Genomic DNA, 1,012,952 nt, shown 5'->3' on the forward strand with positions numbered 1-1,012,952 from the left:
AATGCTAATGTTCCTGAGTACTAATGCACACATAGAGATCTCTGTCTTTTATTTAAATTATATTTTACATGAGGTTCCACACTAACCATTCTTTATGAGACAGGAAGTTTGTAATTTTGGTGTATACCACATATCAACAGAACATTGTTCTTTAAACATGAGAAGCATTTTACTCCTAATCTCTGAATATCCCAAAGTGACCTATTATCAAAAAATTAAAAAAAACAAGTTATTCAAACATATAAGGATTTAAATAAGGATTTCAGGGAGAAGAACACCACCAGCACAGAAGAACAACAACAAGACGTGGAAGATGGTGACAAATGCTGTAGCGACAGCTCCGCCTTGACTCATTGAAAAGAAAAGTGTTTCTTCCTGAACCCAGTGTATTTTTTCGATTTTTTGCAATGGGAGCAGCCTCGTCTGCTGGCATTAAATATATATATATATATATATATATATATATATATATATAGCATTTATTTTGTGGTGAGTGCTGGACTTCAGGTCCTTCTTTCTGGTTGAGACTGATGTTTAGCTTTGGGTAAGGCCTTGTCCACATGGACATAGGTATTTTAGTAAATGGCATTTTCCCTCCCCAGTTCTCAAAACAATCCCCGGCCATACACACTGTAATAAAATATAATCTCTGCCCAAAGAAAACACAAAAGTATAATTGAACTGCTGTCAACAGCATGCCAAACCAAAAGGGGCAACATAATCCTAAATCATAAACCATGCTTAGAAGAAAAATAAGAAGATTCTGGCCATCAGAGGCCTAAAAATAACTTTTACAAGATGACTACCTGGAGCAGTGATCTTAATAGGGCATTCTGGCACCTCAATGAACATATAAAAGGTCCTAGTCAATACATAATGTGTTCAGAAAAAGGAACGAAAAAAATCCGACTTCTGTGGCAGCTGCAGGCCTGTAAAAACTCTGACCAATCCCTGTCATTTGGTGCAAATGGAAAGAACCAATCAGATGCCTTCATGTCTCGTCCTGCCCGAGTCCCCCTCTGTCCCTCCCTCCCTCCTCCCTGCATGCACTCATCACGTGTCACCGTTGCCGGAAATATTCAACACACTCCTCAGCAGAAATACCGAGTTAGCAGGAGTTTGCCGAACAATGGCAGAGAAAATGCAGCCAAAAGTAGGCTACCACTTCCAGCATTACTTGTAACGGCTCACCCCGCTAAACAGGCTGAGAAAAGAAAGTCGGAGGCAGAAAAGACTGTGACGAAAAAGGCTTTGGATAAAGCGAGAGGACAAACCATAGTCAACATCAGTGCAGCTTTTGAACGGTGGAGACAACTGAGCTAGCTGAAGGGCCTGAAAAGTGATGCAGAGGTTGCTGTCTTTCTGTTGGACAGGTAATTATTTGTTTGCTCTGGGGGGATTTGTTATTTTACTCGGCTCTCCTCTGCCCTGCTGACTTCTACTGCAGGATGCGCGTTCAAGTTTGTGGAGCCGTGGCTTTGGACAGAGCACTGACGGGAGGGGGAGGAGGGGGTGGAGCTTAGAGGAGGTGCCGCTTTCATATCTTGCTAGCTCTCCAACATTACCAACTATAGCTTTAAGTGACAAACGCTAGCTATATGTCGTTAATGTCATTTAACCATTACACTTGATACAGGGTTCATACAGGTGCTTAAAATCTTTGAAAATGCTGTAATTTTAATGCTGTATTTTCAGGGTCTGAAAAGTGCTTGAATTTTAGTTTAAATATTTGAAAGGGCTTTTGAAGTGCTTGAATTGGACCTAGTAAAATGTGTACAAACCCTGCAAATAGCCCTGACTTTATTTCAATATGAAAATGTTTTGTCATTAAACATCAAAACCATATTGAGAAGCCAAAGTGGATAGATGGACAGATATAGCATTATTTATCCAAGCTATAGCATTAACTAGAATTGTCTTATTAACTAAAATTAAATAGCTATTGTTGCTTTGATCATTTACTGCCATTACAGGAAATGCTGCCTCGTTTGTGACACCTCACAAAGGAGATAATTGCGCACACCCTGACATTACAAGCCCAAATGTCAGTTTTCCCTGTTTCCACGTCAAAGGGGGTTTCTGAAAATCTGCATCCTGAAGAAAGTTTTACAAGAGGTCCATTTTAGTGACCTAAAACACAGTTTGAGTGTGGAGTAAAGTGTGATCTGTGTGGACAAGACCAAAGAATCTCCAGGCACCTCATGATTTGATTACGATTCAGAGGGTAACAATTCAATAATAAAATGATTATCGATGCGTCACAATGCAATTGTTTGATTTCAATGCATGATTTATTTTTCTATTTATTTGTAAATATAGCATACAGTATTTTGGGTGATCCATAATTAAATAAACAGATTATTTTACTTGCATACAGTGTGGCTCTTGTCCAAGTCCCATTCCCTTGCACCCTACCTCCATACCTTCACTTTTGAACCAGAAGGTGCCAGTCGGATTGTACCCATCTGCAGATGCTCATGCTGGTCCATTGTGGGGATATACACATACACCGATCAGCCAAGACATGGTAGGGAAAGTGAATAACATTGATCATCTTGTTACAGTGCAATGTTCTGCTGGAAAACCTTGGTTCCTGGCATTCGTGCGGATGCTACTTGATGTGTTCCACCCAACTGAACACCATTGCAGACAAAAATAAACTCCCTCATGGCAATGGCACTTATCGATGGCAGTGGCCCTCCATCAAGACAATGCACCATGCCACATCACAAAAACTGCTTAGGCATGACCCAAGGAACAGGACAAAGAGCTCAAGGCATTGACCTGACCTCCAAATACCCCAGATCCCAACCTGATTGAACATTTGAGGGACGTGCTTGTACCCCAGAGGTACCCCCAATCCATGGTGGATGCTCCTTGGACCGGACTTGGCTCTGACCTGTTAAGGCATGGGCACAGGACCTATTGAGGGTGTCCCTTGGTGTCTGGCTTTTGAGTCCTGTGAGTTGCGAGGTGGGGTACCAGCATGTCCCACAGATGTTTGATCAGATTGGGATCTGAGGAAGGCCAGGTTGATGCCTTGAGCTCTTTGTCACATTCCTGAGGCCGCTTTTGTGGTATGGCATGGCGCATTGTCCATATTATGAACAAACATTTACATAATCAATTATTGACATTTGTGAATTGATGCCGAATAGTCCACGTCCGCATCACGATGCATCCGAGAATTCTTTCCCCTACCCCTACCAAAGACACTGCACTTGTCATTGTCACTTTTTACCCAGCTGTCCAATCACAGTGAAAGAGGGGCGGGACAAATAGCCTGCCACAAAGACCAACCATCACATCCTACATGTACAAGTGCTGAACAACAACAGTGGAGGAGAAATGTGTTAAAATACTGTACTGTATATATTAGTATATGTACATTCACTTACGGTCACTTCCTTGGCAGCTCACAAGAAGCAGATGGGATTAAACTGTTTAAATTAATAGTAATAATAATAGTTCATGCTGGAATCACAGTTCTTCTATCACACCATCCTGAGGTTGGTATATTTGGCTTTCACACCATCGAACAGCAACAGAGTCCACTTGACAGTTTTCACACCAGCCTACCCCGCAGTAAATAACCCAGCAAACACACCAAAGTAAGTCTGAACCATGTGTGAGAGCACCCTTTGTCTCCTGCATCAGGTCCGCTCGGTGCATGCATTGTTTCCTGTAAATCCTCTGCAGGTGGATCAGCAATTTGAATCCTATTTGACAAGAATTTTTGCTTGCAGCCAGATCTCAGGGATAGAGTTTGCTCAGTTGTCATGGAGATGGTTTAGTTGTCACTTGACCTAAGTGATCATTTCTGGATATATACATATTTTTTTGTTAAACTATCATTTACAAGTTCAAGAATGAACCATTAGTGCAATTTAAACAGCCCAATTGCCAGAAAAAATGTTGGCATTATATCTCTCTGAAAACCACGGACACGCAACATTTGTACATTATTTTGTAGTGGATAAGTTGAAACCTTAAGCTTCTTAACTTTTTAACAATGCTGTGGTTAACGTGTGTTTAATTTAGGCCCAAAAAACACTTTGTTATGGTTGGAAAAATATCATATTTTTACTTGAAATAGCTGCTTTTTTTGTACTATCCCAGCAGGAAACACAGCAATGTCTTGGTAAAAAAACAACTGCTTTTTTTGCACAATCTCAGCAGGAAATGTAGTGATGTGTCAGTTAAAAACAACACTTTTGTTGCACTATCCCGGCAGGAAACGCAGTGAAGTCTTGGTAAAAAACAACCCCTTTGTGGCCATCTTGCCTAGATGTCCCTCCGTCTCCACATGACAAAGTCAGCTCATGATCAGAACTACATCACTTTAGAAAAGTTGATATCACACATATAAATCATACAAATGCAACATATTTGTGGTCTGCAAAAACACACAATGCCAGCATTTTCTTCTGGCGACTGGGCTGAATTTAAAGTCTGTGCAGGGAGGTTGAAATCTCCTCCCCAGTTCTCAAAACAATCCCCGGCCACACACACTGTAATAAAATATAATCTCTGACGGGAGGGGGAGGAGGGGGTGGAGCTTAGAGGAGGTGCTGCTTGAAATCCTCTAGTAATAATGAAACTGCTACTGAATATAAAGAAGCATTTACAGAACGCAGATACACTGAATGGCTTTTGCTGAAAAAATGCAGGCCATAAAAAAGATCAAATCGGGGTTGATACAAAGAACATCTTAATGATTTTAACTTCAAACATGCAGTGATAAAATTTAAATTCCTAGCAATCCATTGCGTTCCTCTCTGTGGGGCTGCAAAGTGCAGTATCTGTATGCTCAGTACAGTATGTTGCCTAGAAGTTATCAAAAGTCTGGAACTGTGATTGATGAAGTGCAACAAAATTAAATAATTACCAAAAACCTGCTGAGCGCTACCCTACAACAAGCAGACATCTCATCATAGAGTATAAAGTACATATATTATGGTGGTGCCTTGTAGAGAAGACAAAAAGGAATCCCTCAGGGGTTGTTACTGACACAAAGGAAGCCTATTCCCTCATTTACATACAGTAGTCTCTGTCAAAGCTGCCTCACTGCCCCTATGTATCCGATGGTGTGTCAGTTTTTCTCATCTAATTATGTGCTTTTTGGTTGAATCCTATGAATTAACCATCTAATTAAATACAAATGACTGACTGGTAACAGGAATCAGAAGCTTTTAATATTTTTTATTTATTAGGCTGGTAAAAAGACGAGCAAAGAGAGAGGAAATCATGTTAGGAGCTTTGGCAAAATGAACTCGCCACAGGGTGCTCCGTTTTCCAAAACTGGTTGTTGACCTCCATCTTTCCAGGAGCGAGTGAGTAACAAGCTCCCAGGAGAAGAGCACCTGAAAGTATTTTTGTTTAATGTTAGTCTTTTATCTTCAGAGCAAAGAAGAGGGGTGGATTCTGTATCTTTTGTTTTGGTTCTTCATTAATTTGCAACAGTGTGTGCTTTAAAAGAGAAATCAGTTGCTCTTTGAACTGTCTGATACATCCAAAATATTTTCATTTTTGCTAATGTTTTGTGTTCCCCTGTGTCCACCGAGGCACTACTTACGTTCTCTCTGTGTATGAAGACTGCACTGTGCTCATTTAGAGTCCACGACTCTTTAAAAAGCTACTTGTAGTTGCAGGCATACACATTCAAACATCCTGGGGTGCACATGAATGCCTCGTTTTCAAGTGCAAAAGTCTTGACGTGACACAGTTTAAAAACCTGATATCTCCACAAATTGCTGAGTTTTCAGTAAATTAACAATTGTCATTTGTAACTGTGGTTACAAGGTTTGTTTTGGTCTTGTTTTAACTGTTTCCACCAAACACTTTTGGTATGGTATACCTTTGGAACCAAAAGTAACCCTTCAAACATGGTACTAGACCCTAGGTCTGTTTAGTGTTTCCATCACAAACAGTACTCTTTCATGTGGGCTGGGTTGTTGTCACCCACTGCTACGTCCAGCTATCACTGTGTTTCTTTCAGAACAAAATAAAACAGGCTGCAGTGAGAGTCTCTCTTAATGGGATATTTCAAAAATAGTGGGTCTGAGCAGGCAAGCTCAGGGGATTAGTGTTGCAGGAGCCCACAGGAACAGCACTCCACAATACTTTTTTTCCCTCAGAGTGAGGATTGAGTGAGGAAGTTATGTCATCCAAGAGAGACAACAAAAACTAAAGTTGTTCTATTGAAATTTAAGGTGTGTTGATGGATTCATGTTGTCAACTCATGCATTCACTAACAATACAAGTAAATGTTCCACCTTAAAAGTTGCCAGCAGGCGACCCAGTGAATTAATTTATGTTTTTTCAAACTATAGCTGCTGCAAGAGGCAGCAAAACATCCTTTTATTTCATAGTTATTGCTTACTAATGTAAAACTTGTTATGGTATGAACAGTGGTGACAAAACCAGCCACAACTCAGCCCTGAGCAGAGTGACCATCTAATATTGACCAATCAACAGACTGCAATGTTCACAGCTCCACCTTTTAATACCATATCTGTGTGTTAGGTACCCCAACAGAGGGGTGACCAAAAATGGGGAAAGTATGGAATGGTTCCATTGGTACCATCCACAACTTTTCACAGTGGAAACATAAAGCGTACCAAACTGAAGTGAACTGTCTGTACTGCTTGGTGGAGATAGGGTCAAACTGTTTTCCTGGAAGAGTTTTCTAAATTCCTCAAGGTGCAGCTTGTGTGGCATAAACTGCTATGACTATTGAACGCACTGAGCAATTACAGACAAAAGATCCTGCAAAATTTAACGGCGCTAAGCAACATGATACATTTAAATGGCCTTATCTCAGAGGTGTTGTTAGCATTCTTTACCATAAGTCACTTTTATTGTACAGAGTGGTCCACATTAGATTTGGTTTACAGTGCTGATAGCATCCTTATTGTTTTATTACTCTACTGTTCATGCTGCTATTTAGTGTTTGACTATGGCCATTATATGTTTACTATATGTTTATATTAGTCTTTATAACAGGGTCATGCATTCATACAAATAAACTCCCACATGACAAACAACGCTCCCACGTAATTATATATTGTTATAAGACTAAGAATGGCAATGCATTAGAAATAACTGATTCAATAATGTCCTAAGATCTTGTAATGATGTCAAATGGACTATATTAATTGCATAGAACAGAAAAGAGGATGAACCACAAGGCGAAGAAGAAAAACAGTCAGCTATCCCTTTAATGAGGGATGCTAATTCCCTCATGAACTGTTAAAGAGGCTAGGCTTCCCATTAGGAAACGTACTTTGAACTCTGGATGTCAGATTGCGTCAGATAATACATGATAAACAATTAAGGATAGTCAAGGCGCACAGAGCACGGCCAAAGAAAAGATCATTAAGTAAAAAGTTTGTCCATAACAAGAATACTCAGTGAATATTAAGATAACTGCCTGATATTGTCATCATTAGGGCATACATGTTTTAACCACTGCTGTCTCAGTGTGGTTGAAATGGCAATTAAGTATTACATTTTTAACCTTGAGTTGCATGTAATTGTGCACAAACCATCCTTGTACAAAGCCCAAATACTGCTGGGCAGGATTTTGGGATTCTTTAAAAGCCATGACCATGATAAGCCAACCAAACTTTATAAACATGTCTATAAAAAGATAAAAATAAATAGGAATTCAGAGGATTATGCACTCTTGGCACATCTCTACAATCTTCCTATTCTATGTTAAGAACTCATGTACAACAACAAACAGAGGCTGAAACATAGGGCTAAAAAATTAAGCCAATGAGCGAACTGACCAATCAGAGCAGACTTGGGCTGATGGGGAGGCAGGACATATGCCCAAACACAGTTTCAGACAGAGGTGCTGCAGCAATGAGCAGTACAAGGCGTGTAGCCTTGCCTACTGGATGCGTTTCTGGAGCGCCGCGCTGTGTAGCGGAGCTGCAAGCTCACAGGTGGAAACTGCGAAATCACGCGATAAAAAGTACCATTCACTCCCAAAACTCCTGCATTTTCACACCAGGTCTTCTCCTTTCAGTTTGTATCCTTGTAGAAAGGATGTGTGGTGTCATACAAAATACTATGGTTTTCCACTTCAACTATGAGTTTCTCCTTGTCCATCTTTCCTTGGACCCTCACAACTAACAACTTGTGCGACAGGATGTGATGTGATTTTTTAAAAACTGAGAGTTTACAATCCGTAGTCTGCACATTGTGTTGTAATTTGAAATTTACCGGATGCTGTGTGCGTTCCATTTCCGGTTTGGTGCGATCTGAGCTTCATGGCGTGACGTGCAATGGATGCGCATTCGCTGAAAAATAGACCTGGTACGTATCTCCAACGAAGCAGAGTGCCGTGGCACTTCTGGGACGCTCCAGGGATGCTGTGTGGCGCTCGCTGTGGAAATGAATGGGAGCGTATCTGCTACGCATTGCGCTGCGCTGCGCTGCGCAGATGGAGTATGTGGAAATTGGGGGTAAGAGCAAGCATGGAATAAAATGGCAGTATTATAGTTTTTTAAGATTTGTAACATAAGAAATGTTGACTTTTACATAAAATGCTTCACTGATTTTCACAAAAATAAATGTAAGAATGGATAAATTAGATAAGATAAAATGTTTGTAGTTGTTAAGACTTCACAAATTCAAACTTAAGACTACTAGTCCATACCCACTGAGTACAGCATACCATACCATGACTTAGTCATACCAAAAATTAGGAAAAAAAAAACCCAACAACATTGGTCCACAGGGGGAGCCACAGCGATCGGTCGCTTTTTAGCCATTTTTAAGCATTTTTCTGTTGTTATAGCGCCACCCAGTTGCCAATTAGAGTTACATTTCTCCAGTCACCTTGAGGCGTCCTGTTCTACATATCTACCAAGTTTAGTAAAAATCCATATGGCGGTTAGGCCTAGATAAGAAATTAGTTCTCTAGCGCCCCCATTTTGTTTGATGGGGTCAATAATGGAGGGGTCCCCTCAGATTATGTGTGGTCATATGCCTACAAAGTTGCGTGGTGATGGGTGAAACCCTTGAGATGTTATACACCTTTATGTGATGAGCCACGCCCTCCGCAATATTCATTGCCTTATAGAAGCTCAGTTTTAGTAAGTTTTCCAACTTTTGCCAAGGGGGAACTTTAGATATTGGTCCCTAGATTATGTTCACCCAGTTTCATGCAGATCGCTCAAACTTCCTAGAAAGAGATCGATTTGAAGTGTTTTTCAAAAAATTCAAAATGGCGGAAAATCTGTTTTACCATGGTTCTGAGGCAAATTTGTTCCTCGTGAGGAGAGGCATCTCTGTGCAAAGTTTCATGTCTCTACAACATATGGGGCATGATATATGCCCATTCAAAGTTTGCAATATATAGCCCCTCCCTTTGGCCAATTGATGTAATATTGCTTCATTGGCATCCTCCCATGACCCTCTACCACTGTGCCAAATTTCACATGGATTGATCAAGTCAGTGAGGAGAAAAATGTGGAACATACACACCCACAGACAGAGTTTTCGTCATTATATAGTAAGATAAGAATTAAGGATTTTTAAGGCCTTATTGTTGACATTTTAAGACTTTCAAGGACCTGTAGAAACCCTGAATAAGGTAGTTTGCTTTCACAGCTGCTGATCTCTGGGCTACAACTGGAAGAGACTGCTGTTTCCTCCTGCCAATAATTAATTTATCTTCTTTGCTCTCAGTTGCAAGTTCTTGTATTTTTTCACATTGACAAGTCTAATAGTGGTGTCAAATATAATATTCCTTGAGCATAGAAAGGTGCTATGAATACACCAAGCACACTAGCAAAGGAAGTGGACTAGTTCCAGGGTAACCCTTGGTGGAGGAATAAGAATAGCTGTGCTGTATTTTAATTTAAAAAATGTATCAATTTCTTCTCTGCAATGTTTGCAAAGTCATCCAGTGGGCCAGACTGAACCCTTACATGGGCCAGTTTTAGCCTGTGAGACACATCTTTGACACACTGGCTCTAAGGAGTCAGATGTTCAGTTTTTCCAATAAATACATTTGTTTTTAAGCCTGTTTTTTGTCAGCGAAAATTAGCATTAGCATTATCACAGTTTACCAAAGACTGTAAATGTACTGTGCTAACCAAGCTAGCAGCCAATGTTGGGGTCAAAATATGATCAGTTCTGGCCCTAAAAATCCAAGGTGGCAACGGCCAAAATGCCAAACCTAAGGCGTCAAAACTGGACTCCACAAATCACTGGATGACTATGTCCGTTATTTTATGCAGTCTATGGGGTGAACACTATACTGCTGGTAGTTTCTAGTCTTTGTCTCTTTGACTTATAAAAACATGCTTCCTAAACCACTGATGATTTTGTTTGCCTTTGGAGGACAGTCTACAATCCAACACTTCTTGGTTTGCAGTTGAGGTGGGGTAAGTATTTATCCTACTGAAGAGCTTTTTGGCATGTCACTAAATCTCTAACAGCTCCTGGAGTGGTGCTGTAGCATTTACTTTCCTCTAATGTCTCAAATATCCCCTCACATAATTCTTAGTGAGGGCATCCAAAATAGTACAGAAATATAAAACACACCATTTATGACACCGTGAACATTTATTCCAGGACCCAATTAAATGATCTGATAGTCTGATAAATGCATTAGTGATTAGCGTTCACTGTAATTACAGGGGGTGATTCAGATGAATAACTCACCACATGATTCAGGCTATTTAAGCTGAATCTATCTATAGGTTAATGACATATTTTAAACCTCATACTGTACAGTAGACTGCTTCCAACATGGAGCGTGAACTAAGTGGGCAGCTCAACGAAAAGGAACTGGAGGAAGGTGACCTCCTGGAGCTGAGGTTAAAGTGTATGTTGGAGCACTTTTACAGATCATAGTAACTTAGACAACCTCACTTTCTCTTCTACTACTGAGTGGATTTGTTGCATCAGTTTAAGGCAGTTTTGTGTCTCTTTCAAGTCATATTGTGTCTTTTTTGGCCATTTTGTGTCCCATTATGGCTGTATTGTGTCTTGTAGTTTTTTTGTTTCAGTTTGAGGCAATTTTGTGTTTCTGGGGAAATGTCTTTTTGTGTCTCTCTCAAGTAATTTTGTGGCTCTGGGTTAATTTTGTGTCTTTTTGTGTTTGTTTGAAGTCTCCCTGTAGCTGTTTTGTGTCTCTTTGTAGTCATTTTGCAACTTTTTAAAGGTCATTTTATGTCTTTTTGCAGTTTCTTTACATCTCTTTATGGTCTTTTTGTATCTCTTTGTGGTCCATCTCTGTCTCTTCCTGGTCAGTACATATAAGACCAGGTGGGCCACTGACACTTTCGGCCCCTGGGCCTGGGCTAAACAGGCCTGTTAAGTTATTTATCCATGCTTCTACCACACACAGCATAACCCTTTAATGTTAATCTCAATTAATAGATGTGAGAAAAACTGTCTTGGAGGGAGAAATATAGCTGGAATCCTGAAAAAAAAGAACCAGTTCTGACCAGATTTTTAACCCACGCATGTGATACTGAGATAAACCACAGCAAGAGTAGATAGCACTGATGGCTGGGCTGCTCATCGATGCATATGTACAGCCATGCTTGTTTATGTGTGGCAGCTCCGAGATAAGTTGCACTGCCTTATCTCCCGTTGCGCTATCAAAGAATTCAAGCACAATTCAACACAGATTTAGAGAAGCATCTGGCTCCCTGTTACACCCGGGCCCTCAGGAAAACCCTCCTTCAGACAGCTTTTAAAGAAGAAAAAATAGCATAAAATAAAAAGACATCTGTTCTTTCATCCAAATCACTGCTGTCCAAGGAGGAATAAACAGACATTATATCTCATTTGATTTGTGGTTTCAAATTTGACATGAATAAAGCTCAAAGGATGCGAACTTTTTCATCTGGAGCTGATGAAGCTACCATGTAATGTGTCCTCTATGCGCACATACGAGTTGTCTCACTTCTTAGACATGTCATCATCGTCGTCCTCGTTGACACCCCTATTTTCTTAACTGACTCTAAATGTGCTTTTGTGTTTAATTATTTCACAGTATTCAAACATCTGCGTTTGTAAAAGCTCATTAATGCAAAACTGCAATTTCCTGCCGCATGCCATTAAAATAAAATATTGGTACAAGTGGCTGATAAACACGTATTATGCATATCATGGGCTTTTAAAGCTTGCACACACCCCAGGCGGTTGATATCTAATACCGTTGCTAACTATCCCCAACCTAATTTAAATGAACTATACCTGGAGTACCATTTAATTTGAAGCAGGAAGTACGAAGCTGCAGAGTAACAGCTGAATCCATGCAGATGCACACTCAAGACACCGCAAGTTCACTGACTACACCGCAGTCGACATTTCCATCCCCAAGCATGAGCAAAAGTCTCAGAGGCACGCTGGCATTTCCATATGAAATACATCTGGTTTGTGGAGACTCCTGAGCAACTTGGAGCTCAACATCCTCCTCCTCCTCCTCCTCCTCCTCCTCGGGGCTGTTTGTTGCAAAAGCATTTGAAACAGAAACGTTAGATTAAACCCGAGGGACACAAACACCATCGCAACAGGAGCAAATTGGGAACTGAGTGAAAGAAAAATCAATTATGCCAAAACCCCTTATTAACAATTAGTGCTGGTGAGGGGGCTTTCTCTTGCTTTTGTTGTGGCTGATTGTTTTGAGAGTGGCGTCCTAGGCAGCTGGGGTTGTTTGTCTGACTATTGTCTTCGATACTGATTGTCACCGCCTAAAGGGGAACCTTGATAAATATAATTTCTGGGTCTGGAAGTTTTACAGGAGACACTGTGAGGTCTCAAGGTTGAGACATTACCAGCAAAGCAAGGATGCACTTGGCTTTTAAATATTGTTTTGTTCACATGACTCATCAGTTTACTTAGACTTTTGGTTCACTTCTGTACAGTGCAGAGACCTTCAAGTCTGTATCGTCTGTAACAGACACTAATTACAGTAAATGTCACGGCACTTGTATTTAAACATGAAATCTTAAGTATAACATTTCAGATATTTTGGCATGTCAGGAAGCATTTTAAAGTAGAAGATAAAGATAACAATGTATTTTATAGTCTCTCACTGTGATGTTTGAAACAATTAAACACATACTGAGATTAAAAAAACTCAACTGGTTAAGAGCTCGTGAGAATCAACAGTTGTAAATGCATATAGATCTTAAGGCTAACAATGTGTATTGTTTTGTTTACCCCCAAAATGCACCCGACCGCACCACAGTTAACTTAAAGCTGGCTTTTAATTGCACACCAATCAGAGTCAATTTACCACTAAGGAATTTAGCCTATTAGAGTTAAATTAGAGATTAAATAGGGTAATATATTAGGACTTTAAATCGACCACAAACTCTTCAACCCTAACACCCGTCAACTCCAAATGTTAAAGAAGCTGTATGCCACATAAAAGCTTATGTATGATTCTGAGTCTTGGGTGGGATAATCTGCATATGGTCCTCACAACAAGTCCCCTAACCCATACGTCCACAAAATAGCACATCCAGTGATTGAAAGAATAGCTTGTATGACGGTTAAGGCTATAAAATGGTCAGAGTTGCACCAAAACTACGTGGTTACATCAGGTCTAGAAAAAAAACATGTTTTAGCCTAAAGTAAGAACATTCGTTGCTAAGGTAATGTAACGTATCTTACGTGACATACGTCGACGTACTACGTTTCATTGTTAAGATATTGCTATGTTGATTTTTGGTTTCACACAGGAGATGTACCTCAGTCTACTGAATGAAAGTCTGTTGCTTGTTTGACCCATCAATGTACTCTCCCGCCGACCATTAGCATCCTTTCTTGCTCTTTATACTACGTCTTCTAACTTCTGCCTGTGGTCCCGTGGTATTTACTACAGCCACTAGAGGTCGCCGCCTCAGGAAAACATAAATATTTGTCATAACATCTGCTCATAGAAACATCCAATGTGGTCATTCTCAACATGGAGGTGGCTGAGCTGGCGGCTAGAAGCTAAAGGTGTGGACACAATAGACAGTGCTTACAATAGCAACAGTGCCAACAGAGATAATTGTGTTAACCCTTAGGGAAACCCTGGGGTGGGTGCTACGCCTCTGTGTGGTAATCGCTGCATAAGCACAATGCAGAGCGGTGGTGATTAGCCAACCTGTGGGATACACTCAACGTGACTCACATGCATTTGCCTCCAGAACCACTAACACAACATTGGACAGAGAAGCTTGGATTAGAACAACACAAAGAAGTAGCGTAACTTCATTCTCAGCTCAGGACGCCATTAGCCCACCATATATTTACATAGCAAATAGTTGTTTGCTGCTTTATCAATACTCCTGATGTCACATACAGCTGCTGAAACCAAATCAAAATGTATCCTCATGCAACATTTCATATGATATTTTATGAATTAGCAAACACCGCTTTCCTGGTGAAAGTCAGTGTTTCCACCACTCCTCTTGCCCACCCTACTCAGACTTTTGCTGCCTTAACTTCCGTCCTTTTCCCGCTGCGTTTCCCTCTGATGCTGCCAGTCACCATTAAACTGTAAAGGCGACCTGCCACATATGCTGATGTTAAAAGATGACATTTTTCATTGGTGTCTGACGCCACAAGTCACCGCCAAAGTGCCTGATTTCAGTGACTTGGACCTTTAATTCTACATGGACTTTTCCCTCTTTATACCCATCACCTGACTTCCTCCTTTGCTACCATCATATGACAAACAACAGCCTGCAGCCAGAACTTGTACTTACAGCTTTCTGGGTCACGGTTATGTGGGTTATCTACGAATTATAGTGCATTACTTTCTATAGGTATAAGTACGAACAGTGAATGAGAACAGCCTGACTATATGGTGTCTTGTATCGTCAAAATATGTAACAGAAAAGATGAAGCACTGTACGTCTGACTGCATAAACTCATTTTAAGGTGAACAGGTTAAAAAATTGAAATAAAACACCCAGCCACACCAGACATCTGCTTTGAAAGCTCATTTGTTCCGCTGTACATTTCAGATTTTATCCATTCATTTTCATGCTGTTTTTCTGCTGCTCGCAGAGAGCTGACCTTTCCTTTTAGTCTCCACTTCTTATCACATCTTGTCTCTCCTCTGATCTACTTTCATGTGCAGTAGACAGATCACACGGATAAAGTTTTTTCTTTACCTAATAAAATCAACTTCTGATCAGCCGTTTTCAGTACAGCTTCAAAGTCAGGAACACAGTTCAGCTCGCTTATCTGTGTAGAGGACATGTCTGAGCTGGCTGCGCCGCCCCGGGGCCCCTGTGGGCCAAGCTGGGTGACCCCTTACATCCAATCACAGCTGGTGAGAGGCTGGTTGGGCAATGATGAGCAGCTGGCTTTGTCACATTAGCTGTGACCATGTGTGACCCCAGGGTGGCTTGGCAGGCTTCTGGCTTACCAAGAGGCCTGAGAGGGAGCTTGGTGTGGGGCTCAGGGAGGGAAATGAACCGGGGAGGGCGTCGTCCACGACAGGATGCTGGTGGACTACAAGAAAAGCGTGCATTTGCCTCAGCTCAAACTGGCCGGCAGCCAACTGAAGCAGATGTTATATGCTGATTTGGTGGCTTGGACGCTGCAGGGGGGTTACTTATAAAAAGGTCTCATGGTCAAATGTGATTTTAGCAATGTGGTAGGCAGGTAGAAGAAGTGTTTGTTTACAGAGGTTGCTTTTGCTTTCCTTGCGGCAGTGTTGGGGTTGATAGAGGTTGTGTGATTTACAGCTTCCGCATGGCACACTGTGATGTAAAATCAGGAGAAAGACTTAATCCAAAATGGACCTTTTTAGAAGTGGAAGTCATTGCTATGCTTTCCTAAGGCTCATATTACACAACCAGGAATGTTTTTCCAAGTTGAAGGGGAAAGCTAACAAGCAGGGCATTAGAATTCATTTTAATGGGAGTCCTGCGAGCCCACCATTCAGACAAAGCCATAATGTCACAGCGGTAATGCCCAAATGTCAACTAAAGACATAACCTGCTGCAAAAAGAATCAGCTAGAAGGCGATATAATTAAACTTTTATAAGGTATAAAAGCTGTTTCCGACCCTTTCGCTCCAACAGCTACATATCCAGTTTTGCCAGATTTATCCCTTCACTTGGCCCACAGGCCACAAATACAGGTCAATTATTCTAAAGCATGCTGAAATCTATTCGTTCACAGACAAGATAGTTATTACTGTTAAAAAAAAGAAGAGCAGGAGCAGTACTCGGTCAAGTAAGCCCACACACGATGAGCAGAGAACATGTCAGCGAAACTGGTTTGGAATATTTATAGGACGAGGAGCTGAAGCTTGAAAAATGTGCTTGTGATGAAAGCGGAGATCAAATCTAAGTAAAAGCCGCGGGCGGGAGTCCCTGCTGAGAGGAAGGAGGGAAAGGCGAAGGATGAGAAAGGACAGGAAGTGGACAGAAAGGAGAGTTGGTGAGACGGAGGGAGTTACAACAGTGAGAGAGTTATGTGAAAGAAAGACAAAGACAAAGATATAGGTAAAAGGAGCAGCGGACATGATAGCATTTCTCAATTATTTCCTCGTCTCCTTGGTCCATTTCACTTTAAGGTTCACAACTGATATTACAAGAACAGAACATCCACTATTAAGCATGAAAATCCAAAAAAATGACATGAGCAGGTATTTGGAGTTGAGCTCATTTACCTGCAGAGTGAATATAGCCTCACATTGCCAAGCAGCATGACTTTAAGATGACTTATCTAGATTCAGTAAGAAGGATGAGGAGCCTAAACTGTAAAGTTAACAAAGTGGATTTAATCATCTACATTATAAAAAGAGCTACCGTGTCTCCAATATTCCTCCTTGGTTTTAAAGTATGCTATCAGTCTGTGACTCATCGGCCATGATTTCTGCAATGCAGGACCATCTAGGGTGCCTCTTTAGTGTAGGAAGTGCAATGCAAGGCCCTCTAGGGTGCCATTCTTGTGGAGAAAGCGAGATGAAGTAACTTCTGGGGTGCCCTTCCAGTGGAGAAAACATGATGCAGGACCCTTTAGAGTGCCCCTCTACAAGAAAAAACATGATAAAGTGCCCTCTAGGGTGTCCCCCTAGTGGAGAAAGCAAGATGAGCTGCTCTCTAGGATGCCATTTTAGTGGAGAAAGCATGATGAAGGGCCCTTTAGGGTGCTCTTACAGTGGAGAAAACACTTGGCCGGACCCTGTTGGATGCACTTATATTACTGAAATAAGATAAAATGCCCTCTTGGGTACCCTTATAGTGGACAAAACATGATAAAGTGCCCTCTGGGGTAACCTTTTAATGGAGAAAACATAATGCAGGACCCTCTAAGGTGCTCCTCTAATGGGGAAAATGTGATGCATCGCCCTTAAGGGTGCTCATTTTGTAAAGAAAACATAATAAAGTGCCCTCTAGGGTGCACCTCAAGTTTAAAAAAACACAATGCAGGATTCTCTAGGGTGCTCTTCTAGTGGAGAAAGCGTGATGAAGGGCCCTCTAGGGTGCCGTTCAAGTTTAACAAACTTGATGCAGGAGTCTCTAGGGTGCTTTTCTAGTGGATAAAGTGTGATGAGGGGACCTTGACAGTGCTCTTCAAGTGGAGAACACATGATGCAGGACCCTCTAAGGTGCACAGTAAAGTGCCCTCCGGGGTTCCCTTCTAGTGGAGAAAATGTGATATAGGGCCCTCGAGGCTAGGATACCCTTCAAGTGTAAAAACATGATAAAGGGCCCTCTAGAGTGCCCTTTTTGTGGAGAAAACACAATGCAGGGCCTTCAAGGGTGCTCTTCTATTGTTGAAAGTGAGATGAAGGACCCTCCAGAGTACCCTTCTAATGGAAAAAACACAATAAATTGCCCTCCTGGGTAACTTCCAGTGAAGAACACATGATGCAGGAGCAGTGTTGGGTAAGGGTTACTTTAGAAGTAATCAAAGTACGTTACTGCGTTACTTTTTAAAAAAGTAACCAGTTACTTTACTGCATTACTCCCTGAGTAAAGTAACTCAGTTACTTTAAAAGTACTTCCAATGTTACTCCCTGAGAAAAGTAACTCAAGCACTTTTAAAGTACTTTTGAGTATTCTACATTTCCTATTGGGCAATGGACCACAGGGCACTAAGCCTACATTTTTTTGTCTCCAAAGTTAAAGTTATGGACCACTTGCCCTTCACTGAGATCCAATTCTCCCATCTCAGCCGTCACTTTGACCAGTAGAAACACGGAACGATCTGCTGCCGTAGACAACTGTATGACAACAACACCCCAGCGTTTTTAATATTTCCTCTGGGGATGTTACCACACAGAGTAAAAGGGGGAAATGATGGTGTGAAACAGCAGAGGCACTTTGTCAACCCGCTGAGTTAACGTTACTGTCATTAGCATCAAGCTAGCAAACAATGGTACATCCTCACGGTCGGACATAAAGCAATAACATTAACAAATAGCGGCAGGGCTTTTACTCACCACAACTGCAGAGGCTCCCAGCTTCATTTGAAACAAACTACATTATAGACTGTCCGTTATTTATTAATCCCTCTGTGTGTTTATATATTTACTTTTTATCTGCTCTGTTGTCTTTGTAAAGTTAACATATCGCACCGTCATTTGAAAACTCAACACTTGCTTCAAATTAAAAGCCCCTTATAACCTCGGCTAGAGAATCCCTCCATTTTCTAAATAGGCTTTTATTCTGAAACATTTGTCAGAACTTCCTGTGGAAGATACAGTAGCTTGATAGTTTACTTATGGTGCTTCAAATGTAGCTCCTGCCATCTGATGCTTTTAGGTGACTACAACAACATGTCGGCTGGCACATGAACAGACACAGTGACTCAAATAATAGTGAAAGTAATAAAAACAGGACAAGAATAGCCCGATGACATCACACACGCCATGAAAGACGACCGGGGATAATTGGTGAGTACCAGCGTGTAACGTTAGCGTGTACCAGGCATAATGCAAGTCCTGAGTCTGAAATATGTCTGTCAGCGAGTCCTACTCCACCTATTTAGACTCCACCGGTAGACAACAGCGGCATTTCTCCGACCACGTAGAGAGCCACAAGCTCCGTGGCTTCTTTCAGACTGATAGGTTTAACGTTATGTCCGTTATTAGAACCAAACGACAGCCGTTGCTGTTTCGGAGCTGAAGGACCAGCGTTCTAAAAGTAACGGAAGTAACTGATCACTTGTTTGAAAATGTAGCCTACTTAAGTATTTGATTACTCAAACAGCAAACTAACGCGTTAGGTTACACGTTACTGCAAAAAGTAATCAAAGTACTCTAACGCGTTACTTTGTAACACCTTATACCCAACTCTGTGCAGGACCCTCCAAGGTGCTCTTCTAATGGGGAAAATGTAATGAAAGCATCGTGAAGGGCCCAGGTGGAGAACACATGATGCAGGACCCTCTAAGGTGCACTTCTACTACTGAAAACAGTAAAGCGTCCTCCGGGGTTCCCTTCTAGTGGAGAAAACATGATAAAGTGCCCTCTAGGATGCCCTTCTAATGGAGAAAACATGATATAGGGCCCTCTTGGCTAGGGTGCCCTCTAGTTAGAAAATGCCATCCAGGGTAACGCTCTAGGGCAGAAAGCAAGATGCAGGAGCCTCTAGGGACCCCCCTCTAGTGGGGAAAATGCAATGTAGGGCCCTTGAGGGTGCTCTCTTTTTGGGGAAAGCATGATGAAGGGCCATCCAGGGTGCCCTTCTAGTGGGGAAAACATTATACAGGGCCTTCTAGGGTGTCGTTCTAGTGGAGAAAGAGCTATGAAAGAGAAAATCAAATCAAAATAAAAGCCCCAGTCAAACTCCTCACTAAGAGGAAGGAGGTAGAAGCGGAGGATGCGAAAGGACAGGAAGTGGACAGAGAGGAGAGTTAGTGAGACTGAGGGAGTAACAAACAGTCAGAGTGAGTGATGTGAAAGAAAGAGACAAAGATTGGGGTGGAAAGAGCAGCGGACATAATGGCGTTTCTCAATTATTTCCTCGTCTCCTTGTTCCTTCTCACTTGGAGGTTCATAGCGGATATCAGAAGTAGAGTATGCCCTCTAATAGGCATGAATATCAAAAAAAAAAAGCAGGAATTTGGAGCTGAGCTCATCCACCTGCAGAGTGAATAAAGTCTCACATTTCCACGCAGCACGACTTAAAGATGACTTATATAGATTCAGTGAGGAGGATGAGGAGTCTAAACTGCAAAGTTAACAAGGTGGATTTATTAATCTACATTATAAAAGGAGCTACTGCTGTCTCCAATATCCCTTCTTGGTTTTAAAGTACGTTATCAGCCTGTGACTCATCGGCCATTATTTCCACTGAATTCTCTGCCGCACAGTATATGGTGTTAGAAATGTATTAGAAATACCATCAGCGTAATTACCTCGAGAGAAGTTAAGTGGCGGAAGGTGCAACAGATGTTCCAGAAACATTACTGCTTACATACAGCAGCTCTGGAAAGCACACAGCTCTAATCCTGTCATATTTCTCACCATGTGTGAGTTTGCTGCAAAAGTTCTGGAGACATTTTGTTGTTCAAAACAATTATAATAATTGACCTGATAGGAGCAGTATAATTAAAACACGCAAACTAAAACCACATGAAACTTTATAACAAAAAGACATTTGCTTGACAGTAATACTACACTGAGTCCCATCTTGCTATTTTGTGACCATAGCCTAATCACCAGCATCAAATTATAGCCAAAACTGATTGCAATTATAATTTTTTTTTGCAATTCCAATGCAATTTGCAACCTTTAAATGTTATTTTGCAATCATTTTTCAAACAATTGTTTAAAGAACTCACCAATAATCATAATGCACTATGTAATTATTGTTAGTAAAACTAAAAAGTTCCGGTGCAGAAACTATTTTGCTTTTTAATTTCTCATGTGGTTGTTGATTTGTTTGTGCATATTTAAACAGCAGAGATAAATAAATTTAAAATCCTGTGAAATATAAAGTGAGACTGGCACCATGAGTTAGCTGCACCTGAATGATTCATGTGTATTTAGAGACAAAGAGCCATTTTCTGTTTATGTAGTGCATCAGCGATCATTCTCAAATAGCACCTGTCACCTCTTCAGAGGGTGGACATCTCATTTTGAAGCAGGATCCATAAAACATATTAAGTAATGGATGTGTGTGTGTGCATGTGCCTTTGTGCGTCGCATGGTCTCTAAAATTAAAGTAAGTTAATTTAGCGGTCTATTGAGTAGTCCATTCTATTTCCCATCACATCCCAAGGTGACAGCATGATACTCTATAATACACTTCCATGTTGTTTTGAAGAGGGAGCAGGAAGGGAGAGTGTAAAAAGGAAGGGGGGGGGCAAAGAGATGGCTGCTGTGTTTGCTCTGTCCTCTCTTTATAGTGCTTTCTCCCACACAACCTGCTATTACAGCCCCTCTAATCAGATTTGCAGAGCGAGGCCAAATGCAGGGCTCCTAGCTTGACTACCTTAATGCAGCAAAAGGGGGTGAGCCATCGGAACCCCTCTTTGGACAGGCAGCTGAAATAACAGTGATCACTCCTGACAGCAGCGCATGAGTGGAGACTGCACTCACATTTGGCATGGCGCTCAAATGTCATTTCACCTTCGGCGCACACTAAAAGGTGACAGGCTTCATCCTTCTTGCCAGGCGGACGGGTTGGCTGTAGGTGTAGACTGCGGGGGATGTACACAGAAACCAATATGTATTGCAAAATGACACGACTCCGTGCCCTGATTGACAGACCCCAAAAGGGACAGGTATGTTAATGAAACATAATAAATGTCATCTAAGCAAGCTTGATACTCAGATGTGCACTGTATAATGGGATCATATTTGAGGGCAAATTGTAGAGTTGATGGGATAATGTGGCTGAATCAATAGCAATAACACGTCCAGTAACAGGTCATCTGCCTCTAGTTAGTTTCCTATTTGTGAATGTTAGCATGGTATCAAAGGGATCCAAGTAAAATGTGCATTTCAAAATGAGAAGGTGGATGCATGGGCAGTTTTAATTTCTGCTTGGGAGTGTTAAACTGCAAGGTTTAGCACTACATGAAAAGAGATTTTTACGCTAAAGCAACCAAACCTGAATTACAAAGCTGGCACTGGTGCCTCCATCATTGAAAAAAATGCTGTTATAGTGCATTCTTGGATGCCCTTATGACTGATAAAATGTAATAAAGTGCCCTCTGGCATGCCTTTACTGTGGAGAATAGGCAACGCAGGGCCCTTAAGGGTGCTCATTTAGTGAAGAAAATGTGATGAAGTGCCCTGTAGAGTGCCCTTCCAGTGGAGAAAACATGATATAGGACTCTCGAGGCTAGGGTGCCCTTCCAGTGGGGAAAACACAATGCAGATCCCTTCAGGTTGCCCTTCCAGTGGAAAAAAATGTCCTTTAGGGTGCCCTATTAGTGTAGAAAACACTATGTAATTAGTGTGTACTAAGTATCTCCTGTGGTGCTCATCTTGTAGAGAAAATGCAAGCAAGGCCCTTGAGGGTGCCCTTCTAGTGGAGAAAATGTGATGAAATGCCCTCTAGGGTTTCCCTCTAGTGGAGAAAACACAATGAGGTAGCCTCTAGAATGTTTCTGTAGTGCAGAAAATGCAGTAAAGTGACCCCTAGAGTTTCTTTCTAATGGAGGGAATACAATGGAGTGCCCTCTAAGGTGCCCAAATTGTGGAGAAAGTATAACGAATTGACTTCTAAAGCACCCTTTCAGTGGGGAAAACATGATGCAGGGCCCTCAAGGGTGGCCTTCTACTGGGGAAAAGGCACTACAGGGCCCTCAAGGGTCCCCTCCAGTTGAGAAAAAAACAATGAAGTGCCCTTTAGGGTACCCTATTAGTGTAGAAAATGTAATGAAGTACCCCCCGGGGTGCTCTTATAGTGGAGAAAATGCAAGCAGGGCCCTCTAGGATTTCCTTCTAGTGAAGAAAACACAACAAGGGACCCTTTAAGGTGCCCTACTAGTGCAGAAAATGCTATGAAGCCCCTGACCCGCCATTTGGCAACCACTGTTCTAGAGTGCCCTTCTAATGGAGTGAACACAATGGAGTTCCCTCTAGCGTGCCTTTCCAGTGGAATACATGTAATAAAGTGACTTCTACTGTGCCTTTCATTGGGGAAAACATGATGCACAGTCCTCAGGGATTCCCTTCCAGTGGAGAAAGCGCTATAACATGCCCACTATTTGTGCAGAAAATGCAATAGAGTGCTCCTAGTATGCCCTTCTAGTGGAGAAAATGCGATGCAGGGCTATAAAGGATATAAGAAAGCTTTTCGTGCGGCAGTGCCCCACCGCCTGCAGTTGGTAAAATTCAAACCATCACTTAAATTCAAAGAAATTCAGTTACTTTTTTATTTTTACCAAAATCATATGCTCATAGTTTTGATCTTCATTCCTCCTACTCCTATGCCACTACACAAAGCGACATTGCCAACTGAACTCTGTTGACCAGTAAGCAGCGAGAGCAGTCAGACAACCACACACACACACAGACTTCCGATTTATACTTATTAACTAAACCACAGAAATTAAACTGAAAGTAGGTGCATTCAAAATGTCCATTTAAAATCATCTATTTCAGAGCCAAGGGCAAATTAACCTTTCCTGCTTTCCATTCATCCCAGCTCCTTTGACTGTAATAAAAACACATCTCAATCATGAAATTGTTCAACATTCACATTTTAAAGGGACTTCTCTGATGTCAGGACTCTTCTCTTCCTGCCTTGTGTATTTAAAATGTTCCAAGAACATTGATTGGGTAATTAAAGTAAACAGGGGACCAGCTTTGATCATGTCTTTCAATATATTTGTTCCATTGCATACTTGTACCATATCAAACCTGTAGAATTGCAATGTACTCCCAGCTATGGTCTTTATAAAAACAAGACAGGGCAGTGCTCAAGCCTCATGCATCTATGACCAATTTGTTACAGTAGCACACATAACCTGGTGGAAGAGTCATTTCGCTCTTTCGTTCTACATCTGGACACTTGCAGAAACAGAAAGAAATGAGGTTTCACGAATAGCAGGATAAAGTGAAAAGCCGTCCACAGCCTCCCTGATCCTCACATCAAAATATCACTGAACCTTCACAGGATGTTGCGGGGCACATGGTGTAGAGCAGATTTCCAATTCCTTCATCTCTCAAAGAACTGGAAGCCCTCTCCCTTTGAGGAAATGATCCAATCTCCCACTCCACATGGCTGAGGAGGTCTGATGCTGATTTAAAAGGCAGACCCTATTCTTTCACAAGTAGTATTCATAGATAGGTATTATATTACTACTGTCCTGTACATTCTGAGACAATTTCTAGAAACTCTGAGGACACTTTGAGCGCATTTGTGGGTCGCCATGGTTTATTTGTGAATCTGCACTATGATTTATTCCTGCAGACTTGCCTAGGATGTTTTATTGTGGAATAAATATTGCTAGTTGAGCCACCGTGAAGTTAAATCACATGGAAATTGCAGTGGTAAGAAATATGTTTTTTGGTTTTGGACACTTTGATGCATATTCCTCTGTTTAACCTCTATCCGACTCAAAGAGCAATGAACATCTTTTCATATTATTTCTTGTAAGTGATTGATACAGCAGAGGAGGGAGACAATGAGATAAGGGGAGCAGTATCAATCATCATTTGCAGAAGGTCATTGGTGTGGACACTGAAACCGTTCTGTCCCTTCGCTTCAATTTTAAATTTAACGTCCAGTCGGCTTTAAGAGTCCGGACATTACGGTAAGAGATTCCACGATGATGAAGCAGGGACATTAATTAACTTGACCTTCACGATGATGATTTTTCCTTTTACAGGGATCTTGTACGGATGTGGTGCATGTTCCTTAACACAGTCATATTGTATAATCCTATTGATTATGACTACTTAATTAGTTTGACCTACTGGGGTATCACATTAATGTTCAGGCAGGGAATTCAATTAAGACCAATGCTAGATGAAGTGTCTGACAAGCACTGAGAACAACAGTAGCCCCTTGCTCCTAACTAATACTTTTATGCTCTTATCTACCATCTGCTGCACTGACAAGGTGTTGCCTCTTTGTGATAGTTAATTATGGGCTGTAGTCTGGCAGAAATGCATTAGCGGATGTGCTGTTCTCTAGTTCAGGCAATGAACTCAACCTTTTATGTCGTTAAACTGATTAAACCTTTGCTCAAAAGTTAGTGAAAGTTGTGCTCTGTTTTTCTGCCATTAAGAAGCTCGAACTACATCCAACATTACACGAGTTGACTCTATTGTTGCCTAGCAGCAGGAAGGGAGTCTGATCATAACAAAGATCTATTCTTTCCCAAGGTGACAACAGGGAAATGTCTTAAAGGTATAATATGTAGTTTTTCCACATAAAAATTTCTAAAAACGACTAAACCAATATTATATATTTTGTTTAGTTGTGCACTTTGATTATCAGAAATGTTTCCAACAATTTTTCAAACCCAGATAAATATGAAATATTAATAACAGTTACGGACCGTGTCATTAGGTCGCAATGGCGGCGTAACTCCAGTTACCATAGACATTAAATGAAGGAGAAGAAGAAGAAGCAGCAGACCAGATGAGACGTCAGAGAATGAACGTTACTGTTGCTAGGCTAAGCTAATTCGTCATGGATCATGATTATGCACTGACGGTTGCTGCACCTTCTGACACCGAAGCTGTCACGGTAAACAAGCCGGTAAAACGGAAACGTACGGGTCAATCAAGTGATCCCAGAAGAATTTGGGATAAGAAGAGAGCTAAATCCAGGATAAATATTGGTGTGGCCTTTCCGAGATGGAGAGAGCTTCGTGAAAATCTAGGACTACAATTCGACACCGACCTCGCGTGTGTTCTACTAGACAGGTAAGCAAACATCTGGCTGATGTTATTGAAATATTAATCATTTCCACCAGTGTATTGCAAGCACTGCTGCCCGCCGGGACACCAGCGCTCCGGCCAGCGGCTTCCACTGCGGAGCGGTGTGGAGCGGAGGCTGGCTAACCACAACATCTAACGATAGGTTTCTATAATGCTGAGCTGATGCCGGTAAATGAACTGCATTTATAAAAGAGGCAGAGGAATAGTTAAACATAAGATGCACTGAGGCAGAGAGAGCAGCAGAGAGGGAGAAGCCATCGCTAACTGTAAAGCCAAGTAGCTAGCAGTTTGATCAAATAACTAGCAGATTGCTAACCGCTCAGCTAAAGTAAGTAGCATTTCTGAATAGAGTGTAAATACCTGAGGTTAGCAAGACAGTCGCTAAAAAAGAGAACCATGACTTTAATGCACGGAAAACCGGACATTATAATCAGTTTATAAAAAAACCCCGGACACCCCGGGCGGGACGTGAAAAGTGGACATATCCGGGCAAAAGAGGACGTTTGGTCAGCCTAAGAAACGTTAATACTGATAGTTAGATCAGAGTTTGACGATCCGGTGCAGGTACCAGATCAGCTCGGGCTGCTACACCGGCCGACGGACCCCATTTGGATAAAGTGAAACATAAAGTGAATATAACTTCAGTAATATACCTCGTCCATGAGCATTTCTCTGCTGCTGAAGCTCGCTCTGCCAAAAAAACTGCCACGGTCGGTTTCAGTTACACGGAGTGAGGAACGTTAGATCTGTATCTGTTATATAACTACAACTCCCATGATCCCACGCTACTTCATGATGTCATCCAACTCTGTCTTCTGTTATTGTTTTGGTTTGAGACCCCTAGCGGCAGAAAATTACATATTGCACATTTAAAATGTAATTCCTGTCATTGGTTCCAACACATTTGCTAGAAAAAATGCTGGCATTGTACATCTTTGCAAACCATGGATATGTCACAATTGAACGTTTTATATGTTGAAAATAATATATTGAGACTTAAATTTCTTTACGTTTCGTTTATCTTTTTTATGATATGACAACACAATGCTTTCTTATCCCAACTTGTCAAATATTGCTGTCTGGTCAGTGGACTTTTATGTCAAAATCTGCATATGTTGTTGACATTCCACGACAGTGTCAATTTACACCTGTTACATTTTTACAGGGAATGTGCAGTTTCTGCTTGTTAGATGTCTTTTTACTTACAATGTAGGTAAAACCAACCCGGTCTCACTTTGAAGTAATCAGAACCAACGCTTGGTCAGTGACCTCTGGCGTCAGACACCATGAAGTGCACCATGAAGTGCCTGCCTGACCACCATGAAGTGCCTGCCTGACCCCTTCCTGACAATGCCCAGCATTGTCAGGAAGGGGTGGTGGATAGGTCCAACAACCACCAACTTTAATGCAGTAGGCCAGTGTTTGCTTCCCATAAGATTGTTAACCTAAACCCTGTTTTTTTGTTTTTTTTGTTTTTTTTCTGAAACCCAACTACGTGCTTTTATTGCCTAAACCCAACAATTAGTGATGGCCAAATGAAGCCTCATGAAGCATTTTCTTTATTTTCTGAGCCCACTAGATGGCGCTCATGGCTTAAAGAGAGAGGCTCAAAGAATGGCAATTCAGTGTGCTTTCAACCTTTTGATGAACAAAAAGCACCATCTAGTGGGCTCAGAAAATAAAGAAAATGCTTCATGAGGCTTCATTTGGCCATCACTACCAACGATGTGTGTGTTGGCAGATTGTAACCACGTGTTTGTTGTTGAAGGGAAAAAAAAATCTATTTGCATCGCAGTGTGTTTATTTTTAAAAGAAACTGTATGCAAACTGTACATTTCATATGAAAATCAATCAATCAATCAATCAATCAATTTTATTTATAAAGCCCAATATCACAAATCACAATTTGCCTCACAGGGCTTTACAGCATACGACATCCCTCTGTCCTTATGACCCTCGAAAATGGAAGTCTATTTGGAAAACAGACAATGCATGTAACATGCTGAACTTGAACATCAATAAACAACACACCCAGGGTACCTCACACGTCATATATCAACATGGAAAGTCAATGACCAAACGTCAATATGTGACAAGGTCAGAGTGAGAATGTGTTGGTAAAACACTTTGCATTTAGGTTTATTTTTTGTGCAACAAAAGCACGTGGTTAGGTTTAGAAAAAAAACCCTAACGGTTTGGCTCTACATTCACACTGGAAACGAACAGCGTGCTCCCGTGTGAAAGTCCAGGGTTTGTTGGGCCCATCCACCACTCCTTCCACTTGCCTTATAGCACTGTTCTGGCTCCTTATATTACCTTGATACAGGAAGTGTTCTGAGTGATGCCATCCTGTGGCTTATCATCCCGTGACAGGTGCCATCTGGCTGACCGGCAGCATAACACTGCAAAAGGGTCCATCCATCCATCTTACCAACTGACGCCATCTGGCGGTGTATCATACCACTGCAAAAGGTGACATTTTGTTTCAGTGTCTGATGTCAAACTCACAGATAAAGTGGTGTTATTTGATGACTTCAGAATAAGAACAGGCTGAAATGACTTAAATGATTAATAGCTGCTGCTTCATATTCTGTCAATGTATTATCGACTAATAGTTCCAGCAACACATTCTCACTCTGACCTCGTTTCATATTGCTGCTTGGTCATGGAGTTTCCACATCCAGATATGACATGCAAGGTACCTTTGGTGCATAAGTGGTTGACGTTCTGGAACACAGTGTCAACTTCAGCCCATTGCATGCATTATCTGTTTTCAAAATACATACACACACTATATCGGTACAATGCTGAAAATTGACATTTTTCCCTCCAACAACAAACGCATTGTTTAGCCGACACACGGACATGGTTAGGTTTAGAAAAAATTCCATTATTTGGCTTTACAGTCATACGGGAAGCAAACACCGGCGTCCAAGGTGAATGTTGCCAGTTGTTGGACCCATCCACCAACTCCCGCCCACCCTACTCGGACATCTGCTGTCTTAACTTCTGTTGTTGTCCAGCCACGTTTCCCCCTGATGCTGTTAGATGTCCCACGAATCATATCGATGTGGAAGAATGGCTTTTTTTTGTCTGTGTCTGACAAGGAAGTCAATGCCCAAGCACCAATATTTGATGACTTCGTAATGAGACCTGGTTGGCTGTATATTTTCATATGTTTTGTGTGCAAAAACCTAAATTTGTAAAGTAACTAAAGCTGTTCTATTTAATATGGTGAAGTAAAAAGTACAATATGTCCCTCTAAAATGTGGTGGAATAGAAGTAGAAAGTGGGACAGGAAGAAAAAACTTACAGTAAATACCATGGATTTGTACTTAAGTAAATGTATTTAGTTTCATTCCACCACTGAATAAATCCACACATCAATGCAATAATCATCTAAATCCAGTATTGCCCAATAAGCAGTCTAAGCAGCATTGCTCACAATGGACTTATACAGTCAAGAGATATTAAACCGATAGAAACAATATACTGACTACCAAGTCATGACAACAATCATTAAAATATCTCACAACAGAGAACATAATTGCACGAGCCCTTTAAAGCTGCAACACTCCTCTGATCCATAGTTTTTCTCACCTTGAGCATCATTTAATGCGCAATCTGAAAACTGCTCCACTACACACACACACACACACACACACACACACACAAAACAGCTACTGCAGCTAGAATATTCACAACCTAAGACTCATCTCTGCTGCCGTCCTAATAGAATATCAACATTCCTGAAGTATTTCTCCAACCCCAAAGTCAGAGCTGTGGAAGTTAGAGCGCTCTCCTGCTTGAAGGCAGCGACGTCATCTCATCACATGGCAAGTTGTGAAAAATCACTCCAAACATCACACACTCTGAAATCATGATGTGCTGCTGATTCAGACGACGCGGCAGTAACCCCATCATGGATCTGAATATAGATATTTCATCTTGGCTGGATGCTTTCGCCTTTGATAGTCTTATGCATATTCATTAGCCGTGATATCCACCAGAAGGTTATTATCCATAAATGTCACTCTGTAATTAATTAATCCTGTCTGCTGGTTGCTCTCCCTGCCTCATTAATGAGCCAAGTCTAGCTGATTGTATTCATATTCATGTGTCCAAATATACAGCTCTATTTTGGATTCATATGCCAGAATATTTCACTTCATTAGCAGCAGGAATCGCCGGAGGGCCATTTGACAGGCAGGATCTGCGTTCTGATTTTCCTGTCAGCGGAGTGCACAGGATCCCGTTTGTCTGTCGGGGTTGTTACAGTAATGAGGAAACACATGGCTGCCGAGTCAAAAGTGAGGGAACGTCTTGGTCGATGAGGCAGAGTTTACTCACATTCGAATGAGAATCACCTTCGATGGCTAATGCGGTCCAAGGAGACAATTATGGGGGTAATTTTGTGCTGTTTAGCGAATTGATTTTTAAAGCTACCCCAGAGGCACGACTATTACTGTTGGTTTGAGTTTTAATAAAAATCCAATATGAATTTGCACAAAGCCGAGATGAGTAACTCCGGCACATTAGGCTAATAGAGAAGAATACCACAGCTCACGAATGGCTTGCAAATAGTTTGACATTTACCCTGCCATGCACTCAATTATTGGTAAGAATTTCATCCTTAGGCTCTGCTCACTTATGCATGGTGCTTTCTGCAAATGTAATAATCTATATAGGCTTTAAGGGACACTGCAGCACATGCTCTGCTGATATGTGGCCAGAATGTGTGCTTAGCAGGATGGCTTAGCGCTAAGAGAGATAGCATCATAATTGGAAGCTCACATGTCAAATCCCCCAACATCGTCCGGGTGTGAAGTGTTCTTGAGCAAAACACTAAACCCCCATCCTCGCACGCTGTCACTTCTGATAGGAACATCAGCAAAATGTATGAAATGTGAATGTAAAATGAACAACTTGAGTCGAGGACTTCTTTTGTGTGCCCAAGGCTTCTGATTTAAATCACTGGCAGCTGGGTTTGCTACATTAGATGACATTCCTCCAGCAGTGTGACACAGCCATCCAGTTAACTGGTATGCTAGCCGGGTGATGTTTGAGTGTAATGGGAAAGCTTGGCTTCTGATATCAGACACAGCACAAGAAATAAAGACTGCTGAATATAGCCTATTTCTTAAAAAAAAACTTACAGTGATTACTATGTATGTATGGATTGAAAAATTATCTTCATACATATATCACTGCATAAAAAGAGTACTTATTGGTATGAAGCAAAGCCTACAGGTAGGTAGAACTTTTAGTGGTTGGCACTAGAGGGCATGTCCCCTTTATGTGCATTTGCACCCCAATAAAAATCACAAAAGTAGCACTTTCATTTTAAAGACACTGACACCAAACATTGATGCATGAAAAACACAAAAATTGTGCATAAAAATTCATCAAAACAAGATAAAAGTAAAGGCTACGACATGCTTTCTGAATTGGGCATTCATTGAAATCACATGGGCATGCACACGATTCTATTTAGAGTACAAGTGAGGGGCAGTGTCAGCCCCCAGCAGTAAATAGGAAGGCTGGGAAGCAAGCTCGTTGACCTCCTACTGCCAACATCTTGTGAGACTGAAACTAAACTTAAGGTAAAACTAACTTCACTGCGGCGCTGCGCCTGCGGCTGGCTAGCCTGCAGTGTTTTGGAGTGGAGTTTTGAACACAGGATTAGAGTGCACCCAGTCAGTGTATTTGCTACTTAACTCAATTTTTTTCTGTAAAGCACATTTAAAAACAACTCACGTTGACCAAGGTGCTATACAAAAGGAGTAAAATGCTAAAAACCCATACACGAGAGACAACATAACTGTCAGGTACACAGTTCAGACGTTTAGAGACACAACAGGCACGCATCAGAGAAAGCCACAGCAGGGGGACTCAGATGCTAATGCACAGAGTAGGTTTTGCTCCTGGACTAAAGAGTCAATGGAGGGGGTGGATCTGATTGGAAGGGGGATGCTATTCAACAGTTTGGGGGCAGACACAACAAAGGCACAATCACCCCTGAGCTTAAATCTGGAGTGTCGGAGAGCCAGGAGCCCCAGGTCAGCTGACCTGAGGGACCAGGGGGTAGAATAAGGGGTTAGGAGGTCTGCGATGTAGGATGGGGACAGACCATTAAGGGCTCTATTAACAAACAGAAGAGCCTGTGCTATACGTACAGTCCACATGGTTACAAAAAAGGGCTGCACAAGGATGTCTGCATAGTGGTGCGTGTGGATCCTCATGGACATGGGTGGATGGCGATGTTTACATCACTTGGCCCAAAGTGGACCCTCCTGGACTCGTGGAAACAATAAATTGGCCCTGAGTGTCTGATGCTCACATTTTTCTGGCAGAGAACCCATAAACCAACCCCCCCCCCCCCAAATTCACTTGTCCCCCAAACGTTGGAACAAAACCTACGCCTATGGCATCACATGATGGACCTGGAAGTTGTAATTCCACAGTTTGACCACTATGTTTAATTTGCATCAAGGCCGGTGCTATTCCTGGGGGTTTAAGAAGAATGTCACAAAAACCAAAATACTGGACAAATTAAAAAGATGACATGGTAATGATGCTGATGCAAAGTTACTGGATCACTAAAGTAATCACAAGACATCATAAAGTAAAACATGTCTTTGCAATCCATTCAATCAATAGATGTTGAAACATTTCAAGTCGGGAGGTCACCTAAATGGTATCATGGATATCTGTAGCAATTGTGTGGCAATACATCCAATAGTTGCTGAGATATTTTAACCTAGACCGACCACCCATCCCTTGAGACACAGCATTAGCATATCTAAAAACAAAGCTGACAGCAGAAAGTATTAAATGAACTTAATTATATAAATAGAGGGCAACTGCTCTATTAGTTTTAATTGCCTTGTATTTTCCCAGGATTATTAAGGTTAAAATGGACTAATTAACAGTGAAATATCTGGTGAGAACATCATCAACCCCCTCTACCACTCCCACATGAGATACCGGTTTCTACATGCTGTACATCACACTGTAGTACAGAGCGTGGTGAGTCATACCTTTGGGTCCCTGGGTGCAACATGTTGTGGTTTAAAGGGATGAGAGTCTCAGCTCAGCTGTCAGGGTTGAATCTTGTTTGGCTCAGGCTCTGGCTCGGCTTCTCCTGGAAGAAATCTGTCACATATTAATAATGTCTTTCCTTTTATATCAAATTTGAGCACATAGGATTATCTTGAAAAACACTGTCACTAAGCTTAATCGTCAATTATCAAGGCTGCTTTTTTAGTCCCAGATAAAATGACATTTTAGATACACACGGTTTTTACTGGAGAGCAATGTGCTCATTAATCCTAAAAGCACTGAATTAGCATGATTAGCTGATATTAGCTGTCTTTAATCAAGCTTTGTGGCTAATTCACTTTCAAACAACTCTGAAAGGACTTTAGGAATTCAAAGTTGCACAGACCTTACTGACTTTCAAATTTAGGACGACTCAGTGTCCAACACAGCTCCTGTTTTTAAGTGAACTGACTGCAGCACTGCTTTTACATAACTGTTTTTTATAAATGAATTTAATTTAAATTACAAACTGTTTTTTTAAGTCACACTGGAGCTGCATGTCAGAAGAAGCTTGTTTCCTGGAGTTGAAGTACAGGGTCAGGCACATCAAGGTAGTTCTGGTGCTACATACTAAACTGCTCACCCTATGTTGCAGTTATTTTCCTTTTGGAACAAAATAGACACAATACATTACACAGTGAATCAATATAATGCTCCTACACAGTTTCCCGTTGTCATTAAGTGTGTTAAAAGATCAAATTCACCCTAAGGGCTCATTTATGCTCCCTTTATGTACGAAAATGTATACATCCGTTTCAAACTATGTTACCGTCACTGCCCACATACTTCCATGCGCCCTTTACGTTGGCATGGATGTTAACCAATCCACCAGTAGGCAGCCCAGCATCAAAGGTTTATGACAACAACAAACTCAAAAACAAACATGGCGACTGTGGAGATATTGATAATGTGCCTCTTGTATAAAAGACAAAAACAGAGGCAGCGTTGTAGGAGGCGGTGGTTGGTGAGGCCGTTAAATACATCGCGACTGGAGGACGGAGAATTCTTTTCTCTAGAACTGCCGATGAGAGAAATTGAATTGTTATTTCTTCTTCGTGTCTCAGTAGAGCTACGTATCGGGTAGTGACAGCAACACTGCCCCCACGGTTCCTGGTGGTACTGCTCCGTTTGGCCCGTATCCGTAAGCTTTATGGAAATGTGCAGAAATACGGACGAAGTGAACGCGGAGCACGGACAGAAGGCTCCGTCCGTATCCGGATCCGTATTTAACGTTGAGCATAAATGAGCCCTAACACAATTCGACAGTCTCAGTCTCAACATTCACAAGTTGAGTATTCCCATTTTAATATCTTTGCACTGGCTTCCCATCAGGTTTAAGGCTCATTTCAAGACACTCGTTCTCACGTACAGAGCCCTCAACAGTCAGGCACCTGAATATATCAGTGATCTCCGCCATCTCTATATCGTCAGGAGGTCTATTAGGTCTTCAGAACAGGACCTGCTGGCTGTCCCACTCTCCAGACTCACAGCAAAAGGTAATTGTGGCTTTGAAGTAGTGGCTCCAACACTATGGAACGCTCTTCTAGTAGGTTTAAAAACAACTAAAGACCCATTTTTTCGAAATGGCCTTTGTAAATGGTAAATGGACCTGCATTTGTATAGTGCTTTTCTAGTCATCCAACCACTCAAAGCGCTTTTTACACGCAAGTCACATTCACCCATTCACACACACGTGGCCGAGACTACCATACAAGGTACCACCTGCTACTCAGTTTTTTCACTCACTCACACACCGATGGAACAGCCATCGGGAGCAATTTGGGGTCCAGTATCTTGCTCAAGGATACTTCGGCATGCAGACGGGGATCGAACCACTGATCTTCCGATTGGTGGACGATTTGGGTCAGTAGCCTGTATTTGCTCTGTGTTTTATGATCTTTCCTTTTACTTTCTTTTTGCTACTTTGTTTTAATTGTTATATTACCTTTATTTATTGTTATTGTTTGATTGTTTCATTGTATTTTGTGAAGCACTTTGTGAATTTTATTTCTGTGGAAGGTGCTATATCAAATAAATCTATTATTATTTATTATTATTTACTGATGCATTTTAGGTCATAGAACAAAACACGTCAGCCACAGACTGTATCCCAGGCATCTAACCAAAAACCCATTCAAATAACCATTGATTTCAAGATGAGGAAACCTGGAGTGCTAAAATGCTAACTCATGTCTGGGTTTTAAGACTTATTCCTGGGGCAATTTATAAAGCTCCAAATTGAGACTAAATTTTGGCAATCAATCAACTGGCATGGCCATTTTCAAAGGGGTCCCTTGAATTTTCACTTCAAGATATCCGAACGAAAATGGGTGTTCGATAGATACATGGATCTTTTAATGTCATTGTGTTTTATACAGTGAAACTTTGTTCAAGCAATCCAGTTAGCAGCATTCTGTGGTGGTGGTCTGTAGTGAAGAGGGTCTGTGTGAGACAAAAGGTTTGGTAGGGGGGAGTCGATGATCCTCTCAGCTGTCAGAGCTCCAGGTTGCTGCGTCCATGCGCCGCCATCTTAGTTTAACTTGAGAAGGCTTGTTCTCTGTAAATGTCTTGTTCCTTACAATCAGTGTACTTCAATTAGAGCTGAATATTTGTCTTTTTAAAGAAAAGGCCAAGGCCCAGTAGCCCAGTGGGTAAACGGGCGCCCCATGTACAAAAGTGATGTCCTTGCCACAGCGGCTGCAGGCTCAATTCTATACTACAACCCCCTGCTGCATGCTGTCCTCCTTAACAGCTGAAACTGTCCTGTCATTAACGGCAAAAAGCCCCCAAAATAATCTTAAAGGGACATCGTGTAACATTTTCAATCGTTTATTGGCAAAAATCATCATTGGTGTACTATTACCTCCACCAATAATCTGATTTATTCTCGTAAAAGGAGAATTTCAGATTTGTTTGTACATCGTGTGGGCAAGTTGTCTGGGGGGTTCCATAATGTTTTGCCATCTTAAGAATACATCCGCCAGCAAGGGACATACAGAATGAATGTCCACGAAGTATCGGATGACATAGTTTCATCAATGTTATCGTAGCTTTTTGGTACACAGCGGCTACCGTTGTTGCAATACGCATTTGAAACAGTGAGGCTCTAGAGTGCGCTATCCGTTTGAATGCAATATATGATTTCAGCGTTAGATGGGAGATATTCCAACACACTGTGGCTTTAAAGGAAAAACAATTTGAGTATTTCAGGAGCAATGAACCACGATTGACATAGTTTCCAACTAGCCTTAATTGAATTCCTGAAATTCAGCTATGTCTTCTTGTTTTAATGTGTCACCCCAAGATTTCAGTGGCCACCCCTGTGTTAAATTTCTGGGGGCACCACTGTTGGTACAAGGATCAGTTTAAATGCTTGGTTCTGTGTTCAAATGTAGATAAAAGTCATATCACTAAATTTTCAGCACGGCTGTTTATGCAAAAGCAAAGTAATTAACATTTGATTGTGAAATAATGCACAAAGCATCACTAATTGATGATGTCTAATTGTGTATGATTATCCGAGGGTGAATTTTTACTCTAAACTCTGCCAGCGGCAGCCCTTTTTTCTGCAATACACTGGGACTGGTATTAATGTTGGTATATATTTTCTCTTTTTCTGCAGTGAAATTTAAACATACATGACAGGCTGCATTCAAATGCAAAAATAATAGCACAGCATTAACCCATTTGGGCACATAACTGCTTATTATTCAATTGCTGGCATAAAATCCATTTATTGTGACTTGACTCCACCGAGCAAAGAAATTCAACTGGTGCACTGAAACTTCTCCATTGCACGAGGAAGTGTCCTTTCATCCAGCACAAAAAGGTATTTCACAGCTCAGCTGTATATGCACAGACTCAATTACGTCTCCTGTAGCTCCAAGCTTTATAATGAAAGGGCCCTGAATCACAGCTCAGAGAGATAAAGTGACCAGCGTACGTGACTTCTTCAAGATTTCCAGCCCTAATGTATTTATCTGTGTCTGGGCTGAATATCAAAAGGCCTTTCTCACATGAGCCTAACACACCTCATGTGTTTCTCTTTTGAGGCACTGCATCACTTTGAAAGAGTTACAACCTGAAGTAATTTAGGCCTATTCCCTTGGAAAATCCTCCCGGTGTGCCCTTGAACGCTGAGCCTGCAGTGCGAACAGCCATAAAGCTCTCATTTGTCATCTGGATTGTGTCTCGGTTCCCCCCAGAGCTCGCTTGTTGGGACAAAGAAAGGGACAGCATGAGGACTGTTTTATCGCTTGATGTTTAGTTGCTTTTAATAAGAAAAATAGAGGTGGTGCGGCTTTTCTTTTTATCCCTTAGCTATTTATGTTTCCAATTCTGCTCCCTGTTGTTAGAGCGCAATGTTTCCTGTATGAGCTCCTCCGAAAGCCAATTTAAGAAGCTTCAGCGGGCGACATGACCTCATCTTGAATTTATAAAACATAAGTCAGCAAGTTCTTTAAGATATTAAGAATTCTCTGCCCAGACGCTCCTCTTTGCGCCAGTTAATAGGGTTATATTGAGTTTGACAGATGTGAATGCAGGAGAAGTCGTGTTATGGCATATTCAGCTGTAGCTCCAAATGAATGAGGACATGAGCATGTAATGGCTTTCATAGAAATGCTAAGTGATGCTTCTTTGCTGAACTTACTGATAGAAATGCTTAGGATAGAAGTACTGGAGGAGGGAAATGTCCCTCAATCCCGGCTACAAGAATCTGCTGAAAAGTCAAATCTATGCACCAGAACGAGGCACGCTTCCAAATGTGTTCACCTTTTCAACTCTTCTCACAAATCTTGATGGAGCTGTTCTGCTCCCAGCATCTACAGTACTTTAAATATTTGCATCCGTGCTTCATCGTGCAGCAGCGTTCCCCGCAATGTGGCTTGTCAAAACAATATCCATCTTCAAGCTGCAGTATTTATGACTAAATGTTATTTGCTGCTCCCTGCCACCACAAGCTTCGCTCAGGTGCAGAAAGTTTTGGTACTCTTCTGATTTCATCAGGAATTTGTCTGCGAATTGAAATTCACTAAACTCCCTCAAGCAGTAGAATATCATGTCCTTGGTTTAGTTTCTCCATTTGAAAGATGACATGATTTTAAGAGTGTAATTAAGGTCAGACTGACTTGTTAAAGTGAATATTTGTGGAAGGATTGAAGCAGAACAGTGAATAAAATCTCATGATCCTCCATCATAAGAAGAGGAAGATATACTTTGAATTTTTTCACTATGTTGTCATTCACACACAGGCCCAAAATACACATACGCACAAACAGGACTCAGGTGGTGGTTTGGTGCCTTCAGGGGCACCTCGGCAGTCCCCAGGAGGCAAACTGGCACCTCTCCAACTACCAGTCCACAATCCATATTTAGTCTGGACAGGGACTTCGAACCTGTGACCCTCTGGATCCAAACCCAGGTCCCTATGGAATGAACTACTGCCACCCAACAGTTTACTCTGTGAGCTGCTGTGTCTGTCTCTCTCCAGTATAATGGAACTAGATGGCACTCGGCATGTGGTGCTCAAAGCGCCATAGAAATACAACAGCAATGTCTCTTTCCAGAAATCATGACCCGGCTACTCAAGCTAACCCACAGACATTGTTATGGGTGTAGTGGTGGCAGTGTAGCAAATTCCAAGCGAGATGTGACCACAGGAGACAATGAAGAAATGTAAATCATGGCAGAACGGAAAAAATCTGCATTATAGTGAAAGGAATTGTCCGCCCACATGCCGGTATGTACTGTATATAAAGGCCGCACAGACCACCACCATCTACAATGCTTCCTCTGTTTAAAAGTAAAATAATACAACCTCCTCAACCGTCACCTTGTTAGTTATTGTGTGAAACTTTTGACTCTGCCCTCTGATGCCATCTATTGCCGATAAATACAACCCAGTCTCACCCCAAAGTCATCGAAATCTGGCGCTTGGGTGATGACTCATTATGTCGTTTGAGTTGCTGCAGCAATTTTTGGCTTGATAATATTTGTTTTACAGATTTGATGCTCCATTTAAGACCTTGAGGAAAACCACAGAAAAATCCTTGCTGTAATTTGGCATCAGAAACTTTTGACATTTGGAGATTTCTGTAAGAATTTTTTTTTTTCTGGCAATTGTATAGCGAACAGTTCTGTTCTGGAAACTGCTGAGAAACCTCCTTATTGTCAATATACAATGAGTTTCAAGTGACATGAGGCTGTGCTTATCCTAGAGGTCACTTTGGCTCATTTTATGCAGTGATGTCTGTTCCAACAACCTGGTCTCACTCCGAAGTCGTCAAAATCAAGCACGATACGCTGCCAGTTGCTGTTATAGTTTGATAGCGCCTAGTGGTGTCAGGGGGAAATGCAGCGGGACAAGAGCAAAAGTAAATGGGGCGAAAGTCTGAGTAGGGCAGGTGGGAGCGGTGGTGGACGGGTCCGACAACCACCGACTTTCACCTTGGAGGCTGGTGTTGACTTCCCATAAGACTGAAGGCAAACCCTGTTCTTTTTTCCTAAACCCAACCACACGTGTTGACTAAATGTTACCACGTCATTGTTGTTGAAGGAAAAAAGACGTCAATTTGCGGTGGGCAGAACTTGACCAGGGTACCCAGGATACCTATTACTGTACGCTGTGTCTGGATGTAGAATGTCCATGACCAAATGTCGATATGTGATGAGGTTGGGGTGAGAATGTGTTGTTACATATTCCATCATTTAGAGCGCGTGAAAGTATGAGGGCAGTGACATTTACAACATTTGAAATAGACGTATCTATTTTTATATGTAAAGGAACTATGATTGAACCTTAAGCAGTGATACAGTTGGTGGGTGTAGATCAGTAGAAAGTTCCTACATGAAACTGCTCACAACAGGGTCTGTGGATTTTCTTGAGTAACTGGGTCATGATTTCTGAAAAGAGACATTGCTGTTGAGTTTTTAAAATGTACTTTTTTTCTGTGATTTAAGCACCACAAGTGCCATCTAGTTCTATTATACTGGAGAGAAGGCAGACATCTCTGCAGCTGATATCTCCAACACTCTACAACTCACACTGAAACAATCTAGACTGATGAACAGCACTACAGGTAAGAGGAAAAGTATATATTTTTGAATTTGAGGTCAACTGTCCATAGAAGTTTAGGTTTTGTTAGAGACCTCAGTTAATTTTACAAAAACAAACAAACAATAAAAAAAACTCCACACTCTAAGAAAACCTGCTTTGGCTGCACACTCTGTGAGTGATGTAATGTTAGTGAAACATTACATCACTGCTGGGCGTGGTCAGAGGTTCATCAGAGGTGAGACAATACTTTTCTGCCATGACAGATTTATTGTATCATAATTCTTGAATGAGAATTAGTCAGTATACACACACACACACACACACACACACACACACACACATACCTCCCATCCTCTCCTGTCAAATCAGAGGAGTGTCGTCCCTGTCGTACCTGCCAAAAAGCTCTCTGCTGGATTTGCCCACGAGGCTAAGAGTTTGGGGACGCTCCACTTCCCTCGCATGTGGGCAAAGTTTTCAAATAGAGTTTGTGTGTGTGCATCTCACAGTGGAATTCTGCGTCCAAGCATCTGAGAGGAGGCATTTAAGTGCATGCGAGCGTATGAGAGAGAAAACTTCAACAATGGCAGGGAGATTTCTCCCCACACTTCCTGAACTTCTCTTCTAGTTGGGATTAAGGTGCTGTCAGCGTACAGTATCATGGGAGTCTCTGCAAACGGAAAGATTAGGGGAGAAATATTACCTGAAGGCTTAGTGCGCTATCTTTCCATGTGGTGTGTGACTTCCCAGCAGAGCTCAATACACTAAAACAGTGTTTGCTTATGTGTGTGTTTGTGTGCAGTCCAACACTTCTGTCTAACTTCCTATGTGGGGGGAGAATAATCACCTGTCAGGTGTGCACGTGACAAAGTGAAGGAGAGGATGATTTGGCGTCTTCTCCTTTTGCTCGTCTCGTCCCCACCCAGTGCCCCCACCTTCTTACCCCCCAGAGCGGCCAATATCGCTCCTCTCCGCATCTCTTCATCCAAATGAGACTCAGTGTTTGATGTGCAGACTTCCTTTGAGCCCCTGTGGGAAACGAAGTTGAAGTTTGTTCCCCTCGTTAACAGAGGCCCTTGCAGCCAGGATCCAACAGGCAGCCTGCTGCTTCCCTCTCTCCTTCTCGTGGGAGGGAGACGTCTGAGAAGCGTTATCTGCTGACTTCAAATGAATGCCGAAGAGGGGGCAGCTTTGTTAAGGAACACAGTGGCTCCTCCATGCTATTCAGAATTGTTTTAATTCCTCCTTTGAGCAGGGCTTCTCAGTCTCTCTGTTTTTTATCATTAAAGCGCTTGTTTCAAGGAAGGGAAGCCAGATTTAAGATGCAATGCAGTTACCATTTAAAATGGGACTAATGGAGGTTTAGGAATGACCTTGATGAATGTAGCACTCTGTCCCCTGGAAAAAAATGATCTCTGCCGACTTCAGCGGCGAAAAAATTAAAAGCTATTAAAGTTGTGTCTTTGTGGAGAAGTCTGCTTTTATCACCAGGCTACAGCACGGCCCGTTACAAGACACAGGATTATAATGAAATGTTCACCCAGTATCAGTATCTATGACTGTATCTTTTCCCCCTCTTGTTACATTTCCTCACAGTGAATTTCATTTCACATTTAGTTTAATGCTCCTACTACACATTTTTTATTTATTTAACATTGATGAAATGGGCTCTGGGCATATTAGTAGACATGTTGGTTGCCTAAAAACGTATATATAAATTAGTTTAAGTTATTTAAAACCAAAAATTTCCAAAATTCAAGACTGAATTGAGCTTTAAAGGCAATACCAGTGTTTTACATGGTTAGTAAATTCTTATCTTAAAGATTTCTGATTGTTTGTGCAAGCAGATAAATAGTAATAATAAAGGCAGTTACAAGCTATATTATCCCCCAAAGATTGACCACAATCTAGCCAGGCTAGCTGTTTCCCCCAGTTTCCAATCTTTTTGCTAAGCTTATTGGCTGCTGGATTTAGCATTATGTTTACTATACAAACATGAGAGTGGTATCAATCTTTTTGTTTAACTCTGAGGCAGAAAGTAAATATTTCCCAAAATCTGTTTGTTTTTTTTTAAATCTACCAATCCAATTGCCCCCAAAAATGTTGGCATTGAACATATCAACAAATAGTGGATACATTACAATTTTAGATCATTATTTAGCAGCGATGTCTCCTTAAAAATATCAATTTTTGTGGCACAATCCCTGCAGGAAATGCAGTGATGCTTCCGTAAAAACCAACCAATTTTCATGGAATTATCCTGGCAGAAAAAGCAGCGTCCTCTCTGTAGAAAACAACGACACCGCTGTGACAGGAAATGTAGCAGTTTGTCTGTAGAAAACAACTGCTTTTTGTGGCATCAACCCAGCAGGAAACGCTGTGATTTCTGCGTATAAAAACAACCACCTTTTGTGGCACCATCCAAGCAGGAAGGGCAGCAGTTTCTCCACAGAAAACAACCGCTTTTCATGGCACCACTCTGGCAGGAAAAGCAGCAATTTCTCCATAGCAAACAACCACTTTTTGTGGCACTATCCTGGCAGGAAAAGCAGCACTTTCTCCATGGTAAACAAGCGCTATTCATGGCACCATTGCGTCAGGAAACGCAGCAGTTTTTCCATAGAAAACAATCACTTTTCATGGCACCACACCAGCAGGAAACACAGCAGTTTCTCTGTAAAAACAACCGCTTTTTGTGCCAATCTCCCCAGCTGAAAACTCCCAGTTTTGGTGGCTAAAAAGCTGCTGGAAATACAGCAATAACTCGCGAAAAAACAACTGGTTTGGTTTTTTGGTTTGCAGTTTGGCCAGCGACTTGCCTTGGTGCCATGCCATCCACTTCCAAAAGAGAAAGTCAGCTCATACACTAGGTCACTTTAGAAGTGTTAAAACATATGAAACACACAAATGTAACGTGTTCGTGGTTTGCAGAAATGCATAATGCCGAGATATTCTTCTGGAGACTTTGCTGCTACTGCATAATCTATTTGGTGAACCTCATCTTGAAGTAGTTTTTAATAAAAAAAGATATTGTGTAAAATTATTACTTTTGCTCAAAGCTACAGCTTAGAAACACTTGTATGATTCCTTTGCACACAAACATAGAAGCTGGGGAGCCGGTGAAGACTCAAAAATGAAGCAATGAATGGCAACGTCTCACTCTCTTCTACCAGGACATGTTTATTTACAGCGGCAAATGACAGGAGTCACAAGTGTTCCACAGGTACGTACAGAGAGACATCAATAGTTCCCACCTCCTGCACAAAGCACACTCAGCAGGGACAGTCCATGGGACACGGGGGGAGCATGGGGACAAAGAGGACACATACTGTACACTGAGCTCAAACACACCTGTTTAACCCCCTACAGAAAAAAGGACCGAGGCATGGTGGAAGGAGACAGAGAGGAAGGGAAGATTGGGGAGAGGTTGAGGATAAGAAGGGGAAGAGGGGGTGGTTGGGTATTTAGACTCATATTCAAATACAAAAGAACATGTACAAATCGTATAGCCTCCAGGCACTGTGCTCCCATATTTACAGTCATCGTAACAGGCAGCAGAACCACTCCATGGCAGGGCCATCCATTTAAGATATGCAGGTACAAGGGCTCGCCGGGAGAAAACAAAGCCAGCGCTATGAGGTCTGAGATAAAAACCAATGGAGTCTGAGAGGGAATAGTGGTGAGGGGGTGGTGGCGGCAGCGGCAGAGGGGGGGTAGCTCGCAGACACATGCATGGAGTGCTGCAGCCTGGGGTATTAATCACTGTCGAGAACTACATAATCAGGTTTTACCTATCAGAGCGCACTCTGAAACTCAGCGTGAGAGCTCTCTCGCCAACTCAAAGAGGAACACACTCGTAGCGCTCGGACATTTGTACTTGGCACGTGGTCATCAAAACGACTTGCAGAGCTGCACGATGCATCACGGAGCTGAAAAAGTGTACTTCATAATACACTTGAGTCTAATATAAATAGATAATAAACCTAACAAATAAATTATAAACAAAATAATAGCAAGTTTAACTCTTTAATTTAGGAGATTAGCTGAAATTGGGAGACTCTTATTGTGAAAAATCTAAATGGGCACACACTCAAAAACAGATTTAACTTACAGTACGTGCAGATACATTCAACAGACATACATGCAACCTGATTCATGTAGACAAGTGTACTCATTCGCTCATGCATGTATGCACACACACATATTCTTGTACTTCTGTCTTTGTGAGGACCCTCATTGACATTAACGTTCCCTAGCTCCTTAGCCTAACCTAAACCCTAAACTGAGCCTAACTGTAACCCTAACCTTAAACCATGTTTAATCTCTCAAAGAAACCTTTGAAGGAGACATTGGGCCAAAATGTCCTCACTTTCCAAACATGTCCTCACTCTGTTGTTTAATTACAAGGTCCTTACTATCTATCTTGCACAAGTTCTCACACACACACACACACACACACACACACACACACACACATTAAAACCCCACTTCTGCAGCTCATTACTTTGAAGAACTACCTGATACACATACATACACACAATCACTTGTACTTCTCTCTTTGTGAGGACCCTCTTGGACATAATGCATTCTCCTAACATTAACTATCACAACATAATCCTTAACTCCAACCCTTACCCTAATCTCAACCTAATAGTAATTAACCTGAACCTTAAAACCAAGGCTTAACCCTCAAACAGGCCTTTGAATAAGTGACAACAGTCCAAGGTGTCCTCATTTTCCAAAAATGTCCTCACTCTGTTGGTTAAAAATGTGGTCCTCACTATGTACATTGTACAAGTTCACACACACGACATTACAACCACATTTCTGCAGCCCATTACTTTGAGGATCAACCTGACATTTAGTTGCACTAGGTAGTTATACATGTCTGTTTCAGTCCAGTGTCGTTGACTACAATCCACAATCCTAAGATTACATCTCCCAGAAGTCACAGCACCGCAAGAAAACTCAATGTTCTGACACATTCTGAGGTGGAAAAGGCAGCACGATCAAAAATTCATTTGAAGGTCTACAGTGCTGCGGCGGCATTGGGCCACAAGGGGGGTAGGAGGAAAAAGAAAAGAGAGAAGGCACACTAATGCCGTAATTACTGTCTCCATTGAAATACCGTGAAATAGCCTCAGGGCATGGATTTTCTTTAGGGAAAGCAAATGAGTAGAAAAAGCAATATTACACCATCACTGAACTTTGGACCAAAACACAACAGAAGAAAAAAAACAAAAGAAAACAAAACAACAAAAAAAAGCTTTTCATCTGAGGAGCGTTCACAAAAAAAGCCAAGCCTGTTGCATTTTGAAAAAAGACACATCCTTTAGGGTATATTTACATAAAAGCTCTGTAAAATATTGTTTTTTTTTCACCTATGTACAACACATGACAACATCAGAGAGAATAGCGATCAGACTGGGAAACAAAAAAATATATGAGGCAGATCTGAGACAGGAATGAGTAAAGAAATCATTAAAAACAAACCTGACACACATTTGATTTATCGTTAGCACACCTTTACTCGTTTGTTCCCATGCCTTGAGTCCTACCATTCGCATCGCAACAATTACATGACACAATTCAGGGCATTTGTGGCCTTTTTTTTTCATTACTCAAGCTCACATCAGCTCTAAGTGCAGTTAACCTCTTGCACTAGTGTACTTACTGTTTGAACACACATGAATAAAACATACATTGTTAGAGAATGAGACAGTTAAAGAGATATTGAGTGTCAATATAAAAGGCATCGATGCACATGTGTGGTTTATGCTGTATACTTCATAGACTGCAACATTCTTTCTTTTTGTCTTTTTTTTAATGTTATGAAACTATGATCCACAATAGCCCTTCATAAAGTGTAAGTCATCAAATATCAAGACAAAATTCCTCTTAATAGTTAATAACCAGGTCCTGGTTGGTACAATTTTTCACCCAGGAACAAACGTCATATTTTCCTGAAGCAATAAAATCTCATTATTTTGTTGCTGGAGCTGGGAGCACAATAGCCTCAGCGTTTGCCTCACATTAGCCAGACGCCTAGCTCGGCTATTAAAGGCGTACAAAAGGTTGCTATAGTGTAACACTCAGGCATGGTAACAGGCGATTAAATAATTGTGATCCTGCAGTGTGGGTTGGCCCATGCATTCACTCTGACAAAAAAAGGAAAGCATTAAGCGATGTGAGCTTGGGGGTGAAATAGCACACTAGCTTTGCCTGCCTTTGTGTAAGAATAGTGGGGACTGATTTTTCACCCTTTAACTGCATGAGAATCTGTAAAGCAAAAAAACAAAACAAAAAAAATGGTCATGAACAGAAAAAAAGGAAAATACAATCATTGATCAACAAGAGCCTTCCACTGACGCCATGTTTTTAAGAACATGATACATTTATCACTCAGGGTGTCTAAAAGGTTGACCCTTTCTCTCTATTTTATCCCTATTATTTGTATTTACACATGCCTGTCACTGGGGCATTGTTATAAACAGATATGGTATTTTACTCCACTATTTTCCAGTGTTGTAGTTTCTCTGGGTTTTGGTCTCGTGATCCGAATGTTCTTTTGGTGCCGAGGGGACCGACCCTTTTACGCTTTGCTGTCGTCGGGCTTTGTGTGAATGCTGTTGTCACTGTGCACTTTGATTTCAATCGTATCCGGCTTGAGAGACTCTTTTCCATTTTCTTCCTTCAGCGGTAGCTTCCTGTGAATGAGAGAAGAAAAAAAGAACAGAAAAGAAAGAAAGAGCACAGGCATTGATTTGAGATTTGTACAGTTGGCTGCTGGGTAATTACAGGACCTTAAAGAACACGTACAATTAATGTGAACAGGATCAGACTCAAGAGTGACCAACTACAGGATGTTACTGTATGAAGCAGGCACATACTGCAAATGCTAGCTAAATCAGAAGTGAATTAATGCCACAATAGTGTGTGGGTTTAGGTTTTCTCCACAATATGTGTACTTCCTACTTTAGAGCCCACTAGTAATCACCTTTTAGACCTTTTGGTGCCTGAATGAGTCGCCCCCTTTGGGATTAATAAAGCTGCATTTAATTGAAGTGAAAAGGCAGCAGGGATATTAAATATAAAAGCCTCCACAGGGCTGTACACAGACCTAAAGAAACACATTATTCATATTCGTGCTTCACTTTGACCTGTATGGTTGGACACCTGACCTAAAATAATGATCACTTGGTGTGCTTGTGTTGTGTTTATTTCCAAAGCACAGATATTTCCAGGCTGAGGATGGAGCTGTGTATGAACAGTCACGACCAAACATGAATTGGCAGGCATTTAAACAAATTAATTTAAACAAATTATGAATCTTTTTCAAACCTTAAAGAGGACCTGTGTATATGTCATTTTCAGGTTGTTAGTAGAACATTTACATGCTTTCATGGCCAAAAAATACTTTAATTTCCTCATTTTGTCTTTCCTTTAACTCCTGTATTCACCCTCTGAGGTACTGTTTCTTTAAGCCTTTCTCCTAAAAAAGCCCAGTTGGCACGGATTGGTCAGTTTGTCCTAGTCGTATATCTTTGTCATTGCAGCCATGGGACGACTGTAACGTAGTATAGCGGCACATTTTACCATGAAAAAATCACCAATAAACACAACTTGACATGTTCCAGCAGGAATATGATCTGAAGTGAGGGAGAAATTAACAACATTGGCATCCAAGAGTACATATTTCCTTACTGTTAGCATGTAGCTACATGTAGCAGTGTACCTGGAGCCGGGGATTGACATTAACAGAGTATAGCGGCACTTTCTCCTGTTAAAAATCACCAATCAAAGCCTCTAAAAAAGGATAAAGTTACCAAGCAACAGGCAGCTGGTACTGGCAAAATTAAATACTGTTTGATATAAAGAGGCCAATATGCAGTATGGATATCTTACTTCAGAAATGTAATTACAAATGGACAGAAAAGTGATTGAAAATAGGGTATTTCATTAACTTGTTGGCATTTTTATGAAGTAATTTCCTGTATATAAGTAATTTACTTTAAAAAAAATCACAAAAAACAACAATTACTTAAAAAAAATAATGAAATCAACTAAAAAATAATAATTAAATTAAATTAAATACTCTGTGTGCATTTTCTCAAACTGTAGGGGTTTGTGTAACAAAAACTAAAAATCTAGTGCTTGGTTCTTCACATCTCTGCCCATTGGCGTCCACATAGTTACAAAATGTCAGCTATGCTCAGACAGGTAAAAACACGGGGCTCCCACAAAGGGGGGCCATCACTTTGGCCATGTGGACTGTTGCCACCCTCATAGATGTGCTAAGCATTAGAATCTAACATTCTGTCTATGAATTTTAAACACCAGATTTTTAGCTATTCGTGTGATTATTACCAGAAAAGCATTTTACCAACATGTCACACTCAGAGCATCATCAGTGTCTTAACTTTGTTCTGTCAGTCCTACTCGCTGCCTGTTCTCTCAGCTTGTCTGGTTGTTGTTGCCCTTTCAGTGCTGCACTCTCATTTGTCAGCATGTGTCAACCTGAATAACATCACCTCAGAGCTGGCACATCTCCCATTAGCTCCCAAATTGATTCATTTCCAAGAAAAAATAAATAAATAAATAAATAAAATATACATCGGTGTGTTACTAAGCATGAGCCGTTTGATTGACTGACTCCCTCTTTTCAGGCCCCTTTCATCCTCCATGAGTCTACTTCTGAGGAATGCAGCAGAAGGACATCACAGCTTTATCTTTATGATAATGTGGCCACAAGATGAAAATCTAACCAGGATTTGTTTCCAGTGATATGATGTATGAGAGCTTTTATATCGATGGGCACATAAATGACTTTATCTGAATGTAGTTAATACAAAGACTGTAAAAGTCTGATGAGAATAATACACTGACTAATGTAACTTAAATAGTGGCAATTTCTAATATGTATTGGTATGACGTGTGTGCTGTGTTTTAAAGATCCACGATTATGCTGTAATTTTACTTACACTCATACTGTATGTGGACTTTTAAAATGGACTATACTCATGTAGGACAGGGGCGTCATACATACGACCCCGGGGCCAGAATCAGCCCGCCAAGGAGTCCAATCCAGCCTACCTGATATTAATACACCTGACATCAACCAGCAGCATCAGTACAAAAGAATCTGTATTAGACTTAGCAGGAGTGAATCACATGAAAAGTCAATGTGAAGATGCGATTAGATGTATATTCCTACCGAGCAATACAATGGATGCGACCGATGCAAATGCCGCAAACTATGCAAATTAACCCTAGGGGCCCTAGGCGTTTTTGGGGTATTTTTACTGCCTTTACTTTTAAGCTCATATCACAGTCATTATAAAGGCTACATACACATGATATATCTTGTTTTTTTTTAGGACAATCTGGGCTAATCAGATTTGCCATCATTTCATGTCCTACTATGTGCCTGTATTTTATATTAGTTTTTACATCAATGAAAAAAACAAATCCGTGTGACTAAATTCTTACATTTTTACATGTATCATAGCACACATAGCAAGTTGAAAGAAGACATATTCTGCCATATATGAAGAGGGGAGACTCTCTGGAATCTGGCAATATAAGAACCATGATGGTGGGACACTCGGTCACTTCACAGTTGTCCAAACATGTGGTTTGTGCCAGGCGGACATGATTGCCATTATTTTTTCATTATTGCAAGAAATTCCATTGACTCATTCACAAGTAAAAATGTGTTTTATCTGAAAGAAACATGCAATATTTACATCTAAGATCATAGAAATATAGTCAACCAAGTGCAGTGATGTCCTCCAAGATAATATTTGTCACTTCGTTTGCAGTAAACAAAGTTTGTTGCTGTTTTTCAGTTTCAGTTATATACTGGGGAGCATTTTGGGCATTGGGGTGGGGGGAAACATGTCCCCCTCAATGTATATGGTGACTACGGCCCTGTCAGCATGCATAATTAGGCTACAGTTGTCTGGGTGCACAAAGGTGAAGTGGCTGGTCTTGTCATACAAAGTTTGATGGAGTGTCAACTGGACAATATGGAGATATTTGCATCTTGAAAGCCGGACTACAAATGTGGATAGACAGGGAGAAACACATGCAAGCCTAAGACATGGTAAGATACGATATTCCTCACTATATGAAGTGACTGATAACAAGATCTGTATAATGGATTGTAAAGAAATTCATCAGGTTTTTATTTTGTAGACACTTGATCTGGATTTATAGCGTGATGGGATGACAGCATAATGATGTGTGTGGTATCCCTGGAAAGCTCTACTCCTGCACTTTCATGTGATATGCGTGGCATTTCTGTGCGAGCCTGCATTCGCGAGTAATCCATCCAAGAGTAATGTGTGTGCAGAGCTGTATGAAAGCTCTGTTATACATAATTTTAGTGTAACTTTATCATTTTTTTCACTGTGAAAACATTGGACTACCGACAAGTGATTGGTCTTGTTGGAAAGCTATGATTCCGCTGTTTCACGTGATATGCATGGTCGCGGAGAAAATCCACAGAGAAGAACAGGTGTGAATTTGGACGCACTATGCGTCGTTTGGGCCCATAGGGTTAAGCGGGTAGCGCGATTTCGCGTTGAAAATTTTAACTAAAAATTAAATCTAAAGCGACAGATTTTTGTCGCAATAGCCAATCAGCATTGAGATCCTCCTGGCACGCATGACACCAAGGATGTACCAGCGGAAGTTTATTCATCAAGTCAGTGATATCATGCACGTATGAAGCAAGTCAACACAAAATATTCTGGCATTAAAACTCATGCGAGTAATGTGACGTGAAAATTTGCATCGCATTTGGTGTGAACACATTATGATGTCATATATACAGCCAATAGATGGCACCAGAGGATGGAGTCAAAAGTTTCACACAACAGCAAACGAAGCAACAGTGGAAGAGGCAGTGTTGTAGGTGGCAGGGGTCTGTGAGGTCATCCAATATATCCCCACATGTGGACAGAGAATTCTTTTCACTGCATTATCAATTTGTGCTGTTCCACCATTTTTTCAAGATTTCATTGTTGTCTCCTACTGTCGTATTTCACTTGATCTATGCTACACTGCCTCCACCATCTGTGGTTCTGCTCCGTTTCGTTTGTCTCTGTAAGCTTTCAGAAAATGTGCACAAATATGGACGAAATGAATGCAGAGAACAGACAGAAGGTTTCGTCCGTGTCTGCCTCTAACGTGAAGCACAAATGAGCTCTACACTGTACCTCTGCAATGACATAGAGCCTATGCCTTACCCTAAGCCGTAGCCTGACGTGCATCTTCCCAGAAATGTAACTACACGTCGTGGCAACGCAGACCTCCTGTCTATTTTTTAAGCTGACAACTCTAACCCTAACCCTTTCCCTCAGTGGAAACAGAGCTTTCATTTACTTTTATTTCAGCAATAAGACACAACAAATTGTGAAGACAATAAAGCCTCCATATGACTGGCTTCATATGGGTCCATGTCATTGGTTCGACAGCCCATTGGTTCGACATCCCATTAGTCCGACTGTCCGCGGTGCTGAACGGCTCATGGCAGGCGTATGGTGCGCCGCGACCGGCTTGAGGCAGAGCAGGCTCACGGCTTATGTGTTTGCCACTTTCTTTTTCATTTTAACCCACACCATGATCTTTTCCTGACTCTAACCAAGTGGTTTTTGTGCCTAAACCTAACCAGACCTTAACCACAGGGCGTCATGATGATTTCAGAACGGACTTCGGAACAATGAGTTTAATATGGTCGGAACAATGGGATGTCGAACCAATGGGCTGTCGAACCAATGGGCAGTTCCCCTTCATATGAGCAGAGGAAATCGCTGCTCGTTGCTAGGCTAATTTATACAATGTAAAATGCCATAGGCTTGTGCTAATAATGTTAGCATGTTACAATTGTTTGGAAAACATGTTTCGTATAAGACAGTTGTTTTGTCGATGAACTTTCTGAGTTGTAATAGAGCCAAATTTTGTAACGTTACCTTTGTTGAATGTTGCTGTTGTCCCTGGCTTCACATTGAGTAGAGAAAAAAGTCCGCTAGCCCCTAGGCTAATTTCTACCATGTAAAATGCAATAGGCTTGTGCTAAAAACATTTGCATGTTGTATTTGTAGGGGGAATGTGTGGAACAAAAGACAAGTGCTTTGGCTGTGAATGCTGCGAGTTATAGTGAAGCTGATTTGTGTACTTGTGTCTGAAATGGTCTCTATTAAGCCGTGTTTAATGTGTGTTTAATGTGTGTTTTGAATCAACTAAACTTAACAGCACTTCAGAAAACCCCCGCTGCCAACTAGTGTTTTGGAGGTGTAACTGCAGAGTGACACAGACACACCACCACACAAATATAAATGCTCACAATGGTGTAGGTCATGTGCATAGGCTACAGTGTAGGGTCTTCCGCACAAGTATAAATCCCCCTTTAGGCCCACCTCTGGTCTTTACAGTTACTAAGTGAGTCAACACAAAATATTCTTGTGTTCAAACTCACTAAAATCGAAAGTTTGCGTTGTGTTTGGTGTGAACACAACATCACATTGACATAACTTTAGATTGTAAATGGTTTGTGAGGCAGCAGTTGACTTCACCTGCTTCTTCAACTGGGAAATAACTGTAGTGAAAGTGATTAGTCGACTGACTGAATGTGGAAAAACTGAGACATACTGTTGAACTTGCACATGTTTTTCTGAGGATATTCTCTTGATGTTGGAGATATCTGAAAGTGGTCCTTCTTTGCTACAGCCATTGTTTTTTGCATGCTAAATCCACACAGTCGGATGCATTTGTACATCTGTAGGAAACAAATTTAAAATAATTTATCAGCATAGAGTCAATTTTATTTGCTGTAGCCACTGCAATACCAAAGCCTAACCAAAAACCACTCATTGACAAACCAACAGGGACACATTCATTGTGAAAATATGAGCCGTGCACGGACCCCGCATGGAATGAACAGTTGTCTATCTTTTGTTGTTTTATTTTGGAAAGCCCTGTGCTGAATTTTCAGCAAGGGATGTCTCAAGGCAATTTGTCCCCAGCTTGCTCCCACGCCTTAACAACAAAAGACAGTGACAACAATAAACACTGAAAGAGCAAAATACGAGGAAAATATTGAGTTGCAGCCCTTTTTGCACATCAAAGCTTCAAAATCCTTTCTTGTACGGTGCATCTTTTGGGATTGGAATAGATTTAATAAGGGAAATCAATAACAGAGTGGGGCTTTTACCTGGATTCACAGCCACTGTCCCTCATATTTTGTTCATTCAGTTTGTATTTTTGTAATTCTATCGAGAGATTTGGAACACGGGGTTGGGTCACGAAGCAGAGAAAGCAGATGTAGATTGAAGATGATCTGCATCAGGCTACCAGCAGGCACAGTTTATCTGTTCACAGGGTTGTCCTGCTTCTTATTTTCTAGTATTTCCAACTCCTGTTAATCATTCAAGACTTGTTCGTCACCTTGTGCGAGAGGCATAAAACATCCATCCATCGATGCATTTTCGACTCGAGGTTCAGCTCTGTTCCCTCTCTTAGCCATAAAACAGAAAATAATTTGCATTTTCAAGGTTTCGTGTGCTCTCACTGAGAACAAACTCCAAATATATAACTAGGTAACAGAATATGTGAGAGCAAATGCCTATGGATGATTTATTTATTTTTCCATGAGTAGAATTTGTGTTAAAACTTTTCTCATTTTGGGTTTAACTCTAACAATGTAGAATCTAACTTCAATTTTACTGACCTTTAATGAAATATTAGATATGAATCAGCTAGTTATGCACATAACATAGCTATATATTATCTATTTTATCTATTTCAGTGCCTAGGGTCTGTCATGTCATCAGGGACGTTTCCATCCACCTCCAGAGACAGGGCACCAAATTCTGGGCCCTAAACATAAGTGGTTTCTGTGGGCCCCCTGAACCTTCCTCTCATGCAACTTTTCATTTTTTTTAAATAGCATTTTAATTTTTTCCAAAGTCAGTTTGCTTTATTTGCCTTTCCCTTTCTTCATTCTTGTCATTTTTCAGAACTTTGGTGTCACTCACTCTGCTCTGGCTGCTGACTAAACCATTTTGTGCTTTTAAGGGGTGAGAGGTGCCTAAGAGAACTTCTGCAATTTTTTTTTTCAAAGTTCAGTCTTTTAAACATTTTATTCTATCATTTTTAATTTCCTTATGGCACTAATTATTTAGAAATTAAAAATTGAAAAAAAGTCCCACTTTTTCCCCAACTATGACACTCCTGTCCAACTCTTTTTATGTGCAATTTCAATTTGTGCATTAGGGAAAAAAAAAAAGAAAAAACCTGAGTGGCAATGCCCAAAAAGTGAAGTTGAAATATAGCAAAAAAATGTTATGCTTGGAGAAGGAGGAAAAGTTGATGTATAGATAAAATGTAAATGTAATCCACCAAGATCCACTAAGGCATAGGAACATCTGGCTTTTGAAGGGAAATGGGAGATGACACTGTGCGTTTCTCAAGTCAACGATCCTTCCTTGGGAGGACCCCTCCTCCCAAAGAAGGATCCTGCAGAGGTGAAGCAAGAGCATTCAGTGAACACACATTGGAACAGGCTAACAAGTGTCCCCAGATGTGTTTCATTAACCCTCAGCAGACTAAAGGGGTTTCAGGGCACTGTGATCATTTTGGCACTCTCTAATGTTGTTGCACAATTATAAACAAATCTATCAGTATTGTCAGAATCACGTGACTTTTAAGGAGAATATATTTCTGGATCATATTTAAGAGTAAGTAATGAAAAGTAATGAAGTAAAGACAGCAGCTGAAAAAAAGTTTTAAATTATCACTAACAGTATATACACAGACTCACACACAGAATCACTCTGTCATTTCAAAGTGATCCATATTGTATGTGTGTGTCACCACACACTCTGCTACAACAATATAAATAGTGGATCTGATCTGATGAGCTGCGCTGCTCTGAAACAGCTGACCGCGCCGATTTCACATTATACCGCCGGGTAATCCACTGAAATAAGTTGCTTGATGCTTTGACCTGCAGGATATTCTTATATGTCTATTCTGGCCGCTCTCACTGCAACCAAGCAGGTATCATGTCGTTATCATGTGAATAGTGGGGGAAGGAGGGGAGGGGGACCCTTAACGCTCCATCCATGCTGTGAATGATTCATTTAAAAACTTTTTGAATTTCTCTGAAAGAAGGACTTAGTCCTTTGTGAAACTAGGAAGGATCCTTGACATTGGAACAGTCCTTCGGCGGGGGTCTATGATGTAGCATCCTTCAAATTTGGCCACTTGAGGATCCTTCCTTGACTTTGAGAAACACACTCTGTTTGGTTAAGTTCATGTCATGCCCAAAACACCTATGAATAATTAAGGGACTAAATACAACTGCTTTGTCCCTTGCACCTTGAATTGTGCCCAGATTATGCACCATTTAACCAGCAAACATGGACTTGGGCAAACCTTAAATGCACTTGCAAGTGCACTTTAGACAGCGCACTTTAGATTGTTTAAACAGGGCCCCCAATGTTGCCACAGTGGAAAGTTTTAGTGTCCAATGATGGTCTGAATGTTTCTCACGATATTGGATATTTTACGAAATAAACATTGTATCATCCATTTCAAAAGACACATCATCACAAAATCACCCCAAATAGTCATGTTAACCAACTCCAGGGGAGCTCTTCAGTGAGATCATGAATGTAAAACAGTAGCCCTGCGTGATGCTGTACCTAATAAGCCCAAATATTGCAATTGGCCAGAGGGGGTTCCCCCTTGGTTGATTGGTGGAGTTTCTGCACAGTGGAGCCAATTTCATGTCTCATTAGCTTCATGCAAACCCAGATTGGACTTATGTTCAGATGGGGAGGTTTTCTCAACATATGGACGGTCCTGCCCGCTCACTGTTTCCACTTTCTTGAGTGTGGAAGCCAAATCGAGGGAACCACCAATGCATTTACTGAGGCAGTATATCAATACATTTTGTCATTAAAAAGTTGATACACTGGGGAAGGAACTGTTCAAGCGTCAATAACCTGAATGCAACACTCTTTACTTTCCTGTCTGCTGTGTGACACATTACTTATCCATTTCACTAAACAGATATAATTCCATTTAATCCAATGTAATGCCGACTTGAGGAGGTATATGATGTACATCACTCGACGACCTCCTGCATTTTTACACTCCAAGCGTCCTCTGGTGTGTTAAAGGAATCGGAATCGCCACGGGCAGCTGCTCAAATCACACAAATCTTCCACATCTTGTTAACTTATTGACTGCAGTGTTTCACTTTGGGCATATAGAGCTATGAAGAATAAAGGAAATAAAATAATTGAATCATAGTTGATGCTCAAGATTTTTCTTGCTGTAGCTAATTGCCCAGGGGCCTAGCTATTTTAATTAGTCACTGGAACTTAATTTAACGTGGCAATGGACAGGTTTTTTGCAACAACATTTCATTTTGAAGTAAGCGTTGATTGCACATTGTAATGGCTATGGGATAATGACATCATTGGCATTTATATTGGTTCCTTATAAGTGTCGCTTTCATGATGTAATTCTGTCTGCCACCATAAACAATCTTCCAAGGATATGAAGGCTCAATTTATGGCACAAAGGAAGTGCGTCAACCATTGCTTAACCCCTAAAGACCAAGAACAATTTTGGGGTCGCCTAACTCAGCAGTCAGCAGTCAATGCTTCTTCAGCTGTGCTCTGACATTTTGCCATCTTGGTCTTGCTTTATGCTGTGCTCTTACATGCAAATCTGTTATTTTTGTGTATTTTGTCATGCAAGCAAACACACCTACTTCGTCTCAATTTCCAAAAAGACAATACCGAATCAAATGTTGACTGGTGGAGAGGATGATGTCTTGGACCAACACTGCCAAATTTCAAACCAATCGGAACACGGGGGTGGGGCGTTGGACTTAACAATTACAACTGTTGCTGTTTGGCTTAGAGGACTGAACTACATGAGTTTCCTTGGCAAATATTAATGATGCAGAATATAATGATGTAATCACGTTTGCTACAGAGCCTCTAGATGGCCAAACAAGACATATGTAATACCACTGAAAAAGCTGAGATTCTCCACTTTACAAGAACCTTTTAAAAGCAGTCTTTGGGGAGTTAACCAAAACAGTTTTTCTTGATAGCTATCCTTAGCTATTCTCAGTTACCAGTGAGTATCAATGTAAGTTCTTTGCAGTTACTGTCTCTAGTGGAGAAAAAGGCAGATGGTGAAAACTGTATGTGTCAAAAAAATAAAAAAAAGAACCCAGTAGCTCAGAGGAAAATGGAACGTGATCAGGTTGTCTTTGCGACCGCGATGCTCGGGGGATGTCAGTGTTGAAAATGTTTCCGCTTTAAAGCAAACACAGGAATATGTCCAGCTTTTCAAAATGTTATGTCAATGTAAAGTATTTCTTGACATCCTTTTGTTTTAAGACAAATTTTAAAGACACCATTAAAATTACGGCAAACTCTCTGTTCATAATTGACGAGAAAAGACAAGCCAAAATAGTTGGCTCTGTTTGAGCGGAAAACCTAAGTTAAATCCGAATAGTCAACTCAAAGCTTTGGTTGTTTTCCCTTTAAAAAAATCATTCATCTGCAAGTACAAGTACAAATTCTCACCGTCTCTGTGCATCTTTCTCATTGGACGATTGTTTTTCCTGCTTGGGGCATCAGCTTGCCTTGCCCTGTTAACATATTGTTATGTTGAACATAGCAGAGATAGTATCTAGTATCTATCTAAAAGATGATTTATGATTTCTTCAAAAAATGAAGCCTCATGGAAGTCATACGCTGACACGGAAGTCATACGCCCCAGCAGTAATCAGCTGACAGACAGCTGATTGGATTGTTTCTATAAGTCACACACCAATCACAGCCCATTCCCACATACGGCGGCCCATATACATCTGTCCTAACATGGCTCTAAGGTCAAAATGGTATTTAATGTCTTGCTTGGGCCCACTCTTGTATACCCGGGGGGTTAAATGCATTGTGCTCCATGGTTTGGCATGGCATGCTGCTTGTCTACTCCGGGGAGCACATCAAGAGTGGAGCCTTCAGCGCCAAACATAACTATAATTCCATTTATTGCAATTAATGATTAAATCTATGATGAGAATGTTCCTGACTGAACAGACACTAACACATTTGGCAAACATCTGACATAATTCTGAATAAATTTTAGCTCCGTGTAAAGTGAATAAACATGATGTTTCCCAGGTAATGCTCGTCTGCCTTGTTTACGACTGCATTGTTTATGAATTCTATTGAGTGAAACATGAAGCTGGTTTTAGCAACAGACTTCAGTAATATATAAAAAAGGGAAATGTAGACAGAGGCCATAAAGGATTGTTGTACATACTGTATATGCAGCTGAAAATAAATCCCACCTATGAGGGACATAATGAATTACATTCTTTCTTTAAATAAACTTCAGGAATTCATTTTATATGATATGAAAGAGGCACGGTGAGTCAGTGTCACATTCTCAGCCTAGAGAACTAAACACATAGTTCAAGGTATGCTTACTTTTCACTGGATTTTTTAGAGAAATATCCTTTAGCAAAATCCAGAATGAAACTGAGAAAATTCTGACTAAGACATTGACTAAAATTAGACCAAAATTTAAACTGCATTATGGGGAAAATGTGTCCAGCAAAAGACAAGTGCTTTGTCTGTGAATGCTGCCAGTTATAGTGAAGCTGATTTGTGTACTTGTGTTTGAAATGGTCTTGATTAAGCCATGTTTAATGTATGTTTTGAATCAACTAAACTTTACAGCACTTCACAGAAACCCTGCCGCCAACTAGTGTTTCAGAGGTGTAACTGCAGACACACAATCACACAAGTATAAATGCTCATAATGGTGTAGGCCACATGCATATGCTACGGTGTAGGGTCTGCATAGAGCTGACTCACGAGTGTGAATCCCCCTCAAGACTAAAACTACATCTCAAATCCTTGTTACAATTAAAGCTGGCAATATGACAGGATTTGGACAGAATGCAAAGAGAAAGCTGGTGACACAGAAATCAGCAGCCAACTTTGGAAATTTCTCAGAACTGCCTGAAAAAGTCAGAATAACAAGAAAATCACATCCTGACAAACACAACAGAGACCACAAGAAGTGGCATCAAAAGTTACATCTTTAACGAGGGAGGTTTGGTTGGGGAGTTTTATTGGGGAGATACTTTTGTCCAAGCTGGGCACTGAGTCCTCTGGCTGCTAGCCAGCTAACATCACTGGCAGCACTGCCAAGAGTGAGGAGCACCAAAGGAGCTACTGTAGCAAGTCACAGGTGATCTCTCCCCCCCCGTCCTAACTCTTTCTCTCAGCTTTAAGTGTCTGAATGCACTGACAGTACTCATTTTCACTGCTTTCTCTTGACGAGGCAGTTTGATGATTAGATAATGCATTTTTATCATGCTGTTGCAATTGAGGCCACTGTTGGACCAAGTGGAGAATGAACAAACCGCCGAATAAGGCAGATCAGAGAGGATTTTATAAGTCAAACATCAGGAAATCAGTATGAAGAAAAACAATGCTTTTTGTTCCTGTATGCTTCTCATAAAGCCAACATGATTTTCTGTCCAGTAAATATCTGATGTTCCTCAGGCAGTTTGTCACCCCTGCTGCTGACAACACAGCTGGTTGTGAGGACATAGACACCATGATGCAGGTTGCAGTGTGTACAGACAGACACTTCAGTAAGGCTCATGTCTCACACCTGACGTGAATTCCCAGTTGAAACAAAGGATAGCAAACAACAAAAGAGGCAAATCAGTCCTTGAAAAATAACTTACAGAGTCAGACTTTGGTCTTTGTTTGTGTAGATATAACATTATTATAAATCTGCAATATGGGTCAAAGTCAAAGGTAATCAGGATGTGGATTTTCCCTCAAATGTTGAGGGAAATACTGTCATCAGCCCAGTCACCAGAAGAAGTCTTTGTATCTTGCTGCAAACCATGATTACATTTGCATGCCTCACATGTTTCATATCAACGTTTCTAACAATACATTCCTTGTCACATATTGTTTGGTCATGGACATTCCACGTTGAGATACGTTGTGCAAGGTACCCTGGGTGCATTGGTTGTTGATGTTCTGGGACGCTGAGTCAACTTCTGCAGGTTACATGCATTGTCCTTTTTTAATAAACATTTCCATTTTCACAGGAAATGTACAGTTTGCATACAGTCTATTTCATATTAAATGCACTACTTTGATGCAAAACCGAGAATTGACTTTTATTTCCCTTCAAAACACACGTGGTTACATTTTGCCAGCACTCACACATGATTGGGTTCAAGCAACAAAAGCATGTGGTTGGGTTTAGGAAAAACTAACAGAGTTTGGCTTTACAATTTTACAGGAAGCGAACACTGGCTTCTCAGGTGATGGTGGTTGTCGGACCCATCCACCAACCTTCCTGCCCGCCCTACTCGGACCTCTGCTGCCTTAACTTTCGTTGTTCTTCTGCCGTATTTCCTCCTGATGCCGCCGGGCACCATTAAATAATAACGGCACTGGCCGGGTATCATGCTAAGGTGAAAGGACGGCCTTTTTTGTTGGTGTCTGAAGCCGGAAGTCACTGACCAAGCGGCGGTTTTCAACAACTTCACATTAAAACAGTGTTGTTCCTAAAGTGACATAATAAATGAGCTGACTTTGTCATCTGTGGTAGTGGGGAGGGTGGATGGTGTGCACTTAGACCCCACGTGGTATTTCCCATCAGCATTTGAGGCACCAAACCTGGGTGTCAAAAACATCAGAGCGTTTCCCAATAGTTTTCTCCAAAAGCGTTTGTCAGCGGCATTTTCCAGCACCAATTCCCAGTGCTGTTTAAGCCACCAAACCCTAATGTTTTGCACCAACTCGTCCCTGCTTTTCCAGCAGCTTTTGTGCCACCAAAAGCAGGCATTTTAAGGCAAAACATGATCTTTTCCTAAACATAACCAAGTGGTTTTTGTGCCTAAACCTAACCACATCTTTACCACAGTGCTGTTGAGAAAAACAAAGTTTCAATGTATCTGTATTTTTATGTATTTGTACAAAATAATGTACATTCATTCATTCTTTTTCTGTTACTGCTTATCCTGTTGGGGCTCGCGGGTGGGCTGGAGCCTATCCCAGCTGACACTGGGTGAGAGGCTGGGTACAACCTGGACAGGATGCCTGACTACTGCGGGGCTGACACATAGAGACAGACAACCATTCCCGCTCACATTCACACCTACGGCCAATGTAGGTGTGAATCACCCGTTAACCTACATGTTTTTGGACTGTGGGAGGAAGCCGGAGTACCCGGAGAAAACCCACGCTGACACGGGGAGAACATGCAAACCCCCCATTATGGGTTTGAACCAGGAATCCTCTTACTGTGAGGCGAAAATGCTAAGCACTGGACCACTGTGCCGTGAAGGTACAAACATAAGGTATCCATGGTTTGCTGAAACGTACAATGCAAACATTTTTTCTGCCGATAGGGCTGCTGTAATAGACCCTAATTCTTCTGCAAGAGTTGCTCTGTGCACACACATGCTCCCTCAGAAGTTCCATTTAAAATATTGTTTGGGACACAAAGCAAACAGAAATGCTACTGGGTCTTGACAAGCCCCTTTGATAATGTTGCAAGAGCCAGCAGCTGTGTGCACCTCATGTTGGGCTGGGGAGATATCAGAGTGTGAATGCAGATGTGTGTTTGTAATCTGTAAGCTTCTAAGTGACACCAAAGCACAGCGGGGGCGACTTGTTCTTCTCTCTGCTGATGTTAATTAAACACAAGGCCATCTACGGCAGGCCATAAAGGCTGACTACAAACCCTGCTTTTCACAGAGATAAATTACACTAAGTAGCAGAGGTGTTTGTTTACACTAAATCTTTACATTTACGTTCATTTATTTCAGCGGGCATCTTTTGTCATAGCTGGCATCCAGGTTCTTACAATGAGCATAGGAGGAAAAGTCTTACACAAGGGCACTTTGACAAAGCTGCTGATGGACGCTTTGAAAAGATGTATGTCTTTTTTTTCCACTTACAGTCAGGTGTGCGCCGACAAAAGCCTTTTAGCTTCTCCAGACTTTTTGTTTGCTCTGTGTTAAGATGGGGTACATGTCAATAACACAAACTGTCTTGTCTCCTAAAAAGTTTGCACAATCAAGAGTCTCTGTACTGCTATAATGAAGTGTATTTTTTACTAGCATGACAAAGAGGGGAAAAATGCTCTTGCTTGCATAATAAAATGCTTTGCGGCACAAAGCAGTAATTACATTCAGGCATCTAATCATGGATGACTGGCCAAAGTAGTTACAATCCATCAGTTTTAATTAATGCACTGTATTTTTACCTTATTTTTCTATAACACAACATCCGAAAACTAAATGTTTAATGTATGTATGTGAGAATTATCCTCATCTTGTGACAGGAACATGTTTCTACTCATATTACAGTAATATACCATGAAAAGGGAACTAAACATCATCCAGTGGAATCATCACACATCAATAGATAATTATCAAAAGAACAGCTATATAATACACTGGGTTGCTAAGAGACAGACTGTTTCACTAGAGCACGTCATAGCCCTGTATAACTTAATAACTTACAAACATTATTACCCCCCTTCTCCCTTTCAATGTAATAGGGATTCAAGACATCTGTCCCTTTTCTATATTCAACATTTGGTCCAACACGTCATGCTGTTTGTAGTTTGTATTATGTGGTATTCACACCGGATGCGAATAAAATAATTTGTGTGAGTGAATTACATATAAAGACGCGTTTAGATGCAAATTCCTGTCGGGTGGTGCGATACACGCAACGGACGCAAAGCCAATGGGGAACTGCCCATTGGTTCGACAGCCCATTGGTTCGACATCCCATTGTTCCGACCATATTAAACTCATTGTTCCAAAGTCCGTTCCGAAATCATCATGACGCCCTGTGGTTAAGGTCTGGTTAGGTTTAGGCACAAAAACCACTTGGTTAGAGTCAGGAAAAGATCATGGTGTGGGTTAAAATGAAAAAGAAAGTGGCAAACACATAAGCCGTGAGCCTGCTCCGCCTCAAGCCGGTCGCGTCGCACCATACGTCCGCCGTGAGCCGTTCAGCACCGCGGACAGTCGGACTAATGGGATGTCGAACCAATGGGCTGTCGAACCAATGACATGGACCCAAGCCAATGACGTGAAGTACATGAATGACATGAGTCGGCGATATTGCGTCATACGCTTAATCGCGAGAGTTGAAAAATCTGAACTTCAGCAACCAATTTCCACAGTGAAAGCCAATCGGCACTGAGGTCCTCCATGGCCCTATCGCACCGAGAACGTACCGGTGGAAGTTCATTCATCAAATTAGCGGTTTCACATGTGTATGACGCAAGTTATTTGCATGTATGAAGCGAGTCAACACAAAATATTCTTGCATTCAAACTGCTGTGAGTAATGCAGTGCGAAAATAGAGTTATGATTGGGCTCTAAATATCAGGCCTGACATGAATCCCATAGTTTCTCTCTGAGCCCAACCCTAACTCAAACCACGGCAGCAGTTTTGGGCCCCAGCCTGATAAAAAAACTTGAACTTCTGGGAAACTGGAACAAACCCAACCTGATTGAAGCCTGGGAGAATTTTTAGAAATTACAGCCAGTCAGGTTCAATCATCTTCGGTCAGAGAATCAAAGCTATATTTTGAATTCCACTTGAAGAGTGGAAGCTAGCAAGTCAGACAAAGCTAGTTAGCCTACCTTGCTAACGTTAACACTGATTCATACTTTTTTTTTTTTAAAGATATTTTTTTGGGCATTTTTAGCCTTTATTTGGTAGGACAGACAAGCGTGAAAGGGGGAGAGAGAGAGAGGGAGTGACATGCAGCAAAGGGCCACAGGCTGGAGTCGAGCCCGGGCCGCTGCAGCAACAGCCTTGTACATGGGGCGCCTGCTCTACCACTAAGCCACCGACACCCCAACACTGATTCATACTTGATATTTATTTTAATTCATGTTACTTTGGCACTTTCAGAGTCATCGACAACTCCTGCCCTCTTGGTCACGGTTTGACAAAGGAGGGGGCTAGCTAGCATTAGCTCTTATCCTATAACCTCTCTGAACAGATTCTGAGTATGTATGCAGAATCTGAAAGTGGTGGGACAATATTTTGATATTGGAACAGGTCTGGTTTCTGTGTGTAGTCAAGTAGTATTAACAATCATGTTTAAATGGTAGGTTAACAGTCAGTGGGGGGAAGCGGAATGCATTGTCTGAGATGCAGTCTCAGAACCCATCAGCTCCTGTCTGACAATGAATTAATGATGACTGTTAGATGACAGCCGATGATGATAGCCAATAAACACTATTTTTATTTTTTTTAATTAATGTGCATTTATGTGCAGATAGCTGTTAATAGCAACCCGGTCTCACTCCGAAGTCGTCGAAATCTGGCACTTGCGCAGTGACTTGCAGTGACACTGACAAAAAAAGCCATGCTGTTATAATTTCACAGCATTTGGTGGTGTCAGGGTGAAACGCAGTGAGACAAGAAAGAAAGTTAAGGTAGCAACGGTCTGAGTGGGGCGCGTGGAAGGGGTGGTAAATGGATTCAACAAACACTGACCTCTACCCAGGACACTGGTGTAAAGCCAAACCCTGTTCTTTTTTCCTAAACCCAACCATGTGTGTTTGTTGTTGAAGGAAAAAAAATGTCAATTTGCAGTGTCGTACCAACATAGTGCATTTATTTTTAAATAGACCGTATGGAAACAGTACATTTCCTGAAAAATTTAAGTGTATTTTAAAAGAAGACAATGCATGTAACAGGCAGAACTTGACATGGTGTCCCAGAATGTCAACAACCAACACACACAGGGTACCTTGCACGTTGTATGAGGACGTAGACAGTCCATGACCAAATGTCAATATGTGACGAGGTCGGAGTGAGAATGGATTGTTAATAGAGATTAGCCAAAATGTCCGGTGCACAAACAAGTCTTGGCCTGCATATCCGCTGGCTACACCGGATCAGCTTGAAATATTGGCCCCAGCACCCAAGAGGCTTTATTGTTGTCAGATGATAGCTAATGGTTCGAATCGTGAAAAAAAAAAGTAGTAAAACTGAAGTCTGAACTACAACTTTGACCAAATAAATGCACAAGTCAAAACCAACACCACGGACATGGATCCTGACTCTTTGCAAAGAGTTTACCAAAGTTCAAGATTCCAGGCTGTGACATTAATGGGGGTGAAGTGTGCTGAGACAGTAAACAGATGAATCCTGGAGGCTGCAGCTTTTTTCATCTCTAAGACCTGAGGCAGTTGTGGATGAGTGAATAGCTGTTTCTTTCATTTTTTCATACCACACATTGTTAGTGGACAGAAAACAATCCAGCACTGTACACTGACAAATGTCAAAATAAAATAATCAAATTGCAACTCAAAGTATGTATTTTTGTTCATTGTTTGGCACTGTCATAGAGATGTTTTTTATCTTTCAATCGCTGCAGGAAATAGGAGCCTTGACTAACTAACTATCTAACGTTGTGTTTTGTATTTCCTGCCGTGAGTCATCAGAGTATAGACACTCAAAAGTCTGTCATTGAGCCTCACTTCTTAACAATGAAGTCTGAGTAAACAGCAAACTGTTCCCTGACGTCAGCACAAACCCCCCATGCCTCACCTGAACATGCAAACTGTCACTGTGCCAAAACACAGTATCACATTGTGTCAAATTATGAACAGACTCTATTTGTTTTAGGTGTTTACACTAGAAACTGTATTTAAAAATGCAACTTGCAGCAGAAAGGGAAGTGACACTTTGTTCGACATGAACTTTTTGTCACCTGATAGTTGAATATCAGCACAAAACTGTTCCAGTAATAGCAAATTTTGTTCTGTGTTTAAGTCGAGACTTCTGTATGACGCTGTCCCTGAGGTGCTTGCTGTGAGGTGACTGAAGGGCCAGACTGCCGCACAAATCTATTCCTGGATCACTGATTGACAGGATGGGACTGGATTTACCACTGTGACTAGTACCACTGTGATCAGTAAATCTAAAGAAAAATGCCAAGAGACTTTGCTGAAGAAAGTGGGTGCAGAGCCAAAATTGTAGAATATAAGCTATTAAGGCTTGTTAAAAGAATAATCAGCTTGAACCTTCAAACATGACTGGAAATGTCCTGACCTCTTGTTTAAAAATACCTGCTTTTGTTGCGACAAATATGGCTGGAAATGTCCTATTCTCGTTAAAAAATAACCGCTTTTGTCACAACAAAATAGCTGCAGATGTCTTGACCCACATTCAAAAAATACCTGCTTTTGTTGCTATAAGCCTGGCTGAAAATGTCCTGACGTTTCATAAAAAAGTAACCACTTTTGTCACTCCAAAATGGTTGGAAAAACCCTGACATCTCGTTAAAAAATGCCAATTTTTGTTGCTACAAACATGTCTGGCAATATCCCAAACTTTTGTAAAAAAAAAAAAAAAAGAAAAGAAAAAGAAAAAAAAGAAGACATTTTTGATGCTGTAAAAACAGATGTATATGTCCAATACTGAAAAAATACCCTACCCCTTTGACTCTGGAACGGCCCCAAACTCTCCTTAATAAAATACCTGTTTTTAATGATACAAACACAGCTGGAAATGTCCCAAACTCTTGTTGAAAAAATGCATGATTTTAATGCTACAAATATACCTGGAAATGTCCTGACCTCTTTTTTAAAAAGACCCACTTTTGTTGTGACAAACATGGCTAGAAACGTCCTGACCTCTTGCTAAAATATCCACTTTTGTCGCTACAAAATAGCTGGGAATGTCCTGACCCACATTAAAAAGTACCCGTTTTGTGGCTACGAACAGAGCCGGAAATGTCCTGAAAGCTTGTCAAAAAAAATACTTGCTATTGACCCTACAAACACGGCTGGAGATGTCCCAAACTCTTGTTAAAATATACCTGTTTTGGACGCTGCAAATATGTCTGGAAATGTCCTGACCTCTTGTTTATAAACACTTGCTTTTGTTGCGACAAACATGGCTGGAAATGTCCTGACCTCTGTAAAAAAAAAAAAAACTAAAAAATTACCCACTTTTGTCACTATAAGCCCGTCTGGAAATGTCACAACCTCTAATTAAAAAGTAATCACTTTTGCAGCTCCAATATGGCTAGAAATGCCCTGACATCTCATTAAAAAAAGCAATTTTTGTCACTACAAACACAGCTGTAAATGTCCCAAAATCTTGTTAAAATAATACCTGTTTTTGACGCTAGGTAACATGACTGAAAATATCCTGAAGGCTTGTTAAAAAAAAATAAAAATTCCTATTGTCCCGACCTCTTGTTAAAATAACTGCTTTTGTCACTATAACATAACTGGAAATGTCCTGACAAACTCCAAAAAATACCCGCTTTTGTCACTATAAGCCCGGCGGGAAATGTACCGACCTCTCATTAAAAAATAACCACTTTTGTTCCTCCAAAATGGCCGAAAATGCCCTGACATCTCGGTAGAAAAATACCCATTTTTGTCGATACGAAGGTGGCTAGAAGGTGGTGGGCTTGAGCAATGGTCTGCTGCTGTCTGCTTCTTGGCAGTTGTCTCACCTGGGCATACACCATCCCCTCCTACTCCTGATGAGAAACTCAAGTACATGTAATCTGAACTGTCATATGTTTGAAACAAGTGCAGCATATCCATGGTTTGCAAAAATGTACAATGCCAACATTTTCATCTGGTGACTGTGCTGGAGTTAGATATGACTGTGTACTGCAAAGACCGTAGCTCACCTGTCCAGAATCAAAATGCGCCAGTCTTTTTCATCTGTCCACTGGGGCCACTGACTTCACCGTGCAAAGTCAAGAACTTAAACTTAACACTCAAAAACTGGAAGTGAGGACTTACTTTTGAAGTCAATGGGGCCACTGCGAACACCTTTCAACTTTTCCTGAGGCAATTACAAAGCCCAGCGTGTCCTGACTGATGTTGGCGCAATTCGACAGATTCATAATAGAAAGACACCCTCCATCATCTGTTGGTCCACTGGTCCAGCTCGGCCTCAAAGTTAAAACCGCACTGCTGAGAGGGCATTTGGCTGCTGGCCACTCCCTGCTAAGCTTCAGCACCACATTGAGGTGAGAAAACATGTGGAGAGGACTGTATATGATCCAGCTGACCCAGAAACAAGTGTCTTCAAAATCTGTCAGAACTGCACCACCTGTCTCCTCCAAATTTCCAGCCCACACACAGTCTCGTCAGCTCATATCCCCACAACACACCCAATACAAACAGCCTTTCATCAGTGCTACTCATCACCCTCCTAATTTAAAGTTCACCTCATGCTATTCATCACTGTGTATGCTCTTATCAATATCATTGATATTGCTGCACAAGGTTTGCTGGTCTTTACAACTTATTACCACTCAGCATCTTCAAACTCGCACTATTGACATCTTACAAACTCAGTAGGAGTGTCTGAGCTTTATATTATCTCAAGCGTTATCTCATTACTCTCAGTGGTATAGATGCTGGGCAGCTACCGCATTACTTCATTCTCTTCACACTTGCTCAAAGAAAAACTCAATTTTTATACAATCAGGGTCTTTTTTTTGCAGTCGCGACCATCATTCCTATCAGTTATGAAACCAATTTCTCAGGAGATGCAGAGACACCAGTTGCATCAGCAAGTATTCTGGCTTCTGGGTACATGTCGACAGTGCTGTTGCAATGGATTGAGCCTGAAATGTGCATGTATAGAGTCAGCTATAATCCTTCATTGCACTGTAGAAACTGGGAATGCACACACTACAACACATCAAAGATGATTCAGGAAGTAAGCTACATGTCAGCAATCCCAAAGCTCAACAATTAAAGGGGCATACCACTGATTTTGCCCATTAAACTGGGTAGATAGTACACATGGAGGGGATTCCAGGGAGGCCCATGAACATGAACAAGTCTCAGTTTTCTTGGACACGTTTTTCTCCTCACTGACTTGGTCAATCCATGTGAAATTTGGCACAGTGGTAGAGGGTCATGGGAGGATGTGAATGAAGCAATATTACATCAACTGGTCAAAGGGAGGCGCTATAGCAACCGATTGAAATTGCAAAATTTGCATGGGCATTTCTCATGCCCCGTATGTCTTAGAGACCTGAAACTTTGCACAGAGATGCCTCTCCTCATAAGGAACACATTTGCCTCAAGAACCCATAACTTCTGGTTATATAGATTTTCCGCCATTTTGAATTTTTTGAAAAACACTTCAAATGGATCTCTTCCTAGGAAGTTTGAGCGATCTGCATGAAACTGGGTGAACATAATCTAGGGACCAATATCTAAAGTTCCCCCTTGGCAAAAGTTGGAAAACTTACTAAAACTGAGCTTCTATAAGGCAATGAATATTGCGGAGGGCGTGGCTCATCACATAAAGGTGTATAACATCTCAAGGGTTTCACCCATCACCACGCAACTGTGTAGGCATATGACCACACATAATCTGAGGGGACCCCTCCATTATTGACCAAACAAAATGGGGGCGCTAGAGAGCTCATTACTTATCTAGGCCTAACCACCATATGGATTTTTACTAAACTTGGTAGATATGTAAAACAGGACGCCTCAAGGTGACTGGAGAAATTTAACTCTACTTGGCAACTGGGTGGCGCTACAACAACAGAAAAATGCTTAAAAATGGCTAAAATGCAACCGATCGCTGTGGCTCCCCCTGTGGCCGAATGTTTGTTGTTGTTTTTTCTAATTTCTGGCATGACTAAGTCATGGTATGGTATGCTGTACTCAATGGGTATGGACTAGTATGTCATAATTCCGAAAGGCAGTTTGGTGGAATTTTTGGGTACTAACTAAAGTTATCATACTGACATGTCTGCTAGTTGCCGACTCCTCATCTGAGTCTGGGTCTGAGTGAGGCTCAAACTTACATGGCTACAAACACAGCTGGAAATGTCCCAAACTCTTGCCAAAAAATACCCACTTTTCTCACACAAACAGGGCTCGAATAGTCGCGAACTCTCGTTAGAAATTAAAAGCTTTTGTTGCTACAAACACAGCTGAAAATGTCCCAAACTATCTGTAACAAACAACCTTTTTTGTTGCTACAAATAATGCCAAAATGTCCCTAAATAAAACTCACTACAAATATGGCAGGTAATGTCCTGAATTCTCTTTAAAAATACCTAGTTTTGTCTCTATAAACACCGCTGGAAGTGTGTTGGGGAAAAAAGGAAATAAATAAAAAATGTTTTGACTACAAATACGGCCAAAAAAGACACTTGGCTTTCTCGTTTACTATCTACTAAAAAAACCCATCATGGCAGATATTACTGTATGTTCAAAAACCACTAAAGCGGCATCAGCCACTGCCAATACAAGCTAACAAACAACCTAAATAAAAGATGCTAACTACACGTACCTAATTTATACGTCTGCTAGTTATATTATATAATATTGGTGCACAATCTGAGTCTAGGTCTGACCGAGGCTCCACCATGTATTGCTGAATCCCTCCAATTTTTTCTGCTAATGCTAGTGCTAGCCACCTTAAGGCCAGATCCAGAATTTCTCAATGAGGGAGTAGAGTAGATCTGCTTCCAGCCCCATTTTCATTGTTTTTTTTACTTGGAAAAACCATGTCAAACAAAATATTAGTATTAGTATACTTTCAAACATGTCTTCTGGAGTGTCCCTTTAATCTGGGGAACATAATGATATGACACGATCCTCATCCGCATGCCCCTTGAATTCCATTTTAAACCATGAGTCCCCGTGTACCTGCATCTCAGCAACAAAGCTGCTGGAGAAAAATCATAAACAAAATGAATGATGGGCAAATCTCTGATAATAAGACCCAGATTGTAAAAGAAATATAGAGCGACCACCTTTGCCTGTCACGACCATTCTGCTGCAATTTATATGAAGGTCAGCGCCGCACTGTATGTCTGCAACTCTGCTTTGTATTTGTGATGTGACTGTCCTAAATTGTCAACTCTAATACAGCCATAAAGAAGTTGTAGTGACAACATAGAGCTTCACGCAGCCTGTAAATGCCTGTGTGAGTTGCTGCTACAGTAGCCGCTCTAACATAAAGCCCAGGCACATTCTGCATGCTGTCTAGGCAGGCAGGCAGTCACTCAGCCCTCCAGCACTGTGAGCTTAGTGACTCAGCAAAAGTCAACCCCCCCTACTCCTCCTCTTCCTCATCCTCACTTTCTCAGTGCCCTCTCTCTGCATCCCAGACACTGGGCTGGCACACTGACAATTTTAACACAAAAATGGCACTGCTGAAGCCAATGAATCAGACTCTGTGGGTGCTATCTCGCAGAACCTTGGTTTGCCTAGCACCCTGCATAAAATAACACTGGGACTAAATCCGAAAATCGATTGTACTATGAGTTTCACGGAGGGAGGGCTTTTAAACTGCACACTGTCTGATGAGAGGGGAAAAAAGAAGGTAAAGTATGTGTTTGCTCTTCTTGGACATACATGCAGTGATACGAGTCTCTTGTGGGGCCACTTACAGTGTATTTGCATGCATAAGTTATATAAATCCAGAGCATGAAGAATGGTAGCACACAGAGTTGAGATTTCATACATGCACCTCAGGAATGTTCACACAATGCATGCAAATGAGATACTCCAAAGGTGAAGCCACGACACGTTTATGTATGAGATGCACTGATGGAAATGAATAAGACATAATCAAAGACATACTGTGGTTGAAAGGTAGGTTGGGCGGCTGTTGTAGGTGTACCTACAGTAAATGGTAACAATGAGTCACCTTGTCTCAATCACAGTAAGAGGATTCTAGGCTGCACATGACATGAAGAGTTTCACTGTGCTATTTCAACCCAACTGCCGGAATAAACTCTACATCTCTGCAGACCATGGATACGTCACATTTGTACGATATTATGTAGAAGATACACTGAGACTTGGTAATGGTTAGGAAAAGATCATGCTTTGTCTTTAAATACCGCGTTGTCTTAATAAAAACTTAAACTGCTTTTTGTAGCAGTATCACTGCAGGAAATGCAGCGATGTCTCAACAGGAAAAAAAAATGCTTTTTGTGGCACTATCCCTGCAAGAGACACAATGACATCTCGGTTAGAGACAACTGCTTTTTGTGCCACTATCGTGGCAAGAAATGCACTGATGTCTTAATGAAAATCAGCTGTTTTTTGTGGCACTATCCCTGCTGGAAAGACATTGACAAGCTGCTAAAAGAAATCCTTTTGACGGCTGAAAAGCCGCTGGAAACGCAGCAATGACTACCTCAAAAACAACCAGTTTTGGCATTGCCTCGGTAGAAAAAGAACTTCTCTTTGCGGTGTTATCCCTGCAGGAAACGCAGCAATATCTCAGTAGGCTGGAAAAACAAAAAACAAAACAAAACAAAGTAACACCTTCTTTGGCACTATCCGATAGGAAATTCAACAAGGTGTTGGTTAAATACAAACGCTTTTTGTAGCACTAGCCCCACAGGAAATGCAGTGTTGTCTCAGGGAAAAACAACTGCTTTTTTGCAACACTATGCTTGCAGGAAATACAGTGTTGTGCACTGCTTTTTGTGGCACTATCCCCATTGGAAACACAGTGACGAGTTGCTAAAAGTCACCCACGTTGGATGGCTAAAAAGCCAATGACTACCTCAAAAACAAGCATCTTTGCTGTTGTCTCAGTGAAAAAACAACTGCTCTTCGTGACATTGTCCCTGCAGGAAACACAGTGATGTATCAGTAGGTTGAAAAGAACAAAAAAAAAAAAAAAAAAATCCCCGCAGGAAATGCAGTGTTGCCTTGATAAATACAACTGCTTTTTGTGGCACTATACTGGCAGGAAATGCAGCAATGTCTCCATGAAAAACCTCTTTAATGGCACCATCCCTGTTGGAAACCCATTGACGAGTTGCTAAAAGACACCCATGTTTGAAGCCTCAAAAAGAGATGCAGGAATGACTGTCTCAAAAACACCCAATTTTTTACTGTTTGCTGATCTCGAACAGTCATCTGCAGCTTGGCAGGGATCTTGCCTAGGTCTCATCAACCATCCCCTCCACCTTTCAGTGACAGTCAGCTCATTTACTATATCACTTTAGAAACACTGATATGACAAATGTAAAGTACCCATGGTTTGCAGAAACACCACAATGCCTACATTTCATTTCGGTATCTGGGCTGGTTATTTATATCTACTTGAAAGATGAAGTTTAACCTTGGAAAATTGTGACACTCAAATTCTTGACACATTTCTGATATTTTTTTGTCCATCTAAAATTGGTTTTAGAGCATCTTGGATCAAATGTCTGTGCATGGACTTATATGGATCAATTCAGGTCTGTCGGTTCATAGTTGCACAACATTAAACAACAAAAACAGTAGTTTCCAGAGTGACCAAATATAACCCACAGGTATCAAGATACACCCACAGCAGATGCTCCCTCTGCAAGCATGAATGACCTTGTGACTGACAAGCTGATACAACCCAACTGTTACCAAATAAATCAAAACTTGAAGCAGTTAAAGGTCCAGAAAAAAAATAAACAATATATAAAATAAGAACTCACAGGTAGGCAGCCTTGCCCTCCTCGATTTCTTTGCCCTTGCCGCTGGTGGCTGTTTTCTTGCTGCACAGCGTGCGCGTGATGCACATCAGCAGGCCGCAGTGACGCAGAAAGAAGCAGCTGACGTCCACCAGTACGAGGAGCAGCAGCAGTGCTCCCAGGCCCAGGCCCACCACCGTCCCCAGCCCCAGGCCGCTGAACAGGGATTCTGCTAAGGCAGTGAAACACACACGCAGACACACAACACACACAAGGGGGAAAACACTGTTAGCAATTTTGGTTCATATTCATGGATACAGAAAGAAGTCAGGGTCAGGTTTAGAGTGGTCACACTGGAGCTGATAGGTATTTGTCTCACTGAAGGACGTGTCCTCAGGTTGTATGTCTGCGGAGACAAACCCTGACCTCCAGCTGAAGGTCATCTTCCTCGCTACACTCCTCCTCTACATCCACATAGAGGATGTAACAGTACTGTAAAGCTGTACTAAACAAGAGCGCACTCACCCCCCAAAAACTTTTGCTGTGGTTACTTTGAAAACCTCTCGAAGGTCAATGAATTCCTCCGGAGCCAGTTGGATAGTTTCCAACACGTAGATAAGTCCTAATCCACAATGCCTGGACTCCACGCTATCCTCAGCGGAGGATCTCGATTATTAGCGTGAATCCACCAAATCTCCTCCAAAACAAATCATTTTCAGCCTTACAAACTTTTTTTTTACACACACTTAATGGAATAAAAGTTTCAAAGACTTAAATAAATGAGCAAAAGGGGATCTACAGTGCAGCAAAGCAGGTGGAGAAAGCTTTACTCTGTGATTTGTTTGTAATATCAGAAGCTTTGCAGCTTCCTATCTGGTTAAGAACTTTAATCTTTTGACAGAACCAATCTATAAGTGTTTTCTAGGCCAAAAACTACAGAATTCATTTTTGTTTTCTTCTGTATTGCCCTCCAGCCCTGCATCTGCCTCCTCTAGTGTCAACATCTCTGGTTCCACAGGTACAGAATTTAAGTGTGCATTTTTCAACTATATTGTACCACGCTGCAGTTCAAGGCAGCAAGCATCAGCATTACCATACTGATGCTTCAGCCCTGTGTCCACTGGGCACCTCTTATTCCATAGCTTGCAGTACTAAACAGATTCACGTGGGAAGCAGAAAGCGAGTATTTTCAGCTATACGTTGAAATAGTTTCTCTCTGAGCTCCGAAACACATCGAGCTCTCCACTCAGTTGGGAACAAGAAGCGGGGTCCACTTTCAATTGAAAGTAATGAGAAAATGAAGGCAGTGCAGCAAAGAGAGGCTCCCAGTGGGCACAGTTGAATAGAGTTGTGCCCTTAAGTGATCCTGGGGTTGAGCAAACTGAACATCCACTGTAGGATCAGTGCTGACAGCTGGAGGTCAGACCTTGCCAGGAGTAATCAGTGATGGAGGAGTAAGAGTGAATGAACTTTCCTACTTAAGAAGGCTCTCATATGGGTGTTCAGTAGCCTCTGAGTTAAAAAGAAGGATCAGATATTAATATGAAGGTGTGAGCATTCAGAGACAGCCGGCTGGTGAAGTCTAGCACCTCAAAGTTAAAAAAAGCTCCAAGTGTCTTGCAAAACAGGGAGCCGAATGCAGTCTGGAGTGAGTTTTTTCCAGATTCTTACATAGATGTTTGAAAAAAGGGTGAATATTTTTTGATTCTTCATGCATTATCAATGTTGTAGGCTGAAAAAAGAAAAAGTTTGTTTGACCCCTTGACATTCAGGGAGGGGGTTTGAAATCTTATTTTGGGTGGTATCCAATTGAATACTCACTAAAGTCTCAGGATTCCATCAGTGTAGACTTTTCTCCCATTTTCCCTTTTTTCCCATGTCGTTGTGTCTAAGTGACTAATACGAGCAGTCATTTTTCAGATTGGTCGAGTATTGAGCGAGGTTGCGGCAGCCCACTCTGGGCATGTTCGCACCGTTGATGTTTGTCCACTAAAAGTGTTTGTTTTTGCCATTGACAGGGTCAGGTTATTATCCTAAGTGTTTGACAACAGTATGGAAAGGATCCCTACAGAGACAGACCTTTTTGTTAAAGAGAAGAGTCATTTTGTTGAAAAATCACTGTCGCCAAACCAAAAAGACTCCATGTAAAGGTCTAGTGTGTAGGATTTAGAAAGACTTATTGGCACAAATGGAATATAATATAATAGGTATGTTTTCTTAAGTGTATAATCACCTGAAGACACTAATTGATCAGTTAATGAGACTGTGTGTGTGAGCAGCAGCAGCAGCGACCCACCGTCTGATACCGGCATACGTGAGGACAGAAACAGAGGGCTCGGAGCACCTGCTACAGCAAGCAAACACACCATCTGTGGTCATTTTGACTTGACCAGTGGACTTCACTACAAGCTGACTGACTGTAGAAACAGGTGACGTGCTTTAAAACCAGCCACTGGCGATCTGACCAGCGGAGTTGCAAGTGACACCATCAGCCAGCTTGAGTCAAGCTCAGACCGCCCAGTTCACACTGCTGCAACTTTTCTCTGCAATGTTATAAAACGGTTTCGTCTCATCACAAATCTCTGGACTGAACTTGGCTTTAGAATGTGCCGTCTGCCATGTTGCACCACCATGTTCCTACAGTAGCCCAGAAGGGACAAACCAAACACTGGCTCTGGGTAGGGCCATTCGTGTCTTCGCATTGGCCATCCTAGTTAAAAGCCCATCTGCTATGAGCAGCGTCAAAAAATAAAAATAAAAACACTGATTTGTAATGTGAGCACTGAAGGACTGTGCAGGAGAAGTTTCGGATGGTAACAAACTGCAGTCTTCACTGCAAGACGCTACTAAATCCCTCCAAATCTTATACTCTTAACCTTTAAAGAAACAGTTATCAAATTATCATAAAGCACACATCATTTAATGTTGACAGACAAAAAATAAAAATCACAAAATCAAGCTTGGTTTGTCTTCCCACTGTTCCAACAATCACCAACTCTGGTTTGGTTGAAATAAACCCTTAATTCATCCAGTTAGATGGGAAAATAGGCTGGCTCAATACACATTAAAATATACTGTGGAGTCTGGTGGGATAGGCGACGGCAGTTTTGGGACTGTACCTGGTAAACCAAAAGGGATCTTATAATTTTAATAGTAAAGTCTATCTCTCTAGGGATCCTTTCTGTAATATTGTTAGACACTTACAATAACAATTTGAGCCTGTCAGTGGTGAATTCAAACACTTTTATTGAACGTAAATGAAGGGTGCGTGAATGACCCGAGTGGTTACACTGCAGCCTGTTTCACAGTTGCCAGCTACAGAACTCTCACTCAAGCCAAAACTGTTGTTCCCATCAGTCACTTCCACTACCATGAAGAGGAGTTGCAAGAGACAGACTAAAACAAACAAGATAAAATCTTTGCAGCAGGAGCTGAGATATCCAGATTCTAAGTCCAAAAAAATGCATGATACTACATTTCCCATAATGCAGCTCTTTCATTAGACAGTCTGTGCCTTTGAAATGTCTTTTAAGCTCCAAAACCCACGTGTTTTTCAGGCTGACCTTCATGTGTAAAATTGGTGGAGTGCTCCTTTAAGATAGTCTCCTAACCAGTCCATCAGCATTTGGACAGTGATGCAAGTATTTCGGTTGTTTAATCCAGGACACTGGACTTGAAATGAAACAACGACAATGATACAGTAAGGCTGCTTTTCCTGCACTGTTTTCTAGCACGGCTGAAAAAAAACCCTTAAATTAAAGCTCACAGTCACAGTTTCATTTCACATCCAGTGTGCCGGAGTGCCGAGCCAAAACAACAAATTTCCAAAAGACTCGCGCTCCACATTGGAAGTTGTCACCGCGTGTCACAACCCAAATGACTCTCATGTCGGTGACTTTGTTCTTGACTTAGAGCTGAGACTGCAGACAACAGAGACTGGCAGCGAGTCAAAGCACAGAGAGACAAACAGAAAGCCAGAGAGAAAGAGAACCTTGTGGCAAAAGAAGCTCTAATTAAAACACTTTGCGTTTTCGAGAATCTGGGGATATGGGATTTGAAACATGTAGGCTGGATCAATATTTTCTACCGCCACAGGCTACTGTTCTGTATCTCACCTTCTGAAAGTTTATCTGAGTTAATTTGGCTGCTGAAGCAACAGATTCAGAGGCAGTAAACAACACCTCTCCAGCTCCCCCGAAGCATTCACATATTCCACAAGACAAAGAGAATACTAATCCAATCTTTAAACCGCACTCCCCTCGCTTATATCATAAGACTGCAGTGCCCTTAAGCTTTTATATCGGTGTTTACATTTTTACATCACATAAAGCCCTTGTCTTTGTACACATTCACTGCAAATAACGGTGCACTTATAATATTTTCCAGCAGAATTCTTGCATTACATAAAGAACTAGTCAAACATGCCAATATTATACAAATTAAAAAGTTAAAATGCACTCTTAAATTGAATACTGATAGAAATCTATTTGAAGGATGTCCAAAGTATTTTGGAGTGCCCGGGTAAAGATTTTTATTAAAGTGTCATTTTTCTTTTTGGGATGCCAGCAAAAACTCTTCAGCCTGAAAGACTGAAATCCATAAACATCGGACTTTCATCCGATAAGGAGTATTACTCTAAAGTGCTTAGCAGCAGCTTGACAGTTTGAGGTTGGATTGATACGTTACGTTACACGCTTGTTTACTCGTAGCCATTTTATCACACTTACTCCAGAGTTTGGAAATTGTTTAAAGAGAACAGAGTGACACTGAAACACATTAAAATACAAAGGGTGCATCACCGGATGAAGGAGGACTTCAAAACTCCTGTAGGGCTGTGGGTCTATGGTCCATTAAGAACCTTTTTCATCTGAAGAACCCTTTTTGAAGGGTCCTTCAAGGGTTCTTTGCAAGACTATTTGCATACTACACACTATATACCTTTCTACTGTCTAACTGTCTTTCAACATACTTTTGTGTACATAAACAGTAGTATGTATCTTTCGGATCAACACGTTCTCACTCTGACCTCATCACATATTGACGTTTGGTCATGGACTTTCCACCTCAAAATATGACATGCAAGGTACCCTGGGTGAATTGGTTGTTGACGTTCTGGGACGCAATGCCTGCTACGTGCATTGTCAACCCATTCTAACTCCGAAGTCATCGAATCAGGTGCTTGGGCAGTGACTTGCAGCATCACACACAGACGGAAAAAGCTGTCCTTTTAAGTTGACAAAAAGTCCAAATAGGGCGGGAGTGGTGGTGGATAGTTCCAACAACCACCGACCTTCACCCAGGGAAGAGGTGTTCGCGTCCAACAAAATTCTAAAGCCAAACCTTGTTCTTTTTTCCTAAACCCAACCACATGTGTTAGTTGTTGAAGGAAAAAAAAAAGTCAATTTGTCAACTGTACATTTCTTGAGAAAAAGGAAGTTGTTGGGATTCACAGGACCACAGATGATTTATCATTTGGTAAAATCATCACTGGGCATTTAAAGGCTTTTTCCTCTGCATGCTCTTTGTCTTCAAACAAAGAGAGCTAGGTGACACCCATCTCCACAGGAGGTCTCACCTCACACCTCAGTGAGACTCCCAGTCCCAAAACTTGATTGGACAAGACCTTTACAATGACATGTGACTCTGATGTCACAGACATCTGTAGATCTGTGCTCCCTTCCACAGATCTCTCTCTCTTGCTCTGGAGCTTCAACAGCTCACACCTCTTTCCGGCTGGTCCTGGAACAGCAGAGGCCCAGACCCTTGCTCCTTGCCCCAAACCACTAAAGGGAGGGCAATTGATCATAGACTCTCATGCAAACACAAGGTTTGCAACTAGCTTTCCAGCAACAAGGAACTAAGTGAGTTAGCACCCAGCGTCTAACTCTGCTAAACCCTGAGCGACCAGCTTCCTCGGAGTTTCCCCTTTGGAACAAAGGACACAACAAAGACTGCATCTAGATTCACCTTCTCAGCCTTCTTCTGCTAGCTAACAAAGCAGCACACCACCAAGTGACTCTTTCTCCCATCCACTCATGGATCGGTAATGTAACAACTGGGCATAGCTTATCACAGCTTTACAGGCTAAGCAAGACTGTTTGACTTCTTGCATGTGATTTGATGCTGTTTACTGAGTTATTGTTGTGATAGATTGCAGTTAGGTCATTGATTAGTTGGCTTAGCCAAAGCTAAGTGTTTAGTTTGCTAATACTGTTCACAAACAGATTCTTGCACCCAACTAAACAATCTCTGTACTAATCCAGACCGTTTGCAACACATATCACATTGACATAGACTCATTAACAAATAGGCTTTCAACAGAGCTACACCCAAACAGGCATCTCAAAGTTCCCGCTTCTTTTCCTTTGTCTTTGTCCTGACCACACGGTCAGAAGAACACCTCCCCTGGCCTGAAGCCAGCCTTGATTCGGCCATTTTGGTAGTTCTCTGTTGTCAGCCATTTTGTTTTGTAGGCCAAACGGCTCCTTGATCACCACACCCGCCTTTGCCTTTCTCTTCTTTCTCTCTCTCACACAACACACATATACACACCAAGCTTGTATATAGTTAGTTAGAATTTGTGTGTTTTGCTTTGCTTTGCTAGTTTGTGAATAAATATAATTCTTTGGAATCATACCTGCTGTCTGTTTAATGTTGCACAAGAGTGAATGAATACTCAACCTCTGCTGCATCAAGAACTCCAAAATCCATCAGGCGTTACTGTTAATTTTGGTTGTTGTCATTAATTTAATTATTAATCAAACTCCAAATTAATAGTTTAGCCTATTTTATGAGACTGATATCTTTAACTGGATATCATTTTTCCCTTTACGGGAATGGTGCACCACAAGGTGATTTAATGTTAATTAAGTCACATTATTTAACATAATTATTAATTATTAATAATAATTATTAATTATTTCCGATAGCCAATTAAATCCCAACATATTTGGTGCCGCCGTGTGAAGCCTGAATTTATGTTCCCAACATTTTTGGTGCCTCCGTGTGAAGCCTAATGTGTTGACCCCAACAAAGTGTATTTTGAAAACAGACAATGCATTCAACAGGCAGAACTTGACACGGTGTCCCAGAACATCAACAATCAACGAACCCAGGGTACTTTGCATTTTCTAAGAACAAAAGCTTGAAGGTAATCAAGGCTGATCAGCCATCTTGCTACTACTGCTAACTTCTGCTGTGTGTTGTGCAATGCCCTATTTTGATGACACTTCCTTGATCATCATGATTCTACACAAAACAGCTGGAAACGTGGGCTGGTTCGCCAGATAGCACCAATATTCCAAGAATCCTGAATGAACTAGTTTAAAAACCAGGGACTGGTTGCAAAAAACCCTTAAGTTTTCTCCCTAAGTATGACACTTAAGGCTTAAATTCTCCTTAGCTGAGGGACTTACGCAGTTGCAAAGAATTCCGTAAAAGACTTCCTTAGTTATGGGAAAAACATAAACTAATTGCGTTGAAAATCTCTTTCAACGCAATTAGTTTCCATGGAGATTGTTTATTTGTTTGAACTCATGCTTCTAATGCCTGTTATCGTTTCACAAAGTTCGCTTGTAGTTAGATAGTGAAAAAATATTAAGTATAGTAAAGAAATTGCAACAAAAAATAATACAGTCAAATCTAAAGTGTAAAATCAAAAGTGTGTCCATTAGGTTCTCCTAGTTGCACAACACACTTTTCCCGGGGGGTGTTGGTTTTGTTCATTTATTACCATAAACTCGGTCATGTTGCAGTTAAGACAGAGTCAGAGTTTTTTTGTTTGTTTGTTTGTTTGTTTTTTTTACCTTGCTTTGGTTGCTAAGGTCTTTTGTGCTGTGGTCTAGGTATTTCTTGCTAAGTATAAGATCAAGACAAGGAGAAAACAATAAAAACTTAAGGAAACGTTTTAAGGAAACCGTAAGGAGAAGACTTAAGGGTGTTTCGTGCAACTGATTTTATTTTGAGGAAACCTTAACTAGGACTTTAAGGAAAATCTTAACTTGAAGTGTTTTGTGCAACCAGCCCCTAAACCAATTTGGTGGACAAGGGGTAATGGGGGTTCTGGGTGGAACCTTTCACAGATGGCTCTAAGTATGACACTTTATGTAGGGTTCTAGGTAGAACCCTCTGAAAAGGGTTCTACCAGGAATCTACAGTCAGGTCCATAATTATTTGGACAATGATACAGTTGTCATCATTTTGGCTCTGTACACCACCACAATGGGTTTTAAATGAAACAATGAATACCTGCTTAAAGTGCAGACTCTCAGCTTTCATTTAAGGCTTTTTTCAAAAATGTAGTATGAACCGTGTAGGAATTACAACCATTTCTTCACACAGTCCCCCGACTTTAAGGGCTCATAAGTATTTGGACAAACTAACATAATCATCAATTAAACAGTCAGTTTTAATACTTGGTTGCAAATCCTTTACAGTCAATGACTGCCTGAAGTGTTGGACACATAGGCATCATCAGATGCAGGGTTTCTTCCCTGGTGATGCTCTGCCAGCCCTTTACTGCAGCCGTCTGCACTTCCTGCTTGTGTTTTGGGTGTTTTGCCCTCAGTTTTGGCTTCAGCAAGAGAAATGCATGCTCACTTGGATTCAGGTCAGATGATATGACTTGGCCATTGCAGAACATTCCACTTCTTTGCCTTAAAAATGTCTTTGGTTGCTTTTGCAATATGCTTCAGGTCAATGTCCATCTGCACTGTGAAGCATCGTCCAATGAGTTTTGAAGCATTTAATTGAATCTGAGCAGATAATGGTGTGAAATAGAGTATGGTGAATGTGACAGGAAAGCTAGTATCAGCATTGCTTCTGCCTGGAGCTCGCATGTATGGAGCCTGGGTTTGGTTGAAGATGGCAGTGCCGTTTGGGCTGAGAAAGCCATGTGTAAGTAAGAAGGAAATCCAGGAAGAGGAAGGTTATTTAAGTGTGGGAGTGGCCTATTTGAATCCATTTTGTTTGAGACCATGCTGCAAAGTGAGTGTGTTTGCTGATCCTGTGAGTTCATTTATCTCCTTTAACTTTAGCTTACATTGTAGCTATGCTATGTAGCGTGTGAAATAGAGTATGGTGAATGTGCTAGTAAAGGTAGTATCAGCATTGCTTCTGCCTGGAGCTCGCATAAACGGAGCCTGGGCTTGGTTGAAGTTGGCAGTGCTGTTTGGGCTGAGATCACTGTCCAGCCTCCTGGAGGTGTCATTGTTGTGAGGGCTCGTCCTGGGGAGGTAGACTGTACAGCCTAACCCGGCGGGGGAGTGTGATAGCCTAACAAGGCTTCCTTCCCTGGGTCTACCTCCTCTGTGGTAGTATAGGTAAGGTAAAGGAGGTTGTTCGGTTAGTGTGGGGAGCAGTGAGACCTGGCATTAGGGGAGTGTCTCTGGGACGCCAGAGATCACTGTCTAGCCTCCTGGAGGTGTCGTGGGACTAACTAGACGAAACACCGGTGAAAGGAGGTTCCCACCCGATGACCCCAAAGACATGTTAGTTATCACTGCTCAGGGGTCTGTATAGTTAAGCCTTGCCATAATAGCTTATCGTAGGGCTTAGGAGGATTATTCACTGAGCGCTGATCCCTTTTTTTTTTTTTTTTATTAGAGCACAAACTTCTTGTGTTTATTTGAATTGAATCTGAGCAGATAATGGTGCCCCAAACACTTCAGCTTTCATCCTGCTGCTCTTGTAAGCAAGACAAGACTTCACTAGAATAAATACAGAGGGTTTATCACAAGATGCAAACCATTGGTTAGCCTTAAAAATGGAAGGCCAGATTAGAGTTTGTCAAAAACCATCTAAAAAGCCTGTACAGTTGTGGAACAGCATACTATGGACAGATAAAACAAAGATCAACTACCAGAATGATGGGAAGACAAGAGAAGGAAGAAGGGAAGGAACTGCTCATGATCCAAAGCACACCACCTCATCAGTGAAGCATGGTGGAGGTACTGTTATGTCATGGCCATGTATGGCTGCCAGTGGAACTGGTTCTCTTGTATTTATTGATGATGTGACTGCTGACAAGAGCAGCAGGATGAAAGCTGAAGTGTTTGGGGCACCATTATCTGCTCAGATTCAACCAAATGCTTCAAAACTCATTGGACGATGCTTCACAGTGCAGTTGGACAATGACCTGAAGCATACTGCAAAAGCAACCAAAGACATTTTTAAGGCAAAGAAGTGGAATGTTCTGCAATGGCCAAGTCATATCATCTGACCTGAATCCAACTGAGCATGCGTTTCTCTTGCTGAAGCCAAAACTGAGGGCAAAACACCCAAAACACAAGCAGGAAGTGCAGACGACTACAGTAAAGGGCTGGCAGAGCATCACCAGGGAAGAAACCCAGCATCTGATGATGCCTATGTGTCCAACACTTCAGGCAGTCATTGACTGTAAAGGATTTGCAACCAAGTATTAAAACTGACTGTTTAATTGATGATTATGTTAGTTTGTCCAAATACTTATGAGCCCTTAAAGTCGGGGGACTGTGTGAAGAAATGGTTGTAATTCCTACATGGTTCATGAACCATGTAGGAATTACAACCATTTCAAAACAAAACAAAACCCATTGTGGTGGTGTACAGAGCCAAAATGACGACAACTGTATCATTGTCCAAATAATTATGGACCTGACTGTAAAAGGGTTCATCTGTGGGGACAAGCCAAAGAACCCTATATGGTTCTAGTTAGCACCTTGATTTCTGAGAATGTAGGATTGACAGTGACAATTCATTATAGACATGGACCATGGACTCAACTCTTTTGGTGTAGGTCTAGGGCTGATGGGAAACAGTGTTCATTAAAGAAAATGTAATATATCTGCAATAAAAGTATTTCTTTACATAAAAATGTGCTTTTGTGTCTGAAGTAAAAGAATCCAAGGTTGCCTTTCGGGGCCTCCGCTGCCTTTGTGACTGGATGTCGAGATTGTAAAAGGAAAGGAATTTAAAGTGAATACTCCAATATTGTCTTCACTGCCTTCGGTATTGCAGCTTGAGATATTTTTTTTTTTTAGTTATTTTATTCTATGAGCCAGAATAAAACCTCCCTTCATGAAGCAGCTCAGATCTCTGCATAAGGAATTAAGGCATGACAAGCGGCTTAACTTTAAATTTAATAAACAGGGATGAAACACAGCCAAACAAGTGTGTGGCCACGAGTCAAACTGTTTTCAAGTTAGCAGCCAAGGTGCCTTCCAACATCTGGCAGCGTTGGGGAAAAAACATTAAAATGAGAGGAAAACAAGAGAGAGGGAAGAATATGTATGTGCATATCAACGTAAAAGGTAAAATACAATAAATGTGTTTCATACTATGCATTTTCTTCTGGATAATTTTCAGTATTTCCTGATATGCCGCAAATATGCATGTGGTCACCTATGGCTGCAGGTGCTACAGTTGATTTATACTGTAAGTAAAGAGAAGTAATGAGGTCATTTTTGAGTGAGGGCAAAGCTGCTCTCATCTCGTCCTGAATGATCACCTGCACTGTGACACAGGAGGTAACAGTGGCTGTGAAAACCATCCTCCTGTAATAACTTACAGGTCAGAGTGATAAACTACCTGCAGGGGTTTGAGGGCTAAAGCTGCACATTGGATGTAAATATCATCATCCGTGTCAAGAGAGGAAATTTCCATCTTTTTCAAGAGTAAAACAACATTATCTATTTATCCAAAGGCAGGTTTCATTCTCAATTCAAATCTGCAAGCGAGTCAAAAATGGTCCATATATTCTATGTGCATAAAATATGAAGTATATTTTTGAGTTTTCTATATTTTACAGGCACAAATTAGCTCAGGCTATAAAATGCTGTAGTATGTGGCATTGACACATGCTGTATACTTGGTACTGATTCAGCCTAGTTAACATTATAGTAATTATAATAAGATTAAAACAAATCTAAAGAGTTTAATCTAATAAAATAAAAGTTAAAATCACCATAATATATTGAGTAGGTAGCAAACAATGGTAATACAGTAGGAGTATAAAGTTTAATTGCTTTCATTGCAGCCTTCAAGTGTGCATACAATATGCTCAATGCAATTATTTCTGCATGCAGCCTTAATTACTGTTTTCCTTTTTATTATGTCATTATTAGTCCAATTGTTAATATTTAATTGGGATTTGCAGCAGCATAACTATGGTTATTGTGTCTGTGTTCCTTTTGCCTGAGGGTATTACTTGATGCTACCTGCTGTTGTTTTAAAGGGAACAATTGTACGCAAGAGAGCTGAGTGTCTGAACCTGGTGAGAGAAGAAGTTGGGTGTACTAACTGTGTTGCTGTGTAGGCACTGAAAAGAAAGTGGAGCCCACCCAACCAAGATTAAATGGAGAATGTTACCCATCAAGAATTTAGCTTTACAGGTTGAAATTAGCACCCATCACCCAGGGTTCAAAACTAACTTTTTCACTTACCAGCCAGGCTGGCTGGTAAGTGAAATTTTCTACCAGCCAGGCAGATATTTTACCAGCCAACCAAATAAAAATTGCTTTTAAGTGTTGTAATTTGCTATCAGTATTATTTAGCAAGTCATTTGGGTCTTGTATGCGATTCTCAATCAATATTTTAATAGTGTGCACTAATATTAGTAATAATGTATGCTAAAATATGAATAACTGTTTCAACAGTTAAGTGTAATATTTGGGTTAATAAATTCTGTAGTATTCTTACTACAGTGCAAAAAGAATCTTTCATTAAGGAATTTTACATGAATCACTGACTTCAGTCCCCTTTGGACAGTTGAGACATAAGATTTAAGCTTGACCAGACTGCAACAGCAGGGCCTGCCCTATATAAACATGAATGTCTGACCAGTGGTGGACAAAGTATTCAACGACATGACTTGAGTGAAAGTAAAGATACTCTTGGTCAAATATTACTCCAATACAAGTGAAAGTTGTTCAGTCATTTTTTTTACTTAAGTGAAACTGCACCAACTGATTAACATACAAGTAAAGAACAGTCCCTAAAGTGGGTGAGGTTTGTGGATGGTTACCTGCCACAAAGACAGAAATGTGAACGGCTCGGTTCTTCTCTGACACAACACACACACCTGTGTGCTCGGCTGTTCAGGTATGTTTGGGCAGCGATCGCAGCGCACCGAAATTCTCGCGCAAGCCTGTTCACATCAGACGCGCATTTCTCCACGCCGGTCGACAAGCGGTTCTGCTCCCAGCTGTTGTCTCCGTCACATTTGGGGCTGTTTTTCCATCATGGGTAACTGCCCGGCTTGACACATTCGCTCGCGGCTTGCGCAGAAAATAGACCAGACGCCGAAACGATCACTGCAGGGCAGCTCCGCGGCCGGTGTGGATGACACAATCGGTTAACATGGGCGCCAAAAGGAAACTGGCTTTGCTTCTTGCCGCTTCGAGGCAAGAAACCAGGAAACCACTCGCTACCAGCACTGTTCTACAGTAACAAAAAATGCATTTTTTGCTAGTAAAAAAATAACTCGCCAGAGTGGCGAGTGGTCTTAAAAATTTACCAGCCAAAGACAAAATCTACCCGTAATTGGCAAGTGGCGAGTGTTAGTTTTGGACCCTGCCATCACCCACCGAATGCAGGTTAATTGTTGGCAGTGGTGTGTAAATTCTTCAGACCGTCCACCACTTTTGCGTACAGAGAAAATCAAAACAGAAAGACATGTCATAACCTCAACATATAAGGTAATCTATTAGCCATAGTTATTCGTTTCGACGGACAGCTGGGGTTCACTGAATTCTAACTGAAGACCATCAATAAAAAGGTGTGTATGCACATACTATACACACCTACTTATTACTGTATCAACTTTACTACCTTATGTGCCAATTTCATCTGAAGAAAAAGCTGGACCACGCATGACATATTTTATTAAACTTGATATTTATCAAGGGACAACCTTCAGGGCTGAAAAATGAACCCAACAAGGCCGTGCCAAAAACTGCAGTTCTCTAGATGCAAGTAGATCCCACAGACCCCCATGTTAAAATGCCCAACTTGACAGCAGAAACATTTTACTGCCTGGTACAAAAAACGATTTGGTCTCTATAGCTAATTCTACAGATAATTTCCTCATTTATAACAACTGTACAGGGGTTGAATTTGTATATAACTTAGCCATTTAAATTTTATTAAGGCTTAAAGTTATGCATAATTAAAGGGAAATTTCAGTTTATTTCAACCCGTCTCCTATCGTCCTAAATTTGTTTCAAGTGACTAGTGACACAGAAATAATAGTTAGCATGTTAGCTGTTAGCCTAGATACAGCCGTAGCGTCAGACCTGTTAAAACGTAAGTGAACGGGCATCCCTTCAAGTGCAAAGTTAGTCCGCTATTTTCTCCAAATTTTACCAAACCTCAAGAGAGGTGGCTCCCTAGCTAGGCTAGCTATGGATTCCAAATCCGGAGAAGTAAAGTTTTGGACAAGAATAGAGAATTTGACAGTGTGTGGACAGCTTCATTTGCTTGTACCGCCAGCTCGGTAAAGTTAAAGTTCCAAATAATTATTAATTGTCCACTGCAGAGTGGCCACATTGTGGTGAAACATATTAATGCATGTTCATTTAGACCTAATAGTAATGTTGATTGGCTAATTTAGGTTTAGATATCTATGTTACCTTCACTGTAAGGCTAAAATATGTGTTGTGGCTCTAGACAGATTTTGTTTTTTATAGTTTTGGTCAGAAATGTCTCTGTTGATAGTAAAGGTTGCTGACCCCTTGCCTAGCCCTAACAGTGCCAGCCTCTCGTGCAAACACGGTCTCTTCTGGCTTCAAAAGACCAAGATTGCAACAGCCAAAATGCCAATCTCAAGGCTTCAAAATGGAAGTCCGCAAAACAATTGGTGATGTCATGGTAGCTATGTCTGTTATTTTTACAGGCTATGGTATTTATGTGTTATATTTATTTAAAGTTTATATTAAAGCTATATTAAATTCACAATTGAGCAGAGTTGAATACATATATATATATATATATATATATATATATATATATTTATATATATATATACATATATTTTATATAATAAAAATAATGAATGATCAATCATTTAACCCTAACCCTACATTAAATGACATCTAAATAATCTAAATGGTATTCTGTCATTTAGTGCATAGATTTTAAAAGTGGCAGACAAAAAAAAAAAAAAAAATATCAGATCCTAGTTACAGCACAACATTGCACTCAATTCATCCAGTATCTTGTATCCACGGCTGTAGAAGATGCTACTAGACAAGTCTTTCTAATAAACTCTAACAACTCACTGAGAAGAAGTGACTTACTTTTGTTAAAACAAGTTTGTGTTTACCTATTCTTTATATCGTAACCACCTTGGATGACAAAATAGATTATTCTCGCTTATCACCAAAGTGTTTTCCTCAGTTGGAAATAACAGATTTTTTCTGTTTGACTCGACTTCTCACAAACGCTCCAACTCTGTGGCCATTAATTCTTATTTCCCTGCTCTATTAACCCTTTTACTGACTTCTTCTGATTACTTGTTGATATATAGGCCCATTAGCAGTTTTACTCAATTGTTAGAGATCCGACTGCTTGTGTGGCACCTGAAGCCATTCATACACATCTCACTTTGAAAATACAAACTCATTTGCTCTGAGCAGTGATCGACTGTCGACCATTGGATCTGAGGAGACACCACTCAATTATTGACGACCCAATGGGCGTTCATTAATTGGGAAGGTGGCGGGCGCTAATCTGTAGGGGGATAAACATAATCATTTGTGGAAGTGAGTGAGGATTCCTCCTAAGTGCTGAAGTGTTGAAGGGAAAGTTTGTTTGAGGAGGCCCTTGGAGAGTTAAAAATAATCATTAAAGCCTGCCTGGTTTGAAGGAGAGGGACGAGTCCTTCCGTGTGTCCATTTCCAAAGAGGAAGCCTTGATGTGACTCAAGTGCACTCAAGAGCCGGCAAAGAGGAAATGAAAAACCATAGGAAATTACTCTTAACTTAGAAGAATATGCACATCCTTAACAATCAACCCCCAAAAAGACTTCAAAGAAATTTGGTCCACTTTCCTGTAATTGCTGCTGTCTGAACTTTTTGAGTAATTCAAGTGTATCTACCTTGATCTTTGTCGCTGAAATTCAAGTTTAAAGCCACAGATTTAAATGCATGAACTGCACTTAAACAAAAAATTCATTGCAGTCCAGCAACACCCTTTTTTTTAACTGTTAAAACACACTGACGCTGTTAAAAGCCTCCCAAATTGACTCGAGCCAACACTGAATATTAGAAAGAACTTTCTGTTCTCTAACTTGGCTCATAATGTAGTGAAGAGAAAAGCCTGCAGCAGGGAGAAGACATTTAAAAAGTTATTTTTATTAATTTATTTTGTGTTGTTTTAATTTATTTTTCATTGTTTCTCCTCACTTCACTTTGTCCTCCAGGCAGTGCTTTCGGTGGCATGATATTTAAACAGCGCAGTGTTGATTCTTAACGATGCCCTGACAAAGAATACATGTTCAACAACGTGTCACCAACAAGTTTAACACTGCTCAGTCTGCACAGACTCTTGACAAATTCTTCTCAGTGTCGAGTCAGTCTGCATACTAAAGAGTCTTTTTCTAAACTTCTTTCTGCGCAGTTAAAACTCACTGACACATCACAGTCACTTAGAAGCTGCTCTATGATATTAACCTGGCAAACAGGATGGACCACTGACAATACAGGCCAATGAAGAGTCAGATTTAAAACAACGTTTTACAAAATGGTTTGTTTTTGGCCGTGTTTGAACAATAGGCTATTGAAAACCAAAAAGTTTGGTAATAATAATAAAATAAAATGAATAAAATAAAAATAAGTTTTTTAACAAGTCAGCTATCACCAAAAAATAAATAAATAAAAAAAACCTGGCTTTACAGGTTGCCTATCCAAGCAGCTTACTACATCCTACATTTATGTTTATTGTTAGGTCCCATTACAGGTGTTATTGGCACGTCTTACTGGTAGGAGGCCCTGGGGCAGACCCAGAACACGCTGAAGAGATTACATATCTCATCTAGCCTAGGAACACCTTGGGGTCCCCCAGGAGGAGTTGGAAGGTGTTGCTGGGGACAGTGAAGTCTAGGGTACTTTGCCTGGCCTGCTGCCCCAGTGGATGGATGGATGGATGGATGGATGGTTGAATGTATTGATGGATGGATGGATGGATGGATGGATGTTAGGCTATGATCTCTAGTGGCTGTAGTAATAATGATGTGGCCAAAGGGGGAAGTCAGGTGATGTAGTATAAAGAGCTACAAAAGGCGTTTTCAGACCAAACAGTTCTGGGGACTCCCTGAGAGTAATTTCCCAATTGGTAGTTCCTCCACAGAACTATAAACCCTCAAGAGCTTCCTCTGTGTGCATTTGCACCACCAATAGGAATGCTAACGTGACATACTGTTGGTGGAACAATGTCACTTTTACATTGACGAGTCAAAATTGCATGTATCTCCACCATTGCATCTATGCTCAGTTAAGCCTGGACTTCACTGTAAGTCCATTTGTTCGTGTTTTCTTTTCACTTTTTTGTCATGAGCTGCTTGTGTTTTGTGTTGTTACACACCAAACAGGTTTTTAAAAATGATAGTTGCTGGTACTGCATTGGCTGTGTTCGACCTGTCAATGTACACTTATATAACTCATGGTTCTTCTTGTACTGGGAGAGTACCTACTCTGAAACAGAAGCTAAAAAGTCCCTCAAAAAATGTCCTAAGAACAACAATCGTTCCTAGTTTTTGTGGTGTGGACATAATGAAAAGAGGGGTTCTTCAAACTAGGTTCCTACAACTATGAAAAAGTTACTCTGGTGCGAAAAAAGTCTGTGGACAAAGGAGATCAGGGCGGATTAGCCAAATAAATACAGGACTCTGACCCATGAAACCACTGTTTGTGTCCCATGTAAAACCAAGAAAGTTAAGTTCAGTGCCTACCATTAAGTAACATCACATATTAAATGTAAGGCAACTTATGTACGTCACTTACATTATGTACCAATAGCTATGACTTATTTCAACCCAAACCATGATCCTTTTTGTATACCTACATATATACTAGGGATGGGCAGCACAAGCAAAAACACTATTTGAAAATCATGGCAACTATTCGACGATTTTTCGAATAATCGAATAATAATTTCGAAAATTAAAAACACATTGTGCTCATTTAGCACACTATTTCATGTAGTTTTTATCTGCTGGAGGGTCGCATAGGGGAGCGTAGCGCGACAAAAATAGAAGAGCCGCGTAAAATAGAGAGTTGTCGCGCGACAGATGGGGGTTGTCGCACCGCTCCCGTTGCCGGTGGAGCCGCTGTAATTGATTAACAGGGGGGCGAGCTGCTACAGGACTCGCGCTGCAGACGTGTCGCACCGCTGAGCCCGGCCGGTACGGTCCCTCGCCGCCTCCTGCGTGCCTCGCTCTCAAATGACTGTGCATACTTGTTGTAGACTTGTGATACGCAAGCTTTGCCTCACAGAGTTTGCACTGCACCTCATTTTCGTTTATTTTGTCAAAGTTGTTCCACACGGAACTTTTTGATGACTGTAGTAGCCTCTGCATGTTTCTCCTGTCTGTAGAAGAGCATCAAACTAGCTGGTAGCCCATCTCACACCGCTGTAGCAATCCTATACTGCCCTCGTGCGGTTAGGAGCTGAATTGCATGTCAAATAAAGGGGGGAAATAAGACGGCAAATAGTAATAGTCGCATTAAAAAATAGATTTTTCAAAATAAAACGACTATTCGAAAATTCGAAAATCGTGACCCATCCCTAATATATACTACAAAGTTTTGTTGCAAAACTGTGACAATTTTACATTAACCTCATCATTTGGGGAGTCATGGCAAACAAAAGGTCTAAACTCATTGGAAAATTTATCTTCCCTTCCCTTTGCCATGATAAATGAAAAAAAATTGCAACAAAAGCTTGCGAACGAGATGAAAGTACATCATAAAGTGATTAAAGTATGACATTTAACTTGATGTAACTACGTAAAGGATGCAATTATGTTAAGAGAAGTCAATATTGACTCTTTGTTTCTTAAGGGACACAAACTGCTGTCACCTGGTTGAAAGTCTTGTGTTTGTTTGACCACCTCCTCCCTGTGCAATCTGCTTTCACTTCAGAGTTGTCAAAATCTGGGATCCATGTCATTGGTCCGACAGCCCATTGGTCCGACATCCCATTAGTGCGATGGTCCGCGGTGCTGAACGGCTCCCGGTGGGTGTATTTCTACCTTGATGGTGCGCCGCGACCGGCTCTGGGTCAGCTGGGAAAGGCTTGAGGTGAAGTAGGCTCATGGCTTATGTGTTTGTCACTTTCTTTTTCATTTTAACCAACACCATGATCTTTTCCTAACCCTAAACTGTACATTTCCTGTAAAAATGGAAGTGTATTTTGAAAGAGGACAATACATGTATAGGCAGAACATGACATGGCATCCCAGAACGTCAGCAACCAATGCACCTAGGGTACCTTGAAAGTCATATCTTGAGGTGGAAAGTCCATGACCAAATGTGATATGTAATGAGGTCAGAGTAAGAATATGTTGCCCTAGGCGGACTTTCTGGCTCTTTATGTTACCTATGGTGTCACAACATTAACCACCCATTGCGCTCTGTTGTTGAACCTGGGAATACGTGTGTCCACCATGACAAAAGATCCTAAATAACTTTCCACTGGCATTGTTACTGCGGTGCTGGTGGTAATTTTAACACATTACCTGCCACTATCACGCAATGGGATATTATTAGTATTATCTTCAAATGTGGTCCTGCACCTTGAGTGAATTGTTTGCATTCTTAGGATTCAAATATTAAAACTTGATTAAATCTGCCGTTATGTCTGTGGTCTACCATGTTTTTAAAATCTGTTCTAGTGTGCACCAGGCATATGTTTACTGTTTCATAAGTATGCCATCGTTCCTGCTCTCTTTCCAGCTCAACAGGAAGTCTGCTGCCTGCTTGTCTTGCTTATGATAAAATATTTACATAGTTGACGATGATACTGCCTGGTGTTAAATATGTTCCCTCGGAAACACAATCCTTTGTTCAATGAATAAATGAGTGAGCAAACATGTAAACATCGCCACTGATCTTGTATCACATTGTTACGCACTGAAGCTTTGTACTTATGTGATCACTATAGCGTGCTTACATAAGTCGAACAAATGTAGGTGTTGGATTAAATGATGTTATGTCATCTTCAGTCCATATTTTCAGCTTTAATCTGAGAATAGTTTCTGTTACGCTCGAGCTGCAGATGCCTTTTTGTTTCTGCTGTGCTAGTTTCAGAGCACCACTGGTAATTCAGCTGATTAAACTCAACAAAGCAGGGCTTTTTCATGTGGAATAAAACTGATTCTTAAAGAGCAAAGACTTCAAAGACTGTTTACTGGACTCAGTAAACATAATTTCACTGATGCTTCGTTGTATTTTTAACCTCAAATATATTTTTTGTTGCCTGATCTGAAACTGTGAAAATGAGATACTTTATCTAAATGCACCTGACTGCTAAGGTTGCAGGTAATTTATTCAGTAGTAGCTAGTGGAAAATCCATGGAATGTATTCAGCATCATCATAATAAAATCAAAAGGTTTAACCTCAGATAGCCTGGATAGCGGATGAGTAGCGTCTTTATCCAGCAAATGATTGAACAACAGATGTGATTGTCATGCATCTTCTTCATTACACTGCTTAAAAAATAATGACTTTCATTCTTAAAATTTATGGGAAGAAATTGATTAATGTAATGGACAGCCATAAAAGTACTCGTTTCCCATTTTGATTTGCTGGCAATGCTTCCAGGAAAAGTTTCGCTTGAGCTCGCAGGAGAGGAGAGAGGCCCTTTCAGATTATTTCTTCAAGTGCTTTGATGGGATTATTGAAACAAAATCTATGACGCCTGTTTAAATCAAGGCTCTTTACAGCGCTTGACTGGGAGGAGAGGAGAGAGCCAAGAAAAATACAGCAACCACAACAAAGCTAAACGAGCAAAACCATACTGTAACGGGTCTTATTTGACTTTTCTCTAACTGAGAATGTTGTCAGTGGTTGAAGAAGTACTGAGGTCTTTTACTTACAGGCTCAGTGTGTAGGATTGAGATGCACCTGTTGAAAATGAATGTAATCATAAGTATGTTTTCAGAAGTTTATAATCACCTGAAACTAAGAATTATTGTGTTGTCATTACCTTATAATGAGCTATGTACAGTACAGGCCAAAAGTTTGGACACACCTTCTCATTCAATGCGTTTTCTTTATTTTCATGACTATTTACATTGTAGATTCTCACTGAAGGCATCAAAACTATGAATGAACACATGTGGAGTTATGTACTTAACAAAAAAAGGTGAAATAACTGAAAACATGTTTTATATTCTAGTTTCTTCAAAATAGCCACCCTTTGCTCTGATTACTGCTTTGCACACTCTTGGCATTCTCTCCATGAGCTTCAAGAGGTAGTCACCTGAAATGGTTTCCACTTCACAGGTGTGCCTTATCAGGGTTAATTAGTGGAATTTCTTGCTTTATCAATGGGGTTGGGACCATCAGTTGTGTTGTGCAGAAGTCAGGTTAATACACAGCCGACAGCCCTATTGGACAACTGTTAAAATTCATATTATGGCAAGAACCAATCAGCTAACTAAAGAAAAACGAGTGGCCATCATTACTTTAAGAAATGAAGGTCAGTCAGTCCAGAAAATTGCAAAAACTTTAAATGTGTCCCCAAGTGGAGTCGCAAAAACCATCAAGCGCTACAACGAAACTGGCACACATGAGGACCGACCCAGGAAAGGAAGACCAAGAGTCACCTCTGCTTCTGAGGATAAGTTCATCCGAGTCACCAGCCTCAGAAATCGCAAGTTAACAGCAGCTCAGATCAGAGACCAAATGAATGCCACACAGAGTTCTAGCAGCAGACCCATCTCTAGAACAACTGTTAAGAGGAGACTGCGCCAATCAGGCCTTCATGGTCAAATAGCTGCTAGGAAACCACTGCTAAGGAGAGGCAACAAGCAGAAGAGATTTGTTTGGGCCAAGAAACACAAGGAATGGACATTAGACCAGTGGAAATCTGTGCTTTGGTCTGATGAGGCCAAATTTGAGATCTTTAGTTCCAACCGCCGTGTCTTTGTGAGACGCAGAAAAGGTGAACGGATGGATTCCACATGCCTGGTTCCCACTGTGAAGCATGGAGGAGGAGGTGTGATGGTGTGGGGGTGTTTTGCTGGTGACACTGTTGGGGATTTATTCAAAATTGAAGGCACACTGAACCAGCATGGCTACCACAGCATCCTGCAGCGACATGCCATCCCATCCGGTTTGCGTTTAGTTGGACGATCATTTATTTTTCAACAGGACAATGACCCCAAACACACCTCCAGGCTGTGTAAGGGCTATTTGACCAAGAAGGAGAGTGATGGAGTGCTGCGGCAGATGACCTGGCCTCCACAGTCACCGGACCTGAACCCAATCGAGATGGTTTGGGGTGAGCTGGACCGCAGAGTGAAGGCAAAGGGGCCAGCAAGTGCTAAACACCTCTGGGAACTCCTTCAAGACTGTTGGAAAACCATTTCAGGTGACTACCTCTTGAAGCTCATGGAGAGAATGCCAAGAGTGTGCAAAGCAGTAATCAGAGCAAAGGGTGGCTATTTTGAAGAAACTAGAATATAAAACATGTTTTCAGTTATTTCACCTTTTTTTGTTAAGTACATAACTCCACATGTGTTCATTCATAGTTTTGATGCCTTCAGTGAGAATCTACAATGTAAATAGTCATGAAAATAAAGAAAATGCATTGAATGAGAAGGTGTGTCCAAACCTTTGGCCTGTACTGTATATCTACATATGGAGTGGGTGCTCTTCCACGGAGTCTGCCATGCTAATTCTACAGTAGCCCAGAATAGACAAATCAAATATTGGCTCTTCATGGGGCCTTATATGTTTTTACATTGGTCACCATAGTTCTTCTACACTCTTGGCAAACAGGAAAAGTTCCAGTTGGGTGAAATCTGCAACTTCACCTCTAGATGCCATGAAATTCTACACACTAGACCAGGGGTGTCCACTCTTTTTGGAATGGGGGCTAGCTGCTTCTCACATTGAAAAAAAGAAAAAAAAATCACATACAAATTAGACAAATGCAAAGAGTTCATCTTTCTCTAAAAAGTATTCAACTTTCCACTGCTTCTGAAGAAGGTGACCCTTGCTGTTAATTTATGCTTCTTTATTGTGGCCATGTCTACCTAGCAGGAAATTTCTGCCGCTAGGTAACATAACGTTTGCTTGTGTACCGTCCCGTTCCCAGGAAGTCTAGAAGTCCATCGGGCTGTCCAAATCCATAACTCATCCAGTCCACAAGCGGCCTAAAGTGGACTTTCTGCAGACTTCCAGAAAGTCCACTTGGGATGCAGACTTAACTGATGCCCACAATTCATTGCAATATGGACATGACGTTTCAGGTTGATTTCTTTTCAATAGCTGACTCAAAAACTTGTATGTGATATGTATATGTAAAACAGTTACTGTAGCCTAATAAAACTACTTGAATTGTGTAGGCCAGTCATAATATTCAACAACATCATGATACAGAAATAGATAGAAATAAAGGCTAGAGGATCATCAAAATGCAATGTATTATTGCAGCCTACCCTGTAGTTGGCACAGTGTAATGCCAAATATATAGGCTAGAAAATTGTCTGAAAAACAACAAAAGAAGATCTTCTAATGTAACTAAAAGTCCTAACCAAGCTATTTAGTCATAGCCCATTCCTTATTTACACCCATCTCTGTATATGAAGGTCTGAAGTCTATACGTTATACAGAGATATATTTTGTTCACTCACAAAACAACCCTATGCATGGGATTTATATCTTATTATCTGCAGGGACAGATGAGCAGACAAAATATGACAGCAGTGATTACCATGTAACAGATTGTAATCGTCACTTGAATGTGTCTATGGCAACGAGCAAAACAGACTTGAGGCCTGTCTACAAGCAGCTTGTGGTCTCTGCCCTTGCAGACTTTACGTGATGACAGTGACCTTGTCACAGTTCCTACGACTGAAGTCCATGAGGCCTCAGTTTGCATGTCCAGGGGTGGATATTTAGATGCAGCCTATGTCTGCTCTACACCTTTAAGTAAAACTGTTACTGGACTATAAAAAAATGCACTGTAAAAATTTGATTTTAGCAAAAGTTATAGACTTAATAAGTGAATCCAAAGCGATGGTACTTTATTTATCACTTTATTTATGAGCTCATAAACATTTTCCTAATGACTTTATGGTCTCAAGCACTATTTTCAAGTCTTTTCAATACAGCATGATGCTCATTTTGTAAATTATGGTCCAATTTAGGGTAAAAAGACATAAGTCCTTAGGATGTGGCTACCTTGTGATTGACAGGTCGCCACTACAGTAACCTGTCAATCAGGATAGAGGCACATCGATGTGTATCTTTGCTATATCCACTGTGGGGGATGGCAGTAGCTCAGTCCATAGGGACTTGGGAACCAGAGGGTTCGCTGTCTGGACCAAATATGTCTACTTCTGGCTCCAAAAAATATTATTGCAATGGCCAAAATGGCAAACTCAAGGTTTCAAAATAGGAGCCCACACACCAATGGGTGACATCAGGGTGGCTACATTCATTAGGCAGTCTATGGTAAAAGTTTAGGAGCACAGTGGGGGGTTCGGGTTGTCAGCAAACTTTCTGTTTTGTGTGTATTCAGAGGTTTTTCTTAAACCTCTAGTCTTAATACCTATTAGTGCAGTTGCCAACCTTGCTCAATGGAGAAGTGTGCTCCTGTCAGGCCCTACTGAAGCCATGGCAACAATGCTGAAAGGGCATAACAAGACAAAAAGTCTCTTCATCAACCAATCAGCGTGGTCTCTCAAAAAACCTGGTGTTCGAGACACAATGTTGTAATTGGGGAGGACAGAGGGACAGTGCAGTGATTTAGAGGGTGAAAGGAAAACTTTGATTTCGAAAAAAAAAAAAAAAGACTCGGAGGAAGAAGAGTAAATTGAAAAGGAACCAAGGGCAGTGTTGCAATCAATGGCATTTTTCTTAAAGGATCCTCTGTGAGCAGGAGGGGAGGAAGGTTATGCAGCCTGTTACAAACTAAAATAGGATGGAGAAAAGAGGAGGGGAAAAGAAAAAGAAAAGTGCCAATTCAATACTCTGCAAATGCATAATACATCGAGAGAGAATTGAAAAGAGAAATTGGTTGGTGAGAGATAGAAAGCACCTATATAGTGTGAACATATTTTCAGTGTCGGGGGGAGAAAAAAAAAACCCAAGGAGATGTTTCTTTTATCTAGTGTGCATGTGAGCGTGTTTGTGTAAGGGAGTAAAAGTAAAGCCAGGCGATGAATTGGAAAGACCGATTGGGATTGGCAGATATTTCACATCTAATGTTGTTGATTGAGCTGACCAGACTTCCTCAACATCCAATTTGATTCAGTGGAGCAGAAAATGTGAGTCATTTTTTCAGTTTAACCTGCACAAGATTATATAAATAAATGGGCATGGTTTTGGCTGAGAAATATTAAGATTGAGGCTTTCGCTTAATGAAAATGTGGTAAACATAAACTGCTATTATTCAAGTGTAAATTGATGTGGGACTGGTATCAGCTGATGGGATGGAAAAGGAGTGATTGCAGTGCCGTGTGAGAAAAGTTGCAAGACAAAGTTCGAGCGCATGATTCTAAAACCCCTGCTCCAACAGATTCCCACTCTCTCTGCGCTCCTTTATTGCCTTCGTAGCCGAAAAGCTCAATGGTGTTACTCTTCTTCAAACAAACACATTAAGAGAAAAGCGTTTTCTCTCCCCCCTTTCTCTCTCTTTCCCACAATGCACCGCTGTTCACTAACAAGAGAGGACAGCCAATCGAAGTGACCCGCCTTAAGCTTGCCGGTTCCCCTGCTCTTGTTTTCTATTTGAAAAGCAGCACACACTCTCGCAGGCCGTTTAGCCAGTGCAGTAATGACAGAGGCAAACACTTGCCGGATCCAAAACGGGACAAATGGATATGGTAACAGGCGTCAGAAGAGGATAGCAAAACAGCACTGAAACAGCCTTCCTTTGTTTTGGTTTTTCACATGTGAGAGTGGAGGGCTGCAGGGGTAATGCACTCACATTTTTACTGCAACAGAACATATATGTCACTGCATACTTCAAAGCCTCTGCTTGTATGTTAGCCCAAACGGCCTGGAGTACTCTGAAATGAGAAGATTCCTGCACAGCCAGGCTTTTTTTTCTGGAACATTAAGCAAAGAAAAGCTCCACAAAGAAAAGGGCACCACAAGCAGCACAGGACTCAACAAACATGCACAATCTTCTCGTGGGGCAGAACCGTAACCTCAACATAAGGACGACACAGGCAGAGCTGAGAGAGACGTCCGTGTTTGTGTACAGGCTTATGTGATCATCTGGCCGTGCATGAGCATTCTGTCTGTGCTGCATTCTGGTGCAGAATTGCAAAGCAGCACTACGACACAAATAGAAAGAAGAAAGAAGAATGATATTTTAAAGAAGAAAACTACAGCCTGAGGGTGTTTTCTCTTGTGATCTGTTGGGTTTCTTTGAAGGGAACCCTGGTGTGATTTGTGATGCTTATTTGAACCGGTTTGAATGAATCCCGAGTCAACAATAAGAAAGCCTGACAGGAGAGGCTTGGTCCACTTCAAAGCCAAGTCTTTGCGATGAAAACGTGGACCGACCAAAAATGATGCCGGACTTACACCAAACAACTAGTGCTAGAGTTTTGCTAGACTTCAGTCAAGATCACTTTAGTAAAAGAAAACTTTGTTTCCATTTGCAGTATTATATTTGGTGGTATGGCTCTATTCTGGGGCCTCTCTACCTTTCCTTGGGCCTACACAGAAAGCCTCTTACACACACCTATGTGGAAAGCTTAAGACAGAGAGAGCACACCTCTCCCCACTTCCACGCGCCTGCGTGGAAAGCCTTAAAGCAGAGAGAGCACACCTGTCTGACCTTCCACATGCAAATGAGGAAAGCCAGAGGCAGACAGAGCACACCTTCCTGCCCTTCTATGTGCCTACATGGAAGGCCTAAGGCAGGGAGAGCAGCAGCAAAGACCCCCCAGGAACAGAACAGAGCAGTATCAATGAGAAACAGAAATGACATTGATAAATCAGATACAACATGAAAAGGAGGTATTGGGGTGGAGCAGCTTGTAGAGGAGGCAGCAACAGTAGGCAGCTTAAATAGGGTGCCTTGAATGAGATACGCAGATTGGTTGCATAGAAAGGAATCATGTGATCTACCGGCTCTCCCTTCCATCAAGCAGCTGCTCCATCAGTTGATTGGGCCGTTTGAGATCAGCTGATGTAGCTGGGATGTGAGCTGAGTTTGACTTCATGTCATGAGTTTCTTGTTCTGTCTGACCAGCAGATATTCAATTTACAATTATATAAAGAAGAAGAAAAAAAATGACCCTTTGCTTAACAAATGAGGCAGTGTTAAGCAAAGGGTCATTTTTTTCTTCTTCTGCCAAAGAGCTGTCCATAAAAAGAATAAAAGCTCTGTGCTGAAAATTCACTGCACTTAAAAATAAAGTTTGTTTTTTCAAAGTCACTTCCATTTAGAATGGACCTGTGACCCACTTTTGGACCGCGACCCACTAGTTGGGAACCAAAGCAATCCACAGGTGCAAACATGTCTTAAAGCTATTCTAAAGGGGTATTCCACTAATTTTACACATGTAGTTCAGTTTACTTGTCACAAGCAGTGCTACTCAGCCTGTAAAAAAAAAAAATTGTAATGCAACTATATACTATTTCCTGTATTGCTTCATTATGGGAAATGACAGAGGCCATATTCTGGGTTGCTCGATCTTATTCTTATTGTGGTGCTTTCAGATGGCGAGCAGGCTAATTTTGTCACTCTGTTCACGTTTTCTGAATCCTGCAGATAACTGGCCAAATGTTATGGTGCAATGTCAAACAGATGTTTTTAGTGCAGCCACAACAATGTTTTACACTTGAGAAGTGTGCAGCTCTTCAATGCAACACTAGAAAACAACTTCTGAGCAAAGCATTTCTCATTCAACAATCATACAGGGAAAAAAATCCATTGCAGCAGAGGCACAGCACCGACAGCAGTTTCATTTGTCCAGAAAGCAACCGCAGCGACGAGGCCTGCTGCACTCGGAGGCTCGCCTTTATCTCGACTGGCACATCTTGCTCTCTGCTTTTGTTATCGCCAATGCTATCGCTCTTTCCAGTGGCACGAATAGCACACCGCTTAACACAACAAGTTCAGAATATGCTCTCTGGGGGCTTTGAAAAGGCATTCAATACCAGCTCCAGGTAAAGGGAAAGTGGAAGTATTAGAAAGGCAAATTGTGACACAAAAGTTTTCTTTTATCGTGCTTTTACCTGTAATGTCGGGTTTCTGTGGCATGAAGAACTGATAGAAGGTGGGCTCCGACAGACCCTTGACGTTGCGCGCTGTGATTTCCACTTCATATCTTGTGTTCCACTGCAGCGGCTGCAGCATCGCAAAATCATTCGCTCCCGGGACGAGCTTGGTCATCCATTGTTCCTCTTTATCCTGAGAGGACAGAAAAGAGGAGGAAAATGTAAACAAAATACCCTTGAATTATTTTTATCAATGCTCTACTTTTCATTTTTGTCTGCAAGCATCAAAGAGGAGCTGAGGAAGTATTGTTTTTATGTGATAAACAACATTTTACCCTTTGTGTTTTTAATCTGGGGATTCGGAGAGATACTGCAATCACAAATTGAGTTGCAGTTGTGAAACGCCCACACAGATACACTTGCAGAGGTTAAAAGAAAAAGTAATCCTCTGTTTTTCTTCAGGTTCACACAAGTTCTGTGATACCTTTTGTCTTTTCCCCCTGCTTACATCACTCTTCGTTTCCCTCCTTTCTCTTTCTTCGTCTTGACACCGATTGCAAACAAAGGATTGAAAAACTGGCCAAGAGCTGTGCATGTGCCAAATGTACTGTGTGCTTACCATTCTTGCCTTCTTGGCACCTTTTCCTCCCAATATTAGAGGACAAAGAACAGTGCAAAACAGGCATCAAGGGCCAAGGCGTCAGTGTTAGTTTAATAAAAACTATGACTAAACGTTTGTCAACAACCTTTTTTTCTTGACTAAGATGAGACTATGACAAGATGGCATTCATGTTATTAAATACTAACTCTGACCTTCTTAACAAGGAATATTGTTGCTGAGAAAAGGACGAGACTAAAATGTAGTATTGCTTAAATCTCTCTTCATTTTTGTTGACAAAAAGAAGAGATAAAATATTATAGATATTTTTTTTTGTAATGAAGCAGTTCCATTTCCTGTGCTGCATACCGAGACTACAATAGCAGCACACACTACGTCTCATTCATGAAATGTAATCAAATCTGTGAGTACATTTGCACATAAAAAACCTTGGTACTAAAAACCTACTCTGGATTCATGAATGCTGTGGAAAACTCTGATTTGATTGTAGGCACGTATGTATGTTCATGAATGCCAATCAATCGTAAAGTGACAGTGAGCTCCCATGAGTCAGCAATTAGCATACATCCCTGCCCATGGACAGCCAGTGACCAAAAAATATTAACATGTACATGGAACAAACAAAGAAAGAAAAGACGGAAAAAGAAAAACTGAGATTGAAGTTATTTTAGGTGAAGCGGGGGTTGAAAAATACATTTTATTTTCTTCTGTTATTAGTAATGTGACAGGGGCAGGTAAATCAAAGGCCTAGAAAAAATGTAACAGATGCTGTTAAAGGCGCTGTATGTAAGAATGTGGCCAAAACGGTTACTGCACTCAAATTCAAAATACTGCCGCAAGTCGTGTCCGCCCCCCCCTCCCCTACAGATTCGAGATTGCTGGACAGCGGCACGCTGAAGACTGATTTGTTTGCCCACAGGCGGCTGCTGTGGCAGGGCCGCGTCGCCCCGTCCTTGATCTTCAGTTTTTCAGCGGACCGTTCGAGCAAGTCCGGCTTCTCTGCTGCTAACGCTGCTGCCGGGATACAGCTGAGGAGAAGCCGGCTGCTAATGCTATGTACCGGGACACTGCTAACGCTGCTGCCGGGATACAGCTGAGGAGGAGCCGGCTGCTAATGCTATGTACCGGGACACTGCTAACGCTGCTGCCGGGATACAGCTGAGGAGGAGCCGGCTGCTAATGCTATGTACCGGGACACTGCTAATGCTGCTTGCCGTGCTGCTGTAGCTCAGTCGTAACTGTAAGTGATGCTGAGACTCTACTGACTGCGTGACTGGTAGACGGCGGTGGGTGGCACAACAGGCCAAAACACAAATTCAAAACATAAACAGATTTGCAGGCTGTAAAAATGTTTTTTAAATGCGAACATTCTGGCTGTACTATTGTTGTCGGTGAGATCAGTATGTTATATGAACATTATTCCTTAGTCTCTGTGACATATTAGGAGGATTTTACAACTATTTGCTTTAGATTTCTTACATATAGCTCCTTTAACTCCGTGTCCTCAAAAATGGTTTGACATGAAACTTGAACAAATGCACAAGTACAGTACAGGCCAAAAGTTTGGACACACCTTCTCATTCAATGCGTTTTCTTTATTTTCATGACTATTTACATTGTAGATTCTCACTGAAGGCATCAAAACTATGAATGAACACATGTGGAGTTATGTACTTAACAAAAAAAGGTGAAATAACTGAAAACATGTTTTATATTCTAGTTTCTTCAAAATAGCCACCCTTTGCTCTGATTACTGCTTTGCACACTCTTGGCATTCTCTCCATGAGCTTCAAGAGGTAGTCACCTGAAATGGTTTCCACTTCACAGGTGTGCCTTATCAGGGTTAATTAGTGGAATTTCTTGCTTTATCAATGGGGTTGGGACCATCAGTTGTGTTGTGCAGAAGTTAGGTTAATACACAGCCGACAGCCCTATTGGACAACTGTTAAAATTCATATTATGGCAAGAACCAATCAGCTAACTAAAGAAAAACCAGTGGCCATCATTACTTTAAGAAATGAAGGTCAGTCAGTCCGGAAAATTGCAAAAACTTTAAATGTGTCCCCAAGTGGAGTCGCAAAAACCATCAAGCGCTACAACGAAACTGGCACACATGAGGACCGACCCAGGAAAGGAAGACCAAGAGTCACCTCTGCTTCTGAGGATGAGTTCATCCGAGTCACCAGCCTCAGAAATGGCAAGTTAACAGCAGCTCAGATCAGAGACCAGATGAATGCCACACAGAGTTCTAGCAGCAGACCCATCTCTAGAACAACTGTTAAGAGGAGACTGCGCCAATCAGGCCTTCATGGTCAAATAGCTGCTAGGAAACCACTGCTAAGGAGAGGCAACAAGCAGAAGAGATTTGTTTGGGCCAAGAAACACAAGGAATGGACATTAGACCAGTGGAAATCTGTGCTTTGGTCTGATGAGTCCAAATTTGAGATCTTTGGTTCCAACCGCCGTGTCTTTGTGAGACACAGAAAAGGTGAACGGATTGATTCCACATGCCTGGTTCCCACTGTGAAGCATGGAGGAGGAGGTGTGATGGTGTGGGGGTGTTTTGCTGGTGACACTGTTGGGGATTTATTCAAAATTGAAGGCACACTGAACCAGCATGGCTACCACAGCATCCTGCAGCGACATGCCATCCCATCCGGTTTGCGTTTAGTTGGATGATCATTTATTTTTCAACAGGACAATGACCCCAAACACACCTCCAGGCTGTGTAAGGGCTATTTGACCAAGAAGGAGAGTGATGGAGTGCTGCGGCAGATGACCTGGCCTCCACAGTCACCGGACCTGAACCCAATCGAGATGGTTTGGAGTGAGCTGGACCGCAGAGTGAAGGCAAAGGGGCCAACAAGTGCTAAACACCTCTGGGAACTCCTTCAAGACTGTTGGAAAACCATTTCAGGTGACTACCTCTTGAAGCTCATGGAGAGAATGCCAAGAGTGTGCAAAGCAGTAATCAGAGCAAAGGGTGGCTATTTTGAAGAAACTAGAATATAAAACATGTTTTCAGTTATTTCACCTTTTTTTGTTAAGTACATAACTCCACATGTGTTCATTCATAGTTTTGATGCCTTCAGTGAGAATCTACAATGTAAATAGTCATGAAAATAAAGAAAACGCATTGAATGAGAAGGTGTGTCCAAACTTTTGGCCTGTACTGTACACACACACAAAAAAAAAGAGTCACAGCTCTCTGCTGCAGACAGGCGCATTACTTGCATCATTGTCAGTTTGGCAAGTCTCAGCATTCTTTGTCTCTGTTGTAAAATTAAACCACAATTAAAACATCTTAATACAGGCAGTCAATAACACTTTACAATAAGGTACACAAAATTAGAGTAGTTACTGAGGACCTAATGAGGAACGAATGAGGAACTAATGAGGAACTAACTATTAGTTAATGGTCAGTTCTTCATTAACTCATGATCAAATTTCATAGAGGGGTTAATCACGACTTAATAATTAGTGAACTAGTTACTTCATCAGTGCAGAATCATTACTCAATAACCCGTCCATTAGTTAACCTTTTTATGTCCTAAAGTAAAGTGACACATAATGAGTAGTCTTTCATTACGTTATCATCATCTTTACAATTAGCTCCTTAACAAAAATAATCAGACAGCAGGATTCTTGAGAAGAGTTTTATTAATTATTTTCAGACCACATACACATTAATATGATCTTCCATGTTATTCTGTACGATGATGCCTTAGAAATAAATATGATAGTGTGTCACACTACACTATATAATATTAGGTAGGCTAAGCTTGTATAACTGTATACTGATCACACCGTTGTTCACAGTACAGTTGTTTGAGGTGCACAAAATTTAAAGTAGTTACTATGAAACAAATTTGGAATGAATGAGGAACTAACTATTAGTTAATGGTCAGTTCTTCAGTAACTCCTGATCAAATTTCAGTAGTTACTGAGGAACTAATGAGGAACTAACTATTACTTACTCATTACCTACCCTTTTTGTGTACCCTAAAGTAAAGTGAGACATCAAAATGAGTAGGTAATGATTCAGTACTCATTACCTACTCATAATAGGCCTGTTTCCACCGCAGGAACTTTGGGGTAATTTTACGGGGCCGGGGCCGTTGGTGCGTGTCTCCACCGCAGGAACCACCCCTGAAGGACAGAGTTCCGGAACTTTTACAGGGGCTAAACAAGTCTCACTTTACTTTAGGGTAGGCTACACAAAAAGAGTAACTAATGAGTAGGTAATGATTCAGTACTCATTACCTATTCATTTTGATGTCTCACTTTACTTTAGGGTACACAAAAAAGGTAGGTAATGATTAAGTAACAGTTAGTTCCTCATTAGTTCCTCAGTAACTACTCCTCTGAAATTTGATCAGATCAGGTCAGAAGAACTGACCATTAACTAATAGTTAGTTCATCATTCATTCCAAATTTTCGGCTGATTGAGCATGTTGAGTCGGCAGCGGAGCTTGTCGGTGAGAGAGATCCCTCTGACTGGCTGTTCAGGTGTTATATCCTCTTCCCTGTAGCGAGTGAATCTGCCTGTAGTGAAACCGGGGCTAACCGGTGCTTCCTCCTCAGGCTCCACTTCACTCAGCTGCCCGACAGATCCGCTGCTTCTTCCCACTTTAACCTCAATAACATACCGGAGCTAGCTGGGAGTGGCTAGTGGAGCGTTAGCCGCAGCATGACCGGAGGGAAGCAGCCAGTTAGCCTCCGCTAGCTTCCCAGCTAACGTTAGCCCCGGCTCTCTGTTTGGATCCAACCGGAGTACCGAGCCCTGGTTTGTTATTCAGGTTAAAGTGGGAAGAAGCAGCGGGTTTGTCGGGCAGCTGAGTGAAGTTGAGTGAAGTGGAGCCTGCGGAGGAAACACCGGGAGCGTCTGGATGTAATAGTCCGTGGAGTTGCTGCGGTGCTCGGCTGCACAGATAGGAAACCCCTCGGCTGACAGGATGTATCACTCTGTCACTACGCACTACTTTGTTGATCTCATGCATTCAACGGACTTCCGGTTTCCATTTTTGCGTTATTTCCTTTCACGCAGGTGCAGAACGTACGTGCTACTTGGCCGTCGAATGTAGTCTTCTTTTTTTCCCCGACAACTTTATTTAAGACAGGAAGTTTACAGAATGCAGATCTTCAACATTACACATATATGTCATATATCACATATGCCAGGGGGATAAGAGTTTACAAGAAAATATTAAAATGATCACAAATATTAATGGTTTTGATTGCCTTTTGATGCCGCTAGTTCTTTGATGTCAGTTTGGTATGTCAGCACCTTGTACAGAATAACATGGATGATCATATTAATGTGTATGTGGTCTGAAAATAATTAATAAAACTCTTCTCAAGAATCCTGCTGTCTGATTATTTTTGTTAAGGAGCTAATTGTAAAGATGATGATGAAGTAATGAAAGACTACTCATTATGTGTCACTTTACTTTAGGACATAAAAAGGTTAACTAATGGACAGTTTATTGAGTAATGATTCTGTACTGATGAAGTAACTAGTTCACTAATTATTAAGTCGTGATTAACCCCTCTATGAAATTTGATCATGAGTTAATGAAGAACTGACCATTAACTAATAGTTAGTTCATCATTAGTTCCACAGTAACTACTCCTCTGAAATTTGATCATGAGTTACTGAAGAACTGACCAATAACTAATAGTTAGTTCATCATTAGTTCCTCATTAGTCCCTCAGTAACTACTCTAATTTTATGTACCTTAGTTCCTCAGTAACTACTCATTAGTTCATCATTCGTTCAGATTCGGGTTCACCAGCTGCCCGGTGTAAGCGGACAGACGCCGAATTGCTTTCCCACATCCACAAGTCTTATTAAACCAAAACTCAATTTAAAATAATGTTTATGTCTCGTATCTGATAATCAGATTATACAAAAATGACATGCAGTTTGGGGCTGCAGTGCATAAAGAGCAAGAACCCTAATCTGAAGCTTAAGTCTGCGCAATGCCAACTAATATAACTAAATGTGTTACATTTCTAATCTTGTCATACTTGTTTCAAAGGCATCTGCATATTTTGAACATAACAGAGTATAATATGAAATAAAGCTGTAATTTCTATCAATGACAAGCAACATTTATTTGCAATGTCTTATTTACACAAGCTCTACAAGCAGTCAGAAGCAGCTGTAGATTTTGTTAGCACCTACAAAAAGATCGGACCTACTAACATATTGATGAAGTCGTAATACACGTAAATTTCCTTCTGCATTCAGTTTACACACAAATTCTTACTGCTCATGGTTGAGACCTACTGAGCAGTCATTACCAACTTTGACCTAAGTAAGTTATACTTAGGTCAAAGTTGGTAATGACAACATCAGGGCTTGAGAGAAAGAAACAAGGTGATAATTGAGCTCATATTGGGTGAATTCCTTAACTGACAACATCAGATCACTGGAATAAACCGTTTTTGTCAGGAATCAGTTCAGAAAAGGACCCAAACGGAGAGCAGTAGGCAACAAAAGGCGAGCTTTAATGCTGCTGATAAAAACATCCAAAAACAGGCAGGTAACTGAAAGCCCCAAAGATGGAAGAACCAAAACTAAATTGAAAACCAGCCGGGATAACATGATGAACTCAGGGAGGAAATCCAAAATGGAACACAAGAGACCAGGCAGGAAACAGAGCAGGAAACAAAACCATGAACACAGATGAACTGACAAGGAACAAAGGCAAGCACACAGGTATACATACACAGACAACTAATCACAAGAATGAGACACAGCTGGAGTCAGAGGACACAGGCAATAGGAGGGGAATGGAGATTGGCTCACAACAAGGGTGTGGTGGGGAACACAACACGATGGTGGAGCAAACAAGACTATACAAAACAGGAGTGATGGGAAGACTATGGGAACAGGGAAGGACTAACGAGACTGCTGAAGACAGGTGTGTGCGGGAAAAACACACAAAGACAGGAAGTAAAACCAGACATGACACATGAGGAGAGGATCTACAACATAAAACAGGAAACAGATTCAACATTATGAATAACATGAAACAAGGAATAAAATAAACATAAACATAAAACCCCAAAACAAAGTCCACAAGACAAGAGAATTTAAACAAAAACCAGGACCATGAAACTTTCTTCAAAGCTGCATTCTTACTTATTTAGCCTGTTTTTCATCAGATAATGATAAGATATAATCTTAGTGAAATAAGTTTGACTAAAATTACAGTAAAGGAAAACAAAAAAAAAAAAAAAAAAAAAAGAGGACATCCAAGATTAGAGTCACCATTTCAGTATCTGAAAGTCTCCCCTTCTGTTCCTGAGATATGTTTTTGGAGAACATTATGATGTTACAGTAAAGTTAATCCTTGAGCCTTTGGATATATCATGCTATCACATTATTATATCCTATAAAACATTAAATCATTTGAATGCCAATCAATTGTAAAGTGACAGCGCACAGTTTATACTTGAGTCCAAGTGGACATTTGTGCCAAATATAAAGAAACTCACTCAAGGTATTCTTGAGATATTGTGTTCACACAAAAGAGACAGACAAAGGTCTCAGTGACCTTTGACCTTTGACCAAAAAATTCTAATCAGTTCATTCCTGAGTGCAAGAGGATATTTGTGGCAAATTTTAGGAAATTCCCTCAAGGCATTGTTAAGATATTGTGTTAACAAGAATGTGATTGATGCAATCTCACAGTGACCTTGACCTTCAACCATCAAACTCTAATCAGTTCATCACTGAGCATGTTTGTGCCAAATTTGAGAAAAATTTTTCCTCAAGGTGCTCTTGAGAGATTGCGTTCAGAAGAATTAGACAAGTGCAAAGGCACAGTGACCGTGACCTTTGTCCACAAAAATCAAATGAGTTAATTGTTGAGTCCAAGTGGACAAAATTTGTTGATGCAGGGGCACAGTGGCTTTGACCACTTAAATCTAATCAGTTTATCGTTGAGTCTAAGTGAACGTTTGCGCCAAATTTAAAGAAATCACCTCAAGGCATTCTTGAGATATGTTCACGAGAATGTGATGGATGCAAGGTCACAGTGAACTTGATCTTCGGCCACCAAAACGTAATCAGTTCATTGCTGAGTCCAATTGGATATTTGTGCTTAATTTGAGGTAATACTCCCTAGGCGCTCTAGAGATATCAGGTTCACGAGAATTAGACAGATGCAAGGATACACTGACCTTGACTACCAAACTCTCAACAGTTTATCATTGAGTCCAACTGCATATTTGTGCCAAATTTGAAAAAATAAAAAAATCCCTTGAGGTGCTCAAGATATCACTTTCATGAGAATAAGAAAAATACAAAGACACAGTGACCTTGACCTTTGACTACCGAAATAGATTCAGTTCATGTTTGGGCCAAATTTGAAAAAGGATTCCCTCAAGTTACTCTTGAGATATGATGTTCACAAGAATTAGACAGATGCAAGGGAACAGTGACCTTAACCTTTGAACACCAAAATCTCATCAGTTTATCATTGAGTCCAATTGCACTTTTATGCCAAATTAAAAAAAAAATCCCCAAAGGTGGTCTTGAGATATCGCATTCATGAGAATTAGACGGATGCAGGGGCAAAGTGACCTTGACCTTTTACCCCCAAAATCAAATGAGTTCATTGCCCAAGTGCACGTTTGTGCCAAATTTGAAAAAAAAATCCCTCAAGGTGGTCTTGAGATATCGCATTCATGAGAGTTAGACAGATGCAGGGGCATAGTGACCTTGACCTTTTACCCCCAAAATCAAATGAGTTCATTGTCCAAGTGCACGTTTGTGCCAAATTTGAAAAAGAAAAATCCCTCAAGTTGTTCTTCAGCTATCACATTCACAAGAATAAGAAGGATGCAGAGGCACCATGACCTTGACCTTTGCCAACCAAAATCGAATCAGTTTATCGTCCAAGTGGACGTTTGTGCCAAATTTGAAGAAATTATCTCAAGGCATTCTTGAAATTTCATGGTAATGAGGATAAGACGGATGCAAGGGCACAACAACCTTGACCTTTGACCACCGAAATCTAATCAGTTCATTGCTGAGTCCAAATTCATGTTTGGGCGAAATTAAAAAATAAATAAGAAATCCTTCAATGTGGTCTTGAGATGCCTTGTTCATGAGATTGGAATGGACAGACTGACACCCAGAAAACATAACACTGCTGGCCATGGCAGGAAAACAGGATAAGGTTAACTAAATATGCTAAAAACTAACAAGGGCATTTTGCGCAGGACTAAGCCTTAAGAAAAGTTGACAGAAATGTGAATGTGTTCAACAATTGTCTGGATTGTCAAGTGACCATGATAGGCCTGTGTGTGTGTATGTATAATCTGTTTCCATCCTTTATGCATGGCCCTCCATGATGAAGCAGTTCATGATGCCACACAAGGCTGTGTGATTACCGGGGTGTGAAGCATCCTAGCTTCCTGCTCGGCCTTCAAAAGCCTCACTGAGACTTCCTGATCCTCTTTTTTTTTCCACAGCCTGTTTTCATCTGCAGCAGTAGTATCTTAAATTGCTGTCACTCTCTCAATGAGACACAGAAATGCCTGCTTGGACACATTAGCACTGGGGAGATAGGAGATTTGGACAAGCTCAAATCCACTTAGTCCTGTGGAGAGTTTTTGTACGAGTGCCATCTATTCTGCTTCCTGGCCTCATCTCAGTCTCTCGCCTTATCTTGTGAGTTTAAGCTGCTATTTTACACACACAAAAAATGAATTACTTAAATGGATGAGTGAATTCTGAGAGCTTGTGTGTACTCTTTAAGCAACACAAGGATGGAGAAATACAGATTGTCAAGCAGAACGTTATTCATTTTGCCACCAACGCACCCGCTCAACTCGGTTGTCGGGAAGCTATCAGGCTAGTGAGTCATGCGCACTCCTCTGAGAGGAAAATGCATTCCCAGTGTCACATCCTGTGTCGCTATTATGTCAAACACAAAGAAAAAGCTATAATTTGGAGCTGTTTTGGTGTCTTTTATGTGTGGAAAAAATTACACACTTCAAAATGAAAGAAAACGCCTCCTCAAAGTTGGATGGTTCTCATTTTTGTTAATTTAGTAAGTGGCTGCCTTGATATATTCAGTACAGGGGAAATTCTGAAACTTAGTTCCCAGAATAAATGTTAGTATTGTACACTTCTGCAAACCACAGATATGTAAACTCTGTATGTTTCGTAAGTAGTGGATATGTGTGGTTATGTTTAGGCACAAATACCACATGACTAAGGTTAGGACAAGATTATGTTTTGGCTTAAATTACCTGGTTTTGTTGCCATTGCCACCGCTGGAAGTGCCGCAGATGTCAAGTGTTGTGCTTGAATGCACTCAAAGAGCGCGTCCATTAAATCTGCTCATATTTTTGGTGAAGTGTAAACAGAATACACCAGTTTGCAACTTATGCTATGGTTGTGAGCATCGTTCATTGTCGCTACCCCTCATGACAGTGTTGTGTTGATATATGTTTCCAACCAAACCTTTTCCTTTACCTAAGTATCGAGTAGGTGCTACCAAACCCCAAGACACCAACTGAAGCCAATGTTACACAGTGGCCAAACGTGGAATTACAACTTCTGGGTCTGTCACGTGATGCCATGGAGCCCAAAAAGAGTTTTTCCCATTGATATACATTGTGAAAGAGACGTCTGGAGATCATTATACTTTTGTTTGAATAAGACAACCCCCATGAAATGGTTCATTTAATTATTAGAATTTGATCTATTTGGGCTGGTAACAATTCAAAAGTCTAGAAGAGCTGCATGATTCAATCATTTTATCCACATATTCAGTTTAGCTGAGGGCTAAGGCAGAAGTTAGCTGCTTGGCCAGTGAAAGTCTCTAATGCACTTGCTTTATGGGTGCATTGATGTAGAAAATCTTTGTTATTTTATACTCAGGAAGTCAACGTTTTTTGGCTTCATGCGCTATGAGCAACTTTCATAGTAATGAATAAGGCCTTTAATTGAACCCAGTCCAGCTCTGAAGTTGTTGAAATCCGGCGCTTGGTCAGTGACCTCCGGTTCTGCTGTCCTTTCACATCAGCATGATACACAACCAGTCGTCATTATTGTTTAATGGCACCCGATGGCATTGGGAGGAAATGTCTAACACATCTGTGGTTTGCAGAAATGCACAATGTCAGCCTTTTATTGTAGTGACAGACCTGATCATAATTTAGCTATAAAACACTCTTAATTACTCACAGTCTTGTACTTGACTATATACTCCACGATGGGCATCCCTCCGTCGTCCTGCTTGACCAACCCCAGCCTGTAGGTGTGGCCCATTCCTCTCTGCCCGTGGACTGCCGGCGGACTTGGCTCTCCTGAGGGAGACACGAGGAGGAGGCTTCAGTGGAGATGCGAAACAATATGTCTTTGTGTGTTTTTTCTCTGTGTGTGTGCACTCCCAAGGAGGGGAGCAGGTGGCAATGTGAGATATGAGATAAGGATGCAGTACAAGGAGAGAGAAGGTTTAAAGCTGAATTAAATTCATATTACGAGGCAACTCCCACTGCCTGGCTATAACTAATGTTGACTGGGGGTTCTTATTATTCACTGTATTTTGCTAATTGGGTCTTCTTTCTTACATTTATTCTCAGTAGCTGCACTGCTGTATAATATTAACGGTGGAAATACTTTTCCCACAGCCTCGCCCAGATTTACTGCAATCCTGCTGTGCCAGATTGCCAGAATAAATAAAATGCTTATCATAAAACCCCTGCAGTATATAATTTTTAATGTTTTACATCAAGGCACAAATTTGACAGGATCTATTCCAGACTCCAATAATCTGGATTTATATCACTGAAATATGAGGAGGTTGTAACTATTTCACATATAAGCACACCAGAGTTTCATAAGATGGCAAATAGGACTCATTTCACTCAGGTGCTGAAGCTTTGAATATATTTTGCAGCATGTTTGCATTCCTATCACATATATATTTATTTCTGCCTATGCAATCGGGACGATGTTTCTCATATTAATCCAAATAAATTTTGTTAGCTGTTTTATCTGAGTTTGTGGACCCTCTTGTAGAATATTTCCACACTCTGGGGTTTGCACTTGATCATCTCCTGCACATTAACATCTCTGAAATGTTGGGATGTGCCAATAATTAGCAAGTCTAATTGCTGTAAAGCCATTGTAGTGATGAATAAAAGTGATTATGAGTGGATACATATGGAAATGGCTGTTAGAATAGTCCTGAAGATCCCTTTTGGGTCCAATGTTAATGAGATGAGAAGCTCTTATTTTGAAGAATGTGCCAGGAAACGAGCAGCGGGTTGGGGAGAACAGAGGAAATGGACTCACGGATGGGTAAAGTCTGGAAGGTCTCCGTGTGGCTGAACTCTCCCTGACCCTTCCCGTTGACAGCTGCCACTCGGACCTCGTACGTCGTGTTGGGCTCCAGCCCTGTCAGCACCACTGTTGCTAGAGAGAGACAAGAGCAGAGTTCATGTCACTGGGAAATATGAGGTGACCATCAATCATGAAGATAGCAGAGTGGATCATTAGTTTTTCATGGGTTCAAGAGACAGCAACAATATTGCAGGGAGAAAAAGAACAAACAGCCACAATGTGCTGGTTGGATGAGGAGAAAAAGAAATGGTTTTCCCAGCTGGCCTGACCTCAACCTCATCCACACCTTTGGGATTGGAAAGTAAAAAACAATACTACAACAATACTAATAGAATGCTGAAATTACTTCCTTAAAATGTGTATTTTATACTTTTTTTTATGAATGTGTTGGCTAGCGTGAGCAAATCTTGCCCTTCTTGTCTTGGCCTATCCACATCATGGATGTATAAAGAGGACTGGATACAGTGTCGGAGGCGGGGCCCTGTTCATTCCCATGAAAGCTGATCAGTGGGACATGAAGCCAAGAAAGTCTGGGTATAAAATTAGCCGGATCTTCCGAATAGTTGAGCCCAGAGAGCAAGGGCACAAGAATTCCGTCGTCCAAATGGCTAACTTTGGTTGAATGGGGACAAAAACACTGAACAGAATGGCTGTTATAGACTTTCAAAATGTTATCGGATCAAATGGCTAAAATCCCGATAGTAATATGAGCCATTTCACAGGAGTTGTGATGGACCCAGAAATTGTAATTCCGCCAAAATTTCGCCAAAAAATTGGCTTCAAAGTCTGGTGCTATTCATAACGGGTTGATCTGCATTCATCATGTCTGATGAACAATAAAGTTTCCTGAATCACAATCTCATGCACAATGTGCTGACATTTAACTCTAACCCAGGGGTCTGCAACCTTTACTATCAAAAGACCATTTTTGGCCAAAAGAAAAGAAAAAGAAAATTCCTGGGGCCACAAGAACATATTTGAGCCTAACACTGTCATGGCTAAATTAGCCATTAGTCTATATGAGCATTCATTAATATGTTTCACTCTGATGCGGGCTTTTTATGACTATTTGCATTGCATTTGTGGTGAAAGCACATGAACCTGTCCCACTACGAAATATAATTATACAGGATTACACAGGATGATCATAGAGTTCTATTCGGTATACTGACACTTTAATTCTCATGGTTTTGGAATCAGTGGTTCAACAATCACAAAATAATGTAATGTTTGAGAGTCCACATACTTTTGACTATGTTCTGGATCTCAAAGTCATGCTAAATGTATATCTAACCCATAGATTGTGTAAAAGAAGTGGACATAGCCTCCAGGTCTGAAAAGTGAAGTCGAATCGGAAGTGTCCTAGGGTCAGTGTCAAGCTTGTCCCAAAGCTTGCCGCTGTGTTTATCCCCCACCCCTTGATGAAGGGTGATTTATTCAGCTGTGAAGGTGACTACAAACAATTACGCTCCATGATGGTGTGGGAGTGTGTAGGGTCCGGTTTTGGAAGGCCCTGTGAGAACCTGACTTCCCACTTGATTAAAATTATTCAAAACAGTAGTCCACAAACCAATGGGGAACATCACGGTGGCTGCATCCACTGCTCTTATACAGTCTATGATCTAATTAGTACTCCTGCCTTTTAATTATTTGTTTTAGACTTGTTGATAATGAAAGATCTGTGCTCATTTGTTGCCAGTCTCACAGTATAGAAGCTTTAGCTACATTACTATAAGATAATTTAAATTAAAGAGCAGCCCCGCTCCACCATAAAGCTAATAAAAAATAGTAGGCCTATGAGAATATTATTATCAAGGTAGTGCAAGGTAGTATTTACAGTGCAAACATATTTATAATCTAATGTAATTGGCAGCAAATGAGAAAAATGTTTACCTATGGTAATACTAAACTTTATGAATCCCATGAGATCACTGTACATTATCATAAAGAATATTACTATGGCGACAGTAAACCATTAATCTGTTACATTCATGTTGTAATTTACATCGACCATTTAAGGAAACACAAAATCTCATCATCAGACCACATTACAGATTCCTATTTAAATTCTACAGTCACTAGAGTCTATTTACATAACCTTCACTATTCAGAAAAGGCAGCAGTGAGTCGGCAGCGTAATGAGCTTGAGTGAAAGTTGTTGTTTTTGTCAGTCTGCACAAATTAAATACTTGAATGGTAATAGGTGCTTTTGGAGTTCTTTAGTCCTGGAACTCAAAACAAATTCTGCAATTTGCAGCGGTGCTAGGTTACTTTCCAGGCTGTAAGCAGACATTTCAATTTGGGCAGAAGCATTCAAATGAAACAAGTCCAGGCATCTCATTATATTGGAGAGTTTATTGTGGAAGGATCTTCTGCTGATAATATCTGAAGTGCTTCTATGATTATATGATGCCACTTACTGGTTTGTAACTAGTCCACTTTGTAATTTTAATATTTTATTCATAATTTGAGTAAAGAGCTAAATTTAACTAACTGGGCAGGAAATTTACAACTTTATTTATCCAATTCTGCTCCTGGTGTTTCCGACCTGTGGTTTAGTATTTGCCTCACCGCATCTACATATTGTAATTAACTCTGAAATGAAGGATATTAGCTGTAAGCCCTTCAGGTTTGTCAGACCTGCTTATCACCCGACCGTTAGTCCTCTGGCTTCCATTTCTCAGCCATCCATCCATCCTTCACCTCATGGTGTACTCTCCACCAACAGGCTCAGAAATCAATTTGAAGTCGTAAAGCATAGGAAGAAAAGGCGTGTGCTCTTTCAGCTCAGTTGGGTTCTGGCACTCTCCCCACGAGGTGTTTGAGGTCCGTCAAGATGCAACAACATCTCAGGGCTGAGGCTTTGAAGGATCGCATGGCAGATGATGTGATACGGCTTCTGCTTGTGTGTGGCGTACGATGTGTGGTGGTTGGGACGGTCTAGTAAGCAGACGGTTTGAACTGTGTGAAAAATTCTTTTTAAGTATTTCAGTTTATGACAGGGTCTGATCACTGAGGGGTCTTTAGACTCATTTATTATGTGAATGGGAGAGATTTAATTCAAAAATTAATTAGGACACTTGAAATTTGTTTGAGTGGTTTGATCCATCACAGTAAACATCAAGTTCCTGAGTAACAATTTCATATTGATTTTTTCTTCAGAAGAAAGTAGTTCCAATGAAAACTATTTACAGTTTGTAGATTAATTAAAGTTCCATTATTGTTAAATGACACTATAAATTAACATGCATATTGCTTTGGAAAGTTTTGACTTTGTTACCTGTAAATAATGTTGTAAAAGTTCAGGTGAAGAACCCCGACTCATTCTGGATCTCTGAGTGTGATATTGAGTTGGTTCTTCAAGGTGGAGATTTATGTCTCAGCTAGATTCATTGAAAAAGCATGAATATTAAGACACTAAAACACTGTATCCTATGTAATACTACAATCTTCTATTATTGATATGTAAATTTTGGAAAAGCTTATATACTTATCTGTTTGTATATTTTGAAATTCTCTTGGCACGAGTCTGTGGATATATATTCATGAAAAGACTTTGTGGCCATCTTTGAATTTTTGTACTGATATCGTTAAGTGTCTTGTAAGCCCATGTGGACCGGGCACAATTATGTGCATGGCACTTAAATAAACAAATCAATCTATCAATCAATCAATGTAACTTTGACTTTTTTATTAGTTCATTTTATTAGTTCATGCTGACAGAAAGATAAACAAATATAGTGTTGGAAAGTGCCATTATACTCCTTCATTGTCATTCTAGGGCTGCAAGTACACTGCTACATGTAGCTACATGCTAACATCAACATGTATTCTTGGTTCCCTATGTTATTAAAATTTTCCCTGCCCCCGAGTGTTATTTTTAAGTTCCCAGTCACCGCCAGCATTTTTGATCATATTCACTATACTATTAAGACCCACAGAATAACACAATGTCATGTTCAGTATCAACACTGTTGTCTCCCATTCCATTGTGGTCGTCTTGTCCGTGTGTCACGGTCACCGTCATGGAGATCCCATTTTGTCCCACCAAACTTGTTTGCTTCTTCGTCCAAATTGGATTCAGAATGTTGATCAAAACAGGAATTGTCGGGGTCTGAGTACAGCAACATCTCCACGGCTTGAGCGACTGTAAAATTATTCCATCAACGCCAGCATTTTCATGCAGTTTACAAGTTGCTACATTTCCTCTGTAAAAAAGATCTTCTTCCAGTTTCCAGAGCATCTTCCTCTCTGTTTCTTTTTGCACACAACAGCGCTGTTTAATTCCACAAGATGTGTAACAGCTCCCCTTATTTTATAACAGCGAAAACACAGATTGCCGGAATATCTCTTCGATGGCGGGGAAGTGTTCTGTCATAAATGATGGAAAATCTCCGCAATGGTGGGGATAGTGTTAATTTCTCCCTGATTTCAGATCATATTCCTGTTCGAACATGTCCTGTTGTGAAGATTTTGGTTTGAAAGCTTTTATTGGTGATTTTTCACAGTAGAAAGTGCCGCTAAAAAGGAGCGTCTCACAGCAAGGGTGAACACAGGTGTTCCAGCACAGACAGTATGAGGAAAATAATGTGTTTTTTGAACACTGAAGCATGTAAATGTGTTCTAGTAGACAAACAAAATCCACCTAAAACCCGGAAAATGAGCATGATAGGTCCCTTTTAACAAATCTAATGGAAATCGTCTGTCTTTGAAACAAGCTGAGCATATGAAGGTTTCCTTATTGATCTGACACATTCATCTTGCCTCAGTCAGGAAATGGAGATGGAAATAGACATGTGTTTAAGAGGGCTTTTAGCTGTCTTCACAATACGAACGTGTTGTGCATAATGAGGCCCACCTCGACAGCACACTGATATTCCGTATGTTTCACACTACAAGCGTATTATAATAAAGCAATTATCTGTAAAGGAAAATGGTGTGAAAACCTTTTTCTTTCACTGTTAAGGTCATTAGAGGAATATAATGCCCACTCACTCTGGATGCTGTGCGACTTGACGTCCCTCCAGTCCTGTGAGCCAACCTCCTTGTACTGGACCAGGTAGTAGCTAATGGGGACACCGCCATGCGAGTCAGGCTTCATGAAGGTGACAGTAGCCAAGCGCTGGGAAACGGCTGAGAGACGCACCGAGTATGGGTTTGATGGTACATCTGTAAAGAGACATGACAGCATTTGAATTATTTCAAAGCTGCAGTATACATATTTCAAAATACATACATAATACTAAGGCAGATGCAATTAGCACCCAGTTGTCCCTAGCCAATAATGCTATTTACACCCAGATGTAAATAGCGAATGGCAGTACATTTGTGAGTTTTTTCTCATAAATTCACCACTTAAATGTCAGAGAATATCCATGATTGACTAGCCCTAACCATGACTTCTTTCCCCTCGTCCTAACTACTTCCAACCTTAAAGCATCAACATGACAGGAGCTTGCCAGTTACAGCACGCTGTGGGATCCATAATTAAAGGAGCTATATGTAAGAAATCTAAAGCAAATAGTCGTAAAATCCTCCTAATATGTCACAGAGACTAAGGAATAATGTTAATATAACATACTGATCTCACCGACAACAATAGTACAACCAGAATATTCGCATTTAAAAAACATTTTTACAGTCCACAAATCTGTTTATGTTTCGAATTTGTGTTTTGGCCTGTTGCGCCATCCACCGCCGTCTACCAGTCACGCAGTCAGTAGAGTCTCAGCATCAGTTACAGTTACGACTGAGCTACAGCAGCACGGCAAGTAGCATTAGCAGTGTCCCAGTACATAGCATTAGCAGCCGACTTCTCCTCAGCTGTATCCCGGCAGCAGCGTTAGCAGTGTCCCAGTACATAGCATTAGCAGCCGGCTCCTCCTCAGCTGTATCCCAGCAGCAGCATTAGCAGTGTCCTGGTACATAGCATTAGCAGCCGGCTCCTCCTCAGCTGTATCCCGGCAGCAGCGTTAGCAGCAGAGAAGCCGGACTTGCTCGAACAGTCCGCTGGAAAACCGAAGATCAAGAACGCGGCGACGCTTTACCTACGGCATAGGCTCTACATCAACATAGAGCCTACACCGTACCCCACACCGTATCCTGACATGCACCTCCCCAGATATGTAACTACACGTTGTGGCAACGCAGACCTCCTGTCTATTTTTGTAAGCTGAAACCATTTCCCTCAGTGGAAACAAAGCTTTTATTTAATTTCACAGATACGGAACAATAAATTGTGAAGACAATAAAGCCTCCACAGAAACAGCATTTTAAGTCTTTTGTGTGATTTATCCTGGCTTCATATGATGATTCACTCATACTTGCTAGGCTAACTTACACAATGTAAGGTGCCATAGGCTTGTGCTAATAATGTTAGCATGTTGTATTTCTTTGGAAAATGTGTTTAGTATAAGACAGTTGTTTTGTCAGTGAACCTTGTGAGTTGTAATGGAGCTGAATTTTGTAATGTTAGCTTTGTTAAATGTTGTTGCTGTTGCCCTTGGCTTCATGTGAGTAGAGGAAAAGTCCACTAGCTGCTAGGCTAATTCATACAATGTAAAATGCCATAGGCTTGTGCTAAAAACATTAGCATGTTGTATTTGTGGGGAAAATGTGTCCAGCAAAAGACAAGTGTTTGTCTGTGAATGCTGTGAGTTACATGCGTAGGCTACGACGTAGGCTCTGCATAGAGCTGACACACAAGTCTAAATCCCATGCTAGGGGGATAAATTGGCAGAAATGGAATATAATAAAATAAGTATGCTTTCTTTAGTGTATAATCACCTGAAAACATGAATTGTTGTATTGTCATTACCTCAGAATGAGCCATTTATATCTACATAGGTAGCGAGTCTCTGTCTATGCAGAACACCATGTTGCACCGCAATGGATTTTTTTTTCATATCAGTGTATTGTGCTCATACTGCCACTAGATGGCACAAAAAAGTGTCCATGAACAAGGTCAACAGATCTAAGTTGGGTAGAATGAAGTATAAGATCAAGGTACAAACCTCCTGAACAATGAACACTGAAGGAATTCTAACCTGGAGAAATTTCAGCTGGTTGCAAAGGGATTTAGTGGCACCACTAAATGCCACTAAATCCCCTTAAATCTTACACACTGTTCCTTTAAAATATTTTTTAACTTTTTTAACTTTTTCACTCAGCTGCACCTTTCATTCGTCCTTGGACTTGTTTTAGTTGCAAACACATGTGCTCCTTTTTTCAGTTCACTTTGAAAGCATCAGTGCAATAATTGTGTAAAGAAATTTCTAGTGGTTTAACTTTGAAGAGAGTGTGCAAAGAAGTGACGAGTCCTTCCACTGGAGATCATCTCTCCTCTGAGTCTCCACTGCTGACTCAAACTTTTACAACTACATGAGTGTGTGTTTCCTACTCTGTGTGTATTTCTGCAGAATTGTAAATGTCAGAACAACTTCCAAAACACATTGTTTCCTGCAAGACTACATATTAGGTCAGCTTTTTGCTCACTACTTTTCTCCTTAGCCAGAGCAATTCAATCTGCACTAAAGATAATTGGACTGCACTATTGTGTATTAGCCTGGGCTACCGTAAATTAGGGGGTACTTCAGTAAATAGCGAGGGGTATGGTAAATCAGCTAGCACTATTTGAGATTAGGCGAGGCTGAATAGGGGTTGGGAGTTGTAGTGGAATTTATCATCCTGAGAATTGCAAATAAAGCTATTACCATTAGTAGAGAGGTAGAGGGTTACAAAGCAGTTGAAGAGTTGGAGTTACTGTGAGAGCAGTGATTCGAAAGGTGTGGGATCCCTGACTCCACACATTCGGGACTTTAAATGAAGTCACCAATCTCATTAGAGCGGGTAAAGGGGCCACGCAGTAGTGGCAATCCTGCACACTCACCTGCCTGGGCCAGGATGAACTCCTGGTATCGAACTCCAATGTTGTTCCTGGCTGTGCAGTTGTAGCGGCCAAAGTCCCTGTCAGACATAGGAGTCACCTAGAACCAGAGAGAAATATATATTTTTACAGATTTCTCTTGATACTGTCTGTTGCTATGCAAATAGTTTTGAAATTATTTTAAATCTGCTTTCATCTTTGTGAAGCTAAACGAAGTGAAAAATTACATTTATGCTGCACTAATCAAAATTTCATAACAGCAACCGGCTAAATGACTGGTGTTGATTGTCGTGACACACCCACATGGATTATCATCTGACTCTGACATTTTAGCATCCTAAAGCTTATTGTTTCAGTTTACGACCACAAATTGAGCATATCATTAGTTTGGGCAGGACACAATGTCAAGCTCAGCTCACAACCCAGCTACATCAGCTGATATCGAACAGCCCCATCAACTGATGGGTCAGCTGCTTGATGGAAGGGAGTCAGCTGATAGATCACAAGATTTCTTTCTATGCAACCAATTGGCAAATCTCCTTCAGGGCGCTCTATTTAAACAGCTCTGGCCTGCCTACTGTTCAACTTCAACTTCACTTCAGCTCCTCCTTTTCATGTTGTGTCCGACTTATCAATGTCATTTCTGATTGTCAGTGATGCTGCTCTATTCCCGCGGGGTCTTTGCTGTTGCTCTCCCTGCCTTAGGCTTTCCTTGTAGGAGCATGGAAGGGCAGATAAGTTTGCTCTCTGCGCTTAGGCTTTCCTCATTTGCACGTGGAAGGGCAGAGAGGTGTGCTCTCTCTGCCTCAAGGCTTTCCACGTAGGTGCGTGGAGGAGGCTTTCTGCGTAGGCCAGAGGAAAGGCAGAGAGGCCCCAGGACAGAACCATATCACCAAATATAATACTGCAAATGGAAATAAAGTTTTCCTGACTGAACTTAACTAATTTGGTTCATTCTCATAAAGTTGTTTTAAAGTTTTAATCAAAACAGCTCTAATAAACCCACCATATGCTTCCTGCCCAGTACCAAATGGCAGATAAACAACTAGCAGGTGAATATGGTGGAGCATTTAGCAGCTAAAGAGGCAAATACTTCTCTAACAAAGTTTGGTAGAGACTAGCCTGGGAACCAGATGAATCTGCTGGCTCATGTGTTATTATCTCTGGCAGATGCCTCTGGTCCCCCTCCGGTTCAGACATATTTCCACCCAACCTGGCCCACTTGGGGCAAATCATAACTGTTAATCTAATATTGTGTGAGCTTCATATAATGACTAAAAACTTTTGGAGCCTTCGCACTCAGTGCAACATATGTCATGATGTCATGTAGTGCCATTGAGGCATTTTCAGGAACAACCAAGATGGCTGCAGCTGATGTGGAAGTTAACACTAATGTACGATTTTTAAATTGTGATGGCAAAAATACTTGTTCACAAACATACTGATGCTACATCATTTGAGCGCATTATGTTGTGGAATATAGACACTCCAAACACAGGACTGGACAGTAGAGGGTTTACTTGCAAGAAAGCCTAAGAATTGGTACATCATGACAATTTATAGTATCTAAACAAGCAGTATCAGTTGACACACCTACAAACTTTCCAATACACATTAAAAGGTTTTTCCTGTTATTCTGATAACCAGTTCTGGGAACAATTGCTTCTCCTCACGTAACCAGATTTGGTCAGTGTATGTCAGGCCATCTGGCTTAAGTCACGTCAGGTCATCTACATTGTAAACGCTGCACGCTAAGGGCCGCACACATGCCGTGTTTTTTGTGCCCGCAAATTCTTTTTTTTTTTTTTTTATGTAGATGCACAGCAGGCGCACTCAAATGCCAGAGCCATGCCATCGCATGCTCAGCTCGGAACGCAACATCACGCACCACATGTCATGTGACAAGGAACAACCAATCACAGCCGACAGATATCTTTCCCTTCTTCCCTAAATATCAGTCTGTGATAAATATGGAAAAGTTGATCATTTTATTGCAGGGCTACCCAGAGCTTCACATATGTCACACAGACGATAGGCCTACACACTTATGAACAGCACCTGGAAGAAGGTCAGCTCTGCACTCAAGATTTCAGGTAAATAGTCTATGATACCATGCTTGGTAAGGATACTTAGCAACCTCAGATGCATGCTGCTGCTGCTCTCTTTTAAAGCTGGCTCAAAAAAGGCACAGAAGTAGCACCGAAACTACCAAAGAGGAATAACAGAGCCATTGGATTTTGGCTGGACTGCAGCAAAGTGGGTACAAGCCCTATAAACGTGAAAGATAGCTGGTGATCTCATTATTAGTCTCCTCTTCCCTGCTGTTGGATGTTTTAATATATAGTTTTATTTCACCAGCTGGCACTTACATATTCTGTTCAGCATTTGTGAACGCAACTCTATGCAGTTCGGTAAAGTTAGAAAGATATTCACATATTTGAACTTCCCAGATCAATAACTCATAAGCAAAACGTTGTTAAAACACCAACATGGCCTCTTTCCAACCACAGAGTCAGTTCAGCAACGAGTGTCTACAAAGTGCTCCACTGAAAAGAGATACTACAAAAATATTCTTTCTTATACAGTGTAGTGTTACCAAATTCACTTCACACACATATAATTATAGAACTCCTAAAAAGGTAAAAAAGGTGTTTGCTGTGCACATGACCATGATAGTACCACCTCCGCCTCATTTTGAGCCAGCAAAACCCAAGACTTGGAATGACTGTTGCTCCATATGGTGTGTGTACAGTGTGTGAACTTTCTCATGGTCTGTAATTGCTAGCAAAGTGACTTGTACCCACCTCCAGCACAGACTTGCCGTCTACACTGTGGACCCGCGTGTTGGCAGTTCCCTCTGCAGAGATGGTGAAGCGTTCTCTCCTCCACAGCATGGTGGCAGGAGGGTTGGACATCACATCACAGCTTATGTTCACCGGGTTCCCTTCCCAAGAGTAATAGATGGTGTGGTTGGTCAGGAACTTTGGTATATCTGTCAGAAACATAAAGATATTACCTCTCAAAGATGCCTCATTTATATGATAAATCAGCTAAAACAAGACATAAATTGCTAAAAGAATATTTGATGGTGTGTTTGGAATTTGTGGCAGCCAATTAAACACTCAAATCAAAGGTGAAGCTGTACTTCATGATCAAAGACATAAAATGACTTGCTGAGGCTTAACCCACAAATTCCTCATAGAAAGAAGAATTTCATTAATGCTCCCCAAACGCCCTCTGCAATGTTAAAAAGAAAAACTTAATTGAAGCCACTGTGTTCAGGGGAAGTGGATCTCTGTTGCGATCATCTCCGCAAGAACAAAAATAAAGGATGCGAAGAGAAGCTCATTTGCCCCAGCAAATAAGAAGGGCAGTAATAGAGGATCGTGGCGGCAAGCTGTTGTGCGCATTTCTTTCGGCCCAGTCAGCCCAGCTCAGTCGGAGAGGCATTATGGTTGTTTTATGCTCGCTTGCAGGATTCCATTAAAGAGATTGATGCCTGGCTCTCTGTCACAGCCGAGGACGCGTTATCCCCCTGCAGCCTGCAGTGACTTAGTAAATGAGTTCATTAGTTCGGTGGCAGCGGCTGCCTCAGCCCTGCCACATTCCGACTCACAGCCTGTGTCTTCTCTGCAGAGCGGGACTGGAGTCTGAGAGCAAGTTGTCAGCTGTGGCTCCGGCAAAACAAGTTTACAGTGTAATGACAGCGACTTTGCTTCATGGTTGGAGCGTGCATGCATGTGAGGGGTTTTTTTTCTACATGGGGGCATCATTAAACTTTTTCCAAAATGTCGACTTTTCAATGCAAAATCCATGAACCCAAAAGTCACCTCAGCCAGAGGAGGAGAAAATTGGTTTCCACATGACAACAAAGATGCAGTATTCAATTTTTTACCCTCCCTGTCTCTCTGACTACATTTGTTTGTCTGCCCTCTCTCTTTGTTGTTCCTCCGAGCGCCAAGGTGGAAAAAAAAAAGCAATTTCCATTGGTTCAGGCAACAGAGCCGCTCTCATAATGAACCTAATAATTCCGAGGCCAAAATGGAGATCTTTGCTTTAGAGCTCATTAGGCAGGGGATAGCCCGCCCCAAATAACCCCAAACAACTAGCGCTGAGGAATGGGCGCGCTCATCGGGAAGTAGGGGAGCTGTCGGCAGGGGTAAAGGCGACGCATGATATCCTCTCCCTAATTAACCCTTCTGAAGGCTGTGTGTGCGTGTGTGTGTGTGGTTTTGAGCGGGTGAATTGTTTACAATAATATAATGATCTTCAGAAAGAAAAACAGCCACAGTGTGAAAAGAATTATTAAAACTAAGTGCGGTCGAACTTTTGAACTCAGTACAAGACTGTAGGGGTGCACGTGTTTCTCGCTAGGTTGCCGATTTGACTGCTTAAACGTGTGTTTTATTTTCACATTAAGGATCTGAAAGTGCTAATGGAAACGCAGAGAGTGTGGGAGTTAGTGGGGTTATATCAGATCACCAAGGCCCCTTAAGCAACACTGTTATCTTATTTGCCCACGGACAATGTTACACATTTAGTTGCTTTACATTTGCAACTCTCGAGAAAAATAACAAGCGCTTCCATCTGCTCACTTAACTTCAGAATGTTGTTTCTTGTGCTGACATCAGTGTTGTAGTGTTGCATTTAGCAGAATATCTTGAATACAGTGAGTAATCTCAAAGAAAAATCAGTTTCTTAATTCAGTAAATTTAAAACACAGACATATCTTACTATATATCTTCTTACTATATAATGACGAAAACTGTGTGTCTGTGTGTCCGTTCCACATTTTTCTCCTCACTGACTTGGTCAATCCATGTGAAATTTGGCACAGTGGTAGAGGGTCATGGGAGGATGCAAATGAAGCAATATTACATCAATTAGCCAAAGGGGGGTGCTATAGCAGCCAATTGAAATTGCAAACTTTGAATGGGCATATCTCATGCCCCGTATGTCTTAGAAACATGTAACTTTGCACAGAGAAGCCTCTCCTCATGAGGAACAAATTTGCCTCAAGAACCCATAACTTCCGGTTATATAGATTTTCCGCCATTTTGAATTTTTTTGAAAAACACTTAAAATCGATCTCTTCCTAGGAAGTTGACTGATCTGCATGAAACTCGGTGAACATAATCTAGGGACCAATATCTAAAGTTCCCTCTTGGCAAAAGTTGGAAAACTTAAGACAATGGATATTGCGGAGGGCGTGGCTCATCACATAAAGGTGTATAACATCTTTCACCAATCACCACGCAACTTTGTAGGCATATGACCACACATAATCTGAAGGGACCCCTCCATTATTGACCCCATCAAACAAAATGGGGGCGCTAGAGAGCTAATTTCTTATCTAGGCCTAACCGCCATATCTTCATGTACATGTACTTCATGGAATACATTGCTCTTCTTAATGGGTTCAGGTGACTATTTAATCTGCAATTTCCTATGACGTGTATCCCAAACACACACCATGTCAAACTGTATGTGGGCAACTGTGCACTCAATGGGTATGGACTAGTTATACTCCAATTACTTGATTTGTTCATTACACCTTTGAAGTAAATAGAAATCATTTAAGGGTAAGTATAATATTTTTCAATCTGGAATCTATTTTCCCATGGGTTTGTGTCTTAATGACTAACCATGAATGAAGTAGGCTGCTACATATGATATGAGATGAAATGGTACTGGAAGTGTCTGTGACTGTGAGACAGTAAAATGTTGTAAATGATACTCTGTAATCTTATAATGGAAAATATAGAAACATTGAAAACACTAAAGTTCACCGTTGGCCAAGACTTACAACACATGTAGGTATCACAAGGCTATATGTGACAGTATAGATATTTTTTGCTATTAAGTTAGATGATGATGAAACTACTCTGAATAGTGTCACATAAAACACATTACCATGATGCCAGACTGTTTCTGCTACTGAAATAATGGGTGGAAAAGTTGCTTAGTTAATGACTGATGAGGTCTTTGTGATCGAAATGTTGCATATGTAATAACAGGAGCCAATTAACAGACAGATTTGTCCGTGGATACTTTTTCCTTAAGTGATCTGATTGGTAGTGATGGCCAAATGAAGCCTCATGAAGCATTTTCTTTATTTTCTGAGCCCACTAGTTGCCGCTTTCTGTTCATCAAAAGGTTGAAAGCACACTGAATTGCCATTCTTTGAGCCTCTCTCTTTAAGCCATGAGTGCCATCTAGTGGGCTCAGAAAATAAAAAAAATGCTTCATGAGGCTTCATTTGGCCATCACTACTGATTGGTCGGAGGTCAGGCTGTTGACAGATTACGATCCAATAGCTTTACTGAAAACCCTGAGTTACCCCTTAAGTTACCTCACTAACTCCAAATCCTGCTTCGTAGTACAGGCCACAGGTTGAAAAATATCAAACTTACACTTTAAGTATTGCCCTGTAGAAAAAAAAATCTATTACTGATTTTGTTTGAATCAGGTAAGTCAGTTTTGTGAAATGTGTAGTCTTGTTCACACCTGTAGCACAGCCTCAGAGGTGTTTCCCCTTAACTTCCCTTATTAGACCTCTGCCCTTAAACACCTGATCAGACAATAAACATACTCACACTCAATGTCCAGGAACATGCTCTTCTGATGACCTCCGATCCTGCTCAGCGCTTCACAGTCAAATCGACCCAAGTCTGCAAGCCTCACGCCGCTGATGGTCAGCACCGACTTGCCGTGACGACCACGGACTTCAAAGCGTCCGTCCTGACTCTGAAAAAACAAAACCAACAAACATATACAAATTGTTGTTATTCTCTTCTGTTAAGGTACCAAAAAAAGAAAAGGTCAGAAATTGTAGCTGCAAGGTTTATTTGTGGAGCGTCTTGGGTGATAAAGAATTGGCATTTACATCCCTGTAATTTCCACACACTTAATGCCCTTAATAAGTGGCTTGGTGTGTAAACGTCTGATCAAAATCAACCCGAACACAACATTTGTAGCCTGACAGAGCAGCTAATCAGATAGACCTGCGCTGCTGAAACAGGAGGGAAAGATTATAGTTGTTAAGTTTAATAAGGCAATTTATTTGACATTATATTTAAAGAATTTGCCACATCCGTACTTGCTATTGTGTAAAGCTGGATTGAGATATGAAGACAGGAACACATAGCAAACATCCTGCCACCGCTGTCCCCAAGTAATTTACAGAAAGTTCTTCATCTAACTTGGAGCAACTGAGTGTCAGCCCCCCTTGATCCATCCTAACCCCCGTTACAGGCAACCGTCACTTGTCACACGGAGTCGGGGTTAATGCAATAAACTGTTGATTTATTACAAGGTCATTACATCTGTATGAAGACAGATGGTATCAATTTGAAGCAACGGGTCAATTACAGCAGACGAGGCTATCATTCCAGTAATCGACATGCACTCGTAATGAGAAAAAACACCCCAGGAGCATCTTTGTTGCAGACTCTACGTGGCTGTAGCCTCCAGACTGTTACCTAACAGATAACCTTTAGTTACCCCGAAGAAACTAATTCTCAGAGGTCCTGCCTGTGATGCGTTTAAGATCTGCAGAAAGGCTTTTGTTTTAATTGGAGTCCACAGTCCAAAGGCATACAGGTTAGGTTACATGGTGACTCTAAACTGGCTGGAGGTGTGAATGTAATAGTGAATGGTTGTCTGTCACCTGTGTCAGCCCTGTGATAGTCTGGCCCCGCCTCAAGCCCAATATCAGCTGGGACAGGCTCCAGCCCCCTGTGACCCCTAACAGGATAAGCGGTTACAGAAAATGAATGAATGATTGAAAGGATACAGTGACGCCCCCATAAATTTTTCACAGGGGTGGCCAGATTGGGCCAGTGAAAATCTTGGGGTGGCACACATAACCTAAAGCCATAACTGAATTTCAGGGTTTCGAATATGTTATCGGTTAGTTGAAAATTATGCAAATAGGCCTATGAAAAGTTCAGAAATTGCTGATATACTTTTGTTTCTTATTTCACAGTAAATATTACTAATTATCAAATGTACATAGACTAATGAAGGTAACATAAACATTTTAAGTTCCACAACAATCCTATTTCAATACATTTTGGACCCAAGAAGTGTGGACTCGAGTCACAAATTCAATGGCTTTCAACTGGTCTTGAGAAAAGAAAACAAAAAAAACAACAACTTAATAATCAACTTAGACTTTAACACCAATGACTCGTGACTACACTTGGATTTGAGCCTTTTGACTTGAAAACACTTGGTACCTCCCCCCAAACCCAAAGATTAAAAATCTTTTAAAAGTGTGCCACAACTCAATTTATTTCCTAAATCAACTAACGTTATCACAATTCATTCCCTGCAAGCTGACACTTACTTCCCCGGATTCACTTTATCTGAACCAATGTGATAGTATCCAGTGAAGTTGCAGGGGCGTCAGTTGAAAAAATGACACCAGAGATACAAAAAAGAAACTGCAGTGTAAAAAAACACACAGAAAAGGTACAAAATACAGACAGACATATTGACTCCAACAAAATTGTTTTAACATTAATTAATTAATTCCTTCATTCATTCATTTTCAGTAACCACATATCCTGTTAGGGGTCGCGGCTGACATTGGGCGAGAGGCGGGGTACACCCTGGACAGGTCGCCAGACTATGGCAGGGCTAAGGTATAGAGACAGACAACCATTCACACTCACATTCACAACTGCGGTCAATTTAGAGTCACCAATTAACCTGCATGTCTTTGGACTGAAGCTGGAGTACCCGGAGAAAACCCACGCTGACACAGGGAGAACATGCAAACTCCACACAGAAGGGCTCCCCCACCCTGGGTTTGAACCAGGAACTATCCTGCTGTGCTAACCACTGCCTCACTGTGCAAACAGTTTATTAAAAATAAATAGTAAGTTTTTAAAGCATTTATGATTTTTGAAAATGATTACTCTGTTGTTAAAAACGGTATTACATTAGGTGAAGAGCACATTGAGACTAGTTTAGGACTCGAAACAAAAAGTTCAGCACTTGGGACTTGACTCTGGACTTGAGTGTAAAGCATTGAGACTTACTTTTGTCTCGAAAAAAGTACTTGGTCCCACCTCTGTTAAGTGTCTATACATGTTAGGCGATTGATTGTTCTTCAAATGGGCTGGTTGTCCTATTCCTTAAAAAAACAAACAAATATAGAGCTTTTATTTGAGTACATTGATTGTAAGGAACAAAACCACAACTGGTTTAGGGGAGACTTGTGGGTACTCAGAACCAATTTTCAGTCAGATATCTTGAGGTGAGAGGTCAAGGGACCTCTTTAAAAAAACACCATGCCAGTTGGTCCCACGCAGAAAGAGCACAACTCTCTGACCTTCTGCGTGCCCACATGGAAAGCCTAAGGCGGAGAGAGCAAACCTCCCTGCCCTTCCATGCGCCTACATAGAAAGCCTAAGGCAGGGAAAGCAGCAGAGAGGAATCGTATTATCTATCTATCAGCTGACTCCCTTCCATCAATCAGCTGCTCCATCAGTTGATTGGGTTGTTTGAGCTGAGCTGATGTAGCTGGGATGTGAGCTGAGCTTGACGTCGTGTCCTGCCTGAACTAACACTATGCTCAATTTTTGATTTGGGGCTGAATTGTCCTTTAAACACCATCAGTTTCCTTGTCATAATATCAGCTTTGCTGTTGAAGCATATGGTCAGAAACTGGTAATTACATGACCTTTTGTATGACATGAATACAGCTTTACTCTGATAAAGCTTATCAGGAATTGAAGTTATAGACTTCCTGCAGCACTTTGTTGCATACACTGTCAGATGCTGCAAAAACAAGAATCTCTCTAAATACAGCTGTAGCAACAAAAAAACCAAAAGCATTGTGGGGTATCCCTGTACTTAATGGGCTTACTGGGAGCCTAATTTGACTCTCAGCTTCAACTGTCTTTTGTTTTGTTTTTAGTTCTAATTCCTTTATTAGGAGCAAACTCACAATACTAATTTGAGTGTAATCCTACATTAACTCGCAGGCCTTGAGCTAAATAACTTCTCTTCTATTTTTACTCTATTAAATCTGTTTATCCAAGTTGACTTAATTGACTAATTAGAAGGCAACAATGTGGGGAAAGCAAGTCAGATAGATGTTTTAGTCATCAAAAGTCACGATAAACAATTGTATATTGTTTTAACACCACAAAGCTTCTGCACAGCGTGTGTCTGCCCCTCATATCATTTCCTGATGGTGCTTATAAAACATGTCCATGTCAGCGGTCTCATCATAAAAAGATCTGCTTCTTAGATTATACAAGCCAGTCCATTGCAGCGTTACTTAGCAGTGATAGTGTAATCATGATATGTTGCTGCTAGCACTGATATCCATTTTTTTTTTTTGGTTCACAGAGGCTTCAAGAGCCCAGGATAGATTGCAACCCTAATGTATGCCATGTGCCGTTTGGTGAGTACTTACATTGAAAATACCCCACGGCACTCTCAGACTCTATGAATAATAAGAAGAACTCAACTAAAACTGTGTTTCCTATTCATGGCGGTGCCTCGTCTGTGGAAAGAGAATGTCATAGCAACTTCTTCATTACACATTTATACTGAAGAAGAAACAATGAAGCAAACAAAAGCTTCAGTAGTCCGTGTTCATCATGTTTATCATCTGGTTTACTGAAATAACACGGATACAGGGTGTTTTTGTTGGGTTTTTTTGTTTTTTTTAGAAAGGGTCCTCCATGAATAGGAAAAAAATATAAAAGAATAAAATAAAAAATAAGTACTTCAAGATAAAAGATGAAGATGGCATTGTTTGAATGATTTATCCAGTAAATCTAATCCCTCCTCCCCCAGTGAAAGTAATTTTAGACTATCATTAAATGAGCTTAGCGTTAGTTAAGGCAGGACACAATGTCACATCCCAGCTACATCAGCTGATCTCAAACAGCCCAATCAACTGATGGAGCAGCTGATTGATGGAAGGGAGTCAGCTGATAGATCACATGATTCCATTCTATGCAACCAAACCACTCCTTCAGGACGCCAAATTTAAACAGCTCTGGTCTGCCTACTATTGTGGATTCCTCTCCAAATGGCTTTGCAGCCCGCCTCCACCCCAGCTCCTCCTTTTCATGCTGTGTCTGACTTATTAATGTCATTTCTGTTTGTCATTGAAGCTGCTCTGCTCTGTTCCCGGGGTCTTTGCTGCTGCTCTCTCTGACTTTGGCTTTGCTCATTTGCACGTGGAAAGGCAGAGAGGTTTGCTCTCTCCACCTGAGGCTTTTCACGTTAGTGCATGGAAGGGCAGAGAGGCCCTAGAACAGAGCCATACCACTAAATATAATACTGCAAATGGAAATAAAGTTTTCTTTGACTAAAGTGATCCTGATTGAGATACGTATTTTTCCTGTTACCTGTTGTGCTATTTATCAATGTAGATTGTTTTGAGCTGCAGAGTGTTCAAGATGTCTGCCTTCTCTTCAGTATTATATAAAAATATACTTATTGGATGGGTGTTTGGAGCGGCCAAAAAGCATGAAGAAGGATCAATATTTCAGCAATAAATTCACATATTTGATATACCAATTAAAATTTGAATATATTGTGCAGTATATGAAAAACAATTATCAAAAAATGTCAAGTTATTCTACTTTCAAAGAGGGAGCTAAAATATGATTAAATAATCATCCTTGACCTGTTATAAAAACTTTACTTCATGGGTTCGCTGAAAGGGTAATCCTGACTATGACCATACAAAAGTTCATATGGCTTTATTGTACATTTCTCGAGGAATATAAAGGTAAAGTCACCTTGTATTACAATAAAGCATATTCATAATTTCCTTACATTAGACATTTCATTTAAAAAAAAAAAAAAAATATATATATATATATATATATAGATACATATATATATATGTATTTGTATAAAATTTTGAAAGGATACCTGTCCACGATTACGCTGACTTTGTCCACATCAAATTTCATGTGATTTTACTGCAGCATTTTTAATTAATCAGACTCTAACCAAAATTTAAAGGTAAAGTCAGCTCAAATTACATTATAACATTCAATAGCAGGATCAAAGAGGAAAAATATTAGTTTTGGTTTTGGGTGAACTGTCCCTTTAAAGAAATAGTTTAACATTTTGGGAAATACACTTAGACACTTTCTTCCCCGAGGGTTAGATGAGAAGATCAATGCCACTCTCATGCCTGTACATAATGTATACTTATACAGCAGTTCATATGATATCCCATGAATTAGGGCCCTTCGAACAACGTTACATCCTTAATGTTAAGTTACATAATTAATGTAAAGTTACAAATATTCGGCTTAGGCAATTAAAGTAACAGTAGTTAAGTTTAGGAAAATAAATATGGTTCAGGTGTACCATAAAATGGTACATCACCTCAACCTGCCTCCTAAGTGGACCAGTCAAGACCTTTTCGTTACTCCCATCAGCGCAGTAGTAACGTGTTTGCAGCCTTCCAAAACACGTGGGTTATGCACAAATTACTAGCTAATTATTACGCAGGATACTTTCCTTTTCTTACTTTTACTTTTCATGGGAAAACATACAAACACTGAATGAGAACAGCCTGCTGTATCCTGAAAATATTGCAGCAGACACTTAGCTTAGCTTAGCATAAAGACTGGAAACAGTGGGAAACAGCTAGCCTGGTTCCAATCAGAGGTAACAAAATTCGCCTGCCAGCACCTGTAAAGCTCACTTATTAACACTTTACATCTTCTTTGTTGATTCTTGTTGTCACCATGAGGTTGCCAGGCAACAAACAAAGAAGTCCCTGCTCCCTGCCAAGAACTGAAATGTCTGTTAACGTTATATATAGAGAGATAACACGTAGGCTACAGCCACGTAGTTGCCCTTCTTCTACTTTTTGACCTCTACATCACTGTGTCTGCATGTATGTTTCTTTGTGCCAGTGTCCACTTGTGTATATTTGCATATTTATAAGTAAGTGTGTGGTATCTGTTGATTTGTGTGCACATTCTGCACACCTTCGCCATAGATTTCTCCTGTAAATCAATGCACATCCAGCCCCTTCTAATGCCTCCCTGCCTCTGCTAATACTTATTATGTGTGTAAGCCTCATAAGCCCCGGCCTTGAGGCCCCCTCTTTTGAATCACACTCTCTTTACGTTGTCGCTCTTGGACTGCTCCGGCATTGTCCTGTTTAGAATAGCTTATCTTTGCTCTTATCACTGCAATACTATCAACCAATGGGGTGGAGCGGCTTTTAAAGGCTCTGTTCTGGTGTCTTTGTGCTGCCACTGCACACTTGCTTGTTTGCCTCGCCAGCTGAGGTCAATGGGATCGGGAGAGTGTGCTTTGAATAGGAATGCTAGAGAATGGAGGGGATGAGGGAGGAGGAGAAGGAGAGGAAAGGAGGGAGCTTCTGAGTCAGGAAATTACTCGCTACCCCCCCCTTCCTAACACCCCTTCTCTGCCAACTGACAGGGTCTGTCTCGAGACCAACTCAGCCCCTAAAGCACAGCCTGTTTGATATGCAGCTCAGTCCATCGACAAGGCAAGCGGCCAGTGGCGAGTCACATGCACACCCTTGGACGCACACAGGCACACGCATGTTCCTGCAACTGTGTGTACTCACACATACTGTATACATGTGAGCAGTAGGCAAGGAGATAAAGGGCAAAGAAATGTGGAAGTTGAGGGAATAGAGGAGATGAAAGGACAAGCAGGTGAGCAAAAGGAGGACGGAAATATGAAATGATATGAAATCCAGTCCCTATCTGATCCATAAGATCTCAAAAAGGAGAATAGCTGAGGTTGCAGTGAACATGTGAAGCGGTATCTTGAATGCAGTCTTTCAAATGGGATTCTGGAGACTGTGTTACTTAACTCCAAATGCTGGAGAATTTTCAGATATTAAAAATGTCAGCTATAAATGTCAGCCAGGCTGGAAACACACTGTAGTCTAATTCTGGAGAGCATTGCTTATTCAGTTTGGCGTTGGGGCTGAACACGGGGTGTTCATATTTGCACCACAATGATTACCGTATCACCTCATCCTCATGACAACAACAAAATGACATTTAATAATGGCTTTCTGGTTCAAGGAAATGGAAGCCAACACAGGGCGGCAGCGGCAAATCCTGGGCTAAACATTACTATTATCTATTTTCCCTTGGATTTTGCAGTGCAGTGTGCAGCTTTTGTGACCAGGTGTCAAATAGAGAACAAAACAATAATCTGAAAGGGTGTGGGAGTCGGCTTTTTTCAAGGTATAATTGCCAAATGCCTTTTGATAAGAGCTCCAATCAACACAAATACACCTGCAAGCTTGATGTCTGAATAGCAGAGGGAAAGGTTAAAAAGTTCTTCAAAAGTCTGTTGAGTCACAAACAGTGAGTCAATCTTTGCAACAGCCGTCTGAGCAAAAGTACGGGGACCTGGTCTGAAAGGAACAGCTCACTCCAAAATCAAAATTTCATATTTTTTCTCTTACCTGTAGTGCTATTTATCTGAGGCAGGGGACCATGGTCTGACAATTGCGAGATATAGACAAATATTTGTGGGCCTACGATAAAAAACACAATAAACAGGTTAGCAAAACAAACACAATTGGGTGCGATTAAGTTGCTTCAACGGGTGCAAATTAACACACCGGAGCTGGTAGACACACCTGCCGGTTCCTGGTCTGCCGGTCAGCTACAGCAGCACAGCAGAGTTATGCATAAGAACAGGACTGTGTGCCGGTGTTTCTCTACAGTTGTAGGGGATGTGAATGGAAACATCCAACATATACTAACATCACCCAGATGTGCCGATCACCAGGATGAGTAAAAAGCAGACCAGAGGCCAGCTCCTTATCCCCACTGCTTTCAGGCAGTCTTAGGACACAAAAGCAGAATGGCATACGTTGCAGACGTTGCAGGTGTACTAATGGAAACACACTGAACATAACACACAGTACGGCATCACCCAGATTTGCGGATCACTGGCAGCATCCTTCTTGTAGCGTATAATGAATGACATGACAAGACACAACATCCTTCAGGGGATATTTTTTCTGGTGGCACACTGGCGGCACAGTGGAGCAGTGTCGAAAAATGAAATGAAAAATGATAGCAATATCTCTTTCTAGAAGTTATGACCAAGTTACTCAAGACAATCCACAGACCTTGTTGTGAGCAGTTTCATGTAGGAATGATTTTCTTCCTCCAAAACTACACCCACCAACTGAATCGCTGCACAGAAAGAAGTGTGCATCTACTGCTAGCTCACCTAGCACCACAGAGCTAGCTAATGTTACAGCTCAGCCCTGGAGGATACCATCAATGTTAACATCTCGTGCTGTCGCAAGCTCAAGCCTTTCAGCACAAGTAGATGCACAGTTCCTTCTGTGTGGTGATGTGCCAGGAACAGGTGTTTCACAGGTGTCTTTATTTAATGTCCAGGTTTGATTCTTGGTAAAAACAAAAAAAAAGAACATGCGGATTGGATCACAGTTTGTGATCAGTGTTGTTGTTACAGCCACTGATATCCTGTTTGAAATAGATGTGGCACGGAGGTCGTCGAGTTAAATATCCAGTGCCTGTACAGTGGCTTGCAGGATGCTAGTCCAGCTGGTGCACATTTGTTCTCCATCTTTCCTCAATATTTATTGATGTTTACATTTGAAAACCTCTACCTGGCTGGCTGGCAGTTAGCTAGCTATAAGCTGGAAGAAGTAGAGTTTACAGACTGGTGAGTTGATTTCTTCGGGTCCATGTCATTGGTTCGACAGCCCATTGGTTCGACATCCCATTAGTCTGACTGTCCGCGGTGCTGAACAGCTCACGGCGGGCGTATGGTGCGCCGCGACCGGCTTGAGGCGGAGCAGGCTCACGGCTTATGTGTTTGCCACTTTCTTTTTCATTTTAACCCACACCATGATCTTTTCCTGACCCTAACCAAGTGGTTTTTGTGCCTAAACCTAACCAGACCTTAACCACAGGGCGTCATGATGATTTCGGAACGGACTTCGGAACAATGAGTTTAATATGGTTGGAACAATGGGATGTCGAACCAATGGGCTGTCGGACCAATGGGCAGTTCCCATTTCTTCATCCTGAAGAGTGACTCTCAGCCATGCGTCACCACTGATCAAAGCCAATCACAAAAAGCAGGAGTGCATTATGACTTGTTTGGGACAAGAAACTTGGGACTTGAGTGCAAAGACCTGAGACTAAAGCCCAGGTAGGACCAAAGAATCTTGATGAGATGAGTTGAAACAAGCAACTGCTGGCAATGCGGCAATGCGTTTGCAATGTTCTAAAAACTTGCTGGTTCACATCTCTACAATTTGATGAGACGGTGTATCATCTCTATGCAACAGCCCTCTGTACCTCTGCTCTGATTTGCAGCTAGGTTTATTTTGTGGCTGAATATAATTCATAGCTTCTTAAAATATGAATAAGGATAGTGATAGTGAGATACTGGCTACAGTTGTATTTGTAGTAGTGATGAAACGGCGAAAAACAGAAAACGAGCATCACATGGACTGTACTCATAATAAATACGCCCCAATAATATAAGTAAGCAACACTAATTAGTTAGTCAATGAGAATGTGTGTGTGAGGGGGTCTAAGCACATACAGCGAGCAGCAGCAGCGACCACCGTCTGACACCAGCACACATGAGGACAAAAACAGAGGGCTCAGCTGGGATGGAGCACCTGCCGCAGCAAGCAAGCACGCCATCTGACGTCATTTTGACTTGACCAGCAGACTTCACTACAAACCTGTTGAAACAGGTTAGGTGCCTTATGTTCTAAGACCAGCCGCTGGTGATTTGACCAGTGGAGTTGCAGGTGACACCATCAGCCAGCTTGAGTCTAACTTAGATGGCCAGTTCACACTGCTGTAACTTTTCTCTGTGACGTTCTAAAACGGTTTTGTCTCGCTGTGGATCTTTGGTCCGAGCTGGACTATGCAACCAGCTGAAAAAAGCACTGGGCCAAGGTTCAATAAACTAAGGCAGTGCGGTATGCCTTGCTCTGTCTGATCACCGCTTTAGCAGTTGGGACCAGATGTCTCACGCCAGTAGCTCTTTAGCTTTGGATGTTTTGCCTGACCAGACCAGGATACAGCATGCTTTGCTAAGTGAAACAATACCACAGGAGCGAAACAATACCCTGTACTCAAATCCTACCTCGCTCAATAATTAAATTCCAGGAACTGCATCCCATTATGTTCTCTTACCGAGGGTCAAGGTGTTAGTTGGCAAAGAATGAGAAGAATGGAAGCAACATTATGCAGTGAGTAAAACTAAGCCCTCTGAAGCTTAATGTCTCTCAACAAGAGAGAAGTCTGTGCAGACTGGATATGCAGATTGGAGAGCAAATTGAGAGAGGAACATCCTGCCTTAAACCTAAATGACTGTGGCCATCCATCATGCCTCGTGCTGCTCAAGTCGTGTTTGTCTTTGCGTATGTTTAGGTGTGTTGGTTTGCACTACGCATTTCCATAATTGCATTTGCTGTGGGAAGAGAAGCACTTACTCTCATTTTCGGCTGTGATTTATCAACCCGAGCGATTCGAGCCAATGCACACATTCATTTATCTCAGCGGTGACCTTTTTTGCGAGCAAAAGAACGGCTGCCATCTTTGTTTTTTTTTTTGTTTTTTTTTTTGGTCTGTGAAAGCTTCAGTCCCCTCTTGCCGGGGAAGCTGTGATGGAAGTGCATATGGTTTTGACATTGATGGCAGCTCGTTCGAGAATAATTACTTTCCCGAGAAAATGCGGCTGCAGCTCATTCAATTTCTGATTTGTGAGGCTGTTCTCACGGACAAAGTGAATAATGGATGCAGAGAGAGGGGAAAAAAAAACACACAACACAAGCTTAGTGTCTCCACATTTTCTTTATTTGGATTACATACAAATGTCGCCGAGTCAAAGGGAGGCAGAAACCAAAGTGTAAATTGAAAGTATTAACGTTTGCCCTGAAAACTTCAAGGTTCTTGCCGCTTCTTTGTGCCGAGAGCTAATCAAAATAAACGCGCATGCTGATTTCCCTTGAGATAATAATCTCAGCAAAGTCGAGAGATTTAAACGCTGCTTGTAAAAAACACAGACCAAGGTGAGTGTGCATGTATTGTTTGAGCGCAGCTTTGATTAAAAGAGTCTTTGAGACACTTCATATCAGCTATAGTATGAAAAAGCAAATGCACTGTACAAGTAGGCATTCTGCCTTCTGTATATAACATGAGCTCTCCACTTTAGAGTCAAAAGCAAGGACGAGGCTCAATCATCTACTCAATGTAAACATCACAGCATCTGCCTTTAGACAACCCATGAGCAGCTCTGCTAGCAATAAAGGACTCTAATTGCAACATTTCATGTATGGCAGATGGGAATGATTATGTCTGCTTTTATTTTTATGAGCAGATATACAAGTAATTACCTGTTAATGTCAGCTATTTCTTTTAGTGCGCAACCAGACTAAGCACAAACAGTCCAATTTTCTCCACATAAATAAAAATAGTGACATCTTAATGGTCATCGTGAGGACAAACGCAAAAGAAAAACATTTTTGGGCTTTAATGTCTTGGTCTTCAAGTGTGAGTCAAGGTGGTTTTAGGACATCTTTGTTTTATCTAAACCTTTCAAAACCTCATTAGTGAAGCTCAGTGACAGCAGATGAAAAGAGGGTTGCATTTGAAGTTGACATTTGGCAAATACAAGGTTTTTACGGGAGAGTAATGGCCTATTCAAAGACACATTTCAAACTATGCAAAGACATTGGCATTGTATTATGTAGATGGCATTCAGGATGAATAAAATATAGTTTGCATACTTGCCAATATACAGAGGCTGGACTAAATAACATGAACTGCAATTAACAACTGAGTGAAGGTAAAGTTCATTTATCTGTTACTCCCTAAGCCTGGCATCTTCCACTCATATATTTCCCCTCTATGGCTATCAGCTACCCCTGATCCTTCTAATATACACTGCTCAAAAATTAAGGGGACACTTAAATCACACATCAGATCTTGATGAATTAATTATTCAAGTTGAAAATCTTCACTGATGTGCATTGTATAGTTTGTTGAGAACAAAATGACGTAACGTGCCTGTGGGTATTCTCATTCATCCAGGTCATAGTTATCTCAAGGCAACTGAATCGAACGCAACTGGACTTAGTTTTTTCTTAGAAGACGTTTCACCTCTTATCCAAGAGGCTTCATCAGTTCATGCTTGTCTGACTAGGCTGGAACTAGTCTGACAAACTGGTGTGTAAGGTCTTTTGGGTGTACCAGTCTTTGTCTGAGTGTGTTACTGGGTTTGAAATACACAGGGATGCGGTGTTTGCTGAAAATCCTCCCGAGTTTTTCAGATACCCCAGACACATAGGGGATGACAATGTTATTGCGCTTGCTCTTTTCTTCCTCACCCACCTTGTTCTTTCTGGAACAGGCTGCTGATTTCACAAAGGTCCAACTGCGGTAACCACAAGTTTTTAGAGCCTCCCTCAGATGTTCATGCTCCTTCCCTTGGGCCTGAGTGCTAGTAGGTATAACTGATAACTGGTAGAATCGAACAGTAAGTATTGGTCTGTGTGAGTGGGTTTCCTTCCTCCACATTGGGGTATACAGGAAACCCACTCGCACAGACCAATACTTACTGTTTGATTCTCACCACCCACTGGAACACAAGCTAGGTGTTATCAGGACCCTACAACACAGAGCTGATAACGTACCTACCAGCGCTCAGGCCCAAGGGAAGGAGCATGAACATCTGAAGGAGGCTCTAAAAACTTGTGGTTACCCCACTTGGACCTTTGTGAAATCAGCAGCCTGTTCCAGAAAGAACAAGGTGGGTGAGGAAGAAAAGAGCAAGTGCAATAACATTGTCATCCCCTATGTGTCTGGGGTATCTGAAAAACTCAGGATTTTCAGCAAACACTGCATCCCTGTGTATTTCAAACCCAGTATCACACTCAGACAAAGACTGGTACACCCAAAAAGACCGTACACCACACACTCAGAAGGGCAACCTAGTGTACGCTGTCCAATGCGGTGAGGAATGCCCAGACTTGTACATTGGTGAAACAAAACAACCACTAAACAAACGCATGGCCCAACACAGAAGGGCTAACTCGTCAGGGCAAGACTCAGCTGTCTATCTACACCTCAAGGAGAAAGTACACTCATTTGAATGCAGCAATGTGCACATTTTGGACAGGGAAGACAGATGGTTTGAAAGAGGTGTAAAAGAAGCCATCTATGTGAAATTGGAAAAGCCATCTCTCAATAGAGGAGGAGGTCTGCGACACCACCTATTCCCCACCTATAATGCTGTCCTTTCATCCTTGCCCAGGAGGTTTAACAACTTAACCTCTAAAAACAATGGTCGTTCACAAATGGCCTCATGTGACTCTAACGACTCCAATTGCAGCGTTGCAGTAGGAGTTTCAACAACTGTTGTTGACACACCATTGGAGTACTAACGAACCAGTGACATCATTGGCCTTGTGAAGACCTCCCCAGAGGTTAAATACCTGGGTGCTTCCACACCAGTTTGTCAGACTAGTTCCAGCCTAGTCAGACAAGCCTGAACTGATGAAGCCTCTTGGATAAGAGGTGAAACGTCTTCTAAGACAAAACCAAGTCCAGTTGTGTTCGATTCAATTGCCTTGAGATAAAATGACGTAACAACAGTCAATGGAAACCAAAATCATCAACCCACTGAAGACTGGATTCAAAATTACTCAGAAAATCAAAGTAAAAAAAACAAAACTGAAATCACAGTCTGATCTGACATGAGTTGGCAGATGGTGTCCTGGGGGATCTCCTCCCAGACATGGATCAGGGTATCAGTGAGCTCCTAGACAGCAAGTGATGGTATGTGAGGCATCAGATGCACCAATACATCACGTCCTAAAGGTGCTCAATTAGATTTAGGCCAGGGGAACAAGAGGGCCAGTCAGTGGCATCAATGCCTTCGTCATCCAAGCCACTCTGGCCACATGAGGCCGGGCATTGTTCTGCACCAGGAGGAACCCGGAGCCCACTGCACCAGGGTAAGGTCTGACGATCACTCTGAGGACTTCCTCCCAGTGCCTAACAGCAGTCAGGGTACTGTAAGCTATGACATGGAAGTCTGCGTGACCTTCCCAGGATATGCCTCCCCAGACCATCACTGACCCACCGCCAAACTGGTCATGCTAGATGATGTTACAGGCAGCATAACGTTCACTATAACGTCTCCAGACTCTTTCATGCCTGTCACATGTGTTTAGTTTGAACCTGCTCTCATCTGTGAAGAGAACAGGGCACCAGTGTTGGACCTGCAAATCCTGGTGTTCTCTGGTGAATGCCAATAGAGTTGCACGGTGCTGGGCTGTGAGCACAGGTCCCACTAGAGGATGTCTGGCCCTCATGCGACCCTCATGGGGTCTGTTTCTGACAGTTAAGTCAGAAACATGCACACCAGTAGCCTGCTGGAGGTCATTTTGTAGGGCTCTGGCGGTGCTCCTCCTGCTTCTCCTCACACAAAGGATCAGATACCGGTCCTGCTGCTGGGTTGATGCCCTTCTACAGCCCTGTCCAGCTCTCCTCATGAAATGACCGGTCTCCTGGTGTCTCCTCCATGCTCTTGAGACTGCAACCACACCTATGGATGTGCCATCCCGGAGGAGCTGGACTACCTGTGCAACCTGATTGGGCTGCAGGTACTGCCTCATGCTACCAGTAGTGACAAGGACACTAGCAGATCACAAAACTAGAGAAGAATCAGTCAGGAAAGATAAGGGGAAAGCAACTGGAACAGCATTACCTTTTTGGGTGTTGTCTTGCTTTTGCCTCTTCTTTGCACCTGTTGTCACTTTGATTTGCACCAAAGCAGGTGAAACTGGTTCACAATCACTTGTGCCTCCTAAATGAACAGATTGATATCCCTGTTCAACTGACTTGGTGTTTTACTGTGACCACTAAGTGTTACCTTAACTTTTTGAGCAGTGTAGTTAAAGGCCACCTATTATAATCACAGCTAAATAGAGTAGGCTTGAAACAAAGGAATATGCAATGCAGTATGACAAGATTAATATAGCAGGCTTTGCAAAAATAAGATCATAAACCTTTATTTGCCAAGGCCAGATAATCAAACTTTGAAACTGGTGTTGCTCCGAGACAATTTCTCTTCATTAGTATGTTTACTCTCTGCTGGTGAGGAGGTGCACAACTCTGGAAACTTGAACAACAGTAAAATCAGCTCCTGTATTGTTTCCAACAGTTTGGCAGCAGTAGCAAATGCACAACGACTGAAAGCACCTCAACTCCTTTGCTGTTGACTTCTTAGACTCAACAGAGGCAAAAGCAAGCAGCCACACAAGCTTCCAGCTCTTGATGTCAGCATGTGACTACCAGTATCAAAACTTCACCTCCGGGTAGAGAGGATAGAGAGAAAATAAGTTCTACAACTTATCAACAGTTTCTTGACAGAGCTGAGAAGTTACGAGACGATCAACAGGTTTTGCTTTTCTCCAGTCTTTGTCTCATGTCAAAAACTGGAGACCCTCACTGACATATGCATCCAGTGACGAGGGGCTTCAAGTAGACATGGCTTCATCTTTAAGGAATACTCAGCCCCCCAAAATGCTACATTGATTTCCTGAAGAAAATGTTTTCTTGCACGCCTTCAGTGAACGATGAATCCAAAAACAGAGAAGATTCATGATGAATTGAAGTCACAGAATTCACTATAACAAAACATCTGTTCACAAACTCTCACACAATTCTTTCAGTATAATCCAAGTCTCATTTATCCAGGGCACGCTACTCATGTGCAAAAGTCTTTTACATTGTATGGTTTTCGTGAAAAAATATATTGGTTTGGGAAGTACTGAGCATGCGACTGGATAAATGTGGCTTAAATTATACTGCAAGAGGTGTGTGAGAGTTTGTAAATGGCTGTTTTGATATAGTTTTGCTGTTGGTTATAGCTGTCCCCCTGTGACTTTAATTCATATATAATTTTCAGTATTTTTGGATTTTTCATTCATGGCAGCGGAGGCATATGAGAAAAACAAAGATTTCTTCAAGAATTTATTGAAGAACACTGGGTGAGTTATTGACATACTAATGGTCACAAGCCAAAATGTTAATAAGCATTTATGAAAATAACCTTTTGTCATGTTAAGTGCTATATCGTAGGCAATTGGACTTGCTTGAAGACGTTTCACCTCTCATCCAGTCGGATTTGAGTTCAAATGGACTGGCCATTTGAACTCAAATCCGTTGGAAACTCAAGCAACTAAAGCAAGTCCAATTGCCTACGATATAGCATTTAAGATTACCATGACCTGGATGACTAAGAATCTTCACCAACAACCTGTTGTCATGTTTGCTGAAACTCTCATTACATCCACATAGAAGAACATAAGACAAAATCATGTCCCTTCTTCTTTTGCTACTGTTTCTAATGGCATTTGCTTGATTCTGCCATGGCTGAAGGCAAACAACCAATCGGAGCAGAGGAGTCTTTAATGCAGCTGTCAATTATCCCAGTCACTGCTTGTCAAACTAGGCAGAGCTGATCAAATATAAAGTAAGATTCTGGTACTGCTTTGTGTATTTCTACAGAAGCACAGAACTGCCAGGCCATAAAAAATGACCGGTATCAGGTAATGACGTGAAAAGTTTTTCAAGTTTTTACAAGATATTTTCATTTTATAACAAGAAACGTATCTTTTTATACCAACGAAAGTTTCTTTCTTTTTATTTTTTACAACAAACTTGTTATAACAAGTTAAATTTCTTGTTATAACAAGAAAATATCTTGTAAAACCAATGAAAAAAGAAATATTTTGTAAGTGCAAGAAACTTTTTATGTTATTACCTGATATGTTGACAATAATAACACTAAAAAAAATCAACTTTTTTTTGGTGCTATTTTGTGTTGTTTGCCTGTTTTGTTGTTGATTGCTGAATATGATGTGCTGATAAAAGGGCAGGTGTTATAAGCTGCAGCTTCTTCTCAGCTTCTTTCTCACCCTGCCATTCACTCCTTGCAGGTATGCTCACTCACTACCTCTAGGTGTCGTTGTCTGGGTCTGTCATCAGCTGTTTTCTAGCTGATTTACAATCAACCAATAGCACAGCGACACACCTTCTCTGTCAGCCTATCATCTTACTGCTCCTCATTATAAATATGGTTCTTTCTCTTCTGTAGTTCTTTCTCGCTGCCGTTGTGTGCACCCTCCATCTCCTGATTACCACCTAGTCTTTACGGATTCATCAGCCTCATCTGCCTCAGAGTCAGCAGCCACCACCAACAGTGTCTGGAGTCCATGGGGGGATTTATCTTACTGCCACTCAGATGTCCCTCGATCACAAAATATCTCCCTTTGGTGTCCAAGCCCCAAAGACCTCTGTTAAATCGTAATCGGCATAAATCATCTGTTAATGTGCACACTCATATTCTGTAATAAATATCATCTTTACTTCGTTCTTCTGTCTCTCCTGATTTAACTATAATTCCTCACCTCAAATGTTTTAAGAAATGTTAGTGTACTGTTTGCCTGTGAAACAACAAAGTTTGTGACCTGGCCACCATGTTGTACCAAAGTACCAAGCCCTGCCAACCAGCTGGAGCAAACTTTCTCTTTTACAGCTAAACAGTACACTAAAATATGTTTCAGAAAATACTTCAGATGAGAAAAAGACAAGGCAGTAACAGAATCTTGACTCGTTTTTGATCAGCGCTGCCTTGTTTGACAGTTTCATTGCAGTTCATGAGCAGCGATGACAGCTGTGCTAGAGAGTTCTCTGCTCTGATTGGCTGCTTTCAATCATATGTGGTAATGCTATCAGAAGCAATTTAAGACTGCAGAGGAAGATTTATTTTTTTTGCCACATTATCTAATGTGTTGCTGTGTGATGACACCTTGTCAGTAGGGCTGTGCATCTTCACTGGTCTCCCGATTCGATTCGATTACGATTATCCTGTTAACGATTCGATTCAATTCGATTCCACGATGCATCACGATGCATCACGATGCACTGCATTCTTAATTTCCTATATTACTGAGCATGGTTACTTTTTTAATCAATTAATACAAGCAGTCAGATAAATATGAACTCCCTTCTTTATTAGAAAGTGCTTCAGGATTACCGGTAAGTAACATCGATGTCTTAATAAACCAAAATAAATGAATTAAATTAAATAAAACAAATACTTCTGCAGGCCAGCTGCAACCTTTAGCAACTGTCCTATACTCAAAAAAGGACACTGAATGTCTTGAATGTGGCAAGCATCAGAAATATGACTTGAGTCTGAACAAAGCAAGCAACAGCAGTATTTCTAACAGTAAATACTAAAATAGCATCAATAAAGCACAGTGTACTTCTTCTTCAAAAACATAAATAACATAAACACAAATAACATAAATGTCAATGTATGAACAGCAAATTAGGCTTTAAACCAAAATAAATTGTAGAGGCCTAGTAGCCAACTACCTATAATCTTTGTGTGAAAATGGTCATCCTCCCTAAACCACACATAAATCTGTCTTCTACTGTAAAACAGGGTACTTCCTGAATGTGGCAAACATCACAATGTGTCTGAACACAACAAACCACAGGTAGCAATGAACTACTAGTTTATACAGTGTAGTGTACTGTTTTATGATATCAAAAATGTTAACAGAAGCTCCTAATATTAAATCCAATTGTAAACTGAAATAAAGAGTATAGGCCTAGCCTACCCATTGTGTGGAAATGGTCAATTCTCAAAAACAAAGCATTCTAGTGCTGTAATCTACAAAAAGGTTTTCAAATAGCAGCACTGGACACAGGGCACTTCCTGAATGTGCCAAATATCACAAACATGGCTCACTGATCAGCATTTGGGAATTTGTAGGTTCTTCTGTAAGAACACCAGTTGATCCACATGTTCTGGCTTGAGAGCACTTCTCTTTGCAGTGACAACATCTCCTGCAGTGGAGAAAACTCGCTCTGCAGACACGCTTGTGCCTGGGATACACAAGTACCGCTTTGACAGCTGAGAGAGGAGGGGAAATGTGACCTCCTGGACACGCCACCAGTTTAAAGGATCCTCAGTTAGAGGGAGAGCTGGGGCTTTACAGTATCTCTCCATTTCCTCTTCAGCCCTGGCATAGGGGGTCTTTGGTTCTACTGTACCTTCAGTGTCAGTGAAGGACTGTCCCAGCAAACTCACAAGCAGTGATGATGGGGCCTTTCTTTTGGGAGCAGAGGGGCTGTCCTCTGTGGGTCTCTCTTCTTCCAGAGTCCCCATTCCCCCAGGCGCTTCATCCACTTCTGTCCTCCTGAGTGTCCTCTCATTCTTGGTTTGAACAAAAGAACACAAAAAAGAAAATTGCATTAAACTAACAGTTAGCACTTATTCTGTCAAGCTCACATTTATTAGGATAATTTTTTTCTGTCTTATAAAAACTTTCACTCTTTGTAACTACTATTAATACTATTATGAGCATTTTAAGTTTGTTTTAATAAATTTTACATGAAACCTGGTAAAATTACCTCCAAAGATGCAGCCTCCTCGGTCACTCCTCTGTAGATCTCCAGTCTCTCCTCCTCTGTTAGAAAGGGCAGTCCCTTAAAACGGGGATCCAGGGCAGAGGCTGTATGAAGGATCTTCTTCTCTGCCTCACTGTTGTACCTCTTCAGGAGATCTGTCTTGATGGCATTCTTGATCTCGTGGATCATGGGTGAGTCTCCGATGGTGTCTGTCATGTTCTGGAGAAGCTGTGCATGTATTGGAGCAATGAGAGACACTGTTGGGTTGCTCTCTTCTGACATCAGTGTGGTTGCATCCTTCATTGGCTTTAATGCACTCACAGCGTCCTCTGCATTTGACACATCTGTTTCATTGAGAGTGCAGAGGTCTGACTGTCCTCTCCTCACCTCTGGAGACAGCAAGGTGGCACAGATTGCAGGTTGTTGCTCCAAGAACCTCTCGACCATGTCGTATGCACTGTTCCACCTTGTGGCAACATCAGTTAGCAGCTTATGATTTTTCAGGCCCAGACATTTCTGTTTCACTTTCAAAGTGTGGTTCGCTATAGTGCTGCGGTGGAAGAATGTTGTTATCCGTTGCACTCTGCCCAGAAGCCTGGAGAGCGTGGACACCTGAAGCGCCCTCTGGGACGCGAGATTCAGTGTATGGGCAAAGCATTTCACATGAGGGAATTTTCCGACTTGAGCTGCAACAATCATATTAGACGCGTTGTCTGTCACCAGCACTACATCTTTCTCTGACAGCTGCCATTCTTCCACAACATGAGACAGCAGCTCGGCCAGATGAGCACCTGTGTGAGACTCGTACACGGCTCTCGTTTGCAGCACGTGCGACAAAATCTGCCAGTCCTCGTTAACGTAATGCACCGTTACTGTTAAATAAGACTCAGTCGCAACAGACGTCCAGGAATCACATGTTATGGCTACTCGACTAGCTTGGCTCATTGACGCCATTACCTGGCCTTTAGTTTCATTGTAGAGTGCAGGTATGACTTTGTCTGTGAAGTGGCTACGTGAAGGAAGCTTATACCGTGGCTCCAGCGTCTTCAACAGGTGGCGAAACCCGGAGTTTTCCACAACCGAATAAGGCCGTAGATCCTTAGCTATGAAAGCCGCCACAGACTGGGTGATTCTTTTAGCTTTCTCAGCATTCGGCGGCAAAATTGACAGTTTTTCATCAATTCTTGGCTGAGCTGGATCCGGTCTTTCCTTCACGGTGGCAGGCGTTAGCTTCTCGGAGTGAAAACGGCTAACGTGATTCCTCAAGTTAGTTGTATTTCCAAGATATTTAATTTTTGTGTGACAAACTTTACACACAGCGTGCGTCTTGTCCAGTTCGTGCTTCCCGGTAATTTCATAAAATCCGAAATGTGCCCAGATGTCCGCTTTCAAAATACTAGGTGTGTTTTTTATTACTGGCTCTCGATGAGTTTCGTCTGCCTTCGCCATATTGCACTGATGTTGTTCTCCCACAATTCAATGCGATGTTACTATGACGACGTTATTTTGAAATCGACAACTTTATTAACCAGTCGCGACCGAAAAATCAAGCAGCAACGTGAGGATGCTATAATCGATTATGCTCAGTCAGTGCATCGATGCACAATCGTCCATATCCGCATCGCGATGCATCGTAGAAATGATTAATTTCAACACCCCTACTTGTCAGGGAGGTGGTCTCTCTACTATATGGTATTTTTTGTGTTACTGTTATGTGGGATTGGTTTATGGTGGAACTGACGTTAATTTAGATAAATGCCATCTACACATACATATGCATTTTTGTAAATTCCTGTTCGTTATTAAACATACTTTATATGTATGTTATGCAAAACTGGCAGATTTTTTTCATCTCCATGTCATATATTTTCTTTAAGTTGTATCCTATGTGCCCAAACTTATAGCCCTCGTTCTGTATAATGACACACACACACACACACACACACACTCACACACAGCCAGATGGACTTTCTGGCAGTTTCTACCTTGTCTCCATCCACGAAGGTCTGGCCGTCGCTGGCTCTCCTCCAGGAAATATCGGGCAGAGGCTCGCCCTCAGCCACACAGGAGATCATGGCGGCGCTGCCCTCTACGGCTGTCACGTTTTTCAGCTGGGTGATATGGGGCTGGACTGGAGGCCACAAGAGGACGAGGGGGGAGGAGGAGGTGAATAAGAGAAAGAAATTAGATAAGTGAGTGAAGAAGAAGAATAGATTGAAAGGCAGGGGGAAGGAGGTGTGAGGGAGGAGGGAGGTCTGAGTAAGTAAAAGGGTGAGCGGGAGAGAAACTGTCAAAGATCTAACTCATAAGGGAGGGGAGATGAAGGCTATACCACGGGGGTTTAAACACAGAGCTGATGCATGACTTTGGTGCTGACAGTCTAGGCCAAGATCATTTATACACTGCAGTCGTACTCCACAGTTTGGGCATAGCGGGAAAGCATGCCCTCTGGCCTATTTTGTGCAGATGCCTTGGCCTAGATGACAACACAAAAACTGACTTTGCTGAAGTTTTAAAGCACAAAACATATAAAAGCGCCCCTCCTCCTGTGTGTGTTCCACCTTTTTAGTTTTAAATAAATATAGATTTTTGTCTGGAAAGAGGCCTCTCCAGCACCGTGTGAGTCGCACCATGATAAGTGCTGCAAAGCGTGCCGTTAGGGGCTGCTCCCCGCTCGCCACCTCCTGATAAGATGCTCTAAGCAAGCCCTGGAACACCACGCATGTCAAGGGCACAGTGCATGTCACATGAATCATGGATCCCCTCAACACACACACACACACACACACACACACACACACACACACTGCACTTAAGTCCTTAACAGGGTGCTTGCAAGGTAGCATGGCATAAAATCCAAAAGGAAAAGAGTAGTGAATGGAAAATAGCGACTACTGTAGTGAAGGCTTTTAACACCACCCAGGGGGGATCTAAGGAGTGTTTGGCAATTTCACATGGCTTCAACCTCGGGGTGGAGGAGCCATCTCTGGGGATTCTGGGAGCTTGTCAAAACATGGGGTCACACAAGCATACAAACAGGCACACACACACACACACACACACACACACCTGCAAGGACCTCCAGTGAATAAATCAATGCCCTAAGAATGGAGCCTTACCTAACCACAGGGTTAAAGATACCTTTGAAGCTATGAAGAACTTGGCTTCCTTAAAAATCTCATTTCAGAAATTTAGTACAGGCTCTAAAATATTTTTGGTGGTTTATTTCTGCTTTAAGTGATATTTTCCTGTATATTAAAGTGACAGTTCAGGTTTTTGGACATGAAGTTGTGTGAAACGCTGACCATCTGTAGCTCTGATGTGACGGTGTCACTACTCTCAACAAGCCTCCTGCTCTGAGAAATGGCCCGTAGCTTACCGGAGAAAAAGTAGTTCTGAAGATGTACGGGGGACACGTAACCAAAAGGTTTTAAGCTACAAAAAAGTATGCATATGTTTTGTTAGACTATTTCAATAATTTTAAAACATCCCCGCATTACGTCAGACCTTGCTATCAAGTGGGACTATTTTCTGGCCAGTATCACTCCGCCGTGCAGGCCTGCAAGACAGCACGGCAACAGAAATCAATTAGACAGTTCATCACCACGCCGTGCAGGTGCGCAGGATAGCAACGGCTAACGAAAACTTCATCGGCTGTTTCCAACAGAGAACCAGTAGGCTATTATTAGTGAGGAAAAACATGTACTAGCCTTATATATACCTACTACTACAGCGCAAAAACCGGCCCAGGCTCATGACACACCCTCGTCAGCTGCTGTAGGTAAACAGAGGAATACCAAAATGGTGCCAACAGCTGTGGGAATAAAAACATCGCCGGCTCCCAATTCCATCGGTTTCCTGTTAAAGATGTAACCCTTAGGCAACTTTGGCTTGTGTCAATTGGGATGAACCTTGCTACCAAGCCGGCAAGGGTGAAGCAACTGCGCTTATGTCAGGCTCACTTCAGCTGCCCACAGATCCTGACGGAGAGAGAAAACGCAATTTCCGCACTGCTGTGTCCAAAGAGAGATATATTACCTAATACCAGTCTATATAACGATGTCTGTAACTGATTGTCTGTAAAACAAAATGTTTGATTGAACTAATAGTCTGTTGTGTTGTGGAGAGTACATTATACGCAGCCTCGTTTTACCGTCGGCATTTACTTTATTATATTAGGCTAACTGCTAAATCCGTGACACGAGTAATCAATCACATAGAAATATGAATTCATATGTGATTACGACCAGTCTCTGCTTTGTTCTGATGGTGGGTTAGCCAAAGTTGCCTACGGGTTACATTTGTAACAGGAAACCGATGGAATTGGGAGCCGGCAATGTTTTTATTCCCACAGCTGGGGAAATCACAAGTTCGCACCATTTTGGTATTCCTCTGTTTACCTATAGCAGCTGACGAGGGTGTGTCGTGAGCCTGAGCCGGTGTTTGCGCTGTAGTAGTAGGTATATATAGGGCTAGTACATCTTTTTCCTCACTAATAATAGCCTACTGGTTCTCTGTTGGAAACAGCCGATGAAGTTTTCGTTAGCCGTTGCTATCCTGCGCACCTGCATGGCGTGGTGATGAACTGTCTAATTGATTTCTGTTGCCGTGCTGTCCTGCAGGCCTGCACGGCGGAGTGATACTGGCCAGAAAATAGTCCCAATTGATAGCAAGGTCTGACTTAATGCGGGGATGTTTTAAAATTATTGAAATAGTCTAACAAAACATATGCATACTTTTTTGTAGCTTAAAACCTTTTGGTTACGTGTCCCCCGTACATCTTCAGAACTACTTTTTCTCTGGTAAGCTACGGGCCATTTCTCAGAGCAGGAGGCTCGTTGAGAGTAGTTACACCGTCACATCAGAGCTACAGATGGTCAGTGTTTCACACAACTTCATGTCCAAAAACCTGAACTATCACTTTAAGGTTCCTGAAATAAACAATAGGCTTAAAGTAAAGCACTTGTCATTGTGCATTGAATGTTTTACTTACAAACACAGAGGGAAATGTATCAGACTCTTGTTAAAAAAGGTCCTCTTTTGTTGCAGCAAACAGTGCTAGAAATGTCCCAAACCCTTGTTGAAAAAAAGACCCAGTTTGTTGCATACGCAGCTGGAAATGTCCAAAACTATTGTTAAAAAAGATACAAACAAGGATGGAAATTTCCAGAACTTGTGTTAAGAAAGACCCTGTTTGGTTGCTACAAAAAGGGCTGGACATATCCTTCACTTCTGTTAAAAACAAAACAAAACAAAACAACAGCTGCTTCTATTAATAAACACAGCTGGACATGTCCTAAACTGTTGTTAAAGAAAGAACTGCTTTGCTGCAAACACGGATGGAAATGTCCCAAACTCTTTTTAAAAAAGACCTACTTTTCTTGCTACAAAAACTTGTGAACCAAAGAAAGACTTGGTTCGGTCACTATAAACAGGGCTGGGCAAATACCTAACCCGGTAACACCCACTTCTGTTCACAAACAAGGATGGACATGCCCTGAACTGTTGCTAAAAAATAATGGCTTTTGTCACCAAACATGGCTGTCCTGACGTCTCAAAAAAAAATCCCACTTTTGTTGCTGAAAAACCGTTGAAACTGTCCCAAATGCTTGTTTAAAAAGACACTGTTTGTTTGCTACAAGCATGGCCGGAAATGTCCCAGACCCTTGTTAAAAAGAAAACCCCAAACATGGCTATACATATCCTGAACTCCTGTTGAAAAATATCCACTCTTATCTGTCTTAACCTGTGGTCTGCTGCTGTCTGCTGCCTTGCTGTCTTGACTAGGTCTCATGCCATTCTCCATCCACTTTTCCTGATGAGGAATTCAGCTCATATACATGTAATCAGAGCCACTTCACTTTAGATATGCGGATATGACACGTATGAAACATACAAATGTGACACATCTGTGGTTTGCAGAAACATACAATACAATGAACTTTTTATTCTGGTGACTGGAATGATATTAGATACAAGTTTCCAAACAAAAACAACCACTCTAATGAGTTACTTAGTCTCAAATTGAGTCTTAAAATCTGGTTTTCCAAAAGCAAGTCAAAGAGATTTGCCAGTAAAAATGGGTAATTTCACTTGTTTATAAAACAAATCAGCTTAATTTTAAAAAAAATCTTGATAATAGCGCAGCAATCTGTCTGATTCTGTTTTGTGTGAAGACAAAAGGAAGCTTCAGCAGAAACAACTGAACTTATCTCAACCCAAGTTTTGCTTGTTGTAAGAAAAAAATAAGCTTTAAAGCCTCCTAATGAGACAAAATTGCTTGTTAAGTTGATTTCTGCAGAGAGGAAAAAGATGTGAGGAGCACTTTAAACGATCGTCCACATCTATTAAACCTCACAGTGGCTTTTTGTGTTGGAAATAAACATGCATGTAGAGCCTTTCACTCCATAATGCAACAAAAATGCGCATTCAAAGGTGGCTCACTCCCACACAAAGATAAAACTCTTAATAGTACTGAGACCGGTCTGAACCAGTTCTTCATCACCACCTTATCTGCAGCCGTTTTGCCCCAGATGCCCTTCATCATGCAAATATTAAATGGAAAACGTCTCATTTATCAAGCATGGTGCAAAAACCACTCTGCAGGGAACATTATTAATAACGCATTATCTAAAACATTTCAACTCTAAATGGGAAAGAACTGAGCAGCATTTCTGCGCTAAAAGATAAAAATCCAGAATTAATTTGACCTTCCAGGTTTGGGGTGTTTTTAGTTTGATGCGTAAATTTAAATGAAGTTTCTTTTTAACCCAGTCTTATTAAAAACAAGAGTATTTTACTCTGGCATTTGTTAATAACTATAATTACACTTTATTATATTAATTATAGCAATTGTAATAATTAAACTTGCAAATGTTGCCAGTCCTGACACTCTGTGCATGAAAAGCAGGCTCAGTCTTACCCTCACACTGTGATAAAGCCATTAATGGTGTCAGTGTTTGAGCAGAAAGTGACATAATGACAACCGATAGAGCTTTCTGACACAGTTTTGCTGCGGTATGACTCATTGTTGGCTCATGACAAACTAAAGTGTTAGTGATGCTTACATTAACATTTCACGCTTTGTTTGTGGTCTATTAATGCAAGAAAAGAGTCTAAAATCCCCAAGGTGCTGCTTTCTCCTGCAGCATAACACCATTTTCATCCCTCTATAGCAATATTTGACTTTACATAAAGCTCTTCTCCCACCTGCTGACAGATATCAGAAAACTAAATATGGTGCTGACTGATATCTGATAACGATTATGTGTGCATTTGTTGTTTCAGCTGCTCAGATCCACAAAGCAAATGTCAGCATAGATTCCCTCCTGTCGTTCCTGATGCCTCTTATAATGTTTGACAGAAAAACCCTCTGTCAGACACTCCTCTGTTATACATGTCATCAATCTGTGCTTTGCAGTTTATTGCATGAGGTATGTTGAGATGAAAAGTGATGTAATTTAGTCGCGTGTGCTGTCTTGTTCCATCCTGCTTACTGCTAAGAAATCTCTGTATGTATGTATATGTGTGTCCATTGCATATTTCAAGAACAGAACTGATGTGCAGTTTAAAATTTGGTGCAATAGCCCTTTTCCTGTTAGTGAACAGCATGCTGTTTTTGGTGGGCGGGGCTTAGTTGGAGGCAAAAACAATTCTGGGAATTTTGGGAAACAATGAGTTTGAATAGCAACGGGCAACTGGCCTGTTTGCACTGCACTAGTGTTCCATAAAGAACAGTTAACAGTGTACTTAATGTGTTTCTTGTCATTGGAAAAAAAAATGAAAGACAACAATGCAATGAGGTGTTCAGCCACCTTGTCTGAATTATGAAACAGCCATTAAAAGGATGCTGTATTTCACAGACTACTGACAACAGATCAGAGAGACGCAAGCTACAGAGAGATGTGTATCTCTGCTCCTTCTATGATTCATTTCTTCCAGTATGGCTGCTGAAAAATGGAGTTTAGAAATAAACACCTTGCTCTTTTACTAAAACCTGACGTGTACTGTTGAAGCTTCAGATAGCTGTAAACTTATCTCTGCTACATTGTTGACTGCTGCCTGTGGATATAATGTCAAAGACACCAAAGACCAAACCTGGGCAGATAATGCCACGCAGCTTCTTCTTAACAGTGTAAATGGTGGACGGTTTCTTTTGGCAACAAATGACCCTAAAAAGCCAGGCACAACCCCTGCAGTCTGATAATAGCTGGAACATTTCTGGCGTTCACAGCTCGAGGGCTGCTACAGCGCCTCTACACAGCAGCCACACGGCACACTGTGGTGATACCGAGCCCCCAGATGTTGAAGTGTATAAATGCGAAACAGGAATGAATCGGCTTCAAGCAATTAATTGCCACAGTAACCTGTTTGCCGGCAACACATGGTCATGGGACTACATGTAGAAACCCATCTGTGAGAGTGAATATCCAGCAGCTGGTGCAGCTTTATAAACTGAAAACTCAAGAAATAAATTTCCCCCTTTTCTCCTCCTGAATCACATCTTCTCTTGTCACATCGTTCATCTCATTTCGGGCTGAAAATCTCACTGCCTGAGCTCTTTTTATCACCTGTAATCATGCAATAATACACATTTGAGAAAGGAGACATTTATTGCAGCGACTGTCTGAGCTTGGCTGGCATACTTGTGATCATAGAATTTAAGCCTTAACACTAGCATTTAAATGCCCACAAATGATGGAAGCCGTAAACTGCTATGATTTAAACATTTCATTTCCTCTGTTTCCTGTGATAACAAGTTCATTTTATTTGTTGTCTTATCTTGAAAAAGCAGATGTTGTTTTACAGGGATAATGAGATCAATTTCTCAAGGTTTGAGATTATCATAGTTTGTTTTCTTGAAAATAACAATTACCTTGAGATCATGTGAAAACAGTGTACTTGAGATTTCCACCACACTTGACATGCCATGCTGACGACTGATGGATGACTTGAGCCCTCATGTGGATGGCTAATGTATATATTATCTGTAACATCAAGGCTTAAAGCAAGTTCAGCCCATGTCAGGCCTTGATTGAGGATTAATGTGATTCCAAATGTTGTCATTCAGATTTATTTCATTCCGAATGAGAAGCCATCATGTAACCTCACCCAATCAATACGTGACTTGTGCTTTAATTTTCAGTCATAGGGTGCAGTTACATGATGGCTTCTCATTCAGAATGAAATAAATCTGAATGAAATCATTTGGAATTAAAGTTTTCCAGGTAGTTTACATGGGAAATACTCATTCAGAATGAGGGTTTACACGGGAGATCAGTTTAATCACCTTTATTCGGGTCTGTGCAAGGTTTGGGGCAGGGAAGGTTTCTGATCGGATAGGGGAGGGGCGGATGTTACGTGTTTACGTTTACCGGAAGAAAACACTGTAGTCCTCGCTCCGGATAACAAGATGCTTGAAGACGCCGTTCTTAGTGCCTTTTTCAGGCGTGTTTTGCTTGTATTCTTGAAGCAGCAGTACGACAACAACCTTGTTCTGCTAATGCTTCGTCTGTTGAGGAGGAGAAGGGAGGTAGAAGGTCGAAGAAGGGAGATTGTGCTTTGGCGTATGGAAACCAGTGACTGCAACGAGTCCGACTGCTCTATCTCAGCCCGTTGCTATGCGCGCTATATATGTCATCGTGCCAGCAGGGCAAGGAAACGAGCATGCGCAGAAAGATCGGAATGAACTTTAAGAGGAATGAGCATGTACATGCACACAAAATTCTTTCAATCGGAATGACAAACAGAATAAACCACCCCCTTTAATCGGATTTAATTTTCAATCGGAATGACCGTTTACATGCCCACTTTTAATCGGAATGGCCTTTCATTCCGATTAAAAGTGGAATTAAACTGTCCGTGTAAACGTAGTGATCCCAAAACACTTGAGTTAAATACCTTCCTAGCCTTCTATTAACACCGATATTGTTTTGGTACTACATTACATAATGACTGTTACTGACCTATGATTTTAAGAAAAGGCCATCAGAGTTTCTAGTATGGTGGCTATTAAAATACGTAACAGAGCCCACTGGCCTTCTAAACTGGGTGCACATTGTACTCTGGGTCCTGTCCCAGGATGAAATTAGACAGAAAAAGCTCTGAGACATGTTCATATTGTAGCCAGTAAGGTAACAAAAACAAGCATACCCAACAACCTGTTGCTGGAAAACCAAAAATATCGTTTGTCAGTGGGACTGCGGTCTCCGTTTGAGGAATATAGTTAGCATACAGTTAGCAATGGGATTCACATGAAAATTTTCACAATTTTGATTATTTTTCATAAAGAACCCTTTTGATTCTTTTGATCAGTGGACCTTTACAGAAGAATATAAATAACTGAGGATAGGACACATATCTAGACTTTAGGAGCACTTCAAAGGTATAGAGTCAGCACTTGTCTTTGCCTCTCTTGTTTACCATGCCAGTGAATCTGATTCAATTCTACTTTGGTGCTCACAGTTTCCGTTAGATCAACTGAACGACCAATGCGTTCTCATCCCCCTGAGGCGCACTAGGTCAGTGGTTCCCAACTGGTGGGCCGCGGTCCTAAAGTGGGTTGCAAGTGACTTGCTAAAGTAAGTACTTTGTAAAAACCACACTTTATTTTTAAGTACAGTGAATTTCTGGCACAGATCTTTTATTATGAAGTGCTGTTTCCTGCTGTAGAGGAACTGAATAACAAACAGCTACTTAACTTTATAATACAGCAGTTGCCAGCACTGTTACAAATGGCAGCCAGCTGGTGCATGTCATAACGCCACGAAAGGTGCCTTTGTGTGTTGGTATCTTACATAGTGGTGGTATTTGACAACTTCAGTTGTTGGCTGCTGTGTCAACAACTGCCACCGTCCAGTGCATATTATCACTATATTACTAACACGCAACATATGCTGTTGTTCATCTGACACTACTCCACAGAATGTAATGGTTCCTGTGATGATTTAGGTCAAATACACTCACCGGCCACTTTATTAGGTACACCTGTTTTACTGCTCATTAATGCAAATAGCTAATCAGCTAATCATGTGGCAGCAACTCAATGCATTTAGGCATGTAGACATGGTCAAGACGACCTGCTGGAGTTCAAACTGAGCATCAGAATGGGGAAGAAAGGTGATTTAAGTGACTTTGAACGTGGCATGGTTGTTGGTGCCAGGCTTTCAGAAACTGTTGATCTACTGGGATTTTCACACACACCCATCTCTAGGGTTTACAGAGGATGGTCCGGAAAAGAGAAAATATCCAGTGGGCAGCAGTTCTCTGGGCAAAAATGCCTTGTTGATGCCAGAGGTCAGAGGAGAATGGCCAGACTGGTTCAAGATGATAGAAAGGCAACAGTAACTCAAATAACCACTGGTTACAACCAAGGTCTGCAGAAGACCATCTCTGAACCAACAACATGTCCAACTTTGAAGCAGATGGGCTACAGCAGCAGAAGACCACACCAGGTGCCACTCCTGTCAGCTAAGAACAGGAAACTATGGTTACCGTTCACACAACCTTGCCAAAATTGGACAATAGAAGATTGAAAAAACATTGTCTGCTTCTGATGGCTACTTCCAGCAGGGTAACGCGCCATGGCACAAAGCTCAGATCATCTCAAACTAGTTTCTTGAACATGACAATGAGTTCACTGTACTCCAATGGCCTCCACAGTCACCAGATCTCAATCCAGTAGAGCACCTTTGGGATGTGCTGGAATGGGAGATTCACATCATGGATGTCCAGCTGATGAATCTGCAGCAACTGTGTGACACTATCATGTCAATATGGACCGATGTCTCTGAGGAATGTTTCTAGCACCTTGTTGAATCTGTGCCATGGAGAATTAAGGTAGTTCTGAAGGCAAAAGGGGTCCAACCCGGTACTAGCAAGGTGTACCTAATAAAGTGGCCAGTGAGTGTATAGCCTAGGCTTTGATATCTAGTTATCTCAGGAAAACAAAGCTCGTTATCTTCAGTAAATTATCCCATTCCCTTGATAAAGCAATTACAGGTATTACAGGGAAATGGAGGAAATAAAATGTTTGAAACCATGTCCATTTAGGGCTTCCATACAAAATGTCATGTCTCATCATCTTTGTTGGGTCGTGTGAAATGTGATCTTAACTGCAGTATATCCATCATGGAGGGAAGTTAAGGCTGATATTTCATTTTTAAGTTAACATAAAAACAAAAAAAGCTGGCAGAAACATGTCAGACATTAAATATAAAGTACTGAGTGAGGAACACGTACACACCTGCGCACACACCTTGTCCTAACTTAAATGCCCTGTTCTCCTCCCACCTGTGCTGTCAGGAGTAATAAAACTAACTTACAACTGCATTTCAACTCCTCCCTCCCCCTTAACTTCTTCATTTAAATGTGCATTTTGAAGAACAAGCGCTTCTCACATCTTGAAAGGATGTTGATGACTCGAGCACAAATCTCCATACATTTTCATGAGCCGGATATGCACTATCAGAGTGATCTGTGAGGAAATAGCCAGCAGGTTTATGAAAATATAAATTGAAATTTTTTATTAGGAGTGCAGTAAATGAAATATGAAGCAATAAATGAAATATTTCCTTTCAGCAGAGATATATCATATTGATGCAGTTGTTATTGTCGTGGGCTGAGGGCCATTGGTGACATTTGTGCTTTTAAAAAACAGTTTTTATGAAATGGAATTTGTGGAGGTCCTTACAATAAAGCTTTATGGATCACCATAAAACACTGTTCACTGTCATGGGCAATGCCATTATGCTTAAAAGCTTTGGAAGAGCACAAGATGACAGATAATGTTGAATGAAAACAAACTTTCTAAATGATAGGATTTTAAAGTATTTTGTTGTGGCATTTCAGGTTCCATATTAAAGGGACAGATCAACTAACTCATCTAAGAGGTCCCTATACATGCAGATAGTTTTGGTTTTCTCTGTCTAGATTTTGAGATATCTCTGGGGGTTTTTGTGCTCTAGTACCAGTACAGTGCAGGTGAATGTAATGTGGTACTTTTTTGTATCAAAGAAATAGCTGTATTATACCTGTATTAGTCAACAGTGGTCTTTGGATTTAAACAGTAAGAGGGAACTTATTTTCAGAAAGAGATGCCTTTTTAAAAAATGTATTTCCAAAAATTTTTTCATGGCTAAACACTACCAGAGTAAGTTAAGTCAACTGTCTTAAGGGGAATAGTTTTCCATTCAGGGGTTATGCCATAGCACATAGCCTATGCTTGTAGCTGCTGTAGTACATTGTCCATCCCTGGTCGCACCATTCTATCAGTAGATGAAATCCGACACTGTATTCACTGAAATCTAAACCTACATTGCAGGTATCTACTGTGCAGTCACACCGACTGAATCAATATCCAAACCTTTTGCATTAACCATTAATTCAGCTTAAAATTCAACACACTCCGACCTCGTCACATAGCTACATTTGTTCATGGACTTTCCATGCTACAACGTGCAAGGTACCCTGGACGCATGTAACAAGCTTTGCCTGTTACATGCCTTGTCTACTGTCAAAATACACTTACATGTTCACAGGAAATGCAAGGTTTATATACAGTCTCAAAATAAACGCCTCACATCAGTACAACAAATTGATGTTTTTTTTTTTTCCTTCAACAAATGCACGTGGTTGCGTTTAGCCAACATGCAGGTTGGTTGGGTTGGGTTTAGGAAAAAAGAACGAGGTTTGGCTTTACAATCTTAGAGGAAGCAAACAGATGAAAGGTGAAAGTCGGTGGTTGTAAGACCCATCCACCACTTCTCCTGCTTGCCCAGCTCAGACGTCCACTGCTTTAACTTTCATTCTTGCCCCACTGCATTTCGCTAGCTGGGTGTGTATCATACCAACGTGAAAGACTTTTTTTGGCGGTGTGTGACACTGTAAGTCACTGCCCAAGCAATGGATTTCAGAGTGAGACGGGGTTGCAAAATTGGGAAACTGACAACACTTGACTTAACCAATTTGTTTGTGATATTATACAAAAGTTGCTATCACTCGTATGTTTTCTTTTTCTTATTTTTTTTTGCAGTATAGCCTTCCTCAAATACAACACTGAGGTTAAATCATGAATATGATGTCACAAATGTAAGAATTGTTCTGCTTCTGTGATCAAAAGAAAAAGGTTTAACATCATGTATTCAGATACACACGAAACAAAAACAGAAATGCAACACTTTCATATGTGCGCCCATTTTCCATGAGTTGAAATAAAATATTGAATACATTTATTGTGCACAAAAGACTTATCTCGCTCAAATGTTGTTCATAAATTTGTTTAAATGTGTGTTAATGAGCACTTCGTCAACATAATCCATAATCCAGTGTCATTTCTGAGACTTTGGCAGTTCATCTAACCAGCTTCACAACCACAGTCTATCCAGACCAGCCCAGGACCTCCACATCCAGCTTCTTCACCAGCCTGAGATGGCCTGGGCAAAAATTCTTCAGTTCTGCAAATCAGCTGTTGCATCAGCTGTCTGGGCGGCTGGTCTTGAACTATCTTGCAGGTGAAAACACTGGATGTGGAGGCCCTGAGCTGGTCTGGATACACTTGGTCTGTGGTTGTGAAGCTGGTTGGATGTACTGCCAAAGTCTCGGAAATGATGGTAAAGATGGCTACTGGTTGTGAAATAGACATTCAACAGCTCCGATGGACATTCCTGTAGTCAGCATGCAAATAGCGTGCTCCCTTAAAACATGCAGTATTTTGATATGCCACACCTGTCAGGTGGATGGATTATGGATTATGTTGGAGAAATGCACACTCACAAGAGTTTTAAGAAATTTGTTAACAAAATCTGGGAAATAAGCCTTTTCTGTGCACGGAAAAAGTCTTAAATCTTTTATTTCAACTTGTGTTCAACTCAAGTGCTTATATATTTGTTCAATGTCCTTTATATAGGCTACAGTAGGGGACTCAGTCCGAAAGCTGCCAAGTAAGTCAACACTTACCAAACACTTTCAGGAAGATCTCCCTTTCTTGAGATCCCGCCTTGTTAGAGGCCTTGCAGGTGTAGGTGCCCCCATCACCCTGCCGAATGTTGCGGATGGTTAACATGCTACGCCCGCCTTCCAGCCTATTGAAAATATACTGCTCCAATGGCTCCAGCAGCTGCCCTTTCCTGCACAAACAAAAGGAAGAAGCACACACTGCGGATAAGCAATGGGAGGGAAAATATGGCAACCGGCTCACACCTCACAATGACCTCTGCGAGATTCACACTGCAGCACGTTTGATGTTACAGATGTATAATCTTAGCACTTTGGGTGTCAACTGATCCCATAAAAGAGAGGCTAAATGCAGACAGCTTGACTTTGAAGCTATTTCTATCTATAGCACATAAACAGGTGAAAACATGACAGCACTTTTTATAGAAACCTCTTCATGTGTGATAAAAGCTTTGTTTTGGATATCATAATATAAATGAAATATCTGTAGTTCAGTGAATCATTTGTAGTATGTCATCAAAACTCTTCGCACGCTATGACTTCTTAAACTCTGCCATGCAAAAAAAGAATATCTTCATATTCTCAGTCGATGTTTGAGTCTCGTCGGAGCTCGCTTGTGTTGTTGTGTATGTTCTGTTATGGACTGCAGCACTCACTAAATGACTCCGGTGTGGTGTGGAATACTGTGCTGACTTAATGTCTTTTCTTATTGGACTCTGTTGGGAAATTAGTCAGAAAAAAAGCTACAGCTAAATTGATCCATGTCTATATTTAAGCTTCATAGCAGAAGCATAATGGTGTGAAGCAGGTTTGCAGCCTCCCCCGCTTGTTTATTTACTGCAGCTTAACCAGCCGTGTAATCTATAAGGTTAAAGGGATCGGCAGTTTTGGGGGTATTTGACTTTTTTCCCATTCTTACACAGATTTAGATGAACTCATGGGTGCTTTTTCATGCCATCTGCATGCAGGCTAAAAGTAGGAGATTAGCTTAATGACTGAATGTCTATGGGATCAGCAAAAACAGCCAAAAACAAAGGGAAATACACCTTTTAACTCCAAAAGTGATGTATGTGTGGTCACAAATAAACAAAGTTACTAATTTTATTATGGCCTGCGCATTGTCTGGTGTGAGGCCCCTATTGAAATGCAAGAAATTATTATTATTCTGTCAAATTAATCACATTTTTGAGGGACTAGGGATGCTCCAAAACTAATGACACTTGGCACACATAACAGAGGTGGGAAAATTTACATCTGATATGGGTCTCAGACTTGGGTGTGGAAAAAACAAACAAACAAAAGCCTCTCAAAGATATACTCAAAACTCAACAGGAATTCAGCCATATTACATTCACTTCTTATTTTTTTGCCGTTTACAAGTACTGTACTTTGACAAACTCCTCCTACAGATTTAACCCAATCCAGGTCAGATTTGAGCCAGGCAGTATAAAGACGTTTGTGAAAAAAAGGTGTTAACCAACCGGGATAATACGATGATCTCAGGTAAAAAATCCAAACAGAAAATAAGACACGGGCAAAACGAGGGAAATGGGGATTGGCTGACGACAAGGGTGTGGTGGGGAACACTAGGGTGGAGCAAACAACACTAATACAGAACAGGTGTGAGGGGAAGACTCTGGGAACAGGGAAGGACTAACGAGACTGGTGAAGACAGGTGTGATAGAAAACAGGCAGGAAAACAGACAAAGACAGGAAGTAAAACCAGACATGACACATGAGGAGAGAATCTATAAAATAAAACAGGAAGCAGAATAAACATGAATGAATAACATGAAACAAAGAAGAACACAAATGACCATGTCAAATGTGTTAGGGGTCACTTGTAGATTCACATCAACAGACATTATCACCCAATTCTACAGTTCACCTCAGCTGCCTGTTTGGACATCTTTTAAGAAATTGTTTTGATTTTACACCCTACACTTTAATATCTTTGTTTAGTCTCTCTGCTTTCATCAACAATGTTGGCAGCTCCTTTTTAGCAAAATAGCACCAAATAGCAGAAAGACAATGTCAGCGAGAAGTTGGCAAATATAATGGAGGGCTGAGTTTTCACAGGAGTTGGCCACAACAGAGCTAAAAGAAGAGTGAATATTGAATTCATAACCCAATTGCCAAAATAAGTTGGCATTATATGTTTCTGTAAACCAGCAAAACATTATATATATGGTGACTGTGGTTAGGAAAATATCATGTTCTGACTTGACATACCAGCTTTTGGTGGCACAATCCCAGATGGGAATGCAGCAATATCTCAATTACAAGAACACTTTTTGTGGCGCTATTCTCAATAAAGAACAGCACCAGAACGCTGGCTAAAATGCTGCTGAAAAACAGCTATGGGCCACTAAGACGAAAAAAGTTTTGTTGTTTGTTGAACGAATTCAACAATGAATCATGATGTTGCTGTCCATGAACTCATTCGTAAAAAAGAAAAAAAAAGTACACAAGAAAACAAACTTTCCTTTTAAGCAACCCAATCATCAGAATAAATGATGGCATTGTACATTTCTGCACACCTTGGATACATAACACTTGTACATTATTATGTAGAGGATAAGTTGAGTTGGTCACTTGGGCATGGTTAGGAAAATGCCCAGTTTTGGTGGCACTATCATGGCTGGAAATGCTCCCAGTGTCTCTAAGGGTGCTTTAAGGCCTAGAGTTGTCTTGCTTTGGTCTGAATCAGGGACTGATTTTGCTACAAAGTTACATAATTGCCTAGAGTTGGTTTGTATTCTCACGGCAGCATCTACAAGCGGACCATATCAAATGCCATGCAGGAAAAATCAAGACACTGAAGAACAATACACTTGCAAGATAAATGTGACACTTTCTAATGTCACAATGGAGGGAAAACTATGCAGGTTGATTTTAGTGCTGGTCATCGTGTACTATATTGCTGTCATTGTTCATTTTACGCAAACCATACAGTTTGAAAATGAGGCGCGGCTCCAACTAGAAAACAATGTTTTGATGCATTGGATGCGCTGACTGTGCATATTAAGGCAGCACAGGAGGAGGCGCACATTAATAATCCTCCAGGACTGTAACATGCTCATGTTTAACTCAAACAATGTGTAATGCGACTGCAGTTGGTTCAGATCGAGGTTGAAACACATTCTCACCACAAACAAACCGCACCAGAATTCATTTGTAACCGGACCTAGACCACCTCTTCAAGAAAGTCTTGGTCAGGTCTGAAAGCACCCTAAAACACAACAGGTTTTGCTGTTTCTTTGTCTCGAACAGTTGTCTGCATCCACCATCCCCTCCACCTCCTGACGAGAAACTCAGCTTATATACATGTTGTCAGAAATACATGCTTTTGAAACAATATAATACTGTACATATGAAATGTACAAATGTAGCATATCCGTGGTTTGTAGAAATGTACAATGCCATTGTACATTTTCCTCTGGTGTCTGGGCTGTTTTCAGACAGAATACAGAGGTTAGAAAATAATTCTCAGCTCGATCCGGTGGAAACAGAGGGCTGATAATCTATAGGTCAAAGATGCAGGCTTGTGTTGTGGCTGGGAGATAAGTGTTTTGAACCTGCAGACCAGCTCAGATAGGCAAAATGAATTAGTAATGCTCTCCTCTCTTAACAACTACAATCTGTATGTCCTTCAGCAAGGCACTTAACCACAAGCTGCTTCAATGGCCAGTGGCGGTTGTACCGGCCAGCTCCCAGGTAAGCTTATATGAATGTATAAAAAGGGCTGGATAAGAGTATGCATGAGAGATATTCTTCAAAATAAAATGATTGCGGCTTGGAATAAAAGAAAACCAAGTAAAATGGGGTTACATCTTACAGTGGCATCAGTTGCAATTTATTTTTAATCCACCCAAATGCTATTTTAACCCTGAAGTAAGAAGAATAGGTATGAAAACACATTCTTATTTTTACCTGTTCATCCAATATGGATCATAATGCCCTCAATCTGAAACTGTTTTTTAACCTCATAAGCTGCTGTGTAAATTGAATTCAAAGGCTTAGAAGCACAGAGCTTAGAATAATGCATACCTCTAAATATATCTAGAGACTTCTCCATATGGTCTCAGACTGTATTATGAATGGAAAATAAAAACAATCTTATTATTTCAGGGATTTCAAATGTGCAGATTTCCAGACTCAGACGCAAACACACACAAACGCAGTAATACAGTGTAGCGTATTGAGGCCCGGGCCCCAGCCTCACTGTACTGTAGGAAAAAAGCGAGAGGAGGATAATTGAAAGTCAACGGAGGAAACACCAAAGCCAAGTAATAATAACTCTGGCGAGCCAAAGAGGAAATGAAGAGAGGCCTCATCTTTGGAACGGACAGTGCAGGACGGGCTGCAGCACTGAATGTCATTATACTGACTGACTGCTGACAGGTAGTCCATTACTCCAAGATGCACACAGAGGACGAGGCGCAAAACCTCTCGCTGACAGGAAATGCAGCTGGGAGGCTGGGAGACGCTTGGAGGGGTGACATCAAAAGGAAAACTAAATTGGGTTGTGATTGTTGTTTACGCCTAAGCCGTGTCTTTTGTTGTGATGCACGCATTTTAATTCTGTAGTCTGGGATGGACATGCAAGACTTAGTGACCTGGGAAATGAAGGAGCGAACACTGAAATGTTTGACAGACAGTGGACGCTGGAGTTTAAGATCAGTGATGATGTTCAGCTGAAGTGATGTCATCATTTAAGTCAGAGGCAGCAGTCTGACCTTCAGCAATACTTCACATTTTATTAAAGCAAATCCAAGGAAGTTTCTTTTTGTGTTGATTTTGGCGGCCCTGTGGACAATGCACATGACCGCCTGGAAACATTTTGATCTGATCAACATGTGCATTTGTTTTGGAAGCGAGAAAAAGAAACACAGTTGTTTGCAAGATGCATATAGTGACGAGATAATGCATCTATTTGTGGCCATGTAACATCAAAGGTATACTTTGACTGGTAGTTTTGGTATAATGGCTACAATTCCCCGGTGGAAAAAGGCTGTCTTAAGATAAAGTGATGAAAGTACAATGGCATGCAAAAGTTTGGGCATCCTGGTCAAAATTTCTTTTACTATGAATGTTTAAGTAAGTAGAGGATGAACTGATCTGAAGTTAAATATGAAACATGCTTTTCAACGGTTTTAAAGTCGAAAAAGAAAAGGAGCACCATGCAAGTTTGGGCACCTCGAGACATTTGAGCTCTCAGACAACTTTTACCAGGGTCTCAGACCTTATTAGCTTGTTAGGGCTCTGGCTTGTTCACAGTCATCGTTAGGAAAGGCCAGGTGATGCAAATCTCATAGCTATATAAATAATCTGAAACCTGAAACCTTGTCCCAACAAACAGCAGCCATGGGCTCCTCTAAACAGCTGCCTAGCACTCTGAAAACTGAAATAACTGATGTCCACAAAGCAGGAGAATATAAGAAAATAGCAAAGTGTTCTAAAGAAGCTGTTTCCTCAGTTTGTAATGCAATTGAGAAATGGCAGTTAACAGGAACTGTGGAGGTCAAGTTGAGGTCTGACAGACCAAGAAGACTTTCCCAGAGAGCTGCTTGTAGGATTGTTTGAAAGGCAAATCAAAACCTGCATTTGACTGCAAAAGACCCGCAGGAAGATTTATCAGACTCTGGAGTGGTGGTGCACTGTTCTACTGTGCAGTGACATCTGCACAAATATTACCTTCGTGGAAGAGACATCAGGAGAAAACCTTTCCTGTGTCCTCACCACAAAATTTAGCGTCAGAAGTACATCTGAACAAGCCTGATGCTTTTTTTTTCCTTTCAGTGGCATGGGGAACATTTCACAGGTAGAGGGAAGAATGGATTCAGTTAAATTCCAGCAAATTCTGGAAGCAAATATCACACCATCTGTAAAAAAGCTGAAGATGAAGAGGAATGGCTTCAACGGGAACCCTCCTCAAAGTCCACAATAGACCACCTCAAAGGAGCAAGCTGAAGATTTTACCATAGCCCTCACAGTTCAGACCTAAACATTAAAAAATCTGTAGATAGACCTCAAAAGAGCAGTGCACGCATGACGGCCCAAGAATCTCACAGAGCTAGAAGCTTTTTGCAGGAAGAATGGGTGAAGATCTCCCAAACAAGAATTATAGGCTCTTAGCTGGTTCCAAAAAGTGTTTAGAAGCTGTGATACTTGTCAACGGGGGCGCTATTAAGCACTGCCCATGCAGGGTGCCCAATCTTTGGTTCAGGCCCTTTTCCTTTTTTTTTTATTTTGAAACTGTAAAAGATTGAAATTAAAAAGTAATCTTGCTTAAAATACTGAAGAAGAGTGTCATCTTAAATCTATTGCCTTTTGGAAGTCATGTTTTACTTGCTTGGTTATTCACAGTAAACAAAATTTTGACCAGGGGTGTCCAAACTTTTGCATATCACTGTATAAATTATTGTTATTTTGCTCTCTGGAAACCTGCCTGTGAGGTTTTGGTGACGTGTGCACACTGTCCGCCGGTCAGCCAAACTTCGGCTTACACTGGCTGCACTCCCCCTGCGCTGACAGTAGACCTGGTTTCAGCTGGCAAGCTTTTAGCGCACCTTCGGCGAAGCCTTTTGGCATGAAACTGTCACTGCGCCAAGCTGGATCTGTCAACACCTCCCCCCTGCTGCGCCGCCACACCCATCTCAGCACACCTCGGTCTGCCAAACTACAAAACTGAGTGCGCCTCGGGTTGCGCTGCTCGAAACTAGCTCTGTGCGGGGTTCACCACCCTGCGCCACCCTGCGCTGCGCCGGAAAACTAGAGCCCACTCAGTCACTTAGCAGGACCAATTGACGCCCTGTAGTTAGTATTCATTTTTATTATGACGACAGACAGCAGGTTATCAACTGCCATGGAGTCATCCTAAAATAAGCCTGGAAATAGTCATGATAGAGGGGAAGCTGGTGGTACTTCCTGTGATCCACCCTCTTTTTAGGGTCTTATGTACCCACACAGATCTCTGTTTCCCTGTGCCCAACAAACTATTTGCTGACAGCTTCTCACCCACAGCCACAGCTACAGCAAGTACCCTCTGCCTCAACTTTTTCAGAACTTGCTACGAATTACTGTGAATTAAAAAACTCATATACTGATGATGACATGAAAATCATGTCTCCCAACGTGTTTTATAAATAGACATATTATGTAGTTTCCAGCCTAGGAGGAGTTCATATAAAGACGTAAGTATTACATTGAGACTGTTTCATAACCATTTAAAAAATCCTTATAGCTGCTTTAAGCTTTAGAGAAGAATTTTTGTGGGATGGCATCCCAAACAAAACACCATGCTGCACATTAATACCTCACAAATGACTACAACTATTATTATGACACAAAGAGAGACAGTGAGTGTATTAATTATCTGGGGACAAAGCTGCCACATAGATAGTCTCAATATGAAAGTAAAGCTGAATCAATACATCACCTCTCACCCATTATCACTGTGAAATTTGCTGCATTTTATTATGCATGCTGTTAAATCATTAAAATCACATTTTCCTGGTTTGCTCTGCCGCTGAAAGACAAGGTAACACACACAGAGACACACACACACACACACACACACACACACACACATACACACCCACAGGAGTAAATATCATTTCTGCCATTGGGGCTGAAAACTATAGAGCAAGATGAATGAGACGTACAAAGTCGAGGTCGTCTCCAGCTGTGCGGCGTCTTCAGATTTTGTTTGTACTTTGCAAAGTGATGCATGTGCCTCGTCCTTTCTTTCTGCTGTGATCGACTTCTCTTTCAAAGTGCAACACAAGACACTTCAGAGCTCATTATCGTTTGTATTACTCTCTGAGACACTGTCATATAAAATACAGGATTGATGCATTTACCAGTCGAACTATGCATTTTGCAGTATACTTGCTGTCAGCAGGGTAAATGCTGGAGCACACGGCCTCTCGGTAAAGGAGATGAATATGTAAAGGAGATATCTGCTTGTTTACCTTTTCATGCCCGTATTCAACATCACTTAAGATGTACGCTCTTTTCTTTATTTGCCCAAATAACCTCCTATATATTCAGCACTGACATTATTTTGCATGCTAATACAACCTAAACAAAAGACTTAAATAAATGAACTTTTGCAGTAATTACTGTAGAATCTGGATGTTTAATTATATCTAAAGCAAATAGGAGTGACACATTTTGGTAACTAAGCTGCCTCCTGCCTTGTTTGAATGATCTGTCTGTCACTTTTATCAAAGATCCTGTTGTGAATGTAATTGTGTTTAATTGTAGTAGAATCACAATGCCAGTCAAGAAAAAGCTATATTTTCTTTGCCTCTGGTTTACAGCCCCTGGTCACAAACTTTAATTCTTCAACATCTAAAAATAAGCTACAGGGCAATCAAGCTCTTCTCTGCAATAAAGACAGCAGAACATGGTGGTTAAAGTCCTAATATATAATAACTTGAGATTGCTAAAAACGAAGGCTCCGTGTGGGTGTTTGAAACATCACTTAAACATTGCTGTGTGTCATCATGTTCAATTCAGAACTATATTTAAGGGTTATTTTGACCAGCTGCTATTGTCCTATTGTCACCCCTCTTTTATTATAGGAGCTGACGTTAGACTATAGAAAAGAACAAACTGGTGGATCGCTCTGCAGAATGAAGTAAACAATGTTGGTATTTTAAGGACAATGTTAACATATTTTCATGTTTTAAAGCCTTTGCACACCACTTTTTAGGCTGTTTTATGATGTTCAATAATAAATACGTCCTCACAACACATTCTCACTTCGACCTTGTCACATATTGATGTTTGGTCCAGGACTTTCCACGTCAAGATACGACGTGCAAGGTACCCTGGGTGTGTTGTTTGTTGATGTTCTGGGATGCCATGTGAAGTTCTGCCTGTTACATGCATTGTCTGTTTTCAAAATACAGTGTACAGTTTGCATACAGTCTCTTTCAAAATAAATACACTGCGTTTTCCTTCAACAACAAACAACGGTGGTTACGTTTACTTCTGTCCTGCCGCATTTCACCCTGGCGCTGCCAAGCACCATTAAACTATATTGGCAACCAGCCACGTATCATGCTGACGTTAAAGGACGGCTTTTTTTGTCAGTGTCTAATGCTGCAAGTTTAATGCCTAAGCACCGGATTTCAACGACTTCGGAAGTTAGGCCAGGTTCGGCCTCACGTTCTGTCGGTAGTGTTTATACACTGACTCCAAAACTTAAGTCTGTCATTAATCGTTCCACCTTGTCATAAGTCAGTTGTCCATGGATTTCTTAATATAAAGCAGATATAGGTGCTATATAAATGCTGTGAAAGTAACAAAACACCCAATCCACAGAGAAATTCAGTCTGTATTCAAAGATTGTGCCTTTAAATGAGTCATCAGGACTTCTGTGAAGTTGTGATGTCATTATTATACTACGCAGTTTTGCGCAAGGCTATTCAAGGAGGCTGGGACATGCTCTTTAGCAAAACACACCGACGCTGTCGTGCTAGGTGCTATTGCCGCCCCTAGCACACACTGGATGCGTTGCGCAGCTAGTCAAGAGACGACCACGCAAAATTATCACTACTTTTACTGAAAGTACTGAATGTACTTCCTTCACCTTTGCATCAGATTACAATCATGTATAGAACTCCTAATCAAACTTGACTTCTCACCTGGAGAGCTGGTCTCCAAAGCTATGACTCACAAGGCAACATCTTTTTGGCCATTGTCTTTATAAAGACAGGAAATTTGGTCATATAGCTCAGGATATTTCTTGACCTCGACAACAAGTTTCTCCTCATCCATTCGTTGTCAAACATGTCAAACAGTCCGGCTGCCATAGGAGCAGAGACAAAGAGCTGCTATGGGAGAGAGGGTGAATGAGGGGAAAATGCATTTAATTCTGACAAAAAAAAGATGTATTTTTATGTTAATTTGCAGTATTGTACCAACATAGTGCATTTAATTTTGAAAGGAAATATATGCAAATGTTGCATTTCCTGTAAAAACAGAGGTGTATTTTGAAAACAGACAATGCATGTAACAGGCTGAAGTTGACACGGCGTCCCACTGTCAACAACCAATGCACCCAGGGTACCTTGCACATCACATCTTGACATGGAAAGTACATGACCAAACGTTGATATGTGACGAGGTCAGAGTGAGAATGTGTTGGTATGCAAAGTTTCTGTGTGCAACAATTTGTATCAGACGTATTCAAAAACACATACAAAGAACATGGACTTGGTGTGCAAAGGTCTTTAGCCCCCTCACTGCCAATCAACTTTACCTACAAGCATTTTTCAAAGCAGACTTTTGCATGTGTGTTTTCCTACAGTTCCTTCAGGGCAGCCATTGACTTCCATTCATTACAGGAGAGCATGAAAAAGAAGTCACAGACACCTGCCCGAGGTTGGTGATGTATCATAGTTAAAACAATGGGGGATGTCACATCATTGTTGTGTCATTTTAAAATTATTTCTCCCTTGCATTATCATGTAATGATAATGTAAGTTTGAAAAAAGGGAAAAAACTACAATAGACATGCTCTTCAATGTGATGGATTACTTCAAGAATCTTTCAATACAAGCTGATTTTTACACTGTAGTGAAAGTAATAGCTGCCCAGAAGGTAGGAAGTGCACATTCAAAAATCGAAAACACTACAGTATGCTTTAGGAAAGCAGTCAGTAGCTATGCAAGGTATAATTGATTTGTGCTAAATGGGCTACAACATACAGCAACACTGCTATGGTCCATTAAGATGGATTAACTGGAAGAAAAAAACAAGTGCATAATAGGAAAAAAAACTATGAACTTCACTGGAATGCCAATAAAGTGTTATCAATAGATGCTCAGGTGCAAATAGCTCGTTACCATTGCCTGCTGAGTGGGTGCAAGCTAATTACTGGATGTTGAGCTGGAGAGTGGATAGTGGGGAGTCAAATGCTCTTCAGGTGCAAATTTTCACACTGGCGCTACATGGCATGTGATACTATTGTGTGATTGCTTAGGGCAATGTGTGAGGGCGGACTATAAATTCCTCTGTTAGGACTGTGAAACAATATCTGCTCGATTTGGAACCAAAAATTTAGAACCGTGTATATGGAGGCTGTTTTTCTCAGGGGAATACTGACACATATATGGGTGCAAATAAAGATGAATACATTTGTAATGATTATGGGTAGAAGCACATATGTTCTATTACCTAATGTAGGTTAGGTAAGCTTGAATGAAGTGGTTTACACATGGGATGGGTATGAATACACAAGTACTTAATTTGGATGTCAGTACTCCTTTAACTTAAAGTAAAATCTTATTTCCTTTTCAGACAGAGTCGAACCATTTCATTGTCGGTATGAGTTTGCTGGGACTATTAAACTGCCTGGTTTTGGATGTTAGCCACTGCAGCTGTGTTAGCTTGTGCTAACTGGGCAGAGGTTGATATGACCAGGAAGAGAGCAGCTATGGAGATGGTCCTTCAGTGCTACATCTCACCGAATGTAACAGCAGTAACTGAAAGTTTGCTGATTTTAGGTATGTTTGAATTTATGGTTTAATAGTCTAATTGAATCATGGTTGTTCAATGAATAAATATATATTGCACTTGTTAAACTTTGCTGACCAATAAACATTCCTATCCTTGTGTTAGATTTTTTTAAAATGTATTAATTTACTTATTTTTTGCGTGTACTTGAGTACTCTACAATAATTTAGTATGAGTACTTGAATACGGAAAATACTAGAAATGCCCATCCCTAGTTAATACACTAAATGTTGAAAGTATGTGGTCTTCTAGTTTGTAGCTGTTTTACATGGCTCAGGTTCAGCCCTTCATTCACTGGGATTTATATCAATGCTACTATTATTGCTGACTAATATCTTAGACATTAGTGTTAAGGCCATTGCCTGTTTCAACATGACAGTAGGGGTTTCACAGAATGGTTGACTGATCGACTATCAAAACCATTAGTCAACACTGTGCATCATTATAGACTAATTGCTCATCTGTGGCTTTAGCACTGTGTAGTAATAAAGCACTTGTAATGCATCTAGAAATAGAATAGAAATAGAAAGAACTTTATTAATCCCCGAAGGGAAATTCAGCTGTCCAGCAGCTCACATCTACAGCAAATATGTAGCTGGGGATGGCAAGACATAGTTTAATGTTTGACTTGAAGGGCTTATTGATGCTCAGTGTTTGAGCCTCCTCTACTCTGTGCTCATTTTGTTCATGTTGGTGCACGTTTTCTAAAAGCTAATGAATCAAGACAAAACAGAGCAGAGAATTGTTAATATATAATAAAATATAGAAGTGAAAATAGTAATAAGAATTCATCAGTCTAGAAATACTTTACCAGAGCAGATAAAACAGCCAGCTGTAATTCATACAAGACGACCCTAAAATACAACAACAGTGCTATGGATAACCATTTAAAGCTACACCTGCTTATTGCTAGCACTAGCAGCAGCAACGTTAGCAAGGAGAAGTACCAACAGAGTGAACAAAGTAGGTAGACAAAAACTGAGAATTCTCCAAACATCCGATCACCGACCACAGAAAAAGGAAAATAACAGGTCTGTTGGTAAATTTCATTGGGAAGGATATTTGACTGCTTACTGCAGTGTCTGAAGATGGCTTTAGGGACATCAATCATTTTATCAGACTAGGCTATATCATCCTCTCACATGCTGAGCTGTGGAACACCATTAAGCAACACTATGATTAACTGCAACCACAATTCACATCTAAGCATCTAGCATCTACCTCCCATGATTAATCGACTACTTTTTTGGAGTACTTGATAACTACTAAAATGCAGCAGTCATAGATGCCACTGTGCACAAAGCCAGCTCAGTAAAGCAATGGTTTCCCTCATTTGGATTGACCAACTCTTCTGCGATGAATTGGAACGCCAATGCAAGGCAGAGCTTATCACCCAATATCAGCACCCAACCCCACTAATGCTCTTGTGGCTGAATTGGAGCAAATCCCTGCAGCCATGGTCCAAAATCTTATGGAAAGCCTTCCTAGAGGAGAGGAGGCTGTTACAGCAGCAGATTAATGCTCATGGTTTTGGAATGGGTATAATATTTGCGAATCCACTTGTTTATATCGCCAGTCTACATCTCTGAGAGCCCTCCAGTTTTCAAGGCTTTCCTGTCCAATATCAGTCAGAGATGTATGTCAGAGAGCAATGCTGGGTATTAAGGAAGTACCTGTGCCATGTGACCACAGGGTCAGGAGATCCGGAGGTGATGCAAGTAAAGGTGACTGATTCCTGGTAGTCGGCTGTGGCATTGAAGGATGGCTGGAACACTGACAACACCGGAGGGACTGCAGACACAAACACAGAGCAGAACATAACACAATCAGACAGTCATTAGTCTGTAGACCCTGAGAGTTAATAGGATGAATCACTAAAATCTGACTATATTCTAAAAGAAATATTGCTCCCTATTGAGCCAGATGGTGAAAGCTCACATTTTCAAATGGATTAAATTGGCCTTGCGAGTGGCCTGTAAGCACTCACTGAAAATGCTACTTTTGTTGGTAATCCCATGGGGATTTCAAATAACATTTTGACCCAGCTTTGGTAACAACACAAAGGAGCTGAACACAGTGATGTGAAACCATAATACTATTGTCTGATTCAGAAATGCTCGGCTAAATCCATATAAACAATGGCGAGACAGAAAATGTGTTTCGACATCAAAAACAACTGCACCATCTATGAATAACAGTGCTGTTTCTTTGTGAATAAACTATTCAGTCCCTGTCAAGTGCTCCAGCTCCCGCTATTGTCTGTCATGTCGGGCCAATTTCTGCTGCGTCAAAATTAGAAGTGCTTCATTGCTGGGATTTTAAGGTTAGTGGTTTGAAAGACATGAATATAAACTGAAAAACCTTGTGCTCTCTAAGGTGACTAGAGAGATAAATAATTTGATTGAAAAACTAGTACTTGTTCCAGGACTCCGCTTTCTCCGCATGTTCTTGAGCCATGCTGATAATTACTATACTATTATAATGATGTTTGTGCTTAAATGTGATGGTCTATAACTGTCCATGTTGCACATAAATGCAGACAGCATACATATAAATACAGCGTGTCTTGCTAATCTTCTGCAAACAGCAGTATTGATAAACAGCAGAGGCTTTGATGACTTTATCAAGAGTATATGTTGAGTGTTGTCAGAAACACGCAGCGTGTCCCTGTCATCTTGTCATTCAGTAAAAAGAGAGCAGACCCAGCCTTTTCTCCGTTTGCCTTTGCAGTGACAAGGGAATGACAGCTTTATGGCACGAGCATGTTTATCAGGCGTCGCAGTCCATTTCTCAAGCCTGCACTTACGCCGTACTTCTGCTCCCTCTATAAGTGCTCTGCTGTGGCTCTCTTCAATCTCAGGGCATGATTAAGCATGTTGGGAGCGGCTTATTGGAGCTCTGGAGCGTTTGCTCCCTCAGTTTGTTTCCATCGGGCAGGTGAGAACAATGACACTCAAATAACTGCACCACCTGAACAGATGGAGTGGAAACTCATATTTCAGTGCAACAGAAGAAAAAGTAATGAAAAATTGAGCATAGCATTAGTTCTGCAGGACAGGATGTCAAGCTCAGCTCACATCCCAGCTACATCAGCTGATCTCAAACAGCCCAATCAACTGATGAAGCAGCTGATTGATGGAAGGGAGTCAGCTGATAGATCACATGATTCCTTTCTATGCAATTACTTGGTGAATCTCATTCAGGGCACCCTATTTAAACTGCCTACTGTTGCTGCTTCCTCTGCTGCCTCATGCTGTGTCTGACTTATCAGTGTCATTTCTGTTTTTCATTGGTGCTGGCTCTGTTCTGTTCCCAGGGGTCTTTGCTGCTGCTCTCCCTGCCTTAGGCTTTCCATGTAGGCGCATGGAAGAGCAGGGGAGTTCGCTCTATCTGCCTTAGGCTTTCCTCATTTGCAAGTGGAAGAGCAGAGAGGTGTGCTCTCTCTGCCTTAGGCTTTTAACACCATGTAGGTGCATGGAAGAGCAGGGGAGTTCACTCTATCTGCCTCAGGCTTTCCTCATTTGCACGTGGAAGGGCAGAGAGGTGTGCTCTCTCGGCCTTAGGCTTTTAACACCATGTAGGCGCATGAAAGAGCAGGGGAGTTCACTCTATCTGCCTCTGCTTTCCTCATTCGCACGTGGAAGGGCAGAGAGGTGTGCTCTCTCGGCCTTAGGCTTTTAACATAGGCCCATGCAAGAGGCTTTCTGTGTACGCCTGAGGAAAGGCTGAGAGGCCCCAGAACAGAGCTATACCGCCAAATACAATACTGCAAATGGAAATAAAGTTTTCTCTGACTGAACTGTAGTTTGCTCTGATGATCATATTGAGCTCACATGGAGAAATTTCTCTAAAAAGGTATAAGGAGGACACAAACTGACATTAAATCATAGTGTTGGTGCATATTGTGTATGAAAAATCCATTCCAATGATGTCAGTGGATACATCTAAGTTATCTTAAGTCTATGTAAGTACAGTTAAATGCATATTTCAAGTATAAAATATAATACCTGCATAGTATCTTAGTCTTGTACTCAAAAGTGGAAAACATAAATAGTGATCTAAAAGTATGATGTTAAGTTCACTTAAAGAGAACTTGCAAGTATACTTCTGCTACATGAGAGGCCTTGGCAAGGTCAAGGTCAAGGTCAAGACAAGGGCAGCCTGAACTCCAACCACATCCCACAACAACATTTCAGATAATATGACACATACTGTTTCTCACCTAAATGATATATGGCACCAAGTGAGAAGCAAGGACTCCAAAGCTCCCAAAGGATGGAGTTTGTGGTCCTGGCTGACTGGGAACAGGTGGAAAGCTACAGTATGTTGATAAAATTATTAAAACCTCTGCTATCTGTAATTGTGATAGTCGCATTATTAGTATGTTATGTTATCCCTCGTGCTAAAGCTATGATCGGTTTAGAGACCTGCGCGGGACTGTTTTCTTCATACCACTCCTGCCCGCTCCCGCTGAATTTCTGACCATTACCGCCCGCAACTGCAACGTGTGTGTTACACTCCCGCCCACACCCGCAATGTGTAGGTCCACTCCCGCCCGCTCCTGCAAAACTCTGAGAATTTATGCCCGCACAATAATAGAGATGCATTGATTCTGTGTCTTCTCCTGTCCCGCAGGAGAAAACAGTCATTTTATAAGCTATTAATAAAGAGATTCATGGGGTTGTTTGTTTCGTTTCCCTGGCCTGCATGTCTTTTGACGCACTGGTCAGGAATAGCGCTCCTATTTCATTGTTTTCATTTAGTTTTTAATGAAATAAAGGCTGTTTCATATTCTCTTCTCCTCCTCTGTATTTTATTTATTTTTCTACCTTTATATAATCACGCATCATGCTCAATAACACCGGCATCATCACGCCTCTTTATGTAATTAACAAATAGCAACGAGAGTAGGCTGTGAGTGGCTCAAATAACACTAAAAAATAACATAAAATAAACAAAGTTAACGAATGAAACGAATGAATTTAACAAATGAATCACTTAGCCATAATATTGCTGTAGAGGAAGAGAATGTTGCTGACCAACTGCGGTCCCAATCCCGTGCGTCTCTCTTCCGAGATGCGCCCACAGACACTGAAGGCCCACTCTGAAGGCGCACTGGATGCGGGGATACTGAAGATGAAACGCGCCAGCTTTGAGAGCGCTGGGAAGTAGAGGGCTCAGTGCGCCTTCAGACCTTGTTTGAGCTTCTTTTCCCACATCATTTGTTAACTCCATCCTGTCGCTATAGGCTACATCCCGATCCTGCAGTGGTTTTTTTAGCCGCCTGATCCCGCCCGCAGCAAAGTTCAAACCGCCCGCTCCCGCAAGATTTGGGTTGAGTCCCGCAGGACCCGGCGGGACCCAATCCCAATGCAGCCCTCTAGATTGGTTCTCTGATTAAGTCTACAATTGGGCAATGCGTACAACTATCACAGGTGCCATTGTTTAGTGAGCATGAAATACTCAAGGGGAGATGATTTATGAAAATCATTAACATAATGGAAAGGTAATCAACAATCCAATAGAAATTATGTAATTATGTAAAATCTTTGCAGCATTTAACACTTACATAATGGAAAGGATTTGGTCCCTGTGCCATGTGCCACAAAGCAGAAAGACTTGTGAGGTAATCTTACATTTTATCCCTGGTCACGATATCACAAGCACAAGTGCCTTACATGACATTTACTCTTTGTCAGTGTGTAACAAGCTGTGAGTGCTTTACTTGATGCCCAAGGACATGACTAAATAAGATGGCCCAAACTGCTTTGCCATCCCACTGATGATAGTTAAAGATCCCTGACCTCAGCTGTTGTCAGTGAGTATAAGTATCTGACATCTCCCGTGGGTAGTGCTCACTCTTTGCACTCAGCTCATTCTTGAGTGTTTGTTGCGAGTCTATCTGCAGATGCTAAATGAAACTTTCGGAAAGACAAGTTTCTCTGACTCTATGTGTTTTGTCTCATAGATATTGCCACCACAATACTTTTATGTGTACTGTCTTAAACTAAAACTTGGGCTACAAGTATAGAACTAGTAAACTGACAGTATGTATATGTTTACTTGTTAGTGTGGTTCCCAGTATAGTTATAGTAGATGTAAACTGGTCATGAAGTCAAAGTTTACTACTCTTACACTTAAAAACTGAAAAGTGGGCCAGTTTAGTCCCAATAAGTATATAAGTAGTACACAAGTATACTACTAGTGCAGTACCATTAGCATACTTACTACATAAAGTGTACTTGAGAAATAAACTTGAACTTTACTTGAATATACTACATAAAATGAACTTAAAGTATACTTGTTTTTTGTTAGGGACATCAATGAAATACCTTCAGTAAGATCACAATGATTCAGAAATCATTCAAGAAAACATTTGCAGCATTGTCTACATTTGAGCAACCATCTAGCATCTATCCAATCTACTTTAGATGAAACCACGCTAACTTTCATACGAGAAAAGCCTCAACAGCTGCCCTTCCCCTTCAGTTGTTGCTGTGCCAAAAAGTTAACATTACTAAAGGCCTTTGAGCTGACTGAATTACAATAAGCTAAGAAAAAGGACACTTCCTGTCACTTTCCCAGCTAGCTATACAGGCTAAAGTTATCGTTATCCTGAAGACTTGTCTTACCTGCCAGTTCTAATTTTCTAAATGATAAGCTGATGATACACATATTACAGCCTCTATACTTGACTCAAGCTGTTATATCTGAAGCAGAGTCCTGCATCGGGTTGAGTACCCACGGGTATCCAATGGGTACCCTGGAAAGAAACGTTGTGTAATGGGTGATTAATGGGTACAGGCTAGAGGCCGTCTCTCTCCACCAAAGAGACTGGACGACAAGAGCATTCACTTCCGTCCATCGACTGGCAGCCAGGTGAGTTGGTTCATTAGCATAATGAATGAAGGGAAAGCTCTTGTCATCGAGTGTCTTTGTCTGTGTGGGGGAGGCGGGGCTATGGGCTACACACACACACAGTGCGATCTTCGTGAGGGGGAGACGAGGCGGAGAAGAAACAGAGAGTTGAGCGTAAGAGAAAGACATGGAACTTGTTCCTAAACCAAACGCCACGGCCCCTGTGTGGGAGTGTTTTGGATTTAGACCAAATGACAGAGGGCAGCCCAGTAATTTGGACAAGCCGGTGTGCCGGGTTTGTTCTAAAACCATCTCAACAAAAAGAGCGAATACGACCAACTTAACCGCACACCTGCTACAACAGTAACATGGTGCTCTAACACTGATGCTTCAGTATTAATAATCTAATGATGCCATATATAATAATATTATCAGTCAGAGGAACCAAACACTACTTTTACTGCAATACTAACTAACTACATTTTTCTCTATCAGAACTGGTTCGTATGACCACATCAGAAATCAAATGTGTGAATGTGTGAGTGAATGTTAAAATAATTAGGCAATAAACATCAAAACACAACATCAGATGTCATATTTGGGTTGATATTCAACTAAGGTAGGCATTGTGTGATCCATGTACTATAGATATATATATATATTTTTATTTTTTTTTTACTGTAACTGAAACACAACACGGGAGCGGGATGGGACGGGAGTCATTCTTGTGGGATTGGGACAGGACGGGATTTTTTTTTTTCCTTTTTCATGGGATTGGGACGGGATGGGATTATTTTTGTGGGAGTGGGATGGGATGGGACGTGACTGAAAATCCACTCCCGTGTCACCCTCTAGTACAGGCACAGGTAAAAATGAACTAAATGCAGGGAGGTTGAGTTAGAAATAAAAATATTTGTAAGGTATTTTTAACCTCTAAATCAGGAAATTTTATCAAGCCTAATCAGCTGCTTGCCATCCTGGCATCAAGTGCAGACAGTGAAAAGACTTTATATGATTCAAGAACAGAGAACTCAGCAACAGAGTTGGTGACTGATTCTGCCAAGTCAGCTATGATAGATTATGATTTAAAATTCACTTACATGTTCCAATTGCACAAAAAAGTAGTAAAAATAACTAAGTGAGTGACTGTAGCGTATGTGTTTAATCATCATTTAGGTTGTGGGAGTGTCAGGATTTACATTAACGAGTTAGGGCAGGTCTGGACTTGGGTATAATGGTGGGTAATAAATATGTAGGTTTCACTACTGATCTTTGTGGTCAGAGCTGTTGCAGGTTTACAGGACCTTGTCTCATAGCCCCACAGAAATAACATTTTTCATTACTCAACACCAGACACCCACTGAAACATACAGTTAAAAGACAGCACACTTACTAGCTAATTCTTGTCTCAATGTTTACTGTACTTGTCACGGTTTTCCTGATATGATAAGCATGATTTCACAAAAATTGGAAAAACAACAGATTTGTCCCAGTGGCAAGGACCATGAACCTCAAGATCCCTGGTTCAAGTCTGACCTGGGACCTTTGTTGCATGTCATTTCCTATTGGTCCTCTCATTTCCTGTCTACTGTCAAAGTCTAAATAAAATGCATTAAAAGTGCATGGAAAAATACTCAAAAATGCCATTGGGATGGACTTGGAGATCTCAACCAGGTGCAAATGCAATCCCTATTGTTTGGCCATATGCTTATTAATAAAATATCTGGCCCACATTGGCCCCATAGAAAGGTCATCTAACTCCACTTCTTCCTTTAATCTTAGACAGGACCTACAAAAAGCTACAGGAGACCCCTTCCTTGCTAAGTGGAAATAAGTAAGACCAACAGACCAAGATGCATAAGATCTGATTACCATGTGGGCAGAGCTGAGACAATGAGAATGATTCATTATGCCAGGTGTAAATGCAGAGGCTGGTGATCAGATGTTATTATTCAGATAATGTATACAGATCACACTGCAACACAAAGAGTAAGTAAAAATTACTTCCTTGTGGTCGTATGTCTTTACGAACCACCAAATTGCATATACAGCTTATACCCATGTCTCTGAAAACGTAGATACTTCACACACATCTTCCTCTCAGTCAGCACAGAAGATCCATACAATCAGCACAGTTTCAACAGGGACATCCAAGAGTAGTGTTACCAATTCAGTATCCTAAAATGTCTTGTTGAGTAATGGCCAGAATCAGTTTTTTGTTGAGTCCAAGTGGACATTTGCACCAAATTTGAAGAAATTCTATCAAGGTGTTCTTGAGATATTGCGTTCAAGAGAATGGGATGGACAACCCGAAAACATAATGCCTCTGGCTACGGCTATCACCAGTGTGGAGGCATAAAATTCTCTACAACATAAGTATGAGACATGCACTGTAACTTTTGTTTACAAGCCTTGGTTTGCTTGTAATTAGGCGGCATGAATGTAGACAAACCAAATGCAACACATCAAAATTTTCCATTATTGGTTTCAATTAAAGACTTGTTGGTGCAATCAAACTGTCAAACACGGCTTGTTTGCTGTAAAACAACCAGAAAACAAAATGTACACGTACTAATCCTGGCAGCAACTTCATGCTCTACCAGTTTCATTTACAATTCAGCTAATTAATCTGAGACGAAGATCAACATAAAATCAGCACAGCCCACGCAAAGAGTTGTTAGCATGAAAACAAAAGGGACTCGCTTCTAAAAACATCTTGAATTTTTGTGTCTGAAAAGCTGCCCATCCTCATCCTGCAAATAAAAACCTACTTAACAGATGTTTGCACTTGCGTTAAATATGTGTTATTGTAACTGGCAGCTGCACAGCGATATTATTTCTGCTCGATTTGTTTTCCTCTGATCCAAAAGAAAAAGGGTGTCACTTTGTGGGAAAACAAAGCGGAATTGTTTGATACTCCAAAACTGCAGTTTGGTGTGGGAGTTATCGAAGGTTAATGAACTGAATTTGTTCTCCAAGTGATGTCATCTGGAGGACGCTCATTCCATGTTAAAACAACTTGGTGGAAGATTAAAGAAATTATAATAGGTGGCTTAAAAATCTCATTAAAATGCAGCGCTGATGAAACACAGTTGTGAAGTTGGTGGGAAACAAAAAAAACTTGGGATAATGAATGGGGACTCAACACAAAGCATCATTGCAGATACCTAATGAACCAAACGCCGTGGTGTACTGTAGTCTTTCTTAAAAGATCAATTACACTAACGACACCAGTGTGTATTCCGGGAAAAAACTCTTCATGGTACATCTAAATACCACAGTGTCTGATCTGTCTCATGCTGCCTATTTATCATCTAGTTATTGCCAAAAAACAACTACTTCCATTTTCATTAGTAAAATCCACACACAATAGGAAATGCAGGCCTAAAAGAGCGCACATGTACAGAGACACACATCAAGATGCAGGAAGCTTTTCAGGGATAAAAATGGCCTGAGCAATAATCAAACACTATGAGTCCTTTCCAATAGTCCTGACTCGGCTAGTGAGAGGAGCAAGCATCTGCCTGACATGATAACCATTGATTTCCACGCCAATAGATCTCCATTCTCCAGTGTGTCTCTCCCTCTCTCTCTTCCTGCACTCCCACATCAGTGAGGCTTGTTGAAACAGCCCTGTTAATGAGACACACTGCCAAGCAAAAAGACTTCAAAAGAGCAAATCAGCAACAGGGTTTAAGCATGCAAAAAAAAAAAAAAAAAAATCTGGCAAGCTTTATGAATTCTTCATGTATTAGTCATATTCTTGAAACTTCAGAGGCTCGGTGGAGATAAGTGTGAGGTTTACCGACGTCCCCCACAAGCGTAAGCAAACATATTTTGGGATACAAACTTGCTCGGACCAATTTGAATGAAGGAGATAGAGGACTTGTTTTCCTGTTGAGGGCTTCGATGAACTGAGGATCACCCATGTTTAGAAGTCGGGAAATGTTCTGGGTAAATGTCATAACCGTATTGCACCTACTAGAAATTCAGCAAGTGAATGTTTTGAGACAAGACCTTTGCTTGAGTGCTTATTAGGGATTTGTTTTGCCTTCCAGATTAGCACACAAGCTAGGAAACCAGTGCTGGTTTATAATTGGGAATGGGACATGTGTATGTATATTCTCTTCTTCAGCACCCAGCGGTTATGACTGATGTCACTGCGAAATCATTTTGAGCAATCTTGAAGGACATGGCCAGTGGTTTGGACTGACAGCTGAAAAGGGGGAAATTGAAGCTCTCCTGTGTGAGAGAGTGAACCAGCAATTAAGTGTCTTGGAAGGGTACAGGGGAAATCAGGAAGTCATTTGCATTTTGCATCACCATCAGTTGCCATAGAAACAAACTGGGACTAGTGTGGCTATCAGGTCATCAAAATGGAGAGTGGAGAGATGTTTGATACTGATTGAGGGAAAACATTAGGCTCTATTGAGGGGAGCAAAATAGAGAAGTTGGCAGATGCTAGCCACAGATATGAGCTATAATCTGTTTAATAATCAACCCAAACTGATTTTCATTAAAGTAGTAGTTCCACATTTTGCAGAGTTAGATGAGAGGATCAGTTCCACTCTTATGTCTGTGCGGTGCCACCAGCTGGTTAGCTTAGCTTAGCATAAAGACCAGACACAGAGAAATAGCTTTCCTGCCTCAGTCCAAAGCTCAATGTACATGTTATACCTTGTTTCTCTGATCTGTGCAAAATGGGCTGGACTATTTCTTGGTCCGGACCAGAAACTTCCTGGAGTCTCTGCTGTGGTAATTTGTCCCAGTCAAGAAAGAGTTGGGACTTAACTTCCTGTAAAGGTTAGGTTAAAATAAGTCCTTAATGTGTAAATATGTTACATGAGTGACCTCAGTACGTCATGGATGGATGTTAAGTTACATGACGTTATTTTAAAACAGCTCTGACGTTTGGTGTCACACAGGACAAAAACAGCGGTCTCCTGGCTGAAAGTCCATGTTGTTTGACCCATCCACCTCCCCTCCCTCCCGTCCTACACAGACTTTCTCGCTCTTTATGCTATGTCAGTTGCTCTGAGCATCAGATATTGCTGTTGGTGGGGCTACACTGGAATTAGTTGAAGTCGCCCAGTGCATCTCACAGAGCTATCAAAGGGTGCTTTTGCCATTTGTATCACATGCCAAGGGGCATGACAAAGTGTTGGGTTTTGGTGACCTGGGAATGAGAATGGATTGGTCATGTTAAGCCCAGTTCAGACCAAAGATTGGTGACAAGATGAAACTGAACGTCGCAGAGAAAAGTTGCAGCGGTGTGAACTGACCAGTCTGAGCTTGACTCGATGAGCTCGAACATAAAGCATGTCACCAGCCAACTGGCTTGTAGTGAAGTCCACTGGTCAAGTCAAAATTACCACAGACACTTGCTGCGGCAGGTGCTCCATCTGTCAATGCTGCTGCTCGCTGTATATGCAGGTTTAAACGGCACATTGCAAGTAGCTGCAAGTTTTAATTCCTCTCGTCGCGAGGCTTAGTCTGAGCTGGGCTTTAGATGTCATGAACATGCCAGAAGACAGGGTTAGTAAACAGTACAAAGCACCATGGAGACCAGTGAAAATGTTTGTGGATGGTTTTTTTGATTATTTGTTACTTATTTAGTCTCTCTTTCAAACTCGGTGGTGACTCATTTGGAACAATGTTCAAGCACTGCTTGGAGGGAGATGGACAGAATTTGTGTCAAAGATGACAAAGAGTCGCAGAAGTTACAGATGGAGGCTCCAGAAAGGGAGCACAAATTTGCGTATCCACCCAAGTATCATGTTTCCATCAATTCCAGTTGGAGCTAGAGCCAATAAATACCCATGACAACTGAGCCATTGGTCCCAGGAAGGAATGTTGATTGTAACTTCTCCCACTATAGACAATGACGATATTAGCAGGTGTTTGTGGGTCAGTCAGTCTTAATGCTAAGCTAAACTGTGGCTGACTATATTCTTATAATTTCCAGACATAATAGACAGCGAAATAGACAGATATAAGGGCAGTATAGATCTTTTTTTTGCCAATCTCTCGGCATTAAAGCAAGTACACTTATTTCCAAAAAAAAAACAGTGGAACTATTCCTTTAAGTGAACTAGCAGGGCAGGTTTTTGTTTGCCAGTGTGCCATGTCTAACTCCATCTGATGTAGATGCTACACTGAGAATGACAAATGTATTTGTCTCCCTGTAATATGTCTCATTTCATGGGATTCCCCTCAACATTCAGAGATGAAAAATCACTGCATGTCATGACAGGAAGGACAAATGTGTCCATTATAAACTGCACTAACAGTGAGGGAGAGTAGGGAACTCAGACAGTGTGATTTTAAATGCTTATTGACAGCATACAGAGAGCAAAATTACATAAGTTAATCACATAATATGCCAATTTCACGTAATTATTGGTAATCACTTGCTTTTAAGTGTATTTGTTTACATTGTGTTCACGTACTGTGACTTAGAAAACTCCTCCGTGATAACTTTTGAGGTCACTTCCTGAAATGTTCTGCATCCTTCTAGACACTGAGCTTATTTTGCCCTCAGGTTGATTAGCCATTCAGTGGGTGGCCCTCTTCCTCGATACGCCATCATCCTCATCTACGGTCCGCTTTGATGATACACTGGAGACTGGGAGCTGCAGCGGGTCAGCCGAACTTCATTCGCTGCATGCTTATAGGCAAGAAAAACCACTCTTTTATCAACTGACCCATGAATATTTATGACTTCACAAGGGGGGGAAAAAAGTATACAGTAAGCTATTTCAGCCCTGTATTCAGACAAAATATTGTTCTGCATGAGCGGTTACAGCAGCGTCTGTTAACACACTGCTGAAGTAGTCAGAGCTGACATTTTCCTGACATGCGGTGTCAAAAGAACAGCGTGACATATCGTTGCTACAAGCTGAATATAACTCTGTGTAACGTGCGACTCAAAGATGGTGATGGAGTTCAATGTACTGTACAAAAAGAACCATAGAGGCACTGCAGCATTCAATCAGACGGTCAACAATTCACAAATACAACTTGCAACTTTATGCAGGGATTTGAAAAATATTGATTGACAGCAGTTTGTGGTGATCCAAGAGGCAATCCTTAACTTTAACAGATACATAAAATGCATAAAGAAAAACCTCAAAGCTATTGTCAGACGCAAAACGTTTGATGTTTTCTTTGTAGTCAACCAGAGGCTGAATACTCAATCACTGGAAAGTATGCGAAAAAACTTTCTAAATTGCCTCACTTTTCCTTTACAGCGTCATTCAAAAAGACTCTTCTGCTAATTGAGTCCTTAAAATAAAGTTGGCAGAGTGTTCTAAGGCTGACCTGAGGGCTTCTAAGCTCTTTTCAGACATGGAATACTTAACAGTGCTGGCTTCATCCATCTGTTAAATTAAAGGCATTTTGTCATTCAGACATAGGAGTCTGTTACATAAAAATAACTCCCATTAAAGCCCTATTTGCTTGCATGCTCTGTGTTACATATTTTGCAGGATATTCATATTTTCAACGATGCATTTGGAAAAGAATTTAAATTGACCATTTAGGGAGACAGCTGGTCAGCTGCTTTATTCAAAGGGGTCACAAGATAGATAGTCTGGTGTAACTAGACCTATCTCCTGGGTACTGTGTAACTGCTAGACAAAGGTCTGGAAGCACAGATTATCATTCTGCTATGGGAGGTAATGCGTGGGCTTGTTTGGATATCAGAAACTGCGCCCTTGCAATTGAATATACACACTCCCTGCAATCTGACAACTCAATGGCTAGAAAAAATTCACATTGCTTGTGTCTATAAACCATGGACACACTACATTTGCACATTATTTGTTGCGGATACATTAACACTTAATGTTTCACTTGGTTATGGTTAGGAAAAGATCTTGTTTGGACATAAAGGGATAGTGCACCCAAAAATAAAGAGTAATGTTTAGAGTCCTCACATCACTTGTGGAGATCCCAGGGGAGGGTGGGTAGCAACACAAGTTCACCTAATGGAGGCTTAAGGCGCCCCAGATTCAAACGTCCAAAAACACATAATTGAAACCACAAAATATCTCCATACTGCTCGTCCGTAGTGATCCAAGTGTCCTGAAGCCCCGACGTAAAAAGTTGTTTGGAAAAACGTCATTTGAACTCTGTTTTTAGCCTCATTGTAGCCTGTAGCTCTAACTGCCTCTATGTGTACCACGCTTGTGCGCGAGACCAAGATCGCCAGGATCACTACAGACGAGCAGTATGGAGATATTTTGTGGTTTCAATTATGTGTCTTTGGACGTTTAAATCTGGGGCGCCGTAAGCCTGCATTAGGTGGAGTTGTGTTGCCACCCCCTTGGATCTCTGCAAGTGATGTGACGACTCTAAAACTTCACTTGAGCCTCCCTCGGCATATGGGTGAGTAGATAATGGCTGAATTTTCATTTTTGGGTACACTATCCCTTTAAGACACACATGTTTGGTGGTACAAAAGTGGAGGGATGGTTCAGTGAAAAAACGCCACAAAGGGTCAATAAAAACAGCTGGGATTGTTGGCTGAAATGCAGCTGCCAAACTGACACTAACTTCAGGAAGTGTGTATTTTTGGAGAGATGGGACTTTATAGCAATGAACATTCATTTTTGAGATAATGGGCTGTCAGACAAAGGGACTTTCTGCCCAATGAAACATTTTTTGGACTATTGAGGCTTTAGAATTTTGGGCCGTTGGATGTGGCAAATCAACTATGTATAGCAGTGTCAGACAATGGATCCACACAAAGCATGAGAGTTCTGCAAAATGGAGTCTGGGCTTTTCCGAAGTGCGTTCACAAGTTGTTTTACATGAAAACAATTCACAGGCATAACTTATTGAAAGACCCAGTCTTGGTCAAAACATGCCATTTTCAGTGTGTAGGTTGTTAGCTTGGAGGTGGCTGTTTCCCATAGTGAAGAGGATTTTGAAAAAAGTAACATGGAGATAAGGGAAGGGGGAAGAATGCCAGCCTAAGTAGCCAGCCAATGGCAGGTTTATACCCCCTGTCTACATCCAGCAAGTCAGAGTATAAGCTAAATAAACCTGAGCGACCACATGTAAAACTGGGCTATGGAAGCAGTAAACAGTAAGAAAAAAACCCCAAAACAAACGGCAGCACAAGATGAGTCCAAAAAGCAGTCCAGGAGGATTCATGCAGGAAAGCATCCAGAGTCAGCTCCCTCTCTGTTGGCTGTCAATGGATCTGTGTGGACAAGAATCAATGTCCATCCCGACAAGAAAGAGATTTAAGTGCTCAATGTTGGACCTCACGAGATGAGGTGCAGCTTGAAGATGCCCTGTGGCTGCATCCCTTTCATCCTCAACCTTTATTCTTTCTTCTTCCTCCAGGGGTCTTCATAGTGAGAAAGACTGGCTGTTTTTTATCAGTTTGTTTATCCTACTTCACTGGTTCATCCCCAGGCACCTTAACAGAGAACAGTTCACCATCCACAGCTGATTGATAAAACATGTAGCGCAGTCTGTTGCACTCACTGCTATACCTGGACCTCCTAGCTATCTGCTTGTATTTGAGGCCTCTGTGTTGTTCGACCAGTCCAGGTCATTGTCGATACACTGTATTCTCTGGTAACTCTGCCGGCTTTCTCTTCCTTCGGAAATCCTCTGCTAAGACAGCTCTTCTGGCCCCACCTTGCCCTCACGATTGCAAACCACAGAAGGGGAATAATCCTAGTGAATTCTCCAAGTGACATGCCCCATAAATATAAAGGTGGTGGAAGAGAGAGAACAAGATTTTGCCCTGTTTCCAGACCTGCAAAAATAGTTCTTCAGAGTGAGAAGAAATTTACAGGTTTGGCTTCAGGGCAGGAAGCGGAAATGATACACACGGGGTTGCTTGTGCAAATGGTTGGGGGTATAGGCTTCAGCATAGCTGCAAAAACATATCACAGATCTCTATGCCAGCTTCAAATACTATCACTTGATTAAATGGGTGTCATTAGTGGTAATTAGCCTTATAGATATGGACTAAGGTGGATTTATACTTGTGCGTCAGCTCTACGCTGTTATACTTGTGCGGTGGTTTCACTCTGCAGTTACACCTCCAAAACACTAGTCAGCGATGAGGTTTCTGTGAAGTGCTATAAAGTTGAGTAGATTCAAAACACACCCAAATCACACATTAAACATGGCTTAATAGAGACAATTTCAAACACAAGTACACAAATTGGCTTCACTATAACTGGCAGCATTCACAGACAAACACTTGTCTTTATCAAGACACATTTTCCTCACACATACAACAAGCTAATGTTTTTAGCACAAGCCTATGGCATTTCACACTGTATAAATTAGCTTAGCAGCTAGTGGATATTTCCTCTACTCATATGAAGCCGGGGACAACAGCAACATTTAACAAAGGTACGTTACAAAATTTGGCTCAATTAAAGCTCACAAGCTTCACTGACAAAACAACTGTCTTATTCTAAACACATTTTCCAAACAAATACAACATGCTAACGTTATTAGCACAAACCTATGGTATTTTACATTTTATGAATTAGCCTAATGACTACCTGAAATTTCCTCTGCTCATATGAAGCCGGGATAAATTACACACAAGACTTTAAATGCTATTAATGTGGAGGCTTTATTGTCTACACAAATTTTTGTTTCTTATCTGTGAAATAGAAGTAAATTAAAGTAAATAAAAGCTTTGCGTGTCGTGTAGAGTCCCAACGCCCTCGACTCTAAATCCCATCCCATTCGATTCCCCAACACAGAGCCTCAACATCACTTAAAATTAGTTTGCATTAACTTTGACAGAGACTGAATGACAAACAGATACAAAAAAGAGGTTACCACTGCAACATTTTCATTGGCCTCTGTGCTGCCTACCACTGTTTATTAACCCAATTTTCTAATGTGTTCATAATGTCAATTGTGTAAACTTCGGTATAGTATCATAACACTAGTCATTAAAGTAATTGTTGATACATAATTATATATGTAGAAAAATTATAGCATCTTTAATCAAAATTAAGTTAAATAATATGAATGAAATTTGGATGGACAGCTTTAAGAGCACATTTTGAATGCTCAGCAAAAAAGATAAGTCAGCAGAAGTGCATGAACTGCTGTAACAGATATCGCTCAGCTGTACCTGGTGATATCAAATTAGAAAAACTCATTAGGGTCATAAAGTTTTTTCCAAGGACTTTTAATATTTGATAGGGACCAAATAATGTTTCTTCATATCAGATTTGGTTTGGCTGATGGTGAGAGTCTTTAGGGATCAGCTGAGTGAATCTCCTTGAGGCGAAGTGAAGTTCACTTTAACGTGTCTCCCTCAGAGAGCGTGCTCTTCTCAGGACGCTCAGCAAAGCGCTCTGCACACTGTCCCGTCTCAGCACCACATTGCCAGTGTCGTGTCGCTGCAATAATAGGTCGTGCCTCATTGAGCAGGCTTATTGGATCTTCCTCAGAAGTGAGGTAAGTGGTGTGCTAAATTGAATGCAATTCATAGTTTTTGGGCGCAGGGCCGCTCTGCTATTACATTAGGTGGGAGAGAATTACATAGGCAGAGACAATATTGCAGCTGTTCAAGCGTTACAAGACGCTCGTGGCCTTAGTGAAATCATTTCAATCACCTCAGCAGTCTCAGGTGACTCGCTGTAAATGAAGACAAATGAGAAAATTAAAATGACATCCTTCGATTTTTGGCCCACAGAGCCAAAGGACGGTACTAATTGAAATTTTCAATCAAACCGAAGTAGAAAGAGAATTGGAAAAAAAAAGTCATACCAATAGTGGCAGGAAGAGCAGACCTGCTATAAGTGTGCCAATGATGAACTTATCGAGGCGGTGGAGCTGTCAAAACTGACAACTCTGTTTGGATTCTACAAGGGTCGGTGCATTCAACCTGAATTTCCAGCTCAGTTCCTGCACATCAGTGGGCGCTGCTTCACAATCATCGTCTTGACTCTGCACATGATCAAAACACTGTAAACAAGCTCTGCAACGTGTCAACTTCATGTTGGTGGTCTAGTAACAGGCTTAACAACAAAGTTCTCACCACACAAAGATGTATTTCCACTTGTTGGAGGAAATTATGGATTCTCTCCAAGCTAACAAATTATTACTAATGACCACACCTGACTCTGATTTCTGCTCCTGTATACACTGCCCTTGCTCCGTTATTATACTTATAACCTTGAGTGTCTGCCGATTAGAATGCCTTGTAGGCTTCAGAATAAAAAGAATGAGTGGTGTCCAATTATGAGAACAACAACAGCAGCAACAAGAAAACGTGTGTGTGCAGGGGAAAACCCAGTCCCTAATGCATGCTAATCTGTTGACACTGTGTGTCTGTGTTCTGCAGAGCTTCCTTAAAGCTCTGCTCTGAGGACCTTTACTTCTCAGCTCGGTTTGGAGGTTTTGGTTTGTATTCAATAAGATGTATGCTGATAGTGAGTCAAGAACAAGATTGTTTACTGGGCTATGTCACACTAAGAGGATTATACGCCAAAACAAAAACTATCCTGCAGCTAGTTTACAAGTGTTCTTTGAAAGTTTCAGTAACAATCGAACCTAGTTCTTGTGAATTTTCAGAACCTCCACAAGACATGACTTTCATGTTCCAAGTACAGCTCATAGCTTCAGTTTTAACCTTATTTGTCATATGTAGGATAACACATGGTTAACAGTACAATAAAATATACTGGACAAGTGAAATGGTCATCTTAGCAATAAAAGCACTGGTCACATTAAAGACAAAAGCAGATGTAAGATAAGATGGGATGTTAAAAATAAAATAGAAAATACAGCACTGTATACACAAACCAATTGCAAGAAAAAAACATGTTGGCATTGAAAGTTTCAGATATATACCAGATATTTTGAAACTTAACATTTTAACAACAACGCTGTAGTAAATGTGTGCTTAGGTTTAGGCATAAAAAACACTTGTTTATGGTTTGGAAAAGATCTTTTTTTGGCTTGAAATATCCAGTTTGGGGGACAAAATCCCCCCTGAAAAGGCAACAATTTCTCAATAAAGAATGTGTTTGGTGCCTAAAAATCTACTGGAAACAGCAATGTCTCACTTAAAAACAAATAGTTTTGATGTTTTTGGTCTCGAACAGTGGTCTGCCGCTCAGCAAATGATAATCAAAACTACACTACTTTAGAAACATTGCAATGATACATATGCAATGTGCAAATGAAACATATTCATGGTTTGCAGTAGCTTACAATGCCAACATTTTCCTTTGTCCATTTACCTACAATTCTTGGCGCACAATTTTCCTATATTGAAGGCGGGGCCTCCTAAAACTAGCTAGCTTATTCCTATATATGTTCGATGAATGCTAGGAAGGAGTCTGCCTAGCCTCTGGAACCAATTGACCTATGGCTAAGCCCCACCCCACTCCACTCACTCCGACAAACTATCAACACTCAGTGACTGGGCGCTATGGCAGGTGTCACAGTACACGGCATTTCACTGGAGGCAATTGATGATTTTTGGGGACATAACGATCAGAGGTCATTGAAAAGTAACCAAAAGGCCCTAAACTACGCATTGGAGGGATATATTCATCATTTTATTGTTGAGAAGGTCGATGAAAAGCTTAAATTACAAGCCAAAATTTACAGGTCACAGTGTACGCTTGTGAACCGCATCTCGTTGCTGTCGCCATCAAAGACAGCAAGATAAAGTGCCATGAAGTTAAGGTTTTTGGCTCAGAATATGAGAAAAGGATAACGGCCTTTTTACCATCTTTACCAAGAGTGTCTCTCCGTTAGTTTGGTGTTACAGTATTTACACTGAATCATTCAGCATAACGTTTGCCAACCTTTGTTATCTTACAGATAAATTAATGAAGCTAAGCTCCAGAAGTTAACGTTAGCTTAACTAGTGCCCTTTGGACAACAGCTAACAATGATGGACGATCACCAAAGTACAAAAACTGGAACAAAATAGGCTAATTAACTCCCAGCAAACAAGGTGACATGATGAACAACGCAGCTAGGAGCTAACGTTTGGCTAACTTTAGCTAATGTTAGCTAGAGATGTTAAAGATAACTTTATATTTCTTTCCAGCAAAGTGACAATATGTTGCCTCAAACACAATGTTGACTTACCTTAGAACAGATGTAGACATCATTGTTAATCTTATTCACGTTGAGTTGATGTTGTGGTCTAACGTTACCACACAACTTTATCCAAAGGAGACACTTTTCTCGGTTGAGATGTGGTTTAAAGTGTAAAAAAATACACCTTGTTGCCCAGCCTCTCAGGATACCTTGTGTCAGAGTTGCATGTACCCCATGCACACTGTTTGACTATTTTTAAACTTCAAATCTCCGAAAAAGCTCATAAAACTGAACAAAACTGACTTTCTGTAATGCATTTCAGTGAACATCCAGGCAGAGAATGTCCGAGTGTATGGGAATGGCTATACGTACTGTGATTGGCTCATCATGTTTGAGGGCGGGATTTAGCCATAGGTCAATTGGAAGGACCTGTCTTACCAAGAGAGCATCCTCAACTTTAAGAGGCACTGAAGGACTGAGAGACTACAAATTAATAACAGAAAGCCTCAAAGTCTGACAGGATACAGTATGCCCCTGATCTGCTTTAATTTATCTCCATGAGCATACAATTCTAAATTTAATATCACAACATGGAAACAGCTCATCCCTACAACTCTCAATCTGGGTGAGACTGTGTTTAAAATACATTTTTGGTGTAGCGGCCATATTGGCAATGTGCAAATTAGAGAGCATAAAGTATGATTTATAAATGATAATAAATCTGAGTATTCCAATGTGTTTCTAAGGCTTAGAAAAAGAGTTAAACAAAAAATAAAAATAAAAAAAGTAAAAAAAAAACTTTAAGTGGCCACCATCTTGGAAATATGCAAATTAGGGGTCCAGATGCATCCAAATGATAAAAAATAAGCATTCCAGTGTGTTTCTTATGGTCAAAAACATAAAATAGACACAAAGCTTGTGTTTGTAGCTCATCTGGTTCAAAAGTTACAGCCTAAATGGTTTAAGTGGCGGCCATTTTTTATTTTGCCGCCATGATCATCAGAATGTCAGTCTGCGATTCCCCTATATCCAGATTTCTTCTACATATAAGCTATATTTGTATCAAATTTGGTGCTCTTATCACAAGCTGAATGATTGTCTTGATTTTGTGAGCTACTGTATGCCGCCCCACTGAATAGTTGGAATCCCTCTTTAAAGTATTGGCTGTGCAACTGTTTTCCACAGGTGTTTTTCTCAAATTTAACTCACCATTGACTACCACAGCGATGTCCACAAAATCAATCTCCCCACGGGCCTCTACGCTGGCCTCGCAGCGGTACACACCCTCATCAGCCTTGGTCACCTGATGGATTTGCAGGTTGTTGTTTGCCAGCACCTGGAACCTGCCTTCACAGCACAGGCGAAGAGGAGGGGGAGGAGGAGGAGGAGGAGGAGGAGGAGGAGGACAGGCAGAGAGCCAGGCAGAGAGCCAGGCAGAGACAGAAAAGAGAGAGCGGGAAGAGGAAACGACAAAAGAACAACAGTGTATGATAGAGAGAGAAGCGAGATAAGAAAGTTAGGAAAACAGCAGGAGAAAATTGCCATCTCCACTCTTCAGTAGTTAGACTGTCAATCTTCACTTCAGCACATTTACCTGATAAAGTCCACAAAGATAAACACTTACGCAATTACAGTTCCAAATACCCCCTCCCATTGTGGTTACTCTGAGATTGGCCATGAGTGATGAGGCCTGTATCTCATTTCTCTAAAGCAAAGATATTTATATCCATGCATCGTAATTAGAGTGAAATGATTAAAAAAAATACCCTTCTTCCCCATGTTTCATCATCACCGTGGCACTGAAGATTTGACTTTCAATTAAAAAAACGTGACAGATTCAAGGGGTCACTCTTTCTAATCAGCGTTCAGGCATGCGTTTTGTCTAGATGGAGGATGGGGAAGTGGTGTGGAGAGCCGTAAATCAGGACGGTTGGAGAAGAGGAAATAATGAATCCTAGTCTACTGGTTACTTTCATTGCACCTGCCTTTTATCAGAAAATAAGTTATCCTGTCCTCAAAGTGCTTCTCTACCTATGTCTGTCTCTTTTAGCAAAAGGGTGATCTTAAAAAAATAAAATATAAAAAATAAAATATGTTATAGCAAGCCCATTTAACATTTAATAAATAGCACTAATACCAAAGTGTTAATACCAACAATTGTTTTGTTTTTTTACTAGCCAGAATTCCAACCCAACATATCTGTATTGTATAATATTAACAAGTAATTTCTTACTAAAGGAAAATATACATTGTGGATATCTATAATTAAATTACTATTAGTCAACTTTTACCATTGACTTCTAGTCTAACTGAATTACAGAAGTCATAAATTCAATTCTCACTAGTGGAAAGGTTGATTATTGATATCAACAATACTTTCTCACTAGTGAAAAGGTTCATTGTCGATATCTGTAACTGAATTACAGTTAGTCAACTTTTACCATTTACTTATATTCAAATTAAATTATAGATATCTATAATGCCAGTTAAGTACCAATTTTATTATTTAAACTGTTGGCAATTTTAATCAATGATATCTACAACTAACTTCTCACTTGTGGAAATGTTAATTATTAAGATGGACAATTAATTTCATAAATTCATCCTAGAGATCTGTAACTGAATTACAATTAGTCAGCTCTTACCACTGACTTCTATTCAAACGCAATGAAAATATCAAAAGTTAAATTGTCACTAATGGAAATGTTAATTATTGATATCAACAGTTTCTTTCTTGTGGACATGGTAATTGTTGATATCTGTAACTGAATTACACATAGTCAAGTTTTAAAATTGACTTCTACTGAAACTCAATAACAGATAGCAAAAGTTTAATTCACATTAGTGGAAATGTTAATTGTTGATACAAACAATTAATTTCTTTCTTGTGGACATTGTTATTGTCGATACCTGTGACTGAGATACAATTAGCACTTTTGCTTAAACTCAGTTACAGATATCATAATTTAGTTTTGATGGTAATAATTCCAAGTCTCCATTGTGTAATTTAGACTGGTCGCAATTTCAATTAATGATATCTACAACTCACTTCTCAATTCCAATTCTCATTAATGGAAATATTAATTATTGATATCAACAAAGGATTTCTAATGCAAATGTTCACTGTGGATATCTGTAACTTAATTGTAATACGTCAACTTTTACCATTAACTTCTACTGAAACTCAATTACAGATATCAAAAACTCAATTTTCACTAGTGGAAATGTTAGTTATTGTTATCAACTATTATTTTGTTTACTATTGGACATGGTTGTTATAGATATCTGCAACTTCATTACAATTGGCAAACTTGTCTATTCAAAACTGAATTATAGATCTCTTATGTAATTTAGACTGCATAGGTGTAATTCAAATTCTGCAGCTCTGTAATGTAAATGCCAATTGTTGAAATAAATAATTAAAGTCTTACCGGTGGCAATGTTCATCGTTGACATCTACAATTGTTCTTACATCACCGATATCATAAATAGAATTCTAGATATCTAAAATTAAATTCTGGCAAGTTGAAATTACATTATTGGCTTGGAATTGTAATTAGTAGGAACACAATTTCAGATAACTGTATTCCAGATGGTGGAAAAAAAGTGTAACTTGTAGAAATTATATTTGTACTAGTAAGAATTATACTAAAGATATCTACCATTACTTTTATCACTAGTCAAAAATAATTTTTGATTAAAGAAAAAGGAACTACCACTAATCAGAAATGCCACTGTAGATACCTTTAATGTAATTGTTGGTACGAATATAATTTCAGCCAATTTATAGTTAACTGAAATTTTGTTCTGACCAGTTACAATTCCAAACCAAAAAATGGAATTTTACCAAGCCAGAATTGAATTCTATTATCCAGATTTCCATTTATGACACATACGTACATATCCCAAATGAATGCTGATTTCAACCAATGGCTTTGTGGTACTTTAAGGATATGATGCCCACATATCCAAAATGGTTTGCTGATATGTGTGAAATGTTGTTAATAAATCTATGATGGAAAATTACATTTCAGCTAGTCACGATCCAATTTCAACATTCAATTGTACATATCTGTTACTGTTAAATGAAGAACTAATACACATATTTGTAGCATGTTGGAATTGTTCTAAATCAACTACTCAAAATGACCCTTCTGATTACAAGTAAATGTTAAAAGGGGCTTGCTGTGCCAGCTTTAGATTAAATGGGACTGAATATGATTGACAACATGATTGTAAATTACTGTAGATTGGCTTTAAATACACCCATTTGCGAGAAATAGCTCTGTTCAAAAGATGCAGGGTGTTGGTTTGCATCGCGCCTCATGGGAAGCAGCATCTCCGAATGTCACCATCCAACCTCTCCATAATCCATTCTCTCAGTTGCTTGTTAACATGGTTTCTGTCCAAGTTATACGCCTCCTCCAGGGCTGATGGGATTTCTATTTATAGAATTTGATATCCTTGTCTTATTGTGAAGCCACACAAAGGAAGGAAATAGCATTTCCTAGAGAACAGTATTTTTTGGCACATTAGTGAGTCTTTTCAATGAGAGAAAGAATTGGGCACATTGGATTTTCCCTCTCAATAATCAAGTGTGTTTGGCAGGTTTACATTCAAAATGTAATCCTTTTGAGATTGCTGCTTACTTGCATATTCTATTTCCATCATAATCTACTATTGAATTAATAAAGATCAGTTACACAGTTTGACAATTAAAACTTCACTAATTATATCACACAAAAAAACACTCTTTAAAGCCCCTGACAGTTTCATTTCCAGTCTTAACTTTTTCTTGATAACAGCTAATATTCATGACTAAATAAACAAGATTAACAAAAAAAGGCTGTTATTTGATATCTCAACATTCGAAAACTAAATACAGAAATCACTGATGTGAAATAACCCAAACTTTTTGATTATTTTGCGTTCATTTAAGACCCCATTGCTCAGACTAAGAACTTAACTATAGTAATATGTTTTCTTTGGCTTCATTAAAAGCAACTAATTAGACAATTTAATTCCCCCCAAAACTCCATCTATCGTTTTTCTATACAGTTCTCTCATTCAGGCCTTTTGTTTTAAAAGTACCATGTGGAGTAAACAAACAATATTGTTTGTATCCTTGAGGCCAAATAAACAATTTAAATGCATGTCCTTCCTCATTAAAATATTAAGAAAGCCAGTTTTGAGATGAATTTGAAACATACATTGTTAAAATTCATGCTTGCTTGCTAACAGTCTTCTTCTTCACTGCCTTTGTTGGCAGACCACTACATTTCTTTATGACGGCATAAAGCCATTGGCAGGGCAGTGTATGATGTCACATGCACGCACACGGACGTGTAGCTAATGCACGAGAGTCAAACAACACAGGGACCCTTACAAACATTGTTAAATAAACTCTACAGGGTAACTTTAATTTACTTTGATAGTTGCCCTACTTGGCAAATAGCCACTTCCCTCTTCCAAAAATTAAATAAATTAATAAATAAATAAAAATAAAAAAGCAGCAAATTATAACAGTAATAGAAAAAATATAAATAAATAATACAATTAATAAATAAAACAATACAATAAATAAAAAATAATACAATAATAAATAAAATAAAAATAATGAAAAAGTAGACAAAAATTATGAAAACACCTTGACCACAAAAAAGCAGCAAATTGTAACAGTGATAGAAAAAACAAATAATACAATACATAAATAAAATGATACAATAAATAAATAATAATACAATAAACAGATACAATAAAATCAATGAAAAGGTAGACAGAGATTATGAAAACACCACCACCACAAAAACCATTTAAATTTTAGACCTAATTCTAATTTTCTACCCAGAGAATTAAAATTTAACATTTTGTTACTCCATCAATTTAAATCAAATCTGAATCACAACTGGTTCACCTGGCCTTTAGAACATGTTTTAAAGGGACAGTTCAACTTAAATTCAAAAACACATATTTACCCTATTGCCTGTAGTGCTATTTATCAGTCTAGATAGTTTTGGTGTGAGTTGCTGAGTGTTGGAGGTATAGGCCGTAGAGATGTCTGCCCTCCCTCCAGTATAATGGAACTAGATGGCACTCAGCTTGTGGTGCTCAAAGTGCCAAAAATATTACATTCAAAGAACTTAACATCAATGTCTCTTTCCAGAAATCATGATTTACTCAAGATAATTCACAGACCTTGTTGTGAGCAGTTTCATGTGGGGACTATTTTCTGTCTACCGAACTACGCCCGCCAATTCTATCACTGTGCAATAAGTAGCATTCATCTACTCATGAACGACAGACTCATGCTCATGACAGTCCAAGATGTAAAGGTTAATGGTGTCCTCCTCAGCTTAGCTGTAATGTTAACTAGCTCTGTGGTGCTTGGCAAGCTAGAAGTAGATGTTGTGAATGCTTCATATTTCAGTAGACAGACAATAGTTCCCACATGAATTTGCTCCCACCAGGTCTGAGGATTATCTTGAGTAACTGGGTAACAACTTCTAGAAAGAGACATTGCTGTTAAGTTTCTTAAATGTATTTTTTGGTGCTCTGAACAACACTAGCAAAGTGTCATCTAGTTCCATTACATTGGAGAGAAGGCAGAGATCTCTAGAGCCGATATCTCCCACAGTCGACAATTCACACCAAAACAATCTGGATTAATATAGAGGAAAGTATGTATTTGTGATTTTGGGGTGTACTGTCCCTTTAAGTAACTAAACCAGAGATGACTTTTCATATAAAGCGAAAGAACAGTAGTCAAAGTCAAGCATATAACTTCATAGTGACAAAAGGTAATGAAAACTTACTGTGGTGCTCCTCAGTGATCTCTTTGTCCTGGTAGTACCACACCACCACAGGCACTGGTGAGCTAATGACATCGCAGACCACCTCCGCCGTCTCACCATGGCGGAACTCCTGCGGTGACTGGACATCTCGAAACGTCAGCCTCTCTGGGAGATCAAACAAGATGGAGATGGAACAGCTTTTTTTTTTTTTTTCTTCTGTGAGCATTCAGAGCAATTTATTGCAGGTCTGAACTTCAAAAGGAAAATAAGAAAAAAACTGCTGTGCTTTGACAGTCCTTTTAACTATGATTGTTTTGAGACAGAATGTAGGGTTAGAGGTTTGGAAAAAAGTTGCTTTAAAATACATTTCTTTCCAATTTTCTATCTGGGTTGCATCCCGTAAGTTGAGTGTTTGCCTTTTACAGGTAGTTTGGTAGTTTTATTGATAATACAGGTGTAAGTCTTGGGATGGCCTCTATTTGGACGCCTGCAGCATTCATGGCTGTCCTGAAATGCCCTGGAACAGTATCTGCAAAAGAAAAGAAATCACAGTTCTTCCCCTCAATGAATAAATTATTGGTTTCCTTTAAGGCGTTTGTCTTTGTGCTATATGTCCCCTGGATGTGAAACTTTATTGTGTTACCAGTCTATATTGACTGATGCTAATTCATTCATTCATTCATTCATTCACTAATGTGGTTATTAACACTATGGTGTCCAAGTAATGTGATGTTAACCCTATGGGCCCTAGGACTTTTTTGGGGTATTTTTACTGCCTTTACTTTAAAGCTCATATTACAGTCATTATAAAGGCTACATACACATGCTATATGTTGTTTTTTTCAGGACAATCTGGGCTATCCAGATTTGCCATCATTACATGTCCTCATCAATATCAATGAAAAAAAACAAATCTGTGTTACTAAATTCTTACATTTTTACATGTATCTCAGCATAGCAAGTTGGAAGAAGACATATTCTGCCATATATGAAGAGCCATATATGAAGAGGGGAGACTCTCTGGAATCTGGCAATATAAGAACCATGATGGTGGGACACTCTGTCACTTCACAGTTGTCCAAAACATGTGGTTTGTGCCAGGCGGACATGATTGCCAGTATTTTTTCAATATTTCAAGAAATTCCATTGACTCATTCACAAGTCAAAAATGTGTTTTATCTGAAAGAAACATGCAATATTTACATCTAAGATCATAGAAATATAGTCAACCAAGTGCAATGATGTCCTCCAAGATAATATTTGTCACTTTGTTTGCAGTAACGTGTCCCCCTCAGTGTATATGGTGACTACTGCCCTGTCAGCATGCATAATTAGGCCTCAGTTGTCTGGGTGCACAAAGGTGAAGTGGCTGGTATTGTCATACAAAGTTTGATGGAGTGTCAACCGTACAATATGGAGATATTTGCATCTTGAAAGCTGGACTACAAACGTGGATAGACAGGGAGAAACACACGCAAGCCTAAGATGTGGTAAGATACGATATTCCTCACTATATGAAGTGACTGATAACAAGATCTGTATAATGGATTGTGAAGAAATTCGTCAGGTTTTTATTTTGTAGACACTTGATCTGTACTCATAGCATGATGGGATGACAGCACAATGATGTGTGTGGTATCACTGGAAAGCTCTGGTCCTGCGCTTTCATGTGAAATGCGTGGCATTTCTGTTCAAGCCTGCATTCGCGAGTATTACATCCAAGAGTAATGTTTTGTTTTGGCATTTTTTGCCTTTAATGGACAGGACAGTTAAGTGTGAAGGGGGGAGAGAGAGAGAGAGAGGGGCTGACATGCAGCAAAGGGCCACAGGCTGGACTTGAACCCGGGCCGCTGCGGCAACAGCCTTGCAGCCTTGCACCTTGGGGTGCCTGCTCTACCACTAAGCCACCGACGCCCCCATCCAAGAGTAATGTGTGTGCAAAGCTGTATGAAAGCTTTGTTATACATAATTTTAGTGTAACTTTATCATTTTTTTTCACTGTGAAAACATTGGAATACTGATAAGTGGTCTTGTCGGAAAGCTACGGTTCCGCTGTTTCACGTGATATGCGTGGCTTCTCGCTATGACGCACAGTCACAGAGAAAATCCATAGGAGAAAATCCATAAAATCCATTTCTGCTAAAGTTTATGTATGCAGTGTACATTTAGCAGCTTAATACATCCTAAAACCTGACAACAATAAGTCAACAAAGTCTAAGCATTGTCTCACAAGGGACTCAAGTCCCAGTCTGCTGTGTGAAAGTCCTGTGGTTAACCCATTCATCCACTACATCTTAGGTCCCGATCACACTGAAAGCATTTTGCAGGTTGCAAAACACAAGGCGCACCACGCTGCCTTTTTTTTTTTTAATTGAATGCAACTAGTGAAAACAAAAAACAAACAACAACAAAAAAAATGCTTGCTGCGCCTTTTTTATTGTTGCCAGGCAACCAACCCATCACATCCTTACCCTCACCTTCCTGAGATCTGTGTGGGTACATGAGACCCTAAAAAAGAGGGTGGATCCCCTTAATAATAATAATAATAATAAATCGGTTTTATATAGCACTTTTCTAGATACTCAAAGATGCTTTACAAAAGAATACGCACAGAAACAGGCACTCAAACAAAACACTCAATCAAAGGACACTCAAACAAGACACTCAAACAAAAGGCAAATAAACAACACTATACACTACACTACAAAGGGACCACATATTAAGACAGAGAGCGGGTGGAGGATGAAGGGGGGAGGATTTTCAGATGCTGTAGATCCTGAAGAGATGGGACTTAAGCTGGCTCTTGAATGAGGGGAGTGTGTCAGAGTTCCGAATGGCCAGGGAGTTCCAGAGGGTAGGGGCGGCGATGGCGAATGCGCTGTCCCCCAGGGTGCGGGACTTGGTCTTGGTGATGGGGGTGAGAAGGTTGGCATTGGAGAAGTGGAGGCAGCGAGTGGGAGAATGGCGATGGAGGAGATTGGTCAGGTATAAGGGTGCAAGGTTGTTCAGGGCTTTGTAGGTGGTGAGGAGGATCTTGAAATTGATGCATTGTTTTATGGGAAGCCAGTGAAGTTGACGGAGGATGGGAGTGATGTGTTCTCTGGAGGGGGAGTGAGTGAGCAATCGGGCAGCCGAGTTTTGAACATATTGCAGTTTTTGAAGAACAGTGGTGGGGAGGCCATACAGGATGCTATTGCAATAGTTGAGTCTGGAGGTGATGAAGGCGTTGGTGAATGTTTCGACGGCAGAGGAGGAGAGAGTGGGGCGAAGGCGTGCAATGTTGCGGAGGTGGAAGAAAGATGTTTTGGTGACGTGGTTGATGTGTGACTTGAAGGAGAGTGTGGGGTCCATGATGATGCCGAGGTTTCTGACCAGGGGGGAGGGAGTGACAGAGTGACCATCGATGCAGAGTGAGAAATCCTGGGAGGTGGGGAGGATGGATTTTGGGCCAAAGATGATAATTTCCGTTTTATTGCTGTTGAGTTTTAGGAAGTTTTGGAGGAGGTTTTGATGTCGGTGAGACAGTCGGTGAGGGTAGAGAGAATGGCAGGGGTAATGGCTGTGGTGGTGATGTAGAGCTGGGTATCATTGGCATAACAGTGAAAGTGAAGACCATGGCGGCGGATGATGTGACCTAGTGGGAGCATGTAGAGAATGAAGAGGATCGGGCCAAGCACTGAGCCTTGAGGGACTCCATGTAAGACAGGGATGGTGTGGGATTTGTGGTTGTTGATGGAGATGTAGTGGAATCCCTTGCTTACCACCAGTTGGTCCAGGAGCTTCGCAGCCATGATGGCCATTTCCAGGCATATTCTAGGATGACTTAAAGGCAGTTTGACAACCTGCTGTCTATTGTCAGGCCGTATAGCTCTAGGTATCCAGCAACTGCTACCACCAGTTTCTCCTCCATTGTTTACCAGTTATAACTTTGTTGTCGTAACCACCACTGAAAGCCCACCTCTCAAATCAACCAATTGGACAATGGGGGAAAAAAATGACGTAGGACATTTTTCCACTCTGAGTTGAAGTTTTTTCAACTCAAGGAGTTCAGAGCGCTCTGGCAAACACTCCAGAGGCCTGTACTACAAAGCCAGTTCAACTTGCCCTATATACGTTGTTGTTGTTGTTGTTGTTGTTGTTTATTGTTTGCACTTATAAGAAAAAAAAGGAACATTACACAGAAAAAAAGAAAATATAAGACAAAATGTGCAGGAGAGGTCATAAAAACCCGAGTGGGCTTACAAGCGGCCCCCCCTCCTAAAAAAAACGACAATTACAAAACTATATAAGCTTCGTACATAGGCTTACGTCTGTGCTTAGACACACACACACACTCACATACTCACACACACACACACACACACACACTCACACTCACACTCTCTCACACACACACACACACACACACACACACACACAAATGGAATAAATGATACCTCAGAATACATTTAAATAGCCCAAAGATATATTTGAATGAAATAAAACTGAAGAGAAAAACACAAATGTGTTAAAAATCTATAAACTTTGTTTCAGCCAAGGGGATATGCAAATCATTCCTCCTTCTTGTAGAGTATGAATGATAATCAGAATTAAACTCAAAATAATTATGAAAATGTTTGGGTAAAGATAACGGAAAACATATGACTTTATACATCAAGATTCCTGTTTGATACTTATTCACGTCATAGATTGTTAGTATTTGTAATTTTTTAAACAGAGGTGTGGATGGAGCTAAATATGGAGAGTTAGTAACAATTCTTACAAAGGATTTTTGGAGTCTATGAATTGGTTGTAAGTAAAAAGGATAAGTGCTAGCCCAAATTAAATTGCAATAAGAGATATGGGGATAAATTAAACTGTAGTACAAGGTTAATAAAGTACTTGTTTTTAAATAGGGTTTAATCTTTTTTATGATACCTAAGGATTTTATTTTTTTTTTATACTTTATTGTGCCAATACAGTATACAACATTTCTGCAATACCCATCCTGTTATTTAAATAACTTGACACAGTATTTCGTTTTAGTTATCTTTCACCCACATGGCATGGTCAAAATATAACCTTTCATAACTTAAAATACATATACACAAATACCCCCAAAGTAACCAAAATAAATGAAAAAAATAGGTAAATAACATTACCCAACGACCAAAAAGTAAATAAATAAATAAATAAATTAAAAAAAAAATAATAATAATAATGCACACATAATTGTGAGTAGTTGAGAAAAAGGCTTCATCTCTACTGTATACCAAGGATATCTCTAGTTACTTTAATTTAAACCGAGCCCATCTTTTTTCCAACCACTTTTCTTTCATTTTAATTCTATAAGTTACCCTCTCCATCCTGTAAATATTTTCTACAGTCTCTAGCCATTTATTTACTTTGGGGGCTTCCAACTTTTTCCAGTTTCTTGTTATTTGTTTGAGTGCTGTAATTCTCAGAATCCAAAATAAATATTCTTCTTCCTTTTGAAGGCCATTAATACCTATTCCCAACCATAAAGTATGTTTATTAAATTGGCCCAATTTCCCAAACATCTGTTCTGTTGTGTGTATGACTTCTGACCAATAAATTTCTATTTTTTTACATGTAAAGAAAATATGAGTGTGGTCCGCTTTGTCCTCACCGCATTCCCTCCAGCAGCTAGAATTATTCTGTGTATATTTGCTTAACATCACCGGTGTTCTAAAATACCGTATATTTATCTTCCAAGCGTATTCTTGCCAGAAGGGCGATTTTATGTTTGAGAAATTATCTTTAAGACTCTGTTTCCACTCATCATCTGATATAGATGTTTTCAGTTCTATCTGCCATTTATCCTTAATGTTGTTTATGTCTTCGGTTCTGTAATCCTGCAGTATTTGGTACATTTGTCCAGTTATATTTTTCAAATTCTGGTTTTGATTGGCCTTTATCATATGTCTCAGAAGGGGATGGAGATCTCCAAGAGATGTAATTTGGACTTTTTCCTTCAAATAATTTCTTACTTGCAAATATCTGTAAAAGTGATTCTTATTTAAACCATATCTATTTGCTATATTTTCAAAAGAATCCATTACTTCCTCCTTGTACATTTGATAAAATCTTATGAGGCCCTTACTCTCCCATTTTTTAAAAACCTCATCAATACTGTTTGGCTTAAAATCTGGGTCCCAAGCTATCTCTCTTAGACAAGTGATTTCCTGTTCCTTAACCTTAGTTATTTTACATATTCTTCTCCAGATTTTAAATGTATTATCTACTGAGTAACTTTGTGTTTTAGTCTGTGCTTTTTTAGAATCTGAGAAAATCAAGGTGCTGAGTGATTCAGCTAAATTAAACTCGATGAGTTTCCATTTGGGTCTCATCTCATTATTCATCCATATTAAAATTGGTTTCACCTGTGCTGAGTAATAGTAGTTAATCAAATTTGGTAATACAAGTCCCCCTCTTTCTTTTTTTTGTTGCATAATTTTGAGTTTCACTCTTGGCTTCTTTTCATCCCATAAAAATTTTCTAAGCAGCCCATCCCAAACATTAAAACTTGTAGGTGGTATGTATGTAGGCAAATTCTGAAATAAAAACAAAAAGCATGGCAGAATATTCATTTTAATAATATTTATCTTTTCAAATAAGGTGAGAGGTAAAATTTTCCACCTATTCAGATCCTGCTTTACTAAATTCTCCAGATTCCCGAAGTTACAATGATATATTAGGTCTAAATTATTGGGTTTGATAACGCCTAAATATCTCACTTTGTTCTGGTCCCATTTAAAATCAAACTGTTTTTTAAAGTCTCTCTCCAAATGGGTACCAATTTCCATAGCTTCAGTTTTATTTAAATTTAACTTATAACCAGACAGTATTCCATAATTTCCAACTTCATCTAGTAATGCAGGTAATGAATTATGTATATCTGTGAGGTACACTATAATATCATCCGCGTACATTGCTAATTTCTGTTCATCTTCCTTAATTATGAGACTTTTTATCTTTTCACTTACCCGAATCCTCTCCGCTAATGGTTCTATGTATAAAGCAAATAGTTGTGGGGATAACGGGTCTCCCTGTCTTGTTCCTCTTTTTAAATTAAAAGTTTTAGAAAGGATCCCATTCACTCTAACTCTTGCTTTTGGTTCTTTATACATATTCTTCATCAAATTAATAAAAGTTTGGTGGAAGCCAAACCTCTCACACACTGCAAATAAAAAGGGCCATGACACCCGATCAAAGGCCTTTTCAGCGTCTAACATCAATGTTATCATTTGTTGTTTTGTTTTTATTGTATAGTCAATTACATTAAGAGTACGTCGAACATTGTCACTTAAAAGACGGTCTTTGACAAATCCTGTCTGATCTAAATTAATAATTTTAGGTAGTATATGTGAAAGTCTATTTGCTATAATTGATGTGAAAAGCTTTTGATCTACGTTTAGGAGGGACACGGGTCTATAAGATGAACAGTGTTTTAAATCTTTTCCTTCTTTAGGTATTACAGTAATAATTGCTGAGTTCCACGAGTCTGGCCAGTTTCCTGTTTGTAGAATTTCATTAAAAACTCTGCATAAAATGGGAGAAAGCAAGTACCTTAATTCCTTATAGAATTCACAAGTGAAACCGTCACTCCCGGGACTTTTTCCAATTTTGCTTTTCTGAATTACCGTTAGAATTTCTGTTTCTCCTATTGACTGTACTAAATCATCATTCAATTTATCTGTCACTGTTGGGAGGTTTAAGAGTTCCAAGTACTTTTTCATTTCCTGCTTGTCGACTTCTGCTTCTTCTGGGGTATAGAGGTTCTGATAGTAATCTCTAAAACATGAAGCTATTTCCAACTTGCCCCTCTTACTTATGTAGTTTTTATCTATAATGGTGGTTACTGCAGTTTTCTCTCTCTGTTTCTTTAATTTAGTTGCTAATATCTTCAGTGCTTTTGAGCTATTATCATAGTATGTTTGTCTACAGAGCATGAGTTTCTTTTCAATTTCTTGTATTTCTATTGTTTCCAAAGCTTTTTTTGCTGCAATTAATTGTGTTTGTATATCTTTATTCATCCATTTTTCATGCTCTTCTTGTAATTTCTTTACTTTATTTTCCAACACTCTCTTTTCTTTTTCTCTTTGCCTTTTTTTCCAGCAAGAATATGCTATTATTTCTCCTCTTAATGTTGCTTTAGCGGCTTCCCACAGTATTATAGATGTTACTCCCCCATTGTCATTTATCTCCAAGTAGGACTTCATACTATTTTTTATTTTTTCCTTAAAACGCTCATCCCCAAGTAAGGAGTTATTTAACCTCCATACCGTAGGATTTTGAGACCTTCTTGCACACAAATTCACAATGAATCTTAAAACAAAGTTTCTCATCAATATTGACACCTAAAAACTTTGCTGATGAAACATTAGAAAGTAAATTGTTATTATTTTTTTAAGTATTAAGTTTTTTCTGGATTGTAATTCTTATTCTTGTTCTTAAAGATGATGAAATTAGATTTTTTGACATTAAGTGAAACCATTAAGTGAAGTGAAACCACTGAGCAAATTGAATGAGCCCAGAATTTACCTTATCAATAAGTGAGTCAATGGTACTGTCAGTAGCAAAGAGATTGGTGTCGTCAGCAAATAAGATAGGTGACAAAATACTAGACGCTTTTGGTAAATCATTAATGTATATCAAAAACAACAATGGACCCAAAATGGACCCTTGTGGAACTCTACATTTTAGAACGTCCCGCTGTGACAGTTTATCATTAAAAATTACATATTGCTCTCTGTTGTGCAAATAATTTTCAACCCATTGCAGAACCTTATTTTTAAAACCATAACAAGACATTTTTGATAATAAAATTTGTAATAAAACAGTGTCAAAAGCTTTTGATAAGTCTAAGAAAACTCCTAGAGCGTATATTGATATTGATACATTGATGCTCATACAAAATATTGTTGACATCCAGATGCTTCAAAATTCTGGCATATACCAACTTCTCAAGTATCTTAGAAAAGCAAGGGAGAACTGATATAGGGCGATAATTCGAAAATACGAAAATATGGATCATTGGCTTTAAACAGTGGGATGACCTTGGAACGTTTTAGATCTTGTGGGATAATACCAGATTCAAGTGACAACAAAAAAATAAATGTTAAAGGAACAATAATTGCAGGTGCAACTTTTTTGATCAGATAGGCTGTTTCGTCATGACCAGCAGAGGAGTTTTTAAGATTCTTAATGATATCAAGTATTTCTGAGGGCTTTATTGGTTCAAAATTATTTAAAGAGGGATACACTTCATTTATAAAGTTAGAAGGAGAATCATGAACATTTTCAATATGCTTTGCAAGACGTGGTCCCACATTTATGAGGAAATCATTAAATTTATTAGCAATTTGTGTTGGCTCTGTTATCATTAATGTGCCATCCTGAAATGTAGTCTGGGATGGAGTAGAGGAGTTTTTCTTGTTGAGTAATTCTTTTAAAATATCCCATGTAGAGTTTGAATTATTTGATGATTGGGTAAATTGACCACTATAGTAATTACGTTTAGCATTTCTAATAAAGTGATTGTATTTATTCCTATAATTTTTGTATGTAGCACAATTTAGAGGACTAGGGCTTTGCAAATACCTTTTATATAACTTGTTTTTCTTTAAAGCAGATTTCCTAAGTTCTATAGTGAACCATGGTTTGTTAAAGTGTGCAGAGCTTCCTTTACTTTTAGAAATCAGAGGAAAACATTTGTCAAAAACAGAATGAAATTTTGCATAAAAATTATTATAAGCCACATTCACATCAGAAACTTCATATACTGTTTCCCAGGACATCTTTGCTAATATACTTGAGAAATTGTTAATGTTATTTTTCTAAAACAAGTTCTCTTTGATTTATTTATATGCTGTTTGTTGAGTATGGAAGAGAACTGAAAAACAGGAAGATGATCAGAAATATCTGTATAAAGGATACCAGATTTTATGACATCAGTCAGCGCATTAGTAAAAATATTGTCTATCAGTGTAGAGGATTGGCTAGTTATTCTTGTGGGCTTGCAGATAAGGGGATAAAAATAATTTGAAGACAATATATTTGTAAAGTCATCTATGTGCTGTTTGTTCTTGTTTAAGAGATCAACATTGAAGTCACCTAATAAATAGCACAGTTTACCCTCTTTATCAACAAGTTCCAAGATATCTAGAAGACATTCTTTAACGTTGTTGATATCTGTATTAGGAGGACGATATATACATCCTACAATCACTTTTCTTTTCTCAGATTGCACCTCAAGAAAAACACATTCAGTATTACACCCATGAAACTTCATTTCAAGGTCAGATCTCTGTTTGAATTCATGATCCTTTTGAACATAGACCCTTATCTGGGTCAACTAACCCTAACATTAACCTTTTGGATAACCGGTACTACGAAGCTGGTTATCAACTAGTTAAGTCAGTTCTGGGTTTTCCCATCCAGCCACAAACGCGTTCATGTAAAAGAGGCGGGGTTGTCAATTGCAAGTGTCATCATCAGAACCATGAATGAAGTAGGCTGCTTGATATGAGATGAGATAGAACGGTAGTGACAGTGAATGTTGATGAGACAGTAAAATGTCAGTGGCTCAGAATATAAACGACAAACTGTAATCTGAAAATGGAAGATCTAAAAAAATTCACCATTATCAGAGTCTTAAAATACATGCATTTATCACTGAGCTATGGCTATGGGCCTCTCTGACAAAGACAGAGTATGTTTTGCTGTTTAGTTGGATGATGATGAAACTCCTCTGAATATGTCACATGAACACTTTAAAGTAACACCAGGCTGTTACCGAAGTAAAGAGTAGTTAATGACTGATGACGTCTGACTGAATGAAATGTTACATTTATAATAACAGGAGCTGATTAACAGTGTGTGGATTATTTTACTAATAAAATATGATCTGTTTTATCCTAGTTCTCATCACACAGGTGTCTCATGTTATGTTGAACTGCAGTGATGAATCAGAGTGTAAAAGTAGCAGCACTGTCAGCCATCACTGAGGATTAAACTAAACTTTGCATAATTTCAAATCCTGCTAAAATCATGGGTTTAGTGTGTAAACGACCGCTCAGTTTGTTAATAGCCCTGTTTTAAAACCAGTGGAAATAGAGCCCCTGGAACAATGAAATGATTCTACTGAATATAACAGCATATAGGCTCCTCTTTTTTTACCTGTCACTCCAGGGGTCGGGGTGTTGACAGGCTGTGATCCAATACCCTGAAGTTAACCTGCTCCGGAGCAGGTTGGCTATTCAGCATAAGTTGCCTCGGTGATTTATCCCGTAAAAAGAAAACCGGCTTCGTAGTACTGAAAACCCAGAGTTAACCCCAAAGTTACCTCGCTAACTCCAAATCCTGCTTCGTAGTACAGGCCTCAGGTGCCTAGAGCACAGAAAATGTAAGGTGAATCGCAACGCAAAAACCACGAGTAAAAAGCCTTTTTACAAAAAGCCGTCCTGTGTGATCAGGACCTTATTCTCTATAATTTGCGTCGCTCACCTGACTTTCTGTGAGTTGTTTTCTCGTAAACTGACCACCTTAATCTTTAATCCAATCCGAATTTAACCCTGTGATTGACTAGTACCAGCCCTAACCATGATCTCTTTGCTCTACACCTTACCATCTCTGACCTCTACGCATCGACATGCCAATTACTAGCCAGCCACAGCATGCAGAGGGTTCCATGATGACACATTGTAAGGATGGGTGTAAATAACGGAATAGTTGCAGAGTGACTTTTCTCACCTAGGTGCAAATAGACAGTCTGTTATATTATTTGTTTTTATAATTAATTTTGAAGGTATGTGGTCATTTGGGCTGATAATAGCATTGAATAGAAAGTTAAGGAATCACCAAAGTTACAAACATTCATCCATGCATGGGCATGAATGTCTGCACCAAATCTTATGCCAATCCATCCCATAGTTTTTGAGATATTTCAGTCTGGACCAAAGTGGCTGACCGATCAACCAAACGATGACTCAACCAAGCTTACCATCCACAGAACCATACAGGTTGAGTTGGCAAAAACTACATTTTTAAACCCTGCTGTCATGTGACGTAATGCCTCGAAATTCAGATGCAAAGTATTTGGAAACAGGCACATGAGAAACAATGTGCATCTTTGCAAATGGATGGATGGATTCAGTCACAAAAATCAAATATAACAAAAGCTAAATCCGGCTTTGACTGTTTTCTGGGACACGGATAAGGCGATTCTGATGAAACAGCACACGAGACAGAAGGGTGGCCGTTATACTCGCTGCCAATCACAACCATGACAAAAAAAATCAATGAGCAGAGATATTCTGCAGCCTCTCTGTTTGCAGAATTAGACATGAACACAGACAGCCTTTGATTCAGTGTTTCTTGGTTTCAGGGACGCTTCAATAATAGATTCCACTCTGTGTCAGTTTGAAGCTGTGTCCTCCCTCTTGACAAACATTTGGTGTTTTGACAAATTGCTTTTATGGGGACACTGTTCTTGGACCAGCACTTCTCCACAAACAGCACCTGATCCTCCTTCGAACCCCGCTCTCGTTCGGATATTCGGCTTTGATGTGCGCCGGGGCTGGCACTGCTAGTGCTGCAACCACCTGCTATCATCTGTGTGCTGTATTGTGAAGGTGTGAATAAATCAACGACAGCTCCCCTATCAGTCCCTTCCGTTAGCGAGGCTTCAGCATTAGCATTTTGCTGTGTGATTTATGCCAGGCTGCTCCCTAAAATGAGCTTTCTCTCCCCGACTGCACCCTCTGCCTGCGAACGTGCCTGGCATCTCAGTGTCGTCATTAACTTCAAGGGTGCCTTTGCGTGTTTTTGTCACTCACTCTGTTGGTTTCTTATCAATTTCCCTCTTGTGTTCTTCTTTTTATTTCCAAAATCTGTTGCTCTCTAGCACCCACTGTCTCTTGCTCAGGTTTGAACACTTCTGATGTCACTTGTTCCTTCTGTTTGTATCCATTTCCTTTCTCTTTTGTTGTCACACAGCTCTACAAGAATCAGTAAGGGGAACATCCTCTCCAGAGTAACACTCTACTACACACTTGACACTGGTGAATTGAGAATACACTCAGTACTCCGGAGTTTCTCTTCCGCCGTTTGCCTACACATCACCGCCAGGATGAGTGTCTGATATGTTGACGAGCCAATTTCCCTGGACCTCTCTTAACTGGGAGGCAGGTTTGCTCCTGTCTTTTCTGGCCAATTTTGCTGGTTTAGGAAAATGGGGCTTTGCAGCATTATTGCTCTGTACATTAATAAACTAAGAGGAAAGGAAAAGAGCCGACTGGCTTACTTTATTATAAATTTCCTGTCAGCTTGTACAGCTGCAAAGGCACCAACTGGTGCAGTTATTTTAAAGCAATTTGTAAATTTTGCTATCAATGAACTTTTAGGCAAAACTACTTAAATTTGCATCTTGTATGGTGGCCAACAGGGGCACATTTGCATGAGGAGAGCCATGCTGCAGCTTCAGAAATTATACCAATTCAAAAACACAGATAACGATCGAAAAAATACAACAGAAACATGCTGCAATAATTAAATAAATAAAAGAAATAAAATAAAATAAAATGAAATAAAAAAAATAAATAATAATAATAAAAAAAACTTTTTCTTTTTTTTTTTTTGGTGCAGCCAAAAAACAAAAAAACATTTGCAGCTCGAAATGTATTTTCGAATTGGCATTGTTTCTGAAGCCTCAGGAAATAATTTGTACGACAGAGCTGAGAGTCAAAACACAACAACTGAGAAAATACTACAATATTTCACAGAACACCACATTTTACAAAACACAACATCATTTCAGATTATCCAAAATGTTGTGTTGTGTTTTCTGAAATCTTGTACTGTTTCCTTAAATGTTATATTTTGGGAAATACTGTCGTGTTTTCTGAAATGATGTATTTCCGGAAATGTTGTAACATCACCTGAAATGCTGTAGTGTTTTCTGAAATGTATTTTGGGAAAAGTTGTTATGATATCTGAAACCGACTGTTTTGCGAAATGTTGTAGTGTTTTCTGAAATGTGGTGTTTTCTGAATTGTTGCTGTGATTTGACCCTCAGGGCCACCATAGTTTTTGGCCACTATAGTATATTTGGCTTTATCAGCCACTGTAATCTTCTACATGGGCAAGCAAGAGGTTTTTTTTCTTAGAACAACACTAAGAGTCAACAGACCTAACGTCAAAATACAACAACATTTCAGATTATTGGAAATGTTGTGTTTTCTAAAATGCTGTAGTATTTCGGCAAATGTTGTTGTGTTTTCTGAAATCTTGTTGTGTTTTGACCCTCAGGACTACCATAGTTTGGACCCCTGTAACAAATTTGCCTTTGTCAGCCACCATAATCTTCTACACAGGCAAGCATGAGTTTTAGCTTACAACAACACTAAGAGTCAATAGCCATATTTGCAGCTTGGTGACACTATACTTAGTCACAGTGGAGATTTGCTCTAAATGCTACATGCTCACAGTGCTAATGCTAATGTGCTCATGCTAATGATGATGGTATTAGCATGCCAACATTTGCTCATTATCTCTAAATACAAGTACAGTTGAGGCTGATGTAACTGACATTTTGACCTGATGATGGCGCTAGATGAAAAGTTAAGTGGACACCAAGGAAACTATAATTCAAGGGGAACATGAATGTTGGTGCCAAATTTCGTGCAAACCACCCAAAGGTCAAAGACATTTTAGTCAAAAACCACAAATGTGAACCACATAGAGGCACTACAACAAAAGGGATCACCAAAGCCTTTAGGGTTTATCCTCTGGTGACCGTAAATGAAGGGTTCATTTGCAAAAACAGAAAGGCTATCTCTGCTTTCATTTATTTTCCCAAAACATGTTTTGTTTTTGTGTGTGCAAGCCATAAAATATCAGTTATACTGGTAATGGTTGTTTTGATACCTCAATTTTTTTCACATTTCATAAATCATGTTTTTTGTTGTGCACTCAAAAGAATATCAATCAAACTCTTGGTTTATAGGTTTTAAGAACTGCTCACATTTGCTTTTGCAGATTATCTCCTCAGGTGTCCGTATTAAATTTCATAACAATCCACCCAGTAGTTGGTGAGATATTTCACTAAAAGCCAAAAATGTAAACCTCATGGTGGGACAAGAGGGACAGTCAATGGATTATAAAGTCTGTAGGGTTTATTCTCTGGCCATTCTCCAAGACCAAAGTGATGGACCAACCAACTAACTGTCATTGCTATCCTGATAGTCACTTCTCCACCATTAGTAAAAAGCACCAGCACAGCCAGCACACAGTTTTTAAATGCTGGTATAAAGTTAAACCAAGTCCAGACACCTCTTTTGGATTCAAAACTGATCCAACACTCCATGTAGCATAATTACAACAGACCATCATGGAGATGGCAGCAACTACTGAGAGGACGTCCCTCCCATAGGTCATGAATTTGGTGTACAACATGCGCGCAGGCCTGTGCATCGCCCGAGGAGTCCTAACCTTCTCCAGCCGCGCTCTGGCAGAGCAGCTGGCTGGAGCTTTAGGCAGGTTTTCATCCACATATTGCTCATGCAATCTATACAGAGGGCCTGGGTGAGTGACGCCCAGTTGCCATGGAAACAATGGTTTTAGGGAGCTGGTTATGTGGTGAATGAGGTGAGGGCTGAGTGGTGGCAGGTGTGATTGAGGCTGTGATGTCTCCCCTAATGGTTCGCTGGAAGAGGATGAAAAAGGCAACTGCACAGCAGGTGGTGATTTCAAGAGTGTGTGAGTATACGCATGTGCGTGTCTCCTAAAATCAATTCCCCGTACCTTGATGTTTTCTCAAATTAAACTTGGGGAAAACTCCTGATCAAAGTCCTGGTGTATCTGGGTATTTGGGTTATTCACATCTTAGAGTTCACTTAGTTCTTATGTAATCTTTTGTATGTGTGCGTTTTGCATGCATTACAATGTTAATCCATTTCCTGTCACTGTGCTACCTGTGCACAGAAGATTTTGTAACTTTGGGGAGATGTACTCTTTGTACCTTCTTGCCCGCGCAAGGAATTTTGGCTTTTATAATCCTAAACTTTCATATAGAGTCTGAAATACTTAGATGATTTAGATTTTCCATATTTTATTCATTCAGTTAGCAGTTAAATTTTATGTTCCTATATACATTTTATTACTGAACATGGAGTTATAAATGCTGTTTCAAAATGTTCTCCATGCTTGTCAGATGAAATATTCTGGCGGAGCAACAAAGAATCCTTCAATTTTTCTTGTACTATTTTTGACCTGGAATAAGTCAAATTTAATATCTGGGATACTTAAATTGGCCTTGAAAATACCTAGTTGTTCAGGTTGCTAAAAGCCACACATATCCAGAAATAAAATACATGCAGGATGAAATCTCAGTGTTCCGCATAGCTTCTTTGAAATCACATGACTATTATGACAGGCGAGATTCAGATGGAGGGCATTAGTGATAAGTCCATCACTAAATGAACAGGATATACAAGAACATGGCTACATACAAGCATTGGATGAACCTGCTGACAGCGGGTAACTTCAGAAAACTCTTGCTGGATCTGATCCATACAAAACAAAGAAATGCAAGTTTTCCCACAGCTTGACTGATTTGCCGTTGTGGACACGATCGCTATTACAAACTGGTGGAAATGTATAAAGCCCAGTTCAGACCAAACACTAGCAACGAGACAAGCTGAAACATGCAACTTCTTGCAATGCGCCGTTCTGCAATGTTCCAAAAACCTGCTGGTTCACACCAATGCAACTAGATGAGATAGTGTATCATCTCTATGCAACAACTCTCTGTACTGATTTCCAGCGTTTCAGGTTTATTTTGTGGCTGAATATAAATTCTGGCTTCTTAAAATATGAATAAGGATAGTGATAATGAGATACTGGATACAGTTGCATTTGTAGTAGTGATGAAATGATGATGATGAAAAACAGAAACAAAACGAGCTTCAGATGGACTGTATTCATAATAAATACGCCCTAATAATATAAGTAAACAGTGCCAATTAATCAGTCTGTGAGAATGTGTGTGTGAGGGAGCATAAGCACATACAGCGAGCAGCAGCAGCGACCAACTGTTGGACACCGGCACATGTGAGGGCAGAAACAGACAACTCAGTGGAGATGGAGAACCTTCCATAGCAAGCAAACACGCTGTCTGCAACCATTTTGACTTGGCCAGTGGACTTCACTATAAGCCAACTGGCTATAGAAACAGGCAACATGCTGGTGACACAATCAGCCAGCTTGAGTTGAGCTCAGACCGACCAGTTCACACCGCTGTAGCTTTTCTCTGTACCGTTCTAAAACAGTTTCTTCTTGTTACGAATCTTAGGTCTGAACTGGGCCTAAGAGTTTTGTGGACAATAACTACTTGTGTTAGTTGGATCAAACCCCATGGATGAGTGTCTAGCTTTGAAGCCAATCTTGCATAGTGGTCAAACATATCTGTCATGTAATGCCATGAGGCCCAAAAATACTTTTCCCCATAGACTTACATAGGGAAAGAGACATTTGTAAATCAGTGGATACATTTTCTTGAGTGTCACAACCCCCAAGATATCACTCATTTCAATATAGGATTTGAGCCATTCGGTCTGATAACATTTCGGAAGTCCAGAAGAGAAGAGAACCGCTCATACCGCAGCGGTGCCTGGACAGTGTGACGTGTGTGGTTGTGCTGCTGCCGTGGTCCTGCCAGATGCCTCCTGCTGCTGCTGCCATCATTAGTCATTAGTCATACTTCTACTGTTATTATACACATATGACTATTGTCACACAAGTATACTGTCTGATATTAATACATACTTTCAACATATTGTACCACAGTAGCCAGAACTATAACTATAATATTATTACTTTCATTAATGTTGTTGTAAGCTACTGTCATTACCTGCATCTCTCTCTCTCTCTCTCTCTCTCTCTCTGTCTCATTGTGTCATATGGATTACTGTTAATTTATTATGCTGATCTGTTCTGTACGACATCTATTGCACGTCTGTCCGTCCTGGAAGAGGGATCCCTCCTCAGTTGCTCTTCCTGAGGTTTCTACCGTTTTTTTTTTTTCCCCATTAAAGGGGTTTTTTTTGGGGAGTTTTTCCTTATCCGCTGTGAGGGTCTTAAGGACAGAGGGATGTCGTATGCTGTAAAGCCCTGTGAGGCAAATTGTGATTTGTGATATTGGGCTTTATAAATAAAATTGAAATTGAATTGAAGAGTCACAAGATAAAATCATTTTATCTCTATTCAAGACAGTGGGGCACTAACCGAAAGTTAGCCGCTCGTGTCTAGTGCGCCTTCTTTACGGACCCCATAATGCAGAAGGTCTGGGTCATTTCAAATTGCGGAAATCAAGCTTTTTTGGCCATGTGCTAATTAGCAGCTTTCATAGGAATGAACGCCTCAAATGCAGTATCCTGGTCTCTTAATACCTCCAAGGGTTGGGTCCATGACTGAATCTACTGCCGTCTTGTTTTTGGCCAGATGAGTAAATGTGCTTGCTGTTTCCTTCCTAACGTTACCAGCTAAGGTTAGCTAACTTAAGCTACTATTTTGTCCAAACGTCACCAGCTAAAGTTTACTCACTTCACTACCTGCTAGGTCAGGGGTAGGCAACCTGCGGCTCTGGAGCCAGATATGGCTCTTTATCCGCTCTCTACATTGGCCCCCTATGGATTTGTCAAGAAAGAAAATAAATAGCCATTTTTTTTAACATTTTTATTTTCCATTCATCATTGTCCTAGGCCTTAAGGGCTTTTACATTCTCCGATTGTAAAAATGTGTAGCCAATACATTGATTTCACATGAATTCATTTCTTCAACTAAAATGTGCATCAAATGTCTACGCCCTTTTTCCTCTAAATTTTGCGAAAGCTCAATTGCAGTGGCTCCTCTTGAGTCTCCCTAGCATGACTAACTAAGGATTTCAAATCCAAAAAGGAAAACAGAGTATTTAATAGAGTGCAGAAATATTTGCTTCCTTTTACTGCCCTACACTGCAAAGTAGCAAATAATCATAAATAGCCCACTGCAGGAGCCACCTTGTGGTAAAAGATATTAATAAATGCTCCTTTGGAACCATTAGTAATGTTGATGGGCTAATTTAGATATCTTCATTATAAGGCTTAAATATACTTTGCAGCTCCATATAGATTTTTTTCTCTTTTTTGGAAAAAAAAAATGGCTCGTTTAATTGTAAAGGTTGCCAACCCCTGTAGTCAACTGTTTCCAGAGGTCTGGTGAAACGCCGTTAAGAATCTAGGTTGTGGCCAGTGGAGGTATTCGCAGATATACGGGGTGCACCTTTTTCTCTCCGTTTACAGTTACCTCCCAAGACCCAATGTCCTCGTACGAGGACATAGCATTTTGGATTTACTGGATTTATACTTTTCCATTCAGCTTAAAGGGAAATTTCGGTTTATTTCAACCCGTCTCCTATCGTCCTAAATTTGTTTCAAGTGACTTGTGACATAGAAATAATAGTTAGCATGTTAGCTGTTAGCCTAGATACAGCCGTAGCGTCAGACCTGTTAAAACGTAAGTGAACGGGCATACTTCAAGTGCAAAGTTAGTCCACTAAACAAGCTTTTTTTCCACAAAGACTGCCTCATATCATTAGGATAAATGTCAGAGAACATATAGAAAATGACATGTAAACGTGTTGTCTTACCTTACCGGTATGGTGCCATGTTTGTTTACATTTAGCTCTGCTTTCCAAAGCTCGGCCGAAATATATCTCGCCAGCTCTAGATAAAGCCCAGCTGGATACTAACGTTACTCCAGGTCAGAGTCCTGCACGGGTCCAGTTTTCAAGATCCGCCCCAACCCGACCCGGCGATGTACAAACCCGCACCCGAACCGCAAACCCGCGCATCAGGCCAATTAGTACCGCAGCCCGGTCCGACCCGTTAAAACACGATCCGCAGCCCGACCCGTAACCCGGATTTAAAGTAATCATTTTGGGTCATATTGGCTGAATATTGAACAGCATATCGCCACAGTTAAGGTGCCAGTAAGTAAACAACGACCTGAATGAAGCAGCTCTCACAATAAAAACCTGACTTCAGCTCCATGATCAACCCTCTGTGTTCTTCTCCCATACGAGTGTAAAAGCACTCGTTTTGTTATGTTTAATGCTTTTAAACTTTTAATCTGTGTAAAGGAACTTTACATGTGTAATAATAGACTTACTTTCTGTCCAGAGCGACGTTCAGCAGTTACGAGTCGTCACGTGTTTTTAGAATCCATCGAGGAGAGAAGTAATCCATCAGGGAAACACTTTAGAAACATTATAAAGTGATAGTTGTACGTTTTATCCACTTATTTCTCAAATACCTAAATAATTATTTACTGTTTTGGAAGCGACGCTTGTTAGACGGTGGCAGCCATGTTGATTCTCTCGTCCAGTCACAAATTGTGTTATGAGATGGTGAAACATGTGTAAACAGCTGAACCAGTGACCGTTGCGAAATAGCGGAGGCGATCCTCAGAGAGTAAATAATGACCAAGATAGTTATCTGTAGTTTAACGAACCCGCGATCCGACCCGCATGATATTTTTTCCACCCAGATCCGAACCCGGGAAAAAATGTTTTTTTAAAAACCACCCGCAAATCAGCTGTTTTTGCGGGTACCCGACCCAGTGCAGGACTCTGCTCCAGGTGGAGGTGTCTTGTACTCGGTCACATCCAGACCTTGAAAATAAGGCTGCAACCGGTCCCATTCCTTGCAACAGAGGCATTCCTCTTCTGTGGGCACTGGGGCACAGCATTCACAGGTACACCACCAATCTCCAGAGCTACGCAGCCTTGCAGCAGCCATTCCTCCTCTCTCATCCTCTACCTGTTGCGCCTCTCTCTCTCTCTCTCTCTCTCCCCTCCTCCTCCGTTCTTCAATTTCACGAAGCTCTTCGTCAGTGTATTCTGGCTCAAATAAATAAGGGCGGCCATCAAATTCTGCAAAATCAAATTCCTCCTCCACAAAGTCGAAGTCTGGCAAAAAGTCAGCCATTATTCTATAAATCTTTCATAAAATAAATGAATGAACTTTTCAGGCTACTGTCCGGTTCTGCCTTCCAGCTGTTGCTGCTTGTTCAGGCATGCTATGAGGTCGCTGCTTGTTCTCGCGATATTTCGGCCGCGCTTTGGAAAGCAGAGCTAGAGGGATAAACAAACATGGCAGCACACCGGTAAGGTAAGACAACACGTTTACATGTTGTTTTCTATATGTTCTCTGAAATTTATCCTAACGATATGAGGCGGTCTTTGTGGAAAAAAAGCTTGTTTAGTGGACTAACTTTGCACTTGAAGTATGCCCGTTCACTTACGTTTTAACAGGTCTGACGCTATGGCTGTATCTAGGCTACCGGCTAACATGCTAACTATTATTTCTATGTCACTAGTCACTCGAAACAAATTTAGGACGATAGGAGACGGGTTGAAATAAACTGAAATTTCCCTTTAAAGCTATAGTGCGTAACTTCTACAGGTCCATAAATGTCTGTTTCACCCAAGCCACTACTAGAGGAGATGACACAATGCTGATTAAGCCGATCGGCTCCTCTAACATCTCGCGGTATTTTTCAATATATATCATTTTTAGTTTGATGAGACCGGCGACATTCCCGCGCTGGTGCACAGGAAATGAAGGGCAGGGGGAGGAAGAGCGGAGAGTGTCATAGCAAGAGGTAGAGCGCAGGTAGAAAGAGAAAGCAACATGGCGGAGAAGCAGCCGAGACACGGTTCAGAAGTGGATCCTTCCACAAAGGAAAAGCCTGGACGTTTGGCTGAAGGTCTATTAGCAAAGAAGGAAAGTGACCGATGGAGAAGGCAAACAAGGATTTGTATGGGCGTCCCTTTTCCTCGGTGGAGAGCCCTGAAGGAAGAAATTGGGCTGAGGGCAGACACGGATGTTGCCTTGCTGCTGTTGGATAAGTAAGTGACTTGGTTTATAATTATATTATGAGTAGTATGTGTTGCTGTTACATGAATTGGACCTAGTACTTTATTATTTTCTTGGAAATGGTGCTATGAACGTAATGTAATGTTAGCAGCCTGGTGTTCGCCATGTTGTGTAGCATTGTGTACACGGTGTGTGGTGACTGGCGAGTGTTACTCTGTTTACACGGTGTGTGGCGACTGGCGAGTGTTACTCTGTGTACGGTGTGTGGCGACTGGCGAGTGTTACTCTGTGTACGGTGTGTGGCGACTGAGTGTTACTCTGAGTACACGGTGTGTGGCGACTGGCGAGTGTTACTCTGTGTACACGGTGTGTGGTGAGTGTTACTCTGTGTACATTGAAGTGCTGCCGGCTTATTAGTTGTAATAACGCATTATCCGCTGGGAGGCGACAGAAGTTACGCACTATAGCTTTAACATAGGCCTGTTGTCCTTGTTTGTGGACACTTTTTTGTGCCATCTAGTGGTAGTGAGAGCACAATACACTTATCCATGGAAAAAGAAGATGGCAGCCAAACTTGTTTACTTATATTTAATAACATTTGTAGTTTGATATGCCAACACATTTGACCAATTTTAGAAAAGGTAACAAGCTAAGACGCTGTTAATTAGCAAGTAATCCTTTGAAGACATACAGAATTTATTTAATTTATATTCAGCTCGCTTGAGGACATGGAGACTTGATGATCGTCAAGTTTGAGGACATTGGGACTTTATTATTGTTGAAAATGTTTCGTTTTTTATACCTAAGAGGTCTTACTAATCCCAAATAGCTAGGAGAAATTAAAAACGCAAACCAAGGAGGATAAGCCATTGGAATATATGGAAGAGTATACCCACTTCCTCCTCGGTAAACTAACCATCTACCTAGTAGTACGCCCACCTCATTAACGACCACTACACCACTGGTCGTGGCTTAAAACAGGAAGAAGTTGTCACAGCACATTGCAATTGCACCCAAGTCGGGGCATCTTAAATAGAACACTTTAACGTTCACATCTGACGTTCGTTGACTCCACTACTCCAGAGTGAAGATGGAGGTTTGACCTTTATGTCCTACTATTTTTGAGACTTAAAGGACAACTTCGGTATTTTTCAACCTGGGCTCTATTTCCCCATGTGTATGTGTGTGTATGATTCATGGGTACAACTCGTTCTAAAATTGGTTTAGTATTGAGCCGCAAAACGAGCTAAAATGGTAATGGGGGCAAATGTGTCCCGTATAAAAGTGCTTTTTTTCGCCACTGACCGGTTCAGATCACCAGTGCTATCTCTGTAAATAGCATATGGTAACGGCCCTGGGGCAGTGGTGAGTGTGAATGAGTGGAGTCAGCTGTCATTCAGTGTTGGAGCAGAAAGGCGGAAGTTGTCCCCGCTCGGTATTGTAAATGAGTATATTGAAAAATACCTAAGTTGTCCTTTAAAGTGGCCAATTCATCAGTTGGAACAGTTGAACAGTGGAAATCATAGGCATTTGTGCAGCGTTGGTAGGTTTTGACTCCAGTTGCCTTCCATCTGGACAGTGCACCGATGTGTGACATCATTTACAAAGAAGCTATAGTGGCCACTGTCCTGGTCCTGCATGGCTTTTCTAATTCTTTTCCACAGCAAATCACAGGAAGGTAGAGGATAAGTTGGATGTCTTGCACAAGGACACTGTAACCGGACAAATGGTGGTTAATTCACAGCTCTCCGTGAGGATGCAACCTGTGATGGGACAGACTGTGTAACCACTGAGCCAACCCCGCCTCGTAACATTAAGTTTTTCCCAGGAAATAGTGATGGGTCAGCAAGGCAGGTTAGCCTCAGTGCCACATTCCTCATTATGCCTGGCAGGATCTGAGTCCCATGGCATTACTAGCTGTCATTATACTTTAATCACAAGAATGAGTGTAACACACACCCTCACATGAGCTCACACACAAAGTCAAAGGTACACATGGACCTAAAATGGACATGCACACAGACAGAGCTAACATTTTTAACAGCTTGTGGCTGTGGAGAGGCTGAGAATATGAATAGGCTGGCTACCCCTGTGATCCAACACTAATGTGAGAGGTTTATTCTCTTCTTGTCATCATGTAGAAATCTCCTCAGGAGGCAAACACAGAGCATCTGCAGGTAAATGTGTTTGTGAGCGCACACTATCAGTCAAACTTACGGTAGATCTCCAGCACGACCGAGGCCTCTTCGGTGTGGCCGCTGGCGTCGGTGGCCTGGCAGCGGTAGATACCCGCATCCTCAATGATGGCATTGTAAATGATGAGCCTGGATCGTGACGTCTCCGTGTGGAGCGCCATCCGCTTGGAGGGCACGATGCGCTCGCCCTGGGGGTTGTACCACTCCAGTCTCACCGGCTCGCCAATAGCTGAAAGCAAGGTCAGACACAGAGAGATAAAGTTATGATGATGATTTTACTCTCTTTTAGAAGTCAACAGGATCATATCAACATTTAGCTTTCCTTTTAATGTTCACTTTCACTGCGTAGGGAAGAAACATTCCCATGATTACTCCCACTCACACCTGGGACCTCTTCAGAACATTTAAATGCCTAAAGGGGTTTTTTTTGGGGAGTTTTTCCTTATCCGCTGTGAGGGTCTTAAGGACAGAGGGATGTCGTATGCTGTAAAGCCCTGTGAGGCAAATTGTGATTTGTGATATTGGGCTTTATAAATAAAATTGAATTGAATTGAATTGAATTAAAGACATTTATCATTCTCTTTGCAACACGTTGTCTCTTTTTGGCTTCCAACAGCTTCATGTATTTCCCAAAGTGGTTCAATAAGTTGAACCTGTTACCTTCCAGCCCCAAGATTATTTGTATAAATATTGGATTGCCCATGAGTGACACTAACTTGGCATCTCTTTGCATGAAGTGAGTCAGCCTGAAAGATTCACAGCTTGCAGCAGGTCTAGAAAGACAATACAGTTTGATAACAGCTGATTGGACTTCCTGTGGTTGTCGTTAAATCGGCGATGCTCTTGGCTTCACAATCGCTACGGGTCATAGACTCTTAGCTCGCAAGAAGTCTGGTTTTAAAGGGATAATTAGTTACTCACCCCGTGCTACACTGAATTTGTGAACTGCACTTTGTTTTTCTTGCCTGCCTCCAGTGAACGAAGAATCCAAAAAAATGTTGAAAATTGTTAATGAACTGCAATCATAGGGCTCCATGTTTAACAGCAGCAAAATTATATAAAAACAACCGTTTACAAACTTTCACACACATGCAGTATAATCCAAGTCTCATTCATCCGGTCATATGCTCAGTACTTCCCAAACACATGCATTTTTGCATAGCCTGCATAGACAAGTACTGCATCTTGGCAACTCAACAGAATGCAGAGTTCAAAGGCACCTGCTTTCAAATGTGTGTTTCTCATGCCCTTTTATCAGGTGAGTACTGCATTGTTATTATATCACTTATTAAAAACAGAGTACATGCAATGGCTTGTTTTTGCTTTGTTACATGCACCATATCATCATGGTTTGTTGCTGGCTGTAAGGGAGAAGGTATGGGTTAGTTAGGCAAATCAAAGGCAACATTGCGTCCATTTCCTTGCATCTGACAGCTTTGCAACGTGGTATTTCCATCTGCAGCAGCTGTCTTTATGGCCTGTAGGCATCATGAATCTGAGCACAGAGGAGCTCTGTGACAAATTTCTCAATGGTGAGCTGGTGTGCCCAACAGTAATGTTATAGCAAAAATAGATATGTTTGGGAAGTACAGAGCATACAACTGGGTAATTGAGACTTGGATTATACTGCACAAGTTTTGTGAGATTTTGGAAAACTAATATTTTGATATAGTTACTTTGGATTTGTTGAATCCAAGGTAACATGGTGTGAGAAACTGATACACTGAGGCCATGTTTACACAAAAATGATCCACTGAAAACAGAATCGTTTCTCATTTTCATTTTGAAAAAGTTCCACGTTTAGATGACAACATTTTGATAACAATCTCCATGCACACAGATGTGCAAAAATGACCAAAAACGCTGTAGTATACATGCCAGGCCAGTAGCTGGCGGTGTGACGCTTACGCTTTCTTCTACAGAGCGGTGATGTATAAGCAAACAAAATGGCAACCGCACGAACATTCGTCTGGACGGACAACGAGATGGAGTTGCTACAGTAAATCTACACTATGATGGAGAAGCGTTGATAAATTCAATAGGGTGAGCAGCACAAGCAGAGGTCAAGAGTCCGCCATTGTTGTTGTGATGGTCGACTTTTTCATGCATGCCTAGTGACTGGAAGCGTAATGCGCATGTGCGAAAAGTCTCCGTTTTCAGAGGAACTGCATATTGCAAGTTTACATGACAACAGAGATGCTTCCAAAAAATTGCACTCTGGAACCTGTTTTCAGGCACCCAAAACACCGCTGTCGTGTAAACAATCGGCCAAAACGCAACTAAAGTTTACCGTTTTCAGGTGAAATTTTTGGGCAAAATATTCCTTTAATCAGAGTTTTGTTGGTATTTATGTCCTTATCAACAATGACAATGTAGAAAAAAACCCACATATAAGTCAATGTGTTTTACTTATGTCTTCATAGATTTTTTTTTTCAACATTTTAGTTTTATATTAAGATTTTTTATCTAAAAACTAATACTCCTTTAATTAGTATAGGGTTTTACTGTCATTTGACAGTACGTGTTTGGCAATTTTTTAAAAAAGATTTTTAAAATAAATTTAATTACATTAAATTTAAAGAATTAAAAATAAAACAACAATAACAAAAAAGTTCCCCCTCTTTTCTACACTTGCAACTTTGGCAACTTTATTGTATGGTTACATACAACTGGATAAATGAGAATTGTATTATACTGCCCAAGTTGTGTAAGAGTTTCTAAATGAATATTTTGATATAGTTTTGCTGTTGTTGAAAACGCCTATAACTTCATCATGAATTTTCTCCAAATAATTTGTTATAATCATGAATTCAAGGTCATGTTTGGTGAGTAATTGATACACAAAGGATCATTCTGTGGGTGAAATATTCCTTTAATCTATTTGTTTTTGGCAGTTGTGTCATTATCAACCTGAGGCCTGTACTTCGAAGCAGGATTTGGAGTTAGGGAGGTAACTTCAGGGATCAATACTATGAAGCTGGTTCTCTTTTCACAGCCTGTCAACACCTCAACCACTGACCAGTCAGATCCCTGAGAAAAAGGTATCTATGGACCAAAGTCCACGGTTTCAGGTGAAAAAGAGTAGCCTATACTGTTATAGGTCAGTAGAATCATTTTATTGTTCCAGGGCTCTTTTTCCACTGGTTTTAAAACAGAACTTCTAACAAACACAGAGATCATTCACAATCCATGATTAACAGTATTTTACCTTGTGAAAAGTTTAATTTAGTCCGCTGGGATAGTGTTGTTATTTTACACCCTGATTTCATTACTGTAGCTCACAATAAAATGAGACACCTGCAATAAGAACTTGGAAAAAAAATATTTTATTACAAAAAGAATCCACACACTGTTAATTGGCTCCCCTTAGTATAAATGCAGCATTTCGGTCAGATAGACCTCAGCAGTCATTAACTACTTTTCCACCCTTTACTTCAGTAGCAGAAACAGTCTGGCATCACGTTAAACTGTTTTATGTGACATATTCAGAGTAAATAGCAAAACGTACTCTATACAACTATCACATATAGCCTAGTGATACCTAAGCGTAATTCAAGTCTTGGCTGACGGTGAATTTTTGGATGGATGTTTCTACAGTTTCTGTTTTAATACTATAGTCATTTACATCCCACACCACTGACATTTTACTGTCTCGTAGTTGCAGATATTTTCAGTACCGTTTCATCTCATATCATATGTAGCAGCCTACTTCATTCATGGTTCTGATGATGTCGCTTGTAATTAACACCCCCACCTCTTTCCCATGAACATGCTCGTGGCTGGATAGGAAAACCCAGAGTTGACTAAACAAGTTGATAACCAGCTTTGTAGTACCGGTTATGCAGAAGGTTAATGTTAGGGTTAGTCAAACCAGATAATGAACATATATGATGCACAAACTGGACTGGCTTCACAGTGCAGGCCTGAGATCAAAGTACAGAGAACAAAGGCCGAGAGAGAATGTAGGAAGACACGCATAAATCAAAGTGTTTTATTCATGTCTCCATGGAATTGTTTAACCTTCTGGAGTTGTTTTATATTAAGATTTTTTTTATTATTCTACAACAGTTGGACTGTGTAAATGCAGATGGTATACAGTAAATATCTGTATCAAAAAAATAATAATTCTCAAAAAAAAAGTAAAGGGTTTTACGAACAATTGACAGTACATGTTTGGCAACTTTTTTTTTACAATTGTTAAAATAAATTATTTTACATGAAATTTAAAATTTTACTTTTAGGAACTTTAAATGCAGATGGTATACAGTAAATATCTGTATTTGAAAAATAATTCTCTGTAAAATAATATAAACAATAACAATATCTGTTTTGCAAATTTTTTTTAGGATTTTTAGAATAAATTATTTTACACTAAATTTAAAGTTTTACTTTAAAAAACAAATCAAAACAAAACAAACAAACAAACAAAAAAAAGCCCTACATTTTAGATTCCGCAACAGGACATATTTTTTGTTTTTATTCTAACATAGAATTCAATGTAATTTGACATTCTAGACCATTAAGCAACTGAATAATACTGTTACTGTTCTTATTATATTAATTTACAGATTGTAACTTTATTGTAAGGTTAATATATCTCATAAAAAAAGATTTACACTCATGTCGACAAGACAAAAAAAGTAAAATAATACGGTAAATTCCTGTGGAAAAATTAATGATTAAATTAATTTAATTAATTAGGGAAAATTATTATTATCATTATTATTATTATTATTATTATTATTATTATTATTATCATGTTGTTGTATTATTACTTTTTATTTATGTATTTATTTATACAGTGTAGTTACACTATTCTGACTGATATTTTTTTAATAAGTCTAACTGCTGAGTAGTTATGATTCAATCAGACTTATATTGTGGAAAATTTCGAGAAATTATTAAACTGATTTGATGATAATCAGATTTTGAAATAAGTAATACATGGTATAGATTTGTATTCATACAGTGCTGCTAAGATTTTATATGGATACACTAGCATTCCTTTTTGCTTTGGTCCGCTAAACAACTGAGGACCATCCAACGCCGTTGCTGGAACTTGTCGAGGGAACAGACGGCCTGAAATTACATGATTATGTCATAATCTTGGATTTACATAGCTTATAAATCTGTAAAGGAATAGGGACATATGTAGGCCATAAATTCCACTCTCATTTCCAAGATTATACACGTATACAAACAGACACTAAACACACTAACAAATGGCAGGCTTGATCAAAAAGCTCACTTGAACCCTGATTAAAATGGCGTGCATATGTAGCCTGTGAAACATGAACTCATCTGGCTACTGTAGATGATCCGACCATCTGCAAACAGCAGGTGGCCTTTGCCTGTAAAACCTGCAAATAAAAGTGTCAGTGTGGAGGGCCATTTCTGGGGCCATCAATCATCCAGAGCCTTGGAGAAAAGAGGAGATGGACAGAGGCTTGTCCAGTCCTTTAGAGACAGGTTGCTAGATTTAAATGAGGAAACATGCAGAAAATACAAGTTTGTGACAAACAGATCGTGCATGGGAAATGAGAGAAGCCAGTGGCAAGAGATAACCCCTGAGATAGAGAGCAGGCAGTTTGAATGCTCTCTTTTCCTTTCACTAACTATCGGCAAGATGCCCTTGAGCAAAGCTTGTAACCTCCAGATGCTCAGCAGCCAGCAGCACAGGGTAGCGAGGGTTCATCTCAACAGCAAGCAGGTGTAACTGTGAGAACACGGCTTAATGTAGGGCAGGATTTAGCTGGAAACATATTTGTCCAGCACGCACAGTGATGCAAATTGCTCATAACATCAATAATAATCTCTCAGTTTGATAGTACATAATCGTAAATGATGATAAATTTGCCTCTCGATGCCTGCACTTTGCATCATCGAGAAACACGCGGGCTCCCACTCACACCCCAGCATGCTGACACTGATCATCATCACAATGTTTCCAACAACCATCAGCACCACATCCTTGGCATGTGCGTCTGCCGCTCGTTAGTTTCAAGGCCAACAAATCTGATGAGGCAATCAAACACAAGCATTGCTGAAATCATATTACACTACAAGCCTATTCTCCTGCTTCCCTTCACACGTGGCTTCCCACCGGAGCCTCGTGGTGCATGTGGGTACTTGTGGGGAGCAGATAAGTGTCTAGCATCGCTACAGGCGTCCCTTTTTTATACCTGTTAGCATTACAACGTTATCACCTCTTACCATTTTACAGTCAGCTGACAGCAGAGACAGCTAAATATGTTAAAGTTGATGCAGCTAGCGCGGTGACAGGCCATTTGCTTCACAGATGATCTGAGAAGACAGGAGTGTGTAGCATGCTGCCCTGTTTTTCACGCTCAGCCCTGCCTCCCTGTGTGTGTCCTCACAACTGTATGAATAGCTGGTGGAAATTTCTGTCAAAGCGCTCTTAAAAATCTGCATAAGCTCCGGTGTTATTACTGATTCTTGGCAAGAGAGAATGCTCGATGACTGACTCCTCTGAAGGTAGAGTGGAAAGACAATGATGATTTTTCAAGGTGCTTGCAAAACGTCTACACAGCAGCGCGCCAATTGATCGTCGGCTCCCACTAACTGCTGATGAAAGCGACAGCTCCGCTCTGTTTCGGCTTGATTTTGTACATGGATATAAAACTTTAACAAAAAAAGAGCAGGCAACAAAGCTTTGTATCTGGTAGGTGTTGCAGACAATGTTTATGATCCTCCTTAGCAGTGAGGGAGCAATATAAAGCGACTGAAATATTGAAGCGATCTAAGCCTCCTGCACAAGGCAGATTATTGACTAGACGTGCCCCTTGGCGCCAGAATTAGCCGAGCACATGCCGAAACACTCCCACGTCCCCATGGTGGCTGGCACTGGAGCCATGGTCGTAATTGATTCAGGACTCAGAGGAAGTAGATAGCAGGGAGGAAACAAGAGCTGAGCAGGGAGGAATCACACTGGTCAGCATGTACATGCGTGCAGCTTGACATGATGTCAAAATTATCGGCTTCACGTTTATCTCTGTCTGTAATGTCTGGCCAATGGGTGAGTCATGTGACCTCCCCTGCTTTCGTTAGACATATCTGATGAAAAGCACATGGAAACATAAGAGCTGTTGGATCTGGTCTGACCAGCATTTGTAGCCACCTTTGTTTTATTTCGCAGCCAACACTTGTTTTGGCTCTCTGCCACTTCAGTCAAAGGGGAGGTTAAACACACACCTAAACACTAGTTTATCCACCTCCTTATTTGTCACGCCATGAGCTCAGGTTCATTAAAGCCTGACAGGAGACCTATTCTCTCCGTGGCTGTCGCTTTGTTTGTTTCCCAACAAAAGGTCTAATTGAGCATTTTAAAGCTGAATGCAAAGAAAACAACTTTCATAATGATGTGCTTGTTCTCCATGACTGGTTGCCTTTATGTTTTTCTGACACTTGCTGAGTTCAACGAATATGCACTGAGCAGTATTTCTATAGGTTTAAAAGAAAACCACAATGACATCAATCTACAGTTGCGGCTTTCTATTTAGTGCATGATGTTTCATTCAGTTATATACAGATGATGATTGAAATGTTTCCATACGGTGAGTGGGGGTTCACAGAATGCTTTGATGAGTGTGAAAACAATGTTAACTCCCCAGACAGTCCCTTCAGGATTTTTTTGCCCACTTTTTGGGGTGATTGTTTGATGTTTATCATTTACATGTTTTACTATTACTACTATTGTTTTTTATATCCTCCTTAGACCCTGTGTCCTCCTATGGGGACATCCCAGTTTGGGTTTACTGAACCTTATACTTCATTCTGTTAAACTTAGACCTGTTGTCCTCGTTTGTGGACACGTTTTTGTGCCATCTAGTGGTACTAAGAGCACAATCGTAAGGTTACGTGTGTAACCATGGTACTCTGAGTAGGAGGCTTCCCCTCCACCTCAGAGATATTACATATATCTCTACGGGAAACCTGATCAATCACGGTCAGGTGTGTGGATAATTACTTTAAGACAAACCACCTGTGGAGTGGACATGGCTATCAATCAGACCGGTTATTTAAACCCCTGTCAACCACGCCCACGTTGATATAGATCTTTGGAACGAATCCCTGAGTGGCCTCACGCTGGAGGGGAAGCCTCTACTCAGAGAACCATGGTTACACATGTAACCTTACGTTCTCTATTGTAAGGAGGCTTCCCCTCCGCCTCAGAGATATTACATATATCTCTACAGGAGAGCTTTAAGACACACTGCGAAGGGACAGAGCAGCACCACCCCACACGTATGGCGTGACTTTCGAATGAGACGTCACCGCCACCGAAGTGCTCTACAAAAAAGAAAACCCCCATGCGTCAAACCAACTAATGTACACAATATACACATCCCCCAAGCTAGCCAGCTCCACAAGACACAGGACGCTGGTGCCCCAGCCCTGGTTCAAGACGCAACCAAGGGCCAGATGGCCCGCAAGACGCAAAGGCTCAATCAGAGGGGTGGAGAGGCCACTCAGACCAGCCCCCACGAGGCTGACTGACAGGAAAAATGAAAAGTCACTACCGCCGGGCTACCCCAAGCACCTGCTCACCGAAAGAAGTACCTGCAGCCACACTGAACTGGTCGAAGCGAGCATATGTGGACGGGGCTGACCAGGTAGCTGCCGCACAGATCTCATCAACAGACACATCGCGCCATTACACCCAAGACGTAGCCATGCCCCGAGTCGAGTGCGCCCGCACTCCTGATGGGAAGGGCTCCCCAGTCCCCACATAGGCCTGCTGGATAGCCTCCACAATCCAGTGGGAAAGACGGGCCTTAGACACAGGTCCTGCCTAAAGCACACAAACAACTGGTCAGTCCGCCTATGGACCCGCGTCCGGTGCAGATACACCCTAAGAGCCTTGACAGGGCACACAAGTGAGTGCCCATGCTCCCCCTCTTGCATTGGTGCAGAGTAAAGAGACCGGAGCATGACCTCCTGACCTGGCTGCGATTCAGAGAGGACCTTGGGAAGAATTGCAGGGTTGGGTCGCAGGACCACCCCTGCCCCCTCTGGCAAGAACCTGCACAGATCTTCATGTATGGAGAGAGCATGGAGCTCCCCCATCCTCTTGGCCGTGGCTAGCGCCAACAGGAGGGCAGATCTGACGGACAGCCATTTCAGGTCCACCAACTCTAAGGGCTCAAAAGGAGGACGCTCCAGAGCCTGCAAAACCAGCTCCAAATCCCAGGGCGCCAGAGGTGGTCTACCACGTAAACCAGTACGCCTCCTAGCACCCTTGAGGAACCGGGATACCAATTTGTCCTCACCCTCAGGCAATTGGTATCTCCCAACCCGAGCTGCCTTGATCGCCGCCACCATACCCCTCAGGGTAGAGGGCGCCCTTCCAGCATCCAAGAGTCCTTGTAAGAACCGCAGGACAGCTGGGGCCGAGCACGTAAGTGGGTCCGTCTGGTGTCCCTTGCACCAGGCCACAAAAGCCCTCCATATGTGCGCATAAAGTGCTCTTGTCGACGGTGCACGCCTCCTGCAGCGTACTGACCACCGAAGGTGACAACCCCATGGCTAGCAGCTCGGGCCCTTCAGGGACCACGCCCAGAACCTGAGCCCTTGGGGAAAGGGATTGAACCTGAGTCCCCTGTGCTTGAGACAGCAAGTCCAGATGAACTGGAAGCTCCCACTGAGTCCTGCCCAGTACTGGGGGGATGTCCGAGAACCAGGTCATGTGTGGCCAATGTGGAGCCACCAGGATCAACCTCACTTCCTCCATGTGCACCGTCCTCAGGAGAGGCGGAAGGAAGACAAATGGGGGAAAGGCGTACATCGGAATCTGTGGCCAAGGGTGAGCAAGGGCGTCCGCTCCGAGGGAAGGATCGTCCCACCCCAGGGAGAAGAAAAGTGGGCAGTGAGTGTTCTCCCGTGACGCAATCAGGTCTACCTCGGCCCATCCATAGCGGAGCCAAATCCCTGCTACCACCTGAGGGTGGAGTCGCCATCTGCCTGGGTCCAGTTCCCCCCCGGACAACCAATCCGCTGCATGATTCTGCACCCCCGGCACATGGACTGCCCTCAGTGAGAGAAAGCTCGGATACGCCCAAAGCCATAAGCGACAAGCCAGCTCGCAGAGGCATGGAGAAACCAACCCCCCTTGCCTGTTGACATATGCGGCTGCTGTCACACTGTCTGTCATAACCAGCACGTGCTGGCCCCGAAGGTGTGGCAGAAAATGACGAAGACCAAGATGGACCGCTGTCAGTTCCAACATGTTGATGTGCTGGGTGGCTTGAGGACCACTCCAACGACCTCTGGCACCGTTTCCTCTGAACACTGCGCCCCAGCCTGTCAATGAAGCATCCGTCAGGAGAAAAAAATGATGCGTTACCGGCCCCAGCACACTCCCTTTGGCAAGATTCCCACCGTCTTCCCACCAACGGAGGGCCATTCGCAATCGTCTGGTGACTGGTATCCAGGCGACTCCTGTAGGCACCTTTGTACCAGCTGCATGTGCAGGAGGGCCAGTGGAACGGCCTGTACTGATGACGCCATCAGACCCAAAAGACGGAGACACAGTCTCCATGTGACGCCTGCCCCCAGCCTGAAATGGGAGAGGCAGGCCCTGAGGGACAACTGCCTGTCCTGCGTCAGTGACAGGAGCGCAGCCCGAATCTACCACTAGGCCCAGGAACTGCGTCTGCTGTGAAGGCTCCAGTCTGCTCTTCATCAAATTGAGCCGCAGACCGAGGTGCTCTATGTGCTCCAGGAGGACAGTCAAATGAGCCCGACACTGAGCCTGCGAGTGTGCACAAAGGAGCCAGTCGTCGAGATAATTCAGAATCCGTATTCCCTTCTGTCGCAGAGGTGACAAAACTGCCTCCATGCACCTGGTAAAGGTGAGAGGAGCCTGGGAAATTCTGAACGGCAGAACCTGGAATTCGTACTGCTTGCCGTTGAAAAACGAACCTGAGGAACCGCCAATGCCTGTAGGGAACCACCAGATCGATGGTGACAAACCAGTCCCCTCTGTTGATGGACTGCCGCACCCTCATCCTCAGATCATTAGAGGCCCAGCCCGAACCCTGTGGCCCCACAATCCTGGGGGCTTCCTTCTTCTTACCCCTGAACTGACCAGACCACTTGGGGGTCAGTGCACTGGAAACCTCCTTAGCACAACTACGGGCCTCCTGAGCCTGCCGTAACGTCGCAGTGGCACCAGCACCAAACATGCCACCTAGCACAACTGGCAATTTCAAGAGAGCCCCTTTGTCCACTGGCTGTAACCTGGATCGGGACAAATACAGCTGGCGCCTAGCAACCCAGAGCACTGACATTGGCCAGTATTGGCCAGTTGAGTCTGTATCACCATGGGCCTATGCACTTTAACTAGTGAGGCGTCTAGCATCCTACAGTCCCCCGGCAGAGTAACTGAACCCAGTACTGAGCTGGCCGGAAAAAAAAGAGCCGACACAGACTGGTCTAACTGAGGTGGCGAATCACAGCCTACTTTGTTCTTATCCTTCATGGCAGACAAACGTCTGTTGGTAGCGGAAAAGACCAACTTAGCTGTGGGCTTTTCAAATCCCTTATGCATAAGGTTCACCACCTCTGGGAGGAGAGGCACTGTAAAGGGCTCTGTGTCAAGTGACCCCTCCTCATCCTCATCATTAAAGCGCGAAGGGGGAGGGGCCTGAACCGTCCTCAGTTCCAGCCCCAAAACGCGGGAGGCCCTCTCGATTAGACCCCTGAATTGCTGTCTATCGCTTTCTTTGGCGTGGTCATCCAGAACCTCCTCACCATCATGTGAAACCCCCTCCACATCAATGTCATCCTCATCCTCCTCCTGAGCCCTGGTAATATCAGGCAAAAAACACCTGGGTGGGGGACTGGGGCAGGGATCCACAGAGGAGCTACCCCCAAATTCCCCCGCCATACAGCACTTAGTCTGTTGGAGCTTATCAGGTGGAACAGTCATCCTACGCTTTACCCCAAACACACAAAGCTGAGCCTCTAAGGTTCGTGCTGGCAAAATAGAGCAATCCATACAGGAGGAGGGATTACAGACAGCCTCAGAGGCATGTTCCTTGCCTAGACAACGTACACACACATCATGTCCATCCTCAATGGGCAACTGGACCCCACACGCCACACAAATATGACTCATGACCAAATCTTGCGACAAGTCCCGCCCTCGCGAGATCCCAACCCGGAAAAACAATCCAGCTCTACACACCACAAGACTGTTGCCGGGCGATATGTGTGTAATGAGACGTGTGTGCTTGGTGTAGTGTTGCAACCACAACACAGTGTCAAGATCGACAAAATGACAGACAGACAGATAGTTAACAGCTCAGAAAGTCCGCGGCCCTGCTCTCACCGTCCGCACAGAACCGAAAAACAGGACCTGTGCTGATACGTGACAACCTCCGCACGGAGACAACACGCACAACACTGGATGTTAAGCACTAAGTACAAGAAACTTAGCTCGGCAACAACCACTTGGAACCTGCTCTCATTGCCCAAACGGGGCCGAGAGACAGGACCTGGTGTAAACGGCACGTGAACCCCCGCACAGAAGCAATATGCCAACACTGAGGAAGACACCAACAAACGTTTATAAAGGATCAACATTAACAGCCACAGCAAGAGCAGAACATCTCACTCTCTCATACCATCAGGTAAGTGGCACAGACTGCTAATGTTGTTAAGTTAAGAAGACAGAAAGATACAGAATCGATTTGTCTCAAAGCAGAGCGACACGCATGCTGCTCCAGTGGAAAAGAAAAATAAACGTGGGCGTGGTTGACAGGGGTTTAAATAACCGGTCTGATTGATAGCCACGTCCACTCCACAGGTGGTTTGTCTTAAAGTAATTATCCACACACCTGACCCTGATAGATCAGGCTTCCCGTAGAGATATGTAATATCTCTGAGGTGGAGGGGAAGCCTCCTTACGATAAAGAAACACTAATCCATGTAAAAACAAGATAGCAGCCATCTCTACCAAGTCAGTCTGTAGCCAATCCGGACACAAAAGTGGACAAGGTCCAAAACCTGATCACATTTTATAGTTGAAACTTGTTTATTTATGATTAATAATGTTTGTAGTTTGATATGGCACCACATTTAACCAATTTCATGAACAGTAACAAACTTAAGACACTATCAATTAGGAAGTACTAATTTGAGGACATTGGGACTTTATTATCAACTCATTTGAGGACATTGGGACTTTATTATTGACTCATGAGGACATTGGGATGTAGTCTTGTTTAAGGATATTGGGACTTTATTGTCATCTTGTTTGAGGACATTGGGACTTTATTATCATCTGATTTGAGGACACTGGGACATATTCATCATCTCATTTGAGGACATTGGTACTTTATTATCATCTTGTTTGAGGACATTGGGACTTTACTGTCGTCTTATTTAAGGACATTGTGACATAATTATCGACTCGTTTGAAGACACTGGGGCTTTATTATCATCTCATTTTACTTTATTAATCCCCCTGAGGGGAAATTCAATTTTTTCACTCTTTTTTTTTTTTTTTTTTGTCATTAACACACAGGTCCGAAAGACACAAACATGCACAAACAGGACCTATACATCCACAAAGAGAGGAGAGATGTCAGAGTGAGGGGGCTGCCCTTGGTCAGGCCCCCCGAGCAGTTGGGGGGTTCAGTGCCTTGCTCAAGGGCACCTCAGCAGTGCTCAGGAGGTGAACTGGCACCTCTCCAGCCACCAGTCCACGCTCCATATTTGGTCCGGACGGGGACTTGAATAGGCGACCCTCCGGTTCCCAACCCAAGTCCCTATGGACTGCCGCCCCAACTCATTTGAGGACATTTGGACTTAATTATTGACTGTTTATTTTTCTATACTTATCTGGTTCTACTGATCCCAAATAGCTATAGGAGGAATTAAGAATGCACACCAAACAAAAGATTGGGTCTCAGGAGGATATTACATAAGGCCAGAACAACATCACTATCAAGCTGCTGTCCATTAGTCAATTATTCTGCAGCAGGACATTCATCCATTCATTCATTCATCTTCTAACTGCTTCATCCTCTTGAGGGTCGCGGGGGGGCTGGAGCCTATCCCAGCTGACATCGGGCGAGAGGCAGGGTACACCCTGGACAGGTCGCCAGACTATCGCAGGGCTGACACATAGAGACAAACAACCATTCACGCTCACATTCACACCTACGGACAATTTAGTTATCAATTAACCTAGTCCCCAATCTGCATGTCTTTGGACTGTGGGAGGAAGCCGGAGTGCCCGGAGAGTGCAGCAGGACATGACACTTTAAAATAAAAGCTATGCACCAGAAATTCACTGTACTTCATAAAGTGTGTTTTTTCCAAACATTTTCGCGACTCACTTGCAGTCAAGTCAGAATGGATGCAAGACCCACTTTGGACAGCTACCCACCAGTTGGGAACCTCTGCTTTAGTGGTCACAAACACCCATGCAGTGGTGTAAGGTAGTTGCAACGGGCCCCAGTGCACACTATTTTGATGGCCCCAGTGCACGCTGTTGCGCACGTATCATCTCATCACATTATCAGAGGCCTGACAATGGATAACATCAACAACATATTATCCAACAATCATCACTGCATATCTGTATATGACACAAATAAGATATTAATGATTGAATTTAATTTTAATAGTTTATTATAGTTTATGCTTTTGCCTAATGTACAAAAGAAAAAAAACAAAGATGCGTTATCCTTTTTCAAGGGTATATAGATAGCAAATGGCACTGTTTTCAATCTAAATGAGAGATCTCTGAACACAGGCATATTTCCAAGTTGACAATCACTCATAAGGGCCTATTCTCCATCCAACACATTGTTGGGGGGCCCTATGGGCCCCAGTACAACTGCACTCCCTGCACCCATGGCTTAATAAGATGCAAGGGCCTGTGTTGGTGCAGGCAAATATCAACCAGGAAGTTTGGTTTATGTAATAAATCTTTAGGTTTGAGGGCTTATCTTCAACAACAACAACAAAACAATCTTCCTAAAGGCAGAGCATGTTGCGCATGAGGTGTTAGACAGCAGACTCCACCTTCACTGTCAAAACACCCAGTGAGGAAATTAATCAATAATAATTACTTAAGCTGTTTGGGGGGTTTATAGGGGTCCAACAACATAACACAATGGTGTTTTTAGCATGTGTATGTGGTTGTATGTTTTGGGAATTTTTATTAGTGCTATAAAACCAGATTTGGATTTCTGATACATTCATGCAGCAGAAAACACTGAAACATATCTGCACATACAACAAACAGCCTACTAAGTGCAGCTAAATGCAGCTTCGCAAAATAACAATGCCAGATTGCACAATGTACACCATGTTGATGTTGCGGAGAGGAACAAAGCTACAGAAACTGTTCATACCTCTCGTTGCATGCATTTACCATCGAGCTGTCAGTGACCTTACCCACAACAATGATGGAAACAAACAAACCAAAAACAAATTCACTCGCGGTACAAGGTGACACAAGCCCAAATGCAGTGTTTCTATCTCTCTTGCAGACCACTTAGAGCTGATTATTTTCTAAAGACAATCTCTCCAGCCATCCCTCCCCTCCCTCCTGCTCCGCAGTTCAATTCACCTGTTTTTTTCCCCTCTCTCTGCCTCTCACTCACTGTTTTCCTTTTCTCTTCCTGACCGTCTATACCTTCCGCTTTTTTCTTTCTATCCCACCATGCCGTGGCCTCAATTCAAATCTCCTGAGCAAAACATCTTTTTAGAGTGCTCCGCTGTGAAGGCGTACACAAAAAGAAAAAAAAAGAAAAAGAAAAAAATGATTATATACAGCGAGGTGATGAATAACAGCTAATTCTGCTGAAGGGACGTCACTCACATTTTCTTTTCTAAAAGCAAGAATATATGAATAGATACATCAGTCACTCTGAGGACAGAGGATATAAAAGGAATTTTAAAATGAATAACAGCATTTAGAGGCTATTCAACTGACATATATTAATTCATCATATTTGTACACTCTTCAGTCTTGATGGGAAATTTAGTCTACAACAAAAAGCCTAATGTTAATGTACACTTTCACATTTCAGCAGAATATGGAAAAAATGTGCCGTTTTCTGAGTTTAAAGGGGACCTATTATGCTCATTTTCAGGTTCATACATGTATTTAGGGTTTTTACTAATACATGATCTGAAATTGGGAAGAAAGTAATAAACTACGGCATCCAAGATTACATGTTTCCCTGATGTTACCATGTAGCTACATATGTTAGTGTACTTGCAGCCGGGGAACAACTAACAGTGAATAGCGGCATTTTTGACCACAAAAAAAACAAAAAACAACAACAACAAAAAAAAAAAAAATCAATAAAGGCGTTTAAACACAACCTGACATGTTCCAACAGGAATATGATCCACGATCAGAGAGAAATTAACATCACTCACTAAGATATCATGTTTCCCACATGTTAGCCTGTAGTTACATGTAGCATAGTACATGCAAGCGGGCGGTGACTATAAAAAAATCACAAATAAAAGCTTCTGAACTCAACTGAACATAATCTAAAATTGGGGAGAAATGAACAACTTCAGCCGCTAAGATTACATGTTTCCCTGACGTTAGCATGTAGCTACATGTAGCAGTGTACTTTGCAGCTGGGGAGTGACTGTAACAGGGAATAGCTGCATTTTCAACCACATAAAAATCATCAGTTAAAGCTTCTAAACACAACCCGACATGTTCCAGCAGGAATATGATCTGAAATTGGGGAGAAACTGACAACTTCAGCAATCAAGATTATCTGTTTCCCTGGCTCCATGTCATTGGTTCAACAGCCATTGGTTCGACGTCCCATTAGTCTGACTGTCTGCGGTGCTGAACGGCTTGCGGCGGGCGTATGGTGCGCCGCGACCAGCTTGAGGCGGAGCAGGCTCACAGCTTATGTGTTTGTCACTTTCTTTTTCATTTTAACCCACACCATGATCTTTTCCTGACCCTAACCAAGTGGTTTTTGTGCCTATACCTAACCAGACCTTAACCACAGGGCATCATGATGATTTCGGAACGGACTTCGGAACAATGAGTTTAATATGGTCAGAACAATGGGATGTCGAACCAATGGGCAGTCGAACCAATGGGCAGTTCCCGTTTCCCTGATGTTAGCATGTAGCAGTGTACTTGTGGCTGGGGAATGACTGTAATGGAGAATAGCAACATTTTCAACCACAAAAAAAAAAAAAAAAATTCATCAATGAAAGCTTTGAAACAAACCGGACATGTTCCAATAGGGATCTGACCCAAAATCAGGGAAAAATGAACAACAGTCAGCAAGATTACATGTTTCCTGATATTAGCATGTAGCTACATGTAGCACTGTACTTGCAAGAGGGGAGTGACTGTGTATAGCAGCACTTGCTATGGTAAAAGAAAAATCACCAATAAAAGCTTCGTAACTAAAATCTTGACAAACAGACGTGTTCTAGCAGGAATATGATCTGAAATTTGGGAGAAATTCCCAACGTTGACAACCAAGATGATATGTTTCCCTGAGGCTAACATTAAGCGACATGTAACAATGTACTTGCAGCTGGGAAATGACTGCTATGGAGTATAGTCACAACAGGACATGTTCCAGCAGGAGCATATTCTGAGATCAGGAACAAATTAACAACTTCGGAAACAAAGATCATGTTTCCATGATGTTAGCAAGTAGCTACATGTAGCAGTGTTTGTTATGTAAACACTTGCAGTAGCATGCCTGGAGCAGATGAATATATTCAGAAATCTGCCACAAACTGACGTCAGCTTGGAGCCAAAGTAGAAAAAGTAGAGTATTTTGAACGGTCTAAAGCCTAAGGTTTTTGCTCACAGGGATACTTTTACATACATTATCCTAATTATTTTAAACTTTGGCCATGTTGAATGTGTACATCCAGAATGGCAACATTAAGCATAATAGGTCCCCTTTAATGACCAAAACTTCATTTGACAAAACAAAAAAGCGAACCTGCTCCATCAGGACTATTTCAGTGTGGTTTGATCAGATTGTGTTTTGCTAAAACTTCATTGGCACATGAAGGTAAATGATGTCATCTCTTCCCAATGACACCCAGCTCAATTCATAAAAAAAAACACTGGCAAAAAAATAAAGCACAGGCAGGAATCTCTAATGTAAACTTTGGCAGAAACATTTGTGTTCATGTCAGACCCATCAATCACAGGAATCAATCTTAAGGACCTTTAAACAAACACAAGATGCATCACTACTATTGCAGCAGTGTAAGTATACCATCAATTACACTGTGGTTTGGACTAGAGTTTGAATTTTGTAGTATCAGTAGAGTACTGTGAAGAAGTAATCACAGAGATCTTAACATGAGAACCTGTTTATACCTGGTATTAACAAGTGGACAGATTTATGCAACACATTCTCACTCCGACCTCGTCACATATCAACGTTTGGTCATGGACTTCCAATGTTAAGATATGATGTGCAAGATACCCTGGGTTCATTGGTTGCTTATGTTCTGGGGCGCTGTGTCAACTTAAGCCCATTACATATATTGGTCTGTTTTCAAAATAAACTCAAAAATATACACACTACAGTATGTTGGTACAACACTATGAGTTGACTTTTTTTTTTTTTTTTTGTACAACAAACACACACACATATGGTTGGGTTTAGGCAAAAAAGCACGTGATTGGGATTAGGAAAGAGGAACAGGTTTGGCTTCATGACCTTACAGGAAGTGAATACTTGCTCTCGGGTGAAAGTTGGTGGTTGATGGACCCGTCCACCAACCCTCCCACCAGCCCTGCTTGGACTTGGACTTGGCCTTAACTTTTGCTGTTGTCCCACTGCATTTCCCACCGACGCTGGGTGCTGTCAAACAAGAATGGTAACTGGCTGCATATCGTGCCAACATTAAAGGACGACCCGGTCTCACTCCAAAGTTGTTAAAGACATTGACGTCCTTTAATGTCGGCATGATGGTTGCCGCTTAGGGAAACGGAAAGATGGAAACGTGGTGGGACAAGAACAAAAGTTAAGGTGGTCGAGCAAACACTGACCTTCACTCAGGAAATCTAAACCCTGTTGTTTTTTCCTAAACCCAACCATGTGCCACTTGTTGAAGGAAAAAAAACCTTCAATCTGTGGTGCTGTACCGACGTAGTGTGTTTATTTTGAGAGACACTGTATGTAAACTGTACATTTCCTTTGAAAATAGAAGTGTATTTTGAAACAAGACTTGACACAACATCTCAAAACGTCAACAAGCAACACACCCGGTTTACCTTTCATGTCATATCATGACATGAAAAGTCCATGACCAAACGTTGATATGTGACAAGGTTGGAGTGAGAATGTGTTGGAAAGGACGGCTTTTTGTCTTGGCTTCTGACACCGGAAGTCACTAACCAAGTGCCTATATTCAACGACTTTAGAGTGAAACCAGGTCGCTTTATGTACAGGTGTGACTGCACCAAATGCATCCTCAATGAATCTTGAGATCTGATCACTAAGACCACATCTGGGGGTAGTCTGTACACTAATGTGTCCTGGGCCCTCATTAAAGGGCTGCCTACTCTTAAAGTCCTTGCTTATCTGACTAATTTTATGTTGCTGCCTTTACACAAGTTAGACACAGCACTAAAGGAGCTGATTCCTCCCAGAAAATGGTCAGTTCAATGTCAAGTTTTGTTTATTTCAATCAAGAAATTTCTGTATTTGTGTTTTTGTCTGATCAAATCACATCCACGCAGCAGATTAGCTGAGCTTTTACATGTTAAATTCTTACTTAATAATACCCAAGGATGTTTTTTGTTCTTCCAAACTTTAAATATGACTTTTGCATATTCAATCATGACTATTTAAGAGCACAGATAAAAATGAAGAGAGTTTAATTAAAGCAAAGTGAAAAGGCCTTTTGAGTCAAAATAGTTGGAAGTATAAAGATCTGGGAGCAGAAAAGGATGATACATGGAAAAATAACTTAAATGGAGGATGTGATACAATCCTTCTTCCTCCAGGCTGCTATGTTGACCTACGTTTGACATAATTTTGACCTGAAACAACTGTGTGAACAATCCTTAAGAAAAAAAAAAAGTTGTGCCCTCTTGGAAGAAATGAGGTGTTCAATCATTTTACCCTGCTGCCAATTTCTTTCCGGCAAACTTTTGAAACAAGAAAGATTTGTATCGAACAAGTGAATTGATTTCACCCAGGTTCTTTTTTCTCAAGAGCAACACATTCACCTCTCCGTTCTGCCTTTTCCTCTCCCTGAACCCGTGAATCAACATGCAATATAATTGCCTTTTCTGTGCCTTCTGTTCCTTTCTTTCCTCCGATCCATTTTTATGTGAGCCTGATTCATACAGCGGGCCATGCCGACTTAAAGCCAAGAAGTCACTTTAAAAGACAGTTTTGTTTTTTTTGTTTGCAGCCTCACTTCGGTTTCACTGGGATTTTGCTTTTTGCCTATGACTGTTCTGCCCTTCTTCTCAGCCCACTCCAGTTGGCAGTTCGGCATGTGAATATGGTAAAAAATTGTGACTGCCCGTGGTGAAAAAGGGCAAAAAAAAGTGACACAGACAGTTCCTCCCACGCATTTTTGTGGTGGATGGTGGCTATTTATCTCCCACCTCCAACACTCTTTTGCCTCAAAGCCTTTCCATTCTTCTCAGTTCTGTCGTTCTAGCTCTTTCACAATAAAAGCTTTCAATTCCTGCCAGTTTGGTTCCATTCACTACTATTTTTCCAAGCCCCCCTCCCTTCATTCTGTCCTTCTCAGCACACGCTAGACCTCCAAACCCTCGATGCTCCTCCCAGTGTGTCTCCACTCCCTTGGCTGTTAGCTCCACGCTGAGTGGGTTGGCAGGAGAGAAGAGGCAGTCAGCAGGAGGCGGGCCAGGGCCTGCCAGAGTGTGTTGCCACCCTACCGCGCAGCTGGCACCGGCATCAGGTTCTCTGTTATGGCTGAGTGTTGATATACCGTTCAGAGAGGACAATGAGGATGAGGGACGGGATGAGCGGGTGTGTGGATCCAGTCACCATTGGGTCAAAGAGTCACTCACCATATGGACGGCATGGATTGTGTTGTGCTCGCTGTCATACAAACAACAAACGGACTTCACAAGCGGTGATGTGAGCCCCCCCGCTGCATCCCTGACCCGCCAACAGTCACATACAACATATAGAAACAACAGTGTGTGGCGTTTGTACCTGTGCAGATGAAGAACTTGGACTCTCCGACACTTAACTCCACTTTGTTCAACGATATGGACACCTGCAGTGCGGCTATAATAGAAAGAGGAAAAAACAGAGGGAAATGGATTAGTTAGAATACAAAACAGAGGATTTTCATCATTTTGCAGACTGGAGCGACATAATAACACAAAATTGCTGTCAAAAACTGACAGCTTCTTTAGCACTGAGGCTCATTTCCTTCTTTGTACCAGATTTTTATACTTTCTGAGGACCATTTTCTATCATTTGTCGCCATATTCTGCATTTACAAGAACAGCAGCGAGTGGAGTACAAGCTTCTAAGAAATAACCACAGCTATTGCAAGCATCAGATGCATTGTCCCAACTGAAAAGAACACTTTATATATTTTTATCCAAACTTTAACTGCCTTCAAAGTTACTGTTCAACAGAACAGCGGAGCCATTTCTCCTCACAAAGAGACAGATTTGCTTGATACCTTCTATTAGGTGGTTTGTGATGAGCTTGTCAGTCAGTTTCACAATGAATGGGATCCTTTCAGCCTGAGGTAATGCTATTTGCAGTTATCACTCTTGACAGTGGTATATGCAGTGAACAACGGTGGGATGGGAATTTAAAGGCGGAGATATAGCAGAGATTAGTAAAAAACTGCTTGTATTTTCTTTTACATCCTCGATTTGAAATTGAGAGACAGAAAAAAAGAAACTGGATATGTCACTGGAATACGGCCGGGAGAAAAAATGCACAAATACCTTGCAGCTTGTGCCACAAAATTTGCAGAGTCAAGCTACAATCAAAGGCCATTTTTCTGCGCTGGGCTATTGTAAGCTCCACTGTAACGCCACACAATAGAGGCTCCGGTGCAAGTTTTGTAAGGCTGAAGTGAAAGGTACTTAGCTGAATAAGAGTGTGCCTCGATACGGCTGACGTGAATTTATCAAAAGCAGGAGAGGAGTAGTAGCAGAGAAGAGGATCAGACAAAGAAAGGGGAGTGTTTGACTGGCAGTGCAGCAAGACGGGGCTGAGAATGCGACTAGCTGTCTAATGTGATGAGTAATGATTGGCAACTCAGCGGGGAGAGGGTCATTTTTAGGCCAGAGCCTCTCGACGCGGCGGTAGTCCTGCCATGGCGCTGAGTGAAGCGAGATATTTGATGAGCCTGTCATATCTCTGCTCCTCATTCTCTGCCCTGAGAGCTGCAAGTCTAGTTAGGATCAAACTCCAACCACACACACACACTCATATTCACACACACACACTGTATAATACTCTAATGGATGTTAATTCTATATACAACGCTGGAAACTTAACAGTGGAGCTCAGGGCGCCTGTCAATAATTGAGGAAATGATGAAATGATTATCTGCGGCTTCTCGGGGGAGTGGGGGGGGGGGGGGGTGCAGCCAGCAGCAGCAGCAGCAGCATCACACTAAAGCTGCTCTCCAGCATTATTATCACTAACAGCCATCTGTCATGAACTGAGGCTGCCTATAGGTGGCAGTAGAGGGGCACTGCCGCCTTCATCCGAGGAGGCTACATGATGAGGCTGAGGAACTGCCTTATCAATGTGTTTGATCATTTCTGCTGTGTAACTCGACTGTTATAGCACTGAACAGTCATTAGCAGAGATCAACACACACAGTAAAGAGCCACACACATAAAAAACACAGTACAATACACGTTTGCTCTTAAATCAAATGGCATAGATGTACAGTCCCAAGCACAACAGTAGCTGTACAAATTGTACACTGTGCTATACACACACATTTCCATGGTATACTGTTTCTGCACTTGAAATCAGTGTACCCTTCCATTCTGTCTGTTTTTTCATCACCCCTCTGTTGAGGTATCGAGCACACTGATCTGATACTAAAAGGTGAAGCCAGAAACACTGCAGTTTGTCGATTTGTCTTGCTCCGCACAGACTCAATATGCAAACCTGCTATTTTTAATATCACTGTTCCCATACACTGTTTGTACGTTTTCCTATGAAAAATAATGCACCAAAATAGGTACATATTCCAGTAATTCATGCATAACCCACATAATTTGGGAGGGTGTAATCACATGACCAATGCTCTGACAGGAGTAAAGAATAAAGCAGGAAGTGGTCTCGCAAGGGGGCAGGTCAGGGTGGGGGATGGATCACAAAACACAGGACTTTGCCCCAGGACTTCTCCCAGGAGACCAGTGTTCAGAACCAGACCTTGAGTGAACTCCAGGTACGTTGTCACCATGTTTTTTTCCTAAACCTAACCTCCATAACTTTACGTTAAGTGTATAACTTTATGTTAACTACATAACGTTGTTTGCAGGACATACGATATCCTACGAACCATTCCTAAGTGACACATCGTAGGCTACTGGACTTGCTTGAGTTTCTTGAAGATGGTTCACCTCACCTTCTTCAGTTCAGAGAGGTGAAACATCTTCAAGAAACTCAAGCAAGTCCAGTAGCCTATGATATAGCATTTATGATTACCATGACCTGGATGACGAGAACCTTCACCAACATACGAACGACTGTGCATGCATTTTTGTAGGATATCATGCAAAACGTATGAGGACACGTTGTCTATATATATCATCGACTGCAACAGAGGCAGTGTGTTCTGAAAATTTCAGTGTGCAAGCCTGTTTTTAGGTTGATCAGTGAGGTGCGTATGTTCCTCTGCGTCATCTGTGAGAGGAAATACTAAAAAATGTTATCTTACATTTAAGAGTACTGTCTGGGGTGAAAATGCTAAACAGGGCTACGATTAGGGTACATGTCTGTATGGGTTAGGTTTGGGTTCTAAGGGTACCATAGCAAAAGTGTAACCATGGGTGTATAAAGAGACCTGGATACACCACTGAACACAGGGCCTCATTCATTCATTCAACATTCGAGAGTTGCTCAGTGGCACATGAAGGCACATGGTTCAACTGCTGCGTATGAAATTACCTGGGATATCTGGGAATGACCGTCACTACTTCTGTGCTGTTCAGCCCATAGAGCAAGCGCATTAGAGACGTACAACAGCTGAGCAGCTAACCTTCAGTATAGTGCTCAGCTAACTTGAATGGGGATAAAATTATTGAATTGACTTTGATATGTTATCAAACCGAGTGGATCAATCCAGTGAAACGGGTCATTTAATGGGGGTTGTGACGCTCAAAAACATTATCCACAGATTTACACTTACAGTACAGGCCAAAAGTTTGGACACACCTTCTCATTCAATGCGTTTTCTGTATTTTCATGACTATTTACATTGTAGATTCTCACTGAAGGCATCAAAACTATGAATGAACACATGTGGAGTTATGTACTTAACAAAAAAAGGTGAAATAACTGAAAACATGTTTTATATTCTAGTTTCTTCAAAATAGCCACCCTTTGCTCTGATTACTGCTTTGCACACTCTTGGCATTCTCTCCATGAGCTTCAAGAGGTAGTCACCTGAAATGGTTTCCACTTCACAGGTGTGCCTTATCAGGGTTAATTAGTGGAATTTCTTGCTTTATCAATGGGGTTGGGACCATCAGTTGTGTTGTGCAGAAGTCAGGTTAATACACAGCCGACAGCCCTATTGGACAACTGTTAAAATTCATATTATGGCAAGAACCAATCAGCTAACTAAAGAAAAACCAGTGGCCATCATTACTTTAAGAAATGAAGGTCAGTCAGTCCGGAAAATTGCAAAAACTTTAAATGTGTCCCCAAGTGGAGTCGCAAAAACCATCAAGCGCTACAACGAAACTGGCACACATGAGGACCGACCCAGGAAAGGAAGACCAAGAGTCACCTCTGCTTCTGAGGATAAGTTCATCCGAGTCACCAGCCTCAGAAATGGCAAGTTAACAGCAGCTCAGATCAGAGACCAGATGAATGCCACACAGAGTTCTAGCAGCAGACCCATCTCTAGAACAACTGTTAAGAGGAGACTGCGCCAATCAGGCCTTCATGGTCAAATAGCTGCTAGGAAACCACTGCTAAGGAGAGGCAACAAGCAGAAGAGATTTGTTTGGGCCAAGAAACACAAGGAATGGACATTAGACCAGTGGAAATCTGTGCTTTGGTCTGATGAGGCCAAATTTGAGATCTTTGGTTCCAACCGCCGTGTCTTTGTGAGACGCAGAAAAGGTGAACGGATGGATTCCACATGCCTGGTTCCCACTGTGAAGCATGGAGGAGGAGGTGTGATGGTGTGGGGGTGTTTTGCTGGTGACACTGTTGGGGATTTATTCAAAATTGAAGGCACACTGAACCAGCATGGCTACCACAGCATCCTGCAGCGACATGCCATCCCATCCGGTTTGCGTTTAGTTGGACGATCATTTATTTTTCAACAGGACAATGACCCCAAACACACCTCCAGGCTGTGTAAGGGCTATTTGACCAAGAAGGAGAGTGATGGAGTGCTGCGGCAGATGACCTGGCCTCCACAGTCACCGGACCTGAACCCAATCGAGATGGTTTGGGGTGAGCTGGACCGCAGAGTGAAGGCAAAGGGGCCAACAAGTGCTAAACACCTCTGGGAACTCCTTCAAGACTGTTGGAAAACCATTTCAGGTGACTACCTCTTGAAGCTCATGGAGAGAATGCCAAGAGTGTGCAAAGCAGTAATCAGAGCAAAGGGTGGCTATTTTGAAGAAACTAGAATATAAAACATGTTTTCAGTTATTTCACCTTTTTTTGTTAAGTACATAACTCCACATGTGTTCCTTCATAGTTTTGATGCCTTCAGTGAGAATCTACAATGTAAATAGTCATGAAAATAAAGAAAACGCATTGAATGAGAAGGTGTGTCCAAACTTTTGGCCTGTACTGTATCTCTTTCGCCACATGAGCCAATGGGAAAAGGTATTTCTGGGATGCAGGACATCAGGTGACCCCTACAAATATTGGCTTCAAAGCCTGGCGCACTTCCTGAGGACCTGGTGGAAACGCCGCTCAAGAATTGGGGTTGTCTCCACATAGCTCTCAACACGGAGGTGGATGAGCTGGTTGCTGGCAGCCAATGGTGCTAACAGCAAAAGTGCTGACAATTGATGATGGTGACACGGGGTGGAACTGGAGGGTAGGCATTTGGGCCAGAATACATGGGGTATTGACGTAACGCGACCGACACCTGTGCCACAGCAAGCCCAGAGCAAAGTGCGTCCATTATAATCAACTGAAGCTGCTTCAATGATCAGACCACACACACCTGGGCTGCTTATCTCTGTATTTATGCAGTTGGTATTTTTTTTCCTTTATGGACCCTTCAACCGGTTTCTACATTTCTTATTAAAATAAATCAATTAAATCAATCCATCCTGTAGTTAAAATGAACCAGTTCAGTAATTCAGCACCAGTTAGTTTTGCCTACTCTTCCAAAGCCTGCATAACCAATTGTCGTCCAACCACATGCTACAAAGATGGAGTCTGTGAAGCAGGTAAAAAAACCCTGCCTTACGTGATGCATCGCGTCTGTGCCCCATGTATTTCAGCTGTTACACTTCCGTGACAATGCTGTTTGCCTCTGTGAGTTGGGATGAGGTTATCAGTGGTAAAGTAGGATTTCTGCTACTGCACTGACGCCTTACATAGCCTGACGTGCACAAACCCAGAGATTTAACTACATGTAGTGGCAATGCTTGGAATGGTCTCTATGAAGCCATGTTTAATGTGTGTTTTGGGTCAACTTTGATCAACTAAACTTTACAGCACTTCACAGAAATCCTGCTGCTGACTAGTGTTTTGGAGGTGTAACTGCAGCGTGACACAGACACACCACTGCACAAGTGTTCACAATGGCATAGGCAACATGCATAGGCTACGGTGAAGGCTTTGCATAGAGCATTCATACAAGTATAAATCCCACTTTACTGCCATATGAGCGCAGTGCGGAACAGCAGCAGTTAGCTAGCCACTTGGATACGCACATGGACTAACATGCATTAAAAAGCATACGAGGCGGGACTATCAACCACAACAAAGAACAAAGCAGCTCGGGATTAATACACACAGAAGTAGCTTGACTTCATTCTCTCTCAGGACGTCTTTACTCCACTATATCTTTACATAGCAGACAGTGGTTTGTTGCTATATTAATGCCCCAAATGTTGCATGCAGCTCCTTTAACTTTGCCACTTATCACAACACACTATATACTCTGTATATACAGCTACTGTCTGCATACACACACACATGCAGTGTTTCAGATGAATGCAAACACAACTCTGGGGTTGATTAATCATGTCTATTTAACCTGGTGCCCTTCCACACTGCCTGCCTCTGACTTAAGGCAGATTCCTATCAGTGCTTCAAGTAGTTTAACGGTTTTCAATTATTAATTGATCCCGGTCAGTTCTTGCTGTATGTGATTGATCACGTAATAAGTTCCTCACAAAAACCCAGCAGGCAAAAGAAAAATGGGCTGGAGCCTTTTTCTGTGCTGCCGGAGTCATTGTTGTGAATCATATAATTAAGTTCAGCCTGGAAAATATAACCGTTCAGCTGGCATTTTTAAGCTGAAATGCACAGCAGTCCCCACAGCGAATATACATCGGCATTTTAATGAGAATGCTGACTGGATTGGAAATATGACACGGGAGAATTTGTTTATTCAACACTGTCTCGCCTTGTGGGGACACAAAGAGACATACTAATTATATCCATTTTCAGAAATGGAATGTTTTCAGCTGCTTATTACACCTGCCTATTACAGAGCCAGGGTCAATATGTTATGAGCCTGGTAGCAATTATCAGCCCCAATTATTAGCTCCTCCAAGAAGTGTTGGAGACAAGGAAAATAAGACAACGGACAAAACCATTGATTGCCATTTGTAATGTGTCTGAGACCGTCGATACCATACATGACTCGTCAGCTCGCCTAACATCTCTGCGGTCTGAATAATTCCAGCATTAATTATGAAATTGCAACTAAAAGTTAAACAGGCAGGACTCCCCCCAGAAAGTTGCTGGTTAAAATCTTGTAACTGACTGTTTTGGTTTAAGGTCCACAACATTACTGTTTTAATTCACTCTTACTGCTCTCATTAACAACATTTTCAGCAGCAATAGGCAGCTGTTTCCTGCCAAATGCTCTGCTAAAACTACAGAACGTAGACTACTAGGGTTGGGATAAAAATCGATTCACTTAGAGGACCTGTATGTAACTCTGGAGAAAGATAGTTGATTACTGATTGCTGATCATTGATGCTTTGGGTTGGTAGTCTGAACAAATCAACAACCCACAGAATCTGTATTTGACCACCTGGGAATAAGACTCAACAATCAACTCTTTCTCTTCTGTTACATACAGCACTGTATCACAGTATTTTTTAAATTGTTTTTTTATTGCCTGAATGGATATTGGCATTGGCAAAGGTTAAGTTTATCACACATTCAGTCTGTTTGGTGCTCTGCTGCTCTGTCTCCCAAGAAAGAATGTGGTGCTCTGGATATTCCAACAGCAGTCTGAATTTATGGATGGTCCAGTTTGTGCCAGGGTGCACTTGGAGTGAGTATTCCTAAATGCACCCATAATGCAAATATAGAGGTGGAAAGAAGTTGCCGCTGTTATTGTGATAGTCTACATGACGTCATATCCACAAGAGAACCAAAGCCAAAGCAAGAAAATGACAAACCATCTGAGGACATGGACTTTCAGTTGCTCAAATAGCAATTTAAATCAACCAGCCCAGCTTAAACTCTCCACCAGACCAGCAAACATAGCAACCTGGTCAACACAGCAGAGCCAAACAGAGCTACAAGAATACAGAACTCACGTTCACCAGGTGGCCAGAAACACAGCTCTAATATACTGTAATAATGTCTGATATACCTGATTGGTTGGGGTCTGATGACCCCCAGAGGGCGTAATACATGTAGATGACCTGACATAACTTTAGCTAGATGACCTGACATTTCTCTGACCAAATTGGTTAGGTGCGGAGATTGTTCCCAGAGCTGGTTATTTGAATAACAGGAAACAGTAGCTTAGATGACGGGAATTACCGACAGTTCCTACAGTGCTTGTTTGTCAAACACTATAAATTGTCATGATGCAGAGGCGGACTGGCCATCGGGAGTACCGGGAGTTTTCCCAGTGGGCCGCTGCGTCAGTGGGCCGGTACGGCCGGACTGAGAAAAAAAAAAAAAAAAAAGACTTTCGGCGCAGTTGGGCTGGCCTTTAATATAATAACCAATGTTTACAGTTTCTCTAGTGTCTGGATAATCAACATTGGCCCACATGGGTGTCACACCCCTTTCATTTCGGTCCTGGGGCTGTTGGCCAATCACAGCCGAAGGCCGAGGGCCTCGGTCCCTCCTCCCTCTGCATCTGTCAATCAATCATACACACTGCAAAAATGGAGAAGAAATGAAGAGGAGGAGCAGAGAAGTTGAGAGACAAAAAAGGCAGGCACTACAGGCAGATGCTGCCAAGTGTCAGAAGTTGACACATTTATTTTCTGCTGCTGCATCTCAAGCACGACCTTCAGCATCCGCAGCAGTACCTGCAGCTCTCGCGTCGCCGTCTGCAGGAGGAGGACAACGTGACCGGGAGGGGGATGCTAAGCTAATGTGATAACATTATTTGGCTAGCTTGTTAACTTTTAGCACAACACATGTAGGCTAGTTTGGCTGTCAAAACGTCATTATTGTGTAACGTTACTAGAGCCAGACAGCACTCGGTGGCATTAGTCAACATCAGCATGGCTAAGTAACTAATAAAATAGCTGAACATCTGATCTAACATTATCTCTTGTGTATTTCCCTTAAGCTGGTGAGCTAAATGCTGCTCTGCTGTATATTACTTTGCTAATTCATCAGCATTAAAATGAATATCAGTTTTATTCTTTTTGTGTGGGTATTGTTGGATAATATAGAAATTCAGACAGTCTACATGCACTGTGAAGGGTAAATGTGTATTAATGTGTTGTTCTTAAAGTGTATTATTTGCAGTTTATAAAACTTAAGCTGTACTTACTCAGTATATACTTAAGAACATGTAATTGTGCTTATCTGAGGTACCATAGGTGATATGATATGATATGTTTATTATTATGTTATGATCATTATTAGTGTGACTTACATGTTCACCAGTCTTCACACTATTAAGTGACTATTGCAGAGTAACTATTTTAACTAACATTAAAAATATTACATATTTGTTCTAATCAACGCCTCAGGTTAAATGATGTGTCATTATCCCTTCAATAATATTTACATGTATATTTTTTTGTCTCCCACATACACTACAGGCCAAAAGTTTGGACACACCTTCTCATTCAATGCGTTTTCTTTATTTTCATGACTATTTACATTGTAGATTCTCACTGAAGGCATCAAAACTATGAGTGAACACATGTGGAGTTATGTACTTAACAAAAAAAGGTGAAATAACTGAAAACATGTTTTATATTCTAGTTTCTTCAAAATAGCCACCCTTTGCTCTGATTACTGCTTTGCACACTCTTGGCATTCTCTCTATGAGCTTCAAGAGGTAGTCACCTGAAATGGTTTTCCAACAGTCTTGAAGGAGTTCCCAGAGGTGTTTAGCACTTGTTGGCCCCTTTGCCTTCACTCTGCGGTCCAGCTCACCCCAAACCATCTCGATTGGGTTCAGGTCCGGTGACTGTGGAGGCCAGGTCATCTGCCGCAGCACTCCATCACTCTCCTTCTTGGTCAAATAGCCCTTACACAGCCTGGAGGTGTGTTTGGGGTCATTGTCCTGTTGAAAAATAAATGATCATCCAACTAAACGCAAACCGGATGGGATGGCATGTCGCTGCAGGATGCTGTGGTAGCCATGCTGGTTCAGTGTGCCTTCAATTTTGAATAAATCCCCAACAGTGTCACCAGCAAAACACCCCCACACCATCACACCTCCTCCTTCATGCTTCACAGTGGGAACCAGGCATGTGGAATCCATCCGTTCACCTTTTCTGCGTCTCACAAAGACACGGCGGTTGGAACCAAAGATCTCAAATTTGGACTCATCAGACCAAAGCACAGATTTCCACTGGTCTAATGTCCATTCCTTGTGTTTCTTGGCCCAAACAAATCTCTTCTGCTTGTTGCCTCTCCTTAGCAGTGGTTTCCTAGCAGCTATTTGACCATGAAGGCCTGATTGGCGCAGTCTCCTCTTAACAGTTGTTCTAGAGATGGGTCTGCTGCTAGAACTCTGTGTGGCATTCATCTGGTCTCTGATCTGAGCTGCTGTTAACTTGCCATTTCTGAGGCTGGTGACTCGGATGAACTTATCCTCAGAAGCAGAGGTGACTCTTGGTCTTCCTTTCCTGGGTCGGTCCTCATGTGTGCCAGTTTCGTTGTAGCGCTTGATGGTTTTTGCGACTCCACTTGGGGACACATTTAAAGTTTTTGCAATTTTCCGGACTGACTGACCTTCATTTCTTAAAGTAATGATGGCCACTGGTTTTTCTTTAGTTAGCTGATTGGTTCTTGCCATAATATGAATTTTAACAGTTGTCCAATAGGGCTGTCGGCTGTGTATTAACCTGACTTCTGCACAACACAACTGATGGTCCCAACCCCATTGATAAAGCAAGAAATTCCACTAATTAACCCTGATAAGGCACACCTGTGAAGTGGAAACCATTTCAGGTGACTACCTCTTGAAGCTCATGGAGAGAATGCCAAGAGTGTGCAAAGCAGTAATCAGAGCAAAGGGTGGCTATTTTGAAGAAACTAGAATATAAAACATGTTTTCAGTTATTTCACCTTTTTTGTTAAGTACATAACTCCACATGTGTTCATTCATAGTTTTGATGCCTTCAGTGAGAATCTACAATGTAAATAGTCATGAAAATAAAGAAAACGCATTGAATGAGAAGGTGTGTCCAAACTTTTGGCCTGTACTGTATATGTGAACATATTTGTTCCACCACCAGCATCCACTGCCATCATCCACCACCAGCATCCACCGCCATCATCCACTGCCATCATCCACCGCCATCATCCACTGCCATCATCCACCGCCATCATCCACCACCAGCATCCACCGCCATCATCCACTGCCATCATCCACCGCCATCATCCACTGCCATCATCCACCGCCATCATCCACCGCCATCATCCATCACCATCATCCGCCGCCAGCATTTGCCACCATCACTCACCGCCCCGGCCCCTGATTGGGCCAGTCAGGTACTAAATTCCCGGGCCTCTTTTTTGCCCCAGTCCGCCCTGTCATGATGTGCCAATTCTTTAGCTTTCTTGCCAGTAAAGTCTCAAATGTCAAATCCTGTGTTTTGAGTCTTGTTATTCCACATCACAGACTGTGCAGTCTTGCAAAAAGAAAGGCATACTCTGTGCAATTTCCTGACATTAAGTTACATCACTTTTGGATTTGAAGTTCAAATTTTACAACACTCTAAAAGTTGCCACACGCTGCTTCCATTCTGTAAAAGTCACCAGTTTGAAATGTCTTGTAACAATGCCAGTGACCTCAAATAGAGGTCATTGAGGTCAATAGCAGAGGAGGTGCTGACTGAGCTGGCCCGCTGACATGATTCAGCAACATCTGGCCCTAGCACAATGTCGTGCCAAACTTGTCAGCAGCTAAGTCAGTGTGACTAAATCTGGAGCGGACTAAAGCGAGCTAAACGTACCGTTGCATTTAGCAGCAGGCTAAATCCAGTGTTTGAATGACAGAGGGGAGAGTGTCCAATCAGCTGGCAAGGAGAAAGTGGCGTGATTTTGTAATCCTGTACTCCATAAAAAGTCCCATTAAAGCCATAGCCAAATAAAATGCTGTGCAGAGAATGTGCCTTTGTGTGTTTGTACATGTTTGAGTGTGTGGGGGTGTATGTGTACTGTATTTCTTTCTTGCTGTGGGTGGGTGGGAGGCTGTGTATGTGTGTGTGTGTGTAAACGTATTAAGCACACAGAGCAGATAGGCCCTTAGGCAAAAAATGCTCTGCTTTAATTGTCTGTGATTTTGTGGAGGAGTTGAAGGGAATTCTTCCCTTGAACCACGGAGACAGAGAGAGAGTGAGACAAAGACATGAAGTAAAAGAGTGGGTCGAGTGAGCAAACGAAGGAAGAAGATAAAATACTAATTACTGTGTTTTGTATTCACCCGAACCTGTGTGTCTTATGCATTTCTTCAAAGGTGTTAGCGATGGCAAAAAAAAAGGACTTCCAGTAAGAAATTAGCTTCAAAAACACGAAACAGTCAGCATTCTTTAAAGCTGCAAAGTCTCTCAGGTGAGCAGTGGCACGAGTCACTGAGGGATACTGCATGTCAGGGATTTCTTTGTTAAAGGAAAATACCACTTTATTGAAGGTTTATTTTTGTAGTTGTCATTATTTCTATTGGTTATGATAGTTATGTCAAATGACATCATTTGAATTTATTTAGGCCTCACAATGTGTACAACAGATGTCACATTCTTTCCTTGGAACCTAGAAAAATGTGGATTAAAGAAGATGCGAAGCAGCTCACTTGTGCCACAAAACCTCCTCTGCACATGTTCAGAGCTGAGATCTGGGAATACAGTGACATTGCTACAATAAGGTAAGATGGTGCAAAAAAACAAGCATTCACATTAAGTGATCTCAATCCCAGGTTGCCAAATACTGACGCTTTTTTGTGTCTTCTGCATGTGATGCCAATGCCAATAACACCCTTTGGACACTCCGAAGTTCTCAAAAAATGGCACGTGGTCAGTGACCTCCAACAACCACAGACTTTCACCCTGAAGGCCGGTGATGTTCGCTTCCTGTAAGATTGCACTGCTAAATTCTACAGCAGAAATAATCTTGCTAACAGCTTGGAACAAAAAACAGATCTACTCTTCGCTCTACCACAGCTCCACCCTTTCGTCCAGATTTAGTCATTTCTGGCTCTAGAAAACCAAGATAGATGGTGACAGCCGAAATGCCAAACTCAAGGCTTCAAAACGGGAGTCCACAAACCCATTGGTGACGTCATGCCGGCTACACCCATAATTTTTACAGTCTATGAGTTCTACACACAATGATTCAACTGTATCTAAACCACATTACGGGAAATGCTACCAATCTGACTCTGGAATCTCATATTGTTACAAGATCTGAGTTAGGGTCTAGGGCAGGCCTGTCATTGCCTAAGCAGCCCCACGATGTGTTTTAAGGAGAGGATAGGAAACAGCTGCTGGAGTTGGAATCGGGACAATGCTAGACCTCTAAGGAAATTCATAGCATTCACTCGCAGACACCTTGGTTGCAAAACAGAGGTTATTATGGTCAAATAGCAGGTCATTGTCAGTACTGACAATGACAACCATGCTCAATGAGCTGTAGCACTTTGTGTGTTATGGCAAAAAACATAATAAGAGAACTATGAATATGTAGTTTGTAATTAACTACATAAACTACTGACCATAAGTGGTTGACTACTAAAAAAGCTACTGAGATTTGAATGTAGTTATTTCACCACCCACTACTGTAAATTGTAGTTAAACTAGTAATTGAACTACATATAGTGAACTACATCCCAACACTGTACCAGTGCCACTTGTAATTTTAAATGAATGATTAGATAATGAAATTAATAACTTCTACTAGTTGGTGAATCGTTATTCCAGTTTCAATTTTTATGTAAACAAGCATAAAAAAACCTCGTCCCTCCAAAGTAACAGAAAAACCCTTCAGGGTTATTTTCATTGCTAATTAATCCGTCTATTATTTTCCCAAATAATTGATTAGTATTTCGGTCCACGAAATAACAGAAAATGGTAAAAAATTCAGATTCCCAAAGTCTAAGATAATGTCCCAAAATTCCAAAATGTTCTTACTGCATTGAAAGAGATTTTACAGCTGTAAAAGTTCCCATAAAGATTGTTTGTTTGCTTGGACTCACGCTTGTGATGCCTGTTATTGTCTCACAAAGCTAGCTTCTAGTTAGATAGTGAAAAAATGACAAAAATAAAGAAGACAAGAAAACCATATTGGTCAGAGGAGGAAAGGATTATACTTCTGGGGGAATACAATCATAGGAAGCACAAACTACAAAGTAAATTTGATCCCCAAATACAAGAAAACACACAAGATTGTAAGAAGAAATTGCAACGAAAACAAATTCAGTCAAATTTAAAGTGAATGATCAAAAGCGTATTCATTGAGATCTCCTGGTTGCAGAACGCTTTTCTTGGGGTGTGTTAGTTTTTTTTGTTTTTTTTTTCCATTTATCATCATGAACTTGATCATGTTGCAGTTAAGACAGAGTCAGATGTCCCTTAAGTTTATTATATTTTTTACCTTGCTTTGGTTGCTAAGGTCTTTTGTGCACCGGTCCAGGGATTCCTTAAGTATGAGACCAAGACAAGGAGAAAACCATAAATACTTAAGTGAACATTTTAAGAAAACCTTAAAGAGGAGCCTTAAGGGTGTTTTGTGCAACCTTAATCAGGGGCCGTATTCACACAGCTTCCTAGTACTAAGAGTTGCTCCTAGTGATGAAATTCTGAAAAAATTCTTTGAACTGTGACATTTTCTTAGAATTTCCCCTTAAAGGTAAGACTAGGTCATTGTAAAGATAAAAGAGGGAGTTTCTTAAGGAGAGGAGAAAATGGTGGAAACATAAAAAAGTCAGAGAAATATTCTCCAAATGCTGGATGACAGTGAACAAATGAAATGCTACAAATTAAATTGTACAGGAATAATATGTGTGGTTGATGTCATTAGGGATACGCACAAATTTCCAGCCCAACGCAATAATGCCAGAAATAAAATTATTACAATAGTAAGATATTTAAAAGAACTGGAAAATGCAGCAGTGATGACTTGGGTCTCTCTCAACCTTCCCACAGCAGAGATCACACTAACAATGACAACACTTTCACTTCATTTCCACTGGGTGTCCACGCCTTGCAGGCTCACAAAAGGGCATATCTGTGACATCCAATCACATCTATTAAAAGAATACATCATACCTAGCAACAGGGTCAACCGCACCTCCTCACTAAGGTAAAAGTCTCTGTCTCTTCTTTGCTCAGAGTTGCTCCGAGAACTTCCCTAAATCATTCCTAAGTTTGGACTCCTTACTAAAAAAATGTTTAGGCTAAGTTAGGAGCTCTCTGAGCGTATTCTCAGAATGTTTGTGAATACAGCCCCTGGGCTTTGAGGAAAATCTTACCCTAAGGTGTGTTGTGCAACCGGCCCCTGGAATCAGAGACTATGAGTTTATTTTTCCACAAAAATTACTCAATCCCATTAATCAATGATCAAATTGGCAATTAATTCAATAATTAACAACTAATTGATTAATCGTTGCAGTTCTACCTTTGGGCATTTATGGGGAGTACTGAATGCTGGGAAATTGAGTTTATTCCATCCTGATGTAAACCAGAAAGAGAAAGAGATGCAACGACCCTATGAGGCAAGAAACTAAATAATATTTGGGGAAAGTTAGGAGTGAATTATGTTTCATAGCAACGGACAATATTTCAAAATTCTTTTCACGTTCATTTCCCCCGGTGCAGGCAGAAAGCTGTGAGTACAAGTACAGAGTTGTTGCTTGATATTACAGTATCAGGATGTTTGATTCTGCATAGTCATGAAAGCTCCTGTGGATTAGTTATTGCCAACTTCTCCTATGGTTCGTCGAAGCATACCTGCATGTTTGCCAATCTGGCTCCCTGTGTCCCCAGCCCTATATATCTGTCTGGCAGCATAACAAGCCTGTTTTCAGTCTGGAGAGGAGAGGAGAGGAGGGAAGAGGAGAGGAGAGCGCTGGTTTTACTCAGCCAACCATATCCAATCGTGCCGACATACAGTATCAGGCCACGTGTAGAGTCTCAGGCACAACCCACAGCTACCTATTATCTTCCCTCGCTCCCGCACACCTTCCCTCTATCTCTGCTTTTCGCTCACCAACTGCTTTGCGATTTATGTCTCCTTCCTTAAGCCTCTTATGCCTCAGGCTCCGGTGGCCGCGATGGACCTTTCTCTCTATGTATATTCCAAAACCATAAAACTCCAGTCATGCACGCACACATGCGCAGCAACATGCAAATACCCAGATGTTATTTTGCTGACAGCTGTGAAATATTTTTGCTAATGAAAAAGAAAATGCAACTTGATCTTATCTAGCAGGTGGCTAAATGATAATGTTATGCTATCTTTCTCTTTGCAGATAGAAAAAAAAAAACATTAACAAGGCCAGTGGTGATACAGGGTACTCAATATGCAAACTTTGCAGGATTTGTTATAAATCTGCAGGTTTGATTCGTACTTTTTACATTTTGGCATTTGTGGCTCATCATATCAGCCAATTGGAGAAATTATGCACGCAGCCCTTGGGCCACTCAGTAAATTAATGAAATGAGCCTGAGGGAGAAGTTCATTTCAAAATACGACTGCACCGAAGTTCATCAAAGTCCCCTCAGATGTGTCTGAAATGTGTGTGAAATGGTTAGTTACACTACCTGTTACATGTTGCATGACTCACTGAATCTGTTGTGCTACTTGTTTCTGTGGACCAATACATGTTTAAGACCAAACCTTTCATTACTGGCAACGACAGTCTTTGCAGTCAGAGGTGCCTTCAACTTTCTGTTGTCAGCTTCTGTGATTAAAACCTCTAAATACAGCTCGTCTTTTATCGCCATTGAATTTGAAACAAAAACATTTACGGTTTATATTTATAGTTGAAACACCTTTTAATCTCGATGTACTGCAGAGAGTTAAAGGTACAATGAAGGCACATGTCTAAGTTGTATTTGTATTAAGATTGTCAAAATGATGATATTTTGGTGATATTTTTGATAAATATTACACTAAAAAGAGGTTAAAATGGCTAGATGATGACCTTCGATCAGTGATGGGCAAAAATTGGGGATCCTTGGTCTTTCTGAAATGTAGAAGCAACCAACTAACTCTAACCCTAACCCTAAAGCATTAAGCCTTTCCACTTTGTGTGAATGCCAGCACTCCCAGCTGACATTACTGTCTTTCAGAGTGATGATAATGGTATCATAGGAAAGACCAAAATTACAAACCATGCCATGCTTACTTTTCTGGAAGCAGGGTTTTATTAATGTTCCAAAGTTAAATTTTGGCAAGGGGAAAACTGTCATGGCTATTTTCAAAGGGGTCCCTTGACCTCCCACTTCAAGATATCTGAATGGAAATGGGTTCTAGTGGTACCCACCAGTCCCCCCTTTACAGATATGCTGACTTGATACTAGTCTCCATGCAGTTTGAAGCAAAAAAAAATGCAGTTTTTAGCAAGCAGTATAATTTTGTTTGAATATTTCTGCATACTGGCATCCCTGAACAGTCTTGCAACTGCATAAACTGGGTATGACTGGGAAGCTGAGACTCTTGTGGTTTAATGAGCCCAGTTTTATTCATGTGTGATGATGTTAGCCCCTACAGCAGCTATTTAATCGTAGTGAGACCATTTCTTTGAAACCAACACATTCTCACTCAGACCTCATTACATATCGATGTTTGGTCATGGACTTTCCATGTCAAAATACCAGGTGCAAGGTGCCTTAGGTGGGTTGATTGTTGATGTTCTGGGATGGTGTGTCAAGTTCTGCCTGGTGCATGTATTGACTGTTTTTCAAAATACACTTCTGCTTTCACAGGAAATGTACGGTTTGCATACAGTCTCTATCAAAATAAGTGCACTAAGTTGATACAGTACAACAACATTAATTAATCTTTTTTGATTGGGTTTACGCAACAAAAGCATTTGGTCGGTCTGTGGTAATGGCAACTGGCCATGTCTCATGCTGAGGTGAAAGGACGGCTTTTTTGGTTGGTGTCTGACACCAGAAGTCACCAACCAAGTGCTGGATTTCGACGGCTTTGAAGTGAGACTGGGTTGTTGAAACAAACATCACTATATAAAATTACCTATACTGACCGCTAAGATAATCACAACCTCGTGAAACTTTCCAACCACAAACGAGAGACATTGAGCATTCAGAGGATGGATGGTTTTCATCTCCAAATGTCAACAGTTTCTGATACCAAATCACAACAAGGATTTTTCCGTGATTTTCCCCACTGTCTTTGGGTCTTAATGTGGTATTGTGGAGGGGTTTTTAATAATTTTTATCAATTCTTGGGTGGTAAAAAAGTGTCTCATTTAGCAACAAATCAACCCAAGAATTGTGGCTTCAAAGACATAATTGAGCATGGGAATGGCCAGTGTATACTTCCAACAATATGTTTTAAGCCATTATACACTCTAGACTTTCAAAGTTTGAATCATCACTGAAATAAACACTGTTTATTATAGATTTATGACAAGACACTTGCCACACTATGCTGAACTGCATCTCAGCTGCAATCTTCCCCTATAGATCCCCTATTTCTTCTAAAAAAAAGAGCATTCTCCACTTTCTTACATATGAAGTTGTTCAAGTAAAGGGATCTTGGGGTTCTTTATAGACATGTATTGGAGCTCAAAGGACTCCCAATACAGTAGTTGTTTTTCCAACATGTTTGCAATTTGACGAGCTTGTTAAGAAATCCTTAAGCCCTCTTGCAGTCTTTTATTCAAAGAAAAACATGAGGCAAAGCTTGTTGTGTATTTGGTGGGCCATTCTGACAAATTATATCACTTTTATCATATCATATCATATCATATCATATCATATCATATCTCAGGTAAAATGCAAAGCATGAGAAGGTATTCAGTTGTTTGACAATCAATCGGAGCAGCTGTAGGACAATGAGAGTAATATTCCTAAAGGACCGTTCTGTCAACAAATCGAAGACTAAACCTGTTGAAAGCCAGTCAGACAATTGAGGCTGTGTCAGAGGGCAGATGAGTTGCCAGAAGGGAAAAAGCTGAGCTCCAAGTGGCAATGCAATCATCAGCCATGATAGAAATAAAGGAGGGGGGTTAACGGCCAGGGCTCCAATTCTGCTTTTCAATTGCTACCTTGCAATCAGAGCTTCTAGATGTCAAAGGTGCTGGAAAGTGTTGGGAAGCAATTTGCAAAATGACACCTCAATGCATACAATGAGCTCACACACAGGCACATGCAAGTGTTTAGAGTGTAATATGTAAAAAAAGGAACCATAAAAATATTCATATACATCATACAGTTGCACTCAGACAAACATAGACTCCAGCATGACCTGGGAATTGTCTCATAACCCTCGTCAGCTTTGTCCTCCATCACTGAGATGATTTCTATCCCAGATTGCACACAAACTGGAGCATCACACTGTGATAGAGTAAATCCCATTTGCTCGGGTATTGTGTTCATATTTATGGAAACATAAGAAGAATGGGGCCGGTAAACATAGGTGCAAGATAACGCCCTCATCCCCATTCCTTTTTCCAAAAAAGACTGATGCTCCGATGGAAATAAAACACAAGCTTTGACCATTTCTTTGCTATTTTTCTATTCTTTCTTTTTCTCTCTGCACTTCTGAGTCCTGTGTCTAATCTATTAGTCTTTATTTCCCTCTTATCTCTTTCACCCTACAATTTCTGTGTCTGGATTTCTTTACTTTTATGCCTCCTCTCTCCCTCTGTCCTCGGGCTGCAACCTGTTTCTGCATATGGCAACATCAGCGAGTGTGGTTTTCTGTACATCAGCAAGCAGCTGAGAGAAGGCTACAATAAATCCAGGTATGTCACTCAGACGAGAAGATTTGACTTCAATTATTTCCCACACAGCCTTCTTACAGTAATAAAAGTGATTCTATCAGCTTAAGTCACAGTTATCCCACATTTATCTTCAAATACTACATGTATACCGATGCAGATCTATACTATGCTTAGGCAATCAAAACCAAGGCGTCTATCCATCACCTCAGCAGTCTTTATGTCAGCCTCGAATGCTAATGATGTGTTGATCAGGTGTATGCTTGTACCATGAATAGAATAGAAGAAGCGGAGGAGTGCTGACAGTGTTAATGAGTGGCCTGAGCTGCTCCGTTGCCGAGGATTGTGGCAGTTTCCTTCTACGTATTAATAAGGTCATCCATCAAGACGAAAAGGTTCCCGTCAAATAATTATGGTAATAAAGCCAATTAAAATGAGCGGCCATTTTTCTGAATACAGACAAGCTAATCTAATATATATATATTAATGAGAGGCCGCCCCTGCCACTTTAGTGTCGCTCAGCGATGCTTCACTGTGGACTTTAATTTCAAAACAGTGTCATGGAGGTCGACAGAAAAAGGATGTTTTAAGATGATAGGTCAATGTCATCAATGCATATGTGGCATCAGAGGCTAATCAGACTTCACTATTACTGCAGCATCTTTGACAGACATGTCATTGATGTTAATGTTACTAGCAGCAGCTGGGAGCTGGTTTTAAAGGTCTAGTGTACTGGATTTAGGGGAATGTACTGGCACAAATGGAATATGATATCATCATTGTGTTTTCTTTATTGTATAATCCCCTGAAAGTAAGAATCGGCATCTTTTTGTTACCTTAGATTGAGCCGTTTTATCTACAAAGGAAATGGGTCCCCGTCCACGGAGTCCACCATGTTGCTAACCCAGCCAACATTTGTATGAGGGGCCCATGTGGGTAGTAAATGGGCTGAAAATGGGCCCTATATGGGATTGTTCATGTGTTCCATATTGGTCCCATTCCAATTGTATACATGTGTGGGTATGCTAGGGCTGCCTGGGTACCAAGTGGATATGCACCCAACATGTGCATCTCATCTGGGGCCCACCTGGTACCCAGGCAGCGCTTGCATAACCATGTGGGGCCCACTTGGGTAAAAACCATCAATGTGGGCAACTGGCATGGGGCGCAACATGGAACCCATGTACAATCCAATATAGGGCCCATTTTTCAACCTATTTACTACCCACATGGCCAGCACATACCAATGTTGGCAATCACTGGCTCTAGATAGGGCCAGTGGTGTTTTCTCATTTGCCACTACAGTAAGCAGCCCCTCCGCAACAGGAGCATTGGAAAAATGCTATTTTTTTTTTTTTATGTGAAAGAGTTTGTTTGTTGTGGAGGGAAAGAGACTTCTGCAGATAACCAACCTTTTGCTAAGCCCCGCCCCTTTGTAATGGTCTGACAAACTGTTGAAGGAAGCATGAAGCCCACACTGTAACTAACTGCACTCCCTGAAGAAATATTATCATATCTTTAGAAAAATGAAACAGGAGGTCTACAGTCTGTGTTTGAAGGATATATCCAGGATGTCAAACTGACTCAGCAGCAACAACAGGTTAAAAAGACAAAGATAGTTAGAAGCTAAAGCCGAACTATAGGCTACAGATCACAGTGTAAAAGTGAACCACCACATCACTGCTGATCGCCACACAAGACAATGAATATAAAGGGGAATTTTGCTGATATAGAAACAGCTGTGTGTCATCGCAGTGTGTGCAGATGAACGGTGTTTCTTCGGTGATCTTCATCACCAGACAGGCAGGGATCTCCAGGGGAAATCAAACAACTTTCATCTGCGCACACTGTGATGACACACAGCTGGCTGAATATCAGCAAAGTTTCCCTGCTTCCCTTCACTGGTTCCTGTACAGCAGGGTCAGTCTTTGTTTCACTGTTATAATCATTAAAAAACAAAAGCAGTATGTGTATACATTCAGTAGGCTATATCTTCGGTAGTCTGAGTGGACAGAAGTTCGCTGCATAGATCAGCCTCTCATTGGGCAGAACGAGCCACCCACTGAAGTCCCGCCCTACCACCTCCGGTTGTGTAGCAGTTTTCAATTGTTTTCAACACGTCCTTTACTAAATTTTGCGGTGTTTGATCTTGCGGGGATGTAGCCATTTTTCTGCCATGGTTCGCGTCCTGTAGGCGATATTTTTGTGGGCGTGTTACACCAAAACCTGTTTCCACCCGGCAATATTTTTGCAAGCGCACCATTGCTGTGGCACCACCCAGAACGATTGTGATTGGTTGAAAGAAATACAAGCAGCCGGGGCGTTTTTTTCTGGCCCAGCCAGACCTTTCTTTTCTTGAGAAAGGTCTGGTGAGCCAGACTATATCTTCAGTAGCTAGCTAGCTAACCCTACACTTTTCAGGGCTTGATTTTGGTTTTGGAACAGGGAAAAAATGTATATCTTTTTCCAACCTCTCCAGGTAACGAGTAGTCTATCGTTAATACACGACGTGCCCCAGGCACAACATTTAGTTCCAAATCCACAAAACCACCCTGAAAATGAAAGAAATCAGTTACGTTGTTGTCGGAGCCTGGTCTGAGCCGGCCCGATGTTACTTAGGAAAGGGTCAATTTGGCTCCTGGTAAAAACTTCCTGAATGACAAACATTGAAAGAATTCTAATCAGGAGAACTGCTGGTTGAGATCTGAAATCTCACCACTAGATGCCACTAAATCCCCCTGAATATTACACCTTGCTCCTTTAAAGCTGCCACAGATTCTCAGCAGCAGCTGTGTCTCACAATTTCTCCAAACTGTCTGGAAATGTATCAGTCACACTGAAATCAGTCTAATGGAGTTTTTTCTTTGTCAAGAGAATGGACTCAAGCAGAGGCAGGCAAAAGCTTTGATTATGATGATCCTGGTGAAAATTCAAAATTTCCTGTCATTCAAACAAACATATTGATCTTGTCAATGGGCTGAGCTGAATATTTCACCAGCCCTCTATAAGCACACTGAGATCGGGCCAACCCACAAGTGATGGGAGGCTTTTCTGCTTCTGTGGGAGGAGGTGACTCGATTTAGTTTGGCGAAGAGTGATTCAGTAATAAAACCTAAAGGCCTTGGAGGCAGTTTCTGATTTCCAGGCTACTGCTGAGGGAAGTCTCGTGGGTTGCGGGAGACTGAAGGTCCAGCATTTGTATGAAGCAGACTGATGAGCAATGCAGTGTTTACAGTTTATAAAAAGACAACATGAATAATCATTCTTTCTATATGAAAAGGAGCTTATTGTATCAAATCCTGTATACTCAATGTGTCTTATTTGGCCATTGTTGAGGATAAATGGCAGTTTCAGGCCATACAATCAAAATAAGCAAAATGCAAATAGAGGATGAGTGTCATGACGAGGCACAGCAGCCTCAAACACCAAGAATTATTGTGGGCTACTGTCAGCAGGAAGAGCCTTCCAGTGAAGGTGTGTAGGCGTTTTTCCCCCCTGTCAGATTCACTTAAACATGAAGCCGTTGACGCCACTCTCCCACTATTCTCCTCACTCTCCCCACTCCAAGAAGGAGGCAGGGGCAAATAAAAATAGTAGTAATCCATTTCTTTGTTCAGGCGTTCTCCTCCGCCAGCTGTTTGTATGCATTTTTAGAGCAAACAAACCACAATAATTATGATTCTGATTAACTAGTGTTCGCTTGTCATTGCAGCAGAGCAGTGTGTGGTACAGAAAGGGCACGCATGAGGTGACTGGGTAGAAAACAATACAGAGGTTACTGCAAAACTGTTCATTATCGCATGTCTGAAAATTCACACGGGACATGTTAAGTAGCTTTGTGATTTAGAAATAAGACACGTTAACATATGCATAATGAGTGCATAGCCACAGTGCATTTTCACACATATGTTAAAGAAGGGCAAAGTTACTGCATTTCCTGGCTTTAATGAACTCACTGTTTGTGGCTTAATTAAAGGTTCAGTGTATAGGCTTTAAGAAGATATAATGGCAGAAAATGGATTATGATATAACACCTATGTTTTCTTTGGTGTAAAATGACCTGAAAATAACAATCACTGGGTTTTTGTTAGAATAAGCAATTTTGCATCTACATAGGGAGTGGGTCCTTGTTTATGGAAATCGCCATGTTGTACAGCCATGTTTTTACAGTAGCCCAGGACGGACAAACTTACCCTTCACCAAGAGGTGTGGGTAATCTGCTGAACCCCACTTGTGATGGGGATTGGGGATTGCGATAATATCCCATGAACAAGGAATTCCCAGTATGCACAGGTCATAAGCTCACACTGATTAATTCCCTGCCCTTTGTACACACTGCCTGTCGCTACTACTGACTGGATGGTTTAGTGAGGTCCTCGGATTGGCCAGCGGAGAAGATGATCAAACTTGACTATCTAGAGAAAGTTAAAGTCATAACAAGGTTTCTGTAGGTGAACCTGCGGAAGGATCATTGTTACCTTTCTCTAGATAGGGACATTCACATAGTTAAAAGCCAATCTGTGATGAGCAGCTTTGGAATTTTTTTTATTTCTTAACGCAAAACTGCTAAATTCAGTGTTTTTACCAGTTTAAATCATCCTTGTTTTGAGGAGGGAGAGACCTCTGTGGATAATTCAGCTCCTGGTAAAAATTTTATGAATATCTGGATCTTAATTTAACAGAGAAAAAAGGTGAACGCACATTAGTGGGTGCTAGGCCATTTGCCATCTCCGGCACACCAAACAGCATTGGAGAAACACTGATTTGTAACTGAAACTGCATTTTTCAATGTTTTTATTAGTTTAAATCAGCAGGTTCATTTGTTTTGGAGAGAAGGCGGCCTCTGCCAATAATTCAGCTCACAGTAAAAACCTTCCTAGCATTTGGATCTTAAGTAATCAAAGAAAAAAGGTGAGCACCCATCAGAAAGTGGTGGGCTAGCCACTGGTCTCTGACATGCCAAACAGTGACGGAAAAACATTGATTTGTAATGTGAAACTGCTTTAGTCAGTGTTTTTAGTGGTTATAATCACTTGGTCTTTTTGCTTTAGAGAGAAAGAGAGCTCTGCGGGTAATTCAGCTTCTGGTACAAACCTCCTAAAAGAAGAACATTGAAGAAATTCCAACCAGGAGAGGTTTCAGCTGGTTGAAAATATGCAATCCTCACTACAAGCTTCCCCCAAATCTTACACTCTGCTGCTTTAAAGAACTTGGTTGCACTTTCGTGACAAAGGGGCCTCAGCTTTTGATACAAAGTACAGTTTCCTTTCCTCCCCAAAGAGTTCATCTGCACTGATGACCTAAGGTTCCCACTGAGGAAGAGTGCTGGGTTCAGACTCATTTTAACAGGACAAAGGGTTAGGAGCAGATGACTGGAGCGTGATGTTTCATAAGAGCTCTTGTCACTGCATTTTCCCTCTCGCACTAACATGAAAACTTTTTTTTTGTTTCTGCAGTTCAGACTGAAATGTTCGCACTGCTCAAACAGCAGCTCCTCAACACAAAGTAAAGATTTACAATTCTGCTGTCTCCCAGCACAAGATATACACCATTGTGTTTCATCCCCAGCTGGGAGCGACTCCCTGTTCTTTGAACAGACTGTTATTTGGTCTCAGCTGGCTAGTCACACTCACTTTGACAATATGCAATTCTGCCAGTCAGACCGCCCCCAAAGTACAATTGTACATTCTCAAAAAAACAATTTGCCTGTTGCTACATTCGACTAGGAAAAAAACTTGCAAACGTAAGAAAGCAGTATTTTCAACTACAACTACATACATTACAGATACAATATTTTATATGATATGTGTAAGGGACTGTTTGTTATTCATGAGAAGAGAGGGGTGGTGCAAAACAAGGCACTTCAAATACCTTTTTAGGCACTGGGGAGCAATTAAAGTTTTCTGATTTGGCTATTCAACTTTGAATAGTTGCATTTTAATTTTATTTCAGATACCTTTAGAACCCCAAAACACACAAGTTAATTTGAAAGGCATGTGTTATTTAACTAATGTTGGTCAGTATCTGACCAAATGTCTCCCCCGCTGTTCCTGAGTTATGACACTGAATAATGGCCAGAAAAGAACATTATGGTCACAGTGAAGTTGACTTTTGAGCTTTTGGATATAAAATGTCACCATTTCATCATTTTTTGTGTTGGACATTTGAGTACGTATTATGTCCAAAAACATGTTTTGTGAGGTCACAGTGACTTTGACTTTTGACTATGACAATCAAAATTTAATCGGTTCATCGCTAAGTCTAAGTGGACGTTTGTGCCAAATGTGAGGAAACTCCCCCAAGGCCTTCTTGAGATACCGCATTCACACGAATGAGACTAAATAAGTCACAGTGACCTTGACTTTTGACGTTGACAATTAAAACCTAATCAGTTAATTGCTGAGTTCAAGTAGACGTTCGTGCCAAATTTGAGGAAACTCCCTCAAGGTCTTCTTGAGATACAGCATTCACAAGAATGAGATGAACCAGGTCACAGTGACCTTGACTTTTGACGTTGACAATCAAAACCTAATCAGTTCAATGCTGAGTCCAAGTGGATGTTCATGCCAAATTTGAGGAAACTCCCTCACGGCCTTCTTGAGATGTTGCATTCATGATAATGAGATGAATCAGGTTATAGTGACTTTGACCTTTGACTTTCAACCACCAAAATCTAATCAGCCATCGTTGAGTCAAAGTGAACATTGGTGCCAAGTTTTAAGAAATTACCGTAAGGTGTTATTGAGAAACTGTGTTCACATTAATGGGATGGATGGAAAACCTGACAACATATTGCCTTCACCATTGGCTATCACCGAAACTGAGGCATGAACATTTTCAAATGTACACCTTTTTTTTTTTTTTATAGCCAGAAACTGTATAAAACAAAAGCAAAAATTATTGTCAGGTGTTCAGTTTCCTGACCCTTCTTGAACACATTATGTGCCACAAATGCTTCCATCAAGAGACACAATCTAATCTAAACTTAAAATAAATAAGCTTCATTAAAATCAATTCAAATTTAAAGTGTCAGCAAAAACTAACAGTTTGCAGTGACCTGATCCTGAAAAATAAATAACTAGATGAATAAATAAATAAATAAATAAACACACTCTTTCATGCATGAGAGACTTTTTTAAACTTCAGGATTTTGTCTTAACTTTTAACTTTCAATTATCAAAGCGAAAGTATTAACAGTATAAACAGTAGAAAGCAGCATGTTACATTGGTTATGTTTTTTCATAACTGTTATATTCAGTCTCTCTTTCAAATCTGGTGCCGACTGCTACGGAATGAGGCTGGAACACTACTTTGATAGAGACAGACAGAATTCATGAAGGTGAGTCATTGGCATGCCACCAAAAATGAAAATTTGCACATCCACCCAGGTGACATATTTCCATCGCTGCCAGTCAGAGCCAATCTCCTGCTGAGTCAGCTGTCTCGGAAATGAAAACCAATTGTAACTTTTCCCACTAAAGAAAAAAGCCAGATGTTTATGGGTTTTTTTCCAGTAGAAAAGAAGCCTAACATTTCTCAATCCAGATTCGAGACTCACAAAAACCATCTTGTGTCAAAAACCAGAGTGAAGCATCAAAACTGATCACTGAGGTGTGCCTGTCTGCTACGCCTGTAAACGCTGTAATCTTAATTCTCATTTCATGCATGCTGGCGAATGAGCGAAGAAACATGTTTTTTTCTTTTCTTTCTGTGGCGAAGCGATCATTGCCGCCGGGATTGAAATGGCACGGTGGTGGGCTGATTATTCTCCTGCCACATCCTGCCGGTGGCTGTGACATGGCCATTATCTCAGGCCCGTGGATTAATTCAGTCACAAAGGAGAGGTCACCGACTCCTGCCAGGCCTGAGAGAAGAGACTCTGGGGATTATGCGAGGGGGGAGTGGGGCAAGGCATAGACGTCTTCCTCCGGCCTTTCTCCAATGAAATTCAAAGGTTTAAGGTCAACAGTCTCCCTAATTGCGAGGGTGCGTCCCATGACAATACCGGTGCAGACCGTTAAAGCTGGAATTCCCCGCTAAATAGAATTCTCTGCATTGTAAACTGAATCGCACTCATTTTCTGAATTCTGCTGCTGAATGGGATAACACTCTCAATTTAAGTATGAATTGGATTGGATTGTAAATCCCAATCACATTGAACTGGCAGTGAATGCTGCACCAAGAATGAGGCAGGATTTGATGTGTTTGCACAATGGACCATGCAGCTGTATGCATTTGAATTGAATTACATTTAAATTTCATACAGCTCACTTTCATGGCTGTGAAAGTGCAGCCATGAAATACAATGTATAGCATGACATGTGCAGTAAATTAATATCGAATAATTGCGCCCTACATTCATAAATCCACGAATAATGAGTAAAATGTCTTTAAAGAACACGGCTGATAATGAGGATCTTTTTTTCATTGTAGCCTGGCAGACAAAAAAAGACCTAGTCTGAGCTAATGTCATTCTCTACTCTGATCTACAGATCAGCGCTTCAAAGGCTCAACCTGTATTATTCACTTTTCAGCTTGTCCTATTCCTCCCACTTCAGCACACTTTTGTATTTCTACTTCCCTTTCTAACCATCACCCTTAATTTTACTCAAGTCAGAGGCTTTCATCTTTCCCTTTTCTTGCTTCATTGTGCAATGAATTGCCTGTTCACCTTTACTGATTCCTTTCGGATATCATGTCTGTCTGTTGTTCACTCCCCCTCTCACTCCTGCTCTCTGACAGTTTTGTGGTTGTCCATGCGGTGTGCCTGACAGAAGCTGCCACCAACTGTCACCATGGCCTGGGCCAACCAGGGATTTAGGATGCCAGGAACAGGCACCATTGAGTCAAACCACGCCAGTATAAATATTACTCAAAACTTTCTCTCCCTCTCTTCTTCCTGACCCCTCCAGCGCCGTCACACATGATTTCTACATCTGGATCAGGAGGCAAAATCAGCCAAGGCACTGACATCTTCCTGGAAAGTATTCTGAAATATTTAAACTATTGATCAACATGATAAGCTTTCATGCAACATGTTCTCATCATCACGAACTCATCTATGACTGGTTCCTTTTTTCTTGCTTTTGTTTTAAACTTTAAGACAAAATCAGTACACTAATGATCAGAGGTGCTAACATCAAACGAAACCGCAACCATTCTCATGGCTCTGTGAGGAACTACTGCGTCAGAGTGATGCTGCAAGCTAAATTCTAATACAATGCTTATGTGCATTTTAACATTTGCTAATTAGCACTAATAATGGAGTAAAACGGAGGCTGAAGGGAATGTCTTCGGCCATAATTACCAGGTCTCATCCTGCGCTCAAATGGGATCACGTTTACAGCGTTCACAATAAGAGTCTATATGAACACCCCCCGTTGTGGTATTCACAACCCCGTAAGTGGAAATTTTCCAAGAGAGCCATGTTCACAACTTCATGTGCACATATTCCCACACATGTTCACGAGTTCCATTGGAATATAGCATGAACGAGACAAGTTGAAACAGGAAACTACTTGCATATGTGTCATTCTGCAACGTTCTAGATGAGATGGTGTATCATCTCTATGCAACAACTCTCTGTACTTCTGTTCTGATTTCCAGCTTTTCAGGTTTATTTTTGGGCTGAATATAAATAAGGATAGTGATAGTGAGATACTCGCTACAGTTGCATTTGTAGTAGTAATGAAACGCCACAATAATATAAATAACAAGCACCAATTAATCAGTCAATGCAAATGTGTGTGTGGGGGGCATAAGCACATACAGCGAACAGCAGCAGCAACCCACCGTTTGACACCGGCATACTGTGGGGACGGAAACAGAGGGCTCAGTGGGGACGGGGCACCTGCCGCAGCAAGCGAACACGCCATCTGCGGCCATTTTGACTTGACCAGCGGACTTCACTACAAGCCGATTTGGCTGTTGAAACAGGTGACGTGCTTTACGTTCTAAAACCAGCCACTGAAGATTTGACCAGCTGGGTTGCAGGTGGCACTATCAGCTGACAGTTTTCCAGTTTTGATCTTTAAGAGAATACTTCACCTGCAACATGACCACTTGTGTATCAGTAACTCACTGCATGTTAACTTGAATTTGTAAAGAAAACGCCAATCTTTGGTCTGAGCTGGGCTTAACTTTAGCTTGTTAGCATGGTATAATATGGTAATTAGCACTAAGGACAAATTAAAACTGAGACGAATGGGAATGTCTTAGTGGGTAATATTGACCAGGTCTCAGTTTAGCTTGTTAAGTTGCTTACATTTTCTAATTTGCACTTAAGAGACTTGTGTAATCACACTTTTCACGTTGCCCACTACACGTCTGTTTTCTCAGCTGATCGATCAATCAGAGCAACAACAAAAGTGCCTGAATTAACCATCAGTCAAACGTTAAATGGTGGAAGGAGACTTATTTAGACTTCTACAGACTACTTCTTTTAAGTTTCAGTTTAAGCATTATTTAATATCAGAGTTGGATTTAGTGATTTTGATGGCCTGGTGCCCTAGTCAAACTACCTTGCTTTATTTTCACTCTTTCTCTATTTGGGGATATTGGGGGGCTTTTGGTAGCTTAAGTCAGGCCTGTCCAAAGTCTGGCCCGGGGACCAATTGTGGCCGGCAGACCAATTTTAATCGGACCTCGGCTTGACTTTCAAAATATACCATATGTGGCCCTTTACACAATAATGGTTATTCGAGCAAGATCACTTTGCATTTTTATCCTTCACCTCACAATGATAGGACTATCATACAGTTTGTAGACAGACAGCACGTAGTAATAGTTAATTAAAAGATAAAAATGGTTGCATTTGTCTCACTTTATTTCTTACTTTTTTAAACCCATTTGATGCGAGAATCAGTTGGCCCTGCAGTCAAGAGAGGTAGGCCTATTATCAGCACAATATACTTATATTTACTTAAAGTTTAACATGGAGCTTTTGATTCATACATAATGCTGGATGATTTAATAAATGATAACGCATTAAATTTTAATTGTTATATTTTGTGAGTAAAAATTTGGTAGTTTGCAGTAATGACGAAGTACAATGAGGCTAATGGGAATGTCTTTGCAGGTAATATTTACCAGGTCTCAGTTTAGCCTGTTAGCATGTTGACACTTGCTAATTAGTACTAAAGATCAAGTATAACTGAGGCTAATGGGAACGTCTTTGCCGGTTTTAGTTTAGCTTGCTAGCATGCTAACATGGTAACTGGCACAGATGACAATGAAAAAGTGAGGCTCCGCTAGGGACTGTGGATGTCATCAAATTCCAATTAATCAAATTCCTATTAATCAAAATTAATATTTTTCAGTTAGGTGGTGGACAGAAAGACTGACATTGCTATCATCAGAGGCCTGCCTGGTTAAAGATTTGACAGTGCACACAGCATTTAACACACACACAACAAAGAAAAGCTTCAGTCTCTAGACCTTTATCTGGGACTGATAAAGGGATCCATTATGTTAATGGATAATTTACAGCCACCGTGAAAAATGCCCATGTGACTGTAGTAACTTTGAAGAGCACCGTAAATCAGGTCAGTATGTGCCGACAAAGTGAACATAGGAACACTCTGGGACATTGCAGTACATTTTTAAAAAGCCCATAGTGAGTATCTATTGATTAGTTTTTATTTATTCAAAGGGTTTTCCTACGTATGTTTGATCTTTCTCTACATTGCTCACCAGTACATTCAGACGTAAGAGCCTCCTGACAGAACTTTAATGTACCAGTGTTCGATGGTGAATGTCATAACATATCAGATGTTAGAGGCAAACAAAGCTGCAAAAAGGAATGCATGTTATATTACAGTGAAACAAAGGCCACTTTTATGTAGATCAGGTATTTGTGAGATCATTACAGGCCTTAACTCCGGTTAGAAACTTAAATGGGTTCTCCTGTGGTGTGGCGAAAGGTCAAGTCATTATTCAATCCGATGCCGAGTCTTTGAAAATAAGCAAAGACGGTGAGACTTTGAAAGTTAAATGGGAAATGTTGCAGATGAATGAAACCTATTGATTGGTATTAACTCCGTGTTCATAAATCATGGATGAATGGATGCATGGATAGACACACAGACACGGCAGAAGCTCTTGGGCATTTCAGCTGTCAGATACTGTAAGTAGGTGACAGTTATAATTAATAGGCTGACAGATCGCCGCGTGAAGGTACAGTACATGTGTATTGAATGATTGCTCTGAAGGCGGCTGTGGCACTGAGTATTGCAGTAAGCACATTAAAGAAGAATCTGTCACTGAGCTCATGGGCGAGTACACCGGCTCCCCCCCACCCCCCCACCCTGAGCTGATGGATGATAGCGGGGCGTGTATCTGCATACATAGGCTCAGCTCTGCATGGCTTTCAATTAGAACTGTCAGGAACATGCAGTCAGTGCCCCACTGAGATAAAGGTAGGCAAACAAATCAATATGCATGGAGGGCAGCATTCCTCTAAAACTAACATTCCCCCTGAACATGAGCACTTTATGTCAAAGTCGCATTAAAACACATATGCTATGACAACCATAGGCCCAAGGCATGCAGTGATGCATCACATTTACACACATAAACACACACATGTAGGGGCATGTGTACAGGGTATGACAAACACACTGCAGTCACACATACAGTACACCACTGTGAGTATCCCTGACTTGGATAATTGTCGCCGCTGTAACTCAAAAGACAACATATCCCCCAGCTTTAGAATTAGCATATTCATTATTTAACTGGGGAGCAGCTGGCTAATTGGCAAATGAAATGCTTTCAATAATGTTCACATGAGAAGCAGAATTTGATTAAACTGAATCTGGGGAAAATACTGAAAAGGAAATGAATATAAATGAGCATGTGGGAGAAAAAAAGATAACTTTTTGAGATGAATAAAGTGACAGCCTATGTCATAAGCAATGCCATTGCGCAGATGTACCAACTTTGCCCATGTTTGTGTGCAAATAACGCGGTTCACAGTCAACAGAGATGCATCAAAATGTGGGGACAATTACCGCCGTTTCCCATCCGGCGCTAACTGTAAACTCTCCAAAGGAGAGGGATATCACAGCTCAGCTCCGGCGGCAGGTACTCCAGTTTTAATGGACTGCCAAAGCCAACTGACTCATGTCAGCTTTCTAAATCAGAAAGGAAGGAGGAGGGGGTCGGATGTGCTCGTAAAAATGCCCCCACGATTCTCGTCTCCGCTCATTCAAGTTAATGACACACTCTCAGGCCATATATCAGGGTCTGTTTGATCCTGGTCAAGGATATTAAACTTTGATGGGTTCCCGCATTCACTAGTCCCCTTCTTCCTTTGCAGAGGACAGTGCAGGGTTCACTCAATATGTGCACCCATCTGATAGCCAACAGGAAATGACTCATAAATGCAGGCCAAAGTGTTGGCACCAAGCTGACACAGTTTCATCCCAGAATGCTTCACATCCATTTTGGCAATTTTTGCTACTTGTGATCCACAACAAAAGGTGACATGTGTGTCAGCGGGGCAGCGTCAGAAGAGTGCCAGGAGAGTGGGAACAGAGCAGCGGGGCAGTGGTACAGCAGAGGAGGGGGGTGGGAAGACTGGGCCGATGTACTGTTGGGTCACAGCGGCAGAATCTGGCGGTGGCCGTCACTGCACATCATCTGGCAGCTTGCTAAGTGTTACCTGCTAAGATACATATACTATAGCTGTTGTGTCGAGGATGGGTACGCTGCTAGTAGCAAACTGCTGGTGGCTGCCACTGCGACTGCTGGCTTGCTGTTGGGTCACATTTTTAAAAGATGTTGTGCTGCTCTGACATGTGACTGCCAGCCATCACAGAAAAAGCTTATTGATTTTAGGCATTGTGACCCAGAAATGACCAATTCATGCAAAGCTTTCTGTAAAGCTTTATAAGAAATGATTGTCTTTTTGGCAGCATGGGCCCACTTTGCCCTTACCCTTTTTTGTTTTATGTCTAGGGGTAGGGTGAATCGATTCCTGTTGGGATAGAAGAGTAGGGCGAAGTTTTAGGGCTACATCGTCTACCAAAGGTACACTTCAAACCAAGTGTTATAAGGAATCATCAACAAGAAGTCGCTTGTATGCTGATGTCTTAGTGGCTAACTCGCAGGCTACTTAACATTATATTGCTATTGCTGGTTTGTGTATGGCAATTCCACATGTTGACATATTACCATGTTGCATGCCTCCCCATCTGACACCTAAAATTTCACTAAAGCCCAGCAGCAGATTCACATCTAGGGTTGGGTGGTCTGATTGTTGTTGGGATGGAGAGGTAGGGTAAGGTGTTAGGGCTACATTGCCTTATCGGCAAGATGGCTGTAGGGGCAACAAAAGAAACCCACAAATGTAGTTTCGCCATTAATAAAGATTTAAAAATTATGATGACCACCATGTTATCTTAGTTTAATGTCATTTTAAAGCATTATGGTCCTTTTGTTTCATAACAAGCATGACAAAAGAAATCATGATTATGCCAATAACTCTGTAGTAAACTTGATAGCTAGCTAACATTACAATGTGAGTTCTAATTTGTGCATGGCAGTTCTGGGTTTGGCATATTTCCATGTTGCATTATCCCTGTTTGATGACATATGATGCCAAAAATGTTACTAAAGTTCAGCAAGTCAAGTCAGGATTTATTTCTAGAGCACATTTAAAACCAAAGTGCTGCACATAGGTGTGTACAGAGTTAGAACAACATCAATAATAAAACGATAAGAACAAGAAACGATAAGAAAACAGGGCAAACATTAAAATAGCAATTTAAGAAAAAAGAAAAAGATCATCGTGCTCAGGCTGAATGATACGCCAGGTGGAAGAGAAAGGTTTTTAGGGAGGATTTAAAAGTCTCTAGGGACTGGGAAGATCGAATGTGAAGGGGGAGGCTGTTCCAGAGCCAGGCTCTGTCACCTCGAGACTTTAGACTGGTTTTCGGCACCACCAACAGTAGTTGGTCCGAAGAAGGTTCTGGTTAGGGTGTGGTGCAAAAGGAGCTCAGAGAGGTACAGCGGGGCCAGACCGTTGAGGGCTTTAAAAACAATTAAAAGAAGTTTAAAATCAATACGAAAACTGACCGGGAGCCAGTAGAGGGAGGCTAAACCTAGCGTGATGTGGTCGCGCTTTTTCTTGCCTGTGAGGAGGCGAGCAGCAGCATTCTGGACGAGCTGTAGACGGTTGAGGGAGGACTGATCCAGGCCAACATAAAGGGAGTTACAATAGTCTAATCTGGTGGTTATGAAGGCATGGATCACCCTTTCAAAGTATGCAGCTGAGAAATAGGGCTTGGTTTTGGCTAAAAGACATAGCTGGAAAAAGCTAGTTTTGACAACAGCACTGATCTGTTTGTCAGATTTGAATTGGCTATCAAAAACCACCCCGAGATTCTTTACAGAGGAACGAATGTTGGGGTTCAGGGGGGCCAGGAAATCTGCGGAGCTGCGTGGGGACATGTGGCCTCCAAACAGGATAACCTCTGTTTTGGACTCATTAAGATTTAAGAAATTTGAGCTAAACCAAGATTTGACATCACTCAAACAATCCAGTAGAGGTTGCATTGCATCCTTGCTTAAAGAGCTTAGTGGCTGGTAAATCTGGACGTTGTCAGCAAAACAATGGAATGAAAACTTGTGCTTCTTAAAAACATCATCTAGGGGCAGCATATACAACAAGTAAACAACAGGGCCCAAGCAGCAGAGTTGCTGCTCTTGTTACCGCTCCTCTAATATCAGTGCAGACCATGACTATATAAAAAAAAGATGGATGACAAGACGGCTCCCAAAAGTAGTGATGGCCAAATGAAGCCTCATGAAGCATTTTATTTATTTTCTGAGCCCACTAGATGACACTCATGGCTTAAAGAGAGTGGCTCAAAGAATGGCAATTCAATGTGCTTTCAACCTTTTGATGAACAAAAAGCACCATCTAGTGGGCTCAGAAAATAAAGAAAATGCTTCATGAGGCTTCATTTGGCCATCACTACCCAAAAGTGAAGCCAAAACAGCTCAATTGCCCCTGGTGGCTGGCTGCAGTATAAGTCATAAACCCCGCCCCTCCATGTTAGTGCATGAAGCTTGGGCCAAATTAAAGCATCAAAGCGCAGGTCAAACAAACTTTTTACCAAAGAGGATTTCTGTTATTTTAAGTAGTTCTTATCACACTGATGTGTGTTCAAGTGTTAATTTTTCTGATAAGTTTGGTATTTATTTGATGCTATAGAAAGGGCATTTGAAGCCACGACTGACAGCTATATGTGCCAATCAGTGTGCTTGCAATCAATGGTGCTAATCAGACAAGTATATGGGCGGGAACTTGATATTGCGAAGATCCCTACTGCGCAAGATGGCAGCGGCCATATCCGGGATACTTTAGCTTCATTTTTGTACAGTGGCAGTAAATGGAGATCCGTCGTCCATCTTTATAAACAGTCTGTGGTGCAGATGTTAGCCTGCAGAGCTGGTGGCCTGGTAATGAAGCAGTGTTCTTTTTTATTTGATGACTAGTTTGATCGATTGATAGCTTGAAACTGGCACCTTTCATCGTGACTGTTAACTTAAACGGCAATGACATATCAGGGTCTTTAAGGGTTGTCCCATAGAGGAAGCTTTCAACCATTAACTCTTGTAACTCTGTTTTGAGAGGTAGGGGTAAAAATATTGAGGAACTGGGATTGGGCATTGATATGGGCATGTCAGTGGTCCCAAGTGTAGCAATTGCGTGGAACCAGTCTATTCATAGTGGATTATATTTTCCAGGCACACTTTAATGAAAGCACTTCTTAGAAGACACTCACAACAAAGTGCCCCAGGGTTACTTCTGCTGTTTATTTTCCCATTTCCCACTTTGCATTTAATTGTTTATGGTGACTGGTGGGTGAGCATCAAGCTAGCTGACTGTGACGACCCTTTGTGTTGACGATCGTGCGGAAGCTGTTCTCACACAATAACTGGCAAAGGCCCATGCTAACATTTAGAGATGGAGTCCCTGCTGGGTTTGCAGAGTATGCAAATGCATTCCCACTCTCTCCAATGGGTTTTCCTTGCTTTTTCCCCTGCTGTCAGTGTTGTTGTTGTTGATAATGGTGTTTGTTGTCGGACCGCAATGGGGGAGACATAGTGAGCTCCCACAGCTGCGCCACAGTGGCCTGGAGACAATGGGCATCCTGGGCGGCTCTGACGCAATGCAACAATTGTTTGAGGAAAGAGCAGACGCGAGTCATGAGAACACAATCTCTTCATTTCTACTTTGGATATGAGCTGCAGCATCAGGGCCTGTGGAGGGCTTCTAAGAAAGCTGTAATCTAGAAGCTTTGTTGATACCTTATATATCAATGCAGCTGTGTGAAAGTGCATTTCTGTGCAAGGAAGGTGTCTTGTGCATGCTTTTAAGAGCGTGACCATGTGTGAAAATCGTGACTTCAACAGTTTCCAGCTGTCACTGCAGTGTATCAGCTATTGTTTACACTGCAGGGGCAAAAATAACTTCCACTTTCAATGAAAAGGAGAGTACAATTTCACTTTTCCAGTCATCCCTCGTCTCACTTCCCAGTGTTAATGAGCTGCGGTTTCGCCATCGTTATCAACGACACAGGCTGTTTAATTATTCATACTGAGGCTGTTCCGTTTGCCATTGTTGCCTGGAACCCATCTTCCTTTCTCTTTTTTTTTTTTTTGCTTTAAAGAAATTCTGTTTACATGCAGCCTGGCATGACAGCTTAGACTGTTCAGTTTGGGCCGCTCTTGGTTGTATATTTATGCCCTTTAGATCCTTGATCGCTGAGAACGGAGGCGGAATTTGAGTCCCTGCCTTTTAACACAGCAAAGCATAGCCTCTGTAGATGCATAATGACGAACAGAACATATGGTTCAGAACATAAGTAGGAGCAGGTCAGGTCCGTACTGGCTCTGCAAATACTTTGATATGCTGCTTGGATTTGAAAGGAGCCATGAACTGCAGCTACGAGGGCTGTTGTGCCATGCATGTGATTGATGAATAAATAACCAGCGACCACGGGGGACCGCAGCATTTCACACACCTCCTTTTATGATCATCAATTGCCAAAAATATTCCAATATATCCTCCTCCTTCTTTCTCTCTTATCCCTCTTTTCCCACCCTCCCAACTCCTCTTTTAGATTTCTTTTGTTTCCATAGAAACTGGGTCTTGTCCCATGCATTCTTCTCTCATGGCAGTTTCCTTCCCCGCTGGATAGGCTTCTGGAAGAGTATCACTCCTTCCAAACAAGCAGCAGCAGCCTTGCCTGCAGCTTACAATATCTAATGGGAATTTTCTTACCGCAGAGATCCATCAGTCAAATGTGGGCAATAACGTGATGCAGCTAACTAAACCATATGTGGCTTCCTACTGACATAGAAGCATTCAAGGAGCTCGGTTGTATACGTTATGTAAATCAATAGCAAAGATCTTGATTGGCGAGGCAGTAATGTAGTGGCGGCGTTGACACTGGTTTTGATGCTAAGGATCAATTGCGGCCACAATATGCTGCAGCTGCATTGTGGGTTGTGTTTATAGGGGGACTGACAGGATTGCTGCAAATCAAAACTGCTGCTTAACATCAACCCATGCAGGAAACTGTATATTGTGTGATATTGATCATGCTGAAGCTGGAAATCAAAGCTGAAATAAATGCTCATCTGTATGCAACAGGTCAATAAGTTCATTTTTATAACATTTTAATAATCACAGCTTATTTATCTTAGCATCATTCATGCAATGTAAAATTTTTGAAGTATATATTTGACCGCTAATTCTTTGACTCTGTTTGCCATTTCTGAAAAGCATCTAGCTCCAAGAGGGTTGTTAATTTACCAGTAGAAACTCAAATTATTAAAAAAAAAAAAACATCCTTATTTACAATGGTGGCCCCATGCACTTCATTCAAAAAGGGCAACGCTGCCAAAGACAGTTAAATGATGGGATGGAAGATGTGTCTACACACTCAAATTGATTCAAGAATCTCATTTGTGTGTTTGAAACAAGACACAGATTGGTGCTTCGATGATAATTTTGCATGAGGTTGGAATAATCAATGACTGAAATAAGGCCAAAGCAACTGGCGCACCACAAATGTGTCCTGAGCTCAGATGGTTAACAAGCGGACGCATGAAGCTCACCACGAAGGCCAGATCAATCCTTTATGGTTTCAGTTTTGTTTTTAACCATGCTAATCCTGGGTCAAGAGTCAAGAGTCAAACTGGCCTCCAGGTTCTCGTATTTCTGGGCTCTCATGGTCACCGATATTGTGGGCCTCAGCATGTGTGACCTGACCCTATAAGTAGGTCAATTAAGGTGCAAAAGGTGACTGACAGTTACAGCAGAGCGAACACGGTGCAGCCTGCTAATCCATGCCCACAAGGGTTTTTTTTTTTTTTTAAATGGAAACACACTAAGCTGTTAGCAAAGAGCAGTGACATAGGTTACAGTGCTGATGCCCTCCCCTCCCTTAACTCCCACATACACAATTCCCCAACTGACTATGACTGTATCATGTATATGGAGATGGAAGATGGTGCTATTTTATTATTATTAAACCTTTACTCAACCAGGTAAAGACACATTGAGATTCAAGGTTTGATTCTGACAAACAAAATGCTTGAGGCAGTGGTAGACCAGCAACTCAACCAGCCGTAAAATCACTGTTTCTGTCAAAGGAGTCTGGTTCCTGTGTATGGGCGCAGCAGCAAAATGGATTTTAGCCTCCTGAAAAAGGATCACCTGAAAAAAAAAATCCATTTATGTTTAAGTGTACGCTTGCTCAGATTATTCTCACCACTTTACCTTGCCATCAGACAGCCTTTCCAACTAGGAATGAAAGCCTCTCTATTATTCTATTCAAAGCCACCAGACACCATTGACAGAAACAGTGATTTTACCTTGCAGAACACGGGAGCTGCTGGTCTGGATCATTTAGTTTGTGTTACTTTTGGTTCCAAACTAGCGTCCACAGGAGTCTGTTGCTTGGCTTCCATGCTGGTATTCTTATCTGCTTCTCCAAACTGGGAACGTAAGATCGCTAGCAGCTACTCTCTACGAAGGCTTGGCTCAGTTCGGAAGACGCACATTAGGCAGGATTGGAAGGTGTATATTTAGTGATATCATCATGCAGAATTCTGTCAGGTCACGTCAGATTTTTTTTTTTTTTGACGCGAAAACATGCAAAGGTTGCCTGGTTCAAGGTCTTTGAATCAGCCCAATCCATTGAGTTCAAGTTGACTGATTCAGCTGGCATTAAGACACAGCACCACAGCGGTACTAACGCCATTGTCAAGCTGTTGTCAAACCGTGACTAACTACAAGTGCTAAAAATAAGATAAACGCTGCTATCAAGGCTGTTTTAATTGCCCGGTCTTCCCAATATCTCCCCATATCTTCTCCATTCTTAAAACCCCAGCAAAACAGATATGTTAGCATGGCTACACATCGGTGTGTACTTAGAATGCAGATTCAAGCAGGTACCTTGGTCTCTAGTGGTTGGTAAGGGAAATCAAATTCCCCTCCCACACGGAAATCAGTTAGAGTGAACACACTCTGTATGTTAGCATGACATTACAGAAACTTTGTTGTATTTTATTGTGTTAGTCCAACTAAAACCAGATTTTTGGATAGACGAAATGGACGGAAGCTTTTAAGTTATCCAACATGGTACCACTTAAGCTAACCATAGCTAACTTGTTTGTCGATTGTCTGATCTGTGGCATGATAGGTCAACCGGAAAAAGGTTCAATACTAACAAGATAGAAGGGTACATATCGCCACCTAGTGTAGCGGAGTTGGACATACTTTGGTCAAGAAATCAATTCCCCCCCTGTGCTTGTATACTGGGACAAGGACAGCAGTCCAATTAAATGGCCAAGTCGAGCTATGACTGTAGCTCGACTTAACTGTGCATGTCAAAGTACTGAATATCAGACTGGAGATGTGCAGAAGAAACAGTGTAACAAGTAGTGAATACTATATGATATCACGCAAATACATAGGACTGCTTCAACCAAAATTTAAATTCTGTGGATACATAAGGAACACTACTGGGAAGCTACATAATGAACCTTAAAATAAACATCCAAAAAAAATAATAGAGCAGCCCTTAAAAATGGGCAACCCACATCTTTCCAGACAGACAAAATAAAGTTGCTGATGCACTGCAAACAGGGACCATTATGCCTCGGTTTGGCTCCACATTTCAGCGAATCTAGGATGCTCTTATTCCAGACACTTCAGCCGTCTGAACAGTGAATGCCTTTCTTTATGTACAAGTAAGCCTGGCTCACCTTTTTTCCAAATGCACAAAAAATGTATTCAGCAGTTTCTTTGGTCAGATTTGCAACGACACCAAAGTGTTTTCCATTGTGAATGAAACAGCAAAGCAAAGCAGGTAGACATGCATAAGATAACCTCACCCCGCTCCTAGCTGCGGCACCATTTGACAAAACCCACTGTAATTAAGTTTACAGGCTGATTGTTGTGGATTATTTGCTAAGCTGACACTTGTCAACATAGAACATGCTTTCCTGTTGGCAGCTCACACTGGGGATTTAACCAGGTTATTAAAGCTTAACCCATTTCAATTCAGCTTGTGCTAAATGGATAACAACCACAGAGATGGATTTCCATTTTATCCTAATTCACAGGATCATACCCACGTACTCTATTTCCTGATGGTTCTCTTTTCAGAACACCCATCTGCATCAAGCATTTCTCTTTCATCATCTGTTAGTATAATTTCATCTTGTAGTCGAAGCGCTGAAAGAAATGGGAGGCTGCTTTTCAGTCAGAGAGCGCAAAATATATGCTGCAAAATAGAGTGCAAAGGGGCAACACGCACATCTTCATAATTAATAGTGACTGCCAAATTAATTACTGCCTGCATACTTGTAACCTGTTATTCTGAATGATCTGACTCAAACAGATGGATAAACAGATATAAACAGTGTGCAGGTATTAGAGGAATTCATTCAGCAGCTGGAACTTCAAGTAGGCACCACCAGAGGTGCAACATCAGGAGCAACTGGTGGGTCGCGGTCCAAAAGTGGGTCACAGGTCCATTCTGAATGGACGGCAAGTGACTTGTCAATGTGTTGAGTTTGTAAAAAACACATTGTATTTTTAAGTACAGTGAATTTTCAGTGCAGAACTTTTATTTTGAAGTGCTGTTTCTTGCTGTAGAGTGAGTGATGGATGGACATTTACTTGACAGAGACAGCAAACTAGCTCGACAACATGGCCAAACACAAGAATGGTGCCGAATGTATTAAACTGTGTGGATGGCTAAGGAGAAATCTGGACCCCGTGGCTGCACCAGTTGGGAACCACTGCCTAAACACTCCCATAAAGACACTGTAGGCGAGGGCAGGGTAATTTGAGCCAGTGGGGAAGCTGAGGCACCCCTTACATCTAGGCAGACATAGACAGAATTGGTCATGTGACCACACATTTTTGAAGAGTTACCCTTTTTACTCACCCTATGATGAAAAATGGAGCATATGGAACAAATGGTACGGACATTTAAGTTGAAGACATTTTTTTGGTTGCCATTTTAAGTGATTCTTTTTAATGCTCAAGGAGTCATGATTCCTGCGTCTGAGCAATTACAGACATTACAGGCTTTATGAAGTTAGGAAGTTACAATATGAATCTGTACTGTTAACAGTATGCATTACATTCTTATGCTTTGTTCACAATATGAGCTACAGCAACAGGCTGCAAGTTATTTTCAATTCAAGCTCGTGACATGAAGCTACAAACTGACACCTGACACTTGTCGCTGCAGATGGGCGTGACATACAAATCAAAGTTGAGCAAGCTTCAATACTTTTTATTAATAAAAGTGGCTTTTAGTTTGTTTTTTTGTAACGTGGGGAAAAGTGGTGTGTCATGATTTATGTGAATAATAAATCTGCTTAAGTAACAACAAGCTATGACCAATAAGACAGTGTTAAAATATAACATTAACCAATGCTGATGATCTGATTTGAAAGCACTTTTTAGCACAAGCCTATGGCATTTTACATTATTTAAATTGGCCTAGCAGCTAGCAGACTTTTTCTATACTCATATGAAGCCTAGGACAACAGCAACATTTAACAAAGGAAACGTTACAAAATCCGGCTCCATTAAAGCTCACAAGGTTTACCGACAAAACAGCCGTCTTATACTAAACATGTTTTACAAACAAATGCAACATACTAACATTATTAGCGCCAGCCTATAGCATTTTTCATTGTATAAATTAGCCTAGCGACGAGCGGAGATTTCCTCTGCTCATATGAAGCCAGGATAAATCCCAAAGTATAAACCCCTGAAGGACACAAGACTTTAAATGCAATTTTTATGGAGGCTTAGAAGGCGCAGAAGTATAAATCCTGCTGAAGAAGATGCTGCTCAATCTCAAGTCATTGATTAAGTACTGACAACACAAAAGCAGTGGAGAAGCAAAGAATACATGCTCTGGATGTGTTCACGACAACAGAACATTGTTTGCACGGACAGTTTTACTCTTGAAATACAAATACATATAACATAAAAGTGAGAAACTATCCCTTTTCTGGTATTGATTGTATTGATGTGAGGAACGAACTTCAAAATGAAAACATAGTATTGGGAGTTTCAATATTTTAAGATCGATCACACCACCCCTAGTGCACAAGGGAATGCAAAATGTAATGTTAAAATGGGGCTCAGATAACGATGAAAAGCATTAATAGTTTCTTGGCCAAATACAAACTTTAGATGACGTTCAGTTGGGGTGCGTTGTTGCAAGTAAAAGACACACACAAGCTTGTGATGACGTAAATACATTAACAAGTATTTGAGCAACACTTCAAAGGTGACTTCAAAGTAATGAAAAAAATAGACAACTATTAAATATCTTTTACTTATTGGTAACCTTATTAAAACATACCACCACAGCAGTTAACTCTTTTTACACAATTTTTGAATGAAACAAATATATATAAAATCCTGCTTTTTTTAACACATTTTTTGAATGAAAAATATAAATATACATTTCTGCTTTAACAGTTTTACTCAATTAAAATAAAAAGTATAGTGCAGCTGGTCAGCTTTAAAGCCTGCTCAGATTCAGTTTTACTAGGAACTTACTTAGCTTTCCCACTTTGTTAAAGTGCAGTAAACAAAACATGCTTATATCTAAAGTGTAGCTTAAACAATTTTACTCAACTCCAGTGGCGCTGATTATTTCTTTAGCGCGATGGTCAGGGAAACGCTCTTTCTTTTTAAACGACGACGATATCGTAGTTTGCACCAGATTGCTTTTTCTAGTCGTGCCGGTTAACGTTCAAACTCGGGTGGTGTCGCTTTAGATGCGTTAGCATGTTAGACGTGTTTCCAAGTACATACCCGACTGCTGTTCTGCAGTGTCGGCACACTGCTTTTGTCTTGTCCACTTGTTTATTTCCATCTTCGTATTTTACCCTGAAACCAAAGTGTTCCCAAACGGAGGACTTAAAGTTTGCGGGTGGGTCTTCAGGTTCGTCAGGCTCACTTGCCATGTTGTCAAAATGCTAGAATGCGCTGCACAAAGTGAAAGCGGAGATTTACGGTCGGACTCGGCCCATCACTAAATTATGTCCGTCAGGGAACTAGATATTTTAAATGGTTCGGCTCGCAAAAACAGAATCAAAATAAAACAAAATAAAATAAAATAATATCCTGCGCCAAATAATTCGGTACAGGGTCGTGCCGAACCGAAAGTCGCTTACCGAACGGTTTGACACAAATACATGTACCGTTATGGCCCTAGTGGACACCATTACTTTTTACTTTTTTTCATTTTGGATTTTGACCATCATGCCACACCTCTATAAACAGAAGACAGCTTCAGGATCTCTCGTGGATTTGGACAGAGCAGTGGGAGAAGGACTGATAGTAAGTCAATACAACAACTGGTAAGATTGGCAGGTTGACTTTAAAGCAATACATAAATATGAATCAACTAGGGGGAGTTATAAGAACGGAATATAATTTAACCAAATGTGACTCAACTTATCCTCTTCCTCCACTCAACTTCCCTCATATTAGTGGCAATTTGAGCTAAGAGACCACATTTTTCTTTGAACGTCATATTTTGAAAACAAACCACAGAAAGTGATTATTCTGAGGGAATCACCACATCCTGAAGTATATGTACATATTTTAGATGGAGGCATTACTGTCAGTTGAAATTAAAAAAGCTGTTCCTTCATTTTTTTGAATGGGGAAGTCTCGATCGATGGGCTTCAGAATCTAAGACCACCACTGGGCGTTGCACACAGCAGGCGTAAAGCCAGACTTGCTCCAAATTAACATGCTAACCTCTCAGACCTTTAAGTGTGACAGCAGCGATAAGAGCTGTGTGGAGATTGAGGAGGCAATTATAAAAAGCCCAACAAACAGCAGGTCGATGATGTTTTAATGGAAGCTTTAATCTTCTCAGAGGGAGATATGATGTGGATATTGGACTTTTTTATGTGTTCAGTTTTGTATTAGATGCAACAAATGATCATTTCTATCCTTTTTTTTAAAAAACTTTAACTGCTGTGTTTGTTTAATCACTGCACAAACAAAAGACACATTGTAAGCTAATGCCAGGCCAGGGCATTAGGGCAGGGCAGAGCTCCATTAACCTGTGAAAGAGAATCAAAAAAGTAGTCGCAACTTCATTGAAGCCAGCCCTCTTGTCCAATTGCAACTAATGATTAACTGTATCCCAGCCTCTAGCAGCGTTCAATTGACACGACATAGTTCACAATTCTCTTAATAGCTCGTTCAATCAGTCATTTGCGATTCACTGGGGTGAATTGGCAGTCCCAATCCACTAAAAAGATGGAACAAATTGTTCAAGAGTTGCACATCACTAATCAGACCATTAAGTCTGAACAACACCAGCGACTTGAAAAGACAAGAGGCACTGGCTGCTGGTGGGATGACTCAACAGAGAGTGAGCCGAGCCTGAGTCTGTTCCACTGCTGCCCTCTGTGAGAAAACAACAAATGTTTGGTTACGTCTGGAATGTTTGAACAGATGGAGGAGAACCCTCTCCGCCAGTCACCGTCGCCTGAAGGTAGCCCGCCCTAATGCGGCAAGCCACAGACAGGAAACAACCCCTACATCATGCTCGACATATACATGATCGCACACATATCTGCCACCTCCTTAGCAACTCCCCGAAGCTTGTCTTTGCAATAACTCAAGCAGCGCCTCCCCTAACACTGACCCCAGAAACCCCTGGCAACCTCCGCTTCAGCCGCACTCCTCTCATTACGCTGGTTGTTTTCTCGCCAGAGCCCTGGGCTCCTTCATTATGGGGCCTTGCTGCACTTACTGGCAAGCCCCCCAGGGCTCGTTATCGATAGCTCTGCACTGAGCAGCCCAGCCGATTGGAAAGACTTGCTGCCGAGGCTCAATGGACGTGCGGGGGCGAGCAGGGAGAATTCATTAGAGCCTAGTGGCACCACTGAATTTGATGCAGCAACTGCGACTTATGCCTCGGTCTGATAGGAACAATTTATTGGAGGGGAGTCTTTTCCCCCATGCTGTGACGTGGGGATGAGAGGGGGCTGTAAACACTGGGCTCTTCTTGCGGCGCGCGGAGATAACAGTGGCAGAAGGTTATCTGCACCGCAACAGGAGTGATGTATGCATGGCAAATACGGGAGAGTGGCATGCTATTGCCTCCCTCTTCCCACTCCCCTCTCATGGCCTGATGTCTGTGTCTTTCATCTTTACTGATCTGATCTGCTGGTGAAATAAAGATCTGTGGTAAACACTGGAAGGTGTGTGGCTGTGGTTGTCTCAGGTGACTTTTACACACAGCGGCCACCTGCCTCTTTTTCTCACTTTGTTCCAGCTGAAATCATTACCTGAAACCTGTGACCATTTAACTCCTTAAACACAAAACCACACACACATCTGTTTAGCATATACACTCATACCCCAATGGACACTCCTCCAAGCGGCCCTTAAAACAAGCCACTGAATACTGATTACAGCCTCTCCTCTTGCTAACCCCTTCATTATCATGTCTTCAATTCATATCCTTTCTAGCCGCAGCGTGCCTGAAATCTTCCGCAGAGCTCTCCGATGTGTTTACCCCTGCTCTTGGGTGACTGACTTGCTTGAGGACAAAGGAAACAATGTCCCCGTTTAAGGCTGTTCTGCTCTGTGACAGCACCCTGGCAAGCGGAGGCAGCTTCTCTAGTGGCCGGCCTTGAACGTATGTGAGAGCAAAGACAAGACAACGATGGGAGAGAAAAGAGCCATCGCTGGGAAATGAGGTAGGCGCTGTTGGATGTGTGACGGGTAGTGGCTTCCTGGTCATTATGAGGTCACGCATAGTCTAAGCACATACAAAATCTACACACACAAACACTCCTTGCCCCCTTCACCTCAATTTCTGTCGTTGCCCTGTGGAATCTGCTCCATCGATCTGTCCGGGGCCAACTCGAGTAAATGTACTATTCACAATCTGTCTCCTTGCTTCTAATTTCCATTTGAGCGATTGGCCGGTATGGCTGGAGCATCGCCCAGAGGCTGAAGTCCATGGAGAGTGACTCTATTGTCTAGTGCTTTATTTATCCCTCTCTGGGCTGGAAAACTACAGCCCCCCCACCAGCCACCACCCTCCAACTCAGCAGCCAGGAGCAGCAGAAGAATGGACTCTGCAGAGGAGCGAAGGGAGCTGTCTGCTACACGGCAACTGAAGTCCGTCTCACACAGGGTTTGGCGGAGTTGCGGCAGCGCCTAGACAGCGCTTGGGCCGCTTTCAGGTTCACTGGCGAGGGTTTAAACAGCCGAGGCGTTCAAGGGAGCTCCGGGAACATGAAAGAAGCTCTTTTCTGACTTGCTTGTGGGCCTTGGATTCATTGTGGACACCATGTGATTGCAATGTTCTCAGGCAAATTAGCATTTTGCACTTGTTTTGAAAGTACAAATACCACAGTGAGCCAAAATGTTGCTCCACTGACAGTAGCAGCTGCTTCAAAGACGAACAGTAACAATGTCAGCATTTACTTTTCTCATGATACGCCTGTAGTTTGCTGGTATGTCTCTATAAAACTAGCAAGTGAAGCAAAACTATCAAAGTTATTATGCTCTGGCTGACCTTAGATGAACTTTAGGGTGTCACAGCGGCAACACTACAGTCAGTACACTCCATATTTCAAATCTAAAGTGCGTTGATATATTTTCAGAACATAAAGCAACACAGAAGATGCCTCCACAGCCTCTAAACTCACAATATCAACAGAGAAAGCATAGGGAAATCCTGGAGAATACTGCTCTGAACATATTTCTCATTTATATTATGTTTATTTTATCACAGATAGGCCTGTTATTAATATTCCACAGACTTTTAAAGTATCATTATGACTCACAGCTTTGCTTTTATCCACCGTGCTTAAAATGAGACTCACAGCTAAAGAGTTTCTTATCTACCTGACGACATAACAAACACATCAGTGCCGATAGCGTAAGGATCTTTTCGTAAGACTGGCAAAAAAAACGTTTCAAATATGTTGACATCACAGAAAGGAAGACACAAAACTGTGTTATGTATGCCTGCAAACAAACTAGGCTAATACTTTGAGTGTTTCAAATAATGCGGAGTAAATGATCCGTCCCTTAAAGCAAATTGAAATGATGCATTTTCTCATTTTCTTTGTGGCATGGAGAGAATTAGAAGGAACGTCTTAGCGGGACGACTTCCTTCCTGAAACCCTTAATTTGAAATTGAAAATCACGTTATGTTTTTTTCCCCCCATTGAAGATGAAAAGTAACACTGACGTGAACCCATCTTTTTGAAGCTGTGAGGCCGCTGCGAGCAGAGGCTGTGATTGATGTTGTAGTATAAATGTCTACCATGTGTGCCAAGGCATACTGGGGGAGAGGGCTGGAATAGTTGCTCCTGAAAAGGTTAACTTAAAAACGGTGGAGGTAATAGACATGTGGGAGGTAAAGAATGAAGACAGAAGAAATGAAGATGGAGCAGAAAAAGATTAAAGGGAAGGAAGAGAACAAAGACACATGGAGAAAGTCGCGGAAAAACCAGGAATCAGACTTCACTCTGTCATTTCTTTTCTAATAACTCCCATGGCCATGTATGACCATCTGCCTGCGGAACACTGCAGGGCCCGCGCTGGCTGCACAAGTGCCTGTCTGACTTTGCCTCTGCCAGGACCCCATCCACCTGCAGTGACCTAACAGAGCGCCCGTCTGCTTAGAAAGTCCCCACCTGGCCCAAATCTGGCTCAGTCATGTCCTCCGTGTGTCTGGCCTGTGTCACAGAGTGTGTGTGTGTGTGCGCGCGCGTGAATACATTTCGGGTATCCATGCATGGGTGTTTTTTGTGAATGTAAGTAAGCGTGATGTTCAGGTGTCAGAGGGAGCACAGGCAAACGAGGGAGCCGGGGACATTAGCTGTCTATGAAACGTAAAGAGGGACAACCTCATGCTCGCTGTCCTTCCCAGTCGGCCAGTACTAAGCAGGCAACAGATGGCCTGCTGGCATAATAAGCTGTATAATGGCCACACACAGGCATACACACACACACTTGGCACAAAGAGAGAAGACGGAGCTACGTCTTCCTAGTACTATAAAGAACAGAGGATAAAAAGGAGGAGAAGTGCAGTCAGAGGGCTGGCTTGACACTGCAGCTTCAGGATGAGCACTGAAAGACAAAACTGTATGTGCAGTGTGAAGGATTCAGAGAGAGCTATCGGCAGAAATGGAATATCATATTCATAGGTATGTTTCATTAGGGTTTGTTTTAGCTTAGAATGAGCCCTGTATATCTACACAGGGAGCAGGTCCGCTTCAACAGTCCTCCATGTCACACTACCATGTTTCTACAGTAGCCCAGAAGAGACAAACCAAACACTGGCTGTGGATAGGATTTCACATTTTCACTTTACCTGAAGGCCACCATAGATTCTTTATTCAGACACTCCAAAGGCCGACTGTTGCAGCGCCTCACATCATCCGTGTCTCAGCCAAAAAGCTGCACATGAACACACCATGGAGACTACAACCAATGGCCAACTTGCATGTAGGTTTTGTCCCTGTGTGAGAAGAAATAACTTTGCATAGCAGCAGGCGGCGTTGGACTGTATTCATTCAAAAAAGGAAACTGGAAGACTGATAGGACAGATTCAAGACGCTAGTTAGCTAGTTAGCACATAACCTGCACCTTTAAAGAGTAACTCTTGACACCAGAACAAAAAGCAGTCATGTCATGGTTAACTAACATGTTGTCCACACGTATGCAGGTATTTTTGGAAACAAGGTTTTGTCCCTCCTTTGCGCTCAAAAAAAATCCTGTCCACACAAGCACTGTGGTTAAAGAAGAAAAAAAAAACTCTCTGTCCAAATTAACAAAAAACAAAACAAAAACAAAAAACAGAATTGAAGTGCTGTCAAGAGCATTCCAAACCAAGAGGCGAAGATATCTCTGACCATAAAGCCATGCAAAGAAGATAATGTTGTTTAATCAGCAGTCAGAAGTAAAAAAGCTGTTACTGGAGGGCTACCTGAAGCAGTGACCTCTGTAGCACATTCTGATGCCTCTGTTCCTCAATATAGTGAATGAGTTACCATACATTTCTGTATAAACATATAAAAAGTTGTGTTAGTAAGATTAAAGCCAGCACTATTTGCACACATTGCTCAAAATGTCACCACATTTGTGTCACCTCACAAAGAAGATAAATGCACACACTCTGATGTTACAAGTGTTTAGGAAAATCTTGACCCTCAGCATAGAGCAGCACTGTTTTCAGTGACTTCAGACACAGTTTGTGTGTGGATGAAAGGTTGAGACCACGGATGTATAAATCAAACTGGATACGGCGTTGGAGGAAGGGCCCCGTTTATTGCTATGAAAGTTGCTCAGTGACACGTGAAGCCAAAAAAGTCTGACTTCCTGGGTATAACATAACCTGTATCCTCACCATCGTTGGGCTCATAGTGAGTGGTCAACTTCTGACTTAGTACTCCGCTAGCTTGAATGGGAGTAAAATTATTTAATTATGTGGCTCTTCTAGACTTTCCAAATGTTCTTGGACTGAATTAATCAAATCCTGAAAGTGAAACGAATAATTTCGTGGGGGTTGTGAAATATATCTACTGATTTACAGACATCTCTTAAAAACTTTTTTGGGCCCTATGGCATCACATGATGGATCTGGAAGTTGTACTCCACAGTTTGGCCACGGCGAAAAACTGTCTTAAACGCTGAGCACACTTCCAGGGGACCTGGCCAAAAACGAAAATACTACATTTTAAAATAACCTAAAACTTCTGTTTATAGCCCGTACTATTATTTACTAAAATCACTGAAGTCAGCAGGCTTATATTTGGGACAGGCGTCTATATGGGACAGGCCTTTAATTCCTTTCACACAAAACTGTTGCTCAGCAAAGATTGGAAAATAGAATCAAATAGTCTATTCTAACCAGTATGAATATTACTTGTATAAAAATTAGGCTTCAGATAACATAACAATTATGAATCATTCATTTGATCTGGCACCGACAGTGTATCCAATGGCGAAAGAGTTACAACACTTGGGGATAACAGCAACCAGCACGCTGACACAACACCACTTTATCTTGTTAAAACAATATTCACAACTTGGATTAATTTCTATGAAAAACCCTTTTGATTCTTTTAATCTGAGGACCCTTCCCGACTGAAGGAATACAAATAATTTACAGGGTAATCAAGGAGTGGACATATATATTTAGGTAGCCAACAACCCAGTTTCATGCATCCAAAGAACTCCAAAGCATCCAAAGAACAAAAGCGTCTAACTGAGGCAGGCATTTATTGGTCAAAATGTGTAGCCAAAGCAGGCTAGTAAAAGGGACTGGGCATTTAATTGGGATTAGGTTTTTAAATGAAGTTTTAAAGTATACCCAAATCCATGTGGACTAGGCATAAAACACCCTTTTACCTCACTGTCCAATTTCAACAAATGTCAGTTTTGGTACTCAACATGAAATAAAATTGATTCCCTAGCATACAAGATTTTATTTTCAAAATACATTATCGGTATTTTGGCTTAAAAATGAAATATCGGCACTGACCAACATGCTGATAATATCGGTACATCATATTGGCCAATATCGGCTTGCTGGTGGGCCAGATGATCACTAAAATTAGGTGGGGAAAAAAGTGGATATATCAATATCGGTATCGGTTATCGGCCAAATATGTTTTTATATATTGGCATTGGATAACAGGAAAAAATCCAGTATCTTGCATCCCTAGATTTTACCTATTTCTGCTTTGAGAGTGGTACTAAACAATGCTATTCATCAGGTTTTAGACATAACAGATCACATGAATCTGAACATAGTTCTCTGGACAGTAAACTGAAACAACACACTGGCTTAAATCTAATCAAATATAAAGAAACATTCCCACTACACCTTCAAAATGTAGCATTCAGTTACCAAAATCTGAAAAATATAAGCATTTGGAAGCAAGTGTAGATATGGATGGAGGGCAGAAGAATAGACAGAGGTGTGGGAGTGGGTTGAGAAGTCTCCATGGCATTGTTTTTCCATTAAAGTTGTTTGTAACCACTACGAACAGACAGCAATGGCTACAACAGTTGCCAGAAAAATGTTGCCAGAATCTAATATTGACTAATAGATGTAGACGTTGAGTTTGTAAGTGGTATCATTTTTATTTGAGATGTCACCTCCCTTGTTTTAGTATAGTAATTTATTTTCTAATTTGGGTTTTTGATGGAACTTCAGTGCCATTTTTCATGTTTCCAGACTTTTTAAGGGTCAGCACAGGACTAATTGACTTGTGTGAATGGCTGTTTTTTCGCTGTCACCATGGGAAGAGGAGATGAGGCAGTTAGTCCTCTGTGCCACCAAATTAACGCCTTCTAGATTCCATTCATTACAGCTCAGGCAGGGAAAAAAACACATCCACCAGACCCCTGTAGAGCACTGCTGACTCATAAATCACATGCTCCTGATCGGGGGTTTGCCTCAGAAGCAGACTGTGACCTTGTTTTGAAATGCGAACGCACCCCACATAGCCATTAACTCCAAGTCGTGCCTTTGGATTTGGTGAGTCATTATGTGAGTGGGCCTCTCTCTTCAATTCTCTGGCTTCACAGTTCAAGAAGCTCAGTGAAAGTATGAAAGTAATATGGATGGCGGCGGTCTCAGAAATGAAGCGATTTTAAGTCCTTGAATTCTGAGAGCTCCATGCTGAAATGTGTGTGGTTAATTCAGCGTCCACTTAATGAGTCGGAGCCTTAATGAGTCAGGGATATGATGTTCACACTATCGCCATATCAACAGGAAATAACGCCAGTCACTCTCTGTGGGAGACGTTATTTCAGTCCAGCATTGATCTGTTGTGAAACAGAGATAGAGAGACAGCTATGCACTGTATCGAGAGAGCTATCATCTAATTATCATATCTTTATAAGCCAAGAAATCTTTTACTCAAACAGGGGTAAAAATTTGGAAGACATGAACAAAACTGCTCTGTTGACTGCCAAATATGTATCTGGATATTACAAGTGAAGGGGAAGCCTGTGAGACCACTTCTTATTACATAATGCTATCAACTTTGTTCTATCCCAGTTTTATGTGAGAATGAATGTGCCTTCTGGGTTACACTGAGGATCTTTGTTTTGTTTTCCTCTGAATATTTGCATCTTTTTTTTTCCTTGAGAAAATGTACACTGCTTGGCCAAAAATATGTGGACACGCAAGCATAATTGTTGAGCATTTAATTCTAAAACTATGGGCATCAATATGCAGCGACAACAGCTTTTTGAGAAAGGCTTTCCGCCAGTTTTCAGAACCTGGCTGCAGGGATTTGTTAGCCACAAAACTACTGGAAGGGTTGGCCCACAAACATTGAACTTGAGTTAAGCTGACATTCTATTTCAAATCAGCATAGCAGGATGGTCATAGTAGTGGCCATTTTTCTGTGAACCATTGCCTAGGCCTGTAATGATAACTATCCAGACAGCATTTGTATGTGGGGCCCATGTAGGTAGTAAATGGACTGAAACATGTGCCCCATATTGGATTGTCCATGTGTTCAGTACTGATCCCATGCCCACATAGGTGGGCCCCACATAGGTCATGCTGGGGCTACATGGGTACAAAGTGGGCACGGGTCCAAAATGGGCATCTTATCTGGGGTCCACTTGGGTAAACCCACCTATGTGGATAAATGTCATGGGGCCAATATGGAAGTATTTAACACCTTATAATAAAACCTTTTAAAAAACAAAGAAAGTCTAAAGTAACTTCATAGGAGTAGCCCCAAATTACTCAATTTGAGACATAATACAAAATTTGGCCACCAAAAACAAAACCAAGTCTCTTGTGACTAAGCTTGGCAAAGCTCCATGAACACTGCAGTTACTTCCTTAATCTGGCCAGTGTGCAGCAGTCGGTTCACAGGTGCGGCACATGTATGGTCTGGCAGCCAACAGTTTGCTGGTGAATTTACAGAGTTGAAGATAAAGTTGTTGGAGGTCAAAATTACAAACAACTAACTTTATGGTGCCTTGCCAGAGGTTGGCAAGCTAACAAACATCAGGACCGTGTGTCATGCATTCCAAAAGTGAAGCTGCAGGCTACCGGAAGCTAAGCCGTGGCATCTTTGAAGGTTTTTTTTGGGAAGATTCCCTTAGCCCGAGTCTTATTGGCCTACTGCTCATTCTCATAAGAACTGTGACCAGTGCATCAGGCTAACTTTCATACGAACCAACTTGTGGCAAGTTGCAGACTCACTGAGCTGAGATTAACTTGGAGCAGACAAAACATGGAGAGTCTCTTTTGTACACTATGTCCAACACGTTCTCCCTCCGACCTTGTAACATATCGACGTTTGGTCATGGACTTTCCACGTCCAGATACATCCAAGTACCCTGGGTGCATTGGTTGTTGAAATGGGATGCAGTGTCAATTTCTGCCTGTTAAATGCATTGTCTTCTTTCAAGATCCACCTGTACAACGCAGCAAATTGAATTTTTTTCCTTAAACAACAAACACATGGTTAGGTTTAGGAAAAAGAACAGGGTTTGGCTTTATAATCTCATGAGACGCAAACACTTCTCCCCCGGGTGAAAGTCGGTGTTTGTTGGACCCATCCACCAAAACCCCCGCCTGTCCCATTCAAACTTTCGGCGCCTTATTTTCATTCTTGTCCTGCCGCGTTTTGCCGACACCACTTGACGCCATTAATCTATAATGGCAACCAGCTGCACATCATACCGACGTGAAAGGATGGCTTTTTTTTTTTTATCGGTGCTAATAGCCACATCTGGAGTAAGACAGGGTTGCTATCTCCGTTGCCTCGCTGCTAAACAGCAACTGAGTCATTGGATTTAACTCCTTCATATTTCTATTGGTAAGTAAGAGAATCACATCTTTGGTCATGTTTGGCTGCGTTATCCATGTAACTAATGTCAGACCTTTGGCTCGGCAATACAACATGAATGTGATTATAGGCCTTAACTACATGATGTGCATTTCAGAAAGACAGAGAAAAGGAAAACACCAGCCTAGTGTGTATGGTAGGCCAAAATGGAGTTCTCAAACTACTGAGTGTTACACACTTTACAGCAATTGCTGTTTTCTTTTGAACTAGTCAAATAATCTCTTATGTTGGGTAACAAGGACTGAAACTCAGACCAAGCGTCCACATAGTTTTGGCCATACAGTCTACATGCCTGCCATCTTCAATATCATGTTATTAGATGGATAGAAAGATACAGCAGACAGAGAGGCAGTTAGACAGACAGACAGAAATAAAAGGATTTATTTAATTGACAGATTATCCATTAATTTTCTGTTCATGTGTCATCGAGGCCCCACAGATGCTCCCGACATGAACATGTTAATGACTCATTCATATTTGACAGGGTCTCGTTAATTTCTCATTAACATAGATCATGGTGCATGTCAGCTGACATGGTTGAGTGTAAAGGGGCTCAGCATGTGTGTTTGCACATGCTCACTTATGACTGAGACAAACAGCTATAGGCCTGGTGACGCAAAAAGAGTGAGGTCATGTTTTTAGTGGAGAAGAAGAAGAGCTCCTATCTTTCCTTACATGTTCGAGTTGTAATATTGTTGTGGTGCCAAAATGTGTCCCAGTGCCTAAACCTGAGCGCAGTCCAAAGCTCGACAGAGTGCGATGTCCTAGCTGATTGGCTCAATGGCGCTTGACGGCTGAGGTGATTGGATCAACAGTGCGTGAGATCCAGTTCGATTGGGTGAAGTGACCACCAGCTGAATGCCGAGGACACAGCTGCTCTGCACGCTCGCTACTCTCCGTCCTAAGACCACACACACACAAACATGACTTGACCGACCACACACACCCACTGAAGAGCACGCTGTAGCTCCATATGTAGTACCATGCTGGGTTGCCCTGGGGAGGCATTACCATTTAGAGTAGGGGGAGCGATCCAACAGTGCTAGACGGAGCCATGGCTCATGTGGCGGCCGCGCTGTCTCTTCTCAGGAAACGACACTTCTCGACCACAGCCTGCTGTTGCTGTCTGTCTCGGTGCCAACAAACTATTAGCTGGAGTACTATCCATCATGAAACCTCTCCTATTTTGGACCCAAAATTCATCCTCTCCATCTCTGTCTTGAGGCCGGTTTGTCTTTGCAACAGAAACCCACACATATGGGCTTTTTCCCCACACACCAACACACACCCATAATGGGCCATATGCAGACGTGCATACGGAGATACATTCCCTAATTATCTGCATGTTAACCTGTTCCCACTTAACACCATCCTGCTGCTGTAAGTACTCAATTTGTATTAATCCACAGATGAAAATAGTCTCCAACAAATGCACTGTTTACCCCTGTTTGAGTTTCTACAATAACCAGCTCTCTAAGGAAATTAATTAACCTAATTTACAAGTAAGACTATGTATTTGTATCTCGTTTTAAAAGATTTGCATCTGTAGTAGGAACCAAATGGGCTTTAGGCTTAGAGCCAAAGATGTTGAAGCATAGTTAGGGTTCCTTGGCAATAACAGATATAGATTATTACCAGCCTTATTTTCGAAAGCAGAAACCAGTAGTTGGGATCTTTTCAAGTGGGCTGAATGAGGTACTTATCCATATACAGTGTATAACCTACAGTAGACGGCCATTGTCATGCTTCCAGTTTGGAGAAGCAGGCAGGAGTAGCGCCACGGAAATCAAGCTATGGAGTGCTGTCGACAGGGGCAGCTGTCATCTGAATAATCAATATTACTTTAAGTGTACACTATATTAAGAACATTTTCACTGCTTTACCTTGCTGTCAGACAGTGTTTTCAGACTGGGAACTGAACTTAAAATGAAACTTATCTATGCTTTCTTCAAAGCCAGCCTCTATTAACAAAAAAAAAAAAGACCATTTTATTTCACAATGAAACAGGAGTTACAGGTCTACCATTGCCTCTATCAGTTAGTTAGTTTGTGCTGTTGTGTGACTTTGGTGTTTTAAAGGGTTAGTTTGGATTCACCAAAGTCACAAAATAACAAAACCGACCGGGGTAGCAGTAAACCAGTAACTCCAATGCTGAGCGAAGTGAAATGACTGATTTTGTCAATGGAGTCTGGTGACTTTGAAGAGAGCAACATAATGGCTTCAGTTGGCCATCGTCATTGATATGAGTTTAAATGTACATTATATTGAGTGTGACTTTGGTGTTTCAGAGGGTTAAACTAACCAGCTAACTCTGCAATAAACCAGCAACTCCCCTGTTTAACGAGGTAAATTGACAATTGTGTCAATGGAGTCTTATGGCCTTGAAGATAGAAATGTAACAGCTTCAGTTAGTTAGCCATCATCATCGATATCAGTTTAAATGTACATTATATTGAGAAAATTCCCACTGCTTTATCTTGCTGATGGTTAACTCAAGCATTATTTGGCTAACTTCAACACATTCTCACTCTAACCTTGACACATATTGTCGTTTTGTCATGGATTTTCCACATCAAGATATGACATGCAAGGTACCCTGGGTGTCAACAAAAACATGTGGTTACGTTTTTCCAACACAGGCACGTGGTTGGGTTTAAGGAAAAAAAACAGGCTTTGGCTTTACAATCTTCCGGAAAGTGAACCCTGGCCTCCCAGGTGAAAGTCGGTGGACGCTGGACCCATACACCACCCCTCCCGCCCACGCTACTTGGACTTCTACCACCTTAACTTTCTTTGTTGTCCCGCCACATTTGCCCCTGATGCTGCCATGCACCTTTAAACATTAACGGTGACCAGTGCGTATCATACAGACAACGAAGGAAAGCTTTTTTTCACTGACCAAGCGCTGATTTTGACGACTTCGAAGTGAGACCAGGTTAATCTTCAAAGCCAAAAGACTCCATTGACAAAAACCACAATTTTACCTTGCTGAACATGGGAGTTGCTGGTCTACCTGTAGGTGGGTTTCCATCCACCTATTTTCATTTGCATTTTCAACAATTGCGAAAAGAAACTTGAATGGAAACGCCAGGAAATTCGAAAAAAGGCTGAAATATTGCAAAAAAGTTTTTACGCTTGGAGGTGTATCGATATTAGGAAAATGCGACTTTTGGCAATGGAAACAGATTTAGCGAATAAACAATGACGTAGGCTACCAAAACCTACTTCTACTTCACACACACACCAGTGTGAACTTAGAGAGAGGTAATTACTCCAGTGTCAGGTGAGTGTAGGCTATTTCACAACTTACCTGAATAGACTGGATGTGTTGAATACCGCTGCATCATGTGCGCTGCCTGGTGTACCAACACAGACATCACGGCATTATGTAGGCTACGCTGACAACACTGATATGAGTGTGATGAGAGCTCTCGCAATAGCCAAGAAGTTCCCAAGGTATCTCTCCATCTCGTCGTAGTCATGGATGTGCCGGTAATTGTTTACATCAGTTGTGGACACGAGACGCTCTCAATGACGTCATCTCACGGCGCCCTCTTCTTCTACGGGTGTTCTTTTGCATTTTTAGTTTTCATGAGAAGCGCCACCTTCTGCTCGACCTGGTGACTCCCAATACTCGCAAAACAATAATAAATGGGAACGTGCATAAATTCGCATTTTCTTTTGCACATTTTCACAAAATTCGCTTAAAATTTGCGATATACTTTTTTTCAAATTTTCCCTATATGGGTTGAGCAGACTCCAAAGATGGCTTAAGTACCATTAAGATATAAAATATTTCATTATTTACCCAGAATGCAGAAGTTACTATCATTCCCACAGATACTCCCTTCATTTTCTGATTTTATTTCAAGCCCTGGCCTTTTTCAAGTTTTTTTTTTTTTTCATTTTGGGCATGCTGGAAAGTTGAACAGTTTCTCAAAATGATTTACAAGTTTTAGGACATTGCATTTGGCAAACTCACTGATGAAGCCAGGATGAATGAGCAGCTTCTAAAACAGACGTCTTTTCTCAGAGATCTCTGTTAGTGGAATCTGGCTGTCCCTGATAATCATACTGATTATTTTCCCAGTCTGCTTTATATCTAAGCTGTAGTTTGTGTGTGTGTGTGTGACATCTTTTAGCTCTTTTACCAAGCAGGGAACCGACACAGGCAGCGGGCAGAGGGGGGCCAAAATTGCCATCACACTGCCAGTATAATTCACAACGATAATGGGTCATTTATCCATGCTCATTTTCTAGGTTAATTTACTAATTGGACTCGGTAGGAAATTGGTTGGGAGCAAAAAGAGAAATAATACTGATACAGTGTCAGAGCAGGCAATTGATAAATGACTCATTAATTACAGATTAAATACAGTTTAACTGATTTTAGCTAATGCTAAACTTTAGGTTAAGATATTTATGGTGTAGTTTTTGGATCATTTAGCACATCATGTCACTGTTTATCTAAAGTGGAGTGGTACAAGCAAGCAACCACTTCTCTTTTGCCCTCCATCATGGTCTCAGCACTCAGGTGCACACATGCATATTCCATGAGTCAACAGCATACAACCTGCAGCTTGTACAGTGCATCAGGCTATCTGGCCAGCGCGGGGGAAGCAAGTGAATATGCTGTGGGAGAAAGAGATCACCCGCCGCAGTGTCTCTCTGCCTGCCCCTTCCTTATCGGTGGCAGGGAGCCGGTGGCAGGGAATGGCGGCCCGTCACGGCTCTTTGGGCTGCCAGGCGATGGCCATTATCGCTGGCACTCCATGGCTGTCTGTGCCACTATCTTCACTCCGCAAGGTTCTCCTTTATGTGCTGAGGGACAGTTTTCCAAAATGTGTGCATGTGTCTGTATGTGAGCTCAGAGGGAGGCATCGAGGGTCGAAGCCCCGGTAATTCGCTCTTCATAAGAGAGGTTCTCGATACAGAGATCAATGCAGGCTGAAAGAGGGGAATGAAAACGTTTGCAGGTCAGGGGGCTGCTGACACTCTCAACAGTGACACCTGAACCTGGATTTCGGTAACCTGGGACTTAGTACGAGACTCAGATCAGGGCTTAATCTTCGAAATACATTTCAAAGTAGAATATGATCTGCTGTGTAATGTCTGGACTCAAAGACACATCTTTAAACTTGAATGAAAAAATAACTCTTGAATAACATTTAGAGTTTACAGCAGGAGTCACCCACCTTTTTGACACTGAGAGCTACCCAGAGGGTGAAGTCAAATGTCGATATTTGACGAGGTCAGAGTGAGAATGTGTTGTCAAGGCACAAATATGGGACTATTACTTTGGAATAGTTACATAGACATTTATACAGAATACAGACATTTCCCTGACAACTTAGTGGTGTGGGTATTGGTGACATGTTTAATACTTCTTGTGACCATATTTAATCAGTCTTATTTCCATATGCGTATTACCACCTTATTTTGAAAATCGGACATAGTCACTCCTCTATGCTTTTGCTAACTCATGCCTACCATCCCTAGCTCTCCCCGTCACATTGATCTGGGCTGTTTGAATGCATTTATCATGAGTGACAATATATGGGTAAACTACAGTTGTATCATTGGCTGATTTGACAATGGAGATGTATGTGACAGCTGCTTTGGCTGCAGTTATTTTTAGGACGTGCCCTGTGGGTGACTCATTGGCTCCCCGTCGAGACTGGCTGTTGTTTTGACGGCCCAGAATTATGAAGCCTCGTTAGTCTGAAGGATGTCCCATTTGTCCAAAAGTCTGTCTGTCTGACAGCCTGTTATCCAAAAAAACAAGCACCTATTGCTCCGAAGTCCAGTTTCTCTGACAATATACACTACCTGCAGTCAAACAACCCAATCGCCCCCAAAAAATGTTCCCATTGCATGTTTCTACAAACCATGGATATATTACAATTGTACATTTATTTTGTAGTAGAAACGGTGGAATGTGTGGTTAGGTTTAGCTATAAAAACTTTTTGGTTTTGGTTAGGAAAAGATCATGTTTTGGCTTAAAACATCCACGTTTGGTGGCACAAAAGGTGCTGGACAAGAAGGGATGGTTTGGTTAAGAAGACTAGGGATTGGTGGCTCAAACGCTGCTGGGGAATGCTGCTACAGGACAGTAAGAAAACCTAGGATCTGAGGCTCAAATGCCACCAGGAAAAACTGTGAAGAATCAGTGTTGGGGCCAAATGTTTGATTGTGTGAAATGCATTATCACCTGCCACTAGGTGGCTTATGTCACTGGCTGAGGCAAGCTATGGCTAGCACAGGGGTTGCTGATGTTAGGAAGCAAGCACATTTCGACTGTGCTCAGATTAAAATTCATGTGGCTGTATTTATTATTAGTTTATGTTTAAACTTATTGGTAGTTATACAGACATTGAAGACAATGGTGAGAAAATAAACCAATGACGACATACAGCATTGGTAAAGACTGGGAGTAGTTTTTTGAGTACACAAACAAATAATTCAGCCAATTAGCAACCAGTACTGGCTAAAGTAGAGAACACATTCGGTAAAAATAGGACCAAATGCAGCTGGGATACTGAATCTATCTGGATGTGTGTGGTGTGTATTTTCAGAGAAACAAGGCCTTGTTTTGGGGATAACAGGCTATCGAAATGGGCATTTGGTCCGACGGCAAAGTAGAAAACAAATACAGTAGGTCAGCACACCAAGCAGCTCCCCTTTAGAAGGATTTTAATGCAGAGTGATGTTTTGAGCCTACAGCTCTTCCTCAGATTTGAAGCTGCTTGGTGTTCGACTTATTTGTTCTCTACTTTGCCAGACGTTTCTTTGGTCCAGCACCAGCTCCACTGGATGTTGGGATGTGCCTGTCTTTTGTCCTGCTTTTGGTCCAATGGAACAAATGGGGCATTGGAATTTTGGGCTGTCAGATCAATGGCATGGCATCCTGGCAAGCACCATGTTGGCTACCCCTTGTTTACAGCCATGTTCAACATCCCAGTTGAGCATGTTAGCATGCTAACTTCTGTAAATTAGCTTAAAGTAAAGCAATGGGAAGGTCATTTGTTTTGCAGCTATTTGATCAAAAAGGTAAAATTTAGACATGAGTAGCACGAGAAGAAAAGTCAAGGGGATCTGCAACATCAATAGGATTTATCCTTTCAGCACTATGTACCACATTTCATGGCAATCCGCTCAATAGTTTTTGAGACATTTGAGTCTGAGCCAACGTGCTGTTTGACCAACCGACGGGCAGACATTACCATCCCTTGAGCTACAAAAAGCAGCAATTTCTTTTGGCTTCGCACATATGCATCAGTGTTTATCACAGCAGGGGGGGAAATGCATGCATGAATCAGCCATTATTAGTTCATTTGTTGCCCCAAAACATCCACTATTAGAACACAGCAAATCACCAAAGACAACTTAAGCACTCCTTGGCTGAAATAAATGGCTGATTAAGCAAAGAACGTTCTGTTTTGAGCATGTGTTTTCCCCAGTTGCATGTTTCACAGAAATTCTCCAGGAAAGAAAACGGTGCAGTTAATATGCCAAATATCCTATTTTCACACTCAAAAACTGAGAAAATCCAACTCCATCCAACCCCTATGTGCTTGTAACTATTTTGTTTCACTCTGAGACCCAGCTCTGATTCTCGTGATGTTAAATTAAGGTGTATTAATGCAGTCATCAGCCATTGTGTCATCCCCACAGAGCGATGATGTTTCCATCCTTGGGCTAGGAGATAATTACAGTAGCAGAGTTGACTCGAAACTCCCAAGCACTGCTTTACTCACAAGCACACATGTACTGTAAGAGCATGAATTTGAGAATGTGGGTGCAACAAGCACTTTGTTCATCAAATGGCCACTTAGCTGGGGAACTTTAAAGTGGTCACTCATTGGCCTTGTGTTTGTTTAATTTCAGATTCCAGTTAAGTGCATTCTCAAATTTCCATTTGGCCGCAACCCAAAACACAAAGTGAATCTTGTCGAAAACTTCTGACGAGTGACGTGCATTGATTACATCATCCTATTTTATGATGAAGCCCATAAAAACAAGGCCGACTTTAACTTCCGCGGCCCAAAGCAAAGAGTGGGGAGGCTAATCTTGTGCAAACAAACAGAAAAAAAATCCTGCATGGATTCTTGCACTGCACAAGCATGCATATAAAAGCAAGCACATGAATCATGGCTTATCTCTCCCATGTGGCCTAGATGTATATAATCATTTGAATTGATGCTCCTTGACGTGAATACTCACACGAACGCTTGACATAAGAGTCTCTTAGTGTTTAAAATGAAAGGTGTGGTTGAATACATTTAATGCCTGACTTACATTTGGTTTAAGTGTAGGAAAACCACCAAAATGACATTTCAGCTTGAGAAGGATAAAAATGAATGTGTATTTCTCATTATTCGCCTGTTCACATGTGGTCATTCAAGCTGAAAACCAAGGAAGTGCTTGGCTGATCCACAGAGGAGATAAACTGCAACTGCTATATTGGAAATGCACAAACCAAAGACGAGAATTTGCTGTACCTCATTGTGCCAACATACTGCACACTTTCCCCTAGAAATGTACAATCACTGGCCACTTTATTAGGTACACCTGTTCAACTGCTCTTTAACACATATAGCTACTCAGCCAATCCCAGCAGCAACTCAATGCATTTAGGCATGTAGACATGGTCATGACACCTATTCAAAGTTCAAACCGACCATCAGAATGGAGAAGAAAAGTGACTTTGCTGGTATTTCAGAAACTGCTGATCTACTGGGAATTTCACACACAGGGGTGAGAATGCCTTGTTGATGCCAGAGGTCAGAGGAGAATGGCCAGACTGGTTCAAGATGATAGAAAGCTGCCTTGTATCAATGCTTCAGGCTGCTGGTGGTGGTGTAATGGTGTGGGGGATATTTTCTTGGCACACTTTGGGCCCCTTAGTACCAACTGAGCATGGTTTAAACACCACAGCCTACCTGAGTATTGTTGCAGACCGTGTCCATCCCTTTATGACCACAGTGTACCCATCTTCTGATGGCTACTTCCAGCAGGATAACGCACCATGTCACAAAGCTCAAATCATCTCAAACTGGTTTCTTGAACATGACAATGGGCCTCATTCACAAACAGTGCGTACGCACAAATCTGTGCTTAAACTGTGCATATGATTGTTTGAGGCACAAATCCGGGATTCATCAATATTTTCTTACCCAAATTTGTTCTTACTCTGGGAACAAATTTAGAACTGCCTCAGACCATGCGTACGCACAAATGAGGAAGGCCGAACCGACTTAGAAAATGCAAACATACCTTTTAAGTACATGCAGAGTCTATAAAACCACATTCATGAAAAAGAAATTTAATTAACATTTTTTAAAATAATTAATTTACTAATATATTGGCCAAATGGATTAAATTACCATGAAATTGACACACGTTCACCCTCATCATTGTGACAATTAAAATATTAACAATAACATGAACAGAAAAACTATCACTCCATCAGCGTGCAGATGATCTGTAATGCCGACTGCCATATCCTTAAGGCTGTGGCCCGCTGGCCAGGAGGCACCCACGACTCATTTATTTTGCAAAACAGTACAGTGGGAATGCGTTTGGAGGCAGGGGCTGTGAGAAGTGGATGGCTTGTTGGTGAGCATCTTTTGTTCTAGTCTTTTATTTCAATTGTTTTAAGTTAGTATTTTCAGTAAGTCTCTATTCCGTTAATGTTAAGATGTTATATTGTTTGGGTGACCGGGCATATGGCCTTAAAACATGGCTGATGACACCATACGCAAACCCTGAAACCCCTCAAGAGGTGCGCTATAATAACATACATGCCCACACACGCGCCGTAGAGCGCACTTTTGGCGTGCTTAAGGGCCGTTGGATGTGTTTGGATCAGATACGGCCGGTGGCAAACTACTTTATACCCCTGAGAAGGTGTGCAAGATCATCCTGGCATGCTGTGTCCTCCACAATCTTACAATGACCCATGGCATTCCTGTAAGACCCGGCGCCATCGCTTCTAACAAACTGTGAAATTTACTACTTCTCTCCTCGCGTAACCGCTTCCTTCATTCATGAATCAACTCTAGGCAAGCGGTTTCCTTATATGGAGAAATGGGGGCGTGGTAGTATGCTGATTGCAGATCGCAGACACGCGCCTGTCAATTTAGAATGGTTCTGATTTACTAACATACGCACGGTGGTGAGAACAAAATTGGCCGGTACGCACGTGTCATGAATCCGATGGTGATTTTGAGCAAGTACTTATTTTTTGCGGAGAGTAAGAACATTTCTGCGCAGATATTAGTGAATGAGGCCCAATGAGTTCACTGTACTCCAATGGCCTCCACAGTCACCAGATCTCAGTCCAACAGAGCACCTTTGGGATGTGGTGGAACGGGAGATTCACATCATGGATGTGCAGCCGATAAATTTGTAGAAACTGTGTGATGCTATCATGGACCAAAATCTCTGAGAAATGAATCTATGCCAAGAGGAACTAAGGCAATTCTGAAGGCAAAAGGAGATCCAACGCGGTACTAGCAAGGTGTACCTAATAAAGTGGCCTCTGAATGTAAAATTTCATAAACACTCACACACTATCGAGTCCCTGCACTTTTGTTGATTATCAAAATTCATCTGTCAAGTGAGTTCCTGAATAGCAGGAATGGTACTCTGCATAGAAAGTGTCACTTTGCCTTGATATTCCCGTGTGACTCACAGCCTGTATTGTTTCCCCAAAGTGTGGGTTAGTAAATGTAAGGCTGTGCCTGGGCATGAAATGGTACATTGCTGACGTGCTGAAGGAGGGACAGATTCGTTGTACTTTTTTCCACTCTACATGCTTTTGTTTAGGTGTTGCATCAACTTTGCATAAATCCCCCATTTTCCTCAGCTCAGTAGCGGCAGGTGTTAATTTTCAGGGAATAGATTGGCTATGCTCACCATTAAAAGAGTCAAGTATATCAGTGTAGAGGTTCTGTATGTGTGTATGCTTATGCAGATGAAGCAGTATGTGCTGATGAGGTGAGAGTACAAGGTCTGTGTGCCCAATTCCCCTGGGCACAGTGTGTCTCAGCCTCCCTCTGCAACCGTGGAGCTGCTGCATTTTCTGTCACCATGGTGTCGCTCAGGAAATAGAGCTGCCGGGAAGGGGATAAGCAAAAAAATAAAAAAAATAAATGAGAATCATGACAGCACAACGCATACATGTCAGTCAAGGTGTCAAAACACTGTCCCGCAGATCATAAAAAGGACTGTGTGGGTACAGGGAGGCGCGTACATGTGAATGGATAAGCTGACATGATTCTGATTCGTCAATATTACTTCACTCACATCAAGGTTTTAACCATTTAATGTATCATTGCTTTGAGTTAAAGGAACACTTCATCCACCAATTGGCCAGCTGTATATCAATAACTCACTCTGTGTGATTCATGACGGAAGCTTTTTCTTCCGTCTCCACGGTGAGCAAAGATATCAAAAAAACAAAACAAAAAATCTTTATGAGTTGAAGTCATAGGGGTCCATGTTTACCAACGGCAAAACTACATCAAAACATCCGTGTAAAAACACTCACACAACACGTGCGGTATAATCCAAGTTTCATTCATCCACTCATATGCTCAAGTTGTGTGAGAGATTGTGAACAGATGTTTGGATATAGTCTGTAAATTTCCTTTTCCCATTTTTTTGCTAGTGACAGTAACATAATCTTACCACATACTGACTTACACACTCTAATAAATGACACAAATGAGAAAATAGAGAGAGCTGCAAGATGGTTTCAACTGAATCAGCTCTCATTAAATGTTAAAAAGAAAATCTAACTTCATTATATTTGTGTCATGTAGCAGGAGGTATGATGAGGACTATGCTCAAGTGTCAATAGATGGTAAAGAAATTTCTCAAGTTTCTCACACTCATTTTTTAGGCATTTTAGTTGATGAAAAACTTAATTGGAAAGCACATTAATTTTATTTGTAATAAGACTGTGAAGTCACGGGGGATCATTAGCAAATTACAAAGTTTTGTAAATGTTTCTTGTCTATCAGCTTTATATTATTCCAGGATTTATCCCTAATTGATTTATGGTAATATTGTTTGGGCAAATACATACCCCTCAAATCTGCATAAACTTTATTTGCTGCAAAAATTATTTGTAAGATTGGCAACTTTCTTCAATGTTAATGAGGCCTCTGTTCCACTGTTCAGGAAACTGAACCATCTTTCAGTATATGATATAAATACTCATCAGATATGTGTGTTTATATGTAAATACTGTATATGCTCTTACCTTTTTCTCTAACATCATCGTTTAGTACTTTCTTTAAATTGAATTCCCAAATTCATTCATATAATACCAGACAGGTTAAACAGCTCCACCTTATGAAACATGGCCAGTACTCCCCAAGGGTGCTTTTAGACCTAGAGTTGTCTTGCTGGTCTGAATCAGGGACTAATTTTGTTACACAGTTGCATAATTGCCTAGAGTTGGTTCGTGTTCTCACAGCAGCATTTACAAGCAGACCAGATAAAATGCCTTGCATGAGAAAGCTGCTCTTGATTTGTCAGAATTTTCCCGTGGGAAAAAATCCAGGAAGTAAACAGAATGTTGAAGAAGAGTACACTTGCAAGATGAATGCAACACTTTCCAATGTCACAATGGAGGGACAACTACGCAGGTTGATTTTAGCGCTGCTCATCTTGTACTGTATTGCTTGCAGTGTTCATTTTAAGCAAACCATACAGTTTGAAAATGAGTCACAGCTCCAACTAGAAATGTGTCATGTGACTCCAGTTGGTTCGGATCGAGGTCGGAACACGTTCTCACCACAAACAAACCGCACCAGAGTTCATTTGTAACCGGACCAAGACCACCTCTTCAAGAGGGTCTCGGTCTGGTAGTTTTGGTGCGCGATTGCTGTGTTCACACCTGCCCAAATGAACCACACTTGGGGGGCAAACAAACTTGAGTTCGATTGAACCAAACCAAACAGGGCAGGTGCGAAAGCACCCTTAGATACAGATGTACAGATTTGGAACACCAAAGTGAATCTTGTCAAGGTCTCTTCATCCTTACCACATTTTAAAAGGAAATAATGATTACATTTAACTCATGATGTCAAATTGTTTCATGACTTGCATATATATACATTTTTATACCTTTTTTCCCTTTTTTTCCTCTGCATTGTGTTCTATATATTTCTTGGTTTTTATTTGATTATTTTTCACTGACTGCTCAGTGTGCTTCCTGTTGTCATTTATCTTTTGTTGTATAGTTCTTTTGTCTGCTTGTCTTCCTTTTTTGTCATTGTCTGCTTTTATCGTTAGGTTTTTTCTATTTTACTATTTGAATTTTATGCAGTTTCATGTGTGTGCAAATAAAATAAATATAGTTTTGCTGTTGTTAAACGTGGACCCCTATGACCTCAATTAATTTCTCAGTTTTTGGATTTTTTGTTCACTGAAGGCATGCAAGAAGAACAAAGTTTTCTTCAGACATTCATGGGGTAACATGGGGTAAGTAACAGATACAAATGGTCACTTGGCAGATGAAGTATTCCTTTAAACTGAGTGACTCTGCTCATGTGATGCTGAAAATGAATCAAATGGATACAGAAGAGTCAGAGATTCAGCTACATTGTTGCACAACCAGAGATCTGACAAATATTCTGCATAAAAAACCTGGAACAATTCCACATCTCAAACTTGCTTCCAGCCATCCACAGTATCAACACACTGAAACAAATGTCAGAACCACTATTCACAATGCCTGCTATCTCAACACTGCATCAGCAGCCTTGAAATGCAAATTGCCAATAAACACAAACTTTTAGAACTTTTGATGAACATGAACCCTGTCAAGGCTCCATTATCTTTTCTTGTATTTAACCGCTCAAATAAAGCTCAAGATTTTCCTTTACTGCCTTGACATCATGATCCAAACACCTGGCTGCAGGGCACACACAACCCACTTCTTCTTTATTTGGTGCAAACACTCATTTCTCATTTTCCGCAAACATTTCAAGAGAGCCATGAAAGAGCCGTCTCTTTTTTTTTTTTTTTTTTTCTTTTTCCACCATGAAAAATGAGACTTCCGGAACAGGCCTTGTCAGCAATCCCTTCACACTCAATACGCAGCTCATTAGCCAGGAATAAATAATGGCTCATTAGGAGTCATTATAAACTTATCAGATACAAAGACCATGTGACCTCACAAAGGCCACCAAAAACAAAGAGGATTAGGGCAGTGAGAGGGAAAAGCAGCAGATTCAGCCATTGTCAGAGTGAGATAATGAAATCACTAGCTAATAGAGCTGTAATCTGGGGTGTGTCAACTCCAAAACCCACGTAACTGTGTCAGTGCCCACTCTTGCGGTGTGTTTGATGTTGACAGAAAGGGAGACAGAGCATGAACGCCTGGCTGTGTTTGGAGTGTATGTGTGTGAAAAAAAGGGGAAGGAGTGGGTGTCAGGGGACAGGGGGGAGGATGGTACAAATGCAAAGGGGAAGGCAGCAATCAAAGCTCAATCTGCACATCCTCTGCCCCCAATTAGTGTAAGAGGAGGATAATAAGCAGTGGCTGACACCTCCCAGCGGAAAATGACATAAACAAAGAGACGGGAGGAGAGGAGGAGGAGAGGAGAGGAGAGGAAAGTTGTGATGATGGAGAGATACACAGGAGGGAAAGAAAAGAGGAGGGGAATCAATTCTCAGCTTTGTGCCTTGGGCCACGGCTTGTCATCACATCTGTATCAAACCTGTCAGCAGCTCTGGGTCTACCTGTTGGCAGAGCGAGCCACTGCTGAGAGGAAGAAAAGAAAGTGACGGTGAGCAAGAAAGAGAAAACAGGAGGAGGGGAAAACAAGGGAAACGATCCGGAGGTGCTGAGATGGAAAGGAAGAAGGGGAACAGAAGTGATTTTAACGGAGAATAGCAACACTTTCTTTTGTAAAAATCACATCTAAAAGCTCCTAAACACAACCGAACATGTTCCAGCATAAATATTATCTGAAATCAGGAAAAATTAATGATCAAGATTACATTTCCCTGATGTTAGCATGTGGCTACATGTAGCAGTGTACTTGCAGCCAGTGATTGACAGTGTGTAGCTGCATTTACTCTGATGAGTATCACTACTTAAAGCTTCTAAACACAGCTGGACATGTTCCAGTAGGAATGTGATCTGAAATGATGATTTCCAGAAGGTTACAATATGTAACTGTAATATTACACAATACATTACATTGTTATCACCTCACAGGCTTTTACTGTGATATTTAACCAAATTCAGAATTTTACTGTGAAATCCATGCAGGTAAATAAATTAATTTTCTAGAAGTACTCTGCTAAATCACAGTAATATGTGGAGTTTAACTGTGAGATTATAGATGTAGTGCCCTACTGATTTTAGTTCATACTGTAGTACTTGGATATTTGTAATGTAGTTCTATCCTTATGCTGATTTTGTGAAATACCACCTCATTTATTACTTATCTCTTTTAATTTCTGCATTAATATGGAAATATGTGTATTTTTGTTAAGGTTTGTTTGTTTGTTTTGTTTATGTGGAGGTGTGAAAATATCCCACATTTAGAGCAGACCTTGAACTTCTCATGTCCGTTTTGTGTATTGGATAGACAGGTGTCAATCAATCAAGTTAGGGTGAGGATTGTGACCTGTCGGATTCTGCGAAGGGCGGGACTTAGTTCAGACAAGACGAGAGGGAGCGAGAAGAAACAGGAGGACAGAAAGAGAGGACGATATGCTGTTTTAAGGTCGTTATAGTCAACATAAATGCATTATTTTGTAAGAAGTAAGACCCAGCGGGATTGTGACTGTGTGTAACCTAAACCAGCGGGAGTGTGAGCTGTATTGGGAGACGGTCGAGTGAGTGTTGTTGCTAAATTAGCTGATACTGTTAGCACATGAAACTGAGTTAGCTGACTAGCTTGCGCCTTCACCGGAGCAAGACCAGCGTCAGGCTGCATGTGGGAAGCCTGGGTTTATTTACAAGTTTCTGAGTGAGTATAGATATTGTGAACTGTAAAAAAAATATGCACATTTATGTTTTACAACAGTAAGTTATATTCATTTGAGGTTTTGACTTTTAATGTTAGTGTGCTTTGGACATTGCCACTCATGCTGATGCAATAGAGGTGCTCAGGACTTGCCGCTGCCAGGGACTTCCTGCACGTGGACAGAGCTTTTCCTCCAGCTTGCTGCGGTATTGAGAGTTTGAATGGACTGTTACCAGCTTTCTGAGTTTCCAAGGGACAGTGAGTATGAACCAGAGATATTGGATGAAGGGAGATAGCCCACTCAGCTCACTTCCTGATTCAGTGACGTCGGCGCCACGCCCCCGTAGGAGACTTGCGGCAGCTCTGAATGTATTGTCGTCAATGAGGAAAATGAACGTGATCACAATTTATGGTCAATTCTTTCGCCCTGTAGTCACTAAAATAAATATTGGGTTCGTTTTCCACAAGCCACACATCTTCCCAACATTCTGACACTAAAGCTGCATTTTTCATCCGCACAGATCAAGAGAAAATTAACTTTGTTTGAGCCCTGTCCGTCTCAGAAAACAAGTTCTCGCGAGATCTTGTGATCTTGATAAACGGGCGGTAAAATCACAGTTAGCTTACAAACAGTTATGTACCGCTAGTAACACATAAAAAATGCCCAAGCTTTGTGCAGCAATAGGCTGCAGTAATAGGAAGAATGTATTTTCATTCCACCTGCTTCTCGATCTGCATACACAGACATCCACAGAGCCTCTGTTCAACACGGTGGTGGGGAGGGGGGGGGTTGAGGGAGAACAGGCTCTGATTGGAGGGAGAGCTAACCACGCCCACTTAGGAGACAGGAAGAGTAACCGTTTTCTTAACATTGGATAAGCCTACAATGGGGTATCTCCTTTATCCAATATCTCTGTACGAACATTTCTCCACCTGAGGGTTACATATGAGCTCCAACAGCGCGCCAACGAACATGGTACCATAGACTGAGATAGAAAATCCCGGGTATTATCTTGAGGGTGATTCATGTTTAATAGTTATGTAAGCCAATTTACAGTATGGTAATTTGATTTATGTTGAACATTAAAGGGCTATAGTTGAGTAAGTATTAAGCATGGGAGTTAAAGCTCACACATACAGTATAGCTATATTATAAGCTAACTGGGCCTCTTTGCACCTTGGTTTTGAATCAATCAATTTTTGTACGCAACTCCCAGTTTTATATTTGTGGCCATCACCTATTCCTCTCCCATGCAAAAAGGTGTTTAAAGTATATAGTGAGTAATCACAAGGTTTGTAATAAAATTAGGAATTGAGTGAGGGGGCTACACAGTGAAATACAGTAATTATATAAAAACATACTGCTAAATCACAGTAATCCAATGTACATAAACTGTGAACTTACAGTTAAATACAGTGATTTACAGGAACATACTGTAATATCAGTAATGTAATGGGCTTTCACTGTGAGTTTACAGTTAAATATAGTACTTTTATAGAAGCATACTACTAAATTGCAAGCATATGTGGAGTTTAACTTTGAGATTACAGTGAAATACAGTAATTCTACAGGAACACACTGCTAAATCACAGTAATCGCATGTACATAAACTTAAGTTACAGTTCAATTCAGTGATTTACAGGGACATACTATTATATCAGTCATGTTATGGGCTATAACTGTGAGGTTACAATTAAATACAGTAATTTTAGAAGTGCATACTGCAATATCATAGTAATATGCAGGCATAGCAATAGTGAGATTACAGTATACAGCTGTCATTTCATAACTATTTAATTTTTTGGGAAAGTAATGCAACTAGTAGCCAGCAATTTACTGTACATGTGCAGTCTAATATTTCACAGTGTAGATAGTAGACACATTTGGCCTGTGATTGTTACCTATGTATTCAATATTCAATTTTAAAGATGAAAAACACAAGATTTAAAGTTTATAGGAGCTTCAAAGTTCCAGTATTTTGCCTGTATATATTTTGAATACTCAACTATAATGAGTTATATTTATATTTTGCGAATGTTTTTCTGTTATGTAGAGACGTTTGAGACAAACATTGTGCAACTGAGCTATAATAAACTTTTACTTGATTTGTTTACCTGTGCCAAGATTTCTCAAGGATTTTTCCAAATATTAGGGCATGTTTTTTTTTTGTGCTACTCCCTTATGTATAAACCCCCAAAGGAAAATCATCGCTCTTATGATCATGCTGCTTACAGTTGAAGTAAACATGTCTGCACAAGTCAACTTGCATGTTTGTGTGTGAGCGAGGATGCATGCTCATGTACCTGTTGACAGGCGTGTTCAACAAGTTTTCAGCAAAACTGAATTCATCAATCAGCTCTCTGCTTCGAACCTCCCACTCAGCGACTGTAACTGCTGCACAGCTGAAAATTTGTCAGAATCTCTCCCCGCCGCTTCTTTCTGTCTCTATCACACAACATCTCTTCCTCCTGATCGCACACAAGCCAACGCACCAGTGAGATGTTATTTTTCATCTCACTCACTCTGTTGGAATATTCCCTTGGGCAATTCTTCGACTTCTCTTTCCTCATTGATTTTGACAACTTCACAGCCAAATGTTGAAGACGTGATCATCTTTTAATTAACCTGGGACACACTGGAATTTTCCTTTTCGCTTCCCCTTTCCGCATCGCGTTCTGCTAAATACATATATTTTACTGTCAAAAAAATCCATTCCAAAATACACACAGCAAGATTTAGTTTGGTGATTTAACCTTTAATTGACCTGCATTAACAAGGTTAAAACAAATCTTGTAAATTGCTGGCGGTCCTTCATGTGCTCCAAGTAGCTGGCACATCAAAGTAAGCATTGCATCTAAAAGTTTTTTTACACCTTTAAAAAAAGCATCTGCATCAATGATTTATACACTTGTTTAAAGAAATCCTTTCAGGCACCATCTCGATATAGCTGTGTAACACTTTCAAGTTTAAAATAGTTGGAAAGGTGGATGATGGAAGGTTATATGATTTGGTACGAAGGCGACGAGCCAGACACAAACCCATAATGTCATGAGCATGTGGCCTTTGCCTCAGCCCAGTTTTAATATCAACAGTGGCAGTAGCCCAAGGGTTGAGAATCCTGGCACTGGTCTGAGTCCTCCAACCAGATGGGAAGATTGATGGTCGGACAAAATGAACCAGACAAGCTCTGCTCTGCCTCAACTCGAGTGCCTTGCTTCACTGCACTTAACCTCCTATTGCTTAGTGGTCACACAGAGAAGACTACAAAACAGGGTGTGAATGCAGCCTGCCTTGGGTTTACAATTGGGCCTAATTATATCCATGTCAAGTCCTTGGTAAGAAAATTAAATGCAGAGAGTGGACAGAAGGCCCTGGGTTAGATTTGAACTATCTGTTATATTTTAAAGTACAAAATACACTTCCTGCAGAAAATCTGTGTGAATGCCATTACCTGAAATTGTGAAGCATTGCTGAAAAAACAGGAATCTAAAAGTGCAAACTGCTAGAAACCTGAAAATTGAATTGTAAAACTGATAGAGTTAAAAGCTTAACTACATTACCTTAAGGCGCACAGAGCTAAAATACATTGCTATACAATAGAAATGCTCGATATTGGATTTTTTGCCAATATGTGACATCTCATTTGACTGATAACTGATACTGATATTGATCCACTTTTTTCCCATCTAATTTTAGTGATCATTAAGTCTCTTCTGTAGTGGAATTAACATCATGATATGCATGTATATTCTTATCATGATGGCCCACCAGCAGATGGAGACATGAAATACGATACTTTTCAAGGTATGTCATATTCATTCGTTGTGCACATTAAAGCCCCTACAAGGAACTTTCATTTTGAGTTGATTTTGGTGACCCTGTGGACAAAAGCGGTAGTGTTTTGCCGGAATGAAGCCTACATTTCCCATGAGCTCTAGTGCGTATTGTCGTGAAGACGCTTGGCTCACGCATGTGTTTGTTTTGGGGATGAATGAAACAACAAGACGTGAAAACTTTGCCCCCGCTCCTATCGGGGATCCCAGCTCACCTCTGCCGCGCCCCAGCTCCACCTCTCCGGCGTAAGCGCCACCGCCGCCGGGGTAAACACAGCGGTCGGCTGGTAAGGCTGAAGGCCTGTTTGGCGAGCACTTCCATGGCTTCTTGGACTGAGCATGGAGCGGTGCCTCGCCTCTTTACTTCTCAGCACTCGCTGGACCCTGTCGACGCCTGGCTGGTACCTGTTGTCGGCCTGGATGAGGTGTTCCAGCCCCGCGGCCCCTGCTCTCCTCGTCCCCGCTGGCACGGGGTAAATCTGCGCAACCTGCGGCTTCTGTGCGTGGCTCCCCGGACAGCTAACGCCATGGACCCGCCGGCTCCTGCCAGGATTGGGCTGGTAAATGCTAGATCGCTAGCGAACAAAACGTTTATCCTGAAGGATTTCCTGACTTCCCGAGGATTGGATTTTCTCTGTGTGACTGAGACGTGGCTGACTGTTGGTGAGTCCAGTGCTTTCACAGAACTTTTACCCGATGATTGCTGCTATTTTTAACTCCCTGCGGACGTCGGGTCGAGGAGGAGGAACAGCGACTATTTATAAATGTAAGCAGCTAGGTAAGATAACGTGTGCCGTCTGAGTGCTGTAAATCGTTTCGTCCTGGAAGCGACCTGGGGCGGACCCGGATACAGTTTCCTAAAGGTATGGATATACACTATATAGAAATAGCTTATCTTCACACCGATGGTCTCATTTGCTGTTGTAGGTCACGCACAGACATCAGCAGAAACAAGAGACATTTGCATATCCAGTTAAAAGTTCCTTGTAGCGGCTTTAAGAAAAAGCATATTGGCCGATTCGGATGGCTCATTTTAAAGCTGATATTAGCCAATATGGATGACGTGCCGATATTATTGTGCATCCCATTCTAAACTGTAATATTGTGAAGTTGAAATTAGTTAACTGAAAAGGTTGATGAGTAAAATGCTTTGTACTTTCAAAAGCAGAAAAGGTAGAAAAAAGTTGAATACAACAAAACGTTTTGACATTTAAACGGTTTCTGTATCTGAAAGTATGCAGAAGTAGACAGTAGTAGACTAAAAAGGAATTGAAAAAGAATAATTAATTTGTGACTAAAGCTTAAATGAAGTCTGCAGATAAAATTATGCAGAAGCAGTAGAATATCAAATTAGGCTGAAGAAGATCTGAATGTGTAGTTCAATGGTGTTCATTATGTCTTCAGTTTCTGATAATCACTTTAGTTGTTCTTTTATGTCAGACATGTATTAGGGTGTTACAAACCTTGACATGTGGGAAGTTTCCGCCAAAACATGTCAAGGTTTGTAGCACCCTAATACATGTCTGACATAAAAGAACAACTAAAGCGACTACAAGATTTGAATGTTTTCCTCATTCACTGCAACTGTAGGAACACATGAGAAAGCTTTAAAATTGATCTCATTGACATCCATGGGCTTTAATTTTGAAAAATCAACTTTGTCTAGGCCTAATTAACTGACTCGTGGTATTTCTCAAAGTCAAGGATTCTTCCTTGGTTGGACGAGTCCCTCAAAAGAAAGGATCCGACAGAGACGAGGCAAGAGTCCTCCCTAGCATTCAGTGAACACACATTAGAACAAGCTAACGAGTGTCCCCAGGTGTGTTTCATTAACCCTCAACATAATGAGGGGGTTTCAGGGTACTGTGATCATTTTGGCACTCTCTAATGTTGTTGTACTATTTGAACAAATGTAGCAGTATTTTCAGAGTCACGTGACTTTTAGAGAGAATATAGTTATGGATTATACTTAAAAAAAACAATCAGGTAGGCTGAATGGAACTTTTGTGGCACTTGGTGCTCTATCACTGCTGTAAATGATTCATTTAAAAACTTTTATGTTTATCTAAATCATTGCATTTTAAAACCCTCATTATTTGGCAGTAGACACATTGGAAAGTATAAATTATGAGGTTTCTGTCATTATTTTTAATGCTTGTATGATGAAAGCTCCTGGAGATATCAATCCACATAAATGACAAATAAATTACCTATTTATCTAAATCCCGTTTCATTGAAGATGCCCCGCTTTCACTTCCAGCAAATAATGCACAAAGAATTGTCTGTACTTTAAACCTGCTGAGGATACACACATGCATCCTTGAAAATTCTCTGAATGAAGGACTGTCTCCTGTAGAAGTTGAAGGATCTTTGACATCGCAACAGTCCTTGGGCGGAATTTGATGACGCAGCCTCCATCCAGCCCTTTAAGGATCGTTCCTTGACTTAAAACTTAAAACTCCTATGATCAATATTTCTATATAAACAATACCATCTTGCAAAACTTGCCTGTCAAAGGGGTCAGTCATAAAAATGACCCAAGAGAATTATCACACGACTCTTTCCCCTTGCTCTACACTACTTTTTTCCATTGTCTAGAATATTGTTCTGGTTTCCGGCTGCCAACTTAAATTTTCTCAGCTCTTGAGGCACCACTTTCAGCCACAACAAACAGCTATTTTCAGCAGCAGAAGCTCGCAGTACCAAACCAACACATTCTCACTCTAACCTCATCACATACTGACGTTTGGTCATGGAGCTTCCATGTCCAGATATGACGTAAATGGTACCATGCGTGCGTTAGTTGTTGAAGTGCTGGGATGCCGTGTCAAGTCCTGCCTGTTACATACATTGTCTGTTTTTAAATACACTTCCGTTTTCACAGGAAATTTACAGTGTACATACAGTCTCTTTCAAAATAAACACTATGTCGGTACAACACAGCTAATTGAAGTTTTTTTCCTTCAACAACAAACGCACATAGTTGGGTTTAGGCAACAAAAACATGTGGGGTTTGGCTGTATAATTATATGGGACACAAACACCGCTCTCCCGGGTGAAGGTTGGTGTTTATTGGACCCTGCCCACCCTACTCAGAGTTTCGCCCCCTTAAGCCTAGTTCACATTACACGATTTTCACCACGATTTTGACGTCGCAGAGGATCTTGAGAGCCACCTTGGGTAGGAGGTGAGTCGGTAGATAGTCTGCCACGACGACTCCTCGTGTGTGAACAAGCCAACGAGCAAGTCACCCACTCGTCTGTGACTGGGACTGGATATCTGGCATATACCTACATCCCACATCAGCATGCAGGAGGACGGAAGAAATATGAGGAGGACAAGCCGCAGGGTTGCCACTTGCCAAGTCTGCTTATTAGCTGCGACTTTGGGCTTGTTTCTAAAGTGGAGTTGCTTATTTGGGCTTGCTCTCTAAACATCACCTTTCTCAATAGATATCCGTCTAATAAGTTATTTAAACGCATGATAGTCGCTTCTTTTGGGCTTGTTTCCATAGCCCTGGTTGCTTGTTTCTCTCCCAAGATCTGGCAACCCTGACAAGTCGGCAAGCAACAACGACAATGGTGGCGTCCACAGGATCACGGGGAGCGCTTTGTGTTTGGACCCCGGCCCTGGAGGCAGATCTGATTCAACACTGGGAAGAATATCCATGCCTTTACGATGTGTCGTCTCCAAGTTTGGTGACACATGTTGCCAGGTATGAACACTCAAAAGATAACGATAGTCTCTGTGACGCAAAATCAGGGTGAAAATCGTGAAATGTGAACTAGGCTTTAAGTTTTGTTCCTCTACCGTCGTGTTCCTCCCTGACCCTGCCGAGCGCCACTGGCCACGTATCATGCTTACATTATAGGACAGCCATTTCATCAGTGTCTGATGCCCCAAGTCACTGCCCAAGCGCCGGATTACAACAACTTCAGAGTGAGACCAGGTTGACCGAACAGCAGATGAACAAAGTTAGCAACCAGCTGGTGAACTTGGAGCATTTAGCAACAAAAGAGACAGATATCTTCCTCAGGAGATGGTGAGGACCAAAAACAGAGCTAAAATGGGAGAGCATTTTCAGATCGTAATCGTCAGATGGCCAAAAAACAGAACTCCACATGTTACTCCTATCTGTTTAACTTTCTTTGTTCTGTGACACCACTAGTTACAACCATATGTTTTTTAGGGGCGTGACAGAGAGCGTTTAGGACACAGACTGTGCCAAGTTCAAGGTAATCACTGCTAACATAGTCTTTAAAAGCTAGAGAACCTCAGGTCAAAGGCAGCCCCTCACCCGGAGTTTAAAACATTCTAAAACAAAGTGAATTCTGCTTAATAAAATATATAAGAAAGAATTACCTTGCAAGAGGTAAAAACAAAGGTTGGGTCATGCATTATGGATTCATGAGTCCAACTCTGTGGCAGCTACATGTGTTTTTTTTTTTTTGTGCAGCGAGAGAACAGATGTAACAGTGAGAGAGATGATATCTCAGTGATTTCCCCACCCACAGGGATAACTATCTGCAGCAGCAAAGAACACAGAAAAAGATTTGAGCAAGACACAAAAACAGGCAAAATCAAGGAGGGAAAACAGCGGAAATGAAGGGGAGTGATGTAAATGAGCTATAGGAGTAGCTACGGCGCTTTTTCTTTACCGAAACACCTGCATACTGAATGTCCCAGAAATAATACTGGAAATATAACGCTTCATTTTCTCTGCATGGTTCGGCTCAGCTTGATTCAACTCCACTTTCTTTTGGCACCAGTACTTTTTCTGTTTTTCCTTTTCCACTGGGGAAAGTACCTCCTCACTGTGGGCAGAATACTCAGCTGATTGCCAAAGCCACGCTGTGTGAAACAGCCATGACATCATCTTTACCATGACACTTTCTTTCAATAAACAAATAGAGGAACTTCAAATCTGGGTTGAGGGAATAAAAAAAAATTGCCATTGTTATTGACAACAGTTTTTGACTGAGCTTGCATGGAACTTCAATCGCAGTGGTACCAAAAAAAGTACCGGGTACTATCCACAACTTTTGTTACTAGAGTTGTGCAGGTATGATATTTTTTTTTGTAGGCTGATTCAGAAGTTAGCATCACCCTAAATAGCCAATTGGATTTTTCCATCGGATGTTGGATTACTGCAGAAAATAAGCTCTGTGGCAAACAGACGTTTATGATACTTACATGATTTGTTTAGCAAGATCATCTTCACAAATTGACACCACTTTTAAGATTTTTGATGTGTAAATACAATCACCAGTAGTAAAAAGCTATAGCTAGGCTATAAAGGAACCGAGGCATGGTCACATGACTTAATATTGCCACGACAACGAGGCCGTAAAGCCTTATACCGCATGATGATAATCTGTGGCCTCATTTAGCTACTTGTTATCAACTGTCTTTTTTAAGACATATAAAAAGCTTCAAAATCTGCAGGGTACTTACTGAGGTATTTTGTGTACTTAGAACAAAATGTGAAAGTCTCTCTAGCTTGTGTTAACCACAGACCTTATTCCAGGCCTCTAACCCATTCAAAAAACCCATCAACTTTGAGATGAAAGAACCAGGAGAACTAAAATGCTAAATCCTTTCAAGGTTTTAGGACTCATGTTGCACCAGTCTATGGAAAATCAAAAGAGCTCTATTTTTTGTTTACAACTGTACGGAATTTTAAAATTAGTATCTTTTCTTTCTTGACATGAATTCTTCCTCATACTCTGAGCCAGAAATCTAAATGTCAGTAGCATTTGGCATACACCAAACTTTCCAGTTTTATTCATTTTTCCGCAACCACATATTCTGTCAGGGTTTGTGAGGGGGCTGGAGGCTATCCCAGCTGACATTTGGTGAGAGGTAGGGTTCACCCTGGACTATCACAGGGCTGACACATAGAGAGAGACAACCATTCACACTCACATTCACACCTATGGGCTATTCAGAGTCATAAATTGTCTTTGGACTGTGGGCGGAAGTACCTGAAGAAAACACACGCTGACACAGGGAGAACATGCAAACTCTTCGAATCTGAACCCTCTTCCTGTAAGGCAACGACGCTAACCACTGCACCACTGTGCTGCCTGTCGACGACAACAAATTGAAACACTTTTGAATCTGGTTTTATCTAATGTTCTGGTTTCTGCTTGGAATTTTGAAATGTATGCAAATTAACACACTTTTTAGTAGATAATGCCTAGTTGCATATTTAAACATAACATTTAGGAAAACTTGATACAAAAAAAAAAGTCTTGATGTAAGCAGTCAACTTGAGAAGTTTCATGGCGGTATATATTAGCCAAAATGTATAATTTACTAGGGCAACACACAGTCAAACAAACAAACATTAATCATGGCGCTACATTGGGCACAATTAAAACAAGGAAAATTACCACCAGGAAGGTTAGAAGGAGAAAGAAAATGTTGAGGTGGAACATAACAGTCAGATTTGACTAAAGTGTCTCTTATATTCTTGGCATGTTTATGTGCAAAGATAGGCGGGGCCTGGAAAGAATGTCCTATGAGGGGATCACTAGCTAAAATGTGCCAGTGTTTCAAAACAACCTGCTTAATATCATAAGATAATGGAGAAAAGGTGGTGGCTAAAACCAATTTTGAGTCCCTTCTAGGGGGAGGTTTAGAAGATAATAAACTACTCCTTTCAACATTTTTAGCTTTATCTGAGCAGGATTTGATCACTGAATCATGGTACCCCCTACTGTTGAAACGGTCACACATTTCATGAGCCTGTTCATTAAAGTCATCGTCAGACCTGCAGATTCTCTTTGCTCTCAGCAGTTGACTATATGGAAGACTTTTCTTCAAACCTGGAGGATGATAACTAGTACAATGTAATAGATTCTCTCAGCACCAGTGTTTTCAGAAAACCTACAGATAGAAACACTCTGTTTTTTTCACAAGAACATCAAGAAAAGATACAGAATCTTGACTATAATCAAGTGTGAATTTTATGGTTGGCATACAAGGATTGAGGTGTGTGTGAAAGGCTCTTAATTCCTCCTCTGTCCCTGAAAATATACAAAAAATATCATCTATGAATCTGAACCAGCATTTCACCAGAGAAAAATACGGGTTGCACTTGTAAACATAGTCATCCTCAAATTTGCCCATGAATAAATTGGCATAGTTGGGAGAACATGAACTTCCCATATCCGCCTATCTTTGCACATAAACGTGCCAAGAATATAAGAGACACAGTCAAATCTGACTGTTATGTTCCACCTCAACATTTTCTTTCTCCTTCCAACCTTCCTGGTGGTAATTTTCCTTGTTTTAATTGTGCCCAATGTAGCGCCATGATTAATGTTTGTTTGTTTGACTGTGTGTTGCCCTAGTAAATTATAAATTTTGACTTGTTTGTCTTTTGTGAGTGCTGTTGCCCACAAGTTTTTTTGGAATTGTTCTGCAACTTGCACCCATTGTTTTTAAAAATATGGGAGTTGTGCGTCCTCCTTAATTCAGGTATATACACTGCTCAAAAAAATAAAGGGAACACTAAAATAACACATCCCAGATCTGAATGAATGAAAAATTCTTATTAAATACTTTGTTCTTTACATAGTTGAATGTGCTGACAACAAAATCACACAAAAATTATCAATGGAAATCAAATTTATTAACCCATGGAGGTCTGGATTTGGAGTCACACTCAAAATTAAAGTGGAAAAACACACTACAGGCTGATCCAACTTTGATGTAATGTCCTTAAAACAAGTCAAAATGAGGCTCAGTAGTGTGTGTGGCCTCCACGTGCCTGTATGACCTCCCTACAACGCCTGGGCATGCTCCTGATGAGGTGGCGGATGGTCTCCTGAGGGATCTCCTCCCAGACCTGGACTAAAGCATCCGCCAACTCCTGGACAGTCTGTGGTGCAACGTGGCGTTGGTGGATGGAGCGAGACATGATGTCCCAGATGTGCTCAATTGGATTCAGGTCTGGGGAACGGGCGGGCCAGTCCATAGCATCAATCCCTTCGTCTTGCAGGAACTGCTGACACACTCCAGCCACATGAGGTCTAGCATTGTCTTGCATTAGGAGGAACCCAGGGCCAACCGCACCAGCATATGGTCTCACAATGGGTCTGAGGATCTCATCTCGGTACCTAATGGCAGTCAGGCTACCTCTGGCGAGCACATGGAGGGCTGTGCGGCCCCCCAAAGAAATGCCACCCCACACCATTACTGACCCACTGCCAAACCGGTCACGCTGGAGGATGTTGCAGGCAGCAGAACGTTCTCCGCGGCATCTCCAGACTCTGTCACGTCTGTCACATGTGCTCAGTGTGAACCTGCTTTCATCTGTGAAGAGCACAGGGCGCCAGTGGCGAATTTGCCAATCTTGGTGTTCTCTGGCAAATGCCAAATGTCCTGCACGGTGTTGGGCTGTAAGCACAACCTCCACCTGTGGACGTCGGGCCCTCATACCACCCTCATGGAGTCTGTTTCTGACCGTTTGAGCAGACACATGCACATTTGTGGCCTGCTGGAGGTCATTTTGCAGGGCTCTGGCAGTGCTCCTCCTGTTCCTCCTTGCACAAAGGCAGAGGTAGCGGTCCTGCTGCTGGGTTGTTGCCCTCCTACGGCCTCCTCCACGTCTCCTGATGTACTGGCCTGTCTCCTGGTAGCGCCTCCATGCTCTGGACACTACGCTGACAGACACAGCAAACCTTCTTGCCACAGCTCGCATTGATGTGCCATCCTGGATGAGCTGCACTACCTGAGCCACTTGTGTGGGTTGTAGACTCCGTCTCATGCTACCACTAGAGTGAAAGCACCGCCAGCATTCAAAAGTGACCAAAACATCAGCCAGAAAGCATAGGAACTGAGAAGTGGTCTGTGGTCACCACCTGCAGAACCACTCCTTTATTGGGGGTGTCTTGCTAATTGCCTATAATTTCCACCTGTTGTCTATTCCATTTGCACAACAGCATGTGAAAATGATTGTCAATCAGTGTTGCTTCTTAAGTGGACAGTTTGATTTCACAGAAGTGTGATTGACTTGGAGTTACATTGTGTTGTTTAAGTGTTCCCTTTATTTTTTTGAGCAGTGTATTAGCAAAAAAATTTTATCCTATTCTTGTAGAGCCTACCTATCTTTATACAGAACGGTTTGTTCATATATCATTCGTAGCATGATACATGTGACATTTAATTTCTATAAACAGTGTATGATTGATTTTTTTATTTAATTATTTATGATTTATTGAGTGATAAAAAGAGATATTCCAAATTCCCATTTGTTAAAACTTTTTTACTGTAATATGTCAACAAATGAAAAATAATTTTGAGCCTGGCTTTATCCAGTGTTCACATTTCTGTTATGGAAATGTGTGCAACTATTAAAACAGATAGTGTCTCAATTGCATATTTCAGCATTAAATTTCAGAACACTTAATATAACACAATATAATAAAATGATTGCCTTAATATAGGTAAACAACTTGGAAAGTTCCATGGTGATAGTTGTTAGTTAAAAGTTTTACCCCCATCATGTGTAGTTTCGTCCCTTAACTCAATCTTGATACTGTCTGAAATGATAACAAGACAAGTTTTAAAGTCAGATTTTCTATCTTAAAAAATAAAAATTGCCCGAACTTTAAATTGCATCCAGTACTTCTGCAAAAATGCTATCATGTTGTTATCCCAGCTCTTCAGCTCTGTCCTCAGTGCCCTAATTTTGTGTTATTTCTAATGCTGTACAACTAGGAGTCTTTAATCTAAATGGTGAATATAACTCTGAACATGCCCTGTTGCTCAGGCTTACAATCCTCTGTGGCATCTTCCTGCAGAAACCTGGCTCACTTGCCCTTCTACAGAGGAGGAAATGTGGCACAGAGCTAGCCATTAGCGTTGCTAGTGCTGAGCAAACGTAATTAAAGCAGCGGCAGGCTGGCTAATGCTGAGCTTAACACAATCCCTAGCCCCAGTCCCCCATGCTAATGTGATGGAATGTTTGTCGAGTTGTCCCTTATTGGCTCGTTAAAGACACGAGAGCCTGCGAGAGCCAGGAGAAAGAGAGATGGAGGGGCAGACAGAAACGAGCAGAGAGAGGAAAGCGAGGAGGTAGAGGGGAGGGCTCAGTGCTGAGATAAAAGAAAGAGAGCAAGTCTTGTTAAACATCAATAAAAGAAACAAAAGAAAGTTGAAGTTAAAGTAAAAAGTGACGGAACGGAGGAGCGAGATACTGTGAACTCTGGATGGTAGAAAAGTTCAGGGGGGCAGACGAGAGGATTCTTTAACCTGAGTTCACTGCTGAGCAGCCGTAGATTTTTTATTCAGTCTAGGAAAAGTTTTTTTTTTTTTTTTTTTTTTTTCCATGTGGGGAATATTTAATATCTTTTACCTGTGAGAAATGACCCCAAGTGAAAAGAGATATACGCTGCTTTCTCTGCAGAGTGCCGTCTGTCAGATGTCTCAGCATCTGTGTCAACCCGCAACCTGAGATGTCTCAGTATCTGCCAGGGGAGCTATGGGTTAGAAAATGCAAGTGATTCTGTTTAATGGTGATTATGTGTAGAGGAATAAGGTATTGGCCCCTGGGTCAGCGAGACATTAGCTGGGAAAGAATACTCCTTATGTGATACGGCTGCTCTATGTGTAGGTATAGTTGGCAGGATATCTCAAAAATGACACGGATTTCAATAAAATTTTATGATGAGTTTGGCCATGGAGCAAGGAAAGAAGCTAGAATAGTTATTGCGGATCACACATACACTTTATGGCCAAAAGTATGTGGACAAGCTGGATGGTTTGTGAATTTCTGGGACATCAGTTTTGGAGCTCTTATTACTGAAATGGGACAAACGGGTTCCAAATTTCTTGGTGAAAGCCTTCCATTTTTTATCTTCTGACAGACTTGTTATTGTTCTTCAGGTATGGTTCTAGCAGCACTAGTTAGAGTTGTAAACAATGACTTCAGGAACATTAAGCAGCTACACTGTGGCAGTCGGATGCTTTTGCAGTACCATGAACATCAGCCATCAGTGACTGGGAGGACGACATATGAAAATGGCCTGGACATTTTTAATGACCTTGTAGTACCTTTTCATGTAGATGGCTCCACTATGAGGAACCAACAGCAGTAGCTCTACATAACTGCCAACTGGACGTAATGGGCTAAGCTATCAACAGATTCAGCTAACCACCCAATTGCCAGGCACTATGTTTTTTCAACCCGATCTTGCCCTGAAGTCATTGAAAACTGATGCTTGGTCAGTGACCCTTGGCGCCAGACACCAACGAGAACAGCTGTCCTTTCACGTCAGCATGATACACGGCTGGTAAGCATTATTGTTTAATGGCCCCCAGTGGTATCGGGGAAACGTGGCGGGACAACAACAAAAGTTAAATCCAAGTAGGGTGGGCGGGACAGGTGGTGGATGGGTCCAACAACTACTGACTTTCACCCAGGAGGCTGGTGTTGGCCTCCTATAAGATTATAAAGCCCAACCCTGTTCTTTTTTCCAATACCCAACCACGTGCAGGTGGTGGCCAAACGGAACCACATGCGTTATTAAAGGAAAGGGAAAAAAAAAAAAAAAACAAAACATAAATTTGGGGTGTTGTACCAACATAGTGTATTTATTGTGAAAGAGACTGTTTGCAAATGGTACATTTCCTGTGAAAACTGAAGTGCATTTTCAAAACAGACAATGCATGTAACAGGCAGAACTTGACACAGCACCCCAGAACGTCAACAACCAAAGTACCCAGGGTACCAGAAAGCAAGAAATCAGCATAATTGCCAACACTGATTTTGATCTGTAACCAGATGCAGACCATAGACATTTTCTTATTTTTAAAACTGTAGTTTGAAACTTATACTACTATAAAAAATCATTTTCTGTCACACTTGATAAAACTAAAATCCTGACAGTAGTATATAAGACAGAAAGTCTGTGAAAAAAATAATGTTCTTCTGCCACCTGGTTATGTTTTTAATGGCATTTGCATGAATGAAAACAGTCGATCTTCTTGTGAACTGTGGTCAAACTGTCTAATTAGTAGGGATGCGCAGAGACATCATTATCTGTATTTGTATCTGTTCAACCAGCAAAATTATCTGTATCTGTATTTGTATTCGGATAAAAACCAGAAGTGAGCGTGGCTTATATCGGAAGTTGTGTTACATTGTATTTTCTAGCTTTATATTCATTGGCAATGCAATTTTTGAGCATTCAAAGCATCAAATTGATTTAATGTTGGCAAACTTAACTGTCATCGATATCAACCAACATTGGCTTTAAAATGAAATATCAGAATTTGCCAACATGCTTTTCCCACTTTGCACAATTAATAAATATTACATACATTGAAACACATTTGATTTCATGTCTCCATCTCCTGGTGGACCATCACAATAAGAGTATGCATGTATAATATGATGTTAATTCCACTACAGAAGAGACTTGATCACTAAAATTAGATGGGGAAAAAAGTGGCAAAAAGTTGCTGAGATAAAAGTAAAAGTAGGTTTAAAATAACACCTCATACTAATCCTGAGGGCTCTGCAATCTTGGCTGAACTATGTGCTCACTACAGTAATTATTTTTAAGGATAAGGAGGACAGTATCAAATGTACACGCCACCTGACTTGAGCATAGACTGCCTGACCTACCCTAAAGCATCACGCTGTACCACTTCAACCCAACTGCCAAGATCCAAGTTTCCTCTGCGTGACTACGAGAATGGCAAAAGAACACGGGGCCAAGGGTTGCATTAAGTCGAGCGTGTTCTTCTGGTTGCTAATGGACTGAATGGGGACTGCAGAACTGACCCTAGGAGTTACCATAAAACATTGATGAAAGGACAAATGCTCTCTACCAATTCCCCACGGGAAGAAAGGGAAAATGTAAAGATTATAGATACCAAGCCTCAATAGGAGCTAATGAAAGGCTTCGATGTGGCTGCTGTTTCTGCACTCAGCAGGGTACACAGTATCTTAATTCCCAACAGGGACACAAAACTTGGGCCCATGCAGCTCTGATAAGGGAAACTACTTTTGATGCTGTAAACAAACATCTGCCTCCTCAATAAAATAAAGGGGTGGAATATTGCCGAGAACAGCTCTGCAAAAAATACACAAGTGTACTATGGCTCAAGAGAATCAAATTGATGAATGACTCTCTATCTGCTGGCCATCTCCTGTTGTTAAAGTGAAAACAATAAGACACAGAATGGGGACTAAAATCCTCAGTTTGCTGGAGTGCATTTAGAGATCTGACCTTAGATGTACTTTAGTTTGTGCCTTGTAGATTGATGACTGTTGTTCACTATGCATGACCTCTTGGTTACTGTTACTGTGACTATCAGGTTTTCGCAGATTTAATCAGCTGTGGCTACCTAGCTAATTACGCTATTGTTGACAATCTTGTAAAAGGGTTCTTAAATATAAACTTGATGACTACATACACAATATTGTGCTATGAGATTAAAAAATGCCATGTCCAATTTAGTTCTCACATAACAGTGGCTGCTTAGCTTACATTATTTGTTCTTGTTTTTAAACAGTAGCTGGGAAAGCTAGGTAGCATGATATGCTAAAGAATACTTTCCTTAATTTTTTAACATGCAGAGAAACTCAAAGCTTGGCTATTTACAGTTTAGGGAGCAGTCAAAAGAAAAAGTTAAAGATTTTCGAATTTGTAGTCAATGTATTACCTACTGTAGATGGCAGTTGGCATGCTGCCAGTTTGGAGAAGCAGGCAGGAGTACTGCCACTGAAGCTAAGCAATGTACTGCTTTGGACGGAGGCAGCAGCAAAATATATTTTAGCCACCTAAAATAAACTATATCAGTTGCTGTATTTAGAATATTTTCACCGCTTTACCGTGCTGTCAGACAGCCCTTTCAGACATGGAACTGAAGCCTTTGTATAGCTTGCTTCAGAGCCACCAGACTCTATTGACAGACTAGAAATCCCACCTCAAGGTTGTATGCCTGTGCAAATATAACAAGTTGCAATTACAGTTACTTTCCATGTCTGTGAAAACATGAATGCTTTTCTCATCTTCTATTTAAGTTCTGATGTTAAGTAACGGTCAGGTAAGATTTTGCAAAACCTTATGATGTCAGTGATGACCTGTGACCTTTTGGATATAAAATGTTGTCACTTCATCATTATTTCCTATTAGAAATTTATGTGAAATTTTGAAATTAGCATATGAATTCTTAAGTTATTGCCAAAACCATGCTTTGTGTGGTTAAACAAAATTCCCTAAACGTATTCTTGAGATAACAGTTTCACGAGAATGAGACAGACGAGGTCACAGTGACTTTGATCTTTGACCTTTGAACACCAAATTCTTATCAGTTCATTGTTAAGTCCAAGTGGACGTTTGTGCCTAATTTGAAACAATTTTCTCAAGGCATTTTTGAGATATTTCACAAAATTGGGATGGACAGATAACCTGAAAACATAATGCCTCCAGCTAAGGCTATCCCTGGCACGAAGGCATAAAAAGTTATTTGCCTAGATTGTTTAGTTTGTTTATCTTGTGTGACTTTGATCAATCCAAAATATCACCAAACTACCACAATAACACAAACAAACTAACCTATCACGGCAGTGGTAGACCAACAGCTCTCATGTTAAGTGACGAAAAATAAGAATTTTTGTTCATGGAGTCTGGTGGCTTTGAAGACAGCATTGATAAGTTTCACTTTCAGTCCAGTTCTCCTTCAGAAAGGGCTGTCTGACGTCAAAGTAAAGTGGTGAAAATAATCTAAATATTGTTTATACTTAAACTAATTCAGATTTTTTTAGGTGGCTAAAATGAATGTTGTTGCTGTCTCAGTCCACAGCTGTACATTGCTCAGCTTTTGTGTCAGTGCCTCAACCAGACTTCAAAAACTACCCTTTTAAACTTGAAAAATCATCAAAACATGAGATGCAAAATCTTCATCCAGCAATGACCATACACTCTCTGGCTGTAATATAAAGATGTCTCAGATAACCAGTGTATTGCGGTCAAATCTGCTTTTCTAGCTGTCACCTAATACCACACTGTTTGCCTTGGGGTTAAAGTGCCCATCCTCTGCCACGGTTTACCCACACTAGTGATCAGATAATTGCTTCAGTGCTCTTTTTTCTTCTCGCTAAGATGCTTTTGGCACAACTAAAACCTACTTCACACTGTTCACTTTGGATAAATAAAAGCACCCTTTGCCCAAGTGTGAGTGCAGAAGAGACTATCAGATGTGGGGAAGTACAAAGCTGCATGTCCTTCATAAGACATGAAGGAATAAGTACAGTTCAGTATAAGAAAACAAGCAAGACAAAATGTTTCTCTGTACTAATCTCTATAAATCAGCCCAATCCCTTCTTCTTCTTTTACAGTTTTGATTGCTTGAGTTCCCTTGATGTCTCCGTTTCTTTAGATGCTGACTGTGAATTTTATAACCTTCTATTTCAATTTAAGACATCAAGGCTACAGTATGTATCCTTAGCAACATATCTGCACCACCAGTAACACAGCATGTGTAGAGCAAAGTCCTCATCTTGCCACTCTGTCAGTTCATGAACTATAATGGACACCACATCACAGTAGAGACGCTCTTCCAGTATCTCCTGACATCATGTCATCCAAAACCCTTCTTGAAACCTTGCTCCCTGCCGCACAAAGTAAATAATGTGTTTAAAATTCTGCAGGAAACCACGACTGCTGGAGCAAGACTGTATCTGCCCCATTTGAGTGCGTGCTCGCTGGTTGCCGGTACGTTTGTGGAATTTATTAAGACACTGTGCTGATTGATTTAACGGCTCTGCATGACCTGCCCCTAATTATCTCTCTGAACTGTTGATTCGTATGAGCCTGTGTGAGTTACTCAGGCAGAGTACCTATTATGATTGTGATAGCAAGAACTCCAAAGCTCCCTTATTTACAGTCTATGTACACTGCCTGCTTGCTAGCTTGCTGCTAAGCTAAGTGAAGCTATTTTTTAATAAGCCACAGGGATTAGTTTTTTCTCTCTTGATTCCAAAACTCAGGTATGGTGTACTGATCAGTGTTGCAAACTAAAAATCTGCATTACGTGACCTCCCTGCACAAAACTCAGTAACACAAGGCCAAGGGCATAGATTGTGTTCCAACTTTGGTGTGGACACATATGAAACAGGTGTTTGGGGGTCATCCAAGAAAAAATTTTTAGCATCAAACACTTCATTTTGTGCATTCTGGTGATTTTTTGTCTGTACTGTGAAGGACATGCAGGAAAAGTATCAGAACTATGCTTTCACATCAAATTAGCTCAAAAGAGCAGGCCAGAAAACTGTGTTTAGCCTAAGCTCACAACTGGCTTTTATCCAATTTGTTTAATAAGGTCAGGCTAAGGGTCAGATCAGTGCATCCCAAAGGTTCCCCTTCCACACACAGAATGGCCCCTAAGATCATGACTAGTGTTGGTCATTGTTATAATTAATTGCAAAGACAAATTTGAACTAGAAATTCAACAGTGCATTAACTCCCAATAAAATAAAATGTGGCTAAAGGTCTGGTGTGTAGGATTTAGGAGGATATTTTGGTAGAAGTGGAATATAATACAACCACCTGAATGCAAGAATCACTGTTTTTGTTACCCTACAATGAGTTGCTTATATTTACATAGGGAACAGGTTCCTGTTGATAAAGATCACCATATTGCTTGTCCATGTTTCTAACAGTTGCCTAGAATGAACAAACCAGACACTGGTTCTAGATAGGGCCATTTTTCGCAACAGCCACAGTATTTAGAAGCATCAAAGAAACACCTTGTACTCACGTCCAAAATCAAGATTCCCAGTTCCAAATCCTAAACTTTTAGATTTGAGTTCTAAACATGTCATAATGCATTCTTCATCAAACGTAATTCCATTTTAACAATACATCTTTATTTAAAAAATATATATATATCAAGTTTGCTTTTTAAAATTTGTACTTAATGGTTAAAACAAGTCCTTTGGAAAATTAGAAAGTTTTGCATAATCTTATTCATATATTGTTGACCAATGCGTAGTTTTTGTACAGGAACAAAATGATCTTGGGTAGTTTTTCATGCTTCTTTCCTGCAACTTGATTGGATGATGTCAGATTGGTTCAAACAAAGTGAGTCTAGCTCCCAGGAACTGAACCTAGCTTTGACAGAGATGGCCATGTTGCACCTCCATGTTTCAAACAGTAGCCCAGAATGGACAAACCAGACACTGGCTCTAGATTGGGCTATTTACGTTTTCGCAATGGTCACAATTTTTCAACCTTTAGTTTTGAGTCCTCAAACGAAGAGAGTCTGGCCCGGGGAAGTGCGGGTAGCATTTAAATCAGTGGATACTTTTTTTTTAGCATCACAATCCCCACGAAAATATTTGTTTCACTATCAGGATTCAATCCATTTGGTCCAATAACATTTAGTCCAGAGCGGCAAGATTAAGTCATTCTATCACCATTCAAGTTAGGAGAGCGCTAAACCGGAAGTACCCAGCTTGGCCGATGGAAGCCTATAGTGTGGTTGCTCTATGAGCCCAATGATGTAGAAGCAGCGCCACTCACCTGGGTAATTCCATACTGCAAAAATAGAGCGGTTTTGACTTCATGCGCCGCTGAGCAACTTTAACAGGAATGACCGGGGTCTTGCCTTCAACACCGTATCCAGGTCTCTTAATGTATCCATGGCTGGGAATAAATAGTGTTATTTGTTGAGGCATGAAATAAAGGGACATTTATTGATTTGTGGCACACTAAATAACACTTTTTAATATTTGGGCTTAGGGAAAGGTATCAAGAATTGTCAAGTCAAAAGGCTCAAGTCCAAGTGAAGTCCCATGTCAATGGGGTTAAAGTCCAAGCTCAGTTGTTTTTGATTTTGTTCTTTGGTCATTAAATTTATGACTCGAGTCAGACTTCAGTTGAAGTCATGTGAGTTCCACACCTCTGGCTGTTATGATATTTTGCATTAAAATCCAAACTTACACTTTGCAGAACTCTGAACATTTCCTTAACTTAACTATATCACATTGTTACACCAGTCATGCACTTTACTTAATTATAAATTAATATTCTTAACTTTCTGTCTCATCTTGCATTAAGTATGTGGCTGTGTAAATACGCTTTTTTTCTTTACAGTAACTCGACCCCAACCTCTGCCAGTGTCCTCTCTCTGCAACAGGATAAAACCAAATACTGAGCTTCATGGGATATTTATTAGGAGCCAGGTCTATGGCCTTATTTAGCAATTCTCAGACTGCGTCTGCATGCCACGAACTCTTTGACTTAGCACAGTGGAGAAACGGTTAAACAAAGTGGATTTTGTTTCTCAGATTTATAGTGGGCGATATTGACCATTCAACTCAACCCATGAAAACATTTCTGACGGTCTCAATTTTTGCCTTGGAGAGTATTGACAAAGGAATTTGATATGGGCGTATTAAAGGGTAAAAGCATTGTACTGTCTACAGAACTGAATGAAAAAGAAGCTTGTTATGTCAGAATGTTGTTTCAGCACAAACCGCCTCCCCGGAGAACTGCTCTATTAACTTTAACTCAATTTATCAGTTCCACCCTCCACATTTTCTTGTGTTATTCCTATTATTAGTTATTATCAGCCCAGCACCACTGTGTAATCTTATTACTGAATGTGCACATCATCAACTGGGTAGAAGAAGAAGGCTGGCCATGCAGGACAGATGGCTCACTTTGATGATGTGCCTTTGATGTGCTTGCGTGTTGGCAACAACTCAGCTTCCCTCCCAGCTCCTGACAGCCCTCAGCCGTCACAGTTAGGATGTAGAAAGGAGAGCGGAAAAGAGGAAGGAAGAAGAAAAAACTATAGATGGCATTTTTGATGATTTAGGATTAAGGTGTGATCCCTTTTTGACTGAAAGCAAGAGCTTTGTGACAATGCCAGGGCTGCTGTCAATGACTCTGAGCTTGAGGGGAATTTTTCTTTAAACTGAGAGATTTGGGGTACATCTGGACTCCTGGCATGGTTTTTACAGCAACTCTGACCGAGGTGTTACTTTTGACAGCAGGTACCCATCCAGCTGTGTGTGATTGGATGATGGCTCTCACTGATACAATTTTCTGTTTTCTATCTCATCTTTGTTCATTAAGCTGAATGAGATGATAAAAAGAGACAACTGTGTCATTGAATTAACAAAATACATCCTAAATTGATCACTATCTACTCATTTGCAGTGTCTGACACCGTAGCAGTGTTGTCGCATTTGAGATCGGTCTCGAATGCAACAAGATCACTTTTTGAAGTCTCCATTTCATCTTAGACTCAACAATTTTACTCAGTCATGCGTCAGTCTTAGACAAAGAGTACTTGGCATCAACCTGGCCTCCGAATTCCAGAGATCCCAATCTGATTGCGCATTCACGGGATGTGCCAATACTCCAGAGGTACCCCGATCCATGGACTTGGCTCTGACCTATCGAGGCATGGACACAGGATCTCCTGGGGGTTAGGGTCCTGTGGTGTCTGGCACCAGAGTGGGTTGTGAGTTGGAGTACAGGTACATCCTGATGCTTGATCAGTTTGGGATCTGCTGAAAGTGGAGGTCAGGTCGAGGCCTTGAGCTCTTTGTCTCGTGCACCCACATGAATGCCAGGAGCGGCCGTTTCCCAATAAAACACTGCATTGTAATGAAACGATCAATGTTATTCACTTCAGCAGCCAGTGGTTTTAATATTTTGGTCAGTGTATATGGCAATAAAAGAGGTTTTCTGTGAGTGTTTTTATGGGAATGTTGATCTTCCAGATTAACTTGAGGACTGCCTATGGCTTGCATATTTTACATTTTATTATTATATTTTGATGTTCTGTAAAGCCCAGTTCAATCCAAAGATTCACGACACAATGAGTTGAGACAGGCAACTACTTGCAATGTGCCATTCCACAACATTCTACAAACCTGCAGGTCCACACCAATGCAAATAGATGAGACAGTCTATCATCCCTATGCAACAACTCTCTCTGAACCTCCACTCTGTTTGCAGCTTTTTTAAGGCTTATTTTGTGGCTGAATATAAATTGTAGCTTCTTAAAATATGAATGAGGATAGTGATAGTGAGATACTAGCTTACTCTTCACATTAAACAAATACCGACATCCAAATCTAGTTCTTGGGTACTTGAATATTTATGCCCATCCCTACTAATGAGGCAGGTGAAACACATGAGTGAAAGGGAGACTGTATGGTGATAGAAACCTTACAAAGTCCTTGCATGTTTCAAATCTCTAAAATCCCTTTCTTGGCATAAAAATTACATCTAAGGGAAGACATTAATAGCAGCAGTCAGCTGTCAATGTCCTGGCCTTTCTTCTGTTAATTGCTTCAGCGGCTCGGTGGAACTGCCAAGCAGATAGTTGTGATATCCATCTCAGCTCAGCCAACCATGAGTGTGGAAGCTCTCAAACGCTCAATGGCCCCAGTCATGTGCGGTCTCAGCCCTCCTTTGCCCTTAGTCAACCCATTTCTCTATTGTTAATCATCTGGTCAGTCACGCAGGACAGCTCACCTGCTGGTCCGGTTCTTTGGCTCAAAGCCTATGCCCCCCAACTCACTCCTCTTTTACTAATCCCTTAATATATCAGTAATCTTCAGTGAATCCTAGCGGGGATTCACCCGCTGAAAATGAAGCAAAATAAGCATGCTCTGCTGCTTAGCGGGCAGTCAGACTGACGAAACCTCCTGAAAGAATACCCCCGCAGCCTACGCCATTTGCACAAACACGAACACAAACACAGCTACGTGCCTTTATCATCCCGTGATAAATTCATTTGGCATAGTTTTATATATCTGACAGTGCTATTCGTCACATCATGTCACAGCACAGAATAAATAGAAGCATTATACCTAAGACATTTACACAGAGCCAATGTGGAGACAAAATCACCTTAGCTTGTTGTTTGCCACCCATGCAGTTTTTGACGAGGTTCTCTGACATTTCATCTTACTTCCCAAACTTGGTTCACATGATCTGGTGTTTTTGATATCCATCTCATAGCTAAGCAAACCATGAGTGTTGTTAGTGAACTAATTCTTCCTCTGCCGAGCGCTCATCTCCAAATCTAGACATTTATTCAGTATTCATCGCAAACCAATTGAAATTTTGACTTAAGTGTGAATGATACATTGTTCTTCCACTCAGTAATTTTGAACAGACAAATAGAGACTGATTTTCGTGATTATTTTTCGAGTGGTGGTTATGAAACATGGCTTAATTGGCATCATGATAACGTGACCTACAGGGTTCCCACACCTTCTTAAATATCAAATTCAAAAACATTTAAAGGACTCTTCAGACCCAATTCCTTCAAATTCAAGGACCCAACACGGCATAGATTAAGACTCAGTAGAAGGTTAATTACTGTTACAACAATGAGAATTTTTACAATGACGGACGTATAGGGGACACACATGCAAACAGCAGAACACTGTAGGGGTGAAACAGTGTGAGACTTTCACAGTATGATAAATGTCTCACAAAATATTGCAGTGCCATGGTACTACAAAATTTATACTATTATTAGTCAGAATGACCCTTCAAGGAATGAAAATGGCAGTTATTGTTGGTTGAGCAAAGGTTTTAACACCATAATTGAAACTTAAAACCATTTTGTCAATGGAAGTATGGGGGAAAAAGTCTCCCTAAGTAAATAACTAAAATAAAGGTGAGATTTATGTCTATTTTCAAAAACTTTAAAGGCATTGCTTTTTTGGACTAATTCAGTAAGTTGTAAAAACCCTGTTCTTTTTTCCTTAACCCAACCACCAATTTGCAGTGTGTCACACAGCCTCCCAGAACATCAACAGCCAATGCATCCAGGGTACCTTGCTCATCGTATCTCTATGTGAAAAGTCCATGACCAAATGTCAATCTGTGACGATGTCGTAGTCAGTATGTGTTGCTACTACAGCCTCTGCAGGTCTGCAATGCATACTCAGTGCTCATACAATGTTAATTTATTCAGTGCTTGGTTCTTATTTTGTCATGGCATGAAATCGGACAATATTCTCAAAGTTAATTGTTTCCAAAGTGGTCCTAGCTGGTCATGATTTGGGGGTTTATACTTTGTTTCTATACAGTAAAACTATGCTAAACTAGACACAACCTGAAATGAACAGTTAGTGTTACATGCATCGCTCTAACCACACTAACTTACCCGTAGTGATACACTGGTCTTTCAGTTAAACTTGCTGGAAAATAATACACAGCACAGCTGTTCCAGGGTTATTAATTACTTATAAAAACATTGTGCAATAGTCCACCTTACAACTCCTCTTCCCCTCATCAGCAATGCTGCGCTCAGGGTTTGTGTTATTCAGTATTTGACCAAGGAAATCTATTTAAGTCTGGTGTGTTTTAATCTCTCCGGTCATAACGTCTGGTAAAAAAGATTCCCTCTCACAATGTGTAGCCCTAACACCGTGTCCTAGCACCAAGCAAGTGCCTCTTAGTCCACACTGACCCTATTAAATTTACACTTCTTTTTGCATCACTTAAACAAGTCTGCGTAGACCACTTGCTATATTCCTACTTTTGAACTTTTTTATTGGAAACGACATCACAAGTAGTTTGTTTATAGCAATGGTCATGACCAGAAACTTTCAGCTCACTGGCAATCTCCCAGTCAGCTGCCAACTTATCGTAGAGTTTGTTGTAAAATTAGGTAGTATAGTTAAGATATTTCCTCATTAAACCTGAATCAGATGTTTCCATTGCATCGCAGCGCTTTTAATGTGAGTGACAGGAAAACATACATGGTGTCTTACAAAAGTTAAGCCCAAAACAGCGCGCTAGTTGCCTCAATTTAACTGTCCTTGTTTCAGTTCTCAGACCTTAAAATTGTGCTAGGTTACGCATCACTATAATCCTAACACTATAACTTTTCATTAACAACATACTGTACAGTTGCCTGCAAGGCATGAAAATGTCAAACAACATTAAAAACTTCTTCCTTTAAGTGGCTGGAGTTCATACGGGGAGACAGTGTAATCACAGCATCTGAAATAGCTCCACACGAACAGATTCCAACGCTTGTCTCTCAGATAAAGCTCTCTGATAGAGATCTGGTGAACCCTCTAAATTAAATCTAGCCAACTCCTGACTCAGACTACTTTCATGTTCCATGATGTTGAAAATGGATTAAGACTGACCATAATGAATCTTTCTGGCTGCAGCCTAAGTTTACATTGCACCAGCAAGGTGTGGGGGAAGCAAGGCCGAGTCTCTGATTAATCTCATCTGTGGAAGTGTTAATTGAATTGTTCCAACTGCAGCCAATAATCTAACAACCTGGAAATATCTCCGCCATCCTGTCTTAAACACCCATTTTACATTTATTAGCAGGATGAGACTCTCTGCTGAGCACACTTAAACTTATCTTTTACCAGTTGGAACGGCTTTCTCACACATGCTGGTTTTGCAAACCAAAGGAAAATGTCATAATTTGTCTTTCTGGGAGCTGTTTACCTTAAGCTTTTAGGATGAAAAGTGCCACTTTCATCAGCGGAGGATACCATTAGTCTTAAGTTTGATAATGATATCCCCTCCCGTTAAATGGTTCTTGGTGAGGCTAACGAGAAATATTCAGAAACAGGAGCACAACTCGCACAAGTTTCCTCTCTGACTTTGTTTAGACGATAAATCTACTTGTCTCTCGGGTAAGTGCACTTTTGATGCACATTGAATCTCAATGACGGGGATTTGCATGAATGAAAAGCAATTTTGAGAAACCTTAAATGCAGCGCACACATGCACACAGCAATGGGTGTCTTTAGAAACAGCTGGCAAAAGTTGATAAGAGCCATTTTGTACTTCAAAGTCCTTGTATATGAACCATTTTTTAAGATCAGCAATTTGTTCTGAAAGCAAGCTGTAAATTGCCCATGGACATTGGCTTTGAAAAACCAACTATTTTTGGATTCACGCTGCAGTTTGTTGTCATTGTTGGAAAACAAACTCGAGGGGAAAATGCCCCAATAATGTCGCATCGCTGTAAATGACTCTGCTGTCTTGGGATATGCTAACCTTAGGGAATAACAGGCCCAAGCCACTTACTCGTTTAATTAAAGCGTTCAAATGCCAATGTTTATTTATGAGATTGATTTTTGAAACCAAGGCTCGAGAATAAAAGATGTTCCATTTAAAGACGAGCTACTGATGGAGGCGAAAACGACATACCAATTTGAGAGCATAATAAACAACATATCTTGAAAAAACAGTTCAGACTGACGCTTGTCATATGTACATTGAACCTTTTCTCTCAGCATTACAAAGACAGCCCATTACTGATTCACAGCGCAGGCTACACTGTTCACAGAAATCCCAGCAAACAGCTCGACATCTGTGTAAAGTCAAATCAAATGGATTTACCATATAAATATTTACTCTTCTTCTGCCGCAATCACACTGTGTATGATGTAAATGTGGGCCAGAGCTCGAGAGAGCGGGTTTGGATGCATGTACCGCATGTATACTTATATTTTTAGTTCAGTGCAGCGCAGAACAACAAGAGGGCAAAGAGTGCAAAAATAGAAGAAGAATGAACTGTTGCTTTGATGAAATCTTGCTTAAAGCTGCCACATATAGAAATTCCACTGTGGAAATCTTGGATTCATGCTGAGAGCATTATGTGACAGTTGAGGCGAATGAGCCTGTGGGTGAGGAAATTAATTTCTGTGTCTCATTGCATATATTCTTTGCATTCTGGGTACAATTACCCGTGAAATATGCAGGGGGGTCTTACAGCATAAAATAAGCAAATTAAACCTCTATTTGTCATGGTGGTAAAGTGCTTTTTAGCTCATCTAAAGTTTAATGGCTCACAACATTAATAAACAATGAATTATATTTCATTGTCAAAATCCCACGAAAAGCCAGTCAGTCCATCTCTTAATACCTTCCAACTTTCACCCTGTGTGTGGCACTCAGCCTCAAACCCATTTCCTTTATTGAAGACGTAAATCTTTAAAAAGTGAGTTGCAAATATATAGATTAATTTGTTTTAAAAAGGCTCAGTCATTTCCTAAAACCAGGGAACTATTTTCAGCTGTGGATGAATACACATTTGAACTGGTGGGTATTTCAGGCAGCAGGACTGTGTATGTGGGACTGATTAAAAATAAACCACACTGCTCACGTGTGTGGTAATGAAGGCACATCTCACCCAGTGCAACAATGTGGACCATTGATGTGTTTTTAATGGTAAATACAATAGTTTCAAAGTCTTGTTAAAATGCCTGAGCCAACGCTGAATTGATCCTATTGTAAAAATGCATGTTTTAGTCTTTGGTTAATGCCCATATTAAAGGGACAATGTTAAACCCATTATGTTTTCTGGATAACCAAGCCTTTTGGTCACAGGCATTGTCTTATTCAGATCAACTGACTGCTCTGCCTAACCTGCTAAGGCTCATAACTTAACACGTTAACATCAGCGGGTGGTGGGAATAATTAGTCTACACCAGCAGGTAGCAGCTCATAGAAATATGCAACACAGCGGAAACAGTTGTTAACAATCAATTTGACAGAGGCTTTGGCTTGTATTGGTGTAAACTCGGTTCTGAGAATCCTGCAAAACCAGGGCTCCTACAAATTTTCCATTTCATAGTAACATAATTCTCCAAACTCAAATTTCCAGACTTATCGGTACATACTTAACATTTAACGCAATCGTCAGAAAAAATTGTTGGCATTTTATGTTTCTGCAGACTATGGACACCTTGCATTGGCAGGTTAATATGTAGCGGATATGTTGAAACTAACGTGGTTATGTTTAGGCACAAAAACCACTTGGTTATGGTTAAAAAAAAATCATGTTCAGATATATTTCATGCTACAAATACTCTGTCACTCACAGTCCCCGCTAGAAAAGCAGCACTGTCTCAACACATTCTCACTCCGACTTCGTCACATATCATCAGTTGGTTCATGGACTTTCCACGTCGACAGATGACGTGCAAGGTACCCTGCGTTACATGCATTATCTGCTCTCAAAATACACCTGTGTTTTCACAAGAAATGTACAGTTTGCATAAAGTCTCTTTCAAAATAAACGCATTAGGTGCAAATTGATGTTTTGTTTTGTTTGCCAACATACACAACAAAAGCACCTGGTTGGGTTTAAGAACAGGGTTTGGCTTTATAATCACACGGAAAGCAAATAACAGCCTCCCGTTTGAAAGTTGGTGGTTGTTGGGCGCTATCCCAGCAGAAAAGACCGCTATTTTTGGGTAAAAAACAAGTTGTTTTAGGCCCCAACAACACTTTTGTAGTTGTGGTCACCAGCTTGGCAGACACCTAGGTGACACACCGTCAACCATTTCCTCCACCTCCAGATGACAAAGTCAGCTCATATACTACGTCGTTGGAAATGTTATGACACATATGAAACACACAAACACACATATTCATAGTTTGCTGAAATGTTAAATGCCAACATTTTCTTCTGGTAACTGGGCTGTGGCATCCAAATAGCTAGAATGAGTTGAAAAAAGTTGAATAATTAAATTTTCTCAGCATATCTGCAGCACTGTGTCCATGGAAACAACAATGAATGCAGCCATAAAGATTATCTTACATAAAAAAGATGGTCTGTTTACTTTCCTGATAACTACAACACTGTATAACACATCAATGTTCAGACCAGCTTCATATTTGTGATGCCATTACAGTATATATGCTTTTATAAAATATTGCCAAACATTCTTTCAAACTAATTTGGTAGTGGATGCCTGGCTTTGGTACAGTTGGGGCCAGAACTCATGCAACGTCTTTTGCCACCTGGAAGATGAAAAGCTGGGCACTGGGTGCTACTCTTGTGCCTACAAAGTGCCACCATTCAAGGGCCCCAATTTTGGAGCTGCTTTTTCCAGGCGTTGTGTTTGAAGTGTGTTTTAGGCCTAAAATGTTGTTTGTGGGACAGACTGTAAAGCTCTGGGAAGCCCTGCACTAGACTGATCAGCTTTTCCTTTATGTTTACCAAGGTTGTATATTCATGGAAGAAAGAAAAGATATCTGCCAACTGTGACTGGTTGTTCCTTGTCACATGTGGAACACATATGGACAGATACGACGTGCAAGGTACCCTGGGTGCGTTGGTTGTTGATGTTTGGAAAAGCCAGGTCAAGTTCTGCCTGTTACATCCACTGTCTTTTTTCAAAATACACTTCTGTTTTCAGAGGACATGTACAGTTTGCATACTCTCTTTCAAAATAAATGCATTAAGTTGGTAAAACACCATGAATTGACTTCATTTTCCTTCAACAACAAACGCACATGATTATGTTTTGGGGATGCCGGCCTCACGGGTCCGCTCCCACCCACTATAATGACGACGAGCTATGAATCGTGCTGACATGAAAGGATGGCTTTTTTCGTCTGTGTCTGACACGGGAAGTCACTGCCCAAGCGCTGGATGTCAACAACTTCGGAGTGAGACTGGGTTGGTTCTAAAGGGCCGCAGCCATCGCTTAGGGACACTTGCATGCTGCTGCAATTTCACTCTTGGTTTCGAGTGCGCCTTTCATGCATCTACATTAACAGTGAATTTGAGGACACAAAAAAAACATGGCCATACGTCTTGCCTTGCTTTCAACAAATTTTAACTGACTCTGGCCTGCAGTCTCTCACAGATATTTTTAGAAATTCTGAATTCTATATGGCAGAGAACAGAAGCCTGAAAACAAACATTTTTCTATACTCTTTTTTTTCTCCATAGTTTTCCAGCGACCTGGAAAATACTGAAAATCAAAGTCCATAGTTTTCCACACTGCTTAGGAACCTTGCAAATCATTTCTAAATTTCACCAAGCCTCTGCAGGAAGTTGAGGGGGATAATTAGTAATAACACTTCAAAGACAGATAACCACCATTTGAAAATGACAGCTACTTTATCAAGATGACTGATAGGCAGTGCACAGTAACTTTTCCCGTGTCAATAGGTTTAGATTTTTCACTGACAAGTATAGTTGGTAAGTGTTGATTGGAGTGTTGTTTGTCCACTTGTGGAGCTAATATGGCTCTTGGTGCCTCTTGAAAATTAAGTGTTAGCGGTGAAAGCGTGGGCCTCCATAAACATCACTGATATTTTTTCACACAGCTTGGTTATGTAGGTTGGTATAATTAAAGAAAAATAATTGTGCTTGTTGAAAGATAAGACCCTTAGCTACAACATATGTATAGTATTTTGAGAACTCTTCCTTAAGAGTGCAGAGTAAGCTTGATTGTGAATACATCACAGGGCAGCAGGACTGTGTCTGGTGTGATAAAAATAATAATTGTGTAGTGTATATGAGACATTATTCAGCTCCACTACACTTCACAGTGCTCTTCTGGGCTGAAGTAAACAGTCATTTTTTGGAGGCTGTATTCGACTCCCTATCTCATTGTCCATGTGCTTCATAAATACAATCACTGCTGTTTGTCGTAATTGAAACTTGTGCATTCATTCATATGTTACACAATTATTCGCTAAGCGACTCAGAGTAGCATTTTCAACCGTGATGCATTCCTCTCATTTGAATTTGGAGCCTCAGTTTATTGTGTGCCATGTGCCATTTTCTCCCCGAGTCTCTTCAGAGTCGCGTCGACAATCCATGAAATGAACAAAATGGCTCAGAAAATGAAAGGATTACCATAAAATTACATCCAAATAGTGCTGATTGCTTGATGAGCATCTGTGGTGCCAATTTCAAGCCCTCAAAATCCATGTCATCTCTCTACTGTAATGTGCTTCATTAACTACTCGCTGCTATATTCCCCAAACCTCCATCACACGCTATAGAATCTCTTCTCTTTGATGTGGCAATAAAGATGATCAGCTCTTGAAAAAAAATTACGACAATTTTGCCATCACACCCCGATGGTGATGACTGGCTTTCTCAGAGACGGAGCGGTCTGGTAATGTAACCCTGATCCGATTGCTGCGGTCACAATGGACTCCAAAGGAGAACTGCTCAGGGGGAGTTTGTGAATTAGCCGAGGGAGATCAGTGAGTACAGCGTGCTTTGTCTCTTTACCACTATTTCATATAGAGCCGGTGTGCATGGATTACCAACAATCAATATTCAATTTAGCCTGTATTGTGTTCACTGTGGGTTTGCTTATCCCTCAGTGTGTGAGCTGCTTGTCTGCATCCTCAGATTGTGCTGGCTATTGGATTTTAAGTGCATCTGTGGGAGATAGGGGGCAAATATGAAGCCAGGGAATCAAACAGTTGGAACTATGTCACGTTTTGTGTTTATATATAAACTACAGCTCTGGATAAGGTGCTGAAATGTCTTAAGAAATCACAACATTGCTTTGAGCCCTTTCAAAAGCCACATCTTGTCTTAGAAGTTTAATAATTTGCATGCATTTTTATATTGTAGAGAAGGAACCGCTGGCACCGATTTGAGTACTGAAACTCTTTTGTGGGAGGCTGCTTTTTAATGGATTTCTCCACTTTCTCTGAGCCTCCCCATACTCCAATCAACAGCTTATGCACTAGTGTGTCTTCCTTTGGCCATTTCATTTTGACTTTTGACATGGAAATGTTTCGACAGATGCAACGTCCTGTGCCTCACAGAGCTGCTAGCATGGCTTTAGTCTTGTTACTTATTAGAGGTCCAAGCACTGACATTTGCTGCTGGAGCCCTATTGTTTTTGTTCCCACTATTCTTTCATCATTTTTTCATTGTTGAAAGTGTGAAAGCAAGCAGCTAAAGCAGTAAGACCAAAAGTCATCTTCTGCTCACAGTGAATAAATCATTACGTTTAATGGCACTATTTTAATGGTTTAGCTTACCGCTAACAGCTAGTTGTTGACCGAGAGCTTCACAGCAAAAACATCAACACTTCCTGCCCAAGATGAGCCAAGTGCTTCAGCATTAAAGCCACAATGGTTCCACTTCCACCACAGTTTATTTTATGATAAATATAATATAATTTCATTTATTTTACTTTTTATAACAAAACTTAATTATAACAGTGCTTCATTTAACTTTTTTTTCTAACAGTGAAACTAAACTAAACTAAACTAAAATACTAACTTATTATTTATTATGCAACTACTTTAACTTTTTTTGTAAGAGCACTATATTTTTACTTCATTATGACAGTAGATTATTTCACTTAAAAAAAGGGGGTACTTTTTTTCCACTTTATTATAACAGTACTTTCTTTAACTTTATTCTAAGATTACTTTATCTCACTTTGTTCTAACAGTACTTCATGCCAGTTTTTATAACTGCATTTAATTCCACTTTGTTATGGGAGTACTTTATATAACTTTATTATAACAGTACTCTGATTTGTAGCAGCAATACTTTTTTTTCACTTTTTTTCATAACACTACTTCATTCCATTTTATTAAAGTGGTACTTTATTTAACTATTTAACTTTTAAACTTTATTATGTGTTTTATGTAACTTAATTATACTTATTTAACTTTATTACAGTAATTTATCATAAGAGCTCTTTATTTATGTTATTATACCAGTACTTTATTAACTTTATTGTAAGTTTTCCCTATTTAACTTTATTCTAACTGTGTTTTATTTCACTACATTATAACATTACTTTCATTTAACTTTATTATAAAAGTACTTTATTGCAGTTTTGAGAGCAGTACTTTATTTCTCATTATTATAACAGTGCGTCATTTAGTAAGGAGCTTCATTAAGTAAGAGTAGCTAATTTATTTAACTTTAATGTAACAGTAGTTTATTTAGTAGTTTAGTAGTGCACAGAAGTTTTAAGGAGATTACAAAATATCTTTATATTTATCGTGTATTACAATAAAGCCTGAAAATATTGCAATATGATATATAAGCCACAACATCTGGCCCTAACCTCAAGATAATGTTGTAACAATCAAGTTTAGTTTTTTCCAAGTGTTTCATCTCTCAATTTATCTGCATATTTTCTCCAATGGTTTGCTGCTTAAAAGAATGTATAATTGTGTGACTTTTTTGTAGCGATTTTCTAAAAGTCCTTTTTTAAACATCTCATAATCATCCCAAAACTTAGTCAGGATAATCTACAGACTTCAATAAGTTTTTAATCAAAAAAACGCTATAAACACAGTCATGTGAAATGCACCTTGGCTGAAGGTATATAGGAACTATATCAAATTCATATATCACAACAGAGCATCAGCATAATCGTGATGGTCATGACAAATTATTTTAAAGAAAATTAAGAGTTTTATTTCTTGTCAAAAGAAACAGTCATCCAAAAGGTTCACAATTTGCTCAGACCCTGCTTATTTTATATATTGACTTTTGGGAGGTCATGACTTTTGTGGTGTTATACTTATTTATTTTGGGGTTTCTAGTGAGGACCCATGCAGCAATTTCTACCAACACTTACAATTATGTTCAAGTTTGTTACTTGGTTCAATAAATCACTTTTTGCATTAAAATTCTGTGAGTGGCCTCCGTTTTTTGTTGCCAGCCTTGAGCCAGGTGGCAACAACCCAGTGCAGCATACTGAGCAGTGTGACAAAGCACTATATAGACACTATACATATATGAGACAGAGATGGAGAGGTGGAGGGTGTTTTAGTCACAGGGAGGGAAGCAGGGAGGATTTGGGGCTGAGCAGAGACACCTAATGTCAGAGTGACAGGTGATAAAGATAAGCTTGTCAGGCTACTGGAGGCTTCCTCACTGCACCGGTGCACACACCTCACTTCTTGCTGACAGATACACGATGGAGCGGTGCGAGCCAGAGAAAAAAAAAAAAAAAAGACCACTGTAATCTTCACCTTCTTTCACTTGCTTCATCCATCCCTCCATCCCTCCGGCAGCTCCCCCTTTGCAATTAGCAGATGAGTGCATTCACTTTTTCTATCTAATTTCAGGAAAAAGTGCAGTTACACAGTCCATCAATGCAGCATTATGCCCAGAGCTAATGAAGTCTCACGCCTATTGAAATCGGCTATGTGTGTTGCCATGGCGATGGCGAGACCACCACAAAGATCTGCTTTTGTTTCAAAGCATAACTCAGTCTGCGGTTACTTCCTTTGGTCTGGAAGAAACAGCTGGTTCCTCTCAGAGCCATACAGCGTAATAGACTGTGACACTGAGGTGCTAAATTTTCTGTTAAATTAATATTTCTGGTTGCCAAGCAACCTTGGATAAGTGAGTTTAAAACACATGGGTCATGTTAAATTATGAAAACACTTTATATTCTATGGCTGGATGATGTGTACATTTTGCACATATAATCATGAAAATGACTTTTTGCTGCCTGGAACGATAATTATAACATTTGCTGTTAATCAAGCATGACTTATAATTGCGTTGAAAATGTGCGCTGCATGTGCTGTTTTAAAGTTCTGACTGGTGGTGTTATTTTCCTGCCTGATTTAGGCCTAGTCCACAAAGGCGTAGGTATTTTCCTATCTTTAATTCTCAAATAAATAAATAAAAAATAGTGTCTACGCAAACACTATTAAAAAGAACCAAATGAAAATGCATAAACTTAACACAAGCCCTAAGAAGAAGAACATGAAGAAGGTGTTGGCTAATCAGAAGCCTGGAGAGAAAAAAAAAAAAAAAAAAGCTAAACTGAACTGTACTAAAGGCTACCTGGAGCAGTGACCCCTGATGCCTCTGTTCATCAATATAGTCAAAGAGTAACTGTATGTTTACTTATTAACATGTAAAAAGTCATGTTAGTAAAGTGAGATCTAGCGCTGCTTTGACCTTGAGCTAACCTGGAAATCCAGATGCCCCGCCCCTAGGGCGTAACATGATGATGACAGCGCTGCGCTGGTGGAGTCGAAAAGTAAACAGCCAAGATGGCAGCTGCTGAAGTGCTGAAGGACCGCGTCCATTTAATGTAGCTTTGGAAGAAACGCTAAGCCAACTACACTTATCTTTTTCCTTGAGAGAGGAACAGAAGACTGCCCTAGAAGCCTTTGCTTCCAGAAAAGGCATTTTTGCTGTTTTGCTGGTGGGATACAGCAAAAGCATAATATATCAGTTAGCCCCACTGTTCGGCAAACAAATGGGGTTTAGCGCAATGAATACGTCACCTTGTTTTTTGCTCTGATTGGCCATTGTGCTATCCAATTGTGTGCAGCGGCATTTGAAATGCCTCAGTTAGTGCCGCCCCTTGGGTAGGAAGGGTGTATCGGTGAGGGCCACACTCAAAATCTTTCTAGATTTGAGTCTGGATTTCCAGGCTAACCACGAGCTGCATTGCATGAAATGTTGCCTCATTTGCAAGTGGCAACTTCCAAGGCTGAAAAATGAAGCCAATACAGAAGTGCTAAAAACTGCAGTTCCTAGAATGGCCACTTGAGGCTGGCTCCAAAAGTGAGTCAGTCCCCCTTGTCACATACTAAAATATGCGACTTTACAACAGAAATAAACATGTTTAAAGCCTGATAGAAAAAAGGTTTTGGTCTCCGTATCTAATTTCAACATTACAGCGCGTTCTCATTCTGAAGTTGTGAAATACTGCCGCTTCGTCAGTGATTTCAGCGTCAGACACCTGACACTAAAAGCCTCCTTTAGCAGCAGTAGTATGGTAATGCAGCCGGGCACACCTTTGGCGGTGTAATGGTATCTGCTGGTCAGCTGTTTGGCACGTGCTGCAGCAGTATGATGCACTGACAGGTGGCATCCGGTTGAAATGCCACCAGTAACTGTGTTGGTAGCGGCATCCCAGAACAGCAGACACAGAAGGATACCTAACGTGTAATATAAAGACATTAAAGTCCACTGACAAAGCAGCAACATGTGATGACTTGGGATGAGAACGTGTTGAACATTTGTACTGTTTGGGGGAATTACTTTTTATATAGCCCCTCTATTTGTTAGTTAGTAGTTATGCAGTTATGCATTGTGTTATAATTCAGATATAATGCCATTTCACTGGAGTTGTACCTTGTATGATTTCATGTGACAAATAAACTGATTGATTGATGTAAAACATTTAATTTTCTGTGCCCTCTGTTTGGATATGAGTGCATATACTTGCTTCAAAGATGCTCTGTGCTTTGTCTCGCAGTGGTGCTGCACATTTATGCTTTTAATAATCACCGAGATCTCAGATATTATCTCACATCTCTGGACATATGATAAGACATGGTTTGAACTGCCCGTGGGAAGAATGACCATCTAAGAGTCTGTCTGTTCTTGATTAAAGCTCTGTTTTCACTATTTACTTGTCTCTGTTTGGTACACGTCATGTGAAATTACTTTTCTCTGACTCACTTATTTCTCCAACTCTTGTTTTGTCTCTCCCACATATGTGAATGCTTACTGGAATGCACTGATTTGATTGGCATGCAATTGTCTTTGAGTTTTCTGGTCACTTAATCAGTGCTACAAATGCTGCACTGGTTAAGTGCTAGAAAGGCTGCATCAAAATGCAATAATTCTCAATAATTTATCAGTTTTAGGTGTGGGTCCAGAGGGGGGTGATGCTCTCACTTGTTCGCTCTAAAAACGCATACTGTGTGCCTCAGGGCTTCTTTATGGATGTATTGATTGTGGCCAGTGGTCATCGCTGGCTATCAGAAGAGAAAGGTCACGATCGTCCATCAGCTCCAGTCTGAGACACCCAGTTGATACATCAGCGCATTATAAAACATGGCTCTGCCAGCAGTGAGAAAGAGGAGATCTATTGACCTAAATTGGTTGATGGGCTGGTTTCAGGGGTTATGTATGGGCGTTGTGGTATCAGAGTAGGAAGAGGAAAAATCAATACAGGCCAGTATCAAAGGCCTATAGGTTGTAATATATTATGTTGGATGCAAATAAAGCCAATGGCACGTCCTGGGTGAATATTTAAGATGGTTTTTTTTGCTCGTTTTTCAAGTACAAAATTTGCAGGCTGTCTGGACTGGATGGACTCAAATCTATTATTAATGTGGGAAAAACAAATGCAGTAAGTTCAAGTTTGATATTACTGCCGATGCATATTTTGCCATGTTTTTTCTTTGGTCTAGGTTGTAAATAAAGAATCACTGTGGTCCTGATACAAAAAAAAAAGCTTTTACTGCTGGAGAAAAATGGCAGAAGGCACCACTGTTATTGAAGCCTGGACTCTTTTGTACAAAAACCTTTTCATCAAGCAGATGCCCAGTCAAAATTGAAACCAAATCCTTTCTCTCCTTGCTTGAATGTGATTACAGCCAAGGTACGGTGCTTCCTCGAGCACGAGGCAGAGGCAGCGGCAGCACAAAGGCAAAGAAAAAGAAAAATGAACACACAAATTAAAGCGGCGACAGCTGCAGAGTTGCTGTTAGTGGATGTGTGCATGTGGGAGGAAGGGAATGGTGTGTAAATGAATTGCTGTATGCTTAATTAACACAAAATCCCTTTGTCTTCGGGCTCTGACCAGGGCAATTTGTGGGTGTTCAGCTGAAAATGCGGGGAAATGATTAATTAAGTAGCCCAAATGAAAATGAGTGGAGAGAATGGTTCTGTTTGGGCTTCAGGAAGAGCGAAGTGTGAGCTTCAAGGCCTCAGTCAAGGAGAAAAGGGAGGAAAACTCTTGGACTTGTGGGGCAAAGGGGAAAAGGACTGATAGTGTACTCACCTCTAAATGACTGAGACCAAAGGCCAGGCTATAACAGCTCTAATTACACCCAGGAAATTGCAGTCATTGTGCAGTAAATAAAAGCGGCAACAAGGTCAGTGCATGTGTGTGTTTGGGAGGGTGTGTGAGAGATAAAGAGGGACTACAAGCCTGCTCTACTGTACGTGGGGGTTCCCATAAATCTAATTTTCTTTCAATTATGCACACACAAATTAAGGCAGGGGTGATAAAAACCCTGCGAGTTGAATTTGAAATGATGAGAGGACCATTAGGAGGTCTGTGTTATATGGTCTGTGCGGGATATGAAACCGCACGGTTATGAGCCAGCAAATAGACTCATCCCATTCAGAGCTCATTCACACCGCGGCTTATCCGCACCGGTCTATTTACAGCATGTCAAACGCCTGAAGGCGCTTTGATTTCCCCTTGATGGGCTGGTTGGTTGGAGAGTGGATGTTAGAGAAGTTTGACAGATGCAAAAGGAAGATTGATGCCACTTCAAAGCTGCTTCGGAAGCTGTTTATTGGAGTGGGAGGTAGCTCTAGTTAAATCAGCCATCTTTGAAGTTGTGCAACGGGTGCAGGTGGACAGCGAGAAGTGTGTGTGTGCCTCTGTGTGAAAGAGAGAGGGATGTGGGAACAGTTGTTTAAAGGATAATTCTGGCTTATTACACCCTGCAGCACCAACTGAACATAATGTACTCTTGATTGTACATTTGAGTGTTGAGTCAACACAAACTGCTTCAGTGTGTAATGTTTGCTATCACATGTACTCAAGCCAGCATAGGAAACAGATCATTAATGTCCAGTGCCTTAATAATTCAGTGATCATTTATTGATCACTTTGTTGCACTTTAAAGGCTGTATCGTGTGTGTAATGATAACACTGAGGCGGCAGTGGACAGTCACAGTCCACAGGGATTTGGCTTGAAAACTGGAGGGTCACCGGCTCAAGTCCCTGTACAGACCAAGCATGGAGCGTGGACTGGTAGCTGGAGGGGTGCCAGTTTGCCTCCTAGACACTGCTGAGGTGCACTTGAGCAAGGAACTGAATCCCAACTGATCATGGCGCCTGTCCAAGGCAGCCCCCTCGCTCTGACATCTCTCCATTTAATGCATGTCTAGGTCCTGTTTGTGCATGTGTGTGTATTTTGGGCCTGTGTGTTTCTGACTACAGAGTAAAAAAAAGAAAAAGAAAAAAGAATGTCCACTCAGAGATTAAGGATATATTGTTGTTCTTCCTCTTCTTGATGATAATAATAATAATGACAAGTCGAAATATTGCAAGTATCAGGATATTAATTTTTCAAATGATATTAAATATTACACTGGTGTTATTGTGACATCCCCCAAAGAAGCGACTGACAAATTGAAACCCAAACTAAATAAAAAGATGCCATTATTTAAAAATGTTAACAGAGCCAGCATTTACAGTACTATAGCTTTTGGTAGGGTATTCCATAATTTTGGAGCATAGTTAACAAAAGGTGCGCGTCCTATTTTCTTATGCATATGATTATGTATATGTAAAAATCCAGTAGTAAAAGACCTGAGAGCTCGTAAAGGATTATAAAACAACAAAGATCCTGCAATGAAGTTGGAACCAGAACCGTTACAAGCTTTCATAACAAGTAAAATATTTAAAATCTCTTACAAAAGCAACACATTCTCACTCCGACCTCGTCACATATCGACGTTTGGTCATTTGGACCTTTAACGTCCAGATACGACGTGCAAGGCACCCTGGGTGCGTTGGTTGTTGACGTTCCGGGATGCTGTGTCAAGTTCAGCCTTCTACATGCATTACCTTTCAAAATAAATGCACAACGTCGGTACAACACCGTACATTTTTATTTCCTCCAACAACTAACACACGTGGTTGGGTTTAGGCAACAAAAGCACATGGTTGAAGGGGGGTGAAAGTCGGTGTTTCTTGGACCCAGCCACCACCCGTCCAACCCACCCCACTCGGACTTGCCTCTTTTGTTCTTGTCCGGCCGCGTTTCCCCCTGATGCAGCCGAGCGCCGTTATGGTTTAACAGTGACTGGCAGTGTATCAAGCCAACATTAAAGGACGGCTTTTTTGTCAGTGTCATTTCCACGACTTCGGAGTTTTTTGGTTAAAAGTCTAGCAGCACAATGCTGAATAAGTTGAAATTCGTAATTGTTTGTTTTGGAAGAACGGTTTAAAGAGTACTGCAGTATTCTTTTTTTTTTTTTTTTTTTAACAAAAGCAAGCAAGTACTTCAGCATCGTTATAAGATAGGACATAAATATGGTCATTATAATAACAAAAACTTGGTGAACAGTCAGCCTACACTACAAGTTATAGTGTAACTAAGTTTAATCATCCAAATAGCAGGTGGAGCAGCCTTCTGTGTTTCATTTTCAGAGTTTTGGACATTATTATTAACAGTTATTAAAACATTTCACTCACAAAAGTGGTTTGTGAGTTCTGGGAACAATCCAATATTGCTCTAACTAAATCTGAGGGGGCAAGATTTCTTTTTAGCAATGCTGCTGCATTCTGAGATCTGCACAATTACCTCTGAGGGTTCAATGTTATTATAGGCAATAAAATGGATGGTCAGAAACTATGAAAGTTAGATCCCTGTTGTAATAAACTGAAGTTTTCCATTAAAGCCCCTGAAAGTTCGGTTTAAATATGAAGCTTCTGTGTGAGGAAAAATCTCCCCAACATAGCCCATTTTAATTACAATAGATTAAATCGTAAAGTTATAATAGGTAAAGGCACAACCAATCATTCAACATGTGCGAGTGTCCACATCCACACAAAACACACACTAACCTTCCCATACAGCTGCTGCAGTTTGCCCGGCCAGATTGATCTGTGCGATCAGCCAAGATAGCCGGGAGTGCCGGCCACATCTATTCACTGAATAAGTGCTGGGACAAGCTGTTCTTTCAGGGGCCAGCCGGGCAACAATAGGCCCTCTAATAGCTCCAGTTTGTCTCTGTTAAGAACAACAGCCTCCCCCCTCTTTTTCTTCCACATACACACATACACACACCTATACTGTGTGTTGCTGTGTTGACCACATAACTCCTCTGTCTCTTTGTTTGATTTCTCTCTCAATTGCTGTGCCATTTTTCTTTTTTCTTCATTTTATCAGTGGGAAATCTGGGGCTAATTTACTCTACACAACACTGAATCCATGGAACAATTCTCTGAATGACCCTGACCTTTGATCTCTGGCAAGTAAGTGGAGAAAAAATGATTTCCATTATAAGCTCGATAGAAACCTAAAGTTCTGAGGACTTGCTGAGAAGAACTGCTGACTTGGGAGCTTCCCACAATATTTACATTCCTTCAAGGGCCTTTTTTTTTTTTTGAACCACCAATAAAAACTCTGAAGTCACGTAAGCCGGTCTACACCTGATTTGCTTTGACGTGTTCAAATCGCCGTGTATTTTTGTCACATATATGCTTAGTAAAGCCTGGACATCACTGTTGGCCCAGTAGTCTGTGTTTTCTGGCTTTTTTTCCATTACAAGATTTTGTTTGTCTTTTGTCTTTTCTGTTTTGTGGGTTTTTAAAAATTTGCTCGTGTTCAATCAGTAACTGTGGAGTTATGTTACTGAAGGTTCCCCTTGTGCTAGGAGAGTATCTACTCTAAAGTAGGAGCTAAAAGGTCCGTCAAAACGGCATTCTAGGACTCAGCCTGGTCCCGTGCCCAGGTCGTAAAAATACGCCGCTTGGGCTGTGTCCCCAGCATCACTATAATGACACCAGGGGCCTTTTGCATCTGCATAAGCGACACCAAGCTTTCAGCCAACTCCAATGTAAACACATTCACTTTTTTATTAGACGTTCAGAGCAGCAGACGCAATATTAAGAGCGTAAAAGTCCAATTAGGTTGGGTGGGAGGTGAAGTAGATGGGTCCAACAAGTTCAGAGGACTGGTGTTCGTGTCCTGTGTGACACTAAAAATCAGTGTAAAGTTATTTGGTTGTCAGTCAGGAGTCAAGTCAGTAGTTATTCATATGAGACATTAGTCACATCAGTCATTAGTCAGTCGTTATTTATGTCAGACATCAGCCGTTAGATGGTCGTAAGCCAGGTCAATCTTTAGTCAGCTGTAAGTCAGTCATTCTTCACGTCAGATATTCGTCACGTCAGTCTTTGGTCATTCATAAGTCAGTCGTTATTTACGTGAGAAGTTAGATATGTCAGCCGTTAGATGGTCGTAAGTCACGTCTGTTGCTTAGTCATAAGTCAGTCGTTTATGTAGGACATTAATCACATCAGTCTTTAGTCAGTCATAAATCAGTTGTTAGTCCATTAGTGACTGATTAACGTTAACCATGATTTTTTTTCTAACCCCTTTTCTAAGCCTCCAGCATCATTATGATAATGCTAGGAGCTTCTGCCCCAATGTCAAAATATAACAAGTACGAATGAGATCACACTGAAGAACTATGATTGTTGCTAGTTCTTGTGGTGCGGACACAATTAAAAGGGTCGTTCTTGGAAGTATGTCAGAACTACGAAAAAGTTCCTTCTGTCAAAAAACACCTTAAAACTTCAAGTGAATGCTAATGTTGCTATGTGTCCGGATGTGTAAATATGTGACTTTAACAGCTTAACATGCTGATAACATGTCAGTATTGTGTTACAGCTTGTTGGCGGCCCACCAGTTTATGGTTTCAGTTGTATACTCTGTCATGCATTGTACTTGAATTATCTCCGACATCAGATGTTCTTCTTGAAAAACACCACAATGGCTTGAAAGTTGATTAATTAGACAATCTATTCATTGAAGTTGTCATAGTGCTAGCAGTCTGTAGTGGTAGCTTCCTTGGGAAGAATAGTGATTGGAAAAAGATGAACTTAATACTTGCAGAAGGGCTTGTTTTTGCTGATCTCTTGTGGTTGAAGGTTGCTAGAGTGATGGAGAAGTGTACTTGGGTCAAAATTGCTTTTTAGCTTGATGTTATGTTCGTAGGATTTCCTACTTGGAGTGGTCCGGTTTTGCTTTAAATCAAATGTTCAGACTGGATCTATCTCTAATGTCAGTATTTGGGAAGACAAAAATGCTGCTGCCTCATTGAGTTTGTATATATGCAGTATTCTGCTAATAGTTCATATCACACAAGTGATACATAAACAAATTAAAATCGGATTCAGAATGAGCTGCTGATATGCATCATTAAAGTCCATCACACACACAAATATCCCTCGATGCATGAATAAACTGACTGTGAATGGATATTACAGTTGACAACAGCATGTAAAGGCCATAAAACCCAACTCCAATTATGATTAAGTGCCCACACCCCTCAGTCTACATATCAGCATGTTTCCAAGTTGTGTTTACAATGTGCATGTGGGTTTCTTCTAATGTAACACGTTATTGTTCACATAAGCTTGAGCCTCCACCACAAGGCCAACGTGATGCCTGACTTGATTACTGCAGACAGGATATGACACTTCCACGCTGCAGCTCACAAACAGAATAACTGAGTATCACATATGGTGGAAACACACTAATTGACAGAAGATGCAGTCTATTTTTTTTCCTGACACTGCAGAGAGTTTCAAGGAGATTGTTTTCAGTGTGGTGTGAAGTAGGCTAAAAGTAGGACGCAGCAGGCATGATGAGCAGAGGAGGGGAAAATAGACAAACCAATTACATGATTCACTTGTACAGAGAGGTAAGAATAAGTACCATCTACTACCCATCATTACTCATCTTTGTTGTGTGTCCTTATTACCTTCGCCAAGGAGGTTGTGTTTTCTGTGCTATCTGTTTGTTTGTCAGCAGGACTACCGAAAAAACTACTGGCCTGATTTTCATTAAACTTTGTGGAAGAGTGAAGCATGAATCAAGGAGGAACCAGTTAAATTTTGGAGTGGATCTGAATGACGGCCTGGATACACTAATTATATTTTACTTTTTTTTAACATTGAGAGAGAAGGCATTTTGCCTAGGCAGAGCGAATTTCATACATCTTAAAATCCTGTCAATGATAGTGACCAAGGGATGTATGAAGAGGAGGGGGCCGAGAACTGAACCTTGGGGAACACCTTGGGAGAGGGGAGCTCTAACAACACCCAAACTAAGGGGTGAGGCTATAAAAAACATAAATACACACATATTATGCATCTGGATATTATGAATTTGGATATTCAAATCCAAATGTGAACTGTCTGCAATAAACTCCACCAGAGATATGATTTTAAATTCAAGTCAAGTAAATTAAGTCAAGTAAAAATGTTTTCCTTATAAACATATTGTTTTTCTTAGCAACCGTACTTTTATTATCACATTGTATTAGGCAGTCGCCATGTTTATGATGATATTTGAGTGTAACTGTTTATTTGTACAAATGCACAAGATAATAGTGTTTTCTGGTTGTCACAAATGTATGTTAAAGGGTGGCTGCATTATTGTATCATATTGTATTGTATTGTATCATATTTATTGTATCACATTGTATTGTATTTAGTAATCTATTTTATCTTATTTTTTAAATTTAATTTATTGTATTTTATATTTTATTTTATTTTTCTTAAAATTTTATTCTATTGTTTTTTATTGTATTTTATATATTTTTGTAATTGTACTATATTGTATTTTATATTTTATCATATTTTTTAAATGTATTGTATATTATTATTATTTTTTATTATTTATTTATTTATTGTAGGTTTTTATACCAAGTCCATTTAAAAACATTTTCCCATGCGACCTTACCTTGTTTTCTACATAATGGCATTACTAAACATGTACTGCTGTGGATGCCATTTTAGCTCAGTTACAAACTCAGACAAAAACACAAATAAACTAAACAACTAAATCTGCAGAAGACCAGTAACTCGATTCCGTCTTGTTGATTGGGAAAGAGTTATTGCCACAAGCTACATAGTTCAAGTATCTCGGGGTCTTGTTGATAAGTGAGGGTAAAATGGAGTGTGAAATGGATAGGCAGTTTGTTAGGGTGTCAGCTCTGATACGGGTGTTGCACCACACCATTGTGGTGAAGAGGGAGCTAAGCTGAAAAGCAAAGCTCTCAATTTATCAGTCCATCTACAGTACAGTCCAAACCTCACCTGTGGTCATGAGCTTTGGGTAGTGACACACAGACACAAGCAGACAAAATGAGATTCCTAGGGGTGGCTAGGGTGGCTGGGCTCAGCCTGAGAGATACAGTAGGGTGAGGGGTGGGGAATAGAGCCGCTGCTCCTCCGCATTGTGGAATAAGCCAGTTGAGGTGGTTCTGGGATCTGATTCGGATATCTGTTGGGATCCTCTCTTCCAGGAGGCACTGGGCAGACCCCGAACATGCTGGAGGGATTATATATCACATTTAGCCTGGGAAAGCCTTGAGATCCCCCAGGAGGAACTGGAAAACATTGCTGGGGAGAGGGACGTCTGGAATACCTTGCTTAACTGTGGTCTTCTAAAACAACCCCAGATATGTAGATGAAAGTGGATGGATGGAAGAAAAAAAGGAGAAAAAGGATGACGCCCCTTTTAGGGTTCATGCCAAATTAGCTATTAGCACTTCCTGTTCACATTGTAACCTGTGATATGCAATTAATGGACACTGGATTACTCTGATAGTGAAGATGATTCTCAGGCAAATCTGCGGTTTAAATTAGTGTCATTTTTTCCTGTGATTTGTAGGGAGATTTATGGATATTTTTCTGCAACTGATATGAGAGATATTTATGGCCCCAGAAATTATGAGTGAGCTCAAACTAAAAATATGTGGATCAAGCCTGTGTGTTCAGCTTTGACAGAGTTATGGCAAGGAGAGGGAGTGTGATTTTTTTTTTTAATGCAAATTGCATTGATTGGGCATTAAGTGTGAAACAACCACATCAAAATTTTAACAAACAAAGAATGAGTGTTTTTTATTTCTACTCCAGCTTTTCAGTACATTACATATGTTAACAAACATTAGACAACATTAATAACTAGATTTAGATGCTGTGTAGTGTTTAAACATGTATCACAGATAGTGCCTTTAATGGTATCAGCCCCGCCTTTTAGATCTTTTGATCTACTGCTAAAAATCAATGTCTCCATAAGCTGCTGTACATTATTGGATGAGCTCAGACTGCCTTCATCCACTTTTAGCTCCTCAGTCAATATGCTAACAAAAACACAACCCTCAAGCTCAGGTGTCAATCACGTATGCTGACGGTTCCACACGAGGCCTCTCCCCCTGGGGATAATTTGGGCTCGCCCATCACTGCTCCAGTTGTTGACTGTTGTTGGATGCAACACCAGGTTGTCATTACCTCACCAGTGCTGCTCTAACCTGCCTCTTTCCCTCCATCTACTTGCATACAGAGCCAAGCTAAGTGGCCACTTGACACTTCTTCCTTGCGTTTATGGGGAATAGCCATTATATCCTGCACTTCTGAAATACAGCTATCTGCTCTGTGGGCCAAGAGATGCATGACTGGTGACACAGCAAAATGACCTCAACATATATGCAAGTATAAATAGATATATTTATCTATATAAAAACGTTCCTCGTGCACACTGTTTTTTCTGCCTTGCAGATAGCTACTGTTTTTGCAATGAAAATCAACTCAGAGAATTGTTTGAAGTCCTCGAATTCCTCTCTAAACTACTTATTTCATGTCAGTACTAGTACTGTGTGGGATTCAGTCATAAACAGGTGTTGTCCTTGGTGGTACAAAGGATGTTCTGGCATTCAAAATATATGAATTGTCAAGAAATAGCACTCCATTCACGAGCTATTGTGCCAACAATCAATTGCAGGAGATGACCAAAAAGCAAACTAAGACGGTGTAAAGTGTGTTGTTTGATGCACTGAGGAGTGTTTACTGGCCAAGTGACACTTCAAAGCATCTTTCAATGTCCATGTCACTGCTTGCAGCTGAATGGAGTGTTGCAGGGATGACGTTTTTAGTGGTTAGCTTCATCTGGTTTTCCTCAACAAAAAGCCAGTGGAATATTTCCATTGGATTTTGGATTATTGCTTTAAATACGCTCACTGAATATCACTTTTATGATTTTGAAAGTGTAAATGCAATTGCCAGAAGTAAAAAGCTAATTCTAAGCTATAAATAAACTACACCATGGTCACATGACTTCCAGGCCACCACCAGCACAGCAAGGCTGTAAAGAGTTCCATGTGATGAGGCTCTGTCGTCACATTTTAGCCACTTTTTAAGGCACGTGAAAGCTTCAAAATTCAGTTATTTCAGGCTGCCCTCATGCAGTGTAGTAGTGTAGTACGTTTTCCTACAAAAAAGGAAAGCAACACTATTCACATACAAACCACATAATCAAAGATTGGCAACCTTTACCATCAAAAGAGCCATTTTTGACGAAAAATCATAAAAACACTATCTGTCTGGAGCCACAAAACATATTTTAGCCTTATAATGAAGTTAACACAGATATGTAAATACGAATTAGCCAATCAATACTACTAATAGGTCAAAATAAGCATCCAGTGTCATGTTTTACCATAAGGTGGCTATTCTGCAGTGGGCATTTATGATTAATTGGAATTTAAACCTTGTAGAGCTGGTGGTAAAAGCAAATGAAGCTCATCTATTCTAGGACCATTGAAGCACATTTTCACTGACAAAATGTTGAAACTTTTTTAATTTGGTGCATACGTGCATAATTCCTCCAGGCCTACAACACTGATAAACAAAAATTGAAATGCTAAAAGAAAAATAGCTGTTAATAATTTCCATATATTTTAATTTTTGTCAAAGCCACAGAGAGCCACTGAAGAAAAGCCACATATGGCTCCAGCGCCACAGGTTGTCCACCCCTGCACATAATCATGAGCCAGTAATTCCTTTAACCGGCCCAATACGCTGACGTGAGTAAATAAGGAAGTCGTCGGCGTAAGGAGGCAGAAAGGTCACCAAACAGAAGACTATCCTTGTGGACTTTTGTCCAAAGGACTGGTGTTCAGAACTATGTTAAACCAAGTGAATGTTAAGTTTTTTAGATACGTCGTCACCATGTTTCTTTCCCAAACCTAACTTATGTAAATTTACTGTCTCCAAGACTTGTGCTTTTATTTATTTCAAATCCATAGCTAGTTAAAGGTACTCAAAACTAGCATCTGCTATTGAAGTTTGGCAAAATTTAGAGGAAAAGGTGCCAGGCTGTAGACGTACATTTTAGTTGACAAAATGTTAAAAACATTTTTATTTGGTTTATAGGTGGCACATGGGAGAATGGGATAATTTCTTTAGGCCTGCAACAATGATAAATGGCAATAAAAATGTAAATAAATTAATTAATCACTAACAGTTACTAATTTCCATATGATTTTTTTTTGTCAAAGCTACATAGAACCACAGGAGAGGGGTAAAGAGCCCCAAGTGGAGACAAGATGCAGGTTACCAACCCCTGCCCTGAGCCTAACCAAATTAAGTTGCCTGAACCTGACCTGCAAAAGGTATGTGGAGTATATACCTTTACAATAAGTATGCAACATAATTTGAGGCGCTTATTCCTAATACCATACCTACCGTTGCATGTCCCTTTTTTTAAGATATCATATGAATCTTTGTATGATGGTACGTTGAGTATTTTACGTTGTACAACAAAACATGACTATATTTTAAGCTTAAGACCTTATTTTAGCCATCTAACCAAACCCCCATTCAAAAAACTGTTGATGATCAAGATGAGTCAACTGGAGGGTCAAAAATGCTAACTCATTTCTGCATTTTAAGACTCATTCCTGCACCACTTAATTATCCCAAAAAGGAGGCAAAATGCATATATTAAGTCTCTGCTGATTTTCATGAAGTAGTGAAATTAGAGTAAAAGAGATGGCTCAGAAATATGGAAATCCATTTAAAAACTATGCTTTGGGAAACTGGAGACTGGAGAAGCTATGGTATATGCAATTTGTAGTTAATGGACTAAAATATGTTAAACTGTCGGCATGTTCCTTAAACAAAAAGAGGACACACACAGTCTGAAGCACCTGCAGCTATCTGTATCTGCTCTATGTGGCGCTGGTTCATCCAACTATGAGAAAATGGACAGTTGCACTCTAATGTTGCCTTTTACTGGGAGTGATTTAACTCGCCGTACTATCAGCAGCTTGGTAGAGCAAGCATCACCCACTGGAATCCTGTTATTTTAAATAACAGCTACAAGGCCAGTGGAGCAGTTGAGTGTGTCGGTGAAGGCCACGAAGAAAGCTGAGAATATTTTAATGGATCCCACGTATCTCCACATGGAGTTTTAGCCCCCCTCTCTGCTGAGAAACGCCAGTACACTCTTCCTCTGTAGAATAAAGAGATACAGGAGCTCAGTGATCCTTAAAGCTATATAGCTGCTGAACACACAAGCTGACACCATTGACTCTCACCTCATTTCTGCCGCATAAACGTGTAAACATCCCAGCAACAGTTTTAACACACATTTCCTCGGTGTCAAACAAACAAAAACAATATGTACCAGTACTCAGGTTGCATTACAAAATTATAATAGCTTGAGGGAAGATGGTAAAATGACAATCTAACCGGCTTCCCTCTCACCCGGCCTATTGAGAGCCCATTACATCGTAATCCTGAATGTGGGCTCTGACATCTCTGCTACCAGCATACGTGGGTGGAAAGGAACAAGTGAACAAAGGACAATGCGGCTTGTAATCCCGTTAAAGGATTAAGGGCTTGGGCACACACACATACGTGCACACACAGTAGACATGCACGTTTTGTTTGGGTGCATCCCTCTGACTTACACTTGTTCATTAACCCCTACACTCAGACTTAATACTATTACACCAACAACCCCAAACTCCTGTAACCTTAACTCGACCTCCATTCTCAACCTGAACATGGAGCAGCCAAAGCGTTGACCAAGAAAATACTTTTCTGAAGGGTTTTTTCTCGTCTTGGACATGGCTCGTCTATAAAAGGATAAAAGTACAAGAAAGCTCTTATTTTCTCACAAACAGACACACACACAGCAACAGCACAAACACTGATTCATACACAGTTTCAGCCCCTTGGGCTATGCACTTGACTTGTGGATGATCTCAGACGCTTTTCTGAGGCGTTTAATCAAATTTAGTGGTGCATTATTACACCAAAAGCAAACAGACGATGCGGAGAGACTATAAATGCACATACAGAAAATGAAAAATAATGGGAAGCTTGCAAGTTTTTATCCTCCCAAAAATAAACAAACAAAAACAACTTCTGCGCCGAAAAGCATTAAAGGGATAGTTCAGATTTTTTTGAAGTGGGGTTGTATGGGATACTTATCCATAGACGGTGTGTTATACAGTAGATATCAGTCCAACACGTGAGCTAAGCAATGTACTGCGACGTGTCCCACCTAAAGAAATCAAGATCAGTTTAACTGTACGGTATATTCAGAATGTGTTTACTGCTCTACCTTAATGTCAGACAGTGATTTCCAATATGAAAATGAAGCCATGAAACGCTCTCTTTAAAACCAGACACCATAGACCCTTTTACTGTTTATGTTTTTGGTGGGCGGGGCTTAGCTGGAGGCAAAACAATTCTCCACAAACATTAGCAAGTGCTAGCTAGCAAGTTCTGTTGGTTTGTTTTCGACAATGGAAGAAGATGATGCGAGTGGTGCATTCAGAAATGCTCATTCTGAGTGCCGGAGCGTATTCTGGCACAAACTGGACCGTTTGTAAATTTGAATGTACCGTTTAGTAATCCACAGCACCATACTCTCAGAGCAGCAGAGCACCAAGCAGAGTGAAGGTGTGATTAACTTGGCCGTTTGTTAATTCATATAGAAATATAACACTCCATTTCTTCGATCAATAGGGCTCTCATTTTAGTGTAAAGCATCAGATTGCATTTACAAATGCACCATGTCAGGTCACTCACTCTCAAGGACCGCGAGTGTTACTTGAATAAGTAAACACTGACCAATGGGACCAGACTGGCCGACCCGTATGCTCTCAGTTAGTGGATGGGTGATTTGACAAGATTGCGGAATGTAGGATGGCCAGCTTAGTGGTTCATTACTACGCCAGTTTTAACAATGAGAACGACATCAACGGTTCCCTCCAGTTTGTTTTGCTATCAAAGCTAACATTAGCTACTGCGCTAAGGACTTAAGGCAAAATCCAATATTCCTCTTAATAACTCCCCAGTTTCTGATGAGGTGGACATGATAACCCTTAATACACGTTGACCTTATTCATCCCTACAACAGGAAATACTTATTCCCTAACCTGATATGAAGTGTGCGCTGCACATGTGAATATTTTTGATGATTCCCTCCTTCCAGTCCAATGTCTCATCATATTTAGTTTAACCATAGTTGTCTTCGTTTCTGTTGACGGGCAGTGGCGGCTGGTATGTGATAAAATTTAAATTTAAATATGTTTTGCTGCTGACCCCATCCACAACAGTACATTGCTTAGTGTCTGTGTCTCCAGTCTGCTTCTCCAAACTGGGGGCATGCAAACCGCAATCTATTGTAGGTGATACACTGACTATAAATAAGTACCCCATACAACCCCAATTAAAAAAAAAAAAAAAACGAACTACCCCTTTAACTCATTCTCCTTGTGATATGGTCAGATCAACGGTGTAGTACAGGTGTAGTTTACAGTACACCCATGAATATATTGGAAGGTATACCCACATCCTCCTTAGTTACCTACCCATCTACCAAGTAGTACACCTATCTCATGAACTACCACTACACCTTTGATTCAGATTGATTGTCACAGTGTCCGGGACGCTTTGAACAAAAACTAAATCAATTCCTTAATCCACACGCTGCTTTCCTGTGGTGCTAATGATCAGACTTGATGCAAATAAGAGTGCAGGAGAGAGCTCCCAGTGCCTAAGGCGACAAAAAAATGAACCTTTTCCAAGGGCTGCGGTGCTGTTTTTGTGAGGAGAGGAGTGTATGTGGCTTCTTGTGACATTGCCGGGGGCAGCACTTCTGAAACTTCCACTTGAACTACGGCTCCCATCAGGGCCGACACCCAGCCGTTTCCGATTCAGTTTAGCTGTTCCAAAGATTTTCCATTTTGCAAAGATGTTTAGATCACGCCTGCTCGTGTTATACCTCCGAGCCATGCACCGCAATGCTTTGTTGGGTTTGTAAATGCAGAATGAAGTGCTCTTGTGAGTCAGATTTTCACTTATTCATGATCTCAATATGTTAAAGCAGGCAGCTTATCAATGCAGCCAAGAGCAGAACAAACTATGAATTATTAAAAGGCTATTTAGCCTGCATGTAGCCCTAATTTTGCTTTGCTGGTTATTGTGCTAAGGAATCGACTGGTAATCAGGTCAGTGCAGTCATCCTGAGATTTAAGCTTGCAGTCTTCATTTCCTTTGAGGTCATATTATTTTTTTAGAAGCTCTTGTACCTCTTTTTACCTCAGCTGAATCATTCTTTTTCTTTCCGTTTTACGTTTCTAATACATAAAAAAAAAAACCTCAAGACGCTGACAATTTTTAGAAGAAACAACAACATGACATGTTTGACTAAAACACCCAAACTCATCAAGCATATGCTGAAAACTGTATCATGTATCAAGTCACAAAGAAGTTCCAGCAATAAGCCACGTCCCCATCTGCTGTACAGATGGATAATATTCAAATTAAACACATAAATATGTCAAGCGCTGACATAATCCAACCATCAGCAGCAGCAGCATAATTAAACAGTGCTTGTCTCAGGTTTGCTTGGCTTACCTAATGATGTCAGCAGAAATGGAACACCACCATTGGCCAACAGGAGACATGCAAGAGGATGCGTAGAGATCCCGTTGGTCGCACGGAGAGCATAGAAGGCAAAGGAGAGACATGAAGAGCTCATTAGCAAAAGATCAACTACATGGTGTAGGTTTTACGTCAAACAAACATCAGTGTTGTCTTGTTTTCAAAATGAGGCTATGCTAAAGAGGCTAACAACCCTCGATTCAAATATGTTCTGCTTAGTTTGAGTCAAACCTTAAATACTATAATAAAATAGGTATACAGTAATCACTGCAAAAAAAAGACACTTTGCATGATTTTTTGATCATCAGATCAGCAAGAAATCAAGTCTTGTTTGGCATTTGCATGTTAAATGGAAAAAACGACAACAGGCATGTTTAGAGTCTGCAGTAATGGCACATAGTGATGGTTAACATTAACATAACACTGCTTACAGAACTCTGGGTTCTTATTCGGATGATGGGGATGAGGGTTGAGGGATGGAGGGATTAAGGGATGAGGGTCAGAGGGGTGAGGGTCGTGGGATGGTGGGATGAGGGGATGAAGGGACAGGGAAGGAAGGAAGGTGGGGGGAATGATTGGAGAAAGTAGGGTCCCAGACAGGTGGAGGGTGAATGGAGTCAATGAGTAGATAAACGGATACGGTGTGCTAAACCTAAGCCTGTGTTAACCAGCATTGTTGAAACGTAAAGTTGCAACATATCCACTGCATAATAACATGTAATATATGCATGGTTTGCAGAAACTTGCAGAAAATGCCCACTTTTTAGGGTGATTTGGTGGAAATATGACAGCTCATTTGGAGCTCTTTGGAGTCTGGCACTTAAAAGAATACTCCGACGATTTGGGAGTTATGCCCTTTCTCTATCATTTTCATAGTGAGACAACAGTTGAGTTGATCTACTGGTTTAACTCAACCTGTGCCGACATCCTGGACTCTATTGCCCCACTCAAACTCAGAAAACCCAAAAATAAAACTCAACCCTGGCTCAACGACAACACCCGTACTCTCAGATGATCATGCAGAAAAGCAGAGAGAAAAAGGAAAAAAGACAGACTACAGATCTCTTTTGAAATACTCAGGACTCACTTACACAACTACCAGGAAGCAGTTAAAGCTGCAAGAACCAATTATTTCTCCACTTTAATCTCCAATAACTTCCGTAATCCTAAGGTCCTATTCAACATCATAAACTCTGTCATCTCTCCTCCACCCAACACTAGCCTTGTTATGTCCCCTGCCAAATGTGAAGAATTCTTAAACTTTTTTATTAATAAAGTGGAAGCCATCAGGAGAAGCATTCAACCCCCCACTGAAAACCCAGCTGCTTCCCTGGTCTGTTCATCCAAACTGGACTGTTTCCAACCCGTCTCTCTATCCACCCTTTCACACATCATCACCAGCATGAAACCAGCAACCTGCCCTCTTGACACTATCCCCACTGCTCTCCTGAAGGATGTCTTTGAAGTCACTGGTCCAAGCATCCTTTCCATCATCAACAGCTCCATCATCACTGGCACCGTAACAACCTGTTTCAAGCACGCAGTCGTTCAGCCACTTCTGAAGAAATCCAACACTGATCCCACACTACCCAGCAACTACAGACCTATCTCCAAACTACCATTTCTGTCAAAAGTTTTCAAAAAGGCCATCTTCAATCAGTTGCTCCCCTACCTACACCATAACAACATCCTGGAAAAATTTCAATCTGGTTTCAAGCCTCACCACAGCACAGAATCCACTCTGTTGAAAGTCCACAATGACCTGCTCCTCCCCATTGACTCCGGTAACTGTACCATCCTCATTCTCCTTGACCTCAGCGCAGCATTTGACACAATAGACCACAACATACTAATAGACCGTCTCCACCATGGCTCCACCAAACAATAGAAGCTTCTCCATAAAGATTGGCTCACTCTCCTCCCCCTCAGCTACCCTCTCCTGCGGTGTCCCACAAGGTTCAATCCTAGGTCCCATTCTCTTCTCCATATACATGCTCCCCCTCAGTCAAATCATTCAAAAACACGACATCTCCTTCCACTGTTATGCTGACGACACCCAGCTTTATCTTCCCCTCAAACCTAATGACCAGTCCAAACTCTCCAACATCCACAACTGCATTAATGAAATAAAGTCCTGGATGGCAGCAAACTTCCAACAACTCAATGACAGTAAATCAGAAATCATTCTCTTCGGCACCTCTGACAATATCAACCTGATATCCAACAGTCCAACCTATCCACTTTCATCAAAACCTTGGTTTCATTTTTGATTCACCACTCAAGTTTGATGAACAGGTCAATTCAGTAGTTAAAGCCGTTTTTTTCCAACTCCGCACCATTTCAAAACTCAAGCCATTCCTCACATTCAAGGACCTAGAAAAAGTCATCCACGCCTTTAGTTCCACTCGCCTGGATAACTGTAATTCACTGTACACCGGAATCAATCAATCATCTCTCTCCCGCTTACAAATGGTACAAAATGCTGCAGCCAGACTTATAACAGGAACCCGTAAGAGAGACCACATCACCCCCATCCTGGCCTCTCTCCACTGGCTACCTGTTCAATTTAGAATTGATTTTAAACTGCTTCTGTTTGTATATAAATCCCTGAATGGTCTGGCCCCCACCTACCTCACAGAACTTTTAACCCCCTATACTACCTCCAGATCCCTCAGGTCGGCTGACCTGGGGCTCCTAGCGGTACGACGCTCCAATTTTAAACACAGGGGTGACCGTGCCTTTGCGGTCACAGCCTCCAGACTCTGGAACAGCATCCCCCTTCTATCAGATTTGCCCCTCCCATTGACTCGTTTAAATCTAGGCTCAAAACATATCTCTTCTCAAAAGCATTTGTATCCCCCTGACATGATATTTTAATCTCCCACTCTGTGCTTATTTGTGCCTTGATTTATGTATGTATGTATGTTGCTGCTATGGCTCTGGTTTTTGTGTTATTGTGTTTCTTCTGTATTTTTTCATTTTTATTTTTTATATGTTCAGCACTTTGGTCAACGTGAGTTGTTTTTTAAATGTGGTTTATAAATAAAGTTGACTTGACTTGACTTGACTTGACAACATGATCGATATCTTTTTTGTGTCTGTACGTCCAGTGGCTGGGTCTCAGCAGTTAGCATTGTGGCTTAGCTTAGCGAATACAATTTAAGTCTACAGGGGGTCAGTAGCCTACTCGGTAAAAGTGAACAAATAAACGTTACAGAAACCCTGAAGCTGGCATTTCTGCACGTGCATTTAAAATAAACATGTTTAAACATTAATTCGAAAAACAAGAGTCCTTTTCAGTCATTTTAGAAGACGTTTGATACACAGAACTATAGTGTGTTTACGTCCTGCACTGTGATCCACAGAGCGATACACCGGTGAGCAGGCACAGCTACAGACGTTGCCTGTAAACAAAACTCAGTTGTTTATTTAGCCTAACGATATCTCCGGACTATAGTAGCTGCAATGGACGATTTTGAACGCGATTTTGAAGAGTTTCTTGTAGTGGACACAGACCCAGAGCCATACCTGTTTGAGCGGGCAAGAAGAGAGGCTGAATCCTCCGAGGCAGCGGAACAGCAAGGGGCTGAGGGAAGATGGAGGTCAGGGGAGGACTGGTGGTGTAGCTGCGGGGTTGGCAAACCTATGCCTACGGAGGTGGAATCATTTTGCTGCACAGAATGGGATTTGGTGCTACCATCGTTGGGGAGGCTAGAGATATATCACCAGGACGAAAACCGCCACAGAGAGTGCATCACAAGGAGTGAAAACTTTGCAGCAATCACTAATCCTTGAATGATTGAAACATTTTTTCATGTTCCTAAGATAAACTGGAAAAAACGCCCCAGGCCTGCAGGAGCTGATGGACAGCATTCAGTCAAGTGAGTAATATCGTCCGTGTCGTTGCTTTGTTTGCTTTTACCGAGTGACCTAGTGTACCTGTCCCAGAGCCAGCTGCAGTTGTTGCTCACTGGTGTATCCCTCCACGCAGGGCGTAAACACACTATAGTTATGTGTATCAAACTTCTTCTAAAACGACTAAAACAGACTCTCGTTTTTCAAATTAATGTTTAAACATGTTTATTTTAAATGCACATGCAGAAATGCCAGCTTCAGGGTTTCTGTAACGTTTATTTGTTCACTTTTACTGAGTAGGCTACTGACCCCCTATAGACTTCAACTGTATTCGCTAAGCTAAGCCGCAATGCTAACCACTGAGACCCAGCCACTGGACAAACAGACACAAAAAAGATATTGATCATGTTGTCTCAATATGAAAATGATAGAGAAAGGGCATAACTCCCAAATCGCCGGAGTATTCCTTTAACAGTCCTCTTTAATGCGTTTAGGCATTCTTGACTCTATTGTCTTAACTTTTTTAAGAACATGTTGTGAATCTGACATAGACTTTTCTCCAAACCTTTCCAAAGAGCAACTTAAACAGATACCGGTGAAAGATGCCGTCATTATTAGAGCAATAGTATGAAATTGTAGGGTTGACAAAGTCAGCTCAGAGTCTCTTGCTTCAATAAATCACCATACAATGTTTTTTTCCACTACAGTGAGATAGCAATATTTGGGGAAATTGAACTATAGAACAAATACGAAAGTAAAATAATACATTTTGTTGTGATTCTGTAATGAAGCAGTCAAAAGTCTAAAGCATCAGACACCCAGCAGCAGTGGAGCTATTCATATATAAAAGTGAAGTTAGTGGGAAGGCGTAGTTGCCAACTGTCACTGTCACTGACATTAGCCAAAATTTCCATTTCTCTCCCCCAAAAGAAAAAAAAAACATTCAGTTTACTGTCGACTGAAATGTAAATGCATCATTAAAGCTGCCTAACTGAAATGAAAATCCGACAGTGGAAACAGTAAGCCGGGTAATTTCATAGAGATCTGGCTTCAGTCTGCGGTGAGGCACTCAAACCACGACAGTAAAACAAAGTTCACTTGAATGTTCAGACAGTTCAGACAAACATTACATTAGTCGTCTGCAGAGTCCATTTCAAGTTCACTGTCACTGGAGCGTGTCCAACTTGTGTCTCCTCTTACAAATTAGAGCCTCAGCCTTGTTTACTGCTTTAATACAGAGTTTTCTGAAATATTGATGGAAAAGACCCACATAGTGACTCCTGTTGCTGTTTGTAGTTTCACTCGGAGTTCCTAAAGGCATGCACAAAAAAGAATTTTCAGTGATATAACATACATTTGGTCCTTTACCATTGATTCTTAGACTTGTGATATAATGTGAATTCCCCAAAAGGTTCAGTTTTGGAAGTATTCAAAAAGAATGTGTCAGTTTCCAAACAACATTTCCTCTGAATTATCCCACCGAGACCCCGTGTCATGGCTCTTTTTCATTCTTGTCACCATTATCTCACTGAGCTGAGCTTCAGCGTTCACAAAACGACATCAATCACACGACAAAATCAACGTGTATTACTTCCCAATAACCTCAAAGCAGAGCCTGACATCGAACATGAGTTCTTGAGGGACGGACATTATTACACTGTGTCATCTGGATCGGGATCGGGACGGGAAAATCAAGCCTCGGGGTCGGACGAGAGTTGGGAGGAATTTATACCAGCTCCATCACAGTTGTTTTATATGCCACAGCTGTCCCAGAGCAGGGTGGTGATGTCTGATTATCTCATCAACATAAATCCAGGAAATCAGGTTCATGATCACCATGAGCAATCTTATTTTCTGTTTTCAGTGTCAGAATTTAAATTACATCCATTTGCAAGCATGATTTACATTAAAATTTGAATATAAAAAGTCTTAGTGAAACTGATGCAACATGTTGAGAACTACAGTCGACCAAAATCCACACTGCCAAACTAGAATTACAAGATATACTGTGGACCAAAGACACATTTCCTCCACATATACAATGCTGTAGAGCTGTGTGAATAACTTGAGCTCAATATGGTGATGTGTAAAATTATGCACATAATAAATCAGCCTTTTTAAAAGAAGGTCTTCCTGCTCTCCTGCCTCTTCCTCTTGTCTCACTTAGCTTTTCTCTGCTGCTGTGCAACCCCTACACGTCTTTGTTCAATTTTAATTTTGCACTTTAAGGAGTTCTCGACCATGTTGGATTATAAATTGACAATTTCGTGATGACTTGGCACCCTCTACCCACTGTGGAAGAGTATATGATATGATCAAAAGCTCTAGAACAGCTGCTGACATTACCTTGTGGTGAGATTGTTTCATGTGCTGCTGTTTCCAAGGTCAAAAATGAACCTTTAATGCTGTGGTTCTCAACCTTTTTTGTGTCGAGGACCCCCATTTGATAAGGCCTCAGGGACCTCCATCTAAAATGATTTTTCTGCAGTAGATATGATTTGGGCAATAATTCTATAGTTGTCAACTACAGCTGAAGAGATAACTGTGAAGGAAGTGAAACCTGTGATCGGAAAAGTTGACCACTTCTACAGTGAAATCAAGTAGTGTAAATTAACTGTTGCCCATTTTTATGGGAACCCCCTCACTCCAACCTTGTCATATATCAATGTTTGTTCGTGGACTTTCCACACCCTCATATACCATACAAGGTACCCTGGGTGTGTTGGTTGGATGCTGTGTCAAGTTTAGCTTGTTACATGCATTGTCTGTTCACAGGAAATGAATAGTTTTCATACAGTCTCTTTCTAAGTGAATGTACTGCGTCGGTACAACACTGCAAATTCACATTTTTTTTCCTTTAACAACAAACGCACATGGTTGCATTTTGCCAACACTGGCACATGGTTGGGTTTAGGAAAAAAGACTGGCTTTACAATCTTAGGAGAAGCAAACACCGACCTCCCAGATGAAAGCTGGTGGTTGTTGGATGTATCCACAACCCCTGACGCCCGACTGACTTGGACTTCTGCTGCCTTCACTTTCATTTAAACATTGACAGTGACCGGCCACTTATCATGCCAGCATGAAAGGATGGCTTTTTTGGTTGGTGTTTGATGCCGGATGTCACTGAACAAGCAGTGGATTTCAAGAACTTCAAAGTGAGACTGGGTTGCCCTGGAACTCTTTTAAGTATCCCTGGTATAAAAACCACTGCTTGAATCTTACCAGAGTTGCAACAGTATACCAGTTTTAAGGTATATCATGGAATGAAAATTTGATGGTTATCAAACCATGTACATTTGCTTATCTATGATACTGAAAAAAATATGCAACCAGAAAGAGAATCTCATCGTTTCCTCCTTGACTGCTTGTCAGACTGTTTACACATGCTTTCATTAAAAAATGGTTTCAGGTTTCAATTAAAATGGAGCATTTGTTGAACCAAAAACCGAAAAACTTGTTTTCATTCCTTTAAGTTAGAATAATGGTATCTGTGTAATATCTTATACTGAAAAGCGGTGATACTCTTCGAGACTGTTATTGTACCATGAAAATCTCATACCGTTGCAACCCTAGTGTCAACTAGGGGTGTAACAATCCAATTATCTGGATCGATATACTGATTCAATCATTGACGATGCAGTATCATCGATGCAAAGTGAAAACATCAGTCTATCATCATCTTTGAAATTCGCTATCATTTTGAAAGTCTATGTCGACGTCAAACAGTGGCAGGCAGATGGCAAGCATCTGAGAGAAACACAATGAGGATAAAGTTATTTACTCAGGAATAAATCAGCAGTGTGGAAATATTTTCAATTTCAGAGAAAAAAAGGGTTAACAGATGAAGCACATGCCATACATAAATAATGCCATTAAGAGATAAAACACGACATAACGTTACCTGCCTTGTCGGGCATCTCATTCTGCTAACTTCCCACTACAAACATTAGCTGCTATGTTTCAACAATATTTGCCTGAAAAAAACATGAATGCACGCTGAAATTTAAACGTGCTGTTCTATCGGGAGATACAGTGACTTAAACCAATGGTAGGAGAGAAAAAGTATGAAAAATACATGTAATTTGCTGAATGGAGGAAAGTCTGCTAGCCGCTAGGCTAATTTATGCAAAGTAAACATGCATGAGCTAATAATGGGTGACTAGCAAAAATAATTGTTTTGTTTATGAATTGACAGTTATTATTGAGCTGGATTTGATATTTTTGTTAAGTAATTTTGTTATTAATCCATGTTTTATGGCTGTTGGGAGACGTTTGCCTTCAGGGCTTTAAGTAAGATAGCAAAAAAGAAAGGAATGGCAGCTTCTTCTGTAATCGATTGTTTTAAATGGGCAGATGATATTGTTTCATATTGATCCCATGCTCCTGAATCACATGGTATTGAAATCATATCATGGCAGACTTTGTAATACCCACAAATATTGCATTGTCGTTGAAAGAATCTATATGTATATATTTACACCCCTAGTGTCAACTGGACCGATTTTTACTGTTCAGCATACAAAATAGAAAATGGTGGGCGATACCTTAAAATTTGCTTCTGATCCTCTACCAAGTAATACCAGGCATGAATCACTTATGTTGATATCAAAACCAAAAAAGCGGCTATTGTATTTTCATGTAAGGAAGAGCAGTGTGTCATGATTCCTGAAGTGAATAATCAGTCAGCTAAATAACAGCCAATGATAACCAATTACAGTTTGAAAATTTAACATTAACCAGTGCTGAAGATCTGATTTGACTTAAATATTAATTTTACTATTGCCTAAATTGGATGTTGAGGCATTCCGTCTTCCTCCCTTCTTTTCTTTTGCAGCTCCAAATTCTGTTTCTCCCATTTTCTTTTTGTTTTTTCCTTTTACTCTTTTGTAATAACTGCAATAACAACTGCAATAATGTGTCAGATTAAAGTAGTCAGGGTGCCTGCTGCAGTCCACATTCACGGCAGATGCAGAGAGTTTTACTCCTAAAATATAAATGAGTACAACATAGACAAAAGAAATTAATCCCTTTTTTGTTATCAATCCTATTGACGATAGAAGAGATCTGAAAACAAAAAACTGTGATATGTAGTATTGATTTTTTGGTATCGATCTGCCCACCCCCATTGGAAAAGCACAGCCTATAAAATAAAAGAAACTGGTGTTGTGTGTGCATCAGACGAGACTTTGGTGCTTCAAGGTTCAGGACGACCTACAAAGGTACAGTATGTGTATTTATAGTGGGTTTAAATGGTGTACTGTAGTGAATTATCAGCTGAACACACAGAGAACAAGCAGATAATGTTTAACACAGGGATTACTTCCCCACCCTGCTCTCTGTGACAGCTGGAGTCCCCACCGAAACACCACCAGCTCATACTCACTGCTGTGATCCTTTATTGCTCGTCACCCTGTGCGAACCCACGTGTCAAATACAGAAGAAGAAAAAAACATCTGAAATGATGCTTCTTTTCACCATTGACTCCACTTCTTGACAGGATAAAGTTGAGGATGTAAGCCCCACTTCAAAGTGCGGTGTAAGGGGTGCGAGCTTTACATTCTGTTAATCTGACCTGTGGGCACCGCTTTAGCCACTAGCTCTAATGTTAATCCTTTGACTGTGCTGCTCTTCTATCTGGCTCCCACTCTGCGCTACACGGTCCACAGAGCCTGGTGTCAAAGGGATGCTGAACCCCCGAGACATTTTAAGTCGGCTTGTTGTTGTCGGAAAACAAAGTCAAACACAGACTTGCTTGTTTCTTTGAGATATAATCAGGGGGAGAATTCACCAAAGAGCCTTTATTTTTAGGAGAAATTGCCCTGGAGATGTGGAGGTTTAGCAAGAACTGCAGGCACTCAACATACACGGGAGGTGGGGCTGCTTACACTCTGTCACAACAACCATACTGACACTCTGCTCATCACTGAGTGCTGGAAAGCAGCCGCAGAATGCCACATGGATAACGTCTAGCTGGGATGACCTTACAGCCACCAATTTTTTTTACATCAACCATCGATTTCGAATAGGCTTTCTTTCAGCATTAAATGTTTTTTAAGTTCACTTTAGCAACATAAAAGACACTTGCACTATGGTCAGAGTGCTTCACCCACAAAATGATCATTTGTATATCAGTTACTCACCCAGTGTTCTATTCAATTCATGAAGAAACCTTTAGTTTTCTTGCATGCCTCTATGATGAACGAAGAATCCAAAAACGGCAACGCTCTCAACTCAACGGCGACTCACACAACTTGTGCAACTTATACTCCAAGTATAATTTCTCAAGTTATATGCTCAGTACTTCCCAAACACGTCCATTTTAGCTAAAACCATACTATGTAAAACATTAATGCATATGACTAGCATACATGAGCAAGCGCCTGGTTGTGCATTTCATTGAGTTTAGAAAAATGCATGTGTTTGAAAAAAACACTGAGCATGTTGTTTTTGGATTCTTCGTTGACTGTTGAAGCGAGAAAAACATTTTCTTCGCAAATTCAGTATAGCTTAGTTCAAGATATACAAACGTCATTTTGTGGGTGAAGTATTTCTTTGAAGAATAAGGCCCTGATCAAATAGAAAGCGTTTTAGCAGCTGGAGGCGGCTGTTTGTAGTTGTTTTTAATGAGAATGAAGGTATTTCCTCGCAGTTTTTGCTTTGCTAGAGGCCTCAAGTTTCAGCGCTCTAGGCGCCTGGCATTTTTGCCGTCGTGTTCTGAACTCCTCGAGGTAAAAAAAACTTCAACTCAGAGCTGAAAAGCACCCTACATCATCTCTTTTTTTCCCGTGGTTCAATGGGATGATTCAAGAGGCAGGCCTTCTGTGGTGGTCATGGCAACAAGTTTACTGTTGGTAAACAATGGAGGAGAAACTGGAGTAGCAGTTGCTGGATACCCACAGCTATACAGCCTGACGATAGACAGCAGGTTGTCAAACTGCCCCCGAGTCATCCTAAAATATGCCTGGAAGCAGCCAACATGGAGACAAAGCTCCTGGACCAACTGGTGGTACTCCCCGTGATCCACCCTCTTTTTTAGCATCTCATGTACCCACACAGATCTCCCCTTCCCTGTGCCCAACAAGCTATTTGCTGACAGCTTCTCAACCTCAACCAGAGCTACAGCAAGTACCCTCTGTCTCAACATTTTAGTAAGTAGCTACTAATTGCTGTGAAATAAATAAAATAAAATTAAATAAATAAATGATCACGTAATGAAGGAATGTAGCAAGCTAGGAAACACACACATAGACACACCGCAGTATAAAGTGCCCACAAAACTTTAGGTTACTTAATAATGTGGGAAGCACCACAGCCTTAAGCATGTTGTTGGCATTCAGGTACTGGCCCTAAAGTGGTTTGCCTCTTATCCACAAACAATCTGCTTCTGTCTCAATTGACAATGTGTCCTCTTCCTCTGCACCCATCTACTGTGGCGTACTACAAGTCTCCATATTAGTCCCCATTTTATTTTCCTTGTATATACTTCCCTCTGGATCTATCTTTAGAAAATACTACATCTCTTACCATTCTTATTCTGACGACACTCAACTATATCTTGCGCTCAAACTTTGCAATCCATGCACTGTCAATTTCTTCTTAAATTGCGTTGACGATGTGAAATCCTAGTTGGCAAAGAGCTTTTTCCAGCTTAACCAGATCTGATGACCAAACACTGCTCTCCATTCCATGTACCCAGGTAAAAACTTAAAGTGATCGACCATTTTCTGTTGTTGGCCCTAAATTGTGGAATACTCTCCCACTTACAGTTAGATCTTCCCCTTCTACTGATACATTTAAAACCCATCTTAAGACCCATCTCTTTTCTATAGCTTTTAAATGATCATTAGGATGACAAACCTGACCACACTGTATGTACATTCTCCTATTTACAACTGTTTTATTTGATCTTTCCTGATTTTTTCTTATTTCTTTGTGAAGCACTTTGGTCAACATTTGTTGTTTTTAAATAAATAAATCTGACTTGACTTGATTTGAATGTGCGCCTCTATGTTCTGCTTTACAGTTGGTGAGGTAATAACCCATGCAGCATCCTTGGGGACTCAGTACGGGAGGCTATCATACATTGTAGCCTGCGATTTAGTAGGCGTACAGTTTTCATACATTAAACTTGATGTTGTATCCAAGTTTATTCAATCCATGTCGCACACTGTAGCTGCATTAAACATATATGATTACTAAAATCTCACAGTCTGCAGAATAGTCACTCCATTACGATTACTTTTGGGACATGGGTCTATCTTTTGACAAGAGAGCAAAGCAGCATATTTCCGAAAATGACAAACTGTTCCTTTAAGGATCAACAACAGTTTCCTGGCATTCATGTCAGTTAGTGTGAACATGCCTGATTCCATTATTTAAAAAAACATCCCTCAAGAAGGCTCCATCACAACAGCATTTATCCAAATTAAAAACCAGCTCGTCCACTGAAGCACATGAAAACCTCCATGCAGTGATGCTGACATGCTCCAACAGTCTGTTTGTGCGTAATCCCTGAAGTGTCATAGATGATACATGTAAGCTCTGCTCACCAACTCAGTTGTATAGCTGCTGGCTCAATGTTCGCACATGAATGTTTTATCATATCAAAGCGACTTGAAGGCCTGATATTCCACTGTATCATTTCCAGCTCTCTAAACGACCTCAATTCCTGAAGAGTTTGGGGTTTTTAATGTACTGTAAATGCCTGGAGTCACAGTAGTTATGATCCTTCCATCTCCCCCTCTCTCTCTCACACACACACACACACGCACACACACCATTTTAATGTGGCCTGGCATTTGCTGCAAACATTCATCCACATTCCCAGTGAACGATGTGGCTGCCGTGACAACCTGCAGAGACATGAAAGACGGTGATGGAGCAGGACTTGAGCATCTCGGCAAAGGATTAATCCCTGGTAGCTGCCAAACACACACACACACACACACACACACACACACACACACACACACAAAGCAAAGCCACAAGTGCACACACGCCTCCACACACACCCACACTTTGAATATTAATGTTCAAGTGAAAGAGGCCACTGATGTGGGTAGAGGAAGGTGCACACACACAAAAACGTTTCCCTCCTAGCTAGCTTTTCTGTCACTGTTGGAGAAGTCCAGGAGAGGCTGAGTGAAACAGCTCACTGCTGACTACGGGGGAAACATAAGCTCGTCTATGTGTGTGTGTGTGTGTGTGTGTGTGTGGGAGTGGTGTTATCCATTTCTGTGTATAGACAGGAAAGCTAATACCAGCTAATGAGATAGCAGTTAGCTACAGGGTCGTCCAGCTGCTTGGGCAGTGTGACACCCGATAAAATTGCAGAGGACAGGCGGGTGTTAGCTGCAAATGAAAGGGTGTGAAGTGTGAAACTGACAACTTCATACAGAAACCACATCGAACACGGGGTTTTTTTGCACTTAAGTTTTGAGAATGTTGCAGATGGGTGACAAGTGAAGGGGAAAACAACATTAAGTGCCTCAGTGAAGTGTTGGGTCAGTGTGAAGGGCCAGTCAGTGACCAGTCTAGGTTTTGGTGGGGAGTATGTCAACTCCCATCAGGATAGAAATGTTTCATGATGGGGTAAGGGCACCTAGATCTGTTCCTCTTTCCACCTTGATCCAAAATGTACCATTTCCTGAACCTCCTTTCCCCTGGAAAGACATTATCAAATAAAAGCTTCGCAGGCAAGTCAAGATTTTGATTTCTCAACATACTGAAGCCAAAACATTTGTCTCCTTTACAACAACAAAAATACAAGGACACTAATGTTAGCATGCCTGGCTAACTAGATACCAACAATAGTGACCTTCCAAGGGGTAGAGTTAGCATATTAACACCAGTCATAATAAGATCCAGATGCTACTGACCGCTATCATTTTGGATAACTTTAACGGCTCTGTCCTGACTGTTACTAACCCTAATGTTTTGTCCTCATATTTACACTTTCCTTTTCATGTAAAAGTAAAACATGTTGTTTGAAACCTGAACCCAATACAGAGTATTGTATTTTTTTTTTTTAACCCTTTTCAATCGTAATTCTCATGTTTTTTGTGACTAAAACCCTAACTGCATGGGACTTGTATTACCTGGGGACCTCAGGCCATTTGTAATAACTGCAGAGGTAATCTGTGATCTTAATCTAGTGCAAATCTCTCATGTCTGTAGTTTGCCAAGTAAGAATTCCTCTGCAAAATACCTGCCATATTTTGCCTAACACAGGGTCATGTCATTGTATTAGTCCCTAGCCCTAACCCCTAAAGGTGGATTTACACCTTTGGCTTTGGGAGCATTTATACTTGTGCGGTGGTGTGTCTTGTGTCACTCTGCAGTTACACCTCCAAAACACTTGTTGGCGGCGGGGTCTCTGTGAAGGGCTGCAAAGTCTAGTTGATTCAAAACACACCCAAAACACACATTAAACATAGCTTAATGGTGACCATTTCAAACACAAGTACACAAATCAGCTTCACTATAACTTGCAGCATTCACAGACAAAGCACTTGTCTTTATCTGGACACATTTTCCCCACAAATACAACATGCTAATGTTTTTAGCACAACCCTATGGCATTTTACGCTGCTAGCTGACTTTTCCTCTTCTCATATGATGCCAAGGACAACAGCAACATTTATCAGAGTTAACAAAATTCGGCTCCATTAAAGCTCACAAGCTTCACTGACAAAACAACTGTCTTATACATAAACACATTTTCAAAACAAATACAAAATGCTAACGTTATTAGCACAAACCTATGGCATTTTACTTTGTATAAATTAGCCTAGCGATGAACGGAGATTTCCTCTTATCTCTGCGTGTCAATACAGAGCGTATGCCATGGGTACAGCGATTCAGCACAGAAGTATAAATTCTGCTTAACCATACTCATAACCCTGTCATTGATATGGGATCATATTTTGGTTTTGTGTTTTCTCCACTCCTTGTTACTGCCTCTTTCCTGGTCAAGAATTGCTGAGGCTGGGTTGGTGATTATAAATGTAACTTTTGACAGCATTATGAGTGCAGGAGGCACGTCAAACTACACAGCATAGACATCTGTTTGCTAATCAGGGCCTGTCAGTGGCAAAAACATTCACTTTTGTACCTGGTTCACACTGGATTGTGAACGACAATGAGTGTCCTACGTGACAGTCCATCATTTCATCTCATGTGGTGTGTCATAGAAGACGTCTGGGACGCTTCATGACGTTCCAACAGAAAGTCTAGCATGTTTGATTTTCTTTTTGTTGTCCATGACTGCTCCCGTCACAACCATCTGCTGCCATAGACAACTGTATGACAACAACACCCCAGGCTTTTTTAAATTTCCTCTAGGGATGTTACCACACAGAGTAAAAGGGGGAACAGCAGAGGCACTTTGTCAACCCGCTGAGTTAACGTTACTCTCATTAGCATCAAGCTAGCAAACAATGGTACCTCTTCATAATGGAGACGGACATAAAGTAAGAAAATTAAAAAATAGTGGCGGGGCTTTTACTCACCACAACTGCAGAGGCTCCCAGCTTCATTTTTATAAACGGGCAGTTATTTATTATGGCCTCTGTATTTTTCATTTTCACTTTTTATCCACTACCGTTTGCCTTGATAAAGTTAATGCATCGCGCTAATAAAAATAGGACAAGAATAACCCAATGGCATCACACATTTTGTAAAAAAGACGACCGGGGATAACTGATGTGGACCATCATGTAGTCTGTCATGTCTGTCGCGGCACGGTGGGAACTGCCCATTGGTCCGACATCCCATTGTTCCGACCATATTAAACCCATTGTTCCAAAGTCCCGTTGTTGCGAAATCATCATGATGCCCTGTGGTTAAGGTCTGGTTAGGTTTAGGCACAAAAACCACTTGGTTAGGGTCAGGAAAAGATCATGGTGTGGGTTAAAATGAAAAAGAAAGTGACAAACACATAAGCCGTGAGCCTGCTTCGCCTCAAGCCTTTCCCAGCCGACCCAGAGCTGGTCGCGGCGCACCATCAAGGCACAAATACGCCCGCTGGGAGCTGTTCAGCACCGCGGACCGTCGGACTAATGGGATGTTGGACCAATGGGCTGTCGGACCAATGACATGGACCCGGCATGGTTTTATGACTCCACAATCGCCTAATGTGACATAGTGACTGTCAGACCAGATAGAAATGTCACGTAGTGTAAACCAGGCATTACTGGACGTACATTGATGGTGCGAACATGCCTGACTGGTCACACTGCAGCCTTTTGCTCAATACTGGACTGGACAATTTCAAAAATCGTTGCTCCAATCAGTCACTTGGATGCAAAAACGTGGGAAAATAGGGTACATGTTAACAAAATAACCCTCTAATTGTACTTAGCTGGCTGGCTGTTGCTAATATAATCTAATAAAATTAGCTTCTAAATAAAAAAGAAGCAGCTCAAGTTTTGAAAAAGTATTGCAATTTAATTTTGTCTTTAATGTTATTATCTTATATATATTATCTTTGCGATATGATTATCTTATATAATGTTATTACTATCCTGAAACATTCTCCAAGTCCTCTGAAACTCTGCAGGACTTATTTCCACCCTGCCCAGCAGTGGTACTGTGGCGAACGGTCAGAGGCGGTCCTGGCTAGTTTTACGCCCTGGGCGAACCATCCCTCAGCGCCCCCCCCGCCCAACCCCCCACCGCTCCCCACCCCCCACGGTACGATACCAGTGAAAGTATCACGGTTCTGAGTAGTATCACGATACCACAACGAAAATGAGGCAGATGTGCCTTTTGTCATTTATAAAAAGATAAATCACTTTTCTATAATACATCACTGATATTTCAATGGAATAAATTACTTATTGACTTATTCATACTTCAAAAACAGCATCAATAAGTGATTAACATAGGGGGGATCAAAATAAAATAAATAAATAAAATAAAAATCAACCAGCCACCCTCCTCCTCTGACAAGTAAAGAACAGTCCCTCCATAAGTAAAGAACAGTCCCTAAAGTGCGGTGAGGTTTGTGGGCCGTTACCTGCCACAAAGAGAGAAATGTGAACGGCGTGTTTCTCCTCTGACACGCCACATACCTGTGTGCCGCCACGGCTAGGTTGTCCAGGTACTACTGGGCAGTCATGACACCAACGAAAGAGGAAATTACTGGACCAGGAGTTGGACTTCTCTGTCACCGGTAAGCCGTTATCTTGCGCTGCAGAGCGCTATGATCCTGTCTGTGACCCCCGTTCAACCCACAACCGCCAGGGTTCGCCTTTCCTTTCTGCTGCTGTTTGAAACGTGATAATAGGGGCGCCCCAGCGCCCACTCCACTAACTTGACATTGAAATGAGCGGTAGACTAGAAAACTGGCAAGTTTTTTTTTTGTTTTTGTTTGTTTGTTTTTTTTTGGAGGGTGCTCGTGCGCCCTCACATAGATTGCGCCCTGGGCGGTCGCCCACATTGCCCATAGCAAAAACCGTCCCTGCGAACGGTCCCTAACTGTGGGGAGAACGGAGCAGGCTTCCCTGGAGGTCCGCTGCTGTTCCTGGTCCGTCTCCTCCATACTTTGACTTATTTCCACCCTGCCGACAGTGGGACTTATATTCATCGTGCCGACAGTGGCTTGGAAAACCGTCCATAACCGCGTCACATGGGGAAGAGGGAAGAGGGAAGGCAGCTGGAGTTCCTCCAACATTTGATTTGATTAGATTATCATATTTTTTTATTGACAAAAATATAGACTGCTTCGGCTGATTTTTTCATGCGCACATGTGCCCCTAAATATTCTTTACAGTTCGCACACACCTATTTTTAGTCGCAAATGCGAGTGAAATGCTCACACTGTCGAGCCCTGTTTTGTCTAATTTTGCCTGAAGTGAAGTATTGTTACTGTAAATTTTGAGTGGTAGATCTGCCACCAACCTTGACAGGCGTAGCAGAGTGCTAACTGCCTCACTGTATCATGCACCTACTGTATGGAAGCATCTGCATGTTTCTTTACTCAGCTATTTATTTATTTTTTAATCTGTAAACCTTCTGTAGCTTCACACATCCCCTCCAGCTGCACTCCCCCTCCTGAACTGCCACCTCCTGTTTCCACCTCACCCATGTCTCTGCATGCTCTGTGCCTTTCTAAGTAGGCAGCCTGCGTGTCCTGCTGCCTCACTCCCCTGGATAGCAGTCCCATTATAAACAGCCAATGACATTTCCTTAGCACAAGCTTGGCATTTAGTTTGATGGATTTATTGACATTTGCTGTTATATTCTTTCTATACTACCAGCTTGTCGTGGCTCTTTAAGAACCCGTCCACAGGTCTGACCCCATTCCAAATCTTTCCACTGCAACGTATTCCATGTCCCTTCAATCGGATTCTGCGTGCATGTGTGTTTTGATAAACAGCAACGTTGTGCGGCTGTGAGGCGGGTAAGCCCATGGGGCCGCGCATCAGAATGCAGAAAAGGGTTTGCTTGTGTGACTGCGTGCATACTGAGGTGTTGCTGTTGCTGCTGTGTCGGTTTATAGATATTTCCAAAGCATAGACTCATAATTACAGCGTATTTTGATTATCGTGAAAGCATAAAGTCATAATGGAAGTTGTATTTCAGGGAAGGGGCCAGCTTGAATAGCAATAAGCTGTGAATCTAATGGCCTCTGAAGAGAAGACATAGAGTCCATTAATTAGTTTCCTTGCTGTGTAACTTGAAATAAAGAGACGCGAGGGGAAGATCTGAGGTATTGGTAGCTAATGTGGCAGAATTAGTCGACCAGCATCTATCAGGTTTGGCTTGTGTCTCTCTTCTTCTATGTGTGTGTGTGTGTATCCAACCACAGTAGGGGTTGGTGTTAGAAAGAGAGATGTCCTTAATGAGAGAGCTGCAGACGAAGACACACACACATATACATGCAAAACATCCTCTATCAGTGCTGCTGTCTCACCTCATTTTGCTCCGTGCTGCCTTCTGTCTATGTTTATTTGGCAGCGGCCCTTTGAATCGGCCCCTGTGTAAAACCTCCCCATCACCCGCTGCTGCTCGCTTTCACTTCCAGCTTCCTGGGCAAAATTAAAGCAACACCTGGACGTTTTACAGCATATGCTACTATGGTTTTACTGGGTTGTATTTCTTCCATCAGGTCACCGCCAAGTTATGGGGGAGGACGTCTCTACATTGGATCTGTGGAGACTCAAAAAAAAAAAAAAAAAAAAAAAAATAGCACAGACTAAACTAAAATTACCACACAGCAGTTGTATACCTCCGCCCACCAGTCAAATTGTAGTTACAGTTTACATCCATGCCTGTCCAAACCCATATGTAACCATGACAGCAGACAATACACAAATGTCGATGTTGCTGCAAAGAAGTTACAAATTATAAAACACGCATGGTGCACACACATTTTCAACCCAGCAAATAATAAGATGTATACTATCAGCACAGCCTCAAGATGGACACCCAAAATGTCTCCCTCTTTGTTACTGAGTTATGCCGTTGAGTGATGAAAAGTGATTTGCAGAACTGTATAATATCACAGTGAAGTTGACTTTGACCTTTTGGATATGAAACGTCAAAACTTTATCTTTTATCCTATTATACGTTTATGTGAAATTTTGTCACAATTAGCATATGGATTCTGAAGTTATGGCCAAAAACTATGAGCATCAAGTTCTAACCACTTCATCAGTAAGTCCATTTGGATGTTTGTGCCAAATTTGAGGAAGTTCCCGTGAGGCATTCTTGAGAAATCACACTTACAAGAAATAAATGGAATCACACTTACAAGAAATAAATGGATGCAAGGTCACCATTACCATGACCTATGACCATCGAAATCTAACCAGTGCATTGTTGAGTCTAGCTGAATGCTTGTGCCACATATTGAGCATAGCGTTAGTTCAGGCAGGACACGGTGTCAAGCTCAGCTCACATCCCAGCTACATCAGCTGATCTCAAACAGCCCAGTCAACTGGTGGAGCAGCTGACTGATGGAAGGGAGTCAGCTGATAGATCACATGATTCCTTTCCATGCAACCAGTTGGCGAAACTTATTCAGGGTGCCCCCTATTTAAACTGCTCTGGTCTGCCTACTGTTGCTGCTTCCTCTGCAAGCTGCTTTGCAGCCCGCCTCCACCCCAGCTCCTCCTTTTCATGTTGTGTCTGACTTATTAATGTCATTTCTGTTTGTCATTGATGCTGCTCTGCTCTGTTCCCGGGGTCTTTGCTGCTGCTCTCCCTGCCTTAGGCTTTCCATGTAGGTGTATTGAAGGGTGGGGAGGTGTTCTGTCTTCACCTAGGGCTTTCTGCAAGGTCAAGAAAAGGCAGAGAGGCCCCAGAACAGAGCCATGCCATCAAATAATACTGCAAATGTAAATAAAAGTTTTCTTTGACTAAAGTGGTCCTGACTGAAATTAAGATCTTGCCCCAAGGTGCTTTTGGGATATGCATTCACAAGAATTAGATGGACACAAGGTCACAATCACCGACCTTTGAGCTTTGATAACCAAAACTGAATCTGTTCATCTTTCAGTCCAAGTAGATTTGTGCAAGATATGAAGAAATTCCCTCAAGGTGATCTTGAGATATTGCATTCCTGTGAGTGAGTTAATTGTTCATTGTTGGGTCGAGGTGGACTTTTGTGCCAAATTTAAAGAAATTCCCTCAATGCATTCTTGAGATATCTCATTCACCAGAATGGGACAGAGGGATGGACAAGCCAAAAACACAATGCCTCCGGCCACGGCTCTTGCCAGCGCTGAGGCATAACAACAAAAGCTCCCTTTTGCTTTTGTGAGCACTCACTGGATAAAACAACTGAAAGCTAAAAATGCTAACAAGGCATTTTCTATTTGATATCAAATATATACTCTTATCCCGACATTGTGACAAGAGCCAAGTGAAGAAAAATATATTTTTTTAAATGTCAGAGATGTCACTGAATCACAGCTAATGAGCCCTCATTCTCCTCTTTCTCACACAATCTAAAATAGCTGCTATCTCTGCAATGTTTACACAAAATATTCCAATCAGATGTGAATGTGGAGTAAGACAGGACACATGGGAGGGAATCCAACATGGTGAGGCAGAGCGGAACATGATTGCACCCACTTCTAGTTTTTATTCCGGGCCACTTTTATCTGGATTTTTAATAGTGAGAGTTTTACATGTGAGGTCATTTTTCCCATCACGGCAGAAAGACCTGATAACTTTGCATCACTAACAGGTATTTGAAGGTTAAAGGAGACTGGGAGCGATGTACCTCTGTGGCTTATGTGTATGTTGAGGACAACTAGTCCCTGGAGTATGGAAGGGCATTGTTCTGTCGTAATAAAGCAGAACCAGAGCAGGAGAAAATGACAGGAGCGAGGAAGAAATAGAGAGCCAATAAAAAGTGAAATGTTGGAGAATGACAAGACAACAAATCTAGGAATGGCGCACAAATAAAAACGGAGGGGAGTTAAAGCTGGGACAATGACAGAAAGCAAATAGCTGACAAAAACAGACGCAGGAGTGAAAATTAAACAGAAAGATGTGAAGGAGGGAAAGCAGGAGAAAGGAGAAAGGTTGTGGACAAGAGGGAAGGCAGGGATAATATTAGAAACAGGTCAGTGAGCATCATTCCCCTCCCCCCTTACCCCGTCTTCCCTTCCCCCTGTTGCACCACAGACACTGATGCTGTCAAATCAAACTACAGCAGACCTCCATCTCTTCTCCCTGTCTTCATTTCCTTGCCCATCTTCCTCCTTTTCTTCATTTCTCTTCTTCATTTCTCCCCCCGCCCCCCCTCCCCTTCAGTCTCTCAACATCAGCCTCTCCCTCATGAGCTGTGAATATCAAAGACGCTCCGTCCTGGCACCCTGCCTACACCTGCCTACCAAACTGCTTCCTCTGTGCCTAACTTCATGCTGCCTGAGCGGCCGTGTTGCACCAACGTGCCGTCACACCAAGGTCAAACTGTACCCCTGCGGACACATATCTTTTACAAGTACAAATTAATCTTCTGACTAATCATTTAGCCTGTGAAATGTCAGAAAATAGTGAATAGTGCTTGTCACAAGTTCCCAGAGGCCTAGGTGACATCCTCCAACAGGTGTCTTCTATTTCCAACTGCTGCAAATACACTTACAACTCAATCACCAGAAAAATAATGTTTGCATTGTCCATTTGTACATTTTGTAGCAGATATGTTGGAACTTTTCTCAACAGTGCTGTAGTGAATGTGTGGTTAGGTTAAGGATGAAAAACCTTGGTTATGTTGAGGAAAAGATTATGATTTAAAAACATGCAGATTCTGTGCCACAGAAGGGACTGGGAAGCACCACAATGTCCCACAAGAAAGGCCCAGATTCGGTGCCACAAAAGCTACCGGTAAACACTGTGCTGTGTTGGTGAAAAACACCCAGGTTCTGTGCCTCAAACGCCGCTGGGAAATGCCACCATTCTTTAGAAAAACACACAGCTTAGTTGCCATTAACACTGTTGGGAAACGCCACAGTGTCCAACAAAAAAGCCCAAACTTGGTGCCAGAAAGGCAACTGGTAAACACTGTGATATGTTCCTTAGAAACACCCAGGTTTAATGCCTTGAACACCGCTAGGTAACACTGCAATTGCTGGTGAAAAAACAAAACAAAAAAACACCCAGTTTCCATGCCACAATCGCTGCTGGGAAACCCTGCGATGGGTCAGGAAAAAGAAGCCACTGGGAAATGCTGCAGTGCCCCAGATAAACCACAAATGTTTGATGCCACAAATGACACAGGGAAATGCCACAATTTTCCACTAAAAACACCAAAATTTGGTGCCTCAAATGCTGCTGGGAAACGCCGCCATGTCTCAGAAAAACACACAGATCAGGTGAGATTGAAACACCCTGATGTGTCTGAAAAAACACAGATTTGATGCACATGCCACTGGGAAACGCCACAGTGCCCCACTTAAACCACCAAGGTTTGGTATACGAATGCTGCTTGGAAACACAGAAATGTGTCAGAAAGAAAAACACCAAGATTTGGTGCCATAAGCACCATTAGGAAATGCTGCCATGTACCACAAAAAAGGTCCAGATTCAGTGCCACAAAGGCCGCACATAAACACCGGGATGTGTCGGTGAAAACATCCAGGTTCGGTGCCTCAAACACTGCAGGAAAACACTGCGATTGTCGATAATAATTTCCCCGGTTTTGTGCCACAATTGCTGCTGGGAAACGCCGCCATGTGTCAAAAAAACACACAGATTTGGTGCCACAAATGACGCTGGTAAACACCACAATGTCCTGCCAAAAGCAATAAGGTTTGATGCCACAAACGCTGCTGGAAAACTATGCACTGTGTTGGTACAAAACACCCTGATTCAGTGCCACACCATGGGTAGAAAAGCTGCATGGGGTCGCCAAAAACAACCAGTTTTGCTGTCTGTAGGTCCTGAACAGTGGTAAATGGACTGCACTTGTATAGTGCTTTTCTAGTCTTCCGACCACTCAAACCGCTTTTACACTACATGTCACATTCACTCATTCACACACACATTCAAACACTATTCAGTAGCCATTCACTCGCACTCACACAGCGATGGAACAGCCATCAGGGGCAATGTGGGTTCAGCATCTTGATCAAGGATACTTCGACATTCGGGCTGGAGGAGCCAGGGATCAAACTGCAGATCGCCTTATTACCTGATAACCTGCTGTACCTTCTGAGCCACAGCCACCCCACAGTGGTCTGCAGCTTGGCAGGTATGTCACATAGGTGACACGCCATCCACCATCCCCTCCACCTCAGCCTTTATATTACGTGACCTTAGAAACATTGAGATGATACAAGCTATTCAAATGCGATGTTTCTATGATATGCAGAAAGGATATGATATGAGAGAGGTTAGTCTTTTCGACATGACTAATGAGGCTTATGTTTGTGCAAGAGAATCATACAACTCGGTCACGATGGCTTCACACCTGACTACAAATCAGCTTTCTCCATCCTCTGTGACCGCCATTGTCGGTGACCGTCACATCTGCTTCAGTAGCTCATGAAAACAATGCCACGGCCATGAAACGTTTACAGTCAACCCGCCTCTAACCTGATCTTCTTCACCGCTAACACTGAGCGTCCCCACATGAGTCATCCTAACATCCTTTCCACATCTGCTGTTACTGTGTTGCGTTATCCCTCCCATATTTGGCACACTTAGCTGCACTTCATTACAGTTTGGGGAGATCTTGAACAGGTGTTGTGCTGCTATCCAAACCTGATTGAAAACTTTCCTCTCACCAAGGGGTATTAGTTGGATTTTTAACTGCACGGTATGAAGTTTAAATTCATAAAAAAAAGGAAGCAATATTGATCTCACATCTGCAAATGACTACCTGGTGTCCTGGAGCGAGAGAGGAGATATCAGGCAACATTTGGAAAAGCAGTGCTTTTTTAATCGTGTCTGACATTCTTCAGCTAAAGCACAAAGACAGATCCTTGAGAAAATATATTTATTTATGTGGTGGGTTTTGGAGGCAGCGATATGAATGCAATGAATTAGAAAAAAGGAATGCAGTTGGGCTGAATAAAAAATATGTGTCCTTGCAAATTTGTCACCATGGTACCTCTTAGCACATCTGAGGGCTGAAGTTAAAATCCACCTTTATATATGCTTAGGCTGTAATAAATCATCAATTTGCAATGATCAGTTCAACCCAAAAGTGGTTTTGTGATCATCTACTCCTACTTGAATTTATGATGTTCTACATTTCACAACATGCCGTTCATTGCTGCTAGATAACACACCTGAAATTGCTGCATACAGCCAAACAGAACAATGACAAGAAATAAAACCAAAGCAAGAACAAAACGGCTTTTTTTTTAAAAAGAGTTGCATCCCCTGTCCAAATCAGATCACACTTGCTACATTGCATTCTGGTCTACCGAGGGTGGAGAAAATTGCTTTCTCCACCTCTCCTACAATGGATTTCTCCACACAGATGATGTGGCCTAGAAAAGAGATGTTGCTCTGTCATTTCGATGGACTGACACCCTCCTGATTGCCGCTGTCATTCAAGATTCGGCAATCAAACTCCGCTGTAGCTTTGCTGGAGGTATCTGAAATCACAACATCTCTGTTTGGCCTGGTTTAAAAAATAAAATGCAACAGTCAGTAGCTTCTTTTTAGCCGTTTTAGGGTGGATTTGGTCTTTATCCCCTATTGCTTTGGATAAATTCCAGCACTGGGGGGGGTGTGTTTGTCCTGATAAATTAAAAAAAATAATTATGTGCAGATAAATATAAAGTAATCCCCCAGCAAACGCAGCTAAGCATACTTTTATCAGCAGCTATCATAAACGCTTGTAATGATAAGTGCCCTTCATCTGGGGACAAAAATTCCCCTTATAAAGTCCAAAGCTTATTTCTCAAAAGCCTCACTCTATCTTTAAGAGCTTCTGTTGGTTCACAAACCATCACTTATCCTTATCTCCCCTTTAGGGAAGTGAATGCTTGCTCCCCTGGGGTGGGCAGGTTTCTCTGTCAGGTGTGGAGGTAGGTGGTATTTATCTTGTCATCTGAGATGGACAGGGGATTTATTTAAGGTGTTAAGGATGGTAGGATGGATGGAAGGCGGTCGATTGTTAAGGATGGTTGGCTCATGACTGGTTCATAAACAGCTAGGTGGGATGTCTTCATGGTGGAAGGGGTATTTAGCAATTTTATGTCCGGCTGGCTCGGGATGAAAATCATTAGTCTGCATGGGGCTGCTGCATTTTAGTGCTTATTCTTTTGTTGAAGGAGTGTGAAGGTTGAGACTAGAGATGGAAGTCCAATTAAACTGAGATCACACTGCAAGCAACAGCAGGAGAGAAGCCGAGCTTCCATGGGAGCAGAGAAGAGCCGCTACAGGAGCTGGGATGTACAATTTGGGAATGAGTGGGGTAAAAACAAGATGTGTTTGTTCAGGGGCAACAAGGCTGCAAAAAGGACAGTGGCATGAGGCGCTACGCAGGGGCGCATCCACAACTGCTCACGCATGTCAAGCTACCACCAGTGTAGGGCTGTACCTTGAAAATAATGGGGGTGGCTGTTTTGATGGCGCCTTTTGAACTGCGCTCACTCCATAGTCATCGAAATCCGGCACTTAGGCAGTGACTTGATGTGTCAGATACTGACAAAAAAGCTGTCCTTTAACTTCAGTATGATATGCAGCTGGTCGGCATTATATTTTAATGGCGCTCGGCGGCATCAGGGGGAAATGCGGCGGGACAAGTACAAAAGTTAAGGTAGCGAAACATTGACAAGAGTGGGTGGTAGGGGTGGTGGATGGGTCTAACAAACTAGTGACGGCCAAATGAAGCCTCATGAAGCATTTTCTTTATTTTCTGAGCCCACTAGATGGCGCTTTTTGTTCATCAAAAGGTTGAAAGCACACTGAATTGCCATTCTTTGAGCCTCTCTCTTTAAGCCATGAGTGCCATCTAGTGGGCTCAGAAAATAAAGAAAATGCTTCATGAGGCTTCATCTGGCCATCACTACAACAAACACTGACTTTCACCCCGGAGAGTGGTGTTCACGTCCCATAAGATTGTTAAGTCAAAGATTGTTCTTTTTTCCTGAACCCAAACACGTGTGTAAGTTGTTAAAGGGAAACAAAAGTATGTAAACGGTAAATATCCTATAAAAACCGAAGTGTATTTTGAAAACAGACAATGCATGTAACATGCAGACTTTGAGACGGCGTCCCAGAACGTCAACAACCAAGATATCCAGGGTACCTTGCACGGCCTATCTGGACATGGAAAGTCCATGACCAAACGTCAATATGTGATGAGGTCAGAGTGAGAATGGGTAGCCTAATTTTTGGGAGCCGTTGGAGAGGGGCTAAAATGCAGCATGCGGCTCTAGAGCCACAGATTGTCTACCTATATCCTAAGGAAAATCCCAGGGTCAAAGTCCTGCACAAAGGTCCTGCATGAATTCATGGGAAAACATACGACGAGTTGTGAGAACAGCCTAAATTTCTTTTGTCATATCTCACAGTTGCCTTATTCTATAATTCTGATTTTTCATGATTTTGTCAATTAATTTGTTCCCAATGTTTGTTCCAATTAGTGCCTTTAAAAAGTACACAGATTTCCTCATGTGCTCTGTCAATGACCCCAAATACTGTTCTTCTTAAGGTAAAATAATGTTTAAAGTCGTAACTTAACAATAACTATACTTTTAATGCCAATTTTAATGGCATGTATTATATAAGTAATGATGTTTTGAGAAGAAACAAGTTAACATTTTGCTGTGATCATTGGTTCTTACAGTTGCGTATTTTTGGTCTCTCAAAGGGAACCCAATTGGTATAGTCCTTGTATGTTAAATATATTCGTAGGATGAAGGTTAATTCCATAGTTTATGTTTGGTCAGTTATTTGGTCTGGACCCCCATTCAAGGGTTGCAACATGAAAATAAGAAGCAGTCATTGGATAATTATTTGGAAATAATTGTCATGGTACAAGTTCATACAAGGATCCTGGGATTCTTCCACACTCAGATGCGCATCAACTTTTATGTTACATCATAGCCAGTGTGCAGGGGGGAGTCATGGGGGTGTACGTATTTTCCTCTCTGCAGGAGGCGTAACAAAAAGGTAACAATTTCATAGCAGTTTAAACAAGCACGATACACCAACCAGAGCAGAGCATGTCACCTCAAAAATCAGAAAACTCAAAAGACTGAGAAGCTGAAAATCCAATACAGCTCCATCCTGGCGTCTGTATGTGTTGACGTTGCTCCAATCAAGCCAAGTGCTGTGTCAATGATGGGGTCACAGATGCCGTGACAGGCTGCGAGTTATTTTGGGCTTTCCACCAATCAGCCGCTCAACATGCTGACCCCTTGTATCGCGAGCGCCTGCTGGGTATCGATTGGACCGCCCGCTGCTCCAGGTGTCCTTCCTCTCATCCAATGAGTCATTTGAGTGCAGCTTGGGGAAGAGCAATGAACCCTTTGAGTATAAGTGAAAATTGCCCTCTGCATTCTTCAGCTCTGGGCGGGTGTCCTCTCGCTGTGGCATTTTGAGGTTACATATCTTGATTTCTCTGTTTGTGTCCTTGGACTTTTGTGTGTGTGGTGCCTTTCTGTCTTCCTTTTTTTATTTTCTTATGTGTGTGCTGCAGCTACAGGGCATGAACGATTTCTAAGTCAGCAGATACGAGGATGGAGAAAGTTGTCGGCATTCAACACTTTGACACAGGCATCATTAGTAAAGCGAAGTGTACCGCTTTCATATCAGCTTCTTACAGTAGATCAGACAGTGTGACCTCCATTTCTGAAAGTGGAGTGAATTTCAAACTTCGGTCAATTTACTTATGATGTGCAAAATGTGACATTTTAGCTTTTAACCTAGCACCTGCTGGATGTTTGCTACAAAACGCTTGCAGCTATTCAGTATCTGGAAGTTTTGCTTTAATTCACTTTGTAAAATCCGATATTAATCAACTTTCTTTCAGCAGTGTATTCCTGTAATTTATGTGATTAATGCTTAATTTTTTTTCTGCTATAAAAGAAATAACTTTGAAAGCTCTTAAGTTATATGTTTATGTCAATGAGCATGTCAGCTGGATTTATCCTAAGAGCATTAAGTGTTTTACATCCTAATGCTTATTGATTGTGTTCACTCATGCCTTCTATGAATCAAACTTCCGTCATACATTATCATAAAATGGAAGCATGGCAATGACTTGTATCCACTTTCCCTACAGACTCATACATGACTCTTAAAGCAAGGTTATTTCATATACGCCATTTCTTATACTCAGTCTTGTAGGTATATTGTGTTTAAATTCATATTCAGAATTGAAAGATTTTTTCATCTGCAGTAGAAATGTTAATATTACCACAAGCTTTGCTTTAAAAGGTGCATTAGCATCTCAATTAGTCCCCTTCAACAATGCTTTTTGCAACTGTGTTACATTCATATTCTTTTCTCCTTTGCCTGGTTCAAGAACTAAAAAGTGCAAAGGATTATAGCTGCTTCTCTTTATGCAATTTAAAAATGTCCCTGGCTGCACAGATGTTTTGCTTAAATTATAACAATATCATACAATGATTTCAATCACAAACTCTACCAAACTGAAAACATTGCTAATTTATGTTCTTTCTGTGTGTTTTACATGAAACTACAATTGCCGCCTCCCAATTGTATGCCACCACCAAATTGCAATTAACACCCATGTCTGTACAGACTCATATGTAGCCATGACAATAAGAAAATGCTTCAAATATGGATGTCGCTGCAAAGAGTCTACAGCTCTAAAGCATGGATGCTTCACACACATCTTAGAAGGTCCAGCTCCAGTGAAGTGTGACCCCATCAGCTCCTTTCACTTGTACACTATAATTAAGTTATTTTTTGTGTCTTTTTACATTGCTTTAGGGGCCATACGCTTGCCGTGTTTTTTGGGCCCACAGTCATTGTTTTTAATGATGCTCAAACACTTGCCACGCTGTCGCAGCACATACATTTCCGAGCACCTTTCCCTTCTTCAGCAAATATCAGTCTGAGGTAAATATGGAAATGTTGATCATTTTAGTGCAGGGCTGCCAGAGCTTTACATCTGTCCCACGGATGATGTACATATACACTTATAGACAGCGCCTGGAAGAAGATTTTAGATTTAGATGAGTTTATTTGTCCTATTAGGAAAATTTTCTTCACGGTTCCATACATCTTGAGGGCCAACCCGATATACACCCAATATAAACACATATCCCACAGATACAACATACATTTGCCTCACACACATGGATTCTCAACACATAATATACAGTATAACACAGACACATTTACACCTTTACACGTCACTGCTGTTTTTGAGTTTTGTTTAGTTCTGGGATGGCCTGGGGACGAAGCTATTGTTGATGAGCTCTGCACTCAGGAATAAATAGGCTATGATACAGTACTTGTTAAGGTTGTTTAGCATCCTCGGACACAACCTACCAACACACTCTCGAAAGCTGGCTCAAAAAAGGCACAAAAGTAGCGCCCAGTGCCTGAACTCCCATTTCCCAAACAGTTAAAGACGTGGCATGTGTGCAGCCCCTTATAACTGTCCATGTTTCCTGATGGGTCTGATAATCCCTGGTTTCTGGCTATGGAATGAGTTATCTGTTCACATATCCTGACCTTAACAAGACTGCTGTGTGGTCACTCTACCTGAACACTGGCAGCAACATTTTGCAGCCAGCTCTGAACGGCATTTAGCAGTGATCCACAGCAGGAACAGGACAGCACCTCACATTCCCACCATCAGATTGCCATATTGAAAAAGAGTCACCTGGTTAAATGGTGCTGTTCAGCCACGTTTCAGTGAATCAAAGTATATTACAGTTCTTGATATCCCGTTGGAAACTGATATGACCCAGAGGTCGGCCAGTTTATTTCCCGACACCTGTACAATGGCGAGCAGGATGCTAGACTGGCTGGTGCTCCTTCTGCTCCATCTTTTCCAGCCACAAGCCACTAACATCAATAGCTAACCATAAAAAAACATCACTAAGACTTGCAATATAGACATAACGAGCTGACAGATATGCAACTGGAAGCTTCCAAGCTTTTGTCACACCAATGTAACTATCAGCACAGTTTCAATGTGGGCACCCAAGATTAGTGTCACCAAAATCCAACCAAATGTCCCCCTTTCTGTCCTTGAATAATGACCAGAAAACATGATGACACAGTGAAGTTAACCTTAAACCTTTTGGACATGAAATGTCATAACTTTTTCACTTCATGTTATTAGACATTTGTTTGTAATTTTGACATAATCAGTTATGACCAAATAGATGTTTTGTGAGGTTACAGTGACCTTGACGCTCAAACACCAAAATCTAATCAGGTCTCATTGAGTCCAAGTGGATGTTTGTGCCAAATTTGAGAAACTTCCCATCAGGCCTTCTTGAGAAATCTCATTAATGAGAATGGGAAGGATGTGAGGTCGCAATGACCTTGACTTTTGACCTTTGAGCACCAAAATCTAATCACCAAAATCTAATCAGTTCATCATCAAGTTGAAGAGGATGTTTGTGCCAAGTGTGAGGAAATTTCTTCAAAATGCTCTCACGTTCAAGAGAATGAGATGGATGGAAGATCACAGTGACTTTGACCTTTGATGACCAAATTGCAGTCAGTTCAAGTAGATGTTTGTGCCAAATTTGAGGAAATGTCCTTAAGGCCTTCTTAAGATATCACATTCATGAGAATAAGGTGGATGCAAGGTCACAGTGACCTTGACCTCTGACAGCCAAAATCTGATTAGTTCATGGCGAGGTCCAAGCAGACGTTTGTGCCAAATTTGAGGAATATTCCTCAGGGTCTTCTTTGGATATCATTTCACAAAAACCCAATGCACACAACTCCAAACCTAATACCTCTGGCCCTGGCTATCAGCGGTAGGGAGGCATAAAAAATCCCTCTGCCTGTCTTGTTAGATGACCACCATTACCACACCTCTATATTTCCTTGACTGTGAGACAAAGGATCCATTCAGCCTGCCCCTCCATTCTCTCACAAGGTTAACACTGAAAGAAGCGCTACTGTATCACCACCGAGAGCTAATCATTTATTTGTAGACAGACTGTTATAAGATGTAATTACACTGTACACTGACTGGGATGGCTCTGCAGTATCACTGACAAAGCCTTCATTATGCTTGTTTTCAGCGGACTGACTCATTCGGCTGATTTGGGTGCTGCAGTGTGCGCCGTATTGTTCCGTCTGCCGAGTAATTTATGATGGTGTCACACAAACAAAATCATCTGAAAGGCAAGACAGCTTTTCAGGCGCGCCTTTTCTCGACAGAATGACACCTCAATTTGAAAATCCCAATTCTGAATCGATATGTTGCTTTTTTTCTTCAAAAGAACTCCTTGTTGTTGTTTTTTTTTTTCTTTATCTCCAAGTGTTGCTACTCGGGATGTCATCAGTGCAACAGATATTGTAGATGTCTACAAAACACCTTGAACTAGCAAGAAAAAAAAGAGGGGGGAACTGAATGCTGTTGGCTTGAATCAAACTGAGCAGCACCAGCGTTGGCACCGATTTCGCAAAAGCACCGCTCTGGGTAGAATGCTTCCACCTACACCCTGCTTGTGAAATGAACAGCATCTGCAGGCTATTATGACAAAGAAAAGGGAAAGGAGGGGAAGTAGCAAGAGCAACAGAGAATGAGAGAAGAGAGTGTGGGTGAAAAGTCTGCAGCAAAAAAAGGGGAAATGACAAAAGAGAGGAGGGTGTGCAGTCAAGAGCGGGTAAAAATGATACTTTTTCTGTATTTTGCTGCTGCTTCGGTCCTACAGGTGTCTCAGAAATCAGAGGGTAGCACAAGAGGTTTGGCATCTCCTTTAGGTGCTCCTAAACAATGGAGCACTTCACCTTCCCCTCCTATTGCTCCCTACCTATTCATGCAGCTCCCTCGTGTGTTGTCTCATTCTGTCTCGCACAATTGCACGCACAAACATCCATGTGCACACATTGCTCTTTAGCAGGGTTTCATCCTTAATCCCCCCTCTCTTAATGCTTGTTTTCCAACTGTAAGCCCGTGTGATGTGGTTGGGATTCCATTGGCCCGGTCTCCCTGGTAGATATTACAGCTAATCCGAGCAGAAAGAGGAAGACAGAGTGACGGAGAGGAAGAAAGAAAAGTGAGAGCAAAGATGAGAGGAGGGGCCAAGCGCTGCCACTGGCTAGCGAGCAGTAAAATAAAGACAGGAGGGGAAGAGGAGGAGACATCGCTGGAGTGTGTTTGGCTACTGATACCTCACTAATGCCCCGACAATCCTCCCTGGCTTGTTGTATCTACTCCCGGCGGACAGCAGTGCTCTGTTGCTGCAGAAATCTCCTAAATCCACCGTATTTTGTATCCAAGTCGCCTTAAAAACATCTGTCTTTGGAAGTAATTAACACCTGTGGTTTGTATTATCAATGTCACTTGTAACCCAGGAGATATGGTGCTTTATAGCTGCACTGCTCTTTTTTTATATATATCTCAGTTACTAAGGACACTGAATGAACAATGAGTGGCAGTTTCTTTCACAAGTGGTAAAACAAACAGTGTCATAGGCTGTCAGTGTAAAATCCTCTGCATTGGTTATGCATTCATTGCTCACTTCTCGTGTTACGTTTCATTCCTGATATCATATTTCATCTATCTAATTATAGTTTTTAAAGGTTTTTTATGTTCTTAATGCTGCTGATTTTTTGGCCATGAAACCTTCTTGTTGGGGAACCCTTCTGTTTAAATGCATTCATTCTAAAACACTAATATCTTTCTTTATTTCTTACAAACCCTGAAGATGATCTTCGCTTTTTCAATTCAGTTTTGCTTCAACGTCATGTAAATAAGATAAATAAGGACAAGGTATAGACCTGTTCTATAGGCAAGGTAACCTTAAATGACTTCTGCTGTGATCTGGCGCTATGTAGAAAGTAATATAATGGTCGGGGAAACACTGCCTTTTATTCAACCAGAACTAGCCCCAAAACCATCACCAAACCCACCAGATTCCATTTAAATAAACAGTAATTTTATTATCGTAAAACACACTTTATTCGGTGTTGACAGAAACAAAATAAAACTCACAAAACTGTCTCGATTTATCCTTCCACTGTTCCAACAATCACCAGCTCTGGTTTGGTTTAAATAAATCCTTAATTCACCCAGTTAGATGTGAAAACATGCTGGCTCTATACATGCTAAAATGACTGTTTATTCAGATGGAGTCTGGTGACTTGTCAGGCAAAGGATCACTACAGAGATAGACCGTTTTGTTTAAGATTAATAACTTTTTGTTTAACCAGAAACACCCTTGAAAAAAAAAACACTATAGTATGGACATGATCTGTATATACTTTATATCTTCTCTATTTAAATGCTGAATCATATGAATTCCAGTGGGTGCCTCCTCTTCCAAAATTGAAGTAAACAGAGCTTTACTTTCCCTGCAACTGAAACTGTGATTGGTGTTAGCCTGGAGGAGAAAAATCAATCAGACACCTCGTGAAGCTGCACCACCCAGCAGACTATGGAAACAGGTGCTATCCCAGCATTTCACCTGTGCTGGATTTATACCAGCTTTGTGGCTATCAGCTGCCATGTGTGTCCTTGTGTGCTTTCAGTAAAGATTAAACCCTTCATGCCAACTGCTGGGACACCAGGTAAACATTTGGCTCACTCTTTCAAAGATGACCATAACTTTACAGTGGCTATTTTAATACAGGAATGTGTCCTACATATTACATTGCCCCTATTCTCCCTTGGGTTAAAATGATATACATACTGTAAGTAGAGGCAACTGCATTAATTGCAGAGAAATGGGTAGAGAAAGAAATGTCACTTGGTAATGCTGCAAGCCATGACAGTAAGAAAATGCTGGATGTTGCTGTACAGAAGCTCCAGCTCTAAAAGGGGGGTAGACAGAGACACAACTAGAAGCTTCCAAGCCTATGTCACACCCGTGTCACTATCAGCACAGTTTCAAGGTGGGCACCTAAGATTAGTGTCACCAAAATCCAACCAAATTTTGACTGAAAAATGACCTTGAATAATGGCTAGAAAAGTGTTTTTCCAAAACATAATGATGTCACAGTAAAGTTGACCTTTAACCTTTTGGACATTAAATGACATCACTGCATCACTTTGCCTTACTTGAAATTTGTTTGTAATTTTGACACAATCAGCATCTAAATTCTTAAGTTATGCATGTTTTGTGAGGTCACAGTGACCCTGACCCTCAAACACTAGAGTCCAATCAGTTCTCATTGAGTCCAAGTGGACATCTGTGCCAAATCTGAGGAAATTTTCTCAAAGTGTTCTTTAGATAACACATTCATGAGGTCACAGTGACCTTGACCTTTGACTAGTGATGGCCAGATGAAGCCTCATGAAGCATTTTATTTATTTTCTGAGCCCACTAGATGGCACTCATGGCTTAAAGAGAGAGGCTCAAAGAATGGCAAATCAGTGTGTTTTCAACCTTTTGATGAACAAAAAGCGCCATCTAGTGGGCTCAGAAAATAAAGAAAATGCTTCATGAGGCGTCATTTGGCCATCACTACCTTTGACCACCAAACTCTAATCAGTTCATCGCTGAGTTCAAGAGGACATTTGTGCCAAATTTGAGGAAATGTCTGCAAGGTTCTGTTGAGATACCACATTAACTAGAATAAAACTGATGGAAGGTCACAGTGACCTGGATCTTTGACCACCAAACGCCAATCAGTTTTCAGTGTCACAGTGAAGTTGACCTTTGACCTTTTGGGCATGAAATATTATAACCCACTTTGTCTTGTCTATCACTCTGTCATACTAGACATTTGTATGTTATTTTTGACATATCGTCCTCTGAATTCCTGATTTTGTTTTGTGAAGCTACAGTGACCTTGACACTCAAACACTTAAGTCCAATTAGTTCTCATCAAGCCCAAGTGGACATTTGTGTCAAATTTGAGGAGATTTCCTGAGGGCCTTCATCAGATATCTCGTTAACAAGAACGGGACAGATGTGAGGTTGTGGTGACCTTTACCTTTCAACACCAAACTCTTAACAGTTAAGTCTTTGGTCCAAGTAGATGTTTGTGCCAAATTTGGGCAAATTTCCTTAAGGTACTCTTGAGATACCGTGTTCATAAGAAGAAAACAGCTGGAAGGCTTGACCTTTAACCACCAAACTCGAATCAGTTCTCATTGAGTTGAAATGGACTTTTGTGCCAAATTTGAGGAAAATTCCTCTCATACATATTACATTGCCCCTATTCTCCGTTGGGATAAAATTAAATTCGAGTGGAGACAAAAAATTGTACTATTAACTACATTAATTGCAGGTTTTCTAATGAAAATTTCATGAGCAGAAAGGCAGAGAAACAGGTAGAGAAAGAAATGCAGCTCTGTAATGCTGCAAGCCATGTTTTCCCCCACTCCTCAAGTTTATTATTAGCAGCAACATTTTCTCCCTACACACATTCAAACATGCATGCACAATCACCTGAAAGTTCCTACAACAATATCACACTGATCAGAGGCTTTTCTTTTGCTTGGCTGATCAGGAAAAAAAAAAGCGTGCAGAGCAGGACAAACACTGCAGCAAAGAGACCGATGCTGTTTTTGCTCTGTGGTTAAAAATGGTCTCAGTCGGCAACACCCCTCTCTCCCAGATCAGCCTAGATGTGTTATTGATTTATGTTTTTGCTTCACGCCAGCAAGCCCTAAGAAAGTGGAAGTGTTGGAAAATTCTGGTCGACTATGTGGTGATCAGAGCGTGTGTCGGTTTGTATACAGCTGCTGCTGTGTGTGTGTGTGTGTGTGTGTGTGTGTGTGTGTGTGTAGATGGGTGGGCTGGGGTATTAACCTGCTAGTGTGAAGTGTTTTTTTTTCCTCCAGTATAAAACCTGAAGAGACCTGTAGACAATCGCTGGTGATATGGCAGCACTGCCTGCAAAGTCTAATCATAACATTTCCCCTCGGTCTGCCGGGGAGATTTTCTGGTGAATTTGACATAATTAGTAATGCACTTCTTTTTTTTTCCTTTTTTTGTTGACCAAGTACAAGTGCTCAGAATTAATCTGTGTGTGTCTGGCTGTGTTTCCTGGGAGCAGAACAACTGGGGTCTTGTGATGAACGGAGAGAGACGGTCTCTATGCAGCAGCCGGGATTCAGCAGCGGTGGCTTAATCAGCTCATTCTTCCCCGGCACACATGCAACTTATTAAAGCTATTACAATTCCTGTAAGTGACACATCCGTGCAACTGAGGCGGAAAAATCAAAGTCATTCCAGGGAAACGGCTATGCTGAGGCACTACAACGATTACTGCAAATGCCAATCGATTCATGGCTGGTCTCATGTTTAAACACAGTGGCTATCTTTTTACACACATACGATTTTATTCCCCTGACTCTTTCACATTTTAGATATTTGCTCATGCAGCTTTGCCGTTTATGAATCATCCTCTTTCCTCTGAAAACTATTTTCATATATTCCACTGATTTAATGGCATTACTTGAGAAACTAACTAGCAGACTAATCTGATAATGGAAATAATTGTTAGCTGCAACCCCACTTCAGTGTGTTGCTCTATCATTTCAACATAACAGGATAATAAACTCTCCCTCCAGACATGTTTTAAAGTACGTATAAATACTAATTAAATTCACAATATTTTCTTTAAAATGCTAAACATAAAAGGGGAGGGTTACAATATTCATAACTTGGATTAATTATTATGAAAAACCCTTTTGATTCGTTTGACCTGAGGACCCTTGCAGACTAAAGGCATATGAGTAACTTTCAGGGTAATCGAAGAATGGACACATAATTTGAGGTAGCACATCCTAAGAACTATTATAAAAAGGAACTGCTGGCGACCAGACCAGGCGTCTGATTGAGACAGGCATTTATTTGTCAAAATGTGTAGACACACGAGGCTAGTAAAAGGGACTGGGCATTTAATTGAAGTTTTATGGTAGTTTTTGTGGCAAAACCTATGTTTCCTGTGAAGATTAAAGTTTATTTTGAGAGACATCGGTGTATGTAACAAGAGGAAATGACACGGAAAGTGTCACATCCAAAACTGACCCTAGAGGCATGTCTAGGACCTCAAAGTGTAAAATGTAGGGCAGCACACCAATACCCCATTTCGACAGTCATAGCTTGGTTTGGTTTGGCTTGGTTTGGGCTGTCAGCCCAGCATGGCAGGGATTTGTATTTCCATTACAACAGGGCTACTGGTGAAGTCCCCTGTTATTTTTGCAGCATGTGTTTTTCCACAGCAGGGCAGGTAAAAGAAGTTTACCTGTTGGAGGTGAGCTTTTTGCATAGGTGCAGTAAGAGCCTGTTGACTGCAGCTCTTCATCAACATTTCACTGTGGCTGTTTCTGCTTTCAATCTTCCTCCCTGCCTTATTAGACTTGTCTTAACTGAAGAAAAGGCACTAACAAAGTTACGCTAATGGTTAGCTGCAGTTGGCAAGACGTCACTTCGAGACATCACTGCTACCCGCTTGAGGGCAGGCGGCCCAGCTTTTGGACCTCCTGAGAAGGTTCATCTCCAGCGTGGCCTCTAAACTGACAACAGAAATACAAATCGGTGCGGCATGGCTTGACTTGGTGTGGCCAAGAGTGACAATGGAAAAAGGGCACAAGCTGCCAACACCGACGAGTTAGTGTGAGAACATGTTAAACAATATCTGCTACAACTAGGGCTCAGAAATACGGAGAAAATCAAATATCATGATATATTTTACCAGATTTGTCAACATTAATATTGCAAAGAAACTGTAAGGTTGACTATTGGTGTTCTCACAAAATATTTAAACAAACAGATTTTTGATAAATAATCATCAGTAAAGTGGATATAATGACTAAATGGGTAAGAGCTAGAACAGTTTGGTAAGTTCTCAAAATTACATTGTTTTCCTGTAATGCAGCCTTTAAAACCAGAAAAAGAAGACACAAGGTTATGATATCCAAAATTTTAAGACAATATCAAGTATTAGGAAATCAATATAATATCAATATGTTGCCTGGCCCTGGCTATGATGTAACAGTATGGTCACATTGGTCTGGTATACATCCAAGAACTGCATACTCTACCATGATTGCTGTTAAAACTGCCACTATGCTAATGCTAACTGCTCTCTGTACTAAGTCCACTCTAAGCTGGGGGGTTCAGGTTTATTTGGTGGTGTTGTGTCGAAATCCCTTTGGCTTTTGTATAAATGACGTACCTAATCTAATCTAACTTTCCTAGTGCACATTTGAATCTCAGATTCAAGAGCCAAGAGATCACCTCCTTCAGCTGAGGAATGCAAAAACATCTCTCTAGTGACAAACTTTGCACAAAAACAAGTCCATAGAATCAAGGTCAGACATTTTAGGGGACTTAAACAGAGGAAAAACACATTTTTGAGTTGAGGGGGGGTTTTGATGACTAACTGTCATGGAGTAATATGTACAATATTTCCGGATGAAATGCAGACATAAAAATCCTCAAGTGAAGATCAAGTACCTTAAATTTGCTCTTAAGTACCATACATGATTAAATGTACTTTCCACCACTAGAAGTCCAACATCTTGTTTCAAGAAACGACAAGCAGGAGCGAATGCTTGTGAAGCACATTCCTAGGGTATGTTTCAGTCCTAACTCTCAACAGAGATCACTTTATAGTAAGTTTGATGAACGTATTACGCGACTGCAGTAAACCCTTACTTTCAAAAAGTAGAGAAAATCGGCTGTGACAAGGTCAGAGCACCAAAGGAAATGGAAACCAAGCTGGATGGAAAGAACTGCAATGAGAGACCAAATGTTCCACTATGTCCACTTTCCCAGCATGCTTGTTCCAATCAGTGCTCTCATATCCGTGCTATTTGCAGAGGACAAAAGGAAAGTAACACTCAAGATGGACCCTGGTACTTCAGAATATTTTCCTGATTAATTCATCCCATTGCCATTTGAGTATCAGCAAAAAGGCTCTCGTATGGAAGTGCACTCCAGGAATGGAGGGCTCATGAGCACAGCATGTTTTCAAAGCAAAAACATAGTGTATGTTTTCATTTATGAATAATGCGAATCTCCAGCTGCGTTGATGGAAACAGCCATGAAAATGATACAGATAATATGAAGATGCAGTCTATACAAACTCAATTAAAAGATCGCTCAAGCACACTGCACATGTATAACACTGAGGCCACAATGCTGTTAATTCTGTCAAATCTGTTTTTTCATCAGCGCATAGTGATGAGTGGTTCTCACAGAATTAGCCTCGCCTGATGGCTTTAAAAACCAAAAGCCCTCTGTATGGCTGTTTTAGCCTCGGACAGAATCATAAGATTTTATGTTGCTATAAAGCAAAGGCTGCTCATATCTTTTTTATGACATTTAGAGCATTGTGATTTACAGTAACTGGAGCCGCTGTACAGCCGTCCGGGGCACATTTGCTCCTGTTACCCTGCATGCTTTAAGAAGAGGTCCAAGAGGGTTATAAGATGTTTTATGGTAATTCAGTGTTTCTCCTGCCATGGAAACAAGATGTCTAAATCAGAAAAATCTTATTACAACGGATAGAGGTTTTAGTAGTCATGTGAATGAGAACACTCAAGGAAAATGGTGAATGATCAGGGGGTAACAGAACTGCCCACTTTAGCCTGAACATAGCCCCTTCACAAATTCAAAGAATGCATTCAAACGCAGACTCCCACAGACCTCACCCCTGCTGTTAGCCCATGACCACTACTCTGATTGCCCTCATGCCCTCATTCATGAAATCCAAAGTGTCTTTCTTTACCGTCCAAAATGCAAAGTAGTACTTCAGTCCTCCGAGTCTCCACCTTTACTGCCGGTCCAAATGGAAGGTCAGGACCTCGCTTCACAGCTAGCTTAGCAAGGCATCAGCAGTTGCAGCAGAGGCACTATAGACTCAAACTCAAACTACAACTTCAGCTATGAAGTGACATTTGTAATAACATGACTAACTCATAATCCAGCCTTGGAACATATTCAATACTATGTCATGTGGTTAACTACCTATGTTTTAAGGATATTTAAATATCTAAAAAAGGATCTAATGTCATTGTTATTCACATATTTTAGTGGCCTTCGACAACAAACACTGTTTCCCAGAAGCACTAGCTCAGTGGTTTCCAACTGGCCCAGCCGCAGGGTCCACATTTCTCCTTAGTCAGTAGAATGAGGTCCACACATTTCAATATATTCAGTGTCATACTTGTTTTTGGACATATCATCAAGCTAGTTTGCTGCCTCTGTCAAGTTGCTGTGTTAGTCACTCACTGTACAGCAGAAAACTGGACTTTCAAAATAAAAGCTCTGTGCTAGAAATTCACTGTACTTAAAAATAAAGTATGTTTTTTACAAACTTGAGATGTTTACGAGTTAGTTGCGGTCCATTCAGAATGGGCCTATGACCCATTTTTGGACCACGACCCACCAGTTGGGAACCACTGCTCTAAACCATCACAAGATAAAGCAACATTTAACCCCAGTGTCAAAAATGCATATTTTTCCTCTTACCTTTTGTGCTATTTATCAATCTACATTGTTTAGGTGTGACCTTGTCGTGAGCGGTTTTGTGTAGGAACTATTTTCTTTGTACCAATCTACACCTGCCAACTGTATCATCCTGTAGACGGAAGCGTGCACCCGCTGCTATCTCACCTAGCATCATTGAGCTGGCTAACGTTGCAACTCAACAGAGGAGGAAGCCAGTAATATTTACATCTCTCGATGTCACAAACATGAGCCTCTTGTCCATGAGTAGATGCACTCCTCCTTCTGCGAGGTGATACACTTGGCGGCTGTAGTTTGGTTTTTAAAAAAAAGTAGTTCCTACATGAAACTGCTCACAACAAGGTTGGTGGTTTATCTTGAGTAACCAGGTCATGATTTCTGGAAAGAGACACTGCTGTTGAGTTTTTTTTTTGTTTGGAGGAGGCAATAGGGATTGACAAGTAGGGATTCTACAAGTCAAAATATTTTTAATTAAACACATTGCTAATGCAGATATTCACATTAAATTTAGACCAGATGTTGGTATTAACTCAATAAAACTACACAGATAAAGACATCATAACATTTCAAACCATAAAAATTATGTGAAATAAAACTGAATGACACAGGGAAAAAAAGGACTGAAGACACTAACTGCAATTTTTCTAATACTTGTAGAAGCCTTTGTTAACACTGCCAGCTTCAAGACGCTGCCTGTATGAGGAAACTAATCTCCACAGTGTTCAGATGGGATTTTGGCCCATTCTTCCGCACAGACAGGCTTTAAATCTTGAAGATTTCACTTTCAAAACTTCAACAATTAGTGTTCTCAGTTCCCAAATGCTTACTGAGTGTTGCTAAAAGAAAAGGTGATGTAACACAGCGGTAAACATGCACCAGTCACAAGTTTTTTGAAACGTGTTGCATATTCAGAATGAGTGTATATTTATAAAAAACAATTAATTAAATATCTTGTGTCTGTACTGTATTCAATTGAATATACGCTCACTGGCCATTTTATTAGGTACACCTGTTCAATTGCTTGCTTGTTCAACTATATGACCTGCTGAAGTTCAAACTGAGCATCAGAATGGGGAAGAAAGGTTATTTAAGTGACATTGAATGTGGCATGGTTGTTGGTGTGAAGACGGGCTGGGTATTCTGAGTATTTCAGAAACTGCTCATCTGCTGATTTTCACACACAACCATCTCTAGGGTTTACAGAGGATGGTCCGGAAAAGAGAAAATATCCAGTGGGCAGCAGTTCTCTGGGTGAGAATGCCTTGTTGATGCCAGAGGTCAGAGGAGAATGGCCAGACTGGTTCAAGATGATAGAAAGGCAACAGTAACTCAAATAACCACTGGTTACAACCAAGGTCTGCAGAAGACCATCTCTGAACCAACAACACGTTGAACCTTGAAGCAGATAAGGCTGAGGCTACAGTTCACACAGGCTTACCAAAACTGGACAATAGAAGACTGGAAAAATGTTGCCTGGTCTGATGAGTCTTGATTTCTGCTGCAACATTCAGATGGTAGGGTCAGAATTTGGCATAAACAACATGAAAGCATGGATCCATCCTGCCTTGTATCAACGGTTCAGACTGGTGGTGGTGGTGGTGTAATGGTGTGAAGGATATTTTAAACACCACAGCCTACCTGAGTATTGTTGCTGACCATGTCCATCCCTTTATGACCACAGTGTACCCATCTTCTGATGGCTACTTCCAGCAGGATAACGCACCATGGCACAAAGCTCACATCATCTCAAACTGGTTTCTTGAACATGACAATGAATTCACTGTACTTCAATGGCCTCCACTGTCACCTTGAGTCTCAGAAAGAGGCGTACGTCACTTTGCATGCAAAAGTTTGGATGTATAAAAACAGACTGGACGGGAGAAACTTTGACTCATGCTTACAAAGATTTTGAAGACGAGAAATTTGTTGCAGAAACTGTTGATTATTTGTTGGCGCACGCCATTTTTGGCTCTTGTTCATATGTACATTTTTGGTATAGATCCTATGCATTGTTTTATAAATGAGACCCCAGATCTCAGTCCAATAGAGCATCTTTGGGATGTGGTGGAACGGGAGAGTCACATCATGGATGTGCAGCCAACAAATCTGCAGCAACTGCTTGAGCTATCATTTCAATGTGGACCAAAATCTCTGAGGAATGTTTCCAGCACCTTGGTGAATCTGTGCCATGGAGAATTGAGGTAGTTCTGAAGGCAAAAGCGGGTTCAACCCAGTACTAGCAAGGTGTACCTAATAAAGTGGATGGTGAGTATATGCCGAAAAGCATTTGCAAGTCATCGATTCCGTTGTTATTCATGTTTTACACAACTTTTTTGTAATTAGGGTTGAAGTTGGGAGGTGATAAACATCATTGGGTTTTCACTGATTTTTGACAGGAAGTGGACAGAATTACTGGCAATGGGATCAGGATCATCTGATTAATTTGTAGAATAATTGTAAACTAAATTTAGTGTTAAGTTGGGAACATAGCAAGTGGCAGGTAAAGTACTGAGCAGAGATTCAAAACAACTACTCTTACTAACTTGCAGAGAAGGAAAAAGAATTAAGCATCAATTCAAAGTTTACAGGTACAGTAAATGATGTTGACAGCTTGCTGTTTACAAGTTAATGTCCATGTCACCTTTCTGGTGACGTGCATAATTCACCCAGACAATGTGTAACTGAGAGCTAACACACAAATAAAATGTTGCCTGTTAAAAAACACTTCTCAGCATTTCAGACTGACTTGTTGTCTCAAGGGCTCACTTGGTACGAGGCTGATTCTCACTGATTTAATTTGTATTTGTTTCTCTTGTCATCTTTGATGCCTGCTGCCGAAAGCGCAAGCTGTCTCTATGGTGACGGAGCGGCAACTCTGCCAACTGCACACACAATCTGAACTCCGGAGCAGCCCATGTGGTCTACACCACCCACAAATCAATCATTGATGAATCCATTCAACAAATGAATCCTCGCCACTAGCCGCTGACAATTTCAGATGCTGTGAAATTGTTGATGATCTCTCAGGAAGGGGAGTGCTGACGGAATATTTATGCGGTGCTCAGGGTCAATACTGCTACAAAGGGATAAGACAACCTTCACTGATGTAAATAATCCTTTACAAACAGCAGCTAAAAAGTAACACAATGCTGTGGCCATGACAAATATGAGGGGAATAAGATATGAAATCTCATGTGGGCTGCTTTGTACCGACGGCAAACAATATTAGGAATGATAGCCGTGTCCTATTGTGGATTAGCATTAGCCACGCTTCTCCTGCGTTTATGTTGCCACGATAAGCACGGCTGAAATGTTAGGATATGCAGTCATCATGCCACTGTGACTGAGCAACACACGGTACACACTCGCCTGCTTGTTATGAATATCATGACGCAGTGACTGTTTCACTAGCAGGCTAATAACAGAGACAATGATTCTATTTTGGTGATGGAAAATTGATTCAGAAAAGAAGCAGGGGGAAGGTTTTGAATTTTACATGTATTAACTGTAGGGGAAGTTCATTCGAGCGTCCATTTTTAGAGACAAAGGAGATCAGTTTTAAATCTGGTCCAAAGCAAGCCTATTAAGAGTATCTATGGATTTAAAAAAAGGCTTTGCACATGATTATATGTTCTTGTCTTCATGGTCACAGGCTAAGATCAAAAGTTTTTTTAAGACTCCACTCCAGGCACACATGAGCCGAGAGTCGATGAAGGAGACTGGCCTTTGTTTCGAACCTCACAACATCGTAGCCAGTCGCCTGGGCCATATTGAGTTGTCGCCAGAATGCGCTCCCGCCAAGAGGAGCGGCTTTAAGCCCAATTAACTGATAAATGTTAGCCTGCAGGGAGCTGGCAGACAGAGAGATCAATGGAGCTGAATTGAGCTGAGCAGTGTGGGCTTGAGAGACCGTCCCTCAACCGGATAAACCTGGTTACAAGCCCCTGGGATGACAAACACTACTCTGCTTATGTGCCCTTGAGCAGGACGGCGAATGACTTTAGGGGTGTAACAGCAGAAGTACCACATAGATTTAAGGATCGTGCTGCATCATTACAGTGACAGGATGATAAAAATAGAATCTCACCTCCACCAGATTCACATATCCGCTCTCACAGGTTGTCACTATGACAACAGTCCTCTTTTTACTTGCACCACAGGAGGATGACCGCGCTCGGTGCTGCATGCACTCATCCCATTCAAGAAAAGATGTGTGACGACATATGCGCACATACAGCGGAAGATGTTCCCTGGCTGATTAGGACGGTGGTGCAGCGGGAGCACGGCCGGCCCGTCAGCACCTGGGTTAGTCATCCTGACGTCAGCTTAGGTCAGGACCACATCTCCCACACTACCCAGGAGCCTCTGGCGCTCGTCATGCATTATGGAGCAGCTTCAAAACTTCAAGGGAGGGAGATGCCCAGGGCCTGCTGCCCAACGACAAAGCTGATGTCAGGAATTTATTTGTGTTATTGTACATTACTAGCGAGGTACTTAGGCATTACACAGGCTAAAGTGCACCCCTGTCTCCTAGAAATTAAGTTTGCATATTACCAAGTTGTTGATTACACTTTGGTAAGAACAAACAAAGTGCAGGACTGTGTGCTCATAATGCTGTTGTCACTAGGAGTGGAAAGTGTATTGCAAAGTTGCCTATATTGGCGGAAAACATATAAAATATGTTAATTAGCAACAGTTTCTCATTATGTTAATAGAAAACGTAATGTGCTTGGCTTTTTGTTTCCATCAAATGTATCTGCTGTGTCAAGTTAGTTGTATTTACATGAAATTTCTAAGAGAAAGGGCTGGAAAGTAATGGGAGATATGGGGTGTACACTGTAAACAAACCTATTGGTTTTAACTTAATAAAGTTAGTGTTTGGGCTGCCTTAAAATTTTAAGTTAACTGAATTCGAGAAGACAGGTTGAGGTAATTTTGTAAGTATTCAACATGTCCTCTCAAATTCAGTCATCTTGAAAATTTAAGGCAGCCTGGACACTCATGTTTCTAAGTTAAATTGTTTCTTTTTACAGTGTAAAAGGAATTTGGCCACATGTGAATCTAAAACGCCAAAAGGAGAGCGTGCACGTGCAGTCAGAGATATTGGATAAAGCGAGATACCCCACTCAGCTCACTTCCTGATTCAGTGATGTCAGCGCCACGCCCCCGTAGGAGACTTGTGGCAGCTCTAAATGTATTGTCGTCAATGAGGAAAATGAACGTGATCACAATTTATGGTCAATTCTTTCGCCCTGTAGTCACTAAAATAAATATTGGGTTCGTTTTCCACAAGCCACACATCTTACCAACATTCTGACACTAAAGCTGCATTTTTCATCCGCACAGATCAAAAGAAAATTAACTTTGTTTGAGCCCTGTCCGTCTCAGAAAACAAGTTCTCGCGAGATCTCGTGATCTTGATAAACAGGTGATAAAATCACAGTTAGCTTACAAACAGTTATGTACCGCTAGTAATAAATAAAAAATGCCCAAGCTTTGTGCAGCAATAGGCTGCAGTAATAGGAAGAATGTATTTTCATTCCACCTGCTTCTCGATCTGCATACACAGACATCCACAGAGCCTCTGTTCAACACGGTGGTGGGGAGGGGGGGGTTGAGGGAGAACAGGCTCTGATTGGAGGGAGAGCTAACCACGCCCACTTAGGAGACAGGAAGAGTAACCGTTTTCTTAACATTGGATAAGCCTACGGTGGGGTATCTCCTTTACTGAATATCTCTGGTGCAGTGCTCATTCCCAAAATGGGTGCTGCGGCACCCTGGAGTGCCTCAAGGATGGGCCAATGCCAATATCTGTCAATTTCCTGTTTTTCTACGGTGCATTTTAAATAAGATTTTACCAAAAACAAGGCAACTTTGAAAAATGAATTATGCAGCCCTGTTGCCAGATGCAGATTTTAGCATTGTACATTTCTGCAAACAACAAATATATTCAATTTGTATGTTTTATATGTATTATATCAATCACTTTACAGTGGCATGCAAAAGTTTGGGCAACCCTGGTCTAAATTCCGTTTACCATGAGTGGTTAAGTAAGTAGAAGATGAAATAGGGAAGAATGGATTTAGTTAAATTCCAGCAATTTCTGGAAGCAAACATCACAGCATCTGTAAAAAAGCCGAAGATGAAGAGAGGATGGCTTCTACAACAGGACAATGATCCTAAACACACCTCCAAATTCACAATGGACCACCTCAAAGGAGCAAGCTGAAGGTTTTGCCATGATCCTCACTGCTCCTGACCTAAACGTCATTAAAAATCTGTGGATAGACCTCAAAAGAGCAGTGCATGCAAGACAGCCAGAGAATCTCACAGAACTAGAAGCCGTTTTCAGGAAGAATGGGTGAAAATCCTCCAGAAGAGCTGAAAAACTCTTGGCTGGTTACAAAAAGTGTTCAGAAGCTGTGATACTTGCCAAAAGGGGGCGCTACTAAGTGCTGACCATGCAGGGTGCCCAGTCTTATATGTTTTTTTATTTAAATTTAACGTTCACCTACAGTCTCTTTCAAAATAAACGCACAACAGTACAGTCAGTACAACACCTTAAATTGACTTTTTTTTTCTTCACCAACAAAAACAGTTACAAAATAAGTGGTTGGGTTTATGAGAAAAGAAAAAGGATTTGCTTTACAATCTTATCGGACGCAAACATCGCTCTCTTGGGTCTGTGGTTCTGGGACCCATCCACCACAACACATCCTAACCCCACTCAGACTTTCACCGCATGAACTTTTGTCCTTGTCCTGCTGTAACAGCAATTGGATGCGAATCATGGCCACATTAAAGGATGCCTTTTTTTGTTGGATTCTGATGCTGCAAGTAACTGCCCAACAACTTTGGAGTGAGACCGTGCTCCTGGGATTATGCCCCAAAACTGGGTATTTTAAGCCAAAACATGATCTTTTCATAACCAAGTGTTTTTTTGTGCCTAAACCTGACCATGTGCTAACTGCAGCATCAAATGTAAAATTTCAACATATCAGCTACATTCATTCATTCATTCGTTTTCTGTAACTGCTTATCTTGATGGGGTTTGTGGGGAGGCTGGAGCCTATCCCAGCTGACCTTGGGCGGGAGGTGGGGTACACCCTGGACAGGTCACCAGACTATCACAGGGCTGACACATAGGCCCCTTGTACACTGCCAGATTTTCCGCAAGTGTTGGGACGATTTGCCGGCCAGCTGCAAGCGTTTATACACACAGAGGCGGAAAGGCAAGTTGATCCAAGATGCCCAATTTTCCACCTTGGAGGGTAGACATATTGGCAGAACCCTTCAAGTTTAAACAGACCGAGGCGTCCTTCTGCAACGGAAGGGGTTGTTGAAGACTTGTGGGAGGAGCGACCCACTGGTGGTGGATAAACAGGAAACAGCCGATAGCAGGAATTAGCGAGCAGCTAGTAGCAAGAGGGAAACGCAAACCTGACAGACACTGTAAAGATGAGCAACTGGGGAGACAAGGAATTGCGCGCCCTCCTTGCACTCGGAAACAAAGAGGCCATTAACTGTCAGATGACGTAGACGGTGAAGAACAGGCCGATTTACGAGAAACTCACCACCTGACTAGCCACGGCTTCCCTCCCACGTCACTGTTAACGTCACATGCTGAGCTACATGTTTTGTTACTTGCTCACGCCCCCCACTGCCCCGAAAAAGGGGCATTCTGTATAAACAAAAGTAGGTAGGCGGCATTTTGCTGCACTCCCCAATTTTGTTTTTATACTGCCAATGCTGAAAAAAGACTGATTGGGCTTTCCTGCAAATTTGCACAATTCCTGTTTAGAAAGGGCTTTAGAGACAACCACTGACGCTCACATTCACACCTACGAACAATTTAGAGTCACCAATTAACCTGCATGTCTTTAGACTGTTGGAGGAAGCCAGAGTACCCAGAGAAAACACACACTGACATATAAGCTACATAACAGCATGCAAATGTAACATATCTGTGGTTTGCAGAAACATTAGACGCCAACATTGTTTCTGGCGATGGATTTGAAATATGCAGGAACACCAGTCAGACACTGCTCAAACACATAAATTCTCAGCCCACAATACAGTCTGCAAAAACAAACCCGAGCTGGCCAAAATTGTACAGTGAATGCAACAGTGGTGCCAAGTATGTTCAAGTTAATCTTGAGACAAAACAGAACTCTACAGGCGAGAGAAAGGCAGTAGGCTTTAATATCCATGGTGTCAATTTTACCCAGAAAGATTGTGGGTCCTATGTGATGCAGGTTTGGGGTGCCATGATAAAAGACTCCCTATGATTGGCTGCTTAAAAAGGCTTGGGAACTTCTGATGTGGAGCATTTAGTGGTTTTCCCATTTATCAAGAAGCTATGCCTCATCACATGCATAGATCTTGTCCACCCACTCCTGCAGCGTTAACTAAGGAAGGAGGACATGGTCGCTGCTTTATTGACACCATGGATCCTTGCACCTAGGAGAACACAAAGGAGCTGATGAACAGAATAGGAACAGAATAAAAGGGTAAACTAAATAGAATCGATAAGGATTCACTGTGATTAAATTGTTCCAGAGAGCTCCACTTTAATGGCCGGTGGCCACTGTATGAGCAGAGGGAAATACATAAAGGTGAATGAGAGGCTTCTGCCATGTTAAATCCAACAAAGTGTGGCCGCACTCACGCCGTGAATGTTCCAATTACTCGCTGTCACAGGGGTGAAACTTTTTCTAATGTTCCACAGATCTCTATCTATCATTAATCATCCTTGAAACTTCTATGTTCCCCTCTGAGCGACCGCCGAGTAATTAGTTAAGTTATTTGAATAATTGCCCTGATTCAAATTGCAAGATTAAAGCGCACACAAGGAGGATGACCACAGATGAGATAAAAGACAATGGTGCTAATAAACAATAACAGTGGGTTTTTCCCAGGCTCCCTCCAGACAAAACAAAAGGAAAAAGTGGCAGAAAAACTTTGCTTTTTGTCTCTAATGAACTTAACCAAACAGATTGCCTTGCTCCGTGTCGGTTTCCTATGGGAGGCCTGATAGGGAGCGAGGTTTCGTTGTGCTGGAAATTGATTTATTGAGAGGGATGTTTCCTCAGCAGAGAAATGCTCAGGAGTTTCTGTGGAATGGTGGGGACTTGTAACCTCGAGCTATCTTCCTTATAACTTGTTGTCATCCCACACTCTGCGGCATCTTTTTTTTTTTCCCAAAATAAATTTTCGTTTATAAGAAAAAAGAAAAACCCTTTATCTTTTCTCTATCTCCCAACCAGTTTCACCTTAAATCCCCTGAAAAGTTTAACACTTTCAACATTTCTTTGTGACAGTAAATATCCATGACTAAACAGTAGTGATGGCCAAATGAAGCCTCATGAAGCATTTTCTTCATTTTTTGAGCCCACTAGATGGCGCTTTTTGTTCATCAAAAGGCTGAAAGCACACTGAATTGCCATTCTTTGAGCCTCTCTCTTTAAGCCATGAGTGCCATCTAGTGGGCTCAGAAAATAAAGAAAATGCTTCATGAGGCTTCATTTGGCCATCACTACTAAACAGGCAACATTTAGAGCATGGGCGGCAGTGCTTAATTTGAGCCGGAACGTACTGGAACGCACACCAGGATCTTTTCAGAAAAGGCCCTGGTGCGTTCCGGAACTAATTTGCATGGGTCTAGAACTTTTCACATCTAAAAACTACATACAGTATTGGCTGATGTCACTAGTGTTGCGGGAACTGCCCATTGGTTCGACAGCCCATTGGTTCGACAGCCCATTGTTCCGACCATATTAACCTCATTGCTCCGAAGTCCGTTCCGAAATCATCATGACGCCCTGTGGTTAAGGTCTGGTTAGGTTTAGGCACAAAAACCACTTGGTTAGGGTCAGGAAAAGATCATGGTGTGGGTTAAAATGAAAAAGAAAGTGACAAACACATAAGCCGTGAGCCTGCTCCGCCTCAAGCCGGTCGTGGCGCACCATACGCCCGCCGCGAGCCGTTCAGCACTGCGGACAGTCGGACTAATGGGATGTCAAACCAATGGGCTGCCGAACCAATGACATGGACCCAGTGTTGCAGGGTGGAGTACCGTAGCACTATGGTGCCTCACGTACCACTCCTGTGGGATAAGTTTAAAGTCCAATCGCAAGAGTGTCCATGCGCCGTCCAATAACGGTGCGCGCTGGTCAATAACGGCACGTGCTGGCCACCTGGCACTCAATATGCTGCTGTAGTGGTTTGTTTTCCAGACGTGAGTATCTTTGAGCAGTTAAAGTTATTATTTATTACTTTTTATTTGTCGGCAGTGATTTGTTTTCCACAGAGCTAGCAAGCATTTTACTCACATTTGCGACATTGCAGATTTCAACCAGCAGCAGAAACGAAAGGTGAATCCTGCCCGTTGTGGGTTGAACGGGGACCACAGATGGGAATATGGTGGTGAAATAGCCGACGCCGGCTCCGCGGCACAAGATAACGGCTTACCGGCGACAGAGAAGTCCAACTCCAGGTCCAGTAATTTCCTCTTTCACTGGTGTCATGACTGCCCAGTAGTACCTGGACAACCGAGCCGTGGCGGCACACAGGTATGTGGCATGTCAGAGGAGAAACGAGCCGTTCACATTTCTCTCTTTGTGGCGGGTAACGGTCCACAAACCTCACCGCATTTTAGGTACTGTTCTTTACTTATGAAGGGACTGTTCTTTACTTGTCAGGGGAGCAGGGTGGCTGGTTGATTTTTATTTTATTAATTTATTTTATTTCGATCCCCCCTATGTTAATCACTTACTGATGCTGTTTTTGAAGTATGAATAAGTCAATAAGTAATTTATTCCATTGAAATATCATTGCTGTATTATAGAAAAGTGATTTATCTTTTTATAAATGACAAAAGGCACATCTGCCTCATTTTTGCTGTGGTATCGTGATACTACTCAGAACCATGATACTTTCACTGGTATCGTACAGTGGGTCCCAATTTTGTTACCGTGACAGCACTAGATGTCACAACCATTCCATTAGGAGTTGCGCAGTGAGGCAGCTCGGGTGCTGCTTAAAAAGTGTTCCCTCACTTTTGGGACTGGGGGAACACTGCTTTCTCAGAGGCCCAAAGTGTTCTCCTATTTCTAATTTTACAAATTAAGCACTGATGGGCGGACTATGAGACAGTTGGCCCCTGGGCGCAGACTTGAAAAAGGCCCCACCACCACTCAATCATAGCAGCAAGACACACAGATTTAATAGCTGTTTAGCCTCTTGTTGTTGTTGTTTACATATCTTTGTATCGTTACTCATCTCTCTGTGGTTTTGTGTCTCTTTGTAGTTTTTTTTGTTTGGTTCTTTCCGTGGTTGTTTTGTACATTTTTGTAGTCATTTGAAGTCTCTTTGTAGTTGCTATTCATCTCTTTGAAGTCATTTGTGTCTCTTTGTAGTTTTTTTCTGTCTCTTTGGAGTCCTATGTATCTCTCTGTAGTTATTTCAAGTCTCTTTGTAATTGCGTTCTGTCTCTCTGAAGTCATGTCTCTTCTCCATAGTTTTTAAGTATCTTTGTTGTTGCCTTCCATCTCTTTGAAGTTCTATGTGTCATTGTAGATGCTCTCTGTCTCTTTGAAGAATTTTGTGTCTCTCTGTAGTCTTTTGAAGTCTCTTTGTAGTTTATTTCTGTCTCTTTGAAGTCTGTTGTGTCTCACTGTAGTCATTTTAAGTCTCTTTGGAGTTGTTTTTAGTCTCTCTGTTGTCATTTTGAGCATCTTTGTGGTTGCTTTTTGTCTCTTGAAAGTCATCTGTCTCTCTTCAGAGTTGTTTTAAGTGGCTTTGTAGTTGCTTATAGTGACTTTGAAGTCATTTGTGTCTCTCTGTCGTCATTTTAAGTCTCTTTGTAGTTGCTCTCAATCTCTCTGAAGTCATTTGTGGCTCTCTGTGGTTGTTTTGAGTGTCTTTGTTGTTGCTTTGTGTCTCTTTGTTGTCATCTGTGTCTGTTGTCATTTTGAATATCGTTGTCATTGCTGTCTGTCTTTCGAAGTACTTTGTGTCTCTCTGTAGTTGTTTTAAGTCTCTTTGTACTTGCTTTCTGTCTCTTTGAAGTCAGCTGTGTCCCTCTGCAGTCATTTTGAGTCTCTTTGTCGTTGCATTCCATCTCTTTATGGTCCTTTGTTTATGTCTACAGTCATTTTGAGTCTCTTTGTAGTTGTTTTCAGTCACTTTCTTAACATTTGTTTCTCTGTAGTCGTTTTTGCAGTGGCTCTCTCTCTCTCGTTTAAGTCATTTGTGGCTCTCTGTGGTTGTTTTGAGTGTCTTTGTAGTTAATTTCTGTCTCTTCGCAGTCATCTGTGTCTCTCAGTATGATGGTGTTTTGTCCCTTTTTGTCCCTTTGCAGCTGTTTTGCAACTCTTTGAAGTCCATCTGTGTCACTTTTGGGTTATTTTGAGTCTCTTTCTCATTGGTACATAATTAATTTAAGGGGCACATTGGGCCCCTTGGCCTGTGCCTGGTAGCCCTGTTCAGTTATCCATCCATGATTTAGATATTAAGTATTGTGGACTAATTTCTAAAGAGTTTAACAATACAAAAACATTCCAAACAACCAAAACTGTTGTAACGTTGGTTAAAAATGTGTGTTCATGTAGGAAACCATCCCTAACAGTTTGCTTTCATTGCCTTTTAAGTAAAACAAAAAAAAAAAAAAAAGAGAGAGAGAGAGACTGATGTATAAACACCAGTTGCATTCTGGTAGATGGGTGTATAATGCCAACAGTAATGCAGAAACATCAGTGCAGCATGTATTAAGTCTAACAGCAGGAGTATAAAAGTGAGAGATGTAAAGCAATGTGAGCCAGCTGAAAGAGATTCAACACATTCAATGAGCATAAAGTAAAAAAAAAAACTTCAGCGCTTTATTGGCAAATGCTGAGCAGTTGAGGTAAAGATAATCAATAAAGCCCCATTTGCTCAAGTATCTTCTACACGCATTTAAAGAGTTATGTTTGATGTCGACGCTTTAATCATATGGGCTATTTCAAAACTGAAGATTGGAAACGCTGCAAGAATATATTGGGTTTTTGGATTGCAACATCAAAAGCACTGACTTTATTTTTCTGCCTATATTCACTGTTTAATACGATTTAGTTCAACCCATTGGGTGTAATCCCTGAGGATTAGATGTCTAATTTTACCAATCTATAAGAAGAAAGGCGATCTGGGGATTGTAATAATTAGAGAGGTACCACACTTCTGGGCCAACTTGTTTACAAATATATTGAATGCAAGGCTGTGTAAGTGTTAGGAATCTAAAAACAGGGATTTAGAGAAGGGCATTTTGAAACCCTTTATTTATCTACATAGAAATGAGTATTTTTGTCATTTTTCGTAAAGTATATGAAGTTTATACTTCATACCATTTTTGAGTGTCTAGAATTTAAGGGCTCCCTTTATACACAATGTGTGGTAGTACAACCTGTCTACTGCTAAACTATTATGTCCTGCCTATTTTGGCTGTCGCCATCTTGGATTTTTGGAGTCAGCAGTGGCCTATTTGAATGAAAGGGTGGAGGTAACCTTAATGCTAGCTGCTAGCTTGGTGAGCATGGTGTATTTACAGCTTTGGTTAACACTACTAATTTTCACTCTCAAAATCAGGCATCAGAAGCATTAAAACAAAATACACTTTCTGGGAAAAACTGAAAATCTGACTCCTCAGAGTGTCTTTAGTACAATCAAACAAAAGCTGGGCATGACTTTTGTGGGTGACCAAAATGTTTGAATTAAAGGCCTTTGCACAACAAGTTGGCATGCAGGTTTGAATACAAATACAACCTCAGGTTTTGTCTTCCACATTTACACACCTACTCTGGAACTGGTTTGGTTTTCATTTATTTTACATCTGTCAAAAGCCTTTAGAGAGTTGTTTGACCACAAAGCAGTAAAGAAAATGTGGCGTTCACAACAGGTCAGGTCGCTATATTCAGGTGGGTGACATCTCAGCCCCTTAAGGTAACCACAGGGCCAAATGCCAGACCTGGGAAGGGATAAGTTTTGATTTGACGCTACATCCAAATCTTTTTTTTTTTTTTTGCTTTAAAAATATCCTTTTATTTTTAATAATATTTTTTTTAAGTCACTCCAACAATGTCAACAATGTCAAATGTATCAAAAGGGATGGAAAATGTTTTATGTGATAAATCTTCCAATATCAGCTTTTAGAGTCATATAATGCAGTAGGAGTGGAGAAATATAACAATGAAACACAATGAACTCAATGTGCCAAGTTGTTATGCATAACAAATTTTCATCTGATAACAGATTAAAAAATGCATGAGACAAAATGCAGACTTGGTGTGCAAAGACCTTACCTTTTATGAGCTGAGAACACACTGAAATAGCAACTACACCTATACTCTATAATTCTGGGGTTACACCATGGTTACGTTACATAACCAATGTTGTTGCTGTAAAAAACAGTAAAGGGTTGCAAAAACATTTTGTTTGTTGGTTTCAGCCGTCTCACCCATCCCATCAAATCTTGGCACTGGCACATCCTCACTTGGCAGCACTTTTGGTGTTTTGGATACAAATGTGGCCAAATTCCTATTAATGGTAAAATGGACTGCATTTGTATAGAGCCTTTTATGTCTTACGAACGCTCAAAGCACTTTTACACTACAAGTCACATCCACCCATTCACACACACACCTTCATTCACTGGTATGCTGCGTTTCAGTATCTTGCTCAGGGATACTTCGACATAGAGACTATTTTACCGTATACCCATCCTTTTCACAATTTAAACCAAATTTAAGAAGTGAAAACTTTTCAGAATTACTCTATTTTGCTTAAAGCACAAGCAAACACACACAGAAGGCATTAAAGTCTGGGTTTAATGAGCACACTGCAAGATAGCATAGCCTGCCAGAGAGCCTGTATTTTCCTGACAATTGCTTTGATAGTCCGCGCAGTAATTTTACAGTCAAATCACAAAACCAGACAATTTTCCTTTAGCCTTGGCGAGCTGCGTGAGTCATTCCCAGGTGTTACAAGATTATTTGTATGTTAAGTCAGAAGTTTTTACAAAGAAGGTGTGCAGATGTTACTAGGGACACCATGGTAGCAAGTGCATCCTACGTACAGTACAGGCCAAAAGTTTGGACACACCTTCTCATTCAATGCGTTTTCTTTATTTTCATGACTATTTACATTGTAGATTCTCACTGAAGGCATCAAAACTATGAATGAAGACATGTGGAGTTATGTACTTAACAAAAAAAGGTGAAATAACTGAAAACATGTTTTATATTCTAGTTTCTTCAAAATAGCCACCCTTTGCTCTGATTACTGCTTTGCACACTCTTGGCATTCTCTCGATGAGCTTCAAGAGGTAGTCACCTGAAATGGTTTTCCAACAGTCTTGAAGGAGTTCCCAGAGGTGTTTAGCACTTGCTGGCCCCTTTGCCTTCACTCTGCGGTCCAGCTCACCCCAAACCATCTCGATTGGGTTCAGGTCCGGTGACTGTGGAGGCCAGGTCATCTGCTGCAGCACTCCATCACTCTCCTTCTTGGTCAAATAGCCCTTACACAGCCTGGAGGTGTGTTTGGGGTCATTGTCCTGTTGAAAAATAAATGATCGTCCAACTAAACGCAAACCGGATGGGATGGCATGTCGCTGCAGGATGCTGTGGTAGCCATGCTGGTTCAGTGTGCCTTCAATTTTGAATAAATCCCCAACAGTGTCACCAGCAAAACACCCCCACACCATCACACCTCCTCCTCCATGCTTCACAGTGGGAACCAGGCATGTGGAATCCATCCGTTCACCTTTTCTGCGTCTCACAAAGACACGGCGGTTGGAACCAAAGATCTCAAATTTGGACTCAGACCAAAGCACAGATTTCCACTGGTCTAATGTCCATTCCTTGTGTTTCTTGGCCCAAACAAATCTCTTCTGCTTGTTGCCTCTCCTTAGCAGTGGTTTCCTAGCAGCTATTTGACCATGAAGGCCTGATTGGCGCAGTCTCCTCTTAACAGTTGTTCTAGAGATGGGTCTGCTGCTAGAACTCTGGGTGGCATTCATCTGGTCTCTGATCTGAGCTGCTGTTAACTTGCAATTTCTGAGGCTGGTGACTCGGATGAACTTATCCTCAGAAGCAGAGGTGACTCTTGGTCTTCCTTTCCTGGGTCGGTCCTCATGTGTGCCAGTTTCGTTGTAGCGCTTGATGGTTTTTGCGACTCCACTTGGGGACACATTTAAAGTTTTTGCAATTTTCCGGACTGACTGACCTTCATTTCTTAAAGTAATGATGGCCACTCGTTTTTCTTTAGTTAGCTGACTGGTTCTTGCCATAATATGAATTTTAACAGTTGTCCAACAGGGCTGTCGGCTGTGTATTAACCTGACTTCTGCACAACACAACTGATGGTCCCAACCCCATTGATAAAGCAAGAAATTCCACTAATTAACCCTGATAAGGCACACCTGTGAAGTGGAAACCATTTCAGGTGACTACCTCTTGAAGCTCATGGAGAGAATGCCAAGAGTGTGCAAAGCAGTAATCAGAGCAAAGGGTGGCTATTTTGAAGAAACTAGAATATAAAACATGTTTTCAGTTATTTCACCTTTTATTGTTAAGTACATAACTCCACATGTCTTCATTCATAGTTTTGATGCCTTCAGTGAGAATCTACAATGTAAATAGTCATGAAAATAAAGAAAACACATTGAATGAGAAGGTGTGTCCAAACTTTTGGCCTGTACTGTATGTGCTGCAAGTACTGGACCAGTTTTCCTCAGGGAGAGGCAATATGCATCTTATTAAATGTAATTTACATATATAATGGACCATGGTTGTAACTGTCAATCATCTATTCATAGACCGTGCTTATCACTCTTTTACCACTTATACAAACAGTTGTTGCCTTAATTATATGTGATATAATTTAACAAAGGTTTGCTGGCTAATTGTTTATTCTTAAATGATTTGACCTTTATTGAATTTTTTTTTCATCACATCAGAAAACCTGCCATACCAATGGCCATATTGGAATCAAGCCAAATAAAAAATTAACAGCAGATACAAGCGCTCCAGAGAAAACACAAGCATCAGCAAATATTATTCAGCTGTCAGATTCTTGAGGATTGAGCTTCGGAGCAGGCAGGTTGTACTTTTTTTGGCCAAATGAACATTACTGAGAGACCTGGGCCCTATTTCAGATACCCTAATCCCGATCTCTGAGTTGATTGAGCCTGAGCTAGGAAACTGAGTTTTTGGTTCCAGAACAGCTGATCAGAATTAGCTCTATCAAGTATGTTCAGCCTGAGGGAAGTGTGTTCACGGTGAGCACCAAAATGGATCAGATGACATGATTTTCAACGGCAGAAAGCAGGGTTAAAAGCAGAGCCACTTATTCCACCCCAACTGAACTTGAGATTTTAATGACCGCGAATGAAGACTTCGAACATGTCTTCAAAAAAACTAAAGCTAACAGGGCAGCTGCAGCTAAACACCGTGAGGTGTGATGGGAAAAGACTGCTGAGCATGTTAATAGGTAATATGAAGTGATGTTATGTAATGTGATGCCTTAATGCGTGTCTGATGTACAGAAAATATAGAAACATTTTTACATATTGAAAATATTCATATATTTAAAAATAATTTGTTGCAAAATTGCATAATTGCCTAGAGTTGGTTTGTGCTCTCATGGCAGCATCTACAAACAGACCAGATAAAATGCCTTGTGCGAGAAAGCTGCTCTTGATTGGTCAGAATTTCCATGGGGGAAAAAGGCAGTACAGGAGGAGGCGCACATTAATAATCCTCTGGGACTGTAACATGCTCATGTTTAACCCAAACAATGCGTAATGCGAATGCAGTTGGTTCTGATTGAGGTCAAAAACAAACTGCACCAGAGTTCATTTGTAACCGTACAGAGACCACCTCTTCAAGAAGGCCTTGGTTCGGTTGGTTTGGTGCACACCCAAGTGTGATTGCTGTGTTCACACCTGCCCAAATGAACCACACTTAGAGGGCAAATGAACTTGAGCTTGATTGAACCAAACCCAACAGGTCAGGTGTGAAAGCACCCAAAGAAAACTGTCGTCGACAAAGATTCGAAAGGGCCATGCATAAAATTTGCTCCAGTAACGATGCAGAAACATGATGTGTAATATTTGATATATCTGAGTGGGGAAGATTGCTAAGATAAATGATAGAGTGAGAGATGAAATTGTATGTTTCATATAGACACTCCTCCGGGACCAACAGGGTCTAATCACCATCTCTTGACGCAACAGCCTCTGAATAAATTGTGCCTCAACGTCCATGACTTTATTCACAAAAGGACACGCCATGTTTCTCCTTCCTGCTACACACTGAGCGGGCGATCAGCCTCAGGCTTATATTAGATGAAGCAAACCTGTGAGCCAGCAGGTTTGCTTCACGCAATATGTTGCCATAGTAACTGACTCAGGGTTACACTAAGCTGGCTTTGTGAAACTGAAAAGTCAGGGTTAGGGTTAGTAAGTCCAGTTGCCTACAATAGAGCACTAATGATTACTGTGACCTGGATGACTGAGAATCTTCACCGACAATTAACTGTGACCTTTCTCAGAAAAATGATATTTGTCACATTGGAAAAATACTCAAAAAAGACCCAGCTTGAAACTAATTGCAACAGTGATTAAAAAAAATGATGAAAGGTAGAATCCTAAAGATATGAGATTCCTCATGGGAGAACCTCGATATTGCTGTTGATTAATATTTTTGGGATTTAAATAACCAGGAATATTATGCCGACCTATAAAAAGCACAAAATAATCAAACACAGCAGAAGAACTTCAAAGTAAGCAAGTCGTCCTGTTACCTAACCAAAGTTCACAGTTGTTTCCCAGTGGACAGCGTTGTTCTGATTTGCTGTTTCATTGAAGAGACATGTGCATGCGTTACCCCTGACATGGCTGGCCTGCCTTTTATATAATTAGATCAAAAAACAAATGTTAAACCCTCACATCAAAGACTCGTTTTGAAAAATCCATCTCTCCAATTGTGGCTGATTAGGGATCCTCCAGAGGCAGTTGGGAGGCAAACGTGTGCTGGGATGTAAATGAGATTGGCCTCCTCTGTTTTGCTGTAGATGAGAGATGAGACTAAGGAGGGGGATTAGAAACCAAGGTTCACTTGTCTCTTTTTGCATTCCTCTCTCATGCTCTTTCTCACTTGGTGCACCTCTCTGTTCTCTTATTTTTCTTTCACAATATGTCTCCTCCCTCTAAAGTCTCTTCCTACTCACTGTTTCTCTCCTTCACAGACTTGTTTGGAATTTGCCTGAGCAAACAAATGCTACATCACCAGCAGGGCTTAATCACTGGCTGCTCGGCCTAGACATGTTGCCTGACCGGTAACTAAAAAGGTTGCCAGTTCCATCTGTAGCACTACAAACCCAGAGTGGCTCTGGAGTGAGCGTAAGCCTCACGGGTGTCCAACATTGCATCATCCACATCATTGAAGTGCCCTTAAACAAGGCAATGTATCCAAACCGATCCAAGGGTGCTTTAACTCAGATGACCCTGATATACAATTTAATAAGAAGCATGTGAATGTAGTGGACGAACTGACTGTTCGCAAAGTCGCACTCCCCAGAGTTAATGTTGATATGACTCGCACAGCAAATATGCAGCTCACAGCTGTTAGTTTGGCAGATTCATCATAACATTTTTGCAAAAATTGTTCTGCCCCCGAATAAGAATTCTCCTTGTCAACCAGTAGTCGTCATTCAGGGCCATTAGTCGACTAGTCGCCCACATATTTATGATATTTAATTATTAAATTATATATTTTGGGCAGGGAAACACAATGATTTGCGTTCAAGATCTAAGAAAGAATAGTATAAGTAACACTGTTAACACTCTGCTACATTACAGAGAAATACAAAACCATACTAATGAACCCTGTTTGCCTGCAGAGTTTACATATCACCTTGGGTTCGTCCTTCACCTTCTCGAAATGATCCCTGTAAGAGCCATATTGATATTGGTAAGAATCGTATGGTAGTTTTACTTTAAAGATGTGAAATGCTCCTTTAAGGCATGTCTTTGATGATGTCACAGCCAAACAGACCTCAGAGATGGTTAAGCAGCCAAAGGAGCAAGACAGTTTTTTGACGGTGTGCCTAGTTGAGCCAATTAAGACTGAATCTTGTAACTTTGTTTTTTGATTTTTTGATTAAAGTTTTCAAACGGAGTTACTGCCTTGGAAGATTGATTTCGTGTCAAGCTTATTGCCAACGGACTGCTTAATAGTGGTGGTAATGTGGAGTAGGCCTACTGGACCTCTAGTGAGGTCCAGGCTAAGCCCCGAATCTCCACTAATCCTATAAATACCCCTGTGTACACCTGACCTAGCAGGACTGCTGTGACTGGGGACTGGGGCAATTCATTATTTATATATACTGATAAGTATCACAAATGTTTGTTTTTTAAGTGGCCCATGGCCTTCTCTCATTTTGCAGAAGTGGCCCATGGGCAATGCGAGTTGAGCATCCTTGGCTTACGTCCTTGTTTGTATTCACAAGCGAAAAGGCTTTCCTTTTCCTGAGGACGGACCAATGTTTTGTGTAATTGTAAGTTGGACCACTATTATCAGCGGTAACCGCCATACTAGCCAGTGGAACACACTTACAGGGAGTCCCATGCAGTAACATGCTTGCATGCTGAGCTGTCTACCACAACAACGAACAGAGAAGTTCAGATTACAACACACACAATGAGCATGACTTCAGTCTCTGCTCAGGATGCCATTTAATTACTAAACTACTGTATATCATTACATAGCAGATAGCTGTTTGCTGCTATATTAATGCTCTGAATGTCTACTCAAGGCAATGCAGAGACATGACAGATCCATCATGCTGAGTTGTGGATGCTAAGCTCTAGCAGACAATACCTAAACTGTTGTGGAGATGGTTTTAGTGGAGGTCAATTACATTAAGCAATCCAACTTTTAATCTTGAGGACATAAATTGTCAGCCTGCAGAGCTTATTCCTTAATAATATGCAACGTTTTTAATTAGAATGACAGCCACATAGGGACATTTATTACAAGTTGATAATCCATGTAGCAACTTTTATTCATTTTATGAAGTGCAAATTTCAGGTATTGAAATCATAAATCTGATGTTTTAATAATGCCTCTACACTCTCCCACTGCTCCACGCAGGAAGCACTCCTGTTGCTGTTTTTACTTTTAAATTAAATTATCTTCACTACGGCACCATGATTCAGGGTATTAAGGGAAAATATGATGTTGATTTTCCCACGCACTTATATTTCACTGTTCTCCAGGTATTGTAGTATCTCTAATTCTGTTCCCACATCAAAACCACCTCGGAGAGACACTGCTTCCTGTAAAAGCTGTAATCCATCACTGCAATAAAAGATACAGAAGCAATGCATGAAATACGACTTGTTTGCCAGTGTTTGCTGCAATAAGTTTATTTTGCCTACTTTTAAGCACTCTGAATAAATAACAACATGGTGCTGAAAATAGTCCCCAGCAGACTGGTGAATATTAGTGTAATAATGCCATGTATGTTCCCCACATTCATCTTGTGCTTGCTATTTACAACAATGGATTGCAGCTCTCCCACTCGCCGTGCGGCTGTGCAGGTTGTCTTTGATGTTGGTGGGAGCAGAGTGGGAGAGAGTGAGGCAGGCACAAACACAAATGGGAGAAAAAGGTGTTTATGTGAAATTGACTGGTGCTTCTCTGCTAGTGTGTTTGCAAGGAGCCACAAACAATGCCAGTGTTGTGTTTTTAAAGCTGCTAGACAAGTTTTGTTAAGTAAAAAGTACTAGTATTAATGTAGCATGAATCATATTGTATGGATACAACAGTCGGACACAGCCCATCCTTACTAATTAGGACTGCACACTTCTGATCTCCTTGCCCAAAAGAAATGTGACTGTTGGTCAAACGGGAAATGGAGAGTCAAATCACACAATGTGGAGTATTGAGCAGCTAGAGGCTGATTCATAGTTGTGCGTAGGGTCTACGTAGAGCAGACACCGTAGCCTACACAACTGGCCTAAGCCACTGTTAGCATGTATAGTTGTTACTTGGTGACAAGTCTGCATGGCCCTGCAATTACACCTCCAAAACACTAGTTGGCAGTGGAGTTTATATGCTGTTGTTTTGAGTTTCTGTCAAGTGCAGTTAAGTTTGATTAATTCCACTGACACACATAAAACACACAATTGGCTTAACAGCAACAATTTTCAATAAAAGAACAAGTTTCAGCACCATATTGACATTTGGTTATGGACTTTCCACATCGACATATGATGTGCAAAGTAACATGGGTGCATTGGTCACTGACTTTCTGGATCGCTGTGTCAACCTCAGCTTGTTACATGCAACTGGCCTCGTATCATGCTAATGTGAAAACGCAGCTTTATTCATCAGTGTCGGATGCCAAAAGTCAATGCACAAGCGCCGGTTTTCAATGACTTCAGAGTGAGACTGGGTTGCCATGATAACTCACAAGCTTGTAAGTCTTGTATCAGACACGTTTTCCCTACAAATACAACATTCTAACATTATTAGCATAAGCCTTTGACATTCCCTTTTACATGAATTAGCCTAGCCACTATAACATCAATTATAGATAAGCTAACTGGCGTTAGCTCGCTCAAAATGATGTTTATTGGTTTTGGCACTTGAACACATAGATGCATGGTAGGGGTGTAACGGTACACAAAAATCATGGTTCGGTACGTACCTCGGTACACAAATCACGGTTTGTTTGTTTTCGGTACAGTAATGAAAAAAATAGACAACTATTAAATATCTTTTACTTATTGGTAACCTTATTAAAACATACCACCACAGCAGTTAACTCTTTTTACACAATTTTTGAATGAAACAAATATATATAAAATCCTGCTTTTTCACATTGTTTGAATGAAAATAGAAATATAAAAGTGAAAAATAAAATCCTGCTGTTTTTTTAACACATTTTTTGAATGAAAAATATAAATATACATTTCTGCTTTAACAGTTTTACTCAATTAAAATAAAAGTATAGTGCAGCTGGTCAGCTTTAAAGCCTGCTCAGATTCAGTTTTACTAGGAACTTACTTAGCTTTCCCACTTTGTTAAAGTGCAGTAAACAAAACATGCTTATATCTAAAGTGCAGCTTAAACAACTTTACTCAACTCCAGTGGCGCTGATTATTTCTTTAGCGCGATGGTCAGGGAAACGCTCTTTCTTTTTAAACGACGACGATATCGTAGTTTGCACCAGATTGCTTTTTCTAGTCGTGCCGGTTAACGTTCAAACTCGGGTGGTGTCGCTTTAGATGCGTTAGCATGTTAGACGTGTTTCCAAGTACACACCCGACTGCTGTTCTGCAGTGTCGGCACACTGCTTTTGTCTTGTCCACTTGCTTATTTCCATCTCCGTATTTTACCCTGAAACCAAAGTGTTCCCAAACGGAGGACTTAAGGTTTGCGGGTGGGTCTTCAGGTTCGTCAGGCTCACTTGCCATGTTGTCAAAATGCAAGAATGCGCTGCACAAAGTGAAAGTGGAGATTTACGGTTGGACTCAGTCCGTCACTCAATTATGTCCGTCGGGGAACTAGATATTTTAAATGGTTCGGCTCGCAAAAACGGAATTAAAATAAAATAAAATAAAATAAAATAATATCCTGCGCCCAATAATTCGGTACAGGGTCGTGCCGAACCGAAAGTCGCTTACCGAACGGTTTGACACAAATACATGTACCGTTATGGCCCTAATGCATGGTAGATGAGGTATGACCTGTAGCTTTTACTGAAGTCATTCGTCATCTTCCTGTTTTAGCAACGATGTTATCTTATGACTTTGGGCACAAAATTAATTTACTATCAAAGAGGAAGAAATGGCAAACAGTGGGGCTAAACAACATTGTCAGGGAATGACTCCATCAGCCCCCAACATGCTTTACACCACAGCTTTCCAGCTCTTTGTGAACAGAAAAAAGATGATTTTTATCAGTTTGGGACCATTTATACAGCACTCACAGATTTCTCAAAGAATGGTGAATTAAACTGCCTGAATGTCTTCAACAGCCATGTGGGGTGTTTGGACACATCGATGCTGAGGTGAGACTGACAGTGAGAAGTGAGATTGTGTGGTAGGACAGGAGTTGTTGTGATGAGGTGTTGTGCTGAGAGATTCACAGTCACTGATGGTAGACATTATAATATAATAGAGCCTGTGGTAGAAAAAGCTGTAATCCAAAAAATATTTAGCTTGATGGGCATATAACAAGAGGTATATAACTGGTAAAACCACAACTGATGTTCTTCAGTCTCTTATTGCCATTTGAAAGCACTACAGTGAATTGTTGAAGAGCAGCAATGACCCGGCATAAAATGATTTTATAAAAAGCAGGATGATGAATATTACATAGCAGCAAGGAGCTATTATGTTGGGTAAAAATTCGGACATTTACTTCCATTTAGCACAAGATACAGCCACTACAAAAGGAACCCTCTATTATGGAAATCATGAATCACTGCTTGATAGGCACCTTTGTCCTTATCTGACATTTACAGCAGGTCTATCATTTGCTTTGTGCATCATGCATGGAAGTGTACATTGAAGTGGCGTTGTGAGTGAAGGCCCGCATGAAAAAACTGGCTTGTTCCCCGAGACAATCGCTTTAACTGCGATTGCCGATGCACCTCTATACTTGGCCGATTAGCTTCTGAAAGGATGTGCACAAATGTGTCAGCATTCAGGCTGCTGTCAGTTTTAAACTAATAGGAGACGGTGCAGTGTTAGAGCAGGCGGGATTCGGCACCTTCATCAGCGAGACAGACGGAAGCTGAACACTTGTTTTTCAAGAAAAACTTCTGTGAATGTCACTCTCTGTTATCTCCCTGCTTTAAGTGTTCCTCCAACATTTTTCTGTGTTAAAAAATAAACTCCTCGACACCTTTTTCTGTTCAAACTCTTGTATTGTTTTACTCCAACGTAACACATAGTATGGAGCTGGGTATCACTCCTGCACTCATTACTTGCATGTAACGTTAGTAATCTTTTAAGTTAGTTCTGCCGGTGCAAGCACCATGGATGGATTACTGAATGGGCCTACTGGGCACAGTCCTAAAAGGACATAAATTATCTCAAGAAGACACCAAATTACCTAGAATCCCAAAACAACTATAAAAAGACAGAATAAATAAATAAAGACCCCAAACTACCCCAAAGACACACAAAATTGCCCCAAAGAGACCCAAACAACTACAAAAAGACCAGGAACAGACACAGAACAACAAAAAAGACACAAAATACCTTAAAGAGACACTGAATTACCTCAGTAACACAGAAAGCGAAGCTCTCGATTTACCGGTCGATCTACGTTCCAACCCTCACCTACTGTCACGAGCTCTGGGTAGTGACCAAAAGAACGAGATCGCGAGTACAAGTGGCCGAAATGAGTTTCCTCCGCAGGGTGGCTGGGCTCAGCCTTAGAGATAGGGTGAGGAGCTTGGATATCCGGGAGGGACTCGGAGTAGAGCCGCTGCTCCTCCACATCAAGAGGAGCCAGTTGAGGTGGTTCGGGCATCTGGTAAGGATGCCTTCTGGACGCCTCCCTTGGGAGGTGTTTCGGGCATGTCCAAACGGGAGGAGACCTCGGGGCTGCCCCAGGACACACTGGAGGGATTACATCGCCCGACTGGCCTGGGAACGCCTCGGGGTTCCCTCGGAAGAGCTGACGGAGGTGGCTGGGGAGAGGACTGTCTGGGCTTCTTTGCTGAGGCTGCTGCCCCCGCGACCCGGACCCAGATAAGCGGAGGAGGATGAGTACGAGTACGAGTTGCAAACAAGCACAAAAAGACTTGAAACCACCATAAAGAGACACAAACCAACACAAAAGGGTTCAAAGACTTGTTTCCAAGGAAACTTTCTACAAAGCAACAAAAAACGACCAAAAAAGAGTACAAAGAGACAGATTAAGACCAAGACAAGATGCAAAGGAACTGCAAAGACACACAAATAACTGCAAAAATGGACAAAACAACCTTAAAGAGACAGTGAACAACCAAAAAGAGACACAAGGTTACTACAAAGCCACACAAAATGACCTAAAGGCACATAAATTACCTCGAGGAGACACCTAATTACCTCAAAGAAACCCAAAAACCCTAAACACAGACACAGAACAACTAATAAATAATAAATAAATTACCCTAAGGTGATACAAAATTCCCTATAAGAGGTGCAAAAGACTACAAAAAGGCTGAAAACAACCAAAAAGAGACACAAAACAACACAAATCCTGACTCCAGTCACACACACTCACACACATCACATTAGCCACAACTGCACTAGACTGTGGAATGGGCAATTTTAATTTCATTTTAATTTATTGCTATTTATTTTAACTTATTTGAACTTATTTTATGTCTATTTTAATACTACTGTGCTGTTGTTGATGAGGGGAAGTGTGGTTGTTGTTTTTATGAGTTGCTGGACAGTTGGATTTCCCTTCGGAGATGGATAAAGTTCTTTCTATTCTATTCAAAAGACACAAAATACTTAAAAGAGACACTGAGTTACCTCAATGAGATGCCTTCAGTAGACACAAACAGCTACAAAATGACTCTAAACAACTAGAAAGCGACACAAAACAACAAAAAACACAAAATACATCAAAGAGATACTGTCTTACCTCAATAAGACAGAAAATGACCTCAAAGAGTTTCAAGCATAACCCAAAACAACCTCAAAAAGACTGAAAACAACAAATTAAAGACCCCAAATTCCCCCAAAGTGGCAAACATTACTTCCAAGAGACCCAAATGACTACCACAAGTAGACAAATGACCACAATGAGACACAAAAGAACCAGAAGGAAACACAAAATTACTGCAAAGAAACAAAAGTACCTCAATAAGACACAAAACTGCCTCAGAGACAGAACAACTAAACAAGACCCAAAATTACCCCAAGTAGACAAAAAAATTACCTCAGAGACCCGAATGAGAACCAAAAAAACCCTCAAAACAAACATAAAGAGACAAAAAACAAACAAAAAAGACATAAAATACCTCAGAGAGACTGAGTTTCCTCAGTAGGATGCGAAATTACTTTAGAGACACAGAGTTACCTCAATGAGATGCAATATTTCCTCAAAGAGACACTGAATCAGGCCTACCTTAATAAGACGCAAAATTACCTCACAGAGACACAAACGACTCAAAAAGACTCAAAGCAACCTCAAAGAGACAGAAAACAACTCCAAGGAAACTTTCTACAAAGCCACAAAAATGATCAAAAGTAGCCAAAATTACCTCAATAAGACACAAAACTACCTCTAAGAGACCCAAACGACCACAAAAAGACACAAAAGAACTAGAGGGTGACACAAAACTTATACAAAACAACACAAAACATCCAAAAATTACATAGAATTACCTCAAGGAAACACAAAATTACCTCAATAAGACTCAAAACTACCTCAAACAGACCCAACGGACTACAGAAAGACAAAAGAAAACCACAAAACCACAAAAAGATGCAAATCCACCACACAATCCGTGTGTCTTGGCCCTACATAGAAAAGGTGGTGGGGCCCTTTGTATATCTGTGCCCAGGAGCCAACTGTCTCATAATCTGCAAGCACTCATTGTCATTCACCCCGAGTAAGAGCAATGTAATAGAGACTTAAACGCTTTGAAAGAATGTCGTACGTGTGCACCTGGATGTCCATCTTCGCCTCTCTTTGTACTTTTTGTTCCTCTGATTCTTATTAAATGCACACAATTAGAGAACCATTAAACCTAATGAAATAAAGTGCATGGAGACGCCATTAGTCTGAGAGCTGGCATGATTGAGTCGTGCGTAAATCAAGGTGCAAATTAAGTAGCGTAGTGAGCGTTTCTGCCATTAAAGTTAGGGATGGGCCGTCTTTGTTTTGTGGATGGCAATAAAACAATAGGGCACCTTGGCTGCACTGGGAGGCCGGTGCCAAGTGTGCAGAAACCGCACGTTATCACATTATCAGCAACAGTTCTGTGGGCAAATTCATATAAAAGGTATTATGACTGACAATTACATACTTCTTGAGGCAATGGTAGAATTACAGCTGTCACTGACAAGTGTCTACATAGCTTTACACATTAATGGCAAGAAATGCCATGAGAGACAGCAATTGCGAACGCACATTCATTACAAGTAAAGTACATGTTTCATTTGACATTTGCCCACCTACTTAATAAAAACACTTATTCTAATCCACCTCTAATGCATTAAGCATTTACCATAATGGGTATTGTGGATGTAATAGCTATTCTCAGGTATAGTTTTGGAAATTCAAACATTGTGGCATTCATGATTTAATGAAAAGGGTGGACATTAATTAAGTTCCAAAACTTCTGGCTCCATGAACAGACATGAAACATATCTTTTAACAGCAGCTCAAAGAATCCTTAACTACCAAGAGGGTTTTAGACAAAAGATAGCAGCACTTTTCTGTGATGCAGGGTGGCTGTCAGTGGTGCAGCATTCCTCATATTTCCAACGAGGATGGAAAGGAACACACTGTTCCAGGATGGGAGGAGAATCGACAAGATGACAAGAAGATAGAGGGGGGGTGAAAGGAATGGAGAGGAAAGGACCACAGGAGAAGGATTACCTCGACACGGTTATACAGCAGGACCATTATCACCCCTGTTAGGAAAAGAGTTTTCTGTTTTATAGATGTGGAGTAAAGCTTCTCGTCTTGCCCAAATAGCTGTGGCAGCCATTTTTGTAAGAGACATAAGTCAACAATAGCAGTGTGGGAAATTAGCCATTTATATGTGATATTAGAAGAAATCTTTCTAGTACACTGTGCAGGACTACCAGTGGTGGATCTTCCTGTTCATCTAGGGTGGGGTTTTGTAGCCATGGCAGTTGACAATGCTTCAAATGTTGCTGCAAAAAAGTTGCATATCCTAAAACATCAATGCTTTTCACACATCTTCAACTCAGCAGCACAGAAGATCGATACAATCAGCACAGTCTCAAGGTGGACACTCAAAGTTAGTGTCACCAATTCAGTATCTAATCAAATGGCTCCCCTTCTCCTTTTGAGTTTGGCCAGAAAAATGTTTTTTGAAGAACATTATGATGTCACAGTGAAGACTTTGATCTTTTAGACATAAAATGTCATATAAAATGCCACACAAAATAACCTAAGAGGACGTAAATTACCTCAATAAAGCCAAAAGACTACAAGACCCCAAATTACCCCAAAGAGACACAAAAGAACCTCGAAGAGACCAAAACCACTACAAAAAGACCCAAAACAACCAGAAAGGACACAAAATACTTAAAAGATTAGTTTAATAAGTTTATTTGTATCAGGGACAATGTACAAAATAACAGTCTCAGAATGAGAAGAGATGCTTTGTGCCGGATTTAGCTTACTAGCTACTTTCCATCCGTAGTCCCTGGGCAGGTGAGTAAGGACAATAAGAAGGTAAAAAGTGTCAACATACAAAACAAAACAATCATCTATACACATGTGCGTACACACACCCACTCACCCATCACAAACACTCAGGTACAAAACATATTTCGTAACAGAGGGAAATAAGAACATACAGGTATTAAATTATTACATACTTTAACAAAGTTGTAAGATCATTTAGGCTTAAGATTAATGCTGACAAGTCTGATTCCTTAAGATCCATTTTTTGACTTCACGAGAAAAAACGTTGAAGTCTGTGCAAAGTTTCAGGTTGGTTGGAAGATTGTTCCATGATTTGATGGCTTTAAAAGAGAAAGCGGATTAAGCAAAGGCAGAGCTACGCTTAGGGATGTTACCGTCTCCACTTGAGACAGATCTTGAGGCTCTGATAGTGTGTTCAGAGCAGAGTTTAACAAAGTTTTTCAATGGGGGAGGAGCAGCATTATGAATTATTTTGTACACTAAATGGACATCTGAATACAACATCAAGTAATCAAAGCTAAGCATTTCATATTTGTTGCGTATATCACAGTGATGAAACTGTCGTGATTTTCTATCTAAGATTTTCAGGGCTTGTTTGTGGAGTGACCTGATGGGTTTCAAGACAGATGTACTTGCCTGAGATCAACACGACATACAATAATGAAAATAAGACAAAATCATGGCATTGAAATAAGTTTTAGAGGCTTCGACTGTTAATGAGTTCCTGATGTGTCTAAAATTTGATAAGTTATATTTCAATGTGTGACTCATTTTTTTGATATGGTTTTTGAATGTGAGAGTGGGATCTAATGTCACACCCAGATATTTGAACTTTAACATTTGTCCATTGACATAAATGTTTGGAAAAACCATATTTCGCTGCTTGTTTGAAAAATACATGGTCACTGTTTTGTCAGTATTAAGGGTGAGACGGGAATACTGAAGCCACTGTGTAACTTTTTCCATTGCCAATGACAACTTAGCAGCCACTTGTTTGGGATCTTTCCCACTAGTATACAGGACCACATCGTCCGCATACATCAGGGTCCCCACTTCATCACACACAGATGGAAGGTCATTGATGTATGCGCTAAACAACAGCGGTCCTAAGATGGAACCCTGCGGTACTCCCAACACACAGGCTTTTAAAGACAATTTTTTGTCATTAATCCACACACACTGAGAGCGGCTGAGTAGATAGGACTGGATCCAATTTAAATCATCAACTGAGAGTTTAAATGATGACAGCTTTGAAAGAAGCACTGAATGATTAACTGTATCAAATGCCTTTCGCAGATCTAAAAATAAGGAACCCACCACCCCTCCTTTATCAAGGCTACTTTTAATAACTTCAAGGAAGTAGCAACATGCTGTTTCAGTAGAGTGGTTTGCTCTAAACCCAAACTGCATGGGATGCAGTAGGTTTTCTTTATTTAAATGAGAAAAGACACTGAATTACCTCAATAAGATGCCAAATTACCTAAATGAAACACAAACAACTACAAAAAGACTCAAAAACAACCATGAAGAGACACAAACCAACACAAAAGACTCAAAATACCTCAAAGAGACACTGAATGACTACAAAAAACCTCAAAACAATCTCAAAGAGACAGAAAACAACCACAAGAAGAATTTCTACAAAGCAACAAAACAGCTAAAAAGGACGAAATTACCTTCATAAGACACAAAAGTCCCTCAAAAAGATCCAAATGACTACAAAAGACAAAACTAAAAAAGACACAAAAAGAGACACAAAACAACCACAAGTGGACAAATGACCACAAAGCAAAACAAAACAACCAAAAAAGTGCAAAAATACCTCAAAAAGACACAAACAACTACAAAAAGACAATTTAGAACATCATGATGTCACAGTGACTACACTTTTGAATATAAAATGTCATCACTTCATCATTTTATCCTACTAAAATTTTCATCAAGTTTTGTCATGATTAGTGAATGAATTCTTGATTTATGACCAAAAACATGTTTTGTGAGGTCAAAGGTTGACCTTGACCTTTGATCAACAAATTTTAACCTTTTTTTCCTTCATACCAAGTGTACGTTTGTGCCAAATTTGAGAAATTTCTTTAAGGTATTCTTGAGATATCGTTTTCATGAAAATGGTACAGCTGGTATGGTGCATTCCATTAAAAGTAAGTCCTTATCGCAGTGGCACAGGGTTGATTTCAGTCCAGTGGCAGGTTGCACAAAACACCCTTAAGGATTCCTTAAAATGTTCACTTAAGTATTCATAGTTTTGCCCTTGTCTTGGTCTTTTACTTAATCCCGACGGAATCCTAAGACCGTTGCACAAAAGACCTTAGCAACCAAAGCAAGGTTAAAAAAAGAAAAGTATTAATTTCCGTTGCAATTTTTTCCGACAGTTTTCCGTTTTCTGGTTTTTGGGAATCAATTTTACTTTGTAGTTTGTGCTTTCTATGATTGTATTCCTCCAGAAGCTTAATCTTTTCCTCCTCTGACCAATATGGTTTTTGCCATTTTTTCACTATCTAACTATTAGCCAACTTTGTGAGACGATAACAGGCATCACAAGCGTCCATGGAAACTTTTACTGCTGTAAAATCTAGTTCAACACAATGCTTTTCCTTAACTAAGGAAACCTTTTAAAGGATTCTGTGCATCTGTGTAAGGAGAAATTAAGTCTTAAGTGTCTTACTTAAGGAGAAAACTTAAGGTGTTTGGTGCAACCAGTCCCAGGTCCTTTTCTGTCTGTCATACCCCCTATCTCTCCCACTCCATTCCTGTTTCTCTTCAGCTTTCACTGGAGTGCAGAAATGTGCTCGGTCTTGCACTGACAACTACACAGATAACTGCTAAAGCCTGTTTTATGCAGTCTTAGTTGAATGGGCGCTCTTACCAATATGTTTTTATATCATATTCTGAGTATTTTCAAAGACCTTCTGGCTCAAGCTCATGGCAATGATCAACAGATAAAAGAAAACAATGCTTTGCAGTGTTTCGAGGCATCAACTCCAGTAACACGAACGACACCATTATAATCCAAATAAAAAAAAATAAAAATACAAAAAAGGAACATTGGCAACCAAAAAACTGGCAGCAAACTGATCAAAGCTGGATTTTCTGACTCCAGAATATAAAAATGCTTATGAGAAATGATTTGGAAGTTGCTACCGTGCCTGTCTATCTGATAACAATGAATCATCCCAATAAGAAACAGAGAAAAGGAGCTTCTTTGGCTGCAGCAGAGCTCGGTTTTAGCACAGTGCAGATACTATATCATAGTTAATGTGTTGCAGACTCGCCCTCTTGAACTTCACTAGAGTATGTCATGGTCTTATCTTTGCAAATGTCTCATTCACTGGGACCGGCTGTGCATGCTTCTCCAAAAAATGTATATTTCATCACCAGTAAAGATAAATCACAAAACAAGTAGTCCTCTTCCCTACCCAGAATGCACAGCACAGCCTCGCAGTGCAAAACCACCGCGAATTGACGGATTCTTGACACTTTGCATTAGCGTTCGGCGAGGGAGATCACCAACATAAGCGGGAAGTGTTGGCATGCTTTTGGAGATGAAAGCCCCGTCTTTGCCCCCCTGTAAGAGATGGTGCAAGAAGTATCTGTCACTGCTAATCTTTTGCTTATCCCTGCATGGTGAAGCTTTACAAACAATTCATCAAAACCAGAATAAAGTATGTGCAAGGCTGAAACATGTATGTTTGGCCTTTAATTGCACACAAGAGGTTTGAGAGTGTTAGTGAGCTGTTAATTGTTAGTTGTTACTGTTAGTGAGCATATTTGCCTTTAAAAACTGCAGTAAAACAGCTTTTAAGAATACTTTGCTCCAGCAATTCAAATTGTTTTGGTTCTAAGTAGATATAATTGTGGGGCGAGACACATTAGGGGCAAACTGATTAAGCTTTTTTTCCACTTCATGAACGCTGATTCTCTACTGTGCACCCAGAGAGTGTGTTGACCTCCATTTCTGTGCATGGTCCAATGCAAGGAGAGCCAGATGTCCTTGTTGCCACCCTATAACGTCAAATTTCCCTCCAAGGGGGGTCCTTGGTGAGGCCGAACAAGCGCATGAGCAGCGCAGGATTACATGCATCCATTGAAGTTCCGCCCAAACAGTGCCATGGACGGGACATGGTAGCACCAAGGGGTGCCTCCTGTAGATAGCCAATATCTCACCCTCTCCACAGGGGTATCAGGCGCTGTGATACCCAGGGAGGGGGGAAACAGGCTGCTTTGAAGGTTATCGACTAGCCAGGAACCGCGGGGAGGTTTGACTGCTGGAGCAACCAGAAAGCAAACAGACATCTATCGGCCTTTTTCTTTATGGCTTTATCCGCTGGCCACATTTCATTTCCACAGAATGAAACACTTAAGTGGAGGATTGCTGATTTCCTCGTGTCCCCTCTGACTTTGCCTCAGTCTTTGTTCTTTTGTCACCTGCACAAAAATTAATGACCGTGTGTCATTCATTACATCCGCTGTGACCAAAGCTTCCTAATGTGCTGCCCTATTCTGGTGTTTTGTAAATGTTCCTAAACCATGGGGCTAGAAATGAAAACCTGTTAAATGATTCCATCAATATCGATCATTTTAACATGTCATAATTTGTTTTCACTCACATTCAGGTCACTCTTTTCAATGCTGCTGCTGCACAATAGTGACCATTAACTAAAGCTCTCAGGAAAAGTGAGGGGAGGTCTAACAAGGCATCAAACTGTGCTACATTTTTAAAAGTGTATAATGTATTTTGACCCACAGAATCAAAATAAAATCTGATGAAGTCCTTGCCAGTGCCTCCACTTTACAGTGTCTCTTTTCTGATGAAACTGGAACTTGAGTTACAGCAGAGCAAGAGAGAGATCCTTGTTCAGAAACATGAGAAATATCCCCATTAATATTTCACTTCTTGTGTTATCTTGGTCTTGGTCCAGGTCTCTCCAGAGGATTTCCTTCTATTTTTGTCATTATGACCTCTGCTGTAGCACAGTCCTGGTGCCTAAATATAATAGTGGTACACAAGACAGGTAACTGACAGAATACAATGGAATTTGATGTGGACATTCATGGTCCTCAGGGGAAAACCCTATCCCATAGCTAAAACATGAAGAAATCAAGAGATAATCTGTATAAAAGCCTGATATCCATGGAATTTGTTAGCACAACTGTGCTCCCAAGAGGATAATCCCATCAGAACTTTGTATTTTTCAGACTTAATCTTTACTGCCACCATTTCCTTATAGTAGTAAAACTAGCAACGCAAGCTACAAATCAGGGTTGGCTACCAAATTTGGTTGTTTCAAGGGTATCATATTAATAATGTTGTTACTTCCAAGTACCAATTCATGTTGAATCTATCGGTGCCAAATGCTGGCACATGAGAGCACATCTGGGTGGGAACACTATCGGCTATCTACTATCACTGCAGTGCCAATTTGTCATGATAGTTTTGGATCAGGTCCATTTTTTTTTCTATAATATGTTAGTAATAGCCTCGTATCACTGCCAAACGAGCTGACACATGCACACACACAGGCACACATAGACTAAAGTGGGATTTATACTTGTTCGTCAGCTCCAGGCAGAGTCTACACCATAGTTGATTTAAAACACACTCAAAACACACATTCTGACACACGCTAATGTAATTAGCACAAGCCTATAGCATACTACATTGTATTAATTAGCTTAGCAGCTAGCGGACATTTCCTCTAATCATGCGAAACCTAGAACAACAGCAACATTTAACAAAAGTAAAGTTACAAAATTCGGCTCCATTACAACTCACAACCTTCACCAACAAAACAACTGTCTTAAACTAAACATGTTTTCCAAACAAATGGAACATGCTAACGTTATTAACACAAGCCTATGGCATTTTACATTGTAGAAATTAGCCTAGCTACAAGCAGAGATTTCCCCTACACATATGAAGCCAGGATAAATCTTTAAATGTTATTTCTGTGGAGGCTTTATTGTGTTTGCAATTTATTGTTTATCTCTGAAATAAAAGTAAATAAAAGCTTCGTTTCCACTGAGGGAAATGGTTTCAGCTTACAAAAACAGACAGGAGGTCTGCTTCGCCACGACATGTAGTTACATTTCTGGGGAGGTGCACGTCAGGCTACAGCGTAGGATATGCTGAAGGCTCTACGTCGATGCAGAGCCTACACCATAGGAACAGCATCAATTTGACGAGGATAAGCTCTGTGTGTGATTGTTAAAGAGCAGATTTGTGTTCAAGTCTACTATTTCACCTGTAGATATCTGTAGTTTTTTTTATTACAGAGAAAGTAAAGTACCACAAAAAGGTACTGTTGGGTACTGGTAATGATTTCCAGATTCCAGAACCATAAGCGTTATCAGTTCAGATGTGAAAGGAAGCCAACCCTTGTGGGCATTCATGATCCTCAGATTATAAAGTGTATCCTATAGCCGGACCACTAAAAAAATCCCTTTGCACAGAAGATAATCTGTATAAACGCTCTATACATATGGGATTTGCTGAGTTCAATCACGCTCCCAAGGAGAAAAACTAAAAATTTGGTGATTTTTAAAATACATCTTCAGTGCTACTGTTTCTTTAAGATAGCAAGACTGGCACTGCATGCTACACATGCACATGCACAGCACCACTCACAATTAAAATTATGATTTAAACTGCTGTGTCTTATAGATTTATTTCCATCCATTTCCCAGAAGTGGAAGCCCTGACTATATAGCAAACTAAGTGCTGCATGCATAAAGGTCACATCAACCATCCACGCGTCATGCGAGAGCATCATACCATTCGGTAATTATTTACAATCATGCCTTCATCTCTAATGAGAGAGAAATGTACATTGGAAAATGGTAATTAAATGTGAAACACTGCGTGTTTACAGCATGAGGTCAAGTGAAAATATGACCTGTGTGCACACACACAAACACACACACACACACATTTTTGTACTCTTCTCTGTGTGAAGACCGCATTGATATAATGCATTCGCTTGCCCCTTGAAGAGGAGGGCCTAACCCCAACCCTTACGCTCACCCTAACCTAAACCTAAAACCAAGTCTTAACCCTGAAACAACCGTTAAAGACGTGAAGACCAGTTAAAATGTCTTCACTTTACAAAAAAGTCCTGACTCTTAAATACATATTTTGGTCCTCACTATGCAGCATGTACAACAGTATATACACAGGAACACAGTAGCACAGATGAAGACTATGAAATAATCAAATTTACATCTAAGTGCAGTGCATGCTGGGTGTTTGGAAGATTTAAATGAAACGCTACAGTATGTAAATATTGAGTTTCGAGGAGACACTGATACGATCAAAGATTATGGAAATGATGTGACTACACTTCAGAGTCTCACGCCAAAGGTTGTTAGGACAAAGCAACATGCATTTTTGAGTCAGTCCTTCCCAGAGATTGAAACAAAAGGCACTAAATAGCATAGAGTCTCAGGAATTAAAAGTAAAACCACATCAGCAGTATGCAAAAAGTAGAACATGCTTGCTTCTGCTGATATTTTTAGACATTATTCCCTGCTTTGTCCCTCATGAGACAAAGTTATCCTCACCTTGCAGGCTGAAAATAGACTACTTTGTAGGTAAATGCCAGCTCCATTTAGCTTAGTGCTGAGCAAGATCATAATGCTTTCCATCCAGATCAAACTAGTTCCGTGCAGATGCCAACAGCCCATCGGTGTCCACGTTGGCAAATGGTATTTCTATTAGATTTAGTCACACTCCTGTGGTTTGCCCCCCTGCTTTGTAGCAGTGTTTGCACTTTGTCCTAATAGAGCAAAAAGAGCACCCCTTGTCTGAGCAATTTAAAAAAGCAATTTGTTCTCTTTCTCCCTCTGTTTGCTTTTACTGTGTTCTGGCCCAGTGCACTGGGAGCAAGCTAACCTTACATAAATTACTCCTAGTGCCTATGAAAATGTCAACAAGATGTGGCTAACTCCCCTCCTCCCATGATGGTGTGTGAGCGAGAGAATGTGTGTGTAGATGTTACAACAAAGTGCATGCATGTGTGACTGGGTGAATGTCTCTGATAGCAGTGCACGTCTCTCCAGAGCCAATATGAGAGTGTGTGTGTGGGTGTGGGTGAATGTGTCAGGCATCAGGTTGGGGGGGGGCAGCTGGGTGGCCCGCTGACTGCTGACGAGGATGGATGGATGAATGTGAACATCTCTTTCACGCTCCTTTCACAGCGACTGGGCTGATTCATCTGTCTGAGACGCCGTTGTCATTTCACTTGTCTGATGTGCGCTCCAACCACTCCCTCTGATGGATCATTCTGAGCCCCCCTCCCTGTCTACGACTATGCCTGTCGTGTGGTCATCTCCGAAAATGTTTCCCCTTGCTGCGCATGTGTGTATGTGGGTGCATGCAAGCCTGTGTGGTGCACGCGAGCCTCCGCGGTGCATAAATGTGCATTTGTCAACATGAGTGGACGTCCAGCTTCTTCTGCAATTGTATTCTTCATTGAGACAAGGGGTGTTTTTCAAAAACAAGTGAAGAAAAACAAGTGCAGAAATGTGGTCTCACGCTGCTCCTGCCCGCTATAAATGGTTCCTCTCTGCAGGCGGGTACCTTCTTGCCGGCGTCGCCTGCTCTTTTCTCCCACAAACTGCCTCTTAAGCTCCTTTTATCTGTCGACATCATTTAAACGGCCACTCACACACACAAACCTTTTTCACACTTTGTTTCACTTTGTTTGGGTAAGGTGCCAGTAAAGTTGTTGAATTTGGAATTGAAAAAACATCAATACAGTCTTTGTGTAGCTGATCAGTCTTGAAATGTACCAGGCTTTTAATGTATTGTCTGCCATGTTTGCTGTTAGACCTGCTGCACCTATAGGGGACACAGGTTGACTGGATAAAATGTGACGGCAGCGGGAAAGGAAGCCAATCAGAGTTGACCGTTTGCCAGGTTTCGCAAGAAATGTAACTTTTTTTCCTGTGAAACATCCTCCGACCCAAACATGGATTACTGTACATTCAGCCTCCCGCGCTGGGCTGAAAGAACTCTGGAAAGAGTGCCTGTCCTGGGGTTTGACATCTTGACAGGTGAACAAATACTGCAATGGATTGAGTTATACTCTAATTTAAGTAAGGAGTATGGAAAAGAAATCCCGTCTGGGGTGTATGAAGTGTGTGTGTGTGTGTGTGTGTGTGTGTGTACGGTGGAGAGTTTACTACACAGCGCAGTATGTTTTCTGAGCAGTGAGTTCAGCACCAAGGACAGCTCCTGCAGTCTCAATAAGAAACTTTGGCTCTGACTTGAACCCAGCATCCCATTTAGGAGACATTTCTGGAGAGGAAGTTGAAAGACTGTCACATTCAGGGAGAAGAAATAGAAAACTTACTTTTAAGGTTTTAGGTTTATTTTGGACTGTTTTTTTTTTTTTTTTTTAACACAGATTTAAGTAGCTCCTTAGTCGGAGTAACATCTTGCAACAGCAGCAAAGACGAAAGAAGTTTCCCCAACGTCTACGCTAAATTAAATGCAGGCAGAAGTTCCAACTTAGAATAATATACATATACATATGAAACAAACTCACAGCGGCATCACAGTATTACCAGGGTATTTCGAAATCCCAACAGTATGACTTTCTGTCAAAAATACAGACACTGCTCTTTCTATTAAACTGATGTGGAAAGGCATTAAGTGCACAGCATGAGCAACCAGAGGTCAGTCACTGTGGAGGAACAGGCAGCTGAGCCGAAAAAGACTGTGACTCTGAGTGATGGTGAGAAAATGTTGGCCGAGGTGGTTCGAATGAACTGCGCATCCAAACCACTTGCAAATTAAAAAAAAACAGAAGCATGTTAATAGAAAACAACATGTCAGTAACACTAACCAATCATCTGAAGCCCCATTTCCACCAAACACTTTCGGTATGGTAGTTCTGGAACCAAAATGAACCATTCAGACATTGTAATCATAGCTAAAAAAACAAGCTGAGCCAGTTGAGCCAGCATATTTTCATATTCAACTCTGTGATTTAAGGGTTTATTTCGACAAAACCAGAGTCGGTGATTGTTGTAAAAATAATTCACAAAGACGGTTCTCGTGAGTTTTGTTTGTCAAGTTTGAAACAAAGAGCATTGAAAATAAGTTAAGACAGCTATTAAGCTAGTTTTAGTTCAGTGAAAAAGAGAAACTTGAATTCAGAAGGTATGCAGTTCTATTCTTCTATTTAATAGAAAAAGTACAGCTACAAATATTTCCTTTCTGGCATTTTCTGAGTTTATTTTGCTTAAAAGCTAAGAGAGCTGGTGAAATGTGGCAAACTTGCTACCGGGGAGATGGAACGCTGCACACAAATACCAGTGCACTGCATTTGCATTTCCACTGTCAAGCATTGTGGATAGTACTGTTTCATTCCATCACATTTTTCATCATCCCTCTGTTGAAGTATCCAGCAATCATCCGATACTTGAAGGTAAAGTTCAAAACACTGCAGTCCGTTACTTGCTCAAGACAGAATTGTCACTCTTGCTCAACAAGGATTCACTGCATGAACCCGCCATTTTTAAATACCTCATTGATTGCAACAGGCACCCTTAAAACTTCAATCTGTTCTTTTTGTTCGAAAAATGTGCCCAACCCCATTCTGTGGACAATCAGGGAGGTGCAGATGCCCCTCAACACCAAGGGTTCGATGGATAAGTGACGTGAAACAACCCTGCCATTAAGAGTACTGTCTGCAGTGGGAATGCAGAATGCAACAGATCTCAGATAAAGTTACATGCCCGTATGGGTTACATAGCAGCTCTAGAGGTACTATTTGCTAAAGGTGTTTGGTGGAAAATGCTGCTGCGTATCATCCAGGCCTACTCACAACTACAGTAAGGAAAATTCAAGTGATTTTCTGTGGCAATGCAGGATCATTCAAGTACAACAAAATCTAATTGAGACAACTATCAAGGATCTCTTTAACAGAGCTACACTAGAAGTTGTGAAGGTTCTCTGAGCACGGGTAGTCACCAAGGCCGGTAACCTTGTACCTTCACCCTGATGTGTTCCTCCCTCTTTCTTCGCCAGTTGGTATTCACCAACACGTGTCGCACTCACCAGCCACTTTATTGGGTACACCTGTTCAACTGCTTGTTAATGCAAATAGCTGATGAGCCAATCCCATGGCAGCAGCTCAACGCATTCAGGCATGTAGACATGGTCAAGACGACGAGCTGAAGTTCAAAGCGAGCATCAGAATGGGGAAGAGAGGTAATTTAAGTGACTTTGAACGTGGCATGGTTGTTGCCCAAGTATTTCATAGACTGCTGATCTACTGATCACAACCATCTCTAGTGTTTACAGAGGATGGTCCGAAAAATATGCCAGAGGTCAGAGGAGAATGGCCAGACTGGTTCAAGATGATAGAAAGGCAACAGTAACTCAAATAACCACTGGTTACAACCAAGGTCTGTAGAAGACCATCTCTGAACCAACAACACATGGAACCATGAAGCAGATGGGCTACAGCAGCAGAAAAATGTTGCCTGGTCTGATGAGTCTTGATTTCTGCTGCAACATTCAGATGGTAGGGTCAGAATTTGGCATAAACAACATGAAAGCATGGATTCATCCTGCCTTGTATCAACGGTTCATGCTGGTGGTGGTGGTGTAATGGTGTGGGGGATATTTTCTTGGCACACTTTGGGCCCCTTAGTACCAACTGAGCATGGTTTAAACACCACAGCCTACCTGAGTATTGTTGCTGACCGTGTCCATCCCTTTATGACCACAGTGTACCCATCTTCTGATGGCTACTTCCAGCAGGATAACGCGCCATGGCACAAAGCTCAGATCATCTCAAACTGGTTTCTTGAACATGACAATGAGTTCACTGTACTCCAATGGCCTCCACAGTCACCAGATCTCAGTCCAACAGAGCACCTTTGGGATGTGGTGGAACGGGAGATTCACATCATGGTTGTGCAGCCAACAAATCTGCAGCAACTGCGTGATTCTCTGAGGAATGTTTCTAGCACCTTGTTGAATCTGTGCCACAAAGAATTAAGGCAGTTCTGAAGACAAAAGGGGTCCAACCCAGTACTACCAAGGTGTACCTAATAAAGTGGTCGGTGAGTGTGGACATATTAGCAATCTCCTGTTGTGCACGTAATCATCACATCCAAGTTTTGAGAAACCTGGATGATAGCTGGAGATAACATAACCAGATTACTCATGCTGAATGCAAATGTCATATCACCAATATGATCAAAATCAGGATGGGACTAAATACTGGAAGTGTAATGTGCATGCATTGATTGTAGTGTAGCAATTTCATTCACAAACAAGATCATAAAGCCAATTAATATATTCGGTTTCAATTACATTTATTAATATGTGAAGGATTGTGAAATTGTGCTTTTGCAAAAATTGTCAGAAGAAGAGTAGTCTCTAATTTCACCCACAACTGAACTCAGTGAGAGTCAAATAACTTTGCAATAGTGTATTTAAAATACTAACAGTTGCATAAGGTACCTTGAAAAGAAACTCAGAAACACACAGAAGCACTTTATTTCATCATTACCTAAGCTTAACACCTACGACGCAAGATAACCAAAGGTAGACGAGCAAACCAGTAATTTCCTTTGCCGAACCTTTTAATGCATTTGCTGGTGTGAGGGAGGATGTTCTCTACATTCTTGCCATGTTCCTGACAAGCTTTCATTTCACTGCAACGCACGCTGCAAGCAACGTCTCAATCGGCTGAAATGAAGGCAGGGGAAGAAAACACATTTCCATAAACAAAGAGAATGTAATTCTCCTGTATTAGTGAGAAATAGGCCGGATGTTTTGGCTTCTATATGATGGTGGCGGGTTGAAAAGAGAGCCATCAGCGGCAAAATATAGCAACAGAGACGAGGACTGACACCATGAGCTCTTTTCTTAGACAAGAGCTGTAATTACAGTCTTATCTACTATTCTCAGTAATTAGTGAAATGGAGGGGAACCCGCACCCACACACACACTCACATATAGACACATAATCTACATAATCACCAGAGGGTCAGAGAGGCTGTGTGTGAGTTCCTCTGTCTTTAGCTGACTGCGTGAGCGACTGAGTGTGTGTGTGTGTGTGTGTGTGTGTGTGTGTGAATGATTTAACCTGTGTGACCACAGACGGGGCAGCTCAGTAAATGACAGTATGATGGCCTGCACAAGCTCTCTTGAATTACTGTCCTAATTGGGCAGGTGGGGACAGGGGCCACTGATGACTGTCCCAAAGGGAGGAGAGGATACATAACCCCAGCGCACCCTCCTTCACCCTCACAGGCAAACACACCACATTCGGTAAAAAATAGATTATACAGTGGCCGTTCTCCAGCGCTTTACACTGTGTGTTATCTGAGAAAAAAGAGAGGAAAGAGTAATCCATGAGTGCTTAATGTGCTTACAAGTGTGTTGCATCATAATTAGAACAAAGCGAACAAACATACAAATATAAGGCACTTAACTTCAAAGAACAATTAACACTTGACAACTAGCTGGCTATTGCCCAAAAATCTAACTACTGTAAATTCTCACATAGTGGCCAGTCTTTTATTTACCTCTACTGCAGAGAGAGCTGTCTCTATTTGAAGCATGCCTATCTCAGTCAAACAGTCCTTTACTGCAAATCTTATCTCTTTCATAAGAACATGCTATGATATCTTATGTTGTTTACATTGTGGGAACCTTGAACTTTCACTTATATTGATGTAACATGAATGTAAGTGGCTCATGAAAGTTTACTGAAATAATGACTTGACTTTTAATCTCAAAATAATGACTCAATACCTCCAAATAATAATGTAGTATTTCAAAAATGTCTTTGTTCCTCATAATATTGAGTTTCTCAAAATAATGACTTCATACCTGAAAAGAATGACTAAATATCTCCAAATAATAACTTAGTTTAGTCAGTTTCCCAAATGATGGCTAGATATTGCAAAACAATGCATAAGACTCGGAAAGTAATGAGAAACCTTCTCAAAATAATACACTATTAACTTAGTATCTTAAAATAATGACTTAGTATCTTAAAAAATGTCTTTGTTACGAAATAATATTGACTGAGTATCTTAAAGGGCCAGTGTGTAAAATGGGTTGAAAACAGTGACATCAGTGGTCAAATTCTAGATTGCAGGGCTCACTCGCTCACCCCTCCCGTCGGGTAAATGACGGCGGCCTCGTAGGGACAAAAAGCCTTGTGCACGAGTTTTTCAGGAGTAGGTCTATCTAGCGACAAGGTGAATGTTTATTTAGAAATCTAAACCATGTTATGATATTGTAATGAATCCCTCACGAGCAGGAGACCAGAGGAGCGTTCGGGAAAAAGGCCCGTTTATTTGAGCACTCCAGAAACTCCGGTAACACTCCAGGGGGTATATATAAAAGCATAATTATAAGGCTACGAAAACCAAACAAATTTTATTTTATAGCGATTATACACTTCTGGGTAGAATATTCAGATTCAGATTCAGATTGACAATAAACCATGCCAAATATTACACACTGGCCCTTTAAAATAATGACCTAATACCTCAAAATAATGTCTTACTTTCTTAGAATAGTGGCTAAGTATCTCAACATAATGACTTAGTTTCTCAAAACAATTACTTAGTATCCTAAAAATATGACTTAGTATTGCAAAGTAATAAACAAATGACATAAAATAATGACTCAATATGTCAAAAATAACGACTTAGTATCTCAAAATAGTGGCAAGTATCTCACAGTGACTTAATTTCTCAAAATACTGACTTCATTTCTCAAAATACTGACTTGGTACCTCGAAATAATGACTCCGTATTGCAAAATATTGACTTGGTACCTCGAAATAATGGCTTGGTATTACAAAATACTGACTTGGTACCTCGAAATAATGACTTAGTATTGCAAAATATCGACTTGGTACCTCAAAATAATGACTTCATATTGCAAAATATCGACTTGGTACCTCAAAATAATGACTTCATATTGCAAAATATTGACTTGGTACCCGATATAATGACTTCGTATTGTGAAATACTGACTCGGTACCTCGAAATAATGACTTAGTATTGCAAAATATTGACTTGGACTCGACTTGGACTTCGACTTCAAAATAATTAATTATCTCAATAGAATGATATACCTAATGACAATGAAAAACTTTATCAAAATAGACTTAGCCCAAAATAATGACTTATTATTTCAAGGTAATGAGGAATCTTCTCAAAACAATGACTTACTGCAATGACTAGTTTCTCATTATTTGAGAAAGTTTCCCATTTTGTTGCAATACCAAGTCATTATTTTGACATAGTAATTTCGACAAAAAGTTTCTCAATGACTTACAAGATATTTTTATCATATTGCCAGACATGGGCTTCTGACCATATCGTCCAATTTTCCAACTCACCACCTCGAATTTTAACTTTTCAACTGAGTCTACTTTCTAAATAATTGTGTCACCATGACCGTACAGCTTGGTCCATCATGAGCTACAGCATTCAGTCATTACAACTTTTGAGACATTGTTACAGCAGCAGCCACATACAGGTTGGGGTCAGTGCTAATAGCTATGGCATCTATTGTTTCAACAATTTACTAAAGAAACAGAGCAGGAAGTGGGTGAAGCAAACAGTCCCCATCATGAAGCTTTAAATTTGAACAAAGGTATTGTTTGAATAATATTACTTGGTATTTGGGATGTATGGTGAGTCACAGTTTTCACTGACTAATGGCTTTTAGTTGTGAATTTACGGTACTTACATTATGATTTCGAAGGTTGTTTTTTCTTTGCCAGAACAAAACACTGTGCAAGATGATTCATACTCTTTTGCTTCCCACAGACTCAAAAATCTACTCGGATATTAAAACCACATCCCTCACTCCTCACATCCCTCCCATTCCCATTTCCCAGAGCACATTTCACTGCTCGACAAACAGATGAGATACTGGCCGCGGTGAAATTTTTTCAGCCATCACATTAAGTGTCCTTTTCATCACTCAAGCACATCATTTCCACTGACAAACAGTGAAAGAGCAGTCCAGCAGAGGGATGGCCCCTGCTTTATGATCGACTTTCCATTCCCCCATAAAAGGGAAGCTGAGAAGAGCTGTCACATCAGAGGAGAGGAAACAGGCTAAGTGGACGATGCCATGCTCATAGCAAAGAAATATTTTTGAATGTTTCCTGCCTTGTAAACCAACATTTGTGTGCCTGATAAGAGAGTGAGGAAAATGGTTATGCATAGAGTGCAGCTTATGTTTTGTCTGCATATGTTTGTAAAATTCAAATATAACTGAGAAACTCCATGCAAGCCTCACACACATACACTAACACAGATCCGCGCACCGAGGACCAGCAGGGACTTTATGGTTCACCGAGCTAGTGCATAAATAAGCTTGAGCTCTGCATGTGTATATGTGTACTGGAAGCAGAGTCGACTGGGAAAAGCGTGCGTCTGTCTGTCTCCTGGGTACTGATGTGTGTGCTAACCACTGCCGGCGTTTCCCCTCACTTCCAATCGCAGCTCAGGTAATTGGATCCCCCTGCTGAGTGCACGGCGTCCTTCTGCGACAGGGAGGGAGCGTGTGTTTACATCGCCACATGTCGGTCAGCCGGGTGGCCTTAACGCTAGTCGGAAAAGGTGTTTGGCTCATCTCTCAGAATGCAGCCAAGTGTGGAGATGATTACCTGCGATGATAGCGCCTCGGCTGTTGACTCCACACAACAGGGGAGGAAGCCACAGCTGAATGAAAGCGGGAGTCGCAGCCAGCACTTGACAGGCCACGGTTCGGCTTGCTCTCAATAAAAGTCACAGGACCTAACTGTATATTGTAAGGTTCTTTACTGGATAAAAATAAACACACTGCTAAGTTATTATAACATATAAATATATGTCTTTTTCTGAGAACGAAGAAGTCTCCTCTGGGTGCAGTTTACCACATCATCCTCCGCTTCATTACAGGTGATGAAATTTGCAATTACTTTACTTTGATTTGTATCACAAGTTAAATTGGCCATCTCTTGCTACAAGCCGGGAGCAAGTCAACTTATTGTTTATCTAACAAGCCCTGCTGTATCAATTACCACACTTTCTCACAATAATAGCTTCTAATCTCTCGTACAATACAGAACAACTTATCAAAGCACACCTAAGGGTATCTGTTCTTCCAAATGGCATGTAGCTACACACATCTATGGATTTATGCCTTTAGCTATTGTTTATCTGACAAAACATTCAGACAAAAATGAACAGATGTAAAAAAAAAAAACTTAAAAGAAACACATGCACCCATTTCTCATTGGCTGTTATCTTGTTAACTCCCGCTCTGTGTGAGTCACATGTAGCACAGGTGAGAAATCCATCACAAGAGAGTCACAGATAACAACATGCAGACACCATGCAGAGCATTCACACTGAATGTGTTTCAAGCAAAGGGATTGGAATAGTGTCTCCCCGTCAGCCAAAACAGCTGACACTGTTTCACATCAGGAGGACGCATTCTCAGTGCAAAACACTGATACATAATCAGCATTTTAACATAGTGCGAAATTACAGAAGCAGTATTGCAACATGTGTTCACGACCACAGGAACCAATGCTAAAGCCAAATGTTCTACATGCTCAGAATTACCTTTAATTTAATCACACATCAAACTTGTAATTGCAGTCACAAGTGTAGCTCAACAAGTGTGCCACTGTGTGTGTTATTTACACACCACAACAAAGGAGTAACCTGTTCACTTGGTTCACCTGGAGCAGCATCAAAAGCTCACTGCATCCACACAAAGGCAGGTTCTTTTTTTTGTGTGTGGCAACAAGGTGGTTTAAAGTGCTAGACTCAAGACATAAAAGAGCATTAAGATGTTACAGGAGAAAGGTGTAATGAAATAAAAGGTAACCAGACAAAGAGTCAACAGCCATGCTTGCAGCTCTGTAAGGCTGGACACAGTGGTTCTTTGAGCTAAATACCAATGTCTGCATGCTGACAATGACAATGCTAAGACTTAACATTGAGTGTCAACATGCTAACGAGTACAAAACACAGTGGCACACTTGCCAAACTTGAGACCTTAAAAACAGGGAGGATTTGGACTCCAAAACAAGGTTATAACCGAGGTTGCTGCCTAAAATGCGCAGAAGATCCGCCACTGATAATCTCAGAGTCTTTGTTTGCTGCATTTTGGTGACTTTTAAAAAATGAAAATAACCAAATTAATAAGTTTTAAAAGGACATCTTTTAAATTGGTTCAGTTTTCTGTTTATGCACCTGGAGGAGGGAAGGAGGCTGGGCTACACCTGGGCCCTGAATGCCTAAGCGAGGCAGAACTAATGACTGTATGTGAAGATAGACGACACGTCTCCACGATATATTCTCACTCACACGACCTTGTCACATATCGACATTTGGTCATGGACTTTTCACGTCAGGATACGATGTGCAAGGTACCCTGGGTGCATTGGTGCGTCGTGTCAAGTTCTGCCTGTTACATGCAATTTACATTTTGTATACAGTCTCTTTCAAAATAAACACACTACGTCAGTACAACAACGCAAATTGACATTGTTTTCCTTCAACAACAAAAGCACGCACTTGCGTGTCAGAAAAAAGAACTGGGTTTGGCTTTAGAATCTTACTGGACGCCAACACTGCTCTCCCGGGTGAAAGTCCCACCCATTCAGCCCAACCCACTCAGACTTCCGCTGCCTTATTTTCATTCCTGTCTCACTGTGTTTCGCGCTGATGCCGCCAGGGGCCGTTAAAGGGGCAATAAGCGAAATCGTTTCACCGCTAGGTTCGCTGTTGTGCACTGCCTGTAGAGCAAAACAAGGTGTGTCATGAGCCACACCTCCCTCTACCTCTGCTCTCTGATCTCCACGGACTATCACATCCAGACGGTCCCGGTGTTTCTTCTGCAGGCTTCGCTTCACTCAGCTGCCCGATATACCCGCTGCTTCTTCCCACATTAACCTGAATAACAAACCAGGGCTCGGTGCTCCGGTTGGATTCAAATGAAGAGCTGCTAGCTGGGAAGCTAGCGGAGGCTAACTGGCTGTGCTGGCAGCTGAGTGAAGTGGAGCATGAGGAGGAAGCACCGGTTAGCCCCGGTTTCACTACAGGCAGATTCACCCACCACAGGGGCGAGGAAATAAAACCTAAACAGCCAACTTAGTTTGGCTTAGTTTAGCAGTTAGCGATGTCTTTAACTCACTCTCAGTCTCTGCTGTCTTTAGCTATTTCCCTGCTTTCCTGTTAGCGTTAGCACTAGTCGGCTGCCATGCTAACGCTCCAACTCCAACTGAGCCGGGAGCCAGGCTCACGGAGAAGAGTTGGAACATTAGCATGGCAGCCGACTAGTGCTAACATCCCTACGCTTCTCCGCCAGGCTCAGTGAGCCGGGCCGAGAAGCGTGGGGACATAGCGTTAGCACTAGTTGGCTGCCATGTTAAGGTTCCGGGAGCCTGCTTCTCGGCTCACAGACCTCGCTGGAGCCGAGAAGCGTGGGGAAGTTAGCGTTAGCACTAGTGCTAACTCCCAGAGTTAGCACTAGAGCTACTACGGCTACTGGAGTAGCTTGCAGCTATGGAGCGCTTCTACCAGCTCTTCTAGTCACTGAGCCTCGCCTCCATCCCAGCAAATATATTACATTTATTACAGGTACCATCATCATTGAAGTAGGCAGGGAAATAGCTAAACACAGCCACCAGGCTGCCCGCCAGGCTACATTTTACAATGCTAATTCACATGAACGCACATGAACGCGCAGCCGGACCAGCTTGTAAACAATGGGCTGGAGATCAACACAGAGAGAGGGTGTGTGAGGTCATGCTATACTCCAGATGAAATTACACCTCTAGTTCTTCACATAGCAATTTTTTAATTCCTTCAATCTAGAAATGATGAATTTCGCTTATTGCTCCTTTAAACTGTATCAGCAGCCAGCAGCGTATCATGCCGATGGACAGCTTTTTTCATTGGTGTCTGACGCTGCAAGTCACAAGCGCCGGATTTTGACGACTTTGGAGTGAGACCACTTCTGCTCAGTGAACAAAAAACATAAATAAAGCCGCTGCCATGTCATGTTGGTAATGTCTGGTTAGTAAAGTATTGCGTTATCACCGTCCAACCTATCCCAAGCAGCACCATTGATCAGAAGCACAGCGTTTGGCACAGACAGCTGTCAATCATGACATCCTAGCCCTATTTAATAGCATCAAATAACTAGTTATAATCAAACTCATCCAAAAGATGAACACACAAACATATATTAACCTGACAAGAGTTACCTAAAATGGCAGAAACCATCTTTAGCATCTTAGTCTGGCTAATCGAGGGGGCGAGGTGATTAAGATGTTTTGGCTTCACATTTGGGGAGCTGTCATGTTGTCCAGCTTTATAAACAGTCTATGGGCGGAATGGGAGACTTACAGTTTCTGAAAGACAGTATCCCAACGCAGTGGAAGATCCCGAAGTCACCCCTAAAACCTGGGCTACAGTGGTCCCGTCACACAACCATAACACAGTCAGCATGGAGACAAGGTGTGGCCTCTCTCTGGCCCCGAAGAGTGGGAGAAGGAGGAGGGAAGCATCAACAGGGAAAGTGCTAGGGTTCATACACACTTTGCAGTATCAGAAACAGTTTGTGATGACAACAAGGAAAAAAGGTGTGAAAATGTGTTTTAAATCAGGAGAAATACCAAAGAATTGTAACCCAAGGTGGAAGCTGAGAGAGGGCAAGAAAAACAGGAGTCTCAGGGGAATGATGGGGATGGCGAGTATTTCCTAGTCCTGAACCCGTCAGTGCTTTAGAAACCAATAGTAGTGTTTTAAATCAATGCTTTGACACACAGGGAGCCAGTTTAAAAGATCTAAGAACTGTGCTGAAATGTTCCCAGTCTAAGTGACGACTGCGGCTGTCTGATCTCTGTCTGACTTTTTTAGAGAGACCTATAAAGACACCATTACAGCACTCGAGCCTACTAAAGATAAAAGCACGGACAAGGTCTTTTAAATCCTGCTGAGACATATGACTGCTTTCATTCTTCAACATAGTCTTGAAATTTGCAATGTAATGCCAATGTTAAAATGTGGATTCACACATGGAGTCATGTAAGCCAGATGCTCATCAATGGTTATAAACAAACAATGCAATTTTTGTATTTCTGCAAAAGCTGTAAAGCGTATAAGCTCGTCTCATCTCAGCCTCGGCTTCTATTCAAAAGCCGGAGTAATTACCGTTTTGGTCTAAATTTCTCCATTTTCTCCATCAATAACGAGCTGATTTATATGCATAGCAACACTCACAACAGACATTTCATTAACCATTTATTGTTAATTGTGGGAGTTAATGGGGCAAAGTACGAGGCTTGTGTGCGTGCACAAACTATCAAATTGTGATTTATAAACTGAATGTAGACGGATATATAGATGATTTTTATGAACCAGGATGCATTTCAATTTTTGTGCATGTGCTCAAAGTGTGTTATATGTGTTGGAAAAACACCTAGTGTATCTTCCTCCCCTGTGTGATTTAGTATTGATTTACTCTTTAATTAAACAATGAATAATACCACAACACCCACTGTGCCATGAGTGGATACAACTATCATTATCCAAATTTCGACAAACACACCAACAATGACCGTATCGACAGCCGGCTTTATGTTCAGCAAACATTCAGCTCTGAGTAAAGTCGCTCAGTGTTTGCCAACATGTCTAACCATCAAAGTCAAGACTCACCATCAAATACCAGACAATAGCCGAGCCCAGTAGGTTTTTTTGTGTGCAGGCTTTTGATTGGGATACAATTCTGAAAGAGCCACTTCTCCAAATGACTTGGATTTGAAAGGGACAGGGAAAACAAAGCGGCCAGACGAGACAAAAGCTGCAGCTAATCCAAAGCTAATCATTCGTAATAGCAGACATTAAACACGATCCATTGACAGCCGCTGAATACGAACCAAACATACCTCGTTTATCTGCTCAAAGTCAATAGAAGGAAAATGTGGCGACGTACAAGGCAGTGCCTGTGAAGACCCACAGCACATTTCCTGTGTATAATTAATAGAAACCCTCATTCATTGCTGTGAAAGGGGGTAAAAAAACAACATAATTAAAAGTAAACACCCCGAACTGCCTTGGTCGCGCTGTATCTGATCCTCTGCTCAAACACACATGCACACCCGACCTCACACACACTGACAGAGGACGAATACAAGCACGCATGTGTGCACAAACACACATTCAAGTCTCCAGCCGTGCATGCGCACCCACTCAGCGACAGTGCTGGCACCCCGCAGAGGGCTATCAGTGCGGCAGCTGGTGTAGCCCTGGGCTCCGGGGCTCTGTGGCTCCGAGCACTGTGTTTAAGACTCACTGCCCGGGGGCCCTGCCGCCAGGAGCTGTCACTCAAAGCTGCAGGGGAGGAGCTTAGCAACAGGAGGGAGATGATGTCATTTGTTTACAGTCCCTATAGAGAAGCATCTAAAAGCTAGGCGTCTTATTTTACTCTTTTTAGGTGCGCCAAGTTTAATATTTACCAGCTGCATTAAACTTTACTTGAGGTGAACATTAGGAGCTACATTAAAAAAGTGCACAGCTACTTTGCTAGAATTTTCAATGTCACTTTTCCTTCCCTGAAGGCCCAGAAAGAGACACTTCTGCTGCAAGGAGCTGCTAAAACATGCAGCAAAGAAGTCGTCAGGTCCCCATCAATCTTTCATCTCTGCTTCATGTGTTTAAAAAAATCTTTTTGCACTCAAATATCGATGTGTCAAAAAAAAAAAAAGAAGAAAATCCTGCGGTGTGAAAATATTTTTCATTCCATTCAGAAAAGGCGAGGATTTAATGTCTTTCTGTGCAAATGCTTCCTTTCCTCTCATTTCCTCATACCGTTTCTATTTACTTTCTTTGTGTCTGCCTCTCATCTTTCACCCCCTTTTTTTTTTTTTTGTCTGCTGCACGGGAAGCCTAGTGAAGGATACTGAAGGGCGCGGCGCCCCGCTTCCAGCTTGTGACCTTGGGCTTTTGTCTCAGGGAAACAAGATTGTTTGTGGGGAAAACAAGCCTGCTTCGGCTGATGGCGAGGAAGACACGATCCGCTCGCGGTGTCATTTGACGTCTACTCCTATTGAGATTGCACTTGTGCATTTACATACCCTCGCGCCCAGATAACAGATTTGCAACTTTGGAATACATTTCCTCTCCTTGCAGACATCTCTTACCTTCAAAGTATGAATTATTCAAACCTTTACTTTCTTTTTTCATCACTTGTGTACACATATTCATTGTCTGGGAAAAGTGTCGTCGAGGTGGCATTACTCGACACACACCCGGTGACACTTCATGATAATTCATTGTTGCTGCTGTTCTTATGCTTCATTCAGAGTCAGATGCTTGAGCTTGTAGCCTGAGGTTAAATGGGACGGTATCAGCAAACATGAGTGTGTCAGCCTGCTGACTGTGTGTGTTTGTTTGTGCAAGTCGGTAAAGTGGGAGTAGCATTTACAGGCATTATAGAACAATCCATTTTTAGTGTGAGCCTGAAATTTATGTGACAAATAGAATTTTAACCTAAGCATGACCTCGGGGAGGGTTTCTATAGAGAGAGAATGTGGAAGGTTAGCACATTAGCCACACATGTTATATTAGCCTTGTCACAGCAGCACACATTCCCTACAGTGTTTTCTATACAAGTCTCTGCACAGATTTATCAAAGTGCTAGAGGGGGGAATTTAGGCATAAAGTGAGAGATAAATTTAAAAGTCTTTCACTTTAACATCTAATTGTGTCAAATGTGTGACTAAAAACACATTTGTCTGATTTTTTTGTGTGTTATTTATCATAAATTCAAGAGCTCCAGAGATGTCCTAAATTGGTTTAGAATAGGGCTGCCCCCTGATAGTCAACCAGTCAATCAGAAAGGTCATTAGTCAACAAGATTTCAATGGTTGCTTAGTCACAGAAAAAAAAGCAAATGTGAAACTCTATTAGGAGCTGCACCTTGGCAAAATAAATCAAAATCTATATGACTGGACCACGTTTTCCAGGCGGTTAGGACACGGCGTGTGTACAGCCCCCTATTTACAGTCCTTTTTTGAGAAGGTGAATGATGAACCCAAGGTGATATGTAAACTCATCTTCATTGGTCGACTACAAACATGACGTATCATCTGAAACATGTAAGTAGCTACATGCCCATTAGCCACTTAGCACAGTCATTACTGCTTTGCCGACAGTGTCATTAACAGGCGGCTTGCTCAGTGTGTGACGTGCACTTGTAGATAAAATATAGGCCTATATTAATGAAGGTTCATTAGTACGGTTTTGTATTTCTCTGTTCTCTGTACTGATACCTTCTTTCTCAGACCTTGAACTCGACCTATTGTGCTGCCCCGCCCAAAATGTATAGTTTAATAATCAAATTAATATCGTAAACCTGTTGGCAACTAGTCGACTAATGGCCCTAAATGACGACTGTTGGTCGACTAGGAAAGTTCTTTGATATTATAGTTACATCCACCACATACGTTTATTTTTGATAATTATGATTTTGAGTAGGGATTTGTGTGACATAGGCGCAGACATTTTCAGTCACCTCTTCACCAGCTCCGCCAAATTTGTGTTAAATGTATGTTAGATTTATGCTCTCACGTCTATTTTGCAAGTGTTAGTGGTGCTTTCTGCTGTTGGCGTTGGATGGTGGTGATGAACACTTTTTTTATAAATTATTAATATTACAAATACAAATTAAACTTTAGGTGGCCGACTAGAATAATTCAATAAATTACTTTTTCAGTTGAGTAGATACATTTAACTGCTGAACTGAATAGCTGAAGTGAGATGAACAGACTAAAAAATAGTATCATTAGATAATTTACATTTGATTATAATTTTGAAAACTTTTCTTAAGTGCTTTATCGTAGGCAACTCAAAGATGTTTCACCTCTCATCCAAGAGGCTTCTTCAGCTCCAACAGAGTGGTGTGGAGTCGCAGGCTTTAAACTCTGTGTGGGTGTGAACCCTTCTCACCCACCTACAATGCAGTCTTGGATCCCTCCCCAGGCATCTTAACGCCCATTCACACCTGGACCCATCAAACCCTAACGACACACAATATGGCCAGGTGGGTCAACGACTCACGTGACCTTGACGACTCTGTAAGAATTCACACCCACACTTAGTTTAAAGCCTGCAAGTCTGCACCAGTCAGTTAGAACTGAAGAAGCTTGTTGGATGAGAGATGAAACATCTTCAAGAAACTCATGCAAGTACAGCTGCCTTTGACACAGCGTTTCAGATTACGATGACCTGGATGACTGAGAATCTTCACCAACATTTTGAAAACTTTGTGTGCATTTTTTTTACTTGCACAACAAACAGTTGTTATATGGACATGTGTAATAATTATTCTGCGATCTTGCCTGAACCTGAGCATGCATGATACCTTAGTCAATTAAGGACCAAGTTTATCAATGACCCAACACACTGGCTGGAAAACATTTCTATGAATGTTTAGTCTATGTACCTCAAAATTCAACGTGGAAGCCTTAGGGTACCTTCTACACACCAGCTTTTCAGCATTTTTCTGTCAACTCCTGATGTGACAGCTTGTTTCTTTCCCCAAAAAAAGGGGGCGTGGCTTTGGCAATGCCACAATCCCTGCAACCATCCAGAAATATGGACAATTATAAAGCACGACAAGGTAAGACGATGCATTAAAATGACTAAATTGCAGTGAACGAATTGAAGGAGTTGATGGGATTGGTACCTTGCATGATGTCATGTGACATATAAATGATTGATTAGTTTTTAAAGGAAAGCTGCAATGCTGGAGCATAAAAATGGGCTCTCAGAGGAGAGAGAAGAGGCTCGGTTTTGTGGTGCATATTGTAGAAACTCATTGTTGCAAATAAACAACAACAGCTACCCCCCTCGAAGAGATAAAACCTGGACAGCAGCCTCCAGGTAATGTGAGTTTGAGACCCCTGCTGCACAATGCAGCATTCATCATCATCAACAATATGTTATCTGCATCAATATGCATAATTTAGAATAGGGCACTTTTATGGTTAACCAGTTGCAGCTGCTGTTTTCTTCTAGGCTATAAACCCTCTTTTGGTTGGATGTTACACAACCAGCTTCTTTGTATTCTTTAATATAACAATGGAGCTGCATTGATTTTGCTTGCAGTCTCTACGTAAAGAATTCTTTTGCACCAGTGTGATACTGAGTGACCCTCATTATTCAGTATGTTTTCCCTCCTCCAGCAGCAGATTCCTTCTGTTTTTGCTTCCTGTGAATTCATCCTTATTTATATGAATTGAGGCCGTTACTTTCTACTGGGAATATGACAAGATTTTAGCTTTGGCGTTGATGTCACCAGACAAAAACAAACTACACAATTCAAATTGACAAGGCTACAAATCATTTCATATCAATTTAACAAGCAGCATTAGCACAGTGAGCTGCAGCGGCAGTGTATGAGATGCACTGTACGTGGCAATTACATAAGCTTCTGATTCCATTATCTACATGACAGATAATGCTGCTTTACCAGCTCCGAAACCCACCAGGAGCCTTCCAGGCGGGTTAAAAACAGGAGGGAGATTGAGGGAGAGAAAGCCTAAGCGAGAAAGACAAGGCACTCCACTGAGCTCCGTCCTCTAAGGCCTGTCAGCTTCATCTTTCCACCAATAAGACCAGCAGCTGGACATTTCCCAGAGGGCAGTGAGTTGAGGTATTGGCCTATCAGGGTTGTTAGCCGCCCTCTCCCTCTTCCCCTTCCCTCGGAGTGAGAGGGCTGTCACACCTGTCAGCCCGAAGCTGCGCCATCTACACTAACAGGCTCCCGGCAACATAGTTTCCATACAGCATCCACAGCTACATCGCGGGTGTGTTGTTGTTGTTGTTGTGTGTGTGTGTGTGTGTGTGTGGACAGGTGAGGCTCTTCAGTCAATAAGAGACTTAGGCTTTGGGGAGTACTGCTCTGGTGGTTTCGTTACATTTGAGCTTGTATGAATACCAGTACTTGGCTTTGTTTGTCTTCATCCTTTGAATCACATAAACGGCTGTTAAAAGTGTTTTATGATAAGTTTTAGGAGCAAAAGTTATACAGCACAGAACTGTTTAATGTAGCTTGCAGAAAAACAAGCTCTGCTTTTAAGATACCAACAGGGTGCATCACTGGTTTGGCAACTTAAAAAGCATGGAAAGAGCATTTTTGGAAAGAACTGCAGGAAAATAGTGGAATCTGTTGGCTTATAGTCGCCTCAAGTGTATTGCATACATATAAGCCCCTGTGCCCACGGGGTATCTGTCTTTAGCTGGAAGCATAACACAGATGTTAGATGCACCAATGGCTGCTCTGAGCCCACTGGTAACCAGTCTGAAGCACTCTTTTGCAAAAGAAGTTGACATATTTTTCTTAACTTTAGCTATCCGAGTGTGAAGAATCTTCGGAGAGTCAAGCAATGTCGGAAACGCACAATAACATGTGGTCTCTTTTGGAAAAGACAAGAGAAAAGAGAGTAGCTGAAACTGAGGAGAGACAATCCCACCAGACACGTCGACTGTGATCTGATATATGGATGAATTTAACATCATCATCAAGAGAGTTTTCATCCCAACCATCCAGTGCTCACCAACTTTAACAGCAGCAAACCTGCACAGCATTTTACCTACTGTCTACACTCAGATACATAGGTGCTTACTGTAACCATATAGGGCTCTTCACTTTTTGTTTCCTGGTAGAACCTTTTATAATACTTCTACCCGTAACCCTTTCAAAGGCTTCGACCTAGAACCCAACATAAAGGGTTATATCTGAAACCATCTGTGAAAGACTCAGCCCAGAACTCTCTATAAGAGGTTCTACAGAGAACCCTTCTGGGGTGTAATGGCTCCACTTATAACCCTCTCTGGGAAGTGTATACATAACCTTTCCAGATTTTAAGAGTGCTAACAAGAGCCCACCCAGATGGTTCAACTGAAAACTGAAATAGTTTTCATCTAAAAGCAACACAGGAGGTTCTACCATGGACCCTTTTATATTTAAAGGGTTTCATCTAGAGCTCACCCAAGGGATTATACAGAGAATCCTTTTTATATTTCAAGGGTTTTACCTAGAAACCATCCAAGAGGTTGTACCATAAAAACCTTACAATTCAACAGTTTCATCTCAAACCCAAACATCTTAAAAGGGTTTTATCTGGAACCCACCCAAAACATTTCTATCATGAACACATTAATTCCAAAGGTTTAATTTAGAACCAACCCAGGAGATTCTACTCTGGACCATTTTATATTCCAAGGGTTTCATCTTGAGCTCATGCAAGGGATTTTATAGTCATTTTGTATTTTTAAGGGTTTTACCTAGAACCTACCCAGAAGGTTCTACCATGAACTCTTCATTATTCAATAGTTTCCTCTAGAGTCCACAAAGGGGTTTCTACCTAGAACCCTATTGTCTTCCAAGGGTTTTATCTAGAACCCACCCAGGAGGTTCCACCATGAACCCTTATGTATTCCAACGGTGTAATCTAGAACCCACCCACGAGGTTTAACCAAGACCCTTTTATATTTCAGTGATTTCCCCTGTAACCCAACAAGGAGGTTCTATCACGAACCCTTGTACTGCATATTCCCAGCATTTCATCTAGAACCCATCCAGGTCGATCTAGGAAGAATCCTTTCATAGTCCACTAACTATGGTTACAATTTTAAAGGTTAGCAGTGGATCAAGGAAACTATGCCCAGCAGCCTTGGGGTTCATATAACTCTTAACCAGGGCTGATGTGGTCCAGTGCAACCCACAGCAACCATTGTTCACAATCACGTTCTTAGGGGGTGGAGATTTCATGAAATCCCTACTACTACAGCCTACTACTAATTCAGTGGTACAGCAGATCTTAACTCCACCAGTATGCTCTTTGGCAAAGTTGACAGTATCTTCACCCATTAACCTATTAACACAGTGGCATTAAAATATGTCATGAAATTATGGTAAAGATAGGGGTTCCAGATACATCTAAAAATAACATTTAAAACATGGATAAACATGGGTATCTTTTAGCACTAGTCCTCTCAATAATTCTTAAGGCACTCCTTTTTTCCAAACAGGGTTGTTCAAATTAAAAGGGTTCTTAATGGAACCCTTCATCTTACAAAGAACCCTTAAAGAAGCAAAGGGTCCTTCAGAGGCTAACAGTTCGTTGTAGCACCTCAGCTGCCAGGTACAACCTTTTTGCCACCCTTATTTTCAAGAGTGTAAACTTTGTACTTTGTCACAAGTTAATCTCTTGAAGAGTTTAGGACACCGAAAAAAAGCAACAGCATTACATATACAATGATGATGATGATGATGATGGGAGTGGTTAGACTGAATCAAGTCGGTAAAGTTATGGGCTATTACTAAAACAATGAGGTCAAAGTTGTTCAAAAACCTCTTGGAGCTGTCTGCAAATTGCACAGTTGAGTGATAATTCACTGTGGGTAACACCTGTCACATTGCACATAGTCTTCTGACCCACTGTTACAAAAATATTTATTAGTGCAGCTTTAAATTGCTGACAGCTTTTGTTACAAGTTGTCCTGCTTGCAAAAACTCCCTTAACAGAGAGATATCTGAACAGAGAGATTATTCAAACTTGATTAGGTTTATTTTCTGGGTAAGTCTAGTATGTAACTCTCCGCCAAAAAGCTGGTGGAGTTTGCCCACAGTCCTTGATTTTCAGCCCTAACCTTGATTCAGGGAAGCAATGAAGGTCGGCCTGGCCTCCCCCGAGGGTCACTGACATATCTCACACCAACAGAATGCGAGAGCCTGTGGGGTGCTTTGATTTATTACCAGCCTAATTAGGTCACCCGAGGCCAAGATTCATTTGACAGGAAACAGAATCAAAATCGCATCTTTCACCGGCTTCCATCCCTGATACCCTCCTCCCATCCCCTCCACCAGCCATGCTAATAATACACATTAGCTCTTGGTGCCCTGGCCTCTTCTGGCAATACTTATAATATATGGAGATCTTCTCCATACATATGGAAACTATGCTAATTGGAGTCTAAAGCTGCACAATTACAGCAGTAAAGCTTGTGGCAGAGACTGTGCTACAAATCACTGTAGTGCAGCGGCAATAATGACCCTCGCCATGGGGGAGTGTGCATGATGTAGTGGGGCTTAAGACATTATAAAGACAGTGTATAAGGTGGAGCATCCGGCTTGTTGCACACAGTCAGGCATCAGTTTGAGAGCAGATAGAGGCTAAAAACCCACGTGTCTTGTATCATCTCATTTGTGCTGCTTAGCTGAGAGTGTGTGCATGATTTCATTTGTTATTCAAGTAGTGTGTGGTGTGTGTGTGTGTGTGTGTGCATGGAAAACAGAGAAGCGGGATGAAGGAAATGAGCTATTCTACGAATGCTCAAAACAAAGCTTGGATGCAGATGCTGTGTCTTCTGTATGTGTACATATGAAGCTCGTAGGTGTGTATTTTGCGTGTGATGCAATAAGGGGATTCAGCCCTCACAGTAGCAGCAGGTCCCTCCTGTTCAGCGATAAAGCTTGAGCCGATCCCATCCCTGCTGCCACCAAGAGCCATCAATAACGCTGCCAGAGGCTGCCAAGAGCGCAACTGTGTTACTGTGTTTCCAGCGCATGGACACCTGCCCTTCATTCCCTAGCAACCAACAGGAAGAGGTGTGTGTGGGGAGCAGATTCGGGTGTACAATTTGTACATTTGTAGTCTCTGTAGGAGTCCTTGATTTTGCTGCGAGCCACACTGAACAACTGCTGTGCTGTATTGCTGTGATATAGAGGATCCTGTCTGTAATTATTATCTATCAAACAAGGATTTAAAGCTGCGCTAGGCAACCTTCCATGTTGGCAGCTTCCAGTGAGAGGCAACTGTGAGAGCTATTTCAACTTGAATACCCCGAAGATGTATAATGTGATGTCAGTGAACTGTACAGTTACGTTTATCACCCTGGTCAGTCTGTGATTACTTTTAAGGGGACTGAAGGGACTAAAAGGACCAAACACTGGTGAATCCAGCTTTCTCTGGAAAGAGAAAATCAGAGAGAATGTCTTTGAAATAGAGCTTCGATCAAACCAGAAAAATGAGGGCTGACCCTACATGAACCTTCATAGTTTCTGTCCAACTTCAACCCAAGCCTGAACCACCAGCAGTTTTGGGACAAGGCCATTCAAAACCTCAGTTTCCACAGTAAATAGTCAGCTGAAGTCTTGTTAGTAGTAATCCAACCATCTATCTGCCAAATATCAGTATTGTCCAATATTTGCCTTGGTGACTGCCATTGGCAAATTGGCAAAAAAAAAAGATGACATTCACTGATAGCAGTGGCCGCTGTTCTTCTGTTGTGTCATATCAAGCAGAGCTCAAGACTAACGGCATCTCAGAGACAACAGAAAATGGGTTTGAGACGGACAGAGATCTTCAGGATGAAAAGATGCAGTAAACTCACTATTTAATCTTTTTTTCCTCCATTACTGCAACATTGTGACCAACAAATCTGTGTTGAAATTTCGCAGAGCTAGTTAAGCTTTAGCTGATAGCCGTTAGCAGCTGTTGGCCGAAACTAACAGCTCACAGCGGTTGCACTGAGTTAAATTATGATGTCTTCAAGCTCTATTCAGTAAAAAAAAGTGCTGGGTGAAGATAAATTATAACATTATAATGATGTGATCTGATGTAATTTTGTAAAATATAACGAATGAATACAGCTGTCTGAAGGAGAGATTTGCTGATGTCTTCACAACAATATAAAGTAGATATCAGAGAGGGGAATAAGCTAAATTTTATACAGTAAAAAAGGCTTTTGAAGCCTATAACACCTGAGGCCTGGCCTTTGGCCTGCTCATAAATGATGGTATACAAAATAAAATTATTTCTATGGGGACTTTATTCCCTGACTGCAAAGCAGATAATCACAGACCAGCTTCAAGAGACAACTATTATGGGGAGAAATTGACTGAAAACAGGTCTGTTATGAAATGAACACCACTCAGCAGCCTTGTGGTTAAATCAGCTCTTCGCCGGGATAAAGTCACTTCTCTCTATATGCTATACCCAGCAACATTAATATGCCCCTAACAAAAGAAGTAAAGCTGTCCTACATTAGTTAACTTCCCTTTTTAATCATACAAATTATCTCAAGCACGCACCTTGTATTTGCACATGGGTTACACCATGCAAAAGGCTTATGGCCATACCCACTTGACCAATGGAGGTTACAGCCATCAGCCACTATCGGAGCCCCATTCAACTATCAATGATAGTTTACACCAGCGCCAATTAATCGGCCAACTGCTGAATTGGTTGACCTCTAATTTGTGTGATTGAATATGAATTGAATTTGAACTTGAACTTTTTTTTTTAAATGAAGATTTTGTTTTTTCTCTGGTACAAAAGGGGTCTAAAAAAATAAATGAACAAATTAACAAAAAAAAAAAAAAAAAATGGTGTCGACTTTTAGCCAAATTGTCACCTTAAACATTAATATCAACCCAGAATTTCGCAAGCTGTGCATTTCTAATTTTTAGAGCAAAAACAGAGTTTTGTGACATGGGGTGCTTCATGAATAGTCACTCCAAGCTCTGTCGGAACCATATGGTTATTCAGAGCACCAGCTGCAGAGCGCAGTGAGTCAAACTAAAGCGTTTATTAATTCCTATAGAAATAGGGAACCAGAAATAGGAAACAAGCCTGGGATATTATAAAGAAATTACAGGCAGACCTGATCCTGGCTGGTATAAATGGGCACAATCGGGTTTGGGCAGATATTTAAAGCTCTACTTTAAAATAGGGCCAGACTAATAGTATCATCAAAAATTTGAAAAATAAATATACGAGTGCAAATTGATCTTTAGTTTTTTTTAAAATTATTATTACTGTGTGTTTTGTTACTTCTTTTGGCAAACAGATTATACTGTAGGGTGCCATTACTGTACAAAATCATACAGAAAGAGGAATTACATGTATTGGATGGTGTAAAGGCAACCAGATGGCGTTGGGGGAAGGAGACAAAGCAATAATGGAAAGAAACAGAAATGATTTTAGAGGCGCTGGATTATTTTCACTATATTATCACGTATGTTATTAACATGATATCAGTAGTTCTGTTATAAATATCCCTGTTCCCGTCAGTGCCAGAATATTGTGACATCCCTACTTTGGAATGCAAAAGAAAAGCCCATTACAATATCATTTTTTTCTGTTGTCCGCCTGACAGAACAGATCTGCTGCCATTTCAACCAGTGTAGCTGTTATAGGCCACGTAATGATTCCAGCTTCACTCGAGGGTTTTTTTTGTGCATAACTGGGACACAGTGTCTTTTTTATAATTCAAGCAATTATTTCAGTTTTGTGTCAAAGCACATGATTGTTTATGGTGCTGCGAGCTCAGTGAAAGGCTTCTGAGAACACGCAGCATTACAGTGGCAGACAAGGATTCAGAGCAGACACTATAAAAAGACTCACAGCTGTAGATGTTTCTTGGTTGAGGTGCTGTTTTTGCTGCAAATATGTAGACAAGGTGTAAATATCACTTTCTTCTCATTGTGTCCTTTTTTTTGCAACGCCGAGATCTGCTCAATTTCTTGGCAGTCGGCTGAAAATTAAATTGTGTAACTACTTATCTGACACAAAAAGTGTTTAAACCATAATTAGCCTTCACAGTTAATACTCAAAACATTAGAGAGAGGACAGATGCTGCACTTGTAAGAACAAAAGAATAAATGACTTCCCACAATAGCTTCATTATAGGTAATGAAAGTCTTGAAATAGCAGGGTTTTAAAATGTGAAATGACAAAAATATATGTTTCAGAAATGCAAATGTCTCTACTACATGGCATAAATGTGGCTACAAAGCCTGACTCTCCCACGTGCAGAGTTCCCTTGAGGTTCCAACCACCAGCGTGTGCGTCTGGAACAAAGCCGGAGAAAAGAGGCAAATCACTTCTTTCAAAGTCTCCCTCAGGGACTGGTGACTTGGACGATACAGTAAGAAAAAAAAGAAAAAAGAGGCCACTGTGGAGCTACCAAAGCCTCTTTGCTGCCACAACACACTCCCCACTGCAGCTCCCTCTAGTCACCTCGTTTCTCTTCCTCCCGTATCGCCAACCCTTACCCCATTTTCTCTCTCCCATCCTGCCATCGCTTTAATCACCACCCTCTGACTCCCACTTCCTTTGCTCTCTCGCAGGCCCGAGTGGGCGAACATTGCTCATTTCTCCCGAGGGGGAAATGAGACACATGGACACCCACTGCAGGCGGCACAGGGGCCACGGGAGAGCATGGCTGAAGACTTCAGACACTGGCTTATCAACTTCCGCTCCTTTTCCATTAAAGCCAAGCTCTGTCTTTAAACCCAAGAGCAAATGAGGGACGACAAATAGGCAGAAGGTAAGGGACAGAACAGGAAAAAAAAATCTATGGATCTTTTAGACTGGCAAAGCAAGCTGGGAGGAGAAGAGACAAAGTGCTTCTGACTGTGCTTGTTCGACCACATGATTCCGCTTCGCCATTAGTTAGCCTCGGAGAAGGCAGCAACAGAGGAAACAACTAACTGGCTAGCTTCCCTTTGCATTATTCACAACCCTTTTTAATGGCCATTTACAGGGTTGTGAAATTTGGCTCAAAAACACAGCATGGAGCCCGCCTTTGTTCCTAAAGCCTGTGGCCATTTTTCAGCTATGATTCAGGCTGCCAAAAACCACTTCAGACTAAAGTTTTTGTGCATGTCGGCCTCATTCTTTTGTCAGGCAATTGTGGTTAATTCGTGAGGATGTCTTTGTCTGCAATTATCTGACTTTTCAGAGTTGCTATCTACATGCATAAGGACAGGTCAGACTTTCCCAATCTCTTAAGTGAACTCAACTCCAATACTTCTTTTGTCTTCTGAAATTAGTGTTGCTGAGACTGGACTGGATAATCTTTAAATAATGCATCAAGCAATTTAAGACTAAACAGATTTCAGTGGTGTGTCTGAAAGAAGGAATATTAGGGATGACTATTTATAGGCAAAATGTGCCAAATGCTTACGACAACAAAAAAAAAATAGGATACAAATATAATCTCTGCTTCTTCACCTGACTTATCTGGAACAAGGGTTTGGTGGTGCCTATACGCGGGTATATATACACCTCAAGGCACACTTAGGCAAAGTATTTACTATTTCCTAAAAGTAGCTACTGTATAGATGCTGTATTTACAAGTGTAGATTTTGCAGTGCAAGCCTGCAAGCACGCATGCTAAAGTCTTTCACATAATCTGTGGTGTTTACCAGGTGCACAAGGGAGCGTCTTTTCCTCCCAGCCAACACAAACAGCACCAAACTGGCAGAAAAGTGTAGTCTTAACGACAAACTTAGACAACATATGTCCCCTGACTTACTGTCGTTCCAAAACCTGAGAACTTCATGGGAGGTATGAAATGGATGAGCATAGTTAAGACAATAGAAAGTAGACGATTTGACACAGACAACTACAAATGTGAAGCAAACACACCAAGGCACATTATTAAACTTTGCCAACAAGAAAACAAAAATGTTTTATTGGCGTCAAGAATACACAAGGTGTTTTGGCAAGAAAGACGTAGCTTTTGTTACCATAGGGCACCTTTAAAGGGAATCCTTCATGGTTTTCATTATTTTCTGTCATATAAATAATGTTACAATGTCGGATGTTCATATTAAATATGGCCAAAGTTTCAAATAATGAGTTAAATTTGGGTAAATGTGATCCCTGCAAGCAAAAACCCCAGGCTTCAGACTATTCAGAATACCGTAAAACTTCCAGTCCCTTGAACTAGCCCGATGAAGCTACACATTTTGACAAACAAAGGCCTGTCTCAATAAGACGCCTGGTCTGGTTGCCTAGCAGTTCATTTTCTTTATGGAAGTTCTTCAGATATAAAACCAGGTTGTTGGCTATCTCAAATCATATGTTCATTCCTGGATTATCCTGTAAATTATACATATCCCTTTAGTCTGTAAGGGTCCTCAGATCAAAATAATCTAAAGGGTTTTTCATAGAAATTAATCCAAGTTGTGAGTATTAACAGGATTAAGTGGTGTGGTGTTGGTATGCTGTGTGATGTAATCCTTGTGTGCCGTAACACTCTTTCTCTGATACACTGTCTGTTGGAGCTAGATCAGATGAATGGTTCATAAGTAATATGTTATGTGAAGTCTGATTTTTATACTAGCAATTTTCATATTGGTTTAAAAAACAATGGTAACACTTTACTTAAAAGTCAGGTCTATAATGCATTATGAGCACATTCATAAGACATTATAACGCATTTATAAGGCTTTAAAAACGTAGTTATAAATGTTTATAATCATGTATGACAACTTATAACAAGGTTTATAAAGTATTATAAGTGGTTACATAATGCATCATAAATTCAGCATTCATAATGCTTTATACTTCCATGCCAAAGTGACGACAGTGTTTGAAAGAAGAATCTGAAGTACTGGCATTATTCCGTTTCAGAAATTAAGCATTTATTATATGTCAGAGCAGTTCTTTGAGTCTTTATAACTGGCTAAATTTATGATAGTTATAATGTGCTATGTAACCCAGTACTTCAGATTCTTCTTTCAAACACTGTCATCACATTGACATGGAAGTATAAAGCATTATGAATGCTGAATTTATAATTTATAAGTTGTCATACATGATTATTAACATTTGTAACAACGTTTATAAAGCCTTATGAATGTGTTATAATGTCTTATGAATGTGCTCATAATGCCTTATAGACCTGACCTTAAACAATTATTTGATTGTACCTCCTTATCTTATGTATCTTTGCTGAGCAACTGTTTTGTGTGAAAGGAAGTAAAGGCCTGTCCCAAATATAGGCCCATTGATTTCAGTGATCAGCTCATTACAGATTTATTTATTTATTTTTTTAATTTGGTCATCTGCTTCAGGCTTACTGCAAGTGTTTACATTATGTAGCCTACACTGCTACATGTAGCTACATGCTAACATTAGGGAATCTAGGCAATCTTGGTTGTAATCTTGGTTGCTTATGTTCATTTCTCCCTGGTTTTGGATCATATTACCACTGGAACATGTCTGGTTATGTTTATAAGCTTTTATTGGTGAATTTTAATGGGAGAAACTGCTTCTATACACAGTCATTCCCTGGCTACAAGTACACTGCTGCATGTAGCTACTAGGGCTGTACCCAGATATTCGGATATTCGAATATTCGTTTCTATGGGTAGGTATTCGTTATGAAAATTTGGTATTCAATATTCGTTTGTTTTTTTTTAGTCTTTTCTTTGTTGGTAAATGTAGGTTATCAATAAAAATCAAAACTTTTAAATTGCATTGTTAAAAATGTGAAAATATAGTATAGCCTACTGAGCTTGTGCGCACGGCACGCTTGAGCGCATCCGTCTGAGGCTGTGGATCACTGCCAAGTTTTACCACTTTTATCACTATTCCCTCTAACTTGTAGCTGTTTTTTCGTTATCTTTTGAATTTAAGATGAAGTTTCTTTTGGAGTGTGTGACACAATTGTGTTTTGAAAACGACCGGACTGTCACCTGCTCAACGCATCAGTACCTTCGGATGCCATGACAGGAATAGATTATAGATTAATAGATTATAATAATAATAATGTCAAAATATCATTTACAGACCGATTTAACAGACGATCACTGCTGCCCGACCCGCAGGTCCATTTGCGGGTCCTTCGGGTTACGGGTCGACCCGCGCATCACTACTCAGCTCAGTCTATAAAGGCTGTACACACAACAGTAAGGCTATAGACATTATATTCTATTCAGGCCGGCAGAACCAGCAGCGCATCAGCTCTACAGTGCACAGCACTGCCGATTAACCATTTTATTGCAGCACAGAGTGTCTGCCAGCAACCAATTACTTGCAGAGGCTTCCTACAACTTGTTTCAACGGTTCCAATTTAATCAGAAGACAAATTAAACAGGATGACTAGCCAATGTGAAAATGTGGTTTGAGAGCAAAGATCCGGTCGCCGCTGTGCAAAACTCCGCAATACAATTAGGTCCGAAAAAACCCCGGAGTCCACCACCGCCCCCCCCAAACAAACATTTAATCTTGGTTGATGATGTTGTTAATTTCCCCTTGATTTCTGATCATATTCCTGCTGGAACATGTCCAGTTGTGTAGAGAAACTTTTATTGGTAAATCTTGTGGAAGAAAGTGTTGTTTTACATAGGCATTACCCTGCTGCAAGTAGCTACACTGCTACATGTAGCTACATGCTAACATTAGGGAAACATGTAATCTTGGTTGCCAGTGTTGTTAATTTCTCTTTCAAATCATATTCCTGCTGGATATGTCCTGTTGTGTTTCACAGTTTTATTGTTGACTTTTAAAAGGAGAATGAGCCAATATACAAATTCATTACCTGGCTACACAGCTGCATGTAGCTATGTGCTAATGTCACATGTAATCTCTGTTTCCAAGGTTATTTCCCCTTGATTTTTGAACCCTTGAAATTATGCTATTCTCCACTGAAGTCATTCCCTGGCTGCAATGGCTGTGCAGAGATGCTGAGATACCCAAAAATATAATAGGTCATTTTTAAATAAAAACATGAACATATAATTAGCAAAATATTTAAATCAAGTATCAACACAAAAAATAGGCAGATTCATAATGCAAAAAGAAATGTCTTTGTAAGTGTATGTATGTAAGTGTAGTTCATATATTATATCATTTTCGGTATTGTCACTCATGCATTATGTATACGTAGCACTGTAGTACTGATTATAAAACTATTTCATATACTGCTGGGTTGTTTGATCTTAATTAATGCATCATATTTTATCAGCTCTTCATACGTTTTGTGTGTAAAATTACAAAAGATACAAGCCTACCACTGAAGTTGAACTGACCCCATGCTCCCAAACTTGGATCCATATTATATCAGCTACTCTCCTCATATAACAGAACGATAAAAAACCAGTATTCAAAAGAGTTAAGATTTTTACATTAGACACTAGTCTCATTGGATTTGCAATCAGCCACGCTGTAATTGATTCAAAATGGAAAACAACACTGGACATAATGCCTGTGTTTGTAGAATTAATCTGTTGTGCCCATCAAAACACCTGAATTGCCATGTATAAAGACAGATTAAGGTGTCAGTCAATCAATATTAATGTCCTTAGTTCAAACTCCAAACATTACCATTAGTAGCGTTTGACGTTCTTCCTCTGACTCTTGGCCCTTTGTTGAAATAGATTTTCCATCCTCCCGCTCCAACGTCCCATTTTTCACATTAACGACGTGACACCCTCATAGTTTAATCTAATAAGAATGAATCAGTTGATTGATACGGTGCTGTCAGAGAGAGGACTTCTAATGTGACAGAGACGATGGCTAATTCAATATAGCAGCCTTGCTGGGCTCAATGGCGAGGGGCTGGACTAAGGTGTGAAGATGTTGAGTACTTTTGTTTCAGTGTGGGGTTCGTGGGGAGGGGCACTCGGTGCTCAACGGGTGACTTTGGGAGACATCTGACTTTGCTCCGTCCTTTGTGGCGTCGGTGGCTGTCAGGTAAAAAGGACAGGCGCTTATCTCCTCCTGTCTGCTGGCTTATCTACTGCTCACCTACACATCGATGGGAAATCAATGGGAAGCCTTCAGTGCGTCGTCAATATAACAAATGACCAATTCAAACTAGCACTTACAGCGCTCCTGAAGGAAGCCCTGGCTCGCAGTTGCTACAGGGACAAAAAGGTACCCGTTCAGCCTCCTTGGGGGCAAGATCAGGTCAAACTACATGTGACAACAAGGGGAAATGCTGCAGGTCATGGTGCATAGAGGTGAAGGGCCATAAAGGACTTTAATATGAAAATATACATATATATATAAATGAGCATGTTTCTCAAAAAAACTGCAACTCTTGAGTGGTTTCAAGCAACAAAATCACTCGAACATTGACCTAGACCGAAATGAAAGGAATGCTGCAACTAAGATATGCTGCTTTTTGGCAAATAGAATGCCATGTCATGTCATGCCAAACCTCTTTGAAAAAAATAGCATTTTTTAAGTGTCAAAGTGTCAAGGCAATCTGTCAGCTATATCGTTCAAATAAATATGATAAAGATTTTTCTTTCAAATCTGACATGCCTGTGTATCATTCCCCTGATTTATTATCTAAATTGGTCCCAGTAAAGTCAAAGAAAAGGTGGCTTTATTCACTCATTTAGTTATTCTTTTAAGACATCCTGTATTATCTGAACAGCATGCCAACAGAGTGAGTCAGAGCTTGAATTTGCTGCCCAAAGCACTTTCAAAGAAATGTCACAGACCCCAAAGGGCCAGCCAATTTCCAGAAACCTCTCCAGTGAAATCTGCCTTTCATTATATCCTTCCAACCCTCACACATCTCACCGCCTTCCCACCGCCATTCTGTCCATTTCACCGCTTGATTTTCTTTCTTTTAACATTTCGAGAGGAGCTGTCAGAAATTGCTACGTTCGATCTGTCTCCCTTGTTTGCTGCAGAAACACTCCACCCCACCCCCGCCCCCCTAAATCATCCTCCCTCTAAACATGCCCGACTCACAAAGTCAGGCCCCGTCGCAATTGACCTTCCGCGTCTCTGAGAAGAGGAAAAAGCAGAAAGCTCGGCAAGAGGACGACACTCAAGCTGAGAGCTCAATCAATACAATACCTGGGGATCAGAAAATGGTGAGTGGCTTCCTCCCCCCATTGCAGAGGTGATCTTGAAACCTCGACTAGCTCTTCAGGAGCGTTTATTACACAAGCAGGGCATCAAGGCACCTTTGACAAAATTCAGGGATGGGTTGTAAAGATGTGTATTTGCTCTGCTACATCTACTCCAGTGAGTTTTTTTTTGTTTTTTTTTTTTGAGTAAATTGTACTTCTTGGAGTAGTTTACTGATTACTTTGAGTTTGAACGATGCTGCGCTTTAGCCAATCACAATGGTGGGGGCGTGGCCGAGACGTGCAGGTGTCCCCAGGAAATGTGTACCTACAGAAACAGCAAGCTCTGCGTCCATAGCGACCGCTCCACCCAAAACACTGTCTCATCACCGTGAAAAAAAAAGATTTTTTCCAGCAGATGTCTTAGTTACAACATGATTGAGCTAACTGGAGTAGTTTCATGTCGTATCCAACAACGGGAGGCTTTTAACAGATGACGTCCTGATGTTAGCTTTGCTAACTGTCCCTGTCAGCTGCAGCCACTGATGCTTTCTAGACATCGTGATTTCCCATAACTGAATAAATACCACACATAGCAACACAAAACTGCTTTGCTAGCTCACTCATGTTGTAACTAAGATATCCGCTGGAAAAAATATTTTATTCATGGACCGTTTACTGAGTTATTACCTTAATTTTATACAGTCTATGGTTATTACAGACACTGCTAACGGCTAACGTTAACAGCTAATGGTTAGCCCAGCTAATCTACGATAACCATGTTAATTACAAAACACACAGAAATAGTAATGTTTGTTCAGTCATTGTGTTTATAGACTTAACAAACATCAGATTAGTCTACACGGTGATACAGTGACGTGAAAAATGTGATATATAGCTAAACTCTGCTGGTTTTCTACCCAAAGTATTTGTAAACAACACGGCGATTCCCTGGGGGCACCGCCGGAAGTTAAGGGCGTGAGCGATCGCCGAGGCTCCTGCACTTCCGTTAGTCGAAAAACTCCGGGCTGTACCTCCAGAGGTAAAGGAAGAATTTTTTTTTGTTGTTGTTTTTTTACCGATTGATTTCCAGATTGGACATTTTGAGACAGGACCTGAAATACCACCTGCATATGCATGGTAGTGCATGGAAAATTTGATCTGTGCATGTAATCCTCAGCTCTACATGTAGCTGCACGTTACTGTTCAGGGCTGCCTACTCTAACACACTGACTGTGAGACTCATGCAATTGAAACTTTTCACACGCTCCCATGCAATATGTCCATTTTGTCATGCATTAAAAAACACATTCATAACTGATGATGTCATGGCCTGTAAAGGAGAGACACTGACAGGACATGGACAGACAAGACAGACAGCACCAATAGCAACACCATGTAACAATGCAGCCTAGCCAGCCATTGCTTGGATTTTGATGCACACATATTTATGCTATTACGGTACTGGTAGCTGAATAAGCCAAAAACCATTCACTCGGAATTTCAGCAATAATTTCTTAAGGCGGATTTATGCTGTATGCAGACCTGACGCTGTATCATAAGCATGTGGCCTACGTTGTTCTGAGCATTAATACATGCGGTGGTGTGTCTGTGCCACTCAGTAGTAACATTTCCCAAACACTAGTCGGTGGCGGGGTTTCTGTGAAGTGCTATAAAGTTTAGTCGATTCAAAACACACTCAAAACACACTTTAAATATGGCTTAATGGAGACCATTTAAAACTCAAGTACACAAATTGGCTTCACTTTAATTGGCAGCATTCACAGACAAAGCACTTGTCTTTTGCTGGATACATTTTTCCCACAAATGCAGCATGCTAATGTTTTTAGCACAAGCCTAGAGCATTTTACATTGTATAAATTAGCCTAGCGGCTAGTGGAGATTTTCTCCCTTCATATAAAGTCAGGGACAACAGCAACATTTAACAAAGGTAACATAACACAACGTGGAAAGTCAGCAAAAATTTTGGTACACAAGTTGCCAAGTTGACGTCACATATGCGGAAACATGGCGGACAAAAGTAAATGCTCGTTTGATGATAAACATTTTATGAATTCAGAGATTGCATTTCGCTCACATGTAGCAATATTTTAATAGTTTTGAGAATGCACCAGTGCAACATCAAGTCTGGGACAAAATCACTTTGTAATATAAAGCTTCAAACTACTCCAACATGTGGTTTCAATGCTCTGAGACCACATTAGGACTTAATGCTATGAACAAACCAAAGCTGGCATATCGTCTTCCCAACTCTGGAAATGGGACCACCTGAGGAGCATTTTACTGTACAGTTCTGGAGAAAATTAAAGGCAAAGTTAGCTCGGTTTACATAATAACATTCATAAATTTGTTAGATTTGAACACATGAAAAGAATCCTTTTTAGGTTCTCTAAAATACAGGACAATAGTGTCCTCTTCAGAGTGACCCAGACTATTTGAAGTAATTTTAAGAAACTGAAACATTGGCAATCTGAACACTGGAAGTGCCAAGAATGGAAGAAATGAAACAAAATGGTGAGGTAAAAATTATTTTTGGTGCAAGAAAAAGAAAAAGGATGTTACTTTAAAAAAACATGCACAAAAAAGGTTCGTCGAAAAAAAATATGCCTGTGGGAAATACTATTATTGGCTCTCTAGCTGACAAGATATTTGGGGCTGTTGAACAGGTACATCAACCACATTAACTATGAGAGCTGATGATTAAAAGAAATGTAACCGCCAACTAGTTTTAGTCATTTTTCAAGCAAAGATGTCAAACACTTGCTGGTTATAACTTTGTAAATGTGAGAATGTGCTGCTTTTGTCATTTATAACAGTAAATGCGGAGTTTTGGGACTGTTGGTTGGACAGAAGAAGCAAACTAAAGACATTATGAACATTTTACAGTTTTTTTGACAGTATACAAACCACAGTATGTACAGTAGTGACACTCCCCTACAGACTCACATTCCTTGGGAGCCTTTTAAAGTGGAGTCCCTAGTCAAGCTACAACACCAGTACCAACACAGTAACTCTCTCAAGGGACCATATATGTGCTTCTAGTGACTGTCGAAGCTCCACCAGACTCCCTGTCTTTGCAGCAGCGACATGGTGAGTGGCTTCTCATGGCTGGTTAGCTCCGACTACCAGCTCTACATTGCAGTCCATACTGAGAGGTGGTCAGTCAGTTTCCCCCTACAGCTGTTGCTCACCAACTCTGTTGCACTTCATTTCTATGTTACTATGCCTAAGGGGCTTTTGCATCATTTTAAAGACACTATGAGTTCACTTGTTTTTTATGGACTGACCTTTAAGGAATTCAGGCGAGGCTTAGCGAGAGTATCATTATCTAACCTAGAAATATCTCAACAACAAGTGACAAAATCACATGGATAAAGATGGCACACAAGTCACCTGCGTCTTTCCCACACAGACATTTCCATCATAACGAGACAACCCTTAGTCTCGGAAAGACGAGTAACTGCCAAGCTAGCTCTCATCCATCCTTCCCTGCTTTAACATCAGTATCAAATGTGCAATCAGATCCCTTTATGGCAGAACACTTGGCTTTTATGCATCTGCTAACACACGATAAAGACATGACAAAATCACTGCTGGTGTGATATGAGCACTGAAGAAAACAAGGATAAAAAAAGCGCTGACAAAAGTGCAAGGGAGGAGAGTGGTGTAGTTACGACGCTTCCTCAAATGACCCTCCATACTTAAAAAAAAAAAAGGCTTTTAATATATATCTGCAGCCAGTTTAAGCTTTTGATAGCGTTTGGCAGTAAAAAAAAGCACTTAGTGCAGTAATGTGCGATCTTTGAGGATAAAAGGTAACCTCTCTAACTCCTGGAGAAGGAAATTACAGGGTAGATGATAAATTCTGGGCCGGTATGATCCACTATAAGACTGGCTGTGTTTGAGTGAGGCATGGCACAATAGAAATGGAGGAGGAGGGGATGAATGAGTGTCGACCATAAACTCACAAATGCCACTTGAAAATAACCTTTATCCTCAATGGATGTGAAGCTGCTATTATTTTTTGAAACCAAAAGTGCAAAATGTACTCCTCATGTGGTGATTGAGGTGATCTTATTTATTTGGGCTTTTTTAAGATGTTCTTTTGATATTTTGATGCATCCGCACTCAAGGAGCTCGTTGAAATCCTTGAAACTATCATCTTGTAAATGATCTAAGAGCTTTCTCATTTCCTCTCTAGTCGTCTCCTTGTGTGTCCCTAAAACACTTACGTCAGGGGCCCAACAAAGACCTCCAGAACAGCTTGCAGCCCATCCAACCATTTTGCCAAATGAGCGCTGGTGGCGGGCTAAGTGATTACTGTTCCTATTAACTGAAAGAGGAAGTAGTGCTGCATGAGTGCAGCAAAAAAGAATCTGATCCTTCTTGGGCCTGTACATTTAGCTGACAGCAAATCACTGACAGGGAGTTTGGGAGAACTAATTCGACTAAATTCACCTGGAGGTTGACATGGAAGCATTTCCTTTAACTATGACCCTCCAGATTCAACATGTGTTCATAGGTAAAATTGTGGAAACAGATACCAAAGAAAACCGATACATATCTTTAAAATAAAAGTGGACATACCAGCATTTTGCCTCCTCACCGCAGTCCAAAAACCATGCATCTTGGTTTTGAATTTTTCAGCTGAACTGGTGATTAACTGTTTCTTAATGGGTTAAGAAACCCCCTACTTCTTAAAATTAATGAGCCATTTAAAAACCAATTGGGTTATCTGAAAAATGCATTGACACAAAGCTGAAAACAGGACAGTTTTTCTCAGTTCATTAAAGGTTTACATTTTGGGAATTCATGGTTTTCACAGTATAGTGAAAAGAAAGATCCATCCCTTGAAGAAAAGTATCGACAAGCTACCAGACAGAGTTTTCACATTCATCCATGCATGGTCATGTGATTGATGTTTCAACCATCAGGATTATAATTCTGTTGAAAAATACTAAATGCCTTTACTTTGCTGAAATTTGATTTTATCTTTTTTTCAGAGACATTTCAATTTTACATAACAATTAGTGTGAAATTGTAAAATGTTAACTTGGTGAACTGTGGTGAGAATAGTCAGGACAACACTAAACAGGTTAAAATCAACTGTACACTGCCTTGTTTCAGGCTACAAAGTGGAGATAATGCAATTGCTCTCATCAGCAATAATTTCTCCAGGGTTTCAGATCATTTGTAATGGATTATTTTTTCTAGACAAACTGCTTTTCTGCAACCCAATCACCCAAAAAAATGTTGGAATTGTGTGTTTTTGCATATGAATATGCATGCCAATATGTTGAAACTTTATGTTCTAACAACACTGTGGTTTACGTTTGGTGAAGTGTAGGCACAAAAACCATTTGTTGTGGTTTGGAAAGGATCATGTTTTGGCTGAAAATACTCAGTTTTGTGGGGACACAAGTCCTGCTGGAAAAGCAGTAATGTCTCTATAGTAAACCACTTTTCATGGCCCTATCTTATATAGAAAAAACGACGACGGGTCGCTACAAAACACCCACATTTGGTGCCTTAAAAGCCACTGGAAAATTACAGACAGGTTGCTACAATACAGCCACATTAAGTGCCTAAAAACCAACACAAAAAATGCTAACCGGTTGCTACAAAACACCCAACTCTAGTGCCTAAAAATCCACTGGAAAAACATAGAGGGATTACTATAAAACACCCACATTTGGTTTTTAAAAAGCCACCAAAAGAACACACAGGTTGCTACTAAACACCCATGTTGAGTGCTTAAAATGTTTCTGGAAAAACACTGACAGGTCACTACAAAACACCCAAGTTTGATGCCTAAACAGCCAGTGGAAAAAACAAAGACTGATTGCTACAAAACACCCATGTTTGGTGCCTAAACAAAGCCACTGGAAAAACACAGATAGGTTGCTACAAAACAAATACTTTCTGTGCCTAAAATGCTGCTGGAAAAGGGTGATGGATTGCTAAAAAAACAGCCAAGTTTTGTGCCTTAAAAGCCATTGGAAAAACACAGATGGTTGCTACGTATCACCCATGTTCAGTACCTAAAAAGCAGTTGGAAAAAGGCTAACAGGTTATTACAAGAAATCTAAGTTTGGTGCCTACAAGCTACTGGAAAACAACAGACAGGTCGCTACAAAATACCTACATTTGGTGCCTAAAAAGCTGCAGGAAAAATGCTGACAGATGGCTACATAACACTCATGACTCTATCCTAAAAAGCTGCAGTAAAAAAAAAAGAAAGAAAAAGAAAGGTCGAGACAAAACACCCACACCTGGAGCCTAAATAGTTGCTGTAAAAACACAGATGGTATGCTACAAAACACCCACATTTGATGCATAAAAATCTGCTGGAAACATACAGATGGGTTGCTACAAAACACCCAAATTTGGTGCTGAAAAAGCCACTGGCAACACAGCACTGACTCGCTAAATCACAGATGATCGAGACCAACAGACAGCAGTCTACAGCTTGGCAGGCGTCTTGCTTAGGTGACATGCCATCCACCATTCCCTCCACCTTCCAATGGCAAATTCAGCTTATATACTATGGCACTTTAGAAAAGTTGAAATGACACGTGTGAAACATACAAATGTAATGCATTTGTGGTATGCAGAAACCAACATTTTCTTCAGCGGCTATTTATGACTTTTTTCCATACCTTTAGGTAGTATAATATTGTCACCATCTCAAATTGCTTTTTGTCATTCAGTCTACTGCGAATTGTTTTACCATTGTCACTGACTTTACTAACAGAAAAACAGGCGCTAAGCACTTCGTCATCCATTGATACAGTCAGACTGCATTTAAAATGGTGCATTCATTAAACCTCAATATAATTAGTTTAAATTTATGTCAGACATAATAACCATTAGTGTTAATTAAACTGCCCCAAATACAATCACAAGCTTGACAGAAATTAGCTTATTTCAGCCACACAATCCAAAATAACAGTCCACTTTCTACTCATCCTCTGAATATTTTAAAGCATTCTCTGGGCAGCCTGTTGATTTTTTTTTTCTTTCAAAGGTGATAAAAATTCATTACAAGTGAGAACACTGCCACAACACATGCACACACCGGAAATGTCACGCGTTTCAATCAAACGCCCTCCCAGTCACAGCTACACCGCAGCACCGCAGCTGTCGGTGATGAATTGCTTTCTGGCTGCATCCTCAATGTCCCTGCACCTTCATAACAGGATACACACATCTGTCATACTTGAATGTGAACAACATCCTCTATTCTCTCCAGTGGAACCCATATGTGGCGTACAATCGGCTGCACGGCTATCAATTACGGTGCATTAAAGAAAGACAGATTCTCGGATGCAGATGGCGAAGATGCTGTAAAGCGCTGACAGCCATTTGGTTAGAACTAACACAAAGACAAACAATGGCTGGAGGACCGTGTGTGTGTGTGTGTGTGTCTTGAAGTAGATGAGAAGCACTATGGTTGACTTACCTATGTAGGGAATCCACATGGGGAAGGTAGCATGAAACGAAAAGAGAAAAAAGCATCATTAGTCCAGTGATCAGCTCTTCAACATGATATCAAGCAATACAATTAGGAAACTGTGATATACTTTACAAATATTAGGCTTTCTTGATGATATCTTTGATGTGAAACTATTGTTGGAAATCCCACAGCTTCAGCTCGCACACAGTGGAATCAGCTTTGTGTACACGCACGCCCCTCCTGTACCTGTCCTCGCCTGCCTCTCCTGGGTGTTGAGGTACTCCTTAATGATTTTTACTCCACTAGTCAAGAACAAATTAGCATCTTTGCTAGCGCTCCCACAATCAGGCCGCACAACTGGGAATCGTCAGGGTGGGGGAGAAAAAAAATAGCACTCAGAAAGTTTACTTTTCCCCAAGTCGTGATCGATGAAGGGGAGAGGAGGAGAGGTAGCAGAGAGAGAGAGAGGGCTCCAGGGGCTATGGCACAAGCAGTAATTAGGAAACTTTTGAAATAAAGAAAGGCAGGAAGCATAATGATTGCCGATATACTTCTGATGTCCTTGTTGTGTTGTTTGGCAGATACTGAGGGAAACTGGAGATGATGTATAAAGAGATTGCATGTGAGAAGAAAAAAATCTTATTCATTTTTCTTCATTTTTTTTCAACAATTCAGTTTGGAACCACAGCTAATCTTATGTTAGGTATAAATGACGGTTAATTAAATAAATATAAAAGGGTATGGTGAGCCATGTCTGCTCCAGCTGTATAACTGAAGGGTGTTATATTCTGGCCCATTTCTAGATGAGCACTTGCAGAATTAACGGTCAAACTGACACTGCTCGAAACTAATGTGGGGAAAATTTGGAAGCAATTTGTCTGGTCCTCAAGCTTTAGGGGCATTTTTAGAGAGTTAAGGACATTAGACAAAGTTGAAAGTCGCATTGATTTTTTTTTTTTTTTCTTATTTCATTTGCATAAAGTACTGTAGGGCTGCAGCGAACAGTTGTTTTCATTATTGATTAATCTGCCAATGATTTTGCAGATTAAATAATCATTTGGTCTATAAAACGACAGAAGATAGTGAACTGGAATTACCACTTCTTGGTTTCCCCCAGCAGCACAGAAGATCTATAAAGTCAGTACAAGTTCAATTAAGTGTTACCAATTCAATCTGACCAAATGTCTTCCCTTCTGTTCCTGAGATGTGATGCTGAATTATGGCCAAAAAAGCTTGTGATGTCACAGTGACTTCTACTTTTGACCTTTGACCACCAGATTCTAATCAATCATTTTGTTTTGGTCAAAGTGGATATTTATACCAAATTGGAGGAAACTCCCTCAAAACTTTTTTGAGATATTGTGGTCACAGTGACCTTGACCAAAATCTAATCAGTTTGTCATTGAGTTCACGTGAACATTTGTGCCAAATTAAAAAAAAAAAAAAATCCCTCAAGGTTTCATGAGGTATCACGTTGAAAAGAATGAGACAGACAAGGTCACAATAACCTTGATCTTTGACCTCTAACCGCGAAAACCTTATCAGTTCACCATTGAGTCCAAGAAGATATTTGCGCCATATTTAAAGAAATTTCCTCGAGGCCTTCCTGAGATATTGTGTTTAAAAGAATGAGTGAGATGCAAGGTCACAGTGACCTTGAACTTTGACTACCAAATTCTCAACAGATAATTGATAAGTCCAAGTGGACCTTAATGTCATATTTGAAGAAATTTCCTCAAGGTGTTCTTGATATATGGCATTCACAAGAATGAGACATATACAAAGTCAAAGTGACCTTTGACCATCAAATTCTTATCAGTTCATGACTGTGCCAAATTTAAAAAAAAAATCCCTTAAGGTGAGATCTAGTGTTCAAAAGAATGAGACAGATGTGGTCACAATGACCGTGACATTTGACATATCTAATATAATTAGTTCATCATTGAGTCCGAGACATTTGTGCCAAATTTGAAGAAATTCCCTCAAGGCATTTTAGAGATATCACATTCACAAAAATGGGACTGATGTAAGGATGTACAAATGCACTGACATATGAACAGACAACCCGAAACATAATACCTCTGTCCATACTCTCCGCTAATGCTGGCAGAGACATGAAAATGCACCCCACAATTCACTAAACCCCAAAGTAATGTAATCAGATTGCTTGTTGTTTTTGACTTAATCCAAAAACATTCAGTTTACAATCAAATAAGACAGAGAAAAGCAGCAAACCTTGAAAATTTAGAAGCTTGAATGTGGCCGAGTTTGCTTTTAACAAAAACTGATATACATTGAAAATTTAATTTTCCTACTTTGCAAGTTTGCTCTTCTGCCAAAGGCTAATAAATGTGAAATAGGATGTAAAATTAACAGATTTTGTTCACTTTAAATAACAATATAAATCTCAAGCAACAAAACTACTGTTTTCTTCTGAAGTCACATTCACGTCTCCTTTCATACCTGTTTTGTTACTATGATAACAGACTTCCACACTGTCATGGTGCCATGCCAATGTTTCGACCAGGCCACAAATCTGGAGTCTCAATAGTCTGAAAAATGTCCCAATTGACCAAAAATTCCATTTATATATACAACAGCCTGATATCCCATAAACAAACACCCATTGTGTAGAAATATGCTGCACACTCTCCCTCACAGACGTATATAGCTGATTATTATTATCATTATATTAGAATGACATCATAATTCCTTCCTGCTATGGCGATGGCATGACCATTCTGATTAGCTTACCCTGATATTCTTACCCTAACCTTAACCAATCTCGCTCCGCATGCCAAAACCTAAGCAATAAAGGAAACAAGCACTAATCAGTCTGATGCAGAGTAGGGTGGGTCATGCCTTCAGAATAATACGAAGGTCTTATGACCTTATTGTGCCGCATCATAATTAGCACATAATTATGTTTCATAATTAGCCATGAAACAGTCCTTCAGAACAACGACTGCTTGATTTCAGGACAATGGGAAATTTTTCATACCATTGGGGGTTTGGAATTATGGGCTGATGGAGCAACTGGCAGTCCCTATTTCCAGGTCACATACTGTAGTTGACAAATTTCAAATTTAAATGAGCAAATTGCGACTATTTTGATAAACAAATAAACTCAGTCATTTTTGGCAAATATGCCAAACATTTACTGGTTTCATGCTTCTTAAATGTGAAAATGTTATGCTTTTATTTGCCATACATGATACTATACTGAATGGTTTGGATTATTGGACCATTAGTTGGATAAAACAAACCATTTACAGTCGCCACCGTGGGCTCTGGGAAAGTACTCAGCATGTTTAACCATATTCTGACATAAATAAAGAACATAATGAGCAGCTGTTGTTTCACACCTTTGTAGCTTTTATAAATGTGCCATTTACAGTATCACCTTTCATCTCAGCTCTTCAGACAGTTGCCTGATGCTGCTCAGTTAATGTAAGGTTCCTGTCATGTGTGTGAAAAGCTAAAAAGGTGGAACAGCAAATGTCTCATCTTTCATTATTTTGGTACCCTTTGTTTGTACGGAGAAAGTCAGCTAAGCACTCATGATGTTAAGCAACACCTTGACTTCACATTCACAAATTTCGCTCACACTGAAACCTGAGAGCTGCAGAACAAACATTTTAAAGATTTGAAACAGAGGAGAAAAGGATAGACTTAATGAAAAAGAGCAAAAATGGGAGTCGAGGAGAGTATAAGAGGCAGGTGTGGAACAACTGCAAAGTGAGAAACTAAGACATAGAAGAAGGGAGAAAAATAGATGTGGGAGAATGAGTCATTGAGTCAAGGGGACAGTCTCCAATGGATCAAACCAGACACCTTCAGTCGCCGCATGTGTCCATGTGTCTTTTTTCTCGGCCATGACACAGCCACGTACTCCCTCCAATCATCCCTGCTACTTCCACCATGATAGCTGTCATTCATCTTTCACCTGTCAGTCATGTTTGGTGATTTGATGGCCCTGGGCCTGAAGTAACACAGGGACTAGAAGCTTGGTGAGGTGGCAGAGCTGAGGCTGAAATCTTTGTGCTGTGGTCGAATACTCTTAGAGCGAAACTGAGAAAACAGAGAGACTTTAAAGAGTTTTCCCCAAAATGTCTGCAGACCATTACCTCCACTATGGCTACAGGTGTTTGGATTCTGATATTTACAGAGCCACTCTGTCAATTTGCCATTGGGAGCGATTTTCCCATTTATTTTCCATCATGGCAATCATTTCTGACCAGTATCTTGTCGATGGGTTCACGAGAGCAATTTGCAGTGCGTGCTCGCAGCTCTCAAATGCCATCTGGGAAAGCAAATGGACAGTAAAAATAAGTCAACTCCAAAAACACAACTGCACTCCATCAATGCATCGATTCTCACTGAGCAGTGATCACACTCTGGTCTCACAATGGGTCCATCTTCCCCCTGCAGAACTTCCCAAATACTTATTATTTAGCATACCATGAGAGAAGGCAAGAAGATATCTCATTTACCTCATTACACAAATGTACCTACTGTAGTTACATGTAAAATGAAGTGTCGCCTTTTGTTTTATGCCACAAATATAGACTCACAAGTTAACTAGAGACTGATGACTTTCTCCCTGATTTTGTGTTTAGATGGGCGGATACAATTTCAGAGTTTAAAAAAACTCCCTACGTTGCAGAACCAATAGTAAATCCGCAGGGCGGTCCTTTGGTGGCTCGCTGAACTCTTGTGCTCGTAAACATAGTCTCACTAGAAACACGTGTAGCGGTACAAAATGGCTCAAGTTGCTGTAAGTCCTTCATTTCCACAATCTTGTGGACTGAGCACACGTTTGATAAAACAGAGTTAAATCTCTCGGCATCCATTTTCAAGCTCTCTGTGTGTTTGTTTCCTTGCGGACGAGAAAAGGGGGAGCGCACATTTCCGAGAAGGCGTGTCCTTTTCAAAAATGCAAGAGGCGTTGCTTTGTTGCCGGCCGTTTTCGCCGGTGTGTTAAACACACTTTACAAAGGAGTGTCCCCAGACTATCAGAAGGCGGAGATCTCTGATTGTCTGGTGGCGAGACTACCACAAATACATGATGGACTCAACAGTTTCTCATTAGTAAAAGCACAATCAATTGGTTTTGTTTCTTCAAACAAGTTCTCAGAAAGATCGACATGCCCTCCTCACTTCTAACAGTTTTCATAGGTGTTGATGCCGAATATATAATTAGGACACCAAGTTCAGCTTGAATGTTCTTCTGTCCCATACATCCAAACATCAATAAAGCAATTTGACATCCTCAACAACACTCCCATGTTACTAATGGCTAACAATGCAAGAATGCCACGACTTTGCAACGACCCTGTTGTATCAGCCATGCTCTCAAACGTGCTGCAGTCTGCACTGTACAAAGTTTGACTTACGTCCACATCCTCTGACACCACACAACAAACTCCTGTTTCTATGATAATTGAAACACACCCTTGCACTTTAGCGCATAAACTTTATCTTTTCCCCACTACCATTGCTCCATAAAGTCGCACATTAAGTATTACATTTGTGCAGTTCTCGGCAGAGAAGAGAGGGAAGCGAGATTCAATTAAATCCAAATTAGCCAAACTTTATTTATCCCAAAGGAAATATCTTGTGCCAGAGAATGCGTCAAATTACAGTAACACTAAGTACAGAAACCACAATTTTAATGATTCACAACCAGTACCAGCCAGACAACCAGTGGGTTCCCTGCGTCAGGGTCACTCACTGGGCCTAGTTTTATAGCAATAGACTATTAAATATCTGGCAGAATATACAAATATACAGGATAAAAGTGATTTCAAGGAGCAACAGTAAAAACCAGTGCCTAGCAGAGTAACAATAGGAGTGTGATAAGTACAATAGTTACTAATATGAACTAAAATGGCTCATTGCTTAGCCACTCACAACATCAGCTTGGGAAAAAAAAAAATATATATGTTTAATTATATTTTACCACTAGCCAGACGTGGCCCCAGGCAATCCTTATTGTGCCTTGAATAGTGTACATTCGTGAGCTAGCCACATGACTTTTAGTGTCTGTAAATTAAGGTGGTCATGGCCGACCGACCAACATTGCTATCCACATGCAGGTAAAGCTCTTTTTTTCATTGACTAAAAAAAGGAGACCTATTTAAAAGGCACAGAGACAAGGATAACACTGGGGTCAACCTGAAAAGACCCAAATAGAGTGAAAGCAACAGCACAGGCTGTTAGCATGCACTGTTCGTATGTATAAAGTAATGCACCACAAACTGTTTATAACCCACGTAATCAGGGAAGCTGTGATCACATGACCAATGCACTAACAGGAGTAAAGAAGGAAGTAGTATGAAGACTGAAAGTCTTCATAAGTAGGCAGGTTTCGATGGTGGATGGGTCAACAAATACAGGACTTCACCCTAGGAGGCAGGCGTTTGTGTCCCAAAATAGTTTAAGAAATGTCGCCACCATGTTTCTTTCCCTGACCCTAACAAAAGTAACTCTACTTGCCTAAACCAAACCTACATAACTTCATGTTAAGTACGTTAGCAACATTATTCGTGAGGTGGATTTTCGTAAGATATCTCATGAACCATTGTATGTGCATTTTTGTAAGACATTGTACAAACTGCTGCATGAGGATACATTGAACAACAGTATTTTCCGCCAATGAATCAATCAGCGAATGAAAATGGTAGCAATATGTAGTTTTTCATACACTTCAAGGTTCACATGCTCCCTCATGCCTTGAAAAAGCCACATTTGTCTCCTGTCAAGACAAAATATGAGATCAGAACTGAGTCCTTCTAGAACAAACTGCAATAGAGCAGGACCCTAACTGACCTGAAAAAAATAAAAACATAAAATTTTGATCCAGCCCAATTTAGATTCAGGTCCTGTGTCACATTTTAGTAAGTGTGAAAAAAGTGGACCCATAAATATGTTTAGTATAGTCAGCTTTAAAGTGCACAATAGCTTGTGTTTAACCATTAACAAATTAGGTTTGTAATGCAATAAATAAACTGATTACAGGCCAATAAAATAGTTTACTGCACTTTTCATTGCACACATAAAAGTCTTTGCGTGTGGTTTTAATATTGTCTGAAATGTTTAGAGTGAGAATAAAATCTAATGCAATTCTCACCATGTAATGCCGGCTTGAGATACTCGCAGGTTATACGGTGCCAGCCATCACTAATCACTTTAGAAACACCACAGGGTATCTCGATTCATTTGAGCTGTGAATCTGGAGGTCAGACCAAGAGCAATATTCAGAGGAGGTTCTGGTATTCAAACCTCTTTCCTCCACTAATGGGCCACAGAACACATTATCCTTCACCCATCTGGCGTATTTGCTTACCTTCCCAAGTGCATTAAAGGGGTATTAAGAGAGAGCAACCGCTAACCAAACTTTTGAGGACATTGACGTCCTCCGAAGGGGGTATTAAAGGAAACCCGATACAACAGCTCATCCCATCACAAACCAGCAATCTGAGTATTTAGGCGCTGTGAGCTGCTATTGATCGCGGCAGATAATTGGGTCCGTAATAGAAACAATGCTGCAGGTAAAGCTCAGCAGAGACCTCGTGGGGGATTTAAATATGATGAAGTGCAGTGCTGATTGTGCCTTGTCAAGAAGCTGTCAATGTGTCATTTCACATTGCCGTCCACCTCTGCATCTCAGAATACACTGTAATGGCATCTCATTATGTCATAATCTAATGAAACGTACTTATCATCACTACAGTATTATCAAAATAATGAACAAGGGTCATAATCAACTAAAAGATCCAACAATAATCAGACTTAGAATAGATGTAAATCTGCTTGATTATGTCAGAAATGCTCATCTTGATTATTTGCTAAATATCATGATCGCAGCTACTAATCAAAACAATTCATCTCAATTTGAAAAACACAGTTATTACACAGCTGCTTCACCTTAATATCACTGACAGTTTGAAGCTTGGATCTTTTAAAGGAATACTTCACCCACCAAATTCCTATTTGTGTATCAATTACTCACCCTGTGTCATGTTAAAGGAGAACTTTGTTTCTCTTGAATGAGAAAACTGAGAAAATAGGGGACCACGTTTAACAACAGCAAAACTATATCAAAACTTTTGTTAAACTCTCACACAAGCCATGCCGTATAAAACAAGTCTTATTTATCCAGTCATATGCTCAGTACTTCCCAAACAGACAGCCCTCTCTGTCAGGAAACTGAACTAAAAGTGAAACTTAGCTATGCTCTCTGTAATGCCAGACTCCATTGACAAAAGCAGCAATTTTAGGTTGGTACACACAGGAGTTGCTCGTCCACCGCTGCCTCTACAAATAGATTGCTTGTGTACTGTGTGACATTGGAGAATCTGAACTAACTCTTTAAAAAACTTAAGTCACACAATAACACAGGAAAAACGAACTGAATGAGGCAGTGGTAGCCCAGCAGCTCCTGTGTTCAATGAGGTAAAATGGCTGTTTTTGTCAATTGAGTCTGGCTTTGAAGAGAGCGTTCTTTTTCTTTTTAATTTCAGTTCAGTTTGGGAAGTACTCAGCATACTACTAGATAAATGCGACCTGGATTACACTACACACATAGTGTGGGAGTTTTTAAATGGATGTTTTTATATAGTTTGGCCATTGTTAAACATGGACCCCAATGACTTCAGTTCATCAAGAATTTTCCCCGTTTCTGGATTCTCCTTTCACCATGAAGGCTTGAGAGTAAAAATAGTGTTCCTTGCAAATTTAACTTGACACGAGGTGGGTAACTGATATACAAATAATTATCTTTGGGGTGAAGTATTCCTTTAATGATTGATTTTGATAAGATAATAATTGCTGGGGGTTGTTGTTTCAACATTAAATCAACATTGAAACAACGCTTAATTATTTATTCTATTCTTGTTTATTCTATTGATGGATATATTGTAGTTAAATTTCACATGTAGAGCCTCAGCACAGTGACAAGATTATATATTTTTTATTTAATAATTTAATATCTTAAGTACTAGTGTTAAATACTGTAGCATAATGCACATTCTATTTTTTATCTTTTATCTATGTATATTTTTTATCTTTTATCTATGTATATTTTCATTTCTATTTATTTTATTTATTGCTTTATATTTACATGCTGATTTTTCATACTCTTATTCTTCATTCATTCATTCATCTTCTAACCGCTTCATCCTCTTGAGGGTCGCGGGGGGGCTGGAGCCTATCCCAGCTGACATCAGGCGAGAGGCAGGGTACACCCTGGACAGGTCGCCAGACTATCACAGGGCTGACACATAGAGACAGACAACCATTCACGCTCACATTCACACCTACGGACAATTTAGAGTTATCAGTTAACCTAGTCCCCAACCTGCATGTCTTTGGACTGTGGGAGGAAGTGCCCGGAGAAAACCCACGCTGACACGGGGAGAACATGCAAACTACGCACAGAAGGGCTCCCACACCTGGGATCGAACCGGGAACCCTCTTGCTGTGAGGCGACAGTGCTAACCACCACACCACCGTGCCGCCCTTTACTCTTATTCTTACTTTTTATAATTCTCTATTCTTTACATGGGAGCAACTGTAATGAATCATAATTTCCCCTCGGGGATTAATAAAGTTTGACCTGAATTCTGATGACTGTAAAAAGGTTAACAAAATTCTTATAAATCAACATGGAAATTTCAGAAAGATCTGTTTCAACGGTGTAACAATTTTAAAACAACATTTTAAGTTTATGAAACATTGAAACAACACTGTGAAATCAAAATTGATTCATGTTTCAAAATCAAAACATAATTCAGTAGTGATTCCACCATGGTGTATGACATTGATTCAACAGTGAATAAACATTAGAATGCCACGTGGGTGTATATTTGTGGACACTATACTCCCTAGTTGCACAGCTAGTGTATCCATAGTTGATTTATTTGTGTCTCTCTCAAAGCAAAGACAGCAAACTCTGTTCCACTGCAGCCCAGATGCAAACGGAGCAAGCAAATGTAAAGAGTTGAACCTGTCTAAACATTTACCACGACTCATTGTATTATCATTGTAGACGGCACATTCCTGGTGGATGACTGCTGCCATTATAACTTTTCAGAGTTGTAAAATCCTGTCTTTTGGAGCTGTGCAGTGTTTTTAGTGTCTGATAACACTTTAAACCCAGGGGTCTATTTATTAGTCACACTGGCACTTGAGAATTTCATCGTCTCGGTACCTGGAGCAACACGCTCACATCAGTGCAGCCTCCTTTATGAATACAGTGCCGCTTTCAGTCTGAGCGCGTAAGAGTAGAGTACAGTAAAGTAAAGCTTTTACGTCCCTGGAGGGCAATTTGGCTTATAGACAGCAAAGTGTGGCGGTGGGTAAAAACAACAAGGTTAACGCCAACATTGCTGTTGTCATTAGTCAGGTTTCTGTCTAAACAGAGCGCAAACTTCAAGAAAATCTTCGACAGTGAATTTGAATGAATGCACTTTTCCATCAACTACTGTTATGTGGGTGAAACAAGATAAACAGTTGGAAAACTAGAGACATAAATAGATGCATAGTTCTCATCTGGGGACAATTAAAAACACACAGCACTACATCACTACATGCTAACAGAACAAATTGACAGTGATTACATTTACTAAATGTTTGAGCATTATGATCAAAGTAACAGCCACTACAAAATGTTCTGCCTTGTTCCTGTTGTGGTCCCAACTTACAGTAAAACAATAAAACAATTACTTCTTTATTACCTCAGGGTACAGTTACACCTTATTGTGATCATTATCTCATTTAAGCAAATCTTAAAAGTCTTCAGATGACAGATGTTGATCCACTTAGTTGCAGTTTGCTTCAGTATTTCTGTATTTTAATTCCTGGAGTCCTATGGGTGCACACTGCACATTTAGCCAAGTGAGATGGAAGCATTTGATATACCGAGCACTTCACCACTGCCAAAGCACATTACACACTTTTAATCGTGGAAACATAAAATTACAATATATGCTATCTGTGATTGATTGTTCAGTCTTGGCTTGAGGGTTTAAAAATTGAAGCGCAGGAAAAAGAGTCGTTTAAAGTTACACATCCGCTAGATCCTTGGCAAGTTTCTCCTTAAAGTACACACACACACACACACACACACACACACACACACACACAGAGGCGTCACCTATGAAGACTCCCTTGACACTAGAGGAGATCAGGTTTACATTTCAGGATAATGTTAACACCAGCCAAGGGCAAGCCGCGGCCTTTCGGAGTCAAATTTGTGTTTTACAGAGAAGCAATTCAGCTCTTTTGTTATAATGGGGGCTGTGTGTCCTTGATAACTACAGTAGGACTCGGCTGAGTATGACTCAGTATCCCTGAGGGCAAAGGAGCAGCTGATATAGAGACTGACAACACAAGAAACAGAGAGGGAAAAAGACGACACATTTTGTCAGAAAAGCTCAGTGTGAGGTCTGCATTTGAAAGAAAAGTTGGATTTCGCAGAGACGGATGAAGATGTGGTGGTGAATGAGAAAATCTAAGACGGAGCAGAAGGCAAATAGTTTTTTTTTTTTGGAAAAGAGAATTTGAGCGATGGAAGACTGCACCATGGTTGAGGGAGAACAGAGGCGACGGTGATTACTCAGTCCTGCCACGTTCACTGTGATGCGCCACCGACACCCATCAAGGAGTTCATTGACAGAATGCATTAAGTATTAACATGTTGCTGCGGCGCAATAAGACTTCTCCAAGGGCCTCTACACTACATGCTAATTTCATTAGAGCTACTATGCAAGAGAGACATCTTTGTATGCAAATGAGGGGGCTCAGTATAAGTAAATTACAGCTTGTGCCTGCCAAGTGTGTGATTATGGATGTGGGGTGTTTGTGCTGTAACACTCATCCAAACGTGTGAAGCTTTTTGAGTCGAACCCTACAATGAAACTGTACACGAATACTCAGGATTTTGAAACTACTAGAAAATGAAGTGTGCTAAAATTGAGCTATTTCTCAACTTAATCACCCATTTTATAGCCTTATTTTGGCATAAAAGTTGAAAGAATTAGCTGTTATAACTTTTAAGAGAATGCAGTCATTCAAACACTATCTGAATATCACTGGAAAACCATGAAACCATGAAAAAAAAAAACATAACCAAAAACCATAAAAATAGTTAACTTTGTAAACCAGCAGATGAGAAATTATATTTCCACACACAATTACAAATAACAAAAGCCACAGAAGTCAGACTGCAGTTCACAGCAGACAACATATGCAGGGTATGAACTACAGGCGAGCCAGGGGGAGCTTGGCTCTTCTTAATAAGACATGAGCTCCCCTGAAAACATGATTTTTGAAATTTTGTGAGGTCTCTAAAATACTGACGACATGCTATTTTTGCTGTGAATTTCTATTTTTCTGTATCATCATGGATCGTGCATAAAATTAGGCTATTATTGATGTATGATTCATGCATGAGGGTGGATTCATCACTAATTCACTATAATAAAGATACTGCCATGCATGGTATTGTCATGCTCAACATTAAAGCATGGCTCACTCACTCATTCTATATATCAGATGTGCAGAGACAGAGTGAGAAGACCTACATGTCTGCAGCTTTGAATGTTTCTTTGCAACACAAGTCTCTTATTCAGTATTCAGAGAGCCATGGTATAGTTTGCACACTAACACACACTGACAAATAATCTTAGGATATTAGGAGAGCAAGTTTATACTAAAAAAGTGTGGTCAGCAAGTGATTATTTTGGGTTTACTGATCATTGTAAACTAACAAACAAAAGAAAGTTTACATATTTATAATAAGATTCTTATATATAATATTTTAAGTTCACAGTGAGCAAATCAAAGTTATTATAAACAGGAATAGCAGCATGCATTACACTGAACACAGTCTGCTCCACCAGCATATCTCTGGTCGCTAAATGCCAAGAGCGGTCACTTCTAATACAAATGTCCACAACATATTCACATTTCACTGAGGACAACAAAACTGCTCTCAACATGGATCCTTCTCATACTACCATATCTAAAAATGTTTGCAGAAATGAGTGGTACTGCTAGTGCTCCCACACACACACACACACACGCACACACACACACGCACACACACACCCTCATCACTACAGGGTGACTGCCACTCAACCACAGAGTGTTATTCAAATACAAATGAACCTTTGGGCATTTGTAGTTGGATCAACTGTCAGTGTGTTATATTAGCTGACCAGTGGGTCCAATTCTTTTTTCTTTTTTTTTTTTAGCAGGATTGTTAGTAGAAGTTGCTGAAATGCCAACCCAATCGCAAGTGTAAATGTTGGTATTGTACATCTCTGCAAACCATGGATACAATTTGTTTGTACACTCTTATGTACTGGATACATTAAGGCTTTCAATCTCAAAAAAGCTGTAGTCAACATGTGGTTAGGTTGAGGCCCAAAAGCCACTTAGTTATGTTCAGAGGAGTTCATGTTTTGGCTTAAAATACCTGGTTCTGGGGACACAATCCCCGCTGTCTCGGTAAAAATCAACTCTCTTCATGGCATTATCCCAGCAGGAAACACACCAATGTCCTTTAAAAAAACCTTGCTTTTAATGGGACTGTCCTGGCAGGAAACGCAGCAACCTCTTAGTAAAATACAACTGTTTTCATTGCACTATCTCAGCGTGAAATACAGCAATGTCTTGAGAAAAAATAAATGCTTTTCATGGCACTACAGCAGCAGGAAACACACCAATGTCCTTGTAAAAAACAGAAAACATTACATTTCGTGGCACTATCCTAGCAGGAAATGCAGCCATGTCTCAGTAAGAAACTACTGCTTTTAATGGCACTATCCCAGCAGGAAACACGCCAATGTCCTTGTAAAAAAAACATCGCTTTTAGTGGCACTATCCCTACTACTTTACCTAATTGATATGATAGTATGAAACATGCAAATGTAACATATTACTGGTTTGCAGACATGTACAATGACAACATTTTCTTCTGGCAACTGCACTGGAAATACAAAGTATACATTTAAGTATTTTCAGACTAGGTTATTAGATTTTTAATTCTCTAATTCTCTACGACCACATAAGAACTTGTTGAGCCAAGAGTATATAAGGGATATGCAGCTGTTTCTTTTGGGGTCTTTTTGCCCCCTTATGTTCAGAAATCCCTCACAGCTGTTATAGGAAGGATATTTTTCAGCGCAGCACTGTGTCGTGTTTGATGTTGGACTCAGGCAGCTTCCACCTGTGGGTGTGCAGGGATAAGATCAAAGGTAAGATTTGGAGTTTTCCAGGCCTTAGCATTGCAGGGGGCTGTAAGTCTGTTCGACAGTGACATTGTCTCTCTAGAGTAAGGATGTGCACCTAGCATCATTAATGACTCCATTTATCTAGATGTCTAGAAGCTGGTGTCACTCCTAACTCGTCAACTACCGTGTCAGATACTGGCAAACCAAGGCCCCCTTTAGCGGCGATACAAGACACACTGGGCAGCTGCAATTTTTGATGCTACAAGCAGCTGCCATAGTATAAAGGCGGGCAAGAGGAGGGTTGGATTGGTCAAACAAACTCTGGATTTTCACCCAGGAGACTGTTTAAGTCAAAACATAGTGTGCTACAGTAGTGACATTTGTTTCATAATGTAGCCTGTGGGATCATGTCACATGCTACATTACTCTACTGACAATTGTGGGGTTCCCACACACACTTTCACTTTTTTAGGACCCATAGTTATATAACATTTTTTTCCTTGTACCACTTGCCTGGCGTTTTCCAAATATACCACATTCAAACTCTGTTCAAACATAATTTCATCATCAAGCATCATCACACACACAGCAACATTACGTTAACAGCTGGAGAAAAATAAATCAAATTGCTGTTTTGTTACGTAACATGGACATTTTCCCAGAAAATTACTGCAACAATTTTGTTTCACAAAAATTTTAAAATTCCAAAACTATAAACTATTTTGGATACCTTCATTACAAGGCTCAAAAATGCTTTGCAGCACCATACAGATGGGGTTTTTTTGGGGGCAAAAATGGCTCTTTTAATAGTAAAGGTTGCCGATCCCTGGTCTAGTTTAACAAATAACAGGGTTCCTACAGTCATGGAAACCTGGAAAAGGCACCATATTACAGATGAATGATGCATATTTTAGCTAAAGAAATGTTTAAACTTTTTTTAGTCGATGTATAGGCTATATATTTTTACAATCAGAGAATGTAAAATCATTTTAGGCCTGGAACAATGAAAATAAAAATGTTAAAAAAATAACAGTTATTTCTTTCTTTCTTTTTTCTAACAAACCCATAGGGAGCTGTAGAAGGGATAAAGGTTGCCAGAGCTGCAGGTTGCCTACCCCTGAGCTAGACCATGATGTTCTTTTCTAAATCTAACCATGTACTTCTGTTGCCTAAAGCTGAGGAAGTAAACCTATTTTTTTTTTGGGGGGGGGGGGGTTTATATCTATGTTCCTAGTTTATTTTGAAAAGAGACTGTATGCATTTAACTGTCAGAAATGGTAGATTTCCTTTTATTTTGAAAAGACACTATGCATCCAATGAGAATAAATTGACATGCCGACGGTTGGTAGAAGTTGCTGAAATGCCAACCCAATGGTAAGAATAAATATTGGCATTGTACATTTCTGCAAACCATGGATGCATTTTGTTTGTATGTTAAGCTTGAAAATTTCAACAACACTGTGGTTAAAGTGTGGTTAGGCTGAGGCACAGTAAAAGCTTAGTCATGTTTTGGCTTATAATAACCAGTTTTGGGGACATTATCCCCGCTGGAAAAGCAGCAATGTCTTGGTAAAAAAAAAAAACAACTGCTTTTCATGGCACTATCTTGGCAGGAAACATACCAATGTCCTGGTAAAAAAAACTTGCTTTTTATGGCACTATACCGGCAGGAAATGCAGTGATGTGTCAGTATTAAATACCTGCTTTTCACAGCACTGTCCCCGTAGGAAAAACAGTGACAGGTCACTAAGAAACACCAACGTTTGGTGGCTAAAAAGCCACTGAAAACACAGCAATGACTCACTAAATCACACCTGGTTTTGTAATACATAAATAAATTGACACACTGTCCCTGAGCATCAAAAACTCACACTGGAGGGGTATCTGGTGTGTCATAGTTTGGTGTGTCGGTCCAATGACCAAACGTTAATGACAATATGGCATCGAGGCATAGAAACTATGTAGAAATCACTTTGAAACCAATCTGTTGTTGTTAAAAAGTCTCAGCATTTTTCTGTGAAAACCTCTGAAAAACAGAAAATAATTGTGCCATAAATATCCTACTTCCCACTCACCACTTCTCCAGAAAGCTGAACCTTAACAGTGAACTATATAGTATAACAAAAATATTACACATCAGAGTAAAAAAAAAAGGATTAACCCACAATATCACTTGATTGAAAGTTTTGCATCCCTTGAGGTTTTTCTCTTTCTATACTCAAGGTGCTGCAGGGCTCTTTATCTTGGAGAAAACCATAGCACTTCAAGGTAGCAGCTAGACAACTGTCAGAGAAGCAGCTATATTGAAGGCTTAAGCGAAAGTCATATTTTCGGGTGCATTTGAGGGTTGTGCCTCAACACTTTCCCTGGCATATTGTCATCTTTTTTCATGACCCAAAATGATTTTAAGTTAGAGTGCATGCTTCTGAGGAACAATATAAGAATGGAGCATGCCTCCACCTTTGCGTCCAACGTCGTCACTGATCCCTCACATGAAAAATGAATACAACAGGTGCTCGGGAATCACAGCTTTCACCTGGAATCAACTTTATATGCCGCTTTGTGTACCATCAAGATCATGTTTCTGTACAGCCACAGGAGCTGTGAAGTCTTCGCTCTCTCCCGCTGCTCTGAAATTCTTTCTGCCTTCAATCTGCAGTCAGACTTATTTTCCCTCATTCATAAGAGCTTTCTGGTGCAGAACAGATCGTGCCATAAGGAGAAACTTTCACACTGACAAAACACTTGAGGAACCTGTTTAAAACATTTGTTCAAATTGTCATTTAGCAGAGCAAGAGTGCTTTTTCAGATCTGACTAATTGCCTTTAATAACCTAATTCAATCATCAGTGAAATGGTTAGGCGTAAATGAGAGACACTGCCAATCTCTCATACACATATAATTACTGTTTTTATTGTATGATTCAATTACATTGAAGCTCTAGCCCTTATGCTCTCCGAGTTCCTAATTTTCCTTGTCACAGTTATGACTTAAATGCTCTGGGTTAGCTTTGTAAACAGTGTGTCAAGTTAAAAGCTCGGGTAGACTGCAAGCATTTTTGAGATTTTGATTGCATAAAAGCAAATCCTGCTGTTTAAGATAACACTCAGTGGATGGAAAGACAAACAGGCAACAATGACTCAGGTGTGAATCCATTTCTAGACCTGAGACTGTGAGGCGTGTATGGCAGGTGTGAAAATCCTTCCCCTAGATGCCAGCTGGGTTTGGAAACTGACTGACAGCAGAGGGCTCAGTGGAAACATGCTCATAACCGGTAGGTCAATGATGTAGAAGGAAACTTTAACCAGTTTCCCCATGGGAATCATTAGAGTCTAATTTAATCTCGTTTGTGTACAACCAGTGTCTGAATTAAACACCTGCCAAGCACCAAATGCCCAGAACATTTGTCTCAGTGGATAAATCAATAAGGGCAACAGTGACTTACTGTACAGAAACATTCCAACACCTTGCTTATGTCAACTGTGGAGTTTTGCCTCTTTTAAGCTGACCACCATAACTCAGCTTGAGCCCATCATATCAGACGCAAAGTTATGACCCCATTAACCTTTCTGCATAAATGACTGCATCAGCTTCTCCAGCATCGGATGTTGGTTAAGGGTGCTTTCACACCTGCCCTGTTTGGTCCAATATGCCTACCCTATGCTCTTTTCTACTTTTCTATCCATCTAATCTTAACCCTTTGGCCCCAATTTTGAAAACCCCAGACAGCACTATTACTCCCACTCATAGTCTCAAGTATGTGCGTCAAGGGACTCTATACCATCTCGTCCAAAACTGAACTTTCTTACCCATCTACATAGTAGAACACCCGTCTCATCAAACATTCACTGCACCACTAATAATATATAAAAACAACAACTGACTGGGCTTTAACTTTTGAAACTTAAAGTACTGATACATTAGTGATAATGTACTTTTACCTGGGCAGTGCATTAATTGTAGACCAGAAGTGACAAAAAGTAGGCTATGTAGTAGTGATGGCCAAATGAAGCCTCATAAAGCATTTTCTTTATTTTCTGAGCCCACTAGATGGCACTCATGGCTTAGAGAGGCTCAAAGAATGGCAATTCAGTGTGCTTTCAACCTTTTGATGAACAAAAAGCGCCATCTAGTGGGCTCAGAAAATAAAGAAAATGCTTCATGAGGCTTCATTTGGCCATTACTATGTAGTGTAAGCATTTCACTGCTTCCATAAAACTAGGCTGTCTCTGGAGTAGAAAGATGCAAATACTAGGGATGCACGATAATATCAGCACATCATCGGTATTGGCCGATATTGGCTTTAAAATGAAATATCGGAATCCGCTAGCATGCTTTTTCTTATTTTGCACAATGAATGAATATTACATACATTGAAAAGCATTGTATTTCCTGTCTTCATCTTCTGGTGGGCCATCACGCTAAGAGTATACATCCATAATATGATGTTAATTCCACTGCAGAAGAGACTTGATGATGACTAAAAGTAGGTAGGGAAAAAAGTGGATATATCAATATTTGCATTGTTGTTGTTGTTACATATTGGTACATCAGGTATCGGCAAAAAATCCAATATGGTGCATCCCCAGATGCAGGCAAATCCAGCCCTGACTCTAAATGTCATAAAAAAGCTCCTTTAATTTTTTTTTTGTTTTTTTTTTGTTTTGTTTTGTTTTTTGTCGTCCAGGATAGCAAACTGCATACTTTTGGGTTCTGGACCACTTTGTGAGACAAAACAAGAAATCTGAAACATCACTTCAGAGTCTGGGGAATAGCAATGGACAATATTTTTACAATTTTTAGACATTTTATCGACCAAACAAGCCAAGCAACACATACGATGAACTGAAATACGATCTGTTGTTGCCCTTTTGTACTCTTGTGAAAAATGCTTCAGGCAGTACTTTTCCCACACATTAAATAATGCTGTGTGACCACCATCTAAATCTACCAAAAAAGTTTTTTGGATACCAGACAGACATCACAAAGTGTGTGATTTTCAGCTTTTCTTTAATATCACTGAAGCCCATTGAGACAAACATTAAGGCCAGAAAGGCTTCTCTGTAGATATTTGTTGTTAGAGCAGAGCCGGATGTCTGAGGGCATTTTGTTGGTGGCGAGATAACAATGTAAAGAAAGAATCATATTCCCACAATAGGTTTCTGTCACTGCACCGTTAACTTCGAGTAAATAAGGCGATATTGAACTGAAACCTTCACACAGTGTTTGAGGTCGCCAGAAAAAGGCGCTCGGGTGTCCCACTTTTACAGCCCCTGTGTTTGATTGCCTGTATGTGTGCAGGAGAATATGTTATCACAAAACAAATATAACAAAATATCTGATTCTGGCGGTGTGCAGGAGGAAACACATCCCGTATCTCAGCCGAAAAGATGGAAAACGACAAAGAAAAGCCAGAGAAAGAAATCAATCTTTTACCTTCCTGTGTGAGATGGAATTGGATTTTGACAAAAATAATGCTTTTAAAAGAAAACTGTCGTCTACCTCACCTTCTCCACTCGAGTTATTGTTGTGCTGACTATGATAAAAAGCAGCCTTTTCCATCACATGTTGTATATAACTAGATGGTTGTGCTGATAGAGCGCACATATGCTCCTTAAAAACATAAGTGGTTACATATATAGTGGCATGTTGCGTAATGAAGGTGCCAGAAAAAGTTTTTCTTAAGCACCTTTCTCAAAGATATCCACACACACACACACACACACACACTTTCACAATGGCAGCAGGGTGAAGCTCAGTTTTCTCCTCTCCTTCGCTTCAGCTTGAGCTCACTTTGATCTGCCATTGATGCTTTATTCCTCCTGACTACCAGCCACAACTGTGAGAGAAGAAATAGAGTTTTGGTGTCCTGAAAACACAGGTTGAAGACAGTGAGTGTGAATTTGCGCTCGTGCCGCTAGATTTAATGAAAAGCAGAGAAGTTTGTGAAACTGCACAACCTGCATGTGTGTCTGCGGGGGCCTCCAGCTGTGTGTGTGCATCCGAGCGTGCTACATTTGAAGTTATCTTGTGTCTTTTCTCGCGCCCTTGGGGACACTGAGTACAGTGGTTCCATCATTGATCGATCCCATTGGATGATCTGTCTTCATTAACGCTGAGCAGTATTAAAGGGATCCCTGTGGATGGGTAAGAGAAGAGAATGGCCGAGGGAGTCTGGGACATATCACGCTACACGACACCAAATGTGCAGATTCATCTCAAATGCAAAGCAGGGTCGAAATGCCGTCCGACGCCATATGGCTGTGTACTGACATTAAAGATTAGACAGCCATGTCTGTGCTTGTTTTGGAATTTAGTTGATTAAAACATGTTTTCAAGTTGGAGCACTTCAGATCTTGATGGGGGTTGAGGCTAATTTACTTTTATCATTAACATTAAGCCACATAAATACACTGAATTTATCTCGCATTTGGAATTTGTCTCCTGAAGCCTTATATAACTTACATCTCTGCCATAGAGCTCCATGCATTTTGTATAACAAAACTACACCTCTTCTTTCAGAGCACAACTTGGTCAAATCACAACATCTATATATATATATATATATATATATATATATATATATATATATATATATATATATATAGCTGGCATACCTACATGGAAAGCCTAAGGTGGAGAGAACACACTTCTCTGCCCTTCCATGTGCCTACATGGAAAGCCAAAGGTGGAGAGAGCACACCTCTCTGCCCTTCCACACACCTACATGGAAAGCCTAAGGCAGGATGAGCAGCAGCAACGACCCCACGGGGAGAGAACAGAGCAGCATCAATGACAAACAGAAATGACATTAATAAGTCAGACACAGCATGAAAAGGAGGAGCTGGGGTGGAGGCAGGCTTGCAGAGGAAGCAGCAACAGAAGGCATTTCAAAAGAAGAAATTCTTTCAAGTACTGGTCGCAAAATCAAGGTATTAAAACTGACATTAAAAAAAGAATAATACCCAGCCCTAAACGGAAATGACAAAACTCACAAAAAATAATGCATTTTTCCTTCATCAATATATTTTTGACAATCCTCACATATGTAATGTCCCATCGACGTGGTTTTCCTATTTACTTTATGTTTAATTGTTTCATAGAACTGTGAAAGAACAAGGGTAGTAGCAGAAAACATAACTGCATAACTGAAAACAAGGGCGATGCAACAAAGGTCTGCAGCTGGGTTTGAACCGAGGAAGCTCAGGTTCAGGGTCAGCATCTTAACCTCAATCAACCCTGTGATAACCATCCCCCAATCCCCAAGTGAAGTCTGCACCCTGTTATATTTCCTTTAGTGTAAATATATAAAGTAATTTTATGTAAGCTACAAAGAGAACATGTGGTTCCTGCATCTGCCTTATCCATTTACGCCATGCCTAGATGACTATTATAAACCTGTAAATAATGGAAATGAAAGAACAAGCACAAACAGCCTTAGGCCCTTGTTGTGTTGTCAAAAATAAAGATAAAATAGTGCCAGTGTAATCCATCAAAATGGTTGTGGTGTAAATATCTAGTTTATTTGACAGCTCTTCATTTTGGATTTTACCGACACCAACACTGAAATAGTTTCCCATTGCTCCAGTCGCTACTGAGCATGCTTTTTAAAAAGTCCCCAAAGTTCCTTGAAATCATATCAAATCCATTTTGCCTTCAGCTGCTGCCGTCTCCTCTGAACGTTGCTGCTGACGTGCTTCAAATTTGACAGCCGGAGTGTAAAAACCGCAGCCGATAATTGAATCACTGGCAACGATCACCAACAATCAAGGCCATCACGGAGCCCTTCATCCAAACCATTTGAGATGAACTGATGAAAGTGGTTATGACACTGAGTGGGAAGCTGTGGACTCTTTTTGTCTCCATGTGCCCACGCACAAACACAGTTTCAACATCGACCTCTGCTCACAAACACAGGATGCTGCAACTACTCCTCAAATGTTTGTGTATGAAAGTTTTATCTTATTTCTTCCTTTAAGGGACAGTTCACCCCAAAATCAAAACTAGATATTTTACCTCATACCTGTAGTGCTATTTATCAGTCTAGATTTTTTGGTGTGAATTGCAGTGTGTTGGAGATATCAGCCATAGAGAATATTCTCTCCAATATAATGGAACTAGATGGCACTCTGCTTCTTGTGGTGCTCAAAGTGCAACAGCAATGTCTCTTTCCAGAAATCATGACCTGGTTACTCAAGATAGACCTTGTTGTGAGTAGTTTCACATAGGAACTACTTTCTTCTACCGAACTACATCCGCCAACCGTATCACCTTGCAGAAGGAAGCACGCATCTACTGACGGCTCACCTAGCACGACTTAGCTAGCTAATGTTACAGCTCAGCCGAGGACGACACCGTAAATGTTTACATCCTGTGCTGTCACAAAAACAAGCCTTTTATCCATGAGTAAACCCAGGAAAAAAGAAAAACAAAGTGGTGAAAGGATGCCTTTTTTTTGTTGGTGTCTGATGCAGGAAGACACTGACCAAACGTTGGCTTTCAATTACTTCGGAATGAGACCAGGTTTTTCTTAATGGTGTCTCAAATTGTTAGTCAATTATGCTTAACTGTATTTGAGTATGTCTGTCAAAGCACAATACTGAGTGCATTGTTAGTACATTGAAAATAGCCCACGTTTAGCTTGTTGCTAGTCTCGCTCACCAGACCTTTCTCAAGAAAAGAAAGGTCTGGCTGGGCCGACTCTCATTTTAAGATTGGAGGAAAAAACGCCCCGGCTGCTTGTATTTCTTTCAACCAATCACAATCGTTCTGGGCGTTGCCACAGCAACAGTGCGCTTGCAAAAATATTGCCGGGGGGAAACAGGTTTTGGTGTAACACACCCACAAAAATATCACCTACAGGACACGAACCATGGCAGAAAAATGGCTACATCCCTGTTAGATCAAACACCGCAAAAGTTAGTAAAGAATGTGTTGTAAACGGTTGAAAACTGCTACACAACCGGAGGTGGTAGGGCGGGACTTCAGCGGGTGGCTCGTTCCGCCCAATGAGAGGCTGATCTCTGCAGCAAACTTCCGCCCACTCAGACTAGCTTGTTGCTAATAAATATATTAAGTGTACTTAGATTAAGTCTACTTATTAACCTGGGTCTACTCATCCATGAGTAGATGCACTCTTCCTTCTGCCCAGTATTACAGTTGGCGGATGTAGTTCAGTAGAAAGAAAATAGGTCTGTAGAAACAACAAGGTCTGTGGATTGTGTTAGGTAACCAGATCACTGTCCCTTTAAGCCTTTGGCATCATATTTCCCTCCTCTGCCTGTTTGTAAGTGACCATGGCTGACAGAAACCTGTCCCGCCCTGACCTACTCCATCAGCGGAGGAAGGGTGCCACTAGGGCAGACTGTCACTCCTGATCGCACTAAGTGACACTCAAACGCAGCACACATAGTCAACCACCGGAACCTATTAGCGGTCTTACAGCTCTTACATCAGGTACCGCTGAAAAAACAGCGAGTGTGTGTGCGATGATGTGATACATTCGGAGAGGTGAGGGACTGCGAAAGATGAGTGTGTGTTCCCTGTGTGTGTATTAACCGGGAGGTTGGTGTAAAATGTCAGCGGGGGAGTGCAAGGTTCACGCGGAGTTCATGGTAAATGTCTCTCTTTCTCGCTCTGCCCTGTCCTATCCATCCTGCACACACTTGACAGCAGGTTCTGCCTGGCTGCGAGGGGACCCCGACTCAATGTATCTGAATCAGTCACACTTATCCTGCCTCATCTGCGGGGCACGGCTGGAGGAACAAGACGACGGGGCGAAAAGACGAAGAGAGAAGTCAGAGAGGGACAGCTGGTTGTTGGCGTTTATTTCATTGGCTTTTTATTTCACTGGCTGTCAAATTTATCTACCAGCTGTCAATTTTATGTTTTGTTTCTTTACTATATGCACAGTACAAGGTGACCATAAACTCCATCTGGGGGTGTGTAAAAAAAACAGTCTCTGCATGCATCATATTTCCTCTCGTCTTCAGACACTGGCATTTTTAGGTTTTGTGAAGATTTCTAGAAAGCTTTGGTTCAAATCTCCGAATACTAAGAAGAGATTTCCTTTAAAAACTTAATAATTTAACACCAATACACATCCTTTCATGTAATCATTCCTAAGTTATTATGTTGCTTCTGATACTTTTCAACATTTACAGTCAGACCTTCATACCAGCCGCAGTTGCAACTTCTTCACTCATGAATTCTAAATAATTTATCGTGCATTAAGTAGTAATGCTTAAATGCTCGTTAAATTAGACATGAATGTTAAATTGTACTCACAAGCTATAAATGATTTATCAGTACATTTGTTAAACATCCCTTAATCAGAACAGATTAGTTCTGTCAGCTGAGACTGCTCTAACCTCTCCTTTTACACTGCCAGGCACTTTTACAAGGTTTATTTAAAGGTAACACTGTATTTAGAGGGGTGTGCATAAGACTGTCATGACACTGTTGTAACCAGGGATTTAGATATTTTTAAGCACTGGCCCCACAGGTCACCAAGCCCCCAAATTTGATGCCCAAAATGTGAACTTATATAAAACCAAACGCCACAGAAAAGCTCATTTAAAACAACTTAATGCAGACCTCCTTAACTGTGATTCTTCAAATAATGAAAAGACATCAGGGCATAGATCTGTGTACCAGACACATTTTCTATTGTCACTGCAACAATTATTATTCTTGAGCCCTGACTCACCAGCAATGAGTAACATTTGCTGTTTTCACCAAAACATTCGACTTACAAGCACTAATGAATTGGAATGTTTGCGGAACTGTAAAACTGAATTGCAAAGGCTGGCAGTATGAGGACTTTTAAAAATATATTTAACATTTATTTAGTCAGGTAATCTCATTGAGATGTGTAGACTCATTCTCAGGAGAGACCCAATAACAGTTAATAGCCACAGTGGGCCATCTGCAGGAGATATCTGGTGGTCACAGAGTAACTTTTTGTGGCCACAGGTCATCAGACCGCCCATTCTCATTCCCAACTCGGCATAAGCCCAACTACAGTGGTACAATTTGGAGTCAGGATACATGGATTTATCGGCAGAACGTCAGTATCAGCTGATACCTTGTTGACTGCCATCGGCCTTTTGGCAAATAAGATGACATTCACCAATGGCAGTAGTCTGTGTTTGAGCCAAACAGAGGTTTTCCCTGGGATGCCGTTAACATGAAAAGACAATGTAAACTCACTATCAACACGTCAGGGGACGCACTCCATTTGTTTCTCATAAGACTACATTATCAACAACAAATCTGTGTTGGCACTGGCAGGAGGTGAGTCAGTTGACATTAGCTGTTAGCTGTTAGCAGCCAGAGGCCAGAACTAACTGCTTATGGAAATTACATTGCGATGCATTATGATTTGTTTAAGCTCTATTCAATAATAATGCGTATTGGGCAAAAGTCAATTATAATATTATCATGATGTGTTCAAATGTAATCTTCACCCCACCACCCGTGCTGTTAGCTCAGAAGTACCCCTAATCCATGGTGGGGTCTCCCTGGATCGGACTTGTCTCTGACATGTCGAGGCATGGACACATGACCTATGGAAGGTGTCCTGTGGTGTCTGGCACCGGGGTGCTAGCTTCGGATCATTTGAGACCCAAGATGCTCAATCAGATTTCGGTGTGGGAGATTTGGAGGCCAGGTCGACACCTTGAGCTTTTTGTCACATTCCTCGAGCCGTTCCTGAGCGTTCCTGAGCAGCAGAACATTGCACTGTAACAAAATGATCAATGTTACTCACTTCACCCGCCACTGGTTTTACTGGTGGAGCAGGAGATTCGCATCATGAATGTGCAGCCTACAATCTGCAGCAACTGTATGATGCTATCATGTCAACATGGACCGAGGAATGTTTTCAGCACCTTGTTGAATCTATAGGTGTACCTAATAAAGTGGCCGGTGAGTGTATATCCAATGTGCTTTCGCTGCCCTCAAGTAGCCAAAGAAAATCAGTTATTGGAGATTTAAATTGAGCCCCTGAACGTTACAAAAGGACCTTGGGGTGAGACTGCTTTGTCAACAGCTATTCTCAAGGTCAAGAAAACATTTTGAAACGCATCTCTGAAGCCAACAGAGACGAAACCCCCTGAAAGTAACAAAACATAAACAACTATAAATTCATGGCAACTGGGCAAACTCCATCTACTGTTGAAGATCATATCATGTAATTGAAAGCTTGAGAAAAGGTAGTAAATGGCTCTTAAAGCGGGATTTGTTTTTATTTTTTGGGGTCAATGTCCATTATACTGAATGCATGTCATGTTAAGGTGATTTTAATGGGTGCTAATCTCTAAGGTATTAATCAACCTGACAGTCTGATGCAGAATTGCTTTATAATGCTAATCTAGATCTATATATACAGTATATATACAGTATATGAACATCCACGATGCTGATATGCTGCTACTGTGAGGTGATGTAATGTTAAGCACTAAGCGAGCACCCATTAATATAACATTTATCACCAAACCACCAACTGATTACAGAGATATTATAGATGCATCATTATACAGATGATTGGATTTTTTTTCCCCCCTGAGCCTGCTGTGAGAAAATAAATATTACACACCTACAGGCAAGTCACAGGTCAAATCCATGAGCTCATAAAATCAGCAAACAAGCACAAAAACCTTAATCTAAGGCCTTGGTATGCAATCTCTTTAAGACAAACGCCCACTCAGTTCAATCCCAACACACATGCTCTCTTTCTCTCCTTCTAGCCCAAGGCAGTCCAATCTAACGAAGCTTAATGAGCAGGAGAGTATTACTGCTGGGTGGGTCATCAGTGGAGTAGAAAATCAGCTGTGTTCTGTGCCTCAGCCTCTGCTCATGGTCTTAAAGTCACCTTGGCCACGCATGCATGTGAGGGCCCTGGCTCGTCGGCAGCGTCACCTTGGCCTCGGAGCGCACACGCTTCACCTCCTCGCCAGACATGCGACCGAGGGGGCCTTTCAGACAAACGCTGGGGCTTAGGGGGTAATAATATCCTACATATTATATCATGAGGGCACTGGGGCCATATGGCTATGTGAACCTTGTTGGCTTGATTTATCACAGTGGCAATGATTTTGCTCTGATGGATGGCTAATGGAGGCCGCAGGACAGAGGTGGAATTTCTCTTTGTTGAGTAAAGATGCCTCTGTGTGTGTTATATATCTGCATTACGGCGTGTCACTCTGCTATATTCACCTACTGTACAGTAAACGCTTTGATGATTTGCACGTCTGACTGTTTACTGTCTTGTGTGCCATTGCATGACTAACAAGGATTTTCCGCTGCACACTTATAGCAGTCGCAGGGCTTGTCAGAGCTCCACCGAGGCACTGATGTATCTGTCCTCTCACCAAACTCTTTCCCCGAGCTTTCAATCACGCAGCCACAGCAGTGCACCACGAAAATGAAGCACAGCGTGTGCACAGGAAATTGTAGATGTCAGTGATTTATATAAATAATGTTTATGTTTACCCCCATTAATTATGAATCCCACACACTTTAACTGACTACTGACTTTTTAAAAGCACTTTCAACCGTTTGGAGATTGATTTTTGTCATGCCAGACAGCCATTGACTTCCATTCATCATGATATCCAATAAGCAGAGACTTGAAGCATGCATAGTAAACAACTAGTCAGCCATGTGTAATCTATCTGGTGATGCAAGTGGTTAAATTTTGAAAAAAAGTCTGGTGAAATCAAGCAGTAACCTGGCAGGGCTAAAAAATGAAGCCAGTTCTCTAATGGCCACTTGAGGCTGGTTCCAAGAGTTATCTTTGCCCAAAATGCCCTTTCTTAGCAACCTCAGATGCAACATACTGCCGCACTCTTGAAAGCTGGCACAAAAAAGACACAGGAGTAACACCCACAGTCTATCAAAACAGAACTCAATGCATTACACTCTGAAAGCCACGTCCACCAGAGGGGAAAACAATGGCTGCCACAATATGCAACCAAGTGCTAAAACGCTAACAAAAACCCTTGAAACTAGCTAAAACATCAGATTTCAGCATGTCGAAAGATTTTTTTCAACCTATGTTGACCAGTGCGGAAAAGGTACTGCCAAACTCAATATTGTCGGTCAGTCTCAATATCTAATCTCCTTACCTTGCTTATCTTGAAATACATGACTTACCAGGTATGATCATCATTTAAGCTAACAAAGATGAAAACCAGACCTTGCTAGATTCAACCTCTCTAGTTTGTCTAGACAAATTAGCAACTGCAACTTATTTAATGGTCTTAGCTTTATGAAAATTCGAAAATTCTCATTCTGACCTCATCACATATTGACGTTTGGTCATGGACTTTCCACGTCCACAAATGATGTGCAATGTACCCTGGGTGCGTTGGTTGTTGATGTTCTAGGATGCCGTGTTAAGTTCAGCCTGTTACATGCATTGCCTTCTTCAAGCTACTCTTCCATTTTCACAAGAAATTTACCTTTTGTATACAGTCTCTTTCAAAATAAAAGCACTACATCAGTACAACACAGCGAATTGATGTAGTTTTTTCCTTCAACGACTAATGCACGTGGTTAGGTTTAGGAAAATAGAACAGGGTTTGGTCTTATTATCTTATGGGACGGGAACACCACTCTCCTGGGTGAAAGTCAATACTCATTGGACCCATCCACACCTGCTCCTGCTTTCTTTCCTGTCCTGCCATGTTTCCCGCATTACACTCTAACAGTAACCGGCCATGTATCATGTCAGTGTTAAAGGATGGCTTTTTTCGTTGGTGTCTGATGTCGGAAGTCCCAAGCACCAGATTTTGATGCCTGCGGAGTGAGACCGGGTTGGAAAATTAGCTACATCCCTGAAATTATATCAAATTTTGTGTCCCAAAGGCTCATTTTCTTTTTTCTTTTTTTTTTTTTTTGTTCAGCAGCTTATAAAAACTTGCCGTTTTGCATCCAAACACGGTAGCTTTTCAGCATTTTTCTGAGGCGCCATCACCATCACCCAATACAAAGTCAATGGATAGTGACATTTTTTTTTCCTTAGGTGAGGGTAGAACTCATCTGAACTCTGTCTCTATGATTCAAATTCACCCCTCGCACTTCCACAGCTCCACCGTCTCATCCATTTCTGGTTACTTTTGGCTCCAAATGTCTAAGATGGTGATGGGCCACAAACCAATGGGTAAGGTCACAGTGGCTTTGTCCATCATTTTCATACAGTCTACAAATAGATTTGAGGACACTCTCTCAACAATTGATTGACAGTGACCTTTTCAATGCAAGAAGAGAATTTGCCTTGTTGTGATGTCCATGCTTTTTTTTTTTTTTTTTTTGTCTGGGTTTCTCACTGAGTCGCCTCCAAGGAAAGCTTTCAAAACAGTCCAAGCTAAGAGCGGTATTATCATGTAGGGAAAATGCATGTCTGGAAAAAGTGACTAATACCCCATTTACACCTCATGTATCTCAGGTCGAAGTGCAAATGCGATAAAAAATCCGAGGTGATGGTTTGAGATGCATTCTCTCCATGATGGCTTTACTCTCCCGCAGTGTAACAAGTATGAAATGATGCCCAAATTAGCCATTGTACTTTCTGTCACACATAAAGCAAGAGGAAGAATGTGGCTCAAGAGATTTCAACACATGACTGCATGAAGACGAGCACTTGTTTTTCACCCATGAGTGCCATCCATTTGTGTTTGTTTATGGGTGTATGCTAGCGAGATGGCAAAACTGTTGTCACTAAACTGATGAAGTGCACATGGTCCTCTTCCTCTTTGTCATATTTAATCAAAATAAGAACCCCGAAATGACAAGTGTGAGTGAGCCCTAAATGTCCACTGTGATGTATTATACTGCCGTACAAAGGCAAAAGACCTCAACGTCATTTTGGTAAAAAATGACTTTGTCATTTTTGGAAGAATAAAGACCTGCTGTATCATGTGGACAAATGTCCCCTGTCCTCTGTGTTGTTTTTGGTAGAAAACAGTGGGTTGCATTCGCCTTGACTATGAAAAGTTCTTGAGAAACTAAGGCAAAATCCTGGAACCTTACTCAAGATTGTCTGACTCTGTTTTGTTGTGCTTAGAATTCTTTGTTTACTCACACATGAAGTTACTGCTTGTGGTATTGCAACTACGTAAACGTCATTGTAAGGTTTATTTTGACTTACTACAAATATGAATTTAGCCAATTAGGTCCGAACATTGTGAGCTGGTTTGAGTACCTTAAAAACAATACAGTAGTCTTATTTGTCTTATATTAAGTGAATAAATTCATGATATAAAACCAGATTTGATTGTAGTAATAATTAGTGTCTTATGGTATATTTCTTGCTTATTGTACAACAATAAAGTGAGAGGTCAAATTAAAGTTAATGAACTGTGCCTTGGCATGACCCCTCATTATTTTGCAGATGATACAGAGGCAGAGTACCTTAACCTCTGAACAACTGCCAAGGGGCAAGTCAGAGCTCTTTTTATGTAGATTAACAAAACTATATACCACATTTCTATGGAGCCCCAAACGTCCTGAAAGGTGCCCAGTGATGGCAGTTTTGGCAGCCAGAGGTGGGCCAGCTGATTTGACACAATCCTGGGGGATCATTCATGCCGAGCCTCAGTCACATCGGGCAACCGGACTAATTCAAGGCTGATTCTGGGCCTGGTCATTTTGGCTACCTGGGTGATGTTTTTATCTTGTGCGGGCCAGCTAATTTCATTCAGTATGCCAAATTTGGGCTAATGGTGGGCCAGGTCATTTTTGAATGAAGGCCAAGTGATGGCAGTGTCAACAGCCAGAGTCAGGCCAGGTGATTTGGCCCGATTCTGGAGCCTGATACATGCAGAGTCTAAGCCAAGTCGGGCAACCGGTGAAGAAAGGTTAAGATAGACTAAGATAATAACAAGATTATACCTTCCATCTTGTGCAGACAAGTTATTATCTAGTGGAAACAAGCTGTTACACTGGCATGCAAAAGTATGGGCACACCAAGACATTTGAGCTCTCAGACAACTTTTACCAGGGTCTCAGACCTTATTAGCTTGTTAGGGCTATGGCTGGTTCACAGTCATCGCGAGGAAAGGCCAGGTGAGCAAAAGTGTGTTCGGAGAAAACGGGGTGTAGAATTTCATAAAAAGAACACCTGTCCAACTGTCAAACATGGGGGTGGATGGATCATGCTTTGGGATTGTGTTGCAGCCAGTGGCACGGGGAACATTTTTACAGGTAGAGGGAAGAATGGATTTAGTTAAATTCTAGCAAATTCTGGAAGCAAATATCACGCCATCTGTAAAAAAAAGCTGAAGATGAAAAGAGGATGGCCTCTACAACAGGACAATGATCCTAAACACACCTCGAAATAGACTAGCTCAAAGGAGCAAGCTGAAGGTTTTGCCATGACCTTCACAGTCCCCTGACCTAAACGTCATTAAAAATCTTTGGATAGACCTCAAAAGAGCAGTGCATGAAGACGGCCCGAGAATCTCACAGAGCTAGAAGCCCTTTTCAGGGAGAATGGGTGAAAATCCCCAAAACATGACCTGAAAGACTCTGTGATACTTGCCAAAAGGGGCGCTACAAAGTACTGACCATGCAGGGTGCCCAAATGTATACGTTTTTGTTCTTTTTAAACTGTATAAGATTGAAATTAAAAAGTGATCCTGCTTAAAATATTGAAGAAATGTTTCATCTTTAACTTCATGCCTTTTGGAGATCAGTGCATCTTCTACTTACTTACAAGTTGCTAATTTGAGCTTATCAAAACAATTAAAAGCAAATGGCTATCCGAAAGGTAGGATATAAAATCAGCAGTAACTGAGGTTTGTAATTAATCAATAAAAAAGAGCAAAAACACTTGGATAAAATTTAGTTAAGGTATGTTTTATACATACTGTAAAACCTCAATTAAATGCACAGTCCCTTTTACCAGCCAATGTGGCTACACATTGTGACAAATAAAGGCATGTCTTAATAAGACGCCTGGTCTGGTTGCCAAGAAGTTCATTATTATAGAAGTTCTTTAGATGTATAAAACTGGGTTGTTGACCTACTTGAGCTAACATTAGCTGTTTAGATCACACATACACATACAAATATAAATGTTTAAACTTCTGTAAATATGTAGACGCTACACATTGTTAGCTCAATTGATTTCATTTTAATAAAATCCTGAGCACCAGAGAATACTGTAATTCATTCAGATTTATTGGCATGATGAAAAACAAGTGGTATTTTATTTTTATTTCTGTTTCTTTAGTTTGATTCACCAATCAAAAGGATCAAAAATGTTTTCCATAAAAATTAATCAAAGTTGTGAATGAAGTGGTGATATCCTCAGGTGCTGTGAAACAAGTGTCATAACACAACACATAATGGATATGTTATTTGAAGCCTAATTTTTACACAATTTCATTGTATTTATTTATTGCTGAGCAACAGTTTTGTGTGAAAGGAATTAAAGCAGTTTGGTGATTTAAGCAAATAACAGCCCGGGCTTCTAATTTTTTAGTTTTACAGTATGTATGTACATACAATCTCCAAAAATACGATCATGTTTAAGTTAAGAAACTTAAGAAAGCATAAACGCTATTTCATATGAAGTCAGTGAAGTGTACTTAAATGAGAAGGAGTGTATACAGTATTCCATTACAGGTGCATTATAACCTTGCTGTCTGCCTTCACTCCTGTGCTTTGTGATTTTTCTATTCACAACCTGCTAAGTGAAATATTACACTTATGAAATACTTTTCTTGCTCTCGGCAGCGTCCTGCTGTTTCTTGCTTTCTTGCTTTTATCTGCGCCTACAATCCTTGTGGTGATTCTGATGGCGATGCATAAAACTTCCACGTATCCATTATCCTGCCCCTAATGTAAAGCTGCACTGGGTGAGAGCGCTCACTCATTAAATAAAAAGCAAAAAAAACACTGTGCTGCACCTCCATCTAAATCTGACCCCTTTCATTTATTTTAAATCACAAAAACCACAGGAGATAGCTCCACGCCTGCTCCAAAACCTTTCAACCAATTCAGCCTATTCAAGTTCCCTTCTTCTTACCTCTTTTGAGTGTGCCGATGTGATGGGTGTCGCCCCATGCTTTGTCACCCAAGGCTAGCAGCAGACAATGCCTCGCTGTCTAAAAATCCACTTGAGAAAAGCAGAACTACCTCACTCACTTGACAGCAGCTGAATGAAGCACAATATGGAGGAGCAGATGAATGGTATAACGGGCCGCGCTGAAGTTTTTTTTTTGTTTTTTTTTGTTTTGTTTTTTCATTTACCCTCTTTTTCGAATGCCAACCAGCTTCAACATCACATACCGCATGACGAGTTTCCCGTCTCTTGTCCTGCTGCTGGTGTCTCTATCATGCGCTTTTATTTCTTTTATCTCGGACTGAAGTAAACAAGAGAAGGGATGAAAAGTACAGTGGCCCTGAGAGCTCAAACCGTGAAGGAATGAAGGAAACATCTTCAATAATTTGCCGACACGTGCAGTGGAACAAAATGTGCTGAAAATACAGTAACACAAGCAAATACAGACAACACAAATACACAAAGCAGTCAAGATGCTGGCAAAGATAACAAAAACCAGAACTAATTCATCTGTTAACAAGCCTAATTTTGGTGGATCATAACATATCAGGCATGTAATAAATCCACAGATGCGGCGGTTCAGAATGAGACCATGGATTTCAGTTATGAGCCACAATGGAGGCCAAAATGTGGCCTGCAACAGGCGGTGAAGTTTATTGTTTTTAGCCAGTAAAACTGCGGCAGATACCAGTTAAAAGGAGTGAGGATACAGTCAGCGATGATATACAACAGTCAATAAAACAGGTTTTATAACTATTATGATTCACGACAACCATTAAGGTTCCACAGCATACAGTCATAATTGTGTACACAAAATATTAGGCTGCTTGGTCCAGTAGTTTGCGTGAATAGCTGTGGATGGACAAATACTCACTCACACATACACCAGTGTTTCCCAGTGTTTTCTTTTTTTCTTGCCTGTGTCTTCTTCTCTATCAGTCTGTGTCCCCTCTCTAAAGTCAGAGGTTTTTGTGGGTCCATGAACACAGTGCAGGATTAATGGATGAGAGGAGCCACTCCTGCAGAGGCAAAAGTGACCAGAGTACACAATGTGGTGCGAGAGCGTGAAGCAAAAAAATACCTGGATATTGCAACAACCCTCCTAATGAACAGTCCAGCTCCAAAAATTGAAAATCAGAATGTGATGGCAACAGTCGCCCAAATGTTAGTCGACCAGACAGGTCGAAGTGGCCACGCTCAGCGTCACGGTGACGCAGACCTTCTGTCTGTTTCTGTATACGGACACCATTTCCCTCAGTGGAAACAAAGCTTGTATTTACTTGTACTTCACAGATAAGAAACAATAAATTGTGAGGACAGTAAAGCCTCCACTAAAATAGCATTTTAAGTCTTGTGTGTGATTTATACTTCAGGGATTTATACTTCAGGGATTTATCCCGGCTTCATATGAACAGAGAAAGTCTTGGCTTGTCGCAAGGCTAATGCATACAATGTATAATTCCATAGGCTGGCACTAATAATGTTAGCATGTTGTATTTGTTTGGAAAATGTGTTTAGTGTGATGGTTGTTTTAATCTTGTGAGTTGTAATTGAGCCAAATTGTGTGCCCTTACATTTGTTAAATGTTGTTGTTGTCCCTGGTTTTATAGCTATGAGACAAGGGGAAGATCGCTAGCTGCTAGGCTAATTTATACAATGTAAAATGCCATAGGCTGGCGCTAATAATGTTAGCATGTTGTATTTGCTTGGGAAAACATGTTTAGTATAAGACAGTTGTTTTGTCTGTGAATCTTGTGAGTTGTAATGGAACCAAATTGTGTGCCGTTACCTTTGTTAGATACTGCTGTTTCGCTAGCTAGACGCTAGCCTAATTTATACAATGTAAAATGCCATAGGCTGTCGCTAATAACGTTAGCATGTTGTATTTGAGGGGAAATGTGTCCAGATAAAGACAAGTGCTTTGTCTGTCAATGCTACGATTTATAGTGAAGCCAGTTTGTGTACTTGTGTTGAAACTGTCTCTATTAAGCCGTGTTTAATGTGTTTTGAATCAACTAAACTTTACAGCACTAACACAGTCCTCCACCGCTGACTAGCATTTTGGAGGTGTAACCGCAGAGTGACACAGACACACCATCACAGAAGTAAAAAATAACGTGCAGATATTTTTTTTCCCACGACTAATCGATTAGTTGAAGATTATGTGCGACTTTAGTCGACCAAGATTTTCTTTGGTTGAGTACAGCCCTAGTATGGTCCAGCTCCAAATACAGAAAATCAAAATGTGGTGGCAGATGTTTAAATTGTGGCGGGCAACCACAAATACATGAATGTTTTGGGAAAGCCTGCACACACACGACTACATACATGACCCCCTCATGGCTAAAGCCTGGCTGAGATAATAAAGACAACAAAACCATATACAAAAAACCCACAGATATATTCAATATATTCAATATATCAATAATTAATATTCAATAACTTGTATCGTAATTATTAAGTTATCTTCATGAGCACCTAAAAAAAATAATGAATTAATTAAATAATTATTTAAAAAATTTAAATTAATAAAAGGATGTTCATAGTTGAAGGATGCAGTTATTCAGATGAGGGTAGCAGGGAAAAACAGTTCTATTTATCTTCTGGCTACCTTCAAATCAGATTAAAAAATTCTATTCACTTTTGTTGATAAAGATGATTTCAATAATTGATTCCAACCCTGCTGCTGCTGCACACAGACAAACCCCCTCACATGCACACACACTCTGTTATCCACCAAACAAAAGGGGGGAGTGGTGTCAAACAGGCGACACGCTATTTCGCCCACAACATCTTTCAACGACGCCACCGAGCACACAAACACAGGTAACCTCTCATGAGGAGCAACAACGTGGATAGGTAATTGGGGTCACAAATCACATGCGGCGCTGAGAGAGCCCGCTCCCCCCCTCTTACACAGCCATGTTTACGTGTGGGTGTCTCTGGGTTAATGTAAAAATTGAACACCACTCCCGGGGTCAGCGCTCAAACTCTTCCCCATCAGCTTTCGCCCCGGCTTCAGCGGCAGAATAAATATGCATGCCTGCGCTCGACCTCATTTGCATCCTTGAACTACGCCTGTCTTCGCATATGCTAATGACGAGCTGGAGAGGGAGAGGAGGGACGGGAGAGGGCTTGAGGGCTGGTGGTGGTGGGTGTTGAGGGGAGGGCGGCTATCCCTGGCGGCCACGTGCAGGTGTTTAAGCTCGGCTGAGTGCAGACGCTTGCCCTTGAGCCAGCCAAGGTTAGTGCCGCGTTTGACTCCGACACTTCACCTTCCTGTAGCAGCTCTCGAGCCAGAGAGGAGGAGGTGTGGGAGGGCTTGGAGTGGGAAGGGAAGGGGGGGCTGAGAAGAAGAGAAGACCGCTGTGTGCCAAGAGTTTGTGTCTGCGTTTGTGTGAGGCATAAACAAAAAGGGATAGAGAGGTCAGGCCTGTATAACACAGGATCCCTGCGTAAGCTCTTCAAAGTGAGTGACTCAAACTGAGCAAAAGATGCCAGCATATTACTGTACCTGTTCCAGCGAGGGTTCAAAAACAAAGGGCTAAGCTTAAAACAACACCTTCTTGGCCTGTCTGCAGTGCAGAAATGATAAAAGACAGCTTGGTCTGTGTGAAGATTTAATCACTAAATGCAAACATAATGAATAACATCTGCTTTTTTTGTTACCTGATGAAAAAAAAACACACTTGATGCACTTGTTTGTCTTTCAAGTGGTATTCCCAGTTTGTTTGTCCCCTCACGACTCTTCAATCTGCTATTGCTTTGCAAAATTTGGTCTATATTATCATGCTGGCCTCTTGAAAAGCTTTTGGTTTTTTTTTTTGCTTTCACTGTGGAGCCAGTGAGGATGGATGTTGATTAATTGACGCTGCTGGAGACTTTGTTGTTTGCGCAGCGTGATTCTTTTCTCATCAGTGACGCAATGAAACAAAAAAAATATCGGGGATGCAATGAGAAAGAGAAATGCACCCTTCAGTGGTTTAATATCTGCAACAATAAGAGTCCCACAAAAGGTTTCTGCTGGCTGGTGACGTCGAGAAGTTTTGCTCATAAAGCCGACCTCGTTCACATGAAAGGGTGACGAGTAATTAGGTTGGGTTACAAAAAAATCTAACTTCAATGGCTTGAAGTTTGGGAAACAGCAGCGGCGTCACGTCGAGCCCAAAAACGAGACTTTTATCCGATGTGATGGTGATGGCGCTGATTGATGAGTCTTTTTTACAGTCGCTGTTTGTTGCATGTTCCCCAACTTTTACGAGCTGCTTTCATGTTTATCAACACCGGCAGGGGGCTGTCATTTAAAAAAAAAAAAAAAGGCGCACATCATTCTGCTGCTTTATGATAAGACGCAATGAAAATAATCCTCATAAAATAAAAAATGATTAAAGGGTTGCGTTTCATTGCTAAAGTGAGTTGCGCTTGTCTGTGACATTTATTGCGTCCGCGTAAAGTTGTATTGAACAACATAAAATGGGCTTTGTGTGTGCTCTGCTGGACTCAGCTGCCAGATTCCATTTGAAAGTTACGAGCTTAGAAACCACTGAGGCTTATAATTAAACATTCAAACAACAACTTTAACATTAATGAAGTCCTGCTCAGTCTTCTCTCTGGTAATCTACACTTTCACAAAAATCCCCCCCCCTTTTTTGTGCATCCTCTCCTTTCACAGCTTGAGGAAATATATTTGCGTGCTTGTGTTTCTAAGTGTGTATTAACACCCCGAGTGTGTGTGTCAGGTGCATGTGTGCGTGGCTTTTTGAGGACTTTTTCATCTGTGGCGTTAAACAGCTCGGCGACGCCAATTTTTCATGGATTACCTCTGCCACAAAACGCATCCACACATGAAGTGCAAAAGACTAACATCTGAATGAAAACACTAATCTCTTTGCTGTTTGATCTTGATTAAACATCTTGTCAGATTTGTATGATTATGGTAATCATGGCAACTTTTGATTTTTTTTTGCAGAGGGGAGGGGAGGGAAAAAATAAAAACGAGTCAAATCAAACGAGCTGAGCCGATTACACAGCTTTGACGTTTTTCCTTGAAGACGGAAATACATCTGAAAATGATGTTTTGCTGACGCTGTGGCAACATGATGACATGACACAAGTGGTTGTGATTTGTACAAATCTAAGCGTGTGTGTGTGTTTCTGGTAAGAAGTGATGGCGGTTCAAAGTAAATCAAAGTCAACGCTAATGGCATCCTGTGTGTTGGAAGGGTTTGATTACCAGCAGGGGGTTAATCTGTCCTTCTCTCTTACTGATGACATGCTTTTCTTCTCTCCAGCAGTCTAAATGACATCAAGGATTACACATGATATGCATGTTTTGTGAAACTGGTAGTTTTCAGGAGCAAGTTGGACTCATTAGAAACTTGAGTTGGGAGTTGATTCAGTCCACTTTTGTTCAGAGTGCTCAAGAAAGTCAGGGCCTACAACCCATACCCTGGACAAATTAGGACAAACTATGTCCCTCCACAAAGTTATCCAAGTTGGTTAACTGTGGGAAACTTAAAGTTGTTTCACGCCCACCAATTCTTCCTAGCATTCCTAGCAGGCACTGACAATTTCTGCTAGTATCTTTTTGCCTCAGCAAACCACTCAAGTTGCACTTAGTTTACATCCATGCCCATGAAAACATGGATGCTTCACAAACATCTCTCCACAGGCAGCAGAGAAGATCTATACAATCAGCACACTATCAAGGTGGACACCCATAATTAGTGTCACCAATTCAGTATCTGACCAAATGTCTCCCCTTCTGTTCCTGAGGTATGGTGCTGAGTAATGGCCAGAAGAGTGTTTTTGTAGAATATTGTGATGTCACAGCGAAGGTGAACTTTGAGAGAAAAATGTCATAACTTCATAATTTTTATTCTAGTAGAGATTTACAGTACAGGCCAAAAGTTTGGACACACCTTCTCATTCAATGCGTTTTCTTTATTTTCATGACTATTTACATTGTAGATTCTCACTGAAGGCATCAAAACTATGAATGAACACATGTGGAGTTATGTACTTAACAAAAAAAGGTGAAATAACTGAAAACATGTTTTATATTCTAGTTTCTTCAAAATAGCCACCCTTTGCTCTGATTACTGCTTTGCACACTCTTGGCATTCTCTCCATGAGCTTCAAGAGGTAGTCACCTGAAATGGTTTCCACTTCACAGGTGTGCCTTATCAGGGTTAATTAGTGGAATTTCTTGCTTTATCAATGGGGTTGGGACCATCAGTTGTGTTGTGCAGAAGTCAGGTTAATACACAGCCGACAGCCCTATTGGACAACTGTTAAAATTCATATTATGGCAAGAACCAATCAGCTAACTAAAGAAAAACCAGTGGCCATCATTACTTTAAGAAATGAAGGTCAGTCAGTCCGGAAAATTGCAAAAACTTTAAATGTGTCCCCAAGTGGAGTCGCAAAAACCATCAAGTGCTACAACGAAACTGGCACACATGAGGACCGACCCAGGAAAGGAAGACCAAGAGTCACCTCTGCTTCTGAGGATAAGTTCATCCGAGTCACCAGCCTCAGAAATCGCAAGTTAACAGCAGCTCAGATCAGAGACCAGATGAATGCCACACAGAGTTCTAGCAGCAGACCCATCTCTAGAACAACTGTTAAGAGGAGACTGCGCCAATCAGGCCTTCATGGTCAAATAGCTGCTAGGAAACCACTGCTAAGGAGAGGCAACAAGCAGAAGAGATTTGTTTGGGCCAAGAAACACAAGGAATGGACATTAGACCAGTGGAAATCTGTGCTTTGGTCTGATGAGTCCAAATTTGACATCTTTGGTTCCAACTGCCGTGTCTTTGTGAGACGCAGAAAAGGTGAAGGGATGGATTCCACATGCCTGGTTCCCACTGTGAAGCATGGAGGAGGAGGTGTGATGGTGTGGGGGTGTTTTGCTGGTGACACTGTTGGGGATTTATTCAAAATTGAAGGCACACTGAACCAGCATGGCTACCACAGCATCCTGCAGCGACATGCCATCCCATCCGGTTTGCGTTTAGTTGGACGATCATTTATTTTTCAGCAGGACAATGACCCCAAACACACCTCCAGGCTGTGTAAGGGCTATTTGACCAAGAAGGAGAGTGATGGAGTGCTGCGGCAGATGACCTGGCCTCCACAGTCACCGGACCTGAACCCAATCGAGATGGTTTGGGGTGAGCTGGACCGCAGAGTGAAGGCAAAGGGGCCAACAAGTGCTAAACACCTCTGGGAACTCCTTCAAGACTGTTGGAAAACCATTTCAGGTGACTACCTCTTGAAGCTCATGGAGAGAATGCCAAGAGTGTGCAAAGCAGTAATCAGAGCAAAGGGTGGCTATTTTGAAGAAACTAGAATATAAAACATGTTTTCAGTTATTTCACCTTTTTTTGTTAAGTACATAACTCCACATGTGTTCATTCATAGTTTTGATGCCTTCAGTGAGAATCTACAATATAAATAGTCATGAAAATAAAGAAAACGCATTGAATGAGAAGGTGTGTCCAAACTTTTGGCCTGTACTGTATGTGATAATTTGCAGTAATTAGCATATGAATTCTTGAGTTATGGCCAAAAATGTGAGGTCACAGTGGCCCTAACATTTGACCTCCAACGAGTTGTGTCCACGGTGACCTGAGTCAAATTTGAAGAAGTTCCTCAAGGTGCTTTTGAGATATTGCGTTCAAAAGAGTGAGCCAGACGCAAGGTCACAGTGACCTTGATCTTTGACCACCAAAATCTAATTATTTCATTGCTGAGTCTAAGTGGACGATCATGCCAAATTTGAAGAAATTTTCTCAAGGTGTTCTTGAAATATGGTAATTACAAGAATGAGACAGACAAGGTCACAGTGACCTTGCTCTTTGACCTATGACCACCAAAATCTAACCAGTTCATTGCTGAGTCCAAGTGGGCATATGTGCCAAAGTTAAGGAAACTCCCTTAAGGCCTTCTTGAGATATCATGTTTACAAGAATTAGTCAGATGCAAGGTCACAGTGACCTTTGACCTATGACTACCAAATTATGACCACCAAATTCTATTCAATGAATTGATAAGTCCAAGGTGACTTTTGTATCAAATTATAAAAAATCCTCAAAGTGTTCTGGAGATATGGCATTCATGAGAATGAGACAGACAAGATCACAGTGACCCGGATCTTTGACCTATGACCACTAAAATCTAATCAGGTCATTGTTGAGTCAAGGTGGATGTTTGTGCCATATTTGAACAAATTCCCTCAAGGCCTTCTTTACAAGAATGAATCAGATACAAGGTGACCTTGACCTTTGACCACCAAAAACATAATCACTTCATTGCTGAGTCCAAGTTGACGTTTGTGCCAAATTTGAAGAAATTCTCTCAAGGCATTCTCGAGACATAACGTTCACTAGAATGGGACAGCCAGCTAGTACAGAGGCATAAAAAATGGTAGCTTCCAGGAGTCAGCTGGACTCATTAAAAATAAACTGGGAGTTGATTCAGTTCACTTCTGTTCCCAGTGCTCTGGAAAGTCAGTGCCTACAACCCATATCCTGGACAAATTAGGACAAATTATGTCCCTCCACATAGTTATCCAAGTTGGGAAACTGTGGAAACTTGCCTTAAAGCTGTTTCATGCCCACTGATCCTGCTAGCATTGCTAGCAGGCGCTGACAATGTCTGCTTTCAGTACCTTTGAAGTAAAAAAAAAACAAAAAACTGTTTGCTCCTTAAAACCCTCAGAAATCCCTTTCAGAGCCACACTTCTGACGAGACAAACTCGTAAAGGTGGAGAGCGCTGAAATGTTCCCTCTGTTTTTCTGACAGCATGTCACAAGGCTAAAACCTTTCACTTGAGAGATCAGATATGCTGGCAGAAGGCTGTCAAACTGAGGACACAGCGCCACACTGTGACTCTTCCAGTCTTTCTTTTTGGGCTGGAAACTCCACTCTCTACTGTAGACAAACACCTTGTGTCTTTTTTTCCCCTCTCCACACACACACACATATAGTCTCAGCTCAGGACACAAATGGGCGTCCCCTTGCTGGGAGAGAGGTGTTCTTGTGCCGCATGTGTCACCGAGTCCTGAGTCGCTGTGTTCAGGCACAGGCAACGAGCAGGAAACATTTTCTTACCCGTTTCACCTGCCTGCCTTGAAATGCTGTATTCCTGTCAGAGTCACACATTCCTGTCAAATCTTTAAGCCTTTCCTCCTACGTTTTTTCTTTCCCCCCTTTGCCTCCATCGCTCGATTGAGAAAGACACACCACGTGCACAAAAAAAAAAGAAAAAGAGAGACTGCGCTTTGGTTGCTCATGTCATCCTCACAGTTACATGAAAATAGCAACACAGAACCTCCGCCCCCATCCCCCTTTCTGCTGTCATTACTGACAAGGCCAGGCAGAGCCAGGCGTAGGGAGCTGCTTCCACTCGCAGGGAAAGGAAGGGAAGCTGGGTTTCAGCACCGCGGACAGCGCCACAGCTAGAAGCTGGGGCAGTTCAGCACTGGCAGCTGGACAGCTCCCCCTCCAGCCTGCCTCCTGGCTGGCCCAGGGCGGAGTGGAGGCCAGCTGGGCTCGAGTTATGTGATCTTCAACCTGCCGGGGCCCCGGGGGACAGCAGAGGGATGAAATGACAGGGAGAAGGATCAAAGATAAAAAACAAACAAACAGAGAGACAAAGTGATGAGTGGCAGGGTGGGAGAGGACAAGAAAGGAGAGTTCTAAAAAAAACCTCCTTAAGAAATGTCTCACATCCTTCCTTCTCCCCCATACTGTCTTGCCTTTCTCCTGTATCTCCCTGAATCTGCTCCACTTGCACTCAACGGTTCTATAGACTTATAAAGACATTGGGAGTGTCTTAAAAACATGACTGAAAAAAAGGGGCACTTGCATGAGCTGTGTTGGCGAGGAGAAGGGTGAGTCTGCACTTGACTCGTTTAACTGGGAGTTTAATAAGCTACAATAAAGCTGAGCTCAGACTGCAGAGGCTTTGGCCAATGTATCCAGCATTAATCCCTCACAACAACGGGTGGAGAAATCTGGTGTGACACCTTGGTTGGTACTGATGTTTGGGCTAGATTATCTGGTAACACGAGCAGCTGATTAAATGCAAACATCTTTCTCTTTTGTCACCTGTCAAGAAAAAAAAAAACACTGGACTTTTTCTCTCTTTCATCAAATGCAATAAAACAAAAATATCAAGACGAAGACGCAAGGAAAAAGAGAAACGCATGCTTCAGTGGTTTAATATCTGCAACAATACAGAGTTAACAAAGGTCTCTGCTGGCTGAAACACAAACGGCGTGAAGTTTTGTTCATAAAGCTGACCTCATTCCCAAGATAGACATGAAAGAGTGAAGACTAATTAGGTTGAATCACAAAAAGTAGAATAATGGATATTTTGAGTCGCGTGGTGTCCAGGAGTCCATGCAGCGAACACAAAAACGAGGCTTCTATCTGATGTGATGACGTTTTTTTTTCCAGCTGCTGTTGAAGTTTGTTGCTAGTTTCAGATCCAGTTTTGAACCTCAAGAACTGCTCAGAGACTCATTGAAGGCCTAAACTGCCTGTGATGTAAAACCAAAGCTCAGGAGCTCACACTGTAAGGTGCGATTGTCAAACCACAACCTAAGTGACCACACAGTATGTGTAAAATAGACAATAATACAGCCTGTGGATCATTCTGGCTAGTGACAAGTGCCAAAACAGATTAGTTAAAAAGCTTCAAGGCAGGTAGAAGTCTGTTTGCTAGTGGAGGTCTTTAATGTTACACCAGTACGGTTTATAATGACGCAAACTTAGCGGTTAGAAAACTAGTGATGGCCAAATGAAGCCTCATGAAGCATTTTCTTTATTTTCTGAGCCCACTAGATGGCACTCATGGCTTAAAGAGAGAGGCTTTCGACCTTTTGATGAACAAAAAGCGCCATCTAGTGGGCTCAGAAAATAAAGAAAATGCTTCATGATGCTTCATTTGGCCATCACTATAGAAAACACTTGTGCAAACTACATTCCTAAATATTCTAGACAATACGGACATTTTTTACACGCATACTGCCTCCTCTACGCTTCGATGCCTCGACCCTGTGTAGCACAGTTCCCTGCATTTTATATCCATCTCACTGTCCTGCACACATCACTGTGTACTTTACGATCTGGTTTCCTGGCCTTCATTAAGCCTAAGGAGACAGCAGCCTTGGTTTAATATATATAATAATATTTACAAAGCCATTCTGAATAAACTTCCTCCGTTTCTGTGTAACTTCCTGTCACAATTTTCGTCCCACTAGGAGGCGTCTCTACCAGATACCCAGGATTTGGTAAAACAGCTCCTCCAATTTCTCCTACTTTGTAACCTGGTCTTAAAATAACCTTCAGAACACACTACAGTGTCATGATTTAGTCTCCCTGGGAGAGTTCAAAGCTCTGTTAAAGAAAACTGTGTAACCGAATAGTGCAATTGCTATTCTAAAACTGGTTTTTGTATTATGTTGTATTATGCAACAGTTGTCCCTGACTGTTTTTAACATGCTCTGTTTCTATCTGTTCTATCAGGGTGTATTTTATAACTTTTGTAACCTTGTAATGCTGTGCTATCTAAGATAGGACAGCATTTTAATCTCAAGGGACTTCACAGTTGCATAAAGAAAAAGTCTTGCTCATAATGGTTGTGATGTGGAAGAAAATATCAAAGAGGCAAGTATGCTGCTTCCACAGCTCCACCAACCCGCCCTTCATATTTTCCATGACAAACAACACATCATGTCGTCATGGTGCTTTCAGATGCTCTGTTTGTGTTTTCATACAGGAGAAGGAAGAGAAAAGGCAAAGAATTTCTGAAATCAATACATGGCTCAGCTTCAACGGTGCGAGAGCCTAATGACAGACAGCCAACAAAAATGTCTGACATATCAGATATACATCTAAACATCCAGCTGCCAGTCAGGAGCAGCTGATCTGGCCACACTCCCCCCTGGATACTGCACGGGCAAACAACACCCAATGTCTGGGCTGACTCTAAATCAGCACATTCTTACTCCAGCCTGGTCACATATGGACGAATTTACTTGTTTTGTGTGACCAAAATTCCAAAACTAAAAGATCTTAAATTTAAATAATGTAAAACAGAGCAAAGCTGCAAATGCTCACAATGATACATTTGCTTTGTGAAGTCCTATTCTATTATTCGGTTATTCCTTCAATGTGAGTGTCAATAAAGCCTCATATATATTCCTGCCAAGGTCAGTGTTCCCACAACACTGTAGCATAAAGGATCTCTCAGACTTACACTGCAAACTGTAAAGGCAATGGAGCTGTAATGGCAAGTGGAAAAGACACACACACATTTACACACACACACACACACACACACCGAGTGTCGTCCTTCCCGTGAACCCTGTAGTCACAGTCTGGGGACAGTGGTACAGTGGGACAGTGGCCTGGAGGTTCAGCACTGAGCTTGTTACAGCAAGGTCGCATCTTTCAGTCCCAGACCAGCTGGGAAAATCTATGTGGGGGAAATTGAGTGAGAAAGGCTTTCCGCTCCCTTAACATCTTCCATAGAGGTGCCCTTGAGCAAGATACAGAACCCCGCTTTGCTCATGGGGAATAGCCGAGCGGCCGATAGTAGTAGGAGGCAGTTACACAGAGCAGCAACAGTGTCACTGTGTGTTATAGCGTGAGTGTGAAGGAGGGCGCAGTTGTAACAGAGGATGAGAGCTCGGTCAAAAATCCCTCGACAGGGTCTTTTTTTTTTTTTTTTGTTAAGGTCACTGAGATGAGAACTAGTGAGTGGAAGTGCTTTTCTGTGGGAGTAACGAATTGTGAAAGGAGTTGAAATGATTTCCAGAGAACGCTGGGTTCAAGGACAATTCGCTTCAACACTGCTGCCAAACAGAAATGTAAGGTGGGAAAGCGAGAGTGTGAAATCAAAGAGCCGAAAAACAGAGGCAAAAAAAAAAGAAGAGCTCAAGTTTAAATCACAGAGAAACACTGAGATAGAGTTTGTTAGGAATAAAAACCAAGCAAAGATTCAAAGTGGATTATCTGTGTCAAAAGCCGATACTTAGAAAGCAAAACTTCGAAGTAAAGTAGCCCATTAGCTGCAGACCAGCTGACCGACATGCACCTGAACACTCCCCTCCATGATCTGCACCAGCCACAACATACAGTACCAACTGCAGGACTCCACCAGTTGTTAAGTGTCGGTGAAATTGAGCGAGCCAGACTAATCACCAGAGGCAGTGAGACAACAAGAGGCCGTGTGTGCTTTGATGCAAGCAGACAGGGCCTTCTCAGAGGCATTCACATGAATTAGGCTCAAAGTGAGGCTTGTCGTGAGCTGACACACCTGTTTGTGCTACGCTGCGAGGACAGCTCCGCCTGCCGACCGGCCCTCCCACCGAGAAACGAGTACAGTAGCACTTCAGAGGCTTCCCTGGAATCTCTTAGAAACCAAACTTGCAGGCTAAATTGCTCACCGCTGTGACTCTAACTGGAACACACAGCGAGGGTTTCATCATTCAGTTGCTTGGGTTTACTGTTTAACCGCTAACTGCTAACAAAGATCACATCTGTCCAGGTCAGACTGATAAAAGACATGATTATTTTAATGAATGTCATTTGCTTTTTCTTCATTTCTCATGCAGATTACCATCTCATTGACATTTGTACGATGATTACATGAATATAAAGCAATGAAATGGACAGCTTCACTATTTCCTGAATCTTAATGACTCTTTCCAAATACAGTAGATACAGCTTTAACATGTGTTTCCATCTCCATCACTGGCACTACATTCTTAATTGAGAGAGTATTACTTTATTTGTCCATCGTGTTTCAATGTGCACACAGGACCAGCCTCAGGTAGCAAGTTACCACAAGGCGAAGTTTATACGCTGTCATGAAGGGGAGACCAGGGTTGGTTGGCACGCTTTTCACTTTCTGCCATACTTCTTTCAAATTATATTAGAATATTCTCACCATCAGCAAGAAAAAGGTTAAGGTCTCAGCTATAAATATCTTAAAGCAGGGGTGTGCCATATCATATTGTTTACAATAATACCGGTATTATTGTTAATATGATAATAAAAATTCATATTGTGATATTGGCAATATTTTGACTTGTTGACGTTATGGCGACATGTTGTTACACCAACATGTTCTCATTCCAAGTCATCAAATATCTCCACTTTATCAGTGGACTTTCACATCCACATATTACGCACTTCTGCTGTTGACGTTCTGGGAGGACGTAACCCACACAGGGATATCAACAAAAGCACATAGTTAGGTTTAGGCGACAAAACCACATGGCAACCAATGCCAGGATGTCAACAAAAGGATGTGGTTGGATTTAGAAAAAAACAGCATGGTCTGGCTCTAAATTCATACGGGATGCAAAGAGCAGGGTCCTGGGTGAAAGTCCAGGCTTTGTTGGATTTTCAGGTAAAAAAACATCCATCCATCCTCGTAACCGCTTATCCTCTTGAGGGTCCCGAGGGGGCTGGAGCCTATCCCATCTGTCATTGGGCAAGAGGTGGGGTACACCCTGGACAGGTCGCCAGACTATCGCAGGGCTGACACATAGGCACACTCACATTCACACCTACGGCCAATTTAGAGTCACCAATTAACCTGCATGTCTTTGGACTGTGGGAGGAAGACGGAGTACCCGGAGAAACTTACACTGACACGGGGAGAACATGCAAACTACAACCGAAGAACTACTGGGATTGAACCAGGAACCCTCTTGCTGTGAGGTGACAGTGCTAACCACCACACCAGCGTGCCGCCCGGTAAAAAAACAGTATCCTATATATTAGATATTATTAGTAGAATAATTTTGGTGTGCCAGAGCTCTATTTCCACTGGTTTTAAAACAGAGCTGTTAACAGACAGATCATTTATGACACTAAACACATGATTTTAGCAGGATTTTAACTTATCCAAAGTCCATTTTAGTCCGCAGTGATTGCTGACAATGTTGCTATTTTACTCTCTGATTCCATTACTGCAGCCTGTGTGATGAAAACTAGGAAAAAAAAGATGACATTTATTAGTAATCCACACACTGTAAATTGGCTCCCCTTAGTATAAATGCAGCATTTCGGTCAGATAGACCTCAGCAGTCATTAACTACTTTCCTGCCCTTTACTTCAGTAGCAGAAACAGTCTGGCATCACGTTAAACTGTTTTATGTGACATATTCATCATCATCCAACTAAATAGCAAAAAATAGTCTGTACTAATGTCACATATAGCTTTGTTATACCGACACATAATTTAAGCCTCGGCCGACAGTGAAATTTGGTTGGTATTTTCAATGTTTCTACAGTTTTCATTATAGGATTTCAGAGTATCGTTTACATCCCTTGCCACATTTTACTGTCTCGTAGTTGCAGACACTTTCAGTACCGTTTCATCTCATACGATATAAAGCACCTACTTCATTAACGGTTCTGATGATGTCGCTCGTAATTAACAGCTCCATCTCTTTCACATGAATGCGCTCGTGGCTGGATAGGAAAACCCAGAGTTGACTGAACTAGATTATCCAGAATCCAATGTCAGGGTTAGTCGACCAAGGTAACAAAAAGATAACGAAAAGATATCCTGGGTAAATTGAACTGGTTTCGTAGCGCAGGCCTCTGGACGTCCTGAATGTTTTCTGAACAGCCCTGGACTTTACAGTGCCTTACGGACTCACTACTCAGTAATCTCTATGAGCGGCTCCTCTGGCAGCAGCACAGCGGGTCTCCCTCTCAACTCTCACCATGCGTACGCTGGAATCAGCGTCGTCAAGTAATTTCGTTGTAAGCCCTTGGGAATGTATGCATCTCTTTGCAAAAAAACCCCAAAACATACGTGAATGTGGACTTTTCTTTGTGTGTGTGTGTGGGTCTGATGGTCAGTGTTGAGTGACGCAGGTTACAGCGGGATGAGTAGAATCTGTGGTAGATACAGAATAGAGATACAGTAGATACAGAATCTGAATCTCACTGAGTCACTGTTGTTGTTTACAAACTAAAGAAATGAGAGATATTTTTTGTTTAGTCTTCACTGAATATCTGAAGGTTCAATGAGATCAGAGACTCCCCGATAAATGCATTTACATGTCATTTGCACCTCAATAACAGCAGATATTCAATGTAATTTACACATTCACTTGTTACAAATGAAGATAGAAGATGAAACTCCCACTCTCTTGCTCCTGTTATACTGTCACTTGGGTTATATGTGCAGTGCAGCCCATCGGTGGATGCAACAAGTGCACATCTGCTACCTGGCGGTTGTCAAAACATAGCATGTGTAAATAGATTTAAAAAACAGATTCAAGCCGAGGGAAAGTGGGGACGTGATGAAATGAATATAAATACTTCACATCACAAAATAAGCCTGTAGCATCTTGAACATCACAGCTTGAGGACATGTGTAGGCAGGATTTGTCTTTATACTGAAGCAAACTGGAGAGAAAAGTTTCTGCGTTTTGTTTATGCAACTCAGCGACTGACTTTCACATTGCAGCAAACTGTGGCTGTACCGGTCAGCTCCCAGATGCCAGTTTATATAAATGTACCACAATGTGATACTGAGAGAGAACATACCTGTAAAATGCGCAAAACGCTGTTAATCCTGTACTGCAAAGCTGCGGATTAAATGTCTTGCTCAAGGGTACACGCACAAAAGTTGCTGATTGAGAGGGAAACATCTTCAAGTAGGTTTTCAGAACAAGCCTGGGATTTATTTCTTGCACAGAAAGAGTGGGAATTAAAGTTTATACATCAATGGCAGGAGAATTATTTGAATATCAATACAGGATCCCCTCTCAGCAACGATGAGACATTTGTAGGCAGCAGGAAGGAAGTGAGGGGATCAGGGACAGACTCAGATGGGTAAATAAGACAAAGGCGGCAGGGAAAGAAAAACAGACTGACGAGAGGGGGAAAAAAAGAGATTTGGTTCTGACAGGCGGCGAAGACTGAGGGAGCGTGAAGGCAGCGGCTCATCATTAGCGCCGTCCCTCCCTCCTACCTCCCTCTTTGTCATTGACAACCAACACAGCCATATCTGCATCCGAGCATCTAAACATTATCGAATGGCCCACGGAGCTATGAAGCGGAGAAGACAGGTGGAATTGCATTCTAACGCCTCCAATTAAGCTGATCAATAATGGCCTGCTGGAGTTCTGCGGCGGGGGAGGAGAGGGGAGGCGAGGATGGGATGCAGGAAAGCAGAGTGGGGGGGGGGTAATGAAGGGATGATGAGAATGTGATTGAGGAAGGAGAGGATGCTGCAAAGTCAGGCGGAAGCATGCAGAAGAGGGGGGAAAGTTTGATTCCAGCAGATTATTATTGTGCTGCAGGAAGAGCTGAGGAGGACTCAGGTGGACACAGGAAGGAGAGAACGCCGGGGTAGCACAGCACTTGAGTGAAAAGACAACAACATCTCTCCTCTCTCCCCCTGTTGGTGATTTCCCCAGAGAGAATGGGGGGAGCAGTGGCAGGGAGAGGATTTGCTTGTGGCTGAAAATGTCTCTCTCTGTCTCGTCGCCGCTGAATCCCCTTCCTTTCCAGGTTTCACTAACAACATCCGCACGGACCAGGACGATACAAACATGCCACATCAAATAAAGCTTTTGGGCGTCGCTCATCTTATCTGCCTTTCTTAATACTGACATCTCCCTCATTATTTCCCCATTTTGATTTCCTCCCTGTTTGGTGTGTGGATCAGCAGATAACGTGAGAACAAACAAATGTCAACAGAGCAAGATGCATCAAGGATAAATTACAACCAGCCGAATCAACACCGAACTGTCTTGCATGCACTTCTGTGCAGGCTGTTTGCTAAATGATAAGCTCGCCTCCCCCAAAACATGCAAAGCACATAACAAACACTGGAATTGAGTCTGTGCAAGCAAATAAGCCATTTCATGCTCAGCGTGAGCCACAGGTGTTGAGCTGAATATGCATGCACACACACACACACACGTTTGAACGTTTCAGCGTCACACACATAAATCAGAGGGCTCAAACACATTTCTAATTCTAGCTTTTAAAGTCACATCTAAAACAAAATTATCATAATGTATTCCCATTCCTTGAACTATTAATACTAAACAACCTGCGCAGCATGTTGATGCTAATTCCAGTACAATTAAGATAATGGATTAATCAGGATTTGTGTCCATGTGTGATTTAAAGCAGATATGTGCATGTGTTCCATCATGTAAGGGTTGTTACAGACGTGACCTTTACTGCACGCAGGTAAACTCCACTAAGGGTGGCAGAGCTGCACAGGCTGTTGATTCAGATCTCTGCTCTCCCTGGAATACATACGTGCAAACAAACATGCGTTAGCGGTATTTCTTCAACAGCTGCTGTGGAAACTCTTGGGGGACTCTTGCGAGCAATGCTGCATCTTTAAAAAGGTAGATATATAAGCTGGCCTACATTCAATAGACATGACTGAAACAATAAAAGAGTAACTTAGCATTTAATTCCTATCGTTCATTCTTGGATTCACGATGGACAGTCCAAATCAATGTAACCCTTACAGAGATATCATCGTTTCAATTCCACACATTCCTCTTCCTTGTAACTCCTACATTACCCACAATGCAACTGGAACAGCAACAGCTTAGTCTGAGATTTGGGTGTTTTACTTGCAGCAGCAATAGTAGCCTTGACTCTCTAGCCTGCAGCAGAGGTGAGGAGCAGTAGGGATGGGAGTTGAGAACCGGAGAACCGAATCATCAGCAGAAGAAGATCAGCTCTGCACTCAGGATTTCAGGTAAATAGGCTACATAATGCTTGTTAAGGTTGCCTAGTAACCTCAGATGCAACATGCCACTGTGCTCTTGAAAGCTGGCACAAAAAAGGCACACGAGTAGCGCCTGGAGCCTGACCTCGTGTTTAAAGACACAGCATGTGTACGGCCGCTAATTTCCAGGGCTGGTACCTGCGGTTATTCCACAGGCTAGTTAATAACATGTCAGGCATGAAATCCAAAGTGTGGGATCATTTTGAGAAGGTGAAGGATGAACCCAAGGTGATATGTAAACTCATCTTCATTCGTCGACTACAAACATGACGTATCATCTGAAACATGTAAGTAGCTACATGCCCATTAGCCACTTAGCACAGTCATTACTGCTTTGCCGACAGCATCATTAACAGGCGGCTCGCTCAGTGTGTGACGTGCACTTGTAGATAAAATATAGGCCTATATTAATGAAGGTTCATCAGTAAAGTTTTGTATTTCTCTGTAATGTAGCACAGTGTTAACAATGTTACTGATACTATTCTTTCTCACACCTTGAACTCAAACCATTGTGTTGCCCCGCCCAAAATATATAATTTAATAATTAAATTATTATCATAAAAATGTGGGTAACTAGTCGACTCATGGCCCTAAACTAAGGCTATTGGTTGAATAGTTAAATTCTTATGGGGGGCAGTCCTACAAAACAATATCAAACTCAGATCGACACAGCATAGTATCGCAATATTTTTTGCGTGGAAATATTGTATCGATACACGGATTCCAGGTATTAAATTTTTATCATATGAAGTAATAATATTACAAGCATTCATGAAATTTTTGGTGGCCTACTACATAAATGCAATCAATTGCTTTTGACTGAAAACCTTACATTATTAGATATTACAGATGTTGACAAAGTTTTGTTATAGGGACATACTTTACAGTTGAAAAAAGATGATAAATGGCAACATATCAAAATATATGTCATCTTAATACTCAGCATATTGCAACATGTTTAAAATCACAAGAATATAGTATCGTGATTTAAGTATCGTGATAATAAAGTATCGTGATTATATCGTATCGTGGGGCCTCTGGAGATTCCCAGGCCTACTGAGCAGCACATCCATTACCAAGGGTAAATATCCTTTCCTTTAATAATGCTAAAAACCATTGTAGGCCTATTTTTTTTTTTCCTGCACAGAAAATTATCAGGAATCAATAATGTAACTGATGAGAAATCAAACCAATAATAATGGCACTGGTATCCAAAAAATCTGACAGCTTCCCTAAGCCTCCCCTAAGCAGTGGGCTACAGAAATCTCATAAACTTACCTCTTTCTAACGCCACGCATCAATTCATTTAGATTTCTTTCATTTTCAAACTTGCAGTCTTCAACCTCAAACCAACAGGCCCCCAACCAGATTTCACACTGCTCCTTCTGCCGCCACAAAAGGCTTTCAACAACTTATTTCAGGCATACAGCATTATGGTAAATGGTAAATAGACTGCACTTGTATAGCACCTTTCTAGTCTTCCAACCTCTTTTATAATATGTCACATTCACCCATTCACACACACATTCACACACTAGCGGCTGAGGCTACCATATATGGTGCCACCTGCTACTCAGTAACCATTCACATGCCCTCATACACCGCTTGAACAGGAATCAGGAGCAATCTGGGGTTCAGTATCAGTTCAGCCCAAGGATACTTTGACATGCAGACTGGAGGAGTCAGGAATTGAGCAGCCAACCTTCAGATTAATGGACGACCTGCTCTACCTCTGAGCAATGGCCACCCCACCACTGCCAAAACCCGTAAACAACACCAATGTGTCAAATCAGTGCGGTTCCCCTTTAAAGTACAGTTTCATGTTTTTTCAAGTTTGTCTTAAAGAAATACTATGCAGGATTTTCATTCAAAAAAATGTGGTGGTGTATTTGTCTCCAAAGACTCATACATACAACATACGCCTGTATTGTCTTCTTATTTTCTATGTTCCAGATGTTTATAGGTGTGTAGCCCTAAGCCGATAATAGTGCTCAAGTGAGACTGGGACTTTATAAAAAGGAAGCAACCGGACCATAAGCAGCATGGATCCAAAAAGAAGGTATGGAAATCTCAAACACAGCGCTGAAAAAACACAAATATAGGAAGAGAGTGAATCTGGGGTTGGCTTTCATTTTCACTGGTGAGCACTGAAGGAGAAGATGGGGATAAACAGTGAGGTGAGTTGGTTTGTTTTCTGTTGGACAGGTAGTTCCTAGCATTTAGCTTTGTTAGCTTGCTAAAGGTTCGGCTTTTCCATTACAACAAATGTAACAGTCCTACAAAAGTAGCTAGCACTGTACGTACAAGTAGTGTAGGGAGGTGCGGCCAAATTTGCATGTTGTGTTTGCACCAACATTTCCTGCATAGTATACATTTTTAAAACAATACTCAATACTAACAGGGTTTTCCCTGGGTTTTTTCGAGACCAAGGTGGCAAAGGCCTGTGGCGGGGGGCATCTTGACAGCTGTACCTTCAGATACGGTCCCCTCTCTATTAAATATGAAAGGAGGCCCCCACATGCTTGAGCTTTACACTGCTGACTTGTATAATTAGTCCTGTGATTTTCAGCCTTCTATGATTATATTTACCCTTAACAGCAGGCACATCCTGACAGCTGAGAATATTACTGTCAGGTATTGTCCCCACTCTATTAAATATGAAAGGAGGCTGAAAATCACAGGACATGTCTGTTCTGATGATACAAGTCATGGTCCTGAAATGTGTGTTTCTCTTCATAATACACATTCTACATCTCGGAAGCGACGTCTTTCCACATTCCTTGACCTTTCAAATGGGGCAGAGCTCCGTGGGAAACAGTAGGAGAGACACAGCCCGAGGGGGAACCGGGATCTGACACAACACTGGAGGGAGAAGCAGGTCCGTGGAGCTGTGTGCTGGACGAAAAAAATGCTGCTATAGCGTCGCTTTGTGTTGTGAACGCGCATGACGCGCGTCTACATTTAAAGTAATGGGTTTGTGCACGCAAAAGACGCTACATTTGAACGCCCCCCATGCACACACACGCTTTAACCAAGGCAGCGGCCAAAATCACCCAGGTGGCCCACTTTTGTCTTAGATAGGCAGGGAAAACCCTGGAGGAGTTATTGGTCAAAGAGATGACAATGGTGGGGGGGCTGGAGCCGATCCAAGCTGACACTGGGTGAAGATGGGAAACACCATGGACAGATCGCCAGACTATCACAGGGCTGACACACAGAGACATTCACACCTACGGGTAATTAAAAGTCAGCAATAATCTGCATGTCTTTGGGCTGTGGGAAGAAGCTGGAGAAGCCCCATGCTTACAGCAGAAGAACATACCCGGCCATCATTTGTATGTGGGGCCCACGTCGGTAGTAAATAGGCTTAAAATGGGCCCAAAATGGGATTGTCCACGGGTTGCATATTGGCCCCAAGCCAATGCCCATGTTAGGCCCATACCCACATGGTACTCAGATAGCCCTGGCATAACCCATGTGGGGCCCACTTGGGTAAATCCATCCATGTGGGCAATTGGCATGGGGCCAATATGAAACCCATGAACAATCTCATATAGGGGCCATTTTTCAGCCCATTTACTACCCACATGAGCCCTACACACAAATGTTGGCTGGCAACAAACTTCAAAGGCCCAAGCTGGCCAGAATTGACCAAATCCTGTCGCCTTGCTGCCTTACAGCAAGAGATGCAGTACAAAATTCACAGTTGTCATTGTTTGTGAAAACATATGTCTTTCTTCATGCTTCTACAACCTTGACAAAAAATTCTCAAGATTCATTCTGCTGAAGTTCATATTAGTTCCCGCTGAACTTTACAATGCATCATTGCACAGAATCAAGACTGTGGAATTTGAGCTCCAAGGACTCTTTTCGTGGATTTTCAAGGGATTTTTGAAAGTACATATGATGTGCAAGATGTGCGTTAAGATAGACTTTAAAATAACTCAAAGTCCCCAGATTGAAAAAAATTAAATGACTGGTTGTTGTTAAAAATCCAATGACATAATCCACTTCAGTGACACACAATGTGGGTTAAACGAGGCGGTTTCACCTCAAATCTGCTTTGGGTTCTGGAGGAGACCCTTATTAGCCTTTGCAAATGACAGTCTTGGTTTGTCTGTGATTAAAAAAATCTGCATCTGAACTCAAGTCTTGGACTTTTTAGCCTCTAAATGAGCTTCTCCATAGGAGGCAGTGAAACCCAAGTGTAACTCTGTCTATCTTCAACAGAATAAAAGTTTTAATAAAGGTTGTCTGTTGTGTTGCTCCCAGCCTGGCTCAGCCATGATGTGCCACGATGGGATCTGCTATCTGATTGGCTGTTTGCCAACAGCACAGGAAGGGAGGGAGGTGAGGAAGTGGAGGGGGGTGTGTGTGTGTGTGTGTGTGTGTGTGTGCCGCTCTACAGCAGTGAGAGCATTCCAGATGGCTGTGATTTATGAACCTCTCAGAATGGTGGGACTAATGAACGCTACCCGACATGTGTTTGGGATGGAGGGACCGTGTTCGGCCATCACTCTGTCTTTGAGGAGGGGGTCTCGGACATTGCATCATAAGTACTAATGGATGGTGAAAGCGCTGTAGACGCCAGCGAGTAATCCATCTGCTATGTTGAATGCAAACAGATGAAAACAAGATGCAAGAGCATGTGGTCACAAACAGTGTGAGAGACCTGAAATGAACAGTGCTTCATCTGTAAACATGAACACTGCAAACTAATTCAATTTGCATAATTAATTAGCTCATTAGATTGAAATATTAGGCCAGAAAGGGAGACCTAGAGGCCGCCATTGTTCAGAACCTGGACATATTTCTGGTCCTGTTCATATGTGATTCTATATCATCTACAAACAGCCTAAACTCATCTTATGTTCTTCCAAACATCCCCCTATATGACCTGACAATCTATAATCCAACACTTATTATTTTTGTCAACCACTTATGTGATTACTGAGCTATTTTTACAGCAGCAGAGATGATTATAGTTATCATTTTTATAGTAGATCACTGTAATCCCATTACATGGATGTGCTGCTTCTCCACCCTAGCACTGTGTTTCCCAGCAGCATGCTCCAGGTGAGTATTAGCAAAAGGTTAAACTGATAATGCATGGTGAGTTCAAAAATGGCAACTTTTAAGGAATTAAGAAAATCAGCGCTGTTTATAAAAAGATTTTGTGTTTGTTTTCCTCTGTCTACAGAGGCCCACATAATCCCCTAAACTGAAGCAAAACATGTATGTCACAAAAGCTTCTCACCTGACAACAGTGCTAGGCGAGGACCCCCGCTGCTTTCTTGTAGCTTAATGCCATCAGTCACAAGGTATCTGCTTACTGATTCATTACAGACTGTAGAGTGTGTCAGTTGTCAATAAGTGTCACAACCTGTAAGGTCTAAAACTGTGGAATCCTTTCCAGTGAAAACTAGAACAAAGGCTTGTCTGACTTTATAACCTTTTTGCCTTGAACACTGCCCTCATATTTTTATATTCAACAATATTGTTTATTCTTAGTTTGGCAAATATACCTTTTTGCTTTCTTGCTGATAGTTAGATGAGAAGATCAATACCACTTTAACCTCCTACCCTTCCATGTAAAATTCATCGCCTATCCAAGGCATACCCAAGTACAACTATTTTCCTTCTACCAGACTACACCTGCCAACCATATCACTGTGCAGAAGGAGGAGTGCATCTACTGCTAGCTCACCTAGCACCACTGAGCTAGTCAGATGAGAAGATCAATGCCACTTTAACCTCTTACCCTTCCACTAAAATTCATCTAAAGTGCCTATCCAAGGCACACCTTAAGTAAATTGAAAGCTTATCTCGTTCCATTTTAAGGTCATGTACATGTATGGTTTTGCTGACAGGTAAGACTCTAAAGGGTTTTCCCAAGCAGTTGGAATCACTATAAGCGCCACTGTTATTGAGTTTTAGAAGTTTCCACACACTGAAATAGAAGTCTTTTTTTTTACCTGTACCTGATTTCTTTTTTTTAAACAGATGCTGCAGATGACTAGAACTAGGAAACACAAAGTCCAAATTCAAAGTAGACAACAATATTACAGAAAAAAGAACGTTTTATACATATTTTTCTATGGTTTTGTCCAGGTGTGTTTCAAAAAAAGAGGTTGCAACAATGTACTGAATGTGTTAGGGTGAACTTGCTGTGAGCAGTTTCAGGTAGGAACTATTTTTTTTTTTAACCAAACTACACCAGTCAACAGTATCATTGCGCAGAAGGAAGAGTGCATCTGCTGCTAGCCAACCTAGCACCACTGAGCTAGCTTGCATTGCAACCAACATTGTCTCACTCCGAAGTTGTCGAAATCCAGCACTTGGTCAGTGACTTCCGGCATGAGACACCAACGAAAAAGCCGTCCTTTCACGTTGGCATGATACGCGGCCGGTCACCATTTTAGTTTAATGGAGCCTGCCAGTGTCAGGGAGAAATGTGGCGGGACAACAGCAAAAGTTAAGGTGGCAAAAGTAGCGTGGAAAGGAGTGGTGGCAGATGGGTCTAACAACCACCAACTTTCACACAAGGGAGGTGAGTGTTAGCTTACCATAAGATTGTTAAAGCCAAACCCTGTAGTTCTTTCAAAAACCCAACTACATGCTTTTTTTGCCTAAATATGCATATATGAATATGCATGAGTTGGCAAAATGTAGCCACGTGCGTTTGTTGTTGGAAGAAAAGAAAAAGCCTATTTGGGGTTTTGCACCAATGTACTGCTCCTTCTGCATGGTAATACAGTTGGCAGGTGTAGTTCAGGAGAAAGGAAGTAGTTCCTGTATGAAAGTGCTCACCGCAAAGTCTGTGGATTATCTTGAGTAACCGAGTCATGATTTCCGGAAAGAGACTGTTGCTGTTGTTCAAATTTTTTTCTTTTTTTTTTCTTCTCACTCCTCACTTTGAGCACCACAAGCTAAGTGCTATCTAGTTCCATTATACAGAAGAGAAGGCAGACATCTCTACAGCCGATATCTCCAACACTCATCAACTCACACCAACACAATCTAGAATGATAGGTCGCACTATAGGTAAGAGAAAAAACATGAATTTTGTATTATGGGGTGAACTGTCCCTTTAAGATACTGTACATGTATATGTGTGTGTATTTCCAACTGTGCAGAGATTTGTCAGCACCACATTGACCTTTACACATGTCCAATTACCTCATCATTGCCTCTTAGTTTGGTCTAGAATATATCTAATGAAGCTGTTAACATGCACAGTAAGAAAGCAGTCGTGTCAATATTCCCGTTTGAGTGAAAAATCTCTTTGGCCCCAACAGGTTTCAAGCGATGTCAATCATTTCTTTTCAACCGTGACACGCCGTCATAGTGGTGGGGTTGTAAACACACTGCACTAAATGTCTAAGGAAAAGGAATTCACCTTCTGAGCAATTTTACTTCTGATGCAGATTTATTGCAACACTTCTTATTATTGTTTTTTAAGTGTAGTTTAAATGCAGCTCAGAGGCTGTGAAGTATGAAAATTCATATTTCCCTGCTTATTTCAGACTTGTGTTATCTCTACATAAACGGAACTGTAAAAACAACAATTTGATGTTTCATGACCTGAGGTTATTTCTTGGCAATGACCAGTTGCCAGGCAACCAGCGGAGATTCCGGGAAGTTACCAGCCCTGGCCAAGAAACAGTCTGGCACAAAACTCCCTGTAAAACCTCAACGTGATGTTTTTACACACTTTATACAGATTTAGCAAACGAGATAAAAATGTCAGTCAGTGGCCTTTAAAGGTGCCAGCAGGTGGACTGAGTTTCCTTTGGACAGAGCCAGGCTAGCTGTTTCCATCTATTTCAGGCCTGTATGCTAAGCTAAGTTAGCTGGTTGCTGGCAGGGGCTTCACACTTTGTGTACAGACACGAAAGTGGTATCTGCTCATGTAACACTCAGCGAGAAAGTGAATAAGTGTATTACCCAAACGATTCGTTAACTGTGATTTCAATTTACCAGGATTTCCTGCAGCATTTTATAGCAGAGGCCCCTCGCCTGTAATAAAGACCACCTCCCTTTAATGTAAGAAGAAGTTATTACATTTTAATGAAATATTATATTAGGCTAATTAAGCGTCAGGGAAACGAGTAGTGGCGCTGCTGTACATCATCCTGCAAAGGCCAGGTATTTAATGAGTGAGCAGCCCAATAAATCACAATCAGGTGCCAATGTGTGAAGAAAAAACAACTGCTGCACTGCAGGTAGGTCAGACAGTTTTTCCCCTTTGTTTTCTTTTTGTCTCGCACCTTATCTCCATGCCTTTTTGTATAGCAAAGCGGGTAAAGGTGTGCTTTAAGTATTTTAGTCAGGAACACTCTCATCATAGATTTAACCATTTATAGCAACAAATGGAAATACAGTTATGTCTTGCGCAGAGGGCAATGCTCTTGAGGTGCTCCCTGGATTAGACAACAGCATGCTATGCCAAAACAAGGAGCACAATGCAGAAAATCCCCCGGGTATACAAGAGTGGGCCCAAGCAAGACATTAAATACCATTTTGAACTAAGAGCCATGTTTGGACTCTGAATTAGAAAGGTGGTGTCTGCAGGTCTGTGTCTGCATGAACTAGTGCAAAGCTTAATTAATATTGATATAAGTATCTAAATGCACACAGTGTTCAGGAACTTTGCCTTTAAATGTGCCGTCAGGACTTCCATTAAGTTGTGATGTCACATCTATATTATAAGAAGTTAGGAAGTGCTGCTACACACAATACAAACTGACCGAAAGGATACACAAAGTGACTAGAAAGAGACTCAAAACAACAACAAAGACACAAAATGCCCAGAAAAGACACAAAATTGTCTACAATTGACAAATAAACATACGTTCAAAGAGACACAAAATGATCTCAGAGATGCAAAATGACTACAAAGAGACACAAAATTACCTCAAATTGATACAAAAAGACACAAAGAGACACAAAATGACCCCAATTAGACACAAAATGACTTTAGAGAGACAGAAAATTTATCTCAGAGACGAAAACTTGCTTCAAATTGATACAAAAAAACAAAACACGTGACAAAAAATGACTACAAAGAGACACAAAACAACCGAACAGACACAAAATTACCTCACATTGACACAAAAAGCCAGGTAACATCTGTCGACATTGGCATATCACAAATATATCTGTTTTTCTTTGCAGAACGTAATGCAGAAAAAGATGCTTGGAATATCAAATCAATGAAGTTTACTGTTTCAGTGTGCTGATGTCGAGCGTTTTTGTATGTACATATAATCTATATGTAATATCGACAGATGTATCAATATCGGAATGTTTTACTTTTTAATAGGGATGCGCAATATACATTTGGCAGATACATTATCAGCTAAAAATGAGCCCTTTGTTTTAATTATATGCATTATTTTGAAAATTAAAATTATAGCCGATAAATAGCACCAATAATACAAAGCCAGACTGCTTTCATTGACAAGGGCAGCATCTACACACCCAACACAGCGGGTGGCGTTACATGTGCCTTTAAACTTTGTTTGCGAGCCGCCAATAAACACAGAGAAGAAGAACAACTGCAGCATGATGTCTAGAGGGCAAAACATCTAGCAGTGTGGACGTCTTTTGCAGTTCCAGAATAAGACAACACGATTGCACCGAGGGTCCGATCTCCAACCTCCCGAAACAGGTTAGACACAGCACTGAAGGACCGTCTCCAGAGTGTTGGCTGCAGCCTACATCCAACACCAAGCTTTCAAAAGGTTCAACTCTGTTTCTGAAATTATTAATAACCATGAGCCACATGATGCTGAAAAATGTGAAACTATCGGTTATCATATCAGTTATGGGCCATGAAAAGCAGGTAATGATTATTGGTATCAGGCATCAGCCCCAAAGATCCAGTATTGATCAGGCTCTACTACAGTGCCGTTACAGTCATTCCCCATCTGCAATGATGATGCAGAGATGCCAGGAGCGCACATTTTGAAGACCCTGAAAAGCTGACCAAGACTGAGGCAGGCTTAAAGAGACAGGTACCAAAACAGAGCATTTCAGCCACAGGGTGAATACAGGTATACTCAGGCAGACAGCAGGAAAACAACAAAGTGCTTTGTGAACATTAAAGCATGTAAACACGTCCTAGTAGAACCCCCAAATGAGCATAATATGGGACCTTTAACTATTTGATCTTCTAAACACAAATGAAGTGGCTCCCTCGTCTGTGCAGAGATGCTACAATGGCGATATGGTCTGTTAATCACCAGACAGCATCCCCCGATGGCAACTGTCTGAGTCAGATAGAGAAAAAGTTTGGAGTCAAGCAGGAAACAGAACTGTAAAGGTATAATCATGACAGTGTAACTGTGCTGAAAATCTTCTCCAAAGCCAGCTTAGTGGAAGTGAGGTGTTATTTTCCAAACAGAGGAAAACACAACGAGATTACACCTTTCACCTGTCAAAAGTTCAACTGCAATCAAAGAACAACCTTCATTTCTCAACTACAGGAAGATGCAAGGAACTATAATCTCCAAAGCCAAACACAGAATGGGTAGAGATGCACCGATTGCAAAGTTCTTGGCTGATTACGGATTCTGATTTTTCAGAAGTCTGACCTGCTGATTCTGATTTTGGCCGATTATCAAGCTGATGTCAAGCAGCCCAATCAACTAATGGAGCAGCTGATAGATCACATGATTCCTTTCTATGCAACCAATTGGCAAATCTCATTCAGGGTGCTCTGGCCTGCCTACTGTTGCTGCTTCGTCTGCAAGCCACTTTGCAACCCGCCTCCACCCCAGCTCCTCCTTTTCATTTTGTGTCTGACTTATCAATGTCATTTCTGTTTGTCATTGATGCTGCTCTGCTCTGTTCCCGGGGGGGACTTTGCTGTTGCTCTCCCTGCCTTAGGCTTTCCATGTTGGTGCATGGAAGGGCAGGGAGGCTTCCTCTCTCGGCCTGAGGCTTTCCTCATATGCGCGTGGAGGGGCAGAGAGGCCTGCTCTCTCCACATTAGGCATTCCATTATAGAGCCATACCGCCAAAAATAACACTGCAAATGGAAATAAAGTTTTCTTGGACTAAAGTGGTCCTGACTGAAATAGTAAAAATGCATATATGATATCAAATATGAGTGTCCCATTAAGTATCCACAAAAATCTGAGTGAAAATAAATGTTCATAACTATTAGAAAACCAAATTAAAGACTGTGCATGTGGCTGCTCAAACCATTTCTCAGGACAGTGGGGGCTGATCGAATCATGCTTGATTGACAGCTCCCTCTCAGCTCAAATAATGTTGCAGTTTAATCTACCTTTCGATCACTCATGTCAAAGATTTTGCTGCCATGCAATAAATTACCAGATCTATCTAAAGTACCCTTATTGGTAAGAAAACAAACTAGACTAAGTGGCAAACAAGGTAAGACCACCCAAATCTGTGTTTTTATTTAACTATACCTCCTGGAATATGGCACTAATCATTTAGCATTTCCCATTCACTTCCATTAAAAGGTTAGCATTTGCTTTTCTTTGTGAAACTTTTGAGCCTATTATGAACTATCCCAGTAGTCTGCTACATATCTGACTAATCGGCTAACTAGCAGACCAAGGTAGACTATCCATATTTGTTACACCAGGATTTATGCTTGTTCTAGCATCTTCCATCTGCTTACATGAAATGCTTAACATTAGCTTTGCTACGCTACATTTTTGAGTTACTTACAAACTCAGTGATGAATAAAGATTTGGGTCACCATTTGCAACATGCATGGGAATACATGAACTTTTGAAAACAAGGTACAGCGGCTCTGACAATAGTCCATCACTGTCTGCATTGCCATTTGTGATGTGAATATTCGTGCAGCGGACACATGTAAATACCACTGGCACATGAGTGGCTGTATTTGCCCAATCAAGCTAAAAATTGGTGGATTCCGGTCACCCACTGATCAACCAGTGCATCTAATAATGGGAGTGAGGCAGAGCAGGTGTAAATAAAAAGAAAACAATGGGGCCAAGAATAGAGCCCTGTGGGACACCAAAGCCTTACACAGCTGTACTGTGTGTCTACAGCTGTGTCTGCAATGCTGACCCAGTGTTTAACGTGGTCAAGTAGATTTCCATTCATTAACTGAAAACACAAAAAGCTGCAGTCATCTGCTTCAGCTAAGAAAAGCTACTTTGTTCCCCCCAAGGAAACGCATGTAACATCTGAGCTTTATGATGAGACCTCTAACAATTGTATAAGTAAGGATCTGTCAACAGTATAAGCAACATGCAGCAAAAGCCTACAATTAAGATTACTCTTGTACATCAAAAAGGTCACTGGTCTATGTATGTCTTTTGATGATGAATGAAGAAAAGAAAAAAATATGCAGGAGGGTTAAAAATAGAGAGGCTGGAAATCTGGCTGCAAGTTTGTCTTCTTGGCTATGTTGTTTAGAAGGCAAACATAGATGTAAGCACAAGGCAACACAGACAAAAGGTTTGCCTGGCTCAGACCCAATTACACACAACCTTGACAGCATGAATTGAAAGATAGTGCAAACATGTATAAACACACACATTTACACTGAATATATCCACGAGGAGGAAAAGTCTGAACTGATTCCAACATGCTGGCAGACACACACACACACACACACACACACACACAGCAACAAGAAAAGCTGAGACAGGTAGAACCCAAACCACAGTGAGACTTACTGAATATTTCATAATGTTTTTACTGGCCTGTCAGGAGCGTCAGGGAAGTACAGTGTGTGTGTGTGTTTGTATGTGTGTATGCATATAATTTAAATTCTATACATGTGTGCTGACAATCTCAGTTTTTTGTATCCCTGTGTGTGTGTGTGTGTGTGTGTGTGTGTGTGTGTGTTAAGGTATGTTTGTGTGCGTGTTGCTGGGAGTGACAGGCCACTGTTGTGATTAGCTGTCAAGGCAGGAGAGCCTGTGGCCAGCATCTACAGTCACTTCATCAGAGCTCAATGATGCGCCAGGGAGCAGGCAGGTCACATGATGATTTTGGCAGGGTGGCATGCTTAGTTCAAGACTGGAAAAAATATAGTTGGAGTATGGAAGTGGAAAAGCAAGTCTATACCAACCAATATCTAATACAACATTTCTTGCTTTAAAAGTTATTGTTGGAAGGTGAGATAAATTTTACAGGATCATTGAGTTTGTGTTTTTGGCCTTGTCTCCAGAAAATATCCAACAGTAACTCCAGTAACTCCAACAGCATGTTGAAATACAACCAAAGAGGGAGGCTTGTTTTTGTAGCATATAGTCGCTTGATACTTATCTGACACTGTTCACATCACATATACTTATATAACCCATTAATAGTAGTTTCTGAATTACCTTTAGCTTGAAGTCATTAGTTTGCACAACTAAATCCCCCACAATGGGTCTCTAATGGCTACTAACAAAATCTATACCTGCTTCTGACTGCTCGTAGCGCTTGTGTTAATATGATATTGCACAGAAATGCTGCTTGTCATCATTAGAAACTACATTTTTAATTAGTTTTGTGCTGTTATGTTCACAATACACAGATGCCTTTGAAACATGTAAGTTAAACATGACAAGAGAGTATAAATACATTTAGATAAATTAGTTGGCATTTAGCAGATTTAAGCTTCAGATTAGGGTTCTTAAAAATGTGAATGAGTTATTTAAATCGATTTAATACAAAACTGGAAAACACTGTTCTCTGAATAGATAAAATAACAAACCAACGCACTCCCCCTCTGTCCCCTTTTCGCACTGCAGCCCCAAACTGCATGTAATTTTTGTATAATCTAATTATCAGAGACGTAACGTGGGAGACATAAACATTATTTTAAATTGAGTTTTGGTTTAATAAGACTTGTGGATGTGGGAAAGCAATTCTGCGTCTGTCTGTGCTTACACCGGGCAGCTGGTGAACCTGAATCTGGCAGAGAGTTGGAGGGAGAGGGTTTGGTTTTACGCCAGATTATCTTACTTGTTGTTAAACTTAACGGTTGGTTATTGCCTACATTAGACTGCCTGCAATAAGATGTTTTAATAGTAGTTTCATTTCACAGCAGAGACAAAGAATGCTGAGGCTCAGGGCAAACTGACAGAGGTCTCTCCGATGATGCAAGCAATGCGCCTGTCTGCAGCAGAGAGCTGTGACTTTTTTGTGTGTGTACTTCACATCGAACCATTTACACTTTTTGTTGGTTCTTACAACAAATGACACAGAGTTAATGGCACCCGTTACCTCCTTCCAGGCCTTTGATTTACCTGTCCCTGTCACATTACTAATAACCTACGAAAACAAAATGTATTAATAAAATAACTTTTTTCTCTCTCTGTTTTTGCTCTATATTCGCAGGTTGACAGGATACACCAATCCATAGTAATTATCACCTCCTTATATGGCGGTCATTGGCTATTCATGGGCAGGGATGTATGCTAATTGCTGCTGACTACCACTGATTGGCATTCATGAACGTACACGATCAAATCGGAATTTCTTGCAGTGTTCATGAATCCAGTGTGGGTTTTTAGTACCAAGGTTTTTTATGTGCAAATCTACTCACAGGTTTACTAACACTTCAAGAGTGAGTCCACTTGTTCTTAACCCGGGGGTCCAGACACCCACAAGGAGTCACCAAAGTAGTGTAAGAAAACTTTTTTTTAATATACAGGTGGTCTATATCTCAGCATTTTGTTAATTTCTGCAAAGAAAACTGAATATAATTTTTATTTTTTATTTCTTGCCAAACAGCCTTGTCTTGCATTAGAAAAGTACACAGTTAAATCAACCAGAGAGCTGAAGGACAATGGCCGAGTGTCAATGAGAACATTCATTTGTCAAAAGAGAAGCCTATTATTTAAGGACAATTGATGTAAATTTGAAAAATACATAATACAGACAGAGAAAATCGTATAAAAAGTTCCTGAAATTTTCAGGAAACCTCATCTCTGACGCCATATTCCCAAGACATAATCTGCCTCAAACATCCTGCAGTTAATGCATTCAGTTTGTGGGTTTACTGTACAGTTTATCTGTTGTTCTGTAGTTTCATTATGTATTAAATATAATAAGAAATATATATAATATGTCACTTTAACAGAAGTTATCAGTTTATTTAACATTGGAAAAAAGATCCCTTAGGGAAAAAGGTTGGTAACCACTGATGTGGTCAAACCTCTGTTAATGGAACATTACATTATGCAGCAGGTTAACATTAAATGTCAAGATATGGTTGTCATAGAAACCTACGCTTCCAGCACTCCCAGTGCTTATCTTAAATGAAGCGCTCCCCTGCACGCAGCCGCGTTTCTGCCAAAGAAAATCACTTTAATACACCCTAAATCATATTTAAATCAATAGAATAATTTCTAAATCAATGTTTTGTGTCACATTTATGACTTGTGTCGTAAGTAGCTGTGTATTGTGTTGGATAATGTACAGTGAACAGGTCATTATTGCCAAATTAACCCCTTCAGGGTGAATCAAGGGGCCTGCATCACCCTGTCAGGGTTCATTTTACAACAGTGACCAGCACCATTTCCAAAGTCCCTTACGTATTATATTCCACTGGGAGATGATAAATGATATTAAATTACTGTCCAGGAACAGACACAGCAGCTGCTTTTTCTCCAGTGATATTGATCTAGATTCAGACCAAATATTAGGAAAATGTTACCCCTTGAAGGCCTCTAAACAATAGAAGAACAATACATTAGATTGCTTATTTAGTCGCCATTCTTTAGTTTTTAAAGTCGGGGCTTAAAAATGCTTACAAGACAGTTTCCTCCAAACAATGGCTGTTGTTTACTTGGTGATATCTTATTAGTGACAGACAGTAAAGTTCTGCTTCAGTGGATAAACAATTCCGAGTCTTTACACCCAGGAGTCCTCTTGTATTCAGGAAGAATTGGTGCAGAGTGCAGCATCATCCAATCCTAAAATATGCTGGAAAAGTCAGGTAGACGCTGGCCAGCTTGTTAGAGGACTAGCAAACCAAGAGCTGTGCTGGTGTTGAGGTCAGCTTCTTTTCCCTCTGCCTTTTCCATCCCTGGCCTGCACCCCCTCTTCTTCTTCTCTGCTCCTTTTTTTTCTCCACCCTTCACCTCCCTCACCTCCTGCCCAGACTCTCTCCTCTCTGTTTATCTGTCTGCTTGTTACCCTCTCAGCCCATCCTTTTCTTTGTGTCCCTCCCTCCCCTCCTCTCCCTCAATCTCTCTCAGTAACAGGTGAGTTCCCAGAACTAATTACAGGAGGCTATCCCAGGGTGCAGCAGGGGCCGGCTCATTTGCAGGCGGAGGGAGCACGAGAAGGCTGTCTAATAACATTTTCGAGCGCCTGATTAAAAACAGCCCATAAATCACTTGTTCACATGGGTCTACGTGCACCCACGCGCATGTATACACGCGCTCACACAGTAGTCAGAGTCTCAAATAGAGCCATCAGACACATGACTTTAATACACACTAAAATACTGTACAACCAATTTGAGAGGCCTCAAGGACACACACACACGTTTCCTCACACTATCCTATAAAACCACTTGCAAATTAGGCTGTTTATACATTCATATAACGTTATAGTTGTCATAGATTTTATAAAGTTTATATATACACAAACAGGACGATAATGATCTCCGTGAGGAATTTGAATGATGTGAAAGTGATGAGCGGTAAACTCATTATTGCATTTCACTATTTGACACTTACACCCTTGCTATTGATTTTCCTCCCCGGCCTCATTTATTGTTTATAACGTTACATGACTGAGCGAGGAAATGAACATGGGCTGGAATAAACAGTCCCAACATGTGGATGACAGGCAGTCAGTGTGTGCAAGGATGAATCTGCACACTCCTTCTTTCTTGCACTCTATCTGAGGATGCTGAGGGTAAAGTCTAGTTCTGCAGAAATGTCTATTAAATGTCTGGGGTAGTAAAAACTACTAATCACAGTTTCCTAAAGCCAAAGGTGACTTCAATATTTTCTGAATAAACAGTCCAAAACCCAGATATATTCCATATATCACTTAGGGCTGTCCTCTAATAGTCAACCAAACATTTGTCAACCAGACAGTGACCACTCTCAGCAGTCAGACAGGAGTAACGTTAATTTACAGGGCCACAATCTGCAGTACAATTAATGCAAGAAGGCCAAGAAGTATAACATAACTTAATCCCTGTTCTCATCTACCAGACTGAAATAACAAATGCAATCACATTTGGCAAAAGATATATGTCAAACAAAGTAAAAGCTTATTTAATTTTGGTTAAAACTTGCTTCTAGGAGATGCACTGTGAATAAGAACAAGTCTGACTTTGATGCAAAGATTTAAACATTAGCAGGAAACTAGCACAACCAAGCGGCCAGCTCCGAGGCTGAGAAATAAAACCCAAAAAACTGCAGTTCATCCAATGGCCACTTGAGGCTGGCTCCAAGAGTGAGTCAAACGCCATAAATCCCCATGTTATAATGCCCAACATTACAGCAAAAATAAAGCTGTTTACAGTCTGGTACAAAAAAAAGTTTTGCTCTCTATCATTGATTCCAACACTCATGACAATTAAACGGGTAGTGACATTTTTTTATAGCTCACCTGTTTGCATCAACTAAGGCCCAAAATTACACATATTTAAAGGTGGGGCTGCTTGATTGACAGGTTATCTGTGATGCTTCAGATCTACACCCTGCTCCCCCATAGCTCCACCCTCTTGTCCAAAAATGGTCACTTATGGCTCCAAAAAAACAAGATGGCGACAGCTGAAATGCCAAACTCAAGGCTTCAGAACAGCGGTCCACAAACCAATGCGTAACGTCACAGCAGCTACATCCATTACTTATACAGCCTATGAGCACAACATGGAAGTGAAAGCAGCACTCTGTTTATTTAAAGGTGAGAGTGCAATAAAAATATTTTGTCCCTAAAATCAATAAATAATCGTGATCTCAATATTTATCAGTGCATATTAATACAATTACTAAAATAGACGGTGATTAATTTTCTGTCCATCAACTTGAAGACAGATTGTTTTATCTTTTTTGCAAGGGGATTTGTGGGTTTTATGAACCCTCAGAGGTTGCAGATGACCTCAGTTACAACTCAAGCCAATTTAATCAATAACTGTTTTGACCATTTTTAAAAACGCCAACATTTCCAGCTCTTTAAATTAATTCAATTTTCTCCTTTTCACTGTTCTACTTCGAAATACATTTGAGTTTTGGATGGTTGGTCAGACAAAACAAGCAGGCAATTATCTTCTAAACAAATAATCAATCCATAATGAGAATTATTGTCAGTGCAGCTCAATGATTATAGCCACCCACAAACACTAACAGCAAGGTCATCATCCTCAGCCTCATCCTTCCTCATACCGTGAAACACAGCTCACCCAGTATGCACATATGCACACTGTCACACACCCTGAGCCCTAACTGGCCCCCACTGAGGTTCATATGGAGCGGTGCCATGTCTTCTGGCAGCTCCCGGCACAATAACCCAGTCAGTAGATTAGCAGCGATAGCATCGCCGGCCCCACACAGCAAACAATGGCCACTCTCTCTGTCTCACACACTGACGCAGGGGCCATTTCGCATGACTCTCACTCGTGTCAAACGGGCAAATATGTGTTTGTTTACACACACACACACAAAACCACACAGTGCTGACTTGATTCCTGCGGTCAAAGCACATGAATCGCTGCTGAATGAAGACAGAATTTCCAAGAACTACCAGCCCTTCTCGCCTCCTGAAGTCGTTTACAAACTCTTAATTTGATTTCTTTACAAGCTGAGCAGAGCGCTGAGTGAAGCAGAGTTCGGCAGGTGAAAGTTCGACATCGTGGTATGCAGGCTGCTTCATCAACAACCAGCAGCAGGTGACGCAGCATTACAAGATAGGTGTCAAAAAACGAGGTGAGAGTGAAATTTAAAGCGACTTACGGCTCCTGCAGAGGTGGGAGCAGCTGATTTCTCCTGCTGCTTAGATGTCAAGCTGTTTTGTGAAGGTTTATGCCAAGTCAGGACTCGCACCACCCATCAAACATACACCCAACACATGCTGTCAGTGTATTGGATCACACACACTGTATGGCGCACATGCTTACTCTGTGACTGTCAGAGATGTAATTGATCTTAGTTTGCACTGCAGAGATCCAAAAGAAGACAAGTAGTGATTAATGTCTGACATGTATTCAGACGTTTACATCTCACATAGCTCTGTGGTAAGTGTGGCACCGCTGACCTCACTTGGCACTCATTTTCAATTTTTATTCCTCGCAGCTTTCTACAACTTCTCCCAGAAACGGCGGGGAGCTCTGCGGCTCTGTGTATCCAGGAAGATGCCGCAGATGGCTGAGCATGTTGAGCGCGAGCACACGGAGTGCATCTCCCTCCCTCTGCGCTTCTGATGGACTATCGGGCCTTCTCATGATCACTTACTGAAGTAGGAATCCCGCCAAGAGATTATGATTGGACTATAATCGCCGGCTAGCTGGGAGCTCCTGATTTTGATTCAGTGCTTGAACCTTCTCCTCCACTTATCTGATTTTCTTGTCATCGCAGGGACACGCGTCGCATGGCTGAACATTAAATTAAAACTTTTGCAATTATCTCAACATTTCATGCCGGGTGCCGGGCCTAATATGAGACATAGGAGTTCCAGGAAATTTAAAATATGTGTGTGTGTGTGTGTGTGTGTGTGTGTGTGTGTGTGTGTGAGTGTGTGAGAGAGATTCTGCCTGCATGAATGTATGTGTTGTTTTGCATATAGTTTTGCTGATGCAGGCAGATACAGGCACTGCATCTTCACTCAACGCTCTGAGCCTTGAGCTAGAAAGGGGCAAAACCCAAAACAGCGGAAATCAAAGAGTAAGCAAAATCCTGAAATAAATACGCTCACAAACAAACACACACACAGCCGCAATCTCTCCCCCTTATAACTCATTTTCCACTTTAGCAGCTCTTTGCAAGAATCGTATTTGATTTACACACATATAGTGTCAGGCTTCACAGCGGGGTGACCTATGAGCTTCAGATCAGCTCATATTCTCCGCACACACACACACACACACACACACACACAGACACACACACAAAGATGCTTCAAAGATGCAGCGCTCAGGTGCTCAAGCCTCAGAGTCACGTCGTCCAAATCCATAACAGGGGGGAAACACTCCCATTAAACAACCTTGGAGTGACACAGCATCCGCCGGAGCCTGGGCCATGCGTCACGCCGAGCGCCACGCGCTTCATCACAGCAAAGACTTTCAACTCCTCACAACCCGGAGTGTGCTGCCTCGCCACATAACAAATGGTTTTGTTTGGGAGGCGCAGGCAGTGCACCCCTCAGATACTGTAGTGACTTTTTGTTTCCTGTTTTCTCAGGTTATACAAGGGAGCGGTTATGTAAGCGCTGTGCTAAAAGCGGGGCGAAGCCGGAGTGCCACACACCCACCTACGGTAAAAAAAAAAAAAAAAAAAAACATTAAGGGGAGCAGCCACACTCAGGGGACCAGTGTTTGGGGGGGAAATAATCCCTGGTACATGGTTAGGTAACAGTCCTGGTAAAGACACAGCAGAGTTCTTGTCCTATTATTTCATACAGGGTTCACACACGTTCTTAAACACTGAGTTCAAGGACTTTCCAGGACAAATTCCCTCATATTTAATGACTCAACACAGCATGGTTTGAGACACAGATCAGGGTAGTGCTGTCCTGTGTGATGCTCCAGCAGCATGGCTCATGAAAGTTGCTTTGATTGATTTGCTGTAGGCTCTGCACTGGGCCATATGGATGTCCCTCTGATCTTTAAAGATATCCTCCTGACACCCCATCTTTTGTTTGGTATGCATTTTTAATTTTTCCTAGCTATTTGGGATCAGTAAGACCCAATAAGTATAAAAAAAAAAACATTGTCAATGATAATCATAATTATAATTATACAAAGGTAATCCTTCTCATTCATCAATTATGACCCACTAGAAGTGTGTAGTGGGAGCGCTTGAGAGCATTTTAGAACCATCTAAGTAAAAATGTCGGCTGGCGCTGGTGAGCACGTTTACAATCAGTAACTGACAGTCCTTCATAGTATACGTTTAACAAGTCAGTCTTTGTAAGGCCCTGACCACACAGAAAGTGTTTAAGCAGCTGAAGGCGTCTTTTTGTAATTGTTTTCAATGAAAATTAAACTTTGGCTCGTTCTTTTTTGCATCGCTAGGCGCCTTGCATTTCAGTATCAGTATCATATACGCTTTTATCCTGTTGTCCAATCAAATGTGGTGGCTACAACAAGCTATACAGCCTGACGATAGACAGCAGGTTGCCAAACTGCCATGGAGTCATCCTAAAATAAGCTGGAAACAGCCATCATGGATGCAAAGCTCCTGGACCAACTGGTGGTACTCCCCGTGATCCACCGTCTTTTTTAGGGTCTCATGTACCCACACAGATCTATGTTTCCCTGTGACAGGATCTCACCCTCAACCAGAGCTCCAGCAAGTACCCTCTACCTCAACATTTTTGAACTAGATACTAATTACTGTGAAATTAATCATATAAATAAATAAACAGTAGATTGATTACATGGGAGGGATAGGCTAAGGAGGTGATGGCGTGGTTGCCTGGCAACAATAAAAAGGCACCGCAAGCCTCTTTTTTTATCAGTGGCATTGAATTTTTAAAAAAGGCAGTGTGGTATGCCTCATGTTTTGCAACGGTCAAAGAACTTCAAGTGTGATTGAGGCCTCAATGATTTCAGTGAGCCATGAGTCCTGGAATTTACATTTTCCAGGGATAGCTGAAGTTTCGCTTAGCTTTCTTGCTTGCAACCTGCATCATTTGAATTTTATCGCTGACACTCGCATGTGACCGTAATCCTTTCTTACAGTGGGTGTCACGCAGGAGACACACGTACAGTTGGCAGAACATAGCCTATTAACTAACAAGTAAAAAAAAATCAATCCAAGCACTTTTAAAGACCCATGTTTATTTTCAAAGACTTTCCCCTTGAATCCACACTTTCAAGGATTTCCAGGAACCGTGGGAACCCTGTCTGTAGGTGACACATAATGATTCCTATTTAACGGCACATATTTTTCTCACCCACACAATTTTGACTCGAGCAATAATTGTGGTTTTGAAAAGACGATTCTTTCTCTTGTCTTGGGATTTTCTTGACAACACCTCGGGTGGAAGGAGCAGAGAGCAGTGATCAGTATTCATAAAGCTAACAGACACTCATTCTTGGGAGGAGGAGGAGGATCAAAATGAAAGAGAAAAGCAAAATTGTTTGCTACACTCTGAGACAATAGATCAATAGGGCGAGCCTGCAGTGTGGTGAGAAGTTGTTACACTGTACAGTATCTCTCTGGCAAACAACCAAGCAGAAACTTCAAAGTGGTAATGCTGAGATGTCCTTTTTTCATGGCACATAACCAGAAATAAATTGCTTTTATATGTATGTTTTATAAAAGCTCAATGGTATGATTAGAAGTGGAGCCTTGAGAGATAGTCATGAAGTAATCCACCTTAAACAATGTTAATAAACGCTCTTGGCGATGTTCCTATAAATCCAGGGATTGTTTTGTTTTGAAGTTGTACTGCTCTATCCACACAGATAACTGGACAGATGTAGACACTGGGATGTTTGAAGCATATCTACAAGGACTAAAGACAGATGCATTTCTCAGCAAACTAAAAAATCAACAGTCAATATCAGTTTTTTTATGTCAAGCCCTGAGGATCAAAGAGAGAGTTCTTCTGATTTTACTGTTTCCCATCGCTCAAGAATCACACTGGGAAGAGCTCATTAAAGAAGAGGCAACTTCTCCACAGAGACTTAACTCAATAGACAAGAAAGAAACAACAGTCGTGTTTTGAATCAGGAGAAAATACTTTTTTTGCCCCTTCCTTTTACTGCCACTCTTACTCTTTCCAACTTTGAAGGTTGTTGATAGGCATTCTGGGAAATGTAGTTTATTATTCAATTAGATGTAGACCAAGATGGGTTGATGGAATGATTTTAAATTGACGAGTCTAAGGCCCCAAGACACACTGCTAGAGAAGCAACACAACAGCTTGAATGATATCCTATGAATTTGGGCACCACGAATGAAGTTACATCTATAACGTATAGTTACAAAATTAACGTAAAGTTATGGAGGTTAGGTTTAGGAAAAGAAACATGGCGAGGGTTACGGTTAGGGTTAGGATTTATAATGACTCAAATTTCACTCAAAGATCCAGGCAAAGTCCTTTTACTGGTGACCAATCCGTGCTTGGGACTCCTTCCTTGTTTACTGCTGTCGGCGCATTGGTCATGTGATCTACATACGAATTTGTCTGCATTGCTTTTCGTAGGAAAACAAACCAAAAATTTGCAAGAACAGCCTGCAATGTCGCACTCAACCCAAACAGCCAATCAAATCAAGCAAGAGGCAGGCTTTACTACTGTTTTAATGCAGGTCGATGTGGCAGTAACACTGGGACAACAGCAACTGCGGATGAAAGGTTAACTCAAGTGGTATTAGCAAAGTTACCTGAGCAGCCAAATGAATCTCTCTGGTAACTACAAGGCCTTTTAATTTGCTGATTAATAGGCTGACTAGCAAGTTAGACAGAGACCGTGAGAGAGGAAGGGGAATTCATATCTCATGTTGTCATTGTTTAGCAGCCAAAACGTTTTCCCTGATGCCCTTTGCCAGGGGTTTTTGACGCAGCCACACCTGGAGCGCCACGTTTCGGTGTGATCAAGGCCCAAAACTTCTTCCTAACATACAGTGAGTGAGCAACTGGCAGATCGAGAGCGAAAAAGGTGTCCAGATATACAGCACTTAAACAATCAAATGTTCACTTGTTTGCTTGTTAGCATTGCATCCAGTTAGGAGTCAGTGTAAGAGTCAACAGCCATACCAGCAGCTCTGTGAAGGTGGACTCTAAACACAAAAGTCCGTACCAAATTTCATGGCAATCCATTTTACAGTTTATATATTTCAGTCTGGAGGCAAATTGGTGGAGCAACCAATTGTCATCCATAGAGCCATGCTGCTAGCTAAATATCACAACTATATAATAACATTTGATTCTGAAATGAAGACTGCTACCAGTGTATCACACATACAGAATATTCACATGAACCGATTTCAACCTTGTACTGATTTCCATAATGATTACATATCTGTAAAATGGCTTCTAAAGACCCTGAAACATGTATGGCATTAAAAAAAAAAAACCTTAAATACTCCAATTTGAATATTTCCTAAAACCACTATTGTGCAAATTGTTTAACTGAGACAAAAAGATGATTAGGTTATTCTCTCTAAATATATATTTGTATACGATGTGATGCCACAAGCAAATATTCTACGCCAGTTTCTTATTAAGTAGACTTTGTGACAAAATATGAATCAGTACTGTATGTTTTTGTGTCCAGTGAGTTGAGTGATTAGTCATTGTGTTAATCCTTGCTCTGAGGCGCGCTGCTGTGAGAGAGTTGGTTGCTGTGTCTAATCTCAGGCATTGCAAGGATAATGATAAGAGTAAAGCGGGCCTCAGGGGCGCACCACTCTCCACGTTTGTCACTAAGAATTTCACGCTGTCGTCAAATGAGTGCAAGTTTTTTTTATGAGGAAGAGGGAAGAAAAAATGTAGGAACGCTGAGATGCGCTTCAAAATTTGTAGGCCAGCAAATCAGGGCAGCGAGACTAAATTAAAACATGTTTTTCATTTTAAATCACTACCATTTAAAGCTTTCTCTTTTGTGGAACTTAAACTTGGATAATATTACGTCACGTCACTTGTATTGTGTCATGGATGCAAACCAAAGGGGCAACAGGATGCATGACACACTTTGAAAGGATAAAAAGGAGACAATGAGTTGTGGTAACTGAACCAGGATGAGCGTGGGCAAAGCCTTGCCCTGGAGTTTCAATGAGGGAGGTGCAAAGGTGGGGGAGCATTGGGTTGTTACAATCACACAGGTTATTTGGGGACTCTTGGGGAAGTGGAGGGGGACCTCAGTGAACTCCTCATTTCTGTGGGGCTTTATGTACCGTGACGGTTCCAAATGAAACTCCCCGATCATGTGGGAGTGCTCTATTAATTTGTGGCTCAGGCCGCCTCCTTGGGGAGAGAGCTGCCACAGCCAGTACTGCATTCCCCCCTTGCAGCTTCCAGCAAAGCTTCTTGTTGCTTATTGACTGAGGAGCTGCACTGCAATGTTTCTCCATGTCCGCGGCTTCGGCTTTCGCCTCAAGTGCCGAGACGATCTATCATTTCTTTGGTCGCCTGCTCCAGAGTGTGCAGGATGGATGAAAAGCAGCGTGAAATAAAAGTAATCTTGGTTCTCAGAGCAATATACGGGCTTTAGCTAGCTGGAATACACTCTGTTCCTACAATACAGCGTGCTCTGAGAAATCTAATCTGGTTCTGTTACAAAGTCCTGAAATTGCTGTTGAAGTATAACCACAACAACAGGAATTTCAAGCTAACAAGATAGTGCTGGTAGAGTTTTATGGGTTGCCGACACTGAACAAAACAACTCCACAATCAGTCCTCCAAATTGTGTAAGTATAAGCGTAACACAAATATGCCAAAGAATCTAGCACTAAAAGAAAAATAGACAAGCTACCAATTTGAGTTTTTGATCAGATCATATATACTGAATAGTTCGTAGCTTCCAAATTCTTTGCATATCTGTTAAGCTGTTCAAACCTGGTATTCCTGCACAGTATTGGTAATTGTACTTTTTGTAGAATTAGATTCCAGCATTTGATTGTTTCCGACTTGTGTGATCCAAGTTCCAAGAACTCTGGAGTATTGTCAAGTCCAAAAGTCAACATTTATTGGAAAAAAAGAAATGTCTTTACCTGAGGAGATATTCTGCTTCCATCCATACTTTCTGGTATTGAGCCTCGGGATGTGCACGTAGTCAATCAAACATTGCCACCCTTACTATTCAGCACCAGAAATACTGTTTTATTGACTGTTTTATATTGTCACTGACCACAAACTTCTCACTCCTCTGAACCAACAAGCAGGGGCTGCAAGTCCTCCACAAAATCACGTAGCATAAGCATACAACAAAAGGCATTCCTGACAATCAGCTAGGCTAAAAAAAGAGGCCACACTGTTGCAGGTCACATTTTGGCCTTCCTTGTGGCTCAAAAACTGACATCCATAGAAAAGTTTGGTCTCATTTTGAACTGGAGTATCTGCAGATTAATTCCATACCCAATATTTTATGATCTACTTGGGTTAGGCATGATACGATACAAACGATACAAGTTGGGTTTGGGGACAACTCCATCTACGCCAGTTGTATTGTCTAGAGCAGTAGTTCCCAACTGGTGGGACATGGTTAGGGATGGGTACCGAACACCGGTATTGAACGAGCCCCGGGGCTACATTCTTCAAGACCGCAGTATTGATAAGTAGGGATGTCCGGATCCGATATTCGGATCTGTATCGGCCGCCGATATTAGCAAAAAAAGTGCATCGGCATCGGATCGGACTGCATGGAAAAATGCCGATCCAAGAACTGCGATCCAGTTTTTCACGGAATCCGATCCAGCTTTTCCGACCATTTAAAAGATTTCTTGGGTTGATTTATTTTCTTTTTATTCAGGGGCCAAAGCAGCCAAAGCAAACCAGCTATATTTTTTATTTAATGTTAATGTTCAAGTTTAAAGTTTGTTTATTTAACCCTGTTAACAATAAACGGGTCAGTTTCTCATACCAACTGTTGTGGATCATTCTAACTAACCCGATTAAGTAGTTTTTCTTGTTAGAGTAATATTGCTTGATCAAACCTTTTCTAACATAACTGACAACAAAATAAGTGAATATGTATAATACGCTTGGATTGGATCGGTATCGGCCCAAACTCAAGTCTGTAATATCGGTATCGGATCGGAAGGGGAAAAAGCTGGATCGGGATATCCCTATTGATAAGCTCTGACCTTAACAGTTCTGCTATTGGTGCTTTTTTTTATTAACAAGATAAACATTATCTTGCACATATATCTCACCAACTCCGTCAATTATCCGTCATTGTATTGTAATTTTCGCTATTCTCCCTGAAGACGAGAGATCTGTGTCGCTCACCCTGGCTGCCTGCTGTGTGTGAGTGGAGAGCAGGGGGGCGGGGCTGTTGTTCCAGTGACAGACACACACACACACACACACACACACATGCACACAAGACAGCGCACACACCAGCTCAAGCTCGTAGCCTAGTGTGACAAATGTTTTGCGTGAAAGGGCGGCAACACTAGTAATTTGTCAAAACACCTTGCGAAAGTGCATCATATTCAGACAGAAAGATGTACAGTGTTTGACCACCCTAGCACAGCTAGTTCATCTACGTCCAGTCCAGGTTTGTAACATTATGCTAGCAGCCAACACGTGGAGTTAATAACCATTAGCTATTTTGCGACCCTATTTACTAAACAGGGTTTCAGATTTGGGATTTTATTTGTGTATTTTTCAGATACTTCTAAATACATGAATATAACCATAATTATAGCCTGGGCTGGGTGCATGGGATTCCCCCCCCTCTGGTCTATGTATCCACAGTGATTAATGTTATATCACCATATAAAATACCTAGAATACCTAACATACCTAGAATACCTAATATTTTTACTTGTAGGCTAGATTTGTTTATATATGCTACAGTGATTTGTTTTCAACAGAGCTCTACGGTGCGAGCATTTTACTGCATTTGCGACTAAAACTAGTTTTGTGCAAGTAAAAGAAATCATTCAGGAGCACGCTGTGCGAGTACAGATTTCAACCAGCAGCAGAATCCTGTCGGTTGTGGGTTGAACGGGGGTCACAGACACAGACAGGAATACATATTCCTGTCAAATACGGCGGCCATAGTGCTCCGCGGCACAAGATAATGGCTTACCGGCGACGGAGAAGCCCGGCTGCAGGTCCAATATTTTCCTCTTTGCTAGTGTCATGACTGCCCAGTAGTACCTGAACAGCAGAGCCGTGGCGGCACACAGGTATGTGATGTGTCAGAGGATAAACGAGCCGTTCACAGTACTTTTTGTGACAGGTAACGGTCCACATACCTCATCGCACTTTAGGGACTGTTCTTTACTTGTCAGGGGAGGAGGGTGGCTGGTTGATTTTTATTTTATTTATTTATTTTATTTTGATCCCCCCTATGTTAATCACTTACTGATGCTGTTTTTGAAGTAGGAATAAGTCAATAAGTAATTTATTCCATTGAAATATCATTGATGTATTATAGAAAAGTGATTTATCTTTTTATAAATGACAAAAGGCACATCTGCCTCATTTTTGCTGTGGTATTGTGATACTACTCAGAACCGTGATACTTTCACTGGTATCGTACCGTGGGTCCCAATTTTGGTACCGTGACAACACTATTATTTTATGTATTTTACATTTCAAGTTGTAAAAAGTAAAATGTTTCATTAAAAAACTATTTTGTTGCATAATGAGAATTGAGAAAATAAAGCAATTTATGATCTTAATTTGTTTTTTTCTTCCTTAAAAAGTATCAATAAGAGTACCATTAAAATACCGGATCGATAAGCAGTACTGTTAAGAGTAGCAGTACCGTTAAAATCTTAACAATACCCATCCCTAGTCATGGTCCAAAAGTGGGTCATGGGTCCATTCTGAATGGAACGCAAGTGACTCTTAAACAGGCCAAGTTTGTAAATACACACTTTATTTTTAGGTACTGTATAGTGAATTTCTGGCACAGAGCTTTTATTTTAAAGTGCTGTTTCCTGCTGTAGAGTAAGTGACTAACAGACAGCTACTTTATAGAGACAGCAAACTACCTTAACGACATGGCCAAACTCAAGTATGACTCTAAATATTTTGAACTGTGTGGACCTTGAACTAAGGGGCTGGACCATTCATTGGCTTAAACATAAAGAAAATGCCTTTGTACTAATCAAGCATGTTTCCCTAAAGAAATACTTTTTGTTTTTCCTAAAGAATATTGTTTGAAATAGATGCTACTTGTTAACTTTTGTTTACTGAATTGTTGTCATTTAGGATAATGTGCAATGTTCATAATGCACCCTGCAAAGTGCAACACATTTTAGCTGCATTTAAAATACAATTTGGTTATTGAAAAATGTGACAATGTTTCCCCATATAGATTAAACTGTGCCCAATTTTGACTTTTTGTTTGTTTGTTTTTGTTTTCTTACTAATAGACTAAGTATAGACTTCCTTTTAAAGGTCAGGGAAATTAGTCCTTTAAAATATACATACTTTATCATTTCATAAACAAGGCTTTGCTCTTTTGCTTGCTGCACTCAAAGAAAGGCTTGCACCTATATTAACAGGGCAGACTAGCTATATTTCAAACTGTTAAGAGTTAATATATTGCTTAATTTGACGTTCAAATTTGCTTTTGCAATTAAAAAAGCCATTCCTTATTGTCTCTGACCATAGTTTTGTGCTTTATTCTTTTAAAAGTGTCTGTTCAGGCACCATTTACGCACCAGCACCATTCATTTTGGCACACATATCAGAAAAAAAGCAATACCCAACCCTACACTTTAACAATCTCCTGGAGACTGTGTTTTGGTCTCTTTAGCACCGATGACAATCAGGCTCTATCAGCAAGAACCTGCCGGCTACAAAGGCATAACGTGTGAACACATGAGATCACAAGCCTCTCTTAAGACCCAAGCCCTGAAGCATATACATTCACATGAAAGCATGGCCAACACTGGCAATGTCCCTAAAAATCGTCCTTGTTTACTTCTTCCAGCATCACTCTTTATGTCGTTCCACCTTTAAACATGCAAAAAAACAGACATGAACATGGTCCAGTTGGTGACAGACAACAGTTAAATGTGGGTTTGACTCATGCGGGAAGAACGTATGAAGATCATTGTGATCAGCTTTTCAGTGCTCCAACAGCAGGAGAAAAACAAGTTTTAGTAGGTAGGACAGTGAAATCTATCCAAAAATATCCTCAGCCAAGTCCCTCGTGTGGGGCCGTCTGATTTCAAAGGCAAAAAAAGGACTGGGACTGACACATGAAGAAAAGTTATTTCACCTGAAGTGCCAGCGCGTCAGTAAAAATCTGATCTAAGTAAAGATAAGACAGGTTCTTTAATTATTGAGAAATCCTTTGCGTATTCCCATGGAGGCTCGCGTCCTTGGGAACTCTACGAAAGGTGGGCGGGAACACAACAATCCCACGGTGCCCACACTGGGAGTAAGCCAGCGAGGAATGATGGGAAGTTGTGCAGATATACAAAGTAATTAAAAACACGCCTACAGTTTGCCTGGTGCGCCTTATGAGTGCTTGCAAGACGATCATTATTACTTTGAGAGATAATAACACGCTTGACAGAACAACCCTGAAACAGCTTTACTAGAGAATTCCTGACGAAGAAGAGAGTCAAGTAACATAAAATCCATAGGTGTTAATAACTATATTGAGCAGCAGAACAGCAAACATTAGCTTTCCGAGCAAATAACATTAACCATGGGTGCTGCTTGAGAAGCTTCCCACGTCTGGGAAAGCGGGATATCTCCCCCCTACAGATGCTGGTGATGAGACTAGTGTGGGAGGACCACAGAACAGAGCGAGCACATGAAAAGAGGAAGGAAATGAAAGGGGGGAAAAAAGTGGAATAGGGGAGTCAAACGAGAAGAGATAGAAACAAAAATAAGCTGGCCCACATTGCATTAGGAGATTCCTTTTGAAGATTGCCTGGCATGGAGAGGCAATCAGGAGAGCAGAGACTGTTTGGCCTCACTGCGAGCTATTCTGCTGCGCTGCGACCACGTCTCAAGTGTCTGTCCCCCTCCTCCTACCCTCCGCGTCTTTCTCTCTCATCTATCACTCACTCGCTCTCATCTATTCCTCATCAAGTACTGCCTCCCATAAACAAGGATATTGGCCACCAGGCAAGAAATCTGAGAAGATGGATCCCTTTTCAAGATGGTCTCTGCATCATTTCCTAGCAGAACCAATCCCACAAGGACACGGCACAACTTGAAGCCATCTTTAATGCCGGGAAGCACCAGTGGGAAAGGGTTACCAAAGGATATGGCCTCCACATTGCAGACGATGTGCCAGCCACTCTTTAGGAGACCTTTGTGAGGTGTGATTGGCAGCTGCGTTGATCTCCTCAGGCGGGTCAGCAACGGGACCACATAGCTATTCACTTGAGAGTCCATCAATCACAATTTGGCTTAATTAACCAGCAGGAATGACAAGCCAAGGGCCTACTGTCTGAATGGATGGATGGATGAATGGATACAAGGAAATATGATAGATACAATACAACACAATACAGCACAGGATAATTTAATACTGTAAAGCCCAAAGGAAAACTCAGACTGCAAGGCCAGCAGAGGAAAGAATACAAAGCAGCTGAGGCCAGCCAACTGGGCCAGTTCACAACGCTTAGTTAACTACTACAGTATGGTTTTCAGTTTCATTTTTCCCTATCACTTGATTGTAGAGCTCTATTGATGCTGCTGATGTTATTATCTAAGCTTTAAACAGGTTTATAGGGTGGCCTTGGGGAATAAGATGCTGACCATGTAATCATAACGTCTACAGTTTGAGTGCAGCCAGAGACCTTTTTCAGCCTTCTTCTCTTAACTCATTTCCTGTCACCTCCATTTAAAAAATAAAGTAAAAATGCTTGAAAAAAAGGCTAGAAACATCATGGATCAAATATTCTTCTGAGGCTTGAGAAAAATCCTACAATCCTCAGTCTCAGTTTAGGAGACAGTATGGACAAGATGTCCTTAAACTGCTAAAAAAGGAAAAGAGTAAATTTGACCATCCACATGCCTCATCCTATGACAACTGGAAAACATCCAGCAGTTCACAGAGATCTTGTGATATGACCTAAAGCTCCAAAACAGTTACTAAATAGACGATGTGGTCAGACTGTTTTGTCAGCTGCTATTTTGAAAGTGAAGAATAAACTCTTCGGGCTCTAGTTTCCCGGCGCAGCGCAGGGTGGCGCAGGGTGTCGAACACCGCGCAGAGCTAGTTTCGAGCAGCGCAACCCGAGGCGCGCTCATTTTAGTAGTTTGGCAGACCGAGGTGCGCTGAGATGGGTGTGGCGGCGCAGCAGGGGGAGGTGTCGACAGATCCAGCTTGGCGCAGTGACAGTTTCGTGCCAAAAGGCTTCGCCGAAGGTGCGCTAAAAGCTTGCCAGCTGAAACCAGGTCTACTGTCAGCGCAGGCGGAGCGCAGCCGGTGTAAGCCAAAGTTTGGCTGACCGGCGGACAGTGCGCACATGTCACCAAAACCTCACAGGCAGGTTTCCAGAATGTCAGGCACATTAACGATGCAATAAATAGCCACAAAAACACTATTCAATGCAACTATCTACAATCAGCACATAAATGTATCTCTATGTCGACTGTCCCGTCACATCTGATGTCAGATCAAAGGGGATTGGCACCGTTTGGCACGTTTGGCACGCGTAATGGAAACCCAACCTGATTTGATTAACACAGCTGCAAACTAATGAGTTCACATCCCTCTCAGCCAACCACAAACAGCCACAGCATCAGATAGGGAGTATATATTCAGCATCTGTCATCTTAGAAAAGTCAAAAGAAAAGAAATAGAGTGAGACTGTGAGAGAGAAAGAGAGAGTGCACGCACGCACGAGAGAAACGCATCATTGATTTACAATTGTGGTGACCTCCTCCCAGGCTACCTTTGCATCATCAGCCCGTGGAGGTCTGCTCGCAGTTCCGTATATTCGGACACTGCGAGCTTGGACCTCCTGAACCAAAACATCAGTTTCCTCCTGGGAGAAGTTTGGAAATCCTTAAAGATAGCTCTTAGCAGTAATACAAACCCCATCTATTCAGGAAGATTGTGCAACACAATCAAAAGCACCAGCACCAGAAGAAAATGTTAGCATTGTACATTTGTGTAAACCACAGATACGCTACATTTCTGTTTCATATGTATCATATCAGCATTCCCATAGTAACGTGGTATTTAGCTGACTGTAACTGGGAAGTGAAGGGGATGGTACATGGTGTGTCAAATTGGCAAGATGCCTGCCAAGCTGCAGACTACTGTTTGAGACCAACCAGTTGTTTTTTAGTAAGTCATTGCCATGTTTCCAGCGGCTTTTTAGGCACCAAATCTGGGTGTTTTTAGCGACCCGTCACTGTGTTTCCGCCGTGGATAGTGGCACTTAAAGCAGCTGTTTTTTCTACCAACACATTGCTGCATTTCCTGTTGCAACAGTGCCACTTTTAATGGCTGTTTTTCCCGAGATATTGCTGTGTTTTCTGCCATGATAGCCACAAAATCAGTTTTACAGAAACAATGCTGTGTTTCCTGCCATGATAGTAGGCTACCATGAAAGGCAGCTGTTTTTTAGCAAGACATTGCTGCATTTCCTGTTGCAATAGTGCCACTTAAAGCTGCTGTGTTTACCAAGACATCGCTGCATTTCCTGTCAAGATAGTGCCACAAAAAGCATTGTTCTTTACTGCTGCCGAAATACTGCTGTGTTTCCTGCTGGATTAGTGCCACAGAAAATGGTTGTTTTTATCATAACATCGCAGCATTTCCTGTTGGGATAGTACCACAGAAACAGGTGATTTTTGCCAAGACACTGCTGTGTTTCCTGCCGGTATAGTGCCACTTAAAGTGACTGGTTTTACTGAGAAATCACTGTGTTTCCTGCCCTGACAGTGCCACAAAAAGCAGTTGCTATTTTACACAAACATCACTGCATTTCCCATCGGGAGACTGCCACAAAGAGCAGTTTTTTGTTATTTTTTTCTAAGATATTTTTTGGGGCTTTTGAGCCTTTAATGGACAGGACAGACAAGCATGAAAGGGGGAGAGAGAGGGAGTGACATGCAGCAAAGGGCCACAGGCTGGAGTCAGCCCAGGCCGCTGCGGCAACAGCCTTGTACATGGGGCACCTGCTCTACCACTAAGCCACCGACGCCCCAGTGCAGTTGTTTTTTTACTGAGACATTGCTGTGTTTACCTGCCAAGATTGTGCCACAAAAGCAGTTTTTATTTTACATTATTTTACATTTCCTGTTGCAATAGTGCCATTTAAAGCGGCTGTTTTTTACTGAGACGTCGCTGCATTTCCTGTCAGGATATTGCCACAAAAAGCATTTATTTTTCACCAGGACATTGCTGTGTTTCCTGTCACCATAGTGCCACTTAAAGTGGTTGTTTTTACTGAGAGATCGCTGCGTTTACTGCCTTGATAGTGCCACAAAAAGTGGCTGTTTTTTACTGGGATATTGCTGTATTTCCAGAGATGACAGTAGTACCAAAAGCAGATATTTCTAGCCAAAACATGATCTTTTAATAACCATAACCAAGTATTTTTTGTGCTTATACACCTAACCACACATTAACCACAGCATTGTTGAAACATAAAGAAACACAGTTTCTGCAACATAACAATGTACAAGTGTTATGTATCAGTGGTTTGCAGAAACATAGACTGCCAACATTTATTCTAGTCACTGGGTTCCAAGAACAGCCGCTAAATAACCAAATCTTGAACACTGTATAAACACAAGCAGCTGTACAAAACCTTTGCCTGAATAAACTTGTCTGAAATTGGCTACAGTTTGATTTATAAATTAAATTGATGCAAAAATTTCAATGACAGTTTTAAGACTTGGTGACACAGGCATATTTTGTTCAGTACAGCATAAGTACTGAGGCTCAATACCCAGGCCAACAAACTTTAGGAATCCAAGGCTTTATCCTCACACTAAATTGCTTTTTCACCACATAAGGTTTTCACTCAAGCTCCCAAGCACATTTAAGATTGGTCCATAAAAGGCCACTCCCCGGCTGATCTCATCACATTGATAGGTAGTCCAAAAGCCTGAACCACTCTCTCATTAGTGTCTGCTAGCCAGCACGGCTACAATTAGCATTAGTTCCTTTCTCAATCACTGTGATGGACCACGCAGACATTCGGCAGCCTGTGTGGGTGAGCACTAACTAATGCTCCATCGACGCCAGGCCCACATCCAGCAGGAGGAAGTTGGGAAATATTGTTCTTTGGCTGTCAATAGAAGGCTCCTCTTCATTATCTGTGTCTCAATGTGAGCACATTCACCTGTCTGTTAATCTGTCATCCAGCCACCCCTTCCTGTCACCCGTCTGTGTCCGTCTCACTGCCTTCTGAATCCAAATTTCATCTGTCAGTGCGTTGGTACCCCTCCACTACTGCTGCAGTCCACTTCCATGAGAAAGTCCTTTTAACGATGACTCATAAAAAGGTTTTATTATTTCTCAGCTGTTCAGCCTCTTACAGTAAAGAGTGTCTGTACCAATGGCTCCCTATATCAATTTATCCATCCAGTTTCAGCAAAGTTCTTATCTTTCCTTTACTTTCAAGCAACTTCTGATATATTCTTAAAAGGCTGTACCCAAGTTTTGGCACATTAAAGCCCATTTGAAGTGAGGACATAATGGTGTTTTAGAATTTGGAATTACAGGCAAATGTAAAGACATGGTGCAGAAGGTACAAGAGGAATTACTGAAAGTCTGACATGACAGTAAAGTCACTGTATGCAAGAGGAGTATGTCGTGTCATCATTAACACCGCTGATTTAACTGCCAGTTAACACCTAACAGGTGCACCAGGGCGAGTTTTTTCCAAACGGAGTTGTAGTGATTGAAAAATGGGAAATTGTAAGATACAGTATGTGTCAAAAAAAATTGCCACATCAAGGCATTGTGTTATGTGAGGTGCAATGTTATGCAAAGGTGAACAGACTAGGCAGAGAAGAGGGAAGTATTCTTGTGAGGTTCTTTCCAGGGTTTTCATTCTCCTTTTTAATAAACTGTGTAAAATGTCAGGCATGACTTTAATGTTCCACCACTTCACAGGAGCTACCTCCAGAATAATCATTATTCTGACATAGTTAAAAAGCATTAAAGATTATGTTGAGCCAAAAGATGTCTGAATGCTACATTTCAAACATTGAAATATGTCTGTGACATGGTTAACCAATTTGAAAGATTGGTATGCATGCTGTTTTTAAAAGCTAGTAAAAATTTACATAGGATAATAAAGTGAGTGTTTTTAGGCCAGACCACATGAGCCAAAGCAGCCGCTTTTACCAAAGAATTAACACAATCAAATAGGTAAATAAATGAGAACTATAAACAGCAAGTGAATGCTAATTTCAGAGTTCTTACAAGCAACTTAAACAATAATTAATTTACATCAGAACAGGATTAATGTACATAAGCCTGTCGTGACAATTAGTTTTCTTGGACGATAAATTGTTCCAGAAATAATCGGGAACTGCCCATTGGTCCGACATCCCATTGTTCCGACCATATTAAACCCATGGTTCCGAAGTCCCGTTGTTCCGAAATCATTATGATGCCCTGTGGTTAAGGTCTGGTTAGGTTTAGGCACAAAAACCACTTGGTTAGAGTCAGGAAAAGATCATGGTGTGGGTTAAAATGAAAAAGAAAGTGACAAACACATAAGCCGTTAACCTGCTCCGCCTCAAGCCTTTCCCAGCTGACCCAGAGCTGGTCGCGGCGCACCATCAAGGCAGAAATACGCCCGCTGCAAGCCGTTCAGCACCGCGGACAGTCGGACTAATGGGATGTTGGACCAATGGGCTGTCGGACCAATGACATGGACAAAAAATAATCGCCATAAACGATATTATTGTCATTTTGAGACTTTTTTATGCCACTGATACAGTGATAATACAACAGCATTAAAAGGCAAGTACTTTGTTTTTAAGTGCAACGCTTATTTCTTAACAATATTCAGACACTGGAATTGTAATGTAAACAATATATATAAGCCAGAACAATAAATAAAATGGGTTCTCGGGCTCTGTTAATAAAACCTGCACTGAAATGTTTAACATATAGGAATAGGTATAGGAAGTCTTTCCTTAATAGCCAACATACCAGTTTCTTTGTCATTTCCAAAAAGTGCAAGGCAACAACATTGTTTGCTTTAAGTTACAACGTGTGTGTATATATATATATACAGTCAGGTCCATAATTATTTGGACAATGATACAGTTGTCGTCATTTTGGCTCTGTACACCACCACAATGGGTTTTAAATGAAACAATGAATACCTGCTTAAAGTGCAGACTCTCAGCTTTCATTTAAGGCTTTTTTCAAAAATGTAGTATGAACCGTGTAGGAATGACAACCATTTCTTCACACAGTCCCCCGACTTTAAGGGCTCATAAGTATTTGGACAAACTAACATAATCATCAATTAAACAGTCAGTTTTAATACTTGGTTGTAAATCCTTTACAGTCAATGACTGCCTGAAGTGTTGGACACATAGGCATCATCAGATGCAGGGTTTCTTCCCTGGTGATGCTCTGCCAGCCCTTTACTGCAGCCGTCTGCACTTCCTGCTTGTGTTTTGGGTGTTTTGCCCTCAGTTTTGGCTTCAGCAAGAGAAACGCATGCTCAGTTGGATTCAGGTCAGATGATATGACTTGGCCATTGCAGAACATTCCACTTCTTTGCCTTAAAAATGTCTTTGGTTGCTTTTGCAGTATGCTACAGGTCAATGTCCAACTGCACTGTGAAGCATCGTCCAATGAGTTTTGAAGCATTTGGTTGAATCTGAGCAGATAATGGTGCCCTAAACACTTCAGCTTTCATCCTGCTGCTCTTGTCAGCAGTCACATCATCAATAAATACAAGAGAACCAGTTCCACTGGCAGCCATACATGGCCATGACATAACAGTACCTCCACCATGCTTCACTGATGAGGTGGTGTGCTTTGGATCATGAGCAGTTCCTTCCCTTCTTCCTTCTCTTGTCTTCCCATCATTCTGGTAGTTGATCTTTGTTTTATCTGTCCATAGTATGCTGTTCCACAACTGTACAGGCTTTTTAGATGGTTTTTGACAAACTCTAATCTGGCCTTCCATTTTTAAGGCTAACCAATGGTTTGCATCTTGTGATAAACCCTCTGTATTTATTCTAGTGAAGTCTTGTCTTGCTTACAAGAGCAGCAGGATGAAAGCTGAAGTGTTTGGGGCACCATTATCTGCTCAGATTCAACTAAATGCTTCAAAACTCATTGGACGATGCTTCACAGTGCAGTTGGACAATGACCTGAAGCATACTGCAAAAGCAACCAAAGACATTTTTAAGGCAAAGAAGTGGAATGTTCTGCAATGGCCAAGTCATATCATCTGACCTGAATCCAATTGAGCGTGCGTTTCTCTTGCTGAAGCCAAAACTGAGGGCAAAACACCCAAAACACAAGCAGGAAGTGCAGACGGCTACAGTAAAGAGCTGGCAGAGCATCACCAGGGAAGAAACCCAGCATCTGATGATGCCTATGTGTCCAACACTTCAGGCAGTCATTGACTGTAAAGGATTTGCAACCAAGTATTAAAACTGACTGTTTAATTGATGATTATGTTAGTTTGTCCAAATACTTATGAGCCCTTAAAGTCGGGGGACTGTGTGAAGAAATGGTTGTCATTCCTACACGGTTCATACTACATTTTTGAAAAAAGCCTTAAATGAAAGCTGAGAGTCTGCACTTTAAGCAGGTATTCATTGTTTCATTTAAAACCCATTGTGGTGGTGTACAGAGCCAAAATGATGACAACTGTATCATTGTCCAAATAATTATGGACCTGACTGTATATATATATATATATATATTTCATTTATATATACATATATATATACATATATATATTTCATTTATACATATATATACATATATACAGTACAGGCCAAAAGTTTGGACACACCTTCTCATTCAATGCGTTTTCTTTATTTTCATGACTATTTACATTGTAGATTCTCACTGAAGGCATCAAAACTATGAATGAACACATGTGGAGTTATGTACTTAACAAAAAAAGGTGAAATAACTGAAAACATGTTTTATATTCTAGTTTCTTCAAAATAGCCACCCTTTGCTCTGATTACTGCTTTGCACACTCTTGGCATTCTCTCCATGAGCTTCAAGAGGTAGTCACCTGAAATGGTTTTCCAACAGTCTTGAAGGAGTTCCCAGAGGTGTTTAGCACTTGTTGGCCCCTTTGCCTTCACTCTGCGGTCCAGCTCACCCCAAACCATCTCGATTGGGTTCAGGTCCGGTGACTGTGGAGGCCAGGTCATCTGCCGCAGCACTCCATCACTCTCCTTCTTGGTCAAATAGCCCTTACACAGCCTGGAGGTGTGTTTGGGGTCATTGTCCTGTTGAAAAATAAATGATCGTCCAACTAAACGCAAACCGGATGGGATGGCATGTCGCTGCAGGATGCTGTGGTAGCCATGCTGGTTCAGTGTGCCTTCAATTTTGAATAAATCCCCAACAGTGTCACCAGCAAAACACCCCCACACCATCACACCTCCTCCTCCATGCTTCACAGTGGGAACCAGGCATGTGGAATCCATCCGTTCACCTTTTCTGCGTCTCACAAAGACACGGCGGTTGGAACCAAAGATCTCAAATTTGGACTCATCAGACCAAAGCACAGATTTCCACTGGTCTAATGTCCATTCCTTGTGATTCTTGGCCCAAACAAATCTCTTCTGCTTGTTGCCTCTCCTTAGCAGTGGTTTCCTAGCAGCTATTTGACCATGAAGGCCTGATTGGCGCAGTCTCCTCTTAACAGTTGTTCTAGAGATGGGTCTGCTGCTAGAACTCTGTGTGGCATTCATCTGGTCTCTGATCTGAGCTGTTGTTAACTTGCGATTTCTGAGGCTGGTGACTCGGATGAACTTATCCTCAGAAGCAGAGGTGACTCTTGGTCTTCCTTTCCTGGGTCGGTCCTCATGTGTGCCAGTTTCGTTGTAGCGCTTGATGGTTTTTGCGACTCCACTTGGGGACACATTTAAAGTTTTTGCAGTTTTCTGGACTGACTGACCTTCATATCTTAAAGTAATGATGGCCACTGGTTTTTCTTTAGTTAGCTGATTGGTTCTTGCCATAATATGAATTTTAACAGTTGTCCAATAGGGCTGTCGGCTGTGTATTAATCTGACTTCTGCACAACACAACTGATGGTCCCAACCCCATTGATAAAGCAAGAAATTCCACTAATTAACCCTGATAAGGCACACCTGTGAAGTGGAAACCATTTCAGGTGACTACCTCTTGAAGCTCATGGAGAGAATGCCAAGAGTGTGCAAAGCAGTAATCAGAGCAAAGGGTGGCTATTTTGAAGAAACTAGAATATAAAACATGTTTTCAGTTATTTCACCTTTTTTTGTTAAGTACATAACTCCACATGTGTTCATTCATAGTTTTGATGCCTTCAGTGAGAATCTACAATGTAAATAGTCATGAAAATAAAGAAAACGCATTGAATGAGAAGGTGTGTCCAAACTTTTGGCCTGTACTGTATATATATATACATATATATACATTTCATTTTTTTCTTTGAGGATTTTTTTAAGTTAGTTGTATCGCCACATTTCTAACATTTTGGGAAAACCCTAATATTTATTCTGGTGTCATGTCGGCTAAAATGTTGGTGACATAAACAAACACAAATGTAAACAAAACAGGCAATATGATACAATATACATGACCTCGGTCATTTTTGCTGACCTTGATAAAGTGACAATTATCATGACAGGCCCAAATGTACATTTGAAGTAGAGGTGAGTGATATATCGATTATACTTGATGTATCGCAGCTTGTTCCAAGTGGGATAAAATTACTATATAGGGAACAATGAGTAAAAATTGTGACATCATTTTGTTATGCCACCGGAAGGAGACTTGCTTCGGCATTTTGGTTCTTTTGCTCTGGTTCTGGATTGATTTACACTTTCTTATTTAACTTAACCTGATTTAACTTTATTATATAACAGTAGCTACTTTATATAACTTTATTTTACCTGTAGTTTATTTGGGAGTTTAGTATTTGGTAGTCTCCAGTTGGTTAGAGGAGATTTAAAAATACTGAGATACATATTGTGTATCGCGATATAGCCTAAAAAAATTGCGATATTATTTACAGCCCATACCGCCCAGCCCTAATCTGAAGATACTGTGTATAGCAGCTTCATATTTTTTTCCATAACCTCACTCATGGTTGTCTCTGTTTTTCAGCAGACTCTCACAATCAAGATGTCAGTGTCAGTCAAACTCAAAGTATAGAAATCAATATCATGCCTGTGTTCATGCAAGTTTACACACATCACGGTTCATTTAACACATCTGAAAACACCTTTCACCCTACCAACTTAAACACAAAAATCAATATCAAGTTTCAAAATTATTATTACTGAGAAAAATGATATTATGACCTCTAAAAGGCTGGAGATTAATATGCAAAATATCCTATCAGATTATGGGTGACATCACCAACACTATGTCACTGTGTTTTCTGAGAACTAACCAAACCAACAGACAGTCTGCTACCATTTAATTTAGTTTATGTATGCATTATGTCATACAAAACGTCTTCTACAATTCATATTTCGCATATGATTTACGTCAGCCAGCTGTAAAATAAACCCCACAGCTTCATTCAGTGTCGATAATAATGCGGTCTAAGTGGGTCAGCCCAAACTGGAGTGGTTCTGAATCTCTCCTGCCATTTCCCTGATCCCTCTGTTCTTCATTTAATCATGCCTGCCAGTGCCCAAACCCAAAAGTAAGCCCCAGACCAACAGAACTGTGTCCCATGAGAGCACGGAGCAGCAGACTGTGAGGTGTGTGACTGTGTGTGTGTGTGTGTGTGTGTGTGTGTGTGTGTGTGAACATGCCATGCATAAACTGCAGAAATAAAGTGCTGGGGACAGGACGACCATGATGCAACCACTTCCCCTCCATCCATCTGTCAGTCAGCCAGTGTGCCCACTGATTCTGTTGTCACCCTGGCATCCTGGCTCTGCCTATTAGTCTGCTAGTTAGATTGGCATTTAGACTGGCAGGGGCACATATAAGCAGGAGCCAAAGGGTCTCCTGCTTGGCTAGCACCAGACTGATGTAAAACAGTAGACAAAGCCACAGGAGCACACACAGCAACATGCAGCAGCTGCCTCCTCCAATCACGTCACTCTGGCCTAATTTGATTCCATCTCGACAGGATTCAATTACATTTTATTAATTTTGGCACAGTGCGACTCCATAGAGTTTGATTCAATCTCTAGCAATGCAATTTAACTAGATGCAATCAGATTCACTTGAATTGAATGAATTTTTAAATATAATCTCTTCCTCCCTCTGTATAAATCCTCTCACTGCTCGCTCTATCCTGCCCAATTTCCCCTTTCTGGGATTCAGAATATAGAATATAATGAGCGACGCCAAACTCTTCCTACCAGAGGACCCCGACTGCTTAGTGTATCTACATTTTCTTGGCTTCTGGTTGGGAGAGACTCCCTGAGGAGAACATTAGTCACTTCCATGATAATAATGGGTAATTTGAGTGAAAATAGACCGAGGTTGGCAGAGGGCATTATTGAACATGCTGCTGTTTTTGCTCTATGCAGCACAAAATAACTGAAGGTTTTTCAGAACCAAATGCCAAGTGTTCACTAACTGGAGCCTTTTTGTTGGAAGTGTCATCTCTCTCCAGTACCTCTGCTACAGCACTGCCTTAGTTACTCAAAAGCCCAAAATGTGTCATTTCAAAAACAATACATCTTTAAATAAGTATGAATATATTTGCAGCACAGTTCTCTTAATCCCTGATACTAATCCTGTTAACTGCGCTGAGAGCTGATGACGGTGTAGCTTGTACACACAGAGCCTTCCAAGCCACCCTCGAGCAAGGCAGTTTATTTCTTTTAAGGTACTGCACTGTGGCTCACCTCTAAACTTCCACATCAAGTAGCTGTGTCCACCAACGGATTACAATAGGCCCCTGGGCTCAACCATGTCGCTTTGTAGTTGTTCAGTGCCTCTCTGTAGTCATTTTGTGTCTCTTTGCTGGCTTTTTGAGTCTCTGTGTAGTCATTTTGTATCTCTCTGTAGTCCTTTTTTGTCTCTCTGTAGTCATTTTGTTTCTCTTTGAAATCTTTTGTGTCTCTCTGTAGTTGTTTTGTGTCTTTGTGTACTTTTAGGGGCTCTCTGTAGTCATTTCTGTCTCTTTGTAGTCGTTTTGTGTCTCTTTGTAGTTGTTTTGCGTCTCTTTGTAGTCACTTTGCGTCACTTTGTGGTCTTTTTGTGTCTCTGTCTGCTTTTGTGTCTCTTTGTAGTCGTTTTGTGTCTCTCTGTAGTTGTTTTTTGATCTCTGTAGTCAATTCTGTCTCTTTGTAGTCGTTTTGCATCTCTTTGTAGTTGTTTTGCGTCTCTTTGTGGTTGTTTTGTGTCTCTGTCTGCTTTTGTGTCTCTTTGTAGTCATTTTGTGTCTCTCTGTAGTTGTTTTTTGATCTCTGTAGTCAATTCTGTCTCTTTGTAGTTGTTTTGCATCTCTTTGTAGTCGTTTTGCATCTCTTTGAAGTTGTTTTGTGTCTCTGCCTGCTTTTGTGCCTCTTTCTAGTCATTTTGTCTCTGTATTTGTTTTCTGTAGTCATTTTGTGTCTCTTTGAAGGTGTTTTGAGTCTCTTTGTAGTTGTTTTGTGTCTCTTTGTCTGCTTCCTGAGTCTCTTTGTAGTCATTATGTGTCTCTTTGAAGTTTTTGTCTCGTCATTGCCATCGTATTTGTCTTTTTTTCCTCTCTTTAGTCGTTTGGTCCCTTTTTAAATCATTTGCGTACTTTTGAAAGCTATTTGTGTCTCTTGTCATTTGATCTTTTTGTAGTCCTTTTGTATCTCTGTAATCATTTTGTGTCTCCTTTGTGTCATTTTGTGGTGATTTTGTCTACTGTGGTCTTTTCAAGTCTCTTTGTGGTCCTTCTGTGTCTCCTTGTGGTCGTTTTGAATCCCTTCATGGTCGTTTTTGCCTCGTCTCTTTGTGTTGTTTTTTGTGGTCATTTTGCAATACTTTGTAGTTGTTGACTTTCCAACAAGCCGAGGTGCCCTTGAGCAAGGCACCGAACCCCCTAACCACTCGGGGTGCCTGTCCATGGGCAGCCCCCTCTGACATCACTCCATTTAATGCATGTATAGGTCCTGTTTGTGCATGTGAGTGTATTTCAGCCCTGTGTGTATATGTATATGACAACAGAGTGAAAATATTGAATTTCCCCTTGGAGACTAAAAAAGTATATAAAATTAAATTAAAGAAACGTTAACATTCACTTCGAACAGAGGCTCTGGTCCAGTAATTTGGTAATCCATCAATAGTCATGCACAGACGGTTAGGTTATTTAAGAGGAATATACATGAATTTCCTGGAACTGCTGAAACCAGGCATTTGGTCAAAGTTTTAGTCACACAGCCTACTCTTTAATAATTTAATAGTCCAACAGTCTTTGGAGTTTGGAAATAGAAACCGTTTTGAAATAGACTGGAACATATGTAGGTAGGAGTTAAAAAAATATGGCAATGTCGTATCTCAAAACGACTGCTCATTTCCTTTCGGCCTTTTTCTGCCATTTTATTCTCAGCGAGATGACAACAACCCTGCAGCACAGACGCTTGGCAGTGCTTTACTCATACAGCCAGGTGTTGAGAATACAACACTCTCTTCCCGTCTCATACACAGTGTACAAATTCAACACTAAGGCCTGAACTCTGTGGATCGAGAGCTAAAGGGCACACACGAGAAATCAAAAGCTTGCAGGCAAATAAATAGCATATCCATAACACCGAGATTGCCCTTTGTACAATTCAGAGGCCTGCTGACTCTAGTCGTTCCTTAAATTGATTTCTCATATGCGGCTGCCTCGAGGGGGCGATTCCATTTTCATATATACACTGGCTCTCTGTATGTATGCTCTCTGTCCTAGTCTATTAATCAAATAATGCAATCAATTTTACCTTGCAGGACTACGACACAGGCCATTTCTTTTGTGAACAGCTTTGCATGTCTTTAATAGGAGTTTGTGACTGCTGTTGGATGGTGTGAAGAATTGTGTGCAGCATTGTTGCAGTGTCAAGTTATCAGCGTGGCAAGAGATATGAGCTGAAACTTTAAGGGCACAGATTTCAGAAAAAAAATGCTGCCTGCAAGATGTGAATTCCTGAAAACAGAAAAATCTGCACTACCCTTATAAATATTCACCCAGTGATTCATTTTGTGTGATTGAGTGCAGCATGCATGTGTGCCAATGCATTTCTGCTTGCTCATGTCAGCATGTACATAACACCAGAGCTACAGGATGGAAGCAAACCCTGAACGCATGCTTAAGCCCAGGCTCAGGGTGCGATGAGAGACACTTAAGCGCAGGGGCATAAATCTTTTAAACCCTGAGCCACTGACATTTCCCCCCAGAGATACAGCGAAATATCTTAATTACGCCACTTAACATCACATCGGCGAGTCCCGGGTGAGCCCAAGCAAGCATATAATTCATTGTACTAAGCATCAGTAAAAGCCAAATACATAAACCTTCAAGGATGCATACTCAATGCAGGGGAGACGATGAGCTGGGACTTCAAAAGCAAATGTTTCCCTTCAGGAGCTGGGGGGGGGGGGGGGGGTAAAGGATATCTGCAGAGTTAGTGTGGACACCTCGCTGAGTCCTGTCAGGAAATCAACCTGTCGTCAAGAACTACCAAAAGCCAGTGAAAACTCTTCCTGGTTCTAGTCCTTGTACTGATTGTTCGTGTCTGCTCCAAGGCCCCAACAGTGATAAAAGACACTGAGAACTGAACATCCTTCTCAGACTCCAGCACAAACCCTTCATCTCAGAGCTCCCCTTGTTATTCACATTACAGCAGGTTCTCTGCATTGTCTAATGGGTCAATTTGTGTGGACTCTGCTATCATGAAAAGCATGATACGAATGTAAATTGGTTGGTAGGGTGATGTAATTCCACTGCAACAAAGGGAAAGTAACAAAGCAATGAATATTCCAGTTAAGGCTTAAAACTGTATAGTCTCTTTGTTTTACCTCAGAGGGATTAAATGTAATAATAAATGAAAACACGAGTCACTGACGCTCTGTATGTATCATCTTCCTCATCCTTCTCTCCATCATAACAGCAGTTTCTGGCAGTCGCATCGATTGAAACGGTGGAAACATGAACTGCCAATAGCTCTGTGTAATATTAAGGGTAGTTAAACTCTGTGCTTCTGTGGCCTGAGGCGTCGTACTCCATATGCTAAGTTTAAATCTTCATATTGAGGGTTTGTTGCTGTTTTCAAGCCACAAAACAGTCACACATTAAACAAGGAATCATCCAAGAAATCTCCACATTGCAAGGTGGCGACTGATTTACAGTTTAAATCACAACTTTCCTCATTAGGGGTGTTAACATTATACATTCATGGCGTCACAGGGACCTGCCATTAAAATCCATTGTCAGCTCCTCAAACAGAGGTTGTGTGCAGCATACTTAAGTATACTAAAAATATATCTATGATTCTGTATGTTTGCTTGGGGACCCTGTGAATCGCCCCAAGAGTGCTCCCTAACTCCCACTTTGACACCCACTGCCCTGGAGGACTTCAGCACAAGCAGCCTGAGATGCAACACGCTTTAACGACCACTGGCTTCACTCTTGGCACCACTTTGCAGCGCTCTACCCCCACCTGCCGTTGTGCGCCAGGAACCCAGTGTGGCCACACTGCAAAAAATGTCCATCTAAAAACTCACTTTTTTTTTTTTTTTTGTTAACTCTTGAGACCTTTTGTTTTCTTTTAACAAGTGGTGGAATTTCGCCAAGGGGTGGAGAGGGGCAAATAACCGATGCAAATTAACTTGTTGCAACAGAAACAGAAACCTTAAACGCATGTGCATTGGCAAAGAAGGAGATAAAATAATCTCATCCTGCAAGCAAATCTTTTTTTCGCTTCAAGAAATGGATTACTGGGAAATCTGAAGCTACAGGAGTTGGGTATTTTTCGCAGTGCACGCCGGGGCTCAGCCCGCGGTGACACAGCGACGCGCCTCACGGACCAGTTATATCTACAAGAGAAAGAAAAGGAGGACCAGAAGCGACTGCTTTCAATCAGTGCTTTTTAGCACTCACTCACAGGTTACATCTTTATTCCCCCTCCGCGTGTGCAACTCACACACACACACACACACACACACACACACACACACACGCGCGGGCGCGCGCTGAGACAAGCATCGCCCCTCCGGATCAGGTGCGCAGCGCACATGAAACCCAATTAACGGTGAAGTGTCACTCTGCTGTCACTAATGCGGCTCATATTTCCAAACTTTCCGAAGCATTTCAGACTATGTGTCCGCGTCACGGGCCCGGTGTTACCATGCACAGCCTGCGCACGAGATGCAGACCGTGGAATATCCAGTAAAATCACACAGTGTAGCAACACAGAGTGGACTTGAGTGTGAAGCAAGAAAGGCGGTGGTCCAAACACATATGATTCACATTATGGGGTTTAAATTCTCCATGTTGAAGTTGGGGGACATGATTGATTTTTACGCTTAAAGCTTTGCAAATAATCCATACACCAAAACAACGCAGCGCCCCAAAGGCTGCTCTTAAAGATTAAAAAAGAACTCAACAACGAGGGTAAGCCGTGCCAAATGATGGAGATAACAGTTTGTGTCCGGGGAGAACAGAGTGTATATCTCAACAGCTCGCCCACCCTAAAAAAAGGACCCCATCATAATCCCCCTTTTCAGTAAGAAAGCATTCTGGCCCCTGCAAGACGTGCTCCAACTACAAAATAACGTCCAGTTAAACAATCCACCCCTCTCTCTCAATCCCTCTGCCTCTCTGCCTGCTGCAGATCACGATGGCAAATACACTCAACTTGTCCACAAAGTCACCAAGCTCGAGGTGTTTCACACACTCACGCACGCTGTCCCTACCTTGGCTGCCGCAGACGAGCACCCCGAGGAGATGGACGAGTTTGAGCATCATTTTCGGGCAGGTTACGGGCTGCCGGACGCTGCTGCTTTCAGCTGCTGTAAAAAACGACAAGGGCGACACACACGCTCGGCTCCGTTCATCCGCCGTCTTGGGCTCCGCTGGCGACTGATCTGCCTCAGCTCCTTTCCTTCCCTTCCTTCCTATACGCGCGCTCCCGCTCGCCGCTCGTTCACCGCGCTTCTGCCTCTGCGCTGAGGAGGACCCCCCCTCCAGCATCACTTCTCTCCAACATCACTGCTGGAAGCTGTTGATGAGAAGCAGTCAAGAAGGAGGCAAATCAAACCAAACATGTTTATGTCTTTCAGGACTTTATTTTGAGGATTCAAAACATGTTGAGAAGTTGTGAGGAGAGGGTCTCAAGGAAAATACTTCTAGAAATATGGGTGCAAATCAGCAGGGATGTAGCTAAGAATTCCGGTGGATCTCTTCCAGCTTTGGGCCCCTGGAATCCACCACATATATTTCCACTTTGGAATAGCAGTGTCTATTTAACTCTGAAGTCCAGGCAAACATGCAAAGGAAGGAAAAATGTCTCCCCCATGTGAATACTGCAGATACTGTGGGGTCAACTTTCCCCTCAACTCAGTGGGCCTCGTGCAAGACACATTATCTTATCCATAACTTCTTTTAGCTTTTTCATAACAGATTTGCTCGCAAAAACGTTGCAATTTTGGATTCACCTTGAACAAATCTGTGGTAACTGCTCATCTCAGCCTGACGACCACCACATGTTTAACACAAGTTGCCAGCCACCGCCAGCATTTTGATCATATTCCCTAATCTTTCAAGACCCACAGACTAATTCGTTTTTTGCTTAATTTGTAAGTATTTGTTTGAAAATACTTATAACTAGTCCATACCCATTGAGTGCACAGTTGCCCATATACAGTTTCACATGATGTGTGTTTGGGATGCAGGTCATAGGAAATAGCAGATTAAATAGTCAACTGAACCCATTAAGAAGAGCAATGTATTCAGACAGAGTGTTTGTGAATTTGATAGTACGATTGCTCTATTGAAAGTACAGTGGTACCATTGCCAATAGTGGGATAGTTAGTGGGCTAAAACTGTACATTAGTAGTTGAGGTGGCACACTGAAAGGCAGATAGTTAAAGTGTCTATGTTGTATTGACTTAGAAGAGGGGCGCACTGGTAGTTCACATGGGAAACATAGATTGATCATGTCAGTGAGTAGAAAAACATGGGACAGAGAGAATGACACACTGACAGTTTCCGTGATTATGTACACCATACCATACCATGACTTAGTCATACCAAAAATTAGATCGCTCAAACTTCCTAGGAAGAGATCGATTTTAAGTGTTTTTCAAAAAATTCAAAATGGCGGAAAATCTATATAACCGGAAGTTATGGGATCTCGAGACAAATGTGTTCCTCATGAGGAGAGGCATCACTGTGCAAAGTTTCATGTCTCTATGACATACGGGGCATGAGATATGCCCATTCAAAGTTTGCAATTTCAATTGGCTGCTATAGCGCCCCCCTTTGGCCAATTGATGTAATATTGCTTCATTCACATCCTCCCATGACCCTCTACCACTGTGCCAAATTTCACATGGATTGACCAAGTCAGTGAGGAGAAAAACGTGGAACAGACACACAGATACACCCACAGACAGATAGAGTTTTCGTCATTATATAGTAAGATAAGATAGTAAGACATAGTAAGATAATGAAAATTCATTCGTGTCAACTCTGTTGTCTCCCATTCCACTGTGGTCGTCTTGTCCGTGTGTCACTGTCACCGTCATGGAGATCCCGTTTCATGCCACCAAACTCGTTTGCTTCATCGTCCAAATCAGACTCAGAATGTTGATCAAAACAGGAATTGTCAGAGTCTGAGTCCAGCAACATCTCCACGGCTTGTGCAACTGTAAACTTTTCTGTTAGCACCAGCATTTAAGTTGCAACCTTTCTGTAAACAGATTTCCAGTGGATCTTCCTCTTTGTTTTTTGTACACAGCGGTCCTGTTCTATTCAGTTTAGAAAGATTTTTTTTTTTTTTGTCAGACAATGAGTTTTAAAGGAGATGTAGTTTACCTTGACATGTTTCGACTGTCACTGCAGTCTTCTTCAGAAGCGTCATCTGACGTGCGTCATGACGTGTCTTTATCAGCTGGTAGTATCCCGGAGGTGTGACCAGCCTGGCAATCCGATTTGCCAGGCTGGTCTGGTTCTAATTCACAAAATGTATAACAGCGCCCCCTATCTTATAACAGTGAAAACACAGATTACCGGAATATCTCGTCAATGGGGGGGGTAGTGTAAAGAGGAAGTGTGCATTTGTGAGATATGATCATTAGCACAACTGTCGTCCCTGAAACTCCCCCACAAGGGTAGCTTTTTGGCTTCACGTGTGGGCAAGTTGCATCCATAAAAATGTCACCAAAGAGGGAAAATAAAGATCTCTGAGCTAGCCGGTTTGCTAATGTCAGTCAGCACCAATGTCAATTTCTAAATGCTACATCCTGGGGCCAGATGCATAAAACTCAGTCAATCGCAATCAGTAAATGTTGTGCCCGCTCCATCACTCGCTGGACCAGCGGCGTCGCATCGACAAGGTTCTTCAACAGTGCCAGAACAGCTGTCATGAGGCATGACTGTAGCAACCAATTCATCACAATTTTGCAAACCATCATTGCACTAAAATCTGAAACATCATTATTATTAAATGTCAGACGAATGATCGAGGATTCACTCATAACACTCATGTTAAAACTGACTTTACAAAGTAGGCTACTTCACAGCTCAGGATAAAATAAATGATCAGTTAAGGCTCAGACATGCTTTCTACGACCGTTGGGTCAAAGTCATGCAAATGCGCAGGCTGTTCTATTCATGGTACAACTGAGGGTCTGTGTCAGCCCCTAGCAGTAAACTGGAGGGCTGTGAGGTGAGCTTACCATTGGAGGTCAAAATCTGGCCTTTAATCACAGCATCCTTATCCAAACAGTTAATTTAATTAACAATAGTTGGATTGTAATCAGGTTCACAGTGTACAATCAATCTTTGAGATTCTGACCTTTAATTACAGCACTCATCAGTATAATGTTCTCACTGGAACACAGTGCTGAAGAGCAACTTCCCTCCAAGTTTTGCCAAAATTTAAGCATTTGTGTCATAATGTCATTTTTTAATGAAAAATTACCTTTAATTTTATTGCCTCTGAAGGCCAGAACAGCGCTGAAATGTGCCAAAAGTTGTCTTGAAAATCTTTTGCAGAAGTAATTGCTTTTCAGATTTTATAAATAGGAAGCTTTTTTTTTTCTCAGCAGAACAACTTTGATAAACACTCCCTCTGTTACCTGCCCAGCACCAAACAGAAGACAGACAAAGTTTTTTTTTCCCCGTTAAAGGGTTTTTTTTGGGGAGTTTTTCCTTATCCGCTGCGAGGGCCATAAGGACAGAGGGATGTCGTATGCTGTAAAGCCCTGTGAGGCAAATTGTGATTTGTGATATTGGGCTTTATAAATAAAACTGATTGATTGATTGATTGGTTAGCAGGTGAATATTAAGTGATTCGTGGAGAATTTAGCAGTTAGATAGCCACATATTTCTCTCAGCAGCTGGTGGAGACCAAAACAGATCTTAAAGATGAGTAAATATTTGATTTACATTCATCAGGTGGCTAGAAACACAACTCTAATTAAATGCTAATGTTTATTGATGTCTGCTGGATGTGTGAATGGAATGGAAACATGCTTGCATTTTACGAATATAAACTTTAAAAGGTGATATAATGTCAGTGTTGTGGTTACAGCTTGTTTTGCTGCCCCTAAGTGGCTAAAAAGTCAGCCAATGCAGTACCAAAATCTGCAATAGCTTCAAGTTTAGTCCAAGACATACTGGTATCCTACAAATAAGTGGTTCTCAAATGGTGTGCTGTGATGCAAATCCAGGTGTGCCGTGGGACTTTGTGATAACCACACATTATTAATGCAATACTCAACTGGGCCTATACAAAAAGTTCTAAATGAATTTTTAATTGACTGTATAAGTATGTTTGTTTGTTAACAAAAAGGCAATTTCTGGCTAAAGAAAATGTAATTTGATTTAATTTAAAAAACCTTCACAGGGAACCTACTTGTCGCCATTTGTGTGAGGGAAATATAAGTGTGTGAGACACACACACATTATCTTACATTATTTCCTGTTTAAATGGATGTGTTATTAGTGCTTTGATGTCATTTTAAAGCATTTAAAATTAATAATTGAATAATCTCCTTAATAAATATTTCAGGAGTAATAGTTAGTTGTCAATTGTTATTTGATATTAGTAAATAAAAACAAACGTATATGTCGTTATAAGAGTGACAACACACGTTACAGAGGTTATGGTGCTCAGATATAAATACAGGTGTGCCTTGAGATTTTGGCTTGCCCTTTGGTCTGCCTTGGGCACTTCAAGTTTGAAAACCACTGCTAGATATGATTTGTAGACTATCCAGTGTAAACTAATAGTCTCAAACTAATATGTCATCCAATTTTTTACCCCAAGAAGAAGCAATGAAACATCCTATAAAGAACATGCAGAAAAGAGTGCAAACCCACTGACAATCTGACAATCACTGTGTGTCTTTCAGACCTGTGTGTAATTGACAAGCAAGAGTGAAAACATTGAATTTCCCCTCAGGGGGATTAATAAAGTGAATAAACTTAACTTAAACTTAAACTTAGACTTAACTTAATCTGTTAAGTTTCATATACAGAAAGTATCAGACATGATAGACATCTTTATGGAGAGCATTTGGCTGGAAGTGTGAGGGTTTCAGCTTTGCTCACCCTTGTGTTTCCTGTCTCCTCTTCCTAGTGTCTCACATTTGGCCAAATCCAAAAGTACAGACTTCACTGCACTCGTAGCCTCGCAGACTCTGCAGGTGCATTCACAGAAGGTCTGGGAGTGCTGAGGGCTGCCCAAGGCTACAGTTCATCCAGCCCACAAGGGGCCTCAAGTGGACTCTCTGCAGACTTTGAGAGACTCCACTTGGGGTGCAGACTTCATTCATTTAATAACCCACAATCCATTGCAATACAGACAGGACGTTGTGGGTTTTTCAGAATCAGAATCAGAATCAGAAATACTTTATTGATCCCCGAGGGGAAATTATTTATGTTACAGGTGCTCCTTGCAAGACAGGAAAGATACATGAAAATATAAGAAATTTAAACAATAGTATTAACAAATATATAGTTAAATAAACAGGAATTATTAACAAACATAAACGTAAATTATATATATATATATATATATATATATATATACATACATATATATATATTGTAAACAAAATTTACACAAACAGAATATATACAGTCAGGGTGAACGGGGTTATTGCACAAGTTAAATTAAGTTATTGCAGTGTGTGAAAGTCTCAGGGCCACTCAGAGGGAGGAGTTGTACAGTTTGATGGCCACAGGCAGGAATGATTTCCTATGGCGCTCAGTGGTACATCTTGGTGGTATGAGTCTCCCACTGAAAGTACTCTTGTGCCTGACCAGCACATGGTGGAGTGGGTGTGAGACATTGTCCAAGACAGTTCGTAGCTTAGACAGCATCCTCCTCTCTGACACCACCATCAGAGAGTCACACTCCGTTCCCACAACGTCACTGGCCTTGCGGATCAGTTTGTTAAGTCTGTTGGCGTCCGCCACCCTCAGCCTGCTGCCCCAGCACACAACAGCATAGAGGATAGCACTGGCCACCACAGACTCATAGAAAATCCTCAGCATAGTCCGGCAGATGTCGAAGGACCTCAGTCGCCTCAGAAAATAGAGACGGCTCTGGCCCTTCCTGTAGAGAGCGTTAGTGTTCTTAACCCAGTCCAATTTACTGTCAATGTGTACCCCCAGGTACTTATAGTCCTCTACAATGTCCACACTGACCCCTTGGATGGAAACAGGGGTCACCGATGTCTTGGTCCTCCTCAGATCCACAGCCAGTTCCTTTGTCTTTTCCACGTTGAGCTGCAGATGGTTCTGCTCACACCATGTGACAAAGTTATCCACAACAGCCCTGTACTCATCCTCATCACCCTTGGTTATACATCCAACTATAGCAGAGTCATCAGAAAACTTCTGAAGATGGCAGGTCTCAGTGCAATAGCTGAAGTCCGTGGTGTAGAGGGTGAAGAGGAAGGGAGAGAGCACAGTCCCCTGCGGGGCCCCGGTATTGCTGACCACTCTGTCTGACACACAGCGTTGCAAGCGCACATACTGTGGTCTGCCAGTCAAGTAGTCTACAATCCAGGACACCAGGGGGACATCCACCTGCATTGCTGTCAGCTTGTCACCCAGTAGAGCTGGACGGATGGTGTTGAATGCACTAGAGAAGTCAAAAAACATGACCCTCACAGTGCTCGCCGGCTTATCCAAATGGGCGTAGACGCGGTTGAGCAGGTAGATGATGGCGTCCTCAACTCCAAGTCGGGGCTGATAGGCGAACTGGAGGGGGTCCAAAAGTGGCTTGACCATGGGCCGGAGCTGCTCCAAGACGAGTCCAGGGTCTTCATGATGTGGGAGGTCAATGCCACGGGTCTGTAGTCCTTGGAGCCACTGGGACGTGACGTCTTTGGCACAGGAACAAGGCAGGATGTCTTCCACAGCAAGGGGACCCTCTGGAGACTCAGGCTCATGTTGAAGACATGCTGAAGTACTCCACATAGCTGGGGGGCACAGGCTTTGAGCACCCTGGGGCTGACACCATCAGGGCCTGCAGCCTTATTTGAGTGGAGTCTCATCAGCTGTCTTCTCACATGGTCAGCAGTGAAGCACATTGTGGAGGTGACGACACGTGGGGGAGGGGTGTAGTCCTCATGATGGAGAGAGCAGTCAGTCTGACCACGGGGGGATGAGGTGTGAGGAGGAGGAGGAGGAGGGGGGGTCAAGCAGGAGGGTGTTGAGGTGTGAGAGGGAAGAGTGGGGGAGGAGGGCAGAGTGGGAGATGGTTGACCAAGACAGACAGCAGAAGAGTCAGGGGGGGGATCGGCAGGTCCAGCAGTGTCAAATCTGTTAAAAAACAGATTCAGTTCATTGGCCCTGTCCATGCTGCCTTCAACTCCTCTGTGGTTGTTGGTCCTGAAGCCAGTGATGGTCCTCATTCCACTCCAGACCTCTCTCACGTTGTTCTGCTGGAGTTTCCTCTCCAGCTTCCTCCTGTACTTCTCCTTAGCCTCCCTGATCTTCATCTTCAGGTCCCCCTGTATTGTTCTCACCTCCTCCCTGTTACCAGCTCTGAAGGCCCTCTTCTTTGCATTAAGGATGGCTTTGATGTCCTTTGTTACCCACGGTTTGTTATTTGGATAACAATGGACAGTCCTGGCTGGGACAGTGGAGTCCACACAGAAACTGATGTAGTCTGTGATGCATTCTGTGAGCCCGTCGATGTCCTCCCCATGTGGCTCACAGAGTGCCTGCCAGTCTGTCACCCCAAAACAGCCCTGCAGTGTCTCATAAGTCTCCTCCGACCATCTCCTCACTGTCCTCATGGTCGCAGGCTGGCTCTTGACTAGTGGTACATAGCAGGGGTTGAGGTGCACCAGGCTGTGGTCTGACCTACCCAGAGGAGGGAGGGGGGAGCAGCTGTATGCATCTTTGGCGTTTGCATACAGCAAGTCCAGTGTCCTCTCCTCTCTGGTAGGACAGCTCACATACTGTGTGAATGTGGGCAATGTTGTTGCCATGGTGACATGGTTGAAGTCACCCGAGATAGCTATGAAGGCACTCGGGTGTTTAGTCTGCAGGCGGGCTATGGCGGAGTGAATGACATCACATGCCGACGTCGGGTTGGCAGAGGGGGGGATGTAAACAGTTACAATAATGGCATGTGAAAACTCCCTGGGCAAATAATACGGCCTGAGTCCAACAGCGAACAGTTCAATGTCCGGGCAACAGATACGTTCCTTAATGGAAATATGGTCAGGACTGCACCAGCGGTTATTTACTAGAACAGCAAGCCTCCCTCCTTTGCGCTTACCGCTCTCGGTGCAGTCCCGGTCGGCCAGAACAGTCTGAAAGCCGCTGATGGAGACGTTGGTGTCGGGAATGTCCTGGTGAAGCCATGTCTCAGTGAAGCACATAAGACTACATTCCCGGTACTCCTTCTGACTTTTGGCGACCGCTGTCAGCTCGTCCATCTTATTTGCCAGTGACCTCACGTTGCCCATGATGAGAGAGGGGAGACACGGCTTATATCTTCTCTTCTCCATAAGCCTCCGTTGTCTCAACCCTGCTTTTTTCCGCCGCTGTTTACTTCCTCCCCTGCATCCTCTGTGTGTTTTCCTCCACAGTTCAGCTTGTATCTCCGATGTTCCAGCCGCCAAGCCGGCCGGCCTCAGCGCGATCAGCTGATCTCTGGAGTAAACAATGCGGCCATGAAGTTGTTGCGCAATGGTGCCGGGTCCGAATGAAATAAGTAATTCCAGGGTGAGGAAAACGAGTACAACTCTCTCAATCAGCATGTTTTGAGAGGGCGCACTTCCAAAATTACAATCACAAAAAGCCAGCACAAATACCAAACTTAATAAAGCAAAAAAGTAAGAAAACCGAGAAAACAAGCAGGAGCGACTGCAACAGGCTGCACGCGCGGGCGCATGCGCTCTACGACTCAACTGCCAGGAAAAAAAACTAATGAATCTGTAAAATAGTTATTGATAGTTAGGTCTTTTAAAATGCTACTTAAATTGTATAGGCCAGAAATAATATTCAACCACATCATGATACAGAGATATGTTCAAGTATAGGCTGTAGAGGGACTGAAAATGCATGTTATTATTGCAGCCTATCAGACTGCGCACTGAACAAAAGAAGGTTTCTAATGTAAGTTAATACCCAATTTACTGAGTTATAGTCCTGTGCTTATTCACAAACATTTCTGTTTTTGAACGTGTGTAGCCTGTTATATAGAAATGTATGAATACATTTTTTTTCAGTTGCAGAAAAAGGCTTTACATTGGATTTATATCTTGTTATCTGCAGGGACAGATGAGTAGGTACTGTTCATCAACTTATATGACGTATATATGAATATGACAGCAGCGATAGTTGACCGTTCCATGGCAATGAGTAAAACGGTCTCCAGGGATGTCTATCAGCCACTTGCAGTCTCTGCTCTTGCAGACTTTTCGTGATGACAGTAAAGGGGCTCAGTCTGCAGGTCCAGAGGGTGGACATTTGGCTTCAGCTTTTGTTTTTAGTCTGTCTCTGTGTGTTTGCTGGGCGTGGCCTTCTGGTCCCCTCCTCCTGCCAATCCTCCAGCAGCTGCTGGACACCTGAACCATATCTACAATCAAGCCACTGCAGTTTAAAACCCTGGCTCAGACATCCAGACTCTGACACTGAGTCTCCTCTGCGGTGCAGACATCAAGGCCAACTTAAAGTTTTTTTCTTTTGACACTTTGTCTTTTTGTACTTTTGGACATCAATTCACACTCTGTTCTGTGTCTTTGGTTCACAACACCAGCCTCAACCACAACCTGCCCAACGTCCAGCCTTGTTTTTGTCTCCTCACCTTTCCCTACCCACATCAGTCATCATTTCATTCAAGCCCTCAGCTCCACTTCTCCAGACTGCAATAAACTGCCTTTTATTACTTACTTTTTTTTGGCTCATCCAAGAGTTAATACTATTTGGCATGAGAATCATACAGAATTGGTGACTGTGTCCCACTCAGATATAATGTTTGTCCCAAATAAACTCCTTTTTAGGCTTCTACTTTCAGCATCTTTGAATATTAAAACAAAATACTTAGTTGTAATTGCTGCTAGAAAAGCAATTACAAAGAAATGACTGAATCAAACATCCAATCTATGGAGAATTGTCATGATGTCAATTATGAAATCGTTACAATGGAAAGAATTACCTTCTCCATGAGGCTTTGGGAGATTAAATTTAAGGAAATTTGGAAGAAATGGAAACGTACATTTTCCTAAAAAGCAATTCTTTTGTTCAAATTTGCGTATTCAACTTATTATATTCATTTTTATTTATTCATCTCAAATGAAAAGCAGCCCATATTGTATGTTTGTGTTCTATAATTACATTGTAGGAAGCTGAAAACATGGAACACTCTATTAAAGTACCTAACCAAAGATGACTGTGTGAATTGCTTCTATTAACCCTAACCCCATAACCCTAACACTAACCCCAAGGATAACAATTAAAGAAAAAAAAAGTTTAAAAATTTGGAGGAAATAAAACATGCTTGTATCTATCAGAGAAATCTAATTCTAGTTATAATAACTTATCAACACAACATAATACGAACAAATTTCACCAGTCCCAACATAAGGCATATTTGGATCTGTGAAAGCGGTGATTATCACCTCACATGGAGTCAAAATAAGTGATCTCAGCCATGCAAGCATCTCAGTTGGGAATAAATGAAGTGACAAAACACTGATCCACCAAGCCAAGGAGACAGAAATGAAACTGGATATTGAAATCTACTGAATCCTCAGTCAGGAGCATGATGTTTTGTTGATGTATACCGAAAACAGGGGAGTGGATTTATAAATCTGGTCGAGATGGGACTCAAACACATCTTTCTGAGCCAGAGGAAAAAAAAACATATCATCCCTTCTAAATTTGTCAGAATCATTCATTGATATCTGAGGTAACATCACGTTTTATTGCTGGTGGACTTAAATCCATAGGGCTCTCTCCGGGTTTCATTTCAGGACAACAACAACTCATTTTTGGCCCGTGACTCGACCCATATTGCTGTGCTCCTAACGGACACATGTCAAAAGGGCTCCATGGCTGTAATTCCCAGTGGTCGCCTGACAGACTGATGCAATGAAGGTAACGGTGGAAGATAAGGAAAAGTCACAACCTGCCTAACGGCCATCTAGAGGTGAGCTGTTGGCTGTAAGGATTTCGTTACGGTGCAATTTGTGTCAAACTGTCTAAGTGGAAACTGGGAAGGTGTGAAAGTGGACAGCAATAATCATTTTTCGGTAAGGTCTGGTCGAAAAGCAGATTTGTATTTTCATTTTGGTACGGTCTGCCCAACAAATTGTCGGACGGATCTATCTGGACATGAATATATGTGAATTTCTCTAATTGATGCAATGACTAACCATCAATTGTCACTTCTGAATTCAGAGCATGGCTTTTTCTTCTTATAGAGCTGCATTAAGAGCCCATTAATATTCCTCCAGTTTCTCCCTTGAAAGGTGAGATCATTATGAAAGAAAAATGACTCTCACAGTTTTCTTTTTTAGAACAAGTGCAAGTTTGAATTCCACATCAGTGCTTCCGGTGACGACCGCCTCCCCCCTTGGCATGAGGGCAAATTTATGGTTTTAATTGTTTTAACAGCGTGGCTCCTTGAGTCATCAAAATAGCAAAGTTCAAGTTCTTTTCTGTCCGGTAATGTAAAAAATCTAAGTGGCCTTTAACAGGATGGTGACAGGGCAAAAAGAGACCTTGTAATGCAGAGTAATACAACCCTCAGTGTGAAATACTCTTCATGTTAACAATTCGGCACTTATAAAACAAGATTATTTGAGGAGAAAAAGACATTTGCTTGCAGCAGGTCTTGAGGGCAAATGTGGGGCTTGGTCTGTTGTGCATCTGCTCTTTGAGTGCATGTGCTTTTCCTTTTTGTGCTTTGGCCCAATCTCATTTCTTTACCCCTACCCCTTGTTTTCAAGTGCAACCTTGCACCTCTGAATATAGTTACAAGGGGAAGTGGTTGAAATTTGACAACCCTTCAAGGCATGGAAATATGTCAAAATCCAGCCTCCTCTAATGCACTGTTTGTAGATTTTCCTACAAAAAGTACTGCACTTAGATCACTAGCCAGTAATTTGTGTATAACCCACATATTTGGGAAGGAGGAGATCACGTGACCAATGTACAGATGAGAAAAGAGATGGAAGCGGTCTCTTAAGGAGGCAGGTTGGGGTGGTGGATGGGGAACAAAACATAGGACTTTCCCCTCGAGGCTGGTGTTTGAATGGTGTTTTGGTGTTTGAACTTTGAGATACTTTGTCACCATGTTTCTCTTCGTAAACCTACAGTAACTTCACTTGCTTGAACCTAACATCTGTAACTTTACAATAAGTATGTAACTTTACGGTAAATGCGTAGTGTCATTCTTGGTGTGCTAATCTGTAGGATAGCATACCAATAGCTGTGTGTGCATTTTTTTAAAGATATTTTTTGGGGCATTTTTTGCCTTTAATGGACAGGACAGCCAAGTGTGAAAGGGGGAGAGAGAGGGGACGACATGCAGCAAAGGGCCACAGGCTGGACCCGAACCCGGGCCGCCGCGGCAACAGCCCTGCACATGGGGCGCCCGCTCCACCACCAAGCCACCGACGCCCCGTGTGTGCATTTTTCATTTGGTATTATATTAACTGTTTCATGAGGATACATAGCAAAATGCAAGGCTGTCATGCCCAAATCAGCAACAACAGTATAATGTTAGCTACCAAGCTAGTTAACTACCCAGTCATTGGCATACTAGCAATTTCTTTTGTTATGCTTGTTATAAAGTAAAGGACCAGAATACATTGAAATAACATTAAACTAAAATAATACAATGGTTATTGTAATTTTCAAACCTTTACTAACAAAGAAAATACTATGTATACAATATTTCTTTCGTTGATTGCACAGCCATTTTTCCAATTACTTCTCCAACCCAGTCTCACTCTGAAGTCAAAAACCGGCAATTGGTCTGTGACTTCTGGCTTCAGACACCGACGAAAAAAGACTTGCTTTCACATTGGCATGATACGCAGCCAGTCACTGTTATTGTTTTACGGCACCCAGCAAACTCAGGGTGAAACGCGGCTGGACAACAAAGAAAGTTCAGGCGGCAGAAGTCCAAGTAGGGTGGGCGGGAGGGACTAACCGCTGATTTTCACCTGGGAGGTCAGTGTTCTCTTCCCATAAGATTGTAAACCCAAACCTTGTTATTTTTTCCAAAACCCAAACATGTGCTTTTGTTGCCTGTACATGTGTTGGCAAAAAGTAACCACGTGTTTGTTTTTAAAATAAAATATGTAAATTTGTGGTGTACCGACATAGTGCATTTATTTTGAAAAAGACTGTTTGCAAACTATACCTTTTCTTGATAACGGAAGTATATTTCAAAAACAGACAATACATGTAAGAAGCTGACACAGCATACCACAAAGTCAGCAAGTCAGAGTGAGAATGTGTGTTTTCTCATAATACTCTGTTTGGAGAGTGTATCTGAAAAACCTCAATTTGGAGGGCCATGTAGCCCCAACACTTTGCCCTACCCCTCTATCCCAACAAGAATCATGGCAACCTACCCCCTATACGTACATGAACATCCTAAATGACGGGGTAAGGGCTAAGGGACAGAGGCAAAGGGTGTATTGGGATTGGGACCAAAGGTACAGTAGTGTACATTTGAATATGATCATCTGTTTTTATTTTCTTTTAAATACAAACCAATGGCTTGTAAAACCACCACTTATTACAACATTAATGCCATCACAGTGACAGGCAAATTACAATAATGTTAGTCACTCAAGACAGAGCATTTCCACTTGCCACGCTTCCTGAATGGTATATCAGCAAAAAACTATAATTTTCATCATTACATTGCTATAAAAAGGTACATTTTCCACTTGCTTTCAATGAATAATGACATAATTACTGTTGTTATGGTATGTCTAACTGTATTTATAAGGCACAGTCCATTTCACAGCAAGATGTCACTGGTATAGACCCATCACTTCACTGTTGCCATATATTGCATAATACAGCTCCCTTTGTGCTGGGGAAAAAAAAGAGTAAGTGTTTTGCACTGAGTGGAAGAACTTGTGGCCTTTCTTAAAGTCAGACTGTCAGTGATCGCTCCGTCATCGCTGCTGTCACCCAAGCCACCCTGTTGCCTTAGCAACCAATTTAAATGGCTGTGTTAAATGGCTGCATTGAAGCCTGGCACTGGAATCACATGCACAGATAATTCATTGTTGAGGTCTTTGTGAAGCCTGAACAAGTTAACATTCATTCTCTAAGTTATGATGTAGATGCATTATCACTTCAAGTTTAATCAAAGGCACAGCGGAGGTGCAGCACTTATATTTCAAAGCCTTTAAGTTTGACCTGCGATTATAACACCTACTCAGCCTGTAAGAGGCAAAACGCAATGTTTTATGTCAACACAGTACCATCCACAGTCTTCTCTTGATTTCATTGCGTGGGGGGACAAATAGCTTTCACTACATTTGCTCAGAGAAGAATGAGCATCATCCTGCTTACTCATAAACACTGTAGTGTCTCTATACTTACCATGACCCTTACAAATACCACAAGAAATACCACAAATTATAAGTTAAGAATCCATTAATATCTTCCACAGCTCAGTAAAGTGGTGGAAATTAAGTGCATTTACTACACTGTAAATACAATTCTGAGAAATATGAATGTATTTATAGTATTTCCAATATTAGTATAGTATTTCTACTTTACTATATTTATCTGTAAGCTTTAGTTATTTGTTACTTTACTCAATAAGATTTGACAAACAAAACAAGAATGACTAATTGTTTAAGATTAACCTTCCCAGTATAACATAGAGAGGCTCCATCTTGACCAGCTGCATCATTAAAATGTTACTTACATGTTTAGACATTAGTGAGACTTATTTAATGATGCCCTTTTTAATAAAATAACAGTGCACAGCACCATACTGCTGCATGTTAATACCTTTTCTTGTCATATTGTACGCACATTTTGTTGATAATACCTCTATACTTTTACTTTTTTTTTTTTTTTTTTTTTACATTGTTGTATTCCTGCTTCTTAAGTACAGGATCTGAGCACTTCTACTATAAAGCACAATTTCAGGAATTACAGTTCTGAAATAACAGAGAGAAGCAGACAGAAAGTAATCACAATGTAATTTGTTGGGTTGAGAAGAGGGCATTAAAATCGGGGGAAAAGCTCACCGGTCTAAATGCATGCGCCACGCTTGCAATGTCCTGACAATTCACATAAAGAACAAACATACAGGAACAACAAGATAGCTGCTCCGCACATCATCAGTGAACGCTGAAGTACTAGTATACTGTTTATTAACACTTTTGACCTACTTAAATCAGTCTTACAGACAGTACTGCCCAACTTCTATCTGTGGCCATGTTACTATGGTGTTTTTATCTGCAAAATTGCTGACAATGGCTGGCAATGGCTAACCTGGTTAGAATTGGAATTGTCTTGATTTTTCTATCTGTTTTACCAGAACACAGTTAACTCTGGTGCTGAACTCACCATCTGTTTGCCAACATACAAAGCTTTGAAGAATTCAGCCGTGTGTGAGGTCTTCCACACTGTTTAATGCATATCTGACATCTTTCCACTTGCATTTTTGGCTTCAGAGAAGCAAAAAACATGAGACCACCCTCTAAACTTTGAGGATATCTGCAGTCAGACTTGCAGGTTCATGCACACCGTTTCAGCATTTTTCCCTTGCTCTGAAAGCTTGACAGGATAACAAAGGATTGGAAAACAGCCATTCTGGGGAGGGGCTTGGAAAAGGGTGAATTGTGAATCAGTTTAAGGGGAACGTATCCTCATGCAACGGTTCAAATGAAATCTCACAAAATGCCCGTAATATGGTTTGTATGATCAGTGCTGGAAATGCCCGGTGGGCCGATGGTAATTTTGGGCTGGGCCTTTTTTTTTTTTTTTTTTTTTTAAATTTTTTTTTTTTTAGTCATGTCATGATACCTATTGGTACACAAAACTGGTAGATCGGCCCATTAGTCATGATTGATTCTGGGCTGGACCAATTACAGCCGAGGGCCGATGCCCCCTCCCACTTGGGCCTCACCTGCCAATCAATCATACAGAGAGAGAGGAGATTGACAAAATTGAGAAGAAACTCAAAGGAGGTGCAGAAAAAATAAGAGAGAAAAAGAGACAAGCCCTTCAGGAAGATGCTGCCAAATGTGTTAAAATAACACAGATGTTTGCTGGCTATGGTGGAGCTTCTTCAGCGGCAGCATCAGTGACCGCACTCGCACTAGCATCCAAAGCAGCCGCAGCAGGTAATGAGGTGAAGGGGAGGCAGGAGGAGGAGACCTGCGGCCACCGCATTATATGACGACGGCACAGTCGGTGCAACTGGAGGGGAATTTGAACTTCAGGTAAGAAGTGACGAACAGCAGTCTACCTGGGTCAGATATGAATCAAGTTTGGTTGATAGTTTATTTTCGTTGTGCTTGCTAACTCTTAACACAGCATAGTTATGAGTAGGCCATTTAACAATTTAGCTGGCTGTTGAGCAGCATGACGGGGTTTCTCTACTGCTGGGCTGTTTGTATGATGTTATACTAGTGATGGTGATCTTAGTGCTTCAGTAACTTTATTTTATTCATTTAGTTAGTTAAGTATAGTCTTTATTAGTTAGGTAGTAAAATATTTCAATGTCTATTAATTGATATAAGCGCACTATGCAGTAATTCTTTACTCTGAAACAGCTAAAGCTCAACAGAGCAAAAATGTTCATGTAAAACCAAATGATTAGGCTAGTATTCATCATAAACCCACTTGCATTAGGATTTGCCAGGAGATGTGATGCTGCTCATTAACATAAAAGTGTCTTGGAGTTAAAAGTAACTACTTAAATGTATTTGTCTTTTATACATAAATATCCTCTTTATTCTAGATATGTTGTGTTTTTATCTTATTGTTTTTTACTGACATGTAACAGTAAACTCTTATGGACAATAATTACCTGTATTCCTCCAAGTAAGTACTGTATAGAATAATGTGACTGGGAGGATGGTGTAGGTTTAAATTTATTAGACAAGTACATATACACCAACAAGACAGTGTACAAGCGGTGTCACAAGAAAGTTCATTCATGTAGTTTCATTCATAGGCTTCATTGTCTTTCCATCAATACCTGGTGGGCCGGACTAGGCTCAAAATGCCCGGGCCGATTTTTTTCCCAGTCCAGCCCTGTGTATGATATCTGACAAATTAGCATACCACGAATGGCGTCATTATGTCACGTGCTTAAATTATAGTTGCACACTTAACATAAAGTTACATAGGTTAGATTTAGGCAAGTAACGTTACATAGGTTAGCTTAAGAAAAAGAAACACTGATGGGCATCATCATGTTATGGACTTATTGTAAAATTATGTAAGTTCGGTGTAGGCAAATAAAGTTACGTAGGTTAGGTTAGGGCAAGTAAGGTAACGTAGGTTAAGTTAAGACAAGTAATGTTTTGTAGGTTAGGTTTAGAGATGTAAAGTTACGTAGGTTAGGTTTAGGCAAGTAAAGTCATGTAGGTTAGTTTTTTTAAAGATATTTTTGGGGGCATTTTTAGCCTTCAATTGACAGGACAGACAAGTATGAAGGGGGGAGAGACATGCAGGAAATGGCCACAGGCTGGAGTTGAACCCATGCCCCTGTGGCAACAGCCTTGTACATGGGGCACCTGCTCTACCACTAAGCCACTGACGCCCCCATGTAGGTTAGGTTTAGGAAAGAGAGATATTCCAAAGGAAATAATGTTATGTTAATGTAGGTTAGGTTTAGGAAAGTAAAGTTATATAGGTTAGGTTTAAGCAAGTAAAGTTACATAGGTTAAGTTTATGTAAGTAAAGTGACATAGGTCAGGTAGGTTTCGCATAGTAAAGTTACATAGGGTAGGTTTAGGAAAAGAAACATGGTAACGAGGTATGTTAAAATTACTCAAAGTTCACTTAGTTTTGCACAGGACACAAACACCATCTCCTGGGGGAAGTCCTGTGTTTGTTTAACCCATTCACCACCTCAACCAACCTCCTTACACAGACTTCATGTCGTCATACTATCTCCACCTTTACGCCTGTCAGCGCATTGGTCATGTGATCACAGTCTTCTCGATTACATGCAGTGTATACGAATTACTCATTTTTATGTGGGTTATTTATGGATTCTGGTACACAGCTTTTTGTGGCTATTTGTACAAGCAGGTAATGAGAACAGCCTATTTAGGAACATGTACGCTAAATGGTTAATGTTTAAATTAGTTAAGAAAACCAAGAATGCATTCAAACTTCTATACAAATGCAATCACACAAAAAAGGAAGCTGGGGGACTAAAGCACAATGTTTAATCAGGTTTCTTTCTATCAGAGTTTATTCTGTGGGGAGATTTTAAAAAATACATGTGAGGAAAAGTGTGACAGGTCTTTTCCCAATACGAATGTATTCTTTCATAACAAATTGGTGTGTACATACAAGTCAAAATAAAAATTTCATAACATGCTATTCCTTCTGGAATTTGATACATGTAGCATATTGACCTGTAATATGTCAGAGGGACGGGGAAACCCATCACACTTTGTTTCTGCCTTTCAAAATATATGAACATTTTTTCTCATCTCTACAGATCTCCCTGAAGAAAAAGGCCCATTTTTATATATTCCTCTTAAAGTGAGCAGTCAGCGGGTGTACACCGCATGTCAAAACATCAGCTCCCTAGATAATATGCCCCACTATGCATTATAACATCGCATTGAAGTAAGCTGCACACTTCCATGATACAAATAGAGTTATGCACACCATTGCCTAAAGTGTTTTTTTTCTCTCAAGTGAAAAGACAACATTGTGTGTTTGGTGAAACTGAGGAAGTGAAAACAAGTTGCAAAAAAAAGTGCCTGGCTCAGCAACTTCTCAAACACAAAACACGCTTTATATTCAGCACAAGAAAAGGTGGATTATTATGATTAATGTGGTGCATGAATGTTTTTAAGCAAATGACAGCGAGCAGAGCTGCTGGAATAATGTTGATTCAGAAAAATTACACATGCTTAGAGTTGTGTGTATACAGTAAATGGTCCAAAGTGATGTAGACTTAGATAAATTGAATGTCTGTCAGCCTAGAAGGGACTTCCAGATGGTCTTCCTCTTCAGAGACTATCAACCTCAGCATGTTGTTTTATGGAGCCTGAACTGAAATATTAACAAAGTACAGTAAGAGTCTGAATTTGCACGTGTGGGTGCTGTGTTTACAACTTCTGTTGCAGCGCTGGCCTTTGAAAATTTGCTCTGTGACCTTTTCTGTTCTTTCACCTACTTACAAAACAAAACACAAAAATAGGGTTTGGATTCATCTGCAAAACAAATATCCCTTCCACAGGGAATTAGCGATTCAAACTAAATGGACTGAAATCCTTTGAAACAAACCAAGTAGAAAAGTACAGTAGTCAAACCAGCCTCCTACAGAATAATTTAATATAAGTGAGCATAGCGTTAGTTCAGGCAGGACAGGATTTCAAGCTCAGTTCACATCCCAGCTACATCAGCTGATCTCAAACAACCCAATAAACTGATGGAGCAGCTGATAGAGCACATGATTCATTCCTATGCAACCAATTGGCAAATCTCATTCAGGGCACTCTATTTAAACTGCTCTCTCCGTCTTAGGCTTTCAATGTAGGCGCATGGAAGGGCAGGGTTTTCCTCGTTTACACGTGGAATGGCAGACAAGTGTGCTCTCTCTGCCTAAAGGCTTTCCACATAAGCCGTGGAAGAGGTTTTCTGCGTAGGCCTAGGGAAGGCAGAGAAGCCACTGGTCAAGGCCATGGCTTTCCTCTTATAGAGGTATTGCACAGCTAGAGCTTTCTACAGCACATCTACATTATACTAAAACACACAACATCATTTGTTGGTCAAAGACTCTGGAAAAGATCAGTGCTTTGATGTAACATTTTTCTCTCTTTTTCTGCATGTTTTTGGTTTGTGCCTCTTCTAGGTCTATGTACATTGTCTTGTAGGGCTGCAATTAATAGCAATGACGGTGATAATAATTATGATGACAATTATAATTGGTAGTCAGTAGCAAATAGTGTTCGCAGCTCCGGTACTATGGTCTCTGCTTGTCAGGGTTTAAGGGTCAGGGTAGAGAAAAGAGAAAGAGGCTGTATGCAAACTGTACATTTCCTGTAAAAATACAAGTGTAGTTTGAAAACTGACTATGCATGAAACAGGCAGAAGCTGACATGGCGTCTTAGAACATCAACAACCAACACATCCAGGGTACCTTGTACATCATATCTGGACATGGAAAGTCCATGACCAAATGTCAATATGTGACAAGGTTGGAGCGAGAATGTGTCGTATGTACAAGCCAGAGATGAGTTTGACACTGGTGTAAGGTTTACAGCCTGTGCTGCACATGTTGGAAAAAGGGAAAAGTCTTGAGTCAATGGCCATGCTAGTTTCACAGTAGCTGACAAACAAGAAGCATGCATCAAATATGTATGACATAAGGCAAAAGAAAATAAATCTCAGGGGACCAAGAAAGCAATCAAATGAGGGCACATCAGCTCATCATGTAAAGTAAACATTTAATAGCAGCATAAGAGCAGCTTCTATGAGAGAGACAGTGTAACCTAAAGTACACAAAGTAAGAGTGGGAAGGGGGCTAATGGCTAAAAGGCGCGCTTGTTTAACACTTGATTGGCTCAAATTTAATGTGGCCTTGGAAAACGACGGCGTGAGTCGGTCCTATCTTTGGCCTAGAGGGGAGACCAGTCGCTCTGTCCGGGACTGTGATTGAAAAACCCCAGGACAGCCTCCTGACTCAGCACACAATGTGGACAGCAGATAGAGGAATCACTGAACCCCTCGGTAATAAAAAACCCCGACAGCATACACATTGTCTCTCCCGTCTTTGTGAAGCATATACACACGCTGTATCTTTCTGCAAAGCGCCTGCTGATATCTTGGAGTCGACTTGTGTATCTTGTGTTTCCTCAACGTTTCTATCCACACATAAATCAATTACAAATCCCTTGGCTAATTGTATTTGGACAGCCTGCAAGCGCTGTATGCTACAAACAGATGCCTGTGGGAAGTGCCGGTGGTGGCTTTCTGTCTCTCGCTTTGCGACAGTTGCACATTTGTTTGAAGCAAAGTGCTTTGTTTGATTAGAGTTAAAATAGTTCGCTTTCAAATAAAGTTAAAACGCAAAAGATCAGTTGTGCAAGTGAAAATAACTGAAATAAAAATGAGGCAGTGTTGAAGACAGATTCCCAGTAAATACACAGTTTGTTATCAGTTAGATTTACATCTCCCAATCTCACTTTTGTGAGTGTAAAATGAAAACACTGATGATTTGGAAAAAAAAAAGGTATTTTTCAGCCTTGGTTTTATTCTTAAAATTGTGGCAGTTCTGACTTTGGGTCTTGCTTACTTTGCTCTCGCCACTGTTGAGATTGAACGCTGTAATTTTCCTTCCAATATCTGCCAGTTTGTCCAGTTAGTGTTGAATTTTTCTTATTTTTGGAGTGCACTTAGTTGTACTGCTTTTGTTGAAATCGGTGGAGCTACTGAAGTAAACATCATGAGGATTATACAACTGAGCATCACGTCTACCATACATTATTTAATAAAGCATGTTGGAGTGGTTTGTTGATGTCTCTAGGACCTCTTTTTGAGCCTTAATGAATCCCAGTGTTACAGTGTTTATGCAGTATTTACAACATTTTCATTGTATGAGACATTAAATATTACATGTTAAAGGCATACTACGCAGACATTGTTGGCAAGTATATGTTAACAGTGTCACCAGCGAAAGTGAAAGTCAGTGTCCATGATTTTTGTTTTGGCACTTCCTCTTGGATTCTTGCTGCTTATGGTCTGGCACCTGGTCACCATCTTTGTTTAAAGTCCTAACTTCACCTGTGCACTGTGCCTAGGAACGTCCCAACCACAACAACACAAAAAATACAGGCAGAGTCTCTGCAGAAAAATACACCTCCACACACTTCTACTGGGTCATAAGTGAAGATGAGAGGATTACTTTTGTATGAGTATATACATTTTTTTTATTTAAGAAAACCCTGTATATCTTCTAGGGCTGTAATCTCCTGGTAGAGTTGTCGATTATTTGGTCGCTATGCTCTCGTCCGACCAAATTCTCATTGGTTGAATAATCGCATGTTACTTTCATAAGGAGAAAAGTGCTATATCAACAGCTTTCCAGGATGAATCCATTATTTCCTGCAGCGGGGGGGGGGGGGCTAAGTTACCTGTGAAAATGGGGGTGTCCTCAGAACACCCCCGTTGTTGACAGAAAGTTGGACTCACCAACCCTCAGCTCAGCGTCGTGGTGATGCAGACCTCCTGCCTGTTTCTGTGAGCTGAAACCATTTCCCTCAGTGGAAACGAAGCTTGTATTTACTTGTATTTCACAGATAAGAAACAATAAATTGTGAATACAGTAAAGCCTCCACTAAGTTTTGTGTGTGATTTATCCCTAGGGATTTATATTTCGGGATTTATCCTGGCTTCCTACGAGCAGAGGAAATCTCCGCTCGTCACTAGGCTAATTTATACAATGTAAAATGCCATAGACTTGTGCTAATAACGCTAGCATGTTGTATTGGTGGGGGAAATGTGTCCAGATAAAGACAAGTGTTTGTCTGTGAATGCTGCGAGTTATAGTGAAGCCGATTTGTGTACTTGTGTTTGAAACTGTCTCTATTAAGCCATGTTTAATGTGTGTTTGAATCAACTATATAAATAAAGTTTTATTTGAACTAAACTTTACAGCACTTAACACAGTCCTCCACCGCCGACTAGTGTTCTGGAGGTGTAACTGCAGAGTGACACAGACACACCACCGCAGAAGTAACAATAACATGCAGATTTTTTTTTTTTTCCCCCACGACTAATCGATTAGTTGAGGATTATGTAAGGCTTTAGTCGACCAAGATTTTCTTTGGTAGACTACAGCCCTAATATCTTCAAGTTCCATGTGCCTCATTCACAAATATCTCCCCAAGCTTTTAGTTCTTAGGAAATGTCCTGAGGAAAGTTTATATCAGATTTATAAAATGGCAGAATAGTTTGCACCTGTGTTATTATGATGACGTACCCCATTGTCCTTGTAAATTGAAAGTGCACACCAGTAGCATACATAACACCCTGCAAATCCCCATAAAAGAACCTGTGTGCACACAGAAACTGAAGAAGGAGAAAAAGAAGTTGAAAGAATTGATTCCAAGGTAAATCTGGTCTGAACTTGCGTGTTGCCGAACTTCAAAAATCATGAGATTATACATTGCTGACAGAATTTTGATGTAACTGTTAACCAGTTTCACGTTTAAGTTTGAGAGTACTGACAGTGGAGCCTAAAGTCTGATTTATGGTCCTGCGTTAAATCAACGATGTACCTACGTCGTTGCCGTGACGCCGTCGTGAACCCTTCAAACTTCTCCGTCACTCCATTTCGTCGCGGTGCAATTCACCGCTAGAGTGGTAGGGGGCTGCGTTCCTTTTCTGAATGGTTATCATCGTCTCTAGTTGATTCTTTGTTTAGCTTCTGGCTTGATCCATGCGTGTACAACAACAAGATGTTTAAAGATGGCGGGGATGGCGCAATCTGGAAATGCGGAACCAGAAATGTGTTGCTACCAAGCAAACCAATCACAGCCCTCTGGGTCTGCGCTGGGTCTGCGTCGCCTCGACGTGTAGTTACATTCTTTGGGAGGTGCACGTCAGGCTATGCCAGGGGCTACAGCGAGCCTCCTGCGTAGCCACGTACCCTACGACGTAGGTACGTCGTTGATTTAACGCAGGACCATAAATCAGGCTTAAGGAACACCATCAAAGCAGCGGTACTGGCCATAGTTAAAGTGGTGCAGAAACAGCTTGTTACACCCGCAAACGTAATAACAGCCCACAAACGTAATAAACCACAAACGTAATACAAATCTGCAGCTTTGAATGTAATAATCTCGCAAATATAATACATTTCCCACAAATGTAATAGCAGCTGCCTACTACAAACGTAACACACAATTTTCCGCAATGACTAACTATTACATTTGCAGGAAATTATTACATATGTGGGAAGGTGAAACTCTAAACTGTAATAACTTCCCACAAATGTAATATGAGACTGAATAATGATCTTTGTGGTTGTTGTTGTTTATTTGTTTACTTATACACCTGCCAATACACCTGCGTGTGTTGACAAAAAGTACAAAAGTACACTATCAAAAAGTACATGGACCAGTCTTAAATCTTGAAAAATGTTTTCATTACTTCAAAGAATGAACAACATAAGTTTTTGGCTTTTGATATGCAGACATATTTTAATTAAATGGTTAAAACATAGGCTACATAAGCCACCAACATAGGCTCGTAGCCCTAGCCCTTAAAATCATATGAGCATTTTCAGCAGATAAATGTGAAAACAGCCTTTGAATGTCAAACCCTGCACATACATCATTCTGCACAGTGAGGCTCAAACATTCATCTGTAGGAACAAGAAGAAAACACATTTTTGAGTGGAGGAGAATAAGTTATTGTAAACCATGGTTTTTAAAACCTTACAACCTGCACCTGACCCCCTATTAGAGCCAACCCATCCTGCAGCGCCGCTGTCCGAGGTGCTGAACAGGTACTGTAGGCCAGATGCTGCAGAGAAATCCGTATTTACAAGAGGCAGAAGAAAATAAAATAAATCCAATTAAACGACATATTTGCTGCCACAGAGTAATTCTGTGAACTGACAAGGAATGACCAGTGTGTGTGTGTGTGTGTGTGTGTGTGTGTGTGTGTGTGTGTGTGTGTGTTTCTGTAAGTTATTTGTATCTGTAAGTCACTTTCTGACCCAACCTGCGGGTTGCTTGTCAACACACACATCACTATTGGCAGGTGTATAAGTGAACAAACAAACAACAACAACCACAAAGATCATTATTCAGTCTCATATTATATTTGTGGGAAGTTATTACAATTTAGATTTTCACCTTCCCACATATGTAATAATTTCCTGCAAATGTAATAGTTACTTCATTTGCGGAAAATTGTGTGCTATGTTTGCAGTAGGCAGCTGCTATTACGTTTGTGGGAAATTTATTACATTTGCGGGATTATTACATTCAAAGCTGCAGATTTGTATTACGTTTGTGGTTTATTACGTTTGTGGGCTGTCAGGTCGGAGGTTTTGCCTCCCTAAATGGAGTTCTAAAGGTTACAGATCATCCTTTGTCCCATCTGCTATTGTTTATCTTAACCAGCAGTGACCACTAATTGTCTATGATTTGTCCCTGACAGTATGTGATACTGGATTTTGTGCATTTGTGTTGTATTGTCCGTTTTGTTGTACTGTCTGTATCTAAAATTGCCCTTGGGGACATTAAAGTTTACCTTACCTTAGGCCATATGCTGTAGAGTAGTGATGGCCAAATGACGCCTCATGAAGCATTTTCTTTATTTTCTGAGCCCACTAGATGGCGCTTTTTGTTCATCAAAAGGTTGAAAGCACACTGAATTGCCATTCTTTGAGCCTCTCTCTTCAAGCCATGAGTGCCATCTAGTGGGCTCAGAAAATAAAGGAAATGCTTCATGAGACTTCATTTGGCCATCACTACTGTAGAGCCCTCTGAGGCAAATTGTGATTTGTGATATTGGGCAAGTAAAATTGTTTTGAATTGAAAATTGAATACATACCATGCCATACCAAAAATATTACAAAGTTTAAAATTTAAATCTTATATTGTAGAACTGAAGGGAACGCAATAACTAGGTATTTTGCACAAACATGTCGGCACTCAAATGTGTGCAGGTGTGCTTTTGAGTGTTCTGTGCTTACCTAAGAACAATTCCGAAAAAGGAAAACATTGGTGAGGGTCAGAATAAGTGTGTTTGAAGAACAGTTTGTGAATGAAGCTTCATGCAATCAATTGGTTTGACACAAAAAAATTCCCTGCGGCGTTATTGATTGCTTCATGTCAGAGAAATGAACACATGGTGGAAGGATCCTGTGTGTTTGTATGAATGAACAAGAAATCTATCCAATTTAATCACAATGCATTCCTGTTGTACAACATATTTCTGTTACATATGACCTATAGTCTCTCCAGCTGGTGAAGCTTGTTACTGTGCACGGCATCAACCGTCTCTTTTTTTTCCCACTGCAAAGACTGTGACACATTTACAATACTTTTGGCACTAAAATAGTCAAGAACATTGCTGAAAGGATTCATCATTTAATACTTCTCACTTTAGAGCATCCAATCTGTACATCTAATATTAATATTGTCAAGCAAGGACATTAAGCACTTATTCTTTTAAAAGTACAAGACAGGTGTCAGAGGATGAAAATCTCATTCTGGGGGAAAGCCTTTCATTCTTGCTTTATTAGACAGTTCTGTTAAGACAGCAAAGGGAAGATGATTTGCAGCTTATGTCAAAAGCATCACTTAAACCCATCAAACGTCCATTAGACATCATTTTTAATCTCCGTCCATTGATCCAGAGTGCCGCAGATCAACAACTGTGTCACAGCTATTAAATTAAAAGGGCTTCTACTGGATGATACCTGTCAGGTCATATGCAGGAAATAAATTAGACATGTACTCCACATGCAAGACAAAGAATAAAAGGTAATCCTGCTCCCTGTGTGGAGAGAAAAGAGACGACTCAAGGAGACTGAAATATGGTCTGTTTGTTTAAGAAATGTTCTCTTTACCTGTTTCTACCAGCACTTCTTTTTTTGTTCCTGAGGCGGCGTTCTGATGCACCCATCTCTCAGCATTTTCACACTAAAGTGCAGACTGTTTTATTCTTGCAGGAAAACCATAGAGACACCCTGCCAAGGTCTACTCTAAGCATCTTTCCTTTATGTTTAGGTATGTGGCTCTGCAAAAAGCATTCATCCATAAGTTACTTTTACAGTCTGTCAGTTGCCTTGGTCACACGGGAGCTGTAAAACTCATTTGTTTACACAGTTTATGAGGTAATTTTGTCATTAATTTAACACAACAATTAGGACTTTAAGCTGTCTGGATCTGCTCATCAATTATGCAGCTCTTTAAAACTACGGGATAAAAGTTTTTCATAAGCCTTTTAACTGTTATAACCTCCAGCCACACACATAAAACTAACAAATATTATTTATGTTTTCACATTTTCTTTTTCAACAGTCCACACATGGCATATATCAGTTTGATATTACCTACTGTGGTCAGTTTAAAGTGTGTAAAGCGTGTTTATTAAAGCTGGACTACTCAATATTTTCAAATATCTGCGTAATGTAAAAGTCATTGCCTGACTCTGAATATATTTCTGGATACTAAATCAACACAACAGGTAGGCTAAATGAAATGTTTGTGGCATTTAAGACTTCCTCACTGCTGTAAATGATTCATTTGAAACCTTTTATGTTTGATGTAATTCACGTTATTTGAAAAATCTCATTATTTGGCAGTGGACACATTGGAAAGAGTAAATTATGAGGTGTCTGTCAATATCGTTTTATCCTTGTACGATAAAAACTCTAGGAGATATTGATCCAAATATTGACATATTTATATAAATCTTGCTGAGCTCTGTTGGTGCAGATTTCATTGAAGAGGCCCCACTTTCACTTCTGGCAAATCGTGTGCAAAGAATTGTGGGTTTTGTATACCTGCTGAGGATCCACACATGCATCCTTGAAAATTTGGAGCGCTTTTTCACACTACTGCAACTCAGTTTTTTAAACTCACTCACGCACTGATGGAAGCATCATCGGAATCAGTCTGGGGTTCAGTATCTTGCCCAAAGATACCTCGACATGCAGCCAGGAGGAGCCGGGGGATCGAACCGCTGATCTTCCAATTGGTGGACGACCCGCTCCAAAACATTTGGAATAAAGGACTCTGTCCTTGATAGAATTTGAAGGATACTTCACTTTGGAATAGTCCTTCGGTGGGATCTTATGATGTAGCATCCTTGAGATTCAGCTATTCAAGGATCCTTCCTTGACTTTGAGAAACACCCTTCCTCTTCCTCTTAGCTCCCCCTAGAGGCCTGGAGAACTTTCATTTGTACTGACTGGGTATTCAGAGTTCTTTCATTGCATTTGTTTTCGGGGTTTGTGTGTTTTTGATAGAGATGCTTGATAATATTGGCACGTCATTGGTACTGGCTGATATTGACTTTAAAATTGAGAAGAAGCAGCCACCATGCTCTTTTAACTAATTTGCACAATGCATGAATATTACATACATTGTATTTCATGTCTCCATCTGCTGGTGGGCCATAATATGATGTTAACTCCACTTCAGAAGAGACTTGATGATCACTAAAATTAATTAGGGAAAAAAGGGGGATATATACAATCAAATGAGTTGTTACATGCTGACATATCGGATATCTGCAAAAAATCCAGTATCATCCATCCCTAGTTTATGAGTCTGCATTGCTACCATATTTGCAGTGTGTTTGAGGTATATGTATTTGTTATGGCTATCTGCAGCACTTTTTTTTTTTTTCCATTTGCAGCACGTTTCCATTGTTGGAATGAAAATGTTTTGGGCCACATGTGTGGCATCCTCGCTGCTGATCCTTCACAATGTGTCTTTCCAATTTATTGCCGCACAACCCTGAGTCTTTCTAACTGAGCAGCTGTTCTCACAAAATTTTCATATGTTTTCCTACGAAAAGCAATGCACAAAAATTTATACACATCCCACGTATTTTGAAACACTGTGATAACCAATGTGCGGATGGCAGTTAACAAGGAAGCAGTCCAGAGCGCTTGTAAGGAGGCAGGTTGGGGGTGGTGGATGGGTTATAAGAAACTGGACAATCACCTGAGGACTTTACCCTGGAGTCACGTGTTCGGATCCGTGTGAACTGTCATTTTAAGGTACGTCCTCACTGTATTTCTTTTCCATAACCCAACCACAGTAACTTTTATTACCTAAACCTAACCTCTGTAACTTACGTTAATTACATAACTGTACATTAAGGACGTAAAATCATTTATGGAGCCTAAATTCATAGAATATCATACGAACTGTTCTATGAGAATATGTTGAACTGAGGCAGCAGCATATAAAATTATGCTTTTTTGCCCTTGTTGGCCACCATATGTATGGAAAAACTATTAGCAACTAGCTAGTAGGCATAGTGATATATTCCTGTCAGGAGTCGGTGGAGACCAAAACAGAGCTAAAAGAAGAGGAAATATTGGACTTCATTGCATGGACACAAAGAAGACTTCAAATGAAAGCTAATGATGCTACACTTGGATGTGTAAGGTAACTTTATATATATGTATATATATATATATATATATATATGTATATATGTATATATATATATATATATATATATATATATATCAATGTTCTGTTAACAGCTTGCTCGGCTTCCCCCAAGTAGCTAAAACAGGCCAGTATTACTGCTTGGTAAGGTGAGAGGAGATTTATGACCTGATAGGACAGGCAGATGGGAAGAAAATGTGATTGTTTACACCTTTTTGTGCAGACTGAAGTGATCATTAAAGGTGTTTTCCAGGAACTGGCAGATTCCCTCAGAATTAAAGTGTCCATTTTATTGAGTCTGCAATGACTCATAGTGATTCACGTCGGCCTACAAAGGCTGGCAAACTCAATTCATAATTTAAAAAGTTAGTGTTTATCCATTATATACCCTACATCTGAACCTTATTCAAACAATCTAAAGTATATTCAATGCCAACTGTTTGGGTTCTGCTCCTAATGCAGAATACATGTTGCTGTTTTTGTGAAGCAGCAGTCCTCATTAGCACATGCTTGGGGCTGTTCCTGAACATCTTGCAGCAGGAGTGAGTGTGTGGGCAGCGGGGTGGATGTGAGGGGTTAGGTGAGATTGTGAAGGGGAGTCTTGCAGAAAGTAATCCCCCAGCGGCACGCCAAGCGAGCCTCTCTGTGGTCAGAGGCTTTCGTCATCCCGCTCATTAAAGCCCCCCTATCTCTTCTTCTCTCTGCTTCAAATTGCCTTCCCAGCCTCATACTGCGCCGGGGCCAGAGGGTCAACAGATTATCTTCTTAATCCCGTTAATCCGTCCTCACATCAGTCCGGGATGATTCTCACCATAATTGTATTCGCTGCCGCCTCAATTAGAAAGAAGCTGGGTTGTGCGTAAATGAGGTGGAATGAGACATCACGACAGATCAGCGGCAAGGACACCACATATGTTTGCGGGCAGTGTGTGCGTACCATGCACGCGTAGACGAGCGGAGCAAAGTTCAGTGCTTTGGAGAGCAGTCGGGTTTGGTTCATTGCTGTTGGTGAAACGGCGAGAGTAGTTCAGCGGGGTGAAATGACGACTGCCTGACCGTTCTGTGCTCTTGCCGTCTGTGGTGGCCAATGCTGGTAGCATAGTTAAAGGGCTGGACATTGCATGCAGTGTCACGTGTATGTACCAAAAGATTTAATCAAAGATATGACTGCTCTCATACATGTGTGCAAAGTGTGTGAAGATAATATGTAAATACCATGAGTTCATAGTCCACAAGCATCTGTGCTTCTTTCCACTTCTCCTATTATCCCTGTCAGTATGTTGAGTCAAAGGTTAACCACTCCTAATGGGTGGACATTATGTTAATTAGCCGATCTATTAGTATCCTGTCAGATTAGGCTCAGCCGACACGATGCACGGTCATAGGGCGAGAGGCTGAGAAAATCCAAGAGGGGTTTTAGCCCTTGGAGAACTTTTCATTCCTAATGGCTCCACAATGTGTGGCAAATGTCTTCAAGCTGGGAGTAATGTTATAGGTAATGGCCAGGAACTAAATACATCTGAAGAATGTGGTGCACCACACTGAAGAGGCACTTAAAGGTTTGATTGTACCTGCAGTTAGTTTTTATTTAGCTTACACCAGAGAAAAGTGGAGTCTGTTGTGATTTGGATTTGCTTCATTTAAGTGCACAGTGTCTGATTTAAAGCAAATGAGCACTTTTAAGGAAAAGATTACAAGCAGAGTTTTGATAAGAGTCCCTGTGACTATGTTTCATAAATTCATCCATTCACCCTGATGCCCTTCTCCCTAACTACTTCCTCCAGCTCTTCCTGGGGGATCCTAAGGCGATCCCAAACTAAATGGGATATATTATCCCTTCAGCCTGTTCTGGGCCTGCCTTGGGGTCTCCTCCCAGTTGGACGTACTGTCCCTCAGCTGGCTTCTTTTCAATGCAAATGAGCTCTTTCCAGTCGTCACCCTGCAAAACTCTTCAGCTGCTTGTATCCTTCTCTTTTGGTAAGTACTTAAGGGTCATAGGCGAGGGGAGGAAGGTCAAACAACCTGAAAATGGAGTTCTGACTTTATATTATTATATTATATTTAAACAATTTCCCCCCGGGGATTAATAAAGCATTCTGAATCTGAATCTGAATACTCAACTCCTCACCACAACAGTTTTGTAAAGTGAGGGCATTACTGCCAATGTTGCACCAATCTGCGTGCTGATATTATGATTAATTTTACCCTGACTCATGAACAAGATTTCAAGATATTCCTTTATTAGCGGCAGCAACTAAGTCACAAGTGAGTCTGAACGATGCTGCGCTTTAGCCAATCACAATGGAGGGGGCGCGGCCGAGACATGCAGGTGTCCCCAGGAAATGTGTACCTACAGAAACAGCAAGCTCCACGTCCATAGCACGTCCATAGCGACTGCTCCAGTAATGCCAACTCGTCGACGTGAAAAAAATATTTTTTCCAGCGGATGTCTGAGTTACAACATGATTGAGCTAACTGGAGTAGTTTCATGCCATATCCAACAACGGGAGGCTTTTAACAGATGACGTCCTGATGTTAGCTTTGCTAACGTTAACTGTCCCTGTCAGCTGCAGCCACTGATGCTTTCTAGACATCGTGATTTCCCATAACTGAATAAATACCACACATAGCAACACAAAACTGCTTTGCTAGCTCACTCATGTTGTAACTAAGATATTTGCTGGAAAAAATATTTTATTCACGGACCGTTTATTGAGTTATTACCTCATTTTTATACAGTCTATGGTTATAGACAACGCTAACGGCTAACGTTAACAGCTAACAGTTAGCCCAGCTAATCTACGATAACCATATTAATTACGTGCACAATAGTAACATTTGTTCAGTCATTGTGTTTATAGCCTTAACAAACATTAGATTAGTCTACACGGTGATATAGTGACGTGAAAAATGTGATATATAGCTAAACTCTGCTGGTTTTCTACCCGAAGTATTTGTAAACAACACGGCGATTCCCTGGGGGCACTGCCGGAAGTGAAGCGTGAGGCCCCTTCACTTCCGGTTAGTCGAAAAACTCTGGGCTGTGCCTCCAGAGGTAAAGGAAGAATTTTTTTTTTTTTTTTCTTATTACCGATGGATTTCCAGATTGGCATTTTACCAATAGCCATCTTAGTTTTCGCGCATTACATGACCCACTTGCTAGCTTGCTTAAACATTTGCTGCAGTGTCCTCAAGACACTGACAGTGTCCATGCTGCCATTCCCTGGCAGCAGTGCTCTCAAGACATAACCACTTGCATGCCAAGCATATCGTCTTTCTTTCGCATGTCGTCATGTTGCAACAACCTGACTGTGTAAAATGATGGATGTAGCTATCATGACATCACCCATTGGTTTGTAGATTCCCATTTTGAAGCCTCTGGTTCAGCATGTTACCCATCGCTATCTTGGTTTTCTGGAGCCAGAAGTGACTATTTGGAAAAGAGGGTGGAGCTGTGAAGGAGCAAGGAATAGATCTGACGGAGAAGTTCAGGACACTATTCACCAACAGCGAGTGAGTCTTATAAAAATTAGTCTCTGTGTACACATTCTCGGAACCCATCAGCTGTTTTCAGCTTCTGACTTCCGGCAGACGGCGATACAGCCTCTGGGGGCAGACCCCCGATTTTTTTTTGATTTGGGCGGAGGAGGCGAATTTCCGTTTCCGACTTGCGTTTATATATAAGTAAATATGCTGAGCCATTGCGATGGATTCAGAGTTTGCAGTGACGCCAATTATGTTCCACCTCGTTAGTTCACCGCACGGACCTTTTAACCTGGCAACAACTGCTGCCGGCTCAAACGTGATTGGTCAATATCACGCGGACTACAAACAGCCAACAACCAGAAACCAGGGCTCTTCCGCTCTTCTTCCGGAGGCAAGATCTCCGGGGTTTGCCTACAGACATTCACTTAATGTAGAGTCTGTATATAGAGACTACTGTGGAAGAAGAAGACACTTGAAGAAGCCTGAAGAGCCTTGAAGACTTGAAGACTTGTAGAAAGGGAAAAACTTCTGATATAGCGATGAATACAGCTGAGGACTTCGTTGTGCTTGTTCAGGCATTGGTGCAGTTCATACTTGCACACCACAAGGCATTGTTGCTGCCTGAATCACCTGGGGATCCCCTTCCCCCATTCCTGGCTGAAGCTGAGGCCTATTTAATCCACTTGATTAAACCATTTTGCCCATCTGAGGAAACAAACCCGCACACCACAATGCGAAAACATGGACGTCGGCTACTCTTGATATGTTGCGGGAAGATTACCTCAGGGTTCGCGAAGATGCGGTTAACACAATCAACTCCTTGTTGGTGCCTGATTGGGAATGTACCCTCTTAGTTGCGACTCCAAAAGCACACCGACGTACACAGCATGTCAACTCCACTTCCTTGGTTGCCGCTCGCATAATGCTGTCTGACATAATGGCTCCATCTTTTCCATCGAGCAATGTCGCATCTGTGCCTCCTTCTCCCGTTCAACACACTGCGCCGCAGAATGTTCCTTTGATGACAGAGGAACCTGCACCTGAACCTTCTTCCATCTCCTCTTCCTTTAACCCTTTCTGGGTTACCAACTGCACTTCAGTGTCCACCTTTGTCGCCACTACTTTTTGAGGACAATCCTTGTGTCACACGTGCAATCCCTTTATCCCCTGAAATCAGAGTGATCAATGCACCCAGTCGTAGTCGGTCACCCCCGCAACAGCGCCTTCAGGATGTTACTGTCCTGCCAGGCCCCTCAAAACAGGCCTCGTCTCCAAATAAACCCGACTCAAAATGACAGAAAACAGATACTGATTCTCTGGATGACCTTATTCTCCAGGAATTACAGGATGACATCCAAGTCCAGCCGCCTTTGCCCGTTTGCGATAATAGGCAGATGCCACAAAACCAATCCTTGCCTACTTCTTCTAAACCATCTGGGTCTTTGCGACATGTACCGCTTTTCACAAACCACCCTCACCATGGACAAAAGTATGCGAACTGGACTCTTGAATACTGTCGGCCCTTGATCATTATGGGGGATTCCAACTTGTCCAGACTTCCTAGTATTTCAGATGTTCATGTGCAAGTGGACAGCTTTCCAGGAGCAAAACTTGCCCATACTGCCCATATCCTGCGTCACAAAACCCCACCTTCACCTATGGTGACCTCTGCGATCTTGTCCTTTGGCATAAATTATAAGGACACATCCAATCCTTCGTTTGTCCAGAAATCTTTGGGGTCGCTTTACAGCGCGGCAAAACTTGCATTTCCAAATGCTGTGATTTACATGCCGCTAGTAAATTACAGCGACAACTTGCCTCCACATATTCAAGGCAATCTTGTACAGCTGAACGATCTGATCAAGTCTCGCAAATCTTTCATCCCCCGTCTTGAAAGGCTCAGCTTCAAAACCACGCCAGACAATGTGCATTGGACACCTGACATGGCGAGACAAATGTGGAGACACTGGAGGGATTTTTTAGAATAAAAGCAATTCCAGATCAACAAACTGACACACAAACCGATAATTCCGTTATAAATCTTTCCACACACTTTCAATTGTCGGCGCCTCAATCCTCACTTTTGAGGAAAGGCCTGACTTTTGTACCAACCCACGACGGCATCCCAGACCGCACACCAAGATTTAGCAGTAGATTTACGTACATATCACGGACATTTAAAATTAAGTTCATACTTTGGCCCACGACCATTGACTACAACAAAAACATTTTCAAATGCACCGGAATGGGAACCTCACGTCTCACGCCTGCCAACACCATTGTTAGAACTCATAACTAAAGATGGCGAAAATCTTTCCAACCTGCATTACACACCTGAAGCTCCGAACTTGCCACCTGAGGAAGAAAAGGCACTAAGCAACCTTATCAGAACCCGAGGCTTAGTGATAAAGCCCGCTGATAAAGGCAGCACCGTAGTGTTAATGGACTTGGTGGACTATGTATTGGAAGCGCCCCGTCAACTCCAAGACACAGAATACTACATTCAGCTGTCTGAACCTATGTACATGGCAACGGCAAGACTGATATCGGACGAGCTGCGATCATTGTACACATCAAAAACCATTACAAAAAACAACTCACATACTTACTCGGGCAATCACCACCCCATCCTCGCTATTTCTATCTCCTGCCAAAAATCCACAAACCAATGGCTAAATGGACGGTACTGCACCGTATCCCACCAGGCCGTCCTATAGTGTCTTATTGCAGCAGTGAAAGCTAAGGGGTTGTGGAATATCTAGATCACTTTTTAACTCCGCTATCTAAACGACACGCGAGCTATGTTAAAGACACTCAAAGGCCCTGACTTTGCCAAAACAGGTACATTGGATGTGAAACTCTTCTCTAAACCAACAGACACCCACTCACTCTTGCATCGGAAAAGTTTCCATCCAAAGCATGTTTTTAGTGGCATATTAAAGTCGCAGTTGTTACGGTTCTCCCGCATCTGTACACGCCCACAAAATCGTGACGATGCGAGGAAAGAATTGTTTGCTGCCTTAAGGAGGCACGGTTACTCAAGATCGTTCCTATGGAAAGCAAGGAAGTCGATTCACATCCCGGTGACACATAACCGCAATGATGACAAACAAAACCTTCCATTAGTTGTGACGTATTCCACCTTCGGGAAACCTGCGGTTCGTACCCTTAAAAACAACTTTGACAATGTTCTCAAAGACACTGTTATGGGACGTTCATTTAGGATCATTCCAGTTTACCGGAAAAATCCTAATTTGCAACAACTATTGGTCCGCGCTAAACTCCCACCAGCAAATCAGTCATTACAAAAAACCAACCTGTTAACAGCGGTACGTAATCCTACAACTGGACATGTGTTTAAACTCCCGCAACACATCCCGAGAACACAATCAAATTGCATTTATATCATCAAGTGTTCCCGATGCGGTAAGTTGTTAGTGGGAGAAACAAGGAATGCACTTACCGCACGCTTAACCCAACACAAGCACGTAATTCTAACACGTACTGGTACATCGTCACATCTGGTGGGTCATTTTCAAGATCATGGTATGGACAACCTCATCATGCGACCACTAGAACATGATCCATCTTGGACCCTGGCGGATCGTAGAAAGCGTGGATCATACTGGATACGCAGGTTAAATACATATTATCCACAGGGTCTGAACGAGAGGAAACTATGTAGGAGCTCAAATTAACAATTCCTGGATGTGAACTCTAACTAAAAACGCAACAACATGACAGACCACCCGACAATAATTGCCCTTACATGTACAAAATATATTTAACCCCTTGTAAATAAACCCCCGTTTTTCTGACCTATTAATACAGTGTAAAAACCCGCAGTTTTCAATTTTTGATCCCTGTCGTTCTCTCTTTCCAGTTTTTAGTTCAGTCAAATAGGGCAGGTTTACTGGCACTTTGACATCAAAAAATGTTTTATCCTGTTTTTTTACCTTTACTTTAACTACTATTATTCTTTTTAGCAGCACATGTTGCACTCTTCAACTGGAACTCTTTAGAGAACAGGTTGACGTGCATGGAAATGGTGTAGGGAATGAAGTGGAACTGATCCTTACCATTTCCACTTTTTACAATTTTTCTCATACTTCTTACACATTGTTTTAAATTCTTTTAATTCATCTTTTAATCGTTCTATTATTGATCACTTTACCTTACATTATTGTCTATTTTTTTAAGCTAAATTTTACTTTCAGTTTTACAATAACATGCTAATGCCATTGCATTCTTCAATTCGACATCTTTAGAAAACAGGTTGACATACACGAATAGGGTATGGGAAATGAAGCCGAAATGATCCAAACCATTTCCATTTTGGTAATTCTCTTGCAATTTTATAATTTTCTTATATTTTGATTTAACGTTTACGAGCTCTTAAGTATTCGCCTTAACATTTTTTGCCAGTGCCTACGCAATGGTTGCCTTGCCTTGCTTGTGACCTCCACCACTTGATGCCTTAACTTTGCCAGTCGTGGTTGGTGCCTAGCCTTGTCCATTTCCATTTTATCCCCTACCCAGTTATTTTCCCTTACCCTAACCTCCCCCTACTGGGTGCCTAAACCTAACCATCCATGATTAAGGCCTGGCCTTGGTCACATACAGTTGATCCCCTGCCCGGTTATTTTACCCTGACCCTAACCTCCTCCCACTTGGTACCTAAACCTAACCATGAAAAATTCTGATCCTCTTCCCAGTTATCTAGGAGCATCCCACATAGAAATGCAGGAGGATTTAACAATTATTTCATTTATCCTTCTTTTTAAAAACCGCTACCTCCACACAATGACTGTAGCGGCAGTAGCTCAGCCCATAGGGACTTGGGTTGGGAACCGGAGGGTCGCCTGTTCAAGTCCCTGTCTGGACCAAAATATGGAGCGTGGACTGGTGGCTGGAGAGGTGCCAGTTCACCTCCTGGGCACTGCCGAGGTGCCCTTGAGCAAGGCACCGAACCCCCCAACTGCTCAGGGCACCTCACCAAGGGCAGCCCCCTCACTCTGACATCTCTCCACTTTGTGTATGTATAGGTCCTGTTTGTGTGTGTGTCTTTCGGACCTCTGTGTAATTGACAAGCAAGAGTAAAAACATTGAATTTCCATTTTTTTTCTTTTTAACAGAAGTATTCCATACAGGAATGCAAGGGAATGGGACAAATTCACTGATTTGGCTTTTATACAGGTAGTACCCCATCATGGAGATACTGGGGGTTGGTTTGCACACTCCTGTCTGCCATTCATCTGACAAGCACTCTCACTCATGGTTTCCATGTACGCAGAGGCATTGTGGGAAAGGGGCATGGCTACAGACTGGCTGCAAAGCCACTACCCAGCATGTCCCATCATCACTATCACTCACATAATGAGTGCAGTTATAGTCAGACTAGACATGTAAGGTCATATGACAAACGTTTTTTGCCTTTAACAGAAGCATTCCCTGTAGGAATGCAGGAGTATTGAATCAATTCTCTGGTTTTGCTTTCCACAGGTAGTATCCCAAGATTAGGGAAACTGGGGGCATGGTTAGCAGGCTTATGTCTACCCAGCATGCCATTCATCTCACCAGCACTTTCACTCATGATTCTAGTGGAATACTCACTATTCTGAATGCTTTGTTCATTGTTTTTACAGATACACTCCATTTAGACAATCACAAACAAACATCTTTAAAACACATTTAATATTACAAACGGTTTTAGGATTTACAAACATTGGTCCACTGGTGCGGACCACATGGAGGCAACTGCTGTAACAGCACCTCAGAATGGCTGAGACACCCTGCTCGGTTCAAGCTCACTCAGGTACAAATGTAACAAATATATCAATTACCAAAAAAACTTATTTCAGTAACTTACAAACTTAACTTCTTTAACACAACTATAAAATTTACAATAAACAATAGCCTATAAACTCTAAATTTTACAAAAACGTACAGTTTTCAATTCTTTAATACAAAATATTAACTATAATTCAAATTTAACAAGAACACTGAAAAATTTGAGATTTAAACTATAAATATGACTTAAAAATGAAAATTCTTTAGCTGAAATATAAAATTTCCATTACAAAATATAACTGGCAGTTACTTTACCTCTTTTTGTGAATATCCTTAGCGGATTAGGCTGTGGTCTGTCATTACAAGTGGCACCATGTTCTTATTAACTCAAAGAGTTAATAAGAACGTAATAAATCAAATTTAATTTATATTAATGAAGAAGTGTTTTTTAAGTACATGGTGTATATATTTATTTATTTTTTCTGTGATACTGAATTGGTTATAGACAAAGATGGAACTTCATTGGTATATATTGACTACTAAACTTCTGGTATTGTGACATGCATAGAAACAATCCACCTTATCCCAGCAGAGTACTTGAGAATTAGTGGTGCTGACTCTTATCCCAGCCACTTAAAATTTGGCTGTAAACTGCCCTGGTGCAAAGTCACAGATCGATTAGGCCAACAGAACTACATCATCTGCTATCCTGAGGTTACCCATAACTGTCCACCCCTCTGCTGCACCTAGAGATCCCATCCACGAAAATCACAAATAGATTAAGTGACAACGAACAGCCCTGGTGGAGCCTAACACCTACTATGAACTGGCTTTTGGCAAGCACTGTGCTCTTGCCTGTATTTCACTCACTCTGCTGTTCAGAGCAGCTAAGAGCACAGGGAAGAAATAGCTGAATATGATCAGTGGTCCAGACTTCAGTTTGCCCTCACTTAATTTTCTTGTGCCAAGCTTTTTCAGGCATGAGGAACTGCCGGCTATGAGATGTCAACATCCATCTTTTACTTATGAAAACCTGGTGTTTTGTGGGCTATTTCTAAGACAGTGGATGTACAGTTTGTCCAGTACAAACTGTAAGAGTTTGTATTGCATTCTCTTGCCTGACAAACTGCACCACAGCACAGTACACTCGGAGGAGGACTGAGACCTGCACCATCAGACCTTTCAGTGCTGTTATTTATTTGTTTTGAATGACCCATGCTGCACAAACAAACGGCACTAGAGGAGTAAATGGTCCATACTGTGGGTCTAAAAAGCACTACAAACATGCCTGATGTGAAGGTACACACAGAATTCCTCCAGTGTGTGGACAGAGAAGATATTATCAACTATTATTGGAGTTTTGAATGTGAAAATGTAATTGCAGCTAACACAGAAACTGTTTTACTATATGCAGACGTCATTTCTGAACTGATTGTTATTTTCAGATTGCTGCAAAAATTTAATTTTGCAAGGTTCAGCTCAGGCACATTTCAATTCCACCCAAATAGACATCTGGTGTATTGCTGATTTCTCATCTACAAGAGGAATCAACTTATCACCTTATAAAACCTTTGCAATATCCATCCCCATGATTGTCTTTGCTGCTGGATTGTTTAAATCCATTTCACAGCTTAGTGATATACTGTATATTTTATTATGTTATCGAATGCAGGAACTCCATGATTATATCCGGAGTGTGTAGAGCCCAGGGGCCCCACTTATCCAGGGTGCTCCACTAGAATTAATATGCTACTTGATATTACCAGGGTTCAGTGCTCTGCTTCAGGTGTACTTTTACTCACTGTCGCTGCCTCTCATTGTCTTGGTCACCTTTCTGGATGGTTAGCAGTTGTATTTTCGCCCTCTCTACGCAATATTTGGTATAAACACAAACATCCTGAAACACAGAACTAGAATTTAGGCCTTGCGGTTGTATGCCTCCATGAACCTGTCAAGTCGCAATTACAGTTTGCATCCACGTCTGTGAATACATGGATACTTCACACACATCTTCCCCCAGGCAGCACAGAAGATCAAGATCAGTGTCACCAACTCAGTATCTGACCAAATGTCTCCCCTTCTGTTCCTGAGTTATGACGTTGAGTAATGGCCAGAAAGGTGCTGTAGCAGAACATTATGTCATAGTGAAGTTGACCTTTGTCTTATTAGATATAAAATGTCATCACTTCATCATTTTATCCTATCAGACATTTGAGATACATTTTGTCATAAACAACATATGAATTCTTGAATTATGCCAAAAAAAAAAAACATTTGGACATTTGTACCAAATTTGACAAAATTCCCTCAAGGCTTTCTTGAAATATTCCGCCTACAAGAATGAGACAGGCGAGGTTTTTGGGTAATCTTGACCTTTCATCTATAACCGCCAAAATCTAATCAGTTCATTGTTGAGTCCAAGAGGACATTTGTGCTAAATTTGAAGAAATTCCTTTGATGCGTTCTTGAGCTATAACCTTAACAAGAATGATACAGGCGAAGTTTGACCACATAATTCTCATCAGGTTATCCTTGACTCAGAGTGGACATTTGTGTCAAATTTTAGGAAATTCCCATAAAAACCCTCTTGAGATATCACACTCACAAGAATAAGACGGATGCAGTGTCACAATGATTTTGACCTTTGACCACCAAAATCTAATCAGTTCATCATTGAGTCTGAGTAGACGTTTGTCCTAAATTTGAGGAAATTTGCTCAGGGCCTCTGGTGATATGTTCAAGAAAATTAGACTGATTCAATGTTTTATCGAGATATTGCATTCACAAGACTCAAGCCGGATGTGCACTGGATCCGTCGTGTGCGCGGTACGGCCGAGACACGGGTGCTAATTGCGGCCATTCAAGTCAATGTAAGCTGCTCCAGCAGAAGCACCACGGCGCGTCCTAGCCACAGCCTAGAAGCGGCTCAGCGATCCACTTCACTAAAAATATGTGCTGGGTCTATTTTTGACTAACGCCATGTGACAGCACGTCAATATGCAAAGACCAAATGAGTCAAACAGGAAGTCAGGCACAGAAAAGACAAGAGTATCCGGTCAATTTTTATAATAAAACACCCATGAAAACTCCGGATCATATTTCACATTGCTACATCACCATCACAAAATCATCAACATCACAGGCAGAGAAATCTTTTCTTTGTTTGTTGATGTCTTTATACCTCCAGGGTTTCTGCCAAAATCCGCCAAGATCCGCCAATTCCAGTCGCTCTGATGCGCGCCGCTATAGTTCCAGTGGACATTGATGTCCGGCACAGGACGGGCTCAGTCCATAGGGACTTGGGTTGGGAACCAGAGGGTCGCCTGTTCAAGTCCCCGTCCGGACCAAATATGGAGCGTGGACTGGTGGCTGGAGAGGTGCCAGTTCACCTCCTGGGCACTGCCGAGGTGCGCTTGAGCAAGGCACCGAACCCCCCAACCGCTCGGGGCGCCTGACCAAGGCAGCCCCCTCACTCTGACATCTCTCCACTTTGTGCATGTATAGGTCCTGTTCGTGCATGTGTGTGTCTTTCAGACCTGTGTGTTAATGACAAAAAGAGTGAAAAAATTGGAATCATGCATGCGATCCAGTGGACATCCGGTGTCAGACACATGCCAGGTCATGGTGACCTTGACATTTGACAACCAAAATGTTTGTGCCAAATTTTTTTTTTTTAAAAAAATCCCTCAAAGCATTGTTGAGATAGGGTGACCTTGACCTTTGTCCATGAAATTCTTATCGAGTAATCTTTGACTCAGAGGGGACATTTGTGCCGATTTTTGAAATTTCCTAAAAACCTTCTGAGATATTGCATTTGCAAGGATAAAATAGATATAAGGTCACAATGCCCTTACCTTTGACTACCAATATGTGATCAGTTTGTCATTGAGTCCAAGTGGACGTTTGTGCCTTATTTTAAGAAATTCCCTCAAGGTGCTATTGAGATATCACATTTACAGGAATGGGATGGGAATGAATGGACAACCTGAAAATATGCTGCCGCCAGTCAAGGCTTTCGCTAACATGGGGACATAAAAGCAAAATGTCACAAACATGTCACTGTTTGGAGATTTAAAAAAAAAGATTCTGGGAGGAAATGTACACCGGTGAAACTGAAGGTGTGGTTGTCATCCTTGAGAATGGATTACCCCTTCAATCTGTCTGACCTTCAGCGACTCCATGTCGGCTGGTGTGAAGTCAAGCTCGGGTGACCTTTGGATTTTTTACACAGGACTCCTGGCCCACCGATGTAACTCTTATCTTTCTCTGGGGCTGATAATGCCTTTCCTCCATACACTCATCTTGATGTGGAAAAGTCAGCTTTCCTCATATCGCTAGATGCAGTAAGACAGATTATCACTTGGCAGCCGTTGGGGTGTGGGTGTGTGTGTGTGTGTGTGTGTGTGTGTGTGTGTGTGTGTGTGTGTGTGTGTGTGTGTGTGTGTGTATTAGTGCAGTAACCTGTGTGAAAGACAGAGAAAAAGAACATGAAATTGGTTAAATTGCCACAGTGGAATAATGGCCCCTAATTTTTTCAAAGCTTTTACATTTGAATCAAAGTGCTGTAATGATCAAGCTCACTCCTGAGGCAGTTTTCTTTTTCAAAAAATAAAAAAGATCGAAGTACAAAATACACATCAAAAAGGCAGCAATAAGACTCGGAAAGCTGTGTTCTTAATGCTCCTGATCAATAACCCAGCTACTGAATTTGCTTCAATCAATGCTGAGGAAATAGTAGCTTGTCATAGCTATATAATAATCATGATTTAAAATGGTTAAGCCACAGCACAACATACAATTTTAAATCAAGTAGTGTTTAAATTTGCAACTCAACTATAACAAGGCCATTTTCTCTTGTAGCTTCTTTATTGAATTCCTCAGTATTTTCAGCACAGTGCAGCTTTTCAGTCATCGTCCTCCATAAGGCATAAACTTCACAGACAACATCAGCATTGCCACCGGCTGCAATAATTGATCTAAAAAGGGGTCGTATTACATCAATAATTGATCAAATACATCCCTAAAATGAAAAGTGGCAGCTCTTAATTTTGAAAACACTGATAAGGGGAACATCACCTAAATAAATAATTCCAATTTGTTAATTCCTTTGCCAAGGAAAGAGCAATTTATATTTGTGAACATGAGCTTCTCTCTCAAAGCTAGAAACCAATAAGTCTCAAATGTGTGATGTCATAGGGTATGCAGCCTGGAGCTGCTCCATAGACAATGAATTGCCTCTTCAATACCTCTACCTGGAAAGCCTGAGGCAGAGAGAGCAAACCTCCCTGCCCTTCCATGTGCCTACATGGAGAGGATAAGGCAGGGAGAGCAGAAGCAAAGACCCCGGGAACAGAGCAGAGCAGCATCAATGACAAACAGAAATGACATTAATAAGTCAGACACAACATGAAAAGGAGGAGCTGGAATGGAGGCGGGCTGCAAAGCAGCTTGCAGAGGAAGCAGCAACAGTAGGCAGGCCAGAGCTGTTTAAATAGGGGGCACCCTGAATGACATTTGCCAATTGGTTGCATAGAAAGGAATCATGTGATCTATCAGCTGACTCCCTTCCATCAATCAGCTGCTCCATCAGTTGATTGGGTTGTAAGAGATCAGCTGATGTGGCTGGGATGTGAGCTGAGCTTGACATCCTGTCCTGTCTGAACTAATGACATCAACATTTTCCTCTGACATAATATAAAATCATCAACAATTCTACACAGCTAAAATTACAAAGATTGCTATCCACCGAAAAAAAAATGTCCATGGCCTGCACTATTTCTGAAAACATCAGCAAACAAGTCACAACTTGTAAATTTGGACCTTCCATAAAATTTCCACTTATGCAGTCATAAACATCACATGACCATGTTTGTTCTCAACATTAGACCATAGGAAAAACGTATGAATTTTAAAAATGATGTGAGCTCCTATTTAATTTGAATCTGTCTTCCCCTCTATGTCCTTTGTAGAGGATACACAACAATAAGTAAAGGATGATGCCTGATGAGGTGTCCATCGTCAAGAATTAATGGACAAAGGGGGGGCCAGAAGCAGTCCAACATGCAGCAGAGGACACTCACTTCTACACAGTCCAATAGTTCCTAATTATGGACACCTCATTGGGCATTATTGCGCTTATACCACAGTCACTTGCCACAGAAAAACAAACAAACAAACATTCTTTTATACTTTTATGCATTTGGTAATCAGGTCTTAACTCAGTTTCTCTGGTAACATCTGAGGGTTTGACTAAAACCTGGAACAATCATTGCCATCTCATAAGATATTTATACAATGGAAACACTACTCCACTTCTTTATATTCTGGGAATTAGGACAAACCTCAGATACAACTTAGCAACAGGAGATATTTCAAGGTTCATTCAGCTCAAGAATGTAACTATGGTTTCACAGTTATTAGTCTAACTAATAAATTGTGAAGCTGAGCAAGATCAGTGTGCAGGATCGTCTAAAGTGTTATCATTTGGGGAGAGATCCCAAGACTGCATTGTAGGTGGGTGATAAGTTGTGTCTTAGACCATCTCCTGGTCGTTCCAGTTTGACATAGATGGGTGAACTGGATAGTCCCTTGTCTTGGGATCCCTTTCCAGACGACTTAACACCCATTCACACCTGGACCCATCTAACTCTAAAGACACACAAGATGGCCAGGTGGGTCAACGACTCAAATGTGACCTTAACAACTCTGTAAGGATTCACACCCACACAGAGTTTAAAGCATGTGAGTTTAAAGAAGCCTCTTGAACGAGAGGTGAAACATCTTCAAGAAACTCAGGGAAGTCAATTTGTGTACGATACAGCACTTAAGAGCACCATGACCTGGATAACTGAGACTCTACACCAACATGTGCAGGATCTTCTTTTCCAGACAGATATTTTCCAACATGCCTGCATCTGAATTAGTTGGATGTGTCAATATCTCCCTTTAAACAAATGATCTTATTTATCAAAAGCAAGTACAGCTAAAGTACACTATAGCACGGCAAATTATATATATATATATATATATATATATATAAAAAAAACATATGTTATTGAATGTGTCACCCCCGAATATATATTGCAATTACTACCTTAGCTCATGGAACCCTTCGGCTCAGCTATGAGCCAGAAAGGTAATATTATACCAGCAGGATTCTTGCATTCTTGTACTTCTTGCAGCTCTTGTGTTACAGTCTCCATCCTGTGGTGTTCTGAGGATGAAGGTGTGTTGTAAATAAGATATCCAATAAACTGTAAATGGAGGCTCTGACTGCATCCCTGTTGCGTCCCTGGATATTCATTTTAGATACTATAGTCTGTGCATGGATTTAAAAAGGTGTGTTTTTTAAATGTTTTTTTATTATTTTTCTATATTTGTAATACATTTACTGTTTTTTAATTAATGTATTGATGTTGTGTGTCTTAATATCCTTTTTATTTGTCATTCTAGAGGGGGGTTCTAGATATTTTAACAGAAGTGAAACACATCATCTCATCTAGTTGCACTGGTGTGAACCGGCAGGTTTTAAGAATGTTGCAGAACGACTCATCGCATCACAAATCTTTGGTCTGAACTGGGCCTAACAGACTGAAAGCTCAAGAATGAACTCCTGGAGCAGCAGTACCTCAGCCCAAAGGGACTTGGGTTAGGAACCTCAGGGTCGCTGATTCAAGTCCCAATAGGGACCAAATATGGAGTGTGGACTGGTAGCACCTCCTGGGAACTTGAGGCTTGAGCAAGGCACGGAAGCCCCAAACGCTGGGGGTGCCCATCCATGGGCAGACATGGGGGCTTTGATCTTAATTCAAAATTCAACTACCAGTGTGAACTAGTTCATTTTAATCTGTGTGAAGTCGACTTAAAGCAACCCTGGCTGTTTAAGCAGTCACTTTTTTTCTGGCTTTGTTCAGTACTTAAATTCAAATTTAGAAAGCCGTTTCTTAGAAATCACATACTTCTATGTCACAATATTTTTACATATTATAACTACTTTTACATGTCAAAGCCCGATTTATCTCAACTTGAAGCATGCAGTACATCAGTGATTTTTACTTTTGCAGTATTGTTATATGACAGTTATTTAATCAATCTATAGTGTAACCTAAAGGACTGGGCTGCAGACTGATGCTTCAGCAGTGCTGCTTGGAGGCAAGATGAACACGTCTCATAAGTGCTCTCCATCATGACCTCGTTGAATGTTTATTGAACTCTCCATTCAGCCTGCATGTGTATTTCAATATTGCTTTGAGAATGATTGGTATTTAACCAGGATAAATCAAGATTCTCTCTAAACCTTTAATTCAGCCCCAGTTGAGCTCTGACAGGAGGCTTTGTGCTGTTTACCATGTAATCAGTATGATGGTGTTGCTGTGTCCGAAATGCAAGGATACTGTAGATCCAGTTCAGGGCACTGATCCATGCGTGTCACTATGTTCCCATTTTTGAGATTAAACGCCCTAGTTTTTAGAGGGCACCTGAACCTAATATTTCTGTAGTCACATCCATCGGTTCTTTTTTGCTTAAGCAGAATGTTTGGCACTTTCACGTCACAACAGCCATTGATGAACAAGAAGAAATAATTATACTAAATTGACATGCAATGCATGTGTATGATTGTCCTGAAGGTCCCTGTAGCCGCTGATGAATGACAGATTAGTCATTAGACAGACATAGTTAGAAACCTTAGGTCCACTACCTGCTGCCTTGACACTCTGCCTACAAGCTTTTTTAAAGATGTTTTTAACTGCATAGCATCAGATATACTACAGATAGTCAACTGTTCTCTTCAGTCAGGCCTTTTTCCAACGGCCCTGAAGACTGCAGTCATTAAACCTCTCTTAAAAAAGCCTAATCTGGATGCCTCAGAAATACATAACTACAGGCCCATATCAAACCTACCATTTTTAGGAAAGATCATTGAAAAGGTTGTTTTTCAGCAACTTAACACCTTCTTGGAGCAAAACAATTCCTTTGATGCCTTTCAGTCTGGATTTCGAGCACATCACAGCACTGAGACTGCACTTGTAAAAGTTTTAAATGACATTTATCTGAGCAGTGATGCATCAAAGATTTTGGTTCTGATATTACTGGACCTCAGTGCTGCATTCGACACAGTCGGCCATAACATACTGCTCGACAGACTAGAAAAGTTTGTGGGACTTTCTGGCACTGTGCTAAATTGGTTTAAATCTTATTTACAAGACAGGGATTTCTTTGTGTCACTTGGCAACTATGCTCCCTCTTGCTCAGATTATGGAATATCATAACATCTCCTACCATACTTATGCAGATGACACACAACTTTACATAACAGTGTCACCAGATGACTACAGTCCCCTACATCTGCTAAATAAGTGCATTTACGAGATCAATACATGGATGTGCCATAATTTTCTACAACTAAACACAGACAAAACTGAGATAGTTGTTTTTGGCCCCAAAGAACAAAGATCAATAGTCAGTGCTCACCTTGATGCCATGACACTAAAACCTACAAATCAAGCCAGAAATCTTGGTGTAGTTCTGGACTCAGACCTAAATTTCAATAGTCACATTAAGACAATTACTAAATCAGCCTACTACCACCTTAAAAACATAGCAAGAATAAAAGAATTTCTGTCTAAACAAGATACAGAAAAACTTGTTCATGCTTTCATTTTCAGCAGGCTGGACTATTGTAACGGTGTCTTCACAGGCCTGAGTAAAAAATCAATCAGACAACTGCAGCTCGTCCAGAACACTGCTGCCAGAGTCCTCACCAACACCAAGAGAGTGGAGCACATTACACCAGTGCTTAAGTCACTGCACTGGCTTCCTGTGTGTCAAAGGATAGACTTTAAAATCTTGTTGCTTGTCTATAAAGCACTAAATGGTCTCGGGCCTAAATACATCTCCGATATACAGTACAGGCCAAAAGTTTGGACACACCTTCTCATTCAATGCGTTTTCTTTATTTTCATGACTATTTACATTGTACATTCTCACTGAAGGCATCAAAACTATGAATGAACACATGTGGAGTTATGTACTTAACAAAAAAAGGTGAAATAACTGAAAACATGTTTTATATTCTAGTTTCTTCAAAATAGCCACCCTTTGCTCTGATTACTGCTTTGCACACTCTTGGCATTCTCTCCATGAGCTTCAAGAGGTAGTCACCTGAAATGGTTTTCCAACAGTCTTGAAGGAGTTCCCAGAGGTGTTTAGCACTTGTTGGCCCCTTTGCCTTCACTCTGCGGTCCAGCTCACCCCAAACCATCTCGATTGGGTTCAGGTCCGGTGACTGTGGAGGCCAGGTCATCTGCCGCAGCACTCCATCACTCTCCTTCTTGGTCAAATAGCCCTTACACAGCCTGGAGGTGTGTTTGGGGTCATTGTCCTGTTGAAAAATAAATGATCGTCCAACTAAAGGCAAACCGGATGGGATGGCATGTCGCTGCAGGATGCTGTGGTAGCCATGCTGGTTGAGTGTGCCTTCAATTTTGAATAAATCCCCAACAGTGTCACCAGCAAAACACCCCCACACCATCACACCTCCTCCTCCATGCTTCACAGTGGGAACCAGGCATGTGGAATCCATCCGTTCACCTTTTCTGCGTCTCACAAAGACACGGCGGTTGGAACCAAAGATCTTTGATTTGGACTCATCAGACCAAAGCACAGATTTCCACTGGTCTAATGTCCATTCCTTGTGTTTCTTGGCCCAAACAAATCTCTTCTGCTTGTTGCCTCTCCTTAGCAGTGGTTTCCTAGCAGCTATTTGACCATGAAGGCCTGATTGGCGCAGTCTCCTCTTAACAGTTGTTCTAGAGATGGGTCTGCTGCTAGAACTCTGTGTGGCATTCATCTGGTCTCTGATCTAAGCTGCTGTTAACTTGCGATTTCTGAGGCTGGTGACTCGGATGAACTTATCCTCAGAAGCAGAGGTGACTCTTGGTCTTCCTTTCCTGGGTCGGTCCTCATGTGTGCCAGTTTCGTTGTAGCGCTTGATGGTTTTTGCGACTCCACTTGGGGACACATTTAAAGTTTTTGCAATTTTCCGGACTGACTGACCTTCATTTCTTAAAGTAATGATGGCCACTGGTTTTTCTTTAGTTAGCTGATTGGTTCTTGCCATAATATGAATTTTAACAGTTGTCCAATAGGGCTGTCGGCTGTGTATTAACCTGACTTCTGCACAACACAACTGATGGTCCCAACCCCATTGATAAAGCAAGAAATTCCACTAATTAACCCTGATAAGGCACACCTGTGAAGTGGAAACCATTTCAGGTGACTACCTCTTGAAGCTCATGGAGAGAATGCCAAGAGTGTGCAAAGCAGTAATCAGAGCAAAGGGTGGCTATTTTGAAGAAACTAGAATATAAAACATGTTTTCAGTTATTTCACCTTTTTTTGTTAAGTATATAACTCCACATGTGTTCATTCATAGTTTTGATGCCTTCAGTGAGAATCTACAATGTAAATAGTCATGAAAATAAAGAAAACGCATTGAATGAGAAGGTGTGTCCAAACTTTTGGCCTGTACTGTACTTGTACGTTATGAAGCATCCAGACCCCTCAGATCATCTGGAACAGGTTTACTCAGTGTTCCCAGGATCAAAACCAAACAAGGTGAAGCAGCCTTTAGTTTCTATGCTCCCCGCCTGTGGAACAAACTTCCAGGATATCTGAGGTCGGCTGAAACTGTCAGCTCATTTAAATCAGGGCTTAAAACATTACTATTTACTGCACCTTACCAGTGAACTAGATATGTAACTTATTGTTAGAATAATCTGTAGCTATTGTTTTTATATTTGTCTGCTGTTGCTTTTGCTTTATGTTTAGCTTTTGTTTTTAATGATCTATTGTTCCTTTAATGTTTTTATTTTAATGTATTTCTCTTGTAAAGCACATTGAATTGCCTTGTGTATGAATGGTGCTATAGAAATAAAATTGCCTTGCCTTGCCTTGATTATGTGACACAAAAGGAAGACATGAGTTACTATCAGCTACTGTAATGTGAAGCTATACACAAGTGTGACAGTACTGGAGCTCTACAGTACAGTCAATGTACTGTGAAGAAAAGCCTCAGAAACTCAGTATGTAATTTACTGTCACATAATGCTGCGGTTGAAGTGTTACGTGGTACTAACAGGCATCAGCAGTTATCTCGTCATTGTAGACGGCTGTGAGCATGGAAGCAGGGCACTCCTAACCTATAGTCTATATTAAAATCAATCATTACAATGCAGGCTGTATTGTAATTATGGTATTATAGTTTATTAAAGTTATTAGATTCTTACAGCACATCAAAAAATGGTTGTCAAGGCAGTACATTAAAGTAGTAATTTAAGTTATAGCCTGAAGATGATTTAAAAAGAAGCTATTATGTCCTTTTTGTTCCATGATTATACCATGGTCAGGGTGAATACCTGATTCTGATTGGCAGCAGGGTGTAGATTATTTCCTGACATAGGACACCTACTAAGTAGTTCCAGTGAAACTGTCAGCTCACCCTTCTATTTTTGATACTGAATACAAAGTAATAAAATGGACCGATTCACTATTTCCTGAATTTTATCGACTGTTTCAAAGTACAGTTACAGCTGTGTCAGATCTTGGTGAATGGAATATTCAAGTTGAAAATCTTTACTGATGCTCAGTGTATAATTTGTTGAGAACAAAATGTCGTAACAATGGTCAGTGGAAACCAAAATCATCAACCCATTGAGGACTGGATTCAAAATCACACCAAAAATCAAAGTAAAAAATTCAAATCACAGGCTGATCTGGGTATGCTCCTGATGAGTCAGTGGATGGTGTCCTTGGGGTTCTCCTCCCAGACCTCAGGGCATCAGTGAGCTCCTGGACAGTCTGTGGCGCTACTTGGCAACATTGGATGCATACCGTCCCACAGGTGTTCAATTGGATATAGGTCAGGGGAACGAGAGGGCCAGTCAATGGCATCAGTGCCTTCGTCATCCAAGAACTGCCTATACACAGTTGCTCTGAGGGTTCTATCCTGGTACCTAACAGCAGTCAGGGTACTGTTAGCTGACATGGAAGTCTGTGTGACCCTCCAAGGATATGCCTCCCCAGACCATCATTGACCTAACACCAAACTGGTCATTTTGGATGATGTTACAGGCATGGTGTCTCCAGACCAGCCAGTTGAGCTGCAGGGTGCTAGTCTGTAAACACAGGTCCTGCTAGAGGATGTCTGGCCCTCATGCGACCCTCATGGGATCTGTTTCTGACAGTTAAGTCAGAAACATGCACACCAGTAGCCTGCTGGAGGTCATTTTGTAGGGCTCTGGCGGTGCTCCTCCTGCTTCTCCTCACACAAAGGATCAGATACCGGTCCTGCTGCTGGGTTGATGCCCTTCTACAGCCCTGTCCAGCTCTCCTCATGAAATGACCGGTCTCCTGGTGTCTCCTCCATGCTCTTGAGACTGTTCTGGGAGACACAGCAAACCTTCTTGCAACCACACCTATGGATGTGCCATCCTGAAGCAGCTGGACTACGAGCAACTATCTTTTGCCTCTCAGTTGCACCGTTTGTCACTTTCATTTGCACCAAAGCAGTGCATTTTCATGGAAAAGTAAGCTGGAAGGACACATTTTGTTTGTGAATATTTTCCAAAGCAGAGTGCAGTATCTTCATTTTTCTGATATTATGCAGTTCAAAGGCAATTATTTTTTTAAATAAAATAATCAGCCTAAAAAGAAAAAATGAAAGCATTACATTTTATTATATTCACCATATTCAATACAAGGCCACAGCTCACAAATACACCACACAAAAAAACTCAGTTATTTACCTGAACTTTGATCTCTGCTGTTGAACAAAACTATGATGTTACTGACTATGTTTTTAGTGTATGAAGTGTCTATACCTCCCATCAGTTGCTGTTTTAAAGGTGTATTAAATCACAAGTTCATCAAAAATCTGCATTTTAATAACAATTTTAATAATAGAATACATCCCTGGAGTCACCGGGCGCCTTGCTGACATCAGGCAAATTAGCATCAACATAATTTTCCTTCCTACCTGACACAAATTACTACTATCTTTGTTTGGTGCTGTGTGCATGCTGTGTGTAAAAATACATATTTCACAATGATAGTGATGATATATTATTTCTCTAATCTGATGACTAGCTCCAGCTTTAAAACTAGTGATCAAAAGTTGTTTTTTTTGTACAGTTCCTCTGTTTTCTTTCTCTCTTTGAAGACACAAACACCTGACTGACTTGACTTCTGCCTCTCCACACACATTGTAACACTTTCAATCTTCACAGTATTTTATTTCTCATGTTATTTTTGCATTTTATTTTTCTTTCCTCCTCTTACATCTTGTCAGTTATTTTTTTCTCTTTCTCTTTGAGTGTGAAAGATTTTATAAGCCCTCCTTTTTTCTAGTCTCAGCTTCACGGACGGTTGTATCAACAGACTAATCAAAAGCTTTGATTTTCTTTGCTTTTTCTCCAGTGGTTACTGATCACTTCAAGGTAAGCCGTTACATCTTAACAAGGCTTTCACTCAATCAACTTATCTTGTTTTGCACTTTCAAAAGCTTTTCACAATAATGTTTTTATTCCTGAGCACTAGTCTCCAGCCTCCAGTTAATATTTATTGGCAAAGCTTGCAAAATTAAGTGTGAGATGAAACTATTTCTCTCAGTATCACATATTTATTCATACTCTATTTTATCTTCATAGCTTTATATGCAAAAAAAAAAGTTATAGACAGGAGATTAGAGAGATGTCTTAAAGAAATAGTTTGCAGTGCTAATATTTTTATTCATATGCTGCCACACTGCCTTTGTAACTCAATACCTCCTACAAGTTTACACAAGCAAGCATTTATCATAATCAAGGGGCAAAAACAAGCACGTTTATCATTCTCCTCTGGAACTACTGTTCAGTTACATACGATAGAATTTAGTCAACCGGGCAGGTCCAGTGTACAAGCTAAGAGCGCACTGATCCTATGCAAAGCCGAGCTGATCAAATTTCAGTTGTTTGTTTACTAGAATGTTTGTTTTTTTTTGGGTGACGAGACAAGATGAGAGGGCACTCTCAAGCCCCTTTTATACAGTCTGTTCAAGGAAGCAATATTGCACCATTATTTCGCCCCATTATTGGGGTGGCATTGTTGTTTCGCTGTTAAGCCATCAGCGGAGTTTGTAACCGAGCCAAAACTCATTTTGTTCCATTTCGTAGAGGCTTTTAGGTCAAGTGCGAGCCTCACATAAAGAATTTGGGATATCAGTCCAGCCATGTTTGGCGGGAGGCAGACACCGTCTCCACATTTAAGACTAGACTTTCCTCTTTGATAAAGCTTATAGTTAGGGCCGGCTCAGGCTCGTTTTAGACCAGCCCCTAGTTAGGCTGACTTAGGCCTTCTCTCTTTCTCTCTCTCTCCTTTGCTAACATTCATGCCCTTTTACTGCATCTCGCTAACTCGGCCGTACTGCATGTCACTAACTTGGCTTCTTCTCCGGAGCCTTTATGCTCCACTGTCTGGCAGGTTACCTCTTTTCGCAGCTGTGTCTGGATCGTATGACATGGTTTTGCTGCTGCTGTGGTCCTGCATGATGCCGCCTACTGCTGCTGTTATCATCAGTCATACTTCTACTGTTAATATACACATATGATTATTATTGTCACATACACATACAATCATATATTAACATATACGTACAACATACTGCACCACAATATGTAATGGCTGTAATTAATATTATGATATTATTACTTAAATTAATGTTGTTGTAAGCTATTACTGTCTGTCCTGCATCTCTCATTGTAACAGGTACAACGAAATTTCAGTGCAGTCCTTGACAGTGCAAAAAGGGCTAATAAATAGTATAAATGGGCAGCTGATGATCTTTTGGGCCACCTTAATGACCCCTTGCAGCGCGCTCTTCTGTGCCACTGTGCAGCTGGCAAACCAAACACAGAGGCAATACATCAGGATGCTCTCGATCGAGCAGCAATAGAAGGACACCAGCAGCTTCTGGGGGATGTTGTGCCTCTTGAGAATCCTCAGGAAATACAGTCGCTGCTGGGCCTTCTTCACCAGCTCTGCTGTGTTTGTGCCCCATGTCAAGTTGTCTGTGATGTTGACTCTGTCTCTGTCTCTCTTTATGTCTCATTTTGTCATGTGGAATACTGTAAATTTATTATGTTGATCTGTTCTGTACGTCACCTATTGCATGTCTGTCCATCCTGGAAGAGGGATCCCTCCTCAGTTGCTCTTCCTGAGGTTTCTACCATTTTTTCATTGTTCATTGTTTTTTTGGGGAGTTTTTCCTTATCCGCTGTGAGGGTCCAAAGGACAGAGGGATGGGGTTTATAAAAAAAATAAAACAGAATTGAATTGAAATTGAACTGAAGTGTGTGTTGGTGCATGTGTAACATTTATATGCTGCTAACTGGATTGCTCCGACAAAGTTTTGTTGTATAACGTATTTTTTTTTTTTTTTTTTTGCGAATTGGTCACTGTAGTTCCGATTTTTCAACTGTTGTGAATAAGCATATGACACAAAATTGCGCTACCTGCATTCATGCCGCCACTTGGTGTCCTTCTGCATCTGCTGTTGACATACCAGGACGTGCTACCAAGCCAGGACATCAACAAAAGAACATGGTTGGATTTAGGCAACAAAAAGAAAAAAATATCTTGGTTTGGCATTTGGGAAACAAACACCAGACTCCTGGGTGAATGTCCAGGGTTTGTTGGACCCATCCACCACCCCTTCTGCTTGCCCTGTAGGAACTTTACAGTTCCTTATATTACGTCACTCCTGGCAGAGTTTCAACCTGATGCCTTTCAGCAGCACATATACTGCCACCATAGGTGCCGTCTGGCTGAAAAGTGGCATACTACAACAACACCAAAGGTTATATCTGGCCACATTACATAGTGACGCTGCCAGGCCATGTATCATACCACTGTAAAAGGTAACTTCTAACACCAAAATCAATGACAAAGCATCGGTATTCCTTGACTTGTTACCATTGTTACGACTCCTCTAATATCAGTGCCGACTAGCTGGATAAGAGCATGGGTTGCTAACCCTGACCCTAACCCAACAACGCCAAAGGTTATGTCCAGCCACGTATCATACCACTGCAAAAGGTGTCTTTTGGCGTCAGGTGTTTGACACCGAAATCAATGACAAAGGGGTGGTATTCAATGACTTCAGAAAGAGAACGGCTAGATGCACTAGTGCAGTCTGGCTGGATAGGAGCAGGGCTTGCTAACGTGAGTCTACAAAAAAACGCTAATGGCCTGGTAATGGAGCAGTGTTATGAAGCAGCAATTGATTGACCGACTGATAGCGTGACACTTGTGAACTAATTCTCCATCAGATAATGGTAAATATCATTGTGATAACACTATTATTTGTTTCAGTAAACACCACCAAAACTGATGTATCAGGGTGTTGAAGGGTTGCACTATTTCATAGGAGAAGATTTCAATCACTGCCTCTTGTAACTCTGCTCTGAGGGGCATGGCGGCCCTCGAAATGAAGGGTAGGGGTACAAATATGAAAAGGCCTAAATCTCTTTATCTTCAAAGTCATATTCATATATCCCCTGGCCACGGTAAGATCACTGTGGTCTTCTCACTTAGGCCTTCTGGCTGTCTCGAAATCTAGGCTTCTGCAGTTGTAGCTCCCACTCTTTGGCACTGTCTTCCCTTCGCTATAAAAAATGCAGACTCAGTGGATATTTTTAAGAAGCTGTTAAAAACTCATTTGTTTTATAAGCACTTTGTTGTTATAATGTGCATTTGCCTTCTGTGCAGTTTTATATTGTTATTCTCTGTACAGTTTTAATGTCTTTTATTTTCTGTTTTTCAGTTTTATGGTTATTTCTCTTGCATGGTTTTATTGTTCAGAACATTGTAACTCTTCTTTCGAAAGGCGCTTTATAAATAAAATTTACTTACTTACATAATAAATCCAGACTCTTCATCTCAACCCTATCACCAGACAAGAACATAGATAAAGATTAAAAAAAAAAAAGTTTGTTTTGTTATGAATAGAATAAAAAGACCCTGGAGCACCTGCATGTTCCTCTCTAGAGATCATCATGCCTTTACAAACTCAGCAGCTATTTCTACATGTTATACACATGGTTAGCTTTTTTTATTACCTCACATATATTTATTTCAAAACACATGAAAAAACCTTGACTAGTAAAGGGGGGAAAAGCACTGGGGGTTAGGGAGAGCTGTGTAAGTTGTATGCAACCCGCACCATTTTCCCCAGCTATAAAACCTCATGCACCACTCTCAACATTGATTTACAACAGCCATCAATCAGCCCACTGCAAGTTGGAGAAACTTTCACTCATGGCTGATAGAAAATGATATTATTGTGGTAGACCCTAGCCCTCTGTGACCTGGATGCAGCATTGCTTCTGGCCTCCCCTCTTTCCCTTTCCACAGTCCCAGTCACACTCCCTCAACAGGAGTGGCAACAGGACAGCGCTAAAACACCGAATCAGGGGAGCTGCCCCCCTTTCGCGACCTGCTTCTCACACCATCGATCTCACTCAGGGGCCTCCGCACTGGCCCATGGATCTCCCTGATTGAATTCTTCCTGGTTCTAACAGATCCGCTGGTGCTGACTACAGGCAAGATAATATTTAAGTAGGCGAATGTTGATATATGTGTCATTTTCTTGTTGGATGAAGACACAGCTCTCAACCGAAAGAAGCTTACTCTTTTTTAACACATACCTTATTATTGTTAACAATCCAGTGTGTATAATTTAAGGGGATATATTGGGAGAAATGTTATATATGTAAGAAGTATGTTTTCTTTAGTGTATAATCACCTGAAAATAAGAAATGTAGTGTTTTCATAACCTCACCATGAGCCTATTTGCTTGGGAAACAGGTCCTCATCTACCAACACATTCTCACTCCGACCTCGTCACATATGGAGGTTTGGTCATGGACCTTTCACGTCCTGATACAACGTTGGGTGGGTGCGTTGTTTGTTGACATTCTGGGACGCTGTGTCAAGTTATGCCTGTTAATGCATTGTCATCTTTCAAAATACACTTCCGTTTTCCCAGGAAATTTACCGTTTACATAGTCGCTTTCAAAATAAATACACTACGTCAGTACAACAATGCGAATTGACGTTTTTCTCCTCCAACAACTAACGCATGTGGTAAGGTTTAGGAAAGAAGAACAGGGTTTGGCTTTCTAATCTTATGGGATGTGAACACTGCTCTTTAGGGTGAAAGTCGTTTGTTGGACTCATCCACCACCCCTCCCACCCTACATGGACTTTCGCCACCTTAACTTTCATTCTTGTCTGGCTGCGTATCCTCCGACGCTGCCGAGCGCCGTTAAACTATAACAGCGATCAGATGTGTATCATGCTGATGTTAAATGACAGTGTCTTGTCTGATGCCGCAAGTCACTGCCCCGAGCACCGGATTTTGACGATTTCGGAGTGAGACCAGGTTGCATCTACTGATATCACTATGTCTTTACAGTAGCCCAAACTCTGGCTCTAGATAGGGTCATTCATGTTTTCATATTGGATACCATAGAAGTCTTTCTGCAAAGAGCAACATCACAAACACACTTTTTTTTTTTTTTATGTGAAACTGCTTTATTCAGTGGTTTTACCGGTTCACTGGGTCCATTTGTTTTGAAGAGAAAGAGTTGGCCAGTACTAGCCCTAACCATGACTTTTTCCCCCTTCTTTCCCATGATCAATCAATGTCATTGGATTCCCACGTGAAGCACCTGACCAAATCTCATTTTTTTCCACTCGAGAAATATTACCAAACTGAGATCTGTTGTTTCAAATGCTGAAATGGAAATGATTACATGCCTTTATCTCATCTCACATTGACTACTGTAATGCTCTTTTCTCCTCACTGAGTGTGTCTGCTCATGCTCGACTGCAAGCAATCCAGAATGCTGCTGCCAGACGACTAACTAGATCAAACAGACGCTCTCATATTACCCCTATACTAAAATCCCTTCACTGGCTCTCTGTTGAGTTCAGGATCCAATTCTAAATTCTCATTCTTACTTACAGAGCATGGCTCCCTCTTGTACATTTAATTTGTTGTCTATCCCTCACACTCGCCTTAAGACACGTGATGATTGAGCTTCTGCAGCCATAGCGCCTAAATTCTGGAATGCTCTGCCCGCTCCCTTATGATCTGCCGATTCTGTGGTTTCTTTTAAAAGCCAGCTGAAGACACATCTGTTTAGACAGCCGTTTGGGTAACTGGTCTGCACCAGAGCTGTATTTTTTCAGATGAAGTGTGTTGTTGTGTAGTTTGAATTTTACTTTTTTCTTGTGTGTGTGCAAATAGTTTTGCTAGTTGTGCGCTTTTCACAACGTGGCTGACGTAGTCACTTTGTCCAAGTGATTTCTTTCTTGTTGTATAAGGCCCTTGTGAAGGACTTTGTGACCTATGTATGTAAAAAGCGCTATGTAAATAAATTTTACTTACTTAGCTTATTAATCCTTACTGCTTCCCTAAAGCGTTAACATGATTAGTACTTGCCAATTACAGCACACTATGGGATCAATAATAAAACATCATAGGGATTGCTATGATATATAGCTGCAGTGTGACTTTTCTCACCTGGGGGCAAATACATTGATATTATTTTAAAGGTCCAGTGTGTAGGATTTAGGGGTATATATTGGCAGGAACAGAATATAACATAATAAGTTTTCTTTAGTGTATAATCACCTGAAAATTAGAATTTTTGTGTTTCGTTACCTCAGAATGAGCTGTTTATATCTACACAGGGAGTTGGTCCACGTCTAGGGAGAACACCATGTTGCACCACTATGTTTCCAAGGTAGCCCTGAACGGACAAATCAAACACTAGATAGGGCTATTCATGTTTTCGTGTTGGCCAGTGTAGTTGGAGGCCCTCTGCAATGAGAATGTCGGAAAAACACAGATTTTTAACATGAAACTGCTTTATTCAGTGTTTTTACTAGTTTAAATCACCGGGTCTGAGGAAGAGAGCTCTGCGGGTAATTTGGCACCCAGTAAAAACCTCCTGAACGTCTGGATCTTAAGTTATCAGAGAAAATAGATGAGCACTATTCGCAGGTGTTGGGCGAGCAGCTGGTCTGCAATATGCCAAACAGCATAGGAGAAGCACGGATTTGTAATGTGAAAATGCCACTGTAATTAGAGGCCCTTTCACAACAGTGTCGGGAAAACAGCACCTTTTTTCAAATGAAACTGCTCCCTTCAGTGTTTCTACCACGTTAAAAAAACAGGTCCATTTGTTTTGGAGAAGAAGAAGAGACCTCTGTGGATAATCTGGCTCCTGGCAAAACCTCCTGAATATCTGTGTCTAGAAACACTGATTTGTATGGTGAAACTGGTTTACTCAGTGTTTTTACCAGTTTAAATCACCTGGTCTGTTTGTTTTGTTGAAAAAGAGACCTCTGCTGAAAACCTCCTGAACAATGAGCACTGAAGGAATTTAACCTGGAGAAGCTTCAGCTGGTTGGATTCTGCAGTCCTCACCGCCAGACGCCACTAAATCCCCCGAAATCTCACGCACTGTTGCTTTAAAAAAGCAAAAACTTTACCCCCTCCTCATTCAACCTGGTTACTCACTTCTGCACTCTCCCACTGCTTTGTGTCTACATATGTGTGTGTTCTTGTGCATTTGACAGCCGGCCCCAGCCCACGTGATTTATCCCGCAGTAAAACACTTGTTATGCAAAGCACTTATTAAAGCGTCAGCGGGGAGGATCGATAAACCATTCTTTACGACAACAGCTTAAGAAAACCTGGTCACGGAGAGACAGCGTGCAGTGGTTTGCCGTGATATACAGCGTCGGCCGGGTCAAAATTAATTTACTGATGTGAATGTGAGAAACGCCATGCCAATAAAATGGCAGGGAGAAACTATTATGAATCAGCTTGCCTGGCTGTCTGTAACCATAAATACTAAAAACATCATTAGAGGCTTAGGAGGGAAACATCAATTATAACGATTATTGGCAATGGAGATCTACGGGACTGTGGAGGTACAAGCAAAAGAGCTCATGGGACTCTAATGACTGCAAGCAAGGAGTATTTGTGAATGATGTTTGTGAGCTGAGTGCGTAATTGTGTGTGTTTACAGGCAAAGTGAAGAGGGTGATAGAGAGAGAGAGAGAGAGAGAAGACATCACTTTGACATGCAGTCCAAACACAATCTATCGTACATGTGTTACACTGACTAAGCACATTGCAGTATTGTCACATGATGGATGTAACCTTAGCAGAGACCTGTGGAACACTCATCTGGTTCCCTGCCTCACATTATGCGTGTTGGTAAATGTTTACATGCATCACATCGTGTCTTCTCGGTGAAAAAGTGTTTACAGCAAGGGTAAGGTGGTTGGAAACCACAATGTATTGACAGTCAACACGATTGTTGATTGACAACAACTGAAGTTTTCATGGTCGGCAGACGCAACATACTCTTTTGTGTATTTCCATACATTTATGAATGTGCCAAATGGATATAAAGACAGTTGCTATTCAAAGCTTCCTTGGTTTGGATTGGAAGATGTAAACTGTCGGCCTCCATATGTGAAAGCATCCTTGGGTCCAATGAAAGGCGCTTTAAAATTGCAAGCAATAAGCATTCCTTTGCTCCAGTTAAGAGCTACACTACAATGTAAAATAATTTTACAGCCATTTCTAAGCACTGCATTCGAAACATTAAAGTCTCCCTCCAGAAGTCTGTTGTGCACTAAAATTATGATTAGCAGATATATCAGAATGCTATGTGTAGGAAGCTTGTTAGCTTGTGGTCTAACTGGCAGTGGCTGACACAGTGTTAATGGTTGTGAAACACACAATAACTTCTGCTCAATAGTGTTTTTGGTAGATAGTGGAAGGAAGCTGTTAACTTTACCATGTTTGCTGACAGAACTTTCATTATGCTTATGCTAACTCTGTACTGACAATTCTGCTCTGTGCTGAGGGTTTCATGTTTCTTTGCCGGAGTTGTGTTGAAGTCTGCCCCCCCATTGATATGTGTTTAGTGTATTAGACAGTGATTGACTTTCATATTGGTGACATTCTTAATCTAGCATGCCTTGGGCAAGTTTGAATGTCAGATTTTAGGAAAGTGCACAGACATCGCCCCCTTTGGTATAGGAATGTGACAACATCTCTCTAATAAACTTTGCACAATAGTCAGTATAGTCAAGGTTAGACATTTTAGAGGACATAAACACATTTTTGAGTGGACGGGGACTTTTAGTAAAAGTTGTAAATATAGTCAGTGTTATTTAGTAAAAGTTGTAAATATAGTCAGTGTTATTTAGTAAAAGTATTTATTGTGCAAAATGGTTCCTCAAAAATTGGTGCATTATCATTGCAGAGGAGGTAATTCTAATTCTACCTCACATAATGTCTACAGTTTAATTAATATGGATGATTTTCCATGAGAAAAATTGTCAGAAAAATGTTGGTACTTTTCTGCAAACCTGGGATACATTTACACGTTATTATGTAGCAGATACGTTAAAACTTTAATTTTAATAACTGTGGTTAATGTGTGTTTAAGTTTAGACACAAAAACCACTTGGTAAGGGTTAGGAGACGATTACGTTTTGGCTTAAAAAACCCAGTTTTGGGGAGCACAATACCTACTGTAAAAAAGCAGCAATGTCTTAGTAAAAAACAACTGCTTTTCATGCGACTCACTGGAAAAAAAGTGATGGGTCATTTAGAACACCTACATTTGAAGGCTAATTAGTTGTTGAAAAACAGTGACAGGTCGCTAAAAACATTTACGTCTGAGGGTGAATAAGTCACTGGAAAAACTGATGGGTCCATAAAAAGCATGCGCCTTTTGGGGCTAAAAAAGTCACAGTAAAAAAACAGCTATGGCGAGCTTAAAAACACCAACATTTAGGGGCTAAAAGTGCTTTTGTTGTTTGTTGGCCTCAAACAGCGGTCTGCAGCCAGGCAGACACCATCATCTTGCCTCAGTGCCGCCGCCATCCACCATCCCCTTCACCACCTCAACACAAAGTCAGCTCATATACTACACCACTTTAAAACGTTGATATGAAATGTAAACAATTTACAAATGTAACACATTTGTGGTTTACAGAAACTACAAAGCCAAAATTTTCTTCCGGCAACTGGGCTGCAAATAGATGTAGTAGAGTAAAAGCACAATATTTTTCTCAAAATGTAGTGAATAAATGCACTGCCCTGCATCATCCCTATTAAAAAAAAAAAAAACTACTAATAAATGTATAAGTAATTGCTCGGTTGGATCCACTGTCAGTACCAATGATAATCTCTTGCGTCTTGATATTGATTCTTTGCTGCATATTTTGGATTAATGCTGACTAATTAGCACTTGCTAGCTTGTGATGTTATCTGATGAAAAATGATGTAAGAGCATGAAAGGTAAAACCAAAAGCAGGGACAAGCACATGATTTCCCAGTTCAAGCTGCTTTAGACCATGACATAGCACATGCCACTGAGCCAATTTTGAATCACATGCCGCAGAAAACCGTCAAATCACAATCAATTTGTGAAAATGAGAGTGAGCGATGCATTAAAGAGATATCGTTTTATCGCTGCATCAGAGCATTTTAACACATGTAAATATGAGACACAGGGTGTTCAATCTTTGACCTGTCAGGCTGGGATAAAGTTTAGGTTTGACAGTCCTCCAGTGTTATCCATTTCCTTCCTTCTTTTGATTTGAATGCTTTAAAGGCTATGCCATGTGGAATTTGAACAAACTGTTGTGCCATTTTTTTAAATACTGAATCTATTTAGAGAAATGCAAGTGATTAAATCCTCTCACAAAAGAAAAAAGCTACTCCTCTTAATTGATCCCTGTCATGGTACAAATGAGGGGAACTTTGTTCGCACAAACTCATTTGGGGTCCATGTCATTGATCCGACAGCCCATTATTCTGACAGCCCATTGGTCCGACATCCCATTGTTCTGACCATATTAAACCCATTGTTCCGAAATCATCATGATGCCCTATGGTTAAGGTCTGGTTAGGTTTAGGCACAAAAACCACTTGGTTAGGGTCAGGAAAAGATCATGGTGTGGGTTAAAATGAAAAAGAAAGTGGCAAACACATATTGGAACAATGGGATGTCGGACTAATGGGATGTCGGACCAATGACATGGACCCCAAATGAGTTTGTGCGAACGTCAATCTGACATTTACTTAGCTCCACATGAATGCATAACTATCTATAGAATTAACTGAGATGGTTCTAGTGCATCTGATTCATGCTGGCATGCTTGCACTTTGTCTCTTGGAAACAGTGAGTTAGTGGAGTTGGCTGCAGGTCACCTCAGGTGATTGATTTCTCTTACTAAGTTTATTAAGACAAAAACATTCCCCGCTAACATAAGTTTAATTAAAAGTACTGAGTTTTAGGAACTTGGTAAGAATGTTGGACATGAGTGACAGATGTGAGGGATGCTTTATACTCAAATTATATGTTAACGGAATTCAAAAGGGCATTTAGGTCGATAAAAGCTGCCGTCACACCAGTGTGGCTGTGAAATGCAAATGCTTTTAACTTCACAGCAGGGGAGAGTCTGCAGCAAAAGTCACTGGTCTTGTTGAGGGGACGAGAGTTTCAAAAGGGAGCTAAAAACTGTTTGATCACAGTGTTCAAACTCATGTTGGAAAAGCAGTGCATACATTCTTAGTACTTTGTGTGAGTGCTGGCTGACACAGCACTAGAGGACCTAAAATTACCGCTTCAAAGTTAGTTGTCTCCGCGAACCAGTCAAATTACAATTTACATCTATGTCAGTCTAGACTCATACGTAGCCATGACAGTACACAATGCTTCAAACATGGATGTTGCTGCAAAGAAACTACATTTTCTAAAACATTGATGCTACACACACAGTTTCAACCCAGCAGCACAGAAAATCTATATTATCAGCACGTATTCAAGTTGGACACCCAAAATTAGTGTCACCTATTCAGAGTCTGACCAAATGTGTTATGGTGAGAAAACTGTTATGAATAACATTATAATGTCACACTGACATTGACTATTTACCTTTTGGATATAAAATGTCATCACCTCCCTTGTTTTATCCTATGAGACATTTGTCATTATTAACATATAAATTCTTTAGGTTTTGACAAACCATGTTCTGTGAGGTCAAAGTGACCTTGACCCTTTGATCACCCAATTCTAATCTGCTTATTCTTGAGTCCAGGAAGACATTTGTGCCAAATTTGAGGTAATTCCCTCAGGTCGTTCTTGAGATATTGCAATCATGAGAATGAGATGCATGCAAGGTGACAGTGACCTTAACATTGACCACCAAATTCTAATCAGTTCTTTCTTGACTCCAAGTGCATGTTTGTACCAAATTTGGGGCAATTTTCTCAAGGCATCTTTGAGATATCATGTTCATATAAATGAGATGGATTTGAGGTCACAGTGACCTTCACCTTTGACCACCCAAATCTAATCAGTTCATCTTTGCAATTTAATATACGTTAAGTCACATTAAATCTGACCTTTCATGTTTGACTACCAAATTCTAATCAGTTCATCTTGACTCAGAGTGGATGTTTGTGCCAAATTTGAGGTAATTCCCTCAAGACATTCTTGAGATATACCGTTCAGATGAATGACATAGATGCAAGGTCACAGTGATCTTGACCTTTGACCACCAAAATATAATCAGTTTATCTTTGAAAATAATACCGATGTGAGGTCACATTGACTATGACATTTTCCTCAAGGTGTTCTTGAGATATCAAGTTTATGAGAATAGATGGACAGAAGGACAACCCGAAAACATGATGCCTCCAGCCACTGCTGTCGCCAGCACAGAGGCATGAAACAACTATTTATGTTACCCTCATAACCCAGAGAATTTAGTAAATGCATTCATGAGGTATAACCCCTCATACCTGCAGCCTATTTTCGTACTTGTGTCAATTGTTGATTGCACAGACCCTCACCTCTGTCTCTACAAAAGAAAATGTGTTCCACTGTTGACAAATGGTCCTCCAAGTGAGGGTCATCCCATCCAACAATGAACACGACCACAGCCACAAAGCAGCTCCCGCAGCCCATTTGCAGGACACTCAGTTCCATTAGCTTTTCCTCACCCCTTCAATATATTTACTTGAGAAGTTTATTTATTTATTTGCCAGCATGTGGCCCAAAAGGTTGGTGAAACAGCAAGCGGTCTGCCATTTATGGAGGAATAATTATATGGAAATGGTATTCACGGGCCACTGTGTTGCTCCGGAGCAGCCGGTATTGAATTGACAGCAGTGAAGTGACTGGCAGCAGTGGGAATAGATTGTCCTGAATGATTTGCTTTTCCTTCCAAGCCAGGCATGTCACCAGCCGGGCTCGGCCTTATCTACGTGTGGTTAGCCTTCTGTACCAGCGCTCGGAGCGTGCGCTTTTCACACGCAAGCCTTGACAGGAATCAGTCAATCTGAATAGGGAGATGTCATTTTCTGATCTGCTTTGCTTTATAGCATTGCAGTTTCATCAGGCTCTGGTTGTGTTAGGGCCCTTGCACTGGGCCTAAACAATTTCTCCTTTCTTTTGTGTAGTTTCAATTCAGATGAATACTGAAATGATGATTATTATAATTCAAGAATGTGCATAATTTTCAACAACTACTCATCCTTGCAAACTCACAAAGTGCTGTAAAGAGAAACAAATGTTTTAACAAACTCAGGAGGATTTGGATTACTCATTCAAACACAAATCTGAAAAACTCTTGAACTCCAAACTCTCCCAGTTGAATCATCAGCACATTTGATGAGTAACCAAGTTAGAAAATATGTGCTTTTTTGATATAGACTCTACAGTACAAGCCTGTGGACATAAAAACATGAGAGCAACACTTTGGTCCAAACTAAAACAACTTTCTAGAGGATGATAAATCCATTTAAATTAAGGAATATAGCAGCATTCATATTGTATAAAGTGGGAAATGTAAATAAAATTAATATCAATTTAAATTTAGACTGCTAACGACTAATCTGACCCTGCAGGTTCCATTAATTGTACAAAAGCAAACATTTCCATGAGCAGCATTTCACTCTTTTGGCAGTATCAACCGACTGCCACTGTTTACTTTCACTGAGTCCATCCATTTAATTCTAAAGAGTCTCTCAGTATTGCTTATATTCAGAACTTTAACAGCAGAGTTAGGACTTTCAGTCAATTAGAGAAACACTACATGATAAAAGGCTGAGACAGACAGAGGTACTTGCAGTTAATTGATTGGTGGCTGAACAATGCTAACACACAATGATGTACAAGCTCCCATTTAATTACAAGCATTGTGGGGGTGGGGTTGCTTAGAGAGGTTCAGTGAGAAACATTTTATCTTTTAAGCACGAAGCACCTCAGAGAGGTTGTCTGGGAAAATGGCTTTTTTTTCTTAAATGCTTCATAACTTTTAATTTGACTAAAGGGGAGTGGAAATTTGCATAAACCTGCAAATGAATAATTAAAGAGACAAGAATGAGTGTGTCCGTTGCAGCTGGCTGTAAACAGCACATGTTTACATTTCACTAAGATGGTTGAACATTAAAGAAATACCCACCCACCAAATGACCATTTTTATATCAGTTAATCACTCCGTCTTACGTTGAATTTATGAAGTAAATTTTGTTTTTCTAACATGCCTCCACAGGGAACATAGAATTGAAAAACAGAGGAAATTCTTGATGAATTTAAGTCATAGGGGTTCACATTTAACACATTTATATCAAAGCAACCTTTTACAAAGACTCACAAGTCTCATTTATCCAGTCGTATACAATGTACTTTCAAAACAGACAAGCCTTTCTGACAGGAAACTGAACTTAAAGTTAAAGCTTACTGATGCTCTTTCTTTAATGCCAGTCTCCACTGACAAAGGCAATAATTTTACCTCACCAAACATGGGAGCTGCTGGTCAGCCACTGGCTCGATCAGTTAGTTTATTTGTGTTAATTTGTGACTTTGGTATATCTGAAGTTAACCTTCAAAACACAAAAGTCACACAAAAACACAAACAAACTAACTGGTTGAGGCAGTGGTAGACCAGTAGCTTCCATGTTTGGTGAGGTAAAATTACTGCTTTTGTCAGTGGAGACTGGCATTAAAGAAAGAGCATCAGAAAGTTTAACTTTAATCCATGTTCAGCACGTTAAGATTACTTGGTCTGATTCTTGAAATGTTAGAAAACCTGTGAGCAGATTTGCACATAAAAAAAACGCACATAAAAATCTATTCTGGATTCATGAACGCTGCAGAAAACTCAGATTTGATCATAGGCACATGTGTATGTTTATGAATGACAATGAATCAAAAAGTGACAGCGCGCTCCTGCTTGTCAATAATTAGCGTACATCCCAGCCCATGAATAGCCAATGAGCACCATATATGGAGGTGATAATTATTATGTATAGGTGTATCCTGTCCACCTGCGAACATAAAGCAAACAAGAGAGAAAGAAAGACAAAAAAAACTTTTTCGACGCTGAGATTGAAGTTATTTCAGGTGAAGTGCAGTTGAGAAAAACATTTTATTTTCTTCTGTTGGCAGTGGTGTTACAAGGACAGGTAAATCAAAGGCCTGGAAGGCAGTAACAAGTGCCGTTAACTCCGTATCATCTGTTGTAAGAACCAATGAAAACGGTTTGACTCTAAACTTGCATCTGCATTTGAGTCGAGCTCCTGCACCTCCCTCTTCAGCTTCACTTGTGGCAGCCGCACACAAATCAAGCGCCCTGTAGAGCAGCATTAAGTCTCCTTTGGCCACTGGGCCAAAGTTCAGGTTTTGTGACAGATTCCTCTAAGCACCGCTGTTGTTTTTGAATGGAGAGAGTTATATCCATTGAGGGAATCAGCGCAGCAGGTTTAGACCATGTGATACAAAGGTGGCAGTGCTGGTGTTTGTAGCAACCAGAGTCTGAAGCAGAGTTTTTGAGGTAAAACCTGCTGGATTTTGTCAATATTAGCATGGATAACTGATGAAACAGAAGATGCAGTTGTTTTATCACCATCTGGACACAAAAAGAAGGAAACCAGATGAGTATGCTCATGGCAAAAAAAGCCCAGCATAAAAGAGGAGTACTTCAAAGTGGATAATCCAACACGATAAAAGACAAGGAAACTGAGTGTGAAGTACTCCATCCTGATGGAGACATGGGAGAAATTCCCAGTCTGCAAAGCACCATTTATGATCATTTTTTCTCAGTATTAAATTTCAATGAATGAATATCAATTATTGATATTCAAATGGTGATTTTAGGGGTGATGTATTCCTTTAATGTGTGCTGAGGAGCATTCATAACCAATACGAAGAGCCCCATTCTCACTCTGACTCTATTTTACTTTTCACCCTCACATTGCTTATTTGTCATTTTTTTCTATTCAGTGTGCTACCAACCTTAATCAGCCCATTTCACACTCTCTCACTCTAAGCCGAGCCGATCAAAAATCATCACCACAGATGACCGATTATTTTTCTACAGGGTGCCTCTGTAACACTGTATTGGAAAAAAATTATAGTTAGGTAGGTGGGGAACTCTTTGAAAGGCACTAAGTGCATACAGGTTTTTCCAAAGGCAAAGCTCAAACATGTCAAGCCACAGAAAGAAAAACATTTTTCTTCTTCGGCACTTTGCAGTGAGAGATACTCCATACTCATGGGACACCCAACTGAATCACATGAGAAAAAAGGAGGGAAGCAGTTCAATGCAGAAAAGTCAGAAAAGCTTAATCTTCTCAAAAAGGCCAGAAGGATAAAAAAAACCTGGGAGCTAGTCTTTCTCAGGCTGCACTAAGAAGTTCAAGGCAGAGGTGTGTTCGAAAATAAACTTGAACATTCCAAGGTTCAACCATATTGATGGTGGGGTAAAAAGCAGTTGGTTGAACCTGGCAGCCACGTGGCGGTCCACGGTCAACATCATTCCTAGGCAGCTAAGATGGTCCATAATTTCCCCTATTAAACTAATGTTGGGTGGTTGAAGGTTGGCTACGTGTCTAAGCAGACGGGACAATGGAAACTCGGACTAAGAGCAACAGTGTTGGTGCCGGTCTGAGGCCGCTGAGGCCACCCTCTCTGGTCTGGAGCCTTAAATGGTGTCACCCTTTCAAGGACGGTACCTGCTGCTTAGTACCAGGGGGCACGCTGCGCGGCGTTCCCCCTCAAACACCTTGTTCTTTTCAAACAGCAGTCGCCTCGGCGAGGCGGCCTCAGTCGGTTACTGGGACATCGGGTTTACGCCTGAGCCATTCCGGTGCCGTGTCCAATGTTGCCCATGCAGGGATCAGCACGTGTTGTCGACGTGTCCTCAGTTCTTGCCCGCGGATGCCCAAGGAGGTCAACGAGCTGACTCCCATGTGTCGGGAAATGCACTCCCGGGCCGGAGGCCACTGACCTTGCCACTGGGAAGATAGGGAAGCAGGGTAGGGCAAAGTGCAGACTCTCGCACAGGGCCGTCGTAGTATTGGGGAGACTCAGTCACCTGAAAATATCGGAGGGCGATTGCAACAGACAGTCAAGGACGCGCTCCATGAGGTCCTTCAAGCTGCGGCGGAGGGCAGGGCTGACTGGTCCAATGAGGTCCCAATAATGGGGAGGCGATTGTTCACAGGAAGCAATTGCATCTGCCTCCTCCAAACTGATTCAACAGGTTAGTCAGGAGATGGTGGCCGGTCCTTCGGTGCGTACGGGGCCTTTCGAGAGCCCGGTTCGGGGGGCGGTCAGGTGGTATTAGTCTGGGCAGCGTGCCTGTCAACTCTTGTATCGTCTGTTTTGGTTGGATAGGGCAAAGCTGGCGTCTCTTGTTCTTGATGGGCAAATGGGGCAGGCTTGTCCCGTCCCCCTGTCTGAGATCACTGCAGTGTTCAAGGGCAGGTGGGGCGACGTCAGACTGTTCCTTGGGCTGGGTTAGTTTGACAGTCTTGGGCGGGCGGGTGACACGGTCTTCTGACGACTGATTACGCCTTTAGAAGTCAAGAAAAACCTTTGAACGATCAAGAACCGTTCCTCCCCAGGACCCGACTGCATCACGCTCCTGATAAGGCTGCTCCTGCTTAGTTGGGATCCAAATGGGGAGAAGTTGGCAGGGAGTCTGCCAGGGGTCTTTAAAAGGTGCCAGATGACACCCATACCTAAGACCACCGACCAAACCCGGTTCCAGGACGCCAATCAGTGGCGTCCCATCACAATTGGGTCAATGGTCTTGAGGCTTTTCTCGTGGATCCTGATGGCTAGGTTGACGGCGGCATGTCCTATCCATCCATGACAGAGGGGTTTTATTGCCTCCCCTGGCTGCTCAGAGAACCTCACGATCCTGGATGGTGTCATGAGGTTGAGTAAGACGGAAAAGTTATCCCTTGGGGTTGTGTTCGTCGACTTTGCGACGGCTTTCGATACCGTTTCACACGAGTACCTCCTGAATGCTTTGGAATGGAAGGGGTAGATCAGCACATGCTGGAGCTGGTCAGAAACTCATAGAAGAACTGTGTGATCAAAGTGCGATGCACAGAAGGGAACACTGCTGACATCGCCATGAAAGTGGGAAGCAGGGTGACACCATGTCACCTCTTCTCTTCAACCTTGTTCTGGACCCTCTGATCCGGACAGTGGGTCGGGTGCGCTCTATTAATGGCCGAGCTCCTTGGCTCCACCTGATCGGGCCGGATGGTGGGGCAAAATACCTGGGATTAACTTGTGGACAGGGATCGTTTCTGTGGATATCAGCGAGCAGATCAAGCGGTGGAGCGCTGCCATCGGAAGCGCGCCTTTGGGCCCAATCAAAAAGGTTAACTTGTTGGTCGACTATGCTCTACCGAGACTGATGTTCATGGCTCATCACGCGCAGTGAAACACTGGCTTCACCTGCCAACTTGTACTACCGACGGGTTGTTATTTTCGAGGAAGTCCAGCAGTGGACAGCGGCAGGTGCTTGGGAAGCTGGGTCTATGCCCATGTCTCTTAGGTGTCGTGTTTGTCTGTCGTCATTGTGGAGGCAAACGCTCGCATACCCCTTAAAGGGAGAATTGCGGCTAGAGGATGTGGGGAGTGCGGCTGCTTCTTCCCCTAGTCCTATCGTAACCTCGCACCTTTGGGCCCAATCGAAAAGGTTAACTTGTTGGTCGACTATGGTCAACAGAGGGTGATCTTCAGGGCTGATCACTGCATGCTGTATGCAAAGGCCTTGACGGAAGTGGATGGGCACACTAAACGGGCGGTTAAACACTGGCTTCACCTGCCAACTTGTACTACCGATGGGTTGTTGTACTTGAGGACGTCCAGCGATGGACTGGGCATCCCTAGGTTGTCGAGGGTTGTCCCAGCCATACAAGCCCAGAGGATCCACAGCATGTTACACTCTCTGGATGTGACTGTGCGGTGGATCGCTCATCGAACAATCCAGCACCAGGTATTTAAGAGCGCTTTGCTGAGAGCTGGCGGCTCACTGAATGAGGTCCCCAGTCTGGATCTCCCTGAGGAGGGATAGGAGCTGGAACCGAACTCAGCAACAGACTCTTCTGCGGGGGGAGTACGGCAGCCTCCAGCTTGCTGAGGCCAGGTCGAGTTCGACAGATGGGTGCAACTGAATTCTCAAGGGAAGGGGATTCGGACGTTTGAGGATGATAAGGTCAGCAATTGCTGGCTGATAAACCCCTACTCGGATGGGTTTACACCTGGTCAGTACATTGCATTACATTGCATTACAGTTGAGAGCAAATGTTTACCCGACCCTAGAGTCGGCGGTGAGAGACAGAGACAGACCTCCTTCGATGTTCTTTGTCAGCACTGTCGGGGTTCTCCCGAGACCTGTTCTCACATTCTTGGAGACTGTCCAATGGTGCGGGACAGCCGTATCAGAAGGCACCACAAGGTGTGTGATCTCTGCATCCTGGGAACGGTCCTGGCGCCCGACCTGATCTGCACAAAGGCTGACTTGGCGCTGGTGGTGGACGTCACGATTAGATACAAGTTTGAGGAAGACTTCCTGGAGAAAGTGTGGCTCGAAAAAGTGAATAAGTACCGCCCTCTTACACCGGTGCTTATTCGGGAACTACCTGCAATACGGAGGGTGCAGGTATTTGGCCTCCCGATGGGGCAAGGGGCAAGTGGCCCCCGTTCAATGGGAAATGTCTGAAAGTTTTGGGCTTGGAGCAGGCTCAGCACCAGAGCTTTGCTGAACTTGTCAGTCGTAGGACCCTTTTGTACTCCTTGGACGTCTTAAGAGACTTTATGCCTGACAAGTGGAGAAAGGAACAGCCTCCAGCACGAAAGGGGTTCCATTAGATGAAGGTCAAGGTCAACGGTGTCCCCTAATTAGCGAGTAGACTGGTGGTCATCCACCCATGTAGTAGCCTCTAGCTGGGCCATATCCAGGAATGACTCAACGACCACAGTACATCAGCGGTGCGGGCGAAGGCTGGGCCGTCCGTCACGGTGGTTACAGATGTCGGCCCAGGTGTGGTGTGCTGGAAAAAGGTGTAGCCGTCTGCAGCGTGGAGGCTGGGCCTTCAGCTTAGGCTGGTGGTTACAGGGGTCGCGTAGGAGGCAATGCACTGATCAGCCTCTGAAAGCTCGACGGGAGGGTCGGTACCGTTGTAGGTTCCTGATACCTGCATCTTGCGGCCAGTACCCTCTATACGGTCTTAGGGTGTAGGAAGGGCCCCACCGCTGTGACGTAGTTGTATGGTTCTTATGGTTGTGGAATCGGGGGTCACCCAAGTTCCCTAGTGCACAGGAGGCCTGTAGCTACCGGGTGTAATGGCCAGACAATGGTCGCCCCTCTCCTATCTCACACTGCATGTTTGTGGAGAACCTGGTGCTCAATCACTTGCAGATGACCTGATTCTAGGTCGGGGTTTCGTACGTAGCAGAGCAGCTCCCTCGCTATGATATATTGAAAGTCAGCCCTTGATCCAAGCTTTTGTCGGCTGTTGGCCCTGCCGACATCCTCCCTTCCTCCAGGAGCACCGCCAGAGTACCAGGGGGGCGAAACCAAAAAAAACAAAGAAAAAGAAAGAAATAAGGAAAAATGACAAAGTCCCAATGATCGGAAGCCTGGAGGGGTGTCCTGGACGAAGGGGAGCCCAGCCATTGGTATCTGGCATGGGCCAGAGTCGCGGCTCAGGCTCCCTGACAACCCCTGGTGCTCTGACGGAGTACAGGTAATGACGGGAGTAACTGTGACTCTCTTAATAGAGAGATGGGGCTAGATCAATGAAGTCTTGCCTTATCTTAACCTTTAATAATTGATTATAATGTATTTGCTGATTATATTTGTGTCATTAATGTGAATCTACAAAGTAAATGAAGTTATGAAATAAATATTGTGGAGTAGAAGTATAAAGTAGCAGAAAAGTCTCTACTCAAACTTGTACTTGAGGAGAGTCCTTAGTTAGTTTTCACCATTTCCTGTTACCATATGTTCTTGATTGTACTGTAACATTCACGTTGATGTGCCATGAACAATTTCAAATTAACCCTCATGTGACCTCCTGGAAATAAAACGATGATTCCATCTGACAAACAAGTTAAAGTGCGCGTGAACTGAGTGTTATAGCTGCAGAAAAAGCTGAAGCAACATCTTTCTCTGTCCGGTGAAATCATTGTTTTGTCTGGCTGTAATTGCATTGGCCGAGTTCCTCTATGTTGAAACTAGAGGTCAGGCCAATAGGTTTATGTAATACCATCATATTGACATGTTGCTGTGGTTTCTAAATCCAGTTAGTCCCTCGCAGACAACTCCACTGCACAGATTGAGACTGAAGTTTATTGAACGGCCACTGAAACAATCTTTTCATAATCTGGTAACTACATTGCAATGTGGTCAGCAGCATCAGTGAATCAGCAAATTGATGCAGTAAGTCAATTTTAAGTTAATCATTGTGATCGTCCTGCTAATGGTTTTCTAATGGAGGTGACTGTGTAACCAGTAAACATTAGCATTTACATGATCCTCTGAAATGAATTTAATTTCTTCATGCCCTGGGTGGATCATTTCCACTAAAATAGTCATACTGAATGCAATGCATTCAGCAATCTCTGTTATTATTGCTAATACATTTTCAACGTCCCTTGCTGTTTTTCAATCTAATAGGATTTTTTCACCCCTGTGGTAAGGGTTTGGAGTCAATCTCTAAGATTTTATGGCAAATATGAAGCTCGGCAAAAAGCATAAAATGTTTTTGATTGCCTTCAAAAACCACCATTGCTCTGATGAAATTCTTTGTCTCCTCATGTGTGACATTGGAGTCTATCCGAAGGGCACCAATATAATCTTTTCCCTTACATTACTGTGCTTTTCTATAACCTTCAACACGAAGATGACTTTTGTTCCTGACACTGGCAAAACCTTGATTTGTTTCCTATCAGATAAAAAATGATAATGGAATAGAGGAGAGTGGTGATGACATGGAAATATGTATTGGCTGGTGAATGAAGAGTCTTACGGGCCCATAAAGCATGCATTTCCTTTTGATGGTATTTGAATGTTCATGTTTTGTCGCTGATAGGAGGTGAAAGGTGCCTTTGAGAGGCACATTCACACACTGAGGTCATTTTAGATTGTGTAGGATATTAATGTACAGGGTTGGCTCTCTAAAAAGTATTTTATTTTTGGGAAAATGTGTGTGCTTTTACATGCACAAAAGGTGGGATAAAAGCAACAGGAGAAGGCTCTGAAGATGAGACCAAACATTAAAGGAATACTTCATGCACAAAACGTCCACTTGTATATCAATTATTGTGGTGTTTTACATGCCTCAAGACCTTTCCATGTAACTTTACATAAAGTATATAACATGATGATGCCCAACCATGATTGTTATTGTAAACCTAACCTACATAACTTTGCATTCCAAAACCTAAGCTACATAACTTCACAATAAGTACGTAACTTTATGTTAGGTATGTAACTTGTCGGTGGCCAACCATGATTATTTTTCTTAAACCTAAGCTAACCAGTAGGGACGCTTATTCATTAGGGGCAAACTCATATAAAGTCATACAAAGCATTGTATGAGGATATGTACCTATATAACTTATTTTCCTAAACCTGATCTATGTAACTTAAGTAGGTAACATGATAATGCCCAACCATGATTGTTATTGTAAACCTAACCTACGTAAATTTACATTCCTAAACCTAACTTACGTAACTTTACTTTCCTAAACCTTACCTGCATAAGTTTATCTTCTTAAACCTAACCTAAGCATTCTTGGAACCCATTGGCTGTATTCGGCATCTGACTTCCGGCAGACGGCGATACAGCCTCTGGGGGCAGACCCCCGATTTTTTGGCATTCCGGTTTGATTTGGGCGGAGGAGGCGAATTTCCATTTCCGGCTTCCGTTTATATATATAAATAAATATGCTGAACCGCTGCGATGGATTCAGAGTTTGCAGTGACGCCAATTATGTTCCTCCTCGTTAGTTCACCGCATGGACCGTTTAACCTGGCAACAACTGCAGCCGGCTCAAACATGATTGGTCAATATCACGCGGACTACAAACAGCCTACAAATGGAAACCAGGGCTCTTCATTCACTGAATGTAGAGTCACTCACTGAATGTAGAGTCTGTATATAGAGACTATAACCTAAGTAACTTGACATTAAGTACGTAACATGATGACGCCCAAACATGATGGTTTTCGTAAACCTAACCTACGAAACTTTACTTTCTTAAATCTAATCTACATAACTATATTTTTCTAACCCTAACCTACGTAACGTTATTTTCCTTACCCTATCCCATGTAACTTTACTTTCCAAAACCTAACCTATGTAACTTTATGTTAAGTATGTATCATGACAATGCCCAACCATGATTGTTTTTCTAAACCTATCTTACGTAACTTTACTTGCCTAAACCTAAGCTACATAACTTCACACTAAGTATGTAATTTTATGTTAGGTATGTAACTTGGGGTCCATGTCATTGGTTCAACATCCCATTAGTCCAACTGCTTGCGGCGGGCGTATGGTGCGCCGCGACCGGCTTGAGGCGGAGCAGGCTCACGGTTTATGTGTTTGTCACTTTCTTTTTTCATTTTAACCCACACCATGATCTTTTCCTGACCCTAACCAAGTGGTTTTTGTGCCTAAACCTAACCAGACCTTAACCACAGGGCATCATGATGATTTCGGAACGGACTTCGGAACAATGGGTTTAATATGGTCGGAACAATGGGCTGTCGAACCAATGGGCAGTTCCCTGTAACTTGTCAGTGGCCAACCATGATTATTTTTCTTAAATCTAAGCTAACCAGTAGGGACGCTTATTCATTAGGGGCAAATTCATTGGATGTCATACAAACCATTGTATGAGGATATGTACCTATATAACTTATTTTCCTAAACCTGATCTACGTAACTTAAGTATCTAACATGATGATGCCCAACCGTGATTGTTATTGTAAATCTAACCTACGTAAATTTACTTTCCTAAACCTACTTACGTAACTTTACTTTCCTAAACCTTACCTATGTAACTTTACTTTCTTAAACCTAACCTAAGTAACTTGACATTAAGTACGTAATTTTATGTTAGGTATGAAACTTGTCAGTGGCCAACCATGATTATTTTTCTTAAACCTAAGCTAACCAGTAGGGACGCTTATTCATTAGGGGCAAATTCACTGGACATCATACAAACCATTGTATGAGGATGTTGCCCATACACATGCATTTTTACTAAAACCTCATTATTATTACTACACTTCAGGATAAACCGTCATGGGGTCATCCCATCTATGTTCCCCGCTTACCACCCAAAAAGGTTCTATGTTTCCCTGTTACAACCCAGTATGAGTCCAGGGGTAAGGGAAGCAACATAAAACCAGACAATGAAAGTAAAGTGAATAAGGCAAGCTGCCGTTTATTCATACACAATATAAATTAACGATACAAGCTACGCTTTTGTAAAAAGTGGCACACAAAAAAAAAAACACGCTCACAGGCTCTGCAACACAATCCGGAAATCGGGCCTCAAGAAAGGAGTCTCAGCGGTGAATTACATTTAAAGTAAACCTTAAAACAATTAAAACAAAACTCTGATCTGTCACCAAAAAATAAACACCCCAGCTAACTAACGGTGGTGGAAGGCCACCCAGAATAACAAAACCAAAACATATCTGCCTGTATGCTCTAACACTTACCTGACAAACAAACAGCACTCAACCAACACCCCTAAATCTAGTGATCTATACAACAAACAATCTACGTGTGTGTGAAAAAGGATATGTCGCTAGGCTAAAGAGTTAAATCCTAAAGCCCTCAGATTCCCCAGATACTCACAACAGCTAACAGATTACAGCAGTTGAAAACACAAAACAGAGCGAGGCGGACTGCTGAGATTAAATCACAGCCACGCTTGCCGTTGACTCCGTGCAGCAGCAGAGGAGAGCGGGCTGGAGGCGTGGTTCGCCAGGGATTCCCTCCAGAAAAGCAGACAATTAGACACACACACATAAATGATTGACAAGTGCTGGCCGAATAACTCCCACAATGACGTGCACAGCACATTAAACACAGAAAATAAATGTACTAAGGTCCAGAGACTGTAACATTCCCGGGTTCTATGTTCCCCGCTCAACCAAAAAGGGTTCTATGTTGGTTGAGCGGGGAACATAGAACCCGGGAAACATAGAACCTTTTTTGTGTAAGCGGGGAACATAGAACCTTTTTTGCAGGGTTAAGCGGGGAACATAGAACCTGGTAAACATAGAACCCGGGAAACATAGATACGCTCCCACAGTCATACGCACAGACAAATTTATTGTGCATTTAAACTCATTGGAATACACGAGCAGAGATCAAACCTTTGCCCATGTGTGCAGCTCATATGTGGAAGTGTTTGTTTTTTTCCAATGGAGTTCAGCTTTGAGGATTTGATTTTTCATTCACTGTGGAGGCATCAATAAAAGCTTATTTTTTTCACGACAGGGTGAGTAATTGATATACAAATGATGATTGTGTGGGTGAAGTGTTCCTTTAATAACCTTCTTGTAGCATAACATCATTTAACCACTCACTAAACCCCTCCACCGAACAGTGATTAGATGTGCTTCTGACGCCAAGGAGTATTTTATATTACATTATTTTGTTGCAGGATGTTCACAGATCTTTATTTGATTTGAGGAACTTTGTACTCCAGTAACCTCCTTTTATGTTTGCCAAACACAGACCCAGGGTTACATAGGATAACTTGTACAGGTGTGTTGAGGATACATGACATCATTCAGCGGTGGCTTGTGGGTAGAAATTAGTCTCTCTCCCTCTCTACTCCTGCCGGGAGCGAGCTGGGGTCGCAAATGACTGCAGTTGCCAGACGCTCATATTTTACCTTCTCATTAGCAGTAAAGGAGGACGAGGTAATTACTGTGTTGGAGTGGCAGCTCGGCTCTGAGGTAAGGGGAAGGAAGCTTCAAATAATGAGATGTGTATTTTACTGAGGCTGGAACCCCAGCCTGGGCGACAAGCCGACGGAGAGTAATCTAACTGCTAAACTGTGCAAGGAAATGTGCGCGTTTGGATGCATGCATATGTGATTTAGCCTTAGATTATAAATAATACAAAGCCAGTTTATGTAAACACCCCAGAAGTTGAACGCTCTACCAATTATTTATACAGAAACAAAGAAATAGATCTGGAAGCTTGAGGGGGGGGGTGACTATAAAAATGTATGACATGCATTAAAGACAAAAGGAAGCAAGCAGTGATCAAGTTGAAACCCTTTAAGTTACTGCTGCAGTGTTACACACTATGTAGCGCTCTAACTTGTTGCTTGCAGATGTGCTGAACTCCTACAGAAGCTTTTCATGGCATTAATTTCAGTGCAAAATTCAGATTCCTTACAGAGGAACTGTTCATTCCTCATGCACTTATCAGGAAAAAGTCCTCAGTGATGGGAACAATTGAGGAAAGTGACTCTCGAGGACATGATGATCCGACACTGTCAGAGAAACTTTTATAGGGGAACAACCGTCACGAGATTCCAGGCCCAACTTTCTTCAGTTATTTTAATATTTAATGGCTGTATTGCTCAAGTTCTGCCAAAGCCAGTGTCATGGTCATCTCATAAATACATTTCTAATCCAAGGCGTTAGTTATGGATGTTTCTTTGCCCGTGGGAAGACACAAATTCAAAGTTGAGACTGAAATGAAAACAGTGGAAAATCTTCAAATGCTCTTCTCTCTTCTGATTCAGATTGGTGTGTTTCTATGTAAAAAAAAACTGTTGCCTGGTGCTGTTTTCATCAAATGTGGCATAACAAGTCAAAGACACTTCTAGATTTCATGCACAGGAGTGAGATTCGTCTCTCGCTGTTGTGCTATCCTAAAGGTTTCGTCACCTGTGTCTGTGTTCGTTGCATCACTCCTTTCAAGCAGATTGCTCAAAACAGTAATTTATTCATAGTAAAGAGGCTTTGGCAAAAGCACAATGAGGAAAATCTGTTCTCTCATGTTTTGCCTTTATTCCTCTGTGGGTGAATTTCTTCACAGCTCTAATCTTTTCCATTAATTCTGTTTTCCTATGCTGCCAAAGTCCCTTTTATTCACAAACTCTAACATCACCATATTTGACTGATGATCTTTCTGCATGTGTGTGTTGTTCTTTAAATATTACAACTATCACTAAAATATCACAGCCTGTCACTCTGTCTTCCACATCTACTATTGCGCCTGCCCACCAACTGCCCATTAACATCCAGGATGTCCAGGAAGATTAAACTGGGAATTTCCATCAAGCACCTGCTGGTTTTACACCACCACCAGTGTCTGGACTCTGAGGGATAATGTCCTGATTGATTTGAATTTCTCTCTCCTGGTCAAAATGAAACCATTACACTATATGCCAAAGTCGGCAATGCAATGTACCTGCATCCCTCTGGTGTCAAAGCCAGTGTCAATGTTCATAACTTCAATGAACGGATGTCATAAACGTAACCTTCTAATCACAAAAAAACAATACCATTAGAGTGAATTTTGGTGACATCAATCCGGTTAACCGTGCTCTTCACCCTCCTCTCAAAGTTTAATGTCAGAATAGCTGCAATGTTAAGTTGATAACATTCTGGCCTGCGGTGCATCTCTGTCTTAAATAAAGAACAGGACAGACAGTCAAAAGTCAGACAAAAATATCTTGTAGCTGTTTGCCTATAGCTCCGCTGTGTGAGACATCTTAGCTTTATTACAGCACCTTTTTCAATTAGTTTTTTCCCACAGTTTGTGGATCCAAATGAGATCCGAGATCTGCCCAGCTAACCTAACATTAGCTGGGCAGTGCATTTATGTCTTTGCCTGCTTGCCAGTCACTTCCAGAGCTGTTCTCTGTCTTCATGACTGACAAAAGTGAGAGTGAAGTACAACTACTTAGCACATTTGATGAAAGCCAATGGGCAGTGGTGTGCATTAACTGCAGCTCGGAAATGACATGCACCTTGTGCGTGAACATGCATTCATATGCCCATGAGGCAGCCTCTGTGGGGACCAGTGGCATTGACTTGATTACATATTGAATTTACATCTCTCAGTAAATAACAACCACCAAGCGATTCGCCAAATAATAGGCCTGGTTTAGGTTTCAAAAATGTATAAAAGGAAATCTGGGGGAATAGAATTGTTATCTATAATTTACAGTTTTTTTAAGTTTGTCAGTGGGGAGGATACTGAACCATCGGGCAGTACAATCATAGATTCAATAGATCCACATCCAGCCTCAGTCAGTACTAACACAGCATCAGCATTAACACACTATAACATAGTTTACATGTTATTTGTTGCCATTTTATGGTGCAATTTTATTTTAACAATTTATTCAAACAGTGTCCCTTCTATCCTTCTTCCTCATTTGATCACTGTCAGGCTGTTCTCATAAACAGTTCATATTTTTTCCCGTGGAGAGTAATGCACCCAAATTTGTATATATCCCATGTAATCATGAGCCAATAATTTGCGCATAACCCACATACTTTGGAGGGCTGCAATCATGTGATCAGTGTGCTGATGGGAGCAAACATGGAAGTGGTCCAGAGCAGTCAATTAGGGAGGCAGGTTGGGGCAGTGGATGGGTCACAAAACATAGGACTTTCCCCAGGGGACGAGTGTTTGTTACTGTGTGAACCATGCTTCTTTTCCCTAAACCAAACCACAGTAACTTTACTTGCCTAAACCTAACCTCCATAACTTCATGTTAATTACGTACCTTTACATAAACCTCATTCATGGGGCACTAATTCATCGGATATCATACTAATAGTTCTATGAGGATGTGTTGTCACTGTACCAGACTTTGAACAATATTATCGGATATGTAGACCAAATGTTTGCCTTGTGCTGCATATCTTTTTGGTCATGTCATATTCTTTATCTCTACAACTTACACATGATGGCAAAAGATTCTGCCCTTTGTAATGACACATTTAAATATGTATCAAACTTTAACTAGATCAAGAAAAAGGCCCTGAGAAGGACCATTCATAGGGTTAGGGGGGTGACAGACAAATACTGCATTTACTGTAGTCTATTTAAAGATAGTCAGTACGTTTCCATGACATTAGATACAATCAGTTAATTGTGTTAGTCCAACTAAAACCAGACTTTCAAAGTACATGTAAACATGTTAGTCCAAGTGAAAACATACTAAAATCAAATTTCAAAAAGTCAGACTAAAACACCCAAATAATGTGACTGGGAGTTGAATTACTGGCCTACTCCAAACTGGCAGAAGCGCTTGGTGTCCAAATCTGCTTAGGGTCCCCAGAAGTCTAGGGCCGGCTCTGCTATATGACCAAATGTATGTGTAAACCCTTGTCCATACACTTTTGGTCGTGGTCTGTTATTCATAGTTTGGATTAGATCTTAGTTCCAGTGAAGGGAAATCTTAATTCTTAAATATACAATGATATCTTGGACTTCCTAGACTGTATCCTAGATCATTATATCACTTGTATCTTGGACAACATGCAGTCCCATGCATTGTTTTAATGTAGGTCTGTTTTTGGTCTGAGTGTAATGCTCTTATGGCTGAAGGGGAACAAATCCTTGCAGCCACATTTCAAAATACTGTCGAAAGTCCTTCTATGTGCCTATATTTTATATAATTTTTATATCAATGAAAAAAAAACAATCCGTGTTACTAAATTCTTACATTTTTACATGTATCTCACCATAGCAAGTTGGAAGTTGACATATTCTGCCATATATGAAGATATTGCAAGAAATTCCATTGACTCATTCACAAGTCAAAAATGTGTTTTATTTGAAAGAAACATGCAATATTTACATCTAAGATCATAGAAAAATAGTAATAATATTATTCCTCACTATATGAAGTGACTGATAACAAGATCTGTATACTGGATTGTAAAGAAATTCGTCAGGTTTTTATTTTGTAGACAATTGATCTGGATTTATAGCATGATGGGATGACAGCACAATGATGTGTATGATATCATCGGAAAGCTCTGCTCCTGCACTTTCATGTGATATGCGTGGCATTTCTGCGCAACCCTGCATTCGCAAGTAATACATCCAACAGTAATGTGTGTGCAAAGCTGTATGAAAGCTTTGTTATACATAATTTTAAGTGCTTGCCGGAAAGCTGCAGTTCCGCTGTTTCACATGATATGCGTGGCTTCTCACTATGACGCACGGTCGTGGGGAAAAATTGAGGGGAACAGGTGTGAATTTGGACGCACTTTGTGTCGTCCGGGCCCATAGGGTTAATGTCCATGGTCAAGTAATGACATGTTAAACAAACGTAATGTTTGGCTGTCCACTACTTTTGGCTATCTAGGGTATGCCTGGTCATTTTCTCTGCTGTATCTTGCACACCATGCATCTATTCTAAAAACTGCTCAACTGAAGCAGTTATGACAAAGTTATGATAAAGCCTGTAGCTATAGACTCATCTGCTGTTGGTGATCCTTGCAACGGCTGCTCAGACAAATGCCAAGGTTTAATTAAATGAACTGTGATTAAATGAAAATTGATTTATGCATTCTGCAGGCTAGCGATCACACTATGAGTCTGATCCAAGTGACCAAGGCTTGTATCTGGGTCAGAAAACAGGAGGATTGCACATTAAGATGCTGATCTGACCTTTGGTATTCCATAGAATAGATGGCAGCCGTAGAAGCATAAAGACGTAGCCTTTAATGAGGCTACTAACGCAGGGGTCTTCACAAGCAACAAGAAATCCCTAACCCCTATCCTTCATCTACCTACACACACACACACACACACACACACACACACACACACACACACACACACACACACCTTGCTTCTACATAATGAATGAATGCCTAAGGCATAATGTTAACATCTCTACATCCTGAAATTCAGCCGTATTGTCCTCAAAATCTCACAATTTCACATCCTGCAGGATAAAAACTGTCTGGGAAGGAGTGGATTCTGCAAGTTTGTTCTGGCAGATACGTCTGGTCCCCCTCCAGGTCAGACAGATTCCCAGCTGGCCTGGACTGCCTTGGGCCAATCACAACCATTTATCGAATATGGGGAGTGTTTGACAATGACTGACAATGTCTAGAGCCTTCACATTTAAGAAAAATACATGAATGATAATGTCATTTTTGGCTCATATCAAGCTTAGTAAAGAGAACCATCTTAGAGGTAGAGAGCAGGGCACAACCTCAAGTAACTTGTTTGGCCGATTTAAGTAATTTCGTTGTCATACTGCTTTGTCATAAGCTGCCTATGCAAGTCATTAAATCCAACCATATATCATCTTAATAACTGTCTTTCTGCCTAAAACAAAGCACCATTTTTAACTATGTAACCAACTCCAAGCAAGTGTTAGCTAGGCTAGTGCAGAATTCTGCAGTGAGAATCCTCACTGGTGCCAGAAAAAGAGACAGCACTACACCAGTGCTAGCATCCCCGGAACTGGTTACCTATCAAGATTGATTTTAAGGTTCTTTTATCTGTTTATAAAGCTATACATGGGCTGGCACTCCAGTACATTGCTAAACTTCTCTGTCTCCACTCCAACTCCCGACCTCTGAGATCCTCCGAACAATGTCTTTTGACTGTGCTACGATTAAGGCTGGTGGGTAAGGGAGATCGTGCCTGTGCGGTAGCTGCTCCAAAACTTTGGAATAGCCTTCCAGTCTAAATCAAATGCTCCCCCCTCTATTGACACTTTTAAGACAAATCTTAAGACATACATGTTTCCATGACCTTTGGTTGTTCATAGCGATTTAGTATTTGATAACATTTTTACGTATGTAATTGTTCTTACCAGTGTTATTCTGTTTTATTTTTGAGTACATGTTATATTGCTGTAAATTTGTGTGTCACTCTTTTAATTTGTACTGCACTTTGGGCAAATGCAGTTGATTTACCATGTGATATATAAATACACCTGATTTGATTTGATTTAATTTGAACTAAGTTGCCTGCAGCACATTTTCTCTATTTTTGCACTGCAAACTTATGATCAGTTTGAACTTAAGTCCTTGATTAAATGAGACACACTTTGTATTTATGTTTTAATTTGTCAGGTATCTAAGCAGCAAGTGGTTTCACAGTCAATATTTAAGACATTCAGTTCTCATATTTTGACATGTGTATCTAGGTTTCCAAATCTTTGTACACTTATCAGTCCAACCATTGAATATGGATGATAACTAACAGATGGATACCTATCCTTTCCCTGATGTAGATGGAGAGATAGGTACCTACATACATCTATTACGGCTGAGGAGAGAAAAATATATAATATCCAGACGTACTATGTATCCGTCTATGTGTTGATCTTTCCACTCATGAAGCATTAGTGATTAGATAAGGCATGTACAGCTGTTTGGATATCTATCATGGATAGATCCATAAAATGTATCAACCTTTAATGTATAGATAGAATTCGTTACAACAGTTTGTTACAACTAATCCTCTGCCTGCTACAATTAACTCCACCCATGGGGTACGTTGTAACATTTAACTTGCAGCACTTTCCAGTGCAAGCAGAAGAAAGGTAAGTTCTAGAAAGAATCATCTGTTCATTTGTAGCAGAGATGGGCATGTTGTTAGAATAAAACAAAAGTAATACTAGTCTTAAACAGTTTTAATAACATTTAACCAAAATGCGTTAACTTAAATATGTTAGGTTGTGCCCTGCTCTCCTCTAGCTGAGAAAACAGACAAGATGTCTGCGGTTGACATGGAACTCTCAACACATTCTCACTGCAACTTCGTCACATATGGACGTTTGGTCACGGACCGTCCATGTTCAGATACGATGTGCAAGGTACCCTGGGTGCGTTGGTTGTTGACGTTCTGGGACGCCGTGTCAAGTTATGCCTGTTATATGCAATATAACATCTTCTTTCAAAATACACTTCCGTTGTCACAGGAAATGCACAGGTTGCATACAGTCCCTTTCAAAATAAATGCACTACGTCAACACAACAGCAACTGACGAACACGCGTGTTTGGGTTTGGGCAACAAAAGCACTTGGTTAGGTTTAGGAATAAAGAACAGGGTTTGGCTTTAGAATCTTACGAGACATGAGCACTGCTTTCCCGGTTGCTGCCTTAACTTTCATTCTTGTCCCATCTCATGCGTTAAACTATAACGGCAAATGGCCGTGTATCATGCTAACAAATTAGCACAGCTTATTTTATTAGTGTCTGATGCCACAAGTCACTGCCCAAGCGCTGGATTTCGACGACTTAGGAGTGAGACTGGGTTCTCTATTTTCAAATTCTGATAGACACTTGTTCACAGACATACTGATGGTACACCATCACAGGTCTCTTTACATGCTGCAGTCTGTCTACATTAAAGATGCCTCCATCATTTGTGTCGTATTATACCAAAGGTTGGTTTGACTGCTTTAAGAAGCTGCAGCGTTAATTAGCACACAAATGGTAAACTCTATTGTGCCTCTATTTAATATCTTAATTGCTAAACTCTCCTCTGATCGCTCTTTTGTCCAGTCACCACACACACACACACACACACACACACACACACACACACACACACACACACACACACACACACACACACACACACACACACACACACACAGGTTCTGCTATTCTCAAAATGACCTAACCATGAAGTACCTAAAAACTTAGTAAAGCACACTCGTGAAAGCTGAGTAGTAACTAGGTCATACTGTAATAATAAAGACCTCAACCTGGATACCCAGGTAAGCAAGTGTGGTCTTTGTTTTAAAGGAATAAAGTCCCCAGAAGCAAAACATGTCTATGCAGCATTTGCAGTAACAGTGAGAGGGTCTGAAAGTTTCTCTCTAACAAAACTGTGCTAACCCCTCCATCTGCCTGCAGCAAGCAGCGGCCATGGCAAACACAGACACACACAGTCTCACAGAATATTTAATACAAGTTACTGTTTGTATCCCTGTTTGCTGGCTAGCAGTGTCCTTCTTCACTGCTTTTGTTGGTGTGCTACCAAAAGCAACTGTCATCACAAAAATGCATGAAACCAAACAAGTTTACTCTTTTACTCAGAGATTTTTTTTCACCTATACATCTAATAGTTTCAGGCAATCAACCTACACGTGTCCGCTACCACAAACTACTTAAGGTTTTTTTGATATAGAAAATAAGTCGTGAGGAATTCAACCCACAATGGATGCTGTTTTAGCTTTACATCCTATGCTATGACCACATAGTGCATTTATATCTGCAAGTTTCATTCACAAAAAAAATGACATTCAAGTTATATACCCTTTATAAAACATGACATTGTTACAACCTTCGGCCACATGGACAACTACCCGCTTGAGGGCATGCAGCCCAACTTTTGGACCTACTTCTGAGAAGGTCTATCTCTAGCACAGCTTGGCATGGTATGGCGTGTTTAAACTGACAATGGAAACACAAGTCGGTGTGGCATGGCTTTACTCGGCGCAGCCAAGAGTGACAATAGAAAAGTGTTATGTTTTCAGTTCAGGAGAGGACCCAAAAGCAGATCAAACAGACAGGTTTGCAGTTTTCAACAAAAGACGAGCTTTAACATAGCTGTTAAAGGTTTTCCAAAAAAGGCAGGCAACAAACAGAAACAAAATCCAAAACAACAAAAAAACAACCAGAAAAAAAAGACATGAAGATGTGGGATGGATGCAGGATGATGGCAGGAATGATGAACACTGAAAGTATGCAGACAGACTGAAAAAGGAGAAAGGGAAACACACAGGTATATATACACTGCAGACTAATCACAAGGACGAGACACAGCTGGAGAAGGAAGACTTGGGCAAAAGGAGTGAAACAGGGATTGGCTGACAACAAGGGTGGAGCAGACAAGACTAATACAAAACAGGTGTGAAGGGAAGACTCAGGAAACAGGCAAGACTTAACGAGACAGGTGTGGCAGCAAACAGGCGGGAAAGCACACAAAGACAGGAAGTTAAACCAGACATGACACATGAGGAGAGAACCTACAAAATAAAACAGAAAGCAGATTAAATATGAGCTAAACAACATTAAACAAGGAACACAAACAGAAAAACTCAGAATCAAAGTCCACAAGATAGATGGAGAACAGATAGATACAGACAACCGTGAGGATTTGAGCTCCACATCATACAAATTTATTAAAAAAAAAAAAAGAAATCCTTGATCTTCATTTATGTAGTTTGTGCTATTGTATTTAATGTGACTCACCCCTACTTTTATGTAGCTACAAATAAGAAAAAAATAAAATAGCTAAAAATAAGAAAAGTGTTGACGCATCCTTTTAGATGTGAAAAGATGTTGAGAGCTAGAGTGCATGCAATAACAATCCTGGAATCCATTTTATGTAAAACATGTTTTATAAAAGGCCAAGAAACTGCACTTAATGTAGGCAATTTCTAACTATGTAGTTGCTAGGTAACAATCATAACAGTAAATTATTGAAATTATTTTGAAATACTAAACTTTTTCACTACTTTATGCAGTTAAAATGTTTCTCTGAAATCTGCAGATATATTAATAGACATCAGGATTACAGCCCTTTTTGTAATTCAGCCTATTTACATATTCAATATGTTGGAAAAAAGGGAAAATTATAAGCGGGAGAGTAACACAGAGGACAAAACTGCACACAAGCAGCCACAGTGAAGTGTTCAAAGTATCGTTTCAGGTATTGGTTTTTATGAAAAATTCCACTTCATGTATAAAGAGCAATTTAATATTGGATCTGATGCATAATTTACATGTAATCAGGAATGATTTACAGTCAGACAAAACATGCCCCACAGAGATATTGACCACGGCACTGCCGACAGTACACCAGCAGATGAATTTCAGGATGGCGGACTGCGGCACCTATTCAATCAGTGTCCAGATAATATTGGTAAAGCCGATATGTTTGAAACAAATTACAGATGGGGGCATTTAATTCACAGCCACACACCCACAGATGAAATTGGATTTTATTGCCTTGTGTGAGAAGTCCCCTGCACCACACTTGCATTAAGTCTGCAGCATGAGTATTGCACTCTCAATATTTGACTTCCTGACACACTTACTAAGAAACCGCCAGCATTACATCAGAGGAAAGCCATTACTCCTCAGTTGTGGGAGAGTGTTATGTGTGGCAATGACTTGTGTCATGTCCCATTAATAATGGTAATGATAGCATTAGGGGGAGCTGTGGGATGTAATTCAAAGATCTGCCAAGTGCGAGTGACAAGGTCATTCTAAATGACAATAAGCAGGCCTGACGTTCCTTCACAAGGAGAAATGGGCTTTTTTAATTTTTTTTTTTTTTTTATTATTAGATCACTCAAAGTAGCATGATGCCCCTGCATAAACAAGACTCACGCTTTACCACTAGCAGGCAGGGATTGTCTCATCAACATATGGTTTGTTTGAGTACATTAGCTGTGTCATCCATATTCTGATATTTTACTGATTTGAGAGTTTAAGCTGTCTCTCATCAGCAGAAGGTGTTTGATGTCAAAAGCATAGACTAGTATGAAAATAATGGTCGTAGCCACATGATGTGACCCATTGGGTGGTGGACTCCTGATTTAGAGCCTTGAGTTTGGCATTTTGGTTGTCCAAACATGTTTTTTTCTGGAGCCAGAAGTGAACATCATTGGATGAGAAGGTGGAGCTGTGAAGAAGCAAGGGGTTGATCCGACTCATAGACTTTAGCAACGCCTCATAGACAGCCTGCCACTTGAAGCATCCATACTCTTAATTATGTGTAACTTTAAGGCCTCTAATTTCGCAGACCGGGCGAGGCGGAGTGTGGCCAAGCCAATTTTGCAAGTTTGGCACACCATGTGTGCTGGTGCAGCTACTCCTCTTTCCCACCTCCGTCCCTCCTACCTGCGCAAGTCGGAAAGAGAGAGGAGAGAAGGCGTGGAGTGGGTTTTACACACATCACACCAATCAAATGAGCCCCTCTCCTCGCCCTTAAATGCGCCGCGTGAAGGCTAAATGAGAGTTTACTCAATTCACCATGGCAGAAAAGAGCAGCAGCGTCAGACGGCCAAACTTCTCCCAGGAGGAAACTGATGTTTTGGTCCAGGAGGTCCAAGCTCGCAGTGTCCGAATATACGGAACTGCGAGCAGACCTCCACGGGCTGATGATGCAAAGGTAGCCTGGGAGGAGGTCACCACAATCGTAAATCAATGTTGCGTTTCTCTTGTGGGCACGCACGCTCTTTCTTTCTCTCTCACAGTCTCACTCTGTTTCTTTTCTTTTGACTTTTCTAAGGTGACAGATGCTGAATATATACTCCCTATCTGATGCTGTGGCTGTTTGTGGTTGGCTGAGAGGGATGTGAACTCACTATTTTGCACCTGTGTTAATCAAATCAGGTTGGGTTTCCATTACGCGTGCCAAACGTGCCAAACGGTGCCAAACGGTGCCAATCCCCTTTGATCTGACATCAGATGTGACGGGACAGTCGACATAGAGATACATTTATGTGCTGATTGCAGATAGTTGCATTGAATAGTGGTTTTTTGGGTATTTATTGCATCGTTAATGTGCCTGACATTCTGGAAACCTGCCTGTGAGGTTTTGGTGACGTGTGCGCACTGTCCGCCGGTCAGCCAAACTTTGGCTTACACCGGCTGCGCTCCGCCTGCGCTGACAGTAGACCTGGTTTCAGCTGGCGAGCTTTTAGCGCACCTTCAGCGAAGCCTTTTGGCATGAAACTGTCACTGCGCCAAGCTGCATCTGTCAACACCTCCCCCTCTGAGTTAGGCTAATACATTGAGAACTACTGATGTATGGAAAATGTTTTTTTTTTTTTTTTTTTTAAAAAAAGAAGTTTTTGCTGTATGGTAATGACTCTGAATGGGCCATACAAAAAATTGCAGTGTATGTGGCAAAATTTCGGTTGGCCCCACCAAATCTCACTCTAAGGTTTTTTGAAAAGTTGGCAGCCCTGGTTTATAAAAGATACTTTATTTTAAGCATGGCCTGTGTGCAGGCCAGGTTTTCTCCCCCGGGAGTGTTCCCAGGACCCAGGACGGACAACATTCTTCAAATGTGTGCCCGTGACACTGGATGGCGAGCCTTACCCACGGACATCTTACCTTCAACTATTGAATAAACACCCCAGTTACTGGTTTGACCTACCCGACCGTTGCATCATTCTGGTAGGATTGTGGATTTTTCACTCCCAGTGAGAAGCTGAACTGAAGTGTTACTGAACTTAAACCAGATGACTCTTCCATATTTACAGTTTTGTATTCTTTTATTTTGTCTGATGTACTCTGCATGGTTTAAGTTGATATTATTGGTGTATTTGATTGGTGATTCTTGCTTGTTGTTTCAACCTGCAAAATAGAAACAAGTGTTAAGAAGTCATTTAACCTAAATAAGGTATTTGAACAGTTTGATAAGGTTAAAGTCAAAAATACTTACCTAGTAACCTGAAACGGAAAAAATATATACCTCTTTCCTTCTACCTGTAAAAGAAAGAGGTTTAATCATACTTACCAGTCTGCATCTGTAAAAGAAAGAAAACTAAGAGTTAACTCAAATAGATAAAACAAATAGATCTAACCTTAAATCTATCTGCCTGCTAGTGATAATCAGACATCTGAACTAAATTAACTAAAATCGGTTAAATCAACCTAGAAACCTACATCAAACTATTCTAAATTAAAGAGAGGGTTAATAATTAACCTTAAAGGGATACTTTGCTTACCTTTACTTGTGTATATTTTATGTCTTGTGTGTGTGTGCCTGATCAGCACTGTCCAATAAATCTTCCGGCTTGTTATTACTTTATCCTTTGTCTCTGGTCTACCATTTAGTTTGACATACCACTCCTCTGAACCTAGAACTAGTCCGGTGGCCTCTAGCTTCATGTCTTTTTTTTTTTTTTTTGTATCAGGCTGTAAACATGTTTATTTCTGCTGTAAATATGCATTTTAACACGGGGCTTTATGGGGATTGACTCACTTTGGGAGCTAGCCTCAAGTGGCCATAAGAGGAACTACAGTTTTGAGCACCTTTGGCTTCATTTTTCAATTGAATTGTCAGAATAAATAATGATATTGTACATTTCCGAAAACCTTGGATGCTTACATTTCTACATCATTATATAACAGAGATATTGAAACTTAACATTTTGGCAAAGCTGTGGTTAATATGGGTTTGGACTTAGGCATGTAAACCACTTGGTTATGGTTTGGAAAAGATCATGTTTAGGCTTAAAATTCCTGGGTTTTGGGGGCTAAAAAACAGCTAGAAATGCAGCGATGTTTTAGTTAATAACAATCACTTTGTTTGATTGTGGCACTTTTGCGGTCTTTGTAGAAGAAAAACATTTTACAGTGCACTATTCCTGCAGGAGAAGCAGTGACACCTTGGTAGAAAACAGACACTTTTTGTGGCGCTATCTCGGTAGGAAATGCATCAATGTCTCTTTAACAGAAAACTCCTTTTTTGTGGTACTTTCATGGCTGGAAATGCAGTGATATCTCAGTAAAAAAAACACCTGCTTTTTGTGGCACTATCTCGGCAGTGAAAGCAGCAATGTTGTGGTAGAAAGCAGCTGCCTTTCATGGCACTTTCGTGGCAGGAAATACAGCAATGCCTTGGTAAAAATCAACCATATTTTGTGGCACTATCCCCAATGGAAAGACAGCGACAAATCCCTAAATTAAAAACATGCTAGTGATAACACGCTAGAAATCAACTGGTTTTGATTGTTGATCTCAAACAGGGGTCTGCAGCTCATAATTATCATAATACTTTTTAACTGTTAGTCCCTCTTGCCAATTCATATGTTTATCTCTATATTTAAAAAAATAGTTGCAGTATATTTTCAAGCAACACGTTTAAAAAAGTAAATAATTTCCATGCAGACTTTAGAGATTTTAGATTTTAGAGACTGGTATCCTATAAAAGTCCACTGATGTGTGCATAAGGTCTGTGTGTGAGGTTTGGTGCAATTTGCATCAAATAAGTCCAAGATTTCTAACATACTTTTAATCTGCTAAAAATATTGTAATGAATCCCTCACGAGCAGGAGACCAGAGGAGCGTTCGGAAAAAAGGCCCGTTTATTTGAGCACTCCAGAAACTCCGGTAACACTCCACTCCGTCCCAAACTCTGACTCTTCTGGCGTAACAGACACACTTCATAACTTTACATACATACTCGTTTACCATTCCGAGTGGGGACCCCCCTCCGCTCTCTGCTCAATCTCCAGCCCGCACACTGACTGACAGTGTAGCCGGTAAACAGTGCTCAGCTGTTTATTTAGCCTAGCAATATCTCCGGACTATAGGAGCTGCAATGGACGACTTTGAACGTGATTTTGAAGAGTTTCTTGTAGCGGACACAGACCCAGAGCCATACCTGTTTGAGCCGGAGCACACAGATGAGGAACTCCATGTGTTTGATGCTGAGCGGGTGAGAAGAGAGGCTGAATGCACAGAATGGGATTCGGTGCTACTGCTACCATTGTTGGGGAGATATATCATCAGGAGGAAAAGCATCGCAGAGAGTGCATCACAAGGAGTGAAGTTGCGTCTTCTTTTCCTCGCAGATGACGGTTCGGGTTCATTCTCTCCTGTTGCGTGGTAAGTGTGGTCCATTTGCAAACTTTATAACTAAAAAAACTTTTCACTACTCTCTATCGACGAACTACTAACACTCTGCTGTTTCTTCCTCCTTCTTCCTTCCTTCCGCTGTCTTCGTTGGTTTATTTATACATGCGAAACGCGTTCTCTGGCTGGCTGGATTGTCCGCTCGGTCTGCCGTACATACATGGCGGCGCAAGATGGCGACCTCTCTAAAGCAAGGCCCTTGCTATATATATATATATAAAAGCATAATTATAAGGCTACGAAAACCAAACGAATTTTATTTTATAGCGATTATACACTTGTATAAACATATTAATGGGTAGAATATTCAGATTCAGATTCAGATTGACAATAAACCATGCCAAATATTACACACTGGCCTTTTAATTAAATGTATACCACATGCAGATATCCAGAAACATGTTCATATCTTGCAGACTAATTTAACATGTTATATATAGAATTTTTTATGACAGAAATCAGATTGAATGGGAGCAGGGCAGCTGTGGTTAAGAACATATTTCACTCCCTCTGGATCACGCTGGCAGCCAGATCTTAATGCTCTATATATAATTAAGCTGTGAACATCGCACATTATTCATCTGTCAGAGGCGCTCCCCAGAATTGACGGAAGGAAATTTACGCACAATTAATCACAACTATCGCCTTTTCTCTGCGGCTCGTTCTGTTTGTTTTTTTGCCAGCACTTTCATCTGAAATCTCTCTGCTCTCTGAATTAAGTTTTAATTTCGTCGCCCAAAACAAAACACAATGCCACCAACAGCAAATCCTCAATAAGTCATCAGATAGTGATTGAGTGTGATCATAAAAACAGTGCAGCTGCTGGGCTTTTTCATATCGAGATGCATTTCAGAAACAGCATCAGTCATGGCAACGGTGCCCTTGAAAAACACTTGATCATAGTAATTAAAAATATGGTTAAAACAAGCACAAATGTGTTTTCCCACAAATGTCACTGAATGACAAGTCATAGTGAACTAAATTAACTCCGCTGGGAAACTTCAATTCTTTCATAGTTCAAAAATACAAACCAGTTTCTGCTGCCAAGAAAACAGATTCCTTTATTCAGTGTGTTTACTTGTAAACGTCTTTTGCAGTATTTCTGCTTGGGAACACACCTATTTTCTTCAGTGTATCTAATTGCAGACTTATTTTTTTTCTATTTCCACTTAAAATAGCTTTCAGGTAATGTTTCTGTGGCTTAAAACAATTATAAACATTAAGATCAGTTACAGTTAGATTTTGCAATAAGACTCTGCTCTTTGAGGCATTCTCAAAGACCCCATGCCCTTGTTCATCTAAAGTTCTTATTGATGGTTCATAATGAATTTACAAAGCCTGTAAATGATAGTAAATGATCTATTGGCCATTAATTCAACTATTTGTCACAACTTCTGAACCTTACACAAACTATGATTTCATGGAACATGATACACAGAGTCAGTTAAGGTTTACAGAGCAAAGAAGACATGAATCTCATCAGTAAAATGCTGTAACCAAAGCCTGTTTGCGCCTGCTGTCATATGTAAATTATATGTAAATCTCATTATGTCCTTTGAAAATGTCTCTATTTTTCTCACATAACATGCCTATATAGGAGAAACCATGCATACCAGACTGTGCCGAATTCATTAAAACCTTTGCAGCATCTGATCCCTGAAAATTTATGCCTCTTATGCGTCTTCAACAAATATAAAGCCTGACAATAGTTTAGCTAACCTCAGCCAGTTGGATGCACCATTTATATTAATCACACAACATGATTGCTCAGAGGGGTAGTTCGGGTTTTTTGAAGTGGGGTTGTGCGAGGTATTTATCCATAGTCAGTGTATTACTTACAGTAGATGGCAGTCAGCACACACCCAGTTTGGAGAAGCCTCCACAGAAGCTAAGCAGTGTACTACTGTGGATGGGGAACACCTATTTTGAATCACTATCAGTTTATGTGTACACTATATTTAGAGTATTTTCACCTCTTTACCTTGCTGTCAGACAGCCCTTCCCAACGGGGAACTGAAGCCATTATCTACATCTTTCTTCAAAGCCACAAAACTCCCTTGACAACACAGTAATTTTACCTCGCAGAACACACGAGTTGCTGGTCTACTGCTGCCTTGATTGGTTAGTTAGTTTATGTTATTTTGTGACAAGTGATTTCACACATAACTGTAAATTAGCTAACTGCCAAGAATACTTTTGACCGGTTACGCATGTCCGTCAATAGCTTAATTTTGCTCTTAAGTTTACTGCAGTGCACACCAACTAGGTCTGGTGGAAGCAGTGCTGCTCATTTAGCAGTTAATGCTTGTGACGCCATCCTGCCCCGGCAGTGTTGCTGTGGACTGTGCCCTCCGGTGTCCCATCATGTCAACCGGGTGAGTAAGCAGCTCAGTTTTGAGCTGCAAAACCCCTTTAGCATTGTGAGTTATCACTGCTAGCTCTGTTAGCACTGTTATCAGCGTTAGCACGGCTTGTGGTGCTAACATAGTCCATCCACCCATGCACAAAACCGTGAGACATGGGCATTGCATTCATGTGTGTTCACGTGCTTTCGCTGGTCTCGCGCAAGCGCGCACACGTGAACACGATGCCCAGAGAGGCAGATAGAGCTACAGGCTACAATGAGGCTAAAAACAGAATTCAAATGACATTTTTCCAAACAACTTTTTATGTCGGGGCTTCAGGACACTTAGATCAGTACGGACGAGCATTATGGAGATATTTTGTGGTTTCAATTATGTGTTTTTGGACGTTTGAATCTGGGGCGCCTTAAGCCTCCATTAGGTGGAGTTGTGTTGCTACCTCCTCTCCTCTTGGATCAACGCATGTGTTGTAAGGACTCTAAAACTTCACCTGATCCTCCATCGGCATATGGGTGAGTAGATAATGGGTGAATTTTCATGTTGGGTGCACTATCCCTTTAATATGGTCTCTGCCATGGTTATCCCTTGTCACCAATCCTGTGTGTGATATGCATGGACAGGATCTCAAGGCGCAGCCAGGGGGAGGAAGATGTCTGGTATGGGGACCTCAGAATTGCATCTCCGCTTTTTGCAGATGATGTGGTTCTGTTGGCTTCATCAGACCATGACCTCCAGCTTCCACTGGGGCAGTCTGCAGCAGAGTGTGAAGCAGTCAAGTATCACAGGGTCTTGTTCACAAGTGAGGGTAGAATAGGGCATGAGATGGATCGGTGGATTGGTGTGATGTCTGCAGTGATGTGGGCGCTGCGTTGGACCGTCCTAGTGAAGAAGGAGCTGAGCCAGAGGGCGAAGCTTTCGATTTACTAGTACATCTACGCCCCAACCCTCACCTATGGTCATGAGCTCTGGGTAGTGACCAAAACAATGAGGTTGCGGATACAAGCAGCCAAAATGAGTTTCCTCCATGGGGTGGCTGGGCTCAGCCTTAAAGATAGAGTGAGGAGCTCGGACATTCGAAGGGAGCTCGGAGTAGAGGCGCTGCTCTTTCGTGTCAAAAGAAGTCAGTTGAGGTGGTTTGGGCATCTTATAAGGAAGCCTCCTGGGCACCTTCCTTTAGAGGTGTTTCAGGCACATCCCATTGCTGCAGGGATTATATATCTCATCTGGCCTGGGAACGCCTTGGTGTCCCCCAGGAGGGACTGGAAAGCGTTGCTGGGGAGAGGGTCATCTGGGGTGCTTTGCTTGGCCTGCTGCCCCCGCGACCTGGCCCCAGATAAGCGGATGAAAATGGATGTTTGGATTTTTTGGCTACTTGGCTATAATACGTTTTGCTGCTGCCCTTGTCAACAGCAGTACATTACTTAGCTTCTAAGTCGGTCCACCTGCCTGCTTCTCCAAACTGAGGGCATGCTGACCGTTATCTACTGTAGGTAATACATTGACTATGGATAAATACCTCATACAATCCCAATTAAAAAAACATTAACTATCCCTTTAAGCTGACTTTGTATAATTTTATATGTGACATTAGAGCTTTGTTCACAAAGTCTTTGTGTTACATGTGCAGATTGGTGTATCTTCTGACAGATGAATGATCTATTTCCTTACGCCGACCCCTTTTTGTAAACTTGACATCGACATTTCAGAGTGAATAGGACACCAACTGTGTGATTAAATAAGTGAGGCACAAACTAACTGGAGAGAAATTTCCCTTGAGAGGTACTGCAGTGTTTCTACTGGGAAACGAAGCTCTTACTCAGTGTTTTTACTGGTGAAGAGACATTTTACTCAGAGTTGTGTTTCTCCAGCCGAACAGACATCTTTTACTGGGTAGCAACTATTGAACTGATATCTTTTACCTCAGAGTAATGTCTTCACCATGGGGGAGACATCTTTCTCTAAGAGCTGTGGTTTCAACTGCAGAACACAGTACTGTCATTGTTTCTACCAGGTGAGCAAACATCTTTTATTCAGAGCAGTGTAACTGCAGTGTATCAGTCCAACTTTAATGCAACAACAGTTGCTCCAGCTGCAAGAGCTGTTTCTATCTGATTGAGTGAGAGTAGCGTTGACCTTCAGCCATTTTACTGAGACTGTATTAAAAAGGCCCAGCCAGAGCCCTGATTTTATGGCTGAGCCTTCCCAAGGTCCCACTGACCTGATGGATATTACGAGGATAAATCAAACTTTCATGCCAACACACTCATCCACAGTAGGGGATGAAGCATGACTGCGTGTTGAAGAATGGCATGACTCGGAGTTAAGGGGCGTGTGCGAGCATCCTTGCGTGCGTCACCGTGTGTGAAAGTGTGCATTTAATAGTGTTTTGTGTTAAAGTCTATCAATTTAATAACAGTACAGTATGCAGGTGTGCATGTAAGTATTCACAAGATAAAAAATGTGTTTTTAACTGTATGTGTGTGTGTTTGTGGGCGTCAATCACACACAACCAAAAGAAAGCAAGCTGGGCAGCACATGAAAGCAGTCCGGGTTGACAGCCGCAGCATATATAATTTGTCAGTGAATTGTTTCTGCGGTAAACGGAGCTCTCGACCGCCTCTCAGTGCTGTGTCGCTGCTGTGAAAGCGGCAGAGCGGAGCACTCTTTAATGTGCACACATCAACTTTAACATTAACAATGCAGACACACAGGGTGAGTGAGAGGACAGTGGTGGATGGCAGATCTATTTCATGACTGACCAGAGTCTCATATCCAGGGGCAACCAGGGTTTGTCATTGTGGGGTTTAAGCCTTAGCGTGTGGTGACAGCTTGATAATGCTGCCCTGATTCAGACACCAAGCTGTGCTCCTCTGGATTTACTAAGAGTGCTAAGGGCGGATCGTCTTAATGACATGCGTGTACTCAATGACTTCCTTTTCCTAACTGTGAAAGCCTCTTATTTTTGCTGATCGTCGCCTCTAAGGATGGCAGAAGCCGAACAAGTCAAGTGTTACACGATATAAGGTTAGGTATTAGACAGTGTGTGTTTTGTCTGAAACAACAGTTTGTTATTAAAGTTTCAAGCAAACTTAAAGTTGGCTAAAAAACATGAAAATTAGTGCAGGGAGGGAAGGATCACACAATCAAAAGACCGCCATCTGCTCTACATCTATCGAGAAACTTCAAACCTGTCCAAACATACTGTACAGTGCCATGTGGTCTCTTCTTCAAATTTTTACTATAATATATATATATTTTTGCTCTTCATAGGTGGGAGCCAGCGATACTCTTATGCTGCATCTACATTAAAACAAGAGAAATAAGCAGAGGCAAGTCAAGAGTCTTCTTTTAGTGCATCTTCTTTACATCAAACTTTCTCACCTGAGGCATGCCCGAGCAGTGTTACTGTTTTCCAAATTCAAAATGTTTCCGTTTTGCTTATTCAAAATGTGCATGAAAGAGATGAACCCAAGAGTCACATGTAAAAAAATTAAACTTTTGATGTAGTACCCATGTGGGTGAGAAATATGTGGCACATTTCATCCCTGTCTTGACCTGTAACAGCCACTGTAGCCTCTATGATGAAAGGCATTCAATAATATCTTATTAACATGCTCACAGAGGTGCCTGACTTTTTAAATTTGAAAGATTTGATGGAAAAATGAATGAAGTTTCTGCAGTTAACAACCCAATTGGCAGAATAGAGTCAGAATATCAAACCACTGATATGTAACATTAGTACCTTATTATGTAGTGGATATGTTGAAACTTAACTTTACGGCAATGACGCAGTTAATGTGTGGTTATGTTTAGGCACAAAAACACTTGGTAAAGATTTGGAAAAGATCATGTTTTGGCTTTGAATACCCAGTCTTGGTACCACAATCGTGTATAGAAATGCCGCTGATATCTCACTAAAAAAGTGATTAAACAAGTATTATTGGCAAAACTGTGGCTGGTAATGCCGCCTGTATTGCTAAAAAAAACCAACCATTTTTGATGGCTAAATCACTCCTGGAAATGCAGCCAATGTCTCGCTAAAAAACAGTTTTAGAGGCACATTTGCTGTTAGAAATGCCAGGACTGTCTCGTTAAAATAAACCTGGCTTAGTAGCACAGTCACCACTTGAAATGTCACTAAAAAACAACCACTTTTGATGGCACAAATGCGATTGGAAAGGCTGCCAATGTCTCACTAAAACACCCAGTTTTGGAGGCACAGTTTCCACTGGAAATTCAGCTTATGTATGGCTAAAAAACAACCAGTTTTGGTGGCACAATGGCCAAAAAAATGCTGGTGATGTCTCACTAAAAATCAACCAGTTTTGGTGGCAGAAATCAGTGCTGGAAATGTCACTGATGTCTCTCTTAAAAAAAGTGGCAATGGCACATTTGCCGCTAGAAATGCCATGATTGTCTCATTAAAAAAAAACCTGGTTTAGTAGCACAGTCACTGCTTGAAATGCTGCCAGTGTCTCACAAAATACAACCAGTATTGGTAGCAGAATCTTCACTGAAAATACTGCTGATATCTTGCAAAAAAAAAAAAAAAAAAGATTCACTGCTGGAAATGCTGCCATTGTCTCACTAAAAAAACACCCAGTTTTGGTGACTCAGTCTTCACTGGCAATGCCACTGATGTCTCTCTAAAAAACTACCAGTTTTGATGGCACAGTTGCTGCTGGGAATACTGCCAATGTCTCACTATAAAAACACACTGCAGAGACTTAGGGCTGCTGTAAAACTGCATCTACTTGGGGCAACAAAAAAAGGTTTGTCTTAGAAATATAGCCGATGTCCTGCAAAATGAGAAAAAAAAAAAAACTTTCGGTGGCACAATCCCACTGGAAATGAAATCTTGTTAAACAAGTGGTTTTGTTGTTGGTTGGTTTCAAAAAGTGGTCTGCAGCATGGCGGTCATCTCGCCTTGGTGACACACCAACCACCTTCCCCACATCTCTCGATGACAAAGCTCATAAACATGTAATCAGTCCTTCGCCACCGTAGAAATGTTGATATGATACATATGAAATGAGCAAATGTAAGATATCCCCGGTTTGCAGAAGCATACAATGCCAATATTTTCTTCTAGCGACTGGGTTGTAATTAATGTAGTTTCTAATACCCAAGAGGTATCATATGCCTTATGCCATTGAGACATCATATTAGTATTCAAAGCAAAGAACGTCCTCCTGGGTATTGTGGTTTTTATATGACAGCTATCATTTCATGCACTGAATTTATACATAACAACAAAGAAACAGGAGAAAACAACAAAAGGCAACTAGCTCTGTGGGTACCATAAAAACTATTATGACAGCTAGTAATGATGACCAGGAATATTTTATTGAAACTGCCTGTTCACTTTTTGCCTATCTAACCCTTTAGACATCATGGACTAAAAATTTAAGGGCTACAAAACTCCACATTTTTAGTTTGCCTCCTCTCCCCAAAGAGCTTCTCCCTCAGTCACTCGGTTTCCCATAGCAGCATTTCCTGTGCCTTTTTATCATAAATCCATTTCTGTTGTTATTGGGTCAGACTTACTCTCCGATGGGACCTCATGTTGCTTTAAAAACCAATAACAGAGAGCCTCTGGCAAGTTTCCGGACAATTTATCATTGTTGCTAAATGTAAGCAGGGCACTGTGGTGATGTTTACAAATTTAAAGGCAGGTTATGGGGGACAGTGTGTGAGAGTGTGTTTGTGTGTGTGTGTGTGTGATTGGGGAGGTGGGGGTGACCTGGTGTGTCAGTCAGGTGATGTTTGAGAGATAAACTCGCTTCCTGACAGATGCGGGGGTAACAGGTGACATTTTGATTATTTTGATAAATGTATGAATGCTGCAAAAGGTTTAATATTTAAAGAAAAAATGTGCAGGACTGAAATAAAAATTATGGAATAAATTCTTTCTGCTGTCTGAAGATTTTACTGTTAACTGTTTACTGTAAATCCAACTCCTTCCATGTTAGCAAATGGGACATGGGTCAAACTAAAAAAATCTAAGTACAGTCAAATACATTTTTCCCTAAGATAGTTTCTGTTCTTATCATGCTGATGTATGTTCATGTTTAGTTTCCTGATATGTTTGGTTATAGTTAGTTATTTGTTGCTATAGAAAGAGGGGTGATGTCATGACTGACAGCTGCATGTGCCAGTGGGCTTGCGTTCAATGGTGCTGCTCACTATTGGTCAACACTGCAGACCTTCTGTCCATACACTGGCTCCAAATGACATCACCAATAGCAGTAGCAGGTACGTAGGGATGCAAACATAAATACCCTGAGGTACTGTTTGTTCTTTTTTTTGCTTTTGTTGTTGAGGTAGTGTACGGGTGCAAACACACCCTAAGGTGTTGTTTTTTTTAAGTGTATTTATCTATTGTTAAAGTAGCATAGGGATGCAAACACACCCTGAAGTATTGCTTTTTGTTGTTTGTTTTTTTTGCTATTATTGGTAAGGTAGCATAGGGGTGCAAACATACCCTGAGGTATTGTTTTATTTTATTATTAAGATAGCGTAGGGGTACAAACACACCCTAAGGTATTGTTGTATTTTATTATTAAGATAGCGTAGGGGTGCAAACACACCCTAAGGTATTGTTTTATTTTATTATTAAGATAGCGCAGGGGTGCAAACACACCCTAAGGTATTGTTTTATTTTATTATTAAGATAGCGCAGGGGTGCAAACACACCCTAAGGTATTGTTTTATTTTATTATTAAGATAGCGCAGGGGTGCAAACACACCCTAAGGTATTGTTTTATTTTATTATTAAGATAGCGCAGGGGTGCAAACACACCCTAAGGTATTGTTTTATTTTATTATTAAGATAGCGCAGGGGTGCAAACACACCCTAAGGTATTGTTTTATTTTATTATTAAGATAGCGCAGGGGTGCAAACACACCCTAAGGTATTGTTTTATTTTATTTTATTATCAAGGTAGAGTATGGGGTGCAGACACACTCTGAGGTATTGTTTTTTTTATTTTTTATTTATGTATTGTTAAAGTAGCATAGGGATGCAAAAATACCCTGAGGTATTGTTTTTATACTATTTTATTGGTAAGGTAGCGTAGGGGTGCAAACACACCCTGAGGTATTGTTTTTTTTTTTTTTTTGAATTAGTTTTTTTTTTTGCTTTTATTGTTAAGGTAGCGTAGGGGTACAAACACACCTTGAGGTATTGTTTTTATACTATTTTATTGGTAAGGTAGCATAGGGGTGCAAACACACCCTGAGGTATTGTTTTTATTTTATTTTATTGTTAGGTAGTGTAGGGGTGCAAACACACCCTGAGGAATTGTTTTTATACTATTTTATTGGTAAGGTAGCGTAGGGGTGCAGACACACCCTGAGGTATTGTGTTTTTTTTTTGTTTTTTTTTAATTAGTTTTTTTTGCTTTTATTGGTAAGGTAGCATAGGGGTACAAACACACCTTGAGGTATTGTTTTTATACTATTGTATTGGTAAGGTAGCGTAGGGGTGCAGACACACCCTGAGGTATTGTTTTTTTTTTTATATATATATTGTTAAAGTAGCATAGGGATGCAAAAACACCCCGAGGTATTTTGGGTTTTTTTTGTTTTGCTTTATTATTATTATTGTTAAGGTAGCGTAGGGGTACAAACACACCTTGAGGTATTGTTTTTATTTTATTTTATTGGTAAGGAAGCGTAGGGGTGCATACACCCTGAGGTATTGTTTTTATCTTATTTTATTGTTAGGTAGTTTAGGGGTGCAAACACACCCTGAGGTATTGTTTTTATTTTATTTTATTGTTAGGTAGTGTAGGGGTGCAAACACACCCTGAGGTATTGTTTTTTTTTTTTTTTTTGAATTAGTTTTTTTTTTTGCTTTTATTGTTAAGGTAGCGTAGGGGTACAAACACACCTTGAGGTATTGTTTTTATACTATTTTATTGGTAAGGTAGCATAGGGGTGCAAACACACCCTGAGGTATTGTTTTTATTTTATTTTATTGTTAGGTAGTGTAGGGGTGCAAACACACCCTGAGGAATTGTTTTTATACTATTTTATTGGTAAGGTAGCGTAGGGGTGCAGACACACCCTGAGGTATTGTGTTTTTTTTTTGTTTTTTTTTAATTAGTTTTTTTTGCTTTTATTGGTAAGGTAGCATAGGGGTACAAACACACCTTGAGGTATTGTTTTTATACTATTGTATTGGTAAGGTAGCGTAGGGGTGCAGACACACCCTGAGGTATTGTTTTTTTTTTTATATATATATTGTTAAAGTAGCATAGGGATGCAAAAACACCCCGAGGTATTTTGGGTTTTTTTTGTTTTGCTTTATTATTATTATTGTTAAGGTAGCGTAGGGGTACAAACACACCTTGAGGTATTGTTTTTATTTTATTTTATTGGTAAGGAAGCGTAGGGGTGCATACACCCTGAGGTATTGTTTTTATCTTATTTTATTGTTAGGTAGTGTAGGGGTGCAAACACACCCTGAGGTATTGTTTTTATTTTATTTTATTGTTAGGTAGTGTAGGGGTGCAAACACACCCTGAGGTATTGTATTTTAAGTGTTTAGATTGAAGTTTTTGTATTTTTGACTGAAAAAATGACAATTACAAAATATGGGTCTGCCAATAACTTACTGTTTCTTTTTGTAAAGGCTCCTAACAGTCCAGGGGAGGAGGCAGAGGAAAGGTTTGTCAGTGGTTGGACGAAGATTAACATGAGTTGTGTTCAACTGACAGGCAAAGTGCTGATTGCCATTTATTGTAAATCCTATTTTATGTTATTCATGGTTAATTGTTTCATCTCTATTTTAGTAAATTGAACTTATTAACATGGTTTTATCTTTTAGCGATGCAGGTGGTGTTGGCCACCAGTTACGAGAGCTGCTGGTGCAGTGGGAGCTCACCTGCTGAGTTGTGGTGATACTATAACTTAAAGTTTGGTGTGTCACTGGTTGCAGTTTGGGTGTTTTTCTGTTGGGAAAGGGCTTTATTTTGTGTGTAGTTTTGGTTATCCACAGATAGTATACTTCCAGTGCACCGGCCTATAGATTGGTGTACCACACCCCCTGCAGCAAGACACTCTCTCTTTTAATTGTTTTTATAATATTACTATAGAGTGTGCCAGTAAACCCGGAACTCCGTTAGCGCTTTTAGCACTTCCGGTTCTCTCGTCTAAAAGTCAATACGTTTTTTGAATGAGATTTTGGTAAAATGCCTCAAATAAGGTCTGTGGTTAACAAAAGCTTAAGCGAGTTTCAGGTTTTGTTCTACGACATAAAACACCGCAGTAAATACCCTACTTGTGAATTTTGAAGCTTTTACGTGTCGTAAAAAAGGCGGTTGCTAACAAGTTGCTCAATATGACTACAAACCCTGTCGGGGACATTAAACGTCATCACCCCCGAACAGGCGAGAGTGCTGGCAGTCCACCATTACAGCTTCTTATTTAGCTTAAACAGTCCGATTTCCCCATTATACAATGTTTTTAAAATAAAGCAGCCGAAATCAGTTGAAAGCTTAGTGGCGGTGACGTCAAGAGTCATGAGACCGTGGAGTAGTCATGTAGTCCGTTAAAGCCTAATGTTAGCTTTTTACTTCTGGCGATCGCATTTAAGCTTCAAATGCGGTATGAAAGGTGTTCATATGTGAAGATTATCTCGCTGAACAAAACCTGTAAGTATCATAAACTTGTGTTAGCCACAGAGATTATTTTCTGACATAATCCAAAACGCAATGCAAAAATCACATTCACTTTCTCTTCCGGGAACCAGCGCAATGCTAAACTTCTGGGTTTTGACGTCAGCCCTGGCACACTCTATTAGGGACTCTGAGTTTAGCCTGTTATGGCATTTTGACCCACACTGACTGTTGGCTTTGTTATTGAAGTTCACCTGTAGTTATATGAAGGCGAACTTGGGTGTTACTAATACAAGACGGCAGCAGCCATATCCGGGATATTTTGGACAGTGGAAGGAAGGGAAGACTGGTCGTCTATCTTTATATACAGTCTACGGGTTCTTTGGGGATATTGATTATATCAGGCATACATTGAGTAAAATGAACATAATAAATAAGGCATTTTCGGATGTGGAATTAAAGAGCATCAGTTAGGAAGGAAGCTGTACACTTCTGCAGCTTGCAGCATCTAAAGATAAATGTGTTTTACTTAATTTACCTACTTAGAGGGGAACTCCAGTAATTTGGACCCCGTTTCCCCATGTTTTTGTGTTTAAGTGACTAATGTGAACAACAAATATTTTGAAATTGGTCCAGTATTGAGAGAGGGAGCTGCAGCTGCTGCAGCTGGCAGCTGCAATGTAACCACTTGGGGCAGGTCGGCCCCTCAGTGTACGTCCACTTACAGTGCTTATTTTGCCACAAACAGGCTGAGCTTGTGATCAAGTGGTGTTTGAAAACATTACGGAAAGAGCGCTACTGGTGTCCAAGTCTCACGAGCGAATAGTCTTGCTCTGAAATCTCATGAGAGGTGACTCATTGCGGGGAAAAAAACAGTGGTAACGGGGCTGCAGGTTGGAGAGAGGAGCACTGGTAACAGACTAGTTGATTGTCTTCGAGTACCAAAAGCATATTTTAACCTTATCTAAAATATTTCTTTTTTTTAATGTTTTCAGTGAGTTTCACAAAAATAGACAGATGAAAGTTCATTGTACAGTATTGCACTGATTTCTCTGCCCACCCCACCTCTACCCTCCACCAGCCACCCTCCACCCCATGATGCAGCGATGGCCCTAAAAAATAAATTACTAAATTAAAGCTGCAAGCAGTAGCAGTACTAACAGGATGCCAACTAATGCCACTCGTTATTTCTGTAAAAGTCAGACGGGTTAGGCACCACTTCCTGTGATAACGTTGCAAAGCTCTGCTAATTTTGGTGGGAAAAAGGAACATTGCCATTTTTCAAAATTATTTCTGTGTACTGTGGTGCTTAAACAGTCTTACAATGACATAAATTGGGTATGTTTTGAAAAATAAGAGTTGATAACCATTTCCTCTTTACACCAATGGGTGTGCAAGAGAGGCCCACTTTGGAAAATCTTGTCCCTTTGCCCATATTCCCTAATGGCTGGTTTGAAAAAACCTATATACATGCACTAATTTCGGAAGACAAGGTGTATTGGACACAAAACAGAGCGGAACAAACAAAAAGTATGAAGACATTTTTCACACTTCTAATTCTTGTAAGAGACTTATTATCAGTCTGGTCTCACTCCAAAGGGTGTCCAAACTGTGATTAGGTTTGCTAACTACTGGACCACTCAGCCTAATATTTTTTTGTGCACATTTAGGACTGTTTGCTAAAGGACCTCTCTTAGGAGCACAGTCTCACTCCGAAGTTGTCGAAATCGGGTACTTGGGCAGTGACTTGAGATGTCAGACACTAAAGAAAAAAGCCATCCTTTAACGTCGGTATGCTATGCAGCTGGTCACCATTATAGTTAAACAGGGCTTGGCAGCATCAGGGGAAATACAGCGAAACAAGAACTTAAGGCAGCGAAAGTCTGAGCAGGGTGGGCAGGAGGGGTGGTGGGTGGGTCCAACAAACACCAACTTTCACCCGAGAAAACGGTGTTCACTTCCCGTTAGATTATAAAGCCAAACCCTGTTCTTTTTCCTAAACCCAACCATGTACATTAGGAAAAAAAGGTCAATTTGCATTGTTTTACTGACGTTTTTGACAGACTGTATGCAAACAGAACATTTCCTGTGAAAACAGAAGTGTATTTTGAAACAGACAATGCATGTAACAGGCAGAACTTGACATAGCATCCCAGAATGTCAACAACCAACGCATCCAGGATACCTTGTGCGTCGTATGTGGACACGAAAAGTCCATGATGAAACGTCGGAGTGAGAATGTGTTGGTTTTATGGCCTGTCCATGACGTCAGATTTTTATCCAGTGTTCCCGTGTTTCAAAAACCCACATACACATGCTAATTTTGGTGGAAAGGGTGTATTGGACACAACAGAATGGCGCAAGCAAAAAGTACGGAGAAATGTTTCATGTGTCTGTAAAGTTGTAATACACTTTTAATAAAAATCTGAGCCTGTCAGTGGCAAAAACAAACACCTTCACTGTACATAACTGACGGTACCGGCTGCAGCCCTGTAGCTTAATACTAGACCAATTTTAGAAATTGTTAATTGAGTCATTTAGACACAAAACATGGGAACATAGCTGAAAAATAGTGTAGTTCCCCTTGAAGCATATCTAAATCCTCTTAATCAGAGTTCATTAAACATGACAGGCTTTTGAATATGAAGCAGGGCAGTGCAGGTATAAGGAGACTGATCGTAACACAAACAAGCAGAAGTTGCTACTTTACAACAAAATGAAAAGGGCTCAACCACTGAGTCCAACTGTGGTGAAGCAAAATGCTTCCTCAGTGCGTGGGCAGGGAAATGAACATGACATGAACACCAAAGAAGGAAAATTATGATAAAGAGCGCGAGCAGGTCCATCATGCTTAATTAAAGTTACACAGGCTGGAATTGAATTTGTTTTGACTCCCCCTGCCAAGAAAATCTCTAATTTAGGCAGGATGGCAGGTTACTAAACTCAGTTTAATGAAACAAGTGCGAGGCCATGTGCCGTCGGTATACGAACACAGTTTTGCTTTTAATAAGGTACTGTGGATCGAAATGAGTCACATCCAGAAGAATATCTCTTCCAGTGCAGGGAACAAAAGTTTCGACCAGGTTCACAGTCTCATTTCACCACCAAATAACCTGCATTCAGCTGCCAAGGCAGAGATGAAGCCTCGCTGTGGCATTTGAGATGAAACAAAGCTGAAATACTGTTTGCATGACTGACAGGATGGAAGGGATTTGCCCTTTGTGAGAGCTTTCCTGATTGGTTAGATGATTCTCAAAGAGGTTCTATAGAGAATGTCAAGCAAGGAAGCCGTACTAGACCCTGACATTGCCTGAGAATAAAGACCGACTTGTGCTGCCGACTTATCAAAACGCTGTTTTTATTAGTTGAAAGGAAACTTCAGCGCTGAAGCTATAATGAATAAAAGATCAAATACGTGATTATATCTGGTCTGGTGATTATATCTGGTCTTTACTGCACTGTTATACTGCACAATGATCCAAAATATTGAATGTGAAATGTCACCAAGACTAACGACTCCATTTCCAGTTAACTGTGAACATTTTTTGGTCATGATGGATGTGTTTATAGTGTGGCAAATGACCTTGACAACAGATGGTGATTATATTTCCACTCTTCTTTTTTTTCCTCTTTTCTCTGCAGCCCTCTCTCAGGCCTACAACACAGAGCAATTAACACAAACACAGAGCGAGCTTTATAGAAATAGTGCCATGTCGAATACAAGACACAGGCATCAGACACCGCAGTACTTTCAAGCCTTAATCAGACATGATTTCACCTTCATTCACATGTTAATATGCGCTTCTATCTTAAATTAAGATAATTAACCAATAAAAGGCCACACATGGTTTACTGAGTGGATCTAACGGCTATGCGTTGGCAGCTTATGCTTTAAGTAATTACAAATAAATGCACGCTGAACACGATCGTTCTCTGTAGTCTTGATGTGAAGCCTGATTTCAGACCTCTGAACTGCTGCCACTATCTGATAGCTTTGTAGGCGGGATTAAGAATGGGGATCGAGCCAGTGTTCGAGCCAGAAGAATGGCCACGCAAATGGCAAGTTGTTTATAAGATCGGCAGGGCTGTACAGGTTGTTGCAAGTCAGTTTATAAAAATTATAGCTCTGAAACAACCCGATAGCAGTCTCCAACAAAGCCTGTGTGTCCACTGAAAATGATGTGATAATAATAATAATAATAAATTTGATTTATATAGCACCTTTCATACAAGAAATGCGGACAAAGTGCTTTACAATAAGGGCAGTATAAGGACTGAGTGCTTCATATGAAAATAGAATGAACAGAGAGTTGTAAAACTATGAATCATAAAATCAAATAAGGTTATAAAAGAGTTGCAGTAACATGAAGCGTAAAGATTGTTTCAGACCTCTATCAGGAAGTCAGAGCTCGATAAAGGCTAAAGTGAGCAGGTACGTATTTAGCTGTCTTTTAAAAATATTTAGTGAGCTCGCTCTCCTGATATCTATGGGTAGTATGTTCTAGAGTGTGGATACCTGACCCGAGCCCGACAGGACCCCTCAGTACCCAACAGGTCGGCCTGGGTTCAGATAACATATCAGAAATTTGGCTCGGGTTTGGGTCGGGTTCAGCCCACTTGACATGCTATGTTGTGCTATGGCCTATTCAAGTGCTGGAATTTGTTATTTATGTGACGCCTGAACGCAACACAGGCCAATAGTTACAGTTCAGGCAGGAGGCGGTAAGTATTCAGACTGAACTACTGAAAATGGAGGATGCTAGACAAAACTTGCTATCAGGTAAATTGAAAACTGCCCAAAACCATGCGGGGAAATTGGCAGTATGGAGGCATTTTGATTTAAGGTTAGGCCACAGCGCATGTCTATTAACTCTGCTCCAACTGAGTGTGTGTGCTGCACTGCTGTGCGTGCGTCGTGTTTGACTGTGCATAACAGCAGCCTTTCGATGATCATTTACACGCTGTAACAATGAAAACAATAACTATGTCAGGTAACAAACTGCGTCGGGTTGGAAACATAGCACCTGCCGCAGCAAGCAAACACGCCTTCTGCGGTCATTTTGACTTGACCAGCAGACTTCACTACAAACTGATTAGATGTAGAAACAGGTGATGTGCTTTACGTACTACTTTTTTGATGCTTCAATTACAGTAAGAGAGCCCCTGAATGCCAAACACAAATAGGAAAAGTGATCTTTCACATGACGTCCAAAATGAACACATGAAACAATTTCTCCAACATGTAAGTAATTTTTAAATTAATTTCAAAGGGTCAGTAAATTCGTTAATTACCAAGATGTCACTAAAATAAAGGCAAATATCAAAGCCTACATGTGATATGCATCTCATTTTCTTTCGTTTTTTTCTTCATAATTTCCCTTACATGCCTTTTACTCATTAAATATTAATTGCCCATTATAAGTCAGTCTCTGTAAGAGCTTCAATGACGGTAAATGCTCGCGTTAATCCCTCCACATCATGAAACATCATTTCTTATCACTGCGGTTATCTTTAAATTTAGTGTTCTTTCTGTGCTGCCAACTGTGAATACAAAGTATCTACTGTTTACAGCAAGGTTTAATTACTCATTTGGAAGTTCAGGGCTGACCTGGTTGATGTGAGATCTTTTCCAGAAGATTCTGTGATGTTTTAATGAATTTTGATTTATCACTTTGGCCTGGTTTTCTGAGCTCCCATCATTCCTCGCTGTGAAACGGCTGAAGAGGAGAGCGTGTAACTAGTTCAAACACGAGATGTTTGTCACTAACAGTAAATTGGAGCTTGGATCTACTGCAGCGCTCAGCCAATTTACCAATATCACCGTAATTAGTTTCCTCGGTGCCACAAGTTCAAACACAAAGCCGTTCAAACAGTAAGTCACAGGGCTTATTGGATAAAATGCATCAAACAGTGGGAGTCGATTACTTAACAGTGTGTTTATGTGGAACAAGGTGTTCTAGAAGCTGATGCCAGGTAAATAAAAATAAAAATATAAATAAATAAATAAATAAATACATCTTTTTGGGGAATAATTCTACAGTTGCTAGGCAACTAATGAAGAGGACAGGATTTTTAGGAAAAACCAAATCTCATTTAACTTACACCTCTGTAAAACATGAGACATTAATTTTAATTCATAATGCGCTCCCAGATAAATACTTTTGAGCATTAGATTTTGTCCCGCTAATTTAAAAATAAATAGCACACTGAGTCATACTGAAGGCAAAAAAAAAATGTAGCCCATTATTATGATGCAGAGCCTCTGATTATGAATAAGGAAATGGGCTTCTTTCTTCGGAGCACAAAGACGGAGAGCAGGCAAAACATCCACCCACCTTCTGGCCTGTGTGCAGGCCAATGTTACCAGAAAACAACACAAAGCCAAAGGCTTTTCACTCCGACAGCTTAAAATACAGAGCACAGTGCATAAACATTGTTAGAGGTTACAGATCAGCCTGACATCGTGGTTACTACCTTCTCTTGAGGAAATACTCTGCATGTGGTGATTCAGCTTCAGCTTCTGGTTTTGTCTAAACTACTACTTCATGGGGATGTAAACAAACACAAACATAAATAAACAGTATCTAAATAGTTGCAGTAGTATCTTCATTTGCCAAGATGTAAACCAAGAGACCCACAGCTTAAAATGGGGGAGGGGCAGAGAGTTTTCAAAGTTGAAAATAAAATGAAAAATGGCTTTTCAAATCATAACCCCGATGATACTGTGCACCTATTTAATGATATATGCTGAAAAAGTCTTTGCTTATATCAGAACTCAATCATGTTTTCTTCCTGTAAAACAAAATATGACATGTTCATGTAAGCTAGGACCTAACGATTTCGTCCAGTAACATGACATCCACCCATCAAAGGCATGACATCCACCCATATTTTTTTTTTACTAATAGTATTACTGCTATTATTTTGAAATATTACATAAGGCCACAACAACATAATGCCTACTCAATAATGGAGAGGCCTTTTTTTCTGGGTTGCTGCCGCCCCCTGGCTCCCCTCCCCAGCTCCTTACACTTAGTAAGGAGCTGGGGAGGAGCAGTGTTATATCCCACCTGTCTATCCTGTTTCTATTAGAAATACGTCACAATACGGAAGCTAGATACTCTTGAAATGCTGTTTCATCTGGACTTCAAATTTCTTATTCAGACATTCAGTGAGGTTCATCCTTAATTACTTTTTATCAGTTTTAATAAGGTTTTTCATGCAGTTCGGAATAAAGCTTTAGAAATGTCATTACACTTGTTATTATTTACCTCATAATTACATACTGAAGTTTGGCAAGGCAAGGTTATTTATATATACATGCTCTACATAAAACATCCAAACAATCGAGACAAATTGCCAAGGAAACACATTATAAAGGGATATAATGATACAATTAAAACAGTCATTAAAGAACCAGTGAACGGAACTCACAGCAGAAGTTAGGAACCATCTCAAAAGTGCATGCAAAATGGCAAAGAGAGCTTTACATATTTATGTAATTTTTTCATCGGCTTGTCCAACCAACTGTATATTCATTTCTCACAGTTAAACAGCAGTTAAACAGTCTTAATATTCCGTAATTTGACATTCAAACACAAAACCACTACTACAATATTGCCTTTTTAGATATTGTTAGCTTGAGCTTACAGTCAAGAGCCCCTAGGAACTGTGCCAGGCTTTGAAGCCAATCTTTTGCTGTGGCCAAATTTGGAATTTTAATACAAATGAGAATTTGGAATTACAACTTCCAGGTCCATCAGCTAATGCCTTGAAGCCCAAAGAGACATTTGTAAATCAGTAGATAGAAGAGTCCTGCACTGGGTCGGGTACCCGACGGGTACCCGCAAAAACAGCTGATTTGCGGGTGGTTTTTAAAAAAACATTTTTTCCCGGGTTCAGATCTGGGTGGAAAAAATACCATGCGGGTCAGATCGCGGGTTTTAGATAAACACATCAGTCATTAGTTCGGTAAACTACAGATAACTATCTTGGTCATTATTTACTCTCTGAGGATCGCCTCCGCTATTTCGCAATGGTCATTGGTTCAGCTGTTTACACGCGTTTCACCATCAAATAACACAATTTGTGATTGGATGACAGAATCAACATGGCTGCCACCGTCTAACAAGCGCCACTTCCAAAACAGTAAATAATTATTTAGGTATTTGAGAAATAAGTGGATAAAACGTACAACTATCACTTTATAATGTTTCTAAAGTGTTTCCCTGATGGATTACTTCTCTCCTCGATGGATTCTAAAAACACGTGACGGCTCGTAACTGCTGAACGTCGCTCTGGACAGAAAGTAAGTCTATTATTACGCATGTAAAGTTCCTTTACATAGATTAAAAGTTTAAAAGCATTAAACGTAACAAAACGAGTTCTTTTACACTCGTATGGGAGAAGAACACAGAGGGTTGATGATGGAGCTGAAGTCAGGTTTTTATTGTGAGAGCTGCTTCATTCAGGTCGTTGTTTACTTACTGGCACCTTAACTGTGGCGATATGCTGTTCAATATTCAGCCAATATGACCCAAAATGATTACTTTAAATCCGGGTTACGGGTCGTGCTGCGGATCGTGTTTCAATGGGTCGGACCGGGTTGCGGTACTAATTGGCCTGATGTGTGGGTTTGCAGTTCGGGTGCAGGTTTGTACGTCCCCGGGTCAGGTCGGGGCGGATCTTGAAAACTGGACCCGTGCAGGACTCTGGTAGATAGTTATTTTGAGCAACACCCCCCCCCCCCCCCCCCCCCCCCCACACACACACACACACACACAAAATGACTCACCACCAGGATTTGATCCATTTGGTCTGATAACATGCTAACCCAGAAGTTAAGCTGAAAATACATCGACACCACTGCCGTGCTGCGTATCATGTGAAGCTCGTCAAGTGCTAGCACTACTGGAGGTTTCACACTGCAGATCCTCAACAGTCGACAATGCAAAGTCATTACTACTTTTATGGAAAGATCTGTTCTTCCTCCACCTCTGGGTTAGATTAAAATCATTCGTGGACAGCCCTTAATAAAACTTGATTTCTCAACTGAAGAGCCAATCTCTAGACCTTTGACTCGCCGGGCAATACCTTTTTTGCCATTGTTATAATGACGGGGTTGTGAGACAGGGAGTTCTCTTTATGCATCAATGGTGAGGAGAAGAGTTGAGCTGCCACAGGAGCAGAGAAAAGGAGCTGCTCCGGGAGCTGGTATGTACATGCAGAGAGCAAGTGGGGGGAAAAATGCCTTTAATTTCAGGGGCCGCAGGGCTGGAAATAGGACACTGGCAGAAAGTGTTGTGTAAGTGTGTGTGGTTGTACATCCGATCCGATATCTGGATCGAATGTCGGCCCCGATATCATCAAAATAGATGGATCGGGTATCGGAAAATGCAACCTATACCTGAGGCGATTCTTTCCCTTTAAATCTATTGCGACGCGAGCTACATCATACGTCATGGAGCGAAGGAGAGAATCTGCTGTGTGGAGGTATTTCACACTATTTCAACTGCTGTTGCACAATTGTTTATTTTTGTTAAAAATAAATACTTCATCATTGCATTAATCTGTTTTCATCATCATTTTATCTTAGAAAAGAACTGTCTAGTCATCAATGCCTGATGCCTCTAGTGTTTTCTTTTCTACATGTAAAGATATATAGCTTTTTATGTCAACCATGGTATCGGATCGGTATCAGGTATTGGCTGATACTCAAAGCCACAGCATCGGGATCGGGATCGAAACTGAAAAAGCTGGATCGGTGCATCTCTATTTTGGCCTTTAGCCGCTCAGCCAGTGGAATTTAGCCACTGGGCTGCCCTCTCTAGTGTGCTTGCTCTACAGGCCCCACAGGTAATTTCCTGCTACAGACGTAGAGCTTTATTGGCTTCATGTGCCACTGAACAACTTTCACAGGAATGAACAGGGTCCCACTTTTAACGCTGTATCCAGTTCTCTTTATACATCCATGGGTTTTATATGAAGGGTGGCAGTACGTAGATTCTTAGTCGCCTTGAATCCAATTTGATTGGATTATGTTTACAACCCCAAAATCAGGATAAGTCATTAACCTTGTTTTACATGAAGAGAAAGAGATGGATTTTGTATAAAACATCTCAGAAATGTATATCTTTTAACCCATACTTGATGTTACATAAGATATCTAGACAATTAGACATGAGATCTTGTATTTCACTGTGTTGTTAAAGAAAAGTTATGTAATACTGCTTTGTGTTTCTACCCTACTCCTTCATTCGTTCTCACTGACGGCATAAATAAATCTGTACCAATTCAAAATGTTAATATTAGCATTATACAATAGTATTTAATCGTACATTCATATCCTCTGCATATTTGCAATGGTGGATTACGCCTCTCAAGCATGTAGAGGAATCTGTTTTAGTGTGAAGTGGGAAAGAGAGAGACAGAGAGAGGTCTGGCTTACTGAAGCTGGTAATGAGCCAAAAGCAAAATCATCCCATTCCTGTCCTTTAAACGATGTTTGAGCAGAAACTTTGATGAGTCACAGCCGACTCATTTTCACCCATTTATCTTTCATGCCTAATAAAAAACGTCCAAATATTCCTCTTTCAATAATATAGTGCAATACTTTGATGTGATCCAGGGGAAACCTGTTGAAGAGGCCGAGTCAGGGGGGATGTTCTCATCAATTACTTGCCTTTTACGCAATGGTGACCTTAACGCAGCAAGGTCAGGAAAAAAATATCAAGCATTATTATGTGAAAATTGAGTTAAAGGCAGACAAAAGGGGGTATAAAGGCAGGGAGAGAATGTGAGACGGAGAGCAGAGACAGAAAAGGAGAGAAATCATGTAAGACAACACTCTCAGAAGAGAAGGCAGGGGACTATTTTAGACGAAGGTCCCTCTATTCATCTCTCTGCATTGTGGCTGCTGCTGACATAAGAGGAGTCACGCAGCTCAGCACTGCTTTCGGTCATGCGTCGTCTACAAGCTAATTTTCAAAATGTTTCCATGCAGTTACCTCACAGTGTATCTACAGTGGCTCAGTCGCAGCGGTGAGGGTAGACGTTTTTAATGTCATTTTTCTTTTAAAAAGGGCTTTGACACAAGAAAAGAAATGTTCAGCGGTGAACAAAGAGTCCTTGACTTTGCTCTGGTTGGTCTAAGGGCGCCTCTACAAGGGCTTCAGCTGTCACTAAATGGCCACATTTCCTGCAGAGCTCCTTTTGTTGTCGTGAATTTTAGTGCATTTGGAAAGGAGAGTGGAGAAGGGGGAAAAATCCATGTCTGCAAGGGCATCTATAAAATCAGGCCATGACAGGTGCTGTAATGGTTTTTACGCTCATGATGGCTTACAGCTGAAATATGTCTGTATCCGTCTGTACCCATACCATTAAAACTGTGCAATGTGTGCTGCTTATAATTACTAGCGTCAATTCCCATGTTTTCCTTCTGTAACATTTGATAAATGATAACTTTAATAAACTGTTCTCACCATGGACATTTTGATTGGTCATTGCAGGAGAAGCACAGGTGTAATTGATAACATTGGACTGCCTTGCATTTAGATGAGCTTGTGCCAAAGCCCTGTGCATGTTCACTCACTGTCTAACTGGGACACTTACTGGACCTGAGACCTCGTTAGTTTTCTATATGATAGGTCAAGATGTCTGCTGTGAAAAGGCTTTGGGATCTGCTGCGCACATATTAACAGACTTATTTTTAGTTTTTACACAGAAGTAAACAGTATTCACAAAAACAGTGTAGGAAATAGGGTTCTGTGATGCCTATTATAACCGCCATCCTACTGCTATCCGTCCTCTTTATCCCACTCCCACCTACCTTCCACTACGTTAGCACCCAAGAAACACAATCACACACACAGACATACCAGGACAAAGACAAAATGAAAATCAGTTACTTTACTGATTGTCAGTGAGTCAAGATGTATTAAAAAGGGCTGCCAAATTTTGTATAAAGTCTTCCGGGATCCCCTCAGAGAGGATCTGATCCTGTCAAGACTAATGCACTGCAGTATCTCATGAATCCATCTATTATGAGTCGGAGGGGAGGAGTGCGTCTTGTGCAGTCTTGGGCATACTGTGTGCAGAGGAGATTCTGAAGAGGGCAGTGAGAGGTTCAAGGTCTGCTGTTGTACCCAGTACATTATTAATTGTCTCAAATATAGGAGCCCAAAACTCTGATAACTGTAGGCATGACAGGGACATGTGTACATGTGTAACTGGGTCAATTATACAGCAGTAATATGTGTACTAAAGTCAAATGTACTTCTGTGTGTAATGTATCTGTAATATTAATTTTTCAAAATTTGTTTCAGTTGTTGTTACCTGACAGGCTTAGGCCTCCATAGTCAATATGTGGAACGTTTGATACTCAGTTTCTGTACCCCTACATTCACTTTTCAACACTAGAGTCCACTGGTTACATGTGGTCCGCGGGTGAAGTTTTACACCTATTGCAAGAGTCAGTCCTGTCTGGGTATATTTTGTCTGTGTATATGGAGGCCACTCCCAGTGCAGTATGACAAGGTTCAGCAGACAGGACAAACCCAGGTTGCAGCCATAGCAACTCGAACACAGTGCAGCTGCACCTGGTGGGATTGTCCCTTCTGGCTTCCTATAGCCAAGAGGGCCACGTAGATAATAAAAAAGGTTTTCATCTTGTTTCATGCTTAACCTGAGTGGATCATAACATATCAGGTACGTAATCAATCTGCAGATACTTCGGTTCAAAATGAGACCAAATTTTTTCGATGGATGACGTTTTTTGAGCTATGACAAAGGCCAAAATGTGACTTTTAACAGACAGTAAGGCTTCTTGTTCTTAGCCGAGATCTTTTCCGGAAACCTTGCTGCTCCTACTGGCCCTTTAAGAGGAGTGAGGGGTCAGCAGTCAATACTGGAATAACAGTCAAGCACTGGCTGGTCTGACAAATTTTTCATATGTTCTCTGAAAAGCAATGCACCCTAATTTGTACATATCCCGCATGTTTTGAAAGGCTGCCATCATGCGACCTATGTACTTTTCCCCTGGAGTCACATGTTCGGATCCGTGTGAACCTTGACTGAACTTTGAGTCATTTTAAGGTACGTCTTCACCATGTTTCTTTTCCTAAACTTAACCACAGTAACTTTTATTGCCTAAACCTAACCTCCATAACTGTACACTAAGGACGTAACATCATTCGTGGGCTGCAAGTCTGTGGGATATCATACAAACTGTTTTGCAGGCAACTCTCTTTGGATATCATATGAACCATTCTATGAGAATATGCTGCAATAAAAAAGATTTCACCTCAACTAAGGCAGGTCCTTGAGCACACAGTCATAAATGTGCACCAAAAATATTAGGCTGACTGGTCCAGTAGTTTGCAAACCCAACCACAATGACTTGCATTCCCTAAACCTAGCCTCCATAACTTTACGTTAATCATGTCACTGCACGTTAAGAACGTAATATCATTCCTGGGCCACAAATTCGTAGGATATCATACAAACTGTTTTGCAAGCATTTCTCGTAGGATATCATACAAAGCGTTCTATGAGAACATGCTGTAATAAAAAAGATTTCACCTCAACTAAGGCAGGTCCTTGAGCACACAGTCATAAATGTGCACCAAAAATATTAGGCTGACTGGTCCAGTAGTTTGCAACCCAACCACAGTGACTTGTATTGCCTAAATCTGTATTGCGTTAATTACGCAACTGTACGTTAAGGATGTAACATCATTTGTGGGCAGCAAATTCGTAGGATATTATACGAACTGTTGTGCATGCATTTTATCGTAGGATATCATATGAGCAGTTCTATGAGAACATGCTGCAATAAAGCAGGTTTTTCAAGAATTTTCAATCACATCAAAGAAGAGAGGTCCTTCAGCACACTGTCATAAATATGCACAAACAATATTAGGCTGACTGGTCCAGTAGTAAGCAAGATTAGCGGCAGATAGACAGATACACACACTCACACAAGCAAATGACCAAAAGCATGATCAAGATATACAAGCACAGGTACTAGATAAGTCTCAGTCAAGACCTGAGCACACTTAAATATCTGTTTTATTATGTAATATCAATATTGTGATATTTATATATATTGTGTACCTGCTTTGTTTTTGTCAAATGATGATTTAGGTTTTGACCTTCCTATTTCTTACCGCCGCATTCTCTTAGCGGACATAACTGCTGCAAAGAAATTAGTGGCCCTTCGATGGAAGCAACCCCAGTCACTCAACATACCACAATGGTATCTATCACTCATAACACGGGGGTGTTACGTTGTTGTCCTGTCCTTTGTCCTTTGGATGTTGTTGTCTTTTTTTGCTTCCTTCTGTTTTCTGGTTTACTTGTTACCTTTTTTTAGTTTTGGTGCGTACTGTCATTGTTTTGCACACTGGTCCTATGTGTATTGTCTTGTCAGTGGTCGAAACAAAAATAAAAATTGGATCACAAAAAAATATTGTGATATTTAACGTTATGTTAAATATGTTATGCACAGTGACTTTTCTTTCTTCAATTCCACACATCAACCTTTCAAGTCCCCTTAGATAAAGACTATCCATTTGGTTAAATCTGATATATTTACATCGTAAGTATGTCTGTGATTGTTCATTGATAAAGTAAATCAGCTGAATCAAGAACCATACCTGCAGCCACAGCAATATTTAAAAACCCTGAGAAATGGAGAAACAAAGAAAATAAAGCATGAAATGAGGTAGTGGGGTAAAACTTTAACATTTATGCAAATGCAGGATGATAACTGTGAAAATCATAATGTGTTGTATGCCCAGTACATTTTTCTGGAAGAGTTGCAGCATCACTGAAAATCACAGAGTGGAAAAGGCTTCAGATGATGCAGAATCTTAAGCAGATAAGGAAACATTGTAGCAAGTGAAGTGGATGATACTGTCTGTTGTTGTTGCAGTGAGCTCCCCGCTCAGGAAAAGTCGACATCGTTCACAGCTGACAACCGGTTAGAAAGCCTGTACACCCTTCTCAACTTTTATCCCATTTCCTCTGACTGAGCCGGAGCCGACGAACAACAACATAACTACTGGGGCCTGCTGCTAATGTGACAGCCCCTATAATCAGCCTGGATCTATTTTCCTTTACTAAAGACAAATTAGACATTAGGCCTTTTATCGCCATTTAGCCAAACCTATTTAGACAATCTTTTTTCTGACAGAGGCAAAGCTTAGATCGAGCGTGATTTACATGCCATACAACTTTTTAATTCTCCAAACGTTTTCTCTCTAAGTCGATCACAGGGTACACCATCTATAATTAAATGCCAGTCATAATCATGAGGATCTTTGTAGTGGTGTTTGAATTAGATTAAGGTACTGCGTGAATTAGATTTCAATCTCCAAATAGCCTGGTGTAGGCGAGCGTCGTTAGGCCTGCTTATGAAGCCCTCAGCCACTCCATTAAGTTGTTTTCTCATTAATTTCAGAGCTTGTGTTCGTTGTGTAAATATCACAGGGAGAGGAAAGTAAGTTAGGAAAGTCAGCCGACTCTGCAGCAGCTAATGTATTCTCACTGAACCTGCATCCATATAAGAAAAATCCATTCTGCTCTTTCTTCAGCTGCTGGGAGACATGAGAGGGAAACACATGCGTCTTTATTAGACCTAAGGGGGGGAGAATGGTTTATTATACATGGGATACAAGGTTTTTCAGCTTGGAAATATAGACATGTAAAGGAGCTGACCCTCTCCGAGTTCACTAAGCTCTGCTGATCCACTGTAATTTCCGTGATGTACTTCTAAGAGCAAAGAACTGCTTTACATAAAGCGCAGCCTGTCTCATCCATCAGCATAAACACACAAACAGCTCATAGGAGGCTGCTTATCACTGCCCTACAAAAACTGAAGGAGTGTACTGCGTGTTTAAAAGGTAAAAAAGCAGGAGTAGGGTTCTGGATTATCATTTTAACATTAGATATGTCACAAAAACACTGCAAATTGGTGCATCTCCGGATGTATTTTGTGCTTGGCAGTGTAGGAAACTTCCACCATGACAATACATCAAGATATTTCCAGTGCAGCGTTTGATGATGGAAACTGATTCTTAAAACTTCTAAGGAATGAGTGTCAGGTATACGTGCCGGTCCCTCAGAATCAAAGAGAGAGCGGCTTCTTCACAGGACCAGGCAGAGCCATTTCACACCGACGTTCAATGATCACACGGGGAGAAATCCATCACAGAGGAGACACGGATGGCAATTTACTCACCGGCAGCAGCCTCAATAGACCAGGATGCAATGCAGCAGCTGTACATCTTTGCTGGTCTGCTGTCAGGCGGGTGTGAAATACTCTCTCTTGGATGCTGATTGTAATTTGACATAAATTAATTGCATTTAATAGTGTGAGAGTAACCAGGGGTGGATTCTGTGTCTTGATCCTGACTTTCCTTTTTTTCTGTAAGTACTGTATGAATTGTAACTATCTATATGTGGCATTTTTTGTATTTATTGGTGGATGTGTGGAGTACTATTTTGCACATAGGCCTATTTATTATTTTGTGTTTCTTTTCATTGTCAATCTCATGATTATTTTTTCCAGTAATCGATTAATTGTTTGGTCTTTAAAATGTAAAAAAAAAAAAATGGTGAAAAAAATGGTGGTCTTGCTTTGTCTACAACCCAAAGATACACAGTTTACTGTTATAAAGGAGGAACGAAACCAGAAAATATTCACATTGTAGAAACTGGAATCAGAGGAATTTGACTTTTTTTTTTCCTAAAAATTACTCAAACCGATCATCTGGCGATTAGTTTAATAGCTAAAAACTTATCAATGAAATGATTAATTGCTGCAGCTCTATACATTGTATTAGAGATTGTGTTTAATTCTACTTTTTAGACTGCATTCTATACATCATGGCTCATTTGCAGTGTTTTCTGTTCATCAGTGAGCACTGCCCTTGCCAAATTATGAAAAACTAGAAAGAATTTATGTCTCTGCTTCTAACATATTCATATGTATTTTTGATTTGGATGCCTGAGTGCAGGTTTTGGGATGTCAGTGTTTCCCCTGTAATTGCAAAGAAAAAACAATAATGCCAGAAATAATGGCAAATATTCATTCAGGTGTTTCCCATGTATTTATACTGCAGCAGTGCATAGACAGCTGAAGATAACGTCGGTACTGGTTAAAAACAGGCTCTGTAGTAAACGACACACTAACATGTTGACAGATTCCGTGGTTTTGTGTTGTTAGCTGAGCTAGACCAGAGAATATTTGTTTAAAACAGATTGGTGATGCCTTGTTTTGCTCTCATTATTCTCCGTAAAGTTTGCTGCAAGTGATGTAATGTAGCCCCAGTGGTGTGTTTCATGTAGAGTGAGCACCTCACTAGACGCCATTTAAAAAGTAGCCTTTTAAATGCTTTAATGTTTGTCAGCAAATGGTCATATGGTGACTTAGGCGGTAATTTGGCCTTGTGTGCACTGATTAATTTAGCATGCAGTTAAAACACCAGTCATTAATTTTGTTTTAATGAAAACTCAGCTCCTTGGTTCCTGGTGTTCTTCATCAGTGTTGTGGGGGGAAAAAAAACGAGACAGTAACAGGCATACCAGCACCAAAAGCAATACAGAGACAATCACTGGTGGAATAAGTGTCTAGATACTTAAGTGAAAGTACTAAAGCAACAATATTCAAATACTCAACTACAACTAAAGGTCCTGGATTTGGAATGCTACTTAAGTAAAAGTATTACCTGCAAAGTATCAAAGGTGAAAGTACTCATCAGACATAAATATGGCTCCTGTGAGTGTTATTTATCCACTATGTTTTAATATGGGATGACTGGTTAATGATGAATTAATGCATGAGAAGCACTTTAATGTTGTGGCAGAACAAAATAGGGCTAATTTTAAAGGTCCAGTGTGTAGGATTTAGTGGATATATTGGCAGATATGCAATATAATATAATAAGCATGTTTTATGAGTGTAACAGAAATTAAAAATCATTGTTTTTCCTTACATTAAAATGAGCCATTTATATCTCAATAAAGTGTGGGTCATCGTTTATGGAGTCCATATGTTGCACCACCTTGTTTCTACAGTAGCCCTTGGCTTTAGTTAAGGCCATTTGGGTTTTTGCGTTGGCCACCAAAGTTAGCAGCCCCTACAAGACAAGAGCATCAGAAAACATATTAAGAGTAAAAGACCTCTGTGGATAACTTGGCTCATTAAGAACAATGGACACTGCTAACAGGAGAAGTTTCAGCTGGTTGCAATCTACAATCCTCACCACTAGATGCCACTAGATCCCCATAAAACTTACACACTGTTCCTTTAACTGGTTATATAGTAATATTCAGTTGAGTAATTCAGTCTATTAAGCACCATAGTTGATTTATCTGAATTTCAAAGTAGTTGAGTAAATGTACACAGTTACTTTCCACCACTGGAGACAAACAAACATACACAAACTAAATCACAACATGAATGAGACAGATAAATGTGCACTGGATGCTGACATTAACTGCTGTAATAAGTGGGCCAGGTGTCACAGGAGAACTCAATGATGCTACAGAGGGAGAGCTGCTCCTGTTTGAAGTCGTATTCATAGAAAAGATGATCCAAATAATTGGCTTTTAATTAGTAGCAGACTGATACAACCTGGTAAATTAATGGTTCAGAAGGAAAAAGTACACAGCAGATCTCACTGGTCGAGTTGTAGCCCTGCACATGTTGATGTACCAGGCATGAAAATGAGTTTGAAATACATTCCTTTATAATTAATATTGTATATTTATGTCAGCATTTAAGATAAAAAAAGATTTGTGTTAGAATACAGTTGTTTTAGCTATATAACTGTCCACTGTACATTCATGTTTGTGCGACAGAATTTGTTCTCCTCAACTCATTAGCGTAGCTTTCCACTGTCAATTTTATCTCAATGACTTCATCAGCAAACTGGCTCCAGTACCACCCACATGTCCATGTGCTAAGTATTAAGCTGCAGCCAGTTCGCTTAGCTTAGCATAAAAAGGGAAAACAGGGGGAAACAGGTAGCCTGGCGAGTTTGAATGCTAGAATATTTTGTGTTGACTCGTTTCATATGTGCAGATAACTCACGTCATATGCACGTGAAATCACTGAATCAATGAATGAACTTCTGCCGGTACGTCCTTGGTTTCATACGTTCCCAGAGAGTCTCAATGCTGATTGGCTATCACAGCATTAATTGGTTACTAAAGTTTTTCAACTCTTGTGAATAAGCATATGACACGAAATCGCACTACCCGTCTTATTCACGCCACTTAATACACATATTTTGCTTAGCTTATCATAAAGAGTGAAAACAGGGGAAACAGCTAGCCTAGCTTTGTCCAAAGGTAGCAAAATCTGCCTGAATGACACACTCTTATTTTGTGTTCACACCAAAAGCAATGCAAGTTTTCATGTTGCGTTACTCGCGAGTTTGAACGCTAGAATATTTTGTGTTCATTGCCTTCATATACACGAATACCTTGTATCATTTGCGCATGAAATTGATGAATTGATTAACCTTCAGCGGTACGTCCTTGGAGTCATACGTTCCCGCAGGATCTCAATGCTGACCGGCTATCGCAGCATGAATTGTTCACTGAATTATTCAGAATTATCAACACGAACAAGCATATGGCGTGAAATCATGCCACTCGCCTCATTCATGCCACTTAATTTGTGTCATTTGCATCCAGTTTCGTCTTTACATTGTCCTTCCATGTAATTCACTCATGCAAATTGTTCAATTCTCGCCCGATGTGAGCTCAGCATTACTCTGTCCTGGTCATGGACAAGATACCTTAGGTGGTGCATCTGTTGTTGCGTCCAGGGATGCCATGTCAACCCCAGCCTGTTACATGCATTGTGTCTTTTCAATATACACTTCTGTTTTCACAGCAAATGTACAGTCTGCATACAGTCTCCCGGGTATTAGTCTGGGATTGTTGGACCCCTCCCACCCGCCCTGCTTGGGTTTTTTGCACCCTTGACTTACGTTTTTGTCAGGCCTTGTTTCCCTCTGACACTGTCAGGCACCGTTACACACTGAAAACGCCCGGCTAAGTATCACGCCGACATGAAAAGACAGCTTTTTTTTTTTTGTTGATGTGTGACGCAGAAGTCACTGCCCAAGCACTGGTATTCGACAACTTAGGAATGAGACTGGGTTGCCTGAGGCACTCTAAATCTCACTAATAACATGTTATATACTTCATTTGTGTGTATGTGTTTATATTGTCATTTTAACATTAATTTTCACATTTAACTCTTAATGCCTACTTCCCAAAATGTGGAACTGTTCCTTCAAACAGCTAGCTTTAATGAATCAGAGAGGAACAATCCAACACAGGTGAGGATGCTGGCAATTACCGTGTCACTGGCAACTTCCAGCTACTGAACTAATTGTCTTCTTGCCCCTTTGTGCAGAGCATTTGATTTATGTTTGTAGAGGCTTTAAGGTTTGTTTGGCTCTGCATCCATCAGAGCACATACTCTCTTTGGTGATTTGTCTTAAACGGACAAACTACTTAGCTCAGGATGTGAATGTGGTGAAAATAGGCTTTTAGAGTGATTTATGTACATTTAAAAGTTACTGTTTTGGGTAAAATTCCTAAAGAGATGCTGATCTATTCTCCGATGCAATGGAGATAGAAAAACCATGAACACTTAACATGAAGTCATTTATCGTTTCAATGCAAACACTTGAGTTTTGGAGTCCCTTTGCTGCCCCACCATATGACTCTTGATAAAAGACCAGCAGCACACCCTCATCTTCTACTGATCCCTGCTGGTTCACTGGAGAAATGACTTACAAAGACAAAAGAGCACAGAGGGGAAGTTTGATCTCACAGTCGATCAGTCAGAAAACCAAAAGGAAAAGCCATTTGAACTGATATCATCCTTTCAAATAATGATGCAAAAACATGAAGCAAAAACATGTTGAGCTCACCCCAAAAAGCAGTCAATGGATTTAATGATACTACAAATACTGTGCTTCATGTGGATGAACAGTCTGGAACATTAGATACAGCAACTGTGTTTACTTTAATTAAAAGTTTTGACAGAGAAAGTTCAGCTTTCAGAAATCTACTTAAGCAAAAGTTCAGAAGTATTAGCAGAAAAAATGCACTAACATACCCAAAGTAAAAGGTTCAGACAAATAACCCCTGTGAGTGTTATGTTATTACTATTACATTGTTCATATGGATTTATGTGTAAGCAGCATTTTACTGTTGTAGCTACGACATAAATTTGTTTTCAGAATTTATACTTTTCTTCTTTTTTTTTTTAGATGTATTGTAAAACTAGGGGGGAAATCTCTTTGTTAGAACTGCAAACATCTCATAAATGTCTGATATGTGACACAGGGCCCGAAATAGATGCACTTTTTGCAAGAAATCAAGAGCACAGACTGTATAAAAATAATGGATGTAACCATTGTAATGTCACTCATCGATTTGTGGACTCCTGTTTGAAGCCTCGAATTTGGTATTTTGCAATCTGGTCACACTCAGAAGTCGTCGAAATTCAGCGGACAGTGACTTCCAATGTCAGACACCGATGAAAAACGCCGTCCATTCACATCAGCATGATACGCATCCAATTGGTGTTACTGTTTTACGCAACCGGTGAAAGAAACATGCAAGACAACAGCAAAAGTTACGCACCCAGGGTACCTTGCACGTCGTACCTTGATGTGGAAAGTTTATGATCAAACATCGATATGTGACAAGGTTGGAGTTGGCCATTGCCATCTTTTGGAGCCAGAGGTGACCAAATTTCTATGAAAGGGTGGAGTTGTGTAGGAGAGAATGGATCTGACCAATTAGCTGAGGTGACGCCTCGCAGACAGCCTGTCACTAAAAACTGCCATGTCCTTATATATGCGTAACTTTAAGCCTTAAGATAAAGTAAACAGGTGAGTTGTATAAAAATTCACCCCAAGTGCATTTGTCATTAACTGGGAAATTAGCTATGGAGACAAAAAACGGGTCTTGAACCAAGCTATTAACTATAGGACTGTTGCAATAACTGTAATTGTGCGATACCATGGTATTACCAAGTCAGCTGCAGGGGATGGCAAGCAGCTATAAGGACTGTAACATGCTCATGCTTGTTTTAACCCAAACAAAAGTGCAATGCAACTGCACATGGTTCAGATCAAGGTTGGAACACGTTCTCACCACAAACAAATTGCACCAGAGTTCATTTGTAACTGGACCGAGACCACCTCTTCAAGAAGGTCTCGGTCTGGTTGGTTTGGTGTGCACCGGAGTGCAATTGTTGTGTTCAAACAAACAAACTTGAATTTCGATTGAACCAAACCAAAAAGTGCAAGTGTGAAAGCACCCTTAATCTGAAAATGTTTTGAAGATGTTGGCCTCCCAGCAGCTTAAAGAAAACATTTCCCTCTGAAATATCATGGAGAGGAAGTATGGAGTATTATAAACTAAAAATACTCAGTGTAAAATGTATTTACCAGTTAAAATCCTGCAACAAAGTCTAGATTTCAAAATTGGAGAGTGATTAATAGGGAGAGATGTAATAGCAGTATTTTCCCACCCTATGGCTCTCCAGAATTAGAGGGCATTCTTTCTGGAGTCTGGCTTCCTCAGGGCAATGTCTATTTCAATGCGGCTGCCTTAAGGCCTGGTTCAAAGGCTGAGCAAAGATAAAAGCCTGGAGAGTGGGAGAGCAGACGAGAGGGGGGGAAAGGAGATGATGTTGTTTGTCATTGCTTGTTAAAAACAAACTGTTGAAGATCATTGAAGGTCCCGTGCTTTCAAAACTCAGACCTCAGGCCTTGAACAAAACAAGTGCGGGAATGAGGCACTCCTAATCAAAATGAGAGTCCTCACACACACCCCCATCTTGTTTCCCTCTCGGGGAGTGACTGATGTTGCGTGGGTTTGCGGACGTATTGAGCGATCCATTACAAGATGTCCTCAGGGTGTTTTGCCATCACGTTAGGGTCAAAACAGCTCTCAAAACAACATCTTCATAAATTTGTGGCATCATTGGAACGTCCTGGATACTTGGAAATGGTTTCTCATCTCCAGGCGCACTGCCCTTTGGACATTTCCAGTCACTGCAGGACGGAGCATTACCGCACAATGGCAGAGGCACAGCGGTGATGTGAGAGGTGCATGGCTGGGAATATGGGAGGGAAAATGATGGAAATTATAGATAAGCTCTATTCAGAAGTGGTGCCCCCAAAAATCAATGAAAAGACTTTTTAGGGACTTCATCTTGGTCCGATTAAATATGTCCGTTAAAAGGCAATTCCCATCCGCGTGTGGTCAGAGCTGGGAAAAAAAGCCCTGTCAATCTCCATCAACGTCAGATTCATTGGATATTCAAGCCATGAAAATGCAAATGGGAATATTTCCTTTTCATTAAACGTTTGTAATTAATTTCTTAAACAACAGAGGACCTCTTCCTCCGCACATTAATTTCATCGGTCTGCAGAGACGTATCTTAGCCTTTTCCAGAATTAGCACAATTAACCGCCGATGAATAACGATCACCGGGCCATTTGAGATTGCTTCTGGCTCTTTCCTCTCCATTTCAGGAACATTATATCTAACTGCCTGACAATAGTGAGCTCGTATTTGTCCACTGTATGAAGGCATGAATTATTGATACTCACGGCTATATCTGTTGCCACTTCCCTTGGGTGCTCTCACTTCGTCATGATGTTAGATAATGAAAAGAGTCAAGAGATGGATTTGCAATTTCTCTCCGAAACGCCTTTCTCCAGCTGTCTAAAGTCTTTTTTAAGAGGACTGTCTATCTCCTCCGCTGCATCTTGTACTAACGAAGCCACAGCAAGCCTGAAAATGAAAACTATTGTGAGAGGAAAGAATATTTTTACTGTCACAATCTGCAAAATGTTGACAGTCCATGTAGGTGCAATACATTCTATAAGATTATGTTGCAAAACCCCTGATGTGCATTGTTATTGTTACTGTCATACCTCTGAGAAACACCGTATTTAGCAGGATTTTTCACTTTGAAGCAGCTTTGTGGTGAATTTCAGCAGTGCTGGGAGAAGCTGCCTTCAGTTTTTTTTCACTGAGTATACAATAACACCCAACCGAAAATAGCTCAGGTGCCTCATGGAAGCAGCTGGCCCCTTCACCTTTCTGACGCAATGAGAGAAAAACTTTAATGTGACATGCCTGTGGTTGCAGCCACACATCAAACAAGCAGGATCCCAGAGGCAATATCTGTCAAATGACAGGACATGTTGACTGTGTTTCAGAGGTGAGACGAAATCACAGCGCTTCTCGTGCAAACAGATAAATGGGCATTATTAAGAAATACTTAATTTTCTCTGAATGAACTCCACAAGAAGGGGAAGCACATTTGTTTGAACTGAGGATTATTCTTTTATCTAAATGAAAGCGCCCTTTAAAAGCAATAAAATCAACTAGAATTAAACATTAATCATATGAACTAAAAGCTCAATAAATATTCTGTTCACTGATTACGAGGTTATTATTAAAAACAATTGCATTGGTTGTTTTTGCACCACCTCTTAAACAGTTCAGTCGTTGCTATGACATTCCTCTCACTCCGACAGCTGCCTGAGGGTCTCTTTGCAGGTCGATGGAGGTGAACATCCATTGCATCAGACAGTGTAACATCACCTACTGTATAACATTATTTTGTTTGACGAGTGACTGTCACATCCTCCTGACCCACTCCCATCGAAGCAACCTCTTCAATCATTTCCATATCAAACCATTAAATCTTTATTTCTTTCATTCCTGTACAGTGTAGATTATTCTATGGTAGCATTTTTGTGAATGTCCAAAAAGTGGAACAGGTAGCCTTTTATAGCAGTTTGGGACACAACACATCCCAAACCATCTGAATTAGCTTCAAGTTTAGCAGGTGAAAGTTCGATATTAAGGTTTTAATCTTAAGGTTATTCTGTTTGTCTACAAAGCCCTTAATGGTAGTGATGGCCAAATGAAGCCCCATGAAGCATTTTCTTTATTTTCTGAGCCCACTAGATGGCACTCATGGCTTAAAGAGAGAGGCTCAAAGAATGGCAATTCAGTGTGCTTTCAACCTTTTGATGAACAAAAAGCGCCATCTAGTGGGCTCAGAAAATAAAGAAAATGCTTCATGAGGCTTCATTTGGCCATCACTACTTAATGGTCTGGCGCCATCCTACATTGCAGACCTACGAACCCTGTATTCTACCCCCAGGTTCCTCAGGTCAGCTGACCTGGGGCTCCTGGCTGTCCCATTCTCCAGATTCAAGCTCAGAGGTGATTGTGCCTTTGCTGTGTCTGCCCGCAAACTGTGGATCAGCATCCACCTCCCAATCAGATTTGCCCTCTCCACTGACTCTTTTAAGTCCAGGCTCAAAACCTACTTTTATTCAGCAGACACAAAATAATAGCAGAGATATTTAAAGACTGCATCCAACAACCCTGCCCTCCAGAATACAGGAAACAAACTTAACAGTTGCCACCCTCCTGTCATTCATTTTACAGCTGACCAAATCTCCCCAACAGCCCAACCCAACCCTACACACAGAGAGCACTATTCCACCACTGCTGTCTGACAGCACCTACAGGCACATATACACATCAATGGAAATAACACTCTTTCTTTCTCTCTTGCTTTATTTTGCTTCCTTTCCTTCTGTCTTCCTCATATTGCACCTTGGTCCACATGTGTCCTCCAGCCTTTAAAGTCCTTTTGCTCCTCCTGCCTCTGCCATCAACCAAGACCACCAACAATGGACAGGAAAGGGCAAAAGCCCTGAGCTATCCCACCAGGCTCATGATCCTCTATTCGCTACTTTTATTCATTCATTGTGTGTGTTGTGTCTCTGAATATATGAGCTGCGTACCTGACAGTTATGCTGCCCCTCACATGTGTCTATGTGTGTCTTATTCCTTTCGTACAGCACTTTGGTCAACGCGAGTTGTTTAATAATTAGATTTGAGTTGAGATTTAATATTGCTGATAAAACCATGGTTCTATTTATGGATGGATTTATTTCAAAGGTGTCAAGGTAATTTTATTTTCATTGTATAATTTGTTTGCTCAAACACTAGCCTTAATTGTCTTGTCCTGTGTCATCTGAATGGCATTTTTGTTGCTGTCTAATCTTTCGTTGTACTTACTTAATTTTCCTAAGACAGTTTCCTAATTTTTAGTTACTGCTAACATTTAGAAAAAGCACTTTCTTGTTTTTTTTTTGTCTGTATGGACCTACAAATACTAAGCAAATACAATTACTTTTTAGATAGCCTTGACAGTAAGATATAAAGTTAAAATTAATTCATAATTTATCATAATATTATAAGAATTTAATATAATTTAATTTTTCATGACAAACCTTTCCTAAATACTTTTAAGTAAGATCCACTACTCTACTTTGTGGTTAACAGGTAATTTACTATGTTCACGTGAATAATAGAGAAAAACTTTTTAACTTTCAGTTCAAATTAAAAACTTTTTAACATTTGAAAGCAAAATGGTGTGATGTGCCCTGGTACCCTATGATATTCCTATGATATAATAACCTTAATTTCATTCAGACACACTTACCTCAAGGATTTAAATCAAATGCTTATACTGTTGGTTACACAGTTATTTCATACCCTGATGAAGACTTTTTAAGCCTAAACATGTTGCTCACAGGCCGAGCACCTAGTGCACCAGTATACAGTCAAAGCCAATTGAAATCAATGTCAGAATAACCACCAAAGTATAGGTTTTGTTACTCTTTGTCCGGCCCTACTGACTAGCCAATCACACTGTGGGACTAAAGCTCCTTTGGGAGAAAAAAATGTGCGGCAACTTGTTAAAGGGTTAAAGCCAAAGCTGCAACGAGCAACACTTTCCTCTTGAAGAAGTAACGTCAATGGTGAGTGAAAAACAGATACAATTCATTTAGTAGCTGTGTGGGTCTCCATGTTGATGGTTAATTGATTGTGCTTGGATGGTTTCTGTGTGTGTGTGCGTAACGACTTCAGGTAGCCTGTTATAACTTGTTTGGCTTGTTAACAGGTGGCCTCTTGTAGCCTACACTGTTATGTTGCGCTCTTTCTTTGGGGTGTAGTGCAGCAGCAGTGTCTCACAGCCACAGGGGTGTCTGTGCTGATTTGTGCACTTGGTTGATAAATATTTTGTTTTTGTCAGGTCAGGAGGGGTGTTATGTCAGTACATGGATAGGGACCATGGACAGAGCTGCTGTTTGTACAGCGCCTCCTGACCTTTTGTTGTGTTGTGTTTTTCCTGCTGATGTATATAATGCCATCTTGCCTGCTCCTGAGAAAATTTAATAGCTGCCACTTCACTAGTTTCTTTTTTTAATTTTTTTTTTTTTTTTATACAACCTGTTCCCAAAATAAAACTGCCACACATGATGGCTTGCTTGATTGCAGTTTTATTTTACAATTAAGAGTTGTTAGTTTAAAGGAGCTATATGTATGAAATCTAAAGCAAATAGTCGTAAAATCCTCCTAATATGTCACAAAGACTAAGGAATAATGTTCATATAACATACTGATCTCACCGACAACAATAGTACAGCCAGAATATTTGCATTTAAAAAGCATTTTTATGGTCTGCAAATCATGTTTATGTTTTGAATTTGTGTTTTGGCCTGTTGTGCCACCCACCGCCGTCTACCAGTCACGCAGTCAGTAGAGTCTCAGCATCACTTACAGTTACGACTGAGCTACAGCAGCACGGCAAGCAGCATTAGCAGTGTCCCGGTACATAGCATTAGCAGCCGGCTCCTCCTCAGCTGTATCCCGGCAGCAGCGTTAGCAGTGTCCCGGTACATAGCATTAGCAGCCGGCTCCTCCTCAGCTGTATCCCGGCAGCAGCGTTAGCAGTGTCCCGGTACATAGCATTAGCAGTCGGCTCCTCCTCAGCTGTATCCCGGCAGCAGCGTTAGCAGTGTCCCGGTACATAGCATTAGCAGTCGGCTTCTCCTCAGCTGTATCCCGGCAGCAGCGTTACCAGTGTCCCGGTACATAGCATTAGCAGCCGGCTTCTCCTCAGCTGTATCCCGGCAGCAGCGTTAGCAGCAGAGAAGCCGGACTTGCTCGAACGGTCCGCTGGAAAACCGAAGATCAAGGATGCGGCGACGCGGCCCTGCCACGGCAGCCGCCCATGGGCAAACAAATCAGTCTCCAGCGTGCCGCTGTCCAGCAACCTCGAATCTGTAGGGGAGGGGGGGCGGACACGACTCGCGGCAGTATTTTGAATTTGAGTGCAGTAACCGTTTTGGCCACATTCTTACATACAGCGCCTTTAACCCTTAAAAATCTACAACAATTTTGGGCTCTAACTCATTCTAGTGGTCAGCATCAGGTGCCATACATCATTTTATTCAGGAGACCCTGAAGTTTTAGTCATTCAAGTCACAATTTTACATTTGCTTTATTTGATAATGGATAACCTTAACCTTTAATTTTTATTTTATTTTTTTTATGCTATGAACACAAACATATCCTCATGAAGTTTTTCAGGGGGGGAGCTTCCAAATTAATTAATTTTGGTCTACACCTAAAACATCCCATAGCAATTTACAGCCATTTATTATAAGATTATACCAGGCATTTTTTTAGTTAAAAACAGGTGAATGTTCTCCAAACAGATGGATCTCCTGTCTGTCTGTGTCACAACCTGAAAAGGATCCATTTCAATGTTGCAGGTGACTAATTCAACAAAAATAATCCCAACGCTACCTCGGCTGTGCCATCTGGGTCTTGCCTTGCACTCTGTTGTGCAAATCTGTCATTTCTGTGTGTATTTTAATGCAAGGACACGCACCTACGTCCTCTCGGTGTCTCGGCGTGTTTCTTTAAATTTCTGAAAAAAACAAACAAACAAAAAAAAAAAAAACAGTGTTGATTGGTGGAGTATATTATGTCTTGGACCACCACAGTGGACTGAACTATGAGGTTTTCCTTCATGAATCAATGCTGCAGAATCTGAATGTCCAAAGAAGACACGTGATGTCACTGAAAAGCTAAGATTCTCCACTTTACGTGACCTTTTCAAGTGTATAGGAGTAGCGGTTCAAAAGTAATTAAACGATTAAGAACAATAGCTATTTTTGGGTGTGGGTGGCTGACTCTGTCTTTGAAGGTTATTTATGTTTGTACAGTAAAACTGACATCCTACAAAGAAAGTTAAGGGACTTTAAAGAGGACAACAAATGACATGTAATACGTAACAACTGTTTTCAGCACCCATCTGCAGAAATATAAATCGGTGCCTGTGGTGTTGGTAGTCCATTAATTTATTTAGGATTTTTAACTTACAACCAGAGTGCCTCAGATGCTTTTCAGACTGCCAACCAACACTCAAGACTTTCATTACAGGTAGGTTGAACAGTCATTGTTTTTTTTGTTGATTTTTTTTACAGTTAAATTTGACAGGAAACTTCTGAGAGAGCTAATTCCCATTCAATAAGCAACTGTAAGCAAAAGTAAGTTAAAACAATCATACCAGAAATATCACATAAGGAGGAGGCTGGGGTGGTGGATAGAGCTGTGGCTGCAAATGGTGTGGGCATGAGTAATAGTTTTCAAAAGGCTGAAGTCCAAGTGAAGTGCGAGTCATTGGTATAACAGTTAAAGTCATGATGCAAGTTTATTTTTTATTTATTTATTTTGTCCAGTCAAGTCTGAACTTTTCAAATTCATGGCTCAACAGTCCACACCCCCATCATTTTCAATAGACCAGATCTAGGGGCTTATAACAGTGTCATTTGGAGGTGTGTTTTCTCATTTCATCTATCAGCTATGGACAACATGACATGATATTAAGACATTTCAGGCCAATCCAATCTCCAGAATAAATGTTGGCATTGTAGGTTTCTGTAAATCTGGGATATGTAACAGTTATGTCAAAACACAAAAACCACTTGGTTAGGGTTAGAAAAACATAATGTTTTGGCTTTGAAATACACAGTTTGGTTAGTTCAAACACAGCTGGAAATGTCCAGATCTCATGTTAAAAAACAACCCCCTTGTCGCAACAAGGGAGGCTAAATATGTTCCAACCTTTTGTTTAATACCTGCTTTTATCGCTACTAACACGGCTGAATATGTCCCAACCTCTTGTTGAAAAATACCCGGTTTTGTCGCAAGAAACACAGCTTGTTATATCCCGACTCCTCATTTAAAAATACCTTCTTTTGTTGCAACAAATACAGCTGAATACGTCCTGACCTCTCGTCAAAAAAATACCCGCTTTTGTCGCTACTAACATGGCTATGTCCCGGCCTCTCATTAACAAATACCTGCATTTATTGCTACAAACACGACTGGACATGTCCCTACCTGTCATTAAAAAATTTTGGCTTTTGTCGCAGGAAGCAGAGCTTAAAATGTCCCAACCTCTCATTAAAAAGTACCTGCTTTTGTCACTAATAATATGGGCAAATATGTCCCAATCTCTTATTGAAAAATACCCACATTTATCGCTACAAAAATTGCTGAATATGTCCTGACTTCTAGTTGAAAAATACCCACTATGTCACAAGAAACATGGCTGGAAATGTCCCGACCTGTCACAAAAAAAAATACCTGCTTTTGTTGCAAGAAACACAACTGGAAATGTCCCAACCTCTCATTGAAAAATACCCAGTTTTGTCACTCCTAAAATAGCTGTATATTTCCCAACCTCTTGTTAGAAAAGATCCTCTTTTGTCACTACAAATACAGCTGATAATGTCCCAACCTCTTCTTGAAAAACACAGCTCGATAAACATGGCTTAATATGTCCTGACCTTTTGTTGGAAATTACTTGCTTTTGTTACAGGACACATGGCTAGAAATGTCCCAACCTCTCATTAAATAATACTCGCTGTTGTCGCTACTGACATGGCCTAATATATCCTGGCCTCTCACTGAAAAATACCTGCATTTGTCGCTACAAACAAAGCTTAAATATGTCCTGACCTCTAGCTGAAAAATACCTGCTTTCGTCACTACTAATATGGGTTAATATGTCCCAGCCTCTCATTAAAAATGACCTGTCATTAAAAAATACCTGCTTTTGTTGCAAGGAACACAGTTTGAAATGTCCCAACCTCTGGTTAAAAAATACCTGCTTTTGTCACTATTTATATGGGCTAATATGTCGCAGCCTCTCATTGAAAAATATCCACTTTTATCACTACGATCATGGCTAAAATATGTCCTGACCTCTAGTTGAAAAATGCTTGCTTTTATCGCAAGTAACATGGCTGGAAATGTCCCAACATCTCATTAAAAATGCCTACTTTTGTTGCTATTAACATGACTGTATATATCCTGACCTCTAGTTGAAAAATATACAAAATCTGTTTTTTTAGGGGGTTTTTTGTAAGTAAATAGGCTGGAAATGTCTTGTCCTCTCATTAAAAAAAAAAAAGCTTTTGTCACTACTAACATGGCCTTTTATGTCCTGGCCTCTCGTTGAAAAATACCCGCTTTTATCATTACAAACACAGCTAATTATGTCCTGACTTCTAGTTGAAAAATACCTGGTTTGTTGCAAGAAACATGGCTGGAAATGTCCCAGTCTCTTGTTAAAAAAATCCCGGCTTTTGTCACAAAAAATACAACTGGTAATGTCCCATCCTCTCGTTGAAAATACCCGCTTTTGTCGCAAGACACATGGCTGGAAATGTCCCAACTCCTCATCACAAAATACTCACTTTTGTCACCACCAGCACAGCTAAAAATGTCCAGACCTCTTGTTGAAAAATACAGCCTTTTGTAACTAAAAATATAGCTGGAAATATCCCAACTTCTCATTAGAAAATACCTGCTTTTGTTGCTTCTTACAAGGCTGATGTAACCGGGTGGTTATTTACAGTGTATATATTGTATTTCTTTACTGTGTCCCTCAGTCTGTTTATGTTGCAGCAGGCATGGCGATCGCGGCAGGTGTGTGTCACGCCCCTTACCGGCACCTGTAGTGCAGCCGCGTTATTGGCTGCTAATGTGGACCTGTTCATATACCCCCCGCTGTCGTTTAGTCGCTCTCTCTCCCCTGCTGAAGCAAGTGCTGGCCGACGTGCAGCTCTGCTGAGCCGTGGTTTCCCGGCGTAGTATGTGCCGTGTGTTCGTTCTCCAGGTATGTGTAGCACAGTCTCATGATGCTGTGAAGATGTTATAAGGTGCCATGTTGACAGTTCTCTGTTGTAGGTTGGCGTGCTGAGCCGAGGTGTGTGTGTGTGTGTGTGTGTGTGACTAGCCGCCGCTGCCGCCATTAGCTTCCAACAGCTACATTATTGATTTGTGCAGGCTACAGCTGACCACGCAGGTAAACAGTGCCACAAGCCCAATGTTATTTTGTCTGCTAGTGCTTATGTAGCTTCTGTATTGGTTACTAACACTCACTCTGTGTCTCTTTTAAAGTTTGCCTGGCGTTAGGCTGCTGTTTTGCCCTGCCTTGCCTCTTACCTCCATAGTTTGTTTTCTTTTTGTTTTGCCTGGCTCACTTAGACAGCCGCTCTGCCTTCGTCGTTTAGACGCCCTTTTTTTAAAGTAGTGTACTGTAGTTCAAGACTGACCTCAGACCGTGACTCCTTAGTGGGGGGTGGGAAGTTAACACAGCATTGAGGACCTGCTAAATTAATGCATGTAGCATGTTTATTTTTGTTTTTCTTTCGTTTTGATTTGAGTTTACAGTTGTTTTGTATATAGATATTTTGTTTGGTTTCTTTTCTTTCTTTTTGTTTATTTGCGCAGTTGACCTCAAAAACAGCTAAAGTTGTTGACTCTCTCTTTCTAACTTAACTTTTGAGTCACTGGTACAGATTAATATTGTACCCTTTGGAAATAAAAAGAACTATATAACTGTTTTTTTTAAAAGAGAAATAACTTAATAAAGAAATTATTTTATTGTGAGTAATAAAACTTGTTAAACTTCTTACATCATGCCTGTATTCATTTGTGTAACTTACCTGTGTATGGGTGATTTTTGGGAAACCCTCTGAGAAATTAAAGCGAGAAGTAGATTCTTTAGGTGCAAGTCCTAAGGTGGCGCTGTTGGTGCTAATTCTCCAGATCTGCCTCTTGCAGTTCAACTGGTACTGCCACACTGAGAATGTCCCAAACTCTCATAAGAAAATACTCACTTTTGTTGTCTTTTGGAAAACTCACCCCGTATATATGTAATCTAAACTATTGATATGATATGTATGAATTATAAAACTGTAACATATTTATGCTGTGCAGAAACATACAGCACCAACATTTTCTTTTGGGCACTGGGCTTGTTAGGCTCCTGACTGAAGTTTAAGGCATAAAAAAAAAACCCTCCAGCTATCTAAAACATCAAAGATAAATGGCAGGCTTTGACATCAGCTCATCACAATAAAGAGCAGGGGCATCTTTCTCTGCACCCATATTCATGAGGGGAGAAATCCATCTCAGAAGTACCCATTTCTATAACGACAGCTGCCTAGACAGACCATAATGCAACACAGCTATGGGGTATTTTTACTGATCTGTCATCCTTTGCGAGACAAATACAAGCTATCTTTGACAGCTTTTTTTTGTCATTTGAACAACCTGATGCAGCTTTTTTTGCTGTTGTTGTTGTTGACTTAAAAATCTCTGTTATCACTGTCACTCTCTCCACCTGTACAACACATTAAGCCTCCGTCTTTGGGGGTTGGAAGAGGTGGACGGAAAGTAGATAAAGTTCAACAAAGTTTAGGCCACTGCTGACTGTATTATGCTCATCCAAGGCAAACTAGTGTCAAGGAGGAAGTCTTTGAAGCATTTGAGTTAAGAAAGTACAAGGCACTTAAAGGCTTTCATTGTGGCTGAGGTCAACGCTATTAGCCTGTTGCCAATGAGGCAAGTAACCTCGGGCAAACATCTTTGTCTCAGAGTGGATTTTGTGGGCGTGTGGTGAGAAGAGGAGGTCAAGCACATAAAAACTATCTGCTTGTATGTAGATCTAACAGCAGTGCAGGTTGTAAAAGTGTTAAAAGAATTCCTCCCATCATTTTTAACTTCAACAGCAGCGTTTAATTTGAATTTATTCATTGGATTTCAAAACCAAAAGATCCAACCTTATAAAAATGTGCCCACACGTTTCTCAAGAATCCTAATTTATAATAATCATGCCTAAAATCTCCTCAATGACTCCCTCCACTTATCTCCAAATGCCTATGAATTTGTAGCGCTTATGTCATTATGCTGTTATAAAGTGGAACATCAGTTCAAAATATCTCGACATAAAAAGGAAAAGAGCTCTCAATCTCATTTTACCCCAGCTTGTGTAGATCTGCTTCTGCAATCCTTTCTCATTTCTCCCCAAGGAACCTGGACCTTGATAGACTCAGACAACCGTATCAAGCCACAGAGTGACACAATCTTTATTACATGCATGGCGACTTGGGAGGGGGGTGGGGGGGTTGGGGGGCATCCATGGAGAGAAAGTGATGAGTTAATGGCAAGGAACTATGTTTGATATGGGATGGCAGTTGTTGTTCAGTGTGTCTCCATCATGCTGTGAATTTCCTGGCAAAAGAGGAAAGAAGAAACCTCAACGCCGGGGGTAGGTGTTTTAAATTGAACCACATTTTTACATGGAACCAGCTAGATGAACGTCAGGTTCCCACAGGACTGACCGGACACTCAAGTCACATGAAGGTCAATTAATGCAAATGAAATAATTGAGAAAAATCGAATTAATCAGAGTGAAAGAATAACAGCTGCGGTGAAGGCTGTACACTATCTAAAGACCAACAGAAGCTTGCAGCGTAGTCAATTTAACGATTAATAAGAAGGTTATTAGTTGAAATTAGTTTTCTATGTAAGTGCTGCAGGAACTTTATGAAGTGGCAGGCACCAGAATGAAAGAAAGGTGCATATTATAGTGATTTCTACTGTATGTTAGTCTGGAGGATAAAACACAAATACACAACATAAACAGGCCACCATAATTACATTTTTTTTTTACATCTGGTGCATGACTATGTCCATTATATTTAGGGTTCCCACCACAGATTTATAACAACACCAAGATACCAGATCCCAAAATGGCACCTATTCATTTCAATGGAGTTGTACGCTTGGCACAAAAAAGCTTCTAGTTTCCAGGTTTACATACAAGGTATGTGACCCAGTGAATATGTAGAGTAGTGTTTCTCCAGCAGGCCCTGCCCGTGAGTTCCCACGTGTCAAGAAGTGCAATGTAGCCAATAGGAGGGAGAGTAGGGCGGGTGCTGGCGTCAGTCACATTACTTGTCCTAAGTTCCTTACTTAAATTGAGACCTCCACGGAAAAAAAGTCCACTGCACTTCTGAGCTTTTCCTGGAAAAAATAACTTGTAACTTCTGTGGACGCCACGGCGTAACTCAGTCAGTTATTTAACTCTGCTACTGAAAAGGTATTTGACTCAGAGAGTAGTGATGTTACCACCACACTACTGAGAAGATTCATAATGTTGCTACTTGCAGTGACGCTACCGCCCAACACTGACACATACACACAACGCACGTTTCAGTAGAATCCTGTGTTACACAAACATCAAAATAAAATTAAATAGCATTATAGAAGAAATAGCATTGTGTTGACTGGGATGTTGTACCCCTGGAAAAAAATAGCAAGCTAATGTTCCGAAGCAGAGTGTCAATCAGTCAATGGTGGCCTATGGGGAAAATGCTTTTTAGTAGTGATGGCCAAATGAAGCCTCATGAAGCGTTTTTTTTTATTTTCTGAGCCCACTAGATGGCGCTTTTTGTTCATCAAAAGGTTGAAAGCACACTGAATTGCCATTCTTTGAGCCTCTCTCTTTAAGCCATGAGTGCCATCTAGTGGGCTCTGAAAATAAAGAAAATGCTTCATGAGGCTTCATTTGGCCATCACTACTTTTTAGACCACAGGGAATATCTCTGCTGCAATACCACAAGTAGCCACTGGGAAATACTGGCTGCAACGCAGAGCCATGTTCCATGTATTCCAACACAGTGTTATGGAAAAAATCTCAAAACTTTTCCATTACTATTCAAGGACCTGTAATAGATTTCAATGACCATTCACAAAGTATAACAAGAATCTTGCTCCACCTCAAAAATGATGTACACTTTAAAAGTAGTGGGGCACAGCATATGTGTGGAAACTTGGAAACATACTCAAATAAATACACTCACCGGCCACTTATTAAGTACCCCTGTTCAACTGCTCATTAACACAAATAGCTAATCAGCCAATCACGTGGCAGCAACTCACTGCATTTAGGCATGTAGACATGGTCAAGACAACCTGCTGAAGTTCAAACCGAGCATCAGAATGGGGAAGAAAGGTGATTTAAGTGACTTTGAACGTGGCATGGTTGTTGGTGCCACACGGGCTGGTCTCTTTATTTCAGAAATCTACTGGGATTTTCAGGCACAACCATCTCCAGAGTTTAGAGAGGACTGGCTGACAAATCTGCAGCAACTGCGTGATGCTATCATGTCAATATGGACCAGAATCTCTGAGGAATGTTTCACGCACCTTGTTGAATCTATGCCATGGAGAATTAAGGCAGTTGTGAAGGCAAAGGGGGTCCAACCCAGTACAAGCAATGTACACCTAATAGATAGATAGATAGATAGATAGATAGATAGATAGATAGATCTACAAAATGCAGTGCAGTGAGGATGCAGACATTTCTCTAGAACATGGTCCTGCTGATGCACATTCAGTCCCCATTCGACCCATTCATTTTACTCAGTGACCACACTAACACTACAGCTATGACTATCCTTTAAAGAAAAATGTGGACTTTTCACTGGTGCTACTTTATCCACTGTGACATGTTGACTAATTGCCTTTAAATGCCAATCTCTAAAGAGCACCTTTAGAGATTTCTCCAAAGCCACTTCAAAACACAGCCAAACAACGCACTCAACTGCATTCACAGACACTTAAACAGGGTTTCTTTGTTGTTCAATGTCACAGTGTGCTGACTAAAAAAGTAACCACATAAAAGCTGAATCTCTGAGTTATTCTGGTACAAATCTTCATGGGATGAACCCAGTGGACAACACTGGTGTCCAAGGTGTTGATTTGCTTTGGTCAGGTGCTGAGATTGCTGACTTTAAAATCTCATTTTGTCCTTTCTTTTGGAAGAAAACCTCCCAGCTACTTGTTATTTCAAGACACTCCTTACCCATTGTTATCTTTCAATAGTCTCTTATGTGTATGTGTATTGGTATTCCACTATTAGAACAATTTTAGTGCAATTACCAGCAGTTATAAGAGCATTCTGGAAGCATTTCAGCCCCCTGAAACAGAGAAGCATCTATTTTTCTCGGCAACATACAGATTATATAGAAAGAAGGAGCCTGTGAAGTGTTGTGGCTGCACTTTGGAGCTACTGAGAGCTGTTAGGAAAGTCAATTTTACCTCAAAGTTTCATCAAGGACACCACAAAAGTTGTCACTTCCCCTTACTGTTTGGATAAAGTCTTGCTCGTCACTTTTAACCAAACAAAGAGCTGCCCAAACGTCTGGAACTACGTGTGCATTTGAATACATGGTTTCCTGTGGATATGCTGCAAGCTGAAAGCAGAAAACACAGTTTCCCAATAATTGGACAAAAATATGTGGCCTCATAGTGACTTTTGAGAAGCCATGGCCAAACGGAGCCCCATGGGCTGTTGACGAAGTCTATTTGAAGGCCAATTCTAGCAGTGTTTTGCTCTGCACTCAGAAAAGCCGATATCTCAGCTCCTGTGTCCAGGTGGATGTTAGTCTGTGTCTGGCCTTGGGCCTTTATTGCAGGTTGTACCTGTCACTCTCTCTTCTAGGCTTTCCTGTCTACATCAAATAAAGGCAAAAAAATATCCCCAGAATCTTAAGGGAAAGAGTAGCACTAAGAAAAATAGCAGCTTCAGAAGCATTAACCCTTCTCCCTCAGCACCACATGTCACTTCTGCCCAAAACAGACTGAGCTTATTCGCTGCAAATATGAGCCACAAAACCTGAGTGAGGACTGTCTCATCTCTTTGTCTCAACATTTTCCCTGAAAAATATTTTCATTTGCAGCTTTTTTCCATATTATGCTCATTATCAACTCTGAAACACAATCAAGATATCTACAGTAAAAGCCAAGGACACTCTTTATAGACAACCTGTCACTCGAGAGGCCTTGCCCTCAAATATGCATAACGTTGGGCCTTAATAAAATGTAAACAGATGAGTTATAAAAAAAAAAAAAAATACCTTCATACAGTCGTCATGAATGCTAAAATTAGCTATAGAGACAAAAACTGTAAGCTGCCTGTAAACGTCACTTCTGCTGTAAAGGTTGGCATTTTAACATTGGGGGGGGGGGGGGGGGGGTCTATGGGGATTTACTCTGTTTTGGCCACAAGAGGAACTGCACTTTTTGGCACTACCACATTGGCATCTTTCAGCCAACAGAGGTTAAATGTAGCATATATTCTACATGATATAAATGGTAAAAATGATGTATACCACCCATGCGGAATAGTAATATATGTAAATATGTTAAATTTCCATATATAAAATGTACTTATGAAGTAAAAACGTATGCCCAAACCATATATGAAACCCATTAGAAACTGCAACCATTTCATGTATTGACATATATGTCCAGCCCATTCATGGTATGCACATATAAGTTTAATATATGTTATTTACACTCTTACTAGGGACTTGTCTCAACCAGGATTTGAACCCCAGTCTGGCAAAAAGTTGCTGTTCTTAGCTGCTAAGCTCGGCAGCAGCTGTAAATGGCAAATACCAATTTTTTGCACTGATGTAGGACTGATGTAGACTATCCATCCATCCATTTTCATAACCGCTTATCCTCTTGGGGGTCGCGGGGGGGGCTGGAGCCTATCCCAGCTCACATTGGGCGAGAGGCATGGTACACACACAGTTCACACAGACAGACAACCAGTCATACTCACATTCACACCTACGGGCAATTTAGAGTCACCAATTAACCTGCCTGTCTTTGGACTGTGGGAGGAAGTTGGAGTACCCAGAGAAAACCCACGCTGACATGGGGAGAACATGCAAGCTCAGCACGGAAGGGCTCCCTCCTGGGATCGAACCAGGAACCCTCTTGCTGTGAGGCGATAGTGCTAACTGCTGCCCTGATGTAGGATATGACTTATACAAATAAATGAAGCACATATACACAAATATCCATTCCATAGCCCATTCTTATATGTTAATATCATGTATTAAATACATGATGTAAAAAAATTAGAAAATAATATAAGCATACTGAATTGCTGTATAATGTAGTTTTTACAAACTTGCATATAAAAATTAAATATACACATTTCAACATATATGGTAGCAACATATAATATCATATACAAATTCATCAAATATATATTTTTAACATATGTATATATACAATTCTTACTGTGTATTTCATGCTATAAACTTATATATCCATGTATCCAGAGGACATACAAATGTGATGATGAAATATTGCCATACAGCTAACACAAATGGCAACATCACATTTTCCACAGGGGCGTATGTGTTGTGTCTTACCTTTCCATATGGGAATTCTTGCCAAACCTTCTGATAGTTCTGTCCCTCCCTGCTGCTCCCCTGAAGTTTACATTCCCTCAAATTTTTATCCCAGTGTAATGAAATTTTCAAAATATGCCCATCCACTATATTTATTGATGATAATCTAGCATCACTGCTGTATGTGATTGTGTTTTTTAAATTACGTAGCTGTTTATTCCACATATTTATCGGTTGTATATACACAAAGAGCGAGAGAGACCAGCAGACACACACACACACACACACACACAGATGATTATCATTAGCTCTACATGTGATTAGAAAAGAGCACAATATTGTCATATGAAATTAATAGGAATATTCAATAGATCAAAATATTGTGCTAAAGGTCTCATGTATTTGTTGTTTGTCAAATGTATAGACCATTTTTGTGCACATAATATTAGCATTGGACATTTGTCACCTGGTAATTTGTCCAATATGAATGTAATTCCTGGAATACTGTGCCAACACACTAGTTTATTAACTGCAGAAACAAGACTAAACTGATGCAGCACTGCTGTCTGCAGAGAAAGCAGCACATCTGCTCCCTAGTTGGAGAAAAGATGCACTGTGGCACTGTTTCTCTCACAAAAAGCAGCATGTGAGAAGAAGAAGCCTCCCTTTGGAGAGTAGCATATGGTCTCTAAGTGCGGTTGACATTTTATCTTGAAAACCTAACTTTCTCCCGTTGGCCTGCAGGCTTGGCTATAATTTGAAGTCTTTTCGAGAACTGGAACTGTGTTAAGAGAGAGGCAAAGCTACAACGATGTATAGCGCAAACACGTTTTTTTTAAGGTGGCCTGGGGTGGGGTTTTTGCCACGAACAGTACAGCGTGGGAACACAGTTTTCTAAAGTAGCAAAACACCTGCTGAGAGGAAGGTGGGCCATAGAGGACAGATGCATGCCTGCCAGAGTCAGAGACATGGCTTGAGAGTTGTACAGTAGACCCACATTATTGATACTGCTACTAAAAATACGACAAAACAAAACAAAGCAAAGAGAGCAAGTAAATATAGAAGAGGATCCATAAGGAAGGTGTTAAGATGATTTTGAAATGGATGACAGCTTCACAGAGTATAGATTTGAAGGATATAAATGTGTGTGTGGACGTGTTACAAAATCAGGAGGAGGATGTTAAAAGTCAGTCTCAGCAAAAGCAGTGACTTGGATGTGTTACATGACGCTGATTATGCATTCTCACCAGCAGGCTGGCAGTGTCAAGACCATCTTTTCTGAGTCAGACCCAAGTGGGAGAGAGTTTGGAGAAGCTGTGTGCCACAAATCCCTCTTCTTATCCCCTGTGTGGCAGCAGATGGGGCTCCCTTGCCTGGTGACACAGACAGAGACACAGAAACATGATGCTGCTGAACAACCTGTGGGCAACCCTGGCAACCAAAGCCCTGGGGATCCAGTTGAGACTTCCTGGAGTTCACTTCCACCCTTAATGAGGTGGAAGTCTCATTTTAACTTGCCTGAATGATGCCTTACTCTAGGAGGGTTCATTTTCATTAGCTGTCTTTGCAAAGGAGTATATTTGCTGCACTATTAATACTAATTCTGTCTTAGCTTGTTAAAGTTAGCTTCAGTTTCTCTTCAGTTAGAAGGCAATATTGTAGGTTTTGCTGATCCTGATCTCGTCAGTGCTCGGAGATGGTTTCATGTTTACAGAGTCCATCCTTGAAAACATGAACTCAGGGTTAAGTCCAACATGCTGGCAGGGATCCAGTCTGCTTCACTGTCCTTTAGAAAGAAGCTCTATTAGCTCCCGGGGTGTTTTTCAGTAGATGACCCTGTGCTCTGACCTTCCTGTGGAGGGGAGCAAAGCAAAAACAGGATTGCCCAGCAGGGATCACTAAAGCATGTAATTCATTCATTAATCCTTCTCGCCTCCAATTAGGAATATGTGCGTATAGCTGATATGTTGGTTATGCGTGTTTCACTGGTTTTATGAAAACGGCCTGGCCTCTGTATTTGCATAGCTAGAGTTTAAGAAACTGTAGTGATGCCATATGACCTTTTTCCTTTCAGTGTTACACACCAAAATGTTTGTACATGTTATATTTATTATATCAGGGACACAATGTGCAATATGGGAAAAAAGCAAACAATTAGACAGCTAAAGATGTCTTAAGATGTTCAACATAATTCTAAAAAGAAGTCAAATTATGCATTATGGGACATTTAGAAGTGTAAGTTTACCATCCTGATTAAAATCTATAATTTTGTATTTCATTTAAAAGTACTATATACGTATGCTTAAGCCTTTAAAGAGGCAACAGATAGCATCTTTTCCTAAATATATCATTATGAAAATAATGTGGGTTGCACAGGGTAGTGGCCGCAGTAAAATCAGACTATCAGCGTTTACATAGGTTACTTAATGGCTTTGCAATAAGCTTCTACCATCGGGGGCGAAATTTCGCGGAAAAAATCTGCTTTACGGAAGAAAACGCGTCGTGTATTGCGAAATTGGTCGGTCAGCCAATCAGGGACTGGAGCTGGTCCTTATGAGGAGTTGGGCATGAGATAGTTGAGTCACGAGCACAATGGCAGATGGACAAAGTTGGGAGACAAGTGAAAAAAAGAAGAAGTAAAAGAAAACAAGCTCCTCTGTGTGAGGAGGCCACTGGCCCTGTATTGGGTCCTTTAGTCCAAAATATGTTATGGCACTATTAAGAGAAGGATTTCAGTTGTGCTTATATTGTTGAAAAATGACACTGATGATTGCTTCTAAATTACAACAGAAAGACAGAAATGCATAGTTCTCGGTCATTTTTTGAAAAGTACACCTGACAGCAATATTAACAAGGTAGGATTTGGGGGATTCTTCATTGGATTTTGGCACTGACACCTGATGCAAAACACCTGCTATTGCATCACAAATTGGGCCAAAAGTGCAGCTTGCTTTAAAGTTTCACCTCACACAACAGATTTAGTTGTCTGCTCTTTGATACAAAGCTGATTTACTCGTTGAACATCATTGCAGCAGACCAAAAAGAATATCTGGTGGTTTCGTCAATAATATTTTCAACACTTCAGATTATATTATGAATAAATTGGTAATGACATGTTGATGAAATCTCAAGACTAAAATATGCAAAGAACGTATATGCCACAAGGGCGTGAGGTCAGGACAGACAGATGGTTCACAGTGTGAATTGGAGTGAGCTGCAGCATAAAAATCTGCCGCCCGGGCCTCATCCCCTCGAAGCTAAATCAAGTCAGTCTCTCTAAGATGTAAGTCATCATTTAATGTGAGTCACTGTGGTTAACTCGCCCCAAAAAAGACAGCCATCAATAACCTCCACCCTCCGGGCTGTGTGGTTGTAATGACTTTGCAACAAACAACACGTCACTGCCCTTAATTTAATTAACTTCCATCTTTATTGGCTTAATTGTTTGTGACAAGACGTTCTCCCAGACATGGACTAGGAGGGTGATGGGGTAAATGATATGCCGATGAGTAATTAATGTGTTTCTTAATTGGACTGGAAGCTGTTGGGTTATATGTGGATCAGTGGTGTTCACTTAAATTCAACAAAGTTATCCTTGATTGAGTGGATGGAGAGATTCCTGTGTGCCGGCTTTTGAGTTGATTTTCTTTCCAAGGAGCTCCTCATTAGAAGACATTTAAATTTGGTTTTCAAGATTTCCTTTTCAGATGTGCAGCGAGCACACCTGAGCACCTCTGATGTGCTGTATATTGTATATAGCCGTCCACTGAGCCTCTCCAACTGGCTTGTTTGTGATAACCCAAGAGGACTGTTAACACTGAGGAGATACAGCAGCTTAAGTCTATAATGTCTTTGCCTTTTGTTTAATTAAAGCCCCCTTTCATATCAAGAAGGCTTTGAAAAACATGTCCTCAGTGAATGTGACTATTAAAAGAGCACCCATCAATTCAAAATACTTCTCTAAGAACTAAATTCATTTTATTATGAAAACTGAGGGAAGACATTTATCAAATATGTAGTCTGTCTGAGTGCTATTCAAATAATCCTAAAGTGATTCTAATTTAAACTGTCTGGCATGTTCTCTGCTTTTAAGGGCAAACATTTGCTGCGAGATGCAAATATATAATATATTATCAAGGAGACACAACTCAAGACGCCTCATTCACAGTAAGTATGAGACAACACTTTTAATAGTGAGGGTTTTAGTATTTAAACAAGTATTCCACTGCTGGAAAGATGGTCTTTTCATAAAGCAAGGCCATGTAGGCAGTAGAAAGACGCAAATACTTTTAAAAGTGGTGCTACATGACCAGAGAAAAGAGAGAAAAAGGGATGTGGCATTTGCTTTAGCTCAAGAGGTAGAAAACCTAAAACTATCAGAGTGTACTTATGTTCTCTGGACCAAAAAACATTCCTAATGATGGGTGTTGTAATGGGGGTTTCTTGTCTGAAAAACAAAATGGTAGACAAACAGTAACAAACGATTATGTAGTACAATTAAACAGACAGTTCAGGGCGCTTTCAAACCTGCCCTGTTTGGTGTGATTTATTCAAACTCAAGTACATTTGTCCCCTCAGTGCGTTCTTTGGGCAGGTGTGAACACAACAATCACACTCGGGTGCGCACCAAAACAACCGAACTGAGACCAAATTGAAGAGGTGGTCTCAGTGGGGTACAAACGAACTCTGGTGTGGTTTGTTATGACTGCAATATCTGCACATCTACAAAATTTTGCCACTTCTGAAATGCTCTTGATGATGGTATGATGCCATCAGAAAACAGGACAAAACCGAGTTGCAGCCATGGCAGCCGGAGGTGGCACAGCTGATCCTGGTGGAATTGTCATTCTCGGCTCCCTTACAGTCAAGATGGCAGCACATAGGCCTATAACAAAAACAACTGCCGTATTTATCTTGTATCCTGTCTAATTTGAGTGGATTGCAACATATATAATTAATCTGCAGATGCTCAAGGTCAAAATGAGACCAAACCTTTCTATGGATGTCAGATTTTAAACTGCGAGAAAGGCCAAAACATGACGTGCAACAGACTGTGTAAGGCTTGTTGTTTTTAGCCGAGCAGATTTCCAGTACATGTACGGCCCCTACCAGTTGTTTATGAGGAGTGATGAGTCAGCAGTCAATGACGATATAAAACCGTCAATAAAATGTTTTTTTTTTTTAACAATTGTGAATCACCACAGCCACGAGAAGTCCTAAAAACATAATCCATGTTTGGTCATGGACCCTACTTGGACTTTTATCCCCTTAACATAAATTGCTGTTCAGCCAATGTTTTCCCCTGAAGCTGCCGGACGCCATTACAGAATATCAGCGGGGAATCATGCCAATGTGATGATCCACATTGCAGATATCAGACTTTGGATGGTGAAGAATTTTTTACAGCTTAATCATGACAAAACAGAGATTCTGTTAGTCAGACCAAAGGCTTTGAGGAATAAAATTCACTCCTTGTTAACTCCCCTGTCTGTAAAACCATGTGAGCATGTCAAAAACTTGGGTGTGATTTCAGACGTTGATCTTATCTTCCAGAGGCACATCTCTAATATTTCTAAGACTGCCTTTTATCACCTCAGAAATATATCAAAAGTTAGATGCTTCTTGTCTCAGACAGACTCTGAAAAGCTGGTTCACGCTTTTATTTCAAGAAACCTGGATTACTGTAATGCACTTTTTGCTGGACTGACAAAGCAGACATCAAATGAACTACAGCTTATTCAGAATGCAACAACTCCTTCCCATGTTGCTGACATGCTCACAGAGTACACACCAGAAAGATCCCTTAGATCAGGGGTGTCAAACATATGGCCTGGGGGCCAGAACCGGCCCGCCAAAGGGTCCAATCCGGCCCACTCGATGACTTTGCACATCTGATATTGCCAGGTTTCAGGAGCAGGTTAAATAGTAAGTAGATACTTGATCAGCGTTGCCATGTGGGAAAAGTAGGATTATCGTACCAGAGACTCAAATTTATGGTATTTTGAGGGAAATTATTGTACATCCGTCATAACCAAAATAGCAATCGTACTGATGCGCTATAGGCAAATATAGTCACTCTAGTGTTTACTTTCTTGGTTTACTTTTTTTTTCCATTTTCCTTGCTTCTGTTTTTCCTCTTCTTCTTCTTCTTCTGTTGTGAATCTCATTCTCGCTCGACTTCCTGACGGGTCCTAGCACCTTGTGGGGCAGGTACAGCTGACCATTCAGCCAATCGTGCTCATTGTTCAGAGACAAACGTCACCTGTATCTCACGCCAAGCAAAGTGAACACATCATTGGCCTGACAAATCTTCAGATTGTAAATGGTTTGTTAGGCAGAGGATGGCGTAACCTGCATGTTCAGCTTCCACTTTAGTGGGAAATGATGAAAAAAAGTCACATGTAATTAAAGTGAGTAGTCGACTGACTGAATGTGGAAAAACTGAGACTGAGACTGTGTGAATTTGCACATATTTTTCTCAGCATATCTCAGGCTGTTCATTTGTTTTCTAAATGTTTTCAGAATTAACTTCTTTACACTATAAAAAGGGGAAAAATCTGAAGGGGTTGTTATTTATTGGTTGTTAAGTGATGGTTTTACTGGTCCGGCCCATCTGAGATCAAATTGGGCTGGATGTGGCCCATGAACTAAAATGAGTTTGACACCGCTGCCTTTGATCATCAAATAAAGGTCCATTCATCATACTTAAAATCAACTCTCAGGACTTGATCACTTAGAAAGCATTTTAGCAGCTGGAGGCGCCTTTTTGTAATGGTTTTCAATGAGAATGAGGTTTTCGCCCACGGTTTTTGAGTTGTGACACGCCTCGCATTTCTCTAAGCGCCTAGCATTTTTGCCAGAGCACTATGAACTCCTCAAGTTGAAAAAACTTCATCTCAAAGTGAAAAAACACTGTACATCATCTCATCTCTTTTTTCGACATCTTTTTCCCATTGTCCAATCGGATGATTTGACAATCGGGTTTTCAGTGGTTGTTACGACAACAAGCTGAAGCCAACTGGTGGTACTACTGTACCTGTGATCGACCCTCTTTGTTAGGGTCTCATGTATCCACACAGATCTCTGTTTCCCTGTGCCCAACAAATTATTTGCTGACAGCCTCTCACCCTCAACCAGAGCTACCCTCTGCCAGGCCATTTTATGAGCTAGCTACTAATTACTGTGAAACACACAGGAAGGTTAAAGTAAAGATGTGAGTCCATGGTTGCCTGGCAACAATAAACGGCGCAGCAAGTGTTTTTTTCTTTATTTAAAAACGAATAGGCAGTGTGGGGCGCCTCACGTTTTGAAACATGTAAAATGCTTTCTGTGTGATTGGGGCCTCGATCAGCTCATAGTGCTTTTAGTTATTATGGTCCTACTCCCTGGAATTCTCTTCCACATGAACTACGCTCTGCTACAACAGTGTGCTCTTTTAAAAGCAAACTAAAGGAATTTTTTTTTTTTTGTTTTAGGAATTAGTATTAATATAGTTATTATCTCCCTTTTTAAGAATAATGATAATAAGTACCTACTTCTTTTGTTTGTTTTTATCATGTCCTGCTTGTTTTTATGTATGAAATACTTTATTATCTTATCATAAGTGCTATTCACCTTATTTTTCACGGAAAGATGGAGGCAAAACAGAACGCAGCCAGCTTCTGTTTTTTTGTGCGACACTTCCGGTCCAGCACTCTTGACTACTGTGTAAATGGGAATCGCCTTGTTGTTTACCTTGTTGAGTTTAGCTATATATACAGTACAGGCCAAAAGTTTGGACACACCTTCTCATTCAATGCGTTTTCTTTATTTTCATGACTATTTACATTGTAGATTCTCACTGAAGGCATCAAAACTATGAATGAACACATGTGGAGTTATGTACATAACAAAAAAAGGTGAAATAACTGAAAACATGTTTTATATTCTAGTTTCTTCAAAATAGCCACCCTTTGCTCTGATTACTGCTTTGCACACTCTTGGCATTCTCTCCATGAGCTTCAAGAGGTAGCTTTACTGAAGGGGGAGTCATGTCCCCCCTGTTCCCCCCGGGATTTCCACCCCTGTATATAGCACATTTTTCACGTCACTATATCACCGTTTAGACTAATCTGATGTTTGTAAAGTCTATAAACACAATGATTGAACAAACATTACTGTTTCTGTGTGCACGTTTTGTAATTAATAACATGGTTATCGTAGATTAGCTGGGATAACTGTTAGCTGTTAGCCGTTAGTGGTGTCTGTAATAACTCAATAAACGGGCCGTGGAAAAAATATTTTTTCCAGCGGATGTCTTAGTTACAACATGATTGAGCTAACTGGAGTAGTTTCATGTTGTATCTGACAACGGGAGGCTTTTAACAGATGACGTCCTGAAGTTAGCTTTGCTGCTAGTGTTAGCTGTCCCTGTCAGCTGCAGCCACTGTTTTTTCGCTGATACGGTTCTGCAGGTTCTCTGTTGGTACACTGGAGACAGGGTTCAAGCAGTTTGTCTCTCACGGAACAGATTGTGCTTTTTTGGTTCATAGTTTTTGATTGACGTGCGATTTATTCGCGTTTAGAGGGAATTAATTTTACCGGAAATTACTGGATAACGGAAACGTGGGCACAGTTATCTATTTAAAATACACAGACTAACTAACTAACTAACTGATTGACTAACATAAACAAGTGAAAATTGAAAAAAATTAACTTTCACCGTTAGCTCCGATAAGGGAAAGCGGTTGAGCGGAAGTCACGCACCAAAACACGGAAGCTGATCATTATATACTTCCGTGTTTGAAAATAAGGTGGATACTGTAGTCAGTTGGACTTGCTTAAATTTCTTTAAGATGTTCCATCTCGCATCCAAGAAGCTTCTTCACTTCTGAAGGACTGGTGCAGAGTTGCAGGCTTTAAATTCTGTGTGGGTGTGACCCCTTATAGAGTTGATGAGGTCACATGTGAGTGGTTGACCCACCTGGCCATCTTGTGTGTTGTTGGGGTTAGATGGGTCTGGATGTGAATTGGTGTGACGTTGTCTTGGAAGAAATCCAAAGACTGCATTGTAAGTGGGTGATAAATGGTGTCATAGGCCACCTCCTCTGTTCAACAATGGTCATTCCAGTTTGACGTAAATGGCTTCTTTCGTGCCTCTTTCTAACCATCTGTCTTCTCTGGCCAAGATGTGAACATTGCTGTTCTTCTTTAGATGTAAATGGACAGCTGAGTCTTGACCTGACAAGCTGGCTCTCCTGTGCTGTGCCTATGCTCCTGGAGTGGTTATTATCTTGAACGATATTTTATGTTTGTCATGTATGATGTATCATAAGCACATTAAGTTTAAGCTTGTTGTATGAAATGTGCTATATAAATTAAGATGACTTGACTTGACATGAGGGGCTCTACAAAGCACGTGAAGACCCTGGAATATATTTTGAAATAGCTGTTTTTTTAGCACCTTATGAAGTGTTTGAGAGAAATGGCTGATATAACATGTACAGCATATACTGGGGATATTTTGGTACAGTCATTTTCGTACGTTTTGTAAGCATTTGATAGCATATATTCTGTAGTGTGACATTCCACTGAGACATTCCCAGTGGAGCTACAAGCTATAGTTGGACTGCATGTGACTAATCATGACATAAATCACACAACACCTACAGTTAATGTCAAGTTTCGGTGTCATTCCTTTAGAGTGGAGAATAAATGGCTTCTTTCTGGATCCATTATTTTCCAATCAAACTGAAAAAATCAATCATACACTGTAAGAGGGAGATGTAGCCAAAAGACATAATGCTTTTTGAGGAAAGGACAGAGCTCTCATCTTTTCTTTCTTTATGGGAAAAAGTCAGTCTATTAGTCTTACTTTGCTATTCCTGCCATGAAAGAGTTTGTTACTTAAAGATATATCCAAGGAGTAAATACAAAAAGGTCAAACAAGTTTCCTCAACAGCGAAAAACTTCAGCTAAAGTAACTCCTCGAATGCAAAGACACACAACAGCGTTCAACCTGCAGGGTGGCCCGGCTCAGCACTGGCACTGGACTTTGATAATCAAGAGGTGATGAGTTACACATGACCTCGAGGTTATGATCTTGTCAGACCACACAGCAGTGCAGTTAATCCGGTGTCAGAGGGGAAATTTCTCACTACAGTGGACTGATGATCGCTGGATTGGAAGATCCAGCGTGTGGGAATTGTTAGATTCTCACACTGTTATCAAGATCCCATTGATGCTCATCCCTCGCTGTAATACAGCACGTGGTTTTTAGCTCCGCAAGGATACCGGCTAATCCCTACAGGCAAGGCACTGTGATGAAATTCAGTGCTGGCTTCCATGAATAGATACGGTCCAGTCTTTTATTATGACACTGGTTCTTTCTGCTTAGAAGTAATAAGACAATAGACAGGACTTAAGGATAACAAGGCCGCCCAGCAGTAGAAAGCTGAGATAACGAGCCTCCTGACAGACAGCTAAGGTAAGGAGCGGCGGGGAGCTCCCCTCTCATTACCAGATTCTCACCCTCCGATTCAAAACTTTGCTCGATGTCGAGAATATGCTGGTGTGCAAGCTGTGACATCTCCTCAACAATGAGCCGAGGATGCCAGGAGCTTGTTTTTGCCATTTTGATGACAGGCTCAGGTTCAGTGGAGCTGACAGCAGAAATCTTTTGGATCAAATACTACGGACATGCATTATTTTTTAATGTCTGCATAGCATCACACACATCATGATCGCAGCGAGGAATCAGTCATTGATTTATATTCTTAATACAGTGCACCAACTCTGCCAATAATTCAGATTTTCATTTGACTGAAATGTTTTGCTGAGTATTGTGGACACATTGTTACTGTGTGGGCGAAGACCAAGACAGAGAAACATTTGGGCAGCAAATTTTTCCCTTCTCCATTCCTATTCCAGAAAAATTACTTTTCTAACTTTTAAGGGGGACCGTAACTTCTGTACTTCTTCATTTAAAGCTGAATGAAAGGTGAGTTAAGGCTCCAGTTTAAAGGCAAATAAAGGTGCCTGGGGTTGTTTAAATTAGGTGGTTAATTAAAGGAGCAGTGTGTAGGGTTTAGTGGCATCTAGTGGTGAGGAATGGATATTGCAACCAGCTGAAATTTCTCCTATGTGCCAAGCATAAACTCCTGGTTAGGATTCCTTCAGTGCCCATTGTTAAGTTTTTTTTTTTCTGTGATAACTTGAGATACATGATTCAGGAGGTTTGCACCACCAGCAAATTATCCACAGAGGTCTTTTCCTCTCCAAAACAAACAGAGCCAGTGATTTAAACCGGTATAAACACTGAATAAAGCAGTTTCATGTTAGAAATCAGTGATTCTCCAATGCTGTTTGGCATGCCAGAGACAGGCCACTAGCAAAGCAACACCTTATGTGTGCTCACTTTGTTCTCTGATAACTTAAGTGCCAGACATTCAGGAGGTTTTTACAGGGAGCTGCATTATCAGCAGAGGTCTTTTCCCCTCCAAAACAAACAGACCCAGTGATGTAAACCGATAAAAAGAACTAAATAAAGCAGTATCTGATCATGTTTGGCTTGTCGTGGAAGGAGGGGCTGTTAACTCAATGGCCAACGCAAAAAATGCAAATGGCCTTATCTAGAGCCAGTGTTTGGTTTGTCCATTCTGGGCTACTGTAGAAACATGGCGGAGCAACATGTCTGACTCTGCGAAGAGGACCTGCTAAGACAGGCTTTTTCTGGATTTTTTAAATTGTGAATTCAATGAAGGGACCAAAACCAACAATCATCACTCATTTTTTACAATTAATGTAATCATTTTTATTTGGGTCTTTTCATAAGCATTCGGCTTTTTACAACAGGGGCTTTTGTTTATTTTAAATGGATTTTATGGGAGTAGATGTAAGGTTAATTGTGTCTTTATTTAATTAATTATTTTTGTTTGCACACACATAAAACTGCATCAAATAAGAAATGTGCCAGGAAAGGTCAAGAAGCAAAAGGTCCCCTCAACTTCAAGGTTCAGTGTGTGCGATTTAGGGGCATATATTGCAAGAGCCCATAGATTTAAAAACCTGCCTTCTTTACATGGAGTTTTGCTGTTTTCTTCCGGTTTTAATCATGTGGACTGTTTAATTTGGAGAGGAAAAGACCTCTGAGGATATTTCAGCTCCCAGTAAAAACATCCTGAATAATGAACACTTGAAGAATTCTAACTGGGAGAAGTTTCAGCTGGTTGCAATCGACAATCCTTAACACCAGGGGTCTCATTTATAAAATGATGCATAGGATCCACCCTAAAAATGTACGTTCAGACAATGCGCTAAAAAATATTTGACAATTTCTACAGTCAGGCTTCACCTCACCCTCTGTGTTGCCAGTTTCCCATCTCCAAAATGTATGTAAACACGGGTCAAAGTTTCTCCCATCAAGTCTGTTTTTATTGATCACAATGCGTCTTACAGGCATTGTTTTGTACGTATGCACCATTTATAAATGAGAGCCCAGCTGCCATGAAATCCCCCTTAATTTTAACCCTGTTCCTTTTAGGAGAAAAAGAAAAAAAATAACAAAGGATAAAAAGTAAAAAAGAACTAAAATAAAAAAAACCCAAACAATACAACAAAAGATAAATGGCAAAAAGAAGCAGTCTGAGCAGAAAGATAAAAATGAACATCTTTCCAATAAAAACAAAGATGAGCTCTTTGTATCTTTCACAATAGTATTATTTTCCATTAATGTGCAAACAGATAAATAGTGAAATAAATAAATAACAATGCTCTTGTCCATCTGTCAATACTTTCAAACTTGCCCAGCCTGTCTTTGCTCTCATCCCAGGCCCATTTGTTCCCCCTAAAGATGTACATCTTTAAAAGTATGTCACACATATTTAAGAAATGCTAAATAATTTCCCAAAGCAGCTGGACACTGTATTTTTTTTTAGAAATGCCACTCAAACAGGAGTAAATAGTGGATTTGTTGGGGACTATTTTTAGCTGTGAATTCGGTGCAGCATAGAGTATTTACAGCAGCAGGAGGGTGTATGTGATATCGACTCAAAAAAGTGCAATGGTGTGGATCTGCTTCTAATGGGCTTTTGGCATAAGGAAGGTCTATAGCACACAGAGGGATCTGGCTACACTGACAACAGGCTACTTGTTGGAAGGATCAGATTATTGTTAGTGTTTTCATTGGATTTGTTGACAGTGAGAGCAGTATAGAACATCACCAGGCTTCAGTGCTATTACTGCCACCCCTCCATTGGATGCACATATTTTATATTCAAGACAAGGGTCAATTATCTGCCTTACCAAACCATTTTAGAGCTGTTTAGAGTGGACAAGCTGCCAACAGAATTCACCATTATGTTTAGTGTGTGTGTGCGAGACTGAGAGAGAGCGATCCATGTATGTGCTGGTGTAACTTTCCAAAAAGCCTTCCGGTCCATTGGCACTCAAATGAACCAATCTGTCTTTGCACAAACATTGAGGGGTTAATAGGATGTTCACCTTGGGGATGCCAAACTGAGAAAAAGCCCTGTGGGAAAAGTCATAAGCATCCCCCACCTTCCCATGATTCCCAGCACAGGGTGCCTGATTCATGAGGACAGCAGACATTAAACTGTAATGGCCTCACCTTACTTTCTTAAATTTGTTCTGTTAAAGTCCATGATTCTCGCACTTGTTAGACTTTCACACTGAGTGAACAAGAGGCAAATCAGGTCGTGTGTTTTACTACCTACTGCAGGAAAAAAGGATGAAACAGATGAGTACTTATATTTCATGTGGTGACTACAAATCAGGAAAAAAGATGAGAAGAATGTATGTGTGTGTGCTGTCCATTTACAAGCCCCAAGCGGTCTGCATTAAAGTATGAACCAACCCTTAGTTTGGCATGCAAGTACTGCTGAGGCTGATGGGAATATCATTAGTTTTGTTGGTCGGTCAATAGATAGGTAGGTAGTGACAGATAGATAGATAGATAGATAGACAGACAGACAGACAGACAGACAAACAGATAGATAGATAGATAGACACCAAAGAGTTCTGTCATCCTCATACAGGGAAGAAGTATAAAATCAAAGAGTTCATTAATTGTATTTCTACACATGTGGTGTATATGCTCAAATGTCCATGTGGCCTTATATATGTGGGTCAAACCAAACGTAATCTCAAATTGAGAATAGCTGAACACAAAGCAGCTATAAGAAATGAAAATATGGACTATGCTACTGCAAGACACTACAAGGACAGAAATCATGGTTCGGCCGCCTCTCTTAAATTTATAGGTATTGAGAGAGTTAATCCCAATCCTAGAGGTGGTAACATCATTAACCAGCTATTGCAGAGAGAAGTCTACTGGATACACACCCTTAACTCTTTAGAACCACATGGACTAAATGAGACATTAGACTTAAGTCCATTTTTGTTAGTTTACTATATGTCTAATTTTTCTCTGCTTCTGCAGGTAATGTATAGGGAAAGTTGAGCCACTTTCACCTCTCCTGGCACATCCCCCTCCCCTCCTCTCCCTGTGTAGACAGGAATGCTAGAGTAGATATTGTAGATTGTGGTATAACCTTTGTAACTTCTGGAGTATCTCCTCTTTTGTTTATATCTCTTATATTGGCCCACTTGTTTTTGATACGTATTTCTAAAAAATCTGACTATTTGACTATTTATACTGTACTCACTCTCCCCTGTTTATATGAGTTGGTACAGCCAGATTATGTATTTTGCATTTATATCTCATTATTGCAATGGGTCTTAACAAGTATGTAAAAAAAAATTATTCCTTTTTGATCTATACTATTTATATTGTTCACACTCTACCTCAAAATTTAGTTCAGACTTGTCAGATGATGAACTGTGCAATTGTAAAGTATTTTCTTGTATCACTGTTTTGATATCTATTTCTATTTATATTGTATGTACTCTCCCTTTAGTATTACAGCTAGGTTATGTACTTTGTATTTGTTTCTCATTGACTGATTGATTGATTGTCTGGTTGTTACTTGCCCTGACTATTTAAGCACACACCTGATGACAATCAAGAGCGAATCTGATGAAGCAACATGTGAAACGTGTTGTTCGCTCCTTTTGTTTATAAACATTTTTGAATAAACTCTGTGTCAATCCTGATATTCTAGTGTGCGCTGGAAGTGTTTGAACTTTTGACTGTGATTTATCCTGCACCAGCTGGCACCTAAAAGAAGCACTGCGCTGCTGTGCACAGGGATTTACTAGTTTTTTGGCTAATTAGTGTGTAGTGCTAATTAGCTACTTAGCACTACATACAAAGTAGATAGATAGATAGATAGATAGATAGATAGATAGATAGATAGATAGATAGATAGATAGGTTGGTAGATCAGTAGGTAGATAGGTATATCTACAGATATGTAAATAGATAGGCAGATAGGTGGGTAGACAGGTAGGTAGATAGATAGGCAGATTGGTAGACAGATCAAATTATATTGTCACACAAGGCTTATTTCCTGTAGCCAAAAAGTGATGCAATGAATATGATGCCTAATTGGCATATTGATATCTTCTGGACTGGAACCTGGATAATGTACACTCAAGTTAAAACAACTTCCTGTTTCATTCATTAATTTGTCACAAGGAATCATACAAAGTACATCTCCAGTGAAATGCGATCCCATTAGCTCTTTTAACTTGCATATAGCAGAGATTTACAGCAGGAACTGGACAGCACCTCTCATTTCTATGAACACACCAGTCCTTATTTTCCGTAAATCACACACCTTCTGTCCTTCTCACGCCAGAGTCCTCTGTTCTGAGTCACCTGGTTGAATTGTGCTGTCTAGGATATAGCCAAGTTTTGGTAGCCTAAACCATATAGGATAGATATTACAGTTCCTGATATCCCACTGTAGACTGATACGGCACAGAGATTGTCCAGTTTATTAAACAACTAGTCCATAGCCATTGGTAGCTTTGTCACCCTCTACCTACAGTCAGGTCCATAATTATTTGGACAATGATACAGTTGTCGTCATTTTGGCTCTGTACACCATCACAATGGGTTTTAAATGAAACAATGAATACCTGCTTAAAGTGCAGACTCTCAGCTTTCATTTAAGGCTTTTTTCAAAAATGTAGTATGAACCGTGTAGGAATTACAACCATTTCTTCACACAGTCCCCCAACTTTAAGGGCTCATAAGTATTTGGACAAACTAACATAATCATCAATTTAACAGTCAGTTTTAATACTTGGTTGTAAATCCTTTACAGTCAATGACTGCCTGAAGTGTTGGACACATAGGCATCATCAGATGCAGGGTTTCTTCCCTGGTGATGCTCTGCCAGCCCTTTACTGCAGCCGTCTGCACTTCCTGCTTGTGTTTTGGGTGTTTTGCCCTCAGTTTTGGCTTCAGCAAGAGAAACGCATGCTCAGTTGGATTCAGGTCAGATGATATGACTTGGCCATTGCAGAACATTCCACTTCTTTGCCTTAAAAATGTCTTTGGTTGCTTTTGCAATATGCTTCAGGTCAATGTCCATCTGCACTGTGAAGCATCGTCCAATGAGTTTTGAAGCATTTGGTTGAATCTGAGCAGATAATGGTGCCCTAAACACTTCAGCTTTCATCCTGCTGCTCTTGTCAGCAGTCACACCATCAATAAATACAAGAGAACCAGTTCCACTGGCAGCCATACATGGCCATGACATAACAGTACCTCCACCATGCTTCACTGATGAGGTGGTGTGCTTTGGATCATGAGCAGTTCCTTCCCTTCTTCCTTCTCTTGTCTTCCCATCATTCTGGTAGTTGATCTTTGTTTTATCTGTCCATAGTATGCTGTTCCACAACTGTACAGGCTTTTTTGATGGTTTTTGACAAACTCTAATCTGGCCTTCCATTTTTAAGGCTAACCAATGGTTTGCATCTTGTGATAAACCCTCTGTATTTATTCTAGTGAAGTCTTGTCTTGCTTACAAGAGCAGCAGGTGGTGTACAGAGCCAAAATGATGACAACTGTATCATTGTCCAAATAATTATGGACCTGACTGTATGCCAATCCTTAATGCCTATGTGCAGTTTCACATAGACTGACCATGTCAGTGATTAGAAAAATGTGGGACAGACAGAAAGACCGATTGACAGAATGACACACTGACCATACCATGACTTAGTCATACCAAAAATTTGGCCACAGGGGGAGCCACAGCGATCGGTCGCATTTTAGCCATTTTGAAGCATTTTTCTGTTGTTATAGCGCCACCCAGTTGCCAATTAGAGTTCAATTTCTCCAGTCACCTTGAGGCGTCCTGTTCTACATATCTACCAAGTTTAGTAAAAATCGAAATGGTGGTTAGGCCTAGATAAGTAATGAGCTCTCTAGCGCCCCCATTTTGTTTGATGGGGTCAATAATGGAGGGGTCCCCTCAGATTATGTGTGGTCATATGCCTACAAAGTTGCGTGGTGATGGGTGAAACCCTTGAGATGTTATACACCTTTATGTGATGAGCCACGCCCTCCGCAATATTCATTGCCTTATAGAAGCTCAGTTTTAGTAAGTTTTCCAACTTTTGCCAAGAGGGAACTTTAGATATTGGTCCCTAGATTATGTTCACCCAGTTTCATGCAGATCGGTCAAACTTCCTACCCTGGAAATCCAGAGTTCTCGCAAGAGCACAATTTGAATTCAGCGAGTCACTCTGGCAATCAGTAATGATGTCATTACCTATGCCGTTATATATAGGCGGGCCAGAGGCGAGCTAAACAGATGACGACAGAGCTGCGACGACAAAGTCCGGAATCAGTCAGTAAACATTGCCAGATGGCTAGATGAACACCAGTTGTTTGAAACGGCTTTGGCCGCTACAATGAATGAGTTAGACTTGGCTTTTTCTCTTAAAGAGGAACAGAAGACGGTGCTCGAATCTTTCCTTTGCAAGAAGGACGTTTTTGCTGTTTTGCCGACTGGATACGGCAAGAGTCTAATCTACCAGTTAGCTCTGCTGGTAGTGCTCTGGATACGTCACCCTGTGTATTGTTCTGATTGGTCGTGGTGTTATCCAATTGCATGAAGTGATATTTACAAATGCATGCTTGGTGCCGCCCCTCGAGTTGGGCCATTTTCATTACTCATGGTCAGACCCTAAATCTTTCTAGATTTGGGTCTGGATTTTCAGGCTACAAATTTCCAAGAAAGAGATCGATTTGAAGTGTTGTTCAAAAAATTCAAAATGGCGGGAAATCTATATAACCAGAAGTTATGGGTTCTTGAGGCAAATTTGCTCCTCATGAGGAGAGGCATCTCTGTGCAAAGTTACATGTCTCTACGACATACGGGGCATGAGATATGCCCATTCAAAGTTTGCAATTTCAATCGGTTGCGATAGCACCCCCCTTTGGCCAATTGATGTAATATTGCTTCAATCGTATCCTCCCATGACCCTCTACCACTGTGCCAAATTTCACATGGATTGACCAAGTCAGTGAGGAGAAAAACGTGGAACAGACACACAGACACACCCACAGACAGACAGACAGAGTTTTTGTCATTTTATAGTAAGATGCCTGTACAAAAACTAGCAGGAAGCTAGCTCAGCTAGTGCCATCTTATCTATGTATATATGTATTCACTATGAATGGTAAATGGACGGCACTTGTATAGGACTTTTCTAGTCTTCCAACTACTCAAAGTGCTTTTACACTACATGTCACATTCACCCACTCAGACGCTGGTGACCAAGGCTACCATACATGGTGCCACCTGCTACTCGGTAACCATTACACGCACTCACACACAGATGGAACAGCAATTTGGAGCAATTTGGGGTTCAGTATCTTGCCCAAGGATACTTCAACATGCAGGCTGGAGAAGCTGGGGATTAAACTGCCAATCTTCCAATTAATGGACAATCTACTCTACCTCTGAGCCACAGCCACCCCAGACTGGTTACTGTCTGGTGAGTTGATTTCCTGACCCCAATGTACCTATTGTTATGTCATTATTCTTTGCATTCATGTTGAGAATAGCAGAGGACTTCAGATGAGCGGAATGCAGGAAATTAAGTCCCTGATACTCAAAATCTCTTGGGGGACGACCCTCAGACCCTCTGCTTGATTTGTGTCCCCAGGGCATAGGGCTTCTGTCAAGGTGACCCTCATTTTTTTCTCCATGCATCAACCCTATAACCAACCAACCTGCAGATGGACCGACTACAGCCGTGAAGCTAGTATGGTTAAAAAGTATCGAGAACATAATGCTCCAACAAGGTCATTTTGTGGGCAGAAAAAAATATCAATATTTGCTTAAGCACAGTTCTCTCAACAGTGAGATAAACTGCAATGACTGTAGAACTATTACAATAGAGATTTCGGGAGAGCACATTTCAGGGTACTCACTGTACATAATGTACAGATACAAAACAGGGAATACAATACACAGTGCTGCTTTGTCCAGGTATAAACACCATATAAGACCTATTATCTCAATACAATGTACAATGTAGTCAATTCTTCATTGCACCAAGGCCATGTTTCTTTCCATTGAGATATATGGAAAACAGACAGACTAAGACAGACAAAGTGATACCATATCCTCCTTGGCAGCAGTAATTAATGCATCTGTTTGAATATGTTTTTAGTCTAATAAGAAAAAAAAATCCTCTCGAGCAGCTGTTAACATAAAAACCTGTTTGGCAGACAATCAAGTCTGACCACACTGCCTGTTTTGTTTCCGCTATGTTCATGAAACAAATGAAGTGCTAGTGCCACCATGCCAGTACACAGGCGTTAATTTGTTCCAGTCACCATCTGATATATAGAAAGCCGCAGCGATACAATGCCATAGGTGGCGGAGTTAATTAGCTTTCTTTAGCAGGCGTCAGGGCAACATTTATCTAAGTTAGAAATCTCAATGACATTTGTCCCTGTAATACACAACCACAGTACACACAGCCAATAATTACTGTGATTGCTGCAAAGGCCATATGAGAGGCAGGCATATAATTTGTAGGTAGATTATAATTTCTTTAGGGTTGACTGTTTTTTGCTACAATTTATTTCACCTTAATGATCAGAAAGAAGAAAAGAAATCAATGTAGCTTATTTATTTTAGATGTATTCTTATTCATGTTCACATAACCTTTCTGTGACTATTATGGAAGTACAGCAGCAAGGAATTTAATAACTTACATGAGGTTTCATAAGCATGCTGGTGACTCATTGCCGAGAAATGGGAGATTAACCGTTTCTGGTCCATAAAATGGGTGTCATTATGTCTTGAATTTGACTGGTGCTGTTGTGGTAGAGAGTTGTCTGCAGAAAAACAAGCTCATCTTTGCATCGACCCAGAACTAAAAGAAAAAGAGAAAGAGAGGCAGACAGAAAGTGTGAAAGAGACAGAGAGAGATTGATGGCCTTATCCCCGAAAGGAGAGCAGATTCTTGTGACAATAGAGCAAGTAAATCAAAAAAAAAAAAAAAAAAAAGACAAACCCATCCAAGTGTCCTTCCCTCCTTTAGTGTTAGACCCGAAGTTGTTCGTTCTTTGAAATTGCTAATAAATCCATTCTTACTTACAATATTTGCTCAAGGACGCAGGTAGATAATCAGTCCCGTCAAGATTTAAAAAGGCTTTTTACTTTGGGACTGGTGCAAGCTAAAATGTCTGATTTCAGCAGCTTTTCTAAAAAATTGCAATGTGTGTTCCAACGTTTTCAGGTGTATCATTTATTAGAAATGAAAGGCAGCTTGTTGCAGTGAGAAGAAAACCCCGCTGTTCAGGGTTTGATTCATACTAGACTGACGTTACCACTAACCATGCATATTTAATCTTATTCACCTTGATTCTTTCAGCACGTGCAACAGATTTGGGTGCAGCAACCTCTGTCATGATGATTTGTCTTGTCTGTTGTCTACACAGTCCAGTCGATGTGCTGGTGTGTTTTGCGGAAGCAAAGTGTTTTTTTTAATCGATAACGTTTGAATCCTGCCCAACCTTTCACACAGTGCAAAACAGTCTCCCCCTGATTTCACCCAGAACATCAGGGAATTGCCTTGCACAGACTTCAGCAGCAGTTTCTGTCAGTAAATATGAGACATTCATGTTGCACATACCTGCGTCATCACAACCAGAGACAGTGAAGTGACTTTAGTGATGTTATGCAGAGTCAACAAAAATGTCACCACCAATGATTGCCTTCCATGTATTTATTGTAATTATCATACTGATTTTATCTTACACTGGATGGATTTTTATGTATTGTTTTGTTATTGTATTTATGTATTTGTTGTTTGAGGTTGTTGTTGTTGTTTTTTGTCTACCTGCCCAGGGACAACAGATGTAAATTAGCTGTTAGCTAACTCTGGTGCAACTACTTTTAATTGTGCGCTGTCCCTGTAAAAATAAACAATTAAAAAAAGCCTCCACAGAAATAGCATTTTAAGTCTTGTGTGTGATTTATATTGGGATTTATCCTGGCTTCATGTGAGCAGAGGGAATCTCCACTTGTCCCTCTGCTAATTTATACAGTGAAAAATGCCATAGGCTTGTGCTAATAACATTAGCATGTTGTATTTGTTTGGAAAACGTGTTTAGTATAAGACAGTTGTTTTGTCGGTGAATCTTGTGAGTTGTAATGGAGCCAAATTTTGTAACGTTACTTTAATTAGGGTCCTCTCCCGTGGTGGACACACGGATTCCCTGATTCAGTCACGTCAGGTCAACCTCGTTTTCCTCAATGATATCTTTAACATTCCTGTATACACACAAAAACGCGGAAGTGTCCTTGATAACTCAACAATATGACAGGTTAATGTCAAGGCCATAAAATAAAATAAATGTATTTTGCCAGCTTTTGATAGCGTGGGGCTTTAAGAGCATTGTGCTGTGGGCGGATGGGGTGCGTTCCACTACTGTTTTGTAGCTGCTGTCCGCCATCTGTGGGCTTCATTCCATTTCAGATTGCCATCCGTCTGCCGTAACTGAATCCAAACGCCAGTAATAAATAAATAAATAAGAAGATAAAAATAAGGCTGAGCACGGAAGAACCAGAGAGGAAACACCATCACATGGAGCCGTCTGCCCCTGGCAACCCGGCCACCCTCCACTCCACCAGGGGAGAGTGGACCCCAAGCCAGCGCCACAGAACCAGCAGCTGCCCCCTGGTTATACCTCTGACCGTGGCAGCTGTCACACAAACCGCTGCTGAAAATTATACATTTTGATACAGGTAGGCTATATACATATTGCAAAACTCTGTAAAAGTACACCAAAGCATATTTTCGTTTCCAAATATTTATTTGAAAACGAAACCATTCATACGGTCAATATAAAACATTTTGTTAGTAATAAAAAACAAATGTAATCTCAATGTGAGCCAGCCGGCAAGACTGCGGCTGAACCACTTCCAATGTTCATTCATTCATTCATTCATTCATTCATTCAATTGCGTGTTCAATGTGTGTGTGTGTGTGTGTGTGTGTGTGTGTCAGAGAGGAGTATCAATAAAAAAAAGTAATTATTTCAGTGTTTATTTCTTTTATTCTTCCGGTTTTTTTTTAATTAAAATGTGTAATATAGCCAACAATATTATAGACCAAATGTTAATCTAATTATTATTGTAGAATGTATTTAGCAAATCACCACTCTCAACTGGAGACAGCAGCAAAAAAAAAAAAAGGCATTATAAAAAGCCGACAAATCGTGTTAATTAATTGACGTGAGACATTGAAGAGGCTGTCTCCTATAGTCTGTAATTTTTTTTTTTTTTTTTTTTATCATAACTTCTCGGAAATTACTCAAAAGTAGAACATGCTAAAAGTAAATACAATAATAGGCTAAATAGTATCTAAGCAATAATAAAGTGTCTAAACAATAATAAATATTATCTAAGTTATCTATTAGGCTACCATTCCACTCTGTAAATAGATTTTAACATTTCAATATGATTTTAATATTATTTTTGCTTATTTCATTATTGTTATTATTGGTTTTACTTTTTAGTAGTATTGTATTGTCTGAGGATGACTCATGTTAGTAACTATCTACAGTAAAAAAGATAAAAACAAGCAAAGAAACAAACAAAACTCATTTTATACACGGGGCCTTCAAAGTGCTCTCTGAAACTACACCTGGCATGGCTTGTGTCCAAAAAATGAAAAAATCTAAACTTTGTCGTAGAGCTAAACCAAATACATCATTGGAAAGGTCTCAACCTGGAGAGTGACATATGTCAGTATGAAGATTCTACATGTCTCCTGCTTTCAGCCATTGACCTTTGAACCTTGACCTCAGTGCATGTTTGAGGGCTTATAACTCAGCAACTAAAGGGGTTACAGACATGGGACCAACTGTTATAGAGAGCTCTTGACCTCAGCTATCACCTGAGTGTAGTCAACAACTGTGGGTGCTGTCAGATATGGATAAAATTATATTATATAAAATTAATTTTCACCCATTTAGAAATTAGATATTTAAAATCTGATTTCACAAATGTGTTTACCATCTCCTTAAAGTCCACAGTGTGCTCTCAATTCAATATTTACAACTTCCAAATCTGGGAAAAACACTTAGATTTTTAAAAAACTACAAATCCCTGGGACCGCGCCATGCAGTTTGATACATATCAGCAACATAGTTGTAGTTCTTCTGATTTGCAAAGTAGGGCTCTAAATAGGGTTGTAAAAAGATATATCTACTGAATATATCTAATATCAAGTAAAGCCGAACGAGTTATTACACTCCACCTAGATGAACTATGGTAAGAAAAAGTAAAAATGTCGGCTAATTTTCGATATTTTAGCTAATACACTAGAAACGGCGTTTTTGGGACAGTAGGTTTGTTTGCGGCTTGTAAAATAGGGTTGTAAAAAGCCAGATCTACTGAATAAATCTAATATCTAGTAAAGCCGAAGTAGTTATTACACTGCACCTAGATGGACTATGTTAAGAAAAAAAGCAAGGATATTGGCTAATCGTAGTTATTTTAGATAGTACTCTAAAAACGGCGTTTTTGGGACGGTAGGTTTTTTGCGGCTTGTTGTAAAACAGGGTCATAAAAAGATACATCTACTGAGTATATCAAATGTCTAGTAAAGCTGAACTAGTAATGACACTGCACCTAGATGAAATATGTTAAAAAGTAGGCATGATGGTTTCAGATATTTTAGCCAGTTCTCTAGAAACGGCGTTTTTGTGATTGAATATTTGAATAGGCTATAACAAATATCTAGAACAGCCGAACTATCACGTTATTATCATTATTATTATTATTGGTGGGAAATTATAACAGGGGAATGTACTTGCCGTTTTAATATCAAGAACACTTCCGCGTTTTTGTGTGTATACAGGAATGTTAAAGATATCATTGAGGAAAACGAGGTTGACGTGACGTGACTGAATCAGGGAATCCGTGTGTCCACCACGGGAGAGGACCCTAATTGACTTTACATTGGCATTGTTTTCGTGGTGGCAGCACGTAATTTCAACCCACTACGTGCTGCCACCACGGAATGCGGTGTTAAGAGGTCGTGGTCATTTCACGTATTTCTGTGAGATCAGGTTGGTTTTGAATCAACTAAACTTCACAGCACTTCACAGAAACCCTGTCGCCAACTAGTGTTTTGGAGGTGTAACTGCAGAGTGACACAGACACCACGGCACAAGTATAAATGCTCACAACAGCGCAGGCCACATGCATAGGCTATGGCGTGGGCTCTGTATAGAACTGATGCACCAGTATAAATCCTGCTTTAGAGCTCATTTATGCTCAACTTTACGGACAAAAATAGAGACGGACAGGGACTTCTGTCCATACTTTGTCTTCATTTCATTCGCATTTTTGCGTGTTTTCTGAAAGCTTATGAATACGGATGAAGCGGAGCAGTACCACCAGAGATCATAGAGGCAGTGTAGTGTAGTTCAAGTGAGATGCGTTTGTAGGAGATGATGAAGAAATTTAAATTATGGCAGAACAGAACCAATCTGTGATATAGTAAAAAATAACTCTCCACCCACATGTTGGATCTATTTTGGTATGTAAAGGAAGTATAAATAAGCCTTTATGAGTGCCGCTGCAATAACTTCACACAGCCACTAAAATCTTCTGCTCTGTCTTGCGCCAAGGTCAAGAGATCCTCTACATACATGGAGTAGAGCTAAGGAGAGACAGGTGAAGAGAAGAGTACTTTGTTGATACCGGTTGCAAACAGGATCACTAGTGAACCACCCGCTTATGTGCCGAAGGATTCAGTTTTTTGTGTTTTCAGCTGAGTTAGACCAGAGAATATTTGGTTTAAACAGATCACTGATGCTCTTTAACCTTCATTGTTCTCCATAAAATTTGCTGGAGGTCGACCCGGCGGTGTGTTTTATGTGAAGTAGCTTTTTAAATGCAACATTGCTTGTCAGGGACTGGTCATATGGTACTTTGGTAGGTAATTTGGCCTTGTGTGCTCTGACTAGTTTGGCATCCAATGGAAACACCAGTCATAATTTTGCTTTAATGAAAACTCAACTCCTTGGTTCCTGGTGTTCTTCACTGCTGTTTTGAAATAAGGAAATAATGGGAATAACAAGCTAACCAGCTTTAACAGTGACCTATTTCCTTTTAAATAAATGCTTTGATAAAGAAATACCTTTAACTCATAGACAGGCTGCTTATTAAACCATGTCTCTCTGTCTGTTTCCATGTGTTAATACAGAAGATTCATGTGCATATGGAGGTATTGATGGTGTTTTCAGAACATTTGACAAAGTTGTATTGTGTCCTGACCTCCACACTTTTACTTCCTGCATTGGTACTGATGTTGATGTAAATCTTGAGGTATCCGGTGTGGAAAATTTGTAAGGATACCAGTTGAACTAACAAATGATTTTCGCTGATATTGCTCTGTGCAATCCATACTAAAAGTTTTGTAATAAGGGGAGTTTTAAGAAAAGTCCTGTAAAGCTCTGTGTGGTGTTTTATTGTCTGTGTTTTTCATGCCTATAGTACTATAGCTGCTAATGACCATTAAAGGGCCAGTGTGTAATATTTGGCATGGTTTATTGTCAATCTGAATCTGAATCTGAATATTCTACCCATTAATATGTTTATACAAGTGTATGATTGCTATAAAATAAAATTTGTTTGGTTTTCATAGCCTTATAATTATGCTTTTACATATATATATATATAGTAAGGGCCTTGCTTTAGAGAGGTCGCCATCTTGCGCCGCCATGTATGTAAGGCAGCCCGAGCGGACAATCCAGCCAGCCAGAGAACACGTTTCGCGTGTATAAATGAACCAACAAAGACAGCGGAAGGAAGGAAGAAGGAGGAGGAAACAGCAGAGAGTGTTAGTAGTTCGTAGATAGAGAGTAGTGAAAAGTTTTTTTAGTTATAAAGTTTGCAAATGGACCACACTTACCACGCAACAGGAGAGAATGAACCCGAACCGTCATCTGCGAGGAAAAGAAGACGCAACTTCACTCCTTGTGATGCACTCTCTGCGGCGCTTTTCCTCCTGATGATATATCTCCCCAACGATGGTAGCAGTAGCACCGAATTCCATTCTGTGCATTCAGCCTCTCTTCTCGCCCGCTCAGCATCAAACACATGGAGTTCCTCATCTGTATGCTCCGGCTCAAACAGGTATGGCTCTGGGTCTGTGTCCGCTACAAGAAACTCTTCAAAATCGCGTTCAAAGTCGTCCATTGCAGCTACTATATTCTGGAGATATTGCTAGGCTAAATAAACAGCTGAGCTCTGTTTACAGGCTACGCTGTCAGTTAGTGTGCGGGCTGGAGATTGGCAGAGCAGAGAGGGGAGGGGGGTCCCCACTCGGAATGGTAAACGAATATGTGTATAAAGTTATGGAGTGTGTGTGTTACGCCAGAAGAGTCAGAGTTTGGGACGGAGTGGAGTGTTACCGGAGTTTCTGGACTGCTCAAATAAACGGGCCTTTTTCCCGATGGCTCCTCTGGTCTCCTACTCGTGAGGGATTCATTACAATATCGTAACATGGCTTAGATTTCTAAATAAACATTCACCTCGTCGCTAGATAGACCTACTCCTGAAAAACTCGTGCGCAAGGCTTTTTGTCCCTACGAGGCCACCGTCATTTACCCGACAGGAGGAGTGAGCGAGTGAGCCCTGCAATCTAGAATTTGACCACTGATGTCACTGTTTTCAACCCATTTTACACACTGGCCCTTTAATTGTGTGGCTGTCATGTAATTTGGGGAATAAAGGAGAACATGCATGCATTACAGTATTACCTGTGTGACCTATAAAAGCCACAAAAAAGGGGAAATGTGTGATTTGAAAAGCAGGTTGTCACAGTTTGAACCCTTCAAAAGCTGCTTCTACCCATGGAGCTACTGTTACAGTAAGTGATTTAGTACAGTGCCCACTCTAAGCTCCAATTCTGCAATTATACACTCTATGACAAATATACCTGCTAATAGTGTATGTTTCAGTTTACAAGTGTTCGTGTGGGGGAGGAACAGGGACCCAAATTAACTGGGTGCACGTCACTGCAGCGTGTGTGAGCAGTGGAGAGTGCAATCACCTTCACAAATTCAAAGCGCATCCGCCTACGTTAATATATCCTTAGATATGACAAGCACCGGTTAGAGGCATGAATGAGTCCCTTGTTGTAGCACAAAGATTGCTTTAGTCAAAAGCAGGTAAAATGCATTTAAGCTACGATGGGAGCTTCCAAACACAAAGAACAATGTTAATGTGTAGAAGCAAGCAACAGATAACTGAGGCTAATGCTCATTTACTCTGCTTTGTAAACCCAAAGTTTGATGATGTATAGTTCAAAGTGTAGGTGGATGTAAACAGGGGGCCATTACTGCAGCAGCATTAAAACCCCTGATTTATCTATATTAACTTAAATATATTCATTTGTATATCAGTTACTCACCCTGTGATATGTTGAATTCGTGAAGAGAACTTCTCTCATGCCTACGGTGAATGAAGAATCCAAAAACGGAGAAAATTCTTGATTAATTGAACTCATAGGGGTCCACATTTAACAACAGCAAAACTATATCAAAACATCTGTTTACACACTCTCACACAACTCATGCACCATAATCCAAGTCTCATTTATCCAGTCATATGCTAAGTACTTCTCAAACAAACAGCCCCCAGCTGCCCATTGGTCCGACAGCCCATTGGTCCGACATCCCATTGTTCCGACCATATTAAACTCATTGTTCCGAAGTCCGTTCCTAAATCATCATGATGCCCTGTGGTTAAGGTCTGGTTAGGTTTAGGCACAAAAACCACTTGGTTAGGGTCAGGAAAAGATCATGGTGTGGGTTAAAATGAAAAAGAAAATGACAAACTCATAAGTTGTGAGCCTGCTCCGCCTCAAGCCAGTCGCGGCGCACCATACGCCCGCTGCGAGCCGTTCAGCACCGTGGACAGTCGGACTAATGGGATGTCGAACCAATGACATGGACCCCCGATGGGAACTGAACAGAAAGTGAAACAGAACCAAGTTGAACACAGGAGCTGCTGGTCTACCGCTGCTTTGATCAGGTATTGGTATTGTGTGACTTTGGTGTTTAAAAGCAGTGGTTCCCGACCTTTTTCTGTCAGGAACCCTTCTGCTATCCTTGAGTAAACTGATGACCCCTGACTCTAAGTGACATATTTTATTGATTTTGGAACTCTTTGACAAATTTGGTGTTTTCATCTTTTTGATGCTTGGCCATTGTTCCATTAGCTTTTTGGTTGTTTTAACTCCACAGTTGACTGATGCAGAACGAGGCTGTAAAGCAGAGAATAAAAGCTCTGTGAATAAAGCTTGAATTCAGGCCTTCACCATGCCATTAAGTGTTTTTAATTAGTTAGTTAGTTAGTTAGTTACTTAGTTACTTAGTTTGTGTGTTTTTAAGTTGTTTTGAACCCCTTAAAATCAAGAGGGCCGTATGACCCCCCATGTGGCTTTGGTGACCCCTAGTGGGGTGTAAGGAGCCCCGATGGGAACTGGTGTTTTAAAGTGTTAGTTTGGCTTCACCAAAGTCACACAATATCACAAACTACTGATCGAGGCAGTGGTAGATCAGCAGCTCGAGTGTCCAGTGAGGTAAACTTACTGTTTTTGTTTTTGTTTTTGTTTTTTGAGACTCTGAAGAGAGCAAAGATAAGATTCACTTTTAGTTCAGTTCCCCATCAAAAATGGCTGTCTGGGAAGTAATGAGCATACAACTGGTAAATAAGACTTAGATTTACTTCATGAGTCATGTGAGAGTCTGGAAACAGATGTTTTGATATAGTTTTGCTGTTGTTCAACATGGACCCCTATGACTTCAATTCATCAAGAATTTTCTCAGTTTTTGGATTCTTCGTTCATCAAAAGGCATGTGAGAAAAACAAAGTTTACTTCACAAATTCAACATAACACAGGGTGAGTAACTGATACACAAATGGTCATTACAAGAGTGAAGTTTTCCTTTAAAGATAAATTTTACCATTGTTGTTGTTGTTGCTATGTAAAGCATGGGGTTGGAGATCAATTAAAACTTTGAAGATACTTTGTGAGATGGTTAGCAATGCAATTTGTGGTAAATGGACTAAAACATCTTCACAAAGCAATATGGGCATATAAATGAAGCAGAATTTCCCATCAACCAAATGTTCTGACCACAATTTACAATCATATGGTAACAGATAAAACAAACAGTTTCACAAGTCAACTGTCAGATCAGAGACATCTGCCAGTTTTTTGTCATCTAGCCATTAATGTTGCTTGAAATTAATTACATCAGTAAAAGCTTTGTTTATCAGGCGTAACTTCTCCCATTACAGAAACATACGTAAGCCTGACACAGATTTTAAAACCAACAGGTTGCGATTTGATGAATCTTCTCACCTCGCTGACAGCCACCCTCTGACAGCATGAGATAATGTCATTCACAGAAGTGTAAATTTACAGCTACAGTACGTTTCATCACAAATCTCTCTGATCTGAAGTGGCCATAAGGCACATCACCTATGAATGAGATTAAACTGCTTTTTTATGAGGAGGGAGGGGAGAAATACTTGCACAAAGGCAGGTCTTGCCTTCAGTGTCATTAATATCATAGATGTGCCCTTCGGTGACACATTATTATTAACTAGCAGCAAGGAGTGGGAGTCTTAAAAAACATTCAGTGAGGCTTAAGAAACAGTGCACATAGCGAGGGCATCACATGCTATACCACCTTGTTACTTGTGAGCATTGTTTCCTGTTTGCCTCCATAGTTCCTTTGTGTGTTTACATGCAGAGATACTACCATTTTGTCTTGGTGTGAATTCACAAGTATCTGAGGCTAGTCTATAATTTACATTTAAATGAAACACACTGGTCATATCATGCACTAGCAGAATGCATTCCTTTGTAATCCTTTAGAAATGTGTTTTATGAATCAATCTGCAGTTATCATATTTTCAGTAAATCCTCCATGAAGTCATAAGATATCAAAGTCTTATGTTGCGTTTTAATGGGATTGGATTCATACATTCAAACTAATTGCTTTTATCGCTATCGTTTTCCATAAAAACATGACAGTGAAATAGAAGAAGCAGATATAAGCAAAGGGTTTATAAACTTCAAATTTGTGGAAGCAGCTTGCTGCTTTTTGACATTGAATGTGTGGCAGCTTAAAGGAACACTTCATCCCCACAAATGACCATTTGTATATTTTACTCACCCTGTGTTATGTTGAACTTTTTGTATGTTTTTCTTGCACGCCTTGAATAAAACAAGAATCCAAAAACTGTGAAAATTCTTGATGAATTGAAGTCATGACACAGAAGTACCTCAAAGAGACACAAAATGACCTCACAGAGACACAGAATGACAAAAAAAGGCACAGAATGACCTTAAAAGAAACTAAATGACCTCAAAGACACACAAAAATGATCTCTGCCTCTATACTATAAAGTATGCTAGAAAAAAATGTAGTATATATCCCAACACATAGTACATCAAATGTAGTACGCCAAAAATACCAGGATGTTCTACATCCGGTCAGATTTTGCAGTATGCAAGCCAGCGTACTTTTCCGGCTATCCTGAGCCACAATCCTCTGCACTGCGGATGATACGTCACATCAACTGAGCTGCAAACAGATAACAGCTTACAGTAACAGCTCATTTCCAGCTGATTGACAGCTGTCAGAGGTCACAACAACGGATGACAGCGCATTCAAGTGACTGATGACCAGTCTAATAAATAATCATAAATATAACCAACAACAAAGGGCATGAGTATAAAATAACAATAACAGAAATATATAGCCTCTGTCATTTTACTATCGTGAAAATAATATGGTAGAATCCACAATGTATGTAGTTATTAAAGTTAGCAGTTAGCTAAAATAACAACATCACAGCTCTCCGGGTTGACCTCCATCTCTGGCGAGCTTGGTGAATGCCATTTTGTTTTATCTCCATGGTAACGGATATATGAATAAGAGGGTTGAAGTTCAGAGTGTAACGTTATGAGGAAGTAGTATGTCCTGATTGTGTGCATACCGCATGCAACAGTGCATACATTTTAAGGACAGCTGCAGTGCCTACTGAGAGTAAAAAAAAGTCTAATTTATCCAGTTGCATGCTCAGTACTTCCAAAACAGACAGCCCTTTCCAAGGGAGAATCAAACTAAAAGTGAAAGCTATCAATGCTCTTTTCAAAGCCAGACTCCATTGAAAAAAACAGTAATTTTACCTCACTGAACACAGGAGCTGCTGGGCTATCATTACCTCTATCTGTTAGTTTGTTTGTGTTGTTGTGTGACTTTAGAGAATCCAAACTTACTTGTTAAAGCACCCAAGTCACACATTAACACACATAAACTAACTGATTGAGGCAGTGATAGAACAGCAGTGAAGTAAAATTACTATTTTTGTCAATGGAGTCTGGCTTTGAAGAGAGCATAGAGAGCATGTTTCAGTTTTAAGTAGTGACGTTGTTTAAAAAATGCCTGATTTGGGAAGTTCTGAGCATATAACTGGATAAATAAGACTTTCTTGCATGAGTTGCGTGAGATTTGTAAACAGAGGTTTTGATACAGTTTTGCTGTTGTTAAACGTGGACCCCTATGACTTCAATTCATCGAGAATTTTCTCTGTTTTTGGTTTCTTTGTCCACCGGGATGTGGCATGCGGGGGAAAAAAAAAATTCACAAATGAGACATAACACAAGTGATTAACTGATATACAAATGGTCATTTGGGGGGTGAAATGTTCCTTTAAATCAGTAGAGGTAAATTATTTTGAAAATATTAAGTGTATCATAACATTGACGCAACATGATCTTTTCCTTTTTCTTAACCAATAGTGACCCTGAAAGTCAGTCATAAACACAAAGGTTAGATTAGATTGGCTGCCATCAATACAACTTTAGCCGTGATCGTCACCCCCCGCCTCTAACACTAGCACAGAATGCAGCCAAGGAGCATCTCTCCTTGCTTGTATGAAAGTGTAATAATATCTGTCATCATTCATTTCTATCTGACCTATCACTTGTATCATCCTGCCTCTGTGTTTTATGTAGTGCTGCGGAGGGTGACCTCCGTTACAGAGAGGCATGTGAGATTTAGTTGAAGGGAACGCTGGACGGCAGTGAAAGACAACTGACTTGGATCAGAGAGTAACGTTATATCATTTACGGGAGGCGGCAGGCAAACAGGAAGTGGCTGGGAGGTCAAGATGAAAAAGATTTGAATCTTCAACTTTGACAAGCTTGACAGTGAGGATCAGCTCTAGGGGAAGACAGTGAACAGACTTTCGCTTCTATCTGTCAATCCCATATATGTATGCATTTCTGTGTGTGTGTGTGTGTGTGTGTGTGTGTGTGTGCTCTATGGCTGCAGGCAAATGTAGCCCAAATCTGACTGTTATGCTCATATGTGACAGTATGAACAGCACAAATCACGTCGATTCTGATATTTTCACTTCTGATTTGGACCATTATCATGTGGTCCTCAATCATACACAGATCTGACTTTTTTTTATTATGACCTCAGTCTGAACGGTTCATGCAACTTTTATGTCAAATCGTTCTGTGCTGACAGAAGCTCCTCATGGAATACAAACATTGATGATGCAGTTAAAAGCAGTTCTTGGCATCCAGAACTTTGGATGAAATCTGTTTTTGGGTCTGAGTCCACATCTACACACACCTCCATACAGGAGCAGCAGCCATTGCTCCACAAACAGCCATATTTCAAGTACCGGGTCTTTTCTCTTCTCACCCTTAATATCATCTGCTCACAAATTTGTTGGCTTCCACTGCACATCAACTGATAAATAAAATCTTAAATCATGATTCAGTGGCCTCCATGTTTAACAGCATGCTGGGCATGATGTCTTTGTTGTTGTTCTTTTGCTAATGAGGGTCAGTTCAGGACCCTGACCAGTTCACACTGGAATCAGATACTGGCTACATTTCAAAAAAAAGATATGACAAGTGGAAAAAAAATTGGATCCAAGCAAAAAATCTGAATGGAGCATTAGGCTTGCAGTGTGTGACCTGTCTTTAAATAATTGGTTCAACTTGAATTGCCTTGTCTCAGGGTGCAAAGATTAAATGATACGTTTCTCTGACCTTAACTAAGTACTTATTTTAGCCCAAATCTCTCTCAAATCAAATCTTAACCACAGAGTTGTCACATTATAAAACATTTTTAACAGTAATTTCTAATGTGTGTGTGTCACCAAAATGACCTCAGAAGAACTGAAAGACATTTTAAAGGGATGAGGGTCATGTTGTTTCACAGCAGGTAATCAAAGCACAGAAACTGATATAGAAAAATTAAATAGCCCAGACATAAATGAATAGTCCTGGGCAGAGGATCAAAGTCTGATAATTATGAGATATGGATCAATATTTGTGGGTCTATGAGATATAACACAATAAATAAATATTAAGGTTGGCGTGCGATTCACTATGACGAGCGCAAATTAACACATCGGAGCTGAAAGACACATCTGGCGGTTCCCGGTGTGCCGCTCAGCTACAGCAGCACCAGAGAGAGTTATGCCTAAGAACGAGACTGTGCTGTCGTTGCTCTGCGGTTGCGGTTACCTGAAATCCTGTTGGTTAAGTTTTGTAACACGTGCTCTCAGTTTGTCAAATACTGGAGCATGATCAGTGACCCTAAATGCCAAACTATGATGCTCTTGGTACCCCACTCACAGCATCAGTTTTGGACGCTCAGCAATGGCAAATCAGTTTTGCTTGTTACATGCATTGTGCAATTTTAAAATAAACTTTTGTTTTCACAAGAAAATGTTTTGGCTTAAAATAATTTTTGTCAATGAGGCTTTGTGCTAGTTCATGCACAACACGGAAGTCATACATCCCAGTTGTAATCAGCTGACAGCCAGCGGATTGGATCATTGTTTCTTACAGTCACCCACCAATCACAGCCCATTCCCACACAAGGTGCTACTTGCTGCTACACCAATGCTGTCACACATCGCTGCTGCTATGTTGGCACAGCATGCTGCTTGTCTAATCCAGGGAGCACCTCAAAAGTGGAGCACTCAGTGCCAAACAACTGTATTTCCATTTGTTGCAATTAATGGTTAAATCTGCAAGGAGTGTGTTCCTGACTAAACTTTCGTAACGTAACATCATGTGACACAAGTCACAAAAGCCATGTGACATACATCACTAGTGTAGTATGCTGCAGATACGAGCACACTACAGTGTTTTTAAAATGACTCGTCGAACTTTGGTTTCACACAGGAAACAAACAGCAGACTTCCGGGTGAAAGTTCGGAGTTTGTTTGACCCATCCACCCTCCCGTCTGCCCACCCTATGTGAACATTCTTGTTCTTTATACTATGTCAGTTGCTCTGAGCATCAAAACGTGCCACTACTTGATGTTGAGAGTGAGACCTGGTTGGACAAATATGTTGTCCTGTCAAAAGAAAACACTTCTATGCGTTTTGTGATGTAATTTAGAGAACTTGTTGATGAAACTGGGGGCCGGAGGTGACAACCAGAAACTTTCCAAGTAACTTTGCCGTGTTTGAATATACTATAATCTCTGGAGATGCAGCCTTGCTCAAGAACAGATGGCCCAAGACCAAACTCTGGCTAACCAATCACTTTCATCCTGTGCATAAAGGTAGATTTAAAACACCACTTAACAAAACCCAAAGCCCTCTCCTCTCCTCCTCTCCGCCTCCTCATGCCCATTGTACTGAACTTTCCAAAATGCCACAGTATGCAAGAGAGCGTGGAGATGCCACAGAGAAGAGCGGGTGCACATTAACAGTATCCTTGAGGGGAAACTGATGTAAATTAACTGCACTTGCAACATGATTTACAGTTGAATTAGGTACAAATACTTGAAAATTGCTTTCTCATTGTGATCTAATGGCTTTTAATTGGCAAACACAGACGTGGAAACAGTTTGATTCTCCAGAGAACTGATGAGCTCTAAGTGTCGCATATTTAAACCTTCAGTATGTTTGATATCAGCCTATCATAAAAAAATGATTCTCTTTTCAGCCTGTGAGCTTTAAACAATAAAACGTAATACTTTTTATTTTAAATAAAGTCAGTAGAACTGGAAGAGTTTTGTTTTTTATGTTCAGTGTGAAGTTTTCCTCAAACTCACATTAAGTTCTATTTTCAGGCCGATGTTTTGTTGACTGCAGCACCAAAAACATTTCTGTGTAATTACAAACTGCTGCTGATCCTTGAACGGTCCGTGGTGTTTTTGTACAACAGTATTATTCTTAAAATGCAGAGTGTTTCCAGTGATGCCGCCATTAAGTGTAATTTCATCATTTCTGAAGGATTACACAGAAAGAGGATTATAGTTGTATTCATCATGGAATATGTGGAAAAATAAATGCAAGTCTGTGATGACTTGGTATACTGTTCTTGCATGCAGCATGTTTACTCTGCTGTTGTTTACATGTTTACATTGCTCTTGTTTTGCATTGTGTTTTGGGTCACACATTACAATGCTGTTGCATAAATGATGTTTAATGCATGAATCAGCATGAGTTAAAGCACAGATTGACTCTTCAGGAAATAATGGGCAGATATATAACTACTATTTTTTTCTATCATGGACCAAATTAACGCCATGAATTAATTTATTAATTACCCAAGGCTGTAATTACCTCAATTCACTTTTAGGTGACCAAAAAAAAAGCAATACAGTGGTTAAAGTTCAATAAAGATAATGGTTTGCATTAACACTGAAATTTTAATCGTTGACTTTTTTATTATGCAGACAAGATCATGATCTTTGCCTATTCGAGTGCTTTGAGTGCTAATGAGAGCATGTTTATTGTGCTTTACTGACCAGGAAAAATTGAATTGCACTGAAAACAGATTAAATATATTAAGTAAAACTGTATCAATATATAAAACAACACGAAAGACGTTTGCCTAATTAGTATTGCCAATTACAAATATCAGTTGTCTCAAAATAATGTATCAATGGGCTGCTCTGTCTTCTTCTTATTAATAGGCACACCCTTGATTGCAATAGTTCCACTCATAACTGGTGGAAAGGTGGGCAACCTTACTAGATAGCACCGAGGTTCCAAGACTCCTGAATGGAACTGGTTCAAGAGACAGAACTAATCTGGTGGAAAAGGGGAAGGTTCCACAGAGAGCCCCTCTATGTTGGCATGGTTACACCCAGAACCCTCTCTGGAGGTTCTATCCACAACCCCTCCACCTTCTAGGGGTGCTGTGAAGTACCTAGCCAGTGGGTTGCACCAAAAACCTTTCATTTTTCAAAGGTTTTCTAGGACACACTTGTTGTAATTGACTACAATACCCACAGATACAGCAGGCGTTGAGGCCACTGGTGTGGCATGGCATCACCGCCCGCACGGGGGAAGGGTCCCACCTCATGGAAATGAACAGTGGGCAAAGGGCATTGCCCCTGGTTGCAAACAAGTTGGCCACTGCTCTGCTGAAGCGGTGCCAGATCTCTCAAACCACCTCCAGGTGTAACCTCCAGTCCCTTGGACTTGGGCATCCCCTGGAGAGTAGGTCCACCCCCTGGTTCACCAATCCGGGTACGTGCATAGCCCTGACAGACAGGAACCGTGTCCATGCTCAGGTCCACAGCCTGTCTGCTATTCTGCAGAGGTTTGGGGAGCCCAGGCCCCCTTGCCTGTTGACATATTCTGCTGCCACTGTGCTGTTAGTTCTTACTAGCACGTGACGGCCTTGCAGACCAGGGAGAAAATGCTGGAGGGCCAGGTGAATAGCTCTCAGTTCTAGAGCACTGATATGCTGGCCCTTTCAGCGGGCCCTCCAGACCCCACTGGTGCCCCTGCCCTCGTGGAGTGCGCCCCACCCCTCCAGGGACACATCCGTTGAGAGTACCTGGTGATGCAGTACTGGACCAAGCATACTCCTCCTCAAGATGTGGGCTGCGTCCTGTCACCACCTGAGGTCCACACAAAGCTGCACAGTGACGAGTAACTTTGCCTGCAGCTGTCTTTGCGGACAGAGCCCCAGGCTGAAGAGATACCTCTGGACTGGATGCATGTGTAGAAGAGCCAATGGCACCACTTGTACTGAGGCTGCCATAAGACCCAAGAAGCGGAGACATAGCCGCCACTTGAACCTGGCACCCAGCTGAAAATTAGAGAGGCAGGTTTCAATCAGGACCTGCATCTCTAATTTTCAGCTGGGTGCCAGGGTCACATGACAGCATCACCAGCCCAGCACTGGCATCCAGCCACATGCCTAGAAACTGGGTGGACTATGCAGGCTGGAGACTGCACTTTTTTTTTCGTTGATGCACAGCCCAGACCCCGAATGTGATCCAACAGCACAGACACATGACGGTGGCACTGCTCCTCTGTCTGTGCACATATTAGCCAGTCATCTAAATAGTTCAGTATCCTGAGACCCTTGACTGCAGGGGCCCCAAGACCGCATCCATGCACCTGGTGAATGCACAGGGTGCCAGTAAGATGCCGAAGGGAATGCCTCCTGTGCTCCTCCCAGATTGGGATTTGAAAATAGGCGTTCCTGAGGTCGACGGTTGCAAACCAGTCACCTACCCAGGCAGCCTGCTTGACCATGGACACAGTCAACATTTTGTACTTCAGGGGCCTGAGGAACTTGTTCAGCCCCATGAGGTCTAACACAGGCCTAAGCATCCTGTTCTGCTTTGGAACAAGCAACCTCCCTGCTGGTGGTCTCCAATAATGGAAAATGCAGCCACCCTCGTTGGAAGAGGAGTTCTTCTGAACTGTCATTGTTGAAACAACCCAAGGGTCTGCCCCCAGAGCCTCCCATGCCATCTGAGGGCAATGGAAGGCTGGGGTTGATGTCGCATCAGGGCTGAGGTATGGGGTTGGGTGGCCCCTGGCCACCACCATGTCCTCTGCCCTGTTTAGACTTGCTGCACCATGGTACGTCTAGCCGGCCTCGCAGATCTTCCTGCCCCCAAGCAGGCTGAGGTTGCTTGGGCTGCTGCAACTGAGGCCACTGCCAGCCCTGACCTCACTTCAAGGTGTCTGACAGCTCCTTAGTACAGCAATGGGCTTCCTGGCCCTGCTGAATCATCATGGATGCATCAGGCCCAAACAAGTCAGATTGCTCAACAGGCAGTTTGAGCAGACACGCCCTATCCTATGGCTGCAGCATGGACTGTGACAGCCAGAGATGGCGCCTGGCCACCCAAAAACTTGCCATAGCACTGCCAGCCACTTCACCCTGCTCTCTCATGAGCTTGGGAAGAAGTGAGGAGACACGTTGTAGTTCAGCTATTAAATCCGTACTACACCCCTCTTCTAGCTGGCCAACCAGATGGTGCTGGCGCAGAGACAGTATGGCAGCCGTGCTTGCCAGCTGTGTCTGGACTGCCATGGCCTCATGCATTTTTCCCAACAAGCCATCCATTACCTTGCAGTTTCTACTCAGGCAGTTCACCTTGCCCAGGAGGGACTTTGACAGAGCCACCATGGCAGCCAAAGCCTGATCCATGGGGGGCAATGGCCCACAGCCTACGCCCCCCGCAGCCATACGATGACAGAGCCCCGACCAGTGTGCCCCTGCCATCGGTGTTGTAAACCGACTCCTGACCACCTCCTTGAAATCAGAAAGGAGAGGCACAAGGAGCTGTGTGGGTCGCCCCCCTGTTTCATCATCAAAATGGGGAGGGACAGGACCCTGATCAGCTGTCAGGTCAAGCCCCAGTGCCAAAGTAGCTCAGCCAATAATTTCCCGAAGGAGAGGTGACTGCTGGTCATACTACTTTACAGGCACCCGCTGCCCCTCTTAGGCCAACTCATCATTCTCTAAGGGCCCAAGGCCACCCAGGGAAGTACGGTAAATCAGTAATACATTCTCAGCCCTAATGACTAAATACATATTTCAAGGTATGTTGCTGAGTTTATTTTATAACAAGCAGTTTTCTAATGTAGGTTGAGAATCAAGTCAGACGGGGAAAGACAGGGATATCAGTACTGATGTTAATTTACGGACCTGTCAGACTAGGTCTCATTCTCTTCTGCAAATTCTGATTTAATACTTTTTCGCTATGTCTCGTAAAACTCTTGTGGTTTCAATCTCATATCAATGGTACCTTTGGCAACAGGAACAATCCCTTTTTGTTCTGGTTACATGTTCAACACAGAGTTGCTGAAGACAGAAATTTAGCTCAGACTGGTTGTTAGTCATTACAGACACGGACAGTGCAACAGGTACCAGAGCTTTGCAAAGACATTTTAGAAAATGCTGAGTTAACATGTGTTAAACGTTTGTTAAAAAATAAATCAGTATTAGCTAAACTGAAGGCAAAATACTTTTGAAAAGAACCCGCATTGGCGGTTAGCCACTAAAAGTAGCCACTTGGACTAACCACAGAAAATCTATGGGACTAACTAGCTTACTGCTACTTCCGCTGACTCACTGGAAGTTGCGCACATAATCATTTCTACAGAAGTGCCCTCAGAAAAAGATGGATACACTAAGTAAAAAAATGTTTTAACATTTTGTCAACTTGAATGTGCATCATATATCAATAGCCTGGTGCTTTAGCCTAAATTTTGATGAACCTCAACAGGGGAGCTAGTTTTGAGTCTCCCTAGCAAGGCTAGCTTTTGATTCCAAATCCAAAAAGAAAAAGTCTCAAAGGAAAATCAAGAATTTAATAGTGCTTGGACAGATTTGCTTGCTTTCACTACCAAAGCTGCAACCCTAATCATTAATAGCCCACTGTGGAATAACAACTTTGTGGTAAAACATATTAATGAATGCTCATTGAGAACTATTACTAAGATGACAATGATATCTTCTTTTTAGTCATCTTTTTTCTCCCTTCACACAATGCAAAATTGTCATGTCTACATGAAAAAGTATATGTTATTTTGAAGGAGTTGTGTCTGTCTCCTGCAGTGGACACCATGCATTAAAGGGTTAAGTAAGTAAAAATACTATCAAATTGAATATAATGCTATTTAACAACATGAATTTGCTATGCATCCCCACAGGTGAAAATTGAGGATATTATATTAATAATGTATAATGTATTAACATATCCACAGAGTTCATTTTTAAACCATTCACTTGCTGAACTATATGTCTACAAATTCAGACAGAGGTCTCACACTCCTTCTCAAGGCAGCGGCAGCAGCTCATACTGACACTGTGTTCTCTGGTTGAACATGTGTTTGTAAAAGTTGTGGACTCACTGTGCCTCTGTCCTTTCTTATCCCTCCAAACTTATATCTGCCTGCTAGTAATGAACTGTGTATCTGTGCTGCTGCCCTCCTTTGTCATGCCAAAGGGATAGATCTGTTCTTTATCTTCCCCATTCTTGAAATAAATTACACGGCACGAGTAAAAGACAAGCAATTCTGCCGCTGCAGAGATTGTTTGTGTTTGTCCGGAGCGTGTTTTTTAATGGTTTTGTTTGGCAGCGATCTTTCTAACTTCACTTGGAACAGCTGGAAATCCATTTTCCCCTCTCCGAAGTTAAACATGCAAAGTGTTTGTTTCTATAATTCATGTTGTGTTTGCCATAACAAACGTGTACACACAGATAAGCAAACAGAGCTTTTCCTCCGACCGAGCTTAAGCAGTTGACTTTGTTCATTTTTCATCAGTGGTGAGTGAAATTCACAGTGCAGCTGTAAGATAAAAAACATGTATCTACACAGAATCTCTTTTATGAATGAAAAAATGTGCCATGCAGCTGCCATGATATACACATGATATAATGCTGAAAGTCTGAGACTAAAGCTGCATGTTTCAGGGAAAAAACTGCATTTCCACTAGGTCATGAATCATTTAGAACAGGGGTGTGAGACGTATTTTAGTTCATGGGCCACATGCAGCCCAGTTTGATCTCAAGTGGGCCGGACCAGTAAAACCATTGCATAATATCCTATAAATAACAACACCTCCAAACTTTTATTTAAGTTTAAAGAAGTATAAACTCCAAAAACCATTTATTAAACAGATGATGAGCAGCCTGAGATGTCATAAGAAAATAAGTTCACCCCTTTGTGATGGTCCGACAAGCTGTCAGAGTAAGCATGGTGCCCACACTGTAACTAACTGCACTCCCTGAAGAAATATTATCATATTTTTGGAAAAATGAAACAGTGATTCCAGAGAGAAGCAGACAGAGGGGTCTGCAGTCTGTGTTTGAAGGATATATCCAGGATGTCAAACTGACTCAGCAGCAACAACAGGTTAAAAAGACAAAGATAGTTAGAAGCTAAAGCCGAACTATAGGCTACAGATCACAGTGTGAAAGTGAACCACCACATCACTGCTGATCGCCACACAAGACAATGAATATAAAGGGAAACTTCACTGATATTGAACCAGCTGTGTGGCATCGCAGTGTGTGCAGATGAATGGTGTTTCTTCGGTGATCTTCATCACCAGACAGGCAGGGATCTCCAGGGGAAATCAAACAACTTTCATCTGCGCACACTGTGATGACACACAGCTGGCTGAATATCAGCAAAGTTTCCCTGCTTCCCTTCACTGGTTCCTGTACAGCAGGGTCAGTCTTTGTTTCACTGTTATAATCATTAAGAAGCAAAAGCAGCATGTGTATACATTCAGTAGGCTATATCTTCAGTAGCTAGCTAGCTAACCCTACACTTTTCAGGGTCTGATTTTGGTTTTGGAACAGGGAAGAAACGTATATCTTTTTCCAACCTCTCCAGGTAACAAGTATCATTAATACACGACGTGCCCCAGGCACAACATTTAGCTCCAAATCCACAAATCCAGCCTGAAAGCAAAGTAAGTCTGTCAATGGAGCACAGCTGTTTTGCTGTCAGACCCTGGTCTGAGTCAGCCCGATGCTACGTTATGATTGGCCAGTCTGCGTCCAGGGCGCACTTAGAGAAGGGTTGATTTCGACAACCCCATTTTCTACTTCGCACTGACATTACATGTGCATTTTCCCATAGATTTCCATTCCTGTGTAATAAAGCTGGCATCACCACAGCAAACTAAAGTGGAAGCTATTGAGGAAGCAGGTTAAATCCCCTTTTATATTGCCTGTTTAAATCAGAAATGTCACACCATTGTTCCACCTCGCTGTTCTTTATAAAAGGTACGATCATGGAATGGGGAGACTGAGTTGTCTCGCCTTTAAGCCAGCAGTGGAAGTAGAAACAGCATTGAATCTGTGTAATTTCCTGTGAAAACAGAGATGTATTTTGAAAAGGACAATGCACATAACAGGCTAAAGTTAACACGGCATCCCAGAACGTCAACAACCAACGAACCCAGGGTACCTTGCACATATGCTGATGTGGAAAGTCTATGACCAAACATGGATATGTGACGAGATCAGAGTGAGAATGTATTGTCTTGTGCTTTGGTTTTGCAAAGACACCAACTTCTGTATTTATCAAGTATCAACACAGGCGTAGATTTCAGGGAGGATGCAGGGAACACGTCTCCCTCAATATCTAGAGCATGTGACTGATGCTCAAACTTTTCTGGCAGATGACCCTGAACTCCCCATTTCATATGTGTCCCCACCAATGTTGGGTTTCTGAGTATCACTCATATTAGTTTGGGCATGTGAAGAATTCTAAAGGGCAAAAAGCCTGCTGTACATAGATATGGTTGCTACACTGTTCTTGGGCAATCACTGTACTGCTAAGCTACAACTGGACAATCCCCGTTCAGGGGTTAAAAAGCCTGACCTTGAGATACTACGTTATACAAGAGTCTGCAGAACTTCTAATGAAAGGACACCTTAATTTGGACCACATGGATGCAAGATTTAGAGCGTCATTTATCACCCCAAATGCCACAACATTAATATATGTTTTATTTCCTCCATAATAAATACGTTTGGGGAGGAAAGTAGAAGGTGTAATTTAAAAGAAATAACACCACCGTGGTGTGTCTCAGCTCCCTGAACTCTTGCAAATCTTGTAAAACTCTGTCCTGAGTCTTGTAACAGACTTCATCAGGGCCACAGCTTCATAAGCAACTGGATGGGGGGGGGGGGGGGGGGGGGGGGAGTTAAATGTCTCAGCAAGTTAAACATTTCGATGGAGAAAAAAAAAATATATGAAAAAAGTTATCTGTCATCCCTGTGAGTCAGACATGCCGAGCTCCATGTTGGCTCGAGGGAAAATAAAACTGACACAGGTGTCAGCTTCACTCGTCTTCTTCAGAATTCAATTTTACACAGCCAATGAAATTCCTCATTTACTGCTATTTTTAGATAGCACATACACTGTATTTACTCATTTCCTTATGCAAATGAGTCCATTAAAACAGTTATGAGGGGAAAATCCATTACGCTCACGTTACAATGGCAGGGATGCACGTTGTTGTTATTCAGGTCAAAGTTTTTGGTGGTGCTATTATGTCTGCCGAGCAACAACACGCCGGAAAAGCAAGGCAGTGCTGCGCTTTCATCACCCGCTCATTTGCCAACTTTTAACATTTGCGATCATGCTGTTTATTTCCATATAAATAAAGCACATCCATTTTAAATTGGGGTGTGAATTTAATCTAGAGGCAGGTTTATCTACAATATCCCCCCATTATTTGTGGAGAAAAAAATACACCCATTGCAACCACAGCCTGCTCGTTATTTTTGTTATATTTAATTCATGTTTGGCATATTTTGCCATTTGTATGCTGGTGCCGAAAAGTGTTGAGACAATAAGAGTGTGAATCATAGCTGTGTTCAGGCATAAAGTTGATGATCATGTCAGATGCACATGGTTTAAGTAAGCCCAGCATTCATGAAGCCAATCACATTTGATCTTTGAATTGTTTGCTGCAGAAATTCCATCAAAATACAGGCCGTGACCGAAATAACCTCATCACCAGAATAAAGAGCTCCTCACTGGTGTAAATTGCCGTCTTTGGCCTGCCGTTTGCCATCACCAAAAAGGAAAGGTCAGCGCTAATCACAGCAAGCATAATGATTTTGAGTGGTCATTCTGGCTTTCCATCTTCGTGATGACGGCGGGGAATTATGCATCAAACACAGCTCCTCCGTCTCTCAAAGATGCTGGGAGCACATTAAATTTGGATCACGTCGGATTATCCAGAAGGCCGTGGCATATTTCGAACATCATTTGCTGTCCAAAATGACTCGTGCTTTGCTCGCGGTGACCGAAAGAGAAGCATCAGGGGAAGAGCGTGATGAGACACAGAGATAATAGATGAAGCAAAAAGAGGACACGCTGCTCGCAAATGTTAACACATTGTTTGAAAATCCTCCAAGCTCCAGACACAGCGCGCCTGCAGAATTTGATGATTATTTATGACAGACTCATATGTAAATCTACTCCCTTTTAGCGGCTTTGTCTTCCCCACAACAGGTGTATCACCTCTGGCAGCTGAATTTACTGTAAGCCCGGGAAAGAGACAGGTATCAAACAAGCAGAGCCCGGTATCGCTGGCTTGCTCCAACCTCCTTTCTGCTCTCACTTCTGCTGTCAATTACATCTGTGTTTGAGTTTGTTTTTGATGCTCTGTTGCAGTCTTTGTGAGAGAGAAACATTGATGCCACGCAGCATCTGTTGCATACTAATGCTTTGCCGGTGGTGGGCGGCTGCAATGTTTTTCTGTACTTTTTGAGAGTGCAACAAAGATAACAAATACGAGTTAGTATATTGATTTAGGACAAAGAGAAGGGGATGTTAAGAATCAGCCTTTTTCTGATGTGTCTACACTCCTAACACTGATAAATTAGTTTATTTATTACTGCATCATCAAGTTTACAAGTGCCAAAACAATTATAAAAGTGAATTAAATAAAAACACACAGTTAACTCATTGAAATAGCTGTGTGTATCCTTTTAGATCTGAGGCTAAATGGTAACGCTGTGGATTGCAGCCTACAAATTACAGTTTGAATATTTCGTATACATTGGTAACTAATTGAATTCCTAATGAGTGTCTTGTAGGCACAAGGGAAGGTACAAATTTGTGCTCAGGAGGAAGGCGGATGTGGAAAGTGCATCTTAGATAAATAGGTACAGATGGGGAACAACAGGCTCAGCCTATATGCCCTCTTCAAAGTTGCATCATGAAAAGTACAAGTGGCACTCTGACATAGTGGAAAATATCGTATACATAGAACACATACAGACTTTCATTGTGTACACATCATAAAGAAGGAAAGTACATGCTCTTCAATGAGAGGGCTCAACAATAAGGACTATCCGGTTGCTCAGGCAATACTGATGCACTGGTCAAGGTTGTTTAATCCGCCAGTCCGCCCTGTCCAAGCCACAAACATGCACATGCTGTTGGCTATATTTTGTGTCACCTCCAGTAAACAGCACAATTTAAAATGTGTGTTTTCTGTTTATTAAGCACAAACGTAGAAGGAAAGCAAGAACTCATGCATCTTTTCAGTGGTTACCCAGCTGATCACCTACACTGTTTGTTTACATGAGTGCACAGCTTATGGTAAATGGACTGCACTTGTATAGTGCTTTTCTAGTCGGGCGACCACTCAAAGCGCTTTTACACTTCATGTCACACACACATTCACTCTCTGGTGGCTGAGGCTACCATACATGGTGCCACCTCCTACTCAGTAACCTCTCACACACATATCAGGAACAATTTGGGGCTCAGTGTCTTGCTGAAGGATACTTTGACATGCAGACTGGAGGAACCAGGATGGAACCGCCGACCTTCCGATTAGTGGATGACGAACTCTACCTCAGCTGCCGATACAGTGGTTTGTTTATATGATGTTACAGAAGTACATATTAGTTTCGGTGTGGACAAACAGGTGCGTGCTTGCCGTTAGGACACAATTTTTTTACCAGACATTGTGAGATTTAAAAGTATTGGACTTCAGATGGACAATTGAAAGCCTGAGCACAGCAGCACTGATGATAAAGCTGAGACAGAGACAGACAGAGAGACAGAGAGGGGAAGAGAAGGTGGAAGTAGGACGATTGCACTGTGTTCCTATAGGACCCTTCCTCAATGTTTTCTCTGGGTACTCCGGCTTCCTCCCACAGTCCAAAGACATGCAGGTTAAAGGGAAATTTCGGTTTATTTCAACCTGTCTCCTATCATCCTAAATTTGTTTCAAGTGACTAGTGACATAAAAATAATAGTTAGCATGTTAGCCGTTAGCTTAGATACAGCGCATAGTAGCGTCAGACCTGTTAAAACGTAAGTGAAGTTCAAGTGCAAAGTTAGTCCACTAAACAAGCTTTTTTTCCACAAAGACCGCCTCATATCGTTAGGATAAATGTCAGAGAACATATAGAAAACGACATGTAAACGTGTTGTCTTACCTTACCGGTGTGCTGCCATGTTTGTTTACCATTTAGCTCTGCTTTCCAAAGCGCGGCCGAAATATCGCGAGAACAAGCAGCGATCTCATACTGTGACTGAAATCTCGCGAGAACAAGCAGCAACAGCTGGAAGGCAGAACCGGACAGTAGCCTGAAAAGTTCATTCATTTATTTTATGAAAGATTTATAGAATAATGGCTGACTTTTTGCCAGACTTCAACTTTGTGGAGGAGGAATTTGATTTTGCAGAGTTTGATGGCCGCCCTTATTTATTTGAGCCAGAATACACTGACGAAGAGCTTCGTGAAATTGAAGAACGGAGGAGGAGGAGAGAGAGAGGCGCAACAGGTAGAGGACGAGAGAGGAGGAATGGCTGCTGCAAGGCTGCGTAGCTCTGGAGATTGGTGGTGTACCTGTGAATGCTGTGCCCCAGTGCCCACAGAAGAGGAATGCCTCTGTTGCAAGGAATGGGACCGGTTGCAGCCTTATTTTCAAGGTCTGGATGTGACCGAGGACGAGACACCTCCACCTGGAGTAGTATCCAGCTGGGCTTTATCTAGAGCTGGCAAGATTTCAGGCACGATATGAGATCGCTGCTTGTTCTCGCGATATTTCGGCCACACTTTGGAAAGCAGAGCTAAATGGTAAACAAACATGGCAGCACACCGGTAAGGTAACACAACATGTTTACATGTCATTTTCTACATGTTCTCTGACATTTATCCTAACGATATGAGGCGGTCTTTGTGGAAAAAAAGCTTGTTTAGTGGACTAACTTTGCACTTGAAGGTTGCCCATTCACTTACGTTTTAACAGGTCTGACGCTACTATGCGCCCCAGCTGTATCTAGGCTAACGGCTAACATGCTAACTATTATTTTTATGTCACTTGAAACAAATTTAGGATGACAGGAAACAGGTTGAAATAAACCGAAATTTCCCTTTAATTGGTGATTCTAAATTGGCCGAAGGTGTGAATGTGAGTGTGAATGGTTGGTCAGTCTCTATGTGTCAGCCCTGTGATAGTCTGGCGACCTGTCCAGGGTGTACGCCGCCTCTCACCCAGTGTCAGCTGGGATAGGCTCCAGCCTTCCCGTGACCCCCAACAGGATAAGTGGCTGCGGAAAATGAATGAATGAATAAATGAATGTCTATAGGGGCAAGTAAATATCAACTTTGGGCAGATAAATTTCTGAGCCACTGACCATATTTACATTGAACCCTGAATGATATGATGACATGCAGCTTTGATCGCCAAATGTTTCATTACTGTTCCTCAATATTTTATCAGTATTACACACAACCTATACTGTATATATTTTAGCTACTGTACAGCTATAGAGGTACACACTTCTTCTCAGGTTATTGTTTTGTAGCCCAACTTCAATACCGATGTGCACCACAAAAATAAGTACTCATCATGATCATTTTCAAAAGTTTATTTTTTGTAAATGGTTTATCATATTTTAAGGGAGGTGTGTTTGGGGTCATTGTCCTGTTGAAAAATAAATGATCGTCCAACTAAACGCAAAGCGGATGGGATGGCATGTCGCTGCAGGATGCTGTGGTAGCCATGCTGGTTGAGTGTGCCTTCAATTTTGAATAAATACCCAACAGTGTCACCAGCAAAACACCCCCACACCATCACACCTCCTCCTCCATGCTTCACAGTGGGAACCAGGCATGTGGAATCCATCTGTTCACCTTTTCTGCGTCTCACAAAGACACGGCGGTTGGAACCAAAGATCTCAAATTTGGACTCATCAGACCAAAGCACAGATTTCCACTGGTCTAATGTCCATTCCTTGTGTTTCTTGGCCCAAACAAATCTCTTCTGCTTGTTGCCTCTCCTTAGCAGTGGTTTCCTAGCAGCTATTTGACCATGAAGGCCTGATTGGCGCAGTCTCCTCTTAACAGTTGTTCTAGAGATGGGTCTGCTGCTAGAACTCTGTGTGGCATTCATCTGGTCTCTGATCTGAGCTGCTGTTAACTTGCGATTTCTGAGGCTGGTGACTCGGATGAACTTATCCTCAGAAGCAGAGGTGACTCTTGGTCTTCCTTTCCTGGGTCGGTCCTCATGTGTGCCAGTTTCGTTGTAGCGCTTGATGGTTTTTGCGACTCCACTTGGGGACACATTTAAAGTTTTTGCAATTTTCCGGACTGACTGACCTTCATTTCTTAAAGTAATGATGGCCACTCGTTTTTCTTTAGTTAGCTGATTGGTTCTTGCCATAATATGAATTTTAACAGTTGTCCAATAGGGCTGTCGGCTGTGTATTAACCTGACTTCTGCACAACACAACTGATGGTCCCAACCCCATTGATAAAGCAAGAAATTCCACTAATTAACCCTGATAAGGCACACCTATGAAGTGGAAACCATTTCAGGTGACTACCTCTTGAAGCTCATGGAGAGAATGCCAAGAGTGTGCAAAGCAGTAATCAGAGCAAAGGGTGGCTATTTTGAAGAAACTAGAATATAAAACATGTTTTCAGTTATTTCACCTTTTTTTGTTAAGTATATAACTCCACATGTGTTCATTCATAGTTTTGATGCCTTCAGTGAGAATCTACAATGTAAATAGTCATGAAAATAAAGAAAACGCATTGAATGAGAAGGTGTGTCCAAACTTTTGGCCTGTACTGTATATATATATATATATCCCAGTATAGGTACCCAGTAAGTGTTCTATTTATACTATAAAACACCCCTCTCGTGATGAACTTTGCACAGACGCAAGACAGTATAGTCAAGGTCAGACCTTTTAGGGGACATAAACAGAAGAAAGACAAATTCTTGACTGATGGAGGACCTTAAATTTAACACTCTTAAGCCCCATGTAACAGTGCTTATTTCTCTTTGAGGTGTGGGGTAAGGCAGGATTGTATAAACTACAATATATCATAGATAATAGAACAGAGGAGTCGCACAAAGTAAAAGCACAGCATGAGTCAACATACTGGATCAGCGCGTCGGTACAAAGGCAGTTTCTTCTGGGTTTAGTGTGAAGACGGAAGGAACAAAGTGTATCTGCGGAGGCTTTCCTGACCCATGGGCATTTTAAACCCCTTTATGAAGACACAACACGCGCCACTGAACTTTTTAACTCAAGCCAGGCACTGAATCTTGGTTGGTGAAATATTTAATAAATAAAAGAACACACAATACCGCTGCAATTAATATTTAATGTGCTGCACAGATGTGTGGAGCACGGGTCCCTTCTCTCAGCATGCTATTGGCACAGGACAAGTATGCAGTGGCCCACCAACAGTTCTGAGTCATTCAAATGCAAAGAGAAGAGAGTGTGCTGTATAGAAGGCTCAATCTAACAGACAGAGTATTTGTGCCTCGCTGTAGATGGAATTTCCACCGGGTACAAGAGTTTTGATCTTGAACTTGGAAATGAAATTTATGCTCAAACATGTTTCTCAGTGAAATGTTACCTCCAGCGGATTTACCACCGTCTTTTGTTGCATGCAATTCAGCCTTTTACCTTCACCAGCATAACAATCCCTTTAATGCATGTGAATACAAATTGAAATCTGAAAGACAAAAATTGCAAAGTGAGTGTATACTAGTGATGAACGAACAAATCTTTTTTGGTGTCTAGCATGTACCGGGTCAGCCTGTCTTTTCCCACTTGCCTTCTTGCTGGTATCGTAGGGTAATGCTCACGCTATACTCACTAAACAATTTTGAATGAACTGCTCTCTCGAAGTGGGACTTTTGTTGCTTCCCTAGGAATAATGACAAATCAGTGCAGTCAGATCACATTTCTGTAACATCCATTTGGCTAACATGGACCTACCTACATACAAGCATGGGCTCCTTACAATGCAAAAAAATGTAATTTATCAAATATACACAGTGCAGTGAAATTAGATGTTTAAGTATAAATCCCACAACATTATTTCATAGAGATACTCAACCCCTGTTGCTTGGAATACCCGACGAAAAGCTATATTCAATGAATAGCATTAGAGTGGTCAGCTTACCTCTTAAACTAGAATGACCTGTTCCCAACATAGCACCCCTTTTCCTGCTGCTCATTTTGTTGTTATCCATTTAATGTGGTGCAGCAATGGCACTGTATGAGCAAGTGAGGTCTGATTAAATCAGACTTGAGTTGAGACTTCCACCAGCCAAGGCCAATGATGCATTCACATGCTCCTCAGATGATCAGAAACGAAGATGTGTTGTATTTTATTGCTCAGAGCGTTTAAAGAACATGCTGAGGATTGACGAAGAGCAAAGGAAACAGATCAGGAGAGAAATATGATCAGATAATTTCCACTTCTCATGAACGCAGCGCTAAGCTTCAGAGACGTCTTCTACTTGCCTGTCAAAGAAAAACACATTGTTTGTGACATTTCTGCAACATCCTATTGAGCTTACATCACCTACGTACAAGTGTGATGCTGAATCAATGCACTGAATTTTTAAATTTTTTAAAAAAAATGTAAACTTGTAAGGGTTGTCAAAATAACACGTACATTTTGGTTAATTAATAATAAGAAAAAAATAATGTATTAAAAAAATTAACGCTGATTAATTGCATTCCGTGGTGCCCTTTGACCTGGTGTATCATTGAAGGCCATAGCTGCTTTGTCAGATGTTGGAGGCAGACGAGACGAGACGACACTGTGTGGCCCCATGAATGGAACATTTACATTTAAAAAACACCCAGATGGAACTGTTGATAGGAGACCGTATCTGCCATTTCTGCAGCAAGGAATTTTCGTACAACTGGAGTACTGCAAGCCTGAAATATCACCTCAACGCAAAGCATTTAGCAGCGACCCTGGAGGTCCGAAAGCCCACAGCCTCTGATGCTAGCACTAGCAATTAATTTAGAATACATAATCACAGAGCTGTAATTAATTAGATACATTTTTTAATCACTTGACAGCCCTATAATGTATACATGATGACTGGTAATGCAAGAAGTTGGAGAGGAAGTTATCTTTCTTTATATCTATATATATAAGTATATCAAATCAGTTGTTAAACCATATCTCACACTTTAAAGTCTTTTTTCGGTGTGGTGGTTGTGATTTATTACAATCACCCACCACTGTCAGGACAGCTATTACAATTAAAACACCACAAGACATTTTGTCCATGTAAGGATTCACCTTAATAGCAATATAATAGCCAGAATCATTTGTTACACAGCACAGCAGCATTAATAATAGGAAACTGCTGTTTTTCCCTTCACTGCTGTCAAACTCCAACAAGTGTTTATTATTATTCATCTTCCACCTTAATACACACTGTGTCACCTGCTACGATAAAATGATCAAAACGAGGCTTTGTTGTTAATAGCTGAAACAACACGAGAGGCGAGGGCCAGTCCAGACCAGCAGCCTTGTTGCAATTCTGGCAACACACTCCTCCGCCTGTCTCTCTAATGAACCTGCCGCATATTAATCCCTATCACTAATGAGGCCATTCAGAATGATAAGCTTCCCCAGCATTCACTAATGAACACATGCTAAAGCTGCCTGGGCCTCTGCTAAGCACTAGTCGGCCGGCCTAAATCACACAGCAGCACCTGCCTGTCACAGCAGACGCCTAGCCGACTGTAGTGACTGTACTTCAGCATTCCAAACAAATTACACTTCTTAACTGTTTACTTATGTAGCTTCAAAGACAGACTGAGGGCCAGTTCACACAAAATACAGAAGAACATACTGTATTATAGCATTGCTGGGACTATTTCTTTGGCAGAGAGTCGTCACAGGGAGTTTTTCCAAATGTAATTTTCCATGTTAAGTTGAACAGCCAACACCACTACCCTTCTGCATCTGAAAGGCTACACTACAGAGCTGCAGGAGGGGGTGTTAGTTGCCACGGAAAAACTGTCCAGTGAGCCAGGTCATTAGCAATCATTGGCTAAAACATTTCCTCATTATATTGATAACACTAGAATTGCCACCTTGTGGTTGTTTGCCTCTGCGAACCAGTCAAGTTGCAGTTACAGTTTATAACCATGTCTCTGCAGACTGATATGTAGCCATGACAAGATTAGTGTCATCATTTCAGAATCCGACCAAATGTCTCCCCTTCTGTTCCTGAGATATGACGCATAATGGTCAGAAAAGTGTTTTTGCAGAACATTATGATGTCACAGTAAAGTTGACCTTTGACCTCTTGAATACAAAATGTCCTCACTTCAACATTTTTTCCTATTAGATATGTGTGTCAAATTTTCAATAATTAAAATTCTTGAGTTATGGACAAAAATAGTTTTTGTGAGTTCATAGTAACCTTGAGCTTCAACCACCAAAATCTGATCAATTCATCTTTGAGCCCAAGTGGACATTTGAGCCAAAATTAAAGAAATTTACTTAAGGTGTTTTTTGAGATATCATATCTACAAGAATAAGACAGACTCAAGGTCACAGGACTCTTGAGCTTTGTCCAACAAAATATAATCAGTTCATCCTTGAGTCCAAGTGGAAGTCTGTGCCAAATTTCATCAAGCCGTCTTGACTCCTTCTTGACAAGGACACTTCTAGTTTCATCCTATTAGATATGTGTGTGAAATTTTCAATACTTTGTGTAAAATTCTTGAGTTATGGACAAAAATAGTTTTTGTGAGTTCATAGTAACCTTGAGCTTCAACAACCAAAATCTGATCCGTTCATCTTTGAGTCCAAGTGGACATTTGTGCCAAATTTAAAGAAATTTACTCAAGGTGTTCTTGAGATATCATATCTACAAGAATAAGACAGACTCAAGGTCACAGGACTCTTGAGCTTTGTCCAACAAAATGTAATCGGTTCATCCTTGAGTCCAAGTGGAAGTCTGTGCCAAATTCGAAGAAATTTCCTCAAGTCCTCTTGACTCCTTCTTGACAAGGACACTTCTAGTTTCATCCTATTAGATATGTGTGTGAAATTTGCCATAATAAGCATAAAATTCTTGAGTTATGGCCCAAAATATGTTTTGTGAGGTCGCAGTGACCTTTACCTTTGAATACCAAAATCTGATCAATTCATTGTTAAGTCGACGTGGATATTTGTGCCAAATTTGAAGACATGTCCTCAAGGTGTTTTTGAGATATCGTAACTATGAGAATACGAAAGACTCAAGGGCACAGTAACCTTGAGCTTTGACCACCAAAATCTGATCAGTTCATCTTTAAGTCAATGTGGACATTGTGTCAAATTAGAAGAAATTTCCTCAAGGTGTTCTTGAGATCTAGCATTCACAAGAATGGGAAGAATGGACAGACTGACTACCCAGAAACATAAGGCCTCCCACCATATCTATTGGCAGCATGGAGTCATAAAAACATAATTTAGCTGGCTTTGAGTTTCTCTCAAAATGGAAATACTATTCCAAATTATCATTATTTATAGGCTGAAGTACATTATCTGCATGGCTCAACAGCATTAGAATATGTATATAAAATATGTATGTAATATATGTATAGAATATCAGTTTTCTTCCAGTTACGCAATGTGGTGTTAAGGTGCACGTTGTCCGAGCTCCATATCATTTCAGCATAATCTCTTCGTAAAATACCCCTTATCATCAAATATAAATAAATTGAGCAGCAAAGGCATGCGGAAAGGTAACAAATCAAGCCCAAAACCACAGTGCTAACGTTTGTAGCAACATGGCGGATAGTGCTGCACCAATGCTAACAACGAAGAAGCTTGTGCATGCGCAAGAGCTAGAATATCTGGCTTGACTGCAGCAAGATGAGTCCCACCCTATAAACGTAAAAGTCTTTCTCTAGTTGACTGACTGACTATATTGGCCGACAGAGTCTTGGAGTCACTCATTGGCCGTTATTCTTTTAAAACGCAACAGTGTTTCGGCCGGTGACATCTTTGCATCCATTATAAATCGTCTGATTCATCTTTTTAATACATATACAGTTGCTATTGCTGCATAACTCTGTATTTGTATAGTGGTGACACGGTTTGATGCAGATGTTATAAGAGGTTTAGCTCACTGCATAATGTGAATGTAGCAAGTGTGTGGTCAAGTGAGAAAGAAAGAGATGGTCGATGGGCTGAGAGCAGATAGCTGTTGCCAGTCGGAGCAGAGAGTAAACTGACAGTACGATTGTCTTGAAGGAGTAGATACACAGTGTAGCTTTCAGTTTGTATATGAAGAAGACCCTTGAGATCCAAGTAGAGTAAACAAAGTCTCCCCTGTGCTTTCCGACCACCGTCTGGAAGCTGAAGCAGGAACGTTATCCTGCTCTGATTCCCAGAAGACCAACATTTGAGGCTGCAGGCATGTTTGTAATTGTCATGGGACGCAACCGAGGTCTGTTCTGTTTAAAGTAATGCAAACCATTGCTTGTCCACTGTGAAATAGGACGGAAATACTTTAGATGAGTAATCCAGAGCAAGTTATTGAAAATAGTGTGATATTATTGTTGAATAATTATTGATCAATTATTTGACTCAAATTTAGCTTAACCAAGTCATATGATATTCTCCTTCAGTACACTTTAAGAACACATATAACTGGGACCACTACAGAAAAGTATTGAGGAATTCACATTCTAGAAAACACCTTACAGGGTCGGCAGTAGCTCAGTCCATAGGGACTTGGCTTGGGAACCAGAGGGTCGCCGGCTCAAGCCCCAGTGTGGACCAAATATGGAATGTGGACTGGTGGCTAGAGAGGTGCCAGTTCGCCTCCTGGGCACTGCCGAGATGCCCCTGAGCAAGGCACCCAATCTCCAACCGCTTGGGGCACTCTGACATCTTTCCATTTAAAGCATGTATAGATCCTGTTTGTGCATGTGTGTGTATTTCAGGCCTGTGTGTATATGACAACAGAGTGAAAATTTCCCCTCAGGGATCAATAGAGTATATCTTCCTCTTCATCTTAAGATGTACTAACATCTTAAGATATCAACACATTTTCATTTGAAATTGTCAAATGTCACCGCTTTGTCTGTGGACTTTTGCATCCATACATTACACGCTATTTATCCTCCTGCATTTGGTGTTTACATTCCGAGATGGTGTGTCAACTTGCGCTTGTTACATGCATTGTTTCTTTTCAAAATACACTTTGTTTTTTTTTTTTACAGGAAATGCACACTTTCTGCTCATTAAATGTATACAGACACCTAAAATGTTGGTAAAAAAAAAAAAAAAAAAAAATTGTTTACCTTTATTTCCTTGTGCAACAAAAGCAAGCAGTCAGGTTTAGGCATCAAACATTGCTGCCAGTGACGTTATAAGCTGACACTCCCCAGCGGTATCATATATCGCCGCAAAAGGAGCCCTTGTGCGTAGGTATCTGATGCAGAAAACACTGACAAAGTGGTGGTATTTGACTAGTTCAGAATGAGAATGGGCTGAGTATATACAATGTAATGTGTCCACAGAGGTTGTGACAGTCTCCCAGTCACATATTTTGACCATCTTGAAAACTTGGCACATGTGGCATATTGAAGTTTAACAAAAGGGCAGAGTTGACTGAGGTTCTGCCATGTTCTAAGCTTGCTCAACTGTTATTAGAGGGCAGAGTAAAAATGGGCATTTTTAGGAAGGGCTAATTTTCTTTGACTTAAAAGAAGATCTATTTCAACCTCATGTTCCATGAAGTAAATGTCATGTTACATCTTTGTGTGGAAATTAGCAGCAGACATGACAGATAACATTCAGAGGATGTGACCTCAGTGTCTTTAGTCAGTGTCTCCAAACAGGTTATTATACACTGGCGACAGTTGCAGCTTTTTTCCTGTGTCGAAGGAGCTGATATGTCACCTCGTTTGTGACAACCTGACAACTCTTACCACTTCCACACAATACATATCCAGCTGTTAACGCTTTGGTTTAGAGTTGTCAGCGTCATTTCATTCTGTGTGTGTGTGTGTGTGACAAAGCCCACAGGGTGTCATGATAAAGTGTGCAGCAGTTAGAATGAAGGTGCGTGCCTGCGGCCCATCTGCTTACAGCCTCCCCCCTCTTACAGCTCGCTGCTGCTGGCGAGCTCCCGCCTTTACGTCTCCCGCTGCCAGTAAACAGCTTCACCACCGCCAGGACTCCTGCCACATCTCTCGACAGCCCACATGGCCTGGGCTAAGTTGAAGGATTTCACAGTTGCAGTGATGTGCAGGCCCACTAAGTGTAGATGTACACCTTGGCATCAACCAATTGCTGCCCTGCTGTTTTATGGGTGAGTCAAAGAAGTCAAACGCAGAGGGTGCACCACCAAAAGTGCTGTGTTGGCAGGATGTTTTAGGCAGGCTTTGATGGACTGGTAATCTGGCAGCCTCATTAAGTCTGGTTCATTTTTTGGCACATGAATCTCCCCTGAGGAAGTCTTTCTGACACAAACAGCCAATCGACATTTTCCCAAAAATATGAAGTATTATCCTAACATCTGAATACATCTTAATACACTCCCACCGCAGTGTCCACCACCTCTGTGAATGACCATCTGTGCTGGCTAAAGCAGTTTATAAAGATGCCTAATGGGAGCCCATGAAAATCTTGCATGGTCCACTACATCTTGGCCAAAACTGAACCAAAAAGCACTCGGAGCACCAGATGAAAACATACTCTAAGAGATGTCACTCCAGAACCTTGTGGTGGCTCTGCCAGATTGCAAAAGCTGAAAGAGGAAAGAAAAGGGAGGGGAGAGAAAATGCCAGAAAAGACACACATCAATGTCAGCCCACAGAAGTTAAGACTCCAAACATGTGGGGTGTACTTTTCAGCAATCAAAGGAGTAGAAGCTGACATTTAGAAGTGATCATTAGACACAAGTGACTACAAAAACAACAAAGAAGAAGAACAAGGAGCAAGTTTGTGTGTGTGTGTGTGTGTGTGTGTGTGTGTGTGATAGATCAACCCTATAACCAGACAGCTCATATTGGAAAGAACTGCAAAACCCAGAACTATATGTAACTGCGTACATTAACAACCCATCAAAGACCAAGTCCACACCAGGGATGGGCATGAGTACTTGAGTACTCGGGTACACATATGGGTTAGGGTTTAAAGAGCAGGTTGAGGCGTTTCGGTATCGGATATTAGTTGTTGGTGTTGTGTTAGCTCGTGCTAACCGGGTAGATGTTGGACTGACGGGAAGGAGAGAGGCTCCAGACTCCGGAGACGGTCCTACAGTGCTGTGTCCATTCCATGTAATGGCAGCAACAGAAAGTTTGCAGATTTTTCTTGTATCAGCTTTGAATTTATACTTAAATAGGCTAACTGAAACCTGGTTGTTCAATAAATTCATTTCAATTTTGTTTTGTTTTTTTTTTGCATGTAATTGAGCACTCCATAATACTTAAATGCAAGTATTGAAGTTACTTAAAATGCCACTCACTAGTCTACATGTGCACAGTAATTTTGAAAAGTGTTTTTGTTTCCTTCTTTGTTCTAAATAGAAAATCCTGTTCACACAAGCACTCTGTCCAAATGAAATTACAAAAACACAATTCAATTCAACACAACTCAAATTGCAAATATTCAAGAGCATGCCAAATGAACAGGCAGCGATAGCCCTAAAGCCAGACTAAGAAGATTATGTTGGCCAATCAGAATCTCTAAACAAGCACATTCAGACACCCCTGTTGCTTAATATAGTGGATGGGTAACTGTACAGTTGCATCAACACGTAAAAAGTCCTTTCAGCAAGGTTACAGCCAGTACCATTTTGGCCATGTCGACCATTACATGAAATGTCACCTCATTTGTGACGCCGCACAAAGGGGATTTGGCACACACTCTGATGTCAAGAGCCGAAGACTCAGTTTTCCCTTTCTTCAATACTGAAAACGGATGTCCATTTTTAGTGACCTAAAATGTTAGTAACGCACCTAACTGAAGCGGCGCTCATATTCCATCTGGCACAGAAGACAGAGCCGACACAAAAGTCAACAATTAGAGGATGAAAACATTAACAGATGAAAGTATAATAATTCTCATTTTATTTTGATGTATTTATCATCCAAACCCTGCAATGCAATAGACATGATTTTTTCAATCAGTCCCCGATCGCAGTCTTTCAGTGTGTTAATTGCACAAGTGTACATTACAATGACAAAAACAACAATAACACATAAATATATGTAGTGCGGCCCTAATTTATAAAAATAAAAACCATGAGACATATCACATACACTGTGTAATCAGATGTACACTCTCAGTGAGGTGTAAAGACGGTGTTATACAGTGCTGTCATGCTTCAAAAATGACTGCTTCCCATGTGTGATATGGAAGGTGTTAGCCTCACAGCTTGTTAGCTAAGTTTTGTGATATATTTAAGAGTTTGAGTCACTTCATATAAGAGTCGTGCTGACAGGGAACTTTTTTCTAACTCAGTGCCTACAGCTGCAATTATTTCCTTTTCTTCAACAGTTATACTTATTATAGTTAATTACCTGCTTTAAGGGCTTAAAATGGGCTTCTAACATGTTTATTATGTCGGGGTCTCTTTAAGTTCCATTGCACACTGTGACCTGATCACGGGTGATCAGCACATGAGCACTGTGACATTTCCACTAACCAAAGTGGCTGTGGGCCTGTAAAAGAGGCCAGGCCATGTCACTGCAAATGAAACAGTCAATCCCTTATATTACACCCTGTGCCACATACAATAACTTTCTCAAAAGGCTCAAATAATTCTGCGGGTCATTATTAGAAAAACAGACACTGATCTATTTGCTGCAGACACCAAATGTCAGTAGATATTGTGCTCATGTGGAGTTATTTCTGCCCATGGACAATGCTCAGCATTTAAGCCGCTCTGTGAGATAGCAGTGTGATTTATGTGATACCTTGACATTTTCAAGTCCATGGCCCTTAGATAAAATGAGGAATTTTAACAAGGTTACCAAGCTACTTTTGTGAAAGGATAAGAGCAGGTGCTTTCTTGAGCGAGTCCGACAAGAAACAAATAAACAACTAAAATTTAAAATGCCAAAAGAAAAGTGTAGCAGATAAGAGATTACACTTAATTTTTCATTTGGCTGATAATACACACATGAGTATGATTTTTTGCACTGCACAGAGAGAGCATTTACAAGCCTCAACTAGCCTGGCACACTGCTGGTACGCGTGCTGAATCTGAAATAGACCCACAGCCACTTTTAGCTCACCATGTCGATTACCTAAAGCTTTTTCTGAATGCATTCAACTTCCCCTCTCGCTCACGTTAAGATCTTGCAAAAACATAAAGCTGGATGCACTTGCCAAATAGTCGCGGAACGCATTATGGTCCTCTTCAGCGGCAATGACTCTGCCTTTCTGAAAACACGCCGACGTCCTCATATCACTATTTCAAAGTCAATCGTTGGTTTAACACATTTTTGTGTTAATGCATCACAGAGGAGGGGGAAAGGTGTCTATGTGAAAGTAGGCCATTGGGAAGACTGATGGATAGCATTACGCCAAACGGGCCATTATGAGAGAGCCGTGGATCATAAACAAATGACATAACGATCACGAGGTGGTGTAGGAGTGGAGGGGAAGATGGGTACTCTATCTGGCTACACTAAACGCAGTGCTAACGTGTTCCACTTATGATAAATCAAGGAGGCACTGAAGGGAGGCCAACCCAGTCCACTTCTTGTGCTCTTAAACACTGAACACAGTCCGTCAGGGCTGCCTTTATCTCTCCATCTTCCTCCTCTTTGTCTCATTTACCTGCAAATACACAAAAACACAACCCTCTCCTTCCATCTTCCTCTCTGTCTTTGTAGCAGCAGTTAGAAAGCGGCGGAGCGGCTCGGTCATCGGGTGGGGGGGTGGGGGGTGGGGGGGCTCCATGATCTATGTTGATGACACTGACTTGCAAGCACCTACAGTCCCACAAACTCCATCTGGAGTGACCTTAGTCATAACCCAGTCTCGCACCGCTGGCTCCGATAGATACCATCATTTATCATAAAGGATCCTCAAATTGGCCTTCTGACAATGACTTCCACATCACAAATTAGTAAATCAACAACTACATACATACGGAAATATACAAATAGCTGTAATTATCTGCAGGGAGGGAGGCGTAATTAATCATAATAATGGGTCGTGCCAAGGTGGAGTAGTTGTTAAAGGGAACGTCCCATTACCAAAAGGTTTAGGAGTCTTCACAAGGTGTCTTATCTTTCAGACGGCTACCTATTCAGTCACAATCTATTTTAAGTTTCTCTGCATGAAAAACAACTGATTTTTTAAGGACATGCACCAAATGAGAACAATATAAACAGAAATACTACAAATATTAAAACTTCGACCATGCAGGAACTTAAGATTACATAATGTAAGACATAATTAAGGCATGGACACATTCTCGAAAGCATTCCCAAGCACCTATTTTTCAGAGTGTAATGGCTCCACCCTGAGATAAACATAGCTCAACTTGTAAAATGCAGCAACGCATGTCATGTGACAGAAAACAACCAATCACTGCCAGCAAATGTCTTTCCTTTATTCTTCAAATATCAGTCTGTGATATATGGAGAAAAGGTTTGATCATTTTAATGCAGGACTACCCAGAGCTTTACAATCTGTCCCACAAGCAATATTTTATAGGGCCCATATTATGTATGCTCATTTTCATTTTTCCTAAACTGTCTGCCTGAATATATCTGTAATCACTCTGTGTCTGAAATGCTCCGTTTTAGTGCCTGTCTCTTCAAGAACCCAGCTGACATTCAGATTCACTGCAAAACATTAAATCAGGAATATTTAAGTTTGAAAGCAGGCCCCCTGTAACGCTGCTCAGTCTTGCAGCCAAATTTTCCTAGAGGCCACTCATGGTATTGCATCAAAAAAAAAACGGGGTGTATGTGCCAAGCAAGCAACTCTATTGAAATGAATAGGCGCCGTTTTGGTGTCCAGTCTTTAGTTATTATAAAAAAAATATATATGTTTGAAACGGTCTATATAGTATAGTTGTGACATCACAACTTCACAGAAGTCCTGACATGTCATTTAAGGCAGAGTTTCTGAATATGGACTGTGGGCATTTCTGTGCGGATTGAGCATGTTGATACTTGTAGTATTTATAAAGCACCTGTGTCTGCTTTATATCAAAAAAGACATGGAAATCTGACTTTTTACAAGATGGGACCTTTAATACGCACTTCTAAAACAACCCCTGGAATAAGATCAGCTCTTAAATCTGGATTTTTGGTCAGTAGATATTAGATATCAATGATAAAGTTAGCTGGTTACAGCTGCTTTTCAACATCAGGCACAACCTGCCTCCACACCCTTTAAACATGAAACACAGGTGACACTTAGCACCTGACCGACGGGCCTCACACATCCTAGGCGGAAAAAGATACAGCATGTGTCCTAGGCCTTACAGTCACTTGTACGCTGTATGGTGATAAAGTAATTTAGTGTTGCATATTCACAAGTGTGCCGCTAATTATATGATAAACAAAAAAAAAAAAAAAAAAAAAAAAAAAAAAAAACACTCTATGAAGCTGTGGCAGTTGCCCACTATCCTGTTTGGAGATCCATTCTTGATGAAAGCATCAATTAAATGTAATATAAGGGGCATAAATGAATCAAATGTGACAAATTTTCTCCTACATTTAAGGACTCCACTTGTGTCATTTACACCATATTTAGTGTATCAGCCATTAAGTGTTTAATGTGTTACACCTCCTTAAGCGCCATTTCTGTTTTTGAGTGAAACTAAGTGAAGTGTTTTAGGTTTATTTCAATGTTAAAGTAATAATCTTAAAGATTTTTAATTTAAATAAATGTCTGTTAAAGGAATACTTCACCCACAAAATGACCATTTTTATATCAAACACTCATCATGTTAGCTTGAACTTTGTCTTTCTCACATGCCCCCACGGTGGACAGTGAATCCAAAAAAAGGCGAACATTCTTAATGAATTAGAGTCATAGGGGTCCGCATCTAACAACAGCAAAACTGTAAGAAAACATCTGTTAACAAACTCGTACACAGCTTGTGCTTCCCATACAGATGCATTTTTGCTAAGACATTACAATTTAATACACGTCAGTAAAACCAGTCTCAGTCACCACCACATCAGTGGTTCTCAAATGGTGTAATGCCAAACCAGGTGTGCTGTGGGATTTTGCGATAACCACACATTATTGCAATATTCAACTGGGCCTATACAAAAGTTATGAATGAATTTTTAATTGACTGTATTAGTATGTTGTGCGCACCCATTTCCTAATAAAGAGGCAAACTCTAGCGAAAAAATGCAGTGTATGAAAGCCCTAAGCGTGCCTTCGGCTGAGGACACGCTCACCAATCAGCGAATGGACCCGCATATTGCCAGCATGAGCTTCAAGCAGCAGCAGTGAGAGCACTGCAATTAAGTTGAGCACGAACAATTGACGCCTTTTTCCTTCTCCCGTTTTGATGTGTGTGCATGAGTGATTAAGGTGGAAATCCACCCACATTTCTCTAACTCTAGAGCAAGTTTAATTTCAGTTAACATGACTACTTGTGTGTATTTTCCAGTTTGCTTTGTTAGTCAAGTGCTGCATCACAAGTTTTCTTTACGAATAGAATAGAACAGAATAGAGTAGAACCACCTTTTAACTTCCATTTAACTGGTAAAACACGAGCTGAAAGGAAATGCAATGTGTCTTTTAGGGAGCTTAGCAGTTGCAGCTGCTGTTGCATCTACAATACAATCTTTTGTATTTTTTGACAGCAGATCAGTGTGAAATATTACAGGAAACAATGGAACAGTCAGGAGCAGCCACAGGGAGCTGTTAGATGTAGAGCTGCAGGCAACAGGCTGTACACCTCCAACTTAGCAAGGTCACCAACTTTTTTCTTTGAGCCATTCTGTCCGCAGACTCATGTTGAGTGCATCATTAAATCAGATCACAGTTGAAAATGGTGGAAGAGGGCCAATAATTGCTTGTCTTCTTTAATAAAATGAAAATAGCATGTTTTGTTGACCCCAGAACTGTGACCTGTAGTATTAAATCACATTATGCTGAATGTTGGTATTATACATTTGTGCAAACCACGGATATGTTACACAATGGTTCAAGTGTGCTTAAGTTTAAGCACAAAATCCACTTGGTTATTGTTCAGAAAGAATATCATTTCAGTCAGGACCATTTTAAGGCCCATTTATGCTCCCGTTATGTATGAAAATGTATATGTCAGTTTCAAACTATGTTACCGTCACTGCCCACATACTTCCATGCGCCCTTTACGTTGGCATGGATGTTAACCAATATATCCACCAGGGGGCAGCCTAGAGTCAAACTTTTATGACAACAACAAACTCAAAAACAAACATGGCAACTGTGGAGAGATATTGATAATGTACCTCTTGCATAAAAGACAAAAACAGAGGCAGCGTTGTAGGAGGCGGTGGTTGGTGAGGCCGTTAAACACATCGAGACTGGAGTGTTAAGTGCCGGTTTTGTTTGGACCCCAAAGCAGATACTGATGCAAGTAAGTAACAAAAAAAGGTTTATTAATAACAAGAAAAAACAAAAGAGCAGGCAGTGGAGGCAGGGAGCTGGCTGGCTCGTAGAATATTCACCGAAGGATGGATTGAAAAAACTCAGGCACACGGTGAGGCTCAAAGGACGACCTGAGCACAACAGGAAAAAAACACAGGTAAGTTCAAAAGAACTCTAGCAACACTAGAAGAACAGGCAGCAAAAATACGGCTATGCAACAAGTTGATCACAAGATACAAAATGTAAGAACACAGAGCTCTACCGAACATGATGGAATTATCTGGCAGCATAGTGGAGTGAAGACCAGGCTTTTGTAGACAGGAAGATGAGGTGAGTGAACAGGTGTGCCTCATCTGCTGCTGCAGGAGAAGGCAGCCACACCCCCTGACACACACATGCACTGCAGAACAGAAAAGAGGGGAGGGAGAGAGAGCAAACACAAAAACATACCACAGGAACCAAAATCATCACATGGAGGACGGAGAATTCTTTTCTCTAGTACTGCCGGTGAGAGAAATTGACGACGAGCATCATTTCCATTTATCTAGGATGTCCGCCGGGGCATTTGATAACTTGAACAGACCTCCACTTCTCCTTCGCTACCGACCAACTCACATTTAATTCCCTTCCAATCCCCTCTCAGCTGTTCTGTAGCATGTGTTCATCCCAGTGTCCAGGAGAAGTAACATCATAGAGATGTTTATAGTTTCTAACTTATTTCTTCTTCGTGTCTCAGTAGAGCTACGTATCGGGTAGTGACAGCAACACTACCCCCACGGTTCCCGGTGGTACTGCTCCGTTTGGCCCGTATCCGTAAGCTTTATGGAAACGTGCAGGAATACGGACGAAATGAACGTGGAGCACGGACAGAAGGCTCCGTCCGTATCCGGATCCGTATTTAACGTTGAGCATAAATGAGCCTTTAGTCAAAGAAAACCTTATTTCCATTTGCAGTATTATATTTAGGGGTGTGGCTCTGTTCTGGGGCCTCTCTGCCTTTCCTAGGCCTACGCAGAAAGCCTAGGGCTGAGAGAGCACACCTCTCTGCCCTTCCACATGCAAACAAGGAAAGCCTAAGGCAGGGAGAGCAGCAGCAAAGACCCCCCCAAGTACAGAAAAGAGCAGCATCAATGCAAATCAGAAATGACATTAATAAGTCAGACACAGCATGAAAAGGAGGAGCTGGGGTGGAGATGGGTTGCAAAGTGGCTTGCAGAGGAAAAATGCTTTTCGCGGCACTGTCCCCCGTGGAAACAAAGTGATGGGTAACCAGAAAACACCCACGTTTGGTGGCTAAAAAAGCCGCTGATAATGCAGTGATGACTTGCTACAAAATAACCACTTTTGTTGTTTGTTGGTCACGAAGCATGGTCTATAGCTTGGCAGACATGTTGCCTAGTTGACAAACCATCCTAGATCCCCTCCAGCTCCCAATGACAAAGTCATCTCATAAACTATGTCACTTTAGAAACGTTGATATGATATGTATACAACATGTAACTGTAACATATCCATGGATTGCAGAAGTGTACAATGCCAACATTTTCTTCTGGTAACTGGGCTGTACCATGAGTAAGTACAGGTGTAGCCAAATCAGAGACTGTTTTCATCACAGAGCTTCAAAAGTAGCTCCTTTGTTTTAAACTATCAAAACTTGTGACAAGAAGTCGTCAAACCACACATAACTCTCGGCTCTTTTTCATCACACTGGCCAGCCCAGCAGAGCAGTATATGTCAATCAAATCTACACCCAAGAGGGAAAGACACATCAAACCAAAACAACTGCACAGCACTTCCTAACTGCTTTGGAAATGGCTGAGCAAATTTAATTTAATCCAAATGAGTTCAATTAATACTTGATGTAATTTAATTTGAGGAAAATATCATGTAGGGCCATTATAAATACAGCTCAATTTTCAAGTGCTGCATGAGCTTCTAAAATGAGTCACAGCTGAAGTCGAAGCCATTTGAAAGAGTTTTCATAGTGGCCTCTGGGTCTTTCCTTTAAGTCCAAGACTGAAAAGCAGCACAAGGACTCTGAATTTATTTGCTTACTCTGTGTGTCCTTTTGCAGTCACAGCCTATCATTGCTTGTAACCCTAGTCTTGTTAGAAAAGCACTGTATGTCAGAAATATGCATTCAGCTGTCAGTAGCCTCTATTTTGTGCCAATATTCAATATTTCTCTGCAGCTTCACACCAAAAGTTTGACTGTTTCTCTCAAATGTTCTGTTCTTGGCAGGATGGAGAGGTCTACTGAAACCCATACTAATTAAATTGTGATTGATGAGTTAGAAACTCTTGACGGCAGAGTGACTCACGTCCCAGCTATTCAGCGGCAGGAAAACTGTGGAATACATTAGTGAGTTTAAAAGCAGAACTAATTTACTATAACATCATTAGACAGCTAAATTACTACATAAACGTGCAAGGAGAACATATTTCTTTATTCCTGGAAGGAGCCGCTGTCACACGAGCGGTGGCTGACTTGACTCTCAAATCAACCCATCAGCTCCCCTTTAGAAACTGTCTCATTTAGCTGAGGTCAACAGGAATCAATAGCAATGTTCTCACTTACAGAGACGCAGCCTCCACATGCCAGCACTCAACGTACTGCCTTGAGGGAAAATGTGAAACTGCATAACTGTATTTATATACAGTATGTGGAAGTGTAAAAGAGAGAGAGAATTATAAAGTAAATCACAAATATTTTCTATATTTTCTTTTATCTCGATATAACAGGTTCCTTACAATTAGTAACTTAAGAAACATTTCTATGAATGATATGACTGTGTGTAGCAAATATCAACAAATAATAAGCAATGAAGCGAAGAGTGTGTACATTACTACGCATGTAGCTGTGCATTTAAGATCATTTAAGTTCAATGAGGCTCAGGAAGCAAAATCAAATGGGTTATTTTGGAAGTTACAGTTGTTTTGTGTTCCCTTGCTGAGCTTTGGTGAAGGGATGGTAAAACAAAAAATAATTGTAAAAATTAATTCTAAAGTTCACATGATGTTAATATGAGGCCTCTGCAGTCTGAATTTTGGAAATCAAGTGGGTATTATCCAAAATTACAGTTTTTAAAGTTCAACACACAGTAACGTTGGTGGATTTTGGCCAGCATTACCTACATTAGAGTTTTCTCAATATGGAGGAACAGCTACAGCAACAAGTAACTTTTTCAATGTACATATGGCCATGTGAGTATTGTTTTAAAGCTTGAGTGCAGGATTTTTACAAATATAGTGTGGAGCGCCTGATCCGAGCCTGACTGGACCTAGTCTCGCTCACCAGACCTTTCTCAAGAAAAGAAAGGTCTGGCTGGGCCAGAAAAAAACACCCCGGCTGCTTGTATATCTTTCAACTAATCACAATCGTTCTGGGTGGTGCCACAGCAACGGTGTGCTTGCAAAAATATTGTCGAGGGAAACAGGTGTAACAGGCCCACAAAAATATCGCCTACAGGACGCGAAACATGGCAGAAAAATGGCTACATCCCCGCAAGATCAAACACCACAAAAGTTAGTAAAGGACATGTTGAAAACAGTTGAAAACTGCTACACAACCGGAGGTGGTAGGGCGGGACTTCAGTGGGTGGGTCGTTCTGCCCAATGAGAGGCTGATCTATGCAGCGTACTTCCACCTACTCAGGCTAGACTGGACATGCAAGAATTTCCTTGGTTTATCCCCAGACTGCTTCCTTATTGCCAACCTGGCCTGCCTCTCACTCTCCTGCTTTGTCTGCTCCCCAGTAAACCACTCAGCCTTCTGTCCCAGTCAAGAATTCTGCTTGCAGCCTCATGGTTTCTGTTTGCCTGTTCCCCGTAGCTGTTTGGAGTGACTGTCACTCGGCTCTACAGAGTCCTAGCCCACCCGTCACAGGGTCGGATTTGGATAAATATTTCCAAATGTTTAGGCTTAGTTACGATCCGGCCTGTGATGGTCCTACTGTCTCTGCTGGTCTACTACCTATCTACTGTCTACATGTCTACTGTCAGTCAACCTGGTAAAGGCAGTTTGACCGGCCAGTGTCCTCTCAGCTCTGTAGGAGCTGCTGCTGACAGACGGCTGCTTCTGTGGACAGAGACACCGAATGCAGGTCAGAGTCGGAGTGGATTAACAATTACCACGAGGATATTGGTAACATTACCAATCAAATTAAGTGTAATCAAAATATGACGTTGTCCATGACATAAAACTCTCCAGGTGCACAAAATGACAGAAAAGGACTGGCAACACTTTTTCTGTCGAGAATACTGATACTGTCTGTTGAGCGACACTCATCAAAAGTGTCAAGCACCTGATCATAATTTAGACTTGAACATATCGACGCCAGGGAAAGCTCTCTGGATTTTGCACTTGTGGTGATGGCATCTGTGGTGACTTTCTGTGTTGCCATGATGCTTTTTTTCATCAACCAGCCAGAGCGTAAGGGGGCAGGAAGGGTGGAAAGACCATAGTGACTCAGCAGCAGCTAAGAGTATGGCGTAAACTATGGCAGAAAAGTTTCTGGAATGGATCATCCAGAATATAAAATAATCTGCATTCAGAGAAAGGATTCATTCAAAAAAAGACTTGAAGAGAGCACTTCTTGTGGGCAGAGGAGATGTGGCGAGCTCACCTGCAGGCATTTGCCACACTTCAACAGAGTATAATTATTCTCACTGCCAGAGGGGAGGAGACAAAAGTGCCACACTCCAGCTGTAAGACAGACCCTAAAACAATGTGAACTTCTCCTTTTTAATGCATGTAGTGCATTTTCCTTGCTACTGAGAAAAAGAGACAAAAATATATCTTGGGCAGTGGTCAATTTCTGAATTATGCAAATGTGAAGCAAAGTGCAACTAAAATTGCATTTAAACACCAGCTACAATCAGGACCACCCTCAACAAAAATCATCACAAATACATTCAATTCACATGCATTTGATAAACAAATTGTCAGTGTTGCCTGTCCTGTGATTTGATTGAAATTGCTGTCGCATCAGATTGCCAATTACGACAAGTGCTTGATTACAGTGATCGTTTTCAAAATGACCATCCCTGTCACTCTGGCACATTTAATTAAACCAATCAGAGTGTAATGTCTGCCTCTCAACTAGTCATCACACAATCACACAAACAGAGAGCCTCTCTTTGAATTGGCTGTGTGCCTTTTATTGGACACATAAAACCTTGTTGTGGATAAAGATGTTTTCTCAGCATACAAGCTGATATTTTGATATTTATATTTCTTTTTACTCACATTTTAAATATATAGACCCTCTTCCTCTTCCTCTTCCTCCGATAAAGCATGTGTTTGCTTTTGTGAAGTAAAAACTGAAACATTACAAGCACTCACTGTAATCATTATGTGGGATTACATGGCATTCTCTTCAACATTTTGTTTTATCCTTTTCAAAACGGCTGTGTTAATATTTGACCTTGAACTAGAAGTCACGGTGAATCTTTGCCAAAATGTGTCTCCGAAAAGACAAATAGCCCACAAAAATTCAAAATGTCACGGATCTCTTTAATGGCAAAGTGTACAGAGGGAAACAAATGAGAGATGAAATTGTCTGTCTTCATACTAACAGCTAAAACAGTGGGGAGGAGGAAAAAAATCAATTATCTCTGGAAGTAAAGCATTGTGGTAAAAATCCAATAAAGGGTTGTGAAATTTAAAAACACCAATTTGCTTTGCACTTTCTTTCTTCCACTTTCTGTTATATCACCTTTGCCACTTTAAACAATGTGACGGCAGACACATTTTCATTACAGTTTAAATTAAAATCTAAAACCATTTCTGTAAAGAAACAATAAAAAGTCAGTCTGACTGCAGTAACCCAATGGCCTTACAGTTGGAAGGACATATTCTCTAAAATAACATTAGCAGAGCAACTCAGCATGAAACTTCAGCAGCTCCATGCAATTTAAAATCTACCTTCTCTTCAAGCAAACTAGTGCAGGCCCCTGCCTTCTACACAGATGGGAAAGTATATCCAAGCCTCACACACGTATTGTTTAAACTTCTGTTTAAATGTCAGGGAAACATCTGTAGTTCCTATTGGCTATTGCACATGCCTTTGGTGAAAGCACTGCAAAGACGAACTTATCAAAAAGAGAGTCTAAAAGAAAGTCTAACTACAAGCAAAATGAATAAAGTTGTTCGGGAACCGCCCATTGGTTCGACAGCCCATTGGTCCGACATCCCATTGTTCTGACCATATTAAACTCATTGTTCCGAAGTCCGTTCCGAAATCATCATGATGCCCTGTGGTTAAGGTCTGGTTAGGTTTAGGCACAAAAACCACTTGGTTAGGGTCAGGAAAAGATCATGGTGTGGGTTAAAATGAAAAAGAAAGTGACAAACACATAAGCCGTGAGCCTGCTCCGCCTCAAGCCGGTCGCGGCGCACCATACGCCCGCCGTGAACCGTTCAGCACCGCGGACAGTTGGACTAATGGGATGTCGAACCAATGGGCTGTCAAACCAATGACATGGACCCAGTTGTTCAATGATGGAGATAAAATGTGGCTAACTGGAGCTAGAGGCTCACTGCTATGGCTTCAAGTTCACATTTATGTAGCTAACGTTAGCTAGAGCCTCGAATCACAGTGTGTCCTCCACCTCAAGCCCCACTGCTACAGACCACCTTGCCAACAAGAAAAAGGTCAGCAGGGACCCCAGTAAGCGGCAAACCCCAACTTTGTGGGTCCGGACTGCCCCAACTCCCTGCTAGATCAGCAAACTTTCTGTTGCTGCTGTTACACAGGTTAGACCTGGGGCTGCCACTGGCCACCAGCCCACTGTGACACAGCACTAGGGGGTTTGTGCTACAAGCTACCAAATGAAGGTCTCCAGAGCTGCTGCATGCTTTTATGCGGGAATGCAGTTCACAGCAGCGGGAAGTGAGGTGGAGAGACTATGGGATGTCTAGCTAGCTAATTCTTGTCTTACTTGTAGTCTGATAAACAGAGAGATAGCTTTACAAAAAAATAAGAATAAAACAATCCGTGTTTGGCAAACCCTGGTTATTGTGTGAGGCACATGCAAATACCTATAGTCATCTGGTGGGAGGGGCTTAGGACAAAGAGGGAAGAGCTGCAGGAGGAGGATGTATTTTCAAATTCTGCCAGTATTATCAACTTTTCCAGATGTCTGTGTATCGTAGCTTTAACACCAACATCAATAATATGTCAATCGCAGCGCCATTTTTCTGAGGAACTAGAACGTTTGCTTTTAACTTTAACTGCCACACCGTCAGCTGGCAGATTCATGCATGATATGAACCAGCGTGTGATTCATCTCAAAAACGGTAGTCCAAAAACTTGTTGCCAACGCAGTGCAGCAGCACGTCCTATGACATGCGTCATGTAACACTACCAGTACACATCAGACAGGACTGCACAACACATGCAGCGTATAATATCTACTGTAGCAAACAAGTGAATGTGTAGCACCGTACTGGTTTCTGGACTTTTGTTTATTCTTTCATTTGATTCAGCAGGAAATGTCTCTTCTTGTCCACTGTAGCAGTTACAGGACGACTATCACTTGACAAAAGGACAAGTGAAGTTAAACTAGTCGCCCGTAACCTTTGTGCTCCTACTCTATATGCAGCCATAACACAGATTATTCTCTAAAAAATGCATCTAAACAAGACAACAAACTCAGTGGGAGCTTGTTCCAGGCGCTGCTCTCCATATTTATGAGGCAAATGTTAAACTCTGTGTGTCAGATGCAACTCAAACACTTGATTAGTCTGATATTTCCCAGCTTTGAGCAAAAAAAAACCCCAAAAAAAGTTATCAGCATCATTCTGACCAAATGGCCACGTTGCCATGGCAACCTCAGTGAGAGTGCCAAAATACCCCCCCCCCCCCCCCCGTTTCTCTTTGGGAGGGAATGATCTATGGCCAGTGATTGGTATAATCTATTGACATCCATCATTCTTGTTTCCATTTTCATCTGCAGAGCTAAATATGTTGCTGTCCAGCAAATGTCATGACTAATCTGCCCAGTGTGCAGCGGTCACACAAGTGTGGTGACCTTTTCCTTGTACTTGTGAGGCCACTTTCATACAGGATTTTGCACCAGATTTGAATCCACATCTTTCATGTTTTCTGTTAGATATGATTTTATTTTTTCGGCTGTGACTGGAGGGATTCAAAACATTCAAAACAAACTGACGTGTTTGAGTGGCAGCTCCAGTGTTGGCTGATCAATAAATCAACAAAAGATATGTGTGAAGAAAACACCTCAATGCAGCATGTAGCGCACAAAACCTGACACCCACAAAAGCAAAGTAAGTGCACACACATAAATTACAGTATGCAAATTAAACACATAAATCACATGTGCACCCATGTAAAAAAAACACATGCATTTTCTGTTGTATGATTTATATTTAAATCCTCAGGACAGTGTGCTGTTTTAAGAAACAACATGTGTACTGCACTTTGCAAATGCATAAGGATGGCGCCCATTATATGTTCCCTGCAGAGAGATTTAATAAGCAGTATATCCAGGCTGCACATCGTTCCCTGTCAGTTGCTTTAAACTTTATTTTTGCTGCCCAACCTGGGGAGACTTTTAATCTTAAGGAAGGTGGGGGTGATTATTCAAAAATCTTGTCTAAAATTTCTAAACCTTTCAAGGACAATATTCTGTGATAGCGCTCTGCTAAACCAACACATCTCCATTCTGGACATGATTTACACAGCTAATAAAACTAAATACATTTTATTTTAAAATATGTTAATCCATGCCAAATTTCATCTAACAAAATGAAAATACCTTTTTTTTCTTTTTTTTTTTATCAGATGTTTATGACTAGACAGGAATTTGTTCAAACTTCACTCAGACACAAGGTCTGAGTTCAAAAGAATTGTAATAAGTGTGCTGGCCTCCACGCAGAGGTACCTTGCCTAGGAAGAGGTCACTAAAAGCAGTTTGAACCATCAATTCTGTCTTTTATCAATAGGAGCCTTCACTAACGCCCATTTTTAAAGAAAGTAGTTTGACATTTTGGAAAAATACTTGCTTTTCTCCAAGAGTTAGATAAGACATTTACTTTACTTTCCCTCATGTGTCTGTGTGTTAAAGGTCCAGGTCCATGCTGATATTCAGCACAACTGCACGACCTAAAGTGTGGTATTGCTTTTATTCCTCAGTTCTACAAGTGCCATTTGGGCCGGGAGGTTGGGTTACGGTTCGCCAGAAGCACAGCTCCAAGCAGAAGCCCACGGCTCACCACCAGCCTGTTCACATTTCCAACCGCTTTTCCCCACTCAGCGACACACCCGCTGAGGATAAAACTCTGGTTATTGGCAGCTCTATTCTGAGGAACGTGAAGTTAGCAACACCAGCGGCCATAGTCAAATGTATCCCTGGGGCCAGAGCGGGCGACATTGAATCAAATTTAAAACTGCTGGCTAAAGCTAAACGTAGATTCAGTAAGATTGTTATTCACGTCGGCGGCAATGACACCCGGTTACGCCAATCGGAGGTCACTAAAATTAATATTGCCTCGGTGTGTGAATATGCAAAAACGATGTCGGACTCCGTAGTTTTCTCTGGACCCCTCCCAAATCTGACCAGTGATGACATGTTTAGCCGCATGTCATCATTTAACCGCTGGCTGTCCAGGTGGTGTCCAGCAAATGATGTGGGTTTTGTTAATAATTGGCAAACTTTCTGGGGAAAACCTGGTCTTATTAGGAGAGACGGCATTCACCCCACTTTGGATGGAGCTGCTCTCATTTCTAGGAACCTGGCAAATTTTATTAGTAATTTAAATCCCTGACAACCCAGAGTTGAGACCAGGACAGAGAGTTGCAGTCCTAAACGCCTCTCTGAGCTTCTAGTTCAGTTACCCAGCCATAGTTTTCATAGTTTTATACAAACGGTGTCTGTCCCCCGACCACCTAAATTATTTAAATCTAAAATTAAACAAAGAGGAGTTGTGCATAACAACCTCATAAAAATTAAAACCTCTTCTGTGACAGAAAGACAAAACAGGAGAATTAAATGCGGACTGTTAAATATCAGGTCTCTATCGTCTAAAGCAGTGTTAGTAAACGAATTAATATCAGATAATCATATTGATTTACTCAGTCTCACTGAAACCTGGCTGTGTCAAGATGAATATGTTAGTCTAAATGAGTCCACTCCTCCCAGTCATAATAATACCCACATTCCTCGAGGCAGCGGCCGAGGAGGGGGAGTTGCAGCCATTTTTAACTCTAGTCTGTTAATCAGCCCTAAACCTAAACTAGATTATAATTCATTTGAAAGCCTCGTTCTTAGTGTTTTACATCCGACCTGGAAAACCTCGCAGCCACTTTTATTTGTTATAGTGTACCGTGCTCCTGGCCCGTATTCTGAATTTGTATCTGAATTCTCAGAGTTTTTATCCAGTTTAGTTCTTAAATCAGATAAAGTTATTATTGTAGGCGATTTTAACATTCATGTCGACGTTGATAATGACTCCCTGGCTACCGCGTTTATCTCATTAATAGACTCCATTGGCTTCAGTCAGGGTGTACATGAACCCACTCACTGTTTTAACCATACCCTCGATCTAGTTCTGACGTATGGAATTGAAATTGATAACCTAAAAGTCTTTCCACAGAATCCCTTGCTATCAGATCATTATCTGATTACTTTTGATTTCTTTTTACTCGATTACACGCCACTCAGCAACAGTTACTATACTAGATGTTTATCAGATAGTGCTGTCACAAAATTTAAGGAAAAGATTACTTCGTCGTTAAATTCAATACCAATACCTTCAGTAACAGAGGTTTCCCGTGCCGACTTTAACCTCTCCCAAATTGATCATTTTGTTGATAGCGCCGTAGGCTCGCTGCGAACAACGCTCGACTCTGTAGCTCCTCTTAAAAAGAAGTTAACAAAGCAAAGAAAGTTTGCTCCTTGGTATAACTCTCAAACCCGTAGGTTAAAACAAATATCGCGAAAATTTGAAAGGAATTGGCGATTAACCAAACTGGAAGAATCTCGTTTAATCTGGACAGACAGTCTCAAAACTTATAAGAGGGGCCTCCGCAATGCCAGAGCAAACTATTACTCAGCATTAATAGAAGAAAACAAGAACAACCCCAGGTTTCTTTTCAGCACTGTAGCCAGGCTGACTGAGAGTCAAAGCTCTATTGAGCCTTATATTCCTTTAGCCCTTAGCAGTAATGATTTTATGAGCTTTTTTAATGACAAAATTCTAACTATTAGAGGCAAAATTCATGACCTCCTGCCCTCAGATGGTAGGCCTACCTATCTAACCTCAAACACAGCTGTAGAATCTAATATATATTTAGATTGCTTCTCCCCAATTTCTCTTCAAGAATTGACCGCAGTGATTTCTTCATCTAAATCATCAACGTGTCTCTTAGACCCCATCCCAACTAGGCTACTTAAGGAGGTCTTTCCTTTAGTTAACACTCATATATTAGATATGATCAATATATCCCTATTAACAGGCTATGTACCACAGTCTTTTAAGGTAGCTGTAATTAAACCTCTCCTAAAAAAGCCCACCCTGGATCCAGAGGTGTTAGCCAACTATAGACCAATATCTAATCTTCCCTTTATGTCAAAGATCCTTGAGAAAGTAGTTGCAGACCAGCTGTGTGATTTTCTCCAGGATAATAATTTATTTGAGGAATTTCAGTCAGGATTTAGAGTGCATCATAGCACTGAGACAGCTCTAGTTAAAATTACAAATGACCTTCTGATTGCTTCAGACAAAGGACTCGTCTCTGTTCTTGTTTTATTAGATCTTAGTGCGGCGTTTGACACAATTAACCATCAAATTCTACTGCAGAGACTGGATCACTTAATTGGCCTAAAAGGTTCAGCACTAAGCTGGTTTAAATCTTATTTATCTGATCGTTTTCAATTTGTTGACGTTCGTAATGAATCATCCTTACGTACCAAAGTTTGTTTTGGAGTTCCGCAAGGTTCTGTGCTCGGACCAATCCTATTTACTCTATATATGCTTCCTTTAGGTAACATCATTAGAAATCACTCTATAAATTTCCATTGTTATGCGGATGATACACAGTTGTATTTATCGATGAAGCCAGAAGAAAGTAATCAATTAACTAAACTCCATAACTGCCTTAAAGACATAAAAAATTGGATGAGCACCAATTTCCTGATGTTAAATTCAGACAAAACTGAAGTTATTGTTCTTGGCCCCAAACAACTCAGAGACTCTTTATCTGATGACATAGTTTCTCCAGATGGCATTGCTCTGGCCTCTAGCACTACCGTAAGAAACCTCGGAGTAATATTTGATCAAGATTTGTCTTTTAATTCTCATTTAAAGCAAACCTCACGGACTGCATTTTTTCATCTGCGTAATATTGCGAAAATTAGGCCTATCCTGACCCGAAAAGATGCAGAAAAATTGGTCCACGCTTTTGTTACCTCAAGGCTGGATTACTGTAACTCTCTATTATCAGGTAGCTCTAGTAAGTCCTTAAAAACTCTCCAGCTAATTCAGAATGCAGCAGCACGTGTACTAACAGGAACTAAGAAACGAGATCATATTTCTCCTGTTTTAGCTTCTCTGCACTGGCTCCCTGTAAAATCCAGAATTGAATTTAAAATCCTACTGTTAACTTATAAAGCTCTAAATGGTCAAGCTCCGTCATATCTTAGAGAGCTCATAGTGCCATATTATCCCACCAGAACACTGCGCTCTGAGAACGCAGGGTTACTCGTGGTCCCTAAAGTCTCCAAAAGCAGATCAGGAGCCAGAGCCTTCAGCTATCAGGCTCCTCTCCTGTGGAATCATCTTCCTGTTACGGTCCGGGAGGCAGACACCGTCTCCACATTTAAGACTAGACTTAAGACTTTCCTCTTTGATAAAGCTTATAGTTAGGGCTGGCTCAGGCTTGCCCTGTACCAGCCCCTAGTTAGGCTGACTTAGGCCTAGTCTGCCGGAGGACCCCCTATAATACACCGGGCTCCCTCTCTCTCCCTCTCTCTCTCTCTCTCTCTCTCACTCTCATCCTATTACTGCACCTTGCTAACTCGGCCATTCTGGATGTCACTAACTCGGCTTCTTCTCCGGAGCCTTTGTGCTCCACTGTCTCTCAGAATAACTCATACCGCAGCGGTGCCTGGACAGTGTGACGTGTGTGGTTGTGCTGCTGCCGTGGTCCTGCCAGATGCCTCCTGCTGCTGCTGCCATCATTAGTCATTAGTCATACTTCTACTGTTATTATACACATATGACTATTGTCACACAAGTATACTGTCAGATATTAATACATACTTTCAACATATTGTACCACAGTAGCCAGAACTATAACTATAATATTATTACTTTCATTAATGTTGTTGTAAGCTACTGTCATTACCTGCATCTCTCTCTCTCTCTCTCTCTCTCTCTCTCTCTCTCTCTCTCTCTCTCTCTGTCTCATTGTGTCATATGGATTACTGTTAATTTATTATGCTGATCTGTTCTGTACGACATCTATTGCACGTCTGTCCGTCCTGGAAGAGGGATCCCTCCTCAGTTGCTCTTCCTGAGGTTTCTACCGTTTTTTTTTCCCCGTTAAAGGGTTTTTTTTTGGGGAGTTTTTCCTTATCCGCTGTGAGGGTCTTAAGGACAGGGGGATGTCGTATGCTGTAAAGCCCTGTGAGGCAAATTGTGATTTGTGATATTGGGCTTTATAAATAAAATTGAATTGAATTGAATTGAATTTATCAACAGTAAAATGAAGCAAGGGTTATGATTTGTTTTTTTTATTTGATGATTTATTTGGCTCCGTCAACACCAATAGTTTAGCAACAGGACTGGGACTGATGCTAAGCAGCACCTAAACATTCCTGCACATAAGCTTGCTACTTTGTGCAAACTAGGTCTACACTTTACCACAGGCCGGCTACTTTGTATCATGTAGGCTACATCTGTGTTTCTATTTATTTTGTGACCAGGTAAATAAGTCTGTTGACAGTCACTTCAAAGGAATACATGTCATGCCGTTAAGTTAACAGCTTAATCAGTATGTTGAAGGGAAGTATTTAGGCCTCTTTCTGTCCCTTTGTCCTTTTCTGACCATTCATTTCTTAAAGCCTGGTATACACTGTGCGATTTTTGGGCCGTCCCAGACGAGAGATGACCAGCAATCACAGTCTTGCAATCAAAGAGAGCCCGGGATAAAATTCTGACAGTGTCAGAAAATTTGGGATGTCCATCTCACTGTGTGACTGCTGTTACGACCTATGTCTACTAACCAACCAATAGAAATGCAGCATAAAATGATGCACTGATCAGCACAACAATACTAAATACTAGTAGATGGTAATAGATACACTTCAAGTTCTCGTTGCAAAATTGGCATGCCAAGTTGGTATCTTTTCCCCAGCCACAACGTGTCCACATGCTTCTCTTCCTCTTCTTCAGGCCAGTGGTGTGCACGGGGGGGCCCCCTTCGTGACCCCGTTGTTGAAAAACACTCGCCAAAGTGCCCTATTGGGAGCCAAAATGTGCGCTAAAGTGCTCTCTAGGGATCCAAAATGCACGCTAAAGTGCTCTCCTGGGAGCAAAACATGCGCTAAAGTGCTCTCCTGGGAGCCAAAACGCACACTAAAGTGCCCCCTAGGGATCCAAAATGCATGCTAAAGTTCCCTCCTGGGAGCAAAACATGTGCTAAAGTGCCCTCCTGGGAGCCAAAACCCGCGCTAAAGTGCCCTCTAGGGATCCAAAATGCACGCTAAAGTGCCCTCCTGGGAGCCAAAACATGCGCTAAAGTGCCCTCTAGGGATCCAAAATGCATGCTAAAGTTCCCTCCTGGGAGCAAAACATGCGCTAATGTGCCCTCCTGGGAGCCAAAACATGCGCTAAAGTGCCCTCTTGGGATCCAAAATGCACACTAAAGTGCCCTCCTGGGAGCAAAAACGCACGCTAAAGTGCCCTCCTGGGAGCCAAAACACGTGCTAAAGTGCCCTCTTGGGATCCAAAATGCACGCTAAAGTGCTCTCCTGTGAGCAAAACATGCGCTAAAGTGCTCTCCTGGGAGCCAAAACGCACACTAAAGTGCCCTCTAGGGATCCAAAATGCATGCTAAAGTGCCCTCCTGGGAGCCAAAACCCACGCTAAAGTGCCCTCTAGGGATCCAAAATGCACGCTAAAGTGCCCTCCTGGGAGTAAAAACGCACGCTAAAGTGCCCTCCTGGGAGCAAAAACGCGCACTAAAGTGCCCTCCTGGGATCCAAAATGCACGCTAAAGTGCCCCCCTGGGAGCCAAAACACGTGCTAAAGTGCCCTCTTGGGATCCAAAATGCACGCTATAGTGCCCTCTTGGGAGCCAAAATGCACGCTATAGTGCCCTCTTGGGAGCCAAAACGCACGCTAAAGTGCCCTCCTGGGAGCCAAAACACGCGCTAAAGTGCCCTCTTGGGAGCCAAAGCGCGTGCTAAAGTGCCCTCTTGGGATCCAAAATGCGCGCTAAAGTGCCCTCCTGGGAGCCAAAGCGTGCACTAAAGTGCCCTTTTTTTTCTTTTCGCCCCTGCCCTTCAAAAAGTCTGTGCACGCCACTGCTTCAGACCATTATTGTTACCTATGAATGCCACTATAGCAAGGGCTCAATGTTTGTTTTCATTTTCCTCTTACCACTACAGTAGATGGATGATGCAGGCTCATGACGGTTTACTCGTGCATATTGACATTGATGGACACATTGAGATGATGTGAGCTTCGTGACATGATGCGTTATCCTGCTGGAAGTAGCCATCAGAGAATGGGTACACTGTGGTCATAAAGGGATGGACACGGTCTGCAACAATACTCAGGTAGGCTGTGGTGTTTAAACCATGCTCAGTTGGTACTAAGGGGCCCAAAGTGTGCCAAGAAAATATCCCCCACACCATTACACCACCACCAGCAGCCTGAACAGCTGATACAAGGCAGGATGAATGCATGCTTTCATGTTTAAAACACACAACGTTGGGTCAACCAGTTGCAGCACCCACTATAAAAAATCAAACCAATCACAGAAGTATATAATGTCTGTATAACAAGGGATCTCCTCGCCTAAAGCATGAAACCGCTACATTCCTCAGAGACCATCTCCAGCACTCAAACCCACCATTTTATCATATAATATGTCACATGTTTTTGCCTTGATCAAGTATGTATTCATGCAGTGCCTTCATTTACATAACATCAAGCTTAGTTTTCTCCCAAATCTGGCAGATCCACAATTTTGCAAATAGCTTTTGTTTTATGGTAATACAACTCATTACTTTGCATTGATTGGTTGAATAGTTCCCAAACTGCAAAATGCAAGCGTGCCTTTCTTCTCAAGTGGTTTATTAGTGGCATTTTATCCTGATTTTACAATCTGCCACTTGATGATTTCACACACTAATCTGCAGCACTGGTTGCCAACAGCGCGTCGTGTTTTCACAAAAGCACGCGCGTCATTATTCATGAATGAAACTGTACAGTAAATGAACAGATGGGAACTAAGGTGAGGTAATCCAGTCACATAAAGCAAAGAGGCAGCAGAGCAGCTTTTCATGAAAATCTGATATATTTTGAGCTTCAATTATGATTTTTTGTTTTGTATCAAAAGCGATGCTCCGTTTTATACAATTTGAAGAACAACAGAAGGCTGAGTTTACACCTTGTTTCAGTTTGTAAATGAAGCCAGTATCTGCCTGGAAAACATAACTTCTTACACAAACAGGTTGAACGTGTAAAACCTAAACAAAAACATAATGAGGTGGCGACTCTTTATATATATGCAATTTGCACTTTTCAAAAATGATTTTTAAAACACAATGGTGGGGTAGAAGTCTTGGTTCAACTTCTCATATGGCCAGTATTTTCTAGACTGATATTCTGATATACTGAGCTCTGCGACTGCAGAGCAGGTAGTTGAACATTGTAGTTAAGGGCAAAATAAAGCCGGGTTTCCACCAAGCACTTTCAGTAAAGTGCACTTAAAACCATACATAACCCTTATGGGCATGTACCTAAAGTGTAGATCTGTTTTCACTGCCCACAGTACTTAATGTAGTTGGAGTGGTTGCCAGACGGTAATATCCACGTCAATGCTCCATCCAGCTCTTGTTGTATTTACTTACTGACGATGTCTGCACCTCACTAATCGACCACGGAACAGGGTTGCACAAAATTTTAGAATAAAAAAAGAACAGGCTGGAGTTTTCAGAGTAGACCAGGGTGTAGTGCTACTGGAGCACACAAGGATTAACGCTCCACCACTTCTTTTTCTCCAACTTAGAAAACAGAATATTTTCAGTTCACATAAAAAAACATCTTTTTTTAAGGCCTTGAAGGTCCAATCATCACAAAAGCGTATACACTGGCTGTTTAGACATACCAAAATTCCTACGCCACTTTGTCTGTGAGGTGTCTCAGTTTTGAATCATGTTTCTGTTCCTTTTCTGAAGATTCACACATTCTTACATGAGGCAAAAAGCTGAATGACATTTATTGAGAATACAAAAAAGAAAAGACGACAGGCGAAGTCCTTCCAAATTACATCTCATACAGTCCACTACCAACTCCATGTCCTATTTCTATATACTCTCACCTATTATCCGTTATTATATACTTAAAAAATGCATAACATGGTCAAAAACTTATTACGATCCAAACCAACACAAACTTCATGTCGTCTTTTACACACTACATTGTCCACTATCTTCTTTTTTGCCATGCACACTATCTGCCTTATGACATCATACCTGTATAAAGATAACCTTAGTCCACTGCTATACAGACATGGTGAAAGTCACACATGTGCAAGTCATAAGCAAGTCTCAAGTCTTTACCTTCAAGTCTCAAGCAAGTCCCAAGTTAGTTGTGGTGAGAATCAAGCAAGTCAAGTCAAGTCCCTGCTATAAGTCAAGCAAGTCAAGTCATATGCCACATACAGGAAACATCTCCTCATGATCCGCTAGCTACATGTCCTCTGAATATGCTGTGAAAAAGTCCAGTCTCTGTAGGCAGCCCAGGCTCCGCAAATGGCAACAAAAACATTTGGGTCCAGGCTGCACCAACCAGCCAGCATGAGACCTGCAAAAGCAAGCACACACACATGAACGCGGTGCTCATGTCTCACGGTCTCGTGCCGGCGCACACACGTGAATGCGGTGCCCAGAGAGGCAGTTAGAGCTACAGGCTACAATGAGGCTAAAAACAGAGTTTAAATGATGTTTTTCCAAACAACTTTTTATGTTGTGCCTTCAGGACACTTGGATCACTATGGACGAGCAGTATGGAGATATTTTGTGGTTTCAATTATGTGTTTTTGGACGTTTGAATCTGGGGCGCCTTAAGCCTCCATTAGGTGAACTTGTGTTGCTACCTCCTCTCCTCTTGGATCAACGCATGTGTTGTGAGGACTCTAAAACTTCACCTGATCCTCCATCGGCATGAGGGTGAGTAGATAATGGCTGAATTTTCATGTTGGGTGCACTATCCCTTGACCAGCTGTGTAAATCCAGGGTAACTAGCAGCCATTGCTCATTCATGACAGAGTCACAGAGGACGAGGGTGGCGAGGGGGGAGGGGTGAGTTAGCTCCGTTGTGTTTGATAAGATTGTTAAGCGTAAACGCAACGGTGCTTAGCATGCCTTTAATATTGAATTAAAGCCAAGTCCTTTCGAGTCATCTGTCTCAAGTCATGAATACAAAGTCAAAGTCGAGTCTTTTATCAAAGTTAGTCAAGCAAGTCTCAAGTCAACATATTTGCGACTCGAGTCTGACTCGAGTCAAGTCATGTGACTCGAGTCCCCCATCTCTGCTGCTATACACTGTTCAAAATATACAGAAATGGTTGTTCAGACTTAAATGATAGCACAACCTGTATGATATATCATATCAACACAGACGTCTCTCACAGCGTATGTCAAGCAAGAAAGCCAATAAACAAGTAGAACTGTCAAAGCCATATTGACATTTAAGGTGTTTTGAAAGATTCACATTGTCAGCTCATGCACTGAGTAACATGCAAGAAAACATTTCACCCTATAAGTTGCCTGTAGCTGCCAGCTTTTGAATGGCACAGTTAACCAAACTGAATGTTTTTCAGTCTATAGCTGCTCACTGTTAACTAGTGAAGACAAAAAGGCAGCTAATGTAAGCAATACTATTTCTCATTGTTATATCATATGAAATAAAATGTTAATTATTAGTTTACTGTTGTATTTAACTTATCCTTTTTACTAGTTAAACACTATATCTTGTGTATTTTGAATATTTGTGGCTAATACTCTATTGCAGGCCTATTCAATTGGTGGCCCGCAGGCCCCATGCGGCCCAGAGGCAACTTCTGAGTGGCCCAGGCAGGGATTAGCACCGAGACCCGGTATTAAACGGCCCATGCAAAATATATCAAGACAGTAATAATGATAAGTTCTGACATTATCGGCTTTCTTATCATTACTTTGCAGGTCAGGTTTGACCTCCTCCTCACAGCACACACACACACACACACACACACACAACAGAGTGAAGTCAGACAACAGCAGAGAGGCTGGGGAGCAGATGAAGGGAGCATAACTTCAAGATTACTGTTGTTGACGACAACTATGCTTGTTACTGTAAGTAAGTGCGATTAAACCTCTGCCAGCCAAGCCAATAGGCTACTTTATCAATACATGTGCTCAACATGTAGAAAGCCATATTTCACTCTGCTCTTTCCACCGTCTTTTATTCACCACTGTTATGGTTTACAATCGCAGTCTACATAAGCACATCGTTCTAGCGGAGCAAATTAAAATGAAAGCTGTGCTAACACTTGATCTGAACGTGTACCTGAGGCAGTCGACCTGCAGACAGTGAGTGTCTTCAGTAGAGGGGGGACAGAGAGGAGGATGAATGATTGATACTAATGTTTGTGTTCTTCATGCTTACATAACGTTATCTTTCACTCAGTATTGTGATGTCAGGAGGAATATTTATTTTATTGTTAGAGTTGTTTGCAGTGAGATATTATTGAGTTTTTAAAGTGACTTTGTTGTTGTAAACATGACTGTTGCTGCCATAGACTGTGTGAAACTATATCCTGTGTATTTGACCTAAGTTTTCAATGGTTGCTCTCTGCTGAAAATGTAGCCCATCAACATTTTCTGATCTTAAAATCCGGCCCAGCTGAATTTGAAAATTAAAAAGCCCTGCTGTATTGTATTAAAAAACAGGCCCAGAGTGTGACCCTGACCCTGAGCACCCACTGGTTGTTACTGGTTTGTGAATGTTAATTGTTGTAACTGTAATTTGAAGCATTCTCTAGCACAAGAATTTATTTTCTAAACAAAGTCCTTTTGAATTGAACTGAATTGAAATGGGTTGAATAAACTTGCCGCTCAAGGAACAGTACTCACAGTCCACTGTAGTCAAGCAGGAGTGTGCATTTTCTTTTGACCAATCAAAGGACTGCAGTGTTTCTAGTTCCACCTTTTGGTATCACATCATTGTGCTTGGTGCCTCTACAAAAGGATGATGTAAAGAAACGGGACGCAATGGACTGGTTCTATAGGTACCATCCAACTTTTGACAATGGAAATGCAAAAATAACCTTTTTTCGTCTTTACCACCCTCCTGGAATGGATGACATCATGATGGGGTCTGATTGCACATTTCTCATACGTATGTGCACATGTGAATAAATATTATTTTCTCTCAGAACGAGTCTCTAATGACTGAAATGCTTTCAGACCAGAATTGATACTGCAAAAACTTTGGTATTATAAAACAAAGCGGAAAGCTCCAGGAGAAGTGGTAAGCAGCCTTTGAGTTAACATTTTTTTGTTGTAATCAAGGTTATAATAGTTAACAAAAAAAAAAAAAAAAAAACTTAATAAATGAATAAAAACTAAACTATAAATTAGATGTGATTGCCTTATCCAAGCTATAAAGTTTTACAGCGTAACAGCAACTTTTTCATAATGTTAAATACGTGTTTAAAACTGTGGCTGTTAGCATGCTGATATAAGTTTCTCTGGAAGTCAGTGGAAATCGACCTATTCTATCGTTTAGCTATGAGAGAGCATTAGAAATCTAAATAAAAACTAGACTTTAGAAAATAATGGAAAGTAAGTGAAATGATATTGTATACCCTCAGAACTAACTAGTAGAAAATAAAAACAGAAATGTCTTTAGTCTGACAACACAAGAAGCATGAGGAGGCATTGATGAATATGTATATAGAGATTGTAATGGCTACATGACCCATGAGTCTATTGCCTTCATAAAGTGTTTTTTTTATATTGCAATAACTATTCTAAACTTGTCGCTGACAAATATCCCCTATACTATAGAAAAAAATATAACTACAATGGTGCCTCCGTGCACCAGTCACGTTCCTCTTACAGTTTACATCCATGTCTGTGAAAGCATGGATGCTTCACACACATCTCCCCCGACAGCACAGATCTATACAATCAGCACAGTTTCAAGGTGGACACCCAAGATTAGTGTCACCAATTCAGTATCTGACCAAATGTCTTCCCTCCTGTTGCTGATATATGATGAATAATGGCCAGAAAAGTGTTTTACGCAGAATATAACGATGTCACAGTGAAGCTGACCTTTGGCCTTTTAGTATAAACTGTCATCAGTTCATTATTTTGTAACAAAAAAAAAAAAAAAAAGTGTGTAAGAATTCTTGAGACCTTGACCGTCAGCCTTTAACCACAAAATTCTCATCAGTTTATTCTTCAATCCACGTAGACGCCAAATTAGAGGACATTCCTTCAAGGTGACCTTGAGATATCACGTTCACAAGAATGAGACAGATAAGGTCACACTGACCTTGACCTTTGACCACCATAAATGAATCAGTTCATCACTGAATTGGAGTGGATGTTTGTGCCAAAGTTTAAGAAATTCCCCCAAGGCCTTCTTGAGATATTGTGTTCACAATAACAAGACAGTCAAGACAACAGTGACCTTGAACTTTGACCACCAAAATCTGATCAGTTTATCATTCAGTCCAAAGGGATTTTTTTTGCCAATTTTGAAGGAACTCACTCAAGATGTTTGTGAGATATTGCGTTCAAGAGAATGAGAGGGGATGCAAGGTCATATTGACCTTGATCTTTGACCACCAAAATCTAATCAGTTTATTGCTGAGTCCAAGCGAATGTTTGTGCCAAAGTTGAAGAAATTCCCCCAAGGCGTTGTTGAGATATCACATTCACAAGAATGAGACAGACAAGGTCACAGTGACCTTGACCTCTGACCTATGACCACCAAAATCTAAACAGTTCATCGTTGAGTCCAAATGAGTGTTTTTTGTAAAAAAATTTGATATTGAAATATCGCACTCACAAGAATAGAATGAATGGATGTACATACAGATGGATGGACAGACAACCCCAAAACGTAGTGCCTTTGGCAACCGCTGTTGTTGGTGTGGAGGCATAAAAACTTATACTGAAACTAATCAAATTAAAATTAAACATTTTTAAACAATAAAAACTAAACTGAAACCAACTCTTGAAACTAAGTAAAACTAAACTGAGTTGAAAACATAAATTAAAAGTGCAATAAAATAAAAAAGCTGTAATTTGGTTGTCCTGCTATCCCCTTGTGATCATGAAGTTTGTTGAGCCAAAATAAGCTGAATATTGTGTAACGCAATATTAATATATAATTCCGTTTTTTGCAGCCAAAAGCATCTTTGGAGAAATTCCACCAATTGATTGATAATTGATATCAGCTGCTGTGTACTTCATTATTGAACTTAATCTTGATTCAAGGAGGTTGACGTCAGTTATTATGTAACTAAAATGTGTTGATGTTGTGTTTGTGATTCACAGAGAGACGGAGGCTGGAATAAAAGAGACTGAGAGGGAGACATGCATACACTACCTGCTTATGACTGCCTGGAAATCAGGTAATGATTTTAGCAGCTCGTCTTTCAAGAACGGCTGGGAAAAGCAACTTAAACCAAAACTAATTTTGCATCTTAGGATGCTGTTTGCAATTCAAAAAGCGCTGTGCATAATAAATCGCTTTTACTCAAACGCACACAAAGAGGCAACAGTTCTCCCTACAGATTATGTAACTCACCCCCAAGCATATAAAAGCAAATATGTACTTCACAGTTTGCTTGATGAAAAGTAAATAAGTGAAAGAAACACAACAAGGCAGGATTTAAAATGTTCACCAGACACTGCTGTTATACCTACACGCTGCTTAATGCTGTCACTGGTTATGATTTGATGTCTTGCTTTGGGGCAACGATCCACCTCCACCTCTTAACTTTTCAAACTGTGCTGTCATTTGTCACTCCAGTAAGGTTTTTTTTGTATGCAACCTGTCTTTGGATACATGGTAAATGGGCTGCATTTATACAGTAATTCTCTACTTAAACAGAACAAAACACTTCACAATGCCTGTCATTAATTCAATCATACACCAACCCTGTCTCCTGGTAATTACATTTATATACTCGTAATTTGTTTTCCTGAGTATGTTGTGATGACAAATACAATGGCTGCCTGGATTATGTTCACAGAAAAGAAGTGAAGGAAGCACAACATTTCTGTACAGTGCAGAGGACAATCAAAAGTAAATGGTGGATGTACACGTAGTGGCCACATTATTAGGCACACTTGAACAATCTTCTGCAATCAATACAATTCAGCAATATATTTTAGGGCTGGGACAAAATGCTTACTGATTCGATACTGTCATGATACTTGGGTGCCGATACAAGTTTTTAGATTCTAGATTTTAGAGTTTTTAATTTGATTTGGTCATGTGGTTTCCTTAGCTGCATGAAGGGGCAGAGCTGTCCTCCCTCTTTGTCTCCACATTCTGTATATGGTCCACATCCTCCTCCTCCGCTTCATCACTACCCACCTATATATTAATACCTGACCTTTTGAATGTGAGCTATCTGAGTTATGAAATGATTCTGTGTATCCCGTTCCTCTGTCTTGTCACGGCTGTGTCCCACCTCCACATTTTCTTCACTGACTCTTCGTCAAACAGCTCTCTGAAGGCTCTGACGGATGCAAAAATGCAGAAACTTGAACCCATTACGAAAATTTTAATGGCAGACGAAAGTTACGGACTCAGTGTGCAAACATGATTGACACGAGAGGTCGTTATTTCTTTTTAGACGTGTGACAGTTATTGGACAAATTAACAGACTCAGTGTACAAAGGCCTTTACTTTTGTACCCCGGGGTGTCCAACAAAGCTTTTTCTCCCAGCTTAAAAGACCAGTTGTTGTCGTTCAGCACTTGTTCATGTATGTATGTAAACTTAAACTGATATATTCAGCTGTATCTTTCCCATACATTGATTTATTTGTGACAGCTGCCATCCTTTTCCATTGTCAAGCTGCATTGATTTGCTTAGCCCCTTACCTCACTCTTGTTCTCTCACTTCATCAGACCACGAATGAGAACCCGCGGTCCCTCCACCACACTTCCTGCTACTATGGAGTGACTTGCCAGGAGGTAAGCAGGCGGAAACTCTTGAAATAGACCTTCAGTAGTGGCTGCAACAACATGAATTTAGTCAGCCTAAACCCCAGTGCGGGCCCTACAGCAGGTTGGGTCTAATCTGTGTAATGGCAGCAACAGAAGGTTTGCTGATTCGGTGGGTAGTTTGCACTGTGCTGGCTGAATTTGAGTTGTTATTTGAGTAGCTGAAAGTCGGTGTCCTCAGACTGTCATTTTCTACCTCCTCGTTTAGGCTTTGTTTTTGTTTTTAATGGATATATGTCATGTTACTCGTGACGCCACCAACATCATTAGGCATTGATATTTGGTTGAATTTAGGTTGTTTAGGTTTAGGACATCGGGTGACGAAACTTCAATATCAGGGCAAAGTCTAATGCCAATATCATTTAGTGTAGATCACTGACGACAGATGACATTGATATTTTGTTGGTGTTAAGTCATGTTAGTCCAGTGTCTTCCAAACATTTCATTCTAACGTCATCTTGAGGTAGAATAAAGACATTTAGTCATAAGGTATGGAGCACAATAATGTTAATGTCCACACAATGTGAAATTCTATCATTAGATACTGAAAATACTGTCAACCAGATTTTCAATCTAACCAAAGTTTAACATCTGTCTGACGTAGGAGTCCAACATCTTTCTGATGTCATATTGACATCTGGTGCCAGCTGGGATTTCCACCTCTGCATTTGAATTACAGTATATGATTCAGGCATTAAAAATCAAATTAAAAATGTATTATACATTATATGAACATCATATTAACAGGTGTCTCTATTTTGTGTTATTGACGCACATGAAAGGGACAGGATCTTAGAGACCCCTCTAAATATAATGCAGTCCAGTACAGCATCACCACTAAGTATTTCCTCTATAACACTGATAGCATTTGAAGCAGCTGTATTATTACATCAAAACATCCCTAAAGGGCAACGTCAAACAATATCACCAGTAACAAGACTTCTGACCTTAAATATGAATTTACAATGCTTAAAGTCAAAATAACTTCACAGGGGAGTACATGAATAAAGATTTTAAGAGACTTATCTGACTTGAGGTGAGTGACCTTTTTAAGCCACAGGGTTTTTACTCACCGACTGCAGCTAGAAAAAATGTTGGTGTGAGAGTATCGAGGGTACAGGTGCTCCTGTCAAGGAAAAGAAGAGTCTTACATCCTGGTGAAAAATCATCTTTATTACACACTTTCACCCGGAGAGTCATGATGGGTGTTGATTCCACTTAAGTATCAAACAGCAGCTACAATTATTTCCGACCTGTTTCTTTTATTTCGATAGGACAGCCTTGTTGAAAATTTACCCAATTTAAACCCCTCAGTTTGTTGTCTCTGTGGCACTTCTGAAACATACATATTCTTTAGATGTGTTATTTTTAAAGATCCAGGTGAGATGAAATTGCAAAGAATTGTCACTGTTTCTTTGTAAAAGGGTAGAGTAGAATAAATGGTACCGAGAATCTGACTGGTCTAAAGAAACATACTGAAGACAACTGAAGAAATAGCAATGACATGCTTAACAGGCGGCAGAAATAAGAGAATTATGATAAGCTGTCAAAAAGCAATGCAAAGGCAACAATATTTACTGTAAATATTATTATATGGTTTTTCTACTTTGAAGCAGTGAAGAAAAACAATTGAAACTGACACTGAGTGGTGCAATAACAGCAATGCAAAACATGAAAATGGTTTGATATATTTAAAAACAAGTCAGGAAAAGGAAAACTACTTGAGAGGGAATTGTCAACTCTTCCACTCAACCTACAAATTGTTTACTTGCCATGACTGCTCGACAGATAACTATAATCATCTATTAACACCATCAGAACTGTTTTTTTTTTTTTGTACAGCTCTGTCCTGGAGCCTCTCTGCCTTTCCTAGGCCAATGCAAAAAGCTTAAGGCGGAGAGTGCACGCCTCTCTGCGCCTCCACACACCTACTTAGAAAGGCTAAGGTGGAGAAAGCACAGCTCTCTGCCCTTCCATGCGCAAATGAGGAAAGCCAGACGCAGAGAGAGTAAACCTTCCTGCCCTTCCATGTGCCTACATGGAAAGCCTAAGGCAGGAAGAGCAGCAGCTAAGACCCCCTGGGAACAGAACAGAGCAGCACCAAATGGTTGCATAGAAAGCAATCGTGTGGTCTATCAGCTGACTCTCTTCCATCAATAGGCCCGTGTCCAGTGAAGAAGTTCCTGATACTATTTGGAGGGCAGGAACTTTACAGGAACGTCCTCTCGCTTGGCCCTCTCAACCGCTGTGTCTCCACTGAGAGAGCGGAGAAGAAGGAAGGTTCCTGTAAAGTTATCGGGCTCTGGATGTGACGTATTTGTTGCGCGACCATTTTGACCCCGGGGACGCAGCAAAGAAACAAACTATTTTGTCGCTTTCTGTTGACGTCACATCCCGCCTTGAGTAAATCCAATCAGCACCAAGTAAACCCCAAGCCCCACCCAGGAGTTTCTCGGGGCCGTTCTGAGTACCTACTCCGAGGCAGGGACTTGTTTAGCCCCTGTAAAAGTTCCGGAACTCTGTCCTTCAGGGGTGGTTCCTGCGGTGGAGACACGCACCAACGGCCCCGGCCCCGTAAAATTACCCCGAAGTTCCTGCAGTGGAAACGGGCCTAATGAGCTGCTCCATCAGTTTATTGGGCTGTTTGAGATCAGATGATGTAGCTGGGATGTGAGCTGAGCAGGGCGGCTGCCAGAGGAGACTGTGAGGTGCCTTACAGATGCACTACTTTTTGACAAACTGCTCTGTCAGTCAAGGGCAGTAGCATCTGGAATAGCAGACCACATACAATACGGGAGTGTCTTACATGTCACTTTCAAAACCCATCTCAAAAACTGGCCCAAAACAAATCAAAACTGTAATCATAACTAGGTACGTCTTCGCTGCGCATGGATACATATACATATGTATGTATATATGTATGTATGTATGCGCTGTGACGACCTGCCACGCCCTTATTTTCTTCTCTTTGTGATTGTTTTGTATTAATATGTAATATTCTTGTTGTGTTGTTATTGTCTTGTTGCTCGCACGTGTGGGATGCGAATGTAACACCTGCCGTTTTTTATTACATCCTAGTGTTTTGGTTTGCCCCAGGCAGAAGGGGAGGACCATTTCATCCGGATCACTCCTTAAATGCACTTTATTCAATCGAAGCACTTTGAATAACACTTTTGGCATTGTTGTCATCACTACACTTTATCCCATGTATGTATGATGTGCACTGCTTGTTTGTTTGTATACTGTTTGTTTTAATTACTGTCTTAGCTCATCTTATGTTTTTTTCTAATTGTATATGACCTGCCAAGGGACTAAGGATGTAAATTAGCAGTTCTTCTAACTCTGACGTATTTACATCAGTATCTCACACTGATGTTCATTAATATGCATTGTCCCTTCCAAATAAATGTTTAAAATAAGAAAATAAAAAATAAGATAGACAACGTAACAGTGACCTTGACATTTGACCTATGATCACTAAAATCTAAACAATTCATTGTTCAGTTCAAATAGACATTTGAAATTCCCTCAAGAGATATAGCATTCACAAGAATGAGAGGGATGCAAGGTCACATTGACCTGACCTTTGACCACCAAAATGGAATCAGTTTACCGTTGAGATGTACATATGGATGGATTAACGGACACCCTGAAAACATAATGCCTCAAGCTACCGCCTTTGCCAATGCGGAAGCATAAAAAGCAGATTGTTTGTGTTGTGAACTGTGCAATGCTTTGTTTAGTAAGATAAAAACAGATATCGATTTTGTACTTATGGAAGAATCACAAAGACTGAGATATCAGTTCATATATGAAACATATAAATAAGCCACACATCTGGAGAAAGCCTGGGGGTAAAAAATCTTTATTGGGATAATAATTAGAAATATAGTAGTTGCTTGTGTAAACACTTCATATGGGATGTTGTTTTTTGTTTTGGTTTTAGTTTGATTGTGTTTCTTTTCTTTTTCCACATGCCTTTATATGCAAGGTATTTGAAAAATACTGGTCTTAAAATCCATGTGGGATGTACCAAAGAATAAGGCAAGACACAAAAATAATGAATGGATGAATGAAACATATTGGGGCTGTATACAAGAAGGGCTGAAAAAAAAATTTCTGTACATAAACATGCAACATAAACCAGCCAAAAGCAGCCTCTGTGCCTACTCAGGTGTTCCCAAACTGCTAATACCCCCTCCTTTGAGGAAAATTGAATATTTGTAGGCCCTTCCCCATATGTGCCACCCTTTATTTGGTCCCAACAGAGAGATATGTTAAGCACACATCTCATTCTCAATATTTACAGAGGTTAATCACCGCAGACAAGATATTCTGTCTGTCTATTTGTGAAATTTGTTGGACCACAAACAAACATCTGAGATGTAAGATCCAAACCCTGACGTCTCTCCAGTGTTGTGATCTGTGAAGTCAACTCTGCTTATCAGCTACCCGGGCCAAGTCTTGTAAGCAGCCAGCTGGTGCGTAAGAGTTGCCCAAAACTTTCCCAGCCAACCGGGTTTCTTTGCCACTGCTGCACGCTAGCGCCAAAACACACATCTGATGACTCCGGCCAACAAAGGAAAATGAAGAGAGAAAAATCTCAATTGAGAGTTATGATGAAATGAAATCTGATAAATGGCACATTAATATGATTTTTGAGTTGTGTTCTGTCTGTTTATCCAGTCTGTTGTTGCTCGTCTGATTTATTACTGGTCTTATTATTTTGTCTGTACAGAAGCAGCTTTTCAGAATTAATTCATAGTGGCGCCTGCTGTGAAATAATCTAAGTAATCTCAAAGTGTATCAAATCCAAATCTTTTGCGACCAAAAGTCTCATTTGGCTTCAAAGTGAGAGCTTAAAACCCAACTCTTGAGCACAACTGAAACCTGCAGGAGTTGTGAAGAATCTGCTATGAGCTCCTGAACATGCTGAGACTTTTTCAGCGCTGTGGGTGAGGTGTGAATGTGATTCAAAACAAGACCATGTAATCACTTGGGATGTTTGGCAACACAAGTCTTACAGGGAAGTGGTCTTGTTTTTTTTTAACCTGGTAGTCTGTGTCCAATTACATCGAACCCACAAGTCCATTTCTTCCCCAGTCTTCTCCCCAAGGCCTGAGTAAAGCTCATTCATTTTTAATGGGACTTGTGAGTTATGACCATCTTATTTTGCTATCACTGGGTATACAGTACACACACACTTGCACATCAGCACACTTTTAAAAAACTAATGAAAAATTTTAATGAAATTGCCCCAACAAAATTCTTCTGTTCCCGCTACTTTCAGTGGAGCATTTCATTGGACTTTTGTTTAAACTGTTAATATTCATGACAGATATTTTGAGAATAATAAATGTACCAATGGAGGCCTAAGGTTAGACAAAATGTTTGTATTCCTGTATCCACTTTTTAAAACAGCAAAATATTAAGAATTTGCTGGAGTTTGGGTTCAGTTTTAAACAATTAAAACAGACAAACAAGAGAGCACAACTTTCAGTTTCCCTCAGGCCAAGGTTATCATCAAAATAACAACAAGGACATAAGCTGAACCTGGACTGTTACATGCTATGTCAGAGCTTTACATCTATGTAAGCTCAATCACTGCCATGCATTTTCAACCATAGCAATCAAACAAAGTGGCCATTACAGTAGTACAGTACAACAACCCTATCACCAGAAAAAAATATTGGTGCTTTATGTTCTGCAAACCACTTCTACATAACAGTTGCACATTATTATGTAGCCTATTATTATGTTTTCTATAATACATATGTTTAAAGTTTGTTTCAACAATGCAATGGTTAACCCTATGGGCCTGAACGACGCATAGTGCGTCCAAATTCACACCTGTTCTTCTCTATAGTTTTTCTCCACGACCGTGTGTCATAGCGAGAAGCCATGCATATCACATGAAAGCGCAGGAGCAGAGCTTTCCAGTGATACCACACACATCATTGTGCTGTCATCCCATCACGCTATAAATACAGATCAAGTGTCTACAAAATAAAAACCTGACAAATTTCTTTACCATCCATTATACAGAACTTGTCATTAGTCACTTCATATAGTGAGGAATATCGTATCTTACCACGTGTTAGGCTTGCGTGTGTTTCTCCCTGTCTATCCACATTTGTAGTCCGGCTTTCAAGATGCAAATATCTCCATATTGTCCAGCTGACACATTTGCGCCCCCAGACAACTGTAGCCTAATTATGCATGCGTGACAGGGCCGTAGTCACCATATACATTGAGGGGGACATGTCCCCCTCCAATGCCCAAAATGTCCCCCCAATATTTAACTGAAACTGAAAAACAACAAGAAACTTGGTTTAATGCAAACAAAGTGGCAAATATTATCTTGGAGGACATCATTGTACTTGGTTGACTATTTTTCTATTATCTTAGATGTGAATATTGCAAGTTTCTTTCAGATAAAAAAACATTTTTGATTTGTGAATGAGTCAATGGAATTTCTTGCAATAATGAAAAATTATGTCCGCCTGGTTGCTACAAAACACCTACGTTTGGTACCTCTAAAGCTTCTGAAAAAACAGCAATGTGATGCTACAAAATACTAAAAATGCTAAAAATCCCCCACATTTGGAGCCTAAAATGCCACAGGAAAAACTGTGATCAGTCGCTACCACGCACCTATGTTTAGTGCCTAAAAAGCTGCTGGAAAAACAGCAACTGGTTGCTACAAAACTCCCCAATGTGGTGCCAAAAAAGCTGCAGGAAAAACAGCCATGGGACGCTACAAAACACCCACATGTGGTTCCGCAAAGGCAAGGGAAAGACAGCAACAGGTCACAACAAAACACCCATGTTTAATGCCTAAAAAGCCAATGGAAAAACAGCAATTGGTCACTACAAAACACCAGTTTGGTGCCTTAATAGCAGTGCTGAGATGCTAGAAAACAACCAAAAAGCCTTAAAAGCTGCTGAAAAAAACTATGACAGGTTGCTACAAAGCACCCACATTTGGAGCCTAAAAAGCTGCAGAAAAACAGCATTTGGTTTCTACAAAACACCCACATTTTGGAGCTTAAAAAGCTGCTGGAAAATCACGTATGGGATGCAACAAAACATTTGCGCTTGGTGCCTAAAAAGCAGCTGGAACAACAGCAACTGGTTGATACAAAAAATTTACATTTGGTGCCTAAAAAGCTGCCAACAAAACAACAATTGGTCACTAAAAAACACCCGTGTTTGGTGCCTAAAAAGCATCTGGAAAAACAGCAATGGGATGCTACAAAACACCCAAAAAGCTGCTGGTAAGAACAGCGACAGGTTGCTACAAAACACCCACATTTTGGAGCTTAAAAAGCCGCTGAAAAAACAGCAGTGGGTTGCTACAAAACACCCACCTTTGGTACCTGAACAGCCACAGGAAGAACAGCAATGGGTTGCTACAAAACACTCACATTTGTAGCCTGAATGGCTGCAGGAAAAACAATGACAGGTCCCTACAAAACACCCATGTCTGATGGATAAAAAGTCACCAAGACACAGCAAAGACTTGCTAAGTCACAACTGATTTTGTTGTTTGTTGGTCTTAAATAATGGTCTGCAGTGGTCCATAACTTGGCAGGTATCTCCTCTAGCTGTCATGCCATCCACCATCCCCTCCACCTCTCAATGGCGAAGTCACCTCATATATGAGGTCACTTGAGAAATGTTGATGTATATATGTATGAAATTTACAAATGTAATGAATTCCTAGTTTGCAGCAATGTACAATTCCAACATTTCCTTCTGGCAGTTTGGCTGTATATTACTATTCACAGCGCTACAACAAAAATCTACAAAGGATTTTGAGTGATTTATTCAACATATTCAGAAGAATATTATGCAAATTGACAAATATGTTCATTAAAAAAGTTTACTTATTATGTTGATATATCTCTAAACATATTTGCAAAACATATTTACAAATTCACGGTGTGAACACAGTTTTGGAAGGGACAGAGCTGCATTCCAGCCAGAAATCTCAGCACCTCATGGAGTAGTAATAGTTGTAGTCTTCACTCCAATCAGCTCACAGCCCCTGCAGAAATGTAACTCACTCCCCAATAATAGTGTACTATACTGTGTTTTTTTTTCCTACTGGCACTAGTGGAGAAATTCTTTTCATGTTTGCCTGCCTCCACAGAGAGGTCAGAGTTCACAGTTAGCTTGTAGGCACCCATCTTGCTCAAGGACACTACAGCCGAGCAGATATGAGTTCATGTGGCAGCCTGAACCTGTGGTTTAAAGGTCAGTCTCCCGTCCTTACAGCCTACTGTCAAAACTTGATGTAATTTATCAGCACACGAGTAGCTGTAAAAGCTCATGGGCTCACTGGGTGAATTACTGTAATATCCAAACCTCCCATGTCATTCACAGGTTTGCTGGTTTTGTTTCATTTTTTAAAACAGCATGGCACTAAGGAATAGCAATATCAGTCTATCAGTCAGTCCAGCACTTTGGTTCAGAGGGAAATATCTCAACAACAATTGGATGGATTATCATGAAATTTGGTACAGATATTCATGGTTCTCAGTGGTTGAATCCTACTGACTTTGCAGATAATGAAACTCAAAAATGTTCTTGTGAAACTGATAACAGCTAAATTACTTAACCATGAAAGTGCACTCAGTCAAGTGCTGATCTCTGCCAAGTGTGTCTGGTGGCATGTGGGTAAGCAACAGGGAGTGCAGGGCAAAGCTGTGTGTCCACTTAAGGCTGGCTCCAAAAACGAGTCAATCCCAATAGACACACATTTCAAAATGCTGAAGTTTACAGCAGAAATAAACATGTTTACAGCCTGGTACAAGAAAAGGTTTTAATCTTTATAGCTTATTTGTCCATTCATGGGTTTAACTGTTTAGTCATGCATAATCAAGGGTGCAGCCAATTCGATAAGATCCACCCCTCGCTTTTCCACAGCTCTAGCCTCTTGTCCAAATATGGTCACTTCTGGCACCAAAAATCCAAGATGGCAAAGGCCCAAATGCCAAAATGGGAGTCCACAAACCAATAGCTGATATCACGCTGGCTACGTCCATTATTTTTATACAGTCTATGGACAAAATGCAGGCCACATTATTTAAGTTTAACCACACTAGACTGGCTACATGAAGACAAAACTCGGACAAAATGTTTAATAACACTCCACATTCTCACTCCGACCTTGTCACATATCAGTGTTTGGTCATGGAATTTCCACATCCAGATTCAACGTGCAAGGTACCCTGGGTGCATTGGTTGTTGATAGTCTGGGACACCGTGTGCAGTTCTTCCTCTTACATGCATTGTCTTCTTTCAAAATACACCTCTGTTTTCACAGGAAGTGTACCATTTGCATACAGCACTGTTTCAGTACAACATCACAAATTTACATCTTTTTTCCTTCAACAGCAAATGGTTACATTTAGCCATATGGCTGGGTTAAGGCAACAAAAGCAAGTGGTTGGGTTTAGGAAAAAAGAACAGGGTTTGGCTTAACAATCTAACGGGAAGCAAACACTTGCCTCTCAGGTGAAAGTTTGTGGTTGTTGGACCAATCCATTAGCGCTCCCGCCCACCTATACAGACTTTCAGCGCCTTAACTTTCGGTGTTGTTGTTGCTGCATTTCCCCCTGACGCCATAGGACGCTGTAAAACAGTAATGGTGACCAGCCATGTATCATCTTTTTTTCGCTGGTGTCTGACATCGGAAGCGAATCCCAAAATAGCGAAGGAATCACCCGCTCTTGCTATGATTGGCTAGTACTTGTTGCCTTTGTTGGTTGGATTGGTTAGGTTTAGGCAGGAGAAAGGACAGCTGTTTTCTTCAGTGTCTGATGCAGGAAGTCACTGACCAAGTGCCAGATTTCAACAGTTTCATGCAGTCAAGATAGTGGCGAAAATAATAAATATAAGGATATATACATCTCGTATTGTGCCTAAATTTAGTGTATCATTTCATATCATATCAGTAGTTAGTCAGTTTCAAAATGAGACGAAATACTTGTATGGATGTCAGTTTTACAGCCAAGATGAAGACCAAAATATAGCCTGTGACAGAAAAGGTAAGGCTTGTTATTAGCAAAGTTGAAGGCAGGAAATGACTTTTGCTACGTGATTTTGTTGAGTATTCTTGGCTCTTACTGGTCGGCTAAGAAGAATAAGGAATCAGCAGTCAATGGCAGTATGAGCAGTCATTTGAACAGTTTTTTTTTGTTTTTGTTTTTTGTTTTTTTTTTCAGTTGTGAATCACTGCAACCACAGCATACAGTCATAAACGTGCCCAAAAAATGTTACGCCGATGGGTCCAGTAGTTTGTGTAGTAGATTAGCTGCGGACAGATAGATACACACACTCACAACCAAAGCCTGGTGGAGATAACAAGGCAAAAAAAAAAAACACAATGATGGTGCAACAGAATGTGTGATTGGTTGGTATTCAAAGCAAATCAGCAGAGCATCCAGTTTTTATCCTTTACTATTAATTTTTTGTTTTGTTTCTCACCGTTATTTGTGATTTGTTTGAACCGTCAGACATGTGCTGTAGCATACACAAAAAGGAAAACATCCTATGATTTCCTTGAGGATTGAACAGATTTCTCCACCCCGTCATATTCCACAAATTATTTTTTTTTAACTTTTCGAAAGGTCCAATTGTTGTGACTCTCCTAGGAGTCAGTATTATGCAGTCTCCACTGCTCCCCTTCCTTTGCAACTTTCATGCTCTGTACCTTGATAAAAGCTAAACACCAGTGCGACTACAGTTTCAAAAAAATTTTAGATCATCAAACACACCAAATGGAAGAATAATTGTGTGTAAAGTGCGCTCCATTCCATTCATGTAATAGAGGCATTGGGGATGCAGTTTGGAGGCCGACCATCTCAATCGAATCTCGTAGTTTCCCCTTAAACGTTTTTCTCGCAGGCCTTACTCTCCATAGAGCAGTAGATATAGATCAGACAGAATTGGAGAGGATAAAGTTCAGCAATGAGGGAGTCTTTTTTCCCCTCTCATTCGCAACTGACAGTGACTCTCTCACACATGGTTGGCTGCCATTTACAGGGCCATTTTGCCACTAATGTTTATGCTTTTCACTGGTGGGGAAGCTGGTATAGTTAGCAAGAGATATTTCATAAAGTTTAATCTTTGGTGTGAGACTTGCAAACAATATTTCCTTTTAAATCTAATGTCAGGATGAGGTAATTTCCTTCATTCATCACGCTGGCAGGCTTCCATATGAAAAACTTGAGCTGAGTGTTGAGGAAGGGACTATAATTTTATTCATCACTCACTTTGACTGACAGTATCGCACTGTCACACCTGATCAAATACAGGACGTGCTTCTGAATGAAGAAGAGAGGAAACCTAAAGGCAAAGGCCAGCCCCCCGCCCCCCGCCCCTGAGTTTGACAGTAGTACTGTAGGTAATTGGCATGTTAGTACCATTCGTGGATGACTTAACAGACCTCCCTTGTGGAGGCCCAGGGGGCCATGGACCTGAGCCTCTGTATGAAGTGAGAGAGTTACCGTGCCTTATTGGAAAGTCAATTACACAACTAGAATCACAGCTCATCAAGACATCCACAAGGACATGCTAAACAATGACAAAAAGATGCAAAACAATCAGAAGGAGATGATAAGACCACAAAGACATGTTAAATGACATTGAAGAGATGCAACAGGACCACAGAGAGCTGCAAAATGATCACAGAGATGGAAATGACAACAGAGAAGCAAAACTTCAACAAGATGCAAAACAAACAGAAGGAGACAAAATGACTAAAGACATGTTCAGTGACATCAAAGACATGCTAAATGACCACAAAGAGATGCAAAGCAATCACAGAGATGCAAAACGTCCATGAAGAGATGCAAAACAATTAGAAAGATTAGCAAAACAAACAGGAAGAGACAAAAAGACCACAAAGACATGCTAAATGACCACAAAAAGATGTAACATGATCACAAGGGCAAGCAAAAGGACATCAGGGATGCAAATCAACCACAGATGCATAAAAGAAACACCACAAAGAGATGACAAATGTCCACAGAGATGCAATTTGACTACACAAATGCAAAACAACTACAGGGATGCAAAACAACCACAGAGGGATGCTAAACAATGACAAAAAGATGCAAAACAAACACAAAGAGACAAAAAGACCACAAAGACATGTTAAATGACATTAAAGAGATGCCAAATTAACCACAATGAGATGCAAAACAACCAGAAAGAGACAAAAAGATCACAAAAACATGTTACATGACCACAAAAGAACAGAGATGCAAATTGACCACAGAGGTATGCAACATGACAACAAAAATGCAAAACAACCACAGGGATGCAAAACCACCACAAAGAGATGCTAAGATACATGCAAAACAAACAGAAAGAGATGAAAAGACCACAAAGACATGTTAAATGACCACAAAAAGATGCAACAGGAACACAAGGATATGCAAAAGGACAACAGGGAGATGCAAAATAAGCACAAAAAGATGCAAAATGGCAACAGAGATGCAATTTGACCACAAAGATTTGCAAAACAAACAGAAAGAGGCAAAAAGATCACAAACACATGCTTAATGACCACAAAGAGATGCAACCTGTCCACAAAGACATACAAAAGGACAGCAGAGATGCAAAAACAACTGCCATAGCGAGGCCCTGATCACACTCATAGTGTTTTAGCAGCTTTTTGTAATTGTTTTTAATGAGAATGAAACTTTTTGCTTGTTTTTTCTGCGATGACGCACCTTGCATTTCTGTGCACCAGGCGTCTGGTGTTTTTGCCGGAGTGCTCGGAACTCCTTGAGTTGAAAAAACTTCAACTCAGAGCCGAAGAGCGCCCAACGTCATCTCTTTTTTTGTCATTTTTCTAGCGTTTAGTGATCACTGGTGATCTAGTGTTTATTTAATAGTTTAAAGTTTTCTTTTAGACCTATATGCTCCAGAATGCAAATGTGACTAACTATTATATCCAGTGTCAAGCAAAAACTGTAAGAATATTGTCACTGAATATAGAGGGCTGAAAAGATTGAGGGACAAGAATATTGTAGGTACAATAATCTCTTTAGTACAGACACCCAAAGCACTGGATGAGATCCTATGGCGGGCTGGTTCTGGCCTGCGGGACATATGTTTGACATCCCTGGCATAGGGGTGAAACACACATGAATTATGATTTCCCTGTTCTCTATCAAATTTAGGACCACAAATGAGAGTGGCCCAAATCTAATTAGAAAAAAAATGGATTTGTGTCCATGAGAGCAAAAAAGAAGGCTTTGGGCAACGTTTGAAGATTTTTAATGATATAATTTCATATATATATTTTATGTTGTTTATTTGACATTCCTTCATTACACTGACTAAACAGTATGACTATAAATAACATGCACTTTGTTATTGCCAAGAACAAGTGCTTTAAATGTGAGTGTTAACACTTCAGTGTGGCCCTCCTGTTCTTTAAGTGTGAAAGCCCTGAATGCAAGGCTGCTTCCACTTTGCAAGGTAAGGTTACACAGTCATGTCCTTCTAATGTTCAAACTGAGAGGACAACCATTCATAGTCTGAATTTTAACCTTCTCTATTACACATGCTTACCCTTTCTTGTTCTTGTGAAAAAAATAAATCTATCAAATGTCATCACAGGAAATTATATTTATGGGTTTTTTGCCCTCATTTGGACCCCATAATTTGGTTGTAAAATAAATGTCACACTCGCAGAAGCACACACAAGCAAATCATAATCATTATTTTTATAAAAAAAGACTAATTTTGTATGACATATTGTGCATTTTATCAGCTTAACCGCTTGGTGTGTCTGCCGCAAAATGGAAACAGAGACTCGCTGAGGACGGAGCATTGCTTCCTATTAACGTCCCCCGTTAGCGCTCTGGTCTCGCTCTGAAGCAATGATCCATGACACAAATGATTCATGAGAGCGTGGCATGTAATGTTTTATATTGCTGCAATGAAACTTTTATAAATGTCACCCAAAAAGAGGCAGCAGGATTGCCATGCGGAGCAGTGCTATTCATAGATGTAGATACTGGAGTGAGAGCTGGGATTGGGTCTATCTGGGCGAATTATTAATGAGGGATTGCTGTGATACACCAGGCAATTTCATGTAAAGGGGTACCCTGGTAGCTGTTACACACATGTTTGAATATCCAGTGGCAACACGTTGGTTATATTTAATTAAACAACAGAGGCAATCTTCTTCACACTGTTGCACACCACTGTTGCCCTGCACACTCTCACATGTTCTCTTTTTAATGTGAGCGCGGTGAAAGCTGAGCAGTTGTCACAAGACGACAGGGAGGTGGGTGGAAAAAAGGGGGCAGAGGTGTCCGTGTGTCACGGTCACCTGGCAGCATCAACATAATGTTTGACCAGTAAACACTTATCCTGACAAATGGAGAGCAAAGGTGCCAACAGGGCAACGCTGCAAACTGCATCTTCTATCAGCTGTTTTTACCCAAATTGTGGACATAAAACCTACATGAAAGTAAATTATAGAACTGATGACATTCAAATGATACCAAATTCTGTTCTCAAATTTGAGTGAGCCTACTGTTTTTTTTTTGTTTGTTTGTTTTTTAAATATTCGTTACTTTTTGGCAGGCCCGTTGTCAGAGGGGGTCAAAGGGTACAGATGACCCCAGCCCAATACCAAGGGGGGTCATGATAAGGTCTATGGTTGACCCTTAAATTGGATCAAGTACAACAATTTACTTATTCAAGTAAATCACTCACAATACAAGTTGTTTGCATTTATACGATGAATAAAAATACATTTCAAAGATGATGCTGATGCTCCCACCCCCTGCAGGTACTGTGAAATGCTGCAATGCATCTCACAAGTGCCGCAACATGTGAGGCGCATTGCTGCCTGACTTGAGCAGAGAGGTGAGGACCAGATGTCTGGCAATAAAAAAAAAATGTGGAGAAGCAGCAGGTGTGACAGGCAGAACTAAAGAAGTGAGGCAGAGTAATTTTTAGTAAGAAAATCTACTGTATCCTACTCTGTTTTAAAGCTACAGTGAAGACACGGGTGTCATTATTAAACTAGAGGACCTGATGCATCCATTGGTACCAACAGTGTTATGCAATCTTGCCAGAAAGGAGTGTATATAAATACTCCTGCATACTGGAGTCCCTAAAAAGTCTTGGCATTACATAAATTGGGTATAACTGAAAAACTGCAAGTTGACAGCCATATACTTTTTACACTCTTTCAGTTCTGCACACAATTTCATTTCACAATATGAGATTAAAGTACCCCTCAGATTAAATGAATAAATGGAAAAAAAAAGATTTAATACCATGCAGTAATTTCTTCAAACAATGTTTGATTTTACTTTTCTTGAATCATTCTTTGGAGAGCATTTTTGCAGCCTAGGGCAAACAGGTGACTATCTGCTTTTCAAAATAAGACAGCAAGGTCCTACCACAGAGTAGATACAAAATACATGTGGGAATTTTATTAAGTGGATTATATTTGCAGAAAGTATACAATTTTGTATAGTGATATATATAGTAATTTCGCCTGCCACCCCCCGATGAGAATGAAAATGTTGTCCCCCTGCCCGTATTTCCTAACTGCTAACCTGCTTTTTTGAAAATCACATGGACTACTCTTCACATTGGCAATAATAAGATCCAATACACAGAAATTATTTTAAATACGGATGCAGGATATATATAAGAAGCTGATAAATTATTGGCAGATAAATGGGAAACTTATGTTATTATGCATTGTTCCAATAGTTAAATTATAACCAATAAACAGTGCACTTAATCTGAAGCCAAATTGCTTTTACTGACTTAACGAGGGCAGCATCTACACTTGCTGACACAGTAGGTGGTGTATACACTTTTAATGTTGGGTTTGTGAGCTGCCAATGAACACAGAAGAAGAACAAGTGCAGCACACTGACGAGAGAGTCAAACATGTCATAGCGCTAGTGTGGATATTTTTCACAGATTCAGAGGATGACAACACAATTGCGCCAGGGGTCTGATCCCTGACTTCCTGACTCCCCACCACATCAGTAAACTTCCTGCTGCTGTTAAACAGGTTAGACGCAGCACATATGGACTGTCTCTTGAGCCGTCGTCATCCCAACAAACAGTCAGTTCAACTTCTGCACGGCTAGCACAAGCTAACACAGCAGCAGTGGCTCACTTCCCACACTGAACCTTTACACAGTCCCAACAGACTCACGCCAAAAAGGCTCCACTCCATCGTTAAACCCACTGTTAGGTAACACTAGCTGTGTGATGCTACGCTTGGCTCTGTCACTGTGTGTGTGCGATCGGACCAGCTGTGCAACAGTAGTATCCAACTGTCTCTGCGGGGACTTTAGTTTTGTTTCAATTACTTGTCTATAACATGTCGACATGTCTGTTTTGACAGATTATGTCCCAGCCAACATTTGTATGTAGGCCCCATGTGGTTAGTAAGTGAGCTGAAAAATGGGCCCTATGTTGGATTGTCCATGAATTCCATAATGGCCCCTTGCCAGTTGTCCACATGGGTGAATTTGCCCAAGTAGCTACCTGGATTCAAAGTGGGTATGGGCCCAAAGTGGGCATCTTATCTTGGGCCCACTTGGGTATAACCACCTGTGTAAGCAACTGGCATGGGGCCATTATGGATCTCATGGACAATCCCAAATAGGGCCCATTTTTCAGCTCATTTACCACCCACATGGGCCCCACATACAAATGTTGGCTAGGTTGAAGTGTTTAATTTGAATCCTTGGGCAAACTGTTCCAAAAAACAAAGTATGTTTGGGAAGTTTTTTACGTACATTACTAGAATAAATGAATGAACATTGAAGAGTCAGAGCTGTTCTTTGTTTTCCGTCTTGTTAACAATAGTTATGACAGATTTGGTTTGGTCAGAGCTATAGAATATCAAATCATCCATATTTTCTAATTACATATTAGCCTCTCTTATCCTCAGGTGTGCATGAACTACAGGTTATGAACTTTTTTCTAAAATACAAAAATGTCAAATTATAGTTTATCTTATCCGTATCAGCTGCAAAACCCATGTCATGCATCCCTAATTTTAAAAGAAGAGACGACACTGTTAAAGCTGCCAGGACCAAATATTTTCTGGTCTAACTCAGCTAAAAACACAAAAACACATAATCCATCAGCATGTTACTGTGTCATTCACCACTAAGCCTGTTTGTAACTGGTAGCATACTGACAGCGTTATCTTTACACCACCTGTTCACTGACTTTAGCAGCTTAGATAACAGACACTCAACCGTCATGCTGTTTTAACAGACATGCAAACTAACCACAGACATTTGGCTCGTCCATGGACTCATGGCGGTGCACTGCTACAGGTCACTGCTGCAGGATAAATATAGGGGAAACACTAAAGACAATGGAGAGGATCCCCAGTTGAAGTGAAAGGTCAAAAACAGCAGTAATAAAATCTGAGCCTGCAACTGTTTAAAGGCCCTGAAAACCAATTTTGTCAGTCACCTTCATAAATATTTGATGATATAGAAAAATACTTGGTTTTCATGAGCTTTAAGACGGATAGATTTTTTTATTGTCCTGTCAGGGAAACTTGTTGCCACAGTCTGAGCTAGGCCTCACACACACACAGCATTAGACGGACTGACACAGCACAGAAGCAAACAAGCGTACAGACAGTGTTGTCACAGCAGAGCCTGTGCCAACCCGCGAGCTAAAAACCAAAACTAACCTCATCCTACAAAACACTAAATACTGTTAAGGTGGGAGGCTGAAGAGAAGTATTTGTTTGCAACTACTTTTTTAGCACCTATAAGCAGTTGCATAAGATTAAGAAAGATCAGTCTCACATCAAAATAACTTGATATTCAAAGCTTGTGTGCGAGGTAACAAAACATTGTCGCCTTATGTCTTCAAAACATTCGCTTTTCACTCATTTTCATCATGGATTATTTAGGCTTAGTAAATTGTTCTCAACCTATTAACATAAATATTTAATGCTTTAGTTTATCTGAAAAATGCAAAGTAACCAAATTTGGAGATTGTTGTCATATGATCTCAAGTAAGGGGATTTTGTCTTGTCAGTTTGTTAGCTGCTAGTTGTTAACTTTTGTTTTGATATAAAAAAATAATATGTTGTGCATTTTTTTAAAAAAAAAAAAAGGTGCCAACTTAAAATCAGTGAAATCACACAGCATGAATGAATGAATGAATGAATGAATGAATGAATGAATGAATGAATGAATGAATGAACAACACAACATTTTTTGTGAAATGTCATGTTTTTTGGAAAAGTTGTGTTTGTGAAATGTTGTTTTCTTACATTTAATTTTTCTGAAACGTGTTTTGTGAAATGTTTTTTTTTTTTCTAAAATAAGGTGTTTCATGAATTGTGGTTAGTTTTTTGGGAATTGTGTTGTTTTCTGCGATATGGTTGTGTTCCCTAAAATCTTGTGTTTTGTGAAATGTTTTGTCTGAAATATGATGTGTTCTGTGGTTTCTGGTATTTTGGTGTTTTGTGAAATGTGTTTGTGTTTTGTGAAACAGCATTTTGTGAAATGTTTTCTGGAATTTTATTTCTCTGAAATGTTTTTTGTAAAATGTCGTATTTTATGAAATGCTGTTTTCTGAAATATGTTGTGTTTCGTTAATTGTTGTGTTTGTGAAATATTGTTTTGTTTTCTCAAATGTGATTGTGTTTCCTGAAATGTCATGTTTTCTGAAATGTTTTTGTGTTTTGCGAAATGTTGAATTTTCTGAAATGTAGCTGTGTTTTGACCATCAGGGCCACTACTAATTTTCTACCTTTTAAAATAGTTATCTTTCATAATAGTATGCAACACAGTTTTAAAAAAATCTTTAATGGAACCTCATCAATGAGAGCCGATGATCAACTTGATGAAACCTCTAAATATTTGCCTGCTCCTCCATCTCCATCCAAGTGAGCCTTCTTTATCTATACTTCTCCTCCCGTTTTTATTTTTACCAGTAAAATGTGCTCACATCCCTGTAAAATCTCCTCAGGCAAATTCACTGTATCCACAAAAGTTGGTCTGCCTTCCTCTGACAGCACAGAAGAGCAGCTCCAGTTTTTTTCCTTTTGATGATTTCTTGGCTCCGGTGCTCGTGTTTGCAAATCTAGGCTAAGATTACAAAAATAACACATTAATTCTGCTATGGATGGAATTCCATTCACTCCCATAGGTTCTGAAATACATTCATACAGGCATTTATTTTGATCCAGATGTGAAATGTGCTACAGCTGATTTACCTTGAGGCAGCAGCTCCAATTATTAGTCTCCTTTTCACCTGTTTGTTTGGTAGCTGTTTTAATCTTAAAGCCAAAGTCATATTTTTGGAATAAAAAAAACATAATCTCAGGCCATTTATCATTTAATATTTAAAAAAATGTAGAGAAATCAGTTTGTAAAAGTGCTCACAGATTCAAACAGAGTCAGGCAAGGTTGTTTCAGTTCACCTTTCAGCAAATGTGTTCCTAAAGTGTCCTTGTGCAAGACACCAAATCCCTCCCAATACCAGCTTGGCGTCTCTCCATGACACTGCATAATCACAATCTACCTGCACACACAGGTCAGATCTGCTAATAAAAATGTACTTGCATATCGTCACTGTTTCCAAAACATCCAGCCAATTCCCTCAGTTAACTGGCGACGTAATGAGATGGACTGTTGACTCTCCTATTGTAAGTGTAAACAACGGCACTTATTTGTGCCAAGTTATTCAATGTGCATAGCTCAAATTATTTATAATTAGCGTGTCATTTGTGCCCCAGGTCACAGCGACACCGGTAATTACAAACCATATTTTACAAGAAAGCATCATCCGAGTATCTCAGCACTGTGGCTGAGGCGTTAAAGCTTCTCTCTAGAGGCAGAGCAATATGAATTCAGCATTGTTTGGGCTCTGAGCCGTCACCTTGATTCCTTTTTTGCCTGTTTGAGGATTTTAGTCACACAAAGATGAATGAAAAACTGTTGAAAACAAGAACAGCTGCCAACACAATTTCCATAGGTCAAAATTAGACAACACCAATGACTAATCCTGTTAAACAATCATAATATCTGTACAATATACAATACAGTACGCTTGTATTGAGTTTTACAGATGAGCAGGACTTTAAGAGTCTACAGCAACCTTTGCAGGTCTGTGAGACTGTACACAGTGGTGTTTTGAGCCAGTGACATACAGTAGTTAGGATGGGCCCCACTGCATGCTATTATGACTGGCCCTAGTGCCAGATTTTGCGTCAAAACAGCTACCATATATTTTATTGTATCGTCACATGTTCAAATACAGACTTGATGTTGAACAACATCACTGCAAATCTGTGTATGATAAAAAATACCAAATAAAATTAGTTTTTTTATTATTTCATCAGTTTTTTATACTTTATGTAAAATGAACATATAATTTTGTTATAGCTTCCTAGTGACTATTTCACAAAAAAAAAAAAAAAGAGGCATTGACGGGGATGGGTTTGCCTTCTCGAAGGCATATGTAGCAGATGACAACACTTCCATTTTTAATGGGTGTTCTTCTTTGAGCATAGGCATATTTCACTCACTCGCAATGGCCTGTTCTCTGCTCTAGAGAGAGTGGGCCCCTCCCTCACCCAATGGGCCCCAGTGCAACAGCACTACCCGCACTGTCTATACTGTAGCACTTTTTAGACAGGAATTGTGCAAATTTGCAGGAAAGCCCAATCAGTCTTTTTTCAGCATTGGCAGTATAAAAACAAAATCGGGGAGTGCGGCAAAATGCCGCCTACCTACTTTTGTTTATACAAAATATGCCTTTTTCGGGGCAATGGGGGGCGTGAGCAAGTAACAAAACGTGTAGCTCAGTGTGTGACGTTAACAGTGACGTGGGAGGGAAGCCGCGGCTGGTCAGTCCTTCGGCAATTCTCTCGTAAGTCGGCCCGTTCTTCACTATCCCTGTCATTTGACGATTAATGGCCTCTTCATTTGCGAGGACAAGGAGGGCACGCAATTCCTTGTCTCCCCAGTTGCTCATCTTTACAGTGTCTGTCAGGTTTGCGTTTCCCTCTTGCTACTAGCTGCTCACTAATTCCTGCTATCAGCTGTTTCCTGTTTATCCACCGCCAGTGGGTCACACGTCTGTTTAAACTAAAAGTGTTCCACCAATATGTCTACCCTACGAGGCGGAAAATTGGGCACCTGGGATCAACTCGCCAATCCGGCTCTGTGTGTATAAACGCTCAGCTTGCCGGCAAAACAGCCCAACATTCGCGCGGAAAATCTGGCAATGTAAAAGGGGCTTACACCCTTGTTTTGAGCTAATTGCCAAAGCTAGCATCGCTATAATGAAAATACTAACAGTTATAATGTTTACAATGTTCTTTAGTGTGTTAGCATGTCAGCTTGTTCACAGTGATAATGCTAACATGCTGATGTTTAGCATGTGTAAGGGATGTCAGTTTCAGTTAATTTTGCTTTTGACATCCATTAACTAGCAACTTGACAGTTCATCTTTAAGAAAAAATATATTAAAAAACATAAAATGACATGTAATACAAGAGGTCTGTCCTGCTAGTCTGATGCTCCATTTACTCAGTGAGCTTTAACGCTGTATTTCAAAGCACTATCCATTTAGAGGTGATGAATTTGTGAAAATGTTTTGTCATGTAAATGTTTTGCCTTTTTTTTTAAAAAGAATTCTGTTGGCTTTGCTGACAGTTAGCCAGCTGGCTGCTTTAGCATGTGTAATCATGTTGCCCACTGCCCACCATATGGTCTCCACTGGTTAGCCTTGGCCACTTTTCACTGCACACTATCCATGTCGCAAATTTGCAAATCCAACGCATTTCCACCCCAAACTCGACCCATATGGATGTTGAGTTGTTAACTTTCGATGTTGATGTACCATCAACTTCAGCCTGTTACATTCATTGTCTGGTTTCAAAATACGCTCTCCTTTTCACAGGAAATGTACAGTTTGCATACAGTCTCTTTCAAAATAAATGCAATATGTCGGTACAACAATGCGAATTGACTTTTTTTTTCCTCCAACAGCTAATGCACGTGGTAAGGTTTAAGAAAAAAGAACAGGATTTAGCTTCATAATCTTACGAGACGCAAACATCGCTCTCTCTGGTCAAAGACAGTGGTTGCTGGACCCACACACCACCCCTCCCTCCTGCCCTACTCAGACTTCCACTGCCTTAACTTTCATTGTTGTCCCGCAGCATTTCTCCCTGACGCCATTAAACAATAAAGGTGACAAGTCATGTATCATGCCGATGTGAAAGGATGGCAATTTCTGTTGGTGTCTGACGCTGGAAGTCACTGACTAAGCGCAGTTTTTTGACAACTTTGATAAGAGACCTGGTTGGCGAATCCTGAAATAACGAAGTAATGACCCGCCTTGGGCTCGCTATGATTGGCTAGTACTTGTTGCCTTTGTTGGTTGGATTAGTTAGGTTTAGGCAGAAGGAGTGGGATTGGTTTGGGTAAGGTGGCGCTAGATGAAAAATGCTGCCAATCCCAAAAGCTATGGCTAAAAAGTGTCCTATACGTTCATTGGAAGAATTTTGAAGAAGTCTTGATAGTCTTCTGAATGTCTGCAGCCTGGACAGATAAGACACAGTCCATTACATATTCATGCATAAACAACATTTCTCACAGCTTTTGCTCAGCAAGTCATTTCATATCAGGATGTAACTCCCTCGCAAACACAGTGTTACTCAAAGCTTCCTGCATTTCCTCTTTGGGCCAAATTTAGTTTTGAAATAACTCAAGGAGTCTGACATAGAGCAAACACTCTAGCTCTATAAAAAGGTTTAATTATTGGTGCATGAAAATAATTCAATTTCAGTAAAACCTTGGAAAAAATCAAATTAACTCCCTTTAGGGTGCAAACAACAAGGCTACATTTTAATGCCTGCAATAGACACCTGAACTGTGAGAGTGAGAAAACAGTGTGCTGTTCTTGTGTTACACAGAAGAAATTAAACACTCATTTACTTTGATAATGTGGTATCAAAGGATGGAAGCCGGAGTTTGACTTTCTTTAATTCTCAGCTCTGTAAGCAGTGTGGTCTCACCCACACCAACTAACACTCTTTAAATAATTCAGAGACCTGGGCCACTGAAACTGAGCTAAAATATTAATGAAATAACACAAGTTTCTGAATTCAAGCAATTAGCTTGAGTCCTATCATCTCTCCAGAGTGGTTCACCCAGTGGGAGGTTGAATCTAACCACTCGGAGCATTTGAGATGTTTAGATGTTTTAAAAAAGTGCAAGGCCAATGCATTGGACTGAGGCAGCGCTTCATTTTCCTTCAGTTAATTATTAGTTAAAAACACATACTTTCACATGCTTGGTGATGCATTGCCATTAATTTTGTCCTTTTCCACAAGAAGAAAGTAACCTCTCACCTGATCCCCATGAAGCAGTTGAAATTATTCCCACTGCGGGGAGCCGTCCACTGCACTGACAGCTAAAATAAAGGTTTGCCTTCGGATTCTGTGACCCACGCTTTAGTCCCAACTCCTGCAAATACGTTTTCTTCTCAGTTTTTATTTCATCATGGCCAAAATCTGACCGTGACTTCACCCTTAAATTCATCAGGTGCCTTACATTAGCCAAAGTTTTACTTGCCTGACATCAACTTACACTGTTTATCCAAAGTTCATCTAAAAGAGAGATTATATAACATTTGCTAAACAACGGCTGCAAGTGGCAATTGCAGGAAAATAAGACACTGGATCTTCTTTAATTCCCCAAGTTTCCCTGAAGTCATTTTAAAAACATCTTCATGTTTATCTGTGACGTTACAGTAGGACACAGAGGCTAACTCAATGATGTCACTTGGACCTTGTTTACACCGGAAGCCTGTACTATGAAGCAGGATTTGGAGTTAGCGAGGTAACTTTAGGGTTGACTCTGGGTTTTCAGTACAATGAAGCTAGTTGTCTTTTTAGTGGGATAAATCCCTGTGGTAGCTTATGCCGAACAGCTAACCTGCTCCGCAGCAGGTTAACTTCAGAGTATGGGATCACAGCCTGTCAACACCCCGACCACTGACCAATCAGATCACTGAAGAAAAAAATAGCAATGGACAAAAGTCCACAGTGACAGGTAAAAAAAGAGTAGCCTATATTGTTATAGGTCAGTAGAATTCTAATGGTGTTGCTTGTAATTAACGAGGACGCATTTGGCCAGATATCTTTTGTACTGAAAAAGCTAAGGGCCCCTGACGTGTCCCCAAAAAGGACGTGACAGGACAATAAGTCATCAATGCAACTGAAAATTGGAATCAGGGTGACAGGTTGAAACAAGTGTCGACATTTCATTTAGGCCTTTTTTTTTTCAGCTGCTCGCTCAGCAGCTAACAAGCAGAGCTAGCTGCTAACAGCCACCGCTGCAACCAACAAATTCCTCAAATCCATTCAACAGCTCCAGCCATTAAAGAGTCCCAAAAAACTCAAGACAATATAGAAACAGCCCAACACTGTCATTAAACTTGTTGCTATCACTTAGGTAATTTTTGCCATGTGATGCTAACAGTTAGCCCTGTCAATGTGTGTTCCACCCTGATTTATTTTGCAAGGGCACTGTCGCTGCATTCTGGGCCTAGCACCACCCAGGAAGATTTAAATTAATTTAGAGAAATAAAATCAAGCCAGAACATTTTTCCCCCCATAGCTGGATGGTTATATGGTGATTCCTAACCTATTTCAAGAGCTGACACAGCGCTGTGGAGGGAGGTCTAGAGAAAGAAGTATCCCTTGCAATGTTATTGCCAAGAGCAAAGCCGCCCCTGCTGAGTGGCACATGGTACACATGCAATCTGGTGTACTACAGGCGTCGGTGGACAGTGCAGCTGATTTGCAAAAAAGAGTTTGGAAACATCAGAGCCAGTTTGCACAGCTCCGCTGACAACCGGCGTTAAAACAGCTTGTCAAGAGTCCTCTCTGTTTAGCTTCACCCGGCTCACCGTGAATGATGTAGGAGTTTGTAGCCTCAATGTCAATAAATGTTGCAATGAAGTTCTGAGCCCTCGCTGTGTTGAGCGTGTTGCTCTGACAGGCCGACAAGCTGCATGTACATTATTGGTGCTCTGACTGTGACTTCTGACCGTCTTTAAATTTAAATGATGGAAAGAAGAGTTTCTTTGATCTCTTCATTTATGAGCAAGAGGGCATGTTTTCATCCTCCCTAGAGTATCTGATCAAATATGCATCTGCCAGGGTTGCTTATGGTATGGTTTCTAAAATGTAGTCCTAAAACACAACAAAGGTGAGAATATAGAACAGATGGTGAGTTCTGAAGTTTCACCTTTGACTCCTACGACAGAGCTGTTTAAGCTACAAAATTCAACTTGTTGACTTGTGACAGCAAATTGTCCAATCTCTGTAACCACAAATATAGACACAAAGCTAAGAGCCTGGGCCGTTTACACAGTCTCCACTTGTCTGCTGCAAAAATAGCAGCTTTCTGGATGTGGAAGGCTCATTGTCAGATCGCTCTCCAAGAGTAACTTGGCAACAGTTTCACCCAAAGGCTGTGCTTTTTCATTTAGCCATGCCTCTCTTCATGGATGATCTGATTCTTGCCATGACAAAGGCTGATAAATTGTTAGCCAGGATGATTTCTGATTGGCAGGTGGAACAACTAAGAATTACTTTACCCCTAGGAAACACTGGCGAACGTCATTTAGACAGCGTTGGAGAAGTTCTGTCTTTGTAGGCATTTTTCTTTTGACACAAGCTGCCAGTCAAGTAGGGGTCACCTTTAGATCCCTGAAGAAGCCTGCGGCTGCACAGCATCCGCCCATCCTGGATTTAGCTCCAAATGTTGAAATTGTGGCAGAAAATACTGAAATTCAACCTTTCCTCGCAGTACACAAGCGAAGATGATTAAAAGTTAGTGAATCCAGAAATCCTCAAACCTACACTGGCGATGATTAACTCCTCTGAACATCAGTTGTTTTTGGTAAGCTGTCTTTTGCTGAGTCCTGAAAAACCTTGCTTAGGGCAGTGCCAGTCATTTTACAAGTGCTGATCCTCCTCCTCCTAAGCGGATTGGGGGGATGTTTTGACGTTTTGCCAGCCTTGGTCAGTGATAAGGATGACCCGGTCATCTCACAGCAAGCTTCCACGCAGCACTGTCTTTTCTTCAGAGAATAAGACAACACACTCTGTCCTTAGCGGATGCCCTTGCACGGGAAAGGACAGCATCCTGTGACAGCAGCTGAGAAGAAGACTATGAACTATTTTTACCAAGCATGTTTTGATTTTCTTTTCAGTAGTTGACAAGTGGAGCAATATTTTTTTTTTTTTTTTAATGAGCTGTGTAGCTTTTCTGTGTAGCGGCTATAAAAGCTACTGATAATAGATGAAAGCATAAGTTAAGCCTTGGATAAACATATTGCAACATTTCAAGACAAACAACATTTGAGCAAAGAAAGCCAACATGAGCTGCAGCATAACTAGAGCCCACTGACAGTTTTTCTTTTCCCTTCCTTTCCGCTTTCATCTGCATTTATTTATTCAGAAACTTCTGCAACCTACATAGTGCTGTGAGGAGTCACAAATGTAACAAATTGCCAGCCTCGCTCACATTTCTCTACAAGATTTTGTGACCAATTGGCCAGCAAATTGGTTCAGTTTACAAAGTCATTTGTTCTGAGAATTAGTATGTAGAGCAAACCGGGGGGGGATATAAACGGTGTGGTCGGCATTTAAAAATCAGAGCTCATGTTTCTTTCTGCTTGTACATTTTATTTAATTCAAAAGCGAGCAGGGAAAACAGAGGCCTTCGACGCTCAGCAGTACGTTCTGTGAGAAAGTGACACTAATAATGGCCTTGTGTTGAGACGTCTGTCAACTCAGCATTCCGCGCAATGAAATAAATTCTTTACAAAAGGAACATGTCTCCTGCCTTTTGAATGCAGCCAGCACCATCTAATTTGTTAAATTTTCACCGCTGAAAGGGTACCAATTTGTGGAGCCGGGAGAGGAATTTTCAATTTTGTCTGCCTCGGCGACATCAAACCCAGACCTCTGAAATCACTGAACATGTAATAGAGACACCACAGAGGCATACACATCATGTTTCATGTTTTGCAGGTATAATCACACATTCATCATTTGCAGAGCGACGTACAGTGAAGGTGCTGTGACAAGACAAAAAAGTAATGTATTAATGTAGTAATGTAAATGTATACAAATGTTTACCAGTAAATTGGTCCAATTGCTATTTTTTTTGGAGATTTAAAGCGACAGTTCACCCCCCCAAAAAATATATTCTTCCTCTTACCTATAGTGTATAGTGCTCCCATCTGGCCTACTTGGTCTTCTGCCACCTTTACTTTTATTGTTGTCTTACCATGTTTCCCCTGACTGCGTTGTTTGAAAAGACGGCTTCTTTCATTGGTGTCTGATGCCAGGAGTCACTGACCAAGCGCTGGATTTTGACAACTTTGGAGTAAGACCGGGTTGCTGATAGTGAGTACGTTTACATGGACAGTTTAGTTCCCTTTTCATTCAGAATGAAAGTTCATTCCTATTAAAAGTGATCTTGTAAACACCTAATTCAGAATGAAAATGCCCAATGTGATTGAAAATTCAATCCGATCTAAGGGGCTGGAATATTCAGTTTCTAAGTCCAAATAAAAGAATTTCTCGCACTTGTATACACTCATTCCTCTTTAAGTTCATTCCGGTCTTTCTGCTCATGCTCGTTTCCTCATTGCACTAACCTGTTTCCATTTGCCACAGCACGGTCTTCTACCTCCCTTCTCCTCCTCAACAGACGAAGCATTAGCAGAACAAGGTTGTTGTCGTACTGCTGCTTCAAGATTATAAGCAAAACAAGCCCGAAAAAGGCACTAAGAACGGCGTCGCCAAGCATCTTGTTATCCAGAAGGAGGACTACAATGTTTTCTTCCAGTAAACGTAAACATGTAACGTCCGCCCCTCCCCCTATCTGATCAGAAACCTTCCCTGCCCCAAACCTTGCGCGAACCCAAATAAAGGCGATTAAACTGATCTCCCATGTAAACCCTCATTCGGAATAAATATTTCCCATGTAAACTACCTGGAAAACTTTAATTCCCAATGATTTCATTCAGATTTATTTCATTCTGAATGAGAAGCCATCATGTAGCCACACCCACTGGCACAGGAGGGTACCTAGCGCTTCATATTTTGGTGTTTAGATCCACTGACAAAGCGACAGAATGTGACAAGTTGGGATGAGAATGCATTGGCCGTAGAGATATCTGCCTTTTCTCTGATATAATGGAACTAGGTGGCACTCGGCTTGTGGTGCCTTAAAAAGCCAAAAAGGCAAAAACTCAAGACCCGTGTCGCTTTCTAAAAATCATGAGAGCAGTGTCATGAAGGAACTATTTCTTTCTGATGAACTACACGCCGTAGCAAGTGACACCGTGCTGTCATGAGTACGAGCCCATGAGTAGATGCATGTTTCCTTCTGCGCAGTCATACGGTTGGTAGTTTTAGTTTGGTAGAAAGAAAATAGTTGGGTTTTTGAGTTTTCAAATGTATTTTTTGACACTTTATGCACCACAAGCAGAGTACTATCTAGTTTCATGATATTCCAGAAAATTTGATTTGATTTTATTTCACTTTATTGTTGGGAAAAACAATCTGAAATTTGTCTTGTGTCTCAGGATGTCGTCTGTTTCACAAAAATACACATAAATACAAAAATGCAAAATTACATTTAACCAAAAAACGAAACCACACTACAGATGTTTCAAATAGCATCAGACATTACAAAAAGTAGATGCGGTGCAGCATATAAATCATTTCCTATCACATTTGGTGTTTTACCTCGGCACATTGAGGCTACTTAAAGGCCACACAGTGATTTAACAGGTTGACAAACAAGTTCCTCAACCTGCTGAGTCGAGCCTGTGGGACTCTAAAGCTGTGATGGCAAAAGATGATGTTCTTCAAATAACCTGTCATAAGTCATATTACCAGACGGATACAACATTCTGTTTGTAACTTGACTCAAGTGTTTTATAAACAATCTATGAGCAGATCTGTGGCAGGTTAGCTTCAGGCTCAGCAGAGAGACAGCTGTACCATTCACTGATTCCATACCTCAAACACTCTGTATTATAGACCAGAAAAACAATAACAAGTTCTGTTTCTTTGCTCTACATGACTTCAGTCTCCTAAGAAAGCAGATGCATTGTTTTACCTTACAGCAAATATGATGTATGTGTGCACTCCGGGATGAAGCAGCGTCCATGTAGAAGTCCAAATATAGAGGGCCGATATCTCCAACACTCAACACCTCACACCAAGAAAAAAGGTTCAGTGCTAAATAAAAAGTGAAGTCCTCTCAAAAAATCCTCCAACAGGAGACCGTTTGGATTAACACTCTTAGTGTATTGTTGTGATTTTCTCAGTACTGATTTGTGTGAGGAACACTGCTGTCAAAATATGTGGTGATGTCACCAGATACAGCATCAAACTGCTGGGTATCTTCCTGTGCAGATTTTTCTGTCTCTAGTGTACCATCATTATTATGTATCTCTGGCTTCTTATATTATTGCCTGTTTGTCATGTTGAGGGTGATTTATTATGGCTTTTCTTGTGTCATACCTTTCTCTCAGTATTATTGTCATGTTTTTGAACTAGTATCAGTGAGGTTAAACCCTTGAGTGTTTTTATACACTCTCTTTTGAGTGTACAATATCACTGATGACATGTTTCTACATAAATATTACTGGTAGTGATCCTGTGTAAGCCCTGTGATGTTTTCCTGACTCTGAAAATGTAGGTTTAACTTTATCCCCACTGTCAAATCCTTTTGTTGGTTATCATGAGTTATAGACTTTATAAATATTTTATACATGTTATGAGTTTGTTGTCCGTTCACACATAATGTTTCCAGTATATCTTTTATTTTTCATTTCATTTTTTTTGTAGGAGTTTCACCTCATAACAACTCAAACCTGAGGGACTATTCTTTCTTTGACTCAAAGACTCAAAGCAGAATAGATACCTTGGGGATAATGCAATATCTTTATAATAGGGCCATTAAGTGATTAATTAATACAACATATGGGAAAGACAAAAATAAATCTCACAGCTGTACTGATGCACACGTCCTAAAAATGCATTTATTATTAAAACTCAGCAAAAATCCTTGCACGGCATCTGCTGTGACTGGTGACTACCGTCAAGTTAACCTGATAAATGAGTTGAATTTCACAGAAAGCCTGTGTCCTTGGTGGGCGCAGCTCGTGTTAGTCTTTCACCGTGCTGATTGATAGTGGCGGATGCTAATTCCATGGCAAATGATGCTATTATTCAAGGGCTCAAATTGAATTACTTCATCCATTGGATCTGCTTAACATTTTCCCCATGGAGAGTTTAGCAACCAGTGTAATCTCCCCTACTTACTTACAAGTCCCGTTTGTCATGCCTAGTCTCTGTCTCTCTCCCTCTGACTGGATGTTTTCATCGCGGCGGCAGCGTTGTTTCAGTGAAAGCTCCCCTTGCATGAATCATTATGCGCTGATGTGTGCCCAGACACACTCAGACATGTTAAGTAAAGTCAGAGCAATTCAGCTTTTTATCCAAGGATGCCTGTGTAGCCTCATTATCCTGCTTCTCTATGCTTTTGGATAACTAAGAACATAAATAACAATTAACATGGTGCTTACATGCGACTGCTCTGAAACAGGAATCTGTTAAATGAACTTTTCCTGTTTCATGGCAGCCTTAAAGAGTTTTATCATGTTAGGTTTATGCAATTTCACGCTCTTTTCTCTGCTTTGTACCCGCTGTGTATATAACCCTATTCTGTCAAGTGTATCACGTTACTCTGTATATTTTGTAGAATGTGTATATTTTTTCATGACAGAATAAAAACAAAGCAGCTGTGCCTATTTCTGTCACTGCTGCCCTGTCTCTGCATGTTGTTTTATGTCTCAGATCTGCATACTGTATGAAACTGCTGAATGTTTTTCACCAATTTAAACTTCTATAACCCATCCCTGTTATTCCTTGTGTAGTGTTTTTTATATTTCAAACTCTGTTAACAATCAGTTAACAGGTACATATCGGAACATATAAGAGCAGAAAATCTGAGCAGCTTCTTTTAACGCAATAAATAAACAAATACAAATACACTCATTTTTCAGTGTAACACATTTGATTAAATATTGAGACAGTTCAGTGTGATCGGGTTTACACTGTCAGTTTTAATATGCATGATTATTAGTATGCATGAATGAGATTATTTTTATCTTTTGACATTTGTGACAAGTACACTGAAATCCTAACTCTTTTGTTTCTTAAATCTGTATACATTACAAGATACAAAGGAGATATTGTGTGACATTCAGAGCTGCAATGACTAATCAATTAGTCGTTAAATACTAAATTAATCACCAACTAATTTGAGTATCAATTAATCGGTTTGAGAAATTTTTTTGGAAAAGGCAAAACTCCAATGTCATAATTTTATCTTTACTTCTGTATGGAGTGTATCATGTAGATGACCTGACATAAACTCTTATTGTGTAGATAACGTGACGTGACTTCAGCCAGGTGGTCTGGTCCAAATTTGGTTATGTGAGAAGAAGCTTTTGTTCCCATAACTGGTTATCAGACACACCTTTTAATTGGAAAGCTGTAGGTGTGTCAAATTTTTTGTCTTTTTTGTGAGTAAACCCTCTAATGTCCACTCCTGTGTTTTTAATCTCTTTATTCCACATCGGGGGAAGGCAACTGGCAACAAGGATGGGATTGGTTGTGGAAAGGACAATCAGCTTGCTGCATCTCTGCACACTGTGGCCACATCCACAAACCTTGCCAGAGTGCGGTGATTGAAATGCAGTGATTGATGTCAAGAATCCTCCAAATAGGACCTTGAAGTTGATCATAACTTTATTAAGAGACAAAAAGGATCCCACACTTGACTCTGAAGCAATGCATGTGTACTGCTTTACTGGGAACTGGGGTTCAGAGACAAAGAGAAAGGGACAAAGGTCCCCACAGGAGAAGGAGGAGGAGGAGGAGGAGGAGGAGGAGGAGGAGGATGGAGTCCCAAAACATGGGAATGAGTTAGCTCTTTAGCACTCCTTGTTCCCTCGTCTTGAAGCTAATGAGTTTTTTGTATGGTTTTTTGGTTAGATGCTTGATGGATGGATGGATGGATGGATGGAGGGATGGATGGATGATTCAAGGGGACAATAGATAGATGCTACTAATAATATGCTAGTACCCCAGACGTCCCTTTCCCCAGCAATGCAAAGCTAAGCTAACTTCACTCAGGATGCAGTTCCATACTTAAAGGAACAGTGTGTAAGATTCAGGGGGATTTAGTGGCATCTAGTGGTGAGAAATGTTGACTGCAATCAGCTGAAACTTCTCCTAGTTAGAATTCCTGCGGTGCTCATTGTTCAGGAGGTTTTTACTGGGAACCAAATTATCTGAAAAGGTCCCCTCCTCTCCAAAACAAACAGACCCAGTTATTTAAACTGTTTTAAATGTTAATTAAAGCAGTTTCACGTCAAAAACAACAATCCATCCATCCATTTTCAACCGCTTATCCGCAGCCCAGTTGCGGCGGCAATGCCTTCCAGCTCCTCCTGGGGGACCCCGAAGCGTTGCAAGGCCAGAAGTGATAAGTAATCCCTCCAGCGCGTGTGCCCTGGGGGCCTCCCACCAGTTGGACGGGCCCCAAAAACCTCCACTGGGAGGCACCCAGGAGGTATCCTAATCAGATGCCTGAACCACCTCAACTGACGCCTTTCGACACAAAGGAGTTACTGCAAGCTCCCTCAGGATGTCCCAGCTCCTCACCCTAGCTTTAAGACTGAGCCCAGACACCCTTTTGAGGGAACTCATTTCAGCTGCTTGTATCCATGACCTCATTCTTTTGGTCATTACCCAGAGCTCATGACCATAGGTGAGGGTTGGGATGTAGATGGACCAGTATTCGAAAGCTTTGCCTTCTGGCTCAGCTCCTTCTTCAGCACAACAGTCCAGTGCAGTGCCCACATCACTGCAGATGCTGCGCCAAACCAAACAAGACCCCGAGATACTTGAACTATGTGTTCTCACTACTTATTAATAAGAATTTATTATTTTGATTAGTGAAACTTTTGCCACTTGATGAACTTTTAGATTATTCAGTTTTATCAGACTGAGCTAGTTTTATTGGTATAATAATATATGTCACAGTATGTGCATATATATATATATATATATATATATATATATATATAGGTGACTAATATCATTGATGTGATTAGTGTTCTCTCTCCGTGTATGAGTTATTATAAAGCCCTTGCAGGAATGTACCTTATTACATAAACATGATGGCAACTTTACATGTCTGTCTTTGGTCTGAATCAGGGACAAATTAGTCAGACATTAGTCATACTATTTTAAACTTTCCATAAGACCTCCCACATAGCACAAGTCTGCATTGAGTCATACATCCCTACGGTCAGGCACGCACACGAGGACAATGTCCTGACATAAAAGATGATTTTGTGTGCAATAATCATGAAGGACACAGTAAGAAGCCAGACCCTGATCCTACTGGTCATCCTCAAGTGGCAGATTTGACTGAGAAGATGTTTGCTAATGTGGCACCCCTAAAATAGTGGCACCACATTTAAGTGGTACAGAGATTCAGTGTCAAGGACGTGGTTAAAGGAACAATCTGGTATATTTTGAAAGATGCTGTAACTGAAGAGCAATATTTGATCAGTTGTTCACTGTATGAAAATGCACTTTATTTAGTGAAGCTTATTATTGGACATAAAAGCCAATGAAAATGTGTGTAATATATGTTTAGTGAAATTTCAGGCAAATGTTATTTAAGTGATGAACTCTCGTGAAATGACAAAATGAACTGAACCAAATATAAGAAGAACTGAAATGTGGGGAAACAGAAAGGTGTTTATGTGTTCTGCTCTTAGTTTTGAGGTAAGCAATCTGGAATGAATAGTGTCCTCATTGCTCCTGCTTTATCTACCTGATACAGGTGTACATGTTTATTTCCGTGGCACTCATTCCTGAGACCCGTAACACTAACTACGCAAGCTGAAATATTCTTTATTAGAAGGGAAATGTAGAAATTTGAGAGCTGTTCGTCCTCCCTGCCAAGGATGAAATATTAGCAGCTTAAAAAGACTGTAAGAGATGCAGCTGTTTTCACCACAGAATACATTGCCCTGACAGGATGGTTGGCTCTCGGGATCTGTACCTGGTGGACCAGTGTTCCTAGATCAGGCATGTCAAACAAGTCCAACAAGGACATACTGTACTGTGTGAAACTGCTGCTGTCTACTGGTGGTATCGGTGAATGTAATAAAAAAAAAATACTTCGATATCACTCGGTATAAAGCTGTTTGATCTGGGCGAGATTTTTGTGAACTACGAGAAACATGGAAACTACATATTTATAACGGGGATGAAAAGCCCTGCCCTGCAGAGATGATGATGCATTTTGTGGACAGCTTCTGGCCTCTTGATGGATGATACAGAAAACACCAGTTAAGGCCCATTACTGCGTGAAGCCAATTTTCCACAAGAGCTTTGACACTGATGTCACTGTGTGAACTCCAATACAATCCACAGACCCTGTGATAGAGAGCTACAACTTAAAATACCATGCTTGCTGAAGTCCCTGCATGGCCTCTGGCAGCTGATACGCTTCACTTGTGCAAGTGAGTTAAATTCGTGAGGCGAAATTGCTGAGCAATGTTTGCATTAACAGGATTTACTGTATTAGCCCCGGAATAGGTTAAAATGTATTCACAGACTGGAAAATGTATTCATTCTGTGACTGAGAGAGGATGATCCTCTCTTATGCTGTGATGGACATGACATAGAAACTAATTCATACAGTGTCTGCAGTAAAATAGCAGTATATTGATCTTTTCCTCAGCAACAGTCTTAGGCAAAAAATACAGTAACACATACCTGATGGTCAGGATATTTACTGATCGTACAGTAACGGAAGTACATTATATATTTAAGTTGCTATGGATCATTTTTTGCTATCAATTTCTTTCCATGTATTCATAATTTCTAGCCTTGTAGATGGTAATGTCTCATAACAGCAGAAAGTTTATCAATGGAAAAGTAAATGGATGATTATTATGTAACAAATCCGTCGGAATACCCAACACTGTCTTACTTAACTGAATCCCATCACTTGTGTTGGGCAGTAACAGGTTTACAGTATTTTGATTTTTGAGGTTAACTTCCCGCTTAACCTTGGAGACACCATTTAAATATTATCTCAAGGTCCATTTAGTTTAATTATAATTACCTTTAACAACAGGCATCTGTTTTCAGCTCTGATAAACCCACAGTACATTACCTGCCCAGCTCCAAACAGACACAAAGAGTTAGTGATTAGCTGGTGAACATGGTGTAGTGCTTAGTTGCTAGAGGGACAGATAGATTTGCTTAGAGTTGGTGGAGTAAAAGAAAATTTGAAATTTAGAGATTGAAGTCAGAATATTATGAGAATAAATTCATATTTAAAGCAGCTGTGCGGAACTTTTTACCATTTATAAAACTGTCCCTAGTCCCTAGTTCGTATCTAGTGTTGTGTTACTGTAACGCGTTACAGTAACACAACTACTTTTATTGGGTAAAAAGTAGTGTAACGCGTTACTACTGAAAATATGATAAAGGAACGTAGTTACTTTGTTAGTTGGGCACAACGTTACTTTTCCCGGGGACAGATTTGACGGTGACACTGCCTGTCTGCCTCAGCTGCGCACTAGGCAGGAACTGTGACAGTTGCCATGTCAACAGTACAGGTAGGAGCGCCAAAATCAAGAATCGTATGAGGAATATGGAAGATACACACGCCTCCTCGGATTATTTTAACGGTTTGTCAACCGAAGACAGGTTAGCTTATTGTAATAAGCTAACAATTAGCAACGGAGTGAGGTTTCCGACCCAACGAAATGGCCTAAGCTACACTGGCCGGACATTTTTTTTATATCTTGTGGAGAAACCCGGCGTTTATACGCATGAAAAACTCAAGGCATATAAATCCCTTGATGTGTATAATTTTGTACTTTGCGGTCATGTCCAAGATATTGAATACCGGGATTTATCTGATGGTTTTTGTGCTCTACGGACTGAAGTACTGCCGAGCCAGCGACAAGGACACAAAACAGTAACGTTAACTAATGTACAAGACCTGGGCGATTCTGAACAAGTCGACCAACTATATACTGACAGCGAACTGCACTTGTATGGCTGGGTAAGTGTTGTTTAATGTAACATTAACCTCGCTAGTCAGACCTCAGGCATGGGCAACATACGACCCCGGAACCTCAAACGAAATCAAAACGACCCCCAAAACATCAATAAAATGCAGCATTGTGTTAACAGAAAACAGAACAATCATAACCTGCCTACCTTCCTGGCGCTGTGTGAACGGCAGCCTGTTTCAGCAGCTCCTATTTTGTGTATTTTAAATTGCTGCTGTGACATTGAAATTTCCCCCCGAGGGGTTAATAAAGTACCTACTGTAAAGTTCTTGTCTATACATTAATAAACATCATTTAGAACTTTATGCTAGCTTCAGCTAGCTGTTTATTCCTCTGCTCCCGCTGGATAACTCCCACGTAACTTCCACACTTCCTGTTACAACATTTTACTTTATGTGGCCTCCTGATGACATACTGCCACCTACTGGTGACACCTTTGTTAGCACTTATCATTACATCCCCCTTCCAAACAGGTGAGAATAACATCAATCACGACTCTTTAAGTACTGTACTGTTATTCTGTAAATCTCAACAGTCTTAACCTTCACATGTCACAAATAGCGCAACAAACTACACTTCTCAGCACTAAGCTTTTCTCTGTAACCAAACATATGAACACAGTGCAAAATAAAATATATTCTTGCTTCTAGCTTTTCTATGTATTTCAAAATTACATAAATCTCCCTGGTCAGACCAAATGAGCCTCGAACACTGCAATACTAAATAGCTCTTCACACTTTACACACCTGCAGCAGTCAATAACACATCAATAACTCACAACATATCAAATTCAGCACAAGTATTAACTCTTTTTTTTTTTTTTAAACAGTGCTACAATATCAACATCTTTCTTCCACAGTTTATCAGTTGAACAATTCATCCTTGTTCTATGAGCCTCTCAGAAGGCTTCCTCTGTCTGGTAGACCTTCTGAGTGTGACAGTCACTGTGGTGCATAGCTGGTGTAACACCCTCTTGTTCCGACCCTGTATCCTCTGTCTGACTCTCAATGTCCTGAGTCTTTAACAGACTCCTCCTGTTTCTTCTTAACATTTGTCCATTCTCCGTTGTAACAACAAATGACCTGGGTCCTACCTCACTGAGGACTGTTGCTTTTCTGTCCCACATCTCAGGGCCTTCAATCCTCACAGCATCCTTTTCCTGCAGAGGTTCCAGATCCCTTGCCGTTTTGTCGTAGTTCATCTTTTGTCTGTGCTTGAGTCTCATCCTTTTGTCAGTCAGCTCATCGTTGGTTTTGTTGTCATTGTTTGTTTGAATGCATGGAAGTGTGGTGCGCAGCTTACGACACATGAGCAGCTCAGCAGGGGATGCTCCACACTCCAAAGGTGTAGCCCGGTAGCTCAGTAAAGCCAAGTAAGGGTCACCTTTACCCTCTCTTGCCTTTTTTAACAGTCTCTTTACAATCTGGACCCCCTTTTCCGCCTGTCCATTTGCCTGTGGATACAAGGGACTGGAGGTGACATGTTTAAATCCATATTGCTTTGCAAACTCATGAAATTCACTACAGTCATACTGTGGACCGTTGTCACTGACTACACACTGTGGAATTCCATGTCTGGAGAAAAACCCTTTCATGTGTGTGATGACAGACTGTGCTGATGTACTGGAAAGCTGTGCAACTTCTGGGTAGTTAGAATAATAGTCAATCACCAGAAGATAGTCCTTGCTATGCAGATGAAATAAGTCAGTACCTACTTTTTGCCATGGTGCAGTGGGTAGCTCTGCAACAAGCATTGGCTCCTTTGTTTGTTTGTAGTGAAGCTTGAGGCATGTTTCACATTTCTGTATCATTTCCTCTATGTCTTTGTTGATGCCTGGCCAATAAACCGTTTCTCTTGCTCTCCTTTTACATTTCTCCACTCTCAGATGTCCCTCATGGATGCGCTGAAGCATATCTTGGCGCATGGATTGTGGGATGACAATTCTGTTTTGTCTCAGCAGCAATCCATTAGCTGTACACAAATCTGCGCGCACAGGGTAGAACCCTGGGCAGTCTCCTCTTGACCATCCATTTTGGATATGGTGGGTCACCTTTTGCAGCAGTAGATCTTTTGCCGTCTCCTGCACAATTTGCTGCAGCATGACATCTGATGTTGGGAGAGAAGCAGTCACCATGTTTACGTGTGTTTCAGCATCATCGGACACAGGGCTGACCAGCACGTCACTGCTTGGTGCTGGTGCTCGTGACAAAGTGTCTGCCAGTACAATGTGTTTTCCTGGTGTGTAAATGAGGTCACAGTCATAACGCTGCAACGCCATCATCATGCGCTGGATTCCGGGTGACATGTCATTGAGGTTTTTTTTTCTGATTGAGATAAGCGGTTTGTGGTCAGTCTCTGCTGTAAAGGTTGGCAGTCCGTACACATAACTGTGAAACTTTCCACACCCAAACACTAAGCCCAACGTCTCTTTTTCAATTTGAGCATAGCGTTGCTCAGTCTCTGTCATTGATCGAGACGCATATGCCACAGGCTGCCATTTATCTTCATGCATCTGGGGCAGTACGGCTCCCAAGCCATCTTTCGAGGCATCAGTGGAGATTTTTGTTGGTTTTGATGGATCAAAGAATGTGAGGACTGGCTCAGTGGTTACAGTTTCCTTTAATTTTGTCCACTCTTTCTCATGTCGTGTTGTCCACTCAAACACTGTGTTGTGCTGTAGCAACTCTCTGAGGCATGCTGTCTTGGCAGAAAGATTAGGGATGAACTTGCCCAGGAAGTTGATCATTCCCATGGCTCGCAAGACACCCTTTTTGTCAGTGGGGGCAGGCATGTCCAATATGGCTTGCACTTTTGACTGGTCAGGTTCCACCCCTTCACTTGTGACCTTGTCTCCCAAGAAGGTCATCTCTGTGACACTGAAGAGACACTTGTCCCTGTTTAGTTTTAGTCCACTTTTTTTATTCTCTGTAAGAGTTTCTCCAGTCTCTCGTCATGTTGCTGTTGTGTTGTTCCCCAAACAACCAAGTCATCTATATAGACTCTGGTGCCTTCCAGACCCTCTATTATGGACTCCATTGCTCTGTGGAAGATCTCTGGTGCTGATTTGATGCCAAATGGGAGCCTCAGGAAACAGTAACGTCCAAATGGCGTGTTAAAGGTGGTGTATTTGCTGCTTTCTGGGTCCAGCCTCAGCTGCCAGAACCCATGTGAAGCATCTAATTTGCTAAAAAACTTAGCACCTGCCATTTCACTCATTATCTCTTCTCGTTTTGGGATCTGATAATGCTCTCTTTTAATGTTTTCATTTAGATCTTTGGGATCAAGGCAGACTCTTATGGCACCTGTAGTCTTCTTCTTGACACATGTGATGGAGTTCACCCAGTCTGTGGGTTCTTCCACTCTCTCAATGACACCCATTTGAGTCATCCTTTGCAGCTCTTTTTTCAAGCCAGCTCTGAGTGGTGCTGGCACTCTCCTTGGGGCATGCACTACAGGCTTGGCATCGTCCTTGAGCTGAATTTTGTAAGTGTAAGGTAATGTCCCATGTCCTTTGAAAACAGAAGGAAACTTTTCCACGATGTCTGTGGTTCCCTGGCACTGTTGGTGTTCCAGTCTTTTGTCTTGTTTGACTATTTTCATGTTGTCTGTATTTATCTGATAAATCCTCTTTACTAGACCTAGGTCCTCAGATGCTCTGTCTCCTAAGAGTGACTCATGTCCATTAGGCACAATGGTGAACAACAGGTTATGCTGTTTGCCTTTAGCTGTCACCTTCAGTCTGCATCCACCTTTTGTTTGTATTGGCTGATTATTATAAGCCTTCAGGGGTGTGACTTTTTCTGTAAATTTTCTAGGCTTCTGTGTCAGTGCCCTGAAATCTTCCTCACTGATCAAATTAGCTTTGGCCCCTGTGTCAATCTTAAATGTTACAATAGTCCCATTAACTAACAGTGGAGCAGTCCATTTATCTCCTGTTACTGAATTAACAGCCTGGCCTGTATCATCTGCTCTTGATGACGGTGTGTTAACATCTTCATCGTGTGACACCATCTTTATGAAAAATGTTTCACTCAAATCATCACTGTCATCTGTGTCTTCCTGCACTGTGTGCACACCCTGTCCCTTCTTCTTTGAGAGACACATTTTGGCATAATGATTGTGTCCCTTACATTTTGCACACATTTTTCCATAGGCAGGACATTGTCTAGGTCCGTGTTTCTCACCGCATCTCTTGCAGTTGAACATCTCTTTATCACTAGTTTTGTTCCGATTGTCGTTGTTTCTACTTTTTTTTCGTTGTTTTGCTTTCACCGCCACGGTGTTCACTGCCTCGTTTTCTTGATATGCTGCTCCTTGCGCAGGCTCTCTGAAAGTCAGTACCTGTTGCCGTGCAAGCTCACTGGCGTGACATATTTTTATAGCACTGTCCAACGTGAGGTCTGTCTCCCTCAATAGTTTCTCCCGGAGCTTTTTCTCATTAGTCCCAAAAACTATTTGATCTCTAATCATAGAGTCTCTGAGATCGCCAAAATTACAGGACTGTGCTTTAATCTTAAGGTCGGTGAGAAAATTATCAAATGACTCACCCTGGTGCTGTAAGCGTGAGCGAAAGACGTACCTCTCGTACGTTTCATTTTTCTTTGACAGGCAGTGCTCATCAAATTTCTTCACGACCTCGTCAAACTTGCCTTTGTCGTCAGGTTGAGCAAACACAAACGTGTTGAAGACTTCTATTGCTTCTGGGCCGGCGACCGTGAGCAGCATGGCTATTTTTCTTTCCTCTGCTCGTTGATCCACTCCGACTGCCGCAATATACAGCTGGAAATGCTGTTTGAAAGTCCTCCAATTTGCATCCACGTTTCCAGTCAGTTTCAACGGACCTGGCGGTTTTACTGCATCCATCTTGTTGTGTTGCTTCTCTTTCTTTACCCCACTCCTGGTACCATGTAAAGTTCTTGTCTATACATTAATAAACATCATTTAGAACTTTATGCTAGCTTCAGCTAGCTGTTTATTCCTCTGCTCCCGCTGGATAACTCCCACACTTCCTGTTACAACATTTTACTTTATATGTGGCCTCCTGATGACATACTGCCACCTACTGGTGACACCTTTGTTAGCACTTATCATTACACCTACCATACCATACCAGAAGAGAAAATGAATTAATTTATTCGTGCAGGTCTGTAGCTTACTGCAAAGTATGAGTCTGTTACACAAACACAGTCTCACAGTTACACACGTAATAACAAAACAGAAAATGATTTATTCATGAATATGACACTATTTGTTCAAAGATAGTGTCTGTGAATATTAATATTTTCCTCATTCAGTGATGCAGCAGGTCTGGCAAATAGGCTATAAGTAGTAGTAATCTGTCATGTAACAAATTCATGTAGCCTAGTTAACACAAATTAACTCTCACTCTTTAATCTTTATTTTATCACCAAAGTGGTAAATACCAGTGGGAAACTCGGATTTTTTCACATTTAGGAAATGAGATGGGGTTCTACCCAAAGTCAAGCACCATAAAAGTAACGTAAAAGTAACGAGTAACGTAAAAAGTTACTTTTCACAGAGGGTAACTAAGTAAAGTAAGGGATTACCTTTTTAAGAAGTAACGAGTAACGAGCAAACACTACTTTTTAAAAGTAACTTCCCCAACACTGTTCGTATCACCCCCCCCCTTGAAGATCCGCATATTTATTTGAACCCAACAAAAAAGCCTTTCTCTATATGGCTATTTAGCGTAGCCTCGCTCGGGTCGTACACACAGCGGAAGTCAGCAAACCAGAATACAGCACCCGAGGCGGAAGTAATTCTGCTCGCCTGCAGCAGCCCGCAGCCATTAAACCACAGAAGACGAAGGAGCCGTGTTTACAGTGTTCTTCGAGTAAGCAGTACGCAGCGGGCATTGCTGAACACATAACAGTTTTACCGGAGATGTATCTATGAGGACTTGGTTGTACTTTTGATGTCATGGCGGATAACGAAGGAGCATCATGTAAAATTATCTGTGACTGTGACCATGAACACAAATATACAGCAGGCAGTTGTCCTCAGTTTATAAGAAATTCAGAGCTACACCAGAACATTTATGAACAGGTCTTACTTTACTACTAACTTGTGTGTAACGTTAGCATGTTAGCATGTTTCCACTAATTACTTGGACTGACCTAACGTTAGTAGCGTTAGCTTTGCAAGCGAAGGCTGCAGGTAACAGCTTTGCTGTGTTAGGATTATGTTATGTCTTCACTGTGTATCTTCACATAAAAGAATACTCCGACGATTTGGGAGTTATGCCCTTTCTCTATCATTTTCATACTGAGACAACATGATCGATATATTTTTTGTGTCTGTACATCCAGTGGCTGGGTCTCAGTGTTTAGCATTGAGCTTATAGGGGGTAAGTACGTCCTGCGCTGTGATCCGCGGAGGGATACACCGGTGAGCAGGCACAGGCACAGACGTAGCCTGTAAACAAAACTCAGCTGTTTATTTAGCCTAGCGATATCTCCGGACTATAGTAGCTGCAATGAACGACTTTGAACGCGATTTTGAAGTTTCTTGTAGCAGACACAGATCCAGAGCCATACCTGTTTGAGCCGGAGCATACAGATGAGGAACTCCATGTGTTGGATGCTGAGCGGGCGAGAAGAGAGGCTGAATGCTGGGATTCGGTGCTACTGCTACCATCATTGGGGAAATATATCATCAGGAGGAAAAGCGCCGCAGAGAGTGCATCACAAGGAGTGAAAACTTTGCAGCAATCACTAATCCTGGCGTGACTGAAACTTTTTTTCATGTTCCTAAGATGAACTGGAAAAAACGCCCCAGGCCTGCAGGAGCTGATGGACAGCTTTCAGTCGGGTGAGTAATATCGTCCGTGTCGTTGCTTTGTTTGCTTTTACCAAGTGACCTAGCGTACCTGTCCCGGAGCTAGCTGCAGCTGTTGCTCACCGGTGTATCCCTCCACGCAAGATGTACTGACCCCCTACAAGTGCCATGCTAACCGCTGTCTCAATATGAAAATGACAGAGAAAGGGCATAACTCCCAAATCGTCAGAGTATTCTTTTCACATAATAATGTGGACTCAGCAGATGACTTGTTAACTGTTTATTCCTCCTTACACCGAACGTACATGGCTGCTTCTCATTGTTTCCAGTAGCACAACAACAGTTACTACATTACCCATAATAACTTGAGGCTCACACTACTACGGTAGCCTTAGTAGCTCAAAATACACAACAGATTAGATTAGATCAGAACAGTAACACGACAGAAGAATTTACTGAGTAATTTTTCTGTTTCCACTAATTACTTGGACTGACCTGACGTTAGTTAATCCTCTCGCTCTCCAAAACAAATGCATGCGGTAATTGCAGGCTGCAGTCGAGATTTTACGACACCAGGCTGTGGGTGTCATACCGCTTCAACCAAAGGGGCGCTATAATCAACGAAAACGAAAAGTTCTGCACAGCTGCTTTAAAAAAAAAAAAAAAAAAAAAGTCAGGTGACACAGTATGACGAGCGAAAATTTCCCTGTCAGGTAGGGGACATGGTGGATGAATGGTTCATACACATGACTTTATAACTGGAGTTTGGCATGCAAATCAGGTGTAAGGCAAATTCATAATTTTATTTATATTATTCACATAATACTGTGACTTTTACTGTGTACTTTTGCAACTCTTCTTCTTGAAATAGTATGACTTTATTCACATTACAACTTTATTCTTGTAATATTACAATTTTTTTTCTCAAAATTAGACTTTATTCTTGTAATATTACAACTTTATTCTTTACATTAATTAATTACATTAATTTATTTTCATAATGTTATGTCTTTACTTCTGAAATATTACGATTTCATTTATTATTACTTTTTTCTCAATATGAGGACTTTATTGTTGTAATATTACAACTTAATTCTTGAAATTAAGATTTAATTCTCGTAATATGACTTTTTCTCAAAATTACAACATTATTCTTTATATATTATGACTTAATTCTTTGAATCAGTATTTCATTCTCAAAAAATTATGACTTTAGTCTCATAATATTATGACTTTTTCCTCAAAATTACGACTTATTCTTGTAATATTATGATTTCTTTAAATTAAGACTTTATTCCCGTAATATTTTGACTTTTTTCCTCAAAACTAAGACTTTATTCATGTCATACTATGACCTAATTCTTTAAATTCAGACTTTATTCTCTTATTCTTTTTTTCTCAAAATTATGACTCTATTCTTGTAATGTTACAACTGAATTCTTAAATTCTAAGATTTTTTTTTCCTTCAATGTGGCCCAGATACTAAATAGAGAGTAAATACTGGACACAGACAGTGCTCGAAGTGGAAAAAAATAAGCACCAGTATTTCCCTTCTTCACACGTTGCCGTGCGTATTGTCGGGGGTAATCATTTCATGAGTTGTTTCATGAGTTGGTTCGTTAATGGTGTACACAAACCAGGTTACTTAAAAGAACCTTCTCGTCAGCAGCAGTGGTGGTAGCCACAGGTGGTTTTGCTGATACTAATGTTAATTCAACAGGCTGTTTGGTGCTAGGTGTGGTACTAAGGTTAGTTTGCTGCTTCTGGCCTGCATTTAGTAACATAGGGTTTGGCTTTTGAAGCTCTGTTATGTCATCTTATGACTGTTCATGTTCTTGCCCTTTTGGAGGCCAACATTACTATGATGTAATGTTACTTTAAGACTCTTTCCCACTGGACAGAAAACCCACTACACCAGCTAACATATGGATTTTGTATTTAATGGGAGAGGTCACAACATTCACTCCTGAGACAAATGACTCTGCAGTAGTCACCAGTATTATTGGCTCCAGCTCCGATCAGCTTTGATCAGCAGTGATGGAAATACAACACCCTGGCGGACATGCTAATTTAGTTCCCTTTTCCAGTGTGATACAATGATGGGCCACCGCAAGATACCACCCGTCCCTGTCCAAGGAGCGTTCAAACATCCAGATTTAGTCTGCACCAAGTTTGAGAAAGAGACTGAATAAGTAACAGATATAAAAAGCCTTCATAGTGCCCTCAGCTAATGCTAATGTTACTGCAGGTGTGTTTGATGTGTAAATAGACAAATACAGTCCAAAAAACAACCATAAAAACCTATGAGCCTCTCAGCACAGAAGCCAAATATTTGGAAAGTTGTTCAGTTCTATAAAAGCCGACATCTCACCAGGAACGTGCACACAAGCACAAACAAACCAATTTAGTCTATTTTTACTAAACTTGCTGACAGCATCAAGCTCTAATGTTTGTATTACTGTCACTGTTCCTTCAATTGCTTTCCACTGCTGTGTTTTTGGGACGGCTGCTCGTCCTCAGGTGAACCCGCAGGGCCTATTTGTGTACAGAGTATCCAAGAGTGATGAGCCAGGACGGCTGAATATAACCACAGAAACCAGTTGTCTTCACTCCCAAATGGGAATCCCAGAGCGCGAGACGGCCTGTCAGTTCCATCAACGGTGGGATAATCCCAGAGAAGAGACGACATTTTTATTGGCCTGTGTCTCGCTCCAGCGCCAAGACCACCAGTCTAATAAGTCAGTGATGCCTCTTTCTTTCTCCCTATTTGAGGCTTTCTTTCACTTACAGCCCTGTTTTTCAGCCTCAGGTAGACAGAAGAGTTATTTGAGAACACGAGTGTCTTCGTCCAAGCAGAAAACACAGAGACAGAGCATATTAGTCCCTCTGTGTCCCATTGCTCTCGTTTTAATTTAGATATCCTCACAAGTGGGTGGTGTTTACAGACTGGTGCATCATTTTCTTACACTGGTTTTCCATTTAATCATGAACAGTGTCATCAATCTGTGTTGTCATCTGCATAACAGGGGTTATAATTGAATTTTTTCGTGTCAAACTTGTCCTTGGCTTTCTTTATTTTAAAGCATATAACAGCTTCATTTTTAAGAATGGCTTTTACTGCTACAGTGGCATGCAAAAGTTTGGGTAGTAGTGAGTAAGTAGAAGATGAACCAATCTCCAAAAGGCATGAAGTCAAAGATGACACATTTCCTTAATATTTTAAGCAAGATTACTTTTTAATTTCAATCTTTTGCTTCAGGACCTTTTCCTTTTGGTATTTTGAAACTGTAAAAGTTTGGGCACCCTGCATGGTCAGTATGTAGTAGCGCCCCCTTTTGGCATGTATCACAGCTTCTAAATACTTTTTGTAATCAGCTAAGAGTCTTTCAGCTCTTCGGGAGGATTTTCACCCATTCTTGCTGAAAGAGCTTCTAGCTCTGTGAGATTCTCTGGCCGTCTTGCATGCACTGCTCTTTTGAGGTCTATCAACAGATTTTAATGATGTTTAGGTCAGGGGACTGTGAAGGTCATGGCAAAATCTTCAGCTTACGCCTCTTGAAGTAGTCCTGTTGTAGATGTCACCCTCTCTTCATCTTCAGGTTTTTTACTAGGGCTGCCCTCAACTAAGAATTTTCCTCGTCAACAAATAGTCGTCATTTAGGGCCGTTACCCAAATTTTTACGATATTAATTTAATTATTAAATGATATATTTTGGGCGGGGCAACACAATGGTTTGAGTTCAAGGTGTGAGAAAGAATAGTATCAGTAACATTGTTAACACTGTGCTACATTACAGAGAAATACAAAACCGTACTGATGAACCTTCATTAATATAGGCCTATATTTTATCTACAAGTGCACGTCACACACTGAGCGAGCCGCCTGTTAATGACGCTGTCGGCAAAGCAGTAATGATGAGGCCTATTTTCCTCTTCCTGCACTAACATGATCAACTTTTCCTTGTTTATCAGACTGAATATTTACAGAAGGGAAAGAATCAGTCAGCTGTGATTGGTTTGTAAGCTGACTCCTGTCTGACTGCTGAGCGTGGCCTCTTCCTGTGTCTGTCCTTTCAAATTAAATGCCCACATTCATTCATTCATTCATTCATCTTCTAACCGCTTCATCCTCTTGAGGGTCGCGGGGGGGCTGGAGCCTATCCCAGCTGACATCAGGCGAGAGGCAGGGTTCACCCTGGACAGGTCGCCAGACTATCGCAGGGCTGACACACAGAGACAAACAACCATTCACGCTCACATTCACACCTACGGACAATTTAGAGTTATCAATTAACCTAGTCCCCAACCTGCATGTCTTTGGACTGTGGGAGGAAGCCGGAGTGCCCGGAGAGAACCCACGCTGACACGGGGAGAACATGCAAACTCCGCACAGAAGGGCTCCCACACCCAGGATCGAACCGGCAACCCTCTTGCTGTGAGGCGACAGTGCTAACCACCACACCACCGTGCCGCCCTAAATGCCCACATGGTCCAATCATATAGGTTTCGATTTATTTTGACAAGGTGCAGCTCCTAACAGAGTTTAACATTTGTTAGTTTTTATTTCTATGTATTTATTTTTTTCTGTGACTAAGCGACCATTGAAATCTTGATGACTAATAACCTTTCTGGTCGACTAACATTTGGTCGACTATTAGGGGGCAACCCTATTCTTGTACAGACTGTGTGATGTTTGCTTCCAGAATTTGCTGGAATTTAACTGAATCCATTCTTCCCTCTACCTGTGAAATGTTCCCCGTGCCACTGGCTGCAACACAATCCCAAAGCATGATCCATCCACCCCCATGTTTGACAGTTGGACAGGTTTTCTCTTTTATGAAATTCTGTACCCTTTTTTCTCCAAACACACCTTTGCTCATTGGGTCCAAAAAGTTCTATTTTTACCTTCACCAGGCTTGTTTAGATGTTACTTTGCAAACTTCTGGCGCTGAATTTTGTGGTGAGGACACAGGAAAGGTTTTCTCCTGATGTCTCTTCCACGAAGGTAATATTTGTGCAGATGTCACTGCACAGTAGAACAGTGCACCACCACTCCAGAGTCTGATAAATCTTCCTGCGGGTCTTTTGCAGTCAAATGCAGGTTTTGATTTGCCTTTCAAACAATCCTACAAGCAGCTCTCTGGGAAAGTCTTCTTGGTCTGTCAGACCTCAACTTGACCTCCACAGTTCCTGTTAACTGCCATTTCTCAATTGCATTACAAACTGAGGAAACAGCTTCTTTAGAACACTTTGCTATTTTCTTATATTCTCCTGCTTTGTGGACATCAGTTATTTCAGTTTTCAGAGTGCTAGGCAGCTGTTTAGAGGAGCCCATGGCTGCTGTTTGTTGGGACAAGGTTTCAGGTTTCAGATTATTTATATAGCTATGAGATTTGCATCACCTGGCCTTTCCTAACGATGACTGTGAACAAGCCAGAGCCCTAACAAGCTAATAAGGTCTGAGACCCTGTTAAAAGTTGTCTGAGAGCTTGATAAGCATGTTTCATCTTTAAATTTATGCCTTTATGAGATCAGTTCATCTTCTACTTAATTAACTATTCAAAGTAAACAGAATTTCGACTAGAGGTGCCCAAACTTTTGCATGACACTGTACGTGACTCCAAACTGAAACTTTGATGGTGCAGCCAGAGCAGTTACTCTTGGCCTTTTTCTTCAGCTGGAAATGAGTGATTGGGCTTTTTAAAGCTTATTTATCTTAGTTTCTTTTATTTATTTCTGTAGATACATTGTCAGTGAGTGGAAGAGCCAATTAAAACTGATGTCTGACAAAAATCGGTGAGGAAGGGCATCGTGTCAGTCAGCGCAGCTGGGAGGCGAGAAAGCAAAAATAGGACAATGGCACCATAAACATGATTAATTAATCACAGTTATATCACATTCTTCCAGGAAGATGTTTTCTGTTAATCATAAGATGCACTTCATGGCAGCTACATCAAACTTCACCACAACACACACACACTAAACAAGCCCACTCACTAAAAAACATTAACTGAAGTCACAATACTGGCCACTGATTTCCATGAATTGATGTTAAATTCCAGTAATTAATATAATAATATCATATGGGAAAAGGCAGTGTTCACTTGTGACATCATTTATTCGTGGTCTAGCTAAATGAGGTTTGCCTGCTCTTTTACTTCACAATTGCTCTTTTTCTATGTGCAAAACACACAAACATGCCTCATTTTCAAATGAGCTAGAAAGTGGACTTCTTAATGTTTAACAGCTGGTACTTTCATTTACAGCTTATGCTGACTAATTAGCCAGCCAGTTAGTCGCTAAAGTGCATGCAGCATGTACCTGGAATACCAGTGATCTCCACCGCCCACTTGTAATTCTCATTACATGAGCAGAATTGGTGTAAATGGCAGGAAAGTGCCTGACAGCAACTATAAATACAATAAAACCAAGAGTGAAAGACAGCTCTCTCGACTTTGATTGGTTCATACGTCACGGAGTCATCAGTGTGGATACAGAACAAAATCCAGGTTGTAGCTCTGCAAGCTCAAAGCTCCAAAATCCACCTGCATACTCTGAATATTGTGAAGCATTCAGCAGCTGAGGAGACAAATACTGTTTTCAGGAGACCCAAATCAGAGCTTAAAGAAAGTAAAAACTGGATTTATCTTCACCACGGAACACAGAAACAGATGCGTAAATAAGCAGCTGTTTGCTAACAAGTTCACTGTGTCAAATTACAATGTGATGATTTGACAGTGTTGTCTTCACTATTTGTTTCTGCTGCACCCACATAGCACTGGGCAATAAAACGATAATGACGATCATTAAGCCACCCATACACCGAGAGAGGGGGGTGTTAATGCACCTTAAATGCTAGCTGCCGCCTGCCATTAAACAAAATAAAAAGTAGAAGAATAGTAATTGAAGAAGATGATGAGACCAGCCACCAAGCTAATGTGTACAGTACCAATATTACATTACAACAACATCCAGCAGACTAATAAAGTTACCTTTAGTACGAATGTTGAAACCATGAATTACAGAGCCGAGCTACCCCAAGACTTAATTCACCACATATTGTTAGTTACAGCAGCTGTATATGTAGTCGATGATAAGTTAGCATGTTACCATTACGTCAGCCAATGTGAGATGACATAACTGGAATTAATGTAATGTAACTAAACGTAACTTGAATAAAACATAAACATAAAAATGATTTCTGCACCGAGTCACGTTGAACACTGAATGATCCCACGCTACCTCACAACGTCAGAGTCATTCATTCATTTATTTTCCCTAACCCTGCATCCTGTTAGGGGTCGCGGGGGGGCTGGAGCCTATCCCAGCTGACATTGGGCGAGAGGCAGGGTTCACCCTGGACAGGTCGCCAGACTATCACAGGACTGACACATAGAGACAGACAACCATTCACACTCACATTCACACCTACGGACAATTTAGAGTCACCAATTAACCTGCATGTCTTTGGACTGTGGGAGGAAGCTGGAGCACCTGGAGGAAACCCACGCTGACACAGGGAGAACATGCAAACTCCACACAGAAGGGCCCCCCCACCCTGGGGTTTGAACCAGGACCCCTCTTGCTGTGAGGCGACAATGCTAATTTCGACTGATATGAACATTTTTATCATGCTAAAGTTTTTGGCCAAATCACCTGGCCTTATACCCAAGTGGTAAAAAAAAATATTGCAGGTTTATTTGTTTCTATAAGTAAAACATCCAGAACTTTAGACTGTCGAGCTGTTGATTATTTACCGACGTTTAATTTGACTACAATCTCCAGATTTTCTTGGCTTTAATTATGTTTTTCACTAAACTAACGCAGGGTTACTCGTGGTCCCTAAAGTCTCCAAAAGCAGATCAGGAGCCAGAGCCTTCAGCTATCAGGCTCCTCTCCTGTGGAATCATCTTCCTGTTACGGTCCGGGAGGCAGACATCGTCTCCACATTTAAGACTAGACTTAAGACTTTCCTCTTTGATAAAGCTTATAGTTAAAGCCCTGTGAGGCAAATTGTGATTTGTGATATTGGGCTTTATAAATAAAATTGATTGATTGATTGATTGACTAAAGCACCCACTTTTTAAAATTATAACTTATTTTTTTGAATGTCATAGACTGTAAATAAAGTTAGTATTAATAGATAAATGTGGCAATGTTCTACATTTTTATTTCATTTTTCTTTTAAAAAAGGAAAGATAAAAAATCAGCAATGGAATTCTGTCTTATATCTTTGTACTCTGTTGCTCCATAGCTGTCCAAAAAATTATTAAAATTATATTCATGGATTTTAAAGTATCAAAAACCCCACACATTTGCAGAAACGCTCTTTTACCCACCCGACTAAAAACTGTCTCCTTCCCATTTCCCTTCTTCCGGTGGTGTCTTAATGGATTTTTAATGGGTATTTCACAGGATCCAAGAAAGGCTGTACTGGTCTTGCTTGAGTCACGGTGAACAGATGGCATTCCAGGCAGGAAAAAAAGAGGAGAAATCAAAGAGTTTATTGATCCAGCAGCTTAATTAAACAAGACTGAGTGTCAGCGCTTGGACGGCATAGTGACTGAACTTCACAGCATCTGGTGTGAACCCTAGCAGACAGGGAACACCAACACACAAATGCATTAGGAGCCAGGAGATAATGCAGCCTTTGTAGACACCCATATCAAACAACACACATCATCATATATGTATACACACACACCTACACACACATGGATCAAGTCCCTACAGAGCTATAGGCTCAAGAAAGTAGTTGAAGAGGGAGAAGCAAGGTCTAGGAGGAGCACGACAACAAAAGCTGTACAAGCTCCCAAAGGATTGTGGGATATGTCTTCGCAAAATAGGCTCTTTGGGAGCTTGCTGCAGTTTTTCACCCCTGGGTTGCTCTGGCATTACTTCTTGTTGTGCATGTTGATGTTGTTGCTTGATTTCCTTCCAAAGATTTTTTTTTTTTTTTTACAAGAAGTCAGCGCTGAAAAAGCTGGAAAAAGTCCAGTCGAACACACTCGCTTAAAAAAAGAACCTGTCATTTTGGAGTCAACTTTTCAGCACAGAATATGTTAATGACATGTAATGGTAAGTCTGGCTTTTAAAGGAGCGCACACACACACACACACACTAGCAAACACCTGAGCAGGCCAATATTGAGCCTGGGCTCTACTCCGGGGGGGCTGTCGGAGAGAGACTGATGGAGGCTGGCAGACAGGCGTTTAGGGAGGAGTCCGTCTGTTCCACGGTGTGGCAGAGCCAGCCACCATCCATCTCCATTATACACATCCACATGCCACTGGGCAGGGAACAACTCCTCTGAGAATGACCAGGAGGGGGGTGGGGGGTGGGATGGGTGCAGAGGAGGAGGGAGTGTCTGTCAAACTCCTGTTATGCTGTTGTTCCCCGGCTCCTGCTCCTCCTCAGCTTATACATGTGTAAATCACTGACAGCGAGAGCGGACCCGTCGGTGGAGGGGACATGATTTGAATTCATCCTCTGCTCTCTGTCACCTCACTATATCAACATTTTTTATTGATTTCTTTTTCATTTAGTTTGGACGACACACTTTTTATTTATTCATTCTTTGCTGGCTAATCCCTGCTCGGGCCCAGGTGACTTCAGACCACTCTGGACAAATTGGCAGTTCACATAAAAGAGGGCAGCTTCAGGTTAAACGCTTCGCTTAAAGTGAGACAGTCTCACTTTCAAAAGACAAAACAGCTTGATTTTTTTTCTCACACATAAAAACTTTAAATGATGAGCATGACCACTACTTGCTCAACTCAGTACACTCAGAGGTTTTACTAGTACAGCCTTAAGGCCCAGACAAACTGAAGCAACATCAAATAACAAGTGTCGACGAAGGATGACTGTTGTGTTGCCTCATGTTGTATGTGTTTTGGCCAATAAGCTGCACTTGAACACACCACAAAGACAGTAGTCAACGGCCAACTAGCATCTCCGTTCTGCACCTGCATGAGAGGATATAACTCTCCACAGCAAAAGGCAGCGTTGGTCTATATTCATAATTCAAAAAGGGAAATCGTAAGACCATTGGGACAGATTCAAGAAGCTAGTTAAAACATCAGCAGTGTCAAAATAATAATAAGGTATATTAACCATGTACAAGCGAACAGTAACACAAACAATTAAGAACCATTTCTACTAAAGAGATGAATGGCTAAAAACGTTTGTTTTGATCTCACTCCCTCTTGACTAGTTGTTTGTTTACTTTCCTCACTTCTCGTGCACGGAGCTGAACTGCCAATCAGAGTGACTTCATTCACCTCCGCTATCTCTGACGCTGATTCAACATGCAGAATCAGCCAATAAAAAAGGGCCAAGAAGGGCCGACTGTGCAGGACACACTGCAAAAAGTGTAAAAAAGGAATGTTTTTAGCTTTGACTTAAAAGTGGTCGGGGCTTGTGTAACATCAGTTAGACAACAGTAAGCTGTTAATAAAACAGGGTTCCTACTGATCCTTAAAAAGTCTAAAAAGGTACTGAATTCAATCATTTACAAATAAGGCCTTATTGGTATTAAAATGTCTTAAATCATTCTTGAAGAAGTCTTAAAAATGCAGGAAAGTAGGAATTTATGATTTTATTTTGTGGCGATGCATTGAAGAACTGATCTATTTTGCCTATGTAATTTACCAAATGCCTCTCGCATTGAAGTCCCGCAGATCACAACACAAACAGCAGTCATATTTTGTTTTTGGACAGGATGCTCAGAGCAGAGGATCCACTGTCTGCTAGTTAGCTGCCTCTATACCCTAGATGACATCAGGAAGTGCCTTAAGCTGTAGGAACCTAAGTAAAAAAAAACACAACAACTGATATGATGATATGATTAGATCACTTTTTTATATATATTTAGTAATCATGAGAGTCCTTATCCGGGCAGTAATAAAGTTAAAGTGTTCAACGTGACTCGGTGTTAATAAAGTTAATGAGCAGTTGAAAGCTCCAGAAAGAGTTGAGTGGATCAAATGCTGGTGAAAACTTACCTCCAAAGTCAAAAATTATCTTTCATATTCAAATATACTCCATTGATTACCTGATAAATATATTCTATGTTTGAGTATATTTGCCAAAATAAGAATACTAGAATGAAAGTTACAAACATTAGTGTAATTTTTGAAAAAATTAACACTGTCAGATAAAATTATACCAAAAAAGATAATATGTTTTCATTCTTTTATCTGTATAAGTATTTTGGGCATTATGCCATCTATTACAGTAGAAACTTTTAGGAACAGAGAGAGAGAAAAGACTGCCAGTGAAAGGATGACATGACAAAACCAAAAATGACCACAGCGACATGGATCAGTGAGCCAGCAGGGAGACCCATTGTCAACACAATACTGAACAAAAAGAAAACCTTTCAATCTCCCTGCAACTGGCACCTCGAAAAAAATCATGATTCTCCTCCGACTCAGGGGTTGTGCACATGATCTGTAAACGGCCAAATGATTTTGAAGATATGAATAAGATCGGCTGGCTGGAAATACAGTTGCCATGGGAACAGCAGCCAGAAGACTGCTCTGATGTGGGGAATTATCAATCACATTGATCAGGTTCAACTGAACAAGACTAATTATGAGAAAGCTCCATCAAGTGGCCTCCTCTCAGTGCTCACAAAACTGCTGCTGTATGTTGAGATACCACAAATAATACAGTGAACAGGGTTTTTAATATCTTTATTAACATTTACTGAAGCTAAAAATCCTCAACATATGCAATGTCTCTCTTTGTGTCCATTTCTTGTCCTTGCATTTACTGTTCGCCAAGCTCCACTTGTTGCTACGCCTACGCCTGCAATGAGGGGAAAATTACCTAACCGATAGGGTTGAAGATACTATATGCATGTAAAATCTGAGCTGTGCATGCAATTCTCAGCGCTACATGCACCGGTGCACAAAACGCACTGACTGTGAGACTCTTGAAACTGAAACTTTTCACACACTCTGACACCACAGGTCCATTTTCTCATGCAGTGAAAAACAAAATTGTAGCTGATGATGTCATAGCGTGAAAGGTCAGACAAGATAGAGCAGCGCTACACAACAGCATCACCCTAAAACACTGCGGTCCAGCTAGCTGGTGCTTGGGTTTTGATGCAAATATTAACATACTGTTATGGTACAGGTTCCTGGAGCAGTAAAAACGCATTCACTCACATTTCAGCAATAATTTCTCCATTAAATAAATTTTGTTGAATTCGTGATGTCACCAAAGAAGCCGTAATCTTAAAAAGTTTCTAATTTCCATGACAGTGTATGATGAGATTTATTTTCCAGTAGATTGTCTTATTTTTTTCTGTTCATTATTTTGCATATACGTAATTTAATGATTACAACATTACGGATTTTATTTGGCTCTTTACGTTAAATTTGGAACTGTTTATTATCACGCACCTTACGTGAAGGTAATTAGAGTTGTGATTAAGTTTGGCAGAGTGATGTATATAAAATGTGACCTGCCACTATTTTTGTCTTTAGTCATTTGTCTTACGTTCTTTTTGGACATTAAAGTGGATCAAGTTACCCAGAGAAGCTGTCCCCGTGCTCTTACTTCACACACAGCCCTTTCATAGTTAATTCAGTAACTAGTAAGTTTATAGGTAAGGCATGAGATAGAAACCTGCCTTACAATAGGTTTGCTGAGAAGTGCTGCTCAAAATGTTCCTATGATCATACAATATTTCAGTGGTTCCCAACTAGTCGCGGGTCCATTCTGAATGGACGACAAGTGACGTGTCAAGTTTGTAAAAAACACACTTTATTTTTAAGTACAGTGAATTTCCAGCACAGAGCTTTTATTTTCAAGTGCTGTTTCTTGCAGTAGAGTGAGTGACTAAGCTACTTGAGCTACAGCTACTTGACAGAGACAGCAAACTAGCTCGACGACATGTTCAAACGTAAGTATGACACTGAATATATTAATCTGTGTGGACCTTGAACTAATGACTAATCTGTTCCTGTGGCTGGGCCAGTTGGAAACCACTACAATATCTGAAGTAGTTTCATGGCACATTACAGTAAAAGAAAAGTCTGCACAAATGATATTTCAACATATTAAAAATGTCCTAATTTTTAAACTCTGATAAATGAAGAAAGAAATGTGCATTTTCACATTAATTTTCCTTCTTATTTAAAACAAAACCTCACACCATATATATCCTCAGACTCTCTTAGACATACTCAGCAACCAAATTTCTTAGTTCCCAAAACTAACAAAGAAATTGGAAGACGGTCTTTGAACTCAAAGCTCCCTCTGACTTCTCCATCAACATGAGAACAGATAACTCACTGCCCCTCGTATTACCGTCATGTTACTGTTTCTGAAGGTGGTGTCATCCTGCCCTCCAGTATTGTGAGGCATGCTACTACTGCTGTTATTATTGTGCTGTTATTATTGTTTTTATTATACCTACGCCCCAGGTGTCTTGTGGCATATACATCCCTTTTATTATGTTCAGGTACTGTGGGCTTATGGGAATAATGTGGGGGTGGGCTGGTAAATGAGAGCCATGTATGTATGTTTTGTGTTGGACCCCCTCAAAAACAAGATGGTTCATCTCAAGAGGCTATCCGCTGGTGAAAGATATATCCCAGGATGTGCTGGGACACATCATCAGTGATTTGACCTGGGGTCATTAGGTGTTTCAGGTCTTTCAACAAATCAGACACCCTCGCCCAGGCGACCTGACCAGAGTTGATCAGACTCCAGCCTGTGTCCCAGCAGCATTTGGCCACGGATCTGCCCTCCTAATCCAAAGCCACCTTGTGGCTTTTTCGACAGCTTCAGTTGCAGCTTTGATGGCCTTCCTCTTTGCCTCCCCAGTGATGCCTAGCAGCATGAACGCCTTGCAGAGTGGTCACCCCACAATCGTCTGCAGCCCATTTCCAGAGAATCACAGCAAGTTCGCCAGCCTTGCCCCTGTTCAACAAGCTCCTGGTACTTGGCACTTTTCCTCACATTGGCCTCTTCCATGCACTCGTCCCAGGGTACTGTGAGCTCCAGCATAATCAGCTGCCTGGTGGAGTCAGAGACAATGATTATGTCTGGACAAAGCTGTGTTGGTGTTATCCTGGCTGGCAACTTCAGCTGTTTTCCAAGATCTACTTCCAGTTTCCTGTCAGTGGCAGTGGTGAGGAGGCCAGACTCTGCTCTAGGTTTTATGTGGGGCTTCCCGGCTTTGAGGAACATCATGGTCTTTGGCTTGTGGTGGTCCTTGATGTTGTTAATGGCATTGGCGATGCTCTGAGCAACTGCCCCAAGCACCTGGTTGTGGCGCCAGCAATAGTGCCCATCTCCGAGGGCTTTTAGGCAGCTGCTAAGGAGATGTTCCAGGGTTCCCCTTCCTGGACAAAATGGGGCAGGATGGTGTTTAATTTTTGCCCCAGACATGGAGGTTTGCAGGACTTGGTAAGACATCATAAACAGCTTGGTCTAAAAACCTAGTGCGATGGAAGTCTGCTTTCCAGATGTTGTGCCAGGTGATCTTCTGTTGCAGCACATTCTCCCATTTAGTCCAAGCTCCTTGCTGTCCCATTCCCACCATCCTGCTGGCTCGTACTTCCTCCACCCCTGCTGAACGTCCTTCTGAACAAGATGTTGCCATTCTTTGCCTTGAGCGTTGTTAACCCTGGTTGCTGGGAAGTAACCAAAGCCTGCACACCTGGTTGCTATGGACCCCACCAGCACCCTCTGCCTGAGCCTTGATTCTGCCACCTCCAGAGATTTTTCTGCGCTCCACTTCCTGCCTGTACGCACCTGGATGCCAGCCGATGCCATCTTTGGATCCCTGGATTCCCTATACTGCAGAGTTTCCAGTGTCCTTGACACCATGAACTCGTCTGTGAGGCCACTGATTGGAAGTTGCAGGGTGTTGCTTGTGCCGTACAGAGCGGAGCCGCATGGGCTACAAGGGAGTAATAAACCTTAGGAAGAAAATTAAAGGGAAAGAAAAATATTCCTTGTTGGTTTGCTGAAATTTTCATTAGTATCTTCTTCAAAACAACCCAGAACAACTATGACCATGTCAAATTTGAAATCATTTTAATATCTCACTCCAAACAACACTGAAAATCAAATACCGCTGCTATGTGTGTTAGTATCTGACCCTGAAGTCACTGACAAAGGCACCTTTCCAGGCAATATGAGACACTGCTGGGTGTTGTCAGTTTTTAACGCCGCCGGGCAGCGTGAGCTTGTGACATCACTGGCAACTACATAATACAAAGAAGTGGAAAGTCCCTACAGGGTGGGTGGGAGTGAGGTGAATGGCTTCAACAAATCCCAGTACACTTGAGAGTCCACTGTTCATTTCCTGTGTGAGTTTAAAGCTAAACCATATCTTTCCTAAGCCTAGCCGCGTGCTTTTGTTGCGAGTGGAAATCAACCTAAAAACTAGGTGTTTTGTGTGTATTTTGAAAAAAGATTGTATACATCTAAGTGTATTTTAAAAGTACACAACGCATGTAAGAGGCATAAATTGTCACGCCATCTGGGACGACGCATTTTCACTCTGACGTCATCACATATAAACATTTGGTCAGAGACCGTCCACGTCAACTTGTGACGTGCAAGGTAGCCTGGGTGCGTTGGTTGTTGATGTTCTGGGACACTGTGTCAACTTCTGCCTGTTAAATGTATTGTCTCTTTTCAAAATACATTTTGCAGGAAATGTACAGTCTGCATAAGTATCTTTCAAAATAAATGTACGGCATATACAGCACTGCAAATTGATGATTGTTTCCATCAACAACAAATGCACGTGGTTATGTTTGTCCAACACACAGGTTTAGGCAACAAAAGCATGCAGTTAGGTTTTGAAAAAAGAACATGGTTTGGCTTTACAATCACATGAGAAGCAAACAGCAGCCTCCCGGGTGAAAGTCAGTGGCTGTTGAACCCATCCACCTCCCCTGCCGACCGCCCTACTCATATTTTTGCCCCCTTAACCAACGCATTTCCCCCTGAGGCCAATGGGTGCCGTTACACAATAATGGTAACTGGCCGCATATCATGGCAACATGAAAGGACAGATTTTTTCATCCTTTTGTCCTGATTCTGGGAGTCACTGCCTAAGCATCGCTATTTGACGACTTTGGCGTGAGACCGGGTTTTCCCATAACATCAACAGCAGACCCAAGAGGATACCTTGCACGTCATATTTAGATGTGAAAGTCTGACTAAGCTGCAATATTTGACAAGTTGGGATGAGAATGTGTGGGTGTGGACATGTAAAGCAGAGCGTTTGGGAAATTATGTAATCTTCTCAATTTGTCCATTATTGCATTGTAACAAACAACAATCGACTCCGACTGGCTTGGCGAGCATTTGGAGTTGTTGCAACTGATATTTTGTAAAATGAATATCATGTGGATGACGGTCTAAATGGATGAGATAAATATCTGTTTTCCAACATATCCATATACATGTAGACAAGGCCTAAAAAAGCTTGAGTTCTTATTGGTCAGTTGCTGTTTGAGGGAGGGGCTTAGCTAATGGTCAGTCTAACAGAAATAGAATTGTTTTTTGTCCCTGTCTCTCTGAATCCTCCCATCTCTGTCTCTCTTTCCTCTCTGTACAGATTACAACAGTATGAGAGATAGATTTCCCCCCAGACACAGGTGAAGAGGTTCTGATGTTAAAAGTGGAGGCATGCCAGCTGGTGTGTAATCACTGTTTTAACCTCCCTCTCGGTCATTAATCAAAGTCAACATACTCAGGCAGGAGATGTGATCCTCCAGCCTCGTCTGCCCCACACAACCTCACACATACAAGGCAGCTGATGACCGGGAGGTCTGAGACAGGCAGCTAAATCAGAGAAACTACAGTGGAAACGCTGCAGACCTGGATAAAGAGTATTTATTTCCATAAGTAGTGATTTTAAAAGCCAGCAAGTGTTAATTTAAATATGTTTGAAGCCCAGCAGCTGGGCTTACACCTGTGGTTTAAAATCTGCAGTGAGTACAGCCTACCACATGACACGCAGAGCTGTTGGGGGTTTTGTTAAGTATCCTTGAATTCAGCAATTTTGCTATTTGAGTATGTTTAATGAAAAATGAAGCCAGTTCCTAAAACAATCAGTTTTGTCCCTGTAGTCTGTGAATATACAGCTTATTATTTGTGATTTTTATCTTTATATTTTAAGCAGCTACTGAGAATTAAGAAGGTGTTTATTAACTTACTAATCACATTTTTTCACTGTATTGTATTTGTCCAGAATTTGAATTACTGGCCAACAAGTGTCACATTTATCTTATTACATGTCTGTCTCTTTTGTTTTTCTACATTTGTGTATGTCCATTAAATCTCCTTGATAAAAAAAAGTATAATGATGTGTCTCAAATTGGATACTTCTTTACTTATACTTGCTATTTTCAATGCAAAATGCAGTGCACTGTGAGTACCTGGATGGTGCTTTCATAACGGTCAAAAAGCTGAGTGTGGAATGTTGACACTTCTGATCCTCAATGATTGCCATGTTGCCTACATACCAGAAGGGGCAGGACCACAAACCCAATTCAAACTTTTGAAATGTTGGCTACACTACACCGAAGCTTTGTGCATACACGTGTATTTTTCACTACCATTATACTGCTGTCGAATGAAAGCCACCAGCTTGTTTTTGGGTGTAATTCTGAAATAATTTGGTACTGCAAATGATTATACAAATGCTAACGTTAGCATGCAAGCTAGCAAATGCTGTCATATTTTATCATCAGGCACTGACATCACTGTTTTGCCAGTGGCTTTTCGCATCTATCTTTCACGCGCTAGGTATCCTCCTGCGTCTGCTGTTAATGTTCTGGGATGCCAAAACCAAAGCCAGGATGTCAACAAAAGCACATGGTTAGATTTAGGCAGCATGGTTAGGTTTAGGCAACAAAAGCATGTGGTTAGGTTTGTTTGGCTCAACATTCATATGGAAAGCGAACAGCAGTCTCCTGGGTAAGAGTCCGGGATTTGTTGGACCCATCCACCACAACTCCCTCCCACCTGGCGCATCATACCGCAGCCAATAGGTGCCATCTGGCTGACCTGTGGTTCATAACATTACTGTGAAAGGAGTGATCCAGACACGTTACAAACTGACGCCACCCAGCAGCATATAATAGGTGTCTGACACTAAAATCACAGACAAAGCAGTGGTATTTAACAACTTCGGAATGAGTTCAGGCTGTTCACAAGGGAGGTAAACAGCATGCTCCCATGTGAGTCCATGGTTTAATGGACCAATTCGCATGCTAATCCATCCGCCCGCCTGCACTATAGGGGCCTTCCAGCTTCTTATTTGATGTTGTTACTGGCGGCATTTCAAACTGACATTCCCACCCGGCAGTGTATCACACCTCTGCGAAAGGTGCCTTTTTGTGTCAGCATTTGACACCCAAATCACTGACCAAATGGTGGAATTTTACAGCTTAGGAATGAAAATGGACTGCACAAAAAGCAAAATGCAAATGTCACATTTTACACAGAGACTCCAAAACAGTCCAAAAATAATGTTTACTTTATATAATTGGAGAGACGGATGGCTGGTGTTTTGTTAAGTATGTATATTTAGGATTTTCAGCCGTGGATTATCAACTGGTATTAAAAGGCTCACGATGTCTGAGGCAGCATTTGTAATATAAAAGAGTTTGTTCTTCTTTGTGGATGTGAGTATTGCAAAGTCTAAAGTGAAGACAGAAGTAACATTTCTTATTATATTCTCCAATTGAGGATTTACATAGTGTCAGGCAAAATATTCCACGCTGCATCTTTGCCACAAGTACTCCACAGGCCCATTTCCCCCTCAGTCCTTTCTGGTTTGCATCATAATTCAGTTCTGTATTGAAACCAGAAACTTATTAGCTGATTTAAATCTAAAGGATCTGGGTTCAAGAACCTGCAACCTCACAAAAACTCAGGATTGATGCTCCTCCATGTAATTCAGTTTGGCTCCCAAGTCAAATCATTTATGATTTATTTTCATTAGGCAAGGCGCTGCTGTTGTGCAATTCATTTCTCCGCAATAAACAGGCTGCAGCTCCATAAAGTAATACACGCATCTTCTTCAGTAGTGGCTGTGAAAAATGCAGCTAACAGGCATCAGTTGTTGTCCTCGCCACCCCCCGACTCCTTCCAACAGTTGTAAAGTATGAAGTGCATTAGTGAGATAACACCTCTATTACTTTTAACAATATTGCTGCTCCTCAGTGGCAACCCGCTGTTGGTTGTTAGTCACACTTATCAACTCAAGGGAAGCACAACTTCAAAAGGCGCTCAGATCTGAGCCAAGCAGTGAGCCATTAGAGAAGAAACAACATATTAGCCTTGCTGTGTTTGATGGCTCCTTCTTCCAACTTAGAATGACAGTGTGAAATTAGACTAAACTGATTTGGAACAGACCTTGAAAGTTCAACCTCAGGACAGCAGCAAAGGTTTTTTATTTTCTCGCAGCTTGGTTTATTGAGTGTTTGTTCTCTCTGCAGCACTGCTGTCCTTACAATTCCTCTCCAACTGCAACCACCTGTATGTGGCTGAATACCATGTAATACTGAATAATATATTTCAGCATCGTTTTTATCAGGATATATTCCTGTTATTAAGACCCAATTGATTTTTTTTTATCTTTATTTGTATGATAGTCTCTTATTGAGAGCATGGCTTGAGTTAAAATACCCAGTTGATAAAGGGCCAAATGACAGCAAAATTAAACAAGTTGTGGTTTTCCTCCTGGAGTCAGGCAACCAATTTCTTTCAAGAAATACACTCCTGTGATTAGTGTTACCGGCTCACCCTTTTTCCCTTAAGGGCTCATTTATGCTCCCTTTACGTACAAACATGTATACGTCCGTTTCAAACTATGTAACCTTCACTGCCCACATACTTCCATGCGCCCTTTACATTGGCATGGATGCTAACCAATATATCCACCAGGGGGCAGCCCAGAGTCAAAAGTTTATGACAACAACAAACTCAAAAACAAACATGGCGACTGTGGAGATATTGATAATGTACCTCTTGCATAAAAGACAAAAACAGAGGCAGCGTTGTAGGAGGCGGTGGTTGGTGAGGCCGTTAAATACATCGCGACTGGAGGACGGAGAATTCTTTTCTCTAGAACTGCCGATGAGAGAAATTGAATTGTTATTTCTTCTTTGTGTCTCAGTAGAGCTACGTATCGGGTAGTGACAGCAACACTGCCCCCACGGTTCCCGGTGGTACTGCTTCGTAAGCTTTATGGAAACGTACAGAAATACGGACGAAATGAACGTGGAGCACGGACAGAAGGCTCCGTCCGTATCCAGATCCGTATTTAACGTTGAGCATAAATGAGCCTTAAGGGCAGTGGCCTTGTGGATAACCTGTGAGTGTGTGACGTGTGTCTCATTATATGGAAGGAAGTAGCTCTTCTCTCAGGGTGTCATGGTGAAGATCACATGTAGCAATAAGTGATGACAGCAGAGGCATTAAGTGTCTAGATGAGCTCAGGGCTGCTGTTCAACATCATGAGAAGGCCATGTTTATTGGTTTGGTGGTGAAGACTGCAATAAAGCTACTGTTGGTGAACAGCACCCGAACGCCTCACTATCCTTCCTTCTGCAAAGTGGTCTGGACCGGTAGAAGCTAGTTACCAGCTGACAATGAGCTAAGCTAAAATAATGCAAATAAGTCAGCATGTTCCCAACTATGGTTCGGAGCCGGTAAGCAGAGGCAACATTAATGAGCTTTTGTCTGGTTCATACGGAGCTAGAGCAGTGGCAATAATTTTTGTCAGCGAAAAGAAATTAAATAATATTTGGTGTATAAAATGTGAGATGTGACTGCTGAGATATGTGTCTTTCTGAATCTGTTTTTCCTGGTCTGAGTACCGATCCCATTACTGCAAGACACGCATCAAAGGATGTTTTCACATTAGGTATGTTTGATTAGTACCGTGCCTGACTAAGATTGCCCCCTCTCGATTCTTCCCATTAGTAATGTTCTGTACTCGACGACACTTGCTTTGTCATCTGTGTGACATTTTTGTTGTGTTACAGTGTAGAAACAAGCGCCAAAGATCAACCAGGTCTCACTCCAAAGTCGTCGAAATCCAGTGCTTGGGCAGTGACTTGCACCATCAGATACTGACAAAAAAAGCTGAGATGCAGCCAATTGCCGTTACAGTTTAGCAGCGCTTAGTGGCATCAGGGGAAACGCGACGGGATGAAGATTAAAGCGATTAAATGAAGGTTAAGGCGGCAAAAGTCTGAGTAGGGTGGGCGGGGCCAACAAACACCAACTTTCACCCAGGAGAGCTAAGAGCTGGTGTGTTCGTGTGTCATAAGATTCTAAAGCCTAACCCTGTTCTTTTTCTTAAACCAAACCACGTGTTTTTGTTGTTGAAGGAAAAAGACATCAATTCATGGTGTTGTACGGTGTTGATGTAGTGCATATTTTTAAAGTCTGTATGTGAACGTTAAATTTCCTGTGATAACAGAAGTGTATTTTCAAAGAAGACAATGCATGTAACGGGCAGAACTTGACACAGCGTACACATTAATACCGGAGACCACCTTTTCAACTGGACTCAGGCATGGATCACATACTATACCCAGGTATGATACATAGTGCTCATACTGATCAAACAAACACTACTTTCGGTTCAAGTGTACTGGGATCAGGGCCTGGGTCCCTGATAAGAAAGCGTCTAAATCCAAACAGTGGCTGGCTTGACCACAAAGCATCCTTTGACCTCAGTTAGCATCTGGCATTACCATCCATCAACTACAATGGCTTTCATGAGTTCCCCTTGAACTCCCAAAACACAAGTAAGTCTGTTTCTCTCTGCTGTTATTTTTCACACAGAGCCTGATGTTGGCTGATGTTAGCTGCCGTTAGCGCTTGTTCCGGCAGGCTGCTGCCAGACCAGCATAACGTCAGTTAAAAGTCGACTTTAACTTGCCTGGTTCTTTGTTAAAAACAACAGCATAGAAAAACAGACTTACATATCTGTTGTTTGGGAGTTCCAGGTGAACTCATGGAAGACAGTACTGTATGCTGGATGTGTGATGCCAGGCTCTGGAGCACGGAGCAGCCTGAAGGTTCAGAAGATTGGTGTTTTCTCCTCAGTATGCAGATTATATGTAAATCTCCCTTCAAACTCCTTCCCTCCACACCAAAACAGAAAGTTGAACCTTAAAAAACAAGATTAAAAAAGTGTTAATAAAAAACAGATACTTACCAAAGAGAGATAAGAAGAAAAGTTCAGAAGATTGTCATTGACAAACATCAGATTTTTAATGCCTGTATTTTTATTTTTCAGTAATTCTTTCCCAGTGTAAATGTTTCCTTTTTCCAATGCCAAATTTTATTGATAATGCCAAAACCTAAAGTCGCTGGTCTAGCTCCACATGTTTAGACCACATGATATCAGCCTGATTGCAGCCTGATCTTGCCGTTGTAGGACGTCAACTTTGATTTGGATGGGCATCGAGTCGCCTGCGTCAGTCCATCTTTTAATTTTGTGTAGTGTGTCATAGTAGACGACAAGTGACAAGCGTCTGGGACACTTCAAGACGTCCCAACAGAAAGCCCAGCATGTTAGAATTTTTTTGGCCTTCCACGCCACGTTCCCTCATTACCATGACTTTGACCAATAGGAGCACAAAGCTCTCTTTAGCTGTTAACATGATGAAAAATTACTGCTTCTCTTTTTAAATATGGTTCTTTTTCTGCCTGTAGTTCTTTCATGCTGCAGCCGTGCTCACCCTCCACCTCCCCATCGGATTCATCATCTGCCTCATTGACCATCAGCCTCTGAGTCATCAGCCACTTCCACTACCACCAGTGTTTGGACTCCATGGGGGGATTTATCTTGTGTATTGCTCTGACAATAAAATCTCCCTCTGGTGTCTAAGCATCAAAGACTTCTGTTAAATCTTAATCAGCACAAATCATCTGTTAACCTTTACACCCATATTCTGTATTAAACATTATCTTTATCTCATTCATCTGTCTCTGATGATTGAACTAACTCTCAGCAAGAAAGCAAATAAGCATTCTTTAAAATTACATTGAAAAGCATGTATTTGGTTTTACAGGCATTTAAAACAAGTAGAATCTGCCCATAAAACTACAGGTATTCTTACACATAAAATAAAAACATTTAATGCTTGAATTAAAAAAAAAATCTGTAATTCTCAGCTGGTTAAAGCTGAAAACAGGTCTGTTATGTTACTCCTGTGTTAATAGATAAAACTGAGCTACGCAAACCAGTAAAAGCATTAGACTGTGTTAGCAATCTGAATTTCTGCCATGGATTGCAAACAAATATTAAGTGCACTAAACTGTACTTGATATTTATAATCTTCATGCCAGCATCCCCTGCGAGGCTGTGTCAGGGGTGTTTATTGTGTGTATAACTTGACACCATGTGGTGCTGCTGGATGGAAGCAGTCAGAATTTTCTTTTTTCGAATGAGTGATGACAACAAAATGCAAAGCAATGCTTTCCTGCATCCAAAACTACACCTACATGCTCTCCTGCTGAGGCTCATTACAGATTTTGGCAACCTAAATCCCAACAGACCCCAGGGAAATAAGACAGCAGGGCCAAGGAAACAGTGCTGCATTCAAAGTCACTCAAAAAACACTGTCACACAGATGTGAGAAAATAAAATCAACTGCATTTCAAAACAATGCACATATTAGTCATTATGTCACTCACAGCGTAAAACAACAACAGCTCTGATTATATGTTTGCACCTGCAGTGGACCTCTTATTTCCAATATTGTATTCATAAAGGGGTCTGTGTACTGTATGTCTTCAGCTTCCTCAACCCTTATCAGTGTCCTCTGTATCACACTATCCAGCTGTGGCATGCTACTTTACTTTCATCATCCACAAACATGAAAATAGTGCATGGCAGTGGGGGAAGAGTTTGGTTGAGATAAGTTTGTTTGCTCCTCTCTGCCTCTAGGGAGCCCAGGGGGAGCACAGTACAGTCCATTCAGCTATCAGAGCAGGGAAGGGCATTTCGGACATAAGAACTGCTTATTTGTGTGTGTTGGCAAACAGCCTGTCATTCTGACCAGGCAACAGAACAATTAGTCACGGGGGGAGTACAGGAGGTAGTGGTAGTACTCCATTATTTGTCCTCGCTTGTTGTTTTTACACTTATTTGCACAGATTAAAAAACAAGATTATTAATTAGAAATCTTAAAGCCGCCTTTCCACCAAACTCTTTTGGCACTCTCAGAGCAGTACATCATGTACCCAAACTGCAGATCTGATTTGTATTTCCATAGCAGACAGTTCTCTTCACGTAGGCAGGGTTGTTAGCAGCATCACTGCTCTGTCCAGCTCTCACTGTATTTTCTCTTCACTGACAATGCAGAACGTCTGCACCTCATTGATCGTCCACAGAACGGGGTTGTAGCCAACATTTTCAGAACATAAAGAGCAGGCTGGAGTGTCACAATAACTTATAAAATAGCAGGTTTGTCGTTTGTTCAATGAGTCCTTGTTGAGCAAGAGTGACGTTTCTTGACCGTTTAACTGACTGCAGTGTTTCTAGCTGCACCTTTTAGTAGCGGAGGAGTGCGCAAGGTACCTCAACAGAGGGGTATCGGAAAAACAGGACAGAATAGAATTGTTTCATTGGTACCATGCACAACTTTGGACAATGGAATTGCAAAAAATAACTGATCTCATGCAATGAACTGAACCAAACTGACTGCTTGGTGGAAGCCAGGCTAGCTGTTTCCCCCTGTCTCCAGTCTTTATGCTAAGCTACGCTAACCAGCTGCTGGTTCCTGCTTCATACACTTAACAAAAGTTTAAACGCAACACTTTTGTTTTTGCTCCCATTTTTTACAGGTTAAAAGTAAAGAGCTACGACTTCGTTTATGCACGCTTAATACTTATTTCTCACAAATTTTGGTTGCAAATTTGTCAAAATCTGTGATAGTGAGCGCTTTACAGGAGAAGTAATTAAAAAAAGGGTAACACTTTACAATAAGGTACACAAAATTAGAGTAGTTACTGAGGAACTAATGAGGAACTAATGAGTAGTTACTGAGGAACTACGGTACACAAAATTAGAGTAGTTACTGAGGAACTAATGAGGAACTAATGAGGAACTAATGAGTAGTTACTGAGGAACTACGGTACACAAAATTAGAGTAGTTACTGAGGAACTAATGAGGAACTAATGAGGAACTAATGAGTAGTTACTGAGGAACTACGGTACACAAAATTAGAGTAGTTACTGAGGAACTAATGAGGAACGAATGAGGAACTAATGAGGAACTAATGAGTAGTTACTGAGGAACTACGGTACACAAAATTAGAGTAGTTACTGAGGAACTAATGAGGAACTAATGAGGAACTAATGAGTAGTTACTGAGGAACTACGGTACACAAAATTAGAGTAGTTACTGAGGAACTAATGAGGAACGAATGAGGAACGAATGAGGAACTAATGAGGAACTAATGAGTAGTTACTGAGGAACTACGGTACACAAAATTAGAGTAGTTACTGAGGAACTAATGAGGAACGAATGAGGAACTAATGAGGAACTAATGAGGAACTAACTATTAGTTAATGGTCAGTTCCTCAGTAACTCACGATCAAATTTCAGAGGAGTAGTTACTGAGGAACTAATGAGGAACTAACTATTAGTTAATGGTCAGTTCTTCATTAACTCATGATCAAATTTCAGAGGAGTAGTTACTGAGGAACTAATGATGAACTAATGAGTAGTTACTGAGGAACTACGGTACACAAAATTAGAGTAGTTACTGAGGAACTAATGAGGAACTAATGAGGAACTAATGAGGAACTAATGAGTAGTTACTGAGGAACTACGGTACACAAAATTAGAGTAGTTACTGAGGAACTAATGAGGAACGAATGAGGAACGAATGAGGAACTAATGAGGAACTAATGAGGAACTAACTATTAGTTAATGGTCAGTTCCTCAGTAACTCACGATCAAATTTCAGAGGAGTAGTTACTGAGGAACTAATGAGGAACGAATGAGGAACTAATGAGGAACTAACTATTAGTTAATGGTCAGTTCTTCATTAACTCATGATCAAATTTCAGAGGAGTAGTTACTGAGGAACTAATGAGGAACTAACTATTAGTTAATGGTCAGTTCTTCATTAACTCATGATCAAATTTCAGAGGAGTAGTTACTGAGGAACTAATGAGGAACTAATGAGTAGTTACTGAGGAACTAATGAGGAACTAATGATGAACTAACTATTAGTTAATGGTCAGTTAATGAAGAACTGACCATTAACTATTAGTTAATGGTCAGTTCTTCATTAACTCATGATCAAATTTCATAGAGGGGTTAATCACGACTTAATAATTAGTGAACTAGTTACTTCATCAGTACAGAATCATTACTCAATAACCCGTCCATTAGTTAACCTTTTTATATCCTAAAGTAAAGTGACACATAATGAGTAGTCTTTCATTACTTCATCATCATCTTTACAATTAGCTCCTTAACAAAAATAATCAGACAGCAGGATTCTTGAGAAGAGTTTTATTAATTATTTTCAGACCACATACACATTAATATGATCATCCATGTTATTCTGTATGATGATGCCTTAGAAATAAATATGATAGTGTGTCACACTACACTATATAATATTAGGTAGGCTAAGCTTAAAGAATTTATCATGGGGGCTGTGTGTAAAGTACTGTATACTGATCACACCGTTGTTCACAGTACAGTTGTTTGAGGTGCACAAAATTTAAAGTAGTTACTATGAAACAAATTTGGAATGAATGAGGAACTAACTATTAGTTAATGGTCAGTTCTTCAGTAACTCCTGATCAAATTTCAGTAGTTACTGAGGAACTAATGAGGAACTAAATACTACTTAATCATTACCTACCCTTTTTGTGTACCCTAAAGTAAAGTGAGACGGTAATGATAATGGTAATGATTACTGAATCATTAGCTACTCATTAGTTACTCTTTTTGTGTACCCTAAAGTAAAGTGAGACATCAAAATGAATAGGTAATGATTCAGTACTCATTACCTATTCATTTTGATGTCTCACTTTACTTTAGGGTACACAAAAAAGGTAGGTAATGATTAAGTAACAGTTAGTTCCTCATTAGTTCCTCAGTAACTACTGAAATTTGATCAGATCAGGTCAGAAGAACTGACCATTAACTAATAGTTAGTTCATCATTCATTCCAAATTTTCGGCTGATTGAGCATGTTGAGTCGGCAGCGGAGCTTGTCGGTGAGAGAGATCCCTCTGACTGGCTGTTCAGGTGTTATATCCTCTTCCCTGTAGCGAGTGAATCTGCCTGTAGTGAAACCGGGGCTAACCAGTGCTTCCTCCTCAGGCTCCACTTCACTCAGCTGCCCGACAGATCCGCTGCTTCTTCCCACTTTAACCTCAATAACATACCGGAGCTAGCTGGGAGTGGCTAGTGGAGCGTTAGCCGCAGCATGACCGGAGGGAAGCAGCCAGTTAGCCTCCGCTAGCTTCCCAGCTAACGTTAGCCCCGGCTCTCCGTTTGGATCCAACCGGAGTACCGAGCCCTGGTTTGTTATTCAGGTTAAAGTGGGAAGAAGCAGCGGGTTTGTCGGGCAGCTGAGTGAAGTTGAGTGAAGTGGAGCCTGCGGAGGAAACACCGGGAGCGTCTGGATGTAATAGTCCGTGGAGTTGCTGCGGTGCTCGGCTGCACAGATAGGAAACCCCTCGGCTGACAGGATGTATCACTCTGTCACTATGCACTACTTTGTTGATCTCATGCATTCAACGGACTTCCGGTTTCCATTTTTGCGTTATTTCCTTTCACGCAGGTGCAGAACGTATGTGCTACTTGGCCGTCGAATGTAGTCTTCTTTTTTTCCCCGACAACTTTATTTAAGACAGGAAGTTTACAGAATGCAGATCTTCAACATTACACATATATGTCATATATCACATATGCCAGGGGGATAAGAGTTTACAAGAAAATATTAAAAATATAAAATGTTTTCTATGTGTGAACTTACATTTGTGAATGTGAAATCTTGCCAAAAGTAAGATGAGATTAATAATAAATCTTTCAATGGGTTTTGCCATATTTCTGTTAAAGTCAAAAAGTCCAAACAGCACATCCCTCCAAAACAGCTTAAATTATTTTTTAATATTGTTCGCAATAAAATTACAAATATCACTCCAGAGTCTTTTGACAATGGGGCAGTGCCAAAATAAATGAGTAACAGTTTCAAGCGTTGGGTGTAGTCTTTGTAGTGTGTTCAAATGCAACTGACACAGGGTGACGTGAGGTGACGTAGACGACGCAACAGTTGCCTTTTGTTGCCGCTAGTTCTTTGATGTCAGTTTGGTATGTCAGCACCTTGTACAGAATAACATGGATGGTCATATTAATGTGTATGTGGTCTGAAAATAATTAATTAAACTCTTCTCAAGAATCCTGCTGTCTGTGATTTTATTTGTTAAGGAACTAATTGTAAAGATGATGATGAAGTAATGAAAGACTACTCATTAAGTGTCACTTTACTTTAGGACATAAAAAGGTTAACTAATGGACAGTTTATTGAGTAATGATTCTGTACTGATGAAGTAACTAGTTCACTAATTATTAAGTCGTGATTAACCCCTCTATGAAATTTGATCATGAGTTAATGAAGAACTGACCATTAACTAATAGTTAGTTCATTATTACTTCCTCATTAGTTCCTCAGTAACTACTCTAATTTTATGTACCTTAGTTCCTCAGTAACTAATCATTTGTTCCTCATTAGTTCCTCATTAGTTACTCATTAGTTCATCAGTAACTACTCTAATTTTGTGTACCATAGTTCCTCAGTAACTACTCATTAGTTCCTCATTAGTTACTCATTCGTTTCTCATTAGTCCCTCAGTAACTACTCTAATTTTGTGTGCCGTAGTTCCTCAGTAACTACTCATTAGTTCCTCATTAGTTCCCCAGTAACTACTCTAATTTTGTGTAGCTTAGTTCCTCAGTAACTACTCATTTGTTCCTCATTAGTTCCTCATTAGTTACTCATTCGTTCCTCATTAGTTCCTCATTAGTTCCTCATTAGTTCATCAGTAACTACTCTAATTTTGTGTAGCTTAGTTCCTCAGTAACTACTCATTTGTTCCTCATTAGTTCCTCATTAGTTACTCATTCGTTCCTCATTAGTTCCTCATTAGTTCATCAGTAACTACTCTAATTTTGTGTACCGTAGTTCCTCAGTAACTACTCATTAGTTCCTCATTAGTTCCTCATTAGTTACTCATTCGTTCCTCATTAGTTACTCATTAGTTCCTCATTAGTTCATCAGTAACTACTCTAATTTTGTGTACCGTAGTTCCTCAGTAACTACTCATTAGTTCCTCATTAGTTCCTCATTAGTTACTCATTCGTTCCTCATTAGTTACTCATTAGTTCCTCATTAGTTCATCAGTAACTACTCTAATTTTGTGTAGCTTAGTTCCTCAGTAACTACTCATTTGTTCCTCATTAGTTCCTCATTAGTTACTCATTCGTTCCTCATTAGTTCCTCATTAGTTCATCAGTAACTACTCTAATTTTGTGTAGCTTAGTTCCTCAGTAACTACTCATTTGTTCCTCATTAGTTCCTCATTAGTTCCTCATTAGTTCATCAGTAACTACTCTAATTTTGTGTACCGTAGTTCCTCAGTAACTACTCATTAGTTCCTCATTAGTTACTCATTCGTTCCTCATTAGTTACTCATTAGTTCCTCATTAGTTCATCAGTAACTACTCTAATTTAGTGTAGCTTAGTTTCTCAGTAACTACTCATTTGTTCATCATTAGTTCCTCATTAGTTCCTCATTAGTTCATCAGTAACTACTCTAATTTTGTGTAGCTTAGTTCCTCAGTAACTACTCATTTGTTCCTCATTAGTTCCTCATTAGTTACTCATTCGTTCCTCATTAGTTACTCATTAGTTCATCAGTAACTACTCTAATTTTGTGTAGCTTAGTTCCTCAGTAACTACTCATTTGTTCCTCATTAGTTCCTCATTAGTTCCTCATTAGTTCATCAGTAACTACTCTAATTTTGTGTAGCTTAGTTCCTCAGTAACTACTCATTTGTTCCTCATTAGTTCATCATTAGTTCCTCATTAGTTCATCAGTAACTACTCTAATTTTGTGTACCGTAGTTCCTCAGTAACTACTCATTAGTTCCTCATTAGTTACTCATTCGTTCCTCATTAGTTACTCATTAGTTCCTCATTAGTTCATCAGTAACTACTCTAATTTTGTGTAGCTTATTGTAAAGTGTTACCAAAAAAAAGTCTTGCAAAAGGACAACACTGAAAGTAAGAGAATGGATTCAAGACTTAACCCATCAATACTCCACTGACATTACTACAATATAACTGGGTAATGAGAGCACACATTGAAGATGTTGAGATTTAAATTCTGGAGGTCAGTGCTGCAGTTAGTGTCGGATGTCCTCATCCCCAAGTCCTTTGTGCTTGTTAGGCATGTTTCCAGTTTTTATCCTGCCTAGGAAAGAGAAAACGGTGGTCGAATTATGTTTGCTACAGGTAAGGCGTTCAGTTGCGCTCCGTTGGATGAATGTGAGTTGCTGTTAGCTGTTGGTTAAAAGATTTACATTGGCTCTTGAAAAACTCACCTATATAGTGAGAAATGGGGCTTCTGGGTTCATCTGTGGCAAATGTTTTCGGAATTTGTAAAAAAAATTGTGAAACTGATGCTTTGGAAATGTAAGGCTTAAATAAAAGGTACTAAAAGTGTGCTTAAATTATATATCCTGTTTCACTACATTATCGTTATTATCTATTTTTATGTATATAGGGTTCTTTTGTTTGTTTTTTTAACGATATGATTTTATATATAATGCTATATGTTCCAATGCAGGGTTCTTATAATATGTTAAATGCTTTGCAGATGTGAGAAGTTTGTCTCTGTTTTACGCCATTGTTAACTGAATGTCTGAGGGTTTTGGACTCTAGACACCATCTTGTTTCAGTTGTGCCCAGGAGGCATCCTGATCAGATGTACGAAACACCTCAACACCTCAGACTCATTTCAACGTGAAGGAGCAGCAGCTCTAGTCCGAGCTCCCTCTGGATGTCCGAGCTCCTCACTCTATCTCTAAGGCTGAGCCCAGCCACCCCACGGAGGAAACTCATTTTGGCATCTTGTATCTGCAATCTCATTCTTTTGGTCACTACCCAGAGCTCATGACCATAGGTGAGGGTTGGGATGTAGATGGATAGCGAAAGTAAAATTGAAAGCTTTGCCTTCCAGCTCAGCTCACTCTTCACCACGACAGTCCGGCACAACGCCCACATCACTGCAAACCGCTGATCCATCTCACGCTCCATTCTACCCTGACTCGTGAAGCAAGACTCTGAGATACTTGAGCTCCCTTGCTTGGGGCAGTAACTCTCTCCCAACCCATGTATAAAACATAATTTATTGACGAATCGATAAAGACAATAACCATCAGGTGCAGTCCTGAATAAACCAAACACAGTACAAGAGTCAAAATTTTGAGATTATCTGGGTTTGCATGGAGTATACTTTCAACATTGAGTCCTTTGTACTATTAATGCAGAACATGTCAGCACAGATGATGTGAAGTAACTGGTGTTAAAGGCAGTCAGTCTGTTTGTGTGTACAAAGTTAACTCAACTCACACACCATTATCTAAATGGCTTCTGGTAGTTTGTATGTTTCTTAAACCATACAAATGAGATTTGTGCTTTTTTCAGAGAAGTTAGTTCGGCTGTAAAATCATTTCACATGACTTTGTGTACACCATTTCAAAGAGGAATATCTTCAAGTGTGTTGAGGATTTTAGTTCCATCCACTGTGGTGCTGCAAAAATGTGAAAACTGTACATTAAATCTCCCTTTGAAAAGCCACTCTTAAGAATTTCTATGGCTCAGGCAGGCAAAGCATCTGCAGAAATAGGCTCTTTTGCACGTGAACCTTCTGCTTCTGTAGCCAGAGGGGACTTTTGTGAAGTGACAGTGGAGTGGATGGCCTGGGTCATCTGCTATTATTGTATTTTTGTGTGAAATTGCTACATCAATGAGGGCAGGTAGGTTGGGAGTGGAGAGGCTTGCTAAATGTGTTCCGGCATTTCTGATATTCAGGAGAGTTTCTCTTTTCTCGCTTGTTTCTTCTGACTGAGAGTACAGTGATGAAAAACAGAGCTGGTTTGATTAGATGAAAACAGAAGGGGGCTACAGTCTGCAGGAAACATCATTGATTTCTGCTGTTAAACCCATCTTAGTCTTGTCAGCTCGAGTGGGGAGAAAATATGCAACGTTCATGACCGAGTTCAGATACCTTTAATGACCACAGAAGAAAAAAAGCATTATAATAACAAAGGTTAGGACGTTTTTTTTTTTTTTTTTTTGCTTCATCAGAAGGAACAAATGGGCTTGAGGTAGGGAAGTCACAAAGTATTGAGAGACGGACTAATTGTTGGATAATCAGACAAGACGCCAGCCTTAACCTTTAAGTTCAGACAACTACTATTACCATATTTTACTGTAGTTACAAAAAAGCAGGGGTATTAAAAAAGGTGATGATAGGGCTACTTGAAAGTATTAAAATCAGAGTATCTACAGGTATCAGACACTTAAATGTAGTATTTTTAAGAGCTTTTAAAGATCACCTCAACCAAATTTTAGACATGTGTTTGGACAAATCATCTTTTTCTTATTCAAGCATTACAGGTAAGTATAAATGTTAAGTAGTTTATACTATGTGTACTATGTTCTCAGTTTGAACGCCTGGTTGAGTGTGGCTTGACGAGGCTGACTGCTAGCGCTATCATCAAAGGCTATGCTAGCTCAGACCTCCGGGTTCACTGCTAAATGCTTTGCGTTGAGGTGACATTTCAGGCTTGCAGCACCTCAATGGTACAAAAATTCCATCATGAGACAAAGCCCCTGTGGCCTTAAATGACAGACCAGGCCAAAGGGCACCACGGAATGCAATTATTCAGTGTGTATTTTTTAATGCATTATTTCTACTGTCTTTAATTAATCAGAATTAACGCGTTATTTTGATAGTCCTAATTTATTAACACAATGATTCAATAATTCATTTTAAACTTCTAAAATTACATCATAGCACCAATAATACATCCATTTAAACTGAAATAATGTCAGTCACTTGTAACTCCCTCACACAAACGGTGACAACCCCGTGAAGGTTTTTTAAATTTAATTGAATTGAATTTGATTTGATTTGATTTAACTAAATTACATGCTTTAGCTAGAGTTTGCCTATTTGTTAGTAAATGGGTGTACACAACATACTGATACAGTCATTAACCCACCTTAAAACCCACTTTTACTCACTAGTTTTTAACCCAGCATGAGACCTCGCTCTGTTTTTATTTGTTTGTTGTTGTTTTTATTGTGTTTTTGTTTTAACTGCTTTTTATTATCTCACTGTTTTGTTGTTTTATGACCTCCTATGTACAGCACTTTGTTTCAGCTGTGGTTGTTTTAAAGCGCTTTATAAATAAAGTTGAGTTGAGTTGAGTTGAGTCAATCAAAAATGCATTCATTACATTTTGTATAGGCCCACTTGAATATTGCAGTAATAATGTGTGGTTTAAATCCCACGGCATAACAGAGTGCTGCGGCACACCATTTGAGAACCACTGAGAGATTAATCTACATTTTTCTAACATGTAAGTGCAAGTAAAACACAGTATTAATTTCAGTGGTGTGTTAAAAAGGTTCGATTCCACCTCTGGCTCTTTGCTGCATGTCATCCCCTCTCTCTTTCTCCTGACTTCAGGCTAGACTATCCTAATAAATTCAAAAATGCTACAAAAAAAATTTGTAACATCAGAAAAGTGGATTTTCACGCAGTTATTCTGACAAAAATAATTTAAAAGATGGGTAAATTAAATGAGATCATGTTTGTGGCTATTAGGACCTCACAAATTCACATTTAAAGCCCCTACAAGGAACTTTCATTTTGAGTTAATTTTGGCGACCCTGTGGACAAAAGCGGTAGTGTTTTGCCGGAATGAAGCCTACATTTCCCATGAGCTCTACTGCGTATTGTCGTAAAGACGCTTAGCTCACGCATATGTTTGTTTTGGGGATGAATGAAACAACAAGACGGGAAAACTTTGCCCCCGCTCCTATCGGTGATCCCAGCTCACCTCTGCCGCGCCCCAGCTCCACCTCTCCGGCGTAAGCGCCACTGCCACCGGGGTAAACACAGCGGTCGGCTGGTAAGGCTGAAGGCCTGTTTGGCGAGCACTTCCATGGCTTCTTAGACTGAGTATCGAGCAGTGCCTCGCCTCTTTATTTCTCGGCACTCGCTGGACCCTGTTGACGCCTGGCTGGTACCTGTCGTCGGCTCGGATGACGTGTTCCAGCCCCGTGGCCCCTGCTCTCCTCGTCCCCGCTGGCACGGGGTGAATCTGCGCAACCTGCAGCCTCTGTGCGTGGCTCCCCAGACAGCTAACGCCATGGACCCGCCGGCTCCTGCCAGGATTGGGCTGGTAAATGCTAGATCGCTAGCGAACAAAACGTTTATCCTGAAGGATTTCCTGACTTCCCGAGGATTGGATTTTCTCTGTGTGACTGAGACGTGGCTGACTGTTGCTGAGTCCAGTGCTTTCACAGAACTTTTACCCAATGATTGCTGCTATTTTAACTCCCTGCGGACGTCGGGTCGAGGAGGAGGAACAGCGACTATTTATAAATGTAAGCAGCTAAGTAAGATAACGTGTGCCGTCTGAGTGCTGTAAATCGTTTCGTCCTGGAAGCGACCTGGGGCGGACCCGGAGACAGTTTCCTAAAGGTATGGATATACACTATATAGAAATAGCTCATCTTCACACCGATGGTCTCATTTGCTGTTGTAGGTCACGCACAGACATCAGCAGAAACGAGAGACTTTTGCATATCCAGTTAAAAGTTCCTTGTGGCGGCTTTAAGGGTACTGAATCACTGTAAAAGCCTAATATTTCTACATTTTAAAACACTTTTGTCCTCTGTCTAGATAGGTGCCCTTTTTGCAAGACATGTTTTTTTCTGTTTCTTTTAATTCTCAAATTCACAATTAAACATGGGTCTGTGTGTCTTTTTAAACCAAAACTCAGTTTAAATTAAAGTTTATGTCTCCAATATTGCATCTTTGATAATTAATTTAAACAAAAATGACATGCACTGGATCTGCGCTGCGTAAAGAGCACAGAAGAGTAGTGCGGAACAGCACACATCTGTGCTGTGGGATTCTTTAACAACATTTAAAATTGTTAAAGCCTGATTGTTGCAGCGGAACACAGGCCTACTTTGTAGTTTAGAGGGTCAATTGGTTGGTTTATCATTTTATTACTTCATAGGAAAGTGTTTTTCAATTATGTGTAAAGATTTGTTGATTGTGAAGGTTATTTACTTCATAGACCACTTAAGTGTGCACAATGTGGCATTGTTTTCTTTGTTGTTGCCTGTTATAAATCAATGAAAAATGCAGAAAGCAAATGTATGTGTAGCAGCTGCTACTGTAGGTGTAGAGATAGTATAGATATTTAGTCACCTCATATGTCAGCTAGACATACATTTCCCCTACTCATTACTGTGCACACATGTACTGTATGTCCTTAGGCCTCAGGCTCAAGAAACCCTCTGGTGCCGGCAGACAGAACCCTCCCAGCAGGGTGCACTTTGCATGTGCGCATTTTTTTGTGCGTGCAAAAAAATGTAGAAAGGATGCCCTTTTTTCCCCACTTGAGCACCTGCCCTGCAAAATGTCTGTGCGTGGCACTGCTGGGAAGTTGGTCTTTTCATAAAACTGGGAGATTATGCAGTAGAAAGATGTAAATACTTTTGACATTTGTGCAGCATGACCAGAGATAAAAAGGTTGAGGTATTCGCCTCTGCTCAAGAAGTAGAAAACCTACAACAACCAGAAAGCAGTATACCGCATCAGACATTTAAACGCTCCAGCTTTTGGGCGATGTACTGTATTGCAAGCCTGTCGGTTTTGACACAGGAAAAACATATGGCGGCCAGCTGGTAACTAACAATCTGAAATTACAGTTAAACAGCAAGCTAAAATATGTTTCTGAAGACATTTTTGGCAAGAAATAGGCAACACAGAAACAGAACCTTGGTTTATATTTAATCAGCACTGCCTAGCTTTACCATTTGATCTGAGTTTGGTCTGACAGCCGAAATACATTGGACAGGGACACAAAGAGAGGAGCACTGATTCCGTTTCTGTGGTGTGGTTGCTGCCAGCTTCACTGTGTGCATACTGAGTTTTGCCAAATGATAATGCAGTTGGTAATAGAAAGTTTGGAAGCATATAGGCTACATTAACTGGTGCTGAATTAATGAACTGGATCTTTTTAACAGGATGTAATAGATCGATTTAATGTGAAATGTAAAACACACACAATGTTGCTCTGCTGCGTCACACTGCGTCTGGTACAATGAGGTTTATATATTTGTTATTTTCAGATTGTACTCATTTGTTAAACAGTTCTATGTAGTTTTTACCTTTTGGAGGATCACAGAGCTGCACATAGAGAAAAATGGATAAACCAGCCGTGTAGAAATATCGTCCTTGGTAGTAGGCATACAAAAATGCACAAGTACAATCTGTGGTTTAAGCAACAGCCCTAGAGCCAGCAAACATCTGCCAGATGACGCAACTTGAGCTAAGAGATGAGCAGGGAGATCTGGGCACTTGTAAGATGAGGGAGGTTTACCAGAGTTTATTCTACACATTCTACCCACATTGTTGTGATTGTTATGATCCCTTTAAGGACCTGCAGACACCCTGAGAATTTGTCCTTAAGGGCCATCCGTTTTTCTAGTAAATTTCGTATACGTCCAGTAACTGTCAAGATATTTCCCTCAAAACTAGAAATAAATCTCTTGGCAGCACCAGAGGAAAAGTCCAAGGATTACCACTGTTACTAGGCTTTATCCTCTGGGGACCATCAATGTCTGAGGAGAAAAGTAGCACCTGCACACTTGCGTCGAATATAAACAATAAATTACAAAGACAATACAGCCTCCAGAGAAATAGCATTTCAAGTCTTGTGTGTGATTTATCCTGGTTTCACATGGGTAGAAGAAATCTCTGCTAGTTGCTAGGCTAATTTATACAATGTAAAATGCCATAGGCTTGTGCTAACAACGTTAGCATGTTGTATTTGTTTTCAAAACGTGTTAAGTATAAGACAAATGTTTTGTCAGTGAACCTTGTGAGCTTTAATGGAGCCAAATTTTGTAACGTTACCTTTGTTAAATGTTGCTGTTGTCCCTGACTTTATATAGGCCTAAGTAGAGGAAATGTCTGTTAGTCACTAGGCTAATTTATACAATGTAAAATGCCATAGGCTTGTGCTAAAAATGTTAGCATGTTGTATTTGTGGGGAAAATGTGTCCAGCAAAAGACAAGTGTTTGTCTGTGAATGCTGCGAATTATAGTGAAGCCGATTTGTGTACTTGTGTTTGAAACTGTCTCTATTAAGCCATGTTTAATGTGTGATTTGAATCAACTAAACTTTACAGCACTTCACAGAAACCTCTGCTGCCGACTAGTGTTTTGGAGGTGTAACCGCAGAGTGACACAGACACAGAGTGTAGGCCACATGTGTAGGCTTTAATCTGTGCCTCACAAGTTTAATAAAGGATAATGTTTTGGTCCTACTTTCTTTTCTGACCTGACAAAGATCTGTGTGGGATCAAAACATTGTCCTTATTAAACTTGTGTGGCAATGGAGTAAGTGTTCATTACTTTTTTGTTTACCAGTGCTGTTTTTGTGAGAGCCTAGCACCTACATGAGGTGTGCATAATTGTTCTCGTGCAACTATGAATGTCTGTTCATAATTTCGAGGAAATTCATCATATATTTGTTGAGATATTTCAGTCAAGTCAGTCAACTGCTAGCATAGCTAAAAACTGTTTGGTTTTAAGAAGTTTTAAAAAGTTGTGTTGAACCCAATGACATGATGTCGCTAACTCACACACAGATGGAACTGATGTGTTCCTGTCGCTTTTTGTGCAAAACTGCTAATTATTATGGAAAGTCCTTGATTTCTTCACAAATGAAACCTTTGATGAAGGTTTTAAGTTTCTGATGATTTTTTTCCTTTTTGAAGCTATAAAAAAAACATCCTTGAGTGTATGGTCTATGCCCATTCACTGGTGAAAGAGCATCCATTGATCCCTTCATGAGTTACAACAGCATTTATAGTTCTTAAGCTCTCACGTCTTCTTTTTTTAAAATCCCCTTGAGAATGTCCTTATCCTCAGATCACTGACTGATTGATCCAATTTTCTGATTAATACCACTCACCCAAAATCATTCGAGCACTCACACACACTTAGGTGACTTAACAGGGCACACTCCCATCAAAAAGGCTCTGAATGAAACACCGGAGCACCATTGTTTTGTTGCCAGCAGCATCCTTGGTCTCACAGGTGAAGAACTTCTGAGTAGATCAAGAGTGGAGCAGACTGCCTGTCCAAGTCCTTTGGCAATGTCTATTATCCCGGTTTCATCAGGTCAAAATCCTGTTCTTAAGATCAAAACAATCTTTGAAGTCTGGTATGGTCTTTTGATGTAACAAAAAATTCTGGATGACCGAAGGTTAACCACTCAGGTCTTTAAACCAGTAGTTAAGAAGAAATTGCAGTACTCCGGGGACAGAGTATGTCTCCTCTTTGCAGCTTCTTGATTCGTGGAAACATGTCAAGAAGCTGTCATTCCTGATAAAAAATAAAGCTTGATTTAATAAAGAGACAGCTAAAGGTTCCTGCTTGAGACTTTTTCTCAGTGAAACACTTTTAGAGAGTTAGAACAATTTACTTTTCATTAAGAAATGCAAAGACGCAGCATCTTTGTGACAAGCAAATTAACATCAATGCTTCAACTGGCAACGTATCAGATGTGACAAACTTGGATCCATTTCTGATCTGTTTGAAATTTAATTTGGATCGACTTGAGCAAAATTCAACGTTCACATCTTTTTCAGTATTGATTTAAGCAATATTATACTCGAGGGTTGCTTTACCCTCATTAATGGCACGACGGTGATGCAGCATGACCGAGGAATTTGCATCAAGGTCCACATGCATTACTATGGTGCCAATAATGACAGTAAATGCAATAAAAAAAAGTATCCACATCATGGGGCAATACACTCTCAAAATAAAAAAGAGTTTTTACTCGTGTTATCTCCGTTTTTATGGAAATACATGGGATCTGACTAATAACCGGAAAACAGTCATTCACATCACAAGACTCCTACGTAATGAAACCTAGTTTTCTACTCTAAGGTAACAACCGAGCATCAGAGATGATGTCTAGCCCCTGTTGAGTAAGCTAGCCAACTTTAGCAAACATTAACACTTTGTATAGATGGTGGGATTTCACAAACTGGATAAATACCACACACACAATCCAGAAAACTGCCTTCCAAGCTCAATCTTGGTGTAACCAAGATATGTGCTGAAAAAATAATCTTTCCACGGACAGATTTAGCTACACCTGCGAACTTCACATCATTAACTGTAACTGCATTGTTCTCGTCTTCATCTTAATTCACTTCTATAAATAACCACATCCTAATGACGAAAGAAGACTGCTTTATGTGTTGAGTCGGCTCGGTAGCAACTCCAACAAACTAACGGTAAAACAACTGTGTTGCTCCGCCAATCTCATTTATTTTCTCAAACTGAACATTTCACAATAAAGGCCTCACTTCCTGTTCTTCACATATGTACGGGACCAATATAAAGATTTGCAGAGGTCAAAATATACAGGAACAAAGTATCCTCACATTTTTAACAACCTCTTCAACATCACACTAAAATATCTCTCTCCATTATAGCAAGTCATACCATCTAACAATGAAACAAACATATCACTGATAAATGGCGCTTACATCAACATATCACCATGTCATTGATTTACCAACACAGCTGATGTGATCCAAACATTTCCAATAACAGTTAACTCCAGAGTATTGTAAAATCAGAGAGTCAAAATACATTGGAAAAAAATATAAATGTAATCACTGTGATATACAACATGTTTTTATGAAACAGCATATTCTGCTTCAATCCGTATTTGTTGACATTTAGCCTTTAAAAACTAACATTTTCACTGTGGTTACAAAACTGTTTGCTCTCTGGCGGTCCAGCAATCTAACAGCACCAGTGATGTGATGTAACAAACTAATAATACTTTGTTACTAGGAGTGGTTATCATGAGAAGATCCATGATACGATATTATCACGATACTTAAGCAGCGATACAATACTATTGCGATTTTAAATATGTTGCGACATGCTGAGTATTGTGATGAAATATTCTGCATTATATTGCTATTTATTACCTTTTTGTCCCCAAAGAAAAACTTTGTCAACATCTGCTTTGTGTAATAAGATAAAGGTTTTTACTGTATCAGTATTTAGAGACATTCCAAAGTAAAAGTCCCACATGTCAACCTTGAAGATCTGAAACTTGAAGTTATTATGCGATGGTTGTTGGTTTCACAGGTCCTTACTAGCAGCATTTTCTTATACTTTTACTTTAAATACTTAAGTATATTTAATATACTGTAATAATAATAATATTAATAATGATTAAATATATATATATATTTATGTACAGATACATTAAGACATTTACTAAGTAAATATGATAGGTAATATTCTAATAGGTGACTTTAACTTTTACCAAAGTCATTTTCTGGTAATAAATCTGTGCTTTTACTTTAGTATGGCTTTCAGGTACTTCATCCGCCACTGAGTAGCACTATAATATTCATTAAAATAGCTGAAACAAAAAAATCCATTTTGCATCAGTATTGTCTCCTACTGGTTTTTTATTCAGCTCTGGACGTTACAGTGTTGCCATGGAAATGGTATGAATAATTTTACTGATAAGGACGGTGTGCTGTCATACTGATTTGATCATGTTCTAAATGTCTAGCTGACCAATCAGATTGCCCAGTGGGATTTACTTGTTGTATAATTAATGTTTTTCAGCATGTGAACATATTTAGACGTGAATACATAATTTTCTGCCTTTTATCCAGAGGAATCAAAATCTGGACCAAAATCTGAATTTGAATGCCCATAATCCACCTTGATTTTCACACTCTCACTTACATAAACATTTATTTTTAAATCTCAAGCTGCTGCTCATTTCTCACTGGGTCTCTTTTGTGTCTAACTGATGGAGGAATAATCACATTTGTATTTTAAAATCATCATGCTGGAATTAAAAAAAAAAAAAAAAAAACTTTCCTGAGCTGGAGCTACACAGATGAATCCATCAGAATATAAAACTGATCACTTGGTTATAATCAGTGGCACTTCATGGAAAGTCCAGGTAGAAACTTCACTTCCTACTAATTTAGTTCCACACCTTGATTATGGGAGGCTTAAAATTGGGACTGCATTTATTTTAATGATGTCTCATCTGTGCAGCACATGTAAGTAGAGGCAGTGATGAGGAGCTGTTGTTATCAGCCACTCAGCCTGCTGTATTTACACACTGTCACCTCACACAACCTTTCAAAATAAATCCACTTTCCTCTCAAACTGGCTAGGTCGAGGATTTTACAGAACAGGCTGCCACCTTTTTATTCCATTTCTCAATTACAGGACCAGGTGAGCGCCGCGAGAAGACAAGGCGGCAATGATCAAACACAGACACATTCAACTTCCTGCACCCTCTCAACTCATTTGTCCTCTCTCGTACTGTCTGCTGCAAGGTGGCTCAAAGCTACAAAGTCTCGACTAAAAAGCCAAGGTGGTAAAGCACACAGACGTTCTTGCTCCGGGAGATTAGGCTAAAAATATTAAATCTTACATGAGGTCTGGTTTGAAGAACTTTCACGACATTCAAGAGCTTCAAAAGGGCTGAGCAACACATTTAAGACCATCTGCTGAGCCCTTTGGTTACTGCTGCTTTCTGTTCTCGTACAGCACAATTGCAGTTTACAATAACTCTGGCTGCTCAGGCTACAAACTTGTTTGTATTTACAAAAAGTTTGTTTTCACCTTTAACCTTATAAGAAGAAGGCTTTTAGGAGGACTAACTGATATGTTCGGCAAATGTAACTACAGAATGTCTCAGGTAGAGTTGGTTGGGGAAGCAAACATCAGCCTCCTGGGTGAAAGTCAGTGGTTGTTGGTCACTTTTAGATCATGACCCACCAGTTGGAAACCACTAGGTTACATGACATCAAGTGTAATATAACAGGTTTGCTTAGAAGGTTTCCTTGGTTAAGCAAAAATGTTAAGGCATTTACTCCATTGAATACAGTTTCCCTGATAATAGGGCTGGGCGGTATACCGGTTTGTACCGAAAACCGGTATTTATTTTCGTTATGATATGAATTTTTCATATACCGCAATACCGGTGAATAGCCCAAACAACGTCCGGAACGTGCGCGGCGGGAAAGTGTTTCAGCGGGGACCCATTTCACCGCTGCACAACACAGGCACACTTGAGCGGGTGAGAGTGAGAGCATAGAGAAGTTTAGAGGCGAGAATGGCTGCTGGAGAGAGTCCTGAAAGCAAAGCAACTGTACACGATGACTCAGAAGACGGCTCGGGCTGCATTTTCCTGACCGAAGATGACCCGTCCCGAGTCCGAGACAGTTACGGCCGGGCTCCAATGGGCACGTCAGCAGCGCGACACGTCTGCAGCGCGAGTCCCGTAGCAGCTCGCCCCCCTGTTAATCAGCGGCTTCACCAGCAACAGGAGCGGCGCGACAACCCCAGTCTGTCGCGCGACAACTCTCTATTTTACGCGGCTCTTCTATTTTTGTCGCGCTACGCTCCCCTACGCGACCCTCCAGCAGATAAAAACTACATGAAATAGTGTGCTAAACGAGCACAATGTATTTTAAATGAATAAACCATTATCAGAGGTGATATGTGATGATTTGTTTTCATGCATTTACCCATGTTTATCCGTGACATTGTGTAAATGTCCGTGGCGGACATTTGAAAGCGAGTAGATGACAAACAGTACAGTAAACTTGTAGATAACTCAAACATATGTAATAACTTAGGTGGAAAATGCTTTAACATTTCATGCAGCCTACATGCAGCCTCTCGGCTCGGCAAATGGTAAACAACCCCGCTGGCTTCTCTATGTGTCGCTTCCGTACGCAGTCAGTGGAGCCCAAATGAATGGAGCGGAGCGTGTGTTGCGTTCAGGCGTTGTCAGGTAAAGCCTGATTTATGGTCCTGTGTTAAATCAATGACGTCGCTACGTCGTAGGGTATGTGGCTACGCAGAAGGCTCGCCGTAGCCCCCGGCGTAGCCTGACATGTACCTCCCCAAAAATGTAACTACACGTCGAGGTGACGCAGACCCAGTGCAGACCGAGAGGGCTGTGATTGGTTTGCTTGGTAGCAACGCATTTCCGGTTCCGTATTTCCAGATTGCGCCATCCCCGCCATCTTTAAACATCTTCTGTTGCGATGTAGATGTTGCAGTATTAAGGCCCATTTATGCTCAATGTTCAATATGGATACGGATACGGACGGAGCCGAAGAAGACTTTACATACTTAAGTGAACATTTTAAGGAAACCTGAAGGAGAAGATGTGTTTCGGGCAAATTATTTTATTTTAAGAAAGCTTTAACATTGACTTTCAGGAAAATCTTGACTTGAGGTGTTTTGTGCAACTGGCCCCTGGTAACTATGCCTTAAAGCAAACCCTGCTTTATCGTCCATTTTTACTCTGGATGGGACCATAATTTACAAAATGAACATAATTCTGTATTGAAGAAGACTTGAAAGTAGCAATTGAGACCATAAACCCATTAAGAAAATGTTTACTGAGTCCATAAATCAAGTGAGAAGTGGTTCTCTATGGTTCTCATAGACTTCTATACAATCAGACTTCTTTTTGCAACAAGTAAAGTCGCCCCCTGCAGACCATTAGAAAGACTGCAGGGGTCCGTTTCACAAAGCAGGTTCAACAAACTCTGAGTCTAATTCTGAACTCTGAGTTGATCTACTCTGAGATAGGAAACTCTGAGTTTCCGGTTCCAGAACAGCTGATTTGAATCAGTTTAATCAACTCAGAGTAGCTTCACCTGGAGTTAAGCGCGTGCACCACAACTATAAAAAGCCAGCATCAATGGAGCCCCGATTCGACGAGTCACCATGGCAACGGGGAAGAGGAGGGCTGCATTTTCACCCCATTAGAATTAGAAATCTTAATGCGCTCATACGGCGAGTTTGCACACGTTTTCAAAAAGAAGTACAACACCGCTGCAGCTGCAAAAGAGAGGGAGACGGCCGACCATGCTGCTCGGGTCAATGCGTAAGTTTAAATGTAGTCCTTTGCAATCACAATAATATTACAGGGGAAAACTGCTTGAATGGTAGCCTATTAATTTATTTCATTTAGGTGCAATCCCGCAGGGGAGAAGCGCACTTGGCAGCAGTTTAGGATGAAATATAAAAACATTGTTCAAACAGGTAAGACCTCGGCATAATCTCATGGGGGTACCTCATTTTGATCATGTTTTACATTGTAAAGTAAATATTAAGTGGCTGTTTGACTGTGCAGTTGTTTTATCCCCAACATAATGCTGTTTTCACACACATAAATATCTTCTCATCTGTATCATGTTCTGTTAAATAATTAAGCCTATTTAAACTAACACAGACTTCTACTCAGCCAACAGAAAGAAGGCAGATGCCCATAAAACGAGCACACTTTTCTGACCGCCCTGCATGCAGTTGCCTTACTCAAGTGCTCAGCGTCTCCGACATTGTACAAAAACTTCCATTTGCAAAGAAACGCAGCGCATTTTTATACAGTATGAGCGCAACACACAATATCTGCTGGGATGTGAGAGCATGACTACGATTGGTAATGTTGCAAATAAGGACGGATTAGGTTGTGTATGTAGATGATGGACTGTGATGTGAAACAGTACAGCTCAAAAAGATAATTGTGTGGAAATGCTAAAACATCTATGCGCGGTCTGATAACCATCTCCTGACGAATATTTAATTCTCTGCGCAGTCTTCATCCACGGGATCGTTATCAAAAGGACATGCCATGTTAGTGAAAAAAGTCGCCACCTACTGTGCCTAATGGACTTCTAATATACTTACTCTGATTTTTTAAATGATTTTTTTAAATGACAGACGGCAGAACTAGGCTACGCCAAAACTCGCCTGCTGACTGAATGAATGAGGAAATCAAATGGAGTGTGTGGCTCTGAAAGAGGGCGGAGACAGAGAGAAACTCGAGGTTCATTGAGAAAAACCTGGTCCCGACCAGGTTAGGTTCATAGAGTCTGTTACTACGGTAACTGACCGAGAGCTTAAGTTACCCCTCTCTCTGAAACAGGCTAGAGTTACCCCTCTTTCTCTGGTTTGAGTTACCTCCCTTTTTGAAATGGAAAACTCAGAGTTTCCCTCATTTCAGGGTTAACAGACTCTGAGTTTTCACTAAACCTGCTTTGTGAAACGGACCCCAGGTTTAATCAGTGATACTGCTTTTGCAAGCCGGTCTCACTCCGAAGTCAGGGCGCTTGGGCAGTGACTTCCGGCATTAGACACCAATGGAAAAAAGCCATCCTTTTACGTTGGCATAATACGCAGTCGGTTGCTGTTATTGTTTCACGGTGCCTGGCGGTGTCAGGAGGAAATGCGGGAAAACAGAAATTAAGGGGGCGAAAAGTCCAAGTAGTGGGTGGGTCCAACAACAACCAACTTTCACCCAGGAGCCCAGTGTTTGCTTCCTGTTTAAATAAAGCCAAACCTTGTTCTTTTTTCCTAAATTCAACCACATGCATTTGTTGTTGATGGAAAAAATATGTCCATTAATGGAGTTGTACCAACGCAGTGCATTTATTTTTAAAGATACATTATGCAAACAATACATTCCTGTGAAACAGAAGTGTATTTTGAAGACAGACAGAGCATGTAACAGCCAAAAGCTGACACGGCGTCCCAGAACGTCAACAACCAACGCACCCAGGGTACCTTGCACGTCATTTGTCAATGTGGAAAGTCCATGACCAAACGTTGATACAGTATGTGACAAGGTCGTGGAGTGAGAATGTGTTGGCTTTTAGTGATCAAAATTGAAATTCATTTCAACCAATTTTTGATTTAGATTTGAACACCTAAGTAGTGAGCTAATTAGCCTCATATTCTAACATTTGCGGCTAAGAATAGATAACAAAACTGTTTAATCCATCCTTAAAACATTTCCTCTTGGACTTCTCGTTTTGAAACAGTTAATGACTCGAAAAGTTTTTGTGCACCTCCCCTAAGATTTTCACCCTATTTCTTGGATTTTCGTTTGCTTTGTTTGCTTTATCCAATCCACTCTCCTCTGGCTGAGCAAAGTATTTACAATGACTCTGAATAAAGGACACAGCAGTTGTCAAAGAGACAAATTCATGCATGGCGAGTCGGGGTCTCAGGGTAGTTACTTTCTTTTAAAAACATGTTCTTCACATACTTAGCAGCTGGACATCCACAGAGGTGACAAAGCCACAAATGTGCCTCTGTGTAAAAACATGCATCATAAAATCAGCTAACAGGGACTTTTCTAAAACCCCACGGACCCATATAAAAGTTATACATCACTGATAAACAAAATTAATTGCCCTCTCCCTTTCCCGGAGTTAATTGCCTTTGGGCGTTTCATATACAGCTTTGCTGCGTGTTTGTTTTGAAATTATTTATTCATATAGCAAATTATCATTCTTTACACTCCCTCACTCTCAAGCTCACTCAGTTTTCCTTCGCAGCCTAATCCAGAGGTTCAAGGTGAGCAGCAGTAGGAATTTTTTTATCATGAATAAATCATTTTATGCCCTCTCTCAACACCACTATTAACCAATTTACTGTTTGAATCGGTGCAGCTAATATGCTCTAACGTACCGCCATGGGAAATGAGTTATATTGCTATGGGTTTAAAGAGTTACCCAATGGTCAAACTGAAACACACTACACTTTGTTAGGAGTCGGATCTTCTGTACACAGTTATGTTAATAATCTGAAGCTTTTAAAGGCATCAACACCAGATGTTCAACAATTCTGACACTTATTTTCATACCACAGCTCTTCTTTATTCTACCCCTGTTCCAGGACCAGCTGTATCAGGTTGGCAGGTGTCTATCTCTTATTAAAGGTTTCTCTGGCAGTACTGTCTTCTCCTCATATCAAATCAATGCACACGCTTTGCATTCTCGCCATGTTTCAGATACATACAGGACCTTGCATAAAAAAGCAAATGATACAATTTACACCATGACCTGGGCGTATTTTTACCCCAGTAGGCTGTGTGGATGTTATTTCTGGCTTCAGCAGGAAATGACCGATATAAATGTGCAAAAGAGATAGGATTGTTAAAGTGCAGGCATAATTGCTCCAAAAAAAGAGGATTTTGGATGTGCTTTTTATAATTGCCAATTTAGGGATAAAGCAGAGTCTTTGGCAGGCTCCAGGGTATTGAATGAAAAGCTTTTTAACACCTTTTACATGATATTAGAAATGAATGTTTTGAAATTTTTCACACAGAGTTCAAGCAAGAGGTCTCTAAAAATACCACTTCAATCAATGAACTGCCGATTGTTGAACAGCGCAGCGATAAAACGCAGAGCGGATCGACTTTGTAAGGCGAGAGTTTTCTTTTTTAAAGTTCATGTGTCAGTATCACAATATCACAAAACAACAAAAACTGAAATAAGGAAAGCAAATACTGCTATCCATCTGTGTTTACTCCTTCTCTTTGTCTCTCCTCAGCTCACTGACTGGAGACTGCAGTTTTTTCTGGCAGAGCTCCGCTTACCCTCTGCAAACTGTTCTCCACTGGCAGCAAGAGACACGGGGGTGGGCGTTATCAACTGTACTCAATGTATTGTTGCTTGTTCCACATGGGATGTATAAAATGACGATATTGCACACATCAAGTGTAAATTGTCGTTTAATTTTATTTAAGCTACAGATACAAACATGATTCATGCTTTCCCCATCTACCCAGACTGGAATTTCTGGGATGATAGAGTGTGGGCAGGCGAGCAGTCCTGTCTTCTTGCATCTGTAGGGTTTCAGAAAGTGACCATCAAGCACCAGTACGACCTGCAAATATGAATATATGAACTGGAGAGCAGTTTATTTGTTTCCCGCTCACAGTGAGTAAATTCGCACGATTATAGGTGCCACTGTAATGGTTTAACTTTGCGCTAACTGCTAACAGCTAACAGCTAACTGTTGACCAGAAGCTGCAAGTAAACAGCAAGAACATCAGTGCTTCCTGCCAGAGATGAACCAGGTGTTTCAGAATAAAAGCACCAGTGGTTCATCTTTGATTAATTACAACAGTATTTTAACTGTTCTATTTTCTATATCATTATAACAGCACTTTATTTGTCTATATTATAACAGTACTTGGATCGAACTTTATTATAACAGTACTTTAATTAACTTTATTATAACAGTACTTGGATTGAACATTATTATAACAGTACTTTAATTAACTTTATTATAACAGTACTTTATTTAGCTTTATTGTAACAGTAATTCATTTAGTAGTTAAGTATTTTTGTAGTCTACAGTAGTTGAGAGGAAACTTTAAAAATAGACATATATACATCATCTATCACGATAAAGCCTAACAATATCAGGATATTATTCATAGGCCGTATCACCCAGCCATAAAGAGACTTGATCTGTATGGTACAAGAGAGGAGGTCGCAGTCTTGCTGGTCATAGATGGATATACTGTATATCTGATGAGATTCATGAAGATGTTGGGCATAAATCTGCGTGGGGAGAAAAATGAATACATTTCTATGAGGATCCAACTCCTCACGTGGCAGCAATTCAACGAAGAAAATCCTGGAGAAGTAGCTTTATCAACATCAACCACAACATGAGGCGCATACACTCCAGCTCATACGTGGTGTTACACACTGTCAGGCAAGCCTACCACACCTGTCACGTCTTATACGTGACACTTACACTCACATTACCGCTGACGTCTGCCTACAGCTGCAGCTACCAACAAACCCCGCCCCCCCCCCCCCCCCCACCTGCATCAGTTGCGCTCAGTTTGAATGCACCCTGGAGGGCTGTATTGTCTATGTTAATTCACACTACTGGTTTATCATAATGCTCCCCGAGTGTTAGTTAACATGTTGCTATGGATTTCTTGCTGTTACACTGAATTCCCACAGCAGGGAGCATCCCCTTGAGCTGAATCATACCGACAGAATAAACTGTAACTGCATTTGTTTTGTGACAGAAATAAAGCTGAGAATGTGTCAGAAACACTGTTCAGGGCTTGTTTACAATGTCCAAGTGTTTATTTTTGTTTCTGTCTCTTATAGTACTCACCTCCTTTAAAATCCTCTGTGGCTCATAGGGAGCTTTCTAAAGACTTGAAAAATAAATAATCATCCAACACATTCTCACTCCAACCTCCTCACTCATCAACGCTTGGTCATGGAGTTTCCAAGTTGACATATGACATATGTGTGTTTTCAACATACACTTCCGTTTTCACAGGAAATGTACAGTTTGCATACAGTCTCTTTTTTTAAAAAAAAATGCTTCAGTACAACTCCGCAAATTTTTACATTTTTTTCCTTCAACAACAAACACACATGGTTATATTGAGGCAACAAAAGCACGTGGTTTGGTTTAGGAAACAAACACTGGCCTCCCAGGTGTCAGTGGTTGTCAGAGGTTGTTGGAACCATCCACCACCCCTCCCGCCCTACCCACTCGGCCTTTCGTCCCCTTAACTTACGTTATTGTCCCACCACGTTTCCCCCTGACACCACCAGGCACTGTTACACAATAATGACAAATGGCTGCGTATCATGCCAACGTGAAAGGACACCTTTTTTCCTCTGTGTCTGATGCAGGAAGTCACTGCCTAAGCACCAATATTCAACGACTTCAGAGTAAGACTGGGTTGCAGCCTATGTCAGCCTTACACCAAATAACCTTTCACATCAATCGATATCCCTCTGTCCTAAGGACTCTCACAGCGAATAAGGAAAAACTCCCCCAAAAAAAACCTTTAACGGGGGAAAAAAACAGTAGAAACCTCAGAGAGAGAGAGAGAGAGAGAAGGAGAGAAGGTGCCCGGTGTATTATAGGAGGTCCCCTGGCAGACTAGGCCTAAGTCAGCCTAACTAGGGGCTGGTACAGGGCAAGCCTGAGCCAGCCCTAACTATAAGCTTTATCAAAGAGGAAAGTCTTAAGTCTAGTCTTAAATGTGGAGACGGTGTCTGCCTCCCGGACCGTAACAGGAAGATGATTCCACAGGAGAGGAGCCTGATAGCTGAAGGCTCTAGCTCCTGATCTGCTTTTGGAGACTTTAGGGACTACGAGGGACCATGATTTTGCTATCACAGACTAATATCCTAAGTCAGAATAAAATCATGAGACTTTTGCTAGAGTTGTGGCGTGCCCGATTATTTGGTGCAAGGTGGTCATAAAACTCAGTCCGAGTTTATTCTCTTCTTGATGTTACAATAAAATCAACATGTTTAATATTATTTTAAATTTTTAGTCTTGGCTCATTCGAGTACTGAAGTACACTGACATGAATATTATCAACCAGTAGCAGCGTAATCAGGAAGTACCAAACTAGGTAGACAGTAAACATGAAGGGGATTCCAGGGAGGCACAAGAACATGAAACACTCTTCCCTTGTTCTGTGGAAAAGGAGAGGAAACTGGTGGAGTTGTAAAGTGAACAAGAGTGTGTGTTCAATTTGTATCTGATCCGTCACACTTTAGTCTTTAAAAAGTCATGTAGTGTATGCAAAGCATTGGAGTCTACAATTTTATAACAGTAAACCTGCGTCACAGGCTGGACAAGTGGAGTTTGAAAGGAGTGGGTGGGAGGGTTTAATGAAAGCAGCCATCCTGTTGCATTATATGGACATGTGTGTGAAGACAAGCTTGACCCATACTATGTGTTATTTAAATATTTTGCCGTGCTTTCCAGCCACTAAGAAAGAGTCTTTGTGACTTTCCCAGACGATATTCTCAGAAAAAAGCTCCACTCTGTCAATCAAAGATCAACATAACCGGAATTATAACAACTTTGCCTCCATGGTAAAATAAAATTCTCACTCATTAAAAACTATTTTATGAGTCACCAAAAGACTTTCTGACACTTTACAACCTTGAATCCAACACAAAGCTTACAGAACTGTTGTCTGTCTTCGGCCTTGGTGCTATAATGCATGCATTAACTTGCTCTCATGCTGAGAGGCTCTAAATTGAAGAAACAGAGTTAAACAGGTGCAGATTAGCTGTCCATCAGGCCACCCTTTTAACCAGCTGAAATAAAACAACAGCCACACAAGGCTGAATAGAGAAAACGGCATGAGAGATCTGCTTCATGGTTTACCTCACTGTCTCCCACACATAACAAACACAGTACTTAAACACCCCTCATCCACCCCCCAACCAGCACACCCCACTGGTACCCACCTCTCAGAGTGATTAATGGTTGTTCATTGTACCCCGTACTCACCTGCATTCAGCTGTTTGATTGATGGGCCTGTATGTTTGACAGATGGACAGATGTGGCATGGCAGAGCACCCAGGCAGGGAGCAACACCTCGGTCCTGACGCCATCAGCACCTACTTTCCTACTTAGCGAGACCAGAGAGAGGAAATTATGAGAGGGAGAGTTAAAGGCGCAGGTTTTGTTTTTCATTATATATGAGCTGGTCAAAACAGCAACTGGTTGACATTTGGTGGAAATATCAGTGAGGAAACATGAAACTAAAGTGACAGGTGACCAAGTTTATGTGCCCTCTGAGGGCATGTTTTTACTACAAAGCTTGCTGATAGAAAAAGCAGTGCCTCAGGGCTTCCTGGTGGCTCAGTTAGATGCAGTGTTTGCTTCACAAGTGCACTGTCCTAGGTTTGTGACACAGGTTTACCAGGCGGATGAGTTATGATAAAAACACCAGACACTCAAATCAAACGAACTTTGAGCTTGCACAGGTGGGGAGGTAAAGAAACCAGGAGAAGAAATCCAACAAAGAGTAGTCAGCCGTACTCTGAGGTAGAAACTGAGGTCAAAGCCAGTGGAGGCAGGAATAAAGACTGGAGAGCAACAGAACAGGAGCAAAGCTAGACAAACTTCTGAGAGAAGCTAATTCCAGATGAAGAACAGGTGAGCAGGCGGGATTAAAGATCAGCTGACAGGCAGGGCGGGAAAATATGCCGACACCCCCTACTGTACTGGAGGGGATGACTAGTGCTCCTTATTCAATACACTACGTACCTCTTTGGGTGTTTCTCAAAGGATCAAGGATCCTTCCATGGTAGGATGAGTCCTTCCCAGGAAGGATTTAAATGATGTTATTTTAAAAATCTCATTATTTGGCAGTGGACGCATTGGAAAGTGTAAATTATGGGGTGTCTGTCAATATTTTTTACGCTTGTGTGATAAAAACTGAAGATACTCATCCAAATGAATTACATATTCATCTAAATCCTGCCGAACTCCGCTGACGCAGGTTTCATTGAAGAGGCCCCGCCTTCACTTCCAGCAAATCATATGCAAAGCATTGTGGGGGTTTTATACCCACTGAGGATACACACATGCATCCTCGGAATTTCTCTGAAAGAAGGACGAAGTCCTCAGTGAAACTCGGAAGGATCTGTGACATTGAAACAGTCCTTCAGTGGGGTTCGATGACATAGCCTCCTTGAAATTCAGCCGTTTGAGGATCCTTCCTTGATTTTGAGAAAGATCCGATGTTTTAGTTCCTTAAAATGCATCTCAAGGAGAGAGGAGTCTTGCTGGAGGAGCTATGGGCAAGTATGCACAGGTGTATCCTTTGAGGAGGTCTTTTCGGCACCTGTGATGTATAAAGGAGGTGCAACACACAGCTGGAATATACAAATCATGGGATCAGGACTCTACAAATCTAAGTGTTCCTTTTGTTCCTTTCCTTTACTTAAGGTAAGTAAATACTTGTTCCACCACTGACTGGACCAGTCTGTTAATAAAACTACACTCAGTGGTCAGTTTATTAGGTACAGGGAGCTCAAACTCAGAATATGATGGTTTAATCTCAAGTTTGTGTTTGACAGATTTTTTTTAACAGATGATTTGCATATTTATCATCCTCCGTCTGATGTCATCAGGGTGGACAAAATAATAGAAACACCAGTTAAAAACACCAGAAGGTGGAGTTTTAGTACGGGATATTTAACTGACTTTTCTTTAAAATGAAAGCTCGCTCGCATCCCAGGTGGGAGGAAGTGATGGGCGAAAACTGAACAAATGTATCTTTTGAATGACTTGCTGTTTTAAGATTATTTTTGGCTTTTTGCCTTTATTGGACAGTCTAAGCAGGAAGCGGGGAGAGAGAAAAGGGATGACATGCAGCAAAGGGCAGCAGGCTGGAATCGAACCCATGGCCACTAGCAGAAAGGAAATTGCCTATCAATTTCAATTTCAATTTCAATTTCAATTTTATTTATAAAGCCCAATATCACAAATCACAATTTGCCTCACAGGGCTTTACAGCATACGACATCCCTCTGTCCTTATGATCCTCGCAGCGGATAAGGAAAAACTCCCAAAAAAAAAAACCCTTTAACGGAGAAAAAAACGGTAGAAACCTCAGGAAGAGCAACTGAGGAGGGATCCCTCTTCCAGGACGGACAGACGTGCAATAGATGTCGTACAGAACAGATCAGCATAATAAATTAACCAGTAATCCGTATGACACAATGAGACAGAGAGAGAGAGAGAGAGAGAGGGACAGAGAGAGAGAGAGATGCAGGTAATGACAGTAGCTTACAACAACATTATTGAAAGTAATAATATTATAGTTATAGTTCTGGCTACTGTGGTACAATATGTTGAAAGTATGTATTAATATCTGGCAGTATACATGTGTGACAATAGTCATATGTGTATAATAACAGTAGAAGTATGACTAATGACTAATGATGGCAGCAGCAGCAGGAGGCATCTGGCAGGACCACGGCAGCAGCACAACCACACACGTCACACTGTCCAGGCACCGCTGCAATATGAGTTAATCTGAGAGACAGTGGAGCACAAAGGCTCCAGAGAAGAAGCCGAGTTAGTGACATCCAGAATGGCCGAGTTAGCAAGATGCAGTAATAGAATACGAGAGAGAGAGAGAGAGAGAGAGAGGGAGCCCGGTGTATTATAGGGGGGTCCTCCGGCAGACTAGGCCTAAGTCAGCCTAACTAGGGGCTGGTACAGGGCAAGCCTGAGCCAGCCCTAACTATAAGCTTTATCAAAGAGGAAAGTCTTAAGTCTAGTCTTAAATGTGGAGACGGTGTCTGCCTCCCGGACCGTAACAGGAAGATGATTCCACAGGAGAGGAGCCTGATAGCTGAAGGCTCTGGCTCCTGATCTGCTTTTGGAGACTTTAGGGACCACGAGTAACCCTGCGTTCTCAGTGTTCGCAGTGTTCTGGTGGGATAATATGGCACTATGAGCTCTCTAAGATATGATGGAGCTTGACCATTTAGAGCTTTATAAGTTAACAGTAGAATTTTAAATTCAATTCTGGATTTTACAGGGAGCCAGTGCAGAGAAGCTAAAACAGGAGAAATATGATCTCGTTTCTTAGTTCCTGTTAGTACATGTGCTGCTGCATTCTGAATTAGCTGGAGAGTTTTTAAGGACTTACTAGAGCTACCTGATAATAGAGAGTTACAGTAATCCAGCCTAGAGGTAACAAAAGCGTGGACCAATTTTTCTGCATCTTTTCGGGTCAGGATAGGCCTAATTTTCACAATATTACGCAGATGAAAAAATGCAGTCCGTGAGGTTTGTTTTAAATGAGAATTAAAAGACAAATCTTGATCAAATATTACTCCGAGGTTTCTTACGGTAGTGCTAGAGGCCAGAGCAATGCCATCTGGAGAAACTATGTCATCAGATAAAGAGTCTCTGAGTTGTTTGGGGCCAAGAACAATAACTTCAGTTTTGTCTGAATTTAACATCAGGAAATTGGTGCTCATCCAAGTTTTTATGTCTTTAAGGCAGTTATGGAGTTTAGTTAATTGATTACTTTCTTCTGGCTTCATCGATAAATACAACTAAGTATCATCCGCATAACAATGGAAATTTATAGAGTGATTTCTAATGATGTTACCTAAAGGAAGCATATATAGAGTAAATAGGATTGGTCTGAGCACAGAACCTTGCGGAACTCCAAAACAAACTTTGGTACGTAAGGATGATTCATTATGAACGTCAACAAACTGAAAACGATCAGATAAATAAGATTTAAACCAGCTCAGTGCAGAACCTTTTAGGCCAATTAAGTGATCCAGTCTCTGCAGTAGAATTTGATGGTCAATTGTGTCAAACGCCGCACTAAGATCTAATAAAACAAGTACAGAGACAAGTCCTTTGTCTGAAGCAATCAGAAGGTCATTTGTAATTTTAACTAGTGCTGTCTCAGTGCTATGATGCACTCTAAATCCTGACTGAAATTCCTCAAATAAATTATTATCATGGAGAAAATCACACAGCTGGTCTGGTCCTACCTATTAAGCCACCAGGTACTCCCGAAAGACCTTTTTTTGTGTCCAGTATGTCAAGGTCAGTCTGTCAAATGTCCAAACACTCCGCAACATGTTGTGACATAGTGAAGCAACGGCACTGATTGAACAAGCACTGACCAATGAATCAGACCTCCGCCAGCCAAGACCAATGGTGCATTCCCTTGCTCCTTGGATGGTCGATCATGAACACTTCGTGTGTTCATGAGCTTTAAGTTGGTATGTGGAAACAACATGAACGCTATATAAAGGATGTGATGTATTTTATTGCTCAGAGCATTCAAACAACATGTTGATAACAAAGAGGATCAGGTGAGCTACGAAAGATGATCAGGAACTCAGTTTTCTGATTATTTCAACAGCGCATGAATGCAATACAAGGCTGCTGAGGTAACTGGGACCTCTGCCACTAGCCCCTCGCTTAACATGCATGTAATATAACCGAGCGTTACAGAGAAAAACTGAGAGGAGCCAACACTGATGAAAGAATCAGTCCAGCCATCATGAGAGGGAGGGACTAAGACGCATGGAGAGGAGGCGAGGAAAACTTGTACAAACTGGGGAATGAGAAAAGCCCACTGATTACCCCAGCAGGTTGTCAGTACAGTATGTAGTGTGTTGGAAAAGCTGGAGTTGAAAAAGTGATACAGTGGTACCCACAGCTGCAAATAATTATGATAAATTGCAGGTAGTGATGAGACAGCTTGAGAACGACCTTGTAAAACTAAATGGGTAAGGTAATGATCAGGGGCCATATTCACAAAGCTTCCTTGTACTAAGAGTTGCTCCTAGTGACAAAGCTCTAAGAAAATTCTTAGAATTGTGATGTTTTCTTAGAATTTCCCCTTATGGTTAAGACTAGGTACTTATAAAGATAAAAATTAGTCACGGAGCAACTTAGCCCTTAAAAGAGCTCCTAAGGTGAAAAACTTGAGTCTGTCTCAACCTTCCATCAGCAGAGTGATCACACAAACAATGACGAACACTTTCACAGTCACAAGTTCATTTCATTTCCACTGGGTGTCCACACCATGCAGGCTCACAAAGGGACGTGTCCATGACAACCAATCACATCTGTTAAAAGAATGTGTTATACCTCCTCACTAAGGTAAAAGTTTCTGTCCCTTCTTTGCTTCTTAAATCACTCCTACGCTAGGACTCCTTACTAAAAACTTTTAGGCTAAGTTAGGAGCTCTCTGAGAGTGTTCTCAGAATGTTTGTGAATGCGGCCCCTGATGTCAAACCAGCAGCAGGCATCCAAATCACGGACATAACACTGAATAAAAAGGCAAATATAGAGAGGCCAAACGCTGAGCAACTGGCTTTCATTCTTACTTTTGCTGGTGATACTGTTTACAAACAAAAGCTGACAATTTCTGCATACTATCTGCGGACCCCCTGTCTTTCAAAGGGGGGCCGTGACCTCTAGGGAGTCCTAAGGGTCACCGCAGGGGGGTCACCAAATATCTGCTTGACGATTTAAACACATTTTTTCTTTCTAAATTTTAAATGCATCTGATAATACACATCAACCTGAATCTTATCATAATAATCATATTATTTGGGAAGATAAATTGGCCTACTTATAAACCCCATTTAATTTACAGTACACAACATTAATGATAGGCTAACTGTTACTCATGGATCCTTGTGCAATCATGTGAGCTAGCTAATGCTAAATCACTGTGTGGCACCAGTCCATAATGGTGAGGTGCACTGGTTCGCTAACAGTCACGTACCACTGACACATATTGGCCATTTACCTGTATTATTATTCCAGGTATGGATATTCTTGTGAGCCACAATAGGTCTTTTTTAACTTTTCAAGCAAGAGAACCTGACACCTCAGAAACCACTGGCGAAAGTGCTAAGGGTGAGATTCGTGCACCAAGCCATGCTAAAACTGCTGCTGACTTGACAGCTAAAGGCAAGCATTAACAATAGAAGACCTGAGACCTGATATTAAAAGCAATATAAAACCAACCAAACGGGATCTGATCACCATCTCCTCACGTAACAGCCCCTTAATAAAATGTGCCTCAACGTCAATGACTTTTGTGGTGGTATTCCATGCATTGCATCATGCTCTAATTTTGAAAGGTTGGTAAAAGGAAGACGTTCGAGTGGAAGCTCTGTATCTTGTCTTGTCGGATGTGTTGATGCTTTATCAATAATAATGTGGTTCAGCATTAAAGCAGCTCAACGTTACACTCAATATCTGTTGCAACTTTATTCACAAAAGGACACGCCATGTCTCTCCCTCCAGCTACACGCTCAGCAGGCGATCAGCCTCAGGCTTAGATGAGGCAGTAGGTTTGCTTCACGGAGTATGTTGCCATAGTAACTGACTCAGGGTTACGTTGAACTGGCTTTGTGAAACAGAAAAGTCGGAGTTTCCCTCATCTCAGGCTTAACATACTCAGAGTTTTCACTAATCCTGCTTTCTGAAATAGGACCCTCTTCTGCATCCCTCTCATGCTTTGACTCATCACTGTACTCATTTTAGATAAAAGCAGATATACAATAAAGGCTTTTTTTTTTTTTAAAGAAATGCATCACATTTATTCTATTATTTTTAATATGTAAAAGTAGGTTATGAGACATGTACTTACTTCAAATGTTCAACAGATTTTTGATGTGTTTGTTCAGAAAATAAAATAAATATAATGCAGGTTCACTCAGCACTGATTTGTTGTTTGGGAATTTTATGCACTGATTATATAGCAAAACACAGCGTGCCTGTGCTGCCTTTTTGGTGATTGACACAGAGGATGTCAGAGGTGAAATATTATTCATAATGTAGTAATGTCACGTCATGTCCTTTGTCTGTACTTGTTGTTGTTGCTGTCTGGAAAAAATACTATTTATCTCATCAAGGCTGTGCTGTTTGGATTTTTTTCTTTTTCTTATTTACACCCGCAGCTAAAATTGGAATTTTGTGGAAACGCCTGTAGAGAACTCTATTTATATATATATGAATAACCAAAATGCAACATTAGGCACTGTGTCTTTATCTCCATTCATCATTCCATCTATTTTTAAAGCAAGTCTTATTTAGTGGTATGTGACACCATCTCTCGACTAGCCATCCATACCACTAAACCTCACGGCGCTGCATTTGAGCTACAAGACAGCAGCAGAGAGAGACTCTCTATTCTGGGCTGCGGCTGCTGAACTGAAAGCGGTGGTTTCTGTTAGAGCGGCAGACAGAGCCATAAATCATATGTCTACTAATGGCAGCTCCAAATGAGCCCTCTCATCAGACAAGACAAGTGCCTTGCTTTGTGTGCTACTTCAGGCTCCACTATAACATCTGTGCGCTCTCAAGCAACTGTGCATGAGATATGTGTCGCCCTTGTATTCATTAGGAATTGTCTACTGAGCCCTAACAGTTCAATTTAGTGTAATTTAGAGCGTATCTGAAAAGCAGGCTGAGGCAAACAATCAAGAGCAGCAAATTTTTACTCCTATTCCTGCAGAAATGGCACATTTTCAACCCCCTAAAAACTGTCCTCGTCGTTGCGGTGACGAAAACTTTAACGACAGTTTAATTGAGAATTTGTCATAGAGTGCTGTGTGTTGGCTCTGGCAATTTCAAGATGTGTTTTTTTATTTTAATATGTCAGAAATATCAAATGTTGCAATTTTAATGCTCACATACAGAAAATAAGCTATGGCTAATGTTTTATGGCTCTAACCAGAGAGAATATCCACTCTATAATTGTATAGGACTATAAGAAACTAGAATTATCTCCTCGTGGTTAGATACCTCCGAGAACCAGTCAAATTACAGTTTACATCCATGTCTGTGAAAACATGGATGCTTCACACATCTTCCACCAGCAGCAGAGAAGATCTATACAATCATCACAGTTTGAAGATTAGTTTCACCAATTCAGAGGGTGACATTTGGTCAGATACTGAATTGGCGAAACTAATCTTAAAACTGTTCCTGAGATATGATGTGAAGTAATGGTCAGAAAAGTGTTTTATACAAAATATAATGTTACATTCACATTGACCTTTAACCTTATGGATATCACTTCATCATTATATCCTATCAGACATTTGGGTGAAATTTTGTCAAATCCGGCTCTTGGTCAGTGATTCCCGGCATCTGACACCACAAAAAAAGATGTCCTTTCACGTTGGCATGATATGCGGCCAGTTGCCCTTATAGTTTATAGGCACCTGGTGGCATCAAAGGGGAAACGTGGCGGGACAAGAACAAAAGTTAGGGTGACGAATGCCCATATAGGGTGGCTGGGAGGGGTGGTCAGTGGGTCCAACAACCACCAACTTCCAGTCCAATATTCACTTCCAGTAAGATTGTAAAGCCAAATCCTGTTCTTTTTTCCTGAACCCAACCATGTGCGTTAACTGTTGAAGAAAAAAGACATCAATTTGCGTTGTTGTACTGACATAGTGCGTTTATTTTGAAAGAGACTGTATGCAAACTGTACATTTCCTGTGAAAATGGAAGTGCAGTTTGAAAAGACACAATGCATGTAACAGGTTGTCCCAGAACATCAACAACCAACGCACCCAGGGTACCTTGCAAGTCATGTCTGGACATGGAAAGTCCATGACTAAACGTCGTTATGTGACGAGGTCGGAGTGAGAATATGTTGCCAAAAACATGTCTTATAATGTCACAGTGACCTTGACCTTTGACCACCTTTGACCACCAAATTCTGATCAGTTTAGGCCTATCATTGAGTCCATGTGAATGTTTGTGTCAAAAAAAAAAGTAAAAGTCCCTCAAGGTGTTCTTGAGATATGGCATTCACAAGTGAAACAAAAAAGTTCACAATGCCATTGACCCCAAACCAGAATCTAATCAGTTCATCACTGAGTCCAAGTGGACATTTGTGCCAAATTTGAAGAAATTCCCTTTAAGGCGTTCTTGAGATATGACTTAAACGAGAATGGGGCGCATGGATGGAAAACCCAAAAACATAATGCCTCCAGCAAAGGTGTGGAGGCATAAAAAGCATCCTCACATTCAAATCTTTGCCTCAGTCTCAGATTTTAGCACAGATTTGAATGTGTGGCTGCTTTCTTCATTTATGTTGATACTTCTATAGCTCCAGCAGCTAAGTCTGATGCAGGATGAGTTGTCTTTTTTCTCTATTTTTGAGTCTCACATGTCACAAACTACAAATTTAAAGCTCACAAACACACACAAAATGGGCTCAAATATGCTTAGATTTGCAAATCATGAACACACTCTTGCTCTCTTTTGGGATTTTTGTACAATATTGATGTTTTAAGGCACCAACCAGAGATAATACAAACTCTATAATGCTATAGGACCATGAAAAAATAAAACAGATTAATTTTTAAGTGACCTGAACCCAGTCACAGCGAGGGCATTTGAGCGCACTCGTGCCAAGATGAGGATAATCCAGCTGTTGATACGACACCCCACTATGAAACCATAAATTAAAAGTCATACTGTATTCTGCAGTCTGCGAGACCGTGGCACAATTTGATGTGTAACCCCAGAAGGGGTCAGTGTCTCTTTTTGAGGGCCAAAACCATTGAATGTTGGGCCTTTGTTCCATTTGGCAAGCGTATAATGGAGTTTGAGAGGGGTATGCTGGTGCTGTATGGAGATAGGGACTGAATGGAGGAGAATGTAATTACTATACCTGTCTATGCAACAATGGCTAACCACCTTTGTCGCCCCTCACTCCACTTGAAGAAGCCAGACAGCAAGTGCTGTTGGATTGTGGGAGCACAAAAGCCGCCCTTGCTGCGACTCCCAAATCAGTGTCTTGCACTTGCACTCAGACAAGAGAAAAAGGATATGTCACAGTCCTCTTTAAGAGTTAGATGTGTGTATCTGGATGTAAAGGTCTGCTCTTCTACCAGTAATGGCAAATGTGTGTTTTCTTATTTGTTTATCTACTTTGTTGCATAAAAAATGAATTATTTTAAGGTGACTCATGACAGAGAAATTATAGCAGGCATAAAAGTTGCAGGGATGCAAACATAAAAATAACTGGGTAATAAAAATCTCAATGGGAGGGAGAATCACACTAAAAATAACAAGTCTTGTGCACCATGTTGTACATACACTAACCGGCCACTTTATTAGGTACACCTGGACAGGACGACCTGCTGAAGTTCAAACTGAGCATCAGAATGGGGAAGAAAGATGATTTAAGTGACATTGAATGTGGCATGGTTGTTGGTGTGAAGACGGGCTGGGTATTCTGAGTATTTCAGAAACTGCTCATCTGCTGATTTTCACACACAACCATCTCTAGGGTTTACAGAGGATGGTCCGGAAAAGAGAAAATATCCAGTGAGCAGCAGTTCTCTGGGTGAGAATGCCTTGTTGATGCCAGAGGTCAGAGGAGAATGGCCAGACTGGTTGAAGATGATAGAAAGGCAACAGGAAGTCAAATAAGCACTGGTTACAACCAAGGTGTGCAGAAGAGCATCTCTGAACCAACAACACGTTGAACCTTGAAGCAGATGGGCTACAGCAGCAGAAGACCACACAGGGTGCCACTCCTGTCAGCTAACAACAGGAAACTGAGGCTACAGTTCACACAGGCTCACCAAAACTGGACAATAGAAGACTGGAAAAATGTTGCCTGGTCTGATGAGTCTCGATTTCTGCTGCAACATTCAGATGGTAGGGTCAGAATTTGGCATAAACAACATGAAAGCATGGATCCATCCTGCCTTGTATCAACGGTTCAGACTGGTGGTGGTGGTGGTGTAATGGTGTGAAGGATATTTTAAACACCACAGCCTACCTGAGTATTGTTGCTGACCATGTCCATCCCTTTATGACCACAGTGTACCCATCTTCTGATGGCTACTTCCAGCAGGATAACGCACCATGTCACAAAGCTCAAATCATCTCAAACTGGTTTCTTGAACATGACAATGAGTTCACTGTACTCCAATGGCCTCCACAGTCACCAGATCTCAGTCCAATAGAGCACCTTTGGGATGTGGTGGAATGGGAGATTCGCATCATGGATGTGCAGCAACTGTGTGATGTCATCATGTCAATATGGACCAAAATCTCTGAGGAATGTTTCCAGCACCTTGTTGAATCTGTGCCATGAAGAACTGAGGCACTCTTGAAGGCAAAAGAGGGTCCAAGTTTATTTTAACATTATTTTGCTTGATATATTTGGTATTTTAAAAACCTAAGGATCTCTAGAGCAATTTTAAATAAAGGTCTAGGGGTTTGATTAATGTTTGGCTGAACAGGATGAGTTGGTAATGAGTGACCAATTAGAATAAGAGAGGGGTTAAAGGCTGGGTTTGGGGCTACGGTTCATGCCTCTCTCCATCTGCACAGTAGTAAAGGCAATCACTTCAAGCTGTCAAGCAGTGTAGTATCTGATGTGTCAGTACAGTCTCCCCCTCCATCACTGATTTTCTTGTGAAAACGAGGTGCTCCCCCTCAAGGCCAAAACTGGCTATTGCACTAAAACTTAGGTTATATATGTTGCGTGATGAGGACAAGCTGCTCATCAAGTGTCACTTCCACCCACAACTTCCGAGCAGCTTGTTTAAAATGCTGCCGTTAAGTCCTCTGGGTTATCATGCATGCTGCATGAACACCCTACCTCTGCAGCCAATTACGGAGGAAATACACTGTCAGTGCATGATGATGTCACTCTGTGATCAAGCAACATGATACATGATGAGAAGGAGGAGAGGGGGGAGGAGGAGAATCGGGTGATAATGATCATCATTATGAGCATGATGATGAATGATGCAATAACATGAATAGAATGACACAAGATAGCGTGAAATTACATGAGATATTATTCTGGGCTGCTTTTTTTTCAATATTATATTGGTTAAAAAAACGTTACATAAATAAACTTGGTCAACCTATGAAGCGGCCAACCTTCAAAGCTTGCTGCTGCGTCACTCAGCGCTTGAAAAAGGGAGCAGGAGCAGATGCTGTGGCGGCTTGGCAGGTAAAAACCACTTGTCTTGTAAACAACAGCACGCCGGGCTTCAAACTCCAGCTACGATCATAGACTGTTGGAGGCATACCTGCTGGCAAATGTAGCCAGACACTTGAAGGTTTTCCATTTCTTATAGTCAAATTGAATCTACTTTCCATTTTAAGTCTCAGCTTATTCTATTAATGTATCCAGAGGGGACTGATGTATCATTAAGAGACACAGTGGCTGTTACACGGATCAAATGAGTGACATTTCAATAAGCTCTTATCATTCAGCCTCACACTGACTGCAGCTCTTCACCATAAAATCTATTTTATTGCTGCTTTGACTCATTACAAGATTGATTTTCTTAATGCACCAGGTGAATATGCCTCCACACAAGGTGCAGAATGATAAAATACTCTTTTTCCCTGTGTACTTTATTTAAATGCAGTTTTGACAAACCTGATTTAGCTGAATACCTATTATTTTAGAAATTAATTCAACTATTATTTGAATTTGATTTTCTGCTGCCTAAATTACATTACTGGAGTGACAATTACAAAAACAGTTGTGACTGCTGTTTTCCTGGATTTGTGATGGTGATGTTCCCCTAAAAGCTGCTGGAATTATTATTATTATGCTAACAGTAGATGAAAAGAGTGTATAAAGAGGTTGCACAGAGTGATGACCTCAGAGTTAATTGCCACCCAACTCTGCAGTTCCCCTTAACTCCACAGTGCTTTTTAGCATCTTTCAGCTCAAAGTTTTCATTTTATAATCCACAAATTTGCTGTTTTGTTTCAAGCTGCCTACCCAGCACCAAGCACCACAAGTGCAAAGTTAGTGACTAGCTGGTGAACATACCCAGTGTTGCATTGAGCTAAAGGGACAGATATTCCCAACCCAATCGCCAAAATAAAAGGTTGGCACTGTATGTTTCTGCAAACCCCAGATATGTTACATTTGTACATGTCATATGCATGACATGGTTCAGACTACATGTATATGAGCTGAGTTTCTCAGCAAGAGGAGGGAATCATGGATGGTGTGACACATAGGCAAGACGACTGCCAGGGAGCAGTCAGCAGCAGACAACTGTTTGACACCCACAAACAATAAAAGCAATAAAAAGCAGATATTTTTAACAAAAATTCAGGGCTTTTCCTGCTGTCATTGAAGAGATAAAATCAGGTATTTTTTAACAGGAGTTTGGGACATTGCCGGCCATGATTGTAGTGACAAAAAGCAGGTCTCTTTTAACAAGAATTCAGGACTTTTCCTGTCATGATTGTAACGACAAAAGCAAGTATTTTTTAATGAGAGTTCAGGACATTTTCAGCCGTGATCCTGGCTGTGATTGTAGCAACAAATGTGGGTATTTTTTGAGAAGATTTCAGGACATTTCTTGCCGTGATTTTAGCAACAAAAGCGGGTATTTTTTAAGAAAAGTTCAGGACATTTCCTGCTGTGTATGTAGCAACAAAAGCAATGTTCTTTAACAAGGGTTTGGGACATGTCCAGCCATGGTGATCTGTGATTTTAACAACAAATGCAGATTTTTTTAACAGGAGTTTGGGATATTTCCAGCTGTGTTTGTAGCAACAAAAGCAGGTATTTTTTTAATGAGAGTTTATGGGACATTTCCAACTCTGTTTGTAGCAACCAAACCAGGCATTTTAAGCATGACATGCGTAAAGAAATAATGTCCTTGGTGCTCAAACCAAGTGGTTTTGTGCTTAAATCTAACCCCACAAACTGAAAATTGAAAGTAAAGTATCAACATATCTGCTACATGTGAACTGTACAAATGTAACATATCAGTGGATTGCAGAATGTACAATGCCAACATTTACTCTGGTGATTGGGTTGTATTTGCCTCAGGAGGTGGTTGATTGGTTGGACCAAACCAGATATTTTTGACATGCATAATGCAAAACTGCATAACACAAAATGGTAACCTTTTTCTCTGGACTGCAACATAATTATTTGGTCTCTTACTGCAGGATAGAGATTTTGGTAAAAAGTCTAAAACATGGCTAAATTACAAGAAAAGAGACAAAGTGCAAAAAGGGGAAAACATAGTATCAGAAAACAGGACAGGATTTTTCAATTTGGAGGTGTTTACCTAAACAACCACACTTTTTTTTACTCCTAATTGTGTTTCATGGGGCAAGTATCAAACTGCAGTAAAGATAAATCTTAGACAAATGAAGGCCGATTACAAGTACTAATATATTTTCAGTGCTGTTGCCAAAACATGACTTTTTTTAACACCACACTTTAAGAAGTATTAAAACACCCCCTTTTTTGATGCAACAAGAGGAACCAAAGTTCTTAAATGTTAAACATTGTCTTAAACATAGATGTACAAGAACTCAACATATAATAAAATATAATTGGCAAAATTTTGATTTAAATTCAGAATATTAAAATAAAATGACAAAATGATCAGATGCTGAATACTAGTGATGGCCAAATGAAGCCTCATGAAGCATTTTCTTTATTTTCTGAGCCCACTAGATGGCGCTTTTGTTCATCAAAAGGTTGAAAGCACACTGAATTGCCATTCTTTGAGCCTCTCTCTTCAAGCCATGAGTGCCATCTAGTGGGCTCAGAAAATAAAGAAAATGCTTCATGAGGCTTCATTTGGCCATCACTACTGAATACCCCTTTTTAGAACTTGACAGTTGTCAATACTCTGAGCAGACACATTTCAGGCGGTACCAACTAAATATTGATGGTTGATACCTAACTTTAAGAAAGAAGTGAAATGTACTTTTTAGACAATAAAATATAATTGCTGACTTTATACTATATACTGTGGAGTCTCAAGCACCGTCTAGTAGACATCTCTATTTAGCTGTGGTGCTTGCAGTCTGTTAGCATCCTTGCAGTCACTCGAGAGTTGGTGTCTTGCTCAGGGACACTTCAGCAGGGAGGACATGTTCCAAAAACAACGGCTTGAGTCTTGTTCAGAGACGAGAGTCTGTTTACCCACTGGGCCGCTCTGCCACTCCACACTGTTTTGCCATTCTTGCAACTTGAGAAGTGTCAGGCAAGAACAGATTTCTTTTCATACTCTGGCCTTCCTCACTTTTTAGGTGACAGCTGCTGAGTTGGCACATGTGCATCATGCTCTTAAGCACAATCTCAGCCACGACAGCAGCGCTGACGGTGCACAGACACACAGAGGACACTCGGTGGATCTTTGTGCCTCTTTGTGATTGGCAAAAAGATATCAAGTGGAAGGACCAAAGCAAAAGCAATTTTCAGGAGCTGAGGGGGAATATATTGAGGTCAAGTGAACTTCATTTTTCTCACATTCACTTTACATGAAGTCTGGTCTCTAACACATTCATTATGTCGGAACAGCGGCCCCATAACAGCTTATGGCACGGTCCTGAATACTGATTTCCTTAGCTCTCATGATGTATTCATGCAGTAGTTATGTTACATGTGACAGTGCGGGATAGACTCAGAGGGGGGTCATGTCAGAATGAAAGCCCTCATTCGTTTTTCTGCCTTTCTCTGCTATGAGCTAAATTGTCAAACCTTCAGTGTCAGCAATGCAACATGCAACTGTGATAAAACAGACAGTCTGAAGGGATGAAAATCAAAACAAATCCTGTTAAAATGCTCATCGCTAGAGACCTCAATAGTCACAGAGGAAAACAACCCTCCAGCTTTTAAATAGAAATCAAAAACCCAATAATTGCTCATATTCTGAGAAGTGGGAGCTTATTTTTCGCAAGTGTTCATCTACCCTTGAAGAGCCCTGAAGAGCCCTCACCCCACACCCAAACACACTCAGAGACCGAGTGACAGAAAGAGAGCAAAAGGTAAGATGTGCTTGGATGCATGATTTTACAGGGGCTTGCTTTAATGTCTGCCTGCGATTCTGCAAAAGGCATCTCACTCTCTGGGTTTATTGACCGGGGCCTTTCTGCCTCGGCTGCAATGACCATCAGATCAGCCATCCTTTGCTTCACAGTTTATGAACTTCAAAGCTTTGCGGCCAGAAGCGAGCACATGATGGACTGCAGGGACGTTAAAGGGAGATAGCAAAAGAGCCAAGGCTGTGCTCCTAGCTGTTTAATTTCAAATGAGGGGGATGACAAGGCATCCTGCGAGTGGAAAGTATGGGTGGGCCAATAGCTAGTAAATAAATCAGAGCAACAGCACGCCGAGGCACAAGGCCCTGTGATGCTTTGTAAGTAGTAAGTGGGAGTTTCTGATCAATACGTACATTTACAGGGAAGCTAGCAAAGAGAAGGGAGCTTGTTTGTTGGAGTACTTTGGCTGGTGAGTTCTGAGTGTGTGTGTTGGAAATTTATAAGTAAGGAGCTGAAGTAGCAGGGGAGGCGGTTTTTCAATGGTCAAAAAAAGAATCACTTCCTTTTGGTCAAAATAAGATATTTCCAAGCTGGAAATATGCCCTCTGCACAGATTCTTACCTCACCAGATTAATAGTTATTATCATTTTGGGAGATATGCTCATTGGCCATTTTGCAAAGACCTAGATGAATAGATCAAAACCAATCTGAAGTCAGTACGGTGAATATGAAGCTTGAGCAAGCTTAGCATAAAGACTGGAAACAGAGGGAAACTGTTTTCCTGGCTCAGTCCAAACATAACAAAGTCCATATGCCGGCACTTCCAAAGCTCATCTCAGACCAAAGACCTGTGCACACACAGCAACTGCATCAACCAACCGTACGACACCGACACACCATGAGTATGGAGACTGACATACATATCAACAGCAGGGATGTATATAAGGCAGACTTGAGGGCAGGGGAACACATTGTTTGCTGACGGTTTGTAACTGACTTGGCCAGTCATAGGTGACACCATCAGCTGGCTCAAATGGGGCTAAGACGGACCAGTTCACACAACTGCAACTTTTCTCTGCAACATTCTAGAACGGTTCGGTCTTGTTGCGAATCTTTGGTCTAAATCGGGCTTGAAGGTCACTGATTCAATTTCAATTCAATTTTATTTATAAAGCCCAATATCACAAATCACAATTTGCCTCACAGGGCTTTACAGCATACGACATCCCTCTGTCCTTAAGACCCTCACAGCGGATAAGGAAAAACTCCCCAAAAAAAAACCCTTTAACGGGGAAAAAAAAAAACGGTAGAAACCTCAGGAAGAGCAACTGAGGAGGGATCCCTCTTCCAGGACGGACAGACGTGCAATAGATGTCGTACAGAACAGATCAGCATAATAAATTAACAGTAATCCATATGACACAATGAGACAGAGAGAGAGAGAGAGAGAGAGAGAGAGAGAGAGAGAGAGAGAGAGAGATGCAGGTAATGACAGTAGCTTACAACAACATTAATGAAAGTAATAATATTATAGTTATAGTTCTGGCTACTGTGGTACAATATGTTGAAAGTATGTATTAATATCAGACAGTATACTTGTGTGACAATAGTCATATGTGTATAATAACAGTAGAAGTATGACTAATGACTAATGATGGCAGCAGCAGCAGGAGGCATCTGGCAGGACCACGGCAGCAGCACAACCACACACGTCACACTGTCCAGGCACCGCTGTGATATGAGTTAATCTGAGAGACAGTGGAGCACAAAGGCTCCGGAGAAGAAGCCGAGTTAGTGACATCCAGAATGGCCGAGTTAGCAAGATGCAGTAATAGGATGAGAGTGAGAGAGAGAGAGAGAGAGAGAGAGAGAGAGAGAGAGAGAGAGAGAGGGAGAGAGAGGGAGCCCGGTGTATTATAGGGGGTCCTCCGGCAGACTAGGCCTAAGTCAGCCTAACTAGGGGCTGGTACAGGGCAAGCCTGAGCCAGCCCTAACTATAAGCTTTATCAAAGAGGAAAGTCTTAAGTCTAGTCTTAAATGTGGAGACGGTGTCTGCCTCCCGGACCGTAACAGGAAGATGATTCCACAGGAGAGGAGCCTGATAGCTGAAGGCTCTGGCTCCTGATCTGCTTTTGGAGACTTTAGGGACCACGAGTAACCCTGCGTTCTCAGAGCGCAGTGTTCTGGTGGGATAATATGGCACTATGAGCTCTCTAAGATATGATGGAGCTTGACCATTTAGAGCTTTATAAGTTAACAGTAGGATTTTAAATTCAATTCTGGATTTTACAGGGAGCCAGTGCAGAGAAGCTAAAACAGGAGAAATATGATCTCGTTTCTTAGTTCCTGTTAGTACACGTGCTGCTGCATTCTGAATTAGCTGGAGAGTTTTTAAGGACTTACTAGAGCTACCTGATAATAGAGAGTTACAGTAATCCAGCCTTGAGGTAACAAAAGCGTGGACCAATTTTTCTGCATCTTTTCGGGTCAGGATAGGCCTAATTTTCGCAATATTACGCAGATGAAAAAATGCAGTCCGTGAGGTTTGCTTTAAATGAGAATTAAAAGACAAATCTTGATCAAATATTACTCCGAGGTTTCTTACGGTAGTGCTAGAGGCCAGAGCAATGCCATCTGGAGAAACTATATCATCAGATAAAGAGTCTCTGAGTTGTTTGGGGCCAAGAACAATAACTTCAGTTTTGTCTGAATTTAACATCAGGAAATTGGTGCTCATCCAATTTTTTATGTCTTTAAGGCAGTTATGGAGTTTAGTTAATTGATTACTTTCTTCTGGCTTCATCGATAAATACAACTGTGTATCATCCGCATAACAATGGAAATTTATAGAGTGATTTCTAATGATGTTACCTAAAGGAAGCATATATAGAGTAAATAGGATTGGTCCGAGCACAGAACCTTGCGGAACTCCAAAACAAACTTTGGTACGTAAGGATGATTCATTACGAACGTCAACAAATTGAAAACGATCAGATAAATAAGATTTAAACCAGCTTAGTGCTGAACCTTTTAGGCCAATTAAGTGATCCAGTCTCTGCAGTAGAATTTGATGGTCAATTGTGTCAAACGCCGCACTAAGATCTAATAAAACAAGAACAGAGACGAGTCCTTTGTCTGAAGCAATCAGAAGGTCATTTGTAATTTTAACTAGAGCTGTCTCAGTGCTATGATGCACTCTAAATCCTGACTGAAATTCCTCAAATAAATTATTATCCTGGAGAAAATCACACAGCTGGTCTGTGACTACTTTCTCAAGGATCTTTGACATAAAGGGAAGATTAGATATTGGTCTATAGTTGGCTAACACCTCTGGATCCAGGGTGGGCTTTTTTAGGAGAGGTTTAATTACAGCTACCTTAAAAGACTGTGGTACATAGCCTGTTAATAGGGATATATTGATCATATCTAATATATGAGTGTTAACTAAAGGAAAGACCTCCTTAAGTAGCCTAGTTGGGATGGGGTCTAAGAGACACGTTGATGATGATGTTGATGTTGATCAACACGTAATTTCTTGTTTGTTTAAAATACACAAAAACTAGAGCCGTAACATTCTGTTTAGTCATGCCAAACCGATATGGGGGTCTTCTGTCCAAGTATCGTGCTGCCAGCCAACCCGCGGCATACCATACCACTGCGAAAGGTTCTGTCTTGCCACCTTAGAAACTGACACCACCCGGCGACGTATCATACCATTGTGACAGGTGTCTTTTGGCGAATGCATGCTTTACATTTTATTATTCTGTGTTGGTATCTTCAGTTTCATAGCATAAGAGCATCTGATCAGGATGCCTCCTGAGTGCCTGCCGTTACAGGTGTTCTGGGCACGTCCCACTGATAGGAGGCCCCGGGGCAGAACATGCTGGAGGGATTCCATGTCTCTTCTGGCCTGGGAACGCCTTGGGGTCCCCCAAGGAGGAGCTGGAAAGCATTGCTGGGGAGATTGACATCTGCGGTGCTTTGCTTGGCCTGCTGTCCCTGCGACCCAGCCTTGTATAAGCAGATGAAAATGTATGAATGGATGGATAACGTACGAGATGTATTTTAATTTTTTAAAGGCGGCTGTGGCTGCTCAGTATCCGTGCAGTAATGCAGACATGTTTAAAAATGTTCCATATTTTTATAATGAAAATAGTTTACCAAAGTTCCCAGTGGGCAAAATGCTACCTCAGTCTTCATCAGGAGGATTGCGTCTGCCTTTGACACTTGCACTTCTGTCTGTTCAAAATACATGGAAAGAAACAACAGACATGCAAACATATCTGTCTTATTCATGGATTCTTCGAACAGGTATTGCACCAAAGTGTGTACTATTACACCACTAACAAAAAACAATATGTATAAGCCATAGAAGATATAACATGTTTGAGCTTTAGGCTTGCTGTAGAAGTATGCAGCAGTATGCAGATTTTGTTACCTTTGGACAGAACCAGGCTTAGTGCTAAGCTAAGCTAACCTCTTGCTGACTGTAGCTTAATTTTTACCTGCAGACATCAGAATGTTATTAGCCTTCACATCGAACTCTCAGCAAGAGAATGGAAACATTTATTTCCCAACCATTCCTTTCAAGCCGGTTGATGAAATAAACATCCATCTCTTCCATTTGTCTTTATTAGCGTCCATGCCTGGCGTAATGGCTGTTTGTTCTATAGCATGGACTGCAGTAATGATTTCCATTAGTTTCCATCTTAATTTATTTCTGAAGATGAAATTCTATGTTAGCATTCAAGCTGCAGCAAGAGCAAAGCAAACTTTAAACCTGTCCAATTTCTTACAATTAGAGGAAAGTGCTTTCTTAAAACATGATGCATGGGAGATACTGAAAATCCCATCACCTCCAAACCTCGATAATAAAACTGGGCAACTCAGGGGACAAAGACTGGAGGAGGGCTTTATAAATATAACTAATACACACTTCCAACATTCAAAGTCTGGCACATGAACACCAAAGACCTGAATATGTAATTTTTGTCCTTTATTTTAGTCTGAATACATTTATTTTGTCTTAAGATCTTGATTGCTAATTTCAGCCAGACAATTGGAATTGGGGCCTGTTGCACACGTCCGTATGACGCCTGTAAGCGCTTGTGTCAGTGCAATGAATTTAATGAGTTTAGTCTTTGTGGAGGAAGATGACCTTCTGAAATGACAACGAAAGATAAAAAGACTTTGTCTCAGCTCAAACAAAAAAAATAACAGCAAACGTCATCCCCAAGGTCCAGTTGCTGATAATAGGTTTGATGTGCAACTCTGTGATTTCGACTGGGTCTGATTTGAAGTGATATGTTCCACACATCTACTGATTCACATGCCCACACACACCTAGATACACTCCATGACATGTGCACACATGCACAACAGCAGGACACACAGACACAAATGTCCACCCGAGCACACAGATTGTCTCCCATAAAAAAAAGATTGCAGAGGAGTTTCTATTGTCAGCAATTCACTCCCTGCTCTGAAAAAGCAGAAAATCTACATCACGCATGAAATGAAGTGATGCAAAGGAGCAAAAGGTCCTCTCGTACCCCTCTTCACACTGCTTGTGTTTGCAGTGCTCATCAACATTATGATCTAATCTGCATAGCCATATTGCACTTTGATACACTGACTAACTGCCATTACGCTTACCGTCACAAAAGAGTTGTAAGTGGCTAACAGCTTTTGTAACTGAGTGTTTCCTGTCCAGTCATGCACAATGAGCCCTGTGCACCCAGAAATATGGCCAGGTCAGACCTTCAATCATAAAACTCTGTTAATCCCCACACAGAGCAGCCATAGTCCAGTAACAGCTTTGCAAAGCCTGCCAAGCTATAGGAGCAGTGTGTGTAGAACTGTCTCAAGAGCTACAAATGTGTGTTTAAAGTAAGCTACTAAATATTGTACATTGCTTTGTAGTGTTTCCCAACTGTATAAGGCGATCATAGATGCTAAACTTTGTCGAGCTTGTTCACGTAACAGGGTTATGTGAGAATGAACAGTCCAATGTTACGTTTTTGCTCCTCATACAGTAGGATAAATGAGGCTTTCACAAAAGGTCAATGGAGGAGCTGATAATGTTGGTGTCTGAACATGTAAAGTCACAGCGCAAACAACTTCTAAGGACAACCAGCAGAAAAATTGGGTCTGGGATAGCATTTCCATAAGGGATGCACGATAATATCAGCATGTCATCAGAATCAGTCAACATGCTTTTTCTTATTTTGCACAATGAATTAATACTACATACAGTGAAAAGTATTGTATTTCATGTCTCGATGTGCTGGTGGGCCGTCACGATAAGAGCCTGCATGTATAATATGATGTTAATTCCACTACAGAAGAGACTTGATGATCATGAAAATTAGGTAGGGAAAAAATTAGATTATCTACATCAGTATCAGTTGCCAGTCAAATGAGCTGTTATATCGGCGTATCGGATATTGGCAAGAAATCCAACATTGCCATCCCTAAATTCCACAAAACTTCAGATGACTGGTACATTGTCCGAATATGTATTATATATGTATGTATATTTGGTCATTTCAGTGATTTCCATTGACTTGCTACAGTTTGCAGCCACAAGCTAGCTTTCACTTCACCAAAAACACCTGCTTGTCAATGCAGCCGTGCACCGTAGCGGCAGCAGCCCTTTGCTTGTTAGGGAATGCTCTTGCACAGAGGCGGTTGTCAGGGCTGTTACTGTTACTTAGCCGCTTAAGGGGCTGTACACATGCTGCATTTTTTGCGCCCTCAAATTAATTGTTTTCAGTGTAGACTTGTGGCAAAAGCACTCAAACACCAGAAAGAGAGGGCTCGGCGGGGACAGAGCACCTGCAGCAGCAAGCAAACACGCTTCACTGCAAGCTGATTGGCTGTAGAAACAGGTGACAAGTTTACGTTCTAAAACCAGTACTTCATACACACTGACAAAACAATGCCTAGAAGAAGATCAGCTCTACACTCAGGATTTATGGTAAGTAGGATATGATACTGTGCTATGGCCACTTAGCAACCTCAGACACAACCTGTCTCCATGCACTTGAAAGTTGTCACAGAGAAGGCACATGAGTAGAGCCCAGCACCTGACCTCACCTTCCAGACGGTTAAAGACACAGCAAGACTTAACTAGCTTTAAATTTCAATACAAGAACAACCGAGTTTCTTCATTTCCATGTCCTCTGTATTGATCATAAACAGGTGAAGAAAACAGACTCCTTTACTTGAAACATATAGCTTTAGCTTTCAGCAGAGGTCGACCAATTTAATGGCGCAAATAGGATGTTTTACAAACTATCATCGGCAGATCTTAGCTCTGATAGTGGCCGATGGTTGCACGGCCTCCCACACTCATGATTGGACTCACATCCATGACAAGAGCTGAACAGGAGAGGGTTGTGTTACACAGAGCAAAAAAGAGCTGACACAACAGTCAACACATTCTCACTTCGACCTCATCACATATTGACATTTGGTCATGGACTTTCCATGTCGACATATGGTTGCGTTGGTTGTTGATGTTCTGGGACACTGTGTCAGTTTCAGCCTGTTTACATGCATTGTCTGTTTTCAAAATGAAGTTCTGTTTTCACAAGAAATGTACAGTTTCCAGTCTCTTTCAAAATAAACGCACTACGTCGGTACAACACTGTGAATTGACATTTTTCTTCCTTCAACAACACACGCATTCGGTTGGCTTTAGGAAAAAAAGAACAAGGGTAGTCTTTACAATCTTTTGGGAAGCTAACACCGGCATATGGCTGAAATGCTACAATGCCCTGTAGATTTTCAGCCATATACTCCGTTTCGACCCAGCCTTGGTTTTTAATTTGAATTTTTTTCCACCCTGCCACATACCAATTACAAAATACTCAAGAGTAACTGAAATACATGTTTCCAATACAACTATTAGAAATACTGCCCATCTCTGACCACAGTGTTGCATGGAGGCTCTATACATGAAGTCAAGGTGATGTCATTGTGTACCTGAGAATCTCAGGTTGACTTTGAGGAAAATTAATAACCCAGAAAGAAATCACTCCCACCTAGACTTTTTATAATTAGCTTGATGTTCAGTTCCAGATTTATATATTTATTTAGGGATTTACTGCTTTGACTTATATGTTAAGTTCAACAGTAATCCAGTTTCTGATAAAGTCAAAGACTGTTTATTTCCAACACTGTTGAATCTTTTCCACGGGGTGTGGGGGTGATATCGGCTGACTCATCAGCTATCGGCTTTGCCCTGTTATTGTATTGTCCTTCATTACTCCACTATCAGTCAACCTCTACTTTCAACAGAACCTGCTCATGAGTCTATGAAATATAAAACTAAGCAGTTAACTGGTCGTGTAAACTGCATGGAACAGTGAACTATCAGAAACCTGGATCTGCACGGTGTTTAATGGGTTGAGTTTCTACCCACACAGCTCCAGGATCCTACGCTTCCCGAGGACAACAACACAACAAACAACAACAACAACCACCACAGACTTGCTTCTTCTCAGGCGATGATTTCAACCTCCTGTGACCGCTCTCCTCACCCACTCTTTCCTGTAACAACATGAGAGGAACAAGCACACTTAGCGTAACTCTCCAAGAATTGTTTTCCTTTTACACAGGTCTTCCTCCTCCCACGCTGTACAATGACACCATGCTCATTTCACATCTGCAATATCAGACTTATGATTGGAATGTTCAGCCAAAATGGCTTTGCACACTGTCCACTGACACATCACAATGAGGAACACAGGTTTGAGTGCAGCCCTTTGATTGTGAGGCCCGTCTACCTGTAAGCACAGAAGCAACAATTCAAGATATTAACTCCGAGACTCTCCATTACAGAAAGCTTTTTGTTCTGAAACATTTATGATCTTTCTGATTTTATGTCCTCTCACAGGCTGTCATTAATTTTAATGAAGCTTGTTAATCTACATGAAGTTATGTGCATTAATCTCCCCGTGTTGAATCTGCTCTGTTCCCCTGTTCCCGACTCTTTGCTCTGTAGAAATTATCCAATCAGGTGGCTACAATAAGATCTGGATTACATTTTGCACTTTAGGGAAAGGCCTGAAGTTGATGTTGAAGTAGATGAGGCTTTGTGCACAATTTGTAAGTCTACCTCAGTGAATTGGATCACTGCAGTAGTGAGCAAATGTGCTAGTTTGCCTCTGCAAAATATTAGTACATCTTTTTCCTTCCCATCCCTCATTATTTAAAGGTCCAGTGTTTGGGATTTCAGCGATATATGAGCATAAATGGAATATAATATAATAAGTATGGTTTCTTTGGTGTATGTTCACATTAAAATAAGAATCATAGTGTTTTCATAACCTTAGAATGAGCTGTTAATATCTACATAGAAAGCAGGTCCTCATCCACAGAGACTGCCATTTTGCGCCACCGTGCTTCAACACTAGCCCAAGAACAGTGGCAGAGGCAGGATGGGTGTGTAATGACATGTTACGTGTGTGACCCACCGAGGGGGGTTTAAGAAGTAGTCCGTAGCAGTTAGTTGCTAACTCAATGAAGAAGAACAGCCGTCAAAAATGTCCACAAATTGGGAAAACAACGAGGTCTTGGAGCCCCTACAAGCCCCTACAAGCAGAGGATGCAATCAGCTGCCACAAAAAGACAGTAAGTGATTGTTATTGCCATTTTAATGTCATTGTTAGTGTTTATAACAGGCTGCTGATGCATCTGTTATATCTCACATTAGAGGTCGACGCTGTCCTGTTACGCATCACACCTGACATGCCTCTTTTGCTCCCACAATGCCGGCATGCTTTTTAAAATCGCACACTGGAGCAGCATGATGCCACCATTGTTTGGTTCTGTGTAAAAATGCAGGGGCAGCTTAAGGAAGAGACTTCGTAGCGGTCCTATAGTGCCATCTCTGAGTAAAAAGGCCTACCGGCTCTAGATAGGACCATTCACGTTTTCACGTTGTCAACCACAGTTAACAGCCCCTCTGCGAGGAGTGGCATCAGAAAAACACTGATTTTTTAAATGTGAAACTGCTATATTCAGTATTTTACTGGTTTAAATCACCAGGTTTATTTGTTTTTATTTATTTGGAAACCACTGCGAATAATTCGGCTCCTGGTAAAAACCTCATGAATGCTAGGGCCTGTCTGCTACATGCCAAACAGCATCAGAGAAACACTGATTTGTAACGTTAAACTGCTTTTCTTAGTTTTAACAGGTTTAAATCACCTGGTCTATTTGTTTCGCACAGGAAGAGACCTCTGTGGATAATTCAGCTCCCAGTAAAAAACCTCCTGTACAATATACATTGAGGGAATTCTAACTGGGAGAAGTTTCAACTGATTGCAATCTACAATCCTCACCGCTAGATGCCACTAAATACCCTTACATCTTAAACACAGGACCTTTAATGTAAATTACATTGCCTTAAGGTTTTCTCCTGCACAAGTTTGTTGCCTTACTCATTTAATGTATATGTGTGTGTCACTATATGTGTATGTGTTTTAAATGAAAGGATCTTAAGGAAAATAATATCCACTATAATACAGGATTTGAGTGGCAGTCTTCTGAGAGCCGACCCTGACTAAGATGGAGGGATACGACTGAGCTGAACTCCATACCAACATTCAACACTTTGTTCCTTCTCCTACTCCACCATTTTGGCTTTTTATTTTTTTTACAACCTTGTTTCTGCTGCTGTAAATAAATCCAATTTTCGAGACCTTGAAGTGACTCAGTGTGTCTGTGAACTTTGGCAGCCAAAGATGAAAAGCATGTCTTTGATGTATCTTGTTAGATGTCCTTCCTTTTACAATAGCCTATATTTAGGTGCTGTAATTGCTACACTCGTGGCGTAAATAACCTTTGCAGCCGATGATTAAACATGGAGGGTCACACATGAAACAATGATGATGTGATTACTGCTGCACCACCTGAACCTATCATCATCAGCATATCGTTCGCTCTGCTGAGAGGGTGATTGGCTGCAATCTGCTGTCCCTCCAGGACCAGTATGCCTCCGGGACCCTGAGGCGGGCAGAAAAGATTGCAGATGACCCAAACTCTCTGAAACACTCCCTTCTGATGGGAGGCTGTGGTCCATCAGGACCATTATCCCTGTACACTACACATTTTCTCTATACTGTGAACTTTTGCACATCCCCTGATCAATATTTTTGCACAGCCTGCACAAAACTGTACAGCTATCATTCTAAAACAGTTAATATTGTACGTAGTTTCTCTTTTCATACTTTTATTGCATTTTTTCCATTCAATTTTTATTATGCTCTTGACTCTGCCTTATTTTGATTCTGAACCTGAACTGTATTATGCCGTTATGGCAGGAAAAAGCCACACAGACAGGGTCAATGCAAGAGTACAGACCAACTCTATAAAACATACATCTCCTTTGGGCTGAATCACTCTCCCCCCCGTGTCCACTTCACCCCTCAGGGAGCAATCACACTTCAGTACCTTTAATACCTTTCCAGACAGTCGTTTTCCTCTGCCTATCAACGTCAGATGCTACACTTCTCTCGCTTTCGTTTAGTTTTGATTTGTCTCATTGCTTTGATTTCACAGAAATTCTCTGCCTTCATCTGCTCTCAGTGTCACGGAGTTGTCCGCCACCCACATGCAGTCATCATGCAAAATAATGATTTCCTATTTCAGCTTGAATTTACTGCCCAGGCAGAGTGCTGAATATGTGTGACCCTGTATTGAATATATACTGTTGGCTTTTTGTGGGCAGGTCAGTGGAAGTTCATGCTCTAATCAATTATATTAACTTTTGTGAAAGGGGTCGCTCACGGTGACAGACCTGCAGAGAACTGTGACCAAATTCTGCATTTCCCCATTTTCAAAGCCAACTTTCAGTCTGTTGGTGCTGTACCTGACTATGCCGTTGGGTTGAGGTGACTTCCAATACAAAATTAAGATCCTTTTCTATGTGACATCAACACGCCAGCATACCAAAGAGCTACTGTGTGACTGGCAGTACAACCAACAAGACCAAAAATCCAAAGCCAAGTTTTATATCATAACATTTGAGGAATCGCAAAGAGAAAAGTGGCAGTTGGCGAAGTCAAATCACACTTATTTTTGCTATACCTATTTAAGTCAGGACTACTTTAGTCAAAGAAAACTTTATTTCAATTTGTAGTTTTATATTTGGTGGTATGGCTTTGTTCTGGGGCCTCTCCGCCCTTCCACACACCTATGTTGAAGGCCTAAGGGGGAGAAAGCACACCTCTCTGCCATTCCACGTGCCTACATGGAAAGCCTAAGGCAGAGAGAGCAGACCTCTCTGCCCTTCTACACACCTATGTGGAGAGCCTAAGCCGGAGAGAGCACACCTCCCTGCCCTTCCTTGCGCCTACATGGAAAGCCTAAGGCAAGGAGAGCAGCAGCTAAGACCCCCAGGAACAGAGCAGAGCAACATCATTGACAACCAGAAATGACATTGAAAAGTCAGACACAGCATGAAAAGGAGGGGCTGGGGTGGAGGTGGGTTGCAAAGCGGTGTTAAGAATAATTAACAAATCTTATACTAACAAGTCATATAAAAGTGGTTTAATAGTGATCCCGGGTGTTAAGTCTTGCATTTTGGCGGTCATTATAAAACCAGGCTTGGAGAATAAAATATTTCACTCTCATACACTTATTTTGTTAAGCTGGCGTGACGGAAGCGGAATCATGTAAAACTAGACAACCTTACAATCGAGGATATTCAAGAGATGGCTATTTCTCTGGGTTGTTTTCCCACTGGTCTGCCTTCAGTTCATTTTAGCACAGTGTTTTATTTATAACATGTCTTAATTGTTTTTATTTTATAATGTTATTAGGTCTCTACTCTGTTATTTCTGTATTCTTCTAATTGTTTGGTTTTATTTGCCTCAGTGCAGTCCTCTGAGAAGTTAATTGCCAACATTGTTTATCTGTTTCATTGCTGGTATTTATCTTTATTGTTGGAGTCCCTTTTTCTTCTTTGGGTCCATTTACTCTCTGCATTACTTAAATTGTCTGATTTTATTTGCCTAAATCCGGCACTGTTTTAAATCCTGGTAAAGCACTTCGTAAATTTGTTTTGAAAGGTGCTAATTACATAAAATTAATTATTATATTATATATTTTATTCAAGGGCAAAGGTGAGTTTAGTTCATATCTTGTAAAAAATGTTGAATTATTGATACATTTTGATTCAGAATATTTGAAACAGTTTCAAAGTACATGCAGCGCTTTCTGGCTCTCTCATTTACTATACTCATTCTGCTGCATAGCCCTGTTACTAACCAAGAAAAAAAATCATTGTTGTCATGTAATGGCCTTTTTATATTTATGTTATATTCTATATTCTACATGTTATGGCCTCAATGCCATTTTTTTCCCATGGTATCAAAAATGGTAAGGGTGGAGAAAAATCAATGCAGCATACTATCACAATATTTTGTGTGGAAATATTGTATGAATACAGGGACGCAAAGTATTGATTTTTTTCTTATGTAAATTATTAATATTGCAAATACAAATCACTAGTATGAATAAAATAATAGAGTTTATGTTACTAGATAAAACAAATGTTTACAGTTCAAAAGATTTTTGGAGGGGATATAATTTTAAATGCAGCATATCACAATGTTATCACAATACTGTACTAGTATATCACAAACTGTTTAACATTGCAATAATATGGTATTGTGAGTTAAGTTTCATGGTAATATCATATTGTGGGGCCTCTGATTCCCACCCCTATGAAATGGTTTTGAATATAGATATTTTTCAGTGTTCGGTATTGACGTTAGAAATTCCAGTATCGTGACAACACAACTTAGACTCACTAGAAAAGGCTTCAGAATACTGGCTTCAATATTCTCCAGTCTAAATGTAACTCAAAGTTGTTAACCAGAAAGGATGAAAAACTAAACCTTTCAGTGTACAGACGAGAGATTGCACACACCTCCTTTCCCCTTAATTAAGACTGCGACGATCTCATGAAGTCAGGACAATGTTGACAGCTTTACAATTTAAAGCTCATTACAAGAGTAGAAATAAATCAATCTTTTAGCTTATTCTTTGTTGTTTTATGGTCCACATTTTAGCTTTTTGGTTCTGTCTTACCAACACATTCACACTCCCACCACGTCACATATTGACATTTGGTCCTGGACTCCTGATTGCATTGGTGGTTGATGATCTGGGACCCCATGTCAAGCTCTGCCTGTTACATGCATTGTCTGTTTTCAAAATACACTTTTGTTTCACAGGAAATGTACAGTTTAAATACAGTCTCTTTCAAAATAAATGCACTACGTCGGTACAACATTTTTTTTCTTTCAACAACAAACACACATGGTTACGTTTTGCCAACATGTGGTTTGGTTTAGGACAAAAGAGCAGGGTTTGGCTTCAACCATCTTATGGGAAACAAACACCGGCCTCCAGGGTGAAAGTCAGTGGTTGTTGGACCAATCCACCACCCTTCCTGCCCACCCTATTTGGACTTCTAACTTTTGTTGTTCTCCTGCTACATTTCCCCCCTCACGCTCCTCAGTGCCGTCTAACAATAACAAAAATCATGCCGACTTGAAAGGAGGGCTTTTGTCGACATTTACTGGTGCAGGAAGTCACTGATCAGTTACCGGAATTTTAATACTTCGGATTGACACTGGGTTGGTCTCACCTCTCTTATCAATCCCAATTTTCAAAAGTAACAGGCTGTTGTTTTCTCAGGAAATAAAAGCTCTGATAAACCCAAGTATGTTTTCTTTAGTGTATAATCACCTGAAAATAAGAATTATTGTGTTTTTGTTACCTTAGAAAGGCCATTTATATCTGCAAAGGGTGTAGGTCCTCATTTGTGGAGATCACCATGTTGCACCACTATGTTTCTACAGTATGCCAGAATGAAAAAAACAAACATTGGCTCTAGGTAAGGCTATTCACATTTTTACATTTTTTGTGTCAGCTTCCATCGTTAAAAGCTCATCTGCAACAAGTAGCGTTTGGAAAACACAGATTTTAATGTCCTCCTGAATGTCAAGTTATCAGAGAAAAAAGGTGAGCAGACATGAGCAGGTGGCAAGCAAGCCATGCAACGTTCCGAACAACATAGGAGTAACTTTCAGTACGAGAAAATCGATTTATTGTGTAAGTCCAACTACAGCCGGACTTTTGAAAATAGTCTGACTGAAAGCGTGCTAAATCAAATTTTTCAAAATCGGACTAAGGCACGGTGGGGAGTCGAATTACTCCTGCACGTATTCCGTCAATCAGACTCAAACTGGCCGAAGTGCTCTTCACATGCTCCACAATTTCCGCCCTGGGCTTTGATCCTGAAGACAAATGGCATTGGAAAAAACACCAGTTTTTCAAAGTGAAACTGCTTTTTTCAGTGTTTCTACGAGTTTAAATCAAAGGGGCTTCTGGTTCAAACCTCCTTTACAATGAACTCTGAAGGATTTCTAATCAGGAGAAGTTTGCTGGTTGCAATCTGCAAACTTCAGCATTAGTCACCACTAAATCTCCCTAAATCTTACATACTGTTTTTTAAAGTGGAGTTTATTTCACAGTGCTGGAGCTCAAACAGTAAAAGCACAATCTGTGAAACATTTAAATGCACTTCTTGATTGCCAGACCTGAAGACTCCTGCGGCAGAAAAGATCAGAAATATATATAGAACAGAGTCAAACCACGAAGGGCTTTAAAAGTAATCAAAAGACCCAACGAAATTAAACTGCGAAGGAATCTTAAATTGAAGTGTAAAAGGAATATAGGGAGCCAGACTCACACAGCCAGGACTGAAGAGATAAGTCACCACCTAAAAGCCAAATAATCCAGGCTGAGGGGTTGTGTCATGTCTTCAAATGCGTCATTTACAGCGACTCCTGGTGTGCTCTAGCTGGCCTATGTATTCTCATTCTTGCATCATCAAGGGTCCAAATCTAGCATTGTCTTTCTTTGTTGGTTTTCACATCCTCTCCCTCTCATCTTTCCTGTCGCTCTCTCCTGTGTGCTCTTCAGCAAAGCAGAAATACTTAAAAACAACAACAACGCCGTTGCCTCGCTGAGCACACAGAGGACTGACATCAGAGTGTTTTAGGTACCTGACAGCTCCCTAATGATTTTTTTTTTGCTTTCCTATTCTTTGCTGTCTGCGAGCAAGTAATTATGGCCCAACTCAGCACGGATCAGTCGTCTGTGTGTGTGTGTGTGTGTGTGTGTGTGTGTAGGAGTGTGTCAAAATCACACTTTAGATTAATCTCAGTTGTTTGCATGCTTGCACATTAAATGGCAAAATGCACACCAACCAAAGGAAACCAACATGAGAAGCCAAAAGAGGATAGCATAGAGTAGATTGTTGTTTGAATTTTGGCCAGACAAACATCCATATTTGTGATGTGTGAAGAGACACTCAATGAAAAATAAATGAAAGCCTAAAAAATCTCTTCAGTATTGTGCTGTCAGTTTTAGCCAAATGATATCACCCAGAAGCTCTATTCAGCTTTTTTTTTTCTCAGACTTGAATTTACTTCCTTTTCTTTGCTCAGCATTTCTCCCCATCACATGATTTGCACCTCACACATTCGATTGCGCTGACACATCAACACATGAAATATACTAAAGCCACTGTTTGACCATCAAACATATACACATTTTAACCATCAACCAAATATTAGCCATAACTTGATTTCCTCCCAGGATGAGTCCGATGCATATTGATTGATGCAGCTGTGCTTTAATTAAATCAGTGTGGCACTGATGACCTGTTGATAAATATTAATATTAAATGCAGAGATGCTGTGGATATTAAACTTTCACAATCCAATTTTGCATAGTTCACTTACTGTTTCATATCTGGCTACACATTGCTTCAATTCTTAAATCTTTTCTCCCTCGAAAACAAGTGAATGCAGATGTTCTATAGAAGAAGATGTACATACTTTGTCCAGTGCTAGGACTGATTACTGAAGGGGCCTACTAAGCATAGGCCCAGGGGCCCACGGTGTCAGAGGTACCCCTGGCCTTCACCTGTAAAATGTAACTCAGAAAAACAGGTACTGGCAAAGAAAAGAGTCAAAATGACCTCAAAGAGATGCAAAGGAACTGCAAATAGATACAAAATGACTACAAAGAGACACAAAAGGACACAAAAATGACATAAAATTAACTCAAGGAGGCACAAAATGATCAAAGAGACACAAAATTATCTCAACAGGACACAAAAAGCTATAAAGAGACACAAGTTGACCAAAAATGCCACGAAAAAGACGGAAACAGACACAAAATGACCTAATAAAAGGACAATACAACTACACAGACAGACAAAATAACCTCAGACACACAATATGACCAAAGATGCCACAAAATTACCTACAAGAGACACAAAAAGACCAAAAAGACACAAAATGACCTAAAAAAGACAAAATAACCTCACAGAGACACAAAATAATCTCAGAGACACGAAATTACCAAAAATGACACAATGATTACCTAAAAGAGACACAAAAAAGACACAAAATGATAAAAAAAAAGGCACAACAACTACAAAGAGAGACAAAATGACCAAAAACAAACAAAATGACATCAAGGAGACACAATATGCCTACAGAGACACAAAATGACCTCAAAGATTCACAAAATGACCAAAAATGCCACACAATAAATAATACATGAAGACAAGAAATTACCTCAAAGGGACACAAAACAACTATAAAGAGACACAAGTTGACCAAAAATGCCACAAAACTACCTAAAAGAGACACAAAAAGACCAAAAAGACTCAAAATGACCACAAAGAGACACAAAATAATCTCAAAGAGACACAGAATGGCCTCAAATAGACACAAAATAAGCTCGGAGAGACACAAAATGACTACAAAGAGACACAAAATGGCCTCAAAGAGACACAAAATAAGCTCAGAGAGACACAAAATGACTACAAAGAGACACAAAATGACCTTAAAAAAGACAATACAACTACACAGATGACCAAAAACACACAAAATGGCCTCAAGGAGACACAATACGGCTACAAAGAGACACAAGAAGACCAAAAAAGACACAAAATGACCTCAAAAAAAGACAAAATGACCTCAAATAGACACAAAATAAGCTCAGAGAGACACAAAATGACTACAAAGAGACACAAAATGACCAAAAATGACACAAAATCACCTAATGGACCACCTAATGGACCTTAAGGAGACAGAGAACATCTACAAAGAGACACAAAAGGACACAAAAATAACCTCAGAGAAACAAAAAATAACTTCAATAACCTAAGAGACACAAAACAAAAAGAGATCAAAATAACCAAAAAATACCAAAAAATGACCTCAAAGATTCACAAAAATACCAAAATATATTAAAAATGAGCTCAGAGAGACACAAAACAAATGCAGAGACACAAAATGACCAAAAATACAAAAAATTACCCCAATGACACAAAAAGACACAAAATAGATAGAGTGAAGAGATAATAAATAACCACAAAAAGGTGCTTAACAGCACAAATAATGTGAAACAATTAAAAGAAAAACAGGCAAAACCACCCAAAAGTCTATGTTGCTCCGATATAGGAGAGGCGGTAGGGCCTTTTGCATGTCTGTGCCCTGGGGTCTATTGTCTTATAATCCACCCATGGTCTAATGTATCAGAATATATTTATTTATCTAAAATATATGATTAAACCGTGCCCTGTTGTTAGAAGGGTGAAGGTGGCGACCATGAACCGCTGCGTACCTGGCTGGAGTCCATATTAAAAACATCTGGAAATACCTCACGCATATTTTCTTCCACTCACAAGCATGACTCAAACAACAGGGTCTCTCTCTGTGTTACATCTGAGGCAGATAGAGAGGTCAGAAGGTCAAAGTCAGCTCTCAACCACAGACTGCTTTAGAAGATTCTCTAAACCTTAAAAATGACAAATACAAGGAGTGGTTTCGAGAAGGGTGTCATTTGACTCCTCTGGAGACTCTCAAACTTTGTACAGAATGCAAACATTTATTTATGTTGATCTGAATAAAGCATGCTTTGGAATACTTTGACCTCAAATGTTGCTGCAGAGTGATTTCAGTGCAGCATCATATTTATGAGCCTACTTGGGAAATAAAAAAGTCCTTCGCTTAAAGTTAAGAATAAGACGCATTTATTGGGCAACTTACACCCACTCACTGCAAAGTGGCAAAGTAACCTTAAAGAGGAAGCTCTCAAACGATCACATAATTAATCGCATGTATGCTCTGAGCAGAAACAGCCAATAGGACTCAAGGGTTTTCCTTACTGCTGCTCTCAAGTGAGAGGAAATATGCTAAGCAGCTTAAATTTAGTCTGCAAGTAGAAGTCAAAGTGAAGGATGTTTATCATCAACATAGTCAAAATGTACAGAAAAGGCAGATATCGCTAGCGAGAATGGTCTGAGGTCATTTGATGAGATTTGTGTTACCTATGACATACCTGGGTCGTCCTTTTCTTTATGAGTCAGAATGACCAAATCAAAATGCAAGGGAACTGCAAAGAGACAAAATAACAAAAAAGACACAAAATTACCTTAAAGAGACAAAAAAAATACCTCAAAGAGTACAAAATTACCTCAGAGAGACACAAACTGGCCTCAAAGAAACACAAAACAACCACACAGAGACAGAAAATGACCAAAAATGACACAGAAGTACCTCAAAGAGACAGAAATAAAAGTCAGAGACACAAATTAACCTTACAAAAAAGACAAAACAACTACAAGGAGACACAAAAAGACCCCCGAAAAGACACAACATGGCTGCAAAGAGACACAAAAGGACACAAATATGACCTCACCCCTACTGTATTGTACCTAAATGGCTAATTGTCTTTGTTAAATGTAACCTATCTTACTAGCCAGCCTTACAGCTGCAAAAAATTAATTAATTTATTACTTAACTTAAAATGCTGGCATTGTGTTGGAGTCTTCCACATGCTCAGACAAAATCTCAGTGGTTCAGTGTTTATCTTGATGTTGTTAGCGTTGAACTTTACGGGTGCTAAAGAGAAAATTATCCTATTCTGATTAAAATTGTTCTACACTGAATACATTTCCTGACTATACTTACATACCATTACTGTTTTCAATGCAGGGCTTTAACTGTTAACAGAGTATTTTTACAGTGTGGTGTTAGTACTTTTAGTTAAGTAAAGGATCAGTACAACATGCTAACATTATTAGCCACAGCCTTTGGCATTTTACACTGTATAAATTAGCCTAGCAACTAGCAATCTTTCCCACGTCTCATATAAAACCAGGGACAACAGCAACATCTAACAAAGGTAACGGCACACAATTTGGCTCCATTACAACTCACAACATTCACCGACAAAACAACTGTCTTATACTAACAAATGTTTTCCAAGCAAATACAACATGCTAACATTATTAGCGCAAGCCTATGGCATTTTACATTGTATAAATTAGCCTAGCAACGAGTGGAGATTTCCTCTGCTCATATGAAGCCAGTATAAATCCCGGAAGTATAAATCACACACGACTTAAAATGCTTTTTTATTGTAGGCCTTACTGTCTTCACACTTTATTGTTTCTTATCTGTGAAATACAAGGAAATACAAGCTTTGTTTCCATTGATGGAAATGGTGTCAGTACTGTGTCACCACGACACTATTGATGTTGCACTTTTCTCCTTATGAAAGTAACACAGCGATTATTCAACCAATGAGAATTTGGTCGGAGCATATCGACCAAATAATCGACTAGTCGACCAGGAGACTACAGCCTTACTGAAGTGAAGATTTTCCTTTAAAGGTATAGTTCTACATTTTGGCAAATTCGCCTATTGCCGTAATTCCTATAGTCATATGGGTAGGTACATTACCTTTAACTGTCAGTGCCTGCTGTTCTGAGATCGGTGGAGCAGAGCCGCCCGCTGCTTAGCGCACAGAATGGAGGTGAACGGTACAGCCCCTTCTCTCCCTCAAAACTAATCAAATACACCATCAAATGACTCCAAAATGCTCTTGTGGACAACTTGTAGCTTACACATTCACCACGCTATGAAATAATAATGTAATATTATGAGACAGAGTTGTTTTGAAGCCAAATGCAGAGCCGGAACTACATTCCAGACATACAGTACTTGCTGGGCAGAGTGATTTCAAACAGCTTATGTTTAGTGCAGTTACTCCCGTCATCAAAACAACAAGTTTGTTGAGAAGAAGCCAGAACATACAGAGGAAGAGTTACAGGTTTTGGAAGAAGAGAGGGCAAGAAGAGAGGCTGAGGCTGCCGAGCAACCAGGGGCTGAGGGGAGACCCAGAGCTGGTGGTGTAAATGTGGGGCTTACTGGCCACTTTATTAGGTACACCTGCGCAATATAAATATAGAGTACACCTCAAAATAATCACCGGAACACGGGGAGAACATGCTAACTCCACACTCATCAATCACCACAACTCTGAAGGAACAACAACATAAAATGTTCCCTAGCAGTCTGTTTATTCCCAACAATGAGAAGTAATGCCAGTCACTTCACTATATGCTCTGGGCAAGCACTTATCCATTGAAATCACTTATGAAACGTTTGGTACTTGAATAAAAGAAAATATTTTTGCATCGAGTCTTAGAGTGTGCGCCTGACATCTTTTTTCAAACAAGCACTTATCCATAACATAACCACAACAACATTTGCATTTTAGCCTTATTTACCATGCTTGGGTTGTAGGCTAATGTTACTCAACATGGAGGTAACGTTACAGCAGAGAGATTGCTGAGCAAAATACACAACGATCACTTACCACGTCTGCTCGTTTAGTGATGCCGACAGATGGTATGACAGTATCTTTCAAAGAAGTGTTTGAACCATTCCTGAGCTTCTGCGCTCCATCCTTTCACTGTAGTTCTCTGGTAAAAAATGGCAGGAGCACACAAACATTTTCCGGACCATTTCCACAGGCGTGTTGGGGTCCATGTCCAGCACAAATAGCCAGTGTTTTGCCTCAGGACACTTTGCAGCCACCAGAATTTGCATATTACAAAGCTTTCTTCGAGTAATAAGAAGAATCTTTCTAAGATTTATAAATTACTGTCAAAAACCAGTTCTATACATTTACCAATTTTAAAATGGGAAAAAGAGCTGGGTGTATCACCGGACCCTGACTTCTGGACTCAGATATGCAAAAATACATTTAAGATGACAAGACACACTAATATACAACTTATCCAATTTAAAGTACTCCACAGAACACACATCACCCAACAAAAGATGAATAGAATGGGCTTTAGTCAATCTGACACATGCACTCAGTGTACTCAGAACACTGCAGACACCTACTTTCATGCACTCTGGTTATGTTTACCCGTCCAGCACTTCTGGTCTACAGTCACTCAAAAACTCTCCTCCATTTTGGACTGCAGGATCCAATTATCTCCCAACCTGTGCTTAATTGGTGACCTGATGACAATTGACCTCCCAAACAGCCACTGCAACTCTCTTCTTGTAGCTCTCGCCATCGCCAAGAAAACAATCCTAGTCAACTGGAAAGATAAACAGACCCTCAACATCAACCACTGGCTGAATCTCCTTGTAGAACATATTTCGCTGGAGAAAATATCTGCTGGCCACAGAAACCAATTAACATACTTTACAGAAAAATGGTCACCATTTATTCACTCACTAAACGTGTCTGTATAGTGCCACTCAGCCTGTGAGCATATGCCACCTGTACATATAAATATTACAACTCAAGAAAGACTGTTGTGTAATATGTAATGTGTTTCTGTTAATGATGTAACCCCTAATCCCTCTATCTCTCTCACCACAATACACCACAGCGGTTCATCAGAACTCAAGGTCTTAAGCATGTGTTAGGTGCACCTTCTCTCCCTTGAATCCGGGCCTGCTCCCTGGCTCTGTGGGGGATTGCGGGGCCGGGCGGTTTCCCCTGGGGGCGGGTGCGTCTGGACTGCTTGCCCTGTGTGCCTGGGGGGGGGGGGGGGGGGGGTCTCCTCGTGCTCCCTGGGCCTGGGGCGGTGTGGCCGGTCCCCCCTGGGGGGCTGTTTCCACTCCTGGTGGTGCGGGGTGGGTGGGCTCCTCCTCCCCCCCCCCTTCGCTCCGCTCCTGCCCTTCCCCCTCCCTCCTCCCTCCCCCCTCTCCCCATCCCTCCCTGCTCCTCTCTCCCGGCCTCGGGCGGGCCCGGGGTCCTCCCCCGGGCTGGGGGGCCTGGTGTGGGGGCTGGGTGCTGCCCGCGGGGGGTGTTCTGGTGCTGCGCAGTGTGGGCCTGCCCATTGGTGTGCGGCTGGTGGTGGGGGGCGCGTCGGACGGGCTGGGGGTCCGGCTTTGGGTCTGTGGCGGTCTGGGGGGGTACTGGCGGGGTTGCGGGTTGGCCTGTGCTCCTGTGCGTCGGGGTTCGGGGGGGCTGGGTGGGGCCCGTCGTCCATGCACCCTGGTGGCGCACCTCGTGTGCTGTAGCCATCAGCCTTGCTCCCACCTGTCTCCTATGGGGGCGGGTGGGGGCGGTCCGCGTCGGGCGGTGGGTGGGCGGGCCCTCCTGCCCCGCCTGTCTGGGGTGTGTCTCTGGCTCTCTGGGGGTGCCGGCCATTGCCGCCCTGGGTCCTTGGGCCTGCGTGGTGTCCTGCGGCCTCTGCGTCTCCCTGGTCTTGGGGTCTGGGCACTCCTGCGGTCTTGGGGTGCCATACCGCCCCCCTTCCCCCGCAGGGCTGGCCCTGGACCCTGGTGATGGTTTTCATAAACACATTGGGAGGGTTCAAATACACGCATGCATGTTCGATACTTCAGCTCCGTGACGCATCGCAAAGAACCGATGGGATCACTCCAAAGGGGCCCACTTGCTTCTCAAACCTACCACACCGCGCTGGCAACTCTTCTCTGCAATCGGGCTTTCCCCCTCCACCAAGACTCTCACATTTTTGGTGTTCAGTATAGACTTCTCTTTTGTTTTTGTTTTTCAGTACAGTATAGTAGACATGTATATGTTTATTTTCGATAATCTGCATGGAGCACAACCACCTCAAGGCCACAATACATCAGCTACACTGCCTGTTTCTCCCCTGTTTTTTTTTTTGTTTGTTTGTTTATTTGTTTGTTTGTTTTTCCTCCTTCTTCTCCCCATGCACTGTCACTATATAACTCAGGACTTAAGCACCTGCCCCCTCCCCCTTGCTTGTTTCCTTACTTTCCCCTTGACACACTTTGGTGTATCACGGCCCTCTCTGACTCATATTAGGAAGTTTTTCCAATAAAGGCTGTTAGGCTAGTCTCCAGGGAGGGTGGGTGACGGTCACAACCACGCATTATGGGTATAAAATACTTGACTGCAAGATTAACAGTGCATCAATCTTCACAAGAAGCTTACACCATTTAGTGGCGCTAAGCTATGAAGACCAATGCAGACAAGTAGGAAAAAAAAAAACAAAAACAAATAGCCATTGTTTCATCTTGTCCGTATTGGAACTACGTGAAACTAGTCTTCGGCTTGTTACCGCAACCTTTTTCAATACATGTGTAAACCATGATTTACAAAAACACTTGTAAACTTTCCTCAAACCTTCTGGTGTGTCCAGCTGACGAAACCGCAAATGGCTACAAGCAATAACAACGGCACTGTCTCAGGTACGCACTGTGTCACTCCGCCCAGAGGTTTACTCAAGAAAGTAGTTACGAGTATTTGCTTCATGTGTCGTAATGTTACTTAATTATACATTATTATTTCATAGAGTGGGGAATGCGCAAGCCATGTGTTGTCCACTAGAGCGTTTTGGAGTCATTTGATAGTGTATTTGATTAGTTTTGAGGGAGAGAAGGGGCTGTACCATTCACCTCCATTTCAGCAGGAAGCTCTGCTCCACCGATCTCAGAACAGCACGCACTGACAATTAAAGGTAATGTACCTACTCATATGTCTGTAGGGATTACGGCAATAGGCGAATTTGCCAAAATGTAGAACTATCCCTTTAAATCTGAGTTAGGTTTTCCTTTAAATAAAATTGGTTGTGATTCCTTAAGGTTTCCCTAACTCCTTATCTTGGTCTTATACTTAAGGGGTTGCTTTTAAACTGTTGCACAGAGGACCTTAGCAACCAAAGTAATGAAAACACATAAGGTACCATGGCTGAGTTTATGGTGATGAGTGAGGAAAATTAAGGCATCCTAGGAAAAGTATGCCATCACAGGGATAACCAATGGACACCCTTAATGATGAGCAATTTGTACTCGTATTCGTCTCTTGTCTTAACGTCTGGAGTTGAAACACTGAAACATTGCTCTGTGGTTCTATGCAGCGGGATCTTTCCAGTCAGTTATTGGTGAGGTATTTCATGTACACAAGTCAATGGTATGCCCTGGTTTAAATCCCCTCATAAGTAATTTCCTCAGCTAAGGAGAAACTAAACCTTAAGTGTCCTACTTTAGGTGCTTTGTGCAACCGGCGCCAGAATATTTCCTCAACCACTGCTGCTTACACATTCGCAGCATCACAGACGTTTTGCCATTGCTATTTTCTTTTTCCCATAATCATATGTTTGTTGAAATTTATCTGACAGTATGTTGCTACTGCAGGGCTGCATTCAGCTCCAACAAAACGCAACACAACATTCATTTAAATGAAAATGGTGGTGCGTCGAACACAACATGGTTTCATTCAGATCAATTCAAAGGGGCTTTATTGGCATGGGAAACACACGTTTACATCGCCAAAGCAAGTGTGAAATATAAACAAAAAATAGGACAATCTACGAGCCTGCATTTATAGACATATTGCTGCTGATTGGGTAACACCTCTGAAACACCCACCAAACCAGTGAAAACATACCTCAGAGCCTGTTGCAAGCCATTTCACATTGTTGACATTGGAAACCAGCAAATCAGTGCATGTTTTGAGACTGAATGTGCCCCAGATGTTCTTCGATCTCTCCAGTTCTTGGGCATATGCAAGAGTATTTGCAGATGGCACAACAAACACCTGATCTTATATAATGTTTAGGGGGCATTACCAGCTGATCCATTGGGATTCATTATTTCACACACCTGGGCAAGAGCAAATTTGGATCATTTGGTGCATCTGGAGTTGACTTCTCTTGGCTTCTCCAAGTGAAGAGAAAATATGAGAGAAATTTGGGAGAATGTTGCTGCATGAGGCCCATGGTCCATTGTGTGCTACATTCATCCAGGCGTAGAGAGGATTTCTGTTGGCATTTGAGCACAGAAGAGCTCTTGTCAATCACCTGTCAGTCAGATTTAGCCTGATATTGGCTTGCACTCTTCCACCTAGCCAAAGAAAATGAATAAAAGTTTTAGGTTAATACCAGATCACTAACACTCAGGCCTTCTACAGCTGCTAAATACACCCACACCTCCTCTCTGTGTTCCCTCATTGCCTCATTGCTGGCCCTGATGTTCCCTCGAGCCGCCCTCGGTGCACCCTCACATCGCCCTGTCACTCAAAGGCCGATGGCTTCATCTATGTCGAGCTTCCTCGCAATCCTTTTACGCTCTCAGTGTGGCTCCTCTCTATCGCCCCTCACACTTTGAGCCCCACTTTTGCTGAGCCTGGCCAGATATACCGCAACCTTCCTCTGCTCCTTTTTCACCTTTATCTCCTCCGTCTCTTCCCCCAAATTCCACTCACCCATTATTTGCGCTTTTTCCTTTCTTTTCTCTATCACTCCTCCCACGAACACCTCATTATCCCTTATCTGCTTTTCTTATTCTCTCTCCCATCTCTCATTGCCTTTCTCCACCTAATCTCCCTCTTTTCACTGCCTCTCTGCATCTCCTTCTGCCATTTACTAACCTCCACTTTTCTTATTTATTTTATTTTACCGACCTTAATCAAACCGTGCATTGTGTCCCCATCAGGTGCACTGATACCAAGGTGTTGTTGGAAATGAACAGCAGAGTGCATGTGGCACATTAGCCCATTGTTTTCAATGAGCACTTGCATGCAATGAGGCCACTGGATCAGCAATGTGATGTGATTTGACACTGAAATAGGTCCGCCATTAGAGTAGCCGAGTGCATTTGTAGATAAGGGCACCGGATAGCGAGGGCTTGGGCTCAAGTACTCTGCAGGGCAGTTTCTTCATTTACATTAACTGTATTCATCTTCACCAATAGGTGCAAATTGCTTTTGTGGAATCAAGCCTAGATCTCATGAGCCAGCATTCACAAGCTTTTTAGTAGTTATTATATTATATTATACTTCTCCATCAAAATCAATGTTAGTGGGTAAAAAAATATATTTTTTGAACTGGGATTTTCCGCCTCAGGGATGCAGCTAATTATTATTTTGATTAATAATTAATTGTTCAGTAAATAAAATGTCAGAAATGTGTCCCAGCGCCCAACGTGATGTCTTTTAACTGTTTTTTTTTTGTCCAAACAACAGTGTGAACCCCAAAGGTATTCCATTTGCAGTGATACAAAGCATCTGAAAAGCTGCAACCAGACCAAAGTGCAATCAAACAGTAAAGCAGGTAATAACGTCTCTGCAGGGGATACGCAGTGAACGGAAACACTACATAAAAAGGACTTTTAAGTTATTAAATCTGCATTTCAGCACTACATAATGGTGGGTCACATTAACAGTATTTGTCTACTGTAATCAGCACTTTGATATGTGAGTTATCATCAGCTAACAGAGTTCATCTACACCTGAACTGCAGGTAAAATGTGACAGAGGAAACAGTGTGGAACTCATGACAACCATGCCAAACAGTCACAAACTGTCCGAGCAAAGAGGAACAGCAATGTGATGGTGTAAGGATCCCAATCTGGGGATCAGGTCCCCACTAAGGGTCGTGAAATTAAACAAAGGGATCATCAGAGAGCATATTCATATCACAGGGCTGACTTACTCTCAGTCACCAGATGAAATTGTTGGCATTGTATGTTTCTGCAAACCACAGATAGGTTACATTTGTATGTTTCATACGCATCAGCATTTCTAATGTGCTGACTTTGTCATGAGGAGGTGGAGGGGATGGTGGATGGCGTGACACCTAGGCGAGTTTGCTGCCAAGTTGCAGACCACTGTTTAACACCAACAAACAACAAAAACTGGTTTTGATTTTGCAGGTCATTGCTGTTTTTCCTTCTGCATTTTAGGCACCAGTGACCTGTCGCTGTTTTTCCAGCAGGGATAGTGCCACAAAAAGCAGCTGTTTTTTTACCAAGACATTGCTTCATGCAATAGTGGAATGAAAAGAGTCATTGGTGTGTTTCCAGCAGCTTTTTAGGCTCCACAAGGGAGTGTTTTGTAGCAACCCGTCTGTTTTTTCCATGGGTGGAGTGGCATTAAAAGTGGCTGTTTTTTACTGAGACATCGCTGCATTTCTGGCCAGGAAAGTGTCACAAAAAGCAGTTGTTTACAGAGATGTTGATGTGTTTCCTGCAAGAAAAGTGGCCTAAAAAGTGGTTGTTTTTACAAAGACATTATTGCATTTCCTGCCAGAAAAGTTTCACAAAAAGCAGTTGTTCTTTACTGAGACACCGCTGCATTTCATGCCAGGAAAGTGTCACCAAAAACGGTTGATTTTGTACTATGACAATGTTACGTTTTCTGCCGGGAATGTGGCCCGAGACGTGATTGTTTTTTACTCGGACAACGCTGCATTTCCTGCCAGGAAAGTGTCACAAAAAGTGGTAGATTTTTACAGAGACATTACTGCATTTCCTGCCATGATATTGACACAAAAATTGATTCATTGCTGTCCTTTCAGCAGCTTTTAAGTCATCAAAAGTGGGTGTTTTGTAGGAATTCATTGCTGTTTTTCCAGTGAGGAGAGTGGCACGAAAAGCAATTGTTTCTTACTGAGACATGGCTGCATTACCTGCCATGATGTTGGCACAAAAATCAATTCTTATTTCCCGATACTGCTGTGTTTCCTGCCAGGAAAATGTTACAGAAAGTGTTTGTTTTTTACTGAGACATTGCTGCATTTCCTCCCAGGATAGTGGCATGAAAAGCATTTGTTTTTTTACCAAGACATCGCAGCGTTTATACTGGGTATTTTCAGCGAAAACATGATCTTTCCCTAACATAACCAAGTGGTTTTTGTGCCTTAACCTAGACGCATATTAATCATGGCAATGCTAAAAATGTGGCTAAATGTAAAGTTTCAACATATCCACTACAAAAACATTTGTTTAATGTTGGGGAGGGGGGCATGGAGCAGCCACAACCACCTGTCGTAACAAAATTTCATACTTTGGTCACGTGATAACAAATAAAGCAACCAAACACAACAACTAAGGAAGCGCCTTCAGCTCCAGAAAACTAATAAAGTGGACTGTGTAATAATCATCTGGGAATACAGCACAAAACTCATATCAAAATCTTCATTAAGGCCTGTAGGCTGAAGTGCATCTAACGTGTCAATCCAGAAAAGCTCCCTTTGGCATACCTTTCTTTCCATATCTCCCCCTCTTGGCAGTTCAATGTGTTCAATGCCCTGGAAGCGTAGAGAGGAGATAGGGTGTGAAAATTCATTGAAATGACGGCAACAGGATTGTTTGCATCACTGCGTCTGATTGAGCTCTTCAGCTCACTAATCTTTTGTTTTGACATGCGTGTAGTTTTATCTATATAAATCTTAGTAAATAAATGACATTCTCTGTGCTGCATGTGATATAACCCTGAACAGGAAAGCTTTTGCCTGATCTTGGATGTCTAAAACCAGGAGTTTTCCATGTGTTGTGACACTGGGCACAATGGCCACATGAATGATTCCCTTCTTTTAAAGGAGCTAAAAGAGTCTGATTTGGGTCAGCCTTAATGTTGGCCCTCACCAGATTATTGCATAAAGAGGCTGGTCTCACTCTAAAGTTGTCGAAATCCATCACTTGGGCAGTGACTTGGTTGCAGCGTCAGAAACTGACGAAAAAAGGCAGTCCTTTAATGTCGGCTTGATGCACGACTGGCATCAGGGGGAAACGAGGCGGGACAAGAACGAGTGAGACCGGGTTGACCAAGGAGGGCACCATCAGGAGAGGCAAACCAGGCAAATGTTTGGAGCCCCCAAAAAAAAGTTTGAAAAAGAGGCCCCTAATGGCCACTCATACTGGCAAACTATAGACCCCCTTAAACCTCCCATAAAAGAACTATACAGAACACCACCGCTGCCCCAAAAAACTCTTTTAGCTACTGACAGCTGGATACTGTTAGTTCAGACAGTCAACTCACTACCCGTAACTGTCATACATACGTTACGTGGTGCCATCCGCACAATGAAACAAACACACCTTTCTCGTCACCAAAAACGAAAGAAAAAACAAACTGGTCTTACTCCAAAGTTGTCGAAATCCGGCACTTGGGCAGTGACTTCCAGCATCAGATACTGACAAAAAAAGACAGCCAGTCACTGGTATAGTTTAACAGCACCCAGTGGCATCAGGGGCAAACACGGTGGCACAAGAATGAAAGTTAAGGTGGCAAAAGTCCAATCAGGGTGGGTGGTGGATGAGTCCAGTAAACACCTTTCTTTCACCTGAGAGAGCGGTGTTCACATTTGCAAGATTCTAAAGCCAAACCCTGTTCTTTTTTCCTAAACCTAACCATGTGCATTTGTTGTTGGTGGAAAAAAGAAAACGTCAGTTTCCATTGTTGTACAGACGTAGTGCATTTATTTTTGAGAGACTATATGCAAACTGTAAATTTTTTAAAGTGTATTTTGAAAGGAGACAATGCATGTAACAGGCAGAACTTGACAAAGTGTCCCAGAACGTCAATAACCGACACACCCAGGGCACTTTTCATGTCGTATCTGGACGTGGAAGGTCCATGACCAAACATCAATATGTGACGAGGTCGGAGTGAGAATGCCTTGACATAAATTAGGACCTCTTTTATAGACATGGGGGAAGGATCCTTAAAAAATCCTTGGAGCTAATCCTTGATCAGAGGCCAAAATAGGTCAGTGTTTCTAAATGCTGTTCTTAAGGATATAGGCCTGGAGTGTAAGTGGTGATACAGGAGACAGAATAGCTTTTATCTTACATATATGAGACAAAATAATAATCATCAGCAGACTAATCAATAAGAAAAGTAAGCAACAGTTGCCACCCTATATGAATTTTTTCTGTAGTAGTGGTTGCAGTGGTGATTTCATTTACTGAGAAGTAATTTCATTCGTGTATGTTTATGTAAATCCTCGTCCCATCACCACAGTACATCAATAATACTTCAAGCATGCTGTCCTGCTGGCAGCATCTCTGTACGCAGCAGCATTAAATGTACATTTAAGCAGCCATTGTGTACATTTAGCAGCTGGTTCATAGACTGAGTCCATATCTGCTCATCGTATACTTCAACTTTCCCCTTTTCTGCCTTGTTTAGTTACATAATGAGACATTACATAGCCTCCATTAAAGCATGAAAGCTTTTTTGCTCTTTAGTTAAAACCAGCCTGCAGCTCCTGGCTTCTCCTGAGCTACATTTTGTTCCTTCATTGTCGACAGGCCCAGGTCAGACACTTAGCCGGCCCTGGAAGCATCCTTAAATTCAGCCCAGATGAATGGCAAAGACTCACAGTTGTCAATAATGTCCAAGTGCTCCCAACTCTGTGTGCCATTTCTGTAGGGCAGTGGATGGCTGGAGCTGCATTGCCCTCTGCAGGTGGAAAGAAACGACTGCACGGGTGAATCTGAGACAGCAGCAGTGATTCTCTGTATACTCCCCATAGGCTCAACCTACTGCTGCGTAACCCCCTCCAGCACACAAGCACACTCAATTACCTATTACCTTTTCTATCTCATTTTAAAGACAGATGCACACACCACAAGCCAGAACACAACTTGTTCATTATTAGCTCTTTATTTAACCCTCAGGGTTTCGTGACAGGTTGAGTTCTGTTGACACACAGCTCACCGCGGGCATTTTTTAAAACTTGTTACACTGCGTAATGGAGATATACCTCTGATTATTCCTGATAAAACACACACAAACACACACACACACACAGGGGAACAGAGGCCTGGTTACCATTCCCCACTGTGCTCAGACTCCTGTGTGTGTGATGTAAGATGAAAGGCACAGGAGTTGTACAGCGATGGCTTATCATCATAATGTGTCCTAACACTGCTCTCTCCCTCAGATTTGTCTTCTTCACTGTCTTTTTTAACAGCACAGGAAGAGAGTAGGAGCTTCCTGCAGTGGCCGGCTGCCCGCAGTGAGCATTGTTGCTGCATTTAAAGAGATACGGCAACGGTGTATGATAAATGACATGATATGAAACTAGTATCAAAACAGCTTTGGGAACATTCGGGAGCAGATGCCAGAGAGATATTTGGGATTTGACAAAAAATGTTTCGCAGGTGTCGTTCTGGCACCGTTTCCACATGGATACTCAATTCTGGTGTCTCATCAATATTAAAATTGTTGGAGGGAAATTCTAGGCTGCACAGAATACTGTATATTCCTGAGTGTTACTGAAAGGCAGAGTATCCTCACTCTGAGTGGATTCAGTGGCCATGGATCTGATCTCTGCATGCAGTCAGTGTCCATCAGCCCACGTGTGTCCTTGACTGAGACACAGAAAGCCCTTTTACTCATTTTTTATGAGCTGCCTAATATATAGGAGCTTTACTTTCACTCATTCAAGGTGTGATAGGGAGCATATAGACACCAGCTTCACAGGGGCTGCAGATATGTTCACTCCAATCCCTGGATTCCAAATAATAAAACCTTTCTTTCCTTTATACGTAGTCAAAGTACAGATTAAAAGTAAAATATACTGCAACTTTCAAAAGTTACTCATTCTTGCACCTCTTGCACCATTTTACTGTTTTAGCATGGTCGAGGTGAAGCTAGTTTATGTAAATTAAAAGTACAAATTTAAAAAAAAAAAATCAAAGTTCGGGGGGGGGGGGGGGGGGGGGGTTGCACATTTGGCCCACAGGCTGTAAGTTGAGTATGACTGCTGTATAGAGTGCTCCAGATTTGAAGTTTTTCTGTTAGCCGACACGAAAGTTAGCATCACGCTAGTTCCCTCGTCAAAAAAAGCCGGTGGGATTTTCCATTTTGGATTTTATATTATTGCCGAAAATAAGCTCTGTGGGAAACAAACATGTATGATACTTACATGTTTTGTTCAGTAAGATAATCTTCACAAATGAACACCACTTTCATGATTATTGAAGCCTAAATGCAATCGCCAGAAGTAAAACACTAACGTTAGGCTATAAACAAACTACACTACAGTGGCATGACCCCAGCGGCGATGACGTTCTGTAGTCTCATTTAGCCAATTGTTAGCAACCCCCTTTTTTAAGACACATAAAAGCTACAAAATTCATAAGCTGGGTATTTACTGACTTTTTTTATGTCATAGAACAAAATGTGAAAGTCTCTTAAGCTTGTGTTAACCACAGACCTCATTTCGGGCATGTAACTAAAACTCCATTTAAAATAAAAACGCTGACTAAAAATGCTAACTCATTTCCGCTGCACTCTATACATTCATCTGTTTACAAAACAGCAAGTCTGCTCATCAGTCATTACATGTGCATTTATCCATACGTGTTCTGATATCTTTAAACCAATCACAGTAGGTATTCATTATTTGTTGTCATTCATTGTTGTCATTTTATTTTTAGTCATCTGGTGGGCCAGTTGGGACCCTTTGGCGGGCCGGTTCTGGCCCACGGGCAGTATGTTGGACACCCCTGAGTTAGACAGTCCAGTGGTTCCCAACCTAGGGGTCGGGTCCCGTGGCGCAAGAAATTTACAACGGGCCCCAGTGCACGCTATCATGCATGTATTGTCTCAACACAAACAGAGACTTGACACTGGACAGCATCAACAAACATATTACCCAGCAATCATCATTGCATACCTGACAAAAATATCAAAGAAAATTAATCATTTAATTGGATAGTTTTTAATGTTTATTTATAGATTTTACAGCTTATAATTTTATTGTAGATAGACTATTAAAAATGAATAAATAAAAAGGTAAACCATGATGTAGATGAATTTGCCTTTTTGAGGACATGTATAGCAAATGGCACCATTTTTAAATCAGGAACTTCCCTTTTTGTATCATTCCTCTTTGAACACAGGAATATATTCAAGGTGGCAATCTGAATCCTTTGCAAGGGCCCCGCCACCCCACGGGCCCCAATGCAACCACACTGCCTGCACTGTCTTTATTTACGCCCCTGGTCGGGTCCCTTCCAAAGAGATAACTCAGAGGGGTCATGATATGATTAAACAACCACATGTCATTTTTTTCTACCCTCTAACAGTGCTTCCTAAATTAACGTCCCTACCAGTGGCAAGACATCAACACATCATACCTAAATGACAGAGGCAAAACAACACATACTGTATAACCATGAACGTTGTGGTTGGATTTCGGCACTAAAACTTGGTTAGGTTTAGGAAAAGATCATAGTAAAATATATTTGTTACTTAGGCATAGCTGTTTTGTATTTTTATTTTATGGCAGTATCACTTTTTTCAAAAATAAAAATCTGAACAACTGCTTGCACAATCAACCTATGGGGTTATTTTTCAGTTAATGGGGCAGTAAAAATGAAAAATAAAGCTCTAGTACACTAATCTGTACTGTGTTTTGTACTTTTCTCTAATCTTTTTGGATGTCCCTAAATAGCTACAGTTTTAAGCAAACGATACTCAGAAAAGGGGAAAATAATGCATTTGTCAGGGACTATTTTCAGCTGAGGATTAATACACATTTGGTGCATTAATGAGTATTTACAGCTGCAGGCCTGTAAGAACAACAGTTCCAATGTTCACTGAGGGAACAGCTTTCAAACATGATATAGCTCTAAGGAACAACATTTTTTACTTTGGCTACATAAATAATATTTGTCATCGTGATCAATTTATTATTTTACTTTTGCCATGGGATTTGTTGACAGTAAGGAAAATATGGAATTTTGTCAAACTCCTCCTTTAATTTGCACTGTGTCCTTTTTATATTAACTTGCTTTTTGTCTCACAGATGGAAAGAAATAATTTCTATCACTTGGCACTTACACAGTTTTAATCAGATCTCAACATTATATCATGTGTGTGAAATATCAAATTAAACAAGGTCTCTAATTTCTCCTGGTTTCTAATATAATAACACAATTCCACTTATTAGACTTGTTAAAATAATCAGGCTGTATAGTGATAACAGCACTTCACTCAGAATCACAGCTTTCTCTTTTTAATCCCTTTATTACCTCATCACTTTGTTGTGATTGTTACACTTGTGCCAATAAAGCATGTTGACTTGAAATTTAATTGAAGTGACTTAAATGTTGTGTGATCTTAAGAATGAAATTCAATTTTCAAACCTGGAAGCTGCATAAATGTCTCTTCCAGTCATGTGTACAGCACATGCAATATTACCCAGCATGCTCAGAAAGTATGACCTGATGTTATTAAGTATTGGAGGGTTATATGTGAGTCCAACAGATCACATTTTCAGTCAACATTCTACCATGAGTACTAGCTCTACTGGCAACAGGAGCAACTGCCCAGAAAGATTTCATCTCAGTTCACGGCCCTTTCGCTGCTTGCTGTTGCCAAGTGATTTAACACAATAGTGATTCAACCTATTCCCTGCTCATGAAAGCTTTTATGTTTGCTGTTTTAAACGCTCAGTACCTGCTGCTGTAGGTCATTCCCAGGAAGAAAAGAAAAAATGCTCTAGCGCGCAGGAAGTGATGCATTTTATGTTCACAGAAGCAGCAGTTTTATTTGGAATAAACAGAAGAATAAAAAAAATGGTGCTGGACACTTTCTCTGGGAGGATATATTTGTCAAAATAAAAGCACTAAAAATAATAAACTGCAGTAATTACTAGATTTAGTTAAAACTGTGAAGACTGTGCTAACATATTTTTCCACAAGCAGTGTGCAGCATGTACAATACAGTACAAAAAAACTGAGCCACAGTTTGTCGAAGTATCCTTGAGCAAGATACTGAACCCCAGACTGCTCCTGATGGCTGTTCCATCGGTGTGTGAGTGTGTTTAAAACTGAGTAGCAGGTGGCATTTTGTATGATAGCCTCGGCCACCAGTGTATAAATGTGTATAGATATGCACTATACATGCACAGGTCCATTTACCATTTACATGCTGGGACATTGGCCATGGATAGATTACTAAGCGGGCCTACCGGGCCCTCACCTGCAAAATGGCACTGAAATTAATGTAGAGTAGGAAGAGACACAAAAAGACCACAAAGGCACAAAATGACCAAAAAAAGACACAAAACATCTACAAAGAGACATAAAATGACCACAAAGAGACACCAAATTAACGAAGACACAAAGCAACTACAAAGAGACACAAAATGACTACAAAGACACACAAATGAGCAATAAAAGACACAAAACAACTAGTGACTACAGAGAGACACAAAATGATAAATAAAAGACACAAAACAACTGCAAAGAGACACAAAGTGACTACAGAGAGACACAAAATGACAAATAAAAGACACAAAACAACTACAAAGAGACACAAAATGACAAATAAAAGACACAAAACAACTACAAAGAGACACAAAGTGACTACAGAGAGACACAAAATGACAAATAAAAGACACAAAACAACTACAAAGAGACACAAAATGACAAATAAAAGACACAAAACAACTACAAAGAGACACAAAGTGACTACAGAGAGGCACAAAATGACCAAAAAAAGACACAAAACATCTACAAAGAGACATAAAATGACCACAAAGAGACACCAAATTAACGAAGACAGAAAGCAACTACAAAGAGACACAAAACAACTACAAAGAGACGCAAAATGACTACAAAGACACAAAATGACAAATAAAAGACACAAAACAATTACAAAGAGACACAAAGTGACTACAGAGAGACACAAAATGACAAATAAAAGACACAAAACAATTACAAAGAGACACAAAGTGACTACAGAGAGACACAAAATGACCAATAAAGGACACAAAACTACAAAGAGACACAAAACAACTACAGAGACACAAAATTACTACAAAGCATGAAAAATGACCAAAGACACAAAACAACTACAAAGAGACACAAAGTGACCACAGAGAGACAAAACTACTACAAAGAGACACAAATTGACCAATAAAAGACACAAAACTACAAAGAGACATTAAACAACTACAAAGAGACACAAAGTGACTACAGAGAGACAAAACACCTATAAAGAGACACAAAGAGACAAAACAACTACAAAGAGACACAAAGTGACCAATAAAAGACACAAAACTACAAAGAGACACAAAACCACTACAGAGAGACACAAAAGACTACAAAGACACACAAAATGACCAAAAACACAAAACAACTACAAAGAGACACAAAGTGACCAATAAGAGACACAAAACAACTACAGAGACACAAAAGACTACAAAGACACACAAAATGACCAAAGACACAAAACAACTACGAAGAGACACAAAGTGACTACAGAGAGACAAAACAACTACAAAGAGACACAAAGTGACCAATAAGAGACACAAAACAACTACAGAGACACAAAAGACTACAAAGACACACAAAATGACCAAAGACACAAAACAACTACAAAGAGACACAAAGTGACTACAGAGAGACAAAACAACTACAAAGAGACACAAAGTGACTACAAAGAGACACAAAATGACCAATAAAAGACACAAAATGACTACAAAGAGACACAAAGTGACTACAGAGAGACAAAACAACTACAAAGAGACACAAAGTGACTACAGAGAGACACAAAATTACCAATAAAAGATACAAAACAACTACAAAGAGACACAAAACGTTAATTATATGTCTTGCTTTTTTTGCAGTGTTGTTCTATTTGTATATTTGTCACTCTAGCCTCTAGCACATTTAAAGATTGTATGTCCTTTTTCAGTTTTTAAATTGCATGTCCTGTTTTTGTTGGTGTGCTCAAAGAAGTCTTTTAATGTGTATGCCCTGTTTTTATTGAGTGTTTGTTTTTTGTGCTTTGCTGTTTTTAGGTAGCCTTGTGTAACATCTTTGCTGAAAGACTACAGATAATAAATAGCCTCTTGGCTAATTGTGGCATTTTTGTGTGTATCATGTGTATTTATTAATTTGCACTCTCTTCTTAAATAAACTAAACTGAAACTGAAGGCACGAAACCTTGACGGACCTTGACGTGACACAAAATGGCCAAAAAATACACAACATTACCTCCACACGGCTCAAAGCTACCTCACAGAGACCACAAAGAGACACACAACTACCAAATACACAAAATTACCTATAAAAGAGATGTCAAAGAGACACGTAACGACGACAAGGACACACAAAACAACTAAAAGATTACCTCTAAGAGACACAAAATGACCAAAGACACAAATTTACCCCAAAAGAAAAACACAAAACAACCAAAAAAACACCAAAGGACATCGACGTGACACAAACTGGTCAAAAAAATACACAACATTGCCTCAAACAGACTCAAAGCTACCTCATAGGGCTGCAAAACGACGACAAGGACACACAAAACAACTAAAAAAGATAGAAAATTACCCCAAAGAGACACAAAATGACCAAAAAAGATACAAAACAACTACACAGGCACACAATAGATACAAATTTTCTTTAAAAATATCCAAAATAACCCCAAAAAGATCCAAAACAACAACAATAAAAAAGAGGCAAAATCCACCCCAAAGTCTGTGTGTCTTGCTCCAATGTAGAAGAGGTGGTGGGGCCTTTTGCATGTCTGTGCCCAGGGGCCCACTGTCTCATAATCTGCCCAAGGTGTAAAACCTGATTTGTCCCAAATTACCTTCACCCACCCTAACCAATATAAAATGCTCTGTTCATCTGCCTCCATCATGTTCCTGCACTCATTAATCAACATGTCACTCATCCATACACGCTGCACAGTGTGTGCAAAGCGAGCATGTCACCTTAAAAAGTAAAAAGCACAGTAAAAACAGCTCCTCGATATTTTCTGAAGGCCCACGGAGCAAACTTGAAATGTCAAATTGAAATGTTTCCGACGCAGCTAGAGTGGAGTTTGATAGCAGAACATTTTTCTACCATCAAACTCTGCACCTACATTTGCACAACAATGCAGAGAGACATCCATTGTACTGCAGGAAGAGATACCAATTTCTCCACTGACAGAATCCTCAATAGACCAAAATGCAGTGCAGCCTCATTTTATAATCCTCCCGCTTTCACTGCTCGGGGCATTTTTGTAATTTTAACAATTGTATAGGCTGCATAATGGTGATGTTCAGTTTTTCTTGACATAAAATACTTCCTCTCTCTTTACTTAAAACTTGCTCTCTGCAGACTCTGAGGAGTTTGCTGAAAGGGGTTATCAGATTAAATCTAAAACAGATGCAGACAAGCAGATTTGAGGGGGAAAAGGGATGTAAATTACAACACTTCATCACAAAATCGCTCCTGAAATGGACTGGACGTAACAGATTGATATCAAGGAGTGTAAGCATAATGAGGAAGGGATTGATGGTTGAAAGCATCTGCTTAAGGGCACCAGTGCATCTGCCGTTCCTCGTCCTGCAGGGCCCGACTGCATCATTGCACGAATTCCAGCTCCAGCGTGATGACATCACTCACTTAAATGAAGCCTGTCTGTATCTCGACAACAGGGAGAGGCAGTAATGAGACAGCACATTTGTGCAATGTTCTGGTTGCGAGTGACATGGCCTGTAGAAGCTGCTAACAGATGTTTGACAATGTCTAAATGAGGATACAGCAGCAGCAACTATTTTTAGGGGAAAAGCAGATTGCTGGAGCTCATTTCCAAATTGTCACGTAGTGTTTACAATTATGAAGAATCATCGTCTCTCTCTGGAGCTGCATTTGCCTCCTTTTAGTCCTAATAACGTCTTGGCAGATATTTCCCCTCCATGCTGTCTCTGGATAAAGAAGACAAGGGCAGCCTGCTCTTATCAGCTCTTTGTAAATGTGTAATTACTTTGTCAACAAGGGATTTAAATCACCTACCATCCTTTAAAGAATTGCTATAATTTTACATTTTGTGTTATCCATCTTTTTTTTCCCCCCAGCTCATTTTAGCATGGCGCTTTGGTTGTTTTATTTCGCAGCACGATTCCACATTGAAAAATGTTTTGCTTCTGGGCAGTTTAATTTGTATTAGTGACAGATCACTACTGTACTGTGTGACCAGGAACAAAAGAGATGGTGTGTCCGGGTCGTGTGTGTTTTATTACTGTAATGAGTTCATTCAGTTTATTGGGCTCAGAAAGTCAGACGTGACTGCTGTGTGTTCTCAGACCCTTAACATTTTCAGTTATTATCAAAAACAGGATTTGAATGCAAAACGACTCGCCAAAATCTGATTAGGTTTATCAGACATTCACACATTTTTATTAAATGATTTTTATAGTTTTCTCATTTTGATCTCCTGCTTTGATTCATTTTTGTCATTAGTTGAGCTGTGTAACAAAAATATTAAACGCCCAGGTTACACAGGTTAATTCATTAGATAACAGCCCAACACCACTCAGCCAATCAGCAGCAACACGTTGAAAATTATTGTGAAAGGCTGCATATTGGGGGGGCTGGAGCCTATCCCAGCTGACATCAGGCGAGAGGCAGGGTTCACCCTGGACAGGTCACCAGACTATCACAGGGCTGACACATAGAGACAGACAACCATTCACACTCACATTCACACCTACGGACAATTTAGAGTCACCAATTTACCTGCATGTCTTTGGACTGTGGGAGGAAGCTGGAGCACCTGGAGGAAACCCACGCTGACACAGGAAGAACATGCAAACTCCACACAGAAGGACTCCCTCCTAGAATTGAAATAATTACCTATCTTAAAATAATGATGACTTCATATGTCAAATTACCGGGGTCATCCCTATGTTTCCCGGGTTCTATGTTTCCCACTTAACCCTGCAAAAAAGGTTCTATTTTCCCCGCTTACACAAAAAGGGTTCTATGTTTCCCACTTGGCTGAGCTAAACTTCAGTTGGACCATAGAACCCGGGAAACACAGAACCTTTTTTGTGTAAGCGGGGAACATGGAACCTTTTTTGCAGGGTTAAGTGATAGAACCCGGGAAACATAGAACCTGGGTAACATAGATACGCTCCCAAAACACTTACTTAGTATCTCAAAATACTGACTTACTATTATCTCAAAATAATGAATTAGTATGTCGAAATTCTGACTTAGTGTCCCAAACCAAAGACCTATCTTAAAACAATGACTCGGTATCTTAAATTGACTTGTTTATCTCAAGTAATGACTTAGTATCTCTAAATAATGACTTAGAATCTCAAAATATTGACTTAGTATGCAAAATTTATCTTAAAGTAACTTACAATGTCAAAAGGATGAGAAACTCTAAAAACAATGACTTAGTATTTCAAATGACTTTGTATCTTATATCAGCTTACTTATCTTAAAATAATCATTTAGCATGTCAAAAGCACAAAAATGTTATGACTTACTATCTTAAAATAATCAGTTAGTATCTAAAAATCATGACTTACTTATCTTAAATGAATGACTCAGTATGTCAAAATAATGACAAACTCTCAAAACAATGACTTAGTATCTCAAATACTGACTTAGTACCTTTAAATAACAAGTTGGTATTCCAAAATACTGACTTAGTATCTCTAAATAATGACTTAAGTCATTATTTAAGATACTAATGACTAAGGACTTAGTATCAAAAAATAAAGACCTTTCCCAAAATACTGACTTAGTATCCCAGACCATTTACTTACTTATCTTTAAATAATGACTTAAAGCAACCCTTGCCTTTCTGGAAATTGTACACTTTTCTTTGTTTAGGTTAAAATGCTATTAAAAAGCTGATGGCACACTGAAATGTAAGTGAATTCCACCAGAGATGAAAGCTCATAATTATACCATTCTCATATGGTTCTAAGAAAACTCCGACCAATCATTGCATTCGGTCCGAACCGAGAGAGCTCAGGATGTGTGATGACCGTGGTTTCACCTGGAGCTGTCCTGAAGGGGAGACGCCAGCAGTGCTGTGACAGGACGTAGAAGCGGGGGAAGCGCGGAGGGGTTAGCTCTAGGCTAAGAGAGTTAGCTCTGGGCTAAGAGCTAAGCCCATCAAACCAGCTGTTCCCAGCGTCCTTCTGGCGAACATCTGCTCGCTGGACACGAAAATGGATTACACCCGACTGTGGAGATCCACTCACAGAGGAGTGAGGCACTGCTGCGTCCTTGTGTTCACTGGGACATGGATGAATGGTAACGTTAACATATCAGACTCCGGTGTTGAGCTAACGGGGCTAACACTACATAGAGCAGACAGGGAGGCTGCATCATCTGGTAAGCTCCGGCAATAAACACAAACAATTCATGGTGCTGTGATGTGAAGAGGATCTCCCAGTTCTGCTCTCAGGATGTGGAGTTTTTGACTGCGAAATGTCGACCCTTTTCATCCAACTATTGCGCTATATGTTCTTTCTCATGTGTTGCACAAATTGTTTTTAAATGTTTTGTTTCTTTTTGCTTGGGGTATACGACATGTCAGTTCATTTTTTTGTGATGTGCATAAAAATGACAAATAAAGAAGTTCAGTTCTTAACGTGATATATGACAACACAGCATCCATTTGCTAATGGCGAACGTTAGCCTACTGTAGCGTAGCCTCTGAAACATTAACGTTATCTTCCTTGTGCATTTCCACTTACTAGTAACGTTAACGCTACTATCTAACGTTAGCACTGTAACCTTATTCTAAAACTCATCAGTCATCACTGACTGGTTGAGTTTTAAAACTCCAGGGTTGCATTTGTAACGTTACACATGCTCACCTGTTCCTTGTATCTAACGTTACCTTGCCAACGCCTACGTCTATCATAGGTGTAATGAGGACATAATGGAGGAGGGCGGAGTAGGCCTTTAGAGGGAGGTGGAGTTGCAGGAGGAGGGGGATGGGACTTTGGAGGGAGGCGGGAGTTGTGGATGTTCACATTTTTTCTAAGTGCTGTGTGAAATGCAAGAAAGGTAAGAGTTACTTTAATATGTCAAAGTATGAGAAACTCTCAAAATAATGAGTTAGTATCTCAAACCAATGACTTGTCTCAAAATAACTAAAAAAAATCCCTAGTATCGAAACCCTTTGATGCATGAATTATGACTATTTCGGTCAAGTGTTTGTATTCCTCTTTAAACATGCATTTTTCAAGCAGTTTTTTACATGTCCATTCAGGTGGACAGCATGCATTTAAGTTTTCAACTGAAGAAATATAAAACAAAAAATATGTATCATGTGAAACTACAAAATGTATTGTTAATGCTGTTAGTGTGTTCACATATTTTGATATACTCCATTACTGTTCAATGCTTCTGACTCCTCAGCCTCCCCCCTCTTTCTACACCTCCCCCTCCCTCATTCAGCTCCTTCCTCTTGACTCCTCAGACCCTCACACACCTCCCTGTTAAACTATAGTTTTTTAGTGTAAGGTTTTCTACAAAAATACAAAAATCTTGTCAAAATATTGTTACAAAAACTGCAAGTTACATTCTAATAACATAAATCAATTTATTTACAGTCCAAAAAGTCACTGCAGAAAAAAATACATCTAAAAATATAGCCAGTGCTGCATGATGTCCAGTTTAGTGGACAGATGATTAATTCTAATTTCCTACTTGAACATTTCAACAACTGTATTACTTCTAAGATGTAACTTGATGTTTACAATTTTTATTTACCAGTGAGGTCTACTTTTGTAGTAACATTGGCAATAAATTCCTGATCTGCACAGCATTTCTTGCTTTCTGTCGGCCATCTTGGTTTTGAGAGATTTTTGTTGCACTTACAACACCTGGCCAGTGGGTGGCAGTGGGAGCCAGACTGGAATCCAGAATGACTACGTGTCTCATAATAATCACTTATCTCAACTAATGAGTTAGTATGTCAAAAGAATGAGAAACTCTTGGGATAATGAGTTAGTATCTCAAATTAATGACATACCATAAGCCATTTAGCTATCTAGCTAGCAGCCTTATCTAGCCAAGAAGTCCGCAGTGTGCTTGCTAAACTAAGCTAAGCATGGACAATTGCAGGGGTGGGATTAAGCAAATGCTAAAACTGTAATATAAAAAAGTTAAAAGCTTAAAGGATTCACATACCACCTTTAAACTGCTACTGTTTTCTATTTAATTCCCCTCAAAACATCTCTAAAATATAAAATGTCTCACTGTATCAGCTTCTTACAATTCCAAGCAGTGACAGTATATAAACTCAGTCCTTATGACAGAAACCCTTAGTACAATAATAAAGTAACCAGCCAGCACCAGAAATAGTGAATAAACATCAGCAGTGACAAACAGACACAGGTGCATGCTAAGCAGGCAGTGGGTGATGAACTAACTGATGTTCACGTTGAGCCAAAAATAAAAACACGCCAAACACTGCAGAGCTACAAACACTACACTCCCAACCTATCGAGTGGCTGCTGCTCATCACGTAGAGATACCGCAAACACAGATTCAAATCAGTCAGGAATATATTTAAAACATCTTTAATTGTGCGGTTACAAAATTCAGACTGTGTAGAAAAAATATCTTTTAAACATCTAGCTCATTAACAAGAGAGTGAGTGCTGTACCGTAGATTTGAAATACAGTGTTGTAGTTTTAAAGTGATATTCCCTGATATTACTTTTGCTACACATATTCTCATGTGTTCTGACCCAATATCGGCTGTTCCAGGTGTCGGTGTGGTGATACTCTCTCCTCCCTCATCGTCTTGCTGCAAACTCTTCCAACACACGCAAAGTTAACTGGGGCAATGTTGTGTTCCAAGTTGTTTTCTCCAGATTTGTGTGTGTGCTTTTTGAGATGCAATTTTCAGCTTTTTTTGGGTGCAGAAAATAGCGTCAGAAAAGCTGGAACAACAACAGCAGCAGCAGCTCTGGCTCACACCTCAGGGCCACCTGAGAGGCAGCGAGTCTGAGGCTGATTCCTGCCTCCAGAGAGAGAGAAATATCACTTTAAAAACAGATACACAGTGTAAACAGCACAACGCATAGAAAATCTGTAGCCCTGTAGACAAGTAAAGACAAATATATTTTCATATGTTTACATTTTTGTTTAACAATAAATAGAAAGATTCTTTATGATGCTGCTGGTAGGGGACAGAAAATGTTCCCTATTACAGTTTAACAAATCTTTTCCTGGCCATAAAAACTTTACAGTATTTGAAACATCAAGACAGTCATTACTAAAACTGACCAATTAACAACAATGATGTAGTGTAACACTTCTCCATGTACAGTTCAGCATAGTGTAGAAAATATGGGAAAAAAAGAGAGAAACAATTATTTTAATTTTAACAGTCACTGAATACCTGATATTGAAATTTAAACACCACTACATTTATAACATCTAAATATTTACTTTGAGAACCATGCATTTGATTTTATTTGTTCATGGATCCCTTTTTTTAAAATTACAATATAAAATTTCTTGATTTGAATATTTTTGTTTCAATGTTCACAAATTCAGATCCAAAAATTCAACTTTCAGAATTTTCAAAAGCAGATTCAGGCTGCTAAAATGTGATTGGTTGATTTCAGATTCAAAATTTCATTTTTCCAAATTTCCAAAAGTAGATTTGGTTAGCTAAAATCTGATCGGCTAGTTTCAAGATCCAAAATTCAAGATTTTTTATATATATTTTTTTAATTTTGGATCTGAATTTGTGGACATTGCTAAAATTCGTTTGGTTGAATTCAGGTCCAAAATTCAAGTATTTTTTTTTTTAACTTTTGGATCTAAATTTGTGAACATTGGAAAAAAAAATCTGAAATTGCAAATTAATAAAATTAATATTCTAATTTTAAAAGGTGAATTCAGAACAAATAGATTCAAATACAGGATTTTTAAAATTAAGTATTTCAATGCTATGAATTCATTGATATTTATTTCAATATTAAAGCAGCTGTGCGGAACTTTTTACCATTAATAAAACTGTCCCTAGTTCGTATCACCCCCCCTTGAAGATCCACATATTTATTTGAACCCAACAGCGTCAAAAAAGCCTTTCTCTATATGGCTGTTTAGCGTAGCCTCGCTCGGGTCGGACACATAGCGGAAGTCAGCAAACCAGAACACGGCACCCGAGGCAGAAGTAATTCTGCTCGCCTGCAGCAGCCCGCAGCCATTAAATCACAGAAGAAGAAGGAGCCATGTTTACAGAGAATGTTCTCCAAGTAAGCGGTACGCAACGGGCAGAACACATAACAGTTTTACCAGAGATGTATCTATGAAGACTTGGTTGTACTTTTGATGTCATGGCAGATAACGAAGGAGCACCATCTAAAAGAAAAAGAACAGAAGAAGGCTAAACGGGACAGTGACAGGGCTCGAGCCAAAACGCGTGTAAACCTCGGTCGGCCATTCACCAAGTGGAGAGAGCTGAGAGATTTGAAAGGTTTTAAAACTGATCCTGAGTTGGCCCTTTTCCTAATCGACAGGTATGTAATTTTTGTTTTTATTTAGAGAATATACCGCGACTTGTTAGACGTTGTTTCACTTCAATATATGACGACATGGAAATTATAAGCAAGCTAAATGTAGCTGATGTGAACCACTTTTGTCTAGTAACATTACAACAAACACCACAAAATTATCTGTGACCTCTGACCATGAACACAAATATACAGCAGGCAGTTGTCCTCAGTTTATAAGAAATTCAGAGCTACACCAGAACATTTATGAACAGGTCTTACTTTACTACTAACTTGTGTGTAACGTTAGCATGTTAGCATGTTTCCACTAATTACTTGGACTGACCTAATGTTAGTAGCGTTAGCTTTGCAAGCAAAGGCTGCAGGTAACAGCTTTGCTGTGTTAGGATTAGATCAGAACAGTAACACGACAGGAGAGTTTACCGGGTCATTTTGCTGTTTCCACTAACTACTTGGACTGACCTGACGTTAGTTAATCCTCTCGCTCTCCAAAACAAATACATGCAGTAATTGCCGGCTGCAGTCGAGATTTTACGACACCAGGCTGTGGGTGTCATACCGCTTCGACCAAAGGGGCGCTATAATCAACAAAAACGAAAAGTTCCGCACAGCTGTTTTAAGTATTCAATAGTTGTTAAAAATTAAAATAATTTTGTCTCTTATTTGCTTCCATAGTTAACTTTAAACGGATCAAATGTAAAGCACTCAGCTGTGAAAAGCCACTTAAGACCTCCACCTTTGTTTACACTACAAAACCGAAGGTGCAAAAATACATGAAAACATTTTATGGTCATTTTTAATGGCGGCGTGTATACAAATCCATTATTCAGTAATAGACATTAACATTTATAAGGTTATAGCGGACATATTTACATTCTTTGTCAATTAAAAGCATCTCAGTCGGACACATGGGAGTCCATACTGTCTAACACTGATATTAACAATAAAAAATAAAGTCTACAGTGAAGGAGTTCAGCACTAAACGTGCTTTTGTCGAGTGAAGACAGAACCTGACATTAAGTCAGTTCAGGCAGGTTCGATGCTTCACACTGAATTGTGTCAGTTTGTGAAACCACATGACAGCTTCCGAGCAGGACTTCATCTCCCATGTTGCCCCTGTGTCTCACACTCTGGCGCTCACCGGTTCCCCGCGTCTGCAGTGTTTCTGTGTTTGGTTGTCTACACACCGCTCACTTGAGACAGAAAGCAAAAAGGGGAGAGCCATGATTGGACGACCTCAATCAGTAAAAAGGAGGTTAAAAAATGATGTCATGAGCGTCGCCGTTAGGCCGCGGCCTGTTCGCAAGAGGTGGGAGAGGCTTCTTGAAAAAATCTGTGGAGGGGGTGAAAAACAAGGTTTGTCTATGTTAGTGAACTACGTCCGTGGAGTCCTGGAATAAAAACACAGTCAATTAGAGCTCTATCTATAACAGCATAAATAAAAAGAGAATTAGCCATGGCGGCTGCTGCACAGAAGCAGATGAGATATGTCGACTGGGAGGGAAAATATAGATGAATACACAGACAAGCCTTTGAGTTGATTAAAGACGTCTGGCAGCATGAAGGATCCACACACATTCAAACATATGCCTGATGAGATGCAGAGAGAGAGAGAGAGACAGTGATGTGGGTCGGGGCTGCTAATTAACAGTCAACACACATTTAAGCCAGATAGAGTTCAGTGTTTCCTCTGCAACGCCACATCCAGGAATTTAACACCACTGCTGTGAAACTATAAAAATCCACCAGGCTTTAAAGTATCACCCTTAGAAAAACTAAGGCAGTGCTGCTGAGTAGTTTCACTTTATATGATAAAGATAACAAAGAAAAAAAGTGCTAGAACGCATTACAGCACAGAGGAAACACTGACTCAGCGCCAGGACAGTTGGTGGATAAATGAATCCACATACAGACCAGGTTAGTGAGAGTGAATGGCTTTAGAACAAAAAGGGAGAAATGAATAAAATCAAACAGTGGTTAAGTGAGAGGGATGAAGACTGACTGGACTTCACAGCGTCTTTACCAGAATGTCTCGAGTCCCCGAGTGGTTCTAGTTTTGGCAGTCTAGAAACTTTTGGTGTGGCCCATCCAACTAAAAACAAAACAATAAACACAAATTAGGACAAATCCTGAAAAAAAAAATTAAAGTTTTAAGTGTTTTAAGTTTTGCGCACTCAAATCTATTGTATTCAATGTGGCAAGCGTGCTCAAACGCCAGAATGACTTTGTCATGACGTGCAAGTGCTCCCAAGGGCCTATTTTTCCCTACCTTCGGGGGAAAAACAATGGACCAGATGTCTTAGTTAGCTGGACCCAAGAGCGCTAGCGTGCATGTGGGTGTGTCAAGCGTGCGGTAACGGTCCCCACTGTCCTTGGGTCTCGAAGGGAAATGCAATGAGTGAGGTACTTGTACCCATTACTCCATTCTTCCCAATGAAGTTGCTTCAGCGAGACCCGCTACCTGTGACAGTGTAGTATCCTCGCAGTGCCTAGGGTTTTCACCCAAAGGGCAGGCAGCACGTGAGGACGCTCTACCGGTTAGAGTCTCATGTGAAGCCGAGCTGGGCTTTGGCGCAGATAAGGTGCCTGTCCCATTTCTACCCCTTGAATCTTCCACGTGGTATTGAGTGCCCTCGTTTGCAAGATATAACCCTTGATGAGGGAAGTGAGAAATATTAGGGTAGAGATCTTTCCCTAAGAAATGGGACACCACTTCATGCAAGTCGGCGTGGCCGATGTGCAGGCATATGTCACACGTAGTAGCGACGCAATGAAAATGCTGGCTCCAGCGCTTGTATTGTGGCGTGTGCTATGTTTATTCTTCTCCGTCTGATGAATCAACAGAGAAGAAATGCTGAAAACAGGAGGCGCCTATGACGTCTTCTAGTTCTGATCGATTTTGTTCGGGTAAGTCGATTTGTTTAAATATTTTGATGCTGTGTTCAACCGAGTTGCTGATGAGTTTACGCTAGTCCTACCATCTGTTGTTTGTATAGCCTACATTCCCATTGTACAGTAACAAATTGTTTTCCAAAACTAGCTGAATTTGCTGACTTCATCTTCCACTTCGTTCTAAGTGTGGGTCGGGGCTCTTTTGGAATCTAGGGCAGAGTGTTGGAAACCACTTTCACTACCTCAATTCTGTTTTGGGACAACACCAGCCTAAATGTGAACATGCACAACCAAGTGCAAGTGGGTATTTCTAGGGGAAGTGTGGGTATTGGGACAGGCCCAAGGACAAGATAAGATGGCTTAACTATGTACTCCTTTGCCATAAGGTAGACTGCTCAAAACAGCTAACGCCAGCTAGCTTTTGGAGTTGTTTTTGGAGTTTAACTGTGTATGTGTAGACACGGCCTGAATTGAAGTATGACAAGTTCTGCTACCAAGGTGGCTAATATGTAGCATTTTCAATAGCTACTTCACAATAAATGCCTCTTCCTGGTTCATAAGTAGGAAAACTTTAAATGTGCAGCAGCAGGAAATGCTCAGTTTGTGCTAGCTGTGACGTCACACAGCTCTGATACGACTGAAAGTGAACAGTAAACACTTTGATTAAGCTGATATTGAAAGTAGGAACAGGAACGTAGGAGTTAAACTCAATAGGAAGCTACTAAACTAGTTTTAAGAGGCAGACTGACCTGGAGGAGGTGGAGGGGTGGGGCTCTCTGCTGGCCCCTCCTCTGTCCTCAGCGGGTCCACCCTGTGCTTCCTCTTCAGGTGCAGCTTCCTCGTCTTCTTTTTGTCTTGCTCGCCTGTTGTGGCTGTCAGCACAGAGACATTTAATAAGGCATGAATTGGATGAAAAATCCAGATGTTCAAACTGGATCACATTAATAAAAATCAAATAGAAGTGGCTCCCCCCTTCTGCTTTCACCACTAGACTTGAGCAATTACCAACTGCTTCCCACAGCCATCTTTTATCGCTTAATTATCATGTAATTAATTATGTTTATCTATCAGACAGTCAGCACTTGGAGCCTGGGAGAGAAAAAAAGGATTCATATCAGATGTTAATTTCACTGGATATCTCTCTCACATTTTGAAACATCTCACACAAATATTTTTTGCAGTCTCTGGGTGTTTGTTTAATCATTTGCTTTCAAAGTGAAAACAGATTTAATATCTTACTTTATTTATTTATCTACAAGCTCTGACTTTTTTCCCCCCATATGGTACAAAGCCGAACCACAAGCTGTGAGGAAAGACTCTTCAAATAGGTGCCCGCTGCCCTCACTTCTTAACAGATAATAATTGTATCTGTCATAATTACATAACTCCTAAATTAATATCTTGGCAGAAAGCACATTTTATAAAACCACTGAACTATTTGCCAAGTGACTGAAATCATGGGGTGGTGTCCAATCAATCAGGCTCACATTTGCTGCTTTTCCCAGTCGTAAATACATATACAGTTATAAATTTAACTTCACGCTCACCTGAGCTGGCATTTTCCGGCGTTTGTCTTGTGTCGTCTGGCTCTTCATCTTCCTCATACTCCTCTTCCTCCTGATCAGCATCCGTCTTCGGGCTGTTGGTCCTGGTCTCCTGCAGCTCTCTTTGCCTCCTCCTCTCCTTTTCTTTATCCTCATTCTGAAAGGAACATGAAAGCCAGAAGTTATCTTCTTTCCAGTGCTTTGTGCAACAGAAGTTTTAACTTTGACTAGTTTTAAAGTAAGAAAAACACACAGAAAGCGGCCCATATACACCGACATACACAGCAGTCTCACACCTCAGAGATCACGTTGCTGATTGGCTGGAAGGGGCTGGGCATGTTTTCATCATCAAGCTCCTCTTCCTGAATCTGCCTGCCCTCACGTTCTGCTTCTTCCCGTTCTTGCCGTTCTCTATAGACAGAACATGATGTTAACTGTTTGGTTTAGTGTCACTGTTCAGATTTAATTACAGTTATGTTCCTCTTTTGGAATAAATGTGTGTTGTGTCTTTTTTATTGTTCCTCAGTGTAAGAAAGCATGGTTAAATCATTTTTTATGTGTTGTGCAGACAGGGAGATTGCACACTTTGCCATTTTGACAATTCACTCTAACCAACCTGTCTCATCCTGACAGATCATCCGCTTTCTCTATTAGGACAGTGACACAAGAGTTTGATCGTGTCCTCACCTCTCCGCTCGTATCCGCCGCACTCTCTCCGCCCTCTCCTTCTTGTCCTGGTCCTCCTGAGCGCGCTGCTCAGCTGTGTCCTTCTGCACACGCTCAGTAATGGCCTCGTAGTCTTTGGCAATGTTGTTGAGGAGCCACTTCAGGCCCTTCTTGATGGACTTGTCCACCTTTTTGCCGTAGCCTAGAACGGCAGAGCATGGCTCCTGGGGTAGGAACATACATAAAGAGATGATGATGAGACCTCAGAAGCACCTCTCATAAATTTTTTAAAAAAAAAATACAAACTTGATACTGATGCACATTTAGTTCTACAAGATACTTTGGATGAAAGCAGCCACCAGACTATCTATCTTGCTATCTTGAAGAGATAGGGCGGATTTTTTGAAGTAGGGTTGTATGAGGTACTTATCCATAGTCAGTGTATTACAAACAGTCGATGGCCGTTGGCTTGACCCTGCTTGGAGAAACAGGCAGGAGTCTGACATGGAAGCTAAGCAAAGAAGCAAAACGAATGTTTGCCAGCTAAAAAAAAGCCCAACTGAAAAAATCTCTAACTGTTAAAGTGTTCACGATATTGAGAGTATTTTCACAGCTTTACTTAACGGTCATACAGCAATTTTCAACAGGGAAATGAAGCCGTTACATCGCTCTTATCAAGGCCAAACTCCATTGAGAAAAACAGTAATTTTACATCAATGAACAGGGAGCTGCTGGTCTACCACTGCCACTATGATTAGTTTGTTTGTGTTAATATGTGACTTATGCAAATTAAAGGAGTTAGTTTGGATTCACAGAAGTTAGACAATTACACAAACAAACCAAATGATGGAGTCATCGGAAGGTCGGGCAGCTCCCGTCTTCAGCAAGCTAAAATTGCTGTTTTTGTGAATGGAGTCTGGTGGCTTTGACAAGAGCATAGATGGGGAAGTGATGCTCCTCCAAACTGGGGGCATGCTGACAGCTATCAACTGTATGTAATGTAATGAATATAGTTAAGTACCCCATACAACCCCACTTCAATTAATTACATTACTATCCCTTTAAGCTGACCTTTGCTTAAGATGGAATATGAGCCGTTTTCTAAAAACAAGCCTGGCTCTTTATCTACATTTGGGTGAAACCTCAGTTAAACCCAATGCCCTTAATGTCACTCAACTGCTGCTCCACAACAGGTGCACAGACACTTACGATCTGACAGAGACACTTGTTCTCGTTAACAAGCTTCTCTAACGACAGGTTCTCAATGATGTCTGCTTCAGCCAGCGCTCCCTCTTGGTCTTGTTTGTTGGCGAGCCTAAAAGCAGCGAAGGAATAACGATATTAATGTTGGGAAGAAAAAGCTAAACAAAATTTGCAAGCGTTCTCCTGTGACTTGACTAGACCAGCTGCAGGTGCGACCAACTCAGTGTTTGAGAAGAAAGATAAAGCAGCTGCAAGGAGGGTTACCAAACAATCTTTGCATAGTTGCTTAGTGGCTGGAAATCTTATGGAAATATGACTCTGTCCTGATTGTGGATTGTTGATTACGACACTATCTGCATACCTGGAGAAATTAAAGAATAAAAAAAAAAAAAATTAAAAAAAACTCTCTGTGCCTCAGTTGTGTCCTGATTACTGATTAAGGAATCAACCTGCAGTGCACGTATATGCTGCAACAAATTGGACCAAGGACTCAAGACTTTAAGGCCAGGCAATTTCTCTGTTAACACTATATCTTTTACGCCCTGCCCTCTGTGCTTTCATAAGTCACACATACATCTGCCAACATTAATAACACACAAGGTTATGATTTTTTTAGCCTTTGTCGAGTTTAACTCCCTTGGATGAAAGGACACTCACACTAGCACAGGTTTCCCTGCGATGCGCGGGTGCTGGAGGACCTCAGCCATGGTCTCCCGCGTCTCTTGGATCCTCTGGACGTCGCTGGAGTCCACCACAAACACCACGCCGTGTGACTCTGAGTAGTAGTTCTTCCAGATGCCCCGGATTCTCTTCCCACCACCCAGGTCAAAGATGGTCACCTCGAATTTGCCCTGCTTCAAGTCAACCTTAGAAAAACCCACTGTAGGAGCGACATCCTGGGGATTATCTGCCAAAAATAAAAAAACAGAAATCATGTTAGCAGAGGCAGACAACTTTTGTATAAAATATGTGTTAGCAGTGATAGCAGCGAGGCATAACTGTCAAGCAGCTTGATGTAAAATAAACATGATGATGAACAGTAAACAGAAGACTAAGTGAGGCATAACAAGACAGAGATAACAGTTTAGAAACTCAAGTTTTCTATTATTTACAAAGATTTTTTTAGAACAAGAAAAATGTGGAAAACACCGAATCCTGTATACATTATTAACATTTAAAACAAACAATCCTGACCTCCTTGGATTCCTCGTACTGTGGCTGTCTTCCCGGCATTATCTAGTCCCACCATAACCAGAGTCACTTTCCTGTAAGGTCAGAAAGGGAAAAATAAATACACATGAACAGAGACATCACTATCACTCACCTCCTGGAGCTTAGGTTAGAGGTGAGGCAGAAGGAGAAGCATCATATGCCGTCAGTAGCGGTGAAGAAGCTAGCTGGGATAAGCTCTCGTGATGCATTTGGGGGCACTTATAAGCCAATTAATTATCTGAATGACCAACGCAATCACAGATCTGTACAGAGTGAGTCAGCAGCAGTCACATGGACAGCTACCACAAATAAACCAAAAGAGAGATACAGTACATTTGCTCAAGGCAATATTATTACACATGGCTACATTAATAATATTTGGCCAATTATGGAATATGGTTTCTCTGTGTTCTGTTTACCTAGAGTCATTTGCTGCATCCATTTTTAATATATTTGTACTGAGACTTAACAATGCATGCTGGTATTGGACACTACAAGTGCTCAAACAGCTTGGTGTATCCTGAGAAGCAACACAGGCACAGACATCCCAACAAGTATGCAAGCATGCACACACCTGAACAATAGCCTGGGGCAGGGCATCAACATGTGTCTCAAAAGTTCAAGTACTCTCACTTACTCATGCAAAGTTACCATTGTAGTCAGGATGTTAATATGCAAGTGTAACTTTTTAGACAGCAATGCAAGATTTCCACCATAAACAGGAATATAATCACAGCCTGGCACATTTAGCCCCAATTAACGTGTCCAAAATTTAAATAACATGTATTTGCAATTTAACATATACTTGCTGTCATAATGATACAGACGGATCTGGGGCCACTTTCTGAATACACCTTTCAAGACAAAGATATAGCTAGAAATAAGGCATATCCTTTAATCATAACAGGACTCTTTGCGTTTATATTAAAGCTACTGGCATTAAATCTCGTCTAGAGGGAAAATGACTAAAACAGAAAATATAAAACACGAGCTAGAACTGAGTCCACTCAGTAAACACACACTGAAACTGAGAAAAGACTGCAAAGACCTAAGAAGAGATGCACACAGAACTATATCGCATGCATAAACAACACCTGCTTTGTCTCCTGGACGCATACTTAACTTTGACACTTGCGCCGAAAAGACATCAACCGCACAATCCATCTAACTGTCCTCTCGAGCCAAGTGGCCTTCATCGGGGCAGCCGCTTGTTGTAACCCTCCTAAAAGGTGAGATACTGTTTGGCCCTTTGTCTGCAGCTAACCCATAAAGCTCTGTCTTCCTCGCTGCTACAAACCCCTCACAGCAACAGGCCAAAAGGAAGAGACCCGCTGAACAGACCTGGCTGTGGGATTAGGTGAGGATTTCTGACTAAGTCCAAAGGATCAGATGCCTCACAGGCACCACGTGGGTTAAGCACTCGCAATTACATTTTGCTGGCCCTGCTGCTTCACACTCAGAATGTTTTATGTGCTCTGTGTCCAGTCACAAAGGGATGCTCAGCTAAAAAATACTGAGAGTACAGACTGAGAGGCTTGAGGCGTGTTCAGAAAAAGTACAGAGCAGAACAGGAACACTGTATCATTTCTAAGCCAAGGTGAATCACTGAGATAAGATGCGAATATGATTATTTTCATGATTTATCTACCACATATTTTCTAATGTTTGCTCTTTAAAATGTCACACAGTAGGGAAGGCAAGGGAAATGCATTTGTAAAGCACCTTTTAACAACAAGACAATTTAAAGTGCTTTACAGAAAGCATACATATAGATATCTTTCTGTCGGCATAACTGTAAATCAGCTGATAGTTTCAGCTCTATTATTAAGCCTCTGTTATTTACCATATTGTACATCATCCACTTAATATCATAACTAAAGACACACAGTATTTCAAACAAAACAAAAGGATCTCCATCATTACAAAACAAAATGTTTGCAGTGTGAGAGGCAGGCCCTTTACAAGAGTCCAACAAAGTGTTTTCTTTGCATTTTATTTGGCTTGGATGCTACAAGATAGATAAAATATAATGGACATTAATGGACATGATGGGCAGTAATCACGTCCCCTGTATTACTTTGGTTAAATCCACTTAATTTAGATCTGTCTGATCTGTCAGTGGTTGATGATGTGTGAACAAAAAGTGGATTTTAATGAACTGCTTTGACCCAAAACATCACATCAGTTGTATGATAGATTACAGGCTGGACTTCAACATCCAATGACGGCCCCTTCTAGCAAACTACTGAAACACACTGATTTGAGCTAAGACAGGAGGGATGGCAGATTTTTGCATCATAATAAAACCAAACTTACCTTGCAGGCTCTCGCCAGCGTTTCAGCCAGTTGCAGCAATTCGCCATCAGGCTAAACATCGCAGTCTGAGTCCAGATGACTGTGATCAAGTGGTCATCCAGCCAGAAGCGTCACACCACTATCCGACCCTGTTTAGCCAGCTGATCGATTCTTAACCTATATTGGCTACATAGCGAGCTAACTCATGATAGCAGCGACGTTAGCAGCGTATAAAAACAGTCCGCGTACACAGCACTGATGTACCAAGGGGTTGTGTTGTTAATAAAAGTTTTTTCAAATAACATCCATCTCCAGAAACACAAAATCCGTGTCCCGTTACCTAAGGTTAGCTAAAGCTAATGTAGCTAGCAATAACGGTTTCTTGTTAACTCGTTTAATTTCAGTCCCAGCGCACAAGTCAGTCTGTCACCACGCGAATGAAAGCTGTACTCAATCATAAAATAAAACAGGGTTTCATATTATAACGGAATGCAGCTACAATAAGTATTTTACTCACGAAGGATGAGCTAACGTTAGCGTTAGCTGACTTGTAGCTCTTTGCTTTGTTTACGCCGTCTTTTCTGCTGCTAGGCTGCGGACGTGCCTACGTCATCTTACGTAATCAATAAATCAGCGTCGTTCTAAAATCTGTGAAATAATATATGTATTTATTTACTGCAAAACTGTGCAGTAATACACAACAACTACACACATATGTGCCAAAGATTAAGGTGTAAATAAATTATAAAATATACAACTTTATAGTTTACATAAACGCTGGATTTTTAAATTATTATTGTTTCCTTAATTAAATAAAAGAATATAGCACAGATTCAGCACAGCCTACAAAGAATAATATAAAAATAATACAAAATTTAAAAAAAAGTCAGGGGTATCTCACACTGGACAGAAATATTAGGCAATAAAACAAATTAATAAATATTAATAAGAAAGTAGTTTCATATATTGCTGAACATTATTCAAGAAAAAAATGTTTATTTTAAATGTATTAATACATTTTTCCCCAACATTATTATTCTGACTCTAGTGGTAACACCCAAATTGAGTTTTGCATTGATACAGACTTCATGATTATGATTCTATAGGCCTACCTCATTATTTTATTAACTTTCTACTCCATATTATAACTGCTTTGTTTTATTTTATGTTGTCTGGATACATTACTGCTTGTTTTATAACTGTCTTGTGAGATGCCTCTTATTGGGGTTCTGTCCACGAAGTGAAAATGTCCGCAAAAGTACCTGAATCACACCCTGAAAGTTTTATTCAGCACATAATTCCACAACCTTTTGGTCAATCATCACAAACCTTGCAAGCAAAAGTTCCATTGAAATGGACCACTAGGGGGCACCACACATGCAAAAAATAAGATTGGGATAACACAAATCAGACTAGAAATCAGAAATTGACTGTCCAATCATTATAAAACTTGCAGGGTATGTTAAACAATAATGATTATTTATATATATAATTATTTAGAAATCAGTAAATAGGGGACGCCACCTGTTCCAAACAAGTGCAATGGTCTTTCTTAAAATTTAGCCAAAAATAAAAGAGGGTTTGATCAATCATCACCAAACTCAGTGGACTTTTTAACTCAGCCATTAAAGAATGTCCTCAAAATGTTTTGCCAGTTTCCAAAGAAGAGCGTGGCCTGGGAGAGATTTGGACTCTAATGAATGAGTATCTGTCTGATTGTCATCAAACTTGTTGTGTATGTTTAATGCAGGCATCCTAAATTGTCAAAGGTCTTGATCTTACACAGCTTTCAACTTTTAAAGGTGCATGCTGGCTTGAAACCCGGAATAGCCACTTGAGGCTATATTTATGATTATCATTATTAATTATAAAAAGAAATATTTGTCTTCTTTTCCTATCTGTCTTTTATTATCAGTTTGCAGTGCTGTATGATCAGCAACACATTAACCATCTTTAAATTAGTTTATCTGATATTTGCTACATCCCCATCTAGTGCTGCAGATATATCTTTTCTTTTACAGAATAAATATTTTCTGGTGAACTTCAACCAGTAACAACAACAACAAAGAACTGAAGGAATTTTACAAGGTATTGAGAAAAGCACAAAAATCCAAAGTTGCTTAAACTCTCTTCAAAGGATAGCCTGAGCTAAAATGGCACATGCAATTCTTAGAAAAGGGATGACAAAAAAGGAAATGACTGACGTAATTCAGCTGAATGCAAAACCCATAAAGAGTGAAGTACAGCATGTCACCAGAATCAGTGATTCTCCTTCTTTCCACCAAAGTGAAAGTATATCAGAAACTTGTGGCTTCTGCAGTTAGTCTTTTTTCCTCCACATGAGACTGAATGTCAAGTGTCTGTTAAGGCAATGATGGATGCACTTTAAATCCTGGGCTGAGTTTTTGTCCCAGATCAACTGTGAGTCTACAGTCACAGGAGTGGGGCAGGATGAAGAGTGAGTGTCAGAGTAAAACTACAACTGCTGCACTCATAATACCACAGTAATAACCTTTATATGTTTACTGGGATCCAGTGAGGTAACTGGCTGAATGGACAGTAATGAGGCCGTTGTCCTGTTGGCTCCTGTTTACCAAAGTATTTAAGAGGTGCTGAACTCATGAAGGAACTTTAAAGCCAGAGTGTAATTCTCTTTAATGTTTTCCTCTGCTGAGACCTTATTATTGTTGCAGGGTCTTGTAATATTTCTGTTACATTAAGTGGGTTTTTAATGGAGCCAGCAGTGCAAATCTCCCTTTTATTGTAGATGAGTAATTACTGATCATTGCTTTGTTTTCTCCTCTTTAGTTTACAGCCCTATCTGCAAAGACTGTAATTAGCAGTGGATGTTTTTATAGTATATACAAGTTATGTGTTTAGAATATATAGGTGGTTGCTTTATTACTTTTTAAATTATTATCATTTGCTTCTTGGCTTCTTGGCTTTTTAAGTGAGTGGGTTTTATTGTGTTTATTGTGTTTATTGTGTTTGTCTTATTCACTCAGTATTTTAAATTAAACATTCAGTTTGTTCACTCTCAGTGTCCTCTCACTTCATTGCTTTTCTTTGGATGTTTTATTTATTGTTATTATTATTATTATTAGAGCTGCCTTATTATTATTATTATTATTATTATTATTGTTTTATCTTATTTTATTTATTTATTTAATTTGTAATGTCAGATCAAACTCGTTGCTCTGAGATGAGTGCTATTTCTGTGTATTTTTTGCTACTACTACTAGTAATAAAAATGATGATAATAATAATAATAATAATAATAACAATAATAATATAGCACCTTTTGTACACAAAAAGCAGCTCAGAATTTATTATTTGAAACATTAAAATATATTTAATAAATAAAATTTAACGTTATTATTAGTGGTAGAAGTAGTAAGAGTAGTAGTAGTATCATTATGTTTAATTTCTTAGATCAAACTCATTGCTCTGAGCTGAATGCTACTCTTCTGCAATTTTTACTACTACTACTACTACTACTACTAATAGTAATAATAATAATAATAATATAGCGCCTCTAGTACACAAAATTCAGGAGAATTAAATATTAAAAATATTAAAACCTATTTTAAAAAATAACATTTGACAGTAAAAAAAATAAACTATGATAATAATAAAATGTTAATAATACAGCAACAACAGCAATTATCATTACCAAACATAATTTAAATCATATTTTAAGACTGACCAGACGTTAACAATAGTAATTATTTTTCAATTTATAAATAGATTAAAAACATAAAATGACATGACAAAAAAAAGCTGATATTACCTAAGCAAAATAAAAAAAAACAACTCATGATGCCCATTAAATTATTGGTGTATACTTATTAGTTGCCTCTAAAAAAATAAACACTAAAATGGAAATTAGCAAGTAAAGCACAAATACCTCAAATTTTAACTTATTAAAGTACTAAAAAAATGTACATAGTTACATCTTCCCACTATTTTTTTATCACGACACCAGGGCTTAGCTAAGTCTTCACTGCGCATGCGTTGTTTACACAGCTCCTAAAACAAGTGAGGAAGCAATTTGTCAAGCCGAACGAGTCATTCTGGTTTTGATGAAGCGACGACCCTTCATCTCCATCACATCCCTGGTAAGACTGTTCTCCTATAGTGTCTAATGTATATTATAGGAACATTATGTTCTTTAGCCGTTTTGAGTTGTAAAACAGTTCACATATGCGCAATGGACGTGGCTTTCCTTTTTTTTGACGTCGGTTTTTATACGTCACGGCTGACCCTACAGGCAACAATGTCAATACGTATTGCAGAGTCATTGTAATGAATGAGGCTGTCAGGTGCGTCTGTTACCTGTAAGCACCTTACTTGTGTGCATTTACGTGCGTAGCTTGATACATTCACCGGCCACTTTATTAGGTACACTGTTCAACTTCCAGTTAACGCAAATAGCGAATCAGCCAACAAAGCAGTGGTGCAGATAAGGGTATACGCAAGTGCATGTGGTACACCCACGTTGTTTTCTGGCTGTTTACAGTATACCCACCTATCACCCAAAAAGCCAATGGAATATATAGGAGTGTATACCCACTTCCTTCACAGTAACCTACCCATCAGCTACCACTGCACCACTGTAACAAAGTATTTCCTCACTGTAGTAAAAATGGTATTTCTTCCATTTCTAGTATTTACTGCATCTCCTTTTCTGCATACTTTGTTGTTGGATGACATCTCATCCTTAATTATCTTACAACCTTTGAGCTTAGAGATTATCTCTGACAGTGAATTAATTATTGAGCTGATGCACTTTGCAGTAATGAAGTCCAAAGAGCTCCAATAAAAGCAGGTGTTAATGTCGCAGAGACACTTCTGCATCTTAAACATATAAATAATGTCAGCGGAACAAACAGGGAGAGACGGTGCCTCACTTTTGAGACAACTGTGGAACGTGTACGACAAACCATAAAGCATGCAATCTGCATTGTCAAACCAGTTATGCACCACCAGAGCTATAGGCTAGGTGCTGTTAACACTTGCACATGTAGACGTATAGGCGGCACCACTTGTAGTGTAGAAAATGTTATATGAGCCGTCTTGGCAGGTTGTTCAGCCAGCTGTAGTTAAATAACCCCTTTACTTCCTTGTTGTATTTTACAGGTGTCTGCCCTCCTGCATCCACATGGCTCGTGTCTTCGTCTATGGCACCCTGAAGAAAGGGCAGCCCAACTACTACCGCATGTTTGAGAGCATCAACGGTAAGGCGGAGTTCCTCGCCTCGGCCCGCACCATCCAGAAATACCCTCTAGTGATCGCCGGCAAGTACAACGTCCCTTTCCTCCTCAACATCCCGGGCCAGGGTCACCGAGTCCGAGGAGAGATCTACAAAGTGGACAACAAGATGCTGAAATTTCTGGATGACTTTGAAACAGTTCCCACCATGTACCAGCGGACTCTGGTCAAACTGGAGGTGGAGGAGTGGGCGGGGGAGACAGAGGGAGAGGAGAGGCTGAAAGCAGGAAGCATTACTGAGGCGTTTGTGTACAGCACAACGACATACGAGCCAGACTGGCCTTCACTGCCATGCTATGAGAGCTATGATTCTTTTGGAGATCATGGGCTTGAATATGTGTACAGAGAGGCACGGGACTGATGTAGCTCGCTGGAATAAGTAGTAAGTAGAGTAGATCCAAGAAGATAGCAAATATGATCCAAGAAGCCTTCCTGTCTTCTACCTCTGTACCAATCAGCCTCCAGATATTGTCAAGGAAGTATGTGGAGGCCATCTATCAATGACATCTCAAGAAAATCATACTTGAAATCACTTCTGTGTCTATTTTTTTAGATCGTTATCAAGATTTGTGTTGGTCCAGGTCCTACAGTATGTACGGTATCTTTCAAAATCAACCCTCTAAATGCATTTCAGTTTGTTTTCCTCTTTTACAAACCTCAACACACACACTCCTATGATGTCAATATGTAACTCCTTGCAGGTCTTTGATTTATTTGTCTCATTGTAATTACAGTTGAAAAGGGCATTAGTCATGCGTCCTGTATGTGTTTTATGCTCCAGTTTCTCACAAGGATCAAGTTGCAAAAAATATTTGGTGTTCTGAGGCACCCAAATACTTTGGAAGGTGTGAATAAAACGTCTGGCACACCTGTGACATGTTTGTCAGCTATCTTTTATGACCGATGACAACTGATAAGGAGTGGAAGGATATCTGGTGACATGTAAAATTGGTTTCAGTCTGCAAACATGACAAAGCAAATCAGTTTATACACAGAAGGCATCTAAACCCCAACCTTAGGCATCATTTCAGTGCTGCTCTGTTACCCATGTGCCTTAAAGGACAACTTCACCTCCCAGATGACCATGTGTATATCAGATATTCTCCCTATGTTACGTTGAATTTGTGAAGAAAACTTTGTTTTTCTCGCATGCCTCCACAGTGCACAAAGAATCCAAAAACAGGGGAAATTCATGATGAATTGAAGTCATAGGGGTCCAGGGTTATCAACAGCAAAGCTACAGCAAAACTCCAATAAACCGCCTAGTCCCTTTTACTAGCCTGGTGTGGCTACACATTTTGACTAAAACGCCTGTCTCAATTAGATGCCTGGTCTGATTACTAAGCAGTTAATTTCTATAGAAGTTGTTTGGATGTATAAAACCAGGTTGAGCTATTGTTAGTTAGCCGTTTAGATCACACATATGTATATCCTCTTGAGACCCTTGGTTAGCATTTTTGATTTCTCCTAGCTATTTGGGATCAGTAGGACCTGATAAGTATAAAAAACTAAACATTGTCAACAATAATAAAGTGTCAGCGTCCCCAAATGAGACGATAATAAAATCCCAATATCCTCAAACGAGTACTTCCTAATTAACAGCGTCTCAGCTTGTTACTGTTGCTAAAATTGGTCAAATTTGTTTCCATATCAAACTGCAAACATTATTTATGATAAATAAACAAGTTTCATTCATAAAATGTGATCAGGTTTTGGACCTTGTCCACTTTTGTGTTGGGATTGGCTGCAGAGTGATTTGGTAGAGATGGCTGCCATCTTGTTTTTACATGGACTAGTGTATTGTGCTCTACTAGATGGCACAAAAAAGTGTCCACGAATGAGGAATCCCCGGGTGCTGTAAAAGAAGTGTCATAAATCTCTCTGATGCACTGTCTGTCAGAGCTAAATCAAATGATACATAATTGATATGTTATTCAAAGCCTAATTTCTGCAAAAGTAATTTTTATATTGTAAGGTAGCTAAGCCTAAACTTAAAGCCACTAAGGGCCTGCACAGACAGGCTGATTACATTTGACGCGCTCACCTGACCAAACTGACAGCTGCTCATGCATAATTTATTTCTCACCGCTGGAGTCTTCAATGAAAAACTTTCATTCGTGAATCTGTGTCCATAAACCATTCAAAGGTACAAATTTTCAATAACTCTTCAAAGTCAGACCTCATTGACAAAAGCAGTCATTTTACCTTGCTGAACATAAGACCTGCTGGTCTACCACTGCCTCAATCAGTTAGTTTGTTACTGTGTGACTTTGGTGTATTAAAGGGTAAGTTGGGATTCACCAAAGTCACACAGTAACACAAACAAACTACCACACACAAAAGATATTTGATATTTCCTGTCAGGTGCTCAACTCATGAATGGATCAGTTGGTGATAAACCTATTCTAGAAGGTATGAATAAAATGTCTGCCACACCTAAAAACTACCTGTGTTAATGTCTCAGCTGGCACATGGGAGAGGAAGTAAATTTAATTAAAAAGAACATCACTGATGACTGCTTTCCCAGACATCTCTGCTCAGGCAATAGAAGTATGTGACAAGAGCTAGGTTACAAAAAGTGAAGTGGGAGGACCTCTGTTTGTCAATCAACTTTCCAGATGTATTAGTAGCAACCTGTGTCTATAAGAACAGTCTTTTTCCAGTGTTTGTGCACACTGAAGTCCAGATCTTCACCCAGGTGAGTGTCTCTCTGTGCAGACTCATCAGTAAAAGTCTTTCCTGATGCTTGGCAGGGAGCGGCTGCCATCCACCTTAAAAAATATGTTGTTTATGTTGTTATTATGTTATTTTATTACCTAAATTCATACAGTTTATGTAAATGTTGAATAGTAGTAATAGTAATAGTAGTGTATAGATTGACTATGCTAAGGTTATGTTAATGTCTTTTAAATGCTGAACTACAGGTGCATATATTTTTGTTTTTTCAGCTTGTGACAGTGCCATAATGCAGGTTTTAGTGCATATGTGTTAAAAAGTTGAGAAACAATGTTGTGCAGCTGAGATGCAGAGAAGTATTTTTTAATCTAGACCCTATTTTCTCATGTTTTTCTTAGTAACTAAAAAAACCCCTTCAAACCCCTTCACTCCCTTGCACTCCTGTATTTTACAGGTGTCTGTCCTCCTGCGTCCAAATGGCTCTTGTTTTCGTCTATGGCACCCTGAAGAAAGGGCAGCCCAACTACTACCGCATGATTGAGAGCGCCAACGGCAAGGCGGAGTTCCTCGCCTCGGCCCGCACCATCCAGAAATACCCTCTAGTGATCGCCGGTGAGCACAGCCTCCCTTTCCTCCTCAACATCCCGGGCCAGGGACGCCGAGTCCGAGGAGAGATCTACAAAGTAGATGACAAGATGCTGAAATACCTGGATGATTTTGAAATGGTTCCAGACATGTATCAGCGGACTCTGGTCGAACTGGAGGTGGAAGAGTGGGCGGGGGAGAGAGCAAGAGTGGAGAGGCTGAAATCAGGAAGCATTTCAGAGGTGTTTGTGTACAGCACGAAGATGTACGAGCCAGACTGGCCTTCACTACCATGCTATGAGAGCTATGACGCTTATGGAGATCATGGGCTCCAGTATGAGGCCAAAGAGACGGGACTGGTGTAGCAGATCCAAGTAGATAGAAATATGATCCACAGAGTTTTCCTGTCTTCTACTTCTGTACTAATCAACCTCTAGATATTGTCAGCGAAGGAGGTGGAGGGCATTTATCAGTGACATCACACTTGAATACACTCCTGTGTCTAATTTTGACTTGTTGAGCTTTGTGTTGGTCCAGTTCCTACAATATGTATTGTATCTTTAAGAATCAAGCCTCTTAATGTGTTTTAGTTGATAACTTAGACAGTTTCTTCTTTTAAAAGGACTTAACGTCAACATACAGTCACATATGTTTGTAGATATATCGCCTTTATAATAATAATAAACAGAGTAATTACTATGATGTCACTGTGTAACTCCTTGCAGGTCTTTAATTGATTTGTCTCATTATAATTATAGTTAAAAAGGGAATTAATCATAATTCAAGCATTAAGCTAGAGACCATTTTGATCGATGAGATCACTCCAGCTGCAATGAAGTGATCCACAGCTCAAAACAAATGTGGACCAGAGGTGAAACTGGAATGGCACTGACACCTTCTCTATTTCCCCTCTACTTCCACCTGCTTTCTCAGACCACATAATCTTTCAAAACTGACCCTCATTTTGATCTCAACTACACACTTGTAAAGTTTTGGTGACACTGATTGATAACAGTAAAAATGGCTCAGTTCCATTAAGTATCTCAGTAAGCTATTCCAATGAACCAGCAGACACAATGCCAGGACCTCCCAAAAATGTCTGCAGTGATAAGGTCTTTCATTTCGCCATCATGACACACACTATGACTCACAAGGTGAAAACATTAATTGCTATTACAATAATGCCTTGTTGTTCAATAGTTGCACACATTCTTTGGAGGTCCAACAGCACCTGCAGGCTATGGTAGGTGTGAACAAAACTAATGCCACACCTAAAACAGGTCTGTCAGCTTTATGTCACAGTCAATGATAAAGAGTGAAAAGATATCTGGGGACACACAAAATTGGTTTTAGTCTGCAATCATACCAAAGTAATACAGTTTAAGACTAGAGCATATCTTGCAATGGAGAAAGGTGGTAGCCAATGGCCCCTTCCTACTTCCTACTCCCGTACATCCAGCCCCCTTACGTAGACGACACCCATCTTCAAACTAGACCTGCATTCTAATTTCAGCTAGACACCTCTAAAGTTTTGTGACTCTGTCTTGCACAGATGTGACACTTTGACAAAATCTGTCCATAGACGTAAAAACACCTAGTAAAATACTCAAAACAGCCTCTGTGACAGTTCTTGCACCATTTGGTGTTACCACATTTCGCAATGATACCATACACTCACAGTCTCACAAGATGAGAAGAATGCCAGCTGTTGCGACATTGTCATATCTGGTAAATACACCCAATGTTCTTACGCCCATGTGCCGACAGGAACTGTTGGTCTTACCTATTGTCTTGGGTCACAGTGTAAGCGAGGCAGTCTAAAAACCCCTCCCACTGGCTTGTGTTCAAGCAGCTCAGGAACTGCTGTACTGCTGTGTTAAGAAAGGCTAAGTCAGACAACTATTTACTCGCTTTCACCAGCTCCTCTCATGATCAGAGCCAATTTTGGACGTTTGTTAAATCAGCTTGGAAAAATAATATCTCTTTTCCAACTAACATTGATAATGTGCACACTCTTTTAACAGACGGAAAGGAAATCTGCTCTGCTTGAAACAGTCATTTTGCTGCCTCTGGACATCTTTTTAAAACCACTATAAGTAAACAGAATCATACCCTCGAACGTCAGGATAACCTGGGTAATAGAGTGTGCCAGGGCTGACGTCAAAACCCAGAAGTTTAGCATCGCGCTGGTTCCCGGAAGAGAAAGTGAATGTGATTTTTGCATTGTGTTCTCGATTATGTCAGAAAATAAGCTCTGTGGCTAACACAAGTTTATGATACTTACAGGTTTTGTTCAGCGAGATAATCTTCACATATGAACACCTTTCATACCGCATTTGAAGCTTAAATGCAATCGCCAGAAGTAAAAAGCTAACGTTAGGCTTTAACAGACTTCATGACTACTCCACGGTCGCATGACTCTTGACGTCACCGCCACTAAGCTTTCAACTGATTTCGGCCGCTTTATTTTAAAAACATTGCATAATGGGGAAATCGGACTAAATAGGAAGCTGTAATGTCGGACTGCCAGCACTCTCGCCTGTTCGGGGGTGATGACGTTTAATGTCCCCGACAGGGTTTGTAGTCATATTGAGCAACTTGTTAGCAACCGCCTTTTTTACGACACGTAAAAGCTTCAAAATTCACAAGTAGGGTATTTACTGACGTGTTTTATGTCGTAGAACAAAACCTGAAACTCGCTTAAGCTTTTGTTAACCACAGACCTTATTTGAGGCATTTTACCAAAATCCCATTCAAAAAACATATTGACTTTTAGACGAGAGAACCGGAAGTGCTAAAAGCGCTAACGGAGTTCTGGGTTTACTGGCACACTCTATACCTCCTCACCAAGCTTCAGCTTGTCCTCTATTATCAAATCAAATCAAATTTATTTATAAAGTACATTTAAAAACAACCTTGGTTGACCAACGTGCTGTACAATAAAGGTAAAGTCACAGAATAACAAACGGCAGAGATCAAAATAAGTAGCAATACAATCCCATTTACACAAGTCCAAAAGTAAAGGAACAAATTGGAGAGTGGAAATACAAAAGACTAGTCTAGCCTTAAAAGTGTCCACAGATGGGGAATCCTTAATGGGGAGAGGTAGACTGTTCCAAAGTTTGGGTGCAGCCACAGCGAATGTGTGACAGGGTCAGTGTTGATGGGGGTTTTTATGCATGTTTTAATAATACTTTTCTGCATGTTTTCGTCTATTTATTTATTTATTGTGTTTAAGTTGTTGTGCTAGTTTTAATCAAGTTTTACGGGATTGTTTTCATTGTGTAGTGAATATTTTTGCATGCAGTGTTGTCTTTTCCCATCGTCCCTGAAAGCAACCGACACTGACCAAACCGCAGGCAGCAATCAGCGAATGGGCAACAGGTGCGGCGCGCAGAACGGTGAAAAGGGAGGAAAGAGGAAGCGGAGGGCAGAGAGCAGCGCAGAACGACCACGCGGAGCCAGGAAAAGACTACGTCGACCCGACGGAACACACGGCCGAGACGACAAAGACACCGGGGCCTGAAGCGCAGCAGCCTGTACCCGTTTGGCGAGAATACTCCAGCCTGGGTCGGTAGTTTGGCTACCGCCCAGGAAATCCGTGAGTATTTTTTTTACCTTGTGTGGCGGGTACTGGAGGGCCGGCTGCGGGGCCAGGCAGGGGGTGTGATTTTGGGGCTGTTGTGTGTCCCACGGTACTGGCTCTGGTTTATTTACCTCCCCAGGGCGACCGGAGCACACTCTGAACGGTGTAGTTGACTTGGGTGGAGGAAGCAGAACAAGATGAGTAACATCTCAGTCTTCAGGAAGTTACTAATGATCTTCTTCCTATTGATAATACAAAATCAACTGGTGCTGATGATTTAGACACCTCCTATCTTAAACTTTCAGTGCCACTAATTGCAGAATGCATTACTCATATATTCAACTTGACGAACTCCACAGCCAGGAAAACAGCCTTTGTCCTAGCCTTACACAAAGGAGGTGACAAAACCAAATAAATAACTTTCGCCCTATTTCCAAATTATGTTGCCTGTCTAAAATTTTGGAATCCCTGGTAAATAATCAACTAAGATCCTATCTCTCTTTGTTTTAAGTACTCACTCCATATTAGTGTGGTTTTGGGCCTACTGTATGCACAGTACCATCTCTGCAACCTCCCTGGTTCTATATGGCATTGCACCAGCCCTGGATAGCAAAATGTCTTGTGAGGAGAATCTCACAATACATCTAAACTGACAATGGAAACGGAAATCGGTGCGGCATGGCTTGACCCAGCGCTGCTATAAGTTACAGTGAAAAAGGCCTATTCGTTCTGACCTATCAAGGCATGGACACAGGACCTCTAGGGGGTGTCCTGTGGTGTCCGGTAACAGAGCATTGGCTGCAGATCCTTTCAGTCTTGTGGGATGCAAGCTGGGGTACCAGCACATCTAGGGAATTTAGAAGCCAGGTTGACACCTTGAGCTCTTTGGCACGTTCCTTAGGCCACTCTTGAGCAGTGTTTGCAGTGTGACATGGTGTGCTGTCCTGTTGAAGGGGTCACTTTCATCAGGGAGTGCAGTTGCCATGAGGGAGGGTACCTCATCTGAATGTTTCATGACATTCGAGAAAATCGATTTATTGCGTTAGTCCAGCTAAAACCAGACTTTTAGAATACATGTAAACATTTTAGTCCAACTCAATTTATACTAAATAGAATTTCCTCAAAGTTGGATTAAGACATCCAGATAATGTGATTGGGAGTTAAATTACTCCTGCATGTATACACCTACACTCAATTGAACCAAAACTGGCCAAGGTGGTCGGCACATGCTCCACAGGGTAAACAGAAGAAGTCAATTCGTTGCTAGCTAACCATAGCTAACTTGATTGTCAATTGTTTGGTCCTTTGACCTAACCTTTAAGGAAACTTTGCTGTGTTGGTTAGGATTCTGTCAGCTGCCTGTGGTTTGAAAACTATCTCTGTAATAGACTGCAATGTGTAAAGATGGGTGATGTTCATTCCAGTTTTTTAAATATTACTAAGGGTGTCCCACCTGGCTCAGGCCCCCTGTATCCTGTAAATTTCATTTGTAGCAGATGACATAGTTTTATATTGCTTCGCAACATCTGCACAATCAGCCACTGAATGTCTAAAATCGTCTTTTGATTCGTTCCAACTTCAATTGTATAACCATAAGTTAGTACTTAACTCAGACAAAACCAAATGGATGCTGTTCACCAAGACTACTCATACTGGATCTTTCAATATTCTTTCTGCATATGGCACACCCATACAGAAAGTCAAACAGTATAAATACCTTGGTATCTGGCTGGATGACAGTCTCAATTTTAAGCACCATATTGAAATTCTGACTGCCAAACTGAAGGCAATACTTGGCTTTCTGTACAGAAATAAGAACTGTTTTCCTTTGTATAGATAAAGAATTGTAGAATCTGTATATCCATCATTGGATGGTGTCTACCACTCAGCCCTAAGTTTCATAACAGTTGATTGTTACAGCAGTCATCACTGCCAACTTTACCGAAAGGTTGGCTGGCCACATTTGGTTGTGAGGTGGGAACGGCATTGGTATTTGTTCATTTATAAAGCTTTGATACAGATGCTTCCACCCTATATTTCATTCCCTTTAAATCTGACCTCACATAACCTTGGTACTTGTTCACAGAAGAGGTTGTTGCCTCACACTCTCTTAATCTTAACTGAACTAGGAATACGTCATTCTCTTATAGTGCACCTCATACATGGAATAATCTGCAAAAGACCTGAAACTTGGACTCTCTGCCACCCTTATGGCTGTTAAAATGTATCATTTCGGACTTCCAGTCGGAACATCACCAAGATGGATTCATAGCGAGGGAGCTCCCTGATCGAGCCGAAGTAATTAGAGAAATACCCCAATATAAACGAAGAAAAGCATTCCGAAAATTATTAAGAATAGGGGTCAGCCGTCTACCCGACACTGAGCGGAGGAGGAGAGAGAAAGAAAAAAAGCGAGCAGAGAGAAGAAACGGGAAACAAGGACGAGACACAGCAAAGGAAAACATTAGCGGTGTATGCTAGCGAGCGGCGAGGCGGAGACATGGCCGACCTGGAGCTTATCCTGAAAGAATTGAGAGGGTTTCACCAGGAAAATAGAGAACAGCTAGAGTCAATAAAAGACGAAATGGTGAAGGTGAATGCCAGATTGGATGAAGCAGAGGGAAGAATCGAGCAAGCGGAGGAGAGGATTCAAAACACAGAAGAAGCTATCACGGAGATGCTAAAGCTACACATAAAGCTAGAGGACAAGCTAATGGACTTAGAGAGTCGCTCCAGACACGAAAATGTGAAGACGTGCTAGACCTGCAGATCGAAAGAGCACACCGCTCCCTGGGCCCGCAACCACCAGAGGCCTCTCCGCCACGCTCTATCGTCGTGAAGTTTTTAAGCTTCGAAACAAAGGAGTCAGTGATCCGCAAGGCATGGCAGAATAAAGGATTTACTTGGCAAGGGAACCAAATAAATTTGGATCACGACTACCCGCCTCTCGTTCTCAAAAAACGGAGAGAATACGCACCGCAATGCTTTGAAAGAAAATCAAGTGCAGTTTCAGACTCTTTTCCCGGCCAGGCTGCGTGTTAGGTTCAAAGAGGGAACCAGAACCTATGACACGATAGAGGAGGTGACCAAGGATCTAGTCACCAGAGGCTACACTGTGAAGATAATCAGACCCCCGGATTCACTGAGAGAGCAGATACAGCGGCTGACATGGAGTAGAGCGGGCAGGCGAGCGAGGGAGAGAACACCCAACACCGGACCCGCTCCAAGCTACAAGGAAAAACTCCAAACCTTCAGGAGAATGTCACCGACATCCTCCGCCTAATATCAGCAAGTTCACATGGCTATATATACACCTGACTGTGTCTACAGCAGTAGCACTAGCTGATTGGTTCTTGCCATAATATGAATTTTAACAGTTGTCCAATAGGGCTGTCGGCTGTGTATTAACCTGACTTCTGCACAACACAACTGATGGTCCCAACCCCATTGATAAAGCAAGAAATTCCACTAATTAACCCTGATAAGGCACACCTGTGAAGTGGAAACCATTTCAGGTGACTACCTCTTGAAGCTCATGGAGAGAATGCCAAGAGTGTGCAAAGCAGTAATCAGAGCAAAGGGTGGCTATTTTCAAGAAACTAGAATATAAAACATGTTTTCAGTTATTTCACCTTTTTTTGTTAAGTACGTAACTCCACGTGTTCATTCATAGTTTTGATGCCTTCAGTGAGAATCTACAATGTAAATAGTTATGAAAATAAAGAAAACGCATTGAATGAGAAGGTGTGTCCAAACTTTTGGCCTGTACTGTATATATATATATATATATATATATATATATATATATATATATATATATATATATATATATATATATATATATATATATATATATAATATAGGCTATTTTTTTTAATCCTCCCACCTCTCTTGGAGAATGGGCTGAGCTGGGCCAGCCCTATGATGGGTGTGATGATGGACGAATCTCTTGGACAATAATGTTATGAAAACTAGGGATAGACACATAATATCACTTGAATAAGTAGATAGCTCGTTTAGGGTACACTTTCTGGATGTGCTGCTACCACAGATAGGGGCCCCTTTCACTGGCAACAGGCGTAGGGTTCACCCCTTAGAGCTGCCCACTGTAGCTCAACAGCGTCAAGCACTTGGACCCCCACACTGAGAGTCATACGGACAATTTATGTTGATTTCTATTCTATTTGATTGGTTATTTGTTCACTGTTCATTTGTTCACTCTCTGTGGGTTATTGCAGGGAGGGGGGGGGCTTACCAGGTCAATGAAAGAAATAGAGAGGTTAATCATTTAGATGAAAAACAGATCTATAAAAATGGTCACACATAATGTAAATGGAATACTTATTCCAATTAAGAGGTGGAAAATATTGTCAAAACTAAAGAAGGATAAAATCTACATAGCATTCTTGCAGGAAACCCACCTAGATGACTCAGAGCACGCCAAATTAAGTAAAATAGGTTTTAAACATGTCTTTTTTTCTTCACGTGATTCGGGGAGACAGAGAGGAGTGGCGATTCTGATATCTAGTGCATTAAATTACGAACATATCTCTGATTATAAGGATAAGGAAGGTAGATTTGTTATAATTACAGGTAAAATAGACGGAATAGTGACAAGTCTCATTAATGTGTATATTCCTCCTGGTAGCGGTTGGCCTGTCTATAAACACCTATTTGAATTAATGGCAACAAAAAGTCAAGGGATTTCAATATGCGGTGGGGACTTTAATATTCAACTAAACCCAAAATTGGACTCCTCAAACAGCAGACCTGATGCAAAGAACAACTGTAAGAAAATTCAAACTTTGATGCAAGAAATGGGAAATGTGGACGTGTGGAGAGAAGGAAATCCAATTAGTCGTGACTATACACATTTCTCAGCCGTCCACAATGTGTACTCCCGGATCGACTATTTCTTCACTTTCAAAAAAGACCTTTATAGACTAGATCAATGTGAGATAGACCCTACCACTCTGTCTGATCATAGCCCGATTTATTTATCAGTCAACCTCAATAGCAAGCCTAGGTCCACTCTCTGGAGGCTGAACTCGAATATTTTAAATAACCCAACTATTAAAGACAAACTGAAGATGGAGATTAAATCGTATTTGGAATATAATGATAACAAAGAGGTGACTCCATCCATACTCTGGGATGCCTTGAAGGCCGTGATTAGAGGTAAAATAATAGCCATTTCGGTAAGTGATAAGAAAATTAGGCAACAAAAACTCAAGAACTTGGAGAGTAAGTTGAAGAAACTTCAGAAAGAACATTCAGAAACCTTTGAAGACGGGACTAAATCCAAAATTACAGAATTAAAAAAAGAAATAGATGAAATAAACACACAGGAAATACAAAAAAAACTTTTGTTCTTAGAGCAACAATACTACGAGATAGGGGGGAAATCATTAAAGCTTCTATCATACAAATTGCGTAAGCAACAAGCAGAGAGAACTATACACAAAATAAGAAACTCCACAACAAATGAGATAGAAACCAGTATAGAGAAAATTCAACAATGTTTTGAAAACTACTATAAAACACTATATTCTCAACCCCAATTGAACGATAATCACCAGATAGATGCTTTCTCATCTTTGATACACTTGCCAAAGGTCACAAAAGAACAAAATGATAGATTGATATCTAAAATAACAAAAGAAGAACTACAGTCAGCAATTGGAAGGCTAAAAGGAGGAAAGTCCCCGGGGACTGATGGTTTCACCCCGGAGTGGTATAAAATAATGCAGGACCAATTACTTCCAACACTCTTAAAAACATTTAATTGGGTGCTGGAAATGAAAAAGATCCCCCCCTCATGGAGGGACGCAATAATATCTATCATTCCGAAAGAGGGGAAGGATAAACTCAAGTGTGGGAACTATCGTCCAGTAAGTGTTCTAAATGTTGACTATAAACTGTTCACCTCTATCCTATCCAAAAGAATAGAAATGATTCTACCAGACCTAATACACAAAGACCAGACGGGCTTCATCAGACAGAGACAGATTACAGACAATATCAGGAAAACACTGCATGTTATGAGACAGGTCACTCAACAAAAGCTGGAGTCACATATAATTAGTTTAGATGCAGAGAAAGCGTTTGATTCAGTGAGATGGTCCTTCCTGTATAAGGTATTAACAAAATTTGATTTTCATACGACTATAATTGATACAATAGCAGCACTATATGATAAACCAACAGCCAAGATAAAAGTCAATGGAGATCTAACTCGTTCATTCACATTGGAAAGAGGAACGAGACAAGGATGTTGTATGTTGCCACTCCTCTTCAACCTCTTTATTGAGCCACTGAGCCAGTGGATCAGACAGAACTCTGATATAAGGGGGATAACAATGGCATCTGGGGAGGAGAAATTGGCTCTTTGTGCTGATGATCTATTGATTAGTTTAGCACAACCTACACAGACACTCCCAAAATTGATGAAAATGTTAAAGGAATATGGTTTAGTGTCTGGGTACAAAATCAATATTAGTAAAACTCAAGTTTTAACCTTTAACTATGACCCACCATTGGAGATTAAGAAGTTATGTAATTGGAAATGGGATGCAGAGTTCATTAAGTATCTGGGAGTCATACTGCCGAAGGATCTTTCAAAAATGTTTGATCTCAACTATGGATCCCTAAATTCCAAGATAAAATCAGACATACAAAGGTGGAATGTTATTCCCTTTTTAGGTTTGAGTTCTAGGATAGAATCAATTAGGTTGAATATCTTGCCAAGACTACTTTACCTCTTCCAGTGCCTGCCGATTGAAATACCACTTAAACAATTTTTAGAATGGGACAGGTGGATATCAAGATTTGTTTGGCAAGGGAAAAAGGCCAGGATTAAATATAGAACTTTGCAATTGAAAAAAGAAAGTGGTGGAATGGGCCTTCCCTGCCTAAGAGAGTACTATCATGCAGCCCAATTGAGACCATTAATTTGTTTACTCTCACCAATATACACTGCAGGCTGGAAAGATATAGAAGGTACAAGGGTGAAAGGAAAACCAGTAGCAGCCCTACTAACAGATAAGAAATTGCAAGAGGATCTTATGATTTCAGAGGATCACATGCCTGACATCTTTTTAAAATCCTGGCAGGAAGTAGTAAAAACTTGTAGATTGGAGCACGCATCTAAAATCCTGAGGTGGTGTGCCAACGATTTGGATTTTGAACCAAACAAAAATGATGACAGATTTAAGGGATGGATCCCAAAGGGCTTAACCACCTATTACTCATTTATCCACAAGGGGGCATTCCAGAGATTTGAAGTTCAGCAAAACGAACAAGGGTTGGGAAAAGAGGATTTTTCCAGGTACCTGCAAGTTAGAAGTTATTTTTTTAAAATTATATCCAGAATGTACAATGGCATCCAAAAATCAAAACAAGACAGTACAATATATATAAAGGAGAAGTGGGAAAAAGAAGGAAAGGCAGTGATCTCGGTGGAGAGTTGGGAAAGAGTGTGTCAGCTACAGTGGAGGTCAACAGGGTCAAACATATGGCGTGAGTTTTGTTGGAAGAACACAGTGAGATTTTTTATCACACCCATTCAGAAACGACATCATAATGGTGATTAGACTGTGGCACTAGTGGAGCCAATCACTTTCATATTTTCTGGGACTGCCAGGTTATCAGAAAATTTTGGGAAGAAATCCATAAACGTATACCAAATGTAATGGGGATGAATATTACCTTCAACTATGAATCAAAAAAATTGCTTTATGTACTATTGGCAGCTAGTAAAAAAACTATCACAAGAAAATGGCTTAAAGTAGAACCACACACCATCGAGGAATGGATGGATATAGTACAGGAAATTTACATTATGGAAAAACTATCAGTTTTACAATACTTGAATGACTTTAAAATAACTTGGAAGAGCAGCATGGAAAAGACACTTGGACTTTCTGTAATCACCCTACCCAATTACCAAGGGGGAATGGGGCGGATAAACCAAGGGAAAAGACACTTTAGGGGTCCAGGGAATGATTGCAATGTTGTAAATGAAACTGTAAATATTTGCTTTTCCAAATAAAAAGAAAATTTCAAAAAAAAAAAAAAAAAAAAAGCTTCATTTCGGATCTTGTTTTGAGTGTAAATGCTTTACACCATAACGTGTTTATCACACTGTATTTCTACTTTTAGGGATCATTTATTGCTATTGTTGTTTTGTATCATTTCTGTTTCATTGGTATGCATGATGGTTCTT

At 40.9% G+C, this 1,012,952-nt stretch overlaps 5 protein-coding genes and 1 long non-coding RNA gene across 10 annotated transcripts; 2 read left to right on the forward strand and 4 right to left on the reverse strand.

The window, feature by feature from the left end:
• Window positions 1-45,959: 45,959 nt before the first annotated feature.
• ncam2a (neural cell adhesion molecule 2a) lies at window positions 45,960-592,500 on the reverse strand. Of its 3 annotated transcripts, none has more exons than XM_078165636.1 (17): window positions 592,316-592,500; window positions 248,806-248,880; window positions 227,625-227,831; window positions 203,512-203,655; window positions 197,909-198,046; window positions 177,457-177,574; window positions 164,255-164,424; window positions 151,285-151,430; window positions 129,404-129,554; window positions 125,612-125,799; window positions 122,811-122,907; window positions 119,918-120,091; window positions 114,875-114,994; window positions 113,762-113,883; window positions 101,949-102,123; window positions 73,569-73,776; window positions 45,960-46,708 (listed from the first exon to the last, which is right to left on the reverse strand). In XM_078165636.1, exons 1-17 carry the CDS (start codon window positions 592,365-592,367, stop codon window positions 46,594-46,596), a joined length of 2,400 nt encoding a protein of 799 aa, XP_078021762.1. In that variant the 5' UTR covers window positions 592,368-592,500; the 3' UTR covers window positions 45,960-46,593. The 3 variants fall into 3 exon arrangements, with proteins under 3 accessions (XP_078021762.1, XP_078021761.1, XP_078021760.1); XM_078165635.1 differs by lacking the exon at window positions 592,316-592,500 and adding an exon at window positions 292,737-292,872 and having other exon boundaries at window positions 73,569-73,773; XM_078165634.1 differs by lacking the exon at window positions 592,316-592,500 and adding an exon at window positions 292,737-292,872.
• Window positions 148,052-150,253, reverse strand: LOC144461954 (E3 SUMO-protein ligase ZBED1-like). Its single transcript, XM_078166008.1, has 2 exons — window positions 149,303-150,253; window positions 148,052-149,105 (listed from the first exon to the last, which is right to left on the reverse strand). Exons 1-2 carry the CDS (start codon window positions 150,251-150,253, stop codon window positions 148,641-148,643), a joined length of 1,416 nt encoding a protein of 471 aa, XP_078022134.1. The 3' UTR covers window positions 148,052-148,640.
• A 139,712-nt stretch (window positions 592,501-732,212) lies between the features above and the next one.
• LOC144461872 (uncharacterized) lies at window positions 732,213-757,629 on the reverse strand. The gene is made up of 3 exons (XR_013490457.1): window positions 757,452-757,629; window positions 738,554-738,679; window positions 732,213-732,321 (listed from the first exon to the last, which is right to left on the reverse strand). It is a non-coding gene; the product is annotated as an uncharacterized LOC144461872 (long non-coding RNA).
• Window positions 757,630-982,078: 224,449 nt separating this feature from the next.
• Window positions 982,079-993,184, reverse strand: arl13b (ADP-ribosylation factor-like 13b). Of its 3 annotated transcripts, none has more exons than XM_033615519.2 (10): window positions 992,632-993,184; window positions 990,298-990,368; window positions 989,761-990,010; window positions 989,110-989,215; window positions 987,922-988,124; window positions 987,531-987,645; window positions 987,238-987,391; window positions 986,440-986,562; window positions 984,822-984,890; window positions 982,079-984,131 (listed from the first exon to the last, which is right to left on the reverse strand). In XM_033615519.2, exons 1-10 carry the CDS (start codon window positions 992,688-992,690, stop codon window positions 984,055-984,057), a joined length of 1,227 nt encoding a protein of 408 aa, XP_033471410.1. In that variant the 5' UTR covers window positions 992,691-993,184; the 3' UTR covers window positions 982,079-984,054. The 3 variants fall into 3 exon arrangements, with proteins under 3 accessions (XP_033471410.1, XP_033471411.1, XP_033471412.1); XM_033615520.2 differs by having other exon boundaries at window positions 983,839-983,991; XM_033615521.2 differs by lacking the exon at window positions 984,822-984,890 and having other exon boundaries at window positions 983,839-983,991.
• A 3,411-nt stretch (window positions 993,185-996,595) lies between these two features.
• Window positions 996,596-998,756, forward strand: LOC117250134 (gamma-glutamylaminecyclotransferase B-like). The gene is made up of 2 exons (XM_033616147.2): window positions 996,596-996,728; window positions 997,750-998,756. Exon 2 carries the CDS (start codon window positions 997,772-997,774, stop codon window positions 998,240-998,242), a length of 471 nt encoding a protein of 156 aa, XP_033472038.1. The 5' UTR covers window positions 996,596-996,728; window positions 997,750-997,771; the 3' UTR covers window positions 998,243-998,756.
• Window positions 998,757-1,000,423: 1,667 nt separating this feature from the next.
• Window positions 1,000,424-1,001,844, forward strand: LOC117250189 (gamma-glutamylaminecyclotransferase B-like). The gene is made up of 2 exons (XM_033616257.2): window positions 1,000,424-1,000,579; window positions 1,001,012-1,001,844. Exon 2 carries the CDS (start codon window positions 1,001,034-1,001,036, stop codon window positions 1,001,505-1,001,507), a length of 474 nt encoding a protein of 157 aa, XP_033472148.2. The 5' UTR covers window positions 1,000,424-1,000,579; window positions 1,001,012-1,001,033; the 3' UTR covers window positions 1,001,508-1,001,844.
• The last annotated feature ends 11,108 nt before the right edge of the window (window positions 1,001,845-1,012,952 follow it).

Source organism: Epinephelus lanceolatus, chromosome 24 (genome assembly GCF_041903045.1).
Source record: "Epinephelus lanceolatus isolate andai-2023 chromosome 24, ASM4190304v1, whole genome shotgun sequence".
Lineage (NCBI taxonomy): Eukaryota > Metazoa > Chordata > Actinopteri > Perciformes > Serranidae > Epinephelus > Epinephelus lanceolatus.

What these genes read in the sequence shown, in the direction of transcription:
- LOC144461954 (XM_078166008.1), bottom strand. Translation starts at nt 150,253, where the DNA reads ATGGCGTCAATGAGCCAAGCTAGTCGAGTAGCCATAACATGTGATTCC. An exon ending in AGGAGGCTGCATCTTTGGAG is followed by an intron (nt 149,106 to 149,302) that starts GTAATTTTACCA and finishes GTTCAAACCAAG; the next exon opens with AATGAGAGGACACTCAGGAG.
- ncam2a (XM_078165634.1), bottom strand. Translation starts at nt 292,797, where the DNA reads ATGGAAATAAACAAGTGGACAAGACAAAAGCAGTGTGCCGACACTGCA. An exon ending in CCTTCGTGGATGGAGACAAG is followed by an intron (nt 129,555 to 151,284) that starts GTAGAAACTGCC and finishes TTGTTTTTTCAG; the next exon opens with AGTCAGGACGGACGCTTTGA. An exon ending in CTTCCAGACTTTACCCATCC is followed by an intron (nt 113,884 to 114,874) that starts GTGAGTCCATTT and finishes TGTCTCCCTCAG; the next exon opens with GAGAGCCAAGTCCGCCGGCA.
- arl13b (XM_033615519.2), bottom strand. Translation starts at nt 992,690, where the DNA reads ATGTTTAGCCTGATGGCGAATTGCTGCAACTGGCTGAAACGCTGGCGA. An exon ending in AGTACGAGGAATCCAAGGAG is followed by an intron (nt 990,011 to 990,297) that starts GTCAGGATTGTT and finishes TATTTTTGGCAG; the next exon opens with ATAATCCCCAGGATGTCGCT. An exon ending in CACCCCTCCACCTCCTCCAG is followed by an intron (nt 984,891 to 986,439) that starts GTCAGTCTGCCT and finishes TTTTGTTTTTAG; the next exon opens with TTGGATGGGCCACACCAAAA.
- LOC117250134 (XM_033616147.2), top strand. Translation starts at nt 997,772, where the DNA reads ATGGCTCGTGTCTTCGTCTATGGCACCCTGAAGAAAGGGCAGCCCAAC.
- LOC117250189 (XM_033616257.2), top strand. Translation starts at nt 1,001,034, where the DNA reads ATGGCTCTTGTTTTCGTCTATGGCACCCTGAAGAAAGGGCAGCCCAAC.